We start from the raw sequence: 1,153,433 nt of genomic DNA on the forward strand, positions 1-1,153,433 counted from the left end.
AATGGCCCATTTGAGAGCTAAAGCCTCTTTAGTGCTTTGCTAAAATTACTGAATGCTGTTTATCTATGGAAGTGCCAGTAACTGGAGGTAAAACGCTTGATTGTAACCTTGTACACTTTCCATGTGCCCTGCTTTCTTTCAGTATTCTCTCTATTTAACTCTTTGCTTCACTCATCAGATATTAGTCACATTCCATCTGAGATATCCACATAGCCCAGACTTTACAGGTTTGTGCAGCTCTAGCCAGTGGCATAGCTAAAGGTGGTGCCAAGCACTAAGTTTTGCAGGGAACCTCACCGCAGCATGCAAGCCAGGCGTTTGGACTCAGGCATTGCCTCCCTTTTGTTCCAACCACCCAGAATGGCTCTGAAGGGGAGGGGCCGCTTGCATTCTGCGGTTAGGCTCCCTGCAAAACTTAGTGCTTTACACCAGTGGCAGATTTCCCATTAGGTTTGATGGGGCAAAAGCCCCAGGAACGAACCTCTAGGACCCAACAGAAGCCTCTTTGAGGCTCCCGACGGGGTCGGAAACTGCTTCTGGTTTCCCAGAGGCACAGTTTATAGTGTTGGGGAAGTGTCAGAAAGCTTCCCCAACATGGATTCAGGTTGCATGAGTTTTTGTGAGCCTCAAGTGAGGGGGGGCGGATTTCCACATGGGGGGGTGGCAGTAGCCTGTGGGGAGGCACAGTCGTGGACTCTTGCCCCAGAACACAGGGCAAGGGAATTCCACCACTGCTTTGCACCCCCTCCAGCTATACCACTGGCTGAAGCTGTGTTCATTCTCTGCTTTTCTTCAGCTGTTTTTATCTATTTTCTATACTTATGAGTACATATTTGCATTGTATTGATGATACTTCTCCTCTGTGCCATCTCCCTACTTTTATTCTCACTGTCCTTAAAAGACAGTGTGCTAAATGTGGCTTAACAGTATTGGCTGTGGCAAGCTGCATGTTTTTTTTTTTTGTTGTCAATCACATCAAAACACTGGGTTTGATGTGATGATATCATAGATGCTCATGAACAAATAGGATGCAACAGGATTTAAAAAATGCATCATGGATGAATGAGGGTGAAGAGGCTGACAAGAAAGGCACTAAACAGAATTGAAATATGAATATTTGGAATTGTAATTATTTACAGTGATTAGTTTGACTGGGTCAGACATACAACATCTGAAGTGTATACTGAAATTAGAACATATTAAGCTGTATGCAGGTAAACTGCATGTAGACTGCAGTGGCCTGGAGCTGGGGTTCCTAATGGAGTGCCTAATGGAGATGGGGTCCCAGGTTCCCAGTAAATCAGTGTTCCAGCATTCGTAGTGCCCCCCTCTTTCTCATTGATCCGCCGAGTCTTCCTAGGGCCAAAAACGGCAGACTCCGTTGCCATCAATCTCTGCCTGACAAAGCCAGGCAGTGAGAGAACATCCTTAAAATCCTCCCTCCCATTGCACAGAGAATTCCCCAAAGCTTATGCTATGACAGAGTTCAACCAACAACAGCAGGTGGCAAGTTAAAGCCTAAAAAGAGTTTGTTAAAACACCGAAGGAGGTGGGATAATACAAGGAGAAAAGAATAGAGGAAGCAGACTTGGGAAATCGCTTGGGTGATGGAAGTGCCCAGGTGTGTGTCTCAGCAAAAATGCAGGCAGGTGATTACAGGGAAACGTGAAAGTCAAATTAAACTGCTAATACATCTGACTGCACTGGTTCCTAACTATATTCACGTAAGCCCTCAGTTCTCCAGATGCCATTACACCTCTCTGATCCTCAGGGAGGTAGATGGAATTGGCTGTACACAGGTTCCCTTTGAGAGATCCATACACAACACACACAAGCATCCTTGGGCTTGAACTTAAGAAACCTACTGTCAATGAGCTCATTGGTTGTTGACCACTTGGGAATTCCTACCTGCCCTCTGTCTTGTTCAGAAGGGCTTGGCTGCCTAGTTGGCTGGTGCATCCCAATTCCAGCAGGTGAGCTAGCTAAGGACACTTCCCGGGTCCCCCTTCTTTCCCTTTTTAAAGATCGGTGTGACATTTGCTGTCCTCCAATCCTCTGGCACCGTGGCCATTTTGAGGGACAAGTTGCATATTTTAGTCAAGAGATCAGCAACTTCATTCTTCAATTCCTTAATAACTCTTGGGTGGATGCCATCAGGGCCCGGTGACTTACTGATCTTTAATTAATCAATGAGGCCTGAAACATCTTCTCTTTTAACCTCTATCTGACTTAATTCCTTGGTCAGGAGGGACCATTCGGGCAGTGGTATCCACCCGAGGTCTTCTGTCGTGAAGACAGATGCAAAGAACTCATTCAATTTCTCTGCCATCTCTAAGTCTTCTTTTATCTCCCCTTTCCCTCCCTCACCAGCCAGAGGGTCAACTGTTTCTCTGGCGAATTTCCTGCTTCTAACATATTTGAAGAAGCTTTTATTATTCCCCTTAATGGACTCTTCACTCACAACAGAAGAGGAAACTGAATGCTTTCTACATGCGCTGCCTCCAATGCATCCTCGGCATCACCTGGCAGGACAAAGTTCCAAACAACACAGTCCTGGAACATGCTGGAATCCCTAGCATGTATGCACTGCTGAAACAGAGACGCCTGCGTTGGCTCGGTCATGTTGTGAGAATGGATGATGGGCGGATCCCAAAGGATCTCCTCTATGGTGAACTCGTGCAGGGAAAGCGCCCTATAGGTAGACCACAGCTGCGATTCAAGGACATTTGCAAGAGGGATCTGAAGGCCTTAGGAGTGGACCTCAACAGGTGGGAAACCCTGGCCTCTGAGCGGCCCGCTTGGAGGCAGGCTGTGCAGCATGGCCTTTCCCAGTTTGAAGAGACACTTGGCCAACAGTCTGAGGCTACGAGGCAAAGAAGGAAGGCCCATAGCCAGGGAGACAGACCAGGGACAGACTACACTTGCTCCCAGTGTGGAAGGGATTGTCACTCCCGAATCGGCCTTTTCAGCCACACTAGACGCTGTGCCAGAACCACCATACAGAGCGCGATACCATAGTCTTTCAAGACTGAAGGTTGCCAACAACAATGCTGCTGGCCATGTGTTCCTCATAATCTCTCTTGGCCTCCCGTATCACCTTCTTACATTTCTTTTACCACAGTTTATGTTCCTTTTTATTCTCCTCATTAGGGCAAGACTTCCATTTACAGAAGGAAGCTTCCTTGCCCTTTATGGCCTCTCTAACTTGGCTGGTTAGCCATGCGGGCACTCTCCTGGACTTAGTCGAGCCCTTCTTCCTTTGCGGTATACACTTCCGCTGGGCCTCTATTACTGTTCATTTGAGCAACCTCCATGCACTCTGTAGAGATTGGACTCTTTTTACCTTCCCTTTCAATCACCTTCTAACCAGCCTCCTCATTTGAGGGAAGTCCGCCCGTTGGAAGTCAAGGGTTTTTGTGAGAGATTTGCCCAGTATTCTTCTCCCGACGTGCATGTCGAAACGGATTGCAACATGATCACTGTTTCCCAACGGCTCTGTAACATTAACATCTCTAACTAGGTCCTGAGTACCGCACAATATTAAATCCAGAGTCACCTGTCCCCTGGTGGGCTCCATGACTAGCTGCTCTAAGGCACAATCATTTAGCATGTCAAGGAATCCGGTGGTATAAGTAGTATACTTATAAGTATACTTATAAGGTATAAGGTGGTATAAGTAGTCCCTTCCCTCCTTATGTCCACACAACAGCCCTGTGAGGTAGGTTAGTCTGAGATATAGTCACCGTCCCAAGGTAACCTATGAAGCTTCATGGCTGAGAGTGGATTTGAATCAGGGTCTTCCAGGTCTGACTCTAGAACCATGACAACATCCTGGCAAGTTATTTCCTTTTAAAATATATTTAAAATATATTATTATAAATATTTTTCTGCCAGTTGTTTATGCTGGTTTCAGGAGTTTGCCAACTGCCCTGGGCCATTGCCTTCTAAATTTGGCTGAATGCTCCTGATAGTTCTAGTCCTGCTGTAATTTAATTCTCATTCCTTTGCAGCCAAAATGACAAACAAATGGCCTCATATCAGTTTCCAATACAGCAGAATAATCCAAATGCAGGCGGCTGGATTTGTGTGTGTTGTTGCTGTTGTTGTGTTGTTGTGTTTTGTGTTGTCTTTTAAATAATTGTTCTTAAAGGTAGATTGTCAGTTTAGCAAAGTGCAGCCACACATAAAGGATAATCCACTAACAGCCCAATCCTATCCAGTTTGCCAGTGCCAGTACAACCGCAATGCAGCCCGAGGTAAGGGAACAAATGTTCCCAAACTTTAAGGAGGCATCTGTGACTGCATCCCCAACACAGGAAGCAGTGCACACCCCATAGGCACAGCAGCACCAGCTCTGGAAAATTGGATAGGATTGGACTGTAAGTCACTTCGGCTTTACTCTGTTGCAGTGGCACAGCAAGAGGGGGTGCAAAGCACTAAGTTTTGCAGGGAGCCTCACTGTGGTGTGCAAGGGCCCCTACCCTTTGGAGTCGTACCTGTCTATGCCTCCGTTTTGTTCCCATTGCCCGGAATGATTCCAAAGGGAGGGAGAGGGGCCATTTGCATGCCACGGTGAGGCTCCCTGAAAAACTTAGTGTTTTGCACCCCCTCTAGCTACACCACTGCTCTTGCAAGCATGCCAGTATCTTTGCTAACTGCAGGCAGAAAATGAGTCTTTGCCGCTCCTCAAGCCATATGCACAGCTGTGATCTGTGTTTAATCTGAGGAATTCCCTTGCTTAGGTGTTGAAAGCATTGAACACCCTCTTGTTGCCCAGTCATGCTTCTGGCGATTCAGCGAGTTATGTGCTTCCAAAGAATCTATGCTTCTGATTGGAAGCATTTTGCTTCTTTGTGGTGCGTCCATCGTCTTCTCACGTTCCACTGCCAGAGCCGGAGTAATCTGCCGAGACGGCAAGCTATGTGCTGCTCTTACATAGTGTTGATTCTCCCAGTGATCCCAAGGGGCTTACTCTGCGCATATGCAGTTGAGATTTGTCACACTGATGTCTAAAAATACTTTCATGCTCCTCCGCCTTCCTACATTACAGCAATGTTACAGATCTAAATCAGGGCAGAAGTGCTTTATTTTTATGAGTGATTGCATGGGCAAAATATATTTGTAGGACTATATATGGTACTGGCCCTTTGGCTCCGTCATCACAGGTTCACAGTTGGTGCAGTGTGGGCATTTGATGCCTGGAAATCCAGGTGGGCGTGTTGCTGTTTTCCAAAAAAACACTCATGGGGAGAGCAGTTTGAGTTGGGTGACTCTTCTTCCTCTATCACAGAGTGGGGACTTTGATCCAAATGAACTCTATAGCTGCTCCTGAAAAAGGGAATTCCAATCATGGAATCATCTATTGTCACACACAGGCTGGTGCCCAATTGTAGCCTTACTAGAGGGCATAGTTTCACAGCCATCTACACTCACGTGGACCTGGGACCACACACCCATTTTGTTTATTTCATTGTAACGTACGTGTGTGTGTGTGTGTGTGTGTGTGTGTGTGTGTGTGTGTGTGTGTGTGTGTAAGCTTCAATAACTGACTTTGTTGCTGCATCACCCTTGACCAGGCTATTGCAATGTAACATAATTTAAGTGCACACTTAATTAAGTCTAACTTAACTTAATGCAGTGTAACTAGGCTCTTGCAGTGTAACTTGACCTGAAGGGACCCCGGCTTTTTACTTCTTTTTTTGCCACTGGAAAACTATGGTGAAGAAACAGGTCGTTGAACAACCATATCTAAAGGTGTAGATGTAGGTAGACTTTCAGTTCTCATTCCAGCACTGAACAGGCTCACCCTGCAGTTGCATCAGCCATAGAATGTCTCTGATGCCTCTATCCCTTTCTTTCAAATAAGTGCAGATGTCAGAGTTAGTCCTGAATGCTGAGAGGTACAATCTAAGTGATGTCTTAAACGCAACGTATTGACTTTCTAAGACTGTCAATATGCTAGGTTTAAGTCAAATTTTGAGAGAGAGAGAGAGAGAAAATTGTTACAAGTCCAGACCACATTTTGACTGCAGTTGTACTGCTCCGTCACTAGGCTTGCTGAGTAGATAGGGTCATTATCTAAGCCTCTGTTGTCATTAAGTGTTGTGAAATGATCCATCCCCCAGATAACTCATCTATGGATTTGCACAGTTGACTCACTGACTCTCAACATAAACTAAGCATGCATTTTGAGTGTCAAAAGCAGAGTTATCACAAAATCTTGCTGAAAGCAAAATTGTGAAGCGACTTTTGAGGCTCCTCGGGCAAAACGTCCAAGGAATTTCAAGGGACATAAATCAGTTTCAATAAGACTAGTAATGTTTCTTATGGGTATCCTGCACATCAATTTTCAGCTGTGAATGAACGGGTTTCAATTACTCTAAAGCAGGGGTATCCAAACTTTTTGGCAGGAGGGCCACATCATCTCTCTGACACTGTGTTGGGGGAAAAAAGAATTAATTTACATTTCAAATGTGAATAAATTTACATAAATTAATATATTAGAGATGGAACTTATATGAATGAATGAAGGTCTTGCAAAAGCTCAAGGCCTATAAAAGGCCTTGCACAAAGCAAGGCTGGTCTTTGCTGCCACTGCTGCATCACAAATGTGAAACAGCAAGTAGTGGAGGGAGCCCTCATCTCACAGCTCATGTACATAAGAACATAAGAACAGCCCCACTGGATCAGGCCATAGGCCCATCTAGTCCAGCTTCCTGTATCTCACAGCGGCCCACCAAATGCCCCAAGGAGCACACCAGATAACAAGAGACCTGCATCCTGGTGCCCTCCCTTGCATCTGGCATTCTGACATAACCCATTTCTAAAATCAGGAGGTTGTGCATACACATCATGGCTTGAACCCCATAATGGATTTTTCCTCCAGAAACTTGTCCAATCCCCTTTTAAAGGCATCCAGGCCAGTTGCCATCACCACATCCTGTGGCAAGGAGTTCCACAGACCAATCACACGCTGAGTAAAGAAATATTTTCTTTTGTCTGTCCTAACTCTCCCAACACTCAATTTTAGTGGATGTCCCCTGGTTCTTGTGTTATGTGAGAGTGTAAAGAGCATGTGAGAGGTTGAACAGTCACCTTCATGCTGTAAGCACTCGCGTTGGGCAAGCATGGGCTCCAGCAAATCTCTGGAGGGCCAGAGTTTCATTGGAGACTGGGGGCTCCCCGCGGGCCACATTGCAAGTCCCTGAGGGCTGCAAGTGGCCCCCGGGCCAGGGCACCCCTGCTCTAAAGCAAGGCTTTTCAACTTCTGGCAAGTGCCACTTTCCCAAGCACCATTTTTTGTGGCTACCAATTTTCCAACTACCAGCACTTCCACCAGAGATGGCAGCTGTGTACAGGAATTTGCAACTTGCCCCACTGCTCTGTGCTCTCCTTCCTCAAACCTTAAACCTTTTGATGCAGCAGGAAGCCACACAGTCATATCTTGCCCAATGCCCCAGCCACCTTTGGTGGGATTGGGCAAGCATGGTTCTGCCGTGTGTTTACCATGTTGGTGAGACCAAGTACACTTACCATATTGCGAAGCACCACTATGCTGGATGATGATGGCCGGATCCCAAAGGATCTCCTCTATGGAGAACTCGTGCAAGGAAAGCACCCTACAGGTAAACCACAGCTGCGATACAAGGACACCTGCAAGAGGGATCTGAAGGCCTTAGGGATGGACCTCAACAAGTGGGAAACCCTGGCCTCTGAGCGGCCTCTGAGCTTGGAGGCAGGCTGTGCAGCATGGCCTTTCCCAGTTTGAAGAGACACTTTGCCAACAGTCTGAGGCAAAGAGGCAAAGAAGGAAGGCCCATAGCCAGGGAGACAGACCAGGGACAGACTGCACTTGCTCCCGGTGTGGAAGGGATTGTCACTCCCGGATTGGCCTTTTCAGCCACACTAGACGCTGTTCCAGAACCACCTTTCAGAGCGCAATACCATAGTCTTTCGAGACTGAAGGTTGCCAATACTAGTGTTAGGAGTACCAATGGTTGAAGAGCATGCTCTGTCTAAAACTAAGGACCTCTCTTGACATCAGTGAAAGCATGACAAGTTAATGGAGGACAAACTGAGATAGGAATGGCTGTGGCTTAGATTCGCTAAATGGATCCTCCCTGCCTAAAGGTGCTGTGCTACTGAATATCAGGTACAGGGAACAAAGAAAGCCCAGGTGCTTCCCAGATGCACCTGGTTGGCTAGTGTAGGAAAATGAATGCTGGATGAGTGCCCCAGTCCTATGCCCCACCATCCTAGGTGGTGCAAAAAATGATTACAAGTCCAGGTGCTGTACCTGCGCATGTGCAATGTGCTTCTGTACATGAATTGCTCTTGTGAGATGGGAATCACATTTCTGTGGCATTCATTCAAAAGAGGGACTATAGAAGAGCAAGAGAAGACATAATTTGTATGCAGTGGTCCCTGGCATCTTCAATTAAAAAAAAAAAATCTTGGATAACAAGTGATTGAGGACCTTTGTCTCAAAATCCTGAAAACTGTTTCTTGTCTGAGTTGACAGCACTGTACTAGATGGGCCGATGGCCTGACTCAGAATAAGGCAGCTGTTCATATCTCTCCTGGCTGTATTTTCATCAACATCAGACTGACCTTCCTGTTCTCTTAAAGTTTGACCACTTTCAAAGTACACAAGAATGGGAAGCTTTATGATAATGGAGTTGGGCACAAAGCAGGCCAGCCTTGTGGCAGCAGCAGTAATATTAGCACGTGATGAGGAATAGTACATATTCAGGTGTATGTGTTTCCATCAGCAAGACTAACCATGTGGATTTTAATCAGGAGACATTTGACTCCCAGGGTGGCCAAGGGCAGACGAGGCCTTGGCAGACGTCCCTAAACCCAAGCTCCCATCTGCACAGTATTATCTACATGACTAGGTTTTTGCCTTCGAAATCAACACACAACCATATGGCAAAACTCCAATCTGAAAATTATTTCAGATGGATTCCTGTGTTGCAACAACACCACACTTGCAATCTTGGTGATTTCAATCTGGAAACTCATTCAAGTGAATAATTTAATGTTGGACTGTTCCTTCTGTTTCATTTCGGAAGGAACAAACGCCTATCTGGACATTTTAAAAGGAATTATTTGTGAGAGAATCTTTAGGAACTGTGAAAGGAAGCTGGAAATGGTGGGTGGAAGCTTTCTTTGCAGCAGGTATAAAATGGGCTGCTTTATTGTGATATAATATCTCGACATGAATAGCAACATTGTGTGAACTGTCTATCATCACACTTGTTATTCTGAGGCATTAGAACAGACAGGTCCTCCTCACAGATGTGTTGCTGTTGTTGCCTCATCCTGTTACTGGGTTTTGTATGCCTTAAATGTAGCAGCATTCTTACATTTAAGGAGTAATGTTGGCAGGGGATGTTTCCATTAACTCTCAATGGAAACATAAGTGATAGATGCAACCAGTGGTCCCCAGTGACTAGAGTGATTGTCATCCTTTCCATGGTGATGGGAAGATGAGTGGCCGAGTGTCAGTTCCAATGAAACTACCAGTCAGTATCCTTCTGGATGAGGCCCTTTTTAAATCTTCTAGTAATTGGCAAGAGGTTCTTAGCTGTTGAGGGAGTGACTTTCTCTTGGCTTGGGGAGGTCTTCTTCACAGACTCCCCATCTGTGCTCTGAAGCTATGAAGTAGCTTCTTCTATTGAGATAGGCCACTGGTCCATTTTGCCCAGTATTGTGATTCTCCAATTAGAAGAATTGCAGAATCGCACTACTGGGCAAAATGGATCAGTGGAGATGCCAGGGAATATACCTGAGATCTTGAGTATGTTCAGTCAACAATTAAAGCCCACCCAAGAAGCTGGAGAATTCACCAGCTACCCCAGAAAAATAGAGGTACCCCACTATTGTTTCCTGTGGAGAAAGGAAGGAAGGAAGGGGGCCCAAGCAACTACTCTCAAAATATGACCTTGACAGGCGCCAGTCAAGACATCAGAACAGTTTGAACCATTTGTTTTATTTAGCTTACTGCCTGTGGACATTGTGGTATGGAAACTGCTTTTATCTGCAAGATTCTGTAAGAGAGCAAATGGACTTGTTGAACTTACATTATTTCATTTTTCTTCTTTCCTTTGAGTAATTACGTTTCTGACCTGTGTCTAAAGTGGTTAACAAAGACTTTATTTTGTGATGAAAAATTGATTAAATCACAAAATTATGAAGTGATATAAACAAAAACGTAATAATAATTGGTGCTTATTGGATAAGTAAATCTTTAAAATTCATTACTTAATGGTAATTCATTTAATTCATGTAATTCAGCTCAGGTGAATTTATGAAATATTAGAAAGTGCTGGTGATGTACTCCACACAGAAATAAATGATAAAGATCATGGAAAACTAGATGAATTGGAACCAGTATTAATTACTGTATTGATTGAAATATATTAAGCTTCCATCTTGTACAAATTTACCTGGCAAGAAAGCAAAGTTCCACTGAAGTCACAGAGAAAGGCAGTCCAAACCTACCCAGTTCCTCCCTTCACTGATGCAGCTGCATGAATAGTCAGTCAGGCTCAGATTTTGAGAGTGAGTTGGACACTGAAGTAGAAACAATAGCTCCTTGATTAGAAAATAAGATAATTTTGTAGTGTTCCTAAAAGGAAGATCATTTGGCAAGTACTTAGAGAAAGTGATTTAGCAATAGTGTTCTAAGATACAGCTGGGTCCTTTTTGCTTGTGGGTTTGGAATCTGCAGATTCGACTTACCGTGGGTTCTGAACCCACGGTGGAGGGCCCCACCTGACCTATGGACGTGACCTGAACCACCTTCTGGTTGTGTCTGGGAGGCTTTCTGAGGCCTGGGGAGGCAGCACATGGCCGCCCTGAGCCTCGGAACACCTCTGGATGTGACCAGAAGGCACTTCTGGTTGCATCCAGAGGTCCTCTATGGCCCAGACCGGTGAATTCGCTAATCCATGGAATTCGAGGAGGAGGTCTGAGAACACATCCCCATGGATACTGAGGGCCTACTCTATGAATTCTATCAGGGATACTAAAGAAAAAGCAGGAATTAAAACCTTTTCTGAGAAATAACTAAGACTACATACAATACTACACACATTTATCTGAGAATAAGTTCTGTCGAATTCAGTGTGAATTCTGAGTAGACAGTTGTAGGATTGTGCTCTAACGCAGTAGAGCAGTGGTTCTCAAACTCACAAACACTGTGAATTGTTGCAGGTGGGAGCTGGGAGCTGGGAGGGTTGGCTATGATGGCGCCACAGTGATTGCAGTACTGTAGGGACCCTGGTGCATTTTATTATACGGGGGAAGTCCTGAAGCCTCCTTGAAGGTTCTGGAAGCTTGCAGCCCCATCTGTGAGGCTCCATGTGGTTGCCCTGAGCTCCGATAGCTGATTGGAGCTCACTTCTGGTTTGTGATCGGTTATCGGAGCTCAGGGCAACCACATGGAGGCTCACAGAGGGGGCTATGAGCTTCCAGGACCCTCTTGGAGGCTTCAGAACCTCCTATACAATAAAACACCTCTAGGTTCCTGTAGCTGTGGGATTGCTGCAGCACTGTCAGGGCACCCATTCCTGGGCCACTCCTTTTAAAGGGAAATGGCAGATTTCCAGTTCCCTTGTGGGGTCCTGACCCACCAGTTTGGGAACCACTGCAATAAAGGGTATTTGCCTCCTCGGGCTACCCATTAGTGCTGTGATAATATGCATGAAAAGGCAGAAGAATTATTAGAAGTACAGAAATATTTGACAACAATAAAATGTAAAAAGATGAGGCAGTTAATAAGAGGAAAATATATAGTAGAGAATAAAGAGATATACAGGAAGAAGACATAAGGACTGAAAATCTGCAGACACTGGAAACCACTTTCATCTTTACATTTAAAACTAGAGTCAATAACCATTTATTATTAGGATTGGTCTGTACTGAATAAAAGCTGGAATGGTTGGTTGAGTTATGTTTTCGTCTCCTAATTTGTCTAAAGCAGTCTAGGTTCTCTCTGCCACCATCACTTCTCTTTGCCTTTAGTAGATGCTCTCTCTCTCTCTCTCTCTCTCTCTCTCTCTCTCTCTCTCTCTCTCTCTCTCTCTCTCTCTCTCTGTGTGTGTGTGTGTGTGTGTGTGTGTGTGTGTGTGTGTGTGTGTGTGTGTGTTTATGGCTAACAGGCTACAAATGAAGATTGTAACTCTTCATTTTGAAGAATTAAATTCATTGGTGAAATGATAAAAAGACAACCCAATATAAAATAGCTGCCTTCTTCTCAATGCAGAGCTCATGGGTTACACTCTGCTAAGGGGGGAATCCTAGCTGTGCCCTAGACCAGCACAATTCCCTTTTGCCAGCCCAGGAGGGTTGCAAATGTGCCATAAAGCATGTTTGCGTCTTCTTGGGAGTTGACTGGGTCGGTGCAGGGACGTACACTGGCCCGCAGAGGCTGGATACAACCTCCGCACCGACTTGGGAAGGGAGGGTTGCATCAGCCTAGCTTGGCTGACACAAGGGTCTGGGTAGGGCAGAGAGGTGGTGGGAGGGAGGCATTCCGGGATGGGGGAGTGTGGGTGGAGGATGGGTAGGGAGCGGGAGGCAGGCCTGGGACTCAGCTGTTATGCCAGATCCCAACCCTGTTTCCCGAGCAGCACGGAGCAGCTAGAAGCCACTCTGTTCTCCTTGGACTTGTGCGACCTCCTTAGGTGGTGCAAGTTCGAGGAGACCCATTGGGGTCATGGTGGCTTACTGGGGGGTAAGAATTTCCCGTTACCCCTGGCTGAGCCACTTCTGGCCCCAATCTTGCATTGGATACAGCGCAGGCCTCCTGGCTTGCCTGTTCCAGCGCAAGGTAGAATTACACTGCATGTGGGTCAGACTCTTTGTGATAAGGCACAGCTTAGGGAAGTGTCCATAGCTCAGTGTAAGAGCTGGTTGTTTGCACACGTCAATCCCTGGAGCATCTCCAGTTAACAGATTTCAGATGGTAGCACTGGGGAAGACCTCAACCTGAGACCCTGTAGAGCTGCTGTCAATCAGAGTAGATAATTTTGAACTTGATGGACCAATAACCTGACTCGGTATAAGGTGACTTCATATTTTCCAAGTTATGCAGGCCCATTCTAGGCGCATGTTTAATGCGAGGGGTAGGCACACATGAACTCCAACCATGATAATGTTCCACAGGTGCGATTCAAGTGGTGTAAATTATGTGACAACAGTTCTGATGTGCTCCACATTTTCCTGGCCATTCTCACCCAGTCCTCCAGCTAGACAGACTGAAAATAGCATATGGAGAAGGCTCTGCAAGGAGAAGCCTTTCCGACAGAAAGTGCTGGGGGGAGAGCATGACGCTGACAGTTTTGCTGAGCGGTAGTTGCCGCAGCACCATTTAGAAAGACGGGGTAGTTTATGATTTCGATTATGACCACTTTATGCCTTTTGCAAATTCCTTCTTGTGAGTTCTGAAAAGCTGAAATATTGCGTTCTCAGCCCATGCTCCATTCTCAGCATGGAGAGAAGCAGCTTTGTATCTGCACTGAATACCATCATTTGTTTTCTTAACAGTCACATACATTACCTTTGCAGGGTCGTTTGTTTTGTTAACGGCAATCATTTTGCTCTTCTTCTCCGGCATCTTTCAATTGGGGGGGGGGGGGGCATTTTCATTCCAGAAACAAAGTGAAGCGTTGTTTGTTATTTTGGGTAGAGAATAATGGATAAATGATCATTACAGAAGGAGACTGCTGTTTGAGAAAATGGAATGCAAAAGTATTGTTACTTATACATGCGGCTTAGTGTGCAGGTGTAAAAAATAAAGCAACATCTTTGCTATGTGTGTTATGATTGCAGGTAGATTGTCTGTCCAGACTCACACAACAGGTGGCTTCTTCTCAGACATCATAGTTGCTCCTAGTACTATAGCCCCAATCCAGATCTCGCTTTCCTGGGAGCAAGCTCCATTGACTATAATGGGACACTTCTGAGTTGTGAGGCATAGGCTTGGGCTCTTAGTTGCATTTCACTATTAGTATGAATGGGACTTATGAACCCAACCCTCTCCTCCATTTATGGCAGCAGATCTTGTGATCCCCTGCCATAAATACATTTACAATGGTGTAAAAGGCGCACCACCGTTAGGTGCTCTGAAGCTACTGTGGCAAATAGTCAGAGGCTCTGCCACACCCACCATCATGAACCCCAATCCTATCCCCAATTTTTCAGTCCGTCTCTCCTTCCTCTCCTTGGACATATGCCAGCTACATCGTTAGTATGGGTCCAGGAAGACCAATTGGTGACCAGAAAGCCTATTGAGAGGTAAGTAAAAATGTCTCTCATTGGCCTTCTGGTCCTCCCTCTGTCATGCAAGGGAGGGCACCAGGATGCAGGTCTCCTGTTGTCTTGTGTGCTCCCTGAGCCATCTGGTGGGCCACTGCAAGATACAGGAAGCTGGACTAGATGGACCTATGGCCTGATTCAGCCTGGCTTTTCTTATGCTCTTATATCATAGCATGCAGTGTATGCTCTGTTCATGCAGCTGCATGCTATAGCATGGTGGAGGGTAGAATTGGGCTCTTAAGCTAATCAAAATTAGTTCATTTCATTGATTTAAATAGGACTTAACAGTATGGCTACATCTGAGAGGCAAGAGTGAAAATAAGTGTGACACGATTGTAGAGTCGTGCAAAAGAGCTCATGTGAAATTTCAATGGCTGACATTGTTCTATTGCCCTTCTCTGGACAGATGCAGCAAGTCCGGAAAATGAAAACTAGGTGGAGCTCAAACTTTTTATGTCCAGAGTTGCCATTTAATTCTATATTTCAGGGCATGATTTGGGGTTCCCTCAATTGGGCAGAGCTTTCCAAAATCACCATTAGACTTAACATAAATCTCTTTTGCTTTAATTAGATCTGCTTGCATTTCACAAAGAAAAGATCTGGGCATTATATTCAGGCAATTAAATGTGCACTGTCCCCTGTAGGATAATCCAGCCTCTGAATTTCCCCACCCATCCCTCACTGCCCTTGTCTTAGAAGAAATCTTTCTGCAGACCTGCAGGAGATAGGTAGCTAACTTTGTAAATAAATAACCAACACTTCAGTAGAGTCTGCACTCCAGAGTGAAAGTACAATGAACAAGACAAATCTCAGGAAAAAAAATTGAAAATGATGCATTATGTGTATGTATAAAAATATAATCACTACAAGAATAAACCCTATGAGGAAAGATTGAGGGAACTTGGTATGTTCAGCCTGGAGAAGAGAAGGCTGAGAGGGGATATAATAGCTCTCTTCAAATAACTGAAGGGCTGTTCATAAGAAAGATGGAACAAATTTGTTCCCAACTACCTCTGACAGTAGAACTAGATTCAATGGGACAAACCACAAGAGGAAAGATTCTGATTGGACAACAGGAAAAATATTCCTGACTGTAAGGGCGGTTCGGCAGTGCAATAGATTGCCAGGGGAGGTGGTGGATTCTCTCTCCCTGGAGATCTTCAAGCAGAGAAGCAATGGGGATGCTCTAGTAGAATTTCCTGCTACAGGCAATGGGTTGGACTAGATGACCATTTAGGTTCCTTCCGTGATTTGAGAAAGGCACAATATGTGCTTAACAAGACATTAGAAAGGAGATGTAGTATTTGTTGAATGCTCTAGAGCAGTGCTTGCCAAACCTTTTAGCTCCCACTTTGTGGGTTCCAGTGGCCAGGTAGTGCCCGCAAATGCCTTGCGGCTTCCAGGTAACATCTCAGAATGCAGTACCACAGCTGGTGCTGGCTGCGTCCCACCAAAAATCAGTTCACACCCAGAGTTTGACACCCCTGCTACATGGTGTTCCAGGTATACATTGCTTTGTAACCCTTATCCTGCTACAACTCTAGGAGATGACACACTATTGCTCTCCCCATTCCACAAACCGAGGTGAGAGTAGCTTGCTTAAGGCCCTGATCACCTAGTGCTGGGATCGGCAACCTGTGTTTTTAGAGCTGCATGCGGCTCTTTCAGCCATCTGCTCTGGCTCCTGCAGGCTGGGATTTAAAGGGGCAGGACGGGCGGCTGCTGCTGCTCTGGCTCCTGCAGGCTGGGATTTAAAGGGGCAGGACGGGGCGGCTGCTGCTTTCCCCTTGGGCGGAGGGGGAGATTGTTTTGTGCAGGACGGGCTGCTGCTGCTTTCCCCTTGGGGGGAGCGGGAGATTGTTTTGTGCTGCAGGAGAGGGAAAGGGGGGCTTGGCCGCTCCTGCCTGGGAAGATGGTGTGCTGGGGCTTCGCCTGCTCCCGTAATGCGCTGTGCGCCCTCTACGTCATGTATATGGTGAGTGTGGCTGACAGCAGCCAGGCTCCCCTCCTGGCTTCCTGCCACCCTGAGTGTGGCTGGCAAGGGGTGGGGGCGCCAGGCAGGTGGGCTTCCAGTGGGGGATCAGTGGGAGCGCAGAGGCAGGAGGGGGAGCCCAGGCAGGGCTGCCTGGGTGGGGGGAGGCAGGGGCAGCTCCCAGGAGAGGGCAGAAGGCGCCTGCAGTCCCCTTGTGGGCATCTCCTGTGCACACAGCTGTGGGATGGGGCTTGGCACAGTGAGGCAATGGGGATGATCTCACTTTTGTCTTGTAGGGCAATAGGTGAGGCAGAGCAGTGGGAGAGGGGGGGAGTGTTGACTTTGCAAGGGTGGGTGGGTGGGTGGGTGGGGAAGAGGGAGGCTGTGGAAGGGCTGCCTGTGTAACTCCATCTTTACCTTGCTTTTCTGGGGTGCCATGAGGAGCAGGAGGGCAGAGATGGGGCTGTGGGAGCCTTAGAAAGGGGTGCTCTTTCAGGAGCAAGAAAGATGGGGGTTGACCTGGGGAAAATGAAGAGTGCTAAATTCAAGGGTGCCGTCTTAGCATGCACCGTCCCAGTGTGTGCCTAGGGTGACTAGAGGTCCTCTTTCTCCAGGACATGTCCTATTTTTTAGCCCCATGTCCTGGAAAAGAACTTAAATGTCCTGCTTTTCCCTGTGAGCAGGCAACACATCCCCTCTTGTAATTAATAAATTATATGTAATACAGTTTTAAATTCAATAATAAGTAATTTTAAATTAGGCACATGAGATCAATAATACAATATATAATAAATATATAATCTATATATTGCTCAATATATAATCAATATAGATGAGTGTTTTTAGCTTTTATTTTGTGGTCCTACATTTTTCTTCAATATCCTACATTTTGGGGTGACTTGTCCTCTTTTATTGTTATGACATCTGGTCACCCTGTGTGTGCCTCAGAGTGCCGTCTCAGGGCCCAATCCTATCCAGTTTTCCAGTGTCGGTGCAGCCATTCTAATGGGGCATGCACTGCATCTTGTAGTGGGGAGTCAGTCACAGAGGCCTCCTCAAGGTATGGGAACATTTGTTTCCTTACGTCTGGGCTGCATCAGTGCTGGAAAGTTAGATAGGACTGGGCCCTCAGTCAAGATATATCTATCTTGACAATAAGTATATTGTCTGGTTAGCACCGGAAGGGGAGCTTGCAGCAGATCATAAAGGTAAAAAAAAACTATATATGCAGTGTTATCTTTATTTTAGATGTCAAAAGGATTTTGTGGCTCCCGAGGTTTTCTTTTCTCCGGAAAACTGGTCCAAATGGCTCTTTGCATGTTTAAGGTTGCCGACCCCTGACCTAGTGAGTTCATGACAGAGGTGACATTCGAACTGAAGGCTTCCTGCGGTGAGGAAAATGTGTTATGCACAGAGACACTATTTCAGATGTCAGTGTGGGCGACATGATTGTTTAAGACAGAGGGCATAGTCAGAGAGGTTAAAATACCTACTCTTCATATATCACAATATCAATCACAATGTTATCACTGTTACTGATGAGATAAGTTTTTGCTCAAAGAGATCTTTTCTGTGATGTGTATAAGTCAGTTACTTTTTATATATGATACACTGAGACTATTACTATATACCACGGACAACCCTATTTTCTTTAGCTGCCCCCCATAAAACACTGTCTCTGTTTGGTCTTTAGGGAGAATTGCAAAATTGAGCAATGGGATTTCCTCTTAGAGAAACATCCTGAAGATTAGAGTCATGATTATTCATCCCCAAATGAAAGAGAGGTGTCATTGGCTCTTGTTTTACCAAAGGCTGAGCAAATGCACATAGGACCTGGCTGCAAGCGTTCATTGTATGAAATGTTCTTCAGTATATTGAAAAAAATCATGGCCTGTTTATTCAAGATAATTCATAAACCAGTGCAAGACAGACCATTGGTTGGCAACCTTCAGTCTCGAAAGACTATGGTATAAGCCTACAGCACCCAGTATTCCCAGGTGGTCTCCCATCCAAGTACTAACCAGGCCTGACCCTGCTTAGCTTCTGAGATCAGACAAGATCAGGCATGTGCAGGGTAATGTATTGACGGACCACTACTAAAACATACAGTTGACCATGCAGAGAAAAGTAATGGGGCAATAATGAGCAGGAAGAGATTCTTAATTTTTAAAAAGGCCGCAATGTTTGGTGTGTTGTAGTATAGTTGGTACTTTTGAAACAGTGGCATTGGAACAGCAGCGATCCTACCTATAAGAAACATCTGAAAATATTCACATGCGATTCCCTAGATAGGACACTGAAATTTGATGCAGAATGACATTTGAAGAGAATTTCAAGAACCTTCCCAAGGCATCTGAGAATGTTCACAGGAAGCCAAATTAGTTTCTTGTGAAATTTCTTGAAGTGGGTGGGTACACATCCCTAGCGCTTGGGCAGCCCAAATCTAACCTGCCCTGAAGCAGGTAGGCTGGAAGGGGAATTCCTTCCTCTTACCCTGGGTAAAATCACAGCAACCCCAATGGGGCTACTCGGATCTGCACCACCTCAAGAGTTGGTGCAGATCTGAGCAGCCCAGAACCGCTCTGGGCTGCCCGTGTCTGGGGTTAGGATCTGGCACAAGTATTGGATCCTGGCCCCACCTTTGCTCACCCATGGCTGGCCCACAGGCCTACCCTCCCCTCACCCTGAAATGCCTCCTTCCTTCCCTCCCCACACTCTCCAACCCCCGAGATGGCTGTCTTGCCACAGCTCCTCCCCACTGGGCCTCATGCCCGCTTAAGGCTGATTAGTATCCCTTGTTAAACTCACAAGTGCAGCAAGCAAAAGTCAGAGTCCAGTCCCAGTCCACAGATTCCAAGTCAGTCAGTCCAATCAGTTAGAGTTGCCAAATCAGAGCCCAGAGCCGATAAGCCGAGTTACAGTCCGAGGTCAGATTCCAGGTAGTCAGTCAAATCAGTCAGAGTATCCAAGTCAAAATCCAAAGTCATTAAGCCAAGTCACAGTCCACAGTCAGATTCCAAATTCAATAAGCCAAGTCAGTCTCCTCTCCAATCTACACTCCTCCTACAACCCACACCACTAGTCCTCCAGGTGTTGTTTATATGCTCCCAGGTTCACTTTAGCCTCTAGTGGCTGCAGCTGTGCAGCACCTCTCCAGCTACAACCTGGGCTTTAACCCTACATTTACTTAGAGCAAGGGGCACTGTGGACACCACACCCTATCTCCTCAGTAATATCTTCCGCAGTTCCAATACAATGGCCTGATTGGCCAACATGGGCTTACTTTTGCAATAGCCCAGTGGGGCTTGGGCTGGCCACTGGAGGTCAGCATATGTTCATACACCAGCCTCCCTGCTCTCCTGGTGGCACAAAAGTGCTTTTGTGGCACTTTCATGACACTGTTGGGCTGGCACAAGGGACCCGAGTCAGCCCATCTATGGGTTGGGATTGCGCCCTCGGTTGCACAGAAGAGTGGTCCCATTTTCTTCATTGCAGTTGAGTCCCTCTGTGTGTAGCTGACTGGAGATATAAGTGATTCAGAGGGATAAGCCCATGAGAGCTGAGTTACTATATGTGCTTGTGTTTTGCAAGCAACTGCCCCCACCATTTCCTCTCCAAATGGCACCCCTGGGTTCCATATTCTCAGAGGCACTCTGCTTTACGATTACTCTACATGAACAGGAGTTGAACTGAGCTTTGTCTTTTGGGACTGTTGTTCCCCAAAAGCCATAAACTGCCCCTAAGCTTAAACCCACTGCCAGTCTTGCTCTGGAAGATCTATGCAGCCTCTTATTATATTGTGCAAGCAGGTGGTAGACCGGGAAACGGCTAACCTTTTGCTGTAGGGCCTGCACCAGCTCAGCCCATCTCATCCCACTGTGCAAACATAACCTTCAATCCCAATGAAAACAGAAGCCCATAATTTGTCTGTGCATCATTAAGATAATTGATATTTATTGGTCCCTTTGCAATTTTCTGCTTTTTGTTTTTGGATGTTGGGGATAAATCACACCCACAACAGGCACAGAAGACGCATTTCGGGTCTATTATGTTGTCTTGATAAGGCTAGCCTGAGTTGTTCCCCTTCCTGATGTGATTCATTGAGATTGATTGAAGCGCCAGGCTTGTCCTAGCTGAGATGCAGTGTAATTAATGTAGCCTTATGCTAATGTATGCAAATGCAGGAGTGCACCCTGGATTGGGAAGGGGGAGAGAACAAAAAGGGATTAAATAGTTCACTGGAAAGTACAAATTAATTTATTGCTTCTCTGAATGGCCTCCAGTGAAGGAGGGGACCCATCAAAGGCATGAACAAAAAGTAGAAACAAGGAAATGTGCATGTAAATGCTTTGCCTTTATGTGACATTATATGTTTCTGCATGTGTGACTTAGTTTGGAATTATTGTACCGCTTGCTAAGCAACTAGTGTGTTTGGGTGTATTAAAATGAAAGCGCTGGACTCAACTTGAGCCATTTCTGCTCAATGTTGCATATACTCAACAGGGATCAAATATGTACACCTGTGGGCTGGGCAGAAATGGGTTCAGCATTCTTTGAAATAAACATACTGTACTGATCTTTTTCTTGCTTTTCCCTTTTCTCATTTCAACTAAGTGGCGTTCCAGTGAATCCATAATTTGTGATGGTACTAAACTCTTCCTGTTGCCTTGACAGGCATGAACCAAACACACCAGGCTTCTCAAACTTTTTGAATGTGGCCTCTCCTTCTCAATTCTCTTTGCCTTTAAGATAGGAAGCTACCATTTGTAAAGGTAGGAAGCTACTTGTAGTGCATACTCTGAAGTGCAGGTTTCAGGCGGAGATGGTCCCCAGCTTTACTTTACTTAGCTAAGACCCTTTCAAACTTGGTGACCTTATGTATACAGTGTATGTCTTTGTGCAGTGTATGTCTTCTGGAGGAAAAATCCATTACGGGGTACAATCCATTACGGGGTACAAGCCATGATGTGTATGTGCAACCTCCTGATTTTAGAAATGGGCTATTTCAGAATGCCAGATGCAAGGGAGGGCACCAGGATGAGGTCTCTTGTTATCTGGTGTGCTCCCTGGGGAATTTGGTGGGCCGCTGTGAGATACAGGAAGCTGGACTAGATGGGCCTATGGCCTGATCCAGTGGGGCTGTTCTTATGTTCTTATGTTTGTGTCATCCCAGGCCGTTAGTGTAGCAATGCCCCTCTGATCAATGGACATGTTGTTGTTGATTGTACTTTGTCATTTTGTCATGTCGTTGCGTAACCAAGGGAGGCAGGACAGAGCCTGATAAGAAAGAAAAAATCCATGTTAGTTGATCTGGAGATGCACTGATGCTCAGACTGCTTGGGTAACTGAATTGATCCTTGTCAACAGTTTCTCACATATTAGAGAACTACAGAGTTCGTTCAAGCTAGAAGTTGGAATGGTTTATCTTGCTAATTGATGGCTTGATTGTCACATCATTAGGATTTGGGCGCATTCGTTGGTTAAAACAAAATCCTTCTTCACAACTGGCCTTTGTCTAGCTAGTGCTGAGACTGCAGTATGTGAAGTTGTTGGGTGTGAAAACCAAGCAAAGAAGGAAACAAAAATGGTCAACTAATTTTACATCCAGCATTTGAGTGACCCTAGCCTTTGATGTGTAATCATTAAGCAGAGGTTTTGTTGACAATCATTAAGTAGAGGTTTTGTTGACAATAAGTGCTGTGACACCCACTATACAACTGCACATCCAGCATGACTTCTGCATCCTCAGCTCTGTGCACCAGCTCAACTTTAGTTTGGATTGGGGCCTTAGATAGAACTGGGCCCTAGAATGTGAAACAGTCAACAACATTTTTAATGGTGCACCAAAGAATGCAACAATAAGTATACCCAATACCCAAAATAACTTGCATGTTTTAAAACTCTTTTGTGCTAAGAATATCTTTTTAAAGGATGAAGTAAGTCCTGCTGTGAAGCTCGGTTAGGAACTGTAGGAAACAGAACAGGCCTTTTTCTCTTTTAACTTTATCACATATTATCCAGAAGAAAATGCACCCAACTGTATACAATATAGGGCTGTATTTTCTAGCCTGAGTTTCTTTCTGGTGACAAGTTCATACTGTTTGAGTATTGATCTTGTGGTTTATATTGTCATCAATAAAAATACAGCCTTATGTTGCAGAACTGGGTATATTTTATTGTCTCGATAGCCTTTTAAAATGGGTAATTCGTTAAAACTTTGAGCCGTGCTGCTTTCTTACATTACTGCACACATTCACATGGCCACATATGATAGAGTGGTGGATGCCATCACATGGCAAAGACGTGAAAACTTGGACTTTTTGTAAACTGAAAAAAACTGGCTGTGACTGTATATACTACGAAAATGGTGTGAAGACTTGGGCCCTATTCATTCGACTCCTTGCAGCTTACCTCACACTGCCCTTTTTTCAGGGATGGGAACTCAAGTCAGTGACTCAGATTAGAGTCGTGAAAATGTAGATTTTTCAATGACTCGTTGACTCATGAGTCGCGCTCATGGAAGGCTTAGAAAAACATGTGACTTGGCACTCATCCCCACGCATGCTCACTCAAGTCTGCCCATGCTTGCTTACTGTTTTTGTGGCATGAAGAACTCCATGGGGCAGCATTCATACCGGGCAAGCAGCAGGGAGTTTCCAGCCAGGAGGCATGGAAGGGTTACGCATCTGAGCAGGGGAGAGGTGGGAGAAAGTTCTTTTGCCCATCTCCCATAGGAAGGAAAAAACCAATGATCATTGGACAATAGGTGGGTGTTCTGATACTTTCCTTGACTGAGGTAGAGCAGAAGGAGGAGCCCAAGGGGGTTCTTGCCTTACAATTGGCTGCAGAAGCTCCTCCCAGGAATGGGAGGAGGCAGGGAGGGGGAGACAGTTCATAGCAATCACACTTTCCACTGCATGGCTGGTGAGGAGGAGGAACCCTCATTGAATAACCAACTTCAGTGGGATTACTTCTGAGTCGAGCTTCCGAGGATCAGGTCATCCTAGTAAGCCTCTCAGCTTCTCCCCCTCCCCTTCCCAGAGGCAAGAACAAAACAGAGGCTAATGGCTCTGATGGGGAGGAGCTGCTTGCACACTGCTCTGAGGTTCCCTGCAAAACTTAGTACTTTGCCCCCCCCCAACTACACCGCTGATGTAAGTCTTTGCACCAGAAGATCCCAGTTTCAACCCCTGCTAGTTCCAGAAAGGACTGGGAGTAAAACACTGTGACGACCAACTGAACAGCCTCTGCCAGTCAGTGTTGACAGCTGAGTCGTATGGCTTACTGATCGGGTTCAGTGTAATGTAGTTCCTTAGACCCACAGTATGCCAGGGTGATTCAGGTGATGCCCTTTCGAGCTTGCTCAGGCATCTGAGATTTGGGAATTTCACCACCTGACCCTTCTGCTGCCTGCACACCTCAGCTTGACAAGTATAAAAGGAGTGTTGTGCATTTATCTGAAAGACTTACATTTGTGACAAGACATCTGGGCTTTTTTTTTTTCCCTAGATTTTTTTGTAACCTCTTTCTTTATCAGCCACGTTCAGTTGTTGGAGATCTTTTTTTTTCTTCTTCTCATGCACAGGAGAAATTACAATAGACTCAACTGAAAAAGCTGTCAAGTACAGAAAACAAACTGCAGGAAAAAAAATTATCCCTTTGGTCTGCCTTCTTTCATCTTAAGCGTTACCTCTTATAGCAGGAGCAGAGACTTTCAGGCAATGATGGGATTGTCAACATGGCAACATGTGTCTTAATTAAAATCTTTGGTTGTTGACACCGTGTGGTGCTTTTGCTAGGACTTGGTATGTTGTCTCTGTTCTGGCATGCCCTAGCCAGGGGCAATAAACCCAAAGACCGCAATGCCCACAGTTGACAAGCTGAAAATCAAAAAAATGTAGTGATGCTTTTCAAGCCAGTAGATAAAGTCAAATCCAGATTTTTAAAATATGCAAATGAAATCAGGCAAAAAAATAAATAAATTAAAACTCTACTGAACAGGTTCTCAAGGGTACCTATAATTACTTGCTTTTAGGTAAAAACATTGTTGCAGAGAATATCAAATTTGATACCAGAACTATTAGTGAAATGTTTGTCATTACTGTGGAACACATAAGTGCGAAGGGTAGAGATATGCACACAGCTTGAATTGGGTTGATTTTGGGATATAAACACCAGCTCAAAGTGACTCACTCTGATCTGGGCTGAGTCCAGACTTTTTATATTGGGTCTAGGCCTATATTTATTTATTTTACTTATCTATCCATCCTGCCTAAGAGATATTGTCATTGTCACCACAGACAGACACTGATGACAGGGGAGGGGCTATGTGTATGCATCATTGGCGCGCATATAAAAGCCCTCAGGTGTTCATCTTCATATGGAGACAAATGTTGGCATTCACAGATCAAATTAGGATGGCCATTTTGGTGATTCCTGAAGATAAGAGTGGATAATTAGCTTGGTCAGAAGTTTTCCTGTTTAACTGCTGGGGCCGCCATTTTCCTAGGATGCCCCCTCAGAATGATGCTACATGATGATGTAATATTGTTCCCCAAGTAATTATTTTGGGAGTGCCGGGAAGAGTGTCACCACTGCCTCGACACAAGAGGTGTAGTTTCAGTCCCCTTTTGGACCACCCCAAAAATTTCAAGTTATATTTTTCTGGAAAAAAAACTTGCATCTCTTTAGCATGTAACTTGGGGGGGGGGGGAGTCACTTCACGCTAACTAAAATATTCATATGTATGAAGAAGCTGGCAGCACCAAAGCCTGAGGTGCAATGGGCAGGATGTCCTGTTTTATCAAAAGGATACAAACCTAGAATAGAATAAAACACAATTTAAAAAAAAATGCGGGAACAGTCATGTTGGCAACCTTCAGTCTCGGAAGACTATGGTATCGCCCTCTGAATGGTGGTTCTGGAACAGCATCTAGTGTGGCTGAAAAGGCCAATTCGGGAGTGACAATCCCTTCCACACCGGGAGCAAGTGCAGTCTGTCCCTGGTCTGTCTCCCTGGCTATGGGCCTTCCTTCTTTGCCTCTTTGCCTCAGACTGTTGGCCAAGTGTCTCTTCAAACTGGGAAAGGCCATGCTGCATAGCCTGCCTCCAAGGGGGCCGCTCAGAGGCCAGGGTTTCCCACCTGTTGAGGTCCACTCCTAAGGCCTTCAGATCCCTCTTGCAGATGTCCTTGTATCACAACTGTGGTCTACCTATAGGGCACTTTCCTTGCACTTTCCTTGCATAGAGGAGATCCTTTGGGATCCGGCCATCATCCATTCTCACAACATAACCGAGCCAACGCAGGCGTCTCTGTTTCAGCAGTGCATACATGCTAGGAATTCCAGCACGTTCCAGGACTGTGTTGTTTGGAACTTTGTCCTGCCAGGTGATGCCGAGGATGCATTGGAGGCAGCGCATGTGGAAAGTGTTCAGTTTCCTCTCCTGTTGTGAACGAAGAATCCGTGACTCGCTGCAGTACAGAAGTGTACTCAGGACGCAAGCTCTGTAGACCTGGATTTTGGTGTGTTCCGTCAGCTTCTTGTTGGACCAGACTCTCTTGGAAAGTCACAAAGTGGAAAACTGGGAGGAGATACTGTGCAACCTGAGCCTGGTTCAGGCCTATTTTAAAATCACTTTGTTTCCAATGCTGTTTCCCAACTGAAAGGGAATGTTATAGGAAGTCTTAACCTGATAAGTCTTCCCTCTAAAGCAGCGGTGCTCAAAGTAGCGAATGCTGCACCTGGAAAAGTTTCCCCCGCACAACCTAGGCAAAATGTTCTGCCAGGGAGTTGCTAATCTTCCTCCCTGATCTCCCCCAACTGCGTTCCTTCTAGCCAAATCTGCACAGAACTCTGGACGCACAGCTGGCTGGGGTGACGCAACACAGAAGTGGCCGGCCGGAGCACGGTTTGGGGGAGATGAAGATTAGCAGCTCCCTGGCAGAATGCTGTGCTTTGGTCACCCGGCGGAGGGTTAGGAATGTGCTCCAGATTTGGGCCATGATTTGACCTCCCCTGCTCTAAAGCAGTGATTTTTAACCAGTGTGCCGTGGTGTGCCACAGGAGAGTGGAGCCCAGTGGTTGAAAATAGCTGAAAAACTCTTCAGGGTTCTGCAGCTCTGCTTCTAGGGCAACTGTCTGTAGTAATGAATTGCCTGTCCCTCTTCCTCCATCCATGTAATAGATTCCTCCATCCATGTAATTGATCACTATTGTAAGGTCTGAAATGGTTTTGCTCCATCCATGGAGGAAGAGTCGGAGGAGGAAGACCCAGCAATGGAAGGGCTGGTGGAGAGAAGAGGGACAGACAGTTTGTTACTACAGACAGTTACCCTAGAAAAAGAGCCACGGGACATGGAACAGAAGCCAGAAGTGACATCACAAGAGGTGAAGACCATAGAGGACAGTGTGCCATTAAAAGAAAAACATTGAAAATTCTAAAGAATGCAAGTACGGCCCAACGTTCGCTCAACAAGTTGTAAGCTAAGACATATCCCCTCTGGTGTATCACTAACAGCTCAATCCTATGCATGTCTAAGTCTCACTATAGTCAATGGGGTTTACCCCTGGGGAAGTGTGGATAGGATTGCATCCTTAATTACCCCTGCCCTTCTTCCTGCAGCCCTGGACTGTTTTGAAATTTCTGGGCACAGTCGGTCAAAGGGTTTGAATTTCTTTCCCATTCCAAAACCCTTCACCAGTTCCTCACGTTGTTAAGCGCCATAGACCAAAGCAATTTTCAGCTAACTGTAGCTTTTGGAATGCATATGAATAGCTGCAATTGTGACTCAAAGGCAGGGGTAATTGCATGAAAAGAGAGTTAATCTTTGTTTAACTCCTGTGACTTTATGTGCTCCGCGCACTGAATGCTGACAGTGTGTCGCTGTTTCAAAATAAGGGGATTGTTTTCTTGCTGTAATAGATCACTATTGTAAGGTCTTAAATGGTTTTGCGAAAATGAATGGCATCTTCACTACACTATATAAACTGACCCACAATAATCCATGGGGTTGCTTTCTTTCTTTCTTTTTTTTTAGAAGGGCCACCAGAAATGAAGAGAAAATTATTTTTGTTGGCTTGGAAGTTGCACTTCCGGGGGTTCAAATTAATGGGGAAGGGTCTCGAAGGCAGAGCTCTTGCTTTCATCCAGAATGCTGGAGGAATGCTGTCTCTGGCAGCACCTCCAGATATTGATGGAAAGAGCCCCCCACCTTGAGACCCTGGAAAGCAGCTGCAAGCCAGTGTCAACCTGCCAGCCACTATCCTTGATACTGAGCTAGATTGAATAATGGGTCTGACTCACTGTAAGACAACTTGGCATGATGTGACGGAAAAGCAAATAAAGGCTCAGAAGAAGTAGCGGAGGACTTTTAAAAATACTGTTATTAATTTTCACCCACACAGTGCTAAGTGTTTTGTTGTTCAAAAGCAATGCATGTATTGTCATTCGTCACCAACCGTACACTAACTGCTGGGCCTCAAAGCCCTTCCCAGCTCTTTGACAAGTGTGTTCATGTGTTACATGCAGTCTGATTGTTTGATTAATTATGTGGATTTAATTTAATTCTTCTGGTTAGAATTCAATTAGGTGGAATGGAATTCCACAGCACTACCCAATAATACAAATTCTGCGTGCTCTCTCCTTTATTCACTTGGGTCCTCCTCATCTAGTTTTATGAACACACTGAAACAATTTCATTGTCTTCTTCATTTTAAAGCATGTGTGTATGTAATGTGGAACTGCCATTCTTGCTGGTGGGGGAGAAACAGCTGTGATGAAGAATTTGTCTCTTACATCACCACACTAACGTCACATCCTGTGCATGTTTACTGAGAAGTAAGTCCCATTGTACTCAGTTGGGCATAATCCCAGGAAAGTGTGCTTAGAATTGCAGCCCATGGAGCCTTTCACACTATATGAGAATAAATCTGGGTTTGCAAGTGAGACCCAAATCCTAACCAACTTTCCAGCACTGACATAGCTGTGCCAGTGGGGAGTTTTCCTGTAGCAAAGCATTTCTGCTCTGGAGGATATATGCCTCTGGGTAAACATTTGTGCCAGGGTAATGTTCAAGCCAGACTTGGTTGGGTGTTAGGGCTAACCTGAAAAATGCCCCCTTTTTGGAGAGATGTTGGTAGTTGTTAGAAGTGACATGCAATTTTCAGTATGGGAAAAAAAACTCTCCTCTGCTCAACCATCAGCTGACATTTTTCTCGGAATAATCCACAGAATAGGAAAGATAAGTTTCCAGCTTCCAGGAGACTCTTCCCAGGTTCTGTGGATCTGCTTTTAGAGCAACGCTTTACAGCCATTTTCAATCACTATGCCATGGCACATTGGTATGCTGTGAATGGTCTCCAGTATGCCATGGAAATTTGGGAGAGGATTATTTATTAGTAGGATCACTGGGGGATGTGAGCCCCCAGCCAGCAGTCCTGTGTGCCTTGTCAACTCACAAAAAACTGATGGTGTGCGTTGGCCATTTTAGTACCATCGCAGTGTGCAATGAGATGAAAAGGTTGAAAATCACTGTTCTGTAATAACAAATAACAAATTATCTGCCTCCATTCTTCTGCTGGTGGAACCAAAGGAGACAGGGGGATAGGCAATTTATTACTACAGACAGTTGACCTAAAAACAGAGCTGCAGAACCTGGAAGAGTTTTAATGTGATTTTCAACCATTGTGCTCCAAATTCTCACGGCACACCTGTGGACCTTTCACCAAAGTGCTGCAGCAAAAGTGCTGTCCATTTTTTAAAGTGCCCTCCATGCAAGCGCAGTGCAAGAATTCTTTCCACATTGATGGATGTGCTGATGAACATAAGAACAGCCCACTGGATCAGGCCATAGGCCCATCTAGTCCAGCTTCCTATATCTCGCAGCGGCCCACCAAATGCCCCAGGGAGCACACCAGATAACAAGAGACCTCATCCTGGTGCCCTCCCTTGCATCTGGCCTTCTGACATAGCCCATTTCTAAAATCAGGAGGTTGCGCATACACATCATGGCTTGTACCCCGTAATGGATTTTTCCTCCAGAAACTTGTCCAATCCCCCTTTAAAGGCATCCAGGTCAGATGCCATCACCACATCCTGTGCCAAGGAGTTCCACAGACCAACCTGATATGACATGAACACAGACATGAACACCTGATATGGGTCATGCAGCATGTGTCTGCATATGTTTTGACCTCACTGTTGCCATGCATCAGCTACACATGCCTTCTAGAACAAGTGAAACACTTTGCCACACATTGGGGCATTTGGTGGGCCGCTGTGAGATACAGGAAGCTGGACTAGATGGGCCTATGGCCTGATCCAGTGGGGCTGTTCTTATGTTCTTATGTTCTTATGAAGGAGAACAGTGGTAGAGAACAGCAAGCTGTCTTTCAAGAAAACTCATCTGCTGTTTCTGATCTACTCACTGAGGAAGCGCTGTTAAGTTTGTGAGAAACCCTGTGGTCCTCTGGAGTTCCATTTGAAAATCACTGCAAAAGAGGATAGTGATATTGAAGTTCATACAGCTCTTATTGGCTTCCTGCATTTCAGCTTGACAGGAAGCTGTTCTTCTGGGTTTTACAGAACTGCAGAGGACAGCTTTGCGATGAGACTTTGACTGCACTTTGGTAGTGGTGAAAGTGTATTCACTACCACTTTGGTAGTGGTGAAAGTGGTGAAAGTGGTGGTAGTGGCATTCAGAATTTGTTTTATCTTCCCTCGGAGTTTGTTCATTGGGGGGGGGGAGCTCTATCAAATAAGAGCAGTCCTCTTGGGTATAAAATTCATCTTTGTGCAGAGGGCTGGCACAGAAGCAATAAACCACTTACAGTAAATCCCAGCTAAGCCCTCCAAGTAAGAAATAAGTAGATCTTAAGTTGTTGGGCTTCTGCTTTTGGTTGAATTTGATGTTAGCTGCTCCTTTTTCAATATGCTATCTAGACTAGAAACTTAGAAGCCTTGAGAGGATCACAGAATCATAGAGACCTTGGAAGTTATCTAGTCCAATCCCCTTTTAAAAGAGGACTTAGTGCCAGGATCCCTAGCTATTCTCTACTTTTGCTCCTTTGATGTTTATGCATGCAGCTGTCATCTTAGACTCCAGATTAGTCTCCCTTATTATTCTGTTTGCACAGTTTTGTAAAATGCGAATATATTCTCAGCAAAGCACGTTCAGGAAATACTATTTATTTGTACTGTACGAGCACTTGTATGGATGCCTCTCAATTTTTCTCAAATCAGAATTCAAGGTATGTTGGGAGGATGCTGTTCAAATGAAACACTGGTAATATTTTTGAAGGATGTCAAAGTAATTTCTCAAAGCGCTGCCCACAGCCCTATATTGCTACTGCACTTTGACTGCAGCAAGATTCAAAGTGAATTGAGATGTTCCTACATCGATGCAACCCCGCTATGAATTGCTAAATTAAAAACAATTTCTTTAAAATTATCAAAATGTCTAAGGCTGTTTTGAATTTCTTAATGCTCGACAAACATCAGCAGCACCTTGTGGGGAAACAGTGGTCTAACTGGATTCTTCCTGGTTCTGTATCTTAACAGGCACACAGGTAAAGGGATTTACAACACTGCGGTTTCTGATTGAGCCTTCGGATGCCGTCACCATGCGAGGGAGTAACGTGTTGCTAAACTGTACCACAGAATCGGATCGAGGGCTTCCAGTGATCAAATGGAAGAAGGATGGAGTCTATTTAAACTTGGCAGTGGATGAGAGGAGGCAGCAATTTTCCAATGGATCTCTTTTGATACAAAACATAGTCCATTCCAGACACCATAAACCTGATGAGGGCCTTTATCAATGTGAAGCGTCCTTAGAAGGAGTTGGAGCCATTGTCAGTCGAACAGCCAAAGTCACAGTAGCAGGTAAGAGCTGGACTTTTGTTAGAATGGAAGAGTCTGTTCTTATGCTAATTAAGCATGAATTACTTGCTCTCAAGCATTTTAGAGTCAATGCTTTTGTGCTTGCACATAATCTTTGTCAGGGTGCAGTGTCACCATGGATTCTGATCTGGGGACTTGGCGGTTATTAGGCTACGCATCATGATTTTGGTCTGTGTAAAGAACAGGACTGCTGGGAGATCAGGCAGTCTATTACAAAGGGAGCCCTGAATGGCAATAAATAACATGAGGTCAGGGAAATTCTCCAACCTCAGTCATAGCTTCCAAGACAGGCTTGCTCCCTATTCTGAGAACTTTAGGCGTTGAACTTCTGCAACAAGTTGTCCTCTTGGTTCTTCCTCACCTTACTCTTTCTGACTTGACTGGAACTAGGTCTCAAACTGGCATCAGATATGCCCTGGGCTTCAGAGGAACAGCTGAGAGTGCTCTAAAAATCTGAGCCCCATTTTTTAGGTGGGGGATGCAACAAACAACAAGGAAGGGTTCATGAATCTTTGTAGCTCCTGAAAGCAGGACTAGAACTAATGGGCTGAAAGGATGTGAGGAGTAGGTTTAGGTTGGATGTGAAGAACTTCCTGACTGTGAGCTATCCAGCACTGAAAAAGTCTGCCTCATGCAGTTGTGGGCACTCTCTTGCCAGAGGTTTTCAAAGTCACCTGTCAGGGATGCTATAGTAGCTGACTGCTTTGAACAGGGGCTTGGACCAAACGACTTCCTAGGTCCCTTCCAACTTTAACATTGTAAGATTCTATATGCACTTATGGTGATCAGCCCCAAGGAATCTTGTCTTGAACAAACACCTTTTAAATAGCACACATGAAAACTTTTTTTCTCCTTAAAATATGTTGTTTCTCCTCCAAAGAAATGAAGTTAGACATGACATTACTGCCACAGTAATTTATTTCTGACAAGCTACTATTCATACTTAAATATGTCTAATCAACCCTTTGTTGCTGTGTGATATTTGAAGCATGTTTATTATCTTCAAAAACAAGATGCAGCCTTTGAAGCTAGAAATTAACTGCTTTCCAGATTAATTCAGGGTCAGAAAAATAAAATACTCAACTTTTGCAGGATGTGAAATGTATTTTTATTTTCTCCACTTAGATTTTCTTGGCTGTCAGACATTATTAGAGAACTTATTGGACTCAGAAGCCGTAGTTTCTTCAGCTCATTTTTTTTGAAGAGCCTCTTGTATGGAGCTGAAGCAAATTGGCCACTTCTAGAATCATAAGAAGATTTGGGGTGTTTAACAAATACTTGAATTCAGATTCATGACCCTTGTGGAGGTTACCAAATTCAACACTTGCTTGTATTAGGGCATTGAAGAGTTCCACCATTCAGACTGGATAATCTACTATCGACTACTTTGAACACTGAGTCTTTCTCTGTTGGTTTAACAGAAAAAAACAATAATTTATAGAACTTTGAAGACAGCCACCAAACAATTCTGATGTACGTGAACTGAAAATCCACTTCTAGTTTGGGTAGTAAATGCAAGTATTTGCAGGTGGGCCCCATAGAAACATGAGTTGGCAGCACACCTCAGACTGTGTAGAGGTGCTTGGAAGATGGCCAGACAGAATATCCATGTGTCAGAGAACAAGCCAGGAGAAGGACGCAGGCTGAGAGGAGTAACTCCTAGTGGTTAGCACTCATTAATCTTTTCCTCCCCTCCTCTTTCCCTTTTCACTGGGTCAGTAACTTGCAGCCCAGTTCTTAGCTGCCAAGTGCCTAGAGGAGCAGTGGCACAAAAAATGGGCTTTGGGCAGCAGCCGGTGGGAGGGAAGGGGACATTTGTTCCCTTCCTCTGAGGGACAGCCGAAGTCCTGCAGTGGGACCACTCAAGTCTGTGCCAGCTATTTAGCCAGCGCAGAGTTTAGCAGCCCTGTGTCATGCCAGGAGGCCCACCACTGCGGGGTTCTGGATCTGGCAGAGCAGAGCTCTGCTGGTCCCACACCCTCCCTCCCACTGTCCTGCCCTCCCCTCAGCTTGCTCCAGGTGGTGTGCAGAGGGCCTCCGGCTGGCATTGGCTCAGCATGGACTGGCACTGAGCCATTATTGGCTCTGACCCAGTGCTGAGTATCAGGAGCATGCCTTATGGCACATTTGCAACAGCACCGGCGGAGGGACAGTGCTGGGCATTTCAGGATCAGGCTCTTAGATTTATCAGTTCTTTCAGTTCCTTACTGTCTGCTTCTACAATCCTAAACTAAGGAGTAGACTGACAAAACTAGGTGGGGGTGTCTGAAAAACCCATTCCCCCAGTACAGCAGCTGCATTTCAATGTAAGTGTAAAGAAATGCATGTTGTTGGCAACCTTCAGTCTCGAAAGACTCTGGTATCGTGCTCTGAATGGTGGTTCTGGAACATAAGAACATAAGAACAGCCCCACTGGATCAGGCCATAGGCCCACCTAGTCCAGCTTCCTGTATCTCACAGCGGCCCACCAAATGCCCCAGGGAGCACACCAGATAACAAGAGACCTCATCCTGGTGCTCTCCCCTACATCTGGCATTCTGACATAACCCATTTCTAAAATCAGGAGGTTGCGCATACACATCATGGCTTGTACCCCATAATGGATTTTTCCTCCAGAAACTCGTCCAATCCCCTTTTAAAGGCGTCTAGGCTAGACGCCAGCACCACATCCTGTGGCAAGGAGTTCCACAGACCGACCACGCGCTGAGTAAAGAAATATTTTCTTTTGTCTGTCCTAACCCACCCAACACTCAATTTTAGTGGATGTCCCCTGGTTCTGGTATTATGTGAGAGTGTAAAGAGCATCTCCCTATCCACTCTGTCCATCCCCTGCATAATTTTGTATGTCTCAATCATGTCCCCCCTCAAGCGTCTCTTTTCTAGGCTGAAGAGGCCCAAACGCCGTAGCCTTTCCTCATAAGGAAGGTGCCCCAGCCCCGTAATCATCTTAGTCGCTCTTTTTTGCACCTTTTCCATTTCCACTATGTCTTTTTTGAGATGCGGCGACCAGAACTGGACACAATACTCCAGGTGTGGCCTTACCATCGATTTGTACAATGGCATTATAATACTAACCATTTTGTTCTCAATACCCTTCCTAATGATCCCAAGCATAGAATTGGCCTTCTTCACTGCCACCGCACATTGGGTCGACACTTTCATCGACCTGTCCACCACCACCCCAAGATCTTTCTCCTGATCTGTCACAAACAGCTCAGAACCCATCAGCCTATATCTAAAGTTTTGATTTTTTGCCCCAATGTGCATGACTTTACACTTACTGACATTGAAGCGCATCTGTCATTTTGCTGCCCATTCTGCCAGTCTGGAGAGATCCTTCTGGAGTTCCTCACAATCACTTCTGGTCTTTACCACTCGGAAAAGTTTGGTGTCGTCTGCAAACTTAGCCACTTCACTGCTCAACCCTGTCTCCAGGTCATTTATGAAGAGGTTGAAAAGCACTGGTCCCAGGACAGATCCTTGGGGCACACCGCTTTTCACCTCTCTCCATTGTGAAAATTGCCCATTGACACCCACTCTCTGCTTCCTGGCCTCCAACCAGTTCTCAATCCACGAGAGGACCTGTCCTCTAATTCCCTGACTGTGGAGTTTTTTCAGTAGCCTTTGGTGAGGGACCGTGTCAAACGCCTTCTGAAAGTCCAGATATATAATGTCCACGGGTTCTCCCGCATCCACATGCCTGTTGACCTTTTCAAAGAATTCTATAAGGTTTGTGAGGCAAGACTTACCCTTACAGAAGCCATGCTGACTCTCCCTCAGCAAGGCCTGTTCGTCTATGTGTTTTGAGATCCTATCTTTGATGAGGTATTCCACCATCTTACCCGGTATGGATGTTAGGCTGACCGGCCTATAGTTTCCCGGGTCCCCCCACTTTCCCTTTTTAAAAATAGGCGTGACATTTGCTATCCTCCAATCTTCTGGTACCGTGGCCGTTTTGAGGGACAAGTTGCATACCTTAGTCAAGAGATCTGCAACTTCATTCTTCAATTCCTTAATAACCCTTGGGTGTATGCCATCAGGGCCCGGTGACTTATTGATCTTTAATTTATCAATGAGGTCTGGAACATCTTCTCTTTTAACCTCTATCTGACTTAACTCCTCGGTTAGGAGGGGCCGTTCGGGCAGCGGTAACAGCGTCTAGTGTGGCTGAAAAGGCCGATTCGGGAGTGACAATCCCTTCCACACCGGGAGCAAGTGCAGTCTGTCCCTGGTCTGTCTCCCTGGCTATGGGCCTTCCTTCTTTGCCTCTTTGCCTCAGTCTGTTGGCCAAGTGTCTCTTCAAACTGGGAAAGGCCATGCTGCACAGCCTGCTTCCAAGCGGGCCGCTCAGAGGCCAGGGTTTCCCACCCGTTGAGGTCCACTCCTAAGGCCTTCAGATCCCTCTTTCAGATGTCCTTGTATCGCAGCTGTAGTCTACCTGTAGGGCGCTTTCTTTGCACAAGTTCTCCATAGAGGAGATCCTTTGGGATCCGGCCATCATCCATTCTCACATCATGACCGAGCCAACACAGGCGTCTCTGTTTCAGCAGTGCATACATGCTAGGGATTCCAGCTCGTTCCAGGACTGTGTTGTTTGGAACTTTGTCCTGCCAGGTAAAGAAATGCACACTGGTGCAAAACATGAAAACTTCACATATAGACTACAGGTTTTGCACAACTTGTGACAGAACAGGAGAGAGATTTTGGGGTGCTGGTGATCAGTTCAATGAAAGTGTCAACCCAATGTGCGGCGGTGGTGAAGAAGGCTAATTCTGTGCTTGGGATCATTAGAAAAGGAATGGAGAATAAAATGACTAATATTATTATGCCATTGTACAGATTGATGGAGTATTGCATCCAGTTCTGGTTACCACATTCACGAAGGATATAGTGGGAAGGAAAAGATGCAGAAGAGAACAACCAAAATGATTACAGGGCTGGGGCACCTTCCTTATGAGGAAAGGCTACAGCGTTTGGGGCTCTTCAGTCTAGAAAAAAAGGTGCCTGAGGGGGGACGTTATTGAGACATACAAAATTATACAGGTGGATAGAGTGGCTAGAGCAATTTTTTCCCTCTCACACAACATCAGAACCAGAAGACATCCACTAAAACTGAGCATTGGGAGAGTTAGAACAACAAAACAAAAAGAGTTAGAACAAACAAAAGAAAATATTTCTTTACCCAGCGTGCAATTAGTCTGTGGAACCCCTTGCCACAAGATGTGGTGATGGCACCTGGCCTAGATACTTTAAAAGGGAATTGGACTAATTTCTGAAGGAAAAATCCTTCAGAAAGGTTACAAGCCGTGATGGGTATGCACACCTCCTGATTTCAGAAGCAGGCAACCTCAGAATGCAAGATTCAGGGGAGGGCACCAGGATGTTGTACTGTGTGGTCCCTGAGGCCTCTGGTGGGCCACTGTGTGATATAGGAAGCTGGACTAGGTGGGCCTTTGCCCTGATCCGACGGGGCTCTTCTTATGTTCTTAAGGTGAATGTGTGAGGTTAGTGGGACAAATTACAACATTCACTTGAAGTCAGAGACACATTTGCCCTTGTGAGGGACATAAAATATTGCTGACTGAGCTGAAAATGTGCTGGAATGACCTTAGCTTAAATATTGGCCTCACCTCACTGACTTAGCGCACTGGGCAGGTGAAAGAGAACAGAGTAAGCATGAGAAGGCATGATAGTCCTTTTTTTTACCATGCACACCCCAAATAAATACAGCCAACAACAGGTATGGAGTTAAAATGGGCCACTTTACTGAATACAAAACATTGCAACAGGGCAGCAAAAGGGGTAAACAAAACCCATCCCAAGTGCGGGGTTCTACATGGGGGAAACAGTCCTAGCCATCTTCGTCCCCCAATCTCATAGGGCGTCCACCCGACTCCAGGCGTAACTCAATTGTTATTAAGCCCGCTTCTCAACGTTGCCCGAAGAGGGTAAGTCAGCAGAACTGCTATGCCTTCAGGTCACCCCTCCAAGGCCCCCAAGTTCGGACAAGGGGCTAGCCAGACTGCCTCCTCGAGCCGGTCAGGCATCATGGGAGCAGTTCTGATTCACCCCCTGTCCTTGCTGACTTAGATTGGACACCGAGAAGGTCTTCTGCCTACCCACCCTGCACTTCTACCACCAGTGACCAGGACGTTAAATGCCTATCTCATAACCCAAACCCGCTCCACAGCCAGTCTGAGGTAGGCGAAAAAACCACCATCATAGAGCCAATTTAGATGGTGATTAAAAATTCCTACCCAACCCTCAGAGAGTGACCAGCTAATCCCAGACTAGCTACAGGGCGGGTGGGCGGGGGTCGCTTGCCAGGAATGGACTGAGCTCCTGCAGGCGCATGCACGCCTGGGCAGCTCTCCCGTCCCACCCCCCTTTTGGCTAGCCAGCCAATCAGCTGGCAGCAGGTTCCTGTTGCGGGCTGAGCCCGGCAATACCTGCCAGCACGCCAGGGAGGGTATGCATGCTTAAGCCTTCAAATGCCCTTTTCTTGACAAAAAGAGGTGATGACTGCTGTTCTGTATTGACATACTATTATAGTTATTATGTAGGATGAAACAGAAAATAATCACAAGGAATGCCCTTTAAATAGAAAAAGAAAAAGAAAAAACTCTTCCAAAGCCTCCACTTTAAATCTTGAATATATCCATGAGCAGGCCTATCCATGAGGCCAACTGGAGTGGTCACCTGAGGCAGCGGATTTGTGGGGGGCACCCATCTCTGTCCACCTGCTTGCCTCCACTCCTCCTCCTGGCACATCTTTGGGTAAGGGGAGGCAGCATTTGGTATGCTGCCTCAGGCACCAAAAGGTCTTGGGCTGGTCCTGTCCTAAAGCCAGCCTCTGGAATTTTTTATGACTCTCCCACTTAACCTCCCCCCATGATATCCCAACATGGGTAAGAACAACACTCTAGACAAGTGTTTCTCAAGGTTTGTCCTCCACCATACCGCTTTACATGGTCCATCTGTTTGAAGTATCACTGGAAGTAACTGATGATGACATCTTCACCGGTTACTTCTGGGTTGGCAGGCCAGATACAATGTGACCAACACCAGTAAGAGACTCAGGGTGGACAGGAGGGCTTTTCTGAGTGTGGAAAAGCATATTTTGGAGCTCTGCCCGCCAAGCCTCACCTCCTAATACTGTTTGTTGGGTCGCATTCCTGGTCTTGCTGCTGGGTGGCAGGTGTCCAGAGGTCCTGCAAGTACCACCAGACACCACCTCATGTACTACTGGTGATACCCATCAGGGCCTCTGAGAGGAATTTTATCAGGGGGTACAAAGTTTCTTTTGGGCCCCTTTGCAAAGGGGGAGGGGTGAAAGAGCAGGGGAGGGTGGTGATAAGCAAGCAGAATTGGGGTGGGGGGAGGGTAGAGACAGCTGGAAAAGTCTTTGGAGCCCAGGTCTACCAACCCATGTGGCATCAGTACTGTCCCCAACATTCCCAGTAGTGTTGCCAGCATCCTGTGCGGGCAACAAGTCTCAGTAGATAGCAAAATGTAAGATCCCAGGAATTTTCTGGGCCCCCTCCCTGGGCTCCTGGGCCCCCCTTTTGACCCTGGGCCCGGGTACAAATTATCCCCTTTACCACCCTCTCCTGGGCCCTGATACCCGTACCACTGGTTGAGAAACACTGCTCTAGGCCTCAGTATTCTTGCTTTAGTGCTTGAGTACAGACAGAGATAGGATCAAAGAACTGCAGTTCCATCCTTAAGCAGCACAACAAGCATTGCCAAACAGACTGTTTCTAGTCAACTTCTTCTAAGCTGCTTCCATCAAAAGTAATGAAGGTATATTGCTTGATGTATAGTGTGAGAAACTCTTGTCCAACCAAACAAGTTAAATTGCTTTTGATGTATTTTCTTGTTCATAGAAAGAGTGTTTTTTTTGTTTTGTTTTGTTTTTGTAAGGATATGATTCTAAGTTCTTAAAATAAATGTCCTGCACTTTTAATATTTCACACATCGGCTGGGGATGGATTTGGTCAGTGAATGATTTCGATCTAATTTTAGACTATATCATTTGAAGACAATACAGCATTAGGCGGCATTTGAAGATCTTCCTTGTACAGCCTGGAAAGATAGTGTGAATCAATGTCTTTCACAGTTATGAATGACAAACCACAGGGATCCATCGAGTCAGACATATTCTCGTCCAAAAGAGATTATGTGCCTGATTTCATCTAATTTTGAAAGCATTAGTAGTTCATAAACCAGTTCCTGTTGAAAGCAGTCAATGGCACTTAGTGTAACACACTCAAGGATTTGGTAAGCGGGTTGTTGTTGAAAACTAAACTGCCTGCAGAATGTTGCACAATCCAACAACTAAAGTGAATCTGAAGGTCCCCCCCCCCCCCCCAGTTTTTTCCTCTAGGAAAAAAAAAATTGGGGAAAATCCAAAAGATTTTTGACTGTGAATAGGCAATTTTTTCTAGGCTTTCCTCAATAGGAAGGGCTACAAAGGTTTTCTGTTCAAGGTTTTCTGCTGGGACTTGACATTAACAGAATGTAGCAGTAAATTTTGAAGTGCAGTTCATCATGACAAGCTCAAAGCCATGCCCCATGAAGAGTTTTGTGGGGTAAACTCATCAAGGGACATTTCTTTGTTGCGTGAGAGCCTTGATGGTCATTTCCTAGTCCTTGATGGGTGCTGCTTTTGTCTTTGAGGAGGATATAGTGACCAGCACAGAAGGAACACTGGCTCCTTAACATGCCTACTTGATTGACAGCCCAATACGAACCAAAGTCCCACGCTGTGATGCAGTGGTTCCAGTGCAGACTGCACTGCATCTGGCATGGGAATAGAGGCTGCTGGAGGAGGGAAAGGAACATTAGTCCCCTTCCACTGGGGTAAGCCCCAGCAGCTGCTATGGGGCTATTCAGGCTTTTGCCAGGAAAATTGCTGGCATGAATCTGAGCAGTCCTATGTTGGGAACGCATGCTTGGAAAGGGGCAAAAGTTATGGTGGTAGCCACTGCTGCCATTTCTGCTCCCCCCTTGGGTCTGATCTGTCCCTTCCCCGCCTCCATCCACCCTCCTTTGGCTTGCAGAGCTCCTACCTGCTCCAGCAGACACTGGCCTCCAGCTGGTGCAGACAGGTCAGTGCAAGCCTATCCACTGGTGCCAGAATCCTCCACACTGCCTCATTGTGCCTTATGGCACATGTGCCATGACAGTGTGTATGCCTTTCTGGTGGTACCCAGCTTAGCACTGGGCTGTGAGTTTAGTCGTGGAATTGGTGAGGACGGCTAGGGCGTGGGTATCCTTTTGCTTTGCTAGAGACTTGTTTTTTGTAAATCAGGAAGCTCCTAGGAGGTGGCTTTTGCCGCAGGATCACAGGGATGTGAAGCAAAACAGGACAGAGAGAAGGTGGCAACAGTTGGAAAAATCTTTGCAGCCCAGGTCTACCTGCCTGAACGGTGTCGGTAGCTAGATGCAGTAATATGGAAAACCATACACGCTCCTATGTCTCTCTAAAATTTTTGAAATGTAGAAAATCATTGCAGGAAAATTAGTATCATTGTAATTAGTCTCATTCTAGAATGGGAAGTGTCTGTGTGCACGAGGACTGACTTCTGCAGCAGCTGTGGTCCTGCAACTGTGTCCCTGAGTTCCTATACACTCCCTTATGGTAAGCGGATCCACAAGTCAAAGAGCTATTGTAGCAGGCCAGTTTCCTCCCAGGTTGGACACTGTGTTAAAGAGCGTCATGGACGCATTCCTCGGCCCGGCAGATATGTCTTGCAGCAGCAGCTGCCACTGTGCACGCAACACCCCATGCACTTGGCGAGTTCGGGTGAGATCAGAAAATGTAAGATCTCATGAAATTTCTGAGCCCCCTCCTTTGGCTCCTTTTTGACCCTGGGCCTGGGTACAAATTACTCCCTTTACCTCCCTCCCATAGGCCCTGGTAGACCACAGCTGCAATACAAGGACATCTGCAAGAGGGATCTGAAGGCCTTAGGAGTGGACCTCAACAGGTGGGAAGCCCTGGCCTCTGAGCGGCCCGCTTGGAGGCAGGCTGTGCAGCATGGCCTTTCCCAGTTTGAAGAGACACTTGGCCAATAGACTGAGGCAAAGAGGCAAAGAAGGAAGGCCCATAGCCAGGGAGACAGACCAGGGTCAGACTGCACTTGCTCCCTGTGTGGAAGGGATTGTCACTCCCGAATCGGCCTTTTCAGCCACAGTAGATGCTGTTCCAGAACCATCATTCAGAGCGCGATACCAGAGTCTTTTGAGACTGAAGGTTGCCAACACAAATAGGCCTTGGTTGATTGCTTTGATTAAAAAAATGGCCTTCCTCTTGGCCTGTGAATCCAAGTCCTCTTGTCATCAGTCCTGTTAGTGATCACCTTACTGGCCTGGGTTGTGCCTTGCTAGTAGTCCCCCAGCGCCATGTACAGTACATGTGTGCACATGGATGTTGTCTGCACAGATTGAAATAAAATTAAATTTTTTAAAAAATGGACCAGTCAGACAACATTTTTGATTCCTTTAGCTCTGACCTCCTGCACACTTACTGGTTACCACTTGTTGATTGCCTGGAGTTTAGCCCTTCATAGGGAATCTTCTTCATAGGGGGAAATGTCTGAACACTCACACAAGAAGGAAGTCAAAAAATAATGTTAATAGAATGATTCTCAGGAGGTTTTTCCTCGCCAGCTTAAAACTTTTGCCCTCTTCCATCTCACAGACCTCATGTACCACATTTCTTCTACATTCAAATGTGCATTTTTTAAAAAAACAAAACAGATGATATATTTTCTCAAGGGCTCTCCAGTCCTGAGCAATCGCCATTTGCAAAAATGTACTTGCCTGGAGAGGGAATGAGTGCAGTGAAGGGAAACTAAGAGGCTGCCTCCTACTTTAACATCTTATTAAAAGTCCCAATTTAACAGGCTACTGATTATTGGTATTTCTTGTAACTGGTAGGTCTGAAGATAGAGACATTATGTTAAACCATTTGGTTTTCTTTTCATCAACAATTCCTGGGTCAGTGCACCAAGGTTTCTCCGGCTGTAGTTGCTGGCATAAGCATTGGTCATTGGGGTGGATGGGAAAAGAGGGAGGAGAGGAGAGCATTTTTCTTAATGTATCCATTGCGTGCATTGGCAATGATGAGAAGAATAATTGCAGAGGGTTATCCAGCTTTGCTAATTTTATTGAATCAGGCAGGCATTTCATTGGGGTTCAAGGCTGTTCTGTTACACACGGCACTGTATTTTTCTTTTGTCACTAACTGGGAGCTTAAGAATGGATTCACGCCATTACCCCGTTGTCCCCTAACCCCAAGGAGACCTCCAGCAGCCCCAAATCCTCTGAGGGATGGTTGGCAACCTTCAGTCTCGAAAGACTATGGTATAAGCTACAGCACCTGGTATTCCCAGGCGGTCTCCCATCCACGTACTAACCAGGTCTGACCCTGCTTAGCTTCTGAGATCAGACGAGATCAGGCATGTGCAGGGTAACAGTTTCTGCATGTGCAGGTGCCATTGAATTGGTACATGGAGATAGGATTGGGCTGTTAATCATTGCTTGGATTACAAGGTGATCGGGTGAGCTGAAACAGTTATGAAATTTCTCATCCCTGAGACTTCCCTGAGATTGCCTGTATGTCTACCAGTCCTCTACCGATTTGCAGTTTAGGGATATACAGTCTTTCCTTTAAGACATTTGGATAATAAATCCTGGTCTTTGTTATGGTTTGCTCTATTAAGTTAATTTAAAACGGTATCGGGTGACAGTTATACCCACAGAGTGAGAGCTGGAACTATCCAATTGTTTAATTGCATTTATTTTATTCTTAGCAGTAAACCCTGTTTTCAGAATTTTAGGAAGTCTATAAAGATGTCAGGAAGAGGATTTTTAATTTTAGTAGGCTAGCTGGTTGTTCTATCTGATCCCCAGTAACTGGAAGTCCTATCCAGTATAGAGAACAAATTAATGTTTGTCAGGTGTTTCTATGGCAGAGGTTCTTCATTTCTTTAGACTTTTCATGTGGAAAGTTACACATTACTCAAGATCCAGATAACATTTTTATATCTGCTGAAAATTCCTGTGGCTGTTACGAGGCTTTTGAGTCTAGTCGGTGCTCTACAAGTAATTTTATGTCCTCTATACATAAAGGTTTGTGGTTATATTTCTTTGTCTGCCATTGTTGAGTCAGACCTGGAGCTAGGTCTGTTTAATGGGTTTAAGAGTGGCACAAAACCATACTAGACTTAGGGATTCATCTGAACAATGGATGCTGCTGAGGCAAAGAGTAGGGGAAAGCTGTTGCTTTCATGTCCTATTGTGGGATGGCCAGAAGGATGAGCCTAATCTTGGAACGCAATTCACTTTTCAAAGCCAATTCAGGGTTCAGAGAAATCCTGTCTCTGCACCCTTGCGCCACTCAAAATCCCTCTGTCAGCCCCCCCATTCAAAACACCCATCTCCTCTTTTTTTTCCTTTCTTTACATGTCAAGCAGTACTACATGGAGTAGCAAACATGGTGCAGCAAGCTGCAGAAGTCATTGGACGAGCTGCCCCACCACCGGTTAAAGTTTTGCACCCCAGTTCGCTTCTGTCTTTTGCAAAAGGAGAAGGACAAGTCTCCTCTCCTCATACATCACTGCCTCTGCTATGACTACCCTTGCCACGTGATAATGAAGTGAAAAGGGAGAGTGTTTGGGGGCTGAGGACAGGTAGGGCAGGCATGCAGGAAGTTGGGAATTCTTCTCCAGCTCAGATTGTGACCTGTGCTGGAGATGAGTCTGGGAACTTGAAACTCATCCGTTCTTTTTGAGGTAGGCTTTCACAAGTCCCCAAAGTTCTACTCTGGCTTAGGAGGATGTTACTGGCAGGCCTAATCACATTTTAGAACCTGTTGCTGTATTTGACACCTTTATCCGCGGTTGTGAATGTGCAGTTTTTGCGCCTGAAAGCAAACACCACAGATATCCATTGAATCCCAACGTGTGGTAGCTTTATGTGTTGTGTCTGGAAAATGCAATAATATTTAGAGTCTGAAGCATGCCATAGCCCTGGTGAAAAAATATGGCAGTGTTTTGCACTCTTGGTCTCTTTACTGAAGGGTAGAGTCGCTAAATGTATGCGCAGGGTTAGCAGAACCTGGATCACAGGCAAAGAGGTCAAAGTGACATGTGGCCTAAGTGAATTAGGCCCAAATCCTAACAAACTTTCCAGCACTGGCATAGCTGTGCAAATGGGGTGTGTGATACATTCTGCAGTTGGGTGGCACTCATAGAGGCCTCCTGATTGTTATAACACCAGAACCAGGGGATATCCACTACAATTGAGTGCTGGGAGGGTTAGGACAGACAAAAGAAAATATTTCTTTACTCAGCATGTGGTTGGTCTGTGGAACTCCTTGTCACAGGATGTGGTGACGACCTCTGGCCTGGATGCCTTTAAAAGGGGATTGGACAAGTTTCTGGAGGAAAAATCCATTACGGGTTACAAGCCAAGATGTGTATGTGCAACCTCCTGATTTTAGAAATTGGCTATGTCAGATGCAAGGGAGGGCACCAGGATGCAGGTCTCTTGTTATCTGGTGTGCTTCCTGGGGCATTTGGTGGGCCGCTGTGAGATACAGGAAGCTGGACTAGATGGGCCTCCTATGGCCTGATCCAGCAGGGCTGTAATTATGTTCTTATGTAAGGGAATGCAGTAAGGGAGAATCATTTCCCTTATGTTGGTGCTGAAAGTTGGGGTAGGATTGTGCCCTTTAGCATTTAAACCAGGTTGTAATGGATCATAACCATTAGAGATGGAGATTGACCATTAGCTGATCCAGCAAGCATTTCTGGCCTGAAGAGGACAGTCCTGTCCAGCACATTTTCTATTACATTGGACACTCAAGCTTCTTGTTTGAACGACAAATAATGAGGTTTCTATCACTTCCCTAGAGAAAATGACCCTCCTGTCCAACACATCAGTCAGCTGAGTCTCACCTCTTTTATTTCTGTTATTTTGCTCTCTGTTTTATTGCACCACATTTCCCAATTCACTTCTGCAGAATTGTGTGTGGAGATTGCCATTTCTCTCTTTTTGTCATTCCCTGTTGCAATCTGAATGCCAGAATCTGGCTGCAGCCATGATCTGAACACAGGGCTGGCATCATAATTTGGCGTGTGTCAATAGTCCACATACCTGAAGGGGGCTGTGCCACGCTATGCCCCACCTTCCCCAATGCTGCGGCTCTCATCATCACCTGGTAAGCCTTTCTATGGTGATGAAGGGGTGGGGCAGAACAGCATCTGCAAAGTTCTGGCTTCTTTCTTGTTGAATGCCAGTTTAAAATTCCCAAATGCCCTACGCCTAGTGCAATATCGGGGCCAGAGAATCTAGGAATTTTAAATTGGTGCCCAGCAAGAAGAAGGAAAGACCACTGCCGTGGATGGCATTCTCCTTTGCAAACTTCCCTCTTGACCAGGTTCTGGGCTGATGGAGTAGGGGGTAATTAGTGCTTACATTCATGCAGGTGCATATTTAACGGAGGGCCCCATGGAGCTTGTGCCTTGAAAGTTGGCACTGACCCTGTCTGGACTGAGTGCAGTGTTTCTCCAATCAAGTTCCTGAGTTTAATGAGTTTCTCCAGTCAAGAATCCCTCTAGTTGACTGGAAATGAAACTGGGACTGGAGCTGGAAGTGTGAACCAGAGCTTCAGCTGTACCCTGAAATTCAGCAGACAGAAGTTAATTGAACAAACAAGAGCGAAAGGTTAGACTCCTACTATTTATGACCAGGGCTGAGCAGTCCAGAGGCCTCATGTTGCCTGCCAGTCATGTTGATAATTCCCTTCTGTACCTACCAAGATCTTCTGCAGTCCTTGGTAATTCTGTGGCCTGATCTTCTGCAGTCCTTGGTAATTCAAATCTGAACTCTGGACTCAAGCCCTGGAATCCCTGACAGTGGGCTAGATTTAAAGCCTTTAAAAGGGGGGCGGGGGGGGCTGAAAAATTTTATGGAGGAAAAGTCCATCACAGGTTAGAAAGCATGATATGCAACCTCCTGGTTCTAGAAGTAGGCCGTATCTGAATTTGCAAGGGAGTGATGACAGGTTGCAGGTATCTTGTTGCCTGCTCCCTAAGAAATCTAGTGAGTCACTCACTGTGAGATACAGGAAGTTGGACTAGATGGGCCCATGGCATGATCCAGTGGGGCTGATCTTATGCTCTTACGACATAATCATATTATTGACAAACTGGAGCAGGTCCAGAGGATGGTGACTAGTATGATGAGGGGGGCTGGGACCACATCCTACAAGGATTTATTGAAAGGGCTGGGCATGTTTAGTTTGGAAAAGAGATGGTTAAGAGGTGACATGATTATTATCTATACATATCTGAGAGACTGTCTTGTAGAAGATGAAGCAGATTTGTTCTCAGTTGCTCTAGGACAAACCCAGATTGGAATCAGGATGTTTCCATTCGAAAAGGCCCTCTTGGTATGAAGAGTCATGTTGACCTGCTCTACAGTCGCATTCCGTTTTGTCTTTGTCGTTTCTATCAAAGCTGTAACAGTGAGATTCACTTTGTACTCCCCTATGTACTTGAAGAAGCTTGGAAAAATTGAATCTTTCGGTTCTAAATGAGTTGCTGCTGGTTTTTAGAACTGCTACAGCAGTCAGTTCTTCTTTCCTAAAATCATCCAAGAATCTTGTGACACCTTAAAGATTAATAAAATTTACTATGGCACAGGTGTTTGTAGGCAAGAACCTGCTTCATCAAATTTACAAAGCGGACAATGAAAATGGGTATTGTTCAAAATCTTGCCACTTTTCCTTGTGTAGAAGGTAGCTTCACATGTCTGATCTTATCTGATCTTGGAAGCTAAGCAGCATCAGGCCTGCTTAGTATTTCGATGGAAGACCGCCTGAGAATGCCAGGTGCTGTAGGCTTATACCATAGTCTTTTGAGACGGAAGGTTGCCAACCATGACCTATGTCATTTTTTAACAAGGGGAGACATGCCTGAAGTGGGAGAAATGGCAGAAGAGGGGGTAGTGAAACTTTAACACTTTCCTTTCTCTTGGTTCTGATCCTATGTCCTCCCCCCATCCCAAGCTATATCACTGGCACAAGTTTGAGTTGATCCGTGTTGGTGAATCAGGCCCAGGAAAGGGAATAGGACCAGAACCAGGGGACAGCCGCTAAAATTGAGTGCTGGGAGAGTTAGAACAGACAAAAGAAAATAGTTCTTTACCCAGCGTGTAATTAAGTCTGTGGAACTCCTTGCCACAGGGTGTGGTGATGGTATCTGGCCTGGATACCTTTAAAAGGGGATTGGACAGATTTCTGGAGGAAAAGTCCATCACAGGTTACAAGCCATGATGGGTATGTGCAACCTCCTGATTTTAGAAATGGGCTATGTCAGAATGCCAGATGCAAGGGAGGGCACCAGGATGCAGGTCTCTTGTTGTCTTACGTGTTCCCTGAGGCACCTGGTGAGCTACTGTAAGATACAGGAAGCTGGACAAGAGGGGCCTTTGGCCTGATCCAGCAGGGCTCTTCTTATGTTCTTATGATACAGTGTGTGCCAGTGTACACACTGGACCCAATTCACCTCCTGGACCCAATTCACCTATCCCTGCCCCTGTCACCACCCTCGCCCACTCATTCCACCAGCTCCCCACCCTCCCCCTGCCTTTCTCCCACCCTTGCACCAGACTTACCCGCTATAGTGGGTGTCCATGCAGCCTCTGGCACCCCCCAGGAAGGCTCTGGTCTTCTCGCCAGCATCTCTGGCTTTTTGGCAATTTTGTGGCAGCGCTTTTGTGATAACGCAGGCCGCGGAACATTCACTCCCCTGGCACTATAGAACAGGGCCGTAAGTATCTTGGCCAAGTCACTTCATCTCCTCCACCAGAAAAGCACAGGCACAGAGTGGCCTCAGAGATTTCCAGTGGCCCTCAGCAACTGACCCCCAACACTGGCTCTAGTAGTTGAGAAAGGAACTGCATACTAGTTCCTGTTCTCAGATGGCTGGTTTAATGCTTAAGAAAGAATGTGCACAAAGCAGATAATCAAGTCACTTCCACATTGGCATCTTCCCCTCTCTTTTTCATATTGCATAACACACCTGTGTATGAGTCTATTCATCCACACCAGACCGAATGCACATAACATTTGTATTGAGGTTAAGCATAATTCTCAAACATGCTAAAGATCTTAAGTGCCTGAATCATTTCATCATCTCCTTTAGCATCTTGTAAATGTGATTCATTCCTAGGTTAGCAAGAAAATGAATGTGTGATGTCAGCAGTTTATCCCTTGAAGCCTTCTGTCATGCCCTAGTCTTGGTCTTCTCTTACTGTTCATCCAAATGGCAACCTCCTCCCTCCAGGCCTTTTGATCAGCTGTGATCTACCAGATGGAGATGCCAGCCTGAGAATAACAAAGTGCAAGACCACAGTGCCCTAAAAAGGACACCCTTGAGTTGTTGCAAGCCTAAGGCTGTCATTGCCATTGGTTTCATAACCAAGAACTTGAATATACTGTTGTTACTTCTTGTCCCTGGAGAGGTCTCTTTCTTCTTACCCTTCTTCTCTTTTAATTTGATCCTCAGATTCTTGCAGAGTACTTGCAGCGTTCTTGAGGGTTTGATTAAGGAAGTTTGGGGGGGGAATGGAGGATGAGACTTTTCTTGGGCCTCCCAACAAAATGGTTCCCAAAACAGGACAAACAAACAAACCTTACACCCACAACCGCTACAGAAGTCTCTAGACCTAGAAGTGTGTTGGTTTCTGGGTGACAAGCAATCAGTGTGAAGTCAAGCCATGTCTTTCATACATCAGATTCTGGAGAGAACATCATACATCCTGGTGAACAATATTTCCCACTGAAGAATTTTAGGTGATTTGGTTTATATAAATATCTGTACTGGAGTAGCTTGGGGCATACATTTTCCTTGGAAACTTTAAAAAGTTTCTTGGACATTTTTTAAAAATAAATTATGGCCTTTTGGAGGAAGGTGCCATTTCATGTCATAACCCACCTGGGTTTTAAAGGTTGTTCTCTCTGCCGGCTCCATTTGCCATGGCCTCTTGTACGGAGCTGACCGTGGACATGTTGGGCTTCTGTAAGCTGCAGTGAGGTCTTCTTCAACCAAAGATTCCAACTGTACTTGTGAAAAGATAGAAATGGGGGGGGGGATTCCAGTCCTGGATCTGCTAGTGTACCATTTAGAAAGGGGTATGTGCTGCCCTGAGAAGGCCAAGCCATCATGCACTCCAACACACATGCAGGTTAGATGTACCCTGGGTAGTTGTGTGGGTTTGCTTTTCCCATGCATAAAATCAGTACACATGGAATGTGTGTGGTTTTCTTGACACTTTCCTTCCTTGATCTATGTCCCCTGTTCAGAAGTTCTGGTCTTCATTCTTGGTTTGGCCCTCAGAAGCTATAGCAGTGATTTTCAACCTTTTTCACCTCATGGCACACTGGCACGGCACTGAAATGGTCAAGGTTCACCATTGGTTTTTTGACAATTGACAAGGCACACTGTGCTGCCAATGGCGGGGAGACTCACATCCCCCGATAGCCCTACTAATAAATGACCCTCTCCCAAATACCTGCGGTGCACCTGGGAACATTTCACGGCACACCAGCATGCCATGGTACAGTGGTTGAAAATGACTGAGTTCTGGCATAGGGGGTGAGGCAGAGGTGCAGTTGACTTGCCTCCACTGGGTACAAATGAATTGTGTTGGTCTTATTGATAGGGCTTGCAGGGGATACTAAATTACTCCCTTCCCTAATTCCAAATAGGAAGGATGCCAGGGGAACCTCACAATCAGCCCCCCAATGAACATTTATGGGTTCTGGGGGAATCATACTGCTTGGTAGCAAGGAGTTCTTTTGGGGGAACCCCACTTCCTTGGTTAAAGAGTGGGACTGCAGAAATCATGGGGGGAAAAGGTCCTCTGTGACAGCTGGGGTAGGAAATCACAGTACAGTAGATGTGCTAACCAGGATGTATCCTGCCCTGAGAAGGGCAAAGCGCATTTTTGGAAGACAAGTGCTATTTGGATTTCTGCAGACCTGGAAGTCTGTTGAGGGATGATTGGCAGTGCCAGAGGAAGGACGCTGCCGCTTGTGTCATCTAGAGAGCCCTGGATTGTGGTTTATGTGTGGTTGGAGATCCCGAGTGCTTGTGCATTCTTGAAAATATGTACTAACAGTGACAAGTCAAAAACCGGTTCGCAGTTATGGAATCCTGATGGACCTATTGCTGCAGAGAGTTGGTCAAAATATGAACTTGAGAATCCATTTTCATTCTTCCTATATATATATTTTTTTAAAAGATGGCAGTCAACCACCACTGGGGACTTAAAAAGCTAATTTAATTGTGTTGAGTAGAACGATCTTATGACCCAGGCACATGCTCTCCTGGTTTCCGTTTAACCTCTCCCAAGTTGTCGTGACCTCCTGTAGTTGAAACCTATTCATCCTTCAAAGGTAAGGTTTAATAAGACAAGGGACTCTGTTTACAAGCATTTTTTTTTAATTTTTAATTTTGTTTTCTTTGCTGCCTTTAATGTTATTGCTTAGATGGCCAGCAAAAGGTTTGCTGTTACCTACAAAATATCAAGCTGTGAGCAGTGTTCAGACACTCAGCCTAAAATTCTAAGCACATTCAACAATCAAACTGAACTGGAGAGAGGCCCTGTTCTAAAGCCACACAATTCTTGGAAACAGGTTTGTGGTCTGTCCGATATTTCCTGCTATACTCTGGGTCTGGGATATCCTTGAATGTTCCCACTGCTGACTGGTTTACATTGGATTGATTGCTTGAGTGATGCTTTTGTTAGGGTTTTCATTACGCTTGTAAGCCACCTCAAACAGCAGGAGAGCTGGGATTTAATAAACAAGCAAACAATACAGTCTAAGGAATCCAATTTCAGCTGAAGCTATATTCAGGAAGCACAGAATTATGTGCCCCAAATGCAAAAACAAACCAATAAAAAATCAATTTGATAGCATCAACTCAGGCCAGTTTTACTGTTCATGACTGGTGTGATTGGTCTGGGTTTTGGGGAAGTGAGGAGATGCCTCTTTTTCTTTTTGGCCTTGTTTTTCTTTGTTTGGAACACCATTGCCAGATCATTTTTTTTTTTCATGTGGTTTCGAGTCTTCTTCATGTCAGGGGTAGTAGTCAAACCTTCCGCTCAGATTGACTCATACCTATCAACAGGGCAACCAAACCCACCTGTCTGGGTAACAGGGTGGGATGGAGTGGCTAGGTGGGTTCCACTCCTCCAGTGAGATAACTCAATGACATAATCAAACCTAGGCTACTTAGCCTTCAGCACAGAGATGCTTGTGGGTGGCTGTAGTTGATTTGTAGAAGGCACACTCACATACTTTCCAAATAAGTACAGGAACCAGGATTCCTGGGACAAAGTAAGTAGCTAATAATAGGGACATTAAAACCATGTTCTAGCTAGACATATTTTAGGAAATTAATTTTATTTCATTGGCTCTTTTTACTATAAGCCAACCTACAAACTTCACTGGTTTAGTAGAGATTTGTGTGCTTTGCTCTTGAGCAGCACTTCACCTCCCTCTACTGGCCATTACTAGTTACTGAAAGCAGTTGGTCATGCTTTTTTCTTTGTGTCCGCCAGCTAAGCTCGAGTATTTTCTGACAGCCAGCCAGCCAGTGGCATAGCTAGGGGAGGTGCAAAGCACTAAGTTTTGTAAGGAGCCTCACCAGGGCATGCAAGCAGCCCCTCCCCCTCCAATATTGTTTAACATCTACATGAAACTGCTGGGAGAGGTCATTCAGGGATTTGGAGTTGGGAGCCATCCGTATGCGGATGACACTCAGCTCTATCTTTCCTTTCCACCAGACTCCACGGTGGCTGTCTCTGTCCTGGAGTATTGCCTGGAGGCACTTGGGATCTAGATGAGGGCAAACAAGCTGAAATTAAATCCGGACAAGACAGAGGTCCTCCTGGTGCAGAAATCCACGATACAGGTGCAGAACAATCTCCCTACTCTGAATGGGGTTGCACTCCCCCTGAAAGAACAGGTTAGCAGCTTGGGGGTTCTCCTGGACTCGTAACTCCTCCTGGATGTCCAGGTGTCAACTGTGACCAGGAGCGCCTTTGCCCAGCTTTGGCTGGTGCCCCAGCTGCGGCCGTACCTGTCTCGGGCGGATCTGGCCACGGTGGTCCATGCTATGGTGACATCAAGATTAGATTATTGTAATACGTTCTACGTGGGGCTGCCCCTGAAGATGGTCTGGAAGCTACAGATAGTGCAGAATGCAGCAGCTCGTGTAGTTGCTGGAAGTTGGCGGTTTGACTCTGTCACACCACTGCTCCGTCGGCTGCACTAGCTGCCCATTTGTTTCTGGGCTGAATTCAAGGTGCTGGTTTTGACCTTTAAAGTCCTAAACGACTTGGGACCAGCATATTTGAGAGACTGCCTTCTTTCGTATGGTCTGGTCCATTCTCTTAGGTCATCAGAAGGGGCCCTGTTGGTTGTGCCGTCACTGAGAGTGGTGAAGGGGATGGCGGCCAGAAACAGGGCCTTTTCAGTGGTGGCGCCTGCACTGTGGAATTCCCTTTGAGTTGAGAACAGCTTCCTCATTATTGACATTCCGGTAGGGCCTGAAGACTTTTTTATTTAGGAAAGCCTTTGAGGCCCTATAACGGCTGCTTTTTAAAATTATGTCTTTTACTATGTGTTTTTGTCTGCTGACTGCGTTTTATTTTGTTTTAATTGTTTTTGAATTGTTTTAAATTGTTTTTTTAAATGTTTATTTGCATTTTATTATGCTTTGTATTTTAATTGTGATTGTTAGCCGCCTTTGGTGCCCTTCAGGGAGAAAGGCAGAATACAAATTAAATAAATAAATAAATAAATAAATAAATAAATAAATAAATAAGTATTCAAAGGTGAATATCTCTGGTTTGCTCTCCTTGCCCAGAATGGCTCCGAAGGGGAGTGAAGTCTTGCACACCATGGTGAGTTTCCCTACAGAACTTAGAGCTTTGCACCCCCTCTAGCTATCCACTGCTGCCAGCTTGTACTTTTCCTACCTGCACTTCCTCCATTTTCCTTAATTTTGGGTTCTTAATAAACTACTTATATTTTGACCCCCTGCCTGCCTAGTCCAGATTCTTAGGGCTGTCATGCCTGATTACTCACAGTCACTATTCTGATTTGATGTTGATTAAATAAGATCCACTGGGGTTCTGTGGTCTTCTGGGAGGGTTTTGTTTTCCCCCCGGACAGCCCCCATCTTGGTCACTTTAGCATGGGAAGGTGGCAGGTGATAGAACTACCAGTTCCTCTTCCCATTCATCTGCTTACTCAGTAAAAAGGGAAGCCAGGAGTTAGTAGTCAAGCCTTCCACTCATATTGGCTCATGCCTATCAACTGGGCAACCAAACCCACCTGTCTGGACATGGTATGTGAGCTCAAACCACTAGGAACCACTCCCCTCAGTCAGCCTGCTACCTCTGGCTGCATTCCCAGATAGTGTTGCATTTTTTAAAATTATCATTCTTGCTCTGAATTTGGAAGGAATTGTGATTGTGGAGAGCTTATAAGGTAAGCTATTATAAGGTAGCAAAATATGGAGCAGCACAATGAATGAGAATGCAATAGCAGGATCAAATGGGGTTCCAAAATTATTTATTGGAAAGAATCCTCTGTGCTCATCCCTACTTGCCTACCTTTAGTAATGTGAGTGGGACATCCTGCTTATATAATTCATTACTTAACTATCAGGCTTATTTCCCCCCCCTCTATTCACCCACATGCAAATCAACTGCTCACTGACAAAGAAACCATGAAACATCAGAGTACCTGACCTCAATAATTTTCCAGCCTTGCAAAACGTATTCATGTAAATTTGGGCACTTTATATAATGACATTTTATATTCATCAGTGCCAAAAAAAAAAAAAAAAATCCCTTTTCAAAAGCCTGGAGTTGGAAATGATTCTAATGATTAAAATTCATTACACTGTTGGTCGCTGCATAATAATAGTAGTAATAATGCCTTAGCCCCATCTGCAGTGGCATAGCTAGAGGGGGTGGAAAGCAGTAAGTTTTGCAGGCAGCCTCACCGCAACATGCAAGCGCCCATTCCCCCTCCAAACTATTATGTATGCCTCTGTTTTGCTCTAGCATCCCAGAATGGCTCTGAAGGGGAAGGGGCCGCTTGCATGCTGTGGTGAGGCTCCCTGCAAAACATACTGCTTTCCACCCCCTCTAGCTATGCCACTGGCCATCTGAAATAGCAAAATGACACAACTAGATTCCAACAGCAAGGTTTTGAAAAGGTACCCAAATTCTGATAGTGACCATATGCTTACTGGGGGTCAGTTTCATTGGGTCAGACACGTAGACAACAGGATTCATTTATTTCATTTGTATTAGGACTATGCAAGAAAAAGTGCTTCTTGGATGTTGGGTTCATTAATCCATTTACTTTCATTATTGAACACTTCATTTGCTTAGCTATTCATTCATGCATCCTTATCTGTTTTGTTCCTTGCTCATTACTATTTCATTCATTGTATTACATTTGTGTTGTTACATTCATTTTTCTAAAGGAAAGACACTTACCTTGTATTGCAAGAGCAGCAGCAGGTTTTTTTTTTCTTCACTATCTTTTTATTTTTTTTACACTTTCAAGGTACAGCAGAAGGATTCCTCTCCCAGCAGCTCCCTTTTCCCCCCATAATGCCTCTGATGTACTACCATACAGGGTATTTCAGGGAAAACATTTAGGGATTGTAGTTAATTCATTGAACTCAGTTCTTTGAATTGGGATACAGTTCCTCAATTCCTCAATTCCTCAGTTCCCAATTCCTCAGTTTAGCTCAGTTCTTTGAATTGGGATACAGTGGAAACTAAAATTCCTCTTTCACTGAGTGGCCGTGGTCACTCCTGAGCACACAAGCGTCAAGGATAAGGCCTACAAAGGGCAGGGTTGGAGAGGTTGTAGAGTTTTCCAACTTTCATAGTGTCTGGGGTATCTAGCAAGCAGTCCAAAATGATTACCAAGCTGGGGCACCTCCCTTATGAGGAAAGGCTACAGCATTTGGGGCTTTTCAGCCTAGAAAAGAAGCATGTGAGGGGGGAACATGATTGAGACATACAAAATTATGCAGGGGATGGACAGAGTGGATAGAGAGATGCTCTTTTCCCTTTCACATAACACCAGAACCAGGGGATGTCCAAGAAAGTTGAGTGTTAGGAGAGTTAGGACAAAATAAAATATTTTTTTTACTCAGCATCTAATTGGTCTGTGGAACTCCTTGCCACAAGATGTAGTGATGGCATCTTACCTAGATGCCTTTAAAAGGGGATTGGACAAATTTCTGGAGGAAAAGTTCATTACACGTTACAAGTCATAGTAGGTATGTGCAAGCTCTTGGTTTTAGAGGCAGGCTGCCTCTGATTGCCAGATGCAGGGGAGCGCACCAGGATGCAGGTTGTGCCTGTTGTCTGGTGTGCTCCCTGGGGCATTTGGTGGGCCGCTGTGAGATACAGGAAGCTGGACTAGATGGGCCTATGGCCTGATCCAGTGGGGTTCTTCTTATCTTCTTAGTCAGCCACAGAAGAACTCCTTCCCTATGGGAAATTCCACCATAATCAAACACACACAGGACCAGAGACAGTTAAGGTTCCAAAATAAATACTTTCTGTTTTTCAGACATACACATCTTCTGAAGTATCAGAAGCTTCTACTACTTATGGAACAGAGAACCCTATAGCTTCTCTCTCTCCCCCCCCCCCCCCGGCACCTGTTGGGCTACTGCAGTGGTACTCAAACATTTCCAGTCAGTGGCTCCCTTGACCCCTGTGGCTGTCGGCCATGACTCCCCATCATGTTCCTGAGGGCTGGAAGTGACATCATTAAACAGGAAGTGACCAGAAATATTAACTATATTAAATATATTAATATTATATCATAATATTATATTTATTATAATATAATATTAAATATTAAATATATATTAACTATATTAATATTAATTATATTAATCATATCATTAATTAAATGCAGATCTTAAAAATATATTATTAATACACAGCAATATACATGCTTTATAAATGGTCAGCTGCTGATCACTGTTGGAGACAGGATGCTGGAGTAGGTAGATTTTGTCTGGTCCAGGAAGACTCATTTTTTTTTTAACTTTGTAAGCATACCAATAGAATTGTTTTATCAAATGAACTTTGTGAACAACCAGTCTGACCAGCATCACACACACACACACACACACACACACACACACACACACACACACACACACACCCCTGTGGACCCCAATCCAACTAGTCATTTCTCCCATTCTCCTTGGATAGGATTGAACCCTTTATTAATTTAATGAAATTAAATTTTTCCAGCAGCTGGTGGGGAAAACAAAAATAGACCATGAAAATATATCAGAGCTGATAAGGGTTTGGTTAGGAAGCTGATTTGTCTCCTATACTAGGAGATGCACAGCTCAAGCCTGTGCATGTCTACTCTTGACTTCTGACGGGCGGACTTCCCTCAAATGAGGAGGCTGGTTAGAAGGAGGTTGAAAGGGAGGGTAAAAAGAGTCCAGTCTCTCCAGAGTGCATGGAGGCTGCTTAAAACAACAGTAATAGAGGCCCAGCAGAGGTGTATACCGCAAAGAAAGAAGGGTTCCACTAAATCCAGGAGGGTGCCCGCATGGCTAACCAGCCAAGTTAGAGAGGCTGTGAAGGGCAAGGAAGCTTCCTTCCGTAAATGGAAGTCTTGCCCTAATGAAGAGAATAAAAAGGAACATAAACTGTGGCAAAAGAAATGTAAGAAGGTGATAGGGGAGGCCAAGCGAGACTATGAGGAACGCATGGCCAGCAACATTAAGGGGAATAATAAAAGCTTCTTCAAATATGTTAGAAGCAGGAAACCCGCCAGAGAAGCGGTTGGCCCTCTGGATGGTGAGGGAGGGAAAGGGGAGATAAAAGGAGACTTAGAGATGGCAGAGAAATTAAATGAGTTCTTTGCATCTGTCTTCACGGCAGAAGACCTCGGGCAGATACCGCTGCCCGAACGGCCCCTCCTAACCGAGGAGTTAAGTCAGATAGAGGTTAAAAGAGAAGATGTTTCAGACCTCATTGATAAATTAAAGATCAATAAGTCACCGGGCCCTGATGGCATCCACCCAAGGGTTATTAAGGAATTGAAGAATGAAGTTGCAGATCTCTTGACTAAGGTATGCAACTTGTCCCTCAAAACGGCCACGGTACCAGAAGATTGGAGGATAGCAAATGTCACGCCTATTTTTAAAAAGGGAAAGAGGGGGGACCCGGGAAACTATAGGCCGGTCAGCCTAACATCTATACCGGGTAAGATGGTGGAATGCCTCATCAAAGATAGGATCTCAAAACACATAGACGAACAGGCCTTGCTGAGGGAGAGTCAGCATGGCTTCTGTAAGGGTAAGTCTTGCCTCACAAACCTTATAGAATTCTTTGAAAAGGTCAACAGGCATGTGGATTTGGGAGAACCCGTGGACATTGTATATCTGGACTTTCAGAAGGCGTTTGACACGGTCCCTCACCAAAGGCTACTGAAAAAACTCCACAGTCAGGGAATTAGAGGACAGGTCCTCTCGTGGATTGAGAACTGGTTGGAGGCCAGGAAGCAGAGAGTGGGTGTCAATGGGCAATTTTCACAATGGAGAGAGGTGAAAAGCGGTGTGCCCCAAGGATCTGTCCTGGGACCGGTGCTTTTCAACCTCTTCATAAATGACCTGGAGACAGGGTTGAGCAGTGAAGTGGCTAAGTTTGCAGATGACACCAAACTTTTCCGAGTGGTAAAGACCAGAAGTGATTGTGAGGAGCTCCAGAAGGATCTCTCCAGACTGGCAGAATGGGCAGCAAAATGGCAGATGCGCTTCAATGTCAGTAAGTGTAAAGTCATGCACATTGGGGCAAAAAATCAAAACTTTAGATATAGGCTGATGGGTTCTGAGCTGTCTGTGACAGATCAGGAGAGAGATCTTGGGGTGGTGGTGGACAGGTCGATGAAAATGTCGACCCAATGTGCGGCGGCAGTGAAGAAGGCCAATTCTATGCTTGGGATCATTAGGAAGGGTATTGAGAACAAAACGGTTAGTATTATAATGCCGTTGTACAAATCTATGGTAAGGCCACACCTGGAGTATTGTGTCCAGTTCTGGTCACCGCATCTCAAAAAAGACATAGTGGAAATGGAAAAGGTGCAAAAGAGAGCGACTAAGATGATTACGGGGCTGGGGCACCTTCCTTATGAGGAAAGGCTACGGCGTTTGGGCCTCTTCAGCCTAGAAAAGAGACGCTTGAGGGGGGACATGATTGAGACATACAAAATTATGCAGGGGATGGACAGAGTGGATAGGGAGATGCTCTTTACACTCTCACATAATACCAGAACCAGGGGACATCCACTAAAATTGAGTGTTGGGCGGGTTAGGACAGACAAAAGAAAATATTTCTTTACTCAGCGCGTGGTCGGTCTGTGGAACTCCTTGCCACAGGATGTGGTGCTGGCGTCTAGCTTAGACGCCTTTAAAAGGGGATTGGACGAGTTTCTGGAGGAAAAATCCATTATGGGGTACAAGCCATGATGTGTATGCGCAACCTCCTGATTTTAGGAATGGGTTAAGTCAGAATGCCAGATGTAGGGGAGAGCACCAGGATGAGGTCTCTTGTTATCTGGTGTGCTCCCTGGGGCATTTGGTGGGCCGCTGTGAGATACAGGAAGCTGGACTAGATGGGCCTATGGCCTGATCCAGTGGGGCTGTTCTTATGTTCTTATGTACTCAGAAGTAAGTCCCATTAGAGTCAATGGGGCTTACTCCCAGGAAAGTGTGGATAGGATTGGGCTGGCAATCACTTCATCAATGGCTGATAAGTATTCCCTTCAAATAGCAAGATTCATCACTTTAAAAATACAGCCTTTCCTCTTCAGTCAAACAACAAGATTAATAAATCACTTTTAAAACAGTACCCTTTTTCTGCTCCTGGCCAAGTAAAGTGTGTGCTTGTCTCTCCCCTCCCCCTTTGCCAACTGCATGGAAACAACTTTAAGGGGACGGGGAGGAAAGTGGGAAGGTTTGGAGATTGAAAGGGGGGAGTGGAAGAGGGAGGGGGTTGAAAAGAGAGATTTCACTTTGATGAGAAGCGATCCCAGGCTGGGAACTAGGAACCAACCAGACAAGGATCAAGGAGGGTTAAGGACTGTAAGCTGAGCATGCTCGGTACTTGCCAGATGGGGGTTGGAGTTGAAGAGCTTTGGAAATAACATGCAGCGAACACAGAAGGCAGCAGCCTCGGAGTGGGGGGAGAAGAGCGTGGGTTGGCAGCAGCCACTCTCGCAGCTGAGCAACTCCCGTTTCTTCTGCTTTAAAAAAAAAGCACAGATGACAGGCAGAAGATGGGCTCGTATTCTGCCCAGGGGTGAGACTGTATTGCTGCAAGAGGACATACCGCGCCTTTCCTTTGAGTTCCTGGCGCCTCCCTAAAGAGCCACGCCGCACAGTTTAAATAACACTGGGCTACTGTGAGATACAGAAAGCTGGACTGGAAGGACTTTTGGCATGATCCAGCAAGGCTCTTCTCATGTTCTTATGTTTGTGCTCTCTCTCTCTCTCTCTCTCTCTCTCTCTCTGTGGGGGGGGGGGATGCTCTTCAGTTATGGCAGGAAGATCATCATTTAGGTAATGGTGACCCCATTCTGATCTTTCTTCAAGCTTTGGTGGAGCTGTGGGGTCAGCTCATAGTGAAGACAGGAGTGATAGATACTTCTTTACATAAGCTTATTTGGGATGGGGAGGGCTTCATGTAGGGGAACTCCACCAGTGTTATTACTAGGACTCTCATTCCACACACACATGCACACACTGAATTTTCCTGCAAGTTGTCAGAGAACACTTGCTCATTACTTGGTTATCACACTTTGGGACCCCTCAGGGGGAGAATGGCAGGATAAAATGCAGTAAATAAACAATCTCCGTCCTGTGACCTATGAATTTGCTGTTGTATTTTATATGCCACGTGACATTGTGATGAAGTTCACCATGTAAAGCAATCAGCTAGGCCAGTGGCTCCCAAACTGATGGCACCTGCAATGCACACATCCCATGCTGTAGTGCGTAGCTCCCAGAAGTGACCAGCAATGATGCGATAACCAGTTACTTCCAGGTTCAGGGGACCAAAACACAGCTTCAAACTGCCAGGCGGTAGGCATTCCGCAATGCTCTAGCACAGGGGTGTCAAACTCATTTTATAGAGTGCCAGAGTTAGCATTCATGGTGGCGGCTGAGGGCTGGAAGTGACAACATTAAGCAGAAAGTGACATCATTAAGCAGATGATGGCCAGAAATAAGCACATAGAAGCTCATTAGCTGCACATGACAGAAGAGAAAATGTGCACATCTTGTTCATATTTTAAGATGTGAGAGAACCCAATTATTGTGTTGGGAGAACTCCGATAACAGGGAGTGGATAAATTGCTTCCAGGGGCCACATTTGGGCCTTGTGTTTGTCACCCCTGCTCTAGCAAGTGTCTCGTGATGGTCCAGGGCATAGCAAAGCACATTTTGGGGACTGCCAAGCTCGGCCAACTGAGAAGTGTAGAGGAAAAGTTTCTGCCTAAAAGCATGCATTGGTATTCAGAGACAAAAATACATGGAAAATGTAGAAGGAGGCGGTTCAGGAAGAGGCCAATTTAATGAAGTGTGTAAAGTTAAGTTTTTTAATTTCCTCTGTAGTGATGCAATTTGGTAAAATGAAGTGAGTGATTGCCTTTCGTTTTATTGCAGTGGTTTCCACTAGTGCACTGCAGTTAAGAGCTTGTCTGAAATTTCCATTATAAACTCTGTTTTTTGGAGCTGATAACTCATCTGCAGGAACCCACCTGAGCTGAGGCCTGGCATACATGATTTTAGTTTAGGAATACAAATTCACATATTTGGAGGAGGAACTAGGCAGAGGGTTATATCTAAATGAAACGTGAGGTCCCAGTAGTACAGAAGTTCAGACAGAAAAAAAATATTTCTTTACCCGGCGTGCAGTTAGTTTGTAGAACTCTTTGTCGCAGGAAGTAGTGATGGCATCTTGCCTGAACATAGGAACATAAAAACAGCCCCACTGGATCAGGCCATAGGTCAATCTAGTCCAGTTTTCTGTATCTCACAGCGGCCCACCAAATGCCCCAGGGAGCACACCAGATAACAAGAGACCTCATTCTGGTGCCCTCCCTTGCATCTGGCATTCTGACATAGCCCATTTCTATATCAGAAGGTTGTACATGCACATCATGGCTTGTAACCCATAATGGATTTTTCCTCCAGAAACTTGTCTAATCCCCTTTTAAAGGCATCCAGACCAGATGCCGCCACCACATCCTGTGTCAAGGGGTTCCACAGACCAACCACATACTGAGTAAAGAAATATTTTCTTTTGTCTGTCCTGACTCTCCCAACACTCAATTTTAGTGGATGTCCCCTGGTTCTGGTGTTATGTGAAAGTGTAAAGAGCATCTCTCTATCCACTTTATCCTTCCCTTGCATAATTTTGTATGTTCCTGGCCGCCTTTAAAAGGGGATTGGAATTCTTGGTGTTTTAAAAAAAAATTCTTGGTGTTTAAAAAAAAAAATGACAGTGAAATGGGAAAATGTTACATGAAAATCAAAAGTGAACTTTTTATTTTTGCATACCCCTGTAACCTGTAACCTGTGGAGATATTTATATGAGCACTCATGAGCACATGAGTCACAATATAGAGAGAATGTGGAAGCATGTTGTTAAGAAGAGCTCGTAACTCCCTGGCAATTTCACCTAAAGCTAAAATGTTCCACGCAACTCTGGTTCCTTGTTATCAGGTTTATAGTAGGGATGTTCTCCCACCCCATTTTTCCCCCAGGCAAGCCTAAAACTATCCTACTTATTCTTGACATACATAACTGAGTCTGACCCAAGTTGAAATGATGTATTCTCTCTTCATTTTTTTCTTCCATTTTGAGCTTAGGAAAAAGTCTAATCAAATACAGCCCAAGGACTAGAAGCCAAAATCTTACTTTTATTGCTTGTTAACTGTAGCATTGTTAAGACCTTGTTATCCTGGCTGCCTGAAGTGACCAGGGCATAACTAAGAAAGAAGACAGCTTAAAATCCTTAATCTGCTCTGCATCCTCTCTGAAAAGTTGTATAGCAGCCCAATCCTATGCACGTCTACTCAAAAGTAAGTTCCACTGTAGTCAATGGGGCTTACTCCCAGGTAAGTGTGGATAGGATTGCAGCCCAGCTTACAGAACTGATAATGAAAGTCACAGAATTTGAAAACATAATAAATATGGAATCTTTATCATTTGTCTTCTGGTAGACGGAGGCTCTAAACATGTAGGAACTTCATGTCTGAAGGCAGGTAGACCATAAAATACATCCCAGAAGGTCTCCATGATGCCAACTTTCTTATTTCCTTCCGATTCCTCCTCAAACTCCATCTTTTCCTTGAAGCTTTTTCCCCAGCATCCTAGTTCCCGAATCCTATTGTAACTAAGGTCCAAGTCAGGCATGACTTTGATTATGCATTTAGCTCTAGTGTACTTGGTCGCCCCTCATAAATCTACCGGAGTCCTGATTTTGATCAGGACCATGAACAGAGATAAATGTAGCCCTGCTCTTTTCCATACCAGACCTCCTCCCACCAAATGTATGCTATTTGCATTGAAAACATAAGTGCCAATGGAACAGATCAATTCTATGTGTGAATTGGCGAACCTAGTTCAGATAAGGACAGTAAGATAAGTGAGGTAAGCTTAAAGCCCCTCTACTGCTTGACCTTGTCCCAATACTGAACACTTCCCCCCGCCACACACACAAACATGCTATTTACTGAGGAAATGCAAGCATAACAGGACCAATAATGTATTTTAAATCATGTCTCATTTGGCCTTAATTTTTTTATTCTTCCGTCTACTTCTTGCTTCTCATTTTAGTAAAGCACTTTGAATATGGATGTTTCTGTATAAATAGTAATGCTTCATATTGCTTGTATCTGGGCTGTATTGTATTGTATCTGTATTGCCAGAATCTGGGCTCTGTTGCTTTCATACCCAGCTTGTGAACTTCCTGAAAGGATATATAGCCAATCACTGCCTAGGATGCTGGCCAGGGTAGTCCTCTGGTCTGATCTGGCAGGGCTACTTTGATGTTCTTCCTTTCCTCAAGAAAACTAAAATGTGTGGAATATTTGCCCAGTGCCAGCATGTGGAAAACTTGGGCAACTGCTCAAAGCCAAGAATATATAATTAGAAAGGGCCACAACTTGACTCAGAATGCTAAGCAGTTTGACTAACAGCCCCTACTATAATGCCTTAAGGGCCTTGCATAGCCCACAGTCTCACTAATGAAAGTTTGGCTGCATTTCTGTGCCCAAGCCTCAGATTTTGCAGGATGCACACAGAGAAAGTTAAAGAAGTATACTCTGGGATTTATATCTCCCTCAAATATGCTCTGCATCTGTCTTTTTAAATAACTTAGTCCTAGCACGTCCTCTCTTTTTATGTCTCACTGCTACTAACTCATCTAGTTCTGGTGTGTGTGTGTGTGTGTGTGTGTGTGTGGGGTTTATAAATATTTTTAACATTTTTTAAAACTCTTTTGTAGCATTCAGCCTTTGCAGAAAGTATTTGTGGAGTTTCTGGAATCTACAGGTCTTGGGAAGGAGAGTCTGTAAACTTTTAAACATAGTGGACCTCCCCAGCCCCGCGTTCTGGGGCAAAGGTTCACAAGGGCACCCCCCTCATGGGATGCCACCTCCTCCCCATGCACAAACCCATCCCCCCACTCATGTGAAGTGCACGAACCTCGCACAACTCCAGGATGCATTGGGAAAGCCTCCTGAAGGTTCCCTGACTCTTTAAATTTCCGGCAAACCAGAAGTATGGTTTCCGACCGTGCCGCAAGCCTCAGGAAGGCTTCTATGTGGACCTAGAGGTATGCAAGGCTCTACACCCACCACATTTGCCCCATTCATTTAATGGCAGGACCGCCATTGCTTTTTAACTTGTCATAGTGCATTTAAAGAGGTGTAGGTGACAGTTGCCTCCCTCTTGGGCCAACCCGAGTAGAGACTGTAGTTTGAATAGTGCTACAGCAGCAGTGGTGAGGAAAATATCCACCAAAAAAGCCAAGTTTAAAGTGTTTCTGCTTTTTTCCAAAATAGCTACCTTCGAGACACAAAGTGAGACAGCTCAGACTTATTTAACTCATGCACTCAACAGGAAGGCTCATTCATCTCACACGAGGCACGTTCGTCTCACGTGAGAACAAGGACAAGCCTCACCTTCTGACCTTAACAAATATGAATTCCTGAGAAATTCCCCTGTTTGGTTATCTTGGGCTGATATCTCTTTGATGTTGCCAAGCTTATGTTTTTGCTGGTTCGTACTTCAGGAGGGAAAAACATCCTGAAGAATTAAAACTAATTACACCGCAGCAGAAAGCACTGCATCACTTATAAAGATAAAAGTTAAGTAATCCTCAGAGATGTCTTTAATAGTATTCTCCAGGATAAAAAAAAAAAAAAGTTCCTTGCAATGTATACTTCCAGCTCTACGTTGTTATCCATCTCATATTCGTGGTTTATGGGTTGTTTTTAATCACGGTACAAGGAAGTCTTATTGAAAGAATAACTGTGAACATGAAAACTGCCAAACTGTGAAGAGTTCAGTAAAGCCTGACATGATTATTCTTGGTCCAGGTTGCTTTCTTTGTTAGTAATGTGTCTCGCACTAGAGGCATTCTAACAACAGCCTTTACGGATGACAACCCAGCAGATCACATCATTGTCAGCGGAGTCAGGAGTGGACCCACCGGCCCCGCTTTCAACCCCTGAATGTTCATCCAACCCTGTGCACAGACACTATTCACATACAAACTGTACACATAAGCTCTATTCATGTGATTAAGGCTGCAGGCCTGCCAGAACAAGCATTCTAGCAGTGGGAGGTCTTTTATAGGTGTTGTGAAAGGTAACATGCCGTTTGGAGCAGCTGAGCCTCCTCCAGAAATGGCAAGTGTTGGCAGTGGCTTGCCAGAGGCAGATTATGACCTAGAAGGGGGCAGCAACAACACCAATATCTTATCCCCCTTTCAGCTCAATCTGCCTTCCCTGGTCCACTCATCACTGGCACAGGTCCCTTGTAGACCTGTTCTGGCACCAGAGGCTCCATATCCGTCCCCTACATGATGCAGCTTGCACTCTGGTGGTACAGCTGTAGTGGTGGGGGAAGGAAAGGATAGGATTGGACTGCTAAATTGGATTTTTCAGGGTATCAGTTAGATTGTGCAGAAATATGTGCACATTTATACATAAATTTGCCTATTGGCATCTCCTTGAGCATCAAGGACTGCAGCCCCACTGGTGGAGTACATGCAATAAGGTGCTACTATTATTCTGATCGGGGGACAGCCAAGGTGACGTCCATGTGGGGTTATGGCACTGTTGGTTAGGACGGCCCTTCATTTCATCTAGAAGTGAAATGCAGTGTGATTTTGGAAGTCCCACTCAGATTAAATAACTGTATTAATTTCAAGGGAAGTCAGATAATTTTGATCAGATGAGCAGATTTTTCTGTGTTTAAGAGGTATTTGTTGCTGCTGAACATCACTTAATTTCAAGGCAAATCTGGAGGGTCTAGCTTAGGCTAAACATCTGCAGGAACTTGAAAAGATTGTTCACACTGTCAGTAAGAATTGTAAAGTTTTTGTTAAGGGAGGAGGATCCATAGACTGGCTGTGACTGAGCAGGGGGAAGGGGTTCTCACTTTAAGGTATTAGCCTTAGACTAGCAAATTTCTTTACTCTTTCGCTAAGGTCTTCTGTCTGCTGCTCTGTTGCGCCTGGGGACCAAGCCAGATCTCTCAGTAAACAATTAATCAAAGCAAATTACATATTTCAAATAAATGACAGCACAGATGGTGATTCTTTAAGTACAAAGGAAAAGGCTGTAATTGCTCTCAGAATGTCAGATGCCTTGAAAATAGGCTGTCTTAGAACGAAGGCAACCTGAGCCTATTTTCTGAATTGCCGTATGCTGTCGGAAATCCATGCGCTTTGTTTACTGCAGGCAATCGCAGGCTGTTGAGCTCCGTTGTAAGCAGCATTAAGATGCCAACTGGAGGAGAAGCGTCTTCTCAGCACATCACATTTTGCCCCAATGCTCCATGGAATGCTTGCCTCACATTTGCAGCCTGGCACGTGGCACGTCTGGTGGTCAAAGGAGAGTTCTCAGATGATTGCTGGTGTTGCTTGGCATACACCAGACTCCCAGCAATGATGTGGGTTGCTACTCAGGACTGGCACGTCCAGCTTCGTGATATCCCTGGTTGTTACTGCGTACGCAACACTCCTACCCCAGCTGGTGCTTTTTGTACCTTTCTGGATCGGTCACGCGACCAGAGAAATTGCTTAAGGCAGTGGCGACACTAGGGTTTGCGTCACCCGGTGCGGGAGACCAGTGCATCACCCCCATGATGAACATCCTCCCATGAAGTGGGCAAGTCAACACCCGGGCAGTGGGCATGCATTGTGATGCACCATTGCCCCGCCCTGCTTGTTTTTCGGCTATAACTTTTCATAGAATATAAAATATTTCAATGCAGTTTGTTTCATTGCATTCTGTGTGACATCACACATCAAATGATACATAACATGATGGTATTATTCAAAAATACCAAGATTTTAAAAATTTTGGCCAATAGTGATGTCACCCCCAACTTGTGTGTCACCCAGTGTGGCCTGCACCCCCTCTCTCCCCTAGCGACACCGCTGGTTTAAGGTACTGTCTTCAGGTTCTTAGCCATAGTCACAAATGCTTCAATTAATTGCATCTTCGTTAAACTGACGTGCTTTCTGTGGTGCTGCAAATTGAAAACTGCAGTTCAGGGGAAGGAGCGGATCTAGACAGCACCAGGATCTTATCCCCCCTTTTTTGAACCTACCCTGCTCCTTGGGGTAACTGGCCTACGTCTGAGGAGACTCAATGGCCACCAGGAGGCCTAAGGTCTCCTGATTCTCCCACCCCACTGAATGCAGCACACACTCCATCAGTGTGGCTGCTTCGTCATTAATGATGGGTGATAGGATTGTATTTCAAATGATGAGCAAAGTTCTTTTTTGACTTTATCCGGTTTCCAATTAGTTTATATTTTTATTTCCACTTTGTAGTTTAATTTTTGCTTCATCTATGTTTATTTTATGATTGTACTTCCATCTCATTGTTAACTCCTTGGGAGGTTCATGTCTAGACCAGAAAAGCAGGGAATAAATTATCTTATGAGTAAAATAAAAAAATTGTATCCATTGAACATGAACATTGGTGACTCATAAAGTTCATCTTTCCTATGAAGGCAAACATTACCACCTCATAGTTCTTCTCTGGCTCTCTTTTTAATCCTAGCTGGAGAAGAATTCATCCTTTTCATCCTTCAATATTCACAGGCAATATTGATATGCAGAACGTGGTCTGAAGGGATATGAGGGAGCAAACAAGTGTATCTGTGTCTAGTCAGTGTTTCAATGGGAGACCTCTCTCTGAATGCTCTCTAGAGTTCCATCATGAAAGAAAAATAAAAAGTAAATGTAATGAATAGATAAAATACAACCATGTGCACACTTGTATCATGATGGTTTCATCAATGCATCCATGCACATCAATTATAGGAGAAGGTATAATGAGTTGCAGCAGCATTTTACATCCTGTCCGTGCACTGAGATAGTCTTCAGAGGCCTTTCTCTGGGCGCTTCAATGCAGTGGTGTGCAGTGATCACTGCTTCAATGCAGTGGTGTGCATTAGAGAGGTGCAGGGGTGTAGGTCACACCGGGTAACGAGCATGGGTGTGTGTGTGTGTGCTGACACCACTACTGGCCAAAATTTTTTAAATCTTAGTTTTTTGAATAATACCATCATGTTATACATCAATCTGTGCATAATTTCATGCGGAATTCAATGAAACAAACCACGTTGAAATATCTATTCTATAAAAAGTTATAGCCAAAAACCAGTACATCACCATGTTCGGTGCCCAGGGTGTTGCCCTGCTCACTGCATGGGAGGAGGTCCATTATAATAATAATAATAATACAGGTATTTATATACCGCCTTTCATGGTCTTCAGATTTCTCCTCAGACTTTATTTCAAGGCGGTTTACACAGGCAGGCTTTACTAAATCGCTATAGGGATTTTTACAATTGACGAAGGTTCTGTCTTTCAAGAACTACAACATTTCAGATGGCTCCTTTTATGATCTGGTATCACATTCTGGCCTCCAGTTTCCTCCCACGCAAGCGGACAATCCTTCATATCTCACTTGAAGGGCGGCCAAAGAGCAGATGGAAAAACTCGGCTCGGCTTGTCAGCTGCTTCAAGGTCTCGCCATTCATGGTGCCGGTGGCCTTGAACTGGCGACCTTCAGTTGTTATCTTCAGGCAAACGGAGGCTCTACCCTCTAGACCAGATGCACTGGCCTCCTGTACCTGGTGACATAAATCCTAGTGATGCCACTGCTTCAATGACTGAAGTCTGGCAGATGGTGACTGGAGAGGGGTCTTTCTCAGGGTGATACCCTGATTTTGGCATACCCTCCTCAATGGAAACTTTCCTGGCAGTGACTTTGCTGTCCTTCTGGTGCCAGCTAAAAATTGGTGGTTGGCAACCTTCAGTCTTGAAAGACTATGGTATAAGCCTACAGCACCTGATATTCCCAGGAGGTCTCCCATCCAAGTACTAACCAGGCCTGACCCTGCTTAGCTTCCGAGATCAGACAAGATCAGGACTTAGTGTTCAGTATAGGGAGATGGTTGGCAACCTTCAGTGTCGAAAGACTATGGTAGAAGCCTACAGCACCCAGTATTCCCAGGCGGTCTCCCATCCAAGTACTAACCAGGTCTGACCCTGCTTAGCTTCCAAGATCAGACAAGATCGGGAGATAGTGTTCAGTATAGGGAGATGGTTGGCATCCTTCAGTATCGAAAGTCTATGGTATAAGCCTACAGCAGCCGATATTCCCAGGTGGTCTCCCATCCAAGTACTAACCAGGCCTGACCCTGCTTAGCTTCCAAGATCAGACAAGAAAACTGTTTTAAAAATCCTGGCATTTTAGATAAGAATTTGGAATTCTTGATGTGATGCTTTTATGAATTTTGCTTTGTTTTTAATGAATTTTTGTTTTTCTGTACTTGTTTGTTTTGTGAGTTAAATTTGTGAGTTTAACCCTGGAACATTTTTATATGAAGGGCAGGGTAGAAATGTGTCAAAAAAACCTACTCATGCACAGTGCTTTCTGTATATCCTCCCCTCACCCACTCCCCAAAAATGGAATGATTGATAGTTCCAAATGTATTGGTTCCCTCTTGGTAACAAGACCAGGTAATTTGGAACACCAAAATCTGGGAAACATTTTAGAAGGATTTCTAACTATGTTAGAAGCAGGAAACCCGCCAGAGAAGCGGTTGGCCCTCTGGATGGTGAGGGAGGGAAAGGGGAGATAAAAGGAGACTTAGAGATGGCAGAGAAATTAAATGAGTTCTTTGCATCTGTCTTCATGGCAGAAGACCTCGGGCAGATACCGCTGCCCGAACGGCCCCTCCTGACCGAGGAGTTAAGTCAGATAGAGGTTAAAAGAGAAGATGTTTCAGACCTCATTGATAATTTAAAGATCAATAAGTCACCGGGCCCTGATGGCATCCACCCAAGAGTTATTAAGGAATTGAAGAATGAAGTTGCAGATCTCTTGACTAAGGTATGCAACTTGTCCCTCAAAACGGCCACGGTGCCAGAAGATTGGAGGATAGCAAATGTCACGCCTATCTTTAAAAAGGGAAAGAGGGGGGACCCGGGAAACTATAGGCCGGTCAGCCTAACATCCATACCGGGTAAGATGGTGGAATGCCTCATCAAAGATAGGATCTCAAAACACATAGACGAACAGGCCTTGCTGAGGGAGAGTCAGCATGGCTTCTGTAAGGGTAAGTCTTGCCTCACAAACCTTATAGGATTCTTTGAAAAGGTCAACAGGCATGTAGATGTGGGAGAACCCGTGGACATTATCTATCTGGACTTTCAGAAGGCGTTCGACACGGTCCCTCACCAAAGACTACTGAAAAAACTCCACAGTCAGGGAATTAGAGGACAGGTCCTCTCATGGATTGAGAACTGGTTGGAAGCCAGGAAGCAGAGAGTGGGTGTCAAGGGGCAATTCTCACAATGGAGAGAGGTGAAAAGCGGTGTGCCCCAAGGATATGTCCTGGGACTGGTGCTTTTCAACCTCTTCATAAATGACCCGGAGACAGGGTTGAGCAGTGAGGTGGCTAAGTTTGCAGACGACACCAAACTTTGCCGAGTGTTGAAGACCAGAAATGATTGTGAGGAGCTCCAGAAAGATCTCTCCAGACTGGCAGAATGGGCAGCAAAATGGCAGATGCGCTTCAATGTCAGTAAGTGTAAAGTCATGCACATTGGGGCAAAAAATCAAAACTTTAGATATAGGCTGATGGGTTCTGAGCTGTCTGTGACAGACCAGGAGAGAGATCTTGGGGTGGTGGTGGACAGGTCGATGAAAATGTCGACCCAATGTGCGGCGGCAGTGAAGAAGGCCAATTCTATGCTTGGGATCATTAGGAAGGGTATTGAGAACAAAACAGCTAATTTTATAATGCCGTTGTACAAATCTATGGTAAGGCCACACCTGGAGTATTATGTCCAGTTCTGGTCGCCACATCTCAAAAAAGACATAGTGGAAATGGAAAAGGTGCAAAAGAGAGCGACTAAGATGATTATGGGGCTGGGGCACTTTCCTTATGAGGAAAGGCTATGGCGTTTGGGCCTCTTCAACCTAGAAAAGAGACGCCTGAGGGGGGACATGATTGAGACATACAAAATTATGCAGGGGATGGACAGAGTGGATAGGGAGATGCTCTTTACACTATCACATAATACCAGAACCAGGGGACATCCACTAAAATTGAGTGTTGGGAGGGTTAGGACAGACAAAAGAAAATATTTCTTTATTCAGCATGTGGTCGGTCTGTGGAACTCCTTGCCACAGGATGTGGTGCTGGCGTCTAGCCTAGACGCCTTTAAATTGGACATGTTTCTGGAGGAAAAACCCATTACGGGGTACAAGCCATGACGTGTATGCGCAACCTCCTGATTTTAGAAATGGGTTATGTCAGAATGCCAGATGCAAGGGAGGGCACCAGGATGAGGTCTCTTGTTATCTGGTGTGCTCCCTGGGGCATTTGGTGGGCCGCTGTGAGATACAGGAAGCTGGACTAGATGGGTCTATGGCCTGATCCAGTGGGGCTGTTCTTATGTTCTTATGTTAACCTGGGAAGAATGTTCATTTTTAGTATGGCACTATGTTCATATGCAAAATCAACCAAATCCAACTTGCTTCCCTTATTTAGATCTGCTACTATGATATTCTCAAGTGCGTAATATTCCATTGGCATAAAAAAAAAAGAATATTGAATAAGGAACATTAGAAACAGAACCTGCAAAGTTCATTGTATTCTTTTACGTACTTAAAATTAAATATCAGAGGAATTGAATTGAGAGGTGCAGTGTATATAATTTCTGTGCCTTAGCAAGAAAAAAAGTTATATTAAATAATGTTTTTTTATTAAATGCTTGCATTTGTGGCCGATAGCGAAAATTGTGTAGACAAGATAGTGATAATGTACTTGACAATGGAATAATCAAAGATATTAAGAATTTCTCATAAAAAATACTATCAGTCCCCAGAGAATTTGAACTACTCAGTGTCTTGCCATGTGCAGCACATGCTGTATTATTTCTTCTGAATTACTTTTTAGCTTATCATTCATAAAGATTTATAAATCATTAACACAAGACCTCTGTTTTAATGCTGTAAAAATAGGGACCTCAGGGTGAAAGGAGAAAAGGGATGTTGAAACGGGACTTCCAAAGGCCTCTAGTCCCTGCATCATAACCAATGGCATCATAACAGCCGTGGCATAGCTAGAGGGGGTGAAGAGCACTAAGCTTTGCAGGGAGCCTCACTGTGGCGTGCAAACAGCTCCTCCCCCTCCTGTTCTGAGTGTACATCTCCATTTTGCTTCCACCACCCAGAATGGCTCAGAGCGGGAGGACCATTTGCATGCTGTGGTGAGGCTCCCTGCAAAACTTAGTGCTTTGAACCCCCTCTAGCTATGCCACTGCACCACAGTATTTCATGTCATGTTTATGTCTAGATTGGATTACTGAAATACTATGTGTTGCTTTCTTTGAAAAGTGTCCAGACAATTTATTTATTAAACCAATTTAGATCTCATCTTTAAAAGCACATTTCCAGAAGGTGTATCACAATTGAAAACAGCTGATACGAACAAGCAATCAAACAACCACAAAAACCACAACCATGAAGAAGAGGAGACCTCATTCAGTTTGCATGGGGCATTTTGTTAACCATAGAAGGCATTCTCCAAAGTCGCCTGGCATTCTTTTCAATGTTGCTGTAATAGGTGCATTTTAACTTCCATGAGAAGACACTATATTACTTACCTTATTCAGGATTAATAATAGTATAAACAGATCAATGGGATCACTTCAAGATCCATTATTGTCTCATTTCATCTTCCTGCACAAACACCATTGTCCTGAGCTACTGTTCAGAAGGCAGCAGCTAGACCGTTGTCCTATTTGAGGCACCTGGATCATATCAGCCCAGTGCTGTTCTAGTAGCACTAGCTGCCAACCTTTTTCTTATCTTAGTTTAAAAGTTTCGTCTAACCATTAAGGGCCCAATCCTAAGCTTTGCACACCGTCTCACCACCAGCGTGCACTGTCACAAATGTGTTGTAAGGCATGTTTGTGGGCCCCAGCACTGGTGCTCTGCTTGTGCTAGCCCAGTGCTCCTTTCACCGCTTGGGGAGGGAACGGGCGAGAGGGAGACAGGACGGGTGAAGCTTCTCTCCAGCAGATCTAGAGCCTCCATGTCGGACTGGCCGCCTGACACAGAGGCTCTTGATTCTACGCTGACCTTTGGGTTGCTGTAGAATTGAGTAGCCCCATTGTGGGGCTACTCAGTTTACCAGGGAAAGGGGACAAAGGTCCCCTTTTCCCAAGGAGGGGGTGGTGGCTTCCTGGTGCGTGCTGCATGTGGCAGCAGTCATCTTCGTCGCCGCTACAGCCCCGCATGCCAGGCAGCTCAGGATCGGGCTGCCTGACCCTAAACAGTCAGGGACCAGGAAAATTCAAGGACCACCTCCTTCCATACGAGACTGTGCAGGTTTTGACACCTAAGCCTTGTTGATTGTCTCCCCACTGTACTTAGCTGGCTATTTGAAGTTTGGAATGTGGGGATGTGAGGCAGGGCTGTTTCAACAGCCATAGATTTGGGAATGCACTTCCCAAGAAAACTCATTTGTCTAGTCAAAAATCTGACACTTGAAGCGAGTTGCCCTGATTTGCTTCATTTGCCGTGTTGTGCATTTCAGGCTGTTTCTCTCTTGCTGGCTGTTTGTTTTAGGTGTAGTCACTGTGAGTTGCCTCGAGGCCTTAGGTGAAATAGAAAGGTCTTAACAAATAACTAAGGGCCCAATCCTAGCCAACTTTCTAGCTCCGGTGTAGCCACAATGCAGACCTGTGGTAAGGGAACACATGTTCCCTTATGCCTTGAGGAGGCACCAGTGACTGCCCCTCCACCTCAGGATTCAGTGCACACCCCACTGGCACACCTGCACCTGCACTGGAAAATTGCATAGGATTGGGCCCTAAATTGAACAGGCTTAGAAATCTCCGTCAAGCTTGCACACCTCTTGGCCTGGGTGGAACCCTCCCAACCAATTTTGCATTTCACATGATGGCAGGTGACAAAGAGGGCATAGAAACTTCACTTAATCATAACTAGTCTGTTTAATAATGGTCATGTTGTGAGAATGGATGATGGCTGGATCCCAAAGGATCTCCTCTATGGAGAACTCGTGCAGGGAAAGTGCCCTACAGGTAGACCACAGCTGCGATACAAGGACATCTGCAAGAGGGATCTGAAGGCCTTAGGAGTGGACCTCAACAGGTGGGAAACCCTGGCCTCTGAGCGGCCCGCTTGGAGGCAGGCTGTGCAGCATGGCCTTTCCCAGTTTGAAGAGACACTTGGCCAACAGTCTGAGGCAAAGAGGCAAAGAAGGAAGGCCCATAGCCAGGGAGACAGACCAGGGACAGACTGCACTTGCTCCCGGTGTGGAAGAAATTGTCACTCCTGAATCGGCCTTTTCAGCCACACTAGACGCTGTGCCAGAACCACCATCCAGAGCGCGATATCATAGTCTTCCGAGACTGAAGGTTGCCAACAAAAATTTTTTGTTTAATAATGGATTAATTTCAAAAATCCAGTGAATATTCTCTTAATTCCTTTTTATTGGGTCAATTATAAAATGTATCATCCTCTTTTATGAGTCCCCCTGTAGTTATCCATCCAATGAACCGATCAGGTCCCACACCTGCTGAGTATCTATAGCACTTCAGTGCTACTCCAAATATAGTTTATTTATATGCAATCAACCTGATTGTTTCATAATTCTAATGTAGAACAGTCTTCCCTGGGCAGGGTCTAACAGAAACATGTTTGTATGTGTTTAAAGGTGCATTGTTCTCAATTTCCATTGCAAAAATCACGTGCATCTCATATGTTTTAAGTTAGAATGACTATATGTACATGATTTAAGGGAGTGCTGGGTAGTTTCTTGTCAATCAGCCCTAGAAAGAAGATCTTCATTCATATATACATTATATTATTCCTTCTTGGTATCTGCAAGAAACATATGTGATTATCCCGGTATTCAGCATAGGTAATTTTCAGTATGTCCTACCGCAGTGGCATTCAAACTGGAGCTTCGTGATGCCCCAGCCTGTGGGTCCTGGCCTCTGCCCCCTTAAGGGGCAGGGGCAGCCAGGAGACAGGGGGAAGGCAGTGGCACGATCCACAGGATCGTGCTGCTCAGGGGGGCTGCAGGGGCTTGGGTGCACTTGCCCAAGCCTCCTGTGGCCTCCTGGGGGTAAGGGGAGCCCTGCGCAACCTTCAGCAGGGCTCCCCAGGTCAGGAATAGTGAAAGCGGAGCAATCGCGCCCCACTCCACAAAACTGGAAAAGGAGCACGATCGCTCCATTTTCCCTTCTGACTGGGCTGCAGGGACTGGGGTGCACCCTCTAGTCCCTACAGCAGCTGTCCCTGTGTGCGGAGAGCCCTGTGCGAGCGCCTGCAGGGCTCCCCAGGTCAGGGAAAGGGAGAGTAGGGTGATCGCGCTCCGCTTCTGCTTTTGTGGAGGCAAAGCAGATCGCTGCATTTTCCCTTTCCCTGACCTGGGGCACCCTGCAGGCACTTGCGCAGGGCTCCCCGCACACAGGGACGGCTGCTGCAGGGATTGGTGATTGTATCCGAGTCCCTGCAACCCCCTGAGCGACGCGATCCTGGGGATCGCATCTCTGCCTTCCCCCTGCCCCCGCAAAGACTTACTGTGGGTTTCAAACTCCCGGAGAGTTTGAAAACCGCAGTCCTACCGGATGTTAGAGATCACATGCAAACTGCTGTTTTCCCACAGACATGCGAACAGCATGAATCTTTGATCTTTGCCTGACACGTCATGGCTAGAATAGTGTGTTGGAAAATCATATGTATGCTAAAGGAACAAGCTTTAGTGGGGAAGGCAGAAAAAAAAAAAAAGAACATCAAAGTACAGATTAGAGCTTAGGAAGAAAAAAGAGGAGAAATAATAAATGCTCCCAGCTGCAGAGAAAAGTGGGAACATTATTATAATGTTGTCTCAGAAATCTGACTTTTCATTAAAATCAGCCAGAGCAACTCAGTTCTGCCATAATCCCAACATCTGCCTCTGGAGTAGTTTTGACAAGATACGTAATAATCCTAGAATGTCGTGTAATTTTTTTTTTTTTTTTCAAGTTCGGATGCAAACAACTGCTTATCCCCCCTTTCCTGGTTTTTTTTTTTTGCAAGGCAATTTTCACATAGGCGCAACTTCGAAGTTTTAGAGTGATTTGGTATATTTTCCATTAGTTTCTCAAGGGAGCTCATCCTGTTATGTAACCACCATATCTAATCTTCCTAAGGACAGTATGAAAACATTTTTTTTTTTTTAATTCTGGGAGACTGTTAGGCCAGCATGTAGGCCTGTAGTAATGGCCGGCCAGGTTGACTGATGTTGTGATAGAATGGTTAGAAAGGCATTATGGCTGCCACTGCCACTAATGCCTGGTATTGTTAAAAAACTTAATGGTTTCGTTTGTTCTGATGGTGAAGGGTTTCCCAAGTCAAACTGTTTTCTTCTGTGCTGTTCAGCTGTTTCACGTAGCTTGTCGTAGCAGTGATCAGCATCCTGCTATAGTTCGTGGTGGTAGTGGCGGAGCTAGAGGGGGTGCAAAGCAGTTTTGCAGAGAGCCTCACCATGGTGTGCAAGTGCCCCTTTCCCTTTGGAGCCATTCTGGGCAGTGGGAGCAAATTTGAGGCATGAAAGAATGTCTCTGAGGGGAAGAGGCTGCTTGTACACTGTGGTGAGGCTCCTTGCAAAACTTAGTGTTTTGCACCCCCTCTAGCTATGCCACTGCATGGTTAAGAACATAAGAACAGCCCCACTGGATCAGGCCATAGGCCCATCTAGTCCAGCTTCCTGTATCTCACAGCGGCCCACCAAATGCCCCAGGGAGCACACCAAATAAGAAGAGACCTCATCCTGGTGCCCTCCCTTGCACTGGCATTCTGACATAGCCCATTTCTAAAATCAGGAGGTTGCACATACACATCATGGCTTGTAACCCATAATGGATTTTTCCTCCAGAAACTTGTCCAATCCCCTTTTCAAGGCATCCAGGCCAGATGCCGTCACCACAACCTGTGGCAAGGAGTTCCACAGACCAACCACACGCTGAATAAAGAAATATTTTCTTTTGTCTGTTCTAACCCTCCCAACACTCAATTTTAGTGGATGGCCCCTGGTTTTGATGTTATGTGAGAGTGTAAAGAGCAACTCTCTATCCACTTTATCCTTCCCATGCATAATTTTGTATGTCTCAATCATGTCCCCACTCAGGCGTCTCTTTTCTAGGCTGAAGAGGCCCAAACGCCGTAGACTTTGCTCATAAGGAAGGTGCCCCAGCCCATTAATCATCTTAGTCGCTCTCTTTTGCACCTTTTCCATTTCCACCAGAGTGTGGCCTTGAATGCCAGTGGCTGCAGCTCATTCTGGACTACACATATTGAACATGGAGAGTCATATCTCCGAATGCTTCTTCATATTAAAAAGAAAACAACAACTTGTGTTTGGCATAGAATTCAGTTTTCAATTTAAATGTCATGATGGCCTGGTTTTGTGTTTCAGTCTGTGGGAGAGCAAGGGTTAAGATAGTTATCTCCACTACAGAAAGAATGCAGGCACACCACATAACCACTGGGCATGTGCCAAATGTGTCTACCCAAAGCAGAGTTTATGTTAATACTGACCCTGTTGGTTCCCATCAGTACCCTTTTCTTCCATCAGGCTATATTGATATTTGGATGACTTTCTGATCAAGCATCCCTGGATTAAGTGGGAATATTTTACACAGAAAATTGAAAGTGGGTGTTCTGCTCATTAAACTGTGAGGTTGAAAAGGGACATATATGAACACGGCTTATTTGGGGTCCATCTTGGTCGGCATTATCTACATGCACTTCCAGCAGCTTCTCAGGGCTTAACAAAGAGATCTTTACCAACCTTACCTGGAGATGCAAAAAACAGAATTTGAAATCTTCTCCATGCAATGCAAATGCTTTGCCACTTAGCCTTGCTTCCTCCCCAGAAACAGCGAGGCTCTAGTCAAAATTGCAACAAAAGTTTCAACTCATTTTAATGGTTTCTGGGTGACTGCAATATAGACATGCCCCTATGTCTGTGGGAACCCCCCACCCCACCCTGTGGATACCAGAATCCACAGATACAGGGGATGCCCCCACCCTCTAGAGCTATTCTGAGACCCACAGCAGCTGTGTGTGATCGACAATGGCCTCTGCAGGTCTCAGAATGGCCATTGAGGCCCAAAAACATCACTTTCTCTTTTTTCAGCAAAACTAGAAGTGACGTTTTTATGCCTTTAAAAGATATTATGAGGGCTGGGGAAGCCTAGACCTCCAAAGGCAAGGGGAACACAGCTCCCTAGCCTCCAAAGGGGGGTACAGGGGCCCTCCTGCATCCGCAGTTGATCCGTGGATACGGGATTTATGGATATGGGGGGGCCCCTATATTATGCAGGAGGTACCACAGTCTAGTGACACTGAATGCCCTTTGCTAAATTCATTTTGTGAGCAAGGCAATCCCTCTACTCCACTAGTCTTGCTTACAAAAGTGTGAAGTTTGCAAGGAGATGGAAAAACTGTTTTCGATAACATCATTACAAAATACTCCACGGTTTATGTCAAATGCCCTATAATATTTTTAAAATGACCTCGTGCCTCAGAATGCAGTACAGGTGTCCCTGTCTTTCCGCAGATCTGGTATTTGTAATTTCAGTTATCAGCTGTTCTCTGTGGGGCCCCATGTCCCCCCGAGCCCACGACCTTCTGTTTTCTTCATTAATAATCAGTCATATTTCTTCTTTTTACAGAATCTATAAAACTGTCTTCCTTCCTGTTAACATTCTGACTGTGGCCCTCCTTCTCCTAGTTGCCTGTTGCTTTGGTCTTACAGCTTCTGTAAAAGAAATATGCCTGATAGTTAATGAAGAAAATGAAAGGTAATGGGCACCTATAGGGCTTCCATATTCACAGCGGAGGGGCCGGAATGGATCCCCTGCAGATCCCCCTGGGGGTGCCTGTATTCAAAGAAGTATCATAGGGATGTGCAAATCCAATTCTGAGAACATTGCACAAGGCTCATCTAAACTCCTTTTGGCTTCCTCTGAAATTCTTTAGACGTCTCACCGTGGAACGATCATCACCATAATGAATTTTTCTGTTAACCGGAGGCAGCTGTACAAACATGAATGGTATTACAGCTATGGAAATACTCCTGGCCCATTCCTATTTAGTCCATTCCTATGGCCCATTCCTATTTAGGATTGCTATGGCATGCACAGGGCTTTATGACAACAGTCCACTGTCATAAAATGGCTGCCAACCGGGCTCTTAATGAGAAATCAATTAGTTCATTAGGAAATATTTCTGAGTTTTTTTTCCCCCTGTTAGTGCTTACAGTAAAAAAGAACATAAGAACAGCCCCACTGGATCAGGCCATAGGCCCATCTAGTCCAGCTTCCTGTATCTCACAGCGGCCCACCAAATGCCCCAGGGAGCACACCAGATAACAAGAGACCTCATCCTGGTGCCCTCCCTTGCATCTGGCATTCTGACATAACCCATTTCTAAAATCAGGAGGTTGTGCATACACATCATGGCTTGTACCCCATAATGGATTTTTCCTCCAGAAACTTGTCCAATCCCCTTTTAAAGGCGTCTAAGCTAGACGCCATCACCACATCCTGTGGCAAGGAGTTCCACAGACCGACCACACGCTGAGTAAAGAAATATTTTCTTTGGTCTGTCCTAACCCGCCCAACACTCAATTTTAGTGGATGTCCCCTGGTTCTGGTGTTATGTGAGAGTGTAAAGAGCATCTCCCTATCCACTCTGTCCATCCCCTGCATAATTTTGTATGTCTCAATCATGTCCCCCCTCAGGCGTCTCTTTTCTAGGCTGAAGAGGCCCAAACGCCGTAGCCTTTCCTCATAAGGAAGGTGCCCCAGCCCCGTAATCATCTTAGTCGCTCTCTTTGAAACTCTTTGAAAAGCGGGTTCAAGCCAAAGAAGAAAAATTATTCTGTCCTCTTTGTTTTGACATCTCTAACATTCTTGCTTGTCTGCTAATAAAGAACATTTTTGAGACCTTTATCAGTGACTCCCATTGCATCAATTAAGCTCTTTAAAAAGAAAATGCTCCAAACAAATATTAATTAAAATAGCTGATAATCTGGTGGTTTGTGCCAGCCATTGTTTTTTTTTTTTTTTAAATGCTTTATGTGTATCCACGCTGCTATGTTCATTAAGTTTCAGTTGACAGCAATAACAATCTAAAAAAATAATAATCTGTTGCTCAAGATTTCATCAGATCCAGAGCTGGACATTTTACAAATTGGAAATGTGAACTTTTGGTGACTGTCCCATTCCACTCCCTCCCTCTGGTGCGCCTCCTCTAGCCCTCTCCCCATCTCCTGCCTCCCCATCTCGCCTTCTCCCCACTCTCCGCCCCCTCCCCCCTCCCTGGAACACCTCCTCCCCACCTCTCCCCACACTCCCGCTTTCCTCTCCGCTGCTCAGCGGTCCGTGCGACCACCGCTCGCCGATCAGTGCGCACCGGCCGTAAGCTGGTGCGCGGAGTTCAGCGTTGGGTTCTTATTTGTGTGTATTTTAGTTCATTAAGTAACTAATTATATTTGCATATATTTGCCTATAGCTGAAAACAAATTCTCATGCTTCTTTTTGGTTGAGATTATGCCTGCATGTATTACTATGTGAGAAAATGCTGCGGTTGGGTAAGGGTGGTATATCCTCTGTTGCTTTCTTCTAGCTTCTTCTTTTCTGCATGTCTGTGTGCTTTTTACCGCCACAGTATTTTTAGCTGGTTGTGGGCTGCTATTTGAACTATCGCTTCCTGTGATTTTTTTATTGAAATGTTGCTACTTTCATCATGTCATCCCCATTTGTTGCTCTGACTTATAAGCATGTTTTGAATTTTAAATTTGTCCTTAATTTTTTGGATTTGTATTTTTAAAACATATTTTGTAACTTTAGATTACTTTTATCAAGTACTGTAAGCTGCCTTGAGCTTTTTGAAAGACAGGGTATAAATGTTTTAAATAAGTAAGTAAATAAAGAGGGAATGTGTTTCTTGTCATCTATAGATTATGAGTTGTAGTAAGATAATACTTTTTTTAAAAAAATCTTTCTGACTTAAGCGGGACATATTTTTAGCTGATTAAAAGTTTGTTAATCAATATGACTAGATTCAGACTTGGTTTAAATAAGCTCTAGTGAACTCCTACAAATCTAACAGCATCCATCAGTGAGAGCATTTATAACAAATTTAATTAGGAAAATGTAAACTCAAATGTTCAAATGCATCTTTAAGCTTGTTCAGAAACACCTGCCCATCCCTTTCAAATACAGGTGCCCTCCTCATTTGAATATCCATGGATGCCGGCCTATGACTGAAGGCCGTCAGAGGACCTCTCGGATGTGACCAGAAGTTACTTTCGGTCACATCCAGGAGTTGTTCTGATGCTTGGGGAGGCCGCGTGTGATCTCAGGAGGGTTGGGTGTGGCCCACAGTTATGTAATTGTGGTGCGATGCAGGGCTCCCTGCAGATTGCATTATCCATGGAATTCTGTGTCCATGGGATGAGGGGTTACTGGAACGGATCCCCCGTGGATATCGAGGACCCACTATACCGTCCGGATTCTGTGGGTTGATCTATGGGGTTAGTATGTAAATGTTCCCACCACCTAGTAGAGAATATGGTGGCACAAGCAGTAAGGGACCTGTCCCTTGCTGCACCCGGGCAAAGGTCTGTTATGCCACCCCTCCCATAATTACCCAGAACAAGGAGCCTCGCACAACTCCAGAAACAACCGCGGAAGCATTCTGAGGCTTCCTCGCAGTCTTAAACAGCACTTCTGGAAAACGGGTGCCCAGGGCTTTTGCCTAGTTTGCCCAGCACTAGGTCTGCCACTGGGTATCAGTGACCTTAGCTCATCTTCCAACCCTGTATATCTGTGACATATGATAGGTGTTGCTTTACTTTTTGTGTATATTCAGGGTGAAATGAGATTGTAGCAGACCCAGGGAAAAGGGTTAAATCACCCCCCATGCCACAGTATCAGTCTACAGTCAACTGGCCCCGCTCTTGTGCTTCGTAACACCTAGTCCACTCCGAAGACAGCTGTAGATAGCCTTCAGAAGTCTGCCTGTACCTTTAAAAGGTAGGATGAGACAAATTGATCACAGTAGAAAACCATTTTTTTTCTTTGCTGGCAATGGATGGGGTGGCAGAACGACCTCCCTTTGTAACAGTTCATGTGACTGGGATGGAATTTATGCAAGACTTAGAAAGAATGAAAACAGAAAGGCAGCCTTAGGCTAAACTCTCTTTCTGCCTCCTCCTTGTTTAGCTCAGTATAGCAGTCTTTGGCTGGCCTTTTATTCTCACTGAAATGGGATGCCATTTGTCCCCACAAGGTTTCTTTCCTGACCTTTTGTCCTAAAGTTCTATAAAACAGAAATGTGATCTGATTCCGATGTGCAGCTGCACACATGGCGCGGTAAGCCATGTGATGGCAGTGCCTCAGATCTCACAAGGAGCACCCTCATGTTGCCTCACCCAGCATGGGTAAAACTCACATACAAAATATTCCCATTTAGATAGGTGATATGTATACACAGATGCAGATTCTCACTCATCTGTTCCTAGCTGGATTCGAACCAGGATTAAAAACTGGTTGCTACTATGCTTGTGGTTCTTCTCTGCAGTCCAGCTGCTGGAGCTGTCCATGTGGAGTTCACTTTGCACATCCATCCTGGTCACCTTGCCACTGAACAGCTGATTGGTGCAATTACAATTCCCCTGCTAACTGGTTAAGAGGCACTTCTTCAAGTGGGTGCTCCTGTTTTATTTAGTGGCCCACCTCACCCCAGCAGTGTCTTTTCTAGTGGCTGTCTGCTGGTGTTGCATCTTTTTAGATCGTGAGCCCTTTTTGGACAGGGAGCCATGAGTTATTTGATTTTTTCTGAAAACCGCTTTGTGAACTTTTTGTTGAAAAGTGGTATATAAATACCACAATAATTATTAATAATACTGCTTTGGGAAGTTGGACCCTTGTGGTGTCAGTCATGCCAGAAGGGAGGAAGGTTGGATGAAAAGGGAAGGAGAGAAGGTAAGGGAGAAGGAACTGGATCCCGAGCTGTCCTCCTCCCCCAGCAATACTACACTTCCTATATGTCAAAGTGGTGGTTTTGAAACTAAAAACCTGAAAATTGGCATCTTAAGAGGGAATTTCAGCAGGTGCAGTTTGTCATCTCACAGATGTTGAAATCATCTTCCTCTACAAGATTGTTAAAGAGCCTTAAAGTTGAATTATCTGGAAAAATCTGAAAAAAAAAAAAAAAAAAAAAAAAAAAAAACCAAAAAAAAAATGAATTATCTGAATTATAGCAATTTCTCCCTGGGGCATTTTGTCTCATCCTACCTTTTAAAGGTACAGGCAGACTTCTGAAGGCTATCTACAGCTGTCTTCGGAGCGGACTAGGTGCTACGAAGCACAAGAGCGGGGCCAGTTGACTGTAGACTGATACTGAGAAATTAATGTGAATGTGTGTTAATCATACATGACATACAAACAAGCCACTACACATCAATAGAGGTGGTGGTGGTTGTTTTCATTGTGTTATTCAATTTAGCAGAACAATATTGTATGAATATTGATTGGAGATTTATTGTGCTCTTTCTCTGATCTTGTACTCATTAATTCGAGTTGCCGTCCCTAACCTGGGAACAGCATCTGCTGCTCTGCGAGTTCTAGAAGAGAATCAGGCTACTCCTGTCACAGACTCGTATGATATAGCTTTTCTGGGACCACACTAGGCCATCTAAGGGTCTGGTCCTGTGCTCAGCGGCACAGGTTCGTGCCGCCAAGCACTGTCACAAACATGCTGTAAGTCACGTTTGCCAGCCTCACCTCCGGGTCCTGCCGGTGCTAGCCCAGCGCCGGCCGGTGCTGGGCTAGCATGGGGCGGTCGCCCGGCTTCCACGACTTGGCGGTCTCCCAGACTACTGAGCTGCGGAATGGTAGGCGGGGGTTTGGGCGGCTGCGCGCCCTACACAAGTGCCTTTACCTTACCGCCAATCTTTTGGTTGGCGGTAAAGTGAGTAGCCCTATTGGGAGGCTGCTTACCTTACTCGGGGGAAGGGGATGAAAGTCCCCTTCTCCCAAGGCGCCTCCCGTGGTAGCTCGGGAGGAGCAGGATCCAGCGGCAGCCCTTCTCGGTGCTGCCGAGACTGGGCACCCCAGGCAGCTCAGGATTAAGCTGCCCCACTGTTGGAAATGGTTTTCTGCTAGTACTTTTCTGTCTGTGCACCACTGGCTTGCTGCCACACTTGCCGGCAGCCATTTGTCTGGATGCAGCACTGGCCAGACTGTGCAGACCTTCCAGCTAGGGCAGCTTACTCATATGCTGCTGAAAATATGATTTAGCAGTGTTTCTCAAACTGTGGGTCGGGACTCACTAGGTGGGTTGCGAGCCAAGTTCAGGTGGGTCCCCATTCACGTCGATATTTTATTTTTATTAGATTTGATGCTACCATGTTCTGTGACTGCATTTGGAGAAATGTGACAGACCTGTGCTTTTAACAAGCTATTTGTACATTTTTTCAACAATGATAGTAAATGGGACTTACTCCTGGGTACATGTGGGTAGGATTGCAGCCTAGGATTGTCAGAAATTTTCCTGCTTGATGATGTCACTTCCGGTCATGACGTCACTTCCGATGGGTCCTGACAGATTCTCATTCTAAAAAATTGGTCCCGGTGCTAAATGTGTGAGAACCTCTGTTTTATGGCACATCTGCAAGACCTGGTGCCAATGTGGTTCATTCTCTGAAAGTGCATCATGGACTTCTTTTTGCATTTACCACCATTCCAAAAAAATGTCTTTTTTTTTTGCACGCATACCTAATCTGAAAAGATGCGTTTTGCTATACTGAATTTTTTCCTCTTCACTCATATTAATGTTATGGAACATAAGCCCTGGCAATCACAGCCTGAGACCCATCTTGAGATGAATATTACTTGTCATTTCCATAAAAATGTCCATAATAACAGGAACCATAGCAAATAGGTAACATGTTTAGATCCGGCCCATATCGCATTGCAAAAGCTGTCATTTCCATTTGCAAGCTGGAGCCGGGAAATCTTCCTGCTTGGTTTTCTTCTATGATGATTGATGATGTACAGGTTAAAAAAAACAAAGCCTAAATTATTTTTCACTAGTCTGTCTAAAAGCATTTAGTTGGCCCCAATGAATAGGCTAGTGGGGTTGTGCAAGGCTATGATAATATTCGTAGCATTGATTTTTTTTTCTCCCCAGAGTGGTTTCCTTTTCACTAAGGATTGCTTTCAGAGTTGATTAATAAATATGACATTGACATGGTTTGTAGGCTATCATCTTGCATTGCTTTGGAACAGTGTGAAACAAACAGAATGTAGGACTGAAATGGGCATCTCTCTCTCTCTCTCTCTCTCTCTCTCTCTCTCTCTCTCTCTGTGAGAGAATAATACAGATTAAATACCTTCAATTTTACACATTTACTAAAAACATTATATCCTTATATATGAATATGAATATCTTTTCCTTCAATTTGGAGGAACTCTGCGTAGCTATCTATGTCAAATTCAGTGCCCCATAAGCAGTTGTCAAGTATGGGAGGGGCCATTGCAATCTTCTTTGGGGAGGATTATCTGGTGTGCTCCCTGGGGCATTTGGTGGGCCGCTGTGAGATACAGGAAGCTGGACTAGATGGGCCTTTGGCCTGCTCCAGTGGGGCTGTTCTTATATTCTTAAACTACAATTCCCAGGAGGCCTTGCAGGTCTCTTGTTATCTGGTGTGCTCCCTGGGGCATTTGGTGTGCCGCTGTGAGATACAGGAAGCTGGACTAGATGGGCCTATGGCCTGATCCAGCGGGGCTGTTCTTATGATTTTTTTTTTTAGATTTGGGGAGGGGGAGGGCTCACTGATTGGTAATAGCAGCAAGGGCAGCAGTTCCTTAAGCATTTTTACTGTTTTTGCCTTAAAACCCTTTAAAGAGCAGCAGAACTTTATCAGTGGCGACCACCTACTGGCAGCTGCCTAGAACAGTGATGCATCATGTGGTTGCGTGTTTTTATTCTGTTATGTAAGTTACTTTGAGCTCCCACAAGGGTGGAGGTGGTCTCAGTTATAAGTAGAATAAATAAATAACAGCCTAATCCTAACCTGTGTCAATACAGACAGGCCCCGTGGCCTGTGCTGTACCCTATGAAGGTTAGGAGGCGACTGGAGGTCACCTTGGGTAAGGGCATATTTTCCCTCTTACCTTGAGTAACACCCAAACTGAGTAACAGCCAACCTTCCCTATGGGACTACTAGGATGTGTGCCAGCTACCTGGCGCTCATCCAAGAAGCCCAGTGTAATGCCAGACTGGCTGGGAGGGGGGTTAGAATATGAACATAAGAACAGCCCTGGTGGATCAGGCCATAGGCCCATCTAGTCCAGCTTCTTATATCTTTCAGTGGCCCACTAAATGCCTCAGGGAGCACACAAGACAACAAGTGATCTGCATCCTGGGCCCTCCCTTGCATCTGGCATATGGTGTAGAAAAAAAAGAAGAAAGAAATGAGAAAGAAGAGACTGAGGCCCCAGTCCTATCCAATATTCTAGCACCAATGCAGCCATGCCAAGGGGCATGTTTTGCATCTTGCAGTGGGGAGAGTCAGTCACAGAGGCCTCCTCCATTTACCTCCAGGTAAGTGGACTTTTGTTTCCTTACCTCAGGGCTGCAATGTGGCTGGAAAGTTGTACTGGATGGGACCTTCATGATCCCAGTATGAAAAATATCAGAGGGTAGCATTGCATTTCAGCAAGGTCATGTGACATAAAGGACCAATTGAGTTCCGCTCGATCCTTTAAAGCAGGCGTGCTCACACTTTTTTGGCTCGAGAGCTACTTTGAAACCCAGCAAGGCCCGGAGATCTACCAAAGTTTTTTTTACAATGTTCGCGCCATCATAACATATAACATTTATGTGTACAATGTATGTTGGTGTACCTTGCATAACTGCATGAGCCAATATTGCACAACACAACATAATTAACTATAAACATTTTTTGTAATTGCTTGAGTTTACTTTATGACTTGCACTGAAGTGAATCAGCCAAGGATGCATAGTCAGACAGTAGCTGCTGACAGCCAGCCTCAAGCACACTTCCAAATGTTCATCAGTCATGGTGGAACGGTACTTGGACTTAATGATCTTCATGTAGGAAAAGGCTGACTCACATAAATAAGTGGAGCCCTTCCTGCCTCAGGTGCTCTTATATCCCTGAGGGCCCTATTGCCTTCAAGTGGCTGCAGCTGTGCAGCACACTCTGCTGGATGCCCAGGCCTTACCCTTAAAGGGGCCACTGCTGACACCACATCTACCTCCTCACCAGATCTTCCTCGATTCCAATACATGTGGGGGGGGGAGCAGATCTCTATACAGACCAGTGCAAAAACAGGGGAAAGGTGTGGGGGAGGGAAGATCTCTATATAGACATCACAGCAAGACCAGTGCAAAACCCCTTGCACACAGAACCAACAGATGGAAGTTGGGGGGGGGGGCAGATCTCCATACATACCAGTGCAAAAGCAGGGGAAAGATGTGGGGGAGGGAAGATCTCTGTATAGACATCACAGCAAGACCAGTGCAAAACCCCTTGCACACAGAACCAACAGATGGAAGTTGGGGGGGGGGCAGATCTCCATACATACCAGTGCAAAAACAGGGGAAAGGTAAGTCAGCCCCAGTAGAGTCAATGGGGCTCACTCCCAGGGATGTGTGGACAGGAGAGAAGCCTGCCAGGGGCTCCTCTCCCAGGGAGGAGCCTGCCAGGTGCTCACTCCCTGGGCAACCTGGGCTCACTCCCTAGGCTCACTCCCTGGACTCACTCCCTGGGCTCGCTCCCTGGGCTCACAAGCCTGCCAGGGGCTCACTCCTAGGGATGTGTGAATGGAAGAGAAGCCTGTGATCGACTCATTTTGCCTCGAGATCGACTGTTAGCTCGCGATCGACATATTGGGCACCCCAGCTTTAAAGCTTACAATATGCTTCTCAATGTGATATGACTGAGCCATACGTCTCTTTGCCTACCTGCTTCCTGAGTCACCATGCGGCATGGTTCATGCCTGACAACCTGCTAATGACCTTAGAGACATCTGTTGGTCACAACTGAAGATAGGATGCTCTGACCTGGCATGGCAATTATTGTGTACCTTCATTTTGCAATCTGATTGTCTTGCGTGTGCATGCTTAGAGAGGCATTTTTACGAGAAGAGGGCTGAGATTGAAATATTGCACTGCAAGAATATTTTTATGGTTTATACAGTCTTTATTTTTTAGTCTCCTGGCAATTTGTACAGATCCCTTTGGATTCATGAAACCGAAAATGTGTTTTCCCCACAAATTGTTTTGTTCCAACTCACGCACTCTGCTTTATTACTGAGGGTTTCCTCATGCGTGTTGGGCTGCCGCCAGCGTTGTTTTTTCATTAGTAGACATGGGGGAAAGAGCACAATGGATTCTAAAGTGGCTTTAACTCCTCCTCTGTGTGCAAGGATACACTTTAAATAAATCTTTAACTAAAAAAGCTAAACTCCACTATATTAGGGCCTCTCTTGGTATAGGCAACCATGCCCCCCCCCAAGGTAAGAGTTAAAACAGTGCTAAAGCAAGTCAGGCTTTCAGCACTCCCCCCCCCCCGCTGCTATGGGGAGGATACTGATGGAAATGACTTTTGGGACTATGTCACCCACCTGTTGCACTGGTTACCACCAGTCTGAGCTCAAGTCAAAGTGCAGTTTTTAACCTGTAAAGCCCTACACTGATTCAGACCAAGATACTTGAAGGATTGTCTTCTGTCTTATGAACCTCCCAGCTAGTTAATATCTGCGGGGGAGACCTTCCTGATATTGTCCCATCATGTGTCCCATCATCACTGGATGTACATCTTGTTGGAACCTGGAAGACATGGAATAGCCTTCTCATGTTGCACCAAGTCTCTGGGACTTCCTCCCGTGAGAGGGTAGCCTGATTCCCACATTGCTCACTTTTTTCAGGAAGAAGTTTGGCCTTTGTCTTCAAGAAGGCTTTTTGACGTGTAGCTGTTTTATTGGGCTGCTGGTTTTAATTGTTGTTTCATTGCTGTTTGACTGTTTTATTGTTCTTTTATCATTATAATGGTTTTTATCTTAATTCTTAGATTGTACTTTATGTGTTTTACCTTAATGTGAGCTGCCTTGAGTGTCCCTGTTGAGACAAAAAGGCAGGGTGTAAATGTCTAAAGAAAATGAACCAATAACCTTTCCAGTAGAGCAGGGATTCGTAACTGGGGTTATTCATAGCCTAGGGGTGGGGTTGGGGAATCATATGGTGGGGCTATGGACTTGATCTCTGAAGAGTTTTAAAAAATAGTTGATAGATTAGAATACACAGGCCGACACATATTTTGCTTCCTTAAATGTTACACCAATTCCTGGGTATATTTGGGGTGCCAATTCCAACAATGACATCCATTTTGCCCTATCACGCCGAGTTTTGGAGATACAGTATAGCCTATTTAGTGAATGGTTCAAGCAGCTTCCTTCTGAGAAAGCCTACACCATGGCTTCCTCATGAGGAAGCTGCTTGAACCATTCACTAATGAGGCTATACTATATCTCCATAACTAGACGTGACAGGGCAAAACGGATACCATTTTTGGAATCGGCACCCCAAATTCATATCACACCACCATAAAGTTTGGGAAAAACTTTTCTGACCCTCAGTTTTGTAGGCCTGTGTTATTAGTGATCACCATGATCAATGTGGATTGAGGCATTCTGTTCCTAGCCATATATAAAGCAAAACAAAGCAACAGACATCTTTTGAAATCATACGGACACCTAATAGGAAAGGTGATTATGAAAAGATGATGATGATGAGTTTGGGATTATATTGGCGAAGGGGGTATGGGAACATATTGAATAATACATGGTGGGGAGGGGGGTGTATGTAATTGTAAATAGGTTAAGAAACCCTGCTGTAGAGGGTAATAGCTGGGGCACTTTGACTTACAATGCATTGTAGTGTCAGGTTCCTGGAGGCCCTATACTGTCCTGTCCTATACTGGTCCTGTCTTGGTGTCCCCTGCCCTTCCTCTTATGTTTCATTGGGTGCTACCATTGCCACCAGAAGTGAGGTTCATGCGTTGATGAACCAGATGGGCCCTCTGATGTATGCTGATATCACCCTGATGACCTAAATGATCCTTTGTTTTATTTGTGCCACTGTTCTCCTGTATTTAGTGTTACAGAGGGGTCATATGTTTTTGAGCATGCATGAGACTGCTTTGTACCTATGAAAGAACTTAAGAAAGAATGACAAAACCTGTGATGCAGTGCAACTGCGAATAAGTGTACTTCATCTGAGGTAAAGGACCAAATATAGGAGGTATGGTAGCACATACAGGGCCAGACCTATCTTTAAAGGCTGCTGTGTTTTCCTAGATATCTGTGGCTTTGACCAAAACAGTAGTTAGACTAAAACTAAGTAGTTAGTCTCTCTCCAAACCAACCTGAAATGGGCCCAGAATTCTGCATTCAGGACTAGGAGATAATTTTACTAACACTAGCTGAATTTTGCCCGCGGTGTTATTGAGTTCAAAATCCAGACAGCAGCAAGAAACCCAGAGGAATTCTCCCTACTCATTGTATTACTTAGGACACAATCCTAACTGGCAGTTATGCCAGTATAGGAGCCCCTGGAGGATTGCAAATGTGCTGTAAAACACATTTGCGCCTCCGTGGGAGGAAGCTGCGTCAGCGCATCCAGATGCGCCAACACAAGGAGGCCGGCGGAGGCCTCCACAGCAGCTTCCTCTCCGCCGCTTATGCCAGCGCACTCACGCTGACACAAGCGGCGACGGTAGGCGTGGGGGGTAGGGAGGAGGCGGGAGGGGGCATTTCTGGGCAGGGGGAGGGCGGGCGTTGGGCTGCCAGGGGGTGGGCGGGCGGGGAGCCGGGAGCGGGGCTGGGATTCAGGGGTTATGCCGGATCCCAACCCCCGTCCCTGGGGAGAACGGAGCGACTTAGAGCCGCTCCGCTCTCCTCGAACTTGCGCAACCTCCAGAGGTGGCGCAGGTCTGAGGAGACCCATTGGGGCGTGCAGCCCTTACCCAGGGGTAAGGGGAAGAGCTTCCCCTTGTCCCTAGCTGAGCTGCTGCACCCAACAAACCTGTGTCGGATGTAGCGCATGCCTCTTGTCTTGCCTGCTCCAGCGCAGGTTTGGATTGCGCCCTTAGAGATGCAGGTCTGTTGAAAACCTATTTTTCCAGGTGCCCCAACAGAATGCTTGGTTTTGTGACTTACTCATCTGTGATGAAGGAGTTCTGGGTAATCCCTATAGGAAATACTCAGTGTACAACACACATATAAATGGAGAATAAAGTTTACTGCAATAAACATGGCACTTCAAAAAAGAATGAAAACACAGACGCACTGACAGAACAAACTTGTTTGATGGTGTTAAAAGGAAGCTTTTCATGCTTAATACGCTGGAAAAAAAAATTGTTCAGGAACTGTTCAGCCGTGTGACCTCTTTAACTTTGCTAAGGTCAATGAAGACCAATCAGACTGCTAAGTGAATACCAGGGACGCAGTTTTACAGTCCTTGGGGGCAAACGTACAGAGCAGAAAACTAGGTCTTCATGGCAGCTTTTAATGGTACTTGTCTAGGTCAATTCCCCTAGCTACCAGTGAGTGGAAATGCTCCCATATCTTTTTCGCTAAGTACAATTTGTGTAGCGGCCCTAGTTCTTGTCCGTTTCCTTTCCATTAGTCTTGGGACTCCTGCCCACTCAGATGTTATCAGTGTGCTCCAAACCCATGTAACATGCGCCCTCAGGGGTCTTGAACAAGTGCTTAGGGACTTAGGTGCAGTGGCTTGTGACAGACTTCAGTGGATTGGAAGGATGTGAGGGACGGAGATGTGGGTATCATTATTGTGAATGTCCTTTGTCCCAGCTCCCCCCCTTTTTTTTTGCCTACTTTTCCTTAGCTTTAAACACTTCTAATCCCCCAGAAGCTTCTATATTGATTTGGCAGCTGAGACATCCTCTTGCTCTGGTCTTTTTCTGAAAAAAGGTATGCAAACATGCAAAAATCTAGATGTGGATTTGACTGTTCTTTATGTTTGGAGTGGCCAAACCTCCCACTGAGATTGGTATGAACCTACTGACTGAGCTGCCAAACCCTCCTCAGTAAAGGAATGGGATTGATGGCCAGGTGTGTTCTACTCATCCACTCAAATAATAATAATAATAATAATAATAATAATAATAATAATAATAATAATAATAATAATAATAATAATAATAATAATAATACAGGTATTTATATACCGCCTTTCTAGGTCCTCACATTTCTCCTCAGACTTTATTCAAGGCGGTTTACATAGGCAGGCAATTTAAATCCCCGTAGGGATTTTTACAATTGAAAGAAGGCTCTATCTTTCAAGAGCCACAACAATTCAGATGTTTGGTTCTGATCTGGCCTCCATCCTGGCCTCCATCCTCCCACGCTCTGAGCAGATGGAATAGCTCGGCTTCAGCTTGTCAGCTGCTTCAAGGTCGCACGGTGCCGGTGGCCTCAAACTGGCAACCTTCGGATGTTATCTTCAGGCAAACGGAGGCTCAACCCTCTAGCCCAGACCTCCTGCCACTCAGGTCACCCAGGACATCATTAACCTCCAGGTTTTTTGAAGTTCAATCACAGGGTCTCTTGGCTGCATTTTGCCAGGACTGCTAGACGTAGGCCTTTCTAGAAAATGGTTCACAAGCCAGTGGAAGCCTGATCTGTGGAAGGCACACCCCCTTGCTCCCCAGGAAGTGTAGAGACTGGGATTCCTGAGACAATGAAACTGCATTTCTAGCTACATTTAGGAAATTGGTTTTGCTTTTTCTACTGTAGGCCAGCCTGCATTCTCCAGGGACTGGGCTCTTGTGTGCTTTACTCTCAGGTTGCATGGCTCCATCTGCTGAGCACTACTGGGTACTGCATCCAATTTGGTAAAGTTTTTCTTTTTTTTATATTCATTGACAGCCCAGTCCTGAGCTGCCCAGGGCTCCCAGGCTCGGCGGCACTGAGAATGGCTGCCGTTGGATACTGCACACCCCAGGCTACCGCGGGAGGCACCTCAGGGGAAGGGGACTTTTGTCCCCTTCCCCCGGGTAAGGTAAGCAGCCCCGCAATGGGGCTACTCACTTAACCACCAACCCAAAAGTCGGCAGTAGAGTAAAGGCACTCGTTTAGGGCGCTGAGCCCTCCAAAAGTGCCTTGGATCCTGTGGAGCAGAGCTCTGTGGACCTGCCTCCCTTCCTCCCCTGGCACGCCTCCTGCCCATCCCCCTCCCCGTGTCACACCTCCGCATCACGCCTCCCTCCACCCTCTCTCCTCCCTCTGCTGGCCTCCCCCTCCCCAGAACGCCGCCTCCCCACCCGTCCCCTCCCACGCTTACCGTGCCATGCTTGGCGGTCCATGAGGCCACCGAGCCACGGAGGTTGGCGACCATCCTGCGCTAGCCCAGCACCAGCTGGCGCTGGGCTAGCATGGCAGGAGCATGGCGGAGAGGCTCACAAACGTGCCTTATGGCACATTTGCAACAGTGCTTGGTGGCACGAAGCCATGCCACCAAGCACAGGATTGGGCTCTGAGTTCAGATATTTTACACCAGCCTGCTTGTATGCATGTCTACTCAGAAATAGGCCACACTGAATCCAATGAGATTTACTTCCACATAGGTGGGTATAGGGATCGCAGCCTAAGGCTAAGGCTGCAACCCTATCTACTTTTTTCCGGGAAGTAAGCCACACTGAATTCAGTGAGACTTCCTCTGAGCAGAGATGGGCAAATCCATCTTTTGACTTGAGTTGAGTCACGAGTCTCCACTCCCTTTAACTCAACTTGAAAACGAGTCCTAATGGGCAGATTTTCCGAGTCACCCAGAGCATTTTGGGGACTCCAAAAAACTCGAGTCCCAAGCCTTTTCAGTAAAAAGTGAGTCGCAGCTTCACGGAAAAAAACAGAGCTGCTGCCAGGGTGTGTGTGGGTGTTGGAGTTCTCATTTAACACTCCCCTGATGTCCCCATTCCATCTGTAAATGTGGCAGGAGGGGGTGGGGCAAACTGCATGAGAACAGTGACAGAAGTGGCAAGAGGGTGGAGGGTCATGCATGGTAGCTGGGTGGCTTACCAGTATGACCCAAACCTTTGCAGCTCTACTCAGAAATAGCCCCACTGTGGCCAGTCATTAAATGAGCCTGCTGGAGCCATGCCATGAGATTCTCCTGGGTGGCTGGGAACCACTTCCCTGCCCTCTGCCTTCTCTCCTCACTCGTCCAGGGGAAAAAAAACCTTTGTCCAATGAGCATCAGTTCCTTCAGAGATAGACAAGAAAGCCCACTCCTGCTTCTTGCCCTCCTGCCCAATGCGAAAGCAAAACATTAACCCTTCCCTGCCTCCTGGCTGGAACTTCCCTGCTGCTTGCCCAGTTGGCATGATGGCCCCACAAGGTCTTCACACTGCAAAAAAGTAAGCAAGCACACCCAGACACAGACAGACTTGAGTCTGCATGTGTGAGGACCAAGTCAGGAGCCTCGGACTTGAGTCAGTGCCAGAGCCATTGATACAGCTGACTCAGGTGTACAGAAATCTGCAAAGAACACATGCTTTTGCCACTTGGAATTGAGTCACCTGACTCGCGCTCCCACCCCTTCCTCTGAGTAGATGTGCATAGGCTTACCCCAGGGGTTTTCAAACTCTCTAGGAGGGTTTGCACCACCGTAAGTCCTTGTGGGGGCAGGAGGAGGCAGTGGGGACAGGGGAAGGCAGCGACACAATCCCCCGGATCGTGCCGCTCAGGAGGGTTGCAGGGACTGGGATGCACGCACCAGTCCCTGCAGCAGCCTGTCAGGAATATAGGGAGCTTTGCGCAAGCGTCTGCAGGGCTCCCCTGCTAGTTAGAAGTGAAAGTGGAGCGAATGCGCTCCACTTCCAGTTTTGTGGGAGCGTGATCGCTCCACTTTCACTTCTGATGACCTGGGGAGCCTTTCAGACACTCGTGCAAGGCTCCCCACACCCCCGACAGGCTGCTGCAGGGACCGGTGAGTGAATCCCAGTCCCTGCAGCCCTCCTGAGCGGCGCGATCCTGGGGATCTCGTCACTGCCTCCTCCCTGCCTCCCCCCTCCCCCACACCTTAAGGGGAAAGAGGCCAGGGCCCTCAGGCGGGGGCATCGCGATGTCCCAGTCTGAAAACCACTGGCTTACGCTATAAGTGTGCATTATATGTAACATTTGAGAGATCAACCCTATCTCTGAAAGGCAGAAATCTGTTTGTTGTACCTGATGCAGTTTTAATCATTATAAGTTACCTTGAGCTGTTCTTTGAAGTGGAAAGGTACACACAAATGTACCAACTAAAACCAACACGTAGGATTCCGTGAGTTGCTTTTAAGAACGCAGCTCTTTGCAAGGCCTGTTCTTGTACACACTTAACAACCGTTCAGCACGCAGACATGGCTTCAGGCAGCCCTGATTTCACAGGCACTGATAGAATCTACCTGAACTGCCCTGATCCTACTTCACTCCTCACTTCGTTCCCCCCCTCTACAGAGAAAACTTGCTAACAGGTAGTTGCTATGAACTGATCTATAGACACTCAATCCAATAAGCAGGGGCATCAAAGAGCATGCACAAAGCATTTCCCAATGTTCAAGCAAAACATACTCTTAATTATAAATGAGGTGTCTACTGTGACTGGCGCAGTGGAGCATCGAAAAACATTCAGTGTTTTCCTTTGTGGATTGCTTCATAAATGTTGCTGTTATAAGTTGGTTGTTTATTGAAAAAAGTTCCTCCCTCCTCTCATACTTTCATTACAGGCCATTTTTTTCCTTCTTTAGAACTGCAGGAAACTAACCAGAGGTGGATACATTTATTTTGCGCGTGGCAGTAAAATAACTGATTCAAGTCAAGAAATATAATAACAGGGTTCCCCCCCCCCCCACACACACTCTTTCCACATTTATGTGTTGTTTTTGTACAATGGTCATACCTCTTGTAGAAAGTTCTCTGGTTTGACTGGAAGGCAAAGGTGCGAGCATTAAATATAGCAGAATTGAAAGGAGAGAAGCATAAAAGGTGTATAATGTCTTAGCTTTCAGTGCATGGGCTGGGTCTCCCTCATGGGGTAAACAGATGCAAAGGAGGGCAGGACTCCTGCAACTCCTGAAAAGAGTGGTGTAAAACGCAACTTAGCAGATGCATCTTGTTGTGTCATATTGCTATAGAAGTCATATGTATTGAAAAAAACAAGGGAGAGGCCACAGCTTTTTGGTCAAGCACAGTAGCATTAGATTGTTGGCTGTTACCCTGCACATGCCTGATCTCATCTGATCTTGGAAGCTAAGCAGGGTCAGGCCTGGTTAGTACTTGGATGGGAGACCGCCTGGGGATACCGGATGCTGTAGGCTGATACCATAGTCTTTCGAGACTGAAGGTTGCCAACCAACCAATAGTCCACTACAACAGTTCATATTTCCTGAACGAGAACTAATAATTAGGAGATAGTTGGCAATCTCTTTATGTGTTGGAATGAGACACCCCTCATGGGGAAGCAAAGGAAGGAAGGGGTAGAGGGAAGGTGCAAGGGTGTGATTCACCAGGATCAAAGCGGTGAATCTGAGCTCCCTGAGGCATCTGGTGGGCCACTGTGAGACACAGGAAGGTGGACTAGATGGTCCTTTGGCCTGATCCAGCGGGACTCTTTTTATGTTAGGAGCAGGATTGTACTCTTTGTGACCATTTCATTCGTTTCTCTCTCCCTGCAGCTCATGAATAGCCCCAGCTCTACTCCGCCTTGCTCAGGTTTTTGTATGCGTGTGTGTAGCTTGATCATGTGATCATGCTAAACACTGCATTTTACTGAGGTTTATCCTTGACAACTTATTTTTCTCCCCCCATCAGCTGATAAAAGCAGGCGACAAGTTACAAGCCCGACAAGATTAACAAGGTTCTTAATGGCTTTATTGTTTCCCCCTCAAACTCTGGAGACTGTTTATGTATTATGATTTACTTAATGCGTTCAAGAAGCACTCAATAAGGATACTTCCCCATATATGCGCAGCCTTTCTTCCTTGTTTGTTGAGAGACAATATATAGATATTTATGTGCAAAAGAGAGATTATAAATCAAGCTGCCTTGATCGATGAACACAAAAGGGGCCCACGGGACTTTCTATCAAATATAGTGCAAAGCATAAAGCAGGTATTTTAAAGTCAATCTATAGACCTGTGCTTTGCCAACTCTTGAATCGGCAAGACTTTCCTCACTGTAAATAACATTGATTAGTTTAGGGCAAAATAAACAAAACTGCCTCTCATTCTCTTTGGGTGCTGCATGATAACACTGGCAACAAACAAGGCAATAGGTGCCCTTAGCTAGCCCATGTTGCCAATCAGCCTGATTTGGGGCCCATTCCTATTGGGCCAGCAGCACCCCAGCACTGGCGCTGAGTGTCACAAGCGTGCCATCAGGCACACCTGTGACACTCACTGCTGGGCCAGCGCTGGTGCCTGTTCAGCGCCAGCCAGAGGCCTCTAGCATGCCGCCCGGAGCTACAAGTGAGTGCCAGGCAGCACAGCAGTGAGTGGGGGCAGGGGGAGGTGTTCCAGGGTGGTGGAGGGAACAGGGTGGAACAGGGTGGGAACAGGCTGCACCGGATCCAGAGCCCCGCATTGGGCCTCCCAACCCAACACGAGGCTGCTTTACTTTGTGCCGGCTAAATAGTCAGCCCAGAGTTGAGTAGCCCCATTGTGGGGCCTTCTCCCTTACCTGGGGGAAGGGGACAAATGTCCCTTTTCCCTAAGGAACCGGTGGCGGCTGCCCATCGTCCTTGGGATACAGCGGTAGCCATTTCAGCACTGCAGCTCCTCTAGTCACTGGGCAGCTCAGGACTGGGCTGTTTGTCTCTCTGCTTTTTCTCCTTATACGTACGTCCATGGAGATTACGCCATGCCAAAGCCAACCAAACCTTGGCCAAAGGCAGTGCCTGGAGGAAATTATGGGAGGGAATCATGGGAATTCTAGTCTCTAATGCAAATTTGGTTTTTCTCGGATGAAATCTTAGAGCAATGGTCCTTAATGGTCCCTGGACTGTATTGCCTCAAAGACTGAATGGTGCTGTGGGCTGCACAACCAAAAAGTCCTGCTGAGTGGCAAGAGTGAGGCCACGGAGACTGGCATGATAGTGACCAGTGATGACATCATCACCTCACCAGGCACCAATGACTCTGAGGGAGCTGTTGGCCTCACAGCTGACTGCCATCAGTTGGACTACCTGCTACCCACATTAGCCTTTTCTGAGGATAGGATGAGCAAAAGTGAAGTAATTCCCAGACCAGAAAGACTGTCCAATCATAGGAGTGCCAGAACCTCAGATGGGTCAAAGGAAGCCACATTTCTGGTATGTAAAGCCCCTTCTCTCTGTTTGTGTTAATCTGGAATAAAATAAGTACTCCATTGCCTCAACTCTCTCTGGAAAAAAGATGATGGCAAGGGAGTACAGGATACAAGTATCTTGTTGCATTGAGTGCTCCCTGAAGCATATGGTGGGCCACTGTGAGATACAGGAAGCTGGACTAGATGGTCCCTTGGTCTGATCTAGTGGGGCTGTTCTTGAAAGATCTAGGAGGGTGCCTGCTCAATGTTAGAAGACTCAGAGCCAGATATTTCCACAATGAAGCTGGGGAACTGTGCAGCAGTATGTAAGTGGTAGAAACAGATGATGATTAAGGTGAGCTGGACAAGTAAGGTAAGGGAATAAACATTCCTATATCTTGAGGACACCCCTGTAACTGTCCCCCCACCAAAACCACAGGATGTAGAATATGCCCCATTGGCATGGCTGCCCCAGCGCTGGAAATTTGGATAGGACTGGGCCATAAGTCCCTTACTTGGAAAGCTCCTTTGGCCCACCCTTCAGTTACCTTCTGAAAAGTAGTAGGTAACTACCTTCTTTTGGTAGGTACCAAAAAGAGTGGCATGATGCCATATTTTTCATAGTGCTTGAGCTTTGTTTTACAAACCTGTAACCCATCTTTGACCCATGTGTTGGAGAAACTTGGGTTTATATATACCACACATAGAGGGGGGGGTACTCTGTCCCTCTGTGGAAGTGCTCTGAAAACCACAGCCCCCTTCCCGAAGTGTGTAATTTTAATATCAAAGTCATTGAAAAGGTTACCAGCAGTCTGTAAGATGAAGGGAAGGGATTATGGCACTAATGAGGTAGATCAGCACCAATGAGAAAATAATCATCATCCTGTAATTAGAGCATTCTGCTTCAGTCTAAACATTGACCATAAATAACAAAGTCCTTCTCCATTATTTGGTTAAAGGGATACATAATTGATTATCCCCCTAATATGGCTGGTGGGGGAAAAATGGGGGGGGGGGGGAGAGAAAGCTTTTGCAGTTGAAATTACACTATTAATTTATTTTCTGATGTACTGCACTTTGTTTAGATGGTACCTCTGAAAACAAGATATATGTCCTTGAGCAGGCTTGTGTAGCCATTTTCCGCATATCATAAGCTCCATCTAGTCTAGTAGTTCTCATCTGCCTCTGTTGGTGCAGAAAGTAGATCGTAATTTGGAGTTTCTATTTCTCCTGCGTAACACCCACGTGTTTTGGTCCTTAGGTTTTTGGTTGTGGGGAGATTGGTACCTTTATTACTCGTACTATTGCTTTTTTAGCAGGTATTGCTTCTTTTAGTTTTTTAAAAAAGCAAAGCAATGAACAAGATAAAAAAAATTAAGACTGTATTTCTATACAAAACAACATGAGCTATTGAAACACAGCAACTGTGTGAAACACAGCAACACAGCCTCATCTTGTCTGATCTCATAAGCTAAGCAGGGTCAGGCCTGGTTAGTACTTGGATGGGAGACCGCATGGGAATATTGGGTGCTGTAGGCTTATACCATAGTCTTTCGAGACTAAAGGTTGCCAGCCAACCATTGAAACACACACACACCCCCATGGTGGTAAAGCCCATCTAAAAGCAAACTGACAGCCCAATCCTAACCTGCGCTGGAACAGGCAGGCTTACTAGCCTGTGCTATATCCAGGGCAGGTTAGGATGCAACTTGAGGGCAACTTGGAGTAAGGGGATATTTTTCACCTTACGCCTTGTAACACTCCAGTCACCCTTATGGCACTACTCAGATCGGCACCAGCAAAATCGCTGGCACAAATCCAAACAGCCCATGTAAGTCTGATCAGGTCAGAGATGGGGGTTAGGATATGGCCGGCCCCACCAACCCTTGGACTGCTTTCTCCCCACCCAAAAATGCCCCCACCCCATTCCGCCCTCCCGCCACCCTCATAAGAACATAAGAACAGCCCCACTGGATCAGGCCATAGGCCCATCTAGTCCAGCTTCCTGTATCTCACAGCGGCCCACCAAATGCCCCAGGGAGCACACCAGATAACCTCATCCCACCCCCTGCACTGGCCTGCCCCAGCTGGTGAAAACCTACCCTCTCTGTCAATGGATCTAGCACCAGCAGGCCTGCGCACATCCTTGCACTGGCCTAGTCAGCTCACAAGTAGTTGCGAATGTGGCACATTCACGACACTCATAGGCCAGCAGAGGGGGCTTGCACCGACCACCAGCACCAGGAGGAGAGGTCCATAGCTCAGTAGGCAGGAGGGCCTAGGCTCAGACCCTGGTAACTTCACTTTACAAGGAGCAACCCGTCTGGCTAGACAATACTGGGCTGAACAGACTCATGCCTTGCGTAGTCTATGGCTGCTAACTATGTTCATGTATCTTGGAGCAGTGATTTGGGAAGGGTGGATGCCACATCTTGGGGGGGGCGGGGAGTCTCCTACAGGCTGGTCTCAATTCTCCAGAATCTCAGGCAACAGAATTGAAAGAGCTTTTAAGCAGATTCAACAGAAACTGAAAGGTATTCACTTTATCATTGAGCTTTATCCCCTTTCGTTATTGTCGCCGTTGTCATTGTGATTATTGTTGTGATTTTTAATAATTAATTTTCCCCTTTGTGGATCAGTCTCTTTCTTTCTTCCCTCATCCCCCATATTCTTATCTTGTCGTTGGTGCTTTATGACTATGGTGTTTAAAAATTGTGATAACAGGATAAAGTAAAATAAATTTTATTTCACAACGCGAGATGCAGGTGTTGTGCTTGAAGTATAGAAAGCAACTACAGAAACAACTACAGTACAGGCCAATTCAAGTAGGTTCACATGTAGCTTGGTCCTTGTGGCTTGGATGTCCTTTTCCATTCCCGGGGAACCCAATGGTAGTCTGTCTTTAGGTCCAAGAGAAGTAGCCTGGTTCTCACACAAGAGAGACCATGGAGGGATCGCCATGATTTATGTGTTGTCTTTGGGAAAGACAATGGCCTACAGCCTGTGCTGTTGCATCTGCGTCATCTTTCAATCTTGAAGGGTAGTGTTGGGAAACAAACTAGATCCAGAACCTGCAGTGCAGACCGAAAGGATAGAGAAAAGAAAAATTCCCACAGTTCCTGTGGAGCAAGGTCCATTTTGTCACACCTCTATATACGGTAACATTGTGAGTACATGGTAGTGTCAGTGCAACCATTCTTTTTTCTTTTTTTAAGGAAGTTGAAAACAGAATGAACTTACTATAAAATAGTGACAAAAGGGCAAGGTGGTCTCATGTTACCTGTCCTCAGCTATTAAAAAGCAAATGTGAAGCCATACACAGCACACTGTAAAATATTCATGTGACTTATAAGCGCTGAAAGCTGCATCTGATTTATTTGAGATCTTTGTGGTGAGGCATAACAAAGATATGGGGGAATGCTTGCAGCATCCTGCATTTTTAACAGACTGGGCTTTGGAATGAACCATTTTCAGTTTTTCCTCTAAATGAAATATTATTAATAGCCAAGCTTTGTCAGACTGGTTATTATATCATCTGGACATTTCTCAATTCTGTAACGATTCTTTTGTCAGGGGGACTACAAATGAAATCTCCAATGGCCCTTAAGTCAATGGACTTGTCACTGTTTTTATTACAAGCATTTGTATAGCATTTTAGAATTATCAAAGCCCTTCACATGTGTTTTTGTATATATAATCCTTACAACCATTCCGGAAGGGAAGCCGGTATAATTATTTCCATGTTGTAAGTGGGAATTGAGCATAGCAGTTGAGTGCCTGGCAAAGGTAAGATTTGAACCAGACATTTTTACAGCTTGGACACTGAGGACATTGAGGGCCCAATTCAATGGCTGGCACCAGTGCTCACTGTTGCAAATCTGCTGTAACGTATGCCTGTGACAATCTGTGCTGGATGGGTACCAGGGCTGGTACCCTGGTTTAATGAAAACCAGGCATCTCTAGTTTAATGAAAACCTGGGCAGATTAACTTACTTTCAAAGTTGCTTCCAGCTACAGCTGCTGTTACCTAGGAACTTCTTGTCCCAGATTTTGACATTTCATAATCATCACATATCCAGCAGTGCTATCCATTTAATATGTCTCTAGTACGTTCAGTACACTGTACAAGAGCATAACCAATGCATCCCTTTCAGCAGGCGCTTAGATACAATGAAGACACAATATATAAGGAAGTTGGAAGTGATCAAGTATTGCTTTGCCAAGATGTGGACAATAAAGAAATGAAGCCTGCACACTTACTTGGGAATAAGCCCTGTACCAATCAGAGGCGCTTAGTTTCAAGGAAATGCACATAGGATCAGGCCCACAGTTATTACCTTGTACAGAGAGAGAGCAAGAGCGAGCGAGCGAGCGAGTGAGCGAGAGAGAGAGAGAGAGAGAGAGAGAGAGAGAGAGAATTTGTTTTTAAGAATCAAAAGATGCATACTGAAAATCACCAGAGAATTGACAAAAAGAGGAGTGAAAGGAAGAGTTTGAGAAGAATTGGAGAAAAATGCAGTATAGTGTGAAACAACAGGTTAGCTTGCACTTCGCACTACATCTTCATTTGGAGGTGCAGCAGGATATAAAATCGGTCTGTTAGTCCTAGGAAGTTCTACTGAAATCACTTTTGAGCAATGGGGAAACAGAGTTTGGCTGCTACTAAAGTAGTTGGATGCAAACTTTTCTTGTAAATGCAATAGACTAACTGAAGCTATTTCATTGCCGTCCAGCTCCTGATGAATGACACGCACAGGATAAAAGCGCAATTTTTATGCTTGTTTCATATAAAAGATTTGGATATGTGGCCCTTTTGGATCCCTCTGCAGTTGAAAGGCCTGCTCTTTTGTTCTCAGCTTAACTTCCTGTTTGAAAAGCAGATGAAATGGTTTTGTTGCCCATTGGCTGCGATCCTAGTCCTTTTTACTGGCTGCCGGCCACCAGCACTCTGGCAAGAAGTGCTGACAGGAAGATAAAGAGATTTATACTCTCTGATTTCTGTATTAACAGGGACAAAATGGTACGCAGACTTGTTGCTGGAACATAACATTTAAAGGTAGTGGTTCTTTTTTTCCCTTTACCCCCTCCGGGTATTTTGTCACTGCAAATTTTCTGTTCAACTTCACAGGAATGGCAGGTTGCTGTGCTGAAAGCTATTCGACCAACTTGGATCAAACAGTAAACATTTCTTTCCTGAAATGCTCATTGTGGATTTAACTCACACAATACATTACATTGTCCAAACATTTTGGCAGGAGGGCCACATCATCTCTCTGACACTGTGATAAGGGCCGGGGGGGGGGGGAGAGCTAATTTACATTTCAAATTTCCATAAATTTACACAAATGAATTCATCAGAGATGGAACTTAAATGAATGAATGAAGGTCTTGCAATAGCTCATGGCCTATAAAAGGCCTTGCACAAAGCAAGGCCGGCCTTTCCTTTGCTGCCACTGCTGCATCACAGACGTGAAACAGCAAGCAGTGGAGGAGCCCTCATCCCACAGCTCGCACAAGAGGTTGGCCGTCACGCTGAGAGCAGTTGTGTCGGGCCAGCACAGGCTCCAGCAAGTCTCTGGAGGGCCAGAGCTCATTGGAGACTAGGAGCTCCCAACGGGCCATTGGGAGTCCTTGAGGGCCGCAAGTGGCCCCAGGGCCAGGGTTTGGGCACCCCTGTCCTATACAGTTAAGACTTGTCTTTCTTAAAATACAGGAAGCACTCAACAGTCATTGGTGGCATCGATAGGGAGGTGCAGGTCGCACCGGGGGACGTGCTCGGGGGGGGGGAGATGACTCTACTACTCGCCGTAATTTTTGAAATCTTGGGATTTTGGAAAAATATCATAATGTTACATATCAATCAATGACTAATTTCATGCAGAATGCAATGAAACAAACCTTATTGAAATATCTCTATTCTATCAAAAAACCAGCAGGGGGCAGGGTGATGGTGCATCACCATACCCACTGCCATGGGATTGCCCTGTCCAACGTATAGGAGGAGGTCCATCAAAGGGGTGACATGCTGGCCTCCCTCACCAGGTGACACAAACCCTAGTGAGGCCGCTGACAGTCACGGACACTTTCCTGAGTCTGCAGAGGTTTGTTAAGCTGTACTTTACAGAGGTCCCTCAGCAGCACCAAGGGAAATCTGTAAGGCCCAATCCTATGGGGTCTTTACGACAGTGGAGCTCAAAATCTGGTTGGTTGGCAACCTTCAGTCTCGAAAGCCTATGGTATAAGCCTATAGCACCTGGTATTCCCAGGCGGTCTCCCATCCAAGTACTAACCAGGCCTGACCCTGCTTAGCTTCTGAGATCAGACGAGATTGGGCATGTGCAGGGTAACAGTTGCTGCCAGCTCAAAATCTGCAGTCAAAGTTTTTAGTGGCACCATAAATGGAGTCTTGCTGCTGAGTATGTCAGAGCCACTGGCTCAGTCAACTGCCTGCATCAGTGGACCTGGCCCATGCCAGAACAGGTAAGGTGGCAGCAGTGGTGGGTCATGGACAGTTCCTGGAGGTTCAGACTGGAGAGGGGGGAGGTAGGGGTGGATTGGGGCATGGAGGGAGTAGATCTTAGCAGTGTGTTCCAGGATCCTAGTCCCATATTTCCAGCATGACCCAAGCCCTACCTCTTCTCAGATGTATGCCAGAAAAATAGCAGGTGTGCGTCCTGGGTGATCCATTGATGAATAGGTGGCCCACCTGGAGGTAAGTAAAACATATTTTTACTTGCCTCTCATGGCTCCCTTGTCACTGATGCTGCAGCTCTCCTTTCTGCCCTCGAGCAGGATTGGAGATGTCATTTCTCCATACCTAGGAAGGGAAAATTGCTCAGGAAGTACTTTTAAGTCACTTCATGGCATCTTCATTCTAGAGCTCCCTGCTCAAGGGCAGTAATAAGAGCCACAGTGCCAGCACCTGGAGGTAGGTAAGCCAGCCCCTGAGCACATGTCTACCTACCTTAGAGAGGTCAATCAGTGCTGCTGTTTCTCTCTGCTTCAGGACACTCTAGCAGGGATGGGCAAGACCAGCGTGACTTGACTCGAGTTGAGTCACGAGTCTCTGCTTCTGTGACTTGGGGTCCCAACAGGTGGACTTTACAAGTCACCCAGAACGTTTTGGTGGTTAGAAAAGAATTGAGTCTTTTGAAGTCAGCCATGGCCTCAAGGAAAAGTCTGGACTTCGGCAGGTGTGTGTGTGTTTCAGAGTTCTCTTTAAACACTACCCTGATGTCTCTGCCAATCCCATCAGTAAACAAAAGCCATGCTGTTCTTCAAATGAAGGTGGCAGTGTGAACACACAAGCCATGGCTCTTTTTCTGTAGTTCAAGGAACCACCTTCCCCCAGCTTCCCCCAGCTTCCCCCTGCCTCCTCCTGTTCCTCCCTGTTTACTAAACCCACTTGTCCCTATGGAAAAGCCCTCCTGATTCAACATAATGTAACCTGCTGATGATTGTCTCTGCTCACGCAATGCCCAGCTACTGAATCACCTCATGAGATCTTTTAGGCTAGAAGGAGGCAGCACAACATTAGAACAGCCCCACTGGATCAGGCCATAGGCCTGTATCTCTAGTCCAGCTTCCTGCATCTCACAGTGGCCCACCAAATGCCCCAGGGAGCACACCTGATAACAAGAGACATGCATCCTTGTGCCCTCCCTTGCATCTGGCATTCTGACATAGCCCATTTCTAAAATCAGGAGGTTGCCCATGCACATCACGGCTTATAACCTGTGATGGATTTTTCCTACAGAAATTGGTCCAATCCCCTTTTAAAGGTATCTAGGCCAGATGCCAGCACCATATCCTTTGGCAAGGAGTTCCACAGACCAACTACACACTGAGTAAAGAAATATTTTCTTTTGTCTGTCCTAACTATCCCAACATTCAATTCTAGTGGATGTCCCCTGGTTCTGGTATTGTGTGAGAGAGTAAATAACATCACTTCACTCTATCCTTCCTGTGCATAGTTTTGTATGTCTCAATCATGTCCCCCCTCAGGTGCCTCTTTTCTAGGCTGAAGAGGCCCAAACGCCGTAGCCTTTCCTCATAAGGAAGGTGCCCCAGCCCAGTTCCTATGACTTTGCATTTACGCAATATTTAGTGGTAGCTCTATCTTGGAATGTCAAAATCAGGGCCGGCCCTTCCATGATGTCAATGGATGCAGGTTGCATCAGTGTTGCAGCAATTTGCTTCAGTGGTGGATTATGAGGGACCTGAGGGGGAAAGGATTCTGGGTATCTTTCGCCCTGCCACTGTCACCCCTCTCTAACCCTTCTCCAGTGCAAGCCATGGTTCCCTTCCTTCCTTTGCTCCTTGCATGCTGTTGTCAAACCCAGAAGGCACACACTGTGTGTGAGGAGAACAGTAAGGGTTTGGTGGGGGTTGTAACAAAAAAACGGCACACTCAAGATACGCCATAGCACCCAGAGCTGGAGCTCTGGGTCACACCTCCCCTGGTCAAAATATGTGTGTTTAATTTCAGGAAGATGTGTTTTGAACTCCTCTTCATCTACTCCTGCTGAACTGGTCTTTTCCTTTTCCTTTAACGATAGACATCTTTTCATGATACCAGCGCCTAAGTATATTTCATTGCCACATGTTGAGTAACTCGCACATGAGCTGAATCATACGAACAAGCCTTTGAAAACTAAACTCAGATCAATCTTTTCTACTTGTGGTGTGAGGTAACTTCTCTGGCTTTCCCATTATACAAACATTTCTTGATGTTTATAATTAGCATCAATTTTCTCCCTGTAAGTTCTTCTGAATCAAAAATCTGAATTACACAGATTTACTGGAAACTTCGCATCAACATTATTACTTCTGCGGCGGTTTCCTGCTTATAGTTTTTCAAAAGATGAAATTTGTGACAACAGAAAGGGAACAATTTAGGCAATGGTTGCTATAAATTAACCCTAGCTTCAAATTATATTGATTTCACTCTACGCTAAAAGCCTGGGTTGCTTTCTGCTGTTTCTGTATCATACTCCTCCAGGACTCAAACTTGCCAGTCTATTTGGCGTTTGCATTTATTAGCTCTGAGATGGGATCCAGCACTGAATGTGGGGTCCATTCCCCGAAGCAAAGTACTAATTTTCTGCTGCATTCTCAGTGGGACACATCAATTGTTTAATGGTGCACAGCAATGATATATTTAGGACAAGATGCAACGAGGAATACTTCTTTGAAAATTTCAAGATGGGAGCTCAGTCAAGCAGAGAGTAAGTTATGAATTTGACCCAGGCGCTGAATGTACCACATATGCGCTTGGGAGAAAAATATACCCACAGATCTTCCCAGACCAAGAATAACATGGTGCCAAGTGAGATATATGATCAACGGTACTGCCACACTACATGCACTCTGTAATTTTGTGTGCTTCTTCCTCTAAAAGGCAGAATGGCAGACTGGAGTGACAGAGGCACCATAAAAAAACATCAGAAAGCATCCTTCATATAGAAAATTCTGAAGCTGTCCATCAGTACATCCTTTAGTTTAAAAAGCTGACAGCTCATTCTTGATGTACACATCCAGATAAATTTCATTGTACAGAGTGGGAGGGGGGGGGTTTACACTGAATGTGTCTTGCACACAGTCTGACCAGTGTTATGGGGAAGACGGTTGCCATTTTATGCGGAAGCACAGAATGTGCTTGTAGCATGCGCTGTGGGGCTGGTGTACCCTTGATAGGACCCTCTTTGCTGTCCCCAATTTATTGTTCACAGCTTCAAAATGAGGGCAGGGAGTTTACAAGCACCCATACTCTATCTTCTCCTTGTGTCCAGGCTTGCTCTGAGAGAATCCCAGGATATCCCTCAGCCTCTGCTTACTTCTGCCACTTATGGGCAGGTCCTAAGCAAGCTCCAAGCCCACAGCGTTGCTCCAACTGTGGTCTGAAACCAACTGATGATTTATAGAGCCCTGTCACAGGAGGTGGTTTATATACCCCTGTCATGGGAGGTGGTTTATATGCCCCTGTCATCAAGGTTTGTGGTGCACTCCTGGAGACATTCTTAGAAATTAAGAGACTGTACTTTCTTCAGTCTAGTGTGCAGAGATGGGCAAATCCAGCGCGACTCAGGTTGATGCATGAGTCTCCCCCCGCGACTCAACTTGAAAACTAGTCCTAATAGGGGGCACTTGCCAAGTCGCCAAGTCACTCTTTTGCAACTCTAAAGGACTAGAGTCAAGTCGCCCCCCCCCTTAAAAAGCCCACCGTGGAAAAAAATGGGGGCTGCAGCTGGACTCCGTATATGTATATGTGTGTGTGAGTTCACTTAACCACTCCCCTGATGTCCCCATCCCAGCTGTAAACAGGGAGGGAGGAAGTCGTATGGACTGTGTGAGAGTGGGCACAGAAGCAGCAAAAGGGAGGAGGGTCATACGCAGCAGCTGCAAGGCTTACCAGGATGACCTGATCCTTTGTAGCTATACTCAGAAGTAGTCCCATTGTAGCCAGTCATTCAATGAGGCTTCCTCCCAAGTAACAACAGAACCATGCTCTTGGCAAGCATGATTGCTATGAACCCCCTCCCTCCGGCTTCCCTGACTCCTCCCCCTCCAAGGGCTTCTGCAGCCAATCTTAAGGCAACAACCCCCATGGGCTCCTCCTCCTGCCCTACCTCAATCAGAAAATATAGCCAACCTCCCATCATAAGAACATTAGAACAGCCCCACTGGATCAGGCCATAGGCCAATCTAGTCCAGCTTCCTGCATCCCACAGTGGCCCACCAAATGCCCCAGGGATCACACCAGATAACAAGAGACCTGCATCCTGGTGCCCTCCCTTGCATCTGACATAGCCCATTTCTAAAATCAGGAGGTTGCACATACGCATCATGGCTTGTAACCCGTAATGGATTTTTCCTCCAGAAACTTGTCCAATCCCTTTTTAAAGGCGTCCAGGCCAGATGCCGTCATCACATCCTGTGGCAAAGAGTTCCACAGACCAACCACATGCTGAGTAAAGAAATATTTTCTTTTGTCTGTCCTGACCCTCCCAACACTCAATTTTAGTGGATGTCCCCTGGTTCTGGTGTTATGTAAGAGTGTAAAGAGCATCTCCCTATCCACTTTATTCTTCCACTTTATCCTTCAGGCACCTCTTTTCTAGGCTGAAGAGGCCCAAACGCTGTAGCCTTTCCTGATAAGGAAGGTGCCCCAGCCCAGCAATCATCTTAGTCGCTCTCTTTTGCACCTTTTCCATTTCCACTATGCCCTTTTTGATCCTGTGTCCAATGATCATTAGTTCTTTCAGAGATGGGCAAAAGAACCCAATCATGCCTCCCCACCTCCTGCTCAGATGCAAATGCAAACATTAGCCCTTTCTTACCTCCTGGCTGGAACCTCCCTGCTGCTTGCCTGGTTGGAACTGATGACCCTTCAAGCTTTTTCAAGCAAGCACACCCAGTCACAGACAGACTCAAGTCTGTGTGTGGGGGGATGAGTGCGGAATCAAGGGGTCCTAGACTCGATTGTTTTGCCTTCCAAGTGCGTAACTCCAGTGTAAACGAGTCAGCAAAAAACGCTGATTTTCATGACTCAGACCCAAGTCACCTGACTCGAGTTCCCATGCCTGCTAGTGAGTCTGAAAAGCCTCCTTTGGTCTTTGAACTTGGCAGGCTGGAGGAGTGCGATCTTTCCGGACTGCAGGTAATGGGGAGTGCAAGATGAAGAAAAGAAGTACTTTCTGAGGAGCAGGGAATGGTGGCTGATAGAATCTAGGAATTCTAGGTTCTAGGAATCTAGTACTCTCTGTTTGCAAAGTATTTAGAGCTTTCTTCTGAGGAGGGAATCAGGATCCTGGCGTGGATGCTGGCCTGGGCATATCAGTGATCCCAGCTGGGAAAGTGCTTGCGGTCCCAGTGCATGTAGTCTCCTGCTCCTCCCTCCCTGGGTCAGCTGATGAAGGACATGTCTTCCCTCTATTCCCACCATGAGGCTGCCTTAGGCACTTCAGTTGTCTATCCCTGTCCACCTCCTTCATCTTCCAGCACAATCCTATGCATGTCTACTCAGAAGTATCGCTGAACTCAATGGGACTTACTTCTAGGAAAGTGTGTACAGTATAGGATTGCAACCCAAGTCTCCTGATTCCTATGCTCTGTGGCTCTCCATGTGGGGGCTGCCAGGATGGCAATCCCCCCAAACATAGTTCCAGCCTTGTATGAAAGAGAAAATGGTGTGTTGGTGGGAAACGACAGTGGAATTCAAGAAAGATTTGTGGAACATTTGACTTTGCAGGTTTCCATTCTCCATTCCCTTTTGGTACTATCTGAACCACACTGAAACAAATAGCTCCTTTCCATTACTTTGGTTCTCTGCCCTTCAGCTGTTGTGCAAATTGAAAGAGGAAGGGGGCGGGGAGGGGAAACCGGCCTTTCCTTTCTATTAAATAACCTTGCAGACTTTAATTTGAAATAAACAAAGCATGTGAAAGCATTTCTCCTCCGGGGATTGTACTGTTACGAAATTGCTGAATATTTAATAGTCAATCATACACGTGTTCCAGACCCCAAGGTCTGTCCCCCAAATGATAAGCCTTTTTATTAAATGAACTTTAATTACTTAATAATTAGGCCTTCTGTAGGGGGAAGATGGGGATCTTGATAGGCTGCCAAGCGGGCCACGGGGCAAATCGAGCTTGTGTGCTGTTTCCAGATTAGAATTTAAAAGCAGGTGTAAAGAGCATTCTCTGAGACCCTGGGTAGGAGGCAATCCCAGAGAGGACAAAGACATGATGCGGAAGTTGAGTTGTGGGAGATTTTTTTCTTTTTGAATGTTGCCTCAATTCACCAAGTGAAGGTAGCGACTGGTAGTGAAGGTAGCGACTGTAGTGTTAGCGGGGCAGGGGCAAAATAGTAAGCACTTCAGATGCTGCAGTGTGTGGAGTGGCTCCAACAGTGAGTGAGACAGCACGTTGCAGCATCAGCAGTACTTACCATTTTGCCCCCACCCCCGCTACGCTATTGGGTAGCAAAGGAAGGCTTTGAGAAGCTCTCCGTGTGACATGAAAGAGGTGGAGGAGGAGGAAGAAAACATGGGTGGCTTGTGCGTCCTTGTTTCGTAGTTCCTGATTAATGTACAAAGGGGGAATTCACACATCTTCCCAACAGAGATCAGTTCAAGGTCCAGTTATGGAGACAAGGCAGGGGAAGCAGTTTCCCTCTTATGTGTTGTGCTCCAGAAGCACAAAAAGAGTGACACAGGAAGATTCCTGCTGGGTTAGCCCAGATGTACTTGTTGTAAGAGGCGACTAAACAGCCACCAGGTAGATGGAACTCGTCAGCCTGGGAAGGCAGCTCATCTGAGAGAAGGAAAACTCTGATCCCAAACCTCCACTGCCTTGTGGCTACATCCCGTTATGGAAAAGGCTTCAGGAGTCAACCTCGAGGCAAAATCCGGAGCCGGTGTCCCTGAAGCAGTTCATGGTTGAACATAGTCACGTTCTGGCAACTCCTGTAATGTCGCTGGAACCAACCGTATTGGCCTCTGCCTTTCCATTGGACCATTTCAGCAACGTGGAGAGGGGGGATTTGCTGCATGGGAAACAGTCTATCCTCCATATCTACTTTACCCAGGCTTCACGCACTGGAGAGGACACTCTGTTCCAGAACCACCATTCAGAGCGTGACACCATAGTCTTCCGAGACTGAAGGACGCCAACAATTAGCCCAGATGTTCAACATTTGGGTTCCAACAGTGACCACCCAGGTGCATCCAGGAAACTCATAAGCAGGGCATGAAAATAATGGCCCTCTCCCCTTGCTTTTTTTTTTTTTCCAGCACATCTTCTTCTAGGTGTGGGGGTTGCTTATTGTCACTGATTTTATATAGTGCTGGGTACCCCAAAGTACATGGTATTTGACAGACAGAAGGGCAGCGCCATGACTTACTGGTGGAACACAGGCTCTGAATGCAGAAGGTTCCCAGCTTCAGTCCCCAGTAGCATCTTCAGGTAGGGCAGAGAAAACTGCCACCTTGAAACCCTGGAGAATCACTAGCAGTCTGTGTTGACAGTACTGACCTAGAGGGACCAATGATCTGATTCAGGCAGCTCTCCAAAGAGGAAGGAATCAACAGAGGCAGAATATGTGACTGCTTTGTTGCACAGACTTAGGTTTAATTACAGAAGGGTAAGACAACTAGGGGGTTGCAGCAGAGAATCCACTAAAAGGTGGATTTTGAGGAGGGACTGGAAGGAAGAGAAGAGGCATAGTGCAGGTGTTCTGGATTATTCAAAAATTATTCTGAGATACAGGAGTAGCCTGTCCATTAAGGAACGTGATGTGTGGCAGTCTGCGGGGTGGGGAGCAGATTCAGGGTGCTCTTCATCTCAAATCTGCCATTGCCATTCTGCAGCAGAAGGAACCCACACTGATCTCCTTTCTGCACACTAAAAGTGAGCGGAAAGTGGATCACCTACCTCCTTACCAAGTTTTTTGCACGGTCTCTTCCAACACAGAAGTGCAAGAATCTGTTTACAGGCACCTCACAAATGAAAGAGCTCCTTCATTTGCACAGTCCTTTTAATCAAGCTACATTAAGCAGCTGCTTTCATTTTAACTGTGCAGAGGTGGTAGACCTGAAGCAGCACTTGGGGTGTCCCAGGTTGCACTGCTGCTGCGGAGATATGTGATTTTTAAAGCTGAATGGGCACAATCCTAACCCACTTTCCAGCACCGACATAAGGGCAATGCAGCTCCTAGGTAAGGAAACAAACATTCCCTTACTTTGAGGAGGCCTATGTGAGTGCCCCCCCAACTGCAGGATGCAGCACACATCCTATTGGCACAGCTATGCCAGTGCTGGAAAGTGGGTTAGGATTTGGGCCGATGTTTCATTTGGCTAGCGTGGCTGACTGAAGTCATGTTTTTTCAGTATCTTGAGAATTTCTCAGAGGTGCTGGGTCTGCCTAACATCTCAAGAATTGTGTCTTTCGGCCTGGTTAGTACTTGGATGGGAGACCGCTTGGGAATACCGGGTGCTGTAGGCTTATACCATAGTCTTTTGAGACTGAAGGTTGCCAACTAACCATGTAAGAGCCTGGCAGATGTTTGTGAGAATCAGGGCCTTTTCTGCTGCAGCACCCAGACAGTGGCCTCATTTTTGCTCAATTAACTGCTGCTCACTTTTCTATGAGTTGTATTTAGACTGATTTTGTTTGAATATTTCTTAGACCAGTGGTTCCCAGACTCCTCTGTGGGAGTCGGGACCACTGTAAGTTGTTGCAGGGGTGGGGGGGTTGACCCCAATGGCACCATAGCGCTTGTGGTGCCATGGGAACTCAGGGGCATTTTACAGTACCCAGAGGTGTCCTGAATCCTCCTGGAGGGTCCTGGAGGGTCACAGCCCCCTCTGCAACACTCCACACAGCTTCAGTGAGCTCTGATCTGCTATTGGAGCCCATTTTTGGTTTGTGCGATTGCCCATTTCCAGTTCCCCTGGTGGATCGTGAACCACCAGTTTGAGAACTACTGCCTTAGATTACTGTCAATTGCCTGGATTGTTATAATAGCAGGGCAGAGTGTTGATGCTGGAAATAAATATAATGGTTAATCCTGTCCAGGGCTTATGGTTGTGGTTCATGCAATCTGCCCTCATAAGCCTTGGGCCCGTGATGTGAAAGTTGCACAATTGTTATGTGCTTCAGGGCTACTGGTGCAAATGACCAGAGCCCCTGCTTGCGACTGTGGCTCCAAGACACCCCTCCAGAGCAGAGATCCTATTTCCCTTTTCCTGTCCTGAACTGTCCCTTGAGTCTTATGCCAGCAAAATAGGTCTAAAGAGACCCATTGGGGGCCAGGCAGCCTATGGTCTATTGATAATAGATAAAAGCATAGGCACCCCGCCTCCCCCCCACCCTCCCGTCTTATGGCACGTTTGCGCACTGTGCACTGAATTGGTTGGTCAAATCCTCAGTTTTTGCAATAGCTCATTTTTAGCTCAATAGTTCATATGGCACTTTAGGGGATTGAGAGGAGGGGAAAATCCTGCAAGAGTAATCCTTGGAACTGATGTGTGGCTTACTAAGGACTACTTACCTGTTTGTCTCAACAGTCTTGTGTATATTTAACATCATGTTCTCACAGGAAAAAAAATAGCATTTCCTCTCTTCTGCTTTTCTATCCTACCTTTCCTGCTGCATTATGGGATGCCCTGTTGTAGATATTGATTTGGAGGTGGCTTTTTAAAAGCTTTCCATGGCCCTTGATGGAGTGTTTTGCTTTAATATTTTTTTATTTAAACAGGCTAAAAGGGGAAGTGTTTAATGGTTCCGCTTTTCAAGTTCATATTGGCATTGCTGTGGGCGGAGAGCTATTAAATTCCTGAATTGGTGCCAATAATTTAATGTGAAAACTAGCGGGTTTTTCCCTTTACGGTGGGGGAAAACGAAAGAGCAGGTACCTAATGGATCTTTTGCTATATAGCATAGAATGTGGTCTGCTACTATGGGAACTTTTAATGGTGCAAACAGGAACATAGATTCTGGTTGTATATCTGCAACACATTGTTTTGAGTATTTAATATTTGTAAGCTGTCTTGGGAGTAGAAATACTAACAGGTGGAATACATAATGTTTAATAAAATGAATAAAACAAAATGTTTCCACCCCCTACCTTGAACTTGGGACCTTCTATATGCAAAGCATGTGCTGTACCACTGAGCCATGGGTCTCCCCACCAAATAAATAAGTAAGCAAACATCATTTGCCCTATGGGGTGACTAAGCAAAACAACGCTAGCATGAAAACAATTCAGAGAAGTTCCACAATTAGACTTGTTCTCCCAATGAACATTCTGTCTCTGTTTTTACAGGCCCACTGCGGTTTCTGTCCCAGACGGACTCTGTCACTGCTTTCACGGGAGACACTGTTTTGTTAAAATGTGAAGTTGTTGGAGAACCTATGCCTATGGTCCACTGGCAGAGGAACCAAGAGGACCTGCTTTTGAGCCCTGGTGACACCCGCGTGGCGGTCTTGCCTTCTGGATCTTTACAAATCAGCAGAATTCAAGCTGGGGACAGTGGGATCTATAGATGCCTTGCAAAAAATCCTGCCAGTTCAAGAACTGGGAATGAAGCAGAAGTCAGAGTTTTGACAGGTAAGAAACTTAACAGTTATATGGGGTTTAGTACCTGGGTGTCATGTGTTGTTTTCCTTTATGTTCATCAGTTTGATCACAAAAGTGTTAGAGTTGGGAAGGAAAAAAAGTTGGAAAGAGTATTCTATGCTGTGTTCATATTATGGGAAAACAGGTAGAAGGCCCTTAATTACATCTGCAAGCCCCATTCTTGACATGCTCTCTCAGTTGAGCCCTGTAACCATCTAAGGGTGCAAACCTAACCAACTTCCCAGCACTGACACAGCTGCACCCATGTGGCGTGCACTACATCCTGCAGTGGGGAAGCAGTCAAAGGTGCCTCCTCAAGGTAAGGGTGTGTTTGTTACATTACCTCGAGTCTGCATTGTGGCTAGGTCAGTGCTGGAAAGTTGGTTAGGATTGTGCCCTAAAGGCCCAATCCTATCCAACTTTCCAGCACCTGTGTAGTCCCAAGGTAAGGAAACAAATGTTCCCTTGCCTTGAGGTGGCCTCTGTGACTGGCTCCCCACCACAGGATGCAGCACATGCCCCATTGGCACAGCAGCACCAGCACTGGAAAATTGGATAGGATTTGGCCCTAAAATAGCAGCTGGACAAAAAGTAAGGAGGAAGCCTTCCTTGCCCCATCCCAATTCAAGAACTGCCCTGGATTGCTAGGTTGCAATTCAGAGATTCCCCCATAACTTTACATTTCTAACATCCTCATCCTGTATCGGATTGGGCTGTCACATGGAGGGGTTTACAACAGCAGAAGATACTTCCGCTGTTGTAAAATGGCTGCTGAAGGAGCACACACTGCAATGGTTGGATCCTGCAGTGCCCGCTGGTCCAGGTGAGGTAGTGGTGGAGGCAGGGGTGGGCAGAATGGGGGTGGCAGGGGCATGATGGAGGTGGGAGGGGATGTTTTGGTATGCATGACCTACACCAGTATTCTGTCCCCTTCCTTGCCTCCCGATATGCCTCCTTTCTTCAGACTTGGTGACTGGGAGTCTTACTCAGAGGTAACAGAAAATATTTTCCCTTACCTCTCCCAAGCCTCCCGATTTCGCCCCCCCCCCCCGGCAAGATACAGCACAATATGCATAGCAATGCGATACAAGGACATCTGCAAGAGGGATCTGAAGGCCTTAGGAGTGGACCTCAACAGGTGGGAAACCCTGGCCTCTGAGCAGCCCGCTTGGAGGCAGGCTGTACAGCATGGCCTCTCCCGGTTTGAAGAGACACTTGCCCAACAGACCGAGGCAAAGAAGGAAGGCCCACAGTCAGGGAGACAGACCAGGGACAGACTGCACTTGCTCCCAGTGTGGAAGGGATTGTCACTCCTGAATCGGCCTTTTCAGCCACACTAGACGCTGTGCCAGAACCACCACTCAGAGCACGATACCAGAGTCTTTCGAGACTGAAGGTTGCCAACACAACACACAAAAAGGATTGAGCTCTAGATGCAGCAGGAACAGAGGCACCGGTGCCATTCTTTCTCCATTCCTGAGGCCATTCCTACTCTCTCACTTGCTCTAGTGTAGGATTTCAACAGGCAGGCGGCAGGATTGGGGATATGTAAGAGAAGGTGGAGGGCAGGAGGGGTGCAGCTTAGCCATCAGTGACGAGCACTCATTGCCTGACTCCCTACTTCACCCTTTTTTTCTTGAGTAGATTGGAAATGAACAGGGGCAAGTTGTTTTTGTTGCTGTTGCCCAAAGCTAGAGTACTCAGACAGAAGGAGACCACCTTGGGAAGTTCTCCCTTCCAGGTTAACAAGGAACCACACAGTCCAGGGAATTCCCTTAAAATCCCTTACCTGTTCCAGTGAGGCCTGGGTGGGTGTGTAGAGCCTCTGGGCATTTTAGCCAGAAGTCCTGGAACACCTGATGGCAGTATGCTGTTTACCCTGCCATAACTGGTCTTACGACAGAGGACTATAAAATCAGTTGTAAGCCCAGGACATGATTGCGGCTTAAGATTCTGGGGTGACAGACAGTCCAATCCTAATCAACTTTCTAGCGCTGATGCAACTGCAATGCATCCCCAAGGTAAGGGAACAAACATTCCCTTACATTGAGGAGGCCTCCATTATGGCCCCACCACCACCGCCCCAGAATGCAGTTCATGCCCTATTGGCCCAGCGGCATCAGCCCTGGAAAGTTGGTTAGGATTGGACTGAGAAATGTCCAAAACAGGTGAGAAATACTGTAGGCAAAAACTAGAGGGAAAACTAGGGGGAAATTCATCATAGGGGGAATTCAACTAGGGGGGATATTCAGGGATATTCATCATAGGATAAGATGAAAAAAGACACAACTGCTTCACCTTCTTATCTCAACTTATTCAGTGGGAAACTGCACATTGCAACCTGGCAGCTCTACACAATAAGAGTATTGCAGAGGATCTGAATGGGATTCACAGATAATGAAGTACTCATCAGTCTTAGCAATGCAATCCACGTTCCATAATATCTAGCGAGGAATGCAGGATGCACACGTGCCCAGCTTGCAAAATGCGAATGCATTTTGAGATGAGTCCCTTTCGTCCTTGAAAACAACTTTCTTCTCCCAGATTACAAGGTTATGTGCCCAGTCAATGCCATCTCCTAATGTATGCTACATGGCCTGACAAAGCAGTGCAGGCATCATGTCATTGCGATCCTTTGGACCAGACTGTGGTCCAACAGTTTGGACAGTGAGAGCTCAATGAGCCCTAATGGACGTGGTATAGTGGTTTGAGAGTTGGACTTAGACCTGGAAATCCAGGTCCAAATTCCCACTCAGTTCAGCCATGAAGCTTCCTGGGTGACCTGGGGCCAGCCTCACCTTCCTCACAGGGTTGTTGTGAAGACAAAAGAAAGGGAGGAACTATGTACATCGTCCTGAGGTTTATGGTGGAAGGGTAGTATAAAAATGTGAAAAAAAAATTGTCAATAACAGTCAGGTCAAAGGCGCCTTTGAGCAGAATGGGGGCTTCAGTGCCAATCTGAGCTTTTTCTCAGGGTATGCAGCCGCTGGATTGAGATTCTCCATGGAGACTGACTACAGCAGGGGCAGGGTTAAAGCTTCAGTATTCCCTGCCATGGACCACGGGACCCCCAATTGATGAAAGAATAACAACAATCATCAGGGCTAATGATACTTTAATTGAATGTCCTGTGTAGTTTGGTTGTTACAAAAGCAAATCGGGGAGAGTGGCTGTTGGGAAACCAAAAGCATGTCCTGTCTCAAAAACGGTCAACCAATCAAACCGACTGCGGTTTTCTAAAGTCGTCACTCTCCCCTCTGCTGGGAACACCAGTGATCACTCAATTGTATCAGTTTATGTTATTCCCACTAGGAAGGGCAGAAGCTGCGGGAACTGCGCAGTGCCAATGGGAGCTTCCTCTCAGGCAGCAAAACATCACCCCACCCCATGGGTAACACTGACCCTGATGCTTCTCTTGCATCCTTTCATCTCTATCAATTCACAGCGGTAGTGTGAGAGTGCGTATGCCTCAAATGCCATGGGCAGGATTCATTGCCAGGCTTTTGGAATACTTGCTGCTTCTATGACCTTCTTTGGCCACTTGCCATGCTCTGCTTTTGCCATAATGCATTGAGCTGTGTGAGAGCAGGAGGTCACTATGTGTAGACATGCCTGCCGTCGCCTGTGATCTGACAGCCTTGTTATGAAGATGAATGGAACAGAAACTGTAAGGTTCGTTGCACACTAAACATACCATAGATTTTATTAGTAATGTTAATAACATTCTCTTGGAAGATGAACTTGCGGTTGTGTACTCCTCAGCCACGAAAAGGTGGTTCAGGAAAGCGAACAAAAAAATCATCCCAAACCTTCCTCGTAGTGGTATAGCTAGAGGGGGTGTATGACTAGCTCCAAAGGGAAGAGGGAAGGGCCTCTTGCTTGCCCCTTGATCTCTCAGTTCCCAGAATCTGGAGGCCAGTGGCATAGCTAGAAGGGGTGCAAAGCGCTAAGTTTTGCAGGGAGCCTCAGCATGGCTGCAAGCAGATCCTCCCTCTCCCCTTTGGAGCCATTCCTGGCAATGGGAGCAAAAGGGGTACTAGAGGGGGTGCAAAGCAGTAACTGGAAAGGGTGCAAAGTGCCAAGTTTTGCAGGCGCCTGAACATGCCTTGCAAGCGGCCCCTTCAGAGCCATTCCAGGTGGCGGGAGCAAAATGGAGGCAGCTGCCTGTGTTCAGGTGCCTGCAAAACTTAGTGTTTTGCGCCCCTTCTAGCTATGCCACTGCTTCCTTGCCACTGGTAGGGCCAGTGACAAAGTAGAGACAGTGGAGGCAATGCATCTCTGTAGTCAGAGTGCATAGAGGCACATTACCTTCACCATTCCTTGTGCGTACTGACGATTTGGCTGCACACCTTCTAGTTAGAGAACAGGAAGATGCACTGCAAGGGACTCCAATCAATCAATCAATCAATCAATCAATCAATCAATCATAGATACTCACCTACAGGTCAATCTAAGAGATGAGACAAGAGCAGGTTCTCAGCCTAAACTCATGGAATGTTCCATGACCCTTGGATAAGTCGGGGGTACAACTTGGGGAATGGAGCTTGTGAGGAGGAGCTGCAGCTTGCCCTGGAGACTGATTAAAGGGGGGAAAGAATCTGAGCCATGCCATGGTTTTGGAAGACATTAATAAGGTGCGTGTCATTCCCCTCCCCCCTCAGCAACAGAACTGAGCAGTGCATTGAATTCCTAAAAAGAAATCCAGTTTTGAAACTGCAGAAAAGCATTTGCAGTTTTAAAAGCCATCCAAAACATAGTATTGGCAACCTTCAGTCTCGAAAGACTATGGTATCGCGCTCTGAAAGGTGGTTCTGGCACAGCGTCTAGTGTGGCTGAAAAGGCCAATCCGGGAGTGACAATCCCTTCCACACCGGGAGCAAGTGCAGTCTGTCCCTGGTCTGTCTCCCTGGCTATGGGCCTTCCTTCTTTGCCACTTTGCCTCAGACTGCTGGCAAAGTGTCTCTTCAAACTGGGAAAGGCCATGCTGCACAGCCTGCCTCCAAGCGGGCCGCTCAGAGGCCAGGGTTTCCCACTTGTTGAGGTCCATCCCTAAGGCCTTCAGATCCCTCTTGCAGATGTCCTTGTATCGCAGCTGTGGTCTACCTGTAGGGCACTTTCCTTGCACGAGTTCTCCATAGAGGAGATCCTTTGGGATCCGGCCATCATCCATTCTCATGACATGACCGAGCCAACGCAGGCGTCTCTGTTTCAGCAGTGAATACATGCTAGGGATTCCAGCACATTCCAGGACTGTGTTGTTTGGAACTTTTTCCTACCAGGTGATGCCAAGGATGCGTCGGAGGCAGCGCATGTGGAAAGCGCTCAGTTTCCTCTCCTGTTGTGAGCGAAGAGTCCATGACCCGCTGCAGAATATATATATATATATATATATATATATATATATATATATATATATATATGCAGAATATATGCAGAATTATATGCAGAATATAAGAGTCCAAAACATGTGCTGCAGAATATAAAGCAACACGAACAGCTTACCACATCACAACACCCTGCTTCCATTGCTGCCAGACAACTTTTTTTTTTTTTTACTGTTCACTGTTGTTTTAAGAGGCACTCCTCAATTTGGAGTTAAGAAGCATGCTCAGAAGACTGTGCAATGGAGCTCCAACAAATGTAAACAAAGCTGCCTGTTTGTAAGCTGTCTACAACCACTCAAAATGTTCTTCAGATGCTTTCACAGATGCTCCACAGGCACTTTTAAAGCTCCTCCAAACTTCTCCTGACTGCTGCAACAGCCTGAACAGTCCTGACCCCACCAAGTGACCCACATATAAGACAAGGTGTCAATCTATGCTTGATTTATTGGTAGAAATTTCTTGCCTTATAGATGAGCATCTACGGTAGCTGGCAACGTCAGTGCTCATAGCGCTTTACAATGGACACAAGGCTTACAGTTAAAAGGTATGCAATGGGGAGGCAACTGAGGAACATAAGAACATAAGAAGAATGCTGCTTGATCAGGTCAAAGGCCTATCTAGTCCAGCTTTCTGGATCTCACAGTGGCCCACCAAATGCCCCAGGGAGCATACATGACAACAAGATGCCTACATCTTCCTGCCACTCCCTTGCATCTGGCTTTCAGAGGTGCTCTGAGGAAGGGGAGGGAAATGTAAGCAGGCAAACAGGAAGCAAGCCTGCAATTGATTCCATTCCACATACTTAGGCTTGGTTGTAAGAGGCTAATGCCCAACGTTTCCTGAAAAAGAGCTGTAGCTTTTGGAACTTTCATCAAGTTCTTGCTAAATAATTTTTTAAGTGTAAGATACTGAAGTCTCACCTCCGCCGTAAAAACTCCCCTTGGAAACATGTCCCTCTAAACCACAGCAACTCATGCATACAGCCCTGCAGATGAAAAACAAGATCACAGATGATGAAATGCCATAGATACTGTACATAACAATTGCATCCTCTTCACTTTTGCAGCACTAGGCTCTTCCAAATAGGGCTTCATGGCTAAGCCTGTGGTTTGTAGTACATAGTCCGAGATTTAGAGCCAAATCTTATTCCACCCCTACACTGGTGCAGTCGTACCAAAAACGGGCATGCTGTACCCAGCGGGGTGGGGTGGGGATTGGGAGTCTTTGGAGGAGAAAGGGGATTTAAATCCCCTTACACCTCCACAAGCCTCCGGTTCTGCAGTGAGTCTCCTCAGACCCACACCAGCAAAATTCGAGCAGAGAAAGGGGGCAGGAGGTTGCAAAAAGAGCGGATAGGATCTGGCATGCTCCATTGCTGCAGGATCCACCCTCTCCTGCAGCCTTCTTGCCCCCGTTCCTCTCCTCCCTGCCCCTTCTGCAGCCTTACCTGCTTTGGGGTCTGTAGACAGCTCCAGTGCTGAACGGGAACTGCTGCCACCTCTTTCACCAGCTATTTTATGGCAGCGGAAATGTCTTCTGCTTTTGCAAAAGGCTTCCCAGTACAGCCCAGTCCTGCATAGGATCAGGCTGTTAGTCCCTGGAATCTCCAGGGAGGGGGTGAGAAGAAAGACTTCTCTCTGAGTGACAGCATTTCTTCGGTGTTTCCGTGTAGATAATACTGGGCTAGATGAACTAATGGGCTGACTCTGCATAAGGCTGTTTTCTGTGTAGTATGTACTTTGAAACGATGAGCTGCTTTCTATCCACGAGAACGAGCATTTGACAGTTTCACACCGGTGCTTCTTGTGAAGAGCTTCCCCAAAGAATGCCAATTCCCAAAGTACAACAGCTGCCTTGGTTTAAAATGCATCTCACTTCTTCAGGGCTAAGGAACATCTCCTGGGCAATCCGAACAGGCATTTCTAGACTTGAGAAAAACAACACTGACAGTCAAATGGGCCAATACATTTCTCAAACCACTCCAAAGGATTGTTGTCCTGCAAAGGGGATATATAATCTAAGGTAACGGAAGCAGCAAAACCTACAATTTTTTTCCACCGGTACAGCTCAACAACACTCCATGCATTCTTGAGAAGCTTCATAAATAGGTCTCAAATTGGTAAACAAGCACATGGCAAACTCAATTCTCCATTCATAAATAATTTTGCATTGTTCATAGTGCCAGTTAATTTTGAGATAATTTTTTTGATTGTTTGCGTCTTCTGGGGTCTTCCCTTTTTTCTTTTTAATCTTAACTGAAAACTAATTTACCAGTGTCAATTCTTAAATCCAGATTACACTGGTTCAGCCACATATTACAGATAGCCATCGCCTAGCGCAGGGGTGTCCAAACCCCGGCCTGGGGGCCGGATGTGGCCCTCGAAGAGCCTCTGTTCAGCCCGCAGGCAACCTCTGATCCCCTGAGAGCCTCTGGCCCAGTTGACCAAACACAACCAGAGTTGAGCTTGTGGGGTGGGGGAAAGGGGGTCCATTTAAGAGTGTGCTTTCTTTCTTGAGCTGTGTTGGTGCTTGGAGAAATCCTGGACATTTGAACTCATTCATTCATTCATTCATTCATTCATCTATGTTCCATCTCTAATGTATTTATTTAAATTTTATATTTAATTTTTTTTCTGGCTCCCAGCACTGTGCCAGATATTTGATGCGGCCCTTTGGCCAAAAAGTTTAGAGACTCCTGGCCTAGCAAAACAAACATATCTTGAGAAAGGGGTATGAACAAGATCATGAGAGTGGCAAAAGAAAAGATGGCCAGATAACTTAATGGAGGACTTGAAATATACAAATTGTGATTTACAAATGTCAATCCAACGAAGTCGAATACGCAGTGGGTGAGCTCATATCGCGGAAGACACTGCTGTGTTGTATCAGAGAACGTGCAATGGCATGATCTCTGGCAATTTGTGTGAGGAGGAAGGAGGAAGAGAAAGAAGAAGAATGCAGATACCATTGCATGACAATCAGTGGTACAGAGGAAGAAAAAAAACAAGGCCACCTTGTTAGCCTATTTCTTGTTTAACATTCTGGATTCAATTGGCTTTTTAGGTGATTCAGTTCCATGCATAGCGGTGTTTGTGGCGAGGAGAAGCATGTATGAAATTGATATAATGCGGCATGGGGGGGAAATGGGCATTCCATCTAAAAAATACCAAAATGAGACACAACAAGTTTCGCATTAAAAAGCCTGGTGGTTGTTAAGCAACAGCTACATTAGAGGAGGCGAGATTAAAACTTCACCTCCTTAAGCACCACTTAAACCAACCTGTGCCCCATCCAGCACTGGAAAGTTGCATTCCCATTCAGTAGAATTGCTTTAGCATTTAAGCACAAAGACATCATCATTAGGTTACATTAGTTCCTTGGGAGATCTCTCAGTCACAGTCACCCTCCAGGCTAAAAGTCTTCTTAGGTGTATAGAGATGTACTGTGTACACAAAGGTGCATTCTCCAGGATCTATCTCCATCACACACATGCATACACACATATACCAATGACACCTTGGTTATAGAGATATTTGCATTTGAAACTCCCCATTGAATGAACAGTGCAGATGATGATGATGATGATGATTCAATTTTCCCAGTCATGTTGTTTTTGACTGGATTTTGTATATATCCACATATCACGTCCTTCCCAAGGGCCTAGGATAGGCAGCTAGTTTTATATATATATATATATATATATATATATATATATATATATATATATATATATAGAGAGAGAGAGAGAGAGAGAGAGAGAGAGAGAGAGAGAGAGAGAGAGAGAGAGAGAGACCCAAAAGTAGGTAGACAGTAAATTATAACATTTATTCCACCTACTGTCCACCTGTGACGTACATGTTGCTGAAAGCTCATGCCTGTTTGCTGTCTACGTTTACTCTGCAAAATCCTCTCCTGCACTAGTATTTGAAGTAGGATGTGTTACGAAGCTGACCTTAACAGTAAAAACTTAATAACCTTTAATGGAATGTTTAATCTCACCACGGATCAGCTTGTGCTTATTACAGTATAGCTGCAAGTCAAAACATACTCAGCAATGTTTAGGTCTGGTCTCATGATTTAAAAGCTAGGCGGGTATTTGCCTCTCTCAGTTAAAAACATACTAGAAAAATTGCCTATAATATTGCATACTTCACAGCATACTTAACAGTTGAAAATGGACCTCATCAGTCACAGTGCACAAAATGGCAGGCTGTGAATGCCATGATGCCTTAGAGTTGATATGCTGGAATGAAAACCAGAGGCAAGACTAGAAGCCTTGCAGCGAATTGGGTGGTGAGATCCAATCAATGCAAGTGAACCCCACCACACATTGCTTCTTGTCCTTTGAGTTACAGCTCACAATGCACAATTACTGCTGAAACCCCAGCTAGCAGAATTCCTTGCACACTTGACCCAGCAACACTACTCCTCTTTCCTCTAGTCTGGCCTACCTTTTTTGTGCTTTTTTTGTAAAAAAAAGAAAAAAAAAGTGCTGGAACTCACAACTTGTTAATATTTTATTTATTTATTTATTTATTTATTTATTTATTTATTTATTTATTTATTTATAAACTGAACTTTGAGGAGCTTTGCAGCCTCAACTGGCCCCCCTTTTGGCAACTGGCAACCAACCTTTATATTTTGCAGCCATGGAGCACCTCCCCTCCTAAAAAAAAAAAAAAATTCCTCATAGGGATTTGAACCCCTAGCCTCTGGCTCCATAGACCAGCACTTTAACAATTGAGCCATAGAAACTCTTAGACTCAAAGTGTTTGGAACTAATACTTGAGGCACTGATGGCCACCAGCTGGGCTCAAGACCTTATATATTAGTTCTGAGCATTTTGACTACAGCCTTTCCTATAGCCCAATGGAGAGAGTGCTGGGCTGTGGAGCACGAGGTCAGAGGTTCAAATCCCTAGCCCGCAGTTTTTAAAAAAAGTGGGGCACAAGGTCAGAGCCGGGGGTGCCAAAAAAAAGTGGAGCACGAGGTCAGAGGTTCGAATCCCTCCCTCAGTGAAAGGGGGAAAAAAAGGTGCCGGAACGCCGTTCTGGTGCGTTCTATTACAAAAAAAAGCCCTGGTCAAAACTAAGTAGATGTTTAAAAAAAACCCACCATGATTCAAGCTAAGTTCAGCACATGGAGGCTGGCGCATACATAGTTTGCTGTGTCCATGGCAGCTTACATACTAACTCCAAGTACCAAGCGAATAGCATAGTGTGGGAGATGGATGTGTTCCCAAGAGATCATGCCAAGTATTTTTTTTAATCCCATGAGATGTGCAGCAATAAATAACTTATGACAAACATAATCAGAGCATAAGGATTGTGGGATGCCAAATTATGTAGAAGTTTCATCATCTATGGACCACAGAATTAATCATTACAGTATGACGTGTGTGGCTTCTAGACTATCTTTTTCCCCAATTGTCATGTACTGTATAATAATAAAACATGGAAAATCTAAAAAGCATACCAGGAGAAAGAAGGGGTACTCATGCTTTTTGTGGTATGGCATGCCTGTTACCGGGTGCGGTGTACTGGATGAACTGGCAGATTTGGACTAGGGAGAGCTGGACTCAATTTCCTTCTCAAACATAAAACCTTCTTGGTGTCCCTGGGCTGGTCACTCTCTCCCAGCCAAAAGTAAGGATAAAATGGGAACCTCTCATGTAACCCTAAGGAGGAAGAATGGGATCAGGGCTTACTCCAGGTTTCAGGGTCCCTTGGCAAACTCATCTCTACTTATTACTGACACAGCATAATGGTTAAGGATCTGAACTGCGAATCAGGACTTCCCCAATTTAAATCTGGACTTTGATATGAATTTGGTAGGTGACCTGAGGCAAACCCGTTCCCGCTGAAATATGGGGATAACAGCAATGCCCACATACCTTATAGCAGTGGTTCTCAAACTTACCTGGGTCATGACACCCTTGCAGCTTCTTCTTCCCAGCTGAGCTGGGCACAGCCATCTTGGATCTTGCCAAATCTCCTGAGATCCAAGATGTTGGTGCCCATCTTATGAGAAATCTTATGAGATTTGGGCACTGCCATCTTGGATCTTGTGAGTTGCCTAGAGAAGCAACAAGGGACATCCTGCAGTGCCCCCGTGAGTATGTTCTAAGGCAGTGATTTTCAACCTTTTTCATCTCGCGGCACACTGGCAAGACACTAAAATGGTCAAGGCACACCATCAGCTTTTTGACAATTGACAAGGCACACTGTGCTGTCAATGGGGGCTCACATCCCCTAATGATCCTATTGATAAATGACCCTCTCCCAAATTCCCATGGCATACCTGGGGACCATTCACGGCACACCAGTGTGCCACGGCACAGTGGTTGAAAATGGCTGTTCTAAGGTGTCGCAACACACACTTTGGGAACCCCTGCCTTATACAAATGTTGTAAAGACAACAAGAAATTAATATCTGTGGAGGATTTTCCACAATCAGAAAGCTCTAGGCACATGTTAAATATTATTATTATCTGATAAGACCCTGAAAGACTCATTCTCCCCCCTCCCCAACATGATATTATACTGGAAGTTCCTGGAGGTCCTGCTAAAATCTCCAGGATTGCTTTCAGTTTGTCCCCTGAAGATTGATGCTGATTCCTGGAGACTCCAGGAAAATCCTGGAGAACTGGCAACCCTAGCAGCTACCCAATGAGTCTTACTTTTGATACTGGCTTGGGGGGAGGAGGGCATTTGTCTATTTCAGTGATTTTCAACCTTTTTCATCTCACAGTACACTGACAATGTACTAAAATTGTCAAGGCACACCATCGTTTTTTTTGACAATTGACAAGGCACACCATGCTGCTGATGGGGGGCTCACAACCCCTTTGGCCCTACTAATAAATAACCCTTCCCCAAACTCCCAAGGCACACCTGCAGACCATTCGCGGCACACCAGTGTGCCACCGCACAGTGATTGAAAATGTCCGGTTTATGTAGTAACTTAATTAAAGATTTGAAAGATACTGGAGAGTAAAAAAAATAACTATCTACAAAACTATTCATAAGGACTTTCTGAATCAAGCGTGATGCCTATTTATACAGTTCATGTAGCTGATTAAGTAGTGGCAGTATTGATTTTGTTCTATGCTGGTCTGTGACTGTAAAAAAGGTTTGATTGATTGATTGATTGATTGATTGATTGATTGATTGATTATTTAGAAAGACTGATGGGGGAACACCTGTCATTCATTTACCTGAGGACGGAGGTTGAAGCAAACAGAGGCTGAAGCCATATGTCAGAAAACAGACATATGGTTTGTGGAGAAACAAGCCCTTGGGGACACCTTCTGGAAGTGATTCTAAGGACACCTTTCGCTCTCTAATGTCTTCTAAGACAGTTATGAAAAAGATAAATGTGACATGTAACATCGGAAATGGCTATTTTAGAATTCAGATTATCAGTCTACTAAGTGTGGGCAAACATGGTCTTTGATTACATTTTCTACTGAGCACTCTCCTACATCTTTACCATACTGATATCAAATATATCAGCTCTTTTACTTAGAGATTGTGACTTCTCTTGTAGCATTAGATGGATGTAGAAGTCATAGTACGAACTATAGGAGAATGTTACATATGAACAATCTCTTGTGAGTTAGCATGACACAGGCAATTCAGAAAGGAATTTGAGTATCTCCTGAAATCGAACAAACAACTGGAGTGACTCAGCACAGTGAACATTTTGTACTGAAGCAAAATTATGATTCTGTTTCTTCCTTTGATGGATGTTGCCATACATATGTTCTTCTTCTAGTACTTATGAATAGGTTGTAGGTGTAGGAAAGAAAGTAGGACATTTCTTGTTGCCTAGCAAGGATCAAGAATGTTCTATGCTCAATTTCCCAAATGGAATGATGGGTCTCACTAAGGCCTGCCTCATTCATGCATTGCCACGTTTGCTTGAACCCTCTTAGACATGTGCATCAATTTTGTGTGTCCCAGGGTAACTCCCAAGCAGGAACACTTTATCGGTTCTGGGGGAATTACTCAGTGCTAAGGAAACCTATTTTTTCTGCAACCTGAGCTCTGAACTAAAAGTGAGACGGGCTGCTGTCTATCTGAATGCTAGCAACCTAAAGCCACTTAGAAGAACAGTATTTGTACTTTAAGAACTGGACAGTGGAGTGCCATTATATAGTATATCAAGGGACACAAACAGAATTGAGAGGCCAGGACAATTCCAAAGAGAAGTTTTATTAAAGAAAGGAAAACACAACAATCTATCAATGAATACTCATTATCCAGATGGCGTTGAAGACTGATCCAGAAAAGGGTTATGGGGGAAGAGCAGGAATTAGACAGCTGGTAGGAAAACAGAAGTGCAGGGTGAAAGAAGGCATAATAGTTAAAAGTGAAACTTTACCTTTCCTAGATCTAGAAATCAAGGAGGGGGAAATCAAGGAGGGTTGGATGCCAAGCAGGGGCACTGAAGGTTCTAAGCTGCAGTTAGGCTTCCTCACAACCTCACCTAATGTGCATCTAGTTCATGAATTCTGAGGGGGTCTAGGGTGCCTGGTGAGCAAGGGTTCCAAGTAGAGGCTTGGGCACAGTATCTTCCAACAAGCTTGGCTATAAAACATCAGTTACAAGATGCTGCAGGAGAATAATGGACACCAGGTCCAGGAGATGTAAGAGAACTAAGGCAACAGCTTTACCAACAGTCTGTTCTCAGACTGCGTCAAATAGGATGCTGAACTCAGGATAACAAAGGAAGCGAGACTTCTGAAAGTCAATTCCTGGGTGCCCAGGGTGACCGACATCATCTTTTTCTAGGGCGTGTCCTCTTGTTTTAGTCTAGTGTCCTGGAAAAGAACTTAAATATCCTCCTTTTCCCTGCGAAGACCCCTGCGGGCAGCACATGGCATTCTTGTAATTAATAAATAACATGTAATAAATCCTATGTAATATTGTTTCAAATGTAGTAATAAGTAATCTGGTGTTTAAATTGACCACATGAAATCAATATACGAGTGTTTTTAGCTTTTATTTTGTCACGTCCTACTTTTTGCTTGGATGGCCTACATTTTGGGGTTTCTTGTCTTCTTTTGCGGTTATGACATCTGGTCACCTTGTGGGTGTCAAAGAACACGGTGTAGCTATGCCAATTTTGGAAAGATTGACAGAGGAGCAGAACAGGCAGGGCCTATTTGCATTAAAATACAGGGAATGCAGAAAAGTTCCTGCTACCCTGGACCATCACTTCCTGCATTAGCATTCGCGTATGTGACGGTCTTATGGATTCTCCTAGCCTTCTCTCCAACATGGGTTCTTTTTGGCTGCAAAGGCATGTGAACCAGTCGATCACTCATGCCTTGACCACTCTGCTGACTGTGAACTGCAAAAGCGTTGCATTTGACAAGTGATTTAAGCATCTTCTCCCTGGTGCTTGACCTTTAATAGCTCATTCTCATATACAGTTCACCAAGCACCACAGTATCGTCATCAAGAATGAAAAGGCATTCTGGTGTAAAGCAGTCTTAAGACACCCAGGCAGACAGCCTGCTCCAGACGTGAAGCTCGTTTTCTCAGCGTCGTACGTGACACAACCCTTGCCAAATTACATGTTCTGCTGCTGGAACAGATCTTGCAAACTGCAAGCGCAATTCCGTTCATCTGTATTCAGAAGCAAGTCCCATGTTCATTTGGGCTTACTCTTGGATAAGTATGTGTAGAATTGCAGCCACAGTCAATTTCTATAACTTTGTGGTGATGTTGGATTTCTTTTTGTCAAGATTTTGGTATCGCATATTTGGAGTATCACACAGATGACAGTGGCAAGCAGTGAAGTTTTCAGCTGGTAGGCACTGGGGACTGCATCTGTGGAGTGATGCTGAAGGAATAGGAAAGTCTTACTAGTAACTACTGGGAGTTGGCAGTAGACACTGGGGTGCCTTAGGGTCCAATCCTATGGGTCTCGTGCTGGGCTTCAACGCTGGTGCTCAGTGTTGCAAACATGTTGTAAGGCACATCTGTAACATCTGGAGAGGAGGGGATCCCGGCGCTTGGCCAGCACCAACGAGTGGTAGGTCTCAGCACCGTACTGAGGACTCTGCAGCGGCTATAAGCTTGCTTGCCGGATGCTGATGCAGGTTTGCAGGGTAGGAGGGAGGGTGGGGCAGGGAGAACCATCTCCAGAGTGGGTTGGGACCGGCAGAGCCCTGCTCCATCTGATCCAATCCTCCGTGTCGGGCTGCAAACCCCGACAAAGAGGTTCTCTCACCTGTGCTTGCAAAATAGCCTACCAGTACTGCAAAGGTGCACCAATTGGCTGGAAGCCTCAGGAATACAGTCAAGGGGGAATGAAGGAGAGTGAAACCACAGGGAATGGAGCGCTGGCACTTCTCCTATAGCAGAAGTGGTGACATCATCAGAAAGAACACTCAGGTGCTGCTTATAACAGTTTTTTTTTCCCCAAAGGACCTTAAGAAAAATATGGCTTGTCTGGAGGCAAACTGAAAAATTTGCTTAGGGGCATATTGGAACATTTCTAGGTCATCATCTTTTCTGATGATGAGATAGCAAGTAGCTCATATTATATTAAGGCTGCAAATTTACTTGGAAGTAAGTCTTAATGAGCAAGTGGGATTTACTTGTGATTAAACATGCATAGGCTAGAATGCTATTATAACTTTCATATTCATTTGGGATATTTTTTTAAACTTGTTTTCAATTTTTATACTTTGTTTTTGACTTTTGCAGCCCACTCATACAGCCTGGGATGAATGGAGCTGGATCTTTAAATGAAATACAATCAGCTTCAAAGTAGAAATAAATGACAGGAGAGAAAAAAAAAACACACGAATGAGAGATTTTAAATTGATTTTAGGTTATGATAATCTTAATGAGGCATGGCTATAGGGGTGTCACGTTGACCTTCCACACTTTAAAATTTACCCCAACCCCATCCAACTGTCAGCAGCCTGTACCAGACGCTACTAGGCAATCAACTGACCGACACATCCTCTGCCTCCACTGTTATCCCTCCCCAACAGTTACATTAAGGATAAACTTCTTCTTCTCCCCTCCATCAATTTTGCAGTAGCATTGGCAGTTCTCAACCATAAATGTCTTCACTGAATGCTCTGGTTAGGAATGTATGAAACCTCCTAGAGTAGTAACCGGCAACTCCCCTACCACCCTGCACTGGACAGACTCAGAAATGGTTGAGCTACTTCCTCCTCCTCCTCACATAAACAGAGAATAGCTCAACTTATTTTCAATAATTTCCTGGCCTCTGAGCAGCCCTCTTGGAGGCAGGCTGTGCAGCATGGCCTTTCCCAGTTTGAAGAGACACTTTGCCAACAGACTGAGGCAAAGAGGCAAAGAAGGAAGGCCCATAGCCAGGGAGACAGACCAGGGACAGACTGCACTTGCTCCCGGTGTGGAAGGGATTGTCACTCCCGAATTGGCCTTTTCAGCCACACTAGATGCTGTTCCAGAACCACCATTCAGAGCGCGATACCAAAGTCTTTCGAGACTGAAGGTTTCCAACAAACCAGCTTCTGAAATAAGTCAACTCCCCATGAACCCCACATTTCTCCCTCCCACCCAATTCTCCCTCCCACCCAGTCACCTCTTCCCCATTTACTCACCAATCATCCAGTCCCTTCCCTTCAATTTCACTGATGTCTCTACGATGAGAATTTGACTCATCTTATTGGAATTCTTTTGTCTTCCCTCATAATTAATTTGATGTTTTTTTCCCGAGGAACGATTCCAACATTTACCATGAATTTTGCTTGAGGTGACATCTCGGTATTGATTCTATGCATAATTTTAGATTTAGAGCTAGGATGGTGCAGTGGTTCAGGATTTTCTCTTAGACTTGGAAGATTCAGGTTCAAATCCCCACTCAGCCATGAAGTCTCCTGGGTGACTTGGAGCCAGGTCACTCTCTTCTAGCCTTACCTACCTCACAGGGTTTTTGTGAGGACGAAAGGAACCATGTACAGGAACCTGAGCTCCTTGGAGGAAGGGCAGTATAAAAATGTGATAAATAAATAATTTCCACAAGAGGTATCACCATGAACAGCAAGAGAGCATGAGAGCAACGATAAACAGAGAGGTGACCGCATGTGTTTTGGAATGTGTCACTTTGGCATTGAATTGTTCCAAGTGAAGTCATAAGAATAATAGAGTTATAACAGCAAGAATGAATAGCTGTCAGGAAAGTGCTGACTTTTCCCCCTGCCTTTATGGAGCATATTGGCTTGTGGCCAAGCGAGGGCTTTGTCTTCTCCTTATTAAGTAAATTTGCACTTGTGTGATTGCTTTTCTTTGCTTAAGATATGCAAGGCACAGACAGGGGGTCACGGCAAGAGGCTTATGGGGTCCCATGTAATTTGCTTCTGAATATATTTGAAGATGAAGATTGGTATTCAGAGGCCCCACGACAGACTGAACTTCATGAGCTTTGATATGATTGTTGATGGTATTGCTGGAAAGGTTAGCCGACAAATGCAGATAGGCCGGATAAAGCGACTGAATTCAGTTCCCTCTGAATCACTTTGGAATGTTTGCTCTTGGAAAGTAATCCAAATTGGAGGCAAATCGCTGAGGATCTGGCTGGTAATTCAACAAAGCCCACCTTACATCTGCAATGCCTGGCTAACATCCTCCTCTCCTCTTGGCCCTATCCTTCTAATTTGCTTTCCCCTTTCATGCAGAGTCTTCCCTCTTGTCATTCCTCTGGCCCAGTCTTTCTCAAACTGTGGGTCAGGACCCACTAGGTGAGTCGTGAGCCAGTTTCAGGTGGGTCCCCATTTATTTCAAAACTTTATTTTTAATATATTAGACTTGATGCTACCATGGCAGGTGACTGCTTTTGGGGAAATGTAACAGATCTGTACTTTTAACAGACTACTGTTTATATGCTTTTAACAATGATAGGCAATGGGACTTACTCTGGGTAAGTGTGGGTAGGATTGCAGCCTAGGACTGTTAAAAATTTTCCTGCTTGATGATGTCACATCTGTCAGGACATTACTTCCGGTGGGTCCTGACAGACTCTCAGGAGAGCGTCTAAGAGAGCAACTAGGGGTGGTGGTGGACTTGGGGTGGTGGGGTGGTGGTGGACAGGTCGATGAAAGTGTCGACCCAATGTGCGGCGGCAGTGAAGAAGGCCAATTCTATGCTTGGGATCATTAGGAAAGGTATTGAGAACAAAACGGCTAGTATTATAATGCCGTTGTACAAATCTATGGTAAGGCCACACCTGGAGTATTGTGTCCAGTTCTGGTCACCGCATCTCAAAAAAGACATAGTGTAAATGGAAAAGGTGCAAAAGAGAGCGACTAAGATGATTACGGGGCTGGGGCACCTTCCTTATGAGGAAAGGCTACGGCGTTTGGGCCTCTTCAGCCTAGAAAAGAGACGCTTGAGGGGGGACATGATTGAGACATACAAAATTATGCAGGGGATGGACAGAGTGGATAGGGAGATGCTCTTTACACTCTCACATAATACCAGAACCAGGGGACATCCACTAAAATTGAGTGTTGGGCGGGTTAGGACAGACAAAAGAAAATATTTCTTTACTCAGCGCGTGGTTGGTCTGTGGAACTCCTTGCCACAGGATGTGGTGCTGGCATCTAGCCTAGACGCCTTTAAAAGGGGATTGGACGAGTTTCTGGAGGAAAAATCCATTATGGGGTACAAGCCATGATGAGTATGCGCAACCTCCTGATTTTAGGAATGGGTTAAGTCAGAATGCCAGATGTAGGGGAGGGCACCAGGATGAGGTCTCTTGTTATCTGGTGTGCTCCCTGGGGCATTTGGTGGGCCGCTGTGAGATACAGGAAGCTGGACTAGATGGGCCTATGGCCTGATCCAGTGGGGCTGTTCTTATGTTCTTATGTTCTTAACTAAGATGATTACGGGGCTGGGGAACCTTCCTTATGAGGAAAGGCTACGGCGTTTGGGCCTCTTCAGCCTAGAAAAGAGATGCCTGAGGGGGGACATGATTGAGACATACAAAATTATGCAGGGGATGGACAGAGTGGATAGGGAGATGCTCTTTACACTCTCACATAACACCAGAACCAGGGGACATCCACTAAAATTGAGTGTTGGGAGAGCTAGAATGGACAAATTAAAATATTTCTTTACACAGCATGTGGTTGGTCTGTGGAACTCTTTGCCACAGGATGTGGTGACAGCATCTGGCCTGGACGCCTTTAAAAAGGGATTGGACAAGTTTCTGGAGGAAAAATCCATTACGGGTTACAAGCCATGATGTGTATGCGCAACCTCCTGATTTTAGAAATGGGCTATGTCAGAATGCCAGATGCAAGGGAGGGCACCAGGATGCAGGTCTCTTGTTATCTGGTGTGCTCCCTGGGGCATTTGGTGGCCACTGTGAGATACAGGAAGCTGGAGTTCTTTGCTGCCCTCCTTCCCTAGAACTTTCTGCCTTCCCGTCCTCTCTCTTGAGTCTGAGCACTCCAAAAATAGCAGCAAGTGACTTTGCTGCCTGCCTTTTCCCACTGTGGCATGGGGCAGTCCACTCAAGACCAATACCAGAGTCCTCACTGCTCTTCTCTCAGCAAATCTCCTGGTACATGGCAATGTTGGTACAGAGCAGCGGATGTTCAATGGTTCTGCTTTTTCATCACAAGCCTATTTCGTGCCATACCATAAAGGCATTAGAAGGGGAAAAGGGGACGATATCTCCGCTCTTCTTGTCCCATATCTAAGAGCCCAGTCTTATTCTTTCACACACACCCCCACCATCGCAGCAACGCCAAAATGACAAATGTTTGCTCCACGGTGAAGGGAGCAGGCCAGCAGGCTTCAGCAGGGAAAGGAGATTGTAAAATCTCCTTACCCCCGTGTAAACCTGCTGACTTGCAATGGGTCTCCCCAGACCTGTGCTGGCAAGTCTGCCAGCGTAAGTCCAAGAAGAGAAACAGGGTCAGGAGGCTGCTGCCAGAAGGGATAAGATCCATTGCGAACCACCCATGATGGATCCTCGCCTTCCTGCGGCCTCCTCACCCCCATTACGCCCCCCCTTCCCACCCGGTTCCCTGCCTCCGTTCTGCTTTCCCACCTCCCCCTCCCTTCTCCCCCATCATCCTATCTCCTCCAGCAAGCAGGGATTCTCTCGCTGGTGGGGCCGGGATGGGGCAGCCCTTCTCGCTAGTGCTCCCAGTGTTGACTCACATGCTGTCGGAGCAGCTTTTATGACAGCCGCTGGCTGCCTTATGGCAGAGCTGTAGTTGGAGCTCCGCCGCCATCGGGTGGCAAGGTGAAGATTGGGCTGTAAGATAATCAATAAACATTAAAACCACCAATATACCTGAGCGATAAGTGGGCACACACTCCCCTTTTCTCTTCCTAATCTTGTCACTGCAAATTCTGCCTCCGGTCTGCAGCTGCTTTCAAACTGTGCTGATCTCACGTCTTCCCTTCCTCTTCTGAATGCTTTGTGTGTTTTATCGATTGTAAACCAATGGCAGGGTCTCGTCAGTGTTATACTTCTGTGGGCAAAAAATCCACTAGTTTCAAGGCAGAGGGGAATATTTTTTCAACTGCTCTTTTATCATTAGTGTTCTTCCTTGCCTCATTCATACATTATCTGGAATGCTCTTTGGATAGTGCTGTTTCAGGTTTTAATTTGGTGTTTAATTTCAATGTGTTTTATTGTATGAAACTACTGTACAGGCATGGCCTGGTAACCACAGATCCCATAGCCATGGTTTCACTTATCCGTGAATGCGGGACCCCCACCCCCCCACCATGCGGTTAAAACTTACCAGGGGTAAGGAGTGAAATTCTTCCCTAAACTAGGTTGCTATGAGATTAGGAGCTCATGACTAGAGCAGTGATTTGTAACCACAGATCCCATAGCCATGGTTTCACTTATCCGTGAATGCGGGACCCCCACCCCCCCACCATGCGATTAAAACTTACCAGGGGTAAGGAGTGAAATTCTTCCCTAAACTAGGTTGCTATGAGATTAGGAGCTCATGACTAGAGCAGTGATTTGTAACCTTTTTCATCTCATGGTGCACTGAAAAGGCACTAAAATTGTCAAGGCACACCTTCAATTTTTTGACCATTGACAAGGCACACCATACTGTCATTGGGGAGGCTCATATCCCCCCAATGGTCCAACTAATAAATGACCCTCCCCCAATGCCCCGTGGCACACCTGCAGACCATTCGCAGCCCACCAGTGTGCCACTGCACAGTGGTTGAAAATGACTGGACTAGAGGTTAACAGGAAGAAGACCTTAACAACTTACAAGCATCCACACTATCCACCGTTTCATGTATCCATGGGAGGGGCGGGAGGAGTCTGGAACCGAATTCCCACATTTGTAGTTTTGAACTCTATACCACGCTTTTCTTACCATGCTGTGCCACAAGCCAGTTTACAAGACATATGCTGTATTGGAGAATGAGATGCATATCTAGATTATATTTATTGAAGCTTTCCAGTGATATCCGCATTCTGACCAGAATTGGAAAGAATAATGGGTTTGCTCCCTACAATACCTGAACATCTATCTGTGACTACCCTATAGCAATTCTTGGCTATATACTGTCTTTATGAGTCCTTGAAAAATATGCATAAAGGTAGCTTCATGCTGGTGTTTAATGATGACACTAACAGCCCAGTCCTATCCGTCCCCCCCACACTGATGCAGCAGCGCCAAAATGGTGACCACTGCATCCTATGGTGGGAGGGTAGTCCAGGAGGTCTCCTCTAGGTAAGGAAATATTTGTTCCCTATCTCGGAGGTAAGCCTCTGTAGTATGGGGGTGGGGCAGATCTACTCAGACCTGTGCTAGCTAAATAGCTGGCGCAGGTATGCGTGAACCTGTGCCATGGAAGGGGGACAGGATATCAGCAGCATAAGTGCTGCCAATCCTGCCCTCTCCTGGGCCCAAATCACTCATGCCCACACCCTGCCCATCTTCCCCCACCCTGTTCTGCCCTCCCACCCCTCCCTTCCACCTCTCACTGAGTAACCTTTGTTGGCAAGCAGTGGGAGAAGTGCTAGAGCGTGTAGGAAGGTGCAGGCCTTCCTGCCAGCCCTTCTTACAGTGTGCCAACTGGAGCACTGTTAGAGCACCTTTTACAGCTGGCACTGACTGCTTTATGACAGGTGGGGAGCGGGAGGTGGGGGCAGTTATGCCAGATCCTAGCCCCATTCCCAGGCAGCCTGGACCAGTCCCAGGCTGCTTGGATTTGTGCCACCAATTTAGGTGGCGCAGATCCGGGTAGCCCTTTGGGGCTGCTGCAGTGTTACCCAGGGTAGGGGGAATTATATCCCATTGCCCTGGGCTGGTGTGCAGTCAGTTCCAGACTTGCACTGGATGTAGTGCAGGCCCACTGACTTTCCTGTTCCACCACAAGTTAGGATTGTGCTGCCTGTTACATATTCTTTTTGTCTCTTCTTCTCTTGTTCTGGTTCAACTGACACACCCTTCCCTGTCCCCAGTTCTTCTCACCCAGTTCATATGTGTATTATTAATTTATTCGGAAGCCAGGAGAGACAGCCTGCACGCCATAAAGGGCATTTGGTTTCCTTTCATTTGCGTTCCGACAAGAAGAAAATAAATAATTGGTTAATAATAATAAAAAGTAAGCCAAGGATCTAGCTTTGCCCAACCAGACTTTAACTTCAGAGTTCGTGGAGTATGAATTCAACATGCCAGACTGGATTAATGCAAAAAACATCCATCTAATACTTCTTGCTTTGCCCCCAGTGAAAACAGCTATAAATTTGATAATGCATTTTTGAAAACACTCTCTGACAGAAATCCCAGTACAAATGTGATTAGCCTTTTACCTGCTTATTGCTTTATCCAGTTGCTTATCACATCCTTTAGCTTGCTTTGTGGAGCTGGGCTTGAATTTCCATCATGAGAAAAAAATGAAAAACCCGAGACAGGTTAGATTTTGCACCTATACACCAGATTTGTGGCTGTACTCCTTAATGCGTTCTGTGCATGGAGAGATTGGTCCTGCTTTAATGGTTTTCACTTTTCCTCATTGGATTAAGCAGTACAGCCGTTTCAGCCTGGCAATTGGACCAGCTCAGGCAACACAGTTGGTATTGATGCAGACAAGATGAAGAACACTGTGGCATAGCTAGAGGGGGTGCAAAGCACTAAGTCTTGCAGGGAGCTTCTCCGCAGCATGCAAGCAGCCCCTTCCCCTCCCCGTCGGACCCAGGATTGCACCTCCATTTTGCTCCTACCGCCTCGAAAGGCTCTGAAAGGGAGGGGCTCCTTGCACACTGCGGTGAGGCTCCCTGCAAGATTTAATACTTTGCACCCCCTCTAGCTACGCCTCTGGAAGAACAAAATCCTTTTTAAAATCCATGAGATTCTATTTCTTTTGCCCCCCCCTTATAAATAATAAAAAATATGATTACTGTTACTAATACACAGTCTTTATAGTAGAGAAAACAAAGGACATGGTTGCAATGAATAATTACACTTGCAGTTTCAATAGTGATTGTTTTTAATCATAATATATGCAATGTTTCAAGTTATTTTAGTTATGAGCTGAAATCTCCCCCCCCCCCCGGCCATTTTGTCACTCTATAAGCAGTGAATTTAGGAGAAGAATAATTTCAGAGATGATTTGGGGGGTAAGTCGGATGGATTTATCAACAGTGCTTGTTCTGTTGATCATTGATGGCCACCAAGGACTCAGAGATCCTTTTAGTACAACTTTGTGTTATATTGTAGCATTGGGGCTGGCTATTTCTGGGGGAAAATAGTGGCCATTAATTGTATACCATGGTACTGGGTATGAACCAAGGAGGCTTCTGAGGAACAAAATGGAAGCCCTTCACTAGTGGCCACCATGTGTTTTTTTTTCTCCCAGCAGCCTCTTTAGAACAAAGCTATGGCATGAAGGTGTGTCATTCCAGGGGCATCTTGGGGGCAAATTGGAACCCATGGTCTGACTGAGTATAAGGCAACTTTCTATGTACCTACTAGTGACACCCCAAAACATTTTGCCAGTTGTCAGTCATCTAAAATTATCCTCAGTTTCTCTGACACACTAATGGCGGATGGCGAGAGACTGCAGAGTTTGGGGGTTCTGTGGTCAGAACTTTTGTAGTGGTTTTGGCCGCAGACAAACATTTTGTTTAATTTATTGTTTCAAACATTTATATGAACATAACACCATTAGAAGAGGCCCACTGGCTCAGGTCAAAAGCCCATCTAGTCCAGCTTCCAGTATTTCACAGTGTGCTACCAGATGCCTCCGAGAGCACTATTGTGGAGATAAAATTAATCCTGTTCTGAGAAGCAGGTTCAACCATAGCAAACTAAACACTTCTTCCCTTTCCTGGTGATGAGCCAACCTCTGCTCCTTCTGTTGCCTGGATTAGAAAGAGGGGATGAGAGAAGAAGAGGAAGCGTTGAGGTCAGGAGAGCATTGAGCTAAAGCTCTTTGACATTCTGGACCTGTAATTCCCAAACTTACTGGGGTCACTGCGCCCCGTAGCCTCCTTCCCAACTCAGCTGGGTGTTGCAGTCTTGGAGCTCATGAAATCTTGTGAGATCCAAGAAGAAACTACCAAATGTCATGAGATTTTGTGAAATCCAAATGGCAGTGCCCAAGTCTTACGAGATGTCACAAGATCCAAAATGACAGTGCCCAAATCTCGCAAGATTTGGGTGCTGCCATCTTGTATCTTGAGAACAGGTAGTGCCCAGGAGAACAGGTAGAAGGAGCCAATGGGGGCATCCTGCAGCACTCCTGTGAATATGCTGCAACACCTAAGGTATTGCAATGCACACGTTTAGAAGTGTGCTCTAGCTCTTGCCCCTCTCTCGTCCACACTTTCTCTTCTACTATGCCCCTTTCCAGTGTAAGGAGAAGGAAGAAGAGCAGCAGAGGAGAGTGAGTTGAGAGAAGTTGGCTCACTCACAAATCTACTGCCTGAGTTAGTTGACTCAATCAACTTTGTGGGATGGGTTGCCCCTGTATGGAGAAAGGGCAAGAAAAAAAAAATGTAATAAGTAGATAAAGTAATTTTTACAATGTTAGGTAACACTGAAACATGCTCTGATACCATTTTCCTCTCCAAGCTATACATATTCATTTTGAGCGAATATTACACCAGAGGCACTTCCACAGGCTTTGCATAATAGCAAAGTTCAAATTTTCTTTCCTTTAATTTGGTGCGACTAAATTGGCAAGGGAGCCATCTCCATTATCTCCTTACACAATATTCTTTTGCACTTTCTTCTAACAAGGGCTTCTCCAAAATTGATTGCAACCCAGGCAGTGTGTGGGAGGGAGGGAGGCCCCCTCCCATCATGTCACTGTGCCAATCCGTGGGGAGGCCTGATCAGGCTGCCATTCAGTTGCGAAGAAGCAAGCGTGCCAATCTGAAGCCCAGGCTGCATGCCATCTATATTTTGATGCTAAAAGTTGATCGAGTAAACTTGTCAGATCTTTCTCTCTTCCTTCAGACATTACACGTTACAAAAAAGTGTTGCTACACAGCTGCCTTTCCTGAGTACAATATAAGACATCGGAGGCATTGTGTCTAGACTGGAATAAGTTTCTAACTCCCTCCTGACAGAATATTTAACAATTAACTTCTTCAGCAGCAAGTTATTTAAATACCAGCGTCGAGCTTTTTGTGGCAAATCAATCTCCCATTTTAATATAATTCAGGCATGGACTGCATAAAATTGTGGTTTAATATCTGCCTTGTTATCCCCTTAACAGTATTTAGTGACAAGAAAGTAATCAGTTCTTGAGTATATTCCACGTAGGTGTGAATAAGGTATATTGTCCCTAGCTGTGGCCAGACATCTGTCAATTGATATAATGACGCTCCTTTTAGGAAAATGCTGCTCATTTTCTGCCTTCTATTTTCCCTCCCTCTCCCCTAGTTTGTGTTTTCTGCCTTTCGCAGATTAGAAACCTATAGCAGGGATTTGTCAGGTGTATAGTTCTAAAATGTGTCCTTTTTTTGCTGCCTAATTATCAGCTTGGGTAAATGGGGCATTTTCAGGGTGGCGTGAGGATTAACAGCCCAATCCTGAGCTGCCCGGAGTGCAGGGCTGCTGCGGTGCCAAAAACAGCTGCCAAAGTATTCTGCACGCCCTGGGCAGCCGCTGCCATCTCCTCGGGAGCAGGGGACTTTTGTCACCTTCCCCTGAGTAAGGGAAGTAACCCCACAAAGGGTTAATCAATTCTAATCAATTCATAGCTGGAACAGAATCAAAGAGTTGCTTGTCGGGCTGTGGGCCTGACATGGGGCTCAGGATCCGGTGAAGCTGACCTCCGTCGGTCCCACCCCCTGCCCTGCCTCCTCCCCGGCCTCTGCCTGCCCTCCCTCCACCACCCCACCCCAGAATGCCTCCCCCCACTCACCTCTCCACCACCCGGTGGTCCGGGTGACCGCCAGGCAGCAGAATGCGGGACCAGTACTCTAGTTGGCCCAGTGCAGGCTCACGCTGGGCTAGCTCTCGTGCTGGGCCTATGATAAGAGCTCATAAATGTGCCTTATGGCACGTTGGCAACAGTGCATGCCAGCGGTAAGGATTGGGCCCTAATTCTCTTAAGATTTTTTTTGTACTGATACAAAGAACTATCTGAAAGGACATTCACAAACATGGTTCTCTCAAGCTCAATGAAGGATTTTATTGCAAGAACAAAGAATAAAAAGGCAGTACCAAAGCAAGCGGGATAGCAGCCTGGTGCAATTCCAATGGCTTCTGTGAACTGAGGGCCTGAATGGGGGTAAGAGGGAAGAGGTGAGCATGGCTCTCCGTTGTCTCCCTTGTATGTGGGCCTGGTGGTACTGACCTGGATGACTAAGAGCCCAATTCTGAGCTTGGCGCTCTGGCTTTTCACCAGAGCGCACTGTCACAAATGTGCTGTAAGGCACATCTGCGAGGCTTACCGCCAGGCCTGCAGCCATGCTAGCTCTGGCCGGCACTGCTCTCCAAACTCTCTGGCTGGCACTGCTCACGCCCATCCTCCACTGCTCAGCAGTCTCATGGACCACTGAGCCGCGGCACAGTAAGCGAGGGTGGGGAGGGGGGCAGGGAGGAGGTGTTCCAGGGAGGGGGGAGGCAGGCGGAAGGCGGAGAGAGGGCGGGGAGGAGGCGTTCCAGGGGGTGCCCCACACAAACGCCTTTACCTTACTGCTGACCTTTTGGTCTGCGATAAAGTGAGTAGTCCCATTGCGGGGCTGCTTCCCTTACCTGGGGGAAGGGGAGGAAAGTCCTCTTCTCCCAAGGCGCCGCCCACAGCAGGCTGAGGCACACAGGATGTGGGGGCGGCCGTTCTCGCTGCAGCCGCACACCCCTAGCAGCTCAGGATTGGGCTGTAAGGCTGCAATCCTAACCACACTTTCCTGGAGTAAGCCCCATTGAACAAAATAGGACTTACTTCTGAGTAGACCTGGTTAAGATTGTGCCCTAAGGACACTATCCTATACTGCCCTGGAACAGGCAAGCCAAGGGGCTTGCATTGTATCCAGTGCAGGATAGGGGCCCAAAGTGGCTCAGCCAGAGGCAAGGGGAAACTTTTCCCTTTACCGCTGGTAAGGTGCCCTTGCCCCTATGGGTCTTCTTGGACTTGTGCCACCTCCTGAGGTGGCACAAATCTGAGGAGAGCAGAGCAGCTTGAAGCCACTCCAAACTCTCTGGGAACAGGGGTTAGGATCCAGCATAACTGCCAGATCCCAGCCCTGCTGCCCACCACCCAGCCACGCCTCCCTCCCACCTCCTCCCCGCCTACCCCAGAGCCTTGTGTTGGCCCAGCCAAGCCAACGCAAGGCTTGCTGTAGAAGCTGCCACGGAGGCTGGATTCAGGATCTCCTGGAGGCAGAATCTCCATGCACTGGCACAGCTTATTCCCGAGAAGGCACACATGGGCTCTACAGCACATTTTGCGACCCTCCTGGGTCCGCCAAGTCATTGACTGGATTGCACTGTAACACTCTGGTTGTCCTCTCAGAGTGAGAGCCTGCTGGCTAACACCTACTACTGGCTGTGTGTGTCCCCTTGAGTGGTGTGTGTGCCCCCATATTTGGTCATGGGCTAGAAAGTTCTAGCTATCTGAGGCAATGTTTGTTTGTCTGGCCAGGTGTTTTATCTACCAGAAAATTCAAGAAGCTTTGCCTTAGGAACTTGACCCTTCTAGAGCTATTTACCCCTCTTATCACAGACTTTTCCTAATATTTCTGACAGTCTAGATCAGGGTGTCAAACAAAGGCCTGTGGGCCCTCAAATGTGGCCCCTGGAGGCAATTTATTTGGCTCTCCCAGCTTGATAACTAGGCTCTCTGATATCTTCAATATAAGAACAAGATTTGAACATGTTCTCTTCCGTCATTTGCAGCTAATGGGTTTTCTGCATGAGAACGAAGTGCTTATTTCTGGCCATCATCTGCCTAATGATGTCACTTTCTGCTTAATGATGTCACTTCTGGCCCTCAACAGGCAGCATGAATGCTCACTTCGGCCCGCTATATGAGGCTAGTTTGACACTGCTCTAGATCAGGGATGTCAAACTCATTTCATACAGAGGGCTGAAGTTAGCATTGACTTTGCCTGCTGAAGGCCAGAAATGACATCATTAAGCAGAAAGTGACATCATTAAACTGATGATGGCTAGAAATAAGTACTTTGTTCTCACGTAGAAACTCATTAGCTACAATTGGCAGAAGAGAAAATGTGCAAATCTTATTCATATTTTAAAGATACGAGACAGTCCAATTATCAAGCTGGGAGAGTCCAATTATAATGGGGGGCCAAATAAATTGCTTCCAGGGACCGCATTTGGCCCACGGACCTTATATTGGACTCTTTGGACCACGGACTCTTGATCTAGATATTAACAATATACTATTAACTTATTTCTTCAGTGCTTCTACAGGCAATTTTGTGGCCTGAGGTAGGAGTACTGTCTTTTTATCTTTTTTTTTTCTTTTTCTTTTTTGAGGAACCCAGACTTTCTGAGGGAACAATGTGTTTTATTTTTATTTTTTCTTAAACTTTTATCTCATACAGTTTGATGCAATTGAACACTACCAATTCACAATCTGCATATCAGTTAGGAGTAACTACAGCCTTTTCCAACCCTAGGTCTGGGAAGGCCTATGGTTAAATCGCCACTTGGCCACAAAGATGCTGAGGGTGGCCTTGGGCCTATCACTGTCTCCTATCTTAGCCTTCCTCACAGGGTTGTTGTGAGAATAAAATGGGAGTGAGAAGAATCTGGTATGCTGCCCTGAGAGCTCCTTAGAGGATGTGGGGATAGAAATGTAATCTGCCTATTCACCCCATATTGAAAATGGGGCAGGGGGCTGAGGTTGAGTGGTTTGCTTGAGACCAGCCAATGCATTCATGGCAGAGGTCAGACTCAACCCAGGGACTTCTTGATTTGTAGCTCGATCTCTTAGCTGTGATCCGACACCAGCATTCCAAGGGAAGCATCTTTCCCAGTGCAGCTCTCTATGTACTGAGGGAAAGAAACTGAGCAATCCATAAAGGCACAGCTTAGAGCAGTGTTTCTCAACCAGTGGTACAGGTACCACCAGTGGTACTTGAGGCAGTGTCTGGTGGTACTTGTTGGACTCCTGGATACCTGCCGTCCAGCAGTGAGACCAGGAACATGAAACAACAAACAGCAATAAGAAGCTTGGCTCAGTGGGTAGAGCTCCAAAGCATGTTTTTCTGAGCTTGAAAAAGCCGTCCCGTCCACCCTGAGCCTCTCAATGGTGTTTGTTATCACATTGTTTTCACATTTTTTTTTATACTGCCCTTCCTCCAAAGAGTTCAGGGTGGTGTATACATCTGCTCCCCTCCTTTTGTCCTCACAACAACCCTGTGAGGTAGGTGAGGCTGAAAGTGACTGGCCCAGGGTCACCCAGGAAGCTTTGTGGCTGAGGGGGAATTTGAACCTGGATCTTCCAGGTCTAAGTCCACTTCCCAAACCACTACACCACCCTGGCTCTCGTCATCTCACATCTGACCTCCCAACTCAGAAGTAACTGGCGATGATGTCATCACCAGTTAACGTCCGGTGGTACTTCAAATAGGTGAACCATGTAAAGTGGTACAGCAGAGGACAAATGTTGAGAAACACTGGCCTAGAGGCTTCCTTGGAGTTCCTGCTGTTCAGACTGAAGGGCAGCAGGAAGCCTCTGGGAGTTACATAGGAAGAAGCAGGTGGTGACTGGTTCCTCTTTTTAATCACATTTAGAGTGGAAGATATGAGACATTCAGTTGCATCAGTGTCATATTGAAGGAGCTTCTCTCACACAGTTTACAGTATGAAAACTGGTTTACAAACAATGGAATCAAATTTGCTTCAGCTTGATCTATGGTATTTATCAGTTATCTTACAGTGGAAGGTGCAAATATGATGTTTCTTAGCCTTTCGCTGAACGAAACTGCCTAATATACTGGAACGCAAAGTAATTCAGGGCAGTAAGAAGACTACTACATCTTGCTCTTGGAAAATAAATTGTGGTATTGAATGACTCCTCCAACTTTCACAGTTCCTTGCAGCATGACTAAAAGAGAGTGGTAACAAATCATTCTCTTTTATTAAGCATCATTGACTTATTTGGAGTGGAAGAAGCCAAATTCCATAAAACTACCCCTCCTCCTAGAACTACCCCAAAGAAGATGACTCATTTAAAAAAAAAAAAGTGGCCCAAGTTATTTGAGTTCAACTTGATTGCAGATTAAAAACCTCCCAAACCTTTTTAACATTTTATTATACTAATGTAAAACTTCTCCTAGTTTTAATTAAAGGAATAGCGGGTTGATAGTTTACTTTTTTCTTCCTTGGTTTCTGCATTGTAACAATGTTCATTTAGGCAATTTACAATGCAGAGGAAGAGAAAAGTTTTAATGATAATTACAGTGCGTGTTTGGTTAATCAAGAGGGGAAAAATCCATTATACATCTGGGAGGGGACACTTTCTTTCCTTATCAAGCATTTCTTTATAGAAAGATGGTAGTGGTAGTTGTGTTTAGAATGATTGCTTGTCTCTTTTGAATGTTAAAAGAAAACAGTGAATTGAATCAAGGAACTAGGTCACTGCCAAATCTGGAGGAGGTTTTTTGTTTTTTTCCTTTTCTTTTTTTTTTTAATTGGTTTTGAAGAGAAAACAAACCAAAACTCAAAAGTTACGAATGCTACCTTTCTATTCAAGGAAGCGTAGGGGGTCAGGCCCAGCTGAAATGGTCAACTCAGGTAGCAGATTGGACAGCAACAATCTCTGCCTTGCTTGCACTGCTGCTCCTTCATCCTCTACTCCCTAGATAGGAAAAGAAAGAGGGATGAGGAGAGGAATATGGAGGGTGGAGGACTGCTGAGCTAAAAAAATTGGGGAGAGGAGCAGAGGCTGTCACATCATCAGGTAAGGGGGGTAAGTATGCATTTAAATATGGGTTTTTACACCAGCACGTGAAATGCATAGACGTCTCCATATCTTATAGAATACAGCCCTCAGGAAATCAGGAGGAGTCTAGGGCAGGGGTGCTCAATAGGTGGATCGCGATCTACCGGTAGATCGCGAGGCAAAATGAGTAGATTGCGGAGCCCTGTCTCTCCAAACTGTTAATATGTCAGTTTCGTCTAGTGACTAGACGAAACTGACATATTTAGCTGACACTAAACTGACACTGAAACTGACACTTTAGCTGCTCTTCAGGCATGCAGCAACAAAACTGACGAAACTGACTAGACTCCAGCAGGGGCTCCCTACATTAAAGGGGGTGTCTGTCAGACGCTTCCTTCCCCCCTGGTAGATCTCCGGGCCTTGCTGGGTTTCAAAGTAGCTCTCGAGCCAAAAAAGTGTGAGCACCCCTGGTCTAGGGGGTACACATTCGGTCTTAGGCCGCATTTTGGCCGAAGAAGAATCAGGAGAACAATCTATGCCAGAATCAGGGTCACTCTTGCCAGGTACCTGAGAAGCAGGAGAGTTTTCTGGAATAATCTCTGACTTTTACCATCATTCCATGGTTTTGAACCCTGCTTAATATTACCTTTTTTTGGTCTCTGTTCTGGTGTCACCAGTGGAGGAGATTTCAACAGTTCACCCCCGGTCTCTCTCTGCCTTTCTCTGTGTGTTTTCTCTTACAGGGAAAGATTCCCACTGAGAATATTTAAATACTCTTCCCTGCTGTTCCTAAGACAAATGGTGTGATTATTATGTAATAACCATTCCTTTTCTTTCCATAGATCCTGGGTTGCACAGGCAGCAATTTTTCCTGCAGAGACCATCAAACGTGGTAGTTGTAGAAGGGAAGGATGCTGTGCTGGAATGTTGTGTTTCTGGCTATCCAGTCCCGACATTCACGTGGCTGCGTGGAGATGAACTGGTTCCATTCAGGTATTTAGTGTGGGGGGTTTTAAAGATACACTGGGGCAGAATGAACGTAGAATTCTGCTAGAGCTGTTTGGATCTGTCAGAACCTGATGTCTCTTGTGATCACAATGAAAACAGCATCATTTAGCCGAGAGAAAATCAGAACATAGAGGCTGTGGTTGACCCTACACACAGTCGTACCACTCCTGATGTAGGCAATGGTCCAAGTAGCTTGTGTACATGGCCCTGGGAAGAAGGAGCCACTGAATATACACATATGAAGACAAGGGTAGCCCTCCTGATGAAAGTAACAACCAGGTACATTATACTTCCATTGGTACTACCTGTTCTCAGTTGACATTCACTAAAATTGAGTGTTGGGAGTGTTAGAACAGACAAAATAAAATATTTCTTTACTCAGCATGTAGTTAGCCTGTAGAACTCCTTGCCACATTATGTGGTGATGGCATCTGGCCTAGATGCCTTTAAAAAGGGATTGGACAAATTTCTGGAGGAAAAATCCATCATGGGTTACAAGCCATGTTGTGTATGTGCAACCTCCTGATTTTAGAAACGGGCTATGTCAAAATGCCAGGTGCAGGGGAGGGGACCAGGATTCAGGTCTTCTGTTGTCATGTGTGCTCCCTGAGGCATTTGGTGGGCCACTGTAAGAAACAGGAAGCTGGACTAGGTGGGCCTATGGCCTGATCCAGAGGGGCTGTTCTTACATTGTCATGATGCTTCTCAAACCGTCTCCTCTCTTGATCACGTGGTTCAGATTTATTCTTTTATTTTAAAATATTTGTATCCCGCCTTTCTCCTTAAAAAAAAACAATCAAAATCAAAATGAAGAAATAAACACAATGTACAGTCACGAATAACATTATAGGAAAAGCAGCAAAAATAATCTTCAAAGAGCAAAAGCAACTCAGAATTTTAAGAAAAGCCTTAAACCTCCACTGGAAGGATGAAAGGCAGGGTTATTAATTAAACAGGGAGGGGGTTCCACAGTTGTGGAGCTATTATAGAGAAGGTCCTTCTTCTTGTTGCTGCCAATCAAACCTCAGAGACTGGAAAGCCCCTTCTGATGACTTCAAGGGGTGTGGCTTCTATAGCAGAAGGCAGTCCTTGAGATACCAGTGACCCCAGCTCCAACAGCTGGAAGCTCTCCAGCACTATGACTGAGACCACTGCTGCCAGCTCAGGCTGGAAAATTATCTCCTAGTCACTCCTCTGATACATGACACACCTTCCATTCGTTCTGGCATAGTTTATTGCATATAGCAAGCAGTGATAGAGGGAATGGAGAGTTGCAGCAAGAGCAAACTGCACATGTAACAATTGCAAGATTAATGTGCATCTTGTAAAAGTGGAGAACGGGTGAAATGGAATGCAAGGCAGATCCAACTCACTGAACAATAGTCAAATGGAACACAGGAAATCTATTGTTCCCCATCAAGGGCAGATGTAAAGGGAGAAAAGGGATCCATTCAGACTCATAGGCATCTCCATCAATGGGTGTAGTTATGTACAATGCGCACAGTGTGGGGATGGAGCATGCCCAATGACTTATTCTAAGCAAAGGTTTATCTTGTCCACATTCCAGGTCCAAAAAATATTCGCTGTTGGCTGGCAGTAACTTACTGATTTCTAATGCAACAGATGACGACTCTGGGACATATACTTGTGTGGTTAGCTACAAGGAGGAGAACAGTAGTGCTTCAGCAGAGTTGTCTGTTTTGGGTGAGTGCAAATCTCCATGTGTTATACAGAGTATTTTGCTGTCTGTAGAAGATGTAAATTTTCAGAGTTCTGTTTGGATTTCGTCGGTGAATTTCAATCAGGTCAAATCCATCCTTTGGTCAAACAAAATTTTCACGTGCCTGTTAAGCACCTTGAAAAGTACAATTGAGTATATACAAATGGTCTGACAGAAAAATAAGCTACGCATTAATTCTTGGTGCAGAGTAATAGGGGAAACAGTGAATTCAGATCGGTAGGAGATAACGTGGATTTCAGATGATGAATATTTTACTTGTCACAAGAAAACTTGTAGAAAGTTTTCTTTAAAAAAAAAATTGTTGCAAGTTTGGTTTGTCTTCCCAGACTATAGAATTTTTCACAGACATAAAGTTCTGTTGCTTTAAAAAAAATTTTCCCATGTATAAAAGAAAATTGGATTCAATCTTGTATAAGAGTAAGTTTTGTGATTCACAGCCCAATCCTATCAGTGCTTACAGTGGGGGATCTTGTGATCCACCACCTTAAACCGTGGACCAGCAGTCTGAAAGCTGTGCTGCCATTGTGCACTTTGTGCTGCCATTGTGCACTTTGGGGCCACTGGCACAAATGGCCGAACATGTGAGACAGTGGCTCCCAGAGGTGCCACTGGAGCAGGTAAGTTGGCAGCAGGGGAAGTTTGCACTGGTAAAGGAGGATCACACTAGTAAAGATCAAGATCCTTTCCCCCTTTCTTGGCCCAGAACAACCCCCTGACTCTCCTCAGACATACTCCAGCAAAAAAAAAAAAAAAAAAAAAATAATAATAATAATAATAATAGTACAGGTATTTATATACCGCCTTTCTTGGTCGTCAGATTTCCCTTCAGACTTTAATTCAAGGCAGTTTACATAGGCAGGCTGTTTAAATCCCCGTAGGGATTTTTACAATTAAAGAAGGTTCTACCTTCCAAGAACCACACAACATTTCAGATGGAACTTTTGCGGTCTGTTATCACTTTCTGGCCTCCTCCCACACAGGCTAACAAGCAGCTCCTTCCAAAGAGCAGATGGAATAACTCGGCTCAGCTTGTCAGCTGCTTCGAGGTCGCACGGTGCCAGTGGCCTCGAACTGGCGACCTTCGGATGTTATCTTCAGGCAGATGGAGGCTCAACCCTCTAGACCATAGCTGGCATAGGTCTAAGAAACCCATTGGAAGCCATGCAGGCTACAAGAGAAAGTAACAAAATGTTTTCCCTCTCCTGGGCCATCTATTTGCCCCCCTCCCCCAAGCAGAAGTGCTGCATGTTATGGGCTGGTGTGAAACAGGACTGTGACCTTTGTGAGCTATATAGAATGCAATACTAAGATTAAAATAGTCCTTTCAGATGTCAGCATTTAAAAATATATGACTGTTTTAGAAAATTTTTAAAGCTGTGACCCAGGTAGCTGCTTGGCTGAACTCTCTTTGATAGCAGCCTGGTGTTTTATCTAAGAAGTCTTGAAGTGGTAGAGTAAGGTAAGTAAAAAGTTCTTTACTTAACTCTCCACTGCTCCCTGGTCCCCAGCCAGCCCATAGCATGCAGCAAAGACTGTATCACTGTCACCACATTCTTTGGGCAGGTGCTGGTTAGGATTGGGCCATCAGCCTTGTACTGTGATCTAGCTACACACTAGCCATTTTTTAATCTCCTTTATTGGTGGATGTAAAACACACAACTAGTCATACAGAACAGTGGATGACCTCGCTTGCTGGGGTCAGATCCCCATTATGGGGTCCCTCGTTATTTTGCTGCATATTTCCATAGGTCACGTCAGTTCATGTCCTTACGCACATGTGCATTTTTGCCACATCAAATAGAGCCATCAGAGCTCTTATCCATGAGTGGATGACTGACTTTTGCAAGGATAAGATATTGTGGAGGATTCCATATTAGCCCAATTCTACCATGAGTATGCATTGTTCTTTGGATCAATCTGCCTTACCCAAACATGCCACTGCATGCTCAGTGTTTAAGAACAAAATTTTCAAAATAGGTAGACTGCATGTTGCTTCACATCCTAGTGTTAAGTATGTATTGTTCTTCATTGAAAGTGCTATCTGGCTTGCTGATTGTGTTTATAGCTATTCTTCATCTTGATGCTTCCTGGCTTGCAAGTGCTCATCCTGTCTCCCATCTAAGTGCTGACCAGCTTGTTAGTGCTTCTGGTTAGGTCTCCCATTAGCTTGCATGTTTGTTCATATCCTAGCGTTAGCTCCTTGGCTTATTGGTGCTTATCCTAGTTCCCTATCCTGCTTTCTAACTTGTTGCTTGTTCATCATCAATGGCTTTCTACAGGTTATGGTTGCTTTGCATGTTAGTTTGCATCCTTGCATAGGCTTTATCCCTCCTTCAGAGTGCTTCCTGGTTTGCTAACGCTTACAGCTGTAGCGTCCCCATCTCACTGCTTCCTGGCTTACAGTTTTTCCACCCCTAAATAGTCACTGACTAGCTAGCGGTGGTGATCATTGTTTTCTGCAAGGTGATCAGTGGTTATGATTTCCCATGAAAATATGCTTCAGCTTGCTATTTTATAAGGTTTTGGGAAAGCTATGCAATTTGCACAATAGCACACAACAGCTCAGCTTTTTTGTAGATGTATTGTGAGCCAAAAAGAGCTTCCCAGTTTCACGGGCCTATTCACTGGGGAAATTCAGGAGGTAGCATGTTGGTTTTTATGGGAGCAAAACCATTTGGTTGTTTTGTATATTTGTTTTGTTTTGGGTAGCATTCCTCAGTACTAGTGTATTTGCTTCCTGGAAAAGAGTGTACCAGTCAAATGCATCCTGATTATTGGCATCCCTGGACATTCACATCTGCTTTTTTTGTGTGCTGATTATTTGTGTCCCACTCTAACCGGGCAACAAACCTCATGCGCTTGAACTGTGCATCTGCCACCACACTGGCTGCTCACACAGAAGCCTGCTTTTGTGCATGCATTTTCCTTGTTGGTTCAGGCTGTGTATGTTTATTGCTTCAGTGACAAGACATATCATTACCGATTACTTCTCTTCACCCATACCCAGGCGTCACACATCATGCAATTGTTATGTGGCATTTTTATGCCAGCAGTTATCATGGAAAAAATGACAGTACTAAAAAAAAAAGGGGGGGGGATACTGTTGTTTTCTGTACCACCTGCTGAGCTATGAAGCATAGCACTTTACCACTGTTTTTCTCCTGGTAGGAAACATTCTCCCTTGCTTCAGATTACCTATTAGATGCTGAGTGCAGTATTTGACAGAGATGCAAGGCAGAATGTCTCAAGCCTGGAATCAAAGACTTTGAGTTCACCATTGTGTCTGTTTCTCATGAAATCAGAATTGCAAAAACATTAAATTTAGAGAGGGAGTTTGTTTTTAATTACTGAACAATACTGAGCTGTCTTAGGGTTATTCCACAAGATTTAGGGAACCACCGAGATAAATACTTGCTCAAACAATAGCATTATATCTATGTAATGCTTATTTTGCATTTGGGCATTAAAACGTATGCACAAAAAATGCTTTCATTAGCGAACAGAGCCCTAATTTGGATTAGAGGAGATTTGATGCGTGCATAACAATATCCTTTTATTAAACCACAATGCAGTGTTACAGCAATTACATGTGATGGAGGCTTTCAAGTCTTCAGCTTCTGGTGCATTAGTGTTTCATGGGTTCCAATTATTTCATAAGGACAAAAGTTCATTTAAAAAAAACAACTTATTTTGCAAAACTTTTTTTTTTTTTACTTTCCTAGAAATTAAATATTAAAATTAGTGATGTGCAGAATGCTTTGTGTTTATGATTGTGAAAAGGTATCTTTGTTTCTGTAGTTCCCAATTCAAGTTCCCATTGCAGATTGCAGAACATCACCAGCCTGAATTTGTCAGGGTTGTGAAAGTCGTTAGGCAGGGAGCTAGTCTAGGCCTGCCTTAGGAACTGCGGGGCCCAATTCAAAATGTTATTTTGTGGGTCCCTGTGGGGTAGGTGGCCCATGCATTATGCTGGCAAATGAAGCTGGCAAGTGGTCATGATACACAAGACTGGCATAGCTAGAGGGGGTGCAAAGCACTAAATTTTTCAGGGAGCCTCACTGCAGTGTGCAAGAGACCCATCCCCTTCAGAGCCATTCCAGGTGATGAGAGCAAAACGGAGGCAAATGCCAGAGAAGACTCAGAGAAGAGACTAATGTCTCCATTTTGCTCCCGCCGCCCAGAATGGTTCCGATGGGGAGGGGCCATTTGTGTGCTGTGGTGAGGCTCCCTGCAAAACTTAGTGCTTTGCACCCCCTCTAGCTAGGTCACTGCATATGTCTCCATCTCAGGCTGTGTCTCACTGACAGCTGAAGATATTTTTTAGCAAGCTTTTGATTTATCTGCTGCTTTATAATATTCTTGCTTAGTCACTTTTTCCTTAAGGTCATTTTACCTGCAGCACAGTATATATTATTTATTGTTGTTGCTCATCTTCCTTTTATCTTGCGTTAATCTTTGTATGTAGATCATTTTAATTTAACGCCTGACGGCCCAATCCTATCCAACTTTCCAGCTCCAGTGTAACCACAATGCAGCCTCGTGGTGAGGGAACACACATTCCTATATCTTGAGAAGGCCCCATGATTGCCCCTCCACCACAAGATGCAGTGCCCACCCCACTGGCACAACTGCACCAGCACCAGCTGCACCAGCACTGGAGAATTGGATAGGATTGGGCCGTACCCAAGGATGGCTTGTACCCAAGGATGGCTTGTACCCCATAATGGATTTTTCCTCCAGAAACTTGTTAAAAGGGGATTGGACAAGTTTCTGGAGGAAAAATCCATTATGGGGTACAAGCCATGATGTGTATGCGCAACCTCCTGATTTAAGAAATGGGTTAAGTCAGAATGCCAGATGTAGGGGAGGGCACCAGGATGAGATCTCTTGTTATCTGGTGTGCTCCCTGGGGCATTTGGTGGGCTGCTGTGAGATACAGGAAGCTGGACTAGATGGGCCTATGGCCTGATCCAGTAGGGCTGTTCTTATGTTCTTATGGGCCCTGAAACAATTCCGTTTTTGAAACTTTAGAAGGCAGGGTATAATTCCTTGAATAAATGTATATATGCACATGAAAGTAAATAAAATGTTTTCTCAGAAGTATGTTCCATTGCATTCAATGGAGCTTATTCCTTAGTAAGTGTGCATAGGGTTTCACTTCTATAGCACAAGTCTGTGCATATCTTCTCAGTGAGACTTACTTCCAGGTAAAGAGTTTAGGAATCGACCTTAATTTGTCTCAACCGTCAGAAGGTTATGGTTCAACTTTAAAAATAGCATACATTTTTTCTAGCCAATTCTGTCTGCCCTCCTCTCTGTATTAATATGTGTTGACCAGCTTAATATGTGCCTCTGTATCAAAATGAAGAATGCCTTCTCCTTTTATTTGACCCTTCCAAGACAATATTACTATTCACCATATCTAAAACGTATAGTAATTAAGGATTGAAATCAATTATTAAATACCAGTTTTAATGCTGCAGTCAGCTTTTACCCCAACACCCGCAATAAAGACACAAGACTTCGGCTTGGATGAAAATGGGCCACTTTATTAAACTTCAACTGCAGCAGGGCAATAACACTGAACATCAATCATGCGGGGCAATATGGGGGAAACGGTCCTAGCCGTCTGCCTCCCCCTACGTTCTCATTGGGTGTACCACCTGGCTCGAGGCCCCAGCCGTCAATCGCCAGCTTAGGTCTTTCAACGCCACCCCCAAAGGGGGCAAGGCAGCCAGACTTCAGGCAAGCTGGCCAAGCCGCACCATCCTGCCAGTCCAGGCCAGGGGTTCGTGTGGCTGCCTCCTGGAGCCGGTCAGGCATCATGGGAGCAGTTCAGACTTACCCCTCACCCTGCTGCCTTGGATAGACACCGAGCCAAGTCCCTACCTACCCAGCCCCACATGTACCCTGTCCACACTGGGAGTGACCAACCCATATTAGCCTAAACAACCGCACCGCCTGTTTTTTGCCAGTCTGAGGTAGGCGAAAAAACGGCCAGCCAAGGTCCAATCAGGCTGACCGCAAAAAATTCCTACCCGGCCCCCAAAAGCGACCAGCTAATCCCAGATTGGTTAATAGGGCGGGCGGGCGGGGTTGCCAGCCGGAAACGCACTGAGCCCAGCCGGAGCGCGGTCCCGCCTCCCCCAGCCGCAGTAACCAATTGCGGCTCAAGCCTCAGCCTCTGTGCACGAGGCGGGGAGGGGGCAATCGGCTGCTAGTGCCTGATTGGCGCTAATAGCTGTTCTCTGCAGAAACAAGTGATAGGATTTGGGCATGTATCAACAAAACACGGTGCATTGTATTTTCATGGCTGGGATGCTGCTTTGCTTGCCCATTGACCCAGAGGTTAGCTTGTTTTGTTGAGACTGCAGAACATGCCACACCTGATATGAACAGGAAGGGAAGGCTCTAATGAGGAGTGAGACAGCTGGTAGCTCTACTCCCAGGTAAGGAGAGAGCCATGCCAGAAGAGCAGGGTGAAGCAGACAGGCAAACAGACAGGCAGCCCGGCAACTCTCCTGTTTGAAAAGCGTGCTGAATCTGAGGCAGGAGATGGTTCTGAAGGGAGTAGATGGGATCAGGGCAGGCCAGTGTTATCATGAGTGTTTTAATTCAGTCATGTGAGGTCTGACACGTGCCTCAGAGGCATTGAGATACGCATCAGTCCCCGCACAACTAAATTAAAAGGCTGTATTTTTGTTTTAAAAAAATGTAATTACTAGTAATATTAAGACCAACAAAATGCATCAATGACACTGAACTTGTTGCAGGACTAGGGATGCTTCCTTTTAGGGAACCAAGAGTTTTTCTGGCCCCTCCTGATGTTGTTCAATTGTGTCCTGAAGACCTTCCTGTTTTTCCCGTCAAGCCTTTGGGCTGAATGTTTGATTTTATTTTGCTAGCTCTTTCAGTGTTTCCAGTTGACTTTGTTTGATTTGCTGCTCATTGACTTTGTATGTATTTCTTTTTCCTATTTGCCTGTTTTGAGGAAGCTTGAATTCAAGGCAGGGCTTCGGTTGGGAGCTTCTGTTCTTAGGAAAAGAAAGGATACCAAGAGTATGTTATGAGCCTGACTCTTTTTAAAGAAATGAGGATAAAATATAAATGGTGGTGGTTGCCCAGTCACCACCATAGCTTTGTTTTATGACACTGGCAGGCTGATGGCTTCTAGTAAAATATATATTTTACTGCAGCAGATTGTGCAAGGTAATTGTGATGAGCACAAGCAGCTCTAGTGGTAAAATGATGCAAAATATTTAGTTGAAAAAAACTATTATATGTAATTATTAGCAAGAAATCTGATCACAGGGTTCAGTTAAGATAACTATGACCACAGTTTGGCACTAGATAGGGCAAGGTTTACAAATGCGAAGAAGAGCTAAAGGGTTATTATGAATATTGTCAAAGTGCCATTACATACAATACAGATTATTTTCAAATCCACAAAGAAGGGCTTTACGTTTTGGTCACAGCTTCTCAAACTTAAGTTACTAGTTTGTCGATTTTTTTTATAAAGTTCCACTAGAGCTGACTGGGAATTATTCAGTGAACAGATTGAAGTCACTTTCCTGACTGCTGTTATTTTATAATTATAACTGCTGGCCATTTTAATTGTCTGAAGTGTTGCTTTTATGTTTTTTCTGTAAAAAAAAAATGGTGGCTTTTTGTACTGCAAGCCACCTTGTGCATTTTTACATGAAAAATAACTTGGTCAAAATTCACCATTACATACCTTTACCCACATGGTGGAGCATGCTGCCCATGCTGGCAGCTGCATTCTCAACAGTATACATTTGTATGCATACAGGTCATGCCTCGTTATCGGCCGAAGTTCCGTTCTGGAGCTCCCAGTGAATTAAAAAAAAAATCAGTGGATACCAAATCAGTGGAAAAATGACTTTAGAGACCCACTTCCGGGTTTCTTGCTCCTCCATTGTCAGATTGCATTGGTATAGACCCTCCATTTTCAACCACTGTACCATGGCACACCAGTGTGCCGCGGGTGGCCTGCAGGTGTGCCGAAGGAGTTTGGGGGAGGAACATTTGTTAGTAGGACTACTGGGGGATGCAAGCCCCTGCTGTCAGTGCGGTGTGCCTTGTAGATGGTAAAAAAAACTGATGGGGTGCCTTGACCATTTTAGTGCCTTATCAGAGTGCTCTGAGATGAAAAAGATTGTATATCACTGGTATAGATGCTATACTGCATTCAACCACTAGATGAAATAATTTCATTCCGTTAGATTCCATAATTCACCCCATCTAGTGGCTGAATGCAGGATAGTGTCTATACCAATGAATTTTGAGGTGACAATGGAGGTGCACGAAACCTGAAAGGGGGTCTTTAAAGTTATCTTTGACCCTGAGTTAAAGTGCAGTTGCAGCTGGTGTGGTTTAACAGTGTGAAAGAAGGAAATGGAATTTTGGTGCTTTTTTTTCTTGTTAAAAGGCTTTCAAGGTGGACCCCGGTATCAGAGGTGAGTCAAATTAGTGGATGCCAAATCAGTGGATACTGAGGTGCCAACTGTACCTCTTTGGAAGCTGGCTTCTGCACTTGGTGTGAGGTTGCTAACTGACCAAAAAGCGAAACACAAAACAAACCCTCGTCAGCTCCATTCCCTTTAACAAAGGTCTGATGTGTAAGAATCAGCAAGTGAAACTTTCGTAGCATGGAGCTAACACAACCACCTGCTTATGGTTACAGATAAAACAGCTCTTAAAGAGGCAGCTGCAAGGGCAGCTTCAGAAGAGAGCAGCAACCCTAGTCCAGTGCTTTTGTGCAATCACAGAATCTTTGCAGCCTTCGTTCTTTCCTTGGTTCTAAGCAGTGGTACTTCTATTGTCGTCGTCCCCCCACTTTCTGCTTCTGCTTTGTTCTTACACTACTTATAATATACTTAGGGCACAATTCTATTCATGCCTACTCAGAAGCAAGTCCTATTGTGTTCGATGGGGCTTACTCTCAGAAAAGTGTGTTGCGGTTGCAGCCTTTTTGAAACACTTCTTACCTCTTTCCTTTCCTTTTATAACTCAAACCACATTTTCCTGTCTTAAAAGTTAGACCTATTCCTGGGTATACTTGGGTTGTAGATTCCAAAAAATGATATCAGTTTTGCCCTATCACAGTGTTTCTCAACATTTGTCCACCACCGAACCACTTCACTTGGTCCACCTACTCAACGTACCATTGGAAGCAGCTGTCAAATGACATCATTTCCAGTTACTTCTGGGTTGGGAGGCCAGAAGTGACGTGGCAAACAGAAGTAAGATGCTCAGGGTGCTCAGAAGTAAGATGCTCAGGTTTCATGTTCCTGGTCTTTCTGCCAGATGACAGGTGTCCAGGGGTCCCACAAGTATCACCAGACACCACCTCAAGTATCACTGCTGGTATCCATACCACTGGTTGAGAAACACTGACCGATTACATTTAATTTCAGAGATATGACACAACCTTGTTAATGAATGGTTCAAGCTGCTTCATCATGCAGTACCGATGCCATTTTTGGAATCAGAACACCAAATCATATAAAGTCACCATAAATTTTGAAAAAAAAGACAACCTTTTTTTCTGACCCTCAGTTTCGTAGGCCTTTGTAATTAAAGCAAATAGCAACATCAACAAAACCAATCCTACAATTTTATGCCCGTCTGATTATAATTCTACTTGTCAGTACCTGCAGTTTCTTAAAGGTTTGACATGTCTTAAGTCTTTGCTTCCACAGCAGGTGTGATACTGGCATGTCCTAGGTGCCTCCAGGGTCATCAATAGTCTTTCTGGTAGCTGATAAAGGTGCCAGAAAGGGGGCTGAGATAATGCAGCTACTGACTGGGTTTCAGGGTGATCTCAGAGGGGCCTGAACTCAGGTTGAAGAGAGGTGCTTAGTTTCCAGCTGATGCTTTCTTCTGAGAACCACCACAGGGTTAACCAGCTGAATCCTCCTTCTTGTTTTCTCTTGCTCTTGAGCTGCCTCCTTTCATAACTGGTCAGGGTTTTTCAAGCCCTCATTATAAGCCAAACATGCTCTGCTTGTTCCTTCCTGATTTGTGTAGCATAGATATAGCATTGTGGTTGTCATGACAGTGGGGGCTGTTCTGATCAGATCAGACCAGCATCTCATCAGGTGTCTCTGTGTATCTGGCTGCTCTGCTGGCTGCTGGCTGCATTGCTGGCTGCTCTGGCCTCTAGGAATTTGGCACTGTTTGGACCTTGTGGGATGATTGAGGATGGCACTCTCCAGAGTTGTGGTCAACCCCCGGATAGCAGATCACTCAGTTGGGATATTTATTTATTTATTTAAGATGTCTACTCTGTCCTTCAGTAACAATACCAGGGCAGCTTTGAACAATGTTTAAAAATGGTTAAACGTAATAATTTAAACTAGTTAAATTAGCAAACAAAAATATCACATGGTACCAAATTCCTGCAGATAAAATATTTGATTGAAAGGGGCAAGGAAGCTTCCTTCTGTAAATGGAAGTCTTGCCCTAATGAGGAGAATAAAAAGGAACATAAACTGTGGCAAAAGAAATGTAAGAAGGTGATACGGGAGGCCAAGCGAGACTATGAGGAACGCATGGCCAGCAACATTAAGGGGAATAATAAAAGCTTCTTCAAATATGTTAGAAGCAGAAAACCCACCAGAGAATTGGTTGGCCTCCTCGATGGTGAGGGAGGGAAAGGGGAAATAAAAGGAGACTTAGAGATGGTAGAGAAATTGAATGAGTTCTTTGCATCTGTCTTCACGGCAGAAGACGTCGGGCAGATACCGCTGCCCAAATGGCCCCTCCTGACCAAAGTATTAAGTCAGATAGAGGTTAAAACAGAAGATGTTTCAGACTTCCTTGATAAATTAAAGATCAATAAGTAACTGGGCCCTGATGGCATCCACCCAAGAGTTATTAAGGAATTGAAGAATGAAGTTGCTGATCTCTTGACTAAAATATGCAACTTGTCCCTCAAAATGGCTACAGTGCCGGAGGATTAGAGGATAGGAAATGTCACGCTGTTCTTTAAAAAGGGAAAGAGGGGGGACCCGGGAAACTATAGGCCGGTCAACCTAACATCTATACCGGGTAAGATGGTGGAATACCTCATCAAAGATAGAATCTCAAAACACATACACGAACAGGCCTTGCTGAGGGAGAATCAGCATGGCTTCTGTAAGGGTAAGTCTTGCCTCACAAACCTTATAGAATTCTTTGAAAAGGTCAATGGGCATGTGGATGCGGGAGAAGCTGTGGACATTATATATCTGGACTTTCAGAAGGTGTTCGACATGGTCCCTCACCAAAGGCTACTGAAAAAACTCAGGGAATTAGAGGGCAGGTCCTCTCCTGGATTGAGAACTGGTTGAAGACCAGGAAAACTTCTGGTCTTCCGAGTGGTGAAGACCAGAAGTGATTGTGAGAAGCTCCAGAAGGAACTCTCCAAACTGGCAGAATGGGCAGCAAAATGGCAGATGCGTTTCAATGTAAGTAAGTGTAAAGTCATGCACATTGGGGCAAAAAATCAAAACTTCACATATAGGCTAATCAGTTCTGAGCTATCTGTGACAGAGAGAGAGATCTTGGGGTGGTGGTGGACAGGTCGATGAGAGTGTCAACCCCATGTGCGGCAGCAGTGAAGAAGGCTAATTCTATGCTTGGGATCATTAGAAAGGTATTGAGAACAAAACAGCTAATATTATAATGCCGTTGCACAAATCGATGGTAAGGCCACACCTGGAGTATTGCGTCCAGTTCTGGTCACCACATCTCAAAACGGACATAGTGGAAATGGAAAAGGTGTCAAAGAGAGCGACTAAGATGATTACTGGGCTGGGGCACCTTCCTTATGAGGAAAGGCTACGGCTTTTGGGCCTCTTCAGCCTAGAAAAGAGATGCCTGAGGGGGAGACATGATTGAGACATACAAAATTATGCATGGGACGGATAAAGTGGATAGAGAGATGCTCTTTACACTCTCACATAACACCAGAACCAGGGGACATCCACTAAAATTGAGTGTTGGGAGAGTTAGGACAGATAAAAAGAAAATATTTCTTTACTCAGCATGTGGTTGGTCAGACGGAAAGCTCTTCAACCTCTCCAGACTGAGAGCAAAATCCAAAGTCCAGCTGAAATGTCTGCGTGACGTCCTCTTTGCCGACGATGCAGCTGTCACTACCCACTCTGCCAAAGATCTCCAGCAGCTCATGGATCGTTTTAGCAAGGCCTGCCAAGATTTTGGACTGACAATCAGCCTGAAGAAAACACAGGTCATGGTTCAGGATGTGGACTCACCTCCCTGCATTACAATCTCTGAGCATAAACTGGAGGTTGTCCATGACTTTGTGTACCTTGGCTCAACGATCTCCGACACTCATTCTCTCGATACTGAGCTAAACAAGCGCATCGGTAAAGCAGCTACCACGTTTTCCAGACTCACAAAGAGAGTCTGGTCCAACAAGAAGCTGACGGAACATACCAAGATCCAGGTCTACAGAGCTTGTGTCCTGAGTACACTTCTGTACTGCAGCGAGTCATGGACTCTTCGCTCACAACAGGAGAGGAAACTGAGCGCTTTCCACATGCGCTGCCTCCGACGCATCCTCGGCATCACCTGGCAGGACAAAGTTCCAAACAACACAGTCCTGGAACGTGCTGGAATCCCTAGCATGTATTCACTGCTGAAACAGAGACGCCTGCGTTGGCTTGGTCATGTCGTGAGAATGGATGATGGCCGGATCCCAAAGGATCTCCTCTATGGAGAACTCGTGCAAGGAAAGCGCCCTACAGGTAGACCACAGCTGCGATACAAGGACATCTGCAAGAGGGATCTGAAGGCCTTAGGAGTGGACCTCAACAGGTGGGAAACCCTGGCCTCTGAGCAGCCCGCTTGGAGGCAGGCTGTGCAGCATGGCCTTTCCCAGTTTGAAGAGACACTTGGCCAACAGTCTGAGGCAAAGAGGCAAAGAAGGAAGGCCCATAGCCAGGGAGACAGACCAGGGACAGACTGCACTTGCTCCCGGTGTGGAAGGGATTGTCACTCTTGGATTGGCCTTTTCAGCCACACTAGACGCTGTGCCAGAACCACCTTTCAGAGCGCGATACCATAGTCTTTCGAGACTGAAGGTTGGTTGCCAATTGGTTGGTCTGTGGAACTCCTTACCATAGGATGTGGTGACGGCATCTGGCCTAGATGCCTTTAAGAGGGGATTTGACAAGTTTCTGGAGGAAAAATCCATTACAATTTACAAGCCATGATGTGTAAATTGATGTGATGTGAAGGAAATATTTTGGATTCGGTCTCTGTGTCAATGCTAAGCAGGCACAAACTCCTTTAAAAGCGTATAGAATGTTTATTTACAAGCTAGTTTACAGATTAGGAATAGATTTGAGATTTCAGGATGGATACAGGTTTGATACAGAAGTGTTACTCTATGGATCCTTGGTTTCTCAGAGAACCACACCCAAAACTTCTCTGTTATAGGGTGTAACAAATAACTACTCATGTGACATTGCCATGTGACTTCCACTTCCTTATTGGGCATACTGGTGCATGGTTCCAGCCCTAACTGGGAAGTCTCTTAGCTCTGCATTACAAAAACTCCCTGCCCCCAACTCTGATTATACAAGACCCTGGAATTTTCCTTTTGGGAAAGCTATGACGCACATGTTATGTGTGCAGGTCAACTTGACCTTTTCTATCCTGTTTTTAACAGAAACACTAGTCATGTTTTTTTCCTAATGTTGATCATCTAGAGAAGTTAGGTTAACCCTTTAAAATCTCCATCAATGTGCAACCTCCTGATTTTAGAAATGGGCTATGTCAGAATGCCAGATGCAAGGGAGGGCACCAGAATGAGGTCTCTTGTTATCTGGTGTGCTCCCTGGGGCATTTGGTGGGCTGCTGTGAGATACAGGAAGCTGGACTAGATGGGCCTATGGCCTGATCCAGTGGGGCTGTTCTTACGTTCTTATGTCTTCACCAGGCACCTAAAAACATATGGCTTAATTTTTGAGATCAACTTTAAACACAGACTTAGAAAAATCACAGACCTATAGGTTGGTTATTGAATATCTGTGAGAATTGTATAGTTGAATCCTAACCTGTCATTCAGCATCCTCAGGATACTCAGCAAAACAAAAGTAAAGGACAAGCATGGTTAGAGGACTTTTCCAAAGTGAGAAAGCCTGCTTGAGTTCCACGCTGTTTCTCAACATGAGCCGTGTATCTCTGACTCTCTGCCTTGCATGTCGGTTCATTTTCCTAGCATAGAAGCACCTTTCATATTGGGAAGTCTGTCTCTTGCAAAATGGGTTTTTAGAAAATGACTGCTGTGTGAAAACTACTAAAACATACAAGTAGCAAGGAAAGGGGGGATAATGCTAAGTTACAGGGTAAGAACATAAGAACAGCCCTGCTGGATCAGGCCATAAGCCAATCTAGTCCAGCTTCCTGTATCTCACAGTGGCCCACCAAATGTCCCAGGGAGCACACAAGACCACAAGAGACATGTATCCTGGTGCTCTCCCCTGCATCTGGCATTCTGACATAGCCCATTTCTAAAATCAGGAGGTTGCACATGCACATTATGTCTTGTAAACTGTAATGGATTTTTCCTCCAGAAATTTGTCCAATCCTTTTTTAAAGGCATCTAGGCCAGATGCCATCACCACATGCTGTGGCAAGGAGTTCCACAGACCGACCACATGCTGAGTAAAGAAATATTTTCTTTTGTCTGTCCTAACTCTCCCAACACTCAATTTTAGCAGATGTCCCCTGGTTCTGGTGTTATGTGAGAGTGTAAAGAGCATCTCTCTATCCACTCTGTCCATCCCCTGCATAATTTTGTATGTCTCAATCATGTCCCCCCTCAGGCGTCTCTTTTCTAGGCTGAAGAGGCCCAAACGCCGTAGCCTTTCCTCATGAGGAAGGTGCCCCACCCCAGTAATCATTTTAGGGTACAATCCTAACCAGATCTACTCAGAAGTAAGTCCTATTTTGTTCAATGGAGTTTACTCTCAGGAAAGTGTGGTTAAGGTTGCAACCTAAGTCACTCTCTTTTGAATCTTTTCCATTTCCACTATGTCCTTTGTGAGATGTGGTGACCAGAACTGGACACAATACTCCAGATGTGGCCTTACCATCGACTTGCACAATGGCATTATAATATTAGCCATTATTAGGTAATATTAGGGTCTCACTTGAGAACTTTTGGCTCAAAATTTGGGAGCCCCAATCCATGAAGGGGAATGTAAAAATCATTTGAAAGGTTCAGGGGACTTACTGCCCACTGTCATTGTCCCCACCGGGGCAAGTGTCTCCCTTCCCACTGTTCCCTGTCTCCAAATGGAACAGTTTTAGTAAGGCCTAAAAAGAAGGGCTGGAGCAAAATTTCACAGGAACCCCATCGACAGACTATATGCTGCTAACAGATAGGAAAAAAAGAGGACTCTGAAGCTCCTGGTGAATTGCACAGAATAGCACTGTTTGATTTGAGTTCACTGGCAATCTTTTCATCCTGTACTGAAGCGAGGAAACCGCTCCTCTTCCAGTCCCACCATAGCAGGGGTTCCATCTGTGCAGATTCTTGTAACTTTGTTCCATGGAAGTTGAAGTCTCTCCACGATAGCAGATGCTTCTTCAAAGACTTCTTTTCCCAGGGTTCATCCATGTGCCGAGTGTAGTAGTGCCAGTTGCAGAGTCACCCGAAAGTTGTCACTGATGCTGCCAATGGAAACCATGCTGCAGCTCTCATGCGGTCTCGGTACCAAAGTAAGCAAACGGAGATTTGTTTCTCAAGATGCACAGGAAAGGAGATGTCCCCCATCATGTTGTCCCCCATCATGTCACAGCCCTCTCCAATAGACCCTTGCTGTGGAAAAGTGCTCTGTGTTGTTTTTTGGTTTCATGAGCTGTCTAAACTTTTAGAGCACCAAAAACTTGGCAAAGCAGTGGCAGCCAAACAGTAAAGATGCCTGTTCCCCAATATCATTGCAGCTTCCTCTCTTTATTTCCTCCCAAGCAGCAGCTTTGTAAACACACAGTGAAGATGATAATTAGCTTGGGGAAATGAATGACTGAATTGATAAATGAAAGGTAGCCCACAATCTTGGGGAAAACGACAGCATTTGGAGGCAGCCTTATACTGAGTCAGGCCATGAGTCTAAGCATCACAACACTGTTTAATTTGACTGGTAGAGGCATTTAAGACCCCAGGCAGAAGTCTTTCCTATCACCTGCTACCTGCTGCTTTAGCTGGAGATGCTGGGAAGTTAACCAAGGATCTTCAGCTTGAAAAACATGTGCTGTGCTATTGATCTCCCACCTGTGGCTCTAGCAGCGATTGAAAGGAACTCTCTCTCTCTCTCTCTCTCTCTCAGCACCTTGGACCTTGCACTGCCCCAGTGGTATTTGGGTCATGGTCAATGTGGTGCTATGGGGGGGGGGGGAGGACTGAAGACAGGCATCAATCTTGCCAAAACTGAAGCCAAATCAAGAGCAGTAGGCTGAGCGAGTGCGAGGGGAAAGGTGGGAACTGGTGGGTGGTAGCCGAGATATTTTAACTTCAGGAGATTGAAACGGGAACAATCTGTATGCAAGGCATGTGTTCTGCCACTGAGTTGTGTGCCCCATTCCTCAGGAAGGCTGTCTGCGGGCATGACAGGGATTCCTCATGATCTTTCCAGCAATTTCTGCCTTTCCAAACCTTGATATTGTGTGTTCAAGATTCATGTTCAAGCAAGTCATACAATGAAAGGTTTTCTAGATTGGTAGTCTGCATGATGTTTCATATGTGGGCATTGTGTTTTTGTGTTGGCAACTTTCAGTCTCAAAAGACTATGGTATCGTGCTCTGAATGGTGGTTCTGGAACAGCGTCTAGTGTGGCTGAAAAGGCCAATTTGGGAGTGACAATCCCTTCCACACTGGGAGCAAGTGCAGTCTGTCCCTGGTCTGTCTCCCTGGCTATGAGCCTTCCTTCTTTGCCTCTTTGCCTCAGTTTGTTGGCCAAGTGTCTCTTCAAACTGGGAAAGGCCATGCTGCACAGCCTGCCTCCAAGCGGGCTGCTCAGAGGCCAGGGTTTCCCACCTGCTGAGGTCCACTCCTAAGGCCTTCAGATCCCTCTTGCAGATGTCCTTGTATCGCAGCTGTGGTCTACCTGTAGGGCGCTTTCCTTGCACGAGTTCACCATAGAGGAGATCCTTTGGGATCCGGTCATCATCCATTCTCACGACATGACCGAGCCAACGCACGTGTCTCTGTTTCAGCAGTGCATGAATGCTAGGGATTCTAGCACATTCCAGGACTGTGGAACTTTGTCCTGCCAGGTGATACCGAGGATGCGTCGGAGGCGGCACATGTGGAAAGCGTTCAGTTTCCTCTCCTGTTGTGAGCGAAGAGTCCATGACTCGCTGCAGTACAGAAGTGTACTCAGGACGCAAGCTCTGTAGACCTGGATCTTGGTATGTTCTGTCAGTTTCTTGTTGGACCAGATATAGTTCCTCATTTAAAGTGCTTATCCTCCCCCTTTCTCCACACCTAAGTGCCAGCCAGGCTACTGTCTTATCCTTCCCCACAGTGAAATTGAGTCAGTTTTCCAACATCTGTGCAACACCCTCTTTCTTCCCCAATCCTGATAACTGCTTACAAATGTACTGCTTTGTTCAGAAAACTTTTGGAATATGGTGTTCCATTTTGTTGATGAAATGGAGCTTCGCTGTATTCCTTCATCACTGCAGCCTCCTATGATCCCTGAAAATCTGCTCTTTAACAAATATAATAACAAGGCTGCTGCAGACTGACATGGCTACTTCTCTGAAATTTCATTTTTTTGATACACATTATGACTAAAGTGTTAAAAAAACTGGTTTATTATGGATTGTGATAAATGGTACAGTAGCTGTCAACAGGATCCCATTATGGGTGGCTTGATAGAGGAGTTTCTGTGAAATTCCTATTACTGTATCTCTGTTCATACAAGACTTTCTGATACAAACCTCCATTCCTTCGTTTCTGATGAATTCCGCCCTTGCTGGGAGAGTAGCGTAACAGTCATTTGCAGTACCTGTCCATCCGATCCCGCTGGGGCACTCATACACTCCTTGAATTCACTGTGCAGTCAGAGGACATGCTGCATGGGTTCCCCCATCATGTGACTAATACTCAAAAGATCCTGGGAGAATTGGTTGAGGACAGATTTACTGAAACACAACTGAGAGCAGTGCAGCAAACATTTATGACAAGCTAAGTGGGTTAACAGAATATGCCTCTCCGAGCAAACACTGTACTGTGGCTGAAGAGAAGCACTCAAATTGGCAATCAGTACAAGTAAGGAAGCACAGGTGGTGGCTGTGGACAAGAGTGTTTTTGTGTAGCTGGTGTGCCAGGTACGGCCCTTGCTGAAGCGGGCTGATTAGACTGCAGTAGACTACTACAGCACATGCTATTTGAAGTTGCCCTTGAAGACTGTTTGAGAGCTTCAGCAGGTGCAGAATTTATTGACCAGGGTGCTTTCAGGCACCCACTGGTCAGAGCACATCATACATGCACTTTGTGATCTCTGTTGGCTTCCAGTATGCTTCGGAGGGCAATTCAAGGTGCTGGTTATTCACTCCAAAGTCTGACGTGGCTTGGGTTGGTCCAACTTGGGGTCAGTCCGGGATACCTGAAAGAGTGTCTCCCTCCTGCATGAATCTGCCTGGAATCTGCATATGTCATTGGGGGGCTCTGCTATCTAGTCCACTGCAGTCTGAAGTCCATCCAGTGAGCATATGGAACAAGGCCTTCCCAGGGACAACCTCTTGCTGTGTAAACATTTACCCCAGGAGTCCTGACTGCATTGCCTCTTTTTAAGTAAGCAATAAAAAACTTCTGTTTCATTTGGTCTTCTGGAATTGTTGCTTTTTTTGTTGCTTTATTGCAGTTGCTGTTTTTTATCTGGTTACACTGTGTAATGCTTTTGTATCATTGATTGCCTGAGTTATCATTTCAAAATGTTTTTAGATGCTGCGGTTTTATTTATGTAAGCTGCCTTAGAGATGAAACTGGAATTTTCATGCCAGCAAGCCTAGAATGTTTTTTTTTAATGCATAAATACTTCCATGTCACCTGCCATCATCATCATCGGAGTCCCTGCTTCTGATGCCTGGGCTGTGTGAGATTTGATAGGCATTCGTTCTTGGTGTAGCACCAATTATTTCCCTGTGGAGGCCAGGCAAGCATCCACTTCAGGTGTACTGTGAAGGCATGTCTCTTCAGGAAGGGATATGGCAGTGTCTGATTTTTCTACTTATTTTGTATTGTGGACCTTGTGCTGTCTAGTGAATTCTTACAATTGATATGTGGTTTTATTTTTTGGAATGGTTATGAATCGTCTGTAACAGTGGTAACATTCTGAGACTCGTAGGAGAGAACAGTGGGATCAAAGTCTTTATAATAAATAACATAACTATCCCTGGGGAAAAGGGGAGGCAGTCGTGTGTGGCTATAATGTGTACTTCAGCTGAAACTATTGGATCTGTTTGCCTCTGTAAGGGCTGGTTTATACAATGCACAGTCCAGCCCTCTTGGACGAAGCATTCAGGTGGGAAAATGTAGTGTCTACGCTGGGCAATCATTTGTATGGCCACCAGCAATTTCCATAATTGCAGCAGAACTTATTCCTGCTGGAAATTGATGCAAAGGATGTGGGAAATTGCCCAGTTCACATGTCTCAAACTGTATGGGGAGAACTGTGAGAAACAGATGAACAGTGTTCGCCAGCAACACTAGCTGCTCACAAGTTCTGGCTTTCTTGTCTCAGCTGAAATGCAGGTAGAGCCAGGTTAGACATGCAGCAGACTGCAGATGGAAGATTGAATTATAGAATGCTCTCTCATTAGATAGATAGATAGATAGATAGATAGATAGATAGATAGATAGATAGATAGATAGATAGATAGATAGATAGATAGATAGATAAACCTTCATTTAGAAAACTGGAGGAAAAAGGGATCTGCCTAGTCTTGTCCTTGACATGCTATTTTGTCCATGTGGATGGATTTTTTCCCCCTTGGGGAAGAGTTTGGACATTCACAGTGCAATCCTAACTGCATGTTAGGCTGGCGCAAGTCCCTTGCAAATGTGCAAAGGGTCGCAAATGTGCCATAAAGCATTTTGCGCCTCCTCAGGAGGAAGCTGCGCTAATGCATGGAGGTGCACTGGAGCACGGAAACTGCATCCAGCCTCTGTGGCAGCTTCCCCTGGGTAAGTTGCATCGGCCGAGCTTGGCTGATGCACGGGTTGGGGGGGCAGGGAGGAGGTGGGAGGGAGACTGGAGGGAAGTGTTCCAGGGCAGGGGAGGGCGGGGAGAGGGTGTTCCCAGGGGGCAAGTGGGGGAGCGGGAGGCGGGCCTGGGATCCAGCTGTTATGCGGAGCGGCTCTCCTCTGACTCCCCTGACCTATCTTCCTCCACTCTCCTCAGGAGGTGGTGCAAGTCTGAGAAGACCCATAAGGGCTGCAATAGCTTACCTGGAGGTGAGTTTCCCCTTACCTCTGGCTGAGCCACTTTGGGCACCTATCCTGTGCTGTTGGCTTACCTGTTCCATTGCAAGATAGGATTGCACCCTCAGTTACATGAGGTCATAAGAAGAGTCCTGCTGGATCAGGGCAAGGGCCCATTCACTCCCACTTCCTATGGGACTTCCTATACTGACCTCTCACAGTCAGTAGTGTAACTAGAGGGGGGGCAAAATGGTGCTGCAGTGTGCCATGTAAGCAGTCCCTCCCACTTGACATTGGAGCCATTCCAGGGCATGATGGCAATGTGCAGGTGCTCGCCAAGCTGAATGGTGTCTCCTGCGCATTGCCATCATTGCCTGGAATGGCTCCAATGGCAAGTGGCTCCAACGGCTACATAATGCTTTTTCTTTGTTATGACTCCCCCACCAGTGGATGAATCCAGTCAGCTATCCAATCAAGTTTAGTGGGTGACCCCTTGTTCTGTTTTTGTGCAAGAGGAAAAAGGATTTTGTCCTATCCACTCTGTCCATCCCATGCATAATTGTTCATGTCTCAATCATACTCCCCTCTCAGGCACCTTTTTTTCTAGACAGAAGAGCCCCAAACGCTGTAGCCTTTCTTCATAAGGGAGTTGTCTCAGCCCTCTAAGCCAGTGGTTCCCAAACTGGTGGGTTGCGACCCCTTTAGCCTAGGAAGCATTTGTTCCTGGCTCCTTAAGGGAGGGATAAGGCAGCAACGTACTGCTTCCGGGGAGAGAAGGGAAGGGGGTTCAACTTTGCCTGTGCTGAAATGTTAAATAGTGTGCCATTTTATTCTCAATTCCTTTTTGGATGATCCCAGGCATGGAATTGGCCTTCTTCACAGCTGCCACACACTTGGTCAACATTTTCATCACACTGTCTGCCACCACCACAAGTTCTCTCTCCTGATCTGTCACAGACTGCTCAGAACCCGCATGATTTCTTTCCTCAGTGTGCCTTCTTTTCCTCTGGTATGAAGAATTATGGTCCAGGGAAAACATTACTCATTAGAGTTTTGCTTTGATGTATAAACAGGCCTAAAGGCCACTGAGAGAAAACTTCACAGGAGACTCCACTGACCTTCATCGCTCTTATTCCCTCTTTTGACATTCAGTGGATGGAGAGGTTGAAGTTTCTAATGTTCTTCTTTTCAAAGAAGGGAGAGAAGCATGTTAATACATCAATAGGAGTGAACAAAAGTTCTCTTTATATTGCACACTGGAAGTCAGATTTCTCCTGAGGGGATCAAGACTGGGGCCAGAAGGACATGTTACGGCAGTGTTTCTCAAACTGTGAGTTGGGACCCACTAGGTGGGTTGTGAGCCAATTTCAGGTGGGTCCCCATTCATTTCATTTTTAATATATTAGCCTTGATGGTACCATGGTATGTGACTGCATTTGGGGAAATGTTATTTATTTATACAGGTATTTATGTACCACCTTTCTTTGGTCGTCAGATTTCTCCTCAGACTTTAATCCAAGGTAGTTTACATAGGCAGACTGTTCTAAACCCCCGTAGCAATTTTTACAATTGAATAGTTCTAGTCATTCATAGAACTCCTCGTTCCAGCTGGATTCCTTCCTGGTCTGGCCTTTCTCTGCCCTTCACCTCCCACACTCCACTTGACGGCAACTCCTCTCTGCCACTGAGGGTCAGCTCATCAGTATATCAGGGTATCATCAGTTCTCGGGTACTTCCGGTTGTTTTGAACTGGCAGCCTCAGATCTTCAGGCATATAAGGTGGCAGCTCTACCATCTGAGCCAGACCTCTTGTTATGTTACAGACCTGTACTTTTAACAAGCTCCTATGTATATTCTTTTAACAATGATAGTCAGTGGGACTTACTCCTGGTTAAGTGTGGGTAGGATTGCAGCCTAGGATTGTTACAAATTTTCCTGCTTGATGATATCACTTCTGGTCATGACATCACTTTTGGTGGGTCCTGACAGAGTCTCATTCTAAAAAGTAGGTCCAGGTGCTAAATGTGTGAGAACCACTATGTTGTGGAATTACTTTTGAAGCTAATAGATTTGGATATAACCTAATAAGGTGAGCTTATTCAGGTTCTTGCAGACTCTACGTAGAAGTATGTGGTAGTCTGACAAAATACATGTTGTGTGTCCTCTGCGGCAATCACTTCCAGACCGTAGCAATGCTACTCTGTTGCAGAAGTGCTCTGGTGTATCTGTGCTACAAATGGAATAAATTGACTTAACAATCATTTTGTTCCTCCTGGGAATCCTGGAGACTGTAGTTTTGTGAGAGAGACCTTGGAAAGAACCTCTAAATGCAACTTTGATGACAATTCTCCCTTTTCTCATTATACTAGAACTTGGGGTCATCCAGAGAAATTCACTGGCAGGAACTTCAAGACAGAAAGGGGAAAATGGAATGTGTAATTTGTAGGTTTATTGGATTTGTAACCATTTGCAGAGGATGGTTGTTGACTTGGTGCCTTGCTGGTGGGCTTCCAAGAGTCATCAGATTGGTCCTGTGAGAAATAAAATCCTAGACTTGATGGCGCTTTGAACTTGTGATCCAGAAAGGGTTTCCCTGTATTCTTTGCAGTATGTCAAGGAAGCTAAAGTGGTACAAAACAGATATAGATCTGTAGTATATATAGTATACTACAGAATAGCCCCTTTTGCATTAGACTGATATTCCTCTTCAGGAGCAATGGGAGCTAGAGATGGATGAAATCTCTCCACTCCACCAAATCTCATGAGTGGATTGTGATTCTAGAGTGGAGCTAGAATTCTTTTAGCTGGGTGCAAAAATGCCCCAGATTCACTTTGGTTGGCAACCTTCAGTCTCGAAAGACTATGGTATAAGCCTACAGTACCCAGTATTCCCAGGCGGTCTCCCATCCAAGTATTAACCAGGGCTGACCCTGCTTAGCTTCTGAGATCAGACAAGATCAGGCATCTGCAGGGTAACAAGCTTTGGGTATGTGTAAAGATGGCAAGCGCTTGATTTATTGGAAGGCCTTGATTTGAGGTTTAGTGCAGCCCAGACGGGGCCAACCCTTCTATGAGGCCACTGAAGCAGTTGCCTCAGGCAGTAGGTTGATGAGAGGTGCCCATCTTTGTCTGCTTACTAGCTGCCACTGCTCTTCCTTCTCGTTCCACTCTCTGGATTGGAAAAAGAAGAGGGAGACAGAAAGGAGGAGAAAATGTGGAGTGGCGGAGACACTGAGCTAAGAGCTGAGCTCTTAGCTGTGCTAAGACAATGAAGAGTGGGAGGAACAAAGGGTGGTGCCTCATTCAGTAAGGGGAGAGTGTTTGGCATGTGTCCTCAGATGTCAAGAGGTGTTGGGCTGACCATGCACCCAAAGACACACTTAAACTACGCATAATATTGTTGGGCCGACCATGCACCCAAAGCCACACTTAAACTACGCATAATATACAAAGCTGGCATTTAATGAGTCAGGTCCTTGATCCATCTTGCTTGTTATTATTAACACTTCGAATAGTATCCCGCAGCTACCCAGGACTTCTAAGAGTGCTGCTTAAATAGTTTCTATGCAAAATCTCAGTTACATTTTAGAAGATGGACGAAAACCTAGGTTGCAATCCTGACCACACTTTCCTGAGAGTAAGCCCCATTGAACAAAATAGGACTTGCTTCTGAGTAGACCTGGCCAGGATTGTGCCCCTAGTTATACGGAAACATAACTAGGATGGGACAAGTGGGGCATGGGCTCCAGGTACAATAACACCAGCGGTGCAAAAATGTTAAAGGGTAGGGTGGGATGGTGGTCTGAGACCCCGAGAGTCAGTTCCTTCTCCTTTTTATGTTCACCTCAATTTAGTATTTTTTTAAAAATGGTTTTGCGCTCAGTGAGTGGCACCGGGCTTCCTCAGTTCGCATTCGAATGAGGCAGTTCAAGACCAGATCTGTTCAGCCGCAGCTACCTCTTGAGACTGGGAGAACATGGTGGGTTTCAGCTTTCACTGAATTGAGAGGTGTTTGTGGGTGCTGAACTGATCATATGTATTGGCAGCATTCTGCACACACATTAAATACCGCTGCAATAAATGAGACAACCTTTAAAAGATTATTTCCCCAATGACAAAAAAATAGCGAACAACCACTATTGCTATAAAAATTAGAATACCAAATGTTTTTTAAATATGCGATTCAATGACTAAATTCAAAAATATGTGCCATTTTAAATGAATTGGAGATGTGGTGTCACATTTTAAAGGATTTTTAATACTTACAATTAGGAGAGTGGGAGAGCTCTGTTTTCTTCCTTGCCCCGGGTGCTAATTTCCACTGTTATGGCACCGGTTCTGTGAAGCTTTGGGAGAGTAATTACTCCTCTTTAAGGTTTGTATTTCTATTTTTTTTCCCCTACACTGAGATTTCTATGGGTGAGAAGCTGGTTGTTTTATTTACTGTACAGGTTGTTGGTATATTGCTCTGATGCAATCATGGCAATGCCGTTTGATAAATATTAAAATAAATAAATGAAATGCAAGCCTCATCCCAGGGCACAGATCATGCCAAGAAAGCCTATACACTTGAATATGCATAGACTCTGTGTGGAAGAGCCAATCCACACTGGAAGTTGGATTGGGAGAGTGGGGTGCAACTCCCCACTTGGGCAGGAGGTCTGGTCTAGAGGGTAGAGCCTCCGTCTGCCTGAAGATAACATCCACAAGGTCGCCAGTTCGAGGCCACCGGCACCGTGCGACCTTGGAGCAGCTGACAAGCTGAAGCCGAGCAGTTCCATCTGCTCTGAGCGTGGGAGGATGGAGGCCAGAATGTGAAGCCAGATCGGAATGAAACACCTTGAATGTAGTCGTTCTTGAAAGAAAGAACCTTCTTTGAAATTGTAAAAATCCCTATTTAATAGGGATTTAATAAAGCCTGCCTATGTAAACCGCCTTGAATAAAGTCTTGAATAAAGACCAAGAAAGGCGGTATATAAATACTGTATATTATTATATTATTATTACTCTCTCACTCCAACTGCTGATTGTCCCCAAATTAGTGGACAGTTTTGTCCTTATTCACAGTTATTTCCAGTACTATGAAGTACTACAATATAGTTGTTGATGCCATCACAACAGCAGTTATGTCTAAAGGGATCCTGTAATGAACCCAAGCTGGGTTCTTTGCTGCGCGGCATTCACTTCAACAATTATTTGCCAACCTCCAAAAGATCCCTGTGGATCCCTGTTTGGCCAGCTCCCTAGATTGTGAAAGACACAACTCAGAGGCCTAAGTGCAACAGGGTGGGTTGTCAACAGTGATCACAGTGTTCTCCACATTTTCTGCACTGCTTAAGAGGTCATGAAGAAGAAGGTGCAGATAAAGGGTGCATAAGCTTGAGGGAAGCAGCAACATTGGCAGCACAGCAACTGTGTGGAGAGAAGCTCTACTAGATTCAGCCACCTCTGGTGACAATCTGAGATACATTCCAGCCAGTCATTTCTATCCAACATTGCATATATGCAACAGGGATCAAATGTGTACATCTATGGGCTGGGTAGAAATGGGTTAAATCAGTTCCATTTAAAGGTGCCACAATCCAAGTCCAAAAACTAAGATACCACTTCTCCAGTGCTCTTGACACTGCAGCCCTTGCACTCCTCCCAGGGTCTTGAACCAGGGCTGGTCAGGTACCGTGGCTCAACTGGGGAGGTCCGCAAGACTGTAGACCAGGGGTGTCCAAACCTTTGGGTAGGAGGGCCACATCATCGCTCTGATACTGTGTTGGGGGGGGGGAGAATTAATTTACATTTAAAATTTGAATAAACTTACATAAATAAATATATTAGAAATGGAACTTATATGAATGAAAGAAGGTCTTGCAATAGCTCAAGTTCTATACAAGGCCTTGCACAAAGGCCAGCCTTTCCTTTGCTGCTGCTGCTGCATTATAGACATGAAACAGCAAGCAGTGGAGGGAGCCCTCATCCCACAGCTCACGCGGTAGGTCAAACAGTCGCCCTGAGGCTGAAAACAGTTGCATTGGGCCAGCACGGGCTCCAGCAAGTCTCTGGAGGGCCAGAGGCTCATTGTAGACTGGGCGCTCCCCGCGGGCTGGATTGGGGGGCCGCAAATGGCCCCTGGGCCACGGTTTGGGCACCCCTGCTGTAGACAATAGACTGCATACAATAACCCAGTCTGTGAGCTATTCTGCCTTTGTCCTGGTGTGCCACAATGTTTGTGGCACCAGTGCTGCAGTTTAACCTCTTACCTTCTATTACTACCCAGTCCCAGGATGAGAACTGTGGCTCTCTCCTTGGTTTTTATTGTCGGATATTCCTCTTTGAGAGGAACCCTGATAGTCTCTTTGAGTTTCACTATTTTGAAATTTTGGTGCCAGCTATAATGCAAACACCCTCTTTGAATTGCCTTTACTCAGCCACAAACTGTGTAAGAAGAGCCGAGTGGCTGCATTTGCAAACAAATCTACAACCTCCTCCTGTTGCTGTGTTTTTTTTTCTTTCTCTTTCCTTCACCCACAACATTAGCTTGTTTATTGCAAACTATTTTTCTTTGTCATTTTGTAATTTCCCTTAAGTAACATTTGTAAAAAGGACAGAAAAAGAAAAATGATCCCATTTGGGTCGAAGACAAACGCTGACAAACTATATCATTGGGTTTTTGTGTGCTTTTCTAAGTACGTTGCAGTGCTCTGGATTTGTGCAGCCTTTTTATACAAATAACATTAAACTCTGACCAGGCTGCTGACAGTTCGTCGCTTAAAGAATCCCTGCCCAGGAATTCAGTGCTTAGCATCCAACAGGGCAAACTCACTGTTGCTTTTAATCTTGTTTCTATGCTTCTTAAGTGGAAAGACTCTCTTGAGCAGTGCTGTGAAATCATACTAGCCGCAGTGCCGCAGCTCGTTGGCTACTCCTGAACTTCTCTTGAACTTGGAGATTTCAGGCCAGCCCATCCAACATTTCCTGACCTCTTTTTATAATGACATCCTTTCTTCAGGTGCCCGTGAATCCTGCATTCTTCCCATTTTCACGGTTGATGGTGATCAGTGGGATAGTGGTAGTGGTTCCAAAATAAACTTCCCCAGCTCAGAAATCCCCGAGCCATTATGTGTTGAACCCAGGCTCTTTACAAAATTCACCATTGCTTGTAGTGCCTCAGTGCCAGCTCTCATCTTCTAGTTTCCCTTCACCATCATCCACTTTCTCAAAAGTATCTACTTCAGTGAGTGGGGAAGCAAATGGGCTCTTCCCAACGATCGGCTTTAAAGGTGCCTGAGCAAAGGTTGAGCTTGCATTGCCAACACGAACCTTGGAATGTGTTCTTAAAAAAAAAAAAAAGACTCATCAACTAGGAGGAATTAAAAAGAAACACACGCTCCCTAGACTTCTCACTGGCAATGGAAGATCTGAGCATGCTCAGAAGCCTTCATGGCAGATAATAGATATTTTAGGACTAAATTAAATGGGGATCCCAGCCCCACCTCCAGTTCCCCTCCCACCCTCTGCCCAGGAACGCCTCCCTCCTGCCTCTTCCCCACCTCCCTCCCACCTCCCTTTTGTCCTTGCGTCAGCGCAGCTGAGTGGACACAACAGTCGAAGTGGAAGCCAGTGTGGAAGCTTGCGTCAGCCTCCGCAGGCCGGCACTTCGAGAAGCACCGGCCTGGCTTCCTCTCAAGAAGGAGAGGTGCGACCCTCCTGGGCTAGCACAAGGGATTGACTCCTTGGGCGTTAGCCCAAGGACGCCTCTGGATTGTGTCCTGAATCGCACTTTGCTTTTCATTTTTGCAAAAAGCAACCAGGAGGTGAGGAAGTGGATGGATTTGGATTGGAACCATGTGTTGGAAGTGGAGCTTAGCCTTTTCCCCTATGATGTTTTTCCAATGAAAATATGAACATAAGAACAGCCCCACTGGATCAGGCCATAGGCCCATCTAGTCCAGCTGCCTGTATCTCACAGCGGCCCACCAAATGCCCCAGGGAGCACACCAGATAACAAGAGACCTGCATCCTGGTGCCCTCCCTTGCATCTGACATAGCCCATTTCTAAAATCAGGAGGTTGCACATACACATCATGGCTTGTAAACTGTAATGGATTTTTCCTCCAGAAACTTGTCCAATCCCCTTTTAAAGGTGTCCAGGCCAGATGCCGTCACCACATCCTGCGGCAAGGAGTTCCGCAGACCAACCACACGCTGAGGAAAGAAATATTTTCTTTTGTCTGTCCTGACCCTCCCAACACTCCATTTTAGTGGATGTCCCCTGGTTCTGGTGTTATGTGAGAGTGTAAAATCTTCCCCAAAGTTGCTATTTATCATGTTAGGGAAAATATATGAGTATTTATGGCAGGCTGGCACTCCAGCAAGTTCTCTCTCTCTCTCTCTCTCTCTCTCTCTCTCTCTCTCTCACACCAAACAAACCAAACCTGAGTATTCCCCCTCTCCCTGATAGTTGTACAAAAAAAGTTCAGTAAGCCTAGCCCATTCCATTAGAGATAACGTGGATTCCTCCAGTTGTACTTCATTATTGTTCCACAATTCCAATATCCTGGTATTCAGCTCTGCTTTTCTTCTGGAAGAAAAAAAAAAGTGGATTTCAGAACACTGATAATAGGTTGTGTGCAAGATCTATCACAAACAGACTAAAGATGATTGCATAAATATTCTGAACCACTAGTGACCGGTTTGCCATCAAAATATTGGCAAAAGCAAAATTAGAAGTGATTTGGGACATTTATCTTCAGGGAAAAGACCTGATGAGGAAAATTTGTGAAAGGCCAAATTAATTTTGATAAGATTAGAAGCACTTATTGGGGAATGCCACACACATCCTTAAGTTGCTGCTGGATTTGATCCAAAGTAACAATTGAAGTGAACTTGGAGGGTCTGTTCCAGGCAGAATATCTTGATGTTGAAAGACATCACTAGTAGATCAGTAAATCTAAGAACATTCCATAGAGGGGGTGGGGGAGGTATGTCTGACTGGTACATTAAGGATGCCATCCTATGTATACTTACCTGGGAGTGAACCCCATTCAGCACAGTGGGACTTTCAAGTAATCATGTATAACATGTATAACACTTATGTGCTATAAATGTGAAAATTAGAGGGAGAGAGTTGACCACATGCTCTGCATGAAGAAGTTCCTAGGATCAATGCCTGACATGTCCAGGTAGGACTGAGAAAGAGCCTGACTTGAAACCTCGAAGAGTTTCTGCCACTCTGAGGTAGAAGGAGCTCAGAATCATTTGTTGCAGAACAAAGCAGCTTCAGAAGTTCCGTTCCCTTTTTAGCCGTTACCATGAATGTGCCATGAATGTCCACCCAACTCCTTCATATCCCACCATTTTTTAAAAATGCAAAAATTGTGATTATGCATTTTCTCCTGTCCCTTGTCTGCCAAATTAGAGTTCCAAATAAAACTAGGAGAATTAGAGCCCAATCATATACTCCTCCCCACCTACCCACACACCCATCCCCTGCTGGTGTAGCCATGCCAAAAAGGGGTTCACTGTATCCAGTGGGGGGTGCGAATTGGGTGACTTCAGAGGGGAAAGGAGGTTTAAATCCCCTTATCCCATCCGTGAGCCTCGCTCACCACAATGGGTCTCATTGGGCCAGCACCAGCTGTGCAAATCTGAGGAGTAAAAGGGATGGAAAGGCTGCTGACAGAGGTTATAGGTGATCCAGCATATGCCATTGTGGCTGGATTCACCCCTTCCCTCAGCCTCCCTGCCCTCATTCCTTGGTACTCAAAAAAGGAAAAAATATTGCATTTAAAACTTTTGACACTTCCTCATCAGTCCTTATTGCCAAACTAATAAGATCTTCTCAAATTATGATGTTGGAGAAGACTTTTGAGAGTTCCCTGAACTGCAAGGAGATCAAATCAGTCAATCCTACAGGAAATCAAACCTGACTATTCATTCCAAGGACAGATGCTGAAGCTGAAGCTTAAATACTTTGGTCATCTCATGAGTAGAGAGGACTTTTTAAAAAAGACCCTGATACTGTGAAAAATTGAAGGCAAAAGGAGAAGGGGACGGCAGAGGATGAGATGGTTAGACAGTGTCACAGAGGCAATGAACATGAATCTGAACAAACTCCGGAAGTTAGTGGAGAATAGGGAGGCCTGGTGTGCTGTGGTCAATGGGGTCACAAAGAGTCGGACGCAACTTAACGACTGAACAACAACAACAAATAAGATTTTAGTGAGCAAATAATTCAAAGTGTGGCTTTGCATATGCAGCTGCCATGTACAAAAGAGGGTGGTTTTTGTCTGTCTGCTTCCCAACATCATGCATGCAAGCGTATGTCCTGAAGAACTTCTTGTTTGTAACATACATACATAATGACACACATACCATCAGAAAGTACCTGTGAGGAACATATCTGAGTAGGAAACTTAGGTTAGGACTCTAGTCATAATGTGGTTTCCACTTTGGAGAAATGAACACTTCTCATTAACATAAGTTCTGGTGACCTTTTACAACAGCTAAAAGACTTTTACAACAGTCTTTGCATTCTTATTTGCTTAAGCAACACTGCTTCATTTGAGGACTTTTCTCTCCTGTTTGCTTAGTGTTCTCATTCCATGCTACCAACTGGGAATTATTAACTGAATTTAGGAATTTAGGGCACAATCCTAATCAGGTCTACTCAGAAGTAAGTCCTGTTTTGTTCAGTGGGGCTTACTCTCAGGACAATTCTATGATGACCTGGCCACCACTGTCAAGAAAATCCCTGTAAAAGAGCCATTGTTCATCCTCGGCGATTTCAATGCTAGAGTTGGTGCTGATAACAGTTCATGGCCCACTTGCTTAGGTCAGTTTGGCACTGGGAGGATGAACGAAAATGGCCAACGCCTGCTAGAGTTTTGCTGTCATCACGGTCTCTGTGTCAGCAACACGTTCTTCAACACAAAGCCCCAACATAGAGTATCTTGGAGACATCCAAGATCAAAGCACTGGCACCAGCTCGACCTGATCCTCACCAGACGCTCCAGCCTTCCCAGCATCAAGATCACACGCAGTTATCATGGTGCTGCCTGCGACACTGACCACTCCCTGGTGTGCAGCAGAGTGAAACTGCAAACAAAGCGACTGTATCACACGAAAAAGGAAGGAAGACCTCGCATTGATACCAGCAAGACCCGGGATCAGAGAAAAGTGGAGGAATTTGCACAAGCGCTTGAGGAATCTCTTCCAGGCCCGGCCGACGCAAACGCATCCAACAGATGGGAACATTTCAAGAATACCGTTTACAACACCGCCTTGTCCATATTCGGCAAGAAGACCAACAAGGCGGCAGACTGGTTTGAAGCCCACTCTGAGGAGTTGACACCAGACATTGAGGAAAAGAGGAGAGCTCAAGCAGCATACAAGGCCTGTCCCAGTGAGCGCAACCTGCAGGTCCTCCGAACTGCTCCTGGCAGCAAACAGACTGCCAGGAGATGTGCTAACGACTACTGGCTCCAGCTCTGTTCCGAGATACAGATAGCAGCTGACACGGGCAACATCAAGGGGATATATGATGGTATCAAGCAGGCCCTAGGTCCAACACAGAAGAAAATTGCCCCTCTGAAGTCTGCCACAGGCGAGGTGATCCAGGGTCGGGCGCAGCAGATGGAACGCTGGGTGCAGCACTACTCTGAGCTATATTCCAGAGAAAATGTAGTCACCGAAGAAGCACTGAACAACATTGAGTGCCTGCCTGTGCTGGAAGAGCTTGACAGTGAACCAACCCTAGAAGAACTTCACGTGGCCCTGGACTCCCTTGCCTTTGGCAAGGCACCTGGAAAAGACAGCATCCCTGCTGAAGTCCTAAAATGCTGCAAAGAGATCATCGTCACTGAGCTGCATGAAATCCTCTGTCTCTGCTGGAGAGAAGGTGGAGTACCTCAAGACATGAGGGATGCAAACATCATCACGCTGTACAAGAACAAAGGTGACAGGGGTGACTGCAACAACTACCGCGGCATCTCTCTCCTTAGCGTTGTAGGAAAGCTGTTTGCCCGAGTTGTACTAAAGAGGCTCCAGGTACTTGCAGAGAGCATCTATCCAGAATCGCAGTGTGGATTCCGAGCCAACAGGTCCACCACTGATATGGTATTCTCCCTTAGACAACTGCAGGAGAAATGCAGGGAACAACGACAGCCACTCTTTATAGCCTTCATAGATCTCACAAAGGCTTTCGACCTGGTCAGCAGAGACGGCCTCTTCAAGATTCTCCCCAAGATTGGATGTCCACCCAGGCTCCTCAGCATCATCAGATCTTTCCACAAGGACATGAAGGGCACTGTTGTCTTCGATGGCTCCACATCAGACCCTTTTGACATCCGAAGCGGAGTGAAGCAGGGCTGTGTTCTTGCACCAACCTTGTTTGGGATTTTCTTCGCTGTCCTGCTGAAGCAGGCCTTTGGAACTGCAACAGAAGGCATCTATCTCCGGACCAGATCAGACGGAAAGCTCTTCAACCTCTCCAGACTGAGAGCAAAATCCAAAGTCCAGCTGAAATGTCTGTGTGACTTCCTCTTTGCCGACGATGCAGCTGTCACTACCCACTCTGCCAAAGATCTCCAGCAGCTCATGGATCGTTTTAGCAAGGCCTGCCAAGATTTTGGACTGACAATCAGCCTGAAGAAAACACAGGTCATGGTTCAGGATGTGGACTCACCTCCCTGCATTACAATCTCTGAGCATGAACTGGAGGTTGTCCATGACTTTGTGTACCTTGGCTCAACGATCTCCGACACTCATTCTCTCGATACTGAGCTAAACAAGCGCATCGGTAAAGCAGCTACCACGTTTTCCAGACTCACAAAGAGAGTCTGGTCCAACAAGAAGCTGACAGAACATACCAAGATCCAGGTCTACAGAGCTTGCGTCCTGAGTACACTTCTGTACTGCAGCGAGTCATGGACTCTTCGCTCACAACAGGAGAGGAAACTGAACGCTTTCCACATGCGCTGCCTCCGACGCATCCTCGGCATCACCTGGCAGGACAAAGTTCCAAACAACACAGTCCTGGAACGTGCTGGAATCCCTAGCATGTATTCACTGCTGAAACAGAGACGCCTGCGTTGGCTTGGTCATGTCATGAGAATGGATGATGGCCGGATCCCAAAGGATCTCCTCTATGGAGAACTCATGCAAGGAAAGCGCCCTACAGGTAGACCACAGCTGCGATACAAGGACATCTGCAAGAGGGATCTGAAGGCCTTAGGGATGGACCTCAACAAGTGGGAAACCCTGGCCTCTGAGCGGCCCGCTTGGAGGCAGGCTGTGCAGCATGGCCTTTCTCAGTTTGAAGAGACACTTGGCCAACAGTCTGAGGCTAAGAGGCAAAGAAGGAAGGCCCATAGCCAGGGAGACAGACCAGGGACAGACTGCACTTGCTCCTGGTGTGGAAAGGATTGTCACTCCCGGATTGGCCTTTTCAGCCACACTAGACGCTGTGCCAGAACCACCTTTCAGAGCGCGATACCATAGTCTTTCGAGACTGAAGGTTGCCAATACAATACAACTCTCAGGACAGTGTGGTTAGGATTGCAGTCCTAGTGAGGTCAGCAAATCTAAGCGGTATCCAGATTAGAAATAGATGCTTAACCTCTCGAGGCTCTTTGAGATGAAAATGGGTTGGAAAGAGATGGCTTGTCTGGCTTCTATGACCGCAAGGGGAGCAGAGTATTGGATCATTCATACTTTTAAGGTAAAAAGAATCCTGTATGCTTTCTGCAGCCATTTTTTCCACTGGGTGTTCTCTGTTCACAAGTGATGCATGTGACATTCATATTGTGTGCAGGCAGGTCAGTTTCATACTATCTGGAGAATTTCTGCTAAGTGAAATATCGTTTTGGAGGTCAGACTAGCAGGCCACACTTCCCTAATCATTCCTTTTCATACAAGATTGCTTTACCTCCTAGAGGTGGAGTTATGTCCAAACTATAGAAGAGTATTAGGGCCCGATCCTATCCAGCTTTCCAGCACTGATGCAGCCGTGCCGAAGGGGCATACCTGCATCCTGTAGTGGGAAGGCAGTCACGGAGGCCTCCTCAAGGTAGGGCAACATTTGCTCCCTTACCTGGGGCTGCATTGCAGCTACATTGGTGCTGTAAATGGGATAGGATTGGGCTCTTAGGCTGCAATCCTAACCACACTTTCCTGAGAGTAAGCCCCATTGAACAAAATAGAACTTACGTCTGAGTAGACCTGGTTAGGCTTGTGCTCTTAGTCTGTGCAGTACAAACAAAAACAGAACTTAAGAAGATCTGTCTGCTCATGCATCCTGTTGGCATGGCAACCAGATACCTCTGGGAAGTCCACAGCAGAACTTGAAGCCAATAGTCCTTGCCCGTTATTGCCCCCTCCCCTTACAATTCAGTGGTAGTCAGTGGTCCATTTAGCAATCATGACAAATGGAGCCAGGGGCAATGGAGCCAGTCATTTGTCACGACTCTTAATACAGCATACCTCCATATTCTGGTCCAATTCCCTTTCAAAGCAACCTAAGCAGGTGACCATGGCCAACATCCCAAGGTGGAAAAACCCACAGATTTCTTAATGAATACATTAAGAACCCAGTCCTATCCCCTGCTATGCTATACCATGAAGCCATGCAAAAAAAGGCATTCTATGGGGGTGACTTGAAGGCAAACAGAAGGTAAAAAAACATTTTACTTACCTCCATGGAAACCCTCTGGCCACATAGGGAGTCTCCTCAGACAGATGCCAGCCATTTTGGTTGCATATGTACAAGGAGAGAAAGCAGGCAGGGAGGTTTTGAAAAGAGTGGATAAGATCCAGTATAGGTGACTGTTGCTGGATCCACCCCTCCCTCCCATCCCTGGCTCTTGAATGTCTGACATACCCCTTTACTTCCCTCCCACAGCCCACCTTTAGCACTGACTTACCTGCACCAGGCGACCTGGGAGAGCTGCTGCCACATGGCTGGCATCACTTGCTGTTTCTGGCAATATTGCGTTTTGCAGTACTGTACATTGGGCTACACTGCCAGAACTTGAGTTCTGGCAGTGCAGCCCAATGATAGGATTGGACTGTAGATTAATAAATTAAATTAATTAGGCATGAAGAAATTCTTTTGTTTGTTCCGAATCTTCTGCCAGTCAACTTGGTTGGAGGACTGCTGATATTTTGAGAACGGGAAGGGAATAAAACCTCATGTGACCTCTTTCTTCATACCGTGCGACAATGAATCTTGTGGCATCTGAAACAGTGTGGACTTTCATATGAAGGCACCTACTTCATCAGATGTGTGTTGGAGAACACAGACTCTATGGGCCAGTTCACACTAACTTGGGGTGGTGTGGGTGTTGCCTCTGTTTAGCTCCTTCCCATGCCTCTGTGGTAAACATTGGCAGGGAAGCACCTTGTCGACTGGTGTGGTTACATGAAAAGAACCGTTTTCCCACTGACCGCCTGCATTTGCAACGTAGGCCTGCAAATGTCTGAATGCAAGAAAACCTGTGGATTTCATGAGTCTGTTTTTTTTTAATTAAAAAAACCCTTCATTTGGGGGAATTGATAAAGAAATTCAATATTTCTTGAGTGTTCTCACTGGGAGATGATTTCTAAAGAAAGCTCCAGGCTGCAAAAAGAACATTAAAGTTCATCTGCAAAGCCCTTAACCTTTAAACATGGTAATTGACTTCTGATATGATCATGCTTTAGTTATTATATCATTATGAATTATTTGTATACCTAATATAGAGCTGAAAAATAATACTGCAGTAATAAAAGGATCATTGTTAAAAGTTTCATTTTGCAGAGGTCATTTTTGCCACACATTTTTTAACTTAGACTGGGGATAAAAATAGTAGTGGACCTCCCCAGCCCCGCACACCAGGGCAAAGGTCCCCTATGGCACCCTCCATGGGATGCTGTCGCTCCCCGCATGCAAATCCGCCCCCCTTACCTGGAGTGCACAGTACCTCGTGCGACTCCAGGATGCGTTGGGGAAACCTCCTTCCGGCAAACCGGAAGCACAGTTTTTGATCCCGTTGGGAGCCTCAGAGAGTCCTATGTTACATTAGTGGCATGGACATCATCATCATCAGTAAGAATTCTCTTCTCAACAAGAGCGGAGGTGGGAACTCAACTCATAAAGACTTGACCTGAGTCAGGAAAACACATGTTTTCTACGACTTGTGTGAACTCGAGTCACTGACTTGGACACGACTCATGACTCAGGGCCAATAACTTGGAAAAAAGTTGTGACTCAAATTAACTCAAGCGTTTTTGTTGTTGTTGACTGGCTGCACAGGATTCTTGTGATGGGAATAAATGGCTGAATAGATAAGTACAAGGCCAGGCATGGGGCAAAGGAGATGGGCAAATCCGGGGTGAGCTGTTTCCTTGAGATAGAAGAGGAGGCATGAAGCCCCATTGACTGCAATGAGACTTCTGTAGAGCTGCAAAGGATTGAGTTGTAAGCCTTCTGACTGCTCTGGGTGACCTTCCCTTCTGCCTAGTGCTTCTGTCCCTGCATGTTATCCATCCCATCCTGCCTTGGCAAACTCAGACACCTCACTGTTGGTCCATGGTGTGCTGCTGGGTACTCCTTCTGAAATTGGAAGTCATGATGTGAACAGGGGGGGGGGGTGTCATCGCTGGGGTTCATATGGAACCAATCATTTTTCTGCACTGCAGCACTCACTCAAATAACAGCGGAGCTTTCGTTTACATAAATAAAATGAAAATGGTGGTTGAATTGAAGGACTTCGGCACGTCACTGACTGCAGATGGGATGGGATCATCAGAGGAGTGTTAAATGAGAACTCCGACATACACACCTCACCAGCCCCTCCGTTTTTTCTAGGGTTGCACCTGGTCCCCCAACTCATTTCTCATAATGACTTGGACTTGGGTCAAAACTGACTCCATAAGCGGCTCAGACTGAGTCTCAATGGCTACCCATTATGACTCAGGATTTGAGTTAAGTCAGGTGGTTGGTGGCTCCCTACATAACTCACGACTTGGGAATGTTGGCTCCAGCACATTCCTGGTGAAGAGGGACAGTTGCTCTCCCCCTGCTAAATATAAGACAATACCACTTTAAAAGGTGCCCTTTTCCCAGTTAGAAGAGGTAAGGGCCTCTCAAAAGTACCTTTTCTCATTGTGGTAATTTTGGGATTAGTGATGTTATGAAAGGTTTTAATAAGGCAGTTACTTTCCTGCTTTAATAAGGCAGGTACAGTTGCCCTTCTCTGAAACTAGAGCAATTCTGGAGAGAGAGGTTGAGAATCAATATCTATTCAGGATTTCTTCTCTTGGGGGAGATTTGGGAAGAATCTATCTTGCAGTGGCTCCCATGAAACTGATAACATGGAAACTGGCCAAATGAACAACTTGGCAAAGTAGGACATCTCTGTTGAAATCTTAGCCAGGCAAGACTTTATGTCTTTCTTGGCTAACATTAAAATCTCACAGAAATTGAAAATCACCGTGTCGCACCATCCCAAGTCAAGTGAAAGGCATATGAAATGCAGCTTAAATTGAGATGAGCATAGATTAATGCCTAAGTGCCCACACGCGCTAATATGTGCTAATATGCACTCCTTGATGGATTTAGTATTTGGGCTGAAAGAGCCAAAAGAAAAAAAGAGCACACTGCATTTTAAAAGGAGGGCTAAACTTCTTTTTCATTGTCAGTTCATCCAGCTCGCTGCATTGAACAGAGCAGAAAACTCATTTCACAAACTGTGCAAGGCAGAAAGCAGAAGGGTTTCTCAATCAAAGTTCAGGGAGAGGCAGGCTCCCCTGTCTTGCGCCTCTGAAGGTGTCACCGAGTGGATCAAAACTGATTTGCAGAACACCGCTGCATTTCAAAAGGCCGTTTGCGAAAGCAATAACATGTAGATACGGGTGCAAGATGGACAGGGGCCGTTCAGCTTGCATACTGAGAAGGCACTTGTGGATCTGGGGAAAAGTTTTAGCTTCAAAGAAACAGCAAAATGAAGATATTGTGTTTTTCTTTTCTTTCTTTTTTCCCACATACTTTCTCTACAGAAGTGACAAGCAAGGAAGGAGAGAGCACAAGGAAAGAGTGTGGTAGAAACTAGACATAGGAAATAATTTGTTTTAAATGGAGCATTACATTCTAGATGTAGAATGTAATGCTAGATGTAATGCTAGATACAGGGAGGTGGAAGTATCTTGTGGTCTTGTGCGTGCTCCCTGAGGCATCTGGTGGGCCGCTGTGAGATACAGGAAGCTGAACTAGATGGTCCTATGGCCTGATCCAGCGGGGCTCTTCTTATGGTCTTATATTCTATTTCTGCGTCACTGACAAAGTGACTTTCATGGCCGTTCTCTGTGTTCCTAAGTTATTTTCAAAACAATTCAATAGGTTTCATCCCAAAGGTGGGGCATTGATCTCAATGGTTCTGCACATTTAGAGGATGTATTCATCTCAATCTGACCCAAACCCAATCTGACTGAATTTTAATGAGAAGGAAATCATTTGCTTTAATTTCCACCTAATCAGACGTGGAAATAACTTTCAGGGGTAGCATCAGGGGTTGGCCAGGCTGGGTGCTGAATAAAGGCCCGAAGCCCTCAGAAGATCCACCTGTGCAGGTAGTACTGGTGGCATAGGTATCCAGTGCGCTCCTAGTGGCAAGCAAGGGGACTTATGGATGCTCCACTGCAGCACTTTGCCCCTGAACCACCAGCAAACTGATTCAGGCACCGATGATATCTATTGAAGTTATTGGGACTTCTTAGTGTGATATTTCTTAGCTAGACAGGCTGACATCCCCATCTGTCAGAAGGTGACAGGCTGTCATCCCCATCCCCTCTCAGGCCTGTGTGTGCTAGATTTTAGAAATGGGTTATGTCAGAATGCCAGATGCAAGGGAGGGCACCAGGATGAGGTCTCTTGTTATCTGGTGTGCTCCCTGGGGCATTTGGTGGGCCGCTGTGAGATACAGGAAGCTGGACTAGATGGGCCTATGGCCTGATCCAGTGGGGCTGTTCTTATGTTCTTATGTTCTTATGCTAGTCCCTGGACCCCAACCAGGAGGGAGGGGCATGTAGAAGAGGCAGCTGCTGGTAATTTCTGCAGTGACTTTACACCTCTCACAGCAAGCCCCCTACAGCTTTACAAAGGCAGTTCGTGCAGCACTATAGAACAGAAGCACGGAGAGTCAGATTTGTATTAAAAATACTAGCCTGTTGACTTGTTTCACAAGCATGTGTCTTGCAAGCGGCAAACTCCCCAGACAGATTGCTACAGTGTTTTTCTCTAGACACATGAGGAAAATGAGCATTCCATCCTAAATCCAACATGAATACTACTTTGGAGATTAACTGGAAAACAGTGCCAGAAGATCCACAGTCGCTTCCAATTCCTGGGGAGTGGTGTTGAAAGCATCACCTTGATTATGAGTTCCATTTTGGCACCGCAGAGCATTTCATCCCCATCAGAAACCGGCTTTTCTGATTTGGCAGACAGAATTGGCTTTTGGCATGGCAATAGTTTTTGTTTTTCCTCAGCAATGGGGAAAAGAAAGACGGTAACTGAACAACTATAGCATTTGTATTAACAGAAGGCTGCATGCAAAACTAAGGAAATCATTAACAAAATGAATAGTTGCTTACCCACAAGTAAGCATGCATGTGTGACTTGGTTTCACTTTCCTTAGGGCTCAATACATTTCCCTTGTCAGTTTGGAGGGGGAGGACTTCCTTCTTGAGTGTTTTTTGGGACCTTCGTTCATCAGATCAGGACCATTCTGGTAACATGGTGTTCCACTTGGCCTGCTCTTCAGTGCGGACAGACACATGTTCACCTGTGTGCTTGTGGCTGAGTTTTCATTGGCTCCGTACATTTTCCTAGTCAGTTATCAGCTTGTCAGTTTCGGTTTCACAACCCAGAAACTATCAGGTCACCACCCATGCATGGTGGGTCATAACCCACAGTATGAGAAACACTACTCTAAAAAGAGGTGCAGAAGAGGCACCAGCACAGTTGTGGCTCCAGCATGTGCCTGGAGGAAACAATTTTAAAGGGTGCACCTTTGTCCAGTTAGCAGGAGCGACACTGGCAGACACATTTTTAAATATTATGTACTGACTTAGATAGTACATTAGAGCCCTTAAATTCTTCACCCACCCAGCAGTCATCAAAAGTATACCGGTAATATTCCTATTTTACAAATGAAAAATGGTCCTGTGAGGTCGCAACCTTTCAAAGCAGCCTGTAATTTCCTAGCCTACTTCAGGATGCTTATAAACCAAATACTCTATCTAGCGTCCTATGCTGGAGCTAGATGGCTTTAAATAAGAAATTTATTACAGAAGGTGTTATCCTCTAAACCTGGCCCAGATTCAGTAAAGTAATGAAGCATATGTCTTTGGCCTTGTAGTTAAGCACCTAATTAAGTGCTCTAATGACTTTGATCCTGTAATAGTGACATTTATTAAGTTTCATTGGAAGTCTTACAGATCTGCCCTTTTCAAGATAAAACCACTTTCCTGTATTTCCTGGGGGGGGGAGGGGAATAGACGCTTTCCTTAGCTTTTGAAATGTAACAATCCATCTTCAACTCAGTCTCTGATCTCTACCCATTTTACACATTAATTTCTTACACGTGTTTCCAATCAAAACAATGTTTAGCTAGCTTGCTAAAAGGTCTGCATGAACCTGTGCCACAGGATCTGGTCCAGGAAGGGGCTTTGCATTTGGTGGTCTCTGCTGCCTCCAAACCTGCCCCCTTCCCAGAGCCAATCCACCCATCTGCTGCCTCATTCTACTCTTCCTCCATCCTGTTGCCTCTTTTTTCCACCCTCCCCTACTCCCATTTTCCCACCCCATCCCACCTCCCCTGCCACTGTACCTCCATTGGCAGCTTCTGGTTTCTCCGGAGTGCACGGGAAGACTCTTGCCTTCCTGTTGGCACTCCAGCAGTGCGTAGGCTTGTTTGAAGTTTGTTCACTGGATACATAATTTCAAGATTCTGGCTCAGATGAGGTGCTCTGCCACCCCTTACGGTAACTTTTCTACAGACTGTGCCTTCCCTCCGCATCCACTTGGCATGTGCATCCTACATCCGTGTGTGGTTATAATGTTCCACCAGGGTGTATTGTGTAGGACTGGGCAGCTGATTTCTGGGTTGTGTCTGAGATATGGGATACTCTGTTCCAGCTTATATGCATTAGATTTTATGCTCATTTGCCCTAATCAACTGTTGTGCTACATGTGGACATCCAATGACACTGAAGACCAGCTAGGTGCCCTGGGAGAGTAGGGGGAGGCTAAATTTCATTTTCCACCACATGTGGTAGAGACTATCATCTAAAATAGGGGTCTCCATACTACAGTCTGGGGGCCACATCTGGTTCGTTACAATTTTATCCTGCCTACAGCAACTTTTTTTCTCGGAGCATTTGCTTTTTGATATTTTTACTCATTATATATCATTTCTCAGCTTAAGCATGGCACTGTTTCTTTGTAATTGTCACATTTCTCTTTCAGTCTGAATCATATCATGTTGATTACAAAAAAGTTCCAAGTAAAACTTATTCATTCATTTAAATTACATTTATTTGTTCATAAAACATTTTTTTTTTGACCCACAAAACTGTGTAAAATTTATTGTGACCCTCGTACTGAAAAGTTTGAAGTCCTCTGATCAAAACTGAGCCAAGATTAGTTGTCCAATGTGGTTGAAATAATACCTTTCGGGGCTCAAGGAGCAGATGCTTAAATACACATTTCACTACATTAAAAAAAGCATCCTTGGGGGAAGTAGCACTGTTTGTGTATTCCCTTAGGAAAGACAGGAAGCTACATTATACTGAGTCAGACCACTGATCTGTCTACCTCAGTACGGTCAAGATGAACTGGCTGCAGCTCTCCTGGGTTTCAGAGAGGGATTTTTCCTTGCTCTACCTGGTTATGCCAGGGATTGGAACAGGTGCTCTATCATTGAGCTACAAGTCTGTACCAGAGCTTGATAGGACTCCTAATTTTGCTTCTATGGAAATCTCCCTAGCTTCCCACCGAGCAAATGGACTGGCATTAAAAATATAGATTTCAAACACTCTGAAAGAGATCTTATTGCAGCATCTGTAGTTGGTTTTAATAAAAGCTGTTTAAATTCCCATGCCTGAAGCCATTTGGAATTATAGTGATGGGCTGCAGAAATTTACATTTTAATTGAGGCGGAAGACAAAATAGGACAAGGCTCAGCATTCACACATTACGGGAGAGAATAAATAAGATATGTATCAGCCAGGAGAGAAGAAATGACTGGTCGTTTTTCACTGCCTCCTGTGTTTTATTTTCTAACATAGTAATAAGAAACTTTGGTCTTTGTGGTTGTTTCCTCATCAAATCGCTGAAGCCAAGAGGCATCTGTGTTTTGAGCAGGTTGTCTTATTAAAATCTGGCATAAAACTTGGCACAGCGGCTAGATTGTATTTTTGTTGTTGTTATCAAGATGCAACCAGAAAAAAAAAATCTCATTAGGAAAATCATTGTGTATGCTTGCCATACACTGCTACGTGGATTGCTGCTCTATATCACTTTTCAACAGAAATTCAAATGTCAAGTGAGCACACCACCTTCAAAGTCCTCCTGCAGCTCTGAAAATGTGCTAAAATGTAACTGGAGCTTGGACTCCCAGGCAGTGCATAGCAAGATCCCAGTTTTCTTATCTGAATGTTCCACCACTTGCTAGCTCCCCAGAATCTTTGTAGTGGTATTATAAGATCAAGTACGCATGACACTTAAGGCAGGGTAATGGATGATGTTCAGTCTCCATTGTTTCCTCATCTCTAGTCGGGAAGCAAAGTTTGGGAGGGGCTCCAAGAACAACACAATGTGTTGAGAAGGGCTTGGAGGGCAGGTCTCTAATAATAATAATAATAATAATAATAATAATAATAATAATAATAATAATAATAATAATAAATTTATATACCGCCTTTCTTGGTCTTTATTCAAGACTTTATTCAAGGCGGTTTACATAGGCAGGCTGTTTAAATCCCCGTAGGGATTTTTACAATTGAAAGAAGGTTCTATCTTTCAAGAACCACAGCATTCAGATGTTTCTTTCTGATCTGGTTTCACATTCTGGCCTCCATCCACCCACGCTCAGAGCAGATGGAATAACTCGGCTTGTCAGCTGCTTCAAGGTTGCACGTGCCGGTGGCCTCGAACTGGCGACCTTGTGGATGTTATCTTCAGGCAAATTGAGGCTCTACCCTCTAGACCAGACCTGAGTCAGACAATTGGACCATCTGGCCAAATACTGACTATTAACTGGAAGCAGCTCTCCAAATTTTAGGCAGAACTTTTATCTCGCTTAGGACTCAAACCTAATCTCCCTTTAACTGGAGATGCTAGGAACTGTACTGGACAGTATTACTGTGTTCACAGAGGTCTTGCCGATACTTAGGGAACCTCAAGGATGTGAAAGTGTTCCCAAACCAGTGAGACCCAGAAACCTTGGTCTATGTGCCACCATGATAGGTTGCCGCAGCAGGAAATTATTTACCTATTCTTTGCTGTACTTCAGGGTAACAGCCATAGGTATGAGAAAGGCATTGCAGCTGGCAGCAATGCTCAAATGAGTCAAAAGACCCAAGAGCTTCTGCATGGTACATTGATAGTGAAGAAGAAGTATGGTCTTATAAAGCTTCTGGCCCCATAGTCTGAGCAACTTCTGCTTTGGCAAAGGATGTTCAGTTCACCCACCCTTGTCTAACTGTTTGACTATTTACTTGGTTATTTGCTCACCTCTGAATACGTACAGAGTGATCCAGAAGGTGATCCAGCGCTTTCCACATGCGCTGCCTCCGACGCATCCTCAGCATCTCCTGACAGGACAAAGTTCAAACAACACAGTCCTGGAATGAGCTGGAATCCCTAGCATGTATGCACTGCTGAAACAGAGATGCCTGCATTGGCTCGGTCATGTCGTGAGAATGGATGATGACCGGATCCCAAAGGATCTCCTCTATGGAGAACTCGTGCAAGGAAAGCGCCCTACAGGTAGACCACAGCTGCAATACAAGGACATCTCCAAGAGGGATCTGAAGGCCTTAGGAGTGGACCTCAACAGGTGGGAAGCCCTGGCCTCTGAGCGGCCCGCTTGGAGGCAGGCTGTGCAGCATGGCCTTTCCCAGTTTGAAGAGACACTTGGCCAACAGACTGAGGCTAAGAGGCAAAGAAGGAAGGCCCATAGCCAGGGAGACAGACCAGGGACAGACTGCACTTGCTCCCAGTGTGGAAGGGATTGTCACTCCTGAATTGGCCTTTTCAGCCACACTAGATGCTGTTCCAGAACCACGTCTCAGAGCGCAATACCATAGTCTTTCGAGACTGAAGGTTGCCAACAACAGATCCAGAAGGACAAATAAATAGCAACTTGGGTCAAGCAGGGGTGTTACTAAGGAAATCTATCTGGCCAGACAAGTGTGCTAAATTAGAAAGACTGGAAAGAGAGTCCTGAAGAAAACCAAGGTCAAGAATTATTGGATTGACCATTGGTGGGACAAGACAAACCAGAAGATGGAGAGCAATGGAGCTGGTGGAAAAAGCAAAGCAATGAGACTCAGGGATCATTCCAATATGACAATAATGATTTTACAAATGGGCTATGTCAGAATGCCAGATGCAAGGGAGGGCACCAGGATGAGGTCTCTTGTTATCTGGTGTGCTCCCTGGGGCATTTGGTGGGCCGCTGTGAGATACAGGAAGGTGAACTAAATGGGCCTATGGCCTGATCCAGTGGGGCTGTTCTTATGTTCTTATGACACAATAAATAGAAGTCTGGATCAGGACCACAAGCCAACCCAACCATGTTAAACGCAAGGCAATATCGATCAGACGTAATATTTGTGATTCCAGACACAACCATTGAACTGTTCCAGGCATTCGTGACATGTAATTGCCCAGGGCTGGTTTACAGCCTGGATTCCTATCCTTTCATTTTTACCAACAAGCAGATTGCTAAGAAGCTGAATAGCAAAAAAAAAAAAAAAAAAAAAAAAGAGTGAGCATTTTGATAAAGGAACAAAGGCCTGAACAGATTGGAAGATACAAATTTGACCATCTCTAGAGTGTGAAAAGGCTATTTTCAGTAGAGAGATGGAGCTTGCAGAGGGTGTGTGTGTGTGTTGTTTTTGTTGCCAGTGAAATTGGCATCCATATTTGACAGCTATTTTCCAGTGCAATATGTGCATAAGACTGCATACCCACTTATTAGATTGCTGCAGCCCAGTGAGAAATAAATAGAAGAGGGATGGTTGGGTAGCTGGCAGAGAACAACCAACATGTGCCACTTCCTTATGGCTTCTTTCAAAACGCTGATATTTTACCTGGCTGCAAACATTTACTTTTCTCCCCCTTTTATTGGAAGAAGAAGCATTTTTGCTCTGACAATTTGAGAAATAATTCTGCGCCACTATCGCCCTCAGTATGCATTTCACGCCCCTATATTGGGGGGGGGGGAAGGACCCTTTAAAAAACAACCATTGCCCACATATTCATCTGGAAGGGATTAACTTGCTGTGTGTTGATAAAATGAAATCATTTTCTTCTTTTAATCCTCTGAGTTCTGACCTTTGTCTTCTTTTGATTGCAGCAACCCAGCCAAGCCAAAATTTAATTTTTGATGTGATGCAACTTTTTCTTTTTTTCTTTTTTCCCCCTTTTAAATGGCCTTGCTGCTGGTTTTGTAGCTGTTAGTGTAAAACACAAGACAAATACCCAGGGAAAGTTGGGTGTTAGCATGATCAGAAATGTGGTCAGGCTTTGGGGTCTATCACAGAGGCAAGGTCTGAATTGGCTACCTTTGGCCAATTTCCTTTTGTTGTGGCAAACTTCTGTCTGAACTGTACTACTGTACTTCAAAGGGGATGCAGGAGCTCACATGACGGAATTATTTTTTTTTAAATGCCTCTACATGGAAAACAAAATGTCAGGGAGAAACAGGCATGGAACTCTTCTATTTTATTTGCTGGTTTTGCATGTACAGGCAATTTATTTTTATGTGATCAGGTGAGCAGTCATCTACAGTCACGTGAATCTCTCATGTGTAGAACCCGGACACCCCCGTGGACTAGACCTCTGTCCTTGGCTCTGATCAAGCTATTTCCCTCTTCAAAGCCTATCAAGAGTTTCCTATCATTGACTATTCTACTCTTTATTTTCATGGCTCTTCTTCTTTTGCTCCCCCCTCATTTGTACCTTCATTCCTCTCCAACTTCACAGTCTCCTTGCTCCATAAAGCACCTTTTCAATTACCTTAAATTTTAATTACATTGAATTTACAGAAGTACACATCAAAGAAAATCAGCATCTGATTTACACATCAAATATCAACATTAAATAACACCAGATTCTCATTCCAGACTCATGTTATACTAAGATAGTCAGCATGAAATATCTTCCTGCCGATGCTCAGAACTCTGAGCTCTGCAAACTTACCAGGTGTTTCACTTCTGAAGTTATTTGCAGTGTTTTGACAATTTCCCTCACTACATATTATCATCTTACTTCCTAGTTTATCAGACTTTATATTAGGCTACAAGACTAGGATTGTTAGGAGTCTAGAGTCATTTGGGGCACAAATCCTTGGTTTGTATCCTAAGAACTTTATCTATAAGATGTTCCATTTGTGTAAGTGGAGGACATGACCATTTTTGCCAAAGCTCCTTCCATTTATTTATTTATTTATTTATTTATACAGGTATTTATATACCACCTTTCTTTGGTCGTCAGATTTCTCCTCAGACTTTAATCCAAGGCGGTTTACATAGGGAGGCTGTTCTAAACCTTGTTCCAGCTGGATTCCTTCCCGGTCTGGCCTCTCTCTGGCCTTTCGTCTCCCATGCTCCACTTGAGGGCAACCCCTCTCTGCCACCGAGGGTCAGCTCATCAGTATATCAGCGTGTCGTCGGTTCTCGGGTACTTCCGGTTGTTTCGAACTGGCAGCCTCAGATCTTCAGGCATACAAGGCGGCAGCTCTACCAACTGAGCCAGACCTCCTGCCTTCCATCTGCAGGCTGCTCTCCCCAGAGTCAGCATGACCAGAACGCTGCCTGATGCCATCTCAGGTCTGCCACCTTTGCACTACATCTCCCACCCACACTCTTGCCATACTTCCCATGCACTGTTGTCAAACCTGGAAATGCAAGACTTCCCATTTTATTTACAGGGGCAGCATTGTAAGGAGGGGACATGGGCTGCTTCTCACTGAGATAAGCAGAAAGCACTGCATCTCGCACCAGCAGTTTGCACTGGTGACAGATTGGAGGAGGCGGGAGTGTTTGAAGTGGCAGCAGTGGCAGGTTCAGGGTGAAAGACACCACCTCCTTGCTATCTGCCACTGATGCAGCTTGCATCAGCTGGCCTCATGAATGGGCTAACCTGATTCTCCCCCTCTGGAATTTTTGCTCTTAGGGGGGAAGAATGGTTGGCAACCTTCAGTCTTGAAAGACTGGTATAAGCCTACAGCACCCGGTCTTCCCAGGCAATCTCCCATCCAATTATTAATCAGACCTGACCCTGCTTAGCTTCTGAGATCAGACAAGATCAGGCATGTGCAGGTTAATACCCTTTGGATCCGTGGAATATTATTTCCAGAATCTCACTGATTATTTCACCAGTGTTTATTGTATTCCAAAGCTCCCTCACTAAATGCATAATTGCATTATTGTGCTGACTGCTGCCCTGGTTTCAGGAACACTGTAATAATAATTCCTTGGCACAATTAACTCATTAATTAATTTATCCCCAATTAAAAAAAAATCTGGTGCAGAAAGATAATTAGTGATAACAGGGCACAAGAGCTCCAGGCTGAGATTTATTATTATTATTACTTATTTAAAGGATTTATACCCTGCCTTGCTCCCAGTAAGGGAAATCAAGGCAGTTTACAGAATTAAAAACAATAATGCAACATTAAAAACAATTAAAAGATGATATATAAATTAATTACAGCCCAAACTTAGGCAGTGAGTCAGCTACTGGAACTAGTATTTCAGCAGCGGAGCAAGTTTTACGGCATCACAAATGACATTTCAGAAGCAGTGGCGGACTTACCTGGCCCCGCTCCCAGAGCAAAGGTCTGCAATGCCACCCCCTACCTCCAAAGCGCAACGGAGTCTTGTGCAACCGTAAGTCCGGCTGGGAAAGCATTCTGAGGTTCCCCACAGTCTTAAACTGTACTTACGGAAATCCAGAAGTACAGTTTCTGATGACATCAGGAACTTCAGTGAGGCTTCCCGCACTGTCCTAGTGCCATGCAGGCTTAGCGCCCGGGGCATTTGCCCAGCGCTAGGTCTGCTGCTGTTCGGAAGCATGCATGCTTCTGTGTGCTTCTGGGCCACTGTCACTGCAGACAGTCAGGAGGACCCTGTGCACAGTGGCAGTGAGAAAAGGCGATACCCTCAGGGGTGGTGGTGAAACCACTAGTGACCAAAATCACTAAAATCATGATTTGTAGGAATAATGCCATCATGTTATTTATCAATCGATGTGTAATTTCATGCAGAATGCAATGAAACAAACTGTGTTGAAATATCTGTGTTCTATCAAAAGTTATAGCCAAAAAAACCAGAGGGGTGGGGCAATGGTACATCACCATGCCTACCACCCAGGGGTGACGTGCTGACCTCCTGCACCAGGTGATGCAAACTGTACGAGCCACTGTACGAGCCAAATCTATGTCTATGACCAAAAGATGTGTGTTATAACTGTCATCTGGGAGTCCCTAGCTCCATGCCTCATCTTTGTTCGTTTTCCAGATTATAAACTCTTTAAGGCAGAGGCACATTTGTGCATACAGTATAAGAACCATAAAATCTATTGACTCTGGATTATTACTGGAATCTCATGCAGTTCTTTTCCCTTTATCTGTTGGTTTTCATTTTATGTCCCCAGAACTATCATTACCAACCTGTGCAATGGCTTTAAAATAAAGAACATGTTCACTGATATCTGCAAATGCAGTATTGCTATTTCAAACAGGCTCTTCTTAAAGCAATGGTGATATACAAGTGATTGTCCATTGTTCACAGCAAAAAGAACAATTCCAAAGCAAGAGAGATCTGCTCATGGCACCTGGTTTCCACATACGTTTCCCTTGCCGGATGATGTGCGCAGATTAGATATGAATGCACATCAAGATATGTCTCTACATCATGTTGCACATCTAGTCATGAAGCATCCAATACGATCTCTATTCTCACAGTACACTGTGTAGGTGATGCACTTTCCCACCCATTTCCCATTGTCTTTCAGCTTATTATCAGTGATAGCCAAATGAAAAAGATTCCTTCAAATGACTTATGATCAGGTCTCAGAAGCCCAAAGTCTGGCAGTAGATGGAACAGGCCCACAATTCATAGTCCGACAATGAATAGAGGCATCAAGGCCAAACCTGCTTTTCTAGTTGCAGCTGAAAGGCAAAGTGAACTGTGGTTGCGGTATCTGTGGCAATGGAACTTGCTTGTAGGCAACTTTAGGGAGTATCAACTTTGGCCCATCACTTCCAACTCTTTTTCAAAGTGTTCATTGCTAACCTAATTGCTGGCATCAGGGTTGGCCAGGTTGGGCCCTAGCTGAGGATCCACACACATCAAAGAGCCCATCCATCAGACCCGATCTCTAAACACTCAGTACACATGGCAGAGGTAGCATTGAATCAGTGCCCAACGGATAACAGATAGGCAGTGCCATGGAGTCCAGTGTAGGGCATTCATACTTCACCAGGCATGGAGCAAAAAACTTGAAGCTTTTCTCTTCAGTTGTGCTAGCAATAAATGAAAACGTATATCTACATGACTGAAGTGCATGAGTAAGTAGCCATTTCCTCTCCCTGGAGAGCTCTGGGAAATACAGTTTTATAATGGAGAGTAACAGATAATACTCAGCATCTTCACCAAAGTACAGTTGTTTTGATGGGGGAGGAGTAATGATTGTTAAGTTGATGTCAGTTAGAGTTGGCTATTTCTGGTGGCAGCAGCAATTATGTCCTCCATCCAATGCTTGGTATGAAAGTGGCCCATCCCAGCCAACACCTGCATCATTTTGGCATGACATCATTTGTGGGTGCCATGAAGCTGCAGACCAAGATGGAGGGTGCTGAGAATCAAGTGAGGCATGGCAACACACGGGTAAGGCTAGATCCTGGCGGCAGTGAGAAGCATAAGAAAGGAAGCAGAAGTAAAAGGAAATGAGGGGAACAGAACCAAGTGGCATCTGGCCCCGGAGGAAAAAAAAGTTATGTCTCTTGCCCCAGAAGCATGGGGGGAGGGGGTCTGAAAATGTGTGCCCAATGGGTCAGCGGAACCTGGGTTGGGGAATTTGATGTCCTAAGCAACCTCCTTCCCCAGAGACAGATCAGGTTGACTTCCCACAGGAACCAGGCTCCCAAGGCAGATGCCACCAAGAACTTACCCCTTGGAGGCTGCAGAGATGGGGATAAGAACAGAGAAGGAAGTTACTAGGAGAAACAAGGTGAGTGACCTGACAAGGAGATGAAGGCAGGTTCTGACCAACCCGCACTGAACCAGAATGTATGGTTTGGGGGTGGAATGAGGAGAGGAAAGCTTCCCATTTTTGAAACATAACCCTCCAACAGTATGGTTAACAGTGTTTTGCCCCTTGCTTAATTGAATCGTAGGGCTTTGTGCATGTATGGAGAATCTCATCCTCTCCAGACTACTCTGCCTACTCTAGAATTCTAGACTACTCTGTATAGTCTGACCATGAATTGCAAAAGATGCTCCAGTTTCTTCAATCCAACTGGAATTTGAGCAGAGTGCAATAATTTCAAAGAAGACAGCAGTTCAATAATAATCTCTTCTTCAGTTACAGCGCCTAGTACTTTCCATGCCTTTATAACTTTATGAATGTGTCTCATAATTCCTTTCCCTTTGTTTGATCAGGAACACCTTCTACTCAAAATATTGCCATTCCCTGTTCTGGGGTACCTGCAAATAGCAATCCCTCAAGCAATCGGATCTCTCACCTTTCCCAGAACTTCCCTATAAAGTTTTCCTTTGTGTTTTATCGTTCATAGTACATACTTATTTCAAAATAGCACAGCACAGTTAATGCACTGCAACCAGGTTTTCCCCTCCATCCAAACTGGTTTAAATAAAAACAGAAATTAGAACATAAAAATTATCCTAAGAGGCAAATGCAATTATTTTGTGATTTTTACTAGGTAACATAAAAGTTTTAAAATAATAGAAAACGGTAAGGTGAGATTGAATGAAGCAGATAGCTATAAAGATTAATTGCTCAGATAAGGTCTCCTCTTTTCCTATTGGTTTTATAATATACTCTCTTCAGTGCCCCCTTGGAGTATGTTCAGGCAGTGTAAGGAACAGCAATCAGAGACTGGTATGCCCACCTAAGAAAATTGGAAGAAGCATTTAAAGGAAGGAAAAAAAATGAATTGTTAAAATTCATGTTTAAAAAATTCAGCATTTGGAAGTGATGCCTTTAATGTAGCTGAGATATGGATAACCAGTGAAACTCCCAAACACAAACGCATTCAAAGGTACTGTATGTATTTGTCCTCCATGTAACCTTCTCTTTTATGCAAAACTTTCTCTTTTATTGTAATGGCATATTCCCAAGATGGTGTGGACCAATGAAGAAATGGATCACGGCTATTTGTTCCTATGGTGATTATAGGCTCCTGTTCTCAAGTCGCCACCATCAAACAGAGAGACCATTCTTCTGAACTAGACATTTCTAGTTCCCAGTCCTAGTGATGCAGCAGTGCTGGTGCAGCTACCACTGTATCCCGCAGGAGGTTTTTGGCTGCTGGAGGTCTCCTTGGGGTTCCCTTTGTCCCCTTGTCCTAGGGTAAGCTAAGCTGTCACCACGGGTCAACTTGGACCTGTATTAGCTTAATCACTGATGTGACTCTGCATTGACCCAGGAAGTCGGATTGGGCCTGGGAAGGGCATCAGGTTTGGCATGCACCATGGCCGCTTGCACTCCCTTCTGGGTCAGATTCAACCTCCTCCCTGACCCATCACCACCTCATTCTACCCACCCCTCACCAATTCCACCCTCCTCTGCCCTGTTCACCCCTCCCCCTACCTCCATCCCTCTACATGGGATTACCTGCTCTGGCAGGTCTGCGTGGGCCCACTGACATGTGGGAGGCCACTCCAGCCTCCCCATAAGCAGACCCACTACGTGGGTCAGTGGAGGTTGCTTTGCAACTGCCATAAAGTAGCCTCCGCTGGTGCAATATTAGTTATGTCAATGTAGTAGGTGGTAAGATTGGGACTTATTTAAGGCATGTTTATTTAAGGCATATTTATTCACCAAACAGCTTAAAGTTATTTAAAAAAACAGTGAAATACCATTAAGTCATTCTAAAATGCAAAATGAATAAAATATAAGAGGAAATGGCACTAAATAACAAGAAAACAACATAGCAATAGAATCCAATAGCAGTCCCCCCTCCAAAAAAAAAAACATAGTGTCACTGATTTTTAAAAGCTTTAAAATGTATAACCCTTTTCATATGCCATATATGACTCATGTAAATATAACTGGGGAGCCACTATAGAAAAAGTCCTATATCCAGTTGCCACTCATCAGGAGAAGACAAGCTTCGTGGCAGTCACACACACTGGATTCTGCCCCCCTTTCCCAGCTTGGGCCTGCCTCCTTCCTTTCCTCAGACGTATACCAGCAAAATAGCTGGTGTGGGTCTGAGACGAACCACTGGCAATCAGACAGCCTACTGGGAGGTAAAGAAAAATATTTTTTTACTTACCTCTTGCTGGCCATCTGATTCCCCCCACTATAGCATACAATGCCCTCTCCGTTGGTGTGCTGCATGCTATGGGCTGACGTGGGGTAGGATTGAACTATGAGTCTATCAAGGAACCCAGGCTATGGCAGAGGTTCCTAAACTGTGAGCCGTGGCTCCTTGGGGAGCCATGGGAACCAGCCAGGAGAGCCATGGAAAGTATAGGATTGTAGTCCTAGTGGGGAGCCACATCCCATGGCACAGTAGGTCAAGAGAGCCGCCAGTCGAAAGCCAAGTTGGATATTGGCTTAATGGCCATGAGCTATATCAGCAGCTAGTTTGGAACTGTTGTAAGGGGGAAGAATTAAAGACCCCTTTCTCCCACATTTGCAGTATGGATTGGGCCCCAATTTGGCTGCTGTTTATAATAGGAAAGATGATGCATGCAACTGTGAGGGAAAAAGTCCAGCTTTTGTCTAGCTGGACTCTGAACAGTCTCTTCCAAACAATGGCAAAAGCAGAAATAAGAAAAATTGTTAGCAAACACTGACTCATCGATGCATGAAAATTTTCCCACAGCGTTGGATATCGTATCAGCCCGTTTTTTTCAAATAGTTGGTTAACAAATTTCAAATCTCATTCCCTGGACTTGTGTTGCAGGATGCCCTGCACCGTGGTGTAATATTTTATTTTGTGACATCTCATTTAATGTTTCATTTTGTGATGTCACACTTCATTTTGAGTTCTCAGGTTCTCTTGCTACTAGCGCCAGATTGGATGTGAGCAAAATCGGCAACAGTAAACAGAACTTTATGTACATGGTACGTTGGGCCGGTTCTGCTCATCTGAGATTCACTTCCTTCACCGCAGAAGCAAATGTAATTGAAGGTACACAGTGAACTCTTACAAATACCATCATACACATTTCAAAAGAACAATCTTCACATCACCCTTTGGCCCATGTGCAAAATAATTGCCAGAACTATGAGAGATGGGGCCAAATCCTAAGGATTGGCTAATGGGACAGGGAGATTAGAAAACATTCTGTTCTGTCTCTGTTTGCCTTATCCCATGACAGCTAGAAAGATGTCCATGAAAGAAAGAAGTCAACAAGTCTGTAATCCCCAGGCTTGGATTCTAAACTGTGAGCTTTATGATTCCCGGAGTTCTTCCTGAACTGGAATTAGAGCCAGAGAATAACTCAGTGCATCCCCTCCACCCACCTGTCTCAGCTCTAATAGAAACACTCATGGCATATATTGTGATTTGCGGCTCAATCCTAAAGGAGCTGGCTGTTGTTGGAGCACCTCCTCCTCTGGCATTGACTGAAGCAAAGCAGTCAGTGACAGTCATAAAAGACTCTCTGACAGCACACTCACTAGCACACTACCAGGATGCTTGTGAGAAGGCCAGAACCTTCCTGCCCATGTCAGTGGATCCAGAGTCGTCATCCCCCCCCCCCCACTAAATGTAAGGTGGCAGGGGATGTGGGATGGGTGGCAGGAGGTTGGAACAGGGGTAGAGGAGGGTGAAACAAGGTGCAAGGGGGCAAGGGAGGAAGAAACAGGGCAGCGATGGGGATAGGGGATGGGCAGATTGAGTCCAGGAAGGGAGCAGGGTCATCAGCGGCTGCCGAATCCTAACCCCTTCCTGGTCTCAATCCCACGGCATGGATCCACATGGACTTGCATCACCTATTTAGCTAGAGCAGGTCTGAGTGGACAGCCCCCCCCACACACACACCACAGAGACTTACCTCCAGGTAAGTGAACAACTGTTCTCTTGCACAGAGGAGACCTGAACAAATGCCCTCTTGCAAGGTGCAGCAGTAGCCATTTTGGTGCCACTGCATCAACTGGGAGGGGGAAAGAATCTAAGCTAACTGAAAGGAATTGATGTTTCTCATTTCTGTGCAATTGGCCAAACAATACATTTTGCTGAACGTCCCAGTTGCGGGCCTCCCATTCAGTCTCTAGGGATAATGCCCTGGGCACTAGCCTCTAGGACCCCGCGGAAGCCTCTCTGAGGCTCCCAACGGGGTTTGAAACTGTGCTTCCAGTTTTCCAGAAGCACAGATTATAGTGTCAGGGAAAATTCAGGAAGCTTCCCCAACACAGTCACGGATCTTGCGAGGCTCCGTGAGCCTAAGTTGAGTGGGGGGGGGGGGTAGATTTCCACACAGGAGGGTGGCGACAGCCCATGGGGGCACTATCATGGACCTTTGCCCCAGGGTGCGGGACTGGGAAGGTCCGCCACAGGAATGTCCTCCTTTGATTGTTTCCACAAACTCTGTACAACTCTTCAGTGGGATCCTTGCAAGGTTTTGCTTTTAACCATTGTATTCATCACCAAAAATTAAAAATCACTAACCAGTATAAAAACCTGCTTTAACATACAAAATAAAATTAATGAAATAATCTATGAAATCATTTTTTTCTCCCATATGCAGTAAGGGTAGAAATTATATACTTGAACTTCTGCCAGATGAGTCTAAGCGTCTGTATCTGATCTTTTAGTTACAATTTTTCAGGTCCATATGTATCGAGTTCTGCAGAAAATCTGTCCAGCTTTCCAAATTCAGCTTCCATTGTTACCTCTGCCATTAGCAAGCTGTTGATGCTTTCAGGAATGCTAGTCCTTTTGCGGTGGTATTGGATAATAGCTTTTGTTTTCTTAAGACAGTGTAGTAGTTTCCATACACTAATTTCACTGTTCGGTCACAACACGGAATGGATTTTGAAATTTTAAGTCTGTGAAAACAGTAGAGCACTTCTTGGATGAATGTTCTGATGATCTAAACCAGGGGTCTCCAAACTTTTCAGCCACATCAAATATCTTGCATGGTGTTGAGGGCCAAAAAACCAAAATTTAAATATAAAATTTAAATAAATATATTAGCAATGGAACTTAGATGAATGAATAAATGAATGAATGAGTTCAAATTTCAAGAACTTTTCCATGCACCAACACTTCCCCCCCCCCCCAAAAAAAATAAAGCACATACTGAAATGGACCCCCAAATTGAGGCCTCCTTGACCCTCTGAAAGCCTTCTAAGGCCTTCAGAAGGCACAAAAAAATTACTTCCAGTTTTCAGGAAAACTAGGAAGTTATGTTTTTAGGCTGTTAGAAGGTGTTTGAGGTCCTCAGAACACACTCCAGATGCGGCCCTCAGAACACCCTTAGAACACCTGGCCCTCAGAACACCCTCCAGATGCAACCAGAGCACAGCTCTGGTTATGTTAAGTCAAGTGGGCCAGAGGCTTTTGGGACCAGAGGCTGGTCACAGGCCGGATAGAGGCCTCACCATGGGCCACATTTGGTCCCTGGGCTGGGGTTTGGAGTCCCCTGACCTAAACAAAGCCATGCCATTTGGGTAAATCTTCCCCCTTCCTCAGTTTGTATGTGATTCCATGGTAGCATAACTCCACATTTTCCCCCATATTCTTTTTTATGGGGAATTTGGCACCAATGCTAGTGAAATAATCTTTGTATCTTTCCCAATTAAAAAAAAAATCAAGTAACTCTACTGGCTACTGATGTGGCATATTCTTCAGGAAGTAAACATTCATTCATTTGCAGGTTTTAACCCTGCCTTTCTCCCCAAGGTGGCTTACAAAAAGATTCAAAAAGGTGCAAAGAATATGAAATCACATTTTTGAAAAAATTGCACAATAAGCTAAAACCCATAAAATATTAACCAATCTTAAAGCAATAAAACACTAAGACACCATTACAATAAAACAGAATAGCAGCAACCGCCTTATAAAAGAGGAAAACCAAGTCTGTAAAAGCCAAATGTCATTAAAAAGGCCAATATCATTAATACAAAATATGTCGCAATTTGGCTCATAAAGCCTACAGTGGCTCATCCATAATCTGCTTTTGTCTTAACCAAAAGGCAAATAGTTCATAAGAGCTACCTTGAAGGATCTGAGAAAAGTCCTTGCCATTACATCATTCTCTTTCTAATAGCAGCTAGTCAAATGAGAATCCGGCAAACGGAGCAAGAAGGCAATTAATTTCTTTTCTGAAGTGATTCTGGTGTTTAAAGGTATGTGGATCACCTCTGTATGTGGATATTCCTTTTAGCTATCAAGAGTACTAAGTTTATCAACAGCTATCTTCCATGGATTTGCAGATCCTGTTTGAAAGCTATCAAAACGGATGGTCCGCATACCCAGTAGTGTAGCTGGGGGGGCTGTATGGTGAGTAGAGCAAGCGCTGCAACGCACCGCAACACACTGTGTAAGCAGCCCCTCCAACACACTGTCAGAGCCAGGCCTGCATGTTGCCAACTATGCCCAGAATGGCTCTGTCAGAAGTGGCTATTTACACAGCGCATTGCGGCGCTTGCAGTACTTATTGCACTGTTCCCCCTCTGGCTATGCTAGTACATACACCACATGCTGTCCAAGGAAGGCACAGAAAGCAGCCCTTACAGTGAGTCTCACCATTGAACCATCCAGTTCAGGATTGTCAACACTAATAGTATCTCTCTAGCAGGCCAATCCTATCCATACTCTCCTGGGAGTAAGCACCATTGACTCTAATGGGACTTACTTCTGGGTAGACATGTGTAGGATCGGGCTGTAGGACTGCATCTGCCAAACCACGGTCAGTGGGCTGAATCTGGTGTGACACTGAATCCCCCCCCCCCCCGTGAGCAGTGCTTACTGTTCCGCCGGGCTGCTCACAGGAAGCCCCTCCATCTTTTGTCACGTGCTCATCTGGACAGTCGTGTCTGCCCAGAAATCCGAGCACGAAGCCTGCTGGGACAGTGGGCTACAGATGCAACTGCCCAGAGCATTGCATAATGAAGATGGAGGGGCTTCTTCTGAGCTGCACAGTGGAACGGTAAGCTCCGGTCCAAACGGGGACCACTTTAGCTCAGCACAGCAGTCATAAGTTTGGTAACCACTGCTCTAGGATTTCAGAGACAGCTTTTTCCCCCAGCCTCATTTGGAGCTGTCCAGGATTGAACACAAGACCTTCTGCCTGGAAATCATTTGATGTTCCACAGAGCTGTGGCCCCGCTCCCAAGTGCTTCTTCTTGTCAGTCCTGAACTAACTACCGATCAGTTTCCTTGAGTGGCCCTGAAAATGAAAATGGAAGATAAATTTCAGCGTACAGGTGCACTGAAAACAGGCATGTGAAAACTCTGTTTTCCCTAAATACCACACCCCCAGAGTTCACACCATATCCCACACTGTCCCTGAACACAAATATGCTTGTGAGTTGAGGGACCTGTGAACCCATATTGTTAGCAATATGTGAAAGCTTTTGGTCTCCCTCACATTTTACTGTACATGGTCACCTGAGCTACCATTCCCCTGTCTTCCCTATATTTCTGGTACTTGTGTGTCCCTAGTTGGATTTATCTGTTACTTAGGGTGCAATCCTAACCCCTTATGTCAGTGCTTTCAAGCACTGACATAACGGCAATGAAGCTTTGAGGTAAGGGAACAAACATTCCCTTACTTTGAGGAGGCCTCTGTGAGTGTCACCCAACTGTAGGATGCAGCACATGTCCCATTGGTACCGCTATGCCAGTGCTGGAAAGCACTGACATAAGGGGTTAGGATTGCACTTCTAAGCAAAGAAGTGTAGCCCTAATGGCTTGGGACCAGGAAAACCTAAAGACAGCCTCTTTCCATATGGACCTATCCACCCGCCTCTCAAGTCCTTCTCTAGGTTCTGTCACTGAGTAAGGTGTCATTAGTGGTACAGGTAAAAGGGTCTTCTTGGTAATGCGACCCAGAATGTAGAATTCCTTCAAGAGGTTTGTCCTGCCCTGTCATTCATGACCTCCGGCAACTATATAAAAACATTTCTGTTTAGGCAGGCATTTGATGTGCCCTTTTGTAGTAATTTATTTTTTTTCCTGTGGCTACTCTGGGTTTTTATTGCCTTGTTATGATTTAAAACTTATTTAAATGCTCATGTATGAATTTTTTTTTAATACTGTGAACCACTTTGAGCATTTTATTAATGGGAAAGCAGAGTACAGTATAAAGCCTTAAAAACATTGGCTTTAAGACATTTAAAAAAAAAAACATTTTCTGATTTTGCAAGCCTTGTTGCACAGTATATTGAATTGTGTAGCACAGCAGACCTCTTCATGACCAGTATAGTCTCTGGAGTATTGAAAGAAACTCTCTGACATGCCTTTGCCTAGAAAAGTGGAAGATTGTGGGCACAACCTCTGCTTGTCTACTCAGAAGTAAGTCCCATTATTTTCAGTGGGGCTTACTCTCAGGAAAATGTGCATAGAATTGCAGCCTGCAGCAGTGAAAGTTTAGTGTGATGAAGGCTTCCTCTCTAGGGGATCAAACAGATTCTTGTCTCTGTCAGTTAGATCACCTGAGTACTCCATGCAAAGATTAGATTTCAGAGCAGGTACAGCAATAGATTGTGACATGTGATCCAAGCTGTCAGTGTTGGTTTAGGTGGCAAATGTTATGTGATACTGGAAGATAATTTATTGCAGGGTGATTAGTTGGGTTAATTGATATTTTGGATTCAAGCAAGAGAGGCAGACTTTGTGTCCTCTGTTTTGGATTTGTCCTCTTTGATCTGGGGAAAAAAAGAAAAGGGAAGTTAAGCAATAAAAAGGAAGTTTTCTTGGTTTAAATATACTGTAGTCTATAATTGATCCTTCTTAGAGCCTGAATTTCTTCCTTTGTATTTATTTATTTATTTAACCAAGGGGAGTTCTGTAACCTTCTGGCTGTCTTTGTTCACTTTATTTAAGGCAGGGATGTCAAACATAAGGCCTGGGGGCCGGATGCGGCCCTTGGAAGCTTTTTATCTGGCCCTCAGGCTCTCAGCTGCTGAGCAGTCCTGAGGTGTTACTGCTATAGGGAAAGACCACATGGAAATTGCGCTCTCTCATGTCTTGAAATATGGTCACGATTTGCAGATTTTCTCTTCTGTCATTTGCAGCTAATGAGTTCTAAGTGAGAAAAAGTGTTTATTTTTTTGATATGACCTGTTTAATGACATCATTTTCTGCCTAATGACATCGCTTCTGGCCCTCAGCAGGCACCATGAATGCTGTTCAGCCCTTAGTATGAAACGAGTTTGACACCCCTGATTTAAGGTGTCCAGATAAACCTGCTAGGAAAATGCAATCTAGTTTGGGATCATAATAGATAACTCCACTACAGCAAGCTTGCTGTACTGCTACAGTTGGACCACTAATTTCTGAAAGCAGCCTGCTATTTTTTTTTTTAATTGGGATGTAAACTGTCCAATTTTAAGGCTGTCCTGTCCTGAGAGCCCACAGAAACCAGAGGGTATTCCAGGGCCCCCCAATCATAGTAAGTCAGCCAGGAAATTGGTAGGAGGCAAATTCAAGCTTCAATTGCAGGACTTTTTATAACTTCAAGCAGACTAGGTTCAGCAATCAGAGTAGGGGCCCAAACTTATCCAGCTTTCCAGTACTGATGCAGCTGTGTCAACGGGGAACATGTGGCATCCTGCGATGGGGGGGGGGGGGCAGTCATGGAGGCCTCCTCAAGGTAAGAAAGCATTTATTCCCTTATCTTGGGACTACCTCCACTGCCTTGTGGTTACATCCAGTTATGGAAAAGGCTTCAGGAGTCAACCTCGAGGCAAAATCCGGAGCCGGAGTCCCTGAGGCAGTTCATGACTGAACACAGTCACGTTCTGGCAACTCCTGCGACGCCGCTGGAACCAACCATACTGGCTTCTGCCTTTCCATTGGACCATTTCAGCGACGTGGAGAGGGGGGATTTGCTGCACGGGAAACAGTCTATCCTCCATATCTACTCTACCCAGCCTTCGCGCACTAGAGAGGACACTGTTCCGGAACCACTATTCAGAGCGTGATACCATAGTCTTCCGAGACTGAAGGATACCAACAGTAAATTGCAGCTGTAGTACTACCAGAAAGTTGCATAGGATTGGGCCCTAGATCTGGCAAGCGCATAGGGGGTCAGTGCCTCGGGCTCAGGTGCTGATGGGTCCTGAGAAGATTTGTATATTATTGGGGGAAGGGCGGATACAAATATCATAAATGTGAAATTGTAAGTTAAAGATTTTGAATACTTTTCAGCGATAGTTCAGTGCATTATAGTAGTTACGTAAACAAAAGGGTTGACTTTCACCCCCCCCTCCCATCTGAATGGGAAGATTCCAGAATTCTGCCAAGTGACTTGACCACCTCATTACATATAATTGGCACCACAGCTCTAAGATTGGGGGCAGCTGGAACAACACTGATCGCAGTTATTTTGCTGTTCCCAAGGAACTATTTGCCTCTTCATTACAAGTGCTCAAGGACTATATGTCAAGAGCAACATGGGCCCCAGCTCACTGCAAGACTGAGCTCCCTGCTGAGAGTGGAACTCATGGCACCGAAGTGCACGAGAGTTCAATGAACAGCAGCAGGAGGTAGTCGTTAGTGGCTTGGGTCAGAAAGCCAGTTGTCCAATTTAAGAAATAAGTGCAGTGGCACTTAGCTGAATGTATCCATTTTGCCACAGCCTGAACAATGCTGCTTAAAGTGAAGAGAGATGCACTATGGAGCAGCTCCCCAAGGTATGATAAGTGGTGCAGGATGTTTATTAAAAGATGCTCTTCAACTGATCAGCCCTTTTCATATTGAATATTAAGACCTAAATGCTCAGGGTACGTAACAAGCAATGTATTTAAGCCACTTATTGCACACGCAGCATATTGCATTTTACTCATGGGGGAATTCTACACACTGCATTGTATTTTTCCTTCCTTAATTAGCTTGTGTTAGTAAGCATCTACAGACATTTTCTTTCGTTTTCTGATTGTTAGATTCTTCCTAAACACAAAATTATTCCTACAGGAAAACAGAGAGAAGGGAAGAAGGGATCGCTTGCAAGCTGTAGAAACTTATTGGGTGCGGTCTGTCCAAAGTTTAGAACATTGATGCTTTACTGTATCTGAAGGAGACTTAAGGATACCAATGGCATGTGAAACGGCCAACTCCAGGTTTGAGGGGTCCCTGGGCAAAGTGACATTCCATGGACTTCCTATGTGATTGGGCCCTGGTGAGCTTACTGGGCAGTGGGAGGGACAGCAAGTACTGGCATGGTGCTTCTCTTGGTGTTACGCTTGAGCCCTGGTGGGCTTACTGGGCAGCAGTGCCCCTCCTCTTACTGACAGTGCAGATGGAACCACCACTGAGAAGTGGCAGCACCTATATTATGGAATTCCCTACCCTTTAAGCCGAGAACAGATTCCTCATTATTAACCTTCCAGTGAGGCCTGGAGACATTTTTATTCTGAAAAACCTTTGGTATCCTATAAGTTCTTAGGATATGCTGGCTGCAGACTGGCTCCTACTTTTTACTAATTTATTTCTTGTTTTATGACTATTAGTTTTTATGATGCTGCTTGCCACTGATTGGCTTTTAAAGTGTATTTTATAGTTTGTTTTTATCTGTATTGTATTTTAATTGGTCGTTAGCCGCTTTGGGTGCCTTTCAGGGAGAAAGGTGGGATTAAAATCGAATGAATGAATGAATGAATGAATGAGGGCCAAATCCTATCCAACGTTCCAGAATGAATACAGGCATGCCAATGGGGCGTGTTCTGCATCCTCCGTTGGTAGAGCAGTCACAGAGACCTCCTCAAGGCAAGAGAATGTTTGGTCCCTTTTCTCGAGGCTGCACCGGCACTGGAAAGTTGGATAGAATTGGGCCCTAAATTCCCAACAATGCCCGAATGAATGAATGAATGAATCCCCAACAATGCCATAGTGTCACTATGTCACTGTGGGGGATATTGTAGGCATTGTGGGGGAATTCAAATGGCAGTTCCAGTTTGTACCATCAGGAAGTGGGAAACAAATGCCAGCAGACAACCAGAATGGTGTAGTGGTTTGAGAATTGGATTTAGACCTGGAAGGTCCAGGTTCAAATCCTAGCTCATCCATGAAGCTAGATCTGTTCCTGGACTCATGCGGATACCGATTTCTGTGGATAATTAAAACCCTCAAAGGACCTCCTGGATGTGATCAGAAGTGCCTTCCAGTTATATATGGGGAGTCCTTGAGGCCCCTCAGATATGGGGTCAACACCTACATTGAGTCAAATTCGTGGTTGCTGAACTTACAGATGAGAAGAGCCCAGGTACACATTTACCTAGGAGTAAATGCCACTGAGGCCAACGGAACTAAGTTCTCAGGAAACACACATAGGATTGTGCTGTCAGAGTACCATCTGCTGTTATCTAATGGACGTATACAGCATTTCATTTCTGAATCAATCAGTATTTGCTAAAGGGGAATCAAAATCAGTTGATTAAATGTTAGAGTGGTTGGATGATTTGTTTTTTAAAAACACACAGATACCTCTCTCGGAAAGATGCTGCCAATAATTTATATTATCTGGAAATGTCAAGCATTGTTTTCCAAGCTGTCTGACAAGGGAAATCCCATTTTACAAAGAAAATATAACTGATATTTCCAGCAGCGGGTGGGTGGGTGGGGGAGGCATTTTCTTTTCAGTCGAGTTCCCCTCATCTCGGGCTATGTATTATTGATTGGAAACCCTCTCTGGATTATCGCCATGGCTTTTGCTCACTTACGAAAGCATAAATATTCACCCCTGCATTCCAGCAGACCATTTGTTTCTTCGTAGGAGGTTATGTGGAGCAGGCAAAAATCTGCAGCTGCCTGAAGAGCGGTCTGGCGAAAAACTGTGCCCTCGAGCAAGCTCAAAATAATAGTCTCACAGCTCACTTGTGGGAAAGATAGATGTGCCCCTTTTCAACTCCATTTACATGGAAAGGCATTCAGATGCACCATGTCAATGGTGGCAATGCTCAACCCTTAGCTCCAGTGTGCCTGAAAACGGAAAACACCACAACATTGCGCTTGTCAACAGATGGAAGAACAACATGCTTATTCTTTGCAATTGTTAGGGGACAAAGGACCCTGAGGAATGAGATTCAGAATGCAGAATCATCTGAACACTGGCAGCATTTCATGTACTGGCCCTTTTCTCTGCATTCAGCAACAAAGGGATCGCCTAGCTTCCCAATCCTCTAAATTCTGGAATGGACCATCCTGTATCTTCCTTTCTATGTCCAAGAAGCATCTTTTAAATGTGTCTCTACCATGAATTCTCACTTGATGGCCCTTCACAAGCGTCTCAGCCTCAGCTGCAATATGGGGGGTAATAAAACCCCTCCTTACAGAGTTGTTGTTGTTGTTGTAAGGACAATGTCAAAACACATATGAAGCACTTGGCAAATTTGAAAAACACGATGTAAAGCAGAAGATAGAGGAGCAGGGAAAGGGTTCCAGGGAAGAAGATCTGCCTCCCTAAGAAGGAATGAGCTACCACCAGCTGTGGGGACATGGTTGCTCAGACCAACCCTGCCACACCCCAAGGGGAAGCCATGGTGATTCTCAGGGGTTCCTTGAGAAACGGCCTGGCCCTTTGTCCTAGGCAACTCAGGGATCCTGCTTCACAGGCTATCCCTGAGGCACAACCTGCTACACCCCAATGGAGGCAACCAGGGCCCATGAGAGGGGGTGCAAGGGGTAAATTGTACCCAGACCCAGAGTCAAAAAGGGGGCCCAGGAGCCAAAGGAGGGCCCCCCACCCAAAATATCCTAGGCACTGATGCTTTGAATCCATTGTACTTTCATAGCACCTTAGGCAGAGCCATCTATTGCTCAGAGATCCCAGGAAATTCCCGCATTCTCACCCCCCTCCTTTTTTGGCTCCTAGGCCCCCTTATTGACCCTGGGCCCCATGTGCAATTTACCCCCTACATAGCCACCCTGCATAGTCCCTGGTGAGATCAGAAAACCAATCAATCAAACCTTTATTAGGCATAAAAATTAACACATAGTATCTCTAAACAAACCAATATATAAATATATGTTAAAAAGCAAATAAAGATAAAGGTTAAAACACAACAATTTACTTGCGCGGTAACTCCAGGTTGCTTAGGACCAACAGATTAGCCCTCTTCAAATTACTCAGGTGTAAAAATTTCGCAACTGGAAGGGTCACGAGTTTAGAATCTCCCGCTAACAAAAATTGTAGGCAAACATTCTCAGAAAGACCTTTTTTAGTTCTTAATAATGGAGAAGGTACTGATCTCTAGGCACTTGGTTGCCAGCACAGTGCAAAACAATGTGTAAAAGAGAGTCTACCTCTCTAAGGCCACAGTTACAGACTCGTTCTTCCTTCGGGGCATTTCTAAACCTGCCAAGAAGGTCTTTAGAAGGCAACACATTGCAGCGAGCTAATGTAAAAGCCCTCCTTGCGAAGGGGCACTCCAAGAAGGTCAGATACTTTGGTTGTTGACCAAATGTAATACTTAGGTGGAAATTCAGGGGCAAACATTTTTTTTGTGCTGCACCCAGAATCTCTTGCCTTTCTATATCAGTTAATCTTGTTATCAGGAGCCTAATAGAAACCTCAGGTGTAGCAGCTCCTTGTAGATCTGCCTCGAGGCCCATTTGTCTGATTTTCTTATAGAAAAGAGCTAAGCAGGGAGATAACAGTGGGTCAGACAGTATCCCTTTTGAGATCAGAAAATATCTCACCAGGGACTGTGAGGGGTGGTGGTGAGGAGTAAATTGTCCCTGGGCCCAGGGTCAAAAAGGAGACCTGGGAGTCACAAAAGGGGAGGCAGAAGTTTCCTGGGAGCTCAGAAAATGCATATACAGTGTGATGACGAGCATTCCCTTTATTTGTTACAAAATATAACATTTTTATTACATAGTTTTATATATCATAACTTGGTAGAAATTATGATCCAATGGAGAAGGGACCCAAAATAAACTTTGTACTCCAAAAGGAGCCCAAAGGAAATGTCGTACCCCCTGATAAAATTTATGGTGAGGGATCCTCATTGTTTTCTCATCTGTCAGTTTGTGGCACAATAAACCCTCCCTCCTGGGCACAATGTGGTCCCCTGAGCAAAAGGAACTCCAGGCATGTCCTTTCCCACCCCACTCAAGGTGGATGAGGTGGAAGACCTGGAGGCTGCTACAGTGATCTTGTCAAAATACTTGGCTGCGGCTTTTACTGATTTTAGGCTTTTCTTGTGTTTGGGTTGCTGCCTTTTTCCATGGCTGCCTGTATTACATTTAGTTAATTATTAGTTGGCTTGTGTTTGTTTTATAGATTTTGCTTTTAATTTTTTTTTTTTTTTTTTTTTTTTGTAAGCTGCCTTTGGCAGGAAAGTTGGGATATAAATATTTTCAAACAAATAAAACAAACAAACCAGTTCTTAGCCCGCCTCCCAGCTTCTGCTGCTTTGCCTGGAATCAAGCAACCACAGCTGCTAGACCAACTCCATAAAGAATGGAGCCTTCCTTTCTGTGTCTTTTTTCCCCCTTAATCCAAAGAGTAATTTGGATTTGAGCATCTTCTATCAGTTCCCTGTGTGCTCCTTTTCAGCTTGGTAGCCACGGAAAGTTGTAAGGAGTTTTTTTGTTCTCCTTTAACCTACCCTCATTAATGAAGCCCAGCGTACCTTAAAATGTCAGCAAGAAAACCGGGGGGGGGGGGGAGGAATCAATACTGTTCTCAGGGCATCTCCCACGGTAGCTACAATTTATTAAGGGAAAACCGAATCTACTCATGTAAGACAACAATGGAGTCAATGCAACTGCTTTTAGGCAAGTCAGATAATCATATTTATTATTTCTTAAGCATTTTTTTAAAGTGCTATACAAATTAAAATTGACAATGGCATGACCCTGCCATTGTCATGCCTCAAGCTCATAACCACTGTAGAGTTATTTCAAGTTGAAAAAAGAAAAAAGAAAAAAACAAATGGCCGGATAAGGTTTTTGATTCTGTTTTTATATTTCTATAATTTATTTTGTGCAGTAGCATAGCTGGAGGGGGGGAAACAGTAAGTACTGCAGGAGCCACACTGGGTCGCGTAAGCTGCACTCCCACTCGCTGTTGGAAATGTTCCAGGCAGCGACAGAACACACAGAAAATGCCTCTGGGTTCAGCAAGTGCCTGCATGTGGCTGTTCCTGGCAGCCCTGAATGACTCCAGTGGTGAGTTGAAGGGGCCGATGACACAGTGCCTTGCAGCACCTGCAGCGCTTGCCATTTTGGAGGCCCTATAGCTATGCTACTGATTTGTGCTTCCTTTTAGCAGCAATATCCCCCTGGAATGAACTGCAAACTGTACATGGAAAAGTGCGATTCACCTCCAGCTCCCACTTTTGCTCCCAGTGAGATGCTGTCTCACAGCCCAATCCTGAGCTGCCGGACGTGCGGGGCTGCTGCAGTGCCAGAATGGCTGCTGTGTTATCCAGCGTGCAACTAGCGTGCTGGTGGCTCCTTGGGGGAAAGGGACTTTCGTCCCCTTCCCCCAGGTAAGGGAAGTAGCCCCACACTGGGGCTACTCAATTCTGCATGCAGAATCGGAGAGTCCCATGTCGGACCATGCGGTCCCACATGGGGCTCAGGATCCAATGAAGCAGAGCTTCACCGGTCTCGCCCCCTCACTCCCTGCTCTCTCCCCTGCTGCATGTGCTCCCCACCCTCTCCCTGCCCTGCCTCAATGCCTCCACCCCACCTCCCCTGCTCACCTCACTACTGCCAGCAGTCTGGATGACTGCCAGGCGGCAAAACACAGGCCCGGCACACAAGCTGGTCCAGCACAGTCTTGCTTGCTTTATGGCACGTTTGTGACAGTGTGCGCTGGTGGTGAGCCAGCTGGCAGGACTGTGGATCAGGCCCTTAGTCATCTCCTGGGGGAATAGGCTTCAATTGACCAGTTTCCACCCCCACACATGATATGGCCGGCAGTTACTGGTGGAGGGAGAAGGAGGTGGGTCCTGCAGGGAGGACGTATTGGGCACCCAGTTCCCTAGAATGACATAAATAAGTAAGAGAGTTGGATTGATTGCCTCTGTGATGCTAAAACTAGACAGCTGCATCTTGGCTCCAAATTAACACTCTGAAGGAGATGGTTGGTTGTTTGTGGTTATGATTAAAATTTACAATTAGGGCACTGCTTAAATGCATATTGCTTGATTTAATTACAGCGATTACAAAATGCTTAGCTCGAGAACAAGGATATTAATCACCTTCCTTTCTCTTGATGCCAAGCTGAGGGGAGAAGAAAACAAACCCAAGAAGGTTATGAGCAAAAACCTTGGAAAGTTAAATGCAGGGGAAGTTCAGGGACCACCCTCTTGAGAAACTGTGATCTACTGAACTAATAGGAATTGAGAAATGGCATCTGTGGGGGGATTAATATTACAGACTGGATCTCCTGTACAGTTCTTTCTTGTACATTTGATAGCATCCAGGGAAGGTGAGTTACTAGGGTTGTTGTTTTTTTACAGCACTGCTGCTATGAATCCATGGTATTTTCACAGCATCTTTGATAGGCAGAGCTATCCATCACTTGCTGACTCATTTTTCCCTTAAAAATAAACCCTTAACTAGCTTTCTTCTTTGAAAACAACCTTGGCCTTTTTAAAAATTCTTTATAGAGGAGGGTCATACAAATGTTGCAATCTGCTAAGAAGAGATTGTTTCCAGATGAGTTCAACGGACTTGAAACTTGAACCCATCGAAAACAAACTTTAGAGGCAATCTCTGAAAGATGCATACGTGAGGAGAAGCTGGAGCTCAGTGACCAGGCATCTGCCTTGCATGCAGAAGGTGATGGGGTCGATCCCTGGCACCTCTAGGTAGGGCTGGAAAAGGTCCATATCTGGAACCCTGGAGAGCCTCTGCCTGCCAGAATCAACAATACTGAGGTTGATGAACTGATGACCTGACTCTGTCTAAGGACGTTTCATAGGTGGATTGAACCACCACCACCCCATACTAACACATAGAAATTATGCAAGAACAAGGGGCTAGACTCCCTAGTCTAAGTTCGACACTTGAACACTTGCCTCTGACCACTATGCAATACTCTTTTTTAAAAAATTTACTGTAACTTACAAGCTCTTTGGGCACGTAGAACTTATTTTTCTCCCCTTCGATGACATAAGGATGTGGTGATAGCATCTGGCCTGGACGCCTTTAAAAGGGGATTGGACAAGTTTCTGGAGGAAAAATCCATTACGGGTTACAAGCCATGATGTGTATGTGCAACCTCCTGATTTTAGAAACGGGCTATGTCAGATGCAAGGGAGGGCACCAGGATGCAGGTCTCTTGTTATCTGGTGTGCTCCCTGGGGCATTTGGTGGGCCACTGTGAGATACAGGAAGCTGGACTAGATGGGCCTATGGCCTGATCCAGTGGGGCTGTTCTTATGTTCTTAACTACAATTCCCAGGAGGCCTTGCAGGTCTCTTGTTATCTGGTGTGCTCCCTGGGGCATTTGGTGGGCCGCTGTGAGATACAGGAAGCTGGACTAGATGGGCCTATGGCCTGATCCAGTGGGGCTGTTCTTATGTTCTTAAACTACAATTCCCAGGAGGCCTTGCAGGTCTCTTGTTATCTGGTGTGCTCTCTGGGGCATTTGGTGGGCCGCTGTGAGATACAGGAAGCTGGACTAGATGGGCCTTTGGCCTGCTCCAGTGGGGCTGTTCTTATGTTATTAAACTACAATTCCCAGGAGGCCTTGCAGGTCTCTTGTTATCTGGTGTGCTCCCTGGGGCATTTGGTGGGCCGCTGCGAGACACAGGAAGCTGGACTAGATGGGCCTATGGCCTGATCCAGTGGGGCTGTTCTTATGTTCTTAAGGTGGTGGAGCTGGGCTGTTCTTGAGTGCAGACAGGGCAGTGAAAGCTGAGGCTGCCTCAACCCAGTCTTACCCTCACAGTAGACTGGTGTACCTGCAAGTTCTGCCATCTCAGCAGCTGTTCTACCAGTCTGTGGAATGCTGCTACCAATTTAAAGGTACTGTGCAAATCAGCCACTGCTGGGGTTCTGCCTGCATAGAAGCTGATATGGGGGCAGTTCACAGCGGCACCCAGGTCCATCATATCTGAAACTCCATCTCAGTCCAGGTACACCCCACCAGTGCCCTCAGAGGTACATCAGCAGAAGAGCTGAAGTAGCTTTGAGAAGTTCCATAGGGGGGCAGGCAGCAGCCAAGGAGGTAAGCAAAATTTCCCATTACTTACTGCTCCTGGCCAGGGTTTCCCACTTGTGGCCCTGGCCTCTGAGCGGCCCACTTGGAGGCAGGCTGTGCAGCATGGCCTTTCCCAGTTTGAAGAGACACTTGGCCAACAGACTGAGGCAAAGAAGGAAGGCCCATAGCCAGGGAGACAGACCAGGGACAGACTGCACTTGCTCCCGGTGTGGAAGGGATTGTCACTCCTGAATTGGCCTTTTCAGCCACACTAGACGCTGTTCTAGAACCACGATACCATAGTCTTTCGAGACTGAAGGTTGCCAACATCACCAACATCACTGCTCCTGGCCAGTCTGGTCCCCTGCCAGCATGCAGTATACCACAGATGCTACACTGGCAGGCCTGCACCAATCTCACTGGCCTGGGATAGGACTGGGCCATTAGACTGTATGTAACTGATGTTCAGCTGAGTGGAGAATAACTGAAGCCAAACTTGTTTAGGACAAGCCTGGTTGATCAATCCAGTGAGATGTGAATAAGTGTGTTGAAGTTACCTTACAGATTCAGAGATTTTCCATCATCCTCATACTATGTGAAGAGGTACACAGATGCCTGACCTTCTTTTACATCACCTTTTTTTGGATCTGCGATGTAATTACCCTGAAGCTGCTCCAACCCTGTCAGCTCTGGTGAGAAGTGCGTATAAGTCATGGCCTTTGTCAATAAATACCTAGCAGTTGGATCACTTTAGTCTTGGCATGTCAAGGTCTTGGTGGTTTCGTGCTGTGCTCTAACAAATTATAATGACCTTGGAGAGACACGGGAATCTTTTACCTTCTCTTCCTTCAGCCTCAACCCTCTGGAGAAAAGATGTAATATAGAGACTTATTGTTCATTGAAGTTGGGCAAACATGAGATTTCCAGAGCAGAAATATATGGAATAACTATAAAAAGAATAGAGAAGGGCACCATTCATTCAGCACCATTAAGATTTTGTTCCATAAGCACAGGCCTTGATGGAAAGCTAATTCTTTTGTACGTTGCAATGTTCTTATTATCAATGGTTTGTTATTCATATCACATCTCTGCAGCAGTGGGGCAGCAACAGGGGCAGCAAAGAGGATAGGCTGGGACTGGGAAGTGAGTGGGTTTGGCGGCAGCAGCAATATCTGCCATATCCAACCCCCCCCCTTCCCAGGCCTTCACGGATCCAAACAGACGCCCACCAGCGATATCGGTCGTGCAGGTCTAAGTTGACCCGGCAAGGCTTACCCCGAGGCGGTGGCGTAACTAATGTTCATGTAGCCCGGTGCTGAGCTCAGAATGATGCCCTGGAAGTGATATCACTCCCTTGCTTTTAAAAAAAAAGTGAAAATGGGGGAAAATCAGCCTCCTCCCCTAGCTGCCCATTTGCTCTGCCACCTGCCCCCCCAGGCTCCCCCCAGATGAACGCCTTATTGGTTCCCTTTTGTATCATAATAACACCTAATTGGCTCTAGGAAGAATCAGTCTCATTGGTCAGTTTTGAGATCTCATCTGAACTCAGAAGCTAAGCAGGGTCAGGCCTGGTTAGTACTTGGATGGGAGACCGCCTGGGAATACCGGGTGCAGTAGGCTTATACCATAGTCTTTCGAGACTGAAGGTTGCCAACCATTAAGAGTTAAGAAAATCCAGTTTTTGTTACATAATGCAGTTGTATTTTTATTTTCTGGTTATTTGGCTATAGCTTTTGACAGAATAGAGATATTTCAACATGGTTTGTTTCACTGCATTCAACATTAAATTCTGCATCAAGTGGTATATAACATGATGGTATTATTCAAAATACCAAGGTTTTCACAATTTTGGCCATGAGTGTCAAGCTCAGGTTGTTGCCTCCCTAAAGCCTGTTGCCCAGTGCAGTTGCTACCCCCTGCATCTCCAGCTATGCTACTGAGGCGAAGGAACAAATTTTTTTTGTTTTGTTTTTTTACCCCAAGGAGGCCAAGGAGGCCAAAACTCCCTGCAGGATACAGTGGGCACCGTGTTGGCACCATTGCACTGCCACACAAGAAGTTAGTATTGGACTGTTAGTGTGTTTTTAAAAATAAATGTTATTATACAGTCTAAGAACAATGTTCCATTCAGCGAAGTGCCTTGTCTTTCAGAATGCCTGGGAGATTTACAGGAAACCACAATAAGATTATGGTTTTGAATTATCCTTGCCATCCTTGTGTGAGACTATCTTCCATGACTCCACTTGTGGTCTGTGGTTTTTCTCACAGTCTTCGCTTGTTGCTTGCAAAGCATGTGCCATTCCAATGCACTGTTTTGCTCAGTGGTTGTGCCAAAAATTTCCATACAACTGGCAGAAACAATTCACTCACTACAACCATGGATTTGCCTTTAGTACAGAAAGCTCCTGTCGCCTGGTACAGTAATTATTGGCTAATAGCTTTTGATGACTGCAATCCCACAATCTCCTTTATCTGCATGGGGGCTTCGGAAATCCTCATCTTCTCTAACTAGATTATCATCTGCCTAGGCTGCAGATGAAGGCTGGTTTCAACCAAAAAACCAGCTGGGACTGGATCTAATCCTTTCATCAGGATTTTCTCATACTTGCAACTCTCTGCTTCCTTCATAGTTCATTGGGGTATGCATGATCAAAATCCTTGCAAAGTCCTTCTACGTTTTCAGTAATAGTCATTCTCCCAAATGAAAATTGCTTTGGCAGAGGTTGCCCTGAACTGCTCATTGCTGAGGGTTGAAAGTGAAAAAAAACAATTTATACTTATGCATAAAGGTGTTCTTAAACATTTTTTTTTTGCCGATTTCATTTTTTTTTCCCCAAGGCGGAAAAGTGCAGAAAGCAGTGTTATGTCTTTTCACACACACTCACACTCCTCAAACCTCTCCCCTTCAGCTCCACTTTCTAGGTGAATACAGCCAATTGGAGTACTCCAGTACTGGTAGCAAGATGGAAAGGGGAGGAGCTTCTCTTTGACCCCTCCCAGGGGCTGCGATGCCAGGATGCAACATAGAAGACTGCAAATAGCCCTAGGAAATGTAATTTTTCCAAGTTCTAGTCCAGTTGTCCAGTAGTCCAGTTGTCTCCAAATTCTGGTCTGTGGTCTGCCAGAATCTGGGAACGTCATGGCAGTAGCAGAGCCTTACCATTCCAGTGTGCAGCAACCAGTTTTCATGCCGTGTGATCTCAGAGCCTTGCACAAGGGAACCACGTTGGCTGCTGATCACCCCAGATGGCTCTGAGCCGCGTTTTCTGGGGAAGTGGTTCCCTGGTGCGAAGCTCCGCAATCACACAGCACAAAAACTAGTTGCCGCGCGCCAGAACGGTAAGGCTTTGCTACTGAGGTGCTGCGCCTGAAATCAGGGCCTAGGAGAGGGGGGTAAAGCAGGTAATTTGTACCCAGGCCCAGGGTCAGAAAGGGGGCCCAGAAATTTCCTGTGATCTTACATTTTCCAATCTTACCCAGACTCACTGCCCATGTGGGATGCTGAAGTCATTACCGTGGGCACATGGCAGTGACTACTGCCAGAAGCCATACACACCAGGCCCAGGAATGCATACATTCCTTACCTGTGTCACATCTGGGAGGAAACTGACCTGCTGCAGTAGCTCTTTGGCTTGTGGATCTGCAAACCATGAAGGAGTGTAGAGGAGTTCAGCAACACAGCTGTGGAACTGCAGCTGTTGCAGAAGTCGGTTTTGGTGTACACAGGACACTTTCCATCCTGGTGTGAGCCTAAATACAATGATACTAATCTCCTGCAATGATTTTCTATATTTGAAAGATTTTAGAGAGACTTAGAGCCCAATCCTGAGGTCCGCGGCACTGCTCCGCACCGCGGACCACAGTCACAGGGAGCTAGCCTGTCACAGTCACAGTCCCGCCGGAGCTAGCCCAGCACTGGCCAGCGCTGGGCTAGCGTCCGGCGGTCGCCCGGGTTCCGCAGCTCCGCAGTCTCCCGGACCGCCGGGCTGTGGAACAGGAGGCGGGGGCATGGCCGGGGGCGTGGGGGAGGCGTGTCAGGGGGACAGGGAGAGGCGGATCCACGGAGCTGAGCTCCGCAGGATCCAAGGCACTCATGGAGGGCTGCGAGCCCTGCACGAGTGCCCTTACTTTAGCGCCGATCTTTGGGTCACTGCTAAAGTGAGCAGCCCCATTGCGGGGCTGCTTCCCTTACTCAGAGGAAGGGGACCAACGTCCCCTTCTCCCAAGGAGCCTCCCATAGTAGTGCAGTAGGTGCAGGATCCATCGGGAGCCCTCCATGGAGCCGCTGAGCCTGGGAGCTCCAGGCAGCTCAGAATTGGGCTGCCCGGAGTGTGTTTGTTTTTCCGTATTTAGCTGCCAACACCAGGCAGGCAGGTAGACCTGAGCTCTGCATTGGAAAGACTGGTAGACCTGGGCTCCAAAGACTATTCTGGCTGTTGCCACTTTCTTCCTACCTGTTTTGCCCTCATTCTGCCCACCCCCACTGCCACCCCCCCACACTTTTTTCCAACCCCTCCCTCTTTGGTAAGGGGCCCAAAAGAAACTTTGTACCCCTGATAAAATTCCTCTCAGAGGCCCTGTCTGAAACGAATATCCTGGTGGACTGGATCAGACTTGTAGGCTGGAGTTTGGAGGCCCCTATTCTAGTCAATGTTAGTAGCTTTTGAGTAAACTATATTTTCAGTGGCCAAGTGATGATTTGCAGCCTGCACTGGAGAGGAGGGGAGCTCTGCTTCCCTCTCCCTGTGGGCTATCACTGCTGGTGGCTGTGCCAGCCTAGTACATAGGCAAAATGGGAAGGACTGGAGGGTTGAGGGCTGCAAAGGATGTCGGAGGGAAATTATTTTCCTGTTTGATTAACTGACAGCCCAATCCTAACTTTCCAGCTCTGATGCAGCCATGCCCACAGGGCGTGCATTGCATCCTGCAGTGGGGGTGGGGGGCAGTCATGGAAGCCTCCTTAAGGTAAGGGAATGTTTGTTTCCTTACCTTGGGGCTGCACTGCAACTGCATCAGCACTGGAAAGTTGGATGGGATTGAACTGTGAACCACAGAAGAATTCATGGGTTGTAGTACTTTCCTCGTATTCTTAGTTTATTTAATTACAGCCACTTTTCCTAAGAAGTGGCTTACAAAAGGGGTGGCCCCCAAACCTCATATTTTCAAGTCTGGAATTACAAAATCAGTGACATCAATAATCAAGAATGAGAACAGATGCTCCATTGAGGTGCCTGTAAAACAAGAGATGTGCTTGGTAACACACCCTTCATTCTCCCGGGCTAGAGACTTGTAACCAAAGTTAGCATGGCTATTTTCAGTCTGTAAGAGAAAGTCAGTTCTCTGCATCTTCACACTCCTTCCCAACAGTACAGTCTTTCTGTGATCTCTTATTCATATATTGGTATTTCCCCAACTTCTCTATCTTTCTTATAGTGGACATATAGTGGACATATAGTGGGCATAACGGAAACCTGGTGGAATGCGGAGAATCAGTGGGATACCGCAATCCCGGGCTATAAACTCTACAGGAGGGACAGGCAGGGGCGTGTTGGAGGTGGGGTGGCCGTTTATGTTAAGGAAGGGATAGAATCCAGCAAAGTAGAGATTGAAGGTGGGTCCGACTCCACCGTAGAATCTCTGTGGGTTAAATTACCAGGCTTGTGCAGCGATGTAATACTGGGGGCGTGCTATCGTCCTCCAGACCAGAAATCGGATGGGGACCTTGAAATGAAGAAACAGATCAGGGAGGTGACAAGGAGGGACAGGGTTGTAATCATGGGGGACTTTAATTATCCTCATATTGACTGGGTCAATTTGTGTTCTGGTCACGATAAGGAAACCGGATTTCTTGACTTGCTAAATGACTGTGGCTTAGATCAGCTAGTCACAGAGCCCACCAGAGGACAGGTGACTCTGGATTTAATATTGTGCGGTACGCAGGACCTGGTTAGAGATGTAAACGTTACTGAGCCATTGGGGAACAGTGATCATGCTGCGATCCGTTTTGACGTGCATGTTGGGGGAAGAATACCAGGCAAATCTTTAACAAAAACCCTTGACTTCCGACGGGCGGACTTCCCTCAAATGAGGAGGCTGGTTAGAAGGAGGTTGAAAGGGAGGGTAAAAAGAGTCCAGTCTCTCCAGAGTGCATGGAGGCTGCTTAAAACAACAGTAATAGAGGCCCAGCAGAGGTGTATACCGCAAAGAAAGAAGGGTTCCACTAAATCCAGGAGGGTGCCCGCATGGCTAACCAGCCAAGTTAGAGAGGCTGTGAAGGGCAAGGAAGCTTCCTTCCGTAAATGGAAGTCTTGCCCTAATGAGGAGAATAAAAAGGAACATAAACTGTGGCAAAAGAAATGTAAGAAGGTGATACTGGAGGCCAAGCGAGACTATGAGGAACGCATGGCCAGCAACATTAAGGGGAATAATAAAAAACTTCTTCAAATATGTTAGGAGCAGGAAACCCGCCAGAGAAGCGGTTGGCCCTCTGGATGGTGAGGGAGGGAAAGGGGAGATAAAAGGAGACTTAGAGATGGCAGAGAAATTAAATGAGTTCTTTGCATCTGTCTTCACGGCAGAAGACCTCAGGCAGATACCGCTGCCCGAACGGCCCCTCCTGACCGAGGAGATAAGTCAGATAGAGGTTAAAAGAGAAGATGTTTCAGACCTCATTGATAAATTAAAGATCAATAAGTCACCGGGCCCTGATGGCATCCACCCAAGAGTTATTAAGGAATTGAAGAATGAAGTTGCAGACCTCTTGACTAAGGTATGCAACTTGTCCCTCAAAACGGCCATGGTGCCAGAAGATTGGAGGATAGCAAATGTCACGCCTATTTTTAAAAAGGGAAAGGGGGGGACCCGGGAAACTATAGGCCAGTCAGCCTAACATCCATACCGGGTAAGATGGTGGAATGCCTCATCAAAGATAGGATCTCAAAACACATAGATGAACAGGCCTTGCTGAGGGAGAGTCAGCATGGCTTCTGTAAGGGTAAGTCTTGCCTCAGGAACCTTATAGAATTCTTTGAAAAGGTCAACAGGCATGTGGATGCGGGAGAACCGTGGACATTATATATCTGGACTTTCAGAAGGCGTTTGACATGGTCCCTCACCAAAGACTACTGAAAAAACTCCACAGTCAGGGAATTAGAGGACAGGTCCTCTTGTGGATTGAGAACTGGTTGGAGGCCAGGAAGCAGAGAGTGGGTGTCAATGGACAATTTTCACAATGGAGAGAGGTGAAAAGCGGTGTGCCCCAAGGATCTGTCCTGGGACCGGTGCTTTTCAACCTCTTCATAAATGACCTGGAGACAGGGTTGAGCAGTGAAGTGGCTAAGTTTGCAGACGACACCAAACTTTTCCGAGTGGTGAAGACCAGAAGTGATTGTGAGGAGCTCCAGAAAGATCTCTCCAGACTGGCAGAATGGGCAGCAAAATGGCAGATGCACTTCAATGTCAGTAAGTGTAAAGTCATGCACATTGGGGCAAAAAAAATCAAAACTTCACTTATAGGCTAATGGGTTCAGAGCTGTCTGTGACAGGTCAAGAGAGAGATCTTGGGGTGGTGGTGGACAGGTCGATGAAAGTGTTGACCCAATGTGCGGCGGCAGTGAAGAAGGCCAATTCTATGCTTGCGATAATTAGGAAGGCTATTGAGAACAAAATGGTTAATATTATAATGCCGTTGTACAAATCTATGGTAAGGCCACACCTGGAGTATTGTGTCCAGTTCTGGTCGCCACATCTCAAAAAAGACATAGTGGAAATGGAAAAGGTGCAAAAGAGAGCGACTAAGATGATTACGGGGCTGGGGCACCTTCCTTATGAGGAAAGGCTACGGCGTTTGGGCCTCTTCAGCCTAGAAAAGAGATGCCTGAGGGGGGACATGATTGAGACATACAAAATTATGCAGGGGATGGACAGAGTGGATAGGGAGATTCTCTTTACACTCTCACATAATACCAGAACCAGGGGACATCCACTAAAATTGAGTGTTGGGCGGGTTAGGACAGACAAAAGAAAATATTTCTTTACTCAGCGTGTGGTCGGTCTGTGGAACTCCTTGCCACAGGATGTGGTGATGGCATCTAGCCTAGACGCCTTTAAAAGGGAATTGGACAAGTTTCTGGAGGAAAAATCAATTATGGGGTACAAGCCACGATGTGTATGCGCAACCTCCTGATTTTAGAAATGGGTTATGTCAGAATGCCAGATGCAAGGGAGGGCACCAGGATGAGGTCTCTTGTTATCTGGTGTGCTCCCTGGGGCATTTGGTGGGCCGCTGTGAGATACAGGAAGCTGGACTAGATGGGCCTATGCCCTGATCCAGTGGGGCTGTTCTTATGTTCTTATGTTCTTCTCCCCTTGCCATTCAACCTTTAGACCTTCCAGAACTTTGTACTATATTCAGCTCCCCTGCAGCATACAGTACACTGTGTGAACATTTTTCCCCTTTAGGTTCCCAAACTGTAGATCTCTGTCACCTTGACCAACCCCCCCTCTTGTATGTAGGCCTTGTGTGAAGTTTTTTCTCCAGCCAAACTGACTCTCACCTTTGTTGCAGTTGCTGCACTGATATTCAGTGTGATGACTGTCCTTTCTTCTCCCTAGCCAGAGCATTCAGGAACATATCATGGTATCTCACCAGCTGGGCCAATCATTCAGCAAGGAAGCTTTCAAAATAGAAGACTGGAGAAATCTTGGGACAAAAAAAAAATAGTGTTTAAAAATAATAATGCATAATTGCAGCATAAGTTGTGATTTCCATCGTGGGAATCAATTATTTTTCCCTTCCCCATTTAAATGTATGATAAGAGTTTCAAATTTGATTGCCCTCACAGTTGAGAATAGTTGACTCATAAATGAGCCCTGAGTCTTGCTCCTCTGGGTGGTCTTTTTCCTCTGGGAAAATGCCCTGGCTGGCACCACAGTAGCTTCCATTAAAAATCCATCTAACAGATGTTGAAAAGAAATTGAATCAATAAAATATTAGCTCATTTAAATGTTTCCTTAAAAAGTGATTAGGCCTGCACATACTGTATTGTCTCATACTGGGTTCATCTTGTTTACTTAAGTGTCTCAATTAATCTTAGCAAAGGAAAAGAAATCTAATTTTCCCCCTGATCTGCTTTCATATACAGTACACTCTGTGTTATTTTGATTGGGATATGGAACGTGTTTGTGGCATGTGATAAAATTACATCTTCTAATGTAGGCAGGTGTAATTCATCTAATTACTCTTATAAATGTAGATTGCTTTATGCTTTACATACAATTTATAACATTTATACTTGTAAGACATCCAGATTTATTTTATTCAGTTTCCACTAGTAACTTACCCCATCCTGAAGAGTCATACTAGCACCAGATTGGCCAATGTGGAATAATGTCATTTCACAGCGCTTTGTCATTGCTTATATACAGGCAAGGATGTTTTCCTGCCTGAGGATGAGGAGTGGAGCTCTCAGAGTCTTACCCCTGTGCTAGGCTGGGAGTCACTTGGCCATGTCTGTCAGAACTCTCAAGACAACAGGGCAAAGAAAAAATGAGAAGTGCTGGAAGTTCTAGCAGAGCAGGAAATGGGATGCACTGAAATGCTATGGGAATCCTGAGAACCAAAGAGCACTGGATGCTCTAGAACAGGGGTGTCCAAAGTTTTTGGCAGGAGGGCCACATCAGCTCTCTGACACTGTGTCGGGGGCCGGGGGGGGGAAAGAATGAATTTACATTTAAAATTTGAATAAATTTACATAAGTTTCCATAAATGAATATATTAAAGATGAACTTATATGAATGAATGAGGGTCTTCTTGCAATAGCTCAATGCCTATAAAAGGCCTTGCACAAAGCAAGGCTGGCCTTCCCTTTGCTCCCACTGCTGCATCACAGATGTGAAAGAGCAAGCAGTGGAGAGAGCTCTCATCCCACAGCTCACACAAGAGGTCAAATAGTCACCCTCATGCTGAGAGAAGTTGCGTTGGACCAGTGTGGGCTTCAACAAATCTCCAGAGGGCCAGAGGCTCATTGGAGACTGGGAGCTCCCTGAGGGCCGCATTGAGAGGCCTCAAGGACCACAAGTGGCCCCCGGGCCGGGGTTTGGGCACCCCTGCTCTAGAACTTTGTGAGAGGGCAGTGTGGATGGTGATATAATGTATAACTGCAGAGGAATTGTGCTCACAGTTGCACCAAATACAGATCCCTATCCATACTCTGCAGCAACAAGCTAAACATTACATCCTGCTGAAGACAAACTGATGCAGAAGTTACGCTGTGCAGATATCCTGTTCTTGGGTGAGACCCACAGAGGATGCTGGTACAGCTCAGTCAAAGTCCAAGCAGAGAAGCAGGAAACAGGACTCTGGATAGTTCATTGTGGAGATGAATAGATTGAGGCAGGATACCAGATATTGAAACAATTTTGGATGTTGCTCCAACAGTAATCTGAAGCCAGCAGAGAGTTAAGCAGCCCTGCTGTCCTGTTGTCCTCCCTAGAAGAAACTGTTTCTTTAAAGGTCTTCCTTTATTTATAAGGCTAGGTACAGTGGAGCTGGAGAATGCCTGACTTTCCCTGGAGGTAGCAGGGGAGTGCTGGTGAGGTTCCAGGTGTTCATCCTTGGAAGGAAGGAGGGTTGGATGGTTGGAAGGAGGGCTGGCCACAGATGGCAGTTTTTTCGCCTACCCCAGACTAGCAAGGGAGGGGAGGTATATTTAGTAGGTTTCATGCATAAAAAATTGGTCACTTTGTTTAATAAAGTAACACAAGTTAAACCCAATTGCAATCTGGAGTCTTCACTGGGGGGTGTGAGCGTACGTAGAATGCTGGATGCAGGGCCTAGGAGAGGGGGGTAAAGTGGGTAATTTGTACCCGGGCCCAGAGTCAAAAAGGGGTCCCAGGAGCCAAAGGAGGGGCCCCAGGAATTTCCTGTGATCTTACATTTTCCTATCTAGTCAAACTTGTTGCCTGCATGGGATGCTGGGGACACTACCACGAGTGTGGGGCTGCAGGTACTCACAAGCCGTATATGCTGGACCATACATGACATTCCATAACACAAATCTGGGAGGAAACTGGCTTGCTACAGTAGCTCTTTGGCTTGTGGATCTGCTTGCCACAAAGGAGTGTTCCCCAACCCCTCTCTACCTCCATTCTGCTCCCCCGTCACCACTCTCCCCCGCTCTGTTTCACCCTTCCCCCTTTGCAAAGGGGCCCAAAAGAAACTTTGTACCCCCTGATAAAATTCCTCCTAGAGGCCCTGGCTAGATGCAAGAAGGTGGCAACAAGATACAAGTAACTTGTGGTCTTCTGTGTGCTCCTTGAGGCATCTGGTGGGTCATACAGGAAGCTGGACTAGGTGGGCCCTGGGCCTGATCCAGCAGGGCTCTTCTTACGTTGCAGGGTTCCCTCCTTCAGCTGTGCAGTTGGGAAAATACCAGGCTGCTGGTCCCAGCTGCTGGCCTATGGGAGTGTCTCTCAGAGTGGTACCTTCTGAAATCTTTCTGGGTTTGGTTCTGGACAGAAATCATACTCCCTTCTCTGAGTTCAGGAAGACCAATTACGCTCATGAGAATGCTTTTAGAGCCAAGTCATTATGTTCACTATGTGATTGTTGATTGGCTGGGATCACGGCATGAAAAAGACCTGCCTTTAAAAAAAAGATAGTGTGAAAGGAATGGCTCATCGAAAACTATGATTACAAAACAAGCACAATGTCTGTGTGGAAGAACAGAGGGATTCAAACAGAAGATACAAAGCTGCCTTAGTGTGCAATCCTAACCCACTTTCCAGCACCGGCATAAGGGCAATGCAGCTCCAAGGTAAGGCAACAAGCATTCCCTTACTTTGAGGAGGCCTCCGTGAGTGCCCCAAAACTGCAGGATGCAGCACACGTCCCGTTGGCACTGCTATGCCAGTGCTGGAAAGTTGGATAGGATTTGGGCCATCATCGAACCCGGTATTGTCTGATAGGGAACAGATCTCTGGGTCTTATGCAGATTTCCCTTTTTAACTAAAGATAACATTGAAGTCAAGATCCTTAGAATTCAAAGCATATGCTCTTAGCTTTGAGATATCTGCTCTTCCTAACAAATTATTTGCTCCCCCTCCCTAAAATGGAAACTTTTGAGTTAAACGGCACAAAAATTCAGGACAGCACTGCTAGGCATTGTTCTAGCAGTGATAGACAATGTTCGATGTCCACTGGATCCCTAAGTAATGCTGAGCTATTGTTCTAGTTATCAGCTCCATCCTCATCCCTAACTACCACCTGTAGAAGTCTTAGAAGGGCAGAAGCCTTGGCTTGAATTCTGGTGCTCTGGCAGCACTGGACAGCTTCCAGGTGTTCTTGCTTCCTGCAAGATGGGCTTACCAGGTATCAATGAATTACCATCAGCCGAGTCAAGGAACTGAGGTGCAGGTCTAAACTCTAGGTCAGCGGTTTTCAAACTCTCAGGGAGAGTTTGAGCCTATCTAAGTTCTTGCGGGGGAGGCAGCGGGGGCGGGGGAAAGGCAGCAGCGCAATCCCCAGGATCGCGCCACTCAGGGGGGCTGCAGGTGCTTGGGTTCACTTACCTGAGCCTCCTGCAGCCTCCCGGAAGTGCAGGGAGCCCTGCGCAACCTTCTGCAGGGCTCCCCACAGCTTCAGAAGTGAAAGTGGAGCGATCGCGCTCCACGTTCACTTTAGCGGAGGCAGGGCATGATCGCCCCGCTTTCGCATTTAAAGCTGCACCCCTGGGAGGCTACAGGAGACTCAGGTACATGCAGCCAAGCCCCTGCAGCCTCCCGGAGTGGCACAATCCTGGGGATCGTGCCACTGCCTACTCCCTGCCTCCAGGCTGCCCCCACCCCTTAAGGGGAAACAGGCCAGGGCCCACAGGCTGGGGCGTCACGATGCCCCGCTTTGAAAAGCCCTGCTCTAGGTCTTCCAGAGAAGCCCTTGGATTTTTAAAAATTTATTCAGTAGACTCTGGGCTCTGTAAGAGTTAGCACAGCACTTGCTGACAAACACCAACAGAAGAATTCCATCAGTCTTCTTCTTGTGACAGAATCTAGTTTCCTAATGTAGGGTGCCATGAACTAGCCTATGGCTAAAGTATGCTCACTTTCTTTGAATTTCTGTGGGAGGAGAACACATTTAGGAGCTTATTGGTGCACATCATATTGAAGAATCTTTTCAGCTGAACTCTGTATTTACAAAGTATACTACAATTGCTTTCTTATACCATGTGGATCTACAGTACATTGGCCTTAATCTAGAAAAAAAAATGCATTCTCTAGTCCCATTGCAGTGCTGGGGATGAAAAGTAAAGTTAATTATGTGGTTAATAGATTCAGTATTCAGGAAATGTTTATCAGCCTGAGGCATTCACAATTTCTAGGCACAAATTTAAGTAAACTTTTGAGATTTAAAATGCTGCTGATGAACTTAAGCAGGTCTACTCAGAAGCCCCCCTTGGTTTAATAGGTTTACTCCTTAATAACTATAGTCTTACAGCTTGATCTTGAAGAATGTCCTACTGGGGAAAAAATGGATATAAACTTAAATTAGTCTGTGGCCCTATTTACACTTTCCTGAGAGTAAGTCTCATTGATCAGAATGAGACTTACGTACTTCTGAGTAGACTGGCTTTAGGTACACAGGGCTGTGTCCAGAACTGCAGTGCAATTCTGTGCCCATTTACTTGGATACCAGACACACTGTTACCAAGAGGGCTTACTCCCATTGCAGTCCTAGACTGTTTATATTTTAAACAGTGATTCTCATGCATTTAGCACCGGGACCCACTTTTTAGAATAAGAATCTGTTAGGACCCACCTGAAGTGATGTCATGACCAGAAGTGACATCATCCAGTAGGAAAATTTTTAACAATCCTAGGTTGCAATTCTACCTACACTTGCCCAGGAATAAGTCCCATTTACTACCATTGTTAAAAGAATATACATAGTAGTTTGTTAAAAGTACAGGTCTGTAACGTTTCCCCAAATGCAGTCACATACCATGGTAGCATCAAGTCTAATATATTAAAAATAGAATATATTGAATTGAATGAGAACCCACCTGCAATTGGCTTGCGACCCACCTAGTGGGTTCCAACCCACAGTTTGAGAAACACTGGTTTATGATATAGTATAAATATATATTTTGTGGTTCACTTTATCTAGTTAGACTCTTCCTTTGAAGAGACAGGAGAGAAAAAAAATTAGAAAGATTTAATTCTTGGTAATTAATTTAATTCTTGTTAATCCCTTGAGCAAGCAGAATTGTTTAATCTGCACTTGAGAGTGGGATCCTCATCTATAAATCAAGCTGCAGGAATTCTATTGGATGCCTTTAAGTGCCTGTGGAAATGTTAGCTTTATGAATAAATGCAAGCACATTCGTCTTTGAAAACTGTGCCTGTATGAAGTCTGGAATCATGGTAGGAAGATGAAACAGTACATTTTGTGCAGATAAATAGCTGGATGCTAGACATTTCAATAATTCAGTATGATTGTGAAGCATATAATCTGCAGGAAACCAATAACGTGCCACTTAAGAAACTACTCAAAACCTCATGAAAAACCTCAATAAACATTTTATTTAGAAACAGCTCTGAATTTATGTTCTCTGTGTTTGTCTATTTTCCCGCTCTTCATTCTTTTTCCATTTTTTTTTTTTCATTTTGTATTATTCAATAGATTTGGGCAGAAGACTTTTGAAACAACATGTCTGCTAAGCTTATCCTTTATCCAAAGTTATAATTCTCTGCCCGATGATGATAATATAATTGCTTCTGCCAAAAATGGTTCCAGTGATTCGGTGGTTGAATAATAAGGTCGTGAACAAAGGCTATTCCTGGATACTTTTCTATCTGCAACATTATAACTACAGTATTTTTGTTTGTGCAATTTTCAGCCTGTTTAGGTTTTGTCATTGCCACAGGAACACATTTATGACTGTTCAGAATATGACGACAACAACAACAACAACAACAACACGGTAGCCCCTTGTCTTATGCACAGTTGACTTGCATGTATTCAACCACATGTGCTTGGCAGACATAAAAACCCAGAGAACAGTTTAACAGCCCAATCCTATGCATGCCTACTCAGAAGTAAGTCCCATTAGAGTCAATGGGACTTACTCCCAGGAAAGTGGGGATAGGACTGGGCTGTTACATAAGCGATTTTCAATCTTTTTCATCTCATGGCACACTGACAGGGTGCTAAAATGGTCAAACCACACATTGGGTTTTTGACAAGTGACAAGGCACACCACACTGCCAGTGGGAGGGTCACATCTCCTAATGGCCCTACTAACAAATAACTAATGGCCACTCTCCCAAACTCCCATGACACATCTGTGACTCATTTGTGGCACACCAATGTGCTGTGGCACAGAATGGTAGAAAGTTGCTCATTTAAATAGTGCAGGCAATTCTGCCAGCTGTTACCCTTGCCAAATACCTGCCCCAGAAGGAGCTTTTGATTGGAGATTGAAGCCGCAATCCTTCACTTGCTCAGTTCCTGTAATTTTTAAAGGCACGGTACATATTTTTTTCGGCTATAAGGGACGTTCAAGGTAATTTTGGCTATACACAATTTTGGCCTAACTTCTGACTTCAGAACGTCACCCTTGTGTAAGACAAAGGACAACTATAATAAATGGTCTTAAGTTTTGAACAAAAATTAAGAGCAAAAAGACAATCCTAACAGCCCAATCCTAACCAACTTTCCAGTGTTGATGCAGCCTTAATGCAGCTTTCAGGTAAGGGAATATTTGTTCCCTTACCTTGAAGAGGCCTCTGTGACTAGGCCCCCCCTTCCCCCACCTCACCATGGCTGCATTGGCACTGGAAAAGTGAGTTAGGATTGGCCTGTTAATCTGCTCTTCAGTTTATTTTTATGACTGATCCAGTGTGCATTTTACTTGCTCCTATGGAGGTGGCACAGGTTCATGTGCAATGATAATAGATCCATGAACTTGGATACATAAAAGAGAGATTGATGACATGTGGTCAAATTGGCTACATCCAGTGTATTTTCTGTGGTTCTTTTGTACTGGATTGGTCACCAGCCCTTGGCTTGGTATGTACCAGTGATTAACAGCCCAATCCTAACCACACTTACCTGGGAGTAAGCCCCATTGACTCTAATGGGACTTACTTCTGAGTAGACATGCATAGGATTGGGCTCTAAATCCATAGAGTTCACATTTCTTCTAACAGATGATGCATAGACATCTCAAGACATGCCACCATCCATGAAGAAAATAGACATTTTGTTTTTAATTTACTTAATATCATTTTGTTTTATTTCTGATCCAGAATGCTGCATTGAGCAAACAGGTTTTGAGTGTGAGTGATTGGTACATGCTAGGTAAACAGGCAGAACATTTAACTCCACCGTTGTGGGAAGTGCCATGGGTTTACTGTTTGCAGTCTAATCCTTGGCACATTCCTGGCTGAACTGATAGCTTTATGCCACAGATCAGTGGGCTGTAATAACTTTTCCCCTACTGGAAAGTCATAGGGGATAAATCTGTTCAAAAGGTCTCATATTTCAGGCAGCAAACCTTACTTAATATTTCTTTTCATCTGTATCTTGGAATACAAAGGGCATGTATATTTCAAACTGTATTCTTCTCCATATATTGCTTCATTCAGATGTTCTTTGCACAATCAGTTGCTGACACTCTCTGAATGTAAATCTTTGCTGTAGCTATTTTCTGATCATTATCAGTGAACAGTGGGCCAGACAGTATGTTGACTCACAGGCCATGTAGTCCTGTTTTCTCATTGTGAAGGAGAGATATCAATCAGTATAAAATTGGTTCTGCTATTTTGCTTACAACTTGCATTCAGTATTTCTGTGAGATTGGAAAAAAAGAGGGCCTCCCCATTAAGCTGCAGAAACTAGCAAAAGAGAGCGACTAAGATGATTACAGGGCTGGGGCACCTTCCTTATGAGGAAAGGCTACAGCGTTTGGGCCTCTTCAGCCTAGAAAAGAGATGCCTGAGGGGGGACATGATTGAGACATACAAAATTATGCAGGGTATGGACAGAGTGGATAGGGGGATGCTCTTTACACTCTCACATAACACCAGAACCAGGGGACATCCACTCAAATTGAGTGTTGGGAGAGTTAGAACAGACAAGAGAAAATATTTCTTTACTCAGCGTGTGGTTGGTCTGTGGAACTCCTTGCCACAGGATGTGGTGACGGCATCTGGCCTGGATGCCTTTAAAAGGGAATTGGACAAGTTTCTGGAGGAAAAATCCATTACGGGGTACAAGCCATGATGTGTATGCGCAACCTCCTGATTTTAGAAATGGGCTATGTCAGAAGGCCAGATGCAAGGGAGGGCACCAGGATGAGGTCTCTTGTTATCTGGTGTGCTCCCTGGGGCATTTGGTGGGCCGCTGTGAGATACAGGAAGCTGGACTAGATGGGCCTATGGCCTGATCCAGTGGGGCTGTTCTTATGTCCTTATGCTGCAAGAAGCACCTTCATAACAGTCAGCAAAGGCTTTGCTTCAAAATAGAACCAGAAGAGTTCTATTTTACCAGACCAAAGGTCCATCTCATTCAGCGTTTCATGGAAGTGGTAAATAAAATGCATCCAAGAAGCCCCCAATGAGGACCTGAAGACAAGTCAAATTTTGCTGTTGCCCCCATACAGTGGTGTAGTTATAGGGGGAGTGGCTGGTAACTACTGCAGGTGCCACAAAGGACAGTGTAAGCAGCCCCTCCCACTTGCCATTGGAGCCATTCTAGGACAAGATGGTAATGTATAGGGACACGCTTTTGTGTGGCCACTGCTGCCTGGTATGGCTCCGAGTGGGAGGGGCTGCTTACATGGTATGTTGCAGCACCTGCAGTATTTATCATGCTGCCCCCTCTATAGCTATGCCACTGCCCCCACAAGTGGGATTTAGAGCTATGCTGCCTATGAACATGGTGTTTCCACAGAGCCATCAGTGCTAATAGGAATGGATTAGCATGATCCTTCTTCAGTGATCCTTCTTCAGCATGATCCTTCTTCAGGGCAAAGGTCTGCAGTGGTGCCCCCTGCGGGATACCTCCACTCCCCATGCATGAATCCATCCCCTCACTCACCACAATGTTCCAGAGCCTCTCTTGACTCCAGGATGCACTAAACCGGAAGCACAGTTTCCAACCGTGTCGGGAGCCTCAGTGAGGCTTCTGTGAGGTCCTAGAGGCACACAAAGCTCCATGCCCAGGGTATTTGCCCCTTTCACTTAATAGCAGGTCTGCCACTGTCGTCCTCCATGAATTTGTCTGATCCCCTTTAAAGCCATCTAAGCTAGTGGTCGCATCCTGAGGCAGTGAATTCATGTAATTAATTAATACATTAACTTTGTATTCTGTGAAGAAGCTCTTTCTTTTGCATGTCCTGATATTCTGTGTGTGTGTGTGTTTTATGATCAATTTAAAAGCACAATAAAGATTACAATCAATAGAAAAGTCAATTAAAAAAAACATATAGGTGTGTTTATTTGTGTAAATAAATACATCTCAATCTAGATGAGAGCATCAACATATAAAGCATTGCTAGAAGTGGTGTTAGGGTCAATGTATATACAGGTTGAGTCTTATTATTTACAAGGGATCTGTTCCCAGAACTCACATAGATGACAAAAAACACACTAAAGCAAATCAATTTAAAAAACAATGTCCTTGTGCTCGGGTGATTTAAAAACAGCCTTGCTGACCTTTTGAAATGCACGCAGAGGCAATCTGTCTCTCTCCAGGCGCTTAGGCCTTGATAGCAAGCAGTGATCCCTCCCTTCACCAGGAGCCCCATTGAGGGGTACAGAATGGAGAAGGTGATAATCAATGCCATTTAGCTTTCTTTCAAGTGCTCAGGGGAAGAGAAGGGTTTGCCTTGTGCCTGGGGAGAGAATGATTGATGGATTGTCAGCCTGCTGCCCTCTCTCACATTAAAGGCTATTGTTAAAGGACTGTTTTCCTTTAATTTAAGGTACTTCTCATCATGTTGAAATAGTAAAATCTGTGGATAATTAGTTATACCTGTAATAACTTGTATGACTGTCTTTCGACAGCAGTAAAAAGCAGTTTTTTAAACTGTGATTTTAAAGGGGTGCATTTTTCCCCTTCTCCAGGGATCAGCCCATTCCTTCTCATCTGCAGTGGCCATTTGTGTTGAGTCAAATCTGTGTATAAAAAATCCGTGTATAACAAGGTTGCACCTGTATTACTGGTCAGATCCATCCTTGTCTATTCCCTGGTCCTCCCCCTTCCCGCCCATTCTGCCCCCTCCTGTGCTGACTTAACAGTGCCAGTGGGCATTGCAAAGCCATTGGTGCGCATCCCCACAACTCACCACTTATGCTGGTGGCCCGGCTGTACAAAACAGTGTTTCACTTTTGCAGCAACCACAAAAGGCCTTGCTAGCATTCCAGCAGCGCGAGGCCTTGATAGGAGAAGGATAAAGTAGTCATAGCCAAGTAGATAAATAATGCTGAGGCTGCAATCCTATGCACACTTTCCTGGGAATAAGCCCAACTTAACACAGTGGGGCTTACTTCTGAGTAGTCCTGCCTAGGATTGTGCTGTAAACACATAGGATCATAGGAGCAATGGTGGTGAAACGGGTAAGAAAAAAATGTGAATGTTCTCAGGATTAGGATTTGGGAGGGGTGCATCTGCAAAGCACTATTCTTACCTTGAAAATAAAAAGATTGACAGTCATTGTAGCCCTTGTAGAAAACAATCATTTTATGACATAGCTATTGATCTGCATGATATTTGCAGTTATTGTTTGATACACACAAACCTGTTTGTTAATCAGTCCATAGTTTTAACAAGTGACAACCCAAATGCCTGGAGTGAAGTGATATGAACAGTGAGCTTCTGACCCAGTTTCACACTTGGTTTATACTATATGTAATTCTGGAATGTTTTTAATTCTGAAAGCACACTGTTGAAATCCTTGCCATATTGACCGAGAATAAGCATCCGCCAAACCCTGGTATTCAGAGCCAATAACTGTGTTGCTTGCAGATGTTGGATCAATATTGAATACACCAGGAGCCTTGGGGGAATTGCATTGCCTCTCACTATCTGTTGATTTTTTTTTTTTTTTTCACGAGCTCAAGCTTTTATCCATTATTCTGTTTTTGATTTGCATCAAAAAGGGAATTTGAGAGATTTGCATTATTTAGTGTGAAATATCTTAAGCTGTGTGATAATGTTTCATTATGCCGCAGTGATTGTTTTGGATGCCAGTGATGGATGTTGCAATGGGAAAAAGGGACACCTCTTTGTGGAAAGACTGAGTAATATTATAAGGACATAGATGATCAACATTTTGATGTTAAATTATTCTAGCCAAAAAAGGATAGTGGAAAGAAGCTGATGGATATCCAATCTTTATAACTCGTTAGTTGGTACTTGCCATTTCAATACAACTCTGGTGCATTCGCACCACTACTCTGTGAGGTTCATGTGGTACTTATCCTTAAGAACATAAGAACAGCCCCACTGGATCAGGCCATAGGCCTATCTAGTCCAGCTTCCTGTATCTCACAGCGGACCCACCAAATGCCCCAGAGAGCACAGCTGATAACAAGAGACCTGCATCCTAGTGCCCTCCCTTGCATTGGCATTCTGACATAGCCCATTTCTAAAATCAGGAGGTTGCACATACACATCATGGCTTGTACCCCATAATGGATTTTTCCTCCAGAAACATGTCCAATCTCCTTCTAAAGGCATCCAGGCCAGATGCTGTCACCACATCCTGTGGCAAGGAGTTCCACAGACCAACCACATGCTGAGTAAGGAAATATTTTCTTTTGTCTGTCCTAACCCTCCCAACACTAAATTTTAGTGGCTATCCCCTGGTACTGGTGTTATGCGAGAGTGTAAAGAGCATCTCTCTATCCACTTTATCCTTCCCGTGCATAATTTTGTATGTCTCAATCATGTCCCCGCCTCAGGCATCTCTTTTCTAGGCTGAAGAGGCCCAAACGCCGTAGCCTTTCCTCATAAGGAAGGTGCCCCAGCCCAGTAATCATCTTAGTCGCTCTTTTGCACATTTTCCATTTCCACTATGTGCTTTTTGAGACACAATACTCCAGGTGTGGCCTTACCATCGATTTGTACAACAGCATTATAATATTAGCTGTTTTGTTCTCAATACCTTTTCTAATTATCCCAAGCATAGAATTGGCCTTCTTTACTGCCGCCGCACATTGGGTCGACACTTTCATCGACCTGTCCACCACCACCCCAAGATCTCTCTCTTGACCTGTCACAGACAGCTCTGAACCCATTAGCCTATAAGTGAAGTTTTGATTTTTTTTGCCCCAATGTGCATGACTTTACATTTACTTACATTGAAACGCATCTGCCATTTTGGTGCCCATTCTGCCAGTTTGGAGAGATCCTTCTGGAGCTCTTCACAATCAATCTTGCAGTTTCCTGGTCTACGACAGTGTTCACCTCCCCCCCCCCCCAAAAAAAAAAAATAGCATGTGCTGGAGGGGTTAAACCCAGGTATGTGTGCATTGGAGTTCATCTTTGGTGTTATCCAAGGTGATCTGGAATTGAGTCACACTATATGCTTGAGTAAAAAGAAAGGGGGGGGGGACACATATTATTTCCTTAAAACAATCATTGAGGACTTCTTTCAAGGATCATCCCATGCTCAGGGGGGCCTTAATTAGGGGGGCCTTAATCACTTCCCAGACCAGCGGTCACCAAACTTGTGACTGCTGTGTACCGAAAATGTGGTCCCCGTTCAGACCACAGCTTACCGTTCTGTCTCTGCATGGGCTCATCTGCTGAGTAAATCTGGGCACTGGAACACTCTGGGCAGTTATGTCTGTTGCCTGGTGTCCCAGAAGGCTGTGCAATAGGATATCTGGGGAGACACAACTGCCCAGAGCATCCCGGTGCCCATATCTACTCGGCAGACAAGCTACATGGAGGTGGAACGGTAAGCTCCGCCCACGGAGTGGAAAGCTGTCCTCAGACCCAAGATCTGGTCCCCAGACTGGGGTTTGGAGGATCCTGTCCTAGACCAACCAGTTACTCCCTTTAGGTATCTGTGAGCAACCAAAATGGGTAAATATAAATCAAGCAGGTGATAGTTGCACTTTTGTCTGCAAGCAATTCTTTTATTTTGCAAGTTGACAGCCAATCCAGGTCTTTTTTAAAAAGTAGGAACAATCCATCCAAAGCAGATGTTACCTGTCATGGCAATATGTGTATATTGATCCTTGTTAAAGAAGTGAGCAGTCAGGTTTTTCCCATTTTAACAAGATCTCTTTTTCTCTAAAGTCTAAGTTCTGAAATATTTATTTTTTAAATGTTCAACTGCATTAAGCTCTAACAAGCCTTGAGATACTTAAGACTGCAATATTTATTAAGTTCTTGAGACCAACAATGTTGAACAAGGTCAAGACTACAAGCACGAAGCGAGATGGCTTTGCTTGTAGCTTTCCGATATTAACAAGAGCGATAGCCTAGAACAATTTTTATTACAGCTCCAGAGTCCCTTTCCCCTCACCCCACCAGCACTTTTATAAATAATCAATAACTACAAACTAATCCAACAAATGCTTGGGAAAAGTGGAGTTCAAAAGTGCATTAATATGGATAGTGCCGTAATTGTAAATAGCTCTCTCAAGCAAGTAAAGGTGATAGATGAAATTTGCTTTCTGAACCTCTGATTAAATTCATCAGTGAGTTCAGTAATGGGACAAATGCAACTGCAAAGTATAGGGGCCCTGAGGGGATGGGTGCCACCAATGGCAAGCAAAGCAGCTCCTAGCTGATGATGGAAAGCCATATATTGTATTTGTATGTGCATTAAGAAAGGTCTCATTTCATCAAGCTTGTTTCACTTGTTCAGACACCACAGGATGAACGTCACCAACAATGGAAGAAAAATATAATACACCACTTAGAATTAAAGCTCCGGACCTTTGTACATTTGGTAAATATCAGAGCTGGGATGTAGGAGGTACTGACCAAAAGCATGAACCCAGGAGCCAGGAATCACCAGTGAGGGATCACAGGCCAGTGAATACTGATGTTGCCCAAGCCAAGTTTCATTCTGAACAGGAAACCTCTGTAGTTTTCCTCATCAAGAGAACCAGATGCCAGCTTGGATAGGTGGAGTCACCCGATAGCCCATTAACCCTTAAATGCCCAAGCAACATTCAACCTGTGGCTCCAGCAGCTTCTCACACAGGGCAGCGCTACACACATCAGTTCTAGTCTTGACTCCTCCTAACAATAAGCTAGGCACAGATTAGCAAACTTTGAACAGAATCAAGTATGCACTAGTAAGAAGTAAACAAAAGTTCTTTCATGCCCGTAGCAGCATACTATGCTTGTGCCTTACTGAGCTCTCTTGCTGTGAACAGTACTGTTGATTTAAGGCAGGGGTGTCCAAAGTTTTTGGCAGGAGGGCCACATCATCTCTCTGACACTGTGTCGGGGGGGGGGGAAAGAATTAATTTACATTTTAAATTTGAATAAATTTACATAAGTTTACATAAGTGAATATATTAAAGATGAACTTATATGAATGAATGAAGGTCGTGCAATAGCTCAAGGCCTATAAAAGGCCTTGCACAAAGCAAGGCTGGCCTTTCCTTTGCTGCCACTACTGCATCACAGATGTGAAACAGCAAGCAGTGGAGGGAGCCCTCATCCCACAGCTCATACAAGAGGTTGCGTACAGTGTAGCGTGCTGGGGGGGGGGTGACATGTCGCAGACCTGGCCAGGGTTGTAATGAGGGCAGGTTCGCTACTGTGTCAGTAAATACTTGACAACAAGTCAGTGAACCAGCAAGGTAATCCTTCCCAGAACATTCTTTCCTGATTCAGAGACCAATCAAAATATTTCAAGATAAAGAAAATTTTATGAGAGTCCAGTTACCCTGCACATGCCTGATCTCGTCTGATCTTGGAAGCTAAGCAGGATCAGGCCTGGTTAGTACTTGGATGGGAGACCGCCTGGGAATACTGGGTGCTGTAGGCTTATACCATAGTCTTTCGAGACTGAAGGTTGCCAACCAATCCTATGCATGTCTACTCAGAAGTAAGTCCCATTAGAGTCGGTTGGGCTTACTCCCAGGAAAGTGTGAATAGGATTGGGCTGTTAAACAACCAAATTTCACAGAAGTCAGAGAGCTTTACACTCAAAAAGTGAATTCAAAAGATGAAGGTTTTTACCCCATCTTAAAATGTATCCACCTCTACCCTGAGATAATCTGCCCAACTTCTTTCCAAGGAAATTGACAAAAGGCAATAACTGACTCACAAATGCTTGTTCTTAAGGCTCTCTCAAGGCTGAAGAAATGCTGCACTATGTCCCAATAAAGGGGCCAATTCCCTTAAGCCATTTCTGCCCAACATTGCATATATGCAACAGGGACCAAATATATACACCTGTGGACTGGGCAAAAATGGGTTTTAAGAAAGAGGGGAAAACTGTTCTTTCCAAAAAGCCATGTCATCATTTAGTCACTAGGTGGAGCTCTTCCAACCCTGCTCCTGAGACACCTTACAAGCAGTACTCACAATCAAGTTACATCTTATCCCCCAAACCCCCACTTCTCATGACAGACATTTCTCCAAGTCTCCATGAAGACCAGTTGAACCTCAACCTGCCTTCACATGCACCCCCTCCACACATTCAATCAGTGCACAGAAGGGAGTAGATCACCCCAGCCTACCCCTGTCCTTCAAACATTCGGCTTATGCCAGAATGAATACAGGCACCTCTCGCTTTTCATGGGTTTGCTTTACAAATTTTTGAAATAATGCACTTTGAAAATTAGTGCTGAAAACTATTGTCAGTGCGCTGATTTTTGAAATAATGCAGTAAAACTTCCCATTCTCCCTGCACGTTTGACTGGCTTTGCGTGTGCTCTTTTTTATTTTTAATTAACTCTTTTTAAAAATACGCACTGATTTAAAGTATGTAACCGTTGCATTAAACAAGAGGTATCTGAATATAAACTGCTTTATTTATTTATTTATTTATTTATTTATTTATTTATTTATTCAATTTGTATTCCGCCTTTCTCCCAGAAGGGCACCCAAGGCATTATACCACTGGCATTCCTGGATAGGGGGAAACACTAAGTTTCTTTAGGGACCAGGATGCCTATGTGAAGTGCTCCCTCCTGCTCAGCTTCCAAGCCAGTCATGACTTCGAAAGCAAAGCAGAGGCATTTCCTCCTCTTTGCTCTTACCTTCCCAAATGGCCTGGAAGCTGAGAAGGAGGAGGCACTTTACATGGGTGTCCCAGCGCCTGAATAAATTTAGCATTCCCCCCTCCCCAGGAATGCCAGTGCATTATTATGAAACCAAACCTTGACTCAACTAGGTCAGTATAGTTTCTGCTGACTGGCAGAGACTCTCTGGGGTTTCAGACAAGACATCTTTCACAGCCCTGTCTGAAAGTGGCAGAGATGGAGGGCACAATCCTAACCAGCCTAGCGCTGACAGCACATACACTGTTGCAAACACACCACCATGCATGTTGTGACAACACACATGTTCCTGGAGCTAGCTCTAAGGGCTTGCAGAGCCTGTGGGGCCAGATCCTAGTGGAGCATCCAGTGGAGCAGAATGGTGAAATGGAGACAGGAAGGGGGTACAATTGAGCAGGAGGAGGGAGGGGACAAACAGGCCCAAGAAGGGGACAGAATGGTGGCAAGGGCTATCGCTGTATCCTATCCCCCTTCTGAACCTGATTCCCCAACATGGGACTATTTGTACCTGCACCGGCGTTTTTGCTGGTTCAAGTAGTCCCATTGTGGCTGGTGGGGCTCATTCTAGGGGAAGGGGACAAATGTCCCCTTACCTTGGGGAGATCTCCAGCAATCTCTCTTCCTGCACTGGATACAGTGAAGACAGTTTCAGAGCTGCTGCATTGCACCACGGAAAGTTAGTTAGGATCGGACTGAGAATCTGGTGCCTTCTGCGTGCCAAACATGCTTTGCCACCAAGCTAAGGCACTTCCCCGCTGTGAATGGGCTTCACACAATCAGGAAATTTGATTGTAGCTGCTTCAGGCCAATTCTTATGAAAATCCAATGCACGGATGATGGGATAGGAGACGCTGGTTGAGAAGATGAGCCACTCTGCAGAGTCCCATTTGCCTCCATGCTCTCGTGCTTAAAGGGGAAGCATGAGGAGACATCTTCTGTATCTATAAAGGTTATGGGGGAGCATCTCATGGTAACTTTTCAGCTATCAATCTATGAAAAGATTTGTAATAAGTTCCTAAAACATTGCATCAGGTCGTTGGGCAGTCAAAATTTAAGTTTATTTATGATTTGAAGACACCATCATGCATTTTGCTCTTTCTGCTGCTGGGGTGACATCGAAGCTTTTTTTTTTTTCTGTACACAAGGTAATTTAGAAGGGGATGGATATAATTTGAAGGCAAGTCATTTTGCTTTTCACATTTTATTAATCCATTATGTTAAATTTATTTGTGATTTTCTTCCCCCCCCCCTTTTGATCATGTTAAATTGATTGAGCAGTTGTTTGATGAAGACCGTCTGGTTGTATATTTTATATATTCTCTTAGTCCTCCTCAGAGAGAGCTGTAAAATATAATGTAACAGGCCTTTTTAATAAAATGTAGAGCATTGAGACTTCTCTATTTGTCTTCAGACATTAGATCACTTTGGGGTATTTGTTCGGAGAACCCTTTTGATCTCATCACATGTTAGTACACATATTTATCAAAGCATTTGTCCAAGTAAGAGGCCATTACAATGATGGCAGTGACCTCAAGATGCCTTGGCTTACAGTGGAACTGCCTTCCTTAGCAAAAGTGCTCATTGCTGGCTAACTGCCCTACACCATCAGTTCCAATGGTAGCTGAAAGGAAATTAGAGGATCACTCACATGTTTATGTGATTGGAATATTAAAACTTTCCACTATTTCCTCTAGATGTGTCAGTAAATTTTGTTCCAAGTTTGCACTGGGCTCCAGAATCCACCAGGGACACCAGTGGATTAAAAATGTTAAGATGTGTAGAAAAAATGACAGATTGATTAAGCCCTTCCCCTTGCAGATGGGGCTTCCCGTTATGGAGGTCCTACTAGATGGTTTCTAGTGTACCTCTGAAGTTTCCTCTCCTATTGTTTCTGCTTTGATTCTCACTTTCCTTTCCTTTGGTAATCAGGCCATACTGGTTTGCTGTTCAGACTAGAGTTGCTACCAAATTTCTCCAAAATTCAGGGCAGATTCAGAGGTGCTTCACTGGGTAAAGCATTTGAGAACCGGGAAGGCAAAGCAGTCTCAATAAATCCTTTAAGATGCTCTGGGTTTGGCACAGAGAGATATGCACATCCTTAAGAAACTGCCAGACCCCACCCAAGTCAATGCATTTGAAGGTTCTCACTTGGACAGGCCCTCTGAGAAATTTCAAAGGAAGCAAAACAAAGCATGTTGATAAAACTAGCATGGCTGCTGTGGCCAGGGAGTCAGGCGTCCTTATGAAGAAATGAAAGAGAATACTAAAAACAGACTTCCATCTAACAAAAAAGAGATTGTTCTTGTTTATTAAATCACAAGTTATATTATGTTTCTTTCAAAAGGCACCTATATGGAGATAATGCTAATGTGTAAATGTACTTAATTGGGTAAGAGACAGATGGTTAAGCAATGATAAATTCTTTCATCAGTAGACAGCACTAGTTGAAATCAGTCTTGAAAAATGAGGAACAAAGATAAAAATTATTTCAGTCAATGCTATGCATGCCTATTCAGAAATCAGACCCATTGAGTCTTACTAAAGATTTACACAAGACTTACTCTCAGGTAAGGGTGTATAGGATTGCAGCCTAAAGCTATTGAACTCAACAGAGCCACAATTTTCAACCAGAGTGCCAGGGCACACTGGTGTGCCGCGAATGGTCTGCAGGTGTGCCGTGGGAGTTTGGGGCAGGGCCATTTATTAGCAGGGCCATTGAGGGATGTGAGTTCCCCACCAGCAGCATCATGTGCCTCGTCACTCCTCAACAAACTGATGGTGTGCCTTGACAATCTTAGTGCCTTATCTTGGACTCGGACATAAGATTCGGACTCGAGCGTGCCATGAGATGACAAAGGTTGAAAACCGTGCAATAGAGTGCAATAGAAATGCCTGAATAGACAGGCATTGGATTGTGCTCCTATTGTTGCATTTTTATTCCTTCCTTCATGGAGCTTATTCTCTCTCCGCCCATCATCTATTTGCATACCAACTCTGTGCGTTGGAGAAGGCTGAGCAACCAGCCCAAAGTCACCCAGTGAACCTTACCGATTAGCCTGGATTGTGACCTTCACCCTCACAGCAGCCATAAAGACCAGTGGCATGTGTTCAAGGCTGGGGAGGTACAGTGCGCAGAGCTTGGTGATGTGATGATGTCATGCCGCAAGGCATCCAGGAGATTAGCTGGAAGCCACAGCACAGTGCCCGCACAATCACAGAGGAGGCTGAACTCTCACTACTGCAGCTCTAGTCTCTTGGAAAGACAACTCGGCCTCCTCCATGATCACACAATCACTCAGAAACTGGGTGAAGCATGTGTGCAATCACAGGGCAGGTGTTTGTGTACATGCTCCACCCAGTTTCTGAGTGGTTGAATTATTACTGGGAAGCCTGAGTTGTCACTGCTGCAAGCTCTAGTCTGTCCCTGTATGTGGAACTGTTTTTATTGGAGCCACATGAGGCTCCAATAGGTACCTGACCTGAGGCTTATTCATCAGAGCGGGACAGGACAGGGAAGGCTCTGCTTCCTTTGCCTTCCCTGATAGCACATCCCTGATAGAAGCATAAACTACTTCATAAATGGTGAAGAGGAGGAGGAAAACAAACAAGGAGGAATGTGGCAAAGGAATGAATCGTCACGGCTGCTTCCAGGATTGGGTGACTCAACTTGTAAGATCTGGACTCGAGTTGCCAAACATGCATTTCCTGGACTCCTGCTGACTTGGGACACGTGTTTTGAAACCGGAACGGATTCGGGACTCAGAAGTTTTGCTCCGGAGCTAGTGGTTGCTGGGGTTTGTACGGATCCAGTTGGTGCCTTCTGCACCGCTGCTCACTCACTCAAAGAACAAAAGAGTTTTTGCTTACAGATGGGATGGGGACATCAGAGGAGTGTTAAATGGCAACTCACACACACACATGCCAGCAGCTCCATTTTTTCTGAGGAGCCGCGCCTGACTTGTTTATTGAAAAGACTCTGATTTGAATCAGTGTCTTAAAAAGGCTCTGACCGAGTCCTGAAGGCCACCCATTAAGACTCATGTATGAGTCAAGTCAAAGGGAGCAGGTACTTGGAACACAACTCAAGTCTTGCCATGGTGAATTGGACATCCATGTGGCTGCCTCTTTAATCTTGGGCAGTGCCCCTCACTCCTTCACAATGGCCAAATAAACAACAACTACCCTGTGAGGAAAAGAAGGGAATAAATGAAGCCAGTGAGGCACATTTCCCATGCCCAAGTATGGTTTTTTTTTTCCTTGTTGTAATGGTTTCTCGTTGTTTGATTTAATGTAAGCCTCTCTGATTGTCTTGTTGGCTGAATAGCAAAGTACAAATGCTTTAAATAAACAAATAGGGATTTAAAGCCAAACCTCTCTAGTCTTGCTCTAATTCTCTACCTGACACTGGTTCACTTTTGACAATGAATATACAGGTATGGCAGATTCAGAGATGGCAGATGTACCACACCTGACACTTTGAAACTAATTAAATTAACCCAAGTTCCTGCATCATCCTGGCCGTCAAAATTGCTAATAACTCCAGGCCTCCAGTGGAACATAAGCATTTTGTCATCTTGCCTCGTACTGGCTGATGTTTATGTATCCAAGCCATCTAGCTGTTAAATGTCATGTTGTCCCCTGAAAAATGTGTCAGTTTATGGCCACGCTTCTCTTTACAGCTCACAACCCATTAGTGAATTTGACTGCAGGGGGTTAGGGGGCTAGTCTGCGCTTTGCCAGGCCCTGTTGAAATGCACTTACTGTTGATCAAAACACTAAACTTCCAAAGGTCACTGAATACCACAATGTAACCTTTTGCCGGCTAGGCAGGATGGCATAAAAGGCTGCTCATTTCGTCTCTTTTGAAACTGCAAACCCAGAGTTAATCTATGGTATTCACTTGGGTCTCCAGTGGAGATTCCACCAATATGGAAAAGATTATGTTGAATGGTCCTGTAACATTTATGCAAGGGGGAACAATGAAGGATGCAATGGGCACCTTTTCAAAAATGCCAGTATTGCTAACCTCAAAGAGCTGCATCAATTGTCATTGCATTATTGAGCTCCCCTATCGTTGTGTAATGGAGAGTCAAACCACACCTGAAGTGAACACTGGTCCAAACCATTATTTCTTCCTGAAGTGGAAAGGAACTGAAACTAAAGCATTATACAGTGAGCCAGTAACGGACTTACCACTCGCTGCTCCCAGGGCAAAGTTCCATGATGCTGCCCACCCCCACATGATGCTATCCCCCCATACCTACCCAGCATGACTGAGCCTCACATGACTCCAGGGCCGACTGGAGAAGCGTTCGGAGGCTTCCCTGCAGTCTTAAACGGGACTTCTGGAAAACCGGAAATAGTATTTACAATTGCCTCAGGAGCCCCAGAAGGCTTCCCGCATGGTCCAGGAGTCATACGAGGCTGACCCAGCCTACGTCCGCTGAGGATGTGGGCCCCCCTTAACTGTGGGCTCAGCCTCCACGGATCTGAATATCCGGGATGCCGATTACACAGGCCTAAAAAATTGAGGGTCAGAAAAGCTTTCCCCAAACTTTATGGTGGTTTGATATGAATTTGGGGTTGCTGATTCCAAAAATGGCATCCGTTTTGCCCTATCACGTCTAGTTTTGGAGATATAGTATAGCCTCATTAGTGAATATTTCTTTACTCAGCGTGTGGTCGGTCTGTGGAACTCCTTGCCACAAGATGTGGTGCTGGCATCTAGCCTAGATGCCTTTAAAAGGGGATTGGACAAGTTTCTGGAGGAAAAATCCATTATGGGGTACAAGCCATGATGTGCATGCGCAACCTCCTGATTTTAGAAATGGGTTATGTCAGAATGCCAGATGCAAGGGAGGGCACCAGGATGAGGTCTCTTGTTATCTGATGTGCTCCCTGGAGCATATGGTGGGCCACTGTGAGATACAGGAAGCTGGACTAGATGGGCCTATGGCCTGATCCAGTAGGGCTGTTCTTATGTTTTTATGTGAATGGTTCAAGCAGCTTCCTCATGAGGAATCCATGGTGCAGGTTTCCTCATGAGGAAGTTGCTTGAACCATTCACTAAAGAGGCTATGCCGTGTCTCCAAAACTGGACGTGATAAGGCCAAACGGATGCCATTTTTGGAATCGGCGCCCCAAATATACCCAGGAATTGGTGTAATGTTTAAGGAAGCAAAATGTGTGTTGGCCTGTTTTATCATCCCAAACCTGCAGCTTGAGGGCCTCAGATCACATTTGTGCCTGAGGCAAGTGCCCCATTTCCCTACTCTTGTTACTGAGGACTGGGCGCTATACACACTAGTAAAGATAAGAAGCAAAGTTTGAAGTTGTAAAATCAAAAAGGAAGAGGTTTTGCATGTTCTTTGCCATCTGTAAGAACTGAGAGGCAGCAGGCATGATGAGGTCTGCCACTTTAAGGTTGCAATCCAGTGAATAAATAAGCAGCCCAATGAAGAAAGGAGGAGAGGACTACATTTCTTTGCTGGTCTACACCATAATCTGTTCTCTCTGACCCTTTAAGCTCAGGGTCAGTTTATGCATAGTGGTTAAACAAGGAATTCCCTGAGAGACAGGCGACATCTGTGCAAGATAAGCCTAAAAAGATTCAAACAATGCAGAGTGAAGGATCCATTTGGGGTTGAGGCTCTGAGGAGGGTAAGCTTGAAAAGACATCACTGACTGGGATGGCTTTAAGAAAGCCCATCACTGACTGGGATGGCTTTAAGAGGTAGCAATCCCCTTAAAGTAGTATTTTTTGGTAGCAGAATATACCGCAACCTCAATACTGTAGATTGCTCTTGCCACTTTGGGTGTAGTGGATAGAAGACAGGTGATTCAGTACCATGGCCATTGTCTCAGCCTGGCATCTACAAGGGGTCTTCTTCTTACCAGAGTGCCCACCAGTAAGAGGGGACCCTTGGATCACAGTTTGCCAAGGACCCTTTGAAACATGGAGCTGGTGCGGGTGCTACACTTCATCATAATAGTTTCTCCTGCTGGTGGATGGAGATTTATATACAACTCAAAAACCTGTTTTTACACATAAAGAGGTAGGACGCACAAAAGATATACTACCCAATTGTTCTGAAACCTTGCTAAATGTTTCACTTTTGCATTTCCTTACATATAGCACATAATGCGGTGCAGAGGAGGAATAAACAAGAGAAAGAAGTGTAATTATAAAACGGTGCTACTGATTGCACATTTTGAGACATAATGCAACCGGGGTTTCCAATCATTTAATTATATTAATAACAGACTAGCATCTGTCTTCTACCTCCGGGCCCAGCATTGTCATCTGAGTCAATTCTATCCTTAATAAGAAATAATGAAAATAACAACTAGATCACAATGGATTGAACTCTAACTTTAATGCAGTAACGAGGGGAAATGCATGAAAACCTTCCGTGTAATAGAGATAAATATCTCAGTTGGGAGGCAATGAGCTAAACTAAGGGGATACATGTGAGTGTAATAAGAAAATCTTTGCGGATGCTTTGTCACTGCTGTTTTCTCAAATGACATAGTCATCAAGTTATGGAAAACTTCAGCAAACAGCATCATTGTATAAGATTATCATGTTTGTGATTGTTGAAGTTCTAAGAAGGGTAAGCATTAGAGGAAATCAGCTTTGTGTACCCAGCTTTTTAATATCTGGATTCAGTTGACTTTCAGGACCGGGTGCTGCAATTTGTTTTGGACCCCAGTTGTAATGGTTCTGCTGATGAGCCAACTCAAATCTCATAGACAGGGCCTAGGAGAAGGGAGAAAGGGAGATTAGTATGGATAGAAGTGTGCAGACAGTTCAGACTTTAAAACAGTGGGGTTTTAAAGTCCTGCAGTCTGCTTATGATGAACTTAGTGGGCCTGATGACTGAGCAGGCTGTGGTTGGTCCCTCACTTGGAAAAGGAGCCAGCTGGAGGCTCAGAGACGCTGCCTAGAAGAGGAGCAGAGTGATGGCAAAAGGTTAAAACTGGGAATGGTTCTCTGTAACCAGAACCAAGTACTATAGGCGTGTTGTAAACCTAAAAACAAGCTATGAAGGCAATTCATCCACTTGCGGTGGGGGAGCTAGTCTCTCCTACAGGACAAACTCTCTTGACCAATACATTAAGACTTCTGGAGGTTTTACTGCATGGGACAACTGAGCCAAAGGAAACTTGAGGCAGGTCTTGGGCTTCCACCAAAAAGTCCAAATATAGAGCAAGCAGACATGCTATATCCAAGGAGACTGTCCAAGGAGATGCATTGGAGATGCACTGGGCAATCAGGCAGCCTACCGGGAAGTGGGTATGAAAGGTTTGAAAAGGAAGACATAAGATCCAGCATGCACCATTGCAGCTCCTGCCTTCTATCCACCCCGGTTCCTCCTCCCCTCCCCCAGAAATGACTCTCTTTCTTGCGCTTCCTCCTACTGCCTGCCCCCATTACCGACTCACTTGCCCTGGTGGACAGTGGTCACAACATACTTGTTTCCACTTACACTTCAGAGAGCCAGCGCCAGACAGGGTAAGTCTGACATGAAGAGGGAGGACCTGCCTCCTTCTGCATCAGACCACTCGTCCTTCTAGCTCAGTCATCACTGACTAGCCGCCCTCCCCAGGATTTCAGACAACACTCTTTCTCTGCCATATGTAGAGATCATGGGAGTGAATGTGGGACCTTCTGTATATAAAGCAGATGCTCTTCCTCTGGGCTATTCCTCCCCAGGAATGGACCAGGAGACTGAGAAACAAAGCATAACCAAAGTCTCTTGCCAACACCTCTGTGGAACTCCATTCCAGTCTGATTTGTTGAGTTCCTATTCTAGTGTATCCCAGCTTTTTCATTCAGCCACATTTCTTCCCCTTCTGTTCATGAATCCTAGTGCTCCATTGCTTGTCCTTTACAGATGTGAAATAAAAGATGCCTCCCTTTCAATCTCGGCTTTTAATTTTCAGTGAAATCCTTCTCAAGATTTCCCACCCTCTCTACTTCTAGAGGCCCATCTGCCTGTGACCCTCTCTAGTCTCCCATTCCAGTGGAAACTCTGATCTTCCAGTTGGCTGAAAGCCTCTCCCCCATCCTAACCCCAGAAGAGCACTTCCTATATCCATTGGAGGGCAGGAGGATCCACATACAAAGGTAGCAGAATTTTAGGGGGGTTCAGGCAGTGTGGAAGCATGGGCCACCCCGATCAAAGCAAAAAAAAAGGGGGGGGAGGAATATATTTTACGAACAATTGTTATAGTTACTTTTCTGTGAATAATTACACCTTTGTTGTCAACCCAGACCAAGCAGGCTGCTCTCTGTTAAAACGTTTAAAAATGTGTTAATAATTTGTGACCCTGGCAAACATGTCTTAATACATGAGCTCATGTAATAGTTGATTGTGTCAATAACCACACACTGTGTGGAGTTGGAGGGAGTGATACTCTCAACCCTCCCTAGGTGGCAGCCTTGCAGTAAAAAGATTTTACATGAGATTAATAAAAAGATTTTACAGATTAGTAATAGTTGTGGGGCTTTGCTATGCATTGTAAACATTTTAGCGACATTATAACAGGCAGACACCACTTTTATTGAAAGAAAAAAAAGCAAAGAATGTTGTGACTTTACAGATTAACCAAGTGTAATTGTCCATTTCATTGTGTGTAGGCAATAAGTTGGCCAGAAATATTGGTGTTCCTGACAAAAAAATTCCATGTAGTCCAAACAGAGCTGATAGGTTAGGGCCAAACTAGACATGATGTGGAAGTGTTGTGATGTGTAGCTGGAAGCGTCTTTTTGTTTTAAAAAAAAAAAGCTGTGGGGGATGCATAATTTTGACTGGGGTCATGGTGTGAGAAGAGAGTTATCCAACAAGCAACAACTTCTGGGGAAGTTCACGGGAAGCCAGAACTAAACAGATCAGATTTCAGGGTAGGTGCTTGAAGGTGGTTTTAGGAAAGAGGACATAGTGCATCACTGATTGGAAGTGTTGTCCTTTGTTAACTGTACACACCTTATTCAGTGGCTGTTACCTCTCCACACCAGAATCAAGTTGGCCACTTTTGAATTAGGCTCTTGGAATAGAGAGATCCTTGATCAGTCAGGATCAGTTCTGAGTACCCAAAGTGTGTGTGAATGTCTGTTCCTTCCCGCTTGTTTGTGTTTGTTTACTGTTTAGTTCAGTGTTTCTCAAACTGTGGGTTGGGACCCATTAGGTGGGTCGCAAGCCAATTTCAGGTGGGTCCCCATTCATTGCAATATTTTATTTTTAATGTATTATACTTGTTTCTACCATGGTATGTGACTGCATTTGGGGAATGTGACAGACCTGCACTTTTAACAGGGTGCTATGTATAATCTTTGAACAATGATAGTCAATGGGACTCCTGGGAAAGTGTGGGTAGGATTGCAGCTTAGGATAGTTAAAAATTTTCCTGCTTGATGATGTCACTTCCAGTCATCACATCACTTCCGGTGGGTCCTGACAGATTCTCATTCTCCCAGTGCTAAACGTGTGAGAACCACTGGTAGTTATAGTGCTTTAATTAGGTGCTTTGCATCAGAAACTTTTATATGTAAATAAATATGAAATTCCCTCTCCCTTTATTATTTTTCCACATTTCTTCCTATCAGTTTCCTCCTTCTATTTGGCATTCATCTATACCAAATAATCATCTGATCTTGTTGTGACCTGTGAAACATCTCCAGAAGCACTTGTACAGCTTCTAGTCTATTTTTCTTATTCTATTGGTGTCTTGCTATTAAAATTCATATGCTTTGGACATTTTGCAGCCAAAGGCAGTTTGAGGCCAAACAAATGTATAAGAACAGCCCCACTGGATCAGGCGATAGGCCCACCTAGTCCAGCTTCCTGTATCTCACAGCGGACCCACCAAATGCCCCAGGGAGCACACCAGGTAACAAGAGACGTCATCCTGGTGCCCTCCCTTGCATCTGGCATTCTGACATAGCCCATTTCTAAAATCAGGAGGTTGCGCATACACATCATGGCTTGTAACCCGTAATGGATTTTTCCTCCAGAAACTTGTCCAATTCCCTTTTAAAGGCGTCTAGGCCAGATGCCATCACCACATCCTGTGACAAGGAGTTCCACAGACCAACCACACATTGAGTAAAGAAATATTTTCTTTTGTCTGTCCTAACTCTCCCAACACTCAATTTTAGTGGATGTCTCCTGGTTCTGGTATTATGTGAGAGTGTAAAGAGCATCTCTCTATCCACTCTGTCCATCCCCTGCATAATTTTGTATGTCTAAATCATGTCCCCCCTCAGGCGTCTCTTTTCTAGGCTGAAGAGGCCCAAACGCCATAGCCTTTCCTCATAAGGAAGGTGCCCCAGCCTAGTAATCATCTTAGTCGCTCCCTTTTGCACCTTTTCCATTTCCACTATGTCCTTTTTGAGATGTGGTGACCAGAACTGGACACAATATTCCAGGTGTGGCCTTACCATTGATTGTACAGTGGCATTATAATATTAGCTGTTTTATTCTCAATGCCTTTTCTAATGATCCCAAGCATAGAATTGGCCTTCTTCACTGCAGCCGCACATTGGATTGACACTTTCATCGACCTGTCCACCACCACCCCAAGATCTCTCTCTCTCTCTCTGTCACAGACAGCTCAGAACCCATCAGCCTATTTGTGATGTTTTGATTTTTTGCCCCAATGTGCATGACTTTACACTTACTTACTTGAAACGCATCTGCCATTTTGCTGCCCAATCTGCCAGTTTGGAGAAATCCTTCTGGAGCTCCTCACAATCACTTCTGGTCTTCACCACTCGGAAAAGCTTGGTGTCGTCTGCGAACTTAGCCACCTCACTGCTCAACCCTGCCTCCAGGTCATTTATGAAGAGGTTGAAGAGCACCGGTCCCAGGACAGATCCTTGGGGCACACCACTTTTCACCTCTCTCCTCTGAAACAGTGTTAATTAAAAAATGTAAAATTAATTTATGTTTCAAATTTGAATAAATTTACATAAATTTACATAAATGAATATATTAGAGATGGAGCTTATATGAATGAATGAAGGTCTTGCAATAGCTAAAGGCCTTGCACAAAGCAAAGTCAGTCTTTCATTCGCTGCTACTGCTTTATCACATATATGAAACAGCAAGCAGTGGAGGGAGCCCTCACCCCACAGCTCACACAAGGAGTCGAACAGTTGCCCTTACACTGAAAGCAGTTGTGTCGGGCCCGTGCAGGCTCTAGCAATTCTCCGGAGGGCCAGAGACTCATTGGAGACTGAGCGGTCCCTGTGGGCTGGATTGGGGGTCTCCAAGGGCCACAGGTGGCCCCTGGTCCAGGGTTTGGGCACCCCTGCTCTAGAGTATGAACTCACCTGAGGCCAGTTGAGCTTCCCAGCTTTCTTTGTCTCCACATTCGAGGGAATTCCTATGAATGGAAGATGCTACTTGCAGGGATGGGTAAGTCCAGCATGGCTTGACTTGAGTAAAGTCAGGAGTCTCTGCTCCCCCCCTCCACAACTCGACTTGAAAATGAGTCCTAATGGGTGAACTTCCTGAGTTGCCCAGAGCATTTTGGCGACAGCATTTTGTCCAGCAGCAGCCCCTGGGTGTGTGTGTGGGGGGGGGGAGTTCTCCTTTAATACTCCCCTGATATCCCCCCATCCTATCTATAAACAAGGTGGGAGGGGATGGAATGAACTGCATGGAAGCAGGGCCAGAAGCGGAAAGAGGGAGGAAGGTCATGCGCAGCAGCTGGGAGGTTTACCAGCATGACTGAATCCTTTGCACCATTTGTTCAATGAACCTTCCTCCTCCTGAGTAACAATGGAGCCAAAAGGAGCCATGCATTTGGAAAGCATCATCGCTACAGACTGCTTCCCTGCCTGCTCCCTCTCCCTGGGCTTCTTCAGCTAATTCTAAGGCAAGAAACCCCTTGGGCTCCTCCTTCGGCCCTCCCTCATCCAAAGAAACAAATCAGACAACCCATCCTTCATCCAAAAATCGTTAATTCCTACAGAGATGGGCAACAGCGCCTGCTCCTGCCTCCTCCCCTCCTGCTCTGATGCAAAAGCAAAACATTAACCATTCCCTGCATCCTGGCTGAATCCTCCCTGCTGCTCGCACAGTCTGAATGATGGTCTCACGAGGTTCCATGACTCCCGCATTGACTTGAGTTTGAGCCATGATGGCGGCTGCTTTGTTCAAACACTTTGAAGTGGCAATTATGGCTTCATGATCTCGCTGCTGCCCCTGTTCCTTCTCATTTAGAGGCTCAAGCTCCAAAGGAGAAGGGGGCAGCAGTGAGATTGCAAAGCTGCACCCACTACTGCCCCTAAGCTGCATGAAAAAGCCACTCGGTTTGTTGGCTGACTCTTGCTTTTTCTCCATGCTTGGATCTTGGAGTGCAGTCAAAAAAACAGTCAGGTCCGGGGCGGACTCTGCCACTTTTTTGTTGCATTCCAAAATTACATCACAGTGAAAGAGGGGCCACCAACTGGCTGGCAGCCTAGAAGTAATTGTCGCTGATGTGGTGATATCATGGCCAATTACTTCCGCATCTGCACATGGATGGGGCGGAAGGACGACACCAGGAGTCATCGCAGAGGAGGGCGCCAAGATGCAGGTTGTGTCTTGTCTTGTGTGCTACCTGAAGCACTGAAGTGGGCCACTATGAGATACAGGAAGCAGGACTAGTTGGACCTTTGGCCTGATCCAACAGGGCTCTTCTTATGCTCAGGGTGGCAAAGCAGCTGCTATGCAAGAAGCTTGTCTTGTGCCAATCTGTGTTCTCTGAACCTATCCCAGAATCAGAATCTGCCCCAATAACTTTGCAGCAACTTACCAACAGACTGTCAGTGGCAATGTATTGACATGTGCAAAACAGCAGCATTTTTCCACCCTGTGACTTTGAATTTCTTAAAAACCACATGACAGTCCTGTTAATCAAATTTGGACGATTCCTTCCTATTTGATCAAAATGGAGCCACCTCATCAAACCTAGAATAGCAGTAACGTAATGGACTGCCCGTAGCTCCAAGGCCTAGTTTGATTCCTTTCATCTATCTGCACTTAACTTTTAGTGCTGAGAACAAAGGTTATTCAATCCCTGGAGCATCAAATTGGCGGAATGGTAAGAAGGTAGTATGGTTCAACTGCAATTGTTCTTTGAATTATTTTCCCATTTATTTTACATTCAGCTTCAATTCCAGAGTATTTCTTTTCCTTTTCAGAGCTTTTCAGGTCAAACCTCCAGTTGTTTTCGACTATGTCTTAGCTCTTATCAGTTGTTTGATCATCCTGTGGACAACACTTGGATTAAAAATATAGTATGGCACTAGCATCTGGGGATTCATCACTGGTTGTGATCCCTTTGGCATCTAATACAGACCTAGCCCAGTCGCACATGCTTATTTTTCCATCCCAAGCCCCACAAGTGTTGCTGTTCTAAATAGAGGGAGTGCCAGTCTATTTATCCAGGAAGTATTGCCATAGCCTGTCAGCAGCCTCTCCATAAACAAGCATAGCAAGAACTCTGATGGATCAGACCCAGGTCCTTTTAGTTCAGAATCAAGAGTCCCATTTTCCTATTTTTTTCTTTCTAGTATCTGTTACCTGATGGCTTCTCAGCATGGAGTTCCATTCTGACAGCCCAATTCTATTATTGCAGCCCAATCTAGAATGGACATTCCTGTAGCAGAAGTGGAAGTGCCTGGATCCTAGCACATGTCATGCAAAGACACTTACCTGCCAGCCCCAGGTTAAGCAGCAGTGGGAGCAGGTACTGGGAGGGCAGGGAGGAAAGAAAGTGTCCCCGAAATGGATTGCAAGAAGGTAAACCAACTAGTACCTCTTGTTCCATTTGATCTGGATTTCCCTTCCCAAAATAACTGATACAAAAAAGACTCCCGAACAAGCAGAACCATTTGAAGTGTATTTGGTCCGGAGACTCTTTGTAACTGGTGGTCAGGCAGCTCCTATCTCTACACAAGAATTTTCAGGATCAGGCCCCATGGTGAAAATCCCCAGGGGCCCGTCTTCCCAATTTTTATCTGTTTGTGACCTTCTTCTCTGCTAAGGTGGTTTCTGTAATGGTTCAGTATGCTGAAAGGGCTGCTTAATCACTTTGCAGTAGTAGTCAGTTATCAGTGTTGACTTTCTTCATCTGCAGCTAACCAGTAAAGCAAGAACTTGGCTTTGAGCCACTCACTGCGTGTGAAGTGTGCTTAATTGCCCAGAGTAGAAAACTCAACAGGCTCAGGTGAGCCCAAGTAACCAATGCGAGAGATAAATCTAGGAAAGAGCCACAGCTTAAAAACCTGGAGTAAGGCAAGTTCCACTGTGCATTGCTTGCCCACTAATTCACAAGCTTTGTGTGGCAAAGGAACCAATTTCCTGGCTCAGAAGGAATACATAGGGTGCCCTGAAAGATTCTTTTTGTTTACAATATTTTTGCCTTTTAATCTTCATGCCAACTTTTGTCCAACCTTTCTACCTGATGATCCCATTGTTGGTGCTCAATTCCTAAATCTGCCTTGAGCTCTTGCCTTTTATTTCAATGTGCTCTTTTAGTTTTGTATTTATTTTCATAAACTCCTTTTATTTTATTATTTCACCTGCCTGATTTTAGTTTATTTGGGACAGAGTTGGGTACACCATCTTCCTAAATCATCTGCCTCCTGCTATGTCAGGCTTTTCAGACGGCTTGTCTTGACCTCCCCTATGTGGCAGCATGAATTACAGAGCTGGAAGGGGCCTACAAGATCATCTAGTCCAACCCTCTGCCTGTAGCAGGAAATTATCCTAGTTCATCTGCAGCAGGTGCCTCTGCTTGAAGATCTCTTATGTCCCAGTTTATCCCAGTGAAAGGGTGAAATTAGGGCAGGGGTGGGTGCCATTTTCTGGGACCTAAGCCTACCCTTTTCTTCCCTGCATGTCATCTGTAGAAGTCATTACAAGAAGGATTTTGCATGCCTGGTTTGGTGTTTTGTGACTCCATTCTGTAAGACAACTGAAAGTTTTTGGGCTAAGGGCTATCTTTCTCCTTGTCAAGTAGTAGTTATGGTTGATTTGTACACAGGGCTGGCCATTCATACTCATTCTTTCCTAAGTTTAATCAATGGTAGTAAAGCCATGAGACCATGATGCTGGAAACTGTAATGCATGGTAAAACTGCTGAAGCTGATCTTGCTCCCCTGATCTGATGGAAGAGAAGTTGCCTAGGACTGTCTGTAGCTTCACAAAGAGGCCACTCACACTTTGCGATAGTGATGTGATCTGGCCCCAGGCTGCTCAAGAGTTCTGGTACACGAGGCAGAGCACCTTCTCTTATCCTCTGTCAATTTTGCTAAGTGAACCACTTTGAAATGTTTGAGAGTGAACTTCCAGTAGATTGCTGTGTGAGACTGATGAAGTCTGGGTGATTTCAAAGGAATGGAAATGTAACCTTATATTACGGAACCTTATCATGCAGAAGGGAGAGTAAAAAGGGGTGGGGAAGCAAAAGGTTCAGAAATACCACTTCCTAGCTCAGAGTGCACTGATGTTTTTAGTCTCTTGTAAGTAGAGACAGCAAACAATTATCTTTTTTCCTCAGCATCATGCCGTTCCATTGGAACAGAGGGAAGGCTAATCAGAAAAATGGTGTGTAATGCAAGCTCTTGATTATTGCCAAAGGGCAAAATCAGAATAAAGCTAAAAGTCGCCATTTGATTGAAACTTCCCTTCCTAATAACTACTGAATTTTTCAATGCTGGGATCGACTCAGATCAATCTGTAGGGGCACCCTTCATTTATTTGTTTGCTTGTTTTTCTCCCATCGATTCATATGCTGGAAGTGTGGAAAACTGGGTTTTCATTTTGGGTGGTATCAGAGTTCTATTGTCAGTGATGGAATAGCAGGTATTTATGATATATTTGCTGGGTGTAGTTGGCAAGGCACTGGCTCTCAGGTCTGGAATGGGTCTCCAAACAATTATACTCCAATCAAGACCTTAAGGGGTATATTCTCCAGCCAGAGATTCCTGAAACTTGTGACTGGGGCTGGAGCTCTAACTTGGAAGCTGGGAACATAACCCGAACTGCACAAGAAATGTCTCTTCCTGATCTTTCATGTGCTAGTCCTGACAGAACTGGAGCTTGGGTTTGTTTAGTTGTGAAGTTACAACTCACAAACTTTGCCCAAATGTATCTGATGGTTACACGTCCTCTCAGCCTGGATACCCCTCAAAGCTTGATGGAGTGGGGAGGAGAGGGAGAGAAAGAGGGTGAAAGGAGGACCAGTGATGGAAAGCTACGAGATTGAACATGGAAACCTCAGTAAATTCAATAGATCATTTTCTCCTTGTTTAAGTTTAGCCATGTTGATGTCTTTCCAATGGATTTGGGAATGTTGAACTGCTTTTGTGAAATATATCAATATATACCGTTATACCTATTGAAGCATATCTCTGCATAAGAAATGTGGAATTTGCCTCACAATGAAGAACTCTTGGGCAAAGAAATCTTAGTTGATTACTTGCATGAATAAATGATTATTCAGTTAAATCTGCATAAATGTGAAAATGACTAAAGTAGTGTTTTCTTACTTTTTGGCACTTTTTCTATTTTTGAAAATGAACTTCTAAAAATGTTGTCCAGTTAATAGGAGATACCATTTGAGTATACCCAAATGTCATTAAAATATTAATCTAAACAGTTTTGTTTTGTTTTTCTTTCTTTTTCTTAATTGGTCTTGAATACAATCCCCTTCTTCGAACTCTTGGATGTATTGAGATTTTGTCTTGCTACTGAGGAATAGAGTGAAATAGCGCCTACATTGTGTTTAACTCTGATTTCAGTGACTTTGTTGAATGAATAATAGTCCTATGAATTGACCCTTAGCTACTGGTTAGCAGAAGGTAACTAAAGAAGGATTAGTGTTTCCTTCATTTCTAAACTTTAGAATAGGGGTGTCAAACTTTTTCATACAGAAGGCAGAATAGCATTCATCATGCCTGCTGAGGGCCAGAAGTGATGTCATTAGGCAGGAAGTGATGTCATTAAACAGGTCAAGAATAAGTACTTTTGCTCACTTAGGAACTCATTAGCTGCAAATGACAGAAGAGAAAATATGCAAATCTTGATCATATTTCAAGATATGGGAGAGCCCAATTTTCATGCGGGCTGCCCTTTCAGTAGCAGCACCTCAGCACTGCTCAGCAGCTGAGAGCCTGAGGGCCAGATAAAAAGTTTCCTTGGGCCACATCCGGCCCCCAGGCCTTAGGTTTCACATTCCTGCTTTAGAATGCCAAGTGCCGAACACCCATTTATGTGTGCATATTGCACAATGTCATTTGCTGTGATACACTTGTAAAAAGTATATAATTCAGACATTACGCATGGCTGCTTCAGAAATACAGTTGCATTTTCTGTGTCAAAGAATAAGCCTTGGATGCTGCTCTGGAAATTAAAATCTAATCTGGTTTTCTAGCAGCAAAATAATGAATATTGTTCCCTTGTTGAAAGCTGATGAACAGAACTGATAATTTTTCCCCCTCTTTTTTTGATGATGGGAAAACTCATTAGAAATGTGATGTTATTAGCAGTTTTTCCTTGAATTGCAAATTTCTATCAAACTATAACTAGTATTATGGTAATGATGAAATTAAATTAAATTAGCATATCATATACCAAACAGCAAAAGTGTTAATACGTTATAGTAATACAAGACAACAGATAATTGCCAGCTTAATAAGAATTTGTCCTCCAAAAAGATCAATTGGTTTGCCTCTATTTTTTTTTCCGTGCACTTGGGAAATGTTGCTCTCACTGATTTATTTTGTACAGCCAATTGCAAGTTATACTTAAGCAAATGAAACCTTTGCCTCAATATTATGTAATCAATGTGACTGTCCAAGCTTTGCCAACCAGCACATCAGTGGTGGGACATTTTGAAAGCAGAGGTTAAGAGATTAGATCAGATTCCTTTGTAGTGGATAAATCAGTTCCAGGGCAGATACAACCCCTTTGGTGTCTCTATAATCATAGAAAAGTACCTGAATTGCAGCTCTTGGGACTAGGTTTCAGTACCACAGTGCAATGCCATTGTGTGCTTTAAATAGAAATAGGATGAATAATTCATGAAATATTAGAATCATAACCTCTGTTCATGCATGTCCTTCCACACATGTATTCAACATATGGAGGGGACAGTGCCTGTCAGCTCTGACCCAGTGCCAGCATAGTACCAGGCTTGTGAATTCAGAATGAGGAGTTATGTGTGAATTCAGCCGTATACATGTAAGCTCCCTGTGCAATCAGAAACTCTATGCAGTTGAAGTTTCCGATTGCACAGGGACCTTATGCGTTTTTAGCTATGCATTTGTGCCCCTTTTAAATCTGGGCACCAAATGCATGAAGATTGGGGAGTTAAGCCAACAGTCAACAACAACAACAATAATAATAATAATAGTTGTGTCTGTGTGGCATAGAGTGTGCTGGTGATTTGCCACACTATGTACTGTTCATTGATACCAAGCAATATGGCTTTCGGCACTCCTTCCTAGAATTGCTTTAATCCCCATTGTCCTGGCCACAGATTGCTTCATTTGTAGAAAGGCCAGAATGCATCAGTCATGTATAATGTGCCATTCTGAGTTTTAGCCAGTTAAAACTAGAGAGGATTTGTTTTTATTATGGCCAATACCAAATGACTAAATACATCTGACATGATGCTAACATTCCTAATGGTGCCATGCAAATTGCAAACAGCAGGTCAGGATCAAATAAATTGGGAATTATTTGCTTTTTGTGGTGCTGGAATAATCTATACAGCTTGGGAAATTCTTGGTAAACCGATGCCTAAATGTTTTCAACAGTCTTCTAAAAATAGCCTTAGGGGGTGGGAAGGAAATTTTAGAGTAAACTGAGCTTTTTAAGAATCAGGGAGGCTGTTGTTTAAAAGGCTGGTGGAGCTTCCCCTGCCCTAGTACAAGATTATAATATACTACGGGATTTTATATCATTGTACTATGAGCCTCATATCCTGACATCATTTTCCTGTGTATCATCACTATATCACTGGCTGCTGCTATTGGGGAATTAGAGAGATATACCATGTAAAGATATTAGGCTTTGGGTTAAATTTACTAGATGGGAAACTCAATACGGAGAACTGCCATTTTGGCAGAAATCCCTTTGTGTCCTATAGCATTTTGCTCTGCCCTTAATATCATAGAAATGTTATGTTTTTTTTTTTAATTTCAGCTTTTCACCATTGACAATTTTCTGTTATTGCATTCATGCCCACTAAGGTCTTTGCTTTTTCTTTCCCCTTTTTTCTTGCAGTTCCACCATGGTTTATTAATCATCCTTCAAATCTCTATGCCTATGAAAGTATGGACATTGAGTTCGATTGCGCAGTCTCTGGTAAACCAGTCCCTACAGTGCAGTGGATCAAGAATGGAGAAGTGGTTATTCCAAGCGATTATTTTCAGATTGTGGTAATTATTAATGCTTTATTATTATTGCTTTAAAAAAATGTATAATCGAAACTCTAAAACTGTGCTTCTAAGAAGCTGCACCAAAAGGTAGACGATAACAGTGAGATTAGAAGGGAATTCAAAACTCTGAGCTGAAAGTTCAGGTTCAAGTTTTAGCTCCAAATTGATTGGGGATGGTGGGCTCACCCCTCAAAAAGCCATTTATCCAAACTTTTTTTATTTGTGGTTTTTGCAACTGTTTACAATCAGTTTGGTTTCCCCATCTCTGCCATTACTTCAATGATAACTTTTTCCTCTCTGTTTCATTCCTCCTTGAGTGATCCCAGGCAATCTGGGATCATGTACTGGGCATGACCACATCATAATACTTAACAAGCTATAAGCTTATCTATGTTATTATGTCATTAAAAGCAAATCAAACCTGCTGGGATAATGTGACCTGTACTTGGAAGAGACTAACTGATCAGGGATCACTTTAAAAGCTGAACACTTTTTGCAGTACTTTTACAATGCTCCCTGAAGGGGAACCTTTCAAATGACACTTTTTGTGGTAATAGCCCTCCCCTATTTTTGTTTATTACTATTCAAAACCTATCTACCCCAGTCAGCTGCAATGAACCATGGTCTGCCACAGCAATTTCCTCTGGTCCATACTGTATACATATTAACACTATAAGGCTACAACAGGGAAGATAGTCTCAAGGCTGGCAGGGCTAAAAGAGAGATAGCATAAGTTTGTTTATAACCTGGGTTGTCCTGATCTCCCTGACTGGTAATTACTGTATAAAATATTCAGATTTAACGATTGAGGTGATCTTGATTAATTTTTCCTATAACCAGCAACCTTGGTGTTTGAATCTGAATTATCCTAGATCAGCAATTTTCAAACATCCTATCATCTGGGAATCTTTTCCACATGAACCTTTCCATCAAGGTACCCAAGTGCCTGCCATCAATACTGACAGTCATAGATGATTCTGGGCATCTTTCTGGCTGCACAGTCAGAACCAAATTATGTGCTCTTCTACTCAGAAGTAAGTGCCGTTGTAATCAATGGAGCTTACTCTCAGGATAGGATTGCAGCCAGTCCATGTGGAGCACTGCAAGGGTCTCTCACCACATCTAGGCTGATAAGGAACTGTTCACCTATCACATTCACACTCTTTTTTAAATAGTGTTTTATGGGAAGGAGTGAACGAAGGAGCAAGAAAGAGTAACAAGAAAATCTAGCAATCAATAACCAATATGCATCAATTTGCACATGTTAAAAATATGTTTCATAGCAAATGGTGGCATTTTGGTTTAACCCTGACTGTCCCTCTCTCGCTAATCCACAGAGTGCAAGTCAACTGGGTGACCTCTAGCCACCACTTGTTGAAGATTACATTGTAAATGATCATGGTGTTAGAATTCTTGAGTACATACAAATACAAAGAGTAAATAAAACAATTCCTAGCTCCAAACTGGGTTGCTTATGGGTGCACATCATGGCATAAGGGCCAAGATCGAAGCATATGTCACCTTCAGATTGACAAGCAATGCTGCTATGTCCAGCTGCAGGAAAAGCATATTTCTGATAGCAGTTTTTCTAATTTGGGAAAACAAAGAAGTAAGTAGGGATCACAACACAACAATTAAAATGAAGATAGTTAGTTACAAGCAACAAAGGTTCTCCAGCCTCGGTTCAAGAAAGAACATGGGCAAAGGTGTTTATCCAGATGCAATATCTGCCATTGTAAAGGATCCTGATTGTATAGGTATCGGGATGAGGCACGGGATGTTCACAATGCTGGCCTTCAACAATAAAAATGGGTTTATATGGGCCTTGTTGTTACTGCATCTGCCAATACGTGCAGCACAATCCTAAGCTGCACTCGGGCCAGCGCAAGTCCCTTTGCTGGCCCAGGAGGATCGCAAACGTGCCATAAAGCACATTTGCGGCCCATCACGAGCAAGCTGCACCAGTGCACGGAGGCTGAATCCATCCATTACCGATCTTCCTTTGGAGGATTTAATTTAATATTTAATTATAATAATATATTATATTATATTTGTTGGTTTGGCAACCTTCAGTCTCGAGAGACTATGGTATAAGCCTACAGCACCCAGTATTCCCAGGTGGTCTCCCATTCAAGTACTAACCAGGCCTGACCCTGCTTAGCTTCCGAGATCAGACGAGATCGAGCATGTGCGGGGTACTTTTACTATCTTATATTATATTTAATATTTAATTAAAATAATTAAATATTTATATTTAATAATATTATAAGTTATATTATATTATATTAAATAATTAAATATTTAATTATAACAATATATTATAATATAATAATAGAGTATATTAAATGAAATTGTCAGTGATGATCTGAATTAAACTTGTTGTAGTTAATAAAGGTTGAGGCTCTTTTCGCTTTCTTTTCAAAGGAGAAGATTTACTCAGTGGCACCAACATCCAAGTTCAGGCAACTTTACCCATCATTGCTGTTTATAATAAAGGCAATCACACAGTAATAACCCCACTTGCCAAGAAATTGAAAATTTCATTAAGTAATTGAGAAAGAGTAGATTATCCTGCCCTTTCAAAATCTTCCAAATGCTTTAATAAATAAAAAGTTCTTAGTCTTAAGTGCCAGTGCTTCTCCCTTAGTAGTCAAAGTTTTATAGCATCATCTTAATTCTACCTCCCGTTAGTACCTCCAGATGAAACTGTGCCCAAAAAAGGCAGGTGCTAAATGAACTTTTGTTTTTTTCTGATTCTCTAGGCCAGTGGTTCTCAAACTTTTCAGAGGTTGCCTGATTTATTTATAAATGCCAAGGGTTGTGGTTGTGATTGGCCTGCAGTGCTCTCCCCCAAAGTGGCAGCTTGTTTAATCCTTGATACACATAGCCCCTGCCCTCTCAGCTTCATGAACTATCAAAAATTGAGTTACAGCCCATTGGTTTATCCCGGACTCACAGTTTGAGAACAGCTGCTCTAGGCCTTCTAATGTCTGGGAAGGGTTGATTTTCAAATCCTTTTTCTTACTTCGAAGTATTTTTGAACGACCCAATGAAATTTACTGCCAGTACCAATGCATTTCATATGCGCTGCAGACCCCTTTCAATGTATATTTTAAGCGTTGCAGAAGGCGTTTTGTGCTCCCTTCTGTTCTGCGGCATTTTTTACCACATGCCGTAGTCTCCATAGCAGATTGAACAAACTGAGTCAGCACAATCTTTAATGAATGTGCATTTTATTACAATCCTCTGGGAGCCAGAGGTGAATAAATGTCTGCATACCTTAACCTCCATTGTCACAGATTCTGTAGGTGAAGTGTTTGGAAAAGTGATCTTCTTAGATGAGAGTGGTGTCAGGTGTGATGGCTCTCCCCACCCCCCACCCCAGTTTTGAGTTGTTCTCAAAACTCTGTGCTGCAAGGGAACTAGAGTTTTGTGAAAAATAATTGAAATTAAATTATTGAATCCCAAAGATGAAAGCCACAGGGGAAGCTGCCCACTATCCACCTGCACTTATTTATGTGTTTATTTCATGTAAATGTCTAACCTTTTTTCTATTATTTTTGTTTATTTGAAAAATTTATATCCCGCCTTTCCATTGCCCTAAGGCAGCTTACAAAGCTCAATAATAAAATGTACCGTGTATAACAGCAGTAAGTTAAACAAATGGAACACATAGTGTTCCTGGCTGACTCCCCCATCAAGGCATGGACCACATCCAGACTTAGGATGAAATCTTGTGCACACTCACCACCTGGGCATAAGTTTTGAGTAGACAGGCATAAGGTTGTACTGTTACTTAGCTTCAGCAATATTGCTGCATCTCATAGTTTGAGCTCCTGCAAGTGTCACTGTTCTAGACTTGCCTCCTTCCAATCAACCTCTGTAAGTAGTGGTGATGGTGGAGGTTCCTTCTGCATCTCTGTGTTGGGTATGCTTAGATTCCTTAATCATTTATGACGGAGAGATGCAGCAGATGTCCTCCGAGGAATCACACCTAGAACAGTGAATGATTCATGCAGAAACAGATGATGGACTCCTTTGAGGGCAGGGTGCCTTACATGCTCCAGAACACAACTCTTTGGAGGAAAATAATAGTGAAGTGTACCAGCTGTAATATAGAAAAGAGAAATATATGCCTATCTCTCTGAAGTCTGGGAGATGCTGGGCTAGGTCATTCTCTCATTTCCTGCAGCTTTCCTGGAGAAGTGGTTACTGGTCATAAGGGCTGTGTGATACAATTTAGAAGGAATTTGTTTGTGCATTCCTGTTGCCAGGGAGCAACAGCAGGAGAACAGTATCACCTTTGTGTCCTGCTTGTGGGCTTTTCAGCAGTACCTGGCTGGCTACCATGTGAAACAGGATGATGGACCAGATAGGACTTGGGTCTGGTCCAGCAGGGCCTGTTCTTCTGTTCTTACGTTCTCTGCTTGTCTCTGTCTTTCTAGGGTGGCAGCAACCTGAGGATTCTTGGCTTGGTAAAGTCAGATGAAGGTTTCTATCAATGCGTTGCTGAAAACGACGCTGGGAATGCACAGACGAGTGCGCAGCTAATCATCCCTGAGCCTGGTAAGATGAAAAGGACATTTTTTTAAAAAAATCTTGCTTTTAATTAATATGATTAGCAGAACTTTGAACTACATGACCCACACCAGCCCCTGACCTTTTGCGTTCATTTTTTACAGTGTGCTCATCAGTTTACAGCAAAGCCAGCAAATAATCACTAATAATTGTATGCCATCTGTTTCAGTTTGGAAAGGTCCTGTTCTTTGCCCCTGAAAGCTACGAAGTGGGTTCATTAGAGATGCTCAGTATGTTGCAGGAATGACCCCCTCCCCCACCCTGGCAGAAGGAAATCAGGTTCCTGGAGAGCTTCATCAAATTCCTATCATGTATTTTCCTTGGCACTTTTTTCATTTGTATTGACCTGTGAGGAGGTTGGATGGGTGACTGGGGCTGTAGCTCAGCAAGGTCTAAGACAGGACCTGTTTGTAGAGGCTGATGCATTTGGGAGGCTAGTGGGATGAGTCTCACCTGATGCATTTTGACCATCCTACCATCAATTTCCTGTTGTTTTACCTACCTTTTTTCCTTGGCTATGAGTAAAAGGACATGCATTTTGATTAAAAGGACATATGATTAAAAGGCTATGCAAAGGACCGTGGGATGTAAGGAATGAATTGTCAAGGAATGCTCAATGCAAGTGTTGTGAGCTTTGATGTTGATTCGTTCTGAAAATGAATACGGTAAACAGGAAGTCATTTTTAGTTGCTGTTTTTCATCTTTGCTTTTATTTAGCAGTTTAGTTTGTTGGCATTTTCATTATGTTGTTGCGCTGGATGTTAAGCCACCTTGTTGTTCATCTGAAAGGGAGAACAGACAGTCATATCATTCATTTAAAAAATAAATACAAGCAAAAATAAGGAAATAGGTAGAAAATTATTGATATGAGGAAAAGAGAAAAAGAAAAAAGAAATAGAAAGGCTTTGATGTAAAAAAAATTCCAATCTACCTCTTTTATTCCTGCGTATGTTTTAACTTTGACACTAAGTTCTCAGCCACTTAACCCATCAGTCTTTAATTACATTAATAGAAATGCAAATTAGGAGCTGATTCACACCAATATTATGGCATGGTGATGATGTGATGAAGCCGCTATGCAGTTGCACTTTCTTTGCCTTCTCACTCTTTTAAGTGCTCTGGTGGATGATGGTTCACCAGCTCTGCCTAGATATTTGAGGTGGCAGTCCATAGCCTCTGCCTTTTCAGGACAGTTTGCTCTTCTGCTCAGCGTGCTGCAAAACAGTAACTCATACATGTTGTGACTGAATGTATCACATTTTGGATAGATAAATCTTTCAAGCATTAGATATATGCTTAATCCCTCAACTTCACCTGATGCAGGGCTAAATTTAGCAATAGGTGGCAAATAGGGAGGCCGTGAGACCACTGTGGGGGAAAGGGGCTCTTAGTAGTTTGCCGACATCATGGTTTTGATCCCAGTTATGCCCCCTCAGTGCCCCATTTTTAAAGGAAGTATATATTCAATAGAAAACCAATGGAGTTTTCTTTCATTTAAAAATAGTTCATGAGGTATGAAGGCAAACAACGGAGGCCCCCTACCCTCCTGCCATTGTTTCACAGCCCCCACTTGCAACTTACTGCTAAACCTAATACCCCACGGGATTAAGCTGTACAACTAAGCACACACATAACTGTGCCCCAAGAGCATTTGTGGGATGGTGGTCAAGAAATGGAAAGTGTGGTCTTCTTTAAATGTCACTGTACGTTGTGTGGCAATTACTTTTCTATGAACAGCTCCCACACTCAAGACAGTCTTTCTCTTTTGCTCTCAATTTCCTTTTGCTGAGCCTGTTTTGAAGAAACATTGGGCTAAGAATGAAGCAATAAGGCTGATGGAGACTGAAGTGGCATTGGTGAGGGAGGTTGCAAGAGGAACCTGTGCTGACATATGTGAGAAGAAGAAAGGGGACTAAGTGCCGTCGCTAGGTTAGGGGTCAAGCGGTGCGGTAATGCTTGCAACTGACTCACCCTTTCCATCTTCACCGGCATATCACCATTGATGGAGATTTTAAAGGGTTAACCTAACTTCTCTCAGATGAGGAACATTAGAAAAAACTTGACTAGTGTTCTGTAAAAACAAGATAGGAAAGTCATTATGTCAAGTTGACCTGAACACATAACATGTGCGTCATAGCTTTTCCAAAAGGAAAATTCCAGGGTCTTGTGTAACCAGATTTGGGGGCAGGGAGTCTTTGTGATGCAGAGCAAAGAGACTTCCTAGTTAGGGCTGGAACTATGCATCAGTATGCCCAATAAGGAAGTGGAAGTCACACGGGTACTTTGTTTGTTGCAAGTTATAACAGAGAAGTTTTGGGTTTATCCACCTGTATCCATCCTGAAATCTCAAAATTTCTAATCTGTAAATAGCTTGTAAATAAACTTTCTATATGCTTTTAAAGGAGTTTGTGCCTGTTTAGCATTGACTCAGAGAACGAATCCGAAATATTTCCATCAGTTTTTGTTGTTTTTTTTAAAGCCAATGCGCTATCCATTGCGCAAATATTTCCATCACCTCCAGCCCCGTCCTCTCACAAAGATGGGGCTGGTTCTGCAATCTGACCAAATGCCATGGACCCTTGTACATATTACGTACACACAGATGGATTTTGTGAATGATCTTAGTGATTTCTTGATGAGTCCAGTCTTTCCCCATATGTGGCACGTCTGAGACTTGCGAACTGGGTCAAACATTCGTTGTGATGTCACCCCCCCCACGGAAGTGTCACCTGGAGCAGTTCACACATCCTGCACATCTCTAGTGACACCACTGAGGAGATGGAAAACGTGGGCACCACTTCAGGCTCCAGTTTGGCTTTCACTGGGCCTGCCCGCACAGCTGGGATAATGTTGAAATGATCCAATCACATGGTTCTTTTCAACAGGATTCTTACACACATCATCCCTGGTGTTGTGCTAGCTCTGTGGTAGGGGCCCATGTAATCAGCCCTCCACTGCATAAATGGTTGGTTGGTTGGTTGGCAACTTTCAGTCTCGAAAGACTATGGTATAAGCCTACAGCACCCGGTATTCCCAGGTGGTCTCCCATCCAAGTACTAACCAGGCCTGACCCTGCTTAGCTTCTGAGATCAGACGAGATCAGGCATGTGCAGGGTAACAGTTGCTGCATAGTTGGGTTATGGAAAAAAATACGGAAAAAGTTGTCCTAGGTATGTGGAAACCCGTCAAGACAAAGCTCTTGCTTCCTCTTGGAATTGATGGAGGTTTGCTAATAGAACAGGTGGTGGTCGTGGCCCGAAGCAGGGACAGCACAACTGGATGTGCCATCCAGAAAAAGCCAGAAAGGAACAAAATGCAACCACTTAACCTCAATCCTTTTTGACAAAACAGGCAGTTCTGGTCATGCCGAGAACTCCCAGCCTGTCCCTCTCGTTCTGTTTTATTTAAAGGGTTTACATGTCACTGCCGCTACATAAGCACCATGCCAATGTGAATGGGCTTGTTTGCTTCATGGATGGAGTTAGACCAGTTTAAGGTAGCTACATATGTTCATGGACGTGAAGGAGCAGATGGTCCTCCGGATACCTTGGGCCCTTCCTCTTGCGCTTGCTCTCTTTTAAGAACCTCTGAGTCCATCTCACACCTCACTGTCGGCAAACACAAAGTTCAAGAGTGTTTAAAAAGTAAGTAAATTGAGAGACAGATTCCCCTGTTCAGCTCGTACCCTTTTAGAGCGACACCAACTCAGAGGAGAGGGGTGGAAGTCATCTTTTGCTTTAACGTCATTTATTCACTGGGAGCAGCCTCAAGGAAGTTCTGTGATTCATTACAGTTTCCACCTCTATGTTTGAGCACTGACAGTAAATTCTATTCTTTGGGTCTGCATTTTTTATTATTATTGCTGTGCTTGGCATAGGGCTTGAATGAAAGCGAGCACAAATGATGACAAAACTCTACAGAGCGACGGGACACCATTGTAAACTGTTTCCATCCTACCCTTATAAATGATGGATTGCTTCTCCCTGGCTGTTTAATCAGATCTTCAAACAATGCCACTCCGATTCCTCTGAGATGTTGAGAATAGTGGTGTGCGCAGATGGCAGGGGAGCTAGATGGAACTACAAATTAAGCACTGGGCTTGACCACGGTGGGAAGAACATAGCCCTCTCTGTTTAAAACGTTGTCAATAAATGGACACCATATATTTCTCAAGGGTGTGAGCGTCACAGTCCGCAGCTGTTCTGTTTGAGACTGTCCACAGGCCACAGACAGGGAGTAACCCCTGGCAACTGTGACAATCTGCTTCTTGCTGAGACATAGACAACGACCTATTAAAGCCACCGCTTGCAGTTGGTGGATATTTATGGGCATCTAATGAACTTCCAATATTGTCTTGGAAGTGGTGGCCAACTTGTGTTTATGTAATCATTAAGTTCAATAAAAGGGGTGGGGGGAGTTGCTGATCTAAAAAGCCATATGGTAGAGAGGCTGCATCAGGTAAAAGCAGGAGTTGGGAAGTAAATTGATTATTTTATTTTCCGCACTGCTTGGTCAGTAAAGTCCCTTTAAATCAGATGAACAGCCCCCACCTTATATGGAGAGATGGGTATATGATGTGACTCTGAGAGTACAGAAAAAAAAATGCAAACTGTAGTCTTGGGTCAAGAGCTTCCTGAAATTTTCCAATTTTATTTATTTTAATTTTAAAATGTGCTTCTCATCCTTATGACTGTAAAGTTGTATTTACATCTTGTTCCTTTAGCTCAAAGAACTAGCAGAGGAGCTTTTAAATAAGTTAAGCAATAAAATATACAAATCAATATAAAACACAGTGAAATAATAGCAGAGCAGCAACTAAATTAAAGAAAACTAAAAAAGAAAGATTAGAAGATCTAAAATGCATGGCTGATGTTTTTTAAAAAAGGTTTCCCATGTTACTCAAAGGACATCAGACTCTTTTTCCAGGCAAGCCTCTCTGGGGTGGCATTCCAGAATCAAAGTCCCACAACAGAAGAGGCTCTGCCTCGCCTCTAAAGCCAGGGGCAGGAGCCCGCAAGAAGGGCTGGCAAAAATTATCTTAGTGTTTGGGTAGGTTTATGCAGGAGAAGATGGCTCTTTGAGAGAGATACTGCCAGTTCTAATTCACTATCCAAGAATGAGGAGAACTGTAGGGGACAGTACTTCATGTCTCGCCTAGCTCCTTGGTCCTCTTTGTGACTTGCACAACCAGTACATGCCATCACATCAGTGCCAAGAACTAGCCCCAGTTGTAACCTTGGCCAACAGCTGGTCCCTAACATAGCACAGCAGAAGGACATTCACACCTCTGTCTGCTGTAGATGAGAGGAAACAAGGCCAATAATAGCAATCATTCTAAGCAGCATTCTGTGGGCCAGGGGTGCTCAATATGTCGATCGCGATCGACTGGTCGATCGTGAGGCAAAATGAGTCAATCGCAGGCTTCTCTCCCATCCATGCATCCCTGGGAGTGAGCCCCTGGCAGGCTTGTGAGCCCAGGGAGTGAGCTCAGGGAGTGAGCCCAAGGAGCCCAGGGAGTGAGCCCAGGGAGTGAGCCCCTGGCAGGCTCCTCCCTGGGAGAGGAGCCGCTGGCAGGCTTCTCTCCTGTCCAGGCATCCCTGGGAGTGAGCCCCGTTGACTCTACTGGGGCTGACTTACCTTTCCCCTGTTTTTGCACTGGTATGTATGGAGATCTGCCCCCCCCAACTTCCATCTGTTGGTTCTGTTTGCAAGGGGTTTTGCACTGGTCTTGCTGTGATGTCTATATAGAGATCTTCCCTCCCCCACACCTTTCCCCTGTTTTTGCACTGCTATGTATGGAGATCTGCCCCCCCCCCAACTTCCATCTGTTGGTTCTGTGTGCAAGGGGTTTTGCACTGGTCTTGCTGTGATGTCTATATAGAGATCTTCCCTCCCCCACACCTTTCCCCTGTTTTTGCACTGGTCTGTATAGAGATCTGCTCCCCCCCCCCACTTGTATTGGAATTGAGGAAGATCTGGTGAGGAGGTAGATGTGGTGTCAGCAGTGGCCCCTTTAAGGGTAAGGCCTGGGCATCCAGCAGAGTGTGCTGCACAGCTGCAGCCACTTGAAGGCAATAGGGCCCTCAGGGATATAAGAGCACCTGAGGCAGGAAGGGTTCCACTTATTTATGTGAGTCAGCCTTTTCCTACATGAAGATCATTAAGTTCCACCATGACTGATGAACATTTGGAAGTGTGCTTGAGGCTGGCTGTCAGCAGCTACTGTCCGGACTATGCATCCTTGGCTGATTCACTTCAGTGCAAGTCATCAAAGTAAACTCAAGTAATTACAAAAATGTTTATAGTTAATTATGTTGTGTTGTGCAATATTGGCTCATGCGGTTATGCAAGGTACACCAACATACATTGTACACATAAATGTTATATGTTATGATGGCGTGAACATTGTAAAAAAACTCTGGTAGATCTCCGGGCCTTGCTGGGTTTCAAAGTAGCTCTCGAGCCAAAAAAAGTGCGAGCACCCCTGCTGTGGGCAATCATTTCTAGGATGTCAGCACCACCCTCCACATTCATTCATCAGTTAAGGGGGCATTTGTTTTGTCTTTTTTTTTTTCTCCTAAGTAGTCTAGTCCTCAGTGTCTGGAACCTACTTGCCAAGGATAGAATGCAAGTGGGAGTGTGATCGGGCCTAGGATGGATCTGATTTAAATCAAGATTAATTTCAAATGTTGTGCAGGTGTCCTTTAAAGGGATTAATTTTAATTTATTTTACACTTTTTACATACTGCACCTTCAACAGCCTTTCATCTTCCTTTTGCTGACTTGGAGAAGCAATCCCAAGCCTGATGTAATACTGATATAAACCTGATATAATCTCCAGTCCTGGAGATATAATACTAGGTGCAGAGAATTTTGACCCTGAGAAAGCATTCTTCCTACCAAACAGCTGCCTACCATTTTTTTTTTTTTTTTTTTTTTTTTTGCTTTTCAAATATAGAAGTTTTATTTTATTCTTTAGATAGAAGTAGGATAAACTTTTTTTTTTTTTTTGGGTATTGGATTTTGGTGTTTTCCAAAAGTTAGAAGTGCAGAAAGCTGTCTTATGTGCTTTTGTTCAAAATTTACATTATAATTGCAAATTATAATCACTTTAAGAGTGTACTAGATTGGTGATATAGGTATAGGTGGTATATTGTCAGCAGATGCAGCCATAGTCATTACTCACCCCCCCCCCCAATAAAAACAGGGGAATTTTTTCCACAGATTTTTGTTTGTTTTACACAAATGAGAAGTACAGAAGGTGGTATTATGTGTTTTTATTTTGTTATTGCCATTTTCTCTAACCTCTATCCATAGGGATAGGGAGGAAAGCAAATCTGGGATAATCAGCCTTTTCCTTGTCTGATGTATACCCATTAGGGTAATTGTCAGAAATCCTTCACAAAACTTTCCTTGCTATCTCAAACCTGAGCTGGAGGATGCACACTCATCCCTGGGCGCATGAGAAAATTATTCATTATGAGTAGCTCTAGGCATTGTTTTCAGTAAACTAACTGACAAATGCCAAGATAAAGAAAACCACACTTTACAAAAATGTTGTGCTAGACAGCTCCCTTGCTTTATAGGGGCTTTATCATACAAGGGAAAGGAAGGCAAAATCCTTCCTCTTATGAAATGCGCCACCATTTCAATGCTGCTTGCATAAGAAAGGCTTTCAGTGGTTTATGCCTGATCTATGGACAGGGCCTGTAGGAAACAAGAGATCGCTTAAAGCAGGGTGCAGTGCCAGAGATGTAAATGCTAATGATTGTGACAGAGTCACTGAGATTCCTACCTGAGATGCAGGAGAAATCAAGACACCTGTACATAATCAAAAGGAATAGAACTTCTGCTCTGTCTCAGCCTTGGAAGAAGGTAGGCCCACCTGCAGGCAATGAAATGGTAATAAGCACAAGAGGAATATGAAAAAAGGAAGAAAGACCTTACAGCTGTTTTGCCTCAGAAGATGCAGAGGACCTTGGAAACCCCTGCAAAATGCTTATTTTCTGTTTACTTTGTGAGAGTTGTGGTGTCAGAGCATATTACCAACTATCAGATTGATATTGCTGGAAAAGAGTACAGGTTGTGTCTCATTATCCATAGATTAAAAAAAAAAATCAGTGGATACCAAATCAGTGAAAAAATAGCTTTCAAGACCCACTTTGAGGTTTATTGCTCCTCTATTGTCACCCCAGAATGCATTAATAACTATACTGCATTCAGCCACTAGACGGGGCGAATAATGTAATCTAATGGAATGAAATTGTAATTATTTAACAGCACAAAGGTAGGAAATTGGATTTGGGTGCTTTTTCCCCCCTTGTTACAAGGCATTTAAAGGTGAATCTAGGATACCAAATAGACCTCGGTATCAGTGGTGAGTCAAATAAGTAGATACCAAATCAATGGATACCGAGGTCCCACATGTACTGTACTCTGTATAATAATTTTTCCCTTATCCAAAGTACTTATTTGGATATCGGATTTTTTTGCAGCCTTTTGGATATCAGATTTTTTTTTGTATTTAGGAATACTTGCATATACATAATGAGAGATCTTGAGGATAGAGCCTAAGTCTAAACACAAAATTCATTTATGTTTCATATACCCCTTGTACAGAAAACCTGAAGGTAATTATTACAAATATTTGTATAATTAAATGTATAAATTTATACAATATTTGTAATCAGTTTGTGCATGAAACAAGGTTTATGCATGGAACACAGTTTGTAATCTTATTTCTTTCTGCAAAGAAGTAAAAAAAAAAGTCATGTTGGTTCCATATTTTGGAATATTCCATATTTGTGAATTCTGGTTAAGGGATGTACAACCTGTATGGAATTTCATTCAACAGTCTAAATGTGAGTTGGTTACGAACTACGTGAGAATTTAAGCAATCTGCATTTTCTGTAGGTGGTTTTAGATTACTTTTTTCTTTTCTTAATGTGAAGACTTCTCAAGTGACAGGATCCCTATGATAATTAGATTCCAGTCCTATTACTTATCTTGATATGTTTCTCACTCAACCACCCAAGCATGACTCGCAGGGAATTTCAGATTCTGAAAGCATGTGCAATTTTCTGATAAAGTCAGCAATAAGTATATATGGCTCATTTCATTTGGTTCAGAATCCTCTTTGAAGAATATACACAGTGTCATTCTCCAGTTCATAGCTCTACGATGCCATCATGAAGTTGGTTACCGTTGTAAAAATAACACATTTCTATTGAACTGATTTTATTGTGTGTAAGTGATCACTGGAAAAGTACTTACACAAATGTGTCTATTTTCTGTGTTGCTTCACTCCCTATTTTTTGGCTTTCCCTCTCCCAAAAAGTTGGATTGGGAAGATGAAGTTTGGGCATGATTGGGTGACTAGTTACATATAGAATATATGTACCATGGTTTTGTTGTTTCCAGCTAATCAAAGATTTGGTAGACTGATCAATATTTCTATATTTGTGTGTGTGTGTGTGTGTGTGAGAGAGAGAGAGAGAGAGAATGGAGGGGAGAGAAGCAAATGTAACCCTATAAAGCAGTGGTTCTCAAACTTTTTAGCACTGGGACCCACTTTTTAGATTGACAATCTGTCTGGGACCTACCAGATTTGATGTCATGGCCAGAAGTGACATCATCAAGCAGGAAAATTTTTACTCCCCCATTCAACAAAATAAAATTAAGTAAATTAAATGTTTACAATGTTAAAAAATTGAAAAGAAAGAAGAATCTTCCTAACCCAAGCAGTTGCTGATCTGTTTTAAAGAATTCCCCAAACATCCCAAAGGCTACAATCCTATCCACACATACCTGGGACTAAGTGCCATTGACTATCATTGTTAAAAACATCTGCAAAGTAACCTGTTAAAAGTACAGATCTGTCACATTTCCCCAAATGCAGCCACATAACATTGTAGCATTAAGTCTAATATATTAAAAATACACAGTGAAATGAATGGGTACCCACTGAAATTGGCTCATGAACCACCTAGTGGGTCCTGACCCACAGTTTGAGAAACAAAACTGGCTTGTAACAAAACATGTGGTGCTGGAGACTCAAGTAAACCTTCCATGAACCTACTGTGGCCCTCAGACTGATGAAATTGCCATGGATAATTCTTTAATGGCAAAATCCATTACATAATGTGCATGTCTACTCAGAAGTAAGTCCTGTTGTATTCTGTAGGGTTTCCTTCCAGGAAAGTGTGTATGGGACAAGAATGTATGTATAGGAAGTCACAAATACTGCAAGAATTATTCATGGAAGAACTATATTTTTCTATCTAGTTAACTAAAAACTGAACTGGATGCCATAAGGCATACAAGCAGTTATGCAAAGCTGTACACAGTGGGGATGGGGTGGGGGGAGGGACTTCTTGCTACAGTCTCTTTATGTCCTGTAATGAGAGATTTGATTACCCATATTTTAGCATGCATAACCAGTTTGTCGCGCCCTTATGAGTCCACATAAGCACCAATAATAACGGTGACAATTCTAACTATGAGTGATTGCTTCTGCATATTTTATGGTGCTCTTTAACACCCTATAACCTTATGCTGAATTTGTAAGTTGTAAGAAACTTGTTTAAAAATCAAATCAGCAAAATGTTTATGTGGATTAAACTTTGGCTATTAAATTATTCTGGCAGTAAATACTGCCCTAAAATCCATGCGAGAAAGTGCGGGTCTCTTGGGTCTTGTCGATCTGCCCCCACAACACCCAGCCATCGCTGTGCTTATAATAATAGTGTCTTGCCTTTTGAGCTTCCTTTTCCGTGCTCAAGTCTTGAATTGCTCCTTGTCCTTCCCTCCTTGAGTCATCTGAAGCTTTTTTATCTACTATGTGCACTTTTCTGCAGTGCACCAGTTCTCCAAAGGAGGAGATTGTGTTCTGGATTCTGTGGAAAGATTTGCAAGGTAAGGGCCTTGTGCAACTGGAATACTGGTTACAACTGGGCAAGGGGGCCTTACTCAGTCACACTCGTGCTCATAGGAACTGGAATGAACATGCTTCAACGGAACAAACAGGGGGCCTTGAATTGTTGCCTGCATCTCTGATGCATAGCTGCACACTTTGTGATGCTTGAGCATCTGCTAATATACCTGATATTTTGGTTGACTTCAGTGGCTTTTTGGATTCCCCAAATATTAATGTATTATTTAAAAAGCCAATTAAGATCAAGAGACAACATGAAGAAGCTGTTTTATCTGCATTGGTTCAATGGCTTGTATTTCAGAATTTTGCAATAAAAAGCAGTACATCTAACAGAGAATGTTGTTATGTAATATACTGTCGCAGTAAACACCTTGGAAGTTATATAAGATCTATATAACAAGTAATGGGAAAGGCTGGTGTAATGGTGTTAAAGCAGATTTTTACTGTACTGTATGTGTGGTTGTATTGTCTGAGAGCCATGAGGTTTTGGAAAGTGGTGTTAATTTCAGTGGAAGAAATGATGAAATGGGGTGCCTTGAAATCCACTGGTTTGCTTGGTGAATAATCTGAAAGCAGTGCCAATCAATAAACAAGAGAGAACACTGCATTATTTAATTTGTTAACCAGTGTAAAATAGACTGTTACAAAGCACTGAGAAAAGTCAGTTGAACTAGTGTAGGTAAGTATAGATAGTGTGACCCAGAAACATTGATACAGAGGAATGCACTCATTCAATTTACTTTGAATTTCCACCGCTAATAAAGGTCGAAAGAAACATGACTTAGGAGATCCATAATTGGACCATCTGTCTTTTGAAATTATTTTTAAGGCAGCCACTTGAAGAATCAGTACCGGGGCAGTTAAGCCTTTTCTTCCATGCAATTTCCTGATCTAAATAGACTTCGTCCCCCCGCCCCCAATACTGTTAGACCTGCAGCTGGGAAAAAGGGAAAAGCACAAATCAAGTACTTTTTTTTTATTTTTCACATTTTTATACCACCCTCTCTCCAAAGAGCTCAAGGCAGTTTACACAGCTGCTCCCCTCCTTTTGTCCTCACAACAACCCTGTGAAGGTAGGTGAGGCAGAGAGAAAGTGACTGGCCCAAGGTCACCCAGGAAGCTTCATGGATGAGCGCGGATTTGAACCTGTATCTTCGAGGTCTAAGCACCTCCTAAATCACTACACCACCCTGCCTCTCTTTCCCTCCTTTCCCTCCCTTTACTGCAGGCCTAATAGCGCCTTCAACTGGTGCAGGAAAAAATGGTTTGGGAGGGGAACAGAAGAAGGGCAGGTGCAAAGAAGGGCAGGCAAAGAAGACAAGTCTCTTTTCAAGGGTCTTGCAGTCAAAATATTGATAAGAGAGAGGAAGCAGATGGAGGCAGTAATATGGGGATGGGAGGAGGGAGAATTTATCTGTACCACTTAGACTTACTGAAGCTTCAGAGAGAGAGAGAGAGAGAGAGAGAGGCCATAAAACTACATTGCATAAAACAATAATTTGAATCTGCATTGCAAAAACCTTGTGGATATGTGCATTTAAATCTGCTGGGGTTTTGGCCTTTGTCTTTTGCTCCTTTTGCTGAATTTCAATTTTGATACAGACCTGGTTTGAAGAGAAAAAGCATCCCCTATGGTAGATTAGACCCCTGTAACTCGCAAGCTTCATTTCCCAAGGAAAGATTTTCATGTGCAATGGAAAGTGTTTTCTTCTAAAAGCTCTTATCTTAGGAGGTTGTGTTTTTTGTTTTTTTTAAACTCAGCAATTTTTTATCTCTTCCGTTACATCCTGCGGCACATTACACAGTGATTAGAAACTCTTGTGGGAGAAGGAACACCCCTAAAAGTTGCTGTGTCAAGTTTTTGCTAAGCCTTAATAGGCATTCTAATGTCAGATAAGTGTGAAAAGTTCAAGCAACTCCTGTTTTAATATCACCTGCCTCAAACACTTATCCATCTGGCACCTCTGCATTTGAATATTATAATTCCCAAAAGCATTTTGCATATAAACAAGGCTAATGGGATCCTTTTATATCTCCTTCAATATAACTGTAGATTTAGGAAGATGAAAGTGAATGACAGTCCTACAAGTACTGTATTACTATGTCATGGTCTCTCCTTCAAAAGCTTCTGCCCCTCATCCAGGGTCAGAATACAGAGCTAGGATGCTGTCTGATTACTTTGGAATTGCACAGTCACAGTGCTCTTAATGCATAAACACAGGAAAAAGATGTCCACTTTTCGAGGACATGTCCACTTTTTTAACCTTGTGTCCTCGAAAAGAACTTAAATCTCCTGCTTTTCCCTGTGAATGGGCCCCTGCAGGCAGTACATAACCTTCTTGTAATTAATAAATTATACGTAATAAATTATATGTAATATAGTTTTAAATTTAATAATTCCTGTGGCACATGAATTAACGTGCCACCGGTGTTTGCCCTGCCCCCGCACGAGGCACAGGAAGAACCAGCCCCGTAGTCTATTGGCTGGGGACTAATTGGATTGGGGCCACATGCAGGCTGCACGGGGAAACCCGCTCAGTCGGGACCAGGCAGCGATCCCCCACCCGCCCACCCTTTGGCAGTCCAAGACTAGCTGGTCGCCAACTGGGGCCGGATAGAAATTTTTTGCCATCAGCCTAATTGGCAGGTTGGTTGGTGGTTTTTTGCCTACCCCGGACTGTGGAGTTAGGGGCAGAGTTGTGGTTTTCCATAGGTCTTGTTGGTCACTTTAGGCAGGTGTCGTGCGGGTTTTGGGTAGGTAAGGTCATCTCGGTGAACACTGCAGGGTGGCAAGGGCCGGGTGGACTCCACGCTTGGTCATGCTGGCATTCCCGGCTGGGTGACGCAGGCTGGATGAACCTCAGCCTGGTGGCAAAGGCGCATCGCGGGTTCACTCAGGTGGCCTGACATAGCCTGCCACCCTGGTCCTTCGGGGTGACAATGAAGGGGGTGGCAGGCTTGTACTGACACTGCCCAGAGTTGGGTGTGGTCGCCCAAATTGTTATAGGGGGAAGTAGACGGGCAGCTCTGTTTCCCCCATGTAGAACCCGCATGACTTATTTGTTAGGTCCTGTTGCAACCTTAAGTATATTTAAATAGTTAATAAAGTGGCTCTTTGTACCATATGCCCTTGCCTGTGTCTTTATTGGGGGGTGCTGGGTAATAAGTAATATAGTGTTTAAATTAACCAAATGAAATCAATATACGAGTGTTTTTGGCTTTCACTCTTTTTTTTTTGCCCCACATTTTTCTTGGATGTCCTACATTTTGGGGTGTCTTGTCCTCTTTTGTAGTTATGACATCTGGTCACCCTGCATAAACAGAAATTATTATTATTATTATTATTATTATTATTATTATACCAGTCTTCCGAGACTGAAGGCTGCCAACACATTATTATTATTATTATTATTATTATTATTATTATTATTATTATTATTATTATTATTATTATTATTATTATCAACAACAACAACAACAACAACAACAACTTTATTTTTACCCCGCCTTTCTCCCCAGAGGAACTCAAGGCGGCTTACAACAAAGGTTAAAAGCATAAATTAAAAAACTTAATTTAAAAACAGATAAAAACGTATTAGCAACACATCTTAAAAACAGTAGTCAGATAAAAGTGTAGAAGAGTATAGAGCAGCAGTTTATAAAAGGAACCAGGCCTGTAACCAAGTGTTAAAAAGGTATTAAAAGATGTTAAAATGATGTTAAAAAGGCCAGGAACTCAGAAGGCTTGTTTTCAGGCCTCGCTGGAAAGAAATATTGCCTATTTCAGATTTGAAAGTTTGAAAATGAAATGGGTGACTAGTTGTATGCAATGTTAAATCTACTGTGTATATGGTGCACAACAAATGAGCCTATGTGTTGTGGTGTTCAGAGGTTCAAACTAGCTGTGGGAAGATCCAGGTTCCATATTTTCCTCTCCCCCACCCCCATCATGAATCTTGCTGGGTGACTGTAGACCAGTCATTTACAGCACAGGATCATTAACCTCACAGGATAGTTCTATATAAAATGGGTGGGCTCTAATAAGCCCAAGGAAAATGAATAACTTTACTATCCTGAATGCAATACAGTGTGATCCTGAGTAAGTGTGCATAAGGTTATAACTCCGAACTTACACATTCAAACTTAGGAGAAAACTTCATTGCGTTCAGTTGGACTTACTGATGAGTAATGTTTAGGATCAGACTTTTTTTTTTTTAAGTGCCGTTCCATTGAGGCTTATGATGGGTGTTAAGTAAATACTGAGTGGATTCAGTTTGCTTGCAAATGGCTCTCTTGTTAAACAACAGTTCTATTAATTAAAGAAAAGCATTTGACTCTGTTAATGATAGAATTTCAATTAGATCAAATGATGAGCAGGTGGCATCCCCACTCTGCTCCAAGTATGCCTCCATATGCTGCATAAGGCTGAATTTGCAGGGAGCATTCGCTTGTTATATTTTATAAGTCACATTATACGTATTTAGAAAGAGATAGCAAGAAATGTACCTCAGAATTGCTAAGCCAAAAACTCCAACTGGTTAATGACCAAACTGCATGCCATGATTTAACTTGGTTGGCAAGAGAAGTCATCTGACCCTACTGATCAATCTCACAGACGCCTTCCATGATGTCATGGCATTGGATCCATTTGCCATCACAATTAGTTGGGGGTGGCTGAATCCTACAGGAAGACCTGATCTTAGGAGTTTGAGGCGTTCTTAAACTCTTCGATGATGCTGGCTCTTCATGGGAGCTGGAGAAAACAGGCAGAGCAACATTGATCAGGGAAGGCCTGACCAAGCAGTGTTCCCCTTTAACTCTTCGTCTATGGGCAGCTGGCTGAAGGATCACCTGGGAGAAAGGTAACAAAAGCAATTGCACCTCCCTCCTTAATAGACTAATGTCATTCTGAGTCCCCTCATCATAACACCCAGTTACACTCTGCCCATAACTATCCTGCCCTTTTACTAACTTGTAAAGAATCTTGTTGCAATTATGCATACTTTTGCATTAAACATTGCTTTTTCCAGTCCGCATATGTGTATATCTGGGCCACGTGGGAAGATATTAAAAAAAAGAATGCTTTGGGAAACTATGCACAGTGCTATCTGTAAGTCTAGAAACTTAAAACAAAATGTAACAGAAAATTCCTTATGCAGCCATTCTGTATTGGAATTTTACAGGCAGGTGAAAATTCAGTTTAAGAGACATCTGAAAACATCCCTTTAGCACAGGAGGCAAGAATCGACCAGGCAACAAGGGAGACAGGTGAGCAGTTCTGCCAAGATTTGCCTGATCAACTCTTGACATGAAATGAATTTGGGGGTCCCTTCTCAGGTCAAGCATCCGAGGAATTTTGGGAGAAGCCATTGAGTTTCAAAAAGACATGTCTCTGTTATTCCTAGTTGGTCCCTGGATTTTGCCTAAAGAGAAATCCACAGGAGAGCTACTTCCTCTGATTAATTTCAGGAGAAGCAAGATTAAGAAGCCTTGGAAAACTTTTCCAAGTAGATCAGTCAATCATCTCTAGCTCTCTCTATGAAATGAAAAACAAAAATGCAAAAACTGGACCATGAAGTGGGGGAAAAAATCCAAAACACTCTCCTGCTAGCTGTGTGTGGATGATGCAATATAGTCTAACATTTCCTCTCACGTGAGAATTTTTTGTTTGGAACAGGACAATATGGGCAGAATTAGAATGAGGCACTGCAAATACGTTGCCAATAGCACCCAGAGGATTGAATATATTGATCTTGTTAGGGTTTAAAGACCTAATAATGGACTGTCAATTTTCTCCCCTTTTCTTTGTATGCTGCTTTTTCTCTGGACCCTTTAAAATGCGGATGATTGTCCACCTCCACTGTTAGGAAAGATTAGAAGACTACAAAAGAAATAAAAGCGGAAAAGGAGGATTAGTCTGGCTTTGTGTCATCTAGAAATAAAATCCATCTAATTCACCCTGATTATCCTTGCTATAGTGTTAAATGTAGACTAAATAGTTTAATATGGATTTATGTAATGAGCTCACAAATTGATTTTTGCACTGCAAAACCCAGTTTAGGAACAGTCTCTTAATGAGATCAAAAGACCATTTCTGCATTGTGACACTAGACCAGGGGTCTCCAGACTTTTTGGCCGAAGGGCCGCATCAAATATCTGGCATGGTATCGAGGGCAGGAAAAAAAATTAAATATAAAATTTAAATAAATATATTAGAGATGGAACTTAGATGAATGACAGAAATGAATGAATGAATGGGCTCAAATGTCCAGGATTTCTCCAAGCACCAATACAGCCCAAGAAATAAAGCACACACACTTAAATGGACCCCATTCCTCCACCCCACAAGTACAACTCTGGTTGTGTTTGGTCAACTGGGCCAGAGGCTCTCGGGATCAGAGACTGGCCGCGGGCCGGATAGAGGCTCTCTGCAGGCCGCATCTGGCCCCCAGATTGTCTAGTGGAGACCCCTGCACTAGACAATCTGTTTCTTGGGTTGTGGATTTGACAATGTTGATGGGTATGTTTCCCACATGGCGCCCAGACCATTACTATATCTATTTAAACAAATAATCAACGATGAGATATGCTGCTTTCTGGCTCAAACAGGCCCTCTGAGCAGCTTGCAGTAAAAAGCACTGAACCCCGTGCCAAATGCACTAATGCATATGAAATATATCACAAATACACCTCTCCTTCCTTTTCTCTCCTGTAAACAATCTTCAGAATAAGAAAGCCAAGCAGAAAAGCTTTTTTCTTTCTTTCTTCAGAAGGAAAGGAAAAAAAAAATGTGTTGTGGAAAAACCTTCTTCATTCCCCTGGGACCTGTAAGCATCTCTTATGGAGAAAATGCAAATATCATGCCACTCTGAGTGACAGGAGAAAATAGGTTTCATATCCCCTCCTTTCTCCCCGTTTCCAAACCGTCTTCTGTTGAGGAATAATATCACACACCTGATTTAAACATTAATTATTTAGGGGTATGATCTGCTGATAATATGTGGAATAAGATTCCTCACGAGGTCTGGAGAGGATGAATCCCTGAGAAGCGGCCCTCTTCCTAACAAGCCTTCTTCTCTGGCAGGTTGCGTGGCCTCTATTAGATGTATTTGTAATTGGCGTCTGGGTTGGACAACACTGTCAGCCTCTCATTTCAGGGTTCAGAGCAGAGCATCAGGTACCCAGATTTGTAATTATAATAGATCCTATTCCTATTGATATTCTGAAGCCACCTCACCTCCCTATTCCTTCCCCGGGATCTGAAGGGAGGGGAGACTTCAGAGCGATAAAGCCCTCTCTCTGTTTTCTCTCAGACAAACACTAGTTTTCTCCAGAGCTTTTTAAATCTAGGATTTACATAGCAGAGGAATATATGGTGTTGTACAGAATTCAGTAAGATTCCTTGGGCACAGAGTAGGGGACCCACGACAGAACTTGGCTCGGTGGGACCCACGTCAAAAATATAGCTGGGTGGGAGACTGGCCCAACCTTCAGACATTGCCACCCAATTAGGATATGTTCCTCCAGTTTTCAGTGTCACCAATGAGTACGCTACAGTCACAATTGTAGCCAGCAGTGTAAGGGTTCTGAATATAATAATAATACATGTATTTATATACTGCCTTTCTCGGTCGTCAGATTCTCCTCAAACTTTATTCAAGGCGGTTTACATGGGCAGGCTGTTCTAAATCCCCGTAGGGATTTTTACAACTGAAGAAGGTTCTATCTTTCAAGAACCACAACATTTCAGATGGATCTTTTTGATCTGGTATCACATTCTGGCCTCCAGTTTCCTCCCACGCAAGCTGACAAGCAGCTCCTTCATCTCTCACATGGAGGGCAGCCAAGACGCTTCTTCGCTCACATCAAAGAGCAGGTGGAATAACTCGGCTCAGCTTGTCAGCTGCTTCAAGGTCTCACCTGAATTCACGGTGCCGTTGGCCTCGAACTGGCGACCAGCGGATGTTATCTTCAGGCAAACAGAGGCTCTACCCTCTAGACCAGACCTCCTGTCCTGAACTGAACTGAGTAGTCCTTATCAGAGTAGGCTTTGCCTTATCATGGAGGACATGGTGCTAACTTCAGAGAGTGGAGATGGCACTGCAGTATGATTGACATGGTGGCACACATGACAGGCTTTCATTCTGCATACACAGATCCAGTACTGCCCTGGCCGCATACATAGACACAGTGCTTTCCATAGCTACAATGCTTTCCTGGCTGTGGAAGTATAGATGTGCTACTTAAAATAACCAGTAGAGTTTCCTTAGTGTCAAATTGGGAAATGATATGTGAAAAGTGGGCTGGCATACATTGTGTGTCCTTAAATTAGGTTGTCTTATTTTTGGTTTTGTTTTAAATCTAATCAAGGGAAAAGTTGAGTCTCTGAATTATGTGATTTAGAGCATTAGGATTACAGCAAGAAAGGCCTGCACCATTTGGGAAAGCACAGTTGAAAACCCAAGAGTTTGAATTCCCTAACCTTTAAATTTGGTTGTGCATCGAGTATGTATATGTGCATTGAATCCTTCCCAGGGTTTTATCCCCTACCTTGGGGCTTTGATCTCTGTATCAACTGTTCTTTGTATTACGGGGGGGTGGGGGCAGATCTGCAGATCCCGTATCTGTGGTTTCACTTAACTGTGGATACAGGGGGCCCCCATGAACCCCCGCACCCTCCAGAGCTTCCCCAGCCCTCCTAGTGTCCTTTAAAGGCATAAAAATGTCATTACCGGATTTACAAAAAAATCTCCTCCTCTCTGCCTCGTGTTTTAATAAAGCAAAATAAAAGCTGTAGCAATAAATGTTTTAATTAATGAAATTATTCACAGTTGATTAAAAACCCCCGTCTCCCCTTTACAACCCCTTCCTGCCCCCTCATAAGCCTAACACCTGTTCCTTATACTAGTATTATGGAGTGAGTGAGAGAGAGAGAGAGAGAGAGAGAGAGAGAGAGGTTTCCCACTTCATTGGCTGCTTCTTGCAGGGGACAAAGAAAGTTAGAAGACAGTGACATCATGTTACATGTTATACCTTATTAAATCTTTCCAGGAAGAGGAGGAGGTGAAGATACAGACCTGCTGTTTTCCATGGCAACCATGCATCAGCTGTAATGTGTAGTTCAAGTATCTGTGTTTGGGTTGCTTTTGCAATACACCAAATGGAACTTACAGCTGCTTATTTCAGTGGGATATATATGAGTGGGATATATATGGCTTTCTGTCTTTCCTGCAAAATAGTTTTGCTAAGGAAAAGAAAACGACCATGGAATGCTTATGCTTTGACCAATATATGGTTGTTGTGGAAAAGGAACTGTCCCATGTCCCCGTCTTCTGGGCCACCCATATCTGAGAAAGGGCTTTTGAAACACGAATCTGGAGTTACGGATATTAAGACGTGAACTTCATCAGTCTTGACTGAACTTTTCTTGCTTCTTTCAAAAGTCTTGAACAATTCGCTTGAGCCAGAGCCTCTCATCTGTTAGCAGCCCCATATTACTTTAGGTCAAACTCAGGGCTGACTCTTCCTACAGTACAACCTCTTTGCAGTAATATTATTGGATGGCTTTTCCATGAGCCATGTGATAATTAGGGGATGAATTTTCTGCTGTTTTGGTTGGTGAATGGGGGGGGGGAAGAGACTCACAAAACCTGTTTGAACTGACAGAGGCAGAATTTTTTTGCTACTGGTATGATGGGGGAGTAACTGGCCCTCCTCACCAGTGTGCAGTTTCTTTCTTCATCTTTCTCACAACACATCACACTTGTGCGTACTCATCTAGCCACCTCAACTCTCTCTCTCTCTCACACACACACACACAAAAACACTAAAGCCAGATGGTGGCAAGGAAATTGCTCCCCTTTTTTGTGTACTATTGAGAAAATAGGTCCCTCTGCAATCCTTTTTTTGTCCTTTTCCTCACTGTCCTTTCCCCCCACTTTTTAAAAATTTCCTCTTTTATTTTCTCATTTCATCTGCAATATATACCGGTGCAATTCTATTTTGAAGATACCTGAGTTTTGTTTTCTGCAGTCAGAGGAGTAAGGGGATATGTGGAAGAGAGAAATGAGAAGGCTTACAACTATTTTTCACCCAGCCACTGTAGCTGTGTTTTTAGCAGAAGTTACATATGTGGGTGTTAGCAGGTGATATCGCTAGGTTGGGAAAAGCTTCACTTTCTACAGATCAAATGCTGTAAAAGGCACAAGAGCAGCCAAGGCTGCTTTTCTTCTGGTCAGTGGCAACCATGGCAATGAACAGGAAGCCAGTAAAAATGGTGCTAGAATGTAGTGTTGTCAATTATGATTTTTTTTTTTTTAAAGTACCAAGATAATAAGTATCTGTCTTTCAGGTGAGGTTAAGATTGTTCTGAATATATTTGTCTGCTGTTTTCCTTTTTATTGGACATTTCTAATGATGCTTTTTTGGATCTTTGTACTTTGGATCCCCTGCTAGTTGGGTAAGAGGCACTTTTTTCAAGTGGGTGCTCCTTTTTTTAGCAAGGGGAGAGTAACTGGCCCATCTCACCCCAGCACTGTCTGTTCTAATGGCTGTCTGCTGGTATTCCTTTGCATCTTTTTAGATTGTGAGCCCTTTTGGGACAGGGAGCTATTTAGTTTGATTTTTCTCTGTAAACAGAGAAAATCTCTGTAAATCAGAGATTTTTCTCTGATTTTTCTCTGCTTTGTGAACTTTTCGTTGAAAAGCGGTATATAAATACTGTTAATAATAATACTTGTTGTGTGTTCTGGCTATCTCATGGGTAGTCCAATCCTAACCTGCACCGGCACAGCCAGGCCGCATTAAGTAAGGGGATATTTTCCCCCTTACTCTGTGTAATACTTTAACCTGCCCTATGCGTCTACTTGGATCTGCACCAGAGATTTAACTGATGCAGACTGTTCTTATGTTCTTATAGACAAAAGAAAATATTTCTTTACTCAGCGTGTGGTTGGTCTGTGGAACTCTTTGCCACAGGATGTGGTGATGGCGACTGGCCTGGACGCCTTTAAAAGGGGATTGGACAAGTTTCTGGAGGAAAAATCCATTATGGGGTACAAGCCATGATGTGTATGCGCAACCTCCTGATTTTAGAAATGGGTTAAGTCAGAATGCCAGATGTAGGGGAGGGCACCAGGATGAGGTCTCTTGTTATCTGGTGTGCTCCCTGGGGCATTTGGTGGGCCGCTGTGAGATACAGGAAGCTGGACTAGATGGGCCTATGGCCTGATCCAGTGGGGCTGTTCTTATGTTCAAATATGAGCAGCCCAAGTAGGGCTCCCCAGACCAGGGGTGAGGGTTTGGATACTGCATGCACTACCAGCACCTATCCCACTTCCCTCTCCCTTGGCCTGATCTACCTTCCGTTCTGCCCTCTCCCACAAACATCCTTCCCCACCCTCAGAACACCCTCCCTCAATCCTCTCCCACCCCCTGCACTGCTTGGTGCAAACCTGCTTGCCTCGGCTGGCACAGGGACAGGCTCTGTCAATAGCAGGCCAGTGCACATCCTTCTGCTGGCGTGGCCTGCTCCTGAGTTAGCACAAACATGCCTTGTGGCATGTTTGCGACACTCAGGAGCCAGCGCAGGGGGCCTGTGCCAGCTTGGCATGATCTTACAACCACACTCTTAGTTAGCTATGTATTTATTATTTATTTAAATAATTTATATCCTGCCTTTCCATGGCCAAAGCAAGTACCCAAGGCAGCTTACAAAATGTTCTTAAAACTAAACCATGTTGGGGAGGCTGTAGATTCTGTATGGTAAATATAAGCAGGAGTGAAACAATAAATGGCATTAGTGGAAAAGCTAAAAAAAAAAAAAAAGCTGCAAAAGCAGGAACAGAAGGCCTGACTCCAACTCATTTTAACAATTAATTACAAAAAAAAAAAAAATATTTTTAGCCCTTGCTACAAAGCTGTCAGGGAAGGGATAGTTGTTAAATTCCACAGAAGGGAATTCCATAACTGTGGCACCACTACAGAGAAGGAATGTCCTTGTGTCACCAGAGCCCTAGCCTGAGTCAGAGAGACTCAGGAACTTGCATGAGAGCCCCTTAGGGGATCTAAGAGGCAAGCCAGAATATATGGGATGAGGCAGTCCCTCAGATAACCTGGCCTTAAACTACGAAGGCTTTAATGGACAATACCACCACCTGAATTGGGCTTTGAACTGAATGGGCAGCTAGTGTAGCCACCAGAGCAGCGGTCCAATAGAATCAAATCATCAAGCTCTGGAAATCACACAAGCTGCTGCATTCTGCAGTAATTTCTGTTGCAGTTGCATTCAGTTGCAATTTCCAGGTCATTTTCAAGGGCAGCACCTCATAGAGCCCATTGCAGTAATCCACTTGCAATGTCAGGAACATCCCAGTCCTATAGGCAGCAGCACCATAGCCAATGGCGCACCGGTAGTGGGTGATTCAGAGCTGGTAACAGTACAGATCAGCAGCTCCATGCACCTGCCACCAAGGAGCCGGGCCCCTGCCAGTCCAGGTAAGTTGATGGGGAAGGAGAGATTCAGAGAGGCTTTGGACCAGGCTGGGGGGGGGGGCTGGAGGCTTTGGACCAGGCCCGTCAACCAAAGCTTTAACCCCTGGTCACAGCCTCCACCTGGCTCTCCATATGGAGATGTGAATTCAAAGCACTCCTGTGCTGCATTCATTCCCACAGAGGGAGTGCAACCCCATTTAGAATGGGCAGATGACTCAGTACATGCATCAAAGGCTTCCTGACCAGGAGGACTTCTGTCTTGTCCAGATTATGCGAATTCTTATGCAAACTCAGCTACCTCCAGAGTTCCTTTGCTACCAGCTGTACTACTGATTGTTCTCAATAAGAAACCCCACCACTTTAGATTTTGATTCACCAGTACAAATCTGATGTAATTTCATTAAGTGAAACAGATTTGTTCCAGATTTAAATTAAGGTAATTCTCAGTCTAAAGTACAGATAAGAAATTGAGACAGCTGCTCACATACTGATTAAATGTCATTAAATAAGATCTTAAATATTTGCAGTTTTGTGTTCATCTCTTATGCTCACTGAAAATGTGAACTGTCGGAACTATGGTGGTCTAAGCCACATTTAAATCAAGCTTCTTCTTGGTGAAAGCAGGGTGTATACTTTATGATGGTCATTTATCAAATACAAAATAAAAACAAAGCAAAAAATTTCTTAAGTGAGTGCTAAAATGTGAATACAGGTTGAGACTAATTATTCGCATGGGTTCCCTTCCAAGCGCTCAGGTGGATGGCAAAAAACGCACTACAGCAAATCAATTTAAAAAACAAAGTTTCTTTGCTCCAGTGACTTAAAAAAAGCCTTGCAGACCTTTGTGATGTAAGATAAGAGTCATTAAGAAGACAATCCATCAATCAGTTGTCCTCCAAGAGCTTAGAAAGGCGCTTCACTCAGCCCCTCCCTTCACCAATGCAAAATGATCACCTTTCTTGAATGTGCTCAGGGGGAAGGGAGGGGTCCGCTGGAGAGAGAAAGATTGATGGATTGTCAGTCAGCCTCTCTCTCTCTCTCTCTCATTAAGGAGGCTATTGTTAAAGGACTGTTCAGTTTTTAAAACCGATTTTAAAGGGATACATTTTCCCCTTCTCCAGGGATCAGCACATTCCTTCTCATTTGCAGGGGCCATTCGTGTTGAGTCAAATCCGTGTATAAATAGGCTGGACCTGTATAATAATGATAATATTGCATTTTGCCACCAGTTTTTTGCATTGGCTTAAATTGCAGTGTTCCGAAACACAGGATATTGTACAGGAGGTCAAGCTAGGATCCTGGTTCAACAATCCTTGATGTCACTGTGGTTGCTGCTAATCAGAGAAGACAATCCCAGCCTTGATGATCCAGTGTCTCACCCAAGAGAAGGACATGTGCTTATTTTGGCTTTACTTTCAGGTTGCATGAATCTTGAAATGACCCCAGTATAATTCTTAACTGCAGTTCTTACCACTGACACATCTTATCTGTGAAATGTCAGGGAGGAAAAAAAAGCAAAAATAACCCATTGAACATCATCGTCATTACAACGGTTTTTGTGCAAGGTGCAAAGAATGTTTCATGGCATCTAATTTTGATCCAGTCTGCTTAATAGAAAAACCAAGCTGTACATGATGGGATACATGATTGTGTAACTATGTATAGTTTTTCTTTTTATGAAGTGGTGCAGTATACCACTTTTTATGGCTTATATTTATGACCCTATCCTATTGAGGGCCTGAGCAAGCGGAATGCATGGTGCGCTGGCTCAAAAGGGCCGTAAAGTGTTCAGTGGCAGGGGAAGGCTGTTATGCCGGATCCCAACCCCCATTCCTGAGCAGCGCTCAGACTCCTCAGACTCTAAAGGTGGCACAAGTCCGAGGAGACCCTTTGGGGCTGCGGTGGCTTACCCTGGGGTAAGGGAAACAGTTTCCCCTTACCTTCGGCTGAGCCATTTCGGGGCCCTATCTTGTGCTGGAGACAGTGCGGAACTCCTGGTCTGCCTGTTCCGGCACAAGACAGGACTGCACTGTTAGTAAACTGGGGTTTACAACTTGACCATCTTTCTAATTATTGATACCATTTAATATCTCCTTACCATCCATAGCCTGCTTGGGTACAGCTGTGATGGCACATGTATATATATCAGTGTTGCCAGTGCATGCTGATTGGCATTCATGCTCGAGTGTCTTTTTATTTTCTCCTTGGCTGCTGGGAGCAGGCCGAGTAGCTTGGAAACTAAAGAGCTTCATCTATTAGGCGTGACAGATTTGTATTTAGCAGTAAATGCCTGACCTTGCTCAGGCTCCCTCATCCATTTCTATCATCCCCCTCCTCAGATGAAAGATTCTGCTTAACTCTGACTTCCTGTCTGTTGCCTTGGAAACACAGACTAAGCAACAGCTAAGAGAATAACTAATAAGAGGGTATCTTGGTTTTAAGGGTGGGGGGAAAATGCATTTTTAAAATCACTCCATCATTTTTAAGTTTGAGCGGCATTCAGAAGGCACATTTTCAAGACAAACATGAAAAAGATGAACACAGTCCACTGGGAAATAGTTCTGCATGCGAGTCCCAAAGAAGGAAAGCACGACTTGCGCAATGAACAAATCTGTGCTCTTGCGCAAATCCCAAAGTAGCGCATGGGACATGTGCTAGAGCGCAAATCTGTCCTTGCGTTAACTTCTGTGTGTTTTGCATACTTGACAGGTTCCCGGTGAATTGAGCCCTGTGTTAACATTACTCCCCAACCGAGCGCTCCTTCAGATAAATGGCAGTGAATTTAAGCACTAGTTTCCATGAGGTTTATGTACTAGAAAGAGACCGCTTTGGCCATAAAATACCTATTAGCATCTTACCTGCTGCGGGAAGGTGTGGGAAAATATATGCACAAGATCCTGTCTGTTAAGTGGAAGGCTTGGGCCCTGGGAGAGCCATTAGTAATGTCCATCATGTGCACTCAATTTTCCACTCTTCTTTTCTGTGTAACTTCTTGGTGATGCTCTTTAACCCTTTTAGAGCAGGAGAAGAAAGTGAAGCTAACTTTATTCAGAGCAATACTTCTGCAGCAATATTTTGGGCATCTTTTTCTAGACCTGTTGATATTCTGAAACTTGTTCTGAATGGGGGATGTGAAGCGAGAGAGAACTCTCAGGAAATTCCTGGACTAGAACTGGAAACTCCTGTTGGGAGTCATCAGGGCTGCAGCTGGCTATTCTCTAGCAAACTAACAACAGTCCTTTGGTGCTCCCTTTTCCATCATAATAGCCATGCCACAGTCATGATTCAACATCTCAGCCAACCCTTCTTGTTTCTATGTGCCTATCCAAAGATTTCTGCAGCATTTCTCAGCCAGCAGTATGTCAACCACCAGCGGTACACAAGATTGCATTCGGTGGTATGTGTGAGACACACCCCCCCCCCCCGGTCACTCGCTACTCGGCAATATGATCCTGGACATGACAAACAGCGGTAGAAGACTCGGCAGGCCGAGCTGCAGAGTGTGCCTTTCCCTTGCTCAAAAAAGCCATCCTGTTTGCCCTAAGCCTCTTACCAGTGTTTGTTGCACTGCATCTGGCCTCCCAACCTGGAACTAACTGGTGATGACATCATTGCTAGTTACTTCTAGAGGTACTTCCAACAGGTGGACCATGCAAAGTGATACAGTAGGGGACAAGCATTGAGAAATACTGCTCTGGATCTCGATACACTTGGGAACTCCTTTGGAATTGTGATAAATTCAGAACTCTGCAAACTTGCTGACTCATAAGTCTGCATCCGCTTGCAAATTCCCTCACAGACTCTGTGTTCACCCTTCTCTTGGCTTGCACAGTGGCATTGGTTTGCTACTCAGTTTCTGTCAAGGTCACTGTATTGCTTTACATGTTGTAGATATTCACCACAATAAATTGTGTTTGCATTTCAGTTGCATTCAGACTCTGATTCCCTTCCTCATTCATAATGGATTGGGAGGTGGGTGCGCCCATTGGTTAAAGCCCCTTGACACAGGTGTCCTGGGAAATGTGTGCACAGCGAGTACATATATCATGAAGCACTTGTGCTAACAAAATCCTGAGCTAGAGTATTCCTAACCAATGCCAGCTCAGCCTCTACTTGAAGAACTCTGATGTTCTTGATGTTCACTACCCCCTAGATCACTGGTTCCATTGTTGGTGACCAAGTTTCCCCTAATTCAAAAATACACTCCTGCGTCTTAAGGCCATTAAATCTAGCCCTCTTCTCTGAGACAGCAGAGAACAAGCGTTTTGCCCTGTTCTATGGGGAAGCCCTTCAAGTATTTGAAGAGTGCTATTATATATGAGCAACTACTTATACAGTGTAGTCTTGCAGGCTTCCATGCCTTGCCCTGCCTGATCTGATGTCTATCTCCAGGTATTTCAACCAAGTAATCTTTCTTTTGCCCTTTTGACTGTATCAATCTCTGCCTGAAGTCCAGACTGCAATTAGGATCCAAACTTGGGGCTTGGGTAATCCCTGCTTTCCTTCTGTTTTACTGGGCATGCCAACCAGGTTATTACCAGGAACAGGAGGCCAGTGCATGCCTCCCCTGTTGCCATATAATGGTATTTATTTATTTACTTACCTACTTACTTACTATATTTCTTATCTTGCCTTTCTCCCTTGGAGAAATGGGGGAGGTAGAGGATTTGGTTGTTTTGCACTCTGCTAGACTACTAAGAGCCAGAGTTCTGCAGTTAGTCAAGTTGGAAACAAGACTGAATGGGGATAAATGAAGCACAGACAGGTTTCCCATTCCCAGTAATAGTAATGAGAACGTCGCCATTTACTTCCGGATTCACAGACATCACACGCCACTTCAAACAGCGGTAAGAAGATCAGGGTACATGGGCAGACTTTTCCCAGCAGGCAGTTTTTCACGCACCGGAGCTCTTCTTGCTGAGACTCCAACCACTGTATGGAGTAGTCCAAAGCAGTCACCCTGCCAGGACAGCAGGTGGCCTGCAACACACTGGCAAGTGCCTTGTGATGCCCCAGGGCAGTTTGACGCACAGTTTGGGAACCACTGGCCTAAACTATTGGTGTGCCTGTGGTCAAGGAGTGGGGACATCAGGTTCTGTTGATTCCTCTGCTGGTCTTTCTACATGTGGTTGGCTGCATCTATGTGAGGATGCATCATGGCCTGTATTTCTTAACAGTTTACACTGGACAACCCCTAGAATGTGCACAGAACCAAAGTACTGCACGGAGGGGGCAAACTACAAATACAGTTAAATAAACTGTGTCGTTAAGAGTATTGCTTTACTGTCCAGTAGCAGCCATACAGGACCATAGTTCAGATTGGATGCCTAGCATGGACATGGGGAATATTTAACCCTTCACTTGAATGCTATTTTTCCTGCTGAAATCACCCCCTCCCCTCCCTTCCCCTGGATATGTCTATTTCACTCCAGAAGCGCCATTTTAACTACAATGTCTTGCAACTTCCAAGTTCTGATTCCAAATGCATTGCTCTTCTAGCAACTCGCCTGTGGCCTCTGAACTGGGGCAAAAGGGTCAATGCCACCCAACTGCTCCTCTTCTTCAGCGGCCGCAGTGGTGGCAGCCCCTCCAGCCTGCTCACTGTCAGTGACTAGTTCTCCTCAGCCATTCCAAACTATAGTTTTTATATTTGTGCGGTAAGCTTTGTGTGCACAGTTTCACAGCTTGCAAGGTCTGACTCTGAGCACCATCCCTATTAGAGGGGCAAGATGATGTCCCAGCCACCTGGCCATTGCTCTCCTTCATCTCTGGGCCCACTAGTGGGTGAAGGGGCTCTCTCTCTCTCTCTCTCTCTCCCTGACCCCAGACAAATTGGCATTGACCCCCTTTGATGAACGGAAGCTGTGACAGTGTTCCAATGTGTTCCACTTGCTTGAATGTAACCTCAAATGTGGTGGTAGTCACATTCTCATGATATTTCATCCTTTCACGCGATTATCTTTTTTTTTTTTCCTTTTTACTAAATCCATTTGTATTCTCACAGTAATCTCATTTGCACCAAAAACATCATCACTCTGATGAGTGAAACATTTTTAGGAGAGCTACCCCATCAGTAGTGTAGTGACAGAATCCTTTTGCACCCAGCCACATAGCTTAAGAGAGCGATTAAACTATAATGTCATCTTAAGACTACAGCATCCATTATAAGGTGTAACTGATTCAGGAAAGCAACTGGAACTTTTAACAGAAGCTAGTGTATGTGACATGGTTGCTGTACCAAAGGAATCGATCCCAAGTTTGAATAAGTAGACAGATTTTTCAGAAGGATGCACTGAATTATGAATAATGTAAAATTCATAAGGTTTTTAATCATGCAAATATTTAGCCTTTAAGAAAGGCTAGCAGCTTTCTGGTTCACCCTAATTATCCAGTACAGCTATGGATTAGTTGGTGCTGATTACTTTGGGAAGATGCTGAGTTTGCCATATCTAAATTAGGAATGGCTACTTTTTTATTTTAAATACTTGCATCACTAAACATAGAGTAAGGAAGAACTACAGTTCTATAGGACTAATTTGTCAAGGTTAAGGAGGATATAGTGGTGGTGGAACCTTGGTGTGAGCAGGAACACAAAACAGCATACACAGCAGAGTACTTTAAATGCAGCAGTTGTATTTTAGAGCGAGGGATATCACAAGTAGAGTAGCCAGTAAACAGTCCAAGTCAGCATGAGGAGCAAGCAGTCCAGTGATAACAAATCCAAATCAGCTTCCCACAATCCACAGTCAAAGTTCAGTCCACAGTCAGTAACAACACATATACATACATATATCCAGCCTCCACAGTCTCTGGCAGCAGTTCCACAGTTGTCTCTAACTACACTCCTACTACTGCACTGGAGGTTCGTCAGACTAGCCCTTAAGTAGTTCGATTTGCCAATCTGGGTAGGCTTGGTTACACCCAGGGTGTGGCTGTCGCAGGTGCTTGCTGATTCTGCTGACTCCAGCAGTCTGCACCTGTCCCTGAACCAATTAGTTAGCTGTGTTTCTGGCTTCCCCTGAACACAGACTTAACATAATTTATTTGAAAATACTAGAAACAAGCTTTCTTGTTACACAGAACTCATTTTCATCTTTCACTGTTCAGAGCAAATGATTTAATAGGCAAAAACTACTGGAGTGAATCTTGTACAACAAGACTGCATCCTCGTCGCCATAATGAGCTCCTCTCTCTTGTTTCAGAATAGGATAGCTTCATAGATTCTCCTTACATACATACATTGGTATTTATATACTGCCTTTCTCTGTTTCTTAGGCAGCATTCAAGGTAGTTTACATAGGCAAGCTTAGTCCAGGGTTTTCCAAACCTTGGCCCAGGGGGCACATCCGGCCCTCCGGAAGGATTTTATCTAGCCACAAGTTTCCCCAGTGTCTCAAAACTAAAGATAGCTCAAAAGATGCTCTTCTGGGTTTCCCAGCATGGGTATATACCGCATTCAACCACTAGAGGTGCTTACATTACATTCAGCACCTCTTGTGGTTGAATGAGGACATACCAATGCTGGGAGACCTGGAATATAAATAGGAAGTTAATGTCTATGTTAAACTTATACAGAGCAGAAACTGAGACAAAAAATGTTTATGATTTGTGTCGGAGGTTGCTTGATGCTTTTTTCCCAAACCTATTCCCCCCTCTTCCAGTGCAAGTTAATTTTGCTCTGTGCTCCCCTCTTCTTTCCACCCCCACTCACTTATTGTATTCAATCAAACTCTCTGCACATCGATTCTCCATGTATGTATTATTTATTTTTCCAGACCTCAACATCTTGTCATATATACAATGTAGCCCTTTGGAGACCCCTTATCTAAACCACCATTTTTCAATGGGGTTTTTACAATATGTTATGTGGAGAACTCACGGAACCCCTAGTCACCCAATGTTACCTTCACGATGTGGATTATCTCTTTTGGCTGCCTCCCATCAAGCTTCAGCCCACATTGAAAATCAAACCTGGACAGGTCCTCAAGGTTTTTTTCTGCTCTTTGCCAGCTGGCCTTCACTCACTCCCCCACACGCTCACTGTGGAGAGATCAACAGTGACTCTGTTCTGTCACAACGGGTACTGCAGTTTGTCACAGCCTGGCATTCCATCTCTCAGCCAGTACTAGCAGCTCCACAGTCAGTCCACACCTCCTGCCCCACTCCACTCCACTCCACTCCAGAGAGTTAAAAAAAAAGATGGCAGCTTAATACAGCTTAATGTAGTTTCTTAATGCAGAAACCTTTAATTGATAAGCCTAAATGGCCACTAACTCACCAAACAAACCACTCTTAGCAATCCAAACTTATCTGCAGTGAGCAAAAAGATGATCTTTAAAGAGTTTGTGCTAGCCGCCGTTGTCACACAGCAGACATGCTGGCAACTACATCATGTTGTAGAGATGACATGTGATGTACAGTTGTTTTGTATGAAATTACGGCTCTAAGTTCCAGGAGGAAAAAGGCTTTGATCAGAAAGGAAACAGGATTTCGAAGGAGTCAAGAATACAGTTCTGTGATGTAACAAAACTCAGTTCAAAAGTGTTCCTTGATGGAGTGGAAACTACCATGATTAAAAATAAAAATAAATGCCCAGCTTATGATAAAAATGGTAGTGGCATGAAAGGACTGTAAGTGGGAATTTGAGGTTGGTTTGCAGATAAAGAAACCAAAATATTTCCTGTGCTGCTGTATTATGTGTAAGGAGGAAATTCTGTTGCAATGGAGTTGGACCTGAGCCTTGCCTAAAAATGGCACAAAGCATAACAAAAATTGTGTGTGAAATTTGCAAAAGTCCTGGACGGTTGTGAATACTTGCCAATTGGAGTCAGTGACTCTCTTCCCCTGCGCCACATCATATCTTTTGCAGTGGCATATCTAGTGTGTGGCAGGAAGGGACACCTGTCCTGGGCAGCGCCGCTGAGCAGAAGGAATGAGGGGTAACCAGATCATGAAGCTGCCACCTCATGTTTTGGTGACTTTGCAAACTGGCTACTCCCTGTTCCTTCTGTGCAGTTGCCTTCAAGGGGTTGCTCTTCAAGGGTTTGCCTCAACAGGAGGAAAGGGAGTGGCAGCCAGATCATGAAGCAGCTGCCACCAGCACCTCCTCCTCTTTTAATAATTTCTTTTTTAAAAAAGGGGAAAAAAATGTATCTCTTAGTATTGGAACTTGGAGTCAGTCATCAACTGAAACAGACTGGCAGAAGATTCAGAATAATCAAGAGGAAGCATTTTTTATACTGCGTAATTAATTTAAGCACTTGTGCAAATTCCTCCACTTTTCTCTGATCCCGGGTCTTGCTGGTATCAATGCGAGGTCTTCCTTCCTTTTTCGTGTGATACAGTCGCTTTGTTTGCAGTTTCACTCTGCTGCACACCAGGGAGTGGTCAGTGTCGCAGGCAGCACCATGATAACTGCGTGTGATCTTGATGCTGGGAAGGCTGGAGCGTCCGGTGAGGATCAGGTCGAGCTGGTGCCAGTGCTTTGATCTTGGATGTCTCCAAGAGACTCTATGTTGGGGCTTTGTGTTGAAGAATTTTCCAGGTCTACAGAGCTTGCGTCCTGAGTACACTTCTGTACTGCAGCGAGTCATGGACTCTTTGCTCACAACAGGAGAGGAAACTGAGCGCTTTCCACATGTGCTGCCTCCGACGCATCCTCGGCATCACCTGGCAGGACAAAGTTCCAAACAACACAGTCCTGGAACGTGCTGGAATCCCTAGCATGTATTCACTGCTGAAACAGAGACGCCTGTGTTGGCTTGGTCATGTCGTGAGAATGGATGTTGGCCAGATCCCAAAGGATCTCCTCTATGGAGAACTCGTGCAAGGAAAGCGCCCTACAGGTAGACCACAGCTGCGATACAAGGACATCTGCAAGAGGGATCTGAAGGCCTTAGGGATGGACCTCAACAAGTGGGAAACCCTGGCCTCTGAGCAGCCCGCTTGGAGGCAGGCTGTGCAGCATGGCCTTTCCCAGTTTGAAGAGACACTTTGCCAACAGTCTGAGGCAAAGAGGCAAAGAAGGAAGGCCCATAGCCAGGGAGACAGACCAGGGACAGACTGCACTTGCTCCCGGTGTGGAAGGGATTGTCACTCCCGGATTGGCCTTTTCAGCCACACTAGATGCTGTGCCAGAACCACCTTTCAGAGCGCGATACCATAGTCTTTCGAGACTGAAGGTTGCCAATACAAAAAAAAAATAATAATTAATTTAAGAAATTTGCTCCACAAGAAGAGCAAAATCCCTTTCCAAAAGGGATTAGACACATCCACAGACGGGACATCATGACAGTCAGAGTCAGACTTCTCTGTTCATAGGGGTCGCTGGAGGGTAGAATAAGTGGAGAAGGACAGTTTTTATGTAGAAACCATGGCCTGTTTCTACATGTTTCTGGATGGTCCTGTTTCAGGCCCAAGCCGTTCAGCATTCAACCACCCATATTGGCAAAGGGCCATGTTTCTTTTTCAGCTTTGGAAGCAATAAGCACATCAGTTGATAAAGTGAGTGCTTTTTATTGATAACACGCAAACAGTGCTAGCAATCTCAAGAAAGCAATCTCAAGAGAGCATCCTTATGCCCCTTGCCTGGATCTCACCCTGGAGATCCAGGGTGGTGTAGTGGTTTGGGAGGTGGACTTAGACCTGATGATCCAGGTTCAAATCCCCCCTCAGCCACAAAGCTTCCTGGATTACCTTGGGCCAGTCACTTTCTCTCAGCCTCACCTACCTCACAGGGTTGTTGTGAGGACAAGAAAGAGGGGAGGAGCAGCTGTGTAAACCTCCCTGAACTCTTTGAAGGAAGGGCAGTATAAAAATGTGAAATAAAATAAATTTCTGAGCCAGCAATGGGTGACTCCTATAGTCATGTTGTTCAGCACCCAGCAGATGACCTACACAGATTGTTATGAACACAGGTGCTCACTGTTGGAGCTTTCTTATATATATCTACTATGCCTAATAATAGCTATTAATATATTGTTGTTGGCAACCTTCAGTCTCGAAAGACTATGGTATCGCGCTCTGAATGGTGGTTCTGGAACAGCGTCTAGTGTGGTTGAAAAGGCCGATTCGGGAGTGACAATCCCTTCCACACCGGGAGCAAGTGCAGTCTGTTCCTGGTCTGTCTCCCTGGCTATGGGCCTTCCTTCTTTGCCTATTTGCCTCAGACTGTTGGCCAAGTGTCTCTTCAAACTGGGAAACGCCATGCTGCACAGCCTGCCTCCAAGCGGGCCGCTCAGAGGCCAGGGTTTCCCACCTGTTGAGGTTCACTCCTAAGGCCTTCAGATCCCTCTTGCAGATGTCCTTGTATCTTGCAGATACAAGATGTCCTTGTCCTCTTGCAGATTGTCCTTGTATTAATATATGTCCTCCATTAATTAGAGGACAAGCATGTTAGGGAAGAAAACAAACATCTCTTCAATTTTAGGTGTTGGACCTTAGAAACAATGCCTAGTGTTGTCCAAAATGTGATAAACAGGGTTGGGAAAAGACTCAACAACATGTGCCCAGTCACAGGTGTTGCCTGGGAACACTAACAAGGTTTAGAAGATATGCCCAGTTAAGGGATAAGAATAGGATAAATAGTGCTTTTCAGAAGTTTATACCAAGCAACAGAAATATACTAGAACAGGTTGCTATAGCAGACTTTGAACCCATAAAAGGCCCTAGAGCAGTGTTTTTCAAACTGTGGGTCGGGACCCACTAGGTGGATCATGAAGCAATTTCAGGTGGGTCCCCATTCATTTCAATATTTTATTTTTAATATATTAGACGATGCTACCATGGTATGCGAGTGCTTTTGGGGAAATGTTACAGACGTGTACTTTTAACAGTCAATGGAACTTGACTATCCCAAGTAAGTGTGGGTAGGTTTGCGGCCTAGGATTGTTAAAAGTTTTCCTACTTGATGATGTCACTTCCGGTTATGACATCACTTCCAGTTGATTGTGACAGGTGCTCATTCTAAAAAGTGGGTCCCGGTGCTAAATGTGTGAGAACCACTGTCCTAGAGTATCAAAACAGGCATGTGGAAGTCACTAACTCCTTGAGAAACAATAGTCTTCTGCAATATGCCACAAGATCACCTCATACCTGCAACATTCCAAGGCTCTTGGGAACCATCAAGCATGCTCAGACCACGTCAGGCTGTATTGCGTATTTTTCCCCCTTTACTTTACAAATGTATAAACTTCTTTGTACCTGTAGAGCCACCTGAATACAGGAATCAATTCTTATTTTAGAACGGCCCTGTTCTTGCTTCCAACCTGAGAAGCACTAAAACCACCTGAAGTTGTTGTAGCGTACATAAAAATGATACTCTCCCTTTTCAGTATAGAAATACTTTCCATTGGCATGGTGTGAGAGGCAGATACCTATAAATCTTTCTATCCCCCCCCCCATGATGCCCCTTTCTAGAGGAAGTCACACAATGTCCTCCTAACCTTGACGGGGCAGACACAAGAGTATAAACAGCAACTACTCTTTAGTAATTTCCTTTGGTGTGTTAGTCACCCTTTAGTTTTCCCTAATATCAGATATTCATGGATATTTGTTCCAGTAATTCAGTTTCGTTGTACGCACCCTGAACGAAATCATGTCCTCTGTACAGTTCCCATGGATATTGATAGGGATGTGAGGGTACGCGCACAATTATTCCTATAGCAGTATTTTCCTGTCCCAGCTCTATGCAGTGGACAATTCAGGGTAGCTGTTTGACCGAGCAGGTCCTCAGAACAAGAGAATGGGGAATTTTGTGTGTTTTTGTGAAAAGCTTCCTTAGAAAAACATGAGGAGAAATAAACAGAGCCGTCAAACCAGGCAGGGCTGGCTGCATTTCAAAGAAGGGGCTGAAACCCAAACAATACCACATCGTAATTCCCTGTGCCACCCACGCCTAGAATTTGCTTTAACAAGTTGCTTGCAACTAGAAACCTCTTCCTCAGGCCACTGCTACATAAGGCTGAGCCAAAAGTTATCAATTCAACTGTGTTGGCTCAAATGAAGGGTGAAAGTTTTTCATAGAATCCCCTTTGCTCACTCATCCAACCAACCCCCCCCCCCAGGGTTTTCTGCTCGCTTTTCAGACCTGGCTATGGCAGAGACTTCAGTCCATGGTCCATCCTTCTGCGCGCCATTTTGTTTTTATGAAAGCCATTAGCATGAGGGTAGGAAGCATTGCCCTTCCTCTGCTTTGGCTTCAGATATCATGTGGGCAAATCTCACTGGCTACCTGGTATTATGAGGAATTAGCCTGAAAGCAATGCTTCTTACCATCAGCACTGCAGCTTCTGTGAAAACAGTGGCATCCAGCACCATGGATCCTGCTGGTAGTATGCACTGTGAACACGTTGCCTATCACAACACGCACGCACGCACACACACACACACACACACACACACACACACACACACACACACACAATTTTTGAAAGGGGGAAATTGTTCACAACAGGGTGGAAAACTGAAGGAGGCATTTCCGCCCCGTTTTTTTGAGACTGAACTGTTAAAACTGAATTATTCTTACTTTTTTATTCTAAGGACCAATTTCACATTGTTTGGTATGGTATGGCTAAGCCAGCATGAGTCCGTTGTTGTTGTTGTTGTTGTTGTTGTTGTTGTTGTGCAACGACCACTTGAGTGCTTTGGTGTATTTTGCATGTTACTGGCTTATGCCTCAGGTTGCCCAACCGGTGGCTTCACTAGGAGGATATGGGGGATGTGGACCGCACCAGGTGACACGTACGGGGAGGGAGACACACCATGAGTGACCAAGATCACTAAAATCACGGTATTTAGGAATAATACCATCACGTCATATACCACTTGGTCCGTAATTTACAGCAGAATACAGTGAAACTGTGTTGAAATGTCTGTTTTATCAAAGAGTATAACCAAAAAACCAGTGGGGATGGGGTGATAGTACATCCTTATGCCCACCACCCATGTTGTTGCCTTACCCACTGCATGGGTGGAGGTCCATGGGAGAAGAACATGGGGGTGACACACTGGCCTCCCTTACTGGGTGATGCAAGCTCTAGTGACACCTCTTCTCCCAACACTAGAAAGTGACCACCTGTGATTTTCACATAAACCACAAATGTGTCAAACTAACCTTTGTAAGAAACTCTATGAAATCTAAACCATTTTTGCCCAAAGTTGTCTATACGCAGCAGGGATCAAACGTGTCCACCTGCGGGGTGGGCAAAAATAGGTTATGAACATGGTGAGGCGACCAAATGAATGTTTTTCTTAATGAGTTTGCTCAGTTCTGGACTGATGAGCATCATAGTGGGATATGAATAGGGATGAGAAGGCCCCACCTGTGCTCCTGCTAGTTGCATTGTACTACTTTTAACTTCTCTTGAAATACTTCAAATGTTTTACTTTAGATGAAATTGGTAGCAACTCTTAGTATGCAATCCTGAGCTCTTTGGAGGAAGGCTGAGACATAATGTAAAGAGGAGGAGTAAAGTCAGCTGATTACATTTCCTAAGATCTGCTGGGCTGAAAACAACCACAAAGAGTTATTTGTGCTCCATTGTTTTGAGTTTTTTTCCCCCTTCTGGATTCCAGTCGAGTCTTTAATAGAAAAGCTCAGAACATTGTACTTTGGCCTAAAATAGTTAGCAAGGAGAATAAAGTTCTTTCAGACCAAAGAGTTGCCATAATACATCACATAGTGGACTACTACTTTGGTTTTTTTACATTATTATTTCATTGGTTCCTTTGCCCAGCATATGTAGTTTGAAAGGAAATTATGTGAAATTGAAGTTTTCTGTCTGCTTTTTGAACTTTTAGCGGGGCACAGATTGAATACTGATGGGCAGCCCGAGCCTGAGTTACCTGGCGTACGGGGCTGCAGCGGTGCAAAAAATGGCTGCCGCTGCATCCAATGCACCCCAGGCAGTCGCCACCGCCTCCTTGGGAGAAGGGGACTTTCATCCCCTTCCCCCAGGTAAAGCAAGTAGCCCCACAATGGGGCTACTCAAGTCTCTTACGACCCAACGGTTGGTGTAGAATTCAGTGCTTCTGTGTCGGGCGGATAGCCCAACACGGAGGCTCAGAATCCAGTTAAGCAAAGCTCCGCTGGTCTCGCATCCCTCCTGCTCCACTCCTGCCCCGGCACGCCTTCTCTCTGCCCTCCTTCCACCTCCCCCACCCTGGATTACATCCACTGCTCCTCCCCCCATGCTCCCACCTCCCTCTCTCCTGTCTGGCGGTCCTCACAACCGCCAAGCGGCAGAGATCTGGTGCTCCACTGGCGCTAGAGCCTGCAAACGTGCCTTATGGCATGTTTGCGACAGTGCATGCCAGCAGTAAGCTGGCACACACTCGTTTGGCTTGGGCCCTGAGTAATCCTGCCATTTGCCAGTGCAACTCAGTGCAGATTAATGAAATTTAGGCTGCAATTCTAGGCATACTTACACAGGAGTAAGTCCCACAGAATACAACGGGACTTACTTCTGAGTAGGCATGCTTACAATGTGCAGGCTGCTCTCAGATATTGAAAACTCCTAAGACTGTGATAGCCTCCTCAGCTCCCAACCCACCCAACCTTTTGCTCAATGTTAACAAATTTAAAAATGAAACAGCTATCCATGCCCTCAACTTGTAATACCACCTATAGTAGATTTCCTATTACACACACACACACACACACACACACACACAATTTTGCATGCAGTTTCCATAGCCATTGGCTTTAACTAGTATAGTTAAAGCATTAATCCCTCTAAAGTAGATTTTTTTTCTAACAGATCTCATAAATTATAATACACTATGCTTTATGTACATAGTACTTTTGCAATAAAAGGGGCTTAAAGCAATCAATGAACAATCTGGTACAGGGGAAAAATATTTCATAAGCTACCATTTAAAAAAAAAAAAAACCCTCTATAAATTCATTGCCCCTGCACCCCCCTGGGCAAGTAAAGAAATTCTTTTACATTCCAGTTCCATTGTAGCATCTGCTCTCTCCCCACATGCCTCCCCCCCAGTTCAATCTTACATGAATTTCTGCTGCCTGGTCAAATGTAATGTATTTTTGTGGTTGATATATTATTTTTCTTATCAGTCCCTGACAATTTGTATTCCAACACTCCTGCTCTCTGCCATCACAACAGGCCGGGAGATTATTCTAGTGTGACCACTGTTTGAATGTACTCTTTGGTGTACTTTCAAATTCTGCCTGAGGCAGATTGTCTACCTGCCATTTTTATCCCACCCTGATGACCGGAAAAGGAGAGCACACTCTGTAAAGCAGAAAACAGCACACTACTGAAGCAGCCATTCTGCAGTGAGAAGCTCCTCTCAGTTGTTTAGCTTGACTAACACAGGGCACAATCCTAACCAACTTTTTGGCAGTCCTTTTCTGTGGATGCCAGAGAATAGATGGGCTGTTCTGCCTGAACCGTGGGGCTTCCAAAGTGTCTGAGGTTATAAGTCCAGGCTCCCAATGCCAGACTTTTCTTTTCTGTTAGCACGGATGAGGAACTATAAAGAGGTGTTAGTGGTTCTCTGGCAACTACCAAAGCTACTACAAAAGCTGCATGGAGAAGCTACTGATGACCAGCATTTTGTCCCCAACATGTCTCAGAACACCCCTGTGTTTGATGGGAGCCTGAAGGAAAGGATGTCTGCTGGATCTCTTAAAAAAAATTTAAAGAGAAAAATTCCACCATATTCTATCATCATGCTGCAGGTAAGTCCCACCCCCATGAAAATGAATGAGGGCAATGGTTCCCAAACTTATTTGGATCACTAAGTCCCCACAGCCTCTTCTTCTCGTCTAAGCCAGGTGCTGCTATCTTGAATCTCATAAAATCTCATGAGATCCAACATGGCAGCACCCAGATCTTGTGAGATCCAAGATGGTAATCCCCATGCAACAGGTAGGACCGAGGACATCCTGCAGCACTCCTGAGAATATGCAGTGATACCCTGTCATGGCACACATTTTGGGAACCCCTGAATGGGGGTACTGAAAATTGATGGTGTGTGTGTGTGTCATTAAATGTGTTTTAAGAAAGAGTGATGGAGAGCTGTTTGGTGATACATGATACACAGTGTCATTTCCTTATGACACTGTGTATTTCTTTATGACTGATTCCTCATAGGCTGCTGCTACCTCCTACCTTTTCCGCTTGGATTAGACTTTTTTTTTTTAGCTTGGATAAGCAGGCAGTAATGGGCAACGGAGAACTTGTGCAAGGAAAGCGCCCTACAGGTAGACCACAGCTGCGATACAAGGACATCTGCAAGGGGGATCTGAAGGCCTTAGGAGTGGACCTCAACAGGTAGGAAACCCTGGCCTCTGAGCAGCCCGCTTGGAGGCAGGCTGTGCAGCATGGCCTTTCCCAGTTTGAAGAGACACCTGGCCAACAGACCCAGGCAAATAGGCAAAGAAGGAAGGCCCATAGCCAGGGAGACAGACCAGGGACAGACTGCACTTGCTCCCAGCGTGGAAGGGACTGTCACTCCCGAATTGGCCTTTTCAACCACACTAGAAGCTGTTCCAGAACCACCATTCAGAGCACGATACCATAGTCTTTCGAGACTGAAGGTTGCCAACAATGGGCAACGGAAGGCCTAGCAGTAGTGTAGACTGGATGCAAATCCCCATTCAGACTGAGCCCAGATCAAAGGAGTCCATTTGGTAACCAGTGTGTTCGAGCAGGAGATTGGACTCGGAGCCCCCATTCAGATACTCACCACTTCCCTAATTATTGCAAAATAATCCAGGATAAGTCATTTTCTGCACCCCTAGACAAATACAGTGAGTCAAATAACTTTCTCTGAAGAAACAAACCTTCCAGTTTCACAGCATCCCGCCTAGCAGAACTTTTTATATTTAAAGTGTCCTTCCAAAAAGTAATTTTGCAGTGAAATAAGAATGCCACGTCTTTATCCGGTCTTCCCAAAAGGCTTGTTTCATATGTTGCTGTTATTTATGTGCCACTCAGACTCAGTTTCATGAACAAGGCAAGAACATTAAATTACGTTCTTTTAGGAAGTAAAGACGGAGGATGGTGAGAACTGGATCCTTGCTTGATTTGTCAGGCTGGATTTTGCCCCTAATGAGTGATTTATGGATTCAAGTCCAGTAACTCATGTTTTCTTGAGAGAGGTTTTTTCCTGGGTTGATTTTTTTTTTCTGACTTCCAGAACTTCACAGATTAAAAAAAAAAAAAAAAAGATTTATCTTAAAGTAATGGAAGTAATTTTAAAGTGATATGTTAAAATCAGAGAATAATGAAGTATGGATGTACTTCAGATGAAGCAATGGGATAAAATCTAAGGTCGAAGCAGAATAAAACTTCTAATTATATGAAAACTCAGCTCAGCACATCATTCCGTTCCTGGTGGTATTCTGTGAAGTATACCTGTAAAGGTGCATCATCCCAGTTTAATTTGTCTGTTAACATGGTGAGATGCCAGCCAGTGCTCACAGCCATGTTCACACAAAAGCTGCTATCATCATCTGATAATCTGGCAGTGCACCTGTTACGTGCACTAAATGCCTTTGGCATATGTGATTCCTCACTCCTATTAGTACATTCTAGTGCCAACGGTGTGTCTACCCTCACTGCAACCACAATTTTGCTACAGTAATTGGGAAGTATATTGAAAATTTTCACAGTTGTGTGTGGGAGAGAGCATCAGTTTTCTGCCAACCTTCTTAACCTGGTAGCTGTCACTCCCCCCCCCTCCCCCGCAAAGCCCCTGAGAGCAAAACTATGGGATGTTGTAGTATTGCTCTGATGAGGGCTTCTGGGGAAAAAGATGGTTTATGAGCTGAATCCTATGAGTCCCACTGAATCAGACCAAGGTGTCCATCTCGTCTAGTGTCCTGATCCAGCAGTGGGCAACCAGATACTTCCATTAAGAGCCCAATCCTATGCATATTTACTCAGAAGCAAATATTATTGTGTTCATTGAGGCTTACTCACAGGAATGTATGTGTGTACAGAATTAGAATGTAGGTTGACAAAGGTCTTGATAGTGACAGCTTGTCCTGTGTCCCCCTCCCCCAACCTAATATTCAGAGGTATACCGCCTTTGGACAGAAAGGCCCAATTGAGCAATAATTGTGTCCCTTTTTATCCTCCTGACATTCTTGTGAGATAGACCAAACAGGGAGAGTACCTGGCCCAGTAAGTTTCAGGGCTGGGGAGAGCTGAACCTCAGTGTGTCTGACTTAAGTTCAGCGCTCAAACCAGTCCATTCCACAGGCTTTCAGGACAATAGCCATTACTAGATCTATCCTTGAGTTTGTTTAACTCTTTTTAAAAAGCCATCTAGGCAGTGGCCCTCATCTTGTCAGTGTGGCAGTGAATTATGTGAGTTAATGATGTACAGAGGTCCTGGTTGCCCTAGAGCTCTACCATTGTAGAAATGGTTTTCCCTTCTGCTAGCCATCCAGTGATAAAATTAGAAGGAACAAACTGATTTCTGTTCCAGAAGCTTTCTAAATCGTTGCCTGCAATTCCTTTACTGCAATCTTGTCAAACAGCAACACAATTTTACCAGCAGTGCACTTTTAAAAACCTTTTCAAATATTTCTCTTGGGTTTTATTTATTTATTTATTTATTTATTTATTTATTTATTTATTTAAGGGATTTGTACCCTGCCTTTCCACCCCCCTTCAAGGAGACTTTGGGTTTTCTTTTACACATACAGCTGCTTCGCTTGTCATTAGAGCACGGTTTTGTGTGCTCAAAGAATTAAAAAGTACTCACTCCTACTGCCCCCTTGCAGCCATAAAATGAACATAATCTACCCATTTTCATGACTTTTCTGTCGGACACATATCTGCGTACCCTGTGGTAGCATTTGTGTCAATATGGCAAAGCCCCGGTTTGCAAACAGACCCAGGTTGCAATCTTATACACACTTGCCTGGGAGTAACCACCACTGAATACAATGGGACTTACTTCTGAGTAGACACACATAGGATTGCGCTCTCAGAGAATTACTAAAGATGTACTTCTTCTTCTTCTTCTTCTTCTACTACTACTACTACTACTACTACTACTACTACTACTCCTCTGGTGTTCTACTGCTGAAAGTTTTGGCCTTTCCATCCTGCATGGATGGGCAACTGTTTGGGGATTATTTAAATCACTCTGAGCCAGGGACGTGTGGTGGGTGGGGAGGCAGGTGAGCCAGAGCCTCCTCACTGGAGTCCCTCTAAAAGCACCGCCACCCTGGGAAGTCCCCAAGCGCCCACAACCCATGCACAAAGCATGTGGGTTGTAGGTGCTTGGATGCCTCCCATGGTGGTGGCACTTTTTGAAGGACCCAGGTGGGGAGGCTCTGCTTCACCTGCCTCCCCAATCACCTCACATCACTGCTCGGAGCATCAGGAGTTGCTCAGGCCTCAAGCACACCACAAACACAGGTCTGACAAATGGCCCACTGTCCCTTCATCTAAGAAGGCATGGGGCAGCATGAGATTTATATCTCTCTTTTCAACCCGACTTCTTCCAGGTTAAGATGGCTTGCCCTCAAATTCTGCAGCCACTGTTGCATTTTGAAGCTATTCCTTGCAATAAAAGGTGTGGCAAGCAAGCTCTTTTTTTTCCCTTGAAGACCAGTGATGCAGCAGTATTGTTTCTGTGGCTGCACCCAAAGCAAAAGGATGCCTGTCTGTGAGAGGCACAAAAGCATATCCCTGCCTACTGAAGTAGAGGGTTATTTACATGCAGATCAGCTCCAGTGTGCTGAATTGCTCCTATACAGAATAACTCAGGCCTTCAAATTACTTTGAATAGACAAGACCAGAGCTATAGATTCCTGCAGGCTTCTCAGTTTGATTACATTTATGGTTGGATTCACAAAATTTCTTTGGGGGAAAAAAAGGCAGCTCATTTAGTTAGAGGCAGATGGAATACACATGAAGGGATTTTCGTACACCTGATGATGAAAGAACTGTGTAAGCAAATGCAATTACTGACTTGAACTTGGAAAGCTTAGAGCCATTGTGATCCTCAGTACCAGTACACAAGCCACTATAGGCAGGATGAAATAGCTTCTGTTCAGAACAAACCCTGCAGTTTCCATTTAGTCTGCCCAAGACTCTTAGAATGAAATAAACTTCTGGAGATTTGTGCATTTATAACTTGGCACTGTGCCAGGGTAGGATGAAAGTCAGGAAAACCAGAATATACTCTTTGGAAGGTCTGGTGAATTGTCTCCATTGTAGGTTTTGAAAGAACTTGTATGAGCAGGACTATCATTGCTCAAGAGCTATCAAGAGCTCCTTCTTCAAAGGAGAATCTTTTTTTTATTCCATACAGCAGTGTTTTTCAACCTGTGGGTTGTAACCCTAGTGGGGTTGTGAAACCTCAATTTGGGGGTTCACAGCAACCTTTCAGAGTCTGTGCAAGAGAGGGCTTGGTTCCAATCCAAGAATAGTACTGCCTTATCAAAACTGAGTTCTTGATATAATCCTGCAAGCTGTCTTGCCCCCAGTTCCTAAAACCAGTCCTACTCAAACTTCTGCCTCATAGGGCTGATGTGAATACACAAGAAGTATGGGGAAATGGGGCGGGTGCAGGCAGGGTGGGCAGATCAGGTCCAGGGGAGCAGCAAGATTGGTGGTGGGTCTTCAATCTCATTATATATTTGTTATTTGCACAAAAAAGATTGAAGACCACTGCTTTACATCTTCTGTTTAAAGGAGAATGAAAGGAATTTGGTCATGCCCTAAAATTGTAGCCATATAATTGATAATAATTGATAATTGATAATTCCCCTGGGGGCTGGGGATAAGAATAGGCCCTCAGTTTGGCTCTACTTGTTGTAAGAAGCAACTAAACAGCCACCGGGTAGATGGGACTCGTCAGCCTGGGAAGGCAGCTCATCTGAGAGAAGGAAAACTCTGGTCCCAAACCTCCACTGCCTTGTGGCTACATCCAGTTATGGAAAAGGCTTCAGGAGTCAACCTCAAGGCATAATCCGGAGCCGGAGTCCCTGAGGCAGTTCATGGCTGAACACAGTCACGTTCTGGCAACTCCTGCGACGCCGCTGGAACCAACCGTATTGGCCTCTGCCTTTCCGTTGGACCATTTCAGCGACGTGGAGAGGGGGATTTGCTGCATGAGTAACAGCCTATCCTCCATACCTACTTTACCCAGGCTTCGCGCACTGGAGAGGACACTCTGTTCCAGAACCACCATTCAGAGCGTGACACCATAGTCTTCCGAGGCTGAAGGATGCCAACTACTATAATTGATAATTACCAAAGTTTGCTCTTCTGCAGCTCATTCATCCAGAAAGTGCTCAGTGTTCTCATGGCATCATGCAGGAAGATCTACTGTTTATCTAGCCTTCCCTTTTCAGAACCCGGATGAATGCTAAAAAAAATTCAAGATCTTTACAGCAGTGCAAATGGCAGCTACCATATATCCTAAAGGGCAGATAGGTTTCTCTATCCTGGACAAATATATATTTGCATCTAACTTCCTTTAGAGGTTATTTCCCCCTCTGAATTTAGCAAACATGGGAGAGGGAAAAAGATGTGAATAATTCAAATGACCGTTGATGTTGATTCAAGTGACGCATATGCTAGGATACCCTCTTGTTCATGAATGCTGTATGGCTGACCACAGGGCACCTTAACATACGTACTTATGAAGTTACCATTTCCTACATCAGGTTGTTTGTTCTCCAAGCTCACTGTTGTCTTTATTTAAAGACTAGTAAAGCAGCCAAGGCAGCTGATGCTCCAGTTCTCCTTCAACAGTCCCCATTAGCTAATGGGAACAGGAAAAGCGTTACCAGGTTAGTTAACCACTGATAGGCTCCTGTCTTTTACACTCCCATTCTGACAGGAGAAAAGGCAGCAGCAGCAGCTCCACCTGTTCCATCTTACGTTCTCTTTTTCTGATCTGTTGGAAGTAATTTCTGCAGTGGTAGAAGATGATTTTGCTACTAGCAGGAATTATTTCCCACTAATCAGGATGGGGGAGGGGCAGCTTTATACTCAGTACAAAGGAGGAGGGTTAGAAACACACAAAGCTAAGTATAAAAAACAATTTTAATTAAAACATGCATTGGTGACCAAGTTTGGACCCGGGCAATCTCAGCGTTCCAAGTACCCCCAATTCTAGAGATGCTAGTCAACTCTAGTAATGGAATGAAACCAGTAATGATATTTTATAAATATTTGAGATCTTTAAATGAATATGATCTTAATGATCTATGGGAAAAGTGGAATCAAGAAATGAGAATTTCCAGAGATCTAAAATTATGATTGATACATTTAAAAAAAAAATACTTTTTAGTGTATTGTATGTCTAAATGTATGTATGATAAAGGTCTCAATAAAGACTTTGTATGTTGGCAGTGAGGTGGGAATGAAGCCACATTTACTCCTATGTTCTGATTGTGTACTGTGATCCAACCCTTTTGGTTACAGGTTATTACTATTAAGTGGGTAATAAACAAACATTAGAGTTTACTGATATACATCTATTATGGAATTATTTGTCATCTGTATGGAGACTGTATGGAGATGGGGTTGGATTACCAGGTGGCGGCAGCAGCAGCTCCAGGTTCAGTGCTGCTGTGAGTAGCTGAAGGGACAGCACAATTAGGTGCCTCAGTGGTCAACTGTTGTTCCTGGAAAGAGCACAGGTGCTCAACCAGTGCCCAGCTTGGCTGACCCCTAAGCCTGCCATGATGACCAGTCTGTAAAGCATGTTGTGGAAGGCTCTGGCTTATGCCCTTGTCTCAGGCTGATGCTTGTTCCTCCATCTCCCAGACTCTTTGTTGCCTACTCCCTAGCCTACAACAAAGCCATACCAAGATGCGGAGCAACACTTTCCATTCTACAGCACACACGACACAGTAGGTCTACCTCCATAGTTTCCAAAATGGTTGGCCACTACCACTGATTTGATTCTTTCATTGATTCCAGTGGTAGGATTTTAACAAAGCATTTGGTTTTCAAAACACTCTATGCCGGTGGTTCTCAAATTGTGGGTTGCAACCCAGTTTTTGGTGGGTTGCAGCCAGCCCTGGCTGTGGTGCTACAAGGCATTCTGGGGTGCAGCTTGGCCACCCTGGCTGACAAAGTAGGTTGCAGTACTAAAAAGAAAGTTGTGGACCAGCACTTGCTGTGGTGCTGCACGGTATTCTAAAACCCTACCCAGCCCAACGCAGCCGAGAAAGTGAGTCACAATGCCATGAAGATTTGAAAGCACTGCTCTATGCTGTTTGTCTCTGTAACTGTAAGTAATTCTATTAAACAAGCTTTGAGTTTATTTTTTTTCTTCCTGTGTATGTGTGTGTGCACGTACCGGAAAATCATTTTCTCCTTTAGTTTTAAATGTGGGAAATTATAATAACTGAAGGCATCTTTACTTAACAAATCGTTGTTCAAATCCTCTCTCTCTCTCTCTCTGCATCTGTTTAAAAAAAATAATCAATCTTATTATTTACAAGGGATGCAATGTAAAATACATAAGACTAATCACAGCGTAATGATTATGAATAATGAATCTTGGGAAGTTCCAGCACAGTAGAGATGCATTACTTTGCTGTGACTTATTCCTCAATGTATTTAAGAATCCTTGATAATTATGAGCTTGTTTTTGAGTCTGTCTAGGTAGGTGATTAGGTGCCTCAGATATAAAGAGCATTTTGACATGACATTTCAAACAGTGCACATTTAAGAGTGAAAAGACTATGAGTGTGTGTCTTCTTTTTCCAAAACTGTTCATATTTTTTTCTTGTATGAATCTTCACCAAACCCGTAGTGGTCGTAGGCTATTAAGAGGATAGATATGGGAAAGGAGGTAATCATTTTTAATCACCATCTTAAAAATTAACCATACTGCAGTGGGGATTTTGTATTAAATATTTGTTTAATACAGTACTGTGAATTCTGCCTCATTTTTAGACTTTACTCAGATCTCTGGAGGAAACTTTCAGGCCCACTTCTGGAAAATGTCCCTAAACTGTAGGTGGGAGTGACAATACGTTCCTAAAATCTGTTGACTTGTCCTGGCAGTACATTTTATTGATATGTTTACAAGTATGTACGTAGGTATCCATCGGTGAGCATGGTATAACAAGTCTATACCTCCAGGAGTTTACAATTTTAGCTTGAAATCAGCAGTATTATTTTGTGTCTGGTTATTCTTGTAAGCAGTCTTTGTACAGACATGGCATTGTACATGCCATGTACAGCTGTGGCATTGTGCATGCCACAGCTCGTAGTTTCTTTGATTCCTCTGCATATCCCCTTATGTTGTTGTTACCCATGTGTACTGTGATGAACATGGTAAAATCACTGGCTGATTCCATTTTGTAGGCCAACCCCTTCTGAAGCTGCTGTGGGAAAGTAGTTATGAAACAATGTGCATTAACTTATCAGTCCTTTCAGTAACAACCAATCTCAGAGGTGTGGTGAGTGACCTTTCTCTGGTACCAAAATCTCCAATTAGTCTAACAAGACACATGATTCCTGGTGATCCTAAGTAAGAAAGGGGTTTTCCAAGGGTATGCAGAATATTTAAACATGCTTAACCTATACCACAGTTATCTAACTGAGTAGGGTCCCTGTTCCATGCTTTCAGGGGACTTCCCCTTCCTCTTATTTTTTTTTTACTTCCTGGCTACTCTTTGACAGCACCGCTTTCCCTACTTGAATGCTGGTAATTACAACTGAGGTAGTCTAGCCCTACAAATGCTACATTCATACTGGTATATACCCAGCATCTGCCATCCAATCAGGAACCAAATTAAGCTCCAAGCCTTGTGTGTTGGGTGGGATTGGACAAAGCTACCCCCACCTCTAGCATGAAATGGAGGAGCTATAGTTTTGCAGAGTTTTATCAATGAGCACTTGTACATCCATAATATAGACAGGGAGACTATGCAAATAAATGGAAGGAACAGAAAACTGTGTACATTGTGCATGCTCTGGTCCTAAAATTATGTTTAGAAATTATCTGAGTTAAAACCAGAATTCAGGAGGAGTGGGATGTAGGGCAGAAGAAGTCAACAGAATAATAAAGAAATTGAATGAGATGCCTGTACATTGAAATTTCTGACCCAGGCAAATCCACATGCATTTAAACACAAAAAAGAAAAAAGAAAAAGTCCTTTAAGGAAACATTCCGTCTTTTTCTTTTGTTGTATCTTTAACAATTTGATGGGTTTCTGCAGGTATCTTGACTTGACACTGAATTTTTAATATGCTGGGTTTATTGTTTTATGTTTCATTGATTTGATGGCACCTTTGAGATCCTAGTAGACTAGATGTGTGGCATACAGATCTTTAAACTAAGCAAATAACATGTGGGCTTATTAGCAGGGATAAGGAAGGGTGGGAAGCACTTGTGACTAGAGCTCTGCTTTTCTTAGAGATGTGAACTTTATGGAACTTTAAGGCTGAGGACTTTATGGAAGAGCCAAAGGACAGGTGACCCCTATCGTTGATCTTGTGAAAAGTGCTGTCTGTGAAAAAATACTACTGCTTTTTATGGAGCTGAAGGTTACATTGTAACTTGGGCCTGCAGCCAAACTGCATATCAAATTTAGCAATAATCACCAGTTTATTCTATCATGAAGCTTATTAAAAGGAGTCTTTTTTCCCAAACTTTCTAGCTGATAAATAATAATTACATTGGCTTTGAAGGACTGGAGGATATATCCAGGTTGAAGTACACAGTGGCCAGAAATGAAAGTACTGTGTAACCAGTTTTCTGAGCCCTAAGGGAAAAAATTTCTTTGAGGCAATAGTTGTGTGTGATGCTTGCCAAACTGCTTTTGAAACAGAGAGAAAGGGCTGACAGGTGGTGACTGATGAAAGAACTAGTTTATAGGGAAGTGCTGTAGTTATGTGCTCTTGAGTCACGAGTCAAGTCACAAGTCAGCAACCTGTTTCCTCACAAGTCATAATGTGCAGCGTTGTGACTCTACTTACGAAAAGTTTAAAGACTTTTGAGTACCGAGTCCAAATCATTTAGAGAAACAAGTTGAATCCTAAGTCAACAATGTTTCTGAGCAAAGTCAGGAAAAAGGGAGATGGTGATGAGGGTGTGTGTGTGTGTGTGTGTGTGTGTGTGTGTGTGTGTGTGTGTTCCTCCTCCTATCAATCCCCCAGCCCCCACTTCTTGGAACCAAACTACCCTTCTCCCATCACGTCTGCTGCTGCAATTGCTCTGAAGGCTGGCTTCCAGATTGCCCATGAGGTGCGATATGGAAATGGTGGAAAAAGTAAACAAGAAGAGCACACACACTAGGGACTCAAGTCATTTTCAGTCCAGTCCAGTGGTTCTCTGACTTTTAGCAGTGGGATCCACTTTCCAGAATGAGAATCTATCAGGACCCACCAGATGTGATGTCATGACCGGAAGTGACATCATCAAGCAGGAAAATTTGTAACAATCCTCGGCTGCAATCCTACCCACACTTACCCTGGAGTAAGTCCCATTTACTATCATTGTTAAAGGCATATACAGTGGTGCCTCGCATAATGAATGCCTCGCGCACCGAAAAACTCGCAAAACGAAAGCGTTTTGCGATTTTTGGTGACTCACACAACGAATTTTTATGACCCGTGCTTCGCAAGACAAATTTTTTTTTAGTGCTTCATGCCTGTTTATGCTCACATTCACCCTAAGGAGTGGGGGATCTTCATGCCAGTTTATGATCACATTCACCCTAAGGAAGGGGGAGGAAGACAGCGAAGAATGTGATGTCAGTGATTGTGAGCAAATGAGCTTCATAAATTCTGACTCTAGCGATGATGAGTTCTTGGGGTTTCCAGAAAACTAGAGTACTCAAACCTTTAAGTTAATGACCATTTGTCAATGACAGTGATAATGGTTCTTAATGCCACTGTTGACTGCTGTTCACTTTACAAGGAGCGAAAAATATGGTATGCCTTTAAAGAGCACTTAATAAACACTTTGTAAACCAAATTTGACTTTGTTCTGACTTTTTTTGCCCATAGGAACGCATTAATTAAATTTCAATGCATTCCTATGGGAAAACGCGCTTCGCAAAATGAAAAACTCGCAAGACGAAAGGACTCGCGGAACGAATTAATTTCGTTATGCGAGGCACCACTGTACTAGCCTGTTAAAAGTACAGCTCTGCCACATTTCCCCAAATGCAGTCACATACCATGGGAGCATCAAGTCTGATATATTTAAAAAATATATTAAAATGAATGGGGACCCACCTGAAATTGGCTCATGACCCACCTAGTGGGTCCTGACCCACAGTCTAAGAAACTCTGGTCTAGACATTTTAGAGTCACTGGCCCCAAGTCACAAGTTGAGTCGGGGTCAGTGATGTCCACAAGTCAGCTTGAGTGGTCAAAAACAGTGTTTTTGTGCTATTTGAGTTGAGCCAACTCAAGTCATGTCCATCCCTGTTAGTTTATAGGGAAGAGTCTGCCAGTCTGTAAGGAAGGAGATGGGAATACTTTTGTCTGGACTAAGCTGAGGGCAAAAGGTGGAATTCAGTTTGAGGGAAGTGGTTAGAAAGGCGGGACCAAGCTGGATGGGGTCTGTTGAGTCATAAAAAAGAGGAGCTGTGTAGTGCGTTGAGCTGTGGGCATTGGCAAAAAGCTGGCATTGACAAGGATGGTTATACAGCCAGTAGGTGTCATGGAGAAGCAACTATAAAACTGGAGGCTGAGTTAGATGAAAACTTAAGGATTGAAAATAAGCTCTCCCTCTTAGGTAACTGAGAAGGTGCAATGATTTTGGTTAGGAATGGCCTTTCCTGCAGTTGGCAAGCCTCCTAGTTAGAAATGGATGTGATTGTGCTTATTTTAATTGTCCGGTTTTTGGCATCCCAGGCTTGAGATTGTTATTAGCCAGGATGTGGCAGGAGGCCCTGATCTCTGGGCCTGGTGTGAAGCAATCAGCAAAGCAGCACAGCTGATGCAATCAACTGTACCTGTTGCAGGTGGGAGTCATGTGACTTGGGGAGAGATGAGTGCTTAGTCACGTAGGCTATGGAGGAATGGTGCAATGCACCACTGGACAGCCAATCAGAGTGGGCCACAAGACTGTCTTGTGACTATGAGGTCACCCTACTCTGATTGGCTGGTCCCGGTATATATGGGGCAAGCGCAGACTCCTGGTGTGGGTTGTTGTGGTGGAGTTTCTGCGTGGTGTGCTGCTGGTTTGTGTACTGATTTGGACTGCCTTCTTGTGACTGTATCCCTGACTTCTGGACCATATGACTGACCACTGCCTGCTCCTTTCCCAATACCTGCTTCTGCAACAAACAAGCCTGTGTCTGCTTCTTTGGCTCTGTTTGGGATCGCCTGCTTCTTTTGCTATCTCCCTATGCTCCCATGCCACTCTGCTATCGAGAAAGCAAGGGCTATGCTCCCCTGCTAACCTGACATTCTACTGGAATGGGCAGCCTTAGCCTGAACCATTTGAGTTTGATTTGCTTAGAGAAACAAGCTTTGTTGAGTCACTGCATATTATTTCAGTAGGACTCTGCTACTGAAGAGCCAGATCAGGGGACGAGCGGAGCGGGGACGAGCTGTCTAATGAGTTCTTGGACTGGGTAGAGGAAAACTTGAGAGTGACCGCTCAGGTGTGCTTTGGTGCTGGGGGGTGGTGGCTTGTCTTATTTTGTGCACTGGGGGGAAGGGGCACTGTGTGTTGCTGCACTGTTTCAAGTGCAGTTGGGGGGGGCTTGAGCTGGGCTGCCTGTTCATTAGCCCCAGCTTTGCTCTTGCAGGTAACATTTTTCAGGCTTGATGGCTGCGGCAACCACCACCATTTCTTTTCACTTACCAAGAAAATTTGTGAAAAGCTTCTGTTGGTAATGTTCATTCTTCTCGCCTGGTCCTGCCAGCTAGTTTTAAAGCCTCCTCTTATATGAAACTTCATGGAGGTCCTTGCATGATGACCCTGAAGTGGTGTGGGCTATGCAGCATGGCTGACTCCACCTCCTGCATCACTTGAGCAAAATTGTTAGCTCTGAATTGGTAGAGGAAAGTACTTCTCTCTCCAGCATTGCTTCAGCTTTAGGAGGGGTGGTGATGTTGTCAGAAGGAAGGCTGTAACCCAGTGGTAGAATGTCTGCTTTGAATACAGAAGGTCATGCACCAGCATCTCCAGGTAGGTTTGTGTGAAACCCTAGAGACCTGGTGCCAGATTGTGCAGACTAAGCTAGATGAACCAATGGTCTGTCTCAGTAGAAGGCTGGTTACTTTGCTGACAAGGAACTGCATCATGGACCCCTCTGGTATAGTCTGACATCCCTTGATAGTGAAAAGACTTGTATTGCTCCTGCATTGCTCAGCTGATGTTGTCAGGCTCTTTGTTGCCGCTGCCCTCTCAAGAATGTCCAGAACATACTGAGATGGTGGTGGTAAGAGTCAGTATTTGCATAGCACATTTTGATGTGTTTTATGTGATGTAATTGCTTAACCTAGTGGTTCCCAAACTTTTTAGCATCAGGGCCCACTTTTTTAAATTCCACTGTATTGAGACCCACCTAGGTTTACCAAACTTTTAAAAAAGGAGATCTAGAAATAAATAACATTTATTTGTTTGTTTATAATTAAAAAAAGTTTATCTCCCTATATTTATACATGCTTGCAAACTGCTGGAGCTGAGCTCTTTGCAGGGTAATTAGCAACTACAATATCTGATATTTGTTTAACCAAGGCTTGAGGCAGTTAGTTATCTGAACTTTCCATCATCCTTTGGCGACCCACAAGAAATCAGGTTGGAACCTGCCTGTGAGACCCAACCCACAGTTTGGGAACCACTGGTTTAACCCATACAATAAGTTATTAGAGATGCTAGAGAATTTCATCAAGTTCAGGAAAGAATTCTTCCTGCTCAGAAAAAGCCCTCCCCAGAAGGATACATGAATTTCCTGAGTTTTGAGAATTTTTTTCTTTTTTATCTCCAGGAGCTCAGAGAAATTCACCCTGCTTCCCCATCACGGTCTGACTTTTTTCCTATGATAGTGATGGCGACAGCAGCAGTGTCCCAGTGGAGAGGAGGGAGGGCTTTTCCCCTTGTCTCCCCCCTCTTCCCCCCCCCCCATTTTTTATTTTTATTATGGTGAGGCAGGAGGAGCAGAGCAGCAGCCATGCTGATCAGGTCTAAGTAAACCCAGGACACGCCATTCCTTCCTCCTCCTCTCCCTTTCCTCTTGTTGAAAGCCTTGGGGAGCCCCTATTCTTAGCCTCACTCCTTCCTTCTGCAGTATGGGGATAATGTTCCTGGCCTAACTTTCAGTGTTGTGAAAAGGCCTGGCAAGAGAATGCCTGTGGAAAGCTTTGAAGGATACTTTTTATTGTTTCAAGACTGACGTTCAGGACAAGATTCATGCAGAACAGCTGCAGTCTGCTGAGACAGCTAGTTTAGTAGTTTGTTAGAGGGCTTCCTGTTGAGCACAACATATACAAATGGCTCCACTGCCTTGACTCTGAAGCATGCAGAACAGCTGGGAACGAGAGAACTTTGGAACTGCACTTTAGGGAACATATTTCTTGAGCGGCTTGCAGGTTTCGCTGTTGACCTTGCTGTCCCAGCTGTTTGTTCCAGGTGTTAAACCTAAAATATTGCATGCATGACAAGCAGTTGAGGAAGTCGCTACGGCGCTGGCCTGTTTGTAAAGGATTTAGCCCTTCACCTGCGTCTCGTATTCAGATGTTGCTTTCAGCCGCATTTATTTTTGAAACGGGTTGGTTGAATGTATTTTCACTTACAAAACAAAACGGCAGTAAAAAGACAAGGCGGCTTTTAATTGGTGGTCTCCAGTACAGGAGTCATCGAAGCAAATGCTCAGTTTCTAAAAAGAGAAATCGGGTCTACATGTCACTTCTTCTGCCTGCTTGCACAAACACTGGGTATTTATATACTGACCTTGTATCAGTACAGTAAAAACTGTGTTTAAAATAGGGCAGTTCGCAAAGGCTTGAGCTTTGTGGACTGTCTCGGAACATCTGCAAGAACTTAACTGCAAGAACATCTGCAAGAACTTCATCTGCAAGAACTTGTCTCGGAACATCTGCAAGTTCTTGTTTAAATTCAGTATTGGGTTGTTGTTGGCAACCTTCAGTCTCGAAAGACTATGGTATCGCGCTCTGAATGGTGGTTCTGGCACACCGTTTAGTGTGGCTGAAAAGGCCGATTCAGGAGTGACAATCCTTCCACACTGGGAGCAAGTGCAGTCTGTCCCTGGTCTGTCTCCCTGGCTATGGGCCTTCCTTCTTTGCCTCTTTGCCTCATACTGTTGGCCAAGTGTCTCTTCAAGCTGGGAAAGACCATGCTGCACAGCCTGCCTCCAAGGGGGACGCTCAGAGGCCAGGGTTTCCCACCTGTTGAGGTCCACTCCTAAGGCCTTCAGATCCCTCTTGCAGATGTCCTTGTATCGCAGCTGTGGTCTACCTGTAGGGCGCTTTCCTTGCACGAGTTCAAAGTGATACAAGGTGTCAAATGCCTCATGAGGCGCTTTTGCCTGTCTCCTGCTGTGGCTGGACGGTTAAAGAGTAGCTTTGTGGGATAACTGGTGTGTGTTCTAGACCTGCCTATCCCTCTTTAGGCGCAATCCGAACCAACTTTCCAGAACCGAGGTAAGGGCAATGCAACTCCGATATAAGGGGACAAACATCGCCTTATCTTTAGGAAGCCTCAGTGACTGTCCCCCAACTGCAGGATGCAACATGTGCCCCAATGACACAGCTATGCCAGTGCCAGAAAGTTGGTTCGGATTGCACCCTTTGTCCCTTCCATGAGTGTTTCTAGCCAGTCGTGCAAAGGGTGGGTGCCTTGCTGGTTAAGACAAATCTGTTGGCTGGGTTCAAGCCCCTCTTGCCTGTCTCTGCAGTGAGCCACCAGTATCCTGCTTTGCCTGTTGAGACTCCCCCTGTGACTTGCTCCAGTCCTCCGCTGGCATAAAGGCTCCTGCTGGTACATGTGCCAACACAGACTGGAACCTTTGCCCTGCTGCACAGTGCAGTCCTTGGATATGTGTGCTAGTGTGAGTGGGATGAGGGGACTTTAATACTGGTTGCAGGGACTCCTTAGCAGTTCTTTGCTTTTGCTCCTTTGCTGCCACTTTAACTCCTGTGGGAGGTGGAATGCAGTGGCATCCTTGTGCCATGTTGTGTGTTTGTGTGTTGTGTACTTGGGGCATTTCCCCATGGTTGCAGTGGTTCCTATTGCTGTGTTGCCAATCCCGAGTGGCTGTCAGGGAGGTGTCAGCACATAGCCCCTCCCCCTGCCAATCTTACACTGGCATCACTTCTCTGGCTGCTGGTGTTGGGGCTGATTGAATGTGGGGATTGTCTCCTTGGACATCACACTGATGACACATAAACATCATCCCAAAGATGTTCTCCCTTTGTGTCAACTTTACACAGGCATCGCACCGATGAAGTACCAAAGCCATGGTGATGACACCCGCATGTCATGGGGATCATGCTGTTTGCAGACAGGTTGCTGCTTTGTGGATTACAGGCTGTTTTGGTATTTCCGTGGATGCTGGAGTTTTTATGGGAATGTTTGCACTGCTGGCGTCACTAGGATTCGTGTCACCCAGTGCGGGAGACCTGTGCGTCACCCCGTGTTGTGGGCGGGGAATCGCCCCAGGTGGGCATGCTGATGTGCCATTGCCCCGTCCCTGCTGGTTTTTTGGCTGTACCTTTTGTTATAATACAGATATTTCAGTGTGGTTTGTTTCATCGCATTCTGCATGAAAGTACGCATTGATTGATATATAACATGATGGTCTTATTCCTCCAAATTCTGATTTTAGTGATGTTGAGAACTTGTAGAGTCTCTCTCTCTCTCACACACACACACACATACACACACACCCCGGTGTCAACTTACTAACACCTTATTGCAGCAGTTCTCAAACGTTTAGCACTGGGACCCACTTTTTAGAATGACAATCTGTCCAGGACCCATTGGAAGCGATGTCATGGCCAGAAGTGACATCATCAAGCAAATTAAAATAATTAATTATAAATAATTAAATTAAAATAAAATAATTAAATAAGGGGGAGCCAGTCCTGTTCCACCAAGTGAATCTACTCTGAAGTAAGTCCCATAGTGGTCAATGGGGCTTACTCTCAGGAAAGTGTGGGTAGGATTGCAGCCTGTGAGCCCAATCCTATGCATGTCTACTCTGAAGTAAGTTCCATAGAGGTCAATGGAGCTTACTCTGTAGTTTGCCTGCAATAACAACCCCCCCTCCAAAAGAATCAGTGAACTCTTCAGCCCTCCCAGTGCCCAGTTTAAAGTTCTTCTATTTCAGGCACATCAGAACAAAGACCCACCTGGCTTCTCAAGTGCAAAATAGAAAACTTTCCCCTTACCATTCAAGCCTCTTTTTTGTTCTTATTTTTTTTTTTTTTTTTTTTGGGGGGGGGGGAGACTGCCTTCTGGAGCAGCTCCATCAGATCAGGACCCTTCTGGTGTCCTCACATTCCCCTTTGCCTGGCCTGACCACCAGCCAAGGCACGTCTGCCTACTTGCGAGTAAACGCGACTGTCAGGCTGCTTTGCTTTCCATAGGGCTCCATAAACTGGGAGGGAGGCAGCTGGGAGGGAGGAACCTCCTTCTCCGGTGTTTTGGGGGGCTGCACTCATTGGATGAGGACCATTCCAATGTCCTTGGAGCCTCTCAGCCTGCCTCGACTAAGGCAAATCTGCCTACTTGCGAGTAAACGCAACCACGTGGCTTCCTTTCGGGCTCAGACTCGCAGCTGGGAGGGGGGAGCTTCTCGGGTGTTTTTGGGGGGCTGCATTCATTGGATCAGGACCATTGTGGTGTTGTTGGATTCCTCTCTGCTTGCCCTTAGGCTGATGCACTAAGGTAAGTTCTCCTACTTGCGAGTAAACGCGCGAGACGGCTCACTTTCCATAGGGCTCCATGCATTTTTTTCCTTCTGGTTTTTTGGCCATAACTTTTGAACGAAAGGAGCAATTTCCATTCTGTTTTTTGAACTGAACTCTGTTGGCCATTCTGCATCCAATGGTGTATGGCATGACATGGTAGCTCCTAACTCCGTGAAGTTAGCGCATCCTCCCCCCAGGGTGCATCACCCCCCTGGCGCGTCACCTGGTGCGGCCCGCACCCCCTTAGCAACGCCAGTGGGTTGCACCATTCTTTGTCAGAACAGTCTTGGTATTTGGCCCTTGTTTTGCCAGTGTTAGTGCGCTTTCAGTGTGCTCTTGCCAGGACACCCTTAGGATACGACTTTCCTTCGTCTCTCCTCTTACTGGCTAGTCTTTGGATTGTAATCCCCTTGGGGCAGGAAGCTGCTGTCTTTTCTATTGCAAAGCTTCATGCCCTTTGGTGGAGCTGCACGAACAAATAATAACCCTTGATCTGTTGTACCTCAGATGAAGATTCTTACTCATGAGATTATTCCAGTGTAAGGATCATGGGGATGCAGCAGCTTGACATTAGCTCCCCTCTTATTGATTCTATAATCAATTCAGACCCAGAGAGGAGAACATTTCCCAGGGCCCGCCATTTCTCTGGACAAGAAACATGTCAGTCTATTTGTCAAGAAAAATATTTCTCTTACACCCCTTAAGCTTGCAGGCAATATCTTTTTATATATAGAGCATCCTTGAGGATTTATTATGAAGGGTTCATAGAGATCCAGTCCCTTCAACCACACTATATTTTTCAGTCAAGTCTGCAGCCTTGCCTACTGTGGTTATATACAGCAAACCAATAAACAAAATGAATCAAATTCCTCACTCACAGCACTGTTCTTTTGGAGGACATTTTTTTTGGCTTCCAAACATTCTCTGCTGTGCTGCACAAGACTCTTTGTACCTCCATCACTCATTGTAGTACAACGTACTGATGTCTCACGGTGCCCTTCTAGACCTCTTGGTCAGGAAGAAAACTTCTCACTGCTTTTTATTAAATGTCATCCAAAACTTGACCATGTGACAGCTAGGAAAGGGTAGATGGACTGCCAAGGATCTTAAATAAATATATTATGTCCCTGCAGAGTGGAAGTTGCCTTCCTTCTTATGTGTGGTTGGACCGGCTAATTGATAGAGACAGTCAGTGCAATGTGTGGGCAAGAAGAGGAAAGAGACACCAAGCTCCATGTCTCCTGACAATAATAATAATAATAATAATAATAATAATAATAAACAACAACAACCAACAAACAACAACAGGTATTTATATACCGCCTTTCTTGGTCTTTATTCAAGACTTTATTCAAGGCGGTTTACATAGGCAGGCTTTATCTAAAGCCCTATTTAAATAGGGATTTTTACAATTTCAAAGAAGGTTCTTTCTTTCAAGAACTACTACATTCAAGGTGTTTCATTCCGATCCGGCTTCACATTCTGGCCTCCATCCTCCCACGCTCAGAGCAGATGGAATTGCTCGGCTTCAGCTTGTCAGCTGCTCCAAGGTCGCACGGTGCCGGTGGCCTCGAACTGGCGACCTTGTGGATGTTATCTTCAGGCAGACGGAGGCTCTACCCTCTAGACCAGACCTCCTGAACCATCCACGTGCACCCTGAAAACGTGGTCTGCTTAAAGTTATGGGGAAATATTTGCTCCCACCCCTCCTTATGCTGTCAAACTTGTGCTATAAACATGCAGAGTCTGCACAGGTTGTTAGACGACTGGAAATCAAGGAACTGCAGGGTTTTCTACTGCATCTGAGCTCTCCACGGCTACTGGCAGTGTGGCTCCATGCTGGGACTGTCATAATATTATATACCACCACTTCTATTATGTGCCAGCACAGCTGTTCTGAATTGTCACTGTGTTTATATATATATTTCAGCTGTACATTGAATTTTCACAGAGTGTACACCTACCATTTCATTGCCGGTCGTCCGTCCCCCCCCAAAACCATGAGCTCTAGTTTGGAAATACTTGTAGTGCAATAACATTGTTAGCCTTTAAGGTAGAGGTTCCCAAAGTGGGGCTTCGCAACACCATAACCAGGGCAGGACAACCAGGGAAGCTCTGTCTCTGCCTCCTTAAGGGGCAGGGCAATGGCGAAGGCAGCAACGTGATTGCCACAATCATGCCGCTGCCAGGGAAGAACGTTTTTGTGTTTGTTTGTTTCATTTACCTGTGGCAATGCCAGCCCTATGGAGAATTCAGAGAGCCCATGGATCCCCTTGGAGGGCTCCCTGTACCTCCAAACTGCTGTAAGTGGTGAAAAAAATGGCCACTTCTAGTTTCATAACTCAAGCCCCTTTCGAAGTCTGTCATTTTGTCCACTGTACCGTGCTGGCTCTCATAAGGATCTGTTATGCAATTTCTCGCTCAGGTTGCAGGGCAAACGAGGTGTCTTGGTTTCATACAAAATACCGAATTTTTGAGAGGGACACTCAAAAGGACACTGAGAATAATAATAATAAAAAACTTGATTTATACCCCGCCCTTCTCCCTAAAGGGACCCAGGGCGGCAGAGAACTGAACTTGTGTGGGCACACACAAATTGATGAAACATTCCGGATTCATTTGAACCTTTGCAAGCAGCTCGCAAAGGTTCAGATTTCATGGACTTTCATGTGCTCATCATGATTCTGCTTGCAAACAGTTGAGCAGCAGAGCTCAGCATTTCAAGAGCCCCTGGTAGAATGCTTGCAAATTCTTTTATTTTACCCTACACTCAAAAAGTGGCCAGCAGAGCAGCACGATGACCAAAGGCAAATGATAGTCCAGCACACAGCCAGACAAAACAAGCTGAAGGCTTGTTTTTATTCGCAATTTTACTTATTTCTATTGTCAGACTGTTTAGAAAGAAAGAAAGAAACACTTTCTGATGGGTTCTGAGCTGTCTGTGACAGATCAGGAGAGAGATCTTGGGGTGGTGGTGGACAGGTCGATGAAAGTGTCGACCCAATGTGCGGCGGCAGTGAAGAAGGCCAATTCTATGCTTGGGATCATTAGGAAGGGTATTGAGAACAAAACGGCTAATATTATAATGCCGTTGTACAAATCGATGGTAAGGCCACACCTGGAGTATTGTGTCCAGTTCTGGTCGCCGCATCTCAAAAAAGACATAGTGGAAATGGAGAAGGTGCAAAAGAGAGCGACTAAGCTGATTACGGGGCTGGGGCACCTTCCTTATGAGGAAAGGCTACGGCGTTTGGGCCTCTTCAGCCTAGAAAAGAGACGCTTGAGGGGGGACATGATTGAGACATACAAAATTATGCAGGGGATGGACAGAGTGGATAGGGAGATGCTCTTTACACTCTCACATAATACCAGAACCAGGGGACATCCACTAAAATTGAGTGTTGGGCGGGTTAGGACAGACAAAAGAAAATATTTCTTTACTCAGCGCGTGGTCAGTCTGTGGAACTCCTTGCCACAGGATGTGGTGCTGGCGTCTAGCCTAGACGCCTTTAAAAGTGGATTGGACGAGTTTCTGGAGGAAAAATCCATTATGGGGTACAAGCCATGATGTGTATGCGCAACCTCCTGATTTTAGGAATGGGTTAAGTCAGAATGCCAGATGTAGGGGAGAGCACCAGGACGAGGTCTCTTGTTATCTGGTGTGCTCCCTGGGGCATTTGGTGGGCCGCTGTGAGATACAGGAAGCTGGACTAGATGGGCCTATGGCCTGATCCAGTGGGGCTGTTCTTATGTTCTTATGTTCACTTCCCATTCTACTATAAGTCATTCCAAGATTCTTCCAGCTCCAATCTAGTCTCTCTGGTTGTACTGCAGTATAATTGTCTCACACATAGCAAATTAGCATCTTGCATCCAGATTGTGGTGCATCGCAAGCTTTCACCTGGTTCTTGAACAAGAAATACATATCATGGAACACACACTGATAACTCAGAACCGAAACAGATGGGATGTAGACCAGCAGGAGATCTGTGATCAGATCTCCAGTTTTTCCTTTCCCACTTAAAAAACAGCCATGGAGGACTTGCTTTTGATTGGACAAGAGGTGCTGGCTAAGGTGGTGGGGTTCCCCCCCTCCCACAATTTTTTAGAATTAAATTGCTCCTGTTGGCAACCTTCAGTCTCGAAAGACTATAGTATTGCGCTCTGAAAGGTGATTCTGGCACAGCGTCTAGTGTGGCTGAAAAGGCCAATCCAGGAGTGACAATCCCTTCCACACCGGGAGCAAGTGCAGTCTGTCCCTGGTCTGTCTCCCTGGCTATGGGCCTTCCTTCTTTGCCTCTTTGCCTCAGACTGTTGGCCAAGTGTCTCTTCAAACTGGGAAAGGCCATGTTGCACAGCCTGCCTCCAAGCGGGCTGCTCAGAGGCCAGGGTTTCCCACTTGTTGAGGTCCACTCCTAAGGCCTTCAGATCCCTCTTGCAGATGTCCTTGTATCGCAGCTGAGGTCTACCTGTAGGGCGCTTTCCTTGCACGAGTTCTCCATAGAGGAGATCCTTTGGGAATTGCTCACAACTTAAATTTATAGCTATAAACCCCACCATGGAAAAATTACAGGCTGTCTTTGTGCATGTTCTGCTTAGGGAGCTCATAATCAGTTCAGAGGGGGCAATTTAAAGCTGGAAAGTGGTGAGGAGGAAAGGGTTAAGGGCCCAATCCAGAACAGTGAGTGCCGGCTTACTGCAAGCGCGCACTGTTGCAAACGTGCTGTAAGGCACATTTGCAGGCCCCACCACAAATAATTATCCAGCATGGCTGCATTTATGCACTGTATACTGCTATCATGATTATACAGAGGGGAAGATTAAACATAAATATTAGTTTATACAACACTTTTCAACACAAAATACAGTAGTTCACAAAGTGGTTTACATCACTAAATGAATGATTACAGGTGGTCTGTGTTACCCATGGGTTTGGAACCCACTGATTTGATCATCCGCGGATTCCGAACCTGCTGGGTGGGTCTAGACTGTACCCACCCGAAGCAACAGGAACTGTGCTACTGTTGCCTCTAGAGGGGGTTCTGAGGCCTGTGAAGGTGGTGTATGTTCTCCATAGGCCTCAGAAGGCTTTCTAGGGTCTCCAGAAGGCTGAAAATCATAACTTCTGTTTTATGACTGAAAACCGAATATTGCGGTTATCTGCCTTCCAGAGGCCTCAAACAGCCTCTGAGGGCCAGGGAGTTATCAGCTCCAGTCACATTCAGAGCACAGCTTGGGTCACATTCAGGTGCCCAAACCCACAGGCTTCATCATCTGTGGTACCCCCACAGATACCGGGTCCACCTGTATATATATATTTTAATTAAAATTGTTTAATTATGTATAAATTGATTTTAATAAATTATATTTAAATAGTATAAATCAGTAATAATAAATGTCCTTCCAGGTATTGACTTGATTAATGGGTCTACATTTTTATTTTATTTTACTTTTCTTGCTTTCTTTGGTTCTTTCCTTGTGGACCATAACCCCTTTTAACTTGCAGGTCTTCTCCCAACTGCTAAGCAGATTAAGTGGCAGATTAGCGTATTTAAGAATTGACAGTACGTGTGTGAAAAGCATCTAAGTACATGCTTAGATTGTAATATTAGCACATTCACAGTCCCTAATCATAGGAATTGAGAGAAATCTCTGGCCAACATGTATTATCAATTTAGTTCAAGAAGGCAAACAAACAAACGGAACCACAGACACTTTATTGGATGAATTTATCATGTATAATAGGGTTGTAAAGAAGCCCAGTTTACACACACACACTTTTGCCTCTGTGTGTGTGTGTGTGTGTGTGTGTTTGTGTGTGTGTGTGTGTGTGTAACTCTTAAACTCATCATTCTAATAGATATTGCTGCTCTAATCTGGCAGTATAAAGAAGAGGAGGAATATTGAAACCTGGCAATGGAGTTAACAGAATTTGGATACTAGTGAACTCATCCCTTAAATAATAGAAATACAGGCGGAATTCCATTACCCTTGAAACATAACCTGGAATGTATTCAGAAACATGTTATTCATTTGTGCCAACACTTCTCAGCTCTAGGAAACATTTGTACCACCCTACAGTTCAACTGCTTTGAGAAAAGCATTGTATTAAAAAATGTAATAAATTGTAATAAATGTAATAAATAAATTTAATAAATGTAATAAATTTAATTGTGAGCCGCCTTGAGTGTTCTTAATTTTCTGAATAGAATAGATGGGATCTAAATCTCTAAAATAAATAAATAAATAAATAAATAAATTGGTAAAAAGGAAAACCCCAGTTCTCATGCTAGCAGGCCACTGCCTGGTTCCCTTCACCCTATTACACATTGCAGAAAGCTCTGCCAACAGGCTGTATTTTTTATTCCTGTACTCAGCCAGAGCCCCGTCCTCCATTGGTACAAAAGCCAAGAAGATGTTTTGTACACTTTGCATATTTACTCAGAAACAAGTTCCATTGTATTCAGTGGAACTTACTCCCAGGAAAGTATGTGCAGGGCTTTTTTTTTAGTTTGTAACTTATTTTTTTAAAAAAATAATAATAAATGTTAAACAGCTATTGTTTGGTGAATCTGAGAAGCCTGTACAGATTAACGGGACGGTATTTCCTAAGGGGCACATCTGTGGGTGATTAAGTTTCTTTGACATCTCCACACTTGTTCCCCTCACACAACCCTTACCTCTCTGGTTGACTCATGGTTTATGACAAATGTCACCTGAGCTATGAAGCTAATACAGGCCCAGTAGCCTTTGATTGAGGGTGGCAGTAATAGGACTACTTTGAGACTGAAGACCTGATCACTGTTATTTTGCCAGTTGATTTCCTAGTGTATGGTGTTAGTTCATTCCTGACACCTGTTCAGCGCATAAATGAAAGCGACCATTATAGCTGCTTTTCCAACTGCTTTTTCTTGCAAACGTGAATAGCAATTTGCCCATCCAATGATGGGGAGCCTGAAATAATGTATACATATATTTCAAACAAATGTTGACAAATTCCCAACTGCTGCCTATTCATACAAAAGAAAAAATCTTGTATGCACTCGTTGTGGTTGGAACCCAGTGCGATTTGTGTTTCGCTCAAGTGAAATATAAGTCGGATCTGAAGATCCCTGATAAAATGAAATACCCCAGAGATTTCAGCTGCAGCTTTTAGTTTTGAAAGATGATGACTAAGGAGAGTGTGATGGAGATTTATAAAATTATGTGTGGTGCAGAGCAAGTGGATAGAGAAGATTTTCTCCCTCTCTCATCTTAAGAGAAGTCATGCTCGTCCAGTGAAATTGGCTTGCAGTAACTCTGTTATAGTACGATCCAGTGTATGTGTCCTTGGAAGTAAGTCCCACTGTATTCAGTGGGGTTTACTCTCAGAAAAGCTAGAGGTAAGTTATGTCTGAAAGCAAATCACCAGGGCTAATGCAGTGAAAGGCAAATGCCTTCATGCCCTGCTTGTGGACTTCCTGGAGCGGGGGAGTCAAACATAAGGTGCTTGGGCCAGATATGACCCACAGAAGATTGTTCTCTGGCACTAGCAATAATTGGGCTCTCCTAACACTATCATTAGCTGCTATGCTTCTAAATGACACATTGGCAGAAACAACACTGCTGAAAGGGTGGTGCTGGGAGAGCCCAATTATCAGGCAGGCCACCCTTTCGGCAGTGCCATTTCTGCTGACATGTCACTGCTGAAAAGGCAGGCCATACGACTGTTGGGCTCTCCCAGCACCACCCTTTCAGTAGTGCTTCTCCTGCTGAATCACTGGGAGGTAGAGCTGGAAGGAGGCGTCAGAAAATGTATATTACAGGGGAAGAAGCAGACCAAGAGGTGCAAGAAAGGGAGAAGGGATGGGCTGCTGAGGCACTGGGAGATCCCAATTACAACTTGGGCCACCCTTTCAGAGATGCTGCTTCTGCCGAGGCATCACTTTGCAGAACATTCCTCAGCTGCTGAGCTGCAAAGTGACGGCAGTAGTGGTGCTGCTGAAAGGGTGGCCCATATGAGAATTGGGCTCTCCCATATCCTGTAAAAACAATCAAGGTTGCATTATTTTCTCCTCCGTCATTTTCCACTGATGAGTTTCTAAGCAAACCCAAAGTGCTTATTTCTGGTCATCACCTGCTTAACGATGTCAGTTCCGGCTTAATAACATCGCATTTGGCTCTCAGCAGGCCCCATGAATGCTATGAGTTTGACACCCCCATCCTAGAGCATCCAGGTGGCCATTGTGGGGTACAGGATGCCAGATCAGAGGAACCTTTTAGTCTGCTCCAGCAGGAAGCAAACACGCATTTGGGAGGCACAGGAGAAATATGTCTATATCATAGCCACAGCTGACCAGATCAAGATATTTTCCTGTTGCTTTTGCAGAACAAACTGACATTGCAGAAAAAAGAATCATTGTTTTCTGGTAGTTTGTTGTTGATTGTAATTATTACTAATAAAATGCATGAATTGTTGCTCCTTCTTTAGGATAAACACCAACCAAATTAAATAAGGGCTGTTTGTCCTTATGTCTGAGTGGTGGCTTTTATATTCCTGTTTCCGTGTCGAGTTTTATAATATAGCCGATCTTTTGTGTTGCACTGATGAGCAATTTTGATGTCGGTAGTTCTGTGCTGCTTCTTGTCACCACTAACAGTTTTTAAAGAACACAAAAATTCTCTTTAATGAAACAGTAGAAGTGTTACTTTAAAATAATTTTTGGCAACACATCATTATTTCCCAAACTCCAGAAAATTAACATTTTTCTACCTCAAGTGACAGGAAATGAGACAGCAGTTGATGCATACCTACAATTTATGATTACATAATGAGTTTTTATGACTTTAATTACTCTTTGCTAGAAGTTATTTCTTGGCATGTGCCTACATAATAGATTTCAAGTACAAGTGCCATATGCAGGCCAATGAACTTTCTATTTAAACTTTACAGCCTTACTGGCAGATCTCTTGTTTGCAAACATAAAAGTGGAAGGGATTGGCTGAAATTTTGGCACAGTAGCAAATGAATGTGCTGACCATAATTCATAACAAAATAAAATAAATTTAGAAAACTTATGAGCTTGTTCTAAGTTCCCAGTCGAGGACAAAATAGAACAAAGTGGATACAACCCAGGCCTATGCTATAAATCTTAGGACAGCATTTCTCAACCAGTGGTATTTATTCAAACCACTGGTGCTACTTGAGGTGGTACTTGAGGTGGTGACCCCACCACCTGGCAGCGTGACTGCTACATGACAAGCAGCAGTCGGAAGCTTGGCTTGGTGGGCAGAGCTTGAAAAAGCCCTCCCGTCCATCCTGAGCCTCTTACTGATTTTTGTCGTGTTGTGTCTGGCCTCCAGAATGTCAACTTGCAATGACATCATTGTCAATTACTTCTGGTGGTACTTCCAATAGGTAGACCACGGAAAGCGGTACAACGGGGGGGGGGAGGTCAAATGTTGAGAAACATCTTAGGACATTTGTGTTATGAAAAAGCAGCCTCCTGCTGGACTTTAAGTAGGAATCTGCAGCAGTTGCACATGCTATACCACCAGGGCTATTGGCTAGGGCAGTGTTTCTCAACGTTTGTCCTCTGCTATACTGTTATATAGTGGGTCCATGCAAATAAAGGAAGGCATAGAGATAACAGCTCAACATGTTTATTCCATTTTCAGAACAGAACAGACTTGCAATGTCAATGTCACTTGCAATGATGTCACTGGCAGTGGTCACTTTTTTCTGTTACTTCTAGATGGTTACTTCTAGTTACTTCTAGATTGAGAGACCAGATACGATGCAACAACAGGGCCAAGTAAGAGGGCCAAGGTGGATGGAAGGGCTTTCCAAAGGGGCAAAAAGCACATGCTGGAGCTCTACCTGTCAAGCTGAGCCTCCTACTGCTGCCTGTCACATTGCATTGCTGGTCTCGCTGCCAGGCAGTGAGGGTCGCACATGTACCACTGGACACCACCATAAGTACTACTGGTGTTATGAGTACTACTGGTTGAGAAACACTGGGCTAGAGCATCTTCCAAGGCAATAAAGGAATCCTAGGTACTATAGTGGTTCAACCCGCTCAGGCTGCCCATTGGCTGTCTTCAACAGGAAGGGCTATGGAGGCTTCCTGTGTAGGGTTGGAGTTTTTGTGAGTAATTATCCTGTTTACCGGCCCTGTTTTTCTTCTCTGGTTCTTCCCAAATCATGTTTCATGGGTTGTGCTCTGAAACATGATTTCAGATTCTGGTTCATGGCTTTCACTCAGGAACTGCACATAAATCTTAGGTCTGATTTTTTTTTTTTTTAAAGGGAACATGTTTTCTCACTCAGCTCCCAGAGCAATAAGCAGGCCCCCTTCTTGGAATTAGTTAATCTTCTCCCCCGGTGCCCAAGCTTCCCTTTGCCCAGTCAGGGTTCTCTCCATGAGAGAAAGGAGCACAGTGAGAGGTGGCCCACCAAGATTAATTGACCAGCCCTCACTGGCTCAGCAGCTTCAGTTGCATGGGGGGGGGGGAGAGACTGGACAGGAAAGGGGGAGCAGAGTGTTTCCAATCCTGAGTGCCTGCTGGCATGGTTGTCTTTGGATGGGAGCTGGAATGGGCTAATGCCTCAGAACTGAGTTACTGCTCCATGGAGCAACAGCAAGGCAGAATTAAATTGCCATCATCATGGCTTGGATTATTCTCAGCAACACATCCTCCCACTATTTTGATTTACCAGGGACATCCCCTATTTTCTGGTACTGCAGAGGAAATGAATATCTATTGTGTTGCCAACTTTTCATTGGGCTTCTACTACTGTGCCTATAATAGGTGCTTGATCTGCAGTAGTTGGGTGTGTTAACATTTATTTAATTATTTGAGAACGCTGACCCGGACTTTCCAATTCCACAAGGTCTCATACACAATTAAACCAATGATACAATGAAACAAGTGCTCAGAGTGTCTTGTCTTAAAAGATTCCCCCCCCCCCCCGGCTTTATGCTGCTGATTCTTTTTCTTCCAATTGTAGTGTTGCTGTTTGTTGTTTTAGCTCATTAATTACTGTAAGCTGCCCTGAAAGGCTTTTGACCTGAAGGGCAGAATATAACTACTATAAAAATAACCACAATAACCAATAACCAATTGCATAATGAAAATAAATTAACCAAGCGGCCACGAGTGAAACACAGAGGGTCAATAAGCAAGCTGTGCTGTGAAACGCTTCACCGTCTGCTTGCTGCAGGTCAGGCAGCTGTAAAGGCACATTAGCAAGAGCTGGTGACTATCAGTGCCATGTTGCTGTGGATTCTGGGGCAAAGTCACCCCTGCAGCCGTGGCTGCTGCAGGGAGATGAAGATTCAGGGATCAGCAGGGTGGATCTTATGGGGTTGCATATGGAGGCCAGTGGGTCACTGCCCCACTTCAGGTGCATTCCCATAACGGGGGCATAGTGGTAAGTTTTTCTGGCTCCTGAACACTAGTGTAAATCAGCCCCTCTCACTTGCCTTCGGACCCATTCAGGAAGGTTAGAACAAAGCAGAGGCGTCTGCTTTGCTCTCGCCTTCCCGAATGGCTCTGAAGGAGAGGAGAAGGGGCTGATTTACACAGGCATTCAGGTATTTGAAAAATTTGCCTCTTGCCCCGCCCTCCTGAAATGCCACTGCCCCACTTACCCCCTGGCTGCTTAAAAAACTTTGGCATTTATACAGGATGAGTGGAATGGATGGGGTGGTCTTTGCAAGACAACAGGGATATAAAAATGCAGGAGCATGTCCCTGTTTACATCTGCAAAATCCTGATGGGTTCAAGAGGATTCCAATATACTTATCCTAGATCAGTGGTTCTCAAATGTTAAAGCACAGGGACCCACTATCTCTTGCTGAGAGTCACATGCTCTCAGCCACCCCTCTCCTACTGCTGCTCCATCCTGAAGGTTACCTTTCCCATGCTTCAAAGGAGGCTTCTGGTTCTCCTGCTTCCCCTTCTTCTGTGCCGTCCACTTCCTCCACCACCAGCTTCTCCGCTGGCTTCTCTGTGATCTTCCAGCACCTCTGCTGATGTTGTATCTTGCACTGGAACCCATGGCCAAACTATCATGCAGGTCTACAAAATGCAGCTGAAACCTGCAGGCCCAAACATAGACATCCTTGTGTGGAATATGGAGCGCCTGAAGGTGAGAGTAGTTGGCCTGGAGAGTTAATGACTGAAGTGGAGTTTGAGCCAACCCCACTAGTGTCATCACTCACGTTCTCATCACTGAATTTGTGGGGAAGGAGTGGGAGAGTGACATTAACTAGGATTCTCAAGTTTAGCTGTGGCTTCAGCTTTTACTTTCCCAGGTACCACCTGACTTGACCAAGTTATAGGGGCTGTGAAAGATAAAGAACAAACTGTGAGTTTTTATGGGATTATATTGTGTGTGTGTGTGTGTGTGTGTGTGTGTGTGTGTGTTATTGGAGGTCACCTGTTTGGCTTGCCTTTGGATCATGGGGTGCCACAAAGATCCATCTTGCCCCCCACATTATCCGACATGTATATATTAAAGTGCTGGGAGAGATTATCTGGGAGTTTGAAGCTGGGTGTCACCAATATGTGGATGATACCCAGCTCTATCTCTTTGCACCATGAAATGCTAGGAACTGTTAAAATCTTAGAGCATTGTCCAGGATTTCCACAGGTGGTAGGGGTAGGGGACTGGATGAGGCCAACAAGCTGAAATTCAATCCAGACAAACAGGTCTGGAGACCTATGATGCAGATATTGAACTATCAGCATGCTCTGAATGAGGCTTCATCCCCTCTGCAGGAGGAGGTTTGCAGTTGCAGAGGTCCTCCTGGATTCTTTGCTGCTTCTGGAAAACCAAGTGGCAGCAGCAGCCAGAGAGGCCTTTGTCCAGTCAGGTTGGTTTGCCAATTATGATCTTACCTGTGTCTGTCAGATATGACCACAGTGGCCCATGCAATTGGTGATCTCTAAATTACTGTAATGCAGCCATTACCAAACTTACCAAACAGGGTCATGGTGCCCTTCTTTCACAGTAGCCCCTTCTTCCTTGCTCTCCATTTTGTATCTGATCCAAGACAGCAGCGCCCATCTTCGTGGCTCTTCTGGGTGCCATCATTTTGGATCACATGAGATTTCAATTGTGCAAGATCTCACATGATCCAAGATTGTGGTACCTGGGAGAGCCAGAAGAAGAGGCCACCAGGGACATCCCATGGCGCTCCTGTCAGTTTGCTATTGCACCCTTAGGCTCTGTGGCACCCAGTTAAGAACCACTGCTGTAATGTAACTCTACATGGTCCTGTCCTTGAAGACAGTCTGGAAAATGCAGTTGGGGCAGAATGCAACGGCCGGTCTTGTCACAAGGAATCGACATATCGGACTGCTGGTCCTATTGCTGGACTGGCTGCTTGTTCATTTCCAAGTGCAATTAAGGTGCTGGTATTGAATTTTGAGGCTTCAGTCCTATGAATAAGCCCGATTTGACACAACAGTTCTTACTTGGGAGCAGACATGCATAGGATTGTGCTGTAAAACTTTATAGATTGGGACTATGGTATCTGAAGGACTGGTGGGAACAAGTGTAGGGTAGGCAAAACTTCAGCTTCGGAAATCCATCTCAGATTAAGAACTGGACCCTCCCTGTTATCCCCTGTCTTCTGATGGGGAATAAAACCTTGCCTATTTTGCCTTCCCTTTAGCTATCCATTGCTGTTGTTTTATTCTCTCTCTCTCTCTCTCTGCTGTTATGACTGTAGCATTTTTCATTGTAGTTGCTGTTACTATTATGCTTGTGACTTTATGGTATGTTATGTTTTTATTTGGTTGCTGCTCGAGGCCTTTGGAAAGGCGTGATAAAATATTTTAAATGCATTAAATAAACTATACTATCTGCATATTGGTGGTCACTTTGAAAGAACCCATTTTGCATAAAACTAATTGGTCCGTGCTCTTGGCAGTGCTCTCCCTTCCCTTTTAATTGTGCTTGTGAAAGGAAGAGACCATTAGCTTGGGGCTAGAGCCAGATATAATGTATCCTGATGCTCTTTGGCTCTGTTCTGCCAGGGCTTCCCTGTCCTCCACCACCACCCCTCCGCTGCAGTGTTGAGCTTCTTCTATCTACACTTATTGCCAGAGGAATTGTGCAAAAAGCTCACAATCCGAAACTATTTGAATTTCCTTCCTTCAAACTGAAAAAGATATGATTTGCGATTATCAAATGCTTGTAGCCTGTTTCTCCAGCAGGTGTTGTGAAAGCTTTTACAAAGCCTGGAGAGTCAGAGTTAAGGAGGCTTCCCGCTGCCTTTATCTTGCATCCGGCAGTGTTCAGGCATTAGTTGTACACCCTCATTTTGTTATGCTCCCTGTGATCCATGGGGGGTCATCACAGGCTATGCCTGGAGCCAGATTCGTAGCATATGATCCTTGACTCAGGAAATCTGTGGACGAGATGCTACCGGGACATTTGTAGTGCACATCAGACAGCTGCAAGAACTTTAGTTCAGAACATCGGTAGAACTGTTGAACATCAGGGCTGGGTGCTGGGAAGCCAAAGAAAATGACTGTTCGCCCAGGATCCTGGATAAGTATCCCCTCTTCTGGGTTGTACTTGGGAGATGGGGGGAGGGAATTTTCACAAAACAGTTGCTAATACTTTTTCAGTTTTAAATACACATTATCTAAATGTGCTTAAAGGGGCAGTGAGGATTAAATCCTGTACATTGATTAAATCATACCTTTTGCCAATTGATTGATGGCATTTATCACAAATATTTAGTCTTTTTGATCTTAATAAAATTGTGATAAACACAGAAAAACAGCAACCACCCAGTGACATAAGGCAGTTCTTATTGCTTTAATGAAAAAGAAATTATAGATAACCACACAATCACATTCCCAATTGTTCCAATAGCAAATATATAAGTAGAAATCCATGTAGCAAATATATGTGGAATTTCTGCATAAGATTGAGTCTGGTCCAACAAGAAGCTGACAGAACATACCAAGATCCAGGTCTACAGAGCTTGCGTCCTGAGTATACTTCTGTACTGCAGCGAGTCATGGACTCTTCGCTCACAACAGGAGAGGAAACTGAACGCTTTCCACATGCGCTGCCTCCAACGCATTCTCGGCATCACCTGGTAGGACAAAGTTCCAAACAACACAGTCCTGGAACGTGCTGGAATCCCCAGCATGTATGCACTGCTGAAACAGAGACGCCTGAGTTGGCTCGGTCATGTCATGAGAATGGATGATGGCCGGATCTCAAAGGATCTCCTCTATGGAGAACTTGTGCAAGGAAAGCGCCCTACAGGTAGACCACAGCTGCAATACAAGGACATCTGCAAGAGGAATCTGAAGGCCTTAGGAGTGGACCTCAACAAGTGGGAAACCCTGGCCTCTGAGTGGCCCGCTTGGAGGCAGGCTGTGCAGCATGGCCTTTCCCAGTTTGAAGAGACACTTGGCCAACAGTCTGAGGCTATGAGGCAAAGAAGGAAGGCCCATAGCCAGGGAGACAGACCAGGGACAGACTGCACTTGCTCCCGGTGTGGAAGGGATTGTCACTCCCGAATTGGCCTTTTCAGCCACACTAGATGCTGTTCCAGAACCACCATTCAGAGCGCGATACCATAGTCTTTTGAGACTGAAGGTTGCCTACAGTCTACTACAATCCTTGAATTTAAATACATTTGCATATCACCATGATCATTACATTTTATATTTTGGTGATCTATAACCTTCTGTATACCTCCATAAGGCCAAAATCACCTACCAGGTGAACCAATTAATTAATTGATCATATTGATTTAAAATTGCCTCTCATTAATTAAACTTGTGGTTTTCAAACTCTCAGGGAGTTTGAAAACTGCAGTAAGTTCTTGCAGGGGAGGGAAGGGAGGTGGCGGGGGTGAGGGGAAGGCAGTGACGTGATCCCCAGGATCGCGTTGCTAAGGGGGGGCTGCAGAGACTGGGATATACTCACCAGTCCCTGCAGCAGCCTGTTGGGGGTGTGGGAAGCCCTGCACGAGCATCTGCAGGACTCCCCAGCCTTCTGAAAGTGAAAGTGGAGCGACTGGGGTGTGTGTGTGTCTGTCTGTGTGTGTGTGAATATGATAGTACGGACAAAAGAGTAGTGATGATATGCCCCTATTCCTCTGTCTTATTTTTGCTAAGACTGCAGTGACATGGACATATGCCTTACAATTTTTTTTTCTTGGCTTAATTGTTTGTGAAAGCAAGTCATTAAAAAAAATAAGACAAAATTGAAGCTCTTTAATTTTCGACCAGCTCTGCTTCTTTTTATCTTGGTTTACTTGAACTGCAAATTTGCACTGCTCCGACGTGATGCAGGTAAACTTGTATCAGGGAAATCACCAGTTGCATTTTGGCATCATCTTCATAGACTGTGCGCTTGGGTCTCTGAGAAAGAGGTCAATGTCAGCCCATGTCTCTTATTACAATGCCCCCTTAGCAGTTGTAATGGCTTATTAGGGCAAAGGCATACATACATGAATATATATAAGTAACAGAGTACTGAGACGTGCTAGGTCTAGCCCTCGGTTCATTTATGCTGTTCTTCTCTGTGTGACTTGCAGTTCCTTTTAGCTTCTAGTAACAGTTGTTATGAGACAGAGTGATGTCCTGTTATGACCTGAAGCGCAATCCTTCTCTTCTATGTGTGTATCTTTGTTGTTGAATGCTCTGTTCTTGCACTGACAGAATAGATCAGTCAAAGAACCCCAATACATGTCAGAATTACTTATCCCTTTTCTTCCTCATTTTCTGGATTTGAAAAGAAAACAAAAGCAATTTCCCCCATCCAGATTGGGCTATCCTACAATAGTCAATGACCTCCAGAACTTTAAGGCTGGGTAGGTGACAGCAGCAGAAGACAAGTATGTTTATTTTTGGGTCCAGCAAATTGGCAAGGACAATTAGAAAGAACACTTCTGAAGGGCTTGCACTTCAGAACACTTCTGTTAGGCCAGGCTAACAGGAAATACTGTATATGCCCAGTTTATCAGCAATTAAATTGATTTAATAACATTTTCCTTTCTTCAAGGAACCTGAGAACTGTAGTTTTGTAGGGGAGGGGGGAAGGACCTGTAGCAAAATTGTAAGCATTGTAGCCAAAATTCTTTGAATGAAACCATGACTGTTTCACTGGTGTAAAATCAATACACTTCTGCAGGGATGGGAACTCGAGTCAGGTGATTCGAGTTTGAGTCACAAAAATCAGCGTTTTTCACTGACTCATGGAGACTTGAGTCACCTGCTCCGATGACTCAACTGACTCGAGTCGGAGGTCACTTGACTCAGCACTTATTCCCCACGCAGGTGCACTGGAGTCTGTCTGGGTGAGCTTGCTTGCTTTTTCGCAGCACGAGAAACCTCTTGGGGACATCATTCAGAAAGGGTAAGAAGCAGGGAAGTTCCAGCCAGGAGGCAGGGAAGAGTTATTTTTTTTTTTGCATCGGGCAGGAGGGTGGGAGTGGGCTCTCTTGCCCATCTGTAAAGAAACTGATGGCCATTGGGCAAAGGATGGGCAGTTTTTTTTTCTTTGGATGAGGGCAGAAGAAGGAGCCCAAGGGCATTCTTGCCTTAGAATTGGCTGGAGAAGCCCAAGGAGGGGAAGGAGGCAGGGAAGCTGGGGAGGGGCGTTCGTAGCGATTGCACTTTCCAGTATATGGCTCCTCATAACTCAGTTTTTACTTGGGAGGAGGAAGCCTCATTGAATGTCAGGTACAAATGGGACTGCTTCTGAGTACAGGTGCAAAAGATTGGGTCATTCTGGTATACCTCCCAGCTGCTGTGCATGACTCTCCTCCCTGTTGCCACTTCTGTCTATGTTCTCTCACAGTTCCTCCCACCCCTTTCAGCCTTGTTTACAGGTGGGATGGGGACATCAGGGGAGTGAATAAAGAGAACTCCAACCACACACCAGCAGCAGCCCCCCTTTTTTAAGGGAGCGACTTGAGACTCTAGTCTTTTCAAGTCGTGAAAATGCTCTGGGTGACTCTGAAAGTGCCCTCCTTATGACTTGTTTTCGAGTTGAGTCGCAGGGGCAGAGACTCGTGACTCAACTCAAGTCAAGCTTCGACTGACTTGCCCAACCCTGGGCTTCTGTAGTATCAATGTTTTAAAAGTTCTTTTAAGGGTAGACTCTTGGCTAACCTCCATGAGTCCTACACAGGCTTCTGCAGTAAGGTTTGGCTTCAGATGGACTGGAGCTGGGTTGCAAGCTATATTGGAAAGTACACCACAGAGTTTAAGTGTGTTAATAGCTCTCATCTCTGCCAGGAATCCTGGGAGCTGTACCATATGAGACCAAAGGGGCTGTTAAAGACAGTTAACAGATACTCAGTATCCACACTGAACAGCAATTCCCAGAGTTATTTTGGGAAAATCAAGTTTAAAATGGTATACAGCTACTACTTTTAGCATATAGTGTAGATATGGCCAGAGTGGTGACTTTTCTTTCTTCCATATGTAACATATCTGTCACAATATTTCTTAAACTATGGTTTGCAATCTGCTATGCTAGAATTAATTCTGTAGCCCGATACTTGAATATAAGAACCACTATGCTCTGTCACTGGGACCACAGCATTGCAGACTTTCAGCAGAATTCTATGCATATCTACCCAGTCTTAAGTCCTATTTTGATCAACATGGCTCACTCCCTGGAAAGTGTATATACTGTAATAGGAAGGTAGTCATAGAGGTAAGCTCTAAATGGGACTTACTTCCAAGTAAATGTGTATAGGATGTGCCATTAGAACTTCTAAGGGATCATTATTTTCTGGGTCCAACAAATAAAACTGGTCTGGCAGGTAACGGCTGTTCTTCATTTCTTTATTTTTGATTTTCTCTCACTGTCCCTCCCTTTTGTCCTCTGTAAGGGACTTTTGAAGGGGCTCGCTAGCTTGTACCTAAATGGGCAACCAACTTGTCCTTTGGCCCATTGGTTGGCAACCTTCAGTCTCGAAAGACTATGGTATAAGCCTACAGCACCCGGTATTCCCTGGCGGTCTCCCATCCAAGTACTAACCAGGCCTGACCCTGCTTAGCTTCCGATATCGGGCATGTGCAGGGTAACAGTTGCTGCATCAGAGATTGTGGGAAGGGATACAAGGATGAGTCAGCAATTGTAGAAAGTTATCCTTTCTCCTTGCCCTATGTGGCAATTGTCTGTAGCTCCAGGAAGATCAGGCCAACAGTACTGGCAGCAATTAACTGAAGCAAGTTTTTCTTAGCTCCCTTTGGCCTGCTGCTGGAATTGAAAAATGTTCATTTGCTCTAACCAGCCAACACCCCCTCTCTCCCCCCCCCCACTCCTTCCAAGGCACATTCAAAACTTGTGAAGGTGAAAATTCAGCGTCATTCTAACAGTCTTTTGTTTGACACAATGAGTCTTGTCCTTAACCTAAACTCAGTCTCTTAGCTGATGATTCACTTGTTGGGAAGTTGTAGCCCTAATTCTTGTGACTTTACCTTGTTCTTTATATTTTTCCCCTCTTGGTTGCTGGTGATACTATTTTCCACAAGCTGCAATGGTTACTTTAATTGAACTTTGGTATTTGAATTGTGTAATAAAGCTTATGAATTCTAATTCCTCTTGTGGTTACTGGTGAAATCAAGGATCCTTAGGAAATTCTCAGGGCATATTCATAATCATCCTACCATTTCCAGGGGTCTGGTACTTACTGATTATGTCCTGGGGCGGGAGTATAAGGTGGGGTTTTTTTTCTGTGGTGGCTCCAACATCTTGGAACTCCCTTCCACTGGAAACACATTTTACCTCCTCCTACCCCATCCTCCTCCTAGCACGTTCTGAGGATTGACCCTTCTGAAGAGCCTTCTTTTCCAGAGTGAGGATTGCTTTGGGATGCTGCTGTTTTGTTTCATTTTGTTTAATTGTTTTGCTTGTTTTTGCACTATTACTTTGCTTTCTTTTTAACTATCGGTTGTTGTTTTATTTTAGAACAGCAGTCTACAGGAAAACAGGATATAAAGTGTTTGAAAATAAAATCAATAATGCCTGCAGTTCTCAAAGAGTATCATGTGTATGATGCTTGGTCATAAATCCAACACGGAGATAATACAGTCCTCTGATAATTGTGCCTAACTGCCTGGTAGATTATGGCCTCTGTGGAAAGTATGAGGGCATTGAAAGCTGTGGCTATTGTTGATTCTGTTCTGAGATTATTTCTTGGTTTAAAAGAATTATCATTTTAAAGAGTGGTTTTATTGTTAGTTCTCTGTTTTCATCTCTCTCTTTTTCCTCCATCTTATTCAACCCTAATCCACTTGGCCCTTTGTTTTCTAAAACATCAGTTGTGTCCACTACAGTTCTTCCCAGTAGCCCCGAAACCCTTGCACCACCAACCTCTCTGACGGATTCCTCTCCTTCCCCTTCTTTAGCTGTCCCAAGTTCCAGTATCCTCCCCACTGCTCCCCGAGATGTGGTCCCTGTTTTGGTCTCCAGCCGGTTTGTCCGTCTCAGTTGGCGCCCACCTGCGGAGGCAAAAGGGAACATTCAGGCATATGCGGTCTACTTCTCCAGAGAAAGCGTCAACAGGTAGGTTCAAGTAATGAGGCCATCTCTTGGTTAGCACATGTGCTTGTGTCTAGGGCAGGGGTGTCCAAATTTTTAGGCAGGAGGGCTACATCACCTCTCTGACACAGTGTTGGGGGATAATTAATTTACATTTCAAATTTGAATAAATTTGCATAAATTTACATAGATGACTATATTAGAGATGGAACTTATATGAATGAATGAAGGTCTTGCAATAGCACAAGGCCTATAAAAGGCCTTGTACAAAGCAAGGCCTTCCTTTCCTTCGCTACTGCTGCTGCATCACAGATGTGAAACAGCAAGCAGTGGATGAAGCCCTCATCCCACAGCTCATGTGAGAGGTTAAACAGTTGCCCTCACACTGCGAGCAGTTGCGTTGGGCCAGCATGGGCTCCAGCAAGTCTCCAGAGGGCTAGAGACTCATTGGAGACTGGGGGCTCCCCGCGAGCCAGATTGGGAGTCCCTGAGGGCCGCAAGTGGCCCCCGAGCTGGGGTTTGGGCACCCCTGGTCTAGGGCTTTGTGTTCTACACTGCAAAGGAATCCAGTTTCTGCACCTGCAAAAGCTGAATTTCCTGGCCCGGACAAGCAAAGCAAGCAGGGAAAATCCCCACTTTTATTCTGCATGTGAAGCTGCGTTATATGGAATCAGACCATTGGTTCATCTAGCTTAGCATTGTTCTAGTCCTATATATTATCTGAAGATGCAAGGAAATTGAATTGGGGACCTTCTACCTGCAAAGCGCATGTTCTACATTAACATACAAACGGTGGCGTAACTGGAGGGAGCAGAGCACTCAGCCTGGCAGGGAGGTGGGAGAGCGGCCCCTCCCTTTGGAGCCATTCCCGGTGGGGGGGGAACATATGGCTCCATTTCCCCCCCCCGCCACTGGGAATGGCTTCTAAGGGAGGGGCCGCTCTCCCACTTCCCTGCCAGGCTGAGTGCTCCAACCTCCCTCCAGCTACATACAAAGCTGCTTTATGCAGGGTAAGAGTAAGGCCCATCTAGGCCAGTACTAGTCTCTGATTGGCAGCACCTTTCCACAGCCTAAATCAGAGAGGGGGGCTTTCTGTAAAGTGTGTGTTCCACCATCAAGCTACAGCAGTAGTGCCTTCCACCAACAAAGGTATGCAGGGCATAGAAATTACAGCCTCTGACTATTGGAATTCCCATTTGGCCATCTCTCTGGCTTCTGAGATTTTAGCAGGCATTGCCGATCCACATCCAGGCCTGTCTTCACACTAGTGAAGCTTTGAAACATTTTTTTGCTTAAAAAAACCTAGGATTCTCAAGAAGGTTATTTTCTGCTCAACATCCCTTTGTACGACAGAACCGTCCCTTTCCTAGAGACTCAGGCCCCAATCCTGTTGGTGCTGTGAGCATTCCAGCGGTAGTTGGTGCTTTTTGGCTGTTGCAAAAGGTGATGAGCTGGAGTGCACAGGCTGGCCACTGCTGCAAGCAGCCAGCTCTGCACATCAGCCAACCCCAGGGCAGAGAAGATTGCATAAGGAGTGGGCGGAATGGGCCAAGGGTTAGGCAGAATGGGGCATCCATGTGGACATTTGTTCTGTTACCCTGGGGAAGGCCCCCATGTGCCCACCAAGTCTACTCTGACCTGCACCAGTCCATGTGGTATGATATCGCTAGCACAAGTCCATGTGGATCCAGGAAGGTAGACTGAGGCCAGGAAGGGGGTTAAGTTTAAATGTGCACTATTGCCACTGAAACTACCCTCTTCCTGTCTTGATTCCTGCCGCTGTCCTCCCATCGCCCCACTCCACCCGCTCCCTATGTGATCTTATATGGCTCACTGGGAGTCCAGTGTCTGCTAATGCATGGAATGGACTGCTTAAGGCAGTTGCCAGCCTTCTAAAGTGTTTTGTCTTTTGTGACAGCCAGAAAGCTTCTAGCACCACTGGAACACTTGTGGCACCAATAGGATTGTGGCCTGACAGCCCAATCCTATCCACACTTTCCTGGGAGTAAGCCCCATTGACTCTAATGGGACTTACTTCTGAGAAGACATGCATAGGATTGGGCTGTGAGTCTCTCTATAAAGAAAAGTTCTGATATATACCAAGGGATGTTGAGCATAAAATAACCTCCCTGAGAATCCTAGGTTTTTTAAAGTAAAAAATGTTTCAAACCTTCCCTTGCCCTGAGGAGGTCTCTGGAGGCCAAAACTCACCCACGGGATACAGTGGGCGCCATGTTGACACTACTGCATCACAGTGCAGGGAGTTACAGTGTTTCGGGCTGCCCGCGAACCGTAAGCATTCAGTTTTTGCTAATTTAAGCATTTTGCAGTTTTAAGCATTCAACCCCTGCTAATTGGGTAAGAGGCACTTTTTCAAGTGGGTGCTCCTTTTTTAGCAGGGGGAGAGTAATTGGCCCATCTCACCCCAGCAGTGTCTGTTCTAGTGGCTGTCTGCTGGTATTCTTTTGCATCTTTTTAGATTGTGAGCCCTTTTGGGACAGGGAGCCATTTAGTTATTTGATTTTTCTCTGTAAACCGCTTTGTGAACTTTTAGTTGAAAAGCGGTATATAAATACTGTTGTTGTTGTTGTTGTTGTTTTCAGTTTTCCAGTCCATAATAGGTTAATCAGTAAGTAGACACACCAAGTGGGGTTATCAGGAAGGCTGACTGAAACATGATCATCAGAACCAAACTGTATCTCAGCCTAACAAGTGAGGACTGCAAAGACAAGAATTTAAAGAACTCTTTCATAATTATGATCAAGCATTTTCAGTATGCGTCTCCAAGTTGTTTATTCTGAAGAACATAATGCTTTGGCAAAGAGACTGTTTCTATGCTAATGGTATACTGTCATTATTCAATCCTAGATAGCCAGGCAGAGCTATACATACTATATATTCACATGTCTGTCATTCCCACTATTGCAGCTGTTCCCTTAACACTTATGATTGGAGGTTTTGTCTTAAATGGGACTCCAGGACTCTTTTACTTAGCAGAACATTCTGAAAGTATACAATGCCTGAAGTGCTTTTCTTTGTTATTAAAGTGTGAACTGCATATACTTCCCCCCACCACCACCACAACTGTGTTTTAATTAAAGTTGGCGTTTCTGAAACTAGTCCTGGAGGGCAGCCATCTTACCGAAACACGATGGTATTTGCAGGTTCTTGGAATGATCATCATGTAGAAGAGGGATGATGCCCTACAGTCTGAATGATAGGATTGGAATTGTTGACCACATTTTGTTACTTGCAGCTATTCATTCAGAGATCACCTTCATTCTGAAGAGCCGCGCAGGGAAGTAAATGTTCTTTGCATGTTCAGCAAGCACACAAGTGAGCTGCGTGAACTCTAACACGTCAACATCAGCTCATCCCCAAAATAAATCAAGTTTTTCTATTATTTCAATCAAACATTAAAAAAAAAAAAAATACCCCAAGGTACACATTAATACACATGAAGAAAAAGAGACACACAATGTAGCTCCTTTCAAAAGCCAAAAACAAAAATCCTTATGTTGGAGTGTAAGGAAAAGGTGAAGGGCTGGTGTATGCTATGAACTCCACGTCAGACCGCACTCATAGGGGACTCACACTCATGGGGACAATGTGAATTGGGGTCACATTTTTCACGTGGGGGCTGCTCAGATTTTGAGCACCCCCCTCATGAGCATTTGCTAAATATGCTTTTCAAAATATCCTTTTCAAATATCCTCATCATAGCCAATAATAATAATAATAATAATAATAATAATAGATCATATACTTAGTTCCTGCAACAAGATCACACAGACTGACTATAAATTTAGACATGATACTGTGGATCAAATGATCCATTGGAATTTATGTGGAAACTACAACATTAAAAATTTAATATTTAGTGGGAGCATGGACCAGAAAAAATAATGGAAAGTGAGAAAGCGACAATCTTGTGGGATTTTTGAATACAAACTGATAAGGTTTTGGCATACAAGACACCAGGCATTACAGTAATAGCAAAAAAATAAAAGTGACCATCATCGACTTGCAATACCTGGTGACAACAGGTTTGATGAAAAAGAATATGAAAAAAAAAATCAGTAAATATCAGGATGTAAAAATTGAAATCCGAAGATTATGGCGCAAACCAGCAGTGGTCAACCCAGTGGTGATTGGCACATTAGGTGCAGTCCCAAAAACACTGGAATCACATTTAAAGCACCTGAACATTGACAAAATTACTATCGGTCAAATTCAGAAAACCATGCTGCTTGGTTCAGCACACGTTATTTGCAAATATATTACAATGTCATCGGCCCCTGGGTGGGGCCCAACTAATAATTAACGCCAAGTTCAGCAAAAGAACGGGCAGCTGTGATAATAAAATAATAACGAGGTACTGCAAACAAATGTTATGAAGGTTAAAATCCAGAAAGGGGGTGAAAACCCTAAGTGCAGACTTTGCCAAGGATGATGATGATAATAATAATAATAATAATAATAATAATAATAATAATAATAAATAAATAAATAAAACTTTATTTTTATCCCGCCCTTCTCCCTAACGGGACCCAGGGCGGCTAAGATGAGAAAAGATGAGACTGTGTTTCATCTGATAAGTGAATATAGTAAAATCACGCAGACAGATGACAAAGTCAGACCAAACAGAGTTGTAAAATTAATCCAATGGTCACTATGTAAAAAAGATGTGGTGATGGCATCTGGCCTGAATGCCTTTAAAAGGGGATTGGACAAATTTCTGGAGGAAGAGTCCATCACAGGTTATAAGCTGTGATGGGTAGGTACAACCTCCTGATTTTAGAAGTAGGCTACCTCAGAATGCCAGGTGTGAGGGAGGGCACCAGGATGCAGGTCTCTTGTTATACTGTGTGCTCCCTGAGACATCTGGTGGATGGAATCTGATACAGCATGCATCTGATACAGGAAGCTGGACTAGATGAGCCTATGGTCTGATCCAGCAGGGTTCTTCTTACATTCTTATATGCACAGGATTGCACTATTAGTCATTTAATGATGTGTTAAGCAAATTTGTGTATGTGTGAGCTCATATTAAACATGTTTAGATGTTTGCAGATCACTGTGTAGGTGTCAACTCTACCCAATGATAAATCCCTTCTAAAAATAGGAATTGTCCCATGTAGTTCACTGTAAAGACAACTGGTCTTCATTTCTGGTGGAGGAATGGCTCTTTAAAATTGCCACGTTTAATTAAAAAAGAAAACTTTTAAAAACATTTTAAGACTTCTGTTGCAATGGAAACTGCCTCTGGTCTTGTGAACTTTTCTCTGTGAGAACAAAACAAATTTTGTTTCCTTTAAGTGCTCGTGTAGAATGTGCAGTCATTTATTGTTTATACATTATTTTTACAAAAGAGCTATTTTTCTCCTTACAATAATAGTGGATCTGACATTAACCTGAGGCATTCACAGAAACTGTCAGACAAATTACTGTATATACAGAATACCAAACAATTCCTGGTGTTGGGGTATAACAGTAAGTTTGCTTGACAAATCCTAGTAATGCCAGCACTACATATAGAACTACTCCACAGCATAACTTTGATAACTATATGTTCCTGTGTTGGAACTATCATTGACCTGAATCTCAAAGGCTAAGTCAGTGGTTTTTCAACTGTGTTCTAGAGACTCATGGGCTACCTTGGCAACATTTCATGAGTTCTTTATTGAGATAATTAATGTTGGAGAAGTTTCTTAAAAGTCAGCCTGTCCACTGCTGCTGATTGTACCCTGAATTCTCCATGACACTACTATCTTGTGTTTGTTCTAGGTGCCATCTCTGTTCATGTATAATAGTGATGAAATCCCATAGATCTATCTAGACTCTAAATTCTAGATAGATTCTAGAATTTTAGAGTCTACATGAATCTAGATTCTAGAGTCTATCTAGAGTCTACATGAATTGAAAGTGAACCACAGAAGAGCATGCTCAGATTCTTCCATAGCAGGATTTTCCAGAACATCTTAGTATAGAAAAGATGTTTTTTTACTTAAGAAGTGTGAAAGGGCCATGCCTAATGTGATGTGAGAATTCTTCATTAGAATTCCCAACTAGAAATGTTGGCAATATCCACAAGACACAGGCCCAGAAAGAAGCTCAAGAGCTTGTAGTAGTAGTAGTAGTAGTAGTAGTAGTAGTAGTAGTAGTAATACATGTATTTATATACCGCTTTACTTTGTTGTCAGATTTCTCCTCAGACTTTAATTCAAGGCGGTTTACATAGGCAGGCTATACTAAATCCCAATAGGGATTTTTACAATTGAAGAAGATTCTGTCTTTCAAGAACCACAACATTTAAGATGAATCTTTAATGATCTGGTATCACATTCTGGCCTCCATTTTCCTCCCACACAGGCTGACAGCGGCCAAAGAGCAGGTGGAATAACTCAGCATAACTTAGCTAGGCTTGTCAGCTGCTTCAAGATCTTGCTGTTCACGGTGCCGGTGGCCTCAAACTGGTGACCTTCAGATGTTATCTTCAGGCAAACGGAGGCTCTACCCTCTAGACCAGACCTCCTGCTAGTAATGCTGGCTTCAATTAAGAGGCAATCATCATGAGCCCCAAAATTCTTTTTCAACCTGGATTGAAATTCAAACTGAGAAAATTTGCCACTTACTGACACTTTAGTAGCCCTTGGAGAAAATTAAATTTTCCAAAGTTCATCTCAGCTAATGTCATTGTACACTAATAGTTACTGAAAGTGTTGCTCACTTCAGTTTGGCTTTGTGATGTCAGTTAAAGGGTACTGTAGTACCATCAGTCTGGCTGTGTGATCCCTGATTGGTTGGATCACATGGAAACTAAGGGGAAAATCCTTCAAAACATTATTTTTGCATCAAAGCATCTGCCAGGAGCAGCTGTGACCAGGAGTGAAATGGTGAAAAAAAAAAAAAGAGAAAGCATGTGGACATTTTTATAGAACTGTCTCCCCCCTGCCCCCGGTCCTTTTTTTTGCACAGAAAATGTTTGCCAATGGAAATTTGTCTCATCCCTAAAATCAGTGTGGGATGGGGGCAGATTGCAGAGGCAGCATAATCCAGTACATCCCAAAAGCCTGTCCTGGGCTGGAAACACTCTTAGTAGGCGTCTCAGAGCTATACCAGCAAAAAGAGCTGGCATAGATCTGAAAAGTCTTGTTGGGGACCAATTGGCAACTGGGAAGGTACTTCATTTCTTACCTCTTTGGGCTGGTTTGGTTCCCACACGAACATCCTGAAGATGCTCAATCTTCAGGAGGTGACCTAAGGATGGTAGCTTCAAAACTGGGTGGAAATGAAGAATTCCAGGTACCATGCCAGAGATTAATTTCACAATAGCTGTCTCTGAAAGTGTAACTTTGAGATGAATTTGGAATTCATAATTTGAAGTCATAATAATACAAAATAATAATTTATTGATTGGACATAAACATCTGAAATTTCAAAGAAAGCTAAACATGTTTTCCAATAGGATCAGCTTACTGGAATTTCCTAGGTTGGCTCTGTACATGCCTAGCTAGAGAGACTAATGTGATTTGCACCCAAATTGCCCACCTCTCATAAGTAGTATTTTTGCATTATTTAAGCTGGTATCTATTGGAAATGTGCCTTTTTGTTGCCCTTGTTTTTCTCAGTTCTCTGTCATATCTCTTATCCCTGAGTTATCTCAGAGATATACTCTGTCTTTCTCATCTGGAATGTTTATATTCATTCCTCTTTTCATTTCTAATCTTGCTCCTGTCTCTGCTTTTGTCATTTCATTCCTAGTTGAGCTGGATCATTCATTCATACGAGGCATTTGAACATTGTGCTGGATATGTCACATGGTTGTCAATTATAGTGGGGAGAGAGAGAGACAATCTTTTTATATCATTTATTTCATCACAGTTTGCCAGCATAGTTTTGCAAAGCAATAACAATAACTCCTTAAATAGCATACCCTTAAAAAAAAAAAAAGAAGCAGAATATGGCTGCAATTTTATAGATGCTTACCCAGGAACAAGTTCCATGAAACTCAGTGGGTGTACTTCTGAATAGACATGTTTGGAATTTCCCGGGTGGTCTCTGTACATCCTTTCTCAATCACTGCATCTCTCTGGGCAGTGATGGCAGAGAGGACTGGGCCCAAAGAGGCATCTGGCAACACAGTGACAAGTGTAGCCTGCTTCTTTCTGGAGTAGCTGTCACCCTGCTTTCTCCCTTGCTGTTTCTCTCTGGATGCTCTGTCACTCACTGTCCTGGGAGAGGCAGCAGGCTCAATCCTTATTGTCGCATCTCTCACAGTTAGAGGGCAGGTGAGTAATTGAAGGTAGCAGACCCTGCTTCTTGCATCATCTATCAGTCACTTGTCTGTTGTCTTGACCAAATGAACAGCAGCTGCCCTGTGCCACCTACCATCTGAGGAAGAGAAGGAGGTGTTCTGGACCATTAGCCAACAATCTGCCCAACAAAAGTCCAGTTGGGTGGCTGGCTGGTGGCATAACAATACGCACTGAAACAGCTTCATAAAGAGCCCAAGAGAATGTCAAAAAGAATGTCATAAAGAGCCCTAGAGAATGTCAAAAAGAAAAACTGCCATGTGAAATTCGGTGCCATGTATAGGATGAGAGCCATTGTAAGCATAGATTTCAATGAAGGAAAAATTCAGGACCATCCCTCTAATTACAGATCTTCACGGTTCAAAAGCAGACTTGCAGTAAATTTGCTTGTCTGAGCAGCAGGCTGTTGCACACCTCTCAAAACACGATGGGCACTGTTTTGCTGTGTGTGACTATTAGAGAAACAGCTACTTGTGCTGCCCTTTTATCTGCATGGGTGAGCAGGGAATTAATTTTGTACAATCCAGCCAATGTGTGCATGACCATTAAGTAGACAAGGGAGATGCTTGCTACAAGCTCTTTCAGTAATGGGGCAATTAAATAAATAATGAAACAAAGCCTTAGATGCTGCTTCTTCACAGATGCAGTGACATGAATGATAGGGATTGTTCCCTTAGCATAAATGGTACTTTACAGGGTGACATAAGCCAAGCAGACAAGTTCCTGTTTTCAGGAAGCAATGTTGTCAATGGTGGTGGGGAGACCACAGAGTGATAGTAGAAGCAAATATGACAAAACAGAGATCAGGACTGATGGGAAAGGCAAGAGCAGGTGTTTGCTCTCCTGATTCCTTTCTAGGTGCAACAGGTTAGCAGTCCGGAATGTTGGCCAGCCAATACTATTAAGCTAATAGGACAGGAGTCTAGTTAATAGATTGGGAGCCTCTGTTGGATCCTTGAAGACCCTCAAGTACAGCTACCTGGGATGTGATTCATCCAGCCCTCCCTCTCTGAGTTAGCAGGTAAGACCAATGGCAGTGTGAGCTGGAGATTCTGAACAACAGACAGTGAGAAAGTTAGAATTGATCTGGCAGACCTTGTACTGGGAGCTAGCAGCTGCAGGCATATATGTAGCTGATCTTGCTTGCAGAAGCATGCCACATAGCCCCATTCATCACTCATACCTGTATATTTGTAAATAAAGCAGACCTTGCAAAGACAATGTAAGTCTCCAGTGCTTCAAAGGAAGTCTAAGTGGAAGCACAGGAATGCCCTGTAATCATGAGTGAGGTGGAAAGTCAAAGGGGAGAAGTCATAACCTGCATAGGGAGTTTGGTAAGGATAACCAAAGCAAGGGCTGGGAAAAGGAAAGGGAGTCCAGACATTGTCTGTTAGCTCCCCCTCTCTCCCCAGCATTCTAAAGGAACTTTCCCTGCAAATGCTAGTGAAGTGGTGTGTGTTAGCAACCTTCAGTCTCAAAAGACTATGGTATCGCGCTCTGAATGGTGGTTCTGGAACAGCGTCTAGTGTGGCTGAAAAGGCCAATTCGGGAGTGACAATCCCTTCCACACTGGGAGCAAGTGCAGTCTGTCCCTGGTCTTTCTCCCTGGCTATGGGCCTTCCTTCTTTGCCTCAGTCTGTTGGCCAAGTGTCTCTTCAAACTGGGAAAGGCCATGCTGCACAGCCTGCCTCCAAGCGGCCACTCAGAGGTCAGGGTTTCCCACCTGTTCAGGTCCACTCCTAAGGCCTTCAGATCCCTCTTGCAGATGTCCTTGTATTGCAGCTGTGGTCTACCTGTAGGGCGCTTTCCTTGCATGAGTTATCTAAATATTAAACATGAAAATTTCTTAATTATATTACAGTATCCAAAAAGTTCCACAATTTTACCTCTTCTGTCCTATAACAAACGTGTAAAGTAGGTTTGTTTAAAAATGGAAGTACTTCCCTAATGTTGCCAAGTGAAGTTTTGAAGAAGTGAGAGAGAGAGAGAGAGAGAGAGAGAGAGAGAGAGAGATGTGCAAACGGCTTCCTGATATTTTTTAATGATCTGTGTTTTGGACTCTGGATGGATTTGAAACTTTTACAACTGTCATAATGGGTGGTTCTGAAAAATACTCGTAGCTCAGATTTTGAAAGAACATTTGCACAGGCCAGGTTCCTACATCTACCTATTATTTTGGAGTATATGGTGATACAGCACTTTAATTCACCACAAAAATATACATCCAGGAGACCAAATGCCTGGAATGGGAGGAGAGATCTGCCACCTTGTCATTTATCTCAGACAGCAAAATATGTAGGGCTGGCCCTGGACATTGCATTTAAGTGAAATAAAGTTTCTCCGTAATCATTATCATGCAACTAGATCCTTCAGTTGACGTGGGTGGGAGGCAGCCGTGGGTCAACATGCCATTCCTGGTGGCTCAATAGTGAAATTGCCTGGTCTGTTTAAATTCTCATTTGGCACCAGACATCTCTTGCTGAAACCCAGCACATAAGCACAGGGGATAGCAGAGAGCAGAATGAAACAAGCTGTAATTTGGATTTGGCTTCATTAATAGCAGGCTGCAATCTACAATCCATTAATTTCCAAGTTGTTCCTAATTAATGCTGGGATCTGTTCCGAGGATGAGGACAGCAATAATACTGAAAACAAGGCTCCTCAGGTGTTTTGTTTTTTTTAAATTCCAATTCAGATATGTTATTTAATAGTCTGTGGTAGTTTCGAAGTCTGAGTCCATTACCCACTCTTTCCTCAGGCATCTTCGAAACATTTAATTTTTGCTACACTACACTTCCTATTTAATTTTGTTTATGTCACAAAAATTTCAAATAGTACACTTGAGGAAAGTTTTGAGAAAAGGAGTAGAGAATAAGGACGAATGCGGAAAAATACTTCTTTCTCCCTCCTTCTAAGACATCATAGTCACCCTTGGGCCATGAATTGGTGGTGCAAGGCTTGGGGAAAAGTTTGCACTGGCTGTCTTTTTATTTATTTATTTATTTTTACTACACTTCAGATAGAAACTTTTCTGACAAGATACAAATGCCTGTTTACAGCTGCCTGCTTATGTGATCAAAGAAGAGGCAGCTGTGCATCCATCACACATGCAGGAGTTGTGCTATTTCCAACACAAAAGGGATTTCTGTGAAGCAAACGCTCCTTACTTGAAGTGGCACTTTGTAGAAAGGTGGCATGAAAAGAAGAATGCCCTCTTGATTCTGTGTACCATTGATCATCTTGATTCTTGATCATCTGGTAAGATGATCACCACTTCACAAACAAGCTCAGTTTCACTTTTGGAGAGAGAAATAGATGTATGTGCATTTGTTACATGCAACACCTTAGACATGGATTTCGCAAGCAGACAAACTTAAGAGTTTGGGGATGGGGGAATCACAGCAGGTCCTATGAGAGGAATTTTATCAGGGGGTACAAAGTTTCTTTTGGGCCCCCTTGTAAAGAGGAAAAACGGTGAAACAGAGCGGGGAGGGTGGTGATGGGCAGGCAGAATAGGGGCAGGGAGGGGCAAAGCAAGGTGGGGGAAGAGTAGAGACAGCTGGGGGAGCCCAGGTCTAGCCACCCATGTTGCATCAGTAGTGTCCCCAGCATCCCCAGTCATGGTAGTGTCCCCAACGTCCCATCTGGACAACAAGTCTGATAGGAAAATGTCAGATCCCAGGAGATTTCTGGGCCCCCTCCTTTGGCTCCTGGGCCCCCCTTTTGACCCTGGGCCCGGGTACAAATTACCCCCTTTACCCCCCTCTCCTAGGCCCTAGATCACAGGACAGAGGGCAGAGCACATCTTTTACATGACCTCAGGTTCTTTCCTAACCATCTTCCAGAAAAACCTGATCTTGGGTAGCAATGCTGGGAGAGAACCCATTACAGAAATCTGTTGTCGGTCCAAGTAGTGAATGTTAGGCTGGAAGAACCAATGATCTGTCTCACCATAAGGTGGCTTCATATCATCAATTAGGCTCCATTCTCAGGCAGCCCATTGATGCTTCCTCTTTTATCTGATTTGACTATAAATGCTTCCAGGATAAACTGAGGTGATTTTTCCCAAGAGAAAGGTAAGAAGGAAGAGTGATGCCTCTCTTCCCAGTATTCTTTCGCTTTACTCCATAGACTCCTGGGAAGCAAAGAGCTTGAGGTCTTTTTCCCCTTTGCCTCTTTTTTAGCTTAGGACATGCTTCATACTTATATAGTTCAGTGAGTACCAAGAAGCCTCCATTTTCTTTGAGGGTGATCCCATTTTGGCTACAGTTGTATAGGTATGGGAGTGAGAGCTTTAGAAATGGATACATATGTTACTGTTGATACAGCAGGCTTATCCTGGGTAAAGCAGCCCCTATAATAAAATATATGACGTATTTTACGTCTTCAGTTATCACCATACTTAACAAGCATTGTTGTGTTTCTCATTCAATGTTTTTAGGCAAGCAGATGCAGAGGACAACGTAACTGCTGCTATACTTTCACTAGTTGCATAGAGAATTTTGGCAAACTTGGTTCCCAAAATCCTCTCTTTGATACAAAAAGGCGTGGGAATCTAGTCTTCCTTTGTCTCTAGTCGCTTCAGGCTCCTTGGAAATAACATTTATAGCCTAATTCTAATGAAAAGCCCAGTCCTAAGGGCTCTGAGTTCTGGCACTGAGTGTTGTAAATGTGCCATAAAACACTTTTATGGCACCCTCCACATAGGGAGCACTGGCACAGGCCCAGCACCAGTCGCCAGAAACTGGGACAGGAGGGGGGTTGAACCAGCGGAGCCCTGCTCCACCAGATCCCAAACTCCATGTCAGGTTGCAGAGCCCAACACAGAGGTCCTCCAATCTGCACCGGCAAAATAGCTGGCGCAGACTTGAGAAGCCCCATTGTGGGGCCGAGGCTTTCCTCGTGGAAAGGGGATGAAAGTCCTCTTCTTGAGGAAACCTTCAGTGGCCCCGGTAGTGCCATTGCACCCGGTGGTGGCAGCACCAAGTATAGGATTGGGTATAGGATCAGGTGCCTAGTATAGGAATGTTGCCCTCCCCCTGCTGGTGGAGCTGCACCACTACAGTATGTGATGGATCATGCAGAGGGGGCACTTCCAGAGGGTCCCAAGTGTAACCAGGAAGGTGCATTGGGGCCAGGATATTATCAGCACTGTGTTGCTAATACCACCCCTTTCTGGCCTTGATGCACCCAACACCACGGTCACTGCCCCATTCCACATCTCCCTCCCCTGTTCTGCCCACCCCTGCTTCCCCTCACTGACTTAGCAGTGCCAGGACTTGCCTTTTGCAACAGTCCTAAAGCATACTGTGCTTTTAGGCCTGGACCATATAATAGTTTGTGTTAGAAAATGGTTGGCAACCTTCAGTCTCGAAAGACTATGGTATAAGCCTACAGCACCCGGTATTCCCAGGCGGTCTCCCATCCAAGTACTAACCAGGCCTGACCCTGCTGAGCTTCCGAGATCAGACAAGATCAGGCATGTGTAGGGTAACAGTTACTGTGTTGGAAAATATTGCCTTGGGAAATTGTTGGCTGCCTATTGCTCCGTTCTGAATTTGACAAGGTTGCAAAGTTAAGAACATAAGTTGACTCATTTTGCTATTACTGAGTATTTGTTTTGAGTCATTTTACCTAAATGTTCTTTCTCTTGTGTTGCTTTTTTAAAAAAAAAAAAAACAACACAACTTTTTTTTGGCTAGGGAGCGGGCTCTGAACACATCACAACCTGGGTTGCTCCAGCTTACAGTGGGAAATCTGAAACCAGAAGAGACCTACACATTCCGAGTGGTGGCATACAATGAATGGGGACCAGGAGAAAGCTCACAGCCCATCAAGGTGGCAACACAACCTGAATGTGAGTATTTCCGCAGCTGCTTTGCATTGTGCATGCTTTGAACTATATAAGATGTCTTATCATGTCTTATCATGGGGGGGGGGGTGAATGGAGCAGGGCTAGTATTCTTAACACGTTCCACAACTCCAGACTCAAATTCTGGAACAGAGTATTAAAGAATGAAATTTGTGCTAATTAGAAAAACAAAACACTAAATTAACATCATTTCCAAACATTTGTGAAAATTCACATTTATAGTTTTTTTTCCCCTTAAACCAGGACCCAATCCTATCTCCCACCAGTCCATAGTATATAGCCACGCCAATGGGGTGTGCACTGCATACTATGATGGTGTGTGTGTGTGTGTGTGTGTGTGTGTGTGTGTGTGTGTGTGTGTGAGACCAAATGGCCAGCAGGAGAAGTAAATAAAAACCTTCTTTACTTACCTCTCAGTATGCCACCTGGTCACTTATGGATCTTCTCACCTAAACCAGCTTTTTTGCTGGAGAAAGTCTGAGGAAAGGCAGCAAAAAAAGCAATCGCATCCCTGTGCATGTTATTGCTGCCATGATCCCTTCTTGCCCAGGACCTCCCCTGAGCCGTCCATGGACCATTTACTGTTTTAGCTACCTGCTCTGGTGCAGCATCCAGGCAGTTCTGGCGCCTGTGCAAAGCCCCCACTGCAGCATGCAACAGCAGCATGCAATCTTCAATGCTGCTATGCTGTTTATGGCAGCAGAATGCTAATTCTGCCACTGTAAATGGCCCATAAGATTCAACCCTGAGTCAGTGGAAGGAAGGAAGCATGGTGCCCTCTGATCATGTTGTTCTCCTTCCTACCATTCTGGACTTATCTGTAACCTCTAGTTACATTTTTCAAGACCTGGGATAACATGACCACGATGATGGTGGCTGTGATAGCCATAGTGCCATATGTACCATTAGGGTACATGGTACTTTACAGAGTAATGCAAGCAAAAGAGAGATCCTCTAGATTTGTTATTCTTTTATGTAGCTCAGTGTTACAGTCCTAAGCCTTTGTCTAGTGACCAGCTCCAGATGTCCATGTGCACTCATATGTTTGTATGCACGCATGAATCTCTTAAATGCGTGAAAGCTCTTACCCATTTCTAATGTGCATCTGGAAAGATATGCATACGTGGATTGACTCCCTCCATTAAGGGGAGAGCTATTATAGGGCAGATATGTTCCCATGCAGAGCACCTATGTCCAGAGCCCCTATGTCCAGAGATGAGAGCAGATGTACTTGATCAGGACATCTGCCATTTGTTCAGATTTCATCAATTGGTTGTGTTAATATGTTTTTATTTGTTTTAAATTATGTTTTTTAATCTGTTGTAAGCCGCCTTGAGTCCCTTCAGGGAGAAAGGCGGGGTAAAAATTCTTCTTCTTATTATTATAACATTGCAGAAAGTTTTGTCTACCAGTCAGGAAATACTGCCTGTTGTGAACAGTTTCATTCAATGATAGTGGCCCCTGAAGAAAGTGTGGTGTGTTTAAATTTTGGCATCATCATTATCAGCGAGACACATAATATTGTAGCAATATTAAAATATTGCTACATCTGTGCAATGGAGCTCTATGCTGGAGCCTGGGAAAGAGTGAGGGGACAGGAGATGATAATGTATTGCCTTGCACCAGACAAAGTTGCAACAAGGCAGGAAGGCTGTGATTATTGGTGTCAGAAGCCTTCCACTTCTTCTAGGACAGTGAGAGGCAGAACCAGTGCCAACACTTGGCGGTTGCAAGATGTACGAGTGCTCGTATGTCCATTATTGATACAGGCTTTGATGTTTTTCCTTTGGTTATCAACTTTTAAGGTGCTCCATTTGTATTTTTCCTTCCCCCCCATGACAAGATTTGCATTCTGTCATATATTTTATGTAATTTTATGTAAAATTCAGCTAGGTTGACCTCTGCCCTTTTCTAGCACATATATAATCAATGCATATTTCAAACTGAATTTTATGATTTCTGTACTTGGAACTACCAAAAGCATTATGTAATCTAGCATTATGTAATCTAGCATGATGGAGGAATAACAACTGGCAGAAAAAAGGCTCCCAAAAACCACATTCCTCTCTTGTTCTTTCTCAAAGTGCATACATTACTGACTGTAATCAATTCGAAAGATCAGAACAAGTTCCACATTTTCAAAAATTCTTCATATAAAGACTAGATTTATATGGAGAGTGTTTTGGGGGAGTGGTTGATCCTAGATTAGATCTCCCCTTCCCTTTTCTTGCTGGCATGTGCCCAAGGATAGAAAAGGGGTGGAAAGGTTTCAAAAACAGGCAATAAGATCTGGTGCTTGACAGTGCAACCGAAATCCAGCCTCTCCCTCCCCTTCCCCACCCACTGCCCTTCCCCTACCTCCTGGGAACCTACTCTCCCTGCCCATGACATGCCCTGCCACGAACTTACTGGCACTGATGGAGGTCTCTGTGAACACTGCACTTGAGTGCACCCTGACTTACATGCCACTGTAAAGGACTTTGTGCTGCTAGAACACTAGTTCCCAATAGGATTGAGGTACAATTTCACAATTTTGTTATCAGTCAGGATATAAATCTCTCACCATTTTAAGCCTGTCTAATCTTTTTCATGCTGCTTGCGATAGCCTTGTGCTCTGTTGCTGTGGCTTTTCCAAGATGATGCAAGATACTCTACCAAAATAGAGGATATTGAACTGGTGCTCATTTTTAGGTTGTAAGGTTTCATGTTCCAGTTGGAATTTCTTAGCCAGCCTTCCTCCTGCGGCATCACTTCATTCACCAAAGGATCCCAGGCACATGAAGCTATATTCCCAACATTCCTTCAGACTCCCTAAGAGTTCACCACACCTGAATGCAGCCAAAGAACAGAATCAGGTCGGCAAAAAGATGGTTTGATCACAAAAGAACATACAGAAAGTTCTACTTGATTGGCCAAAGGCCAATTAGTCCAAAATTCTGTATCTCACAGTGGCTACCACTTGCCTGAGAATCCCACAAGCAGCTGATAGTCAGGTCCTTCTCCTACCATTGACCCTCTGCAACTGTTTCAGAGTCATGTTGGTGCTGAACCTGAGGTTGCATATGGCCATCATAATTTTAGCCTTTGATAGACCTGTCCTCCAGGAATGTGCCCAATCCCTGTTCAAAGCCAACCCAGCTAGTGGCCGCCGCCACCACATTTTGTTGCAACGCATGCCTCATAATGCGCTAATTTCTCTTAATGACTGGGGAATCGCCAAAAGCAAAGAACAAGTTTCCATCTGTCCCAACAGTGCCCCAAGTGCACCCCTCTAATACTATGATACACCCCTCTGAAGAAAAAGTGAACCACTCACCTTGAAAATACCACTGTATGGAGGATAACCTGCCTACCATGACATGGGAGTGATCCAGGCCACCCCCCCCCCATGCATGAATCAGAAGTGGGGTAGCCTAACACTCACCACACTCTCACCACACTCACTCCAACCATCATCAAGATGTACACAGTGTTTTTCTTAAAAGCAGTACAGCTTAGAACTGGTTTGTGTAAGCTCAGTAGGAAGAAATATCTATTACACCACAAAGCAATTTAGTTAAGCACAGTTTAGCGGTTTATTGCTGACATACTGTAAACATTCCGGGGTTGTTTGTTATCTGTTTGATAATGGAATAGCTACTTGGTACTTGCAATTCACTCCTCCCATCAAAGGCTTTTATAAAGACTAATTAAGCTTTGCTACATGTCTTTGAGGTAGGAAATTATTATCGTTATTATGTCAACTTATCAGAAGCAGAAAGGCCCATCTGTTACCCATATGGTCCTGTGCAATTGTGGGCTGCGCGAGGCAGAGGAGTTCTATGCGCCACAAAAGCAGGTCTCTGAGTTGCTTTGATCAACAAGGAAGCTTGGTCTGGGAGTTTTTATTGGACTCAAAGAATATCACCCTGACCTATTGGTATAGAAAGGCTTTCATGGTTGCTGAATTTCCTCCTTTGGCCCAAACTGAGTGGTGGCAAACATGCCTGATATATCTTGGGCCACCATAGCTGGAGGCGGGAGGGAGGCATTCCGGGAGGGCAGTCCCAGGGGCAGGCGGGGAGCAGGAGGTGGGGCTGGGACCCGGCAGTTATGCCAGATCCCAACCCCCATTCCTGAGCAGCGCGGAGCAGCTTCAAGCCGCTCTGCTCTCCTCGGACTTGCGCCACCTCTGGAGGTAGCGCAAGTTCGAGGAGACCCATGCAGCTGCAGTGGCTTACCTGAGGGTAAGGGGAAGAGTTTCCCCTTGCCTCCGGCTGAGCCACTTTGACACCCTGTCTTGAGCTGGTTACAGTGCAAGCCTCCTGGCCTGCCTGTTCCAGTGCAAGATGGGATTGCACTGTATTGCATGGAACTGAAATACTCACATATGGTTCCCCTGTTTACCCCTCTTTCCATTCTCATTCCCTCTCTGTTGTCTCCCTAGTATTAATACCTCAATTGTAAGTTTCCCAATGAAGGTACCTGTCTTTTCACTCTCTCTAACTGTCCTGCATGTTACATAAGAACATAAGAACAGCCCCACTGGATCAGGCCATAGGCCCATCTAGTCCAGCTTCCTGTATCTCACAGCGGCCCACCAAATGCCCCAGGGAGCACACCAGATAACAAGAGACCTCGTCCTGGTGCTCTCCCCTACATCTGGCATTCATGTTGATGGTGTTATATTGACAGATACAGGTAGAATATAAATTGACCACAAGCAGGGGAATTGGTTGCGTGAATTCGCCTTAGTCTAGTAGCCTATGAAGAAAACAGCCTCAAAGATGCACCTTGCGCTTTGGATTATATTTTGTCCCCAGAACTGGTCCCCTGAAATGTGTCCCTTGAAATGTGTCAAATGATGCATGTGCTGTCAGCACCACACATCGTGGCCCCCATCCCCCATCATCTTGCCGTACTTTCCTTTAAATCTCCTTTAAATCTCCATAATTGTGCCTGGAGGTTTTCCAAAGTGCCCCCATACATGATTAGACAAATTTAAAAGGAAAGCAGGAAGAATGAAGGCAGAGGCTAGGACATGTGTCAGACTGCACTGTCGGCACATAAATCATCTGACACGTGGGATCAGTTTGGGCTATAAAACATTGTTGGAACTAACCCTATTCCTGTAAAATAGACACAAAAACCACTTTAGGTATAGGAATACTCAGTGTAATCCAATGTTCCACATTAGCAGCTGTAGCATTATCAGTGCTTTCAAGTATTTTGCAGCCTCAGAGCTTATTGTAAACTATTCCTGGGTCAGTGTAACAAGTTACATTCTTGGTGCCTGTAAGTCTGCCTCGAAGCGACAGCTAGACATGACTCCGTCAGGAATGGAAGGGTTGGGGGATGCAGTATGTGTGTAATGCAATATGAGACAGATGGCAACAAATCAGGGTAAAACAGTGCAAGAATGTGTGCTCAAACACCATATTCTTTTTGTTTTTTTGGCTATTATTCATAGATTTTTGTACAATTGTTAATGGATGAACCCTTTGAAGTTAAAAGAACTCCTTCAGATGTTTAAATTGATGTGGAAATCCAGGATAGATCAATAGGTGGTCAGTGGTGGCGGCGTTACATCTGTCATTTCTGTGACATGAAACATCTGTCTTGGTTGCCCAGGACATATGCATTCAATATATATTTTTAATGCGTCTGGTCAAGGGCAAAGTTATAGTATGGAGCCACGATGGCTCCATAGCCTGGTTTTTTTATGGGTTCTTATTAACAGAGAGAACTCTGAATCATGTCAGAAGAAAAGTCTTCATGTAGAAGGTCCCATTTTTGGAAGTACCGCAAGAGCAACAGTCATGTAATAGCTGAGAAGACGAGTCATCATTGAGATGAAAACTCTTAGAATAAATAAGGCAGGGCTGAAAGTTGGACTTTAATTTTGGGAGGACTCAGGGTGTGAAGGGCTGTGTGAAACTGAAGTGTTTTTTTCTCCTCCTGATTGCCCATTTTCATGGTCATTGCTCATTTTCTGGTGGTAATGGTCTTTCTAGTCACTGCCTCCCCCCCCCAATCCTCTTGTGGACACCTTATTTGTTTTTGGGAGTGATCCTGACTTGCGCTGAAACAGGCAGACCAACTGGCCTGTGCTGAATCCAGCACAAGTGCAGGCTAGAACACAACTCAGTGTAAGGGAATTTTTGTCATCGTACCCTGTGTTGTGGGCTACTCAGATGTGTGCCCACTATTTTGGAGGTGCACATCTGAGTGTCCCATGTACCACTGCTTGGACTGGGGCAGGGTCTTAGGCTCCAACCTGCACTGCCACAGCTAGTCCCACCCTCTCCAGTCCTGATCTGCCTCCTGGACAGCCCTCCTCCTACCCAAAAAAGCCCTCTCCCCACCTCTGTTCTGCCCTCCCGACACCCTCTCCAGCCTCCTGTGTTGGCCTTCCCAGGCTGGCACAAACTTACCTTCTCTAGGTGGATATCTGGAGGTGCTAGGCCAAAGCACATCCTTGCACTGGCCTTGCCTGCTCCCCAATAGCCATGAATGTGCTTTATGGCACTCAGGAGCTGGCACAAGGGACTTGCACCAGATCGGGGGGGGGGGGAGTTAGATTGCTCTGCGCATTGCATCTATAGCCACATGCATGACATTATGCACAATAAGCACCTGTGATTTATCAGTATCATATAAGACAATAAATAGAAATACATCGATTCATAGACCTATATTTATGACTACCATATATAAACAAATAAAGCCAAATTTGTTCCCTTAAACTTAAGATATTTAAAACTTTTTAAAAGGTTTTTTAGTTGTTTTTTTAAAGCATAACCCAAATGCCTGGTGCCCTCCAAATGACCCATGTTGCTTGTCCCCTGGTGCCCTCCAAACCCCATGTTGCTTGTCCCCTAATCCAGTCCTGAAAAGCATCCTCTTTTTCACTCTTCTGCAATGCCTGTTATACTTGCAGCACTGCAATCTCACTTGGGCAGCATTAGGTATTGCTGTTACACAAATAATGCATACTAACAAATTAATCTCATGTGTTCAAGGGCAAGGGGGTGGACGCGTGATATGGAAGCTTGCCTTGCCTTATGGCAGTCTGTCTTGTGTACGTCCCGGTGATAAAGAGGGAACTTCTCTCTCCAAAGTGACCCATCTGTCATTTTCTAATGCCATCTTTCGAAGACGGGAAAGAAAAAATGCTATCAATATATAAAAAAAAAAATAGAGTTTGCCCAAGTCACCATATCACTTTCCTCGTCCAGAGGTTTTCAACGCTTAAGTAAACAAGTGAGGAATAACAAACAGCTTTTCAATTGGGTGTCTTCAATAGTGTCTGTTTTGGAGGTAGTAAATAATAGTTTCATGTGATATACCTCTTTAAAGTAAGATGTATTTCATATTTAGAAGGAAACATATACATGACATCACACACAGAAGCTGCGCTTTTTCCTGAATTGTAGATAGTTCAGGCAAAGCCATAAAGGGTGTGTTTCCTGGTAAGGAAGAGAGCAGCGGGGATTTTTTTTTTTTAGGGTCAAGCAGCAATGATCCCTTGGCTTTTCCTGCCCAATTCATGGGTGATGGTCATTTGGAAATATTGTGGGGTTGTGGCAGCATGTTTTATGAAGTGAAGTTCACACTAACCCCTGAAGCACAGTTTTCGTCCCAGTGGCTCATTGGCAGCCATACTTGTTTTCTCCAAAATGTGTTACCCTGCACATGCTGGATCTCGTCTGATCTCGGAAGCTAAGCAGGGTCAGGCCTGGTTAGTACTTGGATGGGAGACCACCAGGGAATACCGGGTGCTGTAGGCTTATACCATAGTCTTCCGAGACTGAAGGTTGCCAACCACCACCATCTCCAAGCAATGCTACATCATCAAGCATTAAAGCTACATCTTGTTGGCTTTCTGGCAAAGAACAATAACTGGTACCACTGGTGTCCATACTGTATTTTATACTTCTCCATAGGCCACCTCGCCATCAATGGGTTTCCTCAAACCCATTCAGCTCTTTCCTGGGATCACTCCAAGGAGAACTTGGAGGCAGATCCAGGAGGATAGGATCTGGGGTGTGTTGCCACTGCCTCCGAGAGCCACCCACAAACCACCCTGATCTTCCCCCTGAACCATGCACAGCACACCTCCTAATGCCACCTTACCTGCTGCCTGGATGGGCTGTTGGCAGGTGTGCAGAGCCTCTGGCTGTTTGCCCCAGTGGCTCCAAAGCACCCAACAGTAGCATGACTTTCCTGCCTCCATAACATAAGGCAGTGGATCGCAAAAGGCATAATCCACTGCCATGATGAATTTATTTATGTGGGACATAGGGCCCAGTCCTATCCAACTTTCCAGTGCTGATGCAGCTGTGCCAATAGGACATGAGCTGCATCCAGAGGTGGGGGGGCAGTCATTGAGGACTTCTGAAGATGAGAGAATGTTTGTTTCCTTATCTCGGGGCTGCATTGTGGCCACATCAGTGCTGAAAAGTTGGATAGGACTGGGCTTTGAGTCTTGTCTAGTTTTCTTTGGCTACAACCCAGGCTGAGTCTGTGAAATGCTAACCCTAACCCAGACCTGCTGCTTTGGCTAATAACTTATGCTTATCTCTACTTTAGGGACATTTTCCTGGGGTTAGGAAGGGTGGAATAGGCCAATTAACTGCCAAGAAGAGATAAGAAGAATGGAACAAATGCTTAAAAAAAAAGTGAATTCTATACATGCTTATTATAAAAACCTTATTTATTCCATTGGTCATTTATCAACATTACATTTGTTTCATTTTATTCCCATTTTCTTCCTATTCTTTTCCTATTTCTATTCCTACTTCTTATCTCACATAATGGGACACTCAGCTGCTCTCCTGCTGCCATTATCCAATAGCAGAAAAGCAGCTAATTCCCAGCCCTACAGTTGCCCTAAACTGCTGGAACTCTGGAAATGTAAGGGCACAATCCTAACCAACTTTCCAGCACTAACATAGCTGTGCCAATGTGGCGGGCATTGCATCCTGCAGTGAGGAGGCAGTCAAGGGGGCCTCCTCAAGGTAAGGGCATGTTTGTTGCCTTACCTTGGGGCTGCATTGCAGCCAAGTCTGTGCTGGAAAGTTGGTTAGGATTGCTCCCTAAGTTCCTTTCTGGTGGTGGAAGAGCTGGGCTGCTGTCATGCACTTCTGAGCCTCTGCCACAGATGGCAAGAGGTATGGCTCCTGGAGGCTCTGCAGGGGCCTGGTAAATGAGTGGCGAGGAGGGGGAGGTTTGGTGGCATTCCAAGGCAGGCAGGCAGGAAGGCAGGGGTTGGAAAGTGGGCAAATGCATGCCAGATCCTATTCCACATTTTTCAGCCCACATCACCCTCTTGTACGAGGGTACTTGAACTTGTATGTAGCTGACTTATATATAACTGGCGTGGGTTGGAAGAGACTCACAGCCCAATCCTATGCATGTCTACTTAGAAGTAAGTCTCATTAGAATCAATGGGGCTTACTCCCAGGAATGTGTGGATAGGATTGGGCTGCCTTTCTCCCCCACTATTGGACATGGCATGCGCTCCACCAGCATGGCTACATCAGCTTAAATGGTGGGGGATAGGCTTGGGCTGTATGTCTCCCATTATAAAGTAGTTAGTGCCTGTGTTTCCATCCAACTGACATTTCATTTTCTGCCATTCTACACTCTCCGCCCCACTCCCACCCCTCCTATGGCTCAAACCTGCCAAATTTAAGGCAGGTAGGAAATAGGCTTCTCATTTTGGGGGACAATTTTGAAAAGGCACACTTGCAGCACCATCCTATGCATGTCTACTCGGAAGTAAGTCCCATTGTGTTCAGTGGGGCTTACTCTCATGAAAGTGTGCATAGGATTGCAGCCTGAGCCTCATATGTATCAGTACTCTAAACTAAATAAGCACAAAGACATAGGAAAACTAGGGTGACAGTGTGGAATGAACTGAAAATGCACAGGGACTGTAAAAGGTGACACTGTTTGGGTGTTGTTTTTGCACAAAGACAAATAACACGGGAGAGCTGCAAATTGTCAGGGTCCAAAGATAACAAATTGACATTTAAAAAGCCAGCCTTCAGCACTGTCTTTTATCGACTACCAAGTCCTTCCACTTGATTGGAGGATTCTCTGTGGAAAGCATATTTACCATGATGTTTTACACTGTGCAAAAAGGTGCTTGGGTTAAAGTTTGGTCAATTTACAGCATCAGTTTCCCTTTTTGTACTCACTCTTTCTCCTTTCTGTAACCTCTATCTGACCTGTTCTGGCTGCTGGTTGAAAACAAAAATGAATGAATAACAAGTGAAACAAAATAAAATGAAATAAATGATACTAACTTCATTTGTGACTCAATATTAGGGATGCCAGCAAATTTTCTTGAGCCAAACTTGGAAATGAATTTTAGGGGCTTATTAAATTTGTCTCTGTTGAGTACGCAGAAGCGCCGCTGTTCCAGAGACCCAAGGTCAGGCAGTTGCTCCCGGGAAATAACGAGGCACAGACACGGTAGTGCACCACCACCAGATGCCCTTTTACAGAAGTATATACAGTATGTACAAGGCTAAGGCAGCACAGCAAAGCAAAACAACAAAAATAGAACCTGCCACAAGCTCTGATCACCAACTCCACCAATGTAGCTTCCCTTAGACACTCCACATAACGTCTCCCACACAGCAGCCTGTACAGGGCCAAATATATACTGGCACTGGCCAATGGGGTTACGATCTGTTGACACTATGACTCATTTACTTGTGACATGGTATTGCAGGCTATTGCATCATCCATACTGTGCCCTGTTGCATCAGCCAGTCCCATGATGCAACAGGGCTACCTTGTATGTACTCAGGCCAAGACAACAGGATTTAGCCTTGCCCTATCCAGCCTGTAAATTGACATAGGCCTGTGGCATAGATCACAACAGTCTCCAAGGATGGGTGAATGTCAAACCCCACGCCCCATAAAAGGGCATTTTCATCTCGGATTAAAAGTCAAGCAGAAAAACAATGCCAGTTCCCTTCTCATTTAATATAATGGAGTTCCATTCATTATGATAAAATGGAGCCAAATATGGGGGAAGGGGTTGAAAGTCTTCCCCCTGAAAAGTTATAGGAGTGGAGACAGTGGCATCACTCCGGTTTGTGTCAACCGGTGCGGGAGGACAGCTCATCACCCCTATGATGGACCTCCTTCCATGCAGTATGGTGATGTACCATTGCCCAGCCCCTGCTGGGTTTTGGGCTATAACTTTTGATAGAATGGAGGAATTTCAATGGGATTTGTTTCATTCCATTTTGCATGAAATTATTCATAATTTGATTTACAACATGGTGGTGTTATTAAAAAACACCAAGATTTTAAACTTTTTGTCCAGTAGTGGTGTCACCCTCCTACACATGTCACCCAGTGTGGCCCGCACCCCCTGCACCCCTCTAGTAATGCCACTGGCTGGCGAACTAACAGTCCTCTCACATTCAGATGGTCCTGCATAGAGGATGGTCTTTCACCTCCTCTTTCTGTTTTGGGGGATCCACCCCTGGCATTTCCTGAAAGGGAGAAGACACTCCCTCCTCTTAGCTGTAGCAAAAGGAAGGAATGGTTGAGCAGTGGGTATCAGTGTCACTATATTGCTCAACCATCCCTTTCTTTTATACAGGTGCAGCCTATTTATCCATGGACTTTTTATCTGCAGATTTGTCTCAACACAAATGGGGTGGGGGAACCAAAAGTCACACACACCTTTGCCCTGTGCTGGCATCTTGCTCCATTTCCATGCGGCCCAAAACACTGCAAAAAAGCTCTGCCTTGACCAGGCAGGGAAATAGCCCTGGAAGAGGTTCCCCTTGCAAAGGAACAGTAACACTCCTGGAGGCCCTAAGCCAGCAAAGAGGCTGAAGAAGGGAAGGAGGGCTGAAAATCTCTATAGCCAGAATATGTGCAGTGAGGTGGAGCTCTCTCTCTCACTCACTCACTCTTACTCACACAGGGGCAGGTGTGGTAGCAACAGAGGGGATTGCTTTAAAAAACCGAGGGAGTGTTTGCCAAATTCTCCCCTGCCATTGAGATGGTGCAGGCAATCACCGACACAAGCAAGCCTTCCCACCAAGCAAAGCTTGAGATTTAGCCTACAATCCTCTCCACACTTTCCTGGGAGTAAGCCCCATTGACTGGAATGGGGCTTACTTCTGAGTAGAAAGGCATAGAACTGGACTCTTAAAAGATCAGCATCCCAACTGTGAAAGAAGCCGGGCAGCTGGCAACAGGGAGGGCTGAGTACGGAGGGGAGGGGATTGAGAACAGCTGCCTTAGTTTCCTTCCATCCGGAAGTGTCAGGCTGCAGTGTATTTGCATAACTCTATGGAATTTAGCACAACTCGTTTTTTGTTAAAACGGAGACACGGAACAGAACTAATGTGGATAAATAGGCTCCACCTGTAATCCCGGAGGATCAGAATTGTGTTGGGGGGGGGAGTAAAGACATGAGGGGAAGATTTAGCATTGCAGCATGGAATATCCTCCCCCACTTTGCTTAGCTGTGTGGAGTGCATTGTCTTTGCATCCCCTGTTGGGGTGGAGATATAGAAAAATTAAGGAACTGAAGGGCTTTTACACCAGCAGGGCTATTGTTACACTGGCATACATGGAGATACACTGACATAACTTGAGAATAGGGTTAGGCTGTTGAATAGCAGCAGTCAGAGCCTGGCTTACAATTGTCACCTGGGCTAACCCTTACTAACTGGGCAAAGAGGCACCTTCTAAAGTGGTGTCCTCTTATATTTAGCAGTGGGAGAGCAACTATCCCTCTTCACCCCAGCATGGCATCTTTTCCAGTAGCTATGGCTGGTATCTCTTCTGTATTTTTTTTTAATTGTGAGCCCTTGGGGAACCATTTATTTTACTATGTAATTTACTGTCAGATACATAGTAAACAGCTTTGTGAACTACTCCTGTTGAAAAGCAGTATATAAATATTCTTATTAATAATAACTGTTCACAAGATGTAATGAGTAACCAGAACCTGAAGCAAGATGGGGAGGAAGGCAAATGTCGGCATCAGCAATGCAGAAGGAGACTTAAGCTGGAGTTTCCCAATTTATGCTGCATTTCCACAGATGACCTTAAGGTTAGTCCCAGGTATCTTAACAAAAAGGGGCACCTTTTATTAGAGGTAAAAAAAAGAAATATAATCAAAGAGGCTAAGAAAAACTGACAGGTTTTTAATTCAGTCTTTGAGTTTGCAGCTTATTGTTAGATTTATCAGCACACACTGTCTATTGCTAAAATAAATAAGCCCATCTTCCTGTGATAGACAGATGCCAGCAAGATAATCCCATCACCAGCACTTTGTCAATGCATCCTTGCCAGTCAGCTGGAATTAAATATTGCAGTTAATCATGCTGTACGATTTTGCGAGAGCAGTGTTAAAAAAAAAAAAATCTTGGCAGGCTACAAGACTGTACTGGATAAATCAATACAATCAATCACCTTTTGGCTCTGAAATGTTGTAAGGATAAAAAGGAAATAGACACAGAACTTTCATCCAGAGCACAGACATTGGTCATGTTGGATCAGGCTTTAACATGGATACTTGCTGTTTGATTATGGCTATGGCTCTAAGCAAAGAGAGCTCAGGAATCCGTGATTCATCTTGCTGTGTTCCTTGAAACTAGGAATATTCCAAAATTTTTGAGAAGTACCAGTTGGCTTAGAGAAACTCCAAAACAAAAACACCTTACAGCTAATTTTCCCACTCTTCCCCCCCAAAAGAACCTTAAACAGCACCCTTGTCCGTTTCCTAGCTCTTCAGTGCAAGGAGAATTAGATCAGACTCAACCAAGGAATAATATTGCAGAGTGAAGTCAGTTAACTGTTATGGGATCTCTGTGGAACTGGGTACTATGAAGAAATCCAGTGGCGAATCAGCGCAGGGATGAGTTTCTCTCAAAAATGAAACTATGTTCGTGTGCGGAATCCCTGGAAGTATTTCTGTCTTCAGTCAAAGTGAGACATAGTAGAAATCACAGGGTTGTGTGGGTGGTGGCAATTTGGGAGTAGTTCTGGGAAGCACAGAGTAAGGAAAAGAAGCCTAGCATAGCAGTTATACTGATACCTTGTCATCAGTCCGCAATGATCACTGGGTTGTTTTCTCAAGTTTTCATCACTTAGAACACTTTGCAACAGAAACTATAGCAATTACCAATGTAAACACCTGATCTCCATTAGCAATCAAAGGTGTCATACAAGTTACTTTGAATAGAAAATTTTGCTTAGTTTGAGGACAAAAGTTCATGTTCAGAAATGGATTCATCCAGCATAGAAGCAAGCCAAAGTTCATTCATATCACCCCATTAAAATTCCCAACTTTTGCCAATTGGTTTAGCTTGAATGACTTGTCTTTGACGTAGCTGTTTCTCAGCTCCCATTCATCTTAATGTTGGGGTGGGGGGATACAACTAGTTACTTTTCCTTCTTTAAAAAAAAAAAAAAAGGTTTCTGCTATCTCTTTTGGAAAAGCACAGAAACATGTCTCTAATAATAACCATGTAACTGAAAGTGGACTTGAATTTATCTGTAGCTTAATGTTTATGTTTGGCAGTAGCATCCAAGAGTAGAAGAAAATACCAGTAAGTCAAGAGTCTGTTCTGCATTTACTGGCTTACAGTTTCTTTCAATGCTAGTGAAATTATGAATAATATTCTCTATTAGACTTTTCCCCCCTGAGCTTCAGGATTTAAGGAAAAATGCTTTTCCAGCTAGATCAAAAAGAGATCACTATGGGTGGCCAAGAGTTTCTGCAAATGATGCAGGTAATGGGAATCTGGCAAAGCTAGAACCACAGAAGGCTATGTTATTGACTCAGGCCTGAACTGCCACCATGCTGCTTCCTGTTACCTGGTTCTATTGAACAAATGCAATAGCACTCTAAGTCATGGAAGGGGGGGGATACTTGTGTACTCTAGGGCAGGGGTCTCCAAACCCCAGCCTGGGGTTCAGATGCGGCCTGCAACAAGCCTCTTTCCAGCTCACGGCCAACCTCTTGTCCCCTGAAAGCCCCTGGCCCACTCAACTGAACATGGCCAGAACTGTGCTTTAATTGTGTCTGGAGGGTGTTCTGAGGGCCAGAGAGGTTGAATGAAAGAGCCCATTTGTTCATTTATGCACTTATCTAAGTTCCATCTCTAATTTATTTATTTAAATTTTATATTTAAATTTTTTTTCCGGCCGTCAACAACATACCAAATATTTGATGCGGCCCTCTGGCCAAAAAGTTTGGAGACCCCTGATCTAGGGTATACTAGAATGGTGCTGGTCTCAATTTATAGCACCCGTGCCTATGTTACCGCTGTACATTTATGCAGAGTGAACTCTAGTAGCATAATCTAGTGCAAGAGCACATTTTTATGAGCTTTCCTTTTTGATGCAGAATCTTCCATTTCAAAAGGTGCAAAAAAGCCTGTGGGAACCCCCTAGCTTTGTGAGTTACTGCCCTGTCCTGCCACCACTGCTGCCTCTGGACCTTTTTTTTTAGTCTGAAAGCCTTTTGCCCCTGCACCCTCTTTTTCAGTCTTGTGGATGTGATCTATTCTTTAAGAGGTGCTCTTTCAGTGGAGTAGCTAGAAAGGGTGCAAAGGACTAAGTTTTTCAGGGAGTCTCACTGTGATGTGCAAGTGGCTTCTCCCCTTCTGGAGCCAGGCTTATGCTAGCTCTGTTTTGCTTCCCCCACCCAGAATGGCTCTGAGGGGAAGGGATCACTTGCATGTCGCGGCAAGGCTGCCTGAAAAACTTAGTGCTTTGTACCCCCTCTAGCTATACCACTGTGTTCTTTTCTTAAATAAATGCCTGGCATTCAAAGCAGTGGAGGAATGGAAAAGCTGTTTTTCTGTTTTTAAAAGTCCACTTCTGTGCAGTAGATTGTCAATATGATCTCAACAACTCATTTAGAACCCTGTTGCTGTTTACTTGGGCGCAGAAACAACTGATTGTTCAAAATAAATGCTGGAGATATCCCAAGTCTTAGGGCACAATCCTAACCAGGTCTACTCAGAAGTAAGCCCTATTTTGTTCAATGGGGCTTACTCTCAGGAAAGTGTGGTTAGAATTGCACCCCCAAACACTTCAAAGTTTTGAGAGCCAGTGTTATATCGTGGTTAGAGTATTACGAGATTTAAACAGATAAGATTTAAACAGGAAGATTTAAACAGGAAGGGGAGCATCCCAGTTCACTCCCTCCCAGTTCATCCCAGTTCACTCCCTGCCGGTCTGCTGCCTGAGGCAACAGCCTCAGCTGACTCATGGATGGGCCATCTCTGGTCTTCTTCCTCTATGTCAGTTTTGGTCAGCTTTTTTGAAAGGCTGCATTTTCTCCTTGGCAAAAAACACTACTGCTTATTGCCAAAGACATTTGTTTTAATTGCATCCTGTTACATGGGACAATTGCTTCAAGGCCTAATGAACTGGAGCGTACATTTTTGTGATGCCCTTTCCAGGTAGATGGTGAGCTAGCATAATTAAAACAACATCAGTAATCATAATACCATCAATAACTAGAACAGGTGCCTGCAGAACAATTAAGCAAGGATTCCCTTGAGCTTAAAATAGCTGCTGTGTAGCAAGATGTTCTTAAAACAGAAATGAAGAAAGAAGGCCAGCTTCTGACACCTGATTATAAATTGTTGACTTGGTGATTAGTCAGTGATCTCCTATCTTGTTCTGTTCTGTACTTTCTCCATTTTGTTAGGTGATGTCTAATTGCAATTGACCTCACAGTACATTCAATCAAGGCTGGCCCCAGTCTAGGCAATGGGAGAATGAAAACTGTCACATCATTAGGAATAAAAGTACAATACTTGACATGGCACCTCAAACACCAGGGAGTCTTGGACTGGCTGTTCTTTCAGTCGGTTTTGGTTTTAAGCTGTTATTTCAGTCAGTCGTTTCAATTCAATGTCAAACCTATGCCTTGCTTGAGTGCATGGATTACATGAAAGGCAATGAGACTTACAGCCCAATCCACCGCAAATTCCTGGGCAGCGATGCAGCGGGGCAGCGCAGGCTACCCTGCAACCTACATGGGAATTTCAGCTTCTGGAGGTCTCCTCGAGGTAAGGGGACATTTGTCCCCTTGTCCCAGGGTAAACCCCAGCAGCTGCAATGGGCCAACTCGGACCTCCACAAGCTCAATCACTGGCACAAGTCTGCATTGCCTTGTGTCAGCCAGGACCTCTGAGAGGAATTTTATCCGGGGGTACAAAGTTTCTTTTGGGCCCCTTTGCAGAGAGAGAGGGGTGAAACAGAGTGGGGGAGGGTGGTGATGGGCAAGCAGAATAGGGGCAGGGAGGGGCAAAACAGGGTAGGGGGAGGATAGAGACAGCTGGAGAAGTCTTTAAAGCCCAGGTCTACCAACCCACCTGGCATCAGTAGTGTCCCCAATATCCCCAGTCATGGGAGTTTCCCCAGCAGGCAACAAGTCTGAGTAGATAGGAAAATGTAAGATCCCAGGAAATTTCTGGCGCCCCTCCTTTGGCACCAGGGCCTCCTATTGACCCTGGGCAAATTACCCCCTTTACCCCCCTCTCCTAGGCCCTGGTGTCAGCAGATCAGGACAAGGAAGGGGGATAAGATGTGGTGCACTCCAGTGCTGTCAATCCTCCCCCCTCCATGGCCTGATCTGCCCACCCCTACCCCATCACCCTTCCCTATCCCATTCCACCTCTGTGCTGCTCAGGGCAGATCTTACCTTCCATGGTGTTTGCCAGTGGCGTCACTAGGGTTTGTGTCACCTGGTGCAAGAGGCTAGAGTGTCACCCCTATGATGGACCTCCTCCAAAGCCCCAGGCAGGACAATGCCCCAGGTGGTGGGCATGGTGATGCTGATTGCACCACTCCCACTTTTTTGGCTATGCCTTTCAATAGAATTAGAGTTGTTTCAACGTGGTTTGATTCATTGCATTCTGCATGAAAATACACATTGAATGATACGATTTTTCAAAAATTTTAAAATTTTTTTGATGAGTAGTAGTGTCACAACCCCTCTGTGCATCGCCCGGTGTGACCCACACTCCCTGTACCCCCAGCAGTGCCATTGGTGTACGCTGCTCCTTCTGGTGACACAAGTGGATTTGTGTGGGCCTTTGTGCCAGCAAGCACCAGTGCAGCGCATGCTGTGCTATCTTGCAAACTATCAAGGATTGGGTCATTATTGTTGGCATCCTTCAGTCTCGGAAGACTATGGTGTCACGCTCTGAATGGTGGTTCTGGAACAGAGTGTCCTCTCCAGTGCGCGAAGCCTGGGTAAAGTAGGTATGGAGGATAGGCTGTTACCCATGCAGCAAATCCCCCCTCTCCACATCGCTGAAATGGTCCAATGGAAAGGCAGAGGCCAAAAAGGCATGGTCCAATGGAAAGGCAGAGGTTGGTTCCAGCGGCGTCGCAGGAGTTGCCAGAACGTGACTGTGTTCAGTCATGAACTGCCTCAGGGATTCTGGCTCGAGGTTGACTCATGAAAGCCTTTTCCATAACTGGATGTAGCCACAAGGCAGTGGAGGTTTGGGATCAGAGTTTTCCTTCTCTCAGATGAGCTGCCTTCACAGGTTAGCGAGTCCCACCTACCCGGTGGCTGTTTAGTCGCCTCTTACAACAAGTACAGCCAAACGGAGGGCCTATTCTTATCCCCAGCCCCCAGGGGTCAATGACTGGGTCATTAGGACCTAATTATTAGCATTCCAGCACCACAAGGTCCTTTATGCTGGCTCGGAAACTGGGTCTGACATTTGGATCATTTGGATTTCAAAAGTCACCATGGGATTCGTGGTGGGAGGGAAAATCTTGTTGTTTGACTCAAGCTTTTGTGCTATAATCACTAAAGGAAGGATGTTGGGATTTGCTCTAGAATATATTCTGTGAGAAAGATATTTTTTTTGTAATCCAGGAACAACTGCTCAATATGAAATATTCCTTACTTCAAATCTGTTGAAAGGCTATGGTCAATTTGCTCTCTCCATCCTTAGGTCCATCAATGGATAGTTGTGATTAAGTACTCCTCGAGTAGCTCAGCTGTGTATTTTGTTCACCCTTGGCCTGACATAATCTAAAAGAATTGGCAATTACTATAAAGCAAAACAGATCTAATCTCTCCTCTCACAAGAGAAAACAAACAATTTCAGATGGTTTTTGAGATTATTCCAAAATTTCTGTTGGATAGGCTACCATGGAAATATATTTGTCTTCTTCCAGCACTCTCCATGCTAGCCTAAATCTGCCAACAGGATAATGAACTTCTTATCTTTTGAATAGCAGAGCTGAAATCAGCGTAATCACCATTGTTGGGGTTCAGTCAGTGAACAAAGTGTCTGTGATGTATGAAGTAGATACGGCCCAACTAGGTTTTTCTTGCATAATGTTATTATCAGTCTTTTTCCTGGTTGGTAGTTGCTTCCGAGGTTTTAAAGAGGACTTTCCCCCATTCCTCTATAAGAGACGTATTGAAAAATGCCTCAGTGTAGAATATTAGCATTGTACTGCTTAAGAGTACCAACATCGCTGAACTTGGTAGTATCAGCTTTGTCCCATTTCTGTTTGTCACTAAAGGCCATCAGAAGAAAGTCCCTTGAGAAAGAAATCCCTTGAGAAATTTGCTTGTCTTATTGAAAGTTAATTAATTAATTAATTGAAGGTCTTACGACTTACGATTTCATAAACACATTTGTTTCTTGCTTTGCATTGAGTAAAATAATTTTTTGCCATTAACTTATCTCACTAAAGAGGACGGACAATTCTCTGCTGGATTGTAGGAGTTTATTTTTAAAACTGAGATAAGTCCAGCTCCCTGAGGGAAACCAGTACCTGAAAATTTTCGTGGGACAGGTCATCTTTCTGAGGATAGGGAGAACCTCTGGCAGGCCTACTCATTGAACCAGATGCCTTGCATTATAATTTGCAGTAATGAATTTTGTTTTGTGCTGGTGCAACACCTTGGCTAAGGAAGAGAGAAAGAGAATTAAACACAGAGACTAAAGGGACAGATGGGAAAATTGGGGAAAATTGACCTTATTGAAGATCTTAATTAATTAATTAATTAAGGCCTTTTATCCTAGCTTTTTTGCCATAAAGAACCCACAGCAATCTAGAGAGCAAATAGTAAACATCAATAAATATTTACTTCAGGAGAAATCTGGTGTCAATTCTAGGAAAATTACAGATCCCTGTCCCCGCAGTCCACTTCGCTAGCCTTGTGGAAGCCCTTGTGCTTTGCTTGAAATTCTTTCGACGTACGACCCAAGGAAGAATCCATACATTCACAATGAATGTTGCTCTAGGCAGAAATTTTGTGGCATCCTGATCACGAGCCAGCATTGTGTTCATAGAGTATCGCTGTATTTGAACGAGCCTTGAGTGAAGTCCTGGAGAAAACCCCACCCCTGGGTTACAGTGGGGCGATTCAAATGAAACAACTAATTTGTCAAGCAGGATGCTGCCTCCAGGCTAGACACTTGCTACTAGCTCCTTCTCAACTGGGTCCAGAGTCTTGCCATGGGCAAGGTTTCTTTCGGGATTCAGGTGAAGCAAGAATGCTCACCAGGATGAAGTATTAGGTTAATAGATGTCACACAACACAGCCTGTAAGAAAAGCAAAGCAATACCTGGTGTCCCTTCAGTCACTGGGAGAACCTCAGGCAATGACAGGCATTCCCTGGGGGCCAATTCTGGAGCACCAGCTACAGACCTGGTCAGTGCTGAGATTCATTAGGGTTTTGTAGAGATAGAGTTTGCAAGACATTACTGAGGCTTTTGGTTTTTAATAAGAACCTCTGAGGTACAGTGCTCAACTGGGAGGGGCTTTTCAGCAGGGCACAGCTCATTTGTCCCAAATGCCTTAACTTTTTCTCATTCCTTCTAAAAAGAAACAAGGTGGGAACTGCTCAGGTATCTCCCAGTAGGGCATTTCACAAGGTGGGTACTGCCACAGAGACGTCCCCTCCAGGTGTTACTGTCAAATGTGCTTCCATAAATGATGACATGTGTAGGAAGTCTCTCCTGATCACCTTGGGGGATAGGAAGATTCATATAAGGAGACACAATCCTTCAAGCCCTAAGTGATGAACAACTTTGACCTGGGCCCAGAAACAAATTGGCAGGATAGTATAAGAGGCAGGAGACAGCAATTCTGAGCTCCACATGAGATAAGGGAACAGCTGCCCGGTCATTGTGCCTTACCCTCTTTGACTGTGCCTGGCTGCTCTCCAAAACAACAGAGTATGGGTGAGATTACACAGGTTTGAATTACAGTGGGGGTGGAATTTGCCTGCTGCTTTAGGCAATATTTGGGCTTGAACCAGGTATGAAAGGTAATATAGCTTAAATTGTCAGATGTTTGACCAAGACATCTGGTCAGATACTGTTGAGAGTGCTGTACTAAATCATCCTTGGACAGATCCAATAGGCAGAGATGGGAGAAAATAGTTTTATTTTTATTTTTTTGCTGATTTTTTTGGTGTTTTCCAGAAGGTAGAAGTGCAGAAAGCTGTGTTATATGTTTTTATTCAACATGTACATTATCATTATAAATAATAATCCTTTAAAAATGTGCTAAGTAGGTGATAAAGGTGGTATAGTGTCAGCAGATGCAGCCATAGTCATTACCCACGAACCCCCATTAAATAATAAATAAAAACCAAATAATTTTTTTTAAGATTTCAGCACGTTTTTGTTTGTTATAAAAAATGAGAAATACAGAAAGTGGTGTTATGTGTTTTTTATTTATTTTCAGCATTTTCTCCTGCTTCTACCGATAGGACAATTATTTTCCTTTTGTGCCACATCTGGAGGGGTTGTGATCAGGACCATAGTGGGGGCAAAAGACTAAAGCACTTCTATTGCCTTGCCCCACTTCCTGCCTGTTTCAGGCAGTTTCCCTGTGTGCTACTAACTAAAAAGACCCAGAAAACCTTAGGTTAGCTATCATCTAGTTCAGCCGTATTCAACCACTGTGCCATGGCACACTGGTGTGCCATGAATGGTCCCCAGGTGTGCCATGGGAGTTTGGGAGAGGGTCATTTATTAGTAGGGCCACTGGGGGTGTGAGTCCCCCATTGACAGCACAGTGCACCTTGTCAGTTGTCAAAAAACCGATGGTGTACCTTGACCAGTTTAATACCTTGCTAGTGTGCTGTGAGATGAAAAAGGTGGAAAATCACTGATCTAGTTGTACCCTTTTTCCCTGTTTACTTTTGCCTCCATTTTTCTCCCCTTCTCTGTTCTCTCTCTTGCCATTTTCTACATTGTATAGTCACTGGGGCAGAGCCCCTATCTTCTCATGGATGGTTCAGCAGCTCTGTGTGTGTGTGTGTGTGTGTGTGTGTGTGTGTGTGTGTGTGTGTGTGTGTTCTGCAGTTTTTTGCCTTGCTTAAACAGCTATCATTTTGCAAATATGTTCAGCGCAGGGGAGCAGGGATTTCATTATGCTAATAATGATATTGCCTCCAAGCTTTTCGAAGTCACATCACCCTACACAGCCCAGAAGAAGATTTTATAGAAATGTCATAAAGCTTTTAACTATAAGGAGACAAGAGGAGATGAAGAAAAAAACATAGAGAATCAAAGCATGCTCCTGTTATCAATAAGCGCAAATGGCTTCCTAAAGGGGTTGCATTGAAAATATTTTCAGCATGGTGCATCAGAATGATGACCGACTCTTGAAAGTGGCAGCGATGTGTAATAAAAATCTGTCTGGGTGATGAGACTATGTACCATTATTAGGACCAACTTCATGAGTGAGGCTGTCGCTCAGCAGGAAAGCATCCGCTTTGCATCCAGAAAGTTCCAGCTTCAATCCTTGGCACTTCTAGGCAAGGAGAGCAGGCAATGAAAGGCCCTTCTTCTTAACCCTGGAGAGCTATTGCTAGTCAGTATAAAGAGTACTGGGTTACATGGACCAATGACCTGAGTCAGTACCTCTGATACTAATTTTTTTAATTATCCAGATTTTTCTGCAAATTGCATGCAGATTGACTTACAATGAAACAATAAGCTAAAGCAGTAACTAGCTTATTTAAAACAAATAAAAGCAGCAGAGTAGTAGCAGTAACGTATATACTAGAAATGATCTACAAGAAACTAGAAACAACGTACTAGATCAGGGGTGTCCAAACTTTTGGGCAGGAGGGCCACATCATCTCTCTGACACTGTGTCGGGGGCCGGGAAAAAAAAAGAATTAATTTGCATTAAAATTTGAATAATTTTACATAAATGAATATTAGAGCTGGAACTTATATGAACGAATGAAGGTCTTGCAGTAGCTCAAGGCCTATAAAAGGCCTTGCACTAAGCAAGGCCAGCCTTTCCTTTGCTGCCACTGCTGCATCACTGACGTGAAACAGCAAGTAGTGGAGCGAGACCTCGTCCCACAGCTCAGGCAAGAGTCAAACAGTTGTCCTCATACTGAGAGCAGTTGCATTGGGCCAGCATGGGCTCCAGCAAGTCTCTGGAGGGCCAGAGACTCATTGGAGACTGGGGGCTCCCTGAGGGCCTGATTGGGAGCCCCCGAGGGCCACAAGTGGCCCCCGGGCCGGGGTTTGGGCACCCCTGTACTAGATGTACCCATTTACCCCAGATGTAACACTGTACCCATAGCCCCATGATCAGATAATTGCCTAAGATCAAGAGTCTTATAGAAAGAAAGCAGCTCCTAAAAAGCTGAAAGAAAGTAAGGTGAGAGCTGCATGCGCCTTCAGCAAAAGGGAATTTCAACGTTTGGGGCCACCAAAGAAGAGTCCCTGCTTTACTTCCAAAGGCAGTGGCGTTTGAACTAGGACCTCAGTTGTAGAATCAAGTATGGGGGAGGCACCTATCTTGCCATTCATTTACTGGACTGGATGGGTTCATTTATTTTATCACTGCCCTGTAGAGATTTTTTTTTTTTTTTTTTTGGAAGAAATTCAAGAGGGTGTTCTGCCCCTGAAAAATTATGATCCAAATTATTTCCCTTTGAAGTTTCTTTGTTGAAGACTAGTCACTTTCAGACCAGCAGTGGATTATTCTGGGAGACTGAACTGTTTCCCCCACTGGTTTCTGAATGTGAAGAACAGCCCCGCTGGATCAGGCCACAGGCCTACTTAGTCCAGCTTCCTGTATCTCACAGCGGCCCCACCAAATGCCCCAGGGAGCACACCAGATAACAAGAGACCTGCATCCTGGTGCCCTCCCTTGCATCTGGCATTCTGTCATCGCCCATTTCCTAAATGTTGACGTTCTAGATGTTAGATTTGCATCCTGTTATTTTGCACAGAGCCTGCCCTGTTGCTCTATGAAGGCTGCAAGATGCTACTGCTTGCCAACCATGTCATTGCACTTTAACTCATCCTTGTCTCTGAGAGGTTTCCTCTTTTGGTTAAATGATCTCACTTACTCACTGGCATCACACAGAAGACCAAAAAGTGACTTTTGCCAGCTGCTTCAGAAGCAAGGAATATCTCAGTGCAGCATAGCAGCTCCAGAGGCCAGAAATATGTTTCGCCTTTTGTTAAGGTGTTCAGTAACTGGATTTCTCATTTTGTGATGTTTATGAACTCCCCAACAATGTGCCAGGAACACGGTGAATGCCATTGCTCCTTCCTCTCAAGACAAGTGTTTGCCTTTCCCCCCAACCCCAGCAGAGTATTAATTTGTCAATACCCTGCTACACATCACATGTGAGAGAGCCTATCATTGACACAGTTCATTAGTTGGGTTCCGTCCAGTTGTTTTTTTTTGCAATCAGTATGTTGTGTGCTGATGTCAGTATAGGTATAACCTAATTATACACTGATTTTTCACCCGCAGTTTTATCTCAGCTCAGTGAGAAGGACCCTTTAAATTAAAGGAAAAACTGCCTTTAACGATAGCCTTACTTACTATTGTAATGCAGGAGAATGGCAGCAGGCAGGAAGACAATCAGTCAAGCAATCAATCAATCAATCTGTCAGGCCTTTGGCATCCCAAGCCCTGAATTGTTATAAGCTGATTGGCTCTGGGATTCAAAACTCTACAATTGGATGGGGAGTTTTGTTTTCCAGAGGGGGGAAGCTATAGCTTCCCTTTCCCTTTGCTCATAATGGCCATTTAATTTTGTTGGTGGACTAAAGCTTAGTAATTAAGCACATGCTTTGGATGTGGAAAGTCCTAGGTTCACACCCAGTTCCCTCCCATTAAAAAGATCTTGGGTAACAGGGTCACAGAAGATCCTTTCCTAAGTCCCTGGAGAGTTGTGTTTGGTCAGAAAAGGCAGTACTGGGCTGCTAGACAGACCAATGAATGGTTTCCATATAAGGGAACTTCATATATTCACAGTGTTGTCTAATGTGTCACTTGAAAAAGCCTGCAAGAGCCTTAAATCCAAAGAAACTATTTTAGGGGGAGGGAAAAGCCAACCATAAATGTTAATTTTCAGTAAATTGTTATTTAACAGTAGGAATCCATGGGATTATTGAAGACTTTTTGCACGCTGAGGAGTAAAGTACTATTAATTCAACTGTCTGTCTTGTAATGAAATAGAAAGCTAAGGGAGTTTGAAGTGGAAAAAACCCACGCTAACTCGTATTGATTTCACAACTGAGTATTAATATTAAATGCCTTTTAAAGTCCATTTATATGACACAGGGCTGTCAGCATTTCATCGATTTCTGCTTTTGCATTTAAAGGGCGAGCAGGAGGCAGCACTGGCAATACAGACCTTGCTTGGACTGCCTCTTTTGCTGCGGAGAATGTGGGTGCTGTGATGGGCATTTAGTGGCAGAGAAACCTCTGTCGGGATTTCTGACACTCTCTTATTTATTTACATAAGTGTGCCTTTGTTTATAGATTTCTGTCCCCAAAGGCTTTAGGGTAGATAACAAGAAAACATAAAGATCACGTTAGAAGATAATAACAGCTGATCAGGGTAGAGTGACATTAAAATATCCCTCGTGCCTGAAAGCCAGTCAAGATAGTCCTTACAGAGCTTTTGAAAGATGCTGTGGCTTGTGGCTGGGTGCTTGCCAGCAGACTAAGGTCTGGGAATGCCAACTGCTGTTGAATTGGAGCTGCTGGCCAGTTCAGGCAGGGGAACTCTTGGGCAACAGGGCGGGTAGTACACCAAAATCCCAGTCTTGTCTCACCCATTCAGCATTACTGGAAGACTCTCAAACCTGGTGGACCACTGGACAAGGAACCAGGCAAGAGCTATTGTATCATGGCAGACTATCATGACCCTGCCTCCTTCCCCCTGTAGCTGCTGCATTACCCAGGAACCTGGTGGACAGGAAGGCCAACTCCTCCCAGCTCATCCAACCAGGTCTGCAAAATAAATTTCAGGTCAGCACCCTCTTCCGGATTAAGTCCTGGATCAGGCTGGTCTTATTGTTAACTGATCTGGCATTTAAAAGCAGTAACTTAAGGCTAGAGAGGTCACCACTAAGAGTACCAGAGTTAGGACGACTGGAGGAAGGGCCAGAAGGATCAATGTTCTGTATAGGACTAACCCTCCTTTCCTGGAATGCCCAGCCCAAACTCCACCACCATATTTTCTTCAACTCCTCACCCTCTCAGTGGCAGCACCAATTCTCCCTGCACCCTCCCCGTACTGAAAACATATCCTCCTTCCGGCAAAGCCAAGTGCAACCCCCAAATCTTGTATTGGCAACCTTCAGTCTCGAAAGACTATGGTATCGCGCTCTGAAAGGTGGTTCTGGCACAGCGTCTATAAGCCCAGTTGAAAAAGAAAAATCAGGGAGCCCCCCCACCCCACCCCTAAACATACAGAGCAGACTCACGTAGTAAAATAGCATTCAACTGTTAGTTCCTTGGGAGAAGAAACCTGCCCGTGTTGCCTATATAATCTGATAAGGTTTCATGCAGGTGGATGATAAGAGACTAACCATGATCACAGCGTTATGATTATTTTGTCTGTGTGTGTTTCTTTTAACACAGTGCAAGTTCCAGGACCAGTAGAAAACCTGAGGGCTGTATCTACCTCACCTACCTCAATTCTTATTACATGGGAACCCCCAGCCTATGCAAATGGTCCAGTTCAAGGATATCGACTCTACTGTACGGAAGTAGCTACTGGGAAAGAACAGGTGAGCAAAGTAATGAACTTACCAGTGGGCAAAACTGGAGAGGAGCAGACAAGTCCATGATTGGCCACATGCCCAAAGTTGCATATCAGATTTCAGTGGGATTTTCAGCCCTCCTAGTGGAGCCCGTTCCAAATCAAGTGGTTTATTCAGATTTACAACACCTAGTGGTTTCTTCCTAGGTCTAGCAGATTATGGTGAGCCTCCCATAAAATTGGCTTCTGTGCTGGTTATCCTGCACAGCCAGAATCCCCAAATATGACTAGAGGAAATGCACCTGAAGCTGAAATTTGCTGGAAACTCTGGTGCACATTAATTTAATGTCACTGGAGTGTGAAGCAAAGTGTTTTCCCTGCCCTAAGCTCATGCTGAAATCATTGTGGATGTGCTTTGTGTAAGGTACTGTGGCTGCACATCACTGAGCAGCTTTGAGCCTTTTCATTGCAGGTGTGCTTTAAAGCAGGCTCCTATATCCCATTTCCCCTATTCTCATTCCTTCTTTGCCTGCATTCCGTAGCATCTTAGTGGAGGGAGGATGATCATAGAGATCTCTAAAATTGCACAATGACCTGGGGGGGGGGGGGAGACGTTAGAGAGAAATTTCTCCCTCATAGTACTGGATCTCAGGGTTATCCAGTGAAATGAATTGGCAATAAATTCAAGATGGATCAAAGTCAAGTATTTCTTCATGCAGCACATAATTCATTTTTGAAAGCTACTTCCACATGATATGGGGTGGCCATTAGCTTATTGGGGATGGCCATTAACTTAGATGACTTTAAAGTGGGAATTTGCAAATTCACATAGGTGGCAAGGTCTATCCATGTCAATGAACCTCCAAGTTCAGAGACAGGGCCTCTAAACATCAGTTGGGTACCAGTTGTTGAGGAACAGCAACAGGGGAGACCTATTGCATACAAACCCTGATTGTAGGGTTCCTGAAGAAACCTGGTTGCCTGTGATTGGAAACAGGATACTGAACTAGTTGCACCCTTGGCCTGATTCAGAAGGGCTGTTCTTATGTGTTTGTTTGTTTTCATGTAAATTAGTAAGCCTGAACAATTAAGGCTGCCTCACTTGCTTTTGTGAGCAAGGAAATGAATCACTTTGTGATGGTTACTTACTCACAATGCATGCACCTAAAACAAGCAAACAAAAATATACACACTGTCATTGTGAGATCCTTTTCTAATATATGTGCGGAATGTTTTCAGCACTCTTTGAATAACTGGATAATATATGGAGAAACCTTGCTGTGAGACCTCTGTGAGTCTATGCAGAGGTACTGTGAGAGTGTAAGTGGTCAGAATTAAATATATATAAACACAGACTGAAAGATTCTGGAATATATTTGTGGATAACATTTCTTGCTCAAATCATTCATGCAGATGAATTAGCAATTCAGCTGTGAATTAGCAGGTTTTGGTATCTCTGAGCATGTTTAAGAGAGTGAAATCCTTCACTCAATCTCTAACACTGTGATCTGTATAATAATGTTGTACAGTAATGGTTTTCATGGGGTTTTTTGTGCCCAGAATATAGAAGTGGATGGTCTGTCGTACAAGCTTGAAGGGCTGAAGAAATTCACAGAATACACCTTGCGATTTCTGGCTTATAATCGTTATGGACCTGGAGTATCCACTGAAGATTTGACAGTCAAGACACTTTCAGATGGTAAGGCAGAGGAAAAAAAACACAACCACAGAAGAGGAGGGAGGGGATGGAGGGAACTGCTGCATAGCCCTCATTTGCTGTCGTCTTGATATGCCTGGGTACTGCCATCTTGAATTTGCCATTCATATATCAAACACTTGGTAGATTTGCCCAGTGGAAAAAAGTTCCTTATGAACTGGCTGACAGAGGGAGTGGGAGTGGCACACTGGGTCAGTTGTATACTTGTGATTGCATTTTGGAATGCCCCACAAAAGCAATTGCAGGTTTAGCGATTTGGGTGGAAAAGAGATTGCAGCACTTGGCTAACTGTCTTAGCTGATGTCGCATCCCTTGCCTAGCCAATCAGTAGCCTTGACTTGTACCTTGTACTCTAACTGAAGTGTCCCTGTCCCAACCCTACCTCCACTCAGTATCTGGTAAGAAATGATTTCTCCCTTCAGTTCATAGAATGATGGAAGGGACCCACATGGTCATCAAGCCAGTAGCAGGAAACCCACTTAGAGCATCCCCAGGAGATGCCTGTCAAACCTCTGCTTGAAGATTTCCAGTGTGGGAGAATCCACCACCTTGGCAATCTGTTCCACTGCCAAACGGTCTTTACCATCAAGAATTTCTTCCTGATATCCAACCAGACTCTCTTTTCTTGCAGTTTGAAGCAGTCCTTGTGTGAAGTGGTCCTTCCTTGCACAAGGATACAGAAAATGGTTACAAAGATAATTTGCTCAAACCCCTGTGTGTGATTGTATGCAGTGTTTATTATTTTGTAGATGTTAATTTGTGATACAGCTCCCTTACTGGGAGAGACGGTCTATTATTTCTGCCATTGACATTCCTCTAATATATTTTCAAGTGCCACTTGCATCTGTCCGTCTACTTGAGCTACCTTTCGTAATACAAAATAGACCTTGGCAGAATAAAATACCTCATGCGTATAATTATGAAGACAACAAAAAAAAAAGATCAAGTGAAAAAATTAATATTGTACATAATTTATGGAGAGCGAACTCAGACTCTGAAGAGCAGGGCTGCAGCCCAAAGCACTGAACTTTGGCTTCCAAGATCATCGTCAAGAGAGGAGAGAGTGATTGTTATTCATGCAGCAGTTTGGGAAGTTATCCTCAGGAAGTCTTTCCAAAAGTTTTGCTTCTCCTTGAGCAGAAAGGGTCAAGAGACGGCTGCGGTGACACTGAAAGGGGCTGAGTGTTTGCCCAAAGCTGCAAATCTCCTCCACCAAGTGTTAAGGTTTGCCAGTGAGCCAGATACAGGCAGTAGTCTTCAGTGAATGCTTCCCCAGAAGTTATAAGAACATAAGAGCAGCCCCACTGGATCAGGCCATAGGCCCATCTAGTCCAGCTTCCTGTATCTCACAGCGGCCCACCAAATGCCCCAGGGAGCACACCAGATAACAAGAGACCTGCAAGGCTTCCTGGGAATTGTAGTTAAGAACATAAGAACAGCCCCACTGGATCAGGCCATAGGCCCATCTAGTCCAGCTTCCTGTATCTCACAGCAGCCCACCAAATGCCCCAGGGAGCACACCAGATAACAAGAGACCTGCATCCCGGTGCCCTCCCGTGCATCTGGCATTCTGACATAACCCATTTCTAAAATCAGGAGGTTCCTCATACACTAAACTACAGCTTTCAGACAAAAGAAACCAACAGCAGGGAAAGCAAATTATGTACAACGATCAATTAATAATGTCAGATCTCTTCATCAGGGGAAACTATGCAACATGTGTGTATGTTTATTTGGAAGGGGCTGTGTGTTGAACTGGACCCTCTAGCATTCAGGCTCCAATATCTTACCTCCTGTGTTATCCATGCTCTGTTCAGACTGCTGGCTTGGGAGACGACGCTCTGGGCTTCAAGGTGCTACATAGCCAATCAGCTGACCTCAAAGGCCAGTCCCCGGGCACCCTGTCCTATAAAGCCAGGGGCCTTCCATGGTAACTAGCTTCTCAGTCCAAGAACACTGATACTGTGAGAATGCTGCTTAGCTTCTGCTCCGTTTTTCCCCTTACCCCGAGGAGACCTCCAGCCACCTCCTGAGCTGCGTAGGTCATGCGACCATGCTGCACAGCTTAGGATTGGACTGTAGGTCTCAATTAGCTGGAAGAGGAACAGTCATGACTGTTAATATTTTAGTGCGTATTTTGGAAGGGTAAATAATAGGATAGACCCTTTGTTAGGCAGGTCCTTTGGAAACACTCATTCCTCACTCAGTCCTTTTTTGCTTTCGAGACCTGAGCTTCCATTTACAACGTGGCAGAGAGAAATTAAATGTCATAATATGATATAAGAGTTTTCTTAAGTAAAGTAATTGATTTGTCATACCCTGCTATTTATTCCATCTTCCGTTGTATGTTTCTGCTCTGTGTTTTTTAATGGGGAGACTTTGTTGAAGAATGTACAGTTTCTTGAATGGGTCAATCCTATTACCTTGAAAGATCAGTAAGATGGAATTATCTACTAAACTTAGAGACCAAATCACTTGGAATTACTGTTTCTCTTCCAATTCCAGGAATTGTAAAACCAGGTTTTGAGAAATAACCAGATCACGGAAAATACTAATAGTATAAGCCACATATGATCGAAAATATATACAGACCTAATGTGATTAATCTGTCTTGCCCACTAAGATCATTCCTGTCAATTACTTTATTGGTTTTGCCCTAAATACTCATTGCAAGGTTTTTACCTTGTAACCTCCTCCTTTAGGGCATTCCCAATTACTTAAAATAATATAATTTATATCGCTTTTCAAAATAAAGTTGAACATTGCTCCTCAGAGTGCTGATGGATTTAATCAGATAAATATCAATAGCCAGCCTAAAATAACTAAATTCCATTTTTTATTGTCACAATATAATCAGCATTGTACATTCTGTGTGCTAGTTAACTGCTCAGTTCACTGCACAGAAAGTTGTTGAGGATATATGCCCTGCAGTTCTAGGCTGATAGCTTTATTTTATTTATTTTACACATTTTTACACCCTTCCTCCAAGGAGCTCAGGGTGGTGTAAATAGTTCAACAGCCTTGTGAGGTTGTTTAAGCTGGGAGATAGCCCAAGGTCACCCAGGAAACTTCACGTCCAAGCAAGAATTTGAACCTGGGTCTTCCAGGTCTAAGGGCCCAATCCTAAGCTGAGCGCACTGGCTTACCGCCGGTGTACACTGTTGCAAATGTGCCACAAGGCACGTTTGTGAGGCTGAGCACCAAATGAGCACCAGAGCTAGCCCAGCGCCAGCAGGCACTTGGCTAGCACCATTGGACCGCTGGTAATTCGTCGCTTGGCAGTCGCCCAAATGGCCAGGTGGCGAAGAGGTAGGTGGGGGCGTGGGGAGGAGGTGTTCCAAGGCAGGGGGAGGTTGGTGGAGAGTGGAGAGAGGATGAAAGGAGACATACTGGGGAGGGAATGGGGCAGGAGGCGGGTAGAACCAGTGGAACTCAGGTACACTGGATCCTGAGCTCCGTGTCGGGCTGTGCGGACTGACATGGAGGCTCTTGATTCAAGTAGCCCCGAAATTTGTGACAGTCAAGAGCATAATCGAGTAGCCCCATTGCGGGGCTACTTCCCTTACCCCTGGGAAGGGGACAAAAGTCCCCTTCCCCCCCCCCAAGGAGCCGGCGGTGGCTGCCCTGTTGCACACAGGATGCCACAGCAGTCCCGGCGGACTGGGCAGCTCAGGATTGGGCTGTAAGTCCTTTTTTCCAGGAAGGATCAAAACTGTCAGGTATTGGAGGTTGAGGTCCCTGGGTACCACCTAATGGGGAGAGAGCAAGGGATGAATAACTCATTGTGTTAGTGTCTCACTCTAGTTCCCTGTATTCCTGGGGCTCCTGTAGCAAGTTTGGACACAATTCTCCAAGAGAAAGACAATTCATCACCATCTCCATTCCAGTGTCATAGCACCACTAGGTGTTAAATTTCTGCCCGGCCCACAGTTGTACACTTTTGATCCCTGCTGCCTATATGCAACGTTGGGCAGGAGTGGCTTAAGATACTGTCCCATAATTCTCCCAGTGGTTCATGGGCTGAGGAGGCCTGCTGATCTCACTTGCTGGTGTCTCACTGCCACTGAAACCGGGCACCTGACCTGACCAGCATATGCTCTCAGCCAGCAGTGTAGCTAGAGGGGGGGCAGAGAAGTAAGTACTGCGGGCAAGTACCTGCACATAACCATCATTGCCCAGAATTGCTCTAATGCCGAGTGGGAGGGGCTGCTTACATGTTGTGTTGCGATGCCTGCAGTACTTACCGCTCCGCCCCCCCAGCTATACCACTGCTATCAGTAACTCTGTCCAAACAGGGTGGGACCCTGTTAAGCTGCAGACTGGAACTTGGGTGGGTCTGCCTTGAAGAGAGGCAATTCTCCTCTCTGTATGAGCTTCTGCTACCATGAAGGGTGGCAGTGCCCACTGAACAGAGAAAAAGTTCCAGACTTGTCTACAATTACACGGTCTGGTCTGATGTTTGTAAGAAGAATATTTTTCAAATGAAGTAGATCACTTCAAGGTGGAAACACCTTTGGAGTTCTCAGCACTTGCCCCTGACTGTGCAAGGCAGCAAATGAGCATATTTAAAATGTAAATGTACCAACTAGTGTGAGATCAGCTTTTGAGGTTAGAACTTTTAATCTGAGAAAACAGGTGCATCTCGTTCTTAGTGTAACGCCTCCCACCACTTTGATCTTTAATTAAAATAGTGAACTTAGTAATAACCAACAGCTTGATCATAAGAAACAACTGATTTTATAACAGATGCTAAAATTAGGCATAAGAAAAGTCCTGTTGGATCTAGTCCAGCATCCTGTTTCCTGCAGTGACAGTGACCCACCAGCTGCCTCTGCTAAGACCGCAAGCAGGAAAAAAGGCACATATGGTAGAATCTCGGTGCCTCCGTGACAAAGCAGGCGCAACCCACCAACAAGGCAGGGTGAAACAGCCAATGCAGGAGGTGGGTGAGTGGCAGGATATGGCTGTGGCTGTGCCAGCTGGTGGCGGCGGCAATCCTGATTGAGTCTCTTGCTGGCCAAGAAAAAGGGACCACCTGTCATTCCTCCACCTACTCACACCCACACCTGCCACCTTCCTGGTACCTTCCTCTACCTTCCCAGTAGCTCTCCAACAGGAACAGGGCAGCTACTGGTGGCTCCTTGGGAGGAAGGGGATTTTCATCCCCCAGGTAAGGCAAGTAGCCCTGCAATGGGGCTAATCAATTCTCCGGCAGCTCTTGGGCTGCCATAGAATAAAGATCTGGTGGAGCTGAGCTCCACTGGTCCCGCCTCTCTCCTTTCACACTCCCTCCCTGGCACTTCTTCTCTCTGCCCTCTCCCCGCCTCCCCTGCCCCAGAACACCTCCCTCCTGCCTCCCCCCACGCCCCCACCTCCCCAGAAATTTTCCACCTTCCGAGTGGCTCTCCAATAGAAAATGCTCTCCGTTACTGCCATTGCTATCCCTTCCAGATTGCTTTCCAGTCTACAGAGTTTTAGAAATGCAGGGAAAGCCACCCTTGTGCCTAAGCCATGTTTGAGACGTGAGATTCCCCTAGAACAGGGTTTCCTCAAACTGTGGGCCCTGACCTGATTGTCTCAGCTTCACAATCCACCAACAAGCTGATAGCCAAGAAGAAAAATGCATGGAGCCCTATGGGAAGTAAAACTGACCCATATCGTGCATTTACTCATGAGTAGGCAAGCATACCCAGTTCATTGCAAAGGGCAGGCTGAAGAAATCCAACACCTCCCGAATGGTCCTGATCCAATGAACACAGCCCCCCAAAAACACCTAAGAAGGAAGTCCTTCCCTCCAAGCTAATGAAAGTATTGAGCCCTATGGAAAACAAAACTAAGGGCACAATCCTAACCAACTCTTGAGTAAGCAATCTTGCCTTGACTGGTGTTGAAGGTCTGGCAAAGGGGAATGCACAGCCATAAGAACATAAGAACAGCCCTGCTGGATCAGGCCATAGGCCCATCTAGTCCAGCTTCCTGTATCTCACAGCAGCCCACCAAATGCCCCAGGGAGCACACTAGATCACAAGAGACCTCATCCTGGTGCCCTCCCTTGCATCTGACATAGCCCATTTCTAAAATCAGGAGGTTGCGCATACACATCATGGCTTGTAACCCGTAATGGATTTTTCCTCCAGAAACTTGTCCAATCCCCTTTTAAAGGCGTCCAGGCTAGACGCCATCACCACATCCTGTGGCAAGGAGTTCCACAGACCAACCACACACTGAGTAAAGAAATATTTTCTATTGTCTGTCCTAACCCTTCCAACACTCAATTTGAGTGGATGTCCCCTGGTTCTGGTGTTATGTGAGAGTGTAAGGAGCATCTCTCTATCCACTCTGTCCATCCCCTGCATAATTTTGTATGTCTCAATCATGTCCCCCCTCCAACCTGATGAGAGTAATGCTCAACAAATGCTCCAGAAGGCAGCCCTCTCCCAATAAAAAGGATAAAAACAGAGGTTTGAGATGGGAAGGTGAATTTTACTGTGGCATGAGCTTTGATCGACCGCAAGTACTTAAGAAAGGGCCTACAACTGTGGTTGACATAATAATAATAAAATATCCTGCTTTTTACAAGATATTCAAGGTACCTAACAATCTATACATAAAGATTCTGAAGGCATGCGTTCCAGTTAATAGTGTATGAAGAACAGAGGCACATCAAACCATAAACAATAAAAACAAATAACACAGCAGCCAGGATGAAGCATATTAAACCAGATAGCACTGACAATGATTATTTTTAAATCTTTTTTAAAAAAACAAAACCCTTTTTACTTTTTTTTTTTTAAACCTCTGGTAAAGCAATTTGCATACTGCAAAATAGTTTCTATTTCCCTTCTAAGTGTTGGCAGTGATAGAGCCTCTTCTGAAAGCTTGTTCCAAATCTAGAGCACCACAATGGAAAAGGCCATATCTAAAGTTCCTACCTACCTTGTATTGAATGATGGGGGTTGGGGGCAAAAGAGGACTTGAGATGAAGAACAGGTTATATGGGGGATGTGATCCTTGAGATATCTGGGCTTGGGCCATTTAGGACTTTGTGAAGTAGCCTTTGGGCGCAATCCTATCCTGCGCTGGAACAGGCAAGCCAGGAGGCTTGCGCTTTATCCAGCGCAGGATAGTGGCCAGAGGCAGCTCAGCCAGAGGTAAGGGGAAATATTTCCCTCACCTCCGGGTAAGAGCTACTGGCCCCTATGGGTCTCCTCGGACTTGTGCCACCTCTTGAGGTGGTGCAAATCCGAGGAGAGTGGTACGACTTGAAGCTGCTTTGTCTTCCCTGGCAATGGGGGTTGTGAGCCAGCATAAATGCCAGATCCCAGCCCCACCTCCTGCTCCCCGCCCACCTGCCCCCAGGGCTACCCACCGCCCACCCTCTCCCCACCCAGGAACACCTTCTTCCCACCCCCTCCTCACCTCCCTGCCGTCTACCTTTCGTTCTTGCATTGGCTCATCTGAGTCGACGCAAGGCTGGGACGCGACGCTGGGAGAAAGCTGGCATGGAGGCTTCCGTCAGCCTCCGCAGTCCAGCACTTCTTTGAGCGCCGGCCTGGCTTCCTCCCAAGGAGACTCAAACATGCCTTATGGTGCCTTTGAGACCCTCCTGGGCCCTTGGCTGGCCCAAGTCAGAGTTAGGATTGCGCCCTTAGTGCACTAATGATAATGTTGTTGGGTTGTGCTGCACACCATTAAGGGATGGCTGCTTGGAAATGTGATCAACTGCAAATGACCTCAGTCATCCTTTGTCTCCAAGAGATGCTGAGTGGCCCTTTTTGAGAGGACCATTTTTTTGTTGATTCTGGAATAAGTTGTCTGTGCAGAGGACCCTGGGTCATGGGAGGGGAAAAAAGGTGATATAAAATTATGGTAGGTAGGTAGGTCGATCGATAGATATCTCACAAAACAATCCAGTAATTAAAAAAACCCAGATTCTTAATTTACTAAGTGATGGCCTGTTCATTAAGAGATCTCAATGTCGTGGCCTGGCACTACATGTGTTTGTAGGAGTTGGATAAGAGCTGCATCAGGACACTGGTGGTGGCTGGTGCCACTCATCTAATGTGGTGGTGGTGATGATTCATTCAGTTACTGCATTTCAGTCTTAGGTTGGCACCAACATTCACAAAACTGAAATTGGAAGGGAATGTCAGCATTCCTCCCAAGGTGAGACCTCTGAGGATTTTAAAGGAAAAACAAGTTTCTAGATGACAAGTGAAGGTTTCAGAGAGGTTTCTTTCTTGATCTGGTTGCACATTCTGGCCTCCACCCTCCCACGCTCAGAGCAGATGGAATAGCTAGGCTCAGCTTGTCAGCTGCTTCAAGGTCGCATGGTGCCGGTGGCCTCGAACTGGCGACCTTTGGATGTTATCTTCAGGCAAACGGAGGCTCAACCCTCTAGACCAGACCTCCTGCCCATATACCATCAGAATCAAGAAGTAAGCAGTACAAAAGACCTTCAAATAACCAGCAACTATGAACTCTGATCAGTCATAAGTGAACAAGATTCAGATATTCTTCCTTCAATAATATTCCTTATTCCCTAAACGTTCAGGAGAATAAGGGCACAATCCTGACCTACTTTCCAGCTCTGACAAAAGAGAAATGCAGCTCTGAGAAGAGGGAACAAACACTCCCTCACTTTGCGGAGGCCTCCGTGACTGCCCCCCAACTGCTGGATGCAGCACGTGCCCCATTGGCACAGTTATGCCAGTGCTGGAAGGTTGGTTAGGATTTGGGCTTAAATTGTCTTAACCTAGTACCCAAAAGTTAACAATGTGGGTATGAGATGAATGACCTTTGGGAGAGTTTTCCCCACAGTTGGGGTGTCACCACAGAGAAGGCCCTATCTCAAGTCTTCACTCCAAAGGTAATCTCAAAAGGCCTAGTGGGGGGTTACCCAGAGCAGGGCCTCTAGTGGGGTATGGCTATAGCTTCTGAAATTACACCAGCGTTGACAGCAGAAACTTGGTCGTCAAAGTTCTATAAAGGGGTTAGTTGGCAATGTCGAATCACCTTCATGCTTGCTTGTTGTTTCTCTGTGACAAGCAGCTTCTCTGGTTTTATTATTTTTTTGCTGTTTTTACTGCTTTTATTATTAACCGTTTCTATTTTTAAATTTTGCAAGCCGCCTTGGATGTTCTCATTAGGGGAAAGAGGGGTGTAAATTTAGTAAATAAATCTATAAATAAACTATTGAATGTGGGAAGGAATGAACAGAAGCATTTCGTTTCCACCTCAATGGGGGAGCTCTCAGGTGCCCACTGGTTAGTTTACACAGTTGCTATTACATCATAAACTGAAAGGAAGAGAGACAGATGGATTTTTTTTTAAGAAGCAAAGGAAGATTTATTTGATTATTCTTCTAATTGAGACTTTTCCCCATTTCATTTCCCCCTTTTACATTTCAGTGCCAAGTGCCATGCCGCAGAATGTCTCCTTGGAAGTGGTTAATTCAAAGGTAAGCCAGAGCACTGTTGCCTTATCTGATATTATTCATATATTCATGTTTACATCTCTGCCTAGTATACAGTTTATAAGTATATGATAACTAGTATAAATGCACGTTTACTACTGGAAAGGCTTTCTGTAGGTTAATTCAAATGGGAGAAGGAGGAATGTAACCTCCAACATTTTGTCCCAAGTGTTGCAGTTTTACTGGAATGCTGCTCTGTATTTAACCCCTATCAGTTCTTCTCTCAAAGCAGAGATAAACGCTGTGGAAGGGGGAGTGGGACTGTCCTTGATCGGGCCTTTGGCCTGAACCAGCGGGGCCCTTCATAAATTCTTATGATAGCTCCATCCCACCTTCCATATGTTAACCAGAAGATCGGAAGTGGATGTCTGTGCCTGAGTGCCAATTTCAAAGATTTTATTTGATGCATGGCTAATGGAGGTTAGAATAAGAGAGGCACAGCAATATCAGAACCAGTGAACATGCTGTGCATCCCTCCAAACTTTTTGTCTACTCATGTACATAATGACTGAAAAGGGCTATTCTGGGATGGAAGGTTTTCTTAAGACTGAAGCGCTGTTCATTTACTTCCTTGAGTGTTCCAGAGGACATAAGGTTTCAAGATGGCTTAGGAAGTGAACTAAGATGGCATATAGCACTCTGGACAAGTGATGGTGGCCTATACCACCACCTCAGGGCATTGCTGCACATTTATTGAGAGTGTGGCTCCTTTGGCTGCCTTTTGCACTTGTTCTTCCTTCCATGAGATCTTTGGGCACCAACATTAGCAGTCAGTCCACACATTCATCAAATGCTTGGTTTGTTTCCTTCAGCGGATTCTGCCTTTGAGAGGCAGGTGGGTTCTGTAGAGGTTTCTTCCACCATAAGGACACGAAATCCAACCACAGCCCCTCCCTTGTTGAAATAGTTTAGTACTGCTTATTATTCTGGATGATATTGAATGACTGCCTGTCTTACAATTTTTTCTTTTACACTTACCTGTGAATTCCTGTTCTTGAGGAAAGCAGAAGGGCCTTCACCCACTGCTTCAAGGGCTTGGTATTGCCTCATCCTTCTGAGCAATAGGTTTCATGTGGAGAGGTAGGTAGGACCACATCCCAGAAGCCCTGTAGCATGTTTTTCCTTCGATTGTTGTTATTTGTCCATGGTTCAAAGGTTTTTGTCTCCATGCAGGCTGTGTTTCTGGTCTAATGTTTTAGGGTTATTTGTCAATTCAGGCTGGGGATTCCTCCCAAGGAGGAGCTAAACAGCAACTGACCCTGCAGCCTGATGAGGAAGAGGAACTATCCTGTAGGCTATTGCATGCCCTTCTGTTTTCCTCAAGAACAGACATTTTCAGATAGGTGTGAAAACAGTCCTGTTTTGTTTATTATCCCTTCATCCTTCCTCATTAGTTGCATCAGCGACTCTACCTCCCTGTAGGAAGGCATCTGGGTGGATGTTATGTATTTTTCTTGTTGCAAAAGCCAAAGTGTCTCAGATACCAGAAAAATCATTTAATTAAGAAAACCACCCTGCTTTCTAGAACGTGGGTAGAAATGTGCTTTCTAATGTGGGTCATTATTAATTGCTGGCACGCAAGACTTTGGGAGGCTGTTGCTGACTAACAAAGAGAGCAGCTCCTTCCGATGCCTTTAATGAGGCATCGCTCTCGTGGCACAATTGATGCTGCGGTCTGGAATTTATAAGGTGAAACTGGTTCTCCAGCATAGACATTAAAGAATTCCTTGTCACCCGTAAAGCAGCTCATTTGTGCACCAGCAGCCATGAACAGAGGCAAAGTCCTGAAAAAAATGAAAAAAGTTGCTTGCCTCAAAGCAAATAATGAAACTCATGAATTGCCTTCTGCATTTCCAGGCTCTTGAAAGAAGTCATCACCAAACTGCGGCTTAATTATTCTACTCCACATTTTACTTATGCGTCCGTTGTGGTGTGTGCAAACCAGAATTGTTTGTAATTATGCAGCAAAGCTGCAATCTGTAAAGCAAATAAGTCACTTGAGAGTAAAAACAGAGGTTGGCCTTCGGTTCTGGTGGAACAAAGGGAGGGTGACAAAACAAACAAATGAACCCTAGGGTGCTGTCAAGGTAGTCAAGGTTTGGTCTTCCCAACCAAGCCTAATGACCTTGATCTGTTCTATTCTGGCAGGCCTATTGGGCGACTTCCTGTTTTTCTGTGCGCCCAGGTACCTTTGTTGCAACTTGTCAGTAAACAGGAAACTATTTCAATAAGCTTGAACAGATCTGAAACTGCCTTTTGTCGAGTCAGGCCACTGGTTCCTCTAGCCCAAACCCCGGCCCAGGGGCCACTTGCAGCCCTCGGGGACTCCCAATCCGGCCCACGGGGAGCCCTCAGTCTCCAATGAGCCTCTGGCCCTCCGGAGACTTGCTGGAGCCTGTGCTGGCCCGATGCAACTACTCTCAGTGTGAGGATTGTTCAACCTATCACCTGAGCTGTGGGACATGGTTGGCAACCTTCAGTCTCGAAAGACTATGGTATAGGCCTACAGCACCCAGTATTCCCAGGCGGTCTCCCATCCAAGTACTAACCAGGCCTGACCCTGCTTAGCTTCCAAGATCAGACAAGATCAGGGATGTGCAGGGTACAGTTGTGCTGTTGGGACAAGGGCTCCCTCTACTATTTGGTGTTTCATGTCTGTAATGCAGCAGTGGCAGCTGACCTTGCTTTGGGCAAGGCCTTTTATAGGCCTTGAGCTGCTGCAAGACCTTCATTCATTCATATAAGTTCCATCATTAATATATTCATTTATGTACATTTATTCAAATGTTAAATGTAAATTAATTCTTTTCTTCTTGGCCCCCAACACAGTGTCAGAGAGATGATGTGGCCCTCCTGCCAAAATGTTTGGACACCCCTGATGTAGCTTAGTATCATGATCTACCCTGGCTGGCAGCAGTTCTCCAGCTATTTCCTGGTTCTGCTAGCTGAGGTGATGCCAGCCAATATTGAACAGGGAACTTCCTGCATGAACGCAGAGCTCTACCAAACTATTCAAACATACTTTTTCTAGCCTGTGAACTACAAGTTTATTATGTATTTTTTTAATCCAGGTAATTATATCCTGCCTTTCTATCTCTGAAGAGGCCTCCAAGGCAGCTTGCAACATTTTAAAAAGTACATTACAATTACGTCAGTAAAATGCTCATACTAGTGCTGGTATCCACAAGAGTCTGTGTTATCAGCTCCCTCTGGCTTGGGCACCATGGAGTCAAACTGGAAACTGTGCTTCTTGTGCCACTGGCCAATGCTGGAGATTGTACTTCCCATGGACTTTTTCACTCAGGGTAGCAAGTCTGTAGCTTCCTGCTCCATTTTTTTCTGCAGCCGAGCTCTGCCCATTCTGCAGCTCAGCTCTTCCTCCCATTCATTGTTGGCTGTAGTTCTACAACTGCATGTGGCTTAGTCCTTGCTTCTATTTGTGGTGCAGGACAAGTGCTTGCTTGGGAAGTATTTGCCACAGCGCATAGGGCACAATCCTATCCAACTTTCTAGCACCTATGCACCTGCAGTGCAGCCCCAAGGTAAAGGAACAAACATACCCTTACCTTGAGGAGGCCTCCATGACTGCCCTCCCCACTGTAGGATGCAGCACATGCCCCACTGGCACAGCTGCATCGCCCTTAACTGTTTTATAGCTGAATTGCCAGTGTTGAAAACAGATTCCATCAGATTTGACTAGAATTCTTATATCGGGGTGTACACACATTCTGTCCTCATTCGTTCAGTGGTCCATGCTTAGCAGTCTTTCACACAATCAGGAATCCTGCGACAATCAGGCATGGAGATACCCTATGCTTCTGCAGCTGTTCCACCAAACACACAGACATCAGGGACATATCTGTTAGTGTGACATCAGGGATGGGGCCAGAAGGCATAGTCCCAATTCCCCTTCCATGAGCTCACTGTATGATTGGAGGGGGGATGAATGGACAGGAGTAATGTCACATACTAATGAAGTATTACAAGCATATTGTTGGACACTGATGGAACACCATAATGTTTGGCTGAGATTCTATACTAAAGTATTCTCGTTACCCACTTTCACTTCTGGATGATGCATAGATTAAATCCTTTCCTGACATCCCTAAAATTGCTGGTTCAAAGCCCCTGGTACCATTACATTAAAATACCTTTTCTAGACTATGCAAAATGCATGGGGCGGAGGGGAGGTACTGGGAAAGAAAATTCAGTTGCCATATTTTCAAATAGCTTGGCAAACTTTCTCATGAAGATATTAATATTAAAAAAAATGTATGCACAAAACATCTCTGCTTATAAATATAAGGACACCTTGTTTAAACTTCTCTTTTTCATTCAGGAATGATGAGGGATGTACACATTGCACAGCTGATTTATTTATGAGTGGTGAAGACAATCAATGAAAAAACCTGTTACATAATTCTTCTCCCCCTGCAGTGCCACACATTTTGGCTTGCTGAACATGTATTTGTAGGCATGGAAATGAGGCTGCATAACATTTATCTTTACAACTAAAATTACCCCCCCCCCCCACCAAAAGAAAGAAAGAAAGAAATAAAAAGGAAAATGCTGTAAAATTATTCATAATACAGTGTTCCAAAAGTTTTAGATTTTTTTTTCTTCCTCCTGGTAAAGATGAAATAGTTTCAATTCCAGTAGTTAATGTTGACAACTCTTCCTGATGGATCTGGATATTTTCTACAGATATTTGTTAAAAGATATTTGATTTTTTTTTTTTTTTAATATCCTGTCCTCTTTACTGTATATCCCTAGAGGTCAGGACAGGTTGTGTTACCTTTGGTTGAAAGGTTCCAAAGTTGTGCTACTAGCATCCCATGATATTCTTTACATTCATCTGTCATGTACTCATCAATCACCAAGAACACACTCAAAATTGACACATATTGAGATCCAAAAACTGACCTTTCTTTCCCAAATGTCCAGAATGGGTAAAAAATAAAACCAAACTATCTAAACCTGATAAAACATGTTTTTGTGTTTGTTTGTATGTTTATTTATTTATACAGGTATTTCTATACCACCCTTCTTGGTCCTCAGATTTCTCCTTAGACTTTATTCAAGGCGGTTTACATAGGCAGGCAATTTAAATCCCCGTAGGGATTTTTACAATTTGAAAGAAGGTTTCTATCTTTCAAGAAACCACAACATTCAGATGTTTCTTTCTTGATCTGGTCGCACATTCTGGCCTCCATCCTCCCATGCTCAGAGCAGATGGAATAGTTCAGCTCAGCTTGTCAGCTGCTTCAAGGTCGCACGGTGCCAGTGGCCTCGAACTGGCGACCTTTGAATGTTATCTTCAGGCAAATGGAGGCTCAACTCTCCAGACCAGACCCTTATAGGGAGCATTAAGGCAACTCACTGCACCCCACACTTCAAAGTTATTCTTCCACTTGCATGTCTGGGTCAACACACTGAGTGGATACATGCTCACCACCAATTGAGCCTCAGTCAATTGCGGTACTTGCAGGAGAGCCCCCATGAAATTCTCTCAAGGGCTGAATATGTCATCAGCTGTACAAATATGTCAACACAATCCACCTTGATGTTTGAAACCTAGGGACAAGTTCTACATGCCCACCTAGCCCAATATGAGATGCGGCCTGGAAAGACACGGGTCAAGAAGAGTAAGACTTCAAGGAGCTTCAGGGAAAGGCATTTTGCTAGATGCTTGGAAGGTTGGATTCTAGGTCAAGTCAGGCTTGGGTGGCTCTGGTGGAAACTCAGGAGTAGAGTGGGAAAGAAAAGGAATCTTGTTGAAAACATGCTAAATTTAGCAGTGTATACATATTGCCACATCTGTTTCTGCTTTTTCTTCCATGACTGCCAGAAACTGTGGTTGTCTGATATGGAGAATAAATGACATCATAGGTGAAAAACTGAAAGAAGGACCAGTTCCAGAGATGTAGTTGTGTGTTAGTCCATTGTATCAAAAACAATGCAGCATCTTGCAGCATCTTGAAGGCTAACAAAATTGTTGTAGTATAAACTTTTATGGATTAGAGTCCACTTGATTAGATTCATCTATGTCCTTAGGGCAACTGCTGAAGAGTACACAGAAAATTTAGGTCATGATGTCAGTTTTTAGGGTTTTTAGTAGAAATTAAACTAAACTAAAAAAGTGTTTAATAGAAAATTCCCAAACTGGGCTGGGGGTTTATCACCCATATGCCACTCACCAGTTACAACTGTTCATGGTTGTCAGTGTAGAGCGTCTTTATGGAAGCAATTAGACCCTTGTCCTAAGAATTCAAAGAATTACAGTGAATCCTCCTTATCTGCTGATTCAACAAATTAGTTTATCCTTTTCTAGAAAAAGTAAGCCATTTTACCGCACACACAGTCTCATTGTTCCCATTTGCTCAATGTCGACATGAGCTCCAGCAAAAGCAGCTACTATATCTGTAAATCAGTTAGTTTAGGGGCTCTGTAAATCTGTGCTGTACGTACTGTAGTATGGGAGGTGTTCTTTACAAGAACGGCACACAAAATGATGTGTGGTACGAGGTATGGTCTGTATGGTAAGAAGTAGCAAAAGTGTATAGTGAGGATTGTCCATGAGAACCTAACCCCATTTTTCCCATAGATCAGTGCTCCGTTAACTGTGGTTTCTGTTACCACTGGGTTCTCCAGTAACATAATCCCTGTGATTAACAAGAATTGACTGCAGTTGGCATTGTAGATGAGAATCATAACAAATGGAAGTGGAAATTTGCTGGATGTTTTGCCCATGCAAAGGCACAAAGATTTGGGAACAGTACCTTGAATCTTGCTTTGTACCAAATTGGATATGTCACCCTTAAGCTAAGGCTTATATGTGAAACTTGCATCTAAGAGTAATGAGAACCTCCTTCCCCAACTCTCTGGGAGAGATGGGGGGGAGAAAGATTGTCTAAGATCAAAACTCTTCTGAAAATGACTCCGTTCCTTTGACAGAGCAGTTGAAATTACTACCTGATGCATTTGCATTTAAGTTGGTAGTTTTTCAATTCTGTTTTTTTTTTCTTCTAGACAGACTAGATTTTCCTTACAAAGGGCTTCCTTTGCAATGCAGAAATTTTTCAGTACTAGTTTTCATTCTAATGAGTGAACTTGGTTCTTCTTAAGAACCAAACTACCCAATGTTCTTATAAATGGGGCTTCCAATTAAAATTACCCATAATTTCACTGTGGGCTGCTTTGACTTTGCCTGAGCATGCAATTTGCTAATTAAATGAGTCATTAGTTATTGTTCTGCTACTGGCAAGGAATCTGAAGTCTTTATAAAAAACACTGAAATAGTATAAAAATGCATGGATTCAATTTCAAAGAATTTTAAGGTCAGTGCACAAAGAACTACCCCTCCCCCCCAACAAGTTCCATGTCCTCAACAAAAGTTTGAACTAGGTTCCTTTGAGGAAGGGCACTGTTTTCTTCCTCAGCACACATATGACTTTAAAGATATTTTGAAAAGGCCAATAAATGTCCAGCAGACCTGGAAACAGATCCCCAATGTGGGCTCATGATAAGCAAGTCATCACCACTCGTGTAGCACAGTTTTGGATGGATTTAGGGTGGTTCAATGGTTCCAAAACTGTGCACTTTGTTCCCTGAGGCTGTTGTGGTGAACTCACAGGGGTGCCACAGGATATTCCCACCAGCCTCTTCTTCCTGGCTCTCTCTGGGTGTCACCATCTCGGATTGTGCAAGACCTCATGAGAATTGGGTGACACCAAGATGGTAGCACCTGGGAAAGCCGAGAAGAAGACACCATGCTACCTCATTTTATGAAAAGTATAGACCAAGCTGTATCATGCTGTTGCTGTTTTTAATTCGATGTGTAAATTGTATTGTTTGGATAGACTGAGGTTTTAATAGATTATATTTGCAGTCTTATGCTATTATTTTTAATTGGTTGCCAATGGATTGCCTTGGGTTGAAAAGCTAGGTTAAAATATCAAAACAAAGAAGCATTGTCTGGGGAGGGGGAAAATACATGGTAATGAATGGATTGATTGCATTCAATGGTAATTGCACAAGTATCAACAAAATCTTGTATAAACAAAGGAAACATTGCAGCAAATATTGTGTTTGATATATAGAAGAGCAACTTAAGATAGCTGCCTTACTACTTGACCCTGATCATCAAATGCTGCTTGAATTAAATGTGCAGCCCACAGTTTAAAAGTATTTTCTGCCTTGGGTGGCCCAGAGCATATCTGCAGGGCCTAGCTAATATTTAACAAAAGCAGAATAGTGCATGAAATATTAGCTTTAGACTTGAAAAAAGAAAAAGAAGCAGTTTTATTCTGCACTTTGGTCCTGAATTTATTCCTGCTCTTCCAAAAGTACACCCATCAGGAGAATGGCTTTGAGATATGACACAAAAGAACCAGATGTTGCCAGGGGAACAATATCATAGTGTGACATCTGTGCTTCCTGCCTCCTCCTGATAGAAGGACAGTGATATACTGGACAGAATCAAAGCATTGACTAGCTTGTCACAGTGCATTTTGTTTCCCTGCCGTAAAACAAGCCGATTATTAAATGCGTAATAACTTAGGTTGCAAATTCATCCAAACCATTCAGACGGTATTGGCAGATCATTCCAGGGCCTGGATCCAGGTAGTTAATGACATTACAGGTGTGATAAATATGAGGCTCATCAAACCATTCATCTAGACCTTCATGCATCTCTGGTAGAGTTGGCACTGACATTTCAAACCGGTGACATTTGAAGCCAGTTTCAAGGTTTCTTCTAAGCAGAAACATCTGAGAATTTTCAAGGCAAGCCAAGTGACGCCTGTAAGCCCAGTAAAATTTCTTATGAGGCTTTCCACATCCTTAATTCTTGGGTGCACACATTATAACCCAGTAGTGTAGTTACAGGGGGCACAGCACTAAGTTTTACAGGGTGACTCAAGGCTTTGCAGTCTGACACAGGGCATAGAATCCAGCAGAGGAGACTTCCACCAGTCCCATCCCCTTCCTGGGCTGGTCCCACTGTGTTGGAACACCTCTCCCCCCCCCCTCCTGAAAAGCCACATCGCTGTCCAGCAGTGCTACCTACCCCCAGGGGCTTGTCATGGGCACCTTCCTGGTGCTGAGGTCCCTCTTCCCCAGGTACCGCAAGTGTGCTTTATGGCACCTTTGTAACACCCACACCAGGGTATGTTTGTACCGCCAGCACTGGAGAGCTCAGGATTGGGCTCTTAGAGAGGCTATAAAGGGCAAGGAGGTTTCTTGCATAAAGTGTTGTCATAATAAGGAAATTAAAATGGAACACAAACGGTGAGATAAGAAATATAAAAAAGCAATACAGGAGACAAAGAGAGACTTTGAGGAGCCTGTGGCCAGAAATAATAAACAGTTTTTCAAACTTGCTAGAAGCAGGAATTCAGCTAGAAAAGCCGTCAGTCTGCTTGGTGGTGATTGGTGGGAAAGGGGAGATAAAAGGGGACCAGGAGATGGCAGAGAAATTAAATGAGTTCATTGCACCTGTCTTCACAGCAGATACTTGAACAGCCTCCCACCCCCTGGGTGACTAAAGAATTAAGATTTCAATCCTGTGCACACTTAACTGAGAGTAAGCCCCATTGATTACAATGGGACTTACTTCTTAGTAGACATGCAAAAGACTGAATTGTAAGTTAAACAGAGGTTAAGAGAGAGGACATTTCAGAATGCATCAACAAATTAAAGATTAGCAAGTCACCGGCAGCCCAATTCTATCCCCGGTGGCTCTGCCAGGTGCAGCGGCATCAAAATGGCTACTGTTGCATCCAGTGGCATTGTCAGGGCTGCCAGAGGCCTCCTAAGAGGAAGGAAATTTTCTTCCTTGATTAAGGGGGGTGGTGGTGCAGGGGCCACAGTGGGTTTTGTCCATTCTGCGCTGGCAAAGCTGACACAGTCTGGAGGAGCTCCATGTCAGGCTTTTCAGCCTGACATGGAGCATTGGATCTGGTGGGGCAGTGGCTTTTAATGGGGATGCAGTGCTTTGTGCTCACGTTGTGCAAGAGCATGAGCCCAACTGTGGCTCCCACCCTTTAAGTTTATGCATACTCACACCCCACAGATTTTAAAGCGTAATTTCTGCACTGCCTTCTTTATCAAAGGGTGCTATATCCTCTCTTGGTAAGCAAGGATTACTAGTGCACTGGAGAGAAGTAAGATAGCATCAGTAGGTAGGGAAGGGGCAAATTGCATGTCCTCACTGGATGTGGTGTGTGGAGATTGGTATCCCTGATCAGCAGGAAGTAAATTACTCTAGAGGTATAATTAACTCCTGTTGACTCTGTGTAGCTGTTACTGAAGGGAAGCCACAGATAATAAACCCACTTGACTGTTCCGATGTCCAGAGAGAACATTGAGTACAGTTGGCCGAGGGCTCTGAGGCACGAACCATGACGACAATAAAAAAGGCACAGAGAAAAACAAGGCAAAGAACTGGGAATTTGGTGCCAAAAAAAAGGAATAAGAAAGAAAATATATGGTGAGAGTTTCATAGTCCCTCAACGAACAGCCTGTCCTGAACTGTCTTGCTGAAGGTGTCGTGCGCTTTGGAATTGATGATCATTCAGTGAATCAGCATTTTGGTCTCTAGAAGAGCATGATCCAGCAAAGATTTTGAACTCTAAGGTTATGCTTCATTGCTTTAAAAAAAAAAACAAAAAAAAAACTTCTTTCTGGCTGGGAGAAACTCATAATGTGCAACAGCCTTCTACTCTTCTAAGTGCTATTTTCTATATGTTAAACGGGCAGCTTCCAAAGTGTTGATGGGAAATAGCCATGAAAATCCTTGTTATATTTGTTAAAGCGAGCTAGTTTAGCGTTTTTAAAAAAATGTGAAGGTTGAAAGCCAAAAGTACCTGTTACCTCAAGCACGCTTTTGTAAGGTTGCATAGCCATTTGAGGATCAGGACCATGATAGGGAAACTTTAACCCTACCCCCCCACCACGGTTCCAATCTGCATCAGCTTTCTTGCATGCGCTGTTTGCCAGAGGTGGGGGGGGGAGGGAATTCTCATTACTGCAAGTAGGAGCTTGTTTGCTTGCTTTTTGTGGAAAACAACATGCTCAGGGACTCCAATTTAGATTACAACGGCAATAAGGGGGAGTAGAGTTAAAGGGCTCCTACCCGCCACCATAATCCGGATCAATCCAATATCTGTGTGTAAGTTTATAATATAAGCTAACATAACATTAATCTTAATAAAGCAAGTGTGTGGTAGGTAGAACATACAATAAAATAATGTGGAGTCTGAATTTCTCATCAGAGCCCCAGATCTGTCATGAATTCATATGGCTGCCATAAGCAACCTATCCTTTCAACCTCATCTCTTCACCCCAAAACACTAGGTTAACACTGAACCTGCCTACCTTACAAGGTTGTTGTCAGCAGGAATGTTTTTGGGGATTGGGTAGATAGAGCCCTGACCAAGGGCCACCCCCTAGAAGAGAGCTCATGTGGCTGGGCTGCCCCTTGAACGTTCAGGACAGATGGCAGTGCTAGCGTCCAGAGTACTATTAGGGGATGGATGGGGGAAGGCAATGCAGGGTTTTGATCCAGAGCTCCCAGTCACCTGGTGCCAGCACTGATTGTAAGGGTTGTAACAAGGTAATGTACCCAATATTATCTGAATGCTCAAACTCTGTATGGATGATCATTATTGCAGATAAAAACTGTGGCCTTCTTGTAGACTGGCAGGATCTGAAGCTTCTTACCATCAGTGGCCAGGGTCATGCTCTCTGGAAGGCACTCAGCACCATGTACACATGCATAAAAGAAATAAAAGGGTTTTCAGACCACAGCTTCAAAAGAGCAGAGAATGCCCAAGAGCACCTTTAGAATTCTTTTCACCTTTAGGGAGATCTTGGGGTGGAGGTGGACAGGTCGATGAAAGTGTCAACCCAATGTGCGGCGGCAGTGAAGAAGGCCGATTCTATGCTTGGGATCATTAGGAAAGGTATTGAGAACAAAACGGCTAATATTATAATGCCGTTGTACAAATCGATGGTAAGGCCACACCTGGAGTATTGTGTCCAGTTCTGGTCGCCACACCTCAAAAAGGACATAGTGGAAATGGAAAAGGTGCAAAAGGGAGCGACTAAGATGATTACGGGGCTGGGGCACCTTCCTTATGAGGAAAGGCTACGGCGTTTGGGCCTCTTCAGCCTAGAAAAGAGACACCTGAGGGGGGACATGATTGAGACATACAAAGTTATGCAGGGGAAGGATAAAGTGGATAGAGAGATGCTCTTTACACTCTCACATAACACCAGAACCAGGGGACATCCACTAAAATTGAGTGTTGGGAGGGTTAGGACAGGCAAAATAAAATATTTCTTTACTCGGCATGTGGTTGGTGTGTGGAACTACTTTCCGCAGGATGTGGTGACGGTATCTGGCCTGGATGCCTTTAAGAGGGGATTGGACAAGTTTCTGGAGGAAAAATCAATTATGGGTTACAAGCCATGATGTGTATGTGCAACCTCCTGATTTTAGAAATGGGCTGTGTCAGAATGCCAGATGCAAGGGAGGGCACCAGTATGCAGGTCTCTGGTTATCAGGTGTGCTTCCTGGGGCATTTGGTGGGCCACTGTGAGATACAGGCTGTTCTTATGTTCTTAATTCCAAAAGTGAATCTTCTTTTTTTTCCCTTGTCTCTGCTTTCAGCAGAGTTATCACTTGCAGGTCAAGCCTGAAGGATAAAGGAGTGATATTTCATTTAGATAATAAAGTTGTACTCACAGCAGAGAGTAAACAACCCCCTTAATCATAGTCATTCATGCAGCTAGTTGGGGCTTTTACGCTGTGGCGTGCAAGCCACAGCAGACACCTCCATGTCACTTAAGTCGCACGGCAAGAAGAATTGTACAGGCAACGCAGTGTCCCATTTGCTGCTCTAAAGCTCCACTTCTAGACACTACAAATGAACACGTTTATTCAAATGCAACTATATTGTCTCCTGAAATGAGCAGTTCCCATGAGGTTGAAAACAATGATCAGCTCAGGTAGGCAACCAAAAGTGCTTCCAGTAAGATAAGAAGAGCCCGACTGGATCAGGTCCATCTAGTCCAACTTCCTGTATCTCACAGAACACACAGAAGAAAGCTACTTCTTTCAGTGCTTTACTAGCTCTTGTCAACTGCTGTGATACCCTCATTGCCACATGATATGGGCCAGCCTTGTCAGAGGTTTCCTTTGATGCAGTTACAATAGCTTTTTAAATTTCATTGTAGTACTGTGGATACTGAGCTCAGAACCACCAACATACAGTGAAATGAACCATGAAAGTAGAAAATAACCAATGATTTTTTTTTTTCTAAAGCAAGGCATTACTCAGAATAGAATGAAGAAAAATCTTCTGATGCATTCTCTTAAGGCTCGATCCTTTCAGGCCAGCACTGGCCCTCCACCAGTGCTGAGTGTCGCAAATGTGGTGTAAGGCATTCTTGTGACACTCACTGCTGGCTCGGTGTGGGTACCGACTCAGCCCAGAGCTCATCCTTGCTCACTGTGCGGGGCAAGTCTCCACCGGATCCAGTACCCTGCATCTGCCTCCTGGCCCAGCTTGGGACTGCTTTACTCTGCACTGACTAAATAACCCTTTGCAGGGCCTCTTCCTTTACCCAGGGGAAGGGGATGAATGTCTTATGAATATGAGGGGTACTTAGTGGTAGTTTCAGCAGTGGCTTCCGGTTATCTCACACATGGTTGCATGCTTTGTGTTATCCCTTGCTCCCTGCAAAAACTGATGACGGGAAACTGTCTCTTAGTTAGATGCACTTTACAATACCTGTTTTAGTTTCTGTCTCAGAAATAGGAGCATATTGATGGGCCCAGAGCAGCCATTTTCAACCACTGCTGTGGCACATTGGTGTGCCACAAACGGTCCCCAGGTGTGCCGCAGGAGTTTGGTGGAGGGTCATTTATTAATAGAACCATTGGGGATCTGATTCCCCACCAACAGCAAGGTGTGCCTTGTCAATTGCCCAATAACTGATGGTGTGCCTTGACAATTTTAGTGCCTTGTCAGTGTGCCATGAGATGAAAAAGGTTGAAAATCACTGGCCTAGAGTAATGTTTTTTTTTTTTTCAATCAGACATCAGTCTAGTTTCCAAAGTCAAGCTGAGCTAGGCAGGGAACTAATTGGAAATCTCATTTGGTCAGAGGGTTGCCCAGTTCTTTTTCAGACTGGACTGTTTTTCAGGTCTCTACATAGAGGGAAAATTACTATCAGGTTTAGGTATTCTCAGAACCAAACTAGGGGATTTGTTTGTTTTTGCTGAATGTCAGTGGCCTCTCCATGTTTATTTTTTGTTGCACAAGAAACAGACAGGGGCGGCAACATCTGAATCCGGAACATAGTGTGGGGAAGGGGGCAATTAATCCTTTGCAGTGGTCCTAATACAGATCCCTACACCCTCCCCATGCCGTCATTTGCCTTGGCAGTGAGCTGCCAGAGAACCACTGATGGGTATGAAAAGGCTAGTTGGACAGAAATGCAGGGAAGGGAAGCCTGGAAGGATGAGAGGAAGGGGCGCTCCAGTCCCGAACAGGGCAAAGAGCCTAGTAGGAAGGACTGTGCCTAGGAACAGATCTGAGAATGAATCCACTTTCATTCTCCAAGATCCAGTGTTACCCAAGGGTCATCCTGTCTATCAGTGTTTCCCAAGACTCCTCTATCTCCTACCCCTGCTTCTGGGTAGGTGCAAGTCTGAGGAGGCTTGCTGAAAATTTCCTTCTCCTGGTTTAAAAAGTCTGACTCCCAAAACTGCATTTGTGCCCTACAAGAGAACAGTGGAATACTCGCAGGAACAGAATGGCAGGAATGGAAAGTTCCACAGGTATCAAGCGTCTGACCCCAGAGTGGCAGGGACTTGTTCAAGTTCTTCAACTCTCTTGAACTCTGTTCATGTTGCCCTACTGCAAGTCTTAATAAGAAAAACGGGTTTTTGGAAAGTATCTTCATCACATTGTTACATTTGTAGTTAAGCCATTCCTTACATTCTTTAACCCAAGGGTGGGCAAACATTTTGGCAGGTGGGCCACATCATCTGTCTTGCCGCTGTGTCGTGAACTGGGAAAAAATCAATTTACATTTCAAATTTGAATACATTTACATAAATTGACTTAATGTAAATTGACATAATGTATTAATGTTGTTTGTTTATTGTTTAAACAAACAATATCTTTAAAGATATTAACTTTTAACAGTGCTATGAATAAAATAAATATATCCATAAAATAAATAAATTTACATAAAAGAATATATTAGAGATGGAACTTATACAAATGAGTGAATTTTATTGAGCTTATTTATAATACACCCTGAGAATGTAATACAGGCATGTAGAACCACATGAGAACTTTGAACTGTTTGCCGCACAACCTCTTGCACAATGAAAACATACAGACCAAGTCCAGAACACATGGAGACAACTTATTTCATGAACAACTTATTTCAGAGGCAATGGGGGAGGGTTAAAATAATGCCCAGGTAAAAGCAGAAAACACATGGAGACTAGAAAAGACCTTGCTCTAACTTGGCCCGCAGCTCACGTCTGGTGGTCGCAACCAACAGTCCTGGGCCAGCATGCGCTCCAACAGTCTCTGACGGACCAGAGTCTCATTGGAGACTGGGGCTCCCTGAGGGCGGGTTTGGGGGACCCTGAGGATCACAAATGGCCCCCGGGCCAAGGTTTGCCCATCCCTGCTTTAACCCATTAGAGTGCCCTGGGCTAATCACAGTCTAAAAGTCAATTCCAAGACTTGGACTATGCTGAAAAGACAACAAAAATGCTAAAGGAATGAATTGCAGTCTCTTTGTGACCATGTACAGAGAGAGAACTGCAGCGTTAAGCCCTGCATCTTGTGTCCATTCTGTGTTCCTTGTATTATCTTGTTGTGCTGTGGCATAGTCTAGCTGTGGCAACGCTGCATGTGCAGTGCATTAGGCACAGGGGCTGAAGAGGCATCCATGCATTTCTTCAGTCTCACATGAGACTTACTGGAACCAGGGTAAAATATGTGGTACAAGACACCGGTGGGAAAGTCCTGAAATTACATGCAAGTGACATGGAAGGGCTGTTTACTATAGCCTATCCTGAAGCTATCTTGGTGTGAGTGAGCAAATTACTCGGAGCTCAAGTATGGTGATATTCAGATTTTGTCCATCGTGTCTGTTTATGCATCTCAGATCTCCTAGAAGAGGTGACTTCAGCTTGGCATCTCTGCCTGAAGAAATGCCTTGTGCCCATTTTATCCATTTTATCTCATTATTCTAGTTGTTTGGTGATCCTAATGGGAGAGATTTTTTCTCTCAATACCCTCTCCCTTCCCAACACAAGTCTATTATCTGAGCAATTTGGTGTCTCTTGTTAGTGCAAAACAGCTCTTCAGAGCCCAGCCTGAATTATGGCCATTACATAAACAGACCTATCATCTGGGAGTCTTCTTATTAACTGGATGTCTCAGTGCTGGTAGAAAGAGTGTTTTTTTGTGTTTTTTTTCCCCTCTCCCCCTCCCCTTCTAGAGTAATTGCTAAGGTAAGTCCAAATCACTGTTTCTCCCTAGAACTGGTCACAGGTCCAGAGCACATATTGCATTTTCTAGAGAGGATGCCACACACTGGGGCAATTCATCCCCATTCTGACCATGGCAATTTCTTGCTGCATGAATTGCCAGCATTTCCTTGCCTTGGGGAGAAACTCAGTTTCTCAGATGCTCAGATGCCAGATGCTCAGTTAACAGAATACCCATTTTGCATGCAAAAGGTTCTGGGTTCAGCTACCTCCAAGGGAGCTCAGATTAAAACTCCTGCCTCAGAGCTCGATCCAATTGGCTTCATGCTGAAGGTGGCTCAACACGAGCTATGGGGGGACAGAGGACCGCCACCCAAAACTCTGGGCAAGCGCCAGGCAGCAGAGAGGTAAGTATGGGCAGGGGGGAGGTATTCTGGGGTGGGGGGGCTGGAAGAAGGCATAGCAGGGGAAGAGAGCAGGACGGGAGGGGGCAGAGATGGAGGCAAGACCTGCTGCCATTTCCTAACTACCCTCCAGGCCCAGGAGACCCAACACAGGTCTTCTCAAATCTGCGCCCACTCAATAGTGGACACAGATCTGAGGACAACCATCGGGGCTGTCTGGCCGTTACATGGGGTAAGGGAGTGTAAGTTTCCTTACCCCAAGTAGTCCTGGTACTGCTTCCCAGCCCCATAGGATACAGCTGTAGCCATTTTGGCGCTGCTGCATCCCTGGGTTCTTGGAAGCATTGGATTGGGCTTCCCAGCCCTAGATAGCCACTGCTAGTCAGTGCTGACTATGCAGTACTATTCTAGATGGAGCAGGGGTCCAATTCAGTATCAGGCAGCTTCCCATGTTCTTCTGCCTTTCGTTCTAGAAATTGGGGGCAGTGGTGCAAACTTTCACCACATGAGGGTCTTATCAGTGATGGCCTTGGAGACAGGCCAGGGACAGACTGCACTTGCTCCCAGTGTGGAAGGGATTGTCACTCCCGAATCGGCCTTTTCAGCCACACTAGACGCTGTTCCAGAACCACCTTTCAGAGCGTGATACCATAGTCTTTCGAGACTGAAGGTTGCCAACTACTGGTTAGGCCAGGGCTAGGTGGACATCATGCTAAAAAAAAAAAAATCAGGATGATCCAGGATGTCAGGAAGATCCAAATCCTGAGAGATGCTGGCTTCTGTGATGTGTATACATCTACTTCTGCTGATCGTGGGGACTATAAGGAACTATTGAGATTATTGAAAGCAAGCTCTGTGGCCAGTGTTTTGAGACGTCTTTCTCAGTTCTGTGATGTGACCAGATATTGCCTACCCATTTTCAAACTAATCATCACAACCGTTAGGACTAGAAACATGAATTTAAAAAAAAAAAATTCCCAAGATGCTGGACTCTGTAAACAATACCAGATGGTCTCATTCTTGTTTGGAATCATGAAATGAATAGAACTCATTTCATGATTTCTATTTCAATCCTATCCACACTTACCTGGGAGTAAGCGCCATTAACTATAATGAGACTTAAATCTGAGTAGACATGCATAGGATTGGGCTCTCAGTGTTTTAGGTTTGGACCATATGTGAATTGTATAGTCATCTATCACTACATTTTCAGCTTCTTAAGAAACATTCTTTCCTTCCCCAAGATCAGCTTTTGTGATCTCAAAAGACCTCTTTTTACTGCCGGCCCCCAAAATTGCCAAGCTTGTGTTAAAGGTAAAACTTTAAAAAAAAATTCCATTGCTCAGCAAGAGACTGTAAAACAATAAAATGAGAGTACATTTTATGTTCTCCTATCCAATTCATATATTATTCCTCTTGACTAAAGCTCAATGGATAAAGATTGCCATTTATAATATTTTTCCCCTCCAAATCAGATATCCCACTGATATGGTTGATCTATGGGGAAAAATTCTGCAGTTAAGTTGTATGCCATTTTTCCTTACGACTCATAGAAGGTTACTTGTACTACTGGATCTGATTAAAAATAATTGACAGCCATTTTGTGACCTCCAGTGCCAAGGTCAAGCCTGGGTTACTTTCTGAATGTAATGAATAAACTTCTAAAAGAATAAGCATATGGAAAAGTCAGTATTCCTTCTCAGCAGCACATAGACATTAATTGCATCAGTGGCCCAAGAACTCTCATTGTAGCAGATTATAGGCCATTAAAATGGTTACACGTGCGTGTAAAATAATGAAGTAGTTGTAGTCGGGTGTGTTCATTGGAATCTTCCTATGTGTTTGAAGCATATTTCTTTTCACTTTGCTAATCTAGAAAATGGGGTGTCAACATAGGACTGTCTTGAAGATGCTTGCGGGAATGAATTAATCATATCACGTTTGCAAGTGAGCTTTCTTGGACTGTGAATGTTGCTTGGAATATAAACTTCTGCAGCTGCTAATGCTCATCTGTTTTACAACTCAAGGACCATTTCCCTCAAAAGTTCTTCTTTGGCTTTGTTTCTAAACTAGGTTTCTGGGTATTTGTCCCTCCCTGGCAGCAAGAATGCTACAATGGCATCATCCAAGTTCCAGGATCCCTGAGAACTGGGATTGCAGGGCAGGGGCGGGCTTGAGAAACAAATCAAAAGGGTTTCTAAGGTTAGACTTTAAGGGTTTCTAAGGCTAGACAGAGATGCCTGCGTTGGCTTGGTGATGTCATGAGAATCGACGATGGCCGGATCCCAAAGGATCTCCTCTATGGAGAACTCGTGCAGGGAAAGCGCTCCACAGGTAGACCACAGCTGCAATACAAAGACATCTGCAAGAGGAATCTGATGGCCTTAGGAGTGGACCTCAACAGGTGGGATACCTTGGCTTCCAAGCGTCCTGCTTGGAGGCAGGCTGTGCAGCATGGCCTCTCCCAGTTTGAAGAGACACTTGCCCAACAGACTGAGGCAAAGAGGCAAAGAAGGAAGGCCCATAGCCAGAGAGACAGACCAGGGACAGACTGCACTTGCTCACAGTGTGGAAGAGATTGTCACTCCCGAATCGGCCTTTACAGCCACACTAGACTTTGTTCCAGAACCACCATTCAGAGCACGATACCAGAGTCTTTCGAGACTGAAGGTTCCCAACTCTAAGGCTAGACTAGACTTAAGACCCAGTTGTATCCTCAAGATGCACCAGCATATGTTTGCCAGTGCAGCAACAATCCCACCGGTGCAGACATCTTCCACCAACTAACAGACCATGGACACTGGTGCAATGCTGAAAAAAAACACTATGCGGACATGACTTAGATGTCATTCAAACTCCAGTGCAACTTCACCAGTGGAGAGGCCAAAATAGAGATGTGACTGGAGTGTGATGTGGAAGGAATGAGGAGTCATCGACGTACATGATATCCTAATCCCCCTCCAGACAATGGCCACGACATTGATGCCAGAAAAATGCTACACAATTGGAACTGGCATAAGTAGGAGGGACCCCATAAGGAACAATGGGGAAGGGAAAAACAGCAGAACATTGCACCTCCTACCACCCCCCTGACCTGCCCACTTTCCAAAGGAAATGTAGTTTTCCAAGCTACCTGATTCTTCAGTGTAGGTTTCAGGTGTGCTAGAGACAAAGGCTTTGGGCTTCCCTTTAAAAGGTGCCATCCAGTCCTTCCTCCCTCACTAGATTTACTGCTATTTCTACAGGCAGCAACAGTGGCTTATCCTCTGCTCCAAGTAGAGTGCTGATGGTGGCTGTTGCTTGCCACAAAACACCTGCCTGAGTGCACAGGCAGAAATGGCTTATTAGAAGGGTACCTGAGTGAGTGTTGCTACATCTATTGCCATTGCTGCTTCCTCACAGCAGTATTGTTCCGGGGAGGGGGGAGGAGCATTGAAAAGATAAGTAGCAGCTAATTCTACCTGCTCTGTATCTGCATGGAGAGGTGAAGCCATGCAACGTGTATCTGCATGGAGAGGCAGGAGTGGTGAAGCCATTGCTGCAGACAGCAGTTTGTACATCGAGAGAGAAGTGGAGTGGGTGGGCCCAGTCCTTCCAGCAGACCTATTTTTTTTGTGGGGGGGGGGCCTTACCACTTCCCAGAGAGGAGGGGAGTGTATAGGTAGGCTCATTAATAGCCACTCTTGGTCTTCAGTTGCCTTGCTCCAAATGGAAACCTGGAATATCCATATATACATGTACATAACTGAACTCTTTCTACGTTTCCTGAGTCTTTCTTTATAATGAAGACTTGCCTTATCCATTTTGGGCAGAGCAACGGAATGAAGACAACTGCATCAACCTCCCAGGCAGTTTAGGCTGCTTCTAGAAGGCTGCAGTAACACCTTTGGTACCTGCCACAATTCCTTGCTGAGAGTCTGTTCAGTTAGAACATCAGGGCACCAAACTCTCTACATAATGGTCCCTTGTTCTGCTGCTTGCCATTAAAAAGAAATGAAAGCCCAAACCATTAAGGAGGGAACAGGGTAAGCAAAGAATAGTGCAGTCTACTATGGCAGCTCCTTGAAGTGCAGAATCGCTATGGAACTACAGTAAAAGGGGGGGGGAAGATGGCAATATGAGAATTTTGCTATACTTGTGCAGTGCATTCATCTTATAAATGTTCTTTTCTCACATTAGGTATAATGAATGCACTGTTCTGCCAGTCTCTCAAGGCACATTCTCTGAAGGTACATTCTGATGGTTTGCTCAAAGGGCTTGCTCTTGCATTCATGTCAACAGAGCTGAGTGGGCTGGGGCAATTGGTGTAGAAGGTCTTAGTGTGCTTAGAGCCAAAAGAAATCAAGGAGTCAGGCAGGTATTGTTAGCTCCTTTTAGATAAATGCTGCCTAGAGAACAGCAGTAACTTTAACAATGATAGTTGCCAAAGAGGCAACCGTGTTAATCTTTTGCAGCAAAACCGACAAAGAGACTTGTGGCCTCTGGAATTTCCAAACAAACACATTGTCATTTTCACATCACTGTTTGTGGATGAGAACATGCTTCATCAGATGTGCAATCAGAATTATAACTGGGGTTAGTCCTCCTGTTTATTAAAATGCACAGGAACAATGTTGCCTGGCATTGGATGACACTGCATGGCATTGGATTGGCAAGACACAGGACCACTTCAGGGTAGCTCCTGCTTTGAGGAACTTTCTTCCAAGAGAAGCTTGCCATTCCTCAACCCTGCTTGTTTTTGAGAGACAACCTGTAACTTTTTAAAAACACCTTTTTAATAGGAGCTGATTTTAATTTGAGTCTGACTTGCTAAAATTATATTATTTAAATCTTGGTGTGTGTAATTGCTGTAGATTATATTTTAATGAAAAAGGGTAGGGTATAAATTGCATTGATAAAAAGTATTCATATAATGATATTTCTAGTAGCTTTCAGCCCTTCACTTACATTATATTAAACCTTCCAACAGCTCGTTTTTTTTTATCTTAAATTGCCAGCCAGTTGATCAGGAATGTAGGTATTCAGCTATAAGGCGCTGAAGGCCATCCATCCAGACAGATGGTTTCTTCTGGCTTTTCCACTAGTCTTACTTGGAGCTTATTGATTTTGTTTAATAATTAGGATTTGGGTTAATTGACAGCACAAACGAGCTTAGAGGCTGGGTGAATGTCTGGCTGGAGAAAGCAGGAGTAAAATTAATATATGTCTTTGATTCAATCAACTGTATGAAGCATCAACTGAGACTGACATTCTAGGCACTGTTACAATGGTTGATCAGCATAGGGTTGGAAAGGGCTCAGTGTGTGACCTGAGATCAATCCCCCTGCTATAGCAAGATAAAGTATAGCTAAATTAACATCATGATGATGCCCAGATTTCTCTGAACATTTCCAGAGAAGGAGGTTCCACAACTCATGGCTTGGCATCTTTGAAGAAAATGGCACAATCCTGACGAATGATGGTTGATTCACTAGTTGATCTTTTGCTCCACTGAGCAGGGCCACATATTATCCTCCAGATAAATAGATACATGATAGACACATTTATCCAGATATACACATGAAGGAATTAGCCACCCCACCAGACATATACGGATTCCATGGCAAGTTACATCCATTAGCAGGAGGTCTGGTCTAGAGGGTAGAGCCTCCATTTGCCTGAAGATAACATCCGCAGGTCGCCAGTTCGAGGCCAACGGCACCGTGAATTCAGGTGAGACCTTGAAGCAGCTGACAAGCTGAGCCGAGTTATTCCACCTGCTCTTTGGTGTGAGTGAAGAAGCGTCTTGGCTGCCCTCCATGTGAGAGATGAAGGAGCTGCTTGTCAGCTTGCGTGGGAGGAAACCGGAGGCCAGAATGTGATACCAGATCAAAAAGATCCATCTGAAATGTTGTGGTTCTTGAAAGATAGAACCTTTCTTCGATTGTAAAAATCCCTATGGGGATTTAGAACAGCCTCCCCATGTAAACCGCCTCAAATAAAGTCTGAGGAGAAATCTGACGACCAAGAAAGGTGGTATATAAATACATGTATTATTATTATTTAGCACATCTGTGAGTTTCAACTCACATGGGATTTGCAATCCAGAGGTTTAACGTGGGATAAGGAAATAAAAGTGATTTTAAGGTTAGACTTTAGGTCCAGTTCTATCCTTGAGTTGTGCCAGCATACCCCTATGTACACCAATGCAATGACAGCCCCACCAGCTTAGAAGTGTGACACCAACTGAGAGGTCATGAACACTGGTGCAACACTGGAAAAATGCTACGCTAATGTCGCTTGGATGTCATTCGCACTGCAGTGAAATGTCACCAGCAGAGAGGCCAAAACAGAGAGGAGATAGTGGCATGATGTGGGAGAGACATGGGAGGAATGAGGAGTCATCAATGTACCTGATAGCCTAACCCCCTCCAGACAATCGCCACATCACTGATGGTAGAAAAATGCTATGCAATCTAAACTGGCATGAGTAGGAGAAACCTCATAAGGAACAATGAGGAAGGGAAAAATAGCAAACACTGCCGCCACCCCCCCTGCCCTGCCCTGCCCTGACCACTTTCCTACAATGGAGCATAGTTTCCATCCACAGACTTACCTGGGGGCTGAAAAGAACTCATAGCTAGGCGAGCAACTCGGAAGTGTGCAAGCTGAACAGGAACAGGCACTTGTCTGGGCTTTCTTAGCTAACACACAGGGAGAACACCTGGGAGAGCAGGGAGGAGACAGGAAGGTGAAGGCCAAGGGATGAAGGGGGACTACAAAACAACCTGCTTGCCTACAGTGAGGCAATCTTGGGGGAAGGAGGGAGGCCTGGTTTGCTCGGCACCTGCCATGAGTTCCCTCGGAGGCACCTTGAATCTCCTAGATGGAGAAGGGGTGCCTCAACTCCCTTCTCACCCCAGTTCTGAGGTGGCATTAAGGGCTCTGGCAACCCCCTGTGGTTTACTGCCCCCTCAGTTTCGCATTCTAAAACAACGCGTCTCTCACAACGTGTACGGCAAGACAGTGTGTTAACTGTTGTCATCTCAGAATTCTGACTGCAGGTATTATGCCCCAGGAGGTCTCCACACACAAACACCCAACTGGAACCTCTACCTCTCCAGCCCAACAGGGGAAGCAAGGACAGTGCAAGCCACGCAGGTAAGCAAAGCGGTGGAGGAAATTCCATGCTGCCATGCTTTGATACTGAGTCTCTGTCTTATGTGTCCCCCTCCCCCATTCGGATCCTCCAGGGTTACTAAATGTGTCTCTGATACCAACTGTGTTGCCAAGTCATCCCTTGTGTCTGCTCCCTTTCAGGGAATGCCAGGAAGTGGAACCACTGCTACCCATCAAAAACCCTTTTGTTTTTCAGGACTGCACCATTGCCACAGGCGAGGGGTCCTCTCAGGCAGCACACGGACACATCCTTGATGAGGAAAAGGTAACATCTGAAGCCATTATGTCACCACCTGCAAACCGGCACTGCTGTTCCTCTCAAACACTGAATTTTTACTTATTTAAAAGATATATATATACTACCTTTCCTGTGCTCAGGGTGATGTATATCAGTGCTTTTGTAAAAAAAAAAAAAAAAAAGGTGCAGGAACTCACTTGTTAATCTTTTATTTATTTATTTACTTCCCCACCTAAACAAAGAAAAAAAATTATTCCTTATGGGGATTTGAACCCCCAACCTCTAGCTCCACAGACCAGCACTTTAGCAACTGAGCCATAGGAATTCTTAGACTCAAAGTGTTTGGAACTAATACTTGAGGTGCTGATGGCCACCAGCTGGGTTCAAGGCCTTATATATTAGTTCTGAGCACTTTGACTATAGGAGTTCCTGTAGCCCAATGGAGAGGGTGCTGGGCTGTGGAACATAAGGTCAGAGGTTTGAATCCTGCCTTTGCCAGCAGTGTAAAAAGCACTTTTGACTACAGGAGTTCCTATAGCCCAATGGAGAGAGTTCTGGGCTGTGGAGCACGGGGTCGGAGGTTCAAATCCCACAGTGCTGGCACTAGCCACAAATGCTGGCACTAGCCAGCAGTGCAAAAACAAAAAGGGGTGGAGCTAGTGGGGGGAAAAGGGGTGGAACTAGAGGGGAATAAAAGGTGCGTTCTATTACAAAAAAAGCCCTGTATACAATATATTGAGTATTCATCTCAAGCCAGATAACATGTGTGGCTTATGCTGTTGTCCATGCTTCTTTGTTGTCCATGTTCCATGTGTTTTTCCTTTCTCCCCACAGGTGGGAACATCATGCAGACCCAAAGGGACACCTATACCCTGCCTGACTGCCTGAAATGACCACTGTGAGCCCAGCTGCCGCTTAGCTTGGTTGCTGACCTACTCTTTCCAGTCAGGCTCCTGTGGCTTTGCAAACTCCATGGCAGGCAGTGAACTAACTGGTGCTCACAGGCATCTGTTAGTTAGCTGCCTGTTGGATAGCTTGCAATAACACAACAGGCCTGCTTGGGAAAGAAAGTTGGCAACCCCACCTGTGTGGTTCTCTTTCAGACGCTGTTCAGATGTGACCAACAGTGTTCAATAAAAACCTAGAGTGGATTACACTTGTCGTTATTGTGTCAGCAGTTCAGGGTCCTTTCATCTCACCTTCAGCTAGCTTTAGGGTGGGACCATGTGCTCCCTCTGCTCCCTGAGTCCTAGGTATCCTCACTCTATGACTTCCTAGGCTCTGGAGGCGTTGCTTCCTATTGATCGTGGGCCCTCCGTTCTCTGCTGCTGTGGTATCCAGTGGGCTCTGGCAGGGGGACAGAAGAGGCAGCAGACTTACCACGCCAATAGTGAAGACAAGGGCATGGGCTGCATGTGGGAACGGCTAGCTGGATGGGCTGCTGCAGGTGACGTCCTGTCTAGCATGCCAGTGAAGTGATTCGCCCATGCTGGGCTACCTCTGATGCATATGCTACAGTCTCCCAGCCAGGTGTGCTGGTTTGCAGTGATGCAGGCTGAAAACCTATTTACACTTTCCTGGGAGTAAGCCCCACTGATCACAGTGGAACTTACTTATGAGTATTATTATTATTATTATTATTATTATTATTATTATTATTATTATTATTATTATTATTAACAGTATTTATATACTGCTTTTCAACTAAAAGTTCACAAGCGGTTTACAGAGAAAAATTAAATAACTAAATGGCTCCCTGTCCCAAAAGGGCTCACAATCTAAAAATATGCAAATGAATACCAGCAGACAGCCACTAGAACAGACAGTGCTGGGGTGAGGTGGGCCAGTTACTCTCCCCCTGCTAAAAAAAGGAGCACCCACTTGAAACAGTGCCTCTTACCCAATTAGCAGGGATTAGACGTGTGTAGGCTTGTGCTGGCAAGGTGTAAATGTGAAGACATTGATGTTGATTGTAGATCTGCCCCCGCCCCTTTGTGTCCCTGTCATAGACATTTCTGACCAGTCATGCAAAATGTGAATGCCTTGCTAGTTAGGGCAAGTCCCTTGGCTGAGTTCAAACCCATCTTGTCTGGCTCCCAGCCTGGGTCTTTGTACATTTACCTACCAGCATGCTGCTCTGTCTGAGTGCTGCTGTGACATGCTGTGGTCCCTCCCCTGGCATTAAGGGCTTATTCCGTGTAGTCAAACTCACAAATCACTCATGGATACAGAAACCCACATGGGTTTTTCATCCAAATGTGCACTACTCTGTAAGTAATGCTGGTGTCCATGTGGATTTTGGCTTGTTTATTCTGGGCCTAATTCTTCTCCATGAACCTGACTTTTATTGAGAACTTTGGAAGCCCTCCTTTGTGCCATTTTCCCCAACACCTCGGTTGCACCTAGTTTGGATGACTTGGGCCCCAATCCTAACCAACTTTTCAGCACTGCCATAGCTGTGCCTATGGGACTTGTGCTGCATTCTGTAATTGGGTGGTACTCACAGAGGCCTCCTCAAAGTAAGAGAATGTTTGTTCCCTTACTTCGGTGCTGCATTGCCCTTATGTCGATGCTGGAAAGTGGGTTAGGATTGTGCCCTTGCTTTGTCTAGGGAGACCTGCCTCACTTCTTCTTTGACTGCCATTTGTTGTCAGATAAAACCCTTCCTCTTTTGAATGACTTCTGGCCTATAGAATTCAATTTTCTTGAATGTTTCTGGTCAACTGGGTGTTAAAAATGATTTTCTGTTAAATGGTTTTATCTGCTAGTGTCTCTTGTTTCATAATATATGTGCTTATTTTGCTGTTTTTATTGCTCTTTGGTTTTTTAATCTTGCTAGCCACCTTCAATATTTTTAAATAGAAAGGTGGAATATAAATCCTGTTAATAAATATATGATATGGTACCATATAATATAGGCATTGCAATTCTACACTGTAAATAGTTAAGTTTGTCTAGTCTGAAATGGAAGATCATTTCAAGATAGAGCTGAGGGGCGGAAGCTGAGGCAGACACAGTAAAATAATCCGTAAGATTGTACAGCCAGACGGAATGAGAATTTGCTCCCTCCTCCTCATATCAGCCCCACAGACAACCCAAGGGAGATTAAAAGAATGTGTGCTTATTAGAAAGTGATTTGATGGAAATCTTATCATTATAAAGCTCTTAATAAAATGAAGGAAATCCTGGTTTAGGCTACTGCAGGATTATGAATTATTTTTTTCTCGTGGGCTTTTTTGCCAAGGGGAAGGGCAGGGTGTTTAGACATGCTTTGGATTGTGTAAATGAAGAAAATCAGTAAATGAAGAAAAATCAAGTTACTGTTGGTTGTTTTAAAATTGCCCTTGGAGAAAAGAAATGATTTTTACCCATATTTTGAGGATGGGGGTGATAGAAGGTGTACATTCTGTACTAGATTCTTTTTAGAAGCCTGCAGTGAAAGGGGAGAGGCAGAGATATGTTCAGAAGTGTGCTTGTTAAATATTTGCTATGTTCAAAGACCCTTAACTATTTAACCAGGACCCTGCTACACACTCAGAACTCACTTGTTACCACGAGTCAAGTAACACTCGTGCTAACAAAGGAGTTCTGTATACATGAGGGGGTTCTGCATGCAGGGACTTTCTACAGACATTTCGGTTAACATGGATAGGACAGGGTGAGGTTCACTATTATAGTGTGAACAAACGTACAAAGAACATGTGCATCATCACAATTCAGACCTCTCTCTTTTTCCAGGTTCTGTTTTAACTTTTGATTTCTGTTACAGAAATCCAGCAGATTCTCTTCTGCTAATATTCTTTGGGTATTCTTTGGGTGTCTTATTTTTTCTCTGCCATTGCTAAAAATAATAAATCTGTATTTAAATCCATATTTAGATGCACCATTTTTCAAATATGTTAAAGGGTTTCCTGCTCAATCAACCAGTCAACTTACATTACAAAAATATGCGTCTATATACTTTTTTCCCCTCAACCCACAGTTTGAGAAACACTGCACTAGAGTAACTAGACATTTCTATAGGTTATAAAATCTGATCTGCTGGGTAGTAGAAGCAGTTCAGAACCACGCAATCTGTCAGGAATGTCAGGAGAGAGAAATTTGGTAGCATCCCTAGAACGGGGTCCCAGCCTCCATAAATTCAGCTGATGATCTGGACATAGATCATGCATCTGGACATAGATTCATGCATGCATAGAATCAAACATGTTTGGACTCTGTGATTAGGAACCCTGAGTTTTGTAGGTTTCACAATTGTTTAAAACAGCAATGTGTGCTCCTAGGAGCCCTGGGGTTTTCTGAGTCTCCTTCAGGGCTCCATGAGGATGTCATAAGTGTCTACCATCAGCTTGATCCTATGCCACTTTGCGCATGTGCTGGCACTTTGACACTCACCAAGACTCCATTTAGATATATAAAGGACTCCAGAGACTGGGGGTACCACCGGTTTATGGTGATGGCATCTGGCCTAGATGCCTTTAAAAAGGGGTTGGACAAATTTCTGGAGGAAAAATTCACAGGTTACAAGCCATAATGTGCATGTGCAACCTCCTGATTTTAGAAATGGGCTATGTCAGAATGCCAGATGCAAGGGAGGGCACCAGGGTGCAGGTCTGTTATCTGGTGTGCTCCCTGGGGCATTTGGTGGGCCGCTGTGAGATACAGGAAGCTGGACTAGATGGGTCTATGGCCTGATCCAGCGGGGCTGTTCTTATGTTCTTATGTACAAAACTGGAGAGTTGGAAGGAAGCATGTAAAGTACCACTGTTGCAATAATGAAAATTGGTCAGAGATTTTCTGGTACTGCTCAGAGAATTCTAGAGGGAAAGGGTAATGGCATCTATGAGGGATTTGCAAGGAGGCATTTGAGAGAAGATGTAGCACCTTTGTGAAGTGTGGAATCTCCTGGGAGCACACAGCATTTATCGGAGAGTCAAGACTCAAGGAAGAGTGAGAAAAGATATAATCAAGGGAGATACAGAGAAACAGGAACAGTAGCCTGGATCTCAGTTAGCCAAGTTTGCCATCCCAGTCAAGGAGTTTACTAGCAACCATTCAGCCTTCTTGACCTACATACCAGTGTCCAGAATGGGACAGAGAGCTCACAGAGATGCTCTCTGAATTTTTTAGACCTTGATGCTTCAGTCAAGAGAACCAGGGGAAGGTGAAAAAAAATAAGTCAACTTGTAGAAAACAACTCCAACTTCCTGTGGGCTGATATATAACTTTACTTTGATGAGCTAATCAAGGTACCTAAAGGAAGGAGTGGAACCCTCCTGTGTCACTTCATCCCACACCTTGGACCTTGACAAACAGGATGGCTACCCAGTAGGCCATCCTGTTTGCCCATCCTGTTGCTAAGCAGGATTGCTGCTCCAGAAAGGAAGAAGGACCCAGCAGTTGACCATCTTTTTTCAAATGAAGTAGAGAGGCTTCCTGCAAGAGGATGTCTGAGCAGGTTTTAGCTGCTGAACTTCACAGGGGGTCTGAGTAGATAAAAAATGTCAATAAACACAGGAAAATGGGCAAACAAAAGTAGGGGAAAAAAGAGATTCATCACAGCTGTAAAGAAGACTGTGGGGATATTTTAGGTCAGCTCTTCCTAAAAATATGCCTTTACTGGGATTGTGATAAATGCCTGTTTATTCCACCTTTGCCCATTTTTCCTCACTTCTGCAGACATCTAACCTCCCAGACACTCCTGGGCTTGTTCAACAGTCTAATAACACAGGACTACAAAATTGAGGGTCAGAAAAAGTGTAGGTGTAGGCAGGGTAGCTGGGGGGGCAGGGGGGTTTGCCCCCTCCTGAGCCAGCAGTTTGCTCCCCCCCAGCATTTTTCCCACACTTGTCATGTAAATGTGGTTGAATGCCCTCCAATTTAGCTCCTTTTCCTTGAGAGCTCAGCCCCTCCCTGCAGGCAGCCTCCTCCAATCAGCTCAGGCTGCTGATGCTTAGTAACTCACCTTAGGGGCCAATCATAGCGACCTGCTGATGGTCACAGGACACCAGAGAGGCGGGCATGAAAAAGCCTGGAGGGAACGTGCTCAGTGCCTCCAATCACCTTCCTGGGAGCCGAGTGGCTGTGCAGGCACTTTGCAGGACCATGGAGGCTGCTGCTGAGTGACTCTGGTATCATTTGGGGGTGAGAAGGCAGGAGATTTTGGATGGGCCATTTCTGCTGTTTGGGTCTAGTAGGGCCTTTCTCTTTGGGGGGGGGAGAGAAAAGCATGGCTCTGGCATCTGAGATGTTGGATGGACCATTTTTACTGTTTGGGTCTGGTAGGGCCTTTCTCTTTGGGGGGGAAGAGAAAAGCATGGCTCTTGCCTCTGAGATTTTTGATGGACCATTTCTGCTGTTTGGGTCTCGTAGGGCCTTTCTCTTTAGGAGGGGGGAGAGGAAAGCAAGGGTCTGGCCTCTAGGATTTTGAATCTTTCCTAGAGATCTCAGAGGTTTTTTTCCATTGGTATACACACCACCAAATAAACAGACATTTACTCTGAAGAACCTGAGTGCAAAAGAAGTAGTGCTGAAATCTTCCAACATGGACCGTTTTGTTGTCAGAACAAACCGAACTTCAAACTCGTGTAATCAAGAAACTTTGGAAACAACAGGTGGAGACAGAGATATCATTGCTTCTGCTAGCACCAGTAAGGCAATTAATGAGAAGACTCCTAATGATTTAGCACGAGTAGGAGAGCCTATTAAACAAATTAAACTTGGTAAATATCCAAAGAACAAAGATGGCAGATCATTCAGATCACAGTGGTTTCAACATTTTAAGTGGTTGGAATATTCTTCAAAATTAGATGCTGCATTTAGCTATCCATGTCGCCAATTTGTTCCATTTACTAAAGAGCAAGCTTACATAAAAAAAAGGGATTTAGCAATTGGAAAGCTGCATTGGATAAAACTAAATCAGGATTTTTCAAGTATACTTCATCTGAGACCCACGTGCAGGCTATGTTAATGTGGTCTGAAAGAAACCAGATTCAAACACATCTTTTTCAACTCTAATTAATGACAATATGCTTGAAAAACATAGGTGCATTGAAAAACATTTCAAGCATTGTTGAAATCATTTTCTTGTAGCTAATGAGCTTCCAATGAGGGGAATATACAACATTGAAGAACATGTGGAGGAAAGTTTATTTAAAAACCTTTTCAAATATACCGTCAAAAAGGACCCAAAACTAGCTGAATCTTATAAAATTATTCCAAAGAATGCCACTTACCAATCCCCAGAAATTCAAAATGAAATAGTTAAAGTAATGACTGATCTCATTCAAGAGGAAGTTTCCAATGACGTAAAAAATGCAGATGTCCCGTTTTTTTCTGTCTTGGAGGATGGAACAAAAGACAAAAATCAAAGAGAAAATATAGTAATTGCTACTAGATATGTTAAAGATGGTGAAATTTACAAATCCATGCTATCCATAGAGACAACAACTGCTTTGGATGCTGAGACTTTTACAAGCACAACTTTAGATACATTCCAAAGGTATGGTTCAAATCCTAACAATCTGTTGAGCCAATGTTATGATGGAACATCAGTTATGAGTGGCAAGAAAAGTGGTGTCCAGGCATTAATAAAAAAAAAACACTGAAGAAAGAAATTCCACGCATTCATTGTTTTAACCACAGGCTGCATTTAGTTGTAGTTAAAGCAGCTGAAGTTGTGCCAATGGTGAGGGAATTTTTTGGACAAAGTGTGGAATTATACAACGTTTTGTCCCGTGGGGTAGTAGCTGCTGAGTATGAAGGCAAAGCTCTTTCTCATTTGCTGGAACAGAGATGGTCAGGACATCTCCAGGTGTGTAGGACAATTTTTGAAGAATACAAACATATATCAGAAACTCTTGAACTAATATCAATAAATAATGGAAAAAGATTTTCTGGAGAAGATGTGGTTCTTAGCACTGGTCTCCATCATATAATGCAGAAGCAAGAGTTTAGATTTTGTCTAGTGGTAATGAAAAATATTTTGAAAATTCTTTCTCCAGTAGGACTCCAAAGTTATGCCATTTCCTTGGAGAAGGCCTATAACTTAATTCAAGCTACAGAAAGTTCACTAGAAGACTTAAGAAACAGTGAGACTTTGAAATCAATTCTGCAGGAAACATCAAAACTGGCTAAAGAGGAAGAAGTAAAAATGCCAAGGAAAAGGCAATTTAATTCCTTACTTGATGATTATGTGGTGTCTGAAACAACAGGTAACAGAGCATCATGTAGTGACACCCACAGTAAGCATGCTTCTGACTTTTCTGAAATTCTGGATGTAGTGCTAACCGAAATAAAAAGAAGATTCCACAACAATGAAGAGATTCTTCAGGCAATAATTGCAGCAGAAAATTTAGATGATGAAAATGGTAGGCTTAATTATCTAAAAAATTTCAATATTACCATTCCAAGTAATGTATTGGCAACCTTCAGTCTCGAAAGACTATGGTATCGCGCTCTGAAAGGTGGTTCTGGCACAGCGTCTAGTGTGGCTGAAAAGGCCAATCCGGGAGTGACAATCCCTTCCACACCGGGAGCAAGTGCAGTCTGTCCCTGGTCTGTCTCCCTGGCTATGGGCTGCCCTTCTTTGCCTCTTAGCCTCAGACTGTTGGCAGAGTGTCTCTTCAAACTGGGAAAGGCCATGCTGCACAGCCTGCCTCCAAGCGGGCCGCTCAGAGGCCAGGGTTTCCCACTTGTTGAGGTCCATCCCTAAGGCCTTCAGATCCCTCTTGCAGATGTCCTTGTATCGCAGCTGTGGTCTACCTGTAGGGCGCTTTCCTTGCACGAGTTCTCCATAGAGGAGATCTCCATAGAGGAGATCCTTTGGGATCCGGCCATCATCCATTCTCACGACATGACCAAGCGTCATGACCAAGCGGCCACAACATGACCAAGGTCTCGACATTCTCACGACATGACCAAGCGGCCATGACCATTCTCACGACATGACCAAGGTCACGACATGACCAATTTCTGATATTCCAAGTAAAGAAGAAATGAAAGTAGTAAAACATTTCCTTGAGAAGAACAAAATTGAAAAGCGAAATTTCTTCAGTGAAATATACAAACACTGGAGTGCCTTTGAAGATTGTTACAGTATGTTAGCAGCAGTAAGAACTTTTGCTTGTAGCACAGCAGTCTGTGAATTGTCCTTCTCAGTGCTTACATGAATTAACAGACCTCAAAGACTATCAATATCTCACTCAAGAATGGCTAATTTAGTATACCTAGCTTTTGAGCTAAAGAGAACCAAGAATTTAAGTGTGGAAAAGGTTCTAAGAAAATTCAGTTCTCAGAAAGATAGGAGAATTCAGCTCTACAAGGTAGTTTCAAATCTTCTGTACCTTGCTTTTTAAAAGTAATGAATAATGTAAAAAACTAATGTTCCATGGCGTTGCTATATTTTACTTCAATATCTTTCCTCTTGCTTTTAGGTAAAGTAAATTTACTTTTGTCATCAGCAAATGAAAGGCTTTCAATACAAGTAAATACTACCTGTATCTTAGTGATATATTTTATTTTTGCAGTGTTGCAAGTCTGTGTATTGCACTGGTGTCCAAAATGAAAGGACAAGTTGCATGTTATTTCTATGTAGACAAATAGATTTTACATTGCATACAGAGTTGCATTTATTCTATGCAGATCATTGTTAGATTGCTTTACAGATAATGAATGCATCTTTCAAAAAAAAACACAACCCAAAATATTTCCTCCTAAAGAAATTTGGGTTAGTTATGGGTCTTTGATGTTTCTCCATACTTATCCTTCCTTTTGCACACCAGTATAGATACCTGACATAATTGCCCCCCCCCCCGAAAAAATGCTTGCCCCCCCACCTCTAGAATCCTGGCTACAGGCCTGGGTGTAGGCTTCCTCATGAGGAAGCTGCTTGAACCATTCACTAAAGAGGCTATACTATATATCCAAAACTAGATGTGATAGGGCAAAATGGATGCTATTTTTTGAATCAGCACCCCAAATATACCCAGGAATTGGTGTAATGTTTAAGGAAGCAAAACATGTGTTGGCCTGTGTAACTTCTAGGTCTTTATTCTTTGTGTGAAATGTCATTCCCAGACAGCCATGTGCTATTGTAGGTTGAAGGCCTGCTTTGTGTCTGGAATAGCCAATCCTCCTACTGAGATTGGCATGTGCCTATTGATTGGTCAGTCAAACCTGTCTGTCTAGGTCAGCCATTTTCAACCACTGTGCCATGGCACACTGGTGTGCCGCAAATGGTCTGCAGATGTGCCGCAAGAGTTTGGGGGAGGGTCATTTGTTAATAGGGCCAATGGGGATGTGAGCTCCCCACCAACAGCACGGTGTGCCTTGTCAATTGTCAAAAAACCGATGGTGTGCCTTGACAATTTTAGTACCTTGTCAGTGTGCCTTGAGACAAAAAAAGGTTGAAAATCACTGGTCTAGGTGAAAGAGCAGGATGGAGATGCCAGGTGGGTTTAATGCTTCCAATCAGATAACTCAGTGACATCATAAAAACTAGGTAACTTAAGTCCAAGTACAGGGATGCCTTTGTGTATTTCTGCCAGGTTTGCCATGAACTGGAGAACATAAGAACATATAAGAACATAAGAACAGCCCCACTGGATCAGGCCATAGGCCCATCAAGTCCAGCTTCCTGTATCAAACAGCGGCCCACCAAATGCCCCAGGGAGCACACCAGATAATAAGAGACCTCATCCTGGTGCCCTCCCTTGCATCTGACATAGCCCATTTCTAAAATCAGAAGGTTGCACATACACATCATGGCTTGTAACCCGTAATGGATTTTTCCTCCAGGAACTTGTCCAATCCCCTTTTAAAGGCGTCCAGGCCAGATGCCATCACCACATCCTGTGGCAAGGAGTTCCACAGTCCAACCACACGCTGAGTAAAGAAATATTTTCTTTTGTCTGTTCTAACTCTCCCAACCCTCAATTTTAGTGGATGTCCCCTGGTTCTGGTGTTATGTGAGAGTGTAAAGAGCATCTCTCTATCCACTTTATCCTTCCCCTGCATAATTTTGTATGTCTCAATCATGTCCCCCCTCAGGCGCCTCTTTTCTCTGCTGAAGAGGCCCAAACGCCGTAGCCTTTCCTCATAAGGAAGGTGCCCCAGCCCAGTAATCATCTTAGTCGCTCTCTTTTGCACCTTTTCCATACTCAGTGTTGTGGGTATGTTTACAGAAGTGGAGTTATAGCCAGTGGAGTGTTGGTTTACAGAAGGCACACCCACTCACTCTCCAGTAAGTACAGGGACAATGTAAGTTGCTAACAGTAGGAACTTAATATCTAGCCAGATGCATTTAGTGAGTGATTTTGTTTTCACTTTCAGCCACTCGCTCCCCTCCATATGACGGACTTGATCACGGGTGAAGTATTGGCCAGTGCTATCATTGTTCATTTGATATGGGTGAAACAATACATATTATATTTTGAAGACAACCAGAGTTGGCTACTTTAGGTAAACCAGCACACCACTTGGGTGCCTTAATTTTGGGGGACACGGAACTTTTCATAATATTTTATCTGCTCTTTAAATAGGGCACAATCCAGCCCTTGACTTGGGCCAGCGCAAGAGACTTGCACCAGCCCAAGAGGGCATGTTTGCGCCTCCCTGGGAGGAAACCAAGCAAGCGCTCAGAGAAGTGCTGGCCTGCGAAGTGCTGGCTTCCTCCGAGCACCTTACATTGGCCTGGCTGTGCTAATGCAAGGCTCTGAGGCAGGTGGGGGGTGGGGAGGAGGTGGAAGGGAGGTGTTCCTGGGTGGGGGGCAGGTGGGCAGGGAGTGGGAGGCAGGGCTGGGACCTGGCAGTTATACCGGATCCCAAACCCTGTTCCCGGGGAGAATGGAGCAGCTCCAGGCTGCTCCACTCTCCTCTGACATGCAGCACCTCACGAGGTGGTGCAAATCCGGAGAGACCCATAGGGGCCAGCAGTCCTTACCCAGAGGTAAAGGGAAAAGTTTCCCCTTGCCTCTGGCTGAGCTTCTTTTGGCTCCTATCCTGCACTGGATACAGCACAAGATTCCTGGTTTGTCTTTTCCAGTGCAGGATAGGATTGCACCCTAAGTCTGAGAGGTGTTTGAGCAGATGTGACTTTGCAAGAATAAATGAGAGACTTTTGTTTCAAAACTGGAAACAAATGAGGTATGGGATGTCTCTCATAATAACAAGAATAAAAGACAACAATTTGTTCTGAACGTGCAAGTAAAATGTAGAAAGGGGGGAAGTACACACACAGACACGTAGGCCGAGAGCTCGCTCTGCTTGATGCCCCTTGTGAATTCTCTGTTTTACATTTGTAATCAGGATGCTGAAGCAGGTGGCAGAGGCTTCAAGACAAGTGATGTGTCTGTTCAAATCACTTGCTGCATACCACTGCGTGGGGGTGTGTTAACAATGGTTGTTGGTTCATTCATTATGACAAGGACTTGGGTTCCTTGCTTGTTTGTCTGTACGTGGGGTTGAAATGAAATGGGATAAAAGGAGTAATGCTTGGGAAACGTTTTAAAGTGAATCAGTATAAAAAGCTTATTAGGATTCTGATGTGCTCCCAAATCAACTCCTTGGTAATTCTTTTCTCTACAAGTTATACAAATCTCCTCTTTTCCCTTGCATCCCCTATGGTTCATTATGAGTCACGAGAATTTTACATGACCTGCAAAGTTTCTTGATTGAATTTTAGTTTGACCATATCAAGTAGTGAAAATGCCAGACATTATAATCGTTTTGTTTTTGTTTTGCCCAATGCTCTTATTCCATATAGCAGTGCAAATGCGCTGGCAGTCATGTGTTCTAGAATACCGCAGACACTCGCCTATAAGTCAATATCACAGATAAGGCGAAGGAAGGTTTTCAGCCAAAAACCATGGAATGTTCCATGACCCCTAGATAAGTCAGGGGAAAAACTTGGGGGAATGGAGCTTGTAAGGAGGAACTGCAGCTTGACCTGGAGCCTAATGGAAAGGGAGGAAAGAATCTGGGCCACGCCACTGTTTTTTAAGACATTAATAAGGTGTGTATGTAGTACTGTGTGCCATTACCCCCCCTAAAAAAGAACATTCATTGAATTGCAAAAAAAGGAGGGGGGGGGAAATCCAAGTTTGAAACAGCAGAAAAGCATTTGCAGTTTTAAAAACCATCCAAAACAAATGCTGCACCAGTATAAAGCAATATAAACACCCTACTTCAATTGCTGCCATACTGATTTTTATACTGATCACTGTCACTTTAAGAGGCACTCCTGGGTTACAGTGGAGCTCTGGCAAATGTAAACAAAGCTGCCTGTTTGTAAGTTGTTTGCATTTACTCAAAATGTTCCTCAGGTGCTTTGCAGACCCTCTTTGCAGGCTCTTTTAAAGCTCCTCCTAGGTTTTCCTGGCTGCCTTCACACAGTCCTGACCCTTGAGTGACACTCAGATAACACAAGGTGTCAATCTATTCCTGATTTATTGGTAGAAAGTTGTCACCTTATAGGAGATGTTCTATGTGTGCCCAGTAATACATGTATATGTACCCATGTACCAAAGAACATGTGCCAAAGAAGCAGCATGAACATCAGAAATAAAAACAACGGCTCTTCTCAGAGCCAACTAACATAGGAGGAATTCTGGTGTAAACATGGTTCCCATTTGTGTGTATGGCCTATTCATACACTAAGCCCAATTCCCAGAGGATCAGGATGGGGCTAGCAGTATTTGCTGGTCAATGGTATGGCCAGCTGGCACAGTTCCCCCTCCAGGTTGAATGCATGGAGGGAAAATATGAGAAGGGCAATTGGGTGTTTCATATGACAGTGATTTTGATACAAAAGCACACTGCCTTTCCTGCATACTCAATGTTCTCAACCCACTATATCATTCTCCATCTTCCCATCTTTTTGTTCATTGCAACTGCAGAATAATAATAATAAATAATAATAAACTTTATTTGTATCCCGCCCTTCTCCCTAAAAAGGGACCCAAGAATTATAGACTATACCAGTTCTACCAAACATACTCGTTTTCTTTTCAAGGCAAATTAAGCGCCGTGTGTTTGATCCTGTGAGTAATTAATTGCCTACATCTGAGAGATTGAGCATGTTGTTACAATATTATAGAATTCTTATGATATTTTCCGGAAACGAAAACTCCCGAGGCATCGTGAAAATAAGGCTATGTGAATAAATAGGGAATTAATTTTTATTCCTGCATTTGTGATTCATATGTTTAACAGGGATGCCTCTCAAACTCAATTTACAACTGAATTGCTAATATCTAATGAATTGCTAACAACTGTGCCCATTGGGGGTTTTAGATGCTAAATAAACACACTGCTATGTCAAAGAAGTAAGACACCAAAGTTCATTGTAAAACACACAGAGATGTGCAGGATAATAGTAGATCCCCAGTGATTCAGGCAACAGAGGTAGGGGGACAATTAATAGCCTCATCCTAACTAAATTCCCTGCGCAGTGATGGCACAGACTATACTGTATACTGCAGAGGAATTTTGTCTGCTGGCAGTCTCCTCAGGGTAAGGGGGCATTTGTTCCTTTACCCCTGGGTAAGCCTCAGTAGCCTCTATGGGTTAATTCAGACCTGCATCAGCAATATTGCTGGTGCAAGCCCAGTTGATCTGTGCAGGTGAATCAGGCCCGTAAAGAAGGGTAGGATACAGCACGCTCTGGTGCTGCCAATCCTTCCCCCTCCTGGGCCTGATCTGCCCACCCCCACCTCTGTTGCTTCCCTACTCGTGCCCCATTCCACCCTCTCTCGCTGTTTGCCCACTCCTGCATGAGACCTAACTGGTCCAGCAGGTGTCCCTGGAAGCACTGGCATGGGCAGGGAGGGGTGCCAGCTGGCAGCACTGTTGTAAAGCACTTTATGGCACTTTTGCCACTACATGCCAGCATAGCATATCATCTGCCAGTGCTACTAGGGCAGTGGTTCCCAAACTGTCTATGCGCACTAGATATTTGACAGAACAGCCCGTGCACTGTTTGAGAGACACCTTGATGATATAGGAGGAACTCCTGTGTATGTGCAACCTCCTGATTTTAGAAATGGGCTATGTCAGAATGCCAGATGCAAGGGAGGGCACCAGGATGCAGGTCTCTTGCTATCTGGTGTGCTCCCTGGGGCATTTGGTGGGCCGCTGTGAGATACAGGAAGCTGGACTAGATGGGCCTATGGCCTGATCCAGTGGGGCTGTTCTTATGTTCTTATGTCCTTTGGCACATCATGGGAGGCTGTACCCATAGTCGAATGTCCTGACATCGCAGTCACCTCAGCACTAGTATAACAAAGATTAGGCCATTCAGAAGAGAACAAGAAGATAATAATAAAATAATAATAATAAAACTTTATTTTTATCCCGCCCTTCTCCCAAAAAGGGACCCAGGGCGGCTAACAACATATAAAACAAATTAAAACATAATTTCACATATAAAAACATATTAAAAAAAACATTAGCAGAACCCATAAAAAAAGATAGGTAGTGGTGTATACGCACTTAACCCCAGTCCTACTCTGGCCTTGTGCTGCCAGATCTAGTGTTCTGACAGCACAAGGCCCGTTATGGGGGGGGAGGGGTAAAGGATGTAGCTTACTGTTATGGGTCTGAGGAGACCTGTAGGCCACTAGGAAGCCTATGCAGAAGTAAGTACGCTTCTGCCTGGCTCCTGGTTCCCCACCACCACTGTTGGATGCAGCAAATGCTCCACCAGGGTGGCTGCATTGGTGCCAGTGGTGGGGGATAGGATAAGGCCCAATTCTAAACACTCTTGACCCCGGCACTGAACTTCAGCACCGATGCTGGGTGTCGCAGACATGCCGTAAGGCACGTCTGTGACACCTGGAGAGAAAGAGCTCTTGGTGCTGAACCTTAGCACCGCGTGGAGTGCCAGCTAGCACCCCAGCAGCGCTGGCCAGTGGTAAGTAGTTTCAGAGCTGAGGGAGGTGGGGAGTAAGAGGAATGGGGCAGAGTGGGGGGAGGAACCAGGGTGGAAGGGAGTTTGGAACCTGCAGAGCCCTGCTCCACAGGATACGGAACTCTGTGTCAGGCTGGAAGTCCTGACACAGTCTTTCAAGTCTTGACTGGCAAAATAGCCAGTGCAGACTTGAGAAGCCGATTGCTGGGCTTGGGGCTTACCCCAGGGAAGGGGGATGAAAGTCCCCTTCCCCCAAGGAAACTTCTGGCAGTCTTGGCGCTGCTGCTGGATGCAGCGGCAGCCATTTTGGCTATGGGAGGCTGCTGCTGGAACTGGTAAATGTGTACCAGTCCCTGTGCCCCCCTGAGCAACACAATCCTGGGCATCGCTGCCTCCCCCTTGCCCTGCCCCTTAACGGGAAAGAGTCCAGGGCCCACAGGCTGGGGTGTCACAGTGTCCTAGTTTGAGAAGAACTGGATTAGGCTGAAGACAGATATGTAGTAGTATTTTTGGAGAGCATGACAAAGAACTCATTGCCCCAAGGCTTGCACACACACTCCACTGTCATCTCTCTTCACAAGTTTTTGTAGTGCTTCAAAACCTGCAAAAACCATTTTGACCAGCAGCGACAGTGGGATAAAGGAAATGAGTGTGAATGCCATGGGGAAACAATGTCTCAATCATAGTCTCTTTGGGGTTTTTTGTTGTTTTTTTTAAACAATTTCTGTCTCCAGCTGTAGCTTCACCTGAGAGTAGTTTGGCAACCTCCGCTTGACGTGACTCAATGCAGAAGCTCAAAGTTCTTGGATTGCAAATGGTTCTTGGCTCCCAGCAGAGACAAGGTGAGATTGCACCATTGGCACGCCGAGGCTGTTTTGGCTGGACGAGGCTTTGCTTTATGTTCAGAAATGATGGCAAGCCATTGTTGTGCAATTCCTTTAACTTTTGTGATCTACAAAGGCAAGACTTCCCATTTGGAATCCAGTTTATGATACTGGGGTTTTATGCACTACAGTCAAGCCCCGTGTTTAGGCAGGACCTTCCATTACAAAGACCATAAGAACAAAAAAAAAAGGATGAAAGAAGCATCACTGGAGATGAGGAGATGGTTTCTCCGGTGGCAGGAACCAGGCCCAAGGATTGTTGATTGCTCCCTGGCCTTCCTCCAAAGGCTAACATACTATTAAAAATAAACCTGGTAGAGGTTTGTTTCATCTGTCGAAGGCTCTTTTGTGTTCTAACTACACGCATAATTGTTTTGAAGTCATAAAAAGTGAGCGCTCACAGTTTGGAAAGATTCCCCCGCGAGAAGGTTATGCGGCAGAGTTATTGCCTCAGTGCAGCTCGGGAACTTCCTCTCTATCTGCAATATTTGATTTCAGCTTGAACACCTGCAATTGGAATGAGTGACTAAAAGGTCTCTAAGGTAAATTTGCCCGGGAACAAGATTAATATTAAGAGCTGCCAATGACTTTCGGAGAGGAGGCCGTTTGACGAGGGGAGGCAGACTGGCATTGTGGCTGGTAAAAGAAATGTGCTTTTCCTGGGATGCTGAGATTCTTGGAGAAAAACTGGAGGCCTGCAGGCAATCATTGGTTTAGTTTCGTTTTTCCACATGCACTTGAGCCTCCAATAGCTTCTGTCCATGTGTCCATGTTTGTTTCGGCATTGTCCAATGAACACTCGAGACAACAGATATCAGAAAGGGCCACTTTATTTCACATTAGCAAGAAAAGAGAAGGCTGAGACCTGCAGCATCCGAGGCAGCGAAAGCCCCTGTGGTGCGGGGAGGGACCTCTGGGCGGTACCAGAAACCTCTGCCCCCAGGCGGGCATGCACTTGACTCCAAGTCGCGCCCCGTTGCTGGGCGGCACGTCTCATCCATGTCTGTCCCTTAAGGGGAAGGCAGCCGGACCGCGGGCTGTGCCACCTCGAGCCGCTGAGCCTCTGAGGTGTGCCCCGCGGTCCCGGCCAGGGCCCCGTCTATGTCCTCGTGCCGCTCGAGCCCCTGAGGACTGAAATAGGGTTCCGCACTGCCTATGCCGCCTGAAGGTGCATGCCCAAAGTCCCATTCACGCCTCCTACCCCGCACCACCTGCCACAAGGAGGGGTCAGCCTAGCACTTGACACGTGCAAAGGAGGAAAAGGTCCTGTGCCCTTTAAAAGGCCCGCCGTAGCTGCCAGACCCAGACCCCTTCCACTCCCATTGGGGAGGGACTCTCGTGTCCCAGGCCAGGGCAAACAAACTCTGATCACCTTTTTAATTAGGCAATCGGGATACTCTCTCCCTTTGCCCAGTTTGTCTTCCCCTCTTGAGACTCTCCTCTTTCCACACACCTTTCTAACTCATCTCTCCCAGTTCTTTTCCCATGTGCCTCCTTATGTCAGTCCTTGGACAAGCTCTGAGGCAGGTTGCTGGGGGTCCAAGTCCAGGGTGGGCAAATGAGGGCAGTGAACATTGCAAAGGCAAGCTGTGGTCAAGGGAAATGAGGATCAGAGGCAGCAGCTGTACTCAGAGATGGGTAGGGCTGACCCATGGATTGACTGAGTCAATCTTCTCAGTTAGTAGGGTTGGCAGGTTGGGGGTACACAGCCCCCACCATCATCTGTCTGTTTTTGCTACTCCTCCTTCCTCTCACAGATTCAGTAAGGAAGAGGTAAATAGGGTGGAAGAGGAAGGGCACAATCCTAACCCCTTATGTCAGTACTGGAAAGCACTGACATAAGGGCAATGCAGCCCTGAGGTAAAGGAACAAACATTCCCTTACTTTGAGGAGGCCTCTGCAAGTGCCCCCAACTGCAGGATGCAGCACACGTTCCATTGGCACCGCTATGCCAGGGCTGGAAAGCACTGACATAAGGGGTGAGGATTGTCCCCGAAGTGAGATCTTTGGAGATGCTTTAGGCTGCAATCCTATCTGCATGTACTGGAGAAAAGCCCCATTGACTATAATGGGGCTTACTTCTAAGCAGACATACATAAGATTGGACTTTTAGTCCACCACCCTCCTCACCTCCACAATTCCTCTTCAGCTTCACCCCTCTCTACCTTTCTGTCTTCATGGTGTGGGTGGGGGGGAGAAGGAGGTGAAGTGGCTAGTATGCCTCTGGGTAATGGGGGGGGGGTCAGTATTTAAGCACTGTCCCAGCCAACAAAGCTGGAGCTGGTCCTGGAGAGGCTAGTGGTCAGATATGGGTCGGGGTGGCAAAACAATGCAGCCTGTGTCACTTCTCAGCATGCCCAAATTGAAGAGAGAAATCTTAAACAGCTGTTACACAGGACTGGCCAAGTCCTTGCTGGTTCTTCAGGTCACCTCTACTGAAGGAGCACAGTACTGGCTCCAGCCCTTATAAAGATGTTTTAAGTTCCATTGCAGTACAGCTGATAACTCCTTCAGATTAGGCACTGCTCTGCTGGCAGAGGGCATATGGCACCTGAGCCCTTTTGGCCCTGATGCAATGTCCCCAGCACCTTCCACCTTCTTCTCTTGACGTCTGCTGTTTCCTCAGCCTCCAGTATCTCATGCTTCTGATCACCACATCTCAAAAAGGACATAGTGGAAATGGAAAAGGTGCAAAAGAGAGCGACTAAGATGATAAGATGATTACTGGGCTGGGGCACCTTCCTTATGAGGAAAAGCTACGGCGTTTGGGTCTCTTGGTTACCCCTGCTAACTGGGTAAGAGGCACTTTTTCAAGTGGGTGCTCCTCTTTTGTTTAGCAGGGGGAGAGTAACTGGCCCACCTCACCCCAGCAGTGTCTTTTCTAGTGGCTGTCTGCTGGTGTTGCATCTTTTTAGATTGTGAGCCCTTTTGGGACAGGGAGCCATTAGATATTTGATTTTCTCTGTAAACCGCTTTGTGAACTTTTTGTTGAAAAGCGGTATATAAATACTGTTGTTGTTGTCTTCAGCCTAGAAAAGAGGCACCTGAGGGGGGACATGATTGAGACATACAAAATTATGCAGGGGATGGACAGAGTGGATAGGGTGATGCTTTTTACAATCTCACATAATACCAGAACCAGGGGACATCCACTAAAATTGAGTGTTGGGAGAGTTAGGACAGACAAAAGAAAATATTTCTTTACTCAGTGTGTGGAACTCCTTGCCACAGGATGTGGTGATGGCATCTGGCCTGGACATCTTTAAAAGAGGATTGGACAAGTTTCTGGAGGAAAAATCCATTACAGGTTACAAGCCATGATGTGTATGTGCAACCTCCTGATTTTAGAAATGGGCTATGTATCAGAATGCCAAGGGAGGGCACCAGGATGCAGGTCTCCTGTTATCTGGTGTGCTCCCTGGGGCATTTGGTGGGCCGCTGTGAGATACAAGAAGCTGGACTAGATGGGCCTATGGCCTGATCCAGTGGGGCTGTTCTTATATTCTTAACTACAATTCCCAGGAAATCTTGCAGGTCTCTTGTTATCTGGTGTGCTCCCTGGGGCATTTGGTGGGCCGCTGTGAGATACAGGAAGCTGGACTAGATGGGCCTATGGCCTGATCCGGTGGGGCTGTTCTTATGTTCTTATGCTTCCTTCTGCCTCTCTGTGGCGTTAGGGCAGTTCAGGTAGTTCCTGTTCAGAGCTTCGTTACCGTCACAACATCTTTAAACATAAAGATTGTAGATTGAAAACAAAAGGCCTGTTGGTCAAAAACTTGTAAGGAAAAACCTATCTACAAGAAATGTATGTATTTTTGTATGTATGTAACCATTGTACGTAACCATTGTAACAAATGTATGTAAACTGCAAACATTCTTGCAAACTGAAAAAACAAAACCAAAAAAACCCCTTTCCATTTTGTAAGACATTTCTAGCAGCAAAAATGTGCATCAGCCATATGCATTTTAGCCGACGTTTGATTTTTGAAAAGGAGAGTCTAGCAATAATTAATTGTTCCAGAAGAACACTAAAGTTGGTGGAACAAATTTGGATCTCTCAGCACACTGAAAACAAGCACACTCACAAAATTGAGGAAGCCATATTTTAATCTAGAAGACATTCTATTGCATTCATTATATTACAACATAGTTCATAGTTTACTGACAGCCCAATCCTGAGCTGCCCTGGCGTGCAGCTTCGGCAGCCCCTCAAATGGCTGCCGCCGCATCCTGCACGCCTTGAGCTGCCGCGGGCAATACTTTAGTCTCTTTTAAATACATGATTAGCTTTGTCTACCCCAGTGCTGGAAGAATCCAGAAAGAAGCTAATAGAGACATTCTTTGCATACCTAAATTATAACTGCCAGTCAGATTATTTCAGTATTGGACAACTGGGAGGGAAAAAAAAAATGTAATGGTGTCCATTAAATAACATTACTGTTGTGGGACCAAACATTCTATTAGTAAGTAACTCATTTACAGCCCAATCTAAAATCCAGTTCCAGCCAGTATTAAATGTACCATCTGTTGAAAGCTCTGACATGAACTTCAGTTTCAATACAGACTTAACTATCTGGCTGAGAGAATTAATGAGTTTCTACAATACAGAATTTGTTTTCTATTACTTGTTCTGTACAGTATCTTATCAGTAAGATAAGACATCTGGAGTATTGACCTGAGATGAATTGTGGGGTCAAATCAAATGGTCCACCTAGCCTAAGTTGCACCTGAAATTTTGCACTGAAGTGGTTGGTACAATAGCAACCATCCCAGTTGGTGTCTTGATACCACCCACACTGCAAGTATTTCCTGACCTGGAATACAGCCAAGATAGGGAAAAAACCCGAAGTATGGCAAACAAATCCAGTTCCTTTCCTGGGGTGACTTGTCATCATGTAGCTCCTTGCTTTGGCCAGATGTTGGCTTGGGGTGGCAAGATACCCTTCTATGCTCATCATTGGCATCCTTCAGTCTTGGAAGCCTAAGGTATCGTGCTCTGAAAAGTGGTTCTGGAACAGTGTCTAGTGTGACTGAAAAGGCCAGTTCGGGAGTGACAATCCCTTCCACACTGGGAGCAAATGTAGTCTGTTCCTGGTGTGTCTCCCTGGCTACGGACTTTCCTTCTTTGCCTCTTTGCCTCTGTCTGTTGGGCAAGTGTCTCTTCAAACTGGGAAAGGCCATGCTGCACAGCCTGCCTCCAAGCGGGCCACTCAGAGGCCAGGGTTTCCCACCTGTTGAAGTCCATTCCTAAGAGCTTCAGATCCCTCTTGCAGATGTCCTTGTATCGCAGCTGTGGTCTACCTGTGGGGCGCTTTCCCTGCACGAGTTCTCCATAGAGGAGATCCTTTGGGATCCGGCCATTGCCCATTCTCACATGACCAAGCCAACACAGGCGACTCTGTTTCAGCAGTGCATACATGCTAGATGTAATATATTCAAACTGGGTGCATTATCCTAGTCTCACCTCTCCCCTATTATAAGTGCAAGTGATGCTTTTGATATCTTTCCCATCCAAACACCTCACTTAATTCTGGAGCACAACAAACATGTTAGTGGTCCACTGCTCTTCCTGGTTCTTTTGAAATGTTCTACCTGTCTTCTGGCTGCCTTCCCTGTGCCGTTTGCTACAGGTCTGGGTTTGCATAATCTTTTTCCAGGCTACTGATGTTTGTTAACATGCATGAGCATGAAAAAATAGACTATCAATGTGACTGTATGAGCACAAGATTATTTCTGCAGTGTGATATACTGTTTTATGCTGGGGCGCACTGGTAAGCTGTAAGAAAACAAGGAGGGATACAAACTGAAAACTGTAGCAAAACTGTGTTTGCACACATTCTAATAGTAAACATTACAAATTCTTCAAGTTAAGACAGGAGCAATGGCATACCTAGAAGCCCTGTAGTGTCGCTTGACGTTGCAATGTCACTTCCAGGTTCTCTAAGAGAAAGCACAGGCAGCAGTGGTGACTTCACAGTCTGGCTGCTGCACCCCATTCTGCCACTTGAAGGGGTGCCCCTATCAAGCCCCTATGAGAAGGAAGGGGGTGGCAACCAGATGGTGAAGCCACCGCCAACAGTACCTCCTCCTAAAAAGAACCTGGAAGTGATGTCATGATGCTACTTCTGGATTCTTCTGGAAGAGGAGGCAGTGGCTTTGCAGTCTGGCTGCTATCTCCATTCCTTCTCCTGTAGAGTCTCCCACTTGCAAGAGTGCCCCTTGAAGGTGGTGTCACTGGGCAGCAAGATTGCAAAGTCACCAAAACGCAAGGTAATGGCTTTGTGATCTGGCTGCCCCTCCGGCCATTCCTTCTGCTCTGTGGCACAAAGCCCCCCCCCCCCTTTCAAGTGGCACTGAGGGACCCTAGATATGTCTCTGACCAGGAGCCAAGCAAAATGGAGTACTGGGCAGAACTAACTCCCCAACAAGAATGGAGGAGGGGAAAGCCACTCATTCCTATTTATAACTCAGAGTCAAGGTGATCGAACAAGGCAAACACCAAATATTTTATAACTGAGGAATGTTGGATAAAGTACAGAGAGCAGAAAAAAAAATATATAGAATACATTTTATAATAGTGAAAGATGGAATGGCAATAAAGCCATGCTAAGACAATTAAGCTGGAAGCAAGACCAAATCTGATATGGGAAAATCATATCAATAGCTGTGCACTGTCATTGTGGATGCAATTCCAGAACGGACTAATCAGAAATCAGCTTTCAGTGAATGCAGCCATTAGTTACCAGCCTCCTCTCAATTGCACAGTTGTCAGTTTTGTTGTGACATTGATTTCATAGATTGTTTTACATAGATTGTTTACAGCACTCCAAATCATCACTTTATCTGTTTTATCTGTTGCATAAACTTCCTATGGGGTGTGTGTGTGTGTGTGTGTGTTAAGGTTTAATGGGGGCTTGTATAAAATTAAAAGAGGATTGGTGTAGGTTCCCAGTCTTGTCCCAATATGAGCAGGTTGCAAGAACAACACTTCAACTACAGCAGAGTACTTTCAGCAGTTGTATTGGTCAAGGGATATCACATATAGAGTAGCCATTTAACAGTCCAAGAGTCAGCACAGAGAGCAGTCAGTTCCAGTATAACAAATCCAAATCAGTTCCAATAATACACAGTCAAAGGTTCAGTCCATAAGTCAGTAATATCACATACATACAGTATCCAGCCTCTTCAGTCACTAGCAGCAGTCTCACAGATACTCCATCAACTCCCCTACTGCTGCACTTGAGGCTCTTCCTGACTATCTTCATATAGTCAGCTCAGCCAATCAGTATTGGCTTGGTCACACCCAGGGTGAGCCTGTCCCAGGTGCTTGCTGATTCTGCTGAATCATTTCTCTGCACCTGCTCCCTGAACCAACATGTAAGCTTTGGTTCTGCATCACTCAGAACTCAAGCTGACGTGTGTGTGTGTGTGTGTGTGTGTGTGTGTGTGTGTGTAAAAAAAGAATTGGTTGCAGTGGGAAAGAATTATTTTTTTGGAGAAAGAAGGAGAAAGGCTGTACTTCCAGGAATCTCTTCCCTGGAAGTATAGTATGGCTTCTGTGTTGAGGATAATGGTTGGCAACCTTCCTCTGTTCTTGGCCAGGGCATTCCTCATTGCTCTTTGTTTGTGTTCCAAAGCTGAGAACAAAAGTTTCACTTTGGGCGCAGTCCTGACCAGCTTTGCAGCACTGGCATAGTTGTGGCAGTAGAGTGTGTACTGCATCCTGCAGTTGGGGAGCAATCATGGAGCCTCCTCAACCTAAGGCAACGTTTGTTCCCTTACCAAGGAGTTGCATTGCCCTTACACCAGTGCTGAAAGTTGGTTAGGATTGCACCCTGTATCTGTTTGTCTAATGGAAAGGGGATAAATACTATACATAACTGCAGGTGAGGGAAAGGCAGATTATTTTATAAGATAATTGAAACATAATTAAATGTCTGTTCAGATTTCTGTTTGCATAAGCAGCTTGTGGAAATGAAGATGAAATGTGGGGCGTGGACAGGGGATTCCATCGCCAAGTGAAATACTAGGTCCTCGAATCCCCTGTCCATGTCCCACATTCCATCATGCCCACCAGAGCAAGTAAGGCAGTGATGGGGGCGGGATGGGACAAAACAAAGTGAGGAGGGGAGGAACAGGGGACGGGGAGGCAACAGGAGGGGGTGGATTTGGTGGCAACAGCACATACCAGATCCTATCCCCTTATTTTACAGCTTCCCCACCTTCTTTCTCTACTCAGACTTGCGCCAGGTACAGTGCTGGCACAGCGAGACCCACTGCAGAGCAGGATGCTTACAGAGGGGTAAGGAGATTTAAATCTCTTTTCCTCTCTGAAGCATCCTGATCTGCCCCCCCCCCCTTGGATATAGCATGCTCTTTTTTTGCACGGCTTTACCAGCAGAGGTGGAAAAGGATAGAATTTTGCCTTCAGTATATGGGCAAGTTCATATTGTAGGTAATCCCACTCATACCGTGTCCTGTATTGAATAATGTATTCAGGCCTGGCCCTTTAAACAAACAAACAAGTGTGTGGTTACTCAGCATGTGGTTGGTCTGTGGAACTCATTGCCGCAGGTTGTGGTGACGGCATCTGGCCTGGATGCCTTTAAATGGGGATTGGACAAATTTCTGGAGGAAAAATCCATTAGGGGTTACAAGCCATGATGTGTATGTGCAACCTCCTGATTTTAGAAATGGGCTATGTCAGATGCAAGGGAGGGCACCAGGATGAGGTCTCTTGTTATCTGGTGTGCTCCCTGGGGCATTTGGTGGGGCCGCTGTGAGATACAGGAAGCTGGACTAGATGGGCCTATGGCCTGATCCAGTGGGGCTTATGTTCTTAAAACAAACCATTTTTTTTTTTTTAAAAACCTTTTGACACAGGTGTACCTCTTTGGTCTCTGGTTCTCTCAGGTGGAAGCTGATGGTCCTTGCTTCCTTGCTTCTCCTTTGACTTGCCTTGTCCCCAGTGGTATTGCTAGGGGCATGGGGGAGGGGGTGGGACACACCGAGTGACGCGCATAGGGTGGTGACACTACTACTGGCCAAAATTTCTAAAATCTTGGTACATTTGAATAATACCATCATGTTATATATCAATCGATGTGTAATTTCATGCAGAACGCAACGAAACAAACGGTGTCGGAATATCTCTATTCTAGCAAAAGTTATAGCCAAAAAACTAGTGGGGCAGGGCAATGGTGCAGTGCCACTCCCACCACCTGGGGCATTGCCCTGCCCACTGCAAAGGAGGAGGTCCATCATGGGGCTGATGCACTGGCTTCCCGTACCAGGTGACGCAAACCCGAGTTACACCACTGCTTGTCGCTCCTCTTGGTCTGCCTTGCTGTGTCTCTGTTACGGCTTGGTAAGCGTTCACAGCAAGCGGCTGTGCGGCTGCACTCTCTGCTTATCTCTCAAGGCCGGAGCCTGAGACTCCAGTCCCACTCCACTCTGCACTCCCACACTCCAGCTTGCCCTTGCTGGACTATATACTGGCTATAGCCAATCAGAGCGTACTAAAAGTGCAAAGTCACTCCGATGGCATGCATCACCAGATGTTGCATCATCTCCTCCCATGATGCTGTGCGCAGTCAGGCCAAGACTTCAGGGCCTGACACTATCCAGCCTGCAAATTACCTGCAGGCCCGGGGATGATCCCATAAAAATCTCACTGCACCCAGCCTGTTGCCTCACTGGCAGGACTTGTTCTCCTGGTGTGGCAGGAGCCTGATCTTATGCAGAATTGAGGTTCTTTCTTTCAGCACAGCCATACAGAAAGACTTTGGGACAGAGAACATTAACTATAGTAGCTACTGCAGCTGGCTAGAAACATCCGTGAAACAATAATACTTGATCTTAACCAGCACTACCAAATATCAGCACATATTGGAACACTTCCATTCTAAAAGATGTTCAGAAGAGTCTCCAGGGGAAGGAAGTTCCAGACACTAAAGAAGCTTCACCTCATGCAGTTGACACAGAGAGGAAGTATTATTGACAGGATAGTCTTGGTCAGACTTCTAGTTAGTAATGCAGCATAGGAGGGGACGTGATGACTCAGACATGTTGGGCTGAAGGCCAAGGCTGGCTCAGTTGCACAAGCAATCCAACAAATCACTTTGGGGTGTCAATAGTTGCAGGGGACATCAGTAAAATCGTGTTTTATCTGAGAGCTATGCCCCAGGATCTCTTGTAATGACTGAGAGCATGCCGGGATGCAGCTGTTTTGGACCACATGCGGCCAGAACAATCTGAAAGTTGTACCCAGACTTCATCAAGTGTTAGATGTGATGTGGATGGTATTGTTTTTAAGCCTGTGGAGTCCTCTCCTGATTTTAAGGGATAAAGTGAATATTGCTTCATGTTTTGCTCTTCATCACACAACCCACACAGTACTCTGGCCTGGATGCCTTTAAAAGGGGATTGGACAAGTTTCTGGAGGAAAAATCCATTACGGGTTACAAGCCATGATGTGTATGCGCAACCTCCTGATTTTAGAAATGGGCTATGTCAGAATGCCAGTGCAAGGGAGGGCACCAGGATGAGGTCTCTTGTTATCTGGTGTGCTCCCTGGGGCATTTGGTGGGCCGCTGTGAGATACAGGAAGCTGGACTAGATGGGCCTATGGCCTGATCCAGTGGGGCTGTTCTTATGTTCTTACTGTAACTTTAGAGACACAACCACAGTTTCTTGCAAAAAAGTAACAATGCTCAATTGCTCAAAGACATAAGTAACTTATTATTTACACACACAAGTAAATTTGGAACAGAAATGTGAAAAGCTTTGAAAACCTTGGAGGGAAAGGAGAAAAGATTCCTTAACAAGGTACCATTACTGCAAACAGTGGCATAGCTTGAGGGGGTGCAAAGCACTAAGTTTTGCAGGAAGCCTCACCACAGCCTGCAAGTGGCCCCTTCTCCTCCCCTTTGGAGCCATTCAGGGTAGTGGGAGCAAAACAAAGGCAAATTCTGCCACTTGGAATGGCTCTGGAGGGGAGGGAGTGCTTGCATGCTGTGGTGAGGCTTCCTGCAAAACTTAGCACATTGCACGCCCTCTTGCCACACCACTGACAGCAAAACCCTGTGGTGTGGAGGAAGATCTTCCCACTCCATATCGCCTGCCACAGATTACTGATACCAGTGACTAGTTTACCAAGAAGTTAATATAGGGAAGCCTTTCCAGTTGATAGACCCCCAGCCTTTATTACAGACTGGAAAACATGGCAGGAAAAAAAAATCCTACCATTAGGATCCTACCATTAGGACCTATCGCATTAATGCAGATGACCAAGCAACCAGAAAGTCAACCTAGAAAACTTTACCATGAGTTGTTCACCTGTATTCACTATCCAATGCAGAAGACATGTGTTGAAAATATTGGAAATCATCTTATTAAGAGGTTGTTGTTCTACACACAGAGAACTGGCAGCCATTTTCTTAGAAGAAAAAAAGTGCCCCCCAGGCATACAGATCACTTTCCACAACTTTCTTTTTTTACAAAATTATGTGTCATACGTACATTTTCATGCAACTGGTTAGTCTTTAAGGGGATACAAGATTCTTTGTGTTTGAACATTCCTCATGCATATCCTTGAACAAAATCACATGGGTGAGTCAGACAATAGCTCCCAAATCTGTATTTTCTTCAGGACTGAAATCTTAGGACTTTTCTTGCTACTTAGAAGAAAGGTATTCCAGTAGGGTTAAAAAGGGGGGGGGGGGAAATGAAGGATTCTGAACATTTTACTTATATTAGAAAACAGCATTTTCACATAATAAGTGGTTGTTGAGACACTTATCAGTAATTTATCTGAACTTCTATCCCCAACACTTACCGGCACTTATCCAATTTTTAAAATAGGGTAAATTGTTTAATGCTGGCAGTAAAATTACAGTGCACTAGAAAATATGTTTCCATTGTGTCATCAAAGGTGACGGCCTGTGTGTCCTCACTGAGTGAAGCTGGTTTTGTGGTGATGGAGACTGCTCTAGCTGAGCCACCTGGAAAGAGTGGGTTCTCCTTCTCTAGTGGTATCTGTATTGTGACTTCCCCCCATCCTTTTTTTTTTTTTTTCACGTGCAGCTGTTTATGGAGTGGAGACTGTGGCCAAATCCTATCCAATTTTCCAGGGCCAGTGCAGCTGTACTAATGGGGCATGCTCTGCATCCTGCAGTGGTGGGGCAGTCACATAGATCTCCTCAAGGTATGGGAATATTTGCTCTCTTAACCTCAGAGCTGCATTGCAACTGCACCGGAGCTGCACCGGAGCTGGACCGGAGCTGGAAAGTTGGATAGGATTGGGCCCTGTGCCTGGAAACTGCAGTTTGCACAGCCATGTTACTGACTAAGAGCCCGATCCTGTGGTCCGCACCTCCGCGGTACGAACCACAGTCGCAAACGTGCCATAAGGCATGTTTGCAGGGCTTACCGCCGGGCTCCCACCGGAGGTGGTTGGCGCTGAGCCACCACCCGGCGTACACCCACATTCCGCAGCACGGTGGTGCCTGCGACTGCCGGGCTGCGGAACGGGGAATGGGGGCGTTCCCGGGGGCGGGGGAGAGGCGTTCCAGGGAGGGGGAGGCATGGTCGAGGGCGTTCCTGGGGGCAGGGGAGAGGCGGGTCTGCAGAGCCGAGCTCCGCAGGATCCAGGGCACTCAGGTAGGGCTGCTCGCCCTACACAAGTGCCTTCACTTTAGCAGCGACCAAACAGTTGCCGCTAGTCCCATTGCAGGTCTGTTTCCCTTATTCGGGGGAAGGGGACAAACGTCCCCTTCTCCTGAGGAGCCTCCAGTGGTAGCACGGGAGGCTCTGGTTCCGGCAGGAGCCCTTTGTGGAGCCGCCAGGTCCTGCAGCTCTGGGCAGCTCAGGATTGGGCTGCTGGCTACAATCCTATCCACACTTTCCTGGGAGTAAGTCCCATTGACTATGGTGGGACTTACTTCTGAGGAGACAGGCATAGGATTGAGTCTAAGGTCCCAATCCTATCCAAATTTCCAGCACCGGTACAGCCACAATGCAGCCTCAAAATAAGGAAACAAATGTTCCCATACCTTAAGGAGGCCTCTGTGACTGACTCCCCACCGCAGGATGCAGCGCATGCTCTTTTGGCACAGCTACATCAGCACTGGAAAATTGGATAGGATTGGGCCCTGAATCATTGCCAATACAGCTCATTCATACACACATGTGTGTTCCTGCAAAGTGAAGGTAAAGAAACCTATTAAGGTCAGGAGAGTGCCGGCCTGTTTTTAGTTAGGTATAGCCTCCCCAACTTTATATATGGCTGTCAATAAACTCCATTAACCAGCACCTCCTGCCAGGCTTGCCCTATTTTCCTGCATCAGTCATTATGTTTCACCATAATAACCTGTTTGAGACTGAGTTGCCCCCATGGAGGGAAGAGGAAGAGACCCCCATGGTTGCACACCTCCACAAAGTAATTGTTTTGTAGCTAGGGAATAATCTCTACTGGAAAACAAGTCACTTGGAAAGAGCTTCTTCACATGCCTTCTTTTATTGTAAGGTTGATGGTGTTCACAAACTCTGCTCAGTGTTAGTGCATCTGCCATGGAATAAAAAGTAGCGTAATTACACAGATGCCACCAGGTGCAAAATGTTAAGACCTGTGCTTGAATAAACCTTCAAAAATCAATGTAACATGGTGCATTCTCTGGTAACTTCTGGTTGTATGCCTGTCGTATGTGACTCCATCATCCAGGATCTCATAATAATTACAGAAACGCTCTGGACTCCAAGAATTTAGCAAAAGGAAAACAGAGAGATCAAAACCAAAATCATTAGTAGATTTTGTAGATTAGTAGATCAAAACCAAAATCATTTTTTTATGACTGACTACAGCCAGGAAGTGTTAAGGTTATATGTGCTGGCTGAAATATTCTTGTTTGAAGATGTGCTCAAAGCAAAAGAATAAATGGAATTCTATCAGAATTCATGAGTAGGAGCATGAATGTGTGGGGCAAAGTTTCAGAAACCACAGGAAATATTTAAAATGTTATATAAAAGTTATATATATATAACTCTCTATATATAAAATTAGGCCTGTGGTTCCCAAACTTTTTAGCACTGGGACCCACTTTTTAAAATGACAGTATTAGGACCCACCTAGCTTTACAAGACTAAAAAGGAATTCACTTTACCAGCAGCTCAAACCTCTATTTTTACCTTTTTTACTATTGGGGGGGGGGGGCTTGCCTTCTGGAGCATTTGTTGAGCTCCATGTGAGGACCTTACAAGATGGATTGTCGGGTGGAGTTTGTGTTCCAGATCACCCTGTTCAGCTGTGCAATGCTTTCCATGGCCTTGGACCAGTTTAGGCATTTCTTGCAGCTGCACTGGTGGTAGAATGATAGTGTGGACAGGAAAAATGCAGCCATATTGGTTACTATGTACTGCCTTAGGTCTCACAATCCCACCATTCAACAGTCCGTTGATTCCTCCATCATCAGTTGAAGGTGGTCTTCTTGTTGGCATCCTTCAGTCTCGGAAGACTATGGTGTCACGCTCTGAATGGTGGTTCTGGAACAGAGTGTCCTCTCCAGTGCGCGAAGCCTGGGTAAAGTAGGTATGGAGGATAGGCTGTTACCCATGCAGCAAATCCCCCCTCTCCTTCGTCGCTGAAATGGTCCAATGGAAAGGCAGAGGCCAATACGGTTGGTTCCAGCGGCGTCGCAGGAGTTGCCAGAACGTGACTGTGTTCAGCCATGAACTGCCTCAGGGACTCCAGCTCCTGATTTTGCCTCGAGGTTGACTCCTGAAGCCTTTTCCATAACTGGATGTAGCCACAAGGCAGTGGAGGTTTGGGATCAGAGTTTCCCTTCTCTCAGATGAGCTGCCTTCCCAGGCTGACGAGTCCCATCTACCCGGCGGCTGTTTAGTCGCCTCTTACGACAAGTACAGCCAAACTGAGGGCCTATTCTTATCCCCAGCCCCCAGGTGGTATGAAGGTGGTATGACTGATGATGACTGTGGTAGAGACTAAGGGCCAAAATGCTTAGTACCGCAGTCTACCTGAGATTCAGGGGAAGACACCTGGATGCAAGTCTCTTCTTGCCTTCTGTGCTCCCTGAGGCATCTAGTGGGCCACTGTGAGATACAGAAAGCTGCACTAGATGGACCTTTGGCCTGATCCAGCAGGGCTCTTCTTATGTTCATGATGCACTCTAGCCCCAGAAATGTTTGGGTCTTGCCCAGATAAACCTTTTGGAGGGAGATGAAGGCTGGAATGATGACCAGTGGTGGAGGTATAATTGGATGTCCTGAACTACCTTCATGGACAAAGTCAGGGGAAAACTGACCAGGGACTACACTGGTGCTACACTGGTGATAAGGAGCTGATCACCCCTGAAAAAAGAGTGGTCATGCCCATTTTCAGGCTGGCATTGCATTTGACCTGTGGGACGATGTCAGCTTTGCGTGCAGTCAAAATGCCCACAGCGTCCTCCATATTGGCAGAGGTTTGTGAGGGCGTCATGGGCGCCATGCAGGGGTCAGTGTTTTGGCTTGATGATGCACAGTTGGTCTTTGAGGGTATTTGTGCCAAGGGCTTCATAAACTGTGCTGGTGTTCTGGACAGAAGCCACCTTCCAATTCTGTTTCCAAGTGATAAGTAGCCAGGTTCTTCCAGACACTTGGATAGCTGAGCTGTCAAATGTTTATTATTGATTCTTGTGGGAAAATCTTTAGATGTATTGTTTGTCGGTATCAGTTGTTCTCAGAGACTCCTGTAACCAGTCAGAATGTGAGCACAGGAGCTACTATAGATGAAGTACCTAGCTCCCAGTCACATCACCATTTGAGAGAACGCCCTGATCTATTAATGTTCACAGCAAACTCAGCTTCATCTTGAGTGTATCACAAGGTTCTTAGCAAAGGAATTACCTATCCTGCTGGCAACGTTCAGTACAAAGTACCGAAAAAGCCCCATTTTCACCATCAAAGCACAAATATTTAATAAAACAGATTAGAAGTCAGGGATCTGTTGGGATTTTGTGTTGATATGCCTTTTGTCCTGATGGACAATTGGCTTATTCCAAATGACTGTCCCATCCCGTAGAGAGGCAAGTGATTGGAGGTATTAGGGCAATTGCTCTACCTTTCATATCAGCGCTTTCGGATTACAGGAATAGTGTATCAAGGCTGTTTAAAATGGAAATCCTTCACAAAAATAGTTTCGAGATTTGGTTCTCATCTGAATATTAATAGGCTAATTATCTTGGCATTGTTTTGCCCTTTGTTGCATAAACTCTTAGTCATTAGGTCCTTGTGTAGATATCATTTAAGTAATCACAACGGGCAGAGTCAGTAATTAAAATGATAGCCAACTACAGGTGCCACTTATTGTAGATCAATTTAAAATGCATAATTCCTGCGCCTCTAATTGAAAAGTGGATGGAAGTATTGACAGTTGCCTCTGGCCCTCAAAACAGTGGAAAGCCATGTAATATTCTTAAAGGGAACTTGGGACCTCAGAGACAACCTTATTGAAATACATAACATCCCCTAAACATCACCCTGTGCCCCCCCCCTCTTAAAGCGCTCCCTATGATGGAGGAGGGAAACTGATACACTAGATCAGCACTGACTTGTTGGGGTGTTGAATGGTCTTGTGCATTTTAATGGGTTTATTTGCATGCTAATAGGCAGCTCTCAGCAGATGGTTTTGCTGTTCTAGGCACAATTGTGGCTGGCAAATGCCAAGCCCATTGCATGGGAGAAGTGACACAGGCATTAGACAATGACAGGGATACTCTTTTGCCAGGAGACTGTTGTTAGTAGCAGTGTCACTTTACTGCTCAGTCTTCAAGGAAGTTAATTAACTTGCATATTGATAGCCTTTTGAAGCCTGCAAGCCAATAAGGGGTTAAATCTTAGGCTGAGTAAGTTAACACACAGTGCCCTGGCTAAATCTGGTTTCTCTTCAAGGACGAAATGGTGAAATAGTGAAAGGGCTTCTTATTGCCTCCCAGTATTTATCAGAGTAAAATACACACTCATCTGCCAAAAGTAGAGGGCTACTCATTTCTTTGCTTGGGTTCCACACAAGTCTGGATCAGAATCCAAGCCTGGGATGGGTGTCTTCCAGACTTAGGGTCCTTGCTGCCTGCTGGTGGTATTGAAAGAAGGGAGTTGAGTTGAAGCCACAATTCAGGCTCAGGCAGAAGGCCAGACATGGTTAATTCATCCAGTCTGCAGAATGCCTACCCATCTCATGGGCCAGTATTTCTAAGCCCTTGTTGTCTTCTGTGCCTGGTAAAAGTCCCACACAGGTAGCTGATTAGGTGAGCCTGAGCCACAGCCCGGGAGGATCCTGATTCAATGACCAAAGTCCCTATTAAAACTGTATGATTGTATGATTGAGAAAGCTTGTCCTGTATGTTGAAGCAAAGTGCAGGCTTCACCTCTGGCAATGACCAAAGTGGGGTGGAATTTTCATCCTTTAGCATCCTTAAGTGCTCCTGAAATGTATCCCCCTTTTAGCCACTCTGTGAGGTAAGAGAGTGTAAAGCTAGCCCAGTGATGAGGCAAAGTGATGCAGACTGCCTCAGATAGCAGATGGACGCAGATGGCACCCTGGGCCCATTGGCTATAGCTATAGCTGTCTCACCTAGCCCCTCAAAGCCCCCTTACCAGTACTTCCTGGCTCCACCACTCTACGATTTGAAACAGCAGCAGAGCAGCATGTAACAAGGATCCCAGGAAGAGCACCCCCTCCTGCTTCTGCTTCCCCCAATTTCCTTGTTCTACTCTGCGGTGCAATGTTATTTCAAAACAGTATGGAAGAACCAGAAAGAGGGTGGGAGGGAGACAACAACAGCTGTAGTGGGGTAGCTACACTGTAGTGTAGCTGTAGTGTAGCTGTTGTGGGGAATCAGGAAGAATTCTGCCTCTTGACACTGCTGCATCTGCTTTAGTTGTCTTCTCCTTTGTGAGCAAGGAAGAGGAGGAGGAGATGTGTGGGCTAACAGGCCATTAGTTGTCATTCCTTCTATCATCTCTCTCTTCCTCCTTACTCATGGGCTGGCAGTCGCAAGGGCTGCAGCAATGGAAAGGGGAGAGCAGTAGCAGGGGAGCAGTTTCAGGTGCCATCTTTCCTTGGGCTGGGCCTGGCAGGGTGTTTGAAAAGAATATAGGTGGGGCCTCTGTACCTGTGAATTCTATATTTGCGGTTCCTGTATCTGCGAATCTGGCCCAACACGAGTCCCCTGGACTCGTGCCGAGCCAGACTCAGGGTTCACTTGGAACTTCCAAAGGGGACTGGAGCTGTGCTCTGGAGCTGTCCTCCAGTGGGCTTTCTGAAGCCTAGAGAATTTCAGAATAGCCAGTGGGTTTCAGAATAGCCAGTAGAGGTGAAAAAAACACCACTTTCTGTTTCCCAAGGGAAACCAGAAATGACGTTTTTATGCCTTTTAAGGCATTCTGAGCCTGGGGAAGCCTTCAGGAAACCAGAAGTGGTGTTTTTTCACCTCTACAGGCCATTCAAGCCTGCAGAGGTAGCAGGCAGGCAGACACACACTGCCTCTCCAGGCTTCAAAAAGCCCTTTGGAGGGAATCAGAGCTCTAGCCCCCTTCGGAGGGCACAAGGGACCGAAAATCATGGATTTGCTTATCTGTGATTTTTTTATCCGCAGGGGTCCGAGAACAGATCCCCCACAGATACTGAGGCCCCACCTGTAATGGTAACTGCCTAGTTATTTTTAAAGATCCACTTTAAGCTGGATCCATTTAAACATTCCACTCTCCTCACTGTAATAAGGGTAACTCACAGGGTATCCATAAGGGTGGATATGGTGGTGAAAAATTCATCCTTAGCCAACAGAAATCTTTAACTACAAATGTTCATGTTCTCGAAACAAGCTCTTTAAATTGATACTGTCAGGTCAAAAATTGTCAAATTTCCCCTAAATTCTAGGGTGAGCACTGCTGTAGGTGGAGCTGTGAATCCATAGGTTCCACCCTGGCTACAGCCCTGTTGTTCTATGAACATGGGAGACATGTGAATAGCACATATTATAGTTAGCTTTTTGCTTAAACATAAATGTATAGAGTGGGTCATTTGATTTCTCTTCCTGAGTATTTTTAATCATGTGACAACTTGACAGTACTAAGTGTTATTTAACATAAAAGGCATTTATGAAAATCATTGTTACAGATAAACACTGCAACATGAAAATTAAAATTTGTGCTGTAAGTCCAATGCTGCCTGGAAGCGTTTAATGTTTTAAAAGTGACAGCCAAATATAATCGTTTTCTTTTTGCTGATTTAAAAAAAAAAATGAGCAGGAGAGGAAAAAAAATTCAAATAAGGTTTTGCCAAAATAGCAATGTGGCTTTTAGAATTTGAAATTTCTTGTATCCAAGGCAACTGCTACTTGTCTCAGGCGTGGTTTGTAAATTAATTTGCAGCATACATGTTGGTTAGAGGTGGGCAGATTCACCCCCCCCTTCCATGTTGGAACTCTTCTAAAGATTGGCTGTGCCTGCTATTTTACTGTGTGTTTTTTTCATGTTCTGGTTGTTGAACAATTATTGGTGTAATTCCTTTGGAAACAGCACATGTGCAGTTTGGTCTCGCCACAGTTTTGTGTGCTCTGTTTGCTTTGCTTGATTTTTTTTTCTCGCCTTGCAGTTTAATCATCCATATAGATATTCATGTGCACTGAAGCACTGAACAATGCTTTGGTTTTTAGCACAGTGTTGGAATGAAAATATGAGGATGTGTTTAGCTGACAAGAAAAAATAAATCATCAGTGGGTTGTTGTTGTTTTTTAATTCATTATTAACCAAGACAGGTGAGTGCCTGGGTTTCTTTAATCCAGAGAGAATGAAGAAGAAATTGTGCCAATGGGTGCAAAAGCACCATTGACCATAGGTCAAAGTTGAAAGTGGAAAAAGAGGCTGCATGCATTCTCCTAGCCCTGATGTTTCCTCCTCCACTCCAGATTCTCCCTACTGTCCTCCTGGACACACTGGTACAAATCCCCTCCTTGTTGAAGGAAAAGTGGTAGGACCTATACTTTGCATGAAGAAGGTTCCAGGTTGAATCCCTGGCATCTCCAAGAAGGGCTGTGAAGGGACCCTTCTCTGAAATGGTGGAATGTCTAATGGAGACATTCTGTCAGAGTTGACTGTACTGAGGGAGATGAACAAACAGTCTGGTGGTCCAGTCCTATCTCCCACCAGTCCATAGCAGCCAGCCACACCAATAGAACTAATAATAATAATAATACAGGTATTTCTATACCGCCTTTCTTGGTCCTCAGATTTCTCCTTAGACTTTATTCAAGGCGGTTTACATAGGCAGGCAATTTAAATCCCCGTAGGGGTTTTTACAATTTGAAAGAACGTTTCTATCTTTCAAGAAACCACAATATTCAGATGTTACTTCCTTGATCTGGTCGCACATTCTGGCCTCCATCCTCCCAGAGCAGATGGAATAGCTCAGAGCAGATGGAATACCTCGGCTCAGCTTGTCAGCTGCTTCAAGGTCGCAGGGTGCCGGTGGCCTCGAACTGGCGACCTTCGGATGTTACCTTCAGGCAAATGGAGGCTCAACCCTCTAGACCAGACCTCCTTCCCTTTCTATGCTGCTTTCTATGGGACGGTGACCAGATGGTCAAAAAGAAGTAAGTAAAAAACTTATACTTACCTCCCAGTAGGCCACCTGCTTGCCTATGGGTCTCCTCAGACCCACACCAGTTATCTTGCTGGCATAAGTCCAAGGAAAGGAAGGGGGTATATTGGGCTGCAAAAAAAGGATAAGCATCCCAGTGCATGCTGCTGCCCCTGGGATACAACCCCCTCCAGCCCTGAATTTTCCTCTGTTTTCCCTCTCCCCCCAAATCATTGGCAATCCACCCATGGGCCGCCCTGCCCCCCACCACCACCTTACTGCTCAGGTTCTTTGGTGGCTTGCGCATGGAGCTTCAAGGCATTTGTGCTGGTAGCTCTGATACACTTTGCCATGGCATATCATTTATGGTGGTACCACAACATTTACAACAGCTAATGTGAATTCTGCCATCATAAACAGCCTGTTTCCCAAACTTCTACAGGGAAGTAGAAAACCACATAAGTTGTTGCAGGGAAGGGGCAAAGGCAACAACACAATCACCAGGACGGCGCCGCTGCTGGGGACGAAAGGGGTTCACTTACTACTTGGAGTGCTGGCCTCCCGTGAGGGTTGTGGGGAGCCTGTGAATTCCTCCACAGGACTCCCCAAGCCTTGGAATGTCTAATAATAGAGATTGTGACCCACTTCTGGTTTGCGATCACAAAACTGGAAGTGGGTAGCGATCTTTACTTTTAGACATTCAGATGCTTGGGGAGCCCTGCAGAGCCATCTGCAGGTTCCCTGCACCCCCTGGGAGGCTAGTGTTGCAAGTAGTAAGTTCAAAACCCCTGGCGGCAGTGCAATCCTGGCGATCACATTGCTACCTTTACTCCTCCATGCCCCTTAAGGGGCCAGCAACAGGCCTTTCTCTGGCTGGTGAGTTGCGACCCACCAGTTTGCGAACAATTGACCTATAGGATTGGGGCGTGACTCAGTATTAGCCAACTGCATGTATCTAAAAATGCTTTCTAAATATGACCAAGATGTATGTTCAGATGGCTATAGGAATGGGTACAGCATTGAAAGCCGAGCAGCGCAGACTGAGAGCATTCACAACAGGATGTACATTCTTAAGAACATAGACACGTGCATTTGAATTGTTGATGCAGTTCCTGATCCAGCAAGCGTGTGGATCTTCTTGTCTTGATCAGGGCAACAGACTTTGTGGTTGTCATACACAACTGCAAGGGAGGCAGGCAACTTTCAGACAAACCAGCCAGCAGCTAGCAGGCATCTAGGCTTTCCTTCATTTGAATGAATGACATCTCCTTCATTTCCTCAGGGTCATTATTTTCTCCCCTCTCCTACCTCAGTATAAATCTATAGCACTGCTTTTCTTTCAAAACATGTTATGATACTTTTAATTAATTCTGAACAGATCCTGCTTTACTGTCTAGATGTTTGCTCATCATATGCCTTCCAGGACTTTAATTCTCACTGTGAGAGTCCGACTGTGACTGTTAAGTGTGTGTGAGCTGGTGGCTCTAGCATGTAGATGAGCAAAAGATAGCGCACACCCACAAATTGATAGGAAAATTTAGTCCAAGTAGCTTGTTTGGAGAGAAGAAGGTGATTGGAGGCTTTTTAAGTATGATATCCTTCTTATTCCCTTCTAAGTGTTATGTGAGGCACCTCCAAGGTTCCACAGTCTGAGATCTGAGCAAAGAATATGCATTTTCTGTCTCGTACTCACAATGATCTCTCAGATGTTGCTGTCTGTAGAGAACTCACAGCCGCCATAATAGCTGCTTCCTAGGATGGCACTTTCCCTCGGAAGGTGGGAGAATGCACCCTTGGCAGCGTGTAAGTACATTACACTTCTTCGCCTCAGGATGCTTTACTTCCTGGCGAAATCAATTACTTTCCAGTTATGGCAGCCACAGTGCATCTTGCTGCTTAAAAAGAAATTGATCTTTCTGTTCTCAGCCAGGAAAGCCAAATTAACTGGAGCAAGCTGAGGCTGTCCTTAAATATAGGAAAAATTAAGCTCATTTCTTAAATATTACCTTGGGATCTTCTTCGCCTTCATACACTGTATTTCCAACTGTCCCTCATCGTATCCACCAAGAATAGGTTATCTCAGAGGGCTTTATAAATTTTCCAGGGAAAGACAGACCTAGCAATGGTTATTCATGCTCCTGTAACCTCCAGAATGGACTGCTGTAATCTATTCTATGTGGAGCTGCCCTTGAAAATACATTTGGTAAAAAAAATACTGCCACCAGACTATTGTCTGGAATAGGATGAACACTACATATAACCCACTTGTGGCACACCAGCTGCCTCTGGAAATCCCACAAGCAGGAGAGATTGTAGCACCTTGAAAGGAAGGTGCTTCAGAGCCCAATCCTATCCAATTTTCCAGTGCTGGTGTAACTGTATCAATGGGGCATGCACTGCGTCCTGTGGTGGGAAAGTTGCACTGGAAAGTTGAATAGGATTGGGCTCTCAGTCCTCTGATCAGTTTGGCCACCCTCTTTTGCACCTTTTTCAGTTCTGCAATGTTCTTCTTGAAGTGGGGAGACCAGAAATGTTCAAAATGTAGCCACACCATAGATTTGTACAGGGACATTATAATATTAGTGTTCTCAATTCCTTTTCCAATGATAGCTAGCACCTTCTTCACCCTGCGGCACACTGGGTCAGCATTTTCTTTGCACTGTCCATTATGAACCCAAGTTCTCTTTCCTAGTTCATCACCATTAGCTTTGTCCCAGACAGTGCATATGTGCAGCTGGTAGTTTTTTGCTCCAATGGGCATTACTTTATACTTATTAAAATGGAACTGCATTTGCTATTTGCTGGCTCACTCATGCAGTTTGGAGATCCTATTTTCCTGTCTTCCACACTGCTGGCCTGAAAAGTTGCCTAAAACATTTAGCCTTTCCTCCTGGTAGACATGCCTTTTCTTTTGGAAGTTGTGCAAAGTGTTCTAGAAGAAATTGTTTACTGACCATGCCTGGGGTGTATCTTCCATCACAGATGGGGAATCATATGTACAGTGGTGTACATATCTAGGATTCGTGATCAGGGTTGTCAAGTATGCAGCTAAAACTAGGCATTATGGAAATGGTGGTGCTGCTGCGAAATGAGCTCGGCCAAAACACGCTCCCTTCACTTTTGTGACTTGGCACAATTCCAGGGCAGAGTCACCAGATGTCCTCTTTTTAAATCTCGCATCCTGGAAAAGAACTTAAATGTCCTCCTTTTCTCATGAGCAGTCCCCTTCAGGCAGTGCATAGCTTTCTTGTAATTAATAAATTATATGTAATATAGTTTATATTTAATAATAAGTAATATAGAATTTAAGTCAACCACATGAAATCAATATGCGAGTGTTTTTAGCTTTTATTATGTCATGTCCTACATTTTTCTTGGATGTTCTACCTTTTGGGATGCCTTGTCCTCTTTTGCAGTTATGACATCTGGTCACCCTGTTGCAGAGCATTCTGAGAACCGAAAAATGGTGGCCATCAGCTGAAAAGGGTCAGAGCTTGTCCCCACCAAATGATTCACTTCCCGAGGCTGACAAAGAGGAGGTGTGGTTTGCCTCCTCTTTCATCCTTGAATCCCATCTCCTCTTTTAGCTATTCATTTCGGGGGGGGGGGGGGAGCCTATGGATGTAAATTAAGCATAAGATCCATTTTTCTTATTGCACCCATCAGCCCCCACTAGCTTGCAACAGTAAAAGTTTTAAAAAAAACAAACCCTGACATTTTTTTTAAACCTCTCTGTTTGTAATAAAGGTCCTAGACTTTGAAACCAGGAGTCTTAAAGCTATCCACTTCACATGGGTGTGCGGGTGCTCATGGCATGGTCAGCTCCATGTGTTTGGCAGAGCTCAGGGGAGAGACAGAGGAGGAAGATATAGGGATACACTTCCGCAGGTCATAAAAGAAAAAAGTAAGTCCCTGGCAGGTAGCCTCTAAGAGCCCGATCCTGAGCTCGTACAGCTGGTGCTTTGCCAGCGGTGAGAGTTGCAAACGTGCTGTAAAGCATGTTGGTGGCCCTCAGCGCTGGTTCAATGCTAGCTCACTGCTGGCTAGAGCTGGGCTAGCACCAGTGGTCACTTGGACCGCCAGGTGCTGGGGGAGGCAGGGAGGAAGTGTGCCGGGGGAGGTAGCAGGGTGGGAGGAAAGCAGGAACAGTGGAACTCTGCTCCACCGAATTCTGGGCCACCGTGTCAGGTCCATTGCACGACACAGATGCTCTTGATTCTATGGTGACCCAAGGGTTGCCGTAGAATTGAGTGGCCCCATTGCGGGGCTGCTTTCCTTATCCAGGAGAAAGGGATTAATGTCCCCGAGGAGCCGCCAACAGCTGCCCAGTTGTGGTCAGGATGCCGTGGCAGCTGTTTTTGGTGCTGAAGCAGCCCCACGCTCCAAGCATTTCAAGATTGGGCTGTGAGTTATCCGCCTCCTGGACAATACGCTGCCTCCTGCCCTCCAACATCCTGTAGATGGTGTTGTATCCATTTCTCAACATGTTGGGCTTGCAAAGCACATACAAAACCCTTCTCTCCCTTGTAGCTTCTACTATTCTAGTAAATTAAAATGTGACGCCTTGCATTTTGTACACTAAACTACACTAAAGACGTGGAGTTGCACATTATTTACTAGATTTTTAAGTAAAAGGAGATGCAAGGGTGCTATCTTTGTAACATTTACTTTGGTCACAGGTTGCAGCTTTTTGGGATGAGCTTGATCCTCTTGATGTATGCGACACTGTTGAATTCAGTAGCTTGAAATGCCACAACGCCCCTCCTCATTCCTTGTTTAGCACTGTAGTGTTAGAAAACCTACTCTCTGGATATGGGCTTCAATCCATGAGTCCAGTTCAAATAGTGCATGACTGAAGGAAACTGATGAACCTTTTGAGTCAAAATAGAATTCCAAGGTAACTGTGAGCCAGAGTGATTTGAATAGAATAATGATGGTGCTGAATTGCATCCATTTTGTTGCTTTGAAAGTACAGTAGTTGGGTGCACCTGGGTCACTCCAGCTGTTGTACCGTTCTAACAGAATTAAAATAATTTGTTTGATTGTAGGCTAGATCCAGGTAGAGAAGACTCCTTTTGCTCTTCAAGGCTCTGATAGTTCAAAGATCTGCCACTTTCATTGGTTTCAGAAGGAAGTTTGGCTACCCATTTCAAAACTGAAGCTTTTCTTGACTCTGGTCACTTTGCTACACTGCTAGATAAAATTCTTCATTTAATCCTGTTTTATAGGATTGCGTTTGTTGCTACCCTCTGGAAACAGTGTCATTTCGACAGTGTTTTACAAGTTTGCTCTTGGGCGTATAGTGTTCATTTTAAACCTATTTTTGAACATTTGCATTTTCATGCAAGCGTTATGTGCATACAGTTTTCTTTACAACCTTGGCTACAGAAGCCACATTAAAAATAACCATTTCCAGAACAGAAAAAATGCAATCTGCTCAGCCATAAGGGTGCTTTGTATCATCCAGCACAGAAACCATCTGAGATTGTACACAATAATTGCTTAGACAATACATGTGCAAAAATTGAATTTTATAATGAAGTAATCGACTCTGTGGGGCACGGATGCTTTTATATGTATGTATAAAAATGTGCAGAACATGTGCAAAATATAAAATATAATTATATATGGACTAATCAACTTCCCACTGATACAATTTGATACGTTTATCAAGTATTCATTGACGCCTGCTATTTATTGACTGGAATTTCTGACTGAAAGAAAACTGTAGAGCTCTGAACATAATTCTGTCTTGTCATTTGCATTTTAATGTTAGACCTCTTTCGCTTCCGCCATTCTGGGTTTAATTTGTGATCTTGATTGAACTCAACTTTCCTTGTTGTGAATGAACATTACTGCAGCGCTTCTGAGAAGGGAGTCAATGGTGGGGTTACTTAAAGGTCTCTGCGTCGATCACAGTGCTTCCCAAACTTTTTAGCACCGGGACCCACTTCTAAAAACAACAACCTAGAATAGATTAGACCCACTAAACAAAAAAAAAAAAGAGATCAAGAAAGAAATAATATTTTATTTATTAATAATATTAGTTAATAACAATCAGGGCCCTGTGGCTAGAGACCTGACATATACAGGGTTGAGCTGCATCTGCTAAAATTCCCTCTTCTATACAATGTTTAAAGACATAGGCACTCTGTTCTCCATTGTATCTGGGCACCCTGTACATATAGTGTGTAACTTTTGTGTCTAACTGTACATATAGTGTGTAAATTTGCCAACTTTCTCTAGAGAGGGAGTTCAAAGACTGTTTCCCCAAACATTTAGAGTCATTCCAGGGTACCTATACCCAGAGAACCATATTCTCTTATATCACCCTGATGCAAGGTCAGTTTCAGATGCCCTTTTCTATGTACCCCTACCTTTCAGTCTTCGGAGCTCCCTGCAGTCCAAAGTGGTATGTTCCAGACATAAATTGCCACTTCAGTGAGCACTGATGTCCCAAGTTTGGAATGCTCTCTCAAGAGATGCTAATCACAGCAGCATTGCCAGGAGCCACAGCTCCTGGGGCAATGATGTTGTGCTGTCACTTTCGGGTTATCCTGGAGGAAGAGGTGACCTTCTCCTCTGTGTTCAGTGAAAATTGCCCCAGCTACTGTTGTGAGTGCACACATGCTCCAGCCGCTGTTCTGATCACGAAGCATCTGAAAAGTGTACACACTCACACTTGACAGCACCCCCTTCTGGAATCCAGGGCGGACAACCCCCCCCACTTGCTACACCACTGGGTAACTGGACACAGAGCCTGACTGATATATCTTCAGTCCGTGGTGTAGCCCTTTACATTTGTCCACCTTTTTTAGACCATTACCTTTTACTCAAGTTTTAATGTGGCTTACATCATTTTGTTTTGTTGCTCAACTTTCAATTGTGCTTTTGTAATTTGTAATAATATAGCATTTTACAGTTTTAAAGTTGTTAGCAGCTCTGAGAGACATTTCTGTGAAGAACAGGATATAAATATGCTAAATTATATACACCTCTTCCCCCCCCCCCTTTAGTAATTCAGTGATCTGTATCATTAAGATTTAGGTTTGATTTATTTTTAAATTAGCTCTTGAGCTAACAACAAAAAAAGAAGAGGCATAGTAGAAAACAAAGAAAAAAGTACAGCAGGGAGACTGTGCAAATATCTTATCTTATCAAGTACTGTATTGTATCTTATCAATATATTGTATCTTATTGTATATTGTATCTTATCAAGTACTGGGAGAATCATGCAGTTTCAGACCAAGGGTTGGACTTCCTTGAAAAGCATGGACAAAGGTTAACCAAGCATCTCTTCCCCAAAACATCTGAGGGTTGCTTGGGGGCTGAAGGGAGGCACAATTACTATTCACACAAATCACAAAGGGTTGTCATGTTATGTAGCAAGGTCCATAATCTTTATAGGAAAGAAAATATAAAATCAGCATTGAAATTTTTTGTTTTACAGAGCATCAAAGTAAGTTGGCTCCCTCCACCATCAGGCATGCAAAATGGATTTATCACTGGTTATAAAATCCGACACAGAAAGACGGCCCGTCGGGGTGAGATAGAAACACTGGAGCCAAACAACCTCTGGTACTTGTTCACAGGTCAGTGTTCAGATGTTGTAGCCTTGCAGAGATGTTGATGACTGAAAGGTTTGGGGAATAAAATCTGCTTTCACTTCAAGCAGATGTCACTTTCCTTGCATCCAAGTGACACTTATTGGACTGTACAGCTACAGCCTTCATACATTTTTTACTTTGTTTCCTCCTTAATGGCTTGATCATATATTTGTTTCTCAGTTTCCCCTCATTTAATGAGATTGAAACACAATTTCCCATTCTGCCTACAGCAGCAGTGTAGGACGACTTTGGTTTCAGCTCAAAAACAAAAGCACCCTAGTAGGAAGCGATTTATAAATGAACAAAATAGCCATGGGGACGTATTGGGGTAGAGTGGGGCAAGCAATTGAGCACCACCTTTTTAAGTATTTACTTTGGGGCCTGGGGGTGGTAGGAGTGGAGAAAGGCATTTCAAAGGCAAGTTAAGACTTCTGTTGCACCTTCAGAAGTTCCTTTCTTCAAGTATGTTTCACTCTTTATTTTCCAATTTTAATTTCTATTGTCTGGTTTTTGGCTGTTTTATATATATATATATATATATATATATATATATATATATATATATATATATATATATATATATATGCATATGTGCTCTTAAAAGTTTGATAAGTTTCAAGAGAGGCTGTAAAAATTAATATTTAAATATATTGAGCATAACAAAAACATATACATTTCTCAGTGCTGTTATTTATTTGCATTTTACAGGATTTCCAGAGAAACTGGAAATCATGCTGCTTTTAAAGAGATTATTTAAATATCAAGCAGTGAGACTTTATATCTCCTTAAAAGCTTCTGCTGCTGAATGCAGGTGCTTTGGCCCACTAATGAGGACAGCTGCAATAGCAAAGCAATTCAGAGTTGCAACAAGGCCTTTAAATCAAGGCTATTGGTTTTACTGTAAGATCCGCCATCCACTAAAATTTAAAGGTGTTGTTTTTAATTTTGAACATTTCCCCCCAGGTGATCTTGGCAATTAAATGCAAGTGTTTATCTTTGTGTTTCATGGTTAAAGTGAGATACACAAAAATGATAAATTTGCGCTGCTGTTGCGGTGAGCAAAAACCTAGTGTGGGGCAGTAGAGGCATCAGCAGGAAGCTTCTCTAATGGAGTCTAGCCATGGGGAGAATACATTAGCTATTCTAGGATTCACACCACTTTGAATTCATGGTGAGGAACTCTTTTTGCTGCAAACAGTCAGCTGTGATCTGCTACAGGAATAACTTGAGCATGAGCTTACCTACATGAGGCTTTATTAGAGCTCTACCAAGTTATTCTCCAGTTTCAAAGTTCATATTGAAAAGAGCAACATGGGAAATATTTCTCCAATAGTGCAAACATTCACTTTTCACAATCAGTTGCCTCCATTGCCATTGGTTCCCTCACCATCCTGTTCCACTTATGTTCTTATGTTCACTTGCCGATTGGGCATCATTTTTCCCTGGTTGCTTTTTGGGGCTTCCTGGATTTTGTCAGGTGGTCAACAAATGTTCATGAAGTGAACGGGAAGATGTCATGATGAAAAATGGTTGGCAACCTTCAGTCTCGAAAGACTATGGTATAAGCCTACAGCACCCAGTATTCCCAAGTGGTCTCCCATCCAAGTACTAACTGGGCCCAACCCTGCTTAGCTTCTGAGATCAGACAAGATTGGGCATGTGCAGGGTAACAGTCATGATGCTTTGTAGCCAATCTGGTTTGGCTGCATGGTGACATCACATCAGGTGACATCAGGTGTGATTAAGAGCAAAGTAAATCGTGAACAAATAATGCTGAAAAAAATTGAGGAAGAACGGTGCATTTCAGTGGTTCTCACAAGTTTAGCATTGGGACCCACTTTTTAGAATGAGTATCTGTCAGGAAGCACCAGAAGTGATGTCATAAACAGAAGTGACATCATCAAGCAAGAGAATTTTTAACAATCCTAGGCTGCAATCTTACCCAGGAGTAAGTCCCATTTACTGTCATTGTTAAAAGTGTATACAGAGTAGCCTGTTAAAAGTACAGATCTGTAACATTTCCCCAAATGCAGTCACATATCATGGTAGCATCAAGCCTAATATATTAAAAATGAAATATTGAAATGAATGGGGACCCACCTGACATTGGCTCGCAACCCACCAAGTAGGTCCCATCCCACAGTTTGAGAAACACTGGTGGCTTCCCCCCCCCCCAAGAATCCAGAGGTCAGCAATAAACAAAATTTTAATTTTTACACCTACTACTCATGCATCCTTACCTGGTTGCTACTGGTTGTGTGATGCTTCTCACATCTGTCAGGATATTTGTAAAGACTCTCCCACAAATTTCAATTTCCTGGTGTGTTCACAAACAATGTAATAGATGGACCAGGCATTGCTTGTGTGGTTTCTAAATTTGCCAAGAAGCTGAACAAAGGCAGTCTTGAAACATGTCCTGACTGGCCCTGACACGCACTGAGATGGCAGCAGTTACACTGATAATGGTACATGTGTGTTGGGGAGGGGTTGGGGGGAGTGCTTAAACAAAAATATTTTCTTCCATCTTTATGTGAAGGATGAATTGAAAGTTCTCTCTTGACCTTTGCAAGACTGGGGAAGTGTAGCAGTGAGGGATAACAGGTTCCACATGTTTGCTTCATATTGCCCCCAAATTCTGTTTCACACTCTAACAGTCTTACACTTTTCACAAACAACATAACAAGTGTTACGTTGGAACACTTATGAACAGTTCCAACAGTCACAGCTGACAATCTTTTTTTCTCAAGAAGTCCCTCACAGAATGATGCTATATCATCTTAGCATGATGTACGAGTAAGTAAATCTCTTTTTTGCCATCATTCCCCCCCCCCAAATGCTAAAGCTGCCCTCTAGTATCTTCTCCCATGAGAGAGGGACAGAGAAGTTTGGTGGACATTTCAGCTCTTGTTTATATGCATGTACTGCTTTAATATGTAGTGTGGATACTAAATATTGGGTGTCTGGCCAAGGCAGGCCAAGAGCTGCAGGTCATTATGGACAATCATGAAGACACTATATCTGGGGCCTTGGCCAAGACTTTGGAAGTTTCTGAAGCTCTTGTGAAAAGGTTAGGCAGGTGACACCATCACAGCTTGTACCGCAGACTTCACTAATGGTATTTGTAAAACCCAAGATGGCAATTCATCACTGGGATTGTATAGTTCAAAATGGTGCCACCATTTCTTCTGGAGATGACTTTCTCTACTCCCAGGTTATGAAGCAGCTCCAGAATCACTTCGGAGCAAGCGGTCTTTAGATTGGCGCTAGAAGCAATGTGGCAATACGAAGCAGGTTTTCTTTATGTATTGATTTGTATTGCAAACAGGTCTTGACAAAGGAAGCCAGTACAGTTTCCAGGTATCCGCTATGACAGCCAACGGAACAGGACCTTCCTCCGACTGGTATACTACAGAAACTCCAGAGAGCGATCTTGATGGTAATTGTATTCCTTTTCATGACTTTTTTTTACTGCTTTTAGCTCATTTGGAGTACTGCCTTGCCCTTCAGCTATGGTTCCTGTGGAGGTCAGGAGCATTCAGTTTACGAACCCAATGCAGATGTTGTCTGTTTATTTTTTCTGAACAGAAGGATCGACTGTTTAAAGGCTGCTAAAATTCTCTTTGTATGTGCTGGTAGGCAGATGTGGGAAAATGGGACTGCTTAATTTCATTTCCACTATTTTCACCAGCACTTCTAGCACCTGTCTTTTAATTTTAATTTATCAGCTGTTGCTGTTGCTGCTGCATCTTTTGGTAAAAATACAGTATTGGGGTGGACTCTGGAAGCCAGATTTGTTTCCTCACATTGCTCATCAACACTTCAACACTCATCACTTGGTATTCCAATGGCAATCTAGGATTGGGCCCTGAAATCCTAGCCAACTTTCTTGTGCTGAGGCAGTCATACCAATGGGGTAGGCACTACATCCTGTGTTGGTGGGAAGTCATGGAGGCCTCTTCAAAGAACATTTCTTCTCTTATCTCAGGCCTTCACTGTGACTGCATCAGTGCTGGAAAGTTGGATTGGGCCCTAAAAGAGCTGACTTGTCTATAGCAGTGGCAGGCTGGAATTCCGGTTTCTGTCAACCAAAACCTATTCAGACAGGGTGAGCATGATATGCAGACTTGATGAGATTGCACCATGTCAGGCAGGGGTAGATCCTGTGTTTGAGTTGGGGGGAGGGGGGCATGAGCACTACCTTAACTCCAGAGCCCAGGTCAACCAGGTAGGTAGTCCTGGTCTCCTCCTGGACATGGAGCCCAGATCTACCTGCTAGGTAGACCTGGGCTCCCAGTTGAGCTTATAGTCACCGTGGCCAAGGTTTTCCTCAGTGGATAGACCTGGACTTCTGCCTGGATTTGGAGCCCAGATCTACCTGCTGGGTAGACCTGGGCTCCCATTCCGACTCAGCTCCACCCAATGAGTATTCCCCTGGCATTCAACTTTACTCCCAGCTGGCGCAACTGTTTTGGGGGGGGGCCACACACCGATGGTCCCCCCTTGGATCTACCCATAATGCCAGCCCTGGCCCCACTGCCGTCATGTGCACATCATGTGTGCAATAGCGCCTTCCTCCTGTGATCAGTGCTTGCAGAGAAATGCTGACCTTGGGGTGTGGAGCTACTATGCAGATGCTTTGGCAGAGGGTGTGAGGCTAGTGCAGCATGATCTCATCGCACTCACAAATGTTAATCTCCTCATGAAGACAAATGCTGAATAAGACTCCAATCTGCAGCAGTTCTTCAGGGCCTTAGACCCTGGCCTTTCTTCTTCTGAAATGCTGTGTCTGCTAATGCTGGTCTCCATAAAATCCGAATAGCCTGGACTTCTGTTTCCAGCAATGGCTAATCAGATGCTTCTAGGAAACTCACAAGAAGAGACTAGTGATGGGGGTAATTTTAGATTGTCCTGTATTTTGGTACTTAGAGGCAACATGGCTTCCAAACATACCTGTTTCATTCGGTTATCACAGTTAATAAGCCTTTGATCAGGGGTGCCCAAACCCCAGGCCTGGGGCCACTTGCGGCCATTGAGGCCTCTCAATGCGGCCCTCAGGGAGCTCTTAGTCTTCAATGAACCTCTGGCCCTCCGGAGATTTGTTGGAGACCACACTGGCCTGACGCAACTTCTCTCAGCGTGAGGGCAACTGTTTGACCTCTCGTGTGAGCTGTGGGATGAGGGCTCCCTTCTCTGCTTGTTGTTTCACATCTGTGATGCAGTAGCGGCAGAAAAGGAAAGGCCAGCCTTGCTTTGTGCAAGGCCTTTTATAGACCTTGAGCTATTTACGGGGTACAAGCCATTTACGGGGTACAAGCCATGATGTGTATGCGCAACCTCCTGATTTTAGAAATGGGCTATGTTAGAAGGCCAGATGCAAGGGAGGGCACCAGGATGAGGTCTCTTGTTATGTGGTGTGCTCCCTGGGGCATTTGGTGGGCCGCAGTGAGATACAGGAAGCTGGACTAGATGGGCCTATGGCCTGATCCAGTGGGGCTCTTCTTAAGTTCTTATTGCAAGACCTTTATTCATTTATATAAGTTCATTTTAATATATTCATTTATGTAAACTTATGTAAATTTATTTAAATTTTAAATGTAAATTAATTCCTTTTTCCCTGCCCCCCCCGGCACAGTGTCAGACAGATGATGTGGCCCTCCTGCCAAAAACTTTGGACACCCCTGCCTTTGATAGATCCAACAGTGTAAGGATAGGTGAAATCCTTTTGCTAGACCCAACCTGAAAAATTATTTGAACTTTTCAAACATTTCTGTTAAATACTCCAGAACTGAAGAGTCTTTTTTTTGTTAATTCAAACATACAAAAGCCCCAGCTATAATTTGCCCACTGCTGCTCCACCCTCCCTGTTGGTTCCCTTCTCCACATCCAAACCCAAAGCATTCTTACTGTTGCCTTATCCTCATTGACCAAAGCTGGTCTTTTTTTGCTTGGGGAAGTGGGGTCTGGGAAGAAGGGCAGGAGAGCAGCAACAGATATGGAGTAAAATCTTCATTTTAAGTCTGACTTCAAACGGGGCTGGGCACGATTCAGAATCGAACCGGATTCTTCATACTCCCTGCTTTTAAAGTCCACATGATCATTTATTACAGTGATAATTAAACTTTCTTCCAACAAGTAACTGGACGTGCAGGGAAGATTGGTAATCATAGTTAGGCTGCCTTTCAGAGAAACTAGAAACTGGTTTTCAGTGTCTGAGCTCAGTCTGGAACTTATTCAGTAGTAACAATACAGATCATATATATAGCTGAACTGATGAGAGCCTCTCCCCTCACTCCTGAGTAACCAAAACCAGTCCCCATACTAAAATTTAGCTACTGGAATTAGAGAGTGGAGAAATCCTTCAGCAGTCAGAAGAATTCAAGTGGGAACTGATCAAGTGGTTCCATCTCTCTCACCTTCCTCAGACCCACTTTTTCCATAAAACCTTTGCCCTTCAGTAACTCCTTAGTCCTCATCTGCAACCAAAATGATTCCTAAGGGGGTGTGTGTGTGTGTTCTTTACTCATCATGCTGGTTATATACCAACCAAATAGGAAAAAAAGTTTATGTAGAATTAGGGCAAACTATAAGACAGCACAATTACTAATATTCAAAAAGATCTAATAAAAAAACTTTCTTGCTGTTTAAAAAGAGCTAATTATTAAGGTTGCAAATAAGCCACAATTGCAAATTAGCTAATTATTAAGGTTGCAAATAAGCCACGGGCTTACAGTCAAATTCTATCCCTGGCAGGGAGGAGGCCTCCTCCTATCCCCTGCCGCTGGAGGCCTGCTCGGAGGAGTGAGACTTTCATCCCCTTCCTCCAAGTAAGGGCACAGGGTTCACAATGGTTCTCCTCCATTTTGCACCAGCTATTTTACTGGTGCAGATTGGAGGAGCTTCATGTTGGGCTTTTCAGTTTGACATGGAGCATAGGATTTGACTTAGCATGGCTCCACTGGTCCCACTCCCCTCTTGTCCCAGTTCTTCCCCTCTGCCCCCGCTCTCCTCCTCCCTTTGCTCCAGAACACCTCCCTCCCCTGTCCCCAAAGGCTGCCACCGCTGCCCTGAGCTCTTACTGTGCTCCGGGTGGTATCTAGCCACTGCTGAGTTCAGTGCCAACTGGTGCTGGGACTGCTGGCACCAGCGCTGACTCCTCAGAGGGTGCCATAAACTAACTTTATGGCATGTTTACGACACCCAGCACTGGTGCTGGATCTCAACTGGTGCTGGATCTCGTGTTAGTCCCAGTGAGGATTGGGCCTTAAATTTCATACAGTTTCAATTTGTGTAGTAATAAGTTCCTAATAATAAATAATATTGTCTCTTGATTTCCTTCTCTCCCTTTGTTGTCTCCTCCACTGTTTACAGGTACTTACAGTTTACATTGTAAGCTGCTTAGAGTGGAGACCTGCCTGCAAAGTGTATATTGGGTAGTTATATTGAGGGCACTAAGGACCCAATCCTATCCAATTTTCCAGCACTGGTGCAGCTGCAATGCAGCCCCAAGGTAAGGGAACAAATCTTCCCACACCTTAAAGAGGCCTCTGTGACTGCTGCCCCACCACAAGATGTAGTGCATGCCCCATTGGCACAGCTGTACTGGCACTGGAAAACCGGATAGGATTGGACCCTAAATCAATAATGTTCATGAATAATTATTCATTATAATTAAATTATAAAATTCAGTGTTTATTAATCAATACTGTGGAATACAGAAAGCTGGACTAGATGGGCCTTTGGCCTGATCCAGCAGGGCTCTTCTTATGTTCTTATGTAATAATGATGATTAATAATGAAGATCATTTGCATCCTCATGAAATTAACCCATTGCCTGGCCCACAGGTGTACACATTTGGTTGCTGTTGAATATCTGCAACGTTGGACAGAAATGGCTTAAGGGATAATAGGAGAGATGACAGATTTTTCAAATAATCAGGAGCATTCTGGAAAAATTGGCAGGTGCCTGTCGGTGAACATAAGGGCATAAGAAGAGCCCCAGCTGCCTCTGGAAAGTCCACAAACAGGAGGAAAAGACATACTTCTAGTTCCATTTGGATTTAAGCCATTCCTCAGTCCTGTCCAGTATTTAGCATGCCCTGTGTTAGCCACAGACTGTTAGGACATTGCAGGATTTAGGCAAGGTGGAAAGGATAAGGGGAATTCTAAAGGCATGGATAGCAGTCTGTTTGTGGCCATATAGAGAAAGAATTGTGCATTAAGCCCTGACTTTTGCTGTGACCATTCAGTGATTCTTGTCTTCTTCTTAAAAGTTCCTGGCACTCTGTCACACTTCCTGCCCAACTTTGGTCCTGGCAACGAAACTGCTGAATTCAGAGGGAGCATATCAGCATCTTGACTTATAGCCACTGACAGATGTGTCTGTGATGTCCATGGCGGGCGGAGACCCCGCCCCCTTGGGGGTGCCCGGGCACGGGGGGCTTACAGGGACAATGGGCGCAGGTCGTCGGCAGAAAGAAGGACGGGAGGCAGATACAGCAGATTTGTATAGACGATTTACTCTGGTTAAACTCTTGACATTCATGGGGCCTGTTACGTCACAGGCCCCTTTGATTTACAGAGACATGCGGCGTCGACGACCTATATGCACGTTCCCCACTCCTTCCCGACCCCTTGCAGGTTCCGGCAGGGTTCCCCGGTCAGTGCCCGTCGGAAAGGGATAGGGGTTCCCGATGGTTGTCACAGCTTAACTGTCCTCTGGAGGGCCCCTTGTGCCTCCAGTCTTGCCCCTTGATAAGCTGGCCTCCAATGTGGGTAGTTGAGATGGGGTCCTTCTGGCAGCAGCCTCGCCCCTCGGGTTTTCACCCCCAGCTCCCAGGTGGGTCTAGCATTGGGTGGTCCCCAGCCTCCGGCCCCTCCCTCCAGGGCTGAGGCTAGCAAAGTTCTCCTTGAAGCCTCTCTTGGCTGAGTAAGGCCAGGGTGGCTACCCCCTCTGGCCTCCTCTGCAATCCCTCTCGCAACTGGAGAGGAGCGACCTCTCCCTAGGCTGTCCAGCCCCCTTATGAGGCTAGCCTTGTTCTGGTCCAGCGCCACCCCTTCTGCCCATGTGGCTGCTGACTGCTCCCAGGAGGCACTAGGGCCTACTCCCAGGGAAGTGACTTGCCTGGGATCCCAGTCCTGATAGTGCCCAGGTTCTACTCCTGAGGAGGCCCTTACCCCTGAGGAGACCCCTGCTCCAGGGTGATTCCTGGCCTCCTGGGCTGGGCCTAGGTGACAGTGTCCTTTTGACAATGGCTACTGAGAGGACTGGCATTGCTGCCACCAGGAAACTCCACTTGCACTCCACTTCCTACCCATCAAAAATCACCCCCCTTTCCTGCCTGCTAGTAAGACAGTTTAAATGAGGATGAGTTATTTTGGTTCAGCCCTAGTTCCATTAGTGAAATATCTGTATATAAAAATAGTATATATTGTTTCACTCTCCCTTTCACTCTCCCTCACCTAGTATGTTTGCTTTGGAAAAGAAAGTATTTAAAATGGATGCTGCTTTTGTAATGATGTATCTGTTTGTGCGAACAGACATTTCAGGGGCACAGAAACAGGCAGGCACTTTGATTCCACATCAACCCCAACCCACTTCTGCCCCCAAGTACAAATGCAGCTAAAATTGGTTCAGTCTCTCATCTTGATAGGAAGGTATGAAGCAGCATCCATAGGGCGGAGTTTTAAACAACCATTTGCACTTTGTGTTTGGGGCTCCAGGTAAGCCCTTGGGCTTATTCCGTAGATAGGAATCTGCAAGAATCAGCTGTACTATACCATAATGTCTGCACATTTTTTAAACTCCAATTCCCACTTTGCTCTTTTGGCATAGCAGTATCTTCATTGGATGCCTCCTTGGCATCTGGTACAAACCAAAAATAAACTGTATCTTGAAGAACCCCCTTAACTCCCTATGGATACCCCTTTTAATTAGTGTGTTTTGTTAAAGCAATTAGAAATCCAAACACGGCTGCCGATTCAAAGTTCCCTGGAAAGCCAAAATGGTGTTTCAGACAGCTGGGAAGATTTTAAATATTTATTTTGAACATCAACTTTTGTGCTTCTTTTTAGAAAGAAAAAAACAACCCCAAGATGCTTAGTTTCCTCCCACAGGTCTGATGTAAACAGTTTAGGAAATAATGCAAGAGAACTGGGATCACTCTTGTGAGATTCAGTTGTGTCTCGACATCTGTGGGGGATTCCATTCCTGGAACCCCCATAGATGCTGAAACCCGCAGATAATCCAATCTAGGCACCCAGATCCTCTAAACGCAACTGGAGCTGCACTCTGGTCACATCCAGAGGGTATTCTGAGGTCCCCAGAATGCTTTAAAAACATCTCTTCCAGTTGTTTTTTTTTTTTGGGGGGGGGGGAATTGGAAGTAATGTTTAAAAGCTTTCTGGAGGGTAACAGAATACCGTTAGAATACCTCCAGAGCAGAGCTCCAGTCACATTTGGAGGATAACAGGTCAGGCCTCAGTGTACATCAGGAACCCAGACTGAGTCAAATCCATGGATTAAAAATCCATCTATGACAAGGTCTGACCTGTATGTTCTCAGGGGAAAGTCTCAGGATACTTCACTAAATGCATTTCTAGGATGGGCTTAACTTCCTCTCCAGGGATGAATAAATTTGACACGTTCTGTTCCTAGAGATGTGATTTTTCAGAGATAACGAAATAAAAACACATAACGCTGCTTTCTGCACTTCATTTTTGTAAAAAAAAAACAAACAGCAACCAAAATCTATGAAAAAATAAACTGGGAAATCTGCAATAAATAAATAATGGGCTGGACTGAAGGGTTTGTGGGTAATGACTAGCTGCAGCTGCTGACAGTATATCACCTATATCACCAACCTGGTACACTTTTAAAGCAGTTATAATTTATAATTACAGTTTATAAAAATGTGCCCTTTGAATAAAAATACGACACCATTTTCTGCACTTTTCTGTGAAAAGTCTGTGAAAAATAGTAATGTTCCTCTACCTATTCCATGAGTTCCTTATGCCTTATCTGCCACTCTTTCTGAATTCCAGTTCAACTACAAAAATTGCTAAAATTAATTTCAGAATTGGGGCTTGTGCAGCTTTCAGTATATTTGCATGTTCTGCCCCCGTCTATGATACCAGTGCCACAGTTTGCATTCATGAAACCCTGCAAATCATGATGTTTTTGTAGGTTTGATTGCATCAAGATTCTTTCAGTGTACTATTTTACTGAAGCCTGCGTGCATCCCTGGGCATTGGTAAAGCTCCACCCAAAGAATTTTGATACCACCATTCATACAATCTCACGTTGTGCAACCATACATACTATACCATATAGGTGGATTTGGGGGTGGGGATCGGGTGGCAGTGTTTCATCAGTGCACGCCTGCCAGTCAGTAATGCAGAGTGCTGATTGAGAAGAGATAGCAATGAACTGAAATAACAGAAAACTGGCTGAATACACATGTGCAAAAATTTTAAAAGTGGAACTACACAGAATGCCTAATGCTTTGGTTGGCTCAATTTCAGAAATAAAGAACAGGTAATTAGGAACTCTAAAATCCGGGGTAGTTTGAAGGATCCCTGGAGCATCCCTGCTCCTCTCTAAGGACTGGTTTTCATGGCTGCTATGCTCATGGCCGAGTGGTTTATTGACTTTGTGATAGGCTATAGCTAGTGATAAAGTTCATGCTTTGCATGCAGACAGTCTCAGGTTCAAAATATGTCATCTGGGAAGGAGCCCATTCTGGAGAGCTGCTATCAGGGTGCTCCTAGTAAGTTTAGAGACAGATGGACTAATGGTCTGATTCATTAGATGGCAGCTTCATACACTTCTCCCCAAATTGGAGCATGTTTGGCATATTCATTCACCCCAGAGAAGCCCTGCACTGGTTTTCCACATGAAGCTGCCCAGACAGTTGCCTCCAGGAAGCCCACAAGAACTTAAATAAAGCCATTAGTCTCACCGCATCCAGTCTCACAAAACTGAATGCCTGATTTCCAAAATTGAAGGTGCAGGGGCTCAAACCCACCCCTACATCACACATTCTGCCCTGGACTCCCTCTCCCAAAATCTGTGAGGGATGGGCATGGTTATTCAGCAGTCAATAGAGGGCACTTCGCGCTACTCAGAGATGCTGTTACTACTTCACATGTTTCAATGGTGAGTCTTAACATTCAGACTAGCTAAATCCTGGTGAGCTCTAGAATAAATGGTGCAAAGGAAGAGAAATTATATACAGTAGTTTGTATATTGGAGAATCCAGTTTCCTAGGTATTATAAAACTGTGTGCTTTCTGCTACAAGTTAACCACCATACACATGGTTTCTATAACTATTTAACTACCTTTCATAGTTAAACTATGTATTATAGCTATCTTTACTGCTCTTCAAGCTGTATCTTCTCCTTTTTGTTTTTTGTTATGCTCTGGGGACAATAACGTGACACTCATGTGTGCTACACAATGCCTGATATAGAGATGGTCATAAATAGAGGTTTAGTCGTTAATAGAACAGTCAACATTGTGAATGTGTTGATGTTATTCACTTTGGTGGGAGAACTGGAGGCCAGAAGTGAGACCAAACCAGGAAGATCCATTCTGAAATGTTGTTGGTTCTTGAAAGAGAGAACCTCTATGATTGTAAAAATCCACTTGAGGGATTTAGAAATGCCTGCTTATGTAAACCGCCTTGAATAAAGTCAGAGGAGTAATCTGATGACCAGAAAGGCGGTATATAAATACCAAGTTATTATTATTAATTATTATTATTATTATTATTATTATTATTAGGTGTCCTGTCTTTGGAGTACATCCTGTCTCTTAGCATTTGCTACAATTGACTACATCCCTTAAACACTGATGTGTAGCAAGTGACAAATAACTGGATTTATTTTTTGCAGTAAGAAAAACTTCTGGATTGCAAATACATTAACGGTGGCCCAGGGTTATTGTCTGGAGAACCCAAGTGGATCATATAAGTTTGCTTGTTCTTTCAACAAAGTTTGAATATTTGAGAATAAAGTGACTTTAAGAGCATGTAAAAGTTGCTGCCTTTATTAAGACCTCTTCTGTTCTTGTGTGATGTTCTGGCAAATTCAACAGCTCCTTGAAAGACTTAAAATCTGTTCCCCAAAATTGACTGCAAAGCTCATAAAATATCAAGGGCACAGACAGGGCAATCAATGACAGTGTAACAGAAAGTATGAATCCCATCACTTTTTTTATTGCCCTTATTTTCCAAGGTTTATAGTGGGAATACTTCACAATTCAAAGAAGGCTTTTTGTCAGAGTTTGCGTCAGCATTATGCATCTGTGCTCTTTTCTCTTGTAGTGTGTGGCTATAATATTACAGGCCTTTACATTGGAGAAAAGATTGTAGCTTGTCTCTTCTGCTCTCAAAGAGACAGGATGCTTTATTGCTCTTCTGAAGAGACTTGTGATATGGTAGCTTCCTATGCAAACCTCTGTCAAAAGGCTTGCCTTTAACCTTTAAAGGTTAAAAAAAATAGACGGAATAGCATAAAAAAAACTGGTTTGCATGTAATAAAATTAGCATAAATGTCTTGTAAATAAACTCTTACCAGTTTGTTTTTCCAGTCATCTTTTTCAACTGCTATCCCATTATTCAGATCTGGTGCCAAAAAGAGGCAGGCTGTGTTGAAAATATGCATGCTTATAATGAATGCTCCAGCTCTCGATTTCTGCTGGAAAATATTATAATAATCAAATAGATGTGCTTCTTTAATGCTGCTCAAGCTGCTAGCACCTGTTTTAGCAAACTGGATTTTTTTTAATCCTTGATTGTAGTTGTACATAGAGGAGCAATACTTTCTATGGCTAAATTGTTTTTGAAGGGTTGAAACTACTTCCATGAACTTCTAGTTGCTTAATTCATCATTAATTTTTACTTACCTGCTATATGTGATAAATTTTGTTTTTTTTTATTATCTTCTCTGGCTCTTTTCAAAACCTTGCATGCTTACTCTGCATGCAACTAGGAGAGTCACTTGACTCACCTGTTTCAAGCAACAGTGATCAAACTAACCTGTGCTTTTGTCATGGATCCAGGGGTATCGATGTTAATGCTAACAGTTCCTTCCTTTGAATCCTAGAATCTCAGGTTCCTGACCAGCCGAGCTCTCTTCATGTCAGGCCTCTGTCAACTAGCATCGTAATGAGCTGGACACCACCCCTCAACCCTAACATTGTTGTGCGAGGATACATCATTGGCTATGGAGTAGGCAGCCCATATGCTGAGACAGTGCGAGTGGACAGCAAACAGCGATACTATTCCATTGAACATTTAGGTAGGTGCTGCTTCCTCCACAAGGAACTTCAGAACAGAGGCACCCTTATCATTTCAAGTGTTACCTTTGATGTCTTTGACTCAAAACATCCTGTGTTTCAGTTGCCACTAATATGGCTACAAACAGGTAAGACCTATAATAAAGAGTTGCAGTGTGACCCCAGCTTCTAAGAAAAAGTGAGCTATTCAGTTAGCCTTACAGTGCTTCCTTCCTCCTGAATCAAGCCTTGACAGTATAATGCTGGCATATGGGTTTTTTTTAGCCTCCCAATACACCCCCCCCCCCGCACAACCCAAAGTCCACATTAGGAAGCTTATTGTAAACTTGGGGGTTTGAGCAAGTCTGTTCTCCTCTCCCCCATTCTTCATTTTCAACAAAAACTCAATCAGCTTCTGGTTGGTTGGCAACCTTCAGTCTCAAAAGACTATGGTATAAGCCTACAGCACCCAGTATTCCCAGGCGGTCTCCCATCTAAGTACTAACCAGGCCTGGTGTTGCTTAGCTTCCGAGATCAGACAAGATTGGGCATGTGCAGGGTAACTGTCTTCAAGTGTTTTTGGTAATAGGCATTTATTGATAAATACGCATAGCTTGCCCACTTCTGATTTCTTTACATCCTTTCATTACTTTCTCGCCCAGAGTAGGAATGAAAAGCTGCTCAAAAGAACATAAAAGCCCAATGGGTCATGCCAACGGCCCATGTAGTCCAGCTTCCTGTATCCCACAGAAGCCCACCAGATGCCTCGGAGCACACAAGACAACAAGAGACCTATATCCTGTTGCCAGTCCCTGACATCTGGCATTCAGAGATAGGCTACTTCTAAAACCTGAAGATTGCATGTAATCATCATGGCTTGTAACCTGTGATGAACTTTTCCTCCATAAAACTGCCCAATCACCTTTTAAATGGATCTAGAAGAAAGGTTCATAGAAAATAATGCAGAAAATGGATTCCTAGCCTGACTAACTTGTTGATTTAGCGTACATTTCAACGTCTTCTCCCTCCATTAATTTTTGATGGGCTATTTGGCAGCCGTATCTGGGCAGCCGTAGTTATAGCAGTGACGTATGAAGGCAACCAGGATCATGTTTAGCAAATATATATAGAAACATGAACTTAAGGATCAACACTAGGTCTTGTGTGAAATATCTATTGATAGAATTCATCCAACACTAGTTTCCAAAACTACTGAACAGTTCGCCATTCTCACCAAAAAGATGGAGCTTATTTGGCCACATTCCTTTCAATGCAGAATTTTGTGATTCCACTGAATGAAGTGAAGCTTAATTAGATCATGCACCATCTGTAACTGGCATTCCTGGGGGGGGGGACAAAACCCTAAATTTCTTTAGGTGCCTGGCTGCTGGCATAAAGCAGCCCCTCCTCCTCGCCTTCAGAGCCAGCCTCAAGTGGCTCTAAATGTGGGACACTTTACACCAGTGACCAGGCACCTGAAGGAACTTAGTGTTTTGCCCCCCATCTCCAAGGAATGCCAGTGCCATCTGTTAAAGATCTTCTACTAAACTCTCTCGGCACCCCGCTGGGTGACCCCCAAAGACCCCCCCCTTTTGGGGCACCCCTCACAGTGGGTACTTCCTTTATCGCAGCAATTGCAAAGAAACCAACCCTATGTTTGCTCAGGGAAGTATCAGGAGTGGAAGGACTGTGTCACCATGTTCACATTGTCTATAGATATCCCTTGAGGCTTTATTTTGGGTTTGGAGCCTGGTTGGTGGGAAATCATCTATAAACAGCTGGTGGGACATTATCAGGGTAGACACTAGAATTTATGTCTTTGTTCTGAAGATTTATATACCACCTTTTGATCAAATGCTCCTCAAAGCAGAACAAAATGTAAAATCACAAACAAACAAAAAAAGCCTCTGCAAAAACACAATCCAACAGCCCTTATTCCTCCATTTAATGTCCATTCCCTGACTTCTGCAGTCTCGGGCAAACTGGTTGCGTGTGCAGCATTCTTGCTGACAAAACAAATATCCTGCACTGCCATGTGGCTGAACCCAAACTGGTGACTGATGGCTGGGTCTAGATTGTGTGTGTCGTCCGTCCCCCCCCTGCTATGGTGTTTGTTCTGGGAAGGAAGGGGTGCAACTTCCCAGTGACACTTGCTCCTTTGGCCAGTGGCAGACATAAGAGGCAACGAAGTGTACGGCAATATTTTAAGCAACCATTTGCCTCTTGGCCCCGATTCTCCTCTGCGTTAGGTGCAAATTAGCATTATTTGGAGGACTCAGGATCGAGAACCCTCCATTCTGATTTGTATTCCAAATGTTGAATTTGCAGGAGATTCTATTTCAGTCCTAGGCTAGATGGATCACTGATACATCTCAGAACGACTTCTTGTATACTGATGACGAGGCTTGAGGATCAGCGGCAGTGCACTTGCTATGCTGTCAGTTTAGCACCTGATGAGACTTTTGCAAAGGATGAGACGTTCTTTTTAATCTTCCCATTTGGGGGGAAGAAATTGATCTAGCAAATGGCAGATAACAAATTCATGCATCCTCGCCACCAGTGCTTGCCCGAAAATAGCCTATATTCTTGCTCATTAATTTCTTGGCATCCATGGGGCCACTAGCACATTTTCTTAATCAAGTTGCTTTGCTGTGCAGGAGACCAAGTGAAATGGCTGATCTAATGATGAGCTTGTTGAGTTGCCGATCGAGTCCCAAAACATAATCAGCGTTTTATGTTCCAGGACTGCAATGTTAGTACTTGTTCAGATGGATGCTTTCGCTTCATACCAAAGTTTAAATGCTAATAAGCGCCGTGCTGAGCAGCTGTAAAGTCCCACACTTTCCTTCTGAGCATATTCTCTCCCCTGGTGCCAGTGTCTGATCAGAATGGCAATCAAATTCTGTGTGTGTCAAAACAGTGCCACAAGATCACAATACATCATGCATTTTCCTTGACACCTTGTTTTGAAGCTGTGCTGGGGAACTGCATTACTGTGCAGAAGGAGGACTTTGGGTGCTAGTTCCAAGGAAACCAAGTTCACTCTTGGAGGAAATCTCACAATAATCTAATAAAGATAGATTATAAATTAATAATTACTCTCTTTCTCTGTAACATTCATGTATGCTCCTTGTCCCTGGTGCAGGTCAAATATTTTGTATACGTAAAGCCTGGCAGCAAGAGGGTGATAGGAATCCCTTGTTCTCTCTCAGGTCTTATTAACCTATTTCAGTGTTACGCCAACTTAACCACAAAGCACCCTGGGAGTTGTACTTTGGTAAGGGTGCTGAGGTTTTCTGTCCTTTTCAAGATTCTTAGTCCTCCTCCAAGAAGTACTCATCTCAGGATTTCCTGGAGAGAAATAAAGTCTTCTAAAATGAACATACGTCCACTTCTTGTTTTACGCAGCGGTTATGTTTTTGAAAAGCAGCGTATCTCAAACATGTAAATTAAAAATATTTTTACCATAAGGAAGTATGTAAACAGTACCGGTTAGGGCAGTGCTTCCCAATCTTAGGTGTCTTGCGATGCTCCCACACATTGCAAATGCAACACATGGCTCCCGGACATGATTGGTGATGATGTCATCATCAGGTACTTCCGGGTTCAGAGACAACATGGGACACTACAAATGGAGGTGAGAGGCACAGGACGGGGGGGGGGGCTTTCCCAGCATGTGATAACTGCACTGAGGACCTCAGCCCACTGGGCGGGGTCTCCTGCTGGCATTTGTAGTATCCCACACACTCTCACTGCCAATCAGCTGCCAGCCCACAATGCTCAGGGATTGCTAGGGTTTTGCGACGCACAGTTTGGTAACCCCTGGTTCGAGGAAGAGTCATAGAACTGGCTACATCACAAAATAAATAGTTAATTGATGACCGATATTATTCATTTACCTTACTCATTAATAAAGAAGCATTCAGTTTCCTCTCCTGTTGTGAGCGAAGAGTCCATGACTCACTGCAGTACAGAAGTGTACTCAGGACGCAAGCTCTGTAGACCTGGATCTTGGTATGTTCCGTCAGCTTCTTTTGGACCAGACTCTCTTTGTGAGTCTGGAAAACGTGGTAGCTGCTTTACCGATGCGTTTGTTTAGTTCGGTATCGAGAGAAAGAGTGTCAGAGATCGTTGAGCCAAGGTACACAAAGTCATGGACAACCTCCAGTTCATGCGTGGAGATTGTAATGCAGGGAGGTGAGTCCACATCCTGAACGCTTTCCACATGCGCTGCCTCCGACGCATTCTCGGCATCACCTGGCAGGACAAAGTTCCTAACAACACAGTCCTGGAACGTGCTGGAATCCTTAGCATGTATGCACTGCTGAAACAGAGACACCTGCGTTGGCTCGGTCATGTTGTGAGAATGGATGATGGCCGGATCCCAAAGGATCTCCTCTATGGAGAACTCGTGCAAGGAAAGCGCCCTACAGGTAGATCACAGCTGCGATACAAGGACATCTGCAAGAGGGATCTGAAGGCCTTAGGAGTGGACCTCAACAAGTGGGAAACCCTGGCCTCTGAGCGGCCCACTTGGAGGCAGGCTGTGCAGCATGGCCTTTCCCAGTTTGAAGAGACACTTGGCCAACAGTCTGAGGCTAAGAGGCAAAGAAGGGCAGCCCATAGCCAGGGAGACAGACCAGGGACAGACTGCACTTGCTCCCATTGTGGAAGGGATTGTCACTCCCGAATTGGCCTTTTCAGCCACACTAGATGATGTTTGAAAACCACCTTTCAGAGCTCGATAACATAGTCTCACGAGACTGAAGGTTGCCAACACAAATAAAGAAAAAATAATTAATTAAAAAAGCAACAGTAAAGTCATCTTAAATAAAGATTGTTCATTTAAAATCTCTTTTTGAACGTAAATGCTAGCACTTATGTTGACGACTGGTTACTTCTGCTTGCCCGTGATGGCACTGATAGAGAGTTGAGGAGCAAGGCTATTGGGAATTTGTGAAATGGAGCAACTCAAAAGGAACACCCACAAAGCAAAGATCCGATGTAAGGAAACTGAGAATGCAGTAAACGGCAGCTCTGTGAACACCATTACTGTTGTACTACTCAGTGCATTGCCAGGCATCACATGTGAATCCACTGCCAGGTGAACATGCAGGAGAGTGCAGGACATTTGATCATGTTATTCTTAATATTTGCAAGTGTAAATGAGGTTTTGATATTAAACAAGTGCATTTCTCTGAAACCATCTAAACCAAACACATGTAAAACAAGAGGTGGTGTAATTAGGGGGGGAAAGTACAAAATTTATTTAAAAGGACCAACTGAATTTGGTAAACAGAAGTGCATATGAATCATAAATAGGCCATATCTAGAATTAATATGTAACTCGTAAGTTTTCAGACTGTTTAACTGATAACACTGATATCATTTCCAGGCAAATCTCTTCTATAACTTGTTTACAATTTCCAAGCATTGCGTATTTCTCTCACTGTACCTTAAAAAAAAAAAAAAGCCACTGCACTCTCAAGAGCAGTCAATACTTTTAGAATTACCGATAGTCCTGAAATAATGATTTGCTAATGTACTTTCTACACCGATCCTCAACTAATGATGGCTTTAGATTATTCCAGTTTGGCACATCAGTGCCGGCATCCCTGCCAAGAACTTGCCTATGTGCACCTTGTTATCCTGCTTTATTGCTTTTTCCAAAACATTCGGTAACAAAGACTGTGCGGCTTTCTGGGGATTTGGTCTCCTGTTATTACCTGGATTATTTCCACCACTTTATTTCAGAGACCATTAAGCCAGGTTAAATGTGTACTGTAGATATACCCTGGGGGTTGTGTTACTGTGATGATGCTTTTCCAGCAACTTTTCTCTGATCCGACCACAGGAGACGCTTTCAACAGTTTCATTTTCTGATCAAGGAGCACATTCCACAGCGTTCTAGCATTTGTGCTTTAATTCTGTTTCTGATACTTTCTGGGCCTGTCCCGTTGCAGCTATTGATCTTTAATTCCATTAATACTTCGGGCTCAGTCATCCCCTTCTCCATGCCATCTGATGACTGCTAGGGCTGGATTATAAAATGTGTCTTTGGAGCAAGACACCTGTAAAGTGATAACCATTATTTGTATTGTAAGCGCTCATTCTCAGAGCTGAGACCAATAGCCCATCTACTCACTTTCAGTTTTCCTCTAATAATTGAAATAGCTCGGTTTTCTAGTTCCTTTTATATATTTGTTGTTAGATTGAGCTGAAATGTCTTACAATCGTTTTTGCTCAAAATTGCTCATCTAAAATTTTTGCTATTTTCCACCCAAGTCACAGGCACTAACAATAGCCTGGGCTTTGCAAAAACCTGCAGACAGATATTTTTGAGGCTACAAGAGAGCTGTCCTTTTCCTCCCCTGTCCTCCCCTGTCCCCTGTCGTGTGCAGGGCAAATACTCCAGGAAGCTTCCAAACTTTCTAAACACCCATCCTAAAGTTGTCTAGCTAACCATGGGCAGACTATCCTCCTTGATTCAGCTAAAACTTACAACCCAATCTTGTTGTGAATTGGGCTGCTAAGTGGAGGTGTTTATGCAATGCCATATAATCTTTGTAGCACCATTCTATGCATACCTACTCAGAAGTAATTCTCACTGAGTTCAGTGTGACTTGCTCCCAGGCAAATGTGATAGAGGATTTCAGTTCTAGTATGCAATAAGAGAGCACTCAATAATTAATTGTTACTTGGATTCCCAAGAAAAAAGCTTTGCTTTCATGAAAGAATAATAGGAATAGTTGGACATGGATTGTCTTTCAGAAGACCCTGTTGATGCACCATTGGCGCTTGTGTTCTCAAGCTTGAATTCCAGAAGCTGGCTGTCAGAGCTAAAAAGCCCTTCCTGTTGCCAGTTAGAAAAACCTATCCTGCTATCCAGCTGAGCTACTGTAACGCCACAGAATCTTCATTAGGATTTTGACTGCTTGTAGGGAAAGGTCAGCCGTGGAATTTCAAAAAGTCATACAGGTGCTGTGAGCGAAGAGGGAAATGAGTTTGTTAGGGAGACATGGACATAAATGGGTGTTTGCATGACTGGGTGCTTGGAAAGTGGGATGGCAGAAGTCTTGGCAGGAGCCAGGGTGCCCAAAAAGTCAAGAGGGATATGCAGGGGGGAAAAGGGCAGATAACTAGTGGCAGGAAGTTCTTTGGAAAGCTGAAGAAGTCTATGAGGCTGTTCATACTAGGCCTAAGTTGAAAATTTGTATAAAAGAACTGATGGCTCAAATTTGGTGGGGCAAGGGGGACAAAGCGTTCCTCCAAATTGACTTGACTATCCTTGTCATCTTCTTTCATCATCTTCTTGATGATGTCATCATCTTCTTTCTTCTGGGGCATTTGGTGTGCCACCATGAGATACAGGAAGCTGGACTAGATGGGCCTATGGCCTGATCCAGCAGTGCTGTTCTTGTGTTCTTTCACACCCATGGCACCTCTCCAAATGGATTGGCTGGATTAAAAACAAGATACCTTCATTTGTTACCAATCTGTTTCTGAACTCAGTTTAAGATGTTGGCTATTATCCTTAAGGTCCTAAACCATCATTGTTTTGCTTTGTGAGACTCCATTCCTCTTGAAATATAGGTACAGTGCTGCCTGCCAGCCTCTATACGGCACTGTATTTTCCAGATGGTGGAGACCTTTCGCTTTGTCCTCTGTGTAGGAAGTTTGTCCTTTCCTCCCTTCTCCAACATGTCTCTCTCTCTTCCTGACCATCAAAGGAGAAGCATCCAGGCTGCTGAGCTCTTTTTCTCAGTGGTGGGAAGCCATTGCTGATGAGCAGCCCCTTCTACACAAGGAGAACAGCATTCAAGGTTCTCTGTTCTTTAAACTGTAGAAACCTCTGAAACCTCAGAAGATGCAGATGATTGTAAACTGTGGGCAAAGTCAGCCCAATCCTAAGTACCCATGCTGCAATGCAGTGGAAACTGCATGGCTACCACTGCATCCCATGGGGGATTTTCAGCTGCTGGAGGTTTCCCCTGAATAAGGGGACATTTGTCCCCAGTAGCTGCTATGGGTTAATTTGGATATAAGTTACCAGCTTAAGCACTGGTGCAAGTCCACACTGACCCATAAAGGTGGATCAGGCAGGGGAAGGGGGTGTGTGCCACTGCTCCCGATCCTGCTCCCCTCCTTGGCCTGATCCATCCTCCTTCCCGCTTTGTCACTGCCCCATTCCACTCACCCCTCCCCCATTCTGCCCACCCCCACCTTTTTCAATTCCCTCCCTGTCTTCCTCCAAACCCCTGTGTGGATTTACCTGCTCTGGCAGGTCTCCATGGGTCTGCAGGCTCATGGGAGGCTATTCCAGTCTCCCAGCCAGCGGGCCCACTGTACTCATCAGCAGATGCTGCTTTACAACTTCCATAAAGCAACCTATGCTGGAGCTAAGCTAGTTATCCAGTGGGGTCCATCACTGGGCCCATTTCAAGGGATTAGGATGGGGGCATTTAAAACCTTAACTGTCTCTGCACCTGTGTACTTATTGCTATCATCAAACTTGCTGGGAGTCAGAATTTACTATCAGAAAATGATTCTTCTGCAGATTGCCCTGATTATTAAAATCCTCCCGTTTCCAACAGTTCCACGGTCCCTCACCTTCAGAAATACAATTGGGGGAGTGACACAGGACAGAACCTTTATAATTGCTGACGGTAGCAGCCATTTGGCCCCCTCACTGTCATCCCTTAGATGCTCCACAGAATTTTTCAGCAGCCATTTTCAACCACTGTGCCATGGCACACTGGTGTGCCGTGAATGGTCGCAGGTGTGCCGCAGGAGTTTGGGGAGGGCCAGTTATTAGTAGGGCCATTGGGGATTTTGAGCACCCTACCAGCATGTGCCTTGTCAATGGCCAAAATACTGATGGTGTGCCTTGGCAATTTTAGCACCCTGTCAGTGTGCCATGAGATGGAAAAGGTTGAAAACCTCTGCTTTAGAGTGACCTTCTGCAACCAAGCTGCACATGACAAAATGCTAAACGTATACACAACTGCACCCATTTCAAGTTGGCAGGGAGACAGTGGAGTATACTTTGAATTTTTCCTCTTCCTCTTATCGCCATTTCCAGCTCTTCTAATAGGGAGTTCTTAATTTAGTTACTGTTGAACTGCATGACTTTAGCATGCCTCATTTCAAAAATAAATGCTGTGGCTCATGCTTGAATGCAACACTCCATGCTTTGTTTCAACAGATGTTCTGTACTCCTTGTTCAACAGATGTTCAGTCTATTCATTTCAGTAGGGCTTGTGGAGGAGAACTTCCCGCTAGGCTGCACCCTAAACCATTATGTTTGCTGCCTAAATGTGTTATTTTTAACCGTTACAGATTACAGTTTGGGATCAACAAGGCAATGGTGCCTTCATATACTAACATCCTTCAGCATAGAATGCTCTACTACTGTGGTTTCCAAACTCCTGTGGAGGAGTTGGGAACCAGGTAAATATTTGTGTGGGCAGGGACGGAGATGGAGGCAGAGGCAGCAATGGCGCTGCAGAGATTGTAGCGCTGCCACTGCCAAGGGGCTTATTCCTTACCTTGGGGGGCAGAGCTGACATCCTTCAGGGTCCTGGAGGCTTGCAGCCCCCTCTGAGGCTTCTGTAAACAATCCTTATCTCTGATCAGCAGCTCCTCCCCCCCCCCCGCAAGATTGCTAAAGTAGCTGCTGATTGGAGATAAGGGTTGTTTACAGAAGCAGTCTGAGGGTTGGCCTCCCTGGCCCTCAGATTACCCTCCAGACCCAACCCGAGGGTCCAAGTGGACCCAAATCCACTGGTTCAAAACTCACAAATGATCAGATCCACAGGTTCTGAATTTGTGGATATTGAGGACCCACTGTATATCACTGATGCTCATTTTAGTGGCGGAGGGGCCGCTTTACACCAGCATTTACGTAGGTAGCTGAAAAATTTAGTGTGTCCCCTCCCCTCCAGGAATTCCAGTGGGCTTAACTGCTGGGACAGAACAAGTTATCCTGCGTGCCTGATTTGTCAGTAAACCAGGTGTACATTCTCATTTCACAGAAGTGTGTCTTCTTATGTTTACAACAGACCTAAAAATGCCTGTGGTTGTGAAAAAGAGCCTTTGAGCACATGCAGAGTATAATTCTTTTAAACTGGAGTAAGCTTAGTCAGTCTCCTCCCCCCCCCCCCACATACACACTGAAGTTTGCCAGTCAGAAAATTGGACTTTCCAACCAAAATAGACCCAGCTCTTATGAAATTAGATCCTTCAAACCAAAATGCTGCCATGAAGGCTGAGATACTACAAGTTTTAAAAGCAAAGTTTGAAAAAATGTGAACTTTTTTCCAGGAGAAGCTGGTATCAGGGTTGTGCCATGAGACCTCTGCTGCCATCAAAACTATTTCTTCTTCCTCTGCATTCATAAGAACATAAGAACAGCCCCACTGGATCAGGCCATAGGCCCATCTAGTCCAGCTTCCTGTATCTCACAGCGGCCCACCAAATGCCCCAGGGAGCACACCAGATAACAAGAGACCTGCAAGGCTTCCTGGGAATTGTAGTTGAGCATAAGAACAGCCCCACTGGATCAGGCCATAGGCCCATCTGGTCCAGCTTCCTGTATCTCACAGCGGCCCACCAAATGCGCCAGGGAGCACACCAGATAACAAGAGACCTCATCCTGGTGCCCATTCCTTTTCAGATCCGATGAACTTGGCTCAGGTTTACTACAAAGCAGCATGGAAGAGCAAAAATAAGCTTTCATATCACCTGGGGGGACCCTTAGTAGCCTATCTCAGATCTGTAGTTAGTTAGGGGTCTTCTGGTCCCCATTGTAGTGTTACTATTTGTGCATTCCTGGCACTAAGTTCCTTTTAACTGGTTCTTAGGAAGGTGTATGCAAACAACCACATTATTTTTCTCAGCAGGAATTAATTGTTGAAATCAGCTATTGGTTCTTTAAGACTGCTGGAGTTCTGTTCAGGAGCTGGCTAAAAAAATATTCTTGCCTTATGTACACACTTAAAAAAAAAAACTATCTGACAGCATAATCCTATGCATGTCTACTCAGAAGTAAGTTCCATTCTGTTCAATGGGGATTTCTTTCAGGTGTGTCATCTGAGTAGACACACATAAGAATGTGCTGTTTGTGAGGCAAAAAATATAATCAAGATTGAAAGAGAGTCATAAACTCAATCAAATAGAATTGTAGATGGAGAAGGAATCTATATTTTTTAATTAGCCTTGAAAGTGGTTTAATTGAGCTTTGTTGAAGCAGAGGTGACCTCTAGATTATTACGTATTCATTTACTGGCAGCTGACATTAATGCAACGCTTTTAGCTCTGAAGTTCAATCAGATGCTGTTTTATTTATAGGTAAATCTCACACCTTTATAGATATTTGTTCTTTGAACTGTTTAAATTGTTTGGCTTTATATGGCTTCCTTTTTTCTTGGTTGGTATCTCAAGTTTGTGTTTCGGTTTGATCTGTCCGATTTTGATTTCGTTGTACACTACTAAAAAGTTTGTGTTTTGTTTTCAGGGCACAAAAATAAGTGAATGCTTTCCACTCATCCCTATGAGGGGAAATAATTTTATATTTGAGGTTACAATTGAGGGCAAAACTGTCCCTCCATCCCTGACACTGAAAAGATTCCATGGCAGGGGGCATTAGATGTTGTGAAATATATATTTGTGCTCAGCAGAACCCAGAGCTGCCTGCAGCGTATAAGACTTACATACACATCACTCAAAATGACAGGCATTTTGCTAGAAAATAACCCATTTTGTGGTGTTTGTGTCACCAAACTAAGGCTAACACTGCACTCCTAAGCCTACCTACACAGAAGGAAGGTCCCTTGAGATTAATAGGATTCACAGCCCAGTCCTAAGCTGCCCTGGAACGGGGAGACCAGCTGGCCTGCCCCTTATCCAACGTGGGGTTGGGGCCAGTTGTGGCTCAGCTGGGGGCAAGGAAATTGCTTCCCTTTACCTTGGGTAAAGCTGCAGCAGCCCCAATGAGGCTACTCAGATCTGCGCCACCTCAAGAAGTGGTGCAAATCTGAGCAACCTGGAGCTGCTCTGGACCACCCAGGACCGGGGTTAGGATCCAGCACAAATGCTGAATCCTGGCCCTGCCCACTGCTCACCCTCTGCCCGCCTGCTGTCCCCCTGCCCTGAAATGCCTACTTCCCACCCTTTCCAGCTGCCAGTGCCGGCTTGCCAGTCCCCCGTGCTAGCCTGACAGGTGGCACTACCTTACCTTTTCCAGTGGTCTTGGGCTGGCCTTCTTGCTCAATAGATGGCACAAAAGTACTTCACAAATACAGCCCATTTCAAGGCCCATTTCATCCTTACTCCCAAGTTACTATGTATATAGGATTGCAGCCTGACTTTTGTTGCAATATAGCTGTGATGTTAACAAGTACTTTTTTTTAGCTCTTGTGAATATGACTGACTTGGGAAAGAGAGAGAGAGAGAGAATATCCAATTTGGGAGGGTACAGTGAATCTCTTCCTCCCTATTTTGGAGAGCAATTGCCCTTTTTGATACATTTCTTCCTAAATATACACCTGAGGCACTTATAGAGCGATCCTAAGCATGTCTACACAGGCAGAAGTCCCACTGAGTTTAATGAGACTTACTCCCAGGAAAGAGTTATAGAACTGCAGCCAAATTCTAAGGGAGCCCAAGTTTGAGAAGGTGGGGGGGGATCCCTTTTCATTTAACCAAATAGTTTCTTTGAAATTTGTCATTTTGACTGCCTTCCATAATTTAAGCAAATCATTAAGCTGCCCTTCAGAGCTTGGGCTGAAAAATCTCTGCATTTTTGAGCTACAAGCATTTTGAAGATTCCATATAGGCTCTTTTCCCAGATTCGGCACTTTGAGATATGCATATAACATCACGAGTGGGTTTAGTGACCAAAAACAAGTAGCCAACAGCTATCATCACAATTAGTATAGATTCTACTCACGGGTGGGGGGATGGTGCCACTTGTAGATGACATGTTTTATATATATTAACATATAGATACTATGTGGATGATTGAGAAAAAAATAATTTTCCAGAATGAATTTTCTGGAAATTTCCAGAAATTTTATATCCTTTAGCTTGGTCTCACTTTCTTTTGAAAGTGTCATCCAGGATAATGATATGCTGTATAGTTGAGATTAAAAACTGCGTCCTCATCCTGCCATAAATTGCAGACAAAATTAGGAAGAGTTTGCAGCCAATCGCCCTGTTTCTGACTGTTCATTGCAACTACAGAGAAGCGGTTCCTCTAAGTAGTTGGGTATTTTGCTCTACTGTAGGCAGCTACGATGTTATACAGCATTTATCAATTAAACTTATCTCTTTGTATCTTATCCAAAGTTAAGCGTCTCTTTTCAATACAGATTTTTCATTGTATACTTTGATGACTGCCCAGTCTTTTTTTCTCTATTTTTTTGTCCATTTTTCTGTTGTTGTTTTTTGGACACTTTTAACACGTCAAAAGTTCCTGTGCAGGTTCAGCATTCTAAAAATCTGCTGAAAAGCACCCTTTGTCCCTTGTTTGAAACTCAATTATTCCCCAGCCACTTGTAGATATGGATTTGTCCTGTCTGCAGAAACTAATTTAGTGGTAGAATTCTTACTTCAGTGTTTCCTATCATGAGCAGGATCAACTATGCTACTAAAGTCGCCCCTAAAATAATTCACTTCCAACAAAAAAATAAAATGATAAAAGGGGCTTCTGACCTTGATTGGGTACATAAACATTAATCAAAGTGACTACTTCCTTATGATGGGTCTCTTTAAGTATAATAAACCTGCCTGCTTTGTTTTCACCTTCTTTCTGGACGAGAAAGGGAAAACTAGAAGTTATTTAAAAAGCCACTCCTTTGGTTTTGGAATTAGAACAAGCTGAATAAATCTTCCTTTGATTCAGTCAATAGAAGTTTTTCTCATGTGTGATCTTAATACAGGTTTCTTGTTGAAATGCAATGTCTCATGTTTCTTTCTTGTTTTTAATAATAGATTGGAATATAACTTTTACTACTTTATTAAGCCCTTTAACATTTAAACTAACTTTACTCATTTTATCTAAGATTTTTTAAAAGATAATGGGGAATAGAATTGTAATCTAAGAAGCAAAGCAATTTTGACACAAGTTCTACCATAATATCGGTCATCAATTCTGCCTATAAACCAGGGTAAATTGTTGCTTCTTAAAAGTAAGATTTGTTGCTAATTCTACATAATATCAAGACATATTCCTTTCACACTTCTCTAGTTGCCCATTATCAGGTAACTGATGGCTCTAGTAAAGAATAACAACTTTGAGCTATTCAGTATTAATACATTCAGTAGTGGAACATTCCTCGACCTATTCAGAAAGGTTAAAGGCCCTTTTTTGAATATTTTGAGTATTGACACTGCACAGGTGTCCATTTAAATTAGAATATAAGTTTAAAGGGAATTTCCCACTTAATATTTAATTTTCTCTTTGATCACTCTATTAGACAGGAACTTATGTTCATGTCTTTTACTCAGAGTCCTTGGAGACAGGTTTGTTGGGGGGAAATTTGGTTGTTATCCGCCTTAGTTTGTGAAGACTGCAATCCTGCACATATTTACCTGAGATTAAGTCCATTGATTATAATGGGACTTACTTCTGAGTTAACATGTATAAGGTTGTGCTATGATGGTTTTAATATTATGATTTGATTAGGGCTGCAGTCCTATGCGCACTTCTGTGAGAATGAGTTCCACAGCACTGAATGGGACTTTCAGGTTCAAGTGGATGTATATAGGCTTGCTCTGCACATTTCCTAAAATTTGCATGTGAATAGAAAAATACTTGTGTAGATTGGTCTTGTCAGATGAAAAATGTATACTTTTTTTCCCTATTACGCACACGTTCATGCATTACAGAAGGTACCCTCCCTAAATAGATATCTGTGAGATCAAGGAAAATGCCTTTCCTAAAGTAGCATCTCCCATTAATTAATTTGTCAATTCTTGTACTAAAAATAACATGGGTTCTGTTTTAATTTTCTGTCTGTAGATTTAATTGATGGGCAGCCCAGACCAAAATGGTGCAACTGTTCCAAAATGGCAACGCTTGTATTCAGCAGCCCCACGGAGGCTGCTGGAGGTCTCCTCAGGAGGAGGGGATGTTCATCCTCTTCCCCCAAGTAAGGGTGCAGGCCCCACAATGGAGCTTTTCGAGTCTGCACCAGCTATTTTGAGAACTTGAAAACCTTGAGACTTGAGAACCTCCATGTCAGGCTTTTCAGCCCGACACAGAGGATAGGTTCCACAGGAGGAGGCCACCACCGGTCCCATCCCACTCCAGTCCCAGCCCCTCCCCTTGTTCCACCCTCCCCCTGCCCTGGAACACCTCCCCCCCCCACCCTGAATACCTGTACCACCTGTTTGCGTCTTCCCTTTGCTGGGCCCAGTACCAGTGCTCCCTCCTCTCATGGTGCCATAAACGTGCTTTACAGCATATTTACAACACCTAGTGCTGGAGCTCAGTGCCAGTGCTAAGGGACAATAGGATTGGACCCTAAAAGGCTTTAAAAAAATGTATGGAATCAATAAGGTTTAGTATCTGTATTTTAACTGAAACATTTTACTTTTCGAACTGGAGTGTGTGTGTGGGGTGGGGAGCATGTAATCTAGGCCAGAACAGCAGTGGGAGTATAGTGATAAAGGCACATTTTGCATGCCCTCTGCATGCTGCTTTTAAAAAGAAAATAAAACAATATCGGGCCAAGAATACATTCAAAGTGACATGTGTTTTGGCCCTGAATTTAAAACAAAAGGAGACACTGTAAGAACATAAGAACAGCCCCGCTGGATCAGGCCATAGGCCCATCTAGTCCAGCTTCCTGTATCTCACAGTGGCCCACCAAATGCCCCAGGGAGCACACCAGATAACAAGAGACCTGCAAGGCCTCCTGGGAATTGTAGTTTAAGAACATCAGAACAGCCCCACTGGATCGGGCCATAGGCCCATCTAGTCCAGCTTCCTGTATCTCACAGTGGCCCACCAAATGCCCCAGGGAGCACATCAGATAACAAGAGACCTCATCCTGGTGCCCTCCCTTGCACCTGGCATTCTGACATAGCCCACTGTGTTGGGCCTGATGTCCTTAAAGTGCTTCACTTTAGAACAGTTGTGTTGAAATCCACTGCAAACTGGCCTTTCATATGATGGCAGTGAACTGTGTGGAAGCTTTTCAGCTACATGAAACTTTTTGATAGAAAGTCAACCTTGCCCAACTAAAAGCATCCATACTTAGAATGCATTTTTTTTTAAGCAGAAAAATACAAAGTAAATGACAGTTTTCTTTCTGTAAACTGCATCAACAGTCTTTCTACCCCTATTTTTTATATTTTTGACATGTTTATATCTTGGACTCTGCTGCTCGTGCTATATTTTCTTCCGTAAACAAGAAATCTCTGGCTGATCTTGCAGGACACTGCGGTACATAAAACTGTAGGATTCTGTTCTTGGACAGCCTAAGCTTCACAATATCAAGACAAAGCCCCTGACTGTATTCTTTGCAGGGAGACAAATAGAACTTGATCCTCGCTATCCAAAATGCATTAGAAGTCTACGATGCTCAGAGGAAGAGACCAAAGCACTTGATCAAGGCAAAGAGACCTCCCCCCCATAACACACCAGAAATGCAACCAAGAATAAATGTTTATGATATGTTTTATGATCCATTTCAGATGCCTGTTCTGAAAACAGATGAAACAAATGTATGTTAAAGGTTCACGCTGCAGTACTATACATGCTGTACTTTCCTGGGAGTAAGCCCCATTGAACACAATGGAACTTACTTCTTTGTACACATTGCTCTGAGTATGAAGTGCATCTCCTTGATTCCGTATTAATTCAATCAATGAGGATCAAACATAATTGAAACAGATCATTTTTTAAAATTTATTTGATGCAAAGGAACGTAAGCAGAGATAGAAGGAATTAAGAATGCTTTGGCATCCAATCCAACCACTGTGATATACGGTAAAAGGAGGGTGATGCACTGCCTAGGGCCTAGGCAGTGGACTGTTATCATCATTGCACAATGGCTAGCAAGACACATCATAACCCATGTCCTCCAGTCCAAATGGATATTGGATCAAATGCACCCTCTAGACGCATCCTGCTGTGTTGATGCCACTCTGCATACATGCTTGAATTGGAACCTGCACCCTGGCTATGTAGGCAGCTCCCCATCCAGCAAGAAAACTATGTACAGAAGCCTGTCTATTATTCTTGTATTCTTTCCCATATGTATATATCAGGGATGATGTGAGTAGCTGAACCAGAGACCCAAAGCACAATTCCCCCTTCCCACCACACCTGAAATAATAGGTGTGGACTATGCAGGACTGGATTAAACATTGGAATAGTTTGCAAATTTTCCGAAACTACAGTTCCTTTGCTCTCAATAGGAAATGGTGCTGTTGAAGAACCTCAGATGCTGTTGAAGAACCTCAGAAGAAGTATTTCAGCTTCTGACATGGAAAGCTCAATGCAGCCTGTTGACCTAGGAGTTGAGCTCCTTCCTGTCACTTGTTCTTCCCCCATACTTCATAATCATCCGTTTTTCCTTTGGTTCTGAAGCAGGGTAAACTGGCAGGAGATGGGAAGTAGAGGAGGATGGCAAATCCTTTTGGATTTAAAAAACAACAACCCAAGTACTTTGCAAGTACTTGCAAAACCCCTTAAGGGGTTTTTGAGGTGAGCAGGGTGGCATTCAGCTACTCCTAGTGCAGTGGTTCTCAAACCTTTTAGGACCTACTTTTTAGAATGACAATCTGTCTGAACCCACCGGAAGTGATGTCATTACCCTGGAAGTGATATTGTGACCAGAAGTGACATCATCAAGCAGGAAAAATTTTAACAATCCTCGGCTGCAACCCTATCCACACTTACCCAGGAGTAAGCCCCATTGACCATCATTGTTAAAAGCATATCCAGAGTAGCCTGTACAGATCTGTAACATTGGGGAAATGTACAGATCTGTAACATTTCCCCAAATGCAGTCACATACCATGGTAGCACCAAGTCCAATGTATTAAAAATAAAATAGTGAAATGAATGAGGACCCACCTGAAATTGGCTCGCGACCCAACTAGTGGGTCCCGACCCACAGTTTGAGAAACACTGCCCTGGTGAATACCTTCTTGCACCTTTAAAAAGACATAACCAACACTGAAGTATATACAAAACATTGGAAAACTGCCTGGTTGATTTGTGCTTGGTCAAACAACCACTATCAATTGATTGTTTTTCCTTACAAAGCAAGACATTTCAAGTATTGTGAACCATTTTCTTTTCTCCAGTGAATGCCTGGCAGTTTGCACACCATTGTTAGCACAGAGGGCTAAGTGGTGGATGCCCTTTACTCGAAAGTTGTTATACCGCTTGGATGACAGTGGTTCATTTGTAATTAATTTCTCCATATGTCTGCTCCTTATTAACTCCACTGCTTGCCTTTCAACATTGTCGCATTCAGGTTCTACTGGCTGCTTCAGTTGCAAACATATATGCCACGTGCAGGAATCTTTTAATGCTTGGTTTACATTGTACATTGAACAAACCGAGCTTTCCATGCACCGTGGGAGTTGCTAAAGTTCAAGGCTCCACAGGGGGTCGAACTTGCTTGTAAGTGTGTTTGGGCTCCAGGCAGCCTCTCAGAAGTCTTGCCACTCAGTTCTGATGTATTCAGGATGTGTCTCATGTGAGAAAATGGAGAGCAGGTGTGAGGTAGGGTGGGATGACATCTTAAAAGCTACTGCATAGATGGGATTTACTGTTAATCTCGTGAACTGCAGTAATATAATGTGCTGGATTGTTTAGCGAAGCGGCGAGAATTTATAATGAGAACCCAACTCCCTAATTTTCAGCTTGACAGTCTTCTTTCAGAAAGCGTTTGTGTCCATATCCGTGTAAAAATGCCTCTGAAATATATCATAGCACTGGAAAAGCAGAATTACATCTTCTTAAAAGCAGGTAGTTCAAAGAAGGGTTACTTCTCTGTGCCCCTAGGCCTTGCAAACTGTGTTCACTGATGAACCATTGAGACCTTTTGGATGTTTTGACATCTCGTTCAGGTATTAATTCATTGACCGCAGTGGAAATGCTTTGTGGAGATGTGGCCTTTGTAGAACCATGGATGTTTCATGCCAGTGTGAAGCATTAGTACACTCATCAAATGGAGGTGACTCCTGGGTCAGGCTCCGTATTCATCACTCTCTATGAACAATTCCCTGAATGTCAATATAAATCAGGCAGAGATAAAACTGGTTGGGTCCAAGAGCACCCATGTGGTGCATTGACACTCCCTCAGCTCCTTATAGCAGCCCCTGAAATTATGGCAACCACCTCACTGACCCAGGCCCTCTAGGGATAAGAATTCCAGACAGCAAGACTGTGTGGAAGATGGCTAAAGAAAACATCAAGCCTGCTAGTGATAGTTCAGGATACCAAATTGAGGCAGGGGTAACTAATTCACAGTTCTGGTCACCACATCTCAAAAAGGACACAGTGGAACTAGAAAAGGTGCAGAAGAGAGTGGACAAAAAGATTACTGGGCTGGGGCACCTCCCTTAAAAGGAAAGGCTACAGAGTTTGGGGTTCTTCAGTCTAGGAAAGAGGGACCTGAGAGGTGACATGATAAAGGGCTCAACCAAGCCCTTCACTTGGACCAGCGCAAGTCCCTTGCGCCGGCCCAGGAGGGTTGCAAACATGCCACGATTGCTGGGCCAATGCAAGGCTCTGAGGTAGATGGGGGGCGGGGAGGAGGTGGGAGAGAGCAGGGGGAGGGTGAGCGGTGGGTGGCCCCAGGGGCGGGCAGGCAAGGAGCGGGAGGCGGGGCTGGGATTTGGCAGCTATGCTGGATCCCAACCCATGTTCCTGAGGAGATAGGAGTGGCTACAATCCACTCCACTCTCCTCGGGCTTGCTCTCCTCGGACACTCAAGAAGTGGTGCAAGTCCAAGGAAACCATAGGGGAAAGGGCGCCTTTCTCAGAGGTAAGGGGGAAAGTTCCCCCTTGCCTCTGGCTGAGCTGCTTTTGGCTCCTATCCTGTGCTGGATACAGCGCAAGCCTCCTGGCTTGCCTGTTCCAGCACAGGATAGGATTGTACCCTAAGACATACAAAATTATGCAGGGGGTAGATAAAGCATATAGGGGGGTGTTTTTTTCCCTCTCGCATAACCAGGGGACCAGGGGACATGCAATAAAATTGAGTGTTGTGAGAGTTAGGACAGGCAAAAGAAAATATTTCTTTACCCAGTATGTGGTTGGTCTGTGGAACTCCTTGCCACAGGATGTGGTGATGGCATCTGACCTAGATACCTAATTCACTAAATTCTTCAGGATCAGCCTTTGTAAACCTGGGAACAGACACCAAGGCACAATCCTATGCATGTCTACTCAATAGTAAGTCCTATTGTGTTTGCTGTGGCTTACTCTCAGAAAAGTGTGGATAGGATTGCAGCCCAAGAGATTTGGTCAATGGTTGAATAGTTCATTGCTTCCTCCTCATCTCATTTTTGTCTCACTGCAGCCTGGCTTGATGTCATTTTTGTATCAGTTGAAGTATATTATTCTTAAGTGTTAATGTATTAGACTGAGCTTCTTGTGTTCCCTTCCGCCAAAAAAAAAAGGTGCCTAAAAGTTGTGATGGATGTGAAGGATTAGATGAGGCCCTTTCTGACTATTCCAGGTTCCAGGACTCCAGAAAATATAGTTTTCCCTGTGCATCTGAGCATGGACTCAGGCACCCTGTAATAACAATATGGCTATTGCTGACTACAGACTATCTCTGCTTACTCTGCCCGCAACACTACAAGACACAGATCCAAAACAACTAAAAAAGCTGTAAGTTAGAGGAAACCCAAGGATGCTCAGCAGCAACATCCTATGACTTGGGCAATTTACCACTCAGTCCTGTGCAGAGTTAGGCAAGTGTAGGCCCATTAAAATCAGTGGATTTAGGGTCACCTAACTCTACTCAGAATCAGTTGTGTCTGTTCCCCAGTTCTCCAGACTTTGAAAATGTGGCACTTGCCCCAGTTCTACATTTTTGCTTTAATCCAAAATCACAACAGAGTAAAAAAATGAGGTTAACACTGGAAGAAGGGTTTAATTAACCCAGATTAAGCCCTCCCGAGAGGCAAGATTATTTCAGAAGCCATCTCAGCCACAGCTGCAGCAGCTGTGAGATGGAAAGGAACCATCATCTTTGCAGAGTCTTGCCTGGTTCAGGACAGCAAGGGGAATTATTAACTACTTAGGTGAACATTGCCATGGTAGGAGGTTAATGCTATGCTAATACAGTATTTAAAAAATAAATAAATGAGAACTGCTAATATGATTAAAGGCAGCTAATAGGATTAAAGGATTCTTTAAAATGGGATCTGTTCTTAAGAAGGGTTTCAGGTCTGCTTTGCATCACTCTCACTGTATTATGTACCTGCTCCAGAAAAAGAAATCACTAAACAAGGTTAGCAGATGCGCCAGTGGAAGCTTTCTCAGAGCTTCTAGGTTTAGAAAGTATGGATTTGTTTTTGCTTTAGCTTCCTTAAGGATAAAGGCAAATCGCGTCTTTGGTTATCTCCCTCCAGGGTGTGTGTGTGTGTGTGTGTGTGTGTGTGTGTGTGTGTGTGTGTGTAATACTGCACAGTGTTGGCAGGGCTGGCCTGCTTGATCGTTTGCTTCCAAGAGGACACAGGCTATACAGAGTTGACCATAGAGTACCCTGTACTGAAGGGTACACTGTGCCAGTCTTGTCCTGGGGAAATGAAAGTTTGAATCTTGTCTTAGCTGCTAAGTTCACAGGGTGATCCATGCCAGTATGGATGCATGATGTATAAATAATAACATTGAATATAAAATGCAGAACGACAAGAATCACATCAGCTAGAAAGAGGTTTGAAGAAGGATTGATGTTTGTGTAGAGCACAAACACCTTAGCCTCCTGCTAGTGGAGATGTTCAGGTTCCTGTGAGTACCCAACTGATGTCTCCACTTTTCTACCTGAAGATGTGGATTGCACTTGCTTGATAAAAAATCTTCCTTTGACCTGGTTGTCTGAGTTGAGAGGAGTTAATATTTTCTGTTTACGGTGAAAATACCCCCATCATTTCTCATCTCTAGCATATACACACAACCTTGATCCTTGTATGGGTTAAGCAATACCTTCTGATAATTAAGCAACATCTTCTGCCTGTTCCACTCACAGTTGAGGTTCCAATCTCACTTCCAGCAAACGACTGCTGGGTGGGCTAGCACCCATGCGGTACCTGCTTAATGTAAGAAAAGCCCTGCTGGATCAGGCCGGAGACCCATCTAGTTCAGCTTCCTGTATCTTACAGTGGCCCATCAGATCAGAGCACACAAGAGACCTGTATCCTGTTGCCATTTCCTTGCATCTAACATGTCAGAGATATGTTACATCTAAAACCAGGAGGTTGGTTATACCCATCATGGCTTGCAGCATGTGATGAACATTTCCTCCATAAATCAGTCAAATCCCCTTTTAAAGACATCTGGGCCAGAGGCCATCATCATATCCTGTGGCAAGGGAGTTCACAGGATTAATTACATGCTGGTTAAAGGAATATTTTCTGCTTGTCCCTGACACATACAAAAAAACCTCATGAGACCCATGGATAGATTTCACATGTACCATTCTTGTGCTAAAATAATCCCCTAACTCCTTTATTTCTGGATATCTAATCAGATGCACTCACACAACGCCCAATTCTTTTTTCCATCCATGGTCAACTCAGTTGTGTGATGAATCATAGCTGGGGTGCATTTTATAGTGGAGCATGGTAAATATGCCTACACTCAAACACACACAGAATGGCATGTGTCTGCCATACCAACAGGATGAGTGCATATTTTGTACTTGGATATGTGCACGCCCAAGGAGAAAAAAGTCTAACGAGAACTAGACCTTTGTAAGATTTGTTACCTCCAACAGGTGAATGTAAATAGAGTTCAGATAATGGGGATGAATGAAGAGAGTTGTGCAGAGTGTCCAGAAGACATGAACAACGGGGATAAAACCAGTTTATGGGAGAGGAGCTCATCGACTCTCAAGACTGCTCTCCCCAGTGACTTGCAAGCAATGAATGAAAGCATCCATTGAACCTCTTCTAGCAGAGGTCCAGGAGTAGCTCTTGAGTGCAGCCAAGTTGCTATAGAGACAGCAATTCTGTGTTTGTAGCTGTTGGTAATTCAGTGCCAGCAGTTGTCCCCGTTCCCCCCCCCCACCACTCCTGTCTTGTCACATACAGTTGTGGGAGGGCAGTCTGTGCAAATTCATTCTGGGTAAATCACATCCTTCATCAGAAATCTAACAGTGGAAATTCCATGAATATTTCCCTGCATTCACGAATATCTCCATGAATACCAAATAATTTCTTCTTGGCCAATAAGGCTGCAGTGAATGCCAACAGAATGAATAATTTCATCAGAATGATCTGTCTGCCCTCGAGTGTTATGAATGGATAACTGCTCTAGTTATTCACGAAGTCATTTTTTTTTTTTAAAGTTTAGCTCCCTTTTTTTGGCAACGAACATGCCATCCATCTCGTTAGTAACATTAACCAAATGTATCAGTGTAGGACATAAAAGTAATTACAAAATATGGGTGTAGGGAATCATTAAGCAGTATTGTAAAATAAGTAATATTGATTCATTTGGCATTTGAATAATAGGATTAATCATCCTGAGCATGTCTGAGATTATAAATTGGAATGAAATATGGAATTTGGTATCAAGAATGTCAGTCTCACAAGCATATGAGCAACCCGCTTCCAGTCTGGCCAAGTGCTACAGCAAATTCCTGATTGTAAGAGCTATAAGACTTGACATTGTAAACACATGCCCCTGACTGGACAGTTCCCCCATGTCACATGGGGAGAGGCTGTTACATAGTGGAAGTGCATCTGCTTGACACGCAGATGTTCCCAGTTTCATTCTCTGGCCTCTGTAGAAAGGGCCAAGAAAAACCTCTGACTAAAACTCTACAGAACACCTTCCAGCTACTACAGACAATACAGAGCTAGACAGACCAGTGGTCTGTTTCAGATCTCATGACAGGTCTTTTGAGCTGCAATACAGCTTTCTGGCAATTATTGGCTTGGCACTGAAGAACAGTAATGCTCAGGCTAACATTTTCTTCTGTACCCTGCTGGTGCAAAGTAAGTTATCTGAATTCTGCTCCCACAATCTCTGAATTGAGCATTCTGGTCAATAAAGGCAGTACCATGGATACACCAGATCTCTCAGATGCAGTTAGTGCTAGAAATACAGGCATTGAGGACAGTGGTGTCGCTAGGGGGGTGCAGGGGGTGCGGGCCGCACCAGGTGATGTGCCCTGGGGGGGTGACGCGCCCTGGGGGTTGACGTGCTAAAATCACGCCTTTATGAGCCACTAGGTGGTGCCATACACTGTCAGATGCAGAATTCTCAGCAGAGTGCAATGCAAAAAAACCAGAGTGAAATTGCTCCTTTCCTTCAAAAGTTATGGCCCAAAAACCGGAAGGAAAAAATGCATGGAGCCCTATGGAAAGTGAAAGTGAGCAGTATTGTGTGTTTACTCATGAGTAGGCGTACTTGCCATAGTCCATAGTTGGAAAGGGCAGGCTGAGAGGAATCCAACAACACCAGAATGGTCCTGATCCAGTAAATGCAGCCCCCAAAAAACACCTGAGAAGGAGGTCCTTATTCAGCCCTATGGAAAGCAAGTGAAACCACGTGGCTGCGTTTACTCGCGAGTAGGCAACCTTGCTTTGCTCCATCCAAAAGGGCAGACTGAGAGTACTCCAACATCAGAATGGTCCTGATCCAATGCTTGGGATCCAATGCCTGATTCTATGCTTGGGATCGTTAGGAAGGGTATTGAGAACAAAACGGCTAGTATTATAATGCCGTTGTACAAATCGATGGTAAGGCCACACCTGGAGTATTGTGTCCAGTTCTGGTCGCCGCATCTCAAAAAAGACATAGTGGAAATGGAAAAGGTGCAAAAGAGAGCGACTAAGATGATTCCTGGGCTGGGGCACCTTCCTTATGAGGAAAGGCTACGGCGTTTGGGCCTCTTCAGCCTAGAAAAGAGACGCCTGAGGGGGGACATGATTGAGACATACAAAATTATGCAGGGAATGGACAGAGTGGATAGGGAGATGCTCTTTACACTCTCACATAATACCAGAACCAGGGGACATCCACTAAAATTGAGTGTTGGGCGGGTTAGGACAGACAAAAGAAAATATTTCTTTACTCAGCGTGTGGTCGGTCTGTGGAACTCCTTGCCACAGGATGTGGTGCTGGCGTCTAGCCTAGACACCTTTAAAAGGGGATTGGACAAGTTTCTGGAGGAAAAATCCATCATGGGGTACAAGCCATGATGTGTATGCGCAACCTCCTGATTTTAGAAATGGGTTAAGTCATAATGCCAGATGTAGGGGAGGGCACCAGGATGAGGTCTCTTGTTACCTGGTGTGCTCCCTGGGGCATTTGGTGGGCCACTGTGAGATACAGGAAGTTGGACTAGATGGGCCTATGGCCTGATCCAGTGGGGCTATTCTTATGTTCTTATGTTCTTAATGAATGCAGCCTCCAAAACACCTGAGAAGGAGGTGCCTCCCCCCCCCAGCTGCAAGTGTATGGAGCCCTATGGGAAGCAAAGCAGCCTCACGTAGTGTTTACTCGCAAGTAGGCAGACATGCCTTGGCTGGTGGTCAGGCCAGGCAAAGAATGTGAGGACACCAGAATGGTCCCGATCCAATGGGACTGGAGTGCAACAAAAGCCCCAGAAGGCAGCCTCCCACCCCACTAGAAAGAACCAACAAAGAGGCTTGAACTGGTAAGGGGAAAGTTTTCTATTTTGCACCTGCAAAGTTTCCCTCACAGCCCAATCCTACCCACACTTTCCTGGGAGTAAACCCAACTGACTCTAATGGGACTTACTTCTGAGTAGACATGCATAGGATTGGGCTCTCAGACTTGTAAAATCAGGTGGGTCTTTGTATTGATGTGCTTGAAATAGAAAGACTTTAAGCTGGGCACTGGGGAGGGCTGGAAATCTCACTAATTCTTATTGGGGGGGTGTTATTGCAGGCAGACTAAGAGAAAACTCACTTGGTGGAACAGGACTGGCTCCCCCTTATTTAATTATTTCTTTTAAATTAACTATTTATAATTATTTTAATTTGCTTGATGATGTCACTTCTGGCCTTGACATCACTTCCAATGGGTCCTGCACAGACTGTCATTCTAGAAAGTGGGTCCCAGTGCTAAAAGTATGAGAACTGCTGCAATAAAGTGTTAGTAAGTTGACACCGGTGTGTGTGTTTGTGTGTGACTCCCCAAGTTTTCAAAATCACTAAAATCAGAATTTGGAGGAATAATACCATCATGTTATATATCAATTAATGCATAATTTCATGCAGAATGCAATGAAACAAACTGCATTGAAATATCTGTGTTCTATCAAAAGGTACTGCCAAAAAACCAGTGGGGGTGGGGCAATGGTACATCACCACGCCCACCATCTGGGGTGTTGCCCCGCCCACTGCATGGGGTGACACGCAGGCCTCCCGCACCAGGTGATGCGAATCCTAGTGACGCCACTGATTGAGCAATCCCAGAACTATCACCATTGTCCAGAAAGTTTTGTTCCATCTCTAAACCATGACTAAAGAGGGAAGAGGATTGCACTACAATTCAGTAGCCGTCTTCAAATGTTAATATCCACATGTTCAATGCATTCTAGAGGGTAGTTATATTAGTCTGTTGCAGCAAATCAACAAAGAGTTTTGTAACACTTTACAATCACAGGATGCTGGCATTGGAAGGGAACTTGGAGAATATCTAGTCCAACCAGAAACTCCTTCAGTTACTGGAGTGTAGTATCTGGTTCTGGGGGGCTTAATTTAAAATAACTAATTGTTTCTTTACCACCTCTTTACCTTTCTTGAGGTGTAATACCCCCCAGTGCACTAATTCTCATTAGTGCAACAGTTGTCAGGTTGGGCCAACTTCCCCTTGTAGGAGAAGACAGATGCAAAATAAGATTTAAGGAGTTCTGTCTTCTCTCCAGCTGTTACTACTTCCCCATTGTCTCCACTCAACAGGGAGTCTGCGCAAACGGCCATTCTATATAGCACCTGGAAAGGCAGCTTTTTGGTTGCTTTAGGCCAACATTTCTCAAACTTGGAGGGAGCTTTAATCCCTCAATAAGTTCTTGTAGGGGAGGAGCTCGGGTGGAAATGCAACCCCCAGGATCGTGTTGCTAAGGGGGGAGAGGGGGTGCTTTGGACTTACTGTGAACAATGTAGGGCTGCAGCAGGCTGCAGAAGATGTGGGGAGCCCTGAGCAGCCCTACACAGTGCTCCCCAACTCTTGGAATCTAAAAGCAGACACAAAGCACTTTGGTTTTGCAGGAGGTGCTTGGCACCTGCTTTTATTGCAGATTCCAAGAGTTGGGGGGGCTGCGCAGAGCTCCCTGCACCTCCTGCAGCTTGCTGCAGCCCTACATCGTTCACAGTAAATCCAAAGCACACCCCCTTGCCCCCCTTAGTGACTTAATTTTGGGGATTGCGTCAGTGCCTCCCTTCCCTTCCCCCGTCCCTTAAAGGGATAGGGGAAGTGTTACATGAACTTGTGGGTCGAGACCCACCAGTTTGAGAACTACTGATTTAGGGGGTCTGTGCCCAACTCTCCCTGGCTCTGAGTGGGGCAAGGTTTTTTTTTTATTTACTTCTGGTGGGGAGGAGAGTGTGTGTGTTCCAGAGACTGATCTTGATTTATTTCAGGGGATGGGGGAGAGGGAGTGTGTGTTTCAGAGACTGATTTTAAGGGTGGAGGCAGGGGGGAGAGTGAGTGTGAATTGCCTTCCCAAGCCTGGACCTCACTGCATGTCACTGTCTTTCTGACATAATCCCCCCCCCCCCGAAAGAAACCCCTTTTTTCTTATTTTTGGCATTCCCTTGGCAGCCTGAGTTCACTCTGTGATTTATCCTTCCTGACATCAGCCCTGCAGGAGCAGACTATGCTTGCGTATTTTTCCTTTGTTAACTGTCCCTCCTTCCACTTCTGGTAAGAACATAAGAACAGCCCCACTGGATCAGGCCATAGGCCCATCTAGTCCAGCTTCCTGTATCTCACAGCGGCCCACCAAATGCCCCAGGGAGCACACCAGATAACAAGAGACCTCATCCTGGTGCCCTCCCCTACATCTGGCATTCTGACTTAACCCATTTCTAAAATCAGGAGGTTGCGCATACACATCATGGCTTGTACCCCATAATGGATTTTTCCTCCAGAAACTTGTCCAATCCCCTTTTAAAGGCGTCTAGGCTAGACGCCAGCACCACATCCTGTGGCAAGGAGTTCCACAGACCGACCACACGCTGAGTAAAGAAATATTTTCTTTTGTCTGTCCTAACCCACCCAACACTCAATTTTAGTGGATGTCCCCTGGTTCTGGTATTATGTGAGAGTGTAAAGAGCATCTCCCTATCCACTCTGTCCATTCCCTGCATAATTTTGTATGTCTCAATCATGTCCCCCCTCAAGTGTCTCTTTTCTAGGCTGAAGAGGCCCAAACGCCATAGCCTTTCCTCATAAGGAAGGTGCCCCAGCCCCGTAATCATCTTAGTCGCTCTCTTTTGCACCTTTTCCATTTCCACTATGTCTTTTTTGAGATGCGGCGACCAGAACTGGACACAATACTCCAGGTGTGGCCTTACCATCGATTTGTACAACGGCATTATAATACTAGCCGTTTTGTTCTCAATACCCTTCCTAATGATCCCAAGCATAGAATTGGCCTTCTTCACTGCCGCCGCACATTGGGTCGACACTTTCATCAACCTGTCCACCACCACCCCAAGATCTCTCTCCTGATCTGTCACAGATACATGTTACATGTTTCTCTTGTTCTCTGTCATGGTACATGTTTCTCTTGTTTCTCAACTTTTCAGAAAGCTCTTTGTGCAGCTACACAGGTTTCCTTAGATGTGTCCCAACCTTTCTTCTTATGGGAACTGTTTGCAATTGTGCCTTTAGTAGCTCTCTTTTCTAAATATCCCCTTCCTCTTGGATTGTTTCTTTTTCCTGTGCCATAAAACTTGCAGCGCAATCCTATGCATGTTTACTCAGACCCATTGGGTTCAATGGGACTTGACCTCCAGTATGTAAATTTAGGCTTTCAGTCTTAATTTTCATCTGAGCCCATTAAAATCAGCTTTCCTGAAACCCACGGTACACATTTGACCATCTTTAGCTTTCTTTATTGTCGATGTCATTTATACCCAGCCTTTCCCCTTGTTTCCAAGGTGTCCAGGTATCATTTATTTTTTTGCAAGTTCTGCCTTTTCCCTTTCAGTAGGAAGTCCTCTAGGTACCCTCCTTCTTCAGATGAGTATTAGGTCCTCTAGATACCCTCCTCCCATCCTTGGGTAAATGAGAATCCTCTTCCCTGGTTTGTGAACCTTGGTATGGCAACTCTTGTCCATATGAGCATGAATTATCCTCCACAATAAGAACCTGGTTGCTCAGCTGAGCTCCTGTGCATAGAATATCTTCTGATTCTCTTGTTCTTCTGCTGTGCTTCCATACATCTGCATTTTCCACTAGTATTTCCTCTTCCTCAGCAGACAGCCCTTCCTTCTGGTTTGCTTCATGGAGAGTTTTTTTCTCTCTTGTCTAGGAACTCTTCATCCTCCATAATGAGCTGCAGCCTGGAAAGGTGTGCCTTCTCAAGCCCTATCACCTTCCCTTCCAGTAGGGAGACTAGTTTGCAGTTGCAGCAGGGTCAGGGTGCCATTCCTTAATGACAAACATATTTATTTTAGTGTAAGCTTTTGTGGCTTCTCCTTCATCAGAGATTCAGTGCATGCTCACAGATGGTGTGGGCCTTCATAATCCATACTGTGATTATAATCTTATGATTATAATCATAATCCATTATGATTATTTATAATCTCCTGCTCCTTCCTTGGCATAGAAATTTGGCATGTTTGTACCTGATGTCCAGAGAGGAGTCTTTGCCCAGTGAAAGAGTTAAGGCCACAGAGAACTCACATTTGCAGCCATGAATGAACTGCAGACCTCAGCAATAATGAAGAGCACACATCAGAACATGCAACAGCCCATTGTAGGATACACAGCCGTGTAGGTTCTACAATCATTTGACAGCCAGCTGAACCAATCCTGCCTGGAATAAGATGAACTGCAGTGTGAGGATCCCTTTTCCAGTTCATTGATTTCAGGAAAGGAATCGGGAGTTATTGGAGCAGTTCTTGTGATAGGAGCTTGCCCAATACAGCGTTCATAATTTGGTACATTGGAAAAATAATGGAATGCAAATATAAATTCAAATTTGAATTAGTAGAATATGATGAGGTAGAGGAAAGTCTTGTTGCTTACTAGTTTCTACCATGATGCCTCTGGTAGAATTATATAGATGATACTGACAGTGGCTTTTCTGAGATTCCAGAGAAAGTCTTTCCCAGTTCGACGTCATATGACCCAGGAACCATCTGCCTACAAATCTTCTACTCTATTTTGTTGAAAGCAGCATTTCCCAAACTGGGGCATCGCTACCCTCTAGCCAGGGGGGAAAGGTCGCTATCCCCTTAAGGGGGTGGCAATGTCGCAATGGCAGCAGTGGCCTTCTGGGATTGTGCCACTGCCTCCACAAAGAAAGAGATTTTTTTAACATACCTGGGGGCACTACGGCCCTCTGGAGGATGTGGAGAGTCTGCGGCCCCCTCTGTGGGCCTCCCCACACCTCAGAACCGCTCCCTGAAGCTATCACAACCCACTTGTGGGTTCACAACCTGAAGCTTCACAACCAGGATGAGGTCTTGTTATCTGGTGTGCTCCCTGGGGCATATGGTGGGCTGCTGTGAGATCCAGGAAGCTGGACTAGATGGGCCTATGGCCTGATCCACTGGGGCTGTTCTTATGTTCTTATGTTCACTTCTGGTTTCAAGACAACTTATTTTCCAGACTTTTTGTTTCTGCCTTTGTAGCGATGGCTGCAGTTCTTTCTTTGTGCCAGTAAAGCTCTTAGCTAAAGTCAGTTTTACTGTGGGTAGGACTGGTTAATTTTTCCAGCTCTGCTAACAATATGCTCAGGTTAAGTGCTTTTGAATCTCCTTGATTTCAGCAAGAAAGATGAAGCACATGGTTGTCTCTTCCACTGAAATCAGTGGGACTTTAAAAGTGCTTACTGTTGGCTGGATTTTGCCCAAGATACTTGTGTTTTTACTATCTGTATAAATGGCATTAACACTCACGAAGCTACATTTTAGAACAGATTTAAAAAAAACAGGAAAAAGAACTCACAGCTCGGTTAGTCAAGCACCACAAAATATAGTTTGCTAAATGTGAACATATATCCTGGGACAATCAGTCGTTTTCATTAGTACAATACTCCATAAATTATAAGACTTTATTCTGCCGCGCTCTTGTGAAATATGCAGTGCTTGGAAATCAAGTCAAGGGGATCCATATTATTTAGGCAGCTGAGCACTTCAGAAGCTCTTGGTTTAAGTAAGATGGAAAGTTTTAAAATGAACGTTACCAATATATCTCATTTCCCAAAGGAATTTCCAAGGCGAGGGCTTGATCGCCTCTGTAAACCAGGAAGCAATTCATAGTATAAAAGTTGTACTGCTCTTATAGTATACCTTCACAGTTATGAGAATAGAAATGACCTGTTACTCAAATGGTCTTGGTAGTATTTAAGAGCCTGACTACATGTTATAGTCATCATGTCAAAATAACACATGAAGTTGTCTCATATTCAGGGGCTGGCCCATTCATGAGACCAACTCAGGTGGTAGTCAAGGAAGCAAGTTAGTGGAGACAGTGGCGAACCTCCCCAGCCCTGTGTCCCGGGGCAAAGGTCCAAGATGGTGCCTCCCCGTGGGTTGCTGCTGCCCCCCATGTGCAAATCTACCCCCCTCACTTACCTGGAGCGCACGGTACCTCACATGACTCTAGGATGCGTCTGGGAAGCCTCTCTGAGGTTCCCTGACATTTTAAACTGTGCTTCCAGTAAATTGGAAGCATAGTTTATAACCCTTTTAAGTGAGGCTTCTGTGGGGCAGGCTTCCGCGGGGTCCTAAAGCTGCATGCCTGGGGCATTTGTTTCATCAAGTCTATGGGAGGTTCGCCACTGGGCAGAGAGTACCCACCCTCTGCTTCTTGACCTGGAAAGGGAAGGAGGGATGGAACAGATGAAGCTAGAGCACCGGTCTCCTCTCCTCCATGCATCTTTTTTTGCTTCCTTTTCCAATCCAGGAAGAAGGACAAAAAACAGAGGCTAAGACATCACCAGATAAAAAGGGACATCGTTTTAGCACATTACCGTGATTGATTACCAAGGCTCTAGTCTTAAACACAACCTATTTTAAGCCCCCTTGATCCTTGTGAGCATATACAAGATTGTTGCCAAAATCCGCTTCAAAATGGTAAGTGTAAGCCATTAAATCCTTAATGGGATCATGTCTGCTTTCCTTACAGAACCAAGTTCCCACTACGTGATATCTTTGAAAGCATTTAATAATGCCGGGGAGGGTGTTCCTCTCTATGAGAGTGCCACTACCAGATCTCTGACAGGTGAGTTGAAATTGACCCTTTACTACCTTTGTCTTTCTATCTTAATGATGCATGTGCTTGGGAAGCAGTGAATGGATGTGTAAGGTGAGTTGATGCATTTGTTTTGTAACAGCATCTTTGATGATGACTTTTGTGCACTGGTTTTGGGGGCAATACTCACTGAATAGCCATGTCAACTTGCACATGCATGTACATCACTTGAATTCTCAGCTACTAATGAGTGGGAGTTTAATGTGTGAACTGAGTCCATTGAAGCGTGTAGCATCTGGGTTGGCATCAATGCAATATAAATGTCTCAGTAAAGTTGGATCTGTGATGTTCACATGTTCAGGTCATCATGGGATGTTGTAGTCATCCAGTGAAAAAGATACATGTATGAATTAACCCTTTACTATATAGCTTTTGAGCTGCACAAACTTGCTTCAGGAAAAATTGAGTTATTCTTGTCTTGCGTGCTAGACAAAAAGGGATTTGCATTATACACTATCCCCTTCTTGTGATGGAACTGCATGTCAGAATTAGATGGAGGGCCAGAATTAGAGAATGCAGGGCCTTGCATGAAATCCTCTTCTCATTTCATAATACCAGCCTCACGTCCAATCACATCTCCAGTTTGATGCTTTAGGTCTAAACCAGCAATGACAAAAATGGCACCTGAGGGAAAAAGATACTGTGAGGGAGGCAGGAGAGATTTTGTACCCTCGCAACACTCCCCCATTTGAAAGCATTTGCTTTTGTCAAACAAACAGGAGGAGAATCACTGGGTACTATGCAGAGTCTCCATTCTGCCTTGCATGCATCAGATCTGTTGACTAAATGCTCCTAAGATCCCTATAGGACAACTTGTGCAGCCACACTTAAGGCTATGTTTGGGGATGAAGTTGTGAGACATAGGAGATATGGTAACATAACCTTCATCTACCTCCCGTTCCATTCCCTTGTATTTCTAATGTCCTGAAGTTTCTGTAACTCTGTAATCTGCACATGCAGCGCAATCCTGAGCTGCACTTGGGCCAGCACAAGTCCCTTGCACCGACCCGGGAGGGTCGCACACATGCCGTAAAGCATGTTTGCACCTCCTCATGAGTCGGCTAGGCCAGTCCGTGGAGGTGCGCCAGGCTGCAGAGGCTGGAATAAGCCTCTGTGCTGACGGAGGCTCCGGGTTTTGCATCGGCTGAGCTTGGCTGATGCAAGACTCTGGGGTAGGTGGGGAGGAGGTGGAAGGGAGTCGTTCCCGGGCAGGGGGAGGACAGGCAGTGGGTGGCTCCAGGGCAAGCAGGTGGGGAGCAGGAGGCGGGGCTTGGATCCAGCAGTTATGCAGGATATGCCCTAGGATATGAATTGAATCCATCTGTGCTTCTGGATCACCTTTGGAAAAGCCTGGATCACTGGGAATTTAAAAACACAGAAAGCCCTTGTTTATCTTGCACTAATCTAGCTTCCTTTTTGGGGAAATAGTCTGTTAACTGTGCAATCTATTTAGTACACAAAGCATATTAAATGTTCTACTACTGCTAGTAAAACAAATGGAGATGTATTAGTGCGAGTGTGTTTACATTCTGAGCAGATTCATATGTTGCTAGAATGACATGGATTCTTTTGCACATGGCTACCTCTAGTTTATGCTGCTATGGGAAAATCTACACAGAAGAACCACATGTGTCAGACAATCGACATAGTTCCTTTCTGAGTGACTATTTGAACCCAGTAGTACTCATGTGAGAAGAAAGGAACAATGACGTTTACTTAGCAAGCGTGGTTCTTCTTTATAGGAGAATTTACAGAGAGTGGCACAGGATATGACGTCCAGCCATGTGTGGAAGCAGTTCTCATGTTGTTCAGTAGCACGACTCATCTTTCTGATATGAGGAGGTGAGCTGTCTTCCATGGACATTTTTGGAAGGCAGCAAGAAAAAATCTGATCAATATGACTCCATGCTAAAATAAATCAACTGTGCCTTTATCTAGATTTAAACTGAAGGACCAGTAAGAGAGCAAAATGATTTTCTTTCTCAGAAATATCACATTTCCCCCAATGGCAATAAACTACATGCAACTTTATGACAATGCTCTCTCCTCTAGCAGGTTCAAAATGCCAGACCTGGACAAAATTTTCATATTTAAAGCCCACGTCATAGCAATTATAATACTTTCACCCAAAAAAAAAAAAGGGTCTTGTTATTTTTCCTCTCATTTTTAACTTTTGCTAAGTTGAAATTAATATGCTGTAGCCTGAAAAAGTTGGAGACATAGACAAAGGTCAGGCACTGAGGTCTCACTTGCAGATGATGTATTTTTTTTTTAATATTAATTCATTGCACATTTTACTCAGCTGGAAACGGTGACCAGTGTCATCTACATCCTTTCCCACAAATCATCTTTCCATTGCACATATTGCTAGCAATTTGAGCTTGCAGTAGATCAGGGGTCTCCAAACTTTTTGACCAGAGGGCCGCATCATTATCTGGCATGGTGTTGAGGGCTGGAAAAAAATTTAAATATAAAATTTAAATAAATAAATTTAAGATGGAACTTAGATAAGTGAGTAAATGAATGAATGGGCTCATTCATTCAACTTCTCTGGCCCTCAGAACGCCTTCCAGGAACAATCAGAGCATAGTTCTGGTCATGTTCAGTTGAGTGGGCCAATGGCTTTCAGGGGACAAGAGGCTGGTAGTGGGCCGGATAGAGGATTGCTGAGGGCCGCATCTGGCCCCCAGGCCGGGGTTTGGAGACCCCTGCAATAGAGTAGGCAACCTTCAGTCTCAAAAGACTATGGTATCGCGCTCTGAATGGTGGTTCTGGAACAGCGTCTAGTGTGGCCAAAAAGGCCGAAAAGATGATGGATGCAATAGAAGATGGACATAATTTCAGGATTGGCTCAGTTCTGGAACACAGGGTTTGCATGCAGAAGGTCCCAGGCCAATTACTGGCATCTCTAGTTAGAATTATATCCAGTCAAGATGCTGGTGAGCTTCTGCCCATTGAAGCAGACCGACAGTACTGAGCTAGGAGAACCAGTGGTCCAGCTCAATAAGGTATCTTCATGCATAATCTTAGAAGATAGTGCGATAGAAAAGGTGCAGCCCAGTGCTCTGCAACTCCCCACACAGCTCTGCAGCAGTGCCAGTGCGGCGTCCACCGGGGAAGTTAAGGCATGTGGAGGTTTCTTAGGGTAAGGGAACGTGTTGCTCCAGGGTAAGCCCCATCTGCCGCTGGGGATCAGCTTACACCTGTACCAGCGTTGATCCATGAAGGTGGATATGGACCTGAAAGGCGATTAGGATTTGATGGGCACTGCTGCCGCCAAACCCATCCTTCCAGGGCCTGATCTGCCCTCCTCCCTGTTCTGCCCACCCGCACCCCGTTCCAGCCCTCTCTTCTTCCCTCCAAACCCCTGCGTAGCCTTACCTGCACTAGCAGTGGACTTGAGCTGCCTTCACATGGACTCAGCTGCTTGGGCCTCGCGGCAGCGGCCAGGCTGCGTGTTCTGGCAAGGTCCCATTTGCAACAGCTGCAAAGTGCATTGGAAGCACAGAATCATAGAGTTGGAAGGAGCCTGATAGTTCATCTAGTCCAACCCCCTGCCTTAGGCAGGAAATAGACCAGCGGAATGCGCCGCATAGGCCAGCACAATACGTCCATAGGATTGGGCCGTGTGTTTGTCGTTTTGAAGCATGAAACAAAATTCCTGGAAAGGACAATGCTGCTTACTTGTGTGTCTTAGAATCATCTTAGAATCTTGTGGTTTGCAGTGAGAGTGTCAGGGTCAAACTAAGCCCTGTTAAGACAAATTTATCTCCACGGTCCAAGAACATGTGGGGGGGGGGGGGAGCAGCAGGATCACATCCATTAGTCATCTCCTCCTGCATCAAAGCATCCACTGGCCATGCCACAGGCAACTGCCCATTTGGTGTTTGTTTGCATAGAGCGGAGCCAAATGCATAGAGGGTTTTTCTACATGACTTGGGAACCTGGTCATCTGGGGTTTGAAATTGCACGGACAAATTCTCCCTGGTTTAGCTTTGCCCTAAGCAGACAAACTTTGAATGTGTGACTGCCCAGAGAAGCATTACCTGTGTGTGTGTGTGCGTGTGTGTGTGTGTGTGTGTGTGTGTGTGTGTGTGTGAGAGAGAGAGAGAGAGAGAGAGAGAGAGAGAGAGAGAGAGAGAGAGAGAGGAGCATCATTTAACCAGAGAAGCTGCACCCCCCACTTCTTGCATTCAGTGAACACAGGAGAGATCATTTCTGTTGATGGCTCAGTAGAACTCCAAGGAATCTTGCCTTTGCCATGAATTCAGCAGATGGCCTTGGACAAGTCACTCTCGCTTAGCCTCAGGCATCTCAACCCTTCCCTTTGAGGATAATATGGACCTATTGGGTCGTTGCAAGGATGACTGAGACAATGTATATAAAATGCTCTGAACCTTCAAAAATGCCATAGAAATGTTACATTTGGTGTCTTGTTTCCACTGGAGCAACACTTGTGATTTGGTTGAGTTTGTTGTCCCTTGTGCATCCACCCATCTTGTTCAGGACTCCCTGAGAGGGAGGAAGGTCATGTCACTGAGAGCAAAGGAAACCAAAAGATGAAGTGACAGAATGAGAAGGCTGGTTCATGAGGAATAACCAGACCAAATTACAATAGGTTTGCTCCAGGTGGCAAATCATTACTTGTTAGTATGACTTTTGTGAAGTATTCCCATTTTCAAGCAAAATCTTGGAAAGCCCTAAAGATAGAAAAGCTTTTAATGTTTCTTTAACCCTCTCAAAAGAAAACCCCCCAAACCTCCTCCAAAGACAGTGCATACTCCAATATCATTAATAAGCATGTGGGTATTTTCTCATAATGCTTCTTTTTTCTCTCGTGGTTGCACAGGTCAGCACCTCCAGCTGAGTGTATGTATATTTCTGACACCTTTCTGAGAACTCATTTGTTTTGAAAATATATGGAACTCTCTTTTTTTTCAAAGGTGTTTTGTGCTTTGTGGTTATACGAGTATTATATCAACAGTTGTTTGTAGGCCTAACCAGTGAGATTTTTTAAAAAGCAAAAAGTTTTTTAAGTGTGAAAGAAATGCTTTTTTAACTTTAGCTTCCCCTTGCAAGAACTGGCCTAAGGAGCATCTAGTCCCACAAGGCTCCAGCCTTGGGCCTTGCATTGTATGACTACTGTTACTTTCAACAGGGAATCTCCACCATAGTGCTTCACCCCTCTGGAAAAAGTCTCGAAGAAAGTCAGTGGCACGGGTCAATCCTTCGAAAGGATGCCTTCTACAAAGTAAAGGAGTCATTTTAATTGGGCTCGCTGAGCTAGTTTCTCTTTCCAGACTGTCACGGCTGCTGTGCTGTAACTGCAAAAGAGAATTTGTCAAGCTTTCTATGTGTGGGGGCTCTTCTGCCATAAGAGAGTCAAGACAAATGTCTGATTGTGCCAGTGAAATTGGTCATGGTGTAGAGCTGTGAGGCGTAGCTTTGAAGACACTTTTCAAACCTCGTTTGGATGTTGCACGTTTTTGAGTGTTTGTAGTCAGGATATGCAGATGCCTCCAGAGGTATTGCGCTGGTCTTATCAAAACTTATTTGACTTCTCTTGAAATTCACAGGTGCTTCACTTCAGAAGGAACCCTGACATTCGCTTCAAATCTACATTTTTTTCTGAAAATGATGGTGTTGAGCCTAGTTGCATAGCTCTTGTGCAGAGGTGTAGGTTGTTTTCTTATGTGTGTTCAAGACCTAGGTTCCATCAGTACGTGCCATTCTGCAGCACTGGCAGTAGCAGCAAAAAAACAGAGTATCTCTGTGTTCCCTTACCTGATGCTCACTTTGTAGGCATCATGTTCCCAACCTGAGAACCAGTTTGATGTAGTGGTGAGACCAGGACAGATCCAGTGTTTGTGTTGCGGGGGACAGGGGACATGAGCACTACCTTAACTCCAGAGCCCAGGTCAACCAGGCAGGTTTACCTGGACTCCTGCCTGGGCTTGGGCCCAGATCTACCTACCAGGTAGACCTGGACTCCTGATTGAGCTTATGACCTCCATGGCCAAAGTTTGCTGGGCAGGTAGACCTGGGCTCATGCCCAGACTTGTAGCCTAGATTTACCTGCCAGACAGACCTGGGCTCCCACTGTAACTCAGCTTAGCCCAATGGGTGTTCCCCTGGCACCCAACTTTGCTCCCCACTGGCATGACATTTTGGGTGGGGAATGCACCCATGCCCCCTTGAATCCATCCTTGGGTGAGACTGGTGGAGATGTTGACAAGGGAGATCGGAGTTCAAGTTTCAACTCATCTTGAATTTCACTGGGTCACTTTGGACCAGTCACTGTCTGTCAGCCTAACCTACCTCACAAGGTGATTGTGAGGATAAGTGGGGTAGCCCCAATTCATGTCCTCTTTTATTTGAGTATGGGACGTAAGCATGTCATACAATTATCATGTCAAAAGCAACAACAACGATCATACTTAAGTACTGGTACATCCCCACCCTGGTTAAGTGTAAAAGTCACATCCATGTAGAATTAGCCCTGAGTGATTTCCAGAAAGAGCTCAGTAGTGGAGTCATAATTCTTCTTTCCCTACCTCCTGCTGGCATGATTTTTGAAGAGACATATACTTAAGAGAGCCAGTCCAGTGTAAGAGATAGTATGACATAAAGGAAAGAGGATGGGACTATGGCCACAGAGACCTACTTAACCATGAAGCTCACTGGATTACCCTGCACTAGGTAGTGTCTCTCAGCCCAACCTGCCTCACAGGTTTTGTTATGAAGATAAAAAGTGGAATAAAAAAGATAAAATGGCTTACCCTGAGCTCTTTGGAAGACAGGTGGGGTCACTGTGCATGCTCACCTAATGGGGTGCACTTGTGTTTTATATTCCAAATGCAGATCCAAGTAACATGGACATTGTCCCAAAGTAACCATAACCGATTTTCACTTTAACACCAGAACCAGGGGACATCCACTAAAATTGAGTGTTGGGAGAGTTAGAACAGACAAAAGAAAATATTCCTTTACTCAGTGTGTGGTTGGTCTGTGGAACTCCTTGCCACAGGATGTGGTGATGGCGTCTAGCCTGGACGCCTTTAAAAGGAGATTGGACAAGTTTCTGGAGGAAAAATCCATTATGGGGTACAAGCCATGACGTGTATGTGCAACCTCCTGATTTTAGAAATGGGCTATGTCAGGAGGCCAGATGCAAGGGAGGGCACCAGGATGCAGGTCTCTTGTTATCTGGTGTGCTCCCTGGGGCATTTGGTGGGCCGCTGTGAAATACAGGAAGCTGGACTAGATGGGCCTATGGCCTGATCCAGTGGGGCTGTTCTTATGTTCTTATGTTCACTTATCCAGGAACTGGAAAAAAACAACAACACACTTCTAGGTCAAAGGAAGTGGCCTCCGGACAGGCTGAACCTCTGCACCTGTCCCTTCAGACACTGATAGCTCTGTGTGTATGTAAAGGGGGACTTTTGCCTTTGGGCAAAATGCTCCTGGCTTTACAAACTAAAAGAGCTGCATTAAAAAAACAAAACATTTTTTTTTTTCCCAGAAACATGTTCTGTTTCTTTTAGTGAGAAAATGCTATCACTCAGTGACAGAAGTCTCTATGTCAACTTTAGCAAATGGGAATATTCTGGGGATGAGAACTGATCAAGTATTTAGGGTGCTTTCAGATATCAATATATTAGGTTAGCGAAAACTGCTTTTGGTGCTCAGCTATGAGAAGTTTCAAAAACTAAATTATCTTGATGGAATCTAACCATTAATATTGCTAGACTGGCTTTCTGTTTCAGTCTCCCATATACAACAGGCCTTCCAAAGTACAGGTGCCCCAAGGGAGAAAAAGGATGTAAAAGAAAGATGCAAAGTGTTTTATATCTTTAATGTGTAACACACATTACCTTTCAACCGGAGCCATATAAACCACCAATATTACAGCTATAAATTTTTCTATTACTTCACTTTTGGCAAAACCCTTTCAGATCTTCAGTTTACAGGTGGAAATTGACACCTCTAACCACAAATGAGTCATATTCTCCTTTATTAGGCAATGGAGGCATAACTTATTATGTTGCATAATGTCTACTTGAATTTTTTACGTGAAAGAAAAACCACCATGTTCTTTGTAATGAAGCTCCTAAAAGAAATATTCATTTTGTAATGGAGCTCCTAAAAGAAATATTCATGTTGCAAGAAAGCAGCAACATATTCTTCTTCCCCCCTTTCCCCAATTTAAGGCTTGGCATGTATTTTAATTAACGTTCTCCTTCTGTATGTTTTCTCTTCCATGCTCAGTTAATTAGAAAATTCACAAAACCAAACTCATTTTCAAAAGGTGCTTTAAATTATATGCACTCTCTCAGAGCAAATTGGCCAAACCAATTCTCAGCCAACAAATTTTACAAATATTGGTTCTTTGATTTAATTTCCAGGGCTTGACACCTAAACCCATTTAAGCCAAGAATGACTGCAGGAGTGCAACGACTGTCAGCATGGGTCTGTGTGCTCTGAAGACTTCCCCCTTCCCTTTCCTCCCCTTTCTTTAAAGGGGAGGAGAAGGGGCGGTCCTCCGATCAGTGGAGAACCACGCCGAGAGTGGCTGCACTCCTATAGCCGCTTCCCAGCTGTGTCTAAGGCTGCCCCTTCACCTCCCCTTTAAAGAAAGGGGAGGGGAGGAGGGAGGCCCTCAGACGCAGTGGGAAGTGGTGTGCACCCTCTCCAATTTGGAAGAGACGTGCGCCACTTCTCTGGCTCTGACGGAGCATTTCGCACGGCTTCTGAGTTGTGCAAAATGCCCCACTGGAGTGTTTTGGGGCCACCAGAAGTGGTGCCCAGGGGGCAAGTGCTGCCTGCTTCCTGGACGCAGCGCTTGCCTCTGTTCAGGGCGCCACTTCCAGTCGCCCAAAGCGCTCCGATGGAACCTTTCACGTGACTTGTAAGTGGCACGAGAGGCTCAGTTGGAGCCTGAACTGCCTCCTCCCTTCCCCCTTTGTTTCAAAGAAGGAATGGAGGAAGCAGCTGCATGGAAGTAATTGCAATGATGATGATTTCACCTCAGTTACTTCCGGGTTAGCGGTGGCGGGGTGACAAAAGGAGAGGTGGCTTTGGGTGGGGAAAAGTCCAGGGTTACCTCTGATGCACAAGTTCTTTCTTTTCCTCCCCATGTACACAGCTTATCTGGAAGCTTAGGGGTACTCAGAACTGGGAGAGAGATGCCTGCCCTTGATAGAGAGATTTCTGGGACTTGGTCTCTGGGTCAGATGCTAAGCAGACATAGACTTCTTTAAAAGCATATATAAAATTTATTTACATGCTAATTACAGATTAAGAATAGATTAGGATGGATACAGGTTCTAAGTTACCCCATGGTGGGTCTTTGATTTCTCCCCGAACCACACCCAAAACTCCTGTAATTGTACTCTGTCACAAACCAGTGACCCATGTGATATACACGTCATTTTCCTCTCCTTATTTGGCATGCTGGTGCATGGTTCTAGCCCTAACTGGGAAATCTGTTAGCCAAGTATGGAAGTTCTGGCCTGCAACTTTGATTTCACAAGACCCTGGAATGTTCCTTTTGGGAAAGCTATGACGCACATGTTTTTCTCTCTCTGCAGGTCATCTTGACATTTACTACCCTGTTTTTTAACAGAAAAACACTAGTCATGCTTTTTCCTAATGTTCCTCCTCTGAGAGAAGTTAGGTTAACCCTAAAATCTCTATCACCCTGGCTCATAGGCAAAGGACTTCGCTGAAGCCTGTTCGTTACACCTGCATGCATGACCTACATTCCCATAGCACGCACTGCTGAAGCTAACAGCTACATGCTCAGCTGATACAGCAAAGAGGCAATGTTAATTATGCCTCAACATAAGAACAGCCCCACTGGATCAGGCCATAGGCCCATCTAGTCCAGCTTCCTGGATCTCACAGCGGCCCACCAAATGCCTCAGGGAGCACACAAAACAATAAGAGACCTGCATCCTGGTGCTATCCCTTGCATCTGGCATTCTGACGTAAGAGGAACAGATGTACAAGATTTTGTACAAATCCATGTGTCCATCACGCTGCCATAAAGCTATTTAACGCTATCAGAATAATGAAAGTACTGGTACTTCATCCCAGTTTGGGTTGAAGTTAATATTTTCCAGTTCCCAAATATACTTTATACTCGTTGAGTATCCCTTATACAAAGTGCTTGGGACTAGAAGTGTTTCAGATTTTGTATTTTTTTCAAATTTTGGAATATTTGCATATACATAACGAGATATCTTTGGAAGGGGACCCAAGTCTAAATATGAAATTTGTTTATATTTCATATACACCTTACATGCCTAGCCTGAAGGTAACGTTACACAATATTTTTTGAAGAATTTTGTGCTTGAAACAAAGTTGATGTACACTGAACCATCAGAAAGCAAAGGTGTCACTATCTCAGCCACCCATTTTGGATTTGGGAGCATTTTGGACTTTGAATTTTCAGAGTAGGGATGCTCAACCTGTAACTGAGCACACTCAGTAGAGACAAACACATTACCAGACAAATTAATGCTCACATCAGGCATGTTCATATTTTTTAATCACTTTACCCTAACATTCCCACTGCTTTTCTGCTGCTTGGTGCCCTTCGCCTCCTGGTTGCCACCACTTCATAATAAATGAAGCAGCATCTTTGTTTTATTTTTCTTTACCCTAACTGGGCCTTGTTTGCCCACACAACCATTAGCTGTAGCAGCCTGCATGATTCTGTTTACAAGAGTTTGTAACATCTCCTCCGATGAAGTGTCATCAAGATCACTTTGTCTTTACCCTCTTCAGCCTCTGCAGCTAACTGGAAGACATGGCAGGGTGGACAAAGAGGTCAAGGTGGTGAGGGCAAAGATAAGGAAAATGACCGTGAAGAACAGCATCAAAACAAGGAAAATGTATTCTGTGAGTGCCGAAGTGGCCGTCAAGGGTGGCACTTTCCACATTCCCAACTTTCATTTATTATAAATATTTATACCCTGCCTTTCCATCTTACATTAAAGCGCTCGTTGTGGCTAATAGAAGAACAAAACAGTTTTGCCTGTTAAACAGTCATTTAGTTTTGCCTGTGCCCTAAACCCAGCACGCAATCCCGTCCTGTTTTAGCTTCCAGAAATATTGGTGCTTTTTTCCAGCAGTGTTGGAAGAACAAAGTGTAAAGACGATTCAAAAGACCGCAAAGCAGGTCACTCCCACACATTAGACTGTGTCGCCATGTTTAGAAACAAAGCTTTCGGAATAACTTCTTCTTTTGTGCTTCGTAGAGATTTTTTTTCAAGTAATGTATCATTCATGTGCTTTGTTGTAAAGACATGCAAATCATTCTGAGGACAAACCAAGTATTGTCATTTCACGGAGAGAAAAGAAAGCAAAAACATGTATTTGGGATGCCTTTAAACATTCATTTAATGCTGGTTAATTTGGGCACAGTACTGCAACTCAGTTGTTGCTCTTGAGCTGTTCAATTAATGGATCTTTTTTTTCTGTTCTTCTTATGTTCTTTCCCATCATCCTTGTTGCCATACCTTTAATTCATTGTGTTGTGTATCTCACCGGCGGCTGTTTTAATTTTTGTTTTCTTTTGTTTTGACGATGCATTTCTTTCGTTTTAATTTGTGGTATGCTCATTTTGGTGGCTTTTGTGACCCAGATCCCATTGACCCATTAGAAGTTGATTTTTATCCTTTGCTTGATGATTTCCCTACCTCAGTCCCAGATATCGCCACCCCCATGCTCCCCCCAGTAGGTGTTCAGGCTGTCGCATTAACCCACGATGCCGTGAGAGTCAGCTGGGCAGACAACTCTGTTCCCAAGAATCAAAAGACAACAGAAGTTCGGTTTTATACGGTCCGATGGAGAACCAGCTATTCTACAAGTGCTAAATACAAGGTGAGGTTTTAAGTGCTTCCACTCATGTTTTTCTTTCCGAATCATAAACAGCATCTCTTCCAAAGGCAAGATCAGGACAATGATTTTCTCAAGGACATCTATCAAAAATAGAAAATCTGTTTTGTCCCTGGCAAAACAGATGATATTTTGCTTCCTTTGGTTTTTGCTTCACATAACGTTCCATTGGTTTCATTGAATTCTAACCCAAATGAATTAATGAGTAAAATCTCAGAGGTGTTTCCTTGCCAGAACAAAAACAGACTTGTGATTTAGCTTAATGTTGGGAAATCCAGTTTGCAGAGCTTAGAGAACACTTGTTAAATGGGCAAAGAGGTACCATTCAAAGTGTTGCCCTCTTATATTTAGCAGGGGGAGGACAAATGTCCCTCTTCACTCCCAGCATGGCATTGTGACACGTGGCTTTTGCTGGTGTCATTTCTGCGTTTTTTTTTCCATTTGTGAGTCCTTTGGGGACAGGGAACAATTTATTTATTTACCTATGTAAACCGCTTTGTGAACTACTCCTGTTGGAAAGCGGTATATAAATATTTCTAATACTAATAATATCAAGAGCCAGGCTGCAATCCTATACACACTTTCCTGGGGCTAAACCCCACTGAACACAATAGGGATTACTTCTGAGTAGCCATACATAGGATTGTGCTGCTGGTCACTTCCATTTACTTTAATGGGATACTATCATCAAAGCGGGATTGGGGGCACTGAAATGCTAATGTTTTGTATCAAGTATGGTTATCAAACAAACATTTCAAATCAATGGACTTCATAAAAAGCAAAAAGCATCTCTTATGCTCACCCGATGCCCTCTTTATTCTGAATAGACACACTTTTCCTTGTTTAAGAAATGTTACTTCTCTCCATGTCCACCAGTGCCACCATTCTGTTGTGCTGGATCTGGGTGATCTCTGGGGAAAGTGGAAAAATAGTGCGACTCTGTCACTATTGTTCTGTCCATTTCTTCAACTTTTATTTACCTATTGTGAATATTGTTACATAAGAACATAAGAACAGCCCCACTGGATCAGGCCATAGGCCCATCTAGTCCAGCTTCCTGTATCTCACAGCGGCCCACCAAATGCCTCAGGGAGCACACCAGATAACAAGAGACCTGCATCCTGGTGCCCTCCCTTGCATCTGGCATTCTGATACATAGCCCATTTCTAAAATCAGGAGGTTGCACATATGCATCATGGCTTGTAACCCGTAATGGATTTTTCCTCCAGAAACTTGTCCAATCCCCTTTTAAAGGCATCCAGGCTAGACGCCGTCACCACATCCTGTGGCAAGGAGTTCCACAGACCGACCACACGTTGAATAAAGAAATATTTTCTTTTGTCTGTTCTAATTCTCCCAACACTCAATTTTAGTGGATGTCCCCTGGTTCTGGTGTTATGTGAGAGTGTAAAGAGCATCTCCCTATCCACTCTGTCCATCCCCTGCATAATTTTGTATGTCTCAATCATGTTCACTCTTGGCACCCCAAGATCTGTCCCACTGGCTAAGAAAAATGGGCAGTGCAAGGAGGGGGGCTTTGTCTGAATTTCCCTCCCCACTGCCCTGGACAAACCAGATAACTCTGGTTAGATACATGAGGCATTCCCTGTCCAATTTCTTGAGCCTGAAACCCCTGAGAACTTGATCTGGGAAACACTCTTCACTTGCTATTTCAGGATGTTCTCCCTTCTTTACTCTCATGATCTCTGCCAATTGTGATCTGAAGAGAATCTGTTTAACAGAACCCATCCTTACATGTAACTCTCCCAATTAGGGACATAGCTAGAGGTGGTGCAAAGTTCTGCAGGGAGCCTTACCACACTGTGCAAAGAGCCTCTCCCCCTTCCCTTCTGAGTCATTCACCTCCATTTCCTCCCCCCCCACCTGGAATGCGTCCAAAGGGGAGGGAGAGGGGCCGCTTGGATAACTTGGTGTGGCTTCCTGCAAAACATAGTTCTTTGCACCCCCTTTAGCTATGCCTTTAGCTATCCTCCATACCTTCTTTACCCAGGCTTCGCGCACTGGAGAGGACACTCCAACTTCGCCATACGGCATCGGCACAACACGGGAAGCAGCAGTTTACCGGTTATAAGTCTTTGCTCGATTGGCGTAGAGCATGACGCCAGGGGCTGCTTCCGACGGTGGGAGAGATCATTGCATCTCATTGGGCAACTACCGCCCGCCTTAAGCTGGGCAGTCCCCAGCCAGTAAGGTGTTGCCTCGCCACGGTCCGTTAACCTCATGGGGTGCGTGGGGTTTAGGGTGAAAACCGACAAGCGGATCGACAACTCTGCACCATGCAACAGAAAACAGAAAACTACTGCCCTAAAGCTGGGCACCTGGAACGTTAGGACAATGACACCTGGCTTCTCTGATGACCTGCAAGAAATAGACGACGCACGCAAAACAGCTGTCATCGACATGGAGCTGAGCAGACTGCAAATGGACATCGTCGCCCTTCAAGAGACTAGGCTGCCAGATTCCGGATCTGTCAAGGAGAGAAATTTCTCATTTTTCTGGCAGGGAAAACCACCAAACGAAACCAGGGAACATGGCGTTGGCTTTGCGGTCAGAAATACCCTGCTGAAATCCATCATCCCACCTACTGTGGGAAGTGAAAGAATTTTGTCCCTGCAGCTCCAGTCATCAGCAGGACCTGTCACTCTCATCAGTGCTTATGCACCGACTCTGTCGTCTCCAGCAGAAGCCAAAGACAAATTCTATGATGACCTGGCCACCACTGTCAAGAAAATCCCTGTAAAAGAGCCATTGTTCATCCTCGGCGATTTCAATGCTAGAGTTGGTGCTGATAACAGTTCATGGCCCACTTGCTTAGGTCAGTTTGGCACTGGGAGGATGAACGAAAATGGCCAACGCCTGCTAGAGTTTTGCTGTCATCACGGTCTCTGTGTCAGCAACACATTCTTCAACACAAAGCCCCAACATAGAGTTTCTTGGAGACATCCAAGATCAAAGCACTGGCACCAGCTCGACCTGATCCTCACCAGACGCTCCAGCCTTCCCAGCATCAAGATCACACGCAGCTATCATGGTGCTGCCTGCGACACTGACCACTCCCTGGTGTGCAGCAGAGTGAAACTGCAAACAAAGCGACTGTATCACACGAAAAAGGAAGGAAGACCTCGCATTGATACCAGCAAGACCCGGGATCAGAGAAAAGTGGAGGAATTTGCACAAGCGCTTGAGGAATCTCTTCCAGGCCTGGCCGACGCAAACGCATCCAACAGATGGGAGCATTTCAAGAATACCGTTTACAACACCGCCTTGTCCATATTCGGCAAGAAGACCAACAAGGCGGCAGACTGGTTTGAAGCCCACTCTGAGGAGTTGACACCAGTCATTGAGGAAAAGAGGAGAGCTCAAGCAGCATACAAGGCCTGTCCCAGTGAGCGCAACCTGCAGGTCCTCCGAACTGCTCGCAGCAAAGTCCAACAGACTGCCAGGAGATATGCTAACGACTACTGGCTCCAGCTCTGTTCCGAGATACAGATAGCAGCTGACACGGGCAACATCAAGGGGATGTATGATGGTATCAAGCAGGCCCTAGGTCCAACACAGAGGAAAATTGCCCCTCTGAAGTCTGCCACAGGCGAGGTCATCCAGGATCGGGCGCAGCAGATGGAACGCTGGGTGCAGCACTACTCTGAGCTATATTCCAGAGAAAATGTAGTCACCGAAGAAGCACTGAACAACATTGAGTGCCTGCCTGTGCTGGAAGAGCTTGACAGTGAACCAACCCTAGAAGAACTTCACGTGGCCCTGGACTCCCTTGCCTTTGGCAAGGCACCTGGAAAAGACAGCATCCCTGCTGAAGTCCTAAAATGCTGCAAAGAGATCATCGTCACTGAGCTGCATGAAATCCTCTGTCTCTGCTGGAGAGAAGGTGGAGTACCTCAAGACATGAGGGATGCAAACATCATCACGCTGTACAAGAACAAAGGTGACAGGGGTGACTGCAACAACTACCGCGGCATCTCTCTCCTTAGCGTTGTAGGAAAGCTGTTTGCCCGAGTTGTACTAAAGAGGCTCCAGGTACTTGCAGAGAGCATCTATCCAGAATCGCAGTGTGGATTCCGAGCCAACAGGTCCACCACTGATATGGTATTCTCCCTTAGACAACTGCAGGAGAAATGCAGGGAACAACGACAGCCACTCTTTATAGCCTTCATAGATCTCACAAAGGCTTTCGACCTGGTCAGCAGAGACGGCCTCTTCAAGATTCTCCCCAAGATTGGATGTCCACCCAGGCTCCTCAGCATCATCAGATCTTTCCACAAGGACATGAAGGGCACTGTTGTCTTCGATGGCTCCACATCAGACCCTTTTGACATCCGAAGCGGAGTGAAGCAGGGCTGTGTTCTTGCACCAACCTTGTTTGGGATTTTCTTCGCTGTCCTGCTGAAGCAGGCCTTTGGAACTGCAACAGAAGGCATCTATCTCCGGACCAGATCAGACGGAAAGCTCTTCAACCTCTCCAGGTTGAGAGCAAAGTCCAAAGTCCAGCTGAAATGTCTGCGTGACTTCCTCTTTGCCGACGATGCAGCTGTCACTACCCACTCTGCCAAAGATCTCCAGCAGCTCATGGATCGTTTTAGCAAAGCCTGCCAAGATTTTGGACTGACAATCAGCCTGAAGAAAACACAGGTCATGGTTCAGGATGTGGACTCACCTCCCTGCATTACAATCTCTGAGCATGAACTGGAGGTTGTCCATGACTTTGTGTACCTTGGCTCAACGATCTCCGACACTCTTTCTCTCGATACCGAGCTAAACAAGCACATCGGTAAAGCAGCTACCACGTTTTCCAGACTCACAAAGAGAGTCTGGTCCAACAAGAAGCTGACGGAACATACCAAGATCCAGGTCTACAGAGCTTGCGTCCTGAGTACACTTCTGTACTGCAGCGAGTCATGGACTCTTCGCTCACAACAGGAGAGGAAACTGAGCGCTTTCCACATGCGCTGCCTCCGACGCATCCTCGGCATCACCTGGCAGGACAAAGTTCCAAACAACACAGTCCTGGAACGTGCTGGAATCCCTAGCATGTATTCACTGCTGAAACAGAGACGCCTGCGTTGGCTTGGTCATGTCGTGAGAATGGATCCCAAAGAATCTCCTCTATGGAGAACTTGTGCAAGGAAAGCGCCCTACAGGTAGACCACAGCTGCGATACAAGGACATCTGCAAGAGGGATCTGAAGGCCTTAGGGATGGACCTCAACAAGTGGGAAACCCTGGCCTCTGAGCGGCCCGCTTGGAGGCAGGCTGTGCAGCATGGCCTTTCCCAGTTTGAAGAGACACTTTGCCAACAGTCTGAGGCAAAGAGGCAAAGAAGGAAGGCCCATAGCCAGGGAGACAGACCAGGGACAGACTGCACTTGCTCCCGGTGTGGAAGGGATTGTCACTCCCGGATTGGCCTTTTCAGCCACACTAGACGCTGTGTCAGAACCACCTTTCAGAGCGCGATACCATAGTCTTTCGAGACTGAAGGTTGCCAATAAATATAGCTATGCCACTGCTCTTAAGCCAAGTAGGAGAACTCACCCACCACCCAAGGCCAATGTCAGTTGGGAGGAAAACAAGCTTTCCTACTCTGTCCCAATGCAACAAGTGAATCATGTACTGTATACTCAGGAGTCTGGGCAGGTGCTGTACAATGCCTGGAAATTTCGGACAGCAGGCATATTTTCTGATTTATCAACTGGATAGTGCCTACCTCCCATTGGCTGTTATTTCCAGGGCCGGGGGGAAGGGGTTAAGCGGGTAATTGTAGCCAGGCCCAGAGTAAAAAGGGGGCCCAGGAGCCAAGAGAGGGGATCCAGAAATTTCCTGGGATCTTACATTTTCCTATCTACTCAGACTTGTTGCCAGCATGGGATGCTGGGGACACTACCATGAGCATGTGGCTGCAGCTACTGGTAAGCCATATGTGCCAGTCCGAGGAATGCATACATGACACTTCTCTGTATTGTGTCAAATCTGGGAGAAAACTGATCTGCTACACTAAGTAGCTCTTTGGTTTGGGGATCCGCTGACCGTGAAGGCATGTATAGGTGCTCAGGGACACAGATGTGGGGCTAGAGCTGCTGCAGAAGCAAGTTTTGGTATGCACAAGACACCTCCCATTCTGGTGTGAGCCTTCCGATGCCACATGTGTGGGTATACTTGAGCTCCAAAGACTTTTCCAGTTGTCTCCACCCCCCAGCCTGTTTTGCCCCTCCCTTTCCTCATTCAGCTTGCCTGTCACCACCCTCCCCCACTCTGTTTCACCCCTCTCCCTTTGCAAACGGGCCCAAAAGAAACTTTGTACCCCCTGATAAAATTCCTCTGAGGCCCTGGTTGTCTCCATAGCATGCTGTCATCTCTTACGTCTTGTCTCTCCCCTCTTACCTGTGAACCTGCTCCTTCTATCAGCCTTAGAAACCAGGAAAGGAGTTTTGTTACTTTCTACCAATCTACGAGGGTCACCCAGAAAGTAATGCACCACATTTTTTTTCTTCAACAATTATTTATTGAACACAATGAAACTTACACACAAGAAAGAATGATGTTTCTTCTACACTCCCTATTTTCCACGCAATCTCCGTCCAGTTCTGTGGCCTTCCTCCAGCGAGACACAAGGGCATGTATGCCCTGTCGGTACCACTCCTTGTTCTGGTCACGAAGCCATTTCTGCACTGTGCGAATCACCTCTTCGTCATCCTCAAAATGTCTTCCGCGAATGGCATCCTTTAATGGCCCAAACAAGTGGAAGTCTGAGGGAGCTAGGTCAGGGCTGTAGGGTGGATGGGGTAACACAGTCCAACCCTGTTTAGTGATGTGTTCCGAAGTCCTCAAACTTGTGTGAGGCCGAGCGTTATCATGTTGAATCAAACATTCACCTGGGTTGTTATGGTGCTGAAGTCGCTGGAAGCGCTTCTTGAGTTTGGTTAATGTCTTCACATAAGCTTCAGAATTAATGGAGCTGCCTCTTGGCATCACATCAATGAGTATGACGCCCTCACAGTCCCAAAACACAGTGATCATGACCTTACCGGCAGAAGCAGTTGCTTTGAATTTTTTCTTCTGTGGAGATTGAGGATGTCGCCATTCCATCGACTGTCGTTTTGTTTTGGGCTCAAAATGGTAAACCCAGGTTTCATCACCTGTCACAATCCTGGACAAGAACGCTTCCCCCTCATCTTCAAAACGTTTCAGCAACTCAGAAGAAATGTTTTTTCTGAGAGATTTGTGGTCTACCGTAAGACAGCACGGAACCCATCGTGCACACACTTTTGAGTAATCAAGAGCACGGATGATTGCATCCACACTTCCTTTGCTGATTGACAGCTTCAGCGCCAACTGCCTAGTCGTTATGCGTCGGTCCTCACGAATGAGCACATCAGCAAGCTGCATCTTGTCAGGTGTGACAGCCGTGGATGGCCGCCCCGAACGCTGCAAATCTTGGAGCTCTGCCAAACCGCCTTCTAATGGCCTCACCCTCTGTGCCCAGCGACTAACCGTACTTCTGTCGACTGCAGATTCTCCATAAACTGTACACAAACGTTTGTGAATGTTCCCAACAGTTTCTTTCTCCGCAGTGAGAAATTCAATGACGACACGCTGCTTGTAACGTACATCACTTACAGACGCCATTTTGAAACAGTGCTGCAGCTACGCTATCTGTCTGAAGAAACCAAAAATTTGTGTGCGCACTCCTGAAAATTCAAATAATGTATATCTAAAGTTTCGCATTCGTACCATTACTGTAGGCTGAGAAAAAAAATGTGGTGCATTACTTTCTGGGCGACCCTCATAATCAACCATAAACTGGGTGGCTAGGAAGCCATCAGAAATTAGCTGTATCTAGGTACCACTTTGTATACACACAAACCACAACCGCAGTAAAAAGTTAGAACAAATATAAACTGAAGCTAAGCAGAAAAGAATCAAAGTAGGAAAAAGATGCATCACAAATGAGGACTCTGCACGTCAAGGACTTAAACAAAATGTATATGTAGGAGATTCAACAACTAAAAATATACTACTCCCAAATAGTATTGATATTCCTCATCAAATAAACCTGGACCAAGGTCTCCCTTGAAGTTCTTAGTCCCAGTGAGGCAGTGGTAATGACACTGGGCAGGATATGTACATTTCACCAGACGCTGCTTACATACAGTATTTTCAGATTCATCTTTATGCCCATAAGGGCTAGGGACAAGTGCATGTGTTTTTAAATAGAACTCTGAGATTACTTCAGCTTCTTCTCATATTTCCATTCTTTCATTTCCGCATTCCCCTACTTCTAGGTATAATCTTGGCTGTATGGCATGTATAAGGGTTCTAGACTAGGTACACAAGACCTCCATAATCCTCTGAAGCTGTAGAAGTGATAGTGACTCACGGCCACTACAGCTTTTCTGTTGTTTTACATACGTTTAGATAAAAACTCCTAAGACATGCTTAAACCAAAGCTAAATGAGGGAAAACGTGGCATGACTAAGTACACATTAGTCCCCATTTATTTACCTGTTCTTAACAGACTTCCGTCAACAGGATGAATAATGCATATCCCTCAGTAAAACGGGTGAGCAGAACACACACTTAACCAAGCTGAAGCACATCGAAACACAAGCTCTTAAAACTGGAGCATTTATTTTTTATAAGAGCATAAGTACATATTTACTGACGAGGTAGCTGAGGTGTTTTCTATCACCTAATTAAATATGTATGTGCAGAGTTCAGAATGTCCTTGTTGGACAAGGACAAGTAAAAAAGCATTTTCCTCGAATCTATCAAACATTTTTAAACACTTTCTTCAATAAAGTGAATTATACAGATGCTGGTTAATATTTAATATGATGTGTGTATGTTCCCCAAAACTGATGCAAGACATTCTGGATGCTGTCCAGTAACAGTTTTAAATGACATATAGTGCAATAAGCCTGGGCTAAAATGCCCCCATTCATATGCCAAGAAAAGGAGGGGGCACTTTAGCAATCTTTGGCAGGGTATGAAATGGGCTGAAAGGGTGAGATTACCACCAGTGGCAGCAAGAGTGGTAGTCACTGTTAAATAGTGGGTCCATGCAAATAAAGGAAGGCGTAGAGATAACAGCTCAACACATTTATTTCATCTTCAGAACAGAACCTGACAATGAAAACACAAGGCAAAAACTCCTGGCTTTATACCCCTTAGCTCTGCCGCGTTTCTCCACAATTGGTGCTGTTGGAACACTAAACTAGAGGGCCAATCGGACGGTAGGATTTTGATCCACCACCCGATTGGCCAGCCATAAGACTGGGCCAACTGGTTATGCAGGATTTCGATCCTGCGTAACTCGCATACATAACAGTTCCCACTTTTGCATGCCAGTGCAACAAGGGCATATGCCCATCCTCTCCAGGCAAAGCAATGCGGGTACAAACCTTCCCAGTAACAGCTCCAGCATCCATGGAAACACCAATACAGCCCACTTTCCATGGAGCAATCTTGGTGTCGGCATTTTTTTAGAGAGCTGTCAGTTCATCATCAGCATATCATTGCCATGATATCAGTGCATTATCATCAGGACATTAGTGCATCATCACTGTAACATCAGCATGTCATCACCATGACATCAGTGTGATGTACACGTGCCACCACTGTGACATTGGCACATCTTTGGTGTGATGTCCAAGGAGCCAATTACTACATCCAATCAGCCTTAACACTGGTGATCACAGAAGTGTGAGCAGGGGTTGGGGCAGGGGGAGCAACCTGCATTTATATGCTTTTCAACAAAAACAGTTCACAAAGCTGTTCACATAGCAAATCAAATAACTAACAGCACAATCCTAGGCAATAAATACCTGTTGTTGTTGTTGTTGTTGTTATTATGTCTACGCAGAAGTAAGTCCCATTAGTGTCAATGGGGCTTACTCCTAGGAAAGTGTGGAAAGGATTGGACTGAGTATGGCTCCCTTTTCCAAAAGGGTTCACACTCTAAAAAGATGCTGAATAAATCTAGCATGATTGCACATCTCTCTCTCTCTCTCTCTCTGCGCCTACCTACCTACCTACTATCTATTTGTTTCTTTCCTTTTTTTATAGTCAGCAGATACAACAGCCTTGAGTCACACAGTTTCGGCGCTTAAGCCAAATACCATGTACGAGTTCTCTGTCATGGTAACAAAAGGTCGAAGGTCAAGCACATGGAGTATGACTGCTCATGCCACCACCTATGAAGCAGGTATGTTTCCTTTATAGTTTTGTAGTTTACATATTTGACCATTATCTTAATTGCTTTAAATTTTACTATTACCAATGTAGATTGCACCTCCCTTTCACATCACTTTGCCACATGTTAGTAAGCAGCCTTGCACTAATAATAATAATAATAATAATAATAATAATAATAATAATAATAATAATAATAATAATAATAATTTGATAGTAATTGGTGCACTAGGAACAATATCAACACAATTTAACAAGTACTTTGCACAACCGGACGCCCCGGCAATAACACCAGTTGAATTACAGAAGACCGCCAGAATTGGCACAGCATCCATCCTTCATGTGTACCTCATCTACACCTAGATGTCAGGCAGATGTCTGTGTGGATGAGGATTTACCAGCTGATAAATGTTGTGGTTTTTGTTTGTATACAATCGTTATCAGCTGTGTTGTCATTTTGATGTGAATAAAATAAATACTAATAATTTAATATTGTCTGGTAGGTCGCCAAGCAAAGCAGGCATTCCTTTGTTGGAGCCAAATTGCTGCACCTAATTAAATGGAATATTTGCAATACTGTCCCACATAAATGCAGAGAACTTCAAAGACCTTTCTCACTAATGATGCAGCATGGTTGCTCTCCAATTCTCCAAAGAGCCCAAGATCAGATGAAAACATGAGTAGAAAATTCTCCATTATTAGAACCAGAGTTTTGCAGTCAGCAGCATTATATATTAATTTATAAAGGGCTCAAGGAGTCTGATTGCATCCAAGGTCTGATGTGAAGGTGAATCTGTGCTTTGATATTATATTAACTTTCTCGGCTGTATTACTGAAGCACATAATAATCAATTATGAAGGACAGCCCTGAGCAATACGAGGTCCCTGATTTCTTTTTGGGTACTTCATCTTTTAAATGAATTTATTTATTTATTTTAAAAAAATAAATCAGTAGTTTGCCAAGACTGACAGCCCAAGACTATCCATGAGAGATGCTGGCTGATCTTCTGGGCTGCCACTGCTGTATATGCTCTGATGTGAGCAGCTTATTGCCAATGGTATGGTAAGCCCCATGCTGGCGGCAGCAGGCCGCAGATCAGCTGTCAATACATGTAAGGCCAGTTTAGGGTGGATCTTGATTGTAGCCACACCTGTGGGACCCTATGCCCCCCATCCTAAGCCTGATGTGCCTACTTCAGCCTAACGGATTAATGCAAGTGAAATAGCTGGTAGATCTGAGTAAGCTCATTGGGGTTCAGCCAGCAGTGGAAGGGGTAACGGCAAAATGTCTTACCTCTCCCTGCCAGCTTGATCCCCAGCTGGCCCATAGCATGCAGCAGACACTGTGTTGGCGTCACAGCACATTGCAGGCTGGCAGAGGTTGGGATATGTGAACAGCATAGAAATATTCCTTAAGCCACCTTTTTGAATATTCATACTATTTCAATCTTGCTTGTTGCTATCATTTCTCCCCAGCTGATGCTGCTTTGGTGCCTACTCTCTCCCTGCTTCTTATTCTTTCTTAGATCATTCATTCCTCCCGCATCCCAACCAGCCAGGGACAATGTCCCTGCTCTACATAGCTAGTGAGATTTGGTTGTATGATGGCATCACCAAGTGAAATGTAGTCTGAGAGAGCAGACTGAAAGGGCGATGTCCATAAATATGCGCACATTTTCATGAGTTGTTTTTTTTTTTTAAAGGAGGTTTTTGGCATAGACTAAAATAGTCTGAAAAAGCATGACAGATTTTTAGTTCTGCATGACTTACATTTATGGTACTGCTCTTTCTGTTATGATTATAATTATTTATCGTAACAACCAGTCCTACATTGTATGTTTATATACCATACACAACAGGGCTGCCCCCTCTAATATGAAGGAATTCAGATGGCCAACCTACCCTTATAGAAGCTCTAATAAGCCTGCTTTATAGTAGGTTTATCAGCAAATGTAGTGCAGACAACTCACCCAAAACTATTATAGGAAAAGCCTCAAATTCATCTGGTTGGGTGGGAAGGGGCCAGGACTTGCACAGTCCATGAGCAGACAAGGCCATTAATGCAAGGAGCTGACTCAGGCAATAAAGTATCATCTGAATTGGCCCGTAGGCAAGACACAGGTCCCTATTCCCAAAGAGCATCTTAAAAGAGGCAATGAGCAAAGAAGGAAAGGAAGAGAGACAAGGGCAGGGAGGAAAGACGTTGGCAAATGCTGCTTCATGTACTCCATCTCGCTTATAGATGGGAAGCAGCCATATCCTATCCTAAACCCCAAAGTGCTAGATTCTCTTCTCTGCAGATCATTTCCAGGTTTGTGTTTAAGTATTTGCGCTTTAGAGTGTCTGCAATCTCATCAGTAGGGCACACAGTTCACAAAGTGGACGAAAGGTGGAAGAAGAATATAATTGGTTGGCAACCTTCAGTCTCATTGCCAACCAATTACTCGTTGTAGTATAAGCTACAGCACCCGGCATTCCCAGGCCGGTCTCCCATCCAAATACTAACCAGGCCTGACCCTGCTTAGCTTCCAAGATCAGATGAGATTGGGCATGTGCAGGGTAACAGTTGCAGATAAAGACCTAAGAATCAGTTCCATTCTTTGTTTTGTTTACATTTAAAGAGTGTGGCCTCATGTTTACAGCTAGCAAGGGGTGCAAACCACTAGGAAAGGCTCCCTGTAGAAGCCCCATTGATATGAATATTAGTTACCTCAAAGCAGCTTGTGTGGATTGAATCCAATGCTGTTTATGTTTCTTGTCTAAAATTTCTCCTTAAAAAATGTCTGGCTTTTTGCCTTCTTCTAAGCCCCAACCTCTGCCCCCAAGGATTTAACAGTCATCACTCGGGAAGGAAAACCTCGGGCGGTCATCGTCAGCTGGCAACCTCCCTTAGAAGCCAACGGGAAAATTACTGGTAAGTTTCTTTGGCGCTCTATACTTTTTGATGTCCAAGTCAGAAAAGGGTATGTGTAAGAGAGGGTGGGGGGGGGGAGGAATAATTAACTCAATGCAAAACTTCCAGAAAGAGAACATAGGAAAATAAGAACATAAGAACAGCCCCACTGGATCAGGCCATAGGCCCATCTAGTCCAGCTTCCTGTATCTCACAGCAGCCCACCAAATGCCAGAGCTGATGAGAAAGGAACAAAGCACATCCTTCATTTTCCATGGAAGAAAGCACTTAAAAAAAAAAAAAAGCACAGTCCTTCAGAGCAAAGGTCTTCCAGTGTATTCTGCTCAGTGGCAATTAGGAATGAATAATAATAGGCAGGTTGTTTGGCATTAATGTAAAACATAATGTACATAATGATAGGGTGCCTGGCCTGGCACGTTCTGGTAGAATGTATTGATGGATGTTTAACTTTGTAATAACAAGGTAAAGCACTGATGAACTGCGATCCCATAATACTGATTGACAAGGCCTGGACTTAATGAATGGGATACAGTGACAGATCTTATTCCCCCAAATATTGCCACAACATCAATGCCTAATTAAAACATCCATTAGAAGCCTGTAATGTTAATGTGCTATGAAAAATAGAACAGAGCTTTTTGTAACAGCAACAGCAAGAAAAGTCAGAGATGTTGCATTTAAATGATTGCTTTAGGCTATTAATAGCCATCTCCAAAGCATCCAATTATAATAAGAAATTTTTGCAGCTTATAAAATGTGCACACTCTGGCCCCATGAATACAAACAATGGAATTAGAGATTTTAAAATCCTGCTTTCAGACTGTGTCTATATGTCATCAACTTCATATATGTTCTTTACCACAACTGAAAAATATATATATATTGCTCTAATCCAGCTGCTCTAATGTGCATGGGAAGAGAATCTGCAGCAAGCCCTCTGCTCTGAGTTGCAAAATGCTTCAAGCATACAGTGGGGATTCCCCCACCTCACACAGAGAATAAAAAGGAACATAAACTGTGGCAAAAGAAATGTAAGAAGGTGATAGGGGAGGCCAAGCGAGACTATGAGGAACGCATGGCCAGCAACATTAAGGGGAATAATAAAAGCTTCTTCAAATATGTTAGAAGCAGGAAACCCGCCAGAGAAGCGGTTGGCCCTCTGGATGGTGAGGGAGGGAAAGGGGAGATAAAAGGAGACTTAGAGATGGCAGAGAAATTAAATGAGTTCTTTGCATCTGTCTTCACGGCAGAAGACCTCAGGCAGATACCGCTGCCCGAACGGCCCCTCCTAACCGAGGAGTTAAGTCAGATAGAGGTTAAAAGAGAAGATGTTTCAGACCTCATTGATAAATTAAAGATCAATAAGTCACCGGGCCCTGATGGCATCCACCCAAGGGTTATTAAGGAATTGAAGAATGAAGTTGCAGATCTCTTGACTAAGGTATGCAACTTGTCCCTCAAAACGGCCACGGTACCAGAAGATTGGAGGATAGCAAATGTCACGCCTATTTTTAAAAAGGGAAAGAGGGGGGACCCGGGAAACTATAGGCTGGTCAGCCTAACATCCATACCGGGTAAGATGGTGGAATGCCTCATCAAAGATAGGATCCCAAAACACATAGACGAACAGGCCTTGCTGAGGGAGAGTCAGCATGGCTTCTGTAAGGGTAAGTCTTGCCTCACAAACCTTATAGAATTCTTTGAAAAGGTCAACAGGCATGTGGATGCGGGAGAACCCGTGGACATTATATATCTGGACTTTCAGAAGGCGTTTGACACGGTCCCTCACCAAAGGCTACTGAAAAAACTCCACAGTCAGGGAATTAGAGGACAGGTCCTCTCATGGATTGAGAACTGGTTGGAGGCCAGGAAGCAGAGAGTGGGTGTCAATGGGCAATTTTCACAATGGAGAGAGGTGAAAAGCGGTGTGCCCCAAGGATCTGTCCTGGGACCGGTGCTTTTCAACCTCTTCATAAATGACCTGGAGACAGGGTTGAGCAGTGAAGTGGCTAAGTTTGCAGACGACACCAAACTTTTCCGAGTGGTAAAGACCAGAAGTGATTGTGAGAAGCTCCAGAAGGATCTCTCCAGACTGGCAGAATGGGTAGCAAAATGGCAGATGCGCTTCAATGTCAGTAAGTGTAAAGTCATGCACATTGGGGCAAAAAATCAAAACTTTAGATATAGGCTGATGGGTTCTGAGCTGTCTGTGACAGATCAGGAGAGAGATCTTGGGGTGGTGGTGGACAGGTCAATGAAAGTGTCGACCCAATGTGCGGTGGCAGTGAAGAAGGCCAATTCTATGCTTGGGATCATTAGGAAGGGTATTGAGAACAAAACGGCTAGTATTATAATGCCGTTGTACAAATCGATGGTAAGGCCACACCTGGAGTATTGTGTCCAGTTCTGGTCGCCGCATCTCAAAAAAGACATAGTGGAAATGGAAAAGGTGCAAAAGAGAGCGACTAAGATGATTACGGGGCTGGGGCACCTTCCTTATGAGGAAAGGCTACGGCGTTTGGGCCTCTTCAGCCTAGAAAAGAGACGCTTGAGGGGGGACATGATTGAGACATACAAAATTATGCAGGGGATGGACAGAGTGGATAGGGAGATGCTCTTTACACTCTCACATAATACCAGAACCAGGGGACATCCACTAAAATTGAGTGTTGGGCGGGTTAGGACAGACAAAAGAAAATATTTCTTTACTCAGCGCATGGTCGGTCTGTGGAACTCCTTGCCACAGGATGTGGTGCTGGCGTCTAGCCTAGACGCCTTTAAAAGGGGATTGGACGAGTTTCTGGAGGAAAAATCCATTATGGGGTACAACCTCCTGATTTTAGGAATGGGCTAAGTCAGAATGCCAGATGTAGGGGAGAGCACCAGGATGAGGTCTCTTGTTATCTGGTGTGCTCCCTGGGGCATTTGGTGGGCCGCTGTGAGATACAGGAAGCTGGACTAGATGGGCCTATGGCCTGATCCAGTGGGGCTGTTCTTATGTTCTTATGTTCTTATGTTCTTATGTTCACTCCTTTGTATAGGAATAATTTCCCTTATAGGAAAAAGAATGGAGCAGACCCTGCTGATGCAGAATTCTCATGTACATCATGCACTGATACAAACCTATCCAAAGCTTCTGGGATCGTACACTGTAGGCATAAATGATAAATATTTTATAGACAGCCGGACTTCTTGCCTTTACTGCTATGGTCTGTTATGACCTAGCTGCAGCACAATTCATGAACAATTACATCAAAATATTAGGTTTTGAATTGGTTTAGTTAGTTAAGAACTGGAATTACTTGTATCTGAATGCTTTTGACGCAATCCTGCTTTCTGTGCATGGAAAAGAGCATGTGCAGGGCACTCATAGGAGTACGTGACAGCATTTTACTTCCCTTCACCTGTGTGTGTATGCATGAGGTCCTCCCATCCCTCATCTTTCTGCCTTCTCTGCCTCACCTTCCAGTCCACACTTTTGTATATAGACTACTTGCAACAGGAGTATCAGCAACTGTGTATTGGAGGCCATTAGAGTAAGCCATTAGATATGGCAAGGTGAGATGGGAGTGGGTTTTTGTTTCTTGTGAATAGCCAAGTTCTTTGTTATGCACTGACATGGCGATTCATGGACAAGAAAAGCATGACAAGGGAGAAGATATTTCTAATAGTCTCCTAAGTAATGCCATATGTGCTGTTCTCATTGTACTGAGAGGGAAGTCCAAGGATCCATATAAGCCCTGATGCACACACATAGCCCCCATAGAATCAGTCTTATCACATTCATTTCAGTATCGGATGCAGCATCATATATGCCATGGGGTTTGACTGAAATGAGGATTGTTACACTTGTTAGAAGTCAGAATTTCCCATGTACAGTACATTCTCATGTTCAGAATTGGCATATATTGTGGTTTAAGTTCATATAACAGGGTTACGGTATACATATAGCACCGCAGATCAGATGTTCTCTTGTTCATGTTACATCGGAGATGGGCAAATTGTCCTCTGCTCTTCTTGGGTTGAGTTGGAAAATATCCACACTCTTCCCCTCTCTCCAGACTGGGGAAAAATTGAGAAAAACTCAGATCGTTTTCCAAAACTTGGAAAAATGACCCTCTTGTCCCTGTCAATGCTTTCCACACCAAATGAATGTTCTCCCTTTCTTTGTTTATTCACCCAAATGGCAGAAGTGGTCAGAGCGGAAGTTGTGGCATGAGCAAATACAGAGGAAGGAAGTCGATCTCTGCTTCCACCTCTTCTGTTACTCTTTTGTGCTATGCTGTAGCATACCAGGACGTAAAGCTCATTGGCCCTTGGGAGATGTAGTGTACCAGGGCCATTGAAAAGGAAGGGGGAAACAGACAAACATATCTCTCCTTTCTTCAAATATGCCATCCAGTGGCGTAACTGCTGCCGAGCTCAAAATGATGCCCCAGAAGTGATGTCACAACTTGAAGTGACATCACACCTGGGCTTTTCAAAAAATGAAAATTGGGGAAAACATGCCTCCTCCCCCCAGCAGCTCGCCACCCACTTGCTCTACTGCCTCCCCCTCCCCCAGCCATATAGTGTGCTATCTATCCCCAGGCATCTATCTGCTACCTGGGTCAAAGAAGATTTTGTAGCTTCCCCTCCACAACAAAATCAAATTTAATTAATTAAGTAAATAAATAAATAAAAGTGTGTCGCTTATTGGTTAGAGATATTCTGCTGGGGTGAAGAGGGATGGTTATTCTCCCCTTGCAAAATATCATAGCAGCACCACGTGAAAAAGTGCCTCTTCATCCAGTTAGCGGGGTTAACTGGATTTTCTTAACTCAGAACTGACTTATGAGACTGTTTTGAGAGCAATGAGATGTTGTTATGATGCAGCATTGAACCAATAAGGTGTTAATATGAGTCGGCTCTCACTTCCGTGTATCATAACACACTTTTTGTTCCATAAGGCAGTTGTATCTTAATTTTCTGGTTAATTGGTCATAACGTTTGATAGAATACAGATATTCCAGTGTGGTTTGTTTCATTGCATTCAATATTAAATTACCTTTCCAAAGATATATAACATGATGGTATTATTCGTACATACCAAGTTTTTCACAAATTTGGCTACTAGTGTCAAGCTCAGCTTGTCGCCCCCCCTAAAGCTTGATGCCCGGTGCAGTTGCTACCCCCTGAACCTCCTTGGCTGCACTACAAGTGCCACCACTCCTGCACCTGCCATGACCATATGAGTAAGTAAAAGTAAGGCACTGTATTTTTTTTTTCCTCATTGGGATGCACCTTTGAATTCATCTTCCCATTCCCAAGAAGCACAACCAAGTATATGCAGGCTTGCCACTGCAGTGGACGCCAGTTTTCAAAGCTGGTTTTAGGGGTAGAAAAATCTTTAGAATCTTTTGTATGCCAAAGTTGTTTGAGAAAGAACCCACCAGTATACATTTGGATATAAAGCAGCATGGGGTGGTAAAACATAAAACTGAAGAGAAATAAAGGGACAGGTTTAATAGCTTTGCTCTAGCATTCAAAAGCTTACATGGCACTGTTTTGTTAACTCATCCTTAGGTTTTTATATGCTGATGGCAGCTGCAGCAATCTGAATGATTGCAACACCATAAAAATCATCTCTGCCATTGCACAAATTGCAGTAACCATGCACACAGCTCTCATGTGGAGTTTCCATTGGTGTGAACAAATGAGGCAGGTAGGAAAAGCCTTGAGTCCAACAGCAACCCTGTGGGGTCCTCATGTGCTTGGGTGGAAGTCAATATTAAGTGCTCTGAATAACATATAGTAGGTACTTAGTCTAATGAATGCTAATAATGGGTGTAACCGATGACTTCTGAAGTAAGAAGAAATTATTCATGGATTTCACCCTACCTCTGATATACAGGTGTGGACATTGATTTTAGGCAATGTGATGATATTATGAGCCCTATACATACTCTGTGTAATATTCTCACAGCTTATATCCTGTTCTACACTTTGGACAAGAATTCCCCCATTGACGACTGGGTCATGGAGTCAATCAGCGGTGACCGGCTTACCCATCAAATCATGGACCTCAATCTCGACACCGTATATTATTTTAGAATACAAGCCCGTAATGCCAAAGGAGTGGGGCCTCTCTCCGATCCCATTCTCTTCCGGACTCTCAAAGGTTTGCATTTACTACTCAGTTACTTGGATATTAGTTGCAGAGTTAAGGAAGTCTGAGCACAGTTCTGTGTTTTGAGTTCAGTAAGGCCACAGTGGACTGGATGTGATCCTTCTGTCAAGATTTTAAAAGAGTTGGGGAAGACTGAATGCTTCCCAAAGAAACAAAACCATCTAGCAAGTACCATGTTCAACAATTGATTCAATCATAGTTCAAAAAGCTGAACAGGCTTTGGACACATCAAAATAAGATAGTAGCAATTGTGCCAGACACACCACCACTATGGTACTTTCTTGGACCCACATTTCTTCCAGCTTGGCTTCTGTTCATATTGATTTCTTGCAAATAAAACAGCTAGCAACAGTTCACTCATTGAGGTTAATGGAGGTTCAGAACTGCAGTCTCCGTGTTGTGTTTGTTCTTTAAGGCATTAAAAAGTAATAAGTGCAGAATTGTTTTGTGAAGGTATAGAAGGCTTATAAAATGCTGTGTTGTACAAGCAACGTTCTCCTTGCCCTACATACAATGAATAATATTTATGTTCTTTTTGTAGATATATGTTCTTTTGTAGATTTTCAGTTTCATTTTAGACCAGCAGTGCTTCCCAATCCCCCCTCCCCTCAAATGTGTCTCAGGAAATACTGGTGTTTCTTAGAAGTTGATCAGGTTCTTAATAGAAGATTAATAATGATAGAGAAGCTTCCTTGGGAGAGCACTTGCTTCTCACTGTCTATTTCCCCCACAGTTTGCAGCCATAGAAGAAGTTTGGGTGCATTCTAGCACTGAGCCAAGAATTCTCATTGAAGAATTTCTGGCCTTGAATTTGACATTATGGGCAAAATGAGAAGGCAAAACTGGAGGCAGAGATGGCATGATTTGGGGGGATATTGAGAGAAATTCTTAGCAAGTTTAGGGGACCATTTCCTGCTGGTTGGCAACCAGTTGGTAGCTGGCGGCTGCCATTTTGTTTTCTTGTTTCCTAAACTTTCTTGGCAGTGGTTCAGCAGCAACAGTGATATAGAAATTGTTTTGGCCACTGGTTCTTATCAATCATCAAGAATTTCACCCCATAATGCCCTGTAAATGTCATGACACGATGTCATGATGCTTCTGGGAAGAATTGGCGCTACCAGCGGCTTGTGAAATATCTCATAATTTGTTTGCCCTCTTTTCTAAAACAATTGCTAACCCCCCTTTTCAATGTATTCTAGGTTGCATTCTCAGTTCATAATTTACTTTTTTTTTTGTCACTTTGATGTAAGTCTTTTTTTTTTTTTTTTTGTTGCTGAGTGATTTGGCCTTCCCTCCCCCCAGTCCAAATCCAGTTCAGTCTTGCATAGAATGAAGTTGCTGTTCTCATTGTATAAATGGGAAAGTGAGATTGACATGTGGGCACTTTTCCAAAGTAGAAAAGTGTAGCCCCCTCCGCTACGAAATCAAATTTAGGGCGCAATCCTAACCCACTTTCCAGCACCAACGTAAGGGTAATTCAACCGAGGTAAGGGAACAAACATTGCCATAGCTTGAGGAGGCCTCTGTGACTGCCCCCCAACTGCAGGATGCAGCACATGCTCCACTGGCACAGCTCTGCCAGTGCTGAAAAGTTGGTTAGGATTGCACCCTTAATAAATAAATAAATAAATAAATAAATAAATAAATAAGGGAGGGAGGGAGGGAGGGAGGGAGGTGTTCTGGTTAATTGGCCATAACTTTTGATAGGATATTCCAACATGGTTAGTTTAATTGCATTCAGCATTAAATTACTTTTCCAATGACATGTATAACATGGTAGTATTATTCGTACATACCAAGGTTTTCACAATTTTGGCCACTAGTGTCAAACTCAGCTTGTTGCCCTCCCCCTGAAGCTTTTTGCCCAGTGCAGTTGCCATCCCCTGCACCCCCTTAGCTATATCACCGGCACAGAGAAGGTCTCTCCTGAATTGTCATGTGCTTCACCTCAGACAGTGAGGGCACCCAAAGAAGGGCATTTGATGATGTGGCCAGATTGTGGGAGTAGCTAATCTGGAATCCCAAACTGTATATGATACTGCATCATTACATGATATAATTTCAAGTAGTGTAAAAGAAAAAAAAAAAAACATGTGCTTGCAAGTCAGGAGGTGGATGTCTGCTGCCACTGGTAAGATCCCATTCATTCCCAAAATTGTCAGAATGCCCCTTCATAATTTTGCTGCCCCATGGTAATGATACTGGGCAAGGGTGAGACTCCAGCTAACGCTTACGTGCACAGTCCCATTTAATTGTTTCTAACAACCATCACAGGACATCATCAGTGAGTTAGCCAATTGTTCCTAAAGACTAATCATATGTGGTCTAAAGCCTCCCTAGGAAACCTCACCTACATAGGTCAATCATGTGAGCCACTGAAGGAGCAATTTAGATCCAGTCTGGAACATTGGAGTTAGTCCTTGGGAATATACAGCCTCCAGACCCAAAGCACTTGGCACTTCTGGCCAAAGCCTGCTGTTTTATGTAAGTCACTGCCATTACGTATGGAGAAAAGGATAGCAAGCTAGTGTGGAAGACCTTCTTCACAGAAGGGAAGGAATGAATGATCAGGGGCTGGAAAAACAAAGGCAGGCATCATCATAATTTGTTCTTGCCTTATCACATTCTAGCCAGGATTTTCTGGCTTTTGCATTTACCTGCTCAAGTCAGTTTTCATTGTATAAAATCATCAGTAGAACTTGATGGTTCTTTTTCTTTGACATCCCAAACTGCCAAGACAAAATGGTCTTTGTGACCATTTCTTTCTACCAGATCAGACAAGCGCCAGCTTCATTTCATTCTTGCAGTGAGTGCAAAGGGGAGAAAAAAGAAGCCGTGTTAGAAAAACACTCAGCTAACTGCCCAATTGTATCCTCCCTCGTGTTATAGCATGCAGCTGCACCAACATAATGGGGGGGGCAGTGGTAGTTGGACGACCTGCAGGAGGTATCTTTTACTTACCTGGTAGGCTGCCCAATCACCTCTGGGTCTCCTTGAGCCTACACCAGCAATTTTGCTGGCTTAAATCCAAGGAGAATCAGAGGGAGTTCCGGGAATGGGGTTCCAGGTTTAGGTGGCTGCTGCCAGGTGCACCTATCCCTCTTTCCCTGGTTTTGCCCCAACATACCCCGTCTGTGGCCCACCTCCCTTATTCCCCCTCCCTGTCTGTGGCCCACCTCTGCCACCAACTTGCCAGTACCTGTGGAGCTTCTCAGAGCTACTGCCATGCATGCCGTTCCTCTCTCAGGGCATGCAAGAGCCTCTCACAGACTCTGGGCATGCAGCAGTGGTTCAGCTTTCATGCCACTGCAAAGCATCTTTTGTTGCTGCAATACTAGTTCTGGAAGTGCCTGACATTGATAGGATTGTGGCTTTGCTGACCCAGTATCAAAATATGATCTCCACAGTACTTGACGTCAAATGGTAGGTAGGCCCAGATATCTAACAAGTCCTAAACAATTCATGAACTAGAAAGAACTTTGTAGCATTTATGCAAGGTATCATCAAAACCACTGGGGAGATTAATTTTAGATGGGAGCACCAGGAGATATATTTTAAAAGGAAAAGAAAAATTACTCATTTTGTTCCATCCTCTAATAACCCATGAGGACTATATCTAATATATGAATATTTAATACTATCCACCCTAAATATGTCATGTTCAATAATATTCAAACTGATTTTCTGACAAATCTGCCTCTACATATAAGGTGCAAAGAGCTTATGATATCTGGCTTGCATTCTGAACTATGCAAAAATATTGGATTCTTGTCCTTAATAATGATTAAGAGAATGTGTTTGGTGTTGCATGGAAGGATCTCTTGGCAATATATCAGTATTTGTCTGTACTCACAGACAGGCAGGCAGGCAGACACACACATACATACAAAGAAACAGGGCATTTAATTCACAGTAGGTTGGCAACCTTCAGTCCCAAGAGACTCTGGTATTGCGCTCTGAATGGCGGTTCTGGAACAGTGTCTAGTGTGGCTGAAAAGGTTGATTCGGGAGTGACAATCCCTTTCACACTGGGAGCAAGTGCAGTCTGTCCCTGGTCTGTCTCCCTGGCTATGGGCCTTCCTTCTTTGCCTCTTTGCCTCAGTCTGTTGGCCAAGTGTCTCTTCATTCACAAGGAACAAAATAAATATCAAAAGAGCCATGAAATCAGTGTCTGTCTCTGGAATGTGGAGAACACCTCATGCTAATCATTCTTTAACTTTTAGCACAACTGGAAAATGTGCTGTTATTGTTTGTTCCTGACTAGGAACTGCCTCCAGTAATGCTCCTAAAGGCAGGGCTAGATGTTATCCAACAAATGTGGCTATTGCCACAAATAGCTGCGATATGTTGAGCTCCACCTCCTCTCCCCCATAATGTGTAGTCATGGAACATGATGTCATCATGTCCTGCATTTCTCCATCATTGGCTGCCACAGGGGAGGGAACATTACCTGCTAACATTGCCAGTGTGGAGACTTGCGCATTACTAAACACATTCAACTGAGACATTGGAGGCACATAATGCTAATCCAATAGGTTAGTGGAAGCATTACACCTGGTCAGCATCTTTAAATTTAGTCTTGTCTCTCTAGCTACACTGTGGAGTTAATCATGTCGGCCTCCTTTCCTGTGTTGTAAGAATGACCAAGATGTTGTACATTAAAAGTTGTACATAAAGAGTGCAATGTCTCTCTTGGTTTATTTCCATATATTTATACCTTTCTTCGCCACCATTTTATATTTAAAGTGACTAAAGATCTGATTTAAAAAAAACCTACCTTAAATTCTGTTACCAAAGCTATAACATCTCACAAAACATACATTTGCATTTTCAGATGTTTTTGATGCCTTTGCTTTCTGATAGATTTTTAACCAGATTGTTAGCTGCTTGGAATTTGGGGCTGCAAATTATATCCATACATTCCTGGGAGTAAGCCCCATTGAACATAATGGGACTTACTTCTGAGTAGGCATGTCTAGGATTGCACTGCAAATTGTATTTATGTAATAAAATAAATTCATTCACTTGTAAACCTGTATGCATAATATTCAAATATGACTTCCATCACAGACACAAAAGCAACATGAATGAACCTGTTTAAAATTCAAATTCAGCAGCCATTAATAAACACAGGTTTTTCAAAAGTCATACTAGCTATGATACAGAAACTCCATGTTTAGATCTTCTGACCCGTTTTCTTTATCAAAGAGCGGCCATGGAGGTTCTGATTTAGATCAAGTGCAAGAGGAATGAGTATCTGACCATTTGCTCCTCGACCAATTCCCCCATTTAAAATGTCCTTTCCCTGAAGTTATTATTAACTGGAAAGAGGAGAACTTACAGAAGAAGATGATGATGATGACTGACAGTATTTATATACTGCTTTTCAACATTTGCACCTAAGATTTCACCTCTGCTGTTCATAGCACAATTTGGACCAGGAATATGGTGTCAAAGAGAAAGTGTTAGACACCCCTTCCTCTTTGCCACAGCTGCAATCCAAATCACCTCATCAGTGCTGCTTTTTGGAGGAATATAATAATAATAGTAATAATAATAATAGATCTTGGGAGTTTCACTCATCCCTTAGAGTTTCGGTCAGAATTTCCTTGGCATGTCTAGTTTGGCCGGGGGAGGGGGGGGAGTCTTCTGCTTCATGAAAAGTAGGCACCTGGCAGATCTCCTCAAGGAGAATGTTCCTCAGATTCAGTGCTACCAAATATAAGGTCCTGTCTCTTTGCCCACCCACTGTATTTAACTTCTCGTTCATCTCTAAATATGCAGTCTAAAGTGGTGTGTTAAGTGCTCAGTGATGCCCTTAAGTTCTGTTTGAATGGGACAACCCAACACTTAATATCCCAGGGTTGCAATCTGTTGTGGTCCAAAAGAACCTCAAACTGAATCAGAGATCATGCTTTATTTTCTGTGCAGCAGTGAGCCCTGTCCCTACAAGCCAAAGCAAAATAAGAAATCAATAAATTTAGATGTCTGTCATGCTACCAGGGATGCTTTTTCTTCTTCCCTGAATGTCTCCTTGCCCTATGCAATTATTAATTAATTCAAATAAATCCATCCCGTGGAAATATAGACGAATGTAACACGAGAAGTCAAGGAGTCTTACTCAGCAAAGTACCATAAGTTCCCTTAAGCAGTTAATGGTCCATATTTAATCACCCAGAAGGCAGAATTTCACTTTCAGAGTTCCATTAGGTTTAATGCAGACAGATTAATAGCATTAAACAGCAAATATTCTGAATCAAAGTTCCAAGGATCCATTTAGTAACCAAAGGTAAGTGACTCTATTCTGGAATTTACTTAACTGAATAGTACCAGTTGAAAATGGCTGAGTAAATTAATATCACGCAGAGAAGGGATTCCCTCAGCCGCTCAAATAATTCATTAAGAGACTGCTTCTCCCTCCCCTTTTCCTCACCTGTGGCTAAAATAGGTAAATCAGAAAGAGCAGGACTAATGAGAGTGATTCGCCTCTGCTACAACTGTAGCATAATTTTCTTCACAACTGTCAGTCCTAATTTTCAAAGGAATCTTAATTGCTAACTGAATTTTAAATAGGATCTGCAATAGTAGCGTAGTCGGGGGGGAGGCCTAGTAAGTACAGCTGGCCCTGCCGTATGCTGTGTAAGCAGGCCTCTCCCATTCGCCATTGGAAGCATTTGGGGCAGCACCTGCATGTTGCCATCACTCCTACATTAGTGGGAGGGGCTGCTTACACAGCATGTTGTGGCACCTGCTGTACTTAACTTACCCCCCCCCGGCTACACTACTGATTTGCAACATGGTTGCTTATTGAAGGCCTTTGACTGGGTATCTTCAAAGAGGGGCACTCTGAGCCTGTGTGCTGCCCTGCGGATGGCTTTATCATGACATCTGCACTTACCAGGTGCTGCTTTGCACATACATTTGCTAAAACCTGGAATCTATAGGTGCCTTTGGTGCGATTAGCTGCTTGTGTGAAGCAGTGCCTGGTGGTTCAGGCTGGTTTTAACCATTCCAAAGCTCTGTTCCGCGGTATCCTGACCCCTGTGTTTGACCTTCCGGCCCGGCACCGTTACTCTCAACTCTGTGCTGGCAAAATAGCCGGCGCAGACTTGAGTAGCCCCATTGTGGGCCTGCATCCTTACCTGGGGGTAGGGGATAAATGCCTCCTTCCCACGTTGAGATGCTGGCGGCTGCCCAGCACGCTTAGGATCCAGCTCTGGGCGCCGGGCAGCTTAGGATTGGGCTGCCCAACAACCAACTGAGAAAAGCTGGGAACACCATCAACCAATTTTGAGTCTTATTCCGCTGACGCTCATCACACTCTCTAAATTGACCTCTGCCATATTTGCCGCTCTAAGTGGGAAACAAAAATGGGGGAATCTCAGTCATAAACAATAAATATTTAACCAACCATTTTTCTTTTCAATCCCTGTTTATAAACCAGTTCTTTATGTTTAAATTCGGCCTAGGCGACATGCCACTGTAGAAGGCATCCTTAATCATAATTTGAAAGATGTATAAATTGAGTGAACTGATATGTGTCAGTGGGAGGGAGAGAGAGAGAAAGAGAGCGCGCTACTTGTTAATTCTGAGAGGCTTTACCCTCCTATTAACACAGACAAGAAAGGTCTGTATTTGGGGCTTTCTGCAGGACATGGTAGACAAGGGTGTTAAATTTGCAATCATCCCATTTTCTCTTTGAAAAATGACTCTATAATTGCTAATATTGTCATTGTGATTTTCTTTTCATCTACAAAGATGGCACTGGGCAGCATTTGTAGCCTTGCAGTGCCCTCTATTGCTTCATTGGGGTGACAATTGGAAAACACAGCCATATCCCTGAGTTGCACATAACTTGTTATATACCAAACTGGCTCTACTGGATTTCATGACATGGTTTATGTCAGAGGTTACAGCTTGTTAATAACTTAGCAGCATGTTATCTGGCTAGATTTAAAGCAGTTTGTTATGTTATCTGGCCAGATGACAAATATAATAAGTGAGGGTATTGTCAATCATGGGTCAGCATTCAGAAAAAAATTCCCTAATTATAACTTATAAATCTATAGTTGGATCTATGGATTCCATTATAGAAAATTCCTCTAGTTTTTCTGTTCCTTTGGTCCATGAGAAAATACTAAACAACAACAACAACAACAACAGTATTTATATACCGCTTTTCAACAAAAAGTTCACAAAGCGGTTTACAGAGAAAATCAAATATCTAATGGCTCCCTGTCCCAAAAGGGCTCACAATCTAAAAAGATGCAACACCAGCAGACAGCCACTAGAAAAGACACTGCTGGGGTGAGGTGGGCCAGTTACTCTCCCCCTGCTAAATAAAAGAGGAGCACCCACTTGAAAAAGTGCCTCTTAACCAGTTAGCAGGGGTTCATGTTACACTTCACAGCACTTTATGTTAGAAACTTGGGATTGCTGGTGAATATAGCAGTTGTTTTATTCTCCCTGAGTAAGAGAGATATAAAGGAGAAATCAGGTGAGGAACGTGATATCATTGAGGTTCTTGGGTTCCCATTCTGAAGTCCGCTTGATACACAACTCAAGAGCTTTATTCAGTATTCTACAAGAGTAAGAGTGCTGTCAGTTTCGAAACCTAATGTAGAGCCTTTGCTGTTTAACAAATAAGTCATGGACCATTATGGTTGCAGAAATCTGGCAATGTCTGTTAAACCCAAATACTTAACAGAGCATATGAAATTATTGTAAAAAGCATGGAAAATCACTTTGATGCAAAGCTTCATGATGACGATGACAACCCGAGTCACAAAACGGGTGTTCAGTGTGCAGGTGGATTTCTATCTAATTATTCGAAGGAACAATTTCCTTTCCTCTCATCTCACATTCACTCTTAATTAAGCTTTCCACATGATACCTGAGATCTGAGTGGGGGAAAAAAACCAATTTGGGATTTTTGTTTTAAAGCAACATCTTGACTTCATTGGTAACGAGGCACAGATGCTCTGATTCACACTTGTGCTTTCAGTCTCTCCTGTCCTGTGATTGTACCAATCAACCTGCTGAAAAAAAAAAAGCAAAGTATTTTCATGCAACAGATAGCTAACAAAACTCTTGATGTGACTTGGCCAAAGTCTGATAATGCTGTTTTTGCTTTACAGTGGAACATCCTGACAAAATGGCGAATGACCAAGGTAAGGTGTCCTTATTGTGTCCGGTTTTCTGTTAGTGTCAATGCCAAGCCTTAAACCTGATGTCATCCATTCCCCCATCCCCACTTCTGGGTTCTGCTCTTCACCTGGCCAGCACACCTGATGAGGCAGACACTGGCATGATAATTAATCTTGTTAATGAAGTTCTGCTTGGCTGAGGCTGCTGTTTTGATGGGGAGGATGTAAATTTTCTTGAGAGGAAATTGTTTTGTCTCTTTTCTGAAGGACCAATTAAAATGTCAGGCTCCTTTGTATGAAATAAATTTTTTCCTCTCTCTGCTGCACTTCTGAATAATTCACATTAAGTATAATTAAGCTTGGCATAATTTTCAAGCTGCTCTTACACTCATCCATGGGTTATATATTAAGGTTTTGGAGTTTCATGCTGCAAACCAACTTTCTTTCAGACCATTAATCTGTTTCTCTCCCAGGTTGACACTTGCTGTGTGATAAGACAGCCACTCTTTAGCGAACTTTTAAAGACATTTTTTGGTGGTAGCTTTTGGTGCTGGTTTTTAATTATGCTGTTTGTTACTTCAAGCTCATTCTTTTTAGCCATTCATAGGAACATAGGGAATGTTCTTGATTTGATATTATTTAGTCCATCTAGTTCAGTGTTATCTGCGCTCCCTTGTGGAGGCTCTGTTTCAGACAGAGGTCTTTCCCAGCTCAGCCCAGAGATATTAAGGATTGAATCTGGGACACCTGCATGTCTTCTACTTAACTACGGCCCTTTCCCAAAATAGCATGCCTCCTTATCATGGAATAGAAGCCTGGTCTCCTACATGATAGGCAACGATACTTCTGCGAAACCAACAAAGAACTCCTTTCTTTCCATTTCCATTTTCTATGAAGGAAGACATAGTTGACCCTTTCTTTAGGTATTTGCATGCTACCTTGGGAAAAAGAGTTGACTCTTTTTAATTGGAGCTGGGAATACTATCCCACTCCAATTAAAGTCTTATATCAGTTTTATGTGATGCATTTTTTTCACTTGAATATACCTACAGTTAGTTAGATCTGGTGTTTATCATATTGGAAAATTTACTGAAGACTAGACTGGAACATCGTAGCAATTAAAGTTACAAAAAGTTGAAATATTTCACTAAAGAGCACCAAAGGTCATTTACCACATTACGGGGGGGCCCCCATATCCACAGATCTTGCATCCGTGGATTCACATATCTCTAGATACAGGTGGCCCCCCTCCATGCCCCACCCTCCAGAGGTGAGGGGAGCAACATTTCCCTCACCTCCCAAGGGGCTTTGGAGTCTGCAAAACTCAGAATAGTTTCAGTCGAAAAAGTCATTTCCAGTTTTTGGTCGAAAACTGGGAGTGACTTGTTTTAACTAAAAACAGCCATTCCGAGGCCCACTGAGGTCACAGGCGGATGTCTGCGGCCTCTGCAGAGCTCAGAAGCCCCTCCAGGAGTGAGTGGAGCACTGCTCCCCACACTCCAGAGGTTCCAAACCACGGGGGCGGGTGTTCGCCCATATGTGTGGTTTCAGCTCTTTGTAGCATCTCTGCATGAGGACTGAACATGATCATATCTTCCAAAAGTGTCGCCTCTGAGTGTACTGGATAGTCATACATTGGTGTGAACATTTGTATTTAACCTATTTGTATAAAATCCAATTAATGTAAGCCTGATAAATAATCGTAATCTAAATTCTTGTGTGCATTCCCTTAATTAAGAGCCCAGTCCTATCCCCCACCATGCTACAGTATGCAGCTGAACCAACAGAGTGCATACTGAATGCAAAGGTGGGAGGAGTGACCAAGGTTGATGAGAGGTAAGTAAAAAATGTTCCTCTCATTGTCAAGTTATCACTTGAGGGATAAGTAAAACTTTTTTTACTTACCTCTCAGTAGGCCTTCTGGCTCCCTATGAGTTTTCTCAGACCCACATCAGCTTTGTAGTTGGCATATGTCTGAAGAGAGGTTGGAAAACGGAGATAGGATCCAGCCTGCACTTTTGCAACTGAGATCCACCCCCTCCAACCCTCTTCCTGCCCCAAACCTCCCTCTCCCCACTTGCAACCTGTCCCCAGTGCCAATGTACCTGGGTCTGCACAGAACAAGCTCTGCAGCAATGGGAGTGCTCTAGCCATTCTTGCCAGCAACTCTGAAGTGCCAGATGACGGCACAGCTTTTGCACCATAGTAAATGGATTTACAGCAGCAGGTCACGAGATCCGTTGGCATGAGTGACGGACAGGACTGGACTGTCAATAACTTTTTGCCCTGTATAAGTGACTGACAGCACAATCCTATCTTGTGCTGAAACAGGCAGGCCAGGAGGCCTGCGCTGTTTCCAGAGCACAAGGAGAAACTCTTCCCCTTACCCCCAGGTAAGCCACCCTGGCCCCAATGGGTCTCCTCAGACTTGCGCCACCTCAGGAGGTGGCACAAGTCCAAAAAGAATGGAGCAGCTTCACGCAGCTCCGTGCTGCTCGGGGAACAGGGTTTGGATCCGGCTGGATCCCAGCCCCGCCTCCTAGCACTTGCATACCCCCCATAGACTTCCCTGGGCAGATGCCCCAGGCGCCAGCCGCTAGGACCCCGCAGAAGCCTCTTTGAGGCTCCTGATGGGGGTGGAATCTGTGCTTCCGGTTTGCCAGAAGCACAGTTTATAGTGCCGGGGAACTTCAGAGAGGTTTCCCTGATGCGGGAGAAGGTCGCATGAGGCTCTGTGAGCCTCTGGTGGGTAGGGGAGCGGATTTCTGCGTGGGGGGGGCAGCGATAGCCTGTGGGGGTCGCCATTTGCCCTGGGTGCGGGGCTGCGGAGGTCTGCAGCTGCCTCCCTGTCCCCACCCATCCCTTGGAACGCCCTCTGCCTGCCCTACTGTGCCCCAGAAGTCCGACCTGGATTTTTCCTTGAATAATCTGTTTAAGCTTCTCTGAAAGCAGGAGGACTTCTGTGGAATCTGCAGATTTCAGCACAGTGCAAATCCTCCCACTGTCACTTGCAAGACCGTTTGTAATGTATCACTGAGAACCATGCTCCTTCCATTTATGGTTTGACTGCATAATCAGTAAGGGAGCCTTACTTGTTAGAACCTAATAAAGATATTATCCTGCTGTGGCTTTGGGAGTTTTTAAAATCACCAACATGGCTATCTACAATTTTTTTATAGAAGAGACAAAGACAGATTGTTATAGAAGAACTTGTATAAGATTACACAGGCCTACAAAATTGAGGTTCAGAAAAGTTTTTCCCAAACTTTATGGTGGTTTGATATGAATTTGGGGTGCCGATTCCAAAAATGGCGTCTGTTTTGCCCTATCTCGTCTACTTTTGGAGATATAGTATAGCCTCATTAGTGAATGCAAGCAGCTTCCTCATGAGGAAGCCGTGGTGTAGGCTTCCTCATGAGGAAGCTGCTTGAACCATTCACTAAAGAGGCTATGCCGTGTTTCAAAAACTCAACGTGATAGGGCAAAACGGATGCCATTTTTTGAATCGGCACCCCAAATATATCCAGGAATTGGTGTAACGTTTAAGGAAGCAAAATGTGTGTTGGCCTGTGTTATTGGAAAAAAAATACTATTAAAAAACATACTTATTAACCAATTATCCTCTCCTAATGTATTGAGATTTTCTTGTCCATCACATACAGCTCCTCACTTATATTCTCAAAGGATGAGGGCAGGAAATTACTTTAGTAAAACCTAAACAGAGGTACTTAAACATAAATGTTTAATACCAGAGGTCCTTAAACATAAATGTTTAATACCAGAGGTCCTTATTTTGATAACTTCATAAAATATCTGTTTCATAGACCCTAATCAGCCTCCTCTCCTGGCTCATAAACCCAGGTGTGGCCTGAGCCCAAGGGCTGCTTGAGGTAGAGAGCAAATCCCACCCCATCACTTCTGCAAACTCGCCAGCAGTTCACTGAACCCTTCTCAAATAAGGAGGGAGGAGAGGGAGGGGTTCTCTTTGGAACTATAGCATCCACATTCGCCCTTCAAAAGTGCTGGAAAAAGGAGGGAAAAGATGCCACAATCTCTACCATCTCCACCTCCTCACTTTCTCTCCCCTTTCAGTTGCAGCCTCAGGAAGGATGATATCACCTCTCATCATCTCTTTGCCATCTCCATGCCATCTTACATGCCATCTCCTTGCTTATCCTCACACGGGTCTCTTTAAAATATGAACAGGGGGACTAGAGCAGGCTGGTCTGTCCATTTTTTTTAAAAGCCCCATGCAAGGACAATGAAGGGCAAGACATGAGAAGGGAGTTTTGGGGTGGGATTGTCATTCCTCTTCTCTTCCTGAGGCTGCAGCTGAGAGGGCATAGAGGGCAAGGAGGTGGCGATAGTGGTCTTTTTTTCCCTTCGTCCTCCAGCAAGAAGAAGATTGATGCACTGTTGGAGGAGCTCTGTTAACTGTGGACTGTAGGAGGGTGGTGGACCGATAGGGGAGCTCATCAGTTTGCTATCCCCTTCAAGTTGCCACTTGACACAACTCTTTTGGGTCACATCATCCGGGGAACAGCCAAAATCTCAGAGATTCTTGAGCATGTGGTGCATACATGTTTCTCTCTCAACAGAACACTGAACATGGTTGCACACCCACAAAGTAAACAGCATACCCTTGACAGAGGTAGAAGCACCCCCTGAGGATTGGAGGTGTTCTGACATGAGGTGTTTGTACTCCAACCCCCTGCCTCTGTGTGTGTGTGTGTGTGTGTGTGAATATTGTCATGTCAGAAGCAGGCACACAAAAATGAGGTGAGGGAAAGAACTAAAAGACTGAAAGGTTTGCCAATGGAGGAAAATGATCTTAAAAGGCATTCTGGAACAGTACATGTTGTTTTCCTCACTTACCTTGGAGCAATTTCAAGTCAACACAAATAGAATCAAAGACAAGATTCTCTATCATTTGGGTGACAGTACAGCTAATTTGCCTGTCCACATGATATCAGCATAATAAATTAAGGAATGAAAAGCAAAATGGGGAACGAACAATGCAAAGTGCTTGAAAAATGGAGAGAATTTTTCAGTGCAATTATTGTTGCTTTTGAAGTCATTTCTGCTGCTTGTATTTGTTCAATTACGATTTAAAGGGCGATGGATATCCCTGCGAACAGAATCAGCTCAGTATCATTCTGAAGAGAAATGCCAGCAGCGAAACATTTGTTCCTTTTGTGAATGTGTAATATTTCCATTTGATTGAAGTAAGTATTTAGGACAAGGGTTTGGAGATAAACCTTCAAATTGATGGTTACAAAGCCAATTGAAGGCCTGGGGGATGGTTTGAGATGGCTTACAGCCCAATCCTATTCTTTGGACCACTGCAGGAACTAGCGTTCTAGTGACAGAGTGAGCTTTGCAGCAATGCAATAGCTTCCGTAACTGTTTATGTTACTGTAAAGCAGTGTTTCTCAAAGTGTGATTCAGGACCCACTAGGTCAGTGATGGCGAACCTTTTAGAGACCGTGTGCCCAAACTGCAACCCAAAACCCACTTATTTATCGCAAAGTGCCAACACGGCAATTTAACCTGAATACTGAGGTTTTAGTTTAGGAAAAACAACTCATACATTAACATCTTTTACCTACTATTACTTGTAACCCATAATGAACTTTTCCTCTAGAAATTGGTCCAATCCCTTATTCTTTTTTTTCCACAATGCTTTATTTATTTATTACAGATACAGGTAAGGAAAATTGGATAGACTTAGGGCTAGGACTACATAGGTTACACACAAGAGTGGTGGCCATTGATTACAACAAACATTAATCCAAATGGAATTATTCATCAATACAAAAATTATCATATTCATTAACCAACTGGTTAATACTAACATTCCATATTTTTCCTCTAACCTTATCTATCCCATCATTAAAAAAACTTCAAATTTTTACTTATACACTCTTCTTACCACTAAACTAGTCTCTAAAATAAAATCTTTCTTATCTAATTCTTAATTTCTAATATCACATCTAAAAAAGAAGTCTTCAATTACAATGGTATTACCCCCTTCAATATAACATATTATATATCATTTTCCATATCTATCCAATCAAAAAAGGCTTCAAATTTTTACTTATAGACTCTTCTTACCACTAAACTAACCTCTAAAATAAAATCTCTTATCTGATTCTTAATTTCTAATATCACATCTAAAAACAGATATCTCCAATTACAATGGTATTATACTTTGCCTATCCACCACATATTTATTAACCCAAAATATAGATTTAATATTTTCTCCAAAATAAATTGACCTCTATAATTTATTTTATTTACCTTCTCTTTTAAAAAATAACCCTTTTATTTATCTTAATACCACTTTAATTTACACAATACTTATATTCCAAATTTGCAATGCCATCTAATTTATTTCATATATTTACCACTTTAATTTTCAAAATACTTATATTCCAAATTTCCACAATGTTTATATTTCAAATTTTCATTTACATCTATTTGATTTAATATAATTAAAAGAAAAAATTCTACTTATTATTCAACCATTTTGACCTTCTTCTTATTGCTTATTTTGTACTCTATCTTATTGGTGTTCCCTCTTAGTCCTCCGACTGGTTCTTCCACTTCTTCTTTTTCTTCTTTTTCTTCTTAAATCTGTTGATTTTCTTGGCCTCCCTCTGTTTTTCTTTTTTCTTTTTCATTCTGTTATTCTTGAATTCAATCCATAAATTCTTCCTCTTCTTGAGACAGCTTGCTCTCTGAACATTTCCTCTTTTTTCCTCCTTAAGGGTCTTAGTTATTATGACAATTGCTTCTTCCGTCTCCTGTCCCATTTCAAAATACTCCACTTCTTTAACTTCACCCAACATCTGATCCATTCTTTTTTCTTCTCTATTGTTTATAATCTGTTCCTGAGAGTTTACAAGGGAGGAGCTTATTTGCCCAATTTGTTCAAACAATTCTCTGACCTGTTGCTCCATTTCTCTTCTAAAATCCATCACGAAATCCACCAACAAGGCCTGGCTTTCACGAACATCTTTTAAATTTTCAAAAGCCATTTTTATCAACACCAACTCGAACCACTTCCTGCAGGGCTACTTTCCAATTTTTATATCCAAAAAAAGAAATATAGGTCAATATTCCACGTCCAGTCAATATCACTGACAAATCAATGATAATTCAGTCAAATCAACACACTCAAATTAGGTTAGTATGCCTTTAAATAACCAAAAAAAAAATAATAATTCAAGCCTCTTGCTGAGAAACCGAAAGTAGCAGTGACCAGGCTTAAATCAAGGCTTTTTGCTGGGAAAATGAAAGTAGACTTTATTTCCTTCATTGAAGATTACTTATTTATTTCTCTTCGGTACATACCATTAAAAAAAATAATAATCTTGTACTTACTCCAGCAGGGGAAATACCAATTCAACTATTCCCCCCCTGGGTGGCTAACGGCCAGCGTGAATATTCTTGAGTTATCTCCTCCTCCTCCAGACTTCTTACTTACAGTTCTCGGTAAAACTTTTTAACGAGCCAAGTTTACTCACTCTTAATAGCTTTTTTCGCTGTGATGTTGTTGTATCTAGGCCATGGGAGGGCGAATTCTCAGCTTTCCGAGGAAGCTTTCAGCTTTCCAAGATGGCGCCCGGAATAGATATGATTCAGCACAGAGCAAAACAGAGAGAAATCCTTGAAATTGCCTGTTTCTAAGGACCCCCCCCCCCCATTCAAGCTCTCAGCTCTTCGTACCGTCTTCCTGGCACCGAAGCATGCCTTAGTTGTTTAGGCACATGAAAACACATCTATTTTGTAGTCCCTTTGGGAGCCCCCAAAGTTCATTGCAACTTCACTGAGAGTTGGCTCTGCCTCCCCTGGTCCAATCCCTTCTTAAAGGCATCTAGGCAAGTTGTCATCACTGCTTCCTGTGGCAAAGAGTTCCACAGACTAATTGCATGCTTGGTAAAGAAATATTGGCAGGGAGGGGGTGGCTGCAAGACCTTGCCACTGCTCATTTTCTCAAACAAGAAAAAAAATTTTTTTTTAAAAAGCCCCACCCACAGAAGTGGGCTCTAAGGTTGCCAATCCCAGCCACTCTGTTCTAGGAGTAAGCCTCATTGACTCTAATCAGGCTTACTTCTGAGTAGACACGCACAGGAGCAGGCTCCAATCCCAGGCACTCTTGCTTGGGAGTAAGCCTCATCCACTGTAATGGGGCTTACTTCTGAGTAGACACGCACAGGATCGGGCTCCAAGGCTGCAATGCCAGCCACCCTTTCCTGGGAGTAAGCCTCATCCACTGTAATGGGGCTTACTTCTGAGTAGACATGCAGGACTTGTCTCTGGCTGAGCTGCTCACCCCCAGCTGCGCCTGCGCTGTGGGGGAAAGCCTCTCCTGGTGCTGAGTGGGGAGCTGCTCAGGGAAAGGTGGGATGCAAAGGCTCGCAATGGCTGAGGAGGAAGGCGGCTCAGGATTGGCTGGTGGTCTGCCAGTGCAGGGCCCTGAGCCATTCCAACAGGAAAAGCCAGAAGCCTGCTGGATGCTGATTGGCTGAGCCTGCTGGAGAGTTGGGGAAGGAACTGAACTTAAGAGTTCCTCTTTTGGTTCAAGCACCCAAGAGGCTCATCTGTGAACTTTAGCAGGCGCCTACTAGGATAAGTAAGATTCCCTTTTGCTCGGAATATACGTATTAGAATCTCTACAGAAAAATTCCCACAGGGAAGCTGGCTGCCCAGTCTGTGAAAGAATGTTCTTGTTTCTTCTATGTGGCAAAGCAAATAACCAAGCTTGATGAAAGTTAGATTGCTTTGTAGATGTGATTGTAACACCATTGGGTCCACTGAGGCTCTTGTCCCCACCAGGTAATAAGAATTTTCTTCTCCATTGTTCCAGCCTTTCATTTGCTCACTCATTTTCCACTGTGGGGACTTAGGACCCAACCCTATCCAATTTTCCAGTGCTGGTGCAGCTGTACCAATGAGGTGTGCACTGCATCCTGTGGTGGGGAGGCAGTCACAAAGGCAGTCTCACAATAAGGGAATGTTTATTGCCTCACCTCTGGGCTGCATTGCGGCTGCGTCGATGGTGGAAAGTTGGACAGGATTGGGATCATGAATGAATTAAATGGGATCCAATGAATTAAATGGGATCCCAAACACTGTGAAAAATAACTGCAGCGGCAGGAGTTACTGACCAGGTTGGTGGAAAATGTGTTTGCAAGCTGCAAAATGTACTGGGAAATGCACCTTTCCCTTCAAGAAGCTGAAGTGCATAACCAGGCTTGGCATGTAAGCAACATCATCATCTGTTAAGAAAGCTTGTGACTGATTCTTTGGGGAAAGGAGTAGGAGCCAAGAAGCCATATCCTAATGAGGTGAATTATCACAAAAGCCTCTCTCATGCTGCACACATTAAGTGAGGCTTCTTTATTGGTAGCACTGGTCAGTTTTACAAAAACCGCCCATGCTTAATCCATGCATGCAGCACACACAGAGAAACACTGCGGTGGTAATTTTTCATAAAGTGTTGTGAAGATCCACTCTTCTTATATACTTATGAGCAGAGAAGAAAAGGATGAAAGGCAGTAGTGAGGAAAGTTAATATTTGAAAGCAATTCATAGCTCATCAAGAACAGATATCCTGCTTTGCTTAGTCCAGAGCTCAACCAAATCCTGCCAAAATGCTGCTGAGAATGGCAAGCTCAGTGCCCCCCTTTCATAACTGGGGCTTTCATCAATGGCATCGCTAGGGCTGGTATCGCCCAGTGTGGTAATTCATGGTGTCACCCCCATGGATCGCATTCACCTTCAGGAGCTCTGGGTATTCCCAGTCTTCCCAGCCTGCCATATCCCACCCTTCTATTGTGTATTCCTGGTCTTCTGGAGAGCAAAAGATATAGGCCAGACCAACCAGGTGGCCAGGTCTACACCTGGCTGCAGAGATGGGAAAATCTGGGCTCACAGAGAAAAAGTCTGCTGTCACTGACCAGGTCAACTGGGCAGGTTGCTCTGGACTCCAGAGCTTTTGATATCACCCCCCCCCCCGGAGGGGGGGGTGTACTGCCTTCCCTTGACTATACAGGATATATAACAGTTAAGCTGGGTTCTCTATATGAATGCCAGTCCTTCTCCTTACTCCTGTTGTGACGGAGAGGAAATGCAATGGAACCTCCAAGTGATCAGGTCTTCACATAGTGGCCACAGTTCATTTATTATGTTTTCTGTGCTGTGAAAGTGGGGGGATGGGACAGCACTTTGCTACCACTTGAAGGGCCAGGTAATGTATGAAGTGGTACAATTACTGAAGGCCACAACAGTTTTTGAAATCTGCAGTATGGATAGAAAGAGCAATATGGCTGAACCAACTTGCTTTCTAGGAAGACTTTATTCAACGTTTATGTAATCAACTTTGGGCACAATCCTGAGGTAGCTCTGTTAATGTGTTTTTAATATGTTTTTATCTGTGTTAAATCATGCTTTTTAAAATTGTTTTCACATGTTCTAAGCCGCCCTGGGTCCCTTTCCGGGAGAAGGGCGGGATACAAATAAAGTTTATTATTATTATTATTATTATTATTATTATTATTATTATTATTATTATTATTATTATTATTATTACTACTACCCTTGGGCCAGCGCAAGTCCCTCCTTATGAGTCGGTTAGGCCACTGCGTGGAGGCTGTCTTCAGCCTCCGCGCTAACAGAGGGACCAAGCTTGTGTCAGCTGAGCTCAGCTGACACAAGGCTCTGGGGTGGGCAAGGAGGGGCAGGAAGGAGGTGTTCTGGGGTGGGGGAGGACGGGCAGTGGGCGGCCCCGGGGGGGGGAGTGAAGAGCAGGAGCCGGGATTGGGACCCTGCTCTTATGCCGGATCCCAATCCCCATTCCTGAGCAGCGCAGAGCAGCTTCAAGTTACTCTGCTCTCCTCAGACTTGTGCCACCAAAGGAGATGGCGCAAATCCGAGGAGACCCATAGGGACTGCAGTGGCTTACCTGGGAGTAAGGGGAAAAGTTTCCCCTTACCTTCAGCTGACCCACTGTGGTGCCCTATCTCGCAATGGATACAGCACAAGCTTCCTGGCTTGCCTGTTTCAGCGCTAGATAGGATTGCACCCTTCCTGTATCAAACTGAAGATGCTCAACATATAGTTGCCTGCGTACAATTGCTTGTTTGATTTGATAAGATTTTTTCCTGACCATCTAATGATATTAGGTCAGCTAACAAAACCCCTTCATTTGATTGTGTTTGTGCGGCCACAACCTTTATAAAATGGCTGTAGTTCTCTGGTGGCCAATGTCTCATGAGACTTTGGGAAAAACTCTGTGTACCATTTAAAAAAAAAACAAGAAAAGAAAAAAAACACAATTGTTTTCATAATGAAATTTTTGTGGTGACGTAACTATACCAAAGAGCATTGCTCTTCACACAGTTTTAGGGCTATTACATAACAAGGAGTTAATTTCATTAAGAAAAATGTAGGAGGATTAATAAGAATATATTTAAATGAAATCTACAGTAGTGTTGTTGGCATCCTTCAGTCTCGGAAGACTATGGTGTCACGCTCTGAATGGTGGCTCTGGAACAGAGTGTCCTCTCCAGTGTGCGAAGCCTGGGTAAAGTAGGTATGGAGGATAGGCTGTTACCCATGCAGCAAATCCCCCCTCTCCACATCGCTGAAATGGTCCAATGGAAAGGCAGAGGCCAATACGGTTGGTTCCAGCGGTGTCGCAGGAGTTGCCAGAACGTGACTGTGTTCAGCCATGAACTGCCTCGGACTCCAGCTCCGAATTTTGCCTCGAGGTTGACTCCTGAAGCCTTTTCCATAACTGGATGTAGCCACAAGGCAGTGGAGGTTTGGGATCAGAGTTTTCCTTCTCTCAGATGAGCTGCCTTCCCAGGTTGACAAGTCCCATCTACCCGTTGGCTGTTTAGTCGCCTCTTACGACAAGTACAGCCAAACTGAGGGCCTATTCTTATCCCCAGCCCCCAGGGGTAAAGTAGTAAGTAGTAAGAAGTAGTAAGAAGCAGGAAATTAGTAGTGAGAACTAGATGTGGAGAATCTGAAACTTGTTTTGGATTGAGTGTTTGAAAAAATATTACTATTAGAGCTGAGCAAAACTACATGTTTTGTTGTCAGAAATGTTTCTTTTATAATAATAATTTCAGGAGCTGCCCTTGAATGTTTGCTATTTTTCATCCAAGTCACATATAGCACTGCATATTTAGAATGGGTCAGTAAAATCTCAAATGTGTCGGAGCTGAGAACAAGTGACAGGTCACAGCTGGGAGCCAGAAATAAAGAACAAACCAAAACCAGGAAAGGCTGTTGTTACCCAGGCAAAGTCCCACACTGAGCAGGAAGCCTTTATAGTCTTTCCTATAAAGGAGCCAGTGGTCAAGCTGGGTGGGTAGAGTCACTCCAGTATCTAAGAACCCTTTGCTCCCTTAGAGAAATGCCCCAGCCAGGTGGCTTACTGCATAAAGTAGCTGTGTACGGAGGGTTGGTTTTCCTGGGCTTAGCCCCAACTCTTGACTCAGTGACCGATAAGGCCTCAAGAAACTGGGTAGTCATTGAGCCAGCTGACGCAGGCCAAACTCAGAGAAGCTCTTGAGTTTTGGGGAGGAGGGAATTTGTCATCCGTGAGTGAAAAAGTTGGGTGCCATCTGCATTTTGGCGACACTCAATCCTCAAGCCTAAGATAGCCTCCCTCAGTGGTTTCATATGGATGTTAAAAAGCATGGGGGACAGAGTATATCCTGCGGAATATCATGAACCAATGGCCAAGGTATCAAACAGGAATCTCCCCACCTGATCATCTGGAATCCACTTTCCAGGTCAGATTAGAGCCACCATAAAATAATGCTTCCAAGCTCCACCCTGGAAAGGTGTTCCAGAAATATATCGTGTTCAGTAGTATCAGCCCTTGAGAGGTCTAGCAGAATTACGTAAAAGGGATGCACTCCTTTTGTCCTCATCCCAGCAAGGATCATCTATCAAAACCAAGAAAGTGCTAACTGTCCTATAACCTAGTCTGAAGGTGGAATGGAAGAAATCAGATTGTTTCCTCCAGAAATTGCTAGAGTTGGTCACCACTACACAACTGAGCACCTTGCCCTAGAATGGGAAATTTGAGACTAGCTGATTGCTTTCAAACATGGGATGCGCGGAAGGAGGGGGGAGAAGGCTTTTTCCCATTAGAGACCAGACCACTGACAATTTAAGGCGTGGTCCACTCAACCACAGTATGATTAATTATCCTCCCTGCCGCCTTAGCCAATCCTTCTCTGGCCACTTTTACCAGACAGGGTAGGCAAGATTTGAGAGTACACATGGAAGACCAAGCACATCCAAGAATCTTGTCCACATTGTCAGGCTGAACAAGCTGCAGCCACAGAACAAACACTGTGATTTTCCCTTCCCCCCACTGAACTGTATAGTTAAGTGGTTCCCAAACTTTTTTGACTGGTAGCTCCCTTGACCTACTGGGTCATTGGCCATGACTCCCCATTAGGGCTCCAATCCTATACATTGTATAGGGCAGGCGGATTTTCATGAGGATTCCGCGGCTCCCCAAGCTGGTTTCTACAGCTCTCTGGGGAGCCGCAGCTCCAATACTTTGTAGCCACAGCGCCAATATTGTATCCGCGGCTCCAATACTTTGTATTCAGGTTCTAGGAAATGCTGCCCTCAAATGGCGAGAAAGCATGTTTGCAAACAGACAGGAAGCACTGATTCCTCAAGGTCAAAATCCAAAATTATATCCCTTGGACTTTAAATTAAACAGTTGTCTCCACCATTCTTTCCCACAGTCACTGAGGGCACACCACAAACGCTTTGACTGTGTCCCATTGAGTTCAAAGTGCAGTACCTTCCCTGAATCTGAGAGGACACCTGCCATTTTACACCTGACTGGTTTAATCTCATGAATAAACAGAGTGCTAATTGTTTCGGCTTTGCGGGAAATAGTGTTTGTAAGGCAGTCGGAGTCATCCCTGGAATTTTTTTCTATCTTACTTTTTTAAAAAAAATAAATGTAATTCAACTTGTGGAGAGTTTGGATTACAGCAGGCATGTTGCTGCTTGGCTCTTTTGACGCGTGGGCTGTCTCTGCTCGATATTGTTTGGCTGGAAACCATAAGTTGTCAGGTCTTGCTTGTCAGGGCTTCCTCCCAGCTGGTCGGGAAACAACTGCAAGTTACATCGCTTGCCTAATGCCAGCTTTCCGACAGCCACTGCACTCCATGCTGTGATAGCAGAAGGATGCCGCATTGCCTTCTTTACCTTTTCCCGATGCTTCTCTTCGCCCCAGGCTTTTGGCGCGTGCAAGAGGGTTGCAATCGGAAGCATAGCGGCAGTAGAACTGGGAGTGATTCAGATGGATTTCAAAGCCGTTGCTTCCCACAAAACAACAAAATTCCACCCGACTTCAGTGTCTACAGTGAGCTTGACAATGAGAATGAGGCTGTTAGAACTGAGGCATATTTATTAACTCATTCCTTACCCCCCCAGATAACTTTTCCCACTTTTTAAGAAGCAGCTGGAAAGGCAATATCCTTACTTCTAAGCAACTGGAAGGCTTTCCTACAGGGAGAACACTCAGCAGGATATGAAGATAATCCAATCTAATTGGCTGTCAGTCTTATTGGCTTTTAACTGGAGCAAGTGTTGGGAGATGCAGGAGATGACTGTGTGAATACCACCTACCAATAATTCTCCTTCATTATCCATGTGTCCATTAGTAAATATGGATAAAGGCAGCCTTGAAGTAACTCTTTGTCTTCATCCAGTTGCCTTTTCAAAACTATCTAGCAAAGCAGAACTGGTGAGAATTTTTCTCAATGCAAACAGATGTCTCGCTACATGTGCTTCTGAAGTTGAATGTTCACTTATCCAGAGCAAGATTTAGAACCCAATCCTGTGCATGTTTCAGAAGAAGGTTCTATTCTAGTCAGAGAGGCTTACTCCCAGGTAAATGTGGAGAGAATTGCAGCCTTAGAGCCCAATCCTGTGCTCACACCGCTGAGATGCTCTGCCCGCGGTGAGTACCATAAAGCACGTTCATGGCCCTCAGTGCTGGGGGGAGAGGATCCCCTTCTCCTGTGTTGCAGCCAACACTGCCCAGTTAGCACTCAGGATGTCGTGGCAGCCATTTTCATCACCGTGGCAGCCCCGTGCTCCGGGCAGCATAAGATTGAACTGCCCATCTGTCATGCCACTTCCACTGCCATTCATTCTCAATAAGACCCTTTAACTGTTGTCAACTTTGATCCTCTTCCAACATCCTATATGGCCACTGTTTGGCATCATCAAAAGTGGTATTCACTTCCTGTACAAGGAAGTCACTGGAGGAGGGACCTGAAGGAAGTGGCAGGATAAAAAGAGATACGGAGACTGTTCCAGGAAGTGACATGGTGGAAAGAGAGTTTGGGTCCCTTTTTTAAAATAGAGAAAGTCATTCCACTTTAAAATACATAATATGATATTTTTAACATCAAATTTAAAAAGTTCACCATTCAGAATGTGTGGGCTTGAATACAACTGTAATCTTGCTCTGAAAACTCCTGATGCTCCTTTTGGACCTGACATAACCAGAACTGTACAGATCCCGCCAAATACTTTGCATAGAGGAGTAGCATGCCTTCCTTCCACCACACAGATGAAGTCGCTTGTGTGAGCTCAGCCAGCTCATGCAAATTACTGATCTCGCAGAAGACTAATTTGGATGTTGTTCCACCCCTCAAGCAGTGGCAGGGGAGGTAATATGAATAGTTCTCTATGAGATCAGGCATTGTAGGAAAAGTCCATCATGGGTTACAAGCCATAATAGGTATGTGCAACCTCCTGATTTTAGAAATGGGCTACAGAATGCCAGATGCAAGGGAGGGCACCAGGATGCATGTCTCTTGTTGTCTTGTGTGCTCCCTGGGGCATTTGGTGGGCCACTGTGAGATACAGGAAGCTGGACTAGATGGGCCTAGGGCCTGATCCAGTGGGGCTGTTCTTATCTTCTTATGCATATGAACTGGCCCATCTCACATATGAACTGGCCCATCTCACCCCAGCAGTGTCTGTTCTGGTGGCTGTCTGCTGGTATTCTTTTGCATCTTTTTAGATTGTGAGCCCTTTTGGGACAGGGAGCCATTTAGTTATTTGATTTTTCTCTGTAAACCGCTTTGTGAACTTTTAGTTGAAAAGCGGTATATAAATACTGTTAATAATAATAATAATAATATGAACATTTGATGCTGCCTTGTGCTGAGTTGGACTACAGGTCCATCTAGCTGAAGTCATACAGGCACTAGAACAGCTGCATAGTAAGGCTGGAGCAATACTTTGCATTTGTTAATATACAACCAGAATCTTCTATTTATTGAAAAATCCACACTGTCTAGTCTGCCAGTTTGACATTTGTCACTGAAAATATATGCAGTATCAGATTTATGCTGGTCAATTTTCAGAAAAAAATCCATGTTCAAATGCCTGAGTTATAGCCTGAGTTAATGCCTGAGTTCAACCCTTTTCTCTGTAAAGGGAACCCTGTACTAGTGACCTAATCACCCCTTTCCTTGCGAAAAGGCATGACTTTCCTTTTGTGTTTGCCCATGTAGATTAGATCAAAAATGCCTTCAGACACCAAGGATGTGCCCTTTGCTAGAGGACAAAGGATAGGCTACTATGTATATTTCTTTACTCAGCGTGTAGTTAGTCTGTGGAACTCCTTGCCACAGGATGTGGTGATGGGATCTAGTGTAGATGCCTTTGAAAGGTTTAGAAGTAGGCTACCTCAGAATGCCAGATTCAAAGGAGAGCACTAGGATGCAGGTCTCTTGTTGTCTTGTGTGCTCCCTGGGGTATTTGGTGGGCCACTGTGAGATACAGGAAGTTGGACTAGATGGGCCTATGGCCTGATCCAGCAGCGCTGCTCTTATGTTCTTATGTAGTTTTCTTATCCAAATGAAAGCTGTGATGAAGCCATCAGTGGACCTCAGAGTAGAAAGGCAATGTGAACTCTTCTAAGCCCTGAACTCTGTGAGGCTTTGGTTCTGACTGCTGACCACATTGCTTACTTTGGTTTTTATTTAGCTGGTCTCCTTCCCCTACTGCAGTGGGAGGGAATCTCAGGAGAGGGGAGGGAATTGAGATGCTTTCTTCAAACACATTCCTCCCATTGAGTTTCCTGTTTCTGTTTGTTCCATTCCTCCTTTGGAAATCAGGGAACTGAGAATAACTGTGGGTCCTGATCCCGGACTGAGGTTGCAGTCCTGTACACAACTACCTCAGAGTAATCCTATTGAACCCAACAACTGTAATCCTACACACAATTGCCAATGGGAGTGACAGCCCAATCCTGAGCTGCCCAGCGCGCAAAGCTGCAGTGGGGCCAAAATGGCTGCTGCAGCATCTTATGAACACCAGGCACCCACTAGCAGCTTCTGAAGTCTCCTCAGGGGGAGGTAAGAAGCCCCGCAATGGGGCTACTCGACTCTGCACTGGCTATTTAGCTTGTGCAGAGTAAAGCAGCCCCGAGTTGGGCCAGGAAACACCCGCCCCACTCCCTCCTGCTGCCACACTTTTTCCCATCTTCCCCTGCCCTGGGATACCTTCCCCATGCCCCCACTCACTTCTCCACTGGCTGATGCTTCGCACAGAGTGCTGGCCGGTGGCTGGCTAACCTCCAACTGGTGCCAACCCAGCATAAGCTTGTGTCAAGCCTTCTTATGCTAAGCCTGCTTCAGGACTGGGCTGGGGCTGACTGCCGCAAACTGGCTTTATGGCACATTTGCGATAATGCACTCCAGCAATGGACCAGCACATGTCTAATAGGATGGGGCCCTAACTCTCATTGAACTCAGGCCACCTTAATTATCCCTTTTCTTCTAAGTTACATGACCGAGTTGGCATCCTTCAGTCTCGGAAGACTATGGTGTCATGCTCTGAATGGTGGTTCTGGAACAGAGTGTCCTCTCCAGTGCGCGAAGCCTGGGTAAAGTAGGTATGGAGGATAGGCTGTTACCCATGCAGCAAATCCCCCCTCTCCACGTTGCTGAAATGGTCCAATGGAAAGGCAGAGGCCAATATGGTTGGTTCCAGCGGTGTCGCAGGAGTTGCCAGAACGTGACTGTGTTCAGCCATGAACTGCCTCAGGGACTCCGGCTCCGGATTTTGCCTCGAGGTTGACTCCTGAAGCCTTTTCCATAACTGGATGTAGCCACAAGGCAGTGGAGGTTTGGGATCAGAGTTTTCCTTCTCTCAGATGAGCTGCCTTCCCAGGCTGACGAGCCCCATCTACCCGGTGGCTGTTTAGTCGCCTCTTATGACAAGTACAGCCAAACTGACCACAGTAGGTAATATTGTAGAACATCTTTACTGCTTAGATAGCATAGGAGTTAAACCATCCCTTAACTTGCATGTCATGTATCATCATGCAATTAGGCATGATTTAAGGCAGTGCATTAGCAGTGTACACATACACTGCAGAAATGCGTAGGGATATGTCACAGAATTAAAGGAAGCAAAAGTAGGGGAAATATGAGCGTATACAGTGAGCTGGATAAAATTCAAAAATAAAATGGAACAATCGATTATTTGAGTGCATAAACTCCAGACTGAAAACAAAACCATGTAATTTGCAACAACAGAATCCAGGGGAAAATTTGGATGGTGAGAATTTCAGAAGCATCACTAGACAGTTTTATGAAACTGAGCTTATTAAAACGCTCTGCAATTCATTTAAAATTAGCCCTTCTCTGTGATCACAGTCTACCTTTGTATTTCTGCCCCTATAATTAAAGTTCAAAATACTGAGCATTGCCTGCATTTGCTTCTGCTTGCTTTTCTAAGCAAAGCAAAAATTGAGTAATGTTACTTTTTCATAACTCTAGTGTGAGATATGGTTAAGTTTAGTTTTGTTGAAATATGTCTGTCATTGTTGGAATGGCCATCAATCAAAACCTTAGACCAGCGGTTTTCAAACTCTCTTGGAGAGTTTGAGCCACAAAGTTCTTGCGGGGGGGGGGCAGCGGGGGCAGGGGAGGAAGCGGGGGCAGGGGGAAGGCAGCGGCACAATCCCCAGGATCACGCCACTCAAGGGGGCTGCAGGGACTTGGGTCCACTTACCCGAGCCTCCTGCAGCCTCCTGGGGGTGCGAGGAGCCCTGCGTAACCTTCTGCAGGGCTCTCCGCAGCTTTGAAAGCGAAAGTTGAGTGATCGCGCTCCGCTAAAGCGGAAGGGGAGAGCGATCGCTGAGGCATCACGACGCCCCAGTCTGAAAAGCCCTGCCTTAGACCTTTGGCTTTTGTGTGTAAAACCGAAATCTTTTCCTTCTCCAAGGAGGATTTCTGTTTGAAAACACTGGAAATACATACTACAGACAAGGTCTGTCTGGTTTCATTGTAGATGGTATCAGAAGATTAAAATGAAAACAATTGACTGCCCAATCTTAACTAAATCCCACCCCGCATCTATGCAGCCATGCCACCATAATGTGCACTGCATCCTAAGGGAGTGGCTGTCCCAGAGGTCTCCTCTGGGTAAGGGAACATATCTTCCCTTCCCTGGGGTAAGCCTTTGCTGCCTGAATGAGTCTACTCAGACCTGCACCAGCGATTCTGCTAATGCAAGTCTAAGTGAATCTGGGGAGGCAGATTGAGGCCTGGAAGGGAGATAAGATACCAGCGATGCCACTGTCATTTGTACTGTCCCCATCCTGGCCTCAATCTGCCCCTCCCTGCTCTGGTCTCTATCCCAATCCTCCCCCTTTGTGCCCCATTTCCCCCACCTCCTGCCTGCCCTCTCTGACTTTCCAGTGCTGGTGCTCCTTGACGGTCCACTGGTACACAGCTGCAGCTGCTCACCACTTGTGGTAGTGGTCCAGCCATGCTCTGTGGTCTGTCATCTTTTGCAACATCCATAAAACTTCCTGCACCACAGGACTGAAAGTTCCAGTGGTACCGTGACCCAATAGGATTGAGCCCTGAGTCATATATTCACTCATTCATTTCATTGTTGTCTTGCATAATCAGTGGTGAAAATAACCCTTTTTTAATAAGGTAGTGACCATTAGGAATTTTTTTTACTGAATTCTGCAAAAGCAGAAACCAGAACAAAAATCCATGGTTGTGCCAGAGTGAATTGGCTGGAAATGGGGAGAGGATCAGGTAAGCTAATAAGAGCAATGTCACTTTTGTGGAATCAAGTTATGGTTTTCAAACATTCTACCTTCGGATGTTACCAAACTATTCTGTAGCCAAAATCTGCAATGCAATGCAATGGATCATTCTAGCCCTTTCCCACTCTCCAGAGGATCATATCTTTATGGGAAAATGAGTATTTAAATGTGTACTTTGCAGTATATTAGGACATCAGGGATTTTTAATGGAGGAGAGTGTACGGTGAATTTAAAAGAATCGTGCTGGATAGAATATAAATTAAATATAAAAGATCTTCCCATCCCTAGTTCCAGCTTTCCTTCAAAATTCATAAATGTGAACGCTTTTCAAGGACTTGATGCAACCAATGCACTCGCACATAAATGCCCCACATTTGGACTGTGGCTATGAAATCGCCAATTCACTTTTCTATTTCACATGATTGCACCTCACCGTTGTGCAACTATGCTTCTTTCCGAGGATCAAATGCCAATGGCTGTGCAATTATCTTGATTGAGAAGTTGATTATGATGAAAGCTCCCGTGATGATAATGACCTTATATTTCTAATTGTGCCTTTCATACCGAAGCACTCCACACATTGATAGGCAAAGCAGTACAGAGGACTCATTTTGCATGTACCTGAACTGTAGGCGCCTCTTCCGTGCAATGTAAGAACTCATCAAGTTAACACCATAATTCACACAGCATATGTCAGGTCTCCCCAGAGGAAGTCCGTGCTGTTACCAGGCCTCTCCTGAATGACTTTCATAATGTGTACTTTCACTGAAACATGGGCAGTTCTGCCAGCTCTGTGTCTGTTGAGAGGCAGCCCTATTGCAGTTCATGAAAATTTAAAGTTTTCTTGATATTTTAAGATTCTGAGCTGAGCTGCTGTGTATGCTCTCAGTGGAGATTTCTGCCCACTTGTCTGGCACAAGAGGGGAAAATACCAAGTTAATGATTTTAGAGGGGTCTATTCCTTTGTAGAAGTCAAATGACTTCGGGCCCAATCCTATCCAACTTTCCAGCACCAGTGCAGCCGCAATGCAGCCCTGAGATAAGGGAACAAATGTTCTCATACCTTGAGGAGGCCTCTGTGACTGTCCTTCCACCACAGGATGCAGTGCACTCCAGATTGGCACAGCTTCACCAGCACTGGAAAATTGAGTAGGATTTGGCCCTTCCTCTGCAAGCATCTTTTGCATTGCATCTGTTTTTTGCCGGTGGCACCCTATAGACTACATTGGCATTAATGTTGAGGCTCTTTGGGCACTGTGTTGTTTTTCTTTCAAATCACATCAAGTGTTGTGATTCTGTGATGTGGCCTTGTTATGATCAGATGATGAGATGTGGTCATGTGCAGAGCTGATCTCAGCATTGTTACTTGGAATTAAGCCCCACTAAACCCCAACAGAGATTATTTGCATAGAAGCATACATAAGCATGCATCTCAATCATTGTCCCCTTACTTAACAAGTCATTACTCTGGCTCTAAGACCTCATCACAAAAAATAAAATTAAAGAAGAAGAAAAAGCAAAAGTGGATGTAAGAATGTCAGTTGATGGGTATTCCTTGTGCTTAGGTTAGAAACAAGTCAGTTACAATTCATCTAAAACTCACCTGTTTTGAGAATATTTCTTCGTATTGAGGCTGGCCAAAAATAGCTAGAGGCTAATTTTTGTGTGTGTTTAAATGAGGGAGAGCAGTTCTGTATCACTCCTGCTGAGTAGTTTCAGTTTCAGTAAGACCTTTATTGGCATAAAATACAGAGAAAGAACAAAACAAAACAGGAATATACAAAGACAACACAACACAACATAAGCATAAACATCAGTCGCTGCCCAGAGTCCCAGGGCTCTGCCTGGCTATTACCCCAGAAAAAAAGGAAGCTACATTATCCAGAGTCTCAGAATCAGGCGTGGAAAGGAGAGACTGAAGCATGGTTGAATCCTCCCAGCCCTGCATCCTAGCTAACAATGGACCTAGATATTTCTTGCGTGATGCATCATGTAGCAGGCAGTAAAAAAAGGTATGCATTAAAGTCTCAACACAATTCCTACCACACTTGCATTTCCTCTCTGAGTAGGGGATACCGCTGAACCTGCCCGTTAACAAGGCTGATGGAAGAGCGTTACACCTTGCAAGTGTGAAAGCTCTCCGGGCCTGTGGGCATACCAGGTGGTAAAAGAAGGAGGCCGATTTCCCAAAACTGACTGGAATATGAAGATGGAGTGGAGAACATGTGGTTCTGGCGGCACTGAACAGCTCTTGTTGTTCGATATCAAGAATTCTTCCTTTGAGTAATTTATTTTCTGTCAAGTCATTAAGAGAAATATGATTTGAAATATGATTTGAATCATCTCATGTTACGCTACTCAGCTTCAAGTTACGCTGCTCTACAGTCTATCTTTATAGGTGAACAACTGGAATATTCTGCTACTGGCAAAGACTGGGTAGCTTTGTATCATTTTACTGAATCTGTAATGTCTAATTATGATTGTGCTGGTTAGGGTTACTTGTAGAGAAGGGTGGCTTTTTATCTTTATTAAGATAAACTATGATTATATTTACTTTATTTATTTATTTAGAAATACAGTATATGTCATTCACTTTTGCTTCCCATAAGAAAGGAATCAAGGTGGTTTGCAAGCGGAATCAGTACACCGAGAACAAGCTCACATTGAAACAATTAATTGTCTAGCACGAGAGGCAAAATGTCATCTGTGTTGCCGAGAATCTCGCAGGCAGGAGTTTCCTGGTGTGCAGACATTCTTCTGGACTCTATTTCTGAGTGAAAGTGTTGACAGAGAAAAGGCTGAGATGATGGTTCAACGTACAGGTCCTGTATGCTGTAATCCTCCACCAGCTATAAACCCCCATAGAACAGCAAGCCAAGAAGCCTCTAAAGTTGTGCAGCCATAGTCTGCAACTAGTTTTACTGGCAGGCCTACTTTAAGCAGTAGATAAAAAGTCCCAAGGTCTAAACTGAAGGCGGATAAAGCCACTTACAGCCCAATTCTTGCAGTGGTGGCAGCTGTGCCAAAATGGCAACCACTGTATCCAGCGACCCTGCCAGGGCTGCAAGAAGCTTCCTCGAGGGAAGGGGACTTTCATCCTTGCGCAAGGGTCGCAAGGGGTCTCATCCAGTTTACGCCAGCTATTTTGGCTGCATAGACTGGAGAAGCTCCATATTGGGTTTTCCAGCATACGCCTCCATTTTGCTCCCACGGCCTGGAATGGCTCCAAAGGGCAGGGGGAGGGACCGCTTGCACGCTGCGATGAGGTTCCCTGCAAAACTTAGTGCTTTGCACCCCCTGTAGCTATGCCACTGCCCTAAACATCTAGATGCTAAATTAGACATGCTGTTCAACTGGCAGAACAATACCATTTACTTGCACTCAAAATAAATGTCAAAAATGATGTTCAGGAGCATGAACCGCTGAAATGTGAACGGGCAGTCTGCCCATCACAGAAGCAGGAACAGCTGTCCTGTCAGATCCATAATCTTTTGGGAGAGAATATCCTGACTGATATCACAGGTTCACCAAGTTTGTTGCTTTGGACTAGGAATATGGAAAAGTAAAAAGAATGTCTGGGAGGCGGAAGAGTTACACTGCGCAAAGATCTTGGTTTAGAATGTCCCCTTTTATCTTTTCATGGAAATGTACAGCAGCCTCCTGTTGAACACTCTGATGGCTTAAATGTCACACTCTCTAAGCATCCTGCTTGGCTTGGTTCGTTACATCTTCAATTTTCTTCTCAACTTGTTCCATTTTCCTTCCCACAGGTCGTCATGGAGATGGGGCTTACTGGCCAGTTGACACAAACTTGATCGATAGAAGCAGCCTTAACGGTAAATATGGACTCAATTCCTTTTACTCCAAATTAGCTTCTAATATTCAAAATGGTTTTGCTGGTTATTTCTTTATTTCCCCATCCCTTATTGCCTGGCTTCCCCAGTTGTCCTTCTCGCCTTTCTGTGGGGCCCTTGGGTAGCGGTGGCACCAGAAAAAAATGGGAGTAAACAGAAGGGGGAAACTCCATTTCGGTGGCAGGAGAGGGCTACGTATGGGGCGGCCTAGTTCGTATGTCAGACTATATCCTACACGATCCACTTCTTACAGATAAATAATAGTATACAGGTTGAGTCTCAGTATGCGTGAGGGGTCACGTTCCCAGAACTCACATGGATGGCAAAAATTGCATTAAGGGCGCAATCCTAACCAGCAGTTATGCTGGCATAGGAGGCCCTGGAGGATTGTAAACGTGCCGTAAAGCACATTTGTGCTGATGCGCGGAGGCAGGCAGAAGCCTCTGCGGCAGCTCCCGCGCCGACACAAGCCGCAAAGGTAAGCATGGGGGGCATGGGGAGGGGGCAGGAGAGGGCATTTCTGGATGGGGGAGGGCAGGGGGAGGGCTGCCCCAGGGGTTGGTGCGCGGGAAGCCAGAGGCAGGGCTGGGACCCAGCTGTTATGCCGGATCCCAACCCCGATCCCCTGGAAGAGCAGAGCAACTTCGTGCTGCTCTGCTCTCCTTGGACTTGCGCCACCTCCAGAGGTGGCGCAGGTCCGAGGAGACCCATAGGGGCGCGCGGCCCTTACCCACAGGTAAGGGGAAGAGCTTCCCCTTGCCCATGGCTGAGCTGCTGCATCCAACGAACCTGCCTTGGATGCAGTGAAAGCCTCCTGGCTTGCCTGCTCCAGCACAGGTTTGGATTGCACCCTAAAGCAAATCCATTTAAAAAACAATGTCCTTTTGCTCAGCAATTTAAAAACAGCCTTGCCGACCTTTTGTAATGCACACAGAGGCAATCAGTCTCTCTCCAGGCGCTTAGAAAGGCTTCACTCTGAGGCAGTGACCCCTCCCTTCCCCGGGAGCCCAGCATAGGAAAGAATGGAGGAGGTGATAATTACTTGCATTCTTTCCCATGCTGAGGAGAAAGGGAGGGGTCGCCTGCCTTGGAGTGAAGCTGTTCTAAGTGCCTGGAGAGAGAATGAGTGATGGATTGTCTACTGGCTGCCCTTCCCCCATTAACAAGGCTATTTTCCTTTGATTTAAAGGGCCCTTCTCATTGCATTGAGATGAAACTTCGGGTGAAAAATCCATGGATAATTAGGTTATACTTGTATTTTTATTAAGTTTTCTCTCCTGAACATATTGTCCCTAAGTAGCTCCTGTTGATCTTGGTACTATTTGCATGCCAGTAAGCAAGCTTAGGGTTGCAGCTTTATATCCTTTTTCCATCTTGTGATTTGAGTATAATTTCTAAGTACTGACAACTAAGTACACGGGGTTGGCTTGAGATGGCAGAGTCTTGACTTTGGGTTTTCAAAATGCCTTTGGGGTGCTTCTAGGTAATCTCCAAACCAATCACATCCTGTTCTGCCCAGTTCTATAGGGAAATTTGCATGATGCAGAGACACAAAATCCTACGATGGCACTGTACGGTTTATGCTGCTGTGCTTGTGTGAAATCCTGGATATCCTCACTGCTCCTGATTATCAGGCCAGGCCTGTGGGCAGAGCTTTCAACTCACTTATCAACAGCTTGTTCATTCTCCTTGTTCCAGCCGCTGTGGGTTTTTAAAGAAGGATCTTTCCCTTCTTCTGCCTTTCCGCGTGGGAAGCCTTGGTTTCTAATTCTGCTGCTGTCACTTTGTTGGGGCCTGTCTTTAAGCTAAATCGGTATGGGGACAGAAGTAGGAAGCAATGCTTCCTGTCCAGAGAGGAAAAAGAATGGACAGGTAACCTCCTCCCTGCCGGTGTGATCCCCAGCTCAAGGAGACGGCTGCAACAACAAAAAAGAGGAGTGGGGATGATGTGGTTTCAGCAGTGTAGAAAGTGGGAGGTGGTCTGCCCTGGGTGATGCACCTGTGCCCCTGCCGAGCAGAGACCCATGTCTTGCAAGTGGCTCCTGCTCCCCCAGGCTCTGAATGGCCACAAATGGCCACAATGGAAGCAATTTGATAGTGTGTGCAATAACCTCAACACATCCCCACGGCTACGCATCACTCTGAGTGAGTAAAGGACGGGGGTGTGGCATGTTGTGGGAGTGAATTCTGCCCTGAGCAGTGCCCGCATTAGCAACACCACTGTGTGGTTTTATGAAACCTTTAACAACTCCCCCTTCCAAGTATGAACCAAGCAAGTGCCTTTGGCAACTTTCAGCTCAGCTCTCCACAGAGCTTCTGACTGGACCATTTTGTCGACACAGCTCTCTGAGAAAATTGCTTGTTTTACCATTATAGTGGCTCACAGGGTCAGGTAGTTTGTGAAAATGCTTTTAAGGAAGGTGTGCAGGTGAGGTTACAAGGAGCTTGAATCCAGCTTTCAAACTGTTTGGACCTGGTATACGAGCTAGAAAAACAGCTGACACTGACAAGGTATTAGTAGGCGGAAGCCCACAAGAGATGCGCAGGGCGCAGCCATGTGAGGGTGTCACTGGAATCACTGGAGCAGAAGCGTCTCTAAGAGAGACGAAGGTACAGGAGATTAAAGAGGGAAATGGAATAGATAATTGAGAAAAATTAATTATCCCTTGGCAGTTTCTAACCACGACTGAGCAGTCATTATACGTACTGTAGATTTAACAGATATAAACTGCAGAGCCAGGAAATTGCGTTGCATTGAAAAGCAGATCCTATTTTGTGCCCTTTCTTTTCCAAACCTGTATTGACATTCTCTGAAGTCAGAAGCTCCACCTTCTTTTATTCAATTGCTGCTGTCCTTTGGTATCAACCCAGCAACCAAGTACAGTGAACATTTAAAAACGGACAGCACTCAACAAATAGAACTTTTAAACCCATACATACACATTAGGAAAGCATGTTCCTAGTGAGTGGGTCCCTACCAATAGCTGCACCACTGCATTTTGCACCAAATGCTCTTGAAGTGCACAACATTGCACATCATCCGATTGGGACCTGATCAGGGCATGGGAAAGGCATGGATCAGGGCATTCCTTTCTTCCGGAAAGGCCGCAGCTGGTACAAGCAGCTGAAGCAGGCAAAAGACATTCCTAGCTACCAACACCACCTGAGCATCCAAAGGCAGCCCTGGAACTGGGAATATTATTTACCCAGATTATTGAGTTGATCCTTCTGGGAGTTTGTGATGCTGTTCAGATCAGGTAAAGCCTTAGTAGTCGTACTGCTGCTCACACAGAATTCCCACCTCCTCAATGGCTTATTCGAATTGCCCATTAGATGATTTCTGAAGCACTTCTCCGTTTGTGTTCATGGAGCTCCCCTGAAGATGAGTATGAAACTCTTTCTCGTGTGAGATTCAATGTACACAGTTTTGGATTGGGGCAGTGCTTTTTCTGTGGTCTTCAGTGGCAAAAAAGATGCCCCGTAAAGGAAAATGTGTTTCTGTTTGCTTGTCTGAAGTACAAACTGTTGATGATGAAACAGTTCTTCCTCTGATGATGAAGCCTTCCTCCCCCACCCATATTTTCATATTATGTGGATGAGCAGAATCTATGGGAACCTCATCTCTGTTGCATGGAACAGAATCCCTTCTTGTGCAAGCCTCTTTCATTTCAGTAAGGTTTGCAGAGAAGACTTTCCTGATGGATCATGCCCAAAACTGATACTAGAAGCCCATCACATGATTTTCAGATCATTCAAATAAGACATAAACTGCATATGTTGATATTGGTTTCCAGTTTGTATTTTAAATCTCCTGGTGGGAAATGTAATTTTAATTAAGTTACCTGTTATGGCAAGATATGGAAGAAAACCACCCCTCCCCCCCCCACCAGGTTATAGAGGATTAGCAGCATTTGATCATTGTCAGCATTGTTTGAGACTCACTATCCAACCTCTCTACTTTTTCAAATCATACCTAATTCAAATTTAGTATTTTTAAAACTATGAATGTATAAGGAGAAATGAGCACCTGAATATTATATAAAGTCAATCTGTTTAAAAGACAGAATTAGTATAAGGCATATATCTGAGTCAAACAGACATTTTTCAACATGCAAAATGAAGAAAAACTTCTCAAGTTTGTCTTTAAAAAAAACAAACCCTAGTAGATAAATGACCTCTCTTTTGAACATTAGGCAGGAGAGTAAGAGATGATATCAGTAAATCAAGGTTGTTTAATTAGGTCTCTACATTGTTTGGTACTTGAGCATTTTCTTTATCAGATCCTTGGCAGACAAAGGGCATCAACTATTGCTTTTGGCTTGCATCATTAGCAGTAAAACCTCCCTGTATGCATTAAAGTTTAGGTGAAATCAAGGGCTCCTGAGTTTGTTTCCCAGGATTCAGAATGTGCACATTATTTCCCCATCGGAAAAAGAAAGGAAAATAATCAAAGGTGTCTCTGTCTTTCTGTTTTCAGGGAATGGTGAGCAGAGGGGAAAAACAAAAGCTGTACTATATAAAAAAGCCTCATGGGTTGAAAGCAGAACCTGTGAAAGACTACAGTTTGTTAGGAGGTCTTTGCAGAGCCAGGTGGAGCAAAGATCAGAAGTGCTTTGCAACCTCATTAGCTATAAACCAGTTGTGTGAGATTGAATGACCATCCAGAGGGAACGGCAGTCTAAATCACACTAGTCACATTGAGTTCTTTGGATTGGGATAATTCATGCTTGCAGCATAGATATAAACCTGTGGAAAAATAGCAAGCAATAGGGGTGATTTGGAGCAGTGTTGCTCTGGTAGACGATAGGATCATAGCTAACATTTTATGCAGTTTTTAAACACAGAAAATTCTGTGTTTCACTCTTTTAGATGGAGACCCAACCATTGTGGAAAACACCTCTTCCTAATACCCAAAATCAGTATGTAGTTACTGGGGAATCATAAGAGGTAATTAGCAGCCATTTCACATTGATTCTCTGTGTGACGACAACTAGAAATTACAATGATGTGGTAGCATCTCAGTGTGCTGTGACTTTCCATTTGGGCTATAATAGCACTATGTGGTTTTCTGCACATCCATGATGGTTTTATGCGGCATGGAGAAAATGTGGGACATGGTGGCCAGTCTGTGGGGGGACCTGTTGCCCAAAAATGCCTTGATCCTGTTAGAGCCATAAGTGCAAGGAACATAGGGTGAGGCTCCTTCATATATATATATATATATATATATATATATATATATATATATATACACACACACACACACTTAACTGCATGAGGAATTACCCACCCACCCCCAAAAGGGGAGGGGAGAAAAAGATTGATTTGCTTGCAGTTCCTGTTGCTGGAAGTCTTCATGCAACATTCCCAATACATTACTGGTGAAAATTACCTGTTTGAAGGCAGGTAAGGCAAGCAATAAGACCGGATTCACTCCCCTTCCAATTTTCTTCTTCCATCCCCACCAAATGATTATGGCATTGCTTAGCAAGAAAGGAGAGTGGTGACTTCAGCCCCAATCCTATCCCCTGCCACCAGCACTGATGCAGCCACTCCAAGGTGTTCGCTTCATCCTCTGATTGGTACCTGATTGGTGCCTGATTGGTGCTTTTGTATTTGATACGAGGAAGTGGTGTGGTCTGAGTTTTCAGACTGCACTGCCTCCATAAAAGCCAATTAGAACTAACACAGAGTGGGAGGGGCGCACTCCTGTCAAGTGAAGGGGGTAGGCTCCAAAACACCTGTTCCTTCCTCCTTGGTGCTTCCCCCTCCCTTCTACTTGCCCAGCCCTGATTGCTGCTATCTTACATTTCCTGCTGTACTGCCCCAATAACATGGAATTGTGAGGGAGGAAGCCCCTTACCTACTCACTGTGCTCTGTATCCCTTTAAACACGGTGCAAGTATGGAACAAGGGCAGGGGGTAGCAAAGTGCTCCGTTCTCATGCAACATTTAAAGGGACACTTTTCCTTTAAAGCCTGTGCAAGAATAAAGTGTGGCGAGGGAAGGGAATTATTATCCAATTCCCACTTGTAATTAGCGAACGGGGTGGATTGATGTGGCTTGCATCTGGGGTGGGCTGAAAGGAGGCGGCAGCAATTTTAGGGTGAAGGGCACCTTTAATCCATTACTCCTCCTACCATCCACCCTGATGCAAGCTGCGGCATGTCGCTTCATGACTGGGCCAGCCGCAGCAGCCCTGATGCATCTATAATCTCTTGTTCGGGCCTGTGCGTTTCTTCTTATCTCTTTATAGCCCACCTTATCTTTAAATTAACTCAATGTGGCCAGCAACACTAAAATATGATAAAGTAGCATTGTTCTTTCACACTGTTGTAATTTTACAGACAAACACTCCTGTTCCTTTGGGTGCAATGAAGCAACAGTCTCTCTAGTTTCCAAGGATGATTCGTCTTCCAAGGACAGATGATTGCTTTGTTAGGGAGGAAGTCATGATTCTAAGTCCTTGATTTTTTTTAATAGGAGTTTTTACTTTTCACCACTTCTATTTCAGGCTGTTTCGTGAAAACTTTTGCTGAATTTTGTTCTTATTTTAATGGATTAAAAATTATTATAGGGTTTTATGTTTACTTCTTTTTTAAGAAAAAGTAAGCTGCCCAGAATTGATCATCATCTGGAGCTAAAATTTCAAAAAGGACACATTTCTTAAATCTCTTCGTAACTTGCACAATAAACAATGCAGTATTTTCCAGGGATGTACCTGAGCCACCTCCCTCTCCATACTCAAGTCAAGTTCAATGTCTCCACCCCCAACTCAAGTTGCAGTCAAATGTAAATGGGCAGCCTTTGCAACTTGTCTGGTGCCATTTTTGAGCTGCTATGACTCAAGTCAGTCTTTTCAAAAAGCGAGTGAAGCTGTGAGTCAGGTGCTGTTCAGTGGAAAAAATGGAGGTGAGGTTGGGGTGTGTGTCAGATTTCTCATTCACACTGCCCTGATGTTCCCATCGCATCTGCTGTCAGTGATGTGCTGAAGCCCATCCCTTCAACCACCCTTTTCAATTTCATTGATATGAACTGAAAACTTGCTCCACTGTTATTCAAGTGAATGCAGCAGTGCAGAAAGCAGTCGGTTCCATATGGACCCCAGAGACTACCCGCCCCTGTTCACATCACCAGTTCTGATTCCACCTTCAGAAGGAGCATGGATGGACCTACAGGGAGGTGTCCAAGCTCAGCAAGGCAGGACAGGATGGGTAGCATGAGGGGACAGAAGTGGCAGGAGAGCGGGAGGGTCTCCCTCAGGAGCTGGAAGGCTTACAACCCAATCCTTTGCAACCCAAGAGTCCCATTGTAAGAACATAAGAACATAAGAACAGCCCCACTGGATCAGGCCATAGGCCCATCTAGTCCAGCTTCCTGTATCTCACAGCGGCCCACCAAATGCCCCAGGGAGCACACCAGATAACAAGAGAACTCATCCTGGTGCCCTCCCTTGCATCTGACATAGCCCATTTCTAAAATCAGGAGGTTGCGCATACACATCATGGCTTGTACCCCATAATGGATTTTTCCTCCAGAAACTTGTCCAATCCCCTTTTAAAGGCGTCTAGGCTAGACGCCATCACCACATCCTGTGGCAAGGAGTTCCACAGACCGACCACACGCTGAGTAAAGAAATATTTTCTTTTGTCTGTCCTAACCCGCCCAACACTCAATTTTAGTGGATGTCCCCTGGTTCTGGTATTATGTGAGAGTGTAAAGAGCATCTCCCTATCCACTCTGTCCATGCCCTGCATTGTGCTCAGTGGGGCTTCCTTCCTCCTTTTCTATCACAAGAAAATTCCTCTTCCTCCCTGCTTTGCCCACCTCCTCAGCCCCCTTTCCTATGCAACCCCTGTCCATTGGGCTTCTCCTTCTCCCATCCCTTGTCCAGACAAAGTTTTTTTTAAAAAAGACCATTCCATTTGGCCAATTGATCATCCGCCCCTTCCGAGATGGACAAGAGAACTCCCTGTGTCCTGGCTGCCCCCACCTTTTTCTGGTTCTCCCCCCTGGCCTTGTGAAGCCTCCCTCCCTCCTCTCCTCCCCCTGCCACCGCCTCCTGGATCCAATCCACCCTCCTCTCACCAAGCCTGTTGCTCATGCTGCTTTGAAGCAAGTACACAGAGACACACAGCAGACAGGGTTGGTGTGCGATAGACTCGAGTGAATAAATGAATGAACAAGTGTCGACTCATTTATGAGAAAAGACATAAGAGTCACTTGTGGTTTCAAAAACACGTGTGACTTGAGTGCGTAGGACGCACACAAAAAAACATGTTTTTGCAACTTGAGTCAGAGTCATCCCTGGTATTTTCCCTGTTTTTAAGAAATACAAGGGATGGAGGGAGATGAATTTTCTTCCACTAATATGTTATGCTAATAACAATTTTCATAATGGCGTTTTGAGGTATGACCTTGATCCAACTGCACACGAGTGCAACAGCCAAGCCTGTAAAATAATTTGCACTTATATTGATTGGCTGTTTGGTGGATAGGAGCAGGGGAGGTGGACTAAGGGCCCAATCCTATCCAATTTTCCATTGCTGGTGCAATTGTACCAATGGGGCGTGCACTGCATCCTGCAGTGGGGAGGCAGTCACTGAGGCCTCCTCAAGGTATGGGAACATGTGTTCCTTTACCTTGGGGCTGCATTGCAGCTGCACCGCTGCTAGAAAGTTGGATAGGATTGGACCCTAAATCTGTTCCCCCTCTCCCTCTTGAACAGTACTATTTTGTCTTATTTGACATGCACACAGATTTGGCTATTGGATGACATTTGCAGCATAGGTTTTCACAATAAGTTCTCCATCTGGTTAAGGATTCATTCACTGCTTCTGGATACATATGGTCTCAACTGGCTTGGGGCAAAAGTCTAAGTAGCCACTGCACACAATAACACAAGAAAGTGAATTTCCTAAGACTGTAATACGTATCCTCTGCATATGAGATCCTCTGCATATGAGACACATGGGTTTGAACATAGATCTTTTATAATATGCTAAATGTGTAATTCACTTCCCCATGTGATTTTCTGTTATTTTCTGTTTACAACATTGACTCCTACATCTGTATTGCTATACAGTATCTCTTGTCCATATTGCTTTTGGATTTCTTGCAAAAAAAAAAAATCTTTTTAAAAAATGCAAAACTAATTAAGGCTGCAATCCTAACCAAGTTTCCAGCATTGACCTAAGGGCAATGCAACTCTGAAGTAAGGGAACAAACATTGCGCTACTTGAGGAGTCCTTGATAACTGCCCCCCAACTGCAGGATGCAGCACATGCCCCACTGGCACAGCTATGCCAGTGCTGGAAAGTTGGTTAAGATTGCGCCCTTAATGCATGAATATTTCACTGGAATCCAGACTGTAAAAATTAAGAAGCACTGGCTGGTTTGGGCAACCATTTTTGAGTGAGAAGATTCACTGGAAGGTGACTTTTCCTTTTAGTATTCATGAGATAAGGGCTGCAATCCTATACACACTTTCCTGGGAATAAGCCCCCTTTGAACACAACTGGAACGTCTAAGTAGACAGATTGCAGTCTATGTCTTCCAATCCCAGGAAGTCAATGAGCAAAATTGACCTTCCGGGGACAGGGCCCAATCCTATCCAACTTTCCAGTGCTGGTGCAGCTGCAAAGCAACCCCGACATAAGGGAAGCAATGTTCCCATTGAGGAGTCTCCCCACCAAAGGATGCAGTGCACGCCCCACCAGCACAGCTGCACTGGCCCTGGAAAATAGAATAGGATTGGGCCCTCAGTTGTTTGGCGCAATAGATGGCAACTTCATATGTTGGCAGAGAAATGCTATGTGAACAGGATTCTTTAAATCCTGACCTCCTTTACTGGATTTACTGTAAACATTCTTTTCAACAATGGATCACAACATAATTAGTGCATGTCTTTCTCCTTTGAAGTTAGATATTCTGACCAGGATGTAGAGCACTGTTTGCTGAAGGGAGCTTTTGGATTTGTGTTTCTCAGCCAGCACTCTGAAGAAAGAGTCATAGGCATTTCAACCTCTGCTGTCAGCACCTCTCCTTTAAGGCCAACCTGATAAATTAAGGCTGCCGTTGTTGATATATTTACTTGAAAGTGAGCTCCTTTGCTTACTCCAGTGAAATGTACTCACCAGGCTCACAGATAGTCTGCCTAAAGTTTCAAGTTAGTACATAGTTGCTCTTATATCTATGTCTGACATATTCTGTATCTGCCATGCTTTTGAGAGTCTTCCAATTTGACTTTGAGCAATGTAGCTACACTTATATAACCTGTAAAGCAGAATATAAAATTCTATATTAAAGCTGACTACAATCAAAAACAGCTAGTTCAAAAAACAAACGAGCAGATTATGGAAATCAGAACTGGAAATGTTGGCATTCAGTATACAATCCCTTTCCCTGGTTACACTGACATACACAGAAAGTGTGCCGCAGATCATTCTGGGGATACAGCAATGATTTCTGAGAGGAGAGCAATCATTTTGAATCAAGGGCACTATTCTATTACATTAATTTAGCATAATTTGTGGCAATTCGTGAGATGAGAGTTAAAACATGCATTCAAATTAGCTGACAAGACAGGAAGTTCATTCTGCCATAAACACCAGTGGGCAGGAAAATAAAAATCCCTTTTTCTACGTGCAAATATAATGAACAGTTCAAACTCCTAACTAATGGCCATTAGTGAGAAGTAAATGATGGAAACCAAGTCACTCTGGGAGTTTCTTATTTGCTGCTGCATCTCTGTGATATGTCAAAGCATAAATTCTTCAAGTTCTATGATTACATTTCTGATTCTAGGCCTACTCTTTAAAGTAGAACTCACATGTCCTTGGCAGACCTTAAATTGTATCTGGTTTTATAGGTAGCTTCCAAAAAAAAGTGTAGGGGAGTAAATTTGTGCCAGTGAAACATAAAAGTACTTTGTTGTCCTATGCAGCTAGTAAGTGATAGATTTCCCATAAACTGTGACCTTTCATCACTCATGTCACAGACAAAACATAAAACATCTTATCATTTCATAGGAAAATGTATCTTATGTAGAAGACTTCACATTGTTTCAGAAATCTTTACCTTCTACATCAGGGGTGTCCAAAATTTTTGGCAGGAGGGCCACATCATCTCTCTGACACTGTGTTGAGGGCCGGAGGAAAAAAAGAATTAATTTACATTTTAAATTTGAATAAATTTACATAAATGAATATATTAAAGATGAACTTATATGAATGAATGAAGGACTTGCAATAGATCAAGGCCTATAAAAGGCCTTGTACAAAGCAAGGCTGGCCTTTCCTTCACTGCCACTGTTGCATCACAGACGTGAAACAGCAAGCAGTGGAGGGAGCTCTCATCCCACAGCTCATACGTGACGTCAAACAGTTGCTCTCATGCTGAGAGCAGTTGCATTGGGCCAGTGTGGGCTCCAACAAATGTCCGGAGGGCCAGAGGCTCATTGGAGACTGGGGGCTCCCTGAGAGCCGCATTAAGAGGCCTCGAGGGCCGCAAGTGGCCCCAGGGCTGGGGTTTGGGCACCCCTGTTCTGCTTAAAGCAGACGTTCCCAAACTGGGGCATAGTGACAATCCAGCCAGGGAAGCCCTTTCTGCTTCCTTAAGATCGTGCCAGGAGCAGAAGAGTGGTGTTGTTTTTGTACTTACCTCTGGTCCTCTGGAGGCCCTGGGGAGCCTTTGGACCCCTCTGCAGGGCTGCCCATGCCTGCAAACTGCTAAAAATAGCGAAAAAAACATCCACTTCCAGTAAACAGTAAACTATGTTGTCAAAGTTGAACCATGGACTCCCATCTGAAATTTCTTTTCATGCAATCACTTCTGAAATGGAAAGCCATCATAAAGTGACCTTTTCCATTCCCAGTTATAAGATCACAATATTTCCAATATTCAAGATTACCAAATCCTAAATACTAGCGGAAAGCCAGCAATAATGTCAGTCTTACTGAACAGAGTACTTTCAGAAGACAATGCAAAAATTTAGAAGAAAGTAAGCTCAGAAGTGTTTCTGTGATTTGGAAGCACACGTTTAGAGTCTATTTGCTTGTGATTCTTTGCGGTGAAATGAACCTGGTTCTAGGCTGAGTTTTGTAGTGGATTAGAGGCATCCAAGAAGATACAACTTCTTGTCTAGGTAATGCCCATGGTTCCCTCAGGAACATGAGATACAGGAAGCTGGACTTGATGGGCCTTTGGCCTGCTCCAGTGGGGCTGTTCTTATGTTCTTAAACTACAATTCCCAGGAGGCCTTGCAGGTCTCTTGTTATCTGGTGTGCTCCCTGGGGCATTTGGTGGGCCGCTGTGAGATACAGGAAGCTGGACTTGATGGGCCTATGGCCTGATCCAGTGGGGCTGTTCTTATGTTCTTATGTTCTCAGGTTGGAGAGCCACAACTTTGTTCTTGCAGCCACTTATAACAGTTTATGCTCTTTCAGAACCCCCCATTGGACAGATGCATCCTCCCCACGGAAGCGTAACACCACAGAAGAACAGTAACCTCCTCGTCATTATCGTTGTCACTGTTGGGGTTGTTACCGTGGTGGTGGTGGTGATTGTGGCTGTAATTTGCACCAGGCGTTCATCAGCCCAGCAGAGGAAGTAAGTAACATGCACACCCATGTTCATCACCTTGCCATCCCACCCTGCAGCATAGCTCAGTTAAGACAAGCCTGGTTTTTCATGCTGAAGTACATTCTGTGGAAAGGTTGAATTTGTAATTTGTAGTTGACTCAGAAATGTCACACCGTCTCAGCCTCATTTCTTTAAAGATGTAAATAATGAATAGGATAGACCTTGGTGAGTTATGAGGGCAGGCAGAGTCAGTCCAAAATATTTTTATAATTCAGGCACACGTCTTAACAGTGGTTGCACAGACGAACTAAACTAGACCAATTCTCCAATCCTGTCTCCTGTTGCTCCTCACTTTGGACCTGCACCAACAAAATAACTGGCTTGGGTTTGAACAGGCCTGTAGGCAATGAGGATTGGCTACCTGATTGTCCTCCCCACCCCACCATAAAATGCAATGTGTGCTTCATCAGTGTGGCTGCATGCCATGGAGCAACAGGGACATTTTGGTGGGCTGCTGCGAGATACAGGAAGCTGGACTAGATGGACCTATAGCCTGATCCAGTGGGGCTGTTCTTATGTTCTTAGGAGACAGGATTGGGCAGGGGTGGGTTGGAGAATCAAGGACAGGATCCAGCATGCACTTTTGCCCACAAAATCCATCCCTCCAGCCTGCTCCCTTACACCTTGCCCTGCCCCATCTGCACTAAAGTTTCCCCATATCTCCCCCCCTTACCACCTTACCTGGGCTGTCCAGGCAATTCTGGGGTGTGCACAGAACTGCTGGCCATTTCCACCAGTGGCTCCATTGCTTGTGATAGTGGCACAATGTTTGAGCCATCACAAGACCAAATATTATCATCACATTATGATAATGAATTGATAGATCCACTGTGGTAAGTGGCCCATAGGATTGGACAGTAACGTACTAGTTTCAGATGAGGCATATAAGCTAATTACTGCAGAGAATCAGAAGCCTTAGCTACCAATTGCAATAAGAAGCAAGCCATTGGGTGAGAATGGATTCTGTTTTAAAGTTAAAATAACTCCCAGAACCATAAGGCACACAAAAATCCATATGGAACTTGATCATAGAAAAGAGATTCCCCCCCCCCCCCATGAAAAGCCATCGGTCTACAACTATTATGCTAGACAGCTAGTTTGAACAAAGGGAACCTAGCAAAGGCAGGGAAACGAAGCATGTGTTAAGAGTGCCTTCCGGCACAGTTATAACTGATCATGACAAGCATCTTTGGCTTTGGAGCGGGCTTTGAAGATGAGCTGATAAAAATGAGAAAGTATCCAGGTACCCAGGGAACATGTCAGCCGCTATGTAACATCATTAGGATGTCAGCTGTTTTCCCTTGGGGTATATATCTGCTTTTAGCTCCAGTATACGTGTCCATTGGTGGTATCATAATGGTTTGGTTTGTATGTGTCTGGCCTGTCTGTGGTCACTGGGAATCCTCAGTTTCCCTCCGAGCCCTTTAATTAAAGTGCACAAATAAGAAGACACAGAAACACGAAATCATTTCTTGTTTGCAAATAGTGTAGCTTCTTTTCTTTCTAATGCATGCATACCAGCTGAGGAGCCTTTATGAAGCCTTGTAAAACAAGGAAGGAAAAAAAAAAATCATTTTGTACCATGAACTTCAGCAGTTACATGCTGTAAGGGCAAATGAGGCAAATTGGAAAGGGTCTCTTTGGGCTTCCTTTGTATCTGTTTACAGCTGTGTGAGAGAGAATCCCTATCTACTGGAGGATTAATACAGTGCAATAATTGGTTTGTATTTTGAGAGACAAAAGCCTGTAGTCCTGCAGGGCAGCTAGCCAGTTTTCCAACAGCTTGATGCTAATGAAATATGAATTCATTTCACTGGTTATTTACCACATCTGAGGGCATAAAAGGATGGCATGTTACAGCAAGCTTCAAAGTGCACCTGTATGATAAAGCATGTTGTGAAGGCAGATTCTGTGATTCAAAACACTGACTGGGATTCAAAGAACCCTATGCAAGAAGTTAAAAACACCTCCATATGTGCACGTGAAGGCTGGCAGTGATGATGATGATGATGATGATGATGATTAACAGTATTTATATACTGCTTTTCAACACTCCAGTGATCACTCCAGGCTGTCTTCATATTGCATTCTGGAAGCCCCCCGCCCCCCAACTTCAGGAGCAGATTTTTGAGGGACAGGTGAAGCTATAGTGGGAAGGGAAGACCATGTGTGGTGTTCTATGCGTGGCCTTTTATATCTTAGCCTCTACGTAGATGTGACCTTGTAAATGTGCTACTGGTTTCATAATATTTTTGAGACAAAGCATATGTGAAAACAGACAAACAAACAAAAAGTCCAGTGCCAAATGTCTCTTACGCCTCTGTCGTTTCCTGGCTGAGGCTGAAGTGCACTGTTGGAGCACCGCTTCAAGGGTTTCAGAAAGTGCAGCTGGCACAGGGCATGGTTGCTGGTTTCTTTAGGAAGAGGTGAATTGGCAGGAGTGAATTATGCCTGTATTCCAGAGGCTGCACAAGCAATTTTGAATTAGCACTGAGCCAAAACAATGTGCAGATTCTTTTTTTTTTTTAAATCATGCATGTTCACTTTTCAGGACTATTTTCAGAAATGTTCTCTATTTACTATTCTCTATAAACAACTGCACATGTTGAAGGCATGAAAGCAGCACTGGGTACATCCCTTCCTTATTTGTTGCATCAGTGCTTTTCACCAAGGAGAGGTACAATTTAGAGGTGTGTGCACCATTCTCAACAGACAGGAAAGCTTTTTGTTTTGTTCTCTCTCTCTCTCTCTCTCTCTCTCTCTCTCTCTTCCCCCGCCCCAGCTGGCCCAAATGTAAAGTATAAAGCAGTGGTTCCCAACCTTTAGGAGCCCACGAACCACTAAGATAAATTGGAATTGTCATGGGCCGCATGCAACCTCCACCCCCACCTCACAAAAAATTCAATTAAATTTGTATTAATTTGATAAAATTTATTAGATATTCATTAGATTTCTTCATTATAGAGAATATGTGTGTGTTGCTGCTTTTTGTTGCCATCTCTGTGCAGCCTATTCTTTGGTGGTCTTTCACTCCTGAGTGAATGCTCCCCATGGACTACCAGAGAGTGCAGAGAATGGACCAACCACACCCACAGCCAACACTTCAGTGCCAGCTGCAAGCTGCAGGCAATCTGTTCACTGTCCTCTCTCTGGACCACAGGTTGTGAGCCAAAGGTATAAAGCAGGGGTCTCCAAACCCCGGCCGTTGGGCCAGATGCAGCCCGTAGCAAGTCTCTATCTGGCCCGCGGCCAGCCTCTTGTCCCCTGAAAGCCCCTGACCCACGTGGCTGAACATGACTGGAACTGTGCTCTGGTTGCATCTGGAGGGTGTTCTAAGGGCCAGAGAATTTGAATGAATGAGCCCATTCATTCATTTATTCACACATCTATCTCTAATTTATTTATATAAATTTTATATTTAAAAATTTTTTTTTTTTGGCCCTCAAAACGGTGCCAGACATTTGAGTTGGCCCTCTGGCCAAAATGTTTGGAGACTCCTGGTATAAAGCAATAGCCCTCATCACTTAAGCAAGGAGAGCCAAAGCAGATACCGTGGGCTGCTATCCATGGAACTTGGACTGTGAGGGACCAATGCAGTCCAAGTACCTTGCCATACTGGTGCTGCAGGAAAGGAAGTGTATCAAAGCACATCCTTTCAAAGTCCTCTGTGTGGTTCTACCCATGCAAATTTAGATACTATAATAATTGCCTTGCTGAACAAAATCAAAGGTCCAGTTGTCTCCAAAAGTGGCCAGCCAGATCCCTCAAGGGGGATCCCAAATCAGACATGATGGTAATTAATTACTAATAGCTATTATAGTTTCTCCCTAATATTTGGTAATCCAAAGTACACTGCTGCTGAGTAGGCAATGCTCCATTTTTAGCTCAGTTAGATAATAATAATCTATCCTATGTGAATCTAGCATTTTTTAAATGGCCACCTAAACTAGTTACTGTCAGTAAATTGGAGGAAGGGATTTCTATTCATTGACTACACGTTGTGTGAAAAATGACATCCTTTTTCTTATCCTCAGCCTATTGGCAAACGATGTCACTGGGTGAACTAGAATTGTAGTGTTTTGAGAGGGGAATAAAAATGTCTCTACGCATATTTTTGACAACATTTGTTGAGTCCTTATAGATATCTTCTTTTAAAACTGTATAGTTCCTATGAGTGTTTTACTTTTCATAACACAAAATGAAAGTCAACAATAAAATCCATCTGTTTAGGTTTCTAGAAATCAAATGAGCTGCCATATATCAGCATAACCCGGTATCTGCTGATTCAGGGCCCAATCCTATGGTCCGCACCGTGCCACCTGCGACCACCAGGCTGCAGAACAGGGAATGGGGGCATTCCCGGGGACGTGGGGGAGGCGTTCCGGGGAGGGGGGAGGTGTGGTTGGGGGCGTTCCTGGGGGTGGGGGAGAGGCGGGTCCTCGGAGCTGAGCTCCGCAGAATCCAGGGTGCTTGGGTAGGGCTACACGAGCGCCTTCACTTTAGTGGCAACCAAACAGTCGCCGCTAAAGTGAGTAGTCTGATTGCGGGACTGCTTCCCTTACTCAGGTGTGGGGCACGAACATCCCCTTCTCCCGAAGAGCCTCCCGCGGTAGCACGGGAGGCTCTGGATCCGGCGGGAGCCCTTTGTGGAGCCACCGGGTCCCGCAGCTCCAGGCAGCTCAGGATTGGGTTGCCCGTAACCCTGGTTTCAGTTAACCATGGTTCCTCAGTTACTGCGGACGCCCTTTGAGAAGAGAGTGAAAGTAAAGGAGAGCACTAAATATAGCTTTGTTTACCACAGCGCAGCAAAACCAATGCATTTTTAGGGCTGTAGGCAGCCTTCTGAGCTGCCTGCTACCTCTTCCTGATTTATAGGCTCCTCCTTTCACTTAACGTCTCCCCAGAATGCATCATGATGCATTCTCTTTCTGGTCATAATGCATTCTGTGGCAATATTGGGGGAAAGGCAAAACCTGAAAGCAATCAGGAAGAGGCTGCAAGCAGTTCAGAAGGCTACCTGCAGCCCTGAAAATGCTGTGGTTTTGTTGCACTCAGGTAAACAAAGCAATTTTTAAAGTTCTCCTTCACTTTCATTATCTTTTAAAGGGTGTCCCTAGTATACATGGATCCCCAGTATCTGCAGGTTCCTGGTATCCATGGGAGCGGAGGGAGAGATGTCCAGAACAGAACCGTCGCAGATACCAGGGCACACCTGTACATTATTCCATTATTGGCTACCAGAATTGGAAGCCAGAAGTCATCCAAGCATCTGCCATGATTCTTCCAGCATTCAGACATGAATAAAGTGATTGGGATGACTGAGGACCAAATCCTATCCAACTTTCAAACCCTGGTGTAGCCATGCCAATCTTGCAAGGTGCACTGCATCTTGTGGTGGGAGGGTAGTTTTAGAGGCCTCCACAAGATGAGGGAACATTTGTTCCCTCACCAAGGGGCTTCATTGCAGCTGCACTGGGGCTGGAAAGATGGAAAGGATTGGGCCCTGACTCACTCCAAACAGAGTCAGGTTGCCCTCACATTTGTACTGCTATAGCTTGTCAGAACTGGTTACAGAAAGTTCACACAAACTGCTGCTTTCCAGCATGTTCTGGTACATGGCAGTAATTGAAAATAGAACCTCAAACTGATGTTTATACAAAGAGAACATGTTCTCGGATGACTCACTCATTTTCTTTTCATTTCATCAACGACCTTTCCTTCTGAAGTCTTGTCTCAAATTTCTGTCACTGCTCATTACTAGTGAAACCGGTGGTAATTTGCAGAAATAAACAATGCATCTCAATGTTAAGTTTTCTCTTGTTAAAGTCTTAGATAAGAGTTGTGTTGCTGTGTCAGGATCGGAGGCACGTCTGGAATGACAGGTTCATTATTTGTAGCCCCTTATTTACCGCTTCTGGGAAAATGACTGAAGTTTCTATGGCACAGCACAAATTGGTCGAAATGAATACCTCTGAAAAAAGACAAACCATAATGCCAAAAATGAAAAGGTTGCTTCAAAGTTTCAAATGGCATGTTTGTGATGGGCTCACCCTGCTGTCCAGGGTGCAACAGCCTGTTTGTCTTAGAAAATGAAGGTCATAGATTAGCTCAACAAGAGGGTGGATACAATCCACCAGTATCTTCCTCTGCACGTTGTGTTCTTACGCAGGGTCCAATCCTATCCAATTTTCCAGGGCTGGTGCAGCCATGCTAGAGGAGCATGCACGGCATCCTGTGGTGGGAAGGCAGTCATGGAAACCTCCTCAAGGTATGGGGGCAATGTGTTTCCTTACCATGGGGCTGCATTGCAGCTGCACCGGTGCTGAAAAGTTGGTTAGAATTGGGCCCTCAGCTCCTACTCATTTCAATGGAAAGTATACAGAATATGCCTGAGCTCTTCTTTGATATCTGCCAGCTTGACAATAAAGGCAAATCTTATTTCTCGCAGGCTCCAGGCTCTGGCTGGGGAGTCTGGGTCAAATGTTTACAGTTATTCTGACCACACTTATACTTTTAAACAGCTCGTATTGATCCTAGTAGTATTGATCCCACAAAAGACTGTGGGATTGCGTCTCTTCCCAATGGGTAGCTGTGTGACAGCCCTAGCCTATCAATTACCCCCTTGTCGATGTAGCAGTATCAAACTGGTGCCCATTGCATCCTATGGTAGGCGTGCAGTGCAGGAGTAAGGGAACATTTGTACATCTCTGGGTAAGGGAACATTTGTTACCTGGGGTAAGCCTCTGAGGCATGGAGGGATCTACTCAGACTTGCACTAGCAAAATAGCTGGTGCAAGTCCATGTAGACCCAGACTGCAGGATCAAATGCAGGAAGGAGGATAGGATATTGATAGTGGAGGCTCAACAGAGAGGAGGCAGAGCCTTTCCTCATGATTACCAGAATCTAATAAGTTTTCCCAGGCGGGAGTGCAGATTTGAAGAAAATCTAAAGTTGGCAGATATTCCAATATCTACTATCAGAACCTTTGACCACAAATCTAGTATTTGCTTAGACCACCTAGTATGTGCAGAAATATAAAGTCAGAGGAACTAGATGTAAACAAACAAGGCTGCCTCAACATGGGTGATGCCATGTCTATTAACATGTGGTTGTCATTTTTATTTACGCTGAGCATATGTGCATGTTCATAGTATCATACAGTAATTCTGTGACTTTAAACCAGGGGTGCCCAAACCCCGGCCCTGGGGCCACTTGAGGCCCCTGAGGCCTCTCAATCTGGCGTTCAGGGAGCTCCCAGTCTCCAATGAGCCTCTGACCCTCTAGAGATTTGTTGGAGCCCACACTGCCCCAACGCAACTGCTCTCAGCATGAGGGCAACTGTTTGACCTCTCACATGAGCTGTGGGATGAGGGCTCCCTCCACTGCTTGTTGTTTCACGTCTGTGATGCAGTAGCGGCAGCAAAGGAAAGGCTGGGCTTGCTTTGTGCAAGGCCTTTTATAGGCCTTGAGCTATTGCAAGACCTTCATTCATTCATATAAGTTCATCTCTAATATATTCATTTATGTAAACTTATGTAAATTTATTCAAATTTTAAATGTAAATTAATTCTTCCCCCCGGCCCTCAGAGAGACTCCTGCCAAAAACTTTGAACACCCCTGCTTTAAACAGATGTGCCTGCTGTTGCTCTGAGGCAAATACTGCAAGTCAGGAAAGGGGGTATTTCACCCAACAGTTTAATTATGTAGCACTAACCAAATTTTTTATTCTTTCTGGACTAAATGACCCTTGAGTCTCTCATTAATTCACACAATCACCTTGGTTAAAATGTGTTTCTCTTTCTTTTTTTCAATACAAAGTAGAACAGTTTTCCAATGGGTGTTCCAGGTAAACCTTTTGAGAGGCTCAGCAAGGCAGGTTTTCTCTAAGAGCATATCAGTAATGGTTAACGAGCTTTCTCAGAAGATAGCTCACGTACCGCTGCTGACATTCTTCTGCAATGTGTAGAGAATAATTAGATGTATTATAAGAAGCAGTCTTAAATGGTGGTAGTAAAACCCAACAGACTATGGACCCAATCCTATTGAGTACACACCGGCTCATTGCCAGCACAGCGCCGGCAGCTGTTCAAATGTCCACTTCCCTTGAGGAGACATCAGGAGCTGCTGGAGGCGGCCAAAATTCTGATTGGATTGAATTCCATGGCCCATTGGTTGCCAGTTTCAGGCTGACCATCAGCAATTTTCAACTGGTGTGCCATGAAAGGTGTGCTATGGGAGTTTGAAGCACAATGGTTGAAAATTGCTAGAAAAACTCTTCTGGGTTCTGCTGCTCTGTTTGTAGGGCCACCATCTGTAGTAACAAATTGCCTGTCCCTTTAAGACAGACATTACTTTGTTACTACATATGGTTGCCCTACAAACAGAGCAGCAGAACCCAGAAGAGTCTCCCAAAAACCAGAATGGTCATGATAGGAAGCAGAGACCATAGAGGTCAGTGTGCTGTGAGACAAATGTTGAAACTCATTGGACTATATGAACATAAGAAAAGTCCTGAAAATCAGACCAAAGTCTTACCTAGTCTAGCGTTGTTTGTCACAGTGGCCAGCCAGATGTCTCAGGGAAACCCACAGGGCAATAGTCCTTTCTCACGCGTGCCTTTCAGCAGGTGGTATTCATGGGCACCCTGCACATCAACAGCCCCAGTAGCCATTGACAGGCACCATCCATGAATATGTCTACTCCTTTAAAGCTATCCAAGCCTGTGGCCATCACCACATCCTGTGGCAGTAACCTTCATACAGTAAATAGTGCACTGGGTGAAGAAATTACTCCTTTTGCCTGAACTGAATCTCCTGCCAACCAGTTTCATTGGTTGACTCAGGTTCTTGTTTTGTGATATAGGGAGAAAAGAGTCAATCTGCTTTCTCCACAGCATTTCTAAGAGGAACCTCTTGCTATTCCTTCTGTTTCTGGGGGAAGCTTTTGAACAGTTGTGCATCAGCCGGTTAACAAATGGCTGATTGAGGCTTGCACCCTCTCGAGCCACTGTTGACATCCCCTCTCACTGAATTTCTCCCATACATCTTTCCAGCATATGCTGTCACTGTGGGGCCTTCTGTCTCACTGAAGGGGTTGGCAAGTAGCCTCAGCTGGAGTTAAAACCGGTGCCACTTTGTGAAACTGAATAAAGCAGCTTGTACAGGAATAATCAGACAACTGGCATCCAGCTCCATGCCCCGGGGACTTAAACTTGTCATCTCTGTAATACATTTGTCTCAGGAGGCATAACAACTTAGAAGGCAGAAGAGACAAATCACAGGTAGCTGATACTTGTAGTTTCACAGATGGCAGGGTGATCACTGAATATGGGCGTCTATTGTAACACAAATGGCCATTTACTAACTTGGAACATTATCCTTGTGGCATCCTCTCCATGACACTTTTATAGTGTGCAGCCCAACATAGCACAGGGAGAGTTTCCATGCCAGTATCGCCCATTCCTGGCAATGGCTAATGCTGGCAAGAGCTCTTCACGATCTAGAACAGAAGTGGGCAAGTTTCAGGTTTACGTTACAGATCTTCTCTGTGTGAGGGTTTTAAAAAAACAAACACAAAAAAACTTAGTGTCCGTCCTTTGGAACCAGGTGCAAAATAGTGACTCGAGGGAAATATATGTAGAATTAAGGAAGAGGGCGCCTCTGTTCACATGCTCAGCCTTGGAATTTGTTTCACTATCAGAACTGAGCTCCTAGTTCAAGCATATTCTTGCATAAATCAATTTCTGTTTTCCCCCTTGAGCTTTCTTTGTTTCAACCTCAGAATTGGGTGGTGTGGGGGCAGGGGTTCTTACTGCTTCCTTCTTGGAGTGTCTTGGGACATTGGTTAAAAGTGCTGAATGGCAGGGAGTAAACTCCTGCCCTGTGAGTTGTGGGTTTGTAAGCAGCTCATCAGAGCCAGTAGTGCTCTTTCTTGCTTCCCCTTGTCTATCCACAGATTTCTCTGTCCCTCCCTGTTTGAGCTTGAACTTGTTATTTCTCAGACAACCCTTGGAATCTCAGGAAATCCAGCACTCTACATCTGCGCTGGATCTCAGAGACAGCATCCCAGTATTGATGCCCCCACTTAAATGTGTTCTCTTCCCTTTTGACATCTATGGAGTGCCATCACTCAGTTGTTTACTACTGTGTTGCTTTACATGTTTCCCACCCTTCTCTTTTATTGTAAATAATCCCTTCAAAAAACTGTATACATTACAGTCATGCCAGGCTCTGAGTCCCTTCAGGTACCAAGCTGGGAGGTGGGTGCTTCACAGCCAACAGTTAAAGATACCTGTGGCAAGGAGTTCCACAGACTAATTACATGCTGGGTAAAGAAACATTTTCTTTTGTCTGTCCTAACTCTCCCAACACTCAATTTTAGTGGATGTCCTCTGGTTCTGGTTTTATGTGAGAGGGAAAAGAGCAGCCCTCTATCCACTCTATCGATCCCCTGCATAATTTTGTATGTCTCAATCATTTCCCCTCTCAGGCGCCTCTTTTCTAGACTGAAGAGCCCCTAACTTTCTAGCCTTTCCTTGTAAGGGAGGTGCCCCAGCCCAGTAATCATTTTGGTTGCATATTTGAGGAAGGGTGTGTATTGCTAGTACACATGTCCCAGAGCATGTGTGATGTTATCCTGAAACCCTGACTGTGTGAAGGAGCTACATTTAGAAAGAGAACAATCATTCATCGTGTCCATTGAGATTTGGAAAGGAAATCACTAGCACCTAAGAGTATTAGAAATCTTTGACTGTTGTGCCTTACTTCCTCCTTCCCACCAATAGAAAACGTGCTACTCACAGTGCTGGCAAGAGGAAAGGCAGCCAGAAAGACCTCAGACCGCCAGATCTTTGGATACACCACGAAGAGATGGAAATGAAGAATATTGAAAAGCCGTCAGGCTCTGATCCATCAGGAAGAGACTCACCAATGCAGGGCTGCCAAGAAATCACCCCAGGCAGCCACAGCCAATCTGAAACACAGATGGGCAGCAAGAGTGCCTCACAGTCTGGTAATATTGCTCGTGCCCTTCTCGAAAGTGCAAGGCTTACACATGCATGTAGGTTATGTATTCTGTTAGCATTCGATTACATGCAGATGAATGTGTGAATTGACTCCATGGAAAGGTGTTGTGCTAAACGCAGTACAAAACCTCTTCCTGAGTGCTTTGTGAGTAATGATTTCTTCACATTTATCACTTGATACTACAGTTACTGCAATGGACAGGGCCTAGTGCCAATTCTGATAGTGCTAACGGGGTCCAAGGCTATGGGACTTTTATGACACACAGGCTACGCTGCATCCCACGGTGATGTTTAGCAGATGGAAAGTCTCTTTGAGGTTAGGGGATATTTGTCCCCTTTCCCCAGGGCAAGCCCCAGACTACACAATGGGTCAACTCAGACCCACACCAGCGATATTGCAGGCACAAGTCAAAGATGATCCATGTTGCTGAATCAGACCAGGAGGGGGTTAGGTTATGGCACACTCTGCTGCTGCAGAGGGCCAGATAGGATTGTGCCATAACAGCCCAGTCCTATTGGGCTAGGTCAGTGATTCTCAAACTTTTTAGAGGCCCTAGAAGCTGCTGCCTGATTTATAAGTGCCAAGGGGTGTGGCTGTAATGGCTGTAAGAATATTTGGCTGCATTTAACAGTGCTGGGAGGGTACCCAGTCTCATTATTTATTTACTTATTTTAGTTTTGTTTGTTTGTTGGGGTTGTGGCATGGAAAAGGTTGAAGACCACTGAACTAAAGCTTTCATTCAGTGTTACTTTGCCAAACCTTCAGCTGCAATCCTTGCACACCGTTACGCTCTTCATGCTCGAAACTCAAGTACTGTTTTTAAATTTGGTAGCACTAAATAGACATGGGGCGCAATCCCAACCAACTTTCTAGCACCAGCCTAGCCAAAGTGTAGCTCCAAGGGAACAAACATACCGTTACCTTGAGGAGACCTCCTTGACTGTCGTCCCACTGCAGAATACAGTGGATGCCACATTGGCACAGCTATGTCAGTGCTGGAAATTTGATTAGGATTGTGCCCATGGTGAATTATCGCCCCCCCCCCGAATAAACAGCATAAACTTGCAAAGTTCATTTTTGTAATAAATGGCCATGTGTTAATGGGTGATTATAAGCTGTTCAAAAGTCATTGTGTTTCAAAACTATGCCCAATCTCACAGGAGGCAGAGAACAGATCCAAGTAACTAATCTGTGTGTAGGAGTTGGCCATTCCGCTGATGGAGCTTTCTCTGGACTTTAAGTAAGATTGGTAGCAAACTGTTTTAGGAGATGAGAAGCGCCCTTCTTGCAAAATGCTTTTCATTGCAACTGCAAAGAGATATGGCTGTTAAACCACAGCACAATTGCAAAGAAAGAAATTAGCATTCCAAGTCAATTGAGGGAAAGTGAGAAGCCTTTCCCTCTTTTCTAAAGCGGTTCTTAAAATAGTCTATGGGTATTATTAGGAGGTAATGCTTACCATCTATTTCAAAATGGGAAATCTGACAAAATGTGTCCACCTACCTTGTGCTTGGATTGCCAGGGAGAAGAAGCAGAACATCGTGAAACCCCTGCTCATTTAACCTTTGTGTTGTATTTCGCCAGCTCCAGACACAGAAGAGGTGGGAAGTAGCATGTCCACATTGGAACGCTCGCTTGCGACCCGCAGAGCAACACGTGCCAAGCTCATGATTCCAATGGATTCACAACCCAGCAATCCTTGTAAGTTGCCCCAACTACACACCACATTCCAATATGCTGCTGGAACAAGAATACCGTTGTCTTGTAATGAGATAAGTATTTTCATTTGGTTTAACAGTAAAATTAAATATCATAACCCACTGTCACCCCGGCCTGGCCCCAGCTACACAGGTCTACTCGGGAGCAGGGGTCTCCCTTGGGAGTAGGGGAGCAGAGAGAGTACTTCCAGGACACAGCCCCCAGGCAGGAGGTCTCCCTGGGAGTACCAACCAAGTTGATCACATGACTGGAAGGGGTGGAACCCTCAGGGCTGGCTGCTGGGTTCATAAGGAGCCCTGTAGCCAGAGAGTGAGGTCATTCCTCCCTGGGCTCCTTCCTAGGGATGGGAGCTGGGGGAGAGTTTGCCAGAACCACACTCTTGCGGAGGCCTATCTCTGACTTGGGAGAGGCTCCCAGAGCCCAGTTGGAGAATGGAGTGGCCTACTCAACTGGGACAACCTGCCCCAGGCAGGGTGTAAGATTTCCACCCCAGCGCCTGTGAAGTGAACTGGGCATGAATCTCTGTAAATGGACCAGGCACTGGCTCCTGCGATGTAACGGGGGCCAGATGAGCATAAAGAACTTAACTCAAATAAACAGTTGGTGCAGACTCCTTTCTAAGACTCTGTGACTTCTTATAGGGTGGGGTAAGTCCAGGTACCCCCAACTCTCCCCTGCAGTGACCCTGAGCCTACCAAGCTCACCATTGTCCTCAGTGGAGGCAACACCCACCCATATGATTCTGCCCACCCACTCATGTCTTCCACAGAGGCTCTGCTCCATGTCATCAAATTGGCAGAAATGCTTAACTGATAGGCTAAGGCAGTGGTTCTCAAACTCTCTGGGGGAGTTTGAGAGCCACTAAGTTCTTGCGTGGGTGGGAGGGGTGAGGCAGCAGGGGCCGGGGAAGGGAGCGGCACGATCCCCAGGATCGCACCGCACAGGGGTGCGATTATAAGACAAAGGCTTAAAATACAGTTTTAGTGGACCATTACTCCTTAAAGTGCTTTTTAATAGTGATACAATAACTAGGACTATTGCCAGAGCCCACTGGATCCTGGGGCACCAGCAAGTATGGGCCCTGGGAGCACACATGGCTCTGCTCCCACTGGTTCTCCTGATCCCCTGCAGGCCATCTCATTCCCTGCTTCCACTTTCCAGGCAGACAGGAGGGCTTGAAGAGGACAATGGCCATGGCAGGCAGGCAGGCAGGCAGGCAGGTAGGCTGTTCATTTCTCTTCCTCCCCCTATTTCACCCTGGCTTGCTCCCAGTGCTGGAGGTCCGGGACTGTATTTGTCTCTGCAAGCAGAGGGAGGACGAATTGCCCAGCCATGCATTTCCACTTCCCTCCCATCAAGAAGCAATATGGAGATCAAATATGACAATAGAATTAGAACTTGTTGGCCTTCTAGAAAACAGTTGTGATTGTAGATGCAAAGTTGAGAATGTAATATTTTCAAGGATGTATTACGGATTGCCTAAATGACATATTACCAAGAATGGGAGCCTGCGAGGGAGAAATGGAGGCCAGAAGTGGGATCAAACCAGGAAGATCCATTCTGAAATGTTGTTGGTTCTTGAAAGAGAGAACCTTTATGATTGTAAAAATTCCCTTGAGGGATTTAGAAATGCCTGCCTATGTAAACCGCCTTGAATAAAGTCAGAGGAGTAATCTGATGACCAGAAAGGTGGTATATAAATACCGAGTTAATATTATTAGTTATATTAGTTTCATGCACTAATTTTACTCACTGTTACTATGACACTGTATATGATGCCCCTGTTCTGCTTAAAAGCTTGGTATTTTTCTAGTTTTGCTCAATAATAATAATAATGATAATAATACAGGTATTTCTATACCGCCTTTCTTGGTCCTCAGATTTCTCCTCGGACTTTATTCAAGGCGGTTTACATAGGCAGGCTAATTAAATCCCTGTAGGGATTTTTGAAAGAAGGTTCTATCTTTCAAGAAACCACAACATTCAGATGTTTCTTTCTGATCTGGTCGCACATTCTGGCCTCCATCCTCCCACGCTCAGAGCAGATGGAATAACTCGGCTCAGCTTGTCAGCTGCTTCAAGGTCGCACGGTGCCGATGGCCTCGAACTGGCGACCTGCGGATGTTTTCTTCAGGCAAATGGAGGCTCAACCCTCTAGACCAAACCTCCTGCCCAATAGACATTAGTCTTATCAGGGAGACTGTGAGAAGTAATGATACCATTGTATTCTGCTTTAGTCAAACCCTGCCTAGAATATTGTTCCAGTTTTGGGCACCAAGGAATGATATTGATGAACTAGAGTGGGACTATGAAAAGGTGTCTAGGATGGTGAGAGTGTATGTTACTTATGTCCTATGAGGATGAAGGAGTTGGACATGCTTATTTTGGAGAACAGATGGTTAAGAGATGACATGATAGCTATAAATATCTGAGGGGCACTGGAAGATGGAAAATGTGGAAGATGAAGTGAATTTATTCCAGGTTGCTACAGAAGGTAGGTCAAATGAGTTCAAACTGAAGCAAGGAAGATTTGATTAACATTTAGAAGAACTTTCTGATAGTATGAACCATTCAGCAGTAGAAAAGTCTGCCTTTAGAAGTGCTAGGCTTTCCATCATTGGAGGTCCTTAAGCAGAATAGCTGTCTATTGGGATGCTGTAATTGTGGACAGCAGGGGATGTTATATTGCAAGGGGTTGGACACAATGATCTTATAGGTTCTGACCAACTCTATGATTCAATATGTCTATGATTCTCCTCTAAGGATCTCCTCTATGGAGAACTCGTGCAAGGAAAGCACCCTACAGGTAGACCACAGCTGCGATACAAGGACATCTGCAAGAGGGATCTGAAGGCCTTAGGAGTGGACCTCAACAAGTGGGAAACCCTGGCCTCTGAGCGGCCCGCTTGGAGGCAGGCTGTGCAGCATGGCCTTTCCCAGTTTGAAGAGACACTTGGCCAACAGTCTGAGGCTAAGAGGCAAAGAAGGAAGGCCCATAGCCAAGGAGACAGACCAGGGACAGACTGCACTTGCTCCCAGTGTGGAAGGGATTGTCACTCCCGAATTGGCTTTTTCAGCCACACTAGACGCTGTTCCAGAACCACCTTTCAGAGCGCGATACCATAGTCTTTCGAGACTGAAGGTTGCCAACAAAGATGTCTATGATCTTCAGCCATGCTTTTAAGTCAGCTCAGGTCCTGAATTATAATCAGCACCTTCAACAAATTTACGCATACAATCTCAAACATTTGAAATTAAAATTAGAAGAAAAAGCAGCAATGTCAGTTTCAAAGTAGCAGCCAAATAAACAAAGGAAATCCTACTAAACTCGTATGGAAGTGACCATGCCTTCATCTGATGTCTGAGTTCCAAGATGCTACAATTGAAAAGGCCCTGCCCTTTTTTTTGTGCCATATATCATATTTCAAGAGATGGAGATGCTCTGACCAGCACTTCAGATGAAGATCTTAATAATCAAGTAGGTCTGAGTGGGAACCAGTCATCCTTCCTGTCCCCCTAGACTGTATGAAGGCTTGATCTTGACTGCAAATGCAGTCCTAAGGAGGAGTGTGGTTCCATCCTCTGATCACATCGAAAACTAGCTCTGCATGGAGAAAGGTTCCGCATGGCTCTTTCCCTGATGTTCTGATTGTCTACATGCGTGTAGTTTGGTGTGCAGGGATGCACTGAAAAATATTACCCTCAACCATGATCCGCAGTTTCAAGTGGCGCAGTTCAGAATTGTACCAGCCCAGTCTCCCTCTTTGTTCAGCATGATGTGTTAATTATCTTTTAGTAGGGCAAAGCCAAAATAACTCTAAACGGCATACACATTTCACCATCAGAGTTCTCCCCCCCAGCTAAGAACACATCTTTCTTAGCTTTTACTTCTTGAATTGTAGCATATTCCTGAATTGTAGCATAATCCTATGCACCTGTCCTCAGATGTAAGTGTTGAATGAGGCTTACTCCCAGGAAAGTGTTTAGAAGATTACAGCCTCAGTTCCAGTAAATATCTGTAGCCTGTAAAGCCTCTTCTGTATGATATACAATAACTTTTTATAAAGTGTTCTGACTATCCAGAAAACATCCTGTGGGTATAATCTGTTTATCCATGCTATAATTGCTTTGTAAAAACCATGCCTCATATAATTGGACAAAATGAAACTGAATCTGCAGTCACTTGTGCCGGCATAAATCAATTGCTTTACCATTGAGACAGAGGACTCAGGCACTACATGGCTGCAAACTTAGTTATCAATTTGTCAAGTGGAAGGCTGGGGGGGGGGGCAGACAGCTATCAGTTACTCTAATTGATGGCCTTGCTTCCGCTGACACCCCAGAACAGCGTTTGATCTTCTTTTCTAATTCCCAGCAGCACTCACATTCCACAGTTTCAAAGGCTGCAATGTGAAATTTCTTTATCTGCACTTCTTTGTGTTGCTCACTTGCAAAATAAGTTTGTCTATTAAAAAAGCAACGGGTAATTTGTGTTTGAATCCTGCAACAGAGGAAGCTTTAGTCTTCCTTCCCTTTGAAAACATGGGTGGCAATGAGGACAGAGAAAACAAAATTTTCCGTAATTTATTCATAGGCTAGTGGTTGGTAACTAGAGATGCCATAATTCCTGTAGTTTGCCTTTCTTGGTGCAAAAACCTGCATATTCCCTGTTGCAGATAAGTGTCTCTGACCAGCAACAAGTTTGAGTGCATTATCATCAGATGCAGTTTGTAGCTGATTCCCTTGTGTTGAGCTCAGTGGTTCTCAAACGTTTTGCACCAGCACCCACTTTATAGAATGAGAATCTGTTGGGACCCACCAGAAGTGATGTCATGACCAAAAGTGACATCATCAAGCAGGAAAATTTCTAACAATCTTAGGCTGCAATCCTACCCTCTCTTACCCAGGCGTAAATTCCATTTACTATAATTGTTAGAAGCATACACATAGTAGCCTGTTAAAAGTACGGCCCAAATACAGTCACATCCATGGTTGCATCAAGTCTAATATATTAAAAGTAAAATATTGAAATGAATGGTGATCCACCTGAAATGAGCTCATGACCAACCTAGTGGGTCCTGACCCACAGTTTGAGAAACACGGTTTTAGCTGGAAATTAGGATGAATGGACGAACCCTCAGAAATTCAGCATAAATGGGCTTCTGTGTGTTTCTGCAGGTTAATACGAATCCCCATTATTCTAAGAACTGTTTTAGTGTCATGTGATGCTAGTATATGTCATTTGGAGGCAAACTACCATTCTGAATTTGGCCCTGATCGTAACGACTAGCAGGCAGGCCTAGAACTAATAAACGTTGCCATAGGATTATGGTGGTCTTGAAGCTCTTGGAAGTAATCCGTCCACTATAAACACCTTTTCCCTAACACCTGTTTAAAGAGAATGGTCAAGCCAGGTTTCACTTCTCCCCCCCCCCCATCTTATGTGTCTCATGTAAATTAAGGATGTGTTGGCCTAATTTTGACAGAGCAATATAGACAAATCAGGAAAAGAAACGAACCATGATAGTTTTTCTTTTTCAAAAGAAAATTAATTCCATGCTCTAATTTCGTCATCCTCCAACATTAGTTGATTTGACGGCACTGGCCATCTTCCAATTACTCTTTGCCATTAAACCAAGACTCGCTCTTAATTTGGAGGCCATTTTAAGCTTGAAGCAAGTACTAATTGATCAGCTTTTATAATAAATAGCATCAACTTCATTTGCGATTTAATTCATCATGTGTCTCCTCCTTTTAAACACTTAATTTTTTGCTTGATTGGATGTTTCAGCATTTATTTCCTTCAATCCCGCAATGGCAGCAAAAGTCTCAATCTCAAAGATTGAGGACACTGCAGAGCATGAGTTTGCTCACTGTTTGAGTGACGTTTATGATGCTTGTTCCACTTGTTCTGGCCTGGATATGATTGGTCCATCTGTCCAAGAACATTACTCTGCCCCCCTCCCCATCCAAGCAGCCTCCCTACATAATCACAGTACCTATCATCCCAGGTCAGACAATGCTTTCTTAAGAACCAATCAAAAGTAGGACAGCATTTCTACACCTCAGAATTGGAGCAGTGGTGTTGTTAGTGGGGTGCAGGTGGTGTGGGCCACACTGGGTGACACGCATGGGGGGGTGACGTGCACTGGGAGGGTGACATGCCAAAATCGCGGTGGTTAGGAGTAATACCTTCATGTTATATACCGTTGGATGTGAAATGTCCAGCTGAATGCAATGCAAAAAAACAGAGTGAAAAATCCTCTTTCTATCAAATGTTATGACCAAAAAACTGGAGAACAAAAAATGCATGGAGCCCTATGGAAAGTGAAACTGAGCCGTATCGCATGTTTACTCATGAGTAGGCTAACTTGCCTTAGTCCATCAGAAAGGGCAGGCTGAGAGGAATCCGATGACACCAGAATGGTCCTGATCCAATGGATGCAGCCCCCAAAAACACCTGATAAGGAAGTCCCTCCCTCCAAGCAGACAAATTTATTGACCCTATGGAAAATGAAATAAAGCCTCACAGTTACGTTTACTCATGAGTAAGCAAACATGCCTTGGCTGGTGGGCAGGCCAGGCAAAGGGGAATGTGAAGCCACCAGAATGGTCCTGATCTGATGGAACTGGAGCTCAACAAATGCTCTAGAAGGCAGTCTCCCCCCCCCCCCACTAAAAAGGATCAAAACAAAGGCTTCAGCTGAACTTTGTTGAGACTTGTAAAGCCAGGTGGATCCTGACAGTGATCTGGTTTAAACAGAAGTTCTTAAATTGAACTGGGCACTGGGTAGGGCTGAAAACCTCACTGATTTTGGAGGGCAGGTGTGATCGCAGGCAGACTACAGAGGAAATTCACTTGGTGGAACAGGGCTGGCTTCTGCTTATTTAATTATTTGTTTTACTTATTTACTTATTTATTTTAATTTGCCTGATGATGTCACTTCAACCATGACATCACTTCTGGTGGGTCTTGGACAGATTGTCATTCTAAAAAGTGGGTTCCAGTGGTAAAAGTTTGAGAACTGCTGCAATAAGGTGTTAGTAAGTTGACACCCTAGTGGGGGTGTGTGTGTGTGTGTGTGACACTACTAGTGACCAAAATCACAGTTTGGAAGAATAATACCAGCATGTTATATATCAATCAATGTGCAATTTCATGCAGAATGTGTTCTATCTTTGTTCTATCAAAAGTCACAGCCAAAAAACTAGTGGGGGGTAGAATGATGGTACAGCAACACGCCCACCACCTGGGGTGTTGCCCCACCCACTGCATAGGGGTGTGACACGCTGGCATCCCACACCAGGTGACGTGAACCCTAGTGACGCCACTGAATTGGAGTCATTTGGTGGTGAAGGAGCATCCTTCTCAATTCAGAAGCCCCCCTTCTGGATGCAGTTGTCTCACATTCCCAAATTTGCAACCGGTTGTGTTGGGCCATCTGAAGAAATATCCATTCTCCCAAATCAGACTTTTATTCAGCTCAACTAACCAAAAGTAACAAAGTACAAAATACCAAGCTTTTGAATTCTACAGAATTCATCAGGCAGATGGTAAGCAAAAAGACGGGGGGACGGGGGACGGGAGGGAAGGAGGGGCATTGGAGGAGCTTCAATGGTCTACAAAATCTAAATATGGAGTTCAGGGCATTTCTTGCGCATTTGCATGGTGAACAATGATGTTTGCATCAAGTGGTAGATTGGAGGGGGGGAGTGACAAACAGAGCCCTACTGCCTCTCTCCAATGTGGAGCTGGCCTCCTTACCTCTCTTCTTCCTCAACGTGAGCTCTTCAAACCAAGCAGGAGCAGTCCTTGTGCACTGTGCATTCCCTGAATTGTTTAGAGAACACTTGAAGGAAAGAACAAGGTAAAGGAGTGCATAGGTTGGGGAGGCATAGAGCAGGAGTAAAGAAGGTGGCACTATTGCACTGCTCTCAGGCAGCCCAATAGCTTCAGCTGGCCCTGCAGGCTTGATCTATCAGTCAGTATCACAGCTATGAGTTCTGGTCCATGTGAATAAAGGAAGGCATAGTGATAATAGCGCAATACATTTATTCCATCTTCAGAACAGAACCTAGCAAAAAACAAGGCAAACCCCTGGCTTTTTATAACCTTTAACTCCGCCCTGACTTCCCGTGATTGGTGCAATTGAAACCTTAACTAGAGGGCCAATCGTACGATGGTAGGATTTCGATCCATCACCCGTTTGGCCAGCCATAAGTCTGGGCCAATCAGTTATGCAGGATTTCGATCCTGCCTAACTTACATACATAACACCCACTACTCCTGAATTCATTATGTTGTGGCTTGCTATACATCTGTGCAACATCTGATGTACAACTGGGATCTATGAAGCTGAAAGCAGGTTTTTTTTTGCAGTTGTTGCAAAACAGGCAGCAGAAGGAGTTCTGATGCTCCTGGTAAACCATAATGTGCACACATCTCCTCCTCTGCATAAGAACAACCCTGCTAGATCATCATGTTTTATACAGTGGCCAACCAGAAGATGCCTCTGAGAAGCCCAGCAAACTTCTCTCATTGTTGCTTCCTAGCAACTGGTATTTAGACCAGGGGTATCCAAAGTTTTTGGCAGGAGGGCCACATCAGCTCTCTGATAGTATGTCGGGGGGCCAGGGATAAAAAGAACTAATTTATATTTAAAATTTGAATACATTTACATAAGTTTACTTAAGTGAATATATTAAAGATGAAGTTATATGAATGAATGAAGATCTTGCAATAGCTCAGGCTGGCCTTTTCTTTGCCTCCGCTACTGCATCACAGACATGAAAAAGCAAGCAGTGGAGGGAGCCCTCATCCCACAGCTCACGCGAGAGGTCAAACAGTTGCCCTCTTGCTGAGAGCAGTTGCATCGGGCCAGTGCGGGCTCCAACAAATCTCCAGAGGGCCAGAGGCTCATTGGGTCTCCTGAGGGCCGCATTGAGAGGCCTCGAGGGCCGCAAGTGGCCCCAGGGCCGGGGTTTGGGCACCCCTGATTTAAAGGTATATGCTTTCTGAACTGGGAGGTTCCATATGGTTAATAGCCACTGATAGGTTTGTCCTCTAAGAATTTGTCGAATTCCATCTTAAAGTTGTCTACACAAGTGGCCATCACTACTTCCTGTGGCACTGAATTCTATATTATGCCCTGTATGAAAAAGTATTGCCATAGAAGTCAGGAAGGAGAAGTCTAGCCTAGCCTAGCCTTCTTCCTGACAGGTTAGTTCCTTATGAGAAAATAATTTCAGAAGAGCATCCAGTCAAATGAGTTCCACCTGCAGATAAAGGTTTACTGCCGGGCAGCCCAATCCTATGCCTCCTGGAGTGCAGGGCTGCTGTGGCACCAAAAATGGGTGCCATGGTATCCTGAGGGCTAACCTTGGGAGAAGGCAAGTAGCCCTGCAATGGGACTACTTGATTCTATGGAAACCCTTGGATCGCCATAGAAAAGAGCCTCTGTTTTGGGTGGTGGACCCAACACAGAGGGTCAGGATCCAGTGGAGCAGAGCTCCACCAGTCCCACCTCCCTCCCTCCTACCGGCACCCCTCCTCCCCACTCTCTCCCCACACCCCAGAACACCTCCTCCACCCCATGCACCCACCTACCTCTCCACCGACCAGCAGTCTGCACAACCGCTGAGCAGCGGAGTACCGGTGATCCACCGGCACTAGCCCAGTGCCAGCCGGCGCTGAGCTGGCATCAGCGCTCCACCTGTGCTAGGGCCTCACAAACATGCTTTATGGCACATTTGCAACAGTGCGCACAGGCCAGCGCACACTGTCTAGGACTGAACCCTTAGTGAGGGTGTGATTTGTGAAGTCACCATTGAAGATGGAAACATGAAACACAGAGTCTTCCAATTGCCTTGAATTCTTCCAAACTCAGTACTTTTCAAGTGATACAATTCACACCTTCTACTGCAAGTCACAACTGATGAGGTCTCAAGTAGGAATGGGTGGAATCACTGCGTTCTATTCTGAATGTTTTGGTGGATACCAGAATGAACAAATTGTGCCAAAACTTCAGAGATGATTGTGGGGCATGGAATAAATCCACCTCTAATGGAGCTCCCAAATCCCGTGCAAATCTTGAATGCCACAAAATTCAATGCCATGCCTATAACAAAGTGATATATGTGTATTTGTGGATCTCCCTTTAGACTCGTCAAGACATCAGTGGCTCCCAACTCTTGTTTCCTCATTCACCTTCCACAAGGATCCATGGCACTAAACTGTTTTATTCCTTTCCCTTTCCAGCTGTCGTCAGTGCTATCCCTGTGCCAACTTTGGAAAGTGCACAGTATCCAGGAATTCTGCCATCTCCCACGTGTGGATACCCGCATCCTCAGTTCACTCTCCGACCTGTACCATTTCCAACGCTCTCAGTTGACCGGACTTTTGGAACAGGGAGAAGTAAGTAGTAGTCTTTTTCTCCAGCTCCAGTTAGTTGAAATAAATATGACTTAATGCTTACAAACTGGGGTTGATAAAAGATAAAATATTTCTACTGGTATTTGGGATAGATTGACAAGGTTTTCTGGCTCCTGATTGTTTAACAATATCAACAACAAAAATACTCCCCCCCCCCTTAAATTCAATTGTTAGAATCCTGTAAGGACTCAGATGTGGGTTTGTACTTCAAAAGGCACGTCATCCATGTGTATTCCTCAAGCAGTTCAGTAGGTTTTTGGCTCTGCTCTCTGAGGCAGCAGTTTGCATCTCAGGGAACTTTGTAGGTTCTGGGGGAAAACAAAATAGGTCCTGACAGCGTGTAGTGTGGCCACACACTACTTAATGCAAGATAATGCAAGATATTGATATGTTCCAAAACAGCTTCGGACCAGGTTATCCTGGTCCGCTCCACCCCGTGAGGGCACAATCCTAACCAGGTCTACTCAGAAGTAAGTCCTATTTTGTTCAACGGGGCTTACTCTCAGGAAAGTGTGGTTAGGATTGAGTCTGTTCATTCTTTGAGATAAACCAGAGAGTGTTTTCAGTGCCTCCTACCACCTTCAGAAATGTGGCTAACTCTAATGTACATTTGAATGGGCCTTTGTGAATTGGACTCTCTGCCCACGAAGGGAGTTTTGACTCTAAGTCTGCATGCCTGTTAGCGCTTGTGGAAGATCTGTTTGTTTCAGCAAGACTTAATGAGTCTATCTTACCTTTTAGTTGAATTAGCAAAAGTTAATTGACTTTTAATTGGAAGTTAGTGTTGTATTTACTGGCTCTCAGTTGTACTTGCTTTTGCTGCTGCCATTGCGTGTTTTTGTTCTAAATTCTACCTTGTATTTATGTTGTTTTATTTTTTTTTTCCTGTAAGCCACCTTGATCTTCCTTTAGAATGAAAAGATGGAATCAAAATCTCTCTTATGGGTGAATTAATAGTTTGTGCTGAATTGCATTTTCAAAGGAAGCATATTTATGGGAAATTCCCTTAACTCAAGGCTAATAAAAAGTGGGTGAGCAGGAGGAGGGGAATAAAGTTGTGCGGTGACGTGTTTCAAGTGGAGGCACTGTGAGTGGAACTCATAGAAAGCTTTTTTTCCCCTGATCAGAATTCAGCCCATCACACCTCTCTGCTTTCCTTCACACCAACAGCACAGATGTGTGCTTTGAGGCAAATTCTCGAAAGGTTTGACTCAGAAGAAAGTAGCATCATATGTTCCTATATTCTATCCCTCCTTGTATCAGAGATACAGGTGGTTCTGGAACAGTGTCTAGTGTGGCTGAAAAGGCCGATTTGGGAGTGACAATCCCTTCCACACCGGAAGCAAGTGCAGTCTGTCCCTGGTCTGTCTCCCTGGCTATGGGCCTTCCTTCTTTGCCTCTTAGCCTCAGACTGTTGGCCAAGTGTCTCTTCAAACTGGGAAAGGTCATGCTGTGCAGCCTGCCTCCAAGCGGGCTGCTCAGAGGCCAGGGTTTCCCACTTGTTGAGGTCCACTCCTAAGGCCTTCAGATCCCTCTTGCAGATGTCCTTGTATCGCAGCTGTGGTCTATCTGTAGGGCGCTTTCCTTGCACGAGTTCTCCATAGAGGAGTGATCTATAATGTGAGATATGAAAGGTTAAGATTTAGGCTGTGAATCACCATTCTGACCAGGAGGGGAGTAGCCACACCATTGAAAAGGAGCCTTCCCATGCCTACAGACCTCAGCAGGTCAGTTTATATTTCCTCCCTGATTTGAGCAATGAACATACCTGCTTTTATAGTCTGCAGACATGTGCTCACCTTGTCCAGCTCATGGCTGCAGAGAAGCCCAGTCTGACATCTCATTTTTCTCTCACTGGTTAGAGTGGGTAGAGAGATGCTCTTTTCCTTCTCACATAACACCAGAATGAGGGACATCCACTAAAATTGAGTGTTAGGAGAGTTAGGACAGACAAAAGAAATTATTTCTTTACCCAGCGTGTAATTAGTCTGTGGAACTCCTTGCCACAGGAAGTAGTGATGGCATCTTGCCTAGATGCCTTTAAATTTCTGGAAGAAAAATATATCACAGGTTACAAGTCATGGTAGGTATGTGCAAGTTCCTGGTTTTAGAGGTAGGCTACCTCAAATTGACAGATGCAGGGGAGGGCACCAGGACTCAGGTTGTGTCTTTTGTCTCCCTGAATCATTTGGTGGGCCACTGTGAGATTCAAGATGCTGGACAAGATGGGCCTTTGGCCTGATCCAGCAGGGCTCTTCTTATGTTCTTATGAAATCTTTGCCAAAGCATCTGTCTGCTTGGGTAGGAATAACGCAGCTTAAGCATTCTTATTTATCCTTGAATTTGACTTTTTTTCTTCTTCTTAACAAACCAATGAGGGCCAGCACACAACATTCCCATGGAACAGAGCAGGAACTAAGGCTGAGCAAATGTGACTCACCCATGGCCACCCTCAAGATGAAATTTCCCAGTTGTGGCCACTGGTGCATTTACTAGATCTGTGCTCCTTCAGCTGTCAAAGCAAGATATGCTCATAGGCAACCAGATGAAAACATTGTCCTTTGTGCACATTACCGCTGACATGTAACAAACTAGCCAAGCGGTTGCTTTTCTTTCCGCTTTGCTCATGCTTGGTTAGCTCTCAGTGCGAATGCTCCAGAAGGGCTCACAGAGTTTGAACATATTATCTGAACTTTTGGGCAGGCCTTCGCTTGCCATCGCTGAACAGAAAGAGCCGTCTTCTCCCATTCTCCGTTACCTGCCAATAACGGTAAAACGGCAACGTGAACAATCTACGCCAGAGGGCTGTTCTGCAAATAAACAGCAGAATTGGGTTGAATGCTTTTCCCCATTAAAGAAATGACTCTGAAATGATTATTGGCAATAATAACCCATGGGCTCAGTTTAAAAGTGATGTTTAAAATAACCTTTCTCAAGCTGGCTTCTGCGTGACTGGCCTCATGTTTAAATTGGGTCACCGGCCCCTCCATGTGCAGTTTTAGCGCACCAGGGAGCCATCATTTGGAAACATGCCACGCTGGTGTGTTTAATTCTGCATACATAAGGATCAGTGACCCAATTTAAACATGATGCTGGCTGCATGGAACCTCTCAAAGACAAGTTTAGTTTACCTGATTGCATCACAGTTTAAAATTAGTTTTTTAAGGTAAGCCAAAACCTCTTACAGGATGTAGCCTGGATAAAGATGCATATAAATACTATTTATCTGGGCTTTAGCTTTTCTTCTGGGTTCTGTGGTGAGGCTTTGGTTTAATGGTAAAGACTGTGTACTGCATGCAGGAGGCTGCCTGTTCAGTCTTTGTCATCTCAGGTGAACACTCTTTGTAGGCAGCCTTCAGTCTCGAGAGACTATGGTATCGCGCTCTGAAAGGTGGTTCTGGAACAGCGTCTAGTGTGGCTGAAAAGGCCAATCCGGGAGTGACAATCCCTTCCACACCGGGAGCAAGTGCAGTCTGTCCCTGGTCTGTCTCCCTGGCTATGGGCCTTCCTTCTTTGCCTCTTAGCCTCAGACTGTTGGCCAAGTGTCTCTTCAAACTGGGAAAGGCCATGCTGCATAGCCTGCCTCCAAGGGGGCCGCTCAGAGGCCAGGGTTTCCCACCTGTTGAGGTCCACTCCTAAGGCCTTCAGATCCCTCTTGCAGATGTCCTTGTATCACAGCTGTGGTCTACCTGTAGGGCGCTTTCCTTGCACGAGTTCTCCATAGAGGAGATCCTTTAGGATCCGGCCATCATCCATTCTCACGACATGACTGAGCCAACGCAGGCATCTCTGTTTCAGCAGTGCATACATGCTAGGGATTCCAGCACGTTCCAGGACTGTGTTGTTTGGAACTTTGTCCTGCCAGGTGATGCCGAGGATGCATCAGAGGCAGCGCATGTGGACAGTTTCCTCTCCTGTTGTGAGTGAAGAGTCCATGACTCGCTGCAGTACAGAAGTGTACTCAGGACGCAAGCTCTGTAGACCTGGATCTTGGTATGTTCCGTCAGCTTCTTATTGGACCAGACTCTCTTTGTGAGTCTGGAAAACGTGGTAGGTTAAAAGGACCACAAAATGCAGGTGTGGGCTGTGGCTACTTGGAGTAGACCAGTGTTTTTTAACTGGTGGGACTTGTACCATTAGTGGTGCTTAAGATGTTGTCTAGTGGTACACGTGGCTCCCAGGGGACACCTAGCACCCAGTAGCGAGACTGCAGCACAACACTACAAACAGTTACTGTTACTGTAAATACTGTTAATAAGAACAGTGGTAGGAGGCTAGTTCAGCAGGCAGAGCTCCAGTGAACAGTTTTCACATGCTTGATAAAGCCCACCCACTTGCCCTGAGCCTCTTTTCACTGTTTGTAGCATTGCATCTGGCCTCCCAACCCAGAAGTAACTGGTGATGATGGTGTCGCCAGTTACTTCCGGCGGTTCTTAACATAACTAGACTATGAGAAGTGGTACATCAGGGGGCAAATGTTGAAAAACACTGGAGTAGACCATAGTTGAGATGGTGGAAAACTTCAAAGGGGGATCCTGAAATGCACATTTCCCCTGCTCAAATGTTGTGGCCTCTTTTCAGGTTGGGACCTGCCACATTTGAAATGGGTCTCATGCCCTGTTCTCTCTGCCAGTCCCCCTGTCAAAACCTTTCCCAGCTCCCTAGAAGTAAATGGCATCTTTGAATCATGTCTATCTAAGGAGAGAACTTGTGGGGCCTCATCTGTGAAGTGACCCATTTGCTACCTGTTACCCCCTTCTCCATTGCTTGGAGAAGATGTGGGAATTGGCAGATAAGTGGTTCCACAGTTCAATCAGTGGGACCTTCAGAGCATTGAGGGTGAGCAAGAGGAGGGCTTACACACACCACTAGACAGTTCTGGTCTGAATGATTCCGTACCTGAGCTCAGTTCCGTACCTGAGCTGCGCAGACCTGGCCACAGTAACCCATGCCCTAGTGACATCTAGATTAGATTATTGCAATGTGCTCTACGTGGGGCTGCCTTTGAAGACGGTCCAGAAATTACAATTAGTGCAGAACACGGCTGCTCATGTGGTGGCTGGAGCATGTTGGTTTGACTCTGTCGAGCTGTTGCTTCGGCGGCTACACTGGCTGCTGGTTCTGTTCCGGGCCCAATTCAAGTTGCTAGTTTTGACTTTTAAAGCCCTTTACGGCTCAGGTCTGGGGTATTTGAGGGACCGCCTAGTTCCTTACAATCCTGCCCGGGCTCTTAGATCATCGGGGGGGGGCCCTTTTGACTGTGCCGCCACCAAGAGATGTGAGAGGGGCAGCGGCCAGGAAGAGGGCCTTCTCTGTGGTGGCCCCCGAACTTTGGAATACCCTCTCCTTAGAACTGAGAACTGCTCCCTCTTTGTTAACATTTTGGCGTGGACTGAAGACCTTTTTATTTCAAAGAGCTTTTAATTGTTGACGGGCTGGCTGGCTTTCTTGCTTTTTTATATGAGAATCCACGGGGTTTGTTTTTAGATTTTTAATTATTTGTAATTTGTTTTAATTTGTTTTTAATGTTGTATTAAATTGTTGTAAGCAGCCTTGTGTGCCCTTTGGGCATAAAGGCGGGATATAAATTAATAAAATAATAATAATAATAATAATAATAATAATAATAATAATAATAATGAACCAGCGCTCTGATTGAGGATGGGCCAGTTTCATGTGTGCTCACAAATAGCGTAGTGGAACACCAGATCAACACTGAAACTCACCAGACAGTTTCTTCTTAAAGCAAAGCAATCCATGCTCCATGTACACAAGGAGAGACTGTCACGATCGTGCATTTCAGGGTAAGTGCCCGCTCATTATGACATGCTGGAGTATTCTATCGATCAGAAAGAGGCGCCGTTCCAATTCATTGACATCGCGGAGGGTGTTGCCATTCATTTTGCCCAATGGGCCATGCTTAAATTCCTCTTTCTGTTTTTGAAACCCATTTCTAATGAACTAGAAAGAAGCCAATGCTGAGAAATCACCTTTAGCAAAAATAAATAAATAAATGTCTCCCAGTCAGCCATGGGCTGAAAGGGAAGCTGAAGAGAATGAGGGGGGAGAGCAGAGTTCATTCCGTGCCTGCCTCCCTGGCATGATGCACGTGTCTGCCATTTTGACTGCTGTTACAAGGCCTGGTAGCAGCGGACCAGAATAATGACTTTGCATTGACTTCTTTCTGCATGCTCCCTGCCAGGAAAAAATAGGTGTCTTGTCAGAGTAGTTGGGTCTGTTGTAGGGAGTGTTATGGAAGTGTCTGACCTTCATAGCACAGGCCACTGAGGATGGATTTGTTTTTCTTCCTCAGTTCCAAGCAATGAGAAGTTGGTTGCAAACTATATAGAATAGTTTCAAGTTTCCTAGTGGTGGGTGCATTTGTGTGTGTGTGGGGGGGGAGATAGGTGCTCAGGCATGATGCTGTTGGCAGCTGTACCTAAAGAGTATGCTGTTTAGGCTAGGTGCTCTGAGGTCAGTGGCATGAGCCAGATACCGGTGCCTAAAGTCCTCTAAGCAGATATTTCTGCTCTGTTGAACAGGCAGAAGGGCTAGGTTTCCTTGTATTTATTCCAAGAGCCAGAACAGAGGCTTCATACTGCCTGCAGTTGCCGGGCTTGGTGTTATACACCCATGTTGTATTGTCCACAGCAGGGGTGTTCAAAGTTTTTGGCAGGCGGGCCACATCATCTCTCTGACACTGTGTTGGGGGGAAAAAAGAATTGATTTACATTTAAAATTTGAATAAATTTACATAAGTTTACATAAATGAATATGTTAAAGATGAACTTATATGAATGAATGAAGGTCTGGCAATAGCTCAAGGCCTATAAAAGGCCTTGCAAAAAGCAAGGCTGGCCTTTCCTTTGCTGCTGCTACTGCATCACAGACATGAAACAGCAAGCAGTGGAGGGAGCCCTCATCCCACAGCTCATGTGAGAGGTCAAACAGTCACCCTCACACTGAAATCAGTTGCGTTGGGCCAGAGTGGGCTCCAACAAATCTCCAGAGGGTCAGAGGCTCATTGGAGACCGGGGGCTCCCTGAGGGCCGCATTGAGAGGCCTCAAGGGCCGCAAGTGGCCCCAGGGGCAGGGTTTGGGCACCCCTGGTCCACAGTAACACACGAGATCTGTTTTCTAGCTTCAGATCCTGCTGCTCCTACCCAGTTTAAGCCCCTCACAGACCTGACTCTGTCATATCTCTTTGTAAGTTGCAGCAGTTTTGTAGTGATGGAGCAAAATAATTTGGCAAAGCTGTTAGAATTATTATTATTTTCCTTCAGGAGTTAGATTCTAGAATATTTCTGACTCCTAGTATCTTTCTGGCTCTTTCTAGAATCTTTTCTGGAAAGTTCACCATCTTTTTTTTTCAGTTCCAGCCTTAATATTTCCCATGCAGATTTCTTCATGGTGATAATTCCAGAAGCTACCACAGAGGAGAACTTTCATTAGAAAACTCCAAAAAGGCAGGATGGTCTTCAGGTTAAACTGGATATACCTGTACATGGAAATTCTTGCTTAAAAAGTGTGTTTCCAATTGGAAGTGCCTTTTCTTGTGGTGAATTGTGGTGGTAGCAATACTCTTCGTGGTGATTAGCAGCTACCATTTTTATTTCCCATAAGTCAGCTGGAAAGTTGCAACAAAGAAGTTGCGTCATTTCCAGGGGACTTCTGAGAAATAAAAACTGTGGCCACCTGCTGCTCAGAGGACTGATGCCACTGCAAAGCAAAAATGATGCAAACCAGGGGTGTTATCACCAAAAGTTTAACACCCGGTCCCCCTCAAAAATCTGTTAAAAGGTCTCAACTTTCAACTTAGCCTACAGTACTTGGGAACTCAAAGCGCATTTGTGTGCATTATCTCAGTAATAATTGGAACAACCCTTCAGTATGGTAGATCTCAGTTATTATCCCATATATTGCAAATGAACAGGGGTGTACAGCTGAGACTGTGAAAACGGTGACTTGCCTAAGACCACACAAGAACATAAGAACAGCCCCACTGGATCAGGCCATAGACCCATCTAGTTCAGCTTCCTGTATCTCTCAGCGGCCCACCAAATGCCCCAGGGAGCACACCAGATAACAAGAGACCTCATCATGGTGCCCTCCCTTGCATCTGACATAGCCCATTTCTAAAATCAGGAGGTTGCATATATACATCATGGCTTGTAACCCATAATGGATTTTTCCTCCAGAAACTTGTCCAATCCCCTTTTAAAGGCATCCAGGCCAGATGCCATCACCACATCCTGTGGCAAGGAGTTCCACATAGTGAATTTGTGTGACCTGCAGGGGGAGTTTTGCCTCAAAGGGTTTATGGGATGACATACGGGTCATGGGGGGGATGCTGGAGGAAGGAGATTAAGCAGGCAGGAGGTCGATGCTTCTACTGCCCTTTATTCAGATTCCACTGGGATGAATTAACACCACAAGAACAGGATGGAGCTCCCCAATCCTGATAGGTGACTTCACTTTTGGTCACAACTCCTCTTCAGCTCATCTATAAGATCTCTGCCTAAGTGGACACACTAAATCTCAGCCTAGATAAAGGCCAGTGCAGATAGAAGAGGGTTCAGCCCACTCAGCTTCCTGGACAGCCTCCTTATTTTCAGGGCATTCTTCTTCTAGTCTGTGGCCAGTCCATGTGCATCATGGGCAGCCTGACTCTCACCAGTACTTATCTCTCTAGATACCCCTTCTAGGTATTTTCCTGTCTGCTCACCCATGTGCAGCTTTGCTTACTTCCTCTCTGTTCACTCACCTTTTTCTCTATCCATCCTCCTTTGTTTTCCACTCAGTATCCTCCCCTCTCTTCTCCCACACAGCTCCTTCTCCATGTGCTCCTTTATGTGTTCCCAGCCGCTCATCAGGCCAAGTGCTGGCAGTTACTGCATCACGGGCCCTCCTAGCTCCTCCTTTGCTGTCTGGCCAGCCAGGGCTAAGCAGTGACAGCACTGCTGAGCACCACATTGTTTGGCTCTCTGCCCCACACCACTGTTCCCATCCATGCAGTGGGACCATGACACAAGGCTCACAAATTGACATTCAAACAGGGGGTCCAGCTGGCTGATAGCTCATCCGCCTAGGCACTGCTGCAGCAGCTACCAGGAGTTTATGTTTTTGCTCTTCTGCCTTCCACATGCCCGATCTCGTCTGATCTCGGAAGCTAAGCAAGGTCAGGCCTGGTTAGTACTTGGATGGGAGACCGCTTGGGAATACCAGGTGCTGTAGGCTTATACCATAGTCTTTAAAGACTGAAGGTTGCCAGCCTTCCACATTTCATGTTATATTCTCCCTCTGTCTTAAACTCTCAGCATTTCTCACATTTTCCTAAACCAACTCTGCATAAAGATTTACACGTTGGGTGTGTTTCCGGATAGAATGGTCCCTGTGCTCTCTTCAGTCACACCAAGGGAAATGTTTTACCTCATTAAGTCCTCATCCAGCAAGTCCAGGTGCGTCTGCTTGTGACACACTAGTTTCCTTCCAACGTCAACTCTCATTTTTGAATCCTTACCTTCTCCGGGTATGGACAGCGCATGTCTTACACTCCTTAAGGTTGACTGCCATTCTGCACAATGAAATCCCGGTATTGGCCAAAAGGGCTTTACTGAAGGTTCCACTGATGAACGCAGGTGAGAGTCAGTGGAACTCAGAGCTAAACAGCAGCCACAGGGTGGGGCTCATAGTTTGGACATGACATGGTGGAGAGACGTTAACCCATTGCCGCAACTATGGTCCCAATTCCTGGAGGTCCTCCTCAGACCTGCCCCCCTCCTTCCCTTATTTAAAGAGGAGGAGGCAGGGAAGGCTTTTTAGAAAGGCTCTGAGATGGATGCAAAAACACAGCCACTCTGAGCCTTTCTGAATGGCCTCCTCCACTTTAAATAGGAGAAGGAGGGGGTGGGTGTGAAGAGAGCCCATCCTCATCCTCTGAGAGCCCACCTGCCTCCTCAGGCCCACCCCCTCCTTCCCCCATATAAAGTAGAGGAGGCCAGGCTGGCTTTTCAGAACGGCTCAGAATATCTGTGTGATCGCAGCCACCTCAGAGCCTTTCCCAGCCACCGGCCCCCCTCTTTAAAAAAAAATTGCAGGGGGCAGCCCCCCGGAGTGGTACAGAAAGACTCAGAGGGTACCCTGCAGCTGTGGCCATCCTTTGAGCTTTTTTTGCCACTCCGTGGGCCGCCTGCCCTCATCTGGGCATTTTTTTTTAAAGCAGAAGAGGACAGGAAGTGGCACTGGTGGTGGGGGGCGTGCAACTCGGCAGGGATTGCGATTTTGCCGCCCCTCCTGCGTGGCGCCCTGGGGATTTTGCCCTCCCTTGTGCTCCCCAGTAACACCAGTTCAAATTGTTCCCCTCTAGCTCTACAGCTGCTCTGGGAAACTCCCATCACCATCAACGTGTATCTGTGTGAAGACATCCAAAGCTGGATATATTGAAACAGTGCTTAATATGTATGTACTGAAAAAAATATGTATAGTAGGAGGATTGTCAGCAAAAGGGGACAAGTCTGGATCTAATGAAGGGAAATACAATTTAGTGGTAAACCCTAACAATTTTTTTTTTAAATGCTTTGACTCAACCCCAGATTTCACCATGAAGTCAACGGCAAACTAGAAGATTCCATTTGCCTTTAATACTACAGAATTCTTGGAGGAAAGCTTTTCGTCTGCACCATAAGCTGACCAGCTTAAGAAAGTATAGGCTAAGGCAGGAGTGTCAAACTTTTATCATACAGTGGGCCAAACAACATTCGTGGTGCCTTCTGAGGGCCAGAAATGATGTAACTGTTCAAGAAGTGACATCATTAGGCAGATGAATGACCAGAAAAAAGCACTTTGTTTTCATTAGCTGCAGGTGACAGAAGAGAAAATATGCAAACCATGATCATATTTTCAAGCAATGGGAGAGCCCAATTATCATGCGGGCTACTCTTTCAGCAGTGCCACTTCTGTAGAGGTATGACTTCTACACAGCTCAACAGCTGAGAGCAGCTGATATTGGTGCTGGGAGAGCCCAGTTATCATAAGGGCAGGATAAAAAGCTTCCAGGGACCATACCTGGCCTGCGGGATTTATGTTTGATATCCCTGGGCTATGGCAATAGGTCACAGAGAATACTTTTGCAAAGGTAGAAAGTGGTTTGAGTTAGGGTATCTCCCACAAGTAATCATATGAGTTTAGTGATGGCACAGCTCCTTTGTCCCAAGTCTAAATAGCTTTGTGCCTTAGAAATTCCCCTTTAGAGCTGTCTGAGCTGCAATTACTGCCTGAGTCTTAAATAAAAATAGATTCCAGTGGAAAGCACATTCTGTGTATATGCAGAACCTTGTTTGAGATCCTGCGCTGATTTGTATTGCTTCCCTGGCTGATAAGTTATGCAAATTCTTATTCGGAACTAGGTAATTACAAAGTTAAAGAGCATCACTAGCACTAATGCAATTTTGTAGGCCTGCAAGGAGCAACAGAAGAAATAGAAGGGAATGAGTCCCATTACACTTCCTCCCTGACCATTCTGATGCATGCCACAAATGACACTGATCTTTGCTTCCCCTTGTATCTACTTTGCTGTGCTGGCAGTCCATTACTACCAGAATACCCTCGGTGTTTCCTTGGGATTGGATAATCTGATTCAGGAAAAGCAGAGCAATCCCGCATTTTAAAACAGTGTTTGCTGCTTACTTTGCATCTCATTTGGGGCATAAGGTGAAATTTTTATACACACCAAAGACATTAATTATTGTAGCCTGCCTGGAGGGTTCATCTCTCTGTGCACTTTTTGGCAGTGTGTTTTGTACTGCAAAGACTTCTGCATTGCCTCATTTTGCAAGGCGTAGAACTCCCTGTCAAAGTTCAACAGCCTGGCCTGATGGTGTAGGCAAGAGAGAGGTGGTTACCAACAGCAAAACATGTTTGGGCCGGGTGTGTGTGTGTGTGTGCACGCGCGCGCTCATATTCTGTAGTTACATGACGTGACCAATTGCTGAGCCCTCAGTAGGCCCATCAGCATCAATATTAAGAGGCTTTATAAAAAAAGTCTGTGGTGGATTAAGTTGCTTTGTTCAACAGGAAGACGTGCCTTTCATTTGCAGGGCTTGGGGTGTTCCAGGTATCTGGGTTCATTCCAGAATTTGGAACCTGTTGGGAATACAACAGGCTGGAAACATTCCTGCTCAAGTTTAGCTCATCGTGATGATGACAATTGTTACTTAGTGCCTACTAGACATGACAAGGGTGAGCCATGCTTAAAAGCCGTGCTTTTCTTTGCTTAAAAGCAGCAGTGAGGGGAACTGAGTATTTACTAGACTTACAACCCAGGCCTATGGGGATCTTACAGTGGCAGATCTTGCAATCCCGGCGGTTGCAGTGCACACCAAAATCCTATCTGCTGTGCCCCAGTTGAAAATGCCCCCCTACCCAATTTTCCAGTGCTGGCGCTGCTGTGCCAATGGGGTATGCATTGCTTCCTGTGGTGGGGAAGCAGTCACAGAGGCCTCCTCAAGGTATGGGAACATTTGTTCCCTTACTTCAGAGCTGCATTGAGGATGCACTGGTGCTAGAAAGTTGGATAGGACTGAGCCCTGAGTCTCCTCAAACCTACACCAATAAAATAGCAAACATAGGTGCACAGAGACCCGTTGGATGCCAGCAGTCTATGAGTAAGTTTTACTTACCTCTCTGGAGCCATCTGGTTGCCCCATCGTATAGCATGCAACACATACTCTGATAGTGGGCTGGCAGGAAATAGGACTCTTAGGCAACAATTCTGTGCATACTTTCCTAGAAGTAAGACCCATTTTTCCTTGCTTTCTGAGGCCTCTTTCTGTCTCTCCATCCCAGAGCCTCAGCAGCAGTGTGTTGCTGAAAGGGTGGCTTTGGGAAAGCCCAATTACAATGGGGACTGCATAAGACACTCCTTAGGGCTGGTTGGTCTGTGGAACTCCTTGCCATAGGATGTGGTGACGGTATCTGGCCTGGACACCTTTAAAAGGGGATTGGACAAGTTTCTGGAGGAAAAATCCATTCTGGGTACAAGCCATGATGTGTATGCGCAACCTCCTGATTTTAGAAATGGGCTATGTCAGAAGGCCAGATGCAAGGGAGGGCACCAGGATGAGGTCTCTTGTTATCTGGTGTGCTCCCTGGGGCATTTGGTAGGCCACTGTGAGATACAGGAAGCTGGACTAGATGGGCCTATGGCCTGATCCAGTGGGGCTGTTCTGATGTTCTTATGTTCTTAGGGCTGCATCTGGCCCGCAGGCCTTCTTCTAAATGCCTAGCCAGCTCTTTGTTCAAAATTAATAGTTAGACCAGGGGAAGTTTGCCCTGTTCTGATGTATTGCGTTCTAACTAATTTGCTACACTTTTATGATCTTTCATTTTCTATCACTGCACTATCCGCAGCAAGAGTTGCGGCACTTAAGAATTCTGCTGCTCATAGTGATTCTTCAGCTGAAGTGATTATTCATTTTCAGGCCGTGAAGTTCGATTGTACCAGTCCTCCAGGTGCCATCCCATTGCATTTAACTTTATCCTCCTTGGGCAAATGAAACACTCACTGATGTGAAGAAACGTGAGGAAGCAATAATTTGACATCGTTCTCGCCCTTGCCAGAATTGTAACCAAGCAACAAATGGACATGAAAATTGTACTGAACTCAACTCCTCTCCAGGTGGCCTGCTGAAGTTATGGCTGCCACTCATTGGCACAGCAGTTAAGAACTCACTCATTTGGATATCCTAAGCTGTAATAAATGCCCTGTAATTACCAGCTCTGGGTAGCCAGAGAAGAGAGAGGGAAATGGGAATTATGTTATGCACAACAACCTCTTCTTGTTGGATTATCTTTCTATTCCTTCTTTTTCCAACTTGCAAGTTCAGGCTAATATGATGGCTGCCATCCAGAGAAGCCAACCACATGCCTGCAAGAGATAAATCCCTGGCTATTAACTTGGGTTTGGTAACGGCTGTACCCACAAGCTGCTGATATGATATAAGAGATGCATTAAAGGAGCCACCTTAGGGCCCAATCCTATCCAATTTTCCAGTGCCAGTGTAGCTGTGCCAATGGGGCATGCACTCAGAGGCATTCCTGGGGGTCCCCACACCTGGGGCAACCCCCAGTTTTCTGCCCCCCACGCCCCGTTTTGCCCCCTTCTCTGCTCCCCGCACCTGACCCAGAAGTAGTTGTGGTGATATCGTCTCCGCAATTACTTCCGCACAGCTGCCTCCTCTGTACCCCTTTTGAAAACAAGGGGGAACGGAGGAGGTAGCTGAGGCCCCCACAGAACTTTCTGCGCCTCCCGAAAAGAAATTGAGCTGAAAATTCTCCCTTGGTAACTTTCAGCCCATGCATGTTGTAAGGAACTAAATTCCATTGTGTTTGCAATGCAGTTGTCAATCAGATTGGTGTCCCTGCCATGGCACTGAGCTTGCTATTGGGGGCTGAAAGAGTGCAGATCTCTCCTAGCAGCGATACTCCAGGCAGTAGAAGAGTTTCAATTTATACATGCGGGTTTGATGTGGCATATTCAGATCACAGAAAAATTGACTCTAGATCCAGGATAATAAAGCAGAAAGCGCCAGCTCCGGCAACCTGGATATTACAGCTGTCTGGAGGAAAAATGGCACTGGTGCTAGTTTAAACAGAAATTAATTAAGCAACCTCTTTGTCTATCGTCCCTGGCAGAGGATGCCATTATCGCAGTGTCACAAGGATCTACACAAAGGATCTGCACCGCAGCAATTTGTGTCACTATTTTTGTGACTGATGGCTGTTATATTTAGACTTTTGGAGATTTTAAGAAGTATTTTGTTCTAGGACCAGCTTTCAATGGGATGGAAATGTAAAATATGTGCTCACACAAATTCTAAACATAAAACAGGTTCCTGATCCCCAACCAAAACCAGTGATATATTCTACCTTGGAGGAGGAACTAGAGTGTAAAATGGGGTTGGCTTTAGCGATGGGCGAATGTCTCTTATTTGGATTTTTAAATATGGACATCAGAAATGTCCTGCTGAATCTGACCAAAAGTCTATCCAATAAAGCATCTTGTTTCCCACACTGGCCAAGCAGTTGCCTCAGGGAAGTCCTCAAACATAAGATAAAGACAGTGCCCCTCTCCTTTCAATGATCTCCTGCAGCTTCTATTGATCTCCTTTGATCAATAGCTTCATTGATCTCCTGCAGCTTTCTTCTAAGAAAGATACTTACTGCTTCTGAACTTTGAGGTAGCACATAGCCTTCATAACTAGTCATAGCTATGGGGTGGATCCAGTGTTTGGGGGGGGGGGTGGCCATGAGCACTACCAATTCCAGAGCCCCAGTCAACCAGGTGGGTAGACCTGGACTCCGGGTTGAACTTGATGGCCTCTGTGGCCAAGGTTTTCAGGGTGGGTAGACCTGGGCTCCTGCCTGTCCTTGGAGCCTAGGTCTACCAACTGGGTTGACCTGGGCTCCCGTCTGGATTTGGAGCCCAGGTCTATCTGGACTTGTAGCCTAGACAGGGAGCTGGTAGACCTGGGCTCTAAGTCCAGGCGGAAGCCGGAGTCTACCCAGTCAGTCGTGTCCCCCCCTTGGATCTGCCCCTGCCTATTACTTATGTACAGAAACCCAAATCGTATCTGTAGTGCACAAATTCATGGATGAGAGGCCAGTCAATGGCTGTTGGTGCAAACATTGAACCTTCATGTTCAGATGCAGGCTGTCACTGAATTCAGTTACTGGAAATCAGTGGCAGGAGAAATCTGTGGCCTTTCCAGAAGCATCTGGGTGGAAGCAAGCGTCTTGAGTGAGATGAACCTTGGATTTGATTCAGCAGGGCAATTCTTTTGTTCTTAGGTTCACGGGGATGCATGAGAGAGATTGGATCCCCCCTCTAGGGCCCTCTGAAATATATAGTCCATCCATCCTAAAGACAAGTAGTTCACTGCTTATATATTGATGAAGGAGCCAGAGAGAAGAACTTCTCTATAGAGAAGAACTTATTGCCAGATTTTCTGCAATATTTTATTGTTACCCTTTGTTACTTTCTGTCCCACACTACCCCAGTGTTTTAAGGTCGGTTATAAAAATTGCACGTGTTGCATGTCCCCAAAAGGAAATCCCAGTTCTTTCAGAAGTTGCAAGAAGAGAGGAACGAAGGATAAAGTATATATGTTTAGAAATCAAGTGGGATTTCAGGCTGATTTTCCTTGGTTTTTCCTCTGATCCTCTTTCAGCCGCAGTCAGTGAAGCCCCAGCTCCTCAGCAGACATCCATGTTACCGCAGACACAGCCTGAACATCCCAGCAATGAGGATGCCCCAAGCAGGACAATTCCTACAGCATGTGTCCGGCCTACGCATCCGCTCCGCAGTTTTGCCAACCCCTTGCTACCTCCGCCAATGAGTGCAATAGAACCGAAAGTCCCTTATACACCACTTTTATCTCAAACAGGTGAGTTGAAACTAGTGCCCTTAAGAGAACAAATTCATGTTTGACTAGACTGCACTTCTCTTTTTCCTTATTCCCTCCTTTCCGTATCTTTCCCTTGTAATATTCGCAAAGCCATCGTCAGGGTTGGGAACTTGCCTCGAATGACTCGGACTCGTCATGAAAAGGCGTGATTTTGGGTGACAGCAACTTGTGAGTCGTGTGTGTGAAAGACTCTGAAAAAGACTTGAGTCATGGCCCCCTGACTCGGTGCTCGTCCCCATGCATGCTGATTCGAGTCTGCTTACATCTGGGGGTGCTTGCTTACTGTTTTTGTGGTGTGAAAAACCTCGTGGGGCCAGCATTCTGACCGGGCGCGCAGCAGGGAGCAGCAGGGAAGGGTTCATGCAACCAAACGGGAGATGGGAAAAAGCTCTTTTTCCCATCTGTGATAGGAAGGAAGGAAGGAACAGATTATCATTGGGCAAAGGATGGGCATTCTGATATTTTCATTGGCAGAGGGGGGCAGGAGGAGGAGCCAGGGGAATTCCTGCCTTACAATTGGCTTGAGAAGCCCAGGGAGGGGGAAGAAGCAGGGAAGGGGGAAGACAGTTCATAGCGATCACACTTTGCACCGTATGGCTGGTGGAAAGGGGGAAGCCTCATTGAATGACTGGCTAAAGTGGGACTACTTCTGAGTAGGGCTGCAAAGGATCAGGTTGTTCTGGTAAGTCTTACAGCTGCTGCATGTGACCCTTCTTCTTGCCACTTCTGTCCCCACTCTCTTGCAGTCCATCCAATTCTTCCTGCCGTTTACAGATGGGCAGGGACATCTGGGGAGTGTTTAAAATGAACTCCGACACACATACACCCTGGCAGCAGCCATGTTTCCCTCCACCGAGACATGGTGGGCTTTTTAAAGGGAGGGGGGATATGACTTGAGTATTTTAGAGTCACTAAAGGGTGACTTGGCAACTCAGAAAGTGCCCCCGTTAGGACTCGTTTTCGAGTCAAGTCATGTGTAGCGGTGACTCAACGATTCAACTCGAGTCAAGACTTGCCCATCACATTGGGCCATCACTTGGCCATCATGCTGCTTTGAAATTCAAAGGGCAACAGACTGTAATAGTTGGGTCGTCTTTCACATGGCTTAGAGAAGTTGTTTCGGAACTGGTTCTGTAATGGATTGGGACGGGAACTGCACTTTGGACAGGGCAGAGAATGTCAGATGACATGTGGGTCTAGCAAAGTGCTTACCAATCTTTTTAGCACTGCCATCCACTTCGTCAGTTGTGTTGGCAGGGTAGCCCCCAGAATGCGTTGTGGTGCCACAGCTGGCACCAGCAACTTTTTCGTGACCCACCAAAAATCGGCTCACAACCCACTGGTTACCCACAGTTTGGGATCTGCTTGTCTAGTATGCTCAAACCCTGATTTTCTAGCTGTTGAGGATAGCTGAAAACTGCTGTTGTGCACTAGAAGGTTTTATGTTTCTGCAAGCAACAAAAAAGCAGGTCATGTTGCACCACCACATCAGTTCAGTGGTCTCCAGCAAGTTACACACTCTGCTGCTAGCACTTTACCCACTGCTAGTGTTTATTATGCAGGCCCAAGAGGCACCAAAAATCTGGCGGGGGGGGGGGGGAATGAGATTTTTTTCTGGAGTATTGCATCCAGTTCTGGAAATGGAAAAGGTGCAAAAGAGAGCAACTAAGATGATTGCTGGGCTGGGGCACCTTCCTTATGAGGAAAGGCTACAGCATTTGGGCCTCTTCAGCCTAGAAAAGAGGGGACATGATTGAGACATACAAAATTATGCAGCAGATGGACAGAGATGCTCTTTAGACTCTCACACAACACCAGAACCAGGGGACATCCACTAAATTGAGTGTTGGGAGAGTTAGGACAGACAAAAGAAAATATTTCTTTACTCAGCGTGTAGTTGATCTGTGGAACTCCTTGCCACAGCATGTGGTGATGGCATCTAACCTAGATGCCTTTAAAAGGGGATTGGACAAGTTTCTATAGGAAAAATCCATTACAGGTTACAAGCCATGACGTGTATTTGCAACCTCCTGATTTTAGAAATGGGCTAGGTCAGAATGCCAGATGCAAGGGAGGGCACCAGGATGCAGGTCATGTCTTGTGTGCTCCCTGAGGCATTTGGTGGGCCACTGTGAGATGCAGGAAGCTGGACTAGATGGGCCTGTGGCCTGATCCAGCAGGGCTGTTCTTATGTTCTTATGAGATCATTTTTCTGAGCCAACACAAGGCTCAAAAAATTCCTTGCCTTCTCAGAAGCCCTCCCTGCCAGATCTTCACCCCCCCCCCCAATATATGCTTTACGCAATGGAGGAAGCAGCAGCAGCAGCCCCTATGCTCAAAAGAGAGCTTCAGGGATTTTGGAAGCTCATCCTGACTTCTTTGAATACCCAAAGTTCTTTCCCAAGCTTGACTTTGGAGAAACGCCTTGGCATCTGTAGCTGTTATATTACATCTTTATTACATTTCCTTGCAGTTCATGTGGTCCAGTCAAGATTACTTTCAGCTGCTCTGTACTCTCCGGCTGCTTAATCCCTGACAAACAGGAATTACACAACCATCAAAAAAGCACCATGTTTTCACTTCAGACACCTGCTATCCATCACTAAATAATCCACTTCTGACAGCAGACAGAAGGCCAACAAATTGTACATATCAAGGGAACTTTTTAACTAACTATTGCAGAAACAGCCCAGTCCTATCCCCCATTGCAGAAAAGCATGAAGCCTTGACAACAGAGGCTGTGCAACATGCTGTTCGGTGGGGGGGGGGGGGACACAATTGGATAACCTGCAGGAGGTTTTTTGTTTTTTTTACTTACCTTCCCCAGTAGGCTGTCTGATCACCTGTGGGTCTCCTTGGATATATGCCAGCTATATAGAGAGTCAAGAGGTGGGGCAGGCAGAAAAATAGGGGGTAAGATCCAACATGACTGCTGCCACATTTCCCTCCTCTCTCTCCCAGCACATCCCCTTGGTTCCTCTTGCAATATACCTCATTGCTCCCTCTCCCTGCCCATGGCCCCTCCCTGCTGGCAACTTACCAGCACCTGCAGAGCCTCCTGGGGCCTTATCTAGGTCTGTCCCACCTGTAAACCAGGCGGCTGCTTTGAGTGATGAGATTGGGGGAAGATGGTGAGCTGGCCATACCTTCCTTCTGCCTCCCACCACTTGCCCAACATGAAAGGCTACTCCAATCATTAATCCCCACCAGGGATGATGGGGCATGTACTAGTCCAACACCATCATCTCCTGCAAGAAAAGATGTTGAGAGCATCTGTTTTAGATTCCTCCACCATCTGCTATCCTGTCCTCCTTATCCAAGATGAGACTGTTTTTCCCTTGGGCAGTGCAGGGAGAGCTGGCTAGCCCCTGGGCATTTTAAAGTATTACAGTCAGAAAAGTGACAGGAATCAGCCAAGTAGGATATTTACTAAGGGTCCACACTCATCAGAAGGCCCACCACCCCAGATCAACCAGGCCAACCACTTCACTCTTAGTGTCAGTGACACGAGTGCCCAGTGGGACGTGGGGAGCTATACCATAGCAGGCTGAGGGCTCCCAACAACGTAGCTTGGTTTACTCTTGAGCACTCAGAGGATGTCCTTAAGAGTTTCTGGTGATTGATAGTAATGAAGGGATGCAATTGATTTTCAGGGCAAGCACTTTGGGGCTCTCCCCTCCTTATTCTTAATGAAGTTGTGTTAAGGATGCCAAGATGTGTGCTTAGAACACCATGAAACTAGAGAATCATAGAACTCAAAAATTCTGATGTTTGCCTCTGTTTGCCCATGGCTCCCTAGGTCTGGCTCTCCCATGGCTCTGATGTTTGCCCTTGGCTCCCTAGATCTGGGGAACTAGGAACAAGAAAATGGGTTTTTGCCAGACCATTCCAGTTGAATTACCATGCTCTAAAGACTATTTTTAAATGTAAATCATTTTCCACATTACACTGACCATACTTGAGGTGGTGTTTGGTTTTTTTTAAAAAAAAGATTACATTAGCGACTTTGAAAAGAGATTCTGTCCATCATTAGCGAAAGAAATCTGGCTGCAATCTTAAGCACAGTTTCCTGGGAGTAAGTCCCACTGAAAAGAACTTGGAACGGCTTCCAAGTGAACATCATAGAATTGTTCTGCAAGTCTCCTTCAATTCCTCTCTTTAGCAAGATGGCTCAGATTCTTCTTTTTTGATCTGAAGATCACATTTTCTTTCCCCATTCCCTTTGTGGAAGCTGCAGCCAATTCCCTTTGCAAATCACGGCCCTAGACGAGAAAGTGCTCTGGTGCAGTCCTCTTTCAGCTTCAATATAAAATGCCTGGTGGAGCTTATTTTCTGTTGAGGTCATTGCATTATAGATCTGACATAAATTCTACAAAGGACCGGAGAACGGAGGACATTTTCCTTCCCTTCCTTCACAAGTGAAAAATCCCCTTTTAGCTGCTGAAATGATCGGCGGCACTTGAAGCAAATGGGGATTAGGCGCCCATTTGTCTTGTGTGTGGCGGTTATGTGTGTGAAAAGAAAGAAAATGTGACCTCTTGAAATGGCAGTTTTTTCTTATTACATCACAGATCCATAACTTTAGCCCTTTGTGAAGAAATGGAAGTGAGAATTTTTAAAGAGCATAACAACTGTGTTTCTGAGTGAGACCAAAAATCTGTGACCAGCAGGGACTTGCAATGTGGGTGTGGCAGAAAACACCATGGCTACCCTACCCACTTATACCTGGAGAGGCTCTCCTTAAACCAGAGAAAGCTGGTGTAAGGAGATCCTCCTCAGGTGTAAGATGAGACTCCTCAGGTGTAAGCAGGCAGGGCACCTGCAGTGCTTTTCCATGGACTCCAATGTAGTGGTTCTGCCTCACCTTCTACACTCACATTGCTCGTCCCTGTTAACCAATAAGGTACTTCCATGGGGGTATGACCATGATGGTTATCCCAATTATGTGTCCCCATAATCCAGTGTCCTGCCTCTGTATGTGAAGTTTCCATGTTGCTACCATGTTGCCATGGTTACAGCCCTCCACGGAGTTGCCCTCTTTATTATGGTGTATGGAATGTTCAATGTGTTCTAACATTTGTTCTCCTCAAGGGCAAACAAGTCCTGCACTATCTTCTAGGAATGACAACAACTACAGCAGTTTCCTCAGGGAGTATTCTGTCAGCATCAGAACACATTGAGCATAGTATGTATTAATGTTCACTTTTTTAGCAACAGTTTCAAGCTTTTCCATTTTTCTAATACTTCTGTAGGACCTGATCTTTTGAGGTTACCCAAGACAAATATAAATGGGGGGGGGCAGGAGTTTCCCTTCCACTACTCTCTGGGCTGTGTCTTTTGTCTCCGTGGAGGAGAAGAAAGACATGGCCCAGAGTGGCAGCATAACTTCTGGCGCACTGCCACACTAGGCTGCCCCCCTCCTCTCCTCCTTTATGGGAGGAAAGAAAAGAAGCAACCTAGAGTGGCATTTGCACCTCCCTGGTGCACTGCCACTCTAGGCTGCTTCTTTCCTTTCCTCCTATAAAGGAGGAGAAGAGGGGGGGCAGCCTAGAGCGGCAGCGTGCTGGGAGTTGCAACTCCTTGTGTGCTGCCACTCAGGGCCACATCTTTCTTCTCGTCCAAGGAGACAAAAGACGTGACCCAGAATTGCGGATGGGGTGACTGCGAGTTGCAGCCACTCCGGCCATGATTTAGCGACATTCTGGGTCATCCATGATTCAGCGCCATTCTGGGTCACCTTTATAGAAGGAGAGGCAGGGGCGGCCTAGAGCAGTAGTGTACCAGGAGTCCCAACCTCTGGCAGGATGCCATTCTAGGCTGCCCCATCCTCTCCTCCTTTATAAAGGAGGAGGGGGTGGTCCAGAACAGCACTGAATCGCAGCTGAAGTGGCTGCAACTTGCAGCCATTCCGGCTGAGATTCTGGGTGCCATAAACAGGCCGTGGGGGGACTGTTGGAGCTCTGCTCTGCCAGATCCAGAACCCTGTGTCAGGCCTCCTGGCCCAGCATGGAACCTCTCAACTCTGCCATCAAAATAGCCAGCACAGTCTTGAGTAACCCCATTGCAGGACTTGGGCCTTTCCCCAGGGGAAGGGGACAAATGTTCCCTTTTCCAAGAAGACCCTAGTGGCTGTCCAGCATCCATAGGTACACAGGCAGCTCAAGATTGGACTGTGAGTCTTGTTATGAGCTCCAATTTTCTAGTGGTGAGAAGTTCCAGGGGCTGCATTATCATGTTAACTTTGAATAGGAGAGAGCATGGGGTGGATTTATGGGATCTTTGTAATATTTGAAAACCACCACAGGGTAGTAAATTTATTAGGGCCAACAAAAATATCACAAAATAACAGGCTGGAAGTTATTTTGACAGGAGCTATACAAGTTTACTTCCAGCCCCTTTCTCCAGCAACTCACCCAAAAAATCTCCCAGCAGAATTAAAGTACTGGAGGGCAAAACATGTCAGCTTTTCAGCTTACCCCAGAACAGTGCATGCAAAGACTGTCCATTTTGTGGCATCAGAGCAATGGGATGGTGGAGAACTTTGCGTCTGTTCAGGACTTTCTTGTGTGCGCACCTGCGTGAAATGGTTCTGAAGCATTAAAGCATACTTTCTCTAATATGCTCAGGGAGGCCTTCCAGTAATAATAAGCTGGCCGGCATTTTGCACCTGGCAGCCATATATCGTCCAACTAATGAGCTAATGAAATGTTTAATAACCCTATGGAGGAAATAAAACTTCCTTACAGTAAACTCCTGCTGTGTCTGTGCAGTGCAGGGAGCTGATCAGTATTACCCTCTCTTTGTTTGGGAGGTTTTGCTTTCACTCTTGTTTTCCCTTTCATTTTTTTTTTTTTCCTTTTGGCACTTTGAAACATCAGAGAAAACATTGGGAATTGGGGGCCATTGGTTTGATTAATTGTATAATTGGCCAATTTAGTTTAGGTACAGCACAATGACTACTGAGAAGTACATTCCTCTGGTATTCATTGGGATTTAAGCCCAAATAAGCGTGCCTAGGAGTGCATCCTTACTGTTACATCCTTCTACATGCCAGTCGCTCTTTTCTTTTTGCCCTTTTCATTAGGAGAACTAAAGAATAGGAGCTGTTTGGCCAGTTTAATTGTTTACATATTATAAACTCCAATGCAACTGTGCAACTAACTTTGTACAATGTAATGCTTGTGTTCCTTAAAAATAACAGGCCCCCTCCTAGTACTACTGTCCACAGTGGTGGTTCTCAAACATCTTAGCATTGGGGATATGTCACAGAATTAATTTCAGGTTGAGAATAACCTTCAGTCTTGAAAGACTATGGTATCGCACTCTGAATGGTGGTTCTGGAACAGCGTCTAGTGTGGCTGATAAGGCCAATTCGGGAGTGACAATCCCTTCCACACTGGGAGCAAGTAGTCTGTCCCTGGTCTGTCTCCCTGGCTATGGGCCTTCCTTTTTTGCCTCTTTGCCTCAGACTGTTGGCCTCTTCAAACTGGGAAAGGCCATGCTGCACAGTCTGCCTCCAAGCGGGCCGCTCAGAGGCCAGTATTTCCCACCTGTTGAGGTCCACTCCTAAGGCCTTCAGAGCCCTCTTGCAGATGTCCTTGTCTTAGCATTGGGACTCACCTAAAAAAAATTCACTTTACCAGCTGCTCAAGCCACGGTAGCTTTAATGGTGATTGGGCAGCAATGCCCCCCCCCCCAAGTAGCAGGTTGTTTAACCCTTGGTGCACATACTACTGAGTGCACCTGAACTGTAATTTGCAAAGGTCACGTTAATTGATTGTATTTAAATACTACGTTTCTGCCAAGGTATTCATGGCAGTTTGCAACTGAATCCTAAAGTAAAAGTTATAAAAGGCAAAATAAATAAAAAGTGATTTTCAGCCCCTCCCCTTAAGCAACTGATCATCTCTTTAGGAGCTGGTGGCATGGTTCCCTGGTCTGACCTCCTTCCTTCTAGAACAGGGGTGTCCAAAGTTTTTGGCAGGAGGGCCACATCATCTCTCTGACACTGTGTTGGGGGCCAGAGGAAAAAAAGAATTAATTTACATTTTAAATTTGAATAAATTTACATAAATGGATATATTAAAGATGAACATATGAATGAATGAAGGACTTGCAATAGATCAAGGCCTATAAAAGGCCTTGTACAAAGCAAGGCTGGCCTTTCCTTCACTGCCACAGTTGCGTCACAGACGTGAAACAGCAAGCAGTGGAGGGAGCCCTCATCCCACAGCTCATACGAGACGTCAAACAGTTGCTTTCATGCTGAGAGCAGTTGCATCGGGCCAGTGTAGGCTCCAACAAATCTCCAGAGGGCCAGAGGCTCACTGGAGACTGGGGGCTCTCTGAGGGCCGCATTAAGAAGCCTCGAGGGCCGCAAGTGGCCCCAGGGCCAGGGTTTGGGCACCCCTGTTCTAGAAGATAAGTCGCCCCAGTATAGAAAAGTATATTGGCTGGTGTTTTGAAAAACAAGAGTTGAAACCATTACTGGGTAATTCTGTCTTCAGCAATGGCCACCTTCTTCAGCAGGGGAGTCAGACTGTTTCCCATCCAGGATAAGGCACCAAAAGATCTTGACCCAGGTTTGCTGGTGTCAGGTGCGCAGAGATTTGGCGTGCAGACCAGTTCCTTGGAGGGATATGCCACGGTCACTGCATTTGGAAATGAGAGAAAAGCAAAACCTTGTCTCTTCTGTCCATTCATCTGACCTCTGAAGGCAGGTAGCTCAGGATGGCACATAGCAGTGCCTCAGTTGTTGATCATAGCATGTGGGTAGCTATATGAGGGATAATGTGACCCTTCAGGTATTCCGGCTTCAGATAGTTTGTGGCTTTAAAGGTCAGCATGAATACTTTGTGCCAGAAAATAAATTAGTAATTGCTACAGCATTTTTCACCTGTTAAAAGTTCTGAAACTGCCTTTAGGGGCAGCCTATGTGAAATATAGTAGTCCAACTTGGATGATACTATGACATGAATAACTATGGCCAGATCTCCAGGAAAGGTGCACCAATCTAAGGTGTAAAAGATGCTCCCGGCCATTGTTACTGTCTGGCAATTTTGATTACCACTCTGGACCTCTTTGCCAAGGAGGGTCCTGCCCTGCCCCTCACTTGCAACCATTGGATGAAAAGCTCAGGGTATAACCATCTCAGAATCCATTCTGCAGTATCCCTTTTCATGGATACTTGCTACATCAGAACTAGTATCCAAAAGACTCATGGTTTCAGTACCTTTATTGGCATACAGTTAAGAAATCATTAAACACTTTCATACAACTAACAGTTCGTCTACTTATAACATACCAACTTGCAATTAACTCCCAGAATTCAGAGACTTCAAAGAAATGGCGGCACGCTTCAAATTAGACGCCACAATTTGCGAGATAAATGTGGCTATCTGAAAAATGGTGTTAGGGTCAGTGGAAGCTAATAAGACTTGCAATATAACAGAATCCTCCAAGAAAAAATTGAGATAGGGTTGGAGAGCTGGACATTTCCTCCTGGCCTCATAATGAAGCGGACAATGGAAAAGAAGATGGGCTAACGTTTCTACAACACGCTGAGAACATGGACAAATTCTTTCATGAAGAGGATTACCATTAAATCTGCCCCAGAGAACAGCAGATGGAATGGAGTTACTACGGGCCATCCAAAAGACTCATAGGCTAATTTCATTGTGATGTTGGGGCAGGATGCAAGAAATCAGGATAGGGCCTAGAAAGGGCTACGGACTGTTAGTTGTCCACCCTGTCTCCAACAATAATGATAAAGGGACTTTCCCCAAGGATTGCTTCTTTATTCATTTCTCATTTCTGGTTCTTGGTTTAGTTACACACTTTAATTATTATCTGTTCCTCATCTCAGTCTGAAAGTGGGGTAGGGAGCCTTAATTGACATTGTGGTTTCTCATTAGCGATACCCAAATGGAACCACCTGCCTTTGCGCACAGAAGGCACAGTTATGTCAATTAATGAGTTACAGAAGTAACATGATTTCAGTCCATTTCCACCCTGTCCCAGGCTCACAGGTGTAAATATTCTTTGTGCTAGGCATATATTAGCACATTTCATTTTCCCATACATATGTTTGATGTGCCAGACATAAATGGGTTTTGAACGACTGGTTTGTTCTAGGAAAAACAACACGTCCTGTAATTTCTTTTGCATCAATTAATAATGCCACTTAGACCTGAACAGCAAAACAAAATTAGAGTGTAGCATAAACATCAGAACTGAAGAATTCATCCCAAGCCCCATTGATGTCACCTGTCCTGTTTCAGTGTATTATTGGCACTGATCCAGCCAAATGCACATTTAGCTTAGGGCTGAGCTGCATACAGTTGGTTCACCTAAAATGTCCCATGCGGGAACCAGTGTGCAGGGTGCACGTAACTTATATCGCTATGTATTGTCCAAGTGGTAAGAAGCCATGGAGTTGGTGGGGAGAGCTATGATTGTCGTTTTTCCTAGAACAAACAAGGGAGGGCACCAGGATACAGGTCTCTTGTTGTCTTGTATACTTCCTGAGGCATCTGGTGGGTCACTGTGAGATGCACAAAGCTGGACTGGATGGGCCTTTGGCCTGATCCAGCGGGGATGTTCTTATGGAGAGCCTTCTTTTGTGTCGCTAAGAATAAGGAAGCCCCCCCAAATGGCTGTTGTTTACAGGGTCAAATGTGCTGTGCATGCAAGATGTGTCCATCTGTGGAATTTTTCAGCAGTCTGGCTGGGCTTTCTCCAAGCCAACGGGGGTTGTGATCACTCTAACCTTCCTTAAAGCTTGTGGATCTGAGATCTCTTGCTGTCGGTCCTGCTTTAAATCACATAATTAAGTCTAGCTTGTGCTGTCTTAGCAGAAGCTTAGAGCCATACACACAAGCTGCACATCTTTAGTTCAGATAAAAAGAAACAAAAGTGCTGGTCAGACCCAGATCTAGGTTTCAGGAGACCTTCAGCAAACTGTCCTTCATGGTTTTTCAAGTGGGCCCTGAGAGTGCTGCTTCATCACACCATGGCAAGGCTATGAGCACAGAAGTAAAATCAGAGATTGGCATTAAGCCCTTTTGGGGTCCTTGGCATCTGTCCAATAATGCTGGCCTTTGTCTCCAGCTCTGATTCTGCACCATAGCTCTTAGACTGTATGTGAACCAACTGAAAGCATCAAAATGGTTTCTAGCAATCCTAGCTAAACACAGTTTCTCCCCTTCCCTTTTTCCCCTTGGATATGAATTTGCACAGCTAAGAAAACTGTTATCTTCTAGGGATGACTATATCTTCTATTCTTTCTCTGAGGTTCCATAAAGTTCTGCAAAACCAGTTATTAAAGAACTCATTTATTACAGTGAAGATAGCAACACGATTGTATCTTCTGAAGAGTTTATTTAAGTCTCTTTCTTTAGCTTTCCCTTTTTCATTTCTGTTAAATTTGTATTATCAAAGAGATCCAGGCATACAGGGAATGTCTGGCTTACTTTTTGTCTTACGCTTTCTTGTGGAAAGGTACTTACAGCTGACAAAGTGCAATTTGGGTCTCTAATTTACAGTCTTGCTTTGAATATCATTGAGCTTTTCCCAGTGCAACCCTTGTACGCATTTAATTAAAATTAATGCAAAAATGAGTTTTTTAAAAAGGAAAAAGAAAGAAATCCAATATGTGTTTTTCAACATTCTCTTCACATCCTTTCTCTCTTGTTGTTGAAAGAATTATTCATGGTATTAGCTACAACAAAAATTATGAACATTTAGTCATATCTGTACTACACACCTACCTACGCTGTGCACCTATATTTGTTTTAGGGCAATCTTCCCATAATAACTTTCCTTGAATGAGTTCTAAGAATTGTAGCTTGAAAGAGAACTGATAGAAGAATGTGGGCTATGTTCTCCTGAATCAGACTCACAAATGAACTTCTGGAGTTGATGAAAGCCCACTTCAGAGGAGAAGTGAACTTTATTACCTCCTGAATTCTTCTCCAACTCAGGTAGAATAGAATTGCTGGCTTCTCCCACTTCCATCTAATGGCATGGAACTTAAATCGGTGACGAAACCCGGGGTGGGGGAGTTCTGTGGCTTCACTGCATGACTTGTTAGGGGACAAACCAAAATGGTTTGGGGCAAAAACTGAAGGAAAGGAAACAACCCCCTATGGGTACTTTAGGAAGTGATGGGCCAAATGCTTAATCCAGGCATAGGACTGACATGGAAAAAATTACTTGAGGTCTTCAAAATTTTTAGAGGACCTTGGATCCAGTGGTGTAGCTAGAGGGGGTGCAGAGCACTATGTTTGCAGGGAGACTCACCCCCGCGTGCAAGTGGCACCTTCCCCTCCCCTTGGGAGCTTTTCTGGTTCGGGGAACAAAACGGAGGCATTCACCCCCTTTGCACCCCCTCTAGCTATGTCACTGCTTGGATCATTTCCAAATCAATCCAAGGTAATCTTTGGAGAGCTTGCCATCTCCAGTGCTGAAAATTATCCCTTGGAGTTGTATAGTCCCCCCTCTGTTGAAGGCTCAGTTCCTATTATTTGTACCAGGGCTAGCCAATTCAGAGCCTTCATTCTGACTGCCAAACTTTTCTGAGTGGTGAAGACCAGAAGTGATTGTGAGGAGCTCCAGAAGGATCTCTCCAGACTGGCAGAATGGGCAGCAAAATGGCAGATGCGCTTCAATGTCAGTAAGTGTAAAGTCATGCACATTGGGGCAAAAAATCAAAACTTTAGATATAGGCTGATGGGTTCTGAGCAGTGGTGGGATTGAGCCGGTTCGCCCCGGTTCTATAGTACCGCCTCCTAGTTCACCTCTTGGTTCGGAGAACCGGTTGTTGGCTGGGGAGCGCACGCGCAGCTATGACCCTCCTGCGACTGCGCGGAGAATGCAGGAGAGGGCGCGAACGGCCAGCCTGCAGCCTCGTTGATGAGGAGCAGTTCAGCTGCTCGCCACGCGCCTCTCCTCCCCGGCTAGGCTCAGCACTCCCGGTGAGTCGGGGGCCCGGGAGGAAGAGGAGGGCGCTGGAGCCCAAAGAGCCCCCACTGCCCCCAAGGGCGAGCCCCCCCCCCGCCGCCATGTGTCCCCACCCGCTAACGAGGGAAACAGGAGCACTTGCCCGCCCTGCACCTGTCCTCCCCGGCTGAGCTAGCTGGCTCAGCTTTCCCGGTGGGTCGGGGGTGCAGGAGGAAGAGGGGGACGCTGGAGCCGCTCCCACTCAAAGAGCCCCCGCTGCCCGCGAGGGCGAGCCCCCCCTGCCGCCATGTGTCCCCTCCCGCTAACGAGGGCAACAGGAGCAGTCAGCGTGCAGCCTCACTGACTAGGAGCAGTTCAGCTGCCCGTCCATCGCCCTGAGGATTGCAGCCCCAGCAGAGTTTGCCACACTTTCCTGGGAGCAAGCCCCTTTGAACACAATGGAACTTACCTCTACGTAGGCACTGAGCACAATCCTAACCAGGTCTACTCAGAAGTAACTCCTATTTTGTTCAATGAGGCTTACTCCCAGGAAAGTGTGGATAGGATCGCAGCCTCAGTGACGAAGATGAGATGCTTCCTTCTTCACATTCTGATTGACAGTGGCTGCAATCCTAACCACACTTTCCTGAGAGTAAGCCCCATTGAACAAAATAGGAGTTACTTCTAAGTAGACCTGGTTAGGATTGTGCTCAGTGCCTACGTAGCCCCATTGTGTTCAATGGGGCTTACTCCCAGGAAAGTGTGGCAAACTCTGCCACACTTTCCTAGGAGTAAGCCCCATTGAATACAGTGGGACTTACCTCTGAGTAGACACTGTCAGTCAGAAGGCGAAGAAGGAAGCATCTCATCTTCGTCACTGAGGCTGCGATCCTATCCACACTTTCCTGGGAGTAAGCCCCATTGAACACAATGGGGCTTACTTCTGATTGGCATGCCTAGCATTGCATTGTCAGTCTGGAGGAGAATGAAATGCAGCCCAGGACCTCCAAGGGGCACCTCCTCCTTCCAGCTCCAGACTGCAGAAGTTTTTGGAGCTCCCCCTCTACCTTTGATCCAGGCAAGAGGGTCAGTCTCCCAGTGTCTCACCCCACCAGTGGCTCTCCCCAGAAGACTTTTTGCCCCTAAGAGACATCAAACCCCCCCCCCCCCATCTCTCACACAGGAAGGGACTGAAGATCGCTTATGTCTCCCTGGCACACTTCTCCAGCTTGGATGGGCTCAAGGTCCCCAGTGAGAGGAGCCAAGGGAAGACTTGCCTTCCCCTGTGAAGTGCAGGTGCAGCTCCACACCTCCTGCTGCTGCTGCCCAGAGCAGGTGGGTTGCCAACCCCTGGACTAAGCTAATTACTGGGCTGGGGCACCTTCCTTATGAGGAAAGGCTATTTGGGCCTCTTCAGCCTAGAAAAGAGGCACCTGAGGGGGGACGTGATTGAGACATACAAAATTATGCAGGGGATGGACAGAGACAGAGTGGATAGAGAGATGCTCTTTACACTCACACAAAACACCAGAACCAGGGGACATCCACTAAAATTGAGTGTTGGGAGGGTTAGGACAGACAAAAGGAAATATGTCTTTACTCAGCATGTGGTTGGTCTGTGGAACTCCTTGCCACAGGATGTGGTGATGGCCTAGATGCCACCTGGCCTAGATGCTTTTAAAAGGGGATTGGACAAATTTCCAAAGTCCATCACAGGTTAGAAGCCATGACATGTATGGTGCAACCTCCTGATTTTAAAAATGGGCTACGTCAGAATGCCAGATGCAAGGGAGGACACCTGGATGAGGTTTCTTGTTATCTGGTGTGCTCCCTGGGGCATTTGGTGGGCTGCTGTGAGATACAGGAAGCTGGACTAGATGGGCCTATGGCCTGATCCAGTGGGGCTGTTCTTATGTTCTTATGCAGCCCTGACCCCCTCCCCTATTTTAACAGTAATTATTGCCTACTCTTTATTCTATAATTTCAGGGAAAAAATGTTCCCTGCCCCCCACCACAGGATGCTGTGCATGCCCTATTGGTACAGCTGCACTGGCACTGGAAAATTGGATAGGATTAGGTCCTAAGTCCTCTTAACTGTAACTTTCCAGCACCAAGTCCTGGAGGTTTCCTTGTGACAACGAAATGTTTGTTCCCTTACCTCGGGGCTGCATTGGCTCTGGAAAGTTGGATAACCCTTAGGCTGCAATCCTACTCACACCTGGGAAGCAAGCCAAATTGACTATAGAATGTGATTTGCTCCTGTGTAGGCTTGCATAGGATTGGGCTGCTATTCCCAGTGTGCTGAGGATGGTACAGTTAGCATTGCTCCTTCTCTCGAAGAAAAGTTCCTTTAGGTTATTCTCCCTCCCCCCATGCAAGTGAAATGCCAGGCTGACTAGAAATTGAAGATTTTTTGAACAAGTTTGCAAATTGGGTTTAGGTCTTATCACCTAATGAAAAAGAACTGGAGAAGCACTGGGAAGAACTTGTGATCAGGGTGAACCTCAAAACCTGCAAGGCTTGTTACATGTGCTTTCAATTTTCATTTTTGGGCTGGGTTGTGGGTGCTGGGCACCTACACAGCTGCAACACTTTCGAAGGACTGTGGTGGGGAGGTTCTGCCTCACCTGCCTCCCCACCCACTGCAGGCCCCTGCTTTGCACTCCCTGGTCAGTAGCAGCCCTCAAACTTGTGGGAGACTCACTACTAGAGTAGACCAAAGTGATGGGTATCTGCTGTTGCCTGTCAGAAAGCAACCTAGAAAAATAGTCCCCTCATAGTACCTTTTTGCTCATTTGTGAAACTGTCCTTCAAGGCTGCCATTCTCTCTCAAACCCTGGAAGTCAACAACTCCCCTTGAACTTGTTGGGCTTCTAAGTAGACGTGCATTGGATTGCAGAGTTGGAAGTTGGAGGGGGAAGCTTTAGAGTTCATTGGAATTCTTTTTGGGGCTGGGTGGTAAAAGCAATAGAGCAGCATTTCTCAACCAGTAGTACTCATACCACCAGTGGTACTTGAGGTGGTGCCCAGTGGTACTCATGGCAGGACCCCCCCAGACCTCCACTGCCTGGCAGTGAGACCAGCAATACGATGCAACAAACAGTGGTAGGAGGCTCAGTTCTGCTTTTCTTGCACTCAAAAAAGCCTTCCCATCTACCCTGGGAGCCCAATCCTATGCATGTCTACTCAGAAGTAAGTTCCATTATAGTCAATGGGACTTACTACCAGGAAAAAGTGGATAGGATTGTAGCCTGAGCCTCTCTCTTACCGTGGTTTGTTGCATCATGTCTGGCCTCTTAGCATGGAAATAACTGGTGATAAAGTCATTCCAGTTACTTCCAGTTGTACTTCCCAGAGGTGGGCCATGCAAAATGGTACAGCGGGCGAGAGGCAGATGCTGAGGAATGCTGTAATAGAACAAAAAAGAAGGGGAGATATAAAGATGTTACTATGCTGTTGTTGCTTTTGGTTGATGATGAGGTGTCAGACTATGTGCTCAGTGCACTTTTGCTGACCAGATGTTCACCACTAAAAGTGAACCAGATCCTTGAGAGGATTGACTGCTCTGGTAAAAATCACCAAGTTCCCACTGAGAAGGAAGGTGGCCCAGCTCAAAGCCCAGTGCAGCAAGTTGGTTTGTGCAGATGTGAAGGTGCTATGCTGCTGTGGTGTCTCCAGAGGTTGGTAACCTGGAGCCCTGGCAGTTCCCACCTCCTCTTCTTGGTGCCTTCCTGATTTCATTATACAACTGCCTTGAGAATTCAAGAAAAAATGTCCATTTGAAGTGTGCATGTCAGCCGCATGTTTATCCTCCTTGGAAACTAGTGGCCAGAGGCCTGTAAGTATGACTATAGAGGACAGAATTGCAGCCTTGCAATTTGGATTTAGACATTGGGTTACAGTAACTTGGTTAAAGTTACAGTGCAATCCTATGACTGTCTACTCAGAAGTAAGTCCCATTATGTTCAATGGGACTTACTCCCAGGAAAGTGTGTACTGTGCAGTATAGGAGTGCAGCTGTAGTCTTTCAACTTCCTTTGCAGCAGACAATTGAAGCTGAGTTGCTCATTAGGACATAGAACCTGTTGTTAATTTATTTGAATCCCACCACTGGTTCTGAGCTGTCTGTGACAGATCAGGAGAGAGATCTGGGGGGGGGGTGGTGGACAGGTCGATGAAAGTGTCGACCCAATGTGCGGCGGCAGTGAAGAAGGCCAATTCTATGCTTGGGATCATTAGGAAAGGTATTGAGAACAAAACAGCTAATATTATAATGCCGTTGTACAAATCTATGGTAAGGCCACACCTGGAGTATTGTGTCCAGTTCTGGTCGCCGCATCTCAAAAAAGACATAGTGGAAATGGAAAAGGTGCAAAAGAGAGCGACTAAGATGATTACTGGGCTGGGGCACCTTCCTTATGAGGAAAGGCTACGGCGTTTGGGCCTCTTCAGCCTAGAAAAGAGACGCTTGAGGGGGGACATGATTGAGACATACAAAATTATGCAGGGAATGGACAGAGTGGATAGGGAGATGCTCTTTACACTCTCACATAACACCAGAACCAGGGGACATAAATTGAGTGTTGGGAGAGTTAGAACAGACAAGAGAAAATATTTCTTTACTCAGCGTGTGGTAGGTCTGTGGAACTCCTTGCCACAGGATGTGGTGATGGCATCTAGCCTGGACGCCTTTAAAAGGGGATTGGACAAGTTTCTGGAGGAAAAATCCATTATGAGGTACAAGCCATGATGTGTATGTGCAACCTCCTGATTTTAGAAATGGGTTATGTCAGAATGCCAGATGCAAGGGAGGGCACCAGGATGAGGTCTCTTGTTATCTGGTGTGCTCCCTGAGGTATTTGGTGGGCCGCTGTGAGATACAGGAAACTGGACTAGATGGGCCTATGGCCTGATCCAGTGGGGCTGTTCTTATGTTCTTAAACTACAATTCCCAGGAGGCCTTGCAGGTCTTGTGCTGTCTTGTGTGCTCCCTGGGGCATTTGGTGGGCCGCTGTGAGATACAGGAAGCTGGACTAGATGGGCCTATGGCCTGATCCAGTGGGGCTGTTCTTATGTTCTTACTGTATCAGTAGTGCACACCCTGATTTGCTTCTTGATTTACCCAGATTTAAAGAGGGCTCTGAGTAATGTCAGTTCCAGCTTTTGGGGGGCTCTGAACCAAGTCCCACAGTGAACCCCCAGCTTCCTACTCCACCAGTTTCCCCTGCCCTCTCACAGGGGTCTCAGGGTTGGCAAGAAAAGGTCAGAGGGAAGAGCCCCCACACTCAGTGCTCTCCAAAGATGTGACTCTAAGAAGTCCCCTCAAGTGACATCTCACCACCAAGGGCTCATCCAGGGAGTAACCCCCCCCCCCAAACTTCAGTGGGTGAAGGAATCAATTGACAACTTGAAGATTTCACTGCTGCCACTGCTGTTAATCCCACTGCTAATACCAAGATGTTCCTTACTCCTCCAACTTAAAACTCCCTGTAAGTTTTAAGTTATAAAACTTAAAAACAAACCCTTCCAGCAGCCTTGTTGTTGTCACCGCCTCTGTGGTTACGCTTGCTGGTGATGTTGCTGTTTTTTTACAAGCCCAGTGCTTCTGCCCAAGGTGCTTTTGCCCATTTTCCCTCGCCGATCAAGAGTGGCACAGCTGAGGGGAGAACTAGTGCTGCAAACTGGCTCGACCCCAGGGCTAAGAGCCAAGAGCCCTTTGGCCCTTGTCCTACTGCTCACTCCAAAACCTCACACCTCTGGCCAAGCCAGAGGCTTTAGACCAGAAAAAGTAAGGTGGGGTGCAATGAGGCTTTTCTCTCTTATCACACAGTGTTTCTTTCTATGGTGCCCAGGAACCAGAAAGTGGACTAATGTTCAGCATGCCACCTGCTTCACGCTGCCTCCTGGTAAGCCTGCCTGTCCTGGGTCCTTACCGGGCAACAATGGGCAGCAATTGCAGCAGGATTTGCAAAATGGCACTGGGCGAAGAGCAGGATGGTCTACTGCTACCAGTGCTTTCTGCTGCCTGTAATAAATCCAAGGGGGTGACTTGCAAGGAACTGGAGGGGAGCAGGTGACAGCAGTAGACAGTACTCTTTCATTCCCCGGGGCTATTTAACAATTCCCAGATGCCTCCTACCCACAGCAGCATCAAGGGACAGTACATCTGGGCATCTTAAATTGGCATGGAGAGGAGCAGATGCTCCACCTCTATCACTGCTACTGCATTAATCTAACTGATTAGCATCCAAATCAGCCTTGGTTTGCCAGGTGGTGGCGGGAAGCAGTGGTAGCACAGGACCATCACTGCATTAGGGGTTGATCAAGTACTGGATAGCCTCTTCCTTCTGTCCTGTCACAATCCCTAAAGTCATCCGAGACCAGCTTCTTAACAATTCTACCTGTGCAGCACCTTTTCACTGGCCTCCACAGTGTTGTAAAAAACCTCTTCATCGGAGATGTGTTTTGAAACATGCTTCCTTGGAGATGCGAAAGAAGCTTCTTTCAAAACTGTTGAATTACCATTGGCTTGGATTTGCTTTGAGGGAAGGGTTCACGATTCAAAAGTCAGAGAGTCCCCCCCAAACAAACCTCCCCCCCTGAAAAAAAACAAGCCTAAAGTATTTAATATATGTATTGAATATATTTCGAACCTGAATCTCAAACATTGGAAGGATCCAGTCAAAATTAAACATCTTTTAGCCCAATCCTATCCAGCCCAGACCTGGCTGTGTTACTGACGGAGCATGTGCTGCATGCTTTGGGTTGAGGAGAGGTAAGTAAAACCTTTTTTTACTTACCTCTCAGTGGGTCACCTGGCCTACAGTGGGACTCCTCAGACTTACACCAACTGTTTTGCTAGCAGAAGTCCAAGGAGACTCCTTAGGGGCCGGTCCAGGCCAGGATCTCAGTGTATGTGGCTGCCATCTAGATCTCTTCCTCCCCTGCTAACTGCCCTGGTCTGCCCCTACAGCCAGCCTGCTCCAGCGGAGGTTTGGCAAACTGCTGCAGCTCATGCAGGATTTACTGACTCCCAAACCTTCAGTAGCAAGCTGCCCATTGTCAGAGCAGCTCATGCAACTGTGGGCTTGGCCTTACACCTATGGATCACAAGATCCACCAGCATAATTTCCAGATAGAATTGGGCCATTCGAGTCTCACTGATTTCAGTGAGAAATTGAGTGTTGGTAGAGTTAGAACAGACAAGAGAAAATATTTCTTTTACTCAGTGTGTAGTTGGTCTGTGGAACTCCTTGCCACAGGATGTGGTGATGGCATCTGGCCTGGATGCCTTTAAAACTTGCCTGGACAAGTTTCTGGAGGAAAAATCCATTACGGGTTACAAGCTATGATGTGTATGTGCAACCTCCTGATTTTAGAAATGGGCTATGTCAGAATGCCAGATGCAAGGGAGGGCACCAGGATGAGGTCTCTTGTTATCTGGTGTGCTCCCCGGGGCATTTGGTGGGCCGCTGTGAGATAGGGGAAGCTGGACTAGATGGGCCTATGACCTGATCCAGTGGGGCTGTTCTGATGTTCTTATGAGAAAAACTTGTTCATTACTTTCTCAGCTGGAACTTTTAGAAGTTTTTAGCAGTGCCTGAATTATGCCAAGTATTCACTCAGAAATGAGTCATATATCAGTGAAAATTCCTTCTAGGTAAGTGCTTTGAATTGCAGGATTAATCTACCGTATTTTTCGCTCCATAAGACGCACCTGACCATAAGACGCACCTAGTTTTTAGAGGAGGAAAACAGGAAAAAAAATATTCTGAACCAAATAGTGTAATAAAATATTTAATAAACTATAACAGAATAACATTTGAACCATGTAAAGTGAACAGCAGTCAACAGTGGCATTAAGAACCATTATCATTACAAATGGTTATTAACAAATGGAGAGACTTAAAGGTTTGAGCACTCTAGTTTTCTGGAAACCCCAAGGACTCAGAATTTATGAAGCTCACAAAAGCAGGTGCCCACAAATAGGGGATCACATTATCTTTCTGCTACAATGATGTTCTGCCAAATTCCAATCCACTGGGCCTTGTGCCCCCTTAAGGCTGATCAGTCCCCCTTGTGCAACTCACCAGTGCAGCAAGCAAAAGTGAGTCCAGTTCCAGTCCACAGATGCCAAGTAAATCAGTCCCATCAATCAGAGTTGCCAAATCAGAGTCCAGAGCCAATAAGCCAAATTACAGTCCAAGGTCAGGTTCCAGGTACAGTAGGTCAGTCAAATCCATCAGGGTATCCAAGTCCAGTCACAATCCACAGTCAGATTCCAAATTCAATAAAGTCAGTCTCCTCTCCTGCCTCCAACCTGCATTCCTTCAAAACCCACAAACCCTTTCTGCCTCAGGTACTCCTTATATCCCTGAGGGCCCTATTGCCTTCCAGTGGCTGCAGCTGTGCAGCACACTCTGCTGGATGCCCAGGCCTTACCCTTAAAGGGGCCACTGCTGACACCACATGTACCTCCTCGCCAGTTCCCATACAATACAATACAAATGAACAAGTGGAAAGTCCAACCACAACTTGCATTCTCAAGACACAACAAACCTCTGGATTTATGGTGAGAACCGAGCCTTACCTGGGGCTTGTGCAATAAGCAAACACTGGCATTCTGACCAAGGAGACAGTTTTTTCTTTGTGATGGCAGGGGGGGGCTTACATTCAGATGCTGGATGAGGTGAGTGAAAGCGCCCCTCCCCTGCTGTGTGAGTGTGGGGGGGGCAGAGCATCTGTATGTGTAAGAGAGGGGGGAAAGTGTTTGTGTTGCAGAGAAGTTGTGATGCTCCAGGCTTGGGGGGGAGAGTCTGTGATGCTCTAGGCTTGGGGGGGGGAAGAGAGAGGCTGTGATGCTCCAGGCTTTGGGGGGGGAGAGAGGCTGATGCTCCAGGTTTGGGGGGCAGAAGAGAGAAGCTGTGATGCTCCAGGCTTGGGGGGAGAGAGGCTGTGATGCTCCAGGCTTGGGGGGGGGAGAGAGGCTTTCCTGGGAGTAAGTCCCCCTGACTCTAATGGGACTTACTTCAGAGTAGGCATGCACAGGATTGGGCAGCGAGACTGCCACCCCACCCACGCTTTCCTGGGAGTGAGCCCCAGTGACTCTGAGACTTACTTCTGAGTAGACACGCAGGCTTGCGAGGCTCAGACTCTGGCGGGCTGCAGCGCCTTGGAGCCCTGCTCATCGCCCTCGCGCTCCGTCCGGTGTTGCTACAGTCCGCGCGGGCGCTGAGGGAAGGCAGGAGCCCCTCCCCCAGCTCAGCCTCTGACTGCCTGGGGAAGCCAAGCAGAGCGGGCAGGGGGCGGGGCCGAGGGCGGAGTGTTTTTTTTTTTTTGCAGTATTCGCTCCATAAGACGCACACACTTTTCCCCCCACTTTTTTTGGGGGAAAAAGTGCGTCTTATGGAGCGAAAAATACGGTAACTGAATTTTATTGTAGGATCCTATTTGGATCTTATGCGGTTTGCATTTGGATTTTATTATTCATATCTGTGTGAAATCTTTAAATGGAGAAGGGGAATTTTGTACATGTCATCTAATAAATGAATAAGATACAGCCCATTTTAACTCAGGTATGTTTCGCCCACCACATCTGCTTTGCTCTGTCTATGATTCATCTCATATTGTCCCAATTTGCCTCTTCCTGTTTCAGCACCCAACCTTCCCAAGGCTCAGGTTAAGACAGCATCTCTTGGACTGGCCGGAAAAGCAAGATCCCCTCTACTACCTGTCTCAGTGCCGACAGCCCCAGAAGCCTCAGAGGAGGGTCAGAAACAAACAGAGGATCCTGCCAATGTAAGAGCAAGTCTAGGGTTCTAGTCTGGAGGAAGTGATTTGAGGGTTTGCACAACAGGTCTCGTCTGAAATTGTGACATGTAGATTCAACAGGAGCAGTTTTAATAATATATTATTATTAATATATGTAATATATGAAAGGTAAAAGCTAGCTGGTGTGGCCTGTTAGAGCTCCTCATAGGGAGCTGCCTTGTTCTCTCTGTGCTATGACTTTGTATGCAGTTACTCTAAAGGTAAAGTTTTAGCAGCCTCCACATTGGGGGTTACAATCCACCCTTGGTATCCTCTTCCCCCAAAGAAGATCTCTTTCCAGTGCAACTTTGCCATTTTCTTTTATTTTTTGGCCATGCTGATTCCCTCCCTGACTCCAGCAGTCCAGCATTCGCTCAACAAGTGAAATGCAAGCCCCATGTTTCAGATCCCAGCTCCTGCAAGGGGGAGAGGGAACGGAAACAAATGCTAATTGATATGAGCAAGAAGCACAAAAGGCAGCTTACCGGTGGGCAAAATCCATTACCGTACAATGCTATCCCAGGGCGGTGCTTGGATTATTGCAGGCTCTGCTGTGCCTGTGAATGGTTTCCAATCCTTGACGGTCCTACTGTGTGTGGAAGATAAGGCTGGCCAGCATCTTGCAACTGGGAAGAGGAGCAAGGAAATGAAATCAACCATTTTGCTTGAAATGACTGGCAAAAAGAGCCATTGAACGCAGAACACTTCAGCCCTAAGTATCTTATTTTATAATGGCTGGGCAAATTATTTCCCATGCGGGTCACTTTTCCAAGGTCAGCAGGAGCGGGAGCACTTAGGAGAGATAATGGAAGAGGAACCAGTGGAGCTCTTCAGGGGGTCAAAGTTCAGGCTCTCCGTAGCACTCAACCTCTACTGGCAACCCGAAGACAGTGAACAGTTAGCGCTTGCAACCCCCCCCAACTCAGGGCCTTCCAAATGATGCATTTCTTGGTTGCCAGCCCACATAAATAGTTATTTATAGAACACTCTTCTTGATGCCTCCCTGGTGGCATGCTTAATATTTTACCTATAAATGCAACAAAATCACATTTTAAACATCCACCCTTTAAGTAAGCTTTTAAAACTGGGAAGGCAGGAAGGTAAGGGAGAAGGTCAGAGCTGCGTCCAGAATCCAAGGAAAGAAAAAAATTCTTAGTTTGCATGTGCTAATTCTTCCAAGCTATTAACATTACTCAACTTGCACTGAAGAAGATAGGCTAATTGCTCTCAGATCTAAGAGGAGATTTTTTAAAACCATTTTCTGAACTGTTTCAAGCAGTTTTGAGAAGTCTCTTAAGGGTGAGAAGGGATGAATAAAGACAGGCATTGGGAAAACTGAGTTTATAGGGAGGGACTGATGGCAAACATCAAGTTGCCTTCAGCACGAAGGCACTGTGGTGTATCTCCCCCCCCCACCCTGCACAAGAAGGTGATGAGATGTTGTGTAAACAAAGAGTGACGTTTCAGAGCTCAGTCTTCAATTTGACTCAGCCCTATGTCATTCACAGCGCCTTAGATACCATGAAATTCATTCATTCATTACACCCCACTTGCCTTGGCATTCTACTCAAGATGGCTTACAGTACATGAAAACAATATTGCATTGTTTTGCTGTAATCAACACCAAATACATGTGGAGAAATAATCAATCAGAGAAAATGAGCTTTAAAAAATGCATGCAAAAAGAATACATAACTTGATGCTAGTTTGGGCAGCCCCATCCTATCCCCCACCAGCCCATAGCACTTTACTTACCTCTCATGTGCCATCTGGTTCCCTCACCTCCCTAGCATCACATGTAGCTCGCGTTCCATCACTGGTTGCTGTTGGTGAGATAGGACCCAAATTAGAACAGAGCATTAAGGTACCATATATTCATTTGGGGGGGAGGGGTCCACCATAGCACAGCCTGTTTTGGCAAGGCTGCATGCTGTGGGGAGGAAAGGATAGGATTGGGCTGTTAGTGATATTGCCAAACCTTATAATTATCTGATTCAGAATACAAATGTGTCTAGTTCACAACACTCAGATTCAATCAAACATCATTTTCACAGCTTGCAAAGTCAAACAAGATGTTGTGCCTTTACAGAGAACTCCTTAAGTAAATTTATTTTTAGTACATTTAGAGAGAACAAGTTCTGGGCACTGTTTCAGCACAATTTTTTTTCAGATTGTGCTTTGTTTGGTGACTTGATTTGTTTTATTGGCTCATTTCAACAATATGCTAGATTTGCTAGATTCATTTCATGCCAGGCTTGGGTGGTTGCTTCATTTTAATTTTCATTATTGGTTTCCTGTTGATTTCAATAGGCAAAATTCAATTCACTGTAACACGATTATTCCTTTCTAGAATTAGGTGAAATTCACAGGAATGGAAGTCCCCCATAAGGGAATAAAACCAACTCATCCAAATAGGTTATGAGGTTTTGCATTCGGTTTCAATTTAATTTGATCATTTTAAAAGATTTCTGCTGATCTTGCCACGTTTTTGTTGCCAATTTGCATGAAACTCACAGGTAATATGGATATGTCCCAAAGCAAGATTCCTGCTATATTTCACAAAGCTTCATTGGAGGTTTGAGCTTATAATGACTTTGTTTTGTGCCCAGTTTGCACCGAGTTATAGGCACTGCAGAGCTGACCCTAAGAAAGTTCTGTGCAAAATCTCAGAGAGGTTAGGAGTGCCTATGGAAATGTAATGAATTAGTTTTTCTTTAGCATTGGCCCAAAGATAGGGAATGGTCTAAGACTGTGGCATAGCTAGAAGGGGGTGCAAAGTTTTGCAGGGAGCCCCACCACAGCATGCAAGTGGGCCTCTCCATTCTGGAACCAGACATATGCCTCCATTTTGCTCCCGCCACCCAGAATGGCTCAGAAGGGGACAGGGAGGGGCCAGTTGCGTCTCTTTCGGTGAGGCTCTCTGCAAAATTTTGTGATTTTCATCCCCTCTAGCTATGCCACTAGTCTGAGATAGTTAGTTTCAAGTAGACATTGGGAGGGTGGGTCTGTATTCTGAGAACAGAATAATACAAAAGAATCATGCCCATGACAAACAAGGAGATTTCCATTGGGAAGAATTCATAATTGAGGAACAATGAAATGGGGATTTACTCATTTTAAGAAAGCACCAAAAGCTCCTAGAAACATTCATTCCAAATGAGAACTCACACAGGGCAGACAAAACAACCCATTACCTGTATATTTTCCATTTTTATAGTTCCCTGTCAGGAATCACACTGATTGGAGAAGGGAGTATGCTAGTTAGAAACTAGTACCATTGACTATAATGGGACTTACTCCTGAGTAATCATGCATAGGATTGTACTCTCATTTAGCTGCAGTGTGCCTGATTGACAGCAGCACTGTGTTGCACTGAGTTCAATTGGGCTTACTCGCAAGTAAATGTGGATGGAATTGCAGGCTTCATGGCAAGCATACATAGTATTTTAAACAGCATCTCTTCTGCAGGATTTACTGGGTGGGAAGCCTTTTCCATGGGGGAGATTTCCCCTGTTCAAAATGTTTATTTGGTTTGTTGGGACTATGCTGTTAACTGCCTTGGTTTGATCCTTTTGGACAGGATGTGGCGCAAGTTCAAAGACACAGTGTAAACTAGTTGATTCCTTTCTCCACAGGTATATGAACAGGATGATCTGAGTGAACAAATGGCTAGTTTGGAGGGGCTAATGAAGCAGCTCAATGCCATCACAGGCTCAGCCTTCTGAAAGCTCTGGACGAGCCGAAGAATGGAGTTACCCAGGAACATTGCAGCATACCAGCGTTTCATACATACACGCAACCTCCACGTCTGCCATCCAGCTGAACAGTGCATCATCAAAGCCCACTCTGAGGAGGGACTTTGAAGTCCTAAATAGAACAGAGTGCATTCCTATTGATCAAACAACCGTCTGAAGTAGAGATGAAAGAGAAGGCCTCCGAAGCAAGAAACCAGATGTCGTCCAAGCAGAACAGTAGCAGGACCTCTTGCTGGTTGATTTTATTCTGCTGATATTTGTGGCGCACAGGGGGTTGGGGATCAAATTAAGGTCTGCTCCATACATTATCCTGCATCTGGCAACCTGAGCCACCATGGTGCTTCTCCACCTGAGAGATACGACTAGTACAGTTGGTGAATTTGTGGTGCTCCTCAGGCAAAATTTCGGAGGCCAAATATATTTATTGAAGAGGCTAGCAAAAGTCTCCACGTACCCCTCACTCAGCAGTGATTTTGCTTAAATTCAAAATTAAAGGACTGTAAAAGAAAACTCAAGATATCATGCACACCCCAACCTCATTACAAGCGGCTGGTTTCATCTTGGCACGTGATGGAATCACTCTGGTGCCCGTGCGTCCTGTTACCAGACAGCCTTCCAAACAGTCCCCTCTTTCCAAAAGCAACCCTGGCAAAGAGAGGCAGTGGGGAAGGCTTGCAACAGTAGCTGAAGTCTCATTTTTTAATGTCGAGTCCCAGGGAGTCTAGGAAATGAAGTCACCAATATCTCTTGACTCTGCAACTTCAGTAGGTCCTCTGCATAGGTGCCCAAACTGGAGTGCATAGCTACAAGCCCTCCTCACCCCCTATCCCCCTTTTCACAGCTGAATGTTGGGATCCAGCAGAGAGCTGATGGGGAGCTCCCCCAGGTGCCACAATCGTTACAGATTCTGCAAATGCTGAAAAAACACAAATTTCCTGAAAGTTTATCTGAGAACATTGGGGGGGGGGGGGAGAGAGAAACTAAGCTAAATATGAGATGAACTGGAAGGAACTTTGATCATTATAAGTTGCCACTAGTTTCTTCCTAAAGCAAAATTCAAAACAAGAGTTTCTCCTCAGGCAAACTATCAGGAATTTCAAAGGAAGCCAAAATGCTTTCAAGAGTGGTAGAAAAATTTCCAAGGGTTTGCAGTATCCCTTAGCCATGTGATTAGCTGCTTGGGGAAGCTGCATCCTTGCACTACATGCCAACTTTAGCCATGTCCATTTTAAGGCTGGCATGGTTAAAGCTGGCCCAAACCACATGAGTGCCGCTTCACAGCCCAAGCCTATGCATATCTACTCAGAAGTATGTCCCATTAGTGTCAATGGGGCTTACTCCCAGGAAAGTGTGGATAGGATTGGGCTGTCAAACAAGAAGCACCCTCGTGGCTCAGGTTCTCAACCACAACAACACCACAAGGATAATATGTGAGACAGACTAAAAAACGTACTTTTAACTTGCTAGAGAGGTTTGTAGGTTTTTGTGTAGCTCATACAACATTGACCACTGCGAAACCACAACATAATACGCCACTGCTTTTGTTTTTTCATCATTTCAGCACAAAAGCATCACCCCATAGCACCAAAGGGTTGGAAGTATTTTCAACAGCACAAAACATGGAGACAAATGACCATAATGATCCATTTTTAATTACTATTTCAAGCACTCACCTTGCACAAGTGGTGGAGCAATTTATGAATACAACTCGCCCACTTTTAGGAAGTATGTGCAAATCTTCCCATAGTTCAGTGTCTGGCTGAATTAAGGATATGGACAGAAGGAGTTGATTTGCAGCCATGGTATTCTGACAACCTCTAGGTGCATCTGAAACTGGCTCTTATATGCAATCATTTTGTTCATAACTAGTAACTAGTAGTTAGTAACTAGCTAGCAACTGATAACTGAAGCACTTGTGAAAATGCATGGCGTAATGCCACACTGGACCCAGTGGCATAGCTAATGAAAGTGTAGCTTGGTGCCGAGGGCAAAATGACACCCTGGACGTGACATCACTTCCGGAAGTGACATCACACCCAGACTTTTAAAAAAGTGAAAAATGGGACAGTGGCATAGCTATGGCATCTGCTACCTTGAATCAAAGTAGATTTTGTAACCCCCACCCCACAACAAAATCAAATTTAATTTATTAATAAAAAGTTTTCTGGTCAATTGGCCATAACTTCTGATAGAATACAGATATTCCAGAGTGGTTTGTTGCATTGCATGCAGCATTAAATTACCTTTCCAATGATATATACCATGATGGTATTATTCATACCAAGTTGTTCACAATTTTGGCCACTAGTGTCGAACTCAGCTTGTTGCCCCCCTAAAGCTTGTTACTCCCCTGCAGTCCTTTAGCTACGCCACTGACTAGACCACTTCCAGGAGCAACTCAATGGGAAAGAATGTCCACTCTTGCCCTTTCTTTGCTTCTTCCTGATGTCCCATCAGACTGCTCAAGCACCAAGACATAACCACTAAGGCGGGTTATTTCTTCACCTGTGGGAGGTGCTGAGCTGAGCTTTGTCAATGGTAAGTGAACTGTAATTCTCCAGAAAAGTTGGCTTTTGTTGAGGATGGAGGCAGCACAAGTTCTAGATGCAGACAGAAAGTTGCTAAGGAAAACCAGTAGCTGAATCCTAGTACTTGTTATGCTTGTGTAGAACAGGGCATTACACCCACTACAAATGTTTACAAATGAGGTGCAAGAACATTTTAAAAGCCTTAGTTAAGTTCACAGTCAATGTCCTGATGTGGAGCACCTTTTTTGTTTGATCCATGAGGTGGAATCAATATGAAGACTGCTACAAAAGGCCTTCCTTTCTCAAAATGTTACCTCCCCCCGCCCATCCCAGCTTTTTGTTCCAATGTTTACTGACATCCATAACTGGCAACACGAACAAACTGTTGTACACACGCTTCCCGTTGCTGCACTTGCTGCATTCATTCAGAATTAATCCCTGTTTTTTACAGGCAGATCACCAAAAGGGAACTAAATTTGCATATTTATCAGTTACGAAGCTGCAAAAACCCAGTGAGAAGTTTTTGCCTGAGTTATTACATTCAGCTCTGCCTTTGATTTCAAGCTTGAGTAGGTCATAATTTTAAAAGAGCATGGAAGAGAGAGAGAGGATCTTTACATCCTAATAGCTCTTTTTATTAGGAAGGTAATTATATGTGAATTCCTGAATAAAATATTTGGAGTAAAATGGCACAGTATCAAAAGTAATAATTCAGAATACTTAACAAAAATACAATCTCACACCGGTTAGATCAGAGACAAGAGAGTATTCAAATGCCTCATTAGAAATTCTAGCATATTTGTGAAAGCATTCTTCCCTCCCCCCATAATGCTGTTTATTCAATTTAGCTTAGGACTTTAATGCAATGTTTCCTAATAACTAGGAAAGCTTATTTGATATGAGATATTGCATTTTTAATGTTCTGGTCAATTAGGAATAGCACCCAACTGAATCTAGTTGTATTTATGCTGCATAACTCAATGTCTTGCTTCAACAAAAGCAAGCATGGAAACATCCCTTTCCCAATTGGCAGAGTACAAAAAAAAAAAAAACCCTCTGAGTTTTGAGGAGCTTCCCAAGGTCAAGTTTCTTCGTTTCTTTCCCATAAGAAAACTGATTTGGGGTTTAAACTGACAGCTGAAAAAGAATTAGTTGTGCAGGAATGTTAAAAATGAACTACTCCAGGTTCTTCTTTGTGGTTTCTATGTAGTCCTACAACTGGATTATGTGAATGTGTAGAAAAGCTTCTGGACTTCTGGAGCTCTAATGAGGAAAGAGCTGCCTCCATCCTGCTTATTGATTAGATAGGATCTGTGTATCTGTGCATGCCCTGAAGGATAGCTGTGGGCCACTATTCTCAGTTCTTTCCTGCCCTCTGCGGAAGTAGCATCGCTGGAAATTTTCTCCATCAGTCTCTTCACAGAGTCCCATATTTCTTTCCTAATCTTTTATTGTATCTAGAGTCTTTTTTCATGTTATTTTAGAGAGCCTGTTTAAATTCACTCTTATTTTCCACTGGTTCCCTTTCCTTATTCAGGAATCTGTGCACATCGGGGCGGGGGAAGTCACTCTGTTTGGGGTTGGGAGTGTCCATAGTTCAGGCAGCCAAAACCGTTGCATAAACTGCCTTGAACATAACACAATATTCACAGCTGTTGCCTAAAATGCACTAAATGAGCATAAAGAAATCACTCATCTGTATTCTGAACTCCATGCCCTGCCTTGAGAAAGGATCTCAATGGCTACTTCTTCAGGTATGGCCTTGCCAGGAGGATGAGTCTTCTTCTCACTACCCAGAAGAGGCTTCTGAAGGTTCAGTACTCTCATCAAAATAGCAGTTGAGCAGAATACATTCTCTCCAGTTGGTCTTAAAGTAGTGCAGAGAGTAGTCTTGGGGTTCAATTTGGACTGATCCCTAGAGTGCCTATAAAGTTGAAAAAGATGTATGCCAGTGAAGGGGGTACAGCTATCCAAGATCTCCTGTCATTGTGTAGTCAGATCCCAGACACAAGTCTAGAGGTCCTAATGCCTATCTGTTATAATACTTACAACTGTTCCCGCTTTCACAGCATTATGGGACTTCTTTCAACTCAATGTCCACTGGAGATTGGTGAGCCTCCTAAATTTGCCTCGGATGTCTTCACCAAATCAGCACCACTTTGGATGTCCACCTCCTTGGTTTTAGATCTGTGGGAGAGATTGGGGATGGATCCACTTCATGCACAGCTTAACCCAATCTCACCCATTTCACAATAAAATTATTGGAGTGTGGGTGTCAGTGCAGAATTAAGGAGCGAGGGAAGCTTAGAGATGCACTGAAAATGTATTTTATTACACTGACTGCATTTCAAGACAGTGACTCGTCAAGGGCACTGACTAAAAGGTCTTCTGGGCTGAAGTACAGAATACTTCTGTGTTTAATCAGTGCCTTAAAAAGTCAGCAGTTGGAAACACAGTGGGCTCAATAACTTGCTATTTACTGCACCTGTGAGGTACACTCTCATTGTTTTCACCATTCCTCTTCCACCACATACTCCTCACCGAGATTATCAGTAGCATGCTGTCTGAAATTGTATTCAGTACTTCAGTTCACCTGACAGATGGGATCATCAGTGGCCTTGTATACCACTGTCTTCAGTTCCTTTGGTGCTTACCACCCCTCAAAGAGAAATTTTATTCCTCGGTATCAGGAGTGATTGCATACCTACCACAAGGATCCTCATTACTGCTGCATGTCTGTTTCACTGTTATCACTTCTCCAGAGCCTACTGCTATGGTCAACTACAATCACCTCCTTCCACCTTCCACTCAGCAACTGTCCTTGATATATACAGTAGCTTCTGGCAATACATAACCTCTCATAAGCTCTTTTACTTTGGGCATCAAATTCAACAGCTACTAAAACTTCCACTGATCCTGCTCTGCAGATATCTCTGACCCCTCTACTGCTATCTTCATTAATGTCACTGTTAAAGGATGCCCTCTTATTTCCAGCTCAGAACTCTCAGAACTCTGACTCTAGTCTAAAAGACACCTTGACTCTGAGAAGTGAGGTTCTGAACTGTCACAGAGAAAGAAGCAATCACACCTGGCCCTGCCTGATTGAGAGAGTAGAACTCTCCAGATTGTGGGCCAAGAGTTCTGTCCTAAGCAGCTTCATAGCACAAGCTAGCAAACCTGCATGGTGCACTGACAATACTTATAACCCAAACTTAACAAGCTTCCTTACCAATACTTAATAGTCCAATCCTAACTGACCTACCAGGGCTGAAGCAATCATGCCAACAAGCTACATCCTGCAGTGGAGGACGCCGTCACAGAGGCCTCCTCAAGGTGAGGGAAATGTTGAGGTTGGGCTGCCCTGTGGCTGCATCTGTGCTTGAAACATGGTTAGGATTGTGCTGTTAGTGTAGGAAAAGGTCCCTTCTTTGATGTACTTCCAGAGGATAAGAAATGAGGGCTATTCCAAATGGAAGTGTTACACCTTGTGAAACTGAAGAATAACAGCCTGTGATTTTAAAACGATGGCTCCTCCATAGACAAGCTTGGTTGCAATCCATCACACTGCTGCCTGAAAGCAGGGCAGGTATCAAGGATTTGTTTTTTGACATTCAGTGCCCAAATTGGTGATGAATGTTTCTTGAAGACCATTGCCACCATTGATTCTGGCTGTGGCCCTTCCCTTTCATTCTGTCCAAGAGAAACAATGGCATAGACCCTAAAAGCCCTTGAGGTTAGCACAGTGGTTCCTAAACTCACTGGGGCCGTGGCAAGTCATAGTGGTGCCACGCAGCCTCTTCTTCCCAGCTCACTGAGCCAACATTATGAAAAATCTTGCACAGTTCTCACAAGATCTTGCACTATTTATGTGAGATTTTTGTGTGATGCAGGCACCCTGTGAGTATCCTGTAGTGCTCTGAAGCACCACAACCCACACTTTGGGAACCTCTGGGTTAGCGTATACTTTAGAATTATCTAGGGAATCATATTCTGCCATAGGAAGTGTATCAGAATTTAAGACAACCTTTACAGCCTATCGTAGCATTCAGAGAAAAATGGATGCAGGGCTTTCCCTCTCGGCCTCAGTTCTCCCGCTGCAATAATCCTTACAGAGTTGTGAAGTGCTTTGCAGACTCAGAAAGCACAATACAAATTCTGTGTATGTGTCCTGCTAAGGTTGGAGGTCATCAACACTGACAATTGGGTGGTCACCCTTATCAAATTAGGCTACGCCATTCACTTCTTAGTCTTAGCAGTGTTCCTGTTCTATTTCAGTAGTGCTTCAGGAAGTGTTTAGTCTTATGGATGAAAGTTGGACCTGTTTCTGTCCACCAGCATCCACAGGTTCTACTCCCAATGTTTCACTTTCCTGAAGAGCAATGGTAGCCTGGGTCCATCTTCAATTTCCAGGGCTTCAAGACATTTAGCTGCTTCAAAAAGTTTTGAACAATCTCTCTCATATATAATTTATCTCACTCCTCAACAACAACATGGAATTCATCTCCATGCAACTCAGTGATGCTTTATTTCCACAAAGCCATGGACAGCATTGATTTGAGGTCAAACATTTTCAGCATCTGGTACTACTTTTTGGATTCTCCATGGTAATGAAAGTTCACAAACTGCAACACAATCAAAACTTAATTTCTTCACTGTAGGAGCCTATCAATATTTATATATACATTGTTAAGTGATTCCTTATAGGCATTTCATTCTGCACTGTATGGAAAGGTCTCCATCTCACCTTTCACCTTCAGACTGCTCTTGCCTATGCACCAATTTGGTCAAATTAGTTTTGTAACTCACAAAAAGGGTTCAGTTCATTGAATCCCTTCCAGAAATGTTTCACAACTGTGCCTTTACAATAGATCCATGATCATAGCTTTTCGCACGCTCATGTTGTCTGTATCCAGTACAAAGGGCTGTTCAGATCCAACACTTCCTCACTTTCATGGCTTCTATCTATGGCCTTCGTGATGGAGTATGCCAATGAAGGAAGGAGCTGTAGTCCATCTAAACAATACAGACCTAGTTGGACTGCATAAGACAACGTCATATGATCATAAATGCGCATTTCCATACGAGGTCATTCCAGCTGTTCCAACATCATTGGCATTAATGTAACTGGGCAGAAAGAACTGAGTAGGAAGGTACTCGTTGATCCTTCAGGGCATATGCACAAGGACAATCCCGCCTACCTGAGGAGAGGAGCAAGACTGCCCCCCTACCTCAAGCTCTAGAAAGTTCCAAATGCTCTATGCAGGTTTACACCCAGTTGAGGGACTGCCCAGATGACCATTTGAAGAATACTGATCATAGGTAAGCACCTTAGCTATCTCTGATCATAGAAAACAAACATGTGACATGATAATCCACTGTGATTCATTGTGCAGATCCCATCCATAGCATCTGCATGTCACCACAGAGAACATTCACACATCATACTGTTAAATGTGGATTCCTGAAGGATTTGTTCCTTGAAGAGTAGTTATATTAGCTTTGTGTAGCGAAAGCAGAGATTTGTGTAATGATAGACCTGAAGTTCAGAATGAGGTTGGGTCGAAACCAATGTTTCCTAGCTCAGACTCAAAGCCCATTTTGAACTGAGCCCCAAGCTTTTCTGAAGCTCAGATTCATTTCATTATGGGCTCAGTCCAGTACCAGTCCACACTGACTTGTTCTGTTATCAGGCAGCTGGGACAGGGAGGAAGAGAAACTTTTGAAGAGACACTTGGCCAACAGACTGAGGCAAAGAGGCAAAGAAGGAAGGCCCATAGCCAGGGAGATAGACCAGGGACAGACTGCACTTGCTCCCAGTGTGGAAGGGATTGTCACTCCCGAATCGGCCTTTTCGGCCACACTAGATGCTGTTTCAGAACCACCATTCAGAGCGCGATACCATAGTCTTTTGAGACTGAAGGTTGCCAACAAGGAAGGGACAGGGAGGACTCACTTTGGGGCTTCCATTAGCCTTCATACTGGCAAGGTATGCCAGTATCCCAGGTGCAAGGAACATGCTAGATATACAGTTCTAACAGGGGTGTCGAGATTCATAACTGATACATTTTGATTTGATCCTGACACCTGGGACACATCATTGCCAGATGAATCCATGGGACGTGTAGTTCCCGATTACTCTCCTAGGATATCAAGACCCATGGAAATTTCAGTCCTTGTGATCGTTATGGCTAGAAACTATCCACACACTGAAGTCCTCACAGCAAGGCTTTTGTATTATGAGGCTTCTCTGTTGCCAGCTATTTATGGAAATGAAGGAAAATGGTGGAAAGGGGACAGAGCAGAATGGTGGGTGGGTGGGCTTCCAGGCCACATCAACAGAGCAAGACATGCTTAAAGTATACCCAAGACAAACAGAGTATGCCAGTCAGCCATTACTCAGAAGAGGAAGTCAGTAGCTGTCTCTCATATAGTTGTCCAGCCATTCCTCTCCTCCCCAGGGCACCAACCCACAAGTTACTCCTGCTCCAGGCACTTAGTTGCAGGCAGTAAATATAATTCACTGAAATGTGAATTCCGATCCTTCAAAGAAGAGATTGTCTATGTATTTAGCAGCAGGGTCGCTGAATGCTCTTGTTTTATTCCCATTCAACTTTCTTGTTTCCTTTCCCATTTATCACATCCACTGTGGCTTGGACAGTACTCTGGGACATGGTATTACTCCTTCCATCTTTCATACAGTGCTTCAGTAATTAATATCCGTGTATAAACTTGCCTTTTTGAACATCACATTGTCTTGATTCAGTTTGCCGCCTGTCTACAGACTTTTCCCGAGCTGACTGTCCAGTTCTATTCCCCGAAAAGTTATAGAAAGGAATATATATATATATATATATATATATATATATATATATATATATATATATATATATATATTTCTAGTTGTAGACATTCCAATGGAATCATGGGGGAAATGACAAACTGTTTTCTGTCCTGCTGAAAATGCTGTATCACGATTGACTGTTTGGTTGAAGCCTCAGCTTCCTCTGTTGGTACTGAGTGCTGGTTTAAATGTTACTGGCATCTTTAAGTTGTGAGTAGGGAAGGGAGCAAAGCCCATCTGACAAGTATCCATTGTGTCATAAAGACGTTTGCACAGGTCTGGACCATCCCATGCGCGGTCTTCATGCTCAGTCCACACAGCCCCTTGCACTTTGCAAAGATGTGTCTGTTTGACATGTTCCCCTCCCTTCCTTATTTTAATCTTTAAGATGTGAGCAAGGAAGACTAAGCTCTGAATTGGATCCACTGTGACCACATCCCTGTTGACCAACTAAGTGTGTCTGATGTCAAGCAAAATGCCATGTTCTGAAGTTATGTGTCAACGTTAGCCATGTGATTAGCAGACATTTGCCTGTTTTTCAATCCTTCTTCTCCCTTTGACATCAGTAATAGTCATGTGGTATAGAAATATATGCCATCAAGACATCCAGGCCAACCTGATTTCACTGTTATGCTGTAACTGTCTTTGGAAGGAGAGCGAGGAAGCAATGCAGTAGCTAGAAGGAGCAATGACATTTTTATGATTGTACAATAGTCCGGGCAATTCCCACCTTTGTGAATTGTCATCATGTTTGGGGAAGGGGAGGGTGGGAAAGGGGACCTTTTTCATAAGTAATATTTAATTTATTATTTAGAGTGCTTTCTTTGGGATAATTTATGATTAAAAGAAAGGGATGTTTGGTGGGAGACCTAGAGCAGGATGTTAAAGCTGCAGTGTCTCTCACAGTGTTCTGGGTTGGCCTGTGCATCTACAACACTTGCCCCCTGATATGGGATGCCCAACTTCATTGGAATAAGTGGCAGTCCTTACAAGGTAGTATTCATAGTTGAACCCGACAGAGGCACGTAGATAACAACAGCCAAGCTGGTTAGTTGGTTTCAAATAAGGTGATATTGGGGGAAAAAAAATTTGGGCACGAGCCAACTGAAGAGAAGCACTTTGAAGGCCCACTGATTTCCACTGGCAATGTTTCTGCAGGTGCTTAACTCCATTTGCAATCAATGAGAGTTCAAAGTCATTTCATTTGACTACATTGTGCTATTTTTAAACATTATATAGGAAAGATGGGATCCACCCTGTGTTGAGGAGGACACACGTACACACATACACACACATCGACATGTGCTTTCACAGGACTTACGGGCTTGGAGTGTTAAAGAAACCCAAGGACCAGCTGCTTGGATACCTAGCTAGTGAACTGGTATTTATTCACCATAATCCAAGAGGAAGAAAGCCATGCCTTGTGGCATGCAATTGGCTGAGCTGAAAAACCCAAGTCAAGAGCTGGAGCATATGCAAGTAGCCAAAGTCAGAAGCCTGCTTCTCACTCAGGCAATAAATCTGTGCCTGGCTGGCTGTGGATTATGATCCTTGAAATAAGACAGGAATTATCCCAAAGTGGGATTTTGGGGGGGGGGGGTCACTTAGCAAAACTATCAGCAACTCCCTATAGACTGATGGCCCGATCCTATCAAGCCATTAAGCCTGCGGAACGCACATGCTGCTGGCATAATGTGCTTTATGGCAGTCACTAAAACAACTATGCCTGGTGAGCGTGATTAGTGAGCGGCCCAATCTGCATAAAGACAAACTAGGGATGCCCACTGCAGCACGAAAGGCTGCGCAGGAGGTAGACTGGGGAAGGGATGTATGGGAAGGAGATGGGGTGAAGAGGAGGGTTGATCAGGCCTGGGAGGGGGAGAGGTTCAGCAGTAGCGGCACTTGCTGAATCCCAGCCTCCCTGCCAGGCCTGATCCATCTGCATGGATCAACTTGACTTTGCACCTGCTGTAGAGCTGGTGCAGGTCCAAGTAGACCCATGGAAGCTGCTAGGGCTTGCCCCGAGGAGACCTCTGGATGCCATAACGCTTCCGTGGGACACAGCGGTACCCATGTTGGCACCGCTGCCTCGCTGTGCCAGTTCAATTTGGGCTGTGAGTCTCCTCCTCTCTGCCCACTTTTCTCCTTGCCTCACACCCAGCTTCTGCCATGAGAATCTCAACACGGAGAGATCCAGACCCTTTCTACACGTAACACAGCAGCAAATGTTTATTCCACAAGAAGCTGGAGCCAATTCTCTCTCTCTCCCCCTCCCTGAGTGTACTTCAAAGCTATGCATCCTGGTCTTATTCACACATGTTTAGACGTACAGTAAAATAAATATTCAATGCACACCAAAAAAAAAAAAAAAACCATCAGCCCTCACATGTTGGGGGACGGAGGGAGCACAATTATGGATAATTTGATCACACATCACGAACTGTGTACTCAGTGTGGATAATTTATTCCAGTTGCATATTTTGGCTTTGCAGTCTCAGAATTTGGCTTTTATGGTTGTACAATTTGGGAGATAGTTTTTGAGTTGTTTTCCAGAGCCCCTGATTATTATGAGAGAGGATTGTGAGGCGTGAATCCTGAAGCATTGCTGTTTTGGTTTGGTTTCTGTTTCCGTGTTTTGTCATTACATTCAATCGCCTGCCTTAATCTTTTGCATTGTATCTAGTCTAAAATTCTTGCATAGGGTGCAGCTGGATGGTACATTTCACGTGAAGTTTTGGCTTACATGTTTCACTGAGATGGAAATACTGCCGTGCATTTCATTTACATTAGGTGTGCGCAGAGGAACTTCCTAGTAGATTGAACTCACGTGGTAAGGCCATAAGATTTTTCCCATTCCATTCCGTTAATGTATCTCACACTCACTCTGCCCTGAATTGCACTTCTGAATACTGATTTCACTAGGAGAATTTCTAAAAATCCATCATGGAATTGGAACATATGCTGTTTGCCGTAGCTTTCAGTTGCCTCAGTTGCGTCTTCCCTCCTGCCATCAATGTGTGTGTGTGCATTAATAAAACACAGCAAAAAAACGCAATCTCAGTGTGATTATATATATTATTGCATCAAGATTTGTTCTTGTGTCAGGTTTTACTGACACACACCTGCACATTGGCAAAACAGCAGACAAAAGGAATTTGATGTAATCATATGTCGAGTCACACTGAGTTGGCTTTTTGTGCTGTTTTATCAGTGTACACAAGTGCAGACACATCCAGAAAACACTACACAAAAGCAGTCTTGATGGCATCTCATACTCACATACGATCCCATTGGTTTTACTTTTTTTTTTTTTAGTGTTTTATCAACACATACATATCATTGGGGGTGCAGAGGGAGGAAAGAAACAAAGGAACCAAACACTGTGGCAGATTTTGCATGCGCAGTGCTCTCTACATTTGTAAGCAGAAATGAAGCAGTGGAGAATTCAAAATTTGTCAGTCCCACTTCTGAACAAAACAAAGTAATTCACCAGGTCCAAAGTACTTGAGTGAGGGGCATTTCAGACACATTCCTGACAGAAGTTCTCTCAGTGACAGTGTTTCAGTGCGCTTAGCCTTGCTCTTGCCACAGCTTTATGGAAATGGCATGCATATATGCAGGAGAAGCATTTTGGTGGATTGTGCCCTTGTGCGATTTGCAGGATTTGGCCCTAAGTTATTAAAAAGCTATCCAATGTCTTTGAGACATTGAGAAAGAGAGAGAGCCCGTTCACCTACATGGGAGGCATTTATCAAACAAGAAGTGAGTTACACTGCAGCTATAACTAGCCTTAGGAAAAAAGCAAATCTTGTTGCTACAAAAAGCCTAAAATTAGGCTTTTTGAGCCAACAAAGGTTTTCTTTGAATTGTTGGACTCTAGCATTGTTAACCAAATTAGACTAGTGACTGCAATATTTAAGTGTAAATCTTCTTCTACAAGGAAGGGAACTTGCTTAGGGTTTGAAAATAAATGACTGTTTCTACACACAATCTTGTATACTACTACATGAGGAAAAAAGGGGTTTTGTAATGTACTGTAGAACAGTCTCATATTCATTTTTTATAGAAATGTTATTCCAATGGTGCATTTTTTTGTTTAATAAATAAAGTTTTGATACAAAATGTCTCTTTCTAAGCCTGTTTTGTCTTCCTGAGTTATCATCTCCCACAAAAAAGCCTGGCAGAATCTTTCTTAAACACTCAAAAAGAATAAGGCCATCACAATCTCCTGAGACGCAGAGTTCCAAAGTTGGTGCCACGGTAGAGAAGGCTCTGTCACACGTACTGACCAGTCGGGCCTCAGTCAATGACAGCTTGTGGAGTGGAGCCTCTTCAGAAGGTTATTCAGAATGGATAGATAGGATGAGCGTCTCAGGGAAGGGACTTTCGACTGTCGTATAAACCTAGTTCATTCATGAAGTTCTCTCGGGGCAGGGCTCTGCCTTGTAAGCTGTCATTGGTCGAGACATAGGTTCATATGATAGTAGAAAGTCTTTGAGATATCCATTCATATGAACCTACCAGTTGATTCATTGTCCGTGCCCCCTCCCCACCTGCCTGAAATGCTGTGGGTGTTGATGTGCATTTGGTCCTTTACAATCATGGTACCTAAATTGTGGAACAACACGCCTGCGTTGGCTCGGTCATGTCGTGAGAATGGATGATGGCCGGATCCCAAAAGATCTCCTCTATGGAGAACTCGTGCAAGGAAAGCGCCCTACAGGTAGACCACAGCTGCGATACAAGGACATCTGCAAGAGGGATCTGAAGGCCTTAGGAGTGGACCTCAACAAGTAGGAAACCCTGGCCTCTGAGCAGCCCGCTTGGAGGCAGGCTGTGCAGCATGGCCTTTCCCAGTTTGAAGAGACACTTGGCCAACAGTCTGAGGCTAAGAGGCAAAGAAGGAAGGCCCATAGCCAGGGAGACAGACCAGGGACAGACTGCACTTGCTCCCTGTGTGGAAGGGATTGTCCTTCCTGGATCAGCCTTTTCAGCCACACTAGACGCTGTTCCAGAACCACCATTCAGAGCGCGATACCATAGTCTTTCGAGACTGAAGTTTGCCTACTCTAAGGGGGAGTCTGTGGGCTATGAACAGTTGCCACTTCAGTCACAATTTCTCACTTTTAAAAGCCAATATATTTAAGATTTGGGGACTTTTTCACTGCCTTTTAGAAATTCCATCCAGTCCTCTTCCTTTGTCTGCACTGTTAGACATTTAGTACCAGTTTTCTTTCTTTCCATGTTTCTGCCAGGGTAGCATTTTAACTCTCAGCTTTCCCATCATGCTTTTGTAGCAGCAAAGCTTTTCGCTTCAGAAAAAGACAACCGTCACTGCGGGAGCCTTCAGAGGATGCCACTTTGGTTCTGACAGCTGTAGGCTTGATCTCCCTTCTTTCCATCTGGTGAGTTGCTTGAGCACTCATTACAGTTCTTCGTTGCTCTAATTCCTCAAAAGATGCATTTAGAAGCCTTGCTGAAAAGAGAAAGTAATTATAATGCTAAGTGTTACATGCACATTCAGTATTCTTTTTTCCCATGCACAATATTGTCCTGCTTTGATTCTTTCAAAATCTCAAATGAATACATGGTTATGTTTCTCCCACAGTCCTGGGTAAGACGACAACATTTCGTGGAAAGATAAAAGTTGTGCAGGGAGGGAGACACTGCCCTCCTGTCCTTTGACTTCAGAATCGCACAGCCCCTATAGCAAATGTGTTAAATTGTTTCCTGTACATAGCCCACTGCAAGCAGGTCAACAGGGGCAAGAGGTACAGCACAGCAGACACCCCCATCTTCCAAGATTGGATGCCATCTGCAGACTGAAGATTGACCCAACTTGCAGCCATTTGACCTCTTCATTCAGACTACCTCCACATACCAGGTGCAGAGGGGACAGTGGGGGACTGTGGTCTTCATGTCCTGGTTCTGGACTTCTCAAAGATATCTGGTTGGTCACCATAGGAAACAGAATGTGGGCTTGGTAGTTCTTGGGCCTCTTCCCAAATGACCAACGTGGATGAGCACAGCAAAAGATTTTAGAAGCTGAGAGCAGGGCCAATGTAGTATAGGGGAAACATAAGCCAAAGAGACAAGGCAAGGAGATGGCATGACTATAGTTGATGGTTGTCTATGTCCTGTGGAAAGGGGATACCCTGAACCCATGGAACTGTAGGGTGGGAACTGAGAAAACATGGTATTTGTGGCAATTCCAACTAATTACCTGTAGTTTAGCTACATCATTGTCTCTACCTCTAGTGCAGGGGTGCCCAAACCTAGGCCCGGGGGCCATTTGCGGCCCTCGGGGACTCCCAATCCGGCCTACTGGGAACCCCCAGTCTCCAAAGAGCCTCTGGCCCTCCGGACACTTGCTGGAGTCCATGCTGGCCTTACACAACTGCACTCAGCATAAGGGTGACTGTTCAACCTCTTGTGTGAGCTGTGGGATGAGGTCTCCCCCCACTGCTTGCTGTTTCACGTCTGCGATGCAGCAGCGGCAGAAAAGGAAAGGCCGGCTTTGCTTTGTGAAAGGCCTTCTATAGACCTTGAACTATTGCAAGATCTTCATTCATTCATAAAAGTTCCATCTCTAATATATTCATTTATGTAAATTCATTCAAATTTGAAAAGTAAATTAATTCTTTTTTTTTCCCCAGCCCCCAACACAGTGTCAGAGAGATGATGTGGCCCTCCTGTCTAAAAGTTTGGACACTCCTGCTCTAGTGGAAAAGTCTCCGACCAGCAGAGTCGGAGTGCATTGATGCGGGAGGGGAGAGGATAGCATTGACACTTAATAATACAGGTATACCCTCATATCTGCAGGGGTTACGTTCCGGACTCCACCACGGATAACTGAAACTGCAGATGCAGAATCTGCAGATACCAGGGTATGCCTGTAATCAGAAATAGGTAACAATAGCAGATCATACAAAATAGTTATAATAAATACTGCACAACAGAAACAGAAAAATGTATAGCAGTAATCCAATAAACCCAACCCTTATCTTCCCCAAAAGCTTTACAAAATAAAAGTGTCTGAAGTCTTAACGGCCCAATCCTATCCAGGCCGGCCTGCATGGTGCAGGGCTGTAGCCTGTGGGTCAGCTTACTACATAGTGAGTTGTTTTCCTGATGATAAGTATATAACATTGCATGTAGTACGGAGAGTGAGATTTTATTTTCTCACATACTGTACTAGAACTCAAGGTCATCCCCCGAAATTAATTAGCAGTAGGCTCAAGACCTCAGTATAAAAGGAACTATTTCTTCACACAATGCATAATTAACTTATGGAATTCATTAGCACAAGTTAAAGTGATAGTGACTGGCTTAAAGTTGTGTGTGTGTGTGTGCGCGCGTGTTTAGACTTGAGAAAAGAAACTCAGTTTTCACAAGCAGTATGCCTTATCACCAAATATTGGGGCAAGAAATAAGGGTCAAGCTGGGCAAGCTTATGAGCTTCCCCGATACATCTGGCTGGTTCAAGATTAGTAGTAGCCTAGCTGGAACCTTGGCCTAATCCAGAAGGGCTGTTCTTATGTGCTCCTGATTTGGTACTAGGAAATGAAGATGGTCCACTAGAATCATGTGCTCTCATCGACCGTTCTGTGCTAGAAGGCTCAGTGGAATCACTAGGTTTGGTGTCACCAAGTGCACCAATGATATTACCCCCATGGCCCTGCCCTTCTGGTCTCACTCTGGCCCTGTCCCCTCATGAGAACGGACCTGGATTTGCAGACTAGCCGGTCACCGTGGTGCTTCCAGGCTAACCACCGTGCTTCCGGATCAGCTAGCACATCATGGCCCAGCTGCTTGCTGCAGCGCTCCCAGGCCAGCCCCCCATGGTAACATCTCTGGTGTCACCACTCCTGGTGGTGTCACCTGGTGCAGTCCAAACCCCTGCCCCCGTTAGCGATGCCACTGAAAAGGCTAGCCACTTCATTCATTCTCCACCTGAAGCTTCTGAAGAAATTATAACTGAGGCAGGAGACTGCCAATGTTCACTTGTTTCCATATTTCGCAGCAAAGAGATGCCCTTGCTTGAAGTCAGTGTCCTCATTATTCCCCTCCCATTTTTCTTTTACATTAATTTCTTCATTAATGAAGGTGACGTGAGCCAACGTCACCATCAGTTAATAACTTTCTGTAGCTCTCTCCATGCACCAGGCAACCTGAGTCCTTTAACACAAGCCCTTGAAGTCCTGTTCTCTTCAATAGGACTCCATCAGCTTATGCATTCAGTCATCAGCTTAGCTGGCTTGTGAACTGAGCTGAGGGTGGTAGTTATAATCAACAGACCAGAGCTTGTAAATAGAAGCATTTCTCCTGAAATGTACACAGAAAATTGATGAAAGATAATTCCATCCTAATTTTTCATGCTCTGGTTTTCCTACTCTTCCCCCCCCCCCCAAAAAAAAAAATATCCCAGCTAAATGGCTATTATTTTCCATGCGCATTAATAATGAAGACTTTTGCACTGTAGAGCAATATATGGTCAATTGACTGCTTGGTGTTCTGTCCTTGAGCGCTGTTCAAATCTATAGTCATTTATCAGTCATGCAACAACCAAATAATGCCAGCACATTGACTCAGCTCAAATAAGAAAAAAAAAAAAGACTCCTTTCTGCAGTGAGCAGATCGGCTTTTGGGAACAAAGGACTCCCAGTATTGTGCCACCAATAATGCCATAAAAATGACATTTTTAAAAGTATGCGCATTCCAATGAAGCAAGGTCACTCAGCATCAACAGGTGTTAAGGGAGATAACTGGGTTTTAAGATAAAATAATAACCTTTCCTATAGGGCATTATAGCCTAAGCTTTCTTCCTAGGGAAAAAGAAGCTTCCTCCAGAGAAAGGGCTCCTTCCTGCTGAGATGAGATATTTTTGGATGCAATCCATTATCTGTCTTCCCCCATGTTTTGCCAAATTTCCAGTCCAATCTTTGCCTACAGAACCTATGTCTACTTTAAGCTAATAAGCTCCCCTGCATTCCCTAACAATGGTCCTAGTTCTGCACTGCAGGACCCCACCACCAGGGTAGCTCACCTGTTCAACCTGTAGGGGTCCTCCTCCTTCCCCTCTCTTACCTGCAGCTTCCCCAGCCACCACAGCAACACCTTGGTCCTCAGCAGGTCTTGGGCATGGCAGCCACACACCAGTCTCCAGTAGTCTCTATTGCAGCAGTTCCCATTCCAGCAATGCTCAGAAGTCCATTCGCCTGCCTCTCCATTAGTCAGTCCACTGGTCCCTAGCCAGTCCATTAGTTCCTCAGTCCCTCCCTTCAGCTTTCCTCCTTCTACTACTCACCAAACTCTCCCTTCATCAGGTGCTGCTTTTATCCCTGAGGGCCCTATTGCCTTCAAGAGGCTGCAGCTGTGTAGCACACTCATTGCAATCTAAGGCCCTGGTGTTAACCCCATGCTTGCCTGCCAGAAGAAAGGGCCACTGTTGACACCACACCTGAGCTCCTCCAGGGATCTTGCGCATTTCAATTACAACCCAACATCTAGAAGAGAGGTGACTGTTTAAAAGATTTAAAAAATTTATTTAAAAGATTCCTTGCCCGGAAAGGCTCACTCACAGCACAATCTTATGCTTGTCTACTCATTACGTTCAGTGGGATTTAAACCCAGGAAAGTGAGCTGGATTACAGCCAGTCTGTTTTTCCTGCAAGGGGCTCTTGAGCCCTGTAGTTCCATTACAATCCCAATTGGAAAAAGATGCTCCACTGGTACCTGGAGCAACTGAAGTTACCTCCACTGCCAGTCTCTCACCTCCCTCCGGTGTTTCAAGGTGCCTTTGAGCTTGGGGAAGAGGAAAGAGCAGCCATGGAGCTTGGAGCCTGTAGTGTAGCCAGCGGGGGGGGGGGGGAGATGGTAAGTACAGCAGACATTACAATGCACTGTGTAAGCGGCCCCTCCCACTCACCATTGGAGCCATTTGGGGCAGCGTCAGCAACATGGTTGTTGTCACTGTCCCAAATGGGTTCCAACGGTGAGTGGGAGAGGCCGCTAACACAGCATGTTGAGACGCCTGCTGTACGTACCATGCGATTCCCCCCTATGTTACTGCTTGGAGTATTTGCTGTCTTCACTGCTGCCTTCCGTCTGTCCCAGGCAAGCTGTGGGATGGGGGAAAAGGAGGCAGCAGCAGAAGCAACAGGACTTTGGTACCTTCAGGCACTCTGCTGCTTGCAAAGCCTTGAGAGATTTGTGCACATCCCCTTGGAACATGAGTCATCCTCAAGACAAGCCAGGCTGAGTCCAGCAGGTGCTCGTGCATCCCTAATCATATGCAGAATGTTCCAAACCTCCTCTGGCTTTGTCCCACATTGGAACCAATGGATTTCTGTGCCTTGGCAACCTAGCCCTGAAACACTGCAGCAATGCCAGCTTCATCCCAGCAGATTCAAAAAGCAAACCTTGGTCTTTGGCGACCTGACCAGTAGCCAACAAATTCCTTCTTGCTTCTGCATCACATGTGCAATTACAACATGCACAATTACCCTGACAACATGCTTACAGCTTGATCATATGGAGCCTTTAGGACTGCATAAATCTTGTCCTGCCATCATAAAGCTGTACTGTACTGTGAAGTGGTACCATAACGGTCCCATAAATGGAGCACCACTGCCATGCACATCGGAGCCACCAGTGCAAACAGCTGGCAGTTCCATGCACTTGCAACTGACATACCCAGCCTACGTCACTGCAAGTAATGCGGAAACAGGGATGGGTTAGGGGAGATTTGGGGCAAGAAGAGGGCGGGGGTGGTTTGGGGATTAGAAGGGTGAATCTCAGCAGCAACTGGGATCCTATTCCCATATTTCCAGTCTGTCATGCCCTCTGCCTCTCCTGCAAAATGGATGATGTATGAACGAGGAGAGCCACTGGTGTTGAGACACAATGCTTTCCAGCACCGACATAAGGGCAATGCAGCTCTGAGGCAAGGGAAGAAACATTCCCTTACTTTGAGGAGGCCTCTGTGAGTGACACCCAACTGCAGGATGCAGCACACATCCCATTGGCACCACTATGCCAGTGCTGGAACGCACTGACATAAGGGGTTAGGATTGTGCCCTTAGTTTCACTTTCCATAGGGCTCAATACATTTGTCTGCTTGGAGGGAGGGACTTCCTGCTCAGGTGTTTTGGGGGGCTGCATCTTAACATTTAGCTATTGGTAGTGGCTTAGTTAGAGGGGGTGTAAAGCACAAAGTTTTGCAGGGAGCCTCACCGCGCCATGCAAGTGGTCCTTCCCCCCCTTTGGAGCCATTCTGGGTGATGGGAGCAAAACAGAGCAGTACAGAGGGGAGGGGAACGCTTGCATGGCGCGGTGAGGCTCCCTGCAAAACTTTGTGCTTTGCACCCCCTCTAGCTAAGCCACTGGCTATTGGACAAGCAAAAACTCAGAACTAGGACTTGAGCATTCCCGCAGCTTTGAAAATTGTGAATGAAAAGTATGAAAGTTAAACCTCTAAGGGGCTACTATTAAAATAATGGACAATGGCAGAAATACTAATGATGAAGGTCAAGAGAATAAAGTGTATTGCTTCAACCGCCAGGTTGACTTTCTAAAGTAAAAACACCTTGTAGCAATTTTCCCCCCCTCCTTATAAAGTCCCTGCTGATTTATTATGAGGCCTAATGTTATTTTGTTACCTGAGAGACTCAAAAGGGATTTAATTTATGAGGCCTGAGGGAGGACGGAATCTTTTTGTGTATGGAGTAAAATATTCCCACTTGCCCGATAATATACTGAACCATGATAAATTTATTAGAGCTCCACCATTTTCAATTCAAAATGAAAACCTCAACACAGATCATTCATCATGGGTTGGTTTACCCTACAGTCGTATTTCTCTGTGCTTAAATGTAATGTAATGGAATAGACGTCCATTAATCCCTACTGACATCCCCAAATCGAATTTTTCAAGGACTCCATAGTGCCGATAGAAAACTGCAAGGGTTTCAAGCATCACCCCCATAGGTCTGCACCCGGGTCATCACTCTGAGATAATGCTCAGCTCTTGGCCTTTGCCACAGGACCAAAGAAAGAACCTCCATGATGGATTTATCTTCTTTGAAGCCAACTAAGTGGACAAGCCTCACTGGACTCAGCGCAGTTCATTGTATCAAGACGATGGTCGCATGCCAAAGACTGTCTCTGTGCCAAATATGTTTGGGGCACAAGCAGCCAATCAAGCAAAAGGTGCCCATTTCCAAAGCAAACTCTAATGGATGTTCCATGGGTTTCTCTTCCACGTAGCAAACACGTCAGTGCATCGTCCTAGCATTATCCGCACAAATGGCTCCATTTGCAACCAACCAAGCATTGCCGGTCAGAAGCCCATGGCTTAGGCCAGCCTGACTTCTTTTGTTGGTGTTACTGGCTGATTCAGGGATCAGTGAATGGTTTGCAAATAAACTCTATTCAAAAGCTCTGCAGCCCTGTAGACAAAACCAGGTCAAAAAGGCACACTTCCAGTAATCTGCTGAAAGAGAATTGAAGTCCTCCTTTCAGTAGCACATTATCTTTTGCTGTGTTCCCAGAAGTGTATCTTGGAGACATAATTTTGTACGCTTGGCACTAACCATCACTTATATTAGAAGGCAGCTGCAGACGTGGGCAAAGTCATTATGAGCACCTTTGGAGACTGTTCTGATGTGTTTTGTACTAGGAGGTAGCACATGTAATAGTTATGTTTGATTAGGTGCACAATTCCACCTCCTACTTGGGCCAGTGCAAGTCCCTTGCGCAGACCAAGTAATAATAATAATAATACAGGTATTTCTATACCGCCTTTCTTGGTCCTCAGATTTCTCCTTAGACTTTATTCAAGGCGGTTTACATAGGCAGGGAAATTAAATGGTAGGGATTTTTACAATTTGAAAGAAGGTTTCTATCTTTCAAGAAACCACAACATTCAGATGTTTCTTTCTTGATCTGGTCGCACATTCTGGCCTCCATCCTCCCACGCTCAGAGCAGATGGAATAGCTCGGCTCAGCTTGTCTGCTGCTTCAAGGTCGCACGGTGCCGGTGGCCTCAAACTGGCGACCTTCGGATGTTATCTTCAGGCAAATGGAGGCTCAACCCTCTAAACCAGACCTCCTGCCCATAAGGCACTTCTGCACCACTTTGAGGGGAGACAGGCTGGCGCACGGATGTGCGAAAGCCTCCCTGCACTGACGCGGGGCCCGGAGGGAAGGTGAGTTGCATCGGAACTGTCTGATGCAGTTCTGACTGATGAACTAAAAAGGAACTTTTCCTTGTGACCAAAACCAATGCCATTTTTGGAGTCAACACCTCAAATATACAGATCATGGCCAGCCCCCACTGCAGGGTCAAGCAGACCCCCTCAGTGGCGCCTGTCTGGCCTGTAAATGCCATCTCTGAATTTTTTCCTCTAATGCTGTAAACCTGCTTTTGCCATGATGTAACCCTGTTGCCAGCTTGCACCCATTTGTATTTTAGATGTTACCAGTATCCAGCCTTGGTCGACATCCCCTGTCTATCCACATTCTGATTAGAAGGGATTCCCTTGTGTGTGCCAAGAATGGACACAGCAGCAGTGCCCCTCTTAAGTCCATTCACCCACCAAGTCAAACATCTGCACGCTAAAACAGGATACTCCAGACCCCATGCTTCCAACCTGGTAACATAGTCAGCAAGCTTATTCCCAGAGCTGCGCATAGCTGCAACTCAAAAACTCCTTAATTATAAGAGGATTTGGAACTGCACAATGCTACTCTTCCTGCTTGCAACCACCCCCTGTATGCATTGCAACTGGACATTCTCCATGCTGCTTCAGAGCCTCTGGATCCTTAGCAAGGCAACCCAAAATCCCCTTCAGGATTGCAGGTAGCGCTATTGCACTCAGAAACCCTTTCACTCTTGATCTCTCGCCAGCCTTTTCCTCCTTACCCCGTTCTCCCTCTATCTCTAGTAGCCAGGCTGGAAGAGCAAAGACTCCCAAACATCCTTTCCCTTAAAGTGGCCCTTTTTTTCAGTATTTCCTCAGATGCACCAAATACACATCACATTTCATGCTACCCCCATTGTAATCCAGGAACACACTACACTATTTTAAGGCAAAGAAACATATCATTATTAGTTTGTAAAGGTGAAAAGGGTATCTCCTTATATCTTTATTTCTCTATAATAAAACTGTGATCTCTGGGTGAACTCATCTTTCCCAGTGTCTTTCTTAAGAGAGTGAGATTTTCTGTAATATGCTGGTTTGTTACTCATAGTATAATCCTAGGCTTGTCTACTCAGAAGTCCCACTGTGTTCCGTAGGACTTACTCCCAGGTGTGTATAGGATTTACAGCCCCAATCTCAGGTCCCTCATTCCAACAGAGCCCACTGCATTATGTTTCTCATCTACAAGCTCCACATCAGACCCTTTTGACATCCGAAGCGGAGTGAAGCAGGGCTGTGTTCTTGCACCAACCTTGTTTGGGATTTTCTTCGCTGTCCTGCTGAAGCAGGCCTTTGGAACTGCAACAGAAGGCATCTATCTCCGGACCAGATCAGACGGAAAGCTCTTCAACCTCTCCAGACTGAGAGCAAAATCCAAAGTCCAGCTGAAATGTCTGCGTGACTTCCTCTTTGCCGACAATGCAGCTGTCACTACCCACTCTGCCAAAGATCTCCAGCAGCTCATGGATCATTTTAGCAAGGCCTGCCAAGATTTTGGACTGACAATCATCCTGAAGAAAACACAGGTCATGGTTCAGGATGTGGACTCACCTCCCTGCATTACAATCTCTGAGCATGAACTGGAGGTTGTCCATGACTTTGTGTACCTTGGCTCAACGATCTCCGACACTCTTTCTCTCGATACCGAGCTAAACAAGCGCATCGGTAAAGCAGCTACCACGTTTTCCAGACTCACAAAGAGAGTCTGGTCCAACAAGAAGCTGACGGAACATACCAAGATCCAGGTCTACAGAGCTTGCGTCCTGAGTACACTTCTGTACTGCAGCAAGTCATGGACTCTTCGCTCACAACAGGAGAGGAAACTGAGCGCTTTCCACATGCGCTGCCTCCGACGCATCCTCGGCATCACCTGGCAGGACAAAGTTCCAAACAACACAGTCCTGGAATGTGCTGGAATCCCTAGCATGTATTCACTGCTGAAACAGAGACGCCTGCGTTGGCTTGGTCATGTCGTGAGAATGGATGATGGCCGGATCCCAAAGGATCTCCTCTATGGAGAACTCGTGCAAGGAAAGCGCCCTACAGGTAGACCACAGCTGTGATACAAGGACATCTGCAAGAGGGATCTGAAGGCCTTAGCGATGGACCTCAACAAGTGGGAAACCCTGGCCTCTGAGCGGCCCGCTTGGAGGCAGGCTGTGCAGCATGGCCTTTCCCAGTTTGAAGAGACACTTTGCCAACAGTCTGAGGCTAAGAGGCAAAGAAGGAAGGCCCATAGCCAGGGAGACAGACCAGGGACAGACTGCACTTGCTCCCGGTGTGGAAGGGATTGTCACTCCCGGATTGGCCTTTTCAGCCACACTAGACGCTGTGCCAGAACCACCTTTCAGAGCGCGATACCATAGTCTTTCGAGACTGAAGGTTGCCAATACAATAATACAAGCTACTGTTAAGTGGCTTGTCTCCCCGTACACTGAAGGGGAAAAAAATAAATAATTTCATAATTCCCCAAAACGCAGCTGTTTTGGTAGCATGATGCACTGCTAGGGATTCCAGCACGTTCCAGGACTGTGTTGTTTGGAACTTTGTCCTGCCAGGTGATGCCGAGAATGCATCAGAGGCAGCGCATGTGGAAAGCGTTCAGTTTCCTCTCCTGTTGTGAGCGAAGAGTCCATGACTCGCTGCAGTACAGAAGTGTAATCAGGACGCAAGCTCTGTAGACCTGGATCTTGGTATATTCCGTCAGTTTCTTGTTGTGCTGGAATTCTTGTGCTGGAATCCCTAGCATGTATGCACTGCTGAAACAGAGACGCCTGCATTGGCTTGGTCATGTCGTGAGAATGGATGATGGCCAGATCCCAAAGGATCTCCTCTATGGAAACTCGTGCAAGGAAAGTGCCCTACAGGTAGACCACAGCTGCGATACAAGGACATCTGCAAGAGGGATCTGAAGGCCTTAGGAGTGGACCTCAACAAGTGGGAAACCCTGGCCTCTGAGCTGTCCGCTTGGAGGCAGGCTGTGCAGCATGGCCTTTCCCAGTTTGAAGAGACACTTGGCCAACAGTCTGAGGCTAAGAGGCAAAGAAGGAAGGCCCATAGCCAGGGAGACAGACCAGGGACAGACTGCACTTGCTCCCGGTGTGGAAGGGATTGTCACTCCTGAATCGGCCTTTTCAGCCACACTAGACGCTGTTCCAGAATCACCTTTCAGAGCGCGATACCATGGTCTTTCGAGACTGAAGGTTGCCAACAACAATGATGCACTGCTACTTCCCCAAAGTATCCAAAATTTAGAGAGAATAAAAATCATGATAAGGCAATGTAAGGAAGCGGCTCTGGCTGACCCTTTATGACACCTTGACAAATCTACGCAGCCTATTTGCTATCAATTGGCTCACGGCAAACATGCTTGATAGTCAGAGCAAGTGTTTTTGATGGTCATGTCAAGCAGGTGAAAATAAGAGCCGTGGCCCCATCGTACATCATGCCGGGGAAGACACTTAATTTTGTTAAAAATGAAATTTGAAGATTCCACCTGTCAGTGGCGAAGCTAGAGGGGGGCAAAGCACTAACTTTTGCAGACAGCCTCACCACAGCATGCAAGCCTCCCCCTCCCCTTCAGAGCCATTACAGGTTGGGAGCAAAACGGAGGCTCTGAAGGGGATAGGGAGAGGCCATTTGCAAGCTGTGATGAGGCTTCCTAACATAAGAAGATAAGAACAGCCCCACTGGATCAGGCCATAGGCCCATCTAGTCCAGCTTCCTGTATCTCACAGTGGCCCACCAAATGCCCCAGGGAGCACACCTGATAACAAGAGACCTGCAAGGCTTCCTGGGAATTGTAGTTAAGAACATAAGAACAGCCCCACTGGATCAGGCCATAGGCCCATCTAGTCCAGCTTCCTGTAGCTCACAGCGGCCCACCAAATGCCCCAGGGAGCACACCAGATAACAAGAGACCTGCATCCTGGTGCCCTCCCTTGCATCTGGCATTCTGACATAGCCCGTTTCTAGAATCAGGAGGTTGCGCATACACATCATGGCTTGTAACCCGTAATGGATTTTTCCTCCAGAAACTTGTCCAATCCCCTTTTAAAGGCGTCTAGGGTAGACGCCAGCACCACATCCTGTGGCAAGGAGTTCCACAGACCAACCACACGCTGAGTAAAGAAATATTTTCTTTTATCTGTCCTAACCCTCCCAACACTCAATTTTAGCGGATGTTCCCTGGTTCTGGTGTTATGTGAAAGTGTAAAGAGCATCTCTCTATCCACTCTGTCCATCCCCTATATAATTTTGTATGTCTCAATCATGTCCCCCCTCAGGCGTCTCTTTTCTAGGCTGAAGAGGCCCAAACGCCGTAGCCTTTCCTCATAAGGAAGGTGCCCCAGCCCCGTAATCATCTTAGTCGCTCTCTTTTGCACCTTTTCCATTTCCACTATGTCTTTTTTGAGATGCGGCGACCAGAACTGGACACAATACTCCAGGTGTGGCCTTACCATAGATTTGTACAACGGCATTATAATATTAGCCGTTACACAACTTAGTGCTTTGCCCCCCTCCCTCTAGCTTTGCCACTTTCACCCGACACCCATGATATTTTGTCCCAAAGTGTGTTGGAAGGAGTTGAGGACAGAATCACCCAAACCTGCCCTGCTTCTACTAGAACTAGTGATTCTTCAGAGATTAACAGCCCAATCCAATGCTGGGTTTACAATGATGGATTACGAGATTGTAGCAGTGATTCAATATGCTTCACCATTTCTCTATAGGTCTGACATGGGAGAAAAAAAATTTTCTGACTGTGGGAGAAAAAATACCAGGTCCATGTACTGTTTCGTTTCCTATCAAGGAGGAAAGTAACTGGGGGAGGGGTGATTTTAACTGGGGTGGGAGCCCACAAAGACAGGGTTAAGCAACTTGCACATACCATTGCTGCTTCAATAAGGTTTAGCGCACCCCACATTACTGGGTTCTCCCATATCCCATCTAGATCTACCGCGGCAGTATCTACCAGCCTGTCCATCTCCCCCAGCATCCAAGAATGTCAGTATCCCTCAGTTTCTCAAATATGTAAATATAAACATTTTATTTTTCAGATCATGGAGCTTCAATAAAAAGCATCAGATTAACCTGAAGCGATTTGGTTCAGACTCTGATGAAACTGAAGGGGGTAATTGGGTCTCACCGGAAAACACTGTGCTTCTCATCTGCAAACTCATTTTTCCTTCATTTGACTAGTCAAGATTTTCACATCCTAGATGAGGTTGGTTCATTTGTGCCTCCTAAAAAAGGGGTGGAATTTTTTGTTGTTGTTGAAAACAGAAAAACCCGTGCAAACAAAGGGAACCGAAGCCGCAAAGTCTGATGTATAGCTGCATTTCTCTTGCAGCATGAGAAATTACTTCCACTTTACTTAGGTGACTCTGCATATAGATGGCAACAATATGCATTTATTTACCATGAATCAAGAATGGAGAAGGCAAAGCCTGCATTTTGCATTCCAGCAGACAGGACTCAATCTAGGGGAAGAAGAAAAAAAAGATAGACCCACATTGGATGAGCCTGGAACCCAGGCTTCTGTTTCTTGGACAGTGATAGAGGCGGACCCATGCCTGCAAATATGGGCTTTGCCAAACAGTTGTAAAGCAAGACTTGAAGATAAGTTCAAAGTTAGGAATAGTCCACAGGAGAATGAACTGAACCTGTCCTGCAGGTGGGTTCAACAGCCAATGGCATTTCAACAGCCATTCCTCCCTGATCCCCCTCCAGTTGTTGGTTTCTTTTTTCTAGATGGTCTTATGTCTGGTTTTAGAAGTCACCAGGGAGGAAAGCTTGGTTAGAAAAAAAAAATAGTTTGTGGTTAGGGGTTGAGCACTTCTTGAGCAGATACAATGGAGGATGGATTGCCTATACCTTTAACCATTGTATAGAAGAGGGAATTTTGGAACAAGCAGCTTTTTAAACCCTTCCATGTTGCACTGCATATGGTAAAATGCCTTCCTCTATACCAGGGGTGCCCAAACCCCAGCCCTGGGGCCACTTGCGGCCCTCGAGGACTCCCAATGCGGCCCTCAGGGAGATCGCACTCTCCAATGAAACTCTGGCCCTCCGGAAACTTGCTGGAGCCCACAATGGCCCGACACAACTGCTCAGCGTGAGGGCGACTGTTTGACCTCTCGCGTTAGCTGTGGGATGAGGGCTCCCTCCACTGCTTGCTGTTTCACGTCTGTGATGCAGTAGCAGCAGCAAAGGAAAGGTCAGCCTTGCTTTGTGCATGGCCTTTTATAGGCCTTGAGCTACAGGCCTTGAGCAAGACTTTCATTCATTCATATAAGTTCCACCTCTAGTATATTAATTTATGTAAATTTATGTAACTTTATTCAAATTTCAAATGTAAATTAATTCTTTTTCCTCCGCCCCCCCCCCGACACAGTGTCTGAGAGGTGATGCGGCCCTCCTGTCGAAAACTTTGGACACCCCTGCTCTATACAATGGTTAAAGGTATAGGCATTCCGTCCCCCTTTGTATCTGGTCACCCTAGTTGAGCAAAAATCAGTGGGTGGATGAAGGATAAGGGCCCCCACCCCCATGCTCCTGATCACTGCATTTCTGCCTCAGATTGCCTACCAGTCGCTCAGCTGGTGCAGAGGCACCTTAGGATTGTGCCATAAATCTCTTAAATAAATACTGAATGCAAACTGGGGGAAGCTGCAAAAGAGTTCACCAAGAACCACCTGGATAATTTATGGCTAAGTTGACACTTGAAGCAGCCACAATTCCAGGTCACACTCATGCCCCCTCTGCTCAGTGGGGAGCTGGAATCCCCTGCTGTCCATCTACCCAGCACTTCATGCACTCTTGACTCAGCAGAAGGACATGAAAAATTGTGTGGCTGACTCTTGCTGGTGAAGCTGTGCTTCAGAGCAGTGGCATAGCTAGAGGGGGTGCAAAGCACTAAGTTTTTCAGGGAGTCTCCCAGTGGTGTGCAAGCAGCCCCTCCTCTCCCCTTCGGAGCCATTCTGGGCAGGGGAGGAAAATGGAGAGAAATGTCAGAGAAGAGGCAAATGCCTCTGTTTTGCTCTCCCCCACCCAGAATGACTCTGAAGGGGTGAGGGAGGGGCCGCTGGGAGGCTCCCTGCCAAACTTAGTGCTCTGCACCCCCTCTAGCTACGCCACTGCTGCAGAGAGTCAGTTTTTTTGTTGGCTCCATGAGCCCTGGTTGCCAACATGAAACCGCATCAAGCCAGCCTTCCCTGTCAAGTTATAACGAGGCATCCATTTTTCGCTATTAGACCAGAGGGAGGGAGGCCAGCAAAGACAAACATTACAAGGAGCGTATGTTCATCCACATAAATGTTTCTCCTGCTGCGTCTGCATCTGTTTTCTTCTTGTTCACACTTCCAGGCTGTAAAGGGAAATTCACAACAGCAATAGTTCTGGGTTTGTTTGTTTTTTTGGCAGGCATCAGACAAGGGTTTTCTGGTGGAAATGGGGGGGGCTGCTTTGCTTTTGCTGCCTGCTTTGCATAAACCAAAGCAGATGGGGCACGTCACTGGAGCACAGCAGGCTGCACAATCCCTACCTAGCACAAATCACACTCACCGAAGAAGCATAAGGTGGGAGTCACTCTTCTGGGCAAGCTGGGCTCAAGGGAGGATGAGCAGGCCAGGAGCTGGCCTGGACCCAGCTAAAAGAGAGCAAGACTGGATTGTAAAATAGGCCCTGGCCTGTTGTGGATACAGCCATCTGTAGGCTCCCGCTGCGAAAGATAAAGATTAGCAAGGCGGCAGCTCTGGAATGCAGCAAAAGGAGGAGTTGGGTCCAGTGGCGTAGCTAGAGGGGGTGCAAAGTACTAAATTATGAGGAAAGGCTACGGCATTTGGGCCTCTTCAGCCTAGAAAAGAGATGCCTGAGGGGGGACATGATTGAGACATTCAAAATTATGCAGGGGATGGACAGAGTGGATAGGGAGATGCTCTTTACACTCTCTCATAACACCAGAACCAGGGGACATCCACTAAAATTGAGTGTTGGGAGGGTTAGGACAGACAAAAGAAAATATTTCTTTACTCAGCGTGTGGTTGGTCTGTGGAACTCCTTGCCACAGGATGTGGTGCTGGCATCTAGCCTAGACGCCTTTAAAAGGGGATTGGACAAGTTTCTGGAGGAAAAGTCCATTACGGGGTACAAGCCATGATGTGTATGCGCAACCTCCTGATTTTAGAAATGGGTTATGTCAGAATGCCAGATGCAAGGGAGGGCACCAGGATGAGGTCTCTTGTTATCTGGTGTGCTTCCTGGGGCATTTGGTGGGCCGCTGTGAGATACAGGAAGCTGGATTAGATGGGCCTATGGCCTGATCCAGTGGGGCTGTTCTTATGTTCTTATGTTATGTAAATTTTGCAGGCGCTGAATGTGCCCTGCAAGCGGCCCCTCCCCTGCAGAGCCACTTTGGAAACGACTGCCTCCATTTTGCTCCCACCACCTGGAATGGCTCTGAAGGGAAGGGGCTGCTTGCATGGTGCGTTCGGGCTCCTGCAAAACTTAGTGCTTTGCACCCCCTCTAGCTACGCCACTGGCTGGATCTTTTTGGCCAGCTTTGAATTTTGGCATTCTTGACACTCCCAACTATCCCTATCTACCAGGGACATTTCCCATTTTCTGATATCTGCCTCTGGTAAACACCTGTCATTATTTTTCCTTGGGGAAGAATGCATAGCTAGACTTCTTCTATTGCGATTTGCTAGAGTTGGGGCTAGTTTTGTGGCAGAGAACATGACTAGGGGTGTTCTTTTTTTTAATGTATAAAAACACAAAACACTGCCTTTTAAAATAGCCAAATGAAAACACAAAACATTGCATCTGGGTGTTTAAGATATTTTCCAGAAGTTAAAATAGATTACTCTTCCAGTTAGAAATAATACTGTGGCTGCATCTACTGACACTATATCACCCATATCACCTACCTAATACATTTTTAAAACAATTATAATTTATTCCAAGGCCGCATTTTAATAAATTATAATTTATAACTATAATTTATAAAAATGTACCCTTGGAATAAAAACACCCAATACCACAATTAGCTATTTTAATCAAGAAATTTTTTTTGGGGGGGGGAATCACCAAAAAGCACACCCCTAAACATGACTGACATGCAGAAGGAGTCCTGATCAATTCCTGGCCTTCCTAAAACCCTGGAGAGCAGCTGCTTAACAGGCAAATGGCAGCTTTAGATGTTCGTAGTAGTCCAGTTTTCAGGCATTAGCTAAGCCTCTTGGGCAGCGATTCTCATACTGTGAGCTGTCCCCCCAGGGAGCCACCAAAACCAGCCAAGGAAGGCACAGAACCCTTGTGAAAAACCCGCCGCCCTATAAAATGTATAAGATTGTAGCTCTAATGGGGAGCTGCAGCCAATGGCCCAGTGGGTCAAGGAATCTACCACTCAAAAAACTTTGGGAACCACTGCTCTTCCGTCTCACTCAAGCCATTTGAAGATCACCTAGAGGTCACCTAGAATACACCCAGCATTCTTCTGCAACTGCAGGTTGCAGGACAACATTTATAGTGGGGGACATGATGTCCTTTAGGGAATCTAGTTTGTCGTTACTGAAGTTTGCACTGAGGAAGCTTTCATAAGCTTCTGACGAAACTTAAGGTTCCTCAAAACACAGTCTTAAAAACTACTGCCCCAGAGAAAAATAGTTTCATGCTGGTTCTTTCTCACCACTTCACCTGGGCTACCTACTTTTGATGATATGATGTTGCAGTTGATGATGCCATGATGTTAACAGGTGTGTGGTATTTGTGATCTGATTTCACGTCATGGGTTTGATTGTGTACATGCTGAGGAAGAGGTCCAAGGGAGGCAACAAGTATACTGTATCACTGCACTGAAAGTATTGCGCAAATTCATGATTGATTGTGTGGTTATGTACAGTAAAATATAAAAAAGTAAAATACAGGCATCCCCCCATATACATCAGGGATAGGTTCCAGCTCCCACCTCAGATACTGGAAACCGCAGATAGCAGCGAACCCTACGATAAGCAGTTCACAAATCCCTCCCGTTGCACAATGACTTATCTGTCTCTGATCTGGCTCTGTTTGCAAATGCTTGAGGGAAGTGGTCTGCAGTGGTCCCACTCTGCCATGGGAGTGGGTCATTTGTTAGTAGGGCTTATTGGGAGATATGAGCCCCCCCACCAGCACAGCGGTGTGCCTTATCTATTGTCCAAAAACTGATGGTGTGCCTTGATAATTTTAGCACCTTGAACGTGTGCTATGAGATGACAAAGTTTGAAAATCACTGCTCTAAGGAGCCGATGGAGGAAGAAGGACAGATAGCGGCCCTAGAACAGAGCTGCAAGAACCCGGGAAAGTCTCTCGGAAGCCAGAAGTGACATCATAAGAGGCGCAGCCCATAGAGAAAACCATTGAGTTCAGTATGCCTTGAAAAGAACAACACTGAAAGTTACTGGTTTAAATCCCCATCCCCTGATCTTATCCCCATCCCCCTGCTGCTTTGAGCTGGGGGAATAAACCCCCATAAGATATCTCCTAATGCATCTCAGCAGCAACTGTTACCCTGCACATGCCTGATCTTGGAAGCTAAGCAGGGGCAGGCCTGGTTAGTACCTGGATGGGAGAGCTTGTTGGCATCCTTCAGTCTCGGAAGACTATGGTGTCACGCTCTGAATGGTGGTTCTGGAACAGAGTGTCCTCTGCAGTGTGTGAAGCCTGGGTAAAGTAGGTATGGAGGATAGGCTGTTACCCTTGCAGCAAATACCCCCTCTCCACATCACTGAAATGGTCCAATGGAAAGGCAGAGGCCAATACGGTTGGTTCCAGCGGCGTCGCAGGAGTTGCCAGAACGTGACTGTGTTCAGCCACGAACTGCCTCAGGGACTCCGGCTCCGGATTTTGCCTCGAGGTTGACTCCTGAAGCCTTTTCCATAATTGGATGTAGCCACAAGGCAGTGGAGGTTTGGGATCAGAGTTTTCCTTCTCTCAGATGAGCTGCCTTCCCAGGCTGACAAGTCCCATCTACCCGGTGGCTGTTTAGTCGCCTCTTACGACAAGTACAGCCAAACTGAGGGCCTATTCTAATCCCCAGCCCCCAGGGGATACCTGGATGGGAGACCGCCTGGGAATACCAGGTGCTGTAGGCTTATACCATAGTCTTTCAAGACTGAAGGTTGCCAACCAAAGTATCTTTGTCTAATTTGGTCCTCAGTGAATCAGCCAGTCTCTTATGCCACTGAACACCTGCTGCGATTCTGGGAGGGGACGGCTGCTTTCAAGCCCACTTCTAAGATTCTGGGCGGCATCTGGTGGGCCACTGTGGGAAAACAGGATGCTGGAGCAGCTGGACTTTTGGTCTGATCCAGCAGGGCCCTTCTGATGTCATCCACTATGCTGTACAAGCGCCTTTGAGACATGCTCATTCTACGTGAGGAATCTACCCAGTGCCTCACCAGAGAACTCATTAACATTTGAAGTCTACAAGCTAAGGATATATAATGCATGACCTCCGAAATGTAAAATGCTGTGTAAAACTTACTGTTTAACATTGTGGGGTAGGCTCCCAGATGGCACTTCTTCATGGTGTTTAAACATACTTTCTAGTACCTTGGCCTTTAGCTGGATGACACCCAGCTTTATCTCTCCTTTCCTCCAGACTCCAGGGTGGCGATTGAGGGCCTGGAACGCTGTCTAGAAGCAGTGAGGATCTGGATGGGGGCTAACAAGCTGAAATTAAATCCGGATAAGACAGAGGCTCTCCTGGTTCGGAAATCCTCGATGCAGGTGCTGGATTATCGGCTTGCTCTGAACGGGGTTGCACTCTCTCTGAAGGAGCAGGTCCGCAGCTTGGGGGTCCACCTGGACTCGCAGCTGCTCCTGGATTCCCAGGTGGTGGCTGTGGCTAGGGGGGCCTTCGGTCAGATGCACGTACTTGGATCGTGCAGACCTGGCCACGGTGATCCACGCCACGGTGACATTGAGGTTAGATTACTGTAATGCGCTTTATGTGGGGCTGCCCCTAAAGACGGTTCGGAAACTGCAGTTAGTGCAGAATGCAGAATGATTTCACTGCACAACAGACTTCATAACCGATGAGAGGAGTCTAGTACGGTATAAGAGACATTCTACCGGCTCTGTTGAGACCTCTGACAGACTGAGGGGCAGATGACTGAGGTATATACAATTATGCAGGGGATGGATAAAGTGGATAGGGAGTGTTCTTTTCCCTCTCACACAGCACCAGAACCAGGGGACATCCACTAAAATTGAGTGTTGGGAGAGTAAGGACAGACAAAAGAAAATATTTCTTCACCCAGCCTGTAATTAGTCTGCAGAACTCCTTGCCAAAGGATGTGGTGATGGCATCTGGCCTGGATGCCTTTAAAAGGAGACTGGACAAACTTCTGGAGGAAAAATTCATTGCAGGTTACAAGCCTTGATGGGTACGTGCAACCTCCTGATCTTAGAAGTAGGCTACCTCAGAATGCCAGATGCAAGGGATGGCACCAGGAAGCAGGTCTCTTGTTGTCTTGTGTGCTCCCTGAGGCATCTGGTGGGCCACTGTGAGATAGAGGAAGCTGGACTAGATGGGCTTTTGGCCTGATCCAGTGGGGCTCTTCTTATGACTCAGAGTACATAAGATTGGCCTGGAGGAGGTTCCTAGGGTTGCACTAGGTCCCTTCTCATGTGCTACAAAGCCTCCAGCATGTTGAAGAGGCAGCAGTAGCATAGGTGGGGGGGGCAAAATATTAAGTACTGCAGGCACTACAATGCACTGTGTAAGTGGCCCCTCCCACTCACCATCAGAGCCATTCTGGGTAGCAACTGCAACAAGCAGAGGTGCCGTTTGGTTTGCCGAGCGCCTATGCATTGCCATCACTGCCTGGAATGGGTTAAATGGTGAGTGGGAAGAACTGATTCATGGCACATTGCAGCGCCTGTTTTGCCCCCCTCTAGCTAAGCTACTGAGATGCAGCAATATCCCTACCTGCTTGGTGGATCGGCCACCTCAGAAAGGGGCCTAGGAAGGCAGCCCTCGGAGCTCCTTCAAGTTCAACATTTCACTTCCAGAAACTTTGATAGCAACTCTATACATGGCTTTCAAAATGTGTGAGGTTTGCGCAGGCATGGAAATGCTTTCATCTTTAAAGTTATGACATTCTACTTCAAGTACTGTTCATCCAACAAGACACTAACAAAAGTCCCGGGGCATTTGTTGCAAAATCCCCATCGGTGTAAAATGCCAAAAAAAGCAAATGCCAGATTTATCCGACACCAAGAATATGTTTCCCAACAGTCCTGTGAGTTTATATTTCCGCTTTATAATGGATGATAAGACCAGAGGGAACACTCTGATATGTGTTGATTGTGTGCATGGATGTGTGACACCTCTTGCCGCAAGACTTTGCCTTCGGAGAGAAGATTCTCCCTTGCAGAGAGGATGTGTATTGTTGCTTATTTTCTTGACCGGCTGGTGTGGAGTTTGCAAGGCACGTTGAAGCTCCACTAACAGAAAAGCCTCCCGCAAACATCAATCTTCTAACAAATTTATGGCGTACAAGTCTCAACACATCCTGCTCTTACGGGGAGAAACCTTTTAAAATGAATATTGGACAAGGAAGGAAATTATTAAACTGGGGGTTACAACAGCTAAATGAATATATTCGCTATGCCCTAATAAAGTGATTCTCAAACTTTTAACACCAGGACCCACTTTTTAGAATGAGAATCTGTTAAGACCCATCAGAAGTGATGTCATGACTGGAAGTGATGTCATCAAGCAGGAAAATTGTTAACAATCCTAGGCTGCAGTCCTACCCACACTTACCCAGGAGTAGGTCCCATTGCCTATCATTGTTAAAAGCATATATATAGTATCTTGTAAAAGGTCAGTAACATTTCCCCAAATGCAGTCACATACCATGGTAGCATCAAGTCTAGTATATTAAAAATAAAATAGTGAAATGAATGGGGACCCTCCTGAAATTGGATTGCGACCCACCTAGTGGGTCCCGACCCACAGTTTGAGAAACACTGCTCTAATACATTGATGCTGTTAAGTCTACAAACTTTCCAAACACAAGTGGGTCTTGCTTCCAAAATCAGAGTTGGATTGGAAGAAATTTTCTTTCAGATGGAGCTGGAGGGGGGGCTTTGTTCTCTTTCTCCCCTTCCCCTTTCCATGTCAGTAGCTGACCTCTAGCCCAGCTTTATGTATGAACATATCTAGTAAGGCCCTCTGACAAGTGGCTCCTCATTCATGCCCTGAATTCCTTAAAAATGCCTTTCTTCCAATCTTGTTTCTTGGTACTACATTCCTTTGAATTGAGTCCTTCCTCTCTCTTTTCTCTCATATGTGTGTGTTTCCTTGATAGGCAGCTCAGAAATTAATAGCCTGGAGAGAATTTGCTGTTACTGCATTCTACGTACATGTTAGTCCCAGCCTCTTTCACAGTCAGAATCCCATATGTTTTTTCACAGTTGTTGGAATCCTGTAAGGCCATTTGGTTGCACTGCTTGAAGAGGTAGCATCCCAATCAAGCACCATATCCTTCTCAAATTGAAAGTATGGATAAGGTCTTTAGATGACTTACAGCTTTTGAATGCACCTCTTTGCAGAGATTGGGAGTCAAATCCAACGGTAAGAGCAGAAGAGAGAATCCTCTTAAAGTACACAAGCTGTATGTGGGAGCAGAACTTCCTGACTGCCCTCTGAGCTATAAGTCAAAAACTCTTTTCCCCCTATATCAAGTGCAACTGTTTAGTAGGGTGCAGCAGCCATTCTGGGTATTGGATTCTAATTAGGTTTTTAATGAGAATGACCCCGAGACTCAATATTGTTTATTAATAAGCAACAAAGAAGAATCATAACAATTCAGCGATGGGCAACTGCGAGAAAGAAATGCAATATCAAACCATTATCTTGTTGAAATCCTCCTATCTGTGAATCAATGAACAAATAGTACTCAGAGTATACAGTGAGACTGCAATCCTATACACCAGGGTTGTCCAAAGTTTTTGGCAGGAGGGCCACATTGTCTCTCTGACACTGTGTTGGGGACCGGGGGGGGGGGGAGAATTAATTTACATTTAAAATTTGAATAAATTTACATACGTTTACATAAATGATGATGATGATGATGATGATGATGATGATGATGATGATGATGATGATTATTAACAGTATTTATATACCGCTTTTCAACTAAAAGTTCACAGCGGTTTACAGAGAAAAATCAAATAACTAAATGGCTTGAATATATTAAAGATGAACTTATATGAATGAATGCAGGTCTTGCAATAGCTCAAGGCCTATAAAAGGCCTCGCACAAAGCAAGGCTGGCCTTTCCTTTGCTGCTGCTACTGCATCACAGACGTGAAATAACAAGCAGTGGAGGGAGCCCTCATCCCACAGCTCACGCGAGAGGTCAAACAGTTGGTGCCAACAAATCTCCGGAGCACCAGAGGCTCATTAGAGACTGGGGATTCCCTGAGGGCCGCATTGAGAGGCCTCGAGGGCCACAAGTGGCCCCAGGGCTGGGGTTTGGGCACCCCTGCTATACACACTTGCCTGAGAGTAAGCCTCATTGAACCCAATGGGACTTCTGACTTGATATGCATCAGACTGTGCTGTGGAGCATATGATCAAGAGACTGGTGTTAAGCATCATTTCAGCAGCCCAACTCTACCCAGGGCCAAACTACACAGTTTAGGGATGCTGACAAAGCGACTGCTGCGTCCTGCAGGTTGGCCATGGACCAGCTGGGAGAGGGAAGTAACAAAAACTTTTACTCACCTGCTCTCTGGTTCCCTGCTCAGATCAACACCAGCTCTTTTTCTGGAGTAGATCTGTTAGGGCAAAGAGGGTGGGGTGTTAGGCCAGGAAAGGCGCATTGGATTCAGTGGACATAGAGCCAAATCCTATCCAATTTTCCGGCGCCAGTGCAGCTGTGCCAATGGGGTGTGCGCTGCATCCTGTAGTGGGGCAGCAGTCACAGAGACCTCTTCAAGGTATGGGATCATTTGTTTCCTTACTTTGGGGCTGCATTGCGGCTGTACCGGTACTGGAAAGTTGAATTGGGCCCATAGCTGCCACAGACATCTGCTCTGTCCCACCCCTGGCTCAGCCTGCTCTCCGCCCTGATCTCGTCCCACCAGCAACATATCTGAGTTTGACAGCCAGCCTGCAGGGTTCTGCAGCCTGTGAGTGGCCTCCCAGCCTTTGCACCAGCAGCACCTCTCCACAGAATGGCAGAGCAGTGCCACACAGCCAGTGACCCATGCACTACACTGATGGACCATGAGAGCCACCATCTTGTCAAGCAGAAAGGACTGGGCTGTATTTATTTAACATGCTAGGCCATTTGGTCTCAACTCAAGGAATAGGATGCTCCTATTAGGAATAGGAATAGAAAGAGGAAGGCAGATCTGACAGTCAGTATCAGGTGCTCAGATCTCAAGCATAAAGTCAAAGCACAAACAAAAATAAGAAAATACAAAGGGCTAGAAAGAGCTGTTAGTGCAAATTCCACCATCATCCAGATTGTGGGTGCAGAAGAGCTTGAAGGAAATCATATAACAAAGACCTTAGTTCTCCATTGCCCCACTTAAGAACGTAAGAACAGCCCTGCTGGATCAGGCCATAGGCCCATCTAGTTCAGCTTCCTGTATCTCACAGCGGCCCACCAAATGCCCCATGGAGCACACCAGATAACAAGAGACCTCATCCTGGTGCCCTCCCTTGCATCTGGCATTCTGACATAGCCCATTTCTGAAATCCAGAGGTTGCACAGACCCATCATGGCTTGTAACTTATAAATAGGTAAGTAGGAGTAAGCTGGTGGAGGGAAAAGGAATTGATCCAGAGGTGGGAAGTGTGAGAGGAGTCATGGAGGGAGGGAACCAGTGTGGGAGAGTAGGTAGGTTAAGGAGTTTGCTGTCATAGACAGAGGTGGTCTGGGGTGGGAGGTGCCATCTGGGGACCCAGAGAATGTGGACATACGGAAAATGCACCTTGGGAGGGGGGCAGTTCCAGACTCTGATCTAAGGTGCCTGGGAAGCTGGGGGACTGGGTTGAGAATAGGCAGAAAGGAAGCAAGTTATTGGCAGGACTCTAGCTCTCTTTGGTTCAAATATATGCCTGAATAACCCCTAGAAAAGAGTCAGTAAGGATAATTAAGGATTCACTTACACTTGTGATATCTGGCGTCTACTTCATCTTTGTGTCACAGAGACTCCTGTGGTTTGAGCCATGGGGGAGAGAGCATTGCCTTGAGAGATAAAACTGATGATGACTGGAATGGAGCATCTTGGTCAAAGACAGAAACTCCGGCTTGAGCACCAGATCCAATGACTATTTCATATGATATCTTTGCTTGTGATAAGCTTATCACACACTAGCTTGCTTCTCTTGAGGGGCACTTTGTTCACATGATAAGAAGACTGCGATTCAAAGTTATCACGATGAACTGGAGAGCTGAGCTGAGCTGATCAAACAAAAATTCAAACAAGGATGAATGCAAACTGTTACACGCATAGTTAAAAGCAACTATGTGCATGAATATCTGAGTGGAGATTACTGAGGAGACAGTCACTCTGCTGGAAAAAAAAAGGTCAGATTGCAAATCCAAACCACAGGATTTGGTCCATTAAATCAAAGTACTGGGATTTAAATCAATGGGGTGCCAAGCATGTGAAAGGAATGAGACATGTTTGAATTTGAACTTCTCTGAGTCATGCATCAGGCAGTTCATAGATGAAGCATGAGCTGACATAGAGGTTCTAGCCCAGCCATTTTCAACCACTGTACCACGGCACACTGGTGTGCTGCAAGTGGTCCACAGGTGTGCCACAGGAAATTCGGGGGAGGTCATTTATTAGTAAGGCCAATAGGAGATGTGAGCCCTCTACTGGCAGTATGGTCTGCTTTGTCAATTCTCAAAAACCTGTGGTGCGTCTTGACAATTTTAGTGCCTTGTCAGTGTAGTTGGCAACCTTCAGTCTCGAAAGACTATGGTATCGCGCTCTGAAAGGTGGTTCTGGCACAGCGTCTAGTGTGGCTGAAAAGGCCAATTCGGGAGTGACAATCCCTTCCACACCGGGAGCAAGTGCAGTCTGTCCCTGGTCTGTCTCCCTGGCTATGGGCCTTCCTTCTTTGCCTCTTTGCCTCAGACTGTTGGCCAAGTGTCTCTTCAAACTGGGAAAGGCCATGTTGCACAGCCTGCCTCCAAGCGGGCCGCTCAGAGGCCAGGGTTTCCCACTTGTTGAGGTCCATTCCTAAGGCCTTCAGATCCCTCTTGCAGATGTCCTTGTATCGCAGCTGTGGTCTACCTGTAGGGCGCTTTCCTTGCACGAGTTCTCCATAGAGGAGATCCTTTGGGATCCGGCCATCATCCATTCTCATGACATGATCGAGCCAACACAGGTGTCTCTGTTTCAGTAGTGCATACATGCTAGGGATTCCAGCACGTTCCAGGACTGTGTTGTTTGGAACTTTGTCCTGCCAGGTGATGCCGAGAATACTTCGGAGGCAGCGCATGTGGAAAGCATTCAGTTTCCTCTCCTGTTGTGAGTGAAGAGTCCATGACTCGCTGCAGTACAGAAGTGTACTCAGGACGCAAGCTCTGTAGACCTGGATCTTGGTATGTTCCGTCAGCTTCTTGTTGGACCAGACTCTCTTTGTGAGTCTGGAAAACATGGTAGCTGCTTTACCGATGCGTTTGTTTAGCTCGGTATCGAGAGAAAGAGTGTCGGAGATCGTTGAGCCAAGGTACACAAAGTCATGGACAACCTCCAGTGTGCTATGAGATGAAAAAGATTGAAAATTGCTGTTCTAGCCAAAATTTATGACAATGAGATATGTTGGCAAAAAAGGTCAATGTTATTTCAAGTAGCGATACCAGAGGGATATTGTTCAATACCTGGGGGTTCTGCCAAGCCAAAGTTGTGGGGTCTGCCAAGGTTGTGTATGGGTTTGGTGCTTTTTAGCTTGTTCATAAATGATCTGGAGTTAGGGCAGTGGTGTAGCTAAGAGGGTCAGGACGGGCATTGCCCTGAATACTAAGCCTTGAGAAGTTGTCAAGGTAAAAGCGGTACATATATATATATATATATATATATATATATATATATATATATATATATATATATATATATATATATATATATATATATATATATATAAGGTAAAAGTGGTACATATATATATATATATATACAAGGTAAAAGTGGTACATATATATATATATATATATATATATATATATATATATATATATATATATATATATATATAGCCCTGCGTACTAAGCCTTGAGAAGGCGTACTAAGGCGTACTTAAGGCGTACTAAGCCTTGAGAAGTTGTCAAGATAAAAGCGGTACATATATATATATAGATAAAAGCGGTACATATATATATATATAGGGATCAGCAGTGAGGTGGCCAAGTGTGCAGAACATACCTAAATATGAACATCAAAATGGATTATGAAACACAGCTGGAATTCTGGGTATGATTCTGTTCACCACATCTCAAAAAGGGTATGGCAGAGCTGGAAAAGGTGCATAATCAAACAATCAAAATGGTTAGGGGATTGGAGCATCTTCCTTATGAGGAAAAGTTACAACATTTGAAGCTTCTCAGCTTAGAAGACAGGTGGCTAAGGGGAAATGTGACTGGGACTTATACAATTATGCATGGTGTGGAAAGAGTAGGAAGAAGAAGGTTCTTCTCCATCTCTCACAGCACTAGAATCAGTGAACATCCAATGAAACCAATTCATAGGAAAGGCATAATTAATACATTAAAAAAATATGTGGAATACACTGCCACAAGATGTGGTGATGGAAACTACTTTACAGGTCATGATGGTCATGCACTCTGGGTTCAAAGGAAGGGGGCTCTGAATCCTAGCTGTAGGGCTCAATGGTGGGAGAGAAGTGTGCCTTTCTCTCCTGCTTGGTTGGCAACCTTCAGTCTCGAAAGACTATGGTATAAGCCTACAGCACCCAGGATTCCCAGGCGGTCTCTCATCCAAATATTAACCAGGCCTGACCCTGCTTAGCTTCCAAGATCAGATGAGATCAGGCATGTGCAGGGTAACAGTGGCCATTTGGCCTGATTCAGCAGGGCTCTTATGTTCTGATGCACACCTTCAGAACCATCATGCAGTCCGGCTCTTTTGTGCACTCAAAACATTTCACTCCATAGCTCTGTTCATCTTCGGAGATCCTGTTCGCTTTCATTTCAGGAAATGGGCCTTTCCCTATTTCTTCTCAGACCAATTTGGTCTGAGAAGAATTTGTTCTGATTCATTTCTCTTGTCGTTCATTTTAGATGTTGGATTTAAAAAACAAAAACAAAACACCTCTCTTTAAACAGCAGCATAGTGTTCACTGCTGCGGTGTAGTGGCTGTCATCTTCCCACGGTCAGACCAATGAAGATGATTTCCTGGGTATGAAACACCCTCAGAAAAAATAATTCCCCTCCCCATCATATTCTACTTGACTCTTAGAGATGTCCAAATAGTATCTGATGAACCTGCAAGGAAAACATCTCTAGGCCAAATGTACAGTGTTTTAAATTGAAAATTCGAGATTTGCTTTTAAAATAACATAACCTACTCTCTTAAGCTCCAGTCCTGGATATGGGAAGCACTAGTGTACCACCATGTAAATCAGCACACAGACAGCCCCACCAGCGCAAAAGCCTCTCTGCCAGAGGGCACCACACCGACATAAGTGTGGCATCTGGAAAGCAGCATCCTACCATCAACAGGGTGCAGACCAACCACCAGTACCACCTGCCAGCAGAGAAGTTGAGAATGGGCAGCAAGTGGGGCAGGATGGGGGGGGGGAGTGAAATGGAGTTGGTAGATGCTGGATCCCAAGCACCAGACATGCCCCCAATGGCCGTGAAGGGGGGCATCTGTATAACCAAATCGCTCATGATAGCAAGCAAAAAGTCCTGATCTCTCAGCCTTTCAGACACTAAAATGCTGCTTCAGACCCTGCATTTAAAATGCATGACTGAGATAGATTGAGATAGACTGAGATAGATTGGGTAGATTGAGAAATAGCAAGTACGAGCTATCGTATGAACACGAGCTATCGTATGAACACCACAACCCAGTGTAATACTCATTGGTGAATCCTGAGCGGGCGCTGTTTGATATACATTCCGTGGCAAGCCTATATTTGTTGCTGTGAGATGGCTCCTAATTTGGAGATAGCGTAGTGTAGTGGTCAGTGATGACTTTGGATTGTGGAGTCCCTACTCAGAAATTCCTTTGGAAATCTCTGTAGAAATCTCTGGTCAACTCACCAGTTAACCTTGAGCCAGGGAGACAGACCAGGGACAGACTGCACTTGCTCCCAGTGTGGAAGGGATTGTCACTCCCGAATCGGCCTTTACAGCCACACTAGACACTGTTCCAGAACCACCATTCAGAGCGCGATACCATAGTCTTTCGAGACTGAAGGTTGCCAACAACATGAACATGCTACTTTGCAAAATCCAGAAAGATTTCATTTATTTTAATTGATAATAAATTTATTTATTTGAATTCATACATGCATACACGTGTGTCTCCATTCTATTTAAACTATTCACTGTGACATTAGCATTAATTCATGAAAGAGTAATTACATGTGCCATTCTGACCTGCGTTGTCTGAAAAGGAATAATCATTTGACCTTTACAGAGGGCTCAGAGCCAGTCAAAGTTTTTTTAGATTCACAATATTTCATTGGATTCTTGACAGCAAGCTTCTGCGATGAAACACAAGGAAAAGCTAGAAGCTTTTCCATGTTTCATATGCTCAGTGGGGAATTATTTTAAAAGGCTGATGGAGAAGGTATCCAGAAAAATGGCACGAAATAATGCTGCAACCCAAGATTTTCAGCCCCTATGCTGTAGCACACTGATGTGCTGTGAATGGTCCACAGGTGTGGGGTAGGAGTTTGGGGCTGGGTCATTTGTTAGTAGGGCCATTGGGGGATGCTGCCCCCCATTTTGCCAGATTCCTGATCCAAGCTTCACTTGGAGAATTATGCCCACTTTAAGCTAATTAGCTCCCCTTCTTTCCCCAACAATGACCCTAGTTCTGCACTGCTGGACCCCACTTCAATGTCAGTAAGTGTAAAGTCATGCACATTGGGGCAAAAAATCAAAACTTCACATATAGGCTGATGGGTTCTGAGCTGTCTGTGACAGATCAGGAGAGAGATCTGGGGGTGGTGGTGGACAGGTCGATGAAAGTGTCGACCCAATGTGCGGTGGCAGTGAAGAAGGCCAATTCTATGCTTGGGATCATTAGGAAGGGTATTGAGAACAAAACGGCTAATATTATAATGCCGTTGTACAAATTGATGGTAAAGCCACACCTGGAGTATTGTGTCCAGTTCTGGTCGCCGCATCTCAAAAAAGACATAGTGGAAATGGAAAAGATGCAAAAGAGAGCGACTAAGATGATTACGAGGCTGGGGCACCTTCCTTATGAGGAAATGCTACGGCGTTTGGGCCTCTTCAGCCTAGAAAAGAGACACCTGAGGGGGGACATGATTGAGACATACAAAATTATGCAGGGGATGGACAGAGTGGATAGGGAGATGCTCTTTACACTCTCACATAACACCAGAACCAGGGGACATCCACTAAAATTGAGTGTTGGGAGAGTTAGAACAGACAAAAGAAAATATTTCTTTACTCAGCATGTGGTTGGTCTGTGGAACTCCTTGCCACAGGATGTGGTGATGGCGACTGGCCTGGACGCCTTTAAAAGGGGATTGGTTTCTGGAGGAAACTGGAGTCTCTGGAGGAAAAATCCATTACGGGGTACAAGCCATGATGTGTATGCGCAACCTCCTGATTTTAGAAATGGGTTATGTCAGAATGCCAGATGCAAGGGAGGGCACCAGGATGAGGTCTCTTGTTATCTGGTGTGCTCCCTGGGGCATTTGGTGGGCCGCTGTGAGATACAGGAAGCTGGACTAGATGGGCCTATGGCCTGATCCAGTGGGGCTGTTCTTAGGTTCTTATGTCCTCCTTCCTCCTCTCTCCTGCCAGCAGCTTCTCCAGCCACTGTAGCAACACCTTGGTCCTCAGCAGGTCTTGGGCATGGCAGCCACACACCAATCTCCAGTGTCTCCAGCAGTCTCCAAAGTCCATTCACACATCTGTCCTTTAGTCAGTTAGTCCATCAGCCATTAGTTCCTCAGTTCCTCCCTTCAGCTTTCCTCCTTCTACTACCCACCAAACTCTCCCTTCATCAGGTGCCTGCTTTTATCCCGGAGGGCCCTACTGCCTTCAAGAGGCTGCAGCTGTGCAGCACACTCACTGCAATCTAAGGCCCTGGTGTTAACCCCATGCTTGCCTGCCAGAGCAGAGGCCACTCTTGACACCACACGCTAACTCGTCCAGGGATCTTGTGCATTTCTATTACACCCCCTGCAGAATGGTGTCTTGTCAATTGTCAAAAAATGGATGGTGCGCCTTGACCATTTCAGTGCCTTTTCAGGGTGCCTTGAAATGAAAAAAAATTGAGGATCACTGCCTTAGACAAAAGCCGAAAACAAAGATGCAGCTGAAAGTTAGGAAAGCAATCAAACTGCTTCTCATCCCCCCAACTTTTTCTAGTTATGTCAGCTTGATCTTTTGTACCCTCCCCAAATCCAACACTCAGAGCATCTCTGACCTTTGAGATATATGCACGTCCTGTATACTACTGATGGATTAACTCCCCTCATCTCACATTGCAAATTGTTTGTCAAGCATTTGTGAACACTTGATGAAAAGCTTGCTTAAACCCACTTACAGTTGGGCAGAAAAAAAAAGAACCTTTCTAATGCATTTTAATTCTTTCTAAGCATTTTAACCATCTACAGGAGTCAACCAGGCCCCTTGCACAATTCTAAAAACAAAACATGTAAAATCCACTTCCATTTTGATTAACATTTTAAAAATGCATTTTTAATTCTATATTTGTGTCTGATTCCAATCTGCCAGACTGCAGCAGCTTCTAAATAACCCCACTTATAAAATTATCAATTTAAATTATGAGCTCAAAAGAAAATAAGCCTAGAGACATCCCCTTGGAAACCCTTTTGGGTTCAGAAAGTTGAAGAGTACATAAGAACATAAGAACAGCCCCACTGGATCAGGCCATAGGCCCATCTAGTCCAGCTTCCTGTATCTCACAGCGGCCCACCAAATGCCCCAAGGAGCACACCAGATAACAAGAAGACCTGCAAGGCCTCCTGGGAATTGTAGTTTAAGAACATAAGAACAGCCCCACTGGATCAGGCCATAGGCCCATCTAGTCCAGCTTCCTGTATCTCACAGCGGCCCACCAAATGCCCCAAGGAGCACACCAGATAACAAGAAGAGCTGCAAGGCCTCCTGGGAATTGTAGTTTAAGAACATAAGAACAGCCCCACTGGATCAGGCCATAGGCCCATCTAGTCCAGCTTCCTGTATCTCACAGCGGCCCACCAAATGCCCCAAGGAGCACACCAGATAACAAGAAGACCTGCAAGGCCTCCTGGGAATTGTAGTTTAAGAACATAAGAACAGCCCCACTGGATCAGGCCATAGGCCCATCTAGTCCAGCTTCCTGTATCTCACAGCGGCCCACCAAATGCCCCAAGGAGCACACCAGATAACAAGAAGACCTGCAAGGCCTCCTGGGAATTGTAGTTTAAGAACATAAGAACAGCCCCACTGGATCAGGCCATAGGCCCATCTAGTCCAGCTTCCTGTATCTCACAGTGGCCCACCAAATGCCCCAGGGAGCACACCAGATAACAAGAGACCTGCATCCTGGTGCCCTCCCTTGCATCTGGCATTCTGACATAGCCCATTTCTAAAATCAGGAGGTTGCACATGCACATCATGGCTTGTAACCTGTAATGGATGGATAAGTGATGGATAAGAATGCAGACAAATGTCATCTTATCTGATTAAGGGCCCAATCCTGTGCTCTCAGAACTTGCATTCTGGCGGTGCAGGGGGCTTTCTGGTGCTGTGAAAGTCAGGCTGCAAATGCGCCAGGGCACACAGCAGCAGATCCAGAGGCCTCAGACAGTGGCATCGGAAGCGTCTTGTGGGTGGGGAGGAGGAAGTCAAAAGGCAGGGAGAGAGGGTGGATCACTACATCAGTACCTTGTGCTAGGATCCTAACCCCTCTTTTTGAACCCTCACCACCCTTTTTCTCTCCTCAGACCTGCACCAGCAAAATGGGAGAGCCACAGGCAATCAACCAGTCTACTGGAGGATTAGTATTTTACTTACCGTCTGCAGGCTGTCCGATCGGCCCTTCCACCACAGCACGCAGTGCATGTTCAATCTGCGCAACCACCTGCTATAACATTGCAAGAGTTAGGAGTGAGGCCCAAGGCAATGAATGAGATCAGTGGAGAAGGAAAGGTTGATAATTGTTTTGTGGGTGGGTAAGGATCTAATTCATATCTTTATCGGGGGACCCATGGGGTCAAAAATGGTGTAGATCTATCAAGCTGTCCTCACGCCTTGTATCGTTTGGGAATTACCACCAACTGTTAGCATGGTGGCCGCTAACACCATGAATCTCTGTAGATGCCGATCCACATTATAAGGCCGCCATTTTGTTTGTTCGAATAAAAGGCGGACGTGATACATAAATGGTGGCATTGTCCATACGTAAAGACTTTTTGGAAACAACTCATTGCAAGGAAGAAAAAAAACTGGTGACCACAGGGTTTTTCATTTCATTTCAGCAAATAATTTTAGGAACTTTAACTAAACAGAAGTCATTTTACATTTAGAAATAGTGGCACATTATTCAGTTGCTCAGTTTTTAAAAGAGCCCCTCATTGACTTCAGAAGAAGCATTTCTTATGGAATCTTAACCAAGACTCTGCTCCTGTGAATGTTTTGTTGACAGCAACTAGCCCGGGTGGTGGAATATCTTAGCATAGGAAGGGGGGTGCTTTTATTGATTGCTTTCCTCTTCTCTTCCAACGAATATTGTCGTGAATGACATAAGGGAAGCTGGGGGTTGGGGGATAAGAATAGGCCCTCAGTTTGGCTGTACTTGTCATAAGAGGCGACTAAACAGCCACTGGGTAGATGGGACTCATTAGCCTGGGAAGGCAGCTCATCGGAGAGAAGGAAAACTCTGATCATAAGAACATAAAAACATAAGAACAGCCCCACTGGATCAGGCCATAGGCCCATCTAGTCCAGCTTCCTGTATCTCACAGCGGCCCACCAAATGCCCCAGGGAACACACCAGATAACAAGAGACCTCGTCCTGGTGCTCTCCCCTACATCTGGCATTCTGACTTAACCCATTCCTAAAATCAGGAGGTTGCGCATACACATCATGGCTTGTACCCCATAATGGATTTTTCCTCCAGAAACTCATCCAATCCCCTTTTAAAGGCGTCTAGGCTAGACGCCAGCACCACATCCTGTGGCAAGGAGTTCCACAGACTGACCACGCGCTGAGTAAAGAAATATTTTCTTTTGTCTGTCCTAACCCGCCCAACACTCAATTTTAGTGGATGTCCCCTGGTTCTGGTATTATGTGAGAGTGTAAAGAGCATCTCCCTATCAACTCTGTCCATCCCCTGCATAATTTTGTATGTCTCAATCATGTCCCCCCTCAAGCGTCTCTTTTCTAGGCTGAAGAGGCCCAAACGCCGTAGCCTTTCCTCATAAGGAAGGTGCCCCAGCCCCGTAATCAGCTTAGTCGCTCTCTTTTGCACCTTTTCCATTTCCACTATGTCTTTTTTGAGATGCGGCGACCAGAACTGGACACAATACTCCAGGTGTGGCCTTACCATCGATTTGTACAACGGCATTATAATATTAGCCGTTTTGTTCTCAATACCCTTCCTAATGATCCCAAGCATAGAATTGGCCTTCTTCACTGCCGCCGCACATTGGGTCGACACTTTCATCGACCTGTCCACCACCACCCCAAGATCTCTCTCCTGATCTGTCACAGACAGCTCAGAACCCATCAGCCTATATCTAAAGTTTTGATTTTTTGCCCCAATGTGCATGACTTTACACTTACTGACATTGAAGCGCATCTGCCATTTTGCTGCCCATTCTGCCAGTCTGGAGAGATCCTTCTGGAGCTCCTCACAATCACTTCTGGTCTTTACCACTCGGAAAAGTTTGGTGTCGTCTGCAAACTTAGCCACTTCACTGCTCAACCCTGTCTCCAGGTCATTTATGAAGAGGTTGAAAAGCACCGGTCCCAGGACAGATCCTTGGGGCACACCGCTTTTCACCTCTCTCCATTGTGAAAATTGCCCATTGACACCCACTCTCTGCTTCCTGGCCTCCAACCAGTTCTCAATCCACGAGAGGACCTGTCCTCTAATTCCCTGACTGTGGAGTTTTTTCAGTAGCCTTTGGTGAGGGACCGTGTCAAATGCCTTCTGAAAGTCCAGATATATAATGTCCACGGGTTCTCCCGCATCCACATGCCTGTTGACCTTTTCAAAGAATTCTATAAGGTTCGTGAGGCAAGACTTACCCTTACAGAAGCCATGCTGACTCTCCCTCAGCAAGGCCTGTTCGTCTATGTGTTTTGAGATCCTATCTTTGATGAGGCATTCCACCATCTTACCCGGTATGGATGTTAGGCTGACCGGCCTATAGTTTCCCGGGTCCCCCCTCTTTCCCTTTTTAAAAATAGGCGTGACATTTGCTATCCTCCAATCTTCTGGTACCGTGGCTGTTTTGAGGGACAAGTTGCATACCTTAGTCAAGAGATCTGCAACTTCATTCTTCAATTCCTTAATAACCCTTGGGTGTATGCCATCAGGGCCCGGTGACTTATTGATCTTTAATTTATCAATGAGGTCTGAAACATCTTCTCTTTTAACCTCTATCTGACTTAACTCCTCGGTTAGGAGGGGCCGTTCGGGCAGCGGTATCTGCCCGAGGTCTTCTGCCGTGAAGACAGATGCAAAGAACTCATTTAATTTCTCTGCCATCTCTAAGTCTCCTTTTATCTCCCCTTTCCCTCCCTCACCATCCAGAGGGCCAACCGCTTCTCTGGCGGGTTTCCTGCTTCTAACATATTTGAAGAAGCTTTTATTATTCCCCTTAATGTTGCTGGCCATGCGTTCCTCATAGTCTCGCTTGGCCTCCCCTATCACCTTCTTACATTTCTTTTGCCACAGTTTATGTTCCTTTTTATTCTCTTCATTAGGGCAAGACTTCCATTTACGGAAGGAAGCTTCCTTGCCCTTCACAGCCTCTCTAACTTGGCTGGTTAGCCATGCGGGCACTCTCCTGGATTTAGTGGAACCCTTCTTTCTTTGCGGTATACACCTCTGCTGGGCCTCTATTACTGTTGTTTTAAGCAGCCTCCATGCACTCTGGAGAGACTGGACTCTTTTTACCCTCCCTTTCAACCTCCTTCTAACCAGCCTCCTCATTTGAGGGAAGTCCGCCCGTCGGAAGTCAAGGGTTTTTGTAAGAGATTTGCCTGGTATTCTTCCCCCAACGTGCACATCAAAACGGATCGCAGCATGATCACTGTTCCCCAATGGCTCAGTAACGTTTACATCTCTAACCAGGTCCTGCGTACCGCACAAAATTAAATCCAGAGTCACCTGTCCTCTGGTGGGCTCCTTGACTAGCTGATCTAAGCCACAGTCATTTAGCACGTCAAGAAATCCGGTTTCCTTATCGTGACCAGAACACAAATTGACCCAGTCAATATGAGGATAATTGAAGTCCCCCATGATTACAACCCTGTCCTTCCTTGTCACCTCCCTGATCTGTTTCCTCATTTCAAGGTCCCCATCCGATTTCTGGTCTGGAGGACGATAGCACGCCCCCAGTATTACATCGCTGCACAAGCCTGGTAATTTAACCCACAGAGATTCTATGGTGGAGTCGAACCCACCTTCAATCTCTACTTTGCTGGATTCTATCCCTTCCTTAACATAAAGGGCCACCCCACCTCCAACACGCCCCTGCCTGTCCCTCCTGTAGAGTTTATAGCCCGGGATTGCGGTATCCCACTGATTCTCCGCATTCCACCAGGTTTCCGTTATGCCCACTATGTCAATATTTTCCCTTGTCACCAGACATTCCAGTTCTCCCACCTTTGCTCGTAGACTTCGGGCATTCGCATAAAAGCATTTATACACGGAATGCCCCAGGATGGACTGCTTATTCGCTCCTTTGTCCCCGCATCCTCTCATTGTGCCAAACCGTCTATCACATCCCATCACCCTACCTTTCCCAATTTCTTCTCCTACCCTGCCTTTGTCTTGTTGTTCTCTAACCTCCCCATCCTCATCCCATAGGGATGAGGAGTCCCGAACCGGATGCCCCTCGGCTCCTGTCGGCCTTCCCCCAGGGATCAGTTTAAAAGCTGCTCTGCCACCTTTTTAATGTTATGCGCCAGCAGTCTGGTTCCATTCTGGTTCAAATGGAGCCCGTCCCTCTTGTACAGGCCCCGCTTGTCCCAAAACGTTCCCCAGTGCCTAACGAATCTAAACCCCTCCTCCCTACACCACTGTCTCATCCACGCATTGAGACCCCTGATCTCCGCCTGCCTAGCTGGCCCTGCGCGTGGAACAGGTAGCACTTCAGAGAACGCTACCTTTGAGGTCCTGGCTTTCAGTTTCCTGCCTAAAAGCCTAAATTTGGCCTCCAGGACCTCCCAGCTACACTTGCCCACGTCGTTGGTGCCGACATGCACCACAGCCGCTACCTCTCCCCCAGCACTGTCTACTAGCCTGTCTAGACGAGAAGTGATGTCCGCAACCTTCGCACCAGGCAGGCAAGTCACCATGCGGTCCTCACATCCGTCGCAAACCCCCCTCTCTATGTTTCTAATAATCGAATCCCCCACTACAAGGGGATTCCACTTGAAACCACTACAAGGTTTGATCCCAAACCTCCACTGCCTTGTGGCTACATCCAGTTAAGGAAAAGGCTTCAGGAGTCAACCTCGAGACAAAATCCGGAGCCGGAGTCCCTGAGGCAGTTCATGGCTGAACACAGTCACATTCTGGCAACTCCTGCGACGCCGCTGGAACCAACCGTATTGGCTTCTGCCTTTCCATTGGACCATTTTAGTGACGTGGAGAGGGGGGATTTGCTGCATGGGTAACAGTCTATCCTCCATATCTACTTTACCCAGGCTTCATGCACTGGAGAGGACACTGTTCCCGAACCACTATTCAGAGCGCGATGCCATAGACTTCCGAGACTGAAGGATGCCAACAAAAAGGGAAGCTGGACATCTTGTTTCTCTCTTTGTTTGCCCCATTGCTGCCTGAACCACAGTAGTACCTGCAAGGGGAGGCACCGTGGCTTGTGTGAAGGGTGTGCTGCTTTTAAGGCCCCCCCACGTTTGGGGGCAGTGGTTACTGCTCTGTTGCTCTTTCTAGGTGGCTGCTGGTGGGGTTGTTTGCCAGTGGCTGCTCTTTGAACCTGCACCTATTGTCGCCACCCTGGGTCATTGGTAGTGCACCCCTGGCCTCTGCTGTTGGGCTGTGTAGAGATTGGCTCTTTGCATGATCAACTGACACGGCATCATCATCAAGCCACCACCCTGTAACTGGTGTGTGGTAATGGGATTTCCATGGTTGCTGGCAGAGATCCTGATAGGGTTGTGGAGTGGTTCGGGCTCGTTTTTCCCTCCCCTCTTTGCATTGAACAGTCTTAGGCAGTGGCATCACTAGGTTTGTGTCTCCCTGACCCCGAATGAACACACACACGGTTCTTTGGATTTTTGGAGAGGCAATCAACAGATGACAGGAGAATTCAAAGGACTTCTAACGTTTACTCGTTTGCAAACGGGACCCCCCCACAAACACACGTGGAGGACCCCAAAAAGCTACAATGATGCAGGTTTTATAGGGCATTCTAAATAGGGGAGGGGGAACAAGAGCACACAAAGAGAGAAAAAATATCCAGGGGAAAATAACATACAGGCAGACACACAAACAACTTTTGGCATGTTATCAGTACAGGATGTTGACCTGAGGATGGCAATTCAATACGCATCGGCAATTTGTTTACAGAGATATCTGTTAGAGGGGGTCTGGTACTCTGACTCATCCCTTTTACCCTAACCCTTTTATCCTCATTTGTTGATTGCCCCTATCTATGACTTTTCTGTTCACCCTTGGAGGTCCATACCACAGCTAGCTGGTTCTCTGAGAGGGATAGCTTTTGGTCAGAGAAGAGCCTTATGGGTGAACTGGGCATCTTGGGATATTTCCATATTGTGAGCTGGGCATATTGATATCATCCCGTTGCGGGTGGTCAGCGCATCACCCCCATGATGGACCTCCTCACCTTGCACATGCCTGATCTCGTCTGATCTTGGAAGCTAAGCAGGGTCAGGCCTGGTTAATACTTGGATGGGAGACCATCTGGGAATACCGGGTGCTGTAGGCTTATACCATAGTCTTTCAAGACTGAAGGTTACCAACCAACCATGCAGTGGGCAGAGCAATGCCCTGGGCAGTGGGCATGGTGATGCACCATTGCCCTATTCCCTACTGGTCTTTTTGGCTATAACTTTTGATAGAATATAGGTATTTCAGTGTGGTTTTTTTTTTCCATTGCATTCTGCATGAAAATATCCATCAAATGATCTATAACATGATGGTATTATTTAAAAATACCAAGATTTTAAAAATTTTGGCCAGTAGTGGTGTTGTGCCCCCATATGCATTACCTGGTGGGGCCCACAACCCCTGCACCTCCTTAACAATGCTACTGGTCTTAGGATATGTTGGCCACTGTTTGGTTGTACCAGCAGAGCATTTTGGTACTATTTGGAAATAGAATTTCACCATTAGTGGTCAAGTACTGAGGAGCCCAGAGACAATGCTGAAAAGGTTAATTTAAAAGAAAAATATATCTAGAACACAGCCATAATCAGTGCATCTGAGCAGCGATTTTGCATTTTGGAGGCCACAGATATTTTATCAACAAGCAACTTAATTATGTTTTTTTGCAGGATGTGTGTTATCCAAGGGTGAAACAATAACAGAACTTTGGGCTATTAAGAAGCAATGCATCCTGTACTGCTGTCTGCAAATGCACATATAAAATGAGATAAAGCTGCTCAGTTATGATGCAAATAGACCGCTAGATAAAAAGACAAGCTGCACTTCTCAGAGTTTTCCATCAACAACAATGTACTTAACATTTGCATGTAGCAATTGCCCTGCACTTCAGCTTTGGTGATGGGATCATTCAGAACCCATTGAGAATTCTTCTCAATGCCAGTGCTTTGTCACTGGCCTTCTTGCTCAAAGGTAAAATGAAGGAGTTTGCAGTCAAAATGAGTCAAAGATGGGAGGGGGGATTTCACCCCTAATGAGAGGCAAGACAAACCTGAAGAGAACACTGAACGGGACTGACTAACCTCACCAGGGCTGCAATTCTATGCGCACGTTCCTGGGAGTAGCCATGTTGCACATGGTGGAATTGTGCATAGAATTGCACAATCTCTGTTTGTACAGGGGATGGTGCTGATTTCTACCCCATTGTTCAACTCAACAAATCCTCAAAGCAACTCATGACATAAGACGTTAGGAAATAAAATTAAAAGTCCATCAAACACTGAGCGTAAAAGAGAATTTTAAAAGGAGATAAAGGCGATAATGAAAAATAGTTAAAGTACCTGAGATCAGCATTTCAAAGAGGGGTCCAGGCACCATTTGTCCAAGATTCAAGAACCTCCTTTGGATTTTCTTTCACGGAAAGCGCCAGAGTATAGCAGAGGCAAACAGGGACGCTATGTCTACCATACCCCATGTACCAGCGCACTCCCTGATTACACCCACCCCAAATGTCCCCAGGTTAAGCGAGAGAGTATTTGACTGGCCTGCCAACTTGGAGGGGGGAAAGGGGGAGCAAAAACCCCAAGCATGAGGCCAGGCTGGCTGGAGGGGGCACTGCCGCAATCCACCCTCCCCTGCAGATCCTTTTTTAAAAAAAAATTGGTCAGGTTGGCACAGCACTGTGCTAAGATCTTTGTGGTTTTTTCTTCTGAGCCACAGTGTGTATTTAGGGGCAGTTTCCTTACCCCCACCCCCTTAACCCAGCCCCACCACATCTGCCATTCCTGCTGTTCCCATCCCACTGGCTGTTCCTCCTTCATTTCCTGGGGTATCTACGGCTGCACAATTACTAAGGGCAAGCAGAAGTGGTAATTGCAAAATACTGCAATTTACAGCAAATTTTGCTCTATAAGACAAAATAAAATGATACTGGCAAACAACACAAAATAACCCCACTTTTTCTGAACCGACTTGCCATTTCTGCTCTCATTTTTCACCCCTCTCCCCCTCCCCAAAAGCATTGCAGAGCCTCTCCCAGGGCTCTGAATGCTGGCATTGCCACCCTGGGCTGTGGGTTGCATTAGCTTCCTGTGCAGGGCTTCTGGTAGAGGGCACTTATGCCCTCTTATCAACTCTGCAAGGCCATGCTACTAGATAAGCCAGCAGGGATGGCTGGCTGTAAATAACACTGCAATGAAGTAGCTGTCGGTTTTATTCTTTGGGGGTTTGTTGCAGAGCCTCTTCAGAGGCAAGCACCTAACATAAGCTTATCTTCCCTGGGTATTTGCAAGTATTTCCATTGAGCTGCAAACCTGAGATCCTTGTGCTATGAAGAAGTCACTCTCTGCATTTTTTGGTTTTTTTGCTATTTTGCATACCCCCACCCCGAAGCTGGTCTAGATGGGCCTTGGCCTGATCCAGCAGGGCTCTTCCAATGCTCTTCTGTGATTTTTTAAAATCACTTTTCAGATCACTTTTTAAAATCACTTACAGAACAATCCAGTCTTGCGATGGAACAGGCAGGCCAGGAGGCCTGCGCTGTATCTAGCACAAGATTGGGGCCTGAAGTGGCTCAGCCAGAGGCAAGGGAAATGCTTCCCCTTACCCCCGGGTAAGCCACCACAGCCCCAAGGGGTCTCCTCGGACTTGCACCACCTCCAGAGGTTGCATAAGTCCAAGGAGAGTGGAGCGGCTTGCAGGGGTTGGGATCTGGCTAACAGCAGGGTCCCAGCCCCGCCTCCCACTCCCTGCCCATCTGCCCCTGCCTGAGTCGGTGCAAAGGCTGGATTCAGCCTCCGTGGACGAGCGTGTGTCTCTGTGCCGGCCCAGCTGACTTTCGAGGAGGCACAAACATGCTTTATGGCACGTTTGCGACCCTCCAGGATTGCACCCTTAGATTTGCAAATAAAAAATAATAATAAATTAAATGAATTAAATTGTCGTGGGGAGTGCCAAAATTTTTAGGTCTGGGTGACAGATGGCCTAGCTAAGCCACAGATAAGTCAAAGGGAAGCAGGACAAGGCAGGGAAGGGAAGAACGAGGACAGAATAGGGCAGCGAAGGGGGTGGGGGAAGGGCAGATTGGGTCCAGAAAGGGGAGGGGAGGGGAGGGGTTTGGCTGCAGCAGCAATCACTAAATCCAAGTCCCCTTCCCAGTTCTGATCCCACGGCCCAGGTCCACACAGACCTGCATCAGCAATTTCGATGGCACGGGTCTGAGTAGAACCATCTGTTCCATGGTGGCTTACCCAGGGTTAAGGGAATAAATGTTCCTCACCCTGATGGGACTCCGGGACTGCTCTTCTGCGCAGCTTGCAGTGCTTGCCATTTTGGTGTGCCTGCCTTGGTGGGGAGGGGGGGAAGTAAAGGATTGGGTGGTAAAAGAGGTGTAAGTGAAGCTCTTATTTTGTCTCAAATATGGATTAGGCAATTACAGAGGGTAAAAACTTATCAGTGCATCAGATATTATGACTATGTGATCCCCTCGTTCAGCAACATTATGCCACTTGATACCAATTTCTGGAGAGCAGCAATGGGAGAACGCTGCCCAGCTGGGTTGGGCAGTCACAGACATACGAAGGTCCACAAGTATCTGAAGGCCCACATGCTCAGGCTGATCCCTGGTGCATCTGCTTGGATCTGAAGCAGCAGGGCTTATTTTTGTGTTCACACTTAACTCTGGATCCAAAGTAGCAAGGCTCATTTTTGCGTTCACGCTTAACACATCCTGCACGCGCCTCTGGCATGCAAGGAGGCTGTGATGCCCGATGACATTGTGCGGGGGTTCTGCTGGGCCTCTGAGCATGCTCGATCCAGTTTCCAAATCCCCTCTGGGATCTGGGAGGACTGGGATGCATTAATTTTCCATGGCACTGGGAGATTTCTTGAGTTAGTGAGGTGCAGATCCCTAAGAGAAAAACAGCCAGTTGTACAGCAGATGCGGATATTGTAAAGGAAAAAAAGAGTGGCATTTATCAAGAACCTTTTGGTTCAGAAGGCGGAACGGTTTTCACTGTGGGAGTTTTTTGTTGCTCAAAGTACCGTTGAAAGTAGGCCACAGGCATCCGTGCAGCTCTACAATGAACCCATCCCAGTTCCCCTATTGCTCACTCGTTTAACCAAAAGTAATCGCCGCATCGTGGCAATGTTCCCAGAGAACTTCCTCACAGTAGCTTCAAGGTCTCATTCAATGAAACGGAGACTCCTTATTATATGCTCCATTGTTTTTATAGCCCAAGCTACAAATGACCATATAAAACACCTTGATTGCAATGGCCAAGCACAGATCGGTCCTCCTTTGTGTTCTTACTTGGACAGTTTCCAGTGGCGGCAGGAATATGGGGGGAGGGGGGGAGCCATCATCACAGTCTTCCCTAGCAACTTCCAAAGGTTGGCAACCTTCAGTCTCGAAAGACTATGGTATAGTCTTTCCAAAGGAAAGACCTGGAAAGACTTTTGGGGGCCAAAGTCATGGAAAGGCGCTGCCCACAAAGAGATGCACTGAAGGGCATACATTTTGACATGCTTGCTGTCTTGTAAACACAGTGGGGTGGGGCCAGATTCTGAAATGAAGGCAGAAAATGGGTGCTCGGGGTCCAGGGCTAACCCACATGAACCTTCTGGATAAGGCCAAATCTTCATTCAGTCCAGCATTCTGATTCCATAGCAGCCAACCAGATCTGTGTAGGAAGCCCACCAGCAGGTATGAAAATAAAAGCTTGCATAACTAGTTTCCTCCTCTTGTTAATAGTCATTTAGAGTGCAATCCTGAGCGCTCTCCGGACTGGCACAAGTCCCTTGCCCAGCCCACTACAGTCACAAACACGTCATAATCTCGTCTGTGACAACTTGTGAGTCGGTTGGGCCAGTGAAAGGATGCATATCGGCCCACAGAGGCCACAGAAAGAGGTGAGTTTGCACCAGCCTGTTTAGTAGATCTCAATAGCCGCGTTGGGGCAGCTGCTACAAGACACTGGGTAAGGCGAATTAATTCCCCTTATTCCAAGTTGCACAGTACCCAGCCCCAGCTTCTCACTGGATATGGGGCAGGCCAGCTGAACTGCTTGTTCCAGCGCAGCTCAGGACTGGACTGCCCAGGAAGTTGTCATCACCACACACTGTGGCAGGGAGTTCCACAAGCCAATTACGTGGAGTATTTATTTATGACAGTCTGAAACCTACTGTCGATCAGTTTCATAGGGTGATCCCAAGTTTTGGCATTATGAGTGATGGAGAACAAAGTAATTCTGTCAACTCACTCTGCAAAGTTACAGCCCAATCCTGAACTGCATCCTGCGCACCTCAGCCTGCCGCGGGCGGTGCCTCTTTCGTCCCTTTCTTCCAGGTAAGGGAAGTAGCCCCGCAAAGGGGCTACTCACTTTACCACCGACCAAAAGGTCAGCGGTAAGGTAAAGGCGTTTGTGTAGGGCACCAAGCCCCACAGGAATGCCTTGGATTCGGTGGATTCGGTGGAGCGGAGCCCATGGGACCCGCCTCCCCCCTTCCCCTGGCATGCCTCCCACCCGCCCTCTCTCCGCCTCCTGTCTCCCCGTCACGCCTCCTCCTCTCTCTGCCCTCTGCCTGCCTCCTCCTTCCCCACCCCTGCTTATCTTGCCGCAGCTTGGTGGTCCATAAGACCACCGAGCAGTGGAGGATGGGCACCCGCCTGGCTCTAGCCCAGCACCGGCCAGCACTGGGTTAGCACGGGCGCTGGCCCGGCGGTAAGCCTTGCAGACCTGCCTTATGGCACGTTTGCCCCAGTGCGCTCCGGCAGAAAGCCAGAGCGCCGAGTTCAGCATTGGGCTCTTATTGTACTATTCAACCTGGTCGACAGATAAAAATGTGAGCATCTGCTGTATGGTCAAACCCGTCATGAGCCTCATCTTCATGTTTGGTTTGATCCCTCAGAATTCTCCCATCCTGGGTTGATCATTATCGCATTATTATTTGAATGCCATTATTTTGTCATATTTCAGGGATCGGATTCTGGCTTGAAATGAGGCTCTCTCTGCTCTTTTCCTGGCATGGAAAATTATTTCCCAGCGTCACCCCACTACTTCTTGCCTAGAGATTGTGTGGCATTTGTCCCTGCCTCAGGAAATCATCATCTAATGGCAATGTTCATTTTTAATATCATATACTTTATTTTTGCATTTTGAAAAGGAGGTGACATGGGAAGCAGAAAGAAGGCAATGCTTTTATGGACAACAAAACTGCTCTGAATATTTGGTCCGCTCCCGACTCTGAATTCCAAATCCCTTGATCAAATGATGCCCCAGGAGAGGAGGGCCTTCTGCACGCCATTCCATTTGTTCAACTTGGGAATGCCTTCTTTTTCCCTTGCCTGCATTGTCCCTTTTGTGACATATGTTTCCATGCCTGGAGAAAAGCTGAGATACCCTCATTTAAAGCCAGAATCCAATTCCAGAAATGTTATGTGAGTCATAATGGGTTTTTCCTGTACAGCTGATGCTAATTTTTTTTTTTTATCAGTCTACCAGGTTGAATATTATGGAATTTTACAATAACATTATAGGGTGAGTTACTTTATTCTAAAAGTTACTTTATTCTCCATCTCTCATAATGCCAAAATTTTGGTGCATGATCTATATATACAGAATTTATCCCTGACACTGAGGATGACAAATTCTTGAACCTGTGGATTTGTAAATCTGTTTTTATTCATTTTTTAAAAGTCATTATTTATTGCATTCTGCCTTTCCTGCAGGACGCTCAGGGCAAAATTAATGCTTCTTGCCCGCCCGCCCCTCCTTTACCCTCACAACAACCCTGTGAAATAGCCTAGGGTGCAATCCTAACCAATTTTCTAGTACTGACATAGCTGTGCCAATGTGGCATGCTCTACATCCTGCAGTGGCCTCCTCAAGCTAAGGGCATGTTTGTTACCGTAACTTGGGTCTGCATTGCGGCTAGGTCAGAACTGGAAAGTTGGTTAGGGTTGTGCCCTTAAGCTACCATATGTAAGAAAATAAATCCACATTAACGTCTTTATTTTTCAGAATACCTGACACACCAAAAGCAGTTGCATATGCCATCTGCCCCTCAATTCAGTCTTGATTCCAGGGCACTTGGAAAAATCCGTTTCAATCCCTGACATCTCCAGTTAAAGTATCTTAAGTTATGGTGATAGGAAGTATGGTTGCCTCCTCTGAACAGCTGAAGCTCTCCACAGTCTCAGACAGAGGCCGTTCCTTTCCACACAGCAGCTAGTGCCATGATGGCTATAGAGAACCTCCAGGTTCAGAGGCAGTATACCTTTGGATGTCAGATGTTGAGAACAAATGGCAAAGAATAGCTGTTGTCTTCATGCCCTGTTGGTGGGTTTCCCAGAGGCAACTGGGGCCACCGTGGGAAGCAGAATGATGGAATGTGGCTGAATCTTTGGTCTGACCCAGAAGGGCTCATCTTGTATCACTAGATATGCCCAGCTCGTAGTCTGCTTTATATGATCAGTTCTTTCATTCCATTTTTCCTCATTCTCAACCTTTCCTTAGAACAAACTGCTAAAGTAGTCAACAGTCAGCATTTTTAGCACATCTTAGATACAGAGGGAGGGGTGGGGGTGGAATAACGATCAAAGTTGTAAATGGGGCTAATAAATAGGGAATCATAAAACATGTTAAAAATCACAGAGGCCTTGATTTCCTTTGCCCTCTTCAATTTTCTATTGTTCCTGACAGCCTGTTTAACATCATCTAATTTCCAGCTCTGGAATGACGAGTAGAAAGTCAATCACAGCAGCAGATAAAGATGTAACCATTAATATTAACCGTCCAGAACTATTATATCTTTCCACATTGAATTAGAAAGAGTCACTCTGAGAGCATGAGTTGGCCTGCCTCCCAACAACTGGAGAGCCATTCTTCAGTGTCCTTTTGTACTTTGGATTTGGGGGGAGGGAGGGGAAGCAGTGGGGACAAGCAAGTAATATATTTTAGAGCACTTAGAGGTGGATTTGATCCCTCATTCCTGAAATGAAAATGGGGCCTCAAATCCACCTGCAGGCCCGTGCAGTGTTTTCCCAGTGGTTGTGCCAATAACCTCCCTTTCCAAACATGCAGTCTCTCCTAACACCATTTTACATAAGGACATAAGAACAGCCCCACTGGATCAGGCCAAAGGCCCATCTAGTCCAGCTTCCTGTATCTCACAGCGGCCCACCAAATGCCCCAGGGAGCACACCAGACAACAAGAAGACCTGCAAGGCCTCCTGGGAATTGTAGTTAAGAACATAAGAACAGCCCCACTGGATCAGGCCAAAGGCCCATCTAGTCCAGCTTCCTGTATCTCACAGCGGCCCACCAAATGCCCCAGGGAGCACACCAGATGACAAGAGACCTGCAAGGCCTCCTGGGAATTGTAGTTTAAGAACATAAGAACAGCCCCACTGGATCAGGCCAAAGGCTCATCTAGTCCAGCTTCTTGTAACTCACAGTGGCCCACCAGATGCCTCCAAGAGCACTCAAGAGAATCCTGAAGTAGCCTACTTCTAAAACTACGAGGTTAGGCTTACCCATCACCGCTTGTAACCTATGATGGAATTTTCTTCCAGAAACCTGTCCAATCCTGTTTTAAAGGTATTTAGGCAGGATGCCATCGCCACATCCTGCAGTAAGGAGTTCCACAGATAAATTACATGCTGGGTAAAGAAATATTTTCTTTTGTCCAACTCTCCCAACACTCAATTTTAGTGAATGTCCCCTGGTTCTCGTGTTGTGTGAAAAGAGCATCCCTTTATCCACTCTCTTCATCCCCTGCATAATTTTGTACATCTCAATAAAGCCCTCCCCCCAGCACCTTTTTCTAGACTGAAAAAATATCTTGGTTCTTTAGCTGATGTTCCAGGACATCACCTGGAGGCGGTGAGGCATGGCTCCCTCGAATCATGTTCATGCTAAATAAGGGCTGCTGATTGGAAAGAAAGTTTGTAGCACTGCAGGGCAGCTGTGTGTCATGCTTTTCTAAGATCTTGCAGATTTGGCATAATCTCGTTTGCAAGCACAAGTCTTCTTGTATATAAGTACATCAAGCTCCACTGCCCAGTAACCAGGCCACCTGGACACTCTCTTCAGCCTCCTTCTCTAAGATGACTCTCCAACCAACCATACTTGTGCTCCCCTGGAAGGAGCATTTTGAAAAGTAAATGAAGCTCAGGAAACTCCTGGCTGCACACACAGGTGTAGTTCCAGATACAACTATTCATCCAGAAATGTCTTTGCATCCTTTGTTCAGACCCCTACGCCTGCTCAGGAAGCTGCATTCTGGTGCTTTATTCCTCACTGAAGGCAGCCATTCTGTCCATTTCCGTAGTCTTTCCAACCAAGAGAGATTTCCACTCGGTCCGTTTTTCATAATCTGCAAAGCCTGCAGCCAGTGGTGTAGCCAGAGGGGGGGGCAAAGCACTATGTTTTGCATGGCGCTTCACCACAGTGTGCAAGTGGCCCCTCCCCTTTGGAGCCATTCCAGGCAGGGGAGCAAAACAGAGGCATTTACCTGTTTTGCTCCCTCCACCCAGAATGGCTCTGAAGGGGAGGGGGAGGGGCCTCCTGCACTTTGGGGTGAGGCTTCCTGCAAAACTTAGTGCTTTGTATCCCCTCTAGCTGCACTAGTTGCCCTCAACTCTGGAGCAACTGCCTTCCTTGACTAGCAAGGGGCACTTCCCCTGGAACCTGAAGCTGTGCAGCCCAGACCTGCTTCGCAGGACATCAAACCTTTGTCTACTCAGTGGACGCAGGAATTCCTTTTCTCTTTTCTCTCTCTTACCTCTCCTCATAACCTTCACACTCTCCATTCCCCAGTTCTGTTTTAAACTTCCTGCTAACTCTCTCCTGCCCACTGGTCATCTCTCAGCACCAAGTACATATGTGTGTATTGAAATAAGATAAAAAGAAAAGATTGGCCAGGTAACAACAGACATTGCATTTAGACTTCATTAGGAGACCAGAAAAGGTAGACAGGCAGATGGAAGCAATAGATGAGAAAAACTCACAAATTGGCATCCTAATAATTTCAGCCATCTGCTCTCCAGGGAGAAGCAGTGTGATGACCAGAGACCAGAGAGTGCCTTTATCAGAGTGCTAGTCAACTATCAACAACTTTTCCGAGAAGAGAGAACCTTGTAAATTGTGTGCTTTTGGGGGAGGACAGAACGCTAGTCCAGAGAAAAACAAGCACAAAAAAAAGTAATGGGGGAAAGTCCTAAGTCCTCACATGTAGACAGGCTGACCAGATATAATGGAGGACACAATGCTATACCTTTACCTAGCGGTTCTCAAACTTTCAGGGAGAGTTTGAGCCGTACTACGTGTTTGTGGGGGTGGGGGAAGGCAGCAACACGACCTGGGCACAGGGGCTTGCAACCACTTACCCGAGCCTGCAGCAGCCTCCCGGAGGTGCAGAAAGGCCCCGTGCCAGCCTCTGCAGGGCTACCCCTGCTGCAGAGACTCTCAAAATCGTGATCGCAATCACTTCTGGTTTTGCGTTCACGAAACCGGAAGTGGTTGCGATCACGATTTTTACTGACTCTGCAGCGTGGGGAGCCCTGGAAGAGGCTGGCATGGGAGCTCCCTGTACCCCCAGGAGGCTGCTGCAGGCTCTGGTAAGTGGCAGCAAGCCCCTGAGCCCCTCCAAAGCAGCGCAATCCAGCAGATCGCGTTGCTGTCTTCCCCCCTCCCCCAAGGGGGCAGAGTCCAGGGCTCTCTGGCTGGGACATCACAACACCCCAGTTTGAGAACCACTGCCTTTAACCATTATATAGAAGTGGGAATTTTGGGAGGTGCAGCCCAACATGGAAGGGTTTAAGAAGCTGCACCTGCCAATATTCCCTCTTCTATAAAGGTATAGGCACTGTGTCCTCCATTGTATTTGGTCACCCTGCATGTAGATCAGTCCCCATCGTCATCCCCTCACATGAAAACTGCATACCGAAACCTGGTCCATCCAAATAGAACCATGAGAAATATGAGAAGTGATGTCTACCCAGAGCTAGTCTGGTGGTGATGCTGCCATGGCAGATGATGCCAAACTCACCCCACATCCACTTCCCAGATACAGAATCCTGTGGGTGCTGCCTTGATTGGACTGGAACTTTTTGTAGGCCTTTGCAAAACTGTAGGATATGTACCCTGCACATGCCCAATTTCGTCTGATCTTGGAAGCTAAGCAGGGTCAGGCCTGGTTAGTACTTGGATGGGAGACTGCCTGGGAATACCGGGTGCTGTAGGCTTATACCATAGTCTTTCCATGCCCGATCTCATCTGATCTCAGAAGCTAAGCAGGGTCAGGCCTGGTTAGTACTTGGATGGGAGACCGCTTGGGAATACCAGGTGCTGTAGGCTTATACCATAGTCTTTCGAGACTGAAGGTTGCCAACCAGGATATGTTCGTCTTTTTTCTTATCAGCCATCCTGGTCTGGAATATAACACAACTTGGTACCAGCGGTTTTCAACCAGTACGCCACAGCACACTGGTGTGCCACAAGAGGTCTGCAGGTGTGTGCCGTGGCAGTTTTGAGCACAGCACTGAAAATCACAGACTGTTACTACAGACAGTTGCCAAACCCAGAAGAGCTTCCTGGAAACCATAACTGACATCACAAGAGGCAAAGTCTATAGTGTAGAGGTCAGTGTGCCATTGGAAGAAAAACATTGAAATTGCTGTCCTGGAGCATGCATGCCTAGACCAGTACCCCAAAATCCAAACAACCCAATTGTATTCGGGGCTTACTCTGCCACGGATACCATCCCCTTCCTAACCTCAACACAGTGGCATAGTTAAGGAGGGGGACAAGAGATCAATTTTCCCGGGTATCACAAATTGGAAGGTGTTGGGAGGGTGCCTTCTGGAGGCCTTCTAAGGTCCAGGGAGGCCATGGGCTGCCTCTCCAAGCCTTAGTATGCTTGCCAGAGTCCTTAGAAAGATACAATTTTCACTAAAACTAGAAGTGTCTTTCTAAGTCCTCCAGTTGGACTTCTGAGGCTCAGAGAGGTCTTAGGCACTCTCGGTTTACCAGACACCAGAATTGCCTTTGTAAGTCCTCCAGTATGTCTTCTAGCGCCCAGGGAGGCCTCCCCGCACCTCAGACCACCTCCCAGTTGCCCTCAGGGGGTGTTCTGGCCCCTGGGGAAGTGTTAACACCCCAGGAAGGTATTAAAAGTTTTCTTGCCCCCAAGTGCCAGGTTCCTTAGCAAAGTCACTGCCTCCACACATCCATTCCCCTCCCCTGTCTCCACTGTAAAACAATCACCAGTGCAAGTTCTGACGGTGTGGCAAGCCCTTGGGATTGGGCCTAAGTGTATATGAAGTACAGTACTCATGTACTCTTCCCCATTTACCCTGAGAACATCTCCCTCCCCTTCCTCAGATGTCTCCCTTGTATTTGTTTTAGACTGCGAGACTCTCAGCATGCAGACCTGTTTTATTGTAGGTGGCGCTAAATGAAAATAATGATAACAATAAGGACCGCCTTAGGGCCCAATCCTAATGTGGCCCAGCACCAGCACTGAGCCAGTGCTGGGTGCAATAAACGTGCCGTAAAGCATTTGACAGCACCCTCAGAATAGGGAGTGCTGGTCCGCGTCAGTGCCAGCAGAAGGAATACGCGCCGCCATTGGGGTAAGCGTGACAGCCAGACGCTGGTGCGGCCTCTGGAGAAAGAGGGAGAGCAGAATGAGGGCAGTGCATGGGGGGAGGAATAGGATTGGCAGAGCTCTTGCTGGTGTAGACTTGAGAAATCCTATTGTGGGGCTTGGGGCTTTCCCTAGGGGATGAAATTCTCCTTCCTCTGAGGAGACTTCCAGCTACTTCTGGTGCCTGCTGGGTACTGCGATAGAAACTTTGGCGCCGCTGCTCTAGCAGGTGCCAGGAAGCTCAGGATTGGGCTGCTCCACTCTGAAAAGAAATTGAAATCCTGACCCTGTTTGGGGTGAGCTTGAACTAGTGTTGCTAACTTATCATCTGACTCCCGGACCTGTGCCTGTAATAGGTTGAGGTGATCAGGCAAAGCTATGCATGGCATGGAGATGAAGTTCATACCTGAAAACCTTCACTTAATTATTCCTGCTTAACAGGTCTCTGTAAAGAGCACAACTACAGAGGCCAGTTGAAAAGCTGGCAACCCTACCAGAGTCTGAAGCAAGACCATTCTATTTGCCTCGGTTTGGGAAGATGTTCGGCATTTCTGTTTACATTTTAATAGGGTATATTTCATTTGTTTTTCAAAAAATTGTTTTAGCCTCTGGGCTGGAGTAACCTGTGTTTTCAGATAAATAAATTGGTGCCACGTTCAGCTGTTGCACTCACCCACACGAGGAGGCTAAAAGCAGCATGAATTTTATTCATTATAATGTTCTCACAGCTCCTTTCCTCCTTATTTTCATGCTCTTCCTTCGCTCACAGCACTATTCCGCTCTAGCTTTTAGCAGACTATGATCCTCAGAGCCCTTTGTTCTCAGCTCCTTAAATATCTTGTCTGTAATTTGGATAATTTCTCATGCTTGACTTTGTAATTACCCAGTTGTGTATGCTACTTTCCCCACCCCACCCACCAGCTAGACTGCAAGAGAAAATAAAGTATTATATTTAGTCTCATTCAGGTTTATTTCCCCCCAGAATGCTTCATGGGTATCTGTTTGATTGCTCTTTAAAGAATTCCTTCGCTTTGCCAAGCAGAAGCCTAAATGCAGGGTTAGCATTTATAATCATGATTACCAACTTTCCAAATGGATTGCTTGTATATAACCCCTGCTAATTGGGTAAGAGGCACTTTTTCAAGTGGTGCTCCTTTTTTTAGCAGGGGGAGAGTAACTGGCCCATCTCACCCCAGCAGTGTCTGTTCTATTGGCTGTCTGCTGGTATTCATTTGCATCTTTTTAGATTGTGAGCCCTTTTGGGACAGGGAGCCATTTAGTTATTTGATTTTTCTCTGTAAACCGCTTTGTGAACTTTTAGTTGAAAAGCGGTATATAAATACTGATAATAATAATAATAATAATAATAATAATAATAATAATAATAATAATAATAATAATAATAATAATACAAAGCAGATAACTGCTTACCCAAGCTACATGCTGGGCATAATCCCGATTTTCAAAAACTGGCTGACATGCAATCTTGTCACTTGATGGTTCGATCGCATTGCATAGCAGTCATTAAGGACTAGTTGCACAGTATAACCCATGGCAAGCAAATGTCAATGGGGGGAGTGAGGTGGTAGTGGCAGCTCTCATCTCAGATGTTCAACTGAATACCTACAGGGATACATGCATACTGTATATATAGAGCTGTTGTCTGACTGCACACATGAAGCTGCTTACTGAATTCAACTGCTTTATACTGAATCCAACCACTGGCCCCATCTAGCTTGGTACATTGACTAACAGGAGTTCTCCAGAGTTTCAGGCAGGGGTCTTTCTCAACCAAGGGAACCCCAGGGATTGAACCTGGAACCTTCTGCACACAAAGCATGCATGCCACCACTGAGTTATAGCCCCTCACCTAAGAGCAGGATTCCCAGTTCCATGGAATCTATATCTGTGTGATTCGGATATAGGCAAATGTAAGACAAATGTTGGTCTTTCACTGTATAATTGGAATTTTTTTGAAAAGCAGAATCCCTGATTATGAAGAAAGAGAAATACACGCATATAATAACAGTAGCATGGAATTTATGCAGGCATCCAGAAAAAAGGGTGTCACTTGCTAGGAAATCTGTGGACCTGGAATCTCTTCTTTTAGAAATGAAGGTGCGGGGTGTGGTACAGAAGAGTTGGGGTAACAATCAGGTGAGGAGAGGCTTGGACATAAATCCCGAAGAGGGACTTCAACGAGGAGAGGATGATGCCAAAGTACGAACAGGTGATGATTCCAAAAGAAATGGAAAGGTTATTCCAAGCATAGAAGGAAATGGCAGCAAATGCAGGCACAGAAATGGGGAGAGGAATTGGTGGTTTCAATAGCTAAGGATGGGAAGAGGCAGTGGTGTAGCTAAGAGAGGCTGGGGGACGTAATTGCCCCAGGCACCATGGCTGGGGTGCTTCTCTGAGGCCTGAGGAGACCATGTGCCTCGGAAGGTGTTACAAGACCTGCCGGAGGTATTAGAAACATTTCTGATTTTCGCTAAAGCCAGGAGTGCGTTTCTGCATATGGTCTCCCTGGACCTCAAAAGTGCTGCTGAAGGCCTTAGAAATGCACTTCCAGGTTTAATGAAAACCAGAAGTGCTCCTGGGGAGGGCGTTCAAAAATGTTTTGCCCTGAGTGCCAGATGCCGTAGCCCTCCCCGCTGGGACATCCGCAGTGGGAAGGAAAGTTGCAGTTTGCTTAGTCATTGATGTTTTAATGCCTGCCCTAAATCCCCTGCTCCAGTGGAACACAAGAGTCGTTTTGCCAGATCAAGCCACAGGACCATCTCACCAAACACACTGCCTCAATAATGGCGAGCCAGATCCCTCTAAGAAGCTCCCAGGCAAGATATGATAGAGACAGCCATCCCCTGTTGCTGACCCACAGCATCTGGACACTGGAGATACCTCTCCTATGGATTTGAAACCTCCATTTTCGCTATCATGACAGAACTAACCACCATGAAGCCATTAACTCCATTTCAAAAGTCATCCAAGCTAGCAGCCACAAATTACAACCAGTTAATTTTTCCACTGGTGTGTTGATAATAAAGAAGAAATATTGCCTCTGAGTGGGAGAGGAAATGCGTTATTTGGAGCAGCTGTGAGCATGTGAATCAATGCAGTACTCCAGAAGTTCTGACTCCACGTAACACGAAGATTGTGGACACAAGCCACTGGATTGCTTTATCAATACAGAACGAAGGGAGGTAACATCCATTAGCAGTTGGCTTATCATACTATTTCTTGGGTGTTCCTCCCCCTCTGCAATCTATTTATTCGGACACTTTATGCCTGGGGTTTTTTTTATTACTTGTTAGTACCACTGGTGAGAAAGATCTGTTTGGTGTGGTGGTTTTTTAATCTATCTAATAGCATCTGGTGCCCATGTGGGGCTTTCTTGCAGGTGGCCGGTTTGCTTTGTAGCATGCTGGCTTCTAAACCTCTGCAGGGTCCACAGATTTTTCCCCCCCTGCCTCTGTTTCTTGCTTGCTTGCTTTCTTTTCTTGTTTTGTTTTAATCAGGTTCCCTCTTTGCTTCTGTTTGCAGCTATTCATCATTGGCTGTTTGCTGGTGTGTCACAGCATTTATCTTCTGCTGAGGGAGAAACTGCATCTTATTTCAGCAAACATGTTTTCCCCAAAACATGATGCTGGCTGAATGGCCATACAGGAGAAGGGGTGCACTTGTGGGGAAAAATTAGCATGTGGGAAGGTGTGTAGACTTCCTTCCCCATCCACTGTGTCCACAGAACCCTGTTTATTTCTTTATTCAACGTGTAGTTAATCTGTGGAACTCATTGCCACAGGATGTGGTGATGGCATTGGGTCTAGATGCGTTTAAAAGGGGATTGGACAAATTTTTGGAGGAAAAGTCCATCACAGGTTACAAGCCATGATGTATATATGCAACCTCCTGATTTCAGAAATGGGTTATGCAAGGGAGGGCACCAGGATGCAGGTCTCTTGTTGTCTTGTGTGCTCCCTGAGGCATTTGGTGGGTCACTGTGAGATACAGGAAGCTGGACTAGATGGGCCTATGGCCTGATCCAGTGGGGCTGTTCTTATGTTCTTAACTACAATTCCCAGGAGGCCTTGCAGGTCTCTTGTTATCTGGTGTGCTCCCTGGGGCATTTGGTGGGTCACTGTGAGATACAGGAAGCTGGACTAGATGGGCCTTTGGCCTGATCCAGCCAGGCTCTTCTTATGTTCTGTGATGAATCCTTGTGGCCCCCTGCCCAAGTTCCCCTGTCGCTTTCTGTATATTTTCTGCCCATTTCCCCATGTTTTGGGCAGTTCAACTCCCCAGCAGCCTTTGTGCATTCTGCTGTTGGAAGCAGCGGCCTCCTAATATGATGAACCCCAAACGTGATGTGGGTGTCGCCACCTCACACAAGCTTCTGTGCAGTGGAGGGGGTCCTCGGGGCTGATTGTGGCTCTTCAGGTGGCAGGGCAATGGCATCAGCAGTCAGCACTGCTCCTTGGGAGGTAGCTGCCTGCAGCAGCGACAGGGATGCGTCAAGGGAGATTTGGGGAGGAGAGGAGAGACAGAGAAACAATGAAAGGAGGACTCAAAGGAAGAAGAAAGGAGGGTGGATGAGGAGAGGAAGTAGAAAAGAGAAAGCAGGATAGAGTTCCAGTTTAGGTGGCAGATCTACTCAAACAGCTTATGCACCTGGTCAGTCCTGGAGGGCTGGCAACCCTGGTGTTCCTACAATCCATAGTTCCTGGTGTTCCTGCAATCTATAGTTCCTAGAAAAGGAGCACTGCTTAAAACTTTTGCTTTGTGACTCTCTGCATGTGTACACTTCGTTCATAACAGGACAGGATGACAGGAGCTTTCGTTCATAAACTGTTTGCCAAGATAAATTTTGAAGGCACCACAAAACAAGTCTCCTCTTTATATAGAGCAGCCCACTTGGTGTCAGGTCTGCAGTTCCCTCCCCTGTTCTTCAGCAAGCTTCACATGGAAGCCCTGTAATAGCTCTGCTGAACATCACTTCCATGACAGTGTCCTGAATCTCACCTGTCGGGTTCCTCCTCTGTGTTCCTTAGGATCACACCGCTTGTCCTATTGCCTGTGACAGCTTTCTGAGGCATATACCAGTGAAACAAAGGTGTCTTCACTTGGGACAGTTTGTGTATGGAATTCCCATATGGAAATGATATCCAAGCAAGAAATGGTCATATCTGAATCTCTTAACCACAAATCACATACCTATATAGCTTCTCATCATCTTCTCTGCAAGGCCTTGATATGTCTTTATGGGACATTTATTTGCACAAGAAATGCCAAGGTCATGTCTTAAATGTGAACGATGCTTTCTTCCCCAGCACATCTAATAACTAAAAAAAAAAAAAGAACTTCTGTTCATGCAGCTGTGTTTCCTGACTGGTCCCATATGACATTATAAAGACAATGCAAACTGCTGCCTGCAATGCTCCAAGCTCCAGTAGGTTGTGATTTTATGGACCCCTCAGATATAACATGGTAAACTGTGCTTCCATCTGCCAGCTTCAAGTCGATGCTATTATTAAATAAAATGGAACTCTGAGAGAGATTCAGAAGCAAGCCATGGTCAATCTGCCCACTATTCACATGGCATTTACTGAATGAGTTTAGGGTCAGAAATATTTGTACGGCACAATGTCTACGTGCCCAAGAGCAGTGGCATAGCTAGAGGGGGTGCAAAACACTAAGAGCGCAGTCCTAACCCCTTATGTCAGTGCTTTCCAGCACTGGCATAGCGGTGCCAATGGGACGTGTGCTGCATCCTGCAGTTGGGTGTCACTCACGGAGGCCTCCTCAAAGGAAGGGAATGTTTGTTCCCTTACCTCAGAGCTGCCTTGCCCTAATGTCAGTGCTGGAAAGCACTGACATAAGGGGTTAGGCTTGCACCCTAAGTTATGTAGGCACCTGAACACACTGTGCAAGCAGCCCTCCCCTTCGGATCCATTGCGGGCGGTGGCAGCAAAACAGAAGCAAATGCAACAAACAGCAGAAGGAGACTTGGCTCAGTAGCAGAGCTCCAAAGCAGACTTTGCAGCACTCGAAAAAGTCCTCCCGTGCAGGAAGCCCTACCTGAGCCTCTTACTTTTTTTGTCACATTGCATCTGGCCTCCCAACCCAGAAGTAACTGGCAATGATGATATCACCAGTTACTTTCAGAGAATAGGTGGACTATGTGAAGTGGTGCAATGGAGGACAAACCTTGAGAAACACTGGCCCAAATCCTAACCCACTTTCCAGCACTGGCATAGCGGTGCCAATGAGACGTGTGCTGCATCCTGCAGTTGGGTGGCACTCACGGAGGCCTCCTCAAAGTAAAGGAATGCTTGTTCCCTTAATCAGAGTTGCATTGCCCTTATGTCAGTGCTGGAAAGGGAGTTAGGATTGTACCCACTGAGGCTCTGTGGAGGAAGGGTAGTATTAAAAATGTGGAAAATAATATAAATAAGAAAAATAATGACTCCAGCATGAAGTCAAGAAAGCTATAAAAGTCGAAAGGCTTCCATCTGAAAACAGTAGTCTTGCCCAAATGAGAACACAAGGAACACAAATTCTGGGGCGGGGGGTGGGGGGAGGAATGTAAACTTTTCAAAGGATGGGGAAAAAAAGAATATTAGAAGCACCTGGCTACAAACATCAAGGCAAGCAACACAAACTTTATCAGAAATAGGAAAATTGCTAGGGATGTGGCTGGGTGAGAAGACAATGAGGAAATAAGAAGAGATGAAGATTAGAGAAGCAGAATGAATTCTTCGCATCTCTCTTCATTACAGAAGACATATGGCAGATACCCATGCCTAAAATGACCTTCAGAGGGAGGAAGTCTGAGTGCCAAGGGGTAAGACTCTGGAGTGTATTGAAAAATTAAAAGTCAACAAATCACTGGGTCCAGATGGCATCCACTCAAGAGTTCTTATGAACTCTATGTTCTATTGCAGAGATTTTCAATATTTTTCTTCCCATGGCACACTGACCTCAACTGACTTCTCTATGGTCTTCAACTCCTGTGGTGTCACTTCCAAGAGACTCTTTCGGGTTCTGCAACTGTTTTTAGAGCAACTGTCTTTAGCAACAAATTGTCTGTCTCTCTTCCTTCACCAGTTCTGTCTTACTACGTATAAACAGTTGCCCTAGAGACATCTGCAGAACATGGAAGTATTTTTCAGCAATTTTCAAATGCTGCGCTCCAAATTTCTGTGGCACACCTGTGAACCTTTGGCACACTGGTTGAAAATTGCCATTCTATTGTTTGCCCTCTAAAAACCTCTCATGTGGGAAAACTAGGCTGATCTGAAAGGGTTCACCAATTTTGCCTGATGAGTTGCATAGTTGGGAAGAGTTTTTTCACTCTGTGTGTGTGTGTGTGTGTGTGTGTGTGTGTGTGTGTGTGTGTGTGTGTGTGTTTTCTGGAGGTCCAGTACAACATTTACCATGTTCTTCCCAGTAGCAGTCAGCTAGAGGGGTAGCACCGCAAAACATGTTATAGCAGAGGTGAAAAGGAAGTCCCACTGCATTCCCTACCTTTTTCCTCTCAAGCCACGGGGTTAATTCTAAAGTTCAGGAGCTTCCATGACACACACATCAGCCATGCCCCACACAACACAAACACAACTTTAAATTTACACCACACCTGGACCTCCATTTTGGAGGGTTTTCTGAACACTTGTGATGTTCAAGTTCAGTATATTTTTAAATGAATTATTTTGTTTTAAAAGTGGGAGGAGATCCCATCAAATCCTAACCCCCTTCCAGACCTGATCCGCTGACATGGATCAACTTGGACTTTTACCAACAGTATGCAGCATGGCCCATGCCAGCACCACAGCTTTGCCGTACATGAATTTAGTTAAGATTGGGCTGTTAATTACCTTTCTCTTTTTCAGTGTTCTTAAAGTTACCTGCCCCCTTGGCTTTGCATGGAAATGTTCCTGGCAAGGCTCCTCAACCCATAACTCCAAAGGCTGTATCGATCCCAAAACTCACCCAAGCTGTAAATTCACATGCAATGATACCACCTAATTGAGATTCAGAAATTACAACTCCTGCCATGACTTTCTGGGTCCAGCCATCCTGCGCCAAGAAGAGGCTTCGGAAGCAAATAACTGGTGTGTTTTAATGGTGTTGCTTCTTTCTGGAGATCTTAAAAGAGAAGAGAGTTGAAGGTGATGGCTGATAATGATGATAACAGTAGCAGATCAAATAGTGGAATTTCTTTCAGTGTAGCCATAGGACAACTTATTCCTTAACCTTGATCATGAATGGCAGATCAAAAACACAGTTCAACAGTTCAGTGACTAAAAGTGGATCCTCCCTCACTAATGGGGTGAATGTTCTTTTATGTGGAATGCCCTCTAATGCAGAGGTAGACAAAGGATTGTTCTGAAACCTTTGAAATCATGGCTTTGAGTCAGTTCAGACAGTCAGATTTCTTTCAGGGAGGATTAATGTTTGCAGTCACCAGGCAGTGAGAATAACAGGCAGGCAGGTCATCTGACTTGGCCCATCCTCCTACCTCTGTCCTTCTATGACAGGTGTGGAAGTACTATTGGGTTAGGTGCTCAGATCTGAGCATTGGCAAATGACTGGAGTGTTGATTTGAGCATTCCGGAAGGGACAATCTGATGACGCTCTCTTGGAGCACTGCTTCACCTTGGCAGAGAGTGATATGGTTTTAGCATTCCCCTGTAAATGCCACAAGGAACTCACTTTGCTCAGGCCACAAAACATAAGCATTTCGCATCTGCTCTGTGTCGTGTGAGCCTTCCAGCACTGAAGCGTCCCTCCTTTGAGTATTTATCAGCACAGATCTGATATGCATTCTTAAACACAAAAGGGCTGACCACAAGAGCTATCCTCCAATTCTCCATCCAAAAGTTCCAGAACATCCAGTTCTCCAAACCTTTTGATATGTTCAGGGTTGTTATGATTAACCAGAGAAACATCTCTAGCAAAAATAGCAGGGTAGCTAAGAGCCCAAGCCTCTGCAGGTCTACTCAGAAGTAAGTCTCATTATAGTCAATGAGGCTTACTCCCAGGAAAGTGTGGATAGGATTGTATCCCAAGCTACAGCAATTTATTGCAGTATCAAACATTTAATTTTTTTTCCCCTTAAAGCAGGGGTGCCCAAACCCAGGCTCTGGGGTCACTTGTGGCCCTCAAGGCCTCTTAATGCGGCCCTGAGGGAGCCCCCAGTCTCCAATGAGCCTCTGACCCTCCGGAGATTTGTTGGAGCCCACACTGGCCCGATGCAACTGCTCTCCACGTGAGAGCAACTGTTTCACGTCTTGCATGAGCTGTGGGATGAGAGCTCCCTCCACTGCTTGCTGTTTCACGTCTGTGACGCAGCAGTGGCAGTGAAGGAAAGGCCAGCCTTGCTTTGTACAAGGCCTTTTATAGGCCTTGATCTATTTCAAGTCCTTCATTCATTCATATAAGTTCATCTTTAATACATTCATTTATGTAAATTTATTCAGATTTTAAATGTAAATTAATTCTTTTTTTTTCCTCCAGCCCCCAACACAGTGTCAGAGAGATGGTGTGGCCCTCCTGCCAAAAACTTTGGACACCCCTGCCTTAGAGGAAACTTGGAAAATATTTGGGGCATCATATGACCTAAGCAGGCTCTGTCAGTTTCATTGGGTTTGTTACACACAATGAAATCCACAGGACTCTTTCATTGTGTTTGGGGCCTTCTGTTTTAATGAAAAAGGAGGCATAAGATTTATCTGCAGCGTTAGGCAGATTCTAAGGTACCATCTGTAGCTGGATGAAGGATTCACTTCAACACTTTGGAAGGGGCTGCAGTTCAGTAGTAGAGCACATGGCAACAATGCCAGGCTTAATCCTAGCACCTCCAAGGCAGAGAAGTCCTCTCTGAACCCTAGAGAGACATGGCCAATCAGTGCCGGCAATACTGAAATAGATGGACCAGTGATCTCACCTGCTGTAACGCAACGTCCAAAGAATGAGCCAGGCTCGGAGGCTAGGCCCCAGCAACCTCCTCCTGGCACTCATTTGTTCCCAAATCAGCACATGGACTGATATTGGCACACACAATATTTTGACTCAAGCTAAGGCTGTGCCCCTCAGTGATACAAATTGTGTGATGCCAGTAGCGTCGCTATAGGGAGGTGGCACGATAAATATTACAGGCGAGCTGTGCATTGCTGCCACTGCCCCAAATGGCTCTGATGGTGAGTGGGAGGGGTCGGTTACACAGCACATTGCGGCACCTATACTACTTACAGCGCCACCCCCCCGATAGCTATGCTACCGTGTGACGCATTTGCCACATTGTATGTGAATTAACCAAGGGCTCGGTTTTAGACTACCAAAATGCTTCTTGAAAAAGCAACAACAACCCCCCGCCCAACTCCCCATTAGAGAAATTGGTTCAAGGTAGTTCACGGTTCACTACAGATTGGCCACACGAGGAAGTCACCCAGGAGAAAGTTGCCAAAGGGATGAAGCAAACTCCGAATCTCTGTTTTTGTTTTGATTTTCATTCAGTGGATTTAAGCACCCCAGCCCTTTCTGTACACTTGATTTATGTAAAACTCCTTCATTTCAATGCATGGATATGCATATAAATACCCTATCTGTATATCTGATAGTGCACTCGATTCTGATCTAAATGCGCAGGATGGATGCTTTATATTGCTACATTGTTCATACAGAATAAAAATTATACAGGTGCAAGGCACAGACTGCATTTCCCTCACTTTGCTGTTGGATGACTATGTATTTTAATTGGACACTGAAGATAAATTCTATTTAAATTCTCTAAAACAACATTTTCACAACCCAGTAGTAGCGAATGCATTATTCCAAGCAACTGAACACACCAATCGGGCTAGTATTTATCCCTTCCCCTATCCAAATATTGCTTCCCTTCCCCTTTCCACATGTGAAACTTGTCACATTCAGGCAAAACCAGTCCAAGTAAGTTGCACATTGACCCACAAGGACTTAAAATAATTTCTTATAGGGGAAAAGGAGAATCACATGTTCTCTTTCGTGATGTGGACAATTTGTGGCCAGAGTCCTCTGAGGTTTAAGAATGCCTGTTACATAATACATCAATCTTCCGCTTCACCTGCTGAAATCACTGTGGTCCTTCTATTTTTAGATGGTTTGTAGGCTCCTGAAGGGGCAGGCATGAAAGTGCACTCAATAACCAAAAGCTAGAATAGGAAGACATGGATGAATCTGCAGATGACTGGAGCCACTGGAGAAAGAAAACAACTATCAGATTTGCAGCACATTGTATATTGTATTGGCAACCTTCAGTCTCGAAAGACTATGGTATCGCGCTCTGAAAGGTGGTTCTGGCACAGCGTCTAGTGTGGCTGAAAAGGCCAATCCGGGAGTGACAATCCCTTCCACACCGGGAGCAAGTGCAGTCTGTCCCTGGTCTGTCTCCCTGGCTATGGGCCTTCCTTCTTTGCCTCTTAGCCTCAGACTGTTGGCAAAGTGTCTCTTCAAACTGGGAAAGGCCATGCTGCACAGCCTGCCTCCAAGCGAGCCGCTCAGAGGCCAGGGTTTCCCACTTGTTGAGGTCCATCCCTAAGGCCTTCAGATCCCTCTTGCAGATGTCCTTGTATCGCAGCTGTGGTCTACCTGTAGGGCGCTTTCCTTGCACGAGTTCTCCATAGAGGAGATCTTTTGGGATCTGGCCATCATCCATTCTCACGACATGACCAAGCCAACGCAGGCGTCTCTGTTTCAGCAGTGAATACATGCTAGGGATTCCAGCACGTTCCAGGACTGTGTTGTTTGGAACTTTGTCCTGCCAGGTGATGCCGAGGATGCGTCGGAGGCAGCGCATGTGGAAAGCGCTCAGTTTCCTCTCCTGTTGTGGGCGAAGAGTCCATGACTCGCTGCAGTACAGAAGTGTACTCAGGACGCAAGCTCTGTAGACCTGGATCTTGGTATGTTCCGTCAGCTTCTTGTTGGACCAGACTCTCTTTGTGAGTCTGGAAAACGTGGTAGCTGCTTTACCGATGCGCCTGTTTAGCTCGGCATCGAGAGAATGAGTGTCGGAGATCGTTGAGCCAAGGTACACAAAGTCATGGACAACCTCCAGTTCATGCTCAGAGATTGTAATGCAGGGAGGTGAGTCCACATCCTGAACCATGACCTGTGTTTTCTTCAGGCTGATTGTCAGTCCAAAATCTTGGCAGGCCTTGCTAAAACGATCCATGAGCTGCTGGAGATCTTTGGCAGAGTGGGTAGTGACAGCTGCATCGTCGGCAAAGAGGAAGTCACGCAGACATTTCAGCTGGACTTTGGATTTTGCTCTCAGTCTGGAGAGGTTGAAGAGCTTTCCGTCTGATCTGGTCCGGAGATAGATGCCTTCTGTTGCAGTTCCAAAGGCCTGCTTCAGCAGGACAGCGAAGAAAATCCCAAACAAGGTTGGTGCAAGAACACAGCCCTGCTTCACTCCGCTTCGGATGTCAAAAGGGTCTGATGTGGAGCCATCGAAGACAACAGTGCCCTTCATGTCCTTGTGGAAGGATCTGATGATGCTGAGGAGCCTGGGTGGACATCCAATCTTGGGGAGAATCTTGAAGAGGCCGTCTCTGCTGACCAGGTCGAAAGCCTTTGTGAGATCTATGAAGGCTATAAAGAGTGGCTGTCGTTGTTCCCTGCATTTCTCCTGCAGTTGTCTAAGGGAGAATACCATATCAGTGGTGGACCTGTTGGCTCGGAATCCACACTGCGATTCTGGATAGACGCTCTCTGCAAGTACCTGGAGCCTCTTTAGTACAACTCGGGCAAACAGCTTTCCTACAACGCTAAGGAGAGAGATGCCGCGGTAGTTGTTGCAGTCACCCCTGTCACCTTTGTTCTTGTACAGCGTGATGATGTTTGCATCCCTCAAACATCATCATAGGATTGCAGCACAATCCTACACACATTCACCTAGGAGTAAGGCTCATTGAGCTCAGTGGAAATTACTTATAAGTAACATGCAAAAGATTCTGCTGTTGGTATAACTAAAATTTACCTTCCTTAGATGCAGTCCCATCCAGGAAAATATAATCTTCTCCCTACGTTACCACCACCTTATCACTTCCTACAACAGGATAGTCCTTCACTACAGCCTAGCTGGTGGTGGTGGTAAATGTTTGTCTGGGCTGCAACAACTGCAGTTTGCAATAAAGACAGCCTAAGGGCGCAATCCAAACCCATGCTGGAGCAGGCAAGCCAGGAGGCTTGCGCTGCATCCAACGCGGGTTTCTGACCAGCAGCAGCTCAGCCAGAGGTAAGGGGAAGCTCTTCCCCTTACCCCTGGGTAAGGGCTGCTGGCCGCAATGGGTCTCCTCGGACCTGTACCACCTCTGGACAACTCCTCCACTCTCCTTGGAGTCCTCCCTGGGGATAGGGACTGGGATCCGGCATAACTGCCAGGTCCCAGCCCCGCCCCTGGCTTCCTGCCCCCGCGGCCGCCCATCACCCGCCCTCCCCCCACCCAGAAAGGCCCCCTCCCGCCTCCTCCCTGCCCCCCCCCACATCTACCTTCGCCACTTGTGTCGACGCGGATGTGCTGGCACAAGCGCCGGGGAGGAAGCCACCGCAGGGGCTTCTGCTGGCTTCCGTGCATCAGTGCATCTAGACGCACCGACGCAGCTTCCTACCACGGAGGCGCAAATATGCTTTATGGCATGTTTGCGACCCTCCCAGGGCTCCTATGCTGGCATAAGTGCCGGTTAGGACTGCGTCCCAAGTCAATGTTATGGGTAAGTTGGCTCTGGGCTACCTTGTCCCTCTTGCAACCCAGATCCATACTGCATCCATTCATTTCTAAGAGATAAATAAAATATTGCCCTCCACAACAACTTTTTGAAAAGCAAAGGGAGAATGGGTGATCCAATCACAGAAATTCCACATCACAAATAGTTTGCCCTAAAGAAAGCTGGGCAACAGCAGTGCAGGCTGGGCAACAGCAGAGCAGACACAATGGAGGACAGATTTCCTATACATTTAACCATTGTATAAAAGAAATTGTGGCAGGTGCAGCTTAACATTTAAAGAGTTTAAAAAGCTGCACCTGCCAACATTCCCTCTTCAATGGTTAAAGGTATAGGCACTTTGTATCTGGTCACTTTGCAGCAGTGGCCTGAAACAGAGGACACAATGGGCAGGAGGTCTGGTCTAGAGGGTAGAGCCTCCGTCTGCCTGAAGATAACATCCACAAGGTCGCCAGTTCGAGGCCACCGGCACCGTGCGACCTTGAAGCAGCTGACAAGCTGAAGCCGAGCTATTCCATCTGCTCTGTGCGTGGGAGGATGGAGGCCAGAATGTGAAGCCAGATCGGAATGAAACACCTTGAATGTAGTGGTTCTTGAAAGAAAGAGCCTTCTTTCAATTGTAAAAATCCCTATTTAATAAGGGATTTAAATAAGCCTGCCTATGTAAACCGCCTTGAATAAAGTCTTGAATAAAGATCAAGAAAGGCGGTATATAAATACCTATGATGATGATGATGATGATGATGATGATGATGATGGGAGGTGGAGACATGACTTAGGACAGTAGTGTCTAGAGAAAGAGGAACTTTGTATAGACTTTGGGGTACTACTGGAAAATAGGATTAAAGATGAACAAACTGGATAAGATGCACCTCTAATGATTCAAAAATGATTCAGTCTTTTCTCCAAAAAAATCAGGAAGAACATATTTTTTTAAAAAAATCAGATCATTTATTTACCAAGTCATTTTGAGGATTGACAAATGCCTTGGGCAACCCTCCAGTTCCTCCACCCTCTCCATCAGGCTTCCTGTGTCCTAACACACTCATGGGATGTTTGGAGAGCCAAGTATGACCATGGGTGAGGGGGTCCAAAGGGCCTGGGGTCCTAGATCTAGATGTCTCAACAGGGAAATTTTGCCAATTGCAGGAGCTGAGAACTCTAAGGGGGCAATGGGGACCAAAAAAAACAGACAGCTGGGACTGAGTTCCACGTATTGATTTGAACTAATTAGCCAATTACTTGGTGACTGGCTTCTTGTACCTTGTGTGATGACTGAGGACGGGCATGTTTTCCCATTTAATCTGTTTCTTAATTTTAATATGACATAATTAAAAAGGATGTGGAGGGGAAAGTGCTCTCCAGACTTCATCCTGCTGGAGAGAGTGTGGCCACCCACCCCTTCCCTCTTAGCCAGCTAATGATCGATAACTCATTAGCTGACGCCACTTTGCCTTCAGAATGCCATGTAATTAATATCACCCACGCTGAAGGATATATGCTTGCTCATTATCGGCAACAAGTTGTCGAGGCCACAGAAGCAAAGGTGAGAGTCAACTTCCCCAGGACACGCTGAACTCCTCTAAACAAAACAAACTGCTCTGCCTTAGTTTATTCCTCCTCCACTCCTCACAGAGAACCATTTTACAACATTTTTTCCCCTAAAACCAATGAGTAGGTCGCTTAATGGATGCTGCGTTCTGACCTTGAAATCAAATCATTTATATGAGGCTGAATGGGTTCCTCACTGAATTATTCAGATGGAGTCCAAGTAAGCCCCAAAGATCTTACTGCTTATGAGTACCACTACCTTTGTCTGTTTCATTTATACTCCTTCCTTTCATGGGGGAACTCCTCATGGAGGGCAGGCCCCAGGCAGCAGCCCATCCAGGTCTGCAGAGCTGCAGCAAGGTGCCTTCATCGTGGCCTTTCAAGGCCACCTGATGAGACTTTCCTAGGCAGTGTGTAGCGAGAGAGTCCAGGAACTGCAATGCCATCATCAACAACAACAGGTATTTATATACCGCCTTTCTTGGTCTTTATTCAAGACTTTATTCAAGGCGGTTTACATAGGCAGGCTTTATTTAAATCCCTTATTAAATAGGGATTTTTACAATTGAAAGAAGGTTCTTTCTTTCAAGAACCACTACATTCAAGGTGTTTCATTCCGATCTGGCTTCACATTCTGGCCTCCATCCTCCCACGCACAGAGCAGATGGAATAGCTCGGCTTCAGCTTGTCAGCTGCTTCAAGGTCGCACGGTGCCGGTGGCCTCGAACTGGCGACCTTGTGGATGTTATCTTCAGGCAGACGGAGGCTCTACCCTCTAGACCAGACCTCCTGCCCATCACCCTCTTAACCTGACAAAATGCTTAAGGTTGCAATCCGTGGTTTCCAAACTGTGATCAGTGGCTCACCAGGAAGCCACAAAAACTAGTTAGGGGAGCTGGGAAATCCTCATGAAAAACCTGTCCCCTTATATTATATATAGGATAACAAATATAATGGGGAGCTGCAGGAAATGGCCCAGTAGGTCAAGGGAACCACCATTTTGGGAACCGCTGCTATAATACTTTACTGGGAGTAAGCCTCACTGAACAAAACGGGACTTACTTCTGAGTAAACATACATTCAGCTGTGCGGTTAGTCCAGGATTTAGAGGAGCTCCACATTCTAGCTTTGAAACTGAAACCCTCCCTCCCTGGTATACATCCCTTATCCAATCAGCAATTTTCAACCAGTGTGCCGTGAATGGTCCACAGGTGTGCCACGGGAGCTTGGGGAAGGGTAATTTAATTGGGGAAGGGCCATTGCTTTATAAAATTGGGATGTGAGCCCACAGCCAGCAGTGCAGTATGTCTGGTCAATTGCCAAAAAAACTGATGCTGTGCCTTGACAATTTTAGAGCCTCATCAATGTGGCATGAGATGAAAAAGGTTGACTATCACTGCAATCGCGATTTCTGTTTTGTTTTATTTTCCTCCTTTATTTTCATTCTTTTCTTGATGTTCTATATATTCTCACTTCATGATTTTTTTTCATTCATTGTGCAGCAGTGTGAATAAAAAAATGTTACTGCGACAAGTGCTGGCAACACAGTGGAACTCCAGTCAGGAGGTTGATGCTACCAATGGGAAAGTAGGAAAGTGGACACCTATTCCACTTTCGTTCCCCCATTTCGATCCACTTGTTACACAGGGCATTCATCTTGGAACAAATGAAAATGGATACAAATTGGGCTTGTTTTCATTTGTTTTGAAAGTGAAGGGGCAATCCTTTGATCAAGCCTTGCCTCCCGACTTCTTATCATCTACTCACAAGATGCCTCTGTGCGTCTGTGCTGTTGAGTCACACAATACTGATACGATTCAAAGGTGTGCCTCACAAAGGACCAGGGATTTGAACAGTGCTACATCTCAAAACAAATTTTTGGACCACCCCAATCATATATATGGCTTGCCAAACCACACTTTGCAAGCCACATGCAGCTCTTTGACATATAATGTGCAGCTCACAGATATATGTTGGCTGAGCTCCTTTTTGCATCACATTTACTATAAAAGGTAAATAACAATTTTTTCAAGCTTTATAATTATTTACCGGGTATAAACTGGTTTAAAATGTTTAACGTTTCATGGTGAGTAGATATATTTAGGAATTTAAATGCTTCTTCAGTATTGCGGCTGTCAAACATCTGAAATTTATCATATGTTGCTGTTACAATAAGCACGTTTGGTCACCTCTATGATATACCCTTACCAACCACAAACAGTCCCCTACAATATACTCTAACAATATATATGTACCAACCATCATTTTAGTAGAAAGTCCTCTCAAGTAAGGTGCCCCAAGAAATATTACTGATGCACCTATGAATAAGGAAGTGGGGTTTCAATAACTCTTTACCCCCAAATTCATTTCCTGAGAAGTTACAATGGGCCTGAATTTTTGGTCTCTGCTGAATTTTTGCTGAATTTTGGCCTCTGCTGAATTTTTGGTTTCTGCTGAAACAGAGATGCCTGCGTTGGCTCGGTCATGTCGTGAGATTGGATGATGGGTGGATCCGAAAGGATCTCCTCTATGGAGAACTCGTGCAAGGAAAGCGTCCTACAGGTAGACCACAGCTGCGATACAAGGACATCTGCAAGAGGGATCTGAAGGCCTTAGGAGTGGACCTCAACAAGTGGCAAACCTTGGCCTCTGAGTGGCCCACTTGGAGGCAGGCTGTGCAGCATGGCCTTTCCCAGTTTGAAGAGACACTTGGCCAACAGTCTGAGGCTAAGAGGCAAGAAGGAAGGCCCATAGCCAGGGAGACCAGGGACAGACTGCACTTGCTCCCAGTGTGGAAGGGATTGTCACTCCCGAATTGGCCTTTTCAGCCACACTAGACAGTGTTCCAGAATCACCTTTCAGAGCGCGATACGATAGTCTTTCGAGACTGAAGGTTGCCAACAATAGGCCTACACAAATTGTGCCTCTCTCCTCAAAGTTCAGCAAAGCTGTGCCTCTCTCCTCAAAGCTGTGTTATGTGGGCCATAAGAAGTCCAATCAACCTCCTGATTTTGCTGCCTGGGACTGTAAGATCAGAGGTAGGTTGTCAAGCTCTTGGCAGGCCACAATCCACGGAAGGTGAGCACTGCAGTTTTTGATTTGGGGGTGTGTGAGTCATTTGCTTCTGGGATGACTCTAGCAGCATGCCCAGCTGGAGGACTGCAATCATACATACAACTTCCTGGGAATAAGCCCCATTGAACACAATGGGACCTACTTCCAAGTATGCACACATAAGATTGCTCTGTAGAACTTAGTTCTGATGTCAGTACCAGATGATTTAAATGATTTTCCGATGGAAGAGTTACTGCTGAAAGTTGCAACCACAATGCTTTGATATAACCACGCTCAACTGACGGCTAATTAGAATTGCCACTCATAAGAACTGAAGATGAGCCCTGTTGGATTCCATCAACAGTTCATTATCCTTTTCCCCACAGTTCCCACCAGGTGTTTTGGGGAAGTCCGTAAGAAGTGCATGAAAACCAACAGACCTCCCCTACTCTTGTCCCTGGCCCCACAACTGGTATTCAGAGGGACATTGACTCTGAACATGGAAGTTCTACAATATCCATCACATCTAACAGTCATTGCCAGCAAACCCCTCTTCCTTTTAAAGACATATAAGCAGCAGCACATAATTCTGGTAGCAAGTTCCAGAGATTAATAATATGTAGTGTCAATAAAAGTTTCCCCCTCTCTGTCCTGAATCTCCTGCCAGTCAATTTGGTGGGCCACTGTGAGATACAGGAAGCTGGACTAGATGGGCCTTTGGCCTGATCCAGCAGGGCTGTTCTTATGTTCTTAAATATAAGACACCCCTAGAGAAGCAATTCAGTGTTAGAATATTCGAGAAGCAATTCAAAAATAAAATCCTGAACCCCTCATCCAAAAACAAGAAAAAAATCAGCCTTTCACACCTAGACTGGACCCCAAGACACAGTTAAAAACTTCTCTTGGACTCAGAGTGAAATACTTTATCAGAGTGAAATACTTTATCGGGCAGGAGGTCTGGTCTAGAGGGTAGAGCCTCCATTTGCCTGAAGATTAACATCCACAAGGTCGCCAGTTCGAGGCCACCGGCACCGTGCGACCTTGAAGCAGCCGGCAAGCTGCAGCTGAGCTGTTCCATCTGCTCGGAGCGTGGGAGGATGGAGGCCAGAATGTTAAAACCAGATCGGAGTGTAACATCTTGAATGTGGTGGTTCTTGAAAGAGAGAACCTTCTTTCAATTTGTAAAAATCCCTGCGTGGATTTAATAAGCCTGCCTGTGTAAACCGCCTTGAATAAAGTCTTGAATAAAGACCAAGAAAGGCGGTATATAAATACTGTATATTATATTATTATTATTATTATTATCTGAGTACCGGGGGCCTGAGCTAGGTCACCAGCAACAGGCAAGCACAGCCAGAGCTTTTCTGCACCCTTTCTAGATGATCCAATTAACCTTGACAAAATGCACAGCAAAATCTACCTGTTCCACGACCCCACATTTTTAGCACGTAACGTGCAGCGTGCATTTCCACCTGCCCATCACTCCTGACTGTGACAGATTCCCTTTTGTCTCTCATTAATCCACAGATCTGTTTGCTTAATCATTTCCTGCCTGTTAGCGGATAGAGGGAGGGGAGTGACATTTCGGATGGTTGTTTTAGGTTCATTTCTAACCATAAGCCCACTGGGCACATTCGGGATCATGATGAAGAGCAAGCCTTGTGACAAATGGCAGGCAACTTGTGAACTTTAACAAGTCAGTTTGCAATACTGATGAACAATTAGCCGCAGCTCTGTTTAAATCAAGCTGAGGAAGGGCAATTTCCAGCAAGACTAATGGGAAGCTTCCAGCAAGTCTGAGATAATTTGCCAAGGAGAGCACCAAAGGAAATAGGAAGCTAGACCGCGGATGTGGCTTTAACTATGCGCTGAACACAGATGCCCTGATCTAGGATTCTGCGTGTGGTTCTGCTTCTGTATGGTGCGCCCTCCCTCATTCGCATAACTGAATTCATGTTTTGATTGCGATTTATGTGATGGTTAGTTGCCCTTGAATGCCTCCAGATTGGAAGGGAAAGGCAGAATATACATTTTTAAAACGAAAAAAATACATTCCTAGATTTGGGTGAGAGGCTGCAGGTTTCAAAATAAAGCCTGCTCAGCTGATACTGAGATCAAGCTGATACTGATACAGCTGAGATCAAGAAATGCAGTACTACCTTGGGGTTTGTCACCCAGCCCCAGCGGTGTGGGCCTCCTCGGGAGCAGGGGTTCCTCAGGAACAAGCAGCAAGTCCGCCTGGACCTGGTCTCCATGCTGACAGCCTCTCTGAGAATAGAACCCAAGAGTAAACTGGTCATATGACCAGAAGTGGTGATGGGGGGGTTGGCATGCAACTGTTACCCTGCACATGCCCGATCTCGTCTGATCTCGGAAGCTAAGCAGGGTCAGGCCTGGTTACTACTTGGATGGGAGACCGCCTGGGAATACCGGGTGCTGTAGGCTTATTCCATAGTCTTTCGAGACTGAAGGTTGCCAACCATATATATAGGCTCATGAAAAGCCCAGCAGTCAGAGGGAGAGGTCGCTTCTCTCCTTGTGTCTGAGCACACGGAGGGGGGCATACACGGTGGATATCTCGCCCCTCCCTCGCCTGTCCCCAGCCTGGAAGGGGTCCTTGAGGCCCCAGCCCTGGGCATCAGGAACTGGTCCTGGGAGCTCCTGCGGACGCAACCCTCCAGGATTCAAAACAGATGGGAGCCGGCCAAACAGGGGAAGGAGTTGGGCCAGCTCAAGCGCCCAGGGGGTGCCAACAGCCAGCACCCAGGTGGCAAGAACTTCCTTGGGGGCGCACTGGATAAGGCCACCAGCACATTACCCATGGTAACGAGCTCTGGCACAAGAACTACCTTGGAAACCTGTAGGAGTGTCCAGCCCAGCCCGGGCCTCACTGCATTGGACTCTTGGCAGTGGGTGCGAGCAACAGGCCCTCCTATGAGTAGGAACAGGAAGTGCTCGTGTTAGGGGCACCCTGTGATGTAACAAGGGCCCCATGAATGTAAAGGCCTTTACTCGAGTAAACCGTTTCTGCAAAGCAAGCTGTTCACAGTCTCTTCTGTCCCCCCCCCCCCGGTGATCCCCACAGTCTGATATCAGGGTAAGCACCCCTCCCCCCTTGACTGGCATCCCCGGGGGGGGCATGCTGCAGCGGACATCACAGGGTCCTACCAAATACCAGAAAAATCTAAAAATCAGGGGAAATCTGGTAGGTCCCATTGGCATGTGCCAGGGCATCTCTACTGCACAGCATATATTGGGTCATCCTAACCAACTTGAATGTACTGTGAACTCAAAGACCCTGGAAGTTCTCATGCACAAAGCTTCCATGATGACAGGCAACCCTGGAACTCCCATGCTGGGCACATCTAGGCTCTCCAAACCCATTTTAGCTTCCACAGCATGATTTGGGGCTTCATCATCATCACCTTCATTATCATTATTTGCATACCACTTTTCAACAAATAATAATTTTCAATAAAAATAAATAAACGGTTCTCTATCTCCAAAGGTTTACAGTTTTAAAAAGACTCAAAAGAAGAATCATTAGCAACAGCCACTGGAAAGGACACTGTGCTGGATACCTGCTCTCCACCCCCACCAAATATAAGAGGACAACACATTAAATGGTACCTCTTTGCCAAGTTAGCAGAGTTGTTTCCACAGCAACAATGGGGAGGGATGTAACACTTCCTGTCCTTATTATCCCACTCCTACCCAACCCTTGTGTGTGACATTGGAGTCAACAAACCTTGGTAAGTTTTCCTTGGCAACTAGAATCCGTCAGATCTCCAAATGCCATTGGATAATAAGCCAACCCCTAAATCTGATGGAGCAGATTCTTCCAAAGAAATATTGTCATGGATTCACCTACGCCTAGTATAATCAAACTAAACTAAAGTTGTTACTTGAACAAAAACCAGCCAGGAAGAGGCCAGGCTGAGTCAGGACCATAAGGCATGGACAGGTCTGGTCCATGGCTTATGGTCCATGCCTAGAGGGCAGGAGGTCTGGTCTAGGGGGTAGAGCCTCCCTTAGCCCAAAGATAACATCAGAAGGTCGCCAGTTCAAGGACACCGGCAGCTCCCTGAACGACTGAGAATGGCGAGACATTGAAGCAGCTGACAAGCCCAGCTGAGTGATTCCACCTGCTCTTGGTGCGAGCAAGAAGCGTCTTGGCTGCCCTCCATGTGAGAGATGGAGCTGCTTGTCAGCCTGCGTGGGAGAACTGGCGGCCAGAAGTGAGACCAAACCAGGAAGATCCATTCTGAAATGTTGTTGGTTCTTGAAAGAGAGAACCTCTATGATTGTAAAAATCCCCTGGAGGGATTTAGAAACACCTGCCTATGTAAACTGCCTTGAACAAAGTCAGAGGAGTAATCCGATGACCAGAAAGGCGGTATATAAATACCTAGTTATTTATTTATTTATTTACAGGGTGGGGAATCAGTATCATTTTCCCACTGAAGAATTCTACACACAACCATGCAAACACATCTCAGTTCCTTTTTTGTTTCCCCTGAAACAGCTTCTCATTGCAAAAACAGTTTCAAGGGCAAATAGCAGGTTTGGGGGAGCAGTTTTAAGAAGACGATGTCTCACAAGGAAACCCTGGTCTGTTCCAAACCTCAGTCCTTCCACCATAGATTGAAAGTGGCACCTTTAATGCTTCTTAGCAAGGCATTTAATGTAACTTTAGTGTGATTAGGCCCTTAGGGGTACCTCGGCAGATCAGGCAGTGTGGAAGATGTTCTGTGAAGGTCAACAGTAACTCAGGTTGCCTTTACTGCTGTTTATCCACCAGACATAAAAGGAATACAGCACTAGGCTTTTAAGAAGAGTTCATTTGCCCTCCAGTCATCTCCATGCACAATAATTTATTTATTTATTCAATAAATTTATAGCCCGCTTTTCCACTCCGCTTAGGGGCCTTCAAGGCGGCTTACAAAACATTCCAATATGACAAAAATATGCTAAAACATTAATAAAAACAATTAAAACCATAAAACAGCAAGACACGGTTGGATCATTAAAAGATGTTGCATGAAAAAGCACCAGCTCCCCCAGTGTCAGCATTTAAAAGCTTCCTTAAATAAAATAAAATATTCAATTGCAGAAGTCATTAGCTGCTATTTTGCATGGGGTCATCTTGCGAAGAAGGCCTGTCAGTCTAGCCTGGAAAGGTCACAATTCATAGTGCCTAGGTTGGGCTCCTCAATTTCATCATCCCTGTACAGACAGAGAAGCTGCTGTGATGCTTACATTTAATTTTGAGTAGAGACCCCAAAAACACGTTTAAATATAGCAGCTGTTATTTAAAGCTGGTTTTAGTTGCTCTGCAACTTGTCAGGGAGGAAAGATGTACTGCTGGAGGGCTTTCTTGCTGCTGGATGCCTGAACATCCGATGTTTTTAAAGCATAACATTATTTAGAAGTCTTAAAAACGAGGCTGCAAAAACAGCGTTGGAGGATGTGGAGAACAGGTTAAAATCACGGATTTAGGTCTGACTCCATCTTGGAGGCCCGCAGCCATTTTGCAGCAGCTGTGGGAGCAGAGCTTGCGAGTGGACTGGGAAAGATGCTCCCAGTCTGGAACCACTGGGTGAGGGACCTGTTAATGTGCTGGATCTTCAAGGTCTTGCTAATTGGGAATTGGCTCTAGTTGTGCTTCTTCAGTTGGGAGGTGCCAAGATCAGTTCTCTGCCATCAGCAGAGGGATGGACCAAGGACTGTCTCCATTTGCCATCTCTGTAACCACAAATATCATCAACTTTAAGCCCAAAGGGAAGCACTAGCCTGGATTTCTTTATTGTATTGATCTTCTTGTTCCTTCTCCCAAGTGACACTAGAGGAGGGTTAGGGGAAAGCACCATCCTAGACAAGCATCTCCACCCACCCCCCTGCATTCATACCCATTGTTGGTTGGTTGGCAACCTTTCAGTCTCGAAAGACTGTGGTATAAGCCTACAGCACCCAGTATTCCCAGGCGGTCTCCCATCCAAGTACTAACCAGGCCTGACCCTGCTTAGCTTCCGAGATCAGACGAGATCGGGCATGTGCAGGGTAACAGTTGCTGACCCATTACTTAATTGACTGAAAATTAAAATACAGTGGACAATCTTAAGGTTGCTTTCTGGAAAATTAACTCAATCTAACCCGTAGGGCTAATGCAACATGTAGCCTTCCTTTCAGAAATCTAACTTATGGGGAAAAGGTATGCCTATGAATGTACTTTGCTCCTTCCGTCCCCCCCCCCCCCCAATATTTTTTCTGCTGCCACTGGCGCTGATTGGGCTAGCTTCCTAGGGCATATTAATGGAAAGGTAGGATATAAATTTAACACGCATTTCTTCACAGAGGACTGGCATGCAGCTCGCAACAGTTTTAAGTTCATTTATGTCTCCCCCACCCTCACGAATGACATGTACTGTATTGAGAACAATGACAACGCACTGCTAAAAAATGGATAAAAACCAAGATTCTTTCCGTGTAGTGCTGTGGTTTTCAGGCTCTCAGGGAGTTGGAGGACTGCAGTAAGTCCTTGCAGGGGAGGGGAGGGAGGCAGCAGGGGCAAGAGGAAGGCAGTGACACGATCCCCAGGATTGTGTCGCTAAGGGGGGCTGCAGGATGTACTCACCAGTCCCTGCAGTAGCCTGTCGGGGGTGCAGGGAGCCCTGCACAAGTGTCTTCAGAGCTCTCAGCTTTCTACAAGCGAAAGCAGAGCAATCGCGCTCCACTTTCACTTTTGGAACATTGGCGAGCCCTGCAGATCCCCTTAAGGGGGCAGAGCCCGTGGCCAGGGCTGTCAGGCTGGGATGTCACAATGCCCCAGTTTCAATAGCTCTGGTGTAGTGTTTTACCAACGTATAAACAGGTATGTGCTCATCAGTAAAACACTACACAACAGTGGTTCTCAAACTTTTAGCACCGGGACCCACTTTTTAGAATGAGAATCTGCCAGGACCCACTGGAAGTGATGTCATGACCGGAAGTGACATCATCAAGCAGGAAAAATTTTTACAATCCTAGGCTGCAATCCTACTCATACTTACCCAGGAACAAGTCTCATTGACTCTCAGTGTTAAAGACATATACAGAATAGCCTGTTAAAAGTACAGATCTGAAACATTGCCCCAAATGCAGTCACATACCAGTCTAATATATTAAAAATAAAATACTGAAACGAATGGGGGCCCACCTGAAATTGGCTCACGACCCACCTAGTGGGTCCTGACCTACAGTTTGAGAAACACTGCTACACAAAATGAATCGTAATCATATATACAATGACATTAAGATTGGTTTTTGGGATGTTTAAATCAGTGCACACGTCAGATGCAAAGGAACTGATTGCTAAGGCAACACGCCCATCCTCCAACTCTGGAATTAGTTTTAGAAATTATCCTAGTCAAACGAGGATTCAGGAAGAAGGGATTTCAGGGCAGAGCAAAACCATTTAATAACGCAGGACTGGAACAAAAGATCTCTGTCTGTCCCTAGTCTGGAGTTTCATTGGATTTGACTCAAGGCCACTGCAGACAATCACGGAGGCAAAACCTGAAGGCCGATTCACACTTGACTGCAATGGCATGACAACTGTTTCTGACTGAATAGCAAGTGTTGGACCTTTTAAGCCTAGAAGAAAGCACACCTGAGAGTGGATTTTAAAAAATAGAGCTGCAATTAAGGACTTAAGGTAGACATGCAGCCAATGTTTTTGTTCTTTCTGGCTCATCACTTAGGGCAATTTTAGCTGAAGGGAAATCAATACATTTGAAAAGAAAAGAAATGAAATCCTACAAATGCATTAGACATGTCATCGCATCAGTACATTTTCATTATCATGGTTACACCACGGCTAAAATATTTGCGGAGAGAAAATGCCACATTTTAATGAGTTGGGTATAGGAAGAACAAGGAGATGTGAGTTCCTAGAGGAGAAACGAAGAGCAGTTTCAAGAGAATTTTAGAGTGCTGCACAAGAACTTCAGTTTCTTGTGTGCTGGGTTCGTAGAAGCATTGCACTTCATGGGCCATATATGCCAACCAGTTCGACTCCCAATGCAGGAAATTCAGAATGAGAACATCCCCAGCCTCTTTCTGAAGTCCTCCAGCAAGGAAGATCTCAGATTGTCAACCTTATTTCAATTTTCAGTTAATTAAGCAATGGGTCAACAATGGGTATGAATGATGGGGTAAGATGCTTGTCTACAATAGGAACCTGGGCTACTGCCCAGTGGGCTGGTGTCTAAAAAATTAACTCAATCTAACCAGTAGGGCTTATTACAGATAAAATGTTTAAACTCTGGGTTTGAAGTTGATGATCTTTGTGGTTACAGAGAAAGTAAATGGAGATAGTCCTTTTTTTTTTTTAGGGACATCCCAAAATTTTTAGGTACATCCACTAAAATTAGGGACATCCACTTAGGGACATCCACTAAAATTGAGTGTTGGGAGAGTTAGGACAGACAAGAGAAAATATTTCTTTACTCAGCGTGTGGTTGGTCTGTGGAACTCCTTGCCACAGGATGTGGTGATGGCGTCTGGCCTGGATGCCTTTAAAAGGGGATTGGACAGGTTTCTGGAGGAAAAGTCCATTACGGGGTACAAGCCATGATGTGTATGTGCAACCTCCTGATTTTAGAAATGGGCTATGTCACAATGCCAGATGCAAGGGAGGGCACCAGGATGAGGTCTCTTGTTATCAGGTGTGCTCCCTGGGGCATTTGGTGGGCCGCTGTGAGATACAGGAACCTGGACTAGATAGGCCTATAGCCTGATCCAGTGGGGCTGTTCTTATGTTCTTATGTTCTTATGAGTGTTGCTCCATCTCATATTTAGCCATGGAGGAGGAGGTTTTCACAGGAAAGAGCCTGTTTTATGGAGGTTTAAAAAATTATGCGAAAAATATCTCCTATTTCTTGTCCATCATGAATTTGAACATTAGACTCTCCAGAGAAGTTGGACGGACATGAAATAATGTGGCCATGAGCCAATAATGACTCGTGTGGGATTAAAATTCAGGCTCAATTTTCCAGAGGAGAAAGAAAAACATCTTTCAGCCAGATTCCCAGCCTCTGCACAATATAACTTGGCATTAAAAATCCATAGCAGGCTCACTGACCAGTGATGAAGCATCTCACCACAGAGAAAATATCCCACCGCCCACTCTGCGCAAAGGAAAATGTGCCTTGGTTTCACATTAGCTCCTCCGTTCCTGAAGAAAGAAGAGATATTGTTCAGTAACACTCAGGCTGTCAAAGCCAATGAGGGATATCTTTGTCCCTTTTAATCAGAGATTCCAGTACATTTTTCACTTAGGAAACTAATAGACAGATAACACATTTATATGGGCATATTTTACAGCTGAAGAGGCACACACAGTAATTTTTTAAAAAGCAATCCTGGGCCCCTTGTCCTACAGCCTGCCAAAAAAATAATCAGAGAACAAGAAGTTCCACTCACAGCCACTCTGATCCCAATCTTCAGAAACGAAAGACAAGTGCAGGCTGTCCAAAAATATTTTCAGCACCGCTTAGTAGAAGGTGCCACGGCAGGACACATCCATCATATTAAACCAGAATTAAAGAGCATTTATTATGGTCTTTATACATCACCTTTCTCATAGACTCAAGGAACTTCATATAGGCAGGCTGAACATAAACCCCATTTTTTCAGTGTGGATTTACAAGTATTATTCAATGAGAAAACCCCATAGACAACCCATTTCTCCAATGTTTCCCTTCGTAGGGCAGTTGTCGTCCTGGCTGCCAACTTCTTGCGAAGCTCTTCCCAGCAGCTGCACCAAGCCTCAGGACAGTTTCTCAAAGTTGCTATCCATTTCATTGCCAGCTGACCCCTCTACACTTCACTACTCTGCAGAAATATACCAGGGCTCTCTGTCTTTAAGGGCTCAATCCAGAGGAGGAGATGGGCTGGCTGTGCTGACCCAGAAGTGTCATGAACCTTCTGTAAAGCACATTTGCATCTCCTTTAGAGGTGGCTGGAGGCCAAATTCAGCCCCTGCACCACCTGGGTTTGGTACATTTGCACCAACTGAGGGTGGGCGGTGTTGTGGGTTGGTGGTGAAAGGGTGGATGGGTATTTGGGGGTAGCGGAGGGCAGGGGAGGGAGGGCCAGTGGCCAGACCAGGCCCAGGAGGAAGGAAGGACCACCTGGTCAACTTAGGCTGGATCCTAACCTAGCCAGCCTGGCATTACACCGGGCTGCTTGAATTTGCATCAGCAATTTCATTGGTGCAGATTGGAGTAGCCCCACAGGGGTGGCTGGCACATGAGACGGGGTAAGGAAAAAATATCCCCTTTCTCCGAGTTGCGCAGCAGCCACCTCCTAACCTGTGCTGGATATGGCCTGCCTATCCAGTGCAAGTTAGAATTGGGCTGCCCATCTCTGCCTCCTATCCAAGGTAAGGTATTTCTATACCGCCTTTCTTGGTCCTCAGATTTCTCCTCGGACTTCATTCAAGGTGGTTTACATAGGAAGGCAATTTAAATCCCCGTAGGAATTTTTACAATTTGAAAGAAGGTTCTATCTTTCAAGAAACCACAACATTCAGATGTTTCTTTCTTGATCTGGTAGCACATTCTGGCCTCCATCCTCCCACGCTCAGAGCAGATGGAATAACTCGGCTCAGTTTGTCAGCTGCTTCAAGGTCGCATGGTGCCGGTGGCCTCGAACTGGCAACCTTTGGATGTTATCTTCAGGCAAATGGAGGCTCAACCCTCTAGACCAGACCTCCTGCCCAAGCAACTGATCCTATTTAACTTTTCAGGCAAGGGTACAGTTCAACCTCCAAACCATACCTCCTGCCCACACCTAAGCATTGTAAATTCTCTAACTAAGGTTTTGCAGTGCTTTGTTTAAAAAAAAGACAGTTTCACAATAGGCTATGGAAGGGCCAATGCTTAATGACACAGAGGATGGAGCCTGCCTGCTCCAGGACAAGTGAGGATTGGGCTGTGAATAGTAAGTAGGTTTATGTACTTTGTGTGCTTATATAATTCAGAATTCTGTTCAAAGAAAAGGGGTGTCTGGTTTTTTTATTCCCAGTATCTCCAATGGAAAGATCTAAGGTTGGAAAGAAACCTCTGCCTGAGGTTCTGAAGAGCTGCTGCAAGTCAGATCAGATAGTATCAGGCTGAATGGGAGACTCAGTGGCCACATTCAAATTTCACAACAAACCATGGTTTGCCTTCAGATTGTACACATCCCTTCTTTGTACTCAGGAAGATGAGACTGCCATCTTCCTTTCATGGCTTATTCATAGCATCCCTTTGTTATTTGAACAAACCATAGTTTCCTCTCATGCCTGAGCACAGGGAACTTTGACTTATCTGAACCACAGTTAATTCATAAATCTGGCTTCCAAGCTATTGTTTGATATACTGGTTTGTGAACTCTGTATTCAGAGACAATCCCCTGGGGGCTGGGGATAAGAATAGGCCCTCAGTTTGGCTGTACTTGTCGTAAGAGGCGACTAAACAGCCACCAGGTAGATGGGACTCGTCAGCCTGGGAAGGCAGCTCATCTGGGTAGGGGCAGGAGGTCTGGTCTAGAGGGTAGAGCCTCCATTTGCCTGAAGATTAACATCCACAAGGTCGCCAGTTCGAGGCCACCGGCACCGTGCGACCTTGAAGCAGCTGGCAAGCTGCAGCTGAGCTGTTCCATCTGCTCGGAGCGTGGGAGGATGGAGGCCAGAATGTTAAACCAGATCGGAGTGTAACATCTTGAATGTGGTGGTTCTTGAAAGAGAGAACCTTCTTTCAATTTGTAAAAATCCCTGCGTGGATTTAATAAGCCTGCCTGTGTAAACCGCCTTGAATAAAGTCTTGAATAAAGACCAAGAAAGGCGGTATATAAATACTGTATATTATTATGTATATTATATATATCTGAGAGAAGGAAAACTCTGATCCCAAACCTCCACTGCCTTGTGGCTACATCCAGTTATGGAAAAGGCTTCAGGAGTCAACCTCGAGGCAAAATCCGGAGCCGGAGTCCCTGAGGCAGTTCATGGCTGAACACAGTCACGTTCTGGCAACTCCTGCGACGCCGCTGGAACCAACCGTATTGGCCTCTGCCTTTCCATGGAGAGGGGGGATTTGCTGCATGGGTAACAGCCTATCCTTCATACCTACTTTACCCAGGCTTCGCGCACTGGAGAGGACACTCTGTTCCAGAACCACCATTCAGAGCGTGACACCATAGTCTTCCGAGACTGAAGGATGCCAACAAGATTCAGAGACAACAGTTTGTTATGACATGTGAACGCAGACATTAAAAGGCAGCTTCAAAAGGTCATATGAAGTTGGGGGGGGGGGAAATGCTTTCCTGAATGTTCTTGGAGTGCTTCCAAACTAAATCTAAAATAAAATTTGAAGCAAATGGCAGGGAAGGAAATGTAGTTCTGTTTAGGCACAACATTTATAGGAATTTTGAGGGATGCTAAAAGCATTTCAGCAAGTCCGTGTTTTTCAAATCCAGGCTCGATAACCTATCAGCTTGCTGCTTCACTGCTTGAAAAATAACAAGATAAAACCACTACATGAGGGGTTTGCCACATCAAAACATAGCGTGAGAATTGTTCATGGAAAAGGGCTGTAGCAGTACTTCATCGCGGAGAGGGATGCTGTGAAAAATTGTGATTTTCTGAGCTGGAAGGAAAAAAATGGCCAATTCACATGTGGTAGGCAAGTGGCCTAAGCAAACAACAGACCCAGGAAAATATTGTCAGATCCATGGGGGGAGGGGGGAGGTGAGCAACTGCCTGGCATGATATACAATAGCTAACTGGATATATGTTTTGCATGGGGAAATGCTGTGAAAAAGCAAGAGAATGAAGCTCAGCGGCTTGCCAGATCTATCCCTTAATGGGAGATCTTATAAGCAATAAAGCAGCATGACCACCCGTAGCTAGTTGGCTCTGGTCTTGAAAGAGATTTCCTGACACAGTGTTTAGAAGCTAGCTCAATTCATGTTTGGAACAGTGGAAATTGTGCAATATCATACCGGCAAAACACACCAGCTTGCCAGACCTATCCTTTAAAAGTGGAACTAGACCAGCGTGTCCACCAGTAGCTAGTTGGCTTGTTCTCCAAATGGGGAACTGATGAGAAACAGCTTAGCACAACGTGAGTAGAGAATACCGGAGGCCTCTCTGCTTTAAATAAGGAACTGGTGAGCAATAGCACAAACGACAAATTCTATTTTGATTCTGATGGGTAATCATTGTAATGGGGAATGTAAAAGCAAATGTGTTTATAAACTGCAAGTTATTTTAATATTTTAGCATCTCAAAAAAGAATGCATCTTGAGAGGGTTTTTGACAGCCGTCATTTAAAAAGCAACATGATTTATGAAGAAGCACCATTCTGTCTACAGAATGTGTGCAGTACAGCAGCCCAGAGTAAGGATTTCAGTTTATTCAATTCCTCTGTTAACTTTATTCTAGCAACATCATTTAAAAACAATTAATTCTGATCAAATTTTAATTCAAAATCCAAAGAGAATGTAAATTTAAATCAGAGCTGAACCCTTTTATGCAAAAAAAAGGAAAAGGAAAAGAAAAACATGCCAAAAGACTACTGATATGCTAATAGAATACATGATTTCAAATGCGCTTGCTTCTTACATGATGTAAAACAGTGCCTGCATTGCAATGGAGATTGGTTCATTTATTTGATTTCAAAATTGTTTTCAATTGTTCTGCGCTTAACTGATATGCTGATTGTATTGGCAACCTTCAGTCTCGAAAGACTATGGTATCGCGCTCTGAAAGGTGGTTCTGGCACAGCGTCTAGTGTGGCTGAAAAGGCCAATCCGGGAGTGAATCCGGGAGTGATATGCTGATATGGCAATGCAAATGCTGTATTTAGTGGTATGTATCAATGGCATAACTAGAGGGGATGCAAAGCACTAAGTTTTGCAGTGTGCCTCACTGAAGCGTGCAAGAGGCCCCTCCCCTCCCCTTCAGAGCCATTCTGGGCAGAGGGAGCAAAATGGAGGTGAATGCTTCCTTTTTGCTCCCCCACCTGGAAAGGCTCCAAAGGGGAGGGGAGGGGAGGGGCTGCTTGCACACTGCGGTGAGGCGCCCTGCAAAACCTAGCACTTGGTACCCCCTCTTGCTACGCCACCGGTATGTATGTGCCTGTTTACTTATGTGGGAGATGAAAGCCATGCTATGTGTTCTGTTTTTACTAGGGGTGTAAAAAATCCAAGCATCATTTCTCAGGAACCATGTACAAATTTGTCAACTGTCCCCTCCCAAAATATCTTGTCTGTTTTGAAAAACAGGACTGATTGGTTTCAGTCCTTCCATTCTTTTTAGTTCCTTGTATTTATGCTCCTTACATTTCAGACTGCCAAACCCATTGGGGACGGGGAACCATTTGTTTGTTTTGCTATGTAACCACTTTGTGAACATTTTTTTTGTTGCCGAAAAGAGGTATTATAATAAAATAATAATAATAATAATAAAACTTTATTTCTATCCCGCCCTTCCCCCAAAGGGACCCATCATCATCATCATCATCATCATCATCATCAAGAAAATTTATATAATGAGACAATATAATATCATCAAGAATTGTATATGTATATGTTGTATACATATTATCATCATCATCAAGAAAATTTATATGAGACAATATAATATCATCAAGAATTGTATATGTATATGTTGTATACATATTATTATTATTATTATTATTATTATTATTATTATTATTATCAAGAAAATTTATATAATGAGACAATATAATATCATCAAGAATTGTATATGTATATGTTGTATACATATTATTATTATTATTATTATTATTATTATTATTAAGAAAATTTATATAATGAGACAATATAATATCATCAAGAATTGTATATGTATATGTTGTATACATATTATTATTATTATCATCATCATCATCATCAAGAAAATTTATATGAGACAATATAATATCAAGAATTGTATATGTATATGTTGTATACATATTATTATTATTATCAAGAAAATTTATATAATGAGACAATATAATATCAAGAATTGTATATGTATATGTTGTATACATATTATCATCATCATCATCATCATCAAGAAAATTTATATGAGACAATATAATATCAAGAATTGTGTATGTATATGTTGTATACATATTATTATTATTATTATCAAGAAAATTTATATAATGAGACAATATAATATCATCAAGAATTGTATATGTATATGTTGTATACGTATTATTATTATTATTATTATCATCATCATCAAGAAAATTTATATGAGACAATATAATATCATCAAGAATTGTATATGTATATGTTGTATACATATTATTATTATTATTATAATTATCAAGAAAATTTATATAATGAGACAATATAATATCATCAAGAATTGTATATGTATATGTTGTATACATATTATTATTATTATTATCAAGAAAATTTATATAATGAGACAATATAATATCATCAAGAATTGTATTTGTATATGTTGATACATTTACAAAACAGATATTGTATATCAGTTATTTTCAACGTTTTGCTTCTCACAGCACACTATGGTCTTCACCTCTTGTGATGTCACTTCCGGGTCTGTGGGCAGACTGGGCCAGGAGGGTGGGTGGCGCCAGGATCCAGCACTTGGGCAGGATCCCAACCCCCTTGCAGGTGTCCCAGTCTAAAGCCAGATTGCTTGGATCTGCGCTACCTATTTAGGTGGTACAGATCTGAGTAGCCCCCATTCATCATGCTGCCTCATTACTCAGGGTAAGGGTAATTACTTCCCTTTGCTCTGAGTTACACCGAAGCCAACCCCAACCCTGCTCTGGGTGTAGCGCAGGCCAGCCTGCCTGCCTGCTCCAGGGCAAGTTGGGATTGGGCTGTGAATAGTATTAGTAAATAGGTTTACATGCCTTGTGTGCTGATATAATTCAGAATTCTGTTCAAAGAAAAACTGGACTGTGGAACCTCTATAATTCTGCCACTTGCATATATTTGCTAAATGAACATTCTTCAGCTACAGTGCACGGGAAGGGGCACTGAAACAGCATGTCCTAAGAATTCCACACAACCTCTTACTCCTGCTCCTGAGATTTAACTAAATATTATCTACACAGCTGCAAGCCTATCTTTGCAGCTATAGGGACTAGAAACTTAATGAAATGAGAGCTTTTAAGGACGAGAATTTAAAGGAGGTTTTAATTCTGTTGCTGTCCTAAATGGTGTACACAGTCATGAAACAGATGCAGCCTGCCTCTAACCTGAGCAACAACACTCGTGGGCTAATTGAGTTTGTAAAATAAATTGCCCTTCCATTTTCGCAGTGTATTGTGCTGCACCCACACTTTCTCCTTTGCTTTCTTTCGTCACGAGAGTGACCTTTTGGTGATACTGTAAGTTATGGCACTCTGAACAAGACTGAATGATGCAGTGAGCAATATTTCATGGAGCCTCCGGTCGGAGTATGCGGCATGCGTTGCCAGCCTATGCTTCTAGGAAGCATAAAGCAGTCTTTAGATGGCAAAATAAGTTGTTTTATGGCACGCTTGGTGAAACTACCCAATTGGTAGTATATATTTCAGCTAGAAGTGAAAATAGCAAATAAATAAATTTCTCCCCTTTCACTGCTGGAGCGAAACATTTTTTTCTCATAGTTCTGTTGGAGACCAAGAACCATTCTGGGGTCCTAGTACCATAAATTTGAAAGCCAGTGTGGGGTAGAGGATAGCATGTAGGATATAGACTGGGAAGACCTGGGTTTGAATCTCCATTCAGCCATCAAATTCACTGGGTGTTGGGCCAGTTATGCTCACTCAAGCTAGCCTACCCTACAGGGATGCTGTCAGGACCATATATGCCAACCTGAACTCCTTGGAGGAAGGATAGAAAAATGTGTTTTTACAGTTGTGGTGTCACAGAAAGTTTTATTTATATCCTTTTTTTCCCACACCAAGATCCACGGAGGAAGCATGAACAGTTCTCCCTCAGCCATCCTATCCTCACAGCAACTATGAGATAGGCCAGACTGAGAGAGAGTAACCAGCCAGCAGTGAACCTAACACTTTGTGAATGGGCAAATGCCCCAGGCGTGGAGTCCGCGTGCCTTTAGGGCAGAGCAGGAAGCCTCATTGAGGCTCCCGACACGGTTGAAAACTCTGCTTCCTGTTTGCTGAAAGAGTAGTTTGAGACCACGGAAAAGCCTTAGGAGGCTTCTTTGGTTAGTCCTGGAGCCGCATGAGGGTCCGTTGTGCTCCAGGTGAGTGGGGGGGGGGTGGCTCCGCATGGGGGGTAGCATTGCAGACATTTTCCCCAGATGGGGGGCTGGGTGGGTTCACCACTGTAACCAGCCCAAAAACTCAGTTTTTCCATAACTGAGTGGAAAAACTGAATCTGGGTCTTCCCAGTCTTATTTCAACACTGAAACCATTACAGAACATTGGCTGTCATTTTTAAAGATTATATTTTTATCCGACCCTTTATCCAAGGAGCTGTATCTGCATTTTGTAGGGGAAGACTAGTGGTGATGAGTCCAGCTGTCTTTCAGAGACGCTGGTCTGCTGCAACGGATCTTATCATTGAGGAACCCTGAGCATCCCAGGAAGCAATGTTTGGAAACTTGAGCTGGATCATATGATACCTCGTCCACCCAGCCCTTAAATGTGGTGGACTGCAAAAGCACACTTTCGGCCCAATCCCAAGTAAGTGTTCTTGTTCCGCCCATGAGATCCCCATAGGATCATCGCATTAATAGGGCCTGAATGTGTAACATCCTGCTCACATATGTCCAAAGCATGAAACCGATTATCCTAAATCATCTGGTATGGGAACTGTGCAAACTGGGCCTACAAATTATGGGTTTTATGTGCACAGCTGAATTTTGAAATTACACTCCACATAGACATCTGGAGACACTAGAAGCAGGGTAGCATGCAAGATGGACAGGGAAGGAAGATTTATTTCCAAGCATACCGATAATATTTTCCAATCGGGTATTTTCCAGTCTGCTCCATGGACCACAAGGTTGGCTTCCCGGCCAGTGCGCCCACCAGAGGGCGCTCCCAATCGCAATAGCACAGGGTGCTATTCCAAGTCTTTGGGCTGATTTATTTAAAAACAAACATCGTGATTTGTCTCCATTTTTGAAGCCTACAGATTTTATTAAAGCATCTGATGTTTCAAAATATACAGTGTATGTGCATATATATATATTTTTGAATTTGTTTCCCCAACACTGATTTATAATGTGCCTACCAGGCACAGAGGAGTGGCAGCTGCTACCGGCTGGTTATTTATTTATTTTTATGGGTGGCATTTTTCTGTAATCAAGAATTACATTCTAAGGAACTGGTTTTCTGAAGCATGAAATGGATATATAAATACAATTCTGTGACCTGTAACATCCAATTTCAAACTCTTTTGTTGAGCAATGACTATCTAACGGGAAACTAAAGATTCTCTCTTCTTGGACAGTCAGATGTAAATATTCAGAAAGTATTAATCCTGCCCACGTGCATTTTGAAAGCTGACTTTTTTGGAGGCTTAACAGGAGGAGGAATGTAAACCATAAAGTTGTTTTTCGAAACCCGTTCCGTATATATAATTGCTTTCCCAGCCTTTCCTGCCTGCCTTCTCAATAGATATTTATTAGGGTAGCCAAGCTGAAACAGTGTGATTCAGATACCAAAAACAGCACAACCCTTCAATATTTACTTTACTCAGAAGTAAATCTCATTGATCGCAGTGGAACTTATTCCCACATAGGCATGCACAGGATTACAGCCTTATGGCCCAATCCTATCCTCAGCTGGCAAATAGCATGTAGCAGCACAGGTGCAAGCTCCACTGCATGCTATGGACTGGATCATGTCATGATAGAGAGGTAAGACCTCTTCTGCTGTGTCATGGTTCTGAATGGGTCTACTCAGATCTGCACCAGTTCTTTGGTGGGCACAAGTCCGAGTAGGCTCAAGGGGGGCTGTTGAGGCTCGAAAGGAGACACAGGATATTGACAGGGCTGCTGCTGCTGACTGCATCTTGCTCTTCCCCATCAAGCCCACTGTTGGGCCCAATCCCCATCCCAATCTTCCAAGCCCAAATCTTCCCCTCCTTGCCATAGCCCACCTCTGCTGCCAACTTACTGGCACTGGTGGTGGCTGGGAGCTCTGGTGGCGCGCGGGCACAGTCACTAGCCATTTGCGCCGGCAGCCCTGTTGCGCATGACATTGCTGCCGAGCACCTCTCAGCTGCTCAGTTGCCACCTCAGCAGAAGTGGCACCGCTGAAAGGGCAGCCTGCATGATAATTGGGCTCTCCCATATCTTGAAAATACAATCAAGATTTGCACAATTTTCTGTCATTGGCAGCTAATGAGTTCCTACATGAGAACACAGTGCCGATTTCTGGCCATCATGTGCTTCATGATGTCACTTCCTGCTTTATGATTTCATTTCTGGCGCTCAGCAGGTGCCACGAGTGCCATTCAGACCAGTGTATGACCCCTGCTCTAGACAGAACTGAAGCTACTGGTTGAAGTTAAACAGAGGAGATAGGATTGTGGGAGATTAAATAATGGAGAGTTGGATAAGCTAATAAAGTGAACATTTAAAAAATACTTTACTCTTTGATCACCTTGAGAGGAGGTATCCTGTAGCCTGGGACAAGACTACTGTCGGCTTTGCAGGTTTGTCCCATTGATGTGGTTCATATGAACACAATAGAAGACAGCAGAAGCCTTCAGGAAGACCTAGAGAAAATGAAATACTGGACTGAAATTGATAAAATGGGACAAATGCACGGTTCTGCGCTTAGGCAAAAATAACCAAAGATGCAGGTATAGAGTGGGAGATACCTGGCTTGGCAGCACAACATGTGAGAGGGATCTCGGAGCTGCAGTGGATCACAGGATGAACATGAGTCAGCAGTGTGATGTGGTAGCAAAGAAGGCGAATGCAATTTTAGCCTGCATTCACAGAACCGTAGCTTCCAAGTCCGGAGAAGCTGTGGTTCTGCTTTACTCTGCATTGGTTAAACCTCACCTGGAACACTGTGTCCAATTCAGGGCACCTCACTTTAAGAAAGATGCAGCCAAACCGGAACGGGTTCAGAGGAGAGCAACAAGGATAGTCAGAGAGCTGGAGAACAAGCCCTACAAGGAAAGGCTGAGGGAACTTCTTATGTTTAGTCTGGAGTAAAGAAAGCTGAGAGGGGATATGACAGCGCTCTTCAAATAGCTGAAGGAATGTCATATGGAAGAAGGGACACAATTGTTCTCAACTGCCTAAGAAAGCAGACCTAGATCCAATGGGTATAAACTGCAAAAGAAGAGATTCCAGTTGGATATCAGGGAAAAATTCCTGATGGTAAGGGCAGTTCAGTGGAACAGATTGCCAAGGTAGGTGGTGGACTCTCTGTCACTGGAGATCTTCAAGCAAGGGCTCAACAAGGACCAGATGGAGATGTTCTAGAAGGATTTTCTACTACAGGCAGGAGCAGTGGCATCACTAGGATTTGTGCCACCTGGTGCGGGAGGCCTGCGTGTCACCACATGTAGTGGGCGGGGCAACGCCCCAGGTGGTGGGCGTGGTGATGTACCATCGCCCCGCCCCCACTGGTTTTTTGGCTGTACCTTTTGTTAGAACACAGATATTTCAATGTGGTTTGTTTCATTGCATTCTGCATGAAATTACGCATTGATTGATATATAACATGATGGTCTTATTCCTCCAAACTCTGATTTTAGTGATTTTGGAAACTTGTAGAGTCTCACACACACACCCCCCGTGTCAACTTACTAACACTTTATTGCAGCAGTTCTCAAACTTTTAGCACCGGGACCCACTTTTTAGAATGACAATCTGTCCAGGACCTATTGGAAGTGATGCCATGGCCAGAAATGACATCATCAAGCAAATTAAAATAAATAATTATAAATAATTAAATTAAAATAAAAGAAATAATTAAATAAGTGGGAGCCAGTCCTGTTCCACCAAGTGAATCTACTCTGAAAGAAGTCCTATTGTGCTCAATGGGGTTTACTGTCAGGAAAGTGTGGGTAGGATTGCAGCCTGTGAGCCCAATCCTATGCATGTCTACTCTGAAGTAAGTTCCATAGTGGTCAATGGGGCTTACTCTGTAGCCTGCCTGCAATAACCCCCTCCCAAAAAAAATAAAGAATCAGTGAGATTTCCAGCCCTCCCGAGTGCCCAGTTTAAAGTTCTTCTATTTCAAGCAGATCAAGATAAGGACCACCTGGCTTTGCAAGCGCAAAATAGAAAACTTTCCCTTTACCAGTTGAAGCCTCTCTTCTTTGTCCTTTTTTTTGGACAAAGGGAGGAGGCTGCCTCCTGGAGCATTTGTTGCACTCCAGCTCCATCAGATCAGGACCATTCTGGTGTCCTCGCATTCCCCTTTGCCTGTCCTGACCACCAGCCAAGACAAGTCTGCCTACTTGTGAGTAAACATGACTGTGAGGCTGCTTCGCTTTCCCTAGGGCTCAATAGACTGCAGGTGGGTGGGAGGGACCTCCTTCTGCTTTTTGTGTTTTTGAGGACGGCATTCATTGGATCATGACCATTCTGATATCCTTGGATTCCTCTCAACCTGCCCTTTCCAATGAACTATGGCAAGTACACCTACTCACAAGTAAATGCAGCCACGTGGCTTCATTTCGGGCTCAATAGAGGCAGCTGGGAGGGAGCAGGCACCTCCTTCTCCCTTTTGTGTTTTTGGGGACTGCATTCATTGGATTGGGACCATTCTGGTGTCGTTGGATTCCTCTCAGCCTGCCCTTTCCGATGGACTTTGGCAAGTACACCTACTCGTGAGTAAGTGCACAATACGGCTCACTTTTACTTTCCATAGGGCTCCATGCATTTTTTCTTTCTGTTTTTTTGGTCATAACTTTTGAAGGAAAGGAGCTATTTAAATTCCGTTTTTTGCATTGCACTCCACTGGACATTCCACATCCAATGGTCTATGGCATGACAGGCTCGCTCCTAATGCCATGATTTTAGGGCATCCTCCCCCAGGGCGCGTCACCCCCCAGCACATCACCCGGTGCGGCCTGCACCCCCCACACCCCCCTAGCGATGCCAGTGGTCAGGAGGATGACTAGATGACCTTTTAGGTACATTCCATCTCTATGATTCTATGAGGAAGCTGCTATATACTGAGACCATTGGTCCACCTAGCTTATTGTCAACACTGAATGGCAGCAGCACTTCAGGGTGGCTTTTCTGTGTTCAACCTTGAGATACTCCCAGGAGTCAACCTGGGCAATACATTATAATCTATTGTGCAATTTAAAACTTGGTGCCACCTCAACAAAGTGTCTGGGCCAAGGGCTCAGATGGAAAGAAAGCACCTGGTTACTCTCTTCTCCTGGTTTTTGTAGACCTCTGTTAAACTGTTAACTTCTTTTTTTTAATGTCTCCTTTAATTACCTTTTTAAAAATAATAAACGCAGAATCATGCTTTTGATAATTGAAAATGTGAATTTCAAGTAGTATATCACTTCCATGCAATATATATTGTAATCGAGTGCCCCCAGAAGTCAAACTCAGGCGCCAAATAATAATTACATTTCTCTCGCACAAGGGCACCGTCAAAGAAACAGGACTTGCATCCCGAGACTTTCCACTGGGAAGGGGCTGGTGGGACTGCCCATATTGCAGAACTAATGAGCTGGCCTGTCACACAGAGTTTAATTCAATCAGCAGAAAAATTGTGCTGCTAATAAAGTGCAATTAGTTAAAAGAAAATTGACTTTTTCCCAGTGACAGTGTAACTTAATTTCTCAAGGTGATAAATAATGTAGATATGAATCAATATGTAAGACCACGTGTCTGTCCTCTATTCACACACACCCCACTGATTCCTCAATAAGTGAAGATAACTTGCAGCAACATGTGTGAACTGACTCCAGCTGCAATCCTATACACACTTTCTTGAGCACACTGACCACAGGGTGACTTACTTCTGAGTAGACATGCCTAGGACTGTGCTATCAGTTGTAAAGCACCAAACCTGGTGTTCATTCACACATGGATGTCATCACTTGATACAAGCAGTAGCTGGGTGAAACAACCCACCCGGTTGGTGAAAGCAGACATCACAATCAGAATTAATTGCAATGAGGTCTTCATCTGAGGGGTAAACTACATTGAGGGGTCCCATAATGACCAGCATGAAGCACAACTCTAAGAAGGACTCAACAGTTTTTGTACAGTAACCCCCTGTAGCCTCAGGGCATGTTCCACAAATTACAAATCCTTTAATATCGCTAACTAATAAGGGAACCTCATTTTAGTATGAACCCAACTTTGCGGCACTCGTTTGTGTTTACGTAGAATGCAGTGACACCGACATCAAACAGTCATAAAAGGCGCTAATGGCCTTTACTTGTATGGCTCCAACAAAGCCATCAAAGGTAATGTAATGGTAGGGCAGTGCCACCTCATCCCCACTCCACCCCGTTGATGAATCATAAAGTGAACATTAAACAAGTCTGTAGAGTCCCAAGATCACTGACAGTGCTTGAAACTTAAATCCAACAAAATCATTAGACGTACACCAGAGAGGCAAAGAAGGAAGCAGGCAAAGAGGCAGAGGCAAAGAGGCAAAGAGGAAGAGGCAAAGAGGCAAAAAGAAAGAGGCAAAGAAGGAAGGCCCATAGCCAGGGAGACAGACCAGGGACACACTACACTTGCTCCCAGTGTGGAAGGGATTGTCACTCCCAAATCGGCCTTTTCAGCCACACTAGACACTGTGCCAGAACCACCATCCAGAGCGCGATACCATAGTCTTCTGAGACTGAAGGTTGCCAACAACACACACCAGAGAAAATGCATTTAGGGTGGTACGGCATTCGTGTAAAATGTACAGTACTGCTATTTCATCATTTGGGGCTCCCCCCACCATCCACTTTACCCTTCTGAACAGCCCCTAATATAGTCTTTCTGGTGTGGCCATTGCAGAGCAAGGCGAAGGGTTAAATAGCTCTGCCCTTACTGTCTTGAAGATGTAGGTAAGGACAACAAGGACAGGAGCAGATGGCAAGGAGACGGCAAGGACAGGAGATGGCAATCACTTAATGGAACCAGTCTCCAAGGGCTTCCTCTAAGTATCTGAAAGCTCCCTCTTTCGTCCTGCCTAGAAGTTGAGGAATCCACAAGGCAAGACAGCAACAATTGACATCCCGCTGATTATAACTGATGCAAGTTAGCAAAATACAGTTCAAATATCTTGTCTACACAATATAGCATAAGGCTCCTTCAGCCTTTCCATAGACTGTAATCACATGAGCCAGGTGATTCCACTATCACATTTTTTTTCTGATTTAACTTTGTTTATCTGGAAGGTGGTTACCAGAGGAGTCTTGTCAGCTGGAATGACATTTCTGGAAAGAAGCTGTTTCTGGGCTTTTGGTATTCTATTGGTACCACATATCAACAGACTCCAGAGATGAAAACTTACAAGCTACACACACACTGGTTTAGAAATGAAGCAGTCGTCATAGACCAGTAAATGCCAGGTGCAATGCAATGGCGAGACACCCAGTTTGCTAGAGAGGAGTAATGTATTTGTGATCAACACCTACTGAGCAGCCACAGAGCTGTACTAAGAGTAAGATAGAAAGGCAGGGAAGCACCTGTTCTTCTGCCTTTCAAGCAGAGGAGAAATAGGTGGGTGTGTTGATTGGACATGTCCAGAACAGAGAACTAAGCTACACTTTGAAAGGAATCACACACAATATCATTCTTTTTTTATTGATTGATTTATCTGAAAACTAATCTCCCACTTTGCAGCCCCAAGAGACATTCAAAGGAGCTTATAAAAGACCCTCACCACAAAAATCACATTATACCTGGTCAAAACGCTAGACAAAATGGTAGGTGGTCAGCAGTGGTATAGCCTGAGGGGGTAAAAAGCACTAAGTTTTGCAGGTGCCTGAATGAACCGGGCAAGCCCCCCCCCCCCGAGCCATTCTGGGTGCAGGGAGCAAAACAGAGACATTCACTTGGTTCGTGGCTATAACTTTTGATACAATAGAGATATTTCAACACAGTTTCATTGTGTTCTTCATGAAATTACACATCGATTGTATAGAACAGGGGTGTCCAAACATTTTGGCAGGAGGGCCACATTATCTCTCTGACACTGTGATGGGGCCAGGAAAAAAAAGAATTAAGTTACATTAAAAATTTGAATAAATTTACATAAATGAATTTATTAGAGATGGAACTTATATGAATGAATGAATGAAGGTCTTGCAGTAGCTCAGGGCCTATAAAAGGCCTTTCACAAAGCAAGGCCAGCCTTTCTTTCACTGCCACTGCTGCATCACAGGTGTGAAACAGCAAGTAGTGGAGGGAGCCCTCATCCCACAGCTCAAGTGAGAGGTTGAACAGTTATCCTCACGCGGAGAGCAGTTGCATAGGACCAGTATGGGCTCCAGCAAATCTCTGGAGGGCCAGAGGCTCATTGGAGAAGTTACAGGAGAAGGAGAGTTCATCATAGACAGATCATCTCTCCTTCTGGTCCTTCCCCCAATTCTCGGATGCCTGGTGGTCTTGGCAGTGAGTCCCTGGATCTGAAGCTGCTGCTTTTGAATGCCAGGTCGGTGAATAATAAAACCTGCATCATCCGGGATTTAATCCTGGATGAGAAATCCGACCTGGTATGTATTACGGAGACCTGGTTGGACATGGCAGGAGGAGTTAGTCTCTCTGAACTCTGTCCTCCAGGTTTCCAGGTGTTGCAGCAGCCAAGATTGCAGGGACGGGGAGGGGGAGTTGCAATGGTCTATCGTGAGTCCATCTCCCTTACCAGGTGCCCTGTCCAGCAGTTTGCTGGGTTCGAGTGCCTGCATGTTGTGTTGAGAGGGCCGGACAGGATTGGGATTCTGTTGGTGTACCGCCTGCCCTGCTGCCCAACAGTCTCCCTGCCTGAGCTGACTGGGGTGATCTCGGGGGTGGCATTGGAGGCCCCCCGCCTATTAGTGCTGGGGGACTTCAATGTGCATGCCGAGGCCCCTGCGTCAGGTGCAGCTCAGGATTTCATGGCCGCCATGACAACCATGGGCCTGTCCCAGAAGATCTTGGCCCCAACACATACTGCAGGACACGTGCTGGACCTGGTGTTTACAGCTGGGCATGGGGGCAGTGATCTGGACGTAGAGGAGATCGAGATCACTCCGTTGTCATGGACAGATCACTTCCTGGTAAGGTTTAGGCTTGTTGCGACTTCCTACCTCCGCAGAGGCGGGGGACCGTTTTCTATGGTCCGCCCCCGGAGGCTAATGGATCCTGAAGGTTTCCTGAGGGCTCTGGGGGATTTCCCCACTGCCAAGACTGGCGTCTCATTTGAGGCCCTGGTTGACCTCTGGAATGGGGAAATGACCAGGGCAGTGGATGAGATTGCTCCGGAGCGACCTCTGCCACGTCGCAGACTCGGAGCGGCTCCTTGGTTCACTGAGGAGCTGCGAAGGATGAAGCGGCAGGGCAGGCGTCTAGAGCGACGGTGGCAGAAAACTCGGGATGAATCCGACCGGACACGGAGTAGAGCCCATTATAGAGCCTATTCCGTGGCGGTGGTAGCAGCGAAGAGATCGTTCTTCTCTGCTACCATTGCATCTGCTGACAACCGTCCGGCAGAGCTGTTCCGTGTGGTGCGGGGCCTCCTTCATCAGCCCCCCCCCAGTAGACCAGGAGGAATACACGGTCAGCCGCTGTGACGTGTTTGCGCAACATTTTGCAGACAAAATCGATCGTATTCGTCACAACTTGGATGCCACATTGACAGTGTCTGACGATGTCCCCTTGGCAACTGCTTGTCCTGTGTTGTGGGATTCTTTTCAGCTTGTACAGCCTGAGGATGTGGACAGACTCCTTTGGAGTGTGAGGCCATCTGCCTGCCTGCTCAACCCTTGCCCAGCTTGGTTGATAAGAGCTGCCCGGGGTGGGCTGGCTGAGTGGACAGGGAGGGTGGTCAACTCTTCCTTGATGGAGGGGACGTTACCACTCGCTTTGAAACGGGCGGTGGTTCGCCCCCTCCTGAAGAAGCCCTCCCTGGATTCCACTGTGTTGGATAACTACCGGCCAGTCTCCAACATCCCGTTTCTGGGCAAGGTAATTGAGTGGGTGGTGGCGTCCCAACTCCAGAGGGTCTTGGATGAAGCGGATTATCTGGATCCTTTTCAATCTGGCTTCAGGCCGGGCTTTGGGACGGAATCCGCCTTGGTCGCCTTGGTGGATGACCTACGCCGGGGACTGGACAGGGGGAGTGCGTCCCTGTTGGTCCTGCTGGACCTCTCAGCGGCTTTCGATACCATCGACCATGGTATCCTTCTGGGCCGATTGGCCGAGTTGGGTGCTGGAGGCACTGTTTTGCGGTGGTTCCGCTCCTACTTGGAGGGTCGGTCCCAGATGGTGGTGCTGGGGGATGCCTGTTCGACACCCTGGCCCTTGAGATGCGGGGTGCCACAGGGCTCAATTCTGTCCCCCATGCTATTTAACATCTACATGAAACCGCTGGGAGAGGTCATCCGGGGGTTTGGAGTGGGGTGCCATCAATATGCTGATGACACCCAGCTCTATCTCTCCTTTCCTCCAGACTCCAGGGTGGCGGTTGAGGACCTGGAGCGCTGTCTGGAGGCAGTGAGGATCTGGATGGGGGCTAACAAGCTGAAATTAAATCTGGATAAGACAGAGGCTCTCCTGGTTAGGAAATCCTCGATGCAGGTGCTGGACTATCGGCTTGCCCTGAATGGGGTTGCACTCCCTCTGAAGGAGCAGGTCCGCAGCTTGGGGGTCCACCTGGACTCGCAGCTGCTCCTGGATTCCCAGGTGGCGGCTGTGGCAAGGGGGGCCTTCGCTCAGCTTCGGCTGGTGCGCCAGCTGCGGCCGTACTTGGATCGTGCAGACCTGGCCACGGTGATCCATGCCTCGGTGACATCGAGATTAGATTACTGTAACGCACTCTATGTGGGGCTGCCCTTGAAGACGGTTCGGAAACTGCAACTAGTGCAGAATGCGGCGGCCCGTGTGGTTACTGGAGGTAGGCGGTTCGACCCTGTCAGTCCGCTTCTCCAGCGGCTGCACTGGCTGCCCATTCGTTTCCGGGCCCAATTCAAGGTGCTGGTATTGACCTTTAAAGCCCTATACTGCTCTGGACCAGGGTATCTTAGAGATCGCCTGCTCCCGTACAATCCGGCTCGCCCTCTCAGGTCATCAGAGAAGGCCTTCTTACAAGTGCCGCCGCCTAGGGAGGTACGTGGGGCGGCTGCAAGAAATAGGGCCTTCTCAGTAGTGGCACCAACGCTATGGAACTCCCTTCCCCTTGACTTAAGAATGGCTCCCTCTCTTGAGACCTTTCGGCAAGGCCTGAAGACCCTTCTGTTTAAACAGGCCTTCTGAGTTCTTGGCCTTTTAACATCTTTTTAACATCTTTTAATATTTTTTTTTACAGGCCTGATTCTTTTATGACTTGCTGCTGCTCTATGCTCTTTTTACCTATTTTTTTTACTCTGACTGCTGTTTTTAGTATGTGTTAATATGTTTTTATTTGTTTTTTAAATTGTTTTTAATATGTTGTAAGCCGCCTTGAGTCCCTTCGGGGAGAAAGGCGGGGTAGAAATAAAGTTATTATTATTATTATTATTATTATTATTATTATTATTATTATTATTATTATTATTATTATTATTGGAGACTGGGGGCTCCCCGCAGACTGAACTGGGAGCCCCCGAGTGCCGCAAGTGGCCCCCAGGGTGGGGTTTGGGCACCCCTGGTATAGAACAAGATGATATCATTCAAAAATACTAAGATTTTAAAAATTTTGGTGAATAGTGGTGTCACCTCCTTGTGCGTGTCACCTGGTGCGGCCCACACTCCCCTAGCGATACCACTGTGTTTACTCACCTATGGTTGGTTGAACTAGGTCAGAGTCTTGCTCAGTCCTCTGCAAACCTTGGCAATGCCCTATTGGAGTGGTTCCCAAACTTTTTCAACTAGTGGCTTCCTTGACCTACTGGCCCATCAGCTGCAGCTCCCCATTAGGGCTACAATTCTATACATTGTATAGGGCAGTGGGTTTTTCGTGAGGATTCTGCAGTTCCTCTGTCTGGATTCCACAGATCCCCAGGGAGCCACAACTCACAGTTTGTGAACCACTGTCCTATTGAATAGGGTTTGGGGGATTCTCTAAGTAATGATCGGGAGACTTCCAAGGACAATATCTCTCTGCCTGGTATTGTCTTGTGGTGGTAGTGGAGTCTACTGATTTTGGCCCTGGCAAAATCAGAGGCAGATCAGAGAAAGGAGGCAGGGCACAGTCACCCCAGTCACCACACATGTAGATCAGCCTTTAATTTTTCCTCCATCAGAAATTGTCACTGTGAATATTGACAAGGAACTCTCAAGTGTGTTGCTATGAACTGATGCAGTGCTGTATAATTCTGACTCTGAAGAATTCTCAGGCCAGGGCAATACTTGTTTGCCCCATTTCTGAGCTTTGGAAGATTTTGAAAGTCTACATTCTGTATGAGATCTTAAAGCAATGTGGTGATTATCTGCCCTGGATAAACTGTATATTAAATGCGCATGACAGCTGCCTTCCAAGCCACAAGTCTCATCTATTACATGTAAATTGGATATCATGCTATTTCCTTGTGTGAAGGGCACGAAAATGTCATCCACTTGCTCAGTGTAGCCTCTGGTCCCCAGGGTCTTAGGCAAGAGTCTTTCCCAGCTGTGATACATGAGAACCATTTAGATGGAGCTAGCTAGGAATTTTCCACACACAGTGCATGCACTCTTATACCACTGTCTGCTAGTACCCATGTTATTTTAAAGGTGCAAGCCTTCTTGTTCCTCAACATGAGCAGTGACGGACCTGCCCTCAAGGTGCCCAGGGGCAAAGGTTTGCAGTGCAAGCTCCCTGCACCATACCAACCCCCCCCATGCTTATCAAAGAAATGGAGCCTTGCACAACTCCAGGATCAACTGGGGAAGCGTTCTGAGACTTCCCCGCAGCCTTAAACAGTACTTCTGGAAAACCAGAAGTACTGTTTCAGATCGTGTCGGGAGCCTCAGTAAGATTCCCACATGGTCCAAGAATCATGTGGTCTCACGCCAGGGGCTTTTGCCCCATTTGCCCAGTGCTAGGTCCTCCGCTGATCATAAGGGAGCATGGGATTCTTGAACCCATTCTCTTGGGGCCAGGGCAGACACATCCATGTGGCCAATTAAAGTGGTAGCTTCAGACAGCAAATTAAGTGGGGATTCCCACTTCTGTCTGCTTGCTTACCTCCACTGACCTTCCTTCTCCTCTTCCCTGGATTGAACAAGGAAGAGGGGGACAGAGCAGAAGTGTGGAGGAAGGGAGAGTGTTGGGCTAGAGCAGGGGTGCCCAAACCCCGGCCCTGGGGCCACTTGCAGCCCTCAAGGCCTCTCAATGCGGCCCTCAGGGAACCCCCAGTCTCCAATGAGTCTCTGGCCCTCTGAAGATTTGTTGGAGCCTGCACTGGCCTGACGCAACTGCTCTCAGAGTGAGGGCGACTGTTTGACCTTTCATGTAAGCTGTGGGATGAGGGCTCCCTCCACTGCTTGCTTTTTCATGTCTGTGATGCAGTAGCAGCAGCAAAGAAAAGGTCAGCCTTGCTTTGTGCAAGGCCTTGCATAGGCCATGAGCTATTGCAAGACCTTCATTCATTCATATAAGTTCAATATATTCACTTATATAAACATATGTAAATTTATTCAAATTTTAAATGTAAATTAAATTTTCCCCCCCAGCCTCCGACAAAGTGTCAGAGAGCGCATGTGGCCCTCCTGCCAAAAACTTTGGACACCCCTGGGCTAGAGTGTTGGAGGAGCAGAAGCTGGCACATCATCAGGTCAGGTGGGCAGCATTTAGCATGATGTCTTCAGGCACCAGGAGGTCTCGAGTCAGTGCTGCCCAGGGCACAACATGAAGGGAGACAACCAAGGGGCACAATGTGAAGATATCACAACCATGAGTACCATGTTTCTAAGGCAGGTTTTGGAAAAAGAAAAGAAGCAGGTCCCTGGCAACTGCTATGACCACCTCTGTCTTTCAAGCTTCATGAAAGGACTAGGACAGGGTTACCACATGTACTATGCATGATGCCCTTTGTGGTAAAGCTGAGACTCTCAAGACTATCCTGAAAGGCGAAAGTGTGCAAAGAACGCAGTTTGATTAATCATGTGGATAACCCCAGATTTGTGTGTGTGTGTGTGTGTGTGTGTGTCATCATTTCTTCACATTTCAGTGCTTTGAGGAAATTCTTTTTTGGAAAATGTATATCCCGCCTTTCCCATGCCAAAGCATATGCCCAAGGCAGCTCACAAAATTCTGAAATAAAATGTACACAACAGTAAGTAAACACATTAAAACCAAAGAGAACAAAAATAACAACACCACATTGTTGAGCCGTTAGGGAGGGAAACAAATTATAATCCAACAAGACAAATCACATTAAGAACAGCCAATAAGATACTAAATGAAAGGAAGAAGGGAATGGCTTTACTGTAATTGACCAACTGGCTGTGAAATATGCCCGCAGAAGATATTGCTACCTCTAGCTAATTAATTATATGCAGGTATCCAGCATTCTGTTTCCAAGCATCTCAGGACCTGTTTGGATGCTACTATAAAGCCTGGTCAGAGATTCTGATAAGAGACATGTGCGATCCATAGAGTGCATGCATCCCATACCCTCCTTCTGGGTAGCGTGCAGGAAATTGCATGAGTTAGAGCCAGTTAATCAGCACCTCCCCCCGAGCCCCACAATTAGAGAAAGTGCCTAGCATTCCTCTGGATGTGTGGCAGAAACCAGGATGAGCTGTGAGCATGCACATCTTTTACAGCATGGGCCCCATCAGGCTTTAAAGTATCTTACGAGTCTTTGCATTCTGTTCCTGCGCACGTGATAGATTTCCCCTGTGTGTGCATGTTACACGTGTCTTGGAGCACTCCTGGAACAAGATGGAATCCCTAGCATGTATGCACTGCTGAAACAGAGACACCTGTGTTGGCTCGGTCATGTTGTGAGAATGGATGATGGCAGGATCCCAAAGGATCTCCTCTATGGTGAACTCGTGCAAGGAAAGTGCCCTACAGGTAGACCACAGCTGCGATACAAGGACATCTGCAAGAGGGATCTGAAGGCCTTAGGAGTGGACCTCAACAGGTGGGAAACCCTGGCCTCTGAGCAGTCCGCTTGGAGGCAGGCTGTGCAGCATGGCCTTTCCCAGTTTGAAGAGACACTTGGCCAACAGTCTGAGGCAAAGAGGCAAAGAAGGAAGGCCCATAGCCAGGGAGACAGACCAGGGACAGACTACACTTGCTCACGGTGTGGAAGGGATTGTCACTCCCGAATTAGCCTTTTCAGCCACACTAGACGCTGTTCCAGAACCACCATTCAGAGCGCGATACCAGAGTCTTTCGAGACTGAAGGTTGCCAACAAGGAAGAGCACTCCCAAACCAAGACATTGCCCGAGGGCCCATGCCTGCCCAATGGCCCACCCCAGCCAATATCTTGAGAAGAAAAAGGAAGACAGCTGTTGCCACTGTTACCCAGCCCTGCCTGCATCACAGGTAGTGATGGGGGCATTGCAATAGGAAAATGAGGATGGCGAGTACAGCAGCGCAGCTCTGGTGTCCACAACAGCCCCTGACCAAGGGCTCACACAGACCTGGTACTGCCTGGTTTATCAGTCCACCATCCTCTGCACACAGACAGGTGCTGACGATGTGGGATTGATAAACCCAGCAGGTTTCAGAGCTTCTGCTTTCAGCGAAAGCTTTTCAGCATTGACTTGTATGACAAGGGGCTCCTGCATGTTCTCAGTTTGCATCACATGAACCTGCCTTATCCCGAATTAGGCTGTTGGTCCTTCCAGCTCATTGCACTGACTGGCAGCAGCTCTCCAGGGTTTCAGAAAAGGGTACTTTCCAGCAGTAGTGTAGTTAGAGGGTTGCAAGGCACTACGTTTTGCAGGGAGCCTCACCGTATATGCCTCCGTTTTGCTCTAATGGCACACACAGAATGGCTCCAAAGGGGAGGGGGCCACTTCCACTTATGCTCCCTGGGGCATTTGGTGGGCCGCTGTGAGATACAGGAAGCTGGACTAGATGGGCCTTTGGCCTGATCCAGTGGGGCTGTTCTTATGTTCTTAACTACAATTCCCAGGATGCCTTTCAGGTCTCTTGTTATCTGGTGTGCTCCCTGGGGCATTTGGTGGGCTGCTGTGAGATACAGGAAGCTGGACTAGATGGGCCTATGGCCTGATCCAGTGGGGCTGTTCTTATGTTCTTATGTTCACAGTGCAATGAGACTCCCTGCAAAACCTAGTGCTTGGCACCCCTTCTAGCTACGCTACTGCTTTCTAGCATTATCTGGAAACTGAATCTGGACTTTTCTGCATACAAATATATAGTTCACAATTGAACTATTGGTCCTCTAATTACTCCATGTGAACAGAGAACATAACCTGGGACATTTCCTATAAATGCACATTGCAAGGGAAATTCCGTAGCGATGGGGAAACTACTAGCATTCAACTGGTTCAAAATTCTGCAGGTCTCTTCTGGGTTCCGCGGTTCTGTTTCTAAGGTGACTGTCTATAGCAGGGGTGTCCAAACATTTTGGCAGGAGGGTCACATCATCTCTCTGACAATGTGTTGGGGGACGGAAGGGAAAAAAGAATTAATTGGCATTTAAAATTTGAATAAATTTACATAAATGAATTTATTAGAGATGGAACGTATATGAATGAATGAAGATCTTGCAGTAGCTCAAGGCCTATAAAAGAGCTTGTACAAAGTAAAACCAGCCTATCCTTTGCTGCCACTGCTGCATCACAGATGTGAAACAGCAAGTAGTGGAGGGAGCCCTTGTCCCACTGCTCAGGTGAGAGGTTGAACAGTCACCCTCACGCTGAGAGCAGTTCTGTTGGGCCAGCATGGGCTCCAGCAAGTCTCCAGATGGCCAGAGGCTCATTGGAGACTGGGGACTCCCCGCGGGCTGAATTTGGAGCCCCTGAATGCCACAAGTGGCCCCCGGGCCAGGTTTTGGACACCCCTGGTCTATAGTAATGAATTGTCTGTCCCTCTTCCTCCACCAGCTCTATGGAACAGACTGACTAAGGCCACAGAACCCTGGAGAGTTTTTAAGTGACTTCCAACTGCTGTGCTCTAAACTCCCATGGCACACCTTGCAGAGCTTTTGAGGCACACCAGTTGAAAATCACTGCTGTGTTTATTACATCAGACCACCTCTCAGTCTTAGAACCACTCTGGATTCACCCCCATTGCTCAGGGAACAGTCCGCATTTTAGACTGCACAGAATTCGTCACCAAGCAGCACGGAAGGTTTAGATGAACAGCCCGGCAATTGCTTCTGTTACTCAAATTCCGAGGCTTCCGATAATTTACACAAGAGGTTCTGCGTTGTCCTATCTTTACAAATAAACTTGACAAGCGATGAAAAGCAGGTGCAGAGGGTGGCATCATTGCCGGAGCGACACTTTCATTTTCTTTCTTTCCTAATTATCTTTACAATCGACATCCAAGGCTCACCAAGTGATTCATAACTCTATTTCATATCATTTCTGGATAAGGATCCAATTGCTGCACAAGTCTGAGCATTATTCAGTTCTGCTGTCTCATCTGGTGGCAGCCACTGAAGGACAGAAACTTGTACAGGCGCATCCTGACCTTTTCAACATGCCGCTCCCAGACTGCTCGCTGTCCATGTGCTGTTCTTTAGCCTGTGGCAGTTCCTGACAAGGTTGCTGCATTCGTCTGATGACTGAGCGAGCCATTTCTCCACCAACAAGGCAAAGATGACTGAAGCTGGACGGAGACATCGGCCTTGTGCAGTAGTGTAGCTACCGGGGGGTAGCGTGGTAAGTATTGCAGGTGCCACAACATGCTGTGTAAGTGGCCCCTCCCACTTGCTATCGGAGCCATTCTGGGTAGTGACAGTCACAGAATGGCTCTGATGGCGAGTGGGAGGGGCCGCTTACGTGGTACGTTTCAGCGCCTGCAACATTTACCGCGCCTCCCCTGCTGTAGCTACACTGCTGGCCCTGCAAAATGTGGCCTGTACAATGTAGTAGACAAAATGCTGAACGTAAACGAGCACCCTTGAAAGCCAATGTGGTGTAGAGGTTAGAGTGGTGGACAAAGGTTTCAAGTAGGCAGGGTTGGCAGAACAGGGAGGAGATGGGGCAGGGAGGAGGGCAAATAGGGTCCAGGAAGGGGGTGGGTTCAGCAGGAGTACTGCCTGCTAATCCTAACCCCTTTCCTGGGCCCAATCCACCTTCACAGTTCAACGCATATTTCCACAAATGATATCATTGGTGCAGATCCGATTTGACTTATAGCAGCTACATGGCAAGGGAACAAATGTTTCATAACCATGAGGAAGCCTAAACTTGCCAAAATGCCCCCTGCAGGATACAGTGGATGCCATGTTGGCTCTGCTGTATTGCTGCATGGGGAGTTCAGTAGGATTGGACTGCCCGGTTCCAACCCCTTCACATCCATAGACCTTCTGTATGCACTTGGGTGAGACAATGGGATTTTTCCTAACTCTTATTCCAGTGTGACTTCCTGGTGCTGTGGAGGGCAACATGATGCAGGTCTCTTGTTGTGTGCTCCCTGGGGCATCTTGTGGGTCACTGTGGGATACAGGAAGCTGGACTAGATGGATCTATAACCTGATCCAGCGGGGCTCTTCTTATGTCAATTACATGAGATATATAAATAGAGTGAGGCTAAAAAAAAAAAAAGAACTGCAGTAATTTTTATCACTGTATTGAGAAACAGACAGAAAAGATTTGAAAGCTCCTCCCATTGGCTGACAGGACTATGATGTCAGTGTCCAGTTTTTGCAGGAATCAGGCACTGCTGAAATGTGTTTCGTGTGAAGTTCCACGCACCCCCTTCACCCCATTTTCAACAGCTTTGCAGTTACCTGCCAAGTTCCAATTTCTTTTCTAGTCCCTTAAACTGATCAAGTTGCAGTCTTTACAGTGAATGGAGAAGAGGAGCAAGGTCTGAGCTTAGTCTTCCCCTCATTACTGTGACTGTGCTGGCCTCTCCTGTCTCTTTCCTGATCAATCTGCATCCGTAATAGAGGACTCAAAAACCTTGGCTTGGCACCACACACTTTGGTTCGACACTGTTGACTTTTGAGAACAAGAAGAGTGCATTTCTTTTTGGGTGGGGAACATTCAGCACTGAAAAACTCTTTTCTTCCTCCACCCTCATATGGATGTATGAACTCTGGAGGGGTGGTGGAGAGTAGCAGGCAGGGAACAATGGATGGCTGGATCGGTGTGGAAAGAGACCAAGAGGAAGGTGTGGGTAGTCCAATGTCCTAATACTCTCTGACACTGAAAAACTGAATATGTTTGGTCAACTTTAAGTGACTCTTGTACATGAACTGAAACAGCAGGATAAATAATTCTTTTTCCTATATGCGGTGACTACAAAACTCTGCTATACACTGAATTTCCACATTGACAATAAATGCCAGCCCCTATTAATGATCTGGAAAATGGAATAATAGTTATTATTAAGTGGAGTAATAGTTCCACTAGAAGTTTATGAGAACTCAATTCTAAGACACTTTCCACATATGAACGGGAAAACAAAAAGAATGCCTTCAATAAATAAAGGCCTAAAAATACTTTGTATTTTCAATATTGTGTATGTATGTAGCAAAGTGATAGCTGGGATCAGCAAGTTTCATTTACTACTGAAGTGTTTTGGAGCGTCATGAAAAATGGAAAGGTCAAGGTGGTTGTGATGTCTGAGACAAATGGATTCTGAAGAACCAGTGACATAAACGTAAATGCATGTTTTGTATTCCTCTCAGTGTGGAAGAGTGGCGAGGCCTGCTCGAAACCAAGGACAGCGTGAGAAGTGCTGTGGCCCAATGCTTCATTCCTCCAAGGTTGGGGGCGTAAAGACAGTGTGGTTCCTTGAGACTCTGCATCTCTGGGCCCAATTCAAAATGCTCCCTGGGAACCCTAAAAAGTTTAGAGTCCAGGTTATTTAAAGGACTGCTTGCTCCTACATGATCCTGCCCATACTTTGAGATTGATGAGGGGATGTTTGGCTTGACGTCCCCCTTCTGCTTGAAGTGTGGTTGGTAGGTACCTAGGACAGTGTTTGAAACACTCACTTTCAGGACCTGTCTAGCCCAGAGCCAGCCCAAGACCTCCTGGGGTATGAAGCGGCAGATCAAGTGCTGCCCCCCCCTCACGCAGTGATATGCCAGCCTCAACTCCTCCCACTTTCCAATCCTCCCATGTTCTAGGTGTCGCAGGCAGCACCCTGATAGCTGCGTGTGATCTTGATGCTGGGAAGGCTGGAGCGTCTGGTGAGAATCAGGTCGAGCTGGTGCCAGTGCTTTGATCTTGGGTGTCTCCAAGAGACTCTATGTTGGGGCTTTGTGTTGAAGAACGTGTTGCTGACACAGAGACCGTGATGACAGCAAAACTCTAGCAGGCGTTGGCCATTTTCGTTCATCTTCCCAGTGCCGAACTTGCCAACTACATGTTCTAGGACTGTCCTCTCCTCCACTCTGTCCACCTCATCCTCTTCAACTCAGGGAGTGGAATGAGAAAGAGCAGCTGTTACTAAAAGGGCTGCTTTATATAGGGGAATAATTACACTGCCCTTATGGAAACTTCAGGACCATAGGCTGGATAACAAGACGGCGTAATGCAGAGAAATTCCCTTTTAGCTTAAGGAGGAGACTGAGAGAAAGATAACTTTTAATAAAAGATTAGATTTTTATTACAAAAGCACACAGGTAAACATAATGCACATGGAAAAATGATAAGTATATGTTTCTAGTACTTGCACCTAGTGTACCTAGCTTTGGTTGGCAACCTTCAGTCTCGAAAGACTATGGTATAAGCCTACAGCACCCAGGATTCCCAGGCGGTCTCCCATCCAAGTACTAACCAGGCCTGACCTTGCTTAGCTTCCGAGATCAGATGAGATCTGGCATGTGCAGGGCAACAGTTGCTGTTTTTCCAGATTTACCTAGCTTTATGGTGGTTGCATGTGAAAAGTATTTGGTGCATCCGAGAAGATTAGAAAAAGGGAAAGATTGTAGGGAAGGATTTTAGGGGTCCCTGATCTGCCAATCCCAGTTGCTAACTAAAGATGGGGAGAGAAGGGGAGGAAAAGGGGGGGGGAGAGAAGGGAAAGAGTTCCAGGTGCGATATAGTTACCTGTTTTGTAGAGCAGTTGGATGGGAAGGGGGGAAGAGTCCTGGGAGGAGAACCTTCTGCCTTGGGGGGGGGGGAGAGTCAGAGAGAGAGCATGTGGCAGAAGCCCTCTTTTAGAAAGGGGTTTGCTGGCTGTGTGAGTCCGACAGCTGTGTGAGCCCGACAGCTCAGGCAGCTTGCTTACTACCACACAGTGGCGTACTTGGACTATATAAAACTTGAAAGGATTATCAGCAACATTCAATAGGGTCAAATGACTGTCTTCCTAGCTGGGGGAACTTACACAATAATAATAATACAGAAACCCAAGAAGGCAATTCAAATTTGCATAGAGTACTTAAGCAGTGATTGAGTTAAAACAATACAATGAATACAGTGATGTAAGAGAAACAATGATTTACTATGCCATCCTAGAGAGGTGGAGGTTGTACTGTCTTCCTAGAGAGGTGGAAGTTGTATAAGCTTGTAACTTGACCAGAGTTTATGGAAACATGTGCTGGGGGAAGTGTGGCCTGCATGATGTTTTTGTAACATAACCCAGATATAAAATCACAACTAAGAAAAAAGGAGATTTTCACATAACAGAGCAGTGAAGACAGGTAGGCCAACATACATGGCCACCCCACATCAATCTGCTACCTAAGGCAACTGCCTCAGTTGGCCTCATGGAGGGGCTGGCCCTGATCTTGCCCCATCCTTCATAAACCTGTTTGTGCGTTAGCGGAGACCACTTTGTTTAACCCAAATTGCAATGTAGTTCTGTTTTATTACTTTTGTTCTTCCAGAATGATGGGCTTCATCTGCTCACCTGCATGTTTTTATGGTTCTTAGTAAACTTTTATTTGTTTTCCATAATGCAATCTATGTGCATGGATTCAAAGAACCTGTACAATGAATGAGAGGAGAACTCTCTGTTCTTACAGCCTTCCAGTCTAGAAACAGACAAAAGAGAGATAATAAAGGAGGGGAGGAAAATGGAGGCCAGGGCAAAACAGAAAAGATTACACTGCAGTTACACCATGCAGTGGCGTTGCTGGGGGGATGCAGGGGGTGTGGACCACACCGGGTGACATGCATGGGAGGGGACGACACCACTACTGGCAAAAAATAAAATTAAATTAAAAACTTGTTATTTTTGAATAATACCATCATGTTATATATCATTCAATGCAGAATTTCATGCGGAATGCAATTAAACAAATCACACTGAAATATCCCTATTCTGTCAAAAGCTGTAGCCAAAAAACCAGCAGGGGTGGGGCAATGGTGCTCACCATGTCCAACCCCCGGAGCGTTGCCCCACCCACTACATGGGAGGAGGTCCATCATGGGGGTAACACACTGGCCTCCTGTACCAGGTGATGCAAACTGTAGTGACGCCACTGCACACATGTAGGCTTAGCTATAGTATAGAACAGGAATCTCTCAACTTCTGCCCACAGTGCAGCAAGAGAAGCCTCTTGGGCACAGTGCAGTGGTGGTGAAGCTTTACTGTGGTGTTCCCTGCCACGGCCTCCTACCTTTGCTCCTGATCTCTGCAGAAACCTGCACCAGGCAGCCACTTCCACTGCTGATCGCCCTAGAAGGCTCTGCACCCCAATTTCCCGGTGGAAGTGGCTGCCTGGCCTGAGTTTCTGCAGAGATCATGAGTGAAATTAGTTGGCTGTGGAAGAACAGTAAGGCTTCACCACTACCTCACTGCACCGGAGAGGCTTTTCTTGTTACACCGCATCCAGGCCATGGGCCATAGTTGGGAGGCCCCTGATATAGAAACTTGTACAGGTTTATATAGGAGAAGGCATCCTTAAAGCAACCTCATTCCAGATCATTAAAGGCTTTGAAGGCTTAAATCAGCACCTTGAATTGAGCCCAGAAGTGTATTGGCAGCCAGTGTGTTTGTGTGTTACAGTATTTATATACAATACTGCCTTTCTCAAAGACTTGTAGACTTGAGTCATGTAGAATCAAGTCATGTAGAATCAATAGGCAGGCTGACCATAAACCCCATTTTTTTTTTCAAATGGGATTTTTTACAAGTTTTATTTATTCTATGAGAGAATAAGGATCCTCCATATCTCACAGGGTCCTCCATTTCTACTTCATGGAGCAATCATTTCCCTTCATGGGGCAATCGCTGACCTAGCTGCACAGCTCTTGTGCTTTCCAATCTTCCACAGGCAGCTGCAAAGCACACCTCAGGCTGGTTTCTCAGGATGTTGCCCATTTCTTGTCAGTCCACATTCCTTCGTCTCCAGCCAGCAGCTTCCAGTCTCCCATTCAAGGTGAAACCAAAGCTGATCTTACTTATCTGCAGGCTAGGCAATCGCTCAGCCTCCAGACCACACCTCCTACCAGTACAACTGGCCCAAAGCAGATTACATGCTCCAGCCACCCTGCCCCTGTAAGCAGGAGACGTTTTTCAATGACGCGGTGATAAGTATTTTCCCTTGCTAATCAGGCAGTTACTAAAGGCACAGCTACAAAGATTGGTGAAAAAGTTGGCAACCTTAAATGACAGTTTAACGTTGGTTGAGATATTTCCCTCTTTCCCCATACTTTTCCCATGCTAGTTGCCATCCTCCTGCCTTAACATAAGAACATAAGAACAGCCCCACTGGATCAGGCCATAGGCCCATCTAGTCCAGCTTCCTGTATCTCACAGCGGCCCACCAAATGTCCCAGGGAGCACACCAGATAACAAGAGACCTGCATCCTGGTGCCCTCCCTTACATCTGGCATTCTGACATAGCCTGTTTCTAAAATCAGGAGTTTGCACATACACATCATGGCTTGTAACCTGTAATGGATTTTTCCTCCAGAAACTTGTCCAATCCCCTTTTAAAGGCATGCAGGCCAGATGCCATCACCACATCCTGTGGCAAGGAGTTCCACAGACCAACCACACGCTGAGTAAAGAAATATTTTCTCTTGTCTGTTCTAACTCTTCCAACACTCAATTTTAGTGGATGCCCCCTGGTTCTGGTGTTATGTGAGAGTGTAAAGAGCAACTCTCTATCCACTCTGTCCATCCCCTGCATAATTTTGTATGTCTCAATCATGTCCCCCTTCTGGCCAGATTCCATGAACAGTTCACACCCTTCCTATGCTCTCTTAGTGAGTGCCACCTTTAGAATTCCAAAGGTGACTCCCATCATTCTCAGAATCTGGTTAAGTATTACACTGCTTGACTCAGGTCAATTTTAATGGGATCATAAAGGGATCCGGCTCTGCAGAGGTCCCTTTTCTCATATACAGATTTGGCAGGGAAATCAGCAGTGGGGAAGGCTGCCTTTGCTCAGAAATAATGTGTTAGGAACTATGCAGCACAAGGGGAGAAAACAAGCAATGATGCAAGACAAAAAAAAAAAAGAGCAGTTGGCTATGTGCCAACATCACGGAATTGCGGCCTCTAGAAGTGTGAGATTCTTTGGCAGCAGGAATAGGATGCAGGAATAGGATGCAGAAGTTGACAGCTGCCAAAAGTCCAGGCCCACACAGGGACCAATCCTTTATTGGGGGGCCCAGTGCCTCTACAGCACCAGTGGAACAACTGTCTCAGCTCAGAGCCTTCCAAAGGTATTAACAGATGTGTAGATTCAGGTAGAACTAGGCAGTACTTAAGCCATTTCTTCCAACGTTGCATATACACAACAGGGATCAAATGTGTACACATGTGGGCTGGGTAGAAATGAGTTAAGATACCTTAAAGTAATCCTATGAGATAAAATGAGGCTGAGAGACTGTGACTGGCCCAGAGTTACCCAAGGAGCTTTGTGGCTCAGTGAGGATTTGAGCCCAAGCTTGCCCGCTCCTAGTCCATCATTCTAACCACTACACTACACTGCCTTGTGCAAGTTAGGGGCTCACCAAGTCAAATGCAGTCCCCTAGCCATGTACAGTAGCCTAGCAAAGGCTCAACACACTTTCTGATTTTGCTGCCTGCCTGGGACTGCAAAACAACCAGGAGCGAATATCTCAGAGACAACTGAATGCCTGGCTGGTGGGCAGTGTCGGGGCAAGTGGATTACAGCAGCATTGGCAGGTATTCACACATTGTGTTGGATGTGCAGGTGTACATGTTTTTGTGTGGGGGAAAAAAAAAACTATGACCATATATGTATTCATTTTAAAAGTGGGCATGGGGACAGGACCACTCAATTATAGGGCAGAGACTGCCTGTTCTGCTGTCCATGGTGGAGGAGAGACAGCATGTGAGCAAAGCCACCAGCATATAGGGTGCAAATGTTGGTCTCTACCAGTAGAGGGAATTGTAACCTATCTTGTTACCTGTTTAAAGGCTTGTGAGCTGCTGTCTCTTACTAGACCTCGGTTTAGCACCTTCTTGTTCTGCCTGTGCGTATAAAAATGGCTGCAGTTCTTTCCGAGTTGCAGTGAAGTTCTTAACAAAACTCAGCTTTGCTGCGTGTGGGACCGATGGAGTCCCTCAGCTCTGCCAGCAGCAGTGGCATCACCGGGGTGTGTGCGGGGGGTGCAGGCTGCAACAGGTGACGCACACTGGGGGTGACACCACTATTGGTCAAAATTTTTAAAATATTGGTATTTTCAAATAATACCATCACATTTTATATCATTTGATGTTTGATTTCATGTAGAATGCAATGAAAGAAACCATGTTGAAATATCTGTATTTTATGCAAAGTTATAGCCCCCCCAAAAAAAAAACCAGTGGGGTGGAGCAATGTTGCATCGCCACGCCCACCACCTGGGGCATTGCCCCACCCAATGCACGGGAGGAGATCCATCAAGGGGGGGGTGATGCGCTGGCCTCTTGTACCAGGTGACGCAGACCCTAGTGACACCACTGGCTAGCAGTCCATGCATTTAAATATAATGTGTGAATAACTACATACGTACAGATCAACAAGCAATGTGCATTACACAAAGATTGTATAATGTGTGAATAACTACATACGTACAGATCAACAAGCAATGTGCATTACACAAAGATTGTACATGCGTACAATATAATGTGTGAACAGCTCTCTAATCTAGGATTAAAGAATGAATTTGCAGGTATTAAAGGAGCTATTTGCTCGGGCTCCAACCCCAGTCCTTCCCCCCCCCCTTATTAATTAAGTACGAATTGGCATCTGTGGTCTGCATTGGACAATACCGAATTGATTTTGGAAAGGATAAGAAAACCATTCAGTGTTAAAAAGAAATATTGGAAGGATATTTCTGTACTTTTGCCTTCTTGCAATATTACAACCCAGCATTGTCAGAAATCAGTAAATCACTGGAAACATGAAGGGTGGTTGTAGCTGTGACTCATTCTTAATTTAGAGACTGTAACAGTGGAATGAGAGCTGAGCAAACTAATGAGCTGGCATTGCAGTAGCACCAACTGCATTCTTTGTGTAGCCCAAACCCCACAATTCAGGCTTCATGCCACAGGTGACCAAACTTCAGAAGTACTTGTAGGTACATGATCAACACAAGAAATTCTACCTAGTGGCAGAATGTTTACCATATTTCTTTATTTTTCACATTTTTATTCCTCCCTTCCTTCATGGAACTCAGGGCGATGTGCATGGTTCCTCCCCTCTTTTTGTCCTCACAGCAACCCTGTAAGGTAGGAAAGGCTGAGAGACAGAGAGTAACTGGCCCAAGGTGACGCAGGAAGCTTAGTGGTTGAGTGGGGTTTTGAACATGCATCTCCCAGGTCTAAGTCCAACTCCTGAACTACTGTGGGTTGACTTACCCACTCCCCACACATACCCCAGTTACAAGTTCAGCAAAATTATGTGGCAAGACTTCTCCTTGCACTTTACCACTTGACACTGTTGGAGGGAGGATTTTACTTTTGAATGCTCCCCCGTGTATAATTTTTTAACTGCTCTTCATATAACAGAAAAAAAAAATTGCAGGACAACAGCACATGAAAAAGAAGTTTTAGCTTAGCCCAGAGTTTCTCAATATTTGTCTTCTGCCATATCACCACTTCAAATGGTCTGCCTATTTGAAGTACCACCAGACGTAACAGACGATGACATCATCACTAGTTACTGCTGGGTTGGGAGGCCAGGTGCAATGCAACAAACACCAGTAAGAGACTCAGTGTGGACAGTAGGGCTCTTTCAGGTGTTCTTTTTTGGAGCCTCTTACTATTGTTGTGTCATGTTCCTGGTCTCACTGCCAGACGGCAGGTGTCCAGGAGTCCCGTGAATACCACCAGACACCACCTCAAGTACCCATACCACTGATGGTAGCTGTACCACTGTTTGAGAAACACTGACCAAGCCTTTTTCTCAATGAGCTAGATCTCTAACTTCAGTGAGCTATTTTTACTTTTATGAGGGAGCCTTCAAAAACACAATCAAGAAAGGATGTATCATATGATTTTGCATAAAGTGTGGTGCTTTTCTCAGAAGCTGGGAGCATCCCCTCTAACCAGTGCTTGAATTATTGGGGCAGTGGGGTGGGGTGGTGGCCCAGGTCCCTTATGTTTTGTCTCTGCCCCTTAACTGCTGCTAGAGGGTTACAGGTGCGGCTATGCTCTGCTTGTAGTTGGGAGAACTGGAAAGGTGGGCTGGCTTGTGGATTTCATGAAGGGGTGCCTGTTTTTCCCTCTCTAATTTGACAACTCTGTCAGTTCCGGGTCACTGTTACACTGTGGAACTCTTTGCCACAAGATGTGGTGATGGTGTCCAGCACAGATGCCTTTAAAAGGGGATTGGACAGTTTTCTGGAAGAAAAGTTCATCACAGGTTACAAGTCATGATGGGTATGTGCAACCTCTGGTTTTAGAAGTAGGCTACCTCAGAATGTCAGGTGCAAGAATGTCAGGTTCCTGGGGCATTTGGTGGGCCACTGTGAGATACAGGAAGCTGGACTAGATGGGCCTATGGCCTGATCCAGTGGGGCTGTTCTTATGTTCTTAAACTACAATTCCCAGGAGGCCTTGCAGCTCTTCTTGTTATCTGGTGTGCTCCTTGGGGCATTTGGTGGGCCGCTGTGAGATACAGGAAGCTGGACTAAATGGGCCTATGGCCTGATCCAGTGGGGCTGTTCTTATGTTCTTAAACTACAATTCCCAGGAGGCCTTGCAGCTCTTCTTGTTATCTGGTGTGCTCCTTGGGGCATTTGGTGGGCCACTGTGAGATACAGGAAGCTGGACTAGATGGGCCTTTGGCCTGTTATGTTCTTATGTTCTTACTCTGAGAGTGAGGATTCAGATGTGCAAGTCACTCACTGCAGCCCTCCTCTTTGAGCAATGTCCAAACTGTTCCCTCTTTGCCTCTCTTCATCCCTGCCCTGCCTTCCCATCGTCCTGCCAGTGAATCCCTGATGGCCCCAAAATGGCTCCACTTTTCATTAACAACCAAGTCTCAAGTACAAGCATCTTTCCATGTCACACAATTGTGAGTGTTGCACGTTGGCAACAAGGGAGCAAACAGACCTCCCCGTTTTCCTTGTCTGCGGCAGCTCTCAGCTGCTCCAGGCCGGGACTGCTTTGAAATCAGTTCATTTTGGTATTCATCAGTCCGTGTCATTTTTATTTCCCCAGCAAAGCTGGCAAGACTCAGGCTCAGTCCCCGCCCCCCACCTCCTTTTTCTTAGCTCAGAGCATTCCAAATGCAGCTAAATCAACAAAGCAGCACAAAAATCTTTGTCACCTTCTCAAAGTCATTTATCACCATCAAAATAAATGAATATTCCAGTTGGTTTGGAATGACACACATTAGAGATAATGGCCCTTCGTAAAATCTGGTGTGTAACTAAACCATTATCACTGAGTGTTCGAGGAGAAGTTTTATTTTGCCTTCTCTAGCAAACTAGAACCATTCCTCCAGGGATTTGCTAATAAGTTTCAGGGTTTTGTTCTTTTTTTTTTTTTTTTTTTTTTTTTGGCAAGGAAAAAAAATAAGAAACCCTGATTAAGCAGAAGAACAGGACACTGCTACAGTTTCTTCTCTGGATAGTTCCAAATGAGCTTCAAACAGATTGGCCCATCTCTTTCCAGAAGCATCTCAATATATTCAAAATTATTGGGGGAGGGAGGGAGGGAATGGAAGAAGCAATTGCAGATAAGAAAATCTGTCCTTGCTTTCAAGCAAATGCATGTTCTGCCTTGTCTCCCACCACCAAAAGCAATGCACAGAATTTGGGTAGCAGGTCTCACCTCCAGTCATGGAAGAAGCAGGGCTTTTTTTCTAATGGAACACGGGGGGACGGAGTTCCAGCACCTTTTTGCAGGGGCCCCTCCCCTTCTGAGGCATTCTAGGAGGGGGGGAGCAAAACAGAGGCATTCGCTGGGTGGGTGCTGGGGGGTGCAGGGTGGGCAGGCGCCTGGCTCCTGCCTGACCACACAATGACCGCCTCCTGCCCCATCCCCAAGCTCTCGCCTGAGCCCAGCCCGCCTCCCCTCCCCCTGCGTTCTGCTTCCCTGAGCAGCTTCCAAGCCGGTGGAGGGCGCGTGGGACACGCGCCGAGGAGGAGGACAGCCAGCCAGCCAGCCAAGGAGACGGGCTGCAGCACCCACGGAACGCCCAGGTACTGGCCTGGCAGAGGAGGAGGGGAAGGAAGCTGGCTAGTGCAGCCCCCGTGCCAATCTGCAGCATGAGCCTAGGCGTGTCTACTCAGAAGTAAGTCTTATTGTGCTCAATGGGGCTTGCTCCTGGGAAAGGGTGCATAGCCTTGCAGCCTGAGAGCCCAAGCCTAGGCATGTCTACTCAGAAGTAAGTTCCATTGTGTTCAATGGGGCTTACTCCCGGGAAAGTGTTATAGCCTTGCAGCCTGAGTAGACAGGCAGAGGAAGGGCTCTGAGGCTGCAGTCCTCTCCATACCTTCCTGGGAGAAAGCCCCATTGCCTCTAGTGGGACTGACTTCTGAGAAGACAGCCATAGGCTTTGGCTCTGAGGCTGCAGTCCTCTCCACACCTTCCTGGGAGGAAGCCCCATTGACTCTAATGGGACTGACTTCTGAGTAGACATGCATAGGATTGGGCTCTTAGGCTGTAATCCTAGGCACTTTCCTGGGAGTAAGCTCCATTGACTAGAATGAGACTTACTTCAGAGTAGACATACCTAGGATTGGGCTCTTAATCTTGCCAGAGATATATATCTGCACACATTTTCACATGCTAAGGGCAGGTGAAAAGGGATTCTACGTGTGTACAACGTGCTGTTCAGCCTCGCCAGAGATCCTCCTCATCCTTCCCCCACAAGCATGCCCTCCACCAGCCAGCGTTTGCAGCTCCTCTCCAGCAATGCACAGCAGCTGCTCAGGGCAGCAGAGAACATACATTTGCATGCCAAGCGCCTTCCCAAAGACAAAGAGTATTCTGATACCTGAATTAAACCATATTTAATCACTTGTTTGCAAAAGTAGCTGTTTCTATGTGCACCTAAGGACCCCTCTCGTGTAAGAATTCCTTTTTTGTTCTTACTCCCACAGTTGCTTAGTGTAATTTTACTACATGGAACTCATGTAAGCCATTTTTTGGAATCCATTCACTGCTTCCTCTCCTCGAAGTAGTGCCACACCACATACTACATGCTACAAGTGCACCTGTACAGTATTTTTTCCCCATGTGTAGAAAAAGTAGCTAGGGGGAAGGGGATGTGGAGATTGGCAGCCCAATCCTATGCATGTCTACTCAGAAGTAAGTTCATCTTTAGGGGGAAGCACATAAAAAAATATTTTATTTCTCCAATAAAAAATGGCTTAAATATAAATAAATAAATAAATAAATAAATAAATAAATAAATAAATAAGTAAATAAGTAAATAAATAAATAAATAAATAAATAAATTAACAAGTTGTGAGTTCCTGCACCTTTTCTTTTACAAAAAAAGCAGTGGGAAGAAGTAATTGCAAATAAAATCTGCCTTCACTTTCAAGCTATTGTTTGTTCGGTCTTGTCTCCCACCACCAGTAGCGATGCAGAGAACTCAGGATCTAGGTCTCACTTCCAGTCATGATCAGTGCAATAGTGAGCAAGTGTAGACATTTGCTGGAGGGGGTCCACAGAGGGGCCCACCATCAATCCTTTCATAGAACCCAATTCTTAGTGTATGTACTGCATGTTTTGTGTTCTCATGTCAGTTTTTGAAAAAGCTCTGTTGCCATTTTGTCAGTTCATTTCATTCCTATCCAGCTTTTCCTCCAAGGAGCTCAAGGTGGCCAACATGATCCTCCCCCCCTTCCCCATTTTATCCTTCCAACAATCCTGTGAAGGACATCAGGCTGCTAGAAAAAGACTCTCAGGAGAGAATATCTCCTTAAACTCTTTTAGGTTGCACTTTCCTGCAAATAAGCTTCAATGAACACAGTGGGACTTACTTCTGACATGCTTAGGCTTGCATGGTTAGGGTGTCTTGCTAGAGTTATCTTTTCTGGGAGGGAGGGGGTACAACCATATAAAATGTGGGTGTCAGAGTGCAAGTATTTGGTGAATATTTAGAGAATGTTTTCTAATCTATGGGATACTCAGTGAATAATCAACAATTACATTGCAGGTGATAATTTTTGAGAACTAGTTCACGGCAGTTCTTCTGAATACCAAGAAAGCAAAACACTTGAGTTACAAGAAAAATGAGAGAGGACTTGCACTATTATGAAAGCCGCAAAGAAAGTTTGGCTGCCAAGGAGGTGAGTGGCAATACTGGATAACAAAATGCTAAAGAACAGTAGTAGTTGAAAGCCAGAGGTCTGGGATTTATTTATTTAGAGTATGGCATGTAATACATGGACATATATCAGTTAGACTAGATCAGATGTCAATGTCCAGTTCATGCAGCCATTCAAGGACAGAGTTACCTTCATAGAAAAAGTCAGTCCATGGGCCAGTATACACCCTCAGTTTGCAGCCAGACACAATGTGGTACATCGTTTGGTGGGAGAACCCGCAATCACACCGAAGGGTAGGTACTAGCCCCTGTTTAAACATTGAATCCTGACAAACACCATGTAGGGTACGGATTCTATTCAAAGTTTTCCAGTGCTGACGTGGTAAGTCGAAACCTGGCACCTTAAGTGTAGGATCGTCTATATATCTACCCAGTGCTTTTTTTGTAAAAAAAAAAAATAGGTGCAGGAACTCACAACTTTTTATTTATTTATTTATTTTTAAACCATTTTTTATACATGCGCGCGCGCGCACACGTCCTTCCCATGTAAGATCCCTGATAGCAAAAGCACTCCTGCCACAGCTGGAGTGAAACACCCCATTTTTTTTAGGTGGGGAGGTGCTCCATTGGGCTATAGGAAACTCTCTCCATTGGGCTATAGGAAAGTCTCTCCAGTAGTTAAAGTGTTCAGAACAAATATATAAGGTCTTGAGCCCAGCTGGTGGCCATCAGTGCCTCAAGTGTTAGTTCCAAACACTTTGAGTGTAAGAGCTCTGGTGGCTCAGTGGTTAAACTGTAGGTCTAGGGGTTCAAATCCCACTGAGGATAATTTTTTTTTTTTTAGATGGGAAGGTGCTCCATGGCTGCAAAATATAAAGGTTGGTTGCTAGTTGCAAAAAGGGGGGCCAGTAGAGGCTGCAAAACTCCTCAAAGTTCAGTCCCAGGCAGGCTCTTTTTTGAACTTTTTTTTTTTTAAGTCCCAGGTAGGACTTAACCCACAGCCTCCAGCAGGGGGCTCACTCCAGGAGCTTAACTGTGGGTTAAGTCCTAACTGGAACTTAAAAAAAAAAAAGGTCAAAAAAGAGCCTGCCTGGGACTGAACTTTGAGGAGTTTTGCAGCCTCTACTGGCCCCCCTTTTTGCAACTAGCAACCAACCTTTATATTTTGCAGCCATGGAGCACCTTCCCACCTAAAAAAAAAATATTCCTCAGTGGGATTTGAACCCCTAGCCTCTGGCTCCACAAACCTACAGTTTAACCACTGAGCCACCAGAGCTCTTAGACTCAAAGTGTTTGGAACTAACACTTGAGGCACTGATAGCCACCAGCTGGGCTGAAGACCTTATATTAGTTCTGAACACTTTGACAACAGGCTTTCCTACAGCCCAATGGAGAGAGTGCTGGGCTGTGGAGCAGTGCAGAGCGGGGTGGTGCAGGCAGGGGAAAAAAGGTGGGGGCAAGGAGGAGGGAAAAAAAGGGGCGGGGTGGTGCAGGCAGGGGGGAAAAAAGGTGGGGGCAGAGAGGAGGGGGAAAAAAAGGTGCTGGAATGCCGTTCCGGTGCGTTCCATTACAAAAAAGCCCTGTATCTACCCATTTCTGGGCAGTTGGACTGCCCATTCAGAGGTCTGGGAAGAGTTAGTAGACAGCACTAGCAGTGAAACCTGATGCGCGACAGGGGAGAGATTTACTACCACAGATTCACTACAGCCATCTGAAAATGTGCAGTGATATAATCTCATGTGATTGGCTCCATAAATATATACATAACCTTCTCTGCGTTCCAAGTAAGGTGAATTATTTATTCAGTTGATTCAGGTTGCAATCTTATACATGCTTGCCTGGGTGTAAGTCTCACTATCAATGGTGCTTACTTCTGAGTAGACATGCATACTTGTTTAGCAGTGCATGTTTGACCAGATGTTCTCTTCAATGATGCTTACTCCCAGTAAAACATGCATAGGATTGCAGTTTGATGCTCTTTTCTAGCCTGGCTCCAGTGCCTTCCCATGAAATACAGCAGAGCGATACAGCGGAGAGAGATGTGCTGGTTCAGAAGGGGGACTAACTCAAAGAAATTAACCAGGCACAATCCCCAGGCAGCTCTATCTCTGCTAGAAGTGCTTACTCTGACTGAACAGGGCCATCTGCTCCTCAGCATCACTAGAAGAACATTCTCAAGTAACTCAATGACTTCCACAATCTGTCATTTACTGGGATTTGTTGCCTGATAGGAACAAGGTGATCTAGCATGTCTCCTTCTTGACTGTGACGCAGTGTGCTCAACGCACAAGGAAGGGAACAACCACAGGTGGCCGTGACAGCCACCAATTGTCTAATTTTCATATGCTCCATCTCCCAAAAGTAGCACATGCCACCAGAGAGATACGCTGATGATGCTGGCAGGTTTAATTGCCTCTGGCTCTATTTAAGAACGGGGACCGCTCAACTTTTTTGCATGTTATAAACAGCTTACTCCCAGATGTTACGGCTGCAATCTCACACTAACCAAATGTCATCGCACATTATGATTTTCCAGTACTGAGCTTCCTACATTTTTTAGCTTGTCCCCTTGTTCTTCCGTGCACATGTACGCCTGCAACCGACATTTCTACTCACTACTTTTGCTTGGACAGAACAAACTCCCTGCAGCCTTTTCTAGAAGGATCAGCTCTGGGTGTAGGGAAACAGTGGCTAGCAGGCATGGGTCAGACTCCATTCACTTAGCAGATGTGCCAACCTTGGTTGTGTTAAGCCCACTCTGTGCACTCTACTCAAACACTTTATCATAAATGGTTCCCTATTAACAGGGAGAGTGTTTTGCCAAATTCCTTTTCCGAACTTGGTCAAGGGAATTTTGCCCACTTTCAGCTAATTAGTCCCCTGGCTCAAACACTGCTAGCTCTGGCGGCATGCAAAACTACTATTGCCCCTTGGTGATAACAGAAAGATAACCAGTAGGCAGCTTACCTGGTGGGCTGCAGAGGTCCGCCTTTCTCTCTGCTACAGTCAGCAGCTTCTCCAGCCACAGCAGCACCTTAGCTTTCAGCAGCCCCTAGGCTGGGCAGCCACACTCCAGTTTCTAGCAGCCTCCGACAGTCTCCATTCAGTTGGTCCTCAGTAGTCTGTTTGCCATCCATCCATCTGTTCGTCAGTCAGCAGGTCCATTAGTCAGTCAACACATTCATTAGTCCATCCAGTTCGTCAGTCAAGCAGTCACCCAATCCTTCCCCCAACCTTTCATCCTTTTGCTACATATGAACTCTCCCTCCTCCAGTGCTGCTTTGATCCCTGAGAGCCTTGTTGCTGCTGGGGGAAATTAAAAATAGTTTCCTCTTTGGGGGGAAGCAGATTAGCTTAAGCAGCAGACCCCCCCCCCTTTGGGTATCACCCCAGGGAACCTCCCTCACCCAGCTGACTGCTAATCAATAAAAAAGACAAAGAGGCAATGGCTTGTTAAAGTTGCAAAAAGAAGTTATTTACTTACAGTTCCATTGAGTGTATATTTACAGCATCTGATTAGGATCAGCGGTTCAGCTAACACTTAGAGATAGCAAGGCCCTCGCCCTGCATGCCTTGTGCTCAAGATGGCCTGGGCATCAGAGCCCTGGTGTGTGCATCTTAACAGGTCTGTGGTCAGAGGACAAGAGGAGAAGGGCAGGATAAAGGGTTAGGGCCACACCCCCACAAGGATCACAGAGAGAACAGGTAGAAAGGTCAGAGTCACTGAGCCATAGCTTGACCCCTTCTGGACAGCATCCTGCCCCCTCTGGACAGCAGACGGAGTTGCATCAACTCCAACAGTTGCCTCTAAGTGGCTGCAGCTGTGCAGCACACTCACTACAGTCTAAGGCCCTGGTGTTAACCCCATGCTTCCCAGACGTGTCAGAGCAAGGGACCACTGTTGACACCACACCCTGTCTCCTCGAGGGATCTTGCTCAATTCCACTGCAGACAGCTCCCAAGTGAGGGCCCAATCCTACCCAATTTTCCAGTGCTGGTGCAGCTGTGCCAATGGGGTGTGCACTGCATACTTTGTGGGGAGGCAGACACAGAGGCCTCCTCAAGGTATGGGAACATTTGTTTCCCTTACCTTGGGGCTGCACTGCCGCTGCACCGGTGCTGCAAAGTTGGATAGGATTGGGCCCTGAGTCAGGCTAATGAATGATGCAATCATTGAGAAATTAGCATCCGCCATCTCAGAGGGACAAGTGGCATTCAGTTATCAAGATTAAGCAACAAAATGTCTGTAATGCCCTTAGAAATCCAAGGTATTTGTTCATCATTGGTCTACCATGCGCAGGTATCTGTTGTATTCTGACAGGCACAAGAAATCCACTGAGCTCCACTTGTGTTGATCAGGGATAACACATATTATTTTATTTTAAAACATTTATACCTTGTCTTACTTCTGAATATTCAAGGTAGCTCACGATGAAGTTAAAAACAGATCAAAAATACAATAAAAAGCAAAAACAAACAAGAGCAACCACAAAGGAAAAATACAACAGATCAAAAATACAATAGAAGCCAAAAACCAACAAGAGCAACCACAAAAAAGAAATTACAACAAACACCAAAAAGAGAGTGATGAAAAAGGGAAACACAAACACAAAAAAGGAAGAATGATGAAAGGGGAAAGCAAAAATATTCATCAAGAATGGTAAAGGAAGTTTGTTTTTACCCTCTTCCTAAACCTTATTACAGAGAGGAGAACAACGAATCTTTTACATGATGGATTTCCACAGAGAGGGAGCCACTACCCAGAAGGCCCTCCTGCATGTCTCCAATAGCCAAACTTCAGATGTCTGGGAAACACACTAACTGCCCGATTGGGCTTGTACACTGGTGGCATGAGCATACCTCCAGTGTAGACTGCCTTATGGCAGTTGTGCTAGTGGATCATCAAAGACCCTCCAACACAGGTAGGCTGGTAAGGAAGCAGAACTGGGTGGGGGGTGGAGCAGGGGAGGGCAGAACAATTGTGGGGGGGCTGGATCGGCTCTGGGAAGGGAGTGGGTTTGGCGGCAACAGCTGCATGGCTCCATGTGGACCTGCGCCAGGAATTGCTGGTGCAGATTGCGTAGACTCACCTGAGCCGCAGATGCTTAAGGGAGCAAATGTTCCCTTACCCAGAGGAGACTTCTGCGATTGCCCCCCTCCCCGCAGGATGCAGTGGTAGCCATTTTAGCTTCACAGCGTTAGTAGGAGGAGAAGGATAGAATTGGGCTGAAAATAATCTCTCCCAAGAATCTCAGGTCACAGATAGCCTAATGTGGAAAAAGGTGGTCCCTCCAGGTCATAGCGTCATAAATATTCCCCACTAAAAATGAAGTGACCCCAGCTGTTCAGGAAGTAGGAAATCAGCACTTATAGTGGAGCCCAATCTTTGTATCAAGAGGGCCAATATTTTATATAGACTGTAGTAGTGCTTTTTGAGAATGATAATGAATAGAGCTAGAGTTTCCTGATAACTACTTACGGCTTCGACATGCTGGAAAATTCCACTGCAGAAAGTGAAGATTTTTGTTTTCATCATGCACAACTCTTGGGACTCTCTCCAGTTTCTAGTCTATGCAGACCAAGAATTCTTCAGGCCGCTGAGAAGATCATACAAGTCCAAGCACTCACACAGGCTTCTGATGCAACACAGAAGCTCCCCCCCCCCCCAATTCTCTCATATGACTGTGTCATGCTGTGGTTTCGGAAGCTTGCATCTGAAAAGGCAGTGCATAACAGATGAGGCCTTGAAAGATTCGGTCCCCTGCCCTGTGATAGCCCATTTCCACAAGGGATCCTGATCAAGCTCTGCTGCATCTTTGTTCTGATCCTTCACTGGGCAGCCTTCCTTGCTTGTGACAGCCAGTGTGCTCAAGGGAAAAGAGACATGCTGTACCAGGGTGGCGTGGCTGACACAGAGAAGGGAATTTAAACTTCCAGCTCTGTGTCAGGCAGCCTTGGTGGCACTGCTCTGATTCATATTCATGGGCAGCAGCAGATAGATTACAGAAGGAAAGCAATCAGGGCAACCAAGAGCTAACATTTCAAGACAGGGAGTGGACAGCCTTCAGCTCCAAGCTGGTTCATTTTGCAAAGCTTGATGGTGCTTTTCTCACAACAAGAAAGAAATGCATTCAGCTCTCAAGATCAGGAATGTGTCTGTCATCTCAGTGACAGCCTAAGATAGGCAAATATCTAGCCGGGGTGGAGGGAGGAGGAATAAAGCATTCAGAGAGAAGGTTCCAGGAAGGCTTTGGAAATCTCAAAAAAGTCAAAATCCAAAATGCAGGAATCAAATGGTCAAATGGGATGCTGTTTTAAGCACACTTTTCAAGGGTGTGGTTGTTTGCTGAATATTTAATAGTAGGTTCATTACCCAGCATGTAGTTAATCTGTGGAACTCTTTGCCACAGGATGTGGTGATGGCATCAGGCCTAGATGCCTTTAAAAGGGGATTGGACAAATTTCTGGAGGAAAAATCCATGTCGGGTTACAAGCCATGATGTGTATGCGCAACCTCCTGATTCTAGAAATGGGCTACGTCAGAATGCCAGATGCAAGGAAGGGCACCAGGATGCAGGTCTCTTGTTGTCTTGTGTGCTCCCTGGGGTATTTGGTGGGCCACTGTGAGATACAGGAAGCTGGACTAGATGGGCTGATGGCCTGATCAAGCAGAGCTGTTCTTATGTTCTTAGGTGGATTGAGCCTGCACAGATGGGGACTATGATTTGGGGGGGAGGGTGCCTTTAACCCACTGTCTCCCACCAAGATCACAATCCAGATACTACCCACAGCTGCTATATGCCAAAGGGGGAAGGCAATGGACATTTTCCTTCCTGCACAGCCATTCAATCTGGAACAAGACCACAACAAGGGGTAGGCTTAAAAATTCCTGACTCCCCTCTAATCCCAGTTTATTTGGGGAACTATCTAGCTACTATTTTTACATTAAAAAAATCCAAACAAGCACTTCAAGAGCATATGCTTAAAGTAACAGTTGTTTTAATCCAGGGGCTATGAAGGAGGGCCAGGTAGCTCTGCAATCTGTAGCTGTTGCCAGGACCTACTTGCTTGTTTTCAAACATATCTTGTTTTCATTTTCCTTTTAAATGGAGGTTTATATCCTGTGAAACTGCCAGTCCGGTACATTTTCAAACTACATCAGTGCAGTTACAACTGCTGCGATGCCTGGTTTTGCTTTGAATTGAAAGCTTGTTATTCTCAAAACTCAAATTATGGGCCTGATACCAGACCGTACACAGAATTGCTCATCTGAGAAGATGAAAATCCCTGTTTTCTCAAACTGAACTTGACAACACATCCTTGATGCAGAAAACAACTAAAGCCCTTTACATCGTATTCTAGGTTTGTTAGTTGCAGGAAAACTATGAAGTTTTCCATAGCATCTTAAAGACAAGCACCATTTATTGCAACAATAAGTTTTGTGGGCTAGAGTATTTGTGGGCTTCATAAAAGGGCGCATTGAGTCGGCCCCTAAGGTCCAGTGAGATGGCATGCTGTTGGAGCTTGGCTCACTGCTAAAGCACGCGCTCTACATGAAGATGGTTCCAGGCTAAGCCTGATATCGCCAGTTTAAAGAAAATAGCAGGACTGAGAAAGACTTGCTCTCCAAGAAAATGTTGAGCTACTTGCAGCCAAAGTACACTGCTGAGTTGATCCGCAATTTTCAACCACTGTGCCATGGGAGTTCGTAGGAGGGTCATATATTAGTAGGGCCACTGGCGAAGCTAGGGGGGTGGCGCACTACGTTTTCCAGGAAGCCTCCCTGCAGAGTGCAAGCAGCTCCTCCCCTTGGGAGCCATTCGCCTCAGTTCCCCCCCCCCCCAACATGGCTCCAAAGGGGAGAGGAGGAGCCGCTTGCATGCTGCAGGGAGGCTCCCTGCAAAACTTAGTGCGCTGCCCCCCTCTAGCTACGCCAGTGAGTAGGGCCGTTGGGGGATGTGAGCCCCTGGCTGGCAGTGTGGTGTGCCTTAACAATTTTAGGGCCTTCTCAGTGTGCCATGAGGTGAAAAAGGTTGAAAATCGCAGAACTAGATGGGCCAATGGTCTGAGTCAGGACAAGACAGAATCATATGCAGGGCTGACCCATCCATGAAGCTGACTGATGGTGTTTCCTCAGGCAGTAGATTGGTGGTGGACACCCACCTCCATGTCCCAACTCATCTCCACTGCTCCTCCTCCTCCTCCTCCTCCCTGGATTGGAAAAGGAAGAGCGGGACTGAGTGGGAAAGGAAGTCTTCCACTCTGAGCAAGGAGACACGTCCTCTTCTACACCATCTACCTCTTCTTTTTCCAATTCAGGGAGTGGGGCAAGGAGAAGCTAGCACATCACCAAGTAAGGGGCAGGAGCACTTGGCCCACCATCTCGGGTGCAGGGAGGTTTTAGACTGGTCCTAATTGTATGCACAAAACACAGAGCTGCCCCAACACCTGAAAAGAGATGATGGGGAATTCTAACAACATGGGACAGGGAGGACAGTAGCCCTGGGGAAGACCGCAAGTCCGAAAGACCACCATGAGTTTCCTCCTGGTGTGCTATTGATCAGGATAACAGAGGGGAGGGGCAAAGGGAAAATCCCTGCTGGGGACTCAGGCAGGGGGGCATATTTGGAAGGCTGTTTTGGAGGGTGTTTTGCAGTGGGGGGAGTCGTTCTGCAAGCCTCTGATTGGTTCAGAAATGATCCTTGTTCTTTCTGATTTGGAAGAGAATCCAAGGCAAGTGAGTCACCCACTTCTGTGTTTGCTATTACCGTCAGCCCCCATCTGCTCTTTTCCCATAAGTGGGGAAGATCCGTGTTTAACCAGATAGAATCAGACATCATGTCTAGTTTGTCCCTGCGTTAGTGATGATGTTCGTCCATCGTTTTCAAAGAAGACCCTGCGTTAGTACAGATAAAGACCCAGGCTACCCAAAAGGCCAATAAAATTTAGTGAGTGTGTCATATTTGTGCTACGCAGAGCACACAGGAATAAAAGATCCAGAAAGAGTTGTATCTCCTTTCAACCCACAGTGTATGCATTTTTTTCCCTTTTTCTGATTACAGAGACACAAGTCCATAAAAGCTGATGTCACACAAACATGCTACTCTTTAAGGTGCCATCAGCACTATTCGTTTGGAACTCACATGGGAAGATTTCCAGAATGCCAGACAGGATGCTCTGTACTGTCTTAGAAAACACAGAGCAAGAGGAAACTAGGTCTAGACCAGTGGTTCTCAAACTGGTGGGTCTCAAACCTTTAAGGGACAGGGAAGGGGAGGGAGGCAGCGCCGTGATCCCCAGGATCGCGTTGCTAAGGGGGGCAAGGGGGGTGCTTTGCACTTACTTCAAGGAGGCAAGGCTGCAGGAGGTGCGGGGAGCCCTGCACAGCCCTCCACAGAGCTCCCGAGGCTTGGAACGTTTGCTAAAAGCGGGCGCAAAGCACTTCCGTTTTGCAGGAGGTGCTTTGTGCCCACTTTTAGCAAATGTTCCAAGCCCCGGGGAGTGCTGTGCAGGGCTGCGCAGAGCTCCCCGCACCTCCTGCAGCCTTCTGCAGCCCTGCCTACATAACATGAGTGCAAAGCACCCCCCCTCGCCCCCTTTAGCGTCACGATCCTGGTGGTCATGTCGCTGCCCTAGACTCTCTCCCGCAAGAACTTACTGAGGGAGTGAAGCTCCCTCAGAGTTTGAGAACCTCTGGTCTAGACTGCAGAGACAAATGATGGCGCCTCCTAGTGTCTAAAAACCATAGAATAATATGCTCATGTAGCCCTAGACCAGGTTTCTCAACCAGTGGTACGGGTACCACCAGTAGTACTTGAGGTGGAGTCTGGTGGTACTCGAGCAAACCCTGGACACCTGCAGCCTGGCAGCGAGACCAGGAAAACAACACAACAAACAAAGGTAGGAAGTTCGGCTCGGCAGACAGAACTCCAAAGCATGCTTTTCCATGCTCAAAAAAGCCCTCCTGTTCACTCTGACCATGTCCACTCTGGACTATGCGAAGTGGCACGGCAGAGGATAAATGTTGAGAAACACTGAACTAGTCACAGGATCCAGAACACATCCACACATGATCTAAGCAAGATTAAGTACATGTATGTCCTAATAGAAACCTACACCAAATAATTGACTGGTTAGTTCAAATCAGTATTGGAAATGCAGGCCCTGTTTCCCCACACTGACTCAAAGTCCTCACTGCCCAGATCTTAGGTTGGCCAGATCGCAAACCTGCAGAGACAGAAAGCACAGCATATAACCCCTTCTGACCTTAGGGACTTCTGATCTGCTACCACAAAAGATCCAGCAATGACACAAATGTGTTACCCTGCACATGCCCAATCTCCTCTGATCTTGGAAGCTAAGCAGGGTCAGGCCTGGTTAGTACTTGGATGGGAGACCGCCTGGGAATACCAGGTGCTGTAGGCTTATACCATAGTCTTTCGAGACTGAAGGTTGCCAACCAACCAACCGCGCCACCATCATGATGGAGCTGCTGGTGGAAACCGGCAGCAGTTCTGCATGTGCTCCAGAATCACCGGGATGCTCGGCTGACCCGGGTCAGTTAGCAGAGGGGGTGGTTTGTGGGTGGGCAGGAGGAGGGAGGTCAGGGGACAAGGAGCAGGCTGGAAGGAGTGGATCTCAGCAGCAAAAGCACATCCCATTTCGCAATTTTCCCAGCCCCTTTTTTCTCGTCATATCTGGAAGATATGGAGAGAAAAATAGCTACACTAGCTACATATCTGGTGTGGATCTGAGGAGACCCAAAGGTGGCCAGTTGGCCTTCTGGTCACCACCACCACCATCATTGGATTAAACATGTGCTTCATCAGCATGGCTGCCTTGAGCACAATGAGAGGAGATAGAATTGGGTGACCTATTTCCAGGTTGGTATGAGAGGATGCGGAAAAAGAAATTCAGGAGATTAATTCACTACTGAGGTGTAAAACTCCTTTTTTACAACCCTTAGCCATCCTATAGACCTTTAACGAGTCTTATTGATAGTTGTCTGATTTTAATTGGGCTTTCGCACATGGAAGTGAAATTGCCGGCTAACCTCCCTGTGTCACTATTATGGGCTAACTCCTTCACATTTGCAGCCAAGTTAATTTTTCAAGTTAGTTTTCAAATTGCAAGCTGTGAGTACACGAGTGGCAATAATTAAAGTTGGCAGGAGGTTATGTTACAAGGCAGAAAGCTTGCAGTAAGATGCTTGCCCAGCAACCTTTCTGGGCAAAGCAGCCGGATGTCTGGTGGTGATGTCATCCCGTCATCATCAAACATCCGGGTTGCCAAGCTCCTGGAAGTGGCTGAGCAGAGCTCAGCTGCCCATTTTGCCACACGCCAATCAGGGAATAGCAGAGCCACCTGCCCAGGCTCACAGAGTCCCTGCCCCCCTGCATAGCACAGGGACTCCACAAGCCGGGGCAGACAGCTCCCTTATTCCCTGTCTGGTGCGTGGCAAATGGGGCAGGAGGTTTCTCCTTCCAAGCAGAGCTCCACACAGACTGGATCCTGCCTGTGGGCCACAGGTTGCTGATCCCTGCAGTAAGAGAAACATTATACCTGAGCCAGAACTTCCTGTTCCTGGCATTACCATAACATCAGCATGGCATGTTCCAGTTCAGCCAGAAGTTGCATTTATAGATTAGATAAGGAGGGAGGGAGGGAGAGAGAGAGAGAGAGAGAGAGAGAGAGAGAGATGCCACCGCAGCAAGATCACCTTAATTTCTGTGTCATGTGACCAGAAAATACTTTGCATTGTCTCATATATTATGCTGGCTTTACAAATGAGCACCCACACTTTGCCTTGGTCTTTCAGCTCTACACTGGACTGGCTGCTGGCTGCTTTCAGGCACAGATTCAACAGGAGACACTTCCTGCATCACCTTGCTAGATGAATGTCTGCCTGATGCTTCTCTAAAAGGCACAGTGTCCCCTGAAATGCCACCTAATACTGTGGTGGTGCATTAATTTCCACCATCTCAGCCCCATTGTCTTTTGCCTGGATTGTTCCTTAAAGCTCCCACAGCAAGCGGTGTATGGAGGCAACAAATGTCAGTGTATTCCAGTGGTAATCTGTGAGGAGGGCTGCAAATGGAAGAAAAGCTATTAAGAATGCATAAACCAACAGGCACTGATGTGTTTCTCTTTCACACGGTGCCATCTATAAAGTAACAGACAACAAAGCCTCTGAGCATACACAGAGTGCATGTCTCTCCAGTCTCTTGACTGTATAATACAGAGAAAACCTGGGAAACCCCCCAACACACTCTCTCTCTCTCTCTCTCTCTCTCTCTCTCTCTCTCTCTCTCTGTTTTGGCTTCTGATTGAAAGAGGAAGAAACTGTTGTATATGGAGTTGGAGATCAACTCAAACATAGGAGAGTTGTTCTATTACATCCCTCCCATATCTCTTTCGTACCCTATTTGCCTAGCATTACCTACCACCTCTACTGCCCCATATTGCTCACCATCGTTCCACAGATATTTGGCTAACCACTGCTGGTAACATAATGCTGGGCTAGATGATTTGTTCCATTGGTGCTCTTCTGTTCTGTTTATACCCCATTGATACAGCACTAGCATAGTCACTACAATCAGGAAAATACAGGTTTTGACAGTGGATTCAAGCATCTGCATTTTTAAAATCCATCTTGGATTAGATTTGGGTTTCAACCTTGCAGGGCTGGTCTGGTGGAGACATAAACCATGCTGAGGTTTCTGAATGGCGCTTAAATTAAATTAATTATTAGTTGTCAATGCTCTGTTTAAACACATTTTTATCTCATTTTTCTTGCCACAGGGCAATCCAAAGTGGCTGACAAAGCAAAGAATAAACAGCACAATGAAGAGGGGGGAAATCAAATTGAAGGCCACCTCAACAAACCAACTAGCATCAAAATGCTCCTTCAGGAAAAAAAGAGGAAAAAGTCAGGTTTTCACCAATCTCCTGAAGATGTGCAGATGAGGGGTCAACTGAACTTCACGGGAGACAGGTGCTTCACAGGGTTGATGCCACCTCAAAAAATACCCTGCTCAGTCATGCCTCTGAGATCCAGGGTGATGAACTGACCTCATGATCACAGATGTCCAGATCAAAAGAGGCTTTCCTTACTATCACTTCAACAATCTTAGGACAACAAGTATATGACTCTAGTAGCCCTCATGGTTCCATTTGCCATAGCTATTTTGAGGTCATCTTGGGCACAGAGTACAGAACGTTGTCAGTCAAGCAAATGTGAGGGACATGGAAGAGGAGTTTGGCTGGTGGAAAGACCCATACCTGTATATGAGCAAAGCTGAGGAATGGAGAAAAGGTGTGTTGTTACAAGGAAGGAAGGAAGGAAAGGCATACATTTATCTATACACCAATAAATTATCTGTAGCTGTCTTTGTAGCTACAAGCTTAATTTTAAGGAATTGGTTAGAATTAACTCACTGGAAGTAATTGGGAATGATGATTTAAAATATGTGAGTCAAGGTGCATTGCTAACATTAAAAGCAAATAGGCTATCAAGTGCTTAAATGCATATTACATAGTTGAGGTAATAAACACTGGAACTAGCTGTCATGTTTCACCACATGGTTTAGAACACTGAAAATATGGAATATTTTGAACAGCTGGGAAGTTACAGATGGCAAGAGTTGCAAATGTAGCATCAGAACTACACAGCAGCCAAGTGGCAAAGGAGAAGAGACAAAGACAGATGGACTCCTTGTTCGATGAGCCAAGCAAACAAATATGGGAGAGCTTCTGCCAGGGAGAACATTGTCTGGAACCTGTCATCATGTCTGGTGCTAAATTGCTTCAGTATTTTCAAAGGGATTTGTCTATTAGAAACTAGATTATATATTATATCTAAATTCAAAATCTGCTTCCTATTGTCAGAGAGTCCTTCTTAGTGATTGGCTGTCCTGCTGTGATGTCACAGACAATCTAAGGGTTGACAGGGTGCAGGGTTAAATACAGAGCATTGACAATATCTGCAGTTCTGGGTCATTGTTCCTTTGAAATTAGGAGGGACTCTCTGGTTCCAGAAATGCTAAACAGAATGCATTTCTCCTGGTTGCAAAGAGATGCCCAGAACAAAAATCAATCTATTCTGCTCTTTACAGCTCAAATACTTATTAGTGTATTGGGCAAAGCATTATATTTGGACCAATTTAACTCAGGTTAGATGCAAAGATAGATGAGGGTGCAATCCTATTGAGACCTTGTGCTGCTGGAACTAAGGATCCAGCAGTGCAAGGCCCTTTACGGTGTCACAAAACCCAGGCCACTGTCACACACTTCCCAGCCACTGCTGCAAACTGTCAGCAGCAGGTTCAGAGGCCTCTATCAGCACTGATAACCTGTTGGCTGAGGTGTGTTGTGGGTGTGTAGGGAGGCGGTAGAGGGGGTTTAGAAGAGGATCATAGGAAGGCAGTGGGCAGGGAGGTAGAGGGAGGGTTGGATCTCAGCAGCACTGCTGTTTGCCAGATTTCATTCCCTTTCTCAAGCCACCCCGCCCCTTTTCTGTGGGAATCAGGGAGGGTTGCTATCACATGGCCAGTTGCGCTCACTATTTCCAGCAGTGGCCTGGGGGTGCAAAGCACTAAGTTTTGCAGGGAGCCTCACTGTGGTCTGCAAGCGACCCCTTCCCTTTGGAGCCATTCCAGGTAGGAGGAGCAAAACAGAGGCGGTCTCCTCCATTTTTCTCCCCCGTCCAGAATAGAAGGGGAGGGGGTGAGGTTATCTGCATGCCACGGTGAGGCTCCCTGCAAAACTTAGTGCTTTGCACCCCCCTAGCTATGCCACTGCATCATGTTTTCCAGTGCCCTGAGTCAGGCTCCACTGCCAAACACAAGTTGGGGCAGAATAGCCAGATGATCAGATTGGGCTGTCAGTAGATTAACTAGAAGAAAAAACTGCTGTGCTTTTCATAGTGATTGAAAAGGGGGAATTTTGGGGCAGATGCAGTCCTAAAATGGCCAGCTAAAGATCATGGAACAAGTTAGAAGTCTCAAGGACTGGGAGGGCCCACATGGAGGCAGACAGGAGGCAGTAACAGCCATATGTCAGAGGCCTGTACTAACAGTGAAAAGTGCCTTTCCTTCAAGTAACAATAGAATTCCAGGAATGGGAGCAGGGAGAGCTACTTTTGTATATGGGAGAGTGTTGCTTCCCTTGCCCCTAAAATCTACTGCATACAGCAATGCAAGCCCTAAAGACCCCGAGACATCACCTATGACTGCTTCTGAGTTTAAGGTTCTGAAACACACAGCTGGGATGAGCTAAACTCCCTGTCTTGAATTTCTCTCTCCTGTACAACTATTCAAACTACCTTCTTTTCCATTGCACCTTTTCATCCAATGTACAGGAAGACTGTGCCTATGACACATTTCATTTGAATGGTCCCTTCTTCTGTTGCTGGGCTGGGTCACATATCATTCAAGTAAATGTACAGGTTTTGTTTTGTTTTGTTTTTTTTTTTAAGCAGTGCTAAGCATTCCTCCCATCTCTCATGAAAGCACTGAAAGCAGTCAGGGGAGACCTGAAGCTCAACTTGTCCCAATTTTCTCAAATATGCAGCTCTAATGTCAGCTGAGCACAGCTGGGTATAAAATTATGCAGCAATGAAAGTGTTTGATGGGCTTCATTGCTGAACTTTATGCACTTCACTGGCCTCAATCTCTGATTTGGGGAAGGACAGGCTGAAACTCAGAGCTCTGATGCAAATGGAGAAGAGTCCGAAGGAGCGGCCCTGCCAACTGCCCTGATCACATCAACCAGAGCAGGCTTTTCCTATGCTTTGAACAAAAGCTTGGTATCAGGAATCAACAGCTGAACCTTTTCATGGCATGGAGATAAGCATGATTACATGTGAATGCCTGTCTGCACATTAAGCCACTTTTGAAGGCATGGGACAGAAGCTGGAAGCCAAAGTTGGCAAGCTTGTCAGCCAGGTGCATGATAAACAACCTCACTGAACACATTTGTGATTTGTGTGTTGTTGTTTTTTAAAATGCACAGATGTAAATAGGCTTCACTCAAAAATCCTTTGCAGTAAATTGGCCCGTTTTAAAAGTGCCGCTTGTATTCATGATGGCTTGAGTTCATTCTTGGGAATTAGTATTCCTCATTAAATGCTTAATCACTGCAGTGTTCATTTGAAATTCTTTCATTAATCCAGTCTGCTAAATTGCAGGTTGATCTAAATGTCAAAAAGCAAAAGATAGAAATGGCTGAGTAGCTGAGCATCTAAGTGGCTGCTTTTCTTCACTAATAAGGAAGGTACCGCATCCAGGGCCAGAGACAATGTGTCTGTGTGTGCCAGCAATACTATCTTCATAGATGCAAGGTAAAACAGGTAATTAAAACTGTGGGTGAGGGTGAAAAAAACTGCACAAGTAGGTCTCTTCTCAAAGGACACTATTGCTTCATTATGTTCTTCTTACACATTTGGCTGCAAATTACTGTAGATACTCATGAATAGTAACTGAAATTTTTGCCAAGTAATCAAGCTCCAATTCTCACTTCGCCTTATCTCCGGGTCAATCAGAGGGCTGAGCCTTTCAACACTGAACAGTTTCTGTTCTTGCTAAAGCAGGCTCATTTGTTTCTGTAGCATTTCTTTTCACTCACTGTGCAGCTCGGGCCAGAGGAGGCAGACAGCAGCCCCCCACAGGGGAAGTGGCTGCTTTGACTCTCACAAGGCATGGGGGGGGGGGAGCAGCCGCTTTGCATCTCCTGCTGTGAGCAAGAGAAAAGCTGTGACCCGATCCTCCTTTACCTGAGAGTAAGCCCTGTTGACTATTATGGGGCTTACTTCTGACTAGACAGACCTAGGATTGGGTATCAAGTCCCTTGTCTGCCCTGGGCAACCAGAAAAGCCTGGAGGAGGTCTGGGCGGAGTGAGAGCAAGGGAGCCAGGGGCAGGCAAGCAGGTATGAAGCCAGAGAGTCTGCTGAGGCTACCAGCCTAAGAATGGGCTGGCTGAAGTCCCTTTTCCTTGCCACAGTTGCCTGCAGCTCCCCAAATCCACCCTCCCTGCCTAGACTTTGCCTTTCAAAGGAGGGGCGTTGGGCCACAATCCTATAACATAAGAACAGCCCCACTGGATCAGGCCATAGGCCCATGTAGTCCAGCTTCCTGTATCTCACAGCAGCCCACCAAATGCCCCACCACACCAGATAACAAGAGACCTCATCCTGGTGCCCTCCCTTGCATCTGGCATTCTGACATAGCCCATTTCTAAAATCAGGAGGTTGCACATACAGATCATAACTTGTAACCCATAATGGATTTTTTCCTCCAGAAACTTGCCCAATCCCCTTTTAAAGGCATTCAGGCCAGATGCTGTCACCACATCCTGTGGCAAGGAGTTCCACAGACCGATCACACGCTGAGTAAAGAAATATTTTCTTTTGTCTGTCCTAACTCTCCCAACACTCCATTTTAGTGGATGTCCCCTGGTTCTGGTGTTATGTGGGAGTGTAAAGAGCATCCCTCTATCCACTCTGTCCATCCCCTGCATAATTTTGTATGTCTCAATTGTGTCCCATCCCTGTCCCCCAGGCACTTCTTTTCAAGGCTAAAGAGGCCCAAACACTGTAGCCTTTCCTTATAAGGAATGTGCCCCAGCCCAGTAACCATCTTAGTCGCTCTCTTTTGCACCTTTTCCATTTCCACTATGTCCTTTTTGAGATGTGATGGCCAGAACTGGACACAATACTCCAGGTGTGGCCTTACCATAGATTTGTACAATGGCATTATAATATTAACCATTTTGTTCTCAATACCTTTTCTAAAGATCCCAAGCATAGAATTGGCCTTCTTTACTGCCTATCCACACTTTCCTGGGAGTAAGCCCCATTGACTATAATGGGACTTACTTCTGAGTAGACATCCCTGGGCTGGGCTCTCAGGTTCCTCTCCAACCCCACTTTCCTGGGAGCAAGCCCCATTGACTATAATGAGACTTACTTCTGAGTAGACATGCCTAGGATTGGGCTTTTTTCTGAAATACAGGAGCAGGCAATGGGGGGGAGAATGTGAGGCAAATGATTCTGGACCTTTGGAAGGTGTGGATCAGTGAGGGGAAGGACAGTAGGAGAAGTGCTAACTGCAATTATGAGATGGGGGGGAATGTGCCTGAGGGACGGAGGGAGGGGGTGGAGTGGGGTGGGGGAGAGCGAAGTGCCAATTGCCTGCTCCAGTATTTGAGAAAAAGAGTGCAACCAAAAGCCCAATCCTAGGCATGTCTACTCAGAAGTAAGTCCCACAGGCACATCCCCCCACCCCTAGTCTTTGGCTGCAATCCTAACCACACTTGCCTGAGAGTAAGCCCTATTGAACAAAATAGGACTTACTTCTGAGTAGATCTGGTTAGGATTGTGCCCTTTGTCATGTAATGATTTAATTGTATTAATTATATTAATTAAAATTAATTGTAATATAGTAATTAAATGTAAGTAAAAAACTGGGAGTGTGCCTTAATTTTAGTATCTTGACAGTGTGCTGTGAGCTGAAAAAGGTTGAAAATGTTCTATAGTAACTTTCCTGGGAAATTCCAGCCAAGGTTAACCTTTTATTCTCCTCCGTTCCCTTTCGCTGCTGCAACCTGGTTCCTTTTTGCAAATGCATTTGGCAGAAGTCTTTTTTTTTTTTTTCTTTCTTCAAACACCAGGATGGGATCCTCCTTTCCATCAGAAATTCAATTCAGGCTACAATTCAATCCACCATTACTTAAGAATAACACCCATGGAAACCAGAGGGTCTACTTCTGAGTAAAAAGGTTTGCAAATATATGCAGCTGCATCTCTCTGCTGTGAATTGAATTGCATACTCCCAGGTATGTGTTATGGGTTGTATGTAGAGCTTCTGGCTTAACACACCTGACATCTTAAAGGTGGATTTGATTCATGGTTCTCCTGCAGTAGTTCCCAGCCTTTTTCACTTGCATATCCCTTGGCAGCCCATTTCCATAAATTGTACCCTTCATATTAGCAAAATGTTTGTAATAATACAAGCCCTCATCTCCTCTATATGAAAGCCCAGACTTCATGTATTTCACAGTGTTTTCTCTTTTTATCTGTTTGAAGAACAGAAGACTCTGCCTTTGCACTCTTGTGCACCAGAAGTGTGCTGAGAAATTCTGGGTGATTGATCACTTTCCATATTATGTTTCAGCTTTTTTACTGTGCTGGTTTTCAATCACTGGTTCATACATGAATTGATGACCAAAAACAAGCTATTGGTGGGGCTTTCACAGCCAACTAGCTACCTCCCTTCCTGCCTTGCTGGTCCTTGCAAGGTATTCTGGAGCACGACCTGCCTTTTTCTGCCATTGTTCCATTCTTTTTCGAGTACCCCTAAAGGTCCTGTTGAGTGTCCCTGGAGTACATGACTACCAGGTTGGGAACCACTGTTTTGTCAGCTTGTGTTCTGGAGTGAAGCAGAACCACAGCTTACATGTTGGTTCAGGGAGCAGGTGTAGAGGGATGATTCAGCAGAATCAGCAAGCACCTGGGACAGGCTCACCCTGGGTGTGACCAAGCCAGTACTGATTGGCTGAGCTGACTATATAGGGTTAGTCAGATGGAGCTTCCAGTGCAGCAGTAGGGGAGTTGATGGAGTAACTGTGAAACTGCTGCCAGTGACTGAGGAGGCTGGACACTGTATGTATATGATATTACTGACTTATGGACTGAACCTTTGACTGTGTATTATTGGAAACTGATTTGGACTTGTTATACTGGAACTGACTGCTCTCCGTGCTGACTCTTGGACTGTTAACTGACTACTCTGAATGTGATATCCCTTGCTCAATATAACTGCTGAAAGTACTCTGCTGTAGTTGAAGTGTTTTCTTGCAAGCTGCTCACATTGGGACAAGACTGGGAACCTACACCAATCATCTCATAATTTATACAAAAGCCCTTTAAACCTTAACATGTTTTACTGGTATGTTGTTTACAGTGCACTTACTCAGATAGTGTTTACAAAAAGATGGTGAAGACCAGAATTTAAAAAGAATAAAAATGTATCTCACGATCTTTTACTATGTTTTTAATAAATTAGAGACTACAATTCTTAGGTAACAATTAGTGGTAGGCTATTTTTCAGGATCTGGCCTCGGGTAAAATCAGGCAAAACTATAGTCAGACACCCCCTAAGTTTAATCCCCGACTTATCCGAGGGTCACAGAAAATTTCATGATTTGCTCGAAGCCTGCCCTCGACTTATCTGTGGGGTTGACTTATAGGTGAGTGTCTGCTCACTTGTTGTCAACAAGGTGAGTGTCTGTCAGTTGTTTCTATAGCATCATCAGTGTGTACATGGAACTGTACAGAGTAACAGAAGTGTATACAATATAAGCAAAAATAAGCAAAAAAAAAAAAGTAGGTCTCCAATCCTAGGAGCTTACAATCAAAATTTCAGCAGTGGCAAGGCCTGGAGAAGAAAATCAGAAACTCATATAGAGTTGGAAGATCCCCACAAGTTCAACCCCCTGCCTATAACAGAAATCCTCCCAGAGCATCTCCAGTAACACCCTTATCAAGAATTTCTTCCCAGTATCCAACTGGAATCTCCTCTCTTGCAGTTTGGACCCATTTGATCTAGTTCTGTTCTCAGTTGACAACAAATTTATTCCTTCTTCCGTAGATACACAGAGGGAAGAGATACAACATCCATGCAAACACACAAGAAGGAGATAGAGTGACAAGGGGAGGAGGAAATGAGAGCATTCAGAGGGAAATATGCTCCTGAAATATTTTTCCATGAATTTTTCCCTGTCTCCTAATAGTAGAATTCACAATTAAATTGATTGGTGATATATTTGAGGCAGAAAACTGAGGCAAGTGAACATTCCTACTGGCAACACCAGATCACCCCATAGAATCTGCATTCAAAAAGGGATGATGATCACTAGCTCACTTGGCTGGGGGTGGGGGGGAGGTTAGAAAAACCTCAAAGAGGGAGATCTGTCAAGAGTAAATAGGAATGATAAATGGAAACTGCATGATCAGAGTTGCAAAACTCTGAATACCGGATGAGGGAACAAGCAGCAATGGAGATCTGCTGCTTTCATGTGCTGTGCATGAGCTTTTTATAGACATCTGACTGGCCATTTGGAATCAGAGGGGCTTTTGGTCTGAGCCAGCAGTGATGCTCTTAAGAAGGTCTCTTCCATTGCTCAGTACGGCTGGGGAAAGCCCCTGAAAAGTTGCAACCAGGGTAGGCAGGGTTAAGCTTGATGGACCAATAGCAAACTTCACATAAGGCAGATTCATATGTAAAGTATTTGTTAGCATTCTATATCCTGTGAAATTCAAAAGCCTTCAGACTTTTCCAGCCACAAATCCTGCATGGCTTCCATTGTGCTTCTCATTTTATGTTTTCCAACTGTTGTTCTGGAACGTCCTTCAATTGCATCTGGTGAAGTATAAAAAACCACCTTGTCGTTCTTCTCTCTCCCTCCTTCTGTTCTGCGCACATATGCCAGCATTTGCCCTTTTCAACCCAGTGTCTGGTTCAAACTCAAAATTGAAATGAGATTCATCTTTAAATTTGATTTCTTAGACCCTCAGGGCATGATAGCTCAAGTGTTTGTTTTTAAATTACTGCCAACCAATATCGTATTCCGCTTTTGAGTGCCACAGTAAACAATGGGGAGGGCAAAGTACAAGATCAAAGCGTCGAGTCGCCAAATCTCCAAAAACTGGTTAATTAAACTTTAACCCAGAAATTTTGGGGAGAGAAAAAAATCGGAAAAAAAATTCTTAAAATAAATGTCAGCTTCTCTTCTAAGATGGCTGCACTTTGATACTATTTTGCATTGTTGTTTAACATTAAAAGCAAAGGCAAAAGTTGATTTGGTTCAGTCAATGTTAAGCATAGTCCAGACCTATTGATTCTCCCCTTACCCCCATATTGCGTGGCAGCCACCTCAATGGGGCTACTCAGATCTGAACCAGCTAAATCACTGGTGCAGATTCAAATAGCCTGGTGTAATGCTGGGCTGCTTGGGAGGGGTAGTGAGATCAGGTTTAAGTGCCAGAGGCCAGTCCCACCCCGTCCCATGCCTGGCCCACCTACCAGCCCATCCTTCCCCTTCACTCCCTCTGCCCCATAATGCCCCTGTTCCACCCTCTCCAACTCCTGTGTCTGCCTCCCCGGGCCAGAGCAAACCTATCTTATCCAGATAGCACAGGGATGGAATACAGCAGGAGTAGGCTGGCGCACAACCTTTCACCGAGGTGGCCTGCTCTGAAGTAATTGCAAACATGCTTTAAGGCACATTTGCAACACTCAGGAACCCTCTGCACTGGCATAAGGTAAGTGTCTGTATTCTCATACAGACAGCACCAAGCCCATAAATATACATATATACAATGTTCACCCATAGAGACACCTAGTGCAGACATCCCTCTCTACCTGCAGAGGGGAGGGGCATCATGGCTGCAGCACCTTGCCCAAACCCTTCATGTGTCCAATCTCCATACATTTGTTGGAATGTGTGTATAGTGGCCCACAAATATAGGCTAGAATTAGGGATAGTGTGATATCTCAGTGGCAGAGGGTCTGCTTTGCATGCAGAAGGTCCCAGTTTAGTTCCTGGCATCTGCCTGGAAATGACCCCTCTCTGAAACTTTCAGAAGTTGCTGCTAGTTACTATTCACCAGCTGGCTATCTTTCTAAATCAGGGGTGCCCAAACCCCGGCCCTCTCAGTGTGGCCCTCAGGGAGTCCCCAGTCTGAAATGAGCTTCTGGCCCCCTGGAGATTTGTTGGAGCCCGCACTGGCCCGACGCAACCGCTCTCAGGGTGAGGGTGACTGTTTGACCTCTCGCATGAGCTGTGGGATGAGGGCTCCCTCCACTGTTTGCTTTTTCATGTCTGTGATGCAGTAGCGACAGCAAAGAAAAGGCCAGCCTTGCTTTGTGCAAGGCCTTCTATAGGACTTGAGCTATTGCAAGACCTTCATTCATTCATATAAGTTCATCTTTAATATATTCACTTATGTAAACATATGTAAATTTATGCAAATTTTAAATGTAAATTAATTCTTTTTTCCCCCGGCCCCCCGACATAGTGTCAGAGTTTCAGATGTGACCCTCCTGCCAAAAACTTTGGACACCCCTGTTCTAAATGGACCAGAAGCAGGGTGCATGGTCCAGCACAGGAAAGTGGTCACAGTCCACAACCACACACAAACAGAAACATAGTCAAAACCATACTTGGATAAGGATCCAAGAGCTCAACAGAGGATCAAGAGCACCATAAATATTTGCAGAGCCATAGCCAGCTAAGGGTCAAGATCTGAGGGAGTCAGAGCTAGATTAGTACCTGTAATGGAAGATCAGAAGATCATCAGGTGGATGATGTGGTGTTGCCAGCGATTCCATGTTTTGGCAGCTGGTTGACAGCTCTGGGAAGGGCAGGGCTGGCTCCACAGCTGTAATCAATCAAGGCCAATGGAGACCTGGACCTGAGCTTCATTTGACCTTGATGGGACTTTGAATGGACATGGACTAAGGGATGGCTCACCTGAGCCTAATTTGGAGCTAATGAGGTAGCTTGCAGCTGAGCTGCATTTGGATCATGAGACATCCAAGGATAAAAGGCAGCTTTGGAAGGAGACAGAGCTACCCTGACCCAGGACCAAGAGTGGGACGCTGACCCAGCCGGAAGCTGGACCCTGACCCAGGACCAAGAGCGGGACGCTGACCCAGCCGGAAGCTGGACCCTGACCCAGAGCGAGGAGCAGGATGCTGACCAGAGGGAGGACCTGGACAGACCCACACTGGGAGAAGGGGACTGCCAGAACACTGCTGGAGAGGAGGAACTCTACTGCAGAAGATTGGACTGGGAAGACTGGACTGGGAAGACTGGACTTGCTTTGGAGACTGGATTGGACTTTGACTGGAGGCTTCAGACCTCTACCCACTAAGTTAAGTGGAGTTTTGGGGAGGGAAAGCCTCTGGACAAGAGGACTTGCAGGGAGTGTATGTGTTTGTAGCAATAAATTCTTGTTAATTGCTATAGAAAAGAAGTTCTGTGTTTATTCCTTTGCACACCATGGCTGTTGTTCTTGGGAAAGGGGGTTGTTAATTAGCCAAAAGCGGGCATTAGAAGGGAGTTGGGATATTTGGCAGAACAATACCCACACAATACAGACAAACATGTCAGACTGAGGGGTGAGTTCTGAGGCTGAAGCTTTAAAGGGCCTGGTGGACAGGCATTGCCAGCTGACTGAATGCACAGGTAGGCTTGTACTGTAGCCGTGATGACACCTTCAAGCACAGAGCTCAGTCTGCCAAGTTTGCAGCTACAACACCCCACTGGTGGTGAAGGAGGTAAGATCCCAGATTCAGCATGACAGTAGGGAACCCCAGCTTTACAGTATGTAGTTTAAGGGGAACAAACATTGCTCTTGATTGGATTACATTATCTTCGCTGTAAATCTTCTTGGATCTATCAGGAAAAAGAATCAGACAGGTTATGGATGGAGGTCAAAGAATTAGAAGCAGAATCTGACAAAAATCTGGGTTTTCTTGCTTTTTTAGATCCCAATTCTGGTTACCCTGACAAAACACAGTTTTATTGGCTGGACCTATAAAATACTCTCTGGTTGTCAATTCTATGGAGGTGGCAAGGAGAAAATGGAACATATGGCCTTGCGTGCGGAATGCTTCTCAGTCCGATTTGCTGAGATTTACGAGCACAGAGAACGGAACAATAGAATGTATCACTGTCTGGTGCGGCAGACATAATAGGATAAGTTTGAGAGTCATATTCAATCTGCTTTTGTTTTATGGAGCTCTTTACAGAATGCGCATGTCGGGCATGAGCAAGCTTCGTACCTCCCCACCACAGATGTTTGCATGCATTGGCCCTTCTTACTACACCAGGAGTGGCAAGACTCCAGTTTGGAATGCAAAGGATGTGGCTTAGACGAAGCCACACAGGGAGAAGGAGGACAATGCCATTGGGGCTGGGAGGGGATGCAGAAGCGTATGCTGAAAATGTGGCATCAGACTCAGACTTTGAATCAAAGATTAAACAGGCACATGGATAAACAGTCTCCATCAGACATAACCAACCATCTGTTGCAATACCACAAAGAAAAACCCAATTCAAAACAACAACAACAAAAAAACCCCACAAATTGGAGAGTATGCTCAGAATTTACATTTTCCTCCTCTAGGGTTCATCAGATGGATAATCTGATAAGCAGCTACTAAGCAGAGTACAGATTGTGGTGCTATTACCACTTAGCAAAAGGCATTTCTGCCGCCAGGTTGCTTGAAGTCATGATTTCGATATTTTTCTGCAAACTGTTACAGAGAGGTGAGAGTCCCACCCACTCACTGATCCCTCCAGAGGCCAATATGACATTGGTGATGAATTACTTGCTCCTCCTTCAAATCCTCTTCAGACCCCAGACCTTCCGAAAAGACATTCATCATCATCATCTCTGACTGAGATGGAGCCTGTGTGTAGCTCCATCTGCTTACATTCATTGCATGCTACTGTCCCTTCCCGTGTCAGCTCTGGTTGCTGAAAGCCCCCTTTCAGAAATTTAAATTGCAAAATCCTTGAATGAGACTCCTAGTTATTTCGACCCTGTTTGTTTGTTTGTTTGCTTGTTTGGTTGGGGGTGTTACATCACTTGTAAAATGCTCCTGATCCTGAATGAACACACACACACGATTCTTTGGATTTTTGGAGAGGCAAACAAACAGGCGACAGGAGAATTCAAAGGACTTCTAACGTTTACTCGTTTGCAAACAGGACCCGCCCACACACTTGGAGGACCCCGAAAGATCACAATGATGCAAGTTTTATAGGGTCTTCTAGACAGGATATCTTAGAGGCCACCTACTCCCCTCTCCTGGCTCGCCCTCTCAGGTCATCAGAGAAGGCCTTTTTACAAGTGCCGCCACCCAAGGAGGTCGGGGGGGGGGGGCAGCTGCAAGAAATAGGGCCTTCTTGGTAGTGGCACCAACATTATGGAACTCCCTTCCCCTTGACTTGAGAATGGCTCCCTCTCTTGAGAGTTTCCGGCGAGGCCTGAAGACACTGCTGTTTACACAAGCCTTCTGATTCTTTGGCCTTTTTAACATTTTTTACACATTTTGTAGTTTTTACAGGCCTGACTCCTCTGTGACTTGCTCTTTTGTATTCTTTTTATTCTGTCTTTTAATCTGACTACTGTTTTTTAAGGTCTCTGTTAATGTGTTTTTAATGTTTTTATCTGCAATTTGTCTTAATTTATGTTTTTAAATGTGTTTTTTACATGTTGTTAGCCGCCCTGGGTCCCTTTAGGGAGAAGGGCGGGATATAAATAAAGTTTTATTATTATTATTATTATTATTATTATTATTATTATTATTATTATTACTACTACTACTACTACTACTACTACTACTACAGGGGAGGGGGGACAAGAGCACACAAAGAGAGGATAGCATCCTTGGGAAGAATAACAGACCAACAGGCACACAAACAACATTTGGCATTGTTATCAGATCAACATCTTGGAGGGCAATTCGATACACATTGGCAATTTGTTTACAGAGATATCCATTACAAAGGATCTATGCATCCCTTTTATTTGTTTATGTCTCTTATTTATGACTTTCTGTTTTTCCCTTGTGAACCCATACCTACAGCTAGCTTGTTCTCTAAGAGGGATTTTAGATGCTGGCTTTTGGTCAGAGAAGAGCCTTGTGGGTACTTCATATTGTGAACTGGGCATCTTGGGATATTTCTATATTGTGAGCTGGGCATATTGATATCACTCCCTTATTACACATATTCCAATTATTTGTGCTCTAGAAAAAATTAGGATACATACCAAGTTCCCTGCTCCATTTCAGCCTAACAATTCTGTCAAGTAAGTTAGGCTGCTTTATCTCTGAAGGCTCAAGACAGTTCACAATGCAAGTTTAAATGGCTCTGCAGAAAACACATGGAGACTATAAAAGACCTTGCTCTAACTCGGCCCACAGCTTGCATCTGGTGGTTGCAACCAGCAGTCACGAGCCAGCTCCAACAGTCTTTGATGGGCCAGAAGCTCATTGGAGACGGGGGGCTCCCTGCGGGCCTGATTGGGTGCCCCCAAGGGCCACAAATGGCCCGCAGGCTGGGATTTGCCCACTGCTGACCCGGATCATTGCTTTGCAGTAATCGGGTGGGCATCTTGTGAGTGTCTTGCCTGAACAGTAAGCACTGGTCTGAACAGGGACCACTTTTCCATGCACAGTGGTCGTGCATTTGGGGATCACTGCCTTAGACAATGGTACAGGGAGGGAGGGAGGTTTCCCTCTCCCCTCTCTTCCTGTCCCTCCGTGAGTCATATAAGGTTCTCAGATTTCCAATCCAGCTCAGGATCATAGTATGGGGGAAGGATGCTTTAAAACTGTTTTCCCCCACACTCCCAGCTGGTGATGGTGGGAAAACTCTCATTGGTCCCAATGGAAGCTTTTCCCTCAGGACAAATAGCAGCCCTGAAGGGAGGGAGTACCAACCTGGATTAGGCCCATGGTGGAAACAGAGTTGACGGTGTGTCCCCCACAGTCAATTTATTACTAAAGACAGTTGCCCTAAAAACAGAGCCAAAGAACCCAGAAGAGATTTTTAGTGATTTTCAACTGCTCCAAATTCCAATGCACACCTGCAGACCTTTTGCAGCACACCAATATACCACGGCACACTGGTTGAAAATTACTGCATTAGTCAAAGGGTTTTGAACCTGGGACTTAGGACATGAGCCAGCAGTCCCCGTCCATCCATCCGTCCCCAATTTGTCAAGGTATCTGCCTCTGTCACCTAGGAACAACCCCTCCCTTCCCACTACTCCTGAGTTACGACACCCAGGGGCAACCATTGTTCTGGTTTCCTTGTATTTAATTCCTCCACAGTTTTTCATGTTCTGCTGAAACAAGGACTAACTGGCTACTTCACTGTTGAAACTCATGCATCTTTCAATGTTGAGATGGTCAGAATTTATGACTGGCGCATCAGTGGACTGATGGTGAGATGCGGTGTCTCTGTATCATACTAAACTCTCCAACAGTGCCAGCTAGTTCTCTTCTTCTCCGCTTATCTTTCAAGGGGACTGCTGTAAATTATTGACCATCTCTAAGTAAGTTTCCAGGCCCAGCTCCCTCCGACACAGGTGCGTCTATCTCTTCTATGACTACAAACTCAAATAAATTTAAAAGGACAGTAAAGCACTTTCTGAAAATACACCCTGCCTACCTGTCTTCCAACACTCCCAGCAGGATACTGAGAAGAGACTTATCGGTTTTAAACAGCATGGTTATAAACAGCTGCTCAGGAATCTTACCAAGATTTACATAAAATCATATTGTGGGAACTTTCTGCTGTTCTTTAATATATACAACCATGTTTTGCTTCATGCCGAGGGACAGAATTGTTGACATGACTGGTGCCAAAATAAATGCAATCTGTTGAGGTGGCTGTTGTTTGTTTCCTTTTCAAAGGCTGCCTGGGGCGATTCTGGCATTTTCCCACCCCCCCCACCCCTGAAAAACTTGTTTTGATTAAAATCCCCTTTTGATTTCCACCTCTTCCTGCTGATTGAACACCTCAAGCAGTGGTGTTGCTAGAGGGGGTGCAAAGCGCTAAGTTTTGCAAGGATTCTCACTGTAGCATACACATGGCCCCTCCCCTTCAGAGCCATTCTGGGTAGTGGGAGCAAAATGGAGGCGTGACTCCAGAATGGCTCCAAGAATGGCTCTGAAGGGGAGAGGGGTACTTGCCCATTGCACTGAGGCTCCCTGCAGAACTTAGTGCTTTGCACCCCCTGTAGCTATGCCACTGACTTCAAGAAACCTACAAGTCTGGGAGAAGTTTTCCTAAAGGTGTGTTTGATTTGCATATGGAAAAGCAAAGGGTTTGTGGGGGAATAAAACCCTGTTGTCATTCATGGGAGAATTCCCATAGCAATGGATCAGAGTGCCGCAAGATGAACAGCCTGTTTCAATCAGATTGCCAATAGCATTACTCTTTTCATTGATTAGCAAACAGTTTGGTCCTTCACTGTGGGCATGATCAAGTCAGGGAGGGCAATCTCAGGTTTATGAGCCACAGAGGCTCATGGGCTCTTAAAACCATCAAGGATGACTGGTTTGCCAGTCCGGCTCAGCATCCTGCTTCCAAGAAGAACAGACAGCCAGATACCTCTGGGAGGATCAAAAGTAAGGTGTAAAGGCAAAACCCTCCAACATCTGGCATTCAGAAGTGCACACAGTAGGTCCTCCTTGCATTTCAGCCTAATCTGAAATCGGCTCCAGGTGCCACTGCCATCAGAGGTGAAGTGAGTATTCATGAAGGCCTGGGCCTGTTCTGTAGGCCTTTGGTACTTCCTCCCACTGGAGAGCTCCAGTGGGCCCAGCCCTGGACGACTCTCTGCTTTTCTTCAAGTGGTTTAAGAAGGCTTAGTTTTTTCAAAGGCTTTTGGTTGGGGGGTGATGGTGTACATTGAAGTGCAGTATATTCACTTTTTGCTGTGCTGAATGTTCTTTATTGTTGCTAAGACTTTTATATGGAATCTTGTTCTATTGTTTATTATGCTTGGGAGGGTTTACAGTACAATCTTATATATGTCTACCCATGAGTAAGTCCCAGTGAGCTCAATGGGGCTTACTCCCAGAGAAGTGTGCACAGGATTCTGTTCATGTTTAAAGGTTTTTTTTTAATGAGCCACTTCAGGTTGTAATGCTACAGGAAATACAGATTACTCCTGAGTAAGAGGCACCTTTTCAAGTGTGTGCTCCTCTTTTATTTCACAGGGGGAGAGTAACTGGCCCTCCTCACCCCAGCAGTGTCTTTTCTACCCCTGCTAATTGGGTTACCCCTGCTAATTGGGTAAGAGGCACTTTTTCAAGTGGGTGCTCCTTTTTTTAGCAGGGGGAGAGTAAATGGCCCACCTCACCCCAGTGACCCCGAATGAACACACACACGGTTCTTTGGATTTTGGAGAGGCAATCAAACAGGCGACAGGAGAATTCAAAGAACTTCTTGACGTTTACTGTTTGCAAACGGGACCTCCACACACTTGGAGGACCCCGAAGGATTACAATCATGCAGGTTTTATAGGGAAAAATAACATACAGGCAGATGCCCAAAACAACATTCGGCATGTTATCAGTACAGGATGTTGATCTGAGGATGGCAATTCAATACACATCAGCAGTTTGTTTACAGAGATATCCCTTAGAGGGGCTCTGGCACTCTGACTCATCCCTTTTACCCTAACCTTTTTATCCTCCTTTGTTGATTGCCCTTGTCTAGGACCTTTCTGTTCACCCTTGGAGGCATAATATCACAGTTAACTGGTTCTCTGAGAGGGATAGCTTTTTGGTCAGGGAAGAGCCTTATGGGTGAACTGGGCATCTTGGGATATTTCCATATTGTGAGCTGGGCACATTGTTATCACCAGCACTGTCTGTTCTAGTGGCAGTCTGCTGGTACTCATTTGCATCTTTTTAGATTGTGAGCCCTTTTGGGACAGGGAGCCATTTAGTTATTTGATTTTTCTCTGTAAACCGCTTTGTGAACTTTTAGTTGAAAAGCGGTATATAAATACTGTTGTTAATAATAATAATAATTCTAGTGGCTAGTGTTCTTCTGCATCTTTTAAAATTGAGCCCTTTGGGGACAGAGAGCTATTAGTTATTTGATTTTCTCTGTAAACCACTTTGTGAACTTTTCATTGAAAAGCAGTATATAAATATTAATAATATATGCAGGATCTGTGCCTTAGTGGTACTTCCGTGGCATAAGAAGAGCCCCACTGGATCAGACCAAAGGACCATCTAGTCCAGCTTCCTGTATCTGGCTTAAGACAGAGGTGTCTCAAACATAAAGTCCCTGGGCCAGATGTGGCCTGCAAAAACTCTTTATCAGGCTATCCCAGCACCACCATCAGCTGCTGAGCTGTGCTGAGGTGTCACTGCTAGAAGGGCAGCCTGCATGATAATTGGGCTCTCCCATATCTTATCATTTGCAGCTGATCAGTTCCTAAGTGCAAAAGTCCTTTTCTCTGTTCATAACCTACTTATGACATCACTTCCAGCCCGACCCTCAGCAGGCATCGTTAATGCTATTCAGCACACTGTATGAAATGAGTTTGACATCCAGACTTAAGAGATGAGTAGGTTGTGATGATTGAGTCTTGCATGGCTGTCCAGTGTGGAGCCATCTTTGGACCCGTGACTGGTAGGTTCTGTTGGCAACCTTCAGTCTCGAAAGACTATGGTATAAGCCTACAGCACCCGGTGTTCTCCGGCGGTCTCCCATCCAAGTACTAACCAGGCCTGACCCTGCTTAGCTTCCAAGATCTGACGAGATTGGGCATGTGCAGGGTAACAGTTGCGTCTAGTGTGGCTGAAAAGACCAATTCGGGAGTGACAATCCCTTCCACACTGGGAGCAAGTGCAGTCTGTTCCTGGTCTGTCTCCCTGGCTATGGGCCTTCCTTCTTTGCCTCTTAGCCTCAGACTGTTGGCCAAGTGTCTCTTCAAACTGGGAAAGGCCATGCTGCACAGCCTGCCTCCAAGCGGGCCGCTCAGAGGCCAGGGTTTCCCACTTGAGGAGTGTTGAGGTCCACTCCTAAGGCCTTCAGATCCCTCCTGCAGATGTCCTTGTATCGCAGCTGTGGTCTACCTGTAGGGGGCTTTCCTTGCACGAGTTCTCCATAGAGGAGATCCTTTGGGATCCGGCCATCATCCATTCTCATGACATGACCAAGCCAACGCAGGCGTCTCTGTTTCAGCAGTGCATACATGCTAGGGATTCCAGCACGTTCCAGGACTGTGTTGTTTGGAACTTTGTCCTGCCAGGTGATACCGAGAATGCGTTGGAGGCAGCGCATGCGGAAAGAGGGCTGGGCATTCCCTGGATGCTGGTGGAGTTACTGGGAGGGTTACATCAGCATGGAGTTCTTTGGGTTCCTGTTTCCCCTTTCCCTTTGTGGTAGACAGGGTTAGGTTATGATGGGTGTTGATCAGCTGTTGCACCAATGTGGCGTGAACCCAGGCACAGCTTGGCATAGGATTGCACTGCTAACTGTTGATGAAAATTAACATCAGTTAAGCAAGGTCCAGCTTTAATAGCAATTTGAGGCCACACAGGATCCCCTTTGCCAGACGCATTTCTATCTCGCTTTTCTGATAAGTGTCCCTGGTGAATGACTCTCCCTATTCTTGTCTTTTAGAGATGCCTGGACCAGAAGTGACACTAAAACATCATTGTTCAGTTTGTGGTTTATTTTTATATTGAAATATTGCATGGGGGCCCCAGATTGGGATTATGCTGTGGAGACTGTTGTGTTGAACCTTTTATCGCTATACCTTTTACTGCTTTCTACAAAAAAAAATCCCTCTTGTTACATTGGTTGCACTTGAGCCTGGTCCATTAAACCCAGAATCAGCCTCACCTGCTTGTACTTTAACCATTCAGTTGCAAATTGATGACCCACTTGCTTTCTACCACAAGCACTTTACCTCTTATTCCAATATTCTGTCAGGGTCACTGAGGCAATTGTCCCCCATGTCCACACAATTCAACAACACAGCTTCATAAACTTAAGAGTTTTAATAATAAAACACCCAAATAAATATCTTACTGAAGTCCTTTTACCTTCAAATGAGACAATCACAAGAGGGCTTTCAGCAAAAAGATGCATAATAGGAAAGGCAGCAAAAGACAATAGCAAACAGCATCTAAACATCTAAAATTGCATTTTTACCATACTCCATATCCATTTGGTCTTCCCATGAATAGCAGGTCTTCTCATAGCAAGGCTGCCTGAATAACTCTGACTGTGTGACTCAAACTTGACTACCCTTCTTCACTCCTGCAAACACCAGTTGTCAATTCCACATGAGAGAACACCACAAAAGCTTAACTTAACCCTTAGCAACTTTTCTTTACTCTCCAACGGTCTCTGAACCTCATATCACTTATAGTCATTACACTTACCTAGCCGCTTCATACAGACTCTTCTTCCCCTTTTCCAAATATTAAATAATAATAGGGGAAATTAATAAACAACATCCATGAGACCTCCCAATCTCACAGGTCACATTCCAGAAAATGAGGCCTTCAGGGACCTATAGCAGCATTGGGGAGGATTTTTGGCAGAAAAAAAAGGTCATGGAATTAAAGGATCAGAGGACCTCCAGACCATCATTCAAATCTGGGTTATTTTGTTATATTGTTATTGGTAAGAATAACCTGAACTAGGCAATGGCATGTTATATGTCATACCTCTTAGTGTAAATTGCTGGAGTTCTTGACATTCTTCAGTATTTAGCTCCCTCCCCAGGATCTTGAGAAGAAGTTCAGGGCCCAATCCTGTTCAGTGCGTGCTGGCTCACCGCCGGCGCAGACTGCTGCAAATGTGCCATAAGGCACATTTGTGGGCCCTAGCGCTGGTGCTCTGCCAGTGCTAACCCAGCACTGACCAGTGCTAGGCTAGCACCAATGGAGAACTAGAGCCCCGCCATGCAGTGGTCACGCGGACGACCAGGCATCAGAGAGGTATGTAGGGGTGTGAGGGGAGGTGGAAAGGAGGCTTTCAGGGGTGGGGGGAGGCAGAGGGAGGGTGGGGAGAGGGCAGGAAGGAGGCATGTCAGGGGAGGGAGTGGGGCGGGAAGGAGGCAGGAGGCCCAACTTGGAGGCTCTTCATTCTATGCTGATCTTTGGGTGGTCATAGAATTGAGTAGGGCTCAATCGTTGTGGGGCTACTCGGTTTACCAGTGGAAAGGGGATAAAAGTCCCCTTCTCCTGAGGAGGAGATGGTGGCTACCTGGAGCACGCTGGATGCAGCACAGCCATTTTCAGTGCCACTGCAGTCTCCGCATGTTGGGCAGCTCAGGATTGGGCTGCCCATCTCTGAATGAGGGATGGGTGAAACTTGTCTCTAATGCCCTTTCAGGTAAATACAAGTGAATGGACAGTAAGGCGCCCAACAGCGTGCACCTTTACCTTTCACATACTGCAGCTGCTGTGGGATATTTTGAACTGTTGTGGGCAATCGTGTTTTGTTTTTGTTTGTTTGTTTGTTTTTCAAGTCTGTATTTAGCCAATAAAATCCAACTGGGCTTCCAAATCAGTGAAAGGCAGCTGATTTCAAATACAGCACATAGTAGGTGGAGTAGAGCCTTCAGCAGTATGCAGTGTTGGGGAGAAGGTTAAGGGAGTGATCCTTGGTATTAAAATGGGGTTGTTACAAAGGGATCTCTCTTCTCACCTCTGAAATCTTGGCATGCTACTGCAATTCTGGACTTTGTGGAACAGATTGCCAAAGGAGGTGGTGAATTCTCCCTCACTGGAGATACTCTAGTCTAGGAGGATTTCCTGCTACAGACATAAGTTGGACTAGCTGACCTTGTGAGACCCTTGCAACTCTATGATTACTGTAGAAATGACATATAACAAGGTAGATGGATTTTCTATCAAACAAGAAATGGTAGCTCTTGTTTATTTTCACTATTTCAAAAAGGCAACAACATTAGGGTTCTGGTAATATGCAAATATATTTAAATCATCAATTAACAGATGCATTGCTTAAAAGGCAGGTGACCTAATCAATGAAATAGTTTTCAACCACTCAACAGCCTTAATAAATACATAGCATTGTGCAATCAACTGGCAAAGTCGACAGCCGGAACTTAAAATAGCTTTTAGGTATTTTCCTGACCCTAAATATGGTATACATCTGTTTCTGTTACTTTCACACCTACGCTTAAGATATTTATATTTACAGGCAGAGCTTATAAATATATTTATTTAAATTACAGCCATAGGGTGTAGATTCTCCCCCCTCCCCTGGCTCCTTACATCTCTCTGTCCCTGTCCCAGTAATTTTGCATAAAATATGGCCAAGGTACCATTAAGAGGCCTTACATTTCTGCAATCATTTGAAAAAGAAAATAAACGACGGCATCAAAATAATGATTTGCTTACTTCATTTAGGCACCGCAGGTTCTGTTTAGTCCTGATTTCTTTGCAAACCAGTAGGAAACTGTCTGTTAATAACCAAATCATGATAAATGAAAGCCTATACATAATAAAGCTGTGAATCCTCTCGGCAGGTCCCTTCCAGGACAGCTTCAAATAATTGCCTTTTTACTTGAAGAGAAAAAAAAGTCCTCCACGATGACTGCATAAATGCAAATTCCTATACAACTTTAGATTAATTTTCACAAAGTTCTGCATTTTTTCATTTCCTCCCCCTGGCAATCGTAGAACAATGGTATGGCGAAACAACCCAGTCCACAATTATATATATATATATATATATATATATATATATATATATATATATATATATATATATATATATATATATATATATATATGCTCATTAGAGTGCAGCCTCATTAATTACCTTTGAAATTAAGTTATACTGGCTATCACCAACTCAGCTCTTTGGGAACCGTGCAGCATCCATAAAAAGAAAAGTTATGAGTTCTGCAAAGAGTTTAAAGAGGAATTTGTGCAGAAGGCAAATATCAATGGCTTCATGGGGCTCTTTATTTAATTATTAGGAGGGTAGTTTGCTTCTCAGCAAAAAAGCTACTTACAGCCAATGAAAAACAAGCCATAATTAAAACACAACAAACAAACAAAAATCCCAAATCAGAGGCCACAGAGGCTAGAATATGGACGCTTGAGCTCTGTGTATAACTATTTTGTGAGATGATCTATTGGGGTACAGATAGAAGCATGTGCCTGGACAATGAAGATTTCTTTCTCTCCTCCCTCCCCAAAATGGTTATTAGCTCAGTTCAACAGGAAAGACTATGAAGGTGTCTTGTTTAGGCTGGAACTTTGTCTTGGCAATGATGGTTTTTACTGGGTCATTTTGATTCTTGGTGTGGTGGTCACTGGGTCTGACTCTCTGACTGTCTATGGCTTTGCCCTGACACAGACAAAACATGATCAATATCCAGGAAGGAAAGACCTCTGAAAGAGTTCTGTTTTCCTGGTTTCCTGAACAAGAGAAGCAAGGTAGCTATGCAAGCTTGTCTGCCCAGTGAGTTTGAGAGGTATGGTGCCCTTATCAAGGAGGTGACAGGTGACAGCACCTGCAGCAGATTATGTGACATCAAAGAACTGAATGGAAAACCAGTAATTGCATAATAACCAAGAGAAACTTCTAAAGCCCTGTTGCCATGCCCTAAGTGTCTGTACGTTTTAATGGAGATAAATCAAAAACATGAATGCAGAATAAGAAACAGTTATCTTTAGAACTTACCAGTGAAGCTCATTGGGCCTGGAAATGAATGAGAGGGCATGGCCAGTCTAGTCATGTACTCCTGCTTGCTCCTAGGATGCGCTGATGTCTATGCCCCCCAAAATTTCTGTATAACTGTTGAATTTAATGCAAATGAATGATAAGAAATCAGTAGATGATACTAGCATGTATATGGTGCTGTTAAAGATACTGTATATTCATTCTTTCTATAAACTTTACAAGATCTATATATATTAGTTCTTTCATATATTTATGTGGCAAGTAGAGACTAGGGCGAGTCTGCCTAAAGACGCATCTTGCATAAAAACAACTTGTAAGTTCATGGCAGATGATAAAATTGAAACTGGGTCTCTTCCTGATTTATACCACAGTCCTTCCAGTGATGTATGGTCATCTGTGATGCAATCTTAACACAGCCAAGAGTGGGTCACAAAGGCCACAAGCTTTACTGATTAACAAGTAGCCAGGCTATCTGTCATAAGAGGCAGGTGAGTTGGACAGACATGCCTGATTACTTGATAGACGTGGTGACTATTGCAGAAGTCCTGCTGGCCCAAAGGTCTGCTAAAGTCATCAAACAAGTATTTCTCTTGCTTCTCTTATGATAGATCACCTTCCAACAAATAGGTGTAGCAAAGGCCAGACTTGAACTAAGTAACTTCTTAGGCAGACTTGAGCCAAATAACATCTTAGGCACCAAAAAAACTAGGTATGCAACACCAGGAAGCAAGAGAAAGGGACTTGTCCAACAAAGTGATTTCATTATTCTAAGTCTCCCCTCTGCGACCTTTAAGAGGTAGCTCAATATTTGCATGAGTGTTTACCACTTGGATCCACAGCTTTATGTGAAAACTTGCACATGTGGGCATGCCATCACAGATCAGTGACCACAGAGAGAACTTCCCACTCATTTTTTCAACAGAATCAGTTTACACATTCACCAGCAAGCCATTCAGATGAACTATCAAATGATGACAGTTCATGTGGGAACTTATCCCAAATTTCAAGGGCAAGATTACAACATCAAGTCCCAGGCCATAACAGTAGGAGAGGTACAAGGTAAAGTCAACAGGCCACATCAAGCTTTTGCCTCTTCTATGGGGCAGATTCACACATGCATGTACATTTTAGGGTGCAATCCAGACCACCCCTTGGGCTGGTGCAAGTCCCTTGCCCCGGCCCAGAGGTGTCACGAAAGTGCTGTAAGGCACTTTCATGCCACCATGTGAGGAGGGAGGCTGATGTAAGCCCTGCAGAGCCAGTGGAATGGTAAGGCTATGTCAGCTTTGGCAGGCCGGCGCAGGGGCTTGGGGAGTGCAGGAAGAAGGCGTTCCGGGTCGGGGGGTGGGTGGGTGGCAGCCAGGCGTGTGGGCAGGCAGTGGACAAGCAGTGGACAATCTGGATCCTGGCAGTGGGGCCAGGATCCAGCACCCAGAGCAGTTCCAGGTTGCTTGGATCTGCGCCACCTCTTTAGTTGGTGCAGATCGAAGTAGCCTCATTGGGGCTGCTGCCGTGTTACCCGAAGTAAGGGGAATGAATTCCTCTTGATTACGGGGCTGGGGCACCTTCCTTACGAGGAAAGGCTACGGCATTTGGGCCTCTTCAGCCTAGAAAAGAGGCACCTGAGGGGGGACATGATTGAGACATACAAAATTATGCAGGGGATGGACAGAGTGGATAGGGAGATGCTCTTTACACTCTCACATAATACCAGAACCAGGGGACATCCACTAAAATTGAGTGTTGGGAGAGTTAGGACAGACAAGAGAAAATATTTCTTTACTCAGCGTGTGGTTGGTCTGTGGAACTCCTTGCCACAGGATGTGGTGATGGCGTCTGGCCTAGACGCCTTTAAAAGGGGATTGGACAAATTTCTGGAGGAAAAATCCATTATGGGTTACAAGCCATGATGTGTATGTGCAACCTCCTGATTTTAGAAATGGGCTATGTCAGATGCAAGGGAGGGTACCAGGATGCAGGTCTCTTGTTATCTGGTGTGCTCCCTGGGGCATTTGGTGGGCCGCTGTGAGATACAGGAAGCTGGACTAGATGGGCCTATGGCCTAATCCAGTGCGGCTGTTCTTATGTTCTAGGCAGAACCACACGCAGCCCCAACTCCACTCTGGATATGGGGCAGGCCAGCTGACCTCCCCATTCCAGCGCAGGTTAGGATTGGGCTGTTGATTGCTCAACACTGGATCACTCACAGCCAAATTGTGAACAGAATCCACTGAAAATGCCACAGGCATCAAGTGTTGATTTAGAAACTGGAGCCAGCCTTAAGTAGAGAAAGTTGGAAGTTGAGCCAATTTATTCAGAATTTTACTTGTCAATATGCAACAGTCAATGAAGTGATGCTGCTATTACACCATCTATTCTTTACTAAACCCTCCAGTATACCCAGTATACACTATTCCCTGCCCTTGGGACCTAGAGCTAGCTCTTCTATGGACTCCAGAGTCCAGAGATCATTTGCTCACACCTATTCTGGGGCCCATAAATCCTACCAATAACTCTTGCTGTCCCTGGGATCTCAGTGTCCCAGATTAAGGTGGTGCTTTTTCCGTTCCTCCTGCAATCTGACTGCCACATTATCTTGGCTTCTCATGCCTGTGCAAAGCATTGCTCTGAGTTGAGGTGCATGTGCATTTCATCTTGCCCATCTTTTGTCCTGCATGGTGGACCTTCGGACCAGCCCATCAGTTCCAAATTCCCCTTCTGCAAAGTGATTTTACAAACAGCTTGGCAGCCTCCTACCTATGGAGACTGATGAATATAACTAATGATTCTGCTCAGAATTTCATCAAGATCCGTCAACAGCCCCATAATATATGCGCTTCATTTTTCAACATCATTCTTATGTTCCTCTACCAGCATACATCACTGGAGTGATGGCACTTGGAGCTATACATCACCAGAGCATGTCTCCCCATTGATTTATTGCACAACACACCACTCTTCTTAAATCCATGCAGCAGTCCTCTGGGTCAGGGGGAAATCATAACTATTGTTGTAATTAGAAATTAGAGATTATTTAAAGATAGAGAAATGTATTTAGATGTGACTTTAAATGGCTGGGTTGGGAAGCTCTAGAAGCTTTTCAAAACCATCAGTGAGACGGGGAAGATTTGTTGGCGGAGACACTCAGAGGGCCTGCCAGCGAGTGCATATTTATGAATATTAGGGTGCTTTTTTAAAGAGGCATGGCATAGATGTAATTACACCTTTAGGAATCAGCTTATATGGCTGGACACATCTCTTCAAATAACACCAGAAGTCATCTGTGTTGGATTCTGAGCCTCACCCCACCCACCTATTCCTGAAAACAGGTTGAGAACTGCCACTTTGTTCCATGCAATACCCACCCACGCTTCTTGCTGCTTCCCATGCTCACAGTAAGATTTCTGCAGCTGGTTTCTCTCTGTTTAGCTGGTTCAAATCTGAGTAGCCCATGTAAGGCTGCTCGGGCCAGGAACCACAGTTAGGATGTGGCCTATGCAGCCAATCCCACCCCCCTCTTGGCCCGATCTGCCTCCCATTCTGACCTCCCCCTGCCCCCAAACCCCCCTCCCTACCCGTAAAACGCTCTCTTACCACTCGCTCCCATGCCCTGCACCACTCAGCTCAAACGTACCTTGTTGGGCTAGCGCAGGGTCCAAATCTACCCTCCCTGGCTGATGCAGGCCTTCATGCCAGCCCAACCAACTCCTGAGTTGGTGCAAGTGTGCCTTATGACATGTTTGTGACACTCAAGAGCCAGCCCAGGGGGCCTGCATCAATTCAGCACAATGTCTGGATTGACCTGATCCAGAGCCCAGTGCGCCGGCTTGCCACCGGCACGCACTGTTGCAAACATGCCATAAGGCACGTTTGCAAGCCTTACCATGGGCCCAGTGCTGGAGCTAGCCCAGCGCGAGCTGCCCAGCGCTCATCTGGACTGCTAGGCAGTAGAGAGGTGAGTGGGGAGTGAGGAAGGGGGGGAGAGGCGTTCTAAGGCAGGGGAAAGTGGGGGAGGACTGGGAGGAGGCAGGGTGGGGAAGGGAGCAGACAAGGAGGGGGGGGACCAGCAGAGCTCAGGTCCACCAGATCCTGAACCTCGTGTTGGGTTTTGCAGCCCAACATGGGACTCCTTGATTCTGCACTGGCTCAAGAGCCATCACAGAATCAAGCAGCCCCACTGCAGGGCACAGCTTTTTCTCACTGTGGCTCCCCAGCAATTAGTATTCAGTAGCAGGTGGGCTCTAAATATGGAGTTGCCCTACAGCAACCATAATTAATAACCATTGAGAAACACATCCTCCCTGAATTTCCCTAATTCCTTGTAATGAAGCTGCTAAATACTAAACAGAACTATTGGCCCATCTGGTCTGCTACGGTCTGCTCTGACTGACAGGGTCTCAGGTTGAGATCACTTCTAGTCCTGCTCTCTGAGATCTTTTTAACTGGATCTTTTAAACTTGCGCTACAGCCCCCTCCCCTTGAAGGAAGGGCTCATGTGACTAAACTGATACACATGAGACCCAGAATCAACATATGTATCCATCCACCAAAATATAGCAATTCTAGAATAGCAATTCTACCAGTGCAGGCTCACAAAATGTTACAAAGGTAGCCCAAAAACTCCCCAGAGGCAAAATGGAAACCACTTATCAGCAGGCACAAGAGAATAGGAAACTTTCCCTGGTTAAAAGGGCATGTTTGAGTGTATGCTTGCAGGAAGAAACAGGACCTTTACATACATTGCCTCAAGTCAATGAAATGATTTCCCTTCGATATTTACGCAATGCCTCTTCGTCATGACATTTAGGTAGGGACACAAAGCTCACCTGTACTTAACATGTGGTGCAATGATTGCTTGTTTTTCTTCTCTCACAGCCCAATCCTACCCACACTTTCCTGGGAGTAAGTCCCATTGACTCTAGTGGGACTTACTTCTGAGTAGACATGCCTAGGCTTGGGCATCAGTCTGTTGTCTGAATGCCGTTTTTGTTAAGTTTGGCTGTGTTTTCAATTGTTGCGCACTGCCTTGAGCACAGGGAAGACATCTAACAAGGATTTTTAATAATACTCAGTGGCATAGCTGAGGGCTGGCAAGGGTGTACATTGCCCTGGGTACCAAACCTTGAGGGGTGTCTGACAGCCCAATCCTATGCTTCCTGATGCCCGGCAGAACAGCAGCACCAAAATGGCTACCACTATATCCTGCAGGCACCAGGAAGCTGCTGGAGGTCTCCTCAGGTAAAGGGGACTTTTCTCGGGGAAAGGGGAAAGGTCTCCTCAGGGAAAGGGCTCAGGGGACCCACTGGAGACTCCCCTTGCCACCAGAGAGGGTGCGTGTGGGGGGGGGCCCCATGGACCCGATCCACAAATAAGTGCATCTGAGGATATGGGATCTGCAGATATGAATGCCCTCTGTATAAATTAAATTTGTTATAAACTTGATTTCTCTATGGTAAAGGGGACTTTTGTCCCCTTCCTCCAAGGAAAGCCCTAGGTCCCACAATGTGGCTTCTCAAGTTTGTGCTGGAAATTTTGCTGGGGCAGACTTGAGAAGCTCTGTGTTTAGCTTTTCAGCCTGACACATAGGATAGGATCTGGCAGAGGAGGCCTCCACCTGTCCCACCTATCTCCTGGGCTGGTCCCTCCCCCATCTCGCCTTCCCCCACCTTCCCCCTGCCGCAGAGCACCTCCCCCACCCCAAAAAGCTGCACCACTGCCCAGCGGTGTAATTTACACCCAGGTACTCTCCCACGGTGTCCTTATGGCACTGAGGCTCAGTGCCGACTAGCACTGGCACAGCACCGGTGCACCCTCTTTGCCCAGTGCTACAAATGTCCTTTATGGCACACTTGCAACACCTAGCAGCTGCGGTATCCTTGTACCGCTGGCACTGAAGCCCATAGAGGCACTGAAGCCCATGGGCCCTTAGAGGCCTCCAAAAGGCATTTCTGGTTTTTGTTGAAAACCAGGAGTATCTTTCAGAGGCCTCTAAGATTTTGTATGGGGGGGGGGTGTATTTAAAAATTGGGGTGTGTTAAGGGGATGTGGCAAGGTGTTGAAATTTTTTGTGCCCCCAGCTGTCAGATGCCTTAGTTACGCCACTGTAAATACCTAAATACTAGGTATTAATGCCTAACATCTAATCTATGAATTCAGATTCTGACATTTTCCAATGCAGTTAGTAACTCAGGTAGCAATCGCTGTGCTGAATTCAGCAAAAGGAAAAGGACTGGGGGGGGGGGGAAACCCCAGCAGAACTGTAAATACAGACAGAGTCACATTACGAAGTAGAGGTGCCATTTAATTTAATGCCTTTCTGTCTGAGAATGGCCTGAGAAAAGCACCATAGCCTCTTTGCCCTGGCTGTGAAATCTGAGCCATCTCAATTGTTTCCACTGGAGGTGCTCAGGCATATCATGATAAATTTGTTATAGAAAAGTCATCTAAATGTGAAGTGTTCTACGATTACAAAATGCATTATTTGATTTCCTATCAATAATTTAACTGCCTGTAGTTTTAATTTCACACACTATCAAGTTCTTTTACAACACACATAGAATTTGCATCTTAATATTTCACAGCAAAGAGAGAGAGAGAGAGAGAGAGAGAGAGAGAGAGAGAGAGAGAGAGAGAGATGCCACCAGAGAACATTTATGATATGATAATACAAATTGTTTGGAGCTGTTCTGAATCATTTAAGAGGCAATTCCTTTGTTTTATTCCAAGGCAGGTGGCTCTAAAGAGAAAAAAAGGTGTCCTTTTTCCGACTTTGATTACCATTAATTGAAAATGTATTTACTAGGTAATTTCATGCACAAGGTTCCAAGTTTAATTCATGGTGTCTCTGCGGAGAGCTGATTAACACCCCATTCTGAGACCTTGAAGAAACAGTGTAGACAGTATCAAGCTGGATAAAGCAACTGCATATGTTCAGTAGCGTACCACAATAAATTAAGTTCAAATTAAATAATTAAGGGTTCCTGTGTCCCCAAAGGACATGTTGCGATTGATTGCTCAGGTGTTATGGCCTTCCATTTAGTTCTTGCAGAAGGTGGATCATTGTGCATCATGGGTGACTGGATGCATATTTGAACATCATCACAGCAGATGTTTCCACCAACAATTAACAGGGATGTGCAGAAGAGTGGCAAGTGCCTGAATGAGCCGTGCAAGCAGCCCCTCTGCTTCGAAGCCGTTCCAGGCAATGGGAGCAACACGGAGGCAAATACCTCCATTTTGCTCCCACCACCTGGAATGGCTCCAAAGGGGGGGTGCTTGCACGGTGCATTCAGTCACCTGCAAAACTTAGTGCTATACACCCCCTCTAGCTATGCCACTGGTGCAGAACATGCTAAGAATGTCCACTTATCTTTTAAAAATGTATTTAGTGTCCCTCAAAAATCCTTAGATGTTTCTCTTTGGAAGAAACTGAAGTTCTTTTTCTTAATTTCATCTTTTATGAAACTTCAATGAACCCTAGTGGGCATCAGGGGCTCGCTATGGCAGGAACTGGTCAGCAACCAACAGGAATAATTAAAACTGACCCCTCTGACCCAACCTTTGACCCTCCCCAACAAGACAAATAAAAGACAAATAGAAAGGGAACTAAACAAAAAGCCCAGTTCTATTGTGTGTGTGCCCATCCCTACCCCGATGACTGCAACAGCACCAGAATAGCCACTGCTGCATTCTGTGGTGGGGAGCAATCCAGGAGATCTCCTCAGGGTAAGGGAACAATAATTACCTTACCTGTGCATAAACCTTGAAGGCACAGGAGGCCTACTCACATGGACCCACACTGTAGGACCAGGACCAGGAAGGAGATTAGAATATTGTGGTCGCTGCTGCTGCCAAACCTGCCCTTTTCCTGGACCTGATCCACCCATCCCCACCCCAGTCCACCCTCCGCCAACTCTGTCACCCATTCTGTTCTTTCACCACCCCCTCCCACCTCTGCCATCTCACCTAGATCAGTGGGCAGTTCCAGATCCACTTGAATCAGCGGGAAAGCCAAGTAGCTTGCCGCTGGAGTGTCTTTTATGACTGGCGCTGCCTGCTTTGCAAAAGAGGTGCAAAAACAACAGCTGGGCCAAAAGTGTTTCACATAAGTGTCACACTAACAGCGTAATCCTAACTTGTGCTGGAACAGGCAGTCTGGTGGTCCTGCGCTGTATCCAGTGCAAGTTTTGGGCTGTCTGAGGCTCGGGTTGAGACAAGGAGAAACTTTTTCCCTTACCCTGGGAAGAGCTGCAGCAGCCCCAACGGGCCTACTCGGATATGCGCCATGGAAATTGGTGGCGCAAATCCAAGCAGCCCAGGACTGCCCCAAGCCTCCCAGGAACAGGACTAGGATCCGGCATAAGTGTTGGATCCTAACTGCTGACTCCTGCTCCTCGCCCACCCCCAGGAATGTCTGCCCCTGTCCTCTCCCTACCCAAAATGCCTCCCTCCTGCCTCCTCCCCACCCTCCCCACGTCTCCCCCCTGACCCCTGTGCCAGCCGAGCTCGGTTGATACAAACTCACCCGTCCCCAGGGTGCACTGGCCTATCTCCCCAAAGAGTGGCTGAAAGTGAATGGCACCCTAATTAATAATAATAATAATAATATACAGTATTTATATACTGCCTTTCTTGGTCTTTATTCAAGACTTTATTCAAGGCGGTTTACATAGGCAGGCTTATTAAATCCACGCAGGGATTTTTACAAATTGAAAGAAGGTTCTTTCTTTCAAGAACCACTACATTCAAGGTGTTACACTCCGATCTGGTTTAACATTCTGGCCTCCATCCTCCCACGCTCTGAGCAGATGGAACAGCTCAGCTGCAGCTTGCCAGCTGCTTCAAGGTCGCACGGTGCCGGTGGCCTTGAACTGGTGACCTTGTGGATGTTAATCTTCAGGCAAATGGAGGCTCTACCCTCTAGACCAGACCTCCTGCCCATGTATGCCCATGTATGCTCAGGCACATACAAAATTGTATTTTGTATGTGCCTGAATTGTTAAACATCACACAGACAGCTATGTAACTGGCCAAAATGGCTCCCTGTGCATCTTTGATATAAAGAACTTTCTCAATATTTTCTATTTTCTAAAAGGTTATTCGTGATTTAGCTACTGGGAGTTGCATATTTTTCTGCCTAAGCGATATTAGAAATATAAAAATAAAAAAGAAGAATTTATGCCAAAGATTACAATGCTAAGAATGAATTCATTTAAATTAAAATTCACCTGTAGGCAATTATTGCAGATTGCCCACCTGCAGGCATCTAAACCAAACCCATATGTGATTCATGTACAATTACTGATGATCAGAGAATAAAGAAATAGGAAGGAACTATGGGGTCATTGGCTCATACAGCTTCCACAAGCAAAACTTACATGCTGGAGCACCAGATTTCTTTGGAAGAGACTGAATAGTTTAACCTCACCTACGCAAATGTGCTTTCAAGTCACTCCAACCTTGTCTGGTGCTTCTTTTAAATAATTACTTCTGCTTTCGGTTAAAAAAAAAAAGATCCAAATGGAAAAGCAATCTAAAACATGCCTTTTCCTTCAGTTCGGCAGAAAATTTGTTTTCCTTTTTATTATTAAGCTATAAAAGTACAAATTAGCCACAATATACAAATCACAAATTCATAAGCTGTGAAATATCAAATGCATCATACATCACTTGTCATCCTAAAGAATCCCTAGTTATAAAAAAAAAAATTCAACTATGGAAAACAGAGACCAAGTGTAGTGGCTCATGGTGCAGTTCATGTTGAATGGCATGTAGCATTTATTGTGGAGATGAGAATGCAATAACTGGGAAGGGGGAAACAAGAAAATGCAATGTACACAACCATCACACACAAAACTAGACCTTAAACACCAGCAATTTCTGTTGAAAGGAGGTGGGAAAGCAGAGCAATCAGCAAAATACCTCCTTCCTATGGTAAAGATGACTCACCACCCTGGTTACTTGCTATCAATAAAATATGCATAGGAGCGGGGTCTTGGTTAAGGTTTCAGAAGAAATGCTTTACTCACAGTTCATAGTTGTATACATGCATCCTTTGATTGTGATCAGAGGACTGATCACATTAGAACTGAAAAACCTACAGCTGTTCCAGTCTGGTGAGGATGGCCTGGTGGGCATGGAACCCTGACATAGCACATCTTTTGCCTGCAATGGTCTGGAAAGGAAGCAAGAATGTGAGAAAAGGGCAGGAGGTCTGGTCTGGCAGGAGGTCTGGTCTAGAGGGTAGAGCCTCTGCTAGCCCGAAGATAACATCAGAAGGTCGCCAGTTCGAGGACACCGGCAGCTCCTTGAACGGCTGAGAATGGCGAGATGAAGCAGCTGACAAAGCCGAGCTGAATGATTCCACCTGCTCTTGGTGCGAGCAAGAAGCGTCTTGGCTACCCTCCATGTGAGAGATGAAGGAGCTGCTTGTCAGCCTGCGTGGGAGGCAACTGGAGGCCAGGAGTGAGATCAGACCAGGAAGTTCCATCTGAAATGTTGTTGGTTCTTGAAAGAGAGAACCTCTATGATTGTAAAAATCCCCTGGAGGGATTTAGAAATGCCTGCCTATGTAAACCGCCTTGAATAAAGTCAGAGGAGTAATCCGATGACTAGAAAGGCAGTATATAAATACCGAGTTGTTATTATTATTATTAAAAAGGGGGAGGAAGAAAATAAAGGACCGCATCTCGTGCAAAAAACCCAAATTGGACAGGTTGATGGTCTCAGGTGATTGGTCAGTGCACTACAGTGAGCGATGGAAGAGAAGGACAGACATCTAGTTTGGATCTTCAGTGGTGAGACAAAGCCTGACCATTCCCCCTAAATTTATTACTTTCACTTTGGCAAGTTGCGGAAAACATTGTAAGATCTCTAGAAGTTGTTTGGACATTTAAGATAAGGATCTTGAAACAGTTTTAATGAGATGAAACTCTTACTTATCGGTCAGAAGGAATGGAATGTTGGGAATGTACAAAGCAGGCTTGGTGACGAGGAGATGTGTTTTGCAAGTTTTTAATGGCCGAATGGTCTCCAAGTGCTTTATTGGGATGTTTTTCTACTGATTAATGACTTTTTATTGACTTTAATGATTATGATATCTAGGGTGTTTATATTTTACTTTTATGTGATATGTCATATGAACTATAGAACAGAAGAACTTTATTTCAAAACCATAGAGTTCTTGAATTGTTTGAATTAGAAGTGACATTTGCTGGTGAAAACTGGAACGAAGAGCCAATACTATGGAGCAAGCAAAAGAACGAACAGAACAGCCAAGATTACCAGTACAGACTTCAAAGAGAGAACTTAGTGTGGAAGTTCTGGACCATGTTTCAGCAGTTTCAGGTTAAAATTTAGTGAAAAATACTCAGGGCACAATCCTAACCCCTAATGTCAGTGCTTTCCAGCACTGGCATAGTGGTGCCAATGGGACATGTGCTGCATCCTGCAGTTGGGTGTCACTCACAGAGGCCTCCTCAAAGTAAGGGAATGTTTGTTCCCTTCCCTCAGAGCTGCATTGCCCTTCTGTCAGTGCTGGAAAGCCCTGACATAAGGGGTTAGGATTGCACCCTTAGTTGAACAAGGGTTTAAAGACCTGAAATCTGAATGGAGACAAGATATGGCTCCGCTGGAAGAATCTGTCAAACATATTAAACAAGAGACACAGGAGATCCAGAACAGAGTCAATATCACTGATTGTAGAATGGAAGTCCTGAGTTCAGAACGAGAGAAAGCATTGGATATGTTTTACCTTCGACGGAACAAGCAAATAAAGATAAAACATTGAGACTATGAGCCATAGCAAAGAATTTTGGAGAAGTTGGAGAAGATTTGAGACAAATCTTCAATGGTACAGGTCCTAGCTCAGTATTTACAAACAGATGAAGAAATCTTTGGCTCAGAAGTTGACCGGGATTATAGACAATAAAAAATCTACTGATTGGATATGGTTCAAAAGGCAAGAGACTTTATGCAGAAATTTAAAGAAGAACAGAAGGACTTGGGAGGACAAGAGAGAAGATTAGAAGATATACAATAGGACCAATGTCAGGAGGAAGAGGTTTTGATGGATAATCTAATTAAAGACAAGTCAATAAAAACTTTTATGGATAATTAGAAATCATTCATGATCTTCCTGCACATCGAGGGGAAAATGGGCCAAATAAACTATGGATTTTATGAGTAGATGGGGAAGTTAATTTTCATGTTTCTCATTTTTCTTCTTGTGTGGACAATGTTATTTTTAATAAGTGTAGACTGTTTAAGATCTGATAATTAATTTTTTGTATGATTTTGTAGTAGAATAAAGAAATGTACAATATAATGGGCCAAATAATCTATGAATTTGATGAGTAGATAGGGGATTTATGTTTTTCTCATTTTGTGTGTGTTGAAAATGTATTTTTAATAAGTGTAGATTGTTTAAGAATTGATAACTAATCTTTTGTATGATTTTATAGCATGTAGAACAAAGAAATGTAGTTTGAGATTTCTGCATTTGCCACACAACCCATAATATTTTAATTTTTTTTTGTTTGTATTTAATAAAAGAAAAAAAGAGAAACAAATTCCACATAAATGGTATATATTATAGGGGGTTGGTATTATTCAAAAATACCAAGGTTCTCACGATTTTGGCCACTAGTGTCAAGCTCAGGTTGTTGTCCCCCTACAACATGTTGCCCGGTGCTTTTGCTACCTCCTGCACTCCCTTAGCTATGCCACTGATAGGGACACATGGAGGCAATTGTGGGATGAGCTCATCAAGGGCTGTTCTTTTGTGTATTGATGGCTCGAGATGGGTACCTCTATTGTTCTGCACCCTGAAGAGGATGTGGCAGAGAACTCTTTGATTCTTTGACTCTTTTGACTCTTTGACTCTTAAACAGCACCATAGTGAGCTCTCTGTGGTCTTAACTATTAGCAATCTAGGCTGGATATATGCTGTGCTTGACCAGTGAATTCTCTATGGGCTCCAGGCTAGAACAGGGCACAGTTGCTTTTGCTGGTAGAAGTTAGAATCCCTTTCTGCAACTGTATGTATCTCATTCTTCAAGATCATCCTGACATGTTCCCTCTGTACCAAAACCTTAGCATACTCTAGAACTTAATGACATGATAGCAGAGCAACTATGGCACTAATGCTACAGCTGTATCTGTACTGCCACCTTCAGGAAACTAGTAAGAAATTAGCAGCAAATGCAATTGATCTCCAAGGCTGAGAACAGTTTTATTTATGTCCAGAGATGTGAATGGTTACTTGAACTATCAGAAGCTTCTTCAGCCTGGGACACGGACGGGGCTGAAAAATTCATTGACCTGCCTTGTGTGCGTGAAATGTGAGTGCCTCATGGATAGTAATATTCTTCACCACAAACACTAAAGAAGAGGTGACAACTCTTCATCAAAAGAAGCAGCAGCCTGAAAGAACGAGCATATATATAACTGAGACAAATGCAGAGAACATTTCCTCTGCAGGAAGCTCTTGGGGGTTCAGAACTAATGTCTGTGCTCTCTAAAAAGATGGCAAGTGTGTTGATTTAGAAATAGTTTTCATACTGGCATGACTTTAGGCTTAACAAGACAAGGCTAACCCTGTGTCATGGCTACTGGTTCAGTATTGTCCACAGTGGCATAGCTAGAGGGGGGCAAAAAAGTGGTTCCTGCAGGTTCCACAATGCACTGTATAAGCAGCCCCTGGTACTCGTCATCACTGCTGTTCCAGGCAGTGACAGCAATGTGCAGATCCTTGCCAAACCAAAAAGCTTCTCCTGCACATTGCTGTCACTGGCCAGAATGGCTCAGATGGCAAGTGGGAGGGGCCGCTCACACAGCACATTGCAGCACCTGCAATACAGGTGTCCGTCGCTTAACAACGGTTCGCTTAATGCTGGCAACCGTGTTGGCAACCTTCAGTCTCGAAAGACTATGGTATCGCGCTCTGAATGGTGGTTCTGGAACAGCGTCTAGTGTGGCTGAAAAGGCCAATTCGGGAGTGAAAATCCCTTCCACACTGGGAGCAAGTGCAGTCTGTCCCTGGTCTATCTCCCTGGCTATGGGCCTTCCTTCTTTGCCTCTTAGCCTCAGACTGTTGGCCAAGTGTCTCTTCAAACTGGGAAAGGCCATGCTGCACAGCCTGCCTCCAATCAAGCCGCTCAGAAGCCAGGGTTTCCCACTTGTTGAGGTCCACTCCTAAGGCCTTCAGATCCCTCTTGCAGATGTCCTTGTATCGCAGCTGTGGTCTACCTGTAGGGCGCTTTCCTCGCACAAATTCTCCATAGAGGAGATCCTTTGGGATCCGGCCTTCATCCATTCTCACGACATGACCGAGCCAATGCAGGCGTCTCTGTTTCAGCAGTGCATACATGCTAGGGATTCCAGCACGTTCCAGGACTGTGTTGTTTGGAACTTTGTCCTGCCAGGTGATGCCAAGAATGCATTGGAGGCAGCACATGTGGAAAGCATTCCGTTTCCTCTCCTGTTGTGAGCGAAGAGTCCTCTTTGTGAGTCTGGAAAACGTGGTAGCTGCTTTACCGATGCATTTGTTTAGCTCGGTATCGAGAGAAAGAATGTCGGAGATCGTTGAGCCAAGGTTCACAAAGTCATGGACAACCTCCAGTTCATGCGCAGAGATTGTAATGCAGGGAGGTGAGTCCACATCCTGAACCATGACCTGTGTTTTCTTCAGGCTGATCGTCAGTCCAAAATCTTGGCAGGCCTTGCTAAAACGATCCATGAGCTGCTGGAGATCTTTGGCAGAGTGGGTAGTGACAGCTTCATCGTCGGCAAAGAGGAAGTCACGCAGACATTTCAGCTGGACTTTGGACTTTGCTCTCAGTCTGGAAAGGTTGAAGAGCTTAATGATGGACCACATATAAGACGGTGGTCAGGCACAATAAAGATGCTCTTTATTATTATTATTATTATTATTATTGATGGTGATGATGATGATGATGATGCAATCGCATCTCCCATAGCCTGCAGCAGAGTATCTGTTTACACAACAGAGAAGCTCTTAATGCAAAGAAGATACAATTTATCTCCATAGCCTGTGCAGCCAGGTAGTGTCTGGCAGGGAGTGTCTGTTTACACAACAAAGGCAATACATTGGACTGAATGTTCACCTAATGACCTAATTAAATAACAACAAGGATAGGAGAACGTATCCCTGTCATTAAATGGTGCACACCTGTACTTACCATTTCTCCCCTTCTAGGTGTCTCATCCAGGTGTCACACCGAAGAGCAAGTAGGGAAATGATGACAGGTTGGGAAGACGTGAGAAGCATCAGCCTCCTAACCTCTTCTTTCTGCAGTGATATTAAGATGATATTTCGTGTCTCTTCCTGATGTTGGTTTCATTGGACTGCCCATAGCTTGCTGTTAGAACACTGGCATACCTTCATCTTCATCTAAAGGTTCTTGGGCAGAGCCAGCCTTAGTTGCTACAGGGCCCGATGCAGCACCAGTTTTCACGGAGGCCCCCCCTCCACTATGGGGCTCTCTACTCACCCCAATAAGAGGAGGGTGAGACCTTGCAGATGGCATGTGCTGTGAAGCACGGCACCACCCAGAAGTAGGTGGTGGTTACCTGATGACATCACTGCCAACTGCTTCCAGGAGGTCCAATTCAGGGCAAATGAGACCAGAGCGGGCAAGCCCACAAGCGCTGATGCTCTGCTTGCTACACCAGCCTCCTGACAGGTGAGGTCCTGGCTACAGCAGTGATTTTCTCACCACCCCTCCACAGTGTCCCCTGAGACACAGGCCCAATTAGGCAGAATCAGGGAAATTGGCTTAAAGGCTGGCTCTGCTCTCAGGTAGCTGAGCTAGAAAAGTGTCTCGGCCAGGAGCCCTGAAGAGTTACTGCCAGCTCAAGGAGACATTTAGATGCAGTAGTGGATGAGGGTGCCCTTGGCCAAGGCCTAACTTGACCCCTCTGTTCTGCCACTTGCTATTCTCCACTTGCTGTCACTCAGTTTTTGCTGCCTCCCACTTACCCAGGTGCTTGGTAAGGTGGTGACAGGATGGGCAGAAGCTGGCAGTGATTGGCAGCCACACATTTCCCCTTCCTGCTAGATGATGATGATAATAATAATAATAATACAGGTATTTATATACCGCCTTTCTTGGTCGTCAGATTTCTCCTGAGACTTTATTCAAGGCTGTTCTAAATCCCTGTAGGGATTTTTACAATTGAAGAAAGGTTCTATCTTTCAAGAACCACAACATTTCAGATGGATCTTTCTGATCTGGTATCACATTCTGGCCTCCAGTTTCCTCCCACACAAGCTGACAAGCAGCTCCTTCATCTCTCACATGGAGGGCAGCCGAGACGCTTCTTTGTTCACACCAAACAGCAGGTGGAATAACTCGGCTCAGCTTGTCAACTGCTTCAAGGTCTCACCATTCACGGTGCCGGTGGCCTCAAACTGGCGACCTGCGGATGTTATCTTCAGGCAAACGGAGGCTCTACCCTCTAGACCAGACCTCCTGCCCAGAGATCCCAGACTTTCCATGCTCCTTGACCCATTCACGGAGGGTGAACTAATTTTTTATTTTGTTTTCCTTTTCTGCAGTCCCATGTCCAAAGACAGCCAACTGTTCCAGCAAACACTCAAGTGTGTTGCAGTGCAGTCTTGATCCCAGGTAAAGCAACACTTCAGAGAATTCTGGAGGTCACGTCAAGCATTAGGGTGAGATTTCTGTATATAGCTATAATACACGAACATGTTTTTCCTTGCATGCGAAGGCCAACAAGCATATTCTCACTATAATTAATGTAAATTTCAACTTGATTAGTCCATAACCATACAATTAGCCACTTTACAATGGAAATTACAGGTACAGGAGGAGATAAGGGACCCCTCAGCTACTACTTCAATTACAGACTGACTGCTCCCAGTTAATTGAATTAACTATTATGAGTGACCACAGAAGACCATCTGGTTGTTTGTTACCTTATATTGTTCTAATTTAAAAATCCCCCTAGCAAAATGCATCTAACGGTGGCTGCTGCCTCTGTAGGTCCATTGTGCCGGGATGTGCAGTTCAAAAACATTTCTACTGGATTCCACAGAATGCCGCAGGCCCTGAGTGAAAATTCAAAGCAATTTGATTATAATGTATCATCTGGCAGCCGGGCAGGAGGGAACCATTTCGACTGGCCAGAGTCCTTCAAAGAACTTTTTGCAGAAGCAGTTTCATTCATTCCTAGACAAGTGCCCATCATTACGAAGGGAAGAACAAAGAGGGTGTCACGAGCCCAAATTTAAGCAGCAGTCTGGACTTTGTCGTGGAGAGAGAGAAGTCAATTAGATCAGGAAGTCCAGCAGTGTAAACCAAAAAGGTGCTGGATCCAGAGCCAGCCTTGACACTGAACCTGAACCCAACAGTCTGGAGCCCCTCAAAACAGTAGCATAGTACGGGGGGCAGTGTGGTAAGTATTGCAGGTGCTGCAATGTGTCATGTAACTGACCCCTCCCACTTGCCCTTGGAACCACTCTGGGCAGTGATGCAATACTTAGTGCCCCACCCCCTGTAGCTAAGCCACTGCCTTCAAAGATCCCTGAACCCTAAGCGGCAACACCCCCTAAGCCAGATTCCCCCAAAGGACCACACCAAAGACTTCATGGCCCAAATCCTAACCAACATTCCAGCACTGGAACAGCTGTGCCAATGGGGCATGTGCTGCATCCTGCAGTTGGGGGGCAGTCACAGATGCCACCTCAAGGTTCCCTTACCTTGGAGCTGCATTACCCTTACCTTGGCGCTGGACAGCTGGTTAGGATTGTGCCCCATGTTTCCCAATGTTCACTTGCTAGTGCAAGCAACAGACTGGTCAGGAACTGATAAAGAAGTGATGGAGTGCGAAAGTCGGAAGTGTAGATCATCCCTTTAAGGCTTTCCATTCTTCAGGAAAGGAGTGCATCCTGGGAGGGATAATTTGGCCCAAATTTTGGGGTGCGACCACAGGTCAGTGCTGTGTATGCAAAAGGTCCCAGTCTGAATTCTTGGTATCTCCAGTAGGCTGAAAAGAGCCCTGCTCTGAAACTCTGGGGAGCCACTGCTACTCCATGGAGACAATACTGAGCTAGTTGAGGTCGCTTCATATGTTTGCAAGGCTAGAGCTATACACAATATTCCCCCTAAGGGGTCCATGCTGCTCTGCAGACCCCTTTGCTGGCTGTGCAGCAACATTTATGGATGTGTAGTGACGACATCATATTTCTTAGTCGGATGTCCAGGACTGCTGAACTCTGAGCTGTGCAGAGTTCAATTTGGGTGGGTTTTGAGCTGCTTAAAGGGAATCATGGCTATACGGTCTCATTTCGGTTGCCAACTTGGAGCTGTTTGAGATCCTGTGTCTCCAATCTGACTTGCAAACCTAGTTGGATGACTATGGATGGGCCTGCCACCTTCAGGTGCTTCCTTGTGTCCCGTTCATTCCTAGCCAGAGCAGAGCAGAGAGGGCTGGTACAGAAACCTGCCCCCTCAACTCCCTGGGAATGGAGTCTGTCTCCCCATCCCCAGAATCAAGATGACAAACCATTTCTGCCCTACTACAACATAAGGCATAGGGCAGCAGTTCCCAAAATGTAGGTCCAGGACTGTTCTGCCAGATTCCAAGGTCAAACACTACCTAGTGAATTATGTCCACTTTATGCTAATTAGCTCCCCTTTCATTCCCCAAAAATGGCCCCAGTTCTCTACAGCAGCACTGCTAGACTCCACCACCAGGGTAGCTTGCCTGTTTAAACTGCAGGGACCCAGTTCCTAAGGCAGCAGTCCTTCCAGGTAAGTCAGTAAGAGTATCTAAGTCAAAGTCCAAAGTCAATAAGCCAAGTCACAGTCTGAGGTCAGAGTCTAAAGTCACTAAGCCAAGTCAGTCTGCACTCCTTCTACAACCTACAAACCCTTCCTGCCTCAGGTGCTCCTTATATCCCTGAGGGCCCTATTGCCTTCAAGTGGCTGCAGCTGTGCAGCACACTCTGCTGGATGCCCAGGCCTTACCCTTAAAGGGGCCACTGCGGGCACCACATCTACCTCCTCACCAGATCTTCCTCGATTCCATTACAAGGACCCACCAGTGGCTTGTGACCCAATCGGTGGTGGTTTGTGAAACTGACAGGGCAGATTAGGCTATGCACATCAAGGGTTAAACAAGCTGCTGCTTGGGGGGGGGGGAACACTGCTGACCAATCACCATTATAGCCACACCCCTTGGCATTTATAAAAAGTTTGGGAACCACTAAAGAGTTTGGGAGCCACTGGCTTGGGTTTTCCTTTTCCCACATCCACAGATATGAATGCCAAATTTTCATCAACATGGTACAAAGTAAGAGAATGTACTCAAGGATGTTGATGAAGTAGGGCAAATCTTTTGGGTGGAGTAGGGCCTAGATTTCTAAATAACCATCAAAAATCTAACCAGATCCAAATGACAACCAGGGATCCCACCAGCTTATACATCCAGAGACAGCAAAACAGGATACCACCACTGAGCTTTCCAGCCTGCTCCTCTGGTTCCCTCATTCACTTTCACACTATCCAGTAGAACCAGAGGCTATAAGAAGGATCTCCAGGTTGCGATCTGTCAACACTAGCGGGCCAGATTTAAAAGAAAGCGAACTGGGCAACCATTTGGGGGACAAGGCTTGGGGGATGCCAAACATTCCAGTTAATCCCTTAATGAGAAAAGCTGCTTTAAGACAGAAGGAAATAAATATTTGTGTTTGCTTGTACATGGCATGAATAAATACAGCTTTACAGATCCATGTATGCAGCTTTACTGTCTTAGGGATGAATCATGCATGCAAATTACGTTTCAAGGTCAGCATAATACAACTGCAAAATAATGAAATGAAATGGAAAGGAATTCAAAAGTTAAACAAATGGAAGCAGGGGCGGAACCATTTGCTTTATTTGCCCCAGGGACAGCAATGAGGCTATTCAATTTTGCACTCAGTGGTGAACTCACCACTGGTTAACTCTGTGCCCAGTCAAGTGCCACCAGGGCACCAAGTCAAGTTAATTGGGCTGCGAATCAGATGAATCAGTCCAACTGCAGGTGACAAGCAGCACCTTTTAAAAAGCATTCTCCCTTCTCTCACACACAAGCGATAATGCCTCTTCTAAGATACCTTCTATAACACAGGAGTAGAATAAAAAAAACAGTCTGTTTCTACTTCAGACTGGCTGTGTGTACCTCTATGCATGTCTATACAAATATAATTAGCCAATCAATTAAAAATGAATTGGCTAATGATACTTTGATCCAGTTCATGTTTGCTTGGATGTAAGCTCCACTGTGTTCAATGGGTCTTATTCTCAGATATATGGGTATAAAATTGTAGTCTAAGATTTCTAAAAATTTCAGCAGGCTTTACACTTGTGAATGTTTGACCTCAACATCTTGATTCATTTTGCTGTGTTGTGTCTGCTTTCTTGATGCTACAGTACTGCTGTAACTATTTGGTAGTTTTGTACCATTCTTTCTGGTCCTATCCTTGTGAGGTAAGAAGATTCCCCACTGGATCAAGCCAAAGACCCATCTAGCCCAGCTTCCTGGCCCACCAGATGCCACCAGGGTGCAGGTCTCTTGTTCTCTTGTGAGCTCCCTGAGGCATCTGATGCCATCACCACATCCCATGGCAAGAAGTTCCACAGGCTAACTACACACTGAGTAAAGAAATGTTTTCTTTTGTCTGTCCTAACTCTCCCAACACTCAATTTTATTGAGTGATGTCCCCTGGTTCTGGTGTTGTGTGAGACGGAAAAGAGCATCTCTCTATCCACTTTATCCATCCCCTGCATAATTTTGTATGTTTCAATCGTCCCCCCTCAGGCACCTTTTTTTTTTAGACTGAAGAGCCCCAAACACGCCTTTTTTTCATAAGGGAGGTGCTCCAGCCCAGTAAGCATAAACAAAAAAGAAGGTAAAATGACAACAATAATTAAGGCTGCAGTCCTGGGAGTAAGCCCCATTAGCTCAATGGAACTTACATCTAAGTAGACACACATAGGATTGGATTGAAAGTTGCTGCTACTGCTGCTGAGGATGATGATGGTGATGATATAATGATTATAAAAATCTACTTGTACTCAAGACTCCTATAAAAGCTGTGGCCTTTCCCCCCCTTTTTTGTTTTTCAAATGAAAAGCCAATGGAGCTCTCAACTCCCGAGACCTTCAAGCAATGAATCGATGACTATGAGTCCGACTCATCACTGAGCAAATCTCTGGAAAACTTTAACAGGCAAGAACGGGGGAGGAAAAAGCTCCTGGTTCCAGGCCGTTGGCGCCCCGCAGATGCAGGCCTTCAAATTTATTGTTTTGTTGCTATAGACTTTTTCACAGATGAATGACTACAGTGCTTCAAATCAAAGCTCCTTGCATCTCCCCAGCACTTTCTGACACCTGAGGCACTCTGATGAGATGTTAACAGCGAAGAGGGGCGAGAGATTTGGAAGCAAGCCCAATCCAATCATAAGGGTTAGACTTAAAATAGACCCACAATGACCCTGATGCAGAGGAAGTTAAGCCTGGTCTACACATGCAGCAGGATGAGGTGGAGGAGAGCAAATAGACCGTGGAATGGAGTGAGTGCCAATAAATTGCATTGCAATGGGAAAAGCAGTCATGTGGATCTGCTAAATGTCCAAACGCTGTCCTACCTACAAAGCTCCCTGCTTATAGTAAGATAGCGCATCAGGGAACAAGCTTTGGTTGATCATTCTCCCTAGTGTGCTTCATTTTTTGGTCCACTTTCACCATGTTTTGATCTACTTTGTTCAAGAGGGAGCATTGAAAAGTGCTCAATAGCATTCTGGGGTAAGGGGCATGGCAAAGTGCTAGGTTTTGCCAAGAGTTAGGACAGACAAAGGAAAATATTTCTTTACCCAGCATGTAATTAGTCTGTGGAACTCCTTGCCACAGGAAGTAGTGACGGCATCTTGCCAGATGCCTTTAAGAGGGGATTGGACAAATTTCTGGAGGAAAAATTCATCATGGGTTACAAGTCATGGTAGGTATGTGCAAGGTAGAGGTAGGCTGCCTCTGACTGCCAGATGCAGGGGAGGGCACCAGGTTGTGTCTGTTGTCTACTGTGATCCCTGAAGTATTTGGTGGGCCACTGTGAGATACAGGAAGCTGGACTAAATGGGCCTTTGGCCTGATCCAGCAGGGCTCTTCTTATGTTCTTATATGGTCTCACTGCCCAAAATGGCTCCAAAAGTGAGGGGGATGGGCTGCTTACACATCATGTTGAGACACCTTCTAAACATAGTATTGTGCACCCCCTCTGGGAATGCTACTGGTATCCCTCACCTTTAGTGACACACCCAGAATTCAGTCACTTCATTCTACTGCCTCATTTCACTGCATGCATAGAGCAAACCTTTGTTGTGTCTATGATCCTCTTTAGGCATTACCTGCAGAGGAAGCTCCCTTATACTGAATCAGACCACAGGTCTACCTCTACTTCAGTCTCGTCAAAGCACCAGGTGAAGTAACTGATATCTCCAGGTGTATGATGGCTCTACCAGTAGTACCTGCTGCTGCTGTAGTTCCTACCTAGCTTCCACCCCACCTGCTCAGCGGAACTAAGTGGGAACAGCAGAGAAGAGTGGGAGACAAAGTATTCACCCCAGCATGGTGAAAGGGATGCCAAAAAAGGGATGCCCCCTCTGACCCCTTGTGATTTGCCCCTGATGCAAACCACATCAGGTTGGCTGCATGGATGGACCAGCAATGACTGTACTGGAGCACTGGGAGCAACCCAGTGGCTAAGTGGGATTGCTTAGAGGTTCCTTCCTCCTTTGCTGTTAAATGGCTGATTATGAGCTCCGAGAACAGCCAAAGAAAAATAGATGGCCACCACAAGAGATGCTGCTAAAAAAAAAAAAAAGTTTATGTAAGGAAGTAAGAAGTTGATTCTGCTGCTATTGATATTTTCATGAAAATGTCAAGCAGTATTCATATCAATATAGCTTTCAGGCCTCGATTGATGGAGCACATGCTCGGTAACATGAATATAAGCGAAGGAAAAAATCACTATATAAGCATGTCTTTTCAGTCTGTACAGAAAATTGTACAGCTTAAATTCAATACAGAGGGCAAGTTGCCCCTCACTAGGAATGCTTCGCAGATTGTAACCTCTCTAGTCCACCATTCTGGTCTGGACTGCAACCAGCCAAGTGCCTCTGGATTCTCAAAAACAAACCATGAAGATGCACTTTCAATGCCTATATTTGCTATAATGTCATATAAACATATGCCCCCATATTTGTGACTTTTAGGGTGAAATCCTAGCCCTCACTTGGGCCGACGCAAGTCCCTTGCTCCAGCCCAAGAGTGTCGCAAAAGTGCCGTAAAGCACTGAAGTGAGTTACGCCGGCACACGAAAGCCTCCCCACACCACTGCAGGCCCCAAAGGACAGGTGAGTTGCGCCAGTCGCGCTTGGCCAGTGCAGGGGTCTCGGGGAACCACAGTGGGGAGTGTGGGGAGGAGGTGGGAGGGAGGTGTTCCTATGCAGGGGGAGGTTGGGCAGCAGGCATCTCCGGGAGTGAGATGTGGGCCCCCGTTCCTCTGGTTGCTCCGTTCTGCTCGGGTCTGTGCCACCTCCTGAGGTGACTCAGATCCAAGTAGACCCACTGGGACCACTACAGTGCAACGCAGGGTAAGGGGAAGCGATTCCTTTTGCTCAAGCTGCGCTGCTTTTGACCCCAAACATGCACTGGACAGAGTGCAGGCTAGCCAGCCTACCTGTTTCCAGCACAAGTTAGAATTGGGCTGCCCATTAGTCTATCACAGTAACCAGAAATTGGGCTCTCTCTCTCAGTGGGAGAACCCTGCTTTGCATGCAGATGGGCCCATGTTCACGCCCCTGACATTTCCAGGTAGGCTAAAAAAGATCTGCTGTGACCACTACCTCTCACACTAAGCCAGTGGCCAACACCATAACCTACTTTCATAAGCAAATAAATTACACATTTTTAAAAAGAAGTGCCTCTTTTTCTTCACCCTCAGTAGCATCTACACCAGCAATTTCAGCCAGTGGGCTGCTAAAGATCCACAGGTGTGCCACAGGAGTTTGAAGCACAGTGTTGAAAATTGCTGAAAAACTCCTCTGGGTTCTGTGGCTCTGTTTTGAGGGCAACTGTCTGTAGTCAAGGATTGTCTGTCCCTCTTCTCCAACCAGCAGAGCCAGAAGTGACATCACAAGATGTGCAGACCATAGAGAAGACCACAGAGGTCAGTGTCCTATGATAAGAACAACACCAAGATTCCATTGCTGTATCTGTACTGGGCAGATAGAGTTCTGGACTGACAATGCAATGGTAGGGACGGTGAATTTACTGGTTATTTTGAGATGGCATGGAAGGTAGTCTGTGATTCTTCTTGGAATTAGTGAGAGTTGCCCCTGACCAAGAGTTACACTACGCAAAATGTGTTGGGTAGTGAACAGGGTAGCAGTCAGAGGCTGGTATCCCTGCGCAGCTGCCAAGGGCCTAGGTTCCTTAAAGGGTCCAGTGCTTAGACCATAGCTGTGCCTCTGGCTTTCATGGTCATTGTCTCTTCTCCCTCATCTCTCTCACCAAGTTAGGCAGGCACCTTCATGAACCTTGCGGGCACAGAAGGCCTCCTGAAACCTGGAGCCAGCCCTGAAAATAAATGATCTCCTCTGCACCTTGAGGTCTCCTCAACTTTAGTTCCCAAATTTGGTGCCTCCCCTCAAGTGCTAAACCCCATCAACAGGTTCTACCACCAAAGAGCTGAGTGACCACTGAGAGCATCTAAAGGAATAATTTCCTCTGTGTAATCTCTACATCTGCCTGGTGTCTACTTAGAAGCAGACCTCGGCTGCACAGTTTGGGGCTTATGGTAGACAAAAGCTCTCCGTAGTACTGCACTTTTGGCAGCATTGGCACCCTGTGTCACGTCCTCTCTTAATTTATTTGACAGGAAAAAGGATCCAGAAAGGATTATGCTGAGACCATGAAAATCGATACCCTCATCATTGCTGAATTAGAGCACCTTGCTAATAATAGAGGTAGGCAATTAGAAGTACACTGCTTTCCCTGGTTTGCCAGAAACACTTAGCGTTTTAATTCCTGTTAGCAGCATATGGAATGGAAGAAAAAAAAAAGACATTCACATCTAATTTTCAGCTAGCATCAGAGTAACACAATTCATAGTTTGGTTATATTTAAACTTAATTAAGAATTGCTCAAGATGAAGTTTAAAAACTAAGCATATGGCATGGATTAACTGCCTGTTTAGGGTAGCCAAACCATTATGCTCATGTATGGTTTACTGGCACAATAATTTCAGAATCATAAATGTGTGTGTGTGTGTGTGTGTGTGTGTGTGTGTGTGTGTGTGTGTGTGTGTGTGTGTGTGTGTGTGGGAAGCACAGTGAGCAATGAATTCAAGGTCATAAATTCACTGGCATTGCTAGCAGGGTGCGGGGGTGTGGGCCGCACCAGGTGACGCTCCGGGGGTAACGCACATGGGGAGGACATGCTAACTTCGCAGCGTTAGGAGCTACCCTGTCATGCCATACACCATTGGATGCTGAATGGCCAGCAGAGTGCAATGCAAAGAAACAGAATTGAAATTGCTCCTTTTGTTCAAAAGTTATGGGCAAAAAACTGGCAGGAAAAAATGCATGGAGCCCTATGGAAAGTGAAAGTGAGCCGTATCACGCATTTACTCGCAAGTAGGCGTACTTGCCATAGTCCGTCGGAAAGGGCAGGCTGAGAGGACTCCAATGACACCACAATGGTCCCAATCCAATGAATGCAGCCCAAAAAAAACACCTGAGAAGCTCCCCCCTCCCAGCTGAGAGTCTGAGCCCGAAATGAAGCCACGTGGTCGTATTTACTCGCATGTAGGTGGATTTGCCTTAGTCAAGACAGGCTAAGAGGCAAGCTGCGAGGACTCCAAAGAGGTCAGAATGGTCCTGATCCAATGAATGCAGCCCCCAAAAACACCGAGAAGGAAGTCCCCCCCCTCCCAGCTGTGAGCTTATGGAGCCCTATGGAAAGTGAAGTAGCCTCATGTCGCATTTACTCTCGAGTAGGCAGACGTGCCTTGGCTGGTGGTCAGGCCAGGCAAAGGGGAATGTGAGGACACCAAAATGGTCCCGATTCGATGGAGCTGGAGTGGAACAAATGCTCCAGAAGGCAGCCTTCCCCACTAAAAAGGACAAAAAAGTGGTTTGAACTGGTAAGGGAAATGTTTTCTATTTTGCACTTGCAAAGCCAGGTGGGTCTTTATCTTGATATGCTTGAAACAGAAGAACTTTAAACCGGGCACTGGGGAGGGCTGGAAATCTCACTGATTCTTCTTGGGGGTTTGTTATTTCAGGCAGACTTCAGAGTAAGCTCCATTGACCACTATGGGACTTACTTCAGAGTAGACATGCATAGGAGTGGGCTCACAGGCTGCAATCCTACCCACACTTTCCTGAGAGTAAGCCCCATTGACCACAATAGGACTTACTTCAGAATAGATGCACTTGGTGGAACAGGACTGGCTCCCCCTTATTTAATTATTTCTTTTATTTTAATTTAATTTATTTTAATTTGCTTGATGATGTCACTTCTGTCCATGACATCACTTCCAATAGGTCCTGGACAGATTAGCATTCTAAAAAGTGGGTCCCAGTGCTAAAAGTTTGAGAACTGCTGCAATAGGGTGTTAGTAAGTTGACACGGGGTGTGTGTGTGAGAGAGAGACTCTACAAGTTTTCAAAATCACTAAAATCAGAGTTTGGAGGAATAAGACCATCATGTTATATATCAATCAATGTGTAATTTCATGCAGAATGCAATGAAACAAACCACATTGAAATATCTGCGTTATAACAAAAGGTACAGCCAAAAAACCGGTGAGGGCGGAGCAATGGTACATTACCACGCCCACCTGGGGCACTGCCCCGCCTACTACATGGGGTGATGCGCAGGCCTCCCGCACCGGGTGACTCGAATCCTGGTGACACCACTGCATAAATTCACAATCAGCCAGGGAGGGCTGCGGATGGAGCTACTAAGCTCAGTGGTATGCTATTTAAAAGAAATTGGCACGAAGGGGAAAGTGCCATCACTTTTTTGTTGTTGTTGGCAACCTTCAGTCTCGAAAGACTCTGGTATCACTCTCTGAAAGGTGGTTCTGGAACAGCATCTAGTGTGACTGAAGAGGGCAATTCAGGAGTGACAATCCCTTCCACACCAGGAGCAAGTATAGTGTGTCCCTGGTCTGTCTCCCTGGCTATGGGCCTTCCTTCTTTGCCTCTTTGCCTCAGTCTGTTGGCCAAGTGTCTCTTCAAACTGGGAAAGGCCATGCTGCACAGCCTGCCTCCAAGCAGGCCACTCAGAGGCCAGGGTTTCCCACTTGTTGAGGTCCACTCCTAAGGCCTTCAGATCCCTCTTGCAGATGTCCTTGTATTGCAGCTGTGGTCTACCTGTAGGGCGCTTTCCTTGCACAAGTTCTCCATAGAGGAGATCCTTTGGGATCCGGCCATCATCCATTCTCACGACATGACCAAGCCAACGCAGGTGTCTCTGTTTCAGCAGTGCACACATGCTAGGGATTCCAGCACGTTCCAGGACATATGTGCCATCATATGGTGGCAACATTTTTCCCATTTATCTTTCTGGGGAAAAATCCCACCACTCAATCTTCAAGGACCCAGCTGTTATCCTCTATGAGTGCACTCAGCTGGGAGAGGGAAGCAAATGAATAAACAAAATATTCTTGTTAACACTTTCTGAATTTGGCTCCTCATGCTGGGCCAAGACTAATAATAAAGTAGCCGGCAGCCTGGCAACCAGTACACTTGCCATTGTGAAATGTAGCCAGACTGACTGAGAATTCTGGAGGTGGCCTCCTAACAGTCGACTCTAGAGGAAAATTGGGCTTGGCATGGAAGTCATATTCAGAAGGTAGGGAATACTGTTAAGAACATAAGAAGAGCCCCACTGGATCAGGCGAAAGGCCCATCTAGTCCAGCTTCCTGTATCTCACAGTGGCCCACCAAATGCTTCAGGGAGCACACAAGACAACAGACAACCTGCATCCTGGTGCCCTCCCTTGCATCTGGAAATCAGAGGCAGCCTATCTCTAAAACCAGGAGCTTGCATATACCTACCATGACTTGTAACCCATGATGAACTTTTCCTCCAGAAATTTGTCCAATCCCCTCTTCAAGGCATCTAGGCAAGATGCCATCACTACTTCCTGTGGCAAGGAGTTCCACAGACTCCACTGGGCCATTATCTCTTGCAGTCTCACTCAGATTATGTCCCTAGTCCCTAGATTATGTTTGGGAGCACAGAAGATTCGCTGAGTGGAGAATGGGCCACTCCAGTCTCCATTCGCTGAGTGGAGAATGGGCCCAAGCAGTGGCGTAGCTAATAGGGCTGCAAAGCACTAAGTTTTGTAGAGATCCTCACCAAAGTGTGCAAGCGCCCTCCCCCCTTTCAGAGCCCTTCTGGGCAGGGGAAGCAAAACAGTGGTGAATGTCTCCATTTTACTCCCCTCTCCCAGAGTGGCTCCAAAGGGATGGGCTGCTTGTATGCCACGGTGAAGCTCCTTGCAAAACTGAGTGCTTTGCTCCCCCTCTCGCTATGCCACTGGACCCAAGACTTCCTGGAGCTTGAGGCAGCAGGCTGAATGCTGCCCCTCCCTCTCTTTACGTGGTGATGTGCCAAGGGGGGATACATCAGAAGAGCAAGTGTGAAGGAGAGGAGAGCAGTGAACATTCTCTGGGCATCTCTAGCCCATTGTTTTCCTCTCCTTCCCACTCCTCTTTGGCTCTGTCCCCCTCTTTCGGTCCAGAAAATAGAAAAGGAGGAGCAATGGAAGCAAGTACATGGACAGAGGTGAGTGGCCCTGCCAATCTGCTGCTGCCTGGATGAGTCAGCCCTGTGAGAAAATGAGAAGAATGTCTGCCAGCTGCAACATCTCTTGACAGTTGAGCATCAAGGATGTCATTCATTGAGCGAATGTTGTCTGATGGGTCACCAGTCCCAACCAGCAACACTAGTGGAACGTTCTGCTGGCAGAAGTGCCACTGTGATGGCACATATGACAAGGCCACCAGTGTACATGACTGGCAGCCATGCATGCATGCCAAAGGAGGAGCCACCCACTGCCAGCACATTAATTTGTTAGCAGGGGCTGGTGGTGGGAGGCATGGGGAGGGGTGAAGCAGGGCAAGTGTCTGGGCCGTGAGGGGGCAAGTGGCAGAACATAGGAGGGAGGGAAGGAATGGATCCAAGATTCTATGGCACCAGTGTGTGCCAAGATCCTATCCTATCCTCATGCCTTCCCCCATTCCCTCTCTCTTATTCTCCCCAGTTCTATGCCAGCAAAATGGGTGGCCCAAATCCAAGGAGAATCCATTGGGGAAGTGGAGGTTTATGCCAAGGAGGCCTCCAGGACTGCCCTCCCACCCCCACCCAGAGGATGCAGCTTGTTCTCTGTTGTTGCAGCTGCATTGGCAGAAGGGTTTAGTTAGGATTGAGCTGTAACTCTTATTATCTTGCTCAGTTAATTTTATCTAGCAATAGAAAAATAGAGGAAATTAGCTAAGCAAGATAACAAGAGATAAATGCTCATGGGCAAGCAGCACCTCTCTTAGCATGGCTGAACAAATGCCTCCAAGCTTACCTTGAATATTGACTTTGAATTCTCAGGAGTCCAAGTCTGGCTGCTTTTCAAGGTTGGGAATGTAATATGTAGTTCAATGCTCAATAATGCCACTGCCCTCAGCAGAGGTTTCTGCCACCTTGACTAAAATTCCCAAACAAGCTTTTCATTTCTGCTTGGCCAGTCATAAATTTAAGGTGACACTTCTTGCATTCATGACCACAGCAATGGTTTGCATTTTCCATGATGAACTATAATACAGTCTTTGCTCATCCTAAAGTGGAGGAAGACAGCTTGCTCTCAAGGTATCCTGCAGTATCTACTGCATACTAGAGACACCTGAACCACACTTCAGGGATTTATTAGATCTCACTGGCCACAGCACTCATGAATACACAGTATTCATGGATACTCAAGGCTATATTTTGCAAGCAAAACCACTGCCTAAGCACTGAGTTGAAAATGCAAATTGTGCCATCCAGAACAAATGGATGCATGGGAAAAAAAATAACTCAAGCCAGAATAGCACCATCTGTATTTGAACATAATGTTTACAGTTCCAAAGCACAGAAATAACACATTTTTTTTTTTTTTGGAACTTTTAATGCTAATTGATATATTACACAGATAGATTGCTCAATTGCAAAGCTAAGATTAGAGGATCATTAGTTTTGCTCATGATGGTTTGAATCCAATACACAATGCAAACTGAAATTCAGAAAAAGCATGCAATGAATTATGCAATGAAACAGTTAGATCGTAAGGATATACAGATATTACTGGGATAATATGGGCAGTCCAGTTGGCCTTATGATGGCAGATCTCACAATTCACCACTGTCAGTCCTGGTGCAACTTTACAAAAGGCACATCACTGTCATGAACTAAAGGACTGCTGGAGCAGATGGCAGGAGCAAGTAAAGTGGTCAAAAGAGAGGTCACGGGTGGTTCAAGGGAGGATTGGGGTGAGGAGCAGGCAGGGGTGATTCAAGGGTGGGACGGGGAGGATCTCAGCAGCAATGGTCCTTGCCAGAATCATATTACCCTTTTTGCAGCCCCACATGTTCCTTGAGGCTACTGTCATAGGCCCAAGAAAACCCATTGACAGCCAGGTGGCTGTTCTGTCCCAATTTCTCCTGCCAACCACGCCAATTTGTCCCATCCAAATATCCCAACTCTCTTCTAATGCCCGCTTTTTGGCTAATTAACACCCTCCTTTTCCAAGAAACAACAGCTGTGGTGTGCAATGGAATGAACACAGAACTCCTTATCTATAGCAACTAACCAAATTTATTGCTATAAACACAGACACTCCCTGCAAGTCCTCTTGTCCAGAGGCTTTCCCTCCCCAAAACTCCACTTAACTCAGTGGTTAAAGGTCCAAAGCCTCCAGTCCAAGTCCAATCCAATCTCCAAAACACAGTCCAGTCTTCTGAAGCAGAGTCCCTCCTCTCCAGCAGTGTTCTCTCCAGCAGAGCATCTCCTCCGGCAGGGTCCTGGCAGTCCTCTCTTCTGTGTCCTCCAGCAGAGTCCTGGCAGTCCCCTTCTCCTGTAGGTCTGGGTCAGTGTCCTGCTCTGGTCAGCCCTTTTCTCCTTCTGAAGCTGCCTTTTATCCTGCAGCCCCTTGTTAAGTCCAAATGCAGCTCAGCTGTGAGCTACCTCATTAAGTCCAAATTAGGCTCAGCTGAGCCATCTCTTCAGTCCATGAGTCCATGTCCATTCAAAGTCTCATCAAGGTCAAATGAAGCTCAGGTGTCCAACCAGGTCTCCATTGCCTTGATTGATTACAGCTGTGGAGCCAGCCCTGTCCTTCCCAGAGCTGTCAAACAGCTGTCAAAACATGGGATCACTGTCAATACCATATCATCCACCTGATGATCTTCTGATCTTCCATTACAGTGGCTTATGGGAAGATAAGTTAAAAACATGTTTACTTACCTCTCCTGAGCCATCTTGTCATGCATACCCCCACAGCAGAATGTAGCTCATGCCCCATTGGTGTCATTGCATCGTGTATAGTGGTGGAGAATAAGATTGGGGCATCTATTTAAAAAATCTTAATCAATCAATCATATACTTTGGGTTGATTAGTTAATTACTTGATTAAATATGCATATATTTGTACATGTCAAGGCAAGCATCACTTGAAGAAGGGACATCGCCAAATGGTAAAACAAATTCATTGCATGCAGAAGGTCTCAGGATCAATCCCTGTCATCTCGAGCTAGCACTAGGAAAGAATCACTACTGGAGCCCGGTCAGTCAGTGTAAACCAGGGGTGTCAAACATAAGGCCTGGGGGCCAGATGCAGCCCCCAGAAGCTTTTTAGCCAGCCCTCAGGATCTCAGCTGCTGAGCAGTGCTGAGGTGTTATCACTGAAAGGGCAGCCCACATGAAAATTGGGCTTTCCAATATCTTGAAATATGATCAAAATTTGCATATTTTCTCTTCTGTCATTTGTAGTTAATGAACTTCTATATGAGAACAAGGTGCTGATTTCTGGCATCAGCTGCTTAATGATGTCACTTTCTGCTTAATGACATCACTTCCAGCCCTCAGCAGGTGCCCTGAATGCTAACTTCGGCCCTCTGTGTGAAACGGGTTTGACACCCCTGGTGTAAACAATATTGAGTTAGATAGACTGGTGAACTGGCATGGAATAAGGCATCATTTTAGAAGAGACATTCCCCTTTCACATACAGAAGGGATGCCCCTTCTAAAATGGCATGTGCCATGGGCAGTTTGTGTAAGTACCTGTATTTATTGTTATTATTGTTCTGTTGGCATCCTTCAGTCTCGGAAGACTATGGTGTCACGCTCTGAATGGTGGTTCTGGAACAGAGTGTCCTCTCCAGTGCGTGAAGCCTGGGTAAAGTAGGTATGGAGGATAGGCTGTTACCCATGCAGCAAATCCCCCCTCTCCACGTCGCTGAAATGGTCCAATGGAAAGGCAGAGGCCAATACGGTTGGTTCCAGCGGCGTTGCAGGAGTTGCCAGAACGTGACTGTGTTCAGCCATGAACTGCCTCAGGGACTCCAGCTCCGGATTTTGCCTCGAGGTTGACTCCTGAAGCCTTTTCCATAACAGGATGTAGCCACAAGGCAGTGGAAGTTTGGGATCAGAGTTTTCCTTCTCTCAGATGAGCTGCCTTCCCAGGCTGACAAGTCCCATCTACCCGGTTGTTATTATTACTATTTTAAAAATGTAGTGCCTGCTTAGTCAGGGTACCTGTTTACTAAATGTTCAAACGTTCTCAAAAATCAGTTAATCCTAGCCAATTGCAGCCCTAATTTTTATATTTACACACACACACACACACACACACACACACACACACACACACACATGCATGTGCTCCCACCCTGCTCCCATCCCTGTGCCAGATTTACCTGCTTGGGCAGGTATACCTGTGTGCTCCGGCACTAGGGGGAAGGCTTCAACCTACGAAACAGCATGGCAGACCCTTGTGCTGTTGCAAAGAGTTTTATGGCACTTTTGTGATTGTATGCACCAACAGACTATGCTGCCACAACTACACAATGGTGTTGGGCCATTGGATGACCCCCGTGCCTTCTTGACAATATCCAATAAAGTCCATCCCAAAGAAGAAGCTTTTATAGTATTTGGAGAACATGTTTGGGCTCGGACTGTGCTGGTCTACGCAGAAGTCTTTCATTAGTGGGACTTACTCTGAGGTGAGTATGCCCTTAAGAAGTGTGCCTCTTAAGGAGTGTGCCCTTAAGATGCTAGCTTATAAGCATCAAGTGAAACCTGTAATCTTCCAAGCGCAAAGAAAGAAAGAAAGGATCAAGTATTACCTTCATTGTGTGATGCCATTATTCAATATTCTAGTAAGAAACTTGAAGGAACCTTGAAATCTCACCCTTTAACCTCCCCACATCACTTCATATCCACTCTGAGATTACTGAGGCCAAAATTAAGTGCGGTGCAGAAGTTTTGTGATTGGACCTCCTGTTACGGAGGTGAGTTTTCTCTCCCCTCCCCGTTGTTACATCCTCTTAGAGGGGTGAGTAGTAGATGTGGGAAGAAGAATGCTGGGGATGCTGTGAATTGAAGTAAGATGCCCTCTTCTGTCAGACCCAGGTGCTTTGAAATGGAAAAGTCCTTCTTGTGAGATCCACATTGAAGGAAAGTATGAAATGGTCTGAAGTAAGATGGACAATGTTACATCTCGCAGCATCTTTTTTCTTCATAAGGTGGCTACAGGGAGGTTGATCTAGATCAGGGATGTCCAAAGTTTTTGGCAGGAGGGCCACATCATCTCTCTGGGAGAAAAGGAATTAATTTACATTTAAAATTTGAATAAATTTACATAAGTTTACATAAATGAATATATTAAATATGAACTTATATGAATGAATGAAGATCTTGCAATAGCTCAAGGCCTATAAAAGGCCATGCACAAAGCAAGGCTGGCCTTTCCTTTGCTGCCGCGACTCCATCACAGACATGAAACAACAAGCAGTGGAGGGAGCCCTCATCCCACAGCTCATGCGAGCAGTCAAACAGTCGCCCTCATGCTGAGAGCAGTTGCATCGTGCCAGTGTAGGCTCCAACAAATCTCCGGAGGGCCAGAGGCTCATTGAAGACTGGGGGCTCCCTTAGGGCTGCATTGAGAGGCCTCGAGGGCCGCAAGTGGCCCCAGGGCCAGGGTTTGGGCACCCCTGATCTAGATCAAAGCCATGGTACAGGAGAAGAAGGAGTTGTCCCATGTCAATTCCCAGCCTTAAATCCCTGCCCTGAAGTTGCTACTATCCATGGAGTGGAAAGCATACAGGCACAAAAACTGCATCTTATTCAGCTAGCACATCATTCTGAGAATCTTGCACAAATGAACAGCATTGCCAATTTTCTCGTATAACATATTTACCTCTCCAAGAATGAAAACAAACACCAAATCACAGCACAGCTAACAGAGAGATAATTAGGTGCTTTATACACCTATAATCAAACAAATTTTCCATCTGTACACAAACATGTTTTCCCCTTCCGGCTACAGTAAAGCTCAGAATCAGAAGGTATGGTGAGAATGTTCCCCCAATGGATTTTTATTGTTCTTCATATCATACTCATGAACTGACCCTTTGTGCTGCCACCCCAGCCGAGGAAGTGACAGAATGGGGTGCTAATGAACGGGACACAACGCAACTACTTGTGGCATTTCTAGAATGACATGACCCTGTTCTCCCAACCCTGGCCCAGCAGCCTCCATTGTTGACATCAGTGTGGGGTATCCTCTGAAACTGTAAACTCTGCAGGACATGCATGTTGCTTTCATTGTTGGAAGGCATCAATGACATTCTGTATTATTTCATAATCCTTGTATCTTGTATTGGCAACCTTCAGTCTCGTTTGGCAACCTCAGTCTTTCATAATCCAGTGGTTCCCAAACTCACGGCTCCCCAGGGAGTCGTGGAAACCAGTCAGAGGAGCTGTGAAATCCTCATGAAAAACCTGCCACCCTATACAATGTATAGTATTGTAGCCCTAATGGGGAGCCACAGCCAGTGATTCAGAAGGTCAAGTGTAGCACCAGTTGAAAAAGTTTGGGAACTACTATCATAATCTAATATCTGTAGGGAAAATGCAAACTTTAATTAGTTCCTTTGCAGCATCAAGAGCTACTAAACCCACTGATATAAATGGATCTAAATGTACCTAATGTGGAAAGAGACCAAAGTGGTTTTTGACTCCATCTTCTACCATAAGAGAAAAGAGTTTGACAATCTGCTAGTCATCAAAGACTACACTTTTTCTCTCTTTTAAGTTAGACATCCAAGTACGTATTTGGTGTCTTTTTTTCCCCTTCCATTGCCCTTATTTCTTTTGGCAAAGATAAGAAGGAGAATGAGATAGCAACAGAAACTACAGAAACTGACATTACAGCTCAACGACATGCATCCCAAAGGAAAAAAAATGGCTTGTAATAATTTGGGAGAAAAGCTTTCAGATATCTGTTTAAACTTGCCATAAAAGCAAAGTCAGAGCAGAGTTTGGAAGGCAAGGATTGTTTGAAAGAAAAAAAGATGTTTAATATTCTCCTTATCTCACAATTAGGTTAATCCACATATCTAAAAGTAATTAATAGAAAAGAAAAGAAATCAGTGACTTTAATATAATAACTCTTTAGCCTGGGAAAAAGAAAAAACAGAAGAAGAGGTGCATTTATCCTCTGACAAGCCTTTTGCCTGAGATAATTATTTCAGCCAGAAAGATGTGGGCTCTTGATAAATCCTGCAAGATAAATGAGCTTGAAAACTTATATTGTTTCAAATCAGGAATTAGGTATTATTTGAAAATGGTGAGCCTGTGTCAAATTAATAGGACTCCAGACACTATAAAGTACTATGGTTGTCAATAGAGCTTAGAGATGTTCAGTGATATGTTCCTATTTAGGATAGAAAAGTTTTCCAGGTCCAGCAGAACTTAGAAATAAGTTTTAAGAAGGTTAGCAGCCCAATCCTATCCAGGGCTTACAGTGATAGATCTCACGATCCACCGCTGTGAGACTCAGACTGGTGACAGAGAAATCATGCTGCTCTCATGCACTTTGAGGTCACCAGAGGCACCACATGCTCAACAGCAGCTCCCAAATGTCCAACTGAAGCAGGTAGGTAGGTGAGTGAGTGGTTTGGGGGGTGATCAGGGCAGTTGGTGGAGGAGTAGATTATTCGGGGCAGACAGTGAGCCACACGGGGTGGTTCAGAGACGAGAGGGAAGGATCTCAGCAGCAGTGGCACATGCCCAAATCCCAACCTGCCTATTCCGGCATTATTTCCTTGCAAGCTTTCCTTGGGTTCCTTCCTTCTGGCAGCTCCACTCTGTGATTATGTTGCTCTTCATCTGCCTGAACCATCTTTCCAAAGTAGCGCTCAGTTGGCCTCTCAATCCAATGTTGTATAACTGCCGGATCCTGGCCCTGCCTCCCGCTCCCTGCCCACCTGTCCCTGGGAACGCCTGCCACCTGCCCTCCCACTCCGAAACACCTCCCTTCTACCTCCTCCGCACCCTCCTCCCCAGATCTGTGTTGGTTGAGCTCAGCCAAAGCTACTCATCTTCTCCCTGGGACCCATGTCAGCAAGGGGAGGCCAGCACATGTCTGTGCACTGACCTATCTCCCCTCAGAATGGCATAAAAGTGCTTTACAGCACTTTTGCAACATTCCTGGGCTGGCACAAGGGACTTGCATTGGCCCACGTGCCTCTCAGGATTGCACCCTGAGTGAGAAGCAGAACATTCCTCTCACAATGCTTCTCATGCACTGCTATGAAACCTGGAAGTGTATGACTTCTGGTTTCATTTATAGCAGTGGTATTCAAACTGGGGCGTCGCAACTGCCCAGTTTTGAACTCCCTGAGAGTTTGAAAACTCCATCCATCACGGGTTAAATCACGGGAAAAATCCATGACGGGTTACAAGCCATGATGTGCATGTGCAACCACGTGATTTTAGAAATGGGCTATGTCAGAATGCCAGATGTAGGGGAGGGCACCAGGATGCAAGTCTCTTGTTGTCTTGTGTGCCCTCTGGAGCATTTGGTGGGCATTTGGTGGGCTGTGAGATACAGGAAGCTGGAGTAGATGGGCCTTTGGCCTGATCCAGTGGGGCTGTTCTTATGTTTTTATTTTCTTAGCTACCTATTATTTCTCAGTCAGTCTTTGGGAAAGATGATGGCCTAGATATTCATATATGCCCTTTAGGAAATTTCTCTGTTTACCTTCTGCTGAATCTAATGCTTCTTCTTGGTGGAGGTCCTTTGAAAAATGTTTCCCAGGCAGCACCTGAGCACTCCTGTTGGAAGTATCACCACTTCTGCTGTAGAAAACATCCACCACCACTCCTCTCCTTCTTCCACTCCCTCTCTACTACACCCCGGTTGAGCTTTGACATTTTGTCTATTATTGCAACCTCAGTGGATCCAGGTAATGCACAGACACTTCATGGTGAAGGTCTGAGAGACAGGAGCATAGCCACTTGCACATGGCAGTATATGTCCAGAATTGCTCCAACGGTGTCGTAGACTTGGGTCTCACTTCCAGGGTTTTGGGGTGCTCAGAGTTGTTGGTTCTGAACCCTAGAGCCCTCAAAGATCCCTGTTCGGTAGTACTGCCACCACCCTGTAAGAGCCAGTGCCTCAGTCCAGGGAACCCAAGACCCTCTAGGCTTAACTATATCCCTTGTAGGCACTGAGTACTTTCTTTACTTAAAGTCTCAGTCCTCAAGTTACTAGTCCACAATGAGGATGTTTGGTAGCTTGCTGAACGGCTAGGCAGGATTCTGAAACTTTGTCCCCAACAGACAATGAACCAACATGGTAAAAACATTTTCTACTTTATTAAATACATAGGGTTACAAAAAGTTACAAAAGGCAGCAAATGCTAGAGGCATAAAAAACTTCTAGGAAACATATCAGCATAAAACAACAAAGCTAACTGGCTAACTATTATTCTCTAACCCTCACCTGGGTCAGCTTCTTTTGTAGATCCTCAGGCCAGTTACCTATGGCCACATGGTCCTGGCGGGGCAGGATGTGCACCCACCACCTCTCTCACCAAGACCCTGTCCTCTGGAAGTGGGGCTGGAAGCTTGCCCTCTCAGCTCTTCCCTCCCCCCTGGAGATCTGCAGTTGCATTCCATCCTTGATTGGCGTCTTTCTGGCTGCCTAGGTGCTACATAATCACCTTCCATTGAGTTGTAAATCCTAGCAGCTAGGAAATGCAAGTCACTTCTGTGTTACTGTTTTAGCTTGGTTCAGGCCTTGCAATGGTACTAGGCCTGAACTGTACATATTCATGACAAACGGCAAGTGAGAGGGGCCAATTACACAGGGTGTTGTAGTATTTGCACTACTTACTGCACCACCACCCCTCTGGCTCTGCTATAGCTGAGAGACTATAAGAAAGAGCTGCTGCTTGGTTCCCAGCTGCAGTCTCGGCCTAGTTTGCTCAAGGTCCAGGGTTCAAATCCCCAGAACTTCCCCTGTGCTGGTCAGGCACAAGCTCTGCATACAGAAGGTCCCAGCTTCAATCTGTGGTATCTTCAGTTAGCCGCTTTGGAGCACCACTGCCAATCAAAGCAGATAGCACTGACTCCATCTCAGACAGGTTCATATGGAAATTGAGTTAATCTCCTTGATGTCATTCCTGATATAATGGAGGTTGGGTCAACAGAGGTGGCTCTGTATGTCAATATATATAAAAAAAGAACCAGCGCAAATTTAATCGCCCCCTCTAGTGGAAAATACATTCTTAAAGTTTGGTGAACTTTGTGGAATCAAAGTACACATTTTTACTTCCTCATTTTGTCAAAGAACAAAAGGGCAGACGAGCTAACATCTGCACAGACCGAAATAACCCCTTCCAGCTTGTTTTCCCCTTTTGTCAGAAATCTATTGTTCAAGTAGAACATTTTAAAATTCTGGAAACCAGCTTCCCTGCATACTAAATATAACAAGCCCTCCCACTTCAAGCTGAGAGGTTATAGCTTAAATGCCATTGGTTGTTCTTAGGGAATGAAGCATTTGTAATAACATTTAATTCACGGAATGCTTAATGCAGTTGTCATACAGTAGCAGCTGCCCACATCCTTGTGACTTTCTCCCTTCAGTCCCTATAATTTGCTATTGTAACCATGATTGGCCCATACCCTCCAGTAATCCTGATCAAAGTCTAGATTCTAAAGCTCACATTCTCTGCCCTTGTAGTGTCCCTATTTGCAACAACAGCATTGCCGCTCTCCCAAAATCTGCACTCACTCTGTCTCTGCATTAAGTCTAATTTCGACATTACTGGCAAAAACTTGCTTGCCCATTGTACTGTGATGGCTCTCACACCACGCATAGCAACATATGCAATTTCCTCCATTTGATTCAGCTGGTTCCACTAGTTCTCTGTTGATGATAAGAGTCATTTTTCCCCTAACTGAATTCAGTATGAATAAATTTCAGGGAAAAATCATAGTTCAGTTGTAAAACACATATTTTGTGTGCAAAAGTTTCCAGTCTGTCAGAAACTCTGAAGAGTCACTTGGAGACCCAAGAGAGCAATAGAAAATAACTGGATTTGTTGTATTGGCTATGTTCCTACAGTATAAGATAGCTTCTTATGTTCAGATGTGTATTGATGCCATCCAGTAGCTTCTGAGAGATGCAGACACACGGTCTTTCACAGCTGCACATGCCCTCAGCTGGCATCAGAGTTGGGCATATCCATTGCTGCCAGCCGAATCAAGGAGTGGGCCTACCCCAGGCACATGCCAGGAGCCCACACCCTTCCAGGAGTCCCACCTATCCATCTCATTGGCTTTTGCAAGTTCTGCATCACCAATGGTGTTTGCCTAATTGACCACTTGAAACAAGAGGAGGAAATACTCCATGTACAACTTCCTTTTTTCCCTTCCCCAGTGGCCACTCAGCAATCCTGTAGCCTGGGAACACTGCAGGACAGGAAGGTGAGAGGGGAACTGTAATGGAAGATCAGAAGATCAGGTGGATGATGTGGTTTTGACAACTGACAGCTCTGGGAAGGGCAGGGCTGGCTCCACAGCTGTAATCAATCAAGGCCAATGGAGGCCTGGATGGACACCTGAGCTTCATTTGACCTTGATGGGACTTTGAATGGACATGGAATGAAGAGTTGGCTCACCTGAGCCTAATTTGAACAGAAGGGGCTAACAAGCTAGCTCACAGCTGAGCTGCATTTTTGATAATGGGACATCCAAGGATAAAAGGCAGCTTTAGAAGGAGCAAAGCTCAGACTGAAGAAGTTACACTGACCCAGACCTACAGGATCCCAGACCTACGGGACATGGACGGACCAGGACCTATGGGAGAAGGGGACTGCCAGGACCCTGCTGGAGGACTCTGACACAGAGGAAGGGACTCTGATGCAGAAGACTAGACTGGGAAGACTGGACTGCGCTCTGGAGACTGTGGACTTGGACTGGAGGCTTCAGACCTTTACCCACTAAGTGGAGTTTTGGGAGGGAAAGCCTCTGGACAAGAGGAATTGCAGGGAATGTGTTTGTAGCAATAAATATTGTTAATTGCTATAGATAAGGAGCTCTGTGTTCATTCTTTTGCACACCACAGCTGTTGTTTCTAGAGATAAGGACGTGTTAATTAGCCAAAAAAAAGTAGGCATTGGGAGACGGAACATTTTTTGGACGGGACAGGAACAGATCACATGCTTGTAGAAACACCACCCAGCCAGCTCCCAAGTAAATTGGGTGGACCCAGCTAGGGTGGGGCGAGACAAATGGGGCAAGCTAGGAAGAAGAAGAAAATGGAGGAGAGAAGATCAAGCAAGGTGGAAGAATGACACAATGGAACAAGAGAACTGGGGGGAGAGGCAAACAGGATGGGGGTGGAACACCCATAGGCAAAGTGTCCACGTGAGTAAGAGAGTCCACAACTGAACCATAGCCCAGGGTCCAGGCAACTCTGGAAGTGTCTGAAAGACACCTCTTCAGGGCATCTAATTGACCAATGAATCTATCTGAAAACCAGAGGAAATGCATTGTGTGAAATTCATGAAACCAGCTGATAAAAGGGGTGTGCAGAACCCCCAAGAGAAATTTTGTGCAAGAAATGTGTTGGCTTTAGCTTGAAAATTATCTAAACTTAATGCTTTGCACCCCCTCTAGCTATGCCACTACCCACACACACACACACACACACACACACACACACACACACACACACACACACACACAACATGAGTGTGTTTGCAGTGCAGGTCCCAAGTCGTCCAAACTAGGAACCGTTTCTTGTGCTCATGGAAATGAACATGAAATCAAACAAGTCATTTTTGGCTCATACTTATTCAAAATGGCACAGAATTCCCTTTTTCATTCTTTTCCTCCCAGCTATTTTGGTCATTTTATTGAATCGGTTTATAAATGCTCTGGTTTTGTTTGCCTAAAGACATGCTTATGGCTTTTGAAGCATCTCATTACCACATTCTGGCATTGCTGGTGCCCTTCAGTTAATCTTTGTGTGGAATACAGTATTGTTATGGGAATGCTTGATATTTGGTTTAATTTGCTGTAGGCTGGTAACCAAGCACAATATTAAAGACACTGTTTCTCTCACAAAGGAACAGAGGCAAATAACTTTGGCCGCAATCCTAACCCATTTTCCAGCACTGGCATAGCAGTGCCAATAGGACGTGTGCTGCATCCTGCAGTTGTGTGTCACTCACTGAGGCCTCCTCAAAGTAAGGGAATGTTTGTTCTCTTACCTCGGAACTGCATTGCCCTTTATGTCAGTGCTAGAAAGTGGGTTAGGATTGCGCCCTGTCTTGCCACAGCTCCTTCCCACTGGGCCTTGGGCCCGCTTAAGGCTGATTAGTTTCCCTTGTGAAACTCACCAGTGCAGCAAACAAAAGTTAGAGTCCAGTTCTAGTCCACAGATTCCAAGTAAACCAGTCCAATCAATGAGAGTTGCCAAATCAGAGTCCAGAGCCAATAAGCAGAGTTACAGTCCGAGGTCAGGTTCCAGGTAAGTCAGTCAAATCAGTCAGGGTATCCAAGTCACAGTCCGAGGTCAGATTCCAAAGTCAATAAGCTCAGTTAGTCTCCTCTCCAACCCGCACTCCTTCTACAACCCACAAACCCTACCTGCCTCAGGTGCTCCTTATATCCCTGAGGGCCCTATTGCCTTCAAGTGGCTGCAGCTGTGTAGCACACTCTGCTGGATGCCCAGACCTTACCCTTAAAGGGGCCACTGCTGACACCACATCTACCTTCCAATACACACCCTCTGTGTCCTAAATGGGAATGTTTATACAGGATGTATTCAAAGCAAATATTGATGGATTCAAAAGTTATGTCATGTCAACTCAGAATATCATCCAGGCAGACACCGAATGTGAGGCAAGAATTACAACCCAGAAAGTCCTTCTCTAGCTTGGATCAAAATTTGACTCAGGGTGAAATGAAGGGCCCCCCCTCCTCTGCCCTTCCACTTTACGTGCCTCCCATCCAACCTCCTCCACTGCCAAGCTCACTCTCACATCTTTTATACTACTCCAGCAACAGAATAAGGGGGGGAGGAGGATCCCCCCCCCACACACACACACTGTTATGATGGCTGGTGCTGTCCTATAATGGAGTGTCAGATTCAAGGAATGGGACCGAGACACAGTCAATGAAAGTGGCAAAGCCCCTTTCCTCATGTTGTGGTGCCGGGATTCGCCCCAGGTTTGAGAGGTCACTTGGGGGTGAGGTGATCCCTTGTGGACTCCCTCTTACCTGAAGGGTCCCCCCCCCCAAGACTAAAAAGGCATATTTGGTTTCTTTCAAGTGAACAGCTCAGCAGCAGCAATGACAACAGCACTCTAGCTTGCAGCTGTCATGTACCATGGTTTCCCCCACCCCCTATGCACAGCAGTACCTGAAGGTCTGTGGGGAAAGATGGAAGATGGGGCCAACTGCCTAGAAAGCTGATGTTTTTTGCTTCTGGTGTACCAGGAATGGAAACAACTCACGTTCACTGCCATAATATGGAGAGGAGGACCCTCCCAGCCAGCAGATTTGATTTGCTGGCTGGGCCCAGTCCTCCCCAAGGGGCCAGGGGAGGTATCAGCAACCTCTCAGGGGCCCTCAGTACCTGCTCAAAGTTGGCTTGTACTGACAGTGGCCCTGGTCCCAATCCAAGGAACACTCTCCTCAGCAGCCATGTAGCAAATCAATCTCAAACGAGCATCCAAGGGTAAATCACGTGCTTAAAATATTGTACTAACATGTAACAAAGAGCAGACAACAGAGGACAGGGAAGGAAATGAACTTGGGATGAAGAATGCACATTCATTTCTGATGCATGTACTTAGACTTCTTTACAGTAGTCTATAGGGACACTGTGGTTGTGTCAAAGTCTTCACAGAAAAGGGGCTCTCAGGATGGATTTGAGGGCAGAGAAGTGGCATCACGCACTGTGTTATCTTGAGGAGGTCCCCATCTGGATCCTCTGCCTTGCCACCATCCAGTCCCTTCCTTCCGATCCAGTGCCACGGCTTTTGCTCTGTATCTTATGTTGCCAAGCAACACCTGCCCTGTGATAATAATACATTTCCTCCTCCATTACATTTCCAGCCCTGGGCTGAAAGCCATTTTGAGCACATGGTCCAATCTGCACAAACGTGGGATTAGCTTGCTCTTTCAGCAGCTGCTGCCTGCCGTAGGGATGGATGGATGTTGCTGGTAAGCAGATGTTCCTGTGCCTTCAGAATGTGAAATATGATCCAGGGCACCTTTGTTCCTTTTGGCTTTAAAGATGGATTAATTGATTAAAATCTGAAGGTCCTGCCTTTGGGACCAAAGACCAAACCTTCCAATGGGGCTGACAATGACAGCATTTTTCCTTTGGTTTTCATAGTTACATCCCACCTTTCCTTTTCCTAAATAAAAACCAGAAGTGGCTAACATATCAAGTACAGTATCATCAGTCTTCGCATGCTGAAAGAGAGCCACATGGTCATTCACTCTGGTTTGTCCAACTACAGATTGAACTGGTCTGGCCTCTGTGAGGGCTTTGAGCTCCCTGTGACCTAAGAGATGGCCTCAAGAGGAAGGACCAGAGGATACACAGCAGAGGGTGCACATCCCTACCCCAGGACTGGCTCGATGCTTGGGAAAACTCTCACAAAGTACCTTATGTGTGTGTCCCCTCACTAGGATGTCCCCAAAAGTGCATGGGGGACAACCTTGTTGTTGTCAGAAGGTTGGTGTGTTTTGATCTCATGCAATCCAAGATTGTGGCACCTTGGAGAGTCAGGAAGAAGTCACCGTGAAAGAAGGACGCTGTGACCATTATATGTTTGGGAACTGCTGGGGTAGATAGAATAAACTCCAGTATTTTCAAGCCTGTCTTTGGAGGCTGGTGCAAATCACAGAAAGTTTATACAGAAGGTATCTGATACCATGGGTGTCCCCCAAGGCATGATATCATCTCCAGGCTCAATGGAATTCACTTCCAAATAAACAGTCTCTTGATACTGAGCTCTAAGTTCTCTTCATCTGTTCTCCAAATTAATGCAAGTCAAAAATTTCCTTCCATCTTTTGTTGTGTCGTTGCCTTGCCTGAAAAGTTAGTCTGTGTGACTCCATCTTAACTCTTTAATAGGGCTAATTTGTTTGTTTCTTTGTCTGTTTGTTTGCTCAACCCTGCACATGCCCAATCTCATCTGATCTCGGAAGCTAAGCAGGGTCAGGCCTGGTTAGTACTTGGATGGGAGACCGCCTGGGAATACTGGGTGCTGTAGGCTTATACCATAGTCTTTCGAGACTGAAGGTTGCCAACCATTGCTCAATTTATATCCAACCTTTCTTCCCAATGAGCACCCTAGGAGGCCCACAAAATTTTAAGAATATACAGTATACATCAAAATACATAAAACTATAAAATACATAAAAACATAGTTTCTCATCCAAGTGATGCTCTCTGAGCAACACAGAATTGCTGGTGCTTTCACTGGAAGGAAAACATGGCCTTTAGTTAACAGTGACAAGAGAAAAGGGGGAAAAAATAAGCAACTGGTTCCTGCTGGGACTTAAGCAAAATAAAACTTTTGAGAAAGAAAATTAAAATTTATTGCTAGTGTTTAAAGGTGCCAGGCCCCACTTATCATCTGAAATGGTACAATCCATCCCAGAATTTGACCACCTTGTTCCACACACGTGTAGACCAGGGCCTGATCCCTCTGCTTTGTAAAATGACAATCACAACCCATTCAACAGTTTCCACCCAAGCCCAGTCATCAACCATGGATGGAATAGTCAAACCAGGGAGTAAATTATGTACCCCCTAGACTGATCTATCCCTTAACAAGGTCAAATCAAGATAGATTAAAATGTATTCTATCTTAAATTAAGTACTTCACCCTGCTCATTCAGATTTAACTTAAAATCTTTATCAAATAACTGCTCATATTGTTTGTTCATCTTAGATCTTTGTCTAATCTTATGGTGTTACATTTTTAATTTTTTAAATTAACTGTGTTCCACTGTTGTAAAATAGTTGCCAATGGTGTCTACACCATGCCATTGGTGGCCAGTGAGCCAGCGGTGGGGGCTGAACATGGATGTGTAGGGGACGAAATGGGGGAGTGTCTGGAAGAGGAGGGACAGAACAGTAGCAGAATGGAGCTGATAGCAGCAGCGACTTGTATCAATATCCTCATTGCCTTTCCCTCTATTCCCTCTCCCTTACTCACTTTGGACCTATACCTGCAAACTAGCTAGCCCAGATCCATGGTGACCCATTGGGCAAATGGAAGTTTGTCCCTGGGTAAGGGAGCAAATGTTCCTTGGAGAACATTTAATATATCATGCCTGGAGAAGACCTCTGTGACTTCCCCTCTCCCCGCAAGCAGAAGCATGCACTCTGGGGGCGTTCCTGCATTGGTGGGTTTGGGGGAATTTCGGTCCCAATCCTATCCAACCTTCCAACACCGGTACAACCACAATGCAGCCCTGAGGTAAGGGAACAAATGTTCCCATACCCTGAGAAGGCTTCTGTGACTGCCTGTCCACCACAGGATGCGATGCATGCCCCATTGGCACGGCTGCACTGGCACTGGAAAACTGGATAGGATTGGGCCCTTAGTTAGGATTGGGCTGTTAGTTGTTAAGATTCATTTCTTCATTTTGGGATGGCATAGTCATATTCCCTTTTTCACCCTTTTTGCCCTCCAAAATTTGGACATTTGTCTCCTTCACCCGCTGCATTCTAACTCCTCCAATGTTTCTCTGCAAGCATGTGGGGCATCAGTGCTCATTTAAACCAACAGCTTCTAGCAATCAATGCCCACTAAAGAAACATCTTTAGCTTTTAACGATGTACCAGGCTTGATAAAAGGTCATTTCATTTGACAGCTGTAGCAATAATTCAATGTCACCAGTCTTGGCTGCCTCACCGTTCACCACCATGTCCAGATCATTTTGACCATTAGCGCACTGATCGCATCCACTGGAGATATCATTTCTCTACTGCTGTCCACTGTGACGATTGCCTTTATGTCTCCCACCCTCTTTGTGCTTTTAAACATCTTATCAATCTGTGAGATTTTAAAAAGTTGCAAATAAAATATTTGTTGAACTGGCATGCTTAGGAATATGGATAGCAGCAGTCTCTGTGATTATAACAGCATTCCTTCAAGAAACACCAGTGGCAGGTTGCAGAGAGTGCTGAGGCTAAGGTCATTTCATTTGACATCCATCAGTATTAGACCCCCATGTCTGTATTAGACCCCTATGTCTGTATTAGACCCCCTATGGCAAACTGTGAGCCATGGCTTCCTGGGGAGCTGCATAAACCAGCCAGGGGAGCCACAGAATCATTGCAAAAAAAGCAATCATTGTCCTATACAATGTATAGGATTATAGCCCTAATAGGGAGCCACGTCCAATAGTCCAGTAGGTCAAGAGAGCCATCAGTTGAAATCCATTACGGGGTACAAGCCATTATGTGTATGCGCAACGTCCTGATTTTAGAAATGGGTTATGTCAGAATGCCAGATGCAAGGGAGGGCACCAGGATGAGGTGTTATGAGGATAACATTGTTATCTGTTGTGCTAATGGGCCTATGGCCTGATCCAGCGGGGCAGTTCTTATGTTCTTAAACTACAATTCCCAGGAGGCCTTGTAGGTCTCTTGTTATCTGGTGTGCTCCCTGGGGCATTTGGTGGGCCGCTGTGAGTTCCAGGAAGCTGGACTAATGGGCCTATGGCCTGATCCAGCGGGGCAGTTCTTATGTTCTTAAACTACAATTCCCAGGAGGCCTTGCAGGTCTCCTGTTATCTGGTGTGCTCCCTGGGGCATTTGGTGGGCCGCTGTGAGATCCAGGAAGCTGGACTAGATGGGCTTATGGCTTAAGAACATAAGAACATAAGAACAGCCCCACTGGATCAGGCCATAGGCCCATCTAGTCCAGCTTCCTGTATCTCACAGCGGCCCACCAAATGCCCCAGGGAGCACACCAGATAACAAGAGACCTCATCCTGGTGCTCTCCCCTACATCTGGCATTCTGACTTAACCCATTCCTAAAATCAGGAGGTTGCGCATACACATCATGGCTTGTACCCCATAATGGATTTTTCCTCCAGAAACTCGTCCAATCCCCTTTTAAAGGCGTCTAGGCTAGACGCCAGCACCACATCCTGTGGCAAGGAGTTCCACAGACCGACCACGCGCTGAGTAAAGAAATATTTTCTTTTGTCTGTCCTAACCCGCCCAACACTCAATTTTAGTGGATGTCCCCTGGTTCTGGTATTATGTGAGAGTGTAAAGAGCATCTCCCTATCCACTCTGTCCATCCCCTGCATAATTTTGTATGTCTCAATCATGTCCCCCCTCAAGCGTCTCTTTTCTAGGCTGAAGAGGCCCAAACGCCGTAGCCTTTCCTCATAAGGAAGGTGCCCCAGCCCCGTAATCATCTTAGTCGCTCTCTTTTGCACCTTTTCCATTTCCACTATGTCTTTTTTGAGATGCGGCGACCAGAACTGGACACAATACTCCAGGTGTGGCCTTACTATAGATTTGTACAACGGCATTATAATACTAACCGTTTTGTTCTCAATACCCTTTCTAATGATCCCAAGCATAGAATTGGCCTTCTTCACTGCTGCCGCACATTGGGTCGACACTTTCATCGACCTGTCCACCACCACCCCAAGATCTCTCTCCTGATCTGTCACAGACAGCTCAGAACCCATCAGCCTATATCTAAAGTTTTGATTTTTTGCCCCAATGTGCATGACTTTACACTTACTGACATTGAAGCGCATCTGCCATTTTGCTGCCCATTCTGCCAGTCTGGAGAGATCCTTCTGGAGCTCCTCACAATCACTTCTGGTCTTTACCACTCGGAAAAGTTTGGTGTCATCTGCAAACTTAGCCACTTCACTGCTCAACCCTGTCTCCAGGTCATTTATGAAGAGGTTGAAAAGCACCGGTCCCAGGACAGATCCTTGGGGCACACCGCTTTTCACCTCTCTCCATTGTGAAAATTGCCCATTGACACCCACTCTCTGCTTCCTGGCCTCCAACCAGTTCTCAATCCACGAGAGGACCTGTCCTCTAATTCCCTGACTGTGGAGTTTTTTCAGTAGCCTTTGGTGAGGGACCGTGTCAAACGCCTTCTGAAAGTCCAGATATATAATGTCCACGGGTTCTCCCGCATCCACATGCCTGTTGACCTTTTCAAAGAATTCTATAAGGTTCGTGAGGCAAGACTTACCCTTACAGAAGCCATGCTGACTCACTGGCTTGATCCAGTGAGGCTGTTTTTATGTTCTTAACTACAATTCCCAGGAGGCCTTGCAGGTCTCTTGTTATCAGGTGTGCTCCCTGGGGCTTTTGTTGGGCTGCTGCGAGATCCAGGAAGCTGGACTAGATGGGCTTATGGCTTGATCCAGTGGGGCTGTTCTTATGTTCTTAAACTACAATTCCCAGGAGGCCTTGCAGGTCTCTTGTTATCAGGTGTGCTCCCTGGGGCACTTGGTGGGCCGCTGTGAGATCCAGGAAGCTGGACTAGATGGGCTTATGGCTTGATCCAGTGGGGCTGTTCTTATGTTCTTAAACTACAATTCCCAGGAGGCCTTGCAGGTCTCTTGTTATCAGGTGTGCTCCCTGGGGCTTTTGGTGGGCTGCTGCGAGATCCAGGAAGCTGTACTAGATGGGCCTATGGCCTGATCCAGTGGGGCTGTTCTTATGTTCTTAAACTACAATTCCCAGGAGGCCTTGCAGGTCTCTTGTTATCAGGTGTGCTCCCTGGGGCATTTGGTGGGCCGCTGTGAGATCCAGGAAGCTGGACTAGATGGGCTTATGGCTTGATCCAGTGGGGCTGTTCTTATGTTCTTAAACTACAATTCCCAGGAGGCCTTGCAGGTCTCTTGTTATCAGGTGTGCTCCCTGGGGCTTTTGGTGGGCTGCTGCGAGATCCAGGAAGCTGGACTAGATGGGCCTATGGCCTGATCCAGTGGGGCTGTTCTTATGTTCTTAAACTACAATTCCCAGGAGGCCTTGCAGGTCTCTTGTTATCAGGTGTGCTCCCTGGGGCATTTGGTGGGCCGCTGTGAGATCCAGGAAGCTGGACTAGATGGGCTTATGGCTTGATCCAGTGGGGCTGTTCTTATGTTCTTAAACTACAATTCCCAGGAGGCCTTGCAGGTCTCTTGTTATCAGGTGTGCTCCCTGGGGCTTTTGGTGGGCTGCTGCGAGATCCAGGAAGCTGGACTAGATGGGCCTATGGCCTGATCCAGTGGGGCTGTTCTTATGTTCTTAACTACAATTCCCAGGAAGCCTTGCAGGTCTCTTGTTATCAGGTGTGCTCCCTGGTGCTTTTGGTGGGCTGCTGTGAGATCCAGGAAGCTGGACTAGATGGGCCTATGGCCTGATCCAGTGGCGCTGTTCTTATGTTCTTATGAAAAAGTATGGCAACCCTTGCCCTATGGCAACCCACACCCACCCCAATGGTGCATTGGATGCCACACAAGGGTTCAGGGGTCAGACCAGTCAGGTGTGCTCTCTGATGGATATGGGCCCTTTGCAAGAGCCTGACCTGGCCAACCCTGATGTCACCCACCTTTGAGCAAGTGGTCTATGGAAACTGTTGCTGACCACATCCTCAAACGCTGGTTCACATGCTACATTTGTCCACATGTATGCATGGTCACCCTGTGGATGGAGGCCTGGGGTGGGCTCATATGAAATGTACTGTGTGAGCCAGCCCCAAGATATACTCCCTCCATAATGCACATTTAGAGTGTAATAAGAAAGACTGATGGTGAGGAAGTTCCCCCACATGCATTTACAAGAGTGACAGGAGCGTGATAAACACACTGCTTGCTTCCCCTCCAACAGAAAAGCTGATAGACTGAAATGGCAAATAAATAACCTCTACAAACAACAGCCTCTGATGACAGCCATTGTATCTGACCCTGTGAGGGCAAACCGCCTCCAAAAGGAAAAAGAGTGAGATGCAAAACTCCCTCAGAAGGTGACACTGGAAGGTCTGGTCTTGTCTGCTGCTTTATTATTTAATCGAATGTCTCCGAGTGACAAATGGTTAAAGCCGGAATCTTCTACCGAGGGGGAGACTGTCAGAATGAGACCAAATGCAGGGAAGTCAGAGCCATGATTTGTGAAATGGTGGCTTTTCTCTAGTGCTTGGCCCTCAGCGGTTTTATGAGGGAGGCTTCCATGAGGAAGGCTCTCACTGCCCTCACTTATAAGCAGACTGGGCCTTCGGTCAATTTGGAGCCAAGCCTCCTGGTACGAAAGGCTTTCCATTTCTTTAAAGAATTCTTTCACCAGAAGACTTGTTCCCAACTTTTCTCCATTAATTCTGGATGTTCTTTGGCTTTTGCAGGAGTCTGTTCACATATACCATTTCGCAACACAGCCATTAAAAACGAAACTTTCCAGGCAGGAACTGAACAGCCATTTGCCTTTATTGAACAGCGCCAGAAAATGTTGGCGAAAAGAGGAATGAAGCCATGGAACCATTCTGCTCTTTCAAAATTGCGTAACGAATCCAGAAGTCAGAACAGATCCCGCAGTTCTTGCCGCAGAAGCACCAGGCAGCCAGGCCTCTGTGCATATGTTCCAAGACTCTTATGCAGCAAGAGGTGATGAAACCCCACACCTTCGAGAATCACAGGCAGAGTGACTTTTTCAAGCTCAATGAAAAAGTAAGGGGTCTGATACAGTGGTGTAGCTAGCTCATTTGACACCTGGGGCCCATAATTTTTTGTCCATTTGACACCTGGGGCCCATATGACATAATTAATTATGAATTAATTTACATTTTAAACCAGCCTTCCTCTAAGCAGCTCAGGGTAGTGTACATGATTCCTCCCCTTATTTTGTCCTCACAACAACGCTGTGAGGTAGGTGAGATTGAGAGATAGCAATAGTCATAAAAATAAATGCAGTGAATATTTCCCACAAGCAATGGATGAAATTCTGTATCAAATGGTATATAACATGATGGTATTATTCCTAAAAGCCATGATTTCCAGAATTTTGGTCACTAGGGTGTCATCCTCCCTCCCCCAAAGCCTGCAGCACCTACACCAGCGTATTGGCTCAGAAGTCGACCTGTCATCCCAAATGCCAGCTAATAGGAATAAAAAAGAAGAATATCCCCCCCCCCAGATGTCTCATTGACCTGTTTTGAGGAAAGGAAGTCATTCTCAAACTTTTAACACTGGGACCCACTTTTTAGAATGACAATCTGTCTGGGACCCACTGGAAGTGATGTCATGGCTGGAAGTGACATCATGAAGCAGAACAAAATAAAAAATTATAAATAATTAAAGAAAAACAAATAATTAAATAAGGGAAAACCAGCCCTGTTTCACAAGTGAATTTTCTCTGTAGCCTGCCTGCAAGAACACTCCCCCCACAAAAATATCAGTGAGATTTTCAGCCCTCCCCAGTGTCCAATTCAGTGTAAATTCTTATATTTCAAGCATATCACTGTCAGGACTCACCTGGCTTTGCAAGTCTAAAAACAAATAAAAATTGACCTTACCAGCCCAAGCCTCAGTTTTATTCTTTAGGGGTGCTGCCTTCTGGAGCACTTGTTGAGCTCCACTTTCATCAGATGGTGAACATGCAGCTAGCCTTGCATTCCCCTTTGCATGACTTGACCAGGATCCAAGGTCCATTTGCTTACTCGCGAGTAAATGCAACTGTGTACCTTCTTCCACTTTCCATAGGGTTCAATACATTCATCTGCTTGGAGGGAGGGACCTCCTTCTTGGGTGTTTTTTGGGGGTTGCTTTCCTTGGATTGGAACCATTCTGGTGTTGTTGGATTCCTCCCAGCCTGCCCTTTCCAACTAAGGCATGTTTGCCTACTTGCGAGTAAATGCGCAATATGACTCGGTTTCACTTTCCATAGCGCTCCATGCATTTTTTGGTTTCCGGTTTTTTGGCCATAACTTCTGATGAAAAGGAGATATTTCACTCTGGTTTGTTCCATTGCATTCTCTGGAAATTCCACATCCAATGGTATACAGCATGATGGGGTTAATCATAACCTCCATAATGTTAGCGATGATGGGTCATTTGTGGTTTCACTCCCCCAAGGCTGGTACCTGGGGTTGGCCACCCCCCTCCGCCCCTCACTAGCTACGCCTCTGGTCTGACATGGCCCACAAAACTTTTCAAAAATGTTTTCCAGTGCTGGCAGCATTCTATCAAATCTAGCTTGGCTACTAGCTAGGGCATAATATATAGCAGTGCCAGCCCATGGCATGTTGCTGTGTAAAGCACGGTACCAAATGGTACCCCTTTCTTTCCTCCCCCAGTGGCATAGCTAGAGGGGGTGCAAAGATTTGACATAATTCAATGTCACCAGTCTTGGCTGCCTCACTGTTCACCGCCATGTCCACATCATTTTGACCATTAGCGCACTGATCACAACCACTGGAAACATCCTCTCTCTACTTGCCTGCCCCCTTATCCTCCTCTCTCCACCTGGCAAGGCTGCAGCAGCCCAATTGTCTCTGTAATCTAAGCCAGTAGGGCTTGCTCCTGAGTAGACATGCAAGAGATTGGGTGCTGAGGCTGCAACCCTATCCACACTATCCTGGGAGTAAGGCTGCAGTCCTCTCCCACTTTCCTGGGAGTAAGCCCCATTGACTAGACTGGGCTTGCTTCCAAGTAGTCAGGCAGAGGATTGGGCTCCAAGGCTGCAATCCTCCCACTTTCCTGGGAGTAAGCTCCATTGACTAGACTGGGCTTGCTTCCAAGTAGACAGGCAGAGGATTGGGCTCCAAGGCTGCAATCCTCTCCCACTTTCCTGGGAGTAAACCCCATTGATTAGACTGGGCTTGCTTCCAAGTAGTCAGGCAGAGGATTGAGCTCCAAGGCTGCAATCCTCTCCCCACTTTCTGGGGAGTAAGCCCCATTGACTAGACTGGGCTTGCTTCCAAGTAGACAGGCAGAGGATTGGGCTCTGAGTTGGCTGACTGTGATAGGTTACCAGTGCATGTGCAGGAACCTGAAGAGGGTAGCAAGCAAGGCACAGCAACCTGGGAGACAAGTTGCAGCAGGAGCACTGAGCAGCAGGTGGTTTGGCCTCATCATGTATTCACATAATTCCTCAATTCCACTTCCTAAAGGTAAGTCGCTGGCTCTTATGATTGTCTCCAGTCCCCTCCTGCACATCTCAAACTGTGTAAGGCTGCAATCCTACCTTACTTCACTTACCAGGGAGTAAGCCCCATTGAACATAATGGGACTTACTTTTGAGTAGACATGAATAGATTCTGCTGTAAAAGTGCAATAAGTACTTTGAACAAGTGTTTGCTATTTTAAAACATTAGCTAACATTTCTCACGCACTTTAACAAATAAAAAGACCCAGTGTAATTAATTAAATTTGATGTCATTGCCGGGAGGGGGGCTACGGAATTTCTTTTGCACCGGGCAGCAACTTGGTTACCTATGCCACTGGGGGGGAGGCTGGCTGGCCATCACTGGGTGGGGGGGGCAGAGGAACAGGGTCCCCCAAGAGGGCTGCCTCAAGTCCTTGACCAGGCGCCTGTGGCTGCCAGCACCACCACAGGCCTCGCTTCCCAGGAGCCGAAGAAGAGTCCTACAGGTCCTGGGCTTCCCTAGCACAGCCTGGGTCACCATACGGCCCCAGCTCCATGTCTCCCTCCCTTGCTCTCTCCGCAGCCAGGGACCCTCCCAAGCCTGGCTGTGCCTCCTCCACACACCTGCTCCCAGGCTTCCCCTCTCTCCCTGGGCCTCCAGTTCCAGCAAGGCCTCCTCCTCCCCCTTTCCAGGCCAGAGTCCCGGGTTCCAGCAGGGCCCACTGGGAAATGGACTGTCTGGTCCAACAGACCCAGGACACAGAGAGAGGCTGTGTCTAAAACCATCTATTAGGCTCTGGTTGAATAAATCCTCCTGCTCCGGAGGGCATTTTAGAGGCTCAGACCTGCCCCAGGCAGCCTTGCAGGGAACCGTCATCTGTCCCCTAATGACGGTTGACGCTGCAGGTTGACACTCTGATGAGGTCACTGTTGTTCTTAGAGTCCTAAGCGCCTTTAGTCCTCATAGCAGGTTCAGTGTGGGTCTTGTACAGGTGTTTGTGCCTCTCTGAGCTCCTTGGAGGAAGGGTGGTATACAAAGGTATAAAATAAATACATTGGTACACAAAAAGCAGAGACCCAAGTACAAGATGGGGGGGGAGAGACCTGGCTTGATCACAGCATGTGTGAAAAGGATACTGGTGTCTTAGTGAACCACAAACTGAACATAGCTTTGTGCTGCAGCTACTGGAAAAGGGAACGCAATGTTGGGTTGCCATCACCTCATGGAGATGCTCTAGAGCAGTGGTTCCCAAATGGTGGGTTCCCAAATGGTGGGTCACAAACTGATTTTGGGTGGGTCGCAAAATGTTTCTGAAATATTTTTTAAAAAAAACTTCGCAAGCACCCTTGCCCAGTTTGCAGAAGAAAATTGCAACAGCGAGCAATCCAGATGGAGAGACCATTCTTGTGGCTGGAATGCTAAAATGTGGTATGAGGTCATCTTCATACCCCTGAATCAAAATGATTCCCTTTCCCCATTTTCTCTAGTCAAAATTCAGGAGAAGTGAAAGGGTTCTAGCTCATTAATAGCGCTCATGATTTGCCTCTGTAAGGTCTTAGGTTCACTCTCCACTCAAAGTAGCAGGGCTGGGAAAAGGACTTCTGCCTGAGGCACTGGACAGCCACAGACAGGAAGAATAGGTATTTCAAGGAGAAGCATTCTAAACTCGCCTTTCCCCTAATATGCTAATTTTTAAAAAAATATTCAGGGCAATTTCAAAAAGGGAGAGCATTGAAATACACCTTTCACACTCATTTTCTGGCCTGGTATGGTCCCAGAAAGGTTATGGAAAAGGCAGCAGACATAGTCCCTTTAGGAAGTCCAGAAAAAGTACTATGATGCTAACACTCTCCAAAATTTGAAAGTACAGTGGGCCCTCCTTCACTGTGAGCTTCTCTCCTGCAGATTCCACCATCCACAAATGCCTCCCTGCGCCTCTGAAGGTCTCCAGGATGCAACTGAAAGCAACTTCTGGTTCCTGTCTGGAATATTCTCCAGAACCACACCAGGTCCAGTTCTGGTCACCACATCTCAAAAAGGATATTGTAGAAATGGAAAAAGGTGAAGAGAGCAACCAAAATGTTACAAGAATGTTACAAGAAGAACCTTATGAAGAAAGGTTGCAGCACTTGGGCTCTTCAATCTAGAAAAGAGACACCTAAGGGGGCACATGATTGAGGTGTTCAAAATTATGCAGAGGATGGATAGACTGGATAGAGGGATGTTCTTTTCCCTCACACAACAACAAAACCAGGGAACATCCACTAAAACTGAGTGTCAGGAGAGTTAGAGTTACCCAGAGTATAATTAGCCTGTGGAACTCCTTGCCATAGGATGTGATGATGGCATCTGGCCTAGATGCCTTAAAAAGGGATTGGGCAGATTGATGGAGGAAAGGTCCGTCACAGCTTACAAGTCATGATGACCATATGCAACCTCCTTTTTAGAGACGGTTGAACTCTGAATGCCAGCTAGAAAGGAGTGGCGACAGGGTGCAGGTATCTTGTTGTCTTGTGTGATCCCAGAGGCATCTGGGGGGTCACTGTGAGATCCAGGAAGATGGACTAGATGGGACGTTGGCATGATCTAGCAAGGCTAGATCTAGCAAGGTTCTCATTAAGATGACTAACAGGTTGACCTCCAATTATTACCTTATTCTTAAAGTCAGTCTCAAGATTTTTGTATTCTGCTGAGCTTGTGTTTTTGAGCTCTTCAGTGTTCTTTGTGTTGGTAATCTTGACCTGAACTTCAACTTTTGCACACACAGTTTCTAAAAGATTGATAAAAAGACAAGTTCACAGTAGCTGGAACCAGTAACCTTCAAGTGTAATAGTTCTCTATAACTTTCTGGCAGCTATGGAACATCCTCTTTTCTCTCCTTATTTTTCTTGTCCTGTAGAGTACCTGCCCCTGAAGAAGAGCCCTGTGTATCAAGCAAGCTTACTTCCAGCTTATTGGTCCAATAAAATGGTGGGGCACCCTTGACTCATTAGCTGATCAAGCAAGCTCCTGGAGATTTGCTATGGTTAAGACCTGATCTCTGTGACCAGAAAGCATTTCACTGCAGTTCTGTTTACAGTCACAGAATTGTCAGCTTTGTCCTGCGTCATCCATCAGGAGTCAAGCACAGGCTATAAAAGAGCACCAAAAAGTCCCTCCTTCACCCAATTCTCTGAATTGGTGGCACCAGTAGGGGGTGTGGTCTCACTGGGTGACACCATCAGGGTGTGACACCAAAGGAGGAGAGTGAAAAGGTACTGGGGTATTTGCATCCTGGATGACTGTGTCCAGGTCAAATGCGTCCAGGTCGTTGGCGTCCCTGGACATTTGCATCTGGAAATCACATTTCTCAGCCAACAGAATGAAGCTGTCAAAAAGCTGGGCCTGCCAGATCAAAGCATTACAGTACTATTCAAGTCCTTTGCAGCTAATTAGCACCTTGCAAAGCACTTGTAGCAGCTTTGATCTAGCATACCCCACTCTAGGATCTTGCAAAACCCAAGATGCAAGAGCAAAATGCTTTTCAAGTTTTCATGTAGTAACTATTCAAATCAGAAAAATATCAGATCTTTTCTGAGAAACAAAGCAAACCCCTTATCTTACAAGGTGCCAGACTGTACCTCTCCTGCTTTAGGGAAAGAGAATAGCTATCATTTTCTGAGGTGTCAGGAATCTCCAGAGAAAATGTAGTCACCGAAGAAGCGCTGAACAACATTGAGTGCCTGCCTGTGTTGGAGAAGCTTGACAGTGAACCAACCCTAGAAGAACTTCACGTGGCCCTGGACTCCCTTGCCTTTGGCAAGGCACCTGGAAAAGACAGCATCCCTGCTGAAGTCCTAAAGTGCTACAAAGAGATCATCGTCACTGAGCTGCATGAAATCCTCTATCTCTGCTGGAGAGAAGGTGGAGTACCTCAAGACATGAGGGATGCAAACATCATCACGCTGTACAAGAACAAAGGCGACAGGGGTGACTGCAGCAACTACCGTGGCATCTCTCTCCTTAGCGTTGTAGGAAAGTTGTTTGCCCGAGTTGCACTAAAGAGGCTCCAGGTACTTGCAGAGAGCATTTATCCAGAATCACAGTGCAGATTCCGAGCCAACAGGTCCACCACTGATATGGTATTCTCCCTTAGACAACTGCAGGAGAAATGCAGGGAACAACGACAGCCACTCTTTATAGCCTTCATAGATCTCACAAAGGCCTTCGACCTGGTAAGCAGGGATGGCCTCTTCAAGATTCTCCCCAAGATTGGATGTCTACCCAGGCTCCTCAGCATCATCAGATACTTCCACAAGGACATGAAGGGCACTGTTGTCTTCGATGGCTCCACATCAGACCCCTTTGACATCCGAAGCGGCGTGAAGCAGGGCTGTGTTCTTGCACCAACCTTGTTTGGGATTTTCTTCGCTGTCCTGCTGAAGCATGCCTTTGGAACTGCAACAGAAGGCATCTATCTCCGGACCAGATCAGATGGAAAGCTCTTCAACCTCTCCAGACTGAGAGCAAAGTCCAAAGTCCAGCTGAAATGTCTGCGTGACTTCCTCTTTGCTGACGATGCAGCTGTCACTACCCACTCTGCCAAAGATCTCCAGCAGCTCATGGATCGTTTTAGCAAGGCCTGCCAAGATTTTGGACTGACGATCAGCCTGAAGAAAACACAGGTCATGGTTCAGGACGTGGACTCACCTCCCTGCATTACAATCTCTGCACATGAACTGGAGGTTGTCCATGACTTTGTGTACCTTGGCTCAACGATCTCCGACACTCTTTCTCTCGATACCAAACTAAACAAACGCATTGGTAAAGCAGCTACCACGTTTTCCAGACTCACAAAGAGAGTCTGGTCCAACAAGAAGCTGACGGAACATACCAAGATCCAGGTCTACAGAGCTTGCGTCCTGAGTACACTTCTGTACTGCAGCGAGTCATGGACTCTTCACTCACAACAGGAGAGGAAACTGAACGCTTTCCACATGCGCTGCCTCCGACGTATTCTCGGCATCACCTGGCAGGACAAAGTTCCAAACAACACAGTCCTGGAACGTGCTGGAATCCCTAGCATGTACGCACTACTGAAACAGAGACGCCTGCGTTGGCTCGGTCATGTCGTGAGAATGGATGATGGCCGGATCCCAAAGGATCTCCTCTATGGAGAACTCGTGCAAGGAAAGCGCCCTACAGGTAGACCACAGCTGCGATACAAGGACATCTGCAAGAGGGATCTGAAGGCCTTAGGAGTGGACCTCAACAAGTGGGAAACCCTGGCCTCTGAGCGGCCCGCTTGGAGGCAGGCTGTGCAGCATGGCCTTTCCCAGTTTGAAGAGACACTTGGCCAACAGTCTGAGGCTAAGAGGCAAAGAAGGAAGGCCCATAGCCAGGGAGACAGACCAGGGACAGACTGCACTTGCTCCCGGTGTGGAAGGGATTGTCACTCCCGAATCGGCCTTTTCAGCCACACTAGACGCTGTTCCAGAACCACCTTTCAGAGCGTGATACCATAGTCTTTCGAGACTGAAGATTGCCAACTACTACAGGAATCTCCAAGGAATCCAATATAATATGTAAAATTAATAGTGTGTTTCATACTGGAAATCTCCCAGATAAATACCCAGTAAAGACTTTTCATTCAAAGGAGCCCTAAACATCGTAAGAATTCATCCAGGCCTACTAATTTTTAATTCATACTGTTTGCCTCTCAGTTTTGCTCTTTGTAAAGTCAACAAGAGTTTTTGACTTCATTCCCTGGGCAGCGTCTGTAAATTTAGCTCATAAACCTTTTCTGAGCATGAATCCCATTTATCAATGGTATTTTGTGAACTTCCCAAGACAATTTTGGGTACCCCGTTAACAATTAATAAATAATCACAACATTACAGTAACTGCTGCTTCTTTTGCATTATTAATATTCACACTAATTGCCTACGATACGGCTTATTTGGAGCCCCTGCAATGCTTTGGATTAATAATCCAAGCACCCAAATTACAATTTATATGACAATTTCCTAAGGGGGATTGTTATTGTCATTTTGGGTAAATAATGCTCTTTTAAAATTGTATAAATAAAAACGGGTTTTGCATAACAAATCACAATAGCTCCAGCGGAGCCATTACCCTCATCAGCTAAACAATATGCATGTTTAAAATGTGTCTGGATACATTTTTAATGTGTGTTTTTGCTTTTCCAAGAGGCACCGTAATAGCTCTTGCAAAGCTGCGGTGGTTTATTGCATCAATTTTCTTACCATGTGTGGGTTGGTGAAGATTCAGTGGCTTTTCTCTCCCGGTGGTAAAGTAAATATGTGTGCTGTGTGGAAAACACATCTGGGCTGAAAATTGTTTTGAATGTAGGCATACATGATTGAATATTGATTCTTGGACCTGACCTAATCACTCAAACAAACAGCACAAAGCAATGGGCAGTATTAAAGTTACGTGCTTTCCTCTACTTTGCTGTAGCTAGTGGGCTCCAACATTCTCATTCAGGGGCTTGATCATATGATCAAACCATATCTCAAGTACATAATGATTTGGGACCAAGGTATTGTGAGGATAGTGACAACACCGAAATGTCAAAAAAAGGAAAAGAAAAAAAAAGAAATTTGGATGATGATTATGATGATAATGTCATCTATGTATTTACAGCGCACTTTAAGAAGAATGAGATAACAAACTCCAGCCCCAGGGCCTTGCATTCTAGAAAATGATACAAGAGACAAAAAAGAAATAGGGAGGACATGGAGGCTGGTGTAAAAAGGGGGAAAGTGTGATTGCTACAGTTACATAGACATGGTTTACGAGTGTGTCTGAGGACTAGGGGTAGGGGTCTATGACACAGGCTGAATAGGAAAGCTGGGTTTTGAGGAGGGATTTGTAGGAAGAAGGGTGCAGAGGTGCATTGAGAAGCAATTTCAGGTATAAGGGGCAGCAAGGGAGACAGAACGGCATTTTAGAGGGCACCATCCACTTAATCCTGACATAGACCAATGAAGCAAAATGAGAACGAGCATTTGTTGAGATTAATTTAGGCCTCATGTATTTCAACAAAACTATTCAGGGCCTACAGCAGCAGATCATGAGATCTGCTACCTTTAGCCCTGTTCTAGCAGAACAAAATCTGGATTGCCATTGTGCACTTCAGAGCCACTGGCACAAATGGATGGAGGCTCTACACACAGGCCAGCAGCTCACCCAGCCCGCACCAGAGGAGACAAGGTGGCAGGGGTGCCCTTTGGGGAGGGTGGGTACCAGGCTGAGCCTGTACTCCATATTTTAGTTTATTGCAGTAATTGGGGGACACCTCTGCACTACAAGGCAGGATACACCATGACCACACAACATTACACGTAGTGGCCTATTTGCTGAGCCCCACCTCTGTAGGAGACAAGCAAAGCACAAACACCTTCTGATTAGATCAAGCTAGGGGCTGTCGTACCTCACTCAAAATTTTTCTTGAGTCGAGTCACACTGACCACGCACTATGACTCACAAGTCGAATCACAAGGTCACTGAGTCATGCCTTGACCCACCACTCAGGTTGAGTAACTTCAGCACATCCCTGGAAGTCTATAGCATAGCAGCTGCTTAAGTGACTACCTCTCCCGGTTCTTCAGTAATGGAACCCTCTCCGTCTTCAGAGTCTTCCAAGCCCTCCTCTCACAATATTTCAGGATCTTGAAGCATGACAATGTGGTGATAGTGCACATTTTTGCACTTGACTTTGCAGCTCTGACATCATCAATTAAATGATCAGATTGCCCTGAGGCACACATAGGCAAAGAAGTCATGGAGAAGGGTCCTTTAAAAGCATAAGAATGTGCCATTGTGGTTTCCACCCATACTCTATTTATTCTGCTCACGATCTATTATATGTGATTTAATTATGTAGATGTGCCTGTGAGTTCTTTGTTTTGGGGTGTCTAAAAAAAATTGAATAGCATTTTTTCCCCAGATGACTGACAAAAAAAAAGCATGAGATTTCTGAAAGGAGCTTTGTTTTCTTGGAGATTAAGATTTGGAGGTAGTGTGTGGTCCTGATTAAGCTGGTATTATTCTGAGCCTTCCCTTAAATATCAAGGTAAGCAGACACCAGAGTAGCTTAAGACCATTACTCTTTCAAACAAAAACCCAGCTTTCTCCTCAACCGCCGTCATATTAAAAAATTAACACGTACGCGGGGAATCTATTCTGAATGGAAATTAATGTTCTCTTTGACCCAGTCCCCATCACTCACCTGGAACACAAAAGAACATCATTTTATGCTAAAGAAATATTACTTCCCTTTGGAATTTAAAACAGCATTACCTCAGTGTTTTCAGGTATGGAAAACTTATTGAGAAGAAAGCGGGGTGGGGAGGAGGGCAGGAGAACGAGCGAGAATAAGTGGCTGCTTATTGTGCAACGAGATTTTAAGTTCAATTTAAAGCTACAGATCTCTCCTCTTTCTGCTCCTGTGCTAGAAGATTGTAAAAGAGAACAGAGCACATGGGGAAATGCTTGAAAAGGGAGGGAGATAAATCAGTCACGATGCGACAGGTAAGAATTTACAGGTGTGATGCCTTAACATAAATTCAGGGAGGTGAGAGAGAGAAAGAGAGAGAGAGAGAGAGAGAGAGACGTATTGCACAATCAAACCTGGTCAGCATTAAAACCTTTACACTAAATGAGCCAGTAGTGAGATGGAGCTGGGGCCCTTGTGGTTTGGTGGGCAGTGAGAGTTAACAACACGGTGAGGGGTAGATGCCATGACTTCTCACCTCCCCATTAGACGATGTTGTAAAATGCATTTCCCCTAGCCCAGCGCTAAGTGGAATGATTACATTATTCATTTATACTAATTTCCTGTTCAATAATGATCCAGCTGATTAGGAGCTTGTCATGCAAAAAGCCAGAAATTAGAGAAACTCATTATGGAATGAAGAACTCAGCAGCCTCACGAACGTCACACTTCACGCTGACTGAGCGAGGGCCCCTTCTGACATTACCTTTAGTGGCACAGGAGCTGCTTGGTAACATCCAAAGTCTTTGTGGAAGGAGAACCCAGTGGGGTTCATTCCCATGCCACTGACCGACCCCTCAGCAGGAGGAATCTTGCTGGATCTGACCAAAGTTCTACCTAGTTCTGCATCCTGGTTTCCATAGACTCCAACTAGATGTTTCTAAAAAATCTAAATTCACGGTGAGGAGTCAACAGACGCCCCTGTTGCTCCCTCTACCTCCATCAGCTGGTATTCACAAGCATTCCACCTTGACCAGGAGGCTCCATTTAGCTATCCTTGCATAGTCATTCTTAGACCTTCCCTTCTTTAAGCCATTTCTTTGCATATACGCAACAGGGATCAAATGTGTACACCTGTGAGCTGGGCAGAAATGGGTTAATCCATTCTGACCTTCCCGTGGAAATTGAAATGCAACAAGCTACAATGAGTTATTGGCTGTTGGTAAGTGCTAAGCCATAGGCGGATAAGCACTGGAGCTGAAGCACAAGTCCAATCTGTGTTGGATTGGGTGCTGATAGCAGGGCAGAGTCTTCCAAAATCTGGAACTGAGTAAATGGCCCAGTCAGAGTAACCAGCTTGAGACTGCCTTTTACTGCATCAGGTACTGGGTCCATCTCTAGCTCCGTGTTGTGGATAACCAGCAGCCATCCAGGGCTCCAGGCGGGGGTCTTTCTCTGCCCCACATCAATTAAGAACATAAGAACATAAGAACAGCCCCACTGGATCAGGCCATAGGCCCATCTAGTCCAGCTTCCTGTATCTCACAGCGGCCCACCAAATGCCCCAGGGAGCACACCAGATAACAAGAGACCTCATCCTGGTGCTCTCCCCTACATCTGGCATTCTGACTTAACCCATTCCTAAAATCAGGAGGTTGCACATACACATCATGGTTTGTACCCCATAATGGATTTTTCCTCCAGAAACTCGTCCAATCCCCTTTTAAAGGCGTCTAGGCTAGACGCCAGCACCACATCCTGTGGCAAGGAGTTCCACAGACCGACCACGCGCTGAGTAAAGAAATATTTTCTTTTGTCTGTCCTAACCCGCCCAACACTCAATTTTAGTGGATGTCCCCTGGTTCTTGAGGCAGATTGAACATGAGTCCTTTCGAATGCACAGTCAGTGCTGTACAACAGATCTACACAGCCAGGCAGACAGTTCCAACCCATTACTAGGGAGAAGCACTGAGGCCAGAAAGTATACCCATGTACCAAGAAGCAGAAACTGGAGAGCAGAGGATAGGCCGGAAGACACAGAGCAGGGCCAGGCATGCAAGATCTAGTTTACCATCATTCAAACAAAGGAACAGGCCTGATTTGGAAGTATTTATACCCGGTCCATATCATGTGAGTTGCCAGAATGTATGGGCATGGAAACACTCTAAGAATGGGAGTAGGGACAGTGTGAGCCAGAATGCAGTCTGATGCCATCTTAGGTCCATTGCCTTTGTACTACTGTTGCAACTACTTGAGAAGCACCCAGGGTTTAGAACCTTGGTGCCTGAGAAAGAGTGCTAAAAGCAGAAGCAGTCTGAGGGTTTGAAAGTTAGAACTAGAACAGCAAGGAGTAATTGCAATGAGAGACACAGCAGACATTCAGAGGGTTGATGCAGGGAGAGCTAAGCCGGAAGTAGGATGGTATAAGATTGAGAGAGAAGTCCGTCCTCCCGGCTAGCTTCCTCAGACTTTTATTCATTCTCAAAGCACATGATGACACTAGGGAAAATTACTGAAGGCTGCTGAAATCTGCACTGCTAAGAAACCTGCTGGCTCTGGCTTGACCGCAATACACATTCCTAAGATATGTGCTTCTTCATAACATCCTTTGTTTACAGGCTCTGGGCGAAGACTCAGCAACTGGCCCACTCTGGTGTGCCTGAGTGGGGGGGAACCAGCAAGTTTGCCTGCCGGTTGCCATGTTACCAAGGCTAAGCCCAGCGCCTGTGTAGATAACCACTACATACTACCAATAAATAAATGACGTTGCCATGCCCCTTGCATATTGCAGGGAAACACAGAAGTGGGACTTCCAGATTTCATGGCAATGCACAGAGAGCATGATAAGAATGACCTGCTTCTCACTTGAGCAAGCAGAAAGCAGGTCGGTATAGCTTGTATTGGAGGCAGGCTGGGGAGAGGCAGTGGCAGAATCAGGGTGAAAGCCACCCTGAGTCCAATGCACCGCTGCTGATGCAACCTGCCTCGGGTGGTCTGATGGATGGGCCAGCAGCGAATGGAAGCGCAATACTGTCTTTTCTCCATCCACTTGGCAACCCTGAGCGATTCATCACATGGAGCATCATCATCTTCATGCCAATCCGGATGCTTTTGGTTCAAATCCAAATTGATATTGATGGACTGCTTGTCCTGGAATCTCAGACCATAAGTGGCAAGAGTTTAGCCACAAATTGAACTACAGACATGATGGATTTATGCAGTAACATTGATTTGAATCTTACTTGTCCTATCGTGGTCTGCAAATTCACACCACTCAGTGAGCTAGTTCTAAAGTCTGTATCTTCACAGGGTGAATTTGTTTCATGTACATTCAGCACATGAAAAGCAGCCATGTATAAGTCAAAGGCTGTGTGGTGATCAGGAGGAGGCCTCGTAGCCCTCCAGAGAAAATTGACCCAGCTGTGAAGTGACGGGAAGCCCAATCTAATGCTGAATCTCACAATCTGTCAGCATAAGCCCTTCACCCCAAATCTGCTGGTTCCACTATTTCTGTCCAGCCTACCACAAATACAACCTGAATCGGTTTCTTTCTTGTCAGAAAGGAAAGCAGGACATCATTAAAAGTTTAAAGGCAAAACAAAGGAGAGGAGACCAGGCCCACATTTTTCAAGGAGGAAGACAAGGGGGTGGTAGCTGGAGCTGCTCTGCTAGCACCAGGGATGACGGGCAGCTGAGCTGAAGCCCAGTGGCAGGCCCCTTTCTGCCCTCTGTGGTTGTCATCTGGAAGTGCCTGGCAGTGGGGTGGGCAGAAGGACTGTGGGAGAATAGGCAGCAGGAACCTGGTGGTTGAAGCTTGGAAGGGGGTAGGAGCTGTGGTGTCGCTATGGGGGTACAGGCTGCACTGGGTGACATGCACGGGGGGGGTGACACCAGTACTCGCCAAAAAATTTTATATCTTGGTATTTTTGAATAATACCATCATGTTATATAGCAATCAATGCATGTCCATGCAGAATGCAGTGAAACAAACCACACTGAAACATCTCTATTTGACCAAAAGTTATAGCCAAAAACCAGTGGGGGCAGAGCGAAAGTACATCACCATATCCACTGCCCCAGGGCATTGTCCCACCCACTGCATGGGAGGCGGTCCATGATAGGAGTGACAGATAGGTCTCCCGTATTGGGTGATGCAAACCCTAGTGACACCACTAGGTGGCAGGCCAGAGTTTTTGGTACACTTGTTGAGTCAAGGTGCTATGGGGGCCAGGGGTTTAATAATGATGGGCAAAAAGGAGGGGGAGAATGGGGGAGGAAAGCTGCACCTGCTGACATTTCCTTAGATTCTTCTTTCCTGTTTGGAATTGTTATGTAATTCTGCTTTCTACAAGTCTATTAGAGCTAAGGGTGCTCTTTAACATCAATTCCCCCCCCCCCCAAATAGTGGATAACCTAAGGCTGCAATCCTATACACACATTCCTAGGAGTGAGCCCATTGAACACAATGGAACCTCTGAGTAGACATGCATAGGATTGCACTCTAAGGCTGCAATCCTATCCACACTTACCTGGGAATAAGCACTATTGACTATAATGAAACTTACTTCTGAGCAGACATGCATAGGATTGGGCTCTCAATCAGTCAGCTGCAGATATTTGAAGGCAGTCCTTAAGAAGTGTTTTCACTTTAAAATAATTGCTAACTGGAAAATTAAGACCCCTTCTTCTAACAACAAAGAGGGTGATAGTGCCTCACCTCTGCAGTTGCTGAGAAACTGACATTTTATGATTAGCTGTTTAGTTTCCAGGCGGTTTGATGAAATTAACATATTCAAAATCTCTGGTTCTCTAGAGCTGCTCTTCATGCTGTGTGTTAGGAAGAATTGAAATGGAGGGGGGCAGGGGAGAAGCCAGGCTTGAGTATGAGGAGGAGGGGTGTGTTAAAAAATGATCCACCTGGGGTGTCAAATATGCTGGATATGCCACTGCTATAATATGCTACTATCTACAAATTATAGTGACTGGATGCTGGCGGGAGAGCGACGTACAACGCAGTTTTAAGCATGCTTATTCAGATATAAACTCCACAGTATTCACTAGGGCTTATTCCCAGGTGTGTTTAAGATTGCAGCCAGAATTTCCCACTGCTACATTTTACCACTTTAAGAAGAGTCTCTGATACCACCTACAGTAACACACATAAGAAGAGCTCCGCTGGATCAGGCCAAGGGCCCATCTTATGCAGCTTCCTGTATCTCACAGTGGCCCACCAAATGTCGCAGGGAGCACTTGAGACAAGAAGTGACCTGCATTGTTGCAGTGACTTTGGGGAGCACCCAAAACCCAGGGGTCAGGTTGCTGGATGTAGGTGCAAGAGCAGGAAAGAATCAGACAGAAAGTGAAGAAACAGCAGGCAGGTTTGGGGATTGAATGCAGGAAGGGATGCCGCTTTTCTGAGCTTCCCAGCCAGCCTTTACTGAATCTTGAAACAAGTTACTCTCAGTTACTTTGATAAAAATGCTATGACAATGCATTCCAAGGCTTGAACAATGGGTGCTTCTTTCAGAGTGCCTTATCAGCTATTTTCACACTTAGGCCTTGGGAACTAGCACCCCCTCGGTGTGCCGTAGGGGAGGAGATTTGCCTTGCCTTGCCATGTTACCAAAGCTACAGTGTGCTTCTGCATAAGCACTAAAACACCACATGGCATCCTGATGCCACTCCTTCCATCTGGCATTTTGAGGTACGTGCTCTCTCAGCAACATACACAAATGCAAAGGGCATCCACACAAGAGGTGCCTTTATTCCCTGGCCAGTGTAAAGGTGCCTACCCCATTCGGTTTATAAAGAACACTGAACAAAATGTACAAATCAGTAGGGTAAGGTACATTCTGTCAGGGCTCTTTGGAGGGAAAAAAAGAGGTGCTGAGGTCTGGAAGTCACTCCTTTGACCTGGAAATCCATCCCCCCTATTCCCAGACACTGTGTTCAATGGGGCTTATTCCCAGGCAAGCGTATATTGCAGACTGAATTTTTCATTTGGCAGTGTCTGTCTGTACCTCTTTGTGCAGGAGAAATGTTAAGATGTTCCTAAGGGTTGGTGTTTATTTTACTTTGCCCCTTGCTTATAACATCTCATACAGAATTTATTTGCAGGTGGCCGCTTCTTATGAGAATGCAGTGAAATAAAATACCCACCAGCTCTTGAGTCTTGTAGCAAAGCCCACACTGACAACCAGCTGAGGCTCCATCTGGGACATAGGCTAACCGTGTGCTTGAGTTTTTGTTTGTATTGGCTATGGCTAAGGAGGTGCAGTTAGGCTATGAGGACAACACGAAGAGCTCCTGCACTTCAGAGTTTACTACCACCATCAGATAGCCCACTAGAGAAATCATGCTTTTGCAGTAGTGGTGTTCACAATCGGAGTTTTTATGTGCTAGGTTTTTCCAATGACTTGTTAATGATGACTAGCTATTAAAAGGAGTCTGCTGCACTGCCATCAAATATCTGTATGCATGGAGGGTCCTCTCTCAGTGAGATCAGGGATCTCATGTGGAGAAATGTACAGGTGTGCATTCAGGAGGCCTTTACACACACATCCCAATGAATGTGTATGCTAGAGAAGGAATCTGCCATTGTGATACCACTTCCCTACTACTGCCATGTTTGCCCAACAATACCAACTGAAAGGGACACTAAACTAGACTGCTTTACCTGCGATAAGAGTGACATGTTGTATGATGTAATGGAGCTGAGCAATTAATTAGACAGAACAATGTATGTCTTCTGCCATGGGAGCAACCACATCAGTTGAGGACTCCCCTGTGATCTTTTTTCTGAAACTTCCTTGAACACTTCTCTGTGTAATAATCCTTTTTGGTATAATAAATTAATTGCACTCAATCTACTGCTTCACAGCTACCTATAAGTAATTTTCAGGTATCCCAGAGGATGGCAAGATTGAAACAAATGATGTCCTCTTTTGAATTCCTCACCTTGGTGTGACTCCCCTCATTTTTCCATCAGTCTTATCAGAATTAAGAATAGTAGCATCACAGAGGGGGGAAAATGATCTGACTGTCTTTATGCCTAGATCTCCTTGGGAAATATACCCTCTGTTTTCATTACTCACTTTTGTCATTTCTGAATCAATGCTATAAACTAATTCCGTCTCCGAGTACCCATTCCCACAGCAAAGCTTTTCAGTCACAGGCGAATTCCTTTTATGATTTTTGTAAATCAGAACGTGAGCAAATGTGTGAGTGGCTCATATAAGGGAATGATTCACCAACAGCCCTGCGTCCCAAACGAGTTAAGTCTGTTGATTGATCAATGCTGACATGGCTTAATGAATGCAAGGGCACCACCCTAGAACATGTGCAGGAACAATTGTGGAATATATATTAATAAAATCAAGGCATGGCCCACTCAACAAGATTACAGTCTAAAAGGAAGGGATGGTGATGATGATCAGTTTAAATCAGTACTAATACGCAAGGCTTTGTATGAACAATACTAACTTCAAAGGGCCAAACTAGACATGACGTTGGTGTTCCATGTGAAGGGGGGTCAGTTTGGTCTGGAGCAACGAGAGGAGGAGGAGGAGGAAGGTTATTTTCCCCACAGATTCCCCAACTTAGGGTCCGATCCTATCCAATTTTCCAGTGCCAGTGCAGCTGTGCCAATGGGGAGTGCACTGCACCCTATGTTGGGGATGCAGTCACGGAGGCCTCCTCAAAGTATGGGAACATTTGTTTCCTTACCACCGAGCTGCATTATGATTGCACTGGTGCTGAAAAGTTGCATAGGATTGGGCCCTTAAATTGCTTCCTGTCTTTGAAGCTGCCAACAGCAACAGAGAGGGTGGGGGGGGGCCATGATTTCCTAACACACCAGCAGTTTCAAGGGGATTTGAATCAGGGCTGTGGCATGAAAGGGGAAATTATTAGAGCTCCCTCTCCCTGTACCAAACCCCTGATCCAAGATGAGTTTCTTTCTGTGGCTACTTTTTTGAAAAAGACAAGGAGAGGTCTGTGAGGAAATTCCCATAGCACATTTAGTTTGCACCTAACACTAACACAAATACTGTATTAATTAATCCAGTCCACTTGGCAACCTTCAGTCTTGAAAGACTCTGGTATCGTGTTCTGAATGGTGGTTCTGGAGCAGCGTCTAGTGCGGCTGAATAGGCCGATTCGGGAGTGACAATCCCTTCCACACTGGGAGCAAGTGCAGTCTGTCCCTGGTCTGTCTCCCTGGCTATGGGCCTTCCTTCTTTGCCTCTTCACCTCAGTCTGTTTGCAAAGTGTCTCTTCAAACTGGGAGAGGCCATGCTGCACAGCCTGCCTCCAAGCGGGCCGCTCAGAGGCCAGGGTTTCCCACCTGTTGATGTCCACTCCTAAGGCCTTCAGATCCCTCTTGCAGATATCCTTGTAGTGCAGCTGTGGTCTACCCGTAGGGCACTTTCCCTGCACAAGTTCTCCACAGAGGAGATCCTTTGGGATCCGGCCTTCGCCCATTCTCATGACATGACCAAGTCAACGCAGGCGTCTCTGTTTCAGCAGTGCATACATGCTAGGGATTCCAGCTCATTCCAGGACTGTGTTGTTTGGCACTTTGTCCTGCCAGGTGATACAGAGGATACGTCAGAGGCAGCACATGTGGAAAGCATTCAGTTTCCTCTCCTATTGTGAGCGAAGAGACCATGACTCGCTGCAATACAGAAGTGTACTCAAGACGCAAGCTCTGTAGACTTGGATCTTGGTATATTCCATCCCTGTATTACACTCTCTGCGCATGAACTGGAGCTTGTCCATGACTTTGTGTACCTTGGCTCACTGATTTCCAACACTCTTTCTCTCGATACCGAGCTAAACGAACACATCGGTAAAGCAGCTACCACGTTTTCCAGACTCACAAAGAGAGTATGGTCCAACAAGAAGCTGACGGATTAATTAATCAATTTGTTAATAATAAATATTAGCACTAATATAAGTTCTAAAATTAGCACTAATATAAGGGGGGTGGATGTCGTGATCATCTAGTTCCCATTTTGTCCTTAAAGCCACTACTTTGCTGATTTCTCCCATTTCTCCCAGTGACAAACCATAACTGGAAAAGAGCCCAGAGTCTAACATCTTTCCCATCTGAAGCAGAGAGGACTGCCAAATTTTCAAAGGCTAAACCCGACCAAAGAGCCACCAAGCCAGCAGCTCAATTTCCCTGCTGTTCAATCTGCGCAGTCCTACTTAAACATCCTTAAGCTTCTACTTGGTAAAGAACAACAAACAATTAGCAGGGAGGCTTGACCTATATTTAAGCCAATTGTTCCTTTTCATCTGCTGCATTTAAATGCATTCACCACCATCATGCTCACACACTGCTTAGAAGGAGGACACTAATAAACTGAGAGTGGAGGGCTGAATGAATTGTGATACTTCAGTGAAACAGCTGAGATCCTGAACTCCTTTACTAAGCACCTTCGGTTGCCAAGAACCTAGAGAGGAAGAATTACTAATTGGGAGGAGGAGACAGTCCTGGAGGATTAGAGCAGCACGTATAACACAGGGAAGGAAATATCCACTAAATCATTGTAGGTACGAATCAGCTGAGTGCCGTAGCTTACCAAGTCAGGTGCATTAAGAAGGCCTTGTGATTTACTGTCTGGAAGCTTGCTACTCATGGTGGCTGGTGCACTATAAATACCCGAGATTAGATAAATAGATTTGCTTGGATGGGTAGCATCCTAATTATAAAATATTGAAAACATTACATAAATAACGGGAGAATTTGCATGCAGCGCTAGTCTCAGGGCAGGCCGCTTCAGAGCTTTAAATCCCTAGCTGGCGACACACTGCGCTAGGCAGCTGTGCTGTAGTATACTCTTGACCTAGAATGGAGAATTTACAATGTTTCTTCTAAATGCTATGCACCAGGCGGCAGTCTTAGAACCTCTTTCTACATCAGGTTATCTACTGCCTCTGCCCATCTGATGGGAAGTCTCTGTGGTGTCCACACCATGGACAGTCCAGTCAGTGTCCTTATTTCCCTCCTGTTGGGAATCTCAGAGCTTAAGTGAGGAGGAGGTTTACTTCACCCTCCTCTTCCTCCTCTACACACTGGAGCTGGGCTTGAGTCACAAAGCGAAGGACTCCTTCTCAGGTTCGCCCTCTCTGTGGTAGCATTCCCTGCCTCGTCACAGGCTTTCCTTTTACCTTCCCCCAAGGCCTGATTAACCCCCAAAAAACCACCCCATCCAGTTTGCTGCCTCACCCACTTGCTGATCTGTCACTGTCGTAAGTGCACCTGCTCCTGCTTGCTCCTGTGGACCACTATTGGCTTCCTCTGGTGGTAGGGTCAGCATCTCATCGGCTTCCATTGCTTGCTCTGGGGACAGTGCCGCCTTTCCCCCAGCACTCACATCAGAACACAGCCTCCCTGGGCTGTGCTTGTGCTACATTGTTTGTGCTCGTCAATGAGTGGTCTTTCTGTCTCTTTGGGAGATGTGGCTGCCTTTCAGTCCTGATGGAAGTACTGCCAAGGCCTGCTGGGCTGTTGCTGCTGGTGGGGTCATCAAGGAGGCCAGCCACCCTGGAGGATGTCGAGTCCAGATACCCTCCAAGATGTTGTAGAGGAGTCAGAAAAATACTATAAGCCACACACTCATTTCACGGATCTGGCTTTTTGGGCCTCACCATCACTGCACATCAATTATCTGAAAAGGACCACCATTGAATGTTATTGTCTTCAAGTGAGGACAATGTGATCCTCAAGAGAGGACAATATTATTGTCCTCAATGTCCTCAGTACTTCCGCCGTTCCCCTCTAGATTCACATTAAGAAGAGGAATAGGTAATTGTGGGCAAGGTATCTTCCAGGGTAGCTGGACAGGTGTCTGAGGAACCCATAGTCCTCCAGAACACAGTTTGAAATCCCCTACAATCAAGAGCCTTCAACTTACATGCCAAGTTGCCTTATACTGAGCCAGACCATTAGCCCATCTCGGTCAGTATACACTGAATGGCAACAGCTCTCTGGGATTTCAGGCATGGGGTCTTCCCCCAGCTTTATCTGAAGAGGCCAAGGAAGAGAAATCAACATGCCTGCTAGCTTTTGAAAATCCCAAAAAAAAATGAGATTGGAGCATGAGTTCACATGTGCAAGTTCCTCCCTTGAGGACATCTAGAGATGCCCCTTTTCAGGTATTGGATGTGATGTGAAATGAACACACAGAAGCAGGGACCAGCAATGCAGTGGCAGTCTTCTCCTAACACTCTATTTAAATGCCTGTACAGAGCGCCTCCCCCATCTACTGCTGTGTGCACAGAGGCATCTCTCTATGTGGACAGGAAACCTGTGAAGGTAGGAAGTGCTGAATGTAAGATTAGTCCCTCTCTTGCTTCCCTCAGTCCTTTGCCTCAAAAAGCCTTTTATACTCCCAGGAGAGGATAATCCATCATCAGAAATCAAGATCATGAGCTTTTGCTGGATCGTGGCAAGTATCTCCCGTATCTACAAAGTGATGTGATCTATGCACTTACTTTACCAGAGCGCACAGATGCCAGGGTCTTTAATATAGCAGAGATTTCTCTGCAGTTGTTTACAGTGAGTATAAATCTAGTAAATAGCTGTGTTGAATGTGAATGTGTTTTTATATATATATTCTTTCTCTTTCCAATGCTCAAATTATGGAGAGACATTGGGCGGGGGGTTCTTCATGAAATTGATAAGTACCACCCCTAGATTTATCCCAGTTTTAGCCAAATCATGCCCCCTCCGTAGCCTTCTAAAAACAGATGAGGGCAAGAACTGATAAATGGAGATGTGCCGGGGCCCCACTGCCCACATCTCATTCACTGGGGGGGATGTGTCTCTCTCTACTGAGCTTCTTCACCGTCTAGCAATGCTTGCAACTCTCTGCAGCCTGAGACTCTACCCACCTACTTCTTTTTACCAATCTAAAAGGAAGTTCTGCCTCTCAATCTAGCAAGACTCATTCTTTCAGGTGGGAGTTCTGGCTCCTGCATCACTTATCACCTATCTCCACTCCCTTTCCATCAACTATCCATAGCTCAGTAGCAGAACACCAGCTTTGACTGCAGACATCAGCATTTGAAGACCCTCTGGTAGGTAACAGGGCAGGCAAGTTGCGAACTTGGCCTCTGTGTCACCCTGGGACACAGGATCTCAACATGCCGTCCCCCCCACCCCCCCCCCCCACTGGAGAGGAGATTTACCTGTGGTACAGAGCCTTGCACAACATCCCCTGGCATTCTGAAAACCTTCTGAGGCCTCCAGATAAAAGGCCTTCTGGTAATCTGGAAGTACCGTTTAATGGCGCTCCAGAGACCTCAAAAAGGCTTTTGGAGCAGCAGGAGACATGGTGTGGGGCCTCCCCAGCCCTCAGAAGGGCTCTGGAAAGTGGGCAAAGATGGGAGCCTTGGTGTGGCGGGGGTAGCAGTGCCAACCCCACAGACATGGCACGCAAGGGTTTTCCCCCATGGCCCCCCCAGGACCACCACTTGGGTTGGGAAAGACCTGTCTTGCCTGAGCTGCTGCAGCCAGACTGTCCTGAGCTTCGTGGCCCATAATAGTCTGGCTGAGCAAGTGACAACTTCATTTTCCATCCTCCCTGCCCCCCCCCTTTTTTTTTTTTGCAAAAACTCCAGTACTGAATATGCAGACAGGAGCAGGGGGAGAGGCATCAGTCTGATGGCTCATTCAATCATCCAATCTCTACAAGCTAAACAGGTCTGGGCCCAGCCATTCCCTGGAGCAGAGACCACTGGATGGAAACCTCACATGCTCCGAGCTCCTCGGAGGAAGAGTGGGCTGCAGATGACTAGAGAAATCTATGCAGGGAAAGCGTGCAAAGCAGGAACTTGCCGATTTGCCCAGATTGTTTTGCCTAATTTATTCAGAGCGGAATCTCTATTGGATGTCAGCTTCCCTTCTTCCTTCCTCTCTTAATGCAGCATTTTTACTTTACTAGCCAAGCCTCCATGATATACATATTTTCTTCCCATTTGTAAAGAGCGAAAGATGGTTCAGTGTAGGCACTGTTAAACAAATAGGCACGCAATTAGCATAATTCTATACTAATGTGCATAATATGATTTTATGAGCACACCCTAGGTATGGAACTGGGTGTTTTTTTCCCCTGGCCCGGGTTGTGTTTTTTTTTATAGTCCTGGACTGTCTTCTTCACAGGCAAAATCCTTTGCCCAGCAAGAATAGGCAGGGAAATGGCAGGAGTATCTCTGGTGCGAAAATATCAAAAGCCCTTGTGGGGACCCAGCAGGGTCTGAGCCAAACAAGCCATGGTTCAGATTCCACAATGGGGAGATGATGAGTATCCAAAGGGCCAAAAGTCAAAGGTGGGCCAGCAGTGAGGTCTCGGAGGGTCCAAGGCATATGGCATGGTCAAGGGCCAGCAGTATAATGTGTGTGCCGCTCCAGGGATCGGGGAGCTCCTCAATTTAAAAAATAGCATGGAAGGAACCCCAAACCAGCGGAAATCATGGCAGGAGTTATGGGGTTTTCATAATTCGCCCCTGCAGTGTTTCCAATCCTAATGATGCCCCCCACCACCACACACTTTATTATTCAATATACAACAAAGTAATTATTATTTAATTAAATTTAAACAATAAATTTAAATGTATTATTCAAATATTATTTAATTATAAAGATTTAGATTCATTATTATTATTGTTATTATTGTTATTATTATTATTAACAGTACTTACATACCGCTTTTCAACTAAAAGTTCACAAAGCGGTTTACAGAGAAAAATCAAATAACTAAATGGCTCCCTGTCCCAAAAGGGCTCACAATCTAAAAAGATGCAAAGGAATACCAGCAGACAGCCACTAGAACAGATAGTGCTGGGGTGAGGTGGGCCAGTTACTCTCCCCCTGCTAAATAAAAGAGGAGCACCCACTTGAAAAAGTGCCTCTTACCCAATTAGCAGGGTTTCGGAGAAGAAGGTGAGGCCAGGCAATTCAGCAACTTATCCTTAAGAAGAGAAACCCAGACTGGGGTGTCAAGCCCACAGGAGTTCCTGTATAAGGCTATCTGGGATCCTATGGATGCCTCAGGTCACATGAACCTGGCTGGCTGCATTTCACATTCTGGCCATTGTTGAGTGGGGAAAGCATGGAGCAGCAAGGCTTAGGGCAGCCAGTCCTTCTCCTTGGTGCTACCTCGGAAGATTCCAACCATATATTGAGACAGAACACTGATGAATGTAGCTCAGGATTGCCTTCTCTGGCCATGGTTCTCCAGATTCCAGTCCTGTTGCATGTTCGCTCACTGATGGTGTCCTAGAATGAACCTGGAACCTTCCCTGGCTTCCCAGCCAGAATGCTGCCCAGATCTATGCTGCCCTCCCCATGGTCAGGACCCAAAGAATTGTACGTTTCCTGCACATCCTGGGGAGGTCATTTTAACTTATATTTCTTGAACAGCAGCTTTCCCATCCAACATGCTACATGGCAAATTGCTTTTGAAGTGGAAGGAGCTGTCAACCGCTATGGACAGAGGCCACTAATCAAAAATGTCCGAAGTGCTACTGGGTACACCTAAATTTGTTTTTTCTGGATCCCAGCTGCTGAGTGGTCCTGAATCAGAATTTAAAAATTCCTTCCAGGGTTATTCTTACTTCAGGTCATTCAGCCCAGAATACAACCCAATTACACCAATTCCAGCATCTTCCCACAGAAGAAAGTATATGGCCCAAACCTATTTACACTTAGGATTTACACCCCCAGTTAGCTAAGCGTACTTTTTCTATTGAACCAAAGAGAAAAAGTTTCCCTCTGAACGTTCCCACTTTTTATTCATTGTTCCAACTTTTGAAAAAGTTCTAGAGCCCTTAAAACTTGTAATCTTATAAAGTTCCTTCTTCCCTCCAATGTACTGTAAAATAAGTCCTTTGCAGAAGCTGGATTCATTTGAATAATTCTACAGTTATTGGCCAATAAGTTTTCTGGTCGTGAATTGCAAGTATAAAACAGAAGGACAAAAACCTCTCCAAGCTCTGATGAATAAAATGAACAGAATGCAGCTATTCCAGGACGGTAGCACATGACCTTTGAGCAGACGGCCATTTGGTAATCCATCAGGGATAGAGCCTGGATGCCAAAGGTGTTGAAGATAAGTTTTAATGAGAACTGGAGCACACATTGCTCCATTAAATGCACACACTGCATTAAATGTGTGTGCTACTCCAGGGGTTGGGGGGGGGGACTTCTCTGGGAGGAACCCAGAAGCAGCTGAAATCATGGCAGGTGTTACAGGGCTTTTACACTTCAGCCCTGCCGTGGTTCCAATCCTGATTACGCACCCCGCATATAAAGTTTAAATAATAAACTTTATTATTTAACATAAAATATATAAATTAATTCAAAATAAAATATTTAATTAAATTTAAACAATAATTTTAAATTATTATTAATTATTAACAGTATTTATATACTGCTTTTCAACTAAAAGTTCACAAAGCGGTTTACAGAGAAAAATCAAATAACTAAATGCATTGTTCAAATTATTATTTAATTAAAACAGTCTAGGTTCATTATTCATAACCCACCCTCCGTCTACAGTGTACTTACTTGCAGAGCCGTTGTAAGAAGTGAAACACGTGGAACACCTGAAAAGGCTGTGCATTATTATCCTGTCAGCTCAGATACCTTCTTTGCATTCTAACAGAATTACTAACTCTGTGACCACAATTTATTTGTGCGGGAATCTCAGCAGTGTAATTCCACAAATATTATTGTTGATCTGTATCGCTGCATTGTAAAATCATATCTGTTTCCTAGAGTGTGTGGTGGTGTAATTTATATTTGTATTCCGACAAGAACAATACGATTTCCTGTCACCGTTACATAGAACACTGTACTGTAGAAGAATGCTTGGAGCAGCCAGACTCTTTCCCTAGTCGTTACATTTCTCCCAAATGCTCCCATGTGTCCTCCCTCCCACCCTATCCCTAAGAAAACCCACTTTTCACTCATAGTGCTCCAGAAGCCTTATTTTTCAAAATCCTATAAGAATAAGCCCTCAGTTTGGCTGTACTTGTCGTAAGAGGCAACTAAACAGCCACCGGGTAGATGGGACTCGTCAGCCTGGAAAGGCAGCTCATCTAAGAGAAGGAAAACTCTGATTCCAAACCTCCACTGCCTTGTGGCTACATCCAGTTATGGAAAAGGCTTCAGGAGTCAACCTCGAGGCAGAATCCGGAGCCGGAGTCCCTGAGGCAGTTCATGGCTGAACACAGTCATGTTCTGGCAACTCCTGCGACGCCGCTGGAACCAACCGTATTGGCCTCTGCCTTTCCATTGGACCATTTCAGCGACGTGGAGAGGGGGGATTTGCTGCATGGGTAACAGCCTATCCTCCATACCTACTTTACCCAGGGTTCGCGCACTGGAGAGGACACTGTTCCAGAACCACCATTCAGAGCGTGACACCATAGTCTTCCGAGACTGAAGGATGCCAACAATCAATTTTGTACTCCTGCCCTTCCATTTTCAAAATATACCTATACGGGCTCACAAAGAAAAGAAAAAAAATTATATCATTAAAAAAAATCTAAACACACCACCCTGCAAACAATAATAAAAGACAGCAGCACACAATATGTATTTTTTTTAAAAATACATCCTTGTCATCAAAAAGAAGAGAGCTGGTGTGACATAAAGGTTAAGAGGCTGAGATGTGAATCAAGAATTCGATGCTTCAAATCTTTCCTCTGTCACTAACTCAGCCACTTTCTCTCAGCCTCACCTACCTCACAGGGTCGTTGCGAGGACAAAAGAAGGAGAGCAGTTGTGTACACCGCCCTGAGCTCTTTGCAGGAAGGGCGGTATAAAAATGTGAAAAATAAATAAACTCACGAGGTAGCCTTACAACGCAATCCTATATAAGTTTACTCAGAAGTAAATCTCTTTTGTGTTCAATGCGGTTTACACCCAGGAAAATACTGTATGTATTTACAACAACAAACTTAGGCAAGCTATTCCCTCCTGTCCTCAGTCTTCCCCATCTGCAATGCGTGGATAATAATACTGATTCATCTTACATGCTTATGATAAAGACACCAATATAATATATATGAAATGCTTTGCAGAGTCAGAAAGCTCTTTAGGACTGTCAAGTACTGCATTAGATCTTCAAGCAAAGATTGCAAAGATTTTGAAACGCAGATGAAATAGCATCAAGGAGCTGCTCAGGCAAGTGTCTCTAAGCAGGGAGTTCCAAAGCCATCGGCAGTTCCATCGGCATCATCTAAGTAAACCTCAGATGATGGTTGGACATGCAAGAAGTGGACTTGGGGCCCAATCCTATCCAACTTCCCAGCATTTATGCAACCATGCCATTGGTGTATGGTGCTGCATCCTGTGGTGGGGAAGCAATCATGGAGGTCTCCTCAAGGTAAGCAAACATTTTCCCCCTTACCTAAGGGCTGCATTGAAGCTGCATCGGCACTGGAAAGTTGGATAGGATTGGGCCCTTAGATGGGCTCGCACAGAAAGAGACCATCCTTTTGGTCTACTGGCCCAAATTCATTTCTATCATTATTTTATTTTGTCCTTTAAGCGTGGAAACAGATACGCAGTTCATGAAATCATGAACGTATCCTATTCCAGAACAACAACAACAAATCCCTTACATAAGTTCATGGACAAACAACTGATATAAGATCCCTCCCCATGTGGTGATTTCTTTGCTGTATCCTTAGAGTGGCACTGAAGGTCTAGTACTGATTCTGTTTAGCTACAAAAATTCTCATGCTCCAAGACCAAGGCAGATGGAATGTGGGTGCTCCCCCCCCACCGCCACAAAACAACTGAGAGCCCAATCCTATCCAACTTTCCAGCACCAATGCAGTCACAATGCGGCCCCAATGTAAGGGAAAAAGTGTTCTCTTATCATTATTAACAGTATTTATATACCGCTTTTCTGTGAAAAGTTCACAAAGCGGTTGACAGAGAAAATCAAATAACGAATGGCTCCCAAAAGGGCTCACAATCCGAAAACATGCGAAAGAACACCAGCAGTTCTTTGTTATCTGGTGTGATCTTGTTATCTGGTTATCTTGTTATCTGGTGTGCTCCCTGGGGCATTTGGTGGGCCGCTGTGAGATACAGGAAGCTGGACTAGATGGGCCTATGGCCTGATCCAGTGGGGCTGTTCTTATGTTCTTAGCAGACAGCCGCTAGAAAATACACTGCTGGGGTGAGGAGGGTCAGTTACTCTCCCCCTACTAAATAAAAGAGGAGCAACCACTTGAAAAAGTGCCTCTTACCCATTGAGCAGGGTGCCTTACTTTGAGGAGTCCTCTAGGAGTGCCCCCCACCCCTTCGCAGGATGCAGTGCGCACCCCATTGACACTGCTGCATCAGCGCTGGAAAGTTGGATAGGATTGGGCCCTCAGTCCTGATTCAGTCAGCTTCATGGATGGGTTGGCTCTGCAAATACTGACCTAGCTGGACCAATCATTTCATTCGTTAAAGGCAGCTTCTATAAGAGAATGCTTCCAAACCATCACCACTATTCTAAAAAGGTCCAAAAATGTATTAGCCTGTTGCAGCAAAAATGACAGCCTGGTAGCCTTCAAGACGAACACATCAAATGCACAATGCAGTCCGTGAGAACTTATAAACATGTCCATTCAAGATGCTCCAAGACTCTGGGTGCAATCCTAACCAACTTTCCGGCACCGAGATAAGTTCAAAGCAGCTCCAAGGTAAGGGAACAAACATTCCCTTACCTAGAGGAGGGCTCTGTGACTGCCACCCAAAAGCAGGATGCAGCTCATGCCCCACTGGCACAGCTGTGCCAGTGCTGGAAAGTTAGTTAGGATTTGAGCCTTAGTGTGTTTTAAGCAGTTCTTCAAATGCTACATCTGTCTTCACTAGTATAGCCTTACTCACATCAACTCTTTTATGGGCAATCCTACCTAAATCCCTGAGCAGCGATGCAGTGGCACTGGCTCTGCTTCCGGTGGGGCATTTTCAGCAGCTGGAAGTCTCCTTGGGGTACATGAACATTTGTCCCCTTTCCCCAGGATAAACCTCAGCACCCACTATAGAGGACATCTATACATCTCGCTGTCTGCAGAAGTCACATAGCATTCTGAGAGACCCCTTCCATCCGGCTCATAAGTTCTTTGAACTGTCGCCTTCGGGTAGACGATACAGAATTATTAGAGAAGCACCACACGATTCCTGAACAGTTTTTATCCCACAGCCATAATTACATTGAATAAGGCGATATAGTTGTTACCATGCTCCTGGGCATTATGGTCTGTTATACTGTTTTTATATTATGATGCATGTTATATAGAATGTGTGGGTGAGTGTGTAGAGCAGGGGTGCTCAAACTTTCAACTTTAGGGATGCTGGACCTTTAACAAGTGCATAGAAGAGAGAATTTGCACCTGCTGCAATTCTCTCTTCTATACACTTGTTAAAGGTCCAGCATCCCTAAAGTTGAAAGTTTGAGCACCCCTGGTGTAGAGTGTGATTGTTGGAATTGTAGTATATATTTATGCTTGTATCTCAAAGGTGCATAAATTTCATTGTGCTGTAGCACAATGACAATAAAGTTACTACTACTACTGTAGGACTGTAGCACAATGTACTGTAGTACAGTAGTACTGTAGCACAATGACAATAAAGTTACTACTACTACTACTACTACTACTACTATGGGGCAACACGTACCTACACCAGCTCAATTGCTGACACAAGTCCACATTACTCCAGGAATGCTCTGTATGCACTGCCACGGCTGATCCTTCCATCCTCCTGGGCCCAATAAGCCCTTTTCCCTGCACCATCACCACCCATTCTGCCCACCCCACCTTCCCCAACCCACCTTCCTCCAACTGCTCGCATGGGCTTACCTGCTCTGGCAGGTGTCCATGGGTCTGCCAGCACACAGGAGGCCACCGTGGCCTCCTTGCCAGCAGGCCTGCAGTGTGCATTGGCAGTGCTGCTTTGCAAGAACAGTAAAGCAGACCCCACTGGCACAACACTAGTTATGTCAGTTTGGGAGGGTGTTTGGATTGAGCCACCAATGAGGTCCACTCTGTTCTCAGAAATCACCCTGTATCCCAGTGGCATAGCTAGAGGGGGGTGCAAAGCACTAAGTTTTGCAGGGAGCGTCACCATGGTGCGCAAGCAGTCCCTCCCCCTCAGAGCCATTCCAAGCAGCAGGAGCAAAATGGAGGAGTACACCTGGTAAGGAAGGTTAGGCTCAAAGAGAGAAGCTTAGCAGTTACTCTTTACTGTACAAAGTTCTCCTGAGATTAATATTTGTCGATAGATTACAATTGAAGAGCAAACCTGTCCCATCTGAAGCAGGAATCAATGTTTCACTTTTAAGTCTCATTCCAAAGGGGCGGCTACAGTGTTGAAAGGAGCCTGGAAAAGATTAGATATTAACAGTTTATCATTTGTCAGCTGGCTGATTGCCAAAACATTTCATAAATATTTTTCCGACACCCCATACAAAGATATGTGGGAAACAGTTGCTTCATTATCCCAATATTAAGGAAGGGCCATTTTTCATCTTCTCTGGGCAAAACACAGAGCAAAGAAATGAGTTCTCTCATGAAGTGTTCAAAGAAAAATAAGACATAACTCATGTGGAATGTTTTCTTTTCCTTGGCTCCAAAGCACTGATACGTGACAGAAAGTTAGCCAGCTTTTGCTACAGGGAAACCAACACAGGGGTAGGTAGTACCTTATTACCACATTGCATTTCTATGCAAACAGGGCTATGCTTTCATATGATTATCAGTACATGGTCAGGTCAGCATATTTTAATCATCTTAATGTTAGATTTCTGCCCCACACATCCTGCAATAAAGCATAGGACAGCAACGAGCCACCACTTATTTTGTTCTCACAACAACCCTGTGAGGGATGTAGGCTGAGAGTAACTGGCCCAATGAGCTTTATGGTCAAGCAGGGATTTCAGCCCTGGTCTCTTTGGCCCAAGACTGAAACTCTTTTCACTACCCCACACAGACTGAGTACACAAAGGCTTTCTTGCAAGTAAGCCCTACTGAACACAATGGGACTTCTGACAAGACACACATAGGATTGTGCTGCAAATGAGTTCTAATGCAGAAGTCAAGAGATGTCCACATTTCAATTTCAGCCAGAAACTCAATGGGTGACTTTAATGTTCCATCAAAGTCCCCTTCCAGTCTTGAGAAACTATATGCCCACTGTCAGCTAATCAGCTTCCCACATCCAAAAGATAGCCAACCCTAGTTATGTGCAGAGCACTGCTGAATCTCCACTAGTCTCTAGCATTCTCCAACAGTCTTAATTCCTTAGTTGTGGTGGGCGGGTATAGCAGCTACCACGTTTTCCAGACTCACAAAGAGAGTCTGGTCCAACAAGAAGCTGACGGAACATACCAAGATCCAGGTCTACAGAGCTTGCGTCCTGAGTACACTTCTGTACTGCAGTGAGTCATGGACTCTTCGCTCACAACAGGAGAGGAAACTGAGCGCTTTCCACATGCGCTGCCTCCGACGCATCCTCGGCATCACCTGGCAGGACAAAGTTCCAAACAACACAGTCCTGGAACGTGCTGGAATCCCTAGCATGTATGCACTGCTGAAACAGAGACGCCTGCGTTGGCTTGGTCATGTCGTGAGAATGGATGATGGCCGGATCCCAAAGGATCTCCTCTATGGAGAACTCGTGCAAGGAAAGCGCCCTACAGGTAGACCACAGCTGCGATACAAGGACATCTGCAAGAGGGATCTGAAGGCCTTAGGGATGGACCTCAACAAGTGGGAAACCCTGGCCTCTGAGCGGCCCGCTTGGAGGCAGGCTGTGCAGCATGGCCTTTCCCAGTTTGAAGAGACACTTTGCCAACAGTCTGAGGCTAAGAGGCAAAGAAGGAAGGCCCATAGCCAGGGAGACAGACCAGGGACAGACTGCACTTGCTCCCGGTGTGGAAGGGATTGTCACTCCCGGATTGGCCTTTTCAGCCACACTAGACGCTGTGCCAGAACCACCTTTCAGAGCGCGATACCATAGTCTTTCGAGACTGAAGGTTGCCAATACAATAGGTGGGCGGGTGACAGACAGACAGATACCTCCCACTTCCACACCTGTCTGGCAATTATTCTTTCACCTTTATTCCTGAGGTCCTCATGATTTCTACTAGGTTACAGCTGTGAACCACACCCATTGCAAGCCAAGTCAAAACAAGGGGCCACTGCTGACACCATACACTATCTCCTTGGAGGGGATCTTCTGCATTTCCAGTACACTTAAGCAAAACAATAATTGTCCATCTTATTTCTCCACGTATAACATGGGGATAATAATACAGGTCTGCCAAAATACAGGTAAGACCATCTGCCCACTTGCTGAGATGAGCCAGCCTGCATAGTCTGGATCACGGCATCCACAGATGCACCAAAGAAAGCTTGAGTGACCTTATCAGATCATCAATTTATCTAGCTCAGTATTGTCTACACCAGTGGTTCCCAACCTTTAGGAGCCCGCAGACCAGTAAGGCAAAAATTGGAATCGTTGTAAACCACATGTGGCTGTGGGTGGTCTGGCCTCCACCCTGTTTGGTGGTCTGTCTCCCTACAGACTATCAGGGAGGACAGAGAATGGACTGCCCAGAGCCACAGTTGACACAGAGGTTGTGGCTGTGGGCAGTCTTCACACTCTTTGGTGAAGATTGCTTGCTCAGCAAGACACGAGAAGCTATCAGAGGCATGTTTTTTTCCTGAGTCCTTGTGGACAACTTCTCAAGGTCTCACAGACCACCTTTGGCACCGGACCGCAGATAGGGAAACAGTGGTCTGCACTGAAACTTTCCAGAATTTCAGGTAACATTCTTTCCCAGCTCTATATGAAGATGCCACAGTTTGAACCTGGAACTTTCTTCCTGCAATTTAAGTGGTCTACCAAAGAGTTACAGTGACATGTTGACAGTTATAGGTGCCTCAAGCAAGTGAGCCAAGTCTATTCCCAGTGTCAGTTACACCATCATAACATCTCAAATCCACTATGACTAGGGTTAAAACAGCAGCTATGATAAAAAGGAGTTCATTTTCAAGAAGGCATTGGTGCTTCAGATTTGTCAGAGGGGGATCACATTTTCTTCTGTGGAAACCTCTTCCACCAAGCTTCGATTTGCAGAACCAATAGTGAGAAACCAACCATACTCTCATTTTTAAAGATGTACTTGCTTATTTCTTCACACATTCCAAAAGCTGAGCTTGGTATCCCAGGACAAGTTGAGCCAGGAGGGGCTCTAGCTCAAATGAAGCTCCAGTACTCACCATTCAAACCCAATAACCTGTGGAATAACCTGAATACCTGGCTAGGTTTTTACATTCCTGATCCTTGTGCATATACCAGGCCAATCAAACTTTGTTTGTGGGAGGAGAACAAGAAGACCTGCTGACTGACAGTGCACCAGTCTTTCCTCCAGTGGCAGACCTCCCCAGCCCCATGCACTAGCGGAAAGGTACATGATGGAGCCCCCACACAAATCCACTCCCCCCACTCACCTGGAGTGAAATGGAGCCTCATGCAACTCCAGGACACACAAAGGAAGACTTCCAGTAAACCAGAAGCACAGTTTTTGACCGCATTGGGAGTTTCAGTGAGGCTTCTGCACGGTCCTAGAGGCACGCGAGGCTCAGAGCCCGGGGCATTTGCCCTTTTCACTTATTGGCAGGTGCGCCACTGCTTTTCTCAGCTAAACTAATATGAACATTTTTGCAGTGGTGTCGACACATGCTGAAGACCAAGGCAAAACATGCCAATGGACCCAGCACGATTTCTATCAATCGTGTATCATTTTCATTAGACATTCAGAGTATAAGTCATCAGAATTTTATGGTGTCTGTCCATGGACTGGAATAGTAAGTACTGCATTTTTATTATCCTAGTTTGGCCATGATAATGAGAAAAATTAAGATAATTACTGAGATGTGTTTATCGCTGCTGTCATTGCCCCCTGGCGGTTTCTGTCTTCAGCAAGATACATTTGAGAGATAGAGATTGATTTTTGGAAGAGAGATTTTGGAAAAGAGGCTGAAGATGGGAACTGTTTGTTGCAGGGGATGGGAGCACAAAGCAGTCTTGATCTGTAAAGTGCGGGGTGAGTGTCGTAGCTGGGGGGGGTGCAAAGCACTAAATTTTGCAGGTGCCTGAATGTGCAGTGCAAGCAGACCCTCCCCTTTAGAGCCATTCACCACTCTGAATGGCTCTGAAGGGGAGGGGGAGAGGCCACTTGCACGCCACGTTCAGGCATGTGCAAAACAGTGCTTTGCAGCTTCTCTAGCTATGCCACTGTGCACGCCCATCATTTTACAAACCAATTCCAGGCTTACCAGAGACCATAGAAAAAGATGGTGAAAAATTGTCAAGGAACCTGTAGATTTCAGACATTTAGGGCGCAATCCTAACCTGCAGTTGCACTGGCGGAATGACAGAAGCGCTGGCGCAACTGTAGATATGCCGGCGGAGCAGTAGTATAACCATCCGGCGCACCACGGGCACCGGCACAAACACCTCCCAGGCTCTGGGCTGGTGCAACTCAGGAGAAGCGCTGTGCCGATTCAGGACGCCCAGCACTAGCGCTGTTCCAAGGGCGTGCTGGGGGCATGCCGGGGGCGTGTCAGGGGCGTGCTGCGGAGCAGAGCAGCACAGGCATATCCAAACCCCCATTCTCAAGGCAGACACACCCCCCAGTTGCCGACGGTCGCTGTGCCAATGACGGAGGTGGCACAGATTTGAGGAGACCCATAGGGGTCCAGGCAAGCACCTACAATGGGGAAAACACTCGGCAGCCACAGACCGGCTGAGCCACTGCCCCAGCCAGACAAGGTTAGGATATGGCCCAACTCTGGCAACCAATCCCAATGCATCTGCTTCCCCATAAAAGCCCCACCCCAGGGCCTACACTCCCTCAGAGAACAGGGTGTGTGGCTTGGGGCTGTCACCCTGTCCTCTCAGGGGGAAGGACTTAGGTGGTGGGGAGCACTCCTTGCACACACAAACAAACATAAAAACACAAACAGCCCACCCTGGCACTGGGTGCTAACCATACCACGTCTGTCTGTTCAGTCCATCTCTCTTTGCAGGTTCCCTCCAACAGATCCTCCGGCCAGGTAAGAGGGGGGATGGGACTCAGGTGGTGGGGAGCACTCCTTGCACACAAACACTGCACCCAGGCACTGGGAACGGGCTTGCACACACAACAGATGCTGAATGACCAGACTACTCACAGTGTCTGTCTGTTTGCCTGTCTGTCTGTCCAGTTCCTCTCTCCTTGCAGGTTTGCTCCAACAGACCCACCAGCCAGGTAAGCAGGGAGTGTGGGGTGGGGGCGCTGCAACCCTGCCCCACACAGCAGCAATCTAGGGCAGGCTTCCAGGCTGACTGCTGCCCCCTAAGGACAGCACACGGGTGGGTTTGCAGCCGGCCCTGTTCCCATCCCCCACCCCCACGGTGTGCAACTGCTGGCTGTGAGCAGGTGCCTCCTATTCCCCATCAGGGCTAGCCAAGAGTGCCTGCTGCTACACACCTACCCCAGAGTAAGCCCATTGGGACCTGCCCTGGAGGGTAGTCTACAGGGGCTGACAGGTGCGTAGAGTGCAGCTGCCCTGTCCGGAGGCCCCTCTGCTGCTGCTGCCTGCTCTCTCTGCCTCTTTCTCCCTGCAGGCTGCCGCCCCACCGGGAAGGATGCTGCCAGGCTGGAGGCCTCCAGGTCCAGAGGGGGCTGCTGCTGTGGCTGCTCAGGCTGCCAGAGGCCTCCAGCTCCAGGTTCCCATTGAACACTATGGCCACAGGTCCAATCCCGTTTGCACAAGCACACCACACAGTCTCCACAAGCACACAGTCCCACCTGCAATAAAGTGATCAACACAGCCCTACAAGCCCAGTCCCCTGTCTGCCCACCCCAACACCAGTCACAAGGGGGCACCATGGACGGGAGCTGCAAGTTCCGGCAGTACATGGGCTCCCTTAGGCCAAGGGAGGCCAGCTCTGCGGCCAACCAAACACCCTGGCTGGGGGCGGGGGTGTTGGCCTGCCGTTGCGACGGAGGGACGCAGGTCGCATGCCCGAGCAAGGGCCATCGCGCTGCCCTGCCATGCTGAAAAGCGACACCCCCACCGGCATGCCAGCAACGACGGACGCCCATGAAGTGACCGTAGCGCGCCCTCCGCCCCTTGGTACGCCTGTCAGCTGCTGGCCCCAACACAGGTTCTGACATGGAGGCAGCAGTGACAGCAGCCCTGGGGAGCTAATGCCATTACCCTCTCCTTCAGATGCCCAGAGGTCCAAGGTGCCCTGCTGGGGTGCGGTGGGAGTGGGAGGTGGGCCCTCTGACTGTCCATGCCACACTCCTGCCCTACTCCTGGCTGTGATGCGACTGGTTGTGAGGGACTCTCGGGCTCGGTCGCCTGGCAGGTGCTGCACAGGTGCGTCCCAGATGCTGCACCGCCCCATTCCCTGTGTGCCTTTTCCCTCCATCTCCTTTGGTGTTTACGCCAGCCAACTGCTCCAGCACCTTTGGATGCAGCACAACTGTAGCCTCTGGATATGGCCTACACTATGTCGGCACACCTAGGCCACCGCCTTTGGGGTAAGTTAGGATTGCACCCTTAATGACCAAAGATGTGCTGCTGAAACTAGTCATGATAAGGTCTGTTAAGCTCCGGCGTTTCATTCTGGTCAGACCCTTGCACAGCACAAAAAATGAAACGGACCATTCTGTTTTCAGGGAGATATTATATGACATGCTTGTGAGGCAAGGTCATAGGTCGTGGTAGAACATCTGCCTTACATATAGAGCAGGGGTGTCCAAACTTTTTGGCAGGAAGACCACATCATCTCTCTGACACTGTGTTGAGGGCCGGGGGGGGGGAATTAATTTACATTTCAAATTTGAATAAACTTACATAAATGAATATATTAGAGATGGACCTTATAGTAAATGAATGAAGGTCTTGCAATAGCTCAAGGCCTATAAAAGACCTTGCAGAAAGCAAGGCCAGCCTTTCCTTTGCTGCTGCTGCTGCTGCATCACAGATGTGAAACAGCAAGCAGTGGAGGGAGCCCTCATCCCACAGCTCACGCGAGATGTCAAACAGTTGGCCGTCATGCTGAGAGCAGTTGCATCAGGCCAGCATGGGCTCCAGCTAGTCTCCAGAGGGCCAGAGGCTCATTGGAGACTGGGGGCTCCCTGAGGGCCAGATTGGGAGTCCTCGAGGGCTGCATGTGGCCCCAGGGCAGGGCCCGATATAGAGGAACCATGTCCAGTCCTTGGAATCTCCCCCTAAAATATCTCCTACTAGCAAAGGCTGGGAAATATTTTGACCTGAGAACTTGAAGAGTAGCTAGGTTTGATATATCTATAGTATTACCATCCATCTTTTTCCAGTAAGCATATTATTATTATTATTATTTTCATGACACAGCTGCTGTTTTTTACAGCTGGACTTGGCAGTAATTACTAGTTGGGCCCCACCCAGGAGCCTAGGACGTCATAATATATTTACGAATAATGTGTGCTGAACCAAGTAGGGTGGCTTTCTGAATTTGACTGATAGTAATTTTGTCAATGTTTAGATGCTTTAAATGTGATTCAAGTGTTTTTGGACTGCATCTAATGTGCCAGTCACCACTGGGATGACCTTTGCTGGTTTGTGCCATAATCTTTGGATTTCAATTTTTAGATCCTGATATTTACTGATTTTTTCATGTTCTCTTTCGTCAGTCCTACTGTCACCAGGTATTGCTATGTCGATGATGGTCACTTAATTTTTTTCTGTTACTGTAAAGTCTGGTGTCTTGTGTGCCAAAATCTTATCAGTTTGTATTTGAAAATCCCACAAGATCTTGACTTCCTCATTTTCGATCACTTTTTCTGGTCTATGCTCCCACCAATTTTTAACTGTTTTAATGCTGTAGCTGCCATATAAATTCCAATGGATCATTTGAGCCACTGTATCATGTCTAAATTTATAATCTGTCTGTGCAATCTTCTTGCAGGAACTAAGAGCGCAATTCTATCCTGCGCAGGATAGTAGCCATAAGCAGCTCAGCCAGAGGTAATTTCCTCTTACCTCAGGGTAAGGGCTGCCGGCCCCTATGGGTCTCCTCAGATTTGCACCACCTCTTGAGGTGGCACAAGCCCAAGGAGAGCAGATCAGCTTGAAGCCGCACCATTCTCCCTGGAAACAGGGGTTAGGATCCAGCATAACTGCCAGATCCCAGCCCCACCTCTCGTTCCCTGCCTGCCCGCCCTTGGGGCTGCCCACCACCTACCCTCCATCCGCCCAGGAACGCCTACTTCCCTCCTCCTCCCCGCCTCCCCCCGACTACCTTTTCTGCTTGCATCAGCCCAGCCAGGCCGACACAAGCATCAAAGAGGAAACTGGCACAGAGGCTTATGTCAGCCTCCGCAGGCCGGTGCTTCTCGGAGCTCCAGCCCGGCTTCCTCTTGAGGAGGTACAAACATGCCTTATGGCATGTTTGCGACCCTCCTGGGCCAGCACAAGGGGCTTGCACCAGCCCAATCCCAGGTCAGGATTCCACCCTACATATGTGACAATCTGCATTATGCATCATTTGATGATTTTTCAGTTCTGACCTTTATTGCATTCGTTCAAATAGTCTGCTCTTGTGCTGCTAATATTAATGATTCTCTTTCTTTAAGGTTCCAGATGTTAACCATAACCATATATTGGCCATGCAGTGGTTTATTGTGTCAGCTTTCAGTTTTTATTTTTATAGCATTTTTCTTATACGCTTGTTTTGTTTGTTTAGCTTTAAGTAAGTTCCTATTCTTTACTTCAACAAGTGCTTGTTCCTGACTCTCTTTTCCATAATTAGCCAATGCATGTTTCTCTTCCTCCACCGTTAGTTTTACTTGCAAAAGCACTCTGCCATCAGATTTTCAAGGCAAGTACAATCTGTCCATACCACTCCGTGGGTGTAAAGCATAGTGTATTGTCATAAGATTTCATGTTTTCCAATCCAAGGTATCCAAATCGGCTTGAGTTCAAAATTATTATTATTATTATTATTACCTTGTTGGCAACCTTCAGTCTCGAAAGACTCTGGTATCGCGCTCTGAAAGGTGGTTCTGGAACAGCATCTAGTGTGGCTGAAAAGGCCAATTCGGGGGTGACAATCCCTTCCACACTGGGAGCAAGTGCAGTTTGTCCCTGGTCTGTCTCCCTGGCTATGGGCCTTCCTTCTTTGCCTCTTTGCCTCAGTCTGTTGGCCAAATATCTCTTCAAACTGAGAAAGGCCATGCTGAGAAAGGCCATGCTCCAAGCGGGCCGCTCAGAGGCCAGGGTTTCCCACTTGTTGAGGTCCATCCCTAAGGCCTTCAGATCCCTCTTGCAGATGTCCTTGTATCGCAGCTGTGGTCTACCTGTAGGGCGCTTTCCTTGCACAAGTTCTCCATAGAGGAGATCCTTTGGGATCCGGCCATCATCCATTCTCACGACATGACCGAGCCAACGCAGGCGTCTCTGTTTCAGCAGTGCATACATGCTAGGGATTCCAGCACGTTCCAGGACTGTGTTGTTTGGCACTTTGTCCTGCCAGGTGATGCCGAGAATGCGTCGGAGGCAGCGCATGTGGAAAGCGTTCAGTTCAGTTCAGTTCAGTATTATTATTATTATTATTATTATTATTATTATTGGTCAGGTAGGTGTTATTGACTGGTTTGTTTTATCCAGACATCGAGTCCTTCCCAAGAACTTGCAATGCCTGACTTTTATCCTGTTTCGCTGTTATAAATAACGTCGCAAGATGTAAACTGTTCCCAGTAAAAATTATGATCATGGTCATGATAATAAAATCATACAAAAATAATTATAAAGAATAATAAAGAATACTAGTATTCTTGACTAATATATTAATAGTTTACAAAGGTTAATAGATGCAATAACATTACACTTGAATATCTTTGCTCCCTCTAGTAACTCCACTGATGTAGAATAGGGATACTCCCAGCATGATGATGCTTCTTCACATGGTAGGTGAATGTATATGATACACCTGTGTGTAGATAGTTCCCATGGTGATCATAAGATTTTTCAGGGATCATTGCAAAAGGGCTAAGAAACTTTTTGAGTCTCAACATGATTCCTTATTGGTTAGGATTGCTGTCATGGCTAGTAACACATTCTGTTGGCCTAATTATGACGAGCTTTGTTTACCTTTACCCACATATTAACTAAATTGAATTTGCCACCTAGTATTGCGACATAATCGTGTACAATATGTGATTCCTATTTGGCTGGGAATATGAAACAGAGACCAGAGAAAATGGTTTCATCACAATGCAGAGTGATGAAACAGTGACTGCAAATTGTTTGTGAGTGGTCATGAAAATGGGATATTAACAACCTTTCTAGCAGCATTAATTTGGGTGAAATTTCTGGGAGATTCTCAAAATCATTACTTTGGAGGCTGAAAATAAATAAATAAATAAATAAATAAATAAATAAATAAGCCCTAGCTTAGCACAAATGTCTGGCACGTATGTCTGGAGAACAAAGTAGTCCAATGGTCTCAAACAATACTGGTGCAAGGAAACAGGAAATAGTCTAGCAGTGTTCAGTCAATAGTGACTTCTGAATGCCAGTTACTTAGTGAAAGCCTAGGAGGGCAGAAGATCACAGGCAGACAATAATGATCTAAGCGTCCAAGGAGAGAGAGTGACAAGATGCATTTTTTGATATGTGCGTATAAGAAGTGCTTAATCGGAAATTAGATCATCCTTTGATTCCAGTAGTTTCAAATTTATGCAAGATGTTGCCATGAAGGGAGAAAAAAGGGTCTCATCATGAGGATTTGTAAGGAAAAGTGTGTACCTTCTTGTCAGGATGAATAATAAATGTATGATTAAAATGTTGAATTAGTGTTTCGTTTCAAGTGTGATCCATTGTTTAAGTTACAGTGACATCTAGAGGCTCACTCTGAGCATATTTTCCTCGACATTATGGATTTTGAACTAAGATTTCTGAGCTAAAATCCCCACCCTTTCTCCAAGGGAATAAAGGTGATGTTTATGGTCCATAACTGCCAGATCCCAACCCCACCTCCCGCTCCCCACCCACCTGCCTCCAGGGCCACTCATTGCCCACCCTCCCCCCACTCAAGAACACCTCCCTCCTTCCTCCTCCCCGCTCCCCACACCTACCTTTCCACTTGTGTCAGCGCAGGCAGGCTGAGGGGAAGCTGGCACGGAGGCATATGTCAGGCTTACGGCACGTTTGCGAGGCTTACGTAGGCTTACGGCACGTTTGCAACCCTCGTAGGCCGGCCCAAGGGACTGGGGCCAGCATAGGGCGCAGTTTGGATTGCGCCCTATATCTGTCTTTGTTCAGAGTTTGGTTCTCCCTGATAAGAGAATGGACCATAAGCAAATACATAGACAATGCAAATAAGTGCAATGTTCTAAACCAGGGGTGCCCAAACCCCAGCCCTGGGGCCACAAGCGGCCCTCAAGGCTTCCCAATGCGGCCCTCAGGGAGCCCCCAGTCACCAATGAGCCTCTGGCCCTTTGGAGATTTGTTGGAGCCCGCACTGGCCCGACGCAACTGCTCTCAGAGTGTGGGTGACTGTTTGACCTCTTGCGTGAGCTGTGGGATGAGGGCTCCCTCCACTGCTTGCTGTTTCACATCTGTGATGCAGTAGCAGCAGCAAAGGAAAGGTCAGCCTTGCTTTGTGCAAAGCCTTTTATAGGCCTTGAGCTATTGCCAGACCTTCATTCATTCATATAAGTTCATCTTTAATATATTCATTTATGTAAACTTATGCAAATTTATTCAAATTTCAAATGTAAATTAATTCTTTTTTTTCCCTGGCCCCCGACACAGTGTCAGAGAGATGATGTGGCCCTCCTGCCAAAAACTTTGGACACCCCTGTTCTAAACAATAAAAAATAAAGCTATAGGAAAATAATGTTAACAATGAAACTGTGCAGCCTCTTTGGATGCTAAGTGCCAAATAATGTATTGTTAAATGCTTCCCACTTGCCCAAGCTGTGAAAGGTTCCAGGGGCAGTCCTCCCCAGGTTTGGTGTTTGGGGGAAGAGTACTAGAGATTTCAGCACCCGGAGGTAACATTTGGCTTTACTTACAAAGAAACAAGTGAAGAATAAATGGAGACGAACAGTCCTACAAGCCAGCAGATCCACTACCCCACATTAGATTCCCAGAAAGAGCCCAGAAGGTCCCTCAAGGGGTGCCTTCATTCAAATTGCTGTTTCCACACACACACACACACACACACACACACACTCCTACCTTTGCTGTTGTCTTCTCAAGGCTGGCCCATCCATGAGATTGGTGGGGATGCCCATTTCTGTCTGCCTATTTGCCTCCTCTTTGCCCTTTTCCTGGATTGGAAAAGGAAAAGAACTGGAAAAGGAAGGGGGGAACAGAGAAGAAGAGAAAAATGGAGGGGAGCAGAGTGTTGAATTAGAATGTTGGCGGGTGGGAGGAACAGAAGCTGACACATCATCAGGTAAGGCGGGCAACCCTTAGCATGCCACCTCAGGCATCAGGATATCTCGGGTTGGCCCTGCACCAAATCCTAGTGGGCATTTCATTCAAAACAGGAGGAACCTGCAGGTTATCAGAAGACTATTGCCTAAGAATTAGCTCCCATGAAGATACACTAACCCAGTTTAAAATGTGGACTATTAGCAGCTTTCCTAACAAAAGGAAGGATCCACCAACTTGTCTGTAATGGCTTTATTGCCTGGCACAACCTGTCCCTAATACATCACGGCTCTGTACTCCTATCTGTGCTTTGTGGAAACATTACCTGGTGGTCCAGGTGCGTCCAATTGGTGCTGATCCTGTTGGTGTTATGCAAGCAATACTCTCAAAATTTGGAAAGGAGATTGCATCATAAAGCATATCCGCCTGCGGCATAGCTAGTGGGGATGCAAAGAGCTAAGTTTTGCAGCGAGTCTCCGTGCAAGTGACCCTTCCCCTTCGCCTCTGTTTTGTTCCCACCATCCAGAATGGTTCCAAAGGGGGGGGAGGGGCCCCTTGCACACTGCGGTGAGGCTCCCTGCAAAACTTCGCACTTTCCACTCCCTCTAGCTATGCCACTGTTATCCGCCTCATCAGTGTTTCTCAAACTGTGGGTCGGGACAATTTCAGGTGGGTCCCCATTCATTTCAATATTTAATTTTTAATATATTAGACTTGATGCTACCATGGTATCAAATAACTGCATTTGGGGAAATGTCACAGATCTGAACTTTTAACAGGCCACTATGAAGATGCTTTTAACAATGATTGTAAATGGGACTTATTCCTTGGTAAGTGTGGGTAGCATTGCAGCCTAGGATTGTTAGAACTTTCCCTGCTTGATGATGTCACTTCTGGTCATGACATCACTTCTGGTGGGTCCTGAAAGATTCTCATTCTAAAAAGTGGGTCCTAGTGCTAAAGGAGTGAGAACAACTCCGCCACTTTCCAGTTCGGCCCTGCTGGTTTTTGTGGTATTCCTGCTGCTTCCTTCCCTAGATTCAGCCTCTGCTCACCAAGAGTTCATCACAGAGGCAGTGTAGGATATTAACGTTAACAGCAATTACCAAGTCATATGGGTTGACGGGATTCATATAGCAGTACAACAGCCAGCTCTAAATCAATCATTCAGCAGCCTATTGCCAACTTAATAGCCGTAAGATATTCTCAGTATAGAACCGCTGCACTCTGTAGTGCCAGACCTCAAGAAGTCACTGAAAAGAGACTCCAAAGAGAAGCTGCTAAACTGGGGTTTGTTGGCAAGCATGACCCTGTGGGATCTGGTCTCAACAACAGGCAATTTCAGACTCAGTACAGAATGTAATGTAATATACTCCGTGTAGACTAGGAGAAACCTTGTGCAGTGTTGTGATAGGGGTCCTTCCATAAAGCTGCATAGAACCCTATTTATAAAATTGTTCACTACTAAGCAAAGCTTCTGTGGAGGCTGAATTCCATGATCAGTGGTCAATAGTCAAAACATGCTTAATTGGTGTAGCAGAGTTTGTTCTGAAGTTTGTCCCACTTCAACTGTAAGAGTAGGGTAGCCTGGACAGGCAGTCAGGGATGGCTCCCATTTTTAATACCCCTCCTGTTCTGATGAGAGAAGAGGCAGCAAAGACTCCCTCTGTCCAAAGGACAGCAAAGACTCTCCCTCCTTGATTATTTCCAACAAATCAGGGAGAGGGAAAGCCAGGACATTCAAAGACGCTTTGAAAGTATTCTCTAGTTGGCCCTGACTCAGGGCTGGCCCATCTGTGAGGCCAACTGAGGGTGGAGGGACTGCTCCTCCTTCTCCTTCCACTCCCTGAATTGGAAAAGGAGAACAGAGAGGAAGAGGAAATGTGTCAGGGAGGAGAATGCTGAGATAGACATCGGAGAGAGGGAGATGCAGAGGCTGGCTGTCAGCAGTTAAGGGGAGTAAGCATTTGGCATGTTGCTTCAGGAGTTCATGGGCCATTCTGCTCCACATCTACTGAAACCAGTCCTAGTCTGTTTCATGAGTTTTCTGTTTGCAGTAGGGGTGGACCTGACTTTCCATTCCTACATATTGCATTATAGTAGACCAGGGTTGTCCAAACATTTTGGCAGGAGGGCCACATCATCTCTCTGACACTGTGTCAGGGGCCAGGGGGAAAAAAGAATTAATTTACATTTAAAATTTGAATAAATTTATATAAATGAATATATTAGAGATTGAACTTATATGAATGAATGAAGGTCTTGCAGTAGCTCAAGGCCTCTAAAAGGCCTTGCACAAAGCAAGGCTGGCCTTTCCTTCACTGCCACTGCTGCATCACACATGTGAAACAGCAAGTAGTGAAGGTAGCCCTCATCCCACAGCTCACAGGAGAGGTTGAAAAGTCACCCTCACACTGAGAGCAATTGCATCGGGCCAGCACAGGCTCCAGCAAGTCTCCGGAGGGCCAGAGGCTCATTGGAGACTGAGGGCTCCCTGCAGGCTGGATTGGGAGTCCCTGAGGGCCGCAAGTGGCCCCCAGGCCAGGGTTTGGGCACCCCTGTAGTAGACAATACTGGGCAAGGTGGATTCCCCATAAGGTAGCCTAATGTGTCCATATTTTACATGGAACTTTATCAGTGGTAAAAAGCAACTTTTGTAAAAGCAGTGGACCGTTTACTCATCTACTATTCTCCTCAAAGGTGAAATTGGAAGCTCCATCATAATCCATCAGGCCAACATTTCCTGCTGTGCTCTTCCCTACCCTGATGAAGAATTGCTCTGCACAGAGAACCTTTAGAAAGTACCTTTTTAAAGAAGCCTTTGGAAAATAACTTGATGCTGACATTTTTCTGTCTGACTTCTCCATGAAAGAGGGTCACAGATGGTTCTCCAAATAGTTTTTGTGTAACTCTTTCTTAGGCTTGACTCCAAGTGCCTGGATTCAAAAGATAGCTCATAAAGGGGGGCTTCAAGCCCTTGCCCCAATGGAATCCTTGCTGTGTTTGTGATGTAGCAGGAGGTGACCTCTCCAGTGCTCCTGGACTTCCAGAAAAGATGGAGGTACACCTGGAGAGGGATTGGCTCCTATTGTTCTAATTTACCAGGCGCAGCTGTGATTTTCTGGCACCAGTCACTGCTAACCCACATCCCCTTGCCCATTTTGCTTTTTTAAGTGACATAAAGAATGCCTTTTTATGGTTTTTTATGCCCATAAGTACATTAGTGTGCTTGAGGTTTCATCTTTAGGTCTCTAAAAATTGCCTCTCCAAGGACACCTAGTCTAATCTAGTCCAGCAAGATGGTTCTTATGTTTCATCTCTGGTTCCACTGTAGGCATCTGCGCAGGCTGAATGAGTCAGGCCTTGCATCTGAGAGTCACCAGGATGGCACCAGCGCACTGAGGAAGGGGCCATACTAGAAAGGAAGGAGCTGTGCTTTGCATGCAAAAGGGCCCTTGTTTAAATCTTAGGAGATCTAAGTAGAGTCGGAAAAAGCACCTGTCTGAAATTCTGGGGATCTGCATCCAGTCAGTGGATGACAATGCTGGGGGAGCAATCCTATCCAGCTTTCCAGCACTGATGCAGCGGTGTCCATGGAACGTGTGCTGCATCCTGCAGCAGGGGGGCAGTCATGGAGGCCTCCTCAAGGGAAGGGAATGTTTGTTCCCTTACCTCAGGGCTGCACTGAATCTGCATCTGCGCTGGATTGGATTGGGTCCTTAGTCAGTATAAAGCAACTTCTTACATGCAGTGGGTTGTGCTCTTGCCACGTATAAGTGCGCATCCGTACGTACGATTGTGCTCGCAGCCAAACTGCAAGTTACATTCATTTGCATTGTTTTCTTAAGCTCTTATGGTTTGGATTTTTAAAGAATTTTTAATTTTACTTTGATTCACAGGCCTACTGTCGAGGAGGGAGCAGCCTCCTCTCTGTTGCTGCCTGCGGAATGCAGCCTCAAAGACTCAGCCCACAAGATAGAGAGCACACCAGTCACAAATCCTTCATTATTTCAGTCTGTATTTACAAGGTAATGGAAAATAACAGCAGCCTAGCAAAGAAAATAGAGACAGCACAACGTGCTTCATACATGACCACCAGCCTCCCCTGCTTTCTACCGCATGAGGGCTCTTACAGTCTTTTTATATGGTTGGCAACCTTCAGTCTCGAAAGACTATGGTACAAGCCTACAGCACCCGGTATTCCCAGGCGGTCTCCCATCCAAGGACTAACCAGGCCTGACCCTGCTTAGCTTCCAAGATCAGACAAGAACAGGCATGCCCTGTGCGTGAATCAGGAAGAGTGGTGTCTCCTCCTCCTGATGCTAGCTCATCACCTGTCTCATTAGTGAGCTCTCTTTTCACCTGATTCTTGGTGACTCAGCATTTTACACAGCTTAGGCCCTACCTTATCCAGGCCAAATTTCCCTGGGTTGTTTTCTAATCCTGACGTTTTGCTATCTTAAAATTTAGACAGATTCTTCGGTACATTTTGGGTGCTGAATCCAAAAATGGTGTTGGTTTTGTCTGATTGGCTCTAGTTTAGGGGGTATGCCATAGCCACTTTATGTGGTGATTCAAGCAGACGCAATGGCGTCTGCTTCCTCATGAAGAAACCGCTTGAAATAATATATAAGGTGGCTCTGCCATAAGTACCCCCCCCCCCCAAAACTAGAGCAAATTGGGCAAAACCAATGCCATTTTTTGGATTCAGCACCCCAAAAATATTCTAAATTCATTCAAACATCGATGGCCGCTTTGGGTACCTGGCAGGAAGAGAAAACAGGGTAGAAATCTTGTAAATAAATAAAATTAATGGCAACTAAAAAAAGTTTTTTATAGACCTGTGTTATACATATAGTATTTTTTGTTGTTTTGGTTTCTTTTTTGTCCGTGTTCTGAGCCACTTTGAGCTGCCCATTGGTCAGGAGAAGCAAGGTAAAAATATCTCAAATTGCATCATTGACCCTGACATGCTTGATTTGTGTTTGTTAAATAACATTTGGGGTGCTCAATCAGAGTTAAGACTATGGTGTTGAGTGAGGGCTGTGTTAACCCCTTGCCCCAATGGGATCTCAGGGTAGATCTCTTCTGTGCCATGGCTATTATTTGCCCCAGAAGAGAATCTCACATTGGCATCAATAGCAACTTATCTCCCAAGGCAAATAGCAGCCAAGGGGGATGGGGGGGAAGGGAGGAATCTGGATCACCGTTTGGATCATGGTAAAAGCGAAGGGCTAAAGTCCCATACCATGGTCCTGATCCTGCTTTCCAAAGGCAAATATGGCATTTACCATCCAACCTTATAACATCAGTGGCATCAGTAAACAAGTGTTCAGGGGCTCCGCATCCCAAAAATGTGGTTGGGATAGCTGGGCACATTCCATCAGCATTATAGGAAGCCACCCAAGTGTCAGTGTTGAAGATTTGTGTGCTAGAGACCTAACTTCCACTGGAAATTATAACGCTGCGTGAAGCTTCCAGCATTGGCAATGGAAAGTGATGAGATGACCCATTAGATCTCTTTTCTTCCTATTGCCAGAATGTCAGCAATTACATAAACAGTTGTAATAATAATTAGTATTGCCGCTGAAGTATAACACATCATTAGGTTTTCGAGCTAGGAGGTAAACTGCCTGTGAATCAGCAGCTCAGCCTGTGGCCTTGTTATTTATTGTTGAGCCATTTATCTTTCCCTAAGGGGGGAAAAGGAGACAATTATCGCTTAATTATCTTATCTCATCATTTGAAAAGGATGAACAAGTCATGTTCTCCTAGTCACTAAAAAACTCTCCAAGTGCCGTGACTTGCACTGGGAGGTTCTTCCCATGGCACCCATAAGCAGCTTCCATAAATGTAATCAAGGATGATGTCATAATAATCTGTCACAAGAATATATGTACGGTATATGTTATGTATGCAAGTTATGCAGGATCAAAATCCTGTATAACCGGTTGGCCCAGTCTTATGGCTGGCCAATCGGGTGATGGATCGAGATCCTACCATCCAATTGGCCCTCTAGTTTAGTGTTTCAACAGCACCAATTGTGGGTATTCTTGCTCCTTCATTGTCACTCCAGAATGCATTGGTATAGACCAGGGGTGCCCAAACCCCAGCCCGGGGGTCACTTGCGGCCCTCGGGAACTCCCAATCTGGCCCGCGGGGAGCCCCCAGTCTCCAATGAGCCTCTGTTTTGTCCCAATTTTCAACTCCTGCCGACTACACCAATTTGTCCCATCCAAATATCCCAACTTCCGTCTAATGCCCACTTTTTGGCTAATTAACACCCTCTTTATCTCTAGGAACAACAGTTGTGGTGTGCAAAGGAATGAACACAGAACTTCTTATCTATAGCAATTAACAAGAATTTATTGCTACAAACACAGACACTCCCTGCAAGTCCTCTTGTCCAGAGGCTTTCCCTCCCCAAAACTCCACTTAACTCCGGGGGTAACATCTGAAGCCTCCAGTCCAAGTCCAGTGCCCAAAGCACAGTCCAGTCTTCTGCAGTAGAGTCCCTCCTCTCCAGCAGTGTCTTCTCCAGCAGAGTGTCTCCTCCTGCAGGGTCCTGGCAGTCCTCTCTTCTGTGTCCTCCAGCAGAGTTCTGGCAGTCCCCTTCTCCCAGTGTGGGTCTGTCCGGGTTTCCCTCTGGGTCAGCGGCCAGCTTCCTCTGGGTCAGCGTTCCGCTCCTGGCCCTGGGTCAGGGTAACTCTGTCTTCTTCCAAAGCTGCCTTTTATCCTTGGATGTCTCATGATCCAAATGCAGCTCAGCTGTGAGCTACCTCATTAGCTCCAAATTAGGCTCAGGTGAGCCATCCCTTCAATCCATGTCCATTCAAAGTCCCATCAAGGCCAAATGAAGCTCAGGTGTCCATCCAGGTCTCCATTGGCCTTGATTGATTACAGCTGTGGAGCCAGCCCTGCCCTTCCCAGAGCTGTCAAACAGCTGTCAAAACAGGGAATCGCTGTCAATACCACATCATCCACTTGATGATCTTCTGATCTTCCATTACAGCCTCTGGCCCTCTGGAGACTTGCTGGAGTCCGTGCTGGCCCAACGCAACTGCTCTCAGTTTAAGGGCGACTGTTTGACCTCTCATGTGAGCTGAGGGACAAGGGCTCCCTCCACGGCTTGCTGTTTCACATCTGTGATGCAGCAGCGGCAGCGAAGCAAAGGCTGGCCTTGCTTTGTGCAAGGCCTTTTATAGGCCTTAAGCTATTGCAAGACCTACATTCATTCATATAAATTCAATCTCTAATATATTCATTCATGTAAATTTATTCAAATTTGAAATGTAAGTTAATTCTTTTTTCCCCAGCCCCCGACAGAGAGATGATGTGGCCCTCCTGCCAAAATGTTTGGACACCCCTGGTATAGACGCTATACCGCATTTAACTACTAGATGTGGTGAATAATGGCATCTAATGGCATGAAACTATGGCTGAATGTGGTATAGCATCTATACTGATGCATTCTGGGGTGACAATGGTGGAGCAATAAACCTGGAAGGGGGTCTTTAAAGCTATCTTTAATCTCAAGAAGCTAGCAGCTAGTGCAGTTTAATAGCACAAAGGTAGGAAATTGGATTTTGGTGCTTTTTTTCCTTGTTACAAGGCTTTTAAAGGTGGGCCCCAATTAACAGTGGTGAGTCAAATCATTGGATACCAAATCAGTGGATACTGAGGTCCCACCTCTACTTTTTAACATGGAACACAAAAGCAAGCATTTGGTCAGTATGGCAAACATGTACAGGTATGCATCATTTAACAACAGGGATACATTCTGCCAACCCTGTCATTAGACACATTCATTGTTATCCAAACAATCCAAAAAGGCAGCTGGGTTGCATCCCAGAATGCCTTCCAGCAGCCAGATAACACATCAGAATGCCTTGCGGGTCCAGGAAGGCAGGAAGAAAGGCAGTAATTGGCAAAAATGTGAAAGGAACACATTTGAAGCAGGGGTTAGTTGGTTGAGCTAGCAAGGAAGGAAGTAGGGAAGGAACAAAGCTAGCCTGGTGAGTATGAAGGGACCACCATCATATATGCAGTCTGTTGTTGGTTGGAACATTGTTATATATACAGGAATGCACTGACTAACTGCTGTATGTCCTTAAACACCAGAGAGCACAGAAAGCAGCTTTCCACTAGGTTAATTAGTCCATCTAGCCCAGCATTGTCAACACTGGCTGGCAGCAACCCTCCAGGTTTTGAGACAGGTGTACCTATAGTGTTGCCAAGAATGCGTCAGAGGCAGCGCATGTGGAAAGCGTTCAGTTTCCTCTCCTGTTGTGAGCGAAGAGTCCATGACTCACTGCAGTACAGAAGTGTACTCAGGACACAAGCTCTGTAGACCTGGATCTTGGTATGTTCCGTCAGCTTCTTGTTGGACCAGATTCTCTTTGTGAGTCTGGAAAACATGGTAGCTGCTTTACCAATGCATTTGTTTAGCTCGGTATCAAGAGAAAGAGTGTCGGAGATCGTTGAGCCAAGGTACACAAAGTCACCTGGCATCACCAGGCATCACCAGGCATCACCTGGCAGGACAAAGTTCCAAACAACACAGTCCTGGAACGTGCTGGAATCCCTAGCATGTATGCACTGCTGAAACAGAGACGGCTGTGTTGGCTCAGTCATGTTGTGAGAATGGATGATGGCTGGATCCCAAAGGATCTCCTCTATGGAGAACTCATGCAAGGAAAGCGCCCTACAGGTAGACCACAGCTGTGATACAAGAACATCTGCAAGAGGGATCTGAAGGCCTTAGGAGTAGACCTCAACAAGTGGGAAACCCTGGCCTCTGAGTGGCCCGCTTGGAGGCAGGCTGTGCAGCATGGCCTTTCCCAGTTTGAAGAGACACTTGGCCAACAGACTGAGGCTAAGAGGCAAAGAAGGAAGGCCCATAGCCAGGGAGATAGACCAGGGACAGACTGCACTTGCTTCCAGTGTGGAAGGGATTGTCACTCCCAAATTGGCCTTTTCAGCCACACTAGACGCTGTTCCAGAACCATCTTTCAGAGCGCGATACCATAGTCTTTCGAGACTGAAGTTTGCCAACAACAACCTATAGTGTACATAGCTATGTACTGAATTATGGGAAATACTAGTGCAAAGATTATTGCTTGATAAGATGTGACACCACCCTGTGTGAGAGGCTGTAACATCCAAAGGAGAAGGGTGGACCCACCTCTATCCACAGTGTCAGGAGTGAACTTTGTTGGGCACCTACAAGGGTTCACATGCTGACACTTGATGGAATCCACCACCAAGAGCCCCCTTATCAATCTATTTCTCCTCCTCATCATCATCACTGATTCCAATCTTGCTTATCCATGCTGGCCTAGACGGGACAAGAAAGGAAGTGGGAGGTACAGGAAGAATGAGAGGAACAGCAGCTCAAAACAGTGGTGGTAAGGAGGCTGCGGTAAAGTGGCTGTTACTGAGAAATTGTAATCAATGAGGATGTCGAAGGGGAGTGGTTAACAAAAATGCACACAAACACTGTGGCATTTCATTAGGCTGAATAAGCCAATTTATTGAAAATAATTCACAGATAAGAACTGCCCCACTGGATCAGGCCATAGGCCCATCTAGTCCAGCTTCCTGTATCTCACAGCAGCCCACCAAATGCCCCAGGGAGCACACCAGATAACAAGAGACCTGCAAGGCTTCCTGGGAATTGTAGTTAAGAACATAAGAACAGCCCCACTGGATCAGGCCATAGGCCCATCTAGTCCAGCTTCCTGTATCTCACAGCAGCCCACCAAATGCCCCAGGGAGCACACCAGATAACAAGAGACCTCATTCTGGTACCCTCCCTTGCATCTGGCATTCTGACACAGCCCACTTCTAAAATCAGGAGTTTGCACATACGCATCATTGCTTGTAACCTGTAATGGATTTTTCGTCCAGAAACTTGTCCAATCCCCTTTTAAAGGCGTCCAGGCCAGACGCCATCACCACATCCTGTGGCAAAGAGTTCCACAGACCAACCACGCAACTGGTGCTATTGGAGTCTTCTCCTATCAACCCAGAAAAGGAGGGTTGGGATCAACCTAGAAGTGTTAACCACCCCTGAAGCACAACGTGGACAAACAAGCCTAAGACCGATTCTTGGGATTTAAGTAGGAGGAGACTCAGAGCTCCCTGGACTTACTCCCAGGAAGAGTAACAAATCAATCAGATTGAAAAGAAAGGTTTCAGAACCTGTCTCCTAATCTGGGTAATTTTCCTATTTGGACATAATGGAACATGATAGGGTTAATATAGTAAGAATTCCTGATATTTCCTATTTTCTGCCCATTTTGCAGTATTTTTTTTAACCTAACCAACCCTCCCAGATACTTCTGTAATGTATCAGTGTCCTAAAAGCAGCTGAGGCATCTTTCAGCAGTGTCATTCTCCGGGAAAAAAAAATAATAATACCATTTCCAACATATCAGAACATGAATTGACTGTCTTCATGTCTGGAGTTGCTGCAGGATGTGGTTGTTGCAGGATGTGGTTGTTGCTGCAGGATTGCCGCAGGATATGGTGATGGCATATGGCCTAGATGCCTTTAAAAGAGGATTGGACAAGTTTCTGGAGGAAAAATCCATTACGGGTTACAAGCCATGATGTGTATGTGCAACCTCCTGATTTTAGAAACGGGCTATGTCAGAATGCCAAATACAGGGGAGGGCACCAGGATGCAGATCTCTTGTTGTCTTGTGTGCTCCCTGAGGCATTTGGTGGGCTGCTGTGAGATACAGGAAGCTGGACTAGATGGGCCTATGGCCTGATCCAGTGGGACTGTTCTTATGTTCTTAGGGAGTTCCCCAGAGACAAAGGATTCTGGATAGCCTTCCTACTGAGATTGGTGTGTACCCACCAATTAGGTAGCCAAGTCCAACTCATTGGTAGAAATGAACTGAGAAAGCCAGATGGTTCTTACTCATCCAATTAGATGAATCCATGACATCATGAAACTGAGGTTTTTAAGACCACACATGGCTGTATGCCATGCCATGGGCAGAAGGTGTGGTCTGGAGATTGAGGTCTCACCTTGCCTGTAAAAGCTAAGCAGGATCAACAGCCTTGGATGGGAGACTGAAAGGCAAAGATCAAAGCTGGTGGCAGATCTCTGAGTCAAAGTGTGAAGGAATGTGAAGGAGTCTAATGGCATGATAACACTGGAGGCTTCATTTGCAGTTGCCTGCAAAACTTGGAAGCTTAAAGGACTGGTCAGCCAGGATGACAAATGGAGAGTTTTACAAGTCTCTCATGCAACAATACTTGAAAAAAGCCTATTGAAAAATGTGGTTTATGACTAGCCTTCTTATGCAAGCAAACAACTTTGAATCTATGAGAAAGGTGGGGTGTGTGTGAGTGTTTGTCCCTGCTGCCCCTCACCATGGGAAAGTTTGGGTAAAGCAAACCTGATCCATGATCTGCTAGGGTAACCAATTCAGACTACAGCTAATTCAGATCCCCACCCCCACGTGATATAAGATTGGTAGAGGTAGAGTGTAAGTTTACTCAGAAGTAAGCCCATTGTGTTCAGTAAGACTGAGGTTGTAATCCTGTCTTACTCACCGGAAATAAACACCTCTAAATATTGGACATCCCTGGAGGCCAAGTTGAAATCTCCAGGATTGCTTTCAATAGTTCCTGAGAATAGATCATGATACCTGGAAACTCCAGGCCAATCTAGGAGGGTTGGCACCCCTATAATAGACCCAGAATACATCTGGAAGATATTTAGGCCAAGACTGAACCAAGATTGAACCAGGGAGTGGACTCAAGCAATCTGGTGTACCTATCCATTTTTGAACTTGGTCCCATCACCAATTTGAATAGTCTGTTGTTATGAGAATTTAAGACTCCCTAGCAGAAGATGGGGACAGAATGAAGTTCTTTTGTTTGAACTCAAGCAGGCTTTCAAGCAGGTGGGTGTTTAAGGATGTGTGTCTGTTATTCGCACTTTACTTGTTTGATCCGAGAAACGCTTCTATCAACACCATTGTACGCACAGCAAACACGATTGCCATATGAAGTGCGGAACTGGGCACAAAAGTCATTGAAAAACATTTCCATGTGGTGACAGCTCCACATGGGGGTTGTAATGTTTGCAAGCGGCTTGCCACATGGCCCAATCTGATCCCACAGAGAGGCTCCTCGTGTGGTTACAGCTTTCACTACAGCGAAAACATCGTGAATCGAGTTTATTTGAAAAATCTATGTGTCTGCACCTCTTTTTTTCCTGCTTGTGCTGGTGTGGACTTCATTGGGTTCACAGCATGTGCAGTGTCACTGCACACACCCTGCAAAATCTTCACACAACTCTTGCAAAAGGACAGGATTCTAGAATGCTGGAGTTGTTTACTTGGGCTTTTGGAAAGCTTTTGACAAAAGCCCATCACGAAAGGCTTTTCTGTAAACTTGGCAGCCATAGAATCAGAGGCCCTTTATGGCTTGGTAACTTTTGAAAGAACAGAAAGCAGATAGCAGAAAGATATGGGCCATTTTCATAGTGGAGGGAAGAGAGAAGTGGATTTCTAACTTGTTCATAAATTATGTGTAGTTAGGGGTAAAAAACAAAGAGGCCAGGTTTACAGATGACCTCCAACTGTGCAGGGGTGGTTAAAACAAAAGCAGATTGTGAACAGCTCCACAGATCTCTGCAGACTGGGTGACTGGGCAACCAAATAGCAAATGGGGTTCAGTGTCAACAAAAGTGTTGCACATTGGAGCAAAACATCAAATATACACTGATGGAATCTGAGCTGTCAGTGACTAACCAGCAGGGATGGAACCTCAAGTCAGGTGACTTGAGTCTGAGTCACAAAAACTTGCGTTTTTCGCTGACACATGGAGACTCGAGTCAGCTGCATTCATGACCAGCACTGACTCAAGTCTGAGGCCACTGACTCAGCTCTCGATCCCCATGCATTCAGACTGGAATCTGTCCGTGTCTGGGTGTACTTGCTTACTTTTTTTGCTGCATGAAAGACCTTGTGGGGCCTTCATTCAGTCTGGGTGAGCAGCAGGGAAGTTCCAGCCAGGAGGCAGGGAAGAGCTAATGTTTTGCTTTTGCATGGAGCAGGCTCTCTTGCCCATCTCTGAAGGAATCGATGATCATTGGATGAAGGAAGGTTTGATCTTTTTCTTTGGGTGATGTAGGGCAGGAGGAGGAGCCCAAGGGGGTTCTTGCCTTAGAATTGACTGGAGAAGCCCAGGAAGGGGGAGAAAGTTGGCAGGGAAGCTGTTGTGGGGGGGGGGGGAGAGTTGGTTTGTAGCTATCACACTTTCCAACTGCATGGCTCTGTTGTTACTTGGGATAAGGAAGCCTTATTGAATGGCTGACACAAATGGAACTACTTCTGAGTAGAGCTGCAAAGCATTGAGTCATACGGGTCTGCCTCCCTGCTGCATACCTCCTCCCTCCTGCCATTTCTGTCCCTGCTCTCATGCAGCTCGTCCCACCCCCTCCCGCCTTGTTTACAGATATAATGGGGACATCAGGGGAGTGTTTAAAGAGAACTACAACACACACACCCACAGCAGATCTGTTTTTTTTTCTGTGAAGCCACATCTTGCTTTTTAAAGGGAAAGACTTTAATCCTACACACAGAATGACCTGGAAGGAAGACCCACTGACCGCAGCAGGACGTCCTCCTCATAGTAAATGTTGAGAACAGCATGTTTAAGGGTAGACCTAAACATGCTGTGCAATGACGACCAAAAATGTTTGAAAATAAGTATTTATCATACTAATATATGCATCAAAGAACCAGGATTGACTTACACTGGTCAACATGGCTGCTGTGTACCGCGCGAAAACGGCCCTGTCTCTTTGAAGCTGTGTCAACTTCCAACTTGCTCTAAATGCATTGTAGCAGATCATTTCTTTGCACAGTACAAAAGCCCGAGTCAAATGCACTCACTGTCACTGTTCAGTGCATGTTTAACGGGCTTCCATTTTGTCTTTTTAACAAGAATAAATTACCCGTCAGGAGAGGGAAATCCACCGAGGAGGTTGCTCTGCAAGACTTTGAGGAGTTCAATGATCAATGGTTTATTTGCAAACAACTTAGGCCAGGAGAGACTGCTGGAGCACAATGGAGTCCAAGACAAACGGCTCTGGCTGTAGGAGTTCAATGCACATTATTATAAAGCCACTAGGATCTATTTGCCACTGTGTCTTTTATGAAAAATCACTGAACAATGAGCATATCTTCCCTGCTACCAAAGGGTCTGGAAAAGCTCATCATGTTTGGCCTCTCCTAGACAAATGGGTTTCTGTAGACTGACTTTTGCAATCAGCTATTCTCCCACTTTAGGAAGTAAGAAGACTGATTAGAAACTGATGGAGAATCACAGCGCAGTAACTATTCTGCCATGGAAATAGAGTCACAGCCATGAAAAAGGGGTAGGGTAAAAACATAAAAGAACCCTGCTGGATCAGACCAAAGGCCCATCTAGTCCAGCTTCCTGTATCTCACAGTGGCCCACAAAATGCCCAGGGAACACACAAGACAACAGACATAACCTGTGTCCCGGTGCCCTCCCCTGCATCTGGCAATCAGAGGCAGCCTGCCTCTAAAACCAAGAGCTTGCACGTACCTACTATGTATCACTCGTAACCTGTAATGAACTTTTCCTCCAGAAGTTTGTCCAATGCCCTCTTAAAGGCATCCAGGCAACATAGCACCACTACTTCCTGTTGCAAAGAGTTCCACAAACTAATGACACGCTGGGTAGAGAAATATTTTCTTCTGTCTGTCCTAACGCTCCCAACACTCAACTTTAGTGGATGTCCCCTGGTACTGGTGTTGTGTGACAGGGAAAAGAACATCCCTCTAACCACTCTATCCATTCCCTGAATAATTTTCTACGTCCAGGCTACAGGAAATACCACTTTAGAACAGGGGTGGCAAACTTGTTTCATACAGTGGACCAAATACTATTCATGGTGCCTACTGGGACTGGGATGATGTCATTAAGCAGCTGATGATCAGAAATAAGCACTTTGTTCTCACTTGGAATCTTATTATCTACAAACGATGGAAGAGAAAATATGCAAACCTTGATAATAATTTCAAGATATGGGAGCACCCAATTATAAAGCCCTTTCAGCCCCGCTGCTTCTACCAAGGGGTCACTTTGCACCACAGCAGCTGAAAGCAGCGGTACTGGGAAAGCCCAATTATCAGAGGGTTGGATAAAAAGCTTCCAGGGGCTGTAACTGTCCCATGAGGCTTATTGCTTGGCACATCTGCTTTAGAAGTTCATGTTCTCCATGCATTAACCCAACCCTTTTTCAAGCCATCTAAGCCATTGGTTGTTGCTGACTCTTCTGCTGACTCCTGCTCTTCTGGGCAGGAGGTCTGGTCTAGAGGGTAGAGCCTTCATTTGCCTGAAGATAACATCCAAAGGTTGCCAGTTCGAGGCCACCGGCACCGTGCGACCTTGAAGCAGCTGACAAGCTGAAGTCGAGCCATTCCATCTGCTCTGAGCGTGGGAGGATGGAGGCCAGAATGTGAAACCAGATCAGAGTGAAACATCTGGACTGTTGTGGTTCTTGAAAGATAGAACCTTCTTTCAACTGTAAAAATCCCTACGGGGATTTAATCAGCCTGCATATGTAAACCGCCTTGAATAAAGTCTTGAATAAAGACCAAGAAAGGCAGTATATAAATACCTGTATTATATTATATTATTATTATTATTCTGGTAGCAAAACCCATGTCAGCTGCCCCTTGGATAAAGGAATACATCCCTTCAGTATTTTGTCAGTCCCAAACCTACAGCTAGACAGCTTGACTGGGAAATTGAGCATTACAGATAGGGAGAAAACTATTTATCTGCTCTCTGTGACCCATTTTGTAATATTCAAAGCCTCTGTCATTCTCTCCTTAGATGTATTATCTATATCCTAATCTTAAAGCAGCAAACCCCCCCCCCCCCCCACTTAATACAGCTTCTCCTCACAGGGAAAGAGTTCCATTTCCTTGATCTTTTCCTCCTTCCACTGTTATGATTGGTTGTTACTTGCCATTGTTGGCAACCTTCAGTCTCGAAAGACTCTGGTATCGTGCTCTGAAAGGTGGTTCTGTAACAGCGTCTAGTGTGGCTGAAAAGGCCGATTCGGGAGTGACAATCCCTTTCACACTGGGAGCAAGTGCAGTCTGTCCCTGGTCTATCTCCCTGGCTATGGACCTTCCTTCTTTGCCTCTTAGCCTCAGTCTGTTGGCCAAGTGTCTCTTCAAACTGGGAAAGGCCATGCTGCACAGCCTGCCTCCAAGGGGGACGCTCAGAGGCCAGGGTTTCCCACCTGTTGAGGTCCACTCCTAAGGCCTTCAGATCCCTCTTGCAGATGTCTTTGTATCACAAGGACTTACTTGCCATAAGCCTTTAAGATAAGGTGGGATCCAGAATTGACACAAAATAAACATAGCTATTACATTCACAGTGTTGAAAGCAAAGGTTATAGGAGGAAATGAAGCTGCAAACAAAACAAGATTACGGACCCCTGAGCTTGTCAGCCTTTTTTTGTGCACTGAGTGAAGGCCAATCGTCATTCACCAGCATATAGACCATTTAAATTGCAAAGTGCTTCAGAATCTTTATTAGGTTCATCCTCACAACAACCCTGTGAGGTAGGTCATTTATTCCCATTTTAAAAATGGGGAACTGAGGCTGAAAAACAGTTGCCCAAATCCAGCATGGGAGCTCCACACAGTTGGTTGGTGTTCAACACAGTCCTTATAAAAACATAAGAACAGCTCCACTGGATCAGGCCATAGGCCCATCTAGTCCAGCTTCCTGTATCTCACAGTGGCCCACCAAATGCCCCAGGGAGTGCACCGGATAACAAGAGACCTGCATCCTGGTGCCTCCCTTGCATCTGGCATTCTGACATAACCCATTTCTAAAATCAGGAGGTTGCACATACACATCACGGCTTGTACCCCGTAATGGAACGTCCTTATCCAGTTCCCCTTGAACTTAAGGGATGTCTCTGACGGGGACAAGACTATGCATCCCCAACCAGCGTCCATTGTTGCAAAGAGTTGAAGAGCAACTAGAGCTGGGTCAAGGCCAGTTAACTCAGGTCTCCCAGATACACTCCACCCACTGGACTACAATGGGCTGGGTCCAAAGGGCTGCTTGTGCAAGGCACTTCTGCTCGTGCAAGTGGGGTCCCCCAATATTTGGTGATTCCCCCAGCTGCAGCCCCCACAAACCTGCCACATCATTCCTGAAGGTCTGCTAACCCTAAGGATTGAATTGGGGCAAAGGAAAATGGGAGCTACAATGGGAAATAGGGGTGGGAGAAGTCCCATTCTGCAAACGGAACGCCGGTTGTGGTTCTTAGAATCCAACCAACCATCTTTGCCCTAACGATCAGGGCTGTGAGCTGGGCATGAATGGTCATGAATGCATTGACTTGCCTCCATTCTAGTGCATCACAGATTTAAAAATTGAATTGCTTTGAATATAATTATTATTTATTTCTCTTTTGAGAAGGATGGGACATTGTACAGGTGTTTTCACTCAACAGCAGTATAAAAATCTTTTATATAATATATGTACATACATGTCACAATTATTTTTTTTTTAATTTGGAAAATGATCCATTTTTGCCTGATTCATTGTTACAAGCGCACTGCTGCTTGCACACACACAACAAAACAAACAAAAAAAAAAAACATTCAAACCTGAATATTTTAGTGCTAGCCATATAGTTCCACGTAGAATTGCAACCATGCATCTAAAGCTCAGCTTTGGTTGCAGGGAATTCTTTGACATTACAAAAAGAGACTTTTAAGGTCATAAGACACAAAATAAAGTTTGTGTTTTTCTTTTCTTTCTTGAATAAGATATATACATCAAACGCACACAAAAAAGAACCCCCTCCCTTCAAAAGGCATTGGTTTTTAATGCTATTAGAAAGCTATATAAATCTGTCAGGTCCTTTTCTTCTTTATCATGAAAGATCAATGGAGGTAGGGGAGGAGGGAGATTGCCTCCATTTTCCAGGAATTTCTTTTGGGGATAGTTCTGTTTTAAAGTACCTGTAAGAAGAACATAGGGAAAGTGTGGGGAAGATGTTTGGGAGGAGGGGGAGAGAAAGAGAATCAGTGTTATACATGTGCTGTTTTTATAGTCAGAAATTTGAGCTCCAAACGAATTTTGAGGCTGGCACCAAAAACTCCAAAAAAGTGATGTTTGAAGCCAATGTCAGCATTTCTCCCCAGAAAAAAACATCCGAGATCTTTCAAGGGACTTCAGACAAGTTTCGATAAGGGTAAATTGCATGTTCCTACTGTACACAGCAGCCTCAAAGACCGACTGGACAGAAGTCTCCAAGTACCTGGAGCAGTTTTCTCAGTTACGAGACTGGCAGAAAGATCTCATTTTGCTCTGCCCACTTGCCAGCCCACCAATTTGCTCTCCCTCTGATGACTTCTTCTAGTAGTTGACCCCAGTGAGAAAGTCATAGAAAGAAATCTGTGGCAATGTCAGAGGGAGCTGATGTGCAAAATGAGCTGCACTGGAAAATGGCTAGTTCTCCACACTGGGGTGTAGTAGTCATCACAACTGCAACAGTTACCCAGAGGCTGTTCAAGGGTCCCAACTCCCTGCAGAATCAATGCTTAAAACTTTCACCCACATGCTCTCTTCATTTTAAAAATATAATACCCTGCTCCAGTGGTTCCCAAACTGTTTGTGAAGTACCTGAGGGTGCCATGGCAAACTCACAAGGGCACTGCAGGATGTCCCTGGTGGCCTCTTCTTCCCAGCTCTCCTGGGCACTGCCATATTGGATCATATGAGATCTTGCACAATCCAAGATGGCAGTACCCAGAAGAGCCAGGAAGGAGAGGCAGCCATGAAAGAAGGGTGCCATGACCATCGTAAGTTTGGGAACTGCAGTCTCACTCCACTCCAAAGGTGCTTACAGCCACTTCGGACATTCTTCAGCTGCACAGAAACACAAGCTGCTCACACTTCCTGCACAACAGCTTCAAAACCAAAGGTTTCACGCTTCCCAGCATCAAGATGTATCAGATCCCGATATAGTACTTTATGCATCCCTGGGACAATATAAATTAGAAGGTTGCATGTCTGACATAATGTCGCTGTACAAGGAATGGAACAGGTGGAGAAACTGCAGCTGCTGTTCCAACCCAACAAGAAGAGAGGATGTCTGAAATGGTTCTCAGTGGGGGACAGTTGAAGCTTCCACCCTCCCTGTCTCTTGCTAGTCATTTATTCTCTCTCTTTACCACCTGTCTCACTGTGCAAGCCCTGCAGAGAGGGACCAGGCCATTTCTCTGCTCTGAAGAAAAGAGTGGAGGCCACTAAGAATGTTCTAGCAAGGATGTTCTAGCATCTTTCTGGCACTTGTCTTTAATAGCAGTCATGACCATGGCTGCAAAGGGGGAAGCACACTAATTTGGCATTTCATGAAACCTCCTCCCGGAGCTCTGACTGTACCCAATTCTTTGATTCCTATGCTTCTTCTCCGTTGTCCATCTCAACCTCATCCAAGTCAGCTGCATCTGTCGCTCGGGATAAGATGTCTGCCATGAGCGCTTCCTCCAGTTTTTTTCGTACCTGCTGCACTCGCTCTTCCTGTTTTCTGTGGAATAATAGAAAAATTCATGCTTAAAAAACTCTCTCTCTCCAGTTTGAAAATCAAGGATTAAGAAATGACCAATACAATGACCAGGATAAAGCTCTCCATTCCTGCATTAAGGCTCCCTTTTGGGGAACACACACATCATTTATGACAAACAAGAGCCTCACCGTGGCATCCACATAGCTGGGTGTGGATTAATCACACTGACTTCTACTTGGGACAGTAAAGCAGCTTTTATTTCGTTGCTGCAGACCCATGTTTTCATATCCATTTGCTTCCTGTTCAGAAATGAGGGCCCCACCCATTCCTGTACACATGAGGACTTCCTGATATAGTGTGCCCAGCTTAGTCCAACCACTGCCACCAATGCACTGACAATGCCCCACCCTGTTATGATCAGTAATTGCCTGAAGCAGGGCAATGTGCATGCATCACCAATAGGGATGGGGCTAAGAAGGCCTTTGGCACATGAAGGAACATGCGTCACTTCCAAAAGGGCAAAGGATTCTGGGCAACCCTCCATGATGCCACCTCTCACACTTCCTTCAAACGCTTCTTAAGACCCACCCTTTCTGTGAAGCCTTTGGTAGTCCCCAGATATAAGAACACAAGAAGAGCCCTGCGGTATCAGGCCATAGGCCCATCTAGTCCAGCTTCCTGTATCTCACAGCGGCCCACCAAATGCTTCAGGAAACACACAAGAAAACAGACACAACCTGAACATAAGAACAGCTCCACTGGATCAGGCCATAGGCCCATCTAGTCCAGCTTCCTGTAGCTCACAGCGGCCCACCAAATGCCCCAGGGAGCACACCAGATAACAAGAGACCTCATCCTGGTGCCCTCCCTTGCATCTGGCATTCTGACATAGCCCATTTCTAAAATCAGGAGGTTGCACATACACATCATGGCTTGTACCCCGTAATGGATTTTTCCTCCAGAAACTTGTCCAATCCCCTTTTAAAGGCGTCCAGGCCAGACGCCATCACCACATCCTGTGGCAAAGAGTTCCACAGACCAACCACACGCTGAGTAAAGAAATATTTTCTTTTGTCTGTTCTAACTCTCCCAACACTCAATTTTAGTGGATGTCCCCTGGTTCTGGTGTTATGTGAGAGTGTAAAGAGCATCTCTCTATCCACTCTGTCCATCCCCCGCATAATTTTGTGTCTCAATCATGTTCCCCTTCAGGCATCTCTTTTCTAGGCTGAAAAGGCCCAAACGCCGTAGCCTTTCCTCATAAGGAAGGTGCCCCAGCCCCGTAATCATCTTAGTCGCTCTCTTTTGCACCTTTTCCATTTACACTATGTCTTTTTTGAGATGCGGTGACCAGAACTGGATACAATACTCCAGGTGTGGCCTTACCATAGATTTGTACAACGGCATTATAATATTAGCCGTTTTGTTCTCAATAACTTTCCTAATGATCCCCAGCATAGAATTGGCCTTCTTCACTGCCGCCGCACATTGGGTCGACACTTTCATCGACCTGTCCACCACCACCCCAAGATCTCTCTCCTGATCTGTCACAGACAGCTCAGAACCCATCAGCCTATATGTGAAGTTTTGATTTTTTGCCCCAATGTGCATGACTTTACACTCCACCTCTAAAATCAGGAGGTTGCACATACTTAAAGGCATCAGATCCCTCTGAACCAAGTCCAAGAATGTGTAATTCAAATAAATTGCATATTCTTCCCTTCCTCAGTTGTCTCCTTGTGCATTTTTTTTCCTAGTTAAGTGACTTTAACCAATGTGCTGCAGCGCATTGGTGTGTGGCAAATGGTTTTGCAGGTGTGCTATGGGAGATTGGAGAAGGGTCATTTATTAACAGGGCCACTGTGAGATGTGAGCCCCCCACCCCCCACCCCCGCCAACAGCCTGGTGTGCCTTGTCAATTGTCAAAAAACCGATGGTGTGTCTTGACAAATTTAGCACCTTGTCAGTGTGCCATGAAATGAAAAAGGTTGAAAATCACTCAGAGGAGGGTCTTGTCCTTTCACTTTGTAAGGCGCCATGTGCTTTGTAAACAAACAATCATTAGGTGTTTCTGCTTCAAGGAAAGCGCCTGCTGCCCCTAATGTGAAAACTATCTGCATATGAAAAGTCTTATTAGAAATTAAAATGTGTGCTCCCTGCTGAGGCAAATTATGAGATTCTTTTAATGAGGTTCCTTGTAGGTAACTCAGCATTGGCCCCACATTAATCTCATACACATCCATTGATCCCACTGAGAAGTTATCTTTGAGGCAGGATTTAGTGACTGAGAAGAAAGTGCTCTAAGCTAAACACCCCAACCGCCCCTCAGAAACATAGTGAATGTTGACATTTAGCAGCAATGCTTAGCAGCATGGCTGAAAAGTTTAACTGAGTTGTTCGTTAAATTAATTGATTCAAAACATTCTCCTAGCCTTAAAAAAAAGCACCTCCTATTAGGCAATTTTTTTCTTCCTTTAAGAGTGATTTTAATGAAAGCACTGATAAAAATTGTGGGTGGCACTTGATATCTGGGAAGATGCATTCCAACTTTCACACTCAAAGGGAATGCCTCTTTTAAGATCATATCTACTATGGCAAACATGCAACCTCGGAACAAAGCATTATTTTTTCTTCTTCAAAACTTATGGTTAACAAATCTGCATAAATTTACATGTGATGGTTTAAATTGCTTTAAACTCCTATGATTAAGTGGCTAGGAAAGAGCCCTACTTAATTTCTAGGTGATCAAAGGGAACTGTCATAAAATTTTGGCATTCACTGCAAAAATTTCAAGCACTACTCAGCTGCATGAGCAATGACTGGATTTGTTCCTCATGTCCATTATTTATTGGTAATATTCTTCTTAAAATGTTCTATCCTCCTTTTCTTCCATCAGGGACTCAGAACAACTCATAGCGTAAAAAGTCACAGCTATCTTCTGAAAATTCAGTAAGAATCAGACCAAGCAAGCCTCTCCAGGAAGAGAACTCCATAACAAGAAGAACACCATTGTCCTACCACCATAAGAGCCTCAGTGGATCAGGCCAAATGCCCATCTAGTCCGGCTTCCTGTATCTCAGTGGCCTCTACCAGGAAGCACACAAAACAAGAAACCTGAATCTTGTGGCCACTCCATTGCACGTGCCATATTCTTGGTGCCCCTTTGTCTTACTTTAAAAAGAGCACTAAGCCAAGTCTGGCATTTGTATGGTTGAGGAATGTCACAGGGAGATGAAAGTCATGTGTGAAGTTGCCCTTAGTGACATTAGCCAAAAACAGAATAACTGTTCTCTTGCCAGAAGTGACTCACCATGCTAAAATATGGGGATCTCTGACCTCAGCTATGAACAGAGTGTCCTTCATTATTCCCCCCCCCCCAAGAAGAGGAGGTAACGTAAGTGCAGATCTGTCAAACTCAAGAACAAAGAAGCCACTGGAGAGTTTCAAGCTAAAATGTAGAGTTGAATGGAAGGGGAAAGAAAAATATCTCACAATTCTCCACCATCACTGCTGCTGGGGAATAGTGAACAGACAACAGCTCTGAAGGCCTGTAAGGCTTTTATAAAGCTAAGCAACGAGAGTGAACTTCGTTTCCCAAATATACTTTTCATTATCTCAAAACCAACTGGGGGGAAAAAAGAAGAGTTCAAAGAATGTAGAATATTAGAAGAAGTATAGAGTTCTCATCTTCAAATATTCTTCTGCAATATTTCCCCAATCCCAGTTAGCACATTTTGCAAAACAAGAAAGTGAAAAGCAAACCCCACACTGATTGTTCTAGGTGGCTGGCTAAAAATGACTAAAGTGGAACACGACAGTGTTAGCAATCCCATTTCAACTTTCTGAAAGTGGATGACCCAAGACATTAGACTAACATGTCAGGTTTTTAAACCTAACCTGTAACTGGACCTGGCTACCATTTCACTAGAGCTATTCCCAGAGCCCTCTCTGACTTGAAAAACAAACCTTGTTTCAGAAACTGGTGGATAAAAGTGGTGAAACAAAGGAAATGTTCATTTTTGAAGGGGGGAAAAAGAGGAAATGAATTATTGCCCATTTATGTGATTGGAGTTTGGGGGATTATTCAGTTTCTCAAAGTGCCAATTTGAATGGTACTCTGACCAGACCTCTTCAGCATGTGGGGGAGCTACGTGGGTGCAAACACCTCTGAGCCCACTGCCACCTCATCATGCAAGCAGATAATGTGTCCAAACCATCACCCAACAGGTAGTTTTAAATACTACTTTAAAGGAGCATTTAAACGTCATACTGAGGGGATGTTCAGATGACCAGCAGTTTTCAAACAGTCCACCACAGCAAATTGGTTTGCCACAAAAGGTGTGCAGGTATGCTGTGGGAGTTTGGAACACAGTGGTGGAAAATGGTTGAAAAGCTCTTCCAGGTTCTGTGGCTCTGTTTTTGGTGTAACTGTCTATAGTAACAAATTATCTGTCCCTCCCTTGACAGAGGAAGACTATTTGTTACTACTGAAGTTGCCCTAAAAACAGAGCCACAGAACCTGGAAGAGTCTCCCGGAAGCGACATCACATACAACACAGAGAAGACCTATAGAGGGCAGCATGAGAATCACTGAGGTTGAGACATGTGCCTATTGTCTACCCCCCTTGATGCTTAAGTGGGCCACTTTGAGTAATGCCTGAACTGGCCCTTGCAGCTTTAAAACTTAACACAAGATGTACAAACAGGTCTGCTATATGCCTAGATTGGCAGCTGCTGTAAAAGATCAGGACAAATGCAGGGAAATATTAGTCTTATATTCACTAACTTTCACCATAGGATGAGGTAATGACCACAAGCTCAAGTGGCTTTTACTGTAGTGTTAGACAAACATATGGAGGATGCATATATCAATGGCCATTGACAACTACAGGCCTTGGGATGAGCTGCAAGTTTTCAAAGGAGAACTGCTAGCTTGGATTGTAAGCGGGACTGAGACAAAGGGAGAAAACCGCCTAACATTTTTTACCCACTTCTATTTGCTGTCACCACCACTGGTTCTGCAGTGGCAGAGGTCTTCCCAGCACCCTCTAATTTCCCCCCCAGAACACCCTGAGAATGATGCTGTGTCATCACTTTGTGCAATTCCCTGGGGGCATTGTAAGACAAACTGGCAGTCAGTCAGCAGCTACTGAGAAGACAGCTACTCCTGCCAGCAGTAAAGCCTCCTTTTTTGCCCCACCCAATTATTGAAGGATCCTGATTTTCCAGCTGCCAAGAAATGTCCAACAGGCATGCCTTTGGCCAGGACTTGGCTGGTGATCAATTTGGACAAGGATTTGCCAACAGCTACAAAATACAGAAGCCCCTCTGTTTACAAACAGGTTAGGTTTCAGAAGTTTGTTTGTAAGTTGCATTGTTCATAAGTTTGGTAATCCCCCTGGTCTCTTTTGCTGTAGCTGTCAATTTCACTTGGGAAACTGTCAGTTTCACATTCAATTTCCTTCTGAATGTTGTCAGGTTCACTGTGAATATTTGGAAAGCTACTGAGCAGCTTCTGAATTCAGCAGCATTGACTGCGAACTGGAAGTCAGGGTTGAAAGATGTACTTGTAAGTTGAACGTACTTTTTAAGTACTGAAGGAGCTTCAATACTTTAAAAGGAGGATAAGCAGGGCTCAAAACACAGGCAGGTAAACACTCCCCCCACCCCACTCCCAAAGGTTTGTCAAAACATCCATGTGTTTTAAAGGCCATGATCAGAGAAGAGAAGCTGGCCTTTTGCTTTCTTTCAAAGCTGTGAGGTCAACTTCCTGCTGAGGCTAAAGATGTGGCTTGTAAAGCACATCTCTCTAAATAAAGATGCTTTATGTTGCTGTTTATAGAGCTTTTACTTTGTCTTCCCATTCAGCACATTGTAGTGAGCCAAACTTTAGTAGTGTCAGGGAGCAGACATGTCAGCACTGATGAATGAGATTTATTTTTAAAACAAGCAATGCAAGGATAGTTCTACAAAGTGCAGGTCGGGCAACTCCAAAGAGGTACCCAGAGCATATAGAACAACTGACGGAGGAGAGGAGAAAAAAACATCAGATTCCAAAGCCAAGGTTGCTTTAAAGGCTGGGAAAGAGTTATCATCCTGTGACATTTATAGAGCAAACATGACGTAAATGAATGGCAGGTGCTAAGGTGTGGGGGACCGTAAAAGATGCAGTGCCCTCAGCGAGAATCATGGAGAAGCATCACTTTGAGAAGAAGCAAATGCCGGCAAAAGAACAACCCATGCAGTCGGCCTCTGTGCACTGCAACCAAAGACTTGGTTGGTGAACTCAAACAGTTTCAGTCTCCCTGGCCAGGTTGACCTCACTCACTGTTCCAGTTTTTCTTTCCATCTCAGGCCTTTCCCTCTGTTTTTCTTCTTTATCTTATTCCTCCATTATCTCCTGTGCAACAGTCCACTCCCTTGCTCAGCCTTCAAGCTCCTGCCTCCCAGCGGCAGGGAGGGGCACAAAAATTTTTAACAACACCCCCCAAATGTCATTGTTGTACCCCTGCTGGGCCTTAGAGGGCTTTCTGGAGGCCAAAAACCATAAGTGCCTTTCGGAAGACTCCAGAAGGCCCTTTGAGGCCCAGCAAAGGCACAACAACCTTTTAAGGTACCCTCAGCCAGGCACCCCATCAGACATGATACCCAGGGCCCTGTACCCCTCTGGCCTCCCTTAGCTATGCTACTACTTCCTCCTCTTTAACTGAACCGTTACTTCTGCTTCCTCCTCCTCTAGGTCCTTTTGCCTTGGTTCTCTTTCAATCCAAGCAGCTCAATACCAGCCAGAGAGTCTTAGAATCAAAGCAGTTTCCCAAAAGATTAAATGTCTGGCTTATAAAGGACAGGAGTATTAGCAAATGTCTCTTTGCTGAACACAAGCTCAGTGACTACAGGCTGCTTTGCACAATGGACCACAGGATGAGGCCCAAGCCTGTCAAGTCAAGTCCTTTCTAGAGGGCAACTGCTCCAGGCCTCACACATTGAGGAAGTCATACCAATATTGAGAAACATCACAGGAAAAAAAAAAAAAAGATACAGGGTACCATGAGGAAAAAGCGTAGGCTCTCTCATAATCTTAAAAGGGACTACACAGGCATGGTTTTTATCAGCTCTGTATTACATCCAGCACCTATAACTTTACAGAAGTAGTATGCTAAATTATGACACCGTTTTAGATCCTCGCATCACAGCCCCAGAGGAAACACACAGGTCTTTTCAATCACCGCAATTTTGAAGTCTCCTCTATATATACCAAAATGAGTAAGAGGAGCGTGCAAACTGAAATGCAGATCTTTTGGAACACAGCACAGTACTACAACTGGGGCACAGCCAAGCAACTAAACCTGTCCTGCAGATTTTACCAGTGACAGAAGCTCTGCCCTGTAAAATCAAGAAGGTCAACTGACAAATGCATGATGAACCACCTTTAAGTGAAAATGCCTCATTAAAAGTTAAATAAGAACTCTGGGCTTGAAGCAAATGACTTTCCCATTAAAACGTTAAGCTTTATTTCTTATGCTAATATGCAGAGAAAGCAATGTGGAAACAAAACTCTCTTGATATGCAACTGAATCAACAGTTACCCATGCAAACATTGTACAGTCTTGGGGGGGAGGGAGTGGGGCAGAGCAAGGGAGGGAACAAGAGAAAGGACAAGAAAGGAAGGAAGAGAAAGTGGATATGACTTTCTGGAGCAAGCAAACCTTCACAGCTCTGTTTTTCAGACAAAAACTTATTTGGCTTGTGTCAGAGACAACTGTGATTCAAGAGTGCCCTCTGGTGATGAGTGCAGCAAATGTCAATTGTTCAAAATAAAAAGTCATGATGCTTCTTTTTATGATTTTGCTCTCTCCTGCTGGAGGATGAAATAATCGAGAGGGGGAAACCATGCTGCGTTAACTTTTTATGCCTCCTTTACATCACACGGGACGTAGTAAAGCTGGAAAAAAATGCTTAGCCCTGAACTTTAAGAGATGCTGGAGACTATTATGCTGAAATAACTTGCAGAAGGGAAGAGAAAAAGGTTTGGGGGTTTATGACATCCAAGGCCCTGTTATTCTCTCAAGTTCCAAGGTTGCTCAATAGTCAACATGCTCTTTTGACCTGTTTCATTAAACTATGCTTCGTCAACCAGGATGCCTTCAGCTTTCGCTCACAAAAGATAAAGCAGAAGGTTCTCTGAGCCTTTGAGAAACTGTTGTGGAATCTACACATTGGTCTATGCGCATTTGCAGAACACATGGCAAAGCTGTTCCTGCTGGACTGTACCTGCTGAATGTACCACAATTTTTTTTTAAAAAAAACCCTCAAGCCAGGAAAAGACTGGACCCCTTCCCCAACAGATAATTCAGGCAGGAGGCATGGTCTGAGCAGGAGGTGTAATCTGGTAATTGAGCTGAAGGCGGTGGCATAACTGGAGGGGGGCAGAGAAACCAGTGGGGCAGGGAGGCTCAGCGCAGTGGGCAAGCGACCCTGCCCTTCGGAGCCATTGCCAGTGGGGGGGGGGAGCAAAATGGAGCTGTACCGCTGGGAATGGCTCTGAAGGGAGGGACCGCTTGCCCACCGCGCTGAGCCTCTCTGCCCCATTGGCATCTCCACCCCCCCTCCCGCTACGCCACCAGCTGAAGGCTGCCCAAAGAACGTTAAGCAGGAGTAGTCCTGGTTGAAAGTTGGATGGGAGACCGGAAAAAAGCTGTTGTGAGAGAACAGCACCAGGAGGAGTTGCTGTTGTGACCTGTGAGAGAGTGATGGACTCACAAGCGACACCACAGAAATGCAGAGGGGTATGGAGAGTAAGCGTCCAAGAACAATTCACAGCTTGGCCAACCTGAAACTGCACCTGCTGGAAGCTGGATGGCATACCCAGATAAGACTATGCCATGAAGGATTCCCTCTGCAAGAGAAGGGGGTCTACAAGCTGCTTGTAGAACAATTATTGTAAACATGAGATTTAGTAACCTGCCTATGTGAGTCTGTAAGACTTATTGTGAGAGCGAGTGAGAAAGATGGGATACAAATGCTATCATTATTTATTATTAACGCATCCTCGGCATCACCTGGCAGGACAAAGTTCCAAACAACACAGTCCTGGAACGTGCTGGAATCCCTAGCATGTATTCACTGCTGAAACAGAGACGCCTGTGTTGGCTCGGTCATGTCGTGAGAATGGATGATGGCCGGATCCCAAAGGATCTCCTCTATGGAGAACTTGTGCAAGGAAAGCGCCCTACAGGTAGACCACAGCTGCGATACAAGGACATCTGCAAGAGAGATCTGAAGGTCTTAGGAGTGGACCTCAACAGGTGGGAAACCCTGGCCTGCGTGCGGCTCGCTTGGAGGCAGGCTGTGCAGCATGGCCTTTCCCAGTTTGAAGAGACACTTGGCCAACAGTCTGAGGCAAAGAGGCAAAGAAGGCCCATAGCCAGGGAGACAGACCAGGGACAGACTGCACTTGCTCCCAGTGTGGAAGGGATTGTCACTCCCGGATTGGCCTTTTCAGCCACACTAGACGCTGTGCCAGAACCACCTTTCAGAGCGCGATACCATAGTCTTTCGAGACTGAAGGTTGCCAATACATTATTTATTATTATTATCTATTTGAAAGAAGACTTTAATTTTAAAGTCAATGTTCAAAACACACAAATACCCCTACTGCAGCTATAAAACAGGTTTGCGCTATTGTAGACCAGCTCTTTGGAGTGTGCACTTTTGCCTTGTAAATCAGCGATTTTAAACCAGTGTGCGGCAGAAGGTCTGGAGATTGCCACAGGAGTTTGGAACACAGCAGTTGAAAGTCACTGAAAAATTCTTCTGGGTTCTTTGGCTCTTCCTAGGGCAACTGTCTGTAGTAACACATTGTCTGTCCCCCTTCCTCCGCCCACAGGATGCAGCATCTCTGCATCACACAGGCTGGCCCTGGATAGGACTGGGCTCCAAGTTTCTAAATCATATGAGCACAGAGATGATTTTGAAAATTTGTCTGGAAAACCTCCTTCCAAAATTAGTCATTGGCCAAAGCCCATTTATCAATTCTCTCAAGTTTGCATCAAGAAAATACGTCACTTGAACATCATGCACAGTTCCTGCTTGTGGAAGCTTGGAATTGGATCACAGGGTCACAGATCCAATGCCCGGCGAGTTACATATATTCTCTGGCTCACAAACTATGTATAAATGGAGCATTAAAGCAGCAGCAGCAGCAATGCAGGCACAATTAAATTAGACTTCATGGTGAACACTTCCATTGGGAATCTGCCCACTCTCATATTTCATAGAGCAAAGGCCAAACATGGGCCCCATTTGATTTACTCCCTTGTTTATGAACCAGCATAGCTGTTTGTCTTTGTGACAGCAGACTTGCACGACACTCTGGGAACAGCACATTGTTGCTGATATGGCAGAACTTCAACACACCACCTACAAGATCTGGGCCTAACAGGAGAGAAAGGGATAATACAGCACGCACCAACATGCTCTTGTCTGTAAAATGCTTATGTATGCAAATTCTGATCGTTGGCAAAGCCAGTCCCAACGGCTGAAGAAGCTGCAGACACCTGGAAAAACAGGAGGGAGGTTAGGATGGAAGACTATCCCATCACTAAGTTCCTGCTGCTGAAAGGCAGGATAGTTCATTGACCTAGAGGCTAGTTTGGGAGGTAGAGAAGCTGTGCAGCTTCAGGATGTAGGATGGAATGCTCCTCCACACAAGGAGTCACCGCCCACAGAAAACTAGTACACCAGGGAGGAAATTAAGTTAGGACATCCTGACATACTAATTTTCTACATGCAGGGAATTTGTGACTAGAATAGTATTCAGCCATGCGAGACCTCCCTCACAGCCTGCAGCGGAACAACCCAGCCTCAGGCATATTTCCTAAGCAAGAAACTAGGCCTTGCTGCCCAGTTCAGGAAGTAATCCTATCAGATATGCTTCTGTTTGCATAGTGTGGGACTGAATTCCCTTCACAAGCAGAAGGGGACGCAGACATGGTAAGAGCACATTTTATACTACCCTAGCTCAGATCAATTTGATGAGCTCTGGCACTTCTGGATTCAGTCATCTGCTGTCACCTCTAGTTTGGCCTAGAGATTATCATATGAATTGGGGTTAAGAAACATCTGGCAAGGCTGTCCTAAAGATACAAGGACACAGCTGGAAGTCGGGGACTCCTGTATTCTCGCTTTGCCACCAAAACCTTTCAGTCCAAAACACAAGCCGCTTAGCCTTTGCCTGTTTACTAACACAATTAGGCTGGAGACAAGCAATCGCTTTGAAGAGAATTGAAGATAACCTAATAGAGTCATCAGTGCTTCATTACTTTGAAATGCAAATGTACAAAGCACACTTGAACCTTATGTCAAACTACACCAGAGGTGGCCAAACTGTGGCTTGCGAGCCACAACTGGTTCTTTGACATACAATGTGCACCTTTTGGAAATATGTTGGCTGAGCTCTAATTTTTACATGACAAGTAATATAAAAGATAAATAACAAATCTTCAAGCTTCACAATTATTTATTGGCAACTGTTACCCTGCACATGCCCAATCTTGTCTGATCTTGGAAGCTAAGCAGGGTCAGGCCTGGTTAGTACTTGGATGGGAGACCGCCTGGGAATACTGGGTGCTGTAAGCTTATACCATAGTCTTTCGAGACTGAAGGTTGCCAACCAGCCAACCAACCAAGCAGAGAGAGAGCCCACTGAATTAAAACTTAAGTTTAATGTTCAGGGCGAGTACTGTAAATATATTTAAGAATTTAAATGCTTTTTAAATATTGCAGCTCTCAAACAAGTTTATCATATGCGGCTCTGACATTAAGCAAGTTTGGGTACCCCTGAACGATACCATCTCTGGTTAAACAAGATCTGATGTGCTACAGACAGGGCCAGCATCAGCACATGGCGCACTCAAATACATGCCAGGGCCCCAGGAGAGACTGCTGCCACCTAACTGCTTCTGGGCTCCAAATCCTTGTTGCCAACCAAGCGCTACTTACTTTCAATGCTGCCACGATTGGAGCAGTGGTGTTATTTTAAAGTCCCCTGTCCCCATGATGTAGCGTCACTCAGAGTCATGGTGGCACTGAGTAGAAGCAGCTCTCACACAGATCTATTTTAATGGCTAATTTGGAAATGACAAGTGCCTGCCTGTCTGAATTATTCTCTTCCCAGCTCCACAGATTGAGCTCTATCCAGGTCACCATCCAGGTTGCAGTACTATCCTTAGTTAGCTGAATCCAAGAGCTAACCCCTTCCACCAGGTCCCAAAATGCCCTCACTTCAGAACTTGTTCCTCAGACTGTCCATGCAGCCTGTCTCATGTGAGGACTCTGTTGCAGCCCCCCCCATTACAGCCTTCATATTTGACCCCCGCCTATTCAGACCACACATCTGCTTCTGACCCAGTCCGTTTGATCACCTGCTCCCCCAGGTTCCTACCTGCTTAGAGCTGGTCTCTTGCCATGGCCAGACACATATTTGCTTATGTTCAGGGCAGGATAGGAATTTGCAAGGTTATATAGATACACGTGACATTTATCTGCTGCTCCTCCTTCAATGAGCAAAGGACTGTATGTGTGGGAAGGGGGGTAGGAGTCCTTAAGTGGCAGCCGGTAGCCCAGTCTCAACTGCTTACAGTTATTGGGAAATTCTAAAAAGGTGGAAGAAGGACAGACAACCATTTCACAATCAATAACTAGGGATTCACAAGCATCCAACAGCTTGCCACAAAAGCATTCAAGGACTTGTGAGCAATCAGTGCAACCACTCACAAAATGCCTACTGCCTCCCTCTCCTGGCCCCAAGCCTTTCCCCTCCCTCACAACCTTGCTTTGGAGCAGAAAAAGGTGGTGGAAGGAGGCACACCAGGCCCACTCCACCACTGCCTTCCCCTGGAGCGAGGGGAGAGGGGAAAGGGGCAGCCACAGGAGCACCAGGGCCATGGCAGAGCCTCTTCTTCCAACCAGAGACTGGACTACAAGTTCCATCACTACTAGTGGGGAAATGAAGCAGGGGGGGTGCTCTATACATAATAATATTATTGTGCTATATCACAGGTTCTACCATCCTTGGAGTACTGCTCTATAGCAGGGGTGCCCAAACCCTGGCCCAGGGGCCACTTATGGCCCTTAGGGACTCACAATCCGGCCCGCAGGGAGCCCCTAGTCTCCAATGACCATCTGGCCCTCCGGAGACTTGTTGGAGCCCATGCTGGCCCAATGCAACTGCTCGCAGTGTGAAGATGACTGTTTGACCTCTCGCATGACCTGTGGGACGAGGGCTCCCTTCACTACTTGCTGTTTCATGTCTGAGACGCAGCAATGGCAGTGAAGGAAAGGCTAGCCTTGCTTTGTGCACGGACTTTTATAGGTCTTGAGCTATTGCAAGACCTTCATTCATTTATACAAGTTCCACCTCTAATATATTCATTTATGTAAGTTTATTCAAATTTGAAACGTAAATTAATTCGGCCCCCAACACAGTGTCAGAGAGATGATGTGGCCCTCTTGCCAAAAAGCTTGGACACCCCTGCTCTATAGCATACTTATCACAAAGATTAATCCTATCCCACTGTGCAGCAAAGACCACAGTGGACTGAAAATGCAAGGTAGGGACTACAATCCTCTGGGCAGTGTTCTTAAGAGCACCCTAAGATGATGATGATGATTATTATTATTATTTTATTAATTTATACCCCGCCTTTTTGCCCAATGGGCACACAAGGCGGCTTACAATTTAAAAGTACAACATGAAAAACAATCATTAAAAACAATTTACAATAATAAAAAATCTAAAAACAAACAAACCCCGTGGATTTTCATATAAAAAGCAAGAAGCAAGAATGCCAGCCAGCCTGTCAACAATTAAAAGCTTTTTGAAATAAAAAGGTCTTCAGTCCACGCCGAAACGTTAGCAACAAGGGAGCAGTTCTCAGCTCTAAGGGGAGGGTATTCCAGAGTTCAGGGGCCACCACCGAGAAGGCCCTCTTCCTGGCCGCCACCCCTCTCACATCACTTAGTGACGGCACAGTCAAAAGGGCCCCCCCAGATGATCTAAGAGCACGGGCAGGATTGTAGGGAAGGAGGCGGTCCCTCAAATACCTCGGACCGAGCCGTAAAGGGCTTTAAAAGTCAAAACTATCACCTTGAACTGGGCCTGGAGCAGAAACCAATGTGTCCAATACAAGATGTGTCCAATACAAAGAGATTCTTTGCTCATTAATAATACAATCAGAGAATTACATCTGTCAAAGAGAATGAGCCTCCTGCCAAGCAAGAAGAAGCCCTTTTTTCTCTCTTCCTGAAATAAACTGGGGAAAAGGAGCAGACTTACCTAATATCCTCATCCGTAACAATGAAAGCCTTGCAGAGAGGTTGGGACGTATTAAGCCACACGGCTGGGTTCTTTTCTACCGCTGCAGACAGTTGCCCCGTAATGGGCGCAGAACTGGTGTGCAATGCGCTGGCAACGGCAGACAGGAGGGTGTCCTCATTGCTTCCTGGGCCAACCCCTAGAACAGAAATGCAGAATTGGCCCATTTAAAAATCCCACGTATTAGAATTCAGTGAGAAGATATTAAGGACCCTGAATCCAATCGCCAACCTTGAAGACGGAGTTTTCCAGATGCAGCTTTCTCAGCAGATTCTGCTGCTATCAAGAAACAGGAGGGAATAAGAGGCATTACACTAGATATTACCCCGAAGCTCTCCCCCACTGCTCTAGAGAGGAAGGTGGCAGGAATGATGTAAAGCCTAGTGTGGTCTGATCAGTGGCTTGTAATCGTACCAGCCAAAGGATTGCACCCATGTCCACAGGAGGCAGGTCACCATCTATTGCTACTTAATGCAATTTCTGTTCTTTCCTCTTCTAAGGATCTCAGGGTTGCTTACATGATCCATCCTTCTTTCCACCACCACCCCATTCTATTCTCACAACCAGCCTATGAGGTAGCTTCAGCCAGAAGCCTTCAATAGTTGGCTCAGGACATAGAAGTGGGTCATAGCAGTGCTGCTACTACCATTCTGTTTTGAGGTTCAGGCCTGTACACTTTGAACAGGGGTAGGGGTCCTAGATGAGATAAAATTCCACTGGGGACTTTGGAGAGTTTGCTCAGGACAAGCGCCCCCCCACCTGTCTATTCTCTCCTATCACAGCATTCCCTCTGCAGTGCCTGGCTTCCTCTTTCTTTCCCACACCCTTTCAAAACTGAGTGCATACTATTGCCATGTCACTCCTGCCCTCCCCCCCGTAAATGTATGGAAAGAAACAAGGGGCAGAAAGATGCAATAGTACAGCACCCCGATGGACTACCACCAGGGAAATAAGGAAAAGGAGGAAAGAGAGACTCGCTATCATGTATGGATGTAGTATTTGGTGGCAGGGCAACATGGAACAGCTGAGACTTCAAGCTAGATTTTTCTGTTGGTTGTGCCTCTTGATCATTGGGCTCTGTCAACAGGTATATGGGCTTCTGAAGGTGGTTCCATGTTGCAGCTTAAGGTTTGAGGTGGATCCCACTGCTCAACAAGGTGAAGGCCACTGGCTTCGACTGAGAAAAGTTAATTACAGATTACAAGTCACAGTAGGTATGTGCAAGCTCTTGGTTGTAGAGGTAGGCTGCCTCTGATTGCCAGATGCAGGGGAGGGCACCAGGATGCAGGTTGTGTCTGTTGTCTTGTGTGTTCCCTGAAGCATTTGGTGGGCCACTGTGAGATACAGGAAGCTGGACTAGATGGGCCTTTGGCCTGATCCAGTGGGGCTCTTCTTATGTTCTTAAGAGAGACAGCGATTAGTGGAGATCAGAATCTGGGTCTCCCCACCCCTAAACCAATAGACTAATCACTACTAAATACTTGCTGATAATTACCACTACTTACTGACATAGGCCCAAATCCTAACCAACTTACCAGCACTGGCATTGCGGTGTCAAGGGGATGTGTGTTGCAACCTACAGTTGAGTGGGAATCACGGAGGCCTCCTCAAAGTAAGGGGATGTTTGTTCCCTTACCTTGGAGCTGCATTGCCCTTATGTTGGTGCTGGAAAGTGGGTTAGGATTGGGCCCATAGTGTCTTAAGGTACAGAAGTGCTTCCCATACATTATCTTGATATTCCCTACAAGAGCCCTGTAAAGTAACTTGGTGTTTCTTACAAGAAAACCCTAAAAATTAACTGCCACCCAATTGTAATTAATGATCACATAGCAGATGAACTTTACTGTTGAGCCTCTCTCTAAGGCTACCAATTGGCCTCTGCTGATCGAAAGAATGCCCAAGCATGGAGTCCATTTGTGATACCAAGCATGGGAATTCATATGGACTGTTTCACACATGCATGTTCCTTGATAACCACAGTATCAGAGGAATAAGCTATTGCATATCAGTCCGCCACAGAGAACTTTCAAGTATCGTAATCTCAAAAACAGACAATGTTTTTTCAACAGAGTGTGTTTGTACATCAGCTGCAAGCCATCAACTGCAGAGAAACCAAATGACCCTACAGACATATGTCAACTGTCTCTACCAGCCTCTGTTTAAGAAACACGGATTTATTAAACTGCATACAACATCACTACACCAAAGAGTACCTTGAAGGCCTTTTGGCAGCTCCATGGATTTTATGATCTGTTCACTCACATCGGATGCACTTAAGCCTTGCAGTCGCTTCTCCCAGAACAGCTGAAAATTGAAAAGCCTGATTAGTATAAAATGGAGCATATCCAATGGCAAAGCTTTGCAGAAAAGAGTGAATATTCATTTTAAGCATTAGGCTTAGTCAAATCAGCAGCATTGGAGTAACATAGTAATTGTGCATGTTTAGAATTTAACAAAAATAATGGTTTTGCTTTTGCTGGATGTGGATTTTTACCAGTGGTTTACTACTAAATGCGGACTAGTCACTGGACTGCACTTATTTATTAAGAGAATTCTGTTTGTGTGCCTTTCTCCCCACCAAGAGGTGCGGGTTGAAGGCTGCTCACAAATGCACAATAAAACCAATCAACACAATTAAAAAACAAGGCTCAGCAGTCAACTTGAACAGAAAATGAAGTATAACTAACTGGAATCAAATGCCTGGTGAAACAGGAATGATTTCATATCCCTGAGGAAGACTGGCAGAACAGGGGCCTGGCGTGGCAGACATCCTCTTGGGAAGGGGTTCCCAGAGGTGAGCACCCACAATGGAAGGCCTTCTCATGCACCACTGTCAGATGTGCTCCTATGAAGGGCAGCATGCATAGGGAAGCATCTCTAGATAATCTACAAGGACAGGTGCATACGGAGAGAGGAGGGCCTTCAAGTCTCAGCTCCCAAACCATAAAAGGACTTGTTCATAACCAGTGCCTTGAACTGCGCATGAAAACAAATGATATGGCCAGCTTCCTCCAGAACGTCCGGTTGCTGGGCAGCCACTATGCACTTTAGTGTTTTGCCCAGGAAGGAAAGATTAGAGACTGCCTGGAAATTCTTCAGCATAGTGGGATTTGGGGAGGAGCCGCCTTAAGGCAGGAAGGAGTAACACCCTCTGACAATGAGGAAGGTTAATCTGCTTTCCTGCCCGCTCAGCCAGGCCTCCTCTGGCAGTTTTTATGAGATCGGATCGGCAAAGGTGGAGCATGCAAACGGACAACTCTGTGCTAATGAGAGACTCGTCCACATCCTCAGGCTACACATACCAAACCTACCCAAAATAACTGGACAAGCAGAGGAAGCATCGTTAGGAACTATCAAAGCGGAGACCCACTTGTGGTGGATGTGATCAATTATATCCCCAAAGTTCTTAGCAAATGAGTCACAGCAGGCTATTGGGGTGTACACCAACATCCACCCCACGCAAGATAATAAGTCACAGACCACCAGGGAAAATTCCACTGGGTGGCTCTCTGCAAAGACAATGGCGGCAGAGATGTAAATCTTCCTTCCCACTGCCATCCCTTTAAACATACAAATGCTCCTGCACAAGACCCACAACATCAATGGAGGTCACCCAAGAACACAATTACCCTCTATTGATTGCAATGGAACACGGAGGAGACATTGTCAGCTGCTGGACCAGGGGCCTCAACAGGTTGTTTTTCCCATTTTAGACTTCTGCAAAACAACTAAACGTTCTCCTTCTCGCTCACCGCTTTTGCTACTTCAAGTTCACACTAGTAATTAATGTCCTTCAGTTCTGAGGTTAATCAGCTTGCTCGCTGGGTAACTTTCGAAATGCCCATGCTGCTACCAGCTACGTGTCCAAGCTAAAAGGGGTATTTTTTAAAAAAGATAGGCTACTGAGAGAGCTAATTAACAGCTAGAGAAGGATGTTGGACTCAGCAAGGTGGGGGAGAGAGGATGCCCTGGCAACAAGGCAAAGTTAGGTGAAGTGAGTCAGAGATGGCGGGGGGGGGGGTCTGTGGAAGGGAAGAGCAGCAGGTCAAGCACTTGTTTTTGCTCAAAGATCAAAAGGATGTGACCAAGAAGGTGTGGTAAGGACCAGGCTTTATCACACACACACACGCGCGCACACACACACACACACACACACACACACACACACACACACACACACAAACACTTCAGTACCTTTATTGGCATATTAAAAGTTTACAGAGAATAAATAGCATAATAAAATAGAACAGCTTTGGGAATGTTAACTTCAAACTTTGGCCTTAGAGACTACCGCTAAAAATTCCGCCACCAGATTGGTAATAGGAGGGGAATAATCACTGAGAAGAATTGAGAAAGGATCAACAAGGGAAACAGGAAGAGAAGAAAGAAAAGAATCAAGTAAGTGGGACCTGAGGTTGTGATGAGAAGTGCACCGAAGAAGGATATGATCCAGAGTATCTAGTTCAACTGAACAAAATAGACATAATCTATTTGGACGAGGAGTTTTATAGAATCTCCCTTGATTTAATGCCGATGGAAAGATATTCAGTCTCGCCAGCATAAAGGCCCGTCTTTTACTAGGGTTGGTAAGTTGGGTAAAATAGTTCGCACGACGGCCCAGAGAAGGAGACAAACCAAAAAAGAGAGGCGAGCAGGTCAGATTTAAGCTAGACAGTAAAGTTGCGTATTCTTGCTCCCAAAGTATAAGTTTAATGAGATGATGCGCTTTTTGAAGGTCCAAATCAGCTAAGAGTTCAGGATAAAGATCTAAAGAGGATTGTTTGGCATCGATGAACTTAAACCAGTTGGATGAAAAAGAGTCTTTTAATAGATCTAAGAGAATAGAATTTGAATGGATATTAAGATGGAGTTTAAGCTAAAACTTAAAAGTGGAAGTCCAAGCTACATTAGTGGGGAGATGAATACCCAATTCCAAAGGCTTTATCACATAATCTGATCTGGTCTGGTGCTGTCCAAGAGGCTTTATTGCAGAACCAGTAGGTTTTTCTAATAATCCTTCCTTTAGCCAGAGTTTGGGGGCAGCATTCCCATTTAGGACATTCTTTTCTTCCTCTTTGCAACTCTCCTGTAGTTCTGGCTTTAGCTCTCAATTTAACTAGGCTGCAATCCTACCCACACTTACCCAGGAGTAAGTCCCATTGACTATCATTGTTAAAAGAATATACATAGTAGCTTGTTAAAAGTACAAGTCTGTAACATTTCCCCAAATGCAGTCACATACCATGGTAGCATCAAGTCTAATATATTAAAAATAAAATATTGAAATGAATGGGGACCCATCTGAAATTGGCTCGCGACCCACCTAGTGGGTCCCGACCCACAGTTTGAGAAGCACTGCTCTAAGTAATGGAACACATCTGCGAGAGAATCTTTCCTCCACTCTAAGTTTACTAGTTTGAATAGCACTTAGGCCAGAGTCTAGGTCAGCAATTTTCAACCTTTTTTCAACTCAGGGCACACTGACAAGGCACTGAGATTGTCAAGGCACACCACCAGTTTTTTGACAATTGACAACTGACAAGGCACATCACTCTGCCAGTGGGGGGCTCACATTCCCCAACGGGCCTACAAATTAACCATCCTCCCCCAACCTCTCGCAGCTCACCTGCGGATCACTCCCGACATACCAATGTGCCATGAGACAGTGGATGAAAATTGCTGCTCTACGAGGACTAGGTAAGACTGAGTTCACTCAACCACAGACAGGTAAAAGAGTTAAAATGTCAAAGAGTTTATTAGAAATACAAAAGGGAGGCAGGAAGTGTTGAATAATACAAAGAGGAAATAATAAAACAAGTCGACTCAGGGAAACAGTTTGGACATTGGCCTGTGCCCAGGTACAGATCTTACCAACTACAAGCAGGCAATTACAGGCAAGCTGAAAAGTAAAAAAAAATCCCTAACGCACCTAAATCTCACTGTTCCTTAATTGTACTTCCTCCAAAGTCAACTTGAACAGCCTATTACACCTCTCTGATCTCCAGGAGGCAGGTGGCAGCTTTGCACACACAGTTGTAAGATGTAGAAGTAAAACAGAGAACACACCTCTACACCCTTGGGTTTGACCTTAAGAAACTGAAGATTTTCTTTGTTCCGATCACTGGCATCACTGATAATTTATGACCACCTGGATATCCCTACCTGCCCTCTGACCTGGTCAGGTCAACTAGGATGCCCAATCAGTTGGTGCATGCCGACCCCAGCAGGCTGGCTGGTTAGGGCTATTGTCCTTGTGGGACCCAGATGAAGAAAACAATGAACCCATAAAACCACCTGTCTGCTTGGCCATATGGTCTTTCTACAACAGTGCAAATTTCAGTGCCTCTCAGGGAAAGCAGGATAAAACTAATAGTTGCAGTAAGAGAATAAGGATTCTGCAGATGGATAGAATGTATGGAACCTAAGAAACCATGTCCTTTCTTGAAAGACAAAGCATTAATTAAATGCAACTCCTTAAATACACTTCTGTTATCGCAAAGAGAGTTGTTCATTATGAAAGGACTGCACGTGTTTTACATTATTTCGTTTAGCCTAGATAGTAATTATACAGATACTTTGCTATTTACATGACTACTGGAAGGACTTTATACAACTCTCTCATTTAGCAGGTTTTAAATCAATTCAGATTACAATTATGCCAAATAAGTTAGGTGATCCCAGCAGAGAATGCTTGGACTGATAATGTGATGGATGAGCATTGTGCACAATATAATCGCTTAATTTCAGTGCTCTCTGTGCAAGCCATTAATACTTTGTTGTTCAATTAAGATCAATTCTAAGACAACCATGGGCAGCAACCACTTGGGTCATGCAGATTCATTCAAGGTTTGCACATTTTGCAAGATTAACTGTATTTCATTCGTGCTTGCCTTTCTCAGAAGTGTCAATGGCCTGAACAGGCAAGTGAATATTATATTTTTTTTTTGAAGACGACATCCCCGGCACCACATGAAAAACATGATTTGGGTGATCACACAAGATAGACTGGGAGATATCATGCACACTGGTATAAGCTACTGCTGTTTGTGTTTAATCAGAGCCTTCAGCAGCCAGACCCAGATATTTTGCCCCATCAGAGAAGCTCTCCAGTAGAGGGAATTACTGGCTAGGTCTTTTCTGCTTTGCAGTGCCACCCAGTGGATGGCCAGAGGGGACATGAATTCTCCACAGCCCAGCTTGGCAAGATGATGCAAGAAACCAGTAAGAATGAAATGCAACTCCCTCTCCAGGAAGGCCTGACCTGGTGCCAATCCCAATGATTAAAAAAAAGAACATTTTTTTAAAGTAAAGCCATTAATCGTTCTGCTTCCTTGTAAAACAAAATGCTCAAACATAGCATCCTGTTCAGGAAAGAAGGAACACAGTAATGTTAACTTACTGCTCAAATGTAGCTTAAGCTTTTTTTTAATGTGTAATGAAAGATTAAGTATCATACAGTACATTATTTGATGTTATAACACATGACAAATCCAGATTATCACTACATGCCTATCAAACCTTCAGTTACAACACCCTTACCAAATATGTTTAGATCAAAGAGAAGTTCCGGTAAGCATTAATATCCATATCATAACTTGGCTTCCAAAAGATGCATTAAAAGGAGACCTACCCACATCAAATGGTTAACCTGCCCCCTGGGCCATACATCTTTTTTTGGCAACAGGGTAAACTGTTTTGGGGCTTAATCCTATCCAACTTTCCAGTGCTGATGGCAGCCATGGCAATGGGGCAAGTGCTGCATCCTGCAGTGGCAGGCCAGTCACAGAGGCCTCCTTAAGGTAAAGGAACAAATGTTCCCTTACATCAGGGTTGCATTGCAGCTGCACTGGTGCTAGAAAGTTGGATGGGTCTAGGACCTTTATCAGCCAGGCATTCTAGCACACAATGCAAGTTGCTTTTCATTCTCTAATATCGTGGGATGTTATTACTGCTTCATTCTCATTTTTTTTAATTGCAGCTTTTGTATGCCACCCTGAGAGCTTTCCTGAAGGGTAGCTCAGTTATTTTTAAAATCAGTGAAAAATAGAAGTCCTGCAGTCTGAACATTATTCACTAGAGTAACCTCACAGATTGCATTTTCTTCCTTCCTTCCCACACCTCACAATTGATCACCACCTTTGGAAACCTGACTGTCTTTCTGATCAAGCTACTTGCTTACCCCTCCCCCCCCCCAAAAAAACCCCATCTGTTTGTTGCTGGCTTCTGAACCTGGCAGAAGCATCAAAACCAAACAAATTGTGTGTCCGTAGAATCACTCAGCTGACACAAGGTGCCTTTTTTTGTGGTGTTGGGAATTCATCTTCCCAAACCCTAATCTTCACTGCACAAGGGACACTACCACAGATCTGAACCGGGCCCTCTCTCCATTCCAAACATCCATGCAACAAAGAAGGGCACTTACTTAACCCGGCCCCTACAGGTGCTTCCATTTGACTACACTAGGCTGTTGCTTAGCTTTCCACTCAGTGCCTGCTTCGTAAACTGGCAGATTGCCCCAAAGCCCCAGCGGCTCTGTGGCTACAGTAATAATGCCTTTACAGTTCTAGAATACTTAGGAACTCCATGTGGAAGATTTTCTTGAACCAGGTGCCACAGGCGGTGGCCAATGGGAAAGAGCAATCATATCCTGGCATCTAATGTGGACCACTTGAATCAGGCCACTAAAGCAATTTGCAAAGTTGACAAAGATCAAGCTGGATTCAGATAAGAATGCTGGACTGGACTAACTCCATATAGACCTTACTCATTCTTTGATGAACCAAGTAGCCTTCAACACATCATTATAAATCTGTCTTCTTTCAAAGACCATTATTGTTCCCTTGGACTGGCAGTGGCTCTCCACTTTGTGCACATGTCTTCCCCAATGCTTTCACAAGAGACTGAATCTGGAACTTTTTGTGTGCAGTGCAGGATGCCTGCCACTGAGCTACTGGTCCTCATCAGAATGGTTAATTTATTAGTAATGAATTTTTACCACGCCTTTCTCCCAGTAAAGGCACTCAAGGCGGCTGACAACATTTAAAGCAATAATAATAAAACATTAAATAATTTAAAAAAACTAGAGAAACCCAGTGGATAGCATAGTAATTCAACAATTAAAATTCTGTTCAATTCCGTAACACCAATTATGTTAGCCATCATAAACAAAAATGCTTTAAAGCCCCATTCATTTACATTTACATCTACATGTTTACATCTACACATTATTCATTTAAATTTATTTGCAGAATGTTTATCATCTGCCCTTCCATCCACAACAGATCTATACAGGCAACCTACATCAACATTAGAATAGCAAATAGAATAAAATCAACTAAAGAACCAGCTCATACATACAGAGTGTCTGCAAACAGCCAAAGAACACATTCCCATCAGATAACCATGTAGCCCAAAGGTCCAATTCATAAGAACCAGAACAGACCCACTGGATCAGGCCAAAGGCCCATGTAGTCCAGCTTCCTGAATCTCACAGTGGCCCACCAGATGCCTCAGGGAGCACACAAGACAACAAGAGACCTGCATCCCGGTGCCATCTCTTGCCTCTGGCATCTCTTGCCTCTGGCAACCAGGAGGTTGCACATACCCATCATGTCTTGTAACCTGTGAGGGACTATTCCTCCAGAAATCTGTTCAATCATCTTGAGCTGTGTGGTGAGCATTGGGTTTGGAAGGCAGTGAGCTAACCAGAATTTCCCTGAAGAACATTTTGAACCGCTGCCTTCAATTTCCTATACTGACCACAGCCTGGGACGCTGCTACTCTAAAATGAGCGTGAAGGTATGAAGTTACTTCCGCTGAGTCAGGCCCAGTAGCATAGTTATAGGAGGGGTGATATGGTAAGTACTGCAATGCACCATGTAAATGGCCCCTCCCACTCACCATCAGAGCCATTCTAGATAGCTATGGCAATGCGCAGGCCTGCCAACACATGATCTCCCCCCCCCCAATTACTCCTGCTTGGGGTGTAGTCCAGGGGAAGCAACACTCCAGGCATAAGCAGGAATGCTCAGGTGCTGCCCCAGAAACTGTCTCCCCCCAAGGATCTCAGCTGAGAAGAAGCATCCAGCTCAACAGAAGGCAAACTGAGAAAGTGCCTAAACCAATACATTACTGTCTAGGTCAGCTCCCCACCCCTCCCCCTGGCAGCTTAATATAATTCCTATTTACTGTAAGGATATACTCTTATGTAAATTTTCATGAGAATTTGTTTTACTGAACGCAGCTGGGCTTATTTCTAGTATCCCTTTCTATATTTATCTGGAATATTTTTAAATTCCATCTTTATACATTTGTTTTAAAAGTACTGCAACTCATTCCAAGAATATGGAATGAAATGAAACAGATTTTTTAATGAAGCATAATAGCTTCAGAGTAGGAATAATGGACAGAAGAAGGAAACATTCTATCGAAGACATTTAAAGTTGTTTTTTTTAATCACATAGTCTTAAGGGTGGTGTAACTATGGAGTAGGATGTCATTATGAGCTCCTACACTTCAAAATTATTTTACCACTACGTCACAGCCCCCACCTCCATCGTTCTCCTCTTCTCACTCTCCAATTTTAGATTGGAAGACTGCCAGGTCAAAGACCTGTCATATTTAATATGACAATGATAATCATCGCTGCCAGCCTATCTATGAGCGGTAGACTGCATGGAGTTCAAGCAGGTGGCAGATTCATGATGGCTTTCACCCAGAGTCTGCCGTCACCAACCTCCCTCTGACCTGTTGTCAATGACCTGACTGTTGCCACAATAACCTGATTTCCACTCACTCAGGCTTGGGTTTTGTTTTGTTGTACCATAGAGGCTGTGGGTCTCAAATAGCATCAAGCAGCGTTCTAGTTTGTGCCACCCTGATAAAAACAACATTGTACTGTGTAAGCACCATGAACATAGATGTGGCTCTAGCGCAGCAGAAGAATACGTGCTTTGCATAGAGAAGACTGCAAAAAATTCCTGTCTGAAACCCTAAAGAGCTGCTGCTAGATGCAAGATGGCCCAGTATAAGGCGGTTTCATGATGGTCCTCATACAAAATAACAAAGCAAACCAGGTCAGCCTGGGACCCAGTTAATGTCTCCTCCATGGGGTGATCAACAGTACTGACATCCCATGTCATGTTGGTTTATCTCCCCACATCTCTGGATATCAGGTTTCCCATTATGTCCACTGCTCTCAAGGAAAGCATACACCATATGAAAATGAAATGGGTTTGAGAAAAACCATCAGTTTTCACCCTCATAACTTCAACAAAGGACATATGTAGAGGAGAAAGTTTTAAGAGTGCCATGATCAGATTCAGTTCAGTTTTGTAAGCAGCAACTTCACTTCCAAGAACAGAATCTGGAGCACCACCATGTGGTCATCAGTTGCAAACACCAAGAATTTACGCCATAAAAAAAAAACGTAAGGGCACTGTTGGATCAGATTCCTCTTGGGGCTCTTCCTATGAGCAAGTTACACAATGCCATCTTTGGGGGAACTAAAAGAGCTTTCACAATGTGCATTCAAAGCCAGCATCAAGAATAAACCTATTTTTGAAATCATCTGTAAAGATCAAAGGACTGATAAAAAGAAGAGTTCCGATACTAGACATCTGGGAGGCAAAAAGGAAACAGACATTCAGGAAGAGTCTTTGATGCATCCAAAATAAGTCAACTAATCAAGGGTAGGGCATTGCGGAATCTTTGAAATGCTGGGGGGAGAATGACACTATGGTAGTAGTGTAAGTTTCACTTGTATCCCTCTCTTCTTGCAAGGATCTCAGGATGGCTTACACAGTTGTTTATTCTAGAAATTTATATTCCACACTTCTTCAAAAATACGAAGCCAGGACAGCTAGCAAATTATCAACTCCTCCTAAAGAGGCTATCAGACAAAGGCAGGACTGGACCTCCAACCCTGTTTCAATGGTCAGGCAGGCTTATAGAGGAGCAGGCAAGCCTCAAGACACCTTGGTCAGAGGTGTCCCCCATAAGGCTCCCCCAAATGGTCTCCCATTCAGACACTTCTCAAAGCCAGGCCTCCTTCATCTGGAAGTTTACTTTAGGTCTTCAGATCACCCTGGTGATGAATTTGCTTTCCCCCTTCATAAAAACTATTGCTGCTGCTGCAGAAGCCACATCACAAAACTAAGTGTCACAGCATTACACATCGAGCACTGGACTTTGAGCCTCGGAGAAGCCCCATTAATTTGCATGCAATTGGCCCCAGATCCTGTCAGATAAACAGGTCCAACCACCTTCTCTTCCGGTAACAGGGCTTTGCAGAATAAGGGCTGATTCACACTTGTGTAGCCAAGCAAGATAACCAAATATACTGGTTGGTTGGTTGGCAACCTTCAGTCACGAAAGACTATGGTATAAGCCTACAGCACCCGTATTCCCAGGTGGTCTCCCATCCAAGTACTAACCAGGCCTGACCTTGCTTAGCTTCCGAGATCAGATGAGATCAGGCATGTGCATGGTAACAGTTGCTGCCTCATTTGTGAATGGTACGTGCACATTTACAGGGCAGCATTCCACTGCATTCACGAAGAACTTGGGACCCAATCCATTCCTGATCACGACTTATTTGCAAAAGGCATTGAAGAGCAGCCATTTGGAAGCCTGCGTGCCATTCACAATAGAATGTGCCACTGCCTGGATCTTCACTCCTGTATCCTCTCCAAGTGCAAGAAGAAAACAGTGATTTAGCACTAAGATTGCAATCCTAAGCATACCTACCCGGAAACTTAAATTTCAGTGCAATCTACACAGTAAAAATAATTTGGAGTGGTGGCCCTTCCTACGCAATGACCCCATGATTCAAAGAACATCCAAGCCCAGTCTCCTCTTTTGAGTCATGCCACTTTAATGGTACACCCCAATATTTTGGTATATTGGCCTCAAGAGCAAGGAGACAAGAGTGTATACTTCTGACTAAGGCATGTGCTGTGTGTTCCATTTTCCTCACATTATCTACTGAAATATTTGTACTGTAGGGATTTATTGACACCATTGTGTTTATTAAGCCATTTCTGCCCAACGTTGAGGGTACACAACAGGGACCAAATGCGTACACATGCGGGCCAGACAAAAATGGGTTGACTGAATCATATGCTCTTTTCCCTTTCACATAACACGAGAACCAGGAGACATCTGCTAAAATTGAGTGTTGGGAGAGTTAGGACAGACAAAAGAAAATATTTCTTTACCCAGCGTGTAATTAGCCTGTGGAACTCTTTGCCACAGAAAGTGGTGATGGCATCTTGCCTAGATGCCTTTAAGAGGGGATTGGACAAATTTCTGAAGGAAAAGTCCATCATGGGTTACAAGTCATGGTAGGTATGTGCTAACTCCCGATTTTAGAAGTAGACTACTTTGGAATGCCAGATGCAGGGGAGGACGCCAGTACGCAGGTTGTGCCTTGCTGTCTTTTGTGCCCCCTGAAGCATTTGGTGGGCCACTGCGAGATACAGGAAGCTGGACTAGATGGGCCTTTGGCAGTGGGGCTCTTCTTATGTTCTTACACATTGTTTGGGTTATTGTAGCATCTTCATTATTGGATTTTTTCATATTGTTTTGAGGTAGGAAACCCTGGCCTCTGAGCGGCCCGCTTGGAGGCAGGCTGTGCAGCATGGCCTTTCCCAGTTTGAAGAGACACTTGGCCAACAGACTGAGGCAAAGAGGCAAAGAAGGAAGGCCCATAGCCAGGGAGACAGACCAGGGACAGACTGCACTTGCTCCCGGTGTGGAAGGGATTGTCACTCCCGAATTGGCCTTTCCAGCCACACTAGACGCTGTTCCAGAACCAGCATTCAGAGCGCGATACCATAGTCTTTCGAGACTGAAGGTTGCCAACATGATTTCAATATTGTATTTGTTTGGTAAGTTGGCTATTTTGGGCTTCCTTTAGGAAGGAAGAGCAGGGGACAAACTTCATGAACAAAGGAAGGACGAAATAAGGACCATCTCTACTTCATGGAATATTTGACCACAGTCCCGTAGTCCACAGCCAAATGACTGGGGTCCCAGTCCTACTTACGATGATGCACTTCACATCATTTCCCCTATGGAGGTTTAATGGGTAGTTTTTATCCTTTTGGAAAGTATTCATCCTGGCAACATAGCACATGCATTCTCACACAAGACCCCACCACACTTACCTGTTTCGGCTGTTCAATCACTCGCTGTGGATCTGATTTGACTTTGTTATTCGGATGATTGGTGACTTTGGTTACAGGTTGTTTGAAGATGGATGCCGTCTGTCTGATTGGCAGAGTTGTATTTAAATCTGGTTTACCCTAGTCAGAGAATAAAGGGAGGCATGCATCATCATACAACTCACATATGAAAGAGATAAGCTTGAGACATGGTGGCACAGCTGTTAATCTGTGTTAATCTTGCGGCAGGCAAGAACTTTTTCTTTTTCTTCATATTTTTGCTCCGAATCCCAAATGCCTTTTCAAAGATGAAGCTAAGCCAATAAAAAGATGTTTTCAGCAATTTTATGGGCCAGTTTACACATGCATATATAACACATGATGACTCACAGCCTCCAATAAAGCATATTGTGTTAGAGATAAAATCTGAACTGTACATTTCCCTCTTCCACCCCCTTCCCCTTATTTTTAAAGAGCAACCTAAAATCTCAGTATCTGTGGTGCTTTCAGAAGCCTTCTCCATGTGGAAGCTTTCCCATGTGCAGGGAAGCTTTGATAAGAGGAAAGTTGGATGCAAGGATGCTTTCGATCAAAGACTATAAGCTATAGAGGGCTCTTTTCATTAACATTTTTGGCAGCAGAAGCCAAAGAGAAGCTCCCTCCCCCTTCAGTGATTTTTCAGATATTGCACTGAAAGGAGATGAGAGCGTTTGCCCCTGAAGCCAACTGAGAACAAGGGGAATTGAGTGGTCTCTATTGATCAGGTCACCATGTGACTAGCCCAGGAAGAACTGTCCCAGCTGGCTTGTTCCTCCTCAACAGCATTGCCCTGTACCAAATCTGACTGGCTATGTAGCATCATGATGGAATCATGTTTACCATGCAGTTCCTGACTGGCTAGGACATTCAAAGGAGGAGAAAGCAGTGGCAAAAACAGTACTGAAGGAGATGCCTGTGTGTGTGTGTGGGGGGGGGGGGGGGAATAAGATCTACAAACAGCCACAAAATACAACTGAATCTTTCAAGGAAAGATACAGAGTTGCTCTAGCACCCAAATTCTGTGCCAAGCAAAGCAAAAACTGTACTTTGTACAAATCTGTATATCACATTTTTTTTTACAGGACTGATTCTTTTATGTTTTGCTGCTGCTGTATGCTCTTTTTTTATCCGACTATTTTTTATCCAACTGCTGTTTTTATGATATGTGTTAATATGTTTTTATTTGTTTTAAATTATGTTTTTAATCTGTTTTAACCTGTTGTAAACCGCCTTGAGTTCCTTCGGGGAGAAAGGTGGGGTAAAAATAAAGTTAATATTATTATTATTTTCTGCTAAGTGAGGGGCTTGTATAGCCAAGCCCTCTAATCACTGGAAAATCCAAAAATTTGAGCATACAAAACTGTTGTATACCAAGCAGGACAACTGCCCCATCTAGCTCAGAATAATCTATCCACTGATTAGCAGTGATTCTTCAGGGCTTCAGACAAGGTGCCTTTCTCAGCCATATCTAATGGAATTGCCAGGATTGGCACTTGGGATCTTTCAGGTGCAAAAGGTGTGCTCTTTGACTGAGCTATGGCCCTCTCACACATCTATTTTGATGCATTTGCTCCAACATGTTACATTTCTGGAGTGTAGCCCAGATGACACTATTTGCCGCTGACACAAAACAGGACAGGATGACAAGACAGAGTCTTGCAAACATCCCCCTTCTTGCTCATAAAACGGTGAGCACAGCAGTGACAAAACTGTGGAAATCCACCATAATCCCTCGGCATTACCTGTCACAGCAAAACATTACTGGGAAGTGTTTTGGCAGCCTCAACCTTGCTCATTGCACGGATACAAAAGCATTGGTTTACCTTTGATTTGCAAACATGTCAATTTATGAATCGTTCCAAGTTGTACATCTTCAACATCTTTCAAAATAATTTGGACAAAGCTACACAGCTCTGCCACTAAAAGACAAATGGGAAAGATGTCGCGGGAGCTGTGGTGTGTGGGGAACAAACAAGGGCTTGCTCCTTTTTGAAAAGAAGCGCTTAAGAGTTTTCAAAACAGGGCTGTTTTTGTTTAACGTGTCTGTTTACCTTATTTTGACTGAGTGAATCATTCCTCAATCTCTGTTTGTTCTTCTGTAACTTGCTGGGCATCATCTTCCCTGTCCTGAAGTCAAAACTGCTGAGGTCCACAGTGTTCCCCAAGTATCTTGCCAGCTGGGGTTTGCTGCGGAATTTCTTCCCGCTTGGACTACAGATTTAAAGAAAAGGAAAAGTAAGATGTGCACCTTTTCATGCAAGATGATATGAGCCTTTCTCAGATATCCCGAAGCACATTCAAAGCACACCCCCTGACTTACATGTGTTCTTTAACTGCCGGAAAGGCACCCTATACGCACAGCTGTAGCGCAGGGAGATCCGTCCATGTGAACAAGAATACATAAGACAGCTGTACATCTGGTCCTGAACAGTGATTGCATGAGAAATATGGGGAAAGGTGGAGCAAAGATGCATTTCTGTGTGGGGGTGAGGCTTATACGATAGATTTCTGAAAAGGGAAAGTACGGTGTGCTTAACTTTATTCCTCCTGTCCTAAATATATCTCCTCTGAAATCAGGTAGGATTAAAAGCTCTTTCTCCACCCCAGCTCTGTCACCAACAGAAGAAAAGTCCCTGGGGAACTGCGCATGCTCTCTCTATTAATGGTTTAGTTTCCAGTTATCTGGGCTGCCTTCTCCCATACACTCTGGCCTACCCTCTTAGGTCATCTGAGGGGGTCTCTCCTATGCCGCCTTTACCCCAACTCAGAGGGATGGTGCCATGAGGGCAAAACTTCTCTGTAGTAGCGCCACAATTATGAGACTCCCTGCCAGGGGAATTAAAAACCACCCCCTCCCTCCTGGCTTTTCGGCAAGGGCTCAAAACATTTCTGTTTCATCTGGTGTTTGGGCGATGGGTCTGTCCTCTGTGCCTCTGTAATAATGCTATAATAACTGCTTTGGTGTAAATTAGTTGCCCCCCCCCCATGGCTTTATATATTGGGTGCCCTTCAGGGAGAAAGGCGGAGTACAAATAGAATGAACGAATGAATAATTTATCGCTGTTAATGATTTTATTTATTGTCACATATTGTATACATTATTTTAGTATGGATTGTGAAAAGGGCCCAATCCTATCCAACTTTCCAACACTGATGCAACTGTAATGCAGACCAAAGTAAGGGATCAAGTGTTCCCTTACGTTGAGGAGGCCTTCATGACTTCCCCCAATACCACAGGATATAGTGCACACCCTGTAGTCACAGTTACATTAGCACTGTGAAGTTGGATAGGACTGGGCCACCTTGGGCATTTCCCGTGGGATAAGAAAGATAGGAATAAATCTTTTAAGTAAATATTCACGATGGTTCTCCAGCTCATGCCTATTGTGCATCAGGAGAGGAGCACATGTCTCCTCTGTTAGGTGCTTGTCACAAGAAACACCAGTATAAATGACACAGGCTTGCTGAAACAAAATGTGCAATCAGCCTTATGCTAGAGTGAACAAATTGTTAGGTTAAGACAGGGGTGCCCAAACCCCGGCCCGGGGGCCACTTGCGGCCCTCAAGGTCTCTTAATGTGGCCCTCAGGGAGCCCCCAGTCTCCAATGAGCCTCTGGCCCTCTGGAGATTTGTTGAAGCCCACACTGGCCCAACGCAACTTCTCTCAGATTGACGGCGACTGTTTGACCTCTCATGTGAGCTGTGGGATGAGGGATCCCTCCACTGCTTGCTCTTTCACATCTGTGATGCAGCAGCAAAGGAAAGGCCAGCCTTGCTTTGTGCAAGGCCTTTTATAGGCATTGAGCTATTGCAAGACCTTCATTCGTTCATATAAGTTCATCTTTAATATATTCATTTACGTAAATTTATTCAAATTTGAAATGTAAATTAATTCTTTTTTTCCCCGGCCCCCGACACAGTGTCAGAGAGCTGATGTGGCCCTCCTGCCAAAAACTTTGGACACCCCTGGGTTAAGATATAAGAAATCCAGGTTCATATCCCTGCTCATGGATTGTAGCAATTCACCAACATCTCATAGTCTTCCCTAACTTGTTGGCACTTCTCAGCATACAGCAACTGTAAGACAATTTAACATCACAAACCCTTTAATAAGGAGATCAACACCCTGCACTCTACCTTCTCAAATTCCAAGAGTAGGCACCATTTGGACTGAAGAGGAAACAACCTAGGAAGAGAGGATGGTGGGGTGGAAATGACCAAGGTTTGCTCAGCATGAAGACTCTTCCCTTGACTCATGGAAATTCCACATTAGGAATGTGGAAGGGCAGAGAGGGGCAGGGGAAGGATGTGTACAGCTGCTTATTCACTCCATCCATAATACATCCCACACTTTCTCCAGTGAGTTCAGGACAAAGTATACCGAATTTTCCATTTAACCTCACAACTCCTGCAAGATGGGTTAAGCTAAGAGGCACTAATCTTCTCAAGGACACCCAAGAAACACAACCACAATATCTGTCAATAGAGGTTGTGAATGTGCAAGCTATCAACACTTAGCTGATACACGCCTACACAACACTTGGTTTCACTGCATTCAGTTCTTGTAGGTTTGGTGACGAGCAACCAAATGTGTGAAACTAGCTCTGCTGAAAATGATGTGAGGAGGTACAAGGACCTCCAGATGTCTTGTCTGTGATGTTAGTCCTTTGATGGCCCATTCACACATGCAAGTCATTGCTTGAGGTTGCCAGCATCAAGCAAAGAGCACGCACAAGGGGACCAGACTCGGGTTGAGCGGCCACGCAATGAGAGATCAAGGGAAGCCCCCACACATGAAAGCCAGCCCTACACAAACGCTTTGATGTTCATTTCCCACATGCACCTATGCAGCTCAGGTAGAGCGGCTTTCAAAAGGCACGCAGGCAACACACAACGTACAAAAGGATTCTGCTTTTTAAACACAATTCAGGGCCTTATTCTTAACAGAGTCTGCCCAGAGAATAAGGATTTAGTTCCATTCCCTTTGCAGAACGTGACTTTGAAGCTTGCACAGAGCCATGCGCTCAGAAAGCCTGGATGAAGGCGGGTGACTTTGGCAAGCATCAGCCGCACACAAAAGAGTCAAAATGAAAGTAGCTCGGTCTTAAAATAGCCATTTTGAAATTAAACTGCACCAGCAAGTTCCCGACATAGGTTTACAGAAATATATAACCCACCATCGTACTATGTCTGTTCTTCTTTTATTTCCTGGCTAAACCACGATCACTTCATAGGCCCCCTGGTATGTTCGGCACATAAAGCAGAATCCAGAGAGCTGCTTTAGGCAGGCCCAAAGGCACAAGTACCTATAGAAAATTTATTTTATTTCATTTTTGCCCATTTAAAATGTAGCCATGTGCCATGGCATTTTTGCAAGTCCCTTTAGTTTCTACAGAGTCTTGGCACTCACTATGAATGGGGGGGAGGGAGCATTTGAAAGAATCAAACTCAAATCTTCCTGGGACACAAAGACCAAATTGTTCAGTTCTTTAGATTTGGTCATGATTTAGAATTAGTACAGAAGTATAATCGGTTGGTGAGACTTGGGGGGGATGAAGAGCAGGAATAAGTCTATCAAGCAAAATTAGAACAGTTGAACAAAAACAAGAGTGGAAATACCGTACTTCACAATGCAACAATTTAACTCTGTTAAATCTTACCTTTTTGAAAATGGGAACCATTCTGACTTATTTTATTTTTCTTAGTAAGACAGACATGCAAAGAGGGAGTCAAACATCTCCCTGACGAAAATATTAAAAATAATGACCAGCATGACAGAATATACATAGCAACTTGTTAAGAGTACAGGTCTGTAACATTTCCCCAAATGCAGTCACATACCATGGTAGCATTAAGTCTAATATATTAAAAATAAAATATTGAAACGAATGGGGACTCACCTGAAACTGGCTCGCGACCCACTTAGTGGGTCCCAACCCACAGCGTGAGAAACACTGCACTAAAGACACATGAATAGAGGCCACTTAAGTGACCTAAATGCTACCCATCAGCTTACTTTAAACATCATATTCCCAGTGCAACCAACTACATTCTGTTGGATCATGAACAGACCAGGGGACAAGAACATAAGAACAGCCCCACTGGATCAGGCCATCGGCCCATCTAATCCAGCTTCCTGTATCTCACAGCGGCCCACCAAATGCCCCAGGGAGCACACCAGATAACAAGAGACCTCATCCTGGTGCCTCCCTTGCATCTGGCATTCTGACATAACCCATTTCTAAAATCAGGAGGTTGCAAATTCACATCATGGCTTGTACCCCGTAATGGATTTTTCCTCTAGAAACTTTTCCAATCCCCTTTTAAAGGCGTCCAGGCTAGACACCATCACCACATCCTGTGGCAAGGAGTTCCACAGACCGACCACACGCTGAGTAAAGAAATATTTTCTTTTGTCTGTTCTAACTCTCCCAACACTCAATTTTAGTGGATGTCCCCTGGTTCTGGTGTTATGTGAGAGTGTAAAGAGCATCTCCCTATCCACTCTGTCCATCCCCTGCATAATTTTGTATGTCTCAACCATGTCCCCCCTCAGGCGTCTCTTTTCTAGGCTGAAGAGGCCCAAACGCCGTAGCCTTTCCTCATAAGGAAGGTGCCCCAGCCCCGCAATCATCTTAGCTCAAGTATTCTCTCCTCCATTCTGGGCCCAGCTTCATAGACTTCCTGATTTGTTAAACCACAGTTTGCCAAGACATTCAAACTTGAGAAACTACGGTTTGAGCATTCTCTAGAAACCAAGATTGCAAAATCCAGTACCATCCTTCCTAATTGGAAGGTAACATCTGAACAAGGCCACTGGGATTAGTGGCTGAATACTCAAAGCCCACATATGTGTACCTCAACAGTGAAGCATATACACTTATCTGCTCTGAGAATCCTTCCCATGTGGTAGAGGCCTAGACGTGATCTCTTTCCTCTCCCTCATAACATCGGATGCAAGTGAGGGAGAGGAAACAGCACTAATCAGGATCCATGTGAGTCCAGCAGTCATCTGGGGATATGCCTGAAAGGAAGCAAGCACACTCTCCACCACATGTAGAAGACCCATGGTCCATTTAAGTACAAGTCCTGGGCCTACAATATGAACAAATGCACACATTCCTTAAGATTAGAAGGAGTGAACGATTTTTAAACTACAACACCTCAAGAGTTACATAAAGGATATGGATCTTAAAATAAATTATTCCCATGTGCAGAAATTGAAACAGGCCCCCATGTGATGGCCACAACATATGTACCAGACTTATTGCCCTTTGCTGGTAGGAAGTGGACTCCATGCATTTAGGATTGCCAGCTGAACAGGGAAAAAGCTGCCTCTGTGCGCATGGGCTGCTGGAAAAGCATATATGAAGTCCCTATTTATTTATCTAGGCCAGTACCTTCTGTGGCCAATAGTAGCTTTTCAGAGAGGGGAGACTTTCCCATCACTTATTATCTGCTGTTTAAATGCAAGCCATGTGTTCTACCACTGAGCTGTGGTCTTCCAAAATAAGGAGTTTACTGATTGTGGAACAAGTAGCAATTGCTTCAAGCACTTCTGGAACTCACCAAAAGGGACTTTTGGCTATTCATGTGCAAGGGCTATTTTCCCAGCATCTGCCAGTTAAACCCATGACCGCCTTAAGCAGCGGCTATGCCCTTTCTATCAGTGGGCTTGCATGGTGGAACCGAAATGGAAGGCAAACAAACTGACTTGCAAGAAAGAGAAAGAGGATCATATCCACCTTTATTTCTCTCCTCACAGCGCCATGCAATCCAATACTCAAAAGCAACAGATTTGCTCAGTCAGAGGGAACCAAGCTTGAAAGAGAAACGTTTTCAAGCCGAACGGGCGCTTTCAGCTCAACTTTGTTACTGCCAAATCCCATTAGCCAACAGTCAAAACACACACTCATTGCCATGTAGCTAGCTTAAATTACCTAGCACTGTGAAGAGCACAGAACACAGATGTCACATTCAACAAGCGACAATAGTGTGTGCACAGAGTGGCTTAAGAACTGCAGTGGCACCATCATAAGACACCCATTTTCAGCTAGTAGTTCAGGATCCACCAGCTTAACCCATTTCTGCCCAGCCCACAGGTGTACACATTTGACCCCTGTTATGTATATGCAAAGTTGGGCAGAAATGGCTTAAGACTGCAATCCTATACATATTCACACAGGAGTCAGGTCAGAGGCTCATATACTTCAGCTTCCTGTGTCTCACAGAGGCCCATCAGATGCCGCAGGGAGCACACGAGACAAGAGACCTGCATCCTGGTGCACTTCCCTACATCTGGCATTCTGAGGTAGCCTACTACTAAAACCAGGAGACTGCAAATACCATCACAGCTTGTAACCTGTGATGAACTTTTCCTCCAGAAATTGTTCAGCTACCTTTTAAAGGCATCCAGGCCAGATGCCATCACCACATCCTGTGGCAAGGAGTTCCAAAGTCTAGTTACACGCTGGGTAAAGAAATATTTTCTTTTGTCTGGCCTAACTCTCCCAACACTCAATTTTAGCGGATGTCCCCTGGTTCTGGGGTTGTGTGAGAGGGAAAAGAACATCCCTCTATTCATCCCCTGAATAATTTTGTACATTTCAATCATTACCCCCTCAGGAGCAATTTTCTAGACCAGGGGTGTCAAACTTGTTTCATACCGAGGGCCGAATAGCATTCATGATGCCTGCCGAGGGCCAAAAGTGATAACATTAGGCAGGAAGTGATGTCATTAAACAAGTCATAACTAAAAATAAGCACCTTTTCTCACTTAGAAACTCATTAGCTGCAAATTACAGAAGAGAAAACACACAAATCATATTTCAAGACACGGGAGAACCCAGTTTTCATGTGGGCTGCCCTTTCAGCAGTAACACCTCAGCATTGCTCAGCAGCTGAGAGCCCAAGGGCCTGATAAAAAGCTTCCATGGGTTGCATCTGGGTCCCCAGGCCTTATGTTTGACACCCCTGTTCTAGACTGTAAACACTGTAGCTTTTCCTCACAAGGGAGGTGCCCAGTAAGAGGTGTGCCCTGGGGCAAAGATCTGCGATGCCGCCCCCCCCCCATACTGACCCAGCGCAACAGAGCCTTGTGCAGTATTAGGGACAACAAATAAAGCCCTTGGAGGCTTTCCACGTGGTCTTAAATAGTACTTCTGGGAAACCAGAAGTACTGTTTAAGACCATGTTGGAAACCTCAGAAGGTTTTCCAAGCGGTCTGCAACACCATGTGGGCATGGTGTTGAGGGCATTTGCACCCCCTCCAGGCCAACCACTGGAGGTGCCCCAGCCCAGTAATCATTTTGGTTGCTCTCTTCTGTGCCTTTTCCAGTTCCATTACACCCTTTTTGAGAGGTGGCGACCAGAACTAAGGTAAGTACCATCAGTGATACCACCATTTCAGTCTTAAAAAGGAGAGAGAGAGAGAGAGAGAGAGAGAGAGAGATCAAGTGCAAAGAAAGATGGGGCTCCTAGACATTGAATACTCATACAAGAAAGGGAATTTCAGTAGGCGCAACTCTCATCAGCCCTGCAAAAATTCCCTCTTCTACACAAAAGTACCGGAGCTCCATCTTCCTTTGCAGCTGGCCACCCTAGACAGAGGAGGAGGAAAATGGATGTCATCAAACTATGAAATTAAAAGGCCAAAGCAGACTCTGTTGATCCCAAACGGTCAGAACTGCTAACCGCTGCAATGAATGGCACCTAAAAGAGGAACAAAACTGTAAAAGATATTAATACATTCAGAAAATCTGCAGTTACAGAAAAATGGTTGCAGGCTTTGAAGGTGTGCAAGAAGGAGAAATATTTGTGGGGTACCTCTTATTTTTAACATCCCTTTTAGGAGAATAGAAGAGTAGAAGGGTAGAAGAGAATATAAATCTATATTTAGAGTATAAACGGCCAAACTATACATGATGCGAACTTTCAAGTTGGAACTTCAGAAGGGTTTTTCTTTCTTCAAAAAAAAAAAAAAAAAATAAGCTGTGGAGGGGGCACCTGGACTGGAGCCATGGGGGGAACCTTATCCTTTGCCCTACACCAGCGTTCCACTGTACCACTTCACCTGGTCCACCTATTCAAAGTACCACAGAGTAATTGGCAATGACATCATCACCAGTTACTTCTGAGTTGGCAGGCCAGATGCAACGCTATCATCACCAGTAAGGGTGGATGGGATGGCTTTTTTGAGTGCAGAAAAGCATGCTTTGGAACTCTGCCCACTACCGCTGTCTGTGTCGCTGCTGGGCAGCAGGGGTCCAGGGGTCCCTCGAGTACCACCAGACACCACCTCAAGTACCTCTGGTGGAACCAGTACCACTGGTTGAGAAACACTGCCCTACACTAGTTTTCCCCCCATTTGAATCACTTCCAAAGCAGCTAATTGCCTCATTAAAGAAAAAATACCAGGAAAAACCAAATGGATTAAATAGTCACTTTGTAGGGAGAAGGATCCTAGTTGAGTTTTTTGAAATCTGGTTAGGCTGATCTTTAAAAACTGTTTTAGTAAAATGGGGGGGGGGGACGGGACCAAAAATGCACAGCGGATTCAATGTTGTAAGCTGGGGTTGAAAGAGAAGCCCCATATCAGACAGGATTGAAGTCTACTGTTGTCAACTGGCATGGCGCCTGCAGGCCTCGGGAGTTTACATCTGGCTAAACTGTTCTCCCTTTCCCATCGCCTTCGCGAGCCCTTTTTGGCTTAACCCAGGGTTGGGCATTGGTCAAGGACCCCTACTCGTCAAAGGGCTCAGCTGGCCATGCTGAACTCTCAGTACCAGAAGCAGCAGCAACACACAACCAGGGGACAGGTGCGGATTTGCACACACACACACACACACACACACCACAACCTACTGCTGGCACCATTGTTAACCCTTCATTTAGATTAAATACATTCAGAGATGTTTTGCAAGATCAGGACCTTCGCTTGAAACACCTGGAGCTCAGAAAGAACACATCAGCCAACAAGCCCCAAGCTGCCTGGGTTGCGTGTTGTTTCAGTGCGCTGGCAGACAACCAACATCATGGCCCTGGGCCTAGATTGAAGTGATTCGTAACCTTTTTTTCCCACGTGGAATGCCAGGCTCAAAAATTCTTTTTGCCAGTGTTGAAAATACACATTAAGGTGTGCTAAAATTAGTTTCCCCAGGTTGGAAACCTCCTTAGTTATTGAGAAATATTAATGTTCAGCTCGACTGTGGTTTTTCACAGCATCTTAAATGCTTCAGCCCTTAACCTTTGAAAGCACAACAATGTATGCTGCTCTAGGATATGACCAGGCCTGTGCCTATTCCACAACTCCTTGCAAGCAAAGAATGTGGTTTCCAGCAGAGAATGCCTGGACAAAGGAAATTAATCTGGCCTTATCAATGGTTGTATACTAGCAAGCACCTAACACCTGCTTAGGAAATGCTTCTTAAAATGGGTTTTTACCACCACTGTTTTTATTCTGTTTTGAGTTTTACTGCAACTTTAGTTTTATTGTAATTGGGGACCCAATCCTATGGGGCCACTGCATTGGCGCTAAGCTCCGGCACCGGAGCTAGGTGTTGTAACGTGCCGTAAACCACATTTACTGCACTGTGAGAGCTCTGGCACTGGGCCTGCACTGGACGAATGCCACCCAGAGGCAAGCGAGACCCCCAGGCAGCAGTGCAGGCTTTCGAGGCAAGGGGAGGTGTTCTGGTGGGAAGGGGAAGGAACAGCCCTGGAGAGGTGGGACTGGCAGAGGTTTCCTCCACCTGGCTTCCTACAAAGCCTGACACAGAGATAAATAACAACAACAACAACGTGTTTATATACTGCCTTTCTGGTCATCGGATTACTCCTCTGACTTTATTCAAGGCGGTTTACTTAGGCAGGCGTTTCTAAATCCCTCCAGGGGATTTTTACAGTCATAGAGGTTCTCTCTTTCAAGAACCAACAACATTTCAGAATGGATCTTCCTGGTTTGGTCTCACTTCTGGCCTCCAGTTCTCCCACGCAGGCCGACAAGCAGCTCCATCTCTCACATGGAGGGCAGCCAAGACGCTTCTTGCTCACACCCAGAGCAGGTGGAATCACTCAGCTGGGCTTGTCAGCTGCTTCAAGGTCTGCCGGTGTCCTCGAACCGGCGACCTTCTGATGTTATCTTCGGGCTAACTGAGGTTCTACCCTTTAGACCAGACCTCCTGCAGGCAAAACAGCTAGCGCAGACTTGAGAAGTCCCATTGCGGGGCCTGTGCCCTTACATTCGTCCCCTTCCCCCAAAGTGACCTCTGGCAGCTTCCTGGCACCTGGAGGATACAGTGGTCGCCATTTTGGCACCGCTGTTTCTCCGGGCGCCGGAAAGATTTGGATTGGGCTGCCCGTCACTTCTGATTGCATTGCTTTAACTTTGCAATAATTGCTTGCTATATTGAGAATGTTTCTCTAAAGAAAAGTAAGATAAAAATGTAAATACAACAGCAAAATTAATTTCCATGGGAGAGTTGTGCAGGCATTTAAATGCCTCCCACTTAAATCAATGGGAACTTAAACACCTTCCTTTTGACTGATCAGTCACTAGTCCTCATGGTTGTAAAGATGTGCTTGAAAAGGCATAGCTGCATAGAATTTCTTGTTCTGTCTGTCTCCCTACCAGTGACAGGAGAAACAAAAAATCCATTGTGAAAATGTGTCCAAATAAGCAAAACTCCTTAACCGCCTATGAGCCCAATCCTATGCATGCCTACTCAGAAGAGTCAATGGGGCTTACTCCCAGGAAAGTGTGGATAGGATTGGGCTGTATGTTATACAAATCAAGTTCTCCGAAGAAAATTTGGATTCCCTTGGAAGCAGGACTTTGATCTAGGATAAGGTACAGAGTCCTATTCATGATCTATGTCAAAGTAAGAACACCAAAATCAATGAGACCGTTCAAGAGGCAGGTGGTTTATATGTTTCAGTCTAGCCTTTTGCACCCACCCCTATTATTTAGTTCTACAGAATGGCAAGTTTAAACCCTGGCAGTGTACATGGGGCTCTGAAGCAGTCACCCACCAAGCACAGAGCAAGGCTAGACCTTCTTAGCTTCAGCCAAGTGACCATTATCATGTGACTTCAGATGATGCCCTTGTTCCAATGTGCTTTGATTGCTGGTTGCATCCTCTGCTGTTTTTCAAAGAAACATTTATTCAATTACATGTTGTCCTTTAAAAGGCATTTTTCTAAATTAGTTGTCTGCCTTTTAATGGATGCCTTTTTGTATTCCTGAGTGGTGGGTGGTAAACAGCACCAGGAAATGGGAAAGAAATGGACGGTAATTTACCATTTAATAAACAAAAGGCTGCTTCTTCTGTCAGAAGAAAAGGCTGTCTGGGTTCAGATGCATTCAAATAAAACGGAGAGAGAAAAATACTGAGGTGTCCATTTGGAGCCCTACTGATTGTTGGCCTTTTCCAGCTTGGCCTTCTCCAATTAATCAACTAGAGCTTTAGTTGATTAGATCTATTGATTAAAACTTCCAGCACTATGAAAAGTACATATTTAACTGTATAGTGTTGATGCCTACTCAGATGAAATACTGCTAGGCAAAAAACTAAGTCCACATTTTAATAAGTGTCAAACGGCTGCCAACTATTTAGCTTTGTAAAACTAATCAGTGTTTCATATCTGAAGGTTGGAATATCCTGTACTACCCTGCCTTAGAGTTCCACACACTGGTTGCTACGCCCATACGTGATCTTGCTGGAAAAATTACACAGCACAATCCTGAAAGAAAGGATTTCAAAATATACTGCACAACATGCAACACCCTATTTCTGTCAAGTCTGCCTTGATTCTATCATACTTCCATGTCTCATAACCAAAAACCTCATAACCAAAACCTCTGTTTCCACTTAAATGGCCCTCTCCCAATCTTCAAGATTCAGGACAGTTGGCAACATTTCTTAACCATGGGTGGCAAAATGGGAATCGGGAGAGGTGTGCATGCACTGAGCCCAACACTTTGGGGCCCTTAACCCTAGAGATGTGTATCTGCAACAAATCCTTGGGAAGATCACTACATCAGCCTCAGTTTCCTCTCCTTGAGATGGGCCTACAGTGATTTGTTAAACAGAGTTGCTGGGAGAACAAGCACCATACAGACCGGCAAATCTGAAGTGCTACAAGTTGTGACCCTAATTCACAGAGAGGGAAGGAAAAAACGATGTTTATTTGTAATGCTGGAGACATCATTCCCATACCTGTTTCTACCCCCCCCCCCAAAAAAAACACCAATTCCCAGTTTCCTTCTCCCCCACAAATGTTTCAGTATTGACAGGCTTTCCCCCCATTCACCACCAAAGAGATCTAGGAAGGGTGAATTAGCACCAGAGGATTCATACCATGCAAGCCTTGCCCTCAAACTCTCAAACCAAAGTGGGTATGTGCAGCCCTGCAAGAGGCGGTCAATTTGAGAGGGCTGGGAAGGAAGCCAGAGTGTTGTTCTAACCTTCCTCCATTCTTTTTCAACAACGGTTAAAGGTATTTCCCAGAGACCTTTCTCCTAACCTAGTGTTTCTCAAACTGTGGGTCAGGACCCACTTGGCACATTGTGACCAGATTCTGTGGTGGGTCCCACAGAGCCTCCAATGAAAACACAGATGATAAGAAAAGATCAGACATCGTATCTGCAGGGGATTCATTCCCAGATCCCCGCATGGACACCAAAACCCATAAACAAATTGGCTGCTCCGGTCCATCGGACCCCCAGAAACAACCAGAGAGGTTCACCAGTCACCATCCAATGGTGTTCTGAGGTTCATAATGCATGGGTTTCAGAAAGACTCCCTTCAGTAGAGAGCACCTTTGGTAGTGTCCAGGAGTCAGGTCCTGCCTTCACCACAGGATCGGAACCCGCAGCTAATTAAAACTGCAGATCCCCAATTCGCTGATGCGGAGGTGGGACCTGTAATTGACTCAAGCCTTGTGACTATTCAAAAATCAGATAGCTGCTAACTGCCCTGCAAAGAGCTGAGCTTCTGCAGTTTGTGTAAATATAGGGAGATAAATATCCAAGTATCTTTCTCCTCTATGGAGAATTCATGCAAGGAAAGTGCCCTACAGGTAGACCACAGCTGCGATACAAGGACATCTGCAAGAGGGATCTGAAGTCCTTAGGAGTGGACCTCAACAAGTGGGAAACCCTGGCCTCTGAGCGGCCCACTTGGAGCCAGGCTGTGCAGCATGGCCTTTCTCAGTTTGAAGAGACACTTGGCCAACAGACTGAGGCAAAGAGGCAAAGAAGGAAGGCCCATAGCCAGGGAGACAGACCAGGGACAGACTGCACTTGCTCCCAGTGTGGAAGGGATTGTCACTCCCGAATCGGCCTTTTCAGCCACACTAGACGCTGTTTCAGAACCAGCATTCAGAGCGCTATACCATAGTCTTTCGAGACTGAAGGTTGCCAACACACCTTTCTCCTGGTGTGTTTTTTTTCCTAGTCCATCAATGACAAATAGTGGGGACAGATGAAGGCTGGATCCCATAATTAAGCAACTCAAGCCTGGAAGCTATTCATTAGGGCCGCCTCATCATGGGAAATGGATCAAATTTTTTGCAAGAAAGTGAACAAAACATTACTTGTAAATATGTAAATAAAATCATTATTTCTTTCTGGATCACTATTTTTAAAGACTTATAAAGCTAGGTGGATCCCGAAAGAGTGTCATGTAAAAAAGTGGGTCCCAGTGCTAAAAGGTTTGAGAACCACCTGTTTGACGCAGTTATATCCCTTGTACAGATGTACACCCTTGTGGTAAGAAGATAGATAATGGCTAAAAGTAACAATTTAGGGACTTCTATCCCACATTTCAGTTCTAAGAAGAACTGCCCTAAAAAGAAGCCCTCCTCCCTAAGACCTCAGCTTATTTTCCAAGCCAATTCAACCGCAAGAGTCCCTCTGCCACACTGCAATGTGACTGGCTGACAATGATGCCCAAAGCCCCTTGGGAACTGACAACATCCCACCCCAGAACTGAATGTCATAGTTTCCTTTTTGGTACTAGATGATAACGCAAGTAATCTATTTTCTCAAAGAAGTTAACTTAAGAGTTGCACAAAAGAGAGAATTCCAAGTGTGGCTTATCCCGTCTCTGCAGCCATGCAGCTCATAATGTTAACAGCTATGTGTGGCATGAGGCATGCAGAAGAATAGCCAGTCCTATCTAGGCTTACTTGGAAGCAAGCCTGACTTCACTATGCTTCTTCCAAGTAAGCATGGATGGGAGTGTAGCCTACTGGCTGAATGACGTGTCACCAAGAATCTAGGGCAGAAGCCAAACACAGTCACACCATAATGAGTTCCCCCGCCACATCTTGTTCCACTGACTTTGTGACATGCCGGCATCATGTTGCACTCCTGCTTTACAATCGTTGGCATTGTAATGATGTACATTGGAATGATGTCAGGACCGGGACAGGCTGAACTGGACATTACAGAAGTGGGAGGGGAAATATGACACAAGGCCACTGATCTTGGCAGCAGTCCCATGTCTTTCGCAACATGTAGGTTCCACCCTAAATTACAATAGTTGGGACTTTACAATCTTAAAAAAGAAGCGAGAGGTTTCCAGTTATTTAACACTCACTCTCCCCCCCCCCTTACAGTCAAGGTTTTCTGAATTAAAACAGTAAGAGTACAATCCAAATGGCTCCCTAAGCCAGAGCAGACCCCCTGCACTGGCTCCTGAGTGTCACAGATGTGCCATAAAGCATGTTTGAGCTGCCCCAGGAGTTGGCTGGGTTCAGGGTGACCAGATGCACTCTTTTTCAGCTTCGTGTCCTGGAAAAGAACTAAAATGTCCTTTTCCATGTGAGTGAGCCCCTGCAGGCAGCGCATAACTTCTTGTAATTAATTAACAAATTATATGTAATATACTTTTAAATTTAATAATAAGTAATATAGTATCGAAATGAACCGCACGAAATCAATATATGAGTGTTTTTAGCTCTTTATTTTGCCGTGTCCTACATTTTTCTTGAATGTCCTATATTTTGGGGCACCTTGTCCTCTTTTGCAGTTATGACATCTGGTCACCCAAGGAGGCCTGCACCAGCCCAACAAGTTAGGTTTGTGCTAGATGGTGCAGGGAGTGGGAGAGGTTGTGGGAGGGCATTCTGAGGCTGGGGAGGAGGTATTTGTGGGTGGGAGGGGGTGGAATGGACCCAGGAAGGGGGCAGGATTGGCCACTACAGCACAGACCAAATCCTAACCCCTGTCCCTGGCCAGAGCAGCCTTACATGGACTAAACAGCTGGCTCAGATCCGAGTAGTCCCATAGGGCAGGCTGAGGCCTGACACAGCGTAAAGGGGGGGCAAATATCCTGAGGTGACCTCCAGCCTGCACCTAACTTGTGCTGGATACAGTGCAGGTCACTGTGGCTTGGCTGTTCCAGCGCAGGTTAGGATTGGGCTGTCCGTTTTAGCCTGAAATTGTATGCGTTCAGTTGCAAAACAGTTCCACTCAACTCGGAAAGACTCCATTCCAACAAACAGGCATGTCGGGCTGCTAGGGACATGTGTGTGTCCGATGAGTCTTCCAATGAGTAGAAACACGAGTCGGTGCTACCTCCACACTTGAAGACAGACGCATGAGACAATGCGACAGGTCCCAATATGATAGTTCCCTCCCTCCCCCCCCCCCATTTCATACATTCAAGTCATCTTTCAAGGTGGGCTTCCTAATCGACCTGCATCCCAAACTGAACACAGTGGCGCAAAATGCCAGCCAATGCCAGTGTATTTGCAGATGGCAATGGCATGGAAGGGGGGTTCAAACAAAGGCAGTAACAAGGAAAACAGTGAACTGAGACAAAACTACCCTCTGAAAAGCAGGGCTTTGAAGGAGAGCCCCATTGAGAAGGATAGCACAGGCATCTTTTTTAACAACCTCATGGTTGTGACAGAGTGGACGGGACCCAAGTGTGCCCTTTCCAAGAGAACAAAAGGGGGGTTGCAGGAAAGAGAAAGAGACTAACTGCCTTTGCTTGTTCAGTACAGCCAGGCTATGCTGTAAACAAAGCCGGGGCAGGGCCTTTTGGCTGCAGCTCATCAGAGCCAAAGGGAAGGAATTTGGGCAATAAAAAGGAGACCAAGCTGATACAGCCCCCTAAAATCAAGTGGTTTCTCTCTTCTTCCTGCAAGAGCACAAAAAATCCAGGACTGCGGTTCTGAATCATAAAGCTCAGTTTCACCATTGACCTCATGGGAAACCGAATGCGTTGTCTTTGGGGATGGGGAGGAGTGAAGTAGTCACACAGTACAGACTGTCGAGAGTTAAGATCGTAAAAACTCTATCTTTTTCTGATCCCACAACCTCTCCTCTGACGTGTAATTTGCAAGTGCAGTTCACGACCCATTTGCGTGACACAAACAGCATTTTCCCTCCCAAGTTCAGCTTATCCAGGGGAAAGGGCAATTGGCCAACCAGGCCAACTTCTTTCATTACCTGGGCTTGGCAGCAGGTTGCTCTGATGGGCCTGGAGAATTCAGAGCCATTTCACGCAAGCTGCAGAGCCAAACCTGGTTTCACTGCTGGACACAGACAGTCACAGCCAGGCCAAGCCCAGCTCCCAGACACATGTGCCTCTACAAAGCATATGTTGGCAAACACATTTTGTGCATGTGCACTTAACATAAGAACATAAGAACAGCCCCACTGGATCAGGCCATAGGCCCATCTAGTCCAGCTTCCTGTATCTCACAGCGGCCCACCAAATGCCCCAGGGAGCACACCAGATGCCCTCCCTTGCATCTGGCATTCTGACATAGCCCATTTCTAAAATCAGGAGGTTGCACATAAGCATCATGGCTTGTACCCCGTAATGGATTTTTCCTCCAGAAACTTGTCCAATCCCCTTTTAAAGGCGTCCAGGCTAGACGCCATCACCACATCCTGTGGCAAGGAGTTCCACAGACCAACCACACGCTGAGTAAAGAAATATTTTATTTTGTCTGTTCTAACTCTCCCAACACACAATTTTAGTGGATGTCACCTGGTTCTGGTGTTATGTGAGAGAGAACACTTGAGGTGTTCACTTAAATATTACTCAAATATACTCTAAGAAGAGTTTCTCAAACTGGGACCCACTAGGTGGGTTGCGAACCAATTTCAGGTGGGTCCTCATTCATTTCAATATTTTATTTTTAATGTATTAGACTTGATGGTATGGTATGTGATTGCATTTGGGGAAATGTTACAGATCTGTACTTTTAACAGGCTATTATGCATATGCTTTAATAGTAGTAGTAGTAGTAGTTTATTAAATGGTCTCAGACGAGCATAGAAGTAGCAATACAAATTTACAAACATAGTGTTATGTAAGAATCATGACCAATCTCAAGGACAACTTAAAAAAATTAATTATGTATTTCAATAGAATAATACTTTAAAATTAAACTAAGAATTACTATTGCTTTTAACAAAGTTAGTCAATGGGGCTTACTCCTGGGTAAGTGTGGACAGGATTACAGCCTAGGATTGTTAAAAACTTTCCTGCTTGATGATGTAACTTCTCCATGACATCATCTCCAGGTTAATTACACCACTTCCAGTGTAAGTGGACTGTCATTTAGACTGTCATTCTAAAATGTGGGTCCCAGAGTGAAAAAGTTTCAGAACCACTGCTCTAAGAGAACATGTGGCCCCATGAGATCCAAATCACACAAGGTAACCCAAGGCCATGACAAGTGGAATACGTTGTCTCTGAAGATGTTTGGCCTTCTAAGGATATTCCAAGTCTCCTCTCTAAAATTCAACTTCACATTAACTTCATTAAGGGCACAATCCTAACCCCTTATGTCAGTACTTTCCAGCACTGGCATAGCAGTGCCAATGGGACGTGTGCTGCATCCTGAAGTTGGGTGTCACTTACGGAGGCCTCCTCAAAGTAAGGGAATGTTTGTTCCCTTATCTCAGAGCTGCATTGCCCTTATGTCAGTGCTGGAAAGCACTAACAATCTAACCATACAATCATATGAATGTGTTCAAATAGGGCTTACTCCCAGGAAAGGCTGGCCTAAGGCTGCAATCCTATCCACACTTACCTGGGAGTAAATTCCACTGAATATAATTGTGCTTCTGAGTAGACATGCATAGGATTGGGCTCTAAGTTCTGACAAAGATAAAGAACCATTAAGTTCATTAAGGCTGCAATCCTATGCACCTTACTCCTACTTGGGAGTAAGCTCCATTGACTATAATGGGACTTCTGAGTAGGCATGCATAGGATTGTGCTGTAAGTTCTCTGGAAGTAGCATTCATCACAATTGGTCAGTAAAAAGAGCAAGAATACTGGAAGGCAAGAGCAGGTTTAGCCAACAAGGCAAAAGTACTAGGATACTGCCTCGGCAGAAGCAGTGCTGCTGAAAGACCAATGCTAGGAGACACCAATTATCACAGGGGCTGCCCTTTCAGAAGTGACACTTCACTTCTGCCAATGAGCTACTTCACCGCTCAGCAGCTGAAAGCAGTTGATGGTGGAACTAGGAGCACCCAGCTTTCATGCACATCAGATGAAGAGCTTCTACAGGCCAAATCCAGCACACAGGCCTTATGTTTAAAATTCTAGAGTATTCAAAGCGGCATCCACACACAGGTTTGTTGTAAGAATGGCTACAAAGTGCTGCAAGGTCGGTCAGTATTATAGTACCCCTGTGCCAACGGGGGGTCTAATGCTGAGAAAGTGTGGCTGGAAATCTCCCCAGAAGAAGCAACTTTTGGAACAAGCCACTACGCTGTAACACCTCTGAGAGAAAGGTCTTATTTCAAAACCTGTATTGGTTTATATGGATAACATTATTTATCACATTTTTATACCGCCCTTCCTTCAAAGAGCTCAGGATGGTGTACATGGCTGCTCCCCTCCTTTTCTCCTCACAACAACCCTGTGAGGTAGGTGAAGCTGAGAGAAAGTGACTGGCCTAAGGTCACCCAGGAAGCTTCATGGCTGAGGGGGGGTTTGAACCTGGGTGTTCCAGGTCTGAGTCCACCTCCCAAACCACTACACCATCCTGGCTCTCATGGCTACCCCTAAAGCAGGGCTCTATAGACCAGGGGTCTCTAAACTTTTCGGCTGAAGGGCTGCATCAAATATCTGGCACAGTGTTGAGGGCCGGAAAAAAATTAAATATAAAATTTAAATAAATTCATTAGAGATGGAACTTAGATGAACGAACAAATGAATGGGCTCAAATGTCCAGGACTTCTCCAAGCACCAACACAAACCAAGAAATAAAGCACACACTTAAATGGACCCCCATTCCCCCACCCCACAAGCACAACTCTGGTTGTGTTTGGTCAACTGGGCCAGAGGCTCTCAGGGGATCAGAGGCTGGCCGGATTGGGGCTCGCCGCAGGTCGCATGTGGCCCCGGGCCAGGGTTTGAAGACCCCTGCTCTAGACCCTGGCCCATGGGCTGGATCTGGTGGTGCAATTCCCTCCCTCATGTGAACAGAGTTTACCGTTCCGCAGGGGAGGCTGCCACTGTCGTAGTTGATCGCCCCCATGTTCACTCTGCTCCCCCCCGGCTTCCACTTCCTGCTGCCCCAGCAGGCTCTACTCCAGGATTTTCTGGCAGACACAGCGAACATGGGGAGCGATCAGCGACAACAATGGCAGCCTCCCCCATGGAACAGAAGCTCCGGTCACACTGCAAAGGCTATTTGGAAACTATAAGAAGAGCCCTGCTGGATCAGATCAAAGGACCATCTAGTCCAGCTTCTTGTATCTCACGGTGGCCCACCAAATGCTTCAGGGAGCACACAAGACAACAGACACAACCTGCATCCTAGTGCCCTCCCCTGCATCTGGCAATCAGAGGCAGCCTGCCTCTAAAACCAAGAGCTTGCACATGCCTACTATGACTTGTAACCTGTAGACCGCTGCCCTAAAGTACCCTGGGTCCTGTGCTGTGGCAAAGGGAGATTTGAGATTCCTAGCCCTTTTCACGGCCCTCTTCTGTGTAGTTCTTCGCAGAACTACAGTTCCCAGAATATTCTGGGGAGAGAAAATTATTAGTAATAAAAGCATTGTTAGCATAGTGACACAGACCCGTCCAGAGTACATGCATTTTGCAGAGAACAACTTGAAAGACCATTGCAAGGTTAGTTTCTATCCTCCATCTTCAAAGACAAAAAGCTGGGGCAGTGCTATAGTTTAAGGGAGGCAGTGAGCATTGTTTTAGATTTTCTGCATGCTGACCCAAAGGGGGCTTTTCTAACATGGAGTAGCTACAGTTCAGGGGTAGAGAAGCACCTGCTTTGCACACAGAAGGTCACAAGTTTAATCCCTGGTATCTCCTGGTACGGCAAAGAAAAATTCCTGGCTGTGATCCTGGAGTCACTGCCAGGCAGTAGTGACAATATCGTTGAGCTGGATGGACTAAGGGTCTGGCAGAGCACAGTGCAAGCCATTTTCATGTGTTCCTAAATACACACAGGAGCATGCTAAAAAGCAGCATGCGCCAAGCTCTGGGCAAGCCACTGGTCTGCACACGACCACTTCCACAAACATTTTTGGCAGCCAGAAGTTAGCAGGAGAGCAAGTACCACATCAGCAACAGTCATGAACACCAACCCCCAAAATTCTGGAAAAGTGACGATAAAAGAACTAACAAGGGGGTGGGGAGTGAAAACAACCCTTCCTCTGCCACATGTTTCAAGTAGACAGATGCTATTGCTTTTTTTCCGATCCATGCTTTATTGCAATTTTGCTGTGCTGTATCCGTGTTACGCTGGTTTTTATTGTCATCTGCTTCTACTTACACTGCCTTTTGGGGTTACACATATTATAAGCAAATAATGATGGAAACAAGGGTTCGGGGATAGAGCTATAGGAGGGAAAACCAGCAGCAGCTACAGTCAAGTCTGCACTGTGGAAGCCTCAGGCTAGAGCTCTGCCTACTCTTAGCGCCAAACTCCACCCAAGTCCATAAAAGATGGTTGGGGGTTCTGTGGGGCAGAATCAACAGGCTTAGCCCTTCCCAGCTTTGTCAGGAGCCACACCTGTGTTGCATGCATCACAGGTAGCAATGGAGCACCTCTTCCCAGCCACCTGCTTCCACCCCTGCTCCGAAGCTTTTTTTGGCACTTTGTGGGTCACACGAGGGCAAAAGGAGGGCTGCCACTTGCTTTTATACTGACTGGCACAAGCCTTCAACCCCAGTTCGCAAAGTGCTATGAAATGTACTATCAAAGTCATGCAGCCTCGGCCTCAAATGCCAGTGATAGGAGTTCTGAAGGAGCAGAGACAGATCATTAAGGAAAATGAAGTGTGTCTGAGTCAGAAGACGGGTGTAGGACATTTTGTACTAACAAGTTAGCATTTCTAAAGCTAGGCTGCAGTCCTGGCAGCCAGAGTATCAAAACAGGAGTAGCCACAGCCTGCCACGCACAGGAAAGGCAGCTGCTGTCACATCGGCTGTGCGTGTCCCCTGCACACACAAAAGCAGCATGAGAGAGGTGTAAGCCTGTGGCTGTCACCTGCCCCCATTGGTCCTGCCAAATAGCCAATTACAAATTTGAAAACGATGACTCCTTGAAGCTGACCTGACATGCTTCTTCTCCTCCCTTAAGCAAAACACCCTAGTACAGCCCAATCCTGCGTGGGATTGGATTGTCGCACAAAAGCATTTGCAAAAACAAAACAGAGTCCCGCTGCTGCAAAATGACCATTGACAGCACATGGAGGTGACAGCGCTCCACGTTTGTCGCTGGAATAGGTAAGGCAATGGTGGGGTGGGCAGGGGCAAAACCAAACAGGGAGGCCGAGGAAGGCGGTGGACCTGGCAGCAAGGGCACAAACGAGACCCTATCCCCTCTTTTTTGAGCCCAGCTGCACCCTCTCTCTTTTTGGCTTTCTGCCAGTTAAAGAGCTGACGCAGGTTCAAAGAGACCCACTGCAGAGCAGGATGCGTAAGGGAATTTAAATCTCCTTTTGCCTCCGAAGCCTCCCGATCCACTCCTTCCCTCTTCCTTTTCAGCATGGCTGCACCAGCAGGGGTGGGAGGACAGGATTGGTCTCCAAGTGCCTCAGTTTCCCACCTGTGATATGGGAATAATATAGTTTCCCAGTTTCGACCAGGGGCCCAATCCTATCCAAGTTTCCAGTGCTGAGGCAACTGTGCCAATGGAGCGTGCCAGTGGAGTGTGCCAGCATCTTGTGGTGCGGGGCAGTCAGGGAGGCCTCCTGGAAGTAAGAGAATGTCTCTTCCCTTACCTTGGGGCTGCATCGGTGCTGGAAAGTTGGACAGGATTGGGCCCTCAATCATCAGCTTACAATATTTTAAACATTTTTCATATTAGAGTCTAACTACATGATACCGAGAGTTCTGTGCATCTTTCTTCATACTTTGTTTTAATTATCAAAAGAACAGAACAGGTCCTGGAGAGGTTGCAACTAGTAGCAGAGGAAGGTTGGGTGGGGAAGAAGCATGTAATGTTTGCCATGCTGGCTACTGGTTCTCTCTAAAATTGTCCCATGTAGCTTTTCCATGAAGGGCACTTTGAGAAGGGGTGAAGCACCCTCTCCCAACCACTCCTAACTGTACCTCCAGCAGCTTCTTCGAACCTTTTTTTTTAAAAAGCAGTTATGTAAAACTCCACTTGTGTGTTAGTGCTTAAACTTGTGCATGTAGCAGGGGCAGTCTCAATAGCTTTTTTAAACCCTACTTGCAAGCTGAAAATGTAGTAACAAGCAGTAGTAGAAACAGTATTAGAGAGATGTGCCACAGGAACAAGAAGGTGCGTGGGGAGTTGTTACTGTCGCACTGGGGAAGGGCAAGGAAGGGAGGGAGAAAAGTTGGCAGCCATGCAGTTGCTCAATGGGTGTGAGTGTGGGGCCTCTTGTCTGCCAGCAATCAAGATGGAGGAACCGCCTGGCCCAGGCAGTGGCCGATGAGGACAAGGAGGGCAGGCAGTAGAGCACACTGGTCTCTTTGAATGATAGCAGCAGGGCAGTTTGCTAGACCCACAGAGGAAAGTTTCAAGGACTGCTTGAGTGGGGCTAGGAGGCACACAGCTCGGGGAAGCATGCCACATGAGTGGCACAGGGATGTCGCATGTATAATATGTCCAGGGTAAAGAGTATCTAGGGTGGGGGTGAGTATATGGTGTTTGGGAAGAGGGCATCTCTCCTTCATCCCAACCACCCCTCTCCCAGTGAATGGAACAGACAGCACCTTTCAGAAGACACTCTTTCTACTGAGCGGGTCAGGGTAGCGCCAACCTGCAGGGTCACTTCTCTGTTGGGACATGGTACCAGGCTGTGGACTCAGGTACCTCTCACTCTATGAGGAGGGGAAAATTTAAAAGGGAGTTTCAGGGGCAAGAAATGCCAGTGTGGGCGGCACAGAGGTGCACATGGCTGGAGGGAAAGTAACCTGGGCCTCACACTGAACCAGTCTAGCGAGAGAAAGAAGAGTCCACTCTGCAGGGAGAAATGTCAAGTTTGATGTTTTCAGAGCTCCTGTACTCCAAACAGTGGCCTGGGAGACACAAATGTGTGTGTTGCAGCACAAACAGGCCCCTTTCTCAATGGTCAGGCTGGAAGATTGTGCTTCTCACCCAGCAGCTATGAAACATGTGCATTATGTACAAGGGAGATGTGGCCCTTCAAACGTGGCAGATTCTTCCATGTACACGTTTTGAACACAAAGTTTCTGTTTGCTTCGATACTGAAACCATGGGCAAACATTTTATCACACCTCTACAGGGTTGTCACGTGGCTGAACAGCAGCTCTGCACCCCTGAAGGAAGGCTGAGAGACAAGGATTATAAATGTATCTTCAAATGCAATAAGGCCACCCGAGGTTGGTTAAAACTGTTTCAGAGGCTGAATCCAGCACTCAGGCTGCCAGCTGGTCATTCCTACAATAGATACTAAGCAACAGGGTCAGAACTGGCTCTCTCCATGCAAGAAGACTTGATTGGGGGGGGGGGGGAGAGAATACCCAGATGGAAGGGCACAGTGATGTGCCAGGAAGCAGGAGAGAGAAGTGTGGTGTTACTCCTAAATGCCCTTTGCACCCATTCATGGGATCAGTGCTGTTCTCCCAGAGCCCCACCTTAAGTAAAATGGGCAGTTTGTATTCTTAAAATTAGAGATGTCCAACTGCTAACCTTCCTGAAAGTTACAATTCTGTCTTGCAAGTCCTCACCCCCTGATATCAAGTGTGTGAAACAGGAAGCTCTTCAACAGCCAGGGAGTGCTCTCTGCACATGTTCAGGGTCACTGCCTGTAAACTACAGCTGTCTCCCCCCTGCAAGCCCTCACTTCTAAACCAGGCTGCGGGGAATCAGAAACTCCTCAGTAGTAGGAAGAAGAGGGAGGAACAGGGAGCACTCTGCACATACACAGAGGCATGTTGGCTTCTTGGAGCCCTGACATGAAACAGCTCCGAGATGACACCCTGATTCTCGAAGCAAGCTTTGTGAGCACTCTGCACATACTCAGAAAGGAGCCCTCTGCACATACTCAGAGGCACAATGGCTTCTTGGATGGCTTCCCCAACACTGTGAAACAGCTTCAAGTTGACACCCTGATTCTTGAACCAAGCTACATGAGCACTCTGCACCTCCTCAGAGAGGGAGCACAGCGCACACTCTCAGAGGCATGACGGCTTCTTGGAGCCCCAACATTACAAAACAGCTCCGAGATGACACCCTGATGACCTAACAGAGCTTCATGAGCAGTCTGCACATCCTCAGAGAGGGAAGCACACTGCACATATTCAGAGAGGGAGCACTCTGCACACACTCAGAGGCATGACGGCTTCTCACAGCCCCAACAATACAAAACAGCTGCGAGATGATACCCTGATGACCTAACCAAGCTTCGTGAGCAGTCTGCACATCCTCAGAGGGGGAGCACTCTGCACATCCTCAGAGGCACGACGGCTCCTGGAAGACCCAACACAGAGAATCGCGCCCTGATTCCCGACCCAAGCTTTGGCACTTCCCCAGCTAAGGAAGGGGGGTCCCCCTTCGCTCCCTTCCTCAACCCACCCCCTACCCCAACTCCCCACCGGCGAGGGGTACCTGAAGTAGTAGACATCGCTCTTGCCAGCGCTGAGCCCGGACTTGCGGATGACCTCCTCCTTCTTCCAGCCGGGGGGCAGCGCGGGGCAGTCCACCCTCTTGCCCCGCTTCTCCATGCCCGGGCTCGGCGGGGGGGCGCGGCGGCGGCGGCGGCGGGAGGCTCGGGACCGGCTCGCCCAGCGGAGGGAGCTCTCCGGCCGCCCGGTGCCCGCGACGGCTGCAGCGCAGGCGGCTTCTGCTTCCGTAACTGAGCCTCGGAATGCGTGTCATAGGAACCCCGGGGTCATAGAGCCCGCGCCGCCTCGCCCGGGGAGGGAGGGAGGAGGGATGGAGAGCAGCCAGCCCTGAACGCCGCCTCCCTGCCTAGGCGGAGCCTGCCCTGATCAGCAGCCCAGCATCGCCGCTTCCCAGCGCGGCTGGCAAAGTCCTGGCCCCGGTGGCGTAGCCTGAGGGGGGCAAGCCCCAAGTTGGGCAGGGAGCCTCCCCTTCGGAGCGGGGGGGGGGCAAAGCGCCCGGAATGGCTCCGAGGGGACGCTCCCTGCCCAACTTACCGCTTTGCCTCCCTGGCTCCGAAGGGGAGGTTCCCTGCAACACTTAGCGCTTTGCTCCCCCTTGCTACGCCACTGCTTGCCAGGGCTTACCCACTGCGGTGAGACTCCCTGCAAAACTTAGGGCTTTGTTACGCCACTGCTTGCACGCACAGGTGAGGCTCCCTACCAAATTTAGTGCTTTGCCCCATAAACTATATGCCTCCGTTTTGCTCCCCCCCCCGTACCCGGAATGGCTCCGATGGGTAGGGGCGGGGCCGCTTGCATGCTCCCTGCAAAACTTAGTACTTTGTCCCCCTTTAGCTACGCCACCGCGTGACCCTTTCCGCCGTGTAAGAAGGGCAGCAAGAACGGACCACCAGTGTCGACGGTGGTGTCCCGGGAGAGCCACCGCAGGTGTAATAGCACCTCTGAGCATGTGCTGAATGCACCTTCCGCCACCCCAGCCTGGTGCGTGAAGGGCACGCCCATCGATTCCACGTGTCTGAAATCAGGAGTGGGGGGTTTAGGATGGAATCCTATCCACACTTACCTGCTAGGAGTAAGCCCCATTGACTTTTATGGGTCCTACTTCTGAGTAGACATGCATAGCATGGGCTATTACATGGTAAAGAGAGTCACTGTCACTCTGTCACTGTCACACAATGTCTCTCACCAGGTAGAATGCCCCCCCCCAATAAAAGAGAGCTTGGAAGGGGAGACGTGGGGGGGTCTCTGAGCATGTACTCAAGGCACCTTCCACCACCCCAGGCTGGGGAGGGGGCAATCCCATCCATTCCAGGTGTCTGGAGTCAGGAGTGTGGTGTTTACATGACAAAGGGAGCCATCACTGTCAGACAGTGCCTCTGACCATGTGCAGAGTGGTTTTCCCACAATTAAAGAGAGGCTGGAAGGTGAGGTGCGGTAAGGTTTCTGAGCATGTACTGAAGACACCTTCCACTACCCCAGGCTAATGGGGAGGCACTCCTATTGATTCCATGCATCTGGAAGTAGGAGTGTGGGGCTTACACTCTCAGATGATGCCTCTGACCATATGTAGAGTGGTTTTCCCCCAATTAAAAAAAGCTGTAATTCTCAGGCCATGCCTTTGAGCGTGCAGAAAGAGGAGTACACTACACACACATACACTTGACTACTGAGGCCACCCACATTCCACACATCAGATTATGAGTGAAGATCTTCAGGACCAAGCAAACTGTAACCTTGAAACAGCACCTTTGAGCATGTACAGAGCGATACCCTGGCTTGAACTACCACACACACATCCTGGGCTTGGGTTTGCAGGGCCAGTAGTTATAATTTTCAGGCAGTGACTCTGTGCATGTGTAGAGAGTTCCGAAACTTCACATGACTGGTTTTAAGGGTGAGGACTTGCCTGGCAGAGAGCTGTAACTTCCAGCAAACAAGCAACCGGACATCTCTAATTTTAGAAGCTGTCTGCTTGGGTGGAGCCCACCCGACCTCAGACTGGTGCAGTGATGTGCAACCTGCAGGCCATGCCTAGCCATGACTGCTTCAAACTTTACTTTTATTTTATGCACACGCATTCTGCCTCTCCTCCACGTTCTGCACAGACAACCAGTGGACTGGACAGGGTTCAGACATGGCCAAGAGCAAGGCAACGATGAGAGTGTGTGGTAGTTTGTGGCTTCTTTATTTTGAAGCATTGGAAAATGTGTGGCAGGCTTGATGGCCGGCCCATCCCACATAGATATTAGAGGAGAAAGCTGAAGTCAAGACTCAGCCCCAGGGCTTGGGATGGGCCATAGCTCAGTGGTTAACACATTCACTTTGCCTGCAGGAGCTCCCAGGTTCTCTGGCATCCCCAGGTAGGGCTGGGAAACTGTTGCCAGTGAGTGTTGACAATTCAGAGCAGATCCACCAATGGTCCAACATGGTAGGCAGCAGCTGCATGTACATGTGACCGGCAACACAGGAAAACTGACTCTACAGAAAACCTCCCTGACTACTGTCTGGTCCAGTGGTTCCCAAACTGTGGGTTGGGATCTGATTTTGGGTGGGTCACCAAAGGGTGATGGAAAGGTCAGATAACTAAGGACCCAATCCTATCCCACTTTCCAGCACTGATGCAGCTGTGCCAACAGGGTGTGTGCTACATCCTGCAGTAGGGAGGAAGTCATGGAGGCCTCCACAAGGAGGGGCTGCATTGCAACTGCATAGGAACAGAGAGTTGGATAGGACTGGACCCTAATTAAGCCTTGAGGCTATTCAAAAATCATATAGCAGTTAATTATCCTGCAAAGAGCTCAGCTCCTGCAGTTTGCAAGGTAGCAGCTAACTGCCCTGCAAGTTGCTGAGCTCCGGAAATTGCAAGCATGTGCAAACAGAGAGAGAGAGAGAGAAAGTTTGAAGGTCTTCTTCTGGATATTATTACTTATAAATAAATAAATAAAATATCATTTCTTTCTAGATCTCCTTTTTTAAAAGTCTCGTAAACCCAAGTGGGTCCTGGGATAGAGTAGTTTTAAAAAGTGAGTCTTTTAAAAACTTTTTTAAAAAGTTTGAGTCTAAAAACCGTTTATTTGGATTATTTTTTCATTTGTACTTTGTTACGAAAAAAGACTGAAAAACAAATTAAAAATGAAGATTTTAAAAATACAACAAGCAATAACTTTCTATGTTAAAACAAACAGCACATAACCGGTGGGTAGATGCAAAGCTGAAAACCTCAAATATAATACAGGCAATGTCCTCTGAAACTTTCCTGTGAGCCATGAACTTTGAATGGGGTATCGCACGCCCCACCACACACAGTGCAACAGTGAATCACTGACCTGTACTATCAACCTATCACTAGGTTGATATGGACCTATGTCCATATTACTATCAACTTATGGACAGGCGGCCGACAGGCCCCACTAGGGTTTGCACCACCTGGTGCGGGAGGGCAGCACATCACCCCTATGATGGACCTCCTTCCATGCAGTGGGTTGGGCAATGCCCAGGCGGTGGGGGTGGTGATTTAGCATCGCCCCATCCTCAATTATTTTTTCGCTATGACGTTTCATAGAATAGAGATATTTCAACACGGTTTTTTTCATTGAATTTTGCATGAAATTATGCATTGATTGATATATAACATGATATTATTCAAAAATACTGAGATTTCAACCATTTTGGCCAATAGTGGTGTCACCCCCCCATGCGCGTCACCTGGTGTGGCCCGCACCCCTCACTAACACCACTGCACAGCTGATCTGCCTTTTAGGACAGATCAAGTTCATAATGTTTCGATGATGGTAAGGGCTGACCACTTGAAATCAGCTTGACATCTCTGCATGCCTAAGCTCCCTATCGCTGTGCAGGTGCCACCATGGTGCATGGACTCTACATTTTTTGCATGACATCTTGGAAAATCAGCATCAGTCCCATCAGGAGCCCCTTGGGCAAAAATCCTGCAAGGGGCCCCCAGGGTGTGTCCTCGGCATGCTTTGAACAGTATGAGCACACACCAGAAAGCAGGGGTACTCCCCCCACATCGCTCAGAAACCAAGCAACCTGCTGCAACCTGGTCCTCCCTGCCTTCTGCAAGCCTCCCTGCTGGGTCCTGGCTGGCATCCAGGGCAATGGTGGGGAACAGCAGCAGGAAGATTTGGAAAGTGGTTCTTCGAGAAAATGGTTCAGTGTTGCCACTCCCCCCCCCCAGGGCATTTGGTGGGCCGCTGTGAGATACAGGAAGTTGGACTAGATGGGCCTATGACCTGATCCAGCGGGGCTGATCTTATGTTCATCACTCAGTAGGCATCTCCAGAAGCCCTGCAATGGTGGGAACATAACAGCAGCAACCAGTCCTATGGGCTGGTCAGTCACTGTCAGATGCAGGCCTTTAGGTGGGCAGAGGCCCCAGTCTTTGTTCCGCTGAACCTTCCTCTGGAAAATGTTCAGTGCAGTGGCGAAACTGGTCCACCCTAGGCCAAGACACCAGGCTGCTGCCCCCCCACCAGCAGAGCTTCCCCCCACCATCAGGCTGCCACCCCCTGCCTCCTACAGGGAGGCAGCACACACCCTCCCTGACCCTCATAAGAACATAAGAAGAGCCCTGCTGGATCAGACCATAGGCCATCTAGTCCAGCTTCCTGTATCTCACAGTGGCCCACCAAATGCCCCAAGGCCTCCTCCAAAAGCCTTGTAAAGGCTTTCACTCTTTGTGGTGCAAGGGGGGGTACTGTGGAGGGTGGCGGGGGGGGGTTCGGGGGTATTTGTTCCCTTTGTCATCCTCCCCTCAGATACACCACTTGTTCAGTGGCGGCATGTTCATAACATGATCTTATGGCCTCACTCACAGACCTACATGAGGTATCGGAAAGACTACTATGGCTGGGTCAGTCCCCATGTAATTTCAGTATCCACACAAACAGTGCAGCAGCATGAGATGGCATCATGAGAAACAACCCCTATGCTGAGTAAGTGGAAGGGGCTTTCTTTAAATTAACTACTCAGGTTAGTAGTACAGGGGTGGGGGGGGCAGAGGCTACTTGTCTAGAGGGGCGTTGGCATCTCCTTGGCATTTGGTTCCTATTATTCCTGGAGGCTGGGAACAAACTACTGTGTCCACCATGATCCTGCTCCACATGGGTGAGATCTGCCACTAGCATAACTAGAGGAAACTCAAAATGTAAAGTTTTTGCAGGTGCCTGAATGCCTCTCTTTTGCTCCCAGTGCCCAGAATGGCTCTGAAGGGGAGGGCAAGGGGTCGCTTGCGTATTCAGGACCCTATCCTATCCAGCTTTTCAGAGCTGGTGCAGCTACAATGCAGCCCCTAGGAGAGGGAATAAATGTTCCCTTACCTCCTGGAGGCCTCCATCACTTCCCTCCCACCTCAGGATGCAGCGCACACCGCATTGGTACGGCTGCGGAAGTAAGCCCCATTGTGTCCGAAGGGACTTACTCCCAGGAAAGCGTAGGTAGGATCGCAGCCTGTGCGTGTCTACTCGGAAGTAAGCCCTAATATGCCCAATGGGGCTTACTCCCAGGACAGTGTGACTTACTGTGTTCAATGGAATTTACTCCCAGGAAAGAGTGGCTAAGATCGCAGCCTGTGCCTGTCTACTCGGAGGTAAGTCTTACTGTGCCCAATGGGGCTTACTCCCAGGAAAGTGTGGCTAGGATCGCAACCTGTGCCTGTCTACTCGGAATTAAGTCTTACTGCGTCCAATGGGGCTTACTCCCAGGAAAGTGTAGCTAGTAGGATCACATCCTGTGCGTGTGTGCGTCCAATGGGACTTACTCCCAGGAAAGTGTGGCTAGGATGGCAGCTTAGGCATGTCTACTCGGAAGTAAGCCCTACTGTGTCCAATGGGGCTTACTCCCAGGAAAGTGTGGCTAGGGTAGCAGCCTTAGTGTCCGGCGTCTTGGGGGACTTTCTCCCCGGGGAAGCGCAAAGAGGCTCCGCGCCTGCTGGATGGCGGTGCGCAGGAGGGCGGCGAGAAGCCGGAGAAGCCGGAGTCCCTGCGCCTGGAACGCCGGCCTGCAAGCCCCGCCTGGCCCCTGTGACCGGGCGGTGCGCAGGAAGCTGCTCACGTCGCCTGCTGGCTGGCCGGAGGAGGAGGAGGTTGCAGCTGCGCGCAGGCTCTGCGGGCGATGGAGGGCTCCGGAGGCGAGGAGGAGGAGGCGGCCGCCGCGGACCTGGACTGGCTGCTCCCGGAGCAGCACAGCGACTGCGGGCGCCGACCCGGGAGGGGGTCTCTGGCTGCGGGTACACTACAGTCCCAGGTCCCCCCGACCCCCAAGGCTCTCTCGGGCGGCTGGTGTCTGCTCCGCCCTCCACAGCCCAGTCCTAGGCATGTCTACTCAGAAGTAAGACCCATTGAGTTTAATGGGGCTGACTCCCAGGAAAGCATGCATAGGATTGCAGCCTGAGATCGCCTCTCTGTGGACCGGGAGATGGATGGGGGTCTCAAGGATTCTCTTGGGGTGCTGCAAGGCAGTGGTGCAGTGGAGGACCCAATCCAGGAGGCGTAAAGATGGGGGTGCCAGGAGCTGTCCCTTAGTGGAGGAGGAGGACGACGATGAGATGGGAAGCATTTACTCCCTTCCTCCCAGGGACATGGACACAGGTGTTTTTCCTAATGCACCCTTTGCCAGACTTGTGGGGTTCTTTTCCCCCCTCCCCTAAAGCACAATCAGTCATCCATTCCGCATCAGAGAGGCTTGCATGGAGCAGTGGCGTAGCTAGGAGGGGCTAGGGGGGCCAATAGCCCTGGTGTCCATGCTGTAGGGGGGGGTCTCCACACTGCCACAGAGATCATTGTGTGCATGCTCTTGCTCTGGGCGAAGATAGTTTTTATCTTGGGCCCTTAATTCATTTTTCATTAGTCATTTATTACATCTTATAAGCTGCTTGTTTGGAGAAATCAATGCAATTTACAAAAGAAAAATTAACAGGCATGACCATCTTCACAGGCACTGATGAAGCCATTTCTGCCCAGCGTTGCATATACACAACAGGGATCAAATATGTACATCTATGGGCTGGGCAGAAATGGGTTATAAACAACCCTAAGATAGCCCTGTTTAAGACCAGTGCAAAAAGTATTGAGTTAAAACAATGGAAAGAGTTGGGGAGAGCCTTGCCAAATAAAAATGAGTTGAGCTTCTTCCTAAAAGCTGCAAGTGTGGGGGCTATAAAGTGTGCAGGAAGCGAGTGTCACAGCATTGGGGCCTTCACTGAAAAGGCTCTGTCTCTTGAGCCTACTGGTTGGATCTCTGTCAGTAGCACACCAGAGAGCAGAACAGTAGCATAGCTAGAGGGAGTGCAAAGCAGGAAGTTTCGCATGGTGCCTCATCATGGCCATTCCTCTTCAGAGCCATTCCAGGCCACTAGAGCAAAAAGAAGGCATCGTGTGACTCATCAGACAAGTAGCTCTCCCCCATGACTAGATCTCTGAGGTTTTGTGAAGGAAAGACACTTTTCACAAACTTGGGGCACTTATTATCATTCAGTATACAGGAATGCCCTGTGGGAAACACATCCACTCAATGACAACTGGAGGTTGGAAAGATAACTTTTAACCTGGTCCAGTTGGAACAATTTCAGAGAAAATACTTTTGGGACCAGAGGGTTAACATGAAATATCCCATGATTTTCTCTTTCAGAAATCTAATGTGGAGCAAAGCTCACCTTCCTGTCCTCCCCCCTCCCCCCCATGTAATTTGTCTCTTCTGGCTTTCTTCTCACTCAGGGCCTAATCCAATCCAACTTTCCAGCACTGATGAAGCTGTGCCAACAGGGTGTGGGCTGCATTCTGCAGTGGAAGGACAATCGTAGAGGCATCCTTAAGGCAAGGGAACATTTTTTCCCTTACCTTGGGGCTGCACTACAGCTGCATCGGCACTGGAAAGTTGGATAGGATTGGGTCCTAAGTTTTTCTGGTGCTGCTACCAAATGGCAGTCTGAAAACTGCCTATTAGATTAAGGCTCCAATCCTATTCAACTTTCCAGCACTGATTCAGCTGTACCAATGGGGTATGCGCTGAATCTGCAGTGAGGGTTCAGTCATGGAGGCCTCCTCAAGGTAAGGGTACAAATGTTCCCTTACCTTGGGTCTACATCAGTGCTGGAAATTTGGATAGGATTTGGACCTAAGTCTTTGCATCTCAGTTTGCCACCTTGTTTTAACTTTCCTGCTCTTGTGCCCTTAAAGAGCAGCCCAACATAGAAACTGAACAGGTGAAAATTTGTCCTGCTACTTATCTCTGTACTAAGAAAAGCTTCTCCTGCTATGCATCAGAATGTCAGGTTGCTGTTAAAGGTCAGGAGCAGGACTGGGAACATGGTTGCAATGCTAATTGCATCCAGGGCCACAATCCCAGGCTTCAGTACTGGCCAAGACAACATGAAGATGAACCTTCTGTATTTTAACTGTCCTTCACAGTATGTGTCAACAGGGTGGTGTCAACAGGAAGTGTTCAAGACCGAATCATTATGCACCTAGACCTGGACTGTTTTTATGCTCAGGTGGAAATGATCTACAATCCTGGATTAAGAGACCAACCTGTAGGTAATCCTGCATTTTTGTTGTTGAATGCTCTGAGATGCATGTGGATCAAAAATGAGGTGTGCTTGTACAGTACTTTGCTTTTTCCCACCAATAAATTCTTCTCCCACAGAAGCCAGTGATAAGTCCACCAATTTCATTCCATCTAAATGTTATAGTTCCTAAAATGTAGGTCACACCAGTGGGTAACAAGCCACTTTTAGGTGGGTTGTGAAGACCTAGGACTCACCATTGATGGGCCACTCTCATTGCCACCTGAGCCTCTGTTTGGCTGTCTTCAGCTACACTCCAGGCCTGATTACGTTTTCATCTCTCTGGCCAGTGAGAGGCCCAGGACTCATCACCAGCTGCAGCTGTGGCTGACAAACTACACAAACAATGCAATGAGGCCAAGAGCAGGCTGAAGACAGCCAAGCAGAAGCTCAGGCTAATCCATGGGCTTGTGCTGGCTGTGATATGTGGGTTGTGACAGTGGGTCTTGTTAAAAACTGGGTCACTGTGCTGAAATATTTGGGAAGAACTGTTATGGTCTCCTTACTTGTCATCCTGTGCTGGTCCAGACACTGGGGTATTCTCTACTTCAACTACCTGGAAGACTTGGCCAAGGTTGGATTAGGAGCTCTCTCTCTCTCTCTCTCTCTCTCTTCTGGCTTCTGCAGTGAGTTATCTGCAGATCAGAATATGCACACCGGATCCTGAAACCACTTGGTAGTGTCTAAGTCACAGAAATGCTGGTGTTAAGCAGTGCTAAGATGCCTTTTGATGTATGTTTTTGATGTATTCCAAATGCTTTGTTCCTTCAACTGTATCTTTTTCTCTTTCAGGTGTGTATCAGAAATGCCTGCTAGTCACCTGCAATTACAAAGCCAGAGAGCTTGGGGTCAAGAAATGCACATTTGTGAGAGAAGCAAAAGAAAATTGCCCAGGACTGGTGTTGCTTAATGGAGAGGATCTGACAAAATACAGAGAAATGTCTTACAAGGTTACAGGTATGGATGCATGTGCATTTATATGTATTTATTAGCCTGCTTTTCTTCCATATGGGAACTCTAAACAGCTTACAAATCATATAAAAATACATAAAACAATTTATAATTAAAACAACTAAAAACTATAAAAGTGTAAAAAAAGCAAACAATACAAATAGCAGTAAACAGCCATTGAAAGGGTCCAGATAATCTGCCTCATCTAAGACCCCCTGGGGCTGAGAAACCACCACACACTTGATCACCTTTGCCCAAAATAGGAGGTATGAAACTAGCTGATAATTACCCAACATAGTGGAATTGGAAGAACCTACTCCCTGTTGCAGATCCCTCCCTCAAAGATGAATTAACCACCCTCCCTGTCTACTCAGCCAGCCCCTCCCAGGCAGATCTAATAAACCATGCTGGACAAGGACCAAGTGGGTAGGTAGACAGCCTTACGCTCCAAAGGAATCTGTCCACATCCTCAGGCTCCACAAACTGAAAAGAATCCCATGAAACTGGACTGACAGGTGCCAAGGGGACATAGCCAGACATTGTCGCTATGGAATCCAAGTTTGTGGCAATGGCAAATGATTTTATCTGTAAAGTGCCTCACAGACATATTACAGTGGACCTCCATGTGTTCCTCCTGATCCATCAGAGGGGCCAGATGGAATAGGCCTTACACAATAATTCTGCTGGATGGATCCCCACAGACACAGTGGTGGAAGACATTCATTTTGCTGCCGTCGCCACCATGGAGTACACTCTAAAATGTGCTCTAGCCTGTGTTCAATCAGACCATGCACGAATCTTCCGCCACCACTGCTCAAAAGTCTACCCTGTTACTTCATCATCTGCAGTTCCTCAGTAAATGAAAGGAGCTGCTCTGATACTGTGACAGGGTAAGAGGCTGCTCTGTTGTTATCTGATCCACTCCCAAGGTCATTTCTCCATTCCAGAGATCCACCAGGACCTTGGATAGTTGCCGGCCTTAGTAGGTGTAAAATTTTCAGGATCCATTAGCCCCTGTGCTCAGACCATACTGGGCCTGGTGTAACCTTGACATGCTTTAATTTGCATGAAATTGGAACATTTAATGCCTTGTTTACTGTACTTGGATTTATCCTTGCTTGTAACATGAACTCAGTTCTGGGTGCAAACCCTACTTCATGATACTGCCCTGCTGCACTTCTTTTGACAAGATTTAATCTCTCCTGGCTTCCCCATTAAAATTATGGGCTGCATTATGAATGGTCATGGCTACTACTATGAAGATACATGCTTGATGCCAGAACAAGAATCCCTCTCCTCAAATGCACATTCACAGAATTGTTATTTCTTGAGTTCTTTTCTGTCTTCAAGGTGCATTATCTAGTAATGTGTTACCATTTAATAGCACATCAAAGACAGATTAGATTGAGAGAATTGCTGAGGCCACCTAAATGGACGGGGAATTCAGCCTGGGTGTGTCTCTCACTTTTTAAAAACTGCTCATTTGCACTAGTGTACCACACTGTAGTTGTAGTGGTTTTCCAAGATCATTTGTAATGGCAAACAGACAGCTTGCCTGCTACTACTAACCTTTAACCTGCAATATGAAGCAACATAGGAGAATTCAGCATGGAGTAGGAGGCATGCTCCGTTCTCACAGGTGTAAGAGCAGCTCAGTACCGCTGTGTCCTTTTCAATGCAGGTGTGATTCTGCAGACAAACCAATGTGTGTGTGTGTGGGGGGGGGGGGGAAGATTCCCTTAAGACAGTGGTTCCCAAACTTTTTAGCACCAGGACCCACTTCTTAAAATGACACTCTTTCAGGATCCACATTGCTTTACGAGACTTTCAAAAAAGAGATGTAGAAAGAAATGTTATTTTTATTTACAGTAATAATAACCAGGAAAAAAATGCTCAAACATTTTATCTTCCCTTCTTTACACAAGCTTGCAAACTGCAGGAGCCGAGTTCCTTGCAAACTGCAGGAGCTGAGCTCTTTGCAGGGTGGTTAGCAGCGATCTGATTTTTGAATGGCTTCAGGGTTTGAGGCAGTTAGTTATCTGATCTTTCCATCACCATTGCCACTGCTTGGGGCTTTGTGACCCACCAAAAATCAGGTTGTAACCCACCAGTGGGTCCTGACCCACTGTCCACTGCCTTGAGATATAACGTTAATAAACATTGTGCAGTAGCCAACAAAGGGATGGCTTTCCCTATTGCATTAGCAGTGAGTTGTGTACTCTTGCCCTACTTCTGGTGTAACATACTGAAAGGAAAAGGGTGAGACGTGCATGCTTCAGATGTGAAAGAAACTTGTTTGTATCACCCAGAAGTTCCTCCCTCTTACACATCCCCCATTATAATATATGAAACCAGCTGGAGTCACACTCCCCAAGGAACCTAACTGCCTATACATTCTGCAATGATGATGTCATAGAGTTTCTTTCTGATGTGTCATTGCCCCCTAAGCAATGATGGGAATTCTCTCTTAAATATGTTTTGTTAATAATATAGGGCACAGTCCTAACCAGGTCTACTCAGAAGTAAGTCCAATTTTGTTCAATGGCGCTTACTCTCAGAAAAGTGTGGTTAGGATTGCAGCCATAATTTCCAGCAGAACTCCTGTTCATACCAATTGGAATTGTGATGCAGAGCATTTGCCTCTAGTGTACCAAGGGTGGGGCAAGGGGGTGGTCCTGGATGTTAAATCTGCCCAGGGTGTCAAATGCACCACTGAGCGGCTGGTAAACCTGGCCCCAGGGATCTCGAGGCAATGGCCAGATCTACCATTTGGTTTGACTAGTTGGTAGGCCTGACCACTGGGAGATTTCAAGGCATAAGCCAGCTCTACCCATCACTGAATGGACCTGGCTTCCACTGGGGGATCTCAACAAAGAGGCTAGGTCTACTTGTGACTTTGAGTGGCCCACCCTGGGTGTCACCTACCCTAAGTGCACTACTGGCATTTGCTTTGGGCTCTGGGTGCAAGTGCCAGCTTCATTTTGGTGTCCTGTGGGTCTGCCAGGCTCTGATCTTTGCTTCCTGACTAAAATGACTTCCCACACAGGGCTGGCTTTGCCTGTGCATAATAAATGCACATGAATGAGCATAATAAAATTATGACTTTTGTCCCAAGGTCCATGTTTTGTGTTAGTAGAAGTATCCTTCCCCCAAAATACTTCCCCCTTCATACAAAATATGAATAGTATTTTTTACATGTGCAAAAATATTTTACTTTTACATGTGCAAAATGTATTTTTTTTAGTTCTTATGTCAGTTTTTATCATGTCTTTCCCAATGACCCCTTGAAGTACAAGAGATAATTGCCAATAATATCAATGGAATGAGTCTCATCAATGGGCCGGGAATTCAATGGGCATCCATCAGGATATTTTCCTGTGTAAACACAGTTGCAGTACGGTTGCAGGGACAATGTTGCAACAAAAGTGGAAGAGAGAGAGGAACTTGAGGGCATGAAACATGGAAGCTGTTTTTTGTATTTGAAATGGCCATAGTGCAGTGGTCACAATTCAACTGCTTCAAACCTCATTATGGTGATTGTGAAAATTTTACACTGCATCCCCCCCATCACACCCCTTAACTCAATGACATCTGTTGGTTTTTATCTACAGCATTGTTGGAAGAATTTACTCCATTGGTAGAAAGGCTTGGACTTGATGAAAACTTTGTGGACATCACTGAGATGGTGGATTTGAGACTGGAGCAGTGGAAAAAAAATGATTTTTCTAAACTCTCTCTCTCTGGTCATATATTTAATAATCGGAGTAAGTGTTTTATATTAAAATCAGATGGGTAGTGACTCGAACCATGCAGCAAATTGGGTCTACATCAATCAGTTTACAGTACAGCAAAAGTAGCTGTTGCAATACGGATTAATGCTGACATCAGGTGATTTAATACCGAATGCAGATGTTCCATTTTAAATTGTTTCATCTCCAGTTTTGCAAATTGTAGTTTACGTGTGTGTGTGTGTGTGTGTGTGTGTGTGTGTGTCTAATGCCATAAAATGTCATGTGTGTTGATGGTGTGGTACGCCTTTTGCCAGAGTGATAGCAATGTATGTTAGTCGGTGGCAACAGAAAACTGCAAAGAGTCTTGTGGCAACTTAAATTTTAAACACATTTCTTGTAACACAAGCTTTCATAGACTGCAAGATAGATAATCATCTTGGAAGCCTGCACAGCAAACGAAGCTACCTTAACTTATTTTTGCCCGGTTTACTACAGGTGTACACATTTGGTCCCTGTTGCATATATGCAGTGTGGAGCAGAAATGACTTTAAAGCGACATATAAATCCATTTTCAGGGCTTCAACCCAACCAGCCCTCCTTTCAGGGGAAAAACCTAGTAACTCAACCTCGTAACCTTGCACTTGGTGCAAACTGGTTTGTATCTTATTCTTAGTAAGCATCATGCAAACTGTTTGAGAAACAGAATAGTTTGATTTTATTGTGATGCAGTGGGAGTTCTGGGTTGTGTCAGCATGTGCAGGATTGAACTTAGGACTCTGTGAGCACTTGTGAGGTAGAGTAGGGACGTACTCATTGGTTGTGCTTACAGTTTGCATACAGAAGGTGCCAGATTCAGACCCCAGTGTCTCCAGGGAGGAGCAAAGTTCCTGTTTGAAACCTTGAAGTCCTTCTGCTAGCTCATTGACTGTGCTGAGATAGATGGGAGGTTGACAGTTTCCTGTATTGCTAAATGTGATGCATCATGTTGCACAACTTCAGCTTGCGGAAAAAGGGGCTGCCGGTCATCAGGTTACATATCTGCTGCAGTTTGTGCTTTTCTATTGCAATGATACTATCCTGTGTTCACCATACATCTTCTCTGGACACATCTGATATTCCAGAACCTTGGTGCAGGTGCATTAGCATAAGTGCCAATGTCCTGAGTTGATATGCTCTAGTGCAGGGGTGCTCAATAGGTGGATCGCAATCTACCGGTAGATCGCGAGGCAAAATGAGTAGATCGTGGAGTGCCGACCCCCCCCCCCTTCAGGTGCCTCTGGGAGGAAACGCCGGGAGTAAGGCCCATTGTACTCAATGGGGCTTACTCCCAGGTAAGTGTGGCTAGGATTGCAGCCTCACAGCCTAATCCTAGGCATGTCTACTCAGGAGTAAGTCCTGTTATACTCAGTGGCGCTCAAGGTACACCAACATACATTGTACACATAAATGTTATATGTTATGATGGCGCGAACATTGTAAAAAAAACTCTGGTAGATCTCCGGGCCTTGCTGGGTTTCAAAGTAGCTCTCAAGCCAAAAAAGTGTGAGCACCCCTGCTCTAGTGCAAACTCCTTGAATTCTGTCCTTATGCTTCAACTTGATGAACCAGCAGGTCTTCACTAAGGCACTCCCTTCAGTGTGGAACTTGCTACTTCCAAGAGTTGGTTGTGCTTTTCAAAATCTCCTGAAGATATACAACCATGAATACATGAAACCAGACGAGATTTCATTTCAAATCATTACTCAGAAACATTTGATTAATCAAGTGATGATTTTTTTTTAAGTGCTCTCTTGCTTGCTATAATGTTAATACATATTTTTCACAGCTTGGAGATAGAGGGTTTCATTTTTAGAAGGCCTATGCTGCATACAGTTTAAACAGCGATTTATGCAGGGAAAACTTTTAGATTATGTATGCGACTATACTGTATGAGTAAACGAATGATTAGTTATCCAAGTTGATTGAAAACAGATATTTGTGAAGGCAGTGGAATGTGAACAGCCTCCAGTTCAACAAGTTAATCATGGCTATTTGGAGTGATCTACTTTACTCTGCTAGAAGGATAACCACCATCATCAGACAGAAATTTAAAATCATTTAACTGCAACAACATTGTTCATGTATTTTAGATTTTTATGGTGGATTTAGGGTGCCTTTCACCCCAAATCTGGTGCTGCCACCACCTCCCTCAATTCAAAAGTGGCGTGCTGTGGGCTGCAGTGAGAGCCAAGCAGATTCTGCTTTGCACCTGCCAAAATCCCTACTTACCTCGTTCCTCTCGCTTTACCCTGAAGTGTGGGTTTCACAAGAAGCCCCACACTTCAGGATTTCAAGGCAACCCATGAGGAGTATAGTAAGGGTTTTGTTTTTACTAGTCCGTGAGGGCTCTGAAAATCAGCTCAGATCCGAACAGAGCAGCTCTCATACGGAAGGGTGATGATGCTCCAAAACCCAGTGATTAGTAACTTTCTTAGCCTGTTCCCTGTTTCACTTTCTGGCTCAATACAATTGTAGTAATGTCAGCTGAAATCTTGCAAGTGCATTTGGAGGTATAAGCTAGTATTTTTTTTATCCCCTTGCTGTTTCTTGATTGTACATATTTTTTTTTAAAAGAACTGTACAAAAGTAAAGTTGGGGGGGGGGTCCATTGCTTTGTAAAATACAACTCTTGCATCTCTCTTGCTTTGCAGCGGTTGATTTGCACAATCCGGAACACATAAGATTAGCTGCTGGTTCTCAGATTGCAGCAGAAATGAGAGAAGCCGTGTATGAAAGGCTGGGCCTCACGGGCTCTGCAGGGGTGGCATCTAATAAATTGCTCTCCAAGTTGGTGTCTGGAACCTTTAAACCAAATCAACAAACTGTTCTTTTACCTGAGAGTCGTCAAGACCTGATGGCCAGCCTTGGCTGCATAAGCAACGTTCCTGGTATGAAGGGGGGGGGTAGATCTCTCTGCCCCAATCTTCTAAGCATATATCTGTGTGTATTGATCTTCGGGAGATGGGAAGCAGGGGGAGGGAAAGTCTCATTTTTTAATACAGTACTCTGCATACAATATGTTGATTATTTTGTTTAGATTACCATGAATGAGTATCAGTGAAACTTGGACTTGTGTACTCTTCTCCTTACCCTTTGCACATAATGGAAGGAAGCTGAAAGTTTTATCTTTGAATAAACCATAGTTTCCTGTTATGTCCTTGTTTGTTTTAGTTAACCATAGTTAAACTGCAGTTACTTGAGATCAGGAGTAACAAGAAACTGGTTTATTCAAAGAGGAAGCATTCAACTGCCCTTGGAGTGAAGGAGGAGTGGGAAAATGCAAGAGTCTGAGGCTTGCTCCAGTCCATATGTGATGTTTAAATAGTGGTTAAGATGGTTGTCTGAACTGGGCCACTGAGTATGTCCAAAGTGTCCAGATGCTCAATCATGCAATGCAGGAATTCGGATCCAGGCCTTCCATTTCAAGTGCAGCACTCCATCCACTGCATCACACCAGCTTACCAAAAGACTAGGGGTCCAATCCTATTGGGCCACCATACCTCTGGAATTCATGTTCCTAGTGGCACAGCATGCTTTATGGCTATCGCAAAAAGAGGGTGGGTGGAATGGAGCGGAGCAGGCAGGGAGCTGCCAATATCTCTGCCAATATCCTATCCCCCTGACCTTGATCCACTTTTATGGTTCCACTCAAACTTGCACCAGCAAAATTGATGGTGCAGGCCCAAGTAGACCCAGTCAGGTAATAGAAACGTACCCCCAAGCTAGGGAATAAATGTTCCCTTGCCCATAGGAGACCTCTGAGACTGTCCACACCACCCCAAATGCAGCATGCACTACAGTGATGTGGCTGAATCGGTGGGGGAGGAGGATTTAGTTAGAATTAGACTTCCTGAAATCTCAGCTTGCTCCAGTATTGGAACAGTGCATGTACAGTCATTTATTTTTCTTGTACAGGTATTGGTCCTAAAACTGCAAAACGCATTGCATTGCTGGGAGTTGTCACTGTTTGCGAGCTCCAGGTTTGTCCAGCTTCCGTATTGGAGAATGAGCTAGGAGTGACCACTGCACAGCATGTCCAGAAACTCAGCCGTGGAGAAGATGACTCCCCAGTCACTCCAACAGGGCCACCTCAGGTATGTATGAAAGAATAGCTTCTCAAGATGTAGGGCTCTTATTTGGCTATTCTAGTTCCCAACATTGTTACACCTTCATGTGACCAAGACACAGAACACTGGGTTGGAGTGTGCACTCAAGAGCCATTTGGTTCTCAATGGCTGGAGTCACCAAAGGTGGGACATAGATTGGACTCTCACACAAGAAGTGTTCCCAGGTTTAGCCCTTTACTGTCTCCCGTTTAACTGAGTTCCACCACAACTATGAGAGAAAAGTAATGCATTGCACTTGGGGATAGTGTTGCAATGAGGGCAAATGCCCTTCATTCTTGCTAGCAAGTGGCTCAGATTTTGTTGACACCCAGGTCTTTGCAAGAAATGTGCCTTCCCTCCACACACATGCCACTCACTATGACAATTTGCCAGGAACTTGGTTTTACAGACAACCTAACACTGTATTGCAAAGATGTTTTCATGATATACAAAAGCTGAATGGTGAGAGGGAAAAGGTAATACTTTGGTAGGAAGACTGGCTGGTGGAGAACCTCTAGATTTGTTACTTGCTACCTTCTGATAAGTTTTCTATTTGGTTATCCCAAGAGTGATGGTGCAAATGGTTTTAAAAATGTGTTTTACAGTCCCTTAGTGATGAAGACTCCTTTAAAATATGCAGTTCTGAAGCCGAAGTGAAAAAGAAAGTTGAAGAGCTGCTTGCTAAACTTCTGGACAGGTGACTGATAATGTACTCCATTGACCAACTTCAGCTACCTATGTTTTTGGACCAGATACACGGAACATAGCTGCAGTCTTGCACTTCATAGGCTTTGTTGTAACATAGGCATGTGTTTCCTTGTTTCTTGGGGTTGTTTGGTCTAGCCCAGCAGTTGCCAAACTCATGACCACCGCATAATGAAAAACCAGTCCCTGTTCAGACCAGAGCTTACCGTTCTGCCACATCACTGCATGACTTTCAGTGAGATCGGGGGACTGGGATGCTCTGGGCAGTCACATCTGTTGCCCAGCGTCCCAGAAGGCTGTGCAACAGGCTGTCTGGGCAGCCATGATTCCACTGAAAGTCATGCAGCAATGTGGCAGAATGGTAAGCTCCACTCACGGGGCAGAAAGGTTAGTCCAAACTGCAGATCCAGCCTTCTGGCCAGGGTTTAAGCAATCCTGGTCTAGCCTAATATTTCTGTATTTGTTTGAAAAATGCTTGGGAGCATTTTTCTTTTTCTCTGTTTGAACAATGGTAACCTGGAAAGAGAGTTGTTTGCTTACCTGTGCACATAGACTAGGAGAGATGGGGTTGCTCTATTGTCTCTTTTTCCTGGTTCTGCTCTTTTTCCTTTGCTTTCTTGCCTGCTTCTTTTGTTCCTTCCTTCCTCCTGCTTATTTAACTTAGGCTGCAATCCTATCCACACTTTCCTGAGAGTAAGCCCATTGAACATGCATAGGATTGTCAGTCTGCTGGACAGGGCTGTTTTGTGCATGGTGCAGTGCAATGGCTAAAGCTATGACCTGTGAGCTGGGAATGGCCTGGTTCAAATCTCACCTTGAGTATGAATTTTCAGGGTTGTCTAACACCAAGTCTACTCATGCAGCAGATTGAGGTGGTAAAATGGACTATTCCACTTCCAGATGCAGGTAGGGGGTGGAAATTTTTGAATGCTGTCCAATGTAAAAGACTCCTTACAAGTAAATAAACTAGCACAGCAGAGAAGGGTGAAAGAAGGTACTAATCTAGCCTGTTCCCTGATGTGCTAGTTTTCTTCTTGCAGGTGTTATTTGCTTGCATACAGGAGCATTCCGAAACGTCATTCTCCACCTGCAATCTGAAATGGTACTGCCAGCTCAGGAGACTCTCATCTCATTTTGCTGCATGGGTAGACAAGACCCAAGACCCAGTCTAAACAACAGGAATGCCATTCATCCAAAAAACCCACAAAACAATCTTATGGCACACAGACTTCTATGGTCTTTGCCTCTTGTGGTGTCACTTCCAGCTTCCAGGAGGCTCTGCCAGCGGAGGGGCAAGCATTTTGTTACTACAGACAGTTGCCCTGGACACTGAATTGCAGAACCCAGAAGAGTTTTTCCAGCAATTTTCAACTGTTCTTCAAACTCCCATAGCACATCAATTGAAAATTACTGTCTTAGACAAACCCCCATCTCTCAGCCTCAACCCCCATATTACTACCAAAACCTTGCAAATACAAGGATGGTATTACTGACTTGCCTTTCTGTGGTTGTCCTGAGAATCACTGAGATAATGTAGATGGGGCACTTTAAATGCTGTGCAGTAGTACAGAAATAGGAGGTATTTATTATTTTTCCTGTTCAATAAATAAATATGTATGTTCTTTCTTGAAGTGAATTACAGTAGGAAGGGTGGCATTTTCTCTCTACTTCTCAATTTTTTTCAGATTACGCAAGGATGGAAGAAAGCCCTATACAATAAGATTGTCTATTCGGCAATGTTGTTCTACCAACAAATGGCTTAATCGGGAGAGTCGCCAGTGCCCTATTCCATCTCATTTGGCCCAAAGGATTGGAACAGGTAATCACTTTTTCTGCCCCTTTATTTTGATATGTTGAGTTTGATACTCATAGGATACTTGTAGCGCACAGGATGGGAAGCCTTCCTCATTCCTCAAAAAACTGCTAGTACGAAAAGTACTATTGCAAGTTTATAGATTTGTTCAGTTTCCCATTTACTCAATGTATTTCCGTTTATACTCCACTTCTTTTTTCAGGAGGTTCTTGGGCCAGCTCTGAGGGGGTGGGCATGGAATTTTGTGAGGGGAGGAAGGGGGAAAATAAGACAGTTAAACTTTCTAGAATCGTGTTTCTCAAACTGGGGTTTGGGACCCACCAGGTGGGTTGTGAGCCAATGTCAGGTGGGTTCCCATTCATTTCAATATTTTATTTTTAATATATTAGACTTGATGCTACCAGGGTATGTGACTGCATTTGGGGAAATGTTACAGACCTGTACTTTTAACAAGCTATTATGTATATTCTTTTAACAATGATAGTAAACGGAACTTACTCCTGGGTAGGATTGTAGCTTAGGATAGTTAAAAATTCTCCTGCCTGATGATGTCACTTCTGGTCATGACATCACACCCAGTAGGTCCTAACAGATTTTCATTCTAAAAAGTGGGTCCTGGTGCTAAATATGTAAGAACCACTGTTCTAGAAGGTTACGCTGGCAGAGGGAAATAGAAAAAATGAGATGGAGAGAAGGAGAAACTGAGGAAAGACTATAAATAACACAGGCCAACACACATTTTGCTTCTTTAAAGTTACACCAATGCCTGGGTATATTTTGGGTGCTGATTCCAAAAATGGCATTCGTTTTGCCCTATCACGTCTAGTTTTGGAGGTATAGTATAGTATAGCTTGAACCATTAGTGAATGGTTCAAGCAGCTTCCTCATGAGGAAGCCTACACCATGGCTTCCTCATGAGGAAGCTGCTTGAACCATTCACTAATGAGGCTATATCTCCAAAACTAGACGTAATAGGGCAAAACGAATGCCATTTTTGGAATCAGCTCCCCAAATTCAAATCAAACCACCATAAAGTTTGGGAAAAACTTTTTCCTAGCCTCAGTTTTGTAGGCCTGTGTAACTGAACTGAGGAAAATATCCTGAAGAAAAGGAATAGAAATACAAAAGGGTGAGCGTTGAAAGAGAGAAAACAAAGTTATTACTATAAACACTGCTTTTCCACAAAATATTCTTTTAAGAAAGATATAATTCCCTGAGCAAGTGAACATTCCCAGCCACTGGCTAAGTATTTGAGGCTTAACTGCCACAAGTACAGTTCAGCAGACCCAATTCATGTTGGGGAGTCTTTTTTGGTACTGTGGAATTGGAGTCATTGGCCTTTTCCTTGTCTAATTTTAAATGTTCCTGTTCAGGTGATGCCGGCGTCAAGACCCACCTGGTTGCCCTACTTATGAAGCTGTTCCGCAAGATGATAAATGTGGGAGCGTACTTTCACATCACCCTTCTGAGCGTCTGCTTTTCCAACCTCAAAGCCCCTCCTACTTCCCCTAAGCATTCTATTGGGTTTTATTTAACTCGGCCCTCCCCTTCCGCAAGCTGCAGCAAGCTTGTTCGCGTAAGTTCAGAAATTAAAGTTTTGATTTTTGTCATCGCCATGCTTTTCTGTTTAAAACTGTTTGGCTGCCCTGGTGGATGACCTGCAAAGGGGGTTAGACAGGGGGAGTGTGTCCCTGCTGGATCTCTCAGCGGCTTTCAGTACCATTGACCATGGGGTCTTCCTGGGCCGGCTGGCTGAGTTGGGGCTCAGAGGCACTGTACTGCAGTGGTTCTGCTCCTTCTTGGTCAGCTGTGCCCTGGTGGTGATACTGGGGGACGTATTCAGCACCCTGGCCTCTCGCTTGTGGGGTGCCTCAGAGTTCCATACTGTCCCCTATGCTATTTAATGTCTACATGAACCCACTGGGAGAGGTCATTAGGAGATTTGGAGTATCTTTATCTCTCCTTTTCACCAGATCCTGGGGGGGGGGCGGGCTGTTGAGGACCTGGAGCTCTGCCTGGAGGTGGTTGGGGTCTGGATGAGGGTCAATATCTGAAATTAAATCCAGATGTCCTCTTGGTTCAGAAACTGATAATGCAAGTATTAGACTATTGACCTGTTCTGGATGGGGTTGCACTCCCTTTGAAAGACCAGTGCACAGCTTGGGGGTGCTTCTCGATGCCCAGGTGATAGCAGTGTCCAGGAAGGCCTTCACCCAGCTTCGGCTGCTGCGACGGCTGCAACTGTACCTGTGTCAGTTGGATCTGACAACAGTGTTCCACTCCTTGGTGACACCCCTTTTAGACTACTGTAATGCATTCTATGTGGGGCTGCTCTTGAAGACTGTCTGGAAATTGCAGTTCGTACAGAATGTGGCGGCCCATGTGGTCACAGGGGCTTGACAGCTTGACTTAGTTGAGCCACTTCTACTGACTGCCCATTCATTTCTGGGCCCAATTCAAGGTGGTGGTACTTTTAAATCCCTATATAGCCTGGAACCACAGTATCTGAGGGACTGCCTATTCCCTATTCCCATAGTCTTGCCCGCTGTCTTAAGTAATCCGAGTGAGCCATCTTTAGAGTGCCACTGCTGGAACAAGTGAGCAGTGTGGTGTCAAGAAACAGGGCCTTCTCATGTGTGGCACCACTTTTGTGAAACTGACTACCAGAACATCTAAAATATGCCCATTCAATAGAGAATTTCCAGTGAGGCCTAAAAATTTTTGATTCACATTAGTTTTTGGGGGTGGGTAAAGGTGGAACACTCCTAGTTGTCTGCTTTTTAAATTGTGTATTCACGTGTTTCTCGTTGGTTATGTATTTTTTTTTACTTGTCACCACCTATGGGTTTTTAGAATTATATTACTGCTGTGCTGATTTTAACTGTTTTATGCTGTCTTATATATTAAATTTTGTAAGCCACCTTGAGCTTTTGGAAATGCGGGGCATAAATGTTTTAAATAAAATAAAACTATTCAAAGCAGCTTACAAGTATTAAAACACAATAGGAATAAAACAGTACAAAAGACAAAAACTACAGCATTAGTATAAACAAGGCATGAAACATAAAACAAAGCAGCAGGTTACTCTTCTGAAACAACAGATCTGAGAATCCATAAATCAAAAAGCTGCTGAAATAGCCTGTATACTAAAACAGAAAGAGATGGATCAGTGGGTCTCCATGGGGAGGACATGGTACAGTCTTGGCATCGCTACCAAAAAGGCCTTGTCCCAAGTACCTTCCTGAGCAGGACAAACAATCTTGCTCAACAATGGGTCTCAGATGCTGACCTGGAGTGCCAGGCTGACTCATTTGGGAGCTGTTCTTGAGACCATGGCCCCAAACTCTGCTATTTTGAAGACTGGCACTGAATAGCCAACCAGTGAGGATGATACAAGATTGGGGTTTTCTGTTTGTGGGTACCAAGAAGGAAAATGGGAGAAATTAGTGGGAAAGGTTTCAGTGGTTCAGCAAGTGGCAAAAGGCTGTGGCTGGGAATGGCTCTCTGTAGTCTGTACCAAGGGTTCCAGGCAAGTGGCAAACATAGAAACAGACTGTGAATTCACTTCAACCGCCAGTGGGAGAGCTAGTCGCTTGGCATGCTTGACCGATGGGGCAAGCCTTCGAAGGAGGTCAAAATAGAGTCTCCCACAGAAAAATCCTATTTTGCAGGACTTGAGGGATCAGTCAGGGGAATATGAGGAGGCCTGACAGAGGCAGGAGGTGGTATGTGATGGCACATGCAACTTGCACCAGTATGTTATCCCCTTCCTTACTTCCTGACATCCTATCCTCAGACTTGTGCCAGTTCAAGAGCTGACATAGGTTCAAAGAAACACATTGGTGGGCAGGACGCTTAGCCAGAGGTAGGCATAATATTTTTCCCTTGTCTCTCCCCCCCCCCCCTTTTGCAGGATGTAGAGCAAGCCTTTTTGGCACGGCTGCATTGGAGGAGGAGGGTAGGATTAGGGGGAGGGTAGGATTAGGCTGTGAGCCACATACACTTGTGGGGGAGTTATAGTTCAGTAACATGTATGAAGTTATTTGCAAGACTATAATACTGTATATCAGCAAGCAGCAACATTAAGGTTTGGGGAGAGATTTCAGAGAATTGAAGAATGCCCTTTTAAAATTGTTTAGAATAGGGCTCTCCAAACCCTGACCTGCAGGCCGGTTCCGGGGTTTGGAAAAAGCCCACCCCTCTCATGTGCAGAAGTTACCATTCTGCATCCCTGTGCCCAGATCAGCTTGAAAGAAACATAGTGCCACAGCAGAATAGTAAGCCCCGCTCAGGATGGGGAGGGCTTTTTCAGGACACAGCGGTTTCCAGTTTGGAGACCTCTGCTTTAGAACAGTGTTTCTCAAACTATGGGTCAGGACCTAATTTCTGGTGGGTCCCACAGAGCCTCCAATGAAAACGGGTGATGGAAAGATCAGATAACTGCCTCAAGCCCTGAGGCTATTCAAAAACCAGAAAGCTGCTAATTGCCCTGTAAACAGCTGAGGTCCTGAAGTTTGCAAGCTTGTGTAAATATTATTTCTTTCTAGAGCACCTTTTTTGAAGTCTCTTTGAAGTCTAGCTTTTTGAAGCTAGGTGGGTGGGTCCTGATAGAATGTCATTTTTAAAAAGTGGGTCCCGGTGCTAAAATGTTTGAGAACCATTGCATTAGAATATGTACTGAAAGAATGTATTTTGTGATGCAGAAAATGGAAGATGAGAACACTGAAAACACAACTCCAGCAAGTCAAGTGGGGCACTGCAAAAGTTTAGCAGGTGAGAGAAATGCAAGAATTACAAAAACACCAACGGAGACCACAGACGTCCCAGAACAAACCCAAATTCTTGAATTTCCACCTCACTGTCTCCCAGCAGGCATTGACTATGATGTGTTTAATCAGCTGCCGAGGGACATTAAGGAAGAAATTATTTCTATCCAAAAGATAGAAAGGAATAGTGCAGCAGCTGCTTTGAGCGGCACAATAAAGGAAGGCGGTTTGGACAAGGCACAAGACCAAGTGAGACATGCTCCTCTAGATTCTGCAAGCACCCATCAAAACATTAGCTCTCCAGCATTCTGTGACATTCCCTCCACCAGTGAGAAGCCACAACCAATACCATTAAGTTCTCAACACAATCCTCCTGAAGCTATTGAAAATGCTGCAGGCATGGACTCAGCAGGATCTGTGGATTTTAAAAGCTTATCCCCAGTTCCATCTCGGCCATCTTTTCGCCGGACTTGCATTCCAGAGGGACCGAAACATCAAAACGAAGAGGCCTCCGGTGATGGAAAAAATTCAGCTTTTCTCCTTCCTCCTACTGTTGATCCCCAAACTTTTTCTGAGTTACCTATAGCGATGCAGAAGGAACTGTTGGTTGGATGGAAGTGTCAGGATCCTGTTTCCAAAATACGTGTCAACAGAACCCCTGAGAAGCTCAGAAAGAAAAAGAAAGGGAGCTTGCCTTCATCTCCACAGTCAAACAGTTTATTAAGATACTTCAAACCAAACTGAGTACTGTATATACTTGATATCATAGAGGGGGGTGTAGCTACAGTGGGGCAGGGATTATATACTCTGAATAAGGGCTGAACTATACATTCAGTAGAATCAGATGGTGAAGTTCTTGTGGAATTGCACTATTTCAGAGAGCTGGGTGTCCTGCTGTAGAATGCACTCCCTTCTGTCAAAAAAAAAACTCCCTCCAGACAGTTACAATCTTTCTTCTTGTTGTGCTAGTAGCTTCTACAGGGCCAGGATTTTTTTAAAAAAATGGTAGGAATGTTCAAAAATGCAAGCACCACCACCCCAAAGTCCAAAACAGTGCAATCCCAGAAAAAAACTGTACTGTATGATTTTGCTGATCAGGTCCATCAGCGCTAAAACCTTTGCCCCTGAAATGTAAATATGTTAAATTTGGAAAGGAAGTGCAAGTGAGGGAATGAGTAGTTGGTTAACAAACCATTTCAACAAGAATTTTCCCCTCCTTCTCCACTGGATAGAATCATCATTATTAAGAATATTGAGGATACTGTGAAAATGACCTTTTTGACTCTTTGACCCCTGGACAGGCAAGCAGAAACACAATGGTGGAAGGGGCAGAAGAGTAAAAACAGGATCAGCGGACATGAGGCAATGGTGTTTTCTGGGCCTAGCCTCTCCCAGGAGAGGAAAAGCTAAGGAAATTGGACTTTTGACTCCCTTAAAATGTGAACACTGCTAATAAAGAACCTTGGTTGTGTTATGCATCATGAGATGCTTAACCATGCAAGAAGGCTGTAGCTTTTTATGGCAATCTATTAAAAATCTTCCTGCCAGGGTATGGAGTAGGCCTAAGATTGTGTGCCACCCTAGAAGGAACCTGCCCTCCTTGAAGTAGGAGGAAGTGGTGCCAGTGTGCCTATTCCCCATTCAAGCACTGGAGGCTGTCGTGTCCATCGGCTGAGCAACTGTTCAGAAGCAACAAGCCTTCCCCAGAGTAGCACACAGTTGTTGTTAAAGAGGCCTCTTGGCTCTTTGTTCCACTTTGGGCTTTTCATCTTCATCTTGGCTGGAAGAAAGGCTTTGTTCCTGCAGTAGGCATGAATGTGGGTTGTGTAATGTCTTACCCTTCTCACATGCTCAGGGGCTTCTGATCCTGGTAAGCATCACAAATTATTCTACAATTCACGAATGGCAGTAACTAAAGCAAAGGCTATAATTCACTAGACACTTGTGAAAATCCAGTTGAAGAGAATGGGACACCAGGCTCCTTACCTTGACCAGTCTCCAGACCCTAAGTTCTAGCAACATACATTGCCAGAATTATGCACGTCTCACTTCCTGTCCTGGTATATCCAGCTTACCAACTCCAAACACAGCAGACCTGCTTATTCTCATGCTCCCTCCCTCTTGGGAACAGAGCCAGTGATTCTGATTTTGTAATCAGGTTTGCCAGAATGTAAATCCACTTTCATTTATCCTGAGTGTATTTATGTGCATACACTCGGGATTTATATTTAATAGGTTTTTACCCAACCATGGCCACTCACAAAAAGGGGAGAGTGTGAACTGTGCCGTTCTAGATTGCATCCTCTTATAACTGTGTAAGAAAAAGGGTATATGTTAGCAGCCTTTCCTTTCTATCTCCTTTAAGCAAGGGGCTGTTTGCCCAGGTGAAGACTGTCTGCTTTGCATGCAGAGTTCAGGTTCAATCCCTGGACATTACAGGTAGGGCAAAGAAAAATTTCCATCTGAAACCCTGGAGAGCTGGGCTGGCAGCCTGTTTTGAAAAAAACTGAGCAAGGTGGCCCAACGACCCGATTCAGTAGAAGGCCACTTTCTGTATTTGTAGTGTCACATCTACATATTGATTAGCCTATTTCAAAAGAAATTGTATGGCTGGCTGAGTCCCACATAGGTGGGGGCAGGAAGTCTGGCATCACAGTAGATCTAAGAGACAGCCCGCCTTGAGAATTGTGGAATCCACATTCTTTTTCAGTAGAACCAAAACTGGAGACAGACACAAAATGGCTGCTCACTGGCAGAACCAGTTACTTGCCACATTCGCTACACTAGGATCATGTGTATTATACAGGTGCATATTCCTGTCTGAGTAACTACAGACCAGAGATTGTAAAACTGGAGTTGCACACAAACCTGGTTGAAGGTGGCAAATCAATACCTCCATTTTGTAAGTGTTTAAACTGGAAGTCCAAAACTCTAGGGCAGCAATTTTCAACCAGTGTCCCAGGGCACATTGGTGTGCCACGGGAGTTTGGGGAAGGGTCTCATTTATTAGTAGGGCCAATGGGAGTGTGAGCTCCTCACCAGCAGCATGGTGTGCCTTGTCAATTGTTAAAAAACTGGTGGTGTGCCTTGACAATTTTAGCACCTTGTCAGTGTGCTGGGATGAAAAAGGATGAAAATCACAGCTCTAGGTGATCCACTGCCAAAACTGCTGAGGAATCTACCACTAGAAGTCAGTCTACTTTCTGCCAATTTGGTTCCAGTGTTCTCTTAATAGGTGGGGCAGGGGAAGGATTCTGGATAGAAAGGGTGGAGGAAAAATTGGTTTGTTTGAGCCAATTAGGCGTTAGGGTAGAGGAGACTCAACATTTTGTTGTAGGCTCATCTTAAAAAACTCAGGTTGTTTTCAACCTTGTTTATCACCATACCTTTGAGAGGAGGGAAGTCCTAGGTATGTAGAAGTATATGGATCTGTAAATCATTCATTCTTTATTTACGGTCACAGACCCAACATATCTGTAAATCAATAGAAAAGATATGCAGAAAAGCAGCCAGATGTAGACTGAACATGCTCAGCGTTCTCCAGGAAGTAGGGCATGTTGAGATGTCAAGAAGGGAAAAGCAGAGAAGTGGAAGGTGTAGTGAAGAGTGGGACTTGGGCTGATAGAGCCTTGATCAGCTGGAGATGGGCATTGGGTTGAGGCGGTAGAGCACTTTGTTGCAAGTCCCCCATGTTTTATCCTAGCTGATAGTAACTACCAGCCCAAGCTTAGTGCAGTCATCAGAATGATACTTCATGGCTCCATAAGGCTTTCCAAATGTATGTGTCAGCCTTGCATCAGGGTAATGGTGATCATCTCTGCATCATTCTGTGTTAATATGTACCATCAAAGCATGTGCTGTTTGTGCACTCTTTTTTGTTGGCTTCTTCATTGTGCTTGCTGCACAAAAGCCTGTTAATACCTGGCAAAACATTTTTGATGACCGAGTGCACAAGAGCAGGAAGAAGTACACCACTCCCCAAGTTATGTCCTGGTTCTGTTCTGAAGGTTTGTCAGGAAGTCAGTGTTGGAGGAAATTAAAAGTAGTTTCCTCTTTGGGAGGAAGCAGCGTAGCTTAAGCAGTGAATCCCCCTTTTGGGTATGACCCCTGGGAACCTCCCTCACCCAGCTGACTACTATTCAGTGAAAAAAGACAAAGAGGCAATGGCTTGTTAAAGTTGCAAAAAAGAAGTTGTTAACTTACAGTTCCATTGAGTGTATATTTACAGCATCTGATTAGGATCAGAGGTTCAGCTATTACTTAGAGATAGCAAGGCCCTAGAGCTGCCTCGCCCTGCATCCCATGTGCTCAAGATGGCGTGGGCATCAGAGCCCTGCTGTGTGCCATCTTAACAGGTCAGTGGTCAGAGGACAAGAGAGGAAGTGCTCAGAGGAGAAGGGAAGGATAAAGGGTTAGGGCCACACCCCACAAGGATCAGAGGGAGAACACGTAAAAAAACGTAGAGTCACTGGGCCATAGCTTGACCCCTTCTGGACAGCATCCTGCCCCCTCCGGACAGCAGATGGAGTTACACCAACTCCAACATACAGAACATAAGAACAGCCCCACTGGATCAGGCCATAGGCCCATCTAGTCCAGCTTCCTGTATCTCACAGCGGCCCACCAAATGCCCCAGGGAGCACACCAGATAACAAGAGACCTCATCCTGGTGCCCTCCCTTGCATCTGGCATTCTGACATAACCCATTTCTAAAATCAGGAGGTTGCACATACACATCATGGCTTGTACCCCGTAATGGATTTTTCCTCCAGAAACTTGTTCAATCCCCTTTTAAAGGCATCTAGGCTAGACGCCAGCACCACATCCTGCAGCAAGGAGTTCCACAGACCGACCACACGCTGAGTAAAGAAATATTTTATTTTGTCTGTCCTAACCCGCCCAACACTCAATTTTAGTGGATGTCCCCTGGTTCTAGTAATATGTGAGAGTGTAAAAAGCATCTTCTTATCCACTCTGTCCATCCCCTGCATAATTTTGTATGTCTCAATCATGCCCCCCCTCAGGTGTCTCTTTTCTAGGCTGAAGAGGCCCAAACGCCATAGCCTTTCCTCATAAGGAAGGTGCCCCAGCCCCATAATCATCTTAGTCGCTCTCTTTTGCACCTTTTCCATTTCCACTATGTCTTTTTTGAGATGCGGCGACCAGAACTGGACACAATACTCCAGGTGTGGCCTTACCATCGATTTGTACAATGGCATTATAATATTAGCCGTTTTGTTCTCAATACCCTTCCTAATGATCCCAAGCATAGAATTGGCCTTCTTCACTGCCGCCGCACATTGGGTCGACACTTTCATTGACCTGTCCGCCACCACCCCAAGATCTCTCTCCTGATCTGTCACAGACAGCTCAGAACCCATCAGCCTATATCTAAAGTTTTGATTTACAGTTTACAGAACTCGAGTTTACAGAGTTTACAGAACTCGAAACAGCCACACACACCTGCACAAAAGTGCTCAGATGGACAACCTGTGCAAAAGCACCAGAGTGGCTGTCTGTAAACTGGACTTCCATAACTTGGGGACCCAGTGCAGTTGTTTAGACAGTTGCACTGAACTACAGGTACCTTAGTGTTAATCCTGACAACAATGTGAGGACCAGTGTGATATGGTGGTTAAAGTAATGAACTTAGATCGGCCAGGGTTCAAATCCACACTCGATCATGAAGTTCACTGGGTGACTTTGGGCCAGTCACTGATTTTCTCCCTGACTTGCCTCAAAGGGTTGTTGTGACAATACTAACCTGAGCTTTTGAAGGAAGGGTGGGATAAGAATGTAGACAAGAATAAATTAGTTAGCCTGTTCTTGTTTGTTCTCATTAAAAAAAACAAAATTTGACACTGTGACAGGTATATTGAAAAAATTGGGGGAAGATTTATCCTTCCTTTGAAAACCTATCATCCTGCATGATTGGATGTTTGTGCATTAACCCAGCACAATGTTCAGAGGACTGGTTCCTTCACTACATGATATTTGTCAGTGCCCTGGGAGCAGCTCTCATTTCAGAGACAAAATGTTGAAACCATTAGTAATTCATGTACCACGTGACAGAGCAATTTGTGTTTCACACTGCACCACTGAACATGTTCGAGGAGGAGCCAGACAAAGACATCAGATGCTTGCTCTGCTTCTGCAGGACTGGGCCCTCCTCCTCCTCCTCCCCCCACCCCTTCCTTGGGCCATTTGGCACCAACTGGCATGTGAGGGACAAGAAGCAGAGGCAAGCGACCACGTTAGATACCTGCTCTGCTTCTGTGATTTTATTGCTGTTTTTAATTTTTACACTGTTGGTCACCTTGAGCACCTCTTGCGTGGGAGGAGAAATTGCAGGCTATCAGTTTTCAAAAGAAATAAATATTCCCCAAGAGCCTCTAAATTAAACCAAACTTCAGTGACAGCTGCATTCATGTTAATGATCAATTTCCTTCCACCGTCTGGTAGGCTCTCAGCAGCTTCACTTTAGTGACTTAATTCCAGCTCGGCAATCCGTAATCAAGTTTATGAGGCTAGCAGGCATTGCCGAATCTATCACTGCAGGCCGTAACATTCCTCCCAAGTCCACCTGGAGGATCGCCACGAATTTGCTTTGGCTTGGATTCCTGAAAGAAACACATTGCCTTTTATTGATAAATAATTTCCTGCTTCCTGTTAATGTTAGTCTCCCTCTAGCGCGCAGGCTGGTTGCTTGCATGTTGCGTCTTCAGTCTAAGCAAGTTAAAGCAAGAAGCAGTCATGCTGCCACCACTACAACTAAAAAAGAAATGTAATAGGCATGAGGTCCGTCCCGTCCCCGTCCCCGTCCCCAGATCCACAGATAATTGAAACCACGGATACCGGATCCATGGATACGGAGGCCTACCAGTGGAGAATTGCAGTGTAAATGATGTGCAGACTACATTAGGCCTCACTCTCCAGTTGGCCCACTGAGTTTCTGCCTCTTCCCTACCCAGGGTGACCAGATGTCATAACCGCAAAAGAGGACAAGGCACCCCAAAATGTAGGACATCCATGTAGGACAAAACAAAATAAAAGCTAAAAACACACATATTAATTTCATGTGGTTAATTTAAACATTGTACTACTTATTATTAAATTTAAAACTATATTTCATATAATTTATTAATTTAAAGAAGGCTATGTGCCGCCTGCAGGAGCCTGCTCATAGTGAAAAGGAGGACATTTAAGTTTTTCCAGGACATGAGGCTAAAAAAAGAGGACCTGTCCTGGAAAAAGAGGACATCTGGTCACCCTGTCCCTCCCACACTGTTGCCATAGCTTTACCACCTGTTGTTATTATTATGGCATTGTCATGAAATGTAAAAATACAGAGTCTCTGCCTTGAGGAACTTGCAATTGAACAAATATGACCCTAGTTTTCAATCTAGTTTGAAGAGCTCCACAGAAACTAGCATTTTGTCAGTTCAGACAGAACATCAAACTGCTGTCTACAGAAGCAGAAGAAGTTCATTCAAGCAGAACATGAAGGGAGGAGGGAGCACAAGGCTCATTCATGCAATGCCAGACTATTGCGTGTGAATCAGCCCAATCAAGTTACAGAGAAGCTCTTCTGAATTCCAGGTCAGAAGCAGTTGTGACAACTGACCATTTTCTGCACTATAGCCTGCAAAACACTTACCCTGGTAAAGGATGTACAGCATAGCCACAAGGAAAGCTTGTACCACGAACATATTGTGATGTTGGAGGGAATTTTGGATGTTCCACACTGATGGCTAAGGGACAGAACAACATGGAATTTAAAATCTGTTTTAAACAGCTAGCATGTTGAGCTGGACATAATCTAATTAACACAGGGCACAATTCTAACTTGTGCTAGAAATAGGCAGGCCAGAGGGCCTGCGCTTTATCCAGCGTAAGTTTGGGGCCAAAAGTGGAACAGTCTGAGGCAAGTTGAAACCTTGGTGTCACCCCCCCCCCCCGGCTCATCAACCGGTGCAGCCCGCACTCCCCCCAGTGACGCTACTGATAGATCATTAAAGTGATTTATACTAATTGCCCTCACAAATCTAAGATAGTGATCCATTGCATGAGGCATCACTTATTTGTCCTAGACCAGTGATGGGGAAACATTTGGGCTTGGCATGTCAACAATTTGGAAAATGTTGACTCCATTGACTTGACTCTGCTGGCATGTCTGTCTGTCTCTCTAAGACACACACACACACACACACACACCCAAACAAATGAGAAACAATTCTTTACATACATATTTATTTTTTGAAAAATACAGTCCAATCACTAATCATGTGTGGTGCTATGTATTATATAAAGAAACATCCAATAATTACAAAAATGAAATACAAGCAAAACAAACTCAGACACATGTAAAACAACAATAGTTGCTGTTGGCGAATGCTGGCATGTCACCAAAATGTCATGGTGTGTCACCTTTGACACAGGTTTGCCATCACTGTCCTAAGCCATCACTTTCATTCTAGGAGTTTTTTGGGAGAGAGAAAATTTCTATTGAAGAACAATCATTATTTTTGACTTAATCGGTTGGCAACCTTCAGTCTCAAAAGACTATGGTATAAGCCTACAGCACCCGGTATTCCCAGGCGGTCTCCCATCCTACTAACCAGGCCTGACCCTGCTTAGCTTCCGAGATCGGGCATGTGCAGGGTAATCATTTATCCAGATTTGGTGATTTGGAAATATGATCAGTGCAAGAGAGAATTGTCTTGCTGGCAATCACACTAAGTGGAACAATGGTCAAGGTGTCTATGCTTGGAATTGAATACAACCAAGGGCTAGATGGCAGATGGTGTGCTCAATTGCATCTCCCTTTGTGATCACTGTACATTTTGTTCACATTTGGTGTGTCAGGGATGACTCAAGTTGCTTCTCAGCAGGCCCAGTCTCTGCATGACACCTGCCTTCCGTATGAGACAAACTGTGCTCTGGGTGACTCAGGCTGATCTCTGGACTTTGGGTCCTTACAACTCTATGCAGAGGCAGTATATGGAGTAGAGAATGGGGTTGACTTGGACCAGAAAGAATTAGCTTCAAATCCCTGCTCTTTATCTCTCCATCAAACTAGTTGAGCTGTTAACTACATCTTCATGTAGTCTGGGATGTAAAGTATTTTGATTTTAAAGTACTAGGCACATGGCTATCAATCACCATGCAAGATTGGCCCACAGATAGGGTTTAAATCTTTACCTTCATCATTTTGCTGCTGAACATGTATGGATACCCAAAGGTACCACTGTAGCAAAGCACATCTTTAAAGGGCCCACAGCTGGGGAGGGGGCGGGGTTGTGGTCACAAATCTGGATCACGCCCCTATGAACCTGCTTTTCAAAAATAAAAATAAGCCCTGAACTAGACAAAGGTATACTTTAGGTGATGTCCTGTCACTTTAACTTACAGGGTTGTTGTGAGGGGGGGAAAAATGGAGGAAATCCCCATATATGCTATTCTGAGCTACCTGGAGGAAAGTTGAGATAATACATATGATCCTTTCCTGTGCTAGTCCTTGATTTCTTTTGTGGGGAGATATTGAGGGTGTGAGGCAGATGGCTTTTTTCTCTCATTTCCACACTGCTATCCTACCCTTCCTCCAGGGAGCTTAAGGTGACTTGCACAGATGTTGTCCCACTGAAATATTACACCAAGGGGAGTGACTAGAAGGATAGCTGATCAGGCGAAACACACGTGATCAGCTACCTTTCTAGTCACTTTCTTCGGTGGAATAGCTCGATGGGATAACATCCATGCAATTCACTGCCTCTCACTGAGTAATGATTACTTACAGTTAGTGGTCAAAAGATTTCCTTCGTATTTTTTAATGTGCAGGATGAAGACAAAATCTCTGGGCGACACCAGTCCCAAGCCGTAACTGTGTGTAATGCTGTGAACAATGGAAGTGTCCTATAATTGAATTTTTAAAAAGAAGTATTTAACCATAAATGAAAGTACCATAGATGAAAACTGTTTTGAGGATCCAGTCATTCTTGCCTGAATCAACAGAACTGGCTTCCAAGAAAAAAGTGTTTAGGATCATGATTTTGAACTTCCTTAGCCAAATGACCCCGCTTGGATCCTGAACTGTAAAACGATGCTGATATTTTGGGCGCAAAGATATTTTTGAGTGATCAGGACAGGTACTGTGGTTATGTACTGCAGGCACCACAACATGCTGTTTAAGCAACACCTCCCTCAGTGTCAGAGCCATTCCAGGCAGAGAGGGCAATGTGTAAGTGCTCACTGAACCAAACAGGAATTTTTTCCTGATACTCAGTCAGAATCTTTTCTCTAGCAGTTTGCACCTGTTGGATCTAGTTCTGCTTTTAGAGGCAGTTGAGAACAAATTTGTCTGTTTTTCCATATGACATCCCCTTCAGGTATCTGCTCTATCATATCCCCCCTCAGCCTTCTCTTCTCCAACCTAAACATACCAAATTCCCTCAACCTTGCTTCATGGGGCTTGTTCTCCAGTCCTTGGATCATCCTCGTCACTCACCTCTGAACCTGCTCCAGTTTGGCTGCATCTTTCTTAAGGAGGTGTCCAGAACTGGACACAGTGCTCCAGGTAAGGTCTAATCAATGCAGAGTAAAGCGGAACGAAATGAAGGCCTCCAGTGCTACTACTGCAAGCTAGCTCTGTGCATTAAAAAGAGTTCTCTCTTTGACTTGTGTAAACTTGTGGCTACAATATCTTTAACATTTTGGAAAGTATCAGTTTATGTACCACAACAGCACTATAACAAAAAAAGCTGCACCCATCAGAATACTCAGTTCTTTACACCAGTATCAAAGGCACCAAATCCCACATTTTAGCCCTGCTAAGAAGTCAAAGTTTAGGCTGAAAAAAATAAAGACCTATAGGTCCGTGTGCCACAGATTTGCATTAACTTACTAAATCACCTGGTCTATTACTTCTATAACCTTGTACTGCTGCAGCCCTTTGTCCCACTTGCTTCGGTACTCAGGAAGGTGAATAAACGGGAAGAGTTTTTCAACTGGTGCTTCCATTACTGCTTCAACACGGTATCTAGGTTAGATACAGAAACAAACTTAGTTCTCCAAAAATTGGATATGATTACATATTTTCACAATAGTGAGAGGTGAAAAGCAGTGTGCCCCAAGGATCTGTGCTTTTCAACTTGTTCATAAATGACCTGGAGACAGGTATAAACAGCAAGGTGGCCAAGTTTACAGATGACAGAAAACTTTTCCAGGCAGTGAAGACCAGAAGGGACTGTGAAGAGCTCCAGAAGGATCTCTCCAAACTGGGAGAATGGGCCGCAAAATGGCAGGTGTGTTTCAATGTAAGTGTAAAGTCATGCACATTGGAGCAAAAAATCAAAACTTCACATATAGGCAAATGAGTTCAGAGCTGTCTGTGACAGATCAGGAGAGAGATCTTGGGGTGCTGATGGACAGCTCGATGAAAGTGTGACCCAGTGTGTGGTGGTGATAAAGAAGGCCAATTCCATTCTCAGGATAATTAAAAAGGGGATTGAGAATAACATGAACATTATAATACCATTCTAGAAAACAATGGTAAGGCCATATCTGGAGTATTGTGTCCAGTTCTGTTCACATCTCAAAATGGAAATAGTGGAACTAGAAAAGGTGCAGAAGAGAGTAACCAATGATTATGGGGCTGGAGCATCTCCCTTATGAGGAAAAACTACAGCATTTGGGGCTCTTCAGTCTAAAACAGGAGTGCCCAAACTTTCTGGCAGGAGAGCCATATCATCTCTCTGACACTGTGTTGGGGGTCTGGAAAAAAAGAATTAATTTACCTTTAAAATTTGAATAAATTTACATAGCTGAATTTATTAGAGATGAAACTTATATGAATGAATGAAGGTGTCACAATAGCTCAAAGCCTTGCGCAAAGACCTTGCGCAAAGCAAGGCTGGCCTTTCTTTCGTTATTGCTGCTGCATCACAGACATAAAACATCAAGCAGCAGAGGATGCCTGCAGCTCGCACAAGAGGTCAAACAGTTGGTCCTCGCGCTGAGAGTAGTTGCATCAGGCCAGCATGGGCCCCAGCACTTCTCCAGAGGGCCGGAGGCTCAATGGAGATTGGGGGCTCCCCATGGGCCAGACTGGGGGCCCCCAAGGGTTGCAAATGGCCCTTGGGGTCAGGGTTTGGGCACCCCCGGTCTAGAAAAAAGGCACCTGAGGGGAAACATGATTGAGTCTTACAAGATTATGCAGGGGATTAGTATAGTGAATGGAGGAATGTTCTTTTCCCTCTCACACAACACCAGAACTAGGGGACATCCACTGAAACTGAATGTCGGGAGAGTTAGGACAGACAAAATATTTCTTTACCCAGCATGTAATTAGTCTGTGGACCTCCTTGCCACAAGATGTGGTATTTGTGTCTGGCCTAGATGCCTTTAAAGGGGATTGAACAGATTCCTAGAAGAAAAGTCCATCACAGTTTACAAGCCATAATGGGTATGTACAACCTTCTGGTTTTAGAAGTTGGCAACCTCAAAATGCCAGATGCCAGAAAGTGGCACCAGGATGAAGACATCTTGTTGCCTTGTGTGCTCCCTAAGGCATTAGGTGTGCCACAGTGAGATACAGGAAGCTGGACTAGATGGGCAATTGGCCTGATCCAGCGGGGCTCTTCTCATGTCTGTAATGTTTCTTGGCAAATTGGAAGGGCCTCTCAGAGGCACAGGCAAGCCACGTGCAGACACCCTGCGCCTCAGAACACACCTCTAGATGGGACTGGAAGGCACTTTGTCCAGCATCCTGAGGTCTTCTGTGGGTCCTCCAAATGACGGTTTGGAACCTGTGATAGGTCATATCCATGGGTACTACCTGGTGTGCTCCCTGGGGCATTTGGTGGGCTGCTATGAGATACAGGAAGCTGGACTAGATGGGCCTATGACCTGATCCAGTGGGGCTGTTCTTATGTTCTTACACAGATAGGGTGGACCCACTGTACAATAGTACCCCCTGCATTTTTTATGAGCACCCTTCCACATTTCAGTAGACAGATTTTAGGACTTAGGTTTAAGAAAGCATTATTGATCCAAATATCCTATTCAGTTCTTCACTTAGCATCTTCCAAAAACATGTTGCTGCATTACATTGCCACAGCATATATATAAAATCCCATTTGTTACCCTCACAGAACCAACTATTCTATTTCTCTTATTCCATAGATCTGAAATAATTTCCACAGAGTCAGATGCCATTGGAAGCTCATCTCATGACAATCTTCTTATAACAGAGAGGCAGAAAAATCACCTCTTTCCTTCAATACAAATCTCCATACACTCTTTTATCACCTGTTGCAAATCTCTGTCTAATTTGGACTTATATTCATTTGCTGTATCTTCTATATTCACCAGAACATCCCCATTTGAGAGGACTTTACTTTGTTTCATAATGATAAGCTGTTCTTCTTTAAATGGAATCCATGGGGAGGGGGAATGATCCAAGGGGATCATGGCCCAAATCCCAACCCCGTAATCTCAGTTCTGATATATACACACAGCTGATTTTTGCAAAGACATCCACTTTCATGATGAGTTCATGATGAGCTGAACAAAATTTGATCTTCAGACTGCAAGTCATTGTGTTTCTCTGTAAGCTGCCTCACTTTTCATTCAGCAGGAAAATGGCACAGAAACATAATAAATAAATCTTCTTACATGTGTCCCGAGTAGTCCATTGAAGGTTTCATTAACACGGAAACGTTTTTCTCAGATGGACAAAAAAGAAGAAACAATAATCAAATGTCTTTGCCTCTGAAATGTTTTAATCATGACCTCCCCCGAACCTCCCCCCCTTCAAATGTATTATTTTATTATCAGTCCGAATTTAATAGCCATACTCGGGCAGCCCAGTCCTGAGCTGCCTGGCACGCAGGGCTGCAGCGGTGACAAAAATGGCTGCCACTGAAACCAGCGTATCCCAGGCAACCTCCACTGCCTCTTCAGGAGAAGGGGACTTTCGTCCCCTTCCCCCCAGGTAAAGCAAGTAGCCCTGCAATGGGTCAGTGCAGAATTCAGAGCCTCCATGTCTGACACAGAGACTCAGGATCCAGTGGAGCAAAGCTCCACCAGTCCCCCCATCCTCCTGCGCCACTCCCTCCCCAGAATGCCTCCTCCCTGTCTCCCCCATGCCCCCACCTACCTCTCTACTACCAGGCTGTCCACGTGACCACCAAGCGGTGGAGCTCCAGTGCTCCACTGGCGCTAATCCAGCTCCAACCTGCACTGGGCTAGCACCAGCACTAGGGCCCACAAATGTTCCTTACAACACGTTTGCGACAGTGCACGCTAGCAGTGAACCAGGGTGCGCTGGTTACAATTGGGCCCTCAGTTTGCCTGTGAGAAATAAGAATTGCCTCCCAATGATCAGGCAGGAAACTTTTTTTAAAAAATATTGTAATGGAAGATCAGAAGATCCTCAGGTGGATGACATGGTGTTGACAGCAATTCCCATGCGTTGACAGCTGGTTGAAAGCTCTGGGAAGGGAAGGGCTGGCTCCACAGGTGTAATCAATCAAGGCCAATGGAGACCTGGATGGACACCTGAGCTTCATCTGATGGGACTCTGAATGAGCTAAGGAAGTAGCTCACAGCTGAGCTGCATCTGGATAATGGGACATACAGGAATAAAAGGCAGCTTCAGCAGGAGCAAAGTACCTGACCCATGGCACCCCTGACCCAGACCTATAGGACCCCAGACCTACTGGACATGGACATGGACATGGACATGGACCGACCGACCGACCAGGACCTACAGAAGAAGGGGGCTGTCAGGACTCTGCTGGAGGATGCAGAAGAGAGGACTGCCAGGACTCTGCTGGAGGAGACACTATGCTGGAGAGGACACAGTGGAGGGACTCTGCTTTGGAAATTAGACTGTGGACTTGGACTGGAGGCTTTGAACCTTTACCCACTAAGTTAAGTGGAGTTTTGGGGAGGGAAAGCCTCTGGACAAGAGGACTTGCAGGGAATAAGTGTTTGTAGCAATAAATTTGGTTAACTGCTATAGATAAGGAGTTCTGTGTTCATTCCTTTGCACACCACAGCTGCTGTTTCTAGAGATAAAAGAGGGTGTTAACTAGCCAAAAAGCGGGCATTGGGAGATGGAGTATGATTCGGATGGGGCAAATATGTTTGGGTTTTTTTTCTTTTGCCCCAACTCTTTTAACAGTCCAATGCTAATTTGCACTGTCCCAGTGAGGACCCATGGCCTGTGCTATATCCAGCACAGGGTAGAAACCAGGAAGTAGGAAGCCAGGGACTTTTTTATCCCTTACCCCAAATAATGCTCCAGACAGCACAATGAGGCTATTTAGCTGGCAGAGCTCTGAGCAGCTCCATGTAGTGCTGCCTGGCCTGGGAAGGGGGTTAGATTATGGCGGAGGAAGCCTCCACTGATCCTGCCCCCTCCAGGTCCTGTCCCACCCCTTGTTCCGCTCTCCCCCCATCCAACAACATGCCCACTCTGTCTCCAGAACAGCCCTCCCACCAACTCTTTTCCAGCCCCTATGCAGCTTGGAGGCTTACTTACAGCCCTGAATACAGCATTGGCGAGGTGGTGCAGTCCTCCCCACTGGTGCTGCCAGCGCATGTTTGCAACACTCTGGGTTGGTGCAGGGAGCACTGTACCAGCCAAAGCCTCAGGTTGGATTGCACAGTAAGTCACAGAGAACTAACACAGCTATATGTTGTCTATTAAAGAAAAGTTTCTTCCGGGCTAATGACTTCTGAGGTCTTATTTGCGAGTGAAATATAGCCTTAATAAGATGAACTGCCTGCAGTCTTACTCCATGTTTTATCTCTTTCCACCCTGAAGCATCTCTGATGTGCATTAAAATTCTGTTTGAAACGTCAGCTGAAATTCTTCGATAGTCTTCATGAGGGTCCCATGATTCCTGCAGACAAATGGTACCGCATTTTACAAAGGGAAAAAAAAAAGAAATGTTTAATTTTGTTTCTATTATCTTGTTTCTATTTTTAAAATCCAATCCTTCCTCCAAGGAGCTCAGAGTAGCATGCATTGGTTCCCAGTTTGGCTGAGAAGGTGGCTGGCCCAAGGTTACCCAGTAACCTTCATGGCCAAGCAAAAATCTGATCCTCCATCTTCCTGGTCCTGGTGCAATGCTCTTGCCATGAAGACTCTCACAGTGACTGTCAAAACACCTTTTGCATATCTACAGGCACATAAGAGCCAGTTTTCAACATTTCATCCTGCATTCCCTACAAACAGAGCCCATATATCAGGACCATATATGCACAGGAGCGGTGCAACTTGGAATACCATCTGATGCTGCCTTTGGTCTGCTGCTGCCACCTCTGCGCTACCAACCCCCCCTCCCCCCAAACCCCACCACGTTCCTCATGGCTTGTTCAAATGCAGAAATGAAGGACTTCCAGTTTTATTTAAAGGAACTGCACAAATGAAAGAGCTCCTTTGTTTGTGAGCTCCCTGTAAACAGGACTGGGCATCTCACACTTCCATGTTTGAGGAAAATAAGCACGGATGTTGTCCATGCCCACTTTGTTTGCTTTTAGTGGCTGGAATGCAAACCCATGCAGCTTGTGTCCATGGTGGGCTGGTGGGAGGCAACAGTGGCAGTGAACTCAAGTCGAGTGGCACCCTGAATCTACCACTCCCTGCCACCAGCAATCTACTGCTGATGCAAACTGCATTACATCACCTCATGGATGGGGCCACTCCTGTCTCTGCAGAAGAGGTGAAGCTGTCATGATGATGCTTGATTTTCAAAAGCTTTCATCACTAGAGACCTGGTTGCCTGGTTTACATGATGTTCCTGAGTGTACCCATATATGATCTCCATGCAGTGGCATAGCTAGAGGGGGTACAGAACACTAAGTTTTTCAGGGAGCCTCTGTGCGGCATGCAAGCAGCTGCTCTCCTTTGGAGCCATTCTGGGTGATGGGAACAAAAAGGAGATTAATGCCTCCATTTTGCCCCCACCATGTAGCATGGCTCCAAAGGGGAGGGAGGGGGCCGCTTACATGCCATGCTGAGGTTCTCTGCAAAACTTAGTGCTTTGCACCCCCTCTAGCTATGCCACCATCTTCATGAAAGTGATTTCCATTCACTCCACTGGAGGACGTTTGCACCCCAAAACAGCTCTTGGACCACCAGTTCCTCAACAGTCAAGTGGTGAGGGTCAACAAACTGAAGCAAAGGTGGGAATCATTGTTGAAGGGTGGTTCCTCTGGCTGGAGCAGCTTCTGGGCAGAGTTGCACTTCACCTGAAGGACCAAACTTGTGATGTCCCTGTAAACAGTGGCACACACTATGTACTCGGGTGCACAACTGTTCAAGTATCAGCTTCTTGTTGGTATTTGTGTATATGAGTTGCAAATCTCACCTCCTTATTTGTATTTGTGTCTCAAATGTGAGAGAAAGGGGCAGCTGAACACATGTTGCACACAACTAGATGTTTGAAATGGACATATGCAAGGACAATCTCTCAATGGCTTGGACCTGCCATTGGAATAGTAGAATGTGGGAGTTAGAAATGATTTCAGAGGCCCTCTAATCCAGTCCCCTGTTTAGGGGAGGCAACAGCTACACCACTCCTGACAGGTGACTGACCAAGCTCTGCTTGAAGATCTCTGAGTGACAGCCCACTACTGCACACCAGACTCTTCTGTTTGGACTGTTCAAGTGGTCCAGGTGAGGTTCAGCCCTCTTTAAATCTCAGATCCTGAATCAAGCTGCATTCTTTCTCCACCTCTGAATCAAACAGGAAACTGTTTGATCTTCATGGAAGGAATTCGGTACTAAGGACCAACTTCACTAATCTGAAGAGTGCCCCTGGACACATATAAAATTCCTTCCTCACCACCATCACTCATTAGCCACAACTAACCTTTACCTGATGTTCAAGATGGTGGATCTTCCAGAACAAAAATGCAAGAACCTCGGGATTCTCTGTTTTAGAAATATGCAACCCAATCCTAGACAGTTTTGCTCAGAAGTAAATTCAACAGAATTATATATTTACTCCCAGGTAAATGTGCAGAGGATTGGTAGCTCAATTCTATGCATGTCTACTCAGAAGTAAGTCCCATTAGAGTCAATGGGGCTTATTCCTAGGAAAGTGTGGATAGGGCTGTGCTGTTAATCAGAAATACACACCTCTCCAAATTCTTTGAAAATTTTTTAAGAACCATCAGGACAGTCCTAGGTATGTCTACTCAGAAGTAAATTTTTTAAGAACCATCAGGACAGTCCTAGGTATGTCTACTCAGAAGCCCCACTGGCGTCAGTGAGATTTCCCAGGTAAGTGTGCATAGGATTGAATCACAGAGCAGCACGCACACACACACTCTGACCTTAGAAGCTCTTTAAGGACTATCAAGGGAATCCTAATTGGTCTACTCAGAAGCAAGTGCCAGTGGAGTCAGTGGGATTTACTCCCAGGTACTTAAAGTGTGCATAGGATTGAATCACAGAGCAGCAAACAGACACACACACACACCTTTGAAGTTCTTTAAGGACTATCAGGGGAATCCTAGGTAGGGGAATCTGGGTCTATTCAGAAGCAAGCCAGCCCCACTGGAGTCAGTGGGATTTCCCCAGGTAAGTAAGTAAGTGTGTCTAGGACTACTGCTTTGTGAACTTTTTGTTGAAAAGCGGAATATAAATACTGTTAATAATAATAATAATAAATAAGACTGCACTCCAAGACCTTCTTCCTTGGTCCTGCCTCCTGCTCTCCAGCCTCCTGCCAACTGCATCCCTTCCTTCCTTCCTGGCCGAAGGCACCCCGGTGAGCAGGGCAAGGCTGGGAAGAAGACGAGAACTGAGCGCCCTCCCCGAGCCCCGTAGCGCCTCCCACCTGGACGGAAGGCGCGTAGTCCCGCTGCCTGCGCCGCATCCCTTCCAGCCGGCGCCTCCAGCCCTCCTCCTCCCAGCGACTCCTGCATCCCAGCAGGGGGAGATGCTGCAGCCAGAAGCATTGTGATGCACCTGGCCACGGGGCCTGCCGGGAGTTGTAGTTCCAGGCGGAGGAAGCCGGGGCGACCGAGCATGCGCTGTCGGAGGTCGCCCGCCGCCATTTTGAAGAGGGTGGTCTTTGCCTTTCAAACCGGCGGGCGGGACGGGCAGGTAAGGCGCTGCTAGGAGGAGGACCACCCAGGTTCCGGCGGGGGCGGGACTCAGAGGCGGGGCAGGGGAGCAAGACGCTTGTCAGCACGTTCACACGTAGGGACTGCTGGTGACTCGTGTTGACGTTGGGCAGGGGAGCAAGACGCGTGGCAGCACATTCACACGTAGGGAGGGCTGGTCACTCGTGTTTGTGCTCTGCTTCTGCTCCAGCGTTGGGAGGTGGAGGGAAGTTTCTTGCAGCCAAGGCTGGGAAGGAGCACATGGGGGGGTACAAAGTTTCTTTGGGGCACCCCCCAAGAGGTAAAGTAGAGTGGGGGGAAGGTGGTGATTGGCAGAATACAATATTTCTTTACTCATTGTGTAGTTAATCTGTGGAACTCCTTGCTACTGGATGCGGTGATGGCATCTGGCCTGGATGGCTTTAAAAGGGGGTTGGACAAACCTCTGGAGGCAGAGTCCATCACAGGCTGCAAGCCATGGTGGCTATGTGCAGCCTCCTGGTTTTAGAAGCAGTCTGTGGAACTCCTTGCAACAAGATGTAGTGATGGCATCTGGCCTAGATGCCTTTAAAAAGGAATTGGACAAACTTCTAGAGGAAAAATCCATCACGGGGTACAAGCCATGACATTTGCAACCTCCTGATTTTAGAAATGGGCAATGTCAGAGTGCCAGATGCAAGGGAGGGCACCAGGATGCAGGTCTCTTGCTGGCTTTTGTGCTCACTGGAGCATTTGGTGAGCTGCTGTGAGATAGGGGAAGCTGGACTAGATGGGCCTATGGCAGTGTTAGTCAAACTGGGGAGGTGCCACAAATGCACAAGGGAGGCGTGGTTTGTCCTCTTGCAGCACACAGTCACACCCTCCTTCTTTGCTTTTTTTTAAAGCAGAAGAAAAGGGGGTTGCTCAGCTGCTTCCTCCAAGAGGGACTGTAAGAGTGGCTGCTGCTGCCCGCCCTCTTCTCCCTCTCCCTCTACTGCTGCTGCCTTCTGTGTCCTCTTCAACTCCAACCCTCCAGCTGGCCAACACCAAGTTTGCAGTCTTCGCCCTTGCTGACCTTCAGAAAGAAACCCTCCTTGATCCTTGTCTGGTTGGTTCCTAGTTCCCAGCCTGGGATCGCTTCTCATCAAAGTGAAATCTCTCTTTTCAACCCCCTCCCTCTTCCACTCCCCCCTTTCTATCTCTAAACCTTTCCGCTTTCATCCCCCTTCCCAAATAAAACATTTCCTATTTTACCAGTCACCAGGACTCTTAAAGTTGTTTCCATGTAGTTGGCAAAGGGGGGGGGGGAGAGAGAGAGAGAGAGAGAGAAGCACACGCTTTACTTGGCCAGGAGCAGAAAAAGGGTACTGTTTTTAAAGTGATTTATTAATCTTGTTGTTTGACTGAAGAGAAAAGGCTGTATTTTTAAAGTGATGAATCTTGCTATTTGAAGGGAATACTTATCAGCCATTGACGAAGTGATTGCCAGCCCAATCCTATCCACACTTTCCTGGGAGTAAAAACTTTCCTGCCAGCCCAATCCTATCCACACTTTCCCATTCATTGACTCTAATGGGACTTACTTCTGAGTAGACATGCATGGGCTTGGGCTGTGCATCTCCTAGTATAGAAGACAAATCAGCCTCCTAACCAAAAGCTTATCATCTCTGATATATTTTCATGGTGCAGGGCTCTTCTGTGTCTCATCTTACAACTCATGTCTAGTAGACCATTAGTTTTGTTCAGGTTTTGTTATGTTCTTCAATTCTTATCACACAATTCAATTATGAATATTGATTTTTACAGGAGGCCACACCTGGAGTATTGTGTCCAGTTCTGGTCACCGCATCTCAAAAAGGATATAGTGGAAATGGAAAAGGTGCAAAAGAGGGCAACTAAGATGATTGCTGGGCTGGGGCACCTTCCTTATGAGGAAAGGCTACGGCTTTTGGGCCTCTTCAGCCTAGAAAAGAGACGCCTGAGGGGGGACATGATTGAGACATACAAAATTATGCATGGGACGGATAAAGTGGACAGAGAGATGCTCTTTACACTTTCACATAACACCAGAACCAGGGGACATCCACTAAAATTGAGTGTTGGGAGAGTTAGGACAGACAAAAGAAAATATTTATTTACTCAGCGAGTGGTTGGTCTATGGAACTCCTTGCCGCAGGATGTGGTGACGGCATCTAGCCTGGATGCCTCTAAAAGGGGATTGGACAAGTTTCTGGAGGAAAAATCAATTGCGGATTACAAGCCATGATGTGTATGTGCAACCTCCTGATTTTAGAAATGGGCTATGTCAGATGCGAGGGAGGGTACCAGGATGCGAGTCTCTTGTTATCAGGTGTGCTCCCTGGGGGATTTGGTGGGGCCATTGTGATACAGGAAGCTGGACTAGATGGGCCTATGGCCTGATCCAGTGGGACTGTTCTTATGTTAACTTATTTTCAGTCAGTTAAAACCTAGTTTATGTCTATGGTCCTCTGAAATTACAAGGTTGAATGTTCACTTCTGTGTACAGTGGTCAATGTAGAAGACAATTGTAGAAAGATATGGAAAGTATACTGTAGGAAATTGACAACATCATGAATTTAATAAATCTCATGATTGCTGTCTTTGTTGCTTTCTTACTTTTTGACAGCTATTGGAACCCATCTGATTAGCACCACCAGGAGTCCCTATGGTGAAAAGTAATGGCTTGCTTGATTAAAAAAGGCAAGGTCTACTCTCCAGAATCCACTGTCTCATCTCTTCTGGCAAGTTGTAGCCTTAATAGTAGCAGCAGCTCCTCAAACTCACACAGTTCAATCCAGTATAAGAACAAGCTATATAGGTCTGCATCTCAAGCTCTGGAGGCTTACATTGAAGACTTTGATCTCAGTCATATGTCTCAAGATATAAGGCCTGGAAAAATCTGCATTCCTCAGAGTACTCCTAAAGACTTCAGCTCCTCAAAGGATGGCTTCAAGCACAAGTCTGGTATGTGGGTCTCTCTCCCCTCTGTGTTGTGTATGTGTCTGACGCTCAAAAAGCTTTGGCCGGCATCAAGGGCCAAATGGCAACAGCCGAAGTGTCCTGGCTAATGCAGGTTTCTTTTTGCAATGATTATTTAATGTTGTCTGTGTTGCCCATGTTTTGATGCTTCCATTGAAGATAGTCTTAAGAACATAAGAACATAAGAACAGCCCCACTGGATCAGGCCATAGGCCCATCTAGTCCAGCTTCCTGTATCTCACAGCGGCCCACCAAATGCCCCAGGGAGCACACCAGATAAGAGACCTCGTCCTGGTGCTCTCCCCTACATCTGGCATTCTGACTTAACCCATTCCTAAAATCAGGAGGTTGCGCATACACATCATGGCTTGTACCCCATAATGGATTTTTCCTCCAGAAACTCGTCCAATCCCCTTTTAAAGGCGTCTAGGCTAGACGCCAGCACCACATCCTGTGGCAAGGAGTTCCACAGACTGACCACGCGCTGAGTAAAGAAATATTTTCTTTTGTCTGTCCTAACCCGCCCAACACTCAATTTTAGTGGATGTCCCCTGGTTCTGGTATTATGTGAGAGTGTAAAGAGCATCTCCCTATCCACTCTGTCCATCCCCTGCATAATTTTGTATGTCTCAATCATGTCCCCCCTCAAGCGTCTCTTTTCTAGGCTGAAGAGGCCCAAACGCCGTAGCCTTTCCTCATAAGGAAGGTGCCCCAGCCCCGTAATCAGCTTAGTCTTCAGGTCAACTGAAATGGCTCACAACTGGTCCATAAATATAGATGTTTGTTGTTCTTTGGATAAACAATTTGCTAAAAGAGTTTCCCATTTTGCATTAGATTTATTTTCCACATATCTAATTTCTTTTAGAATATTGTAATGCATTGAATGTTGTGTGCCATGTGCCCATGACTCAGCTGCCATGAACGCAACTGCCAACCCTAACCCAGATGAACCTTTGTGCCATGGTGTTGCTTGCCTGGCAGGAATTATTTACCTTGGACAGGTGTTTAACTACACGAGTGAATTGGTATACTAGTGTAAATACACTGTTCTTAAGCCTTTTATAATTTGTGTTTTTATGTTTTGAGACTGTGAGGATTATGCCAAATCACTTCTTGTTTTCCAGCTTTGAAGAACGTTAAACAGCATGTGATACTAGGTTCTGTTGGTCCACATTTCAGAAGAAAAATGCCTTGTGACCCAGATATGCTCAGTCTCACTACAGATGATCTTCTAGCATTCCCTGCAGATGGTTCTGTATCTTTTGCCCACACTGCTGTACTAAGATCTGCATCTCAGAGAAAAAAACGAAACAGGAAGTCGATGACAGCATTTGCTTCCCGGGTTCATCATCGGACATCATCCTTTGGCAATGAAGAAGAAATGAATTTTCACAAAAATGTTTCTTCCGTGTACAAAGACTCCTGCAGAAAGGAGTATGTGCGGCATAAACATCATAGATATGATTCTGGAGCTTCTGGATTTTCCCTGCAGGACCCGCTCGCTAAGAGAGAGAACTTGGCTTCTGCTTCTCATAAGAACTACCCTCGGTGGCTCACAAGCCAGAAATCTGACTTGAGTGTTTCAGGGATAAGCAGTGTTCCTGATTTCAAGTATCCAATCTGGCTGAAAAGTCATGATCTCTTATCAGATTCTGCTATTGAAAGTTTTGCCCAGAGTGATCCTGTTTCTCTGCCTCATGACAGAATGCCAATAAGGAGTCAAAATGCAGACATATCAAACAACTCTGGGCATAATAGTCTGCTGGACCTACAAAATAAGCCTGATGTTCAAAAAAACTGTCAGTATGATGTTCCAAGTGGGTACTCTATACCTGAAGTCTTAAGAGAGTCCAAGCATCAGTTTAGAGGTAACGTATTGAAGTCTGTCATTTGGTTGTCAATGAATCTTTGAAATGTGAAGAAACAATGAATGATTTCTCCCAAATACCTTTCTGCTACCATGATGCCCGATGACTAGGTGCAGACATAAGACCGCTCACTTGCTTAACTAGGGTCAGGAGTTGCAACCATCCTAAATGTTCCCTCCTTTCCTCTTGTGCACGTATTCCCTCTTCTGTTAGTGTTTTGCAGTTAAGTACGGTCAGCATTACACCAGCAGCTGCGTTTCTGCTAACCAGTGTTGGCACCAGACTACAGTTCAAAGCCACAGTGAAAGATGGGCTTACAGATGGTTTGGGCTTATTGTATTTAGCAAGAATGTCAGTTCACGCATAAAGTTAAGTATACTGTGTTGTTGACACTAAACACCAGTAAAATAAATGAAACTTAATTTGGTCATGACTAGCTTCTTATTGATTTTGGTGGTGCTTAATTTTGATTGTTTTTGTAGAATACAACTCATTTTTAAAGAAAATTATACAGTGTATTAGTATGCCAGGTAATTACAAATGTTACTCCAACCATTCTGAAACAACCTAAGCACTATAGTAGTAGTTGGCAACCTTCAGTCTCGAAAGACTATGGTATCGCGCTCTGAAAGGTGGTTCTGGAACAGCGTCTAGTGTGGCTGAAAAGGCCGATTCGGGAGTGATAATCCCTTCCACACTGGGAGCAAGTGCAGTCTGTCCCTGGTCTGTCTCCCTGGCTGTGGGCCTTCCTTCTTTACCTCTTAGCCTCAGACTATTGGCCAAGTGTCTCTTCAAACTGGGAAAGGCCATGTTGCACCACCTGGCTCCAAGCGGGCCGCTCAGAGGCCAGGGTTTCCCACTTGTTGAGGTCCACTCCTAAGGCCTTCAGATCCCTCTTGCAGATGTCCTTGTATCGCAGCTGTGGTCTACCTGTAGGGCGCTTTCCTTGCACGAGTTCTCCATAGAGGAGATCCTTTGGGATCCGGCCATCATCCATTCTCACGACATGACCGAGCCAACGCAGGCGTCTCTGTTTCAGTAGTGCATACATGCTAGGGATTCCAGCACGTTCCAGGACTGTGTTGTTTGGAACTTTGTCCTCCCAGGTGATGCCGAGAATACGTCGGAGACAGCGCATGTGGAAAGCATTCAGTTTCCTCTCCTGTTGTGAGTGAAGAGTCCAATGCAGCTATCACAATGCAGTATCGATGCAGCTATCACTACCCACTCTGCCAAAGATCTCCAGCAGCTCATGGCTCGTTTTAGCAAGGCCTGCCAAGATTTTGGACTGACAATCAGCCTGAAGAAAACACAGGTCATGGTTCAGGATGTGGACTCACCTCCCTGCATTACAATCTCTGAGCATGAACTGGAGGTTGTCCATGACTTTGTGTACCTTGGCTCAACGATCTCCGACACTCTTTCTCTCGATACCGAGCTAAACAAACGCATCGGTAAAGTAGCTACCACGTTTTTCAGACTCACAAAGAGAGTCTGGTCCAACAAGAAGCTGACGGAACATACCAAGATCCAGGTCTACAGAGCTTGCGTCCTGAGTACACTTCTGTACTGCAGCGAGTCATGGACTCTTCACTCACAACAGGAGAGGAAACTGAATGCTTTCCACATGCGCTGCCTCCGACAAACCTAAGCACTATAGCAAAACAAAATAGAAATAAACTCCAATAAAGATAACAACAAAAGCAGTTAAAGGCAAAAAAACATTCTTTTTAAAAGTTGAAATGAGCAGGATGGACTTATTGAAGCATCTGAAACAGGTTCCAAACCCTGGCCTGCAAGTCAGATCCGGTGCCCATCACAATCTTTCTCCTGGGTGAACAGAACTTACCACTTCACCGGGGAGCTGCCGCAGTGTGCCTCTGATCACCCTCAAATTGAGCACCAACCAGCTGCTTCTGTGTTCCGTTGCTCCAGCAGGCTTTGTGCCCAGATTTCCGGGCAGAAGCAGCTGGCTAGTGCACAGTTTGGGGGCAATCAGAGGCTCCCTAGTGGAACAGTAAGCTCTGTTCACACCAGGGAAGAGTTTTCCACCACACAGTGGTCTCCGGTTTGGAGACTGCTGATCTTAAAGATATTAATGAAGCAGAAGGTGAATATGAGGAAGGCCTCATAGCTTAGCAGTTAAGTGTGTCAAAATCCCACATTCCATCCTTAGTATCTCTAGGTAGAACTAGGAGACCTGCCTGAAATTCTGAAGAAGCCACTGCCAGTCATTGTAGACAATATGGAAGCAGGTGGAGCAAGGGCCTGACAATAGAAGACAGCTCCATATGGGAAGGATTTTCTGCAACAGCGACACCATCACAGAAAAGGCTGTCTTCCACATAGCCATCTGTGTAACTAGAGTCAGGGGCAACTAGAGAAGGGCCTTAGCAGAGAATCTCAAATGATAGGCAGGTTCATTTTGAACAAGGCAGTGTTTTAGACGTGGCTTCCTCAATTGTTAGGGCTTTATAGGTTGAAAACAGACCTTTGGATTGTGCCTGGCAACACACTGGATGCCAGTGGAAATTTTTAAGCACTGGAGAAATATGTACACTCCCTACAGTAAGCCTCAACTCTACCTGTCTGCTCTCTGGGAGGTGAATACCTTACAGGTAGGGAAGAGAACTACAAGTACCCACGAAGCACTCCCAGTCATATAATCATGATTAGTAAAGGCCCCATGCAGATTTGGTATTGTCCCATTTCTTATTTTGTGCAGTTTAAATATAGTACGAGTATATTCTTACTCACCTGAATTTGATTTTTAGAATCAAATAATGCAAATCATGTCAGATATGAATTAAAGATGCCTTGTGTTTAATTGTGACTTACAATAAATGATTTTAGGTGATGACACTGAGTTAGTACTTTGGAAAGCAAAAAGAACTCTGGAAACATCTGTTGAGGAATTAACCAGTGCCCTGAAAAATGATGGCAGCCCTTGTACAGTGGATGTACTAGAAGCGGAAAGATCATGGGATGATGTTCCAATTGGCTTGTGAGTAAGCAAAAGATCCATATAATGTTACAAAGCACAGTAGTGATTTCACAGTTGTGGGTTTGTTGTTTCATAACACCATGATGGAGAGCCAGTTCTGTTGGAGCCATGATTTAATGCTTGTTTTGCATGCCGTCTCCTAGCCTTGGGCGTGCATGTTGTCCTCTACCCTTTGTGCATAAAGGATGCTACTTCTTGCCCTGATATATTAGAACAAATCAGGATTGGTTGTGACACTGGAAGTTAAAAGTGAAATTTTAACTTCTTAACTGAGTGCTCAAGCAAACCAGATTCCGAAGCTGGAATGCAGTTGAAAGGGTGAGAAGGATACTCTGTTATGCTTCTGACTTATGTTACTTAAAAGTTCATTGTGGTCAGAATTTTCAAGGGTTGGTCTGGAACAAATAGAGAGATGAAGGCTGTACATATGTTTACGGATATGCCATGAAAAAGCTGTTTGGATAAAATCACTTGTGGGAACCCATTTTTATAAAAACACACTAAAACTAAACCATTATCAGTGTTTCTCAGACTGTGAGTTGGGACCCATTAGGTGGGTCATGAACCAATTTCAGGTGGGTCCCCATTCATTTCAATATTTTATTTTTAATATATTAGACTTGATGCTACCCTGGTATGTTACTGCTTCTGGGGAAATGTTAGACACCTGTACAGGCTGAGCCTCATTATTCGCCTGGGTTCCGTTCCAAGCACTCACTTGGATGGCAAAAAATGCACTATAGCAAATCAATTTAAAAAATAAAGTTTCTTCGCTCTGGTGATTGAAAAACAGCCTTGCTGACCTTTGTGATGTAAGATAAGAGAAGAAGATAATCCATCAATCAGTCCTCCTCCAAGAGTTTACAAAGGCGCTTCACTCAGCCCCTCCCTCACCACCTTTCTGCTCAGAGGGAAGGGAGGGGCCCACTGGGGAGAGAAGGATTGATGGATTGTCAGCCAGCTGCCCCCCCCCTCATTAAGGAGGCTATTGTTAAAGGACTGTTCAGTTTTTAAAACAGATTCTAAAGGGATGCATTTTTCCCCTTCTCCAGGGATCAGCACATTCCTTCTCATTTGCAGTGGCCATTCGTGTTGAGTCAAATCTGTGTATAAAAAATCCATGTATAAATAGGCTGGACCTGTATTTTAAACAGCTACTATGTATATTCTTTTAACAATGATAGTCAATGGGACTTACTCCTGGGTAAGTGTGGGTAGGATTGCAGCCTAAGACTGTTAAAAATTTTCCTGCTTGATGATGTCACTTCCAGTCATGATATCCCTTTTGGTGGGTCCTGACAGATTCTCATTCTAAAAAGTGGGTCCCGGTGCTAAAAGTTTGAGAAGCCCTGCATTATATTATGCAGACACATACTGAACTTCATTGAATCATGGATAACACTTGTGGAGTTTATTTTGGTTAGATGGGCTCTTGGATTTTATTCATGCTCTGACTGTTGGTACCAGGGCAGCATTGCTGCACTGTCTGGCTTTAAGTGCTATATTTGATGGGGAAAGTTCTACTGATACAGCAACATCAATTTTATCATCATTTTATCTGGTGTGCTCCCTGGGGCATTTGGTGGGCCGCTGTGAGATACAGGAAGCTGGACTAGATGGGCCTATGGCCTGATCCAGTGGGGATGTTCTTATGTATCAAAATATTTTTGAGGTTGAAAAGTGATCTCAAGCAAGTCATTAAACTCCAGGTGTCTCTGTTTAGGAAATCTCCTGTGCCTGTATATTGTGAGGAGGAAGACCCACTGCAAACCCCTAAAGCAAGCATCGTTAATGAATTCTTAGAAGATTGCTTAAAGAATAGCAGTCAGGTAAGTGAAAAGGGGGTCTTTTGTAAAAAGCTTGTATTTGATTGAGCAGTAGTTTTTCAAACAGTTCTGGGCAACCCTCAGGATATACATAAGGTTATCAGGAGTTTCTTAATTAAGCAGAAAATATTGGAAGTGTTAAGTGGAATATCAGAAGTGTTAAGTAGATTCTAGGGAGTACTCTGAATTTGTAAGGGGAATACTAAAAGCCATAAGGCCTGTTATCACCTCTCCATGTGAGCAGGCTGGGCCCTAGACAATGGGTGTCTTTTAGACAAGGCAGTGTGCAAAGGGTTTCCTCAGTATAGGAAGCATGCAAATAGCTGTGTAAGAGCATAAAATGTTGTTGTGCTTATATTTTAAGTGTCTCGGCATATTTATTTAATGGGTGCAGGGTGTTATCAATGCCTCAGTCAAATTCTGCAATTTGAACAGAACTTTTTGAACAGAACCAGACCAGGAGGTCTGGTCTAGAGGGTAGAGCCTCCATTTGCCTGAAGATTAACATCCACAAGGTCGCCAGTTCGAGGCCACCGGCACCGTGCGACCTTGAAGCAGCTGGCAAGCTGCAGCTGAGCTGTTCCATCTGCTCGGAGCGTGGGAGGATGGAGGCCAGGATGTTAAACCAGATCGGAGTGTAACATCTTGAATGTGGTGGTTCTTGAAAGAGAGAACCTTCTTTCAATTTGTAAAAATCCCTGCGTGGATTTAATAAGCCTGCCTGTGTAAACCGCCTTGAATAAAGTCTTGAATAAAGACCAAGAAAGGCGGTATATAAATACTGTATATTATTATTATTATATTAGAAGGATTCCTATAAAACTTCTAGACCAGACATACTTAACAGATCTGTTAGTTATAAATTGATTTATGTCTCTCATCTTTTGTCCCTTTAGTGTAATTTTCTATGTCTATAGAAGTTCTCCTACTTATGAACGTTCAACTTGCAAACACTTTCAACCCCAACTTCTGGGTTGTAGCTGATGCTGCTGATTACAGAAGCCACTCAGAAGCACAATGAAACTGTCAGCATCCTGAGTTAAACTGACAGCAGCAGCAGCAGTGGGGATTGGGGCATCACTGTGCTTATGAACAAAGGGCGCAATCCTAATCAACTTTCCAGCACTGGCATAGCTGTTCCAGTGAGGCATGTGCTGCATCCTTCAGTTGGGGGGGGGCAGTCATGGAGGCCTCTTCAAGGTAAAGCAATGTTTGTTCCCTTACTTAGGAGTTGCATTGCCCTTAGGTCAGTGCTGGGAAATTAGGTTAGGATTGAGGCCAAAGTGACTTAGGAACAGACCCCTGGAACTGAAAGTGTTAATAACTAGGGGAGTTTCTGTATTTCTGGGTTGGGGAGCACTCAGAATATGAGTGCTAAAAGTGGGACGAGCCCCCGCCCAAAGGACCTCAGAAATCCTCTTTGTATAAGGAAAGCAATCCACCTCAAGTCACAGTCTTCAAATGTCAATTGTGCAGAAAACTTCTTCAGCTTTTACTTTGAGTTTGATGTCCTTTGATTGCAAAAGTCTGTCTTTGATTCCAGGAAAGTACTTTTTCAGGAGGGAATCATCATGGGCCTGTGGAGGCTTTGAAGCTAATGCTCTTTAATCTTCAAGCAGTTCAGCAAAGTTTCGCCCAAAACAAAATGGCTGAACAAAGTGAGGAGTTTAAAAAAGTAAGCAGTTCCTTTCTGGATGAGACTCACATTGGGCTTTAATTTTTCTGTATATTTTTTCCCCATCACTTGGAAAAAGCTCATTGAAAACATGTTCTCTGAAAATTAAAGTGTAGGTGCCTTAATTCAGGACTTGGAAATAACAATGGTTCTGTATGCATGAATATTTAGGGTTCGGTATTTGAGTACTCTGTTTCAGTGGAGAAGAACGGCTATAGGGAATGGTCTGATCTGCTTGTCAACTGATATAGATCATAAAGGACTTGGCATGCTAAAAATGTTATACACCAGGGGTGTCAAACTCATACAGAGGGCCGAAGAGCATTCATCATGTCTCCTGAGGGCCGAAAGTGATGTCATTAGACAGAAAGTGATATTAAACAGGTCATAACCAAAAATAAACACTTTTTCTCACTTAGCTGCAAATGATAGAAGAGAAAACATGCAAATCTTGATCACATTTCAAGATAAGGGATAGCCCAATTTTCATGTGGACTGCCCTTTCAGTAGTAACACCTCAGCACTGCTCAGAAGCTGAGAGCCTGAGGGCAGGATAAAAATCTTTCAAGGGCTGCATCTGGCCCCCAGGCCTTATGTTTGACACCCCTGTTATACATGGTAACATTGCTAATTTTAAAAAGGAAGACACAGGTGCACCAATGTGCTGGACAAGCATGTTATTGGGCAGTTTCTCATAGGGTAGTTAGAGCTGTGAACCTCAAATCTACTTGCCCTATAGCAGTGGTTTTGTGGCCCATCAATGGGACACAGCCCAATTTTTGGTGATTTGAGAAACTTACAGGGTAGATTAGGCTGCGTACTTGAAGAGTTAAACAACCTGCTACTTGGGAGGAGAACTGCTACCCAATCACCATTATAACCACAGAGGCTTCAGCAGCTGGTAAAGTGAAACCTTTTTTTAGGTGAATCCTGCTGTTAAAAAGTTTGGGAACTCTACAGGCCTTGGGCAAATGGCTAATCATCATTGTTCCTACTAGCATTTATGTAGCACTGCTCATGTATTATTTCACTAATTTTTGAAGTGATTATATCAGTATTATTATTTTTACTATTCCCATGTTATGCAAGGAGAAGCTGAGGCTAAGAGAATAATGGCTTGCCTGAAGCATTTAACGAATTCATGGTTGAGCCAGAGAATTCATGGTTTGGAAAGGAGAAAAGGGTGGGGAAGGAGAGGGAAGGCAGGTTTCAAATTGGTGGTTGGAAGTAGCAATCTATTATGTGAAAATTGCCGGGTGTATTTTGACCTGCAATCTTTCAGAGATTTTTGTGTTGTCTTGTTCTGGTACATCAGTTAAAACAACTCAGTATTTTATTTCAAGTAGTATAAAAGAACAGGATACATGAGCTGCTAAGGAAGACCTTTGATTGAAATGCATTGTCCAGTCTTTACATTATAAATTGCTACTTCCAAACACCGGCTTGTGGGGCTTGTGAATTGTGAACAGCTTGTGAGTTGGGGCAGGCTGGTGTTGTTCCCCACCCCCCAAAAAGATGAGATATGAATTGGGGACTTCATGGCTCACAGCTGCTACCAAAACCAGTTCTATTGTATGCTACTTTATATCAATTGCAGTGCTGTCTCTTTATTTTCTTCTAAAATTTATACCCAGTTCTTCTACCTTGAACCAAAGATAGTGCATATATACTGTGATACAATGTATGGTACTATATGTATAATTGTAGTTACCTTCATAACATATTTGTTAAAACATATTAGAATTAAACCTGTAAAGAGTGAGCAAGGAGTAATAGAATTTGGGTACATTGGAAGCTGTAGTGTAAGCATCCTGCTTTTTGGCTAATACATGAAACGCAAGTGACCTTCCAAATTTTTTCTCTGCATTTCTTGAGAGGAACAACATTCAGAAAAGAATTATGCCCTTGATCTGTTGTGGTGATCCAGTTTTGTTTCTTTTACAGGCTTCAGATGAAGCTGTTGAATACAAGCTCTGTGATTGTGATACGATCCCTGGAACAAAGTCCCTTCACAGGTAAGCATTCTGTTGCTCTGAGGCAGAAATTCTGAAACCAGCTGAGCTGGAACAATTCAGTAGAACTGCCAGTGATTTAAAAACTGCCATGTAAATGGTCTTTGTTGCCTCAGCTGCAGGTGGCGGAGATAATACATGTGCAGAAGTTAAAGCAAAGGTGTCAAAACATGACACTCCTGTGGGCTGGATAGGGCTTACAGAAGCTCTTTGTCAGGTCCCCGTGATTTGGGCTCTCCCAGTACCACAGTCAGTTCCTGTTTAACGATATTGCTTCCAGCCCTCAGCAGGCATCATGAATGCTATTCGGCCTGCTGTTTGAAACGAATTTGACACCCCTGAGCTAGAGCATCCACACTGATGTCCAGTTCCCAGAGACCTTTTTTGGCATGTTTTTCTATTGCTGACCCCACCCCCCTTTATAAGAAAGAGAATCCAGGTGAATGGATTTTCTTGACGACGAGGCATTCTTGTGGGCACCCTGGCTCATGTATTGCTTCTTCCATGTGGCTGCAGCTACAGGGCCACTCCACAAGGGCAACATTAAAATGTCTGAGCCAAGGCTGTATCTTCTTCAAGTCACACATTGGTTTAACTGTATTTTAGTTCATGCCGCAAATTGATACAACTAACTATTGGTTCCCAGTGTTATTTGTAAATATAAATTAGTTTGGATACAAATGTTTTTACAAATAGAGCCTGTTTGTACATTCTTAACTTGGAAAACCTGCAACCTGGAAAAAAAATTAAAATGTTGGAATGTGTTATGCTGACAGCTGAGGTACGGAATGCCTTGCTTATGGGTTTCCTGGAGGCATCTGTCTGGTTACTAATGGAAATAGACTGCTGGATTTGCACCTCAATACTACCCAGGGCTTACACTTCACCACCATAAGCCCTGGACTAGCAGTTCAAAAGCCACACCAGTGTCATGCGCTTCAGGGCTGTGGGTGCAAACAGACAAAGGCCTGTATGTACAACAGAAGCTCCTCTTTGGCTGTTAAGAAGCAGTCGGGGAGGGGTGTTAGTGAATGGTTCAAACCATTCAGGCATGTGTGTGGAAGCATGGTTCAAGCATGTGTGTGGAACATGCTGTGCTCTAACATTCCTCAAGACAGACAAAACATATGCCAATGGGCACACAGACGCAGCACCTGCCAATTGTAATTTTTTTCCCCTTGAGTGGCTTATCTTTAGTTAAATCCAGCAAAAAGCAGAATGCCTGGGATGAACTTTGTGCAGTAGTAAAACTGCAGAGTAAGTATTGTATCTCAGGAGGAGCCACTAGCTGCTTGAATCTAAATCCTCTGAATGCATTGTTATATCACTAGGCTGCCAATAAGAATTATATCTGCAGTACACTTGTATACTAAGTCAGAAGCCTTTGTTTGTTTTGTAGGGCTTTGCACCATTTATCTCGACTTAAAGATCTGGTTGAAGATACAGGTGGCAAAAAGGAATTGGAAGATGTCATTGAGACATGAAGCAGGTGTCATTATCTACCTCTTGAGATGATTTTGTGCCCCAAGTAAATGTACAGTCACAGTTATAGTTGAGTGCAGTGGAAACATTTCCTAGAGTGGACTTGTTAATCTCCAGTACATGACAAGAATGTTTTAAGGAGCTGCAGCATTTCTGTACTTCTTCAGTGCTGTAGCTTAAAAAAACAGAATTGGTCTCAAACTGCTTGAGCTACCTATTGCACCATCTCACTGAAGTCAAATATTCCCCGTTTGAATTGTGACTCTTTAAAAATGAAGACAAAACAACCTTCAGAATCCTCGGACCTTGACTCTTGAGTCCCCCACAAATGGCTTTACCACAAACAACTTTTGAAACTCTCCTCCACGTTGTCTAGCATGAGCAGCGGCTGCTCAAGACAAACCAAGTCTAAAGCCCTGTGTGGGCTCGCGGAACTAGCCTCTGTTGCTACCAGGAGTATTAAAAGTATTACAACCAAAACTAGTGGCGTATCAAAGCTGGTCCTCTGGAGACAAGAAATGGGACAAATGCTGTAATGGATGTGTTATGACAGTGTTGTGGCTGCAATCTCTTCTTTTGAGTCACTGATATGGTTGCACTTGGGTGATACGAACTTGAATCCCTGGCTTCCTCTTTAGTAGTGGAAACACAAATCAACTTATTTCAGAAATACAAACTGTATTTCATTCTAATCACATGCAGCATCCTGTGATCAGATTTCACCATCTTAATACTTTTGAAATGCATAGGATGGCACATCTTTTATTAATATTTTAAAAAATCAATAAGGTGATACATCGCAGTTCTCCAGAAAATCATGTGCTAGCCACTGTTGCCTAGAAGTGCAGGTGATGTTGCTGTAAAGTTTGATGTTTGAATCCATCAGTTTTCAAACACAAGTTGTTTCTTTCAGTGTTCATTCTTGTGAATGAGAGACATTTAAAAAAAATAGAACACTGGGACCAAATGTATTCCATGTTTACTCACTGCAAATGTCTGTGTGAAGCTGAACATTCTCAAAGTGCCTTTAAAACGTTTTGATGATAAGCATCTATTTTCAGGATGGGGCATTGCCTCCTCATTTGTTGCTTGAAGACTTGGGAACATTAATGAAAAAATAGATTAATGCCTCAGACTATGGCAATATTTTCAAATAACTTAGACAATCTAAATAAGGTCCCCTTGACTTCTGCTGATTGAATGAAAATGTTAAGCTCCTCTTTCAATGCAATCCTAAGCATGTCTACTCTGAAGTAAGTCTAGTTGAGTTCCTTGGAACTTCTAGTTACTGCCTTTCTGGTCCTTCTTTGCTCTTGGGTTAGGCCTTCTGTTTGAAAGCTGCAGGCATAATTTAGCTATGCTTCAGTGCAGATCTTGAAGGGCGTGCCTCTACTTGAATGATTTATGGACACATTTGGACAATACATTAATCAGATGACAAGATAGTCGTGCTTCCCAGACCTTGCAGTGGCATACCTCCTTCAGCAGGTACTGTTGCATTTCAGAGCAGCCTCTGTTGCCAGATGTATGGTGATGGGGAGCAGCCACCTGAAGGAAGGAAGACTGCAATTAACAGACAATTGCAGAGCCCTCGCTCCAAGCCTGTTCTGTTGGATGCTTTTATTTATTTAAAATATTTTCATCCCACCTTCTATCCGATCATTGAAATGCCCAAGGCAGCTAACATCTCTGTGTTTTAAAACAGCTGTTTAATAATTTAAACACAATCCAGGATAGAGAAACTGGAGAAACATTCAGGAACTGGTCAGGCCATGGGCAAGTCAGAAACAAGGAAGTTTTCACATGTTATCTAATGAACCCCATAAGGGAGGGGACCCCAGCCTTATCTTCCACAGCATGGGAGTTACACAGTAGCAATAGCTAAGACTTTCTTCCCTGTTTCCATCAATTGCCCCCCTTCATGGATATAAAACCGATCCTACTCAAATGGGTTGTGTTGTATGGGTTGGATTGTGTGGCATGCAATGGACCTTTAAGTATTGCTACTCCCCAAGCAGCTAAGCCTTTAATGCCCTCTTGTGATTTTTTCCCTCTCCCTATATTTAGGGAAAAATACATAACAAATGAAATACATAAAAATTACAAAGAATAAGTAATGTATACATGAATCTTTAAGAAAGACTTGCATCCATATGAAGTTGTCATTTATAAGCCATTCTTCAAATGGTGATAAACCTAAAGGATCTAATTCTAAATCCATTGAGAAATGCTAGCAGAGCACTCGTCCAGTGTTATAGTGTAATCTTTTAGCAACAGTCAGGGCACAGAAAGTCTACATCTAACCATCCTGCATTTAGCTTCCATGACATAAGCAGTTAATTCAAAAGAACAAATATCAACAAATATCCATTTTTGTTGTATTACAGTGCTGACACAGCTAATAATGCCTTCCCAAAGGGATGGTATCTCTGGTTCTGGCCTTCCTCAAACCCTTCCAGTGGCTCTACTAATCAGTGACCCTCCACCAAACTGCCACGGCACACCAATATGTCATGGCGCTGTGGTTGAATATTGCTTATCTAGGTGGATTAGTTTGGCTTATGAGGCATGCTTGAGTTGTTTTCTACTACTTCTGCTGATGTTGGGGTCTGTGTACCTCTTCTGTTTTCCTGACTCTTTCTCTGGATTCCTCTCTGATTAAAATCTTGGCAGATTTATTTTTCATATGCTTAGGTAAAGGTAAAGGTTCCCTCCGGCGTGAAACCTAGTTGTTTCTGACTCTAGGGGCTAATTTCTGTTTCTAAGCCGAGGAGCCGGTTGTCCATAGATAGTTTCCGTGGTCATGTGGCCAGCATGACTAAATGCCTAAGTGCACAGAATACTGTTGCCTTCCCACCAAGGTGGTACCTATTTATCTACTTGCATTTTTACATGCTTTCAAACTGCTAGGTTGGCAGGATAGGTTCATATGTTTAATCCGCCCTTATTCCAAGGAGCTCGGGGTGGTGTACATGATTCTTTCCCTGAGAGTCTCCAAAATGCTGATGCTAAGTCCTTCCTTAGCTTTCCTATGTTCAGCTTTTGTCATACTCATTAACCAGATGTCTGCCACTTTTGACACTGTTTGTAATAAAACCTAATGAAATTCAGCCAGGTGTTTTAATATTTATGTGCAGTCTTCAATACATTCCTTAAATGTCCATGAAACGGAAATAAGTATGTTTCCATTATGAAGCTTTTGTGATGTTTCAAGGATTTTTCAACCTCCTAAATCCTGGTTAAGTGTGACATCTGCACTAGGCCAAAGGGTCCACGTCAGTTGTCACCTCCTGCAGCTTGTCATCCCCGGAGTCAATGGGAGTAAGCAAAAGGCAAGCCTGTGAACCTGGCCTATTGAGTATATGCAATTTAGTGTGTGCAAGTCTTTTGATGCCACAATATTTGTCAGGAATTCGGTCGAATGAATGAAGAACAAATTGTTCTTCAGCATGCCATTTGAATCTCCTGGGTAATGGAACAATGATTCAAAGCTTATGTTGGGGGCTGTGATCAATCAATATTTACCTGTGCAAAAGGTATTAGTATTATGCTACTTAATCAAAACTTTGGAAACCTGCACCCTGCAAGCAATTAAGTAGTAGCTAATGTATTGTGCAGTTTAGGAGGTCTTTAGAACTCAAGTTGGGGCAGGTTTGTGAGCAGCCAGCTACCTTTGGAAAAATAATGAGTGGGGGCAAGATGCCCCCTTGAACTTTACTAAGAAAAAAATACTGTTCACAGCCAGACTTGGTTGAGAAGTCTTGTTCAAGGAGCTTGGTTCTGAAAACGCAAAATAGTTCCTCTCATGACAAGCCTTGAGAGGGACTACTTTGCATTTTCAGAACTGGGCTCCTTGTGGTGCTGGTGGATATTACTGTCTTCACTGTTGTTCTTATGGTTTCCCAAAGACATCTGGCCAGCCATTGTTGAAAACGGGATGCCAGACTCAATAAACCCTTGGGAGTATTCCAACTCTTGGAGTACAGGGTGGTGGAGAGGTGGGATTTTTCATAAAATCTACATGAAGAACAATTTGACTCAATTTCTTCTGATTTGGTGTTCATGAATGAAGATAATGTAGCTGAAGTTTTGGTAAGTAGAAATAGTAATCCTTTTCATGCAGTCAAAAATAGAAACAACCGAAGTTGTACTTAGTAGAAGCAGAGAAGTTACATTTATGTATTTGCAAGGTGTAGGAGTGTGCTTTTGATTTGCGGAGAAAAACACCCAACTATAAACCACTCGATTCTAGACAGAGTCCTAACTAAGGCACGTCCCTCTGAAGCACTCCAAAGCAAGCCAAAACCATGTGAAGCAGCTTCAGGTGACTGGTGGCTTCATTTGGCTTTTCTCCTTTCCATTGCTTTGAGCCTTTCATATATGGAGAAGGTGGCTTTGAAGCAGCTTGGGGAGGAAGAGGCCAAGCAAGGATCAATGTGACTGACAGCTCTGAGCTGTCAGTAAAGCACTTCGCAGCGTAATGAAAGCAGCTAATTAATGTGTCCTTTCATAGTACTTTGTAAACCCACAATTGAAAAACAGGCCTTTTTCCTGAGGCCTGTGGGATCTGAGGCTTCCAAATCATCAGTCCGGTTTGGAATGCCATGAGATTGGTTTGGGTCATGTCTGCTTGGTATGCACGTAGTGCACGCACACACGTGTGTATATAAAACATGTCAGGCAACACCTTTGTCTGAGGATATGATACTAGGGGGCAAAATTTGAACTCTAAACCTCACTTGTAGAAAATCATCCAAGGAACTAGAAGGTGCTTTGTCTCTTTGGGTCCTGCTATACCAATGTCACATGCGTGGCTGTCTTCCTATGCATCTGGGCAGGGAATCGATGATGATCAGCACATGAGGCATGATGGGATCAGAAGTATATTGGATAAACACTGATCACCTTCCAACCTGTTATGGACACACTAGGTCAAACTTCTAAGCAAAAAAGGAATTGTCTCTGTTTCAGAAAGTTCAGAGGCATCTGGGATTACTGTACCATGTGATTCATCAGGGTAAAACAACTGAAGCGTGAGTTTGTATGTCTGAAGTATGTCCAAGTAGCTTGTGAGTGCTTCCAATAGAACTGGTAGCCTAATGTTCAGAATGCTAGCTTGCATAGACCAGAAACTGAAGCAATAACATAACCCTTCCTTCATCTTTGGTTCAGACTGTGCCAGGAACCACCCTTTCCTCATGCCTTGTGGTCTTCTTTCATAGTAGAAATGCTGCAACCTCAATTTAAAAATGTGTCTGCTTGATGGTGGTTTTGTAGGTGTCTCAGAATCAAGGCTACACTTGTTTAACGGTAATGCTCTTTGTCTACCAGTTGCCAGTCACGTTTAGCAAGTGCAGAAATAAATATCAAGTACATACATTTTTATATAAAACTTAGAGCAAAGTTTTCATTCAGACACTGACCCAAGATGTCACAACTTTTATGAGGGTGGCCCACAGTCTCTCCCAAAAACATAACTAGGATAGGGTGAGTGGAACATGCGCCCCAGGTGCAAAAATAAGAGGTGTGAGAACATTAAAGGACTGGGCACTGTGGTTGAGACCCAGGCAATCAAGTCCTGCTCTTTTTCCAACCGCCTCAATTTATTTTTTGCGTGCAATGAGTCACATGAATTCACATCCAAAGGACAAGGCAGTTCACCAGATGTGTTAAGCTCTGCCCACCTCTTGAAATTGGGAGGAAGTGGCAGGTTTCAGTTTTTGTTGTATTGAGAAGTGTTTGTAGGCACTGAACTGATCACACATATTGGAAATGCTCTCACACACACTAGATATCACTTTAATAAATGAAATATTGAAAAGATTATTTCCCCAGCCACAAAATAGCAAACAACTATTGCTATAAAATATACTAAATTAAATGTGTGCCATTTTAAATGGCAAGGAGAGGTGGTGTCACATTTTAAAAGTAATTTAATTCTGCCAGTTACAGGAGTGGGGCTACTATTTGTAACTTGCCCACGGGCACTAATTTTTCTGATCAGTGCTGATCAGTGGTTACAGCACTGATCTGCCCATCCCCTCCACCGAGCAGCTAAAATGACATGGTGAGACCACTCAACTTTACTGCCTAGTTTGTGTTCAGGATATAGGCCTCTATATTGAAGTGACTGGCTCACAGAGTCCTTTAGGTTTATGAGGTAGAGAAGGGGCTTCCACTCTACCATTTCAAAAATGATCGGCAACTTGGAAAGCATCTAAATCTGACCAAGGTATTTATAGCCCTGGCTGTAGATGGTCATGGCCTCTGACTCTCTTCATGTACATGTAGATAACAGGAAAGCAAATTGGGGTGCTTTGAAAGAGGATTTTAGTGACTGGGCTTTTCATACATTGCCAACTGGAAGAGATAAACTTAGCTTACATTTCTACCAGAGGAGGGCCTATGGTTTCATCTCTGGTTATGTCATTTGGTTCCTGTGATGTAAATTAACTGAGTAACCACATAGGTGAGTTTAGAAATAGATCAGTTCCTCCAGGAAACCTGAAAGTTCCTCCAAGATCCTAAAAGAAACAGTTTTGTTTTAAGAAAGAGGATGTTCTGTATTGCAGCCTCTGTTGACTCAGTTTTGTCACACATCCATTACGATGCAGGAATTCCAAGAAGCCCAGTGCCTCCCTGTTTGATCCAGCGATCAAAGTGCTAATCCACCAAATCCAGGAAAACTTTGAATTTCAGTTTTGAAGCAGGCAAAATTCAACTTCACCAAATTGAAATGGACAACGCCGGTTTTGAAATGCATGAAGAAACTCTGTCGAGTTCCTCAACCAAAAGAGATAGGATCAAAGAAGAACCTCCAGTAAGTTGTTTTTGAGAAATAACTAGAGAGCTATCTTAGTTCTGTGCAAGGGATGATTAGTTTGCCCACTGTTCTGTTCCATGATTATTCAGCCTTGTGTTGCACTCCTGAATGCAAGTTCCATAAGGAGAATTTGTAAAAATTAAGAATTTGCTGTAGAATTGGAGCATGGGCAATTTGCCAGTTTTCAATGCCTTTTCCCCACTCCCTTCTCCATTACCAATATATATGTGTGCATTGATGATAAGCATTTCAAAAAAGCAATCTTGAGGCGATTGCATGGTTGTGAAGGTTTTTCTTCATTTACTGATGCACACATGAGCTTCTGCATGGGGTAAAACACCACACAAAAAGAATTTTCATGAGGTTGCATCAAGAACATTTTTTTCAATCAGTGTGCACCAGTAATTGAGGAGAGGGTAACAGCATGAAAGCACTGAAGGAACTGCATGCTGCAGTCAACTGCCCCTGCTTAGAGATCCTTACAAAATGTGGATATGAAAAAAACAAAGCAATGGAGGATTCCTAATGCATCTATTCCATATTGGAAACCAGGATGGGAAACTTAGAATTCTAAATCCAGACAGATTTGAATGAGGAAGATTCTGGAAACATTCCAACTCTCTCAGCCCTAGAAACATGTGTTACAGAATGCATGGGGCGATAAACAAATTTGAGACTTCGTAGCCAGACTTCATCTGTCACCCCAGTTTAATCTAGGTCTGAGCAAAAGGTCTGACATGTAAAAACAGCATCTGCTAATAAAAAAAAAATTAGTTTCCAAACCAGATGAGTTAAATCAAGGCAGGAGATCTGGCTCAGCTGCCGCCTTGTATGCCTGAAGATCTGAGGCTGCCAGTTCGAAACAACCGGAAGTACCCAAGAACTAACGACACGCTGATATACTGATGAGCTGACCCTCGGTGGCAGAGAGCAGTTGCTGTCAAGTGGAGCATGGGAGGCGAAGGGCCAGAGAGAGGCCAGACAGGGAAGGAATCCAGCTGGAATCCAGGAGTTCTATGAAAGACTAGAACTATTCAGTTGTAAAAATCCCTACAAGGGTTTAGAACAGCCTGCCTATGTAAACTGCCTTGCATTAAAGTCTGAGGAGAAATCTGAGGACCAAAGAAAGGCGGTATATAAATACCTGTATAAAATAAATCCACAATGCTCTTGGGAAAATTAAAAAATATCAGTTGCCCTGATCAAGCAAGAAAAATTCAGGAGAAGAAACAGATTTATTTCCACAGTTTAATCTTCTGATTCTGTTCTCACATGCTCAAGAGGGCTGAATTGAGGTAACCTTTTTCAAGCACATAGCTTACATATGCTGTTCTTCTGTACAGGGAGCAAACTACCTAATTGAAGGTTAGGTGCTTATTGCGGGACAGGACTTGGCAGAATCTAAGCATTCTTCATGTCTGTACCTATCACCCCTGTCAGAAAGAGGATAAGGCAAAATCCAGCAGGGCTCTTAGTTTCTTTTTCTTTTTTTAAGTTCAAATAAAAAAGGATTCCAGCACATCTACTCCTAGTACTGATTTTTCCGGATGTCTAAAAGATGAAGGTGGATCATTTACATTTGATTTTTCCCAGGGCACATGCAACAAACTTGCCCACTGCAAAACTGTACTTGCTGACTTTCTAAGCTAGGGGTAATATGCATATATAGTACAGTGCAGGGATGATGTTGTGAAATACCTCTTGTTAGAGTAGCACGTTGTAATACATCCACATTAGAGCAATAGCAACCAAGCAGCTGCAACTCCTGGCTACTGTACAGTTTGAATTAACCAATATTCATACTCAAAACAGCTTCCCTGCCGAGTTTGGCAACTTTGATCAGAGCAACTGAATTTAAGCAGCAGTGGAATATAAAACTTGATATGCAGTGGAAAGAGGAACCTTCCACACTAATCAGGTCAAAAGCCAGCCAGCAAGTTCTTTTTCAAACCATAAAAAGCAGGCTAAAATTATTTTTAGCAATACAATGATCATGACCAAAAGCTGTTCTTGCTGAACTGACCATACCAGCTGTTTCCTCTCTAGAAGGGTCCGCTCTATAGCTCTTCCCCTTCATCTGCATATTCCCAAGTCATCTGGGATTCCGGGTCATGGAAACATTACAAGATGTGATGTGATAAGTCCATAACTGGGACATCTGATGTTTTCATTTTTCAAAAAGTATACCTGGGAAAGTCATTTGTGGGGGGGCGGTCAGCCCGGGAGAAGGAAAGAGTTTGCAATTTGCACCCAGGTTTATTTCCTGTCTTAAATTACCACCCCTCCACAGCTTAAGTGGGCAGCTTTCAATCCCTGTTCCTTCTCTCTCCAAAAGCTTCAGGGGTGATGTATAGATTACATTCTTAGTGAAGGGGAACAGATAGTTCCCCCTTCATTGTGGTTCCAATGCAGAAGGTCCCCTTACCCATGCCTGCTTTTTGAAATAAGAAAAAGATATTAGGGCCTCTAGTCATGGAACACTCATGCCCTATATAGCTTGGCCCTTGGTGTGCCGCTAGAGCAGCCATTTTCAACTGTTTCCATCTCATGGCACACTGAGAAGGCACTAAAATTGTCAAGGCACACCATCAGTGTTTTGACAATTGGACAGGTACATTGCACTGCCGGCCAGGGGCTCTCATCCCCCAGTGACCGTAATAAAGTTAATTCCATGCTTGGGATCATTAGGAAAGGCATTGAGAAGACAGCTAATATTGTAATGCCATTGTACAAATCAATGGTTAGGCCACACCTGGAGTATTGCATTCAGTTCTGGTCGCCACATCTCAAAAAGGATATAGTGGAGATGGAAAAGGTGCAAAAGAGAGCAACAAAAATGATTACAGGGCTGGGGCACCTTTCCTATGAGGTAAGGCTACAGCGTTTAGGCCTCTTCAGTCTAGAAAAGAGGCGCCTGAGGGGGGACATGATTGAGACATACAAAATCATGCAGAGGATGGACAGAGCAGATAGAGAGATGCTTTTTTCCCTCTTGCATAACACCAGAACCAGGGGACATCCACGAAAGCTGAGTGTTGGGAGAGTTAGGACAGACAGAAGAAAATATTTCTTTACCCGGTGTGTAATTAGTTTGTGGAACCTTTTGCCACAAGACGTAGTTATGGCATCTTGCCTGGATGCCTTTAAGAGGGGATTGGACAAATTTCTGGAGGAGAAGTTCATTACGGGTTACAAGTCATAGTAGGTATGTGCAAGCTCTTGGCTTTAGAGGCAAGCTGCCTCTGATTGCCAGATGCAGGGGAGGGCACCAGGATGCAGGTTGTGTCTGTTGTCTTGTGTGCTCCCTGGGGCATTTGGTGGGCTAGATGGGCCTTTAGCCTGATCCAGCTGGACTAGATGGGCCTTTAGCCTGATCCAGCGGGGCTCTTCTTATGTTCTTATGTTCTTAATACATAACCTTCCACCAAACTCCCATGGCACACCTGCAGACCATTCACAGCACACCAATGTGCCACAGCACAGTGGCTGAAAACCACTGCACTAGAGTGTACCAGAATAAGAACATAAGAACATCATGGGAATTGTGAATGCACGAAATATATAATGTTTTTACGGAGTCAGCAAGTGCAGGTTATAAACATATAACAAGGTTAAAACAGTACTGTTTAGTTTGCCCCTTTTATAACATTTGTTTGACCTGTAATTCTTCCTTTTGTTTTTCTTGTTTCATGGGAAAGAAGAGCCGCTGGTCCCTGCTGAATGTCTTTCTCGTTTGCCTCTTGGCCTGTGCAATAACAACAGTGTTAGGGGTGGTGATTTTGTCTTTGTCTATTAACAACACTGGCTTTAAAGCAGAATCGAAACATGGAGCGAACAGAGAAAAGCATGAAGTTGCTTCCCAGGCAATTTCAGGAAGAACATTGGACCAAACCCACGTGGACCCCCAGTTCCAATTTCTCCACCACCTTGCTAAATCCAAGGTAGAATTTAACTATTTCCCAGAATGTGTTTCACATGGGACAAATGTTTAGCCCTTCATTTTCGTTTTGTCTTCAGTTTATAAGAAAATTGAGAATCATGTTATACAGAATCAGAGTTTGCATAGAGCCCTGGTTGGGTATAAGACCCTTCACTGTCTGCAGGATTGCAGAGGTGCACAGCTTCAGGAGTGTCATATGCTTCATTGCTATAGCCATGTGGAATTTAGTACCATTCATTCTGAAGCTCCCGCCATCTCCTGAACCATTTTAAACTTTCTTATCTGGTTTCCTAGGCTTGTCTTCCAAAATCATACCCTGGACCAACGGCCATCTAGCCAACCAACCCCTGGTCCTGAATTATTTCTGAACCATAGAATTCCTGATGGGAATGTTTATAACCACTCAAGATTGTGATCCATTGCCCAAATTTATCCTGACATTCATCTAAAGAGCTTAGCCTTAGGGAAACATCCATGGTCTTATCTTTGCAACAAGCTTGACCAAATTTTTGTACTCAACTTTTTGACTGAGCAAGGTTTAGAAGAAAGGTCTCCCTACACCAAGTTTAACACTCTAGCCACTCTGCCATACTGGCTACTAAAAATTAATGGTAAATCTTGAGACTATAGAAAGCTTAAAAATACCAACAGCATTTCTATATCTTTTTGACCTGATTTCTTTCACCAGCTGCTCTTGTCTGTCTCTCACAGTTCCCCCACAACAATCTAAAATGGGTAGGGCATTACATACCACCACCACCATTGGCATGGGCAGGGTTTGCTAGCTTCACTCAGGGCCTGACAAGGATTTTCTGATCCCACACCCAGTGACTTGCCAGATTCCACTCGGGTTCTGCTTTGTAACCTTACCAGGGGACTATCATTTGAAATCAAAGCTGGTAACTCTTTTGAGGATGGGGTTGGCCACAAATGACTTCACTGGATTTTTGACTTCTGTTAGATAATGTAGTAATGACTCCTATATGACTTTCCAGAAACACCAATTTCCAGGTGGTTCTATTCAGTGGTCAAGATTTCGGAAAGATGCCAGCGAATACCAGAACCAGGAAGAGATGGCGTTTGGAAGAAGCATCAATGCCCAGCGTTCCAAGATGACGTTTGGCACTCTACTAATCAAGAGTAAAGGATTGCGGGCACCACACTGGCACTTCAATGCAAATGAGCATGGCTACCTCTTAAAGGTGTTATTTGGTTATCAAGATTATTCTGGAAATCAGCCAGACTGCATTATGCTGAAACCTCTCCGATCAAGGTTTAGCTGCCTTCCAAAGTGTGCTGTAATGAAATGTGTGCATGCAAACAAATGCTCCGTAGCAGTGGTGCCATATTTGCAAAGGCCGTGTCCTGTTTGCCCACCAATTGTGGCAGTGGTACATAGAGCAGGGTCACAGACATTGATCGGTGTTATCTATAGACCAGTAAAAATACACCCATCCTCCCTAGGCAGACACGTTTTTGAGATATTGAACAGATTCTGTCACACTTGCTCCCTGTACTGCTCAGAATTCACAAATATGCATAAATATTTCGATGACAGGAAAGAATTGTGATAGGCAAGAGTTATGGGAAAGGAGGTTTCAGACATGAAGAAATGCTACATTTTAGATGTTGTTCAAATGTACAGATCTGTAATTTGTGTAAGGTGCCATCTTGTGAATCTGCTATGACTTCTAAAGTAATACTGTAGTGGAAGAAGATATGAGTAGATGGACAAAATAGATGCAACGCCTAGAAGATAACAGCAGCCCTCTTGCCCCTTCTGTCTCCTAGGGAGCCTCACCTCCATTTCGCTCTCACCACCTGGAACGGCTCTGAAGGGGAGGGGGAAGGGCCCTTTGCACACTGCAAAGGAGGCTCCCTGCAAAACTTAGTGCTTTGCACCCCCTCTAGCTACACCACTACTGGAGGCTTCCCACTTGTGCAAAAAGCAGACAAACAATCGTGAGAGCTGAGCACTGTGGGAGACCATGAAGAATTGAGGCCAAGCAGGCAATAAAGAGCAATAAAATGAAATGTGTTAAGAGGCTGAGTAAACAAGGCAAATGAAAGGAGAGGGGATACAGATGATTAAGACACAGGGCTGACCCAAAACAGGATTTGGCAAAATTGGCACAGGGCTTAAAAGAAAACAAAATAAGGTTCCTCATGGAAGATAACCGGATAAACTATTCTTACAGCGCAATCCTCTGTATGTTTACTCAGAAGTAAGTTTCATTCCATTCAATGAGCTTATTCTCAAGAAAGTGTGCATATGGTTGCAGCCTTAGCTGCATTGCCTGCGAGAAAAGGGGTGAGTGAGCCTTTTGCTAAGGTCCAAATATGAGAAGCCAACTACCCAGAGGATCTCTGTGCATGCCCTTAAAAGACGGAGGCTTGCTGATGTCATAGGGTCATCCAATCAGAGGAGTGAGAAAAGAACAAGGCTACTACAGGCAGATGATTCTGAGATAGTTAAGTAGCTGAAGCATCATGGAAGCCTTTGGGAGGTTAAAGGGCTCTAGAGGTTAAAGGGCTCTAGAACTTTTTTCTAAGTTGAGAAAAGTATGCTGAAAATGGATGGGGGCAAAGATGTTTGTCACAAGTCCAAGATGGAAGTAAACACATGACATGAAAGAATGCTGGGCTAGAGAGGACAGGTAAATAAAAGAGAGGAATAAGGGAACTAGAAAGAGGAATGAAGAAATTAGGGCATTGATTAAAAGGAAAAGATGAATTTCTAGATCTTAGGATGCAATCCTAACAAGGTCTACTCAGAAGTAAGTCCTATTTTGTTCAATGGGGCTTACTCTCAGGAAAGTGTGGTTAGGATTGCAGCCTTAGGGCCCAATCCGATCTAACTTTTCAGCACCGGTGCAGCCGCAGTGCAACCCCAACGTAAGGGAACAAATGTTCCCATACCTTGAGGAGGCCTCTGTGATTTCCTCCCCACCACAGAATGCAGTGCACGCCCCACTGGTATGGCTGCACCGGCACTGGAAAATTGGATAGAAATGGGCTGTTAGGCATTTAAATCCACATGATGGTTATTCTATTTTTTCTTAAAATATACAGTACTGCATATTCAACACATTGCATGAGTTCACTGGTGTTCAATAACCTTCAATATCTGAGACATTTCAAAGCAGTCTCTTTCGAAATATACTGATGTTTCATGATCTGCATTGCACAAAGATCTGTACTGGTGTGTAGCTACACTGGTGCTGTAGGAGGGACAATAAATAGGGATCAGCATTTATACATTTTTAGCTAGATACACTAACCATGGTCCGTCTCCACCTGCATCTTTCAGGGCACTGCGTGGATTGGTGTCGTTGATGCTGGTGGAACCACGGTGACCACGTACAATGTCACAGCCGGCCAGGTCATTTTCTTCCCTCGAAACACACTGCACTGGGTCAAGAGCATTGGTGCGGAAGACTGCTTGTTTTTGCTCTTCTTTACAACTCATGAGGAGCTTCAAACTCTGGATGTGGATGATGTGTTTTTCTTAACACCTGAGGACATAGCAGCCAGGTCATTAAAGGTTTGTACAACTAGAAGCCCAGGATATTTTAAAAACTCATTAAGTTCTACTACTTAAGATCATACATAGGGCATTTTTGCACTTGCAACCTGCTTCTCTCCATGTTTACTCAAAAGGAAGTCCCAATGATTTCAGTTTCAGAACGATTTCACTCATTCCCAACTGCATATAGTTGGGCAGTATTAATTGTCATGCTCTTCATTACTTAATAAGGGAACATCCTTAAGACCGAAGTGCTGTGCTGGAGATGGAACGGAAAGCCATAAGTGACAAGATTGCATCCTCAGGCTGCCAGTCTTTTGTCCCTGTCTTACAGTGCAATCCTATGCATGCCTACTTAGAAGTAAGTCCTTTTCAGTTCAATGGGACTCACTTCCATGTAAGTGAGTTTGGGATTGTAGCTTCACAGCCCAGTCCTATGAGTTCCTCGCACTGGGGAAACATGCGTCCCACCAGTGCTGGCTGCTGAAAAGCAACCATAAAGCACACTTAAACAGAACACCAAGTAGTGCGCTATCAGTAGGGCACTATCAGGAAGGCTGGAGCCTTCCCACATGCATTGCCAGACCACTGGCCGCCCATAGGAGAAAGTAAGCCAGTGTGAGAGGAGGGAGGGGATGGGGGAGGGTGGAACAGGGGTGGGGAGGGGCAAAACTGGGAAGGGGAGGAACAGATAAGAACATAAGAACAGCCCCACTGGATCAGGCCATAGGCCCATCTAGTCCAGCTTCCTGTATCTCACAGCGGCCCACCAAATGCCCCAGGGAACACACCAGATAACAAGAGACCTCATCCTGGTGCCCTCCCCTACATCTGGCATTCTGACTTAACCCATTTCTAAAATCAGGAGGTTGCGCATACACATCATGGCTTGTACCCCATAATGGATTTTTCCTCCAGAAACTTGTCCAATCCCCTTTTAAAGGCCTCTAGGCTAGACGCCAGCACCACATCCTGTGGGAAGGAGTTCCACTGACCGACCACACGCTGAGTAAAGAAATATTTTCTTTTGTCTGTCCTAACCCGCCCAACACTCAATTTTAGTGGATGTCCCCTGGTGGGGTGGCTGTGGGAGGGGTGGATCCATTGGCAATGACATGTGACTGATCCTATCCCTAGCAGCCTCCCCATCCCCTTTCTCTCCTCAGACTCATGCCAGCAAAATAGCTGGTGCAGGTCCAAGGAGATTCATTGTGGAGATGGAGGCTTAGGAAGCTTCCATACGGGGCCTCCAGCCTGTATCTAGTGGGGGGGACGGGACAGAGTGGGAGGTTTCGGAAGGGGAATGCACCAACAGGGGGAGGGAATAGAATTGCTGACTCATATTTGCCAGCAGTTTAGGATAGTATTTTTGTTGTGTTCTTTCTTCCATTGCAAAATTTGAACGGTGGAAAAAAAATTAGAACATTGCAATTAGAACATTGCAAGTAGAACATTGAATTCGTTCAGTTTTTAATCCAGGATCTGAATAGGAACTCTGGAAAGAAGGTTGGAACTGATTAATATGTGGAGGGAGGAAAAGGGTGGCAGGGATTGTGAACTGCAGGTGAACTTACCTTGCGAAAGGCTGGTAAGTAAAGAAGTCCAACCCCCTGACCACCCAAAGTTTTTGCAAATTTTCATGTAATTTCTAATTACAGAATTTCTAATTATGTAATTTCTGTTATTAAAAACAGAACTAATTGTAAGACACACAGAGATCTTGCTGCTGCCACATCTCTATGTCTCTCCTCTTGATAATTTCTAATGTACGATAACAGTAGATATCAACAGCATATCATTACAGTGTGTATTTTCCTGTACCCAGCTTACATCATTAAGAACATAAGCTCTGCTGGATCTGGCATTTGTCTGTAGAAAGTTTCTGTGATCATGTGGCCGTAATAGTTAGATGCCTAAGTGCCCAGAACACCTTTACCTTCCCACTGAGGAAGTCCCTATTTATTCTACTCGCATTTTGACATGCTTTCAAACTACCAGGCTGGCAGGAGCTGGGACAAGCAACGGGAGCTCACCCCGTCGCATGGATTCAAACTGCCAACCTTGCAGTCAACTGGCTTGCCGGTTCAGCAGTTTAACCTACCACATCGCCGTGTCCCTATTCTAATTGTAATCCCACCCTAATGGTCACTTCATGCATTCGGATGTACACCTGAAAATGCAAAGCATGAATGTGACCTACACGTAATTGCAGGTATGCTTAATCAGGGAGTCGTGATTGGTTCGGCTCCTCCCTGGATGTACACTGGATTTCTTGCTGAATATGTCTGAAATGACTCCATGGCTTTAGCAGAAACGTGCAGGTTTTCTCAGTTTGTGTATGATAGAAATTTAACCAAACCAAACCCCTGAAAGCTTTAATTTGGCATTGGGCAGTTCCTTTATTCCCTTTGAAAACTAAAAAGCATTTTGCTAGCCAAAGCTTCTTTCATTCACTGTTTGATTTGCTAAATGCAACGTTTTCTCTCTCTTTCCAGCCTCAAGGTGGAGTGAACTTCATTCGGACGTTCCAGAAACAAGTCGAAGACCAGGCTATCAACCTTCCACCCAATCTAGCAGAGCTTGTTCATAATGCCAATTATGAACAGTCCGCAGACACACTTGTGTGGCGGTATTTTTTTGATCTCAAAGGTACTGTAGACCAACATGTGATGATGTGAGCAATGGCATTTCCATCTGGACAGTTAGCTGTGCAGGCCACTGCACACAGGAGCAAGATGGACTGGAAGGCAGGATGCCCTTTAAGGCAGTGGCATAGCTAGAGGGGAGCAAAGCACTAAGTATTGCAGGTGCCTGAACATGCCATGCAAGCAGCCCCTCCCCTTCGGAGCCATTCTGGACAGTGGCAGCAAAATAGAGGCATTCATCTCTAGCTATGCCACTGCCTCAAGGTGCACTCCCAGACTCCTAATGCAAAAAGGACAGTCACAGGGACATTGCTGCCTCTTCCTTATTCACACCACACTGTTGTTGGCAACCTTCAGTCTCGAAAGACTATGGTATCGCGCTCTGAAAGGTGGTTCTGGAACAGCGTCTAGTGTGGCTGAAAAGGCCAATTCGGGAGTGACAATCCCTTCCACACCGGGAGCAAGTGCAGTCTGTCCCTGGTCTGTCTCCCTGGCTATGGGCCTTCCTTCTTTGCCTCAGTCTTTTGGCAAAGTGTCTCTTCAAACTGGGAAAGGCCATGCTGCACAGCCTGCCTCCAAGCGGGCCGCTCAGAGGCCAGGGTTTCCCACTTGTTGAGGTCCACTCCTAAGGCCTTCAGATCCCTCTTGCCGATGTCCTTGTATCGCAGCTGTGTCTACCTGTAGGGCACTTTCCTTGCATGAGTTCTCCATAGAGGAGATCCTTTGGGATCCGGCCATCATCCATTCTCACAACATGACCAAACCAACTCTGTTTCACACCACATACTTTCAGCCATATGCAGAGAGGCCTGCAGAATCCATTCTGGATTCTGCAATCCACTCTGGCATTACTGAATGCTATAATTATTATAGCATTATAATCATGCTATAATGTCTTGCCTCACAAACCTTATAGAATTCTTTGAAAAGGTCAACAGGCATGTGGATGTGGGAGAACCCATGGACATTATCTATCTGGACTTTCAGAAGGCGTTCGACATGGTCCCTCACCAAAGGCTATTGAAAAAAACTCCACAGTCAGGGAATCAGAGGGCAGGTCCTCTCATGGATTGAGAACTGGTTGGAGGCCAGGAAGCAGAGAGTGGGTGTCAATGGGCAATTTTCACAATGGAGAGAGGTGAAAAGCGGTGTGCCCCAAGGATCTGTCCTGGGACCGGTGCTTTTCAACCTCTTCATAAATGACCTGGAGACAGGGTTGAGCAGTGAAGTGGCTAAGTTTGCAGACGACACCAAACTTTTCCGAGTGGTGAAGACCAGAAGTGATTGTGAGGAGCTCCAGAAAGATCTCTCCAGACTGGCAGAATGGGCAGCAAAATGGCAGATGTGCTTCAATGTCAGTAAATGTAAAGTCATACACATTGGGGCAAAAAATCAAAACTTTAGATATAGGTTGATGGGTTCTGAGCTGTCTGTGACAGATCAGGAAAGAGATCTTGGGGTGGTGGTGGACAGGTCGATAAAAGTGTCGACCCAATGTGCGGCGGCAGTGAAGAAGGCCAATTCTATGCTTGGGATCATTAGGAAGGGTATTGAGAACAAAACAGCTAGTATTATAATGCCGTTGTACAAATCTATGGTAAGGCCACACCTGGAGTATTGTGTCCCGTTCTGGTCTCCGCATCTCAAAAAAGGACATAGTGGAAATGGAAAAGGTGCAAAAGAGAGCGACTAAGATGATTACGGGGCTGGAGCACCTTCCTTATGAGGAAAGGCTACGGCGTTTGGGCCTCTTCAGCCTAGAAAAGAGACGCCTGAGGGGGGACATGATTGAGACATACAAAATTATGCAGGGGATGGACAGAGTGGATAGGGAGATGCTCTTTACACTCTCACATAACACCAGAACCAGGGGACATCCACTAAAATTGAGTGTTGGGCGGGTTAGGACAGACAAAAGAAAATATTTCTTTACTCAGCGTGTGGTCGGTCTGTGGAACTCCTTGCCACAGGATGTGGTGCTGGCGTCTAGCCTAGACGCCTTTAAGAGGGGATTGGACAAGTTTCTGGAGGAAAAATCCATTACAGGGTACAAGCCATGATGTGTATGCGCAACCTCCTGATTTTAGAAATGGGTTATGTCAGAATGCCAGATGCAAGGGAGGGCACCAGGATGAGGTCTCTTGTTATCTGGTGTGCTCCCTGGGGCATTTGGTGGGCCGCTGTGAGATACAGGAAGCTGGACTAGATGGGCCTATGGCCTGATCCATTGGGGCTGTTCTTATGTTCTTAATTCATCTCATGGCAAAAACCTCAGCAAATCCAAGGCTCCACTCATTCTTAATTTAAATCAAGTCAGCAAGTCAAAGTTAATTTATTCTTTTAGAAACCCTGCAAATTTCTTGGCAGTCATGGATTCTTGGCAGTCAACATGGATTGTTCAGCCCCTTCTAGTAACTGGTTCACAGAGACTATAGCTGAACAAACAATATCAGCTGATAAATGCTCTATGATTATCACTAACCAGTGCACAATCATTTTCTGATCACTAAGGCTGCTATGTTTGTCCTTGACTCAGGATCATCGGAGTTCAATTTTCCAGGAGGCATCATCCAGTGGGCTCGGTATGTAAAAAATGGAACAGGCTTGAAACCCAATGAAAGAATTTACAGCAATTTTCTCCATTCAGTAAGTGTACAGTTAAAGCACGCTGCCTTTTACTGAGTTGGTCTGCCTAGCAAAGTTTTATCTACTCCAGCATTTCTCAAACTGTGGATCAGGACCCACTAGGTGGGTCGTGAGCCAATTTCAGGTGGGTCCCCATTCATTTCAATGTTTATTTTATTTTTAATATATTCAACTTAATGCTTCCATGGTTTGTGACTGCAATTGGGGAATTGTGTCAGATCTGTATTTTGAACAGGCTACTATGTATATGCTTTCAACAGTGATAGTCAGTGGGGCTTACTCCTGGGTAAATGTGGATAGGATTGCAGCCTTTGGGATGTTTGAGAATTTTTTTTTTCCAAACAGATCAACAACTGCTTGAGAGGGTTAGGAGAGTTCTTTATTTCAAATAAAATATTTAAATTTAAATATCTTATTGTAAACTTATAATTTACTCACTTAATTGATTTGATTTTGTCATATGGGGGGTTAAAATTTTCCTGCTTGATGATGTCATTTCTGGATATGACATCACTTCCAGGTTAATGGTATCACTTCTGGTGGGTCGCAAGAGATCGTCATTCTAAAAAGTGGTTCCTGGTGCTAAAAAATTTGAGAGCCACTGGTCTCCTCTGATTTGCAACAGCTTTTCCAGGTCTCAAGCAAAAGTCTCTCCCAGTGCTGCCAGCGGAATCCCAAAGGGTACCAGGGATTCAGTTTCAGACTTTCAAGATCTGTATGTCAGGCATTGTACTATTGAATTATGTTATGCTTCCGAAACTGCCATTCTTGGTTTAATATTTGGGGATCAGGACACTGTTTCTATGTGATTAACATCTATGGAAAAGATATTTGGGGTGTTTTAGCTTATGAGATTTCTGCTGCTCCACCTGATTGATAAGGATGGCATGGGCTTGAGTCCCAACCAATTGCCTTCCCCAATCACTATGCATGTGTGTAGAATTCTCCAAGGGACTAGGATACTTCCTGCACTCCTATGTAAAAACGGCTGATGTTAGGAGATCATCATAGTACCTGTTGGATGCTTACCCACTGGCTGGTCTTGCAGGCACCTGAACGTGCCATGCAAATGGCCCCTCCCCTTTGGAGCCATGCCTGGCAGTGGGAGCAAAACGAAGGCATATGCAAAACTTAGTGCTTTGCACCCCCTCTGGCTATGCCACTGGCTTTGATCAAGCAAAAATCCCTCAGACAGAATAAAATACAGTGCTCTTGCAGGTTGGCAACCTTCAGTCTCAAAAGACTATGGTATTGCGCTCTGAATGGTGGTTCTGGCACAGCGTCTAGTGTGGCTGAAGAGGCCGATTTGAGAGTGACAGTCCCTTCCACACTGGGAGCAAGTGCAGTCTGTCCCTAGTCTGTCTCCCTGGCTATGGGCCTTCCTTCTTTGCCTCTTTGCCTCGGTCTGTTGGCAAAGTGTCTCCTCAAACTGGGAAAGGCCATGCTGCACAGCCTGCCTCCAAGCAGAACACTCAGAGGTCAAGGTTTCCCATCTGTTGAGGATCATTCCTAAGGCTTTCAGATCCCTCTTTCAGATATACTTGTAGCGCAGCTCTGGTCTACCCATAGGGCGCTTTCCCTGCACAAGTTCTCCATAGAGGAGATCCTTTGGGATCCGACCATTGCCCATTCTCACGACATGACCAAGCCAACGCAGGCGTCTCTGTTTCAGCACTGTATACACAGTGGGGATTCTAACTCGTTCCAGGACTGTGTTGTTTGGAACTTTGTCCTGCCAGGTGACAAATAGAAGTGGTGCTTTCTCCAACGGAAATATTCCTTTGTGGGCAAGTTGTGTAGTGTGTCTGAAACCACCGTCCTACACCAACACCAGATGCATAACTCAGCGATTTTCCGTTTTTCCTTCTCATGGCACACTGACCTCTATTGCAGTGGTTCTCACTCCTTTAGCATCGGGACCCACTTTTTTAGAATGAGAATCTGTCAGGACCCACCAGAAGTGATGTCATGACATCATCAAGGCAGGAAATGTTTTAACAACCCTAGCCTGCAATCCCACCCGCACTTACTGAGTAGTAAGTCCCACTGACTATCATTGTTAAAAGCGTATACACAGTAGCCTGCTAAAAGTACAGATCTGTGACATTTCCCCAAATGCAGTCACATACCTTGGTAGCATCAAGTCTAATGTATTAAAAATAAAATATTGAAATGAATGGCAACCCGCCTGAAATTGGCTCGTGACCCACCTTGTGGGTCCTGACCCACAGTTTGAGAAACACTGCTCTATGGTCATCTCTATGGTCTTCACTTTTTGCAATGTCATTTCCAGCTTTTGGGAGACTCGTCTGGGTTCTGCGACTCTGTTTCTAGGGCAGCTCTCCTAGTATGGACATCCTAGAATGGACATCTCCTAGTATGGACATCTTCTCCTAGAATGGAGAAGGCCATTCTGACCTGCTCCCTAATTATTGTTTTGTCAGCAGTTGAAAATTTTTTTTCATTTTGACAATCATTATGTGCTGACTGACTTGGCTTGAGATACATTTCAGGACTTCTTTGAAAGTGTACATTGTTTTGCTGATGTCTGCATTTTTCTTCTTCTTTAGAATGACATTGATAGCATTTGGTAGGCTTTACAGCTCTTCTTAATTATGATTTTAAATTGCTGTCCAACTTTGGATTCTCAACATGGCAGAGGATGCAACAAATGAACGCCCATACTACAAGTAAATAGCAAGTGATACGTGTGTCTGTGAACCACCTACTTTGAGTCTGCTCTAATCCAGAAGTGATTGTAACAACATAGAAGTGGAAAGAGAAGAGGCAGCTTGCAATGTATCTAAACCCACCATTGCTATCATATGGACCCATAGGTCACTAGTAGCTTTTCTCTTCTTGCTCTCAGAAAGAGGATGCCCTCACCTTGGGGACTCTCCGGATCTACAGCAACGGATTACGGCAGCCCCATTTTCATTTCAACGCCAATGAGATGGGCTATGTCATCAGCGGGTGTGGAAAGGTAGCTATTTAAACCTCCACATACAGAGATTGACCTTTTGTGAATCTTACTAGTGTAAGAGTGAGTGTTTTCAGGAGGAACACCTAGGCAGCTTGGACTGTGGGCAACAAAGCTAGGAGAGTTCTGTTGTCACAACCTTGCCTCATTCCAGTCTCCAGCAAAGGTAGAGTTGGGAAGTGCAACATAGCCCTGTACAGCAGGGTGACATTGTATCTCCAGTTCTTCAAGCAGTGAGAAGTTCCAGGATGTGTGTTCTGCCATAGAGGCAGTATCTCCAGTCGTATCTCCAGTTCCTCAAGCAGTGAGAAGTTCCAGGGCATGTGTTCTGCCATAGAGGCAGTATCTCCAGTCGTATCTCCAGTTCCTCAAGCAGTGAGAAGTTCCAGGACATGTGTTCTGCCACAGAGGCTTGGACCTTCCAAGCATTGGGCCTCCTGTTGGAATGATAAGAGAAATAAGGACATGGTCTGCCAAAGATAAGCATTCTAAGCTAAGCACATACTTCCTTTTTCCACTGAAGCAGATTAAACTTGCCTCCCTTTGATGGGATTCTTGCGCTCTAAGCAAGCATCACACAGGGTCTGTGCTGAAGGCACCGAGTTAACAGTTACAAATCACAACAGAGTGCAGGGTTTGTGATAGAGTCATTTGTCATTGTGTTTGCTGAGAATGACCAGACCCCTGGGCTGGTTGTACAATTGCATTCCTTGTTGATGTATTCCTTCTCCAGGTGGGGGTCATTGTTTCACCTACACTCACAACCAACTTCAACGTTGATGTTGGCGATGTTGTATTTTTCCCTGCTGGAACCCAGCATTACATCAAGAGCACCTGTGATGAGGACTTGCATTTCATTTTGGCATTCAGCACTGGCAATACGGTGAGACTCCCTGTTTTTTACTTCCTTGGTATTGTACTTTTGTGCTCCCAGAAACATAGTTAAGACCCAGTCTGAGTGGCATAGGATATGGTGTCAGTATATAACTTGGCACAGGACTGCAACATAAAGAATACAACTCTACAGATGGTATACTATGATACATATTACAAAGGATAGGAATTTTAAATGGTTTGTAATGCTTATCCCAATGGTTCTCAAACTTTTTAGCACCGGGACCTACTTTTTAGAATGATAATCTGTCAGGACCCCCCGGAAGTGATATAATTAATTTAGAAGTGATGTCATGACCAGAAGTGACATCATCAAGCAGGAAAATTTTTTGATAATCCTGGGCTGCAATCCTATCCAAATTTACCTGGGAGTAAGCCCCATTTAATATCATTGTTAAAAGCACACACACAGTAGTCTGTTAAAAGTACAGGTCTGTCACATTTCCCCAAATGCAGTCACATACCATGGTAGCACCAAGCTTAATATATTAAAAATAAAATATTGAAATGAATGGGGACTCACCTGAAATTGGCTTGCGACCCACTTAGTGGGTCCCGACCCACAGTTTGAGAAACACTGGCTTATATATGAGTAATTATAGAATAGCATGTAGAAATTTGTGCATTTCAGTACATTGTGGTACTATAAAAGATTATGCATTAACTTCTTACCCCGAATTCAAATGTGCTTCTTTTCTGACAGTTACAAACTCTTGATATGGATGACTATATGCACGCCACAGCAGATCACATACTAGCCCAGCTTTTCTTCAAATCACAAGAAGAATTTAAGAAGATTCCACGGTTTACTGAGGATCAGGCAATTAATCTACCATAGCAGCTTGTAATCTTGACAAAGAAAAGTCTCCATGAATTCTCTTGTCATAAATAATGTGGATGCCGTCTGCTATGTCCTTGTCCCTTTAAAGGAGTTTCCCAAACTGTCTGAATACTTTTTAAAAGCAAAGTTATTAATGAGATTTGTGTTCGTAAAGGTGAACTCCATATGGTCTTTATTTATTTTACAGATTTCTAGGGCAATGATATCAGGATCATGTACAAGACAATAAAACAATAAAATGCAACTGCATCACATAAATTTAATGAAAACTGGCAATAATACTGTACAAAACAATGGCAATTAAAATACTAGGTAAAACAGCAGCATCCTATAGCCAAAAACAGGAATAATAGAAGACTCACTTCTACTGTAAGGTCTTTGGAGCTCATTATTTGTGCCCTTAAATACTGTGTTTTCCACATTCGAAGAAGATAGTATTGCCTGACACCTGAGATGGTATTTGCCACCTGATACTATCTTATATCACCCAAGATCACCAACACTTTTTAACTGCACCTTCTCCTGTCCCTTAAATGACTTGTCATACAGAAATTTAGCATGTGATGCTACGCACATCACATCACATCCATATTTGCCAGGCAAAATCTTTATCCTGGCAGAAGGTCTGGTCTAGAGAATACAGCCACTGTTAAGCCCAAAAATAATATCTGAAGGTTCAAGATCACCAGGAGCTTCCGTGTGTGGTGAGACCTTGAAGCTGACAAGCTTGTTGAGCTTTCTTGAGTGGGAGCCAAGAAGAGGGTTGCTGCTGTTTGTCTGCATGGGAGGCGACACGACCAAAGTGATGACCGGACAGAAAAGATCCATCTGAAATGTACTGTGTTCTTGAAAGACAGAACTTCTTTGTTTATTGTAAACCCCCCCTTGGGCAGCAGTTCTCAAACTCACAGAGAGTTTGAGCTGTGCTGTAAGTTCTTGCAGGGCAGTAGGGAGGCAGCAACGTGTCATTGTTGAGGGGTGCAGGGCCTTTCCTGGACTCACCAAAGCCTGTAGCAGCCTCCTAAAAGTACAGGGAGCCCCTCGTCAGCCGCCGCAGAACTCCCCAACATGTGTACAATGTAAAAATAATCACAACCCACTTCTGGTTTTGCGATTGCAAACCAGAAGTGGGTCACGATCATCTACACTGTCTCCACACGTTGGGGAGCCCTGCGGAGGTTGGCGTCCCTGCGCCCTTCGACAGCGATGCGATTCTGGCGATTGCTGCCTCCCCCTCCTTGCCCCTTAAGGGGGCAGAGGCCAGGGCTCTCTGGCTGGGGCGTTGCAACCCCCCAGTTTGAGAACCACTGCCCTCAGGGGTTTAAAGAAAGCCTGCCCATGTAAACCACCTTGAATAAAGTCAAAGGAGTACTTTAACGACCAGGAAAGGTGGTATATAAATACCATTATTATTATTATTATTATTATTATTATTATTATTATTATTATTATTATTATTATTATTATCTATATCAGGGGTGCCCAAACTCCAGCCAGGGGGCCACTTGTGGCCCTCAAGAACTCCCAATCCACCCGCAGGTAGCCCTCAGTATCCAATGAGCCTCACGGCCTTCGGAGACTTGCTGGAGCCCGTGCTGGCCTGATGCAACTGCTATCGTGAGGTCGACTGTTTGACCTCTTACATGAGCTGTGGGATGAGGGCTCCCTTCACTGCTTGCTGTTTCACATCTGTGGTGCAGCAGCAGCAGCGAAGGAAAGGCCAGTCTTGCTTTGTGCAAGGTCTATTATAGGCCTTGAGTTATTGAAAGACCTTCATTCATTCATATAAGTTTCATCTCTAATATATTCATTTATGTAATTTTTTTTCAAATTTGAAATGTAAATTAATTCTTTTTTTTATTCCTGGCCCCCAACACAGTGTCAGAGAGATGATGTGGCCCTCCTGCCAAAAAGTTTGGACACCCCTGATCTACATTCATCTACATCAGTGATTTTCAACCTTTTTCATCTCATAGCACACTGGCAAGGTATTAAAATAGTCAAGGCACACCATCAGTTTTTTGACAATTGACAAGGCACACTGTGCTGTCAATGGTGGGCTCACATCCCCAATGGCCCTACTAATAAATGACCCTCTCCCAAATTCCCGCAGCACACCTGAGGACTATTCGTGGCACACCAGTGTGCCATAGCACAGTGGTTGAAAATGGCTTGTCTACGTCATCATCATTCTACGCACCAAGCTGCCATTAGAGGCACAGGGTTAGTAAGGGTAAAAAAGAGTTGACAATCCTATTAGCAGAGGTGATGCAGTTGTTATACAATCAACAGGCTGACCCCATTTCATGACTTAGGATGATCACTTACTAACTTTGATACAAAAACATTTGGGGAAATAAAAGGATTTTCCCCTGGGGCTTTATGGGGAAAGGAAATGGGAAAGTGAAAAAGAACTGATTTCCTGACTATCAATTCCAAATGCAGTCATAGCCTTTGGGCTTAGAAATGCTAAATAATAAGCATGGCAATATATAATAGAATACCACCCACCTCCCAAAAGTTCTTGTTTGCAGAAATCAGATCTTTGTAAATAGAGTATTTCATTGAGCAGGTTTTTCTCCCTCTGAATTTCCAGCTCTTCCTTATTATTGAGAAAACAGTTCTCCCTCCTTTCAAAAGCTTGGTTCCCCCCCCTCTCCCTTTTCAGCCTTGCACATTATGACTGTGGTAAGCAAACTTTGAAAATAATGTGCTAATGATTGTAATTTGAACAACCCTATAGCTCTCTTCTACATTGTAATGAGGTGGTGATTGGTTTTCATTTCGGAATAAGTGGAATCAACAGGCTGTGAAATGCGTTTGTGGGGATGTGATCATTTAGTCACCTATTCACAGACTTCCATCATGCCCCGGGGCAACAACACAGCAAAAGTCAGCTATAACATCCTATGCATACTTAGGGCCAAACTAGATGTAACACAGAATGCCTAGCCATGCAAGCATGGCCCAATGCTTTTTTAAAAAAGTTGGGGGTTGTGAAATGGGATGGGGGGGTAGGTGGGTTTTAGCACTTTGCTCCTATTGTACTTCTAATCCTAATTGTGCTCCCCACCTGCTATTTTAATTAGGAAAAAAGCCTCCATTGGTTTTCAATTGAAGTTATTTTTCTAATTAAAATTGTGTGTGTGTGAGAGAGAGAGGGGGGGGATCAGAATAATAGAGGGGAAAATATTCTTACCTCCCCACTGCAGTTCTACCCCATTTCACAGCCCCCCTGTGCACAATTTTGAGAACAAAAAGCATCTGTCCACCTTATGTATTCCGAGGAATGTCTCATTTGGGCCCTTAATTGGGAGGGAGCCCCACTGATTACAGTGCAGGGGGTTCAGGTGATAGAAAACACTGTAGTCTTTTCAGTCATTTCAGACTGTAGGTAGAGGAGTCACCTTCTGGAATGCTTTTCCATACATGTACAGCACCCCCCCCTCCCCCGGTATCAGCAGATCCCATATCTGCAGATTCACTTATCCACAGATCGGGTCCATGGGGCCCCCCATGCGACCCCTGCCTGATCCCCTCTATGTGCGTTTCCTCCGGAGCTGAGAGAAGCTCTGCTCCCATCACCTCCAGATGGTCGTCTGCGCCCAGCAGCGGACACGGACAGTCTGCGTTCTTGTGTTCTGTCCGCACAAGGCCTACACATAGCGTAGTAGCCAGAGCAACCACTGCCTGAGCCACCAGTGCAAATGGCTGGCAGCTCCAGGCTCACAGCAGCGTAGCACCCAGCTCCTGCTGGAGCAGGTACCTATTTTTCGCTCTATAAGATGCACCTGACCATAAGACACACCTAGTTTTTAGAGGAGGAAAACAGGAAAAAAAATATTCTGAACCAAATAGTGTAATAAAATATGTCTCTCCGCTGCTCTGTTTCCATGCTCCTTAGCATATTTTACTACCTCTAGTTTAAAAGGAATTTTATACGCTAGCCTTTTCTGCTTTATCATCCTTGCACTGGTAGAATGAGGTACTGTAGTATTTTTCTGCAAGTGCATCGTCACTAAGCGCTGAACATTTGCATTACCATTGAGCGCCGGCATTTGCATTACAATTTGCATTTGCATTACCATTGCATTTGCATTTGCATTACCATTGAACGCAGGCAGGACCCTGGTCAGGGGCAGAAGCACCTGCCAAGGAGGCTCTGCTGCCCTGAGAATGCCTGCAGCTTTGCAGTATTTGCTCCATAAGATGCACACACTTCATCCCCAACTTTTTTGGGGGGAAAAAGTGCGTCTTATGGAGCGAAAAATATGGTATGTCATGGGAGGGGGGGAGAGATGTTCTGAGGCATTCTGGAAGGTCAAGATGGGGATTGGAGCTGGTGGAAGGGCTGTCGAGGGAGGTTTGGGGATGGATATTGGCAGCACTGCCTGTTTCCTCTGCCTGCATTCTGGCCTTGACACCCCCGTTGAACCCACTCATATTTAGGTTAGCCAAAGAGACGGTCAGCAGCGGAGTTTCAGGGGGTCAACTCTACAGTTTCTGACTTGGAAGCCGGTCCACTGAATGCCAGACCTGAGGATCCTAGAGCAAACAGGATGTGCTTGCAGGTCTCCTGCCAATTCTGAGCCCTGATTTTATTCAAGCCGAGTTTTTAAGATGAATTTTGTAGTTGCTAGGTTGACATAAAAAAATATTAAATACTGTAAGTAAATTAGAGGGTTTCTTTTTTTCTTTTTTAAAGAATGCATTTATTAATAAATTGATAAATACCAGACTACAAACTGAGTGCTGCTTGTCATTTGTGGCCTTGTATGTGCAAAGCCCAGCATTCAGTTTTTCTCCTGACCACTGCTGGCAAGCGCATGGCTTCGGCATCTCTGCACATTTTTAGGGAGGAGCCAAGCTCAATGGAAGAGCGTGTTTTGTACGTAGAAAGTCCTAGGTTCAGTCTTCAGCATCTCCAGCTAAGGACCTAAAGTAGCCCGATTGGAACAGGAAACTATCTTTCTCTGAGGTCCTTGAAAGCTGTCTCCAGTTGGAGTAGATAGGACTAGCTAGATGGACCAGTGGTCTCACTCAATACAGTGGCATAGCTAGAGGGGGTGCAAAGCACTAAGTTTTGCAGGGAGCCTCACCACAGTGTGCAAGTGTTTCCTCCCCTTCAGAGCTATTCTGGGTGGGGGAGCAAAACAGAGGCCTGGAAAGGGGAGGGGCCACTTGCATGCCACGGTAAGTCTCCCTGCAAAACTTAGTGATTTGCATCCCCTCTACCTATGCTACTGACACAGTAAAAGCAGATTTATATGTACTGAAATAAACGAGTTTTTCTTGAAGGTGCCACAAGATTTTGTGATGTTTACACTTTATATGGTATCCCTTTGTAAAAGATCATATTGTACCAGGTTAGCACTCAGGCGTGCTTGTATTTATTGAAAGAATATAAGCAGCTACCACGTTTTCCAAACTCACAAAGAGAGTCTGGTCCAACAAGAAGCTGACGAAACATACCAAGATCCAGGTCTACAGAGCTTGCGTCCTGAGCACACTTCTGTACTGCAGTGAGTCATGGACTCTTCGCTCACAACAGGAGAGGAAACTGAACGCATTCCACATGCGCTGCCTCCGACGCATCCTCGGCATCACCTGGCAGGACAAAGTTCCAAACAACACAGTCCTGGAATGAGCTGGAATCCCTAGCATGTATGCACTGCTGAAACAGAGACGCCTGCGTTGGCTTGGTCATGTTGTGAGAATGGATGATGGCTGGATCCCAAAGGATCTCCTCCATAGACTTCTCCATAGAGAAGTCGTGCAAGGAAAGCGCCCTACAGGTAGACCACAGCTGTGATACAAGGACATCTGCAAGAGGGATCTGAAGGCCTTAGGAGTGGACCTCAGCAAGTGGGAAACCCTGGCCTCTGAGCGGCCTGCTTGGAGGCAGGCTGTGCAGCATGGCCTTTTCCAGTTTGAGGAGACACTTGGCCAACAGTCTGAGGCAAAGAGGCAAAGAAGGAAGGCCCACAGCCAGGGAGACAGACCAGGGACACACTACAATTGCTCCCAGTGTGGAAGGGATTGTCACTCCCGAATTGGCCTTTTCAGCCACACTAGACACTGTGCCAGAACCACCATCCAGAGCATGATACCATAGTCTTCCAAGACGGAAGGTTGCCAACAGATTCTTCTGCCAACAAGGCTATCAAAGCAACTAACAGAAGATAAATCAATGGGAAAACCAACTATTCAGTAGAAAAGGTGTTGGGGGTTATGCCTCACTAGTTTCTTGTTCTCCCCCTCCTCACCTGGCAGCTGGTGATTCTATGGCCTCTGTGAAGGGGGGGGGGAGAGAGAGAGAGACACTCACCCAGCTTGAAAACTAGCAGCGCATGAAGACGGTGTTGGTGCTGGCAGTTTCTCATTTTTTAATCCTCATCACATGACACTTTTAAGAAGCTAATAGATTGAGAAGCTAGTTAATGGTTCCTAAAAACTCTCTGCTTATGTTAAATAGGAGTCTCAGGACCATGGATGTCTACCTGAGAGGAAGGACCAAGGTGTATAGGATCAGGAGGCAGCGTGAGCTGGTGGTTCTAGAAGAGACAGAGTTTGGATCTGCTCTGGGAGAGATTGCAATGGAAGCCAAGAGGAGAAGCTGGCAACTGGCTGCTGCACACATGTAATTGACATTGCTTTCAAGGGTGTGCTCCCTAACCCATGCATGAAGCAAATATGCAAAAGACACCATCGGTCTGGTGGTGAAATTGTGCACGTTCCCCATTGTATGTTCTTTTGTAGAAGAGTAAAAAGGGAGGGTGCCCTGAGGGCTGGGGATAAGAATAGGCCCTCAGTTTGGCTGTACTTGTTGTAAGAGGCGACTGAACAGCCACCGGGTAGATGGGACTCGTTAGCCTGGGAAAGCAGCTCATCTGAGAGAAGGAAAACTCTGATCCCAAACCTCCGCTGCCTTGCGGCTACATCCAGTCATGGAAAAGGTTTCAGGAGTCAACCTCAAGGCAAAATCCGGAGCCGGAGTCCCTGAGGCAGTTCATGGCTGCACACAGTCACGTTCCGGCAACTCCTGCGACGTCGCTGGAACCAACCGTATTGGCTTCTGCCTTTCCATTGGACCATTTCAGTGACGTGGAGAGGGGGGATTTGCTGCGTGGGTAACAGTCTATCCTCCATATTTACTTTACCCAGGCTTCGCGCACTGGAGAGGGCACTCTGTTCCAGAACACTATTCAGAGTGCAATACCATAGTCTTCCGAGACTGAAGGATGCCAACAAGAAAAAGGGAGGGTTCACTTTAAAGCAGGGTCAGCCAGAGAGCCACATCAAATATCTGGCACTGTGTCAAGGGTCAGAAAAAAAAAATTAAATGTAAAATTTAAATAAATACATTAGAGATGGAACTTAGATGAATGACTGAAATGAATGAATGAATGGACTCAAATGTCCAGGATTTCTCCAAGCACCAACACAAACCAAGAAATAAAGCACACACATTTCAATGGACCCCTATTCCCCACCCCACAAGCTCAACTCTGGTTGTGTTTGGTCAACTGGGCCAGAGGCTCTCAGGAGATCAGAGGCTGGCCGTGGGTTGCATCTAGCCCCTGGGCCGGGGTTTAGAGACCCCTGCTTTAAAGGAAGAAGATAAGGTAGGGAATCAGGAAGTAGGGTGGGTTCCAACTGGAAGGTAAATACTTAGGAATGTAGCATTCTTCTCTCTGTTGTCCTGGATAGTGGGTGTGGAAGATTTAGGAGGAGAGGTGGGTTAGGAGGAAGGAACTCACCAGTTAGAGAAGTATAGGATTTTAATTGGGGCCTAAGCTTGTCTTTTACCAATCACTTTTAGATCTTATATGGTTATACTGTATTGACTGTTTAAAACTGAGGAATTGTATAACAATTTGGGTTTTGTTTGGGCAATTGTGTTTTACCTGGCCAAAGTGAGTTTGCCAATTTAGTTATAGTAATTGGGTATTGGAGCTTCTCTCTCTCTCTCTCTCTCTCTTTCTCTCTCAGCATTAAATCCTTATTTATCTTTCCCTTGTTTGGATTATTGGGTGCTAAACTTTTTAGTTATAAGTTCTCTTGAAATGCCAAGGGCTCTGCCCAGGGGGCCTTTTGGAAGATCTAGGAAAGCCTGGGCTGATGGCAGTGGAGATATAAGTAACTTCCATCGCATTCAGCTATGATAGGTCTCCAGTGCTGTCTCCTCCAAAGGGAGCCTGAGCCTGGGTTGTGCTGGAATTTCTCCCCACCCAGAGAAGTGGGCCATCACAGGGCAGGAAACAATATTTAGCCAAGATGCTGCAATTTCCCACACATGCAGCAGGTGTCTCTGTTGTGCTTCTTTATTATTATGGCTGGCTAGAAGTAAAATTGCTCAGAAGGCAACATGAGTCCAAATCCTGAACTAAACTACATTTTCCCAATAGAGTGGCCCACAAAAGCTTGCAGATGACACTGCCATTTCCAGGGAGCAGGCGCAAACTTCGGACAATATGCCTGAACTGAGAAAAAGCAGTCAATTTGGAAAAGGGAGATTCCAGCTCTTCTTGGGAGAGGACACAAAATTGTTAAGGATTGAAATGGCATCCTTTGATGCCATAGGATGAGGTGGGAAGCCACAGGTTCAAATGTTGCCTCAGCCCACTAGATGAGCACTCTTTTTGCAGCACATATTTTTTCTTTTTGCACACATATTGCAGCGCTCAGCTGCAATATGAAAATAACTATATAGTATTGGCCTACCTGACAAGGCTGTTGTAAGGATTACTGTGCTTATGAGCCCAGTTCTGTCTTCTACCCCTCCTGCTGATGCAGCCAGTGCAAACAGCCTTTCATATAGTGGGGGGGACGGGACAACCCACAGGCTAACAGAAGGTAAATAAAATCTCTTTCCAGTTAACTCTGCATCAGCCCCAGGGCTGTCTATGGGTCTCCTCAGAAACAGGCCCCACTTTTGATGACATATGTTTCAGGATTTGAACTCTATTGCCTTCAGAACCATTCTACTTCTCTTTGGCTCTTCTGCAGCTTTTAGTCTTTCGGAGGGGGGAGCAACAAAGAAGACAAAAAATGGAACTAGAATTTGGTTTCCTTTTTATTTGCTTCCACAGTCCCTTTGAGATGGTTATCACCACAGTTAAGTGACAAATGAAGGAAACTTTCTCCACACTGGCTAGAACTTCAAGCTGTTTTGCAATCAAGTATTGACATAAGTCAATAGCAAGAGTGATAGATCCAATATCATCATTGCCTCCAGGTAAATGCCATATTCCTTTTTCATTGGGAGAGAATGCAGTGAATATGTTTTCAGGGTATCTTCTTCTGGTGCATATTTTATCTTTTTCTGGTGTATAGTTATGGCTGACTGATGCACACAAATAACGCAAGCTGAGATGGGTCTTACCAGCCAAGTCCCAAGAAGAAGTTTTTCAATCACATATGTGGGCTTAATTTTCTACATAACAGGTGGAAACCCAAGCAGTAGCAACACTTATTAGGGCCGAGTCAGAATGTGGTGCATGAATGTACTTCATGCATGACTTTATCCCTGTGAAGTGCTCTCAGTCACTTCAAAAAGTAGGGTGAGCTATAAGATAAAGCCAAAGTGTTCACCCATTCAGAGTGAGGGTAAAGCTTTAACCTTCATTCTGAGTTGGCTTGGTGCCACCATCACATAGCCAAATTTGATGACTATGGCACTTTTAGGGAGTTTATTAAGGACAAAGACAATCATTCCTGACTTTTATTCTGACTTGGTTTTATTATATTGGGTTGCATGGTGAGCTGCTGTTGTCACCTTGTCTGCATGATCCGGATTGTCTGGGATAACCTTAGGAAAAAGCTCCTAAAAAAACCCACATGGCCTCAAAGTTTCCAATTGTGAACAGGCACCAAAGTGGCTGGGGGGGGGGGAACCAGCAAAATGGGGTTGACAAAACTTTTCTCAGCCCCCCAAACCTCTCCTTTCAGTGAAAAACACAGCTCCAACAGTATGAACTCTCTTTATGCATATACAGTTGTCCCATGTATTAGGCACAGTTGGCTTACACAAATTCAGCTTCAAACAAAAGACAGCAGTTTAAATAGTGCAGGCAATTCCACCCACCATTCCACTAACTAAATTCATGCCTGAGAGTGAGCGTAAGATCAGAGAATGAAGCTGCTGTTCCCTCTCTCAGTTTCAATTGCCTTCTTGTCTCTTGTAATTTTTAAAGAGGCAGTAGGTATTTATGGCTGGAGGGGATTTTTCAAGGCAATTTTGAGTACAGGTTGAGCTTAATTATCCCCAGACTTTCCATCCGTGGATCTGGCTAAATGTGAGACGCGCAGACTCTGTTGAGCCACACTTGGCTCAACCTGAACCCCCCAAAGGGAATTGGAGCTCTCTGGTCTTCTTTGAACAGTTTAAGGGGCCAAAAACCACAATTTGCTTATCTGTGGTTCTCTGTATATGAGAGTGTGTGTGTCTGAGAACAGATCCCTCGCAGATACGAAGGCCCCACCTGTATACGTGGTTTGTGCTTTACTCACTGACTTTGGAAGCTAACCATCCCTCATGCAGTAGCATATCAAGGGGCAGAGGGTTGGTCAACCCTGAGTGAAATCCACCTGGGGCGTCAATTGTGCCACTGAGCAACCAGTAGAGCTCCAGGTGGAGGCTAGGTCCACCCTTTGCATTGAGCAGCCAGTAGACCTAGCCACTCTGGGGGGAATCTTAGAGGCCAGGTCGAACAGTGCCTTTGGGCAGCCTGCCCTGGGTGTCAAATACCCTTGGGATGCCACTGCCCTCACATAAAATGAGAGGTGAATGTATGTTCATTTTCTGATGGCTACAGAGCTGCATAATGACCTGCTTGAGTTCCTGCATGTAGATCTTTCTGGGCTGTTCTGTGGGGCCGATTAACAAACACATTTGTATGTGAATCATCAAGGATTCTGTAATCCAAGTGCAAAGTGATGTTCACGCATGTGATCTAGCCCTAAGTTGGAAGTACTCTTCAAATACGCTGTTTTATCAAGGCCAAACTAGATGATTCACAGACTGTGTGATGGAAGCCTGGTGTGTTTGTTTATTAAAAAAATATAAATAGCAGCTATCATGAAGGACCTTGATGGGTGGGATGAGAGCTTTTAATCCTTTATCCCTGCGGTGCTCCCAATCTAGATCAGGGGACACTGGAGCTACTATTTGTCCCAGGATGAAAGGCAAAGACAGGCATCAAATATAGCATTTCAAACTTCCCCTTCCCTGAAACTTTCTTTGGGAAGTTCAATCCTGTCTTTTTGCTTGTTATTGGGACTACCTACTGATGAAAGCACTGTCACAAATTTAGGAAAAAAAGCTTGTTCATTCCTATCTTGTTTTCAGCAATCCTAAGGTCAGTGTAGGTCCACATTCACAAAAAAAAAAAAAAAGGGTTGAATAGTTGCCAGGAGCACGAGACAAAAATTGGTACTTTAACTAAGTCAGAAGTTTCTCAAATCAACCCACCTGAGGCCTGTGTCAGGGGATCGTATAGATTCTGGTGTTCCCATGTAGGATATAGAGCACTGGTTCCCAACCTGTGGTCCATGGACCGCAAGACCTTGATAAGTGGTCCATGAGGTCTCAGGAAAAAAATCACCGTTCATCAGTTCCAGTGTCTTGCCATGTAAGCAATCTCCCACAGACCACCAAAGAGGGTGGAGAATGGACTGCCCACAGCCATAACTATTGAAGTGTCAGCTGTGGCTGTGGGCAGTTCACTCTCCATCCTCTCTGATAGTCCTTGGGGGAGTGCTTGGGAGATGGACCACCAAATGGGGGGAAGACCAGACTCTCCATGGCCTTATGTGGTCCACAACAATTCCAAATTTGCTTCAGTGGTTCGTGGGCTCCTAAAGGTTGGGAACCACTGATATAGAGAGTCTAGGAAGTGACATAAGGGCAGGAGTGTCAAGGTACTTCAGCTGTGATTGTAACAGTTTTCTGTTATTTGACACAAGTTTCCCTTTTCCATAACAAAGCATACAAAAGAGGATTTTTGTTAAGGAAGGGATAGAATCCCTTGTTAAGGAAGGGATATCCCTTGTTAACAAAGGGATAGAATCCCTTTGTTAAGGAAGGGATAGAATGTTAAGGAAGGGATAGAATCCAGCAAAGTAGAGATTGAAGGTGGGTCCGACTCCACCGTAGAATCTCTGTGGGTTAAATTACCAGGCTTGTGCAGCAATGTAATACTGGGGGCGTGCTATCGTCCTCCAGACCAGAAATCTGATGGGGACCTTGAAATGAGGAAACAGATCAGGGAGGTGACAAGGAGGGACAGGGTTGTAATCATGGGGGATTTCAATTATCCTCATATTGACTGGGCCAATTTGTGTTCTGGTCACGATAAGGAAACCGGATTTCTTGACGTGCTAAATGACTGTGGCTTGGATCAGCTAGTCACGGAGCCCACCAGAGGACAGGTGACTCTGGATTTAATTTTGTGCGGTACGCAGGACCTGGTTAGAGATGTAAACGTTACTGAGCCATTGGGGAACAGTGATCATGCTGCGATCCGTTTTGACGTGCACGTTGGGGGAAGAATACCGGGCAAATCTCTAACAAAAACCCTTGACTTCCGACGGGCGGACTTCCCTCAAATGAGGAGGCTGGTTAGAAGGAGGTTGAAAGGGAGGGTAAAAAGAGTCCAGTCTCTCCAGAGTGCATGGAGGCTGCTTAAAACAACAGTAATAGAGGCCCAGCAGAGGTGTATACCGCAAAGAAAGAAGGGTTCCACTAAATCCAGGAGGGTGCCCGCATGGCTAACCAGCCAAGTTAGAGAGGCTGTGAAGGGCAAGGAAGCTTCCTTCCGTAAATGGAAGTCTTGCCCTAATGAAGAGAATAAAAAGGAACATAAACTGTGGCAAAAGAAATGTAAGAAGGTGATAGGGGAGGCCAAGCGAGACTATGAGGAACGCATGGCCAGCAACATTAAGGGGAATAATAAAAGCTTCTTCAAATATGTTAGAAGCAGGAAACCCGCCAGAGAAGCGGTTGGCCCTCTGGATGGTGAGGGAGGGAAAGGGGAGATAAAAGGAGACTTAGAGATGGCAGAGAAATTAAATGAGTTCTTTGCATCTGTCTTCACGGCAGAAGACCTCGGGCAGATACCGCTGCCCGAACGGCCCCTCCTGACCGAGGAGTTAAGTCAGATAGAGGTTAAAAGAGAAGATGTTTCAGACCTCATTGATAAATTAAAGATCAATAAGTCACCGGGCCCTGATGGCATACACCCAAGGGTTATTAAGGAATTGAAGAATGAAGTTGCAGATCTCTTGACTAAGGTATGCAACTTGTCCCTCAAAACGGCCATAGTGCCAGAAGATTGGAGGATAGCAAATGTCACGCCTATTTTTAAAAAGGGAAAGAGGGGGGACCCGGGAAACTATAGGCCGGTCAGCCTAACATCCATACCGGGTAAGATGGTGGAATGCCTCATCAAAGATAGGATCTCAAAACACATAGACGAACAGGCCTTGCTGAGGGAGAGTCAGCATGGCTTCTGTAAGGGTAAGTCTTGCCTCACAAACCTTATAGAATTCTTTGAAAAGGTCAACAGGCATGTGGATGCGGGAGAACCCGTGGACATTATATATCTGGACTTTCAGAAGGCGTTTGACACGGTCCCTCACCAAAGACTACTGAAAAAACTCCACAGTCAGGGAATTAGAGGACAGGTCCTCTCGTGGATTGAGAACTGGTTGGAGGCCAGGAAGCAGAGAGTGGGTGTCAATGGGCAATTTTCACAATGGAGAGAGGTGAAAAGCGGTGTGCCCCAAGGATCTGTCCTGGGACCGGTGCTTTTCAACCTCTTCATAAATGACCTGGAGACAGGGTTGAGCAGTGAAGTGGCTAAGTTTGCAGATGACACCAAACTTTTCCGAGTGGTAAAGACCAGAAGTGATTGTGAGGAGCTCCAGAAGGATCTCTCCAGACTGGCAGAATGGGCAGCAAAATGGCAGATGCGCTTCAATGTCAGTAAGTGTAAAGTCATGCACATTGGGGCAAAAAATCAAAACTTTAGATATAGGCTGATGGGTTCTGAGCTGTCTATGACAGATCAGGAGAGAGATCTTGGGGTGGTGGTGGACAGGTCGATGAAAGTGTCGACCCAATGTGCGGCGGCAGTGAAGAAGGCCAATTCTATGCTTGGGATCATTAGGAAGGGTATTGAGAACAAAACGGTTAGTATTATAATGCCGTTGTACAAATCTATGGTAAGGCCACACCTGGAGTATTGTGTCCAGTTCTGGTCGCCGCATCTCAAAAAAGACATAGTGGAAATGGAAAAGGTGCAAAATAGAGCGACTAAGATGATTACGGGGCTGGGGCACCTTCCTTATGAGGAAAGGCTACGGCGTTTGGGCCTCTTCAGCCTAGAAAAGAGACGCTTGAGGGGGGACATGATTGAGACATACAAAATTATGCAGGGGATGGACAGAGTGGATAGGGAGATGCTCTTTACACTCTCACATAATACCAGAACCAGGGGACATCCACTAAAATTGAGTGTTGGGCGGGTTAGGACAGACAAAAGAAAATATTTCTTTACTCAGCGCGTGGTCGGTCTGTGGAACTCCTTGCCACATGATGTGGTGCTGGCGTCTAGCCTAGACGCCTTTAAAAGGGGATTGGACGAGTTTCTGGAGGAAAAATCCATTATGGGGTACAAGCCATGATGTGTATGCGCAACCTCCTGATTTTAGGAATGGGTTAAGTCAGAATGCCAGATGTAGGGGAGGGCACCAGGATGAGGTCTCTTGTTATCTGGTGTGCTCCCTGGGGCATTTGGTGGGCCGCTGTGAGATACAGGAAGCTGGACTAGATGGGCCTATGGCCTGATCCAGTGGGGCTGTTCTTATGTTCTTATGTTCTTATGTTCTCCCCTGGAGAGTTTACTCAGGTTGCCGGATTGAGTGCTGAGTCAGTGATTACGGAACTAACATAGCGTGAAAACATTAAGAGAAAGGCAACCCAGCTAAAATGAGAAAAAAGCCAGGAGCGGAAACGGATTTATCTCAGTTAGAAGCATTTATAAAAGGAAATTGGGTCTCCTGTTTTTGCAATCCAGCCACAGGAAGAACCTACTTGTTAAATATCAATACATATACAGGTGGGGGGGGGGAGAAATGAAAGGAAATCAGGCTGATCAAATGTACTTACGAATGTTGCTCAGAAATGGTTGCATGGCAACGAGAATGGGGGATCATTGCCATGACAACAAAGAGAAGCAACTGCTGTAGTGGTAACAGAGAGGTGATTCAAATGATAAGAGCACATGGTACAGGTCTCTCTTGGGCCTGCCTTAGCCTCCTCTCTGGCACGATGGCTTTCCATATGTGGGGAGAGTTTGTAATGGAGACGCTTCTAAACAGGCCACCTCTTCTTGTATTGCGAGACGGTATAGCCAGGCGTGGGACAGAGGACTGTGCAATGTGTGTGCTTGAAAGGCAGAATCAGTATGATCTGTAAAGCAGATAAAATGTGAAAGCAGAATGGGTTCATCGGATGCGCTACACCTAAAGCACTGGTTCCCATGGACCACAGCTGATCCGTGAGACTGTGAGAAGTGGTCTATGAGGTCATAGGGGGGAAAAAATCACCTTTGATCACTTTGAGCATCTCAAGTGCTCCCCCACGGACCACCAGAGAGGGCTGAAATGTTGGCTGTGGTGCTGGGAGGTCTGTTCTTTGCCCTCTCTGGTAGTTAAAGTGGGGGGCATCTTCTCAGGAAATGCTTCCCCACGAACCACCAGAGAGGGTGGAGAACAGATAATTTGCATCTGGGACAGGCAATAAAATTTTCTCTATAAATAATAAATATCCAACAAATCTTTTCTAATTATTACAAACTTAATTGTACTTTTTGTGTGCCAGAGGGTTGGGGGGTTGCATGTGGCATGGGAAGGATAGAGTGAAATGAGAGATGCTCTTTTCCCTCTCACACAACACCAGAACCAGGGGGCATCCACTAAAATTGAATGTTGGAAGAGTTAGGACAGACAAAAGAAAATATTTCTTTACTGAGCGTGTAGTTAATCTGTGAAACCCCTTGCCACAGGATGTGGTGATGCGTCTGGCCTAGATGCCTTTAAAAGGGTTTGGAGAAATTTCTGGAGGAAAAATCCATCATGGGTTACAAGTCATGATGTGTATGTGCAACTTCCTGGTTTCAGAAATGGCTATGTCAGAATGCCAGATGCAAGGTAGGGTATCAGGATGCAGGTCTCTTGTTGTCTTGTGTGCTCCTTGGCGCATTTGGTGGGCCACTGTGAGATGCAGGAAGCTGGACTCGATGGGCCTATGGCCTGATCCAGTGGGGCTGTTCTTATGTTCTTAACTACAATTCCGAGGAAGCCTTGCAGGTCTCTTGTTATCTGGTGTGCTCCTTGGGGCATATGGTGGGCCGCTGTGAGATGCAGGAAGCTGGACTAGATGGGCCTATGGCCTGATCCAGCAGGGCTGTTCTTATGTTCCTATGTGGACCACAACAATTCAAATTTTTGCCTTAGTGGCCCATGGGCTCCTAAAGGTTGGAAACCACTGTCCTAAAGTCTATTATCTCCTCATACTTGCTGCCGCCACAAGCATATCTGTGTCCAGGACTGGACATGATAAAGTCAAAATAAACCCTTGAAAGTTCCATTGGCCTTGAAGGGAGAGGAGGTCCTACCACACCAGGTATTATGTCAGGCCTCCTGAGATTGGTAGGCTCTTGTTTTTATTGTTTGTTGCCTTGGAACAACAACAGTTTCAAAAGGCTGTATTTAAAAATATAAAAGAAAGAAATAATGATGCTGGCATAACACCGTTGCAGCCTGGTGCGTTCCCAATACACAGTCCACAGCATGATACAATTAGAAACAGAAGCTGGCACAGCACTGCCAACAGCTGCTTCCACACAGCATCTCTGGTAACTCTGAGGCCATTCACCAATCATGATCTTACTTGTCAGGGACCTACCCATTTTAGCCTTGCAGGGAAGGCACCAATTAATATGTGGCACCGGCAAGAACATTGTGATGACATAGCACAGTTCAGTATGCATGCGTCCGACCCACAAGGGGCAATAATGCTCTGTGGGACAGCATTCCCCCATGGGAATTCAAAAGCTGAAGTCATTCCGTGATCAAGAAGCAGCCATGTAAGTTTATGGGAATGAGACTTTGAGTCCTGCTGGGGTGCCAATAATTCCACAAAGACAATGGCAATGACTCTGCACACAACGCAAGTGTATTAATTTCGGTATGAGGGAAACGAGCCTTCGGCAAAGAAGAGGGAAGGGAGCACATAAGGGTTGGCAACCATCCAAGACTGGCCTGGAGTCTCACAGTCCGTGAGCAGCATGGAAGTGTAGACTGTCCAAGAACTCAGTGGGAAAGGGCAGTGCCTGGGGAAGCAGAACAGGAGGATCGGTTGGTTCTAGTCACATCCTGGAACTCAGCAATAGTGGGGCATGCTGGTTGGCACCAAGACAAGTGTCAATCTTTATTTTTAAAGGTCCAGTGGTGGGTTCTGCCAGGGAGCTAAGGCTCTGGAAGCTGACAGAGGGTGAGTGGCCTAAGTGGAGGCTTGTAGACCACCACTGCGATACAAGGACATCTGCAAGAGGGATCTGAAGGCCTTAGGAGTGGACCTCAACAGGTGAGGACCTCTGAGCGGCCCGCTTGGAGGCAGGCTGTGCAGCATGGCCTTTCCCAGTTTGAAGAGACACTTGGCCAACAGTCTGAGGCTAAGAGGCAAAGAAGGAAGGCCCATAGCCAGGGAGACAGACCAAGGACAGACTGCACTTGCTCCCAGTGTGGAAGGGATTGTCACTCCCGGATTGGCCTTTTCAGCCACACTAGACGCTGTTCCAGAACCACCATTCAGAGCGCGATACCATAGTCTTTCGAGACTGAAGGTTGCCAACAAACAATTACTAATGGTCATTAATAGCCCTAACCTTTGGTGGAAGGCTAGAAGCCACCTCCACATGCCAAGGCAGAAAATTCTGTAGCTCTACAACAATCCCCTGTGCTTGTCTACTCAGAAGCAAGTCCCACTGCATTCAACAGGACATAATCCCTGGAAATATGTATAGCAGGAGTTCCCAAACTGGGGCATCATAACGCCCCAGCCAGAGAAGCCCTGCCTCTGTCCCCTTGGGGTGGGGGGGGGGGAGGCAGTGACACGATCACCAGGCCGCCACCACTGGGGACAGAGAGGGTTGAACTTAACCTAACACAGCACTGGACTGCATGGGGTGCAAGGGGCCCCATGGGTCCCTCTGCGGGGCTCCCCATGCCTCTGCAAGTCAAAAAATCACGACTGCGACCCATTTTCGGTTCTGCAGATGCAACAACAATAACAACAACAACAACAACAACATAAAAATCAACTCCTTCATGGGGCTGCGTTATGCCAGTAGATGCACTACTACTACACTCTAAACCAGGGGTGTCAAACTCATTTCATACAGAGGGCTAAATAGCATTCATCATGCCTGTTGACGGCCAGTAGTGATGTCGTTAAGCAGGAAATGATGTCATTAAACAGGTCATAACCAAAAATAAGCACTTTTTCTCATTTAGGAACTCATTAGCTGCAAAATGACAGCAGAGAAAATATGCAAATCTTGATCATATTTCAAGATATGGGAGAGCCCAATTTTCATGTGAGCTGCCCTTTCAGCAGTAACACCTGAGCACTGCTCAGCAGCTGAGAGCCTGAGGGCCAAATAAAAAGCTTCTGTGGGCTGCGTCCGGCCCCCCCGGCCTTATGTTTGACACCCCTGCTCTAAACAGGTGCACTACTGCACAGTTTCTCAAACCGTAGGTCAGGACCCACTAGATGGGACGTGAGCCAGTTTCAGGTGGGTCCCCATTCATTTCAGTGTGTATTTTTTAAAAATATTTTAGACTTGATGTGACCATGGTATATGACTGCATTTAGGGAAATGTTATAGATCTGCACTTTTAACAGACTACTGTGTATATGCTTTTAACAATACTAGTCCATGGGGCTTATTCCTGGGTAAGTGCGGCTAGGGTTGCAGCCTTTGGGAATGTTTGGGAATTTTTTTTTAAACTGCTTGGGAGGGTCAGGAGGGTTACCTTTATTTGAAATATATTTTTTTTTAACTTAGACTTATTGTAAACTTTTAATTTACTGAGGCACAAAACCTAACCAATTTTCCAGCAATGACATAGCTGTGCCACTGGGGCATGTGCTGCATCCTAGAGTTGGGGGGCAGTCTCGGAGGCCCCCTCAAGGTAAGGGAATATTTGTTTAGAGCTGCATTGCCCTTACCCCAGTGCTGGAAAACTAGTTAGGATTGCAGTTTTTTTTATAGGGCCACGTTAAAAATTTTGCTGCTTGATAATGTCACATCCGACCATGACATCACTTCCAGTTTAATGACATCACGTCTGGTGGGTCCTGACAGATTGTCATTCTAAAAAGTGGGTCCTGGTGCTAAAAGGTTTGAGAACCACTGTTTTATGAGATTGGGTGGCAAACCAGGAACTATCTGGTTCCTATCTCAGCTCTGCCATGAATTCTCACCAGATGACCCCTGCTTCTCAGCTCTTCAGTGGCAATATGGGGATAAAACGTTTCACTCACTTGACAGGATTGCTATAAGGGTAACAGCAATTTAATATATGTGAAGCACTTTGCACAGAAAGCATACTATAAATGTTATATATCAAGTACTATGAGTATTTAAGATGCGTATATTCTGCTTTTCAGCAAAAGCTCACAAATTGGTTTACATAGCAAAAGAAGAAAAGCTTACTCCAAAAGGGTTTGGGATCTTTTTTTTTTTTAGAAAAAGTACATGAAACAGCCACTGGCCTCTGTGATGGTGAAAAGGGATGGTGGCTCCCCCCTCCCCCAAAACAAACAAACAAACAAAAACTGAAGACAGCCACCATTTCAAAGGTTACTCTTAGCCAGGTTAGGGCCCAATCCTATCCAACTTTCCAGTCCTGGTGTAGCCATCCCAATGGGGTTTGTGCTGCATCCTGTGGTGGGAAGGTAGTTATGGAAGCCTCCACAAGGTAAGGGAACATTAGTTCCCTTGCCTAGGGGCTGCACTGCAGCCGTACTGGGGCTGGAAAGTTGGATAGGATTGGGCCCTTAGCAGGGCCAGATCTACACTTGGAGGCCTCCATTCACAGACCTCTCAGGTAGAGTCTATAGAAAAGCATAGCAAAGTACAAAAAATGGTTTCTGTTACAAAATTCAGGTTCCAGATCATTTTGGCTCTTTTTAAAAGCAAGCTTCCCGACTTTGGGGCTGGGAATATAGGCTTGAAAACATTTGGAAAATGCACGCAAAGGGCATTAGAACATAAGAAGAGCCCTGCTGGATCAGGCTAAAGGCTCATCTAGTCCAGCTTCCTGTATCTCACAGTGGCCCATCAAATGCCCCAGGGAGCACACAAGACAACAGACACAACCTGCGTCCCGGTGCCCTCCCCTGCATCTGGCAATCAGAGGCAGCTTGCCTCTAAAACCAAGAGCTTACACATACCCACCGTGACTTGTAACCTGTGATGAACTTTTCCTCCAGAAATTTGTCCAATCCCCTCTTAAAGGCATCTAGGCAAGATGCCATCACTACTTCCTGTGGCAAAGAGTTCCACAGACCAGTTACACGCAGTTACAGACCAGTAACTGGGTAAAAATATAATTTCTTCTGTCTGTCCTAACTCTCTCAACACTCAACTTTAGTGGATGTCCCCTGGTTCTGGTGTTATGTGAGAGGGAAAAGAGCGTGTTCCTGAGTTGGAGCTTCCTTGCAACCAGACACCCCTTGATAAAGAAATCATTTTAGCTGGAACTGTGTTTGCTTTCCTGGTCTCTTAATAAATTCCACTTTTAGCTGCTATTATTATTATTATTATTATTATTATTATTATTATTATTATTATTATTATTATTATTATTAATAACAGTATTTATATACCGCTTTTCAACTAAAAGTTCACAAAGTGGTTTACAGAGAAAAATCAAATAACTAAATGGCTCCCTGTCCCAAAAGGGCTCACAATCTAAAAAGATGCAAATGAGTACCAGCAGACAGCCACTAGAACAGACAGTGCTGGGGTGAGGTGGGCCAGTTACTCTCCCCCTGCTAAAAAAAGGAGCACCTACTTGAAAAAGTTCCTCTTACCCAATTAGCAGTAAGAGGCTATTACTCATTTTCCTTTTGATTTATTTGGGCACTACTTTAATAGGCATGGTTTGAAAGTCAGTGGAAAGCAGGGCTGACTGACGCCTGAGGTGGCATACCAAATGTTTATGTTCCCCTCCCCTTACCTGATGATGCACCTGCCTCTGAACCTCCATACTGCAATGTTAAGAATGTAAGAGCCCCACTGGATTAGGCCAAAGGCCCATCTAGTCCAGCTTCTTGTATCTCATGGTGGACAACCAGATGCCACAGGAAGCACACAAGAAACCTGCATCCTGGTGCCATCCCTCACATCTGGCATTCTGTGGTAGCCTACTCCTAAAACCAGGAGTTTGCACATACACATTATGGCTTGTGACCTGTGATGGACATTATATATCTGGACTTTCAGAAGGCATTTGACACGGTCCCTCACCAAAGGCTATTGAAAAAAACTCCACAGTCAGGGAATTAGAGGACAGGTCCTCTCATGGATTGAGAACTGGTTGGAGGCCAGGAGGCAGAGAGTGGGTGTCAATGGGCAATTTTCACAATGGAGAGAGGTGAAAAGCGGTGTGCACCAAGGATCTGTCCTGGGACCGGTGCTTTTCAACCTCTTCATAAATGACCTGGAGACAGGGTTGAGCAGTGAAGTGGCTAAGTTTGCAGACGACACCAAACTTTTCTGAGTGGTGAAGACCAGAAATGTTTGTGAGGAGCTCCAGAAGGATCTCTCCAGACTGGCAGAATGGGCAGCAAAATGGCAGATGTGCTTCAACGTCAGTAAGTGTAAAGTCATGCACATTGGGGCAAAAAATCAAAACTTTAGATATAGGCTGATGGGTTCTGAGCTGTCTGTGACAGATCAGGAGAGAGATCTTGGGGTGGTGGTGGACAGGTCGATGAAAGTGTCGACCCAATGTGCGGCGGCAGTGAAGAAGGCCAATTCTATGCTTGGGATCATTAGGAAGGGTATTGAGAACAAAACGGCTAATATTATAATGCTGTTGTACAAATCTATGGTAAGGCCACACCTGGAGTATTTTGTCCAGTTCTGGTCGCCGCATCTCAAAAAAGACATAGTGGAAATGGAAAAGGTGCAAAAGAGAGCGACTAAGATGATTACGGGGCTGGGGCACCTTCCTTATGAGGAAAGGCTACGGCGTTTGGGCCTCTTCAGCCTAGAAAAGAGACGCCTGAGGGGGGACATGATTGAGACATACAAAATTATGCAGGGGATGGACAGAGTGGATAGGGAGATGCTCTTTACACTCTCACATAATACCAGAACCAGGGGACATCCACTAAAATTGAGTGTTGGGCAGGTTAGGACAGACAAAAGAAAATATTTCTTTACTCAGCGTGTGGTCGGTCTGTGGAACTCCTTGCCACAGGATGTGGTGCTGGCGTCTACCCTAGACGCCTTTAAAAGGGGATTGGACAAGTTTCTGGAGGAAAAATCCATTATGGGGTACAAGCCATGATGTGTATGCACAACCTCCTGATTTTAGAAATGGGTTATGTCAGAATGCCAGATGCAAGGGAGGGCACCAGGATGCAGGTCTCTTGTTATCTGGTGTGCTCCCTGGGGCATTTGGTGGGCCGCTGTGAGATACAGGAAGCTGGACTAGATGGGCCTATGGCCTGATCCAGTGGGGCTGTTCTTATGTTCTTATGTTCCCTCCAGAAATTTGTCCAATCCCCTTTCAAAGGCATCTGGGCCATCTTGTGGCAAGGAGTTCCACTGACTTATTACCATCTAGGTAAAGGAATATTATCTTTTGTCTGTCCTAACTCTCCCAACACTCAGTTTTAGTGGATGTCCCCTGGTTCTGGTGTTGTGTGGGAGGGAAAAGAGCCTCGCTATATCCACTCTCTCCATCACCGTCACCACATTGTGTGGCATGGAGTTCCACAAACTAATTACATGCTGGGTAAAGAAATATTTTCTTTTGTTTGTCCTAACTCTCTCTTCATTCAATTTTAGTGGATGTCCTCTGGTTCTTGTGTTGTGTGAGAGGGAAAAGAGCATCTCTCAATCCACTGTATCCATCCCCTGCATAATTTTGTATGTCTCAGTGTCCTTCCTCAGGTGCCTTTTCTAGCTCAGCACTCTTCTCCCCTCCACATTTCCTCTTCCTCTCTGTCCCCTTCTTCCTTTTCCAATCCAAGGAGATGGAGGACAAATAGGTGAGTAGAGATGGGCAGCCCTTATCAATCTGCTGCATGAGGCAACTGCTTCAGTTGGCCTCAGGGGTGGCCTGGAATTCCATTCCAAATGGGTTGGAAACAGGCAGTTGGTTTTTTGAATCACTTTGGAGGTTACAAGAATGAGAGAGAGAGAGAGAGAGAGAGAGAGAGAGAGAGAGAGAGGAACAATCTGCTGGCTGGATCTACTGGAAAGGAGAGTCAATTTTGAGGTATATTCTTCACAATTGATGCAATGGTGAATTTCTCTAAGTTTATAGGCCATTGAGTCCAGCTTCCTGTATCTCACAGTGGCTCACCAAATGCTCCAGAAGCTTCATAAGCCCTCCTCAAAAAATCAACCAAGGAGGAGACGGTCCAACCTGCAGCTTGAAAATGAGGTTATGAATGAAGTTATGGGGCTGTTTCCAGCAGTGGCGTCCCTAGGGCTTGGGTCACCCCATGCAGGAGGCCAGTGCATCACCCCAATGATGAACCTCCTCCCATGCAGTGGGTGGCGCAATGTCCTGGGCGGTGGGTGCGGTGATGCTTCATTGCCTGCCACCTGCTGGTATTTTGGCTATAACTTTTGATAGAATAGAGATATTTCCGTGCAGTTTGTTTTACTGCACATCAATTTATGTACAACATGATGATATTATTTGAAAATACCAAGATTTTAAAAATTTTGGCTACTAGTGGTGTCACCCCTCTTGTGCGCGTCACCTGGTGCAACCCACACCCCTCTAGAGACACCACTGCTTTCCAATCAGCATCAATCAATCAATCAATCAATCATTAGATTTTATATTCTGTTTTAGAGTCTGTTTTTTTAATTATAAATTGTAAGCCCCCCAGGTGGACATTAATAATATGTTGTAAGCCCCCCCCCCCCCCAGACATAAATGCTTTAAAATAAGTAAGGGCCCAATCCTATCCCACTTTCTAGCACCAATGCAACCGCAATGCAGCCCTGAGGAAAGGGTGAGAACTCCTTTGTAGTTGCCCAGACAGCAACTGTTACCCTGCACATGCCCGATCGTGTCTGATCTTGGAAGCTAAGCAGGGTCAGGCCTGGTTAGTACTTGGATGGGAGACCACCTGGGAATACCAGGTGCTGTAGGCTTATACCATAGTCTTTCAAGACTGAAGGTTGCCAACCATCAGTCTGCTTTACCTCCTGGAGACAGGGCTACCCCACCCCTTGAGCAAGGATATGAGAGGCTGTTTGCCTGTTGTGAGAGCCCATGACTTGCTTACAGCATCTTTCCTCCTGGCCAGGCAGCCAACATTTTGGTGGTGAGCACTTGACTCAGTGGCCAGCTGCCCCTTTAAATCCCCCCTTCCAGAAGCTAGCAAACAATAAGCACTGAAGTTGAAGCCAGTTGAGGAAGAGAATAAGAAAATGGGTGCAATCAATTATCTCCCTTTCTGAACTGAGGATGAATTCTGGAGGAGGAAGGTTCAGTAGTGTTTTCCCAAGGACACCACCCCCCAGCAAAGAGAAGGAGCAGCAGCTGATCGGGTACAAGCCCAGTCCCTGCAACAGCAGCAGTGACAATACTGAGCAGAGGGGGACAAGTGGCTGAATCAGGTTCGGCCAGTGTTTCTCAACCAGTGGTACGGGTACCACCAGTAGTGCTTGAGGTGGTATCTGATGGTACTTGTGGGGCCCCTGGACACCAGCTGCCCAGCGGTGAGACCTGGAACGTGACACAATAAACAGCGGAAGGAAACTCTGAATCCTTTACGCGCTCCAAAAAAGCCCTCTCATCCACCCTGAGCCTCTTACTGGTGTTTGTTGCATTGCACCTGGCCTCCCAACCCAGAAGTTACTGGTAACGATGTCATCACCAGTTACTTCCAGTAGTACTTTGAAAAGGTGGACCATATGAAGTGGTACAGCAGAGGACAAACATTGAGAAACACTGGGTTAGACTGTTATTTGTTCCTCCTTATGGTCTATCGCACACTTAAAAAAAAGAATGAAGCGACAGATGTATCCACTTGAGAGTAAGCCCATTGAACTCAGTGGGACTTCTGAATAAACATGCATAGAATCAGGTACATAAAGAACAAAAAAAGATTATTGAAAATACCTTTATCACATTTGTATGTTGCCCTTCCTCCAAGGAGCTGAGGGTGGTATACAGAGCAACTCCTCACCCCTTCTTATCTTCACAGCAACCCTGTGAGAGGAAGTTAAGGTGATAGAGGATGACAAGCTCAAGGGCAACTCTATTTTCTCTACCTCCACCACTGGTGATACTTGAGGTGGTGTCTGGTGGTACTTGCAGGACTCCTGGACAACCGCTGCCCAGATGTGAGACCAGAAGCATGAATTGACAAACACTGGTAGAAAGAAGGCTCCGCTCCATGGGCAAAGCTCCAGTGCATAGTTTTTGTATGTTCAAAAAAGCCCTCCTGTCTGCTCTGAGCCTCTTACCAGTGTTTGTAGTGTCACATCTGGCCTCCCAACCTGAAAATAACTGGCGCTGATGTAACTTCCAGTGGTACTTTCAATAGGTGGACCATGTGAAGCGATATGGTGGGGGACAAACCTTGAGAAACATTGGTTTAGGCAAAGCCCTGAGACACAAATAAACAGTAAAAGTTTTCTTAGATAAATCATTGCCACCTAAACATGTTTAAAATAGCTGCCTTGTTATCTGTGGGCTGGACAAGTGTTCCTGCATACCTAGAACTCTCTGTGTGTTTTAAGCCTCATTGTTGCTTCATACATGTAACACTGGCTAACACGTGCAGTTTAGCATGGCCCAGCTTTCTTCCAAAGCACAGGAAACCTTGAGCCTTGATGAAATCAGGCAAACACAGTCTTAGGCTGTGATTTTATCCACAGTTTCCACAAGAAAGCCCCACTGAGCATAGTAAACCTACTTCTGAGTAGACGACGCATAGATTCACACTGCTGGTTGGTTTTCTGAGACTGGGGCTTATGTTAAGAAAGTGGGACTGAATTTTTTAGAAATGGTTCCTTATTGGTTTTTACATATATCTTGGTGCTAAAATATGGTGTAAAAATGGGTCTTTACATACCATATGTCTTGGTACTCGGGGTGTTGCAAATAGGAGTATCTTGTTTTTATCTTCACAACATCCCCGTGAGATCGGTTATGCTGAGAAATAAGCTTGTCTCACAGTGTCTCATGGATCAGCCATCCTGCTTGAATAATAGCGGTACTGGTTTTACTTTTGGTTAAATGGATGGAAAGTTTGCATAAATCTGAATGCCTCCTTCAGTTCCATACACAATGACCTGAGAGAGTATCAAGGCATTTTGATGCATGTATGTCTAATCAGAAGTAAACCCCATTAAGTTCAATGGAACTTACTCCTATAGGATTGCAGCCTGAGCCCCACTGGATGTGGGCAATGTGAGTCAACATTGGACGATGGACTAGGATGTGGGGAGACTTGAGTTCAAATCCCCATTCTGTCATGAAGTTCACTGGATTACGAGTGAACTCGTAGTTGGCCTAGTCACCAATTGTCAACACAACCTACCTTAGAGGGTTACTGTGAGGATAAAGATCCGGAAACCCTGGATCTTTTTAAGAGCTAGCAACATCTTTGCCTGCCTTAGTGACGTGGTCTGAGAGTGTTGGTATGCCACTGCTGGCTTGGTGACATAGTTTGAGGGTGTCATCTTGTCCCTTGCCTCAGGCAGCACAATGACTTGGTCCAGGTCTTTCAGGTTGACTGAGACAGGCTTGGAGCACCCACCTCTGTCCACACACTCACCCACACTCCTCCTCCTGCTCCTTGGATTGAAAAAGGAATAGGAGATGGAGTGGAAGTGTGGGGAGGAGAGTAGTTGCCTTTGGCACTTACTCTTCAACTCCATTCCCTTGTTATTTTATCAACAGCTAAGGGAGGACCGCATTTGGTATGCCAACTCAGAGCCCAATCCTATCCAATTTTCCAGTGCCAGTGCAGCAGTGCCAATAGGGTGTCTGCTTCATCCTGCAGTGGGGGAGGGCTGTCACAGAGGTCTTCTCAAGGTGTTGGAACATTTGTTCCCTCACCTCCAGGTTACATAGTAGCTGCACCACTACTGGAAAGCTGGATAGAATTGGGCCCTCAGTCAGCAGAAGGTCTTGGGCTGGTTCGGACCACCACTGAGTAACATGCTCTTCTCCCAAGCCTGGAGCAATTTTAGAAAATTGTTTTAAAGGAAATGATAATGAAACAATGTTGCATATTCACACACATGCTCTCCATGTAACCCTGTCCAGAGAAAACAGGGCAAGACTACCTATTCCTTCCTGTGATGGCCAACTGGTCTGTGGTTGGTCTGTGGAACTCCTTGCCACAGGATGTGGTGATGGCGTCTGGCCTGGACGCCTTTAAAAGGGGATTGGACAAGTTTTTGGAGAAAAATCCATTATGGGTTACAAGCCATGATGCGTATGTGCAACCTCCTGATTTTAGAAATGGGCTATGTCAGAATGCCAATGCAAGGAAGGGCACCAGGCTGCAGGTCTCTTGTTATCTGGTGTGCTCCCTGGGGCATTTGGTGGGCCGCTGTGAGATACAGGAAGCTGGACTAGATGGGCCTATGGCCTAATCCAGTGGGGCTGTTCTTATGTTCTTATGTTCTTATGTACTGTTTCAAGAACATTTGCTTATGATAAAAATCCAGTTTTGCTTGAAAGTTCACTGACATTGAATACCACATGCCATTTATTCAGACGAAACGCAGAATCCACCTTTTGCTCCCCACAATCTCCTCCAAGACATCATCATCAGTACTGTCCAATCAGCATGTGTCCAGTTCTGGTTCTGGACTTTAAGCTGGCCTTCGCACTCCTCAAGCATTTCAGTTGAACTAGGAGAATTTCAGCAATCAGTTCTGGAACTGGAAGGGGCAGGATTTGCTGCAACTTTCAGTTCCTTTAGGGCATAATCCTAACCCCTTATGTCAGTACTTTCCAGCACTGGCATAGCGGTGCCAATGCGACATGTGCTGCCCCCTGCAGTTGGGTGTCACTCACGGAGGCCTCCTTAAAGGAAGGGAACATTTGTTCCCTTACCTCAGAGCTGCATTGCCCTTATGTCAGTGCTGGAAAGCACTGACATAAGGGGTTAGGATTGCACCCTTAGTTAATTTACAACTCTCTTTTTAGCCCTCTATGTTGTTATTTACATGTGTATTGATAAAATACTGAAAAAGAAAAAAAATGCACAGCACAAAGCAATCAGGGTTTGATCATATGTATGTTTATGTCAGGATGCTTGATTCTTACAGATACATGTTCCCATCCATTGGTAAAGCACCATGCCAAAAGTGTGTACCATCATATCAAGCTTGCTTTTTAAGGTGTTTTATCAATGCACACATGCACAGGTATACTGGTGCACTGATAAAACACCATAACAAACTCTGATATATAGGTTCTCAGAACGTGGTTGGCAATCTTCAGTCTCGAAAGACTATGGTATAAGCCTACAGCACCCGGTATTCCCAGGCAGTCTCCCATCCAAGTACTAACCAGGCCTGACCCTGCTTAGCTTCCGAGATCAGACGAGATCAGGCATGTGCAACCTATATAACTCTGATTTGCTTGCAGTGGAAGGAGAAAGCATGAAGGAAGTGAACGCTGCCCAATCCTTGCATGCTCAGTATTTCTTTACAAAATTCAGAAGTAAAAAAATCATAAAAGTACAGAATTCCTGATCTATTTCAGAAAAGAAACAGGACCAGGTAATTTGGAACTCTAAAATCTTGGGAGCAATTTGAATGAGGAAAATTTGGGAATCATCCCTAGCATCTCTCTGCTTCCTCCATTGTAACACCCATAATTTCAAGCACTTAATTCTCTAAACACGTTTCTTTTGAGAGCAAGCTCTCATCTTCTTCAGCAGGGGTGCTCAAACTTTCAACTTTAGGGATGCTGGACCTTTAACAAGTGTATAGAAGAGAGAATTTCAGCAGGTGCAGCTTGTCATCTGTGGGATGACAAGTTGCACCTGCTGCAATTCTCTCTTCTATACACTTGTTAAAGGTCCAGCATCCCTAAAGTTGAAAGTTTGAGCACCCCTGTTCTTCAGCACTAGAGCAAGCGCCTGCCTTTTTGTTTTGTTTTTAAAGAAACAAACTGGCTTAACTTTTGCCACATCTAAACTTCTGAAAAGTTAAGTCACTGAGCCCTTGCTACAATGTAAGCACTCTACCCCTTTCTACCCCCAGTGGCACTGGAAACATTCTGGGAAAGGGACAGGAATGTGACTGCAATAAGATGAAATCACTATCCCTGGCACTAGGACCTCACAGACACCTTTTTGAAATGCTGTCTGGGAGTATGTCAGTGATACAGAGACAGAGCAGCTCTTGCTGTTACACAAGACAAGGGGTAGCAGCAATAGCACAAGGAGCATCCTTTGCCTCCTGAAGGTATTTATTTACCTGCCTGTTACCTCAAGCATCCCTTAACCTTCCGAAAGCCTTATCAACCTCTCGCTAAGGCAGATGAATTCCCAGATCTTTAGTGGCTGCATTATTTTTTTCATACCTGTCTCTTCCTATTTCCATAGACTCCAGCAAAGAGCAGAAGCAACAGTGCCATAAAGAAATGGGCTAGTTATTCTTCCGCTGGGAGGATCCAGAGGGATTTCACACCAAAAATGTAAGTAGATTTTATATGATTTTCCTTGCATTGCTTATTACCAGTCACACCTTCAGCCTCTGCAAAGCATTCCCTCTTGGTAGAAACCAACCAAGCCTTCCTGGGCCAATTTGCTCAGTGAAATGTTGATATTTGCCCATTTTGTCCTGGGAAAATGCCCACGTCTCTGGAGAGGCACATTTTCTTTGTTTGCATATGTACGATCAAATATTGTTTGCTGTTGGGTATTTGTTTTTCAGAGTGTTTTTTTTTTTTTTTGGCCACTCTGGGTTGGGCAAGAGGTAAAAGCACTTAAACTGGTGCAAGAATGACTCGGATTAAAATCAGTGAGAGATGACAGAGCATGGGAAACTAAAGTACTGGCATTTGATCCAATTCACTATTTAGTGCCTTTGTCTTTGGGGAAATTGAATACTTGTTGCAATTGATCTAGTGTACTTTGCTTTATCCACATTGTGAACTAGATTCCAATGCAGTCAAGGAGCCAAAATTTAAAAACAGTGCCCAATAGCATTGGGTAATTTTTTCCATGCCACCACAGACTTTTAAAAGGAAAAAATGACTATGGTGCTGGAAAGAAAAGTATCCAAGCTGCATGGCAAGCCAGCCCACATGAATAGCATGTTACTAAATAGGAGCAGCTCCCATTAAGAGATCAGCCTAAATTTTGAGTGATAACAAATATCCTCCAAAGTACCACTCTTGTGCAAAAAGAGGTGCAGTACAATCTTAAGGAAGTTTACTCTGAAGCACTCCTATTGAATCCAGTGACTCTGACTGCTGCAGCTCAGCTTAGAACTGGTTCCTTTAGGGAGCTGTGAAACACACATCCCTAGTGGCCTAGTTCAGTTATAACTGGGCTACTTTTTCTTTTTTAGCAAGACAGAGGCCCAAACTTGATGTTCAGCTGCAGAATTGGGCCTGGGGACACTGAGTCACAACTAAGCCCATTTGGGAGGATGTAATTTGCAACACAGAAGTGTCAGGAAGCATATTCATACCACAGCTCCCTTTTTCATGCAAGTGGGAATAAAGAGGCTGGGAGGGTGGAGATTACATGAGAAAGCAAAGGGTGGAGAAAGGGTTAAGCTTGCTCTCCTGCCCGAAGCTTCACCACTGCAAACTATACCCCCTTCCCCATGTTGTATAGCTGTTTGGTGGATAACTCTGGTTGCCAGATCTGGTTCTCTCATGCCCAGTTCTGGCCAGATATATATAGTTAATATAAATCCTAAATAGTTTGGACCTGAGTAATTGTTTGGGACCTGAGTACTTGAAGGACCATCTCTCCTTGCATGAATCTGTCCATCCTGTGAGGTTGTCTCAGGAGGTCCTCCTCTGAGTGTTGTCACTTCTTGACATCCATTTGGCAGTGACCTGCAAAAGGGCCTTCTTTGTGGTGATGCTTGGCCTTTGGAGTGCTCCATCCCTGGAGCTTAGAACTGCTCCATCTCTGCTGGCCTTCCACACTTTCCTGTTTCATCAAGCTTTTGATTAGCATGTCCTCTTTGGCTCCGTTGTTTTTTGGTGGCTGCTGTTGCTTTGAATTTTGAATTCATTGGCTCTTCTTCGCTTTCTTGTAAGTTGCCTTGAGTTCCCACAAGGGCAGGAAAAGGGGGATATAAATGTTTTAAATAAACAACACTCCCATGAGATGCATCATTTTGTTCACTGCAGATCCACAGGGCAGAAGCATTACAGGGGAGGGGCTGCAGCTCAATAGTAGAGTATGCACTCTGCAGGAGGTTCTGTTGGCAGCTTCTCCAGAGAGGACTGAGAAGGACCCCCATCTGAAATCCCAGAAGCTACTACCAGTCAGTGTATGCAAGGTAGATAGACCAGTGGTCTGACTCAGTAAAAGACAACTTCTTCTGAACAGGTTGGGACCTGTCCACTTTGTTTTGTTAAGCATTCCTGTTAAGCAGGGGGGAGAGAAGCAGCAGCTGCAGTGGTCCTTTCTCTTTCAGTGGAGTATCTGTGATTTTAACACAGAACCCCCCCCCCCCCCATCACTTAGGAAGCACTAACCCAGCAATGGGATAGGAAAAGGGAGCTGAAGCTCTAGAGTTCCTTCCTCTTTGGTAGGGCTACATGTTGACACCTGGATGCCTTGCCCTTGATGCATTATTGGAACGGGGCATCTTGAATGTTAATATGGACCCTCACCAAAAGAAGACCAGCCACAGCAGCTTTGGCTGCAGTTCTCACTCCCCTTCACCTGATAAGCACTTACTGAGCGGCAAAAATGGCACAATATATATCTGGGATCGTAACTTCCCCAGAAAGTCGGTACTGGTGATAAACCTTCCGTACCTGGTTTTTAAGCTTCACACAGTCTCTATCAAACCAAGAAGATGGCTTTGGATTCTTTCTATCAGTCCCACTTTCAGGTTTAGGGATTAAGGAAAGTGAGAGAACATAAGAACAGCCCCACTGGATCAGGCCATAGGCCCATCTAGTCCAGCTTCCTGTATCTCACAGCGGCCCACCAAATACCCCAGGAAGCACACCAGATAACAAGAGACCTCATCCTGGTGCCCTCCCTTGCATCTGGCATTCTGACATAGCCCATTTCTAAAATCAGGAGGTTGCGCATACACATCATGGCTTGTACCCTGTAATGGAGAGATAGGTAATTAGTACCTCACAGATTTTGATTGCTTCCAGGGGGTCTGATTCCCTCATCATAGGCGTTCTATAATTTAGGCAGATCTCAGATTGTAATTACTGAGTGATGACAGGGGCAGCTGAAGGTGCAGTAGTCCTGCTTTCTTTGGTGGGGCTACTATTAAAATTTTGGATTGCCTGCCCCTCCATGATGGGAATGGTTATTGTGTAGTAAGGGGCGGGAAAGTAGCAGCTGCAGCAGACCCTAATGGCAGCACCAAGGAAAACGTCCCTCTACTGCCCAGAAACTGAGCAGTAGACAGAGGGGTGTCCTCCTTGGTACTGCAGTAGGCACGGGACTTCAGGGATGGGCCCTCAGGGAGGCCACTGCCTAATCTGCCCACCTCTGATGGCCCACCTCTATCATCTTGCAGTAACCAAATAAAGCTTTGACTACAGCTATCTGGATTTCATCTTGCCAGTGTAGTCCATGTCATTGTTTCCTGATATCTCCTGAAATTTGCTGGTTTAAAGTTTTTGATATAAATATCCTGCCTAAATAGGTATAGTTCATGGGAAAATCCCAATCCAATTACAATCCCAAATCAGTTTTTTTAAAAAATGAAAAAAAATGGTGGTTGGCAACCTTCAGTTTCGAAAGAGTATGGTATAAGCCTACAGCACCCGGTATTCCCTGGCGGTCTCCCATCCAAGTACTAACCAGGCCTGACCCTGCTTAGCTTCCGAGATCAGACGAGATCAGGAGTGGGCAGTTGTGTCATTGGCTTAGAAGAGAAAGGCTACGTCCAGAATCATCCTTTAATTGCTAAAAGATTTGCAGGCTTTGAGAGTTGTTTGATGTAATCCTATCATCCTATGAACTTGTATAAATGGAGCTCTGTTCCGAGTCTATTTGCCTGCGTGCTGAATCCAGAATTCTTCCATCCTGATTGTTTGGCAGGCATGGAATTTTATGTTGTGTCCGTATGTTTTCCCTCTCATTTACTTCTCATAATACATGATACTTACATGGTTTTGATGGTGTTTTCATTATAAAGATGGATTTAATTATGACTTGGAGGAGCTTTGACAATGCCACCATATTAGCCATACTGGGAAAACAGCATTCCACACTGCCTTCAACACAGCATTCAACACTGTGGGCCATTGTGAGTTACAGGAAGCTGGACTAGACTGGCCTTTGACCTGATCCAGTGGGGCTGTTCTTATGTTCTTATTATGTTAACACATATCCCAAGTCAGACCATTGATCCATGTAGCTATTATCTACTCCAGGGGTGTCCAAAGTTTTTGGCAGGAGGGCCACATCATCTCTCTGACGCTGTGTTGGGGGCAAAAAAGAATTCATTTACATTTAAAATTTGAATAAATTTACATAAGTTTACATAAATGAATACATTAAAGATGAACTTATTTGAATGAATGAAGGTCTTGCAATAGCTCAAGGACTATAAAAGGCCTTGCACAAAGCAAGGCTGGCCTTTTCTTTGCTGCCACTACTGTGTCACAGACGTGAAACAGCAAGCAGTGGAGGGAGCCTTCATCCCACAGCTCATGCGAGAGGTCAAACAGTCACCCTCACACTGAGAGCAGATGGATCGGGCCAGTGTGGGCTCCAACAAATCTCTGGAGGGCCAGAGGCTCATTGGAGACTGGGGGCTCCCTGAGGGCCGCATTGAGAGGCCTCGAGGGCTGCAAGTGGCCCCAGGGCCGGGGTTTGGGCACCCCTGATCTACTCTGACAGGCAGTGGCTCTCCAGGGCTTCAGATGGGTCCTTCCCAGTCCTATCTGGAGACGCCAGGAATTGAATTTGTATAAGAAGTTACAATGCAAAATCCTTTTGGAAGTCCAGATGCTGAAAAAGTCACATTGTGGTCATCATCCAGAACAAATGCGCACCTTACCCAATCTGAGGGTTTTCTTTATATGGTATGTTGGTGGTGATATGTTGAACTGCTAAACTGACTTCAAGTAAATTAGGAAAATGTGACTCTTACAGTGGCAAAAGTTCTGTTCAGCCGAGTTACTTCATTGGCACCCCCTGTTAAAAAAAACCCTTTCACACTAGGTAGGCAGTATATACAGAGCTGAAATTCCTTTGACAGTTTGAATTTACTTGGGTTAGTTATTTCAGCAAGGTGGATTTATCCCTATTAAATGTATTCAGGTTGCTGTAAGTTGAACAAGCTGCTCACAGCTCCTCTAATTGCTGTGTCAAGAAGACTGTAATACTGTAATTCTCTAGCCAAATTGAATGCCCAAGGTGCCTTACAAAGCTCTATAGTAGAGTACAAATGAGTCTTTATAATACTTGTTCTATGGGCAGCTGGCAGAACCCTTGTCTTGCAGATGGAATCATTCATGGTGTGGTCATTGCATCTGGTATTGGGGCATGCCTTCTGAGCTTCCAGCAAGGATCGGTTTCAGGTTGGCCAAGCTGTAAACTCCTCCTGGCTCTGTTGCCTCATGACAGGTTTATCAACTTTCAGTCTCCCTTCCAAAAAGCTTAGCATTCTTCAGGCATCCTTCCACCAGACCACACCTGTGCTTACAAAATAACCTTCTGGCACCACAAGGATTACCAGACTGAAGCACTTAGAAGTAGCTGCTGTTGTTTTCCTGGGATCAAACTTCAGATTTTAAGCTCCTTGGGGTAGGGTCCTGTCCTTGTAACTCAGCAATTTTCAACCACTGTGCCGTGGCACACTGGTTTGCTATGAATGGTCTGCAGGTGTGCCACGGGCTTTTGGGGGAGGGTCATTTATTGGAGAGCTATTCGCAGAGACGCCTGTGTTGGCTCGGTCATGTTGTGAGAATGGATGATGGCCGGATCCCAAAGGATCTCCTCTATGGAGAACTCGTGCAAGGAAAGCGCCCTACAGGTAGACCACAGCTGTGATACAAGGACATCTGCAAGAGGGATCTGAAGGCCTTAGGAGTGGACCTCAACAAGTGGGAAACCCTGGCCTCTGAGCGGCCCGCTTGGAGGCAGGCTGTGCAGCATGGCCTTTCCCAGTTTGAAGAGACACTTGGCCAACAGTCTGAGGCTAAGAGGCAAAGAAGGAAGGCTCATAGCCAGGGAGACAGGCCAGGGACAGACTGCACTTGCTCCCGGTGTGGAAGGGATTGTCACTCCCGAATTGGCCTTTTCAGCCACACTAGACGCTGTTCCAGAACCACCATTCAGAGCGCGATACCATAGTCTTTCGAGACTGAAGGTTGCCAACAACAATATTCGGGAATGTGAGTTACCCACCAGTAGCATGGTGTGCCTTCTCAATTGTCAGAAACCCATGGTGTGCCTTGACAATTTTAGTAGCTTGTCAGTGAGCCGTGAGACAAAAAAGGTTAAAAACTGTGTTTTCCGAAAAGCCATTTCCTCATCATCCCCCTCACCGTTACACTCATCCTCATCTTTTATCTTGAATACTGGCAAGCTACCCATCATGCACACACCAAGGTGTGTGCAGGCTTGCGCATGTGTGCAGAGCTAATATCCCTATGGATCCCTGGATACACACAAAGGCATATTCATCCCTTACAGGATCACTGTGTCAGTGACAGCTGGGTTACTCTGACATTGGGGGGTACGTGATCTGACTGCGGCCAACCCCTGTACCCTATTGTGAAGAGTCAGAACTAGGTTCTCAGGCAGGGCCGCATGATGACTTCTGTGGGCCCCCGGCTCATCTGCCTTCATAGCCCCTCCCACCATAAGATCATCAATATGACGTTATTTTTGATATAACTTTAAATACTTCAACATTTTTTTCCTCTTTTAGGCAAAATTTAATAGATTTTCATGGGCCCTAAAAGTTTCATTTTTTTTTTCCTGATGTGAGGAATAATTAAAACATTTTCTTTAACCATAGAAATTTCTTTTTTCTCTTCTGGCTTTAAGAGGAATTACAATATCATCATGTGCCCATATCCCCTCAGTTGTTACCCCCAGCCCTCATCATCATCATCATCATCAGTATTTATATACCCACAAAGTTATAAAGTTCACAAAGTTCACAAAGTGGTCTACAGAGAAAATCAAACAAATAATGTCTTTTAAAGGTATAAAAAAGTTCACAAAGTTCACAAAGCGGTTTACAGAGAAAATCAAACAAATAATGTCTTTTAGAGGTATAAAAGCATCACTTCCGATTTTTTACAAGAAACTGGAAGTGATGTTTTTCGATCCAAATGGCCATTCTGAGGTCCTCAGAAGCGAACATATGTGGCCTCTGGAGGGCTCAGAAGATCCTCCAGAGGCAAAAGGAGCAAAGCTTCCCTTGCCTCTGGAGGGTAGGGGGGCATCCCCGGTATCCAGTTTCAAGTAACCATGGGGAGTCCTATAACAGAACCCCTCGCAGATACCAGGGCATGCCTGTACAGCAGTAATTTAAACAATTTCTGGATTTTTTGTAGCCATGCTTAAATAATGAGACAAGTTTACTTACAGTGCAATCCTACGCTTGTTTTCTCAGAAGCAAGACCCTCTGTGTTCAATGGGGCTTACTGCTAGGATTACAGTCTTACTCCAGCTACTTCACACCATTTGGTCAACGTAAACTAAGTGCAATTTTGGCTCAATGGATCTACTAATGCTGTCTAATGGATGTTTTGTGTCACTGCAGCTGCACAAGGCAGCCCAGTTGTACTGCTGAATGTGGCCCATAGGATATTCTGCACTTTAAAATTAACTTACTTGAGATGTCTGTAGAGACTCTTCTCCAATAGGAGAGCCAGCTTGGTTTCAAAACTAGCATCAAGGATACTTGAAATCCTGAAATGGATTGCAGATTTCTCAGCAAAAGGCATATCATTAAATTGCAGTTGTTCAACATAGGAAACATTGTTTCCTGATCTCCACTTCCCCAAGGGTAGGAAGTTCCAGGGCAACTTGATAAGATCAGTTTCTTTGAGAGGAAAGAGAATAGTGGAAACCCGTGTGGTGCTTTTTGGTTATTTGTTTACAAATATACATTAAATTATGACTTGGTAGTTGTACTTACATAAACCTGGTGCAACTTATGTTTGTTTACTCAGAAGCAAGCCTTTCTGTGCTCAGTGGGGCTTATTAAGAGGATTGCATTCTTAGATGCTCCAGGTACTACCACCACTTGGTCAACATAAACTAATAATGAACCTAGTTCATGACATTATTGCCCATGATAGCATGTGAAGCCACACTGAAGGCAACCCTAATGTGAAGCAACAACATGATTCCACATAGTCCAAACTTCCATGTTACCAAAGGTTGTGAGCCAGATCCATAGCCAGTCATGACACAAAGTGATCTGATGTGGCTTGCGTCGGTGGGAAATGGTAGGGGGCAACGAATTTAGGGTGCCCTTCACCCCAAGTCTGGTGCCAGCGGCACCGGCTTTAAGCCAATTGAACCAATTGCTCCCAGGTGAGCTCTGCTCCTAAAGGCCCCATGCGCTTGGCAATCTACTCATTTGGTTTGCTTACTTGTAGGCTTACATGTATGCAAGCTTATATTAAAATGTGCTTAGACGCATTTGGTCCATTAACTCACATGCACATTTTAAGTACACATTTTGATTGCTTTCTATTCTACCCTCATGATATGAAGTATATAATAAACTGTGACTGCAATCCTAACCACACTTCCCTGAGAGTAAGCCCCATTGAACAAAATTGGACTTACTTCTGAGTAGACCTGGTTAGGCTTGTGCCCTGTATTTATATCTCTAAGATTCTACAGACCCTGGCTGTGAACCTGAAGTCCCACAAAAATGTCTCCAGCTGAGTCCCCAAGCTTCTAAGGCCTGCCATGGCTGCCATCTCCCTCCAGCCTATTGCAGATGTGAGCTGCATCGATCCGCATTCCTCTTACTCGAGCAGGAAGTGGATCGTCTACTTCCAGATTGTTGCCATTGCTCAGTTTTCACAAGTCTTTGTTCATGTGGCCCCTTTAAATAAAACTGGAAGTCCCAAGCTTCCAGGTTTGCACAAACCATGTGATGGAACATGGTAAACATCTTTCTTTTTCTCAGTACACTGCGGCAAAGGAAGCAGCAGCGGAACCAAGGCAGTGTTAGGTGGTGTCCCCAGACGTCACCCCCCTGGCCAGATCAGTGACTATAGTAATGTATTCATTGGGCCTCTGAGTTAGATTCCGCTCATGCCCCTTTTAGGGTTTCTGGCCTACAGCTCTGCTCACTTTGAAAACAGAGCACTAATCTTTCTGTTCTGCTTCCAAAAACTTTAAACATTATTCAAATGTATTTTATTTACTTATTTAGGCCTTGTGTGCTTGTTTTTTTTTTTTTTTTTTAAGGTAAATAGCAACTGTGTGACAATCCAGAATGGTACCATAGTACATGGGAGAGGGCTTTAAGGCTTTGCCCTTACCACGGTCTGGATGTGACATCCTTCCATGCTTGCTAGTCGTCTTTCTTGACAAAAGCATCCAAAAGTCAAAACTATGTGCTAAAGATAATGTGTAGTTTGGCCCTTCTCCTTCCCCACAGTATGAAGTACGGGAACCTGAACAAACAGCTAAAAAGAAAGGGATTGAAATCTTAGCCACAAAACTGAAGAAGCCACGCTTACCGTTTCACTTGGACACAACTGCCGCTTGGCTGATCTAGAATTAGGGCTCAGTGCCGGCACTCTGACGGTTCCGCTGGCCCAACTGTCACAAAAAGTGCTGTAAGGCACTTTTGCGCCAGAGTTATGGGTGCACCTCTGGCACTGGGCCAGTGGCAGTCAGCGCAGGGCCACAGCGCCAAAGGACATGTGGTGACAGCTCCCGGCAGTAGGTTTTGCCACCGGTGGCAGGGCATTCTGGAGCTGGGGGAGGGAAGGGAGTTGGCAGAGGGTGGGGGAAAGGAGAAGCAGGCCTGGAAGGGGGGTGGAGATTGTGGCAGGCCAGGAGACCTGTTATAGGTCTCCTCGAATCTGTGCCTGCTCAATAGCAGGCACAGATCTGAGGAGACCCATTGGGGCCGCTGGGGTAAGTTCCCTTATCCAGACAAGACCTGGCGGTGCTTCCCTGGCCCGGATGGATGCAGCAGTCACCATTTTGGCACCACTGCATCCCTGAGTGCTAAGGAAACTTAGGATTTGGCTGTTAACATTCCTCCCTATGTTTGCCTCTTAACTGTATGGAGTTACAGTTACTCTTTGATCTGTTATTACTACCTAAAGGTCATTTAAAAACTTGCATGAGTTTAAATTAAAAAAAATTTGAGAAAGTTACTGCTAGTGCTTGCTTTCCTCTGGGTGGTGACCCAGAGGGTGGTCATGGCAATGAAAATATAATTTATCCTAAGGAATGCTGCTAGCTCTTTCAATTCTACTGGATCTATGGCTTTACACAACAAGTAAATGTTAGATAGTATTTTTCCCCCCTCCATTTCAAGTGAAGCTTATACTGGAAGCATCCTTGATTGATTGTACTCCATGGGTCTAAAATATCTCTGGATGCATGCTAAAATGACCACTTTGATTTGGCAGATCCTACTGACATAGAAGAGATAATCCAACTGTTGCCTAAAGGAATTTGGGTCATGAAGGGCTTAAAATGAAAGTTATGCCACTTGGTATGAGTGTGATTAATAAGAATCACAAAGTAGGCAACCAAAATGGGGTGAAACTGGAAGCCACCGAAGAAAAATGCTACAAGTACTCCTTCATTTGGAATGAAGATGAGAGCTTAAGAACACAAGAACAGTCCCACTGGATCAGGCCATAGGCCCATCTAGTCCAGCTTCCTGTATCTCACAGCGGCCCACCAAATGCCCCAGGGAGTACACGAGATTACAAGAGATCTGCATCCTGGTGCCCTCCCTTGCATCTGGCATTCTGTCATAACCCATTTCTAAAATCAGGAGGTTGCACATACACATCATGGCTTGTAACCCATGATGGATTTTTCCTCCAGAAATTTGTCCAACCGCTTTTAAAGGCATCTAGGCCAGATGGCGTCACCACATCCTGTGGCAAGGAGTTCCACAGACAAACCACATGCTGCGTAAAGAAATATTTTCTTTGTGCTAACTCTCCCAACACTCAATTTTAGTGGATGTCCCCTGGTTATGGTGTTATGTGAGAGTGTAAAGAGCATCTCTCTATCCACTCTATTCTTCCCCTGCATAATTTTGTATGTCTCAATCATATCCCCCCTCAGGCTTCTCTTTTCTAGGCTGAAGAGGCCCAAACACCGTAGCCTTTCCTCATAAGGAAGGTGCCCCAGCCCAGTAATCATCTTAGTCGCTCTCTTTTGCACCTTTTCCATTTCCACTATGTCCTTTTTGAGATGTGGCAACCAGAACTGGATGCAATACTCCAGGTGTGGCCTTACCATCAATTTGTACAACGGCATTATAATATTAGCTGTTTTGTTCTCAATACCTTTTCTAATGATCCCAAGCATAGAATTGGCCTTCTTCACTGCCACTGCACATTGGGTCGACACTTTCATTGACCTGTCCACCTCCTCCCCAAGATCTCTCTCCTGATCTGTCACAGACAGCTCAGAACCTATTAACCGATATGTGAAGTTTTGATTTTTTGCCCCAATGTGCATGACTTTTACACTTACTTACATTGAAACGCATCTGCCATTTTGCTGCCCATTCTGCCAGTTTGAAGAGATCCGTCTGGAGCTCCTCACAATCATGTCTGGTCTTCACCACTCGGAAACGTTTGGTGTCGTATGCAAACTTTGCCACCTCACTGCTCAACCCTGTCTCCGGGTCATATATGAAGAGGTTGAAGAGCACCGGTCCCAGGACAGATCTTTGGGGCACACCGCTTTTCACCTCTCTCCATTGTGAAAATTGCCCATTGACACCCACTCTGTTTCCTGGTCTTCAACCAGTTCTCAGTCCATGAGAGGACCTGCCCTCTAATTCCCTGACTGTGGAATTTTTTCAGTAGCCTATGGTGAGGGACCGAAAGCCTTTGTTGAGCTTTTGGGACAGAAAATCTATTTAAGTGGAACGCATTTTTAACCGGGAGAATAAACGCCATGGTTTTGAGTACAGGTACCTGTTTTGCATGACAGGAATAAAGATCAAGTCAGTTTGTGAAGGTTTTTGGCTTCATGTGATGTCAAAGACATGTCTTGCTTATAGTCAGAATCTGGCAGAGTTCTGTTTCATGGCCCATCCCCTCACATCTCCCTTAGTAGTTGAAGGTCATATTAGACATCACATCTTTCCTGCATGGAGATAATGCACACCACTACTCAGAACAGCTGTCAGGCCTGCTTTCAGCTGTGAAAAGGTTAACCAAGAAACAAAAATAAATAAGGGTGAGCTTGTAGTGCAGGCAACAAGGTACATCCTTCAGGATGCTGCTGTCTAGTGTTGCAACACCAAAAAGCCCAGGCTTGCCTAGCAAGCAGCTTAAGATTTAAAGCAGGGCTTTTCAAACTGGGGCGTCGCGACGCCCCAGCCTGTGGGCCCTGGCCTCTGCCCCCTTAAGGGGTGGGGGCAGCCTGGAGGCAGGGAGGAGGCAGTGGCACGATCCACAGGATCGCGCTGCTCAGGGGGCTGCAGGGGCTTGGGAGCACTTACCCAAGCCTCCTGCAGCCTTCCCAGGGTGCGGGGAGCCCAGTGACAACCTTTGTTAGGGTTCCCCGCAGCAGTGAAAGTGGAGCGATCGAGCTCCACTTCTGCTTTAGCGGAGGCAGGGTGCGATTGCTCTGCTTTTGCATTCACTGCTGCAGGGAGCTCTAACAAAGGTTCGCACCGGGCTCCCTGCACCCTGGGGAGGCTGCAGGAGGCTTGGGTAAGTGCACCCAAGCCCCTGCAGCCCCCTGAGCAGTGCGATCCTGGGGATCCCGCCACTGCCTTCCACCCACCCCCACTGCCTCTCCCCCCGCCGCCGCAAGAACTCACAGTGGCTCAAATTCTCCTGGAGAGTTTGAAAACCACTGATTTAAGGGCTAAACGTGACCTGATCTTCAACGTGTCTAGTTAGGGTGTCTAGTTCAACCACTGTGCAAAGGCACACTGGTGTGCCACGGTTGGTCTGCAGGTGTGCTGTAGGAGTTTGGGGTTAGTAGAGCCACTGTGGGATGTGAGCTCCTGCTGTCAGTGAAGTGGTCCTTGTCAATTGTCAAAAAAGCTATGGTGTGCCTTGACAATTTTGGTGCCTTGTCAGTGGGCCATGAGATGAAAAAGGCTGAAAACCCCTGAGTTAGGGGCTTAGTTTTAATTAAAACTATCAGCCCTCTGGGCTGCTGATCTGTAATGGGACCATGGCCTGGAGAGAGGGGGTGTTTACCCCTTTACTTTCATGCTGTTTCCCTGCAAAAACTGTCAACCACCTCATCGGCTGCTTAACTCTGAAGGTGCCATTTGCTGCAATGGCACTTTTACAGTTAAAAAGGCATTTGGGACAAGGCAGGAAAATGGCAAAGAAGTCCTGTTAACGCACTCCCTACCTCAGCATCCTGCTCCCAATCTGTATTGCTTCTCTGCTATTTTAAAAATAAAAGTAAAACTAATCCCCTAATTAGAGGATGATGAATTTTTATGTCATGTCTATTCAGACTGATCTGGGTCTTGTTTAAGCTGCTTGTTGCTGTTGGCATCCTTCAGTCTTGGAAGACTATGGTGTCACGCTCTGAATGGTGGTTCTGGAACAGAGTGTCCTCTCCAGTGCACGAAGCCTGGGTAAAGTAGGTATGGAGGATAGGCTGTTACCCATGCAGCAAATACCCCCTCTCCACATCGCTGAAATGGTCCAATGGAAAGGCAGAGGCCAGTACAGTTGGTTCAAGCGGCGTCGCAGGAGTTGCCAGAACGTGACTGTGTTCAGCCATGAACTGCCTCAGGGACTCCGGCTCCTGATTTTGCCTCGAGGTTGACTCCTGAAGCCTTTTCCATAACTGGATGTAGCCACAAGGCAGTGGAGGTTTGGGATCAGAGTTTTCCTTCTCTCAGATGAGCTGCCTTCCCAGGCTGACGAGTCCCATCTACCCGGTGGCTCTTTAGTCGCCTCTTACGACAAGTACAGCCAAACTGAGGGCCTATTCTTATCCCCCAGACCTCAGGGGTAGCTGCTTGTAGACCTGTCGTAAGAAAAATCCTTGCTAATGTGCCTTCCACACATAAAAGAAGGTACTTTATGAAAACAATGAGATGTTGCTTTGATGACCAGCCTGGCAGTAGGGAATTTTGGCTTCTTTCACTTTTCCTTTCTGACCTCATCTTGTTTACAGCTGAAGTGGGGCAACTGCGGGTCAAGAGATTGTGTGCTTTGGTTTGTACTTTGATTCGATAATTGGTTGCATCATGCAAACAAAACCTAATATCAGCAGCTGGTAATAGAGCAGTCTGAGTATTCAGTACAGGCTTGATTGTGCTTTTAAACAGAAATACTTTGCTGTTGGAGACAGAAGCAGTCAGAGGCTTCCAGGTCAAGTTCAGACAAAATAAGAAGCAGGCCTGATAAATACCATCTGCTAGAGATTTTAATCCAGGTAAATTGAATTAAACCTGGGTTTTTCCTTGGGAATTCTGCAGACAGCTGATCTTCAGGATGCTAACCTTCAGGTTAGCATTTGTCTTGAGTCATATTCATGCACAGTGAATTAATTGTGCATTTCCCCCTTATGAACAGTCCAGCCTCTAGACTTTTTTCCTCCCACTTCATTTGGACTAGGAGAAGCTGTCTGCAGCAGTGCTGATTTAAGAGCCCTGCCAAGGAGTTATTTGTAACCCTATTCACAGCCCAGTCCTGAGCTGCCCAGTGCACGGAACTGCCACGGCACCAAAAATGGCTGCTGTGGTATCCTGTGCGCACCGGGCAGCCCATGGCAGCTCCTGGGGGAAAGGGGACTTTCTCCTCCTTCCCCTGGGTAAGGGAAGCAGCCCTGCAATGGGGCTACTCAATTCTGTGGTGGCGCTTGAGCCAAAACAGAATCAAGGAGCCCCAGGTTGGGCTGGGCAGCCCTTACTTCAGAGCTGTATTGTTCCCTTACGTTGGAGCTGTATGGTCAGTGCTGGAAAGCACTGACATAAGGGGTTAGGATTGCGCCCTTAGACTAAAGCAGTCTTGCTTTAGATCAGGGGTGTCCAAACGTTTTGGCAGTAGGGCCACATATATCTCTCACTGTGTTGAGGGCTGGGAAAAAAGAATTAATTTACATTTAAAATTTGGATAAATTTATATTAGAGATGGAACTTATATGAATGAATGGAGGTCTTGTGATAGCTCTAAGCCTATAAAAGGCTTTGTGCAAAGCAAGGCTGGCCTTTCCTTTGCTGCCATTGCTGTTTCACAGACATGAAACAGCAAGCAGTGGAGTGAGCCCTCAGCCTGCAGCTTGTGCAAGAAGTCTAACAGTTGGCCCTCATGCTAACAGCAGTTGCGTTGGGCCAGCGTGGTCTCCAGTAAGTGTCCAGTGGGCCAGAGGCTCACTGGAGACTGGGAGCTTCTTACAGTCCAGATTGGGGGTCCCTGAGGGCCACAAATGGCCCCTGGGCCAGAGTTTGGGCACCCCTGCTTTAGATGATGTTCAGTTATCAACTGTCTGCAGACTGTTTATATGATGTTTTCTACTGAGCAACTTTCTGATAGAGTGTGTGCAAGATTTCCAGTTACACAGAGCATTTCATCAAGTACAATGCAAACATAAGCCTTTGAAGGCTTATGTGGAACTCAATTCTTGTAGCAGAATCCAGCAGAATTGGTTCAAATATATAATTACTGCACCCAGGGGCTAGGAGAGGGGGGTAAAGGGGGTAATTTGTACCTGGGCCCAGAGTCAAAAAGAGGGCCCAGGAACCAAAGGAGGGGGCCCAGAAATTTCCTGGGATCTTACATTTTCCTATCTACTCAAACTTGTTGCCCACAGGGGATGCTGGGGATACTACCATGAACGTGCGGCTGCAGCTATTGGCAAGCCCAGCTACATAGCACAGCCATGTATGCTGGGCCAAGGAATGCATGCATGACACTTCTTAACACAGTGTCAAATCTGGTAGGAAACTGACCTGCCACAGTAGCTCCTTGGCTTGTGGATCTGCTTACCACGAAGTAGCGTATAGGAGCTCAGGGACACAGCTATAAGGCTACAGGTTGCTGCAGAAATAAGTTTTGGTACGCAGAGGACACTTTCTATTCTAATGTGAGCCTAAATATGATGGTGCTAATTTTCTTCATGATTTTCTCTATAAGATTTTAGAGAGACTTAGGAGTGTGTTTGGTTTCCCATGGTTGGCAACCTTCAGTCTTGAAAGACTATGGTATAAGCCTACAGCACCCGGTATTCCCAGGTGGTCTCCCCATCCAAGTACTAACCAGGCCTGACCCTGCTTAGCTTCCGAGATCAGACAAGATTGGGCATGTGCAGGGTAACATATTATTGTATCTAGCTGCCAATGCCACATGGGTGGGAGACCTGGGCTCCAAAGACTTCTCCAGCTGTCCCCACCCTGTTTCACCCCTCCCTGCCCTGATTCTGCTTGCTCGTCCCCACCCCCCCTGCTCTGTTTCACCCCTCCCCCTTTGCAAAGGGGCCCAAAAGAAATTTCGTACCCCCTGATAAAATTCCTTTCAGCACCTGTTTGGGGTTTAGCCATTTTGAGGCTTAACAGGCTTTTTGAAACATCCATAATCACTGGGAGTACATGTGGAGAGCACTTGTTAGTGCAGAGAAGTCCTCTGGGAAATGGGTGCAGTGTTAGCACCTACCTTGAGGGTAAGGCTTGTCAGCTTCACCTGCAGCATTCTGTTAGCATGGACTCTCCACGCTGATTGAAATGCCTAAACAGGCCTTTTATCACCTAGTAATATAGCCCACCTTATAAAGAACCAGTGGTTATCATACTTGGCACAGAAAATTGAAGATTGGTCCTGAGGACTCAAAAAGCAATGCTACAACATGATGACCTGAACTGTGAAGTTTAATGATGTTTTAATCAAAAATTCACTCCAGCTTTAAACGAGAGGCAGCATTTCAATTGCAAGGAGCTGAGTTGACACAAGACACCAGAATCAATACAACAGCCAAGGGATTTTTTTTTTCCTAAGAGGCTTTTGCACTGATTGTTTAGTCGGTGACAGCAAATTGCCTTTTATGTTGGTTTTGTTTTTCATTGCTTCATCCTCCTGAACAGCCTTTATTTGCCCATCCCAGAATTCTTAAGGATCTTGGTAGCAATGCTCTCAAAGCTGTTCGAAAGCCAAACCCAATGTATTGTTATTGGAAGGATTGCCAAAATTACTTCCCTGTTTCATTGCCCCATTAACAGGCAGCGAAATTAGGCAGTCATTTCAGTACTTTTTTTTGGGGGGGGGGGTGAAAGTGTCACAAAAGGGAATGGTTACAAGTGGTGAAAGCGGTACTTTTCATAGAGGTTGTTTTTTCCAAGAATGCCTTCCTTGGAGCTTTATGTGACATAGCATGGGTCACACAGGCAGCTCTGCAGCAGAAGTGGCAGCTGGTGTGGCTGGGAAACTGCCAGCAGCAGTAGCAAAAAACAACAGGAAGCTCTCTGAAAAAAGAGGGGCTGGCTTTGCCTTCACTTTCACTCCTGAGACCTCACACTTTAGCTGGAAGTTCACAGTGGCAAACTTTGGGGCCCTCTTGCCTTACGGTTCAAAGCCTCCCTTTGTCCCTGTCCCAAGGGGTTTATCATCTAGAGCAGGGGTGCCCAAACTGGGGCCCTCAGGGATCCATAATTCAGCCCGTGGAGAGCCTCCAGTCTCCAGTGAGCTTCTGGCCCTCCAGAAGTCCATGGGTCACAAAGAGCCGGACATGACTTAAAGACTGAACAACAACGATGTAAATTTATTCAAATTTTGAATATAAATTAATTCTTTTTCCCAGCCCCCAACACAGTGTCAGAGAGATGATGTGGCCCTCCTGCCAAAAAGTTTGGACACCCCTGATCTAAAGCAGTGCTTCTCAATGTTTGTCCTCTGCCATACCACTTCATGTGGTCCACCTATTCAAAGTACCACTGGAAGTAAGTGGTGATGACATCATTACAAGTGATTTCTGGGTTGGGAGGCCAAATGTTACGCAACAAACACGAGTAAGAGGCTCAGAGTGAAGACTTTTTCAAGCACGGAAAAGCCTACTACCACTCTTTGTTGTGTTGTGTTCCTGGTCTTGCTGCTGGTCGGCAGGTGTCCAGGAGGTCCGTGAGTACCACCAGACATCACCTCAGGTATCACTGGTGGTACCCATACTGGTTGAGAAACATTGATCTAGAGCAGCAATTTTCAATGTTTTTCTTTGCATGGCACACTGACCTCTTTGATCTATGCCTCTTGTATTTCCAGCTTCTAAGAGACTCTTCCAGGTTCTGCGGCTCTGTTTCTAGGGCAACTGTCTGGTGGAGGACAGGATCAGACAATTCATTTCTCTAGACCAGGGGTCTTCAAACCCTGGCCCGGGGGCCAGATGCGGCCCGTGGTGAGCCTAGAGCCTCTGGCTCAGTTGACTAAACACAACTGGAGTTGTGCTTGTGGGGTGGGGGAATGGGGGTCCATTTAAGTATATGCTTTATTTCTTGGGCTGTGTTGGTGCTTGGAGTAATCCTGGACATTTGAGCCCATTCATTCATTTAAGTTCCATCTCTAATGTATTTATTTATATTTAATTTTTTTTCCCAGCCCTCAACACTGTGCCAGATATTTGATATGGCCCTTCGGCCGAAAAGTTTAGAGACCCCTGCTCTAGACAGTTGCCCTGGAAATAGGGCTGCAGAACCTGGAAGAGTTTTTTTAGCAATTTTCAACCACTGTGCACCAACCCCTGTGGCATCCTGATTCTTCAAATCAGATAAGATGGTATCAAGTATTTACTGCCAATGAGAGAGATTTTCCCCAAGTTGATATATCTTCCAATAGTCTTGCTAATCTAGTTTCAAATGGTTTTAATCTTGCAGCATTACAGACTCTAAGTCAATTTTCTCATTATCCATAGACTAAATAAAAAATATGTGGATCCTGCAGGAGCAGAGTTGCTTGTGGCTTTTCAAGCTGAGGAGCTTCAAAATAGTAATAATATAACCTCCTCCCATGCTGTCACTCATCTCCTTCCACTCCAGCCTTTGCCTAAGAGCTTTTGCCTCCTGCTCCAATACCCGAAATACTCATGGTGATCACTGGAATATGGGGGGCAGCTGATGAAGCAGTCTTGCTGAAGTTCAGCAGGTCTGGTCAACAGGAGGTGGAAGATCACCCGGGTCTCCTGTGTGCTGTGGGAGAAGATTGGGAGGCTTCAGAGGGGAAAAGGGAAAGGATAGGATTGGGCTGTAAGGCTACCTGAGGCAGCTGTTTCATTTGGCTTCATGTATGGGCCTGCCGTAGTATCCATCATCTGAAGGAGGGCTAGGATATGGCACATGTTGAATCCTCCTCATTCCTCCTATGCTACACCCCAATCTCCTCCCCATCTGAGCTACATTGATGTGGTATTTCTCTGACATTGCATAGCTGCCTGTGGCATGCCAGTCGGTGGGCAGACTTCTCTGCTGGTGAGTCCTTGTTTTGCCAGTGTTTGTGGGCATATGCTGGCATATCTCAAGGAAGGATTGGGCTGTTATATTCATTCAGAAAAATGATCAGAGTTCTTTTGATTATTGTTCTAGAACAGTGTTTCTCAACTAGTGGTACGGATACAACCAGTGGTACTTGAGAAGGTGTCTGGTGGTACTTGTGGGAACCCCAGACACCTGCTGCCCGGCAGTGACACCATGAACACAGCAAAATCCAGATGCAAGAGATGGAGCCAGATGCAAGGGATGACACCAGGATTCAGGTTGTTGTCTTGTGTGCTCCCTGAGGCATTTGGTGGGCCACTGTGAAATACAGGAAGCTGGACTAGATGGGCCTATGGCCTGATCCAGCAGGGCTGTTCTTATGTTCACAACAGCAGTAGGAGCCTCCAAAGCATGCTTTTCCATGGTCAAGAAAGCCCTCCCATCCGTCTTGAGCCCCTTAGGGCGCAATCCTAACCAGCAGTTATGCCGGTATAGGTGGCCCTGGAGGGTTGCAAACGTGCCGTAAAGTATGTTTGCACCTCCTTAGGCGGGAGCTGCGTCGGCATAAGCAGCAAAGGTAGGCGTGGGGGGCATGGGGAGGGAGTGTGAGGGGGTGTTACTGGGTGGGGGGAGGGTGGGGGGAGGGCAGGCCCCTTTTAGAAACATTTAGAAACACTGTTGTAGAAGAACGTGACTAATTTCCAAGTTAATCCAATGAGCTTGGGAGACTCATTCAGCTCTAAAACAATCTACATTTCAGGCACATTGATTGCTCCATTGTTCGTTTTGGCAAGAACTATTTGAAGATCCTGTTTGACTGAACTGATTCTATTTGTTTGACTGTTGATTTGTTTGGCTGATGGTTTTTATGAGTGAGCTTCATCCAGAATCCACTCTTCACACCAGCCTACAACATGCCCTTCAAGCATGCCAATTTGTGCACTATGGACTCTTCACTTTTCATTCCCCCACCTCCGCAGGTGGGGGCAGGAGTGCTTTAGATTCCTTGTCTGAGGAAGGAAGACCTTCCCTTCTTCCGCAACTACTATAAGAATGAGAGAAATGGAACTGGAGCAAGGCAGAGATTCTCAGCCCATGCCAGATCCCAAGTAACATTTCTGGGATCCAGAACAAACTGGTAACATGGGCCCCCATCCCACACATGTACCATGATCCTGAGTCACACATACAATCACATGATCCATGAAAGAAAAGTTTCTTTAGTTATCATCAGTTGTCACCAATTGCCACAAACAGGCTCTGTACTGAAATGATTTTCATCTACTCCTCTAGTGCAGGGGTGTCCAAACATTTTGGCAGGAGGGCCACGTCATCTCTCTGACACTGTGTCAGGGGCCGAAAAAGAAAGAATTAATTTACAATTTAAAATTTGAATAAATTTACATAAATGAACATATTAGAGATGTAACGTATATGAATGAATGAAGGTCTTGGACTAGCTCAATGCCTATAAAAGGCCTGGCAAAAAGCAAGGCCAGCCTTTCCTTCACTGCCACAGCAATATCACAGATGTGAAACAGGAAGTAGTGGAGGGAGCCCTCATCCCGCAGCTCAGGTGAGAGGTTGAACAGTCTTCCTCATGCTGAGAGCAGCTGCGTTGGGCCAGCACAGGCTCCAGCAAGTCTCCGGAGGGCCAGAGACTCATTGGAGACCGGGGGCTCTCTGAGGGCCTGATTGTGAGTCTCCGAGGGCCACAAGTGGCCCCCGGGCCGGGGTTTGGGCACCCCTGCTCTAGTGTACTGCCTGAACCAGGTTCAGAACAGTTGGGTGTGTTTTCAAAAACTGTGTCCTTTAGCTTGTTTTAGTTCCCCTTTCTTAACCTCCTTACATTGATGGCTGACTGATTTGTCTTTATAGCCACCAGAGAGAGAGAGAAGAGAGAGAGAGAGAGAGAGATGGGCTCACGTATATTTTGAGTCTGCAAATCTTACCAGTAGCACTGGCCCATACTGTCCTTGGGATCATGATGGTTAATCCTCACCATCCTGTGATAGTTTAGCCTCACCACCAGCTTTTCCTCCATCCTGCCTATGCATAAGGAACAGCATGTCACATAAAGAAATAAAAATCTGTTTTGTCTCTCAAATGATGAGTCCTAGGCTGCAATCCTGTGCTTGCTTTCCTAAGTAAGGAGTAAGCATTGAACACAATGGGACCTACCTCTGAGTAGGCATGCATAAATAGAATTGTGCTGATAGTTTAACAGCTGCAAAGGCACACTCTTCATATAGATGACTAAATAAAGAAATAGAAATAGCATGATAGCACAACAACATATGAGGAAGACTGGAGTAGTTTGGCACTTGGAGAAGGGATGGGGGTTTGATCATGTTCGTCAAATGCATGGAGTGTTGCTGGAAGGAAGGTAGGGAAGGTTCTTTGCTATCATAGGCAACTCTATGAATAATGATTTCAGATTACAACCAGGAGGATTTAGGGTGGACATTAGGAAGAACTTTGTACCTACGAAGGGATGGAGCACAGTATTACAAGGGGAGATCAGATAGAGCAGGGGTGCCCAAACCCCGGCCCTGGGGCCACTTGCGGCCCTCAGGGAACCCCCAGTCTCCAATGAGCCTCTGGTCCTCTGGAGATTCGTTGGAGCCTGCACTGGCCCAATGCAACTGCTCTCAGCGTGAGGGTGACTGTTTGACCTCTCACGTGAGCTGTGGGATGAGGACTCCCTCCACTGCTTGCTGTTTCATGTCTGTGATGCAGTAGCGGCAGCAAAGGAAAGGCCAGCCTTGCTTTGTGCAAGGCCTTTTATAGGACTTGAGCTATTGCAGGACCTTCATTCATTCATATAAGTTCATCTCTAATATATTCATTTATGTAAACGTATGTAAATTTATTCAAATTTTAAATGTAAATTAATTCTTTCTTTCCCTGGCCCCCAACACAGTGTCAGAGAGACGATGTGGCCCTCCTGCCAAAAACTTTGGACACCCCTGAGATAGAGGATTAGAAGAATTTTTCTCTGATTTAATGATTTCGTCAGCCATGGTGAATTTAAGAGTTCTTTTGGGCATTCCTGTGCTTGTTTTTTTAATTGACTCAAAAGATGGTAGGAAAGAAATGGAGCAGCAGTCTTTAAATAATTAAAAGCCTGCTAATCCTCTAGAAATGTCAAGAGTTGCCCCAGTAACATCTCATAATGTGCTCTTTCCCATGGGCTTTGCATCAAAGGGATTCTTTTCTGCAAACATAAACGGCTGTGTGAATTGGTTACTGAAAATGTGGTTTAAGTTGAATAGTGGGAAGGTGTATTTAAGTTGTGAGACAGTAAAATGTTTGTTACAATTAGGGCTGCAAGCTTAATTAACCTGGTAGATGAATCAATTTAAGTGTTAGTGGATTAACTGTGGAGGCCATTTTAAGTCAGCAACGGTAAATTTTAACTAGTAGGATTTTGATCAATCATAGGGATGAGGCTATTTCCTCCATTTGCTTCGTTTATTGTTCCTCTTGTGCCTTTATTTTTCTGATTAGCTCTGCCTTGTATTTCTCATCTCTTAAATTCCACTTCAGTTAGGATAATTTCTAAAATTAATTCTAGAATTGGACTGTGTGCAGCTTGCCAGTTGTCTGGTTTTTTTTCTATTTATTTGTGTCTCCTCCACTGTTACATTCTTGATACACTTGTATGCATTGATAAAACACTCCAAAAGATCCCATTTTGATATGTGATCTAGATACGATCATATGCCATTTCAGTTTCTCTCTCTCTCAAATAAGGCTTCAGTTTGCATTTAATTTCAAGGAAACTGGTATTGTCCAAATCCAACTCCAAGCCTGATGCAACTGTACCATCAGGGAGATTGTGGTACAATGCGCATGCATTATTTATTTATTTATTTATTTATCTATTGGATTTGTATTCCGCCTTTCTCCCCGAAGGGCACCCAAGGCAGCTGAGTCCGTAATTTGAGTCCGTATGTGGTGAGATGGTTCAAGATTGTTTTTCAAAGGTAGCACAGCACTAAAATGTTAGAGTAGGGAAGGTACACCGTTTCTTATTCACACTTGGCCAACTGGGAGCCTATGGGCCATTTCTAAGTTGCAGCCTGTGTCCAGCACCTGCCGGCTCAGAGACAGTGCTCTCATGGTATTGCAGGCCTGCCTTGACGGTGCTTCTTGGGTCAACATTTGTGTCCCAGGGCATGGTTTCTGAGAGTGCATGAAGCAGCCACCTTGCTGAAGCTAAGCCGTCTAGATCTGGTTTGTGCCTGAATGGGTAACTATCTGGGAGCCCCCATGTATGCTGCTTTGAGTACCATGATGGAAGACACGCAGGATATAAATGTAACAAAATAATAAACCACTGTCTGTGAAATGCCATGTCTCTACAGACCAGCCAGCTACCGTTCTGCATTACCACAACTGAAATGGCAGATGTCTCAAAGGTCCATGCATCATTGTGGGGGCCCCTGAGTTGCCCCTTCCTTCAGTTATGCTGGGAAGGGAGATGGGCCACCTGGCCCAGCAGAGACAAGCAACTCTTAGGTATGTGGCACTGAGGTTGGGCGATGCCTGCCTGTTTCTCTTGCTTGGGAGGTCAACATCTTTATTCCAAGCCTAATGAAACACACCTCAAGACTTCTGTATCAGAACTAATCTGGGCTACCCATAAAATTGACAAGCCAACGGGCCAGCCTCAGGATGGCTCCTAAGTAGCATGTAACTTTCAGGCATGCTGTGTTTGGGTTCTTCGGCTTCCTAGACCTTCAAGAAGTCATGCAGCCCAAGTGGAAGATGTTGCACCTCGGAATTGCATTCTGTTTCTGACCCTGGCTGCTTCTCAGCATTCCCAGCGTGGGACTGGAGAGATGCCCCAGGGTCTTCTGTGATGATGCAGAGAGGAAGGTGAATGGAAGGGGGGGTTGGCAGCATCCTGAGAGCGGTCTTCCTTCCCAGCTGTTCAGCACTCCTCTTCATACTAAAGATGGGAAGCCTCCGGTAGATACATCCTTTCCTTTGGCTTCAAGGGGACTGGATGCATGAGAAGCCAGACTCTTCCCAGCCAAGTTCCTGGGTGGAATGGGGCATGGAATAGCCTATTCTATTAGCCTGGATTGGACACCTATTCCAAATAGGCAGTGACATCATTGCCAGAGGTGTCCAATCCAGGGCAAAGTGGCTAAGAGGATCAGGCCCCTGGAGTGAAGAAGTTGGCACACCCTTTACTTGAAAATAATTACCCACCTACTCTCAACTAGCATCAGAATGCCTCAGGATGTTGATGGCTCCAACAAAATAAAAACACACGAGACAGCAGTAATATGTATGCTTTATGAGTCAGGATGACCTTAAGTAATCTTCTAAATATCTGCAAGATAATATATATTTTCCCAAAACTCATTTAATTGTAAAGAACGGATCCTACATTCTCATGGCTAGTAAGAGCAGCCACCATGGGAAATTGCAATAGAACTTTTTCCAGACTGTATTCTCCCAGTTGTTTGCTATCTCCCTACCCTGAAGTGGGCTTTCCTATCTTGAAAGGTACACGCAAGTGAGGGAAGGGGAGAAGTGTGTTCCACCAAGAGTCAAATCCTCCTCTCCCCTGCATGCATGTTGGCATCATCCAACAAATAAGTTTTAACATCTGTGTATGTTTAGCAAAGTGCAGTCTTCTGTTCATGGTAATAAGAGCAGAGGGCATGTTTATGTTGGTGCTGATGCCTCCTGCTGGGTAGCTTTGAGTAACCCTCTTTAGGTATTTATAGTCTTTATGTTAAATAAAGGGGGGGGGGCCTGGCGTGCTGTGGTCCATGGGGTCACGAAGAGTCGAACAAGACTTAACAACTGAACAACATGTTAAAACCCAGCCCACAGGTGTACACATTTGATCCCTGTTGCATATATGCAACATAGGGCAGAAATGGCTCAATACAAAGGCTGCTGACAAAGGATTGGGTGGAAAGGACCACAGAGTCATGATTGCAGGTTCAATTAATAAAAGACTGGCCACCGGTTGAAAGTGAGCCCAGTTACAGGTATAGCATCAGGGGCTGGCAAGGCCTGGCACTGATCAAGGGCCTGTCCCTAAGAGGGCTCACCTGATCCATGAAGCCTCAGTACTGGTGCTGGTGCCCAGTGTGCCATCAGAGGGTGCCATGCAGAAATTTGCTCCTGGCCCCTCAGCAACTTGTTGCCAGTGCTGCCATTTTACGTAGGCTTTACCTTAAGCTGAAAACAACATATATGACTTTGTGTTTCTTTCCGTGTTTCTGGAGCTGCAGGAGCAGTCTTGGTTTACTCAATGGAAAGAAAAATGTGCCCTGCACATGCTTAAACGTACTCTATTTCACACATCACAGAACTTTTGATTTGGTCTTGATTAAATTATTCCCTCCAACTAGTTCTGTGATGTCCACCAGCATCTATTTTACTTGGAATTCCTTTTTTTTCAAAAATCAGTCCTTAAGTTTGTTTTTCCTTTGAAAAAATAGTCTGTCAGAAATTTATTCCAGTGCAAACAGATTTGAGAAAAACTTTTGATAACTGTATATATGTCAAACTTCCTTGGTATGGATCGGGTTTACTCCTTTCCCATCATCACAGCACAGCAGACCTGCTTAATTATCCACCATGATGGAAAAGTGTCTGCAGAAGCTGTTGCTAGCCAGGAGTGAACTTCCTAGTGTTCTGGAGAGAGGAGGAAAAGAATCTACAGATAAATAGGACATCGTAGAATGTGCTGCCTTTAATATTTCATATGGCAATGATGAGTTATTGCTTAGAAGCTGGAAAGTAGCAGCAAGAGTAGGTCAGAAATAGGAAGAAACTGGCTGCTTTTGTAACAACTCGCTTAAGGCTGCAATTCTGTACGTACTTACCTGGGAGTAAGTCTTATTGAATTCAGTGGGTCTTACTTCTGAGTAGGCACGCATAGGATCGCACTGTTAGGCAAGCAATCTTTTAACAATGCCAGGAACTGTTGCTCAGAAAAATGGGGGGAAAGTAGCAAGAAGATGAAGAGAAGCTTCATAGATTTGGTTTCCCTACACCTGATATTCTAGCAGCTGAGCAGTGGTTTATCTGCACCTTGCAACAGAGAGGATCAAGGAGGCAGTTTGCCAGGTGAGACTGCTGGCAGCTGCAGCATGGCAGTCAAGGAGAGAGGAGAATTCCCTGCCTTGCCTTCAGGCATGGGGGGGGGGGAAGTGCGGCAGCCAGGCTTGTGCAAGCACATGGTTTCTGACTGGAGAATTCTCTCACTCGGCTGATGTCAGCATCTGCACCTGTGCAACTATCCAATCAGGAACTATCCAATCTCTTAGCTGGATAGCAACTGTCCAGTAGGCAGTGGCGTAGCTAGTGGGTGATCTGCCCCAGGTGCCACTCTCAGGGGGGGTGACACCACTAGAGACCAAAATTGCGGTTGTTAGGAATAATATCATCATGTTATATACCACTCAATGCATAATTTACAGCAGAATGCAGTGAAACAAACTGGAGTGAAATATCTCTACTCTTTCAAAAATTATGGCCAAAAACCCAGAAAACAAAAATGCAACTTATGTAACAATAAGTACAATTTCCTTAACTCAAAACGAACCAATGAGACTGATTGTTCAAAGAGCCAATGAGATGTTATTATGTAATGTTATATTATGTTATTTTTCTCCCCATCCTGGCGGACGCTTTACCCACTAACAAATTAATTTTGCCATATTGGGGAGTGACAAAAATTTATATGCCCTTGGTGTCAAATGACCTAACTACGCCACTGCAAGGAGGAACCATGCGTTTGCACTCCACTGGTCCCAGAACTTCCCATTTTTGCCCCCTCCTTCTGGCATCTAAAGGTAAGGATAAAAATAATACCTTTAAGAAGAATATTGCTGGAGAACAAGGAGATGGGACAGGTGGCTAATGACTGAATTGGGGGACACGAGGAAGGCAATCAGGGAGCTGATTAGCAAGGACTTCCTGGACCAGGGAAGCCTCTGCTTATAAATATCCTCCTTTTTTCTTTGCATTCTGAAATGAATTCTGCATTTCTCTGATAGGAGTGGGCTTTTCTGGGAACTAGAGTTTATTTGAATTACCCAGGCTTAGGGTCTCACTGCATTTTTGACTGGAGGAATTTCTATTTTAGGCCTCACTATCTATATTTGTTAGAGCAGTGGTTCCCACATATTTAGCACCGGGACCCACTTTTTTAGAATGAGAATCTGTCAGGACCTGCCAGAAGTGATGTCATGACTGGAAGTGACATCATCAAGCAGCAAAATTTTAGCAATCCTAGGCTGCAATCCTACCCACATTTACTATCATTGTTAAAAGAACATACGTAGTAGCTTGTTAAAAGTATAGTTCTGTAACATTTTCCCAAATGTAGTCACATATCATGGCAGCATCAAGTCTAATATATTAAAAATAAAATATTGAAATGGATGGGGACCCACCTGAAATTGGATCGTGACCCACCTAGTGGGTCCCGACCCACAGTTTAAGAAACACTGTGTTAGAGGTTATACATCTTTGCTCCTGGCAATTTCATCATTTTAGGTAGCATTCTAGTCCTTTGCTGATGTCCTTCGTAGCTGTGAAATGTTAGAAACAACAAGGAATGCTATAGGAAAATTTACATTTGGTGATTTAATGTACTGTTATGTTGGATGGTGGTGGAGCACAATTTGAACGTGACAGGCAGCAAACAAGCTTGAGCTGACAACGACCCTGAGATGGTGCTAGGGGTAAAAGTGGGATGATGTGTACACCATGAGCAAACAGTGACACCTCTTTCAAACCTCCTTCGAGTCCTTTCAGGCCCTTTTCTCCAACTTTGGTTATTCAAAGAGACAGCTTGTGAAGGGGAAACTGGCTGTGAACTGCTTCATGCTGAAAAATATCTCGATCTTCCTCTTGTTTTTACTGCCACAAGGGGATTGGAGCTCATGGCTCTTATCTGTTGTGAAAGTCGCGAGCTGCAGAACCCACTTTTGTAACATATAAAATGACCCAGAGAACGCAGCAAAAAAAGAAGCCAAAATAGTATTATGTTACTATTCCATCAATAAGCAGGACTTTTTATGATCTCAAAAAGGTCCCTGCCCTGAGAAGCTTACAGTCTAAAATTTAACACAGGAGAGGCAACTGAGGGAAGAGGGGAAGAAGGTGGGTTTTAAAGAAGGATTTGAAGGATGTGAGTGCCCTAGGTGAACAAGGAGGAAATTCCAGGCTTGGGGGGCAGTGAGGGAGAAAGGGCAGAGTCATTTAGGTCTCTCTAAATCAGTGGCGCTCAAACTAGTGACTGCCATGTGCTTGGAATGTGGTCCCCATTTGGACTGCAGCTGCGCGTTCTGCCCAGGTGCCTCGCGAAGTCCTCATCGATTGGGGGACAGGATAGCTCTGGGCAGTTTTTATCTGCCTAGTGTCCCAGAAGGCCTTGTGACAGAACATCCAGGCAGATGTGATTGCTCAGAGTGTCCCTGTCCCCTGATTGAGGGGGACCACGCCGTGCCCGGGAGGAACCGAAAGGTCAGCTCACCGAACACACCGATCTGTGTGGACACCAGATCCAGCCCCTGGATCATGGTTTGAGTGGCCCTGCTCTAAAGAAGACCTTCAGACAAGGGAGAGTGGTAGAGCTGGAGACAGAACAGTTCTTCTCCACACAAAAGATTCTATTTATTGCTCCTTGAAACAGATGTGCTCCATTGGTAGAATTGTCCCTTCAGCAGATGCTCTCTTGTTTCCATTCTTGGCTGATAGTAGCACTTGGTGGGAAGCAAAGATACTTCCTGAAAAACTTAATTGTGAAATGTTTACTGTTTAAAACCTTCTTTGCTGCCATTATTTCCTTAGACCAGTGGTTCTCGAACTTTTCCGGCTCACGCCTCCCCTGATCCTTGTAGCCATTGGCCACAGCTCCCCATTACAACACCTCACCTCACCTACCCCCAAAATGGGGATGAAGGTGTTATAATTATACACTAGAAATAAGGCTGCCAGCACTCTGAGGCTGCAATCCTAACCACACTTAGAGTAAGCCCCATTGAACAAAATAGGACTTACTTCTGAGTAGACCTGGTTAGGATTGTGCCCTGAGTTTGTTAGCAGCACACCTGGAGGGTTTTGGAAAGTGAGGGGGGAAGTGATGAATCTGCTGGGGGAGGGGAAGACTTTGTTTTGTGTGTATCTGCTGATTGCACACTGATGCAAACTGAGACCCAGAGACTGTTTGGCTGGAATCCTAACCCCACTTTCCTGGGAGTAAGTCCAATTGAACACAATAGGACTTACTTCTGAGTAGACCTAGCTAGGATTGTGCCTTTTGTCTTACAATAGCAGCCAACAGAGTACACCTCCCCCCCCCCCAAAAGGAGGCAGGAGGAAAAAGGTGAATGGCTAAAAAGGAATGGGGATTTTTATTTTTAAGCAATATTTGGAGACAAAGCCACCAAGAGTGGTTTTTTTTTTTCTTTTTTGAAGGGAAGGGGGAAAGAGAAAGGTGAAGATCCTTGGTTAAGCTGACACAGACCCCAAGTCTATGTAGGTCTACTCAGAAGTACTTCCAGGAAAGTGTGGAAAGGATTGCAGCCACATACAGCAAGATTACAACTCACCCCAAAGTAGACGGGGCGGCTGCTCACACACACACACACACACACACACCCAGCATGCAGATGCCACCCCTGTTCCCCCAGGCAAGACGGAGGGATGCAGGCTGGGACATTTGGACACCCCCCCCCACTAGGAGCAGAGGAAAGCGCTGCACTGCCTGTACAGGGTACTTTCCCCTCCTGGTTTGAGAGCTCCAGGATGAGATGCAGCACCTCTGCCTGCCCAGCCAGCCTTCTCTCCCACCTCCCATCTCCACCATGTTTCACACTGCCCCTCCCACCTCACCTCACGCTGCCCCTCCCACCTCGTTCTCAGCCTCGGAAAAGCAGCAGGTCAGCCGTAGACAGTTGGATCTTGCCATGAACCGTTGCAGGTTTCCCCCCATTTGAACTTCCTTTTTGCTTTGTTTTCCAATGTATCTTAGAGCTTTTTAACACCCCAGGTCTCCTGCTACTTCCCAAGCTTTGTTGTTGCTTTCCTGTCGCAGCTTCAAGTCCTGTGACTAATCCCACCAAGCGTAGCTGGCCACAGAGTTGAACAATGTTTTTATTATGAGCTGAAAAACAGGTCATTCCGTACAGCGTGTGCTTCAGCACGAGCACATAATGCATTTGAAATACAGTTGCACGAAATGTCTAACGAAACAGAATCTGATCGCTCGGATTAGCGGCCAGGTTTTCCAAGCTAGGTAAAGAATGCTGTTAAGCACTTGCTTGAGTTGCAGAGAATTGGTGTGTGGCTTCAATGATACTTGAATGAAATGTACGTGGGAGGGAGCAGTTCTATCAACACTGAACTTCCTCTATAGAGGGAAGCTCTCCTTTCATTGTCATGAGCAGGCCTGGTTGAAGCAGACTGGAGAGTTCCAAGAGAGGAGAAGGGGTGTGTTCTAAACCAGGGGTCTCCAAACTTTTTGGCCAGAGGGCCGCACGAAATATCTGGCGCAGTGCTGAGGGCCGTGAAATATAAAATTTAAATAAATAAATTAGAGATGGAACTTAGATGAATGAATAAATGACTGAATGGGCTCATTCGCTCAGCCTCTCCAGCCCTCAGAACATCCTCCAGGTGCAATCAGAGCACAGCTCTGGTCATGTTCAGTTGAGTGGGCCAGAGGCTTTCAGGGGACAAGAGGCTGGCCATGGGCCGGATAGAGGCTCGCTGTGGGCCACATCTGACCCCCGGGTCAGGATTTAGAGACCTCTGTTCTAAACTAACATGCCACATTATTTGGGAAGGAGGGAGAGCGCTGAAGAGATGGAAGCTGAAGCTGGCTCTAAACCAGGTTCCAATGGGAAAAAATAGTAAATGAGAGAAAACCCTTGGGGACCTCAAAACAGCGATGTGAAAGAAAAGCTCTGGAGCCCTGTAAGAGGTGGATGAAAAGAGCAAGGCTTCAAAAAATATGCTTGGCTGGTAAGGAGTAGTCGAGCAGGACAGAAGCAGCTGGTGATGCAACTAAGGACGAGAAGCATAGAGGCCTGAAGAAGGCTAATCACCATAGCTGCAGGCCCTGCCATTGTGCTGACACATTATGCCCCTTCTCTGCCACCTCCCAAGACCTCTGGCATTGAATGCACTGTACATGCACGTGCAATAAGTTTTAAAAGACTACTGTATGAAAGCAAATATGGTGGTGACCTTTTTCAGAGATGGCATGGGACCTAGTAAGTGCTTCCTCTAGGAATGCACTACCATTAAAACATATGGTGCCTGCACAATCCTTTTTAAACACTGATGCAGAAATAATGGAGAAGCAGTGGCAACAGGGTGGAGAGCAAGGACCTCCAGGAAGGGTGTAAGACTGATAAAAGCATTTAATGATCCAAGGAAAATGGGATGGCGATTTGATCTGGACTTGGTCCCACCTGCTGTGCATGACCCCACGTCCAAGCCCAAGCAAGTGAATTTCGAGATCCCGAATCTGAATTCTGCTCCTGGCACAATGCTTTACATTATCCTATTCTGGATCAGTAGCCATGGGACTGAATGCTGTAAAATACTCAGAGAGCGATCTCTGAAGGGATTCATGGGTCCATTTGTCCAATTCTGCAAAAACAAATCCTCTGAATATTTTGCAGGCAGTATTTTTATTTATTTTAGGGCAAAGTTTGCTTACATTATAAGTTATCCCTTTTTTTTCCCTTAGAGATGAAGTACACAAAAAACCGGTTTTGCTGACCTAGGTTGTTTTTTATTATTATTAACAGTATTTATATACAGCTTTTCAACTAAAAGTTCACAAAGTAGTTTACAAAGAAAAATCAAATAACTAAATGGCTCCCTGTCCCAAAAGGGCTCACAATCTAAAAAGATGCAAAAGAATACCAGCAGACAGCCACTAGAACAGACAGTATTTGCAGACAGGTTTGCTTTCATATTGGCTGCTGATGTAGCTTGATCAGCTCTGGTTGGTTTGTAGCAGTAGCTTTTGAGAGTCAAAGGAGATACCTTAAAAGAAGCTGCTGGTTTTTGTGCCTCCTGGCATGTCTCCCAGTGGAACTGGCAAAGGCAAGTTCCTTTGCTCGGCTGATGTTCCAGGAAATGCACCCACACCCACAGCTCAGTGTTTTGGAACTCCCAAACCTGTTTTTCAAGAATGGTTTGTCATTAACAGGCAGGAACCCAACTTCTCCCTTGACAAGCATCGAGCTCTCCATTTGCTCAACTGAAAGGGAGTAATATGCAATGGCAATATGTTTCCGGCAACAAGGATTCTTCAAATAAATCAACACAGCAGTGGTGGGAAATCATCTGGAGATGTTGCAGGAAGCTCTTCTGATCTCTAAAATTAGTAGAAAAACAACTCTAGTCACAACCCCAATGGCAGCATTTTGCACAAATCGTAGTTTATTTTCACAGGCAGCCCCAGTAAGCCAGTACTAACTGCTTGTGTTGCAGCTGAGTCTGGGGGCAAGCCTCTGCAAAACAGCCTTGATGTTTAGGGTTGAGGCCAGGCACAAGGTCCCATTTGTGCTATGCCAAAATCAAGACCCTAAAGACTGACCTGACCCACAGAGCTGCAGGTAGGGCTCTGCACTTGATGGCTAGGCAGCAGTCATTTGAAAGGCACTTTGTATCTGCATGTGTGGAACTCAGAGCTTATCCAGTGTTGTGGACAATTATTTAAGATGGGATTTTGTACATCCAATTTGGGTCTAATTCATGTGTTTAGGTCTAATTCACAGTGATAAAACTGTGTCTTGACTGAAGCACTTCAGACTATAGGTAGAGACTCATGATGGGACTGTTTGTTTACTTATTTACTTACTTACTTACCAGGTTTTTAGCCCACTTTCTTTCCCTGCCGGACATTCAAAGCGGCTTTCATATTTGCCAGTGTGCCAGTCTCCCACCCCTCTCCAAATCTTAACACAGAAATCAAGTATTCCAAGGAGATTTCTGGGCTCAACCCCTTTTCCTTGATATCTAATTTTCTAAATACAGATAGTTTTTTTTATAGTTGTGCTCTCCCCACAAGAAAGTTGGAGTATAACCCACACACAGGTGTAGCTCCTCAATGCAAAGTAGGTTATAGAGTACTAGGAAATCTGGTTTGCATTGGCTGTCCATTGGAATAATTTATAGTGTTTCATGTCCTTTGCTGTTTACTGCTCAAGATTATAAGAAAACCCATCAGAGTCAGGCTGAAAGAGCTTCAGTGGCACTTATAGCAAATTTCTTAGAAACTCATGACCACTCCCAGACTTAGTTCTCGCTCAATGACAAACCTATTCCTGAGCTGTGCCACTTCAGGCCACAAGGGGGTGCTACATAATCAAATCCACCTGCTCACAAAAAACCTCTCTGCAGGTAGAAAAGGAACAGGTTAGGGAGACTCAGTTCTAACCTTTTAGTTCTTTTAGTAACCTCAGTTCTAACTTTAGTTTTCTGTATAGATTTTTTTTTTGGGGGGGGGGGGGGGAGGGTGTTACTCAATCAAGTGACCCCCTCCCCCCACCTGCAATCTAAAGTACTGCAGCCCAGACACCAGCTTCCCACCCCAGTGAAAATCAGACCCCTGGTAAAAGGAGTGTGATATACAAGTTAAATAAATGCACTCTACAAAAAAATTCTCTATTACCCAACTCTAAAACTCAACACTGAGAATAGCGCATTCAATTACAGATGAATTAATAAAGTAATACAGATGAATTAATTAATAGAGGCCCAGAGGAAGTGTATACCGCAACGGAAGAAGGGCTCCACTAAGTCCAGGAGGGTGCCTGCATGGCTAACTAGCCAAGTTAGAGAGGCCGTAAAGGGCAAGGAAGCTTCCTTCCATAAATGGAAGTCTTGCCCTAATGAAGAGAATAAAAAGGAACATAAACTGTGGCAAAAGAAATGTAAGAAGGTGATACGGGAGGCCAAGCAAGACTATGAGGAACGCATGGCCAGCAACATTAAGGGGAATAATAAAAGCTTCTTCAAATATGGTTGAAGCAGGAAACCCACCAGAGAAGCGGTTGGCCCTCTGGATGGTGAGGGAGGGAAAGGGGAGATAAAAGGAGACTTAGAGATGGCAGAGAAATTAAATGAGTTCTTTGCATCTGTCTTCACAGCAGAAGACCTTGGGCAAATACCACTCCCAAACAGCCCCTCCTGACCAAGGAATTAAGTCAGGTAGAGGTTGAAAGAGGAGATGTTTCAGACTTCATTGATAAATTAAAGATCAATAAGTCACAGGGCCCTGATGGCATCCACCCAAGAGTTATTAAGGAATTGAAGAATGAAGTTGCTGATCTCTTAACTAAAATGCGCAACTTGTCCCTCAAAACGGCCATGGTGCCAGAAGATTGGAGGATAGCAAATGTCACGCCGATCTTTAAAAAGGGAAAGAGGGGGGACCCGGGAAACTATAGGCCAGTCAACCTAACATCTATACCGGGAAAGATGGTGGAATGCCTCATCAAAGATAGAATCTCAAAACACATAGACAAACAGGCCTTGCTGAGGGAGAATCAGCATGGCTTCTGTAAGGGTAAGCCTTGCCTCACTAACCTTTTAGAATTCTTTGAAAAGGTCAACAGGCATGTGAATGTGGGAGAACCCGTGGACATTATATATCTGGACTTTCAGAAGGTGTTCAACATGGTCCCTAACCAAAGGCTACTGAAAAAACTCCACAGGGTATTAGAGTGCAGGTCCTCTCCTGGATTGAGACCTGGTTGAAGACCAGGAAACAGAGAGTGGGTGTCAATGGGCAATTTTCACAATGGAGAGAGGTGAAAAGTGGTGTGCCCCAAGGATCTGTCCTGGGATCGGTGCTTTTTAACCTCTTCATAAATGACCCGGAGACAGGGTTGAGCAGTGAGGTGGCAAAGTTTGCAGACGACACCAAACTTTTCCGAGTGGTGAAGACCAGAAGTGATTGTGAGGAGCTCCAGACTGGCAGAATGGGCAGCAAAATGGCAGATGCGTTTCAATGTAACTAAGTGTAAAGTCATGCACATTGGGGCAAAAAACCAAAACTTCTCATATAGGCTAATGGGTTCTGAGCTGTCTATGACGGATCAGGAGAGAGATCTTGGGGTGGTGGCGGACAGGTCGATGAACGTGTCGACCCAATGTGCGGCAGCAGTGAAGAAGGCCAATTCTGTGCTTGGAATCATTAGGAAAAGGTATTGAGAACAAAACAGCTAATATTATAATGCTGTTGAACAAATCGATGGTATGGCCACACCTAGAGTATTGTGTCTAGTTCTGGTCACCGCATCTCAAAAAGGACATAGTGGAAATGGAAAAGGTGCAAAAGAGAGTGACTAAGATGATTACTGGGCTGGGGCACCTTCTTTATGAGGAACGGCTATGGCGTTTGGGCCTCTTCAGCCTAGAAAAGAGAAGCCTGAGGGGGGATATGATTGAGACATACAAAATTATGCATTGGAAGGATAAAGTGGATAGAGAGATGCTCTTTACACTCTCACATAACACCAGAACCAGGGGACATCCACTAAAATTGAGTGTTGGGAGGGTTAGGACAGACAAAAGAAAATATTTCTTTACGCAGCGTGTGGTCGGACTGTGGAACTCCTTGCCGCAGGATGTGGTGACGGCATCTGACCTAGATGCGTTTAAAAGTTTTTGGAGGAAAAATCCATTATGGGTTACAAGCCATGATGTGTCTGTGCAACCTCCTGGACTATGTCAGAATGCCAACACAAGGGAGGGCACCAGGATGCAGGTCTCTTGTTATCTGGTGTTCCCCCTGGGGCATTTGGTGGGCCATTGTGAGATACAGGAAGCTGGACTAGATGGGCCTATGGCCTGATACAGTGGGACTGTACTTATGTTCTTATGTTCCTAATTAAGTCAATGCATTAACAGTTGCAACCTGTTTGGTGAAACTGGTTTGTTAAACAGTTCCGTTCCAGAATTCCCAGTGGATTAAAAAAAAAAAATTAGTGGATACCAAATCAATGGAAAAATAGCTTTAAAGACCCACTTCCAGGTTTTTTGATCCTCCATTGTTGCCCCAGAATGCATTGGTATAGACACCAAACCACATTCATCGTGAATAATGGAATTTAGTGGAATGAAATTATAATTACTTAACAGTACAAAGGTAGAAAATTGGATTTTGGTGCTTTTTTTCTTTGTTACAAGGTGGATCGCAGTGTAGTGGTGAGTCAAATGGGTGGATCCCAAATCAATGGATTAGAGGTCCCACCTGTAATTATCCCCATGGCAGTTTGCAATTGATTATGCAATTCAATACAAAGCTGGGATGGGGGGAGAAATGATGTTAATACCTCTCCCCAGTTTCCTGGTGTCCCTCCCTTCAGCTGTCCTTAGGGGTGATATTAACCCTTCGCCAGGAAGAGTAGATATAACTGTAAGTGGTGGTGTGGGCTTCTCCATGAGAAGGCCAAATGAGCCTTTGGTTTCTTCAACAGAGCTGAGATGTTTAAGAAACTCCTTACAGCTTCCGTTTTATAGCAAAGTAGCAAGCATTTGATGCTAAGCAAACATTAGTTTTTACTCATCCCACTTCTGTCGTAGTTTGAGTGACCATGTAAATATTGACCAGTGTTAATGTGTACGGTATTTACTTTATAGGTGTTCCTTCACCTGAAGGAACTAAAAGTGTACTGGATATTGTTCATATTTCTAGAGTGCATTCTTGATTTTGGCTTTGTTATTCTACACTGGAGAAGGGAATCCTCAGGTTTTGCCAAGCCCTCCAGTGTAACCATTCTTCCAAGATAACCTGTGGCTGGAGATTGGGAAGATCTCTGCCTCCTTGAGGAAGCAGGGTGTCTGCAGTGCACACCTGTGGCTGTTTCATGCTGAATCAGTCCATTGGCCCACCACCATCTAGCTCAGTGAGGGATGAGCATATTTCATCAGGGAGTTCTCCACCCACTTTGAGAATGGTTGCTTTGGAACTAGCAGGCTAGAATTAGGAGCTTCTGGTATCAGAAACACTGACAAAGTCAAGGCACATAAAATGCAGTTGCATTTCAGCTTGTGTATCTTCCCTTTTCAAGATCCTCCTTGGATGTTGCAGTAGATGTGTAAAACATGCTTCTGGTGGTACCAGAAATTCTCAGATTTCTCTAGCATAGTCTCTAAAGAGACAACAGGAGACCTTTAATGTCCTAGGGGCAGAAGCATGCATGTAGCAAAGTGGTACCAAAATAGCCTCTGTAATCACCAAGGGGAAACTGAATGCCCTTGCACAATTTTTCCAAGGGAGATAACTATTGGGATGACTTGGATTCTCTGGGCATTATGCCAGAGAATGGGGAAGAGATGGCAGGTCCTGGAGCTGTTGGCAAGAGGCTGGCTGAAATTGATGAGATCATGAGAAAGTGATGCCTAGGGGATGAAGAAGCAAGACACCTTATGAAGGATCATAAGGTGGCTGGAACAATTCATAAGCTTGCTCTATTGGAGGAAGACCTAGAATGAACCAAGCCACTCCCTGAATAGTGTCAAGAATGCAGTGATTAGCAAGTGCAGTCCAGCCACCCCCATTTCTGAGGCTGGCCTCATTGCTTTGAATCCAAACCCCGTGTGCTCTAGGAAAAGATCACACTTCTTACCACCCACACACCAGGACCCTACATATCCAGCTATGCTATCTAGGCCATAACGTGCCTGTACTGGAAAACACGTATGGAAAGATCAGATAGTGTCAGGAGATGTGTGCAAGTCAGCCAGATCCCATGACGCAATTGTACACTTCAGGGCTCATGAATGATGCTCAGGACTCACTGCACTAACCCACAAATGTCTTTCAAAGCTCTTTAGTTTAACCCACTTTTCAATTCCTACATAAGTAGCTCATTTCTGCATCATCTCAAATGCTATCATCTCACTATGTACAGGATAGAACTTTGCCACACCTAATCGCCTTGTGCAACACCCAGTTGCATTCCAGGTGCATGAGTTGTAAGGTTGTACAAACCTGCCCTGTAGCTCTTGTCATAAACTATGGCTTTTAAAATCTCCTCAGTCCAGAAAGCCATCAAATAAAAGACCCAGCTATGCACCACCCTACATTACTAAGCAGTCATTACCTGAGAGAACAACCTCAAACAGAAAAAGAGAAACCAACTTTGTATTCAAAATGTTTCCCATAATCCATGTCTGATTTAGGTATCTAGGCTTTATTGGATTGAAACAGAAGAATGTGCACTGAAAGAGGGAACTATCCACTGAAATACTGCTGGTGGTATTTATTCCTTGAAATTTATATTTGATGCACACATTGTTTTCAGACATATAGGGTGACTTCCCCTTGAGAGGGAGGGCACAAGGATGCAGGTCTCTTGTGGTCTTGGGTGCTTCCTGAGGCATCTGGTGGGCCACTGTGAGATGCAGGTAGATGGGCCTTTGGCCTGATCCAGCAGTGCTCTTCTTATGTTCTTATGTACTTTGCATTGCCAGCAGAGCACATGCTGCATCCTGTGGGGGCAATCCTGGAGAGCTCCTCAAAAAAAGGGAACTTTTATTCCCTTACGTTGGCAGTAAGCCATCACTGCTCCAATGTGTCTTCTCAGAACTGTGCCAGCCATTTTGCTGATGCAGAACCGAGGAGAGTAAGGGATAGGGAATGGGAGAAGGAAGACAGGGTCCCGGTGCCCAACGATGCCACTGGGATCCCCGTTCCTTCCCCTGTTCCTCTCGCTCCCTGACCCATTGGGTCCTCCACCTCCCACAGCGGCTTACCTGCCTACGCACTGTTTGCGAAGTTGTAAAGGAATTTATGCTGTTGTGCATGCCTTTACAACATTGCAGAGCCCAGTTAGGATTGAGCCCTTAGTCAATAATTGACTGAACATGATGATGTGTAGGTTTGAGCCATCCACTATGGACATAATGTGATCGTCTACTCGAACTACACAGTGTACAACTCTCAACTCTCATTGCGCTGCGTAAATTTGCATTGAAATCTCACCAGATGGTCAAGTGCCTCTTGAAACAAAAGGGTTGATTGCCTCCCGCAGATCCAGTTCCCAACAGAAGCAATTTCAGATGTCCTAAAATGACAGTTTTCAAACTTTTATTCAGGGAACTCAGTGGGGCAGTAACTTGGGCAGGCGGTGGGCAGATTGAGCCTGGGAAGGGGGTGGGTTGAGTGCCTCCC

General features: G+C 45.1%; 6 protein-coding genes and 15 pseudogenes across 6 annotated transcripts; 9 read left to right on the forward strand and 12 right to left on the reverse strand.

Moving 5' to 3' along the window:
• Window positions 1-18,269: 18,269 nt before the first annotated feature.
• On the reverse strand, window positions 18,270-18,384 carry LOC136642573 (5S ribosomal RNA; annotated as a pseudogene).
• Window positions 18,385-26,541: 8,157 nt separating this feature from the next.
• DCC (DCC netrin 1 receptor) lies at window positions 26,542-661,348 on the forward strand. The gene is made up of 29 exons (XM_066618048.1): window positions 26,542-26,704; window positions 30,857-31,177; window positions 115,406-115,690; window positions 148,301-148,451; window positions 150,034-150,170; window positions 266,014-266,168; window positions 270,614-270,734; window positions 349,416-349,572; window positions 363,566-363,720; window positions 390,632-390,780; window positions 392,313-392,451; window positions 401,880-401,929; window positions 471,143-471,284; window positions 474,625-474,735; window positions 485,404-485,598; window positions 518,115-518,210; window positions 529,951-530,129; window positions 540,239-540,377; window positions 543,171-543,278; window positions 549,244-549,438; window positions 558,585-558,617; window positions 582,510-582,575; window positions 595,040-595,202; window positions 606,020-606,246; window positions 607,845-607,961; window positions 618,238-618,393; window positions 634,638-634,853; window positions 657,469-657,611; window positions 661,259-661,348. The coding sequence occupies exons 1-29, from the start codon at window positions 26,542-26,544 to the stop codon at window positions 661,346-661,348; spliced, it is 4,359 nt and encodes a 1,452-aa protein (XP_066474145.1).
• Window positions 42,570-42,689, reverse strand: LOC136642834 (5S ribosomal RNA; annotated as a pseudogene).
• Window positions 104,823-104,942, reverse strand: LOC136642733 (5S ribosomal RNA; annotated as a pseudogene).
• LOC136642795 (5S ribosomal RNA) lies at window positions 268,262-268,380 on the reverse strand (annotated as a pseudogene).
• On the reverse strand, window positions 273,759-273,878 carry LOC136642600 (5S ribosomal RNA; annotated as a pseudogene).
• On the reverse strand, window positions 404,445-404,565 carry LOC136642791 (5S ribosomal RNA; annotated as a pseudogene).
• LOC136642796 (5S ribosomal RNA) lies at window positions 542,821-542,938 on the reverse strand (annotated as a pseudogene).
• Window positions 627,530-627,648, forward strand: LOC136643078 (5S ribosomal RNA; annotated as a pseudogene).
• Window positions 661,349-748,597: 87,249 nt separating the features above from the next.
• On the forward strand, window positions 748,598-748,714 carry LOC136643072 (5S ribosomal RNA; annotated as a pseudogene).
• A 3,513-nt stretch (window positions 748,715-752,227) lies between these two features.
• LOC136642820 (5S ribosomal RNA) lies at window positions 752,228-752,344 on the reverse strand (annotated as a pseudogene).
• Window positions 752,345-805,459: 53,115 nt separating this feature from the next.
• Window positions 805,460-805,574, forward strand: LOC136642702 (5S ribosomal RNA; annotated as a pseudogene).
• Window positions 805,575-942,512: 136,938 nt separating this feature from the next.
• MBD2 (methyl-CpG binding domain protein 2) lies at window positions 942,513-1,001,416 on the reverse strand. The gene is made up of 7 exons (XM_066615324.1): window positions 1,001,168-1,001,416; window positions 976,171-976,330; window positions 974,084-974,221; window positions 962,129-962,219; window positions 959,877-960,054; window positions 945,418-945,562; window positions 942,513-943,991 (listed from the first exon to the last, which is right to left on the reverse strand). Exons 1-6 carry the CDS (start codon window positions 1,001,281-1,001,283, stop codon window positions 945,433-945,435), a joined length of 813 nt encoding a protein of 270 aa, XP_066471421.1. The 5' UTR covers window positions 1,001,284-1,001,416; the 3' UTR covers window positions 942,513-943,991; window positions 945,418-945,432.
• Window positions 957,059-957,178, forward strand: LOC136642846 (5S ribosomal RNA; annotated as a pseudogene).
• On the reverse strand, window positions 972,302-972,417 carry LOC136642700 (5S ribosomal RNA; annotated as a pseudogene).
• Window positions 1,001,417-1,007,323: 5,907 nt separating the features above from the next.
• POLI (DNA polymerase iota) lies at window positions 1,007,324-1,027,425 on the forward strand. The gene is made up of 10 exons (XM_066616300.1): window positions 1,007,324-1,007,431; window positions 1,009,611-1,009,736; window positions 1,010,558-1,010,722; window positions 1,014,328-1,014,480; window positions 1,017,138-1,017,374; window positions 1,018,402-1,018,580; window positions 1,019,198-1,019,289; window positions 1,020,983-1,021,116; window positions 1,022,484-1,022,686; window positions 1,025,814-1,027,425. Exons 2-10 carry the CDS (start codon window positions 1,009,661-1,009,663, stop codon window positions 1,026,618-1,026,620), a joined length of 2,046 nt encoding a protein of 681 aa, XP_066472397.1. The 5' UTR covers window positions 1,007,324-1,007,431; window positions 1,009,611-1,009,660; the 3' UTR covers window positions 1,026,621-1,027,425.
• Window positions 1,027,426-1,032,351: 4,926 nt separating this feature from the next.
• Window positions 1,032,352-1,044,950, reverse strand: STARD6 (StAR related lipid transfer domain containing 6). The gene is made up of 5 exons (XM_066618071.1): window positions 1,044,658-1,044,950; window positions 1,036,785-1,036,911; window positions 1,035,671-1,035,788; window positions 1,033,534-1,033,627; window positions 1,032,352-1,032,496 (listed from the first exon to the last, which is right to left on the reverse strand). Exons 1-5 carry the CDS (start codon window positions 1,044,948-1,044,950, stop codon window positions 1,032,352-1,032,354), a joined length of 777 nt encoding a protein of 258 aa, XP_066474168.1.
• Window positions 1,044,951-1,052,688: 7,738 nt separating this feature from the next.
• C2H18orf54 (chromosome 2 C18orf54 homolog) lies at window positions 1,052,689-1,060,585 on the forward strand. The gene is made up of 5 exons (XM_066618075.1): window positions 1,052,689-1,052,849; window positions 1,054,573-1,054,678; window positions 1,056,219-1,056,350; window positions 1,058,295-1,058,365; window positions 1,059,762-1,060,585. Exons 1-5 carry the CDS (start codon window positions 1,052,689-1,052,691, stop codon window positions 1,059,844-1,059,846), a joined length of 555 nt encoding a protein of 184 aa, XP_066474172.1. The 3' UTR covers window positions 1,059,847-1,060,585.
• A 5,995-nt stretch (window positions 1,060,586-1,066,580) lies between these two features.
• Window positions 1,066,581-1,084,136, forward strand: DYNAP (dynactin associated protein). Its single transcript, XM_066617811.1, has 10 exons — window positions 1,066,581-1,066,664; window positions 1,067,078-1,067,083; window positions 1,070,366-1,070,608; window positions 1,071,603-1,071,809; window positions 1,073,918-1,074,151; window positions 1,076,629-1,076,782; window positions 1,079,315-1,079,424; window positions 1,082,294-1,082,407; window positions 1,083,138-1,083,287; window positions 1,084,002-1,084,136. Exons 1-10 carry the CDS (start codon window positions 1,066,581-1,066,583, stop codon window positions 1,084,134-1,084,136), a joined length of 1,437 nt encoding a protein of 478 aa, XP_066473908.1.
• Window positions 1,084,137-1,108,504: 24,368 nt separating this feature from the next.
• LOC136642499 (5S ribosomal RNA) lies at window positions 1,108,505-1,108,621 on the forward strand (annotated as a pseudogene).
• Window positions 1,108,622-1,117,421: 8,800 nt separating this feature from the next.
• LOC136642655 (5S ribosomal RNA) lies at window positions 1,117,422-1,117,535 on the reverse strand (annotated as a pseudogene).
• Between the last annotated feature and the right edge of the window lie 35,898 nt (window positions 1,117,536-1,153,433).

Source organism: Tiliqua scincoides, chromosome 2 (genome assembly GCF_035046505.1).
Source record: "Tiliqua scincoides isolate rTilSci1 chromosome 2, rTilSci1.hap2, whole genome shotgun sequence".
Taxonomy (NCBI): domain Eukaryota; kingdom Metazoa; phylum Chordata; class Lepidosauria; order Squamata; family Scincidae; genus Tiliqua; species Tiliqua scincoides.

Coding starts and splice junctions, on each gene's coding strand:
- DCC (XM_066618048.1), top strand. CDS start 26,542: ATGGAGGAAGAGTCGGAGGAGGAAGACCCAGCAATGGAAGGGCTGGTG. Junction 115,691..148,300: donor AGAAGTCAGAGTTTTGACAG/GTAAGAAACTTA, acceptor TTCTTTCCATAG/ATCCTGGGTTGCACAGGCAG. Junction 392,452..401,879: donor AGTCAAGACACTTTCAGATG/GTAAGGCAGAGG, acceptor TTTACATTTCAG/TGCCAAGTGCCATGCCGCAG.
- C2H18orf54 (XM_066618075.1), top strand. CDS start 1,052,689: ATGATTTTAGGTGATGACACTGAGTTAGTACTTTGGAAAGCAAAAAGA. Junction 1,052,850..1,054,572: donor GATGATGTTCCAATTGGCTT/GTGAGTAAGCAA, acceptor GTCTCTGTTTAG/GAAATCTCCTGTGCCTGTAT. Junction 1,056,351..1,058,294: donor AAAGTGAGGAGTTTAAAAAA/GTAAGCAGTTCC, acceptor TTTCTTTTACAG/GCTTCAGATGAAGCTGTTGA.
- POLI (XM_066616300.1), top strand. CDS start 1,009,661: ATGCACCTAGACCTGGACTGTTTTTATGCTCAGGTGGAAATGATCTAC. Junction 1,018,581..1,019,197: donor CTCCAACAGGGCCACCTCAG/GTATGTATGAAA, acceptor TGTGTTTTACAG/TCCCTTAGTGATGAAGACTC. Junction 1,021,117..1,022,483: donor GGCCCAAAGGATTGGAACAG/GTAATCACTTTT, acceptor GTTCCTGTTCAG/GTGATGCCGGCGTCAAGACC.
- DYNAP (XM_066617811.1), top strand. CDS start 1,066,581: ATGGACAACGCCGGTTTTGAAATGCATGAAGAAACTCTGTCGAGTTCC. Junction 1,074,152..1,076,628: donor TAGCAGCCAGGTCATTAAAG/GTTTGTACAACT, acceptor CTCTCTTTCCAG/CCTCAAGGTGGAGTGAACTT. Junction 1,083,288..1,084,001: donor CATTCAGCACTGGCAATACG/GTGAGACTCCCT, acceptor CTTTTCTGACAG/TTACAAACTCTTGATATGGA.
- STARD6 (XM_066618071.1), bottom strand. CDS start 1,044,950: ATGGCGGCGGGCGACCTCCGACAGCGCATGCTCGGTCGCCCCGGCTTC. Junction 1,035,789..1,036,784: donor TTATAGAAGTAATAGACCAG/GTGATTTAGTAA, acceptor ATTCAATTATAG/GACACTTCCATTGTTCACAG. Junction 1,033,628..1,035,670: donor AAATCTTTTGACCACTAACT/GTAAGTAATCAT, acceptor TCTGTCCCTTAG/CCATCAGTGTGGAACATCCA.
- MBD2 (XM_066615324.1), bottom strand. CDS start 1,001,283: ATGGAGAAGCGGGGCAAGAGGGTGGACTGCCCCGCGCTGCCCCCCGGC. Junction 976,331..1,001,167: donor AGCGATGTCTACTACTTCAG/GTACCCCTCGCC, acceptor TTAAATCTGTAG/TCCAAGCGGGAAGAAATTCC. Junction 945,563..959,876: donor GTTACGGATGAGGATATTAG/GTAAGTCTGCTC, acceptor ATTATTCCACAG/AAAACAGGAAGAGCGAGTGC.